At 36.0% G+C, this 1,002,010-nt stretch overlaps 5 protein-coding genes and 1 non-coding gene across 9 annotated transcripts; 4 read left to right on the top strand and 2 right to left on the bottom strand.

Annotated features, from left to right (window-relative positions):
- Window positions 1–58,331: 58,331 nt before the first annotated feature.
- LOC150108110 (5S ribosomal RNA) lies at window positions 58,332–58,450 on the top strand. Its single transcript, XR_016548160.1, has one exon. It is a non-coding gene; the product is annotated as a 5S ribosomal RNA (ribosomal RNA).
- Window positions 58,451–75,228: 16,778 nt separating this feature from the next.
- LOC150108109 (epidermal growth factor receptor-like) lies at window positions 75,229–570,807 on the bottom strand. Of its 3 annotated transcripts, XM_090415593.1 has the most exons (30): window positions 421,237–421,574; window positions 377,755–378,354; window positions 357,628–357,752; window positions 347,036–347,246; window positions 342,665–342,802; window positions 327,948–328,135; window positions 323,588–323,729; window positions 317,849–317,950; window positions 291,797–291,920; window positions 277,023–277,190; window positions 268,554–268,753; window positions 262,509–262,641; window positions 249,687–249,756; window positions 232,754–232,878; window positions 218,413–218,500; window positions 206,177–206,278; window positions 202,682–202,933; window positions 187,734–187,843; window positions 172,488–172,623; window positions 158,100–158,237; window positions 150,164–150,262; window positions 148,944–149,129; window positions 134,969–135,032; window positions 129,657–129,748; window positions 119,048–119,123; window positions 114,913–115,059; window positions 103,853–104,124; window positions 101,230–101,401; window positions 86,529–86,708; window positions 75,229–77,229 (listed from the first exon to the last, which is right to left on the bottom strand). In XM_090415593.1, the coding sequence occupies exons 2-30, from the start codon at window positions 377,867–377,869 to the stop codon at window positions 76,973–76,975; spliced, it is 4,212 nt and encodes a 1,403-aa protein (XP_090271719.1). In that variant the 5' UTR covers window positions 377,870–378,354; window positions 421,237–421,574; the 3' UTR covers window positions 75,229–76,972. The 3 variants fall into 3 exon arrangements, with proteins under 3 accessions (XP_090271719.1, XP_090271720.1, XP_090271721.1); XM_090415594.1 differs by lacking the exons at window positions 377,755–378,354; window positions 421,237–421,574 and adding an exon at window positions 570,583–570,807; XM_090415595.1 differs by lacking the exon at window positions 377,755–378,354.
- Window positions 570,808–582,367: 11,560 nt separating this feature from the next.
- On the top strand, window positions 582,368–612,180 carry LOC150108108 (small ribosomal subunit protein eS26-like). Of its 2 annotated transcripts, none has more exons than XM_090415592.1 (4): window positions 582,368–582,505; window positions 587,432–587,609; window positions 601,027–601,163; window positions 611,946–612,180. In XM_090415592.1, the coding sequence occupies exons 1-4, from the start codon at window positions 582,503–582,505 to the stop codon at window positions 611,988–611,990; spliced, it is 363 nt and encodes a 120-aa protein (XP_090271718.1). In that variant the 5' UTR covers window positions 582,368–582,502; the 3' UTR covers window positions 611,991–612,180. The 2 variants fall into 2 exon arrangements, with proteins under 2 accessions (XP_090271718.1, XP_090271717.1); XM_090415591.1 differs by having other exon boundaries at window positions 582,495–582,631.
- Window positions 612,181–633,283: 21,103 nt separating this feature from the next.
- LOC150108107 (small ribosomal subunit protein eS26-like) lies at window positions 633,284–670,937 on the top strand. Its single transcript, XM_090415590.1, has 4 exons — window positions 633,284–633,375; window positions 645,409–645,586; window positions 650,181–650,317; window positions 670,837–670,937. Exons 1-4 carry the CDS (start codon window positions 633,373–633,375, stop codon window positions 670,876–670,878), a joined length of 360 nt encoding a protein of 119 aa, XP_090271716.1. The 5' UTR covers window positions 633,284–633,372; the 3' UTR covers window positions 670,879–670,937.
- A 52,078-nt stretch (window positions 670,938–723,015) lies between these two features.
- LOC150108106 (metabotropic glycine receptor-like) lies at window positions 723,016–812,804 on the top strand. Its single transcript, XM_090416241.1, has 8 exons — window positions 723,016–723,842; window positions 772,940–773,048; window positions 782,804–783,183; window positions 803,226–803,461; window positions 807,229–807,370; window positions 808,125–808,230; window positions 809,348–809,527; window positions 812,505–812,804. Exons 1-8 carry the CDS (start codon window positions 723,016–723,018, stop codon window positions 812,802–812,804), a joined length of 2,280 nt encoding a protein of 759 aa, XP_090272367.1.
- Window positions 812,805–845,298: 32,494 nt separating this feature from the next.
- Gmppa (GDP-mannose pyrophosphorylase A) lies at window positions 845,299–987,041 on the bottom strand. The gene is made up of 10 exons (XM_090390600.1): window positions 986,916–987,041; window positions 976,193–976,394; window positions 964,477–964,669; window positions 961,529–961,588; window positions 942,833–942,966; window positions 893,678–893,812; window positions 879,332–879,476; window positions 864,269–864,361; window positions 859,199–859,370; window positions 845,299–852,104 (listed from the first exon to the last, which is right to left on the bottom strand). The coding sequence occupies exons 1-10, from the start codon at window positions 986,953–986,955 to the stop codon at window positions 852,004–852,006; spliced, it is 1,275 nt and encodes a 424-aa protein (XP_090246726.1). The 5' UTR covers window positions 986,956–987,041; the 3' UTR covers window positions 845,299–852,003.
- Window positions 987,042–1,002,010: the final 14,969 nt, after the last annotated feature.

The raw sequence follows: 1,002,010 nt of genomic DNA, 5'->3' as shown, positions 1-1,002,010 counted from the left end.
TTCAGACAACCATTTTTGACTTTTCCCAGAGGTGTGGCAAGGGGCCGAATCCTGCTGCCATACATACGGCCTACCATTGGCTACCCTTGTTATCCAGGGCTTGACTACAGTTAGCAACTCCACGAACAAAGCCCGAATTCCAATGCCAGGGTTCTTCAACACCTGTTCCTGCAGATTTGCGAGGAATTCTGCTGTACGAACGCAATCAGATCGTCTGCTAGGGATCTTTCTTCTTGCTACATCCTCGTAGTCACCATTGCAAGTCTCTAGTTCATGCCTGATTGTTTTTACTGTATTCAGGGAGCATTGGGCAGCAGTCGTAATATCCTTATTTTGATGGCGGGCACGAATCATCATGATACAAGTTATTCTCTTCCATGATTCAGGTGGGTTCCAGCTATCCATCCTTTCTGACATCTTGTATATGAATGAAGAAGGGTCCAAACTTTTAAATGAAGAGAAGTGTGTGTTAATACATGTAACTTACAGAAAAATATAATTAATTATAAATATGTCAAATTTATCCCGAACACCATGTATATATATATATCTTAGTTTTAACACGTTTACGAATTTTCGGTTGAATTTTATTGCTGTCAAGCGAACTCACACAATCTAATTAATAAATAGTTTTTAGTTAGATACTGTGTTTGCCGGTGCAACATATGGTTTTGCTTAAGTCTATATATACAACATAGTTTCTATATGAGGGGACATGTGATTTATTAATTAGTGTCGTTTTTGTCCCAGTTGTCTCTAATTGCACTGTTTGTTGAGAAATACATTACACAGACTCCTCATACCTTATTCACTGGCATAATAAAAGCACTTGTTTTTCTTGCCTCTGCAATATAGTGGCTATTGGGGAGGGCGTGTTGTTTACCTCGGAGCAAATTACTATCCCCTGCTCTGAAACGTGTTTCAGCTTTATTTCATTTGCCAGGTATATGCGAAAGTTTTTAATTTCTTTTTTCAAAAAGTAAAATCGGAGGTACGGGTTATATGTGAGGGCGAGTTATATTCCAGTAAGTACGGTATTTCAATTATGGATAAGTATATTGGTACCTTCTTTAAACGGAAAAAATAGCTCGGATGACAGCGATAATACAAAACGAGTTTGTAATGACAGTTTGTGTGTAGTTTCTGAAGAGAAAGAGGTCTGTAACGAATCCACAGCAACACAGAATTCCCATCAGTTGCTATGCGATAATATTAATACGCTTAACGAAAGGAAAGATTTGCCGACTTGCTGGACACTCGACCAGTGGATCGCATTCAAAGGTAAATACAACTGGTTATTTTGTAGGAACATTTTTCTGTTTTGTGACTTTTCTCCCTCTACGGTAATTATGCCTACATTATTGTGCTATTATTCAACAATTGTTTACAGTTTTGAATGTGTATATAGTCAATATCAACAGTAGCCTGATTACGAACGCGTGATGAAAGGGACGGGGAGGTTTGGAGCTTCCCCGGATTCAAAAGGTAAATACAATTGGTTATTTTGTATTGGGCCCCGAAACTTGTTAGTTTAGAATTTAACCACTGGGAAAAGGTTTGTGTCCACCTCAAAACTCTGAAACAGAATTTGGAAACATTTTCCGAATAACTTTTTATAAGAAATTTCTGTGATTTCACGATCCATTTCAAGCTTGCAGTCACGACGACCTTCCGTTATCGAAAAAAGAGCAGCTAATTTGAGCTTTCAAGTGACAGTGGGCTTAAAATGCAATTCCGTGATCGTGGTTTGGCTCGATTCTGGATCTCGTCTTCAGTAAGAAGTGAATTTCCCGAATTATTTGAAGAAGTCGAAAATCGTCATGCAGTTTTCTGCACCCTATCTTTGCGAGAAATTATTTTCAACGCTCCTTCAAATAAAAACAAAATACAGAATTCGTCTTAGTGTGTGTGCCAATCTTCGACTGAAGTTGACTGCCAAATATCCAGCAACTCTGCAAGGTCGAGAAGCTCATCCATCTCATTAAAAGTAAATAGTATTATAATTATATCATTTTATTTATTTGTTTAATAAAAATTAAAACTTTGTTTTAATTTTTATCCACAAAATTTAATTTTTTATCTATATATCCGGCCTGGTTGGCCGACTCTCCAGCCGAAAGGCTGCGAGTTCGAATCCTGCCATGGGCATGGATGTTTGTGATTGTCTGTGAAAATACAACTGGTAGTGGTCGGCGGTAGACAGCATTGGTGGAGATGATGATGACGATTGTAGTTGTGGTTGGACATATCGACAAGATTTATATGTTCATTGTGCATCGCATAGTTTGAATTTGGCACTTGGAAATGCTATATCTGTGACAAATAAGAAATTGCATTGGCATAATTGAAAAGGTACACAATTTCTTCAATACCCCTAAAAGACAGGACGTCCTTGTTGTTTATAAGATTATAATATTAATATCTTTTAAGATTTATAATATCTTTATTTAGCTTGCAAAAAATACTTGCGTGCACCTTACCATTGTCTAAAATAATGAAAAAATCTGACAATGACCTCTTAATTGCCCTAAATTTTATTGATGACGATGTGGCTCAATTAAATACCGTTTGTGAAACACCAAATTCTTCATTTAAAGATATTTACGATGATGCATGTATAAAAGCCAATAATTTTAATATTGACATTAAAAAGCCAAGGACTTCATCAAAACAAACATTAAGGTCCAATGTTCCAGCCGATTCTGTAGAAGAGTATTTCAGGAGAACTATTTCATTCCATTTATTGACCAAATATTGACTCAACTTCATGAATGTTTCACTCGGCACTGCATACAGACACACATACGTCTTCAAGGCGCACCTTTCCTAATTGGGTTGCGGGGGCAACAGCTGCAAGAAGAACTTCCAATGGTCATGATCCTCTGCCATCATGCTCAGGTGTTCTGGTGGGATTCCCAAACGTGTCCACCCAAGGTTTTGGATATAATCTATCCAGCGAGTCATTGGCCTTCCATGTGGCCTCCCACCCTCTGGCTTGGCAAAGAGGGCCTGCTGAGGGGAGGGAGCCTCTCTTGTGCATTCTGACCAGGTTCCTGTACCAACATAACCGTGATCTCTCAACACAGAGTAGCAGAGGTTGAGTATTGAGGGTTTCCGGAATTGCAGAGCTTCTGACTCTATTGAGTCTTGTCAGCCCCACAACCCCCTTGAAGGAACCTCATTTCAGCCTCTTGGATTCATGTCCGCATTCTTTCGGTCATTACCCAACTTTCATGACCATAGGTGAGGATGGGGACATAGACTGTATTGAAGATAGCTAGCTTTGCCTTCTGGCTTAACTCCCGCTTCAATACTACCGAACGGCCAAGCTCCCGCAATATTGAGCTTGCTAAGCCAATTCAAGTATCTAGCTCTACGTCCCACTTTCCATCATTCGTGAATATGGACCCAAGGTATTTAAACTTCCCCACCTGCCTCATTGGGACTCCACTTACATGTAGTGTGCACTGGGATGGTTGTCTTGAGACCACGAATGTTTCAGTTTTGGCCACACTGATCTTCATTCTGGCATCTGCACAAACAGCTACAAACCTATCCAGGATCTGCTGGAAGAGCTAAGCAGAACTAGGTCATCCAAAAAAGCAGACATCCAATGCTACATCTTCCAATTCTGACACACTCACTGCCTCAGCTGTGCCTATCAATCCAGTCCATAAATATTGTGAAAAGAAGGGGTGACAGAACACACCCTTGGCAGAGGCCAACAGAGACTGTGAAAGGTTCAGACTTTCTGCTGTTTACCCTGACACAAAACTCTAGGCATTCATACAGGAACTTGATGGCAGCTAATAGTTGGCCATTCACTCCATACTCCTATACTACTTGCCAAAGCTTATCCTGAGGAACCCGGTCATATGCCTTCTCCAAGTCCACAAAACACGTGTAGACATTCTTGGCATATTCCCAAGATTTCTCAAAGACTTGCCTTAAAGTGAAGATTTGGTCAGTTGTGCTTCTACCAGGATGAAAGCCACATTGTTCTTCCTGGAACTTTGACTCAACTATGCTCCTGCACCGTCTTTCCAAGCACCTAGCATACACTTTCCCAGGCAGGCTGAGCAGAGAGATGCCACGATAGTTACTGCAATCCTTTTGGTTTCCCTTCTTGAAGACTGGTATTATTATGCCTGTCTGCCATTGCTTTGGTGCTCACCTAGATATCCAAGCAGCCTGACGCACACTCGAGTCAGCCAGAGAACACTGTCTCGATTTAAGGCTTTTAGCATTTCGGACCCGAATTTCATTATCGCCAGCAGCCTTGCCCGATTATAGCGATTTTATTGCTAAATGGACTTCTTCTGCTGTGAGGCTAGTCATTGCCTCGATCTGTACTTCTTGGATGTCCATAACTGCTGGGCCACCCGGGTTAAGAAGGCTCTCAAAGTATTCCCTCCAGCTGTGGAGGATATCCTTCTCGGTTGTTAACACGTTCGTTGCCAATCACGCGATATCGCGCGATGCGAGTTCTCACCAGACGGCCGATCACGCGTTATCGCGTTGACGTCGCTAACTAAATAAAAAAATTTAAAAAATTTGGCCACCACACGAAATTCCAATTTTCAGCTTGGCAATGAAAGTGTTAAAAGTGCACAATCAGAGGCCCTAATTGCCCTTGCTGTGCACGATTTCCTTCGAAGGTGGCGGATGGTCTGCCAGAATACTTGTTTGCATTTGTATAGGATGAGTCTAATCTCTCTCCAAAGGATTCCCAAAGGACTCGGCACTGCAACATTTTGAAATATATTTTTTCTCTTCTACCAAATGGAAAAGATGCTCCAACAGCAAGTACAATGGAAGATTTTCGTCAGTCGTGGGAATTTTATGCAGGTGATTTGCCTTATACAAATCACTTTGTGTAAGGGTCACTGAATTTTATGGTGATGAAAAAATTTTAGCAGTTCAGAGAAAATTAACTAATGTTGGATCACTGAGATGTTAAATTTAAAATTGTATATATGAGAATTGTAGTTAGCATTTTCTCATTCTGTTCTGATAGACAGGAGAAAAAGTACTGATATGATAAAAACATATACCAACTTATAAGTTGGTGTGGAGTTCATTCTAGATTAATGATGAAAAAGAATTATTCATTAATTATTCAGTAGAGGAAGAAAAGGCGAGAATGAGAATTCATCCATCTCTGGAAGTAGTATAGTGTTAGTGAAGGAACAAGAAGCAGGTTTCTTTGCTTGAAGAAACAGGTGAGTGGAATATACTGCTGAGAATATGCATGCAGAAAACCTGTTCAGGAGGGAAGTGTGTTTCATAAATGAACCAAATTTGATGAATAACTGTTAAATTATGTTCCAAATATTCCCAAAAGTGACAAAAAAAGCTGACTTCCATACCTTTAGTAACACTGATCAAGGACTGTTACATATGAATTTTGTAGAAAAGCATTTTGATCTTGCAATACCACTATTTTCAATATATTTCTGTTCAGATTCCTCCTCTCCTGCATGCAAGTAAAAATATAAATAGTTACTGGTCATGCATATATACAGTTCAATGAGTAACCTCAAACTTATTGAACCAACTTCTCATTCTTCTCTTTCATTCCATCTACAAACCTAAGCTATTTAAAAAATACATCAACAGATTTATTTTTTCTTCGTAATCTGTGCTTATACCTGTGGAACTGTTGTGTTATACATGTTTTGTGGAGCTAATATTCAAAAATAAAGAATTTAAAAAAAGTATCTTACTCCATCTGAAAAACTTTCCTGGAAATCTTTCAGCAAATAATGCATGTTATCTTTTTCACAAATTCATGTAGAATTTCTACTGTGAAAATCACCAACAGCAAAAATATTTATTATTATTATGATTCAAGACTCATCATGAGAGGCCCATCTTAAGAAACACAAAGTCTAGCATACCACTCCTTGAACTCATTGACAATTTGTGCCCTCACCACTCTATCAGGCAATGCATTCCACGGTTCAACCACTCACCATGCAAAGAAACCACTCCTCACCTTCTTGCTCACAGTCACTCAACTTCCAGGGATGGCCCCATTGTCCTCTCCCCCCCCCCAGGGCTTTTACTACGAAACGCTGCAGTCCATATTCCCTCAGCCTGTCTTCATAACTAACATTGTAGAGTTCTGATACCATCATTGTTTTCCACCTTTGCACCCTTTCCACAGTTAATTAATCCCCTTCAAATCTTAGGGACGAAATTTGAGAACAATAGACCAAGTGTGTGGCCTGATCAGGGCTTTATACAATGGAATGACAACTCTTATCTCTGCAGGTCAGCATCCTTCTTAGTATTGCAGTAATCCTCTGAGTTACCTTCACCACCTTTGCAATATGTTCCCTGAATTTTTTCAATCAATCATCACTCCCAGATTTCTTGCATCCCCTACTTCTTCCAGTAGTTCCTCCGACATGCAGCCTCCCATCGATGTATCCCAGACTTCAAGACTTTACATTATGCCGCATTAATCTGAAATCCCCATTCATTTGACCATCTGCCCAGTTTATTCAAATCCTCTTGCAGGGCTACTACATCTGCACTATTACTAATAATCCATACAGTCAGCTGTATGGAGGTCGGCTTTTACTTTCAGTTATACTTCCATAACCTGTTAGTTATGGAAGTATAACTGACAGGTCAACAGAGCTGTCAGTTCTCTAGCACAGGACTGTCCAACCTTAGGTAATCCGAGGGCCACATTAAAAAAAAAAAAAAAACATTTATCCAAGGGCCACATTCAGAATAATAAATACAGTACATATATTAAAGTACTTGGAGAGTCCTACAGCTAGTTAGGTTTAGCAAGCAATTCGAAAATTTCATAAGAAAGAAAAGTAATGGTTCTTATAAAAGTTTTTATTGAAACAGACAAGAAACAATAATTGTTTATTTCATTTTAGCAAGAGCTCTGAGGTAGTACAGTTTCGTTTACTAAGCATTATATCAATTTCAATGCTTGTAGTTGCGATGAACATCTGTACTTGGATTTAATGAATTTCATCGTTGAAAAAGTGCTTTCGCAAAGATATGTGCTCCCAAGCATTGAGTGCATCTTGAGTCCAAAGTTCCTCAATTTCGGGTACCTCTCTATTGGTAGTAATTAAAAAAAATCTCATTTTTCACTTCCGTTAGTTGCAGATCGCACAATTCCAACTGAAGGTCAGATCTTATATTTTCAATGCTGACAGTCAAGGGTTGAGTAAAAAGTGCAATATCTTCTTTAATTTCCTTAAAATCACTAAATGGAATATCGAAATCCTTAATGATCATTTCAATATACTTTACATGAGCTGAAAATGATATTTCCTCAAAATTCTTCATTTCTTCAAGATGTTCTTTGCAATTTGGAAAAAAAGTAAAAATATTATTAGCCAATGTTGATTTAAAAAGCTTCAGTTTAATGACCATAAAAGTTGGCAATATTCTGTTGTTTGCCCTGCAGTTTAAAGTTCAACTCATTCAAATGGTTGGTCATATCTGTTGTAAATGCAAGATCTAATAAAAAATATGAGATCTTGCATTTGAATTTCAAGTTCTGTTGTGTCAGACTTCACATCGTTTTTAAGAAATATCGGTATTTCTTTCCGCATAGCAAAAAAAAAGCGTTCCAAACATTTTTAGGCACTCAACCAGCGAATATCTGGCCTCTCTCAACACGGAATTGAAAATCCACGCCATAGGATCCATTGGGAAAAGTCTAATGTTTTACATAGATCTTTATATAAACGTTCAAGTTTATATAAAGAAAGTGCTGAAGCCCTACTACACAGACCAAATTTAAACCGCAACGATGTTCTTACTATTCCTAAAGTATGGGAAATTGTCATACAAAATTGTGTAAAATACTCTTTCTATATATATATATATATTTTTTTTTTTTCAATTATATTTAATTTACTTCTATAACACGTTCTTCTTCTCCCGTAGTCCTAAATGGACCGCTGGATCATTCATGGCTGGTAGGTGATACTCTTTGCTAGCCTCCTCCAGTCGTCTCGGTCTCTTGTTCTGGATGTCAGTTGAGAAAGGGAGGAATTTGTTCTTTTTTTGATGTTATCAGTCCATTTTAATCGAGGTCGATCCCGGAATGATTCCTTCTAGTGCTTGCTTTGGAATGCCATTAGCCCTCTCCACATGTCCGAACTGTTTGAACTACTGTAGTGATGATGATGTCCCAAGACACTTGGGATGAAATTTTACGAATTAAATAGTCATTACTGTGGTTATTACGTGTGTTTTTAGTGGTAATTTCTTTTTTTTTTTTTTAAATAACGAAACCTGTGGTGCGTTCATAATTAGAAGAAACACACGTATAAACCACAGTGAAAATTATTTAATTGTAAATATTTCATCCTAAGTATCTTAGGACATCATCAGTGCAGTATTTAAACAAAATTAGGAATAACATACAGTTAGGGCGCATGATTACAATAGAATCTCATGAAAACGTGCATAACGTGCTAAAGTAGTACAAAAAAATTTGGTTGATAGGTTTGTAAGTAGTGGCAAAATTGTATTTCTTCATAATTTTGGGTATCTCTTTTTTGGATTTACACATCAAAAGAAAAGAAGACGGTTCCATCGCCACTTCCGTCTTTTGCAAGCCTACATTCTCAGGTCGCTACATTCACAATTCTTCTGCTCATCATCCATTTCAGAAATCTGGCATTATTAAATCACTAGTTTCCAGAGCACACAAATTCTGCTCCTCTGAAGAATCTTTAAACCAGGAATTAGAAGTTATCAAAAATACAGCCATCCTAAATGGATATAATCCCAAAACAACTCAAAAAAATTAAATAGAATTACTAACTCAAAAATTTCCGTCTGATATAGTTGAATTGTTCAAGTTTGTTATTGCATCAGGTTACTTCACCTGGAAAGGTCAAATTTACAAGCAAGAGGAAGGAACAGCAATGGGATCTTCTTTATCACCAAACTTAGCAAATTTGTTTCTAGAACACCTTGAGGAAAAAATATTCACTTTTGAACCCAAACCAAAAATTTGGCTAAGATATGTCGATGACGTATTTGCAGTATGGAATCATCCCGAACCTGAATTACAACTGTTTCTAGATAAAATTAACCTTCTTCATCATCGCATCAACTTTACGTTAGAAAAAGAATCTCCACAGGGTATCTCTTTTTTGGATTTACACATCAAAAGAAAAGAAGACGGTTCCATCGCCACTTCCGTCTTTCGCAAGCCACATTCTGAGGTCGCTACATTCACAATTCTTCTGCTCATCATCCATCTCAGAAATCTGGCATTACTAAATCACTAGTTTCCAGAGCACACAAATTCTGCTCCTCTGAAGAATCTTTAAACCAGGAATTAGAAGTTATCAAAAATACAGCCATCCTAAATGGATATAATCCCAAAACAACTCAAAAAATCACCAATCACTTCTGCATACATCAAACCAGACAGGAAGAAGTGCATAGGATTCCCATACCTTACGTTAAAGGCATCTCGGAACGTCTTTCTAAAATTATGAAGAAATACAATTTTGCCACTACTTACAAACCTATCAACCAAATTTACAACTTATTACCTTCTCCTAAGGACAAATTCTCACCCTTGATGTTACCTGGTGTTTATGAGATTCCATGCTCATGCAAATTATCTTACTTTGGACAGACAGGTAGGTCTGTTCAGAAACGCATCTCGGAACATCAAGACCACATTCGTCTTCTTAAACCGCAGAAATCTGGCCTCTCTCAACACGGAATTGAAAATCCAAACCATAGGATCCATTGGGAAAAGGCTAAACTTTTACATAGATCTTTATTTAAACATGAACGTTTATACAAAGAAAGTTCTGAAGCTCTACTACACAGACCAAACCTAAACCGCAACGACGTTCTTACTATTCCTAAAGTATGGGAAATTATCATACAAAACTGTGCTAAATAATTAACGTTTTTTTTTTGTACTACTTTAGCACGTTATGCACGTTTTCATGAGATTCTATTGTAATCATGCGCCCTAACTGTATGTTATTCCTAATTTTGTTTAAATACTGTACTGATGATGTCCTAAGATACTTAGGATGAAATATTTACAATTAAATAATTTTCACTGTGGTTTATACGTGTGTTTCTTCTAATTGTAATTTCTTATATTCTGCAATAATGGTGCTTCTTGATTCTTCAATATAATTCTCAAATGTTTCACTATGTAATGTAATAGTAGTATCGTTTCACATTATACTCTTTAGGCACTGACAAAACTTGAATGCAAAGTAAGTTGTAATAAAATTTATTAAGCACAAGTAGATTACTAAATATAACACGGAAATAAATCACAATGCGTATCTAGTAAATTGTTAAACCTCGATACTGAACAACAGCGCCTGAAACCCTACTACACAGACCAAATTTAAACCGCAACGATGTTCTTACTATTCCTAAAGTATGGGAAATTGTCATACAAAATTGTGTAAAATACTCTTTATATATATATATATATACATATATATTTATTTATTTTATTTTATTTATTTTTTATTATTTTTTTTCAATTATATTTAATTTACTTCTATATACACGTTCTTCTTCTCCCGTAGTCCTAAAAACAGTGTAAGAACGCTTCCTTGACACATCTAATATTTGAAAAATACGTGGGTATATAGTGCTGTAAAAACACCAAATAAAATTACCAGCATCGAGATTATCGATTAGTGATAGAATTAAAATATCTAATACGCATTCGATTCAAATTATTTTATTTGTTCGTTCGTGAAAATCAAACCCACAGGCGGCCAGCACACACGGTATTTGAAACACATTCTCCTCTTGCATTTCTCAACCTTAAACCTGCCCTATCCCTCTAGTATTAAAACTACATCTCCAGGATGAACTACCCCAATAAAGTGTTCATTGAACAACTCCACTATGTCCTCTCTGCATCCAGTCATTCGCTTCCCATTTTTATCCAACAATGTCATTCTTCCACAATCATTTCTCCTACAACTGGCTACAAAGTAGCCAAAAAACTTCCTTAGAATTTTCTTTGGATCTTAGGGCCAATCTTTTCTCATATTCCACTTTGCCTTCCTTACCATGCTAGTCACTCTCCTAGCCTGAGTCTTATATTCGTCATGCATCTGCTCTCCACCCCCTCCCCTTATATCTCTTCCATAATCTTTTTTTAACCAGTTCCTGTTTGATATTGTTTGTCTTCCATAATCTTTTTTTAACCAGTTCCTGTTTGATATTGTTTGTCTTCCATTTTACACCAAATTGTGTCCTCTTCTTCACTTGTGGTATACAGTTTACTTTTGCTGCTAATAAATATTCCTTCGCAATTTTCCAAGCACTAATAATATCTCGCCCTTCCAATTCCTCTCTCCATGGAACTGCCCCAAGTTGTGATCTTGCCTTATAATTCCACATACATTCCTTTTTCTTTGATACTCCTGCATGTCTATTCATCTTCCAAGTCAAAAACACATGGTCACTCTTCAACTGGGGCAGAGGTGCCATCTCAGTTATTATCAACTCTTCTGATGCTATGACCAAATCCAAAACTCTTGAACCTTGTGTTCCTTCTGCTACATGTTGCCAAAGACATGGTTAGCCTAGTGGGCCGAGTGGTTAATATATATATGCTCTCTGGCCAAAATACTGAGGTTTGAGTCCCGTTTTCAGCATGGATGTTTGTGATTGTCTGTGAAAATGGTGGTCGTGGTGGGCAGTAGATGGCATGCTGTAGATGATGGTAGCTGCAGCTGTATTTGGTGGATTGAGTGGTGGAGATGGAGAGTTGTAGAGTAGGTGCCCTCCCTCGATGGGTGTTTGGACTCCTATGAGGTATCACATAATAGTAATAATAATAATAATAATAATAATACATTTGTCTCTCAAGAATTCTAAAAATTCCATTCCTTCATTACTGCATGCAGTTTCCTCTTCCAAGTTTATACTGCTGTAGTTAAAATCATCCATAACAATCATTCTTCTTGCACTTGCCAAGCTCAACTTCCTAAACATCTCCTGTTTCTCGTATTCTATGTTCTTTAGCTAGTAGCAACACACCACTAAATATCCTATCTTGCCCACCTCTGTCTCACACCATATGCTTTCAAAACCATTAGTGCCATTGCCCTCGAAATCCTCCACTCTAGAAGGACATGTCATCACTTATCATAAGCAGTATCCCATCACCATGTTTTCCCTTCCTATCCTTCACTCCCGTAGTCTTGCTACCTCTGATTCTGCTGCACCTTTATTTTGTTTATTCATTCCTACTTACTTTTGTTTCTTCATTCTTGCATTCTTTCACTTTCTCAATGAAACTTTAATTCTTTCAGTCTGTTTCACATTCGCTAATTCGTAGTCTTACAAAATATTGCACTTTTTACCAATCCATACCTTCTATCATCTCCTGTTCAGTCTCTCCACAAACACATCTTTCATGTATCTGCATGCATACATATTATACTCACGTCATTGAACTATTTTTAAAAAGGCTACGTAATTAAAAGCATTTGATTTTCATGCGGAACACTCCATAGACCTCATGAGTGCAGCCATTGTGTTGCGTTCAAAACAAGATTCAAAAATTCAATAAAAAAAAGTCTAACAAATTCACAAGCCACAATCACACAGATACACCAATCTATCAAAAATAAACAATAGTATACTAAATTGCATGCAATATCGCCAATTATTACACAAAATACTTATCTTTTCCGGAGTCCTTTACCAACAGCAAGCACGTACAACCCTGTACGACACCAAATTAATTGCTGTAATTGATTTATTATTATTATTACATGACATCTCCAGGAAGTCTGAAGACTCGTCGAGGGAGGGCACCTATCGCAACCATCATCACATCTACACAAACGCCATCTACCGCCTGCCACCAGTATTTTCACAGACAATCACAGACATCCATATTCATGGGGGGGGGGGGGGGGATTCGAATATCTGCTCTGCAGCCTTTTGGCTGCAGAGCAGATACGCTAACCATTCGGCCAATCAGGCGGATTTGATGTATTTAGCCAATTCAATGTCTTGTTTTCACTCATACATGAGTATGTAGGTGTTGTGTGCGCACGCGTGCGCGCATGTGTTTTCATTAATATCCTACTTGTCAGGATAAGTTTCAGAAGAAGCAGGAACTAGAAGCAATGATAAATAGGATCACAATATTATGTGGAGTGCATACCTGATTAGTGATGTTTCTTACCTAAAGTTGACTTCTTGCCGATATTACAGTATTGTTTACCAACACTAATATTAAAAATCAGTAAAATATAACAAAGAACCTTACTAGTTGGTACAGCTTTTCCTTCACTGAGAACGTTACGATATCCTTTATAAAAGAAATAACTTATCATCAGATACCTTCAACTGGTAATTATAATAGCAGTGTATGAAAAGATTATATCATTACCAGTGGCGGCTCGTGACTTGAAATCGTGGGGGTGCTGCATATACAAAATAAAATAAAAATAAAATTCATTTTTCCTAATCAATAACCAATTTATTAATAAATAAATTTACATATTAAAAAATTGCTTTATTAAAAATATTTCATCCTCACCACGAACAAGCACCAATAATAAAAGTTTCGTATCTCACAGAAATAATGCGCGCAAGTATACTATAAACTGCCCAAACGAGCAGTGCCGGAGTCACTTGTAACGTACAATGAGAAGCGCAAACGAATATCAGCAAGTGTAGCTGTAATTGGCCGAATGTGATAATTCCAACACTGCGTTAGATCGTAGTGCATTTGTTTAATCTAAAGCGTTAATTAATCGAACAATTCCAATTATTAACTATTCAATCAATGTCAAAACATAAGCTGTAACCTTTAACATGTTGTATTGCATTTATATAATGTTGTAAGAATTATTATTATTTATAAACACAAACAAAATTTAATTTTTTAATTTTTTCTTTGGGGGCGCTTCAGTGTCGCAGTGCTTATGTACAAGCCGCCACTGTAAGTACAGTGAATACGTGTTTGAATAAAATATCAAAATTATGGTAAAAATTTTAAAAAAAGTTAAGCATAAAAAAATATTATTTATTATCGATTTGGTATAATTCAAAATTACTTAAAAATAAAATATATTCTTCTTGTTTTGTTTCATGAAAAAATATTGTTTATTATCGATAAAATTATACAGTTTAGTATAATTCAAAATTACTTACAAATTACTATAATAAATATTATGTATTTAATTGTAATATCCAAATATTTAAAGAGACGAGTAAACACGATAAGCACTACGAATACTTTACTACTGGCGCAAACTGCATATAAACAACAGTGGAACTGCGCGACGGACAGTGCCGCTAGCATCGCTCGCCCTCCTAAGTGCTGCAAGATGGATTTTATTGTTTTTTTTTTTTTTTTTTTTACAAAATAAGAGAATTGTATAGGATTGTTGATGATAAAATTAAATATTACAAGCAATTATAAATAAATTAATAAATATATTTATATATCGAGAAAAATTGGGGGTGCTACAATTCCGTAGTGCCTATGCACGAGCCGCCCCTGATTTTAACGGAATTCATAAATTAAAGTTTAATGAAAAAAATGTTATTTCAAGAACACAATAAATTTAAGCTAAACACTTTATATTCCACCCATTATAATCATCAGTGGTGTATAAATGTATGAAATATTTAAGCATTTTTTTTAAAAAAAAAGTCTTAAAAAACTAATGTGAATAATTGACAGTGTTAATTGTTAACTAAGCTGCTTTTAAATTTCAGACAATCTCCTGTTTTAATTACTTAGTTTTTTTTTGTTTTTTTTTTAAACATACGAGTTTCTTTTTTGTGAGATATCACATATTTTTAAATGAAGTAACTAAAACAGAACATATAGGAAGAAACTCTTGTATATTTTAGTCCGATTAGGGTGAATTTTTCAGAGATCTAGAAATGGTGTGTGAAGGAAGCAACCTCTAATCCCTTTTTAGTCCAGTTTGGCTTAATTCCTCAGCAGGACCCTGAGAAATGTCATAAATGACTTAGTCTTAATTGATTGAGAGATACATTAGATAAAGAAACGGGGAAAAATGTACTCTTCAGAATTTTTTTTTTAATTGTGGAAAGATAGGTTCAGATTTAATGAACTATATTCAGTTGAATCCTTCATCTGTAAAATTGCTGCTTTGATAATTTTTCAACTTACAACCAGAATTAAAGCAGAATGAATTTCGCCCTTTTTAATTCTTGAAATGAGTAAAATCAATGATGACTAACGTGATGAGTGATCAGTGATTATTATAATACAGGAATTATTGTGGATGTTAATGGAATGATGTATAAGAAATCTGTCATACAACAGCAAGTGTACTAATGCAATGTACCACTGTCGTGTGTATGCATTTGGAGGCAGTGGCGTTGTTAAAGCTTTTGCCACCCGAGGTCGTCAGTGAGTTTGCCGCCCCTCTCAGTACACACCAAAAATACTATAAAAAGTCAAAACGACGTATAGGATAAGGTTCAAAGTGCTGCTCGATGAGGACTACCCCCCTCCGCCTCTCCCCAGCTACGTCACTGTTTAGAGTTCAATGAGCTCCAATGTGGAATGACATCTCCTATAAAAATATTGGATGCTTCACAGCTTAGCCTAATTAAGCAATTTATTCAGTTATTTTAATTAATCAGTGAATCAACTTTGTCTTATTATTTTTTGTGTGTTTACCATTTCAACAGTTGGTTAATGCTATAACAATTGGATGTATTTCGTGCCTTTTGGCACTCCTAATCCTATACATATACCCTGTAGGTCTGATGGTGGCAAATGTTCTTCCACTTGGGTTATTTGATTTTTCATCCTATTAACATAATACTTAGCTAAAATTATTACAGATATCCAAACCACACAGTCAAGAAACAGAATAGGGAGGAGAAGAAATACATATTGCAGAAAAATGTCTTTCGTGGGCTTTTGGACTTGGACTTGCGATGTCGTTTTTGGCTCCATTATCAGTTTCTGGGGCTTTTGGACTTGGACTAGCGATGTTGTTTTCGGCTCCATTATCAGTTTGGATTTTGGATGAGGTTTTGTAATATTTTTAATGATTAAACTTTCAATCTTCGTTTCATTCGTCTGAAATAGCGCTTTATGTTTTTGCTTATTATCTTGGCCGTTTGGAAAGTGTTCATGGTGTGGATTAGACTGGTCTTTGCTGCTTCTGATAAACTTTTCAGGCAGCTTTCCCTTTGAAATATCATGCACTAATACGGGAGGTGCAATCGATTTGTCAGAAGACAACTGTTTTGGAATGACACTCTCCGGAAATACTACAATTGCAGTGTTATCTGGTTGATATTCGGGAAACATATCAATGTGGAAATACCGTGAATCGTCATAAGCATGGGTGGCTGGCTTATTATGAAAGTGAGTCCAGTCTGACATTTGATGGACGTTGCCCGGTACATAGTAGTATTGACCATTGATCCAAGCTCTTGTATATTTAGAATAGGGATCAGTATAAACATTGTCGTCTATTCCCGTGTCTTCGTATTCCATGTTGTCTTCAGGACGCTGATTGCTCCGTTCAAGTTCTTCGTACTGAGAACGGACTGTACGGCTAATTTCATCATATTCAGTCTCAGGAGATTTAATTAGAGGTGTTCGTAATAACAGGAAATATGGTCCCTGATAAGACATTCCCCTGTCAGCGTAAGTCATACTCAGCGTAAGAATATAGCACACACTTAACAGGCTATGGCTATTGCTGAAGAAAAACATTTTCAATGCAACGTCATCAACTAAGCACTCACCCGATGTTTAATAGTGTCCCCAAACCTATGCGTATGAAGTTACCGGATAGGCAAACAATGTGCAATACTTTTAACCCCAACAATCAATTTCACTTTCATAGTAAGAAGTGGTTTGTTGTTCGAACTATGCTAATGTATGTAGATGATTAAATTACGTACTGCATTATGCGAAATAAACTGGTTTTATAGATACAGCAAAACGTAAATGCCTTTAGCTAATACCCTTCTAGCTACAAAAAGGAATGGTCCGCTAATTTCCGAAATACGAAATACATAGCGATGCGTAGTGTGTATTCTCAAATCGTCGACTCAACTCGGGTCCCCCCCCCCCAAGATTAAATCCTGACATGCATTTTATTTTTATACTTAGTCTTTTTTCGTCTTTTAAGAATTACGATATTTTTCTTAAATTTCGATATCCAGTCATCTAGAAATATGTAGGGATTATTTTCTGACCCAAATCTCAGACCCTTAGTTTTAAGGACGTTTACATTACACGAGGGTAATATAAATTCAAAAAATTATATATAACATCAGTTAAAACCATAAAGAGGGCAAATATGGTAATTCCTTAAACAATTAAAGAAAGATATTATCAATGTTTCTCAACAAATTAAGATTTAGCAATAAAATAAATTTCAAACAATCTAGATTTACCTTAAATACATAAATGAAAAATCAAGTTAAATTAAGCTCTAAATAAATGAATATATTGGCGTCTTCATACGGTATCTTTAACAGATAAGTGAAAATAGGGAAAAAAAAAAAAAAATATATATATATATATATATATGCAAATAAATGGTATTTGCATTGTTTTCAAAATATGATCTATTTTAAAAGATAGATATCGGACTTGAAGTTAATATCTATATATTTAGATACTGAGTTGAAGCAGCGACATCCTTTTTCTGAACTGTATATATATTATATTGATACAGAAATTTAACAGAAAACAAGGGTATTTTGTGTTCAATTTTAATTATTTATACTTTTAATTCTTCAGTTTTAAATCTCGCTGTTTGGGATCCTTAAATTGGCCTTAATTTGTGTAGTCCCCAGCTAGAGCCTGAGCATAAGTACGGCCCTGACTATACGAAATATAACTCGTATACGATATTCGGAGAAATTCAGGCCCTTGACCCCAAAAGTTAAATTGTTGGGCTGGGGGGGGGGGGGGTAACGAACGGTGGATCTTTCGATTTCGGTTCCTAATTATTATTTCTAGTTTCTCCTCGATTTCGTGGATGATCAACTCTTTTTATCCATTTACTTTAATTTCTTACTATTCTTTTATCTAATCTCTCTTCCTTTTGTTGACCCAAAGTCACATTCATAGTTTCTCGATATTAGAAGGACATCGTTTTTTTTTTTCCTCTCGTTTTTCAAACTTGCAATCAATGAAAAAAATCAGTCCAATGACAAGAATATGTATGATCAACTACTTAAAATGCAGTTTTCGTTCTCCAGTGGAGAAAAGATTGCATAATGTATTTCACACCCTGTCTCATTTCTTACAAAAAAAGGAATACTCCACATGGTCTTACTTGTTATACTGACCAAGTTTTTAAAAAAAAACAAACAAAAAAAAAACTTCGTTTAATGTCCCTCTCGCCAAAATAATCCCTTCTCCTTTTTACGCATTCCACATCCACGTATGGACTATTATATGTTTGTATAGTTCCCCTGAACTTCTTTGAAACTCCTAAATTCGGATCAAAACTGCTTTATATTAAACTAAATTTTCTTCCCTCTTTTACTCATTCATTTCATTTCCTGTCCCATATAAGCTCAGTGGCTGTACTGATTCAGCGGTAATGATGCCCTTTGTTTGGAAAGACCGAGTTCGAATGCCGTCCTGGACGCGAACAACTTGTATAAGCTTCGGTCTCATATGGAGAAGGCAGGGTTTTTTTTTTTTTTACATACTAAATAATTTGTAATATTTAAAAATATTCACACTTATTTGACAAAATATCTCCATAAAAATGATCGTCTGATGACTAAGCATTCAGTCATGAGAGATAATGTATCTATAAATACGAGAATGTGCTGAAAAGTTGTGATAATCATCATGAAGGAATTGAAGCCATATAACTTACTCATTATTATTACACATTATTATTATTATTATATATTACACGAGAAAGAACATGTTCTTTCTTGTGTTTATATCAGTTGCTTTAATATTATTTTTGTTTTATGTGCTTATCAGAACTTTTCAGTCCCCCTCGTGTATATATATATATATGAAAGTAAACGTCAATGAAATAATATTTCAAAATTCTAGCAAAATGTATAAACAGGGGCAGTAAACCAATCACTGTTTATTTTCTGCACTCAGCGATATAAAAAAAAAATGAAGAATGCCCATTTTAATTGTTGTTTGTTTTCAAAAAATATCATTTTTAAATGCTAACAATAGGTGACCATTTTAATTATTAGCGTATAGCCATCTAAGCGCATCGTATGGTAAGTTTGTTAGTGCTTACTTAAACCATGTCTGTAATAAAACTAGCTATTGAAATCGATATGGCCAGATAGGCCTATGATTCACTAAATGTAAGTGAATAATATGCTTAGTGTGATGACATTTCTTTTCATCTGGTCTGTTCCAGTAAGTACTCATCCTTTTAACATCTCATCGACACACGTCAATGACAGGCATGATGCTAATCACTCCCAGCAGCCTGAAATAGTTTTGGAAGACTCAGAGATAAAAAAAGTACTAATAGAAACACTTCAAGCGTTAAATTTTGGAAAGAATGCTTTAGGTATTACAACTTTAGATCCCAACGAATATACTGTATCTGATGTCAATACGACGCCCATTGATTTTCCTGTGGATACTCGTGAATTTCTTAAAACTAAAGATCGTAAACAAGTCGTAGAACAAGATAGAAACGAAAGTAACAAACCTTTGATGTTAGATTCCCGAGTACCGATGAATCCTCATGTAGACAAAGAAAGATGGTTAACTGTATTCAGAAATAGAGCAATGAAAGGAAGATTGAGATTCATAAAGCCAGATGAACATACAAAAGATTACGGATATGTCAATGCAGTTCCTACTTCCATAGTGGAGAATGTGGATATGATAATCCAGCGGATTGATTCACGGCCGAGTGGGAAGGACATAATAAAGAAGGTTACCATTAAAGATACGGAAAAAAGTCGATCTGTTAGCAATCTAGAGAAAGCGCTGCATCTTCGTGACGAAGTTGCTAAACTCATGAAATTTCACAAGACCAAAAGCATGAAGAAGCGAGTTAAAAATGGACTAAAGAAGGAACAAGTAAGAAAACGTGTAAAGCCAAGAAACAGAACGAACTGTGAAGTTTGTACCCGAAGCATCAACTCTGAAAATACTTCCACGATGTCCAACTCTATTTTTCATGGAATTAATCTCACTATTATGACGATTTCATTATTGCTAGGAATGGTCTTAGTTCAAATTGCCTTCATTCTGACCTTTTCAATAATTCGGAAGAAATATGAGCAAACCCCTAAGGGTGATATGAGACGAAAGAGGAGGAGAAAACGAAAAAGGAAAGAAATGCTTTCTTGTAGTCCACAGGAAACTATTAAAGGTGTGGAAACTGGAACGGAAGAAAGCTTATCATCCAGCCAAAAGACTTTAAACATACTTCACAAAACTGATCCCCAAGTTGTGTCGTCAGCCACCAATCCCATAGGCGCTTATTGTGAGGAAGATAGGAAAGCTTTGAAAGAATTGCATCAATCACTTGAAAATGGACGTCTCCCTCCGCAACTAAGATCAACCTTAGAAAAATGGCAAGCTGATATAATGGACACGCCTCTGCTCAATAAGCACCTTATACCAACCAATGAAATGGAAGAAATGTTACCTGTTAACGTTATTCAGAAAACATCTTCAATTTTTCTTCCGTCTCCTAAAACTGTGGGTCGAAAGAAATCAAGCCGTACATCTTCTTACCATGTCATAAACCAACGGATTTGTTCTCCCACTGATAGTAAAACTCCCATAAACTATCCTACAGCACATACAGCAGAAAAAGTAAGGCTCCAAGATCCAAAAGCGGAGTTTGACTTCCGGTTTACCTCCAGTGGAGAACAAGAGCAAACGGATGTGAGCAGTAGCACAGAATCTTTAAATAACAAGTTACTGCATTCTTCGATTATGGATATCTGCTGTAGATCTCCTAAAGCCTCTGATTATCCATACTCAGGACTGCCTACACTGAAGCGTCTTTGGACATAACAACCACTGCTTTCCAAATGTGTTTATCTCCTGCGCTTGTGCTGTGTAATATCGTCCTGCTCATTAAATTTTTTCAGGTAAAAAGTGTTATCAATTATTATGAGTACATTAAGACACTTTTCCCTAACTGTTACTGTTTTTTTTTTTTTTTTTTTTTTTTTTTTTTTTTTTTTTTTTTATCTAAAGCTGGATGAACATGAATTTCCAGCAGTCTAGAGAATGGGAATCAGAAAGCTCTATCCAGGCTTGTTATCTCATTGTTCTAAAACAATTTTTACTCACATAAGAATTCATAGTGTTGCCAAGAGAAAAAAAGATGAATGATAACCAGGACAATGATATAGCTGAGAAACATAGCAGATGAGTACGTTTCTTTTGTAGGGATGTGTTTATTAGTTATTCACCATGTGACTCCCGTACCCCACTGAATTTTGGGAGAGTGAAACCTTCTGCTAGAAAAGGTTGTAGGGTCGCAGATGCCCTTTCCATAAAGATTTAGTAGGACAATCACAAACATCTACACCTCTTGCGAGATTCGAACCCGCAGTCTCGTGAGCAGGGAACGGATGCGCTTACCACTCGGCCAACCAGGTCAGCAACTGTTAGTTCAGTGTTGCAAAATCAGGGCATTCAAGACATCTAAAACAATCAGACCACATTCACTTGACATTAATAAATTATTTGCCGATTCAGGGAACGTTCGAAGTTCGCTTTACTTTCAGAATAGAATACAAACATTATTCAAAATTAAGTGTTACCATCCATTGTACAATTATATATATATATATATATATATATATATATATATATATATATATATATATATATATATATATATATATATATATAAACTATCAACAAATAATACCCAGTTTTATTCATAGCATAAAGCAATATCATAAACAAATCTCGGAAATATTTGGTAATTAGTTAAATATACTGTTGTGGTGTAAATATGATTTGAATGATTCATGGAGTTCATGTTGTTGTCATCCAAGTGGGCTTAAAAGTGTCCTAGTGAAAGGTCAACACTAATTATAACAATAATAATAACTAATAATAAAATACACGGCAATCAAAACTGTTAAACAGAATTATAACCATTATTTTGGTTTTAAGTCAATTTTTTAATCTTTTAACTCAGTCAAATGAAGAATACCCGTATGTCTTTCTTCGTGGTTAACAAATATTAATCCCTTGATGAAAATTATACCTAACATAAGACAATATTTATAAAGATTATAAATCTCCTGTTCACCTGCTTATCTTGGCTTTCTGAAGATTCTTCTTTTTTTGTTCACTAATCAAAGTGAAAGCCGGCCTGGTTGGCTGAGTGGTTAGCATATCCGCTCTCCAGCCAAGAGGCTGCGGGATTCAAATCCCGTCGCCTCTTGGCTGGAAATTCGCAGGCATGGATGTTTGTGATTATCTTCCGCCTTCATACATTCATTCACCCAAGTACAGATAAATTCTCCCAATATGGACTGGGTCACCATGGCAGAAGTAGACCCAAACTTCCCTCAATGGGAGAGGCCGTCACCCTGCAGTGGATAGAAAAAGAGGTTGTTCATCATCATCATCATCATGATCAATCAAAGCGAAAAAGCATTCATGAAACAACCAGGGGGAAATATCTTCCTTTTTAAATAATGGATTCGAAGTACTTTCTACGAATTAATCATTTCGATTTAAAAAAGAAAAAGTAAAGCTATTTTTAGTAATGGAACTGATGAATTTTAAAGTTTCAGAATTATGGATTTAAAGTATTATTCCGATAAACTATTCTGCCTGAACTTGATTTGATTCATAAAGGATTTGTGTCACTAACTTCTCCGTTATACAGGCAGTCCCCTGGTTACGAACGAGATACGTTCCTGAGCACGTCTTTAAGTCGGATTTGTACATAACACGGATCCCTGATGAACAACGAATAATAATAATACCCCTGTACTGTAATAATAAGTAACAGAAACTATTCCGCTCTTTCTTTTAATTCAAACAAACAGATCACAAAAACAAACTTATACAAAAAGTTTAGATAAGAGACAGGAGAAATTTCAAAAAAAGAATATTAAAGGTTGCATCAATGTTTTACTTACTGAAAGGGCATTTCTGAGGCTAGGCTAACATTAATCGGACGATGATGATGATGATGATGGAGATGATGCTAGAGAGGATGGACCTGGTGCTAGAGAATTAGGATTTGATTCTGTTTCTGGAGGAGGGGAGCTTACCGTTGAAGTCGGTTTCTTGAAAAAGGTATCCAGGGTTGTTTGCACAGTCTCTTTCTTTCTTTCTTTCATCATAAATGGCCTTTTAGGCTGATTTTCTCACTGATTGCATGGTAAACCTTTGTAAACTACTGAAAGTTAGGAACTTGCTCTTCAAGTTTAATAATGAGACGAAACGCTTCAGCTAATTCTTTTGTCGTAAACTTTCTTGGTTCTGGATCTTCTCATTCTTCGTGTTCTTGTGTTTCTATCAGCTGCTTCTCTATCTCCATATGGTCTTTATTGATTAATTCTTGCGAATGGGACTCCAGTAAGTCAATGACATCATTTTCATTGATGTCCAATTGCAGTGCATTAGCACTATCCACCACAGCTTTTCTGGCTTCGACGTCTTCTGTGAAGTCACGAAAATCATCACAGAATCGAGGGCACAGTTTGTTCCACACCCCTTTAATTGTTGATTGCTTCACTTCCAAGAATCAGCAATGTTTTATGGCATCATAGATGTTATAATTCTTTCAGAACTCTATCAAGGCCATCATGTCATCTTCCGTAGCCCTGACCGCTTGCGTGTATGTACGTCGTAAGTAATAAAGCTTAAATGCAGAAATAACTGCCTGGTCCATTGGTTGTAGTAACGATGTAGTGTTGGGTGGTAAAAGTACGACCTTTATATTAGGGTGAAGGTCATCTAAAGATGTTGGATGCCCAGGAGCATTGTCTAACACAAGCAGAATTTTTAAACGGAATTTTGTTTTCTGAACAATAGTGTTCCACAGCAGAAATAAAACAGTTCAAGAACCAATTTCAACCGGGGCGAATTCTCCATGCTTGCTATGCTTGCTGCGCAAGCTCATTAATTGAGAAAGAAGTAATATTTATTTGTTAATAAATGCATGCATTTATAAGCATTCCATTTAGGCTTTCATTTTTGTAGACAGAAGACGTCTTAAGCTTGAGCGGCAATAATTGAGCTTTGCGTTGTGTATCGAAGGCCGATGCTTGCTCATCTAGTCAAAGCTACCTTGGCTTACTCGGTTGTAGGAGCTTCCAGATCCTTGCAGCAGCACTGTGATTCATGCGCGCGCATAGCCATTTCCCTCCCTTCACATCGTCTTAAACTCAAGGCCATAACGCAGTCAAAGTAGCTTTAGCTAGTGAGCTTCAGCCAGCCTTTACAAGTGTGCGTGTTGCTTAGGAAAATAAAGTTACAACCAACTTTTTATGACGATGTTATTGACCAGTTCATAAAGAAGAACCGTAGGGTAGAATTTGTATGCAAGTAGCTAAATTGAAAATGATAGAATATCATTTATAAAATAAATGTTGTATTTGCATGATTAAATGCACATAAATTTCTAAATATATAGTTTTAAATGGTCAGTAATTCATTATTCCGCTAATCAGACTTCAATTACACTTCTCACTCCCTGAATGATAACAAGAGCAAGCGTGAATTTCAAGACCAGCATTCGCCCCTGATCTTCAAACATCGCAAATGTGACCCACACCCTTAATTTGCCTTCCAAATAACGGGGTTTGTTACGTTCGCGAAAGAAACTAGTTCCTGGATTATTAATTTAATTATTAATTATTCTTATGTGGAGCCTTGGGAGCTCGTTCGTAAGTACTGAACGCCGTAAGTCGGGTCGTCCGTAACCCGGGGACCTCCTGTATTTCTGTTTTCTTCACTTATCTAACTAATCAATAATATGTTTGCCGTTATATCGTTAACATTGTCGTTATTTGTATTCATATAAGAAGAAGTAGATAAAAATAAATGTTTGTTCGCCGACCCTACATTTGATTTTTTACCGAGCTAAGAGTTATTATTATTGAGATGAAAGACTATTCGCAGATGTAACTACAATAATACGAAATTGCTCTCTATGCGAGAAATCTCAAAGTTAAGAAGGACCCAAACCCTTTGGGAGACCTAATAAGAAGCCGTGAAAACTGTAAGGAATCCCCAAAATTATGGTTATACCACCGTTATCTATAAAATGATTCAAGGCCAAATGCACAAATATATTTTAAGAGTCAACGCGTGAAGTTCTCTTCCTGACAACTAGTAAGGTGCGCATAGTCAAGAATAAAGCCTAGAAGTTGTAGAATTAATTATACTCGTACAGCTCCAGATTGAGTTCACAAAACAACCGACAGATAAATTAACATGGAAAGAGGTTAAAGCAGTCAATAAGTATACATAATTGTGTATTTTTTTTTTTTTTTTTTTGAATGGGAACTGAAGCGTATAAATTACACACACGCGCTCGCACGCACAAATATTTGACACATACATCCTTAGCCTAATCGCGAAGGAGATGCGATTTACTTATTTATTTATTTTTAGTTGGATAGATTTCCATTAATGTGCTATTTTTAAAGAAGTATGTGTTGAAAAAAATTTATGCCATATATTCTTTCGATACTTTTTCCCCCCGTTTGTAGTCTAACAAATGGCCCACCGAAAATAAATAATTAATTAAGTAATTAAATATATATATATATATATATATATATATATATATGGAACTGTTCTGGTGTGATTGTTTGTTCAAATATGTTCCAGTATGTGTAGGTTTTCTATAAATAGAAAAAGATAATGAACCATTTGGAAGGCATATCACTAGCGTAACTAGGAAATGCTATTTGTTTCCTTTGCTATTGTGAAGGGAATTTCATGATGCTAATTATTTAAACACAAACTGCTGAGAAATAAATACGTATTTAAATAAATTTAAATACGGTGGAAAACATTAATATATATATATGTAATAAATTTTTTAACTTGGGGATATTGTATATTAGGATAACCAAGTTTTTTATAAACTTGGTTATTTTAACTCCTGATCCCAAGAAAGCAAACAGTTAAGTTTGCGCCTGAAACAAAGTTCAAGTCTAAAGATGATACAACACCAGGGCAACTCATTGTAAAGGTGGGTAAAGCTCTAATCACTATTCTTAGTATTTTCCCATAATGTAAAGCACATATCGTTATGGGTGGGGAAGTGACCCCACCCATAATGCATTGCAGTATACATATTCTAGTGAGATGTGCTTTACATTATGGGAAAATACTAAGAATAGTGATCGGAGCTTTACCCACCTTTACAATGAGTTTCCCTGGTGTTGTAACATCTTTAGACTTGAACTTTGTTTCAGGCGCAAACTTAATTGTTTGCATACTTGGGATTAGGAGTTAAAATAACCAAGTTTATAAAATAAAATAACTTGGTTATCCTAATATATATATATATATATATATATATATATATATATATATATATATATATATATATATATATATATATATATATATATATATATATATATATATATATATATATATATTCATTTGCATCTCTCATCGTATTATTCATAGTACATAAAAATCTGTCATATTAACTCAATTTCCTTAATGTGGCATTCAAATTCTTCTTCAATCAAATACTGATTACAAAACTGCCAATTTCTGAATTACGATCCATCCTATAATTTTACCAATGAGCATCTAAAAAATTATTTTAAAGATATACCTTTTAGAAAATGTAGAGATTGCTCATTATGCTAAAATCTTGATGCTGATTTCGGATTGAATGGTCGTATTAAGTGTCTGAAAATTCTGCAGCTTTATAGACTTTCAAGTTGAATTAACGTTTGCAAGATTGCGTGAGAAGATTGGGTTTTGAACAGGTAGGGCACGCGGAATTAACAGACATAATACAGTGGCTTTTAAGTGCTTCGACAGTAATTCAAACGAATATAACCAACCAACCGCGTTATCGGTTAAGCATGTCCATGGACCAAGCATTCGATATTCCCTCTCAATGACGGCGCCGGTTTTCTTCGATTGAGTGATTTCTTTGGAACAAAATGCGTCTAATAACCACAGAGCGCTCTCTTATTCAGTCGCGCGTGCTTCTCGTTTCATCAGAACTGATTCCGTAACGACGACGATCCTGCACTCCATTTATCTCTGCTACCTTGCTAATTATTTATACCCCCTTACTTACACCACACACACAAAGATTTTCTTCTTATTTTTTCCTTCTCTCTCTCTTTGTCTATTTTCTTTAAGTTATTTTCTCAAGAATAACATGAAACAAAACGTTGTTCATCACCCCCCCCCCTCTTCATTTCTGAAAATCCTGAATAAATTAGGAACACCGGCAGAAGTACAGTTTAAAATATAAAGTACAGTTTAAAAAGTACATTTTAAAATACATTTTAAAGTACAGTTTAAAATATAAAGTCTGATAAAAAAAGAAAATAAATAAGTCCAGAGCGACTTTGTTTCCGTGCTACTTGTAATATTTGTAAATGTGAAAGACGCAAAATAGGCTAAAGTAAAGAATGAATATTTAGTGATGTCTAACATGTTCATAAAACTAGTGAAACACTCGTGAATCAAGACTGAGGTAGCATCAGATCATGATGCTATGGAAGGTGGGAGTAGTGAAGTCCGCAGAGTGAAGTTATTGCCTAATGAAACCCTGCGATAAAACCCAGCCTAATGAAACCCAGACGAAGCCCTTTGATTGAAAACACCTGGGTTCGATTCCCGTGCACGACGTGAGGAACCTTTATCTGGTCTCTTTCGAATAAAGAGAATAAAGAGAATAAAGGTCTCATACGGAGGTTGAAAATTTGTTCACCCAAAAACTCGGGTTTTTCGTCTCTCAGAACAGGCAAACCGGTCCCACGAACACACACATTGCTACAGTCAAAAAAAAAAACACGGAGGAAGGCAACAGGAAACCACCTTGCTTCATAATCATCTCCTGTCAACAGAGAGGAGACCCACAGAATAGGATATTTTTTAAGCGCGCATGAATGTATCCAACTTATGGCCAGCTTGAACACTTGAATACAAGGTTTATAATTTTGCAAAAATTGCTTCTGTTTTTATTGTCATCAGCGAAATGAGTCAGAAGTGCCTTTAATACCTTCAACAACCAGCACCAGTAAGAATGTTCAAATAATCTCCACAGCACAGCAAATTGACGCGATATTCGCCATTTGGTGGACCTGGGTTTGAATCTCGTCCACAACAGGAAGGACTTTACAAATATTTCTCCTTAAAAAAGTCCTCGAAAAGACCGACTGAGAGTCGGTCTAATACGGAAGGGGAAGGATTCTTGAAAATTGGGGTTTTTCATCCAATAAAACCCTGAAACCCAACAAATTAATATACATAATACGTTGGACTCGTAGCCTTACTTGTTTTGTAGACAATTTCAACCCAAACCACATCATATATTCCATTTAGCCGCAAGATATGCGAAATCTAATCAAAACGTAATAAAGTTGCTGCTGTGAAAACTAAATGTAGGGGGGGGGGGTCATATTCTATTTATATGTCCAGTGAGAAAATGTCACCTCGGCATGATTCGGCAGTTGGCAAAACATTTCAACAGCAGCTGGTTAAGCGCGCAGGTGGATTATTATGTGAAGTTTCTGGAGTACTGCACCGAACATAAGCGTTAAATACAAATCTATAAGCCATATTTCGATTACTTAGGAAGTAATAAAAAGGAAGTAATGCTTGACAGGAAATCTAATACCACTTCCCCATCATGATGGGGGAAAATTCACAAAAAACCACGATGTACATGAATAACATCAAAATGACAATAATGCTGCTCTAATGCAAACAGATCATCTCTTCTCTCATTGTAATTCAACAATGCAACGCTCTTGGCAAAATTGTTACGTCATCCAATAATTTCTGTCCATTTATTCCTTTATTAGTTAACCGTTAAAAGATTCATTCTGCTTATACACTTGTTTCTTCCTGCTTTTTGCAAGGAATTAGAACTAAGTGCACGGAGCCTTAGACTTTCTGGGTGGATGAACACAATTCGGAAATGAATTTTCGATTGTGGTTAATCGTACTGACCATAAACACCGCTCTTGAAAGTTCGAAAATCCATGTCCCTTCCTATTTGGAGCTGCTCAGAGAAATAAATCGGACAGACGATTTACTGAAAGATTCTGACGTGATCCAAGCAGGTAAGAAAACTATTGAAACTTCTGAGGCCTTTCCACCGTTCTTCGAAATGGCAAATGGTGAAGTCAAAAGCCCTGATCAAATGGCAAAAGAAGAATCTTCTAACAGTGCACAAAACACTGGCAAAATCGATCCATTTTCGGTTAAACGTTCTGAGAATTCTCCAAAATCTCGTATTGGATTTACTCATAAGACTAAAAATGGGAAAACAAATAAATTACGTCAACCAAAACGTAAATATCAACGGCAACACAAATCTGATCTTGATAAACAGGACGATTTTTTGGACAATGTCCGAAAAACAACAGTACGCCAAGAATCTTTAAAAACAATGGTAACTCCGGATGAAAACGCTCTCCGGAACAACCTCATGAAAGAACTTGAAACCATCCTTCAATTATCTGAAGAAGTCCTCAAAAGAGAACAACCTCAAGATAATAAAACTTTACTCGAGGTAAATATGGTAACGCCATCTAGGAGAGAAGATTCGAAACAATTTCAAGAAAGAGACGTTAGTGTTAAGTCTTTGTTAATGGCCTGGCTGCACAATGTTCCGGTTGTGGTTTCAGTATTATGGCTTCCTGCTCTCTGTTTGATAGCATTCATTTCGTTTGCCGTGGCGGCGACATCTTGCGTCAGGTGCATTCTGAAAAAAAGGCATCAAAGGCAGGTTTCGACGAACACCGCGGAGAAACAGATCGTTCCAGATGCTACCAGCGACACTTCGCTGGATTCCGACGATCGTCGCAAACGTAAGAAAAGGAAGCTGTCGACTGAAAAGAAAACCTTAGGGCATAGGCGGCAATCGTTAGCCTCCAGTACAGATTCGCGAGCAACAGAATGCCGTCCTCAGACCGTAACACCTTCGCCGACAAAGCAGCGATCCTCCTATCCTCAAAGAAAAAAAAAGAAAGAAAGAAAGTCGAAAAAAAAACCTGCAGCCGTCAAGACTGCCGACACCAATCCAGCAAACTTCACTCGTAGAAGCACTTGGTTCGAATCGGATGAGTCTTCGCTAAAATCAAACAAAAGAAAACGATTGAAATCCCAGCGTGAACTCGCCGGTTCAACAAGCAGCTACGAATCGCTGGCCAATTTGCTCACCGAATGTTCCGTAAAGGTGGAAAGCTTAAACTCGTTATTGCACAAGGTAATTTAACATCCCTTCGAAAAATGAGGGTGAGGCTTTCCATCCCCTAAACAGCAAGTAATCATGGATATAAATGACTTGAACTTGCTGTCAAGATTGACGGCCGTACAATAACAACGTGTTATTTTTTTATTATTGTGTGTGAATATGCAAATTAAAGTTATTGTGATCCAATGTGGTTTAACTAATTTAATTCGTCATTTGAAATATAATTATAGTACGCCCACAGATACGAGACCCTTCAATACTCCTGCGCATGTCAATAGAAGGAGAATCCGTTCCGATAAACTCTCTCTTCGGCGAAGGAGGAGATATCAGCTGACGCCTTTTTATTCCCGTATACGGGAGTAGGCGAGGCCATTTAGCCCTATCTAACTTTTGGAGACTGAGTGGGCAGTTCAATCTCCACTGGTACCCAATCAGAGACAGATGGCCCAAGGCTATCACTAATTAAGCGGTACGCAGTGAAGAGAGACGGCTCAAATGTGCCGCCATCTCGTGGTCCCTAACCCTAACACAATATATTTTAATGTCTGAAATAATGTGGGTTCTACGGTCGATTTTCTTGAGTTTACAGGACGAAAAACCCGAGTTTCCGGGAGAAAAAAACCTGCTTGCCCGTGCCAGAGATCGACTAACTCGGGAACCGGTCGAAAAAAGGCTTAGAAAAATTTCCTCTAGTCGCCGACTAGACTCGAAACCAAGCCTTCCTTCGTGCGGCCAAGCGCGGTGGTATGCAAACGCCACATCCACTGAGCTACACAGGCTCAGGAGGAGGAGATATAGTATGATAAATGATCGAATCTTAAAAAAAAAATCTTTATATGGAGATGATACGACCATTCCTCGTTTTAGCTTTCTCTTAGTTAATTTCTGAAAAAAGTGCGAAAAATGTTTTTCTTGTCGTAGAAGTATTTTGAATGTGAAGTACTAATACAAAAAATTTACAAATCCTGTATCCGGATTAACGACAGTAATAATTACCAAACTGAACCTTTTTTTTTTACCTCAAATAGTGTTCATAATAAATACTACTATCATTGAAGTTTACATCTTCAATGAGTTCTTCCATCAGTTTTCTTCGAATATCCCTTGTTTCCCATCGAAATGTGCGAACTGATCCCTGAGCTCTAACATTTCGATCTTCTAAAGTAATCCAAACTGTATCAATCCATGGATGTTTGTTGTCCTTTCGGTATTTTTTCTTGCCATTCTGGCATCAAACGTCTGCTTCATTATTTATTTCCTCTTCCATTCTGTTTATGCGACCAATGCCAACTCCCTAGATTAACAATTTCACATTTTCTAGAATGCGTTAACAGAACTAATACATATTTTTTATAATCAGACTTTATATATATATAAATCTCGCTTTATAATATTTTGAACTAGCTAAAAATTTATTCATAGTATTTACATATGCATGAGCACGACTGTGCGTACAATTACACATACCTCTAAACTTCATAGACGTATACGTTATTACATATATATATATACATTATAGTAAGTACAATAACCTTAGCAGTATATTTAATGTTTATTTGTTTAAATCTTTCGAAGCCAATTTAGCTTATACGAAGATGTTTTAGATGCTATAAAAGTATATAATTAGAATAGTAATTGTTTTTATATTAGATACTTTTTAGTTTATATGCTTCAAGTCAAGAGTTAGTTCAAATACAAAGTAGTTTTTTGTCCAGAGATCAGTTGATTGTCACAGAGATCATCCAATGAGATATAGGTTCCAATATTTTTACGAAATCCGTATTAAGTGTTGGATATTATAATCAATTTCTCTAGATATGTGGCTATTTATTCATTCACTATTCTTTCCATGATTTTTCTATTCATTTGGTCGTATATGATCAAATCCAGGGGATGTTTTAAAGTCGACTTTTGAGATAACCGTATCCAAGTATTTTTGTGTTATTTGGAAGTACCAAAGAGTTATTTTGTGCCTGGATAGTGTTCATGATTGGATTTCTAAAATCGGGTATAGTTCGCCTTAGGGGGGGGGGGGCTCGTGCATAGGCACTGCGGAACTGCAGCACCCCTAATTTTTCTCGATATATAATAATATTTATTAATTTATTTATATTTGCTTATATTATTTAATTTTATCATCAACAATCCTACACAATTCTCTTATTTTGTATAAAAAATAATAAAATTCCATCTTGTAGCACTTAGGAGGGAGAAGGATGCTAGCAGCACTGTGTTTACCACAGTGTCATATTGCTAGGCGCGCAAGCATATGCACGTCATAATGAGATGCGAGCTATTAGCTTAATGCGGCACTGTCCGTTGCGCAGTTCCACTGTTGTTTATATGCAGTTTGCGACAGTAGCAGAGTGTTCGTAGTGCTTATCGTGTTTACTCCGTCTCTTTAAGTATTTGGACATTACAATGAAAGACATAACATTTGTTATAGTTTTTATTTTAGAACATTATTGAGGTTATGATAATGGATTTTATTTTTAAGTAATTTTGAATTATACTAAACTGTATAATTTTATCGATAAGAAACAATATTTTTTCATGTTTCATTTTTTTTTAATTTTTTACCATAATTTTGATATTTTATCCAAACATATACACTGTATTACAGCGTGTATGTACAATATATTTCGAAAGTTGCAGCACCTCCACGATTTCAAGCCACGAGCGGCCAATGATTCGCCTTAAATTTGTAATTTGTTCCTTGAAGGTATCATTCAATTTGTCCGCTAGTTGCTTGTCACTCAGGGCCGGTTTTATCATTAGGCGAACCTGGCAATGGCCTAGGGGCGATAAGCTTCGAGGCCCAAATTTTGCTGCATAGTTCGGGGAAAAAATATATAGAAACAATGTATTGTATAGGGGCGCCTAAATTTTCTTTGCCTACGGGCATCAGATACTCTCGGATCGGCCCTGTTGTCACTTAAACTGTGTTTGGCAAAGTTCTGGACAATAATCGTTGAGACAGGAGGAGGTGGTGTTTTATTGAGTGTTTCGTTTATTATTATCCATGTTCCTTTAATATTTTCCTTAATTTAATTTAATTGATGTAATAATTACAATTATTTCGGAGCATTTCTAATTAGAGTTTGTTTCTGTATTCTGTATCTTTTCTTTTTAAGCTCTGATTACATGGATTTCTTTTGAGCTAATGCCGTAAATGGTCTTTATTGTGTATTTATTTTAAGTAGGATATCGTTTGTAGGATATCGTTTTAGCCATAGAAGTGAACTCTTGCTGGTTCTAATCTTTAATTTCCGGATAACTTTCTTGTATATATATGTGACGAAAGAGTCATGCAGTTCTTCAGGATGGTGCCACGAGGTGTTCCTAATTTCTTCATCAATGATGTAGTCGTCATTACTTTTTTAAAAATGGTTTGACGTGAGTAAAGAATTTGAATTTTGCTTTTCGAGTGCTGGGATGTGTAATGGTAGGCTGGCCATATTTCCTTGAGACAAAAACGGGACATTGGGATGGCAAAAACGGGACGGGGGTTATGTAATATTCTGTATTCATGAAAAAGTAAGACGATAAGAAAGTTTTATTACATAAATATATTGAGCTTACCATTATTCTTCAGTGACAGAACTCATACAAAAATTTCGGTAGACGTAGAGGGGGATTGTATTTCACCACGATCGTACCATGAATATTTCTCCGATGAAGTGATCTTAGCAGCAAATTTCGGTCTTTCACCTTGTCATAAAACTTCTCACACTCCATCACACAATTTTGTCTTACAACTAACATAGCCCTCATTGTCTCAACACTTAATCTAGATTTCTCCTTTCACCACACGATATTCATAACAGAAAATATTCTCCCAACAGGTGATGTACTTCCAGGAAGACAAAGAATAAACGCTGCAATATTACAAAAGTCTTGAAAGTGTAGGCGTTTTTCGCTCATTTTAGAACAAATCTGTACCATCTATCAGAGATACAGGAATGGTTTCTTTATTCCATCTATCCAACTGCCTCACAATTATAGATTTTATGGGGGTCCACTGATCGAGTACACGAGTTTCTTCTGCTTCTGTGCGAGTGATGAGTTTCTCGTTCAGGCTGGCCTGTATTTCTTTCCATTTTCAGATGTTTTTCTTAGTATCATCCACTTGAGCTTCTCAGTATTTCCTAAATTGCACTTCCACTTGTTGGCATATTCTAAGCTGGTTTCATAGAAATTCTCAACTACCTCAACAAACTTAGCCTCATTAATTTCTTCTGAATCTACTAACATTTTCAGTTGTTTTTTGACATCAACACTTCACTTTTCTGACCTCTAAACTGTTTACAAGATTTTGAATGTTCATGACTACTTCTGTAGCTGAAATATTATCTTTTTCAATTAAGTTAATGTATGTTTGGAACGTAGACACTTGATCTCTTGCAAATAACAACGACAATTTCAAACAAGGATCTTCAAACAATTTTTGCAACATAACAAAGGCATTTTTCTTGAGAAAGAAAATAGGAACGAAGCCCATCCAACATGCTTAAAATTCTGTCAATTGATGGATTCAAGCACAAAATATTGTATTTCCATGCTGTAACAATTTAGCGTAATTGTTTCCTACAAATTCACAAAAGTTTTTTCAGTTCTTCACCTTTGACGGTGTATATGTTGAAGTATTTGTATACTTTCACTGGAAAACATTCAATATCAATTGATAAACAGTCGACAGTACACTGGAGACAATGTGTATAATGTGTGCCCAACAACCAAAACCAATGATCTGCCTCTTCAGTTCAGTTTCAAGTTTTTGCCAATTCTTTTGCAACCACCAAAATTGGTGTTCGTGTTATCTGCATACAAATCATCAATTTTGTTTTGTAAGGCAAATTTGTCACTTCGTTCCTTCAACATAGCACACTGTAGGTCGGATGTTTCACCAGGTAAGGAAATAAAGTCTATAATTGTGTCTTGAAAACCACAATTTGGCAAAAAGTACCGCATAACGATTGGAAAAAGTTTGATGTCTTTTTTTGTTTGCAATCTAAACTAACTTTATGCAACTAAACTGACTGTAATGCTTTTTGTTTCATTCAATCCTCTGTTACTTCGACCAGTTTGTGGTGTGATGAGAAATTGGTAATTATTGCTTCTGAGAGCCTTAGCTCAGTCGATATAGACAAAGCCCTTTGGTCGGAAAGACCTGGGTTCGATTCCTGTCAAGTGACGTTGGGTGATGTCGCTTCTGTCTCCATGAGCAACCGAAAAATGGACATTAGAATGTTCGCATACACTTTTGTTCCATCACTAAATAGTTTGTCCAGTTTAATAAATTTGAATTCTTTCTGGAGATCGTCATAAAAACTACAGTTTCACCTCTCTGACATTGCAAGGATAGACTTAAAGCTTTAAAAAAACAAGACTTAAAACTTTTAATAATATGAAATTTAAACCACCGGCATTGAATAACAAAGCCACCGGTTAGCAGTGCGAAGTTTTCATGTATCATTTCTTCTCTAGTATGCGATAACGTGGTTGCTGTTCAGTCAAAGTTGGATAATATATCTAAATAAGCTCTAATTATGCTTGATTCGGTGTTTAGGGTGCTAATATTCATATCCCCTTCTATTAATTATTGGCTGATTAAGGTTGTTAATTTTTATGAGTCAGATTGCTAATTCTTCTAGGAATAGTTTAGAATTTTCGTTTGGTGGCCTATAAATGGAGTTCAATATTAAACTGTGTCCGTTGATACAGTGTTCTAGCTTTGGACAAATGCAAAAACAATATTTCGGCTGTCTGAAATATTGTTTTTGCTGATTACTCTGTATTTTTGTTTAATGTAAACATTAGTCTCCCCCCACCTTTTCTTTTTTCAAGAGAATAATCTCAAGAGAGTAACTGTACATTTGGAAGGTGTTTATGTTGTACAGTGGAAGCTCCTCGTTGGTTAGGGAAGCTTCTGTTAATATTATCATCATGCTGTGTGTATGGGGGAGTGATATCCCAGAAGAGGAAAGTCACTAATGGTGTGCCGCATGGGTTCTGTTTTGGGAGCATTGTTTTTTAGTTTGTATGTAAATGACATTGGAAAGGACTTATTGGCTGAAATGGTGATTATACAGTTATTTGCAGACGATGCAAAGTTGGGGAGAGTTATGAGAAGTAGAACAGATGTGGTATCTTTGCAAGAGGACCTAAATAGACTGATTGAATGGGCGAATGTGTGTATGTGGGGGGGGGGGGTGTCTGTTTAATGTTGCAAAGTGTAAGGCGGGAAGCAGAGATGGAATGCAGAGTATAGGATTGGTGGGGATATTTTAGAGGAGATGAAAGATTTGGCGGTTATGGTGGATAGAGACTTGAAATTTCATGGATATTTTGTTAAATTTGTGAGGACAACACCGAGGATTATGGGAATGATGCGGAGAACACTGAAGTGCAGAAGTAAGGATGTTTTGATTCCACTGTACACGACTTTCATCAGGACACATGTGGATTACAGTGCACAGATTTGTTCGCCAAGTTTTCAAAAGGATGTTGAGATGTTGGAGAGAAGTTCAGAGACGCTTGACTAAGTTCGTTTCTGGTCTCTGAAATGTAGAATATGAAGACAGATTGAGAGAATGCAAATTACAGAGTTTAGTGGATAGAAAGAAGAGATGAGACATGATCGCGAAGTATAAGTTGGTAAGGGGTAGTTACCAGATTAACGTATGTGTGAGATTTTTCATAGAATATCTGAAGACAAAGGAAGAACGAGAGGGCATCCCTGGAAGCCGTATAAGGTGGTAAGTAAGGAGGTGAGAATTTAGATTTTCTGCATGGAGAGTGATGAATGATTGGAATGCATTGCCTGAGATGAGAGTGTGATGAGTGCAGGTATGATGAGCGGTGCATGTGAGAGTGGGACCTCCCGTGATGAGTCCTTTCACTCTATAGAGGTCTGTGGATGATGATGATGATGATAATAATAATAATGTCTGTATAACGTATGTGTTCTGTGAGATATGCCTGAAGTAACAGCCAATATTTTTTTCACTACTTATATTACTGTGTAATACACAGTGTGTATCAATTTGAATACTTGAATTTCTTTTTCCAGTCATCAGATACATTAAATACAATATGGTTTACTTAGTCTTCTTTGATATGATCAAATTCGTCCTTCATTATTGTATTATTATTGTACTGACAATCAAGAAGATATTTTTACAGTTTTTCAGATATCTTTCATTAGTAACGGACACTATTGGTGATGTATCTGTTTTCTTCATGTATACTGTTGGTTTTTTTGCACGATAGTTATTTGTAGTCTGTGTCTTGTTTTTGTTTCCTGGAAAGATACAATGGATTTCTTTAGTATGGTGTTAGATAATCGTTCACATACACAAGACTTTCTTTTCAAGACCAGTTTATATTCGATGTCGTTGGCTTCATTTTTTGTTGCGTTTAAATAATCATTCTTTATTATTATTGTTGTTATTACTATTATTAAGAGAGACCTCGAGGGAGTCTTGGACTCATTGAGATAGGTCACATACTACACGAACCAGCTGTCGTATCTTAGTTGTTTTTGAATTCATTCCTACTGCTTGAGCACACAATATCCAATGGCAATCAATTTCAATCATGCTCCTTCAACTCTATGGGAGAAAAATCTAGATGTCGCCCACTACTTGGGAACTTTCATTCTCAGCTTCCAAGGATGCCCTCGCGTCCTTTCCCCACCCTCCATAAATTGAAAAATTCCATCAATTGAAATCCTGTATGACCCTTTCAGAAGTTTGTAATTCTCAATCACATCACCCTCCCTCTCTCTCTCCTGTTTGCTACTGTCTGCAGTCTACAAATTCTCAATTTGTCTTCATAATCAGTATTCCACAAAACTGATATCATTTTTAGTACTCTCTCCAATATATCAGAATCACAACAGAAACTAGAAGACCAGACCCGCGTACAATAATCCAAGTGAGGTCTTATAGTGAGGCAAAATGACATCCTTATGTTTACATGTCAAAGTCCGATTCAGCATTGCTGAATCGGACTTTGACATGTATCAGATCGGACATTGAACAGATATCAGATATCTTTTGAATTGTATTTGCAATCTTTGCTACATGGCCCCTAAACTTTAAATTCCTATCTACTAATACTCTAAGATCCCTAGCCTCATCATTCTCCTCATTCTTGCATGATTCCACCAATATAATATGATATTGGGTATTTAACTAAGCCAAAAGTGCATGACTACTGAAATTGAACAGATATCAATTTCCCCTGCCCACAATTCCAGCCTGCAAGTACTGCATGTCAGCCGTATTCCTGATTGTTCTACCTACCTTTGCATCATCAGCAAATAGCTGTATGTCCCCTGTGAAACCCTTCTCAGTGTCATTTGAACAGCAGTGGGCCAAGGATTGATCCTTGTGGTGCACCTGGTGGTTACCTGAAATCTTGCAGACTTGCATCGCCCATATCAGCATGGATAAGAGGATGGCTGACTGATAGAGATATCAAAGAGCCAGTCAGTCATCCTATTATCCACGCTAATATTTTATAATCCAATATACTCCAGTTTAGGCAACAGTCTTCCATGCTGTATTCTGTCAAAAGCCTTAGCAAAATCCAAAAGTGTCATGGTGTATCCATTCCCCTTGTCTGGTTCAATGGTAACATTGTTATAGAATGTGAGCAAGTTGCTAAAACATGACCTTCCCCTAGTAAACCCATGTTGTTCATTGCAAAGTAGAGATTCTCTATCAACGCATTTCTGAATGCAAGCTGTAACTAACTTTTCCAAAATCTTCAGCACCAATAAAATTTGGGATTCTGCAGTAAAATTAGTTTTTGAGCTCAAATTAATAGTTTAAAAAATGTATTTAAATAAAGTTTCAAAGATTTCAGTTTATTTATTCGTATGGAGTTTCCTCCCTTTTTCTCCCCCGTCTCTATTAGGACGAGTTGAGCCCCCCCCCCATGGGGGATTAAGTATTTATGCTGTAGATCCGTGTGTGTTCACGGGGCCGGTTTGCCTGCTTGCGGGATGAAAAACACCAGATAAACTGGCGGAAAAAACCCTACTGCCTGCGCCCAAGACCGGCTAACTTCGCTAAGGCTGGGGAAGATCCTCAAATTCCGCACGTCAACGACGTGAGGAATTTGAGGATCTGGGACACTCCTTCCCCAGTCATACGGTTGCGAAGCGCAAAGTCACTAGGCTAACCGCGCGGACAAAAATTTCAATAAAATCCGTTGAGTAAATTGGTGGATGAAAGAATCGAATACTTGCATTCGATTCTCCCACCACAAGTTGAGTCGCATTCCCCTGACGAAGTGGGGCGGACGCAGCGGTGCAGCGTACGGGGAAGGGGGCGCGTCAGTCATGCTGTAACAATTTTGTGATCTTATGTACTTTTCATTTAAAAATAAAATACTGGGCATCGTATAAATTTATAATATTACGATTGTGTATATCCCAAATTTAGATATCATGGATCGTTGACAGAATTTTTATTTTTTTTAAAGTGTAGCAAGCAGTTCACGTGTTTCTGTTGATAAGGAGACTGGTAAAGCGGATACTGACGAAAATACAGATCAAGGCACTGGCTTTTGTAGCAGATGAATCGAGGAAAAGGGAAATGTTGTTTGTCGATACTAAAACTTCGCTAAGTCATAAAAAACGTAAATATGACTCGAGTTATTTATTCGGATTACGACCACAGGAAATCCCGAGACCCCTGCTACCAGTGGCGCACCCAGAAGACACTAAATATTTTCAAAACTCTTTTCCTAATTAAAATTCATTTTTTTTGCAGATGCTCAGTCATAGGTCGTATGCGATGCGTAGTGGGTATTCTCAAATCGTCTACTCAAGTCTCACCCCCCCCCCCCAAGATTAAATCCTGAGTGCGCTATTGCCTGCTGCGATATGTATATTATGCAATAAGATCTTATCAAATAGTTCGTTAGCACCAGCTAAATTGCGCATATTGAAACAAACCATTCAGAATAGAAAAATTCCGATGTCACATTTTTTGAAAGAAAACTTGAGTCTCTTTGATAAAACTCAACATTTTATATCGAAAATACAGCAACCCCTCGATTAATGCGCCTCCGATTAGTGCGTGATTTTTTTTTTCTATACCCAGATTCGATTAGTGCACCTGTATACATCTTAAAAATAAATGTTACAGATTTTAAAAATTTTCTATCTGTACATTTTTATGACTAACTGTTTAAAAAATCACTCGCCAGGATGAAATAATTTAGTTACCGATTTAAAACATTTTACAAAGTTATTTTTTAATGGCATCCAAATTTATCGCCAAAATTTGTGTCGTCTGCTAATTACATAGCATTTCGATGATTATATCTCGTGCCTCGTTTGCAATTGTTTTCCTTACCTTTTTTTTTTATTATTTTAAAGTATTTTCCCAACCTTTCATCATGAGTAAAAGAATTAGTGAGAAAAAAAAGTGGAAATGTGAAAATGATTCGAAAAGTAATCGAAATCAAAGTATCATAATGATTGAATTAGAGAGACTTCTTTCTACATCGATCGAAGATCCCTCTAAGCACTGACCTTATTAAATCAAAATCATTAAGCTTCTTTGCAAATTTGAAATTAACTGCTATCAACGATGGAAAAGAAGAATTCCACGCTAGTGGTGGGTGGTTTGAGCGTTTCACAAAGAGAAATACCGTACATAATGTTCTAATCACAGGCGAAGCTGCAAGTGCAGATAAGGAGGGGGGGGGTTGTAAATTATCCAGAGATTTTGAAGAAAATTGTGGAAGAAGGGCCTATTGTGACCAACAAATATATAATGTCGATGAAACCGGACTTTTTTTCCTTTTCTTTTTTTTTTTTTTTTTTTTTTGGAAGCGAATACTTTCCAAGACTTTTCTGGCCAAATCAGAGAAATTTCAGCTGGTTATAAAGTCGCAAAGTCGAATGAAATTACTGCGAGCAATATCCGAGCCGTTTGGAAGCATATTCTTCGACATTGCGCAAATAATGTTAGAGGCTTTTCTAATGATTCTAAGTTAATTAAGTCTCATTCTTAGAAATTGAGTGATTCCGACCTACTAAATTTAGATGCACAGCGGGAAGATCCTGAAGAATATGAAGAAAATGTAATCACTGACAAGCCCAAAGAGGTTTCACAGAAAGAATTTGAAAATAATTTCGTACAATCGAAGAGTTTAAGCAGCAATGTTTAGAGACTGACCCTGATGAAAAGAGAAGAAGTACAATTTGCAGAAATAGTAGAAGAGGCAATAGGGCCATACCGTCAGTTGTATGGGGGGAAAAAAGAAAGAAAAAGAAACAGAATGCTCGCCAAACTACGTCAGCTCAATTCTTTGTTAAGAAGTAGAATAATAAATTTATATTCTGAATATGTTTTATCTTTCAGCTTCATGGTTTTCCTTTAACTAGGCCCAGAGATATACCCTAATTCTTTTATAAAAAAAATTAAGGGTCAAAAAAGACATTTGAGGAACGAATTATACTTTTTTCCATACGTTCACTCCCATACAAGAGTAGGTTGGCATTATAACAGTGCCAAGTGGAACAGCCTCTGCAACTTCTATGCCTCATTCCCATGGTTGGACTATTGCTTCCGATCTTCCAACTCAAACACATGCACCGAACTTATAACCAAAGTAATCCTCACTGGCATGGAAACATACATTCCCACAGTACTCTGACCTGCCATTCCCTAACTAAACCCTGGTTTTCCAAAAGGTGCACCAAGGCTGTACAAATGAAAAACCAAACATCCCATAACTGGCTCAAATCAAGAACTACATCCTCCTTTAGAGCTTATACCCAATCTCGAAATAAATGCAAAAAAAAAAAAATAATAATAATAATAATAATAAAATAAAACAATCAGTTCTTCCACAACAGAGTTCAAAAGAGAAAAAGCAGGAAATTAGCAGCCTGTCCAAACGGCAGCCGAGCCTTTTAGCCTTTCGCCAAAGCAATCGGTCGTAACTTCTGCCCAACACTATCATACCCAGATGGCTCCATTGCAACATCACCTACAGAAAAGGCTAATCTCTTGGCCTCACACTTTGCTTCCAATGCATCCATAACTGATAATGGCAAATGTCCCCCAACCATTCCAGATGCCCAACATACAATGCCCACCATATCGTTTTGCCAGAAAGAGATCAACAATATACTGTCCAAATTAGACACAAAAAGTCTCCTGGCCCAGATGGCATTCCTCCAATTGTTTTGAAGGTTTGTGCACCAGAACTGACTCCTGTCCTATGCCGTCTGTACATACTGTCTTACTCCACTGGTATCTATCCCACAGCCTGGAAATTGGCCTATATTCAACCCATTGCTAAACATATCGCTGCCGTCTAACTACCGCCCCATCTCGCTCACCTCAGTCCTGTCTAGAGTAATGGAAAAAAACATCCTACACTACCTTGAAGTTACCCGTCTAATAAATGATCGCCAGTATGGATTCCGTCGCTGCCGATCAACAGAAGATCTGCTCACATTTATCGCCCATTTCTGGACTAATGCCATGGAGAAGTTTGGAAGATTTCAAACGATTGCACTTGATATCTCCACGGCGTTTGACCGGATCTGGCACAAAGGCTTACTAAGCAAGTTGCCATCGTTTGGTCTATCTCAAGACCTCTGTAGTTGGATTGCCAGCTTTCTGTCTGGACGCACACTATGTGTGGTGATAGTGGAGAGCTCCTCATCCTCTCGCCATGCAACTAATGCCGGGGTTCTACAAGGTTCTGTCTTGTCACAACCCTCTTCCTACTATATATCAATGACCTACTTCAGCTGACCTCCAACCCAATATATAGTTTTGCAGACGACAGCACATTGTACTCCTCCCTTTCTTTTGATAACCTTACTCCACACAACTCACCACTACCTTACAGAATAGCAACCACTATGTCCTTAATTCAAACCTCCAAGCCATCCCCCAATGGGGTTCAGATAACCTAGTCAATTTCAATGCTAATAAGACCCAGTACTGTTTTATTTCTCATAAAAAAAGAACCATTTTCTCCCAGCATTATTTTTGATAACACTCAAATTCCCAGACAAGATGACATTTTTCTTCTCGGAATTACCCTGACACCAAGCCTCTCCTGGCATAAACACATCACAGCCATTGCATCCTCAGCTTCAAAAAAACTAGGATTTCTCTTTCGCTCAAGACGTTACTTCACTTCAAAACAACTGTTAACCTTAAACAAATCGCAAATCCGCCCAACCATCGAATACTGCTCTCACATATGGGGTGGGGTCACCCAAAAGCGCTCTCAAAATACTTGACTCAATACAGAGGAGAGCAATCAGACTTATTAATGACTCATCTCCCCCCCCCCACACACACACACTTTCGCACAGACGATCGGTCTCCGCACTATGTGTATTCTACGAATATTTCCATGGAAAATCTTCATCTGAAATAGCATCAATAATTCCCCCACTTAGTACTAGGCTCGTCGGAACACGCAGTTGCTGCTCAACATCCCTTCACAGTGTACCTTGAAACCCACAGAACAAGTTTCTTTTCCTCCTCCTTCGTCCCTGCAACTGCTGTGCTGTGGAACAGTTTTCCCCTTGCTGTGTTCCCCAAGGAATACAATATACAGCCGTTCATATCAAATGTGAACAAGTACCTTCTTTCCCAACCCATCACCCATACACGGTACTAATGTACTATAGGTTGATCAACCGACCACTCGTGTATGGGCGCCACATTTTTTTTTTTTTTTAATAAAAGTATATTCGATTAGTGCTTAGTGCGTTTTCGATTAATGCGCCTGTTTTAACGAACGCATTAAGCGTATTAATCGAGGGATGGCTGTAATTTAGGATAACGAAAGGAAGGACAACAATGGCTTTCTACAAAATAAGTTACCGTATAGCGCATACAATTTCCGAAACTCTTATAAAAATGCATCAAAGATGTTGTTCAGTGTCCATTCGATGAGAAACCCTGTCAAATTGATAAAAATTTCTTTCTCAAATAATACAGTTTCACTCAGAATTCATGATATAGCTGAGATTGAGCAGGAACTTGTGTTAAAACTTCAGCCATGTGATGAGTTCTCTTTACAATTAGATGAGACAACAGGCGTTTCAAGCTAATCAGTTTTATTAGTTTTCGTTCGTTGTTACTGCAATAATTCTATTGAAGACATATTACTCTCTGAAAATTTACAAACTAATACAACAGGTGAAATTATATTTAAATATATCGAAGATTTTATGACGACTCGTGGAATAAGTTGCGAGAAATGTGTCGATGTATGTAGCGATGTGTTAAAGTTAATGATAGGACCTGTGGAAGGGGCAGTAACACGAATTTAAAATCTCGCTAAAACGTGTCTCCATCTAGATGAAGAGAAATATCTTTTCGTCTAGCTGTCTATCACGTGTCTAGAGTTCTTATCAGATTTCTATTAGCAGATCGCTTTAGAAACGTTTCGTGGTTCAGTCAAATTGCTTATCTGGCGGATATATTCATAAAATTGAATGATGTTTCTCTTTCTGTCCCTTCAAGGAAAAAATGTAAGTATTTTAACACAAAAGATATATTGCGATCATTATTAAGAAATACTGTAACATAGCTCTTAAAAAAAAAAACTAATATGGATCCATATTCAACTTTATCCATATTCAACGTGATTTTTTACAGGAATCGAAAAGGAAATTCGAAAAGAAATTATTTGTCATCTAAAATCCATAAATTTGGCATTAAATGAATGCTTTCCTTGACTAAAAGATGACAATAACTATTGGTTTTCAATCCTTTCGATATTATTATTATTATTTGTCACCTCCAGGGAGTCCAAACACTCATCAAGGGAGGGCATCTACTCTATAACTCTGCTTCAACCACTCACAATCCACCAACTGACCGCAACTACACTAACACCATCTACCGTCGACCACCACCACTAGTATTTCCACAGACAATCACAAACATCCATGCCCAACAATTTTAAAGCAAAACCAGAGGAACTATCTCATTCCGAATATGAAAATCTCATCGACATGACATTAAACAGCCAAATAAAAGTTAACTTTAATGACCTTTCATTAATCGAGTTTTGGTGTGACTTAAAAGAAGATCCAAATTTATTCAAAAAAGGCAATTCGTTGTTTGTTGCGGTTTGGTACCACTGTGCCAAGGTGGAATCGTATAATTCAGCTGTCCACAATTAAACCAAAATTTGAAAGAATATTGAAAGAAAAGAATTTTAATCCTTCATATTACTAGTTTAAATTAATAATATTTGTTTTTCCATTATTAATCTGTTTTTTTTTTCAATGAATTATTTTTAACTCCCTATATACGGGAATAAAAAGGCGTTAGCTGATTTTATTTTTATTTTATTTTTTTTTTTATATCAGTAAAAATTGGCAGGGTTCCAAAATTTTTTTATCAAGGTGAAAAGAATTCTCGATTAAAATAAGTTGAGAACCGCTGTTCTTTCCGAAAAATTATGCAAAAATATTCATTTTTCTCGAATATGCATGCCAGAGATGAGAAATGACTTGAGAAAGGGATGTGAAATGGCTTGAGCAGTGTACAATGTCGGAAATAGCACAGTGTAGACCTCACAAACTTGAAGTGAGTTGTTATCCTAGGTTCCTAATATTACTCTCCATTAATTAAACTAAAGGTTAATAAGGAGTGACTTGAAAAAACTAATTCGTTGTTTTTTGCCGTTTAGTATCACATATTTGTGTGAAAGCGGATTTTCGCTCTACACTGAAAAAAACAAAATACTGAAGTAAGTTGGATGCCATTCCTGCTAATAGAATTCAACTATCCACAATTAAATCAAATTTTGAAAGAATATCGAAACAAAAAAGAAGAAGTTGAAATCCTTCACTTTAATTACCAGTATGATCAGGGGCGGCTCGTGCATAAGCACTACGAAACTGCAGCATCCCCAATTTTTCTCGATATATAAATATATTTATTAATTTATTTATATTTGCTTGTAATATTTAATTTTATCATCAACAATTCTATACAATTCTCTTATTTTGTATAAAAAATAATAAAAACCCATCTTGTAGCACTTAGGAGGGCGAAGGACGCTAGCAGCACTGTGTTTACCACAGTGTCATATTGCTACGCGCTCAAGCATATGCACGTCATAATGAGATTCGAGCTATCAGCGTAATGCGGCACTGTCCGACGCGCAGTTCCACTATTGTTTATATGCAGTTTGCGCCAGTAGTAGAGTGTTCGTAGTGCTTATCGTGTTTACTCCGTCTCTGTAAATGTTTGGACATTACAATTAAAGACATGACATTTGTTATAGTTTTTAATTTAGAACATTATTGGGGTTATGATAATGGATTTTATTTTTAAGTAATTTTGAATTATCCTAAACTGTATAATTTTATCGGTAATAAACAATATATTTTCATAAAGGTTGGTCGATTGGTAGAGCCTCTGCCACTAATGGCTCGCAAAACGTTAAGCTGGTTTGAGCGCGGTTAGTATTTAGAAGCAGTGGTGAGCTATGGAAATTTTAACAAAGGACTCGCATCGTCGAGGGGTAAAAAAAAAAAAAAAAAAAAAAAAAAAAAAAACTACACCAACGCCATCTCCATCATTTCCAGAGACAATCCATTCCCATTAGCGTTCACAAACATCCATTCCCACGGCGGGATGTTTGTGAACGCTAATTGATGTTCGCGGGATGTTTATAAACAAAATAAATTTGTTTTGTTTACGATAGAAGTTTGTATGACAAACAATCTATAAAGAATCAATAAATATTATCTGAACACAATAATATTGAAGTACGTTATATTTCTCTTTTGTTTTTATACTTCAAATGATAATCATCGGCACCAATCCAGGGGCATTATTTTATAGTCCTATTTATTTATATGCGATTACCAAAAGTGAATTTTTATTTGTAAAATGGTAGTAACAGTAACTATAATATTTTATTTAATAAAATCACTTTCGAAACCATGAGGCGATTTTACACGAAAAAAAAAACAAACTCACTGTCTGTTGCACATTTACCCAGAAAAAAAACTCTCTCCTTTACAGGTTAACATTTACAAACATTACTTTAAGGAAATACTTAGGACAACAGCTGCCACACCTTATTTCCTCCTTCACGTTTCGTGTTCTTCTAGGAGGATCTGGCCGAGCAACGATTTTCTAGAAAATATTTGACATTGGGATTCGGATTAAATTCATTCAAGGGTTTCCCATTCATTCAGCGCTGCGCTGCAAAACTGCAATTGTTGCCATAATCGCTTTGGCTTTTTTCGCCGTACTGAGAATTTCGTTTTGTAACTTTCCAGTCAAAGCCCTTTCCATTAAATCTCTAAAATCATTAATTTTAATTTCATATTTCAAAATAAAATTTAAAGATCTTATCTTTTTTTCCCCCTTCTAACCATGGACACGTAAACTTCTTCCATATTCCCTGTTTCTCGATAATAACATACACGTTTTTGAGTTCTTCATCTTTCAAATCCTCATAATTTTCATTTTTAAGTTTAAAATTTCATTGATGCATTAATCTATCCTTTAAAGACATTATAAGAGACTTTAATAATGTTTCTCGCGGTAGTTTGTGAAATCTGATTTTGCTTTCAATTGCTATTTCTTCAAATTGTTTTGATTTTAACATGGGATCAATTTTAGATTCACAGGAACCTGCAGAATTTTTAAAATCATTAATTGCATTAATTGTTCGCATGATTAAGGAGTTAGCCCTTACAATACTTATATTGTGACTTTGTAGAGCTTCTGACGGATATGATAATTCCTGTAGGATATCAATCCTTAATGCTAGATCTTTTAAAAATTCCAAACTGAGAAATCGGTTTAAAAAGCCCTCATATTTATCGTGCAATGCAAAATGCTTGCATAATATATATATATATATATATATATATATATATATATATATATATATATATATATATATATATATATATATATATATATATATATATATATATATATATATATATATATATATATATAGAGGGTGTCCCAAAATTCACGCAAAAAGTAATTTTGATAGAAAACACAGGTTTTTAATTAAAAATTGTAATTTCTTATTCATAAAGTATACAGTATAGGGTTATGCATGGAATAGCATGTCGGGTAAATGGCCTCCACGGCTTTGCTGGCACCTACGCACTCTTTTGTCGAAATTTTCCATGACCGTTTTGCATAAATGTGGCTGAATTTCGTTGATACAGCGCTCAATTTCCTCCTTCAAGGATCGGTGTCGAGGCTAGCTGGTGAACGGACGTGCTATCGGAGAGCTCCTGAGAGATTTGTGTTTTTTGTTGATTTATTGGTGTTTTGGATTTAATTTAATGGACTTAAGTGTTTAATTTTGGTATATTATTAAAGCTTTATTAACGTGGTTAGTGTACTAAAGTGTTTTATAACATAATCTATGTCGGGAAGTCGCCGCTAGATGAATTCGTAATGAGTAGTGTTCGTGCAAGCTCCAGATAAGATAAGTATCATTTTCAGTTATCGATACAAATTACTTAATATTGTGTAGTTTTGTTTTGTTTGCCTTGCGTATATTAGTGCGTCTAATTTTGGTGTGTTATAACGTTTAATTTGGCAAAACACGTTACAGATAAATATGGCACCTGTGCGTAGGAAAATGGCGGCCAGTAATGAAGGTTCGCCATCGTTATCAAAGAACGGTAGCATAAAAGAAATGAGTCAGTGTACTAGCTGTGAAATGTACGCTTTGCGGACTGCGGTCGGAGTGTGGTTAGATGATGATAAAGGATTGAATGTGTGTAGAAAATGTAGGGAGAATGCGGAATTGAAGTGTATTTCGGATCGTGAGTGTGATATTTTTGTCAACCTTCAGAATGAAGGAAATAGGGATATGACAAGAAACAGCAAGGTTGTACATGAAAATTGTGAGAGTGTGAATGTAGAAAGTGTGAATGATAGTATAAATGGTTTCTCAGAGAACAAAAAAGATGAGATAGATGCATTGAGTGAGATCGCGTTGTTGAATAGTGCGATAGAAAGAGCAAAACAGCAGCTAGAGTGCATGAACAAAAGTAGACTGAATGAACCAACAATAATAAAAGGTATGACAGGAAAAATAGACGTATGAATGTGAACATGAACAAAATGAAGGATAGAGTGCTGTATGGAGACTCGTTAGTACGAGGTGTGTTAGTAGAGGATTTGACAAAATCGTACCAACCTGGTGCGACCATAAAGGACGTAACTGCGTCTATTAGAGAGCAAAAGGAAAGGGTGAAAGAAATGATTGTTGTGGCAGGTACGCATGATTTGAAAGGAGATAAAATGGAAATGATAGAAGACCTGAATGAATTGTTTGAGGTAGCAAAAGAAAAGAGTGAGAGAGTTAGAATGATTAGTCTTTTGCCACGGTATGACAGTGAAATGTTTAAAAGGAGGGCTATAATTGCAAATGACTTTATGCATGGGTTATGTATGACGAGTGGTGTGGAATTTGTGGATGTGTGGAGTGAGTTTGATGGGCGAAAGGATCTATATAAGTGGATGGCTTGCATTTGAATGGTTACGGTGTAAGAAGACTTGAGAAAGTGTTGCTGAATGTAGTGGATGTGCAAATTCAGGGAAACTAGATTTGTTAGGGGGGGGGGTAGAGATACAGTCCTTATGGAGGCAGTTGAATGTAAGAATGAATATAATATGCCAGAGCAAATAAGGACAACAAATCAGAGTGGGATAGTTAATATAAGGCATCAAGGTAGGGTTGGGGCTAATGGGGGTCTTAAATTCATGTACACTAATACTAGGAGTATTAGGAACAAGAAGGAAGAGTTTTTGGCCATGGTTGGCACTTCCAGACCACAGGTTATAGGTATTAGTGAAACATGGCTGACTGTAGATGATATAACTAGTGGGATTGAATGTGATGGGTATAGTGTGTTCAGGAATGACAGAGAGAATAAAATGGGGGGAGGAGTATTGTTGATGATAGCTGATGAGCTCCAGCCAAGGAGAATAGAAGTTGAATTGCAGGATAGAGAAAAGAGCACATTTGAGGCCATTTGGTGTGAGATTGTGGCTAGCAGAACTAAATATACAATTGGGTGCTGCTATAGACCAGGTGATGTAAAAGATGGTGGTGACAGTGTGCACAAGCAAATAGAAGAAATGGGTGGAAGGAGGGTGATTATTATGGGAGATTTCAACTATGGTCGCATTGATTGGAGTGAGGAGAGGACACACGGGAGGAAGGAACTAGATTTTATGCGGTTATTAAGGGATAACTATCTGCGACAGCATGTAATGGAAAATACTAGGGGTCAGAGAGTGCTTGACCTAGTAATTACATCTGAGGATTTGGCTGTAACAAATATGACCACATTGCCACCAATCGGTGAGAGTGATCATAGGGTCTTAACTTGGGAGGTGGCTAAAGGTGTGGAATTTTCAATTAAGACAGGGTACATGTGGAATTATCGGGCGGGAAAGTATGACAAGCTTAGGAGTTTGATTGGTTCAGTGCCATGGCATGTACAACTGCAAGGACTAGAAGTTGATAGTGCATGGGAGGTAGTTAAGAAGTGCTTGCATGAAGCAATGGCTGACTGTATACCTAGAGTCCGAATAATAAATCAAGTAGGGGTTAAATGGATGAATAACACCATTAAGCTTGAGTTGCAAAAAAAGAAACAACTATGGAGGGAATTTAAGGAGAAGGGTGACCGGCAGGCACATGAACGGTATAAAGCGCAGGCCAGAAGGGTGACGAGTGTCGTAAGAAAAGCAAAAAAGGATTACGAAAGAACATTGGCCATGCAGGCTAAAGAGAATCCTAAACAGTTTTTTAGATATGTAGCAAGTAAAAGGAAAAATGTACATGGCAGATTGATTTTAAAGAATGCCGATGGTAGGGAGGTAACTGAATCAGTTGAGATAGTTGAGTTACTGAGTGAGCACTTTGCAAAAGTATATCATCCAGGTGGTGACATTGCAGAAACGAATAAACCAGTAGATTATACGGGAATTGTGGTTAATGAAGTGGAGGTGAGTAGTCTATTGCATAACCTCAATGTCAATACATCTGTGGGATTGGATGGTATACCAGCTCGTGTTGTACGAGAAGCAGCTAAAGAATTGTCAGTACCCTTGACCATTTTGTTTAATTTGAGTCTCAGGTCTGGGTTAGTCCCGAGCGTGTGGAAAGAGGGGAAAATAGTTCCACTGCATAAAGGTGGTTCCAAGACTGCTGTTGTAAATTACCGACCGATTAGCATATCAGGAATCATTGTCAAGGTCTTAGAGAAAATAGTCAAGAGGAAAATACAAGATTGGATAGAAGAAAATGGGATACTGTATCGGGGACAGCATGGTTTTGTGAAGGGTAGGTCATGCCTCAGTAACTTGCTCACGTATTATAACACAGTGACGGCTGAACTGGATAAGGGTAATGGGTTTACAGTGATTCTATTGGACCTTGCCAAGGCCTTTGACAGGATTCCACATGGAATTCTAATCAGTAAATTGCAGCATATGGGAATGGACATAGGGTTGGTGAGATGGATAGGAGGGTGGTTGACGGAGAGATATCAGAGAGTGGTTTACTCGGGAGTAGAGTCCACAAGACGGCCTGTGACTAGTGGTGTACCACAAGGATCTGTTCTTGGACCACTGCTGTTTAATTTGTTCATAAATGATATAGGAAATGATCTGAGAGGAACAGTTCATTTGTTTGCGGATGATGCGAAGTTGGGTAGGGCAATAGTGAATGCAGATGACGTCAAAATTTTGCAGGATGATTTGGATAGATTGGAGGTCTGGGCTAAGGAGAATGGATGTCAGTTTAATGTGGCAAAATGTAAGGTTATGCATTTTGGGGTGAAAAGATTGGCGGCAGTTTACTGCATTGGTGGAACCCTGCTCCAGGAAATTGATGAGGCACGAGATTTAGGAGTGTTGGTAGATAAGGAATTGAAATTTAGGGGATACATTGCAAAAGTGACCAAAACAGCTCATCAAATCACTTGGTTGCTGAAGAATACGTTCACAAGTAGAGACAAGCAGGTTATTGTTCCTCTCTATCGAGCCTTAATAAGACCCCATCTAGACTACTGTGCTCAGATTTGGTCACCTAGGTTTCTTCTTGATGGGGAGGAGGTGGAGAGGATCCAGAGGCGAGTGACCAAGATGATAGCAGGTCTGTGGAATGAACCGTATGAGAACAGGTTGAGGATTTGTGGGTTGCAAAAATTGGTTGATAGGCGGAGGAGGGGAGATATGATTGAGACATTCAAATTACTGAAGGGTTTCTATAAAATTAATTCAGAAGATATTTTTGAGAACAGGGCTGGTTGTGGGAGGACTAGGGGACATCCATGGAAACTGGGCAAAAGTGTGGTTAGTAAAGGTGTTAGAGCTGGGTTCTTTACTTTTAGAGTAGTGAATGAGTGGAATGCGCTCCCTGAGTCTGTAGTGGATGCTGTGACAGTGAATGAGTTTATGGCGAGGTATGATAGATACTGTATGAATGTCAAATACTTGTGATGATTATGATTTGGGGCCTCCGTCGATGAGTCTAATGACTCCCTGGAGTTGCCCGTAATAATAGTAATAATAATAGTAATAAATGTGGCTGAATTTCGTTGATACAGCGCTCAATTTCCTCCTTCAAGGCGTGAGTGATTGTTGGCATAAACCTTAGACTTCAAAAAACCCCAAAGAAAAAAGTCCAACGGCGTTAAGTCACATGATCTGGGCGGCCAATTCTGATCACCAAAACGGGAAATTACACGACCAAGTAATGACTCATGCAGTAATTGAATTGTTTCTCGGGCTGTATGGCATGTGGCACCATCTTGTTGAAACCACATGTCGTCCACATCCATATCTTGGAATTTAGGCACAAAAAACTGGATTATCATGTCGCGATAGCGAGCACCATTAACTGTTATTGCCTTACCAGCCGCATTTTCGAAGAAGAATGGACCGGTGGTATTTTCTAGTTCCGCAAGATCTACAAATATCAAACATGGTTCAGTGTTCTCAGCTTTTTTCCTATAATAGCAGACGAATTGACGACATTATCGATTCGTCTGCTATTACAGAAATTTTGCTTTTTTTTTTCTATTATTTTGGAGAATATTTCTAATTTTATTTGTTTAGAAATATGTTCAACTATTCTAATTCATGAGAATCCAGAATTCAATGATAATCCTAGGTCAATACCATTTTTAATTTGGAGCTCGATTAAATCTGACAACTCAGACATTGGTCGGTTTCTCTTCACCAAACTATAAACAGAATTAATCATTTTTGAAGTTATCAAAATTTCTCTTTCATTTAAATTTCATTTAGTTTGTCAATTAAATTTGGTAATACAGATTTGCTACATTCTTCGTTTATTTTTATGATTTTTTTTTTATGAGCAAATAATTCATTATATGTTTGGATAACTTTTTACGCAAACATGCGGTTCTTGAGTCTGTAGTGTTTCCATTCGGTTCCATTTGCATTTCTACCCATTCCTTTGATGATAAAACAACTTTTTTCTCCTTCAACACTTAAGTTTTTATATTTTGAGCAAACACGACATCCTAGTTTACCATTTTTAACTTCTAACCATTTATACGATGTTTTGAAATACGATGCTTGCTTCTCGTTCCAGCAATCAGGTAATTATTTTCTTTTTCTCCTCCAACTTGTTGCATATTCATTGAATCAATGCGCGTATTATCTTCAAATCTTCATCTTCGACTTCATTTTCAACAGCAGTAGAATCAGCAAAATGAATCACTTTTCATTATTTTTTTTCCCAAAAAATATTTAATATAATAAATTTCGCTGTCTTTTCATGTTTCACGAGTAAAAATACTTTTACAGCTATAAAAATAAAATTTGCTGAATCTACAGTTTTTAAATTTATTATTATTTTTTTAAATTTTAAACACAAACAATTGTTATACATCAATGTACTGACGAACACAGAACTAATGTCCAGTGGTGAGCTATAGCTCATCACTGGACATTAGAAGGGAACCAATCATTCGATGGTGTTGGCACATTCTCCCTCGATAAGTCTTTGGACTCCCTGGAGGTGTCAAATAATAATAATAATGTTTAATTTCTTTTTTACCATAATTTTGACATTTTATTCAAACACGTCTACACTATACTTACAATGTGTATGTATTTGACACCGGTTTGACAGCTTCCAGAAAATGTTACTTAAGTCCTATTAACTAAAAGTATGGCGGCAGGATATGAGTATGCCGATATCTGGTTTCGATTATGTTTCAGTTTTCCGACAAGGAAAACTGAACAACCTAACATACGTTTGAATAATTCTATGTGTCTACACTGGATCGATTTTTTACAAAATCGATCCAGTGTATCGATTTTTAACAGATTGTCGATTTTTAGAAAAATTTACAAAACGCTCTGTAAATTTACAAAATTTTTACAAAATTTACAAAACGCTCATACTGAAATTTTTTTTCAAAATTTTCAGTATTTTTCAGTATGAGCGTGATAACCTGCCATATCATGCTGAAAAGGATGTAGAACAGAGCTTGAGGAAATGGGAATGCAAAAGTTACCAGTGCACAGTCCTGATACGAACCCTATGGAACATTTGGGACGAGTTAAGACATCGACTGGGAATAACATCAACATGTCCAGTTTCGCTAAGAAAGTGACTAGAGTTTTGTAAAGGAATAAGGGTCCAAATATCTTGTTCGATATGTCAGTGTACACAGCTTCGGGCAAAGAACATCAAATTGCTAATCAGCAATCTTTTAATTCCAATCAGATAAGGATATGAAAGCCTACATTTAAAAAAAGTTATAATAAATGTGTCAGGCAGGCGTCAAAATAAACTCTAAATAATGAAAAGAATACAACATTCATAATAATGCACATTAATTTATAAAGAAATAACTCCTTTAACAGCTTTTTATTTCTCAAATAGGTAAAATAGGCCAAACTCTTTTCATCTCTAACTTTAGGAAATAGGTTGGCAGCTAGTTACCATTGAGTGCATTGCCTGCCAGCTCATACAGAGCTAGTCGATTTTTCCCTGCCCGGGAACTCGGGGATTAGGGTTTTCATCCTGAAAAACATGACGAACTGGCCAGAAAAACAAAAGCAATTGAAACACATAATATACTGGACTCATAGCTTTGGTTTCAACCGTAATTCTTAAACACCCACCCAATTTCTAAGAATAATTAGATGAAATAGGATACAAGAATACAGCACACAACTAGAGCCGTTTTATGTTCTTAATTAATTCTGATAATATTATTTATTTCATATTAATCCCACGCAGGAAAGGTGACAAATCCACTGGTATATTAGTGTGTGGGCAATTTATTATTCCGTTAATTTTATGAGTTACGGGGTTAAAAACTTGTTTTCTCTGGAATAAAAACCATATTTATGTGTAGAAAAGATCGACCAACTAGGGGGAAATACGGGGGGAAAACTTTCTGTGTTTGTCAACTGAGATCAAACCTAAAAATCACTTTTTTTTCCAGCCTGGCTTAATAAAAGTTACACAAAGAAAATTTGTTTATTTTTTGAAACGAAAAAAAAAAAAAAAAGATCAGAAGTAGAAATAATAACTGTGAAATCCCACATTGTTAGGGACCCGATAGGCTAAGTAGGCCAAACAAGGAAGTGGAAAGGACAGCAAACGCCGGCAAAAAACTGTTGTAATATAGAAGCGCTCAAAAAAAATCATAATTTCACAATTACTAACGATCTGTTCGTGGACCACAATGCCCTTCGATCGTTTCTTCGTGCAACCTAAACGATGACCTTGGTGCATGTTGTTATCTAAACACATGCACCATCGTTTTGTGGCGAAAAAAAAAGCTTGGCATCATTTCCACATTAGGTAAAAGTGCTCGCTCCTTCTTCAGTGAAGAAAAGATCACCAGAGAAGTTAATACTGAAATAAAAGACTTTATATCGCTACCGTATATCAGCTCAGTTTCACCAAAGTTGCTAAAATTCTCAAGAAATTTAAAATCCCTACTTCTTTTAGTCCTCTATCCAAACTCCCTTCCTTACTCGGTACACCTAAACCGAAACACGACAGCCTGAAGTGTCCCGGAGTTTATTGTCTTTGGTTGAAACTATACAATGTGCCCTATTTTGGTCCGAGAGAGAGAAATCCATTGCGTTGCATCACGTATGGAAGAACTAGAGCCTGCGCACTATCTAAACACGTTCTTCATTCTGCTCACTCTAACGATGAAGATTCTGTCACTCATCCAATGATCTGGAGCAAATCAGAAAACATTTTTAGATGCAACGATGAACTGGAGAGAAGAATTGTGGAATAAACAGAAGTTGTTCTCAATCTGGTCTATTTTAACTTTAAGTATAACCTATTTGATTGTCACTCTTCAGCTATCCAGCTTTGGCGTACACGAGATCATTCCCGGATGAACGTGTCCAACAATACTATAGCATCGAGAACGCCTTCAAATGTCAGCAATACGTTTGCATGTTAATTTATAGCTACCTCTTGTAATGTGTAATTTTTATGTATTTCTCTTTTCATGTTATGCTTCAAAGAAGACGAAACTAGTTGTGCTTTGGTCTGTTCGGTAAAGCAATCACAACGTAGGAAACGCATTTCTAGTGTTGCACATCAGTCGGAGTTCGTCCTTTGGTTGTTGAGGCATAACATCCGCCACAACCAAAGTGCGAGTTTATGCTAGAAGAAACAGCTCTAGACCATTACACCTCCTCCACCAAACCTCACAGTTGAGATGACGCAATCCGACATAACGCATTTCCTAAACACCAGCCATACCTACATTTGATCATCTATCTCAGGAGAGCGATTCGCCGCTTCATAATCAAGGGCATTCAAAGTTTTAGTGACCAATCATGATATTCTTTTCATCAGTGTACTTTTCTGATGATTATCGCGGTTAATATTTGCCTTATATGTAGCTGCCCTTCCATAGATATTGATGCAAATCTTTACACATGTCCTAGTGGTAACTTGAAAGTTCAAGAGTCTTCCCTCGTAGACGTTAAACACGATTAATTGTACCACTTGGGACTACCCAGATATCTTTTGGCAATCTTTTAGTCTCTATTTGCTTCTTGGGTCTTCTTGTGCATTTCTTGGCTAAGGTGGGTGCGATCGCAAACATATTTGATTAATACCGTGGATCGAAAACGGTAGGAAATTCGATAGTGGTTTAAAGCGAGGCTATGAAAATTGTCTACTGCTTTAAAAGATTTTCAAAATCATCCAGTCCATAATAGGATTCGATATTCACTCAACATATCCACCCAGCATCTAAGCGAGAATCTATATTGTAGTATAGACCAAGTGTGACGATAGTCAAGTTAACATATTAGTATAAAACGAAATACCCGTATTTTTCGGACCATAAAACGCACCTTTTTACACAGAAAAATCGACTGAAAATTGGGGTGCGTCTTATGGTCCGAAGGTAACATTAAAATACGAATCTTTACACTGTACCGAAGATGTTAGCGAAGTTCAATTACTGGCGCAGTATGTTAATAAAAAAAAAATATAAAAAAGTAATACATTTGTCTGCATGCATATGCATCAGATTTTTATTTTCTTAACATTTTTAAAATCCTAAAATTTCTGTTTCTTTATTCTCTGAAAGAATAGGAGTGTTCTCTTTCTCGCATAGTTGCCTGACAGTTACCTACACAGCCAAATCCATGTAGCAGTCATCCTGTAATTGCGCATGAATGGAAAGAATGGCATTCTTTAGATGGAAAGAACTTGTATTTAAATACTTCTTGGTAGTAATATCATTAAACCGTCTTAAAATCTGGTGAATGATGTTTATTTTATCTGAATTTCATATTCGATTACATAAAAATTAAAGTATCCATTGATCATAATGGGAATCAGTGTTTATATACCGTTTTAACAAACGTTGTTAAGCAAGCCAGCGGCCATATTAGGCTGAATACACCGGTTCTCGTCCGATCACCGAAGTTAACCAGCGTTGAGCCCGGTCAGTACTTGGGAGGGTGACCACCTGGGAACACCGGGTGCTGCTGGCGTTAAATTTTAATTTGTTTTCATGTTTCTTTTTTATATTATATATATATATAACACCGCATTAACTGTGAAAATACTTTTTTTTTTAATGTTAAATCATATTACACACACATAACTGAATTAGAAACCTTAATATGGATTGTATTAAGATTATGGTACAAGTACATCACATAAACGCATATTTATTTAACAGACTCGTTTGAAGTATGCTTCAATAAATCTTATCTGTCCTCACCAGAGGCGTAGCTAGAGGTGTGTGTGTGTGGGGGGGGGTCCTCCCCGGGCGGAATTTTGTACTTTTGCAGTTAATTCTAAAATACAGTCTCGAGAACTTAGTTCTAATTATGGTAATACTACAGCGAATTTTCTCACAATTGTTGTAACTGTTGTTAGTTGTGAGAGGAGTTTTTCTAAATAAAACTGATTAAGAATTACCTACTATGATTGAATATACGTATAAACTTGGCCACAGTAGTGACTATTCGGTATAGATCACCTGCTATGATATATATATATAATTTTTTTTTTAATTTTAATCAATCTTCTGTATCTCTTCCAAGATATTGCCACTCATTGTGTACTCTACATCCCATCTCTGCTTCCCAAATTTTAAATCTTACACTTCGAAACATTGAATTGAAATCTCTGCTCATTTACCCCATCCAGTGTGTTCAAGCCCCCTTGCAAAGCCACGGCATCCACTCTATTCCTGATAGCTCTCCCCCAACTTTGCATCAGTTGCAAGCAACTGTATATCCTCATTTAAATCTTCCCCAATATCATTAACATACAAATTAAACAGCAATGGATCCACAGATTCTTGGGGTACACCACTAGTAACTTTCCTCTTCTGGGATATCGCTCCTCCATAGGCAACTCGCTGACCTATCAGATAGCCAATCTCCAATCCAGAGAACTAACCTACTGTTTAGCACCATCCGTTCCAATTTAACTACTAATTTGTCACGTGGCAATTCATCAAACACCTTTGCAAAATCTAAATATACCACTGTGTATGCAACACCCTCATCCAATGCATTTGTCACTTTATTATAATAAGTAAGCAGATTGCTAAAACACGATCTTCCTTTAACAAATACATGCTGGCCACCAAAGAGTATTTTTTTTTGTTGTCAACCCAATTCTGAATCTTGATCCTAACAAACCTCTCTAGCATCTTAACCATAACTCCACATACACACTGGCCTATAATTCAAATCCCTAATCTTATCGCTTCCTTTATGAATCGGAACAATTTTACCCTCTTTCCACTCTTTTTGAACTTGGCCCAGTGCAAGACTCGTGTTAAAAAGATATGTAAAAGCCATTGTTAACTCCCGGAACATTCCCTCAAACACGTGGTGATATAGTATCAAGTCCTACAGCCTTATTTACATCAAATTCATTCAATTCCTTATATACCTCCTTCTGCTCACTTACTAACAGTTCCTCCTCCTTTGCCACCGCTTTCAAGTTCTGCATGATGTCATCACATCCATAAGAAGGAAATACCTTTATAAATTGCTCATTAAATACCTCTACTATATCCTCTATAAATGAAGATATCCTCAATATATCATTCCTTCATTTTCACCAATCAATGCCATCCTTCCATAATCGTTCTTTCTTCTACTGACCACATGACGAAAAAATTTTCTAGGATCTCTTTAGCCGCATTAGCTAACTACTTCTCATACTGTACTCTTTGTTACCCTTATCAAGGGAGTTGATAAGGGTACCTTCCTCGCCTGCTGTTTGTACTTCTCATGCAACTGGTTGTTATAACCACTCATCTTGTGCTTCTTCTGTAATACTTTCTTCTTCTTCCAGATTACATTCCTTACTTCTTGATTCATTTATTTTACACCTGTTCTATTTACCCTCTTGACCTTTGGAATACATTCTGATATTGCCTTCATCAAATAGTCCTTGAGTATGGCCCAAGCAGCATTGATAAAATGCTACTTGGGTTCTATGCCAGTACCTCTTTCCAATTTATTGCCGCAAGTTGTTTCCTGAGCTTTTCATAATTTTCATGGTCTTAATATTTAACGTACCAGAAATGCTTTTTTTTTTCTTTTTTTTTTTTTAATGGAATCTGCAGTGCACTTGAAACAAAAATCAAAAATATTAATAGACGGCCATACCGTAATTTTTACAAAAGGAATAAATAATTTATGGATGAATACTTTTAGGCCTAATAAAAGTTTCGCCTTAGTGTCGTAACAAAGCCAATCAAATCATACAGCTAATTGTTGCTAGTTTCATCGTTTGCATTACTTCCTTCTATGTTTAGGAGAGCATCCTTCACTAGACCTTGTTAAAAGTCAAGTGATAATTTTAGTTTTTTTCCAGTTACGTTTTTTAATAGAAAAAGTTGTTTAAACTTTTATTTAAGTGGGATTATTTGTGATGTTTTCTGTTTGTAAAAATGACAAAAAAAAAAAAAAAAAAGAAAAAGAAAGAAAAAATAAAAAAGAAAAGAAAAAAAAGGAGAAATGTGCATCCTCTTGTTTCAAGCTGGTGAACCGTGTCATCAAAAAAAAAAATAAATAAATAAAATAATAATAATAATAATAATAATAATAATAATAATAATAATAATAATAAAAATAAATAAATATATAAAATAAAAAAATAACAATACCATAAAGGCTAGGTGGGGTGAGGTGCAATAGGAAAGCATAAATTGCAGCTACGCTGCTGCATTTAAATATATTATATATATCATTCAATATAAATATATTTATATTTAAATTTAAATATATATGTAATAAACAAGAACCCGTGGATGACGGGGTTCTTGTTTTCTCCGATTTGTATTAAAAGATGAAAATTTCCAGGTAAATATTCAATATGCGCATTGTCTTATCAATGTAATCATACATTTTTAATATGGCGTATATTTTGGCATTTAGGTTATTTTTCACCTTTTAATTTTTATTAATAGCAGTATTGCGTAAGGGTACTCTTTGATTGGAATTTAGTTATAAATGAGGTGTTCAGATTGTGTTTGGGGGAGAAAAAAAAAGCATTGCCTATAATATATATATATATATAATGTTAGATTATCCTGTAGAATATTCTTCACGATTTTAAACAGTACAAAACTTCAACAATGCACTCTCAAAAAGAAAAAAAAAATATTGCGTCATGATTATTGTTGCTATTGATGAGATCAAAAATACGTTCGCTGGTAAGTTTGTGATGGCAATTATGCTAACAACACTTGACTAGTCATAAAACATTCTGTTCATTATATAGACTTAGTTTTTCTTCCTATATTATCGGGAATCAGAACTAAGCGAATGGAGCCAGTGATGCCGCTTTTTGCTCGGTGGACAAAGACTGCATTTTCAATAGTCTACTGATATGAATTTACAGATTCTTCTATTGCTATCCATAATGGTGCGTACCACATTTAGTTACAGACCTAGGCATACTCTAAATTATCCATCAGTTTCTTTAGTGCTTAAAGAACTAAATAATCCGAGAGATATTTTTCAACAAGGATTCAACGTTATCCAGGCAAGTAAGGAAGCTTTGCACAGTGTTCAGAGAAATGCTCGCAAATATCCTGTAATGCGACCTTTTTTCAGTTTATTAAGATCAGGATCCAAAAGACATTTTCAAATGTTAGGTGCATTACGTAATATCCAAAATTCTCACAATCGTCTATCAATTTTGCCTTCGAAGTCGGACAGCATACGGATTGATCAGCAAGCGAACAGATGGCACCGTCATCGAAAAGGTAAATCTAGATGTCTGCTTAAAAACTCAGGACTTCATCTTTTGAATAAGAAAGGAGTTGATTTTGAGAACGCAAAACGAAAAAGAAACCAAACAGTAGATAAAAAATCACCTGAAGATTCTCCATGGTCTAAGCCTCTAACATCGGAAGAAAATCTAAGCAATGTATCCTCACTAGCACTAGCCATTCCCTCAAATGCTACATCGAACGGTAATGACAATATTGTGCAGAAGGACCAAACACAAGTGTTGGATATAACTCACGATGAGATCATGAAAGAACTGGAAGATATTCTAAGAAAACCGGAGCTAGTTAAAAGACTGGAAACTTACGAAGATTCTATGAATAGGCGGGTGATAGCGAATACACTTCGACCAAAAGCTGCTAAAGAGGTTAACGGTAACATTTTAAACAATACTTCGGCTGTAAGCGGAAATAAATCCGATCTGTTGTCAACAATTTGGTTTTCAGTCATTTGCATCTTGCTAGTAATCTCAGTGACTGTGGCCATGACGTTGTGCGTCCTGTTTTGTTTGAAGCAAATAAACGAAATAAAGGCGCATGCGTTTTTAGAAAAAGTTAAAGCAGCTTCTTCTGCAAATAAACGATTGAAATTCGAAAACGTTAGTTGTCTGACTGCTCGAGATGAAGCAGATCGTCCTAAACGTAAAATACCACCAGAAATTGAAACAATAGAAGAAAAGCGATCTGCTCAAACTTTGGTCGTTAGACATTCTTCACCATCATTAGTTATCGATCGTCATGAAAAGGATGCCAGTGAAAATGAAAGTGTGAAGGCTGCAAAACATCGCTCCTGTCCTCAGTTAAGGAGTATTTCGATACCAGTTGAGTCTGAATCCATGTCTTCTGTCGACGAAGCTGCGGTTAATGCTACTTGTGACACCGTCCGGATAGGATTGGAGGGATCGTCACCGAAATCGGACAAAAGCAAACGAGATGAAAATTTCTCCCAGAGTGACACCATAGCTGGTAGTTACGAATCTCTTGTCAATTTAGTTACTTCAGGATCTGCCCGAATCAGAAAGGAGACTGAAAAGCATTTAAAACCTACAATGTTAGAGAAAAGACTTTAAGCAGGTGTTGAACCTTTTTGGAAGATGGACCTTAAAATAGTTGGACATTCTCTGTAATAACTCAAAAATCTTTCCAAACACAATGTATGAAGTCAAGAAATTTCAATAATGGTATAAAAACATGAATATGAGTAAAAACATTTGATATGAAGATAAAAGCGCACGTTTTTTTTTTTGTCTTAGTATATTTATGTATTTATTTTTATATGCTAAAATAAATAAAATTTAATTAAAATTGAAATTAAAATTAAATTAACAACTTTTTTTATTTTTAATCTCAAAGGAAATGGACAGAATTCTTTTAGCCCTTAAAAAAAAAAAAAAAAAAAACTGTAAGTAACCTGTCTCTGTATGTTCACTATCACTAGAGTAGTAAATGTAGCATACCATTATTATTACTATTATTATTAACTAACAACCTCCAAGGGGCTCATCAACATAAAATGAGTTCTAATTCTAAGTAGTAGTTATATGATGTATACTTGTGCATATTTGCTGAACCGATTTTGCTGAATTGCAGTAATTGAAATTCAAGTTCCTTTCAGAAAAATAAATAAGTAAATAATAAAAAATATTATCTCTGTTAGAATGCATCTTACTATTGCCTCCGTTGATGAGTCTCGACTCCAGGAGGTGTTTGTATAATAATAATAATAATTAAAAAAATCCTCTAATCAATTACCGCAGTGAAACCTATAATTATCTTTTTCCTGCTGATCTAACATATGAAGGTGAACACTGTATTTTTTGTTATACAAATAATTATGACAAGTTAGTTAAATAACTTTCGATTTTTTTAAATTGGAAATTTTTACAAGATCTTAATACGTTTGCTTTATCAATTTTTTTGAAATTTAAAATTATTTTTCAAGATGTTCACCTTATCACACATCATTGTCTAATGTACCAATTTTTGCAAGTTTTGATATGAAGTGATATATAAGGCAGAACTTTAGGACCTGCAAAATAACTTTCAAGTTTAGAGAAAAAAAAAATAAGAGACAAATGGGAGAAAGCAAAACATTTAATAAAAGGGAAGTAAAACACCTGAACAGTTCTTGCAATAAGCCAGGTGTGTGCAAAGCTCAATGAATGCAGTGAGAGTAATTATTATGAAGGACTTCAACTATATGTTAGAAGTTAATGATACATGGAGAGAAGGAAATGGTATTTATGCAGCTGCTAAGAGATGATTATCTGAAACAGCATGGGATATAAAAAAAACTAGGTTTGAGAGTGCTGGATATGGTGAGAGAGAGTATTAGAGAATTTGTCTGTAACCAGGTCGGCCACATTGCCTTCAACTGAAGAATGATTGTGAAGATATAGACCAATCTAGAAAGCTGTTAAACACGAGGAAATTTGAATTAAGAAATGGTATACATGGAACTGTAGGGAGGCAATTGTCACAAACTTATGGAACAAGTGCCATGGCATTAGAAACTTCAAGGGAAGGATGTTATCAGTGCATAGGAAATGGTCAAGAGGTGAGGGGAACAGTATAAGACTGTATCCCCAGACTAAAGAGAATAAATCAGGTGAGTAGCCTCAAAAAAAAAAAAGATATATATATATTGCGAATAGAATATAAAAAGACAATGATCATGATTGTGCAAAGTGCTGATGATAGGGACCAAAGCAGAAGGAACAGCTGGAAACAGTGATCAGTTTGCGAGAGTATATAATCCAGGCAGAAATATTGCAGTGACACTTATTATTATTTGTCACCTCCAGGGAGTGTCCAAAGACTCATCGAGGGAGGGCATTTATTCTAAAACTCTGCTTCCACCACTCACAATCCACCAACTGACCACAATTACCCCAACACCATCTACCGCCGACCACCACCACCACAAGTATTTCTACAGACAATCACAAACATCCATGCCCATGGCGGGAATCGAACCCACAGCCTCTTGACTGGAGAGCGGACACGCTAACCACTCGGCCAGCCAGGCTGGCACTTATGATAGGGATTGGTGTGAAAATTGAGTTGGATGAACTGGAGGTGCTTATGATACCACAGAATCTCATTGTGGATACTGCCATGGGATTGGATGGTATATATATCAGCCTTTGTAATAAAGAAGATGCAAGCCACTGACCAATCTTTTATAATTTAAGTCTCAGCTCGGACAAGGAATAGAAATAAAAGGCGAAATAGTTGCATTATGTGAAGGATATTCCAAGGTAAAGGTAACAGATTATAACCAATAATGTATCAGGAGTGATTGTTAAGATATAGAAGATGTTAGTGAAAACCATAAATAATGAATAAGGCAGAAGAAATATGATACTCAATGTATTACTATCTTATACACCAAACGCATCTCTCAATGAATCCCCCAAATGACTTAAATCCATTGGTCTCAAAGTAGTTTTTTTGCTTGATTAATAAGTTTGTTCTCTTAGCTCTGCAATCTATCAAATCTACCCTGGGATCTATCAAATTCTCTGCATGTGTATCATACTTAGTCAAATCGACAGACTTGTTTGTCATTCATCATGACAAACAGACTCCTGTTTGTTGTGGTGGATATCTGGAATATATTAGATTTCATGAGACAGGATATCTGGACTTGCTGAATATACTATTTCTTCCAAGTGATGCTGTGGGAAAAAAGAAAAAAAAAAAAAGACTAAAGTCTTATCTTACACAACAGCCATTTTATTATTATTATTATTGAATGGGCACCTCCATGGAGTCTGAAGATTCATTGCAGGAGACTCAAATTATTCACATAATCCATCATACCTCTCCCTAAACCCATTAACAGACAAAGTACTCACAACTGACTCTGGCAACCCATTCCACTCATTCACAACTCTCCAAGCAAAAAATCTGGTCCTCACATCCCTACTAATCACACCTTTATTCAACTTACAGGGATGACCTCTTGTTTGGCACCTCTAGTTAAAGTGTTGAAACATTTCCTTTGCATCAATCTTAAAAAACCCTTTAAGCAACTTAAATATTTTTATCATATCCCCTCTTTTTCTCCTGTCAACCAACCCCTGCAATCCATACACCCTCAATCTATCCTCATATGAAACATTCCACAGACCACTCACCACTGAATCTTCTCCACTGCTTCTTCATCCCCAAGAAACCCAGGAGATCAGACTTAGCACAGTAATCCAGATGTGCATGTATCAAGGCCTTATGTCTACTTCTTAATGTGTTCTTCAATAGCAAAGTAATGTTATAGGCTACCTTAGCAATATCCTCTAAACTTTAGCTCTCTGTCTACAACTACTTCTAAATCTCTAGCTTCATCAGAGTCCTTCATCTGTTATATGCTTCCATCAATGTGGTACACAGTAATTATTATTATTATTCAGGCCTCCATGGAGTCAAAAGACTCATTGAGGGGAGGTCCCCCCCCCTAAGAAACACAAAGTCTATCATACCACTCCTTAAACTCATTGACTGTTTTCGCTCTCACCACTCCATCAGGCAATGCATTCCACGGTTCAGCTACCCTCCATACAAAGAAACCACTCCTCACCCTCTTGCTCACAGTTTCCTTTCGTAACTTCCAGAGATGGCTTCTTGTCAGGGAATGTGGACTGCAGAGTTTGGTGGATAGAAGAAGGAAAGGTGATATGATTGAGACTTTTAAACTCTGCAGTCCACATTCCCTCAGCCAATCCTCATAACCAAAATTGTACAGTCCTGAAACCATCTTTGTCATCCATCTTTGTACCCTTTCCACAGTTAATTTATCCCCTTCAAATCCTGGGGACCAAATCTGAGAATAATAGTCTAAGTGTGGTCTGATCAGAGACCTATACAACGGAATGATAATCCTTTTATCTCTGCAGCTCAGTGTCCTTCTCATAATTGCAGCAATCCTCTGTGTTACCTTCACCACCTTTGCAATATGCCCCCTAAATTTCAGGTTTCTATTGATCATCAACCACAGATCTTTTGTCTCCCCTACTTCCGCCAGTATAACTCCTCCCATAGAGTATCCCAATATCCATTAATGTTTCCCAAAACTCAAGACCTTGCATTTTGCTGCATTAAACTGATACTCCCATTCATTTGCCCATCTATCTAGTTATTCAAATCCTCTTGCAGGGCTACCACATCTGCACTATTACTAATAATCCTTCCCAGCTTCGCATCATCTGCAAACAACTGAATATCCCCTTGCAATCCACTGACAATGTCATTGATTATTTATCCTAAAATGCATAGTTTTACATTTCTCCACATTAAAATGACACCCATTATCTTTTGCACGTACTTGACAGCCTATTTAAATCATCCTGCAAGCTTTCCACATCACCTTTATTAACTATTACTCTACCTAATTTTGCATAATCAGCAGACAAATGAATATTTCCTTTCAGGTTATTTCCTATATCATTTATGTACGAATTAAACAGTAGTGATCCCAGCACTCAACCTTGTGGAACACCACTACTCACCTGTTTTCACTTTGATTCTGCCCCTCCATATACTACTTTTTGATATCTATCCAGTCAGTAGCCAATTCAGGGTTTAATCAAGGGGAGAGGAGGGGGGGGGAGTTGAGTAGATGATTTGAGAATACACACTACGCATTGCAATTGCATATGACCTATGACTGAGCATCTACAATGATCGCTAATTCATAAGTAGTAGTAGTATAGAAATAGAAGACCCAACACAACATAAATAAAAATTGAATTTTATTAATTAGGAAAAATTTTCTAGTGTTTTTTTCCTTTTTCTTTGGGGTGGGGGGGGGCTTGCTTTCCACCATTCTGGGTGCACCTCTGTGTCCAGCAGCCAACCTCTTATCCACATAACCAGTGCCATATCCATCCTCATTTGTTCTAATTTCCACGTGGTATTCTCTCAAATGCATTTGAGAAATCCAGCAAAATCATTCTGTAGCCATTTTCTTTATGTACTCAGCTGTTACTCTATTATAAAAAGTTAGTAAATTACTAAAGCATGACCTACCCTTCACAAAGCCATGTTGACCGTCATACAGTATTATATATTTATCCACCCATTCTTGAATTCTCATTTTGACCAATTTTTCCAGTACTTTTACCACCACACTTGAGATACTGATTGGTCTATAATTTGCTACTGCAGTCTTAGAACCTCCCTTATGCAAGGGAATTATTTTGTCCTCTTTCTGCTCCCTTTGAACTCTACCCGAGCTGAGACTTAAATTGAAGAGCCCAGTCAAAGGCATTGCCAGTTCCCTTGCACCTTCTCACAAAACACTAGCTGATATCTAATCCTACAGCTGTATCTACATTGAGATTCTGCAATATCTTAAGAACCTCCAATTCATCCACCTCTATTCCCACATAGTGTTTGTCACATATGTTAAAGCAGTAACCTCACTAGGATTATTATTATTATTATATGACACCTCCAGGGAGTCCAAAGACTCATCGAGGGAGAGTGTGCCAACAGCATCGAACAATTGGTCCCTTCCAACTACTAACCGTGCTCAACCTTGCCAAGTGGTCACTCAGTAATGCAACTATTTTATCTGCTTTCATCACATCGTGACCATCATCACTCATTAAAGTTAATATTCCATTGTCATTCTTCCTCTTACTTGCCATGTAATGAAATACCTCTTTGGGATTTCCTTTGGCCTTCCTGTAATCTGATTCTGCCTTCCTTGCCATGCTGATCACCTTTCTTGCCTGAGCCTTATACTGTTCATGAGTTTGTTGGTCACCTTTATCCTTATATATCCTCCACAGCATTTTCTTCTTCTACAGCTTACTCTTAAGATATTACTCATCCATCTGACTTCTGCTTGATTAACCCTCCTTATGTTAGGTACACTACTAATATCCTTATCCTGTAATGATTTATGCCATGGCACAGATTTAAGCTTCCTTTTAAGCTTGTCATAATCATCTGCCTTATGGTTCCACATATAACCCCTTTTTGACAGAATATTCTTCATATTTTACAATCTCCCATGTCAAGACTGCATGGTCATCACTTTTGCCAATTGGAGGCAATGTTGTCAATTTGGTTGTGGATAGCTCTTCTGATCAGATCCAATACTGCCTGGGTCATAGGAGCTATAAGAGGGTGAGGAGTGGTTTCTTTGCGTGGAGGGTGGTTGAACCGTGCAATGCATTGCCTGATGGAGTGGTGAGAGTGAGAACGGTCAATGAGTTTAAGGAGTGGTATGATAGACTGTGTTTCTTAGGGGGGTACCTCCCCTCGATGAGTCTTTTGACTCCATGGAGGCCCGAATAATAATAATAATAATAAATATATTTATAAATGTATAAAAATTCCATTTCCTTCCTGCCATGTGATCTTTCTTCCTTTCAGTCTGTATCTCCATAGTTGAGGCCCCTCATAATAATCACTTGATCTGTACTCACGGTACTAATTTGTTGATGCATTTTCCAGATCATCCATGGAATTCCCCATCCTATAGCAACAACCAACTATATATTTTGTCTTACTGGTCTTGATCTCACACCAGACTGCTTCAAATTATCAGCCATTGTCCCACCTATCTCATCTTCTTTTTGGTATTAGTATTTTCAGGGAAGATAGTATCCTCTCCCATCCTATCTTCCCTGAAAATACTAAAATTTCACATTCTATCCCTATAACTACATCATCTGGAAGTATGGAACAGTTCATTAAAGAAATGTATGAAATCTTGCCATCCCATATATGATTAAATTTGACAGGCTTAAGTTATTCTCTTTATAGAAAATTGTTCTTCTTCATGCAGCCCTCCTAAGTTAATTATTTTTTTATAACATATATAAAAAAAAAACGTTGTTTAGGACTTTAAGCAGTTTGGACCATGTTACTCCACTTTATTCACATGTGGCCAAACACATTCTCATTGTTGAGTCAATGTTATGTTATGTTATTTTTGCCTTGTTTCATTTTGAATTCATACTGAAGATATTCCTGATACTTGAGGAAAAAATAGAATGCAGTTAAAATTCTACTGTAAGTGTTCCTTGTATTAATTTTTATTCTATCTCATTAATCTTAGATTTCTTGCCACCAAATTCCAACTTTTTGACTTCAATTCAAAAACGTGAACTTTACAACACTGAACAAATTAACTATTACATCTAGCCACATGCCCACAATTAATTTTCCATTAAAAACATTTGTTTCAAATTTTTAATTGGTATTATAATTTCCAAAAAGCTTATAGACAAGTTTCTTTTTTATTATTTAATGAAAATGGTATTATTTTACACTGATTTCTTCGTGAAAAATTGAAAATTATATTAATAAAGCAAAAATAACTAAATCTTCTAATATCTCTTTATTCCAAAAAAGGAAGTTAGCAAAGAAAGTAGCATATCCACTGTCTAACCAAAAGGCTGTAGTGGGTTTGAATTTCACAGTGGCATAAATGTTCGTGAAAGTCTCTAAGCAGGAGACAATAAAAATTGTCCATGTGAAACCACTACACTGCATATTAGCAGCCTGAAGTGGTTTGAAATATGATATCGTCCTTTGCAGTTCCAGATTAACTAACCTGTAGTTCATCCACATCATTATACTATTGGCTTACAACGTTTGGTAGGATTCACATAAAAAAGCACACTCTTTTAGTATTAACTTTTGGAAATTGGATGGCAGCCAATTTCCACCTTCATATTATTACTGGACTGCCACAAGGATCTCATTTTTCCCAGCTTTATTCAATGTGTACACAGATGACATCTCTTTAACAGCTAATTGAAAGTATATCTATGCTGATAACATAGCTATCACCACCCAATACGGTATATACCTTCCAAAGCTTTGAGGAAACACTGAGCAAAGATCTGAGTTCACTAAAAAATCACTTTGAAAGTTAGGGACTCTCTCTCTCTCTCTCCTAATCCCAGCAAAACTGTTGCTTCTACTTTTCCTAAATAACCATGAGGCTTATTGAAAACTAAGTTGTAAGAACATGGTGCTCCTTTCATTACAACCATTTTTTATCCTGTGATAGTAATCCAAGGAGAATGAAATTAATAGCTGATAATAATCCAAGGAGAAGAAATGAATAGCTGATAATGCAAATATTTATATGGTTCAATACAAGCTTAATAATTTTTAAAATACTTTGCATACTGAAGCAGGGCCACCCCGTGCAGTAGCATATTTTGCCACCCCTTCTCGTTTATTTTTCGTATAGTTTATGCCAACTTTGCCATCCCAAAAAAACTTGCCACCCCATGCAAATGCACGTCTTGCACCATCGGTAGAGCCGGCCCTGTACTGAAGTATGAACTGCATCTTGTTCACCTACAGTCATCAAATGAATGCAGTCATTTATGTACTGAATGTGGTAGCTGTCTGTACATAACTGGATTCCAATTGCAGCTGTTGGAAATTTCTTTCTGAGAAAGCTGCACAGATAATACAGTAAATAATTTAAAAATGGGAGTGTTAATGTAATGAACATAACTTGGGAGGCTAATAGATACTTTAGATAGCCAGTCTCCAATCTTGTACATTGGGAAAAAAGTTATTTTTCACTCAGATGACTTTATTATTCAATATTGCACCTAGGATGAAGACTCATCTTCTTGTTTATCATGCTTTGATGATGGCTAATGTAACTTTATATTTCGCTAAAAATTAAACACACAATAGCTAGTACAAGGGAGATGAAGTTCAGGGGACACATTGTTAAGGTGTCCATGATTGCACATAGGATTACTTGATTGTTGAGGAATACACTGACATCCAGAGATAAAGAGGTTATTATTCCCCTTTATAAAGCGTTGATACTTCCACATTTAGATTATTGTGCTCAAGTCTGGTCACCTGGATTCCTTGGAGATGAGGAGGTTGTGGAGAGGGTTCAGAGGAGAGTGACTAAGTTGGTGAGTGGTGTAAAAAAAGCTCCCTACATTGATAGATTGAGAGCTTGTGGATTGCAAAGGTTGGTTGATAGGTGGAGAAGAGGGGATATGATACAAACGTTTAAATTACTAAAAGGTTTTTATAAGATTGATTCAGGGGAAATGTTTCAGCTGCATGATAGTGATGGAAGAACAAGAGGTCATCCCTGAAATTAAGGAAAAGTGCGGTTAACAAGGGTGTGAGAATGAGGTTTTTCGCCTGGAGGGTGGTAAATGAGTGGAATGCATTGCCTAACTCAGTTGTGAGTTCTTCGTCTGTAAATGAATTTAAGAACAGATATGATAGATATTGTTTTGATAGTTTGGGTCTCCTGTGATGAGTCTACTGACTCCATGGAGATACCCGTAATAATAATAATAATGGTAGAACAATGACAAGGGCCATCCCTGGAGGTTACAAATGGATGTGGTGAGCAAGAGGGTGAAGAGTGGCTTTTTTGCATGGAGGACAGTTGGACTGTGGAATGCATCCCACTACCCTGATAGGGTTGCGAGATGAATGGTGAATGAGTGTGGTCTAAGGTGGGCCTCCTGCAATGAGGCTTGTATCTCCTTGGAGACCCTACATAATAACAAATTGTTAATCACAGCCGGTAGCATATCGCACACATTAGAAAATTTTGTCCATCAGTATGAGAATTTATTTTTCATATATATATATATATATTGACTGCATTTCTTTTTTTTTTTATTAAATCCAAACCTAAGCCCTTTGTTGGAGTTCTACAAATTAGTCTTTTATGTTATATTAATAAGCCAACTCCTTTATATAAAAAAAAAAAAATCAATTTGATGATTCACAATTTAAACATGTTATTATTATTAACAGACCTCCATGGAAAAGATGGACTCTTTGCAGGGGAGTCTCATTCAACATGCTACGAGTAAATTGTGAATGTTCAGTGCACAGCACACTGCAGCAATACATTACACACCCCCACTTTCAAAGTGGGGTGTGTAATGCTATTATCCCATGCAAAAAATGTATTGAACTGAACTGAGTTTGATTCTTGTTATGACAAGAGGAATCTTTATTTATATGGAGGTTGAGTTGGCTGATCTCATATGAAGGTAGCAGGGTTTTTTTTCAAAAGGCTTTGCAAACTACATTCTCTCAATCTGTCCTCATATCACACATTCCAAAGACCAGTTACAACCTTAGTCAATCTTCTCTGGACCCTTTCCAACATATCCTTATCACCATGAAAACTAGGAAGGACCAAATCTGTGCACAATAATCCATACGATGTCTGATCAAGGCCTTATATAATGGAACTGGAACCTCTTATTTCTACAAGTTAAGGTCCTCTGCATCATTGCCATAATCTGATGTGATGTCTAAACAACTTGTGCAATATGATCCTTGTCCACTACTTCTCCAAGGTCTCTTTATCTTTTCAACTTTCTTCAAAATTTTCCAACCAGGTGTACACTTTGCATCCCACTGTTGCCTACCAAATTTCAGAACCTTATATTGGCAACAATGTATTAAATTGACAGTTCTATACTGTTCTCCACTCATACAATCTACCTGTAAGGCCACAACATCTGCTTGATTCCTCTTCACTCTCCTGAGTTTTGCATCATCTGCAAACAGTTGCATATCACCAGTTAAACCTCTCAATATCATTAATATACAGATTAAATAACAATGGTCCCAAAACTGATCCTTGCTGCACACCACTAGTGACTTTCCTCTTTCGAGATAGTGCCCCATCACACACAGCTTGCTGATATCTAGCCAGTCACCTATCCAACTATTCAATCCCATCTTTCAGTTTAGTTACCAACTTGTGACATGGCAATCTATCAAATACCACAGTTATTAACCTACTTATGTATCTTATCCTTCACCAATCTCTCTAATACCTTAACTACAACTTTAGATATAAGATCGGCCTATAATTCATTGCCTTAGCCATATCACCAACTTTGTGAAGTGGAACAATTGTACCTTCCTTCCACTCCTGTGGGACTTATACTGTTATAAGACTCTTCTTAAACAGATAGGTTAAGGCTGATGCTAACTACTTGGAACATTCCCTTAAGACAAATGGTGATATGTCATCGAGTCCAGTTGCCTTATTCCTCTAGATTGCATGCTTAATCCTCTCATTCATCTATTTTACACCTACTTTATTCAGCTTTTTGACCTCTTGAATACATTCGCACATTGATGCTGTTAAGTATCTCTATGTCGGTTCCCAATCAGCATTTATTTCTTTTCTGTTCAGTGTCTCACTCCATGCTATAGCTCCAAGCTGTTTCAAGCTATAGCTGACAAGCTTAGGCTTGTCATAATCACCAGCCTTGTACTTTCACATATATCCTTTCCTCATAGAAGTCCATATAGCTAGCCACAACCCAGGTGATCGTTCCATGGTCACGCTCACCAACTGGAGGGAAGCGTGAAACTCCACTTACAATTCCTTCCTCTGATGAAATCATCAGATTTAAAACTCTTGATCCTCGTATGCTTCCTTTACACATTGACAAAGATAGTTATATCTCAAGAACTCAAGGAATTTTTTCCTTATTCCAAAATGCTATCCTTTCATTGCAGTCTATACCACCATAATTAAAATCATCCATAATTACCCCCTTTCCTTGTTCACTAACTTAAGTTGCTTATACATTTCTTCATCACCCTCCACATTCCCTGGCCAACATCCAACTAAATATCTCTTCCTATCAACCTCCACCTCACACCAAACTGCCTCAAACCATTGCCACTATTTTCATCCTTTATGTCTAACTTGTGTGGACATAATTCCTCCACTATCATCAACAGCACTCCCCCCTCCCTTCTTGTAATTTCTATCTTCGTGAAAAATGCTGTACCCTTTCATTTGTATTACCATTAGAACATCATCTTCATTCAACCATGTTTCACTTATTCCAATGATTTTGGGACATATAAACTCATTTGGTGAAACCATTTCATCTCCCTTATTTCTGATACCCTTAGCATTTGTAAATAAATATTGCATCCCAATCTATTCCATTTCTATGCTGATTACCCCCCCCATACAAACAACTTACAATACAAGACAACTGGAAATTATATAAAATTTAATATCATGAAAAAAAATTACACCTTGATGAAAAAATATACATATGTAAACGTTTCACAACAACTATATGCAACTTATGTCACTGCATAGTTAAACCAGATTTATTGGAACTGGTTACCCATTTAGAGTTTCTACTTCCATCTAGAAGAATATGTAAAGAGAATCACAAAATAGTTTTGAAAATTAGAAAAGTACAAATATCTGATTTTTTTTTTTTTTTTACAAATTTTTAATATACAGTCATTTTGAATTAAGGCTTAAATATGTTTAGTTCTCTGTAAAATCTATTTACAAGTATAACTTCAACATTCATAAAAATTCACTCGTTGCTGTTGAATGTATAAAGTCAGTACAAAATTCAGAAAAATAAACTTTTTAACAAAACAGGTGCAATTTAGAGTAACAGCAGTATGATTAGCAAGTGAATAACTTACGTATTGTACAACAATGGAATGTACAGAGTTTAACCATATGGTAATGCATTCAGTAGGAAATACAAAATGTATTAAGGGTATGCATAACAATGAAAATGAATAAAATTTGAGATTTAAGTAAAATATGTTGAAATTTGTTTGTTTTAATTACTGCAAAACAAATAAGCTACGTAAAATTATTCACCATCTTCATTAATAACTTAAAAAGCTAAATTTGTTGAACAAATATTAATTAAAAAAAAAGTTTATAATGCACCAAGAAAATTCTCTTATTTTGCAGTAATTCAGATATATAACATCAAAATAAGAAAAAGAAAGCAGAAGTCATATATGCATATGCAACATGTCCAATAAACATAATATGGCACAAAAGTTACTTCACTACAAAAACACTAATCCTTATCCAAATACTCAATCCAAAATCTTTATATTAACAAATATTTAAAATATAAATCCTTTACATATGTTTAACAGATAAAATTACTCAATTTTATGTCAGATGAAAGAATGTTCTGTTGATTATACTTTACTGAGTTTTGACAACTAAAAATAATGGATAATATTAAAACTGTTTTAAAAAATTTCTTTTTACATGTAATATGTGAAAAACTTTTCATTATTTGTATTTTCATCATACGATTTAAATATTTTTAAAATAGTACTGTGAAATATCAATACTCTTAATGATCAGTTAATTATTTGAAGGGCAAGATGTAAAGATGATTAAAGTAACAACAGCATAATTGAATACAGATTTTTGTTTAGGTTTGTTTCAATCACATAATTCAGAAACACATACTATGCATACTGCATGGATCTAATCACATATCTTTTTTAGTGTGAAATTTCTCTACTGGTTTGAAAGTATACAAATTTTAATTTTCAAAGTTTTTATCCTCCTTTCTGTTGCCATGCATTTCATTGAATGAATACATACCAAAATGGTTTCGTAGTGATAAAAATCCTGTAAATTTATCTAATAAAAACAATAAGGCACAATGAAATGTTAAAATATACAATAGTTCCATCTACAAAAATTACTTGGTCCATAATGTTCAACTCAAAAGAGCTTCACTTGTATATAGGAGTGATGATGTCACTAGGCTATTAAAGTCAATATTCTGACATCAGAAACTATTTACAAAATGTCACCAACTTTATTAACAAGATAGCTTCATTGTTTTCTTCTAGCACTTCCTTTGAGTACTTTGCACTGTCACAACCTTATGTCATTAAGTATAAAATGCCTCTTTCCTGAAGTCAATTATTTAAGTTGAAATTCTTCCCAATATTAAACAGTTGTTTCATTTTTATGATTATTTAATGGCTGTAGTTCTCTCATTTTGTCATAATCATTATAATAATCATGCTCATCAGTATCTTCATCACTACTAGTATTCTTCCGAGGCAACTGCTGTGGAGGAACATATTCAATCCCCTGGTTCATAATGTGATATTCTAAATTATCTACTCCTCTTGACTGACCATTTGTAGGCACAAAATCTGGAACATAGGGAGAGTACTGATTGTTTTGCTGCTGAGATGTATCTGAAAAACAAATGAAAATGTTAAAATCATTATGAGATTAATAATTTCAAAAGAGCAATCCTCATGTATATACACACACACAAATTCACTTTAAAAACATATTCCGCTGAGCAATTATTACAACTCCCATGAATTTATTTCCATCCCAAACTAATAATAAGCAAATGTGTCTGCATATGAAATTATAACAATGTTTCGATACTAAGAATAATGGTGAAATGTCTAAAGTATCTATTGTATGTTAAAGGCAGTTCTCTAGTGTATACTGTACTCCCTATAGTGCTTTTTAAGAGAGTTTTAACTGCTAGGATAATCATTTTGCATAGCAGAGATTTAGAGTAACTCTGAGCAAAATTAACATTCTTGGTATGGAAGCATAAAAATAATTTCATGCACAGACCTGATTTTACTTTAGTATATGTGCTTATCTCTATCCAGTTAAGGGTATGAAAGAAAGTAAATCTTTTTTTTTTTTACGTATAATAAAAACTAGTGAATAATATTATTATTGGCCTTCTACCAGAAGATATGCCCTATATAGGGTGGCAATGGCATTAACTCCACAAATTACTGAAACTAATATGTATATATTTTGTATAAAGCTGAAACTAAATATGTATATAATTAAATATGTATATAAATATGTATATATGAATATGTATATATACTGAAACTAATATGTATATATTTTGTATAAAGCTGACAGACTGCATCTAAATGGTTTTGATGTTAGATGTTTAGTGAGAGCATTGTTCACCAAACATGCAGAAGTACAAATTCAGGAAAAATTAAACAATTAAGGTTGATGCAGATGATTGTGTGATCATGACCAACAAGTGCAGAATCTAGTCTCTCAAGCCAAAATATTAAATAGGATAGTCATTTCAGGAAGTAAAAGTTGGTGTGGGCATAAAGGGATGCTACAGTTTCTATATACTAATGCCAGAAGCATCAGGAATAAGAGAGAGAGAACTTTTTGGCACTGGTTAGTGCAACCTCAGCAAAAGTTATAGGCATTAGTGAGACTTGGCTAACAGCAAATGTCATAGTTGCAAGGATAAAATGTGAAAGGTTTAGTATTTTCAATCAGGTGGCTGTTCATTTGAAGCAGTCTGGTGTGAGATCAAGGCCAATAAGATAAAATATACATTCGGTTGCTGCTATAAGCCAGGGAGTTCCAGGGATGATCTGGAAGACATGCAGTAGCAAATTAGTACAATCAGCACAAGTCGAGTGATTATTATGGGAAACTTCAATTATAGAGATATAAATTAGAAGGAAAAGAGATCACAAGGCAGGAAGGAAATGAAATTTATACATCCATTGAGAGATAATTACTTGAGGCAGCATGTGATGGAGGGAACTTGAAGTGCAAGAGTATTGGACCTGGTCATAAAATCTCATGACTAGGGAGATTGTAAAAAATGAGGAATATTCTGTTAAGAAGGGGTAAGGGGTATATGTGGTATTACAAGGCAGGTATGACAAGGTTAGCAGGAAGCTCAAAGCTGTGCCATGACATAAAACCCTGCAAGGAAAGGATGTTAGTAGTGCATCAGAGATAGTTAAGAGGCATTTAGAGGAAGCAATATTAAATTGTATAACTAAGGTAAGGAGGGTTAATCAGGTAAGAATCAGATGGATGAGTAATATCATTAAGCATGAACTTCAGAAAAATGATATCATACTTTCCCTTGGTTGGTGAGAGTGACCATGTAGTCCTGAATTGGAGGATGAATAGGCATGTAGAAGTATCAAAGCAGAAGGAATTTATGTGGAATTATAAGGCAAGCAGTTATCATAGGCTGAGAAACCAGCTTGCAACAATACAATGGATGAGAGAATTTGAAGGAAGAGAGGTCACTAGTGCATAGGAGATACTTGTTGACAGCAATGACAGATTGTATACTTCAAGTGAGAAGATAAAGCAACTTAGAGTTAAATGAATGACAAAAGAAATTACAGACAATAAAGAGATTATGAAAGGCATATAAAAAGAGAGGTGGAGAGTAGTTGCATGAGGAATAGAAGATGAAAAAACAATAGTGGACAGATTACCTTGTTCGATGGAGATGGGACTTGTGTAACCAATGCAGATGACATAGCTGAGCCATTTAATGATCACTTTACTAGAGTGTTCCATCCTTGTTCCACAGCCTTTATTCCAATGGACGATTGGTGAAGTGTTAGAAGTAAAGGAAGAGGATGTATTCTAAATACTGAATATGCTAAATGTCAGTAGGGCAAAGAGGACTAGATAGTCCTCTTTGTGCTTTAAGGGAGTGTCCTATTAACGTCACTGTTTAATGAGAGTCTCGCAATGAGAAAGGTTCCTGGAGAGTTTGAAGGATGGAAAATAGTGCCATTATATACAGATAGTGGTGGTAGAATGGATGTATCAAATTATAGGCCTGTTTGTATTTCTTCTCTAGTTTTGGAGAAACTGGTAGGAACTCATATACAGATGAGTGCAATATTATTTATACAAGCTACAATGCATTTGTTAAAGAGTGCTCTTGCTTTAATAATCTGGTTACTTTTTACAATAGAGTAATAAGAGCAGTGGATGAAGGTAAGGCATAAACAGTCTTTTTTTTTTTTTTTTTTGGATTTTGCAAAGGCATTTGACAGGGTGCAACATGACAAGTTTGTTTTTTAAATTGCAACATATGGGGTTTGTATATTAGGTTAATGGACTGGATTTGTAACTGGCTTTCTGACAGATATCAGACAGTTGTATTTAGGCAGGGGGTGCAGGAGAGAATTCAAGTTACAAGTAGAGTTCCACAGAATTAAGTACTGTGGAACTCCATTACTATTCAGTCTTTATGGCAATGATATTGTCACAGGACTACAGGGAGATGTTCAGTTGTATGCAGATGATCTGAAGCTTAGGAAGTTATTAGTAATAATGCTGATGTTTTGGCTCTTCAAGAGGATTTGAATAAGCAGGACAGATGGGCAAATGAATGGGAGATGTCAGTTTAATGCAACTAAATGTAAGGTTTTAAAATTGGGATTCACAGATGAGATGCTTCACACTCACTTGGTAGAATTATCCAATTTTGAAGTGGACACTGACCATGAGAAATAAAAGTGTGGTCATCCCATTGTATAAAGCTTTGATTAGACTACATCTGGATTTCTGTCCTGAGATTTGGTCACTGGGATTTGGAGGATATGAAGTAACCATGGAGAGACAGATAACAAAAATGATATCAGGACTGTACAATGTTGATTGTAAGGTTAGACTGAGAGCATGCAGACTGCACTGCAGAGTCTGGTGAATCGAAGACAAAGGGGGATATATGATTGAGGCAATTAAGCTGTTCAAGGGTTATTATCAGATTAACACTTAGGTTATTCATATGGTAGAATGAGGGGAAGGAACAAATGCAAGTGACCATCCCTGGAAGTTATAAAATGAAATAGTAAATAAAAGGGTAAGAAGTAAGTTTTTTTGCATGTAGAATGGTGGTATGGCAGACTTTGTATTAACTAGTATTGACCTCCCACAATGAGTCTTGTGAGTCCATGGAAGCCAAGAAAATAATAATAATAACTATAACTTTAGGACAAATTTCTTATCCTTATGCCTACTTAAAAATCATTATCTTATTTTATATCATCTTTTCAATCTTTCCTATTTAACATGTCTACATTCAGACCATTAAAAAAAAAAAAAATTCCAGTCATCAAATTATTGCTTCATTGCTCTTCAGTTTTCTCATAAATCATATAGAACAGTGGTGTTCAACCTTTTTTACTACACGAGCTACTTTTCTATAAAACATTATTCGGCGATCTACTCTCTTATATACATCACGTTCCTCCCAACCTGGTATCTGATTACACATAAATAAACAACTAAAAAAAATACACAACTAAAAACTTTATTTCTGTATTTAAAATTTTATTTATCACTTTTAATTATTTTAATACAAAAAAAATATATTAATTTAATGAAATTTAATGAAAAATAAATTTAATAAAAAAAAAAAAAAAAAAAAAAAAAAAAAAAATCAGAAATGCTGAAGTATGGTGGTATAAGAGTCTTACAGTGGCTGCACTGCATAGTTCAGAAAGCCTGGACAGAGGGACGAATTCCCGATGATTGGAGTAGAGCTCTCATAGTACCCATATATAAAAAGGGAAATAAAACTGAATGTGAGAATTACAGAGGTATTTCCCTACTGAGTGTTCCTGGCAAGATCTATGCAAGTATACTTGAGAAACGGTTGAGAAGAATTGTGGAAGAAAAGCTTGGTGAAGAACAAGCTGGATTCAGGCCAAATAGAGGCTGTCAGGATCAGATCTTCACTTTATGACAAATAGTCGAGAAAGCATGGGAATATAACAAAGATCTGTATTTAAGTTTTGTCGATTTGGAAAAGGCATATGACAAGGTGCCAAGAGAGAAGCTATTCAATACGCTGCAGTTATATGGTGTCAATGGGGCATTATATCAAGCAATACTTAGTCTTTATTTGAGTTGTGAGTCAGCAGTTAGAATTGAAGGAAGTACAGGAAGATGGTTTAATGTTAAATCTGGTGTGAGACAAGGATGTACATTATCCCCTCTGTTATTCATTATCTATATGGATCACATTATGAAGGAATGTGGTATTAAACCTGATATCAAAGTTGGAGATGTTAATGTCAGCTCTTTGCTTTATGCGGATGATGTTATACTTCTAAATAAATCCGCTACAAGTCTGCAAGATTCTCTGACTAAATTGAATAGCTGTTGTAATAGATATGGTATGAAGGTCAGCAATAAAAAGACAAAGACAATGAAACTAGGCAGAATCATTGAAAATGTCAACTGTGTTGTGAATGGAGAACCTGTGGAACAAGTAAAACATTTCAGCTACTTAGGCACAATTTTTACTGAAGATGGTAAACTAAATATAGAAATAGACAACAGAATCAGCAAAGCTGGTATCGTGGGAAGTCAATTGAATAAATTCATATGGAATAAGAAAGAAATTAGTCGGAACACTAAATTAGCTGTATACAAGACTGTGTTCAAACCAATTTTAACTTATGGATCTGAGAGCTGGGTCAGAAGTAAAACACTTGACCAAAGACTAGAGACCGCAGATATGAGAGTCCTGAGAAAGATTAGAGGCGTGAACAGATGGCATCAATGGCAATATCATATTAAAAATGAGGATATTAGGAAAGAACTTGACATTGTCGGCATCCAGGAATGCGTTAGCAGAGCTAATCTCAGATGGTATGGTCACTTAAATAGAATGGGAGAGGAAAGATTAGCAAAACAAGTGTTCTCTGCCAGGTTGGCAGGAAAACGACCCAGAGGAAGACCAAGATATAGGTGGATTGATACGGTACAAAGTGCCTTAGACGATAGAAATATAAGATCTGATAATGTTGGAGTCTTGACAAGTAACAGACTGATTTGGAGGAAAATTGTAGATAGGAAGTTAGTAATGATGTAATTTTTTCATGTAGTACTGTCATATCCTGTACACCCCTTGAGGGTACATGGCAGGAATTTGATGATGATGATGATGAAAAAATATATCTATATTGGAATAAAATATTTATTTCTCTATTTTGGAAAACCAAAGAGTTAGAAAAAAATAACAGATTGATTACACACTCACAAGTTACAGGAAATGCTGGCATTGTTTGGACCTTGCAATATTTTTATAGTCAAGTTGATATGAAGAAGTGGCCAATTGCAGACAATCATCCAAATGATCATTTGTAATTTGGTTTCTTAATTGATTTTTTATGATGGTCATATTTGAAAAAGCGGATTCTGACAAGTATGTCCATCCGAAACGACAGAATTTTTCATGCAATATCAGTTAATATTGGGTATTTTTCATGTGCATACTTCCAAATGACTTCATTGTTTATTGATTTTAAATGTAAACTATTCTGAATGTTTATTATCTCATGTTCCACTTCAGCTTGATTTATATCAAACAGCCCACTAATTTTATTTGAAATTTCTGTGATGTTCACGTTTTCTTGAAATGGATTATTGATAAAAGATAATACAATCATTTCAGTTTTATTAAAATCTTTAAATCTTGAATTTATTTCTTCCTCAAATAATTCTATTTCATGAATAAATTCTTTTAAATCATAGTGAAGAATTTCTTGATTTTGTTAAAAAAATTTTAATAAATATGGGAGATGTCTAAATTTGCGGTCATTTGTATTTTTCTTTAATAAAAGTAAGTATTGTTGGAAAGGTTTTATTGAGCTTAACATGTCAATTAAATTTTTATCTCTACCTCATAACTCTAAATTTAAATTGCTTAATTTCATACAGAAATTTACTAAAAATGATAAGTGTAACAACCATCTTTTATCACTCAATTGTGGATAAATATCTCCTTTTTCATCAAGAAAATTTTTTATATCATTAATTAATACAAGAAATCTTTCTAAAAATTGACTTCTGCTGATCCAGCGAACATTATTGTACAACAGAAGTTTCCTTCCTGTAATTTAAATAACTGCCATTGCAGGCCTTTTCCTCGAACAGAATTTACAATTTTAAATGCAATATCCAAAACACGTTTTGTGTTTAATCTTTTACTACACAGTACTTGTTGGTGAATAATACAGTGGTACGTTAAAAAATCAGGATACTTGTCATCGTTTTTACATAATGAAATGAAGCATGATTTATTACCTATCATTGCAGGAGCACAATCAGTAGTAATAGACACAAGTTTAAAAAGCAGAAGTTTGTGTTGTTTCACAAATTCATCAAATGCTGAAAAAATGTCTTCTCCCCTAGTCCTTCCCAATAATGGTATAATTTTCAAAAGTTCTTCTTTACTTGAATAATCTTGAAATACCATGTGAATAAATATCATTAACTGAGCAATATCAGTGAAGTCGTTTGATTCATCAAATTGTAATGAAAATGCAACACACTGGTGAATGTCTGACATTAACCTGGCCAGGAAACTTTTCTCCGGCAATTGGAACTCTTCCTTTCGGCAATTTGAAACCTTGTCTGCAGCCTAGAAGTAGTCTCTCTCTCTCTCTAGCAACGTCTCGAACCAAGAAGCTCCTTTCTGGAAGCAGGAAACTCCTCTCTAAGCAACGTGGATCAGAGCAGTCTCTCTGATGGTGACTCTGGACCGGGCGGCCTCCTCTCTGACAGTAATTCTGGAACCGGGACCCCTTCTGCTTACTTCAGTCCCTTTTTATTAGGCCTCCTCTGAGACCTCGCATGAAGTTTGGCAATCCCCAAAGAATTGGTATGAGTCTTTCATCTTAAGTTTCAAGTTCGGCATGCCTTTTGTTCTCCTCCGCTTGCTTTTGATTGTAAGTTGCTGGCCATCGGAAAGTTGTTTGAACTCTTTCTGACTGACTTCGGAGGTGTTTACACTTAGAGCCTGCAAGCCTTTCTCATAAAAGTTTCAATAACAATCTATCTAATGCCGCCATGTACAGCTTCAGTGACAAAAACATTGCCTTTGTTTTTAACACTCTAACATATTCTTATTAAAGCAGTATATACAGTTAGCTTCAAAAGAGTTATTTACAAAAACATCTAATACAAACTATACTGAGACAAACAAAGTTTATTTTTTTACAATATTCACATGGGACGTAACCTAAGTAAAAAATCGATATAATGTGCTTTGGAATATTAAATATTTAGGCTACAATCAAGTTTTTACACTTTGCTTATAATCGTATTCACTCGGCTCGCTGTTTGACTTCCACTGATCCAAATTAATTCATTTACCCGGACTTATAAGAAAATTACTGATTTTAATGAAAAATAAATAAACAATAGCAATACACTTAAAGCAAATTAAAAATAATACAAAATAATGATAAATAAAATATTATGTTTTCAGTTTTAATTAAATTTGTAAGTAAGGAGGAATACACAAGAGATCGACCAAAAATTGCTCTGCGATTGACGGGTTGAACACCCCTGATATAGAAGAATATTATCAGCCAGGGAATTTGTAAATGCTCAAATGAAGTTATGTTCTTTTCAGAGTTATTGGCTGGAACTTTTGTCCAACTCTACTTCCATCTCTTTTGTATGTGGATTCAAATGCATGACTACCCAGAGAAAAAGCCAATCTCGTGGGTGATAAACAGATTTTGAATAGATCCAAATTACGCCTAGTTTGGGATATAGACTGTAGAGGTTGTGTGCATCTTTCTCATTAAAAGATGATATTATTCATTTTTTTTTTTTTTGGATACCCCAGCTCTCAGTCCAATCCAATACAATTTTGGGGATGAATTAGACCATAACATATGGAAACAGAATCAATGAAAGATAAAAGTTACGAGCCCCTGGAAGTTACGAAAGGAAGCTGTGAGCAAGAGGGTGAGGAATGGTTTCTTTGCATGGAGGGTGGTTGAATCATGGAATGCATTGCCTGATAGAGTGGTAAGAACAAGAATGATCAATGAGTTCAAGGAGTGGTATGATAGATTTTGGGTTTCCTAGGAATGATCTTCCCAGAGGCATAGCTAGCAGGGAGGATCCACCTCGGGCGGCACTTGGAACCTTTTTGAACTTTTGCAGTTAATTCTAAAATACAGTCTTGAGAACTCATTTAATATTATAATACTACTGCAAATTTTCCTCATAATTGCTGTAAGTGTTGCTAGTTGTGAGAGGAGTTTTTCTAAATAAAATTGATTAAGAATTACCTACATTACTATGAAATAGACTTAGCCAATGTCATCAACGATTTTGCTAATAAAAAAGCAAGAAAAATAACATTTTAGAATGTTGAAATTAAAGTTTTACTTCAAAAATAAACATAGTGTTTTAATTTATTTCCCTATATGTCGTTTTGCCTTTTTGTAGTATTTTTGGTGTGTGTTGAGAGGGGTGGCAAAAGCTCTAGCTACACCACTGGATCTTCCATGATAAGTGTTTTGACTCCATGGAGGCTTGAATAATAATAATAATAAATATGAGACCCATCAACTGTACAGGAGTAGTATCAGATTATTTCAGATAATGTCTGATCTTTCAGACATTATTTGGAATCTATGTTACATTAAATTTATGCTGTTATTAAATGATACACTTATAATGATAATGAAGCAGAGATTCTAATTTTCAGTTTACTTGAAATGCTTTTATAAATTCAAAATGAAATAGCAGTCCTAAATTCATTTCTTCTTCTGGTGTTATTCAGTGATTTCTAATTCTCTTGAATCATAGTAGTATAACTTATATAAACATCACAGCTTATTTTCAAAGGATGCAATCATTCAAAATAATTAATCACATTTTTTTAAAATATGTACTAAATGATTACCTGAGGTAGCAAGTGTGGTATCTCCTATTAAATCCATATATCCCACTGACTGATTTTGCATTTGAGATGAAGGAACAAGATAATCTTCTTCATCCACAGGAAGATCTGCTGTGCTATCTCCTGATTTTCCATTGCGAGGAAGAGTGGCAGTGTTTTGCATAAATACATCGTCATCTCCAACTGTGTGGAAAAAAAAAATCTTAAAATAACTCTTTAAAATCCATATCAGTTTTAATGAAGATAAATTTCAAAAACAGTAACAGATATCATAATTAAAATTGTGATCTTTCAGAAAAAAAAAACAAATCAGTCTTAATATTAAAAAAAAAATAGCAGTAATAAAAAATAATTGTTAGAGCCAAGTTAATTTGGAAAAAAAAAATTAAATGAAATATAAAGCAGTAAAAAAAATGGTAGAAAATATCCAGGAGTAAGGATGCAATCATGAGCACATTTTGGCATTTGAAATGTGGAAAGCAGTTGGGATATATGATAACTGATATATGATATGGATACGATATGGGATATATGATTAGAAATGCTTGAATATGAAGTTATAAAGTTTTATGGTGGCTGCACTGCATATTCAGAAGACCTGGCCAGAGGATGAGATTCTAGATAACTGTAGAAGAGCTCTCATAATGTAAAAAAGGGAAATTAAACTAAATGCATGTTGAAAGTTTTCTACCTTGGTTCTACTATACATTAAATATACCAAAAAATCATATACACTTGGTTTTAATCCTTTACTCAAGGAAACAAAAGAATGTTTTTTGCATGAAATATATTCACGTCTGAGCTACTTGTATATAGAGACTAATGACTTCACATCATTTGCCTTAGTATGTCTCCCAGGGTCTGACTCTCACTAATAAGACCTCAATAAAGGTTGAAACTGCTCTGGGTAGTTTTCCTTCCCATTATGCATAACATTTTACATGTCCAAAAGGGTGTGTGTGTGCTTTGCTTTATGGGATGTATACTAAAGCAAGTGATGTGAAGTCATTAGTCTCTATATACAAGTAGCTTAGACGTTATATTTCACAGGCAAAACATTGTTTTGCTTCCTTGGTAATTTCTTGGAAATCTTTTATGTAAACTAAATGCAAAAATTTCCCTGTGGCTATTCCAGGTAAGATTTTTACTAGCATATTTGAGAAGAGGCTAAAATAATTTTTGTTGAAGGGAAACTATGGGAAGAACAACTCTAGTTCAGGCGAAATAACAATTAATAAGGCGAGATTTTGTACAGTATGATAAATGGTGAATTTACAGAAATATAACAAAGTTCTCTATTGAAGCTTTCTTGATTTAAAAAAAGCATATAACAAAGTATACACCAAGGAAACTGTTCAAACACTACAAGCGCTGATAGCATCAACCTAGCCAAAGATTATTGGGATTTCTGAGACATGGTTGATAGAGGATGATATAATAATCGTAATTGAAGTGGCAGGGTACAGCATTTTTTGGCAGGATAGGAAAGGAAAACGTGGGGTGGAGTACTACTTATGATAAGTGATAACTTATGTCCTCTAAGAGTCGATGCTTTGGAAGGCAGTGACACAGGTGATTTTGAAAGCATATGGTGTCAGGTAGAAGTGACCAAGACAAGATATTTAGTGGGGTGTTGCTATAGACCAGGGAGCACAGAAGGCGGGGACCAGGAGATGTTTAGGCAGTCGAGCTTGGCCAGTGCAAGAAGAATGATTGTTGTGAGAGATTTTAACTACAGCAGTATAAGCTGGGAAGAGGAAAATGCAAGTAGTAAGAAGGGGATAGAATTTCTGGAATTCTTGAGGGACAAATGTCTTCGGCAGCATGTAATAGAGGGAACAAGAGGTTCAAGAGTTTTAGTTTTGGTCATAGCGTCAGAAGAGCTGATAATAAGTGAGATGACATCTCTCCCACCAGTTGAGAGAGTGACTATGTAGTTTTGACTTGGAAGATGAACAGACATGCAGATGTATCAAAGAAAAGGGAACGTATGTGGAATTATAAGGCAGGTGATTATAATAGTCTTAGGTATCAACTAGGGGCAGTTTCATGGAGGGTAGAATTGGAAGGCCAGGATATCATTAGTGCTTGGGAAATTGTGAAAGAATATTTGTTAGCAGCAATAGTAAGCTATATTCCACGGGTGAAGATGCTGACACAATTTGGTGTAAAGTAGATGACAAACGATATCAAACAGGAACTGCAGTTGAAAAAGAGATTATGGAAGATATATAAGGAGAGGGGGAGTATAGTACAGCTACACAAAGAATATAAGACGCAGGCCAGGAGAGTGACCAGAATAGTGAGGAAGGCAAAACTGGAATATGAGAAGGGATTGGCACTACGATCCAAAGAAAATCCTAGGAAATTTTTTAGCTATGTGATCAGTAGGCGGAGAAACGATTGTGAAAGAATGACATTGCGGGATAAAAATGGGAATAGAGTGACTGATGCAGAGGACATAGTGGAGTTGTTCAATGAGCACTTTATTGGAGTATTTCATCCTGGAGGAGGTTTTAATACTAGAGGGATAGGGCAGGTTCAGGGTTTAGAGGTGCTAGAGGAGAGTGTGTTCCAAATACTGAGTACTCTGGATACTGAGTAAAGCTGCTGGACTGGATGGTATTTCAGCATGGATTTTGAGAGAATGTACTTAAGAACTGACAGCTCCATTGACCTGGCTTTTCAATAAAAGTCTAGCTGTGGGAAAGGTACACAGGGAATGGAAGGAAGGTAAGATAGTTCTGCTGCATAAGGGCGGTAGCAGACTGGAAGTGTCTAATTATAGGCCTGTTTGTGTGTCATCAGTAGTTGTTAAAGTCTTGGAGAAATTAGTGAGGGACTATATGCAGCGTTGGGCAGATGAGGGTAATGTTATCTGTGAGAATCAACATGGATTTGTAAAGGGGCGCTCTTGCTTGAGTAATATGATTGCCTTTTATAATAAAGTGACAAGAGCAGTTGATGAGGGAAAGGCAAGTTACACCCCGAGTTACGTAACACATGACTTACGTAAATTCGCAGTTACATAATAAATCTACTAGCGCGTATGAACACGTTTGCGGCTTTGCACATTTTCGTCTTTGACAGCCTTATTGCAGCACAGTATAGATACCTCACACTGTTAGCTCAGTCACTTGTTATCATTGCTAGTTTCATTTTTTTTACCTTAAAATGGAATGCAAACGCAAAACTGAATGTGCTGATAATAAATCTAAAAAACAAAAGGTATGCAATTACTTTAGAAGAAAAGTTGAAAATAATTCATATGTATGAAGGAGGGAAAATTCTATCAACAATAGCTCTGGAAATAAATCGATCCATTTCAACAACGAATACAATAGTGAAGGATTAAGTTTGCATTGTTGAAAGGACGAAAAGTGCGGTAGCATTGAAGGGTATAATTGTTACCAAGAAGAGGCTGGGTCCGATTGTAAAAAATAATGTAAGACTGCAGTATGAATAGCCATTGAACATTTTATTGTATGTATGTAATTTACAAAATCGACTTACATAAAATTCGAGTTATGTAAAGGTTTAAGGAATGCATTACTTACATAACTCAGGGTGTAACTGTACTGCCATGTTTTTGGATTTTGCAAAGGCGTTTGACAGGATGCCACATGATAAGCTGATATTTAAGTTGCAGCACATGGGTTTAAATGTCGGGTTAGTCAAATGGATTCAGGATTGGCCGACTGATAGGTATCAGAGAGTTTTGTATGGTGGGGCAATATCAAGGAAGCAGAAGGTTACAAGTGGGGTTCCATAGGGATCAGTACTGAGACCTGTATTGTTCAACCTTTATATCAATGATATTGTCAATGGACTGCAAGGGGAAATACAGTTGTTTGCAGACGATGTGAAGCTGGAAAGGGTTATCAGTAAGAGTGCAGATGTGGCAGCCCTGCAAGAGAATTTGAATAAACTAGACAGATGGGCAAATGAATGGGGGTATCGGTTCAATGCAGCAAAATATAAAGTCTTTAGGTTTGGGATTCATCGATGGGAGGATGTATACTCGATTGGAGGAGGAGGGGAGACAAGAGAGATCTCAGGGTGATGACTGATAGAAAACTGAAATTCAGGGAGTATATTGCAAAGGTGGTGAGAGTAACTCAGAGGATTGCTGCAATACTGAAAAAGATGCTGACCTGCAAAGATAAAAGAGTTGTCATTCCATTGTATAAGGCCCTGATCAGACCAAACTTAGACTACTGTTCTCAGATTTCGTCCCCAGGATTTGAAGGGGATAAATTGACTGTGGAAAGGGTACAGAGGCAGATAACAAAGATGATTTCAGGACTGTACAATATGAGTTATGAGGATCGACTGAGGGAATGTGGACTGCAGAGTTTGGTGGATAGAAGGAGAGGTGATATGATCGAGACTTTTAAACTATTTGAGAGGCAGTTACAAGGTAGACATTGGAGAGTTCTTTCACTTGGTGAAACGGCGGGAAGGAGCGATGACAAGGGGCCATCCCTGGAAGTTACAAAAGGAGGCTGTGCGCAAGAGGGTTAGGAGTGGTTTCTTTGCTTGGAGGGTGGTTGAACCTTGGAATGCATTGCCTGAGAGAGTGATTGGAGCAGGAATGATCAATGGGTTCAAGGAGTGGTATGATAAACTTTGTAATTCCTAAAAACAACCTCCCACGATGAGTCTTTTGACTCCATGGAGGCCTGGATAATAATAATAATAATAATATGAAGGAGCATTACACAGAGCAATATGTGGTCTAAATTTAAGTTATACGTCAGTAATTAGAATTGAAGGTGATACAGGAACACAGCGTCATGTAAAATCCAGTGCCAGGCAAGTGTGCACAGCATTTCTACTGTTATTAACCATCTACATGGATCACATTATGAAGTTTACACATTATGTAACAATTCATTAATTCTCCATGTGAGACACCATACTTACATTATTATTATACAGGCTCCAGGGATTTGGACTCATCGAGGAAGAGCCTCTTCCAGCTTACTTATTTTTTATATCTGATCCACACATGAAAGGCCACAAGACGTATAGTGCATTAGTGCTGTGTGTGTGTGTGTGGGCAAGAGGAATAGAAGAAAGGAGGAATCTCTTCACATTTTTCTTGAATAGCTGACAGTTGTAATCTTTGGGAAAGGCAGTGTGGGGATAGACTGTTCCAAAGGACAGAAGTAAATGGAATGAAAAAGGAGTCAGTGAAGTTCATTTAGTAAGTTTCAAGGTGGACTGTCAAAGGGTGTAGATTGGCAGTGGTTCTTGTTTCAATGATTTTGGAGGTGAGTGGAGGAATAATATAGTATGCCCACAGATTTGAGACCCTTCAACACTTCTGCACATGTCAACAGGAGGAGAATCCATTCCGATAATAGGGTAACCTGTCCGTATTGTGGAATGAGTTGTTTATTATTACATGTTGGAAAATTAACTTCTCTTTTATGATCATTGTAGTTAACTATGTTGCTTGTATAACAGTTGGAAACCTTCATTTCTTTCTCCCCTTCAGCATGAATCGACTATTCTTGGCAAGACGCCAAGTAGAGATCTACAAACTGTGGGCAAACTATAATTGCCTGCCTGGTTGGCTGAGCGGTTAACATATCCGCTCTCCTGCAGGTTTGAATCCTGCCACAGGGATGGATGTTTGCGATTGTCTGTGAAAATACTAGTGGTGGTAGTGGGCAGTAGATGGCGTTGGTGTAGATGAGGCGGTTCGTTGCAGTTGGTGGATTGAGTGGATACAGAGAACTGTAGAGTAGGTGCCCTCCCTCGATGAGTCTTTGGACTTAAGTATAAAGAGCTAATAAGCTTCATTTCGGCAATGAAAACATTACTTAAATTAAGGGGATATTAAATCCCACATAGTTTTAAAACCGAGTAAGAAACTCAAAGAGTACCTAGTACTAGGGTCACTTGCATTAGCTAACGCTAGTGTCGCCGATACTTTATAGTTTTGCTATATTCGGCAAGAAACTCTCTGATTCCAATCTTTGAGTTTCTTATTCGGTTTTAAAACTATGTGGGATTTAATATCCCCTTAATTTAAGCAATGTTTTCATTGCCGAAATGAAGCTTATTAGCTCTTTATACTTAAGTAACTTAATGGTTGCACCTATTTGGAAAACTCGTTCGCAGAGTATATATAAGTTCTTTTCGCTATACACTGGTATTAGGTCTAGCTACTCACTGATGAAGCCTCAAAAAAGGCTGAAACCGGTCTGGGTAGTGACCTCCCTCCATAATGTAATAACAGCATACATTTCCTAGGAAATGTGTTTTTACATTATGGAAAATACCTAAGAATAGCGATCTGAACTTCCCCCCACCTTTGCAACGAGTCATCCGGTATTGTACTACGTACTAGGGTCACTTGCATTAGCTAACGCTAGTGTCGCCGATACTTTATAGTTTTACTATATTCGGCAAGAAACTCTCTGATTCCAATCTTTGAGTTTCTTATTCGGTTTTAAAACTATGTGGGATTTAATATCCCCTTAATTTAAGTAAGAGTCTTTGGACTCCTTGGAGGTGTCACATAATAATAATAATAATAACAATAATGGCTAATTCCTCAGGACTTTCTTTGTCCATGAAAATATCTATAGAAGAGGCACAAGGCAAAAACTTAATGTGAGAGAGAGAGAGAGAGAGAGGGATTGAAGTAGGTTTTTGAGAGAGGGATCATTAATTAGCTGGATTGCCCTCTTTTGGATAGAATCAAGCAATCTTAGAGAGGGTTCAGATGCACTACCCCAAATATGGGAGCAATATTCCATGGATGTACAGATTTGGGCTTTGTATAGAGTTAGCAGCTGTAAAGGTGTGAAGTAGTGTCTCGTGCAAAAAAAATACACGAAGTTTTTTGGTCGCTGCAGAAGCTATAGTTGAAATGTGGTTGTGCCAGGAAAGATCACGGGTGCAGGTCAGTCCAAGAAGAGAAATCTAATTGCGTTTGTATATCTCAGTATTACTGAAGGTAAGGGGAAGGGATGTGAGCTCTTTCTTCCAGAGATCAGATAAAATTGAGTTTTGGTGGAATTGAAGTTTATAAGATTATCCTTGCTCCACTGGAGTATAGCTAGGAGATCTGAGTTCGGGTCCCTGGTCATAGTAGATCTTGAGGATTCTAATACTTGAACACTGCAAGGTTTGTCGAAAATAATGGGATGTACTGTCATCAAAGCTATGCATAGGATTGGAAGTTTGTGAGAGCAGATCATTAATATACAAGAGGAAGAGAGTTGATAAAAGAATGGAACCCTGGGGGCACTCCTGAATTGGTGGGAAAATCTGAGGAGAGTAAACTGTCCACCATGACACATAGCAAGTGACCAGTGAGAAAGTTGGAGATCCAGTTGCAGAGTGAGGAAAGCAGACCAGCTGCCAGTTGAATAGGATAGATTGAAGAGGTGATACAGGATAGATGTTAGTTCTGGGGCACATTTTTATTAATTATTAATAAAATTTTAATAAATTATTATTAGTAAAATTATTTATTAATTAACATAATTATTATGTAATCTGGAAGAGGCTTTATTACTATTCCAGATCTCCATAGAATCACAAGACTAACTGTGGGAAGCCCATCTTAGATAACACAGTCTATTACACCACTCATTAAATCCAAGATACATAACCGTAATCAGGCAATGAGTTCCATCATCCATCCACCCTCCTGTTCACCATCTCCTTTAGTAACTTCCAATGATGGCCTCTTGTTCATGTTCTAGTATATGAACAATTTCTAACTAATATTGTAGAGTTCTGATATCATTTTTGTTATCTGCCTCCGTATCCTCTCCATGGTTAATTTATCCTTTTCAAATCCTGGTGACCAGATATGAGTATAACAATCCAGATGTGATCTTTTCAGAACTTAATATGGTATTACCACTTATCAACTATCATCCCAAGATCTCTTGCCTCCAATATATTCCTCTAGTATAGTTCCACCAATAGAGTATGCAGCCTTCCATCAGTGGATCCCAAATTTCCAGACCTTACATTTAGTTGCATTAAACTGACATCTCCCATTCATTTGCCCATCTTTCCAGCTTATTTAAATCCTCCTGAAGCGCTACCACATTGGCATTATTACTAATAACCTTTCCAAGCTTCACATCATCTGCAAATAACTGAATATCTCCCTGCAAGCTGGTGACAATAGCATTGGTATAAAGGTTAAAAAGCAAAGATCCCAGGACTGATCCCTATAAAATCTCACTTGTGACCTTCCTTTTCTTGATGCTGCTACCCCATACACAACTCCTTGATATCTATCATACAGCCAGTTTCCAATCTAATTCATTAACCTGATATCTAATCCAGATCTCTATGGAATCACAAGACTTACTGCAGGATGCTCATCATAGATAACACAGTGTATTATATTATTCCTTAAATCCAAGATAGATATCAGGAAGGTCAATGAACCTGTCAGATCCTTAAGAATTCTTTCTTTGAATAATAGGGGTGGGGGATATGAAAAAATAATAATGCATAAATACCTATCATATCTCTCTTTGAAAACATTCACTGAAGATGAATTCACAACATCTACTGATAGCCCATTCTAGACACTAATCACATACAGTGAGAAGAACTCTAATCTTACATGCTTCATAACCACACTCTTACTTAGTTTCCAAGGATGGCTATGAAGCTTACTCCATCTGCCTGTGAAATCTCAGAGGCAGGTTTAGTAGGAATCTCACTGCTATGAAATCTCATTTGTGTCCCCATAACAACTTATGTTTCTATCATGTCTTCTCTCTTTCATCTGTTCTCATATGAACAATTTGATAGGTTGATGTCATCTTGGCTACTTGCTAGGGGATCTTGTCATCTCTTCTGAAATAAAGTGACCATATCTGAACCCAGTAGAATAACTTCTTACTTCTACAAGTTAGTGTGCTGTAACTGTAGATAATGAAGTTCATATAACTACCTCATAAATTACATGTGGTGATGACTCAACTACCTTAGCAATATAGCATCTAAACTTTAATTCTTTGCACCCATCATCCCTTATCCCTGTAAAAATATCCTCTTTAACTAACTCTCAATGCCAGTATAACCAACCACCAGGCTGATGCATATTCAAGTGACTCTTAAAAACCTGACTGATTGAAATAAGCAGCCTGAACTGATTCATTTCAGGCTGCTTATTTCATGAGACAAGAATTTTATAATTTAATGCAGATAAGTCTTTAAATTATATACTTATTTGTGTCTGGAGTTGTGATTTAAGTGTAGGATAGACTAGTGAGGATCAAGATTCAGAATTGTATTGACAATAGTTGCATTCTCTTTGATGGACAATAGCACATGGATATGCTAAATGAAGATTGTGTTTTAGCAATCTACTTACTTATTATAACAAGGTGACAAATGTATCATATAATGGATATGCATACATAGTATGCCAACCCACAATACTAATGTACCATAGGTTAATGACTTTTGTGGGCAGGAGTCACAGAAAAAAAAGCAGTGGTCTATTTAGATTTTGCAAAGGGCTTTGATAGACTTCCAAATGACAAGCAGATTATTAAACTGAATCTGATGGGGGTTGAACAGTAAATTAGTGCACTGCATTGGTTGTCTAATAGGTGTCTGCAAGTTGTGTATGGAGGAGCAATATTTCAGAAAAGGTACTGTGGTATGCTCGAAGGGTCTGTTTTGGATCTGTTGCTGTTTAACTTGTATGTTATTGATATTCAAAAGGTTTGAATGGTGGTATACAGTTGTTTGTAGATAATGTAAAGTTGGAAAGAATTATGAGGAGTAGAATAGATGATGTAGATTTACAAGCAGACTTGAACTGACTTGGTAAATGGACTAATGTGTGTGGGGGTATTAGTACCATGTTGCATAGTATAAGGTTTTAAAATTTATGAAGCAAAGATGAGATGCAGAGTATACAGTTTGTGGAGATATCTAAAGAGGAAGTGAAGGAGATAGGGATCTTTGGATGATGATTATTATTATAATACAGGCACCTCCATGCAGTGGCATATTTAGGTATTTCCTGCCCCTAAGCCTGCAGAAAGTGCTGCCCCCACCCATATTTAATGAACATGTTGATTTACATGCATAACTTATTGATATCGTAAATTCGTAATATAAATATAATTACAAAAATGAGAGCCCGAAAATTTCCACCACTCCTCAAAATTTGCCACTCTAGGCCTATACCTAAATACGCCACTGCCTCCATGGAGTCTGAAGACTCATTGCAGGAGACCCAAACTATCCACACAATCTATCATGTCTCTCCTTAAACCCATTAACAGACATAGCACTCACAACTGACTCTGGCAACTAATTTCATTCATTCACAGCTCTCCAAGCAAAAAATCTAGTCTTCACACCCCTACTAACCACACCTTTATTCAACTTCCAGGGATGACCTCTTATTCAGTCCTTCTAGTCAAGTGCTGAAACATTTCCCCTGCATCAATCCTATAAAACCCTTTAAGCAACTTAAATGTTTCTATCATATCCCCTCTTTTTCTCCTATCAACCAACTTCTGCAATCCCCACACCCTCAATCTATCCTCATATAGTGAACATTCCACAGACCACTCATGATCTTGGTTGCTCGCCTCTGAATCCTCTCCACTGCTTCATCATCCCCAAGAAACCCAGGGTACCAGACTTGAGCACAGTAATTCAGATGTGGGTATATCAAGACCTTGTAAAGAGGAATAACAACTTCCTTATCTCTATCTGTTAATGTGTTCTTCAATAGCTAAATAATCTTATGGGCTACCTTAGCAACATGTCCTCAAAACTTTAACTCTCTATCTACTACGTCCCCTAAATCTCTAGCTTCATCTATTTCCTGGAGTACAGCAGCATCAATGTGATACACGGCATGTAATCTGTTTATCTGAAAATGCATAATGACCTAAAATTTAGGAGACATGTTGCTAAAATTGTTAGGACAGTACATTAGATTATGATACAATGAATGCATTTAAGGCATGGTCTGATGATCTGCCAGTGCGACTCCTGCTTCCAAATCTACAGAGAACAGCAATAATAATAATAATGAATACATTCCATACATAACAAACTGCATCCGAGTTCTAATGCACAGTCTATGCATTGAATTATTGGTAATCATGGCTCTCCGTATCAGCTCACTCGTGTCATCATGTTATACCTTGGGAACAGGCTCACAGTGTTTCTTTTCCACTTCATTCAATAACTATTTCTCCTATCAATTTATGCACTCATATTTTCTCCCACAATACTCAGTGCTTTTCAAGTCTTTTATTCCGACTAATATCATTATATCTTCCACTTGTTTTGCCTGCATGCATATAATCTCAGTCATGTCACTAATCTTTGCTGCAAGAAAATGCTTTGGTTGTTTGCTTGTCTTCTTCTTCTTTAGCCTCTTCCATCCACTACTGGATATAGGCCTCCCCCTTAACTTTCCAGTTCCATCTATCTTTAGCCAATGTCCACCATCTTGTGTCAAACCTTTTGTAGCTCATCCCTCCATCTTGTTCTTTGGCAGCCCTTCCTTCACTTTCCTTCTCTTGGTATCCACTCAGTACTTAACTTTGTCTGGCAGTCTACTAATATGGCCAGTTCATCTCCATTTACATGCTTTACAATACTTCACAATATCTTCTACCCCAGTCATCTCTCTAATTCTAGTATTTCTTATTCTATCCTGTTTTGTCATGTAGAGCATTCTTTTCTCCAAAACTCTTTGGGCCACATACACACTTTCATAGGTAAACACTGGAATAATGCATATATTAATTTGCTTTCTTTTTAGGCCTATAAATAAATCTCCTAACAGATAATCTTTGTACAGCCAAAATGCTTTGTTTCTTTGTATGATTCTTCTACTTATTTCTTTATCTTGTTTTTCCTTAAAACTAACTAATTGACCAAGGTAAATAAATATAGTCCTCCACAATTTCAATATGATTATCTGTTAATTTTAGTTCGGTTTGATCTTAATTTGTCATATTTTGGTTTTAGTTAGATTAATCATTTAAACTTTTTTTTTTCCTGATTCCTCTATCGAGGTCATTTAGCATTTCCTGAGCTTCTTTGTTTTTTGCTAAAAGAACAATGTTATCTGCAAAATGTAAGTGATTGAGATTTTTTTCATTGATGTTAATTCCATAGCTTCCCATGAGGATGTTCTTAAAGACTTCTTCTAATGTAGCAGAAAATGATTTGGGTGATTTGCTTGTTTAGAACACCCCAAATCATAAAATCATTATAAACACCATATCATATCCTTTTTTAATGGTTTAAAATAGAATGGTTTTCATTCTAATGATTTGTTAAAGCTATGAAATTTCTTTCATCATGTTCCCCTGTTCTGTTTTAAACTTTACTATTTACATACTATCCATTGTGCTACCTTCTCTTCCTCATTAACCACTATCATTTACCATATCTTCCATGTTACTGCTCACTATTTAATTAGCTCTCTCATTTCTATCTACATTCTTAATGACACATTTTCATGTATAAATATATTATCCTTAACACCCTCCACTTCATTGGTGCCATGCACACCATTATCACTTTCTCAGGCACCTCTTCACTAATCATTATTTACACATATCTCATCACATCTTCATCTCATTCATTTCATTGGTGAATGAGTTCAAGGAGAGACATTATGCCCATTTACTGCTCTCTAAGCAAATATTTTCCTTATACTCTTACACAGTTTCCAGTGGTGATCCCCTGTTCTGCTAACCTGGTTGGCCAAGTGGTGGTTAGTGTATCCACTCTCCAGCCAAGAGACTGCAGGTTCAAATCCTGCCAGGATAGTGGATGTTTGTGATTGTCCTATGAACTCTGTGTGGAAAGGAATTCTGTGACCCTTTGTTACCACTTCTTCTAGCAGAAAGCTTCACTCCCAAAACCCAATGAAGTATGGAAGTGACCATATGGCATCAAAATGACATCACATGTGAATAATTGACTAACCCTTTGTTCTTTCCATTCCTGCCATATATTGAAAAAAAAAAGTGTCTGGCATATGAATCCTATAAAACTCTTTTACTAACTTATGTGTATGTCAAGCCTCTTTTTTTTTTTTTTTTTTTTTTTATTGACTTAGTCTTTCGCCCACAGACCATCAATCCATCTTCTAAGGGAGCACTTATTACAATCTTCGTCACTAGCCTTTGGATTTTTTCAGCCACTCATTCCATGGAATCGAGGTGACTGGATCTGCATATAATAGTCCAGATGTGTCATATTAATGCCTTATAAAGGAGAATGATAATCTTCCTATCCCTGCTTGTAACAAACAAGTAATACGATGTGATTTTTTGGTCAACTTTGCAATATTATTATTATTACATAACACCTCCAGGGAGTCCAAAGACTCATTGAGGGGAGGGCACCTACTCCACAACTTTCCATCTCCACCACTCAGATCCACCAACTACAACGAACCACAACTACTTTCATCATCTACACCAACGCCATCTACTGCCGACCACCCCACTAGTATTTTCAGAGACAATTACAAACATCCATGCCCACGGTGGGATTCGAACCCTCAGCCAACCAGGCTGGCAAACCATCAATCTGTCCTCTAAGTTTCAAGTTCCACTCTCCACAATCACTCCCAAATTCCTAACCTCATCAGTTTCCTGCAGTTTAGGTTCATCAATGTGGTACATAGTCTGTGATTTCTTTATCCTTAATTGGTCACTTTAAACTGGTACACATTATTTTTTGTTCATGCCAGTCTCTTTAAGTCTAGCAGGATCACTATGATATTCATGATATTGCTTTCCCTAGTTTTGCATCATCAACAAATAACTGAATATTTGCTGATGCTTTTCATCTTATATTCTTGCCTACATCACTGATGTACAAATTAAGAAGCAGCAGCAGACCAAGTAGTGTACTGAGCCCCGCAGTACACTACTTGTCATCTCCCAAGAAGTTATATTCTTGTTCAATCCTTTATCAAAGTGTAAGCAAACAAGGTTTGTGCACAAAGTCACTTCACGACTAGGCTACTTGTATATAGAAGCTAATGACTTCGCATCAATTGCCTTAGTAACTCATAATGCAATGCACATATCCTTACAGACATGTATAATGCTTTGCATTATGGAAAGGACCACTACCCAGACCTGGAAGTGATACCAGGGTATGGGATACTAAGGCAACCGATGTGAAGTCATTAGTTTTTATATACAAATAACCCAGTCGTGAAGTAACTTCATGTGACAAAATTGTTTGCTTACACTTAGATAAGGATTAAATCAAGAATATAACTTCTTGGTATCTTTAATTTATAGTATAACCAAGTGGAAAAACTTTCAACATCTATCTGTAATCCAGAGTATTTTAGTAATAAGGTGTGATACCTTTTGACTACTTGTATATGGAAATGTGACTTCTGCATTACTTCAACCTAGGTATCACTTCAGGGTCATTTTATATATATATATAAGGATATGTGCATTGTATTAAAGGATACTAAGGCAGTTGATGTGAAGTCATTAGCAGAAACATTAGCATGAAAAAAATTCTAATGTCCCATTCCATGAACAAGTATAACATGCTGATGATGCAACATAAAGTTTCACAATAGTAAATACTATGGTAATGCTCATAAGTAAAATTAACAGTAAATCTGAAGCACAAAGTCAGTTTCTAAGATTAAGAGCTGTAATAAAAAGAAAGGATTTCATACCTTTTTCTAATGATTTTAAAGGATCAGAACAGTATCGGGAACTTATACTGCTCTCTCTAGTTCTCAGACCAGGAGTAATGGAGGAGTCTAAGTGGCCATGATGCATTTGTGGAGAATGGTTAGGTGATCTGGTAATGGGATCACCATCAAATCCTCGATCTTCCATAAATTTCTAAAATAACAAAGAGAGAAACTTATGTATACATAAATTTTCTTTAAACATGCAAAAAAAACCTCATGTAGTTTTCTATGAAAAATGTTATTATAGTTAATCAAAAATTAGTTAAAATGATTCCACATTGCAGTTACCTTTTAGGGTAATAAAAATATTTTCTTTACATTCCTATATTGGTCATATGAATTATAAGATTTACTAAATTTTATAGTTCATGAATCAAGAGTTTTGAGAAAATGTTTCATGGAATTTTAAAACATAGCACTTAAAAGTATGTACATATAGGGATCTTTCAATTATCTGCACCTGAAATAATTTGGCATGACAGTTGACTCCTTGAAGAGCACTATCTAAGTACCTTCAATTAAATGACCAACAAATTGATTTTCAGAGCAATGGAATAAGAGTTAAAAGCACATAAATGACATTTTATGCATTACATTTTTACTAAATAGCTTAACGAAATTATAACGTATACTAGGATATACATTAAAATAAATTTTAATACACTTCCAATATTTTGGCAACATCACATTGCCATTTTCACAGGAACATAAAAAACAAAATGTGCACGCAAGTACAACAAACAGTAAATGAGGACGAAGCAGGAAGCTATCCTTTCTCCTATGCATTACATATTTGATCTTTTTAAAATAAAAAATAAATAAATAATAATTTCATGAATCTTTGTTCTTAACGATCTAAGTATGTTCCAAATATCTCTTTATTATGTTTTAATTGACTAGGGATAAAAATTTATAATATGAAGAAAGTAATAAAATAAAAAAAAACTATATATATATATATATATATATATATACCACATTATGTTAAAGAAAAATTAGCCCAATATAAATAAAAACAATAAAAATTGTGTTTATGTGATAAGAATGAATATTATCTTTTGAAAAGGTGGGGCCTCCTGCTCATGGTAATGAGCAATTTAGAACTAGTATCAAAGTCACAAGCATACATTTTTAAAGAATATGTATAAGAGAGAAGTATCTGCTTCCCTGGCTAAAAGATAACTCCCATCAACTGAAATACTGTTGGAGCACTGTGCTTGAAAGAAATTTAGTAAGTACTAAAGCACTAATTCATAAAGATTATCATATAAGAGGATATTCAAGTGAACTATCAGATTGTGTGTTGAGGCTTAAGTTTTTGTTAGAGGTTTAATGGAATATTAACAGCACTGAGAAAGGATTAAAACTAATTTTAATACTTTCAATATTTCGTCTCCGTCACAGAGACATCTTCAGGGATTACAAAAACTTTTTGTATAACAACACACACACACAAATACAATACAAAGTTAAACTAAAGTCCTATCTAGGTGGTGTGCTCTCTATGGGCATTTGCAGGTGGCCTGGGATGTAAAGAGGGATCTCTGATAATTAAAGTTTCTCACATTTTGGGAAGTTTAATGCAACCATATTTGTTTAAATTAGGTTGATTCCTGAGTGCAGAAGCAGATTCAAAGAATAGTCTTTCTTTTTTGAATTTACTATGGTGGAGCATGGTGACTTTTTCCAGGAGATCCTGTGGGATGTATCCAAAACATGGTCTGCAAGGCCAGAATGACCATAATTGTGTTTGCAGATGTAAGAACTGTATTCTTCTAACCGGATGGATGCTGACCTGCCTGTTTGTCTGAAGTAGGCAGGTCAGCATCCATCCGGTTAGAAGAACACAGTTCTTACATCTGCAAACACAATTATGGTCATTCTGGCCTTGCAGACCATGTTTTGGATACATCCCACAGGATCTCCTGGAAAAAGTCACCATGCTCCACCATAGTAAATTCAAAAAAGAAAGACTATTCTTTGAATCTGCTTCTGCACTCAGGAATCAACCTAATTTAAACAAATACAGTTGCATTAAACTTCCCAAAATTTGGGAAACTTTAATTATCAGAGATCCCTCTTTACATCCCAGGCCACCTGCAAATACCCATAGAGGACACACCACCTAGATAGGACTTTAGTTTAACTTTGTATTGTATTTGTGTGTGTGTGTTGTTATACAAAAAGTTTTTGTAATCCCTGAAGATGTCTCTGTGACGGAGACGAAATATTGGAAGTATTAAAATTAGTTTTAATCCTTTCTCAGTGCTGTTAATATTCCATTAAACCTCTAACATGAACTATCAGATATGGGAACAGGTTAAGTCTAGATTATAAAAAAATTAAATTATCTTAAAATTAAAGATTTCCATTGATTTTATAATCATAAATAAATTTATGAAACCTCCAGAAGAGGCTTGTATCTTATTGCATAAGATAAATTATCAAAATGAATTATTAAAATGAAGCTTTGAATGTATATCCATATTTTGTCTATATAATGTAACATAAATCAAAAATGATGTTAAATCATTATATAAATCAAGAAATATAAATCATTCTTGATTTATATAATGTAATATAAATCAAGAATGATGCTTACTTTGATAGGAGTGGGAGGAGGTGGGCTATCCCCACCTAGTTGTTCAATCTTTGGTTGCAAATATTCTTCAGCATCCATGATAACTTCTGGACCCTCAATAGGCATACTTAAAGTGCGAATCAGTTCTTTCTCATCTTGTGGTGTATAGCTGGGAAGCCGCATTAATCTATCACCAGGAATCACCAGGTAACGCCCTGGATCACGAGCCATCTTGGCAAACTCGTCAGCTAATTCCTTAAAGGATGGTCGAGATTCTGCATCTAGCATCCAACCTGAAATATAAAATTTCAATTAGATTATAAATTTATACAGATAAAAATAATAAATGTATTGTTCATTTTAATGCTGCCGTTCAAGGCACCAATTCTATTATGAAGTCAACCAATTCAGATTCCCACCCGACCAACATACATGCACTTACCTTTAAAAAAGGAAGTGTTATATTTCTACAGAAAGAAGTTTATCAAAATTAGTATTACTAATTTTGACTAGGTGGTAAAGAGAGAACGATGTTCATCGAGATTAAGTTTAAAATTTGAAATTGTGTGTGGCATTAGCGATAATTAGATTTTTAAATATCGTTGCATGATAGTTGTGATCAGGAGGCAGTTTTCGTGTAGTTATAATTCTGCATTTATTAAATTTCTTTGTGTTTCTTGTGTGCAGCTTTGAGCATGAGTAAAATGGTGGTGAAATGGAAGATGAATGCAAGTGGCATGGATTTTTTAAAAATGGCAAGATGCTGTGAATGCAGTATATATGCTTGGGAAAAGATTAAATATATTTATGTGGAGAGGATAAATAGGAGAGATAAGAGAGTTTGGGTAAAAAGTGCAGCAAATTTATGGATGATGAGATATCAATGAATGTAAGTGGAGTTGACTTACCATTACTGTTCAAGCTGAGTGCTTGAACAGTAGGACAGCAGGAGAAAATGGTGATGAGTTACAATTTGCATATAAATGGCACTGAAAAACTAATTGGAGATATGAAAGCAGAGTTGGTAAAGATGATGCAAGAGATTAAATGAGGAATGAACTGAAGAGAATTATGGATTTACATAGGAATGTGAGGAATGAAAGATTTGAAAGAAATATCTAATGACTTGACAGTGGCAATGTATGGAGATTTGATGATAAGAGGTGTGGTGAGTGAAAAGGTGCACAAGGCCTGTTTTCTGGAAGGTGGAATAAGCAGGATGGTTGAAGTATTGGATAAGAGGAGTAAGCAAGCAAAAGGATTAGTAGTGGTAGTTAGCATGGATGATTTGACTGGTAACAAGAAGAATGTGAGGATGGATGTCATGAGGCTGTTAAGGAGAAGATAGATAGCAGTGTGGTAGGTAAGGTAGTCAGTGTGTTGCCCAGGTATGGTAATGATGAGTTGAGAAGGTGAGCGAAGATTATGAATGGTATGTTAGCAGAGTTGTGTGAGGAGAAAGGAGTTCATTTTGTGAATATGTGTGATGAGTTTGAGAGGCAGATAGAACTGTATAAAAGAGATGGGCTACATTTGAATGGATTTGGTAAGAGTTAGTTGAAGAAGCTGTTGCTGCAAGAGAGAATGACAAGTGAATGTAAGACCTGAGGAAGCAAGAAGTGTTGTCAGGCAAGTTTGTGAATGGAAAGATGAGTGGGACAAGTGAAAAGAATAAGAAAGAAGGAACACAGAGTGGACAGGGAAATGGGGAATGTCAGGGTGGACACTGCGTGAAAAGTGTAGATGACTGTTTCAAGAGTAGATGTGTGAGTGCTCAAGAGATTAAGACAGTCAAGGATGTGGGGATGATATTTGTTTAACCCTCAACCGGCATGACGTCTATAGATGTCTAGCTAAATCTGGATATGATTCTGTAACACCAGTTGAATAACATGGAAAAGAAGTGCAATTTGGTCTCGTTATTTCATACGATTCTGTAACACCCATTGAATAACATGGATAAGAAGTGCAATTTGGTCTCACTATTTCATCCATCTCAGCTGGTAGGAACATAAAACACTAATTACATTTACCAAAATGTAATTGGTGATTCAATTTTCCTACCAGAATACCAGACAACCCACTCCAATTTGCTAACACACTTAACCTTTTCCTAACAAGTTCTTTTTCCAAGTATACTGTGGATGTCAGTTCTCCTCTTGGTATCTCAGATCACAGCCTCACAGAAATCTCTTTTGCCACAGACCAACCTTCACCTGCAAGTTCTCAGTCTTGTGTCCTTTGGTACTGCAAGGGTATCAAATGGGATGATCTCCACTTCTGTTCTTTCTTTCTTTCTTCCCATGATCTGACTACTGCTTCAGTTCTTCTGATCCAAACACCTCCTTAGATTGAATAATAGAAATCATTCCTTATACTACTCCAGATTCTCATCCACCATCCAAGCCTTGGTTCTTAAAAAAGTGTGCCAATGCAGTAAAAGAAAAAACCTCAGCACAACCACAAATGGATCAAGACCAAAACTCCAGCTGTTCACTCTGCCTATACTGCAGTTTGCAACAGCAGTATAAAAATCATCACTAAATCTGACTTTGAAAGGTCCAAATGCCGCAATCTTGCCTCCTGCCCAAATGGCAGTTGCTCCTTCTGTCCCTTGCCAGAGCCATTGGGTGCAACTTTTGCCCAGCAAGGTTTCCACAACTCTCACATCCAGATGGTACTGTATTACCTCATTTAAAGACAAGACCAACGTATTGGCATAACTCTTTGTCTTTCAATTCCAACATTGATGACCTGGGCAAATTTCCCTCCACTTGACCAAGAATCTCTCTTCATGTCACCCATAGTTTTCAGCAAGAAAGAAATCTGAAGAATCCTTAATAACCTTGAACACAAATAAAATATCTGGTCCTGATGGTATCCCACCTATTGTGTTAAAAAATTGTGTCCCAAAATTGTTCTCACTTCTGTTCTCTCTAAAATTATAGAAAAGGTCATCAACAACCAACTCTTGAACCACCTAGAGACCAACTAACTAATCAGTGACTAGTAATACAGATACAGCCACTCATGATCTACAGCTGATCTTGCTTTTATCACTCATGTCTGGACTTAAGCCATGGAAAAATGTGAAGAAACTTACGTGGTTACCCTCGACATTTCAGCATCATCTGATCATGTTTGGCACAGGGGCCTACTTAGCAAACTGCCATCCTATGTCCTGCTTTCCACACTTTGTAACTAGATCACCAACTTTCTCATTGGTCGCTCACTACGTGTCATGGTGGACAGCTTCCTCTCCGCAGATTTCCCCACCAATACAGAGGAGTACCCCGGGATTTCATTCTTTCACCACTCTCTTCCTCTTGTATATAAATGGCCTGTTCTCACAGATATCCAATCCTATCCAAGGAATGGATAGGATTGGATATCTGGAATGTACTGTCATAGCTTTGCTGATGACAGTACATTCCATTCCATTCCTCCTTTTCATTTGATCACTTAGCTATATCCCAATGGGGCAAGGACAGCCTTTTAGACTTCAATGCTACCAAAACTCAGTCCTATCTGATTTTTTGAAATCAGATAGGACTGAGTTTTGGTAGCCTCCCCTTTACCTTAAATAATACTAGGATATCCAAACATGATCAGATTTCACCTCTTGGACTGACCTACACCTCCCATCTTTCCTGGCACAAACACATTTCAACTATAGCTTCTGCAGCAGCAGTCAAAAACACTTACACACAGGACACTACTTCACAGCTGCTAACTCTATACAACCCCCACATCTGTCCAATCATGGAACATTGTTCCCATATTTGGAATGGTGCACCAAAATCCTCTCCAAGATTGCTCAATTTTATCCAGAAGAGGACAATTCAGCTAATTAATGATCCCTCTCCCACATATCCACTTCATTCCCTCTCTCACAGACATTCAGTTTCTGTCTCGTGTCTCTTCTATAGATACTTTCATTGACAGTGAATTGGCCACTATCATTCCTTCACTTTCCTCCAAAATCATTTGAACAAGAGTCACTGCTAATAACACCCTTTTACAGTTCTTAAAACTCACCAAACCAACTTCACTGGCTCTTTCATTCCATCTATTTCTGTTCTTTGGAACAGCCTCTCCCACTCCTCTGCCTTCTCCAAAGACAATTTTCATCTGTTCAACCAAATTGTGAACAGATTTCTTCTTTTCCCTTTTCCTCTTGTCAACACACAGCGCTAATGTGCCTATAGGTTTTCCAGCCTTTCGTGTGTGGATCAGATATAATATATATATATATATATATGTGCGTGTGTGTGTGTGTGTGTGTGTGTGTGTGTGTGTGTGTGTGTGTGTGTGTGTGTGTGTGTGTGACAGTTTTCATAATCCAAGGTGAGATGACTACCCTGTTGAATGGAAGCTTGAAGTAGTTTGAAAATGTTTCATATTTGTGCCTCTAGATTAAGATTTTTGGATAATGTAGCCAGCCTACTCACATTAAAAAAAAACAAAAAATCATCATTACAATATAGCAATAATTATATTCTTAAAGGGGCACTTTCCTGTGATTTATATGAATAAAAATGAAAACATAAATGATATATATTGATGAGTCCTTGACTCCCTGGAGGTCTCAGATAATAATAATAATATATTCATACATACCTTAAAAGTATAGTGACATAAGTGATGTATATTCAGTACTTGGGGAAGATCTTCGTGTTCTTATTTTTAACTTTAAAATTAAAAAAAAAAAATTTTAATTTTAAATTCAGACAAGGTAAGTCTGAATATACATCACTTATGTCATTATACTATTAAGGTATATCTGAATATATATCATTTATGTTTAAAATTTATTCATGTAAATCACAGAGAAGCCAGTATTTTCATACCAGGAGCTTAAGATTATATTATATTATATATTAGATTAGATTAGATTAGATTAGATTAGATTATAATTAATATAATAGAATAGGAATGTATAAGAATGCCTCCTTAAGAATATAAGCATTTGCTATATCGTGTTGATTTATATTTTAGAGCAGCCACATGAAAAAATTTCATAAAGATGGCATCTAAAAAAAAGAAATCATTATTTTTATGTATTCTCTTTAAAATTACAAGAATATGAAGATCGTACTTAAGATTTTCAAGTTTACATGCCTCTTCAAGATCTATAGTTAGTGAAAAGGCATATGATAAGGCACCAGTAAAAAACTGTTCAAAACACTACAATTATAGTGTAAATGAGATATTATGCAAAACAGACATGTACCTTATATGTAACTTGTGAGTTAGTACAAGTAGTTAGAATTGAAAGATTCAGGAAGGTTTTTAATCTGGTCTTGCAGGATTAAAAAAAACCTACCCTTATAAGAGACCAGCTAATTCACCTTCAGTTGGAAAAGCCCTTACAAAGATTCTTCATGATCTAGATGGGAATTTAGACCTAGGTCTTTGTAACTAAAGGGAATCACTATTATTGACTATAGAGGCTTCCTTGTAAAGGAAGATAGTCAGATTAGTTAAATTAGATGAGGAAAGGTTGTACTGTGGTTCACCATTTATATTTATACAGATCACATTAACATTAAACTGATATTAAGTTCAGCTCTTTGCACTTGGTCATATTCGACAAAGCCCTTTGGTTAGAAAAAAAAAAGCTAGGTTTGCCCATCTAGGATATGAAGAACCTTTATAAGGTTTTTTTAGCTGAAAAGACTAGTTAATTGGTTTCATATGGAGTGGTACCCCCTCCTGTCCCATCCCCTGGAATCTCTGGTTTTTGATCCCACAAAATGAGCAAACTGGCCACAGAAACATATACAGTTAATGGACAGAATGAACAGTCTTCCAGTGAATCCTTAAATAACTACAGTAACAAATCTGGTATAATAATCAGCTATCGATAAAAAAAAATTACAATGAAAATAGGAAGGAAAATAGAAAACTCAAGTATCAGTCTAAATAGTAAATCTACAAAGAATAACTAAGTGAAAAAGGTAAATTAAGTATGAAAATTATAATAGTTTGTTCTAATTAACAAACAAGATTGGTATGTGAGAAACAAACCATGAGGATCCTAAGGGAACTCAGAGAATGAAAACATGTCATCACTAGTAGAACCATATTGAAATTAAGATTGAACTTGAGATTATTAGCATTCAAGAATGCATAAAGCAGAGCAAATCAAAGGTAGTATGGTTATTTAAATAGAACAGAATAAAAAAGTTTTTTTTGGGGGGGGAGGGGGGAAGGATGGATATAAAAACTGACCTTGTTGGAGACCTGACAATCTGAAAGAAAATTGTTGATAGGAAACTAGTGATAATGAAATATTGTTTTGGACTACTATAGCATTCTGACCATTCCTAAGCTATATGTTAGGAAATGAGGATGATGATGATGAACATTTATTATATGACTTTACTGATCCCTGAAGAAAAGTGAAGTTGATCACAGTCATGATTTTGATTCAGTTTTATCAAAACCATGTCATCACCTTTATTGCAGACAAAAAGAGATAATATACAAGAAAATATATAAAAGATTAATATTATTAGCAAAATACATCTCTAAATTGACAATTGACATTAATGTCTTTAGGGGTGAAGTGAAAAGCCTTTCATATTCCCTGCTATCTGTTACGGCTACAGTGAGGGTAGAATTTTATGAGCAGTTTGCTTGCCCTAAACGGGCATGGAGATTATGCATCGCTACAGGAAGTTAAAATAGCTTTTGGTCTTCTATGTTTGAATATATCCATTGCATCGTATGCTACAACTTGCTGAACTAAATTACTGGGATGTGTGGACATCTTTAGGAAGAATTTTGTTGCTAAAGATTTTAGGGAAGAGAAGATATAAAGAATATTTGTGTCTCGATGGAGTTGATTATTTCTGATGAACCATGGGGTGTTCAGTATCATTCGCAAGCACTTGTTTTGTACACAGTGAAGTTTGATAATATTTGTAGTGAAGGTGTGGCTCCAGGCTGGAGAAGTGTAAGTGACTATAGGACAAATCATCAACTGGTATAAAAGCAATTTAATTCTTTCTGATGTTTAGTTTGCTGTTTCTGTTAATTAGCGGGTAGATCCGGGCGATCGCTTTAGATGCCTTTGCAAACGTTGCTTTGATGTGTTGGTTAAAAGTTAATTTTATTTTTTGTCGAGGACGACACCAAGGTATTTTGTTTCTGTCTGCCAGGGAATTTTGGTATTGAATAGTAAGACGTCTCCTGCAGGAGATATTGACCTTTTCATGAAGAGAATGGCTGTGCTTTTCTGGGGATTCACTTACAGTCTCCATTTGGAGAACCATCTTTCTAGCTTCAGAAGGTTTTCCTGAAACTTTCTGGTAACAAAGTGTGGTCGGAGAGATCTGGCTAACAATGCTGTGACATCCGCATACAGGGCCATGATGGATGGATGACATTGGGTTGTGCAGGATATCTGACATGTATACAGAGAGCAGCAATGGAGCCAGAAGGGATCCCTGCGGTACTCCGGCCAAGATGTGGTGCCGAGATGAGGTGGTGCCATTGATCTTGACTTGCATGTTCTGTTCTCTAGATATGATCTGACTAGGTGTACCATTTTCATTGAGATGCCAGCTGTGATGAGTTTATGTAGCAAACCGAAGTGCCATATTTTGTCAAATGCTTTGGATAGATCGAGAAAAACAGCTCCCGTGTATTGGCGCCAGTTGTAGCTGGTGGTAATGTATTCCACAATTCTGTGGATCTGCTGGGTACTACTATGGTGTTGTCGAAAACCAAACTGTTCTTTAGGAAGGATATCTAGCTAGTTCATTTACTGAGGCTTGAAGTCGTGAAAGGATGACCTTCTCCGCAACCTTACCCGGGTTGGAAACATCTCTAAATGTCAGCTGAACAATGTATAACATTGAAGTATATCTGGAGAAGAATGTGGTGTCATAATGTATGACCTTCTCTGCAACCTTACCCAGGTTGGAAACATCTCTAAATGTCAGCTGAACACTGTATAACAGTGAAATATATCTGGAGAAGAATGTGGTGTCATAATGTACATACCACACTCCTTTTTCAAAAAAATGTAGGGGAAAATGAGTATGTAATTGCAAAGAGATGGCTTTGAATCCATTTTCATTGCTATTAAAGCATTTCTAAATTTTAAATAAAAGCAATTTATTCTGTTTTAAAAAACAGTTAGTTTAATGACTAACCAATGGAAACTTTGAGAGTCCTAGATGCTTGGACATTATTATCCCTATCTTTTGCAGTTTCTTGTCAGTCTCCTTTGTGACAAAACTGCTTCAAATTACCTAATATTTTATTCTCAGACATCACCTTAAATATATGGATCTAGGCAATTATGCCTTCTTGAGGCATAGCTTTCTAGAACCATATATAGAAAACTGTATGCCTTCTTGAGGGCACATATCAGGAAATGATGATGATGATGAAAAAAACAGAAAGCAAAAATTCCTTTTATACTGATCATTGTACATTTGAAACTTGACTTTTCAAGCAGCACTTGACCTCATGGATCTGAGAGCTGGGTTAGAAATAAAGCACTTGATCAAAGACTGGAGACCTCAGATATGAGAGTTCTGAGAAGATTAGTAAAGTGAACAGATGGCAGTATCACATTAAAAATGAGGATATTAGGAAAGAACTTGACATTGTTAGCATTCCAGAATGTGTTAGCAGAGCTAATCTTAGATGGTATGGTCACTTAAACAGAATGAGAAAGGAAATATTAGCAAAACCAAGTGTTCTTTGCCAGGCTGGCAGGAAAAAGATCCAGAGGAAGACCAAGATGTGGACTGATACAGCAAAAAGTGCCTTAGAAGACAGAAATATAAGAGCTGATAATGTTGGAGTTCATTTGGAATAAATTGTTGATCAGACGTTAGCAACGGTGTAATTTATCATGTAGTACTATCATAATATTCTGTACACCTTCTGAGGGTACATATCAGGAATTTGCTGAAGATGATTGATGTTGTTTGTTTTTGCTTTTTTATAACTGTAAATTATTATTATTATTATTATGTGATACCTCCAAGGATTCATCAAAGGAGAGCACTCTATTACTTTCCATCTCCACCATTTAATCCACCAACTACACAGAACCACCCTTATTAAAGTTTAGAGCTGAGAAGCTTCAATTTGAAATAAGCAAGATGTTGAAATTGAATATATTATGGATGTATCCATCCATAATTTATAGTGAAATGTAGAAAGAAACTTAAAAGTTTCAAAAATTCATCAGGGGTTTGTAAGAACATAACCTTTCTAGTAACTGGGGAGGAGGTAGAGAGGATCCAGAGGTGAGTGACCAAGATGATAGCTGGTCTATGGCATGAACCTTACGAGAACAGGTTGAAGATCTGTGGGTTACAGAAATTGGTTGATAGGCAGAAAAGGGGTGATATGATTGAGACATATCATATGATTGAGACATTCAAATGCATGTTAATACATGGGCATCTCCATGAAATCCAAAGATGCATCATGGGAGACTCACTATTTCATTGATAAACCCATTCCAGTCATTCACGACTCCACTCTCTAAGCAAAAAATCAAGGTCTTCACTTTCTTGCTAACCACAATCTTATTCAGTTTCCAGGGATGATGAGCTCTTGTTCTCCCTCTTGTCGTATTTAAATATTTTCTCTGCATCAAACTCGCAGAGAAATCTGAAAACTGCAGTTCTTTGTGCAGAGGACAATGGTTGGAATGGCAACCATTATCCTCTGCCCATACTTTCAGACTATTTAAATCATTCTGCAAGATCTCTAATACCACTTTTATTAACTACTGCTGTACCAGTGTTGAATCATTAGCAAAAAACTGGATATATTTCCCCTGGAATAATCTCCAATATCATTAAGATACAAATTAAATAGTGGTAGCCCAAATACAAAAGGCTGAGGAACACCATTAGTCACCTACCTATGCCTGGATTTTACTTCTCTATATCCTAACTCTTTGATGCCTGCCCATATCATGAGTATGACAGGTATTGTGTAAATAACAGTTAGTGTGAGCCTCATGCAATGAGTTCTTTGGATTCCAGAGATGCCCATGAATAATAATAATAAAGCAATATTATATAATCTTGTAGATTCAAGTAAACCTGATATGCTAATATATGCTGAAGTAATTTTGTTATAAGCATGTGCTAAATTTGGTGATGTCAGTGGATGATGATGCAACCAGCAATTAGCAGACTAAACTAGGTCTTGAGGCAATCTCATAATAGGTAAGTTACTTTGGCTCAGTAATACATATAACTGTGGTTTTAACTGCAAACAGCTATGATGAATGAAATATGTCAACCATATTAAACTTTTTCATGTCCATGTTATTCATAACAGCTAAATATATCATGGCTGGTAGGGTAGTTAATTAATGTAGTTAATCAAATTATAAATACGTTTAATATATTAAAATGAAAACTGTTAATAACACTGCACAAGTTTGGAAGAAGAGTTATTATTGTATCTGTTGTTGCCTATTTTAATTTTTTAATTTAACTTTTACTCCTAGATAATCAATTAAAAATGAAATCTGACTGATTAACAACTTCTGCGAACCAGACTGGTAGTCTGCTACAAATACAAAACTTGTAATCTCTCTCTCTCTCTCTCAAAAAAGAAAAAAAAAAAAGGTAAACTTTTTAACTTTCTTAATTGGAACACATTACATTTTGTCTTTGTAGCAGACAGCTAGCTTGTTTTGTGAAGAGTGTCTTTGTCCAACCAAAAAGGCTTTGAATCCTTTTGTGGAACGGATGTTTATAGCACTGGAGGTCTAAAGTAGTTGTTCTAAAGGCCAAATATGGAAACTTGAAGTGAATACCGCATTTGGTTTCTTGAGATTTCTGGATTTTCTAACACTTAGCCAGACTTACAGTAAATCTTTTCATTTTTATCTTACACACACACACACACACACACACACACACACACACACACACACACACACACACACACACACACACACACACACACACACACACACACACACAAAACCATGATAGTTTACTTTACCATTAATAATTCATAATTTAATATAAAATTGCAACTGCAAGGGAAAAAAAGAACTCAAATTGTAAGAAAATGTTACTTACATTTAATCATGATCATATAAACATCAATAGTGCATATGGATGGTTGAGGGAGACGCTCTCCTTTTTCCAGTAGATCTGGAACATCTCTGGCAGAAATATTTTCATATGGACGACCACCATATGTCAAAAGTTCCCATACAGTCACACCTAACAAAGACAATAGGAAAAATGAACCATAAAAATATATCCAGATTTAGTATATCATTACTAGTATATATTACTTATGATAGTATATGATTTGACCTGGTTTTATTTTGTTAAGATTACAATTTAAGCAACTAAGGTTATGAGGTCAATGTATTATGTCTTTTAATGAAATATGTTCTTCAGACAGTTTGTAAGATGGAAAAACCCTAAGTTTCTGGAAGAAAACACCCTGCTGCCTCCATATGAGATTGGATAACTCACTTTCAGGATTGTATATGATTTCTCTACAGTCCACTGACATATGAGATCAAGATTCCTGAATGAGTTTATAGAGTCTATTTTAAAAGAATTCAGTGCCTTAGCTCCAGTCATCCACCACTAGTAGTGCAGTCCATTTTTTTCACCATTCATGAAGTTAAAAATAAAAATAAAACTTCTTTCAATGCATCTCATCTTTCTGATCTTGTTGACCAAATGGACGGTATACCCACACTACAGCAAAGAAATTTTGGATTTGAATTGAATCTCACTCTGAGCAAACATATTTGTGAATGGTCATACATCTTTTGTCATTCAATGTGAGATGACTATCATGCTTATTAGAGTTCTGATGTGACTTGAAAAAGTTTCTATTTAATTTTCCCTTTTTATTTATAAATACCTTTATTATTAATACCTTCTTCACTTTCTCTTTTTTTGTCACTTTCACAAGGCATTAAGTTGGTAACTTATAGTATATTTAGGAACATTGATAGGCTATGGACTATAGAAACTGGGGAGCCCAAGCCAAACACGGTACTTTGTCATACCTTTTCAGGCCTTCAATAAATTGAATGGCATTTGCACACTAGATATCAAAAATCATCTACCACTTAAAATCTTGCCTAAACTAACATGCCACTGTGGCATTCCAACCTACAGCTGATTGGCTGGAGAACAGTGATGCTACATACTCAGCCAACCTGGGGCCAATGATGCTATCTGTTCAGCTGGCCTCTTGCCCTCTTTAAAAATGATGTATTCAACAAACAGTCAACTCTCAATATAGCAAACACTATACTGAGAGTTGAAACGTCTGTAATAAAATCCACTCACTATATCAAACTACTGAAAATTCCTGACCAATGCTCCACAGGTATAATGTTATGCTAAACAAAATTCACTATAGCAAACCATCCATAACAAGCTACTCTTGCAGTCCCTACAAGTTTGCTATAGTGAGAGCTGACTATACTTCATTCTGGTCAATGCATTTACATCTGATACCAAAGTCAGTCCTTGAATTCATTGTATAAATATACATAAACTATTCCTTTATTCCTAATAATACTGCACAAAATTGCCTTTCTTCTTCATGTAGCTTCCTCAGTGAGAGGTTGCATCACCATGTCCTACCAGTTCTTTCTGTTGGTGGCTTTCCTTTTTTGTTTCTGCATAGCCATGTGATCCTGTCCATGGTCTTATATCTTCAAGCCATGTTCTTCATTTTTTTGCCTCTTGATCCTTTTCCCATAATTTTTCCTTCTAAAACTGTTAGTATTCTCCTTCCTGCTGAACCTCTCAGTATATGTCCTGCCAATCTCATCTTTCTCTGGATCATTTCCTGTAATAAAGATCTCTGTGTTCTCATTCTCTGAAGGACATTTGTATTTGTCAGATGTTCTGTCCATGAGATTTTCAGAGCTCTCCTATAGCACCACATTTCAAAGGCCATTATCTGTTGTCTTACTGTCTTCTTGAATATCCAGGTCTCACTTCCATATGTGAAAACTGGCCACACTAATGTTCTTATCATTCTTTTTTTTTGTCTCAATACCCACAGAACTTTTGAGCAGATCTTTATTTTTCCAGAAGGCATCTTTAGCTATGGCTGTTCTTATTTTTATTTCTTTATCTTGCTTTCCATCTGCAGTAAAGTAGGTGCCTAAATATTTTATTCTGTTGTATGTTCAATTTTCATATTGTTTATGAATATTTCTGGCTTGGATCTGTTTTCTTTTGAGATGTTCATAAATTTGGTCTTTTTTGCTTTATATCTAATCCAAATTCTTTACCTTCTTCAATTAGTAGTTGCAGTAATTTGATTAATTTGTTTCTGTTTTCTGTTATTAGAATGGTGTCATCAGCATATCTAAGATTGTTGTATTTTATACCATTGATACTAATTCCTTTTTTTGTTTTTCAATCTTTTTCATCACTGTCTCACTATAGATATTAAATAGATTTGGTGAAAGGATACAACCTTGTCTAACTCCTCTTTTTATTTTCACTACTGAAGACTCAGAGTTAAACAGCTGCATTTTCTGTTTGGTGTAAATCATTTTTATAATCTTAAGTACATGATCTTCTATGTCTTAGAAAATTGCCTTAGAAAACCAACCATTTTGCCTAATCAGATATGGCCATATTGGAGACTTGAAAATTAATAAGTCAATATTTGGAAAAAAATTGTTTATTGTTTAGGTAGCTAGTACTAATGCAAACAATTAAGTAGTGTCATTATGTGCATAGTATCCTGTACACCTCTTGAAAATACAAATCAGGAATTTAATGATGATGACAACAGCAGCTCCTATACTTCATCTCAAGTTGTCCATGTTTTCCACAACTGTCCTCAGTGACTTTCATCGATCTCTTGCATTTTAGATTTCACTTCTCCGTTTTGCTTTGTGATCCTCTCTGACATATTTATGCATTTTGGGATTAAAAGATTACCAGCTGTGTACCACATTGATGGAACAGTAAACCAAGAGATTGATGAGGCTAGGGACATAGGGGTGTTGGTGGATAGGGAGATGAAGTTCAGAGGAGACATTGCTAAGGTGTCCAAGATTACATATAGGATTATGTGGTTATTGAGGAACACACTAACATCCAGAGATAAAGAGGTTATTATTCCCCTTTATAAAGAGTTGATAGTTCCACATTTGGATTACTGTGCTCAGGTCTAGTCGCCTGGATTCCTCGGAGATGAGGAGGTTGTGGAGAGGGTTCAGAGGAGAGTGACTAGGTTGGTGAGTGATGTAAAAAATGCTTCCCTACACTGATAGATTGAGGGCTTGTAGATTGCTTGTAGATAGGCAGAGAAGAGGGGGATATGATAGAAACGTTTAAATTACTAGAAGGTTTTTATAAGATTGATGCAGGGGAAATGTTTCAGCTGTGTGATAGTCATGGAAGAACAAGAGGTCATCCCTGGAAATTAAAGAAAAGTGTGGTTAACAAGGGTGTGAGAACAAGGTTTTTTGCCTGGAGGAAGGTCAATGAGTGGAATTCATTGCCTGACTCAGTTGTGAGTTCTTCATCTGTAAATGAATTCAAGAAGAGATATGATAGATATTGTTTTGCAAGTTTGGGCCTGCGATGAGTCTACTGACTCCATGGAGATACCCACAATAATAATAATAATAATAATAATATTTTTCCTGGACTACAGCACTACTTTCTCCAGCTGACTGCTGCTATACATATTCAAGAGCAGTCAATATCTATCAATCTGTTTAGCTGAGTGGAGAGCATGTCTGCTGTAGATTCAATTTCCACAGTAGCATGATTTACCATTCTACTTTTAGATGCCTGAAAAAGTACAATATTTGGTCTCTAGAGCAGAATTCTAATCCTTAGTTTATCTAGAGTTCTAATATGCTTATAGACTTTCAGGTTTTTTGTGGGTGAGATTCACATAAAAAACCTAATATCATGAATGAATGAAGAAAAACAAACAACAAGAATGAATAATTTAAAACTGAAAAAATATAAAATAATACAGTACAATCTGCAATCAACTAGCATAATCCTGATCAGATTGTGATAGCTCACTGCAGACTCCCTTTTTAGTAGTGGCTTTAAATGCATGCATACTTTTTTCTTCTTTCAGAAAGATTATTTTGAATTTAATATATATTCTTCATTTATATTGAAGACACTTCTTTCAAAATATATTTTGCAGTGACTAATATTAATAAGAAATTATGTCAAAACTTCTTACCAAATGCCCAGACATCACTTTTATGAGTGAAAATGCGATGTTGAATGCACTCCAGTGCTAACCATTTGATGGGCATCTGTATATGTAAAATAATAAAAAATAATCAGTTATGTTATTATCAAAATTATTTTATATATGCAGATGGGCATCTGCATATGTAAAATAATAAAATAATCCATTCCCTAAAAATCATTTTGAAATTATTATTTATATCAAAAGAAAAAAAAGTTTAAACTTAAATTTAAGCTCATGCTACCAAATATATAATTATATATTTAGTAGCATGTATATATATAATTAATTTTTATATACTGTACATGATTGATCATTTGATTTTCTGAAATTATGAACAAGGTAGTCAGTACTATGAAGCATCATCCATTATTTCATGTTTTCTCCAGCTGGTTTGTATGTTTCTGTGTTTTGTAGAATCAAAAAAAAAAAAAAAAAAAAAAAAAAAAAAAGTTTATATGCCCCAGAAGAAGGAAGAAAACAGGATAATATTGATTTTTATAATCAGCTACAAAACATTTATAATAAAATAAATAAAAATGATTACATAATTTTAGCAGGAGACTTAAATGCAAGAATTGGAAACACGAAAATTAATAATAATATAGGAATACATGGGGAACACACTCTAAATAGAAATGGTAAAAAATTGATTGACTTTGTAGTTTATAATAACCTAAAAAATGAATTCCTTCTATAAACATAAAGACATACATAAATATACTTGGGCAGCAAGAGGATGGAAATCAATATTAGATTACTTCATATTAAATGAAAAGACATCTAAATTTTCACTAGATGTTGGAGTTCACAGAGGATATGAAATAAGCAGTGACCACTTCCTTGTTAAAATAAAATTAAGATTACCACCTAAATGGTTACAAGTAACAAGAACAGAAAGAAAAATTGAAACATTTGTTTATAAAACTAAACTATTGAATGACACAAATGTACAATGGCTATATGAACAAAGAATTAACCAATATCTAGATAAAATAAAACAAAATGAAGAAATAGAAATAGAATGGTTTAATATAAAAACGATACTAAATGCAGCAGCAAATGAAAGCTTAGGAAAGACCAAAAAATTCAATAAAAGAAAAAAACTGAAGATCTGGGATGATACAATCAAAGAAATAATCAAAAGAAAAAAGAAGCCTATCACAAATAGTTAAGCAGTAAAAGATTAGAAGATGAAATAGAATATAAAAGAATAAGTGCCATAGCTAAAAGAGAAGTCAGAAAAAGACAGAGAATCATGGAATAAATTTGTTTCTAATTTAGAACATGATTTATATAAAATAAGACCCAATGTATATAAGATTTTGAAACACTTAAATGCAGATACCAAAGAAAGCAAAATTAAACACTGAATTGAAATTAGAAGAATTTCTAAATTACTACACAGAACTGTGGATAGACAGATATTTTAAAAAAGACAACTGGCAAACAATTAACAAAAATGAAAAGGAAATAACTGAAGAAGAATTAGAAATCATCTTGAAAGAAACAAGAAACGGAAAATCACTTGGAGAAGATAAGCTAGGTTCAGAACTATATAAATATGCAGGAACAAGATTCAAAGAAAGACTCTTATTATTTTTAAATAAAATTTACTCAACTGGTATCCCCCCAATAGAATGGAAAAAAGCAATTGTGATTCCTGTCTTTAAGAAAGGTAATAGAGATGACCCTAAAAACTATAGGGGTATCAGTATACTAAATTCCTGTTACAAAAGCTATAGCAGAATCTTAAATAACAAACTAATGAAATATTCCAAAAACTTTATTCTAGAAGTATAGAATGGACTTAGAAAAGGACAATCATGTATAGACCCGGCCTTTTGCCTAAAATTAATAATAGAGAAAAGAAAAGAATATAATTTAGAAACACATATTGCATTTATTGACCTTGAAAAAGCATTTGACAAAGTTAAAAGAAACATTATTTAACATATTAAAAGAAAGACAAATACCAAATAATATCATAAAAGCTATCACAAGTATATATGAAAATAATCAAATACAAATAGATTAAATCACGAGCTATCATATACGAGAGAGATAAACCAAGGGGTCCAACAGGGATGTCCCCTCTCAGCAACTCTTTTTAATATCTACTTAAACGAAATAATAATAAAATGGAATAAAAATTTACATCAAGGAATTAAACTTTCTCCTACAGTTAACTTAAACACTTAAGTTGTTTAAGTTAACAACTTAAGTTCTCCTCTTTGCCGACGACCAAATAATAATTACAAATTCTGAAGATAACTTACAGAAAGCTATTTTAGATCTAAATGAGATATCCAAAGATTATGGTATGATAATATCAAAATTAAAAATCAAAAACCATGGCCTTTAAAGGACAAGATCCAGCAAGAACTAAAATAGTAATAGATAACAAGATCTTAGAACAGGTGAATTCATTTAACTACCTACGAGTATGATCTCATATGAAAATGAAAAAGATATAAACATAAAAATTGCAAAATATTTAAAAATAACAGGTGTAATTAACTCTATATTTAAACCAAACCTAGTTCAAAAAAAAACCAGGCTAAAAGTGTACAATACATTAGCCCTACCAGTCTTAATGTATGGAAGCGAAATCTGGACAATAAAACAAAAAGACAAACAAAGATTAACAACAGCAGAAATGAAGTTTATGAGAAAAACTGCAAAGTATACCATATTTGATCACAAAAGAAACAAAGATAGTATGAAAGAATTAAACCAAGAACCAGTAATAGAAAAAATTAAAAAATATAAACATAAATGGATGGAACATGCTCAAAGAATGAAAACATAAAGATTACCAAAACAAGCCTTAAAGTACAAGCCATTAGGAAAAAGAAAACCAGGACGTCCTCTCAAACGATTTAATGATGACTTCTAAGGCCAGAACAGGCCATGCTAGGCCTAAATCCTTGATACGCATGATGATGATGAAAAAAAAAAAAAAGTTTCCAAGAGAAAGAGACCTGCTACATCTATACAGTATAAGACCTTCAGTTGAAATGCAGTTCTTACAAAAAGTTCCAATCTATTATCATTACTTAATGTATAGAAAGCTGGGGGAAAAAAAGAAAAAAAAAAGGGGGAATTAGAATGAACAGTAAAAATTCACACAAAATCATCATCAGTAGCAGCATAATTCAAGATAGGCACCATCAATGCAAAAGGCATCAATGAAAAAAAAAGTGGACCTAGCAGAAGAAAAAGAAGAAGAACTGTGCCATTAACTTGGCTGTTTAATGAAAGTCTTGCTATGGGGCCGGTTTCTGGAAAGTGGAAGGAGGATAAGATAGTACCGTTGCATAAGGGTGGTGGTAGAATGGAGGTATCAAACTATAGGCCTGTTTGTATTTCTTCTGTAGCTGTTAAGATTCTGAAGAAATTGGTAAGAACTCAAATACAGAAATGGACAGATGAGGGTAATATGATTTATGCAGGCCAGCATGGATTTGTTAAAGGACACTCTTGCTTTAGTAATCTGATTACCTTTTTTAACAAGAGCAGTGGATGAAGGAAAGGCATGCACTGTTATTTTTTTGGATTTTTCTAAGTCATGTGGCACCCTGTCAAATAGGAGCAGTATCGGGGAGTAGCAAGGTTACAAGTTCCACAAGGTTCAGTCCTGGGACCACTTCTGTTCAATCTTTATGTCAATGATATTGTCACAGGACTATAGGGAGATGTTCAGTTGTTTGCAGATGATGTGAAGCTTGGGAGTGTTATTAGTAATAGTGTTGATCTCCTGCGATGAGTCTTGTGACTCCATGGGGGTCAGGAAAATAATAATAAGAAGAACTGGTGAAGTACTAGAGTGATATAATTGGTGTTATTACTGAAAAAAAGAAGATGAAAACAAGTGAGATTCTTCTAAATAACAAATACGAGATGATATATTCAGGCAATATTGATCAGAGAAAGGAAGGAGCAGCTATGATGGTATTCAACACTAAACATAAAGATACTCTTCTTGAACATCACCCAGTTTCGTGTCAAAATAAGGAACTGGAGAATTTTTTTTGAGTCATTAGAGAAGGCAGCTGATGTAAAGAAGTTGGTCCTTGTTATAGATTAAACAGCACAGTTGAAAATGAATACCAGACATACAGAAATGTGTTGGTAAAACATGGAGAAAAAAATAACACTAATTTAAAGTAAAAAAAAAAAACTATAGGTTATTTGTTTTCAAATCAGAGGTAATCAAAATTGTGACACTATAAATTATGTTTTATTAAATCTTAGTCAGCATTTTTATACAATACTGACCATTCTACACAACTATCATCCTTTCAAATAGCCATTGTATAATAGTTTTTAAAACTTGAGTATACTCGCAGGGAAATACTTCATTTGTTACACATCTGTTTCTCTCTCTCCCTCCCCCTCTTTCCCTTTTTTTTTCTCAAGTCACACACACACACACACACACACACACACACACACACACACACACACACACACACACACACACACACACACACACACACACACACACACACACACACACACACACACACACACACAATGACAATACCTAGGAAATTTTTCATTTTTGGTATGGATGAGACCAATGCTTTTGAGTCAGTCTGAGGGATTATTCACCAGGTGATAGACATTTTATTTTAGTGGTTGCTCTTGGCATATGGAATTTTTGAAAAAATTCTCACTCTGCAAGCGTTATGTTTTCCCTGTTTTTAAATTATGCAGCATGTCTGAAGATTAATGTCCAGGAGTATGAAACATTTTCTACCACTTCAAGGTCTTACACACATTCAACAGAACTTTTCATCATGTCTGAGTTGTCAAATGTATCTATATTCTAATTATACTCTATTACACAATGAGGTTTTGTTATTGGCTGATTGGTCTAAGTTTTCATCAAGTATGATCTGCATGCACATGTACCTGGACGTCCACCTGATAGCAATCATGTTAACAGCATGTTTTGCATCTACCTATCACTTTTCTAACTTCTCTGTGACTTTTGTTAACTCCTTTTGGTTTTACTTAACTGTTTCACATGTACTACTATCATTTGAACTAACTGAGTATCCACAAAGTATGGCCTTTTTGGTAAATAGGTGCATCAGTGTTAGCACAACTGCCTAAGAAACCAAAAATTTATCTTCTGAAATTTGCAACTATGCATACAATCAATTCAACTATATATCCTGTCTCAATCACATAATATGAAAGTTTTATGCAAAATCTATGAGTTTTGGGTGAGATTAAAGGTTAGATAAATACTTCACTGAAAGTTTTCCTGAGATTAATTATAGCTTTCAGTTTGTATAATCTTTCACCTTATGACTGACATTGTCATTGAAATGTAACAAATACAAAAACACCAATATCTCTTAAGACATATATTTGTGAAAACTGAGTGTGCGTGTGTTGGGGGGTGAGTTGCAATGAGGGCTTCTTTCAACCAATATTCTACAAGGATACCACTTTTAAAGCTCTAGATAACTTAGATTTAATGGAGAAAGGATTAATTTATTATTATTATTATTTGACAACCTCCATGGAGTCAAGTGGGAGACCCACTCAACCAGCAATGCACCGATCCAGTGCATTCCACTCACTAATAACTCTCCACACGCCCTTCTTCACCACACCTCTATACAACTTTCAGGGATGATCTCTCATTCTTCCCATCTTAACATCCACTCTTTTTATAATTTCTTCTTAATTAATCTGATAAAATATCTTAACTAACCTGAAGGTCCCTATCATATCTCCTCTTTTCCTCCTATCTGCCAACCTCTATTATTCGTCTTTGGACCCTCTCTAATATTTCCACATCACAATGAAAACTAGGTGAACAAATCTGAGCAAAATAGCCCATATGTGGCCTGACAATGCCTTATATAGAGGCAAGACACCACCACCTCCTTATCCCTACATGTCAATGTACTTTTTTATTACAGCAGCAATATGATGTGCAGTCTTTGCAGTATGTGCGAAGTCACCTCAAAACTTCAGTCCACTCTCTACCATCATTCCAAGATTCTGAATATCATCCACTTCCTAAAGTACAGCTCCACCAATACAGTACATGGCCTTATATCTCTGTATCCCAAAGTGTAAGACCTTGCATTTTTTAATATTAAACCTGTAACCCCACTCATTTATCCAAGCTAAAAGTCTATTCAAATCTTCCTGTAGAGAATTAACATCAGCACTACTCCTGATAATTCTACCTAACTTTGCATCATCAGCAAACATTTGAAGATTCCCAGTCTATGTATGTGAAATATCATTAACAAATAAATTAAACAGTAGAAGCCCAAGAACAGAACCCTAAGGCATGCCACTGGTCACATTCTTTTCTGAGACACAGCTCTATCACACACAACTTGCTGGTATCATTCGGAGAGCCAATCTCTGATCCATCTAACCAATATACTATCTATTCCTATACTCTGCAGTTTGTACACCAATTTATCATGTGGTAATCTATCAAACGCTTTTGCAAGGTCCAAGAATATTTTATTTCTTATGTGTCTATTTTTAATATTTTTTTCTTTTCTTTCATCATCATCATCATCGTCAAATTCCTGCCATGTATCCTCAAGGGGTGTACAGGATATGATAGTAACTACATGAAAAAAAATTACATCATTACTAACTTCCTATCTACAATTTTCCTCCAAATCAGTCTGTTACTTGTCAAGACTCCAACATTATCAGATCTTATATTTCAATCGTCTAAGGCAATTTGTACCATATCAATCCACCTATATCTTGGTCTTCCTCTGGGTCCTTCTGCTGCCAGCCTGGCAGAGAACACTTGTTTTGCTAATCTTTCCTCGCCCATTCTGTTTAAGTGACCATACCACCTGAGATTAGCTCTGCTAATGCATTCCTGGATGCTGACAATGTCAAGTTCTTTCCTAATATCCTGGTTTTTAATATGATATTGCCATTGATGCCATCTGTTCACACCTATAATCTTTCTCAGGACTCTCATATCTGCAGTCTCTAGTCTTTGGTCAAGTGTTTTACTTCTGACCCAGCTCTCAGATCCATAAGTTAAAACTGGTTTGAACACTGTCTTGTATACAGCTAATTTAGTGTTCCGACTAATTTCTCTTTTATTGCGTAGGAATTTATTCAATTGACTTCCCACCATACCAGCTTTTGCTGATTCTGTTGTCTATTTCTATATTTAATTTACCATCTTCAGTAAAAATCGTGCCTAAGTAGCTGAGATGTTTTACTTGTTCCACAGGTTCTCCATTAACAACACAGTTGACATTTTCAATGATTCTGCCTATTTTCATTGTCTTTGTCTTTTTATTGCTGACCTTCATACCATATCTATTACAACAGAAATCGAATTTAGTCAGAGAATCTTGCAGACTTGTAGCGGATTTATTTAGAAGTATAACATCATCCACATAAAGCAAAGAGCTGACATTAACATCTCCAATTTTGATATCAGGTTTAATACCACTCATAATGTGATCCATATAGATAATGAATAACAGAGGGGATAATGTACATCCTTGTCTTACACCAGATTTAACATTAAACCATCTTCCTGTACTTTCTTCAATTCTAACTGCTAACTTACAACTCAAATAAAGACTAAGTATTGCTTGATATAATGCCCCATTAACACCATATAACTGCAGCGTATTGAATAGCTTCTCTCTTGGCACCTTGTCATATGCCTTTTCCAAATCGACAAAACTTAAATACAGATCTTTGTTATATTCCCATGCTTTCTCGACTATTTGTCGTAAAGTGAAGATCTGATCCTGACAGCCTCTATTTGGCCTGAATCCAGCTTGTTCTTCACCAAGCTTTTCTTCCACAATTCTTCTCAACCGTTTCTCAAGTATACTTGCATAGATCTTGCCAGGAACGCTCAGTAGGGAAATACCTCTGTAATTCTCACATTCAGTTTTATTTCCCTTTTTATATATGGGTACTATGAGAGCTCTACTCCAATCATCGGGAATTCGTCCCTCTGTCCATGCTTTCTGAACTATGCAGTGCAGCCACTGTAAGACTCTTATACCACCTATTTCAACATTTCTGGTCGAATATCATCTACTCCTGCTGCCTTTCCACATTTCAAGCCTTTGATTGCTTTTTCCACTTCGAGTATGGATATGCATTCCTGACTGTATGCCTGGTCAGTGTTTTTTACCACTGTGCTGTCATCACTGCTTGTTTCATTTAGCAGTTTTTCAAAGTAATTACTCCATACTTCAAGGATATCTTTTTCTACCGTTTTCATTTCACCTTTATCATCTCTAACTCCTTTTACAGCACTCTTTCCTCCATTCCTAAGCTTCTTCAACAACCTCCAGAATATTTTGCCACCTTCTTGATATTTATTTTCTATATTCTTGCCAAAGTCCTCCCATGACTTTTGTTTAGCTAGTTTTACACAGTGTTTAGCATTCTTGCATTTGTCTCTATATTCTCTAAGAGCACAAGCTGACTTATTTGAAAGGAACTTTTGATATGCTTTCTTCTTTTCCTTCACTGCCTCTTTAACTTCCTGTGTCCACCAGGGAGTTCTGATTTTTCTATCCTTGCAGACAACCTCACCACATGCCTCTCTGGCTGAATCAATCAAAGTTTTCTTCAGAGTTTGCCAATGAATCTCCATGGTTTGATTCCTGTTCTCAAACTCTTTCATTTTTTCTTCAATAATCTTTGTGTATTTTAGTCTACAGTTCAAATCTGAGAGCTGCTCATCTTTTATTCGCTTTAAAACTTTCTTACATGTTATTCTTTTCAATATGAAATTCAATTTTATCCTGCTCAAGACTAAATAGTGATCACTTCCAATTTCAAATCCTCTGTACACTCTGGTGTCCTGCACCAGGGAGAAAACATCACTATCAACAATAACATAGTCAATGAGACTTTTCTTATTCCTAGCCTCTTCTCTCCATCTTTCTGGTATTTGAATTTCTTTTCAGGTTTTTCTCTATTCATTATCTCTTTGAAGTATTCTACCCATCTTTCTATTTTCTTTTATTAATGTTTATTTTATTTCCTTGTTTGTCTTTAATTATATCTCCTCTTCTTCTTTTGTTGCCTGTTATTGTTCTCATAATATTATATAATATTTTAGTATCACCTCTATTATCTGCAATTTCTACTCATTTATTAGGTTTTCAATAAACTTTCTCTCTCTCTTTTCTTTACTTGAATTTTTCTTAATCTCTTTGTGTAGTTCTTTATATTTCTTTTGTAAGCTGATGTTATTCTTATCTTGTATGATTTTTTCTTAATTTCTTTTCTTTCTTCAATTCTGAGTTTTGTGTGTGTGTGAAGATATCCATTCTTTGTCTTTTCTTCTATGCACTCCTAGTATTTTTTCTGCAGTTTCATGGTGAATAACATGATGATGAATACAATCATCATCAAATTATCCAATGACATCTAATGATGATTTATTCAACATGGCCTGCACACATTTATTATTGCTGGCTACCCATGTATAGTGTAGATTTTCAGAGTTTCTTGTTTAAATTTTAATTTTTGTTCTTTCTCTGTACTTTACTATATTATATTCTTGTTTTTCTATATGTATTTTCGTATGAATGTATTGGTTTTGCATGTTTACCATTGGCTTTATTATTGAACTTAATAATAAGGCCAATATATATATATATATATATATATATATATATATATATATATATATCATCATCATCATCACGCTTATCAAGGATATTTAGGCCTAGCATGGCCTGTTCCGGCCTTAGAAGTCATCGTTTAAGAGGACGTCCTGGTTTTCTTTTTCCTAATGGCTTGTACTTTAAGGCTTGTTTTGGTAATCTTTCTGTTTTCATTCTTTGAACGTATTCCATCCATTTATGTTTATATTTTTTAATTTTTTCTATTACTGGTTCTTGGTTTAATTCTTTCATAATTTCTTCATAATATACCCTATTTGCAGTATACCCTATATATATATATATATATATATATATTTATTTATTTATTTATTATTTTAAACTTATATTTATGCAAACAACTCAAAGTGCATCACATAGGTCATCATCTCATCTGAAGAAAATTTCACATATGTTTTTTTCAGCCAATATTCTATTTAATAACAAAATTTAATTGGCTAATGTAAACAGTTAATTTGAAGGCTTGGGGGGGTTTGTTTAAAAAGGGGTCAGCTCCCTATGCATAATGCTTAATCCTTTTCTTCTGTTTCATTATATATAATTTTTTTTATATTATTATTCATTATATATAAATAAATTAATTTTTATGATGAATATAGAACTAAATGTAACAGTGAAAGAAAGGATTAATGTTATTATGTTTGCATTTGTGCTTAAGAATTCATTATTAGTCCTGTTTAATTGCAAATATATATAAAAAAAACAACTGCAAATGTGTCCGCTCATTTCTAGTAATAAGCCAACATATTTTGATTATGATATGATTAACATATATTAGACCAAAATCAGACTTTCAATTTCATTAACCATCCTCAATAAAGCAAACAGTAACATAATTAAAATAATTAAAAAGTAAATAATCTAAAATGGAAAAGTATTTCTGTCTTTATAAATATTAAAAGCATTTCTTTTACCTTTCCTCCTGCAGCTTTATATTCATCTTCATTGATATCTAGCAGTTTGGCTAAACCAAAATCTGTTATTTTTACACATCCTGGTGTTTGTACTGTAGGAAAAGCAAACATGGATATGATTCATTTATTTATTCCTTTTTTTTTTTTATGTTGATGCAAGAATGATAAAACAATATATATATATATATATATATTTAAACTGGTTAATAAAAAAATAAAATGTAAAAAATGCTTTCCAAAAAGGGAAAACATAATGGAAAATAATAAAGCATGATATTTATCACTTCTAAATCACCATGAAGACATAAGAGATATACCCTAGCTGTTACTGTCTTCACAAGGCTAGTAAAATTCATTTCAAGTCTGTGACTTCTTCATCCTTTCATAATGCAGATCACCGATTAGTCTCAATGAGGAAAGTATACTTTACACAATTTTTACCACAACTGTATTTAATTATCAGGAATGGCTGTTTCACTCTCTTTCATCTGTCATAATAAGAAAACTCTCCCACTCATCTTATAAGTTTCTTTCACCAACTTATGTCTCTATCATATTCTTAATCATCTATCAACCATTCTCTCCTCACAGGCAATATTCCATAGTCCCAGTCATTTTAGTAAATTATTTTTGAATTCTCTGTGTTTCCTTATCCCTTCCCCCAATAAAATGTAGGTGATGTCATCCAGTAGCACACTCAGGATTTAATCTTGGAGGGGGGGGGGGGGAGTTGAGTAGAAGATTTGAGAGTACACACTATAACCTATGACTGAGCATCTGCAATGATCGCTAGTTCATAAGTAGTATAGAAATAGAAGACACAACACAACATAAATAAAAAAATGAATTTTAATTAGGAAAAGATTTTTGGAAAATTTTCTAGTGGGTTTTTTTTTCCCTTTTTTCTTTGGGGGGACAGGGGGCACCACTGATGTCATCTGTGCACAGCAACTCAGATCTGGGTTACTGTATACAGATGACTGGAGGAACAGACAAAGTGTTCATTGTCAACACAGTCTTGGAATAAAATGGCACACCATTTCACTCCAAGCAGAAGATGATTATGATTTACTTTTCTGGTAATCAAAAAGAGTAGTATATAAAACAGAAGATTAGGCAGGACATAAAAAGTGTTATAAGCTGAAATGCAAAAGAATATTTGTGGAGGAAGAGGAATGAGATTAATTATGCCTAGATATTAAAAAAAAAAAAGCTGCAGTGAATAAATAGTATGCTTTAGTAAAATGGATAACAAAATTAAGCAGAAAGCAAAAGAAAAAATGTATTGTTAAAGTAAAAATTGAAGACACTCATTCCATACCATGAAAAGTCTTCCTTTCCCTTTCCTTCTGTTTTGTGTATCTATAAGCTCTCACCAAATTATACCTCTGTCATTTGTTTCCTATCTATCAAACTCTTAACATATACTTACAAAATTAATAACGGAAAAACTCACTTAAAAAGATTATTTAATAGTATAATTTTCGCCTGTGTGTCACAGGCATCTTCAGTACATTTTAATCTCAAATTAAACAATAATTGACAATTCCAAAAAGCACCACCTAAGTAGCTAGTGTAAGAATACTAAAAAGACTATTGCTGGAAACTATAAGGAGGATGTGAGCAGAGAAATGAGGAGCAGGTTCTTTACATGGAGAGTGGTTGATAAGTGGAATGCATTGCCTGAGTGTGTTGTGAATGTGGACATTATTTATTGTTTAATTTGAGCTTAAAATGTACTGAAGATGCCTGTGACACACAGGCGAAAATTATACTATTAAATAATCTTTTTACGTGAGTTTTTCCATTATTAATTTTGTATTTATATGTCTGCTCAAGGTTTGCCATTATTAAAACTTAACATATACTCTCCTAGTCTATCCACATAAGTGGATCTTCATGACTAGAGGTTGTTTAAATTCACATCATTTGGCTAAGACCAAAGAGGAATTTTAAGGACTCAATTACATTACTGAAGAATTCTTTAGTAACTAACACCAGTCTGGAATTATTATTATTATTATTATTATTTAGCTCCGACCTCTATGGAGGCAGAGACTCATTGTGGGAGGAACACACTAGTGCACACAATGCTCATCCAACTGTGGCTTAAATGATTCAATGTGTCCACATTCACAACACATTCAGGCAATGCATTCCACTTATCAACCACTCTCCATGTAAAGAACCTGCTCCTCATTCCTCTGCTCACATCCTCCTTATAGTTTCCAGCAATAGCCTCTTGTTCTATCCTCTTCGCCCATTCTATGAAAAATCTTTTCCATGTCAACCTGATAATAACCTCTGACTAGCTTATATGTCTCAATCATATCCTCCCCTACTCCTCCTATTCACAAGGCTTTTGCAGTTTACATTCTCTCAATCCGTCCTCATACTCCACATTCCAAAGACTACCGACCACCTTTGTGAATCTTCTCTGGACCCTTTGTAACATATCCTCATCACCACAAAAACCCAATGACCAAATCTGGGCACAATAATATGTATAGGCCTGATTAAGTTATTATAAAATGGCATCATAACCTCTTTATTTCTGCATGTCAGTATCCTCTGCATCATTGCCATTATCCAATGTGATGTCTTCACGACTTTTGCAATGTCATCCCTGATTTTCAGGTCCTTGTCTGCTGCCACTCCCAGATTTCTCATCTCCTCTATCTCCTTCAAAGTTTTCTCACTAAGTACTTTGCATTTCATTGTTGCTTACCAAATTTCAAAACCTTATACTTTGCAACAATGAACTGACAGTTAAACTTCACTGTCAATTCATGTAATCTATTCAAGTCCTGTAAGGCCATAACATCTGCTTAACTCTGCATTGCTCTCCCCAATTTTGCATCATCTGCAAACAGCTGCACATCACTAGTTAAAGCCCGTCCCAATATCATTAACATACAAATTGAACAACAACAGTCCCAAAACTGACTCCTGCTACACACCACTTTCTGATACCTATCTAACAGCTAGTCACTGATCTAACTCAGAAGTCTGTTATCCAATCCCATCTGTTTCAATTTATTCAACAGCTTATCATGTGGCAGTCTTTCAAAAACTTTTGCCAAATATAAGTATACCACTGTATATGCATCTCCCTTTTCCAAGGCACCTTGTTTTGGTGCATGAGTAAGTTAGTAAAACATGATCTCCCTTTAACAAGAAAACCCATGCTGATAACCACAGAGAATACTGCTGTTATCAACCCATTTCTGTATCCTACATCTCACCAATCTGTCTAATACCTTACCACAACTCAGATATAGAGATTGACTTTATAATTTGTAGCCGCAGCCTTATCACAACCTTTATGCAGTGGATTTTATCTTCTTTCCACTCTCTTGGAACTTTTGCAATTGTAACACTCTTATTAAACAAGCATGCTAATTCTCTGGAACATTCCCTTAATTTAAGTTCCTTATGATTCCATCCTGATGAGGATGAAACCCTTCTAAATTCGTCACTGAATACCTCAACAATGTCTTTTGCAGCAGTTACCATTCTACCATTTTTATCAATTAACATTATCTTACCAGAATAATTCTTCCTTATACTTGCCACAAAACATAAAAACTCTCTAGTGTTTTCTTTGCCCTATTTGACACTTTCTGCTCATACTGCACTTTTGTTGTCCTTACTGGGTCACTCTCTTTGCTTATTCTTTATACTCTTCATGTAACTGATTATTACCATTATTCATCTTGTACTGCCTCCAGAGTGTTGTCTTCTTCCAGATTTCATGCTTCAGCTCCCTCATTCATCCATTTTACACCTACCTTATTTAGTCTTTTAACCTTCAGAATACATTCACACATTGATGCTGTTATATATTTCTTTTCAGATCCAAAGCAGCATTTATTTCCTTACTGCTCAAGTTCTCATTCCATGCTATAGCTCCATGATGTCTTCTAAGCTTGTCATAATCACTCACCTTTTGTTTTCACATATATTCTTTTCTCATCACCAGATCACCAGTTGCAACCCAGGCGATCACTTCATGATCACCCTCACCAACTGGAAGAAAGTGCAAAACCCCACTCACAATTACTTCCTCTGATAATCTAAAACTCTTGATCCTCATTATCATTACCATTCTCATTATGTCTACCTTATGTGGACATAATTAACCTGCTATCATCAGCAGCCCTTTCCCTATCTTCTTGTCCTTTCTATCCTCACAAAAAATACTGTATCCTTTCATTTCTAGAATAAACAGCCAAACAAAAAAGAGAAAAAATGCTCATTGAATTGAATAATTTTATATTCAGATGGAATAGCGATTGCTCATATATTAAATATTAAACATTTGACCTCTTTTGCCTAATATATTATTGGTGTCTCCCCCACCTTTAAATGGGTTTCTTTTTGTGTTCCCACTCTCTTTTTTTTTAAATGATAATCTTACTATGAAAGAGGGAAAATCTATAAAACATTAGTACTATGAAAGCTAAAAGTTAGATAATTCAGTAGCTCCAGAGAGAGAGAGAGAGTATTGACACTAAACACAGTATCTTGTGGGAAGAAGCTCATCTTCTCCATAGAAGGAGTTTTAAATATGAATGCATTTTTGAAGAAAGTTGTGGAGCCCTTTTACATCAGCCTAACCTGAATCAGAATGATTGTCTCTTTCTCCCAAAAGTGTGGGAAATTCTCATTTTATGTAACTATCAAGAATAGTTTTAACATTATTTATCATCATCAAATTTCTGATTCATACCTCAGGGAGTATATACAGGATCTTATAATAGTACTACATGAAAAGTTATATCATTACAAACTTCCTATCAATAATTTTTTCTTTATTATTATATAATTTTATTATTTATTAATATTAATTTCAAGCATTTCATTTCATTGTTGTTGTTGTCGTATTGGTAATTGATTGTTGTATGTATCTTGTATTCGTGTTCTTTGATTTGCTTGTTGCATATCATATATTATATGTATTTTTACATGCAATAATTTTATGTTATTTTCAGTAAGAAATATCTATACTTTAATTAAAGTTTATTACTGTGGTTATTGTGTAAGTTTGTTGAATGTTTAGTCTCTCATTTCTCATTTTTTTACTTCAAAATTCAAATTAAACTGAAGTTTACAATTTTAGAATTTAATTTTAAAATTTGATGTTAGAATAAAACTGAAAATTTAAAATATTTTAAAAAAAATATAATTTAATGATTAAATCTAATTTAAATAATACATGATTTAGATATAATTTTAAAATTTTATTAAAACCATTTTTTTATAGTATCATTTATTCCGATTCAATAATAATAATAATTATGTAGACTTACATAAAACATTTCGCAGAGCAAGATCTCGGTGGACCATTCTTCTCTCTTCTAAATATGCCATTCCCTAGAATAAAATTGTTATTGTTTTGATTTTAAATGGTGTGTTAGCATCTTAGAGTATTATGTATCAAAATCAAAGGGTTGAAATATATAACTATATATTAAAATCAAATCAAATGTTTTATATTTTAAATATACAAATTATATATATTTAAAATATAAAACAGGTATATAAAATTTTTAGGATGTATAAAAATTAAAATTAATATATGATTACTTTTTTTAAAAAATTTAAAAATATGATATAGCTGATGAAAAGGATAAAAATGGATAAATTTCAGGCAAATTCATTCACATAAAAAAAAATCTTACAAACATAACACAACTTAGACACATCTTTCAATTAAATTTAAGAACTGAACTACCAATAAAAATTTTCAATAGACAAAATTATGTAAAGGTGTTTAATGAATTTTAACAACTTTGCAATATTCACGATTAAAAAAAAAAAACTTCAAATAATTGATATCAGCCTTGCAAATGGGATAGGAGATGGGATGACACAGGTAAGTGGTGTGTTGTATGATACACTATCTGATCAAAAATAACTGGACACCCCCTTTGTATTAGTGGCTATGGCAATATACATCACAATCATGACTCATACAGGTATAAGTATGTGTGGGATGAGTTTGAAGGACAAATAGAACTGTATAACAGCTAAAATAGAGAGAAAGAAAGAGAGTGTTGTCTGTTAGAATGGTTTCAAAGACACATATTTGACACATAAAAACAAATGTAAGGAGGTATTTGAAACAAGAGAACTGAGTTTGTTGCATTGATCGAGTCAGCATGCCCACAGAAAACTGGAATAAGTGAAACTTGGTTGTCTGAGGAGGATGAGATGTCAAAAGTAAAAATAGAAGGATATATAATTTTCCAGAAGAACAGACATGTGAAAAGAGAAGGGGGGGGGACTGCTGTTAATGATTGCAGAGGAATTGTGTCCACAAAATGTGGAAGTTGATAGCACATGCACAGATGTTGAATCTGTGTGGTGTGAAGTTGAAATAAACAGACTAATATATATGATAGGATGTTATTATAGGCCAGAGAATGCAGAAAATGCTGATTATGAAATGATAAGGCAAATTAGTTGGGCATGTAAAAAGAAGGTGATCCTGATGGAAGACTTTAATTACAGGAATATAGAATGGAAGGAGGAGATAAGTGTGTGTGGGAAGAAGGAGGTGAGTTTGTTGAATTTCTGGGAGATAAATATCTTAACTAGCATGACTGAAGCAACTAGAGGCATTAATGTTTTGGTTTTGGTGATAACTTCACAAGATGTAGTTGTTAATGAGGTGTTGACACTGCCACCAGTTGGTGAGCGTGATCATGAGGTATTTGTTTGGGAAGTAGTGAAACAAGAAAAAGGTTACTGTCAAAAATGGATATGTGTGTAGAAATATAAAGTGGGTAATTATAGGAAACTCTGTAGTCAGCATCAATACATTGGGAAGATGAGCTGAGTGGAAAAGATGTTGACAGTGTGCAGAGGCAAGTAAATAGAGTGGAAGTGAAATGGATGAACAGTGAAATCAAATGACATGTGCTGGAAAAGAAAATGTTATGGCAGAGGTACAAGACAGTTGGTGGTGATCTGATCCATGAAAAGTGCAAAGTGCAGGCTAAAAAGGTGACGAGCAAATAAAGAAAGAAAGAAAAGGTGCAGTATGAGAGGAGATTGGCTGGTCAGGCCAAGGTTAATTCAAGGGAATTTTTCTGGTATATGATAAGCAAGAGAAAGAATAATTATGGCAGGTTGACAATGATGGATAGTCATGACAACAGCATAACAGTTGCAAAGGATATAGTGAAATTATTGAATAAGCATTTTATCAGCATATATCATACTGGTATGTATGATGCAGTGCAATTTATAGAAGGGAGGTAAGTATTAGGAGAATTGAAAGTGAAAGAATCAGAGGTGTATCAGGTGTTGGTTGGATTAGATATTAATAAGGCTGTGGGAATGGATGTATTCTTAAGAAATGTGCACCACAGTTGGCTATGCCTTTGACCTGGTTATTTAATGAAAGTCATGCAGTGGGTAGATTCCCAAGGAGTGGAAAGAAGGCAAAACACTGCACAATCATGGTTCTAGGACAGAAGTTTCCAATTATAGACAAGTCTGTATAACTGCAGATGTGATCAAGGTGCTGGAGAGATTCGTTAGGAATAGAATACAAGATTGGATTTATGGACATAACATTCTTTATAATGATCAGCATGGATATGTAAAGGATTGGTCCTATTTTAGCAATTTACTTGCATTTTATGATAAAGTAATGGGTGTGTTAGATAAGGGAGAATCACATACAGTGATATTCTTGGACTTTGCAAAAGCATTTGATAGATTAGTAGAGGTTGACGTTGATGTAGATGACTGGTAGTAGAGGTTCGTTGTAATGGTGGAGACGGAGATAAGTTGTGTACAAGCTGCAGAGGATGGGAATAAATACTATATTGATTAGCTGGATCTATCATTGACTCTGAATGATACCAGCAAGTTGGGTATGATGGAGCAGTATCTCAAAAAAGTAGAGTAACCAGTAGCATGCCCCAGGGTTCTGTTCTTGGGTCCCTACTATTTAACTTGTTTGTATACGATATATCATGTGGACTCTGCATGGGGGGAGAATTATTCAGTTGTTTGCTGAGTGGGGACCATCAGTTGTTTGCTGATGATGCAAAGTTGGGAAGAATTATAAGTGGCACTGCTGATGTTAATTCTCTTCAGGAAGATAGCAGGGTTTTTTCTCCCTAAACTCGGGTTTTTCATCCCGCATACAGACAAATCGGTCCTTCAGAACATGCACAATTTACAGACAAAAAATACTAGCTGTGATGGTAGTGGTGGTAGTGGGCAGTAGATGACGTTGATGTAGATGATTGGTAGTAGAGGTTCATTGTGGTGGTGGAGACAGAGAGTTGTACAATAGGTGTCCTCCCACGATGAGTCTTTGGACTCCTTGGAGATGTCATGAATAATAATAATAATTTGAATAAACTTTTGACTTGGACAAAGGAGTGGGGTTGTAGGTTTAATATCAATAATTGCAAAGTGCTGCATTTTGGAGTGCAGATATATAAGGATGTGTACTATATCGATGGTGTTGTACTGCAGGAAGTGGATGAGATTAGAAATTTGGGAATGATGGTTGACAGTAGACTAAAGTTTAGAGGGCATATTGATAGTGCTGCAAAGGCTGTACATTGTAGTTCTGCTTTGATAAGAAGTACTCTAACATGTAGGGATAAAGAAGTTGTTGTGCCACTGTATAAAGCATTGGTCAGACTACACTTGGACTACTGTGCTCAAACCTGGTTTTCAGTGTGATGTGGAGACATTGGAGTGGATCCAGAGGCAGTTGACTAAGACAATATCAAGACTTTGGACTGTTTGCAATGGAGAGAAGTTGAAAAAATGTAGATTGCAAAGTTTAGTACATAGGAGGAAAAGAGGCGACATGATAGTGACATTTAAGTTGGTGAGAAGATTTTATCAGATTAATCCAGATGAGATTATAAAAAGAGTAGAAGATGAGAGGGGAGAAACCAGAAGTCATCCCTGATAGTTATGTAAGAGTGTGGTCAAGAGAGGGTGTGAGGAATAGATTTTTCATGGAGAATTGTCAGTGAATGGAACGCATTACCAGAATGTGTTGTTAATGCAAGGAGTGTTAATCATCATCATCATCAAATTCCTGCCATGTACCCTCAAGGGGTGTACAGGCTATGATACATGAAAAAAATTACATCATTACTAACTTCCTATCTACAATTTTCCTCCAAATCAGTCTGTTACTTGTCAAGATTCCAACATTATCAGATCTTATATTTTCATCGTCTAAGGCAATTTGTACTGTATCAATCCACCTATATCTTGGTCTTCCTCTGTGTCGTTTTGCTGCCAAACTGGCAGAGAACACTTGTTTTGCTAATCTTTCCTCGCTCATTCTGTTTAAGTGACCATACCACCTGAGATTAGCTCTGCTAATGCATTCCTGGATGCTGACAATGTCAAGTTCTTTCCTAATATCCTGGTTTTTAATATGATATTGCCATTGATGCCATCTGTTCACACCTATAATCTTTCTCAGGACTCTCATATCTGCGGTCTCTAGTCTTTGGTCAAGTGTTTTACTTCTGACCCAGCTCTCAGATCCATAAGTTAAAACTGGTTTGAACACTGTCTTGTATACTGCTAATTTAGTGTTCCAACTAATTTCTCTCTTATTCCATATGAATTTATTCAATTGACTTCCCACCATACCAGCTTTGCTGATTCGGTTGTCTATTTCTATATTTAATTTACCATCTTCAGTAAAAATCGTGCCTAAGTAGCTGAAATGTTTTACTTGTTCCACAGGTTCTCCATTAACAACACAGTTGACATTTTCAATGATTCTGCCTATTTTCATTGTCTTTGTCTTTTTATTGCTGACCTTCATACCATATCTATTACAACAGCAATCGAATTTAGTCAGAGAATCTTGCAGACTTGTAGCGGATTTATTTAGAAGTATAACATCATCCGCATAAAGAAAAGAGCTGACATTAACACCTCCAATTTTGATATCATGTTTAATACCACTTTTCTTCATAATGTGATCCATATAGATAATGAATAACAGAGGGGATAATGTACATCCTTGTCTCACACCAGATTTAACATTAAACCATCTTCCTGTACTTTCTTCAATTCTAACTGCTGACTTACAACTCAAATAAAGACTAAGTATTGCTTGATATAATGCCCCATTGACACCATATAACTGTAGCATATTGAATAGCTTCTCTCTTGGCACCTTGTCATATGCCTTTTCCAAATCGACAAAACTTAAATACAGATCTCTGTTATATTCCCATGCCTTCTCGACTATTTGTCGTAAAGTGAAGATCTGAACCTGACAGCCTCTATTTGGCCTGAATCCAGCTTGTTCTTCACCAAGCTTTTCTTCCACAATTCTTCTCAACCATTTCTCAAGTATACTTGCATAGATCTTACCAGGAACACTCAGTAGAGAAATACCTCTGTAATTCTCACATTCAGTTTTATTTCCCTTTTTATATATGGGTACTATGAGCTCTACTACAATCATCGGGAATTCATCCTTCTGTCCAGGCTTTCTGAACTATGCAGCCACTGTAAGACTCTTAGACCACCATACTTCAGCATTTCTGGTCGAATATCATCTACTCCTGCTGCCTTTCCACATTTCAAGCCTTTGATGGCTTTTCTACTTCAAGTATGGATATGTATTCCTGACTGCATGTCTGGTCAGTGTTTTTTACCACTGTACTGTCATCACTGCTTGTTTCATTTAGCAGTTTTTCAAAGTAATTACTCCGTACTTCAAGGATATCTTTTTCTCCCGTTTTCATGTCACCTTTATCATCTCTAACTCCTTTTACAGCACTCTTTCCTCCACTTCTAAGTTTCTTCAACAACCTCCAGAATATTTTGCCACCTTCTTGATATTTATTTTCTGTATCCTTGCCAAAGTCCTCCTATGACTTTTTTTAGCTAGTTTTACACAGTGTTTAGCATTCTTGCATTTGTCTCTGTATTCTCTAAGAGCACAAGCTGACTTATTTGAAAGGAACTTTTGATATGCTTTCTTCTTTTCCTTCACTGCCTCTTTAACTTCATGTGTCCACCAGGGCGTTCTGATTTGTTTCATCCTTGCAGACAACCTCACCACATGCCTCTCTGGCAGAATCAATCAATGTTTTCTTCAAAGTTTTCCACTGAATCTCCAAGTTTGATTCCTGTTCTCAAACTCTTTCATTTTTTTTTCAATAATCTTTGTGTATTTCAGTCTACAGTTCACATCTGAGAGCTGCTCAACTTTTATTCGCTTTAAAACTTTCTTACACGTTATTCTTTTCAATATGAAATTCAATTTTATCCTCCTCAAGACTAAATAGTGATCACTTCCAATTTCAAATCCTCTGTACACTCTGTTGTCCTGCACCAGGGAGAAAACATCTCTATCAACAATAACATAGTCAATGAGACTTTTCTTATTCCTTGCCTCTTCTCTCCATGTGAATTTGTGCACATTTTTATGTTGGAACATGGTGTTAGTAATGACCAGTCCATGTCCTGAGCAGAAATCCAACAGATATTTGCCATTATTATTAGCTTTGCTCTTTTCTCCAAATTTTCCCAAAATATTTTTGTATGTCTGACAATCATTTCCTACTCTGCTATTTAGATTCCCAACAAGGACCAACGTTTCCTTTTTCATTGTGTCAGTTGCTTTTTCTAAATGCTCAAAAAATTCCTCTACTTCTACCTTACTAGACCCTTCTGTGGGACCATAGGCACAAATAAGTCTCATTGTCGAGTTCACCATTCTCATATTTGCCCACATTACCCTACTTGAGACTGACTGCCATTCAAGAAGATTAGCCTCGTATTTTTTGTTGAATACTATGGCTACTCCTTCTTTTCCTTGATTGTCATTGCCTGAATATAACATTTTGTATTTATTGCTCAGAAAGATCTCACCAGTTTTTGTCTTTTTTGTTTCAGTCACCCCTATTATGTCAATCTGGTACTTATCTAATTCCTCAAGCTAGCTCCATTTCTTTGCCATTCAGGCTTCTTATGTTGATAGTACCGATCTTTAACTCTGGTGATGTTGAGTTGGGGTTTATTTTCAGATTTGTTCGAGTAGCTGACATTTTGCTGTTTGCCCTGGTTCCCTGGCGAAAGCAACGGGGGGAGGCCGTGTTTAACCGGGCAACACCCCAGCTGGCATGAAATTTTGTCATGTCGTACCATCATTTTTTATTTTGGTTTAACCAACAAGAATACAATTTGGTCAGCTAAATCCCAAATTGCCAGCACATCCTTGTTCGTTCAGTATCCACATAGATTCCCAACAGGGTGCACCACGAGAAGGTGAGGATTGGACATTAGGTTAGAAGCCCTAGTCAGTTCTCTGCATCCCTTTAAAGGCTATATGAAGGTCTCCTCTCGGTTATACAGCTTTGACCCTTAAGCACCCCAAACAGGAGTGTTAAGGATTTTAAGATTCGGTGTGATAAATGTTATCAGTTGAATGAACCTCCCACAATGAGTCTGCCAACTCCATGGATGGCGCAATAATAATAATAATAACTATTACATAATTGTTGGAGCAAATGGGAATTGATATGAGGTTGGTGGCATAGATAGGCAGGTGGCTGATAGACGGACATCAAAGCGCTGATGATACAAAACTGGCGACCACAATACTTGATAAAGGTGATGTAGATATCCTGCACGATTATTTAAAGAAATTGGCAGTGTGGGCAAAGGAAAATGGTTGTCAATTTAATGTTGCAAAATGTAAGGTTTGGGATGAAAAGGTTACATGATCTACATCATACGAGGGTGGTCTGAAAGCTCTCGGCCTTGACCATAGATGGCAACATTATTGGCAAGATTTCTTTTTCTACGTTGGTACATCTGTCATAAGCATCCATGTGAAATTACAACTCATTCTATCATGTAGTTTGTTTTATACAGCTTTCTGAAACAAAAGTGTTGTCCGTATCCCTTGAAATTGATAAAATTGAGTATCGTGCAGTTATAAAATTCTTTGTAAAAGAAGGTTTGACGCCAAAAGAAATTCATTTGAAGTCCATAAAAGTTTATGGGTTCTCTTCTCCTTCATTTTTGACGATTAAGAAATGGATTGCCGAGTTTAAACGTGGCTGTACCAGAATTGAAGATGGTCAGATGATCTACGTGAAGTACGTCTAAAAAGTGTAACAGTACCAGAAATCATTGATCAAGTGCACGATATGGTATTGAATGACCAGTGAGTCTAAGTGCGTGAAATTGCTGAGACTAATAAGCATTTCAAAAGAACATGTAGGATATATTTTGCAGAAGAATTGCGTATGAAAAAGCTTTGGGCAAGATGGGTGCTACGCTTGCTCACAGCAGATCAAAAACGCACTCTTATGAAAATCTCTGAACAGCGTTTGGAGCGTTTTAACAAGAATAAACTGATTTTGTGTGTCAATTTATTACAATGGATGAGACTTGGCTTCACCATTATACACCAGTATCACAAAAAGCAGTCAAAACTGTGGACAGAAGGTGGTTGTTCAGCACCAAAGAAGACAAAGTCAGTTCCATCAGCAGGAAAGATCATGGCATCGGTGTTTTGGGATTCTAAGGGCATTTTGTTTATTAATTATCTTGAAAAGGGTAAAACGATAACAGGGGAATATTATTCCAATCTTTTAACCAGACTAGATGAAAAAATTCATGAGAAAAGACCTGGTTTGCAGAAGAAAACAATCATCTTTCATCAGGACAATGCACCTGCCCACAAAGTTTTTTTGGCAATGGGAAAATTAAGGGATCTGCACTATGAATTGTTGGAACATCCACCCTATTCCCCAGATTTGGCTCCCTCTGACTTCTATCTCTTCTCAAAACTAAAACTCTTTCTTGCTGGTCAGCGTTTTTCTTTGAATCAAGAGGTGATTGCATCTGTAGAGGGATATTTTGTAGATCTTACTGAGAACTACAGAGATGGAATAATAGCGCTGGAACATCGCTGGAATAAATGTATTAGTCTTAAAGGATTATGTAGAAAAATAAAAATAATTTTCAAATTATAAATTCGTTTTTTTATTGTTAGGCCGGGAAATTTTCAGACCACCCTCATATTGATGGCACTAGATTACTGGAAATTGATGAGGCTAGGAATCTTGGAGGTAATGGTGGATAGAGATTTGAAATTCAGTGGACATATTGCAAGTATCGGTAAAATAGCTCAGAGGATTACGTGGATGTTGAAGAACACATTGACAAGTAAAGATAGGGAAGTTATGAACCCTCTTTATAAGGCTACCATGCACAGATTTGGTCACCTGCATTTCTTGGTGATCAGGAAGTGGTGTAGGAGATTCAGAGATGAGTTACCAAGCTTGTGACAGTTCTGTGGAATGCTCCCTATGAGGAGAGATTGAAAGTGTGTGGATTGCAGAGTTTAGCTGACAGGTAGAGAAAAGGAAATATGATAGAAACTTATAAATTACTAAAGAAATCACAACCACCTCTGGAATGGATTGCCAGAGGTGGTTGTGAGTGTCCCAACAGTGAATAAGTTTAAGGTGCGAGTCTCTCACAATATTCTTTAAGATTGACACAAAAGAAATCTTTCAATACATGAAGAGTAGGAAGAGATCAAGAAGTCACACTTGGAAGTTGTGTTTTGTTAGTAAGGGTGTGTAGACTACGTGCTTTACTTGGAGAGTGGCAAATTAGTAGAATGGATTGCCAGAGGTCGTTGTGAGTGTCCCAACCGTTAATATGTTTAAGGTGTGAGTCTCCCACAATGAGTCCTTTGACTCCATGGAGATACCTGCCTAAATAACAACGATAAGAGTGATGAACTGCATTTGAATGGTTTTGGGGATGAATCATTGGAAAAGCTGCTTCTGGAAGGAAATGTAATGAGTGATGTGAACAAGGTATCAGTAGAAGTCAGAAATGATGTAAATGAGCAGGAGAGGTGAACCATGAGAATGTGAAAACAGGAATATAAGTTGGACAGCAAAACATGGTAGACCATCAGGTTGACATACTGTAAGGAGAGTGGATTCTGAAAGCAATAATGAATGCATGTATTTGGGATGGTCAGCACAGGAATGGGATGGCCTGGAATACATGGGGAATAGTTGAATCTGGAGAGATATATAGGCAAAGGGGTAATGGTGAGAAGAAAGAAGCAAGTGAGAAGTCACATATGAAGGGAAGCATGGACACGACCAAGAAATGAATTGTATGCTTATCTGCAAATGCCAGGAGTATCAGAAATAATGGAGGGGGGAAGGAATGAAAAAATTCAATTAATTGAGTATATTCGTCCACAACTAGTTGGAATAAATGAAATGTAGTTTGATGAGGAGGGAAATGGAATGATATGATGTTTTTGGTAAGGACAGGAAGGGATTGGAGGGGAGGATGCCATTGATGATAGTGGAAGAATGGGCCACGTGAGGTTGAGATCCAATAGGAAAACAGAGGTAATGGTTTTGAAATGGTATGGTACATACATACATACATCTTCAAGGCCCACTCTTCCTAATTGGGTTGTGGGGGCAACAGCTGCAAGAGGAACTTCCAATGGTCATGATCCTCTGCCACCAAGCTCAGGTGTTCTAGTGGGATTCCCAAATGTGTCCACCCAAGGTTTTGGATATAATCTATGCATCGAGTCCTTGGCCATCCACGTGGCCTCCCACCCTCTGGCTTGGCAAAGAGGGCCTGCTGAGGGAGCCTCTCTTTTGGCATTCTGACCAGGTGCCTGTACCAACATAACTGTGATCTCTCAACACGGAGAAGCAGCGGTTGAGTATTGAGGGTTCCCCGAATTGCAGAGCTTCTGACTCTGTCGACTTTTGTCAGCCCCACAACCCCTTGAAGAAACCTCATTTCAGTTGCCTGGATTTGTGTCCGCATTCTTTCGGTCATTATCCAACTCTCATGACCATAGGTGAGAATGGGGACATAGACTGTATTGAAGACAGTCAGCTTTGCCTTCTGGCTTAACTCCTGCTTCAATACTACCGAACGGCCAAGCTCCCACAATATTGAGCTTGCTAAGCCAATTCGGGTATCTAGCTCTGCGTCCCATTTTCCATCATTCGTGAATATGGACCCAAGGTATTTAAACTTCTCCACCTGCCTCACTGGGACTCCACTTACATTTAGACTGCACTGGGATGGTTGTCTTGAGACCACAAATGTTTCAGTTTTGGCCACACTGATCTTCATTCCGGCATCTGCACAAACAGCTACAAACCTATCCAGGGTCCGCTGGAGGTCATCTGTGGAAGAGCTAAGCAGAACTAGGTCATCTGCAAAAAGCAGACGTCCAATGCTACATCTTCCAATTCTGACACACTCACTGCCTCGGCTGTGCCTATCAATCCAGTCCATAAATATTATGAAAAGGAGGGGGTGACAGAACACACCCTTGGTGGAGGCCAACAGAGACTGTGAAAGGTTCAGATTTTGTGCTGTTTACTCTGACACAAAACTCTGGGCATTTATACAGGGACTTGATGGCAGCTAATAGTTGACCATCCACTCCATACGCCTATACTACTTGTGAAAGCTTATCCTGAGGAACCCGGTCATATGCCTTCTCCAAGTCCACAAAACATGTAGACATTCTTGGCATATTCCCAAGATTTCTCAAAGACTTGCCTTAAAGTGAAAATTTGGTCAGTTGTGCTTCTACCAGGACAAAAGCCACATTGTTCTTCCTGGAACTTTGACTCAACTATGCTCCTGCACCGTCTTTCCAAGCACTTAGCATACACTTTCCCAGGCAGGCTGAGCAGAGAGATGCCACGATAGTTACTGCAATCCTTCTGGTCTCCCTTCTTAAAGACTGGTATTATTATGCCTGTCTGCCATTGCTTTGGTGCTCGCCCAGATATCCAAGCAGCCTGACACACTCGAGTCAGCCAGAGAACACCATCTCGATTTAAGGCTTTTAGCATTTCGGGCCGAATTTCATCATCGCCAGCAGCCTTGCCCAATTTTAGCGATTTTATTGCTAAATGGACCTCTTCTGCTGTGAGACTAGTCATTGCCCCGATCTGCACCTCTTGGATGTCCACAACTGCTGGGCCACCCGGGTTAAGAAGGCTCTCAAAGTATTCCCTCCATCTGTGGAGGATATCCTTCTCAGTTGTTAAAAGTGCACCATCAGAGGCCTTAATTGCCCTTGCTGTGCATGATTTCCTCCCTTGAAGGCAGTGGATGGTCTGCCAGAATACTTTGTTTGCATTTGCATTGGATGAGTCTAATATTTCTCCAAAGGATTCCCAAGCCTTCTGCTTTGCTTGGGAATCCAGCATACCGCAAATGCATCTCAGGTGACCTGACTCTAAGCCATGTTAGGTAGGACTCCTTTTTTGCCCGGACAGTTTTTCGGACTTCTTGGTTCCACCAAGGTGTCCTTTTCTCACTGCCCATTGCCACGCCGAGCCGCTTTCTGCCACACCATGAGAGTGCAGAGGCAGTGACAGCTGTTCTGAACAGCTTCCACTCCTCCGCAACATCTGCAGTATGCTTGGGAATCTCTTTGAACCTGGAGGAAATGTCATCTGCAAAATTCTTCCTCACAGCCTCATTTTCCAATGTCTCCCATTTCACGCAGTATAGCTGCTTAGGCCTACCAGCGTTGATGGTAGCATCTGGTTTCTGAAGCCGTAGAGTGCACACAACAAGGTGGCAGTCAGTTGACAGTTCTGCCCCTCTTCTCACACGAACGTCCAACACTGAGGAAAATAGGTCTGCTGAGACTATAAAGAAGTCAATCAGAGACTTTTGTTCTAGTGTATCCCTGTACCAGGTATACTTATGGACTTCTTGGTGCTGGAAGAAGGTATTCATTATGGACAAGCTGTTAGTACAGCAGAAGTCCAATAATCTCAACCCATTTGCATTAAGGTCAGGGGTACCGTTCCTCCCAACCACACCCCCCCTCCATGTCTGGTCATCTGTTCCAACATGTGTATTGAAGTCACCCATTAGCAGGACTGATTCCATGTCTGCCACCCTGTCAAAAGCAGCATCCACTTCCTCTAGGAAGGCAGAGTATTCTGACTCCAGATTAGGTGCATAGGCTTGCACCACAGCCAAATCATGGTTTTTCATCTGAAGCCTTAACACACATACCTGTCCCCCCCAATGGGATCCACTCAGCAACACAGTCTGACAGCTGGGGACCTGTGAGTATCCCACACCCGCCTGAGCAGACATTGTCGGGCTCACGCCAGAGTAGTAGAGCTTCCACCCCTTATCAAAGTCAACAGTTCCAGAACCTCTCCTCTTGGTTGAAGAAAGCCCGACTAAGTCTAGCTGGTAGCACTTGGCTTCCTCAACCGGTTCCAACTCCTTCCCTGTCAGAGAGAAGATGTTCCAGTTGCCTAAAGCCATAGTCTGGTGCCGTTGTCGTTGCCATTTCCATCCTTTTGCAGAACCATTTCTTTGCGCTATGGTGTGTTGAGGTGGAAATTGATAAAATGAGATATTTAGTTCAGTGTTGCTACATATCATAGAATGTGGAGGGTGAAGACAGAGAAATGCATAGGCAACTTAACTTAGTGAAGGATAAACATTATGGGTGATTTTAATTATGGCAATATTGATTGAAATGAAGAGATAGCATCAGAAAATAAAGACAGTGAATTTCTTGAGCTCTTAAAGGGCAACAATCTTAGACAATATGTAATGGAAGGCACACAAGTGTTGAGAGTCTTATATCTGGTTATATCAGACCTTGACTTGCAGAAATAAAGAGGTTATGATTCCATTGTGTAATACCTTGATCAGGCCTCATATGGATTATTAGGCACAGATTAGGTCACTTAGTGAACATGGTGATAAAGATATAAAAAATTTCTTCCACATTAATCTAGTAACTATCCTGGACCAACTTATATGTCTCAATCATATCCCTCTCCTATTCACAAGGAAGAACTTTTTCATAGAATGGGAGAGGGTATGAGCAAAGGAGTGAGGAGAAAGTTCTATGATGGAGAGTGATTGGTAAGTGGAATGCATTGCTTGAGTGTGTTGTGAATGCAGATTCACTGAATCAGGTTAAAGTAGAGTTGAATGCGCTTTATGTGTAATAGTGTGTATGTTCTTCAATGCGTCCCTGGTCAGATGTTAATAATAATGTAATGGCAACGAATAATATCTGTTGGCTATAAATAATACATTTTTAAGAAACTTTTTTAATTAATGGTTACTCTTGATAATATTTCTGTCTTGAACCTGGTAGCTGCAGAAAGGAAAAAATAAATTTCAAAGAGCTGTTAATAACATCAGTTTGTTTTGTTTTTAAATAAAAATACAAAGAATTCAACTAACCCTAGCAATCTGAGCACACCAATTAAGTAGTGGCTTGGATCCAATCTTGTCTTTATTATTTCTAACATAATCTAACAAACAACCTAGTGGCATCAGTTGGGTAACCAGCATTAACTGTGAAGCCATGCAGACTGCTAATAGTTTCAACAAGTTTGGGTGATCTACACTAGCCATAATATAAGCTTCCTGCAAATAAAAAGATATAAAAATATTCACACATTATAAATTTTAAATGCTTAAAAAAATCTTCTACAAAACATCCAGATATTAGATATTGAATCAGTTACTGACATGATATCAAGTGAGTCAATGACAAATTTGATTAAGATGAACAATAGACTAGTTGTGAGCTAGCCTATCATCATATGATAGTAAATGTGAACAGTTTATAGTATCATGTCAATTACTATGCTCCTTTCAAGCACTATTAAAAAGAACAGTATTAAATTAAATGCTGCCTAATTAATTAACTAGTTTCATATGAAGTCAACCTTTTTTTTTAAAAAAATCTAAAAGTTTAAAATCTGATATAAAACATTTCAACGTTTCTAACTAAAACCTTAAAAAACAAATTTTTCACTGAAAAAAAAATTCTTCTGAAGTATTCTGATATTATCTAAAGTTGTTTAATACTTTTAAATTAAAGATGCCAAGAAATTATATTCTTGGTTTAATCCTTTATCCAAGTGTAAGCAAACAAAATTTGTGCATGAAGTAACTTCATGACTGGGCAACTCATGTATAGAGGCTAATGACTTCACATCTCTTGCCTTAGTATCCTAAGATGAGACCTAAATAAAGGTCGAAACAGGTCTGGGTAGTAATTCTTCCCACAATGCATAGCATTATACATGCCCATAAGGATATGTGCTTTGCATTATGGGACACTAAGGCAAGTGATGTGAAGTCATTAGCCTCTATACATGAGTTTCCCAATTGTGAAGTTACTTCATGTGCAAAGTTTGTTTGCTTACACTTGGATAAAGGATTAAACCAAGAATATAATTTCTTGGCATCTTTAATTTATAGTATAACCAAGTGGAAAAACTTTCAACGTTTAATACTTTTGTCACTAGTGTACTTAAACAAAATAAACCTGTTGTGGTGTGTGGGGGAGGGGGACATATCTAGCCTTTTTTAGGTTTTTGACTGACCTAAAATGAGATTTTGGTCCTATGACAAAAAAAATACATTTCTTGAAAGCTAACATTTATGCTTACCTCCAAGCAATCTTTGTTGGTACTAGGACATGTTCCCTCTCTCAAAACTTTAATAGCTACAGGAATTTTCACATTATCACCTTCAGGAACCCAGACACCCTATATTCAAATTTTTAAAAAAAATTCTATTACAAAATTATAATATGTAAGATTTTTTATCATGGCTGACACCCAAATTCCATACAGTGATAAAAGATATCTCTAATAAATAAATTTCAAAACTCATTTCAAGATTTGATATTAAAACTATTAACAGTTTAATCTCTACAAGAATTATAAAGTTTAAGTTTGTCATCCTGTTTAACATAAAAAATTTATAAATCAAGTGGATATTAAATCCATCATTATTTCAAAGCTGAATACAGAAACTATAACTTCTTAACACACTTAAACAACCAACATCCCAGAATCCAGTTCACCTTGGAAAAAGAAGAAAACAACAGTTTCCTTTTCCTAAACACTCTAATCATCACCAGCCTGATGGATCCTTGGTTTTCTCTGTTTACAGAAAACCCACCCATTCACCAGCAATCTCACCCCCCCTACAACAATACGCAGTTATAAAAACACTATATAACAGGGCAAAATTAATCTGTTCAGATGACAGTGCTCTAACCACTGAACTAAACCACATGCTTAACACTTTCTTAGCCAATGGCTACAACCCCCAAAAAATATTAAAACCAGTTAACCACAACCCCCCCTTCATAACAAAGATTATACTAAATCCATCACCATTCCCTATATCCGGGGCACCTCTGAAAAGTTATCCAAAATCTTAAAAAAATATGACCTGACTTCCTGTTACAAACCATATAAAAAATTAGCATCCCTTATCCGCTCCACCAAAGACCAACCACCTCCCCTAGACCTACACCTACCTGGGGTATACCAGGGCCCTTGCAGCTGTAAACTATCCTGCTTTGGCCAAACAGGCAGGACAGCAAATGTCAGGATTTCAGAACACAAAGACTACGTCCGGTTTCATCAGTACAGCCACTCTAGTCTAGCAGACCATGCTCTGGATACCCGCCACAGAATACGTTGGAAGAAAGCCACATTAATACACCACAGCAAATTTAAATATGAAAGACTGTTCATGGAATAAGCCTCAGCTCTAAAAAAACTTTCCAAACCTCAACAAATTTGGGTGCATGAGACTGCCCCAAATTTGGGACGCCTGCATCATGAGAACTTCAGCCCAACAGCCAAGACAACCCAATATAGCCCTCTAGGGGGAAACCTTTAGGACTCTAAGAACAACATTAGTTTTCTCTCTTCTGCCTCATTTGCTTTTTGTAGTGCCTGCATACACATGCCATAGTTATGTTCCCATGAAGATGGCAATGTGACATTGCCAAAATATAGGAAGTATTCATTAAAGTTTCTTTTAATAATATTCCAGTATATGTTGTAAATTCCTTAAATAATTTACTAGTCATTTTATAGTTTCTGTATTCAGCTTTGAAATAATGCTGGATTTAATATCCACTTGATTTATATAATTTTGCATTGCCAAAATGAAGCCTTTTAGCTCTTTATTTTAATAAATAAAAAATTTATCCTATCGAACAAATCCAGTCAGCAAGCAACATCATATGATGTTGCTTGCTGACTGGATTTTCATTTTTTTTCTTATCTGAAAAAAGTTATCCAAGTGGTTAGTTAAGGATATCCAGGACTATGGACCACAAAGCCTGCAATTTCCTTGAGGACAAGGAAATTGCAGCCTGTGTGGTCATTTTAATAGCTTTTAGAATTGTAACATTTGTAAATTCACAAAATGCTGAAAATAATTCTAAAGAATAAAGCAAATCAGTAAACGAATAAGCAAGACATAAATTAAAAATTAAAAGTAAAGTAGACTGTTTGTTAGCAGTATAATAGAAGAAATATTTTGTGCTACATAAAATTGCATATATTAAAAAAATATGCAATTTTATGTAGCATAAAATATCAACATCAGTAATGTATCATTTAGAAATTTATGCATAATGCAAAATTTTCTAAATGACAAATTGCTGATGTGCACATTTGATAATAATCCCAATGACCTCCATTGATGAGGCTTTTTACTTCATGGAAGTCTGCTATTAAAATTTCAATATCTTCACTAGTTAGAGGAAATATCAAATAGCCTTGCAGGTGACAGATAACTTTCATGGCCTTGCAAAACACTACCCTGTTTAGTTAGAGGCATGAAGTACATATTGCCACATTTTATCTCCAGAGTAGGTCTCCATTTTCTGCCCTCTCTTCATTCATGCAGTATTGGTGATGGCAGTGATTAATTAATATAGGAACCAGCTGCCTCCATCTGAGGATACAGCAAGTGGTTCTGCAGACCAGTCAGCCACCAAGTCAAGTCATACACAAAACCAAAGTGTCATGATGAGAAGTAGCATTGTATTTGAACTGTGTTAAGAAAAGTATTTTTCCCTTAATTATATCATGTAAATTTGTATAATGTATGATAGGGATTTTGTGTGATAGTCAGACTGAATATAATTGTACTGTGGAATTGTATTCTAAAAGCTTTTGTTTTGATTAACATGAAAGTGTAGTGCTAGTTAACGTTACAAAAATGGCGAGTGGCAACAAAGAAGTATATCCCAGCAGTGCAGAAGGTCTCAGTTTGGAGATCGAGTTTTTCCTTAGACTTTTTGAAGTGGATAACATGCAACAATTGTTTTATGTATGTGTCCAAAAATGTTAAAGATTTATGGAATGTTAGACCTAACAATAAAAAGGAACATATTATAGTATGTGAGAAGTGCAATGAAAGACTAGGACGTTCCAAAAATGAGAACTGTGTTACCAGGAATAATCAGAAAATGGACGGAAGTGTTTGCAACGGTAATAATAGAAGTGACATGGAAGAGCTTGGGCAAGAGTTAATGAAAATGAGGAGTCAGGTTATGTGTATGGAGGAGGAAATTGAACTTTTAAAGAAAAGCAAAACCAATGTAAGTGGCAAGGAAGTTAATAAGAAGAAGCAGGTATCTAAGGATGATAGGGTTGCTTTATATGGTGACTCATTCAAGGTGTGATAAAAAAATAAAGTAAACAAGACATATTTTACAGGTGGTACAATAAAATGAATATCAGATGCTTTGTATAGAAGGAAAGAATGGGCATCAGAATTAGTGATAGTGTTGGGCACAAACGACTTGAATAGAGTGGTCTCACTGGGGAAGTGATTAGTTTATTGCCCAGATATGACAGTAGTGAACTGAGAAGGAGAGCATGGATACCAAGTGACAAGATGGCTGAATTGTGTCAGGCAGTGTGTTCAATTTCTGAATGTATGGAATGAATTCGCAGGGAAGTTAGAATGGTTCAAAAGCTGATGGAATGCATTTGAATGGGTTATTGTGTTGGTCATTTGGAGTGACTATTGTTTACTAAGAGTACACAGGATTCATGCAAAATTTGCACCATTAAGATCAGAGAGAGAGGTTGAGAAGCAGGTTGTGGAAGATGGGAAGAGGATGAATACAAATATGAGGAAGTGATTATAGCAGAAAAAACCATGGGGATGATAAGAATATAAATAAAAATCAGAGTCAGGATCAGGGAAATGGATGGTCAAAACAAAGACAGAAGTACACCATAGCAGAGAAAGTTAAGAGTAATTGAGTTGATGGGATGGCCTCAGAAAGTGGAGAATTGTTATGCTTGTATGCTAATATACAGAGTATCAGAAACAAAGAGGCTGAGTTTGTAGCAGTGATTGAATCAGTATGCCCAAAGATAACTGGCATAAGTGAAACTTAGTTGACTGAGGATGATATTCTGTCAGGATTTGAAATGGCAGATATAGAATTTTCTGAAAGGATAGGAAAATGAAGAAGGGGGGGGGGGGGTATTGTTAATGATAGCAGAGGAATTGTGTCTTTAAGGTATATCCACTCTCCAGCCAAAAGGCTGCGGGTTTGAATCCCGCTATGGGCATGGATGTTTGTGATTGTCTGTGATATACTAGGGGTGATGGTGGATGGTAGATGGTGTTAGTTTAGTTGCGGTTTGTTATAGTTGGTGGATTGAGTGATGGTGGAGACAGAGAGTTGTAGAGTAGGTGTCCTCCCTCGATGAGTCTTTGGACTCCCTGGAGGTGTCACGTAATAATAATAATAGGATGCTGTTATAGGCCAGGGAATGTGGAGAGTATTGATTGTGAAATGTTTAGACAAATTAGTTAGACAAGTAAAAGGAAGATGATCTATTGGGAGATTTTAATTATAAGAATGTGGATTGGAAAGAAGAGATAATATATAGTAAGAAGAAGAGTGAATTTGACATATGGGAGATCTAACTAAATGAGTATGTCTTTAGTGTATTTCATATAAGGTAAGGGTTAAAAGTAGTGTTGAATAGCAACAGGAGGGAGAACAAAAGATTGACAGTTCAAGAATCAGAAGTGTTTAGAATAATGATGTTAATAGGGCTATGGAACTAGATGGGATTTCACCACATATATTACATAAATGTGAAAAAGAGCTTGCAGTGCCCTTGACTTGGTTATTCAACATAAGTCTGGGCAACAGGAACAATCCTGGAAGAGTAGAAAAAGAAGGAAAAATAGTGCCACTGCATGAGGGAGAATCCAAGTCAGTAGCATCAAACCATAGGCCATCGTGTATATTAAATGCAGTGATGAAGGTATTAGAGAGGCTGGTTAGAGACAGAATACAAACCTGGACTGATGAGAATGGAAATCTTTCAAGAGAGCAACATGAGTTTGTTAAGGGGGAGGTCACTAGTAACTTGCTTACATTTCATAACAGGATGACTGATGTATTGGATAAGGAGATGCTTATACCATGATTTATCTGGATTTTGCTAAAGCATTTCATTGAGTAATTCATAATAAACTACTGTTGAAATTGAGAATGGTGGATAGTCATTTGGTTGCTTGGTTACAGGGATAGATGACTGATAGCAACCAACAAGTTGTGTATGGAGGTGCAGTGTTAAAAAAAAAAGGAAGGGAATGAGTGGGGTACCACAGGATTCTTTTCTAGGTCCACTGTTGTTTAACTTATATATCGATGATATAATTTATAGTATGAAAATAGCTATTCAATTGTTTGCTGATGATGCTAAATTAGGAAGAGCAAATGTCAGGAAGTTCTGATGTGTTGTTGTTACAAGAGGATTTGAATAGATTTGTGCTCTGGGCAGAAGAATGGGGATGTCATTTCAATATTACTAAGTGTCAAGTTATGCACTTTAGCCAGAGAAGAAGGAATGAGGTTTACCATATTGCAGGAACTTTGCTTGAGGAGGTGGAGGCAAGGTATCTGGGGATCCAGGTGAATAGGGAACTGAAGTTCAGGGAACATATCATGAGAGCTGTAAAAGTTACCCAGAAAATTGCTGCTCTGATGCAAATAATGATAACATCTATTGTGTGCTGAAAAGTTGTGATTACCATGAAGGAATTGAGGAAGAACCATGTAATGTACACATTATTCTACATATTCCCAGCGCCGTCGCAAGATTAGATGGTTCCCTGAGGCAAACAATTAAATATCGTCCCTGATGGATCATAAGACAAAAATATAAGAAAATCTCCAATTGCTATTTTGTTTTTATTACAAGAGAAACATTGCAAAACTATTATATAATAAAATTAATTAAACGTTGGCTTAAATAAACATTTAATTAATTTTAACCTAATTAATTTTAATTCAGAACAGCTTAATTAAATAAAACTATAAGCTGTTCCAAATTTAAATTATAAGCTATGTCCACCTCTATCAATATAGTTGCTAGATCAACCAATCTTTCTTTGATCATTGCTGTTGGCAAATAATTTTTAACCAGTTTAAGCATGGAAAAACTTCTTTCCACACTTTCTACGTTAACAGGAATTGTTAGCGTAGTGATGGTGCTTATCGCAATATGGCTGAATGAGTGCCCTTATTAAACCGCGCTGTGAGGCAGGCTGTTTCTATCAATGGTACTGCATATTCCCCATGAAGTGTTATACACTTGTTACAATACTGCTGCATCATCCTCTGAGAAAAAAAGTCTCATCAATATTTTTGTTCTAGGTGTTTGTCAGAACTTCTCATCCCCCCCCCCCCTTACATAAGAAGGTGAAAGTTCCATTGTATACGGCACTAATTAGGCCTAATTTGAAATTCTGTGCCACAGATCTGGTCACCTGGCTATACTGGTGATAAGGAAACACTAGAGAGAGAGTGCAGAGGTAAATAACTAAGACTGTCTCAGGATCTTGGAATATTGAGTATGCGGACAAAGTGAGGGAATATGGTCTTCAGAGCTTGGCCAATAGGAAGAGGGAGGGTGATATGATTGAGACATGTAAGTTGTGAGAGGAACTTAACAAATAGATACAGAGGAATTATTGAATAAGATAATGGGTGATGCAAAAATGAGAGGTCATCCCTGGAAATTACACAAATGTCATGTGAATAAGTTAGTGAAAAGGAGATTTTTTGCTTGGTTGGTGGTGAATGAATGGAATGCATTACCAGAGTGAGTGCTCCAATTGAATGTATTCGAGGCAAAGTATCGTCATAGTTATTGCGGTCTGTGTTCAACCTCCTGCAATAAGTCTTCAGACTCAATGGAGGCTTGGAAGTAATACTAAGAAATACTTGGAAATGTTTCAAAGTAATTATCAGACATATCTAGAATATCTCTGAAGATCAGAGATATTCTTGATCTCTGAAGATTAGAGATTTTCATACTACCTTTATTGTCTTCGATTCCTTTTACAATACTCTTTTCTTCATTTCTAAGCTTTTTCAATAGCTGTGAGAACATTGGCTTTCTTACATTTTTCTGTATTTCTTCAGAGCATATGCTGATTTACTTGCTAGGAACTTTCAATATGCTTTCTACTTTTCAATGGCTGCTTCTAACTTCTTGAATTCACCAAAGAGTTCTGATTTTTCCTTTCAGATAAATTCACCAAATGCCTCCCTAGCAAAATCAATTAATCTTGTTTTCAAACTCTTTCATTTTTTTTTGTATAATACTTCCGTCTTAGTTGAACTAATTCACCAACCAAATCTCAACAAAAATTATGACTTAAAAGTCCCAAGGATTTGGATGGCTCACCAACAACTTTTTCTGGATGCATAGTATCCAGAGAAAGAACTCCAACAATTTTTCAAGCAGGAATAACCCAAATATTGGATACCAGGAATATAATTTTAATTTGATAATGCTCCATTGGCACTCAGACAACTTGGACTTTTTCCTCTCCCCCAGTCAGAAGTCAAGCTATGGTTAATGGTTGGCCAGTGCAGTTATACTTAACCCACTGTAGTGTGTACTGATAAAGCTTGTGATCCAATGTACATATATGTATTCCTGAGGATGACCCTGATACAAAGGTCAAAACACTGAATTTTATTTTAATGTAATTAAAGTAGGGTCTCTAACATGGAAGCGTGTCTCCATAATTATTCATAATGAATGTGGGACCTTATTTAATCAGACAATGTTCCAGCTGGCATGATTTTATCTTGTTGTACCATCATTATCTTTTGGTTTAAGCCAATGCAGAATATAATTTGGTCAGCTATAATGCGAATTGCCAGCCCATCCTTATTTATTTAGTATCCAGTTATATACCTACTAATGGAGTGCACCACAAGAAGAACTGGACTTAAAACCATGTGGAATCTTCTCCCATTTATCCAGCTATGATCCTTGAAAAATCTCTTTTAAGTAACTTGATTTTCTAAACATGTCTCCATTTCATTGAGAATTCAATCCAGTTTTAAACTTGGGCCTTCCATACCAAGATCACATGATTTTAGAAGAACTTCACAAGAAAGTTTCTAGAGCATTTGAAGATATAAAATTAAAGAATTACAAAATTTAAAGCATAACCATTCAATATAAAAATTATGATGCCATAAGGTACACATAACAAAAAAAATATATATCTTACTTTATAAACAGTTCCAAAGGCACCATATCCCAAAATACCCCCTTTACGTAATTCAGCTTCTTTGACAATGCGGAGTTTAGCTAAATTTGGTTTTATATTTGTCGGCTTAAATGGTTCATCTTCAAATCCACTCATTCGCTAAAGATGGTATTGAAAAAAAATGTTCAACATTAGTCAAAAATTATATTAAAAAAACTATGTTATATGAAATATTATTCTAAGAAGCATATCTTAGATTTGTATGCTAACACAAGTTTTAAACTTCACTATTGCTTAAATAGAAAAGATATCCAAAGTCAATCCAAAGAATCCATGAACTAATCTTCTAACTCTGCATGAATATCATGAGACCTGATGTTTTCTCAAAGCCATATTAAATAAATATTGAATCTTGCCTTGGAGGTGTGAAAAGAATAAATGGAAATACATCATATAGACAACCTAATTTTAGAATGAATTTTTATTAGTATTAGCATTAACTAAAAGGGCCAGTGATTATGGAAAGCTCAGGCTTGGAGCTGTAGTAGGGAATGAAGTTGAATGGTAAAAGAGATTAACTGAATGAGATAAATTAGGTATAAAATAGAGGAATTGAAAATTTTAAGCACACAACCTAAGAGAAGAAAGCATGAGGATTGGCAAAAGAGCAGGCAAGTGATCAGTTGGTAAAGCAAGCAAAAGTGCAGTATAAGCAGAAATTGATCTATCAGACAATACAAATCCTAGAATTCTTTTGGTATGTGGCAAGAAGAAGAAAAAAATAATTATGAAAGGATGATATTGGTAGTGGAGATAGCAGAATGGTATAATTCATGAAAGTATTTTATCTCCATAATTCTAACATGATGCAGAGTGAGAATTTAAAAGGGGAGAGATGATTGTATGAGTAGAAGATATGTGAGAAATTAAGTAAACTTGATGTCAATAATAAGGTAAGACTTCATGATACATCAGCACATGTTTTGAGAAAACGTGGCAGTAAGAATGGCATTATTGACATAATTATCTAACAAGATTTGTAATGGGGACAAATCATAAAGTAGTTGGGGTGGGGGGGGGGTGTTCCACATCACAAAGAAAGTGCTAAGCTGAGGCTTAGAATTATGTATGTGGAGTTATAGTTAAGGTGTTAGAAAGGTTAGTGAGGGCAAGGAGCCAGAACTTTTGATAACAGTAGCAATTTCTATGGGGTCAGCATGGATTTATTAAAAGGAAATTGTTTTAGTAATCCATTTACATATTACAACAAAGTGATAAATGCATTGGACAACAGATTTTGCAAAGGCCTCTGACATGACTGTACTGTGATACAAAAATTGTTTGTAATTAAACTGGAATGGATGGAGTTAGATAATAAATTAGCATACTGAATAAGAGATTAGCTATCAGAGATATCAGCATTATCTCAAAAGAGATAATGAACAGAATCCCCAAGGATTCTGTTTTGGAACCACTGCTGTTTAAACTTTTATGTTAATGTTACTACTGAAAGAAGGTTTAAATGGGAATATACAATAAGTTATAGATTATGCAAAGTAGGAGAAAATTATGAGGGGTAGAACAGAGTAAATGTTGTGGCTTTATAGTGGATTTGAATAGACTGTGAGTGGAGCAATAGCATTTCACACTAAACATAAAGATGAATTTCTTGATTGGTAAGGAGTTTCAATGTGGACAAATTTCAAAACTGAAAATTGAACAATGAAGCTTATTTTTGCTGATGATGCCAGAAGGTTTTTAGGCAAAGTTTTTAGGCAGTCGAAATAAAAAAAATAGAAGAGCTGGTCCTTGTTGGAGATCTAAACAGCAGAGTAGGAAATGAATAATAGGCATATAGAAATGTTTGGGGTTAATTTGAAGAAAAGGGCAGAGCTACTAATAATGATAGATGCCTGCTAGAATTCTGTTCAATACATAGAAACTAGTCATCACTAATACATGTTTCAACATAAAGCTATACACAAATTCTATACTAGAATTATACTAGAGCAATTTGGCAGCCATGCTAAGGCATGCAGTCAAACAATACTGATTTTTCTAATTTTATTGATGATGCTGACAAAAAACTGGGATTTAGCCTTAAGATGTGTCAACTGAATATCGAGGGAATTAACAGAGCAAAATGTCACTATCTCTGCAAAATAATACAAAATATTATTACTACAAGAAAATAACATTGATGTTGTGCTTCTTCAAGAAACACATGCTGAAAACGAAGACGACCTTAATAGAAGAGTAAAAATAACTGGTTACACTCTGATTGGTGCTACATACCACCGGAATTATGACATTGCAACATATAGCAAGGATGATATAGAAAATGCTTCTGTCCTGACGATACTCATCTTGTGAGTGTGAAAATTCACAACATAACAATAGTCAATGTCTATAAACCTCGTTTAACATCATGGTCTATAGATGTGATACCTACTTTTCAACATCCAACAGTATGGATTGGTGATTTTAATAGCCATCATGAAGAATGGAAGTACCGTGATAACAACGACTGCGGGACTACCCTCGTTCAATTGGCAGAAATAAATAATATACACCTTGTATTTGATGCCAAAGATAGAAACACCTTTAGATCATCAGCATGGCAAACAGAGTCTAATCTGGACTTATGTTTTGTTTCAATAAACACAGAAGGGCAACCATTACCAGCAAGACAATATGTACTCTCTAACTTCCCACACAGTCAACATCGACCGGTGTTACTGGAAATTGGTATGACACTACCTATGGCAAGATCCTTTCCACGACTGCGTTGGAATTTTAAAAAAGCAAATTGGAGAAATTTTGCAAATGAATTGGATAAATGTGTTCGTTGGATACATGCTAGAGTTGCAGAGTACAAGAGATTTGTAGGAGCAATCATATCAACTGCGAAAAAATATATCCCTAGAGGTTACAGAAAAGATTATGTCCCTGAATGGAATGAAGAGCGTGAACATCTCTACAGAGAGATGTGAAGATCCTGAAATAGCAGATGAATTACTACATAGCCTGAACTCATCTCGAAAAACAAAATGGATTGATACAGTTGAAAACTTTGATTTCAAACGATCAAGTAGAAAAGCTTGGAATCTTTTCCAACAACTATCCACAACTAATCTACCTAAAAGAAAAAACACAATTATCTCCCCTGAGAAAATAGCTAATCAAATCGTTAATATGTCAAGGGCACCTAGGGACCGTGAACATACCAAGAAAGTTAAGAAAGAACTTAGAGTTTTAAAAATAAATGCCCCTGCTTTCTCACAATATGCCTCAATCTTCACTATAGATGAAGTAAAAGCCATCATAAAAGATATCAAAACAGGCAAGGCCCCAGACTTCAACGGTGTCCATCCTGAATTTCTGATTAATAGCAGGCCAAATACTATAAAATGGCTCTGTGAATTCTTTTCTGATATATTACTGACTGGCCGACTACCTAGCCAGTTTAAGAAATCAAAAATAGTTGCTATTCTTAAACCTGGAAAACCACCCCAGGAGGAAAAAAGTTACAGACCTATTGCTTTATTGAGTTGCACCTATAAAATGTTAGAACGCCTTCTGTACAACAGCTTGTCCATACCAATTATGCAGCATGTCCCAATTGAACAAGCTGGTTTTAGAGAAAAACGTGGTTGCTGTGATCAAGTGCTCACTTTAACATCATACATAGAAGCTGGATTTCAGAAGCAAGAAAAACATCAGCTGTCTTCTTGGACCTAACAGCAGCCTATGATACAGTATGGTATGAAGGTCTTATATACAAATTTCTTAGCATTGTCCCATGTAAATGGACTGCACACTTAATTTCCTCCATGCTCACTGAACGTTTCTTTCAAGTTATATTAGGAAGTAAAATGTCCCGACAACAAAAACTTAATAATGGTCTTCCACAAGGGTCAGTATTAGCACCTTTACTTTATAACCTATACACATATGACTTGCCTGCTACCATCTCATGCAAGTTCTGTTATGCTGATGACACTGTAATTGCCATTCGACACAAAAACATGAGTCAGGCTGAAGACAAAAGATCTGAAAACAATAGGTGAATATTACAAAAAATGGAGGCTCCAGCTCAATCCAAACAAAACAGAAGTATCGAGCTTTCACCTTAATAATCATATGGTCACTTTACATATCATCTTTGAAGGATGTTTACTATGACACAATAAGTTTCCAAAGTACTTGGGTGTAACCTTGGACCACACGCTCTCTTACAAGCAACACCTAACAAACGTTTCTGCTAATAATACAAAAACTAATAGGCACGACATGGGGAGCAACAGCTGATAATCTGTGGATTACAGCTCTTGGTCTAGTTTTCTCTGTTGCCGAATATTGCTCACCAGTGTGGCTAAATAGCACACATGTTAAACTTGTTGATAGCCAACTAAATAATACAATGAGACTGATTTCTGGCACAATTAAATCAATGCCCACACACTGCTTCCAGCTCTTAGTAAGATTGTTCCTCCAAATCAGCGCAGGACTAAGACTCTCTTACAGGAGTATAAGAAAATCTTGGAGAACACAGCCCTACCAATACATTTAGATCTCCCAGACTTTAGTGTATGACGATTGAGATCAAGACATCCACCACTACAATTAGCCCAACTACTACTACAATCTAACTTTGACCTAAAGCAAAAGTGGCAAGAACAGTGGGAGAGCCAGACAGATAACATCACAAAATTTTCTCTCAATGAATCACAAGAAAGTTTTGATGCTTGCTCACACCTCCCACGAAAATCCTGGACTTAGCTTAATAGAATATGAACTGGTCATGGTGTATGTACGGACATGCTTTTTAAATAGGGTAAATGACCATCCCTGCATTGTGATTGTGGGGCTCAGAGACAAACTGTGGACCATATTGTGACTCAGTGTTATCTCAGAGCATATTCAGGAGACAAATGGGACTTTTTAATTAAGTGCTACACCTGAGCTATGAACTATCTGACCAATATGGATGTAACCTTTTAATTTTATTGGTTTTTTAAAATGACTTTTGACTTTTAATTTTATATGTTTTTAAAGTGACAGTGTATTGTACTGCATGTTTTGATATTCATGCCATACGAATAAATAAATAAATAAATCACTAATACATGTTTCAACATAAAGCTATACACAAATTCACATAGAAGATACAAGAAAAAAGTAAAGTATCATTGACAGTATTATCATTGATAGTGGTATCTTCATACAGGTTCAACATATTTGGGTTGGCAAATAACTTCGTTCAGTTTTTCAGAGTGGAATGAAACACATTTTATTTAATATATATAATACATACTAGTCAGTTATATATTGACCCTCTTTATCAATGACCTCTTGCCATCTGTCCACTTACTTCATTATGCCGCATTCATAAAACTCCTACGAAAAACTGATCCAGGTGTCTTTTGACAGCTTCCTCATTAGCGAAGGTTTTCCCGTTCAGAGAATTCTGCAACAATCAGAATAACTGGTAATCAGAAGGCGCCAGGTCTGGTGAATGTGGAGGATGCGGAAAAACATCCCAGCCAAGACGTAACAATTTACTCGAGGTTGTTAATGATGTGTGGAGTCTCGCGTTGTCATGGTGAAAGACAACTCCTTTCCAATTTGCCAATTCAGGACATTTTGTGCTAACTGCACAGGCCAGTCACATTAACTGTGAGCAATAGACAGTTGAATCAATCGTTCTGCCTGACGGTAACACCTCGTAGTGGACAACACCTTCATAATCCCACCACAGAGAGAGCATGATCTTCTTTGGGTGCAATCCTGCTTTCGAGGTTGTTTGCAGTGGTTTGCTCTTGTGTCCCATGACATAACACGGTATCTTTTACATACCATGTTATCGTACATGACCCATTTCTCATCTCCCGTAATCATCCGCTTCAAAAATGGGTCATTTTCTTGGTGACATCGCAGCGAATCACTGATGGATATGTGATCAGTCATATTGGCCTCAGTCAATTCATGCAGTACCCAAATATGTTTCAAAACTCAAACATTGAGTTTTGAAACAGATTCCAGCTTGTGCAAATAGTTTTTGATGCTTGTATGGGATATGTTCAGTACTGTAGCAATCTCCTGCACTGTTTGTGATGGATTTTTGTAGACAATATCCTTCACAACACTCGAATCAACCTCGGTCAGGCGACTGGCACGAGGCGCATCACTGGGATCAAAATCTCCAGAACAGAATTTGGCAAACCACTTTTGGCATACGCGTTCTGTTAAGGCACTATCCTCTTATACGCTGCATTTTTTTAATGGGCCTCCACAGCTTGTTTGCTTTTTTTGAAATAAAAAAAGCAAAGTATATTATTTCCTCCCATTTCTAAAAATATGTTACACACATGCAACTGAAGTAGGCCGAACGAAAATTCACTGAAAGGTTATGTGAAATGTCGCCTTTCAACTGCACAATAGCGCAGTAGCGTTGCACGGTAGTGCAACAATCGGCGTAAACTTGTACTAATGCATAAACCGAATGAACTTATTTGCCAACCCATACAGGTTCAATATACAAGAGTATGACTAAACATACATGCGTAACCACAGTAATAAGATTTTTTAATAAGTATCATAGGACATCGTCAGTACAGTTGATTTAAACAATACTAGGAATCACATACAGTTATGGTGCATGCTTACAATGGAATCCCTCTATGCCTGCAGTAGCGTGTTATAGAATTAAATTAAAATATATCTGGAGAGAGAGAGAAAAAAAAAAGATTACATTAAAATGAGATAACATATATAAATTATTTTACACAATTTACAATGACAATTTTCCAGACTTTAGGGATAGTAAGAAAGTCATTGTGGTTCAAATTGGGTCTGTGACATAGCGCTTCGGCACTTTCTTTATATAAACGTTCATGTTTATATAAAGATCTATGTAGAAGTTTGGTCTTTTTCCAATGGATCCTATGGTTTGGGTTCTCAATTCCATGTTGTGCGAGGCCAGATTTCTGCAGTTTCATAAGACAGATATGGTCTTGATGTTCCGAAATGCATATGCTAATGGATCTACCTGTCTATCCAAGTAGGACAATTTACAGGAACATGGGCCCTCGTGCATGCCAGGTAGCATCAGAGGTGAGAATTTGTCTTTAGTAGAAGGTAACCAATTGTAGGTCTGGTTGATTGGTTTGTAGGTAGCAGCTAATTTATATTTCTTCATAATTTTTGAAAGATGTTCGGAGATGCCTTTCAGAAGGCACAGCAGATTTATTTAAGAGGATGATAAGTCAGAAAAAGACAGAGAATCATGGAACAAATTTGTTTCTAATTTAGAACCTGATTTATATAAAATAAGACCCAATGTAGTAAAATTAAACACAAAATTGAAATTAGAAGAATTTCTAAATTTCTATACAGAATTGTGGACAGAAAAATATTTTAAAAAAGATAACTCACAAACATTTAATGAAAATGAAAAGAAAATAACTAAAGAAGAATTAGAAATCAGCTTGAAAGAAACAAGAAATGGAAAATCACCTGGAGAAGATAAGTTAAATTCAGAATTATATAAATATGCAAGAATAAAATTCAAAGAAAGACTACTATTATTTTTAAATAAAATTATTCAACAAGTAACCCAGCAATGGAATAGAAAAAAGCAACTGCGATCCTTATCTTTAAAAAAGGTAATAAAGATGACCCTAAAAATTATAGAGGTATAAGTATTCTAAATTCTGCTATATATTGTTACAAAATATATAGCAGAATTTTAAATAACAAATTAATACAATATTCTGAAAACTTTATTTTGGAAGTACAGATTGGATTTAGAAAGTGCTTGGGAGAAGGAAGAATACATCAGGTAATGCTGAGTCCAGTGGAGTCAGGAGGGGATAATGATAGATATAGAAACAGTGACATTTTTATGCTTTATACTAATGCCAGGAGTATCCAGAATAAAGGAGATGAATTGGTGCTGCTGATAGCATCAGCCAGTCAGATTATTGGGGTCTCTGAGATGTGGTTGAAGGAAGATGATATAATAACAGGATTTTATTTATATATATATTTTTTTACTATTTTCAAAGTAAAAAAATTTACTTTTTTTACTTTGAAAAGAAAAAAAAAATCCATTTTTTTGTTCTCTTCCTCCACAAACACTTCTACAGGTTGCAACAACTGATTTTGTCCAAATTTGTGATATACTGTAGTTGTTTCTTACATTAATGAAGGCCTTAAGAAATTCACCTAATCAGATTAAAATGAAGAAAGAGAGGTTGTATCCATACACACCTCTGTAGGTCCCATTATTATTATTATTATTCAGGCCTCCACGGAGTCAAAAGCCTCATCATTGGAGGTCCTTTCTAAGAAACACAAGTCTATCAAGATTCATCAAGGGAGGTCCCTCCTAGGAAACACAAAGTCTATCATATCACTCCTTAAACGCATTGACCGTTCTTGTTCTCACCACTTTATCAGACAATGCATTCCATGGTTCAACCTTCCTCCATGGAAAGAAACCACTTCTCACCCTCTTTCTCACAGTTTCCTTTCGTAACTTCCAGGGATGGCCCCCTTGTCATGACTCCTTCCTGCCAACCAAGCAAAAGAACTCCCCAGTAACCACCTGTAACCACCCTGTAACCCTGTAACCACCTCTCAACAGTTTAAAAGTCTCAATCATATCACCTCTCCTTCTTCTATCTACCAAACTCTGCAGTCCACACTCCCTCAGCCGATCCTCATAACTAACATTGTACATGTTGTAATAGATTTAACGGTATTGATATGAACACAGATGGATAAGAAACTAACTATTTATTAACTTAAAAGCTAATATTTCGGTGGTATTATATCCAGCATCTTCAGAGCACACAACACAAAGTTTGTTAAAAATGCAATACAACCACAATTCAGTGTAACAGTGGGGCTAGTATAAGTAATTGCAGCGTGCAACACAAGACTAAAGTCCTAATAAGGTGCCATCTAGGTTAAAAAAAATAAAATAAAATAAAATAGTTCAAAGTTTTGAAATAGTAGTCCAAATAATAGTCTTAGAAAGTTTGAAAAAAATAAAATAAAATAAAAGTATTATTATTGTTATTGTCCCGGGCAACTCCAAGGAGTCGACAGACTCATCGCCGGAGGCCCTAACATCATGTCAAGAACAACTATTCGACATTGACACAGTATCTATCATACCCTGCCTTGAACTCATTCACGGTCATAGCACCCACAACAGACTCTGGAAGCTTATTCCATTCACTCACCACTCTCCAAGTAAAAAACCTAGCTCTAACACCCTTGTCAACCACGCTCTTGCCCAGCTTCCATGCATGGCCCCTAGTCCTCCCACCACCAGTCATATTTTCAAAAATATCTTCTGGATCAATCTTGTAGAAACCCTTCAGTAATTTGAATGTCTCAATCATATCATCCTTCCTTTGCCTATCGTCCAATCTCTGCAATTCACAAATCTTCAAACTATTCTCATAAGGTTCATTCCACAGACCTTCTATCATCTTGGTCACTCGTCTCTGGATCCTCTCCACTTCCTCCCCATCACGAAGAAACCCTGGTGCCCATAACTGGGCACAGTAGTCCAGATGGGGTCTTATCAAGGGTAGATACAGAGGAACAACAACTTGTTTGTCTCTGCATGTTAAAGTATTTTTCAGAAGCCAAGTGATTTGATGAGTTGATTTAGTCACTTTTGCAATGTGCCCCCTAAACTTCAATTCCCTATCCACCAACACTCCCAAATCCCTGGCCTCGTCAATCTCCTGGAGTACGGTTCCACCAATGCGATATACTGCTGCTATTCTTTTCACCCCAAAGTGCATAACCTTACACTTTGCCACATTAAATTGACATCCATTTTTCTTAGCCCAGTCCTCCAAACTATCCAAATCGTCCTGTAACATTTTGACATCCTGTGCACTCACAATTGCTCTACCCAACTTTGCATTATCAGCAAACAAGTGAACACTTCCTCTCAAATCCTTTCCTATATCATTGATGAACAAATTGAAAAGCAGTGGTCCAAGAACAGAGCCCTGCGACACACCACTAGTCACAAGCCATCTTTTAGACTCCACTCCTGCATAAACCACTCTCTGGTATCTTTCCTTCAACCACCCTCCTATCCATCTCACTAACCCTATATCTATCCCCATCTGCTCCAGTTTACTGATTAGGGTTCCATGTGGTATCCTGTCAAAGGCTTTGGCAAGGTCCAGTAGTATCACTGTAAACCCATTACCCCTATCCAGTTCAGCTGTCACTGTGTTATAGAATGTGAGCAAGTTACTGAGGCATAATCTACCCTTCACAAAACCATGTTGTCCCCCATTGTCCCCGAATTGAAAATATCCCATTTTCATCTATCCAATCCTGTATTCTTTTCTTGACTAATTTCTCTAAGACCTTGACAATGATTCCTGATATGCTAATCGGTCGGTAATTTACAACAGCAGCCTTGGAACCACCTTTATGCAGTAGAACTATTTTCCCCTTTTTCCACCCCCTCGGGTCTAACGAAGACCCGAGACTCAAATTAAACAAAATGGTCAAGGGTACTGACAATTCTTTAGCTGCTTCTCATATGACACGAGCTGGTATACCATCCAATCCCACGGATGTATTGACATTGAGGTTATGCAATAGACTACTCACCTCCACTTCATTCACCACAATTCCCGTATAATCTACTGGTTTATTTGTTTCTGCAATGTCATCACCTGGATGATATATACTTGCAAAGTGCTCGCTCAGTAATTCCACTATCTCAACTGATTCAGTTACCTCCCTACCATCAGCATTCTTTAAAATCATTCTGCCATGTACATTTTTCCCTTTACTTGCTACATATCTAAAAAACTGTTTAGGATTCTCTTTAGCCTGCATGGCCAATGTTCTTTCGTAATCCTTTTTTGCTTTTCTTACCACACTCGTTACCCTTCTGGCCTGCGCTTTATACCGTTCATGTGCCTGCCGGTCACCTTTCTCCTTAAATTCCCTCCATAGTTGTTTCTTTTTTTGCAGCTCAAGCTTAATGGTGTTATTCATCCATTTAACCCCTACTTGATTTATTATTCGGACTCTAGGTATACAGTCAGCCATTGCTTCATGCAAACACTTCTTAACTGCCTCCCATGCACTATCAACCTCTAGTCCTTGCAGTTGTACATGCCATGGCACTGAACCAATCAAGCTCCTAAGCTTGTCATACTTTCCAGCCCAATAATTCCACATGTACCCAGTCTTAATTGAAAATTCCACACCTTTAGCCACCTCCCAAGTCAAGACCCTATGATCACTCTCACCAATTGGTGGCAATGTGATCATATTTGTTACAGCCAAATCCTCAGATGTAATTACTAGGTCAAGCACTCTCTGACCCCTAGTATTTTCCATTATATGCTGTCGCAGATAGTTATCCCTTAATAACCACATAAAATCCAATTCCTTCCTCCAGTGTGTCCTCTCCTCACTCCAATCAATGCAACCATAGTTGAAATCTCCCATAATAATTACCCTCCTTCCACTCATTTCTTCTGTTTGCTTGTGCATACTGTCACCACCATCTTTTCCATCACCTGGTCTATAGCAGTACTCAATTGTATATTTAGTTCTGCTAGCCACAATCTCACACCAAATGGCCTCAAATGTGCTCTTTTCTCTATCCTGCAATTCAACTTCTATTCTCCTTGGCTGTAGTTCATCAGCTATCATCAACAATACTCCTCCCCCCATTTTATTCTCCCTGTCATTCCTGAACACACTATACCCATCACATTCAATCCCACTAGCTATATCATCTACAGTCAGCCATGATTCACTAATACCAATTAGCATTAGTGTACATGAATTTAAGACCCCCATTAGCCCTAACCCTACCTTGATGCCTTATATTAACTATCCTACTCTGATTTGTTGTCCTTATTCGCTCGGGCATATTATATTCATTCATACATTTAAGTGCCTCCCTAAGGACTGTATATCTACCCTCCCCCCTTAATAAATCTAGTTTCCCTGAATTTGCACATCCACTACATTCAGCAACACTTTCTCAAGTCTCCTTACACCGTAACCATTCAAATGCAAGCCATCCATCTTATATAGATCCTTTCGCCCATCGAACTCACTCCACACATCCACAAATTCCACACCACTCTTCATACATAACCCACGCATAAAGTCATTCGCGATTATGGCCCTCCTTTTAAACATTTCACTGTCATACCGTGGCAAAAGACTAATCATTCTAAATCTCTCACTCTTTTCTTTTGCTACCTCAAACAATTCATTCAGGTCTTCTATCATATCCATTTTATCTCCTTTCAAATCATTCGTACCTGCCACAACAATCATTTCTTTCACCCTTTCCTTTTGCTCTCTAATAGACTCAGTTACATCCTTTATGGTCGCACCAGGTTGGTACGATTTTGTCAAATCCTCTACTAACACACCTCGTACTAACGAGTCTCCATACAGCACTCTATCCTTCATTTTGTTCATGTTCACACTCATACGCCTATTTTTCCTGTCATACTTTTTATTATTGGCTGGTTCATTCAGTCAACTTTTGCTCATATGCTCTAGCTGCTGTTTTGCCCTTTGTATCGCACCATTCAACAACGCGATCTCACTCATTGCATCTATCTCATCTTTTTTATTCTCTGTAAAACCATTAATACTATCATTCACACTTTCTACATTCACACCCTCCCAATTCTCTGGTACAACCTCGCCGTTTCTTGTCATATCCCTATTTTCTTCATTCTGAAGTTTGACAAAAATATCACACTCACGATCCGAAATACACTTCAATTCCTCATTCTCCCTACATTTTCTACACACATTCACTCCTTTATTATCATCTAACCACACTCTGACCGCACTCCGCAAAGCGTACATTTCGCAGATAGTACACTGAATCATCTCCTTTACATTACCGTTCTTGAAAGAAGATGGCGAACCATCATTACTGGCCGCCATTTTCCTTCGTACTGGTGCCATACTAGTAACGTATTTTATCAAATTATAAATTATAAACACCAAAAACACACAAACAGACACACTAACAAAGCAAGGCAAACAAAACTACGCAAATTTTAAAGTAAATTTATCAACGATAACTGAAAATAACGCTTATCTTATCCGGAGTTTTCACGAACACTACACACTACGAATCCCTCTAGCGGTGACTTCCCGACATAGATTATGCTATAAAACACTTTAGTACACTAACTACACTAATAAAACTGCCATAATATACTAAAATTACACAAGTAAATCTAACAAAATATTAATAAATCAACACAAATCACAAATCTTTCAGGAGCTCTCTGACAGCTCGTCCTTCCACCAGCTAGCCACGACACCAGAACCCAAAGTAATAAATATTAATTTGGTCTTAGGATGACTGTCTCCCAAATCTTTGGTAGATTTATACAGCCATACTTGTTAAGGTTTGGAGTATGCTTTAAGGCTTCTGCTGATTCCAGGAACAACCTCTCTGACTTGTACACACGTCTGTGCATTACTTTTGTTTTTTTCCAATTGATCCTGTGTGCTGGGGTATCCAAAGCATGGTCTGCTAGACCTGCCTTGTCATAGCGAAAGTGTCAGATATATTTTTTGTGTTCACTGAGGCGGATGTCCACAGTTCTTCCTGTCTGTCCGTAGTAGACTTGATGGCAAGAACAGGGCACTTCATAGACTCCTGGATGTGATAAAGGAGTGCATTTGCCCTTAGGTGAACAGATGAGAGTTGCTAATTTCACATAAGGTTAGAGCCAATTTTAGCTTTATAAAGAGGAAACTTCCCATCTTTACTTGTTAGTGTGTTTTTCAACATCCAAGTAATCCTTTGATATATTTTGCCAACGTTTGCAATATTCCTCCAATCTAGACCTCATATCCTTACTAATTACATTCTCAGAAAATTTCCACAAGTATCTCCCATGTTCTCTCTCTCTCTTCATCTGTCATGTATTGAAAATTTTTTCTGCTTCTTTCATATAAAATCCCCTCTTAGTAACCCATATTTCTATCATATTCACTCTTTTCTAAAATATTGTGCCACCTACTTCTAGATTCTCTGTACTACTTCTTCATCTCCCCAGAAACTTCTCTGTATAATAGTCTATATATGGTTGTATCCAACCATATAAAGAGGGAAAATAATATCCTTATTTCTAGTTTTGTGTTCTTTAATATCCAAGTGATTTTATGTGTTTGCCTACCATTATTCATAAATTTCCTAGCCTTGTTAACTTTTTGCAGTATCATAGAGAATCATATGTCTATCATATATTCCTGAATTCTGGTTTTAACTAACTTTTTCATTATTATATCAATCATCCCTCCTGATTGATACTGATCAGTCTATAATTTTCTACTCCGTGTCACAGCACTTACCATTGTCATCTTCACTGTATTTTCTTTGGTTCTGGCTCTTTGTAGCCACTGATAACTAAAGACAGCAAGAAAGATCCCAAGAAGCACTATGCAACCAGTTACACCTCCAAGAATAGCACCAAGATGATCCTGTGCTCTAGAATTAAATAAAACATTAATATAAATATATGCATGCATGTAAGTTTTAATGCATTTTAATTGCAAAAATTGTTAATTACTTTTGTGTGTGTGTGTGTGAATAACACCTGTGAAAGAGAGCAAGCCTGATGGCTCTCTTTCATAGGTGTTATTCTCACTCTCACACACACATGGTTAGATAATCAAGAAACCTTATTCCAGAGGCCAAAAATGGACTTTTTTTTTTCCCAAGCCACTTTAAAATAAACAGAGTAGCAATCTCATACCAGACAAGAAATTTATCTCCCACTTAAAGACATTCACAAAACGACTGTGCCCACAGTATGATTCATACCCATAGTCTGTTGGCTGAAAAGCGAGCACGCATGCACGCAAACGCGCACACACACACACACACACACACACACACACACCAGGGATGTATATTCAGGATGTGCTAGGTGTGCAGTGGACAACCACAGAATAGCAATATCACCGATATTATATTTTTGCATTCATTCCTGTTAAAGACTCTCCTGATTGTTTCCTGGCTTCATGTAATTCTTAAAATTAAAGACAATATACTAATGCCTCATGAAGAGTACACTTTTCAAAGCATAAACATTGTCTCACATTTGTGTTAATAGCCTGGGTGTGCAGTCACAAATACGGACACCTTTGAGCCCTTTGAATAGACATATAGATGCCACAGCAGATCAAATTCTTAGCATTCCAGTAGTTGTAAACCATCTAGAAGTTGAGGCTGTGCACTGAGACAATACCACTCAAAAATCAGTAGCTGTGATTGATTATTGTGTCAATCAATCCAACTGAACATTTCATCTGTCATGCGTTGCTGTTTTTGTTTTCTGAGTTTCATCTGTTTTGCATGCATGAAGCAAACTGATGTTTTAGGACACCAATATAGAGAAGTTTTTAATATATAATTTTCTATAAATAATTTATAACTTTTTTGCCCATCTTTACAATGGGAAACAGCATTGACAATCTACTCAATGTCCTGTTTCCGGCTACAGCTTCTGTGGATTGTATGATTATAGTTGAAGGAGGTAAGCCTCGTCCTCCTCTTCCAAATTACATCTTTGAGTAATTAAAATATGCCAACCAAATATAGCATGTCACCAAAACTCAGTTCAGTCTGATCTCTCACAAGAAAGAGCTCGCATCCCTTCCTCTACTTTTAATAATACTGAGATATCCAAACATGATCAGATTTCCATTCTTGAACTGACCTACACTTCCAATCTTTCCTGGCACACACATATTTCAACTATAGCTTCTGCAGCAGTCAAAACACTTGGTGTACTTTTTTGCACAAGACACTACTTCATCCCTTCCTCTACTTTTAATAATACTGAGATATCCAAACATGATCAGATTTCCATTCTTGAACTGACCTACACTTCCAATCTTTCCTGGCACAAACATATTTCAACTATAGCTTCTGCAGCAGTCAAAACACTTGGTGTACTTTTTCGCACAAGACACTACTTCATACCTTCACAGCTGCTAACTCTATACAAAGTGCAAATCCACCCAGCCATGAAATATTGCTTTCATATTTGGGGTGGAGCACCAAAATACTCTCGAAGATTGCCAATTCTATCCAGAAAAGGACAATCCAGCTACTTAATGATCCCTCTCTCACATATTCACTTCAATCTCTTTCTCTCTCTCTCTCACACACACACACACACACACACACACAGACGTTCAGTTTCTGCCTCGTGCCTCTTCTACAGATACTTTCAAGTGGTCAGTAGTGGCCAATTCAGTGCTCTGCTGAATTGGCCACTATTATTCCTCCATTCTCCTCTAAAATCTTTAAAACAAGAGCCACTGCTACCCAACACCCTTTTACAGTCCATCTTGAAACTCACCAAACCAACTTTACTGCCTCCTTCTTCATCCCATCTACTTCTATCCATTTGAACAGTCTTCCATAGTCTGCCTTCCCCAAAAATTAAAACCCTCAGCTATTCAAGCAAAATGTGACACAGATTCCTCTTGCTCACACATGGTACCAATGTGCTATAGGTCTTGTAGCCTGCATAGGTGGATCAGAAATAAGGGAAATAATATATTAATCTTTATCACCACCATAAATTAAAGATGCCAAGAAATTATATTCTTGGTTTAATCCTTTATCCAAATGTAAGCAAATAAAGTTGCATGTGAAGTATCTTCATGGCAGGGCTACTTGTATACAGAAGCTAATGAATTCACATGCCCTAGTATACTATAATGCAAAGCATACATCCTTTCAGGTGTGTGTAATGCATATGGGAACTGTCACTACCCAAACCAGTTTCAACCTTTATTGGGGTATGTTTAAGTGCAGGGATACCGCTTCAAAAATCCTGAGTGATCTACAAGTCAGCTCTAAATCTCACTGAGTGATCTACAAGTCAGCTCTAAATCTCACTGAGTGACACTAAAAGATTGCTAAACTCCACAACAGGAAACTGAGCAGTGGTTCCATCCAGAACCGGCGCTAGGGTCTTTGCCGCCCACATGCAATGTCTATCTAAGCACCCCTGTAACAATCCAGCGTGTGTGGTTCTTTTACGATAATAAAAATTTAAATTATTTGAAATTTCTTAAATAAATTTTGACAGAACAGCCACACGTTGGTTCGCTAAATGTAACGAACCAGGGGCTTTGACTAGGCAAGATAATTGTTAAAAATCCGAATATTCAAAAAATTCTCAAAAGTTAAAGCAAATTTTGATAAAGTCACTTCACTTTAATCGTTGAATATAATGATACAGGAATTATAGCCTTCTCACTGACCCGAATCGCTGACAAAATTAAAATGAATTTTAATTAAAGTTAAAATTTATTTGAACTAAAGTTTAAAAAATACTTGCATTTTACAAGTTACTAAATTCTTAGTAACTTATAAAAATTATTAAAAATTTTTTACAACTGGAACTATCTTTTAGGAAAATAAAAGAAATTCAAGATAGATGAGAAAATAAGAAAAGAATTCAGAAATAATTAGAACATTTAATATAAGTATTCAAAAATAACATCTTTACAGAATAACAGAAAGTAAATTAAATTACATAAACATACTTGAAATTTTTTTTTTATTAAAATTTTAGGGTTTTTGATTTCATATTCACAAAATTAGAAATAATGGTCTCAACATTTAATTCTGCACATATATCATTTTCAATAGCTATTAACACCAAACTAACAGGCCTTTTTTTTGTGACATACTTGTTCTTAAGTAGGTTTTAATCAATTTCAACTTGGAAAAGGAACGTTCACCGCTAACAGGTAAGATAATAGTATTCTTAAAGCAATTGAAAAGTTAGGGAAAGATAAATTATTGGACACAATAAAATTAAGAATATCAAAAGGATTTTGAATATTTAAATTATCCTTCTGAAAAATATCCCAGAAAGCACATAACTCTTCATATAGTTCTATTGCATTTACGCCTTTATTGCCGCCGTCCTTCAAGAGAATCTCTACATTATCACAATTTTTTTGTAAATCTTTATTAATTTGTAGTAATCTATACAAGAAATTGAAATTATCATAATATGTTTTTAGTTATTCAAAACGTGCTATTAACAAACACATTGCAACGTCCAGAAGTGTATAAAACACATTCACTCTAAATTTATCTTCTGGCGATTGTGGCGTTTTGTCATGATGCTCGTAGTCCAATTGTCGTTGTCTTCTTTTTTCGTCGAACTTCCGTACCAGTTTTAAATTCTTGTTCTCCATCCACCTCTTCACTCACTTCTTTTGCCATTTTTAGAACTTCTTTAAAATTTATATCTGATCGATACTCTTGTAAGAATATTTTTATGTTTTCGACAGATTCTAAAGCAAGTGTAATGTTCATATTTTGGTCTTGAAGCATTTTACTCACAGGGTTCATTCTGTTAAGTAAATCATGCCAAGTTATAAGAGAGCAAATAAATCTGTAGTCCTTTATTTTAGCACATAATGTTTGTGCTTCATGCTGCTTCTTTATTAAAATTTTCATTATTTAAAATTTCAAAAAGTGCATCGTAAATTTCTCCTAACTGATATCGTAGAGGGTGGATTGCATTAATTTTACTTTACCATCGTGTTTCTGATGGCTGTTTCAATGTTATTTTTTTATGAATTTTAAAAGGATTGCCCAACGTTTGTAAGAGAATGAAAAGAAATTGTATATTTCTTGAATAATTGCAAAGAAACTAATTGTATCTGCATTCGCTTTGGCTGCATCGTTAATGATTAAATTTAGAGTATGAGCAGAACATGGCACGTAAAAAGCTCAAGGATTTTTGTTCAAAAGTAAATTTTGGAGCCCATATTTTTTCCCTTTCATATTTGCCCCATTGTCATACCCTTGACCTCACATGTCTTCAATGGGAATGCTCCATTTTTCCAGTTGTTCCATTATTGTTGCACATAAACCACGTCCTGTGGAATCTGATATATCTGCAAAACCTAAAACGTTTTCCCTGATCTTGACAATTCCATTGTCACAGGAAACAAAGCGAATAATAATGGTCATTTGTTCTGTTTTACTTGCATCAGGTGTGCAGCTAAAATTATGGAATAATATTTAGATTTTCGAATTGATAATAAAATTGTATCCCTGATTGCGTTACTTAAAGTTTCCAATATTTCATTTTAACTGTCTTCACTCAAATAATGTACTCTATTGTTTTGTTGCAGGGCCCTTTCAACATGATTTTCCATAATGGGATCAAACTTTGCAAACAGTTTGACTAATTTTAAAAAATTGCCGTTATTCCTTTCATATAATTTATCAGATGATCCACGAAAAACTAAATTTTGACTACCAAGGAATTTTATAATTTCAATCAAGCGTTCTAAAACACTCATCCAATTTTTCTTTTCCATTTCATACATGCTTTGAGTCTGGCAATCAATAGTAGTTTTGTTTTTTAAATTTTTATCAAGTTCCTTCCATTTTAAGAAATTTTTCATGTGAGTTAAACTAGTCTCATGTCTATGCAAAGTTGTACTTACATTTCTCCAATCGTTATAACCTTCTACAAGACGACTTGATACAGTAGGTGCGAAAGGTTTACAACAAAAGGAAAAAACAGAATTTATAGTTTTGGAATAAATGAGCCATGTTCTTGGCATGAGCTCACCATTTTCCATTTTTCTATTATAATACGTGTCGTCAAATTTAGATACGACAATATGTATTTTTTTCTTTTGAATAGGCCCCATTTCAATTAAAACAACTTGTAATTTTTCATCAATATTTCCCCGTTCACCTGGATCTTCTAAATTTACAGAAACTAACAATGTGTTAGTTTCGTGGTCAACTACAACTAAATCTTCTCCTAACTGTTTTTCACTTAAATCATGCATCTTGTTATCTTGTTCAATAGTTGCAATAGTACTTTCATACAAACTGGCTGATGTACACAGTTCTTCAACTTTGATTTCTGATGCATTGAGTTGGTTACAATCTGCATCAGAATATTTTAATATTTTAACAAATTTATTAAGAGCCCCAGTTTGTTTCTTAATATCTGCTTCTTTCGCAGCATGACGCTTACGATTTTGTGCACCGGATAACTTTTTTTTAATTTTTGATTTCATTTCTATTTTATACCCACAAGAAATTATTACACAACACGACATAGAGACGAAAGAATAGCCTACTGAGATGCATACCATATGACTGGTTAACTAGCATCAAATGTTTTTTATGAAAATTCGTTTCTGTGCATAAAATCCGTTCACCGTTTCACTTTAGATAGACTGCAGTAGACACAACATTTTGCAGGCAAGCATTTAGCCTGCTCTCAAAGAGACGGTAATATACAATTTTTTTAAATTTTTATTCGGTGTATCCAGCCTTAATTATTTTAATATTGATCATTCTAAGAATTTTTTGTTTTTATGATAAAAATGTTGTTACTTAAAAATGAACTTATGAACCGTGCCCCGGCGGCGGCACCCCCTTCGTAGTGGCACCCACATGCCCGCATCCGCCGGCTCTGGTTTCATCCAATAGCAGGCAAAAACTCTACCACCTCTCTACTCCCCAGGAGGTATCATTATTAAGGTTATCATTAGTGAAGAGAAAATGGTGAGAGATCAGGGGAAAACCAGGGAAGAGAACCTGGAGGCTGTATGGGGAGGGTATGAGTAGGAGAGTGAGAGGCAAGTCTTTTGCATGCAGAGTTGTGAATGATTGGAATGCCTTGCCTGAGAGAGTGGTGTCTGCAGAGAGTTTGAGTGTGTTTAAGGCATGATATGATGAGCTGTGTGTATGACAAAGGGACTGACCTCCTAGATGAGTCTTTGACTCCATAGGGTCTTAGGGTAATGATAGTGATGATAATAGGTAAGCAAACCCATTATATAAGTAAAGGTAATTCTTAAAAACTCAGGCAATCCTCCAGATCATCCTAATCTCAGCAAGTGACCTGAAGGATCATTTAACTCATAACTCAGCAGAGGTTCCACTCAGCAACAGTGAGATTTAGACAGTGGTCTCATTATCCATCTAATATTCTCTTTTGAGGTTCTACCTGGCCTTATCTTTTCAGTTGGTCTATATTTTATTATTTATTTAGGATATCGGGTATTGGCCATTCAGTTTCCATGTTCTATCCAATTTTGTTTATAATTGTTTAGTTTTACTTTTATTTATTTTATTTTTAGTTCTTTTAAAATATCTTCGTTCCTCTTATGGTCTAATAATGTGTATATTGCAAAATTCTTTTCATGGATTTCATTTCATTTGTTTTTATTCTTTGCTTATCTCGTTTATTTATTGCTCAAATTTCACTGCTATATAATAATGTGGGCACTGCTCAAGTATTGTATATTTTCAAGCATGTTTTTTTTTTTTTTTTTTTTTTTTTTTTAGCACAATATTTGGATTAAGTGTTCTATTCATCAGGCCTATAATTAATCTGTAAAAATTTTGAAGTTTTTAATTTTTTCTTTTTCTCCTTCATATGATATTTCACATCCAAGATAAATGAAAGTATTTATCTGTTCTATTATTTTATTAGAGCCTCCGTAGTTCAATTCACGTCCATGACGTGAGGAACCTTTATCTGGTCTCTTTTGACTAAAGGAGAGTTAGCCAGTTCTCATATACGGAGGTAGAGGGTTTTTTTCACCCAAAAATTCGGATTTTTCATCCTTTAGAAGGCAAACCAGCCCCACGAACATGTATCTACAGACATAGGACACTCCTGGAATAAGGATTGACTGACCTATTCCATGGGATTTTCAGTTTCAAATGAATGCACGGTGAAATGCGACTAAAGGAGAGTTAGCCAGTTCTCATATACGGAGGTAGAGGGTTTTTTTCACCCAAAAATTCGGATTTTTCATCCTTTAGAAGGCAAACCAGCTCCACGAACATGTATCTACAGACATAGGACACTCCTGGAATAAGGATTGACTGACCTATTCCATGGGATTTTCAGTTTCAAATGAATGCACGGTGAAATGCGGGTCTACTCATGAGCGTAAATCAGGAGATTATTTTATTATTAATGACTATTTCACTTTTAATTGGAATTTGTTCACAAAATGCCATTGTTTTAGTTTTATGTATGGATATTTTCATTCCACACTGCTCTACTACAATGTTTAAATTATATATTGCTCTTTGTAAATTGTCTTGCCTTATCTGATATTATTACCTGATCATCTGCAAATAATAGTGTATTTATTTTGTTATTCTGGGAAATTTCTATACCTGAATTGTATTAACATTTCATTAATATAAATATTGAAAAGTGTTGGAGACAGAGGGTATCCCTGTCTTACTCCTTGGTTTATAGATTGTGTTTCAGACATTTTTTTAATTTATTTTTCTTTTTCTTTCATTATCTTTGTATATGTTCAATATTGCATGTACAAAAATATTAGGTATATTTATTCTTTGTAATATATCAAAGTATATATCTTTTTACTTTGTCAAATGCTTATTCATAATCTATAAACAATGATGAGTTTCTAAATTACATTCTCTTCTTTTTTTCTATAAGTAGTTTTAAACAAAAAGCTGCATCCATTATAGAGCATTCTTTTCTAAATCCATTTTGACATTCTAATAATATTTTTTCACTGTATATTTTCAATTTTCATTAAGTAGTCTACTATATATTTTGTAGCATGTATTCAATAAACTAATACCTCTATAATTAGAAGGTTTTGTTTTATCCCCCTTTTTAAATATAGGTATTACTATACAGTGGTACACCCAGGGGGGGGGGAGAGAAGGGCCCTTCCCCCAAAGAAAAAGGGAAAAAAAACACTAGAAAATTTTCCAAAAATATTTTCCTAATTAAAATTCATTTTTTTTATTTATGTTGTGTCTTGTTTTCTATTTCTATACTATTTATGAATTAGTGATCATTGCAGATGCTCGGTCCATAGGCCTTATGTGATGCGTAGTGTGTATTCCCAAATCATCTACTCAACTCGCCCCCCCCCCCCAGATTAAATAATGAGTGTGCTACTGTTACTATACTTGTATTCCATTCTGTTGGTATTTGTCCATTTCTATATATTTTATTTAAAAATTTTAATAATCTCTGATGAAATTTTTTTCCTGCAAATTTATACAGTTTAGAGTTTATCCCATCTTCTCCTGCTGATTTAGCATTTTTTATTTTACTTAGGTTGTCCTTTAATTATTTCATTGTTATCATATCATTTAAAGCATTTTGTAAGTTTTTGATGTAATTTTTTTTTTTATCAGTATTATCTGTCCAAGGATCTGTAAAGTAATCCAAGAATTCTTTTAAATCTATTTTGCAATTTATAATTGCAGTTTCTGCTATATCTGCATTCATGTGTTTTAGTATTTCATATGCCTTGGGTCTTATTTTGTATATGTCATTTTGTAGACATGATACAAATTTTTCCCAACTTTCTCTGTGTCTCTTTCTGGTTTTTCTTTTGGCTATTGCTCATCTTTTTTTATAGTCAATTTCATCTTCTTGTTTTTTGCTATACACTTAACCATCTTTTAAAGGGTAACTTTTTATTTTCAATAAATAAATAATAAATAAAAAATTCATTGTCCCACATATATGGGACAATGAATTTTTTATTTTTATGATATTTTTTGTGTGTTCCTGGACTTTCATATGCTGCTGATGTAATCATTTATTTTATATTATTCCATTCTTTCTTGATGTCTTCATTTTCTTGTAGTTTTTCTAAGTAGTTATTAATCCTCTGTTGGTATAAATTTCTTATACTTGAATTGCTTAGTAGTCTTACTTTGTAATTAGATTTTGTTTCTCTAGTCTGTTTATTTTTCTGTATTTTTTGTAACCAATTTGGCCGGCCTGGTTGGCCAGTGGGGGTGTAGTACATCCACTCTCCAGCCAAAAGGCTGTGGGTTCGAATCCTGCCGTGGGCATGGATGTTTGTGATTGTCTGTGAAAAAACTGGTCGTGGTGGTGGTGAGCAGTAGATGCCTTTGGTGTAGATGATGATGGCAGCTGCTGCAGTTTGCTGTAGTTGGTGGAGACGGAGTGTTATAGAGCAGGTGATTTCCCTCGATGAGTCTTTGGACTCCTTGGAGATGTCACATAATAATAATAATAACAATCATTTGGTAGAAACCTTAATTTTGCCTGCACTAAATAGTGATCTATGTCTATTTCTAGCTCTCTTCTGACTTTAACATTTAGGAAGAGGTTTGCTGCTTTTTCATTTGCTATAAAGTAATCTATTATTGATTTTTGTCCTCTTGCACACCATGTATGTTTATGTATATTTTTATGTTTGTAGAATGTATTCATTATGTTCTGGCATTAAGATCTCTGGTTATAATTATATTGTCTGTTTTATTTAATTTTTCATATATCCCTTGTAACTGTTTGTAAAAGTCATCATTTTCTTTTTTTTTCCTTCTTCAGGAGCATACACTCCAACAACTGTTAAATTGGCTTTATTTAGTTTTAATTGCACTTCTAATATTCTTTCATTCCAGTATGTATAATGAGTTATTTTTGCTTTAATTGATTTATGGATCCAAATCATTACACCAGCTTTTGCATGTATTTGTTTGTCCACTTTACTATATATGATATGATAATTAGTTGTTTCTTTAGTTCCTTTAAGTTTCTTTTTTGTTTCTGTAAGAACTGCAATTGTTATATTTTCTTCATTTAAAATTTTATCTAATTCTTCTTCTTTACATGCTATGCTTCTAATGTTCCATGTAGCATATTTCCCCACATTTTTCTTTTTCCAAAGTTTCTTAACTTTTTCCAGTTTGTGGTCTTTCCCATGTTTTCTGTCCACTTATTTTATATACAATGGGTCTTATTTTGTATGTCATTTTCTAGATATAATACAAATTTTTCCCAGCTTTTTCTGTGTCTCTTTCTGGATTTCTTTGAGACTTGAAAGTAACATATATTTCCTTATGTCAAGTTACTAGCATGACAATAGATATCCTAGTGGTGGCTCTGTCACCTTAAGGCTTGCTTTTTTTTTCAAAAAAAAAAAAAGAAGATGGTGGAAACTACAGTTTGGGAGGAAAGAGTTACCCCCCCCCCTTGCCTGTAACTTGCTCTAATAGCACGGGGGGGGGGGGTAAGAGAGAGTAGAGGAAAGAAAGTTGAAGACCAGTATACAGATATGATATACCAAGTGTATATTGTAGAAAGCGATCCCCCTAATCTCAGCAAGTGATCTGAAGGATCATTTAACTCATAACTTAGCATTGGTTCCACTCAGTGAGGATTTCATCAAGAATATAATTTCTTGCATCTTAATCTAACTTATAGTATAACCAAGTGAAAAAACTTTCAATATCTTTATCATAACTTACTCCATCCCCCTTAGATTCAACTACTACCATGGCAACTACATCCCAGGCCATTCCTGTTACAAACACATTCATTGCTACTTCCAACATCTTATGCCCTTCTCTCCCTCATTTCCCTGCCTTTCTTGCATTCCTATTCTGTCGTTTACATCTTTTATACTACTCCTCTTTCCATTCACAAGCACTTTAGTCTCACCTGTTCAACTCTCCTGATCTTTCACATAACCTCTTACTTCCTCTGATCTCTTGTTCATATCATTCATTACAATAGAAATAAAGGAATCTGAGTCATTAGACAGTGCAGCTGATTTAAAGAAAAGCTAACTATTGTTGGAGAAATAAACAGCAGAGTAGGAAATTAATCTCAAACAGAAACATGCTTTTGGAAAATTTGGATAAATGAATATGGTAAGTACTTACTGGAATTCTGTTCATGAAATATATCAGTTGTTACTACTTGTTAATGACATTATGTTCTAACACAGTACATTATTATTGTTATTATATTATTCCAAACTCCCATAGAGTCAAAGACTCATTGCAAAGGTCCCTTTGTAATACATGCAGCTCATCATACCATGCTGTAAATACATTCAAATTCTCTACAGACACCACACTCTCAGATAATGCATTCCAATCATTCACAACTCCCAATGCAAAAAAAAAAAAAAATGCTTCTCACTCCCTTGTTTATACCCTCCTTATACAGCTTCTAGGGATGACCACTTGTTCTCTCCCCATCTCCCACCATTTTATGAAAAACCTCTTCAATGTTAATCCTATAAGAACCTCCTTACAAACTTGTATGTCTCTACCATATCACTCCTCTTCCTCCTATCCATTAGATTGTAAATGGCATCTTCTCAACCTTTCTTCATACCCAACATTCCAGAGACTAGAAACCACCTTACTCAATCACTTCTGGACTCTTTCCAATATATCTTCATCCTTTTGAAAACCATGTTGACCAGATCTGTGCACAGTAGTCTAAGTTTGGCCTAATCAAGGCCAATGCAACTAGAATCTCTTTACTTCTACAGTCAGTATCCTCTACATCATTGCTAGAATTTGTGTGTTGTCCTAACAATTTTAGTGATGTGTCCTCAAATTTTAGATCATTATCTGCCATCATCCAAAGGGATGATAGCAGATAGGAGATATGATAGAGATCTACAGTTGGTAAGGGGTTGTTATAGGATCAATGTTGGAGAAGTTTTACAGAGAATAGTGGGAGATCAGGGAAGAACCAGAGGTCAACCCTGGAAACTGTATAAAGAGGGTGTGAGTAGGGGAGTGAGAGGCAGTTTTTTCTCGTGCAGAGTTGTGAATGATTGAAATGACTTGCCTGAGAATGTGGTGTCTGCAAACAGTTTGAATGTGTTTAAAACACGGTATGATAAGCTGTGTATGTGATAAAAGGACCTCCCAGATGAGTCTTTGACTCCACAAGGTCTTGGGGTGGTAATAATAATAATAATATCATCACCAAGGGTAAACTCTACATCCCATCTTTGCATTTCAAATTTTGAAGCCTTACATTTTGCAATATTGAACTATCATCCCTACTCCTGAAACCCATCCACTCTGTCTATTCAAGTCTTCTTTGAAGATCACAACATCTGCTCTACTCCTCATTGTTCTTCCTAACTTTGCATCATCTGTAAATAACTGAATATCCCCATTAGAATATAACCCAGTATCATTAATATACAAGTTAAACAGCAATGGTCTTAAACAGACCATTCAGGCACACCGCTAGTAACATTCCTCTTCCGGGATATTGCTCTCTCATAAACTTGGTAATATCTATCAGATAGCCAATCTCCAACCCAATGCACTAATCTAATATCTGCACTGAGGTTGGCTATCAAATTATCATGTGTGGTAATTTATTAAAAACCTTTGAAGAACCTAAGAATACTACTGTATATCCATCTCCTTTCTCCAATGAAGCCGTCATTGTGATAAGTAAGTGGATTTCTAAAACATGACCTCTCTTTAGCAACTCTGTGATGTTCAACAAAGATAACCAAATTCAGGTTCTTGCTAACCTGTCCAATGCTTTAACCACAACACTTGACAAACAGATGGGCCTATAAAATTGATGCTCGAGTTTTGTCCACTCCCATGAAATCTTGCCTTCATCACTCTCTAAAATCAATGTCATCCTACCATAATCATTATTCTTTTGCTGGCTATATACTGAACAAATTCCCTAGGGTTTTATTTGGCTTCATTAGCTAACAGTTGCTGATACTGCACTTTTGCTACCCTTACCAACCTAGTCACCCTCCTTGCTTGTTCTTTGTACTCATGGAATTGATTATGACCATTCATCTTATGATGCCTCCATAATGTCTTCTTTCTCTGTATTGTTGCATGCTTAATTTCTTCATTCATTCATTTCACACCTACCTTATTTAACCTCTCTGCCCTTAGAATATATTTAGACATTGCTTCTACTAGATAGTTCTTGAATAGCACCAAGAAGCACTCATTTTTCTGTCCTGCTCATCGTTCCATGCCACATCTGTGAGCTTCTCATAATCAGTAACCGCATACACCCTTTCTTCACAGAAGAAAGGGTGTATGTGGTTGCTGATTCAGGGACTCAGGGTGGACAGGTGGACAGTCAATGATCAAAGAGGAAGTAAAAGTGTGAGTAGACAAAACAGGAATGAGATGGCCTGGCATCTAAGGCCATCTCATTCCTGTTTTGTCTACTCTTCCTGCCAGTAGCAGTCTCTTCAAATGACTCACACCCAAACCATTTGAATGCAGTCAGTCATTCTTATACAGCTCAATTCTTCCTTCAAACTCATTCCACACATTAATTGCATTCCTTTCTTTTAATTTCAGCTAACATATTATTCATAAAATGCTTGCTCTCTGCCTCATCTCATAACTGTCATACCTGGGCAACATGCTGATTATCTTTCCTATCATGCTATTATCTTTTATCCTTCTCAACAACCTCCTGATATCCAGTCTTACATTCTCCTTGTTCCCAATCAAGTCATTTGTTCCCATTACCAACTCTTTTGCTTGCTTACTCATATCCAATCACTCAGTCACTCTATTCAGTTGACCTCCCAGAAAACAAATCTTGTGTATCTTCTCATTCACCACACCTTTATTAATTAAATCCCCAATCAAAACATCATTCATTTCTATCTTCTTCACTCTTCCATGCATATCTACAATTCTCTTCATTTCAATCTGCACCTACTTCATCTCTTGCCTCATCCTCACCAACTCATCATTTAAATCTTGCATCATTTTTTTGCTATCATTCACTCTTGCTATCTTATCATCAGTCACACAAGCTTGTCTGCAGTCAGCCCAGCTCACCATCTTATCATGAATTGTACTCTATTTTTTAACATCCTTATTACGCACTTTATCATCAACTGCACTCTTTTCTTCACTATCAGTTTCATGCACTTTCTTACAATTTGCACAATCTTCCTCCAAAACAACCATTTCAGTTATGATACCATTTTTCCTGCTCTGATTTAAACATGCCTCATGGTCCATCAGAATATCGCACTTCCTGCATACCCATACTCACTATATATTCTGTTGTGAATATATAGCTGAATATGTTGGAAAACCTCATAGATAAATATTTTGTGAAATTTCAAAAGAAAGGGTATCAACATATATCTTAATTTTCCATAGAACTGTTTATACAACAGCTATTATGTTTTCATCTTTTACTTCCATCTGGACACCTTCTCACTCTCATAGAAACTTCAGTACTCGTCAAAGGAACTGATTTTGCTATAGTGCTTAAAAAAAATTTCATACCTATAAGAGATAAAACATTTTCATGTTCAAAATAAAAAGCACACATGAAGTACAAAGTGCTTATATGAACATTTTCAAATGCAAGTGAAAGTGTCCATCAGTAAATACTGAGTATTTCAAGGACTGTGCATAACACACCATCTATTGACAAAGACATTTATAGTACAGTAAGATTAGCATATTGCATGTGAATATCTACACAGTGATCTGGAACCAACACTTATAGATTTAAGATAGCAAAAGAAGATTTCTGAGCATTGTTTTTCCTTTTGAGATTATGAAAAAATCTCAAATCATTAGAGGTGAATATTCTCATTGTATTAAATTTATAAGACTATTAACTTCATTTATTGTATTACATTTACAAGATTTTTAACTTCATTTATTGTATTAAATTTACATGATTATTAATTTCATTTAATAGTTTGATGGGAAAGGTATATGAAAAAGGCATATTAAAACAGAATTATAATAATTCATACGTTTGGAGTGAAATGCTATTAGGATCATCCTGGCTACAATACGGATCTTCCATGTTGTCATCAAACACTTTGAAAGGTCTCTCTGGAGGACAGGAAGCTGTGCAATTAAACTGAATAAATAGAAAAGTAATAAAATTAATTTCATTTATAACTACTGGCCCCAAATATCTTACATCACTTCTAAAATTAACATTTCAGAAAGATCAACATTTATGAAATACTGATTTGTAATTTAATTCCCTAAATTTGGCATTATTATGCCAAATATATCATTTCACTCTTTTTCCTTCAGAATTTATACAATTTTCTGTTATTAGAAACATGTATTTGTGAGAATAAAGAATAATAATTTATTTTTGTGATATAGTGATTTATTAGGGCAAATAGTCAACATATCTGGACACCTTCTCATTCTCATAGAAACTTCAGTACTCATCAAAGGAACTGATTTTACTACAGTGCTTAAAAAAAGTTCATATCTATGTTTCCTGCATGATGGTGAGAGAACTTTCCAACCCTCTCAAGTGATGATGCTAATAAACTCTGACTGATAGTTTCTTCATCACTATTCAGAGCAAATTCCCCCCCCCCTCCCAACTTGTCTCTAACTGAAATCAGGGTCCTAAAATCCTTAAGATGAAAGAACCAGCTCACTATTACAAAAGAAGACAAAGGAAAAGCAGAGTAGTAGATATGGACAGTGTGGAGTACAACAGAAAATTTTCCCTTCTATCACAAGGTCAAACCACTTACAAGCACTTACTCAGAATCCTACAATATCCAAATCAATAAAATGAATTCTCTGCTCAACCAAGTAATCAGTTGAGACAAAGACAATATAAAAAAAAAAAATTGAAGATCATTTTAGTGGAAGAAAACCCCTGTTTCTATGGCTTTGTTACCAAAAATCCACAAAAGAATCCCCACTAGATTCATATTTGATGTTCCCACTTATCACCTGGCCAAATTCCAAGCTCATTGTTTAAGTGCTTATGCAGATAATGCAGGAACTGCATTGAAAAATTCATAAGAATTCCTGAAAATGAAAAGAACAAAAAAAAAAAAAAATCCCTACATCCTGTAGACATCACAATCAGTTTCAAAATATACATTACATTACATTACATTACCCAGGCGCTATCAGCTCTGGGGGGACTTTTGGCCTCGAGCACCACATGTCACTACTGGGCATGGTCCTCTGCGACTGTCCACCATGTTCTGGTCTCCAGCCCGACAGCCTGTAGATCTTCCTTCTCCTGATCCGCCCATCTCCTTCTCCCTGGCAGCCTCCCTGATCAGGTTCAGGCCTCCCACACTTGTCTCACAGTCCTTTCGGGGCCCATACATACAGATGCCCCAGCTACTGAAGATGCCAGGCTCGCAGCTCCATCAAGACGTCTGCTGAGTTGTATAAAGCGTGTATGGAAGCATTGGACTGCCTCCTCCAGACTCCGTCTGCCATGACCACTCCATAGATACGTCATAGCATCTTATTCTCGAATATCCTCAGGTGATTGGCTTGTCTCGCCGTGAAAGTCCATGCATCAGCACAGTAGAAGAGAACAGGCCTTATCAAAGTCTTGTATAGTCCCACCTTTGTAGTCCAAGATAGCAAGTGCGAGGCAAAAAAGGGACGCACTTGATAATAGGCCACATTCACAGCATTTATCTGACTGGACATCAGCCTCAACTTTGTTGTTTTCAGTCACGAAAGAACCCAAGTACCTAAATACCTTCACCCTCTCAAACTGTGCAGCTCCCTCTGGATCTTGAGCAGCATGGTGACTCATAAAAAAGGTATTTTGTCTTCTTGGCATTTATCTTCAGGCCAACTTCTTCTGCAGCTTCTTCAATAGCAATAACCAATGCCACTGCATCATCCCATTGATGTGCCATGACGTTCAGGTCATCTACATAGCCAAGAATCCTAACTTGCACCCCCATGTTGACTCCACCTGCCACTTGCTGTAGAGTTTCTAATTATTTTTCTAATTAGTGTTTCTAATTACTTTTTCCAACACTAGATTGAAGAGAATTGGAGAAAGGCCATCACCATGCTTCACACCGGTCTGTACTTGAAACGGGCCTGACAGGTCACCTTCTGCTTTCACTCTTGCTCTCAAACCATCTACACACACCTACACCATTTTTCGGAGTTTTCGAGGAATTCCCAGCTCTTCTAACACCTGCCATATTTTGGGGCGTATTATTGAGTCATAGGCTTTAGAAAAGTCTATGAAAATATTATGAACTTCCCGGTTATATTTCCAGCATTTTCAAAAACTTGGTGCAGCGTGCAGAGTTGGTCTATTGTAGAACGGTTCCTCCTGAAGCTCGTCTGGTAGTCACCAAGGCACTCTTCTGCATATGGTGTGAGGTGCATTAGCATGATGTTAGACAGCACCTTGTAGCCAGTCGACAGCAGTTAGATGTCCCTATAGTTGCCACATTGAGCCTTATCTCCTTTTTTATATACTGGGGTGATCAGCGATTCCTTCCACTCATCTGGTAGCTGTTCTTCTCGCCAGATCATCAAGATCAGCCGGTGCAGCTGCTCCAGCAGGATGTCCCCAATGTTCTTCAGGAGCTCCGCAGCTATGCAGTCCACTCCTGGAGCCTTATTATTTTTCAGAATGCGAATAGCACAAGTAATCTCACTAAATGTTGGCTCTTCAATAAATGGTTCAGCAGTTTGATAAGGAGTATAATCCTCTGATATTGACGTTCCAGCATTAACATTCAACAAGTTCACGAAATATCTACGCCACCGAGCGAGAGAATCTTTTGAGTTTAACAGATTTTCACTCTCATCTCTTATGGTTGCTGCTTGTATCCGGGCACCTCGCATGACTTTGATCACCCGGTACATCTCCCATCCATTATTCATCACCCTATTTCTCTCTAGCCACTTTCTCATTAAGATACTTCCGCTTTTCCCCGCATAGACATGTATTCACCACTCTTCTTACCCTCTCATATGCATATGTCCTGCCTGCTATCCGCTAAGTAGTTCAATAGTGCTTCCCTTCGTTTCGCTACAGCTTCTTCACACTCTCTATTAAACCATGCTTTTCTCCTCTTCTTTCTCTTTCCCACAGTTCTCGAGGCAGCTAACACAACCGTATTTTTGATGGTGTCCCACATCTTATCTGGATCATCCTCTTCCTCCTGTAACTCCCCAAAATGATTCTGCAACTCTAACTGGAATGCCCGCTTGCCTTCCACTGTTTTCAACTTGTCCTTGTCCCATGCTGATCATATGGTAGGAAACGCGAGCTTCTGAACTGCAATTCTATGCCTGAAATCTACCAGACAGTGGTCGCTATCTCTATCTGCTCCTCTGAAACTTCTCACATCCGAGCTGTGGTGACTTTGATACACTAGTACATAGTCTATTTGGTTAGCTGTTCTACCATCCAGCAATATCCAGGTCTGCTTGTGGACATCTTTATGTGCAAACATAGTGCTCTTTACAAAGCATCCCGTAGTGGCAGCAAAACTTGCAAGCCGGATCCAGTTATCATTGCACTCCTCATGTAGGATCTCACTACCCACAAAAGGGTGCCACACACGCTCTCTCCCCAGCTTCGCGTTGAAATCTCCCACTACTAGCTTGATGTCATAGGATGGTAGATTAGCACAAGTATGCTCAAGCACTTCATAGAAACAATCTTTAGTTTCCTCCGAGCTCTCTTCCATAAGCGCATGACAGTTCACAATACACATTTTGAAAACGTCCTTTAACTCTAATAGTGCACAGCCGATTGTTCACAGGTTTAAAATCTAAAATACAGTAAAACCCCTTTTTTACACTTTTCAGGAGACTGATGGAAAAAAGTGCAAATAGCAGGAAAGCGTAAATAGCAGGAAATGTAAAAAAACATTAAAAAAAGGCTAAAAGATGACTTACTGAGTCTACATACTAGATTACAAAATTTAATAACCGAAAATAAATGAATTTACAATGTACTTACATTTATCTATTTAAAAAAATCTTTAATTGTTGATTGTTTTTGCTTTTCGTTTTTTTTTTTTTTTTTTTTTTTTGACTTAGCGACAGATTGCTTTGCATTGAGTTTAATGCTTGACCTGTTTTTTTACTATCGTGTTCAAAGTGGACATGGAGAGTCCAAGATCTTATGCTAAATGTACATGTGTTCCGGCATGCCAATTTACACGTCGCAGAATTGCCATCTTTTCTTCTACCGAAATACATTTTCTGTTTTTTTTCTCCATTACTAACATGGATAATCCATCACCGCAACTTGAAAGTAACTTTCACATGCTAAATTACTTTGCAGAAATTCTGCAATATCAATTCGTACTGTGATTGAAAAATCACAGTATCGCTCATCACTACAGTACTGCTGCATGCACGCAAGTCACTGTGATGGCGGAAACGAAACTACAGCTGAAAGCAATGCCACCTAAGAACAGAAATGCGCAGATTTCCGCTGAAATCGATTCGAAAACTGAGAAAAAAAATGCAAATCACGGGAAATAACGTCCACGTCAAGTTGTTAATGGCAGGAAAACTACAGCCGAAAGCAATGCCACCTGAGAACAGAAATGTGCAGATTTCCGCTGAAATCGATTCGAAAATCAGTATTGCCACCGAGAAAAAAAATGCAAATCACAGGAAATAACATCCACATCAAGTTGTTAAGGTGGGAAAATAATACATCGTGAGAATAGGCCTTAAGACGGGACCAACAGAAATTGACGTATATGGCAGGAAAACGTAAATTGCAGGAACATAAAAACGGGGTTTTACTGTATTACACAAAAATTTATCACTAATTAAAAATGCAGTTCCGAGTGCTTTTTGCCCTCTGTCATCACCACTATAGTATAGCATGTACTCCTGATTGTGGGTCGAGTCATGTCCCAGCCATCGCACCTCTTGTACAGCACAAAGTCCAATTTTATACTGTCGTAAGACATTTGTCACATTTAAAAGAGCTCCTTCTTTCACCAAACTATGTATATTCCAGGTCCCAAAACGATTAATAATCATCGTCGCAAAGCCGCCTGAATTCCGAGGCTTCTGTGGTGCTTGTTTCGTAACCAATAGGGTTTTTACAGGAGGAAGGGGGGGGGTGGTCCCTCACTAACCTTCCCCTTATATTAGGATTCCTTAACTAAATTGAGCAGCATAGTACTAGCGACAGAAATCCTTAAGCAGTTGCATACAACAAAGTACTGTCATAAGCTTCTACTCAAATTAGGCTTAGCTGCTTGCACATTCTCTACCACTACAGTTTCATAAAGTATACTCACTAAAAACCAATAGACAATGTGCTCGACCATAAACATCATAATTTTAAAAGAAATACTCCTCAACAAAAATATTTCACTAAAATGCATAAACAACTTTATACAGCAAAATCAACCACCAGCCACACGTCACAGCACCACCTACCAAAACATATAGTCTTTATTTACTAATGTATCTCTTGCTGACATCATTCTCCACTCGCTATCAGAGGAGTTCTCTCCAGATAGTCAAACTGTTCCAGATTGTCATGCACTTAGACTATTTGAAAATCTGCAGAAATCAATTTTGCAGACATATCAAAGGAACCACTATGGGAAGCCATTTGTTACCTGCACTTGCCCATTTCTACTTAGAAAATCTGGCATGAAGTGAATACTAACTATAGTATCCTCTGGTCCAATAGCTGCCTTTTAATTAGTGCCAGTTTAAGTTTGAGCAGTTGTTTAACAAGAGTGCTCTTGAAGCACTTCTACACCACTCACTTCTATCCATTGCCAAGATGTGGGAGTATCTTATCCTTTTAAATGGCAAACAATGGAGTGCCTTCCTCCTCACTTTTTTTTTAAATGCCATATCATTCAAAATTAATTTATTTATCTCAATATTGTTATTGGATTGCATTTTAAAGCTAAGTATTTTAATTTTACTTTCAACTGTAATCTCATCTAACTTTACTATAGTGCCACCATACAGGCACTCTGTCACAAGACTATGTAAGAAAGAATAACATTCAGAGTGGCGCAGTTGAAGCATGCTGGGCCCATAATCCAGAGGTCCATGATTACCATAACTGACCTCGGCAGTGTCGCATTAGAGGCAAGAGAATATCGACCTAGAGAGACGAGTAGTGTAATAGAGGGTGAAAATAACGAGTGAAATATAAATGAACAAATAAGAGCGGGGAGTGGGGAAAGTTTGAATAATTGTAAAGTTTTCGGTGATAGTCTTAATAGGGAGGATGAATGTGAGCAAGAGTGCATAGTTTGCAGAGAGAGAGGATAGATGAACTGAAAGAGGAGGTGGAATGTCGCGGGAATAAGTTGAGAAGTGTCAAAGATGAGATTAAGTAAATGGAAGATATTGAATGCAATGCAAATTAGAGTAGGAGTGAGACAGAATTATGGGAATGATAGAAGAGGAGAGAATAAAAATAGTAGAAGAGAGGGAATGAAAGAGAGACAGTTATGGGAATGACAGAAGAGGAGAGATTAGAAACATCAGGAGAGAGGGAATGAGAAGAATGCAAGGGAGTGCTGGAACCAGGGATACAGAGAGATGCCATGATGGAAGGTTAGTAGGGGAACACAGAGAGAAAGCGTTAGAGAGAGAGAGAGAGAGAGTGAAGGATGCAGGTGAGCAATCAAGGAACAGAGTGGTAAGAGGTGTGATGTATGGAGACTCGATGATCCGTGCTGTTCAAGATAGGATGCCAGAGGATTGTTTGTCTGGAGGAACGATAAAAACTGTGGCTATGGCAATTAAGTGGGGGTGAAAGGGTGGATAAGATGATTGTGATGGTGGGCATGAATGACTTGAGAGGCAGTGTTCATGTTAGAGGTTTAATGGAATGTTAACAGCACTGAGAAAGGATTAAAACTATTTTTAATACTTTCGATATTTTGTCTCCGTCACAGAGACATCTTCGGGGATTACAAAAATTTTTGTAACAACACACACAAATACAATACAAAGTGAAACTAAAGTCCTATCTAGGTGGTGCACCCTCTATGGGTATTTGCAGGTGGCCTGGGATGTAAAGAGGGATCTCTGATGATTAAAGTTTCCCAAATTTTGGGAAGTTTAATGCAACCATATTTGTTTAAATTAGGTTGATTCCTGAGTGCAGAAGCAGATTCAAAGAATAGTCTTTCTTTTTTGAATTTACTATGGTGGAGCATGGTAGTTTTTTTTCCAGGAGATCCTGTGGGATGTATCCAAAACATGGTCTGCAAGGCCAGAATGACCATAATCGTGTTTGCAGATATAAGAACTGTGTTCTTCTAACCAGATGGATGCTGACCTGCCTGTTTGTCCGAAGTAGGCAAGTTTACAGGAACAAGGTACTCTATATACACCAGGCACTGAAAGAAGAGGAAGCTGTGTTTAGTGGAGCAGATAAGGGTGGCAAGTTTACAGTTGGGCTTAAAAGCTGTATAGAAACTGTACTTTTTTAATGATCTGGCTATTTTTTCTGAAGTACCACAGATGTAAGGAATGGTGATGGCATTTCTGAAATCCTTCTGAAGAGATGGTTGGGGAATGGGGAAGGACTTCATTATTTTTTTTAATTCTGTAGTCATTATAGCCATTGGAAAGGAAGGTGTTGTGTATGTGTTTGAGTTCGGTTGAAAGGGCTTTACTGAAACAAAGATTGTGGGCCCTATTGGTCAGAGTTTTAATAATGCCATATTGGTGGGAGGGGTGGTGGTGGGAGAGTTTGTGAATGTATCTGTCTGTATGAGTAAGTTTTCTATATACAGAGAAAGAAAGGTTACCATTAGGAAGGTGTGTTACTAAGATGTCTAGGAAAGGTAAACTATTGTTATTTTCCTTTTACATCATAAACTGGATTCTTGGATGTAGACTATTGAGGTGACTGAGGAAGGAATCTAATGTGTCTGGGCCATCAGGCCAAATAGAGAACACATCATCTATATCTTAACCAGATAGAAGGTTTTGGAGGGGAAGAGTCAATGGCTCGTTTTTCAAAATTTTCCATGTGATAATTGGCAAGAGGGGGGGGGGCATAGCAGTTCCCTCTATGCGTTTGTAGATTTTGTTCTTTCAAGAGAAATAACCAGAGTTGATGGCAAAGGAAAAGAGTTCTAAGATATCAGAAGGAAAAACGTTTTTTAAGAGTGTTAAGGTCTCAATTAGGAGAATGTTTGTAAACAAAGAGATGATGTCAAAGCTGACCAATATATCTGTATTATTTAAAGTAAGATTTTCAATTAAGTTTTTAAAATGGATAGAGTTTTTTACATAAGATGAAGTAAGACCAGTGAGGGAGGGGTCAAAGAGTTAACTAGCTGCTTTGATAATTTGTAGCAAGGTGCATTGGTGGCATCTACTATAGGTCTTAGGGGAGAGGCAGTGTAAATCGGGTGATTAGAGATCTGAGATTCATGCTTGAAGCGGTACAGAAGAAAACTCAGAGATGGAAGATAGTGTGTGTATAGAAGTAGAGCACAAGAACATTAATAATGAATAGCATGATAGCAAGAATGTGTCAGAAGAGAGGCTTGGAACGCGTGGATGCTTGGAGAGCATTTGAGCATAGAAAGGAACAGTATGCAAGTGACCAATTGCATTTGAATGAGGAAGGATGTAGGCATCTGGAGAGATTGCTGTTCTCTGAACAAGTTAGTGTGTCAATGCAGGGGAAACTAGAAATACCAGGATGGATGGCAGTAGGGAGGTGGCCTCTTGTGGGATTAGGTGATTGGGAGAAGAGCGGGGGGGAAATCAGGTAATGCTGAGTCTAATGGAGTCTGGAGGGGATAATGATAGGAATACAAACAGTGACATTTTTATGCTTTATACTAATGCCAGGAGTATCCAGAATAAAGGAGGTGAATTGGGGGACAGTGATAGCATCAGCCTGTCTGAAGATTATTGAGAGCTCTGAAAAGTGGTTGACGGAAGATGATATAATAACTGGAATGGAAGTAGCAGGGTACATCATTTTTTGACAGGATAGGAAGGGAAAATGTAGTGGTGGAGTACTGCTTATGATAAGTGATGACTTATGTCCTGTTGGAGTGGAAGCAAGACAGGATATTTAGTAGAGTGTTGCTACAAGCCAAGGAGCACAGAGACTGAGGAGTAGATGTTTAGGTAGTTAAGCTTGGCAAGTGCAAGAAGAATGATTATTATGGGAGATTTTAACTACGACAGTATAAATTGGGAAGAGGAAAATCTATGTAGTAATAAGGGAATGGAATTTCTAGAATTCTTGAGCAACAAATGCCTTAGGCAACATGTAATAGAAGGAACATGAATTTCAAGAGTTTTGGATTTGGTTATAGCATCAGAAGAGCTGATTATAACTGAGATGGCATCTCTTCCCCCAGTTGGAGAGAGTGACCATGTGGTTTTGACTTGGAAGATGATTAGATATGCAGAGTATCAAAGAGAAGGGAATGTATGTCGAATTATAAGGCAGGTGAATAAAATAGTCTTAAATAACAACTTGGGGCAGTTCCATGGAGGAAAGAATTGGAAGGGCAAGATATCATTAGTGTCTGGGATATTGTGAAGGAATATTTCTTAGCAGCAATAACAAGCTGTATTCCATGAGTGAAGAAGAGGACACAATTTCATGTAAAGTGGATGACAAACAATATCAAAAACAGGAATTGCAAGTTAAAAAGAGATTATAGAGAGGAGTGGAGAGCAGATGCATGAAGAATATAAGACTCAGGTCAGGAGAATGACTTGTATGGTAAGGAAGGTGAAACTAGAATATGAGAAGAGACTGGCCCTAAGATCCAAAGAAAATCCTAGATAATTTTTTAGCTATATGGCAGTAGGAGGAGAAATTATTGTGGACGATTGACATTTTTTGATCAAAGTGGGAATAGAGTGACTGATGCACAGGACATATGGAGTTGCTCAATGAACATTTTATTAGGGTATTTCATCCTGGAGAAGTGGGTTTTAATACTAGAAGGATATGGCAGGTTCGAGGTTTAGAGGTGTAAGGGGGGGGGTTCCAATACCGAGTACTCTGGATATCAATAAAGCTGTGGGACGGGATGAAATTTTGCCATGGGTTTTGAGAGAATGTGCTAAAGACTTGACCTGGCTTTTCAATGAAGGTCTTGCTATGGGATAGCAAGACCTTCATATCCAAGGAATGGAAGGAAGTGCCATTGCATAAGGGCAGTAGCAGACTGGAAGTGTCAAATTATAGACCAGTTTGTGTTTAATCAGTAGTTGTTAAGATTTTGGAGAAATTAGTGAGGGACCATATACAGCATTAGGCAGATGAGGGTAATGTTATCTGTGAGAGTCAACATGGATTAGTTAAGGGAAGCTGTTGCTTTAGTAATATGATTGCCTTTTATAATAACATGACAAGAGCGGTTGATGAGGGAAAGACATATTCTGCCATTTTTTTGGATTTTGCAAAGGCATTTGACAGGGTGGGTGCCACATGATAAGCTTATATTTAAGTTGCAGCATATGGGTTTAGATGTCGGGTTAGTCAACTGCAGGATTGGCTGTCTGATAGGTATCAGAGAGTTGTGTATGGTGGGGCAATATCAAGGAGGCAGATGGTCACAAGTGGAGTCCCACGGGGCTCAATACTGGGACCTGTATTGTTTAACCTTTATATCAATGACATTGTCAGTGGATTGCAGGGGGATATTCAGTTGTTTGCAGATGATGTGAAGCTAGGAAGGTTTATTAGTAATAGTACAGATGTGGCAAACCTGCAAGAGAATTTGAATAAACTGGACAGATGGGCAAAGAAATTGGAGTATCAGTTTAATGCAGCAAAATGTAAAGTCTTGAAGTTTGGGATACATCAATGAGAGGCAGCATACTCTGTTGGAGCAGCTGTACTGGAGGAAGTAGGGGAGAAAAGAGATCTGGGGGAGTAATGATTGATAGAAACCTGAAATTCAGGGAACATATTGCAAAGGTGGTGAAAGTAACCCAGAGGATTGCTGCAATACTGAGAAGGGCGCTGACCTGCAGAGGAAAAAAAAATTGCAATTCCATTTTATAAAGCCCTGATCACACCACACTTGGACTATTGTTCTCAAATTTGGTCCCCAGGATTTGAAGAGGATAAATTAACTGTGGAAAGGGTACAGAGGTAGATAATAAAGATGGTTTCAGGATGTACAACATTAGTTATGAGGATCGACCAAGGGAATGTGGACTGCAGAGTTTGGTAGATAGAAGAAGGAAAGGTGATATGACGAGCCTTTTAAAATGTTGAGAGGTAGTTACAGGGTTAACACTGGGGAGTTCTTTTGCTTGGCAAAACAGGGAGTAGGAACGAGGACAAGGGGCCATCCCTGGAAGTTACGAAAGGAAGGTGTGAGCAAGAGAGTGAGGAGTGGTTTCTTTGCATGAAGGGTGGCTGAACCATGGAATGCACTGCCTGATAGAGTGATCAGAGCACAAACGATCAACAAGTTCAAGAAGTGGTATGATAGACTGTGTTTTCTAGGATGGACCTCCTACAATGAGTCTTTTGGCTCCATGGAGGCCTGAATAATAATAATAATAATTCCTTTGTTCTAGCTTCACATTTTGATCATGTTGGTGCACTGATATGGCTTGTTAATTGCAGGCCAAAATATTTGCACTAATAAAATTATTATTCTCTATTCTTGTGAAGACATGTTTCTAATAATCATAACTGTCACAAGTCCCATTAAAGAGAAAGCACTCTGCAGTGCATTTATTAGAGGTTGGTCATAAATATATATATATATATATATATATATTTTTTTTTTTTTTTTTTTTCCTATTCCCATACTGTATCTTTGTATATTTGTATTAGAAGTTCAGGTGTGTACTGGTTATTGTTTGTATTTACAGACGTTCAGTTTTATTTTTGAAAATTGCAAGATGATTTGGATAGTTTGGAGGACTGGGCTAAGGAAAATGGATGTCAATTTAATGTGGCAAAGTGTAAAGTTATGCATTTTGGGGTGAAAAGTTTAGCAGTATATCACATTGGTAGAACATTACTCCAGAAAATTGATGATCAGGGATTTGAGAGTGTTATTGGATAGAAAGTTGAAGTTTAGGGGGCATATTGCAAAAGTGGCTAGATCAGCTCATCAAATCACTTGGTTGCTGAAAAATACTTTAAGAAGCAGAGACAAACAAGTTATTGTTCCTCTGTATCGAGCCTTGATAAGACCCCATCTAGACTACTTTATCCAAGTGTGAGCAAACAAAGTTTGCGCCTGAAAGTATCTTCAGGACTAAGGGTAAAGGTGATACAACACCAGGGCAACTCGTTGCAAAGGTGTAGCAAGCTACAAACACTCCTGTCCCAGTATCTCCATTAATGCAAAACACATCTCCTTGCGGATATGTCTAATGTTATGCATTAAGGGAAGGGCCACTACCCAGACTAGTTTCGACCTTTATTGAGGTCTCTTCAGTGGGAGCCAGGCCCAAGCTGAGATACCAGGCAGAAGCATTCGCAGGTCATCTCTACCTATAGGAGTTGCCAAATGGTGTGCCACCCTTTTTTAATAAATTACTCTGGATTTAGAGACAGATGTTGAAAGTTTATTTTTCACTTGGTTAGAGTATAATAAATTTAGTTTAATCCTTTATCCAAGTGTGAGCAAACAAAGTTTGCGCCTGAAAGTATCTTCATTTCGGATTAAACTAAATTTATTATACTCTAACCAAGTGAAAAATAAACTTTCAACATCTGTCTCTAAATCCAGAGTAATTTATTAAAAAAGGGTGGCACACCATTTGGCAACTCCTATAGGTAGAGATGACCTGCGAATGCTTCTGCCTGGTATCTCAGCTTGGGCCTGGCTCCCACTGAAGAGACCTCAATAAAGGTCGAAACTAGTCTGGGTAGTGGCCCTTCCCTTAATGCATAACATTAGACATATCCGCAAGGAGATGTGTTTTGCATTAATGGAGATACTGGGACAGGAGTGTTTGTAGCTTGCTACACCTTTGCAACGAGTTGCCCTGGTGTTGTATCACCTTTACCCTTAGTCCTGAAGATACTTTCAGGCGCAAACTTTGTTTGCTCACACTTGGATAAAGGATTAAACTAAATTTATTATACTCTAACCAAGTGAAAAATAAACTTTCAACATCTAGACTACTGTGCCCAGATATGGGCATCAAGGTTTCTTCTTGATGGGGAGGAGGTGGAGAAGATCCAGAGACAAGTGACCAAGATGATAGCAGGTCTGTGGAATGAACCTTATGAGAACAGGTTGAAGATTTGCAGGTTGCAGAAATTGGTTGATAGGCAGAAAAGGGGTGATATGATTGAGACATTCAATTACTAAAGGGTTTCTATAAGATTAATTCAGAAGATATTTTTAAGAATAGGACTGGTGGTGGGAGAACTAGGGGCCATACATGGAAGCTGGGCAAGAATGTGGTTAGCAAGGGTGTTAGAGCTAGGTTTTTTACTTGGAGAGTGGTGAATGAGTGGAATAAGCTACCAGAGCCTGTTGCGGGTGCCATGACTGTTGAATGAGTTCAAGGCGAGGTATGATAGATACTGTGTGAATATCGAATAGTTGTTCTTGACATGATGTTAGGGCCTCCCTCGATGAGTCTGTCGACTCCCTGGAGTTGCCCGTAATAATAATAATAAAAATTTAGCCAAGACACCAAATTAGCAATATATATTGTGGTTCATAAGTCATGAAAGTGTTTAAAATGTGAATAACTTTTTGATTATTAATTTTTTTTCATTTTTTTTTCCAGGTATTCTAAGACATTTGGGAAAATAATCATGGAAAAGTTCACAACCCAATAATGAACCAACATCGTGCAATTTTATTTAGAAAATCAGCATTTGATTATTCTATTATACAATTTCACAAAGATTTGCAATTAATTGGCCATCAGGGGAAGTTAACAGATATGATATATTGAAACTGGAATGCTCTTCTATAATTTCAGTCAATGCTAAAAAATCAAAATAATATTTCATTCATTTTTAATGAAATTGTAAATTTTTTGGAGAAGATGTGCTGAATGAAAGCGTGAAATTTCAGGGAGTATATTGGTTAAAATAATAATGTCGTGAACAGTGTTTCCAAAATCCAGTACCTGCGTACCTGTTTTAAAATTTTGGTAATGTTGCCATATTCCCCCTCCACACACACACACACACACACACACACACACACACACACACACACACACACACACACACACACACACACACACACACACACACACACACACCTCAGGCAACAGCAATCTGGGAGAAGTTATAATAATATTTCATTCAAACACAAATAATTACAAAGGTAAATTTTAACATTTACATTATAATAAATAAATATGTGAAACTATTTTTTTAATTATTAAATATATTTTAATTATATGAATCCAATATACATAAGCAGAAACAAAAATTTTAATTTTCAATAATAAGAACACGTAATGAGATGAGTGAAATTTAGAATAAAATTTCACTCATCTGAAATTAAACTTTTAATGCAAACAGTTGAAACCTCCCTAAAGGAGATCAGCAGATACATTACAAAAGACACATTTTGTTTAAAACTTTCTTTACATTTTTAGATATTGAAAAATTAATTATAAAATATGCCTTTACTGATGTAGAAATATGGTGAATAAAATATAAAAGTAATAAAAAAAAGGGCCTTATACTCTGTAAGACCTTTCGTGTACCACTCGGGATATACATACCACACTTTGGAATATATTGGCCTAGACTATTAGTCAGTAAGTCGAACTGCCTTAATCCAAAAAAAAAAAAATGTGAACTTCTGAGGAAACTTTACAATTAAAATTTTAATTGTAACTTTACAAACAAACTTTACAATTAAAATTTTAATTGTAAAGTTTGTTTTCTGTAGAAAAGGAGTTTTCTGACTTTCCAAAAAAAAAAAAAAAAAAAAAAACTCGTGTACTTAGTTTTAAGAATTAAAATTAAAATTTTCATTATGATACTTACAACTGTTTTATTTATAGTATTATACACTCTGAAGTTTCTGCATGCAATGCATTCAGTAGCAAGGGATCCTCGACACCCACGACATTCATCTGCACACTTCATACATTTATGGTTAGTAATATCAGTATAGTGATCTCTGGGGCAACTATCTTCACACTGTTCTCCTAAACTGTAATGAAGACACTCACATACTGAAACATGGATACTATATGCAGAACAATTTTTACATCGCTGGTGACATTTGCGACAGACCTAACAAATAATAAATGAGTAAACATGAGAGTGGAAGAGAGGAAAAAAAATAAAAAAGCTTTCATACAGAGACAAATTGCATTTAATATATTTTAAAATTCTTCTTTTAGTGTTAAAGAAAATATTAAATTAATATTTTTAAGTAATAGAACATAAAGAACATTTACTTAATTCTAGTCGACCCTCTTTAGAAGATTCAGTAACAAACTAACATTTATTTATTTATCCTTAGAGAAATCTGTGCATGAAGTGCAATCACATACTATATTTTCATAGGACTATAACATTTATTTGTCATTATAAGAAGTACAGATATATATGTTTCATTAGCTCTTATGGCTGACTTTATCACAATCAAAAATTAAATTTCATTGGTTAAAATGCACATGAAAGCTACAATTTTTAGAAGATATAGTTTCCAATATAGTAGAGAAAGTCTCTTTATTGCTTCTGTGTGCAAAACAATTTTTAGCTTAAGTTCAAGAATAGCATTTATATCTGCTTACCTTGTATGTAAGACAACATTTTGTAACTATAATGACTCACACAATCTCTCTCTCTCTCTCTCTAGTTGTAATGTATAATGTATAATCATCATTGACCATACATTATGCAAAATCATCCAATCAACAGAAATATACCAGAATACAGTATGCTTCAGCTGACTGGATGAAGTATACCAGAGTAAGGAATAACTCAGTCGATTCCTTAAATCTTCTTTCAAAATTGTTGTAAAATATGTATGGAAAGATGTATATTGACTGTTTATTCTTGGTGGTTTGAAATAGTAACCTTTTTTTCTTGTCTTTTGTATCTGCACTCTTTATATTTTCATATTTCACAAAGACTTGCCAGTCTTCCTGCATATACATGTTTTGCATACAATTTATATACTAGTATACAAAATCTTTTTTGAGAACACTAAACCATCACACATCCTCCTGAAGAAAAACCAGCAATATACAAAATACTTTCCAGGCCATATCCATACCAAACATATTAGGAGTGGTTTGAGAAAGAGAGAGAGAGAGAGAGAGAAGACACATAAAAATAATGAAATAAGGAAGAGACTATAGAGCATGAGAGATGGAAAGGAAAAAATTAAGGTGGATGCAATAAGAGTTTCTTATAACAGATTATGCAATCAAAAGGAAAGGAAGTGCTGGAATGATGGCCATGAGCATGGGTTGGAAGAAATTAGACACAAGTTAGCACCTAATGGATGAATATGAAGGATGGAATTGGATTATGAGGAAAAAATTGGTAAAGAACAAGTTTGAAAGAAGATTTAAGGAAGTACTTGGGCTGAGTATTCCATATTCCAGTATACTACAACAAAAATTATGGGATGATTTTGAATAATATAAGTCAATGATAAATGCACACCACAAATGATACATGAGATGTTAAAGCAAAGAATCAAAGTCAATATAGTGTACACGATATATGAATTTTTGTGTCAGGACTGAAACTGAAGCAAAAAATATTTTGCATGCAACAGTAAAACTTAGCATTAGTGCTGGAGAATATAACCTTTAAAGGTTGATATTTTTGTGTGAATTTTAACCAGGTGACTATTTTATTAAATGTTATTTTGTAAGTTATATTAATACTTGTTTAATTGTAATGTGTTCTAACAAAGTCAACAAACTATTGAATTGTACTTAGGTCTGTGCTTTTCTGAAATGACAAATAAATTTAGGATAATATCATGAAAAAAAAACTAGTTAATGTAAACCTAGACATAATTGGCAATAATTTAAATCTTGTTGTATAATGCCTTTCTATAGCTAAATCTCTAATCTCTGATAATCCATTGGAGTAAATTCAAGAGAGAGAGAGAGAGAAAGAGAAAAAAATGCAGTTGAAAGGTAAACAAAGATGTGTAGGAATGACAGTTAACCATAGGATGGAAGATATTAGACAAGCATTGATGCAAGAGTGAAATGAAGCATATAGAGGATGAAATTGGGTGATTTGAGGAAGAAATTAACAAACAAGGGTGTGTGTGTGTGTGTGTGTGTGTGTGAGAGAGAGCAAACATTAATATGAAAAAGTAAATATGAAAGTATGCTAGGGTAATACTGTATGAATATTTGATCAGAGGTGTGATAAATAAAAGAGTACAATAAAGAAAAACCAATGCTTTGTGGGCATAAATGACTTGGAAGTTGAGAAGAAGGTTTTTGTGAAAGTTGTTAGTGTTGTTTCAGTATGATAACAGAGTTGAAGAAATCAGAGATAGTGAATGACATGATAGCTCAACAGTGAGAGGCAAATGGTGTGAAGTATGTGATTTTAAAGAATGAATTTGAAGGGACAGTGGAGAGAGAGAGAGAGAGAGAGAGAGAGAGAGAGAGAGAGAAATGAACTTTATTCAAATAGATTTGATGCTCAGACATTTGTAACCACCATTGCTGGATGAAAGGAAATGCACAAAAGTTTGTGTGTATAAGGGAGAGAGAGAGAAATTACACTATGGAGTAACTGTGGAGATAGGCTGCAGAAAAACAAAAGGAAGGTAGAGTCAAAAATGAAAGTGTGATTATGATTATAACAGAGCAGAGTGAGGGGGTACATGAGTGAAAGAAACAAAGAAAGTAAGAATGGTCAAAGGGGAGTATGAGGGACATAAATGTGTGTTATGACAAACATGAAAGATCCCACAAGTTTGTTAAGAGTTGGCCTCAAATAGGGTGTGTAATCAGCCATATCAGGGTGGAAGCATGAAATTACAGTGAAGAGAAATATGGTAATATTATGCTCTGGCAGGATAGCACTAGAAAGTAATTACACAGGCAAGGCCAATTTGGATGAGTTTATGTTCGTATACTAATATGAGTATCAAATATCAATAAAGAAGCAAGAAGTATCAAATCAAAGTTCAAATCAAACCATGTTTGATCTCAACAACGTGGTTTCCAGATTATGAAATTCTATTCTATTATGATGCTAATGTATTGGTTTACCACTTTTCTTGGAGAGGAGAACAAATTTATGACATTAAATTGGTTTGCCTACAAATCATTGGTATATGCAAAAACTTAATTAATTAAGGATGATATCCAAATCAGAACAGAGATTAAGGTATATAAATCTTTCAAAAGGATAGAAAGCATAACAAAAAAAAAAAAAGGAGGAGAATAATTATTAAAGATAGCAAAGAAATTGTGTCCACTTGAAGTGGAGGTAAATGACAGCAATGTAATTAAATCTGTCCACACAAAATTAAAATTTACTAACTGATTTTCCAGTCAATGACTTCAGCACTCCTTCTTCTTGTGGACCTATATATTCAAGATAGAAACTTTTAGGACATGAATCCTCAGCCTTTAAACACTGTTCCTAAAAATAAAAATTAAATTAAATTAAATTTAAAAAAATAATAAAAATATTATATACTGTATGTGTGTGTGTGTGTGTGTGTGTGTGTGTGTGTGTGTGTGTGTGTGTGTGTATATATATATATATATACAGAGAGAGAGAGAGAGAGAGAGAGAGAGAGAGCCTCCATAGCTCAGTCAGTATAGACAAAGCCCTTTGTCGGAAAGACTTCGGTTTGATTTTTGTCGATGATACAAGGAACCTTAATCTGGGTCTCTTTCGACTAAAGGTTAGTTAGACGGCCTCATACGGAGGTAGAGGGCTTTCTTTTCTCCTGGAAACGGTTTTTTTGTCCCTCAGAACAAGCAAACCAGCCAGTAGAACACATGCAATTTACAGACAAAAATACCTAGAGGCATAGGGCCTTATCCTTGTATTACAGTTAGGAAATACAAGGATACTTGGAAGAATGTGGGCACTTAAGTGCCTGTTAAAGCCACTGATAGGATAGGATAGGATATATATATATATATATATATATATATATATATATATATATATCATCAATTATCATTTCCAAATATGTACCCCCAATTGAGTTTACATCATTATTAATCTTCTATCAATAATTTTCCTCCAAATCAATCTATGTAAGCACTCCAATATTGTCATATCTAACATTTCATGCTTCTAAAGCATGAAATGTTCTATCTTCTGAATGAATCAATCCACCTAGACCTTGGTCTCTTTTCTGCCATCTTGACATCAAGCACCTGTTTTGCTAACCCTAGTTCTCTATTTGTCATATATCGAGAAATTTCACATGCCTCAATTTTATAAGACCTTAATATCTTAAAAGTTTCTATATCCCCTCCTTTCTGCCTATCAACTAAACTTTGTAACCCATAAACCTTCAACCTATCCTCATAGGGAGTATTCCACAGACCAATCACCATCTTGGTCAGTCATCTCTGAATCTTTTCAACTACCTCATCCCCAAGAAATCCTGATGATAAAATCTGTGTAGTAGTCAAGATGTGGCCGAATCATATAAAGAGAAATAATAACTTCCTTATTTTACTCGTTAGCATGTTTTTCAACATCCAAGTAATTAATTCATTGAGCTATTTTACCAACTTTTGCAATATGCCCTCTGAACTTTAACTCTTTGTCTGCCATTATCCCCAAGCCCCTAGAATTTCCTGCCAACCAATACCATCAATATGATACACCATATGTAATCTTTTCAGCCTGAAGTACATAACTTTACATTTTGCAACATTAAATTGACAATCATTATCCTTTGCTCAAAATGCCATCATCATCATCATCATCAAATTCCTGACATGTACCCTCAAGGGGTGTACAGGATATGATATTACTACATGAAAAATTCATCATTACTAACTTCCTATCTACAATTTTCCTCCAAATCAGTCTCTTACTTGTCAAGACTCCAACATTACCAGATCTAATATTTCTATCGTCTAAGGCACTTTGTACCATATCAATCCACCTATATCTTGGTCTTCCTCTGGGTAGTTTTCCTGCCAACCTGGCAGAGAACACTTGTTTTGACAATCTTTCCTCGCCCATTCTGCTTAAGTGATCATACCACCTGAGATTAGTTCTGCAAATGCATTCCTGGATGCTGACAATGTCAAGTTCTTTCCTAATATCCTCGTTTTTAATATGATATTTTGATATGATATTTTAATATGATTAGGATGGTGAGTATTTTGCCACGGTATGACAGCGAAGTGTTTAGAAGGAGGGCCATAATTGCCAATGAATTTCAGTGTGGGTTATGCATGGAGAGTGGTGTGGAATTTGTGGATGTGTGGAGTGAGTTCGGTGGGCGAAAGGATTTATATAAGATGGATGGGTTACATTTGAATGGATTTGGTATACGGAGGCTTGAAAAAGTGTTGATTAATGAAGTGAAAGTGGATGTACAGACGCAGGGAAACTAGATTTATTAAGGGGGGGGGGATAGATATGCAGACTTTAGGGAGGCAGTTGAGTGTATGAATAAGTATAATATGCCCGAGCGAGTACAAAGAACAACAGATCAGAATGGGATAGTTAGTAAAAGGCATCAAAGTAGGGATGGGACTAATGGGCTTCTGCAATTCATGTACACTAATGCCAGGAGTATTAGGAACACAAAGGAAGAATTTTTGGCCTTGGTTGGCACTTCCAGGCCACAGGTTGTTGGTATTAGTGAAACATGGATGACAGAAGATGATAAAGCTAGTGGGGATTGAATGCGATGGGTATAGCATGTTCAGGAGTGACAGGGAGAATAAAAAGGGGGGTGTTATTGATGATAGCTGATGAGCTGCAGCCAAGGAGTATAGAAGTTGAACTGTAGGATAGAGAAAAGAGCACATTTGAGGCTATTTGGTGTGAGATAGAGTCTAGTAGAACAAAATATACAATTGGGTGCTGCTATAGACCAGGTGATGGAATAGATGGTGGGGATAGTATGCATAGGCAAATAGAAGAAATGAGTGGAAGGAGGGTAATTATTATGGGTGATTTCAATTATGGTAACATTGACTGGAAAGAGGAGAGGGCACATTGGAGGAAGGAATTGGATTTTATGCGGTTATTAAGGGAAAATTATCTGCGACAGCATGTAGTGGAAAATACTACGGGCAGAGAGTGCTTGACCTAATAATTGCATCTGAGAATGTGGCTGTAATGAACATGACCATGTTGCCACCAATTGGTGAGAATGATCATAAGGTCATGAATCTCAAGATCACCTCCCAAGTGATCATAAGGTCACTTGGGAGGTGGCTAAAGGAGTGGAATTTACAATTAAGACAGGGTACATGTGGAATTACCAGGCTGGTAAGTATGACAAGCTTAGGAGTTGCTTGGCTCAGTGCCATGGCATGTAAAACTGCAAGGGCTGGATGTTGATAGTGCATGGGAGGTGGTTAAGAAGTGTTTGCAGGAGGCAATGGTTGACTGTATACCAAAAGTCTGAATAATAAATCAAGTAGGAGTTAAATGGATGAATAACACTATTAATCTTGAGCTGCAAAAAAAGAAACAATTGTAGAGGGAATTTAAGGAAAAGAGTGACCAGCAGGTGCAGGAACAGTATAAAGCTCAGGCCAGGAAGGTAACAAAGGTGGTAAGAAAAGCAAAAGCGGACTACGAAAAGAAAATTGGCCATGCAGGCTAAAGAGAATCCCAAACAGTTTTTTCAATATGTTGCAAGTAAAAGGAAAAATGTTCATGGCAGAATGATTTTAAAAAATGCTGAGGGTAGGGAGGTAACCGAATCAGTCGATATAGTGGAATTACTGAGCGAGCACTTTGCAAGAGTATATCATCCAGGTGGTGACATTGCAGGAATGGAAGAACCAACAGCTTATACTGGAATTGTGATGAATGAAGTAGAGGTAACTAGTCTATTACAGAACCTCAATGTCAATGCATCTGTGGGATTGGATGGTATGCCAGCTCGTGTCGTACGTGAAGCGGCTAAAGAATTGTCGGTGCCCTTGACCATTTTGTTTAATTTGAGCCTCGGCTCTGGGTCAGTCCCAAGGGGGTGGAAAGAGGGTAAAATAGTTCCGCTGCATAAAGGTGGTTCCAAGGCTGCTGTTGAAATTTACCGGCCAATCAGCATAACAGCAATCGTTATCAAGGTCTTGGAGAAAATAGTCAAGAGGAAAATACAAGATTGCATAGATGAAAATGGGATACTGTATTGGGGACAGCATGGTTTTGTGAAGGGTAAGTCATGCCTCAGTAACTTGCTCACGTATTATAACACAGTGACAGCTGAACTGGATAAGGGTAATGGGTTTACAGTGATTCTACTGGACCTTGCTAAGGCCTTTGACAGGCTACCACATGGAATTCTAATCAGTAAACTGCAGCATATGGGGATGGATATGGATATAGGATTGGTGAGATGGATAGGAGGGTGATTCACGGAGAGATATCAGAGAGTGGTTTATTCAGGAGTAGAGTCCACAAGACGGCCTGTGACTAGTGGTGTGCCATAAGGATCTGTTCTTGGACCACTGCTGTTTAATTTGTTCATTAATGATATAGGAAAGGATTTGAGAAGAACAGTTCATTTGTTTGCAGATGATGCAAAGTTGAGTAGGGCAATAGTGATTGCAGATAATGTCAAAATTTTGCAGGATGATTTGGATAGATTGGAGGTCTGGACTAAGGAGAATCGATGTCAATTTAATGTGGCAAAATGTAAGGTTATACATTTTGAGGTGAAAAGTTTAGCAGCAGTTTACTACATTGGTGGAACTATACTCCAGGAAATTGATGAGGCACGAGATTTAGGAGTGTTGGTGGATAAGGAGTTGAAATTTAGGGGACACATTGCAAAAGTGGCCAAATCAGCTCATCAAATCACTTGGTTGCTGAAGAATACGTTGACCAGCAGAGACAAGCAGGTTACTGTTCCTCTGTATAGAATCTTGATAATACCCCATCTCGACTACTGTGCCCAGATTTGGTCACCGAGGTTTTTTCTTGATGGGGAGGAGGTTGAGAGGATCCAGAGGTGAGTGACCAAGATGATAGCAGGTCTGTGGAATGAACCTTATGAGAACAGGTTGAGGATTTGTGGGTTGCAAAAATTGGTTGATAGGCAGAGGAGGGAAGATATGATTGAGACATTCAAATTACTGAAGGGTTTCTATAAGATTAAGTGAGAAGATATTTTTGAGAACAGGGCTGGTTGTGGAAGGACTAGGGAACATCCATGGAAACTGGGCAAAAGTGTGGTTAGTAAGGGTGTTAGAGCTGGGTTCTTTACTTTTAGAGTGATGAATGAGTGGAATGGGCTGCCAGAGTCTGTGGTCGATGCTATGACAGTGAATGAGTTTAAGGCGAGGTATGATAGATACTGTATGAATGTTGAATAGTTGTGATGAATATGATTTGGGGGCTCCCTCGATGAGTCTAAGGAATACCTGGAGTTGCCTGTAATAATAATAATAATAATGACATTGCCATTGATGCCATCTGTCTGTTCATGCCTCTAATCTCTCTCAGGACTCTCATATCTGCGGTCTCTAGTCTTTGGTCAAGTGTTTTACTTCTGACCAGCTCTCAGATCCATAGGTTAAAACTGGTTTGAACACTGTCTTGTATACTAATTTAGTGTTCCGACTAATTTCTCTCTTATTCTATATGAATTTATTTAATTGACTGCCTACCATACCAGCTTTGTTGATTCTGTTGTCTATTTCCATATTTAATTTACCATCTTCACTAAAAATCGTGCCTAAGTAGCTGAAATGTTTTACTTGTTCCACAGGTTCTCTGTTCACAACACAGTTGACCTTTTCAACGAATCTGACTATTTTCATTGTCTTTGTCTTTTTAATGCTGACCTTCATACTATATCTATTACAACAGTTATTCAATTTAGTCAGGGAATCTTGCAGACTTATAGCGGATTTATTTAGAAGTATAACATTGTCCGCATAAAGCAAAGAGCTGACATTAACATCTCCAATTCTGATATCATGTTTAATACCACTCTCCTTCATAATGTGATTCATATAGATAATGAATAACAGAGGGGATAATGTACATCCTTGTCTCACACCAGATTTAACATGAAACCATCTTCCTATACTTGCTTCAATTCTAACTGCTAACTTACAACTAAAATAAAGACTAAGTAGTGCTTGATATAATGCCCCATTAACACCATATAACTGTAACATATTGAATAGCTTCTCTCTTGGCACCTTGTCATATGTCTTTTCCAGATCGACAAATGAAATACAGATCTTTGTTATATTCCCATGCTTTCTCGACTATTTGTCGTAAAGTGAAGATCTGATCCTGACAGCCTCTATTTGGCATGAATCCAGCTTGTTCTTCACCAAGCTTTTCTTCCACAATTCTTCTCAACAGTTTCTCAAGTATACTTGCATAGATCTTGCCAGGAACACTCAGAATGCAGAATGCTCAAAATGCCAATTTATTTAAATCATCTTGTAGGATATTTACATCACCTTTATCAACTATTGCTCTCCCACTTGTTTGATGATGTTTTGCATCATCAGCAAACAAATGAATATCCCTCCAAAATTCTTCCATATGTCATCAATATACAAATTAAAGAACAGTGGTCCTATTACCAAAATCTGAGGTACTCCACTAGTCACCATCATTCTTCTAGACTCCACTCCATCATATACTACTCTCTGGTGTCTTGTCCATCAGCCATTCCCCGGTCAATGCTACTAGCCTAATATCCATTCCTATTTGTTCCAGCTTTTGTAATAATTTTCCATGTGGTATTCTGTCAAGTGCCCTGGCAAAGTTGATTAGTATCATGTGTAGCCATTACCTTTATCCAATTCTGCTGTCATTTTATTATAAAATGTGAATAAGTTATTAATACAGGACCAACCTTTCACAAAGCCATTCTGCTCACTATAGAGTATTGAATTCCTATTTACCCACTGTTGTATTTTACCTTTCACCAACTTTTCCAATACTTTAACAACTACTCCCAATATATTAATTAGTCTGTAGTTTGCTACCTCTGTCTTGGAGCCACCTTTATGAAATGGTGCTATCTTACCCTCTTTTCCACTCCCTTGGAACCCTGCCAGAGATGAGACTTACATTGAACAATTTCGCATCTGAGGATCTGATTGTCACATAGATATTATACTTTTCACCAGTTTTGTGAGAGTGACTATATAGTGCTGACAGGGAGGATGAATAGGCATGCAGAAGTATCAAGGCAGAATGAATTTGTGCAAAATTACAATGCAGGTGTCTATAACGGGGAGGCTCAGGGTGGACAGGGGTACACAGCATGAGAAAGGTGGATGCTCCAAGAGGAGGTGAGCATGTGTAGGCAGGAAAGAAATGGGATGACCAGGGATCAAGAGGAAACAGTTGGAATTGAAAAGGGTTTTAGAATGAAGAAGAAGAAAGGAAAATGGCCCCAGTCCAGCATGGAGAGATCACATCGAGTGAATGATATCAGTGGAACTAGCTGTAGATCCAGAAATGAGCTGTTGTGTTTGTATACAAATGCTAGAAGTATAAAAAATAAGGCAGATGAAATGGATGCACTAATTGCATCTGTTCACCCAAAGATTGTCGGAATAAGTGAGACATGGTTGAAAGAGGAGGACATCCTGACAGGAATAGAGATGGAAGGGTATGATGCGTTTCGTGAGGATAGAAGGGGGTAAAAAGGGAGGGGGTGCTATTGATGATAGAGAAAGAGTTATGTCCATATAAAGTAGAGATGCAAGAAGGAAACAGTGTCAGTAGTTTTGAAGAAGTATGGTGTGAGACAGAGGTGAATGGAATCAAATACTTGGTGGGATGGTGTTATAGTACCAGGTAATGTCAATGGTGATGGTGATAGTGGAATGTACAATCAAATTAGCCAAGTAAATAAGAAAAGGGTGATCATTATGGGTGATTTTAATTATGGCAATATAGACTGGAATGATGAGATAGCAACTGGAAGTAAAGAAAATGAGTTTCTTGAGTTTTTGAGGGATAACTACCTCAGACAGTATGTAACAGAGGGCACACGAGGATTCAGGGTCTTGGATTTGGTCATCTCATCAGAGGATGTAATTATAAATGAGGTGTCAAATCATCCACCAATTGGTGAGAGTAACCATGAGGTGATTACCTGGGTGGTTGCCAGCAGTGCGAGGACCTCTGTGAGAAAGGGGTATATGTGGAACTACAATGGGAATGATTATGAAGAGCTCAGGAGACAGCTTGCGGGTGTAGCATGGAATGAGGAGTTCGCTGGAAAAGAGATCAATGCAGCTTGGGAGATTTTCCAAAACTGTTTAGTAGATACAATGTCTAAATGTATTCCAAGGGTGAGAAGGTTAAATAAGGTCGGTGTGAGATGGATGAATAAAGAGATTAAGCATGCGATACAGAGAAAAAGGGCATTGTGGAGGTAGCATAAGAGAAGTGGAAATAACCAATTTCATGAGGTCTACAAAGACCAATCAAGGAGGATGACTTGGTTGGAGGGTAGCTAAAGCGAGGTATGAACAGCAGTTGGCTAATGAAGCCAAAAGGAATCCTAAGGAGTTCTTTCGATATGTAGTCAGCAAAAGAAAGAATAATTATGGAAGGATGACATTGATTGGAGAAAATGGCATAAAGACAGCTGATGCAGAATGTGTGGTGCAGATACTTAATGAGCAGTTCATAAAGTTCTTTCAATCTTATGAATGTGACTTTATGCAGGAATTGAGAGCAGTTGATAATGAGGAGGAGAGACTGACTGTAGATGAGCAAGAGGTGTATGGGGAGTTGAGTAAACTAGATGTTAATAAGGCTGTGGGACTTGATAACATATCACTATTTATTCTGAAGGAATGTGCCAGGGAGTTGACACCTGCCTTGACATATTTTTTTAATATGAGTCTTGCACTCGGTCAAGTTCCTAAGGAGTGGAAGGAGGGCAAGATTGTGCCACTTCATAAAGGAGGTGATCGAACTCAAGCATCAAACTATAGGCCTATCTGTATGTCAGGTGTTGTGGTTAAGTTGTTGGAGAAGCTTGTGAGAACTAGGATCCAGATTTGGGTTGATAACAATGGTATTATCTTTGATGGACAGCATGGATTTGCTAAAGGGAGGTCATGTTTTAGTAATCTACTTACTTATTACAATAAAGTGACTGCTTCCTTGGACAGAGGAGAAGGATACACAGTAATATACTTGGATTTCACAAAGGCTTTTGATAGAGTACCTCAGTGATAGGTTGACAGTCAAACTAGAGCAGATGGGGTTGGATATTAGATTAGTGCATTGGATTGGAGACTGGCTATCTGATAGGTATCAACAAGTTGTGTATGGGGGTGCAATATCCAGGAAAAGGAAAGTCACTAGTGGAGTGCCTCAGGGATCTGTTTTAGGGCCATTACTATTTAACTTGTATATTAATGATATTGGCGAAGATTTGGATGGAGATATTCAGTTGTTTGCAGATGATGCAAAGTTGGGACGAACCATAAAGAGTAGTGAAGATGTTGTGGCCTTGCAAGAAGACTTGAATAGATTGAGTGATTGGGCACGGAAATGGGGATGTGAGTTCAATGTTGCAAAATGTAAGTTTTAAAATTTGGAAAATAAAGATGGGATGCAGAATTTATGCTTGGTGAGAAGAATATATTGTTGGAGGTAGAGGAAATAAGAGATCTGGGGGTGATAGTGGATAAGGATCTAAAATTTAGGGGACACATCGCTAAAATTGTGAAGACAACACAAAGGCTTCTGGGAATGATGTGGATGACACTGACGTGTAGAAGTAGGGAGATTCTTGTTCCGTTGTATAAGGCCTTGATTAGGCCACACATAGACTATTATGGGCTGTTGAGAAGATCATATACTAAAAGGCAGACAATCAGATGCTAAAAAGGATCAGTAGAATTTTAATGCTCCTTAAGGATAATATTGACAGAAGAAAGTTGAGATACTTTGGACACATTGAAATAGAAGAAGGACTTCTCAAAAGAGCAATAGAAAGTAAAGTTCCTGGAAAAAGAGGAAAGGATAAATCCTTAAGAGATGGATGGATGGGTTATCTGAAGTGATTGATATTCAGAGAGTTGAAGCCCCCCCCCCCCCTCAAAAAAAAAAGCATATAACAGGATCACATGGAGAGGGCTGATGTAGTACATTACCGAGCAACAGAGTGAACATATGGCATCTGATGATGTCCAGTAAATATCTGTAGATGGATGATGGAGAATTAATATTTCCCATATTTAGGGAAGTTTCTTGCATGTGTATTTATTTAAATTCAGTTGATTTCTGAGATTTTAATCCTTTTTAATCTTTAGTTTTTGTAGTTTTTCATCCTTTCTCATTGCTATTTATACTCCATTAAACTCCAATTTGATGTCCTCCCAGCATTAAAGCATGCATTTTTAACACATGGATTTTTAAAGACATCTAACAGGATGTCACATGACAAGTAGATATTGGCATGAGTTTGGATATGAGATTAGTAGAATGGATTTGAAAGAATTCCTGATAGCTATCTGAAAGTTGTATATGAGGGAGCAGAAAGGTTGCAGGTGTAGTTTTGCAGAGTTCAGTATTGGGAACATCAGTACTGTTCTTTGTGTCAATGATATTGTCACTGGATTGGATTCAATGGTTTGGAGATGATGTAAAGCTTGGAACTGTTTTAGTATTAGTGTGATGTTTTAGCTTTTCAGGAGGATTTGAAAAAGCGAAAAGTGGGCAAATGATTGAGCTTTTCAGCTTAACAGTTAGATGTAAGGTTTGAAATTTAGAATCCATAGATGGGATGCTTCATACTTACCTGGTGGAGTTAGACAGGAAGAAGTGAAGGAAGCATGAGATCTTGGGGTGATTATGGTTAGAAATTTGAAGTTCAGGAGATATATTGTAAAAGTAGTGAAGATATTAAGGAGTACATTGATCAGCAGAGATAAAAGCGTCATGGTTCTTCCACTGTATAAAGCTCTGATCAGACCATATTTGGATTATTGTGGTCAGATCTGGTTACTGGAATTTGAAGGGGATGAAGTAACCTTGGAAAGGGTGCAGAGACATAACAAAAATTATATCAGGACTGTATAATGTTGGTTATGATGATAGACTGAGGTATGCAAACTACAGAGTTTGATGAATAGAAGAGAAGGATAGGAGGGACGTGATTGAGATTTAAGTTCTTGAAAGCTAGTATTTATTGCATTGACATTGAGGATATGTTTCATATGGTAGAATAATGGAAAGGAACAAGGACAAGAGGCTATCCTGGCACACTGCTTGGTAACTCCTATAGGTAATGATGACCTCGCCATTGCTTCTGCCTGGTATCTCCACCTCTGGGCCTGGCTCCCACTGAAGAGACCTCAATAAAGGTCGAAACTAGTGTGGGTAGTTCCCCCCCCCCCCTTAATGCATAACATTATACATATCCGCAAGGAGATGTGTTTTGCATTATGGGAGATACTGAGATAGGAGTGATGTTAGCTTGGTCCACCTTTGCTATGAGTTGCCCGGTGTTGTACTACCTTACCCCAGTCCTGAAGATATTTTCAGGTGCAAACTTTGTTTGCTCATGCTTGGATAAAGGATTAAACTAAATTTATTATAGGCTATCCTGGAAGTTGTAAGAGGAAATAGTAAAAGTAAGAAATGAGTTTTTCGATTGAGAGTGGTAGGAGCATGGAATGTATTGCTAAGTGAAGAAAGATTTGAAAATTTACCTTACAAAAGGTCTCTTTCAAGCATTATCATTTTTAAGTAAGATCATGGGCTCAAGGGAATATTGTAATTTGTGTATTACTAAACCCAGAAACAGCAGGAATAAGGGGAAAAAGCTTTGGGGATTGGGAAGCTCAACCTGTCAAAAATCAATCTAAGAAATTCATTTCAATAGTGCTGGACAGCTCAATGGTCTCAGTGAAAGTAATTCATTACAAAACTGTAATCATGTATCCCCAGGTTTAAGGTAGTAAGTAATATTATGCTATCATTTCTTCAATTTCATAGATGTTCCTCAGAATAATATATAATTGCAAATCAGTTAATTTTCCTTAAGATCTGATTTGAAAGATTTACTAGCCTTTCTTGTTTTAATACAGCAGGCACCACTAGTCTTAATTCTCTATGGAATCTTCTTTGATGATCCAAAACAGATGACTCTTCTTGGTGTGATATTGTCTTATTCACATGGCAGCACTTTGACTGATTCACTTTTCAATGAAACAATCAGGGATCGATTCTGTATTATTCTTTAATGTCTCATCTCTGACAATAATATAAACTTCAGTTTATTTTTCTTGCTATTTGACAATAACACTGATTCCAAAATGACAGTGGCACAGATCCTATACTCCTCTGTAATTACTTCATTTGGAACATTATCATGTAATTTCCTTAATAGTTCTACTTTCATATATATAAAGATATTTTTATTGACTACCTAAACATTTGTTTTGGTTAGACATGCTTAATAACTACTTCATGGCTATGAAGTACACAAGAAATTAAATTAACTTTAATTATTAATCTTTTGTCTTAATCACTGAGGCATCTTTATATAAATCACAATATGATTAAATTGCACACAAAGCAATTGAGTAAGTCTATGGTGTTTTACTTACCACAACATTAGGATCAATAGCACTAACAATGGCTTTATCACAGGAAATGCACCCATTTTCACCAATCGTATATTCTGGACCTAAGCAACTGAATCACAAAAAAGAAATAAAAATTTTTCTAAACAGTTTGGAAAAATTCAATAAACCAACTGAGTCTTTTAAATGTCAGATATCTCACTAAAAACTTGCATACAAAATCAAATTAAAGCTCTTCATTTTTTCTGCAATAAATTCTGTACTGACTATATTTATAAAATTTCACATTTTAAGTGAAATTTATATAATCAATTGTTAACAAATAAGATATTCAAAGTTAATCTAATATCCATATAGTTAACACAGACTCTATTAGGTATGAAGAAATTACTAATTAATAGCTATTAGTTTTGTGTTCCCTGTGATACACTTTTCAAGAGAATTACATAAAGTACTTAATATCAAAGTAACAAGTTTGGATAATGATCTGAAGATATCAAAAAATACCTCACCTCTAAATATAACTTACTTCCAAGAATTTAAGTTGCTCCAAAGATACACAAAATTGATGTATTCTAAGTCTACCTTGCCCAGGAGACATCAAGTTGGTGTATCTCTGTTGTCTCTGAGTCACCTATTATCTCTCAAACGTTCTTGCAGCGGTCTCTCAGATAGGCAATATGGATTCGTAAGTGAAAAGTTCATACTTCATTGACAAAACTAAGAATTTAATAATTATTAGAGCATCTGTCCTACTAGCATGCCAAGTGAAGAAATCATAGAATCATTTCCACGGGTCACTTAGGGGTCAAAATCAAATAACTGGGAGGAGACTTCCACATCACCTTAAAGCAATGCAGAGAACTAACTGGGGCTTCTGACCTAATGTACAATTCTCTCACCCTCAGGTGGTGCACCCCCCCATTAATAGATATCCACCAGGTGCTGAACAAATGTGGATAGGCTAGTGATTTGAGACTTAGCCAACTAAACTGTACTCCTATTGGCTTAAACCACAAACAATAGGATGATGCAACATGATGGGATTTCATGCTAGTGGGGTGCTGTCGGATAAAACAAGGCCCTCATTGTTTTCATCAGAAAACCAGGGCAAGTAATGAAAAGTCAGCTACTGGAACAGATTCAAGCTCAACATCTAGAAGAACAACAACAAATCCAACATCAGAAGAACTGAAGATAGCAACAATCAGTATAGGGAGTATCAATGGAAATAAAATTGAGCTTGCAGAAGAATGGAAAAGTACCACAACTGGCATCATTGAAAACAAAAATAGGTGAGATATTACTAAATAATAAGTATAGGATGTTATATATGGGTAATAATGATCAAGGAAAGGGAGGAGTAGTGATAGCATTCAACACCAAACATGGAGATGAACTTCTTGATTGGAAGGTAGTTTCAAGTAGTGAAAAGAGTTAGAAGGTCAAGAAGTGAAAAGGTGAAAAGTTCATGTGGGCAGACTTCAAAATGGGGAAATGGACAATGAAACTTATTTGTGCTTAATGGTCCCACAGAGGGTTCTCCTGAGTAAGAAGTGGAGAAATTTTTTGAGTATTACAGCAGGCAGCAGACATAAAGAAAATGGAAAAAGTGGAAAAAGTTGGGGATCTAAACAACAGAGCATATCGGAAAGTGGATCCCACCATGCATATAGGAATGTTTTGGGAAAAATTGGAGAAAAGGGCAAGGCTAATAACAATCGTATCAGCTGGATTTCTACTCAGGTTTTGGACTAGTCATTACTAACATCACGTTCCAACATAAAGATGGCCACCAGTTCATGTGGAAAGAACACACAAGAAAAGTTGTTAGTGATATCTTCATGCTGGTTCAGGATAAGAGTGTGTACAGAGGATTTGAAATTGGAAGTGACCATCACTTAGTTTTAATTAGGATGAATATGTAAAAAAATAATTAAAGCTGAGCAGCTTTTACAGGTAAACTGTGGACTCAACTATATAAACATTATTGAAGAAACAATGAAATAGTTTGAAACAAGAAGCAAACCTTGAGCCTCAGTAGCAAACTCTGAAGAAACAGCATTGATTGATTCAGCTAGAGAGACATGTGGTGAAGTTGTTTGCAATGATAGAAAAATAAGAACACCATGGTGGACACAAGTTAAAGAAGCAGTCCTGGAAAAGAAGAAAGCATACTGAAAGTGCCCTAAAAATAAATTGGCAGATGCCCTAAAAGAATGTAGAGAAAAATGTAAGAGAGCTAAGCTATGTGTGAATGTAGCTAAACAAAACAGTTGGAAAACTTCAGTAAGAATATAGAAAGTAAATATCAAGAAAGTGGCAAAATATTCTTGAGGCTATTGAAAAAAAAGCTTAGAAATGGAGGAAAGAGTGCTGTAAAAGGAATTATAGATGATAAAGGTGACTTGAAAACTGAAGATAAGGTATCCTAGATGTACGGAGTAATTACTTTGAAAGACTGTTAAACGAAACAAGCAGTGTAATACAAAGTTTTCAAGAGAAATGCAAACAGGAGTAGATGATATTCAACCAGAAGTGTTTAAATATAGAGGTATAAAAGTTTTGCAGTGGTTAATTGCAAAATTATTTCAGAGTACATAATTCAGAGGGCCTGGTCAGAAGTTTTGAATTCCAGATGATTGGAGTAGAGCTCTCATAGTATCCATCTATAAAAAAAGGGAGGATTACAGAGGAATTTCTCTACTATATGTTCTAGGTAAGATTTATGCAAGCATACTTGAAAAGAGGCTGAGAGATACTGGGAGAACAACAACTGGGAGATTGTCAGGATCAGATTTTCATGTTATGACAAATAGTTGAGAAATCATGGAAATATGACAAGGATTTGTACTTAAATTTTGTAGATCTAGAAAAGGCATATGACAAGTGCCCAGGGGGGGGGGCTTTTCAAAACAGTACAGTTGTATTGGGCAAATGGAACATTATACAAGGCAATACATAGTCTATTTTTAAGTTGTAAGTTATCGGTTAGAATTGAAAGAAATACTGGAAGATGGTTTGATGTAAAAATCAGGGGTAAGACAAGGATACACATTGTCTCTACTGTTATTCATCATCTATATGGATCAAATCATGAAAGAAAGTGGCATTAAACCTGATATTAGAATTAGAGATTTCAAACTTAGTTCTTTGCTTTATGCAGATGATGTGGTCTCTTAAACACATTCAGTGCAAGTCTCCAGGATTCTCTAACCAAATTAGAAGGATGTTCACAGTGCATGGGAGATAGTCAAGGGGTATTTGGAGGAAGTAATTTCACACTGTATACCCAATGTCAGAAGGGTAAATGAGGTACAGATAATGGATGAGTACTATTGTTAAGTATGAACTGCAAACAAGGAAAATGTGGAGAGTATATAAGGAGAAAGGTGATCAGCTAACTCATGAACAGTACAAGAAAGATTACCAGCATGGTAAGGAAGGCAAAATCAGATTATGAGAAGAAATTAGCTGAACAGGCAAAAGGAAATCCCAAAGGTTTTTTTTTTTGTTGGAAGTTTAATCCAGAGTAATTTAATAATAAGGCGAGACACCTTTTGGCAACTCGTATAGGTAAATATGACTTCTCCATTGCTTCCACCTTGGTATCACCACCTCTGAGTCCCACTGATGAGACCTCAATGAAGGACGAAACCAGTCTGGGTATTGGCCCTTCCCTTAATGCATAGCATTATACATGTCTGCAAGGAGATGTGCTTTGCATTATGGAAAATACTAAGACAAGGGGCAATGAGAGCTTGGTCCACCTTTACCACGAGTTGCCTCAGTCCTGAAGATACTTCATGTGCAAACTTTGTTTGCTTACACTTGTCTATAGGATTAAACTAAATTTATTATATGTTTTTTTTGTTATATGACAAATAGGAGGAAGAATGACAATGGAAGGATAACTTTAATGAGTGCAGATAGTAGAGAGGTAATGGAGGCACACGAAATTGTTAAGGTACTGAGTGATCATTTTGCAAAGGTATATCATCCAAGTGAAGATATTGTTATGACGGAAGTGACAATGACTGATGTAAGAACAGAGGCTGAAGAATTGGAGATGCTTAGTATATTCCAGAATCTGAATGCAAATACAGCTGTGGGATTGGATGGAATATTGACTCGCGTTTTATGAGAATGCACAAAAGAACTGGCATTGCCCTTGACTAAACAGTTTAATTTAAGTCTCAGCTCTGGCAAGTCCCAAGAGAGTGGAAGGAAAGCAAAATAATTCTTTTGCATAAAGGAGATTAAGTCAGTGGCAAATTAACTAAGTAGCAAATTACAGACCAATAGTATCTCAGAGCAGTGATAAATGTACTGGAAAGGTTGGTTAAAAAGAGAATTCAGGAATTGGTGGATAAGAATATGATACTCTATATCGTGGCTTTGTGAAGGGTTGGTCATACCTTAGTAATCTACTAACTTTTTATAATAGAGTGACAATTAAGTTGGATAAAGGGAATGGCTATAATAATACTGCTGGATCATTGTAAAGAGATTTGACAGCACACTGCATGGAACTCTGTTATGCAAACAGAGTTCTATGCAACAAATGGATGGATAGGAAACTGGTGATATGGAGAAAAGTGTAGCTAATGGACAGATACCAAAAAGTAGTGCATGGAGGGGAAGGCAGGTGACTACTGGTGTGCTGAAGGGCACTGTGCTTGGATTACTGCAGTTTAATTTGTACATAAATGATAAAAGAAATAATTTGAAGAGAGATACGAGGCGTGGCTATTAAATAACGAGACAAGGAGCTCTGTGCATTGTGTACTCGTAGCAGTGGGATGCACTTGCACTGTGAATGACCTTGAAGGTTCTAGAAACAGTTGTGATAAGCACTGTTCGCTGTCACTCGTAGTTAGTCTGTAGGCAGTTATAAAAGAAGTGTGTGAAGTCGCTTTGCCGGAATAATGTCTAATGTTAAACTCGAGCAGTGCATTAATCTCAAATTACTTGTGAAATTGAAGAAATCGCTAACCAAGTGTAATGTAATGTCACATGTGCGATTGTTTGAATGGCACAAATGCTTTACTGAAGGTCGAGAAAACGTTGAAGATGATGAACGACCGGGTCCCCTGTCACAGCAGGAACTGAACAAAACATTGCAAAAAATTAATGAAATTGTCCACAACAATTGCCAATTAAGCATTCGGATAATAGCAGACATGGTGCACATAGATAAGGAGACTGTACGACAAATTTTGCATGAGCAATTGAACATGAACAAAGTCTGCACCAAAATAGTTCCTAAAAACTTGTGTCAGGAGCAGAAAGACATCTGGAAACAAATTTCCACTGACATCATGGAACAGCTGACAGTGGAGCTGGACTTGCAGGAGAAGAGCATCACATGTGATGAGATGTGGATTTTCCAGTACTATCTAGAAACAAAAAGAGACAATCGATGTACTGGAAAACTCCCACGTCACTGAGAATAAAAAAAGCAAGAATGAGCAAGTCAAAACTGAAAGCAATGTTGATCATTTTTTGTTTTTTTATATCAATGGCATGGTAATGGTTGAATGGGGTACCAGAGGGTCAGACAATTAACCAACATTATTACCTTGAGGTTCTGTCCAAGTTGAGAGAATGAGTGAGGAAGAAGAGACCCGATCTGTGGAAGAACAATGCTTGGATTCTTCATCAGGACAATGCTCCAGCCCACAGTGCAGTATCTGGCTGATAAGAAGATTCCAGTGATGGACCATCCACCTTACTCACCAGACTTAGCTCCATGCAACTTTTACCTTTTTCCAAAGTTGAAATCTGCATTGAGGGGGTACCCATTTTCAGTCAGTGGATGAGATAAAGGAGAAAACAGCAACACTACTGAAGCAGACAGCACCTGATGACTTGCAACACTACTTCCAACAGTGGAAAATTTGTATGCAATGATGTATAGATAGAGGAGGGAAGTATGTTGAAGGGGATAACAATTAAATTGTACAATTGTAAAAATAAACCACATTTTTGCAAAAAGTCTCATTATCTAATAGCCACACACCTCATATTCAATTGTTTACTGATGATGCAAAATTGTGTAGAGTAATAGTTAATCAAGGTGATGTAGAAAGTTTGTAAGATGATTTAAATAGAATTACAGTATGGGCAAAACATAATGGATGTGAATTTAATGTGGAAGAGTGTAATGTTATCACATTTTGGGATACAAAGATTACAAGCTGTATATCACATTGAGGAAACTGTACTGAAGGAAACTGATGAAGCCAGGATTTGGGTGTATAATAGATAGTTGAAGTTTAGAGGGCATAGGATTACTGAAGAACACACTAACAAGCAGATATAAGGGAGTTATCATTCCTCTTTATAAAACCTTGATATGACCACATCAGGATTACTGTGTTCAGGTCTGGTCACCTGGGTTTCTTGGAGATGAGGAAGTGGTTTAGATGATCCAGAGACAAGTGCCCAAGATGGTGAGTGGTTGTGAAATGATATCTATGAGAATAGATTGAGGGTTTGCAGACTGCAAAAGTTGGTTGATAGGTGAAAAAGGGACGATATGATAGAAAAATTTAAGTTACTTAAAGACTTTTATAGGATATAGAACAAGAGGTTATCCCTGGAAGTTGGGTAAGAGTGTGGTTGGCAAGGGAGTGAGAGCTAGATTTTTTGCTTGGAGAATGGTGAATGAATGGAATGGTTTTCCTCAATCACTTGTGAGTGCTTTGTCTGATAGATATTGTGTTGATAGGTTGGATCTCCCACGATGGGTGTTAGGACTCAATGGAGGTGCCTGTGAAATAATAATAATAATAAACTGAACAATAGCTGTAACAAATCTGACATGAAAATCAACAATAAAAGACCAATTCATGAAAATAGGTAGAAACAAGAAAACTTTAGCTATAGAACTTTACTATAGAACAAGTTCAACTATTGAGACATAGTTTTTAGTGGAGATGGCAAATTAAATTTAGAAATAGATAACAGAATAAGCAAAGTTGGTATGGTGAGGGAGCTAGTTGAATAAATTTATATGGAATAAGAGAGAAATTAGCCAAAACACTAAAACAATCAGTATACAAGACAGTGTTCAAACCAATATTAAGTTATGGATCTGAGAGTTGAGTTAGAAATAAAGCACTTGATCAAAGCTTAGAGTGACAGTTCTTAGAAAAATTAGGGGCCTGAACAGGTGGCATTAATAGCAGAATCATATTAAAAATGAAGACATAAGAAAGCAACTTGACATTATTAGCATTCAAGAATGTGTCAGCAGAGCTCATCTAAGGTGGTGGAGCCACTTAAATAGAATTATTATTATTATTATTATAAATTTAGTTTAATCCTTTATCCAAGTGTGAGCAAACAAAGTTTGCACCTGAAAGTATCTTCAGAACTGGGGTAAGGTAGTACAACACCAGGCAACTCGTTGCAAAGGTAGAGCAAGCTAACATCACTCCTGTCTCAGTATCTCCCATAATGCAAAACACATCTCCTTGCAGATATGTATAATGTTATGCATTAAGGGAAGGCACTACCCAGACTAGTTTTGACCTTTATGGAGGTCTCTTCAGTGGGAGCCAGGCCCAAGTGGAGATACCAGGCAGAAGCATTAGCAAGTCATCAATACATATAGGAGTTGCCAAACGGTGTGCCACCTTTTTATTAAATTACTCTGGATTTAGAGAAAGATGTTGAAAGTTTATTTTTCACTTGCTTAGACTATAATAAATTTAGTTTAATCCTTTATCCAAGTGTGAGCAAACAAAGTTTGTGCCTGAAAGTATCTTCAGGACTGGGGTAAGGTAGTACAACACCAGGCAACTCATTGCAAAGGTAGAGCAAGCTAACATCACTTCTATCTCAGTATCTCCCATAATGCAAAACACATCTCCTTGCGAATATGTATCATGTAACATTATACATATTCGCAAGGCATTAAGGGAAGGGCTACTATCTTTTGGCAACTCCTATAGGTAGAGATGACCTTGCTAATGCTTCTGCCTGGTATCTCCACCTGGGCCCGGATCCCACCGAAGAGACCTCAATAAAGGTCGAAACTAGTCTAGGTAGTGGCCCTTCCCTTAATGCATAACATTATACATATCTGCAAGGAGATATGTTTTGCATTATGGGAGATACTGAGATAGGAGTGATGTTAGCTTGCTCTACCTTTGCAACTGAAAGTATCCTGAAGATACTTTCAGGCGCAAACTTTGTTTGCTCACACTTGGATAAAGGATTAAACTAAATTTATTATAGTCTAACCAAGTGAAAAATAAACTTTCAAATTCATTTTCAATATTATTATTATTATTAATTATTATATGACACCTCCAGGGAGTTCAAGGACTCATCGTGGGAGGGCACACTACTCTAATTCGCTAAATACATCTCTTAATCTCCACTACTACTACTTAATTCTCCAACTACAACACTACTACCATCAACGCCATCTATCACCCATCATCACCAACAACAGTATTTTTTTGGTCTGTAAATTGTGTGTGTTCTGTAGGCCAATTTGTCTGTACGTGGGATGAGAATGTTGAGGAAAGGCTAGCAAAACAGATGTTTGATGCCGAGATGGCAGGAAGGAGATCCAGAGGAAGACTGGATTGATTCAGTGAGAAGTGCCTTAGAAGAACAAAATGTTAAGTATGACAATACTGGAGTGTTGACAAGTAATAAACGAATTTGGAGGAAAATTGATGATAGTACATTATTAATAATGCAAACTTAATCATTTAGTACTGTCATAGTAGCCTGAACATCCCTTGATGGTACATATCAGGAAATTGATGATAATGATGACCTATTGAAACAATAAATCAACAATATATTTTCCCAGTTCCAGAACAATTATATACTATGAACAGAAAAAAAGGCTTGGCTATGGGCATATCACTATCTTTGATTTTTAGCCAATCTATTCGAGAAGTTGGTGCTGTGAAACAAACCCTTGACAGTTTCATATACAACCAAAACTTTGGATACAATATAATTATTATGATTAAATGAGCATCTCCATAAAGTCTGTAGAATCATTGCATGAGATGTTTGTGTTATCACTATTTTTTTCTACCCTGTCAAGTAATGAATTCCAAGGTTCAACCACCCTCCATGCAAAAAAGAGCTACTTCTCATCCTCTTACTCATCCTTTTCATTTTTTACTTCCAAAAATGGCCCCCCTTGTCCTTGCTTCTTCCTTTGGATCTACCATATGAAAGAACTCTCCAGTTTCAGCCCTAACTACCTCCCAACAGTTTAAATGTCTCAATCATATCACTCCTTCTATTGATCAAACTCTGCAGTCCGCATGTCCTCAATCTATTCTCATAGCTAATATTATACAGTCCTGATATAATTTTTGTTATCTGACTTTACATTCAGAGTGCTTAAGGGTCAAAGCTGTATAACTGAGAGGAGATCTCCACATAGCCTTTAAAGGAATGCGGAGAACCGACCAGGGCTTCTGACCTAATGTCCAATCCTCACCTTCTCATGGTGCACCCTGTTGGGTACTTTCAAATTTCAAAAGAATACCAAATTGTATTCTTATTGGTTAAACCAAAATAAAAAATGATGGTACAACATGATAAAATTTCATGCCGGCTGGGGCATCACCCGGTTAAACAAGGCCCCCGTTGTTTTCGCCAGGGAACCAGGGCGAAAAGCGAAAAGTCAGCTACTGAAACAAATCTGAAAACAAACCCCAACTCAGCATCACCAGAGTTAAAGATTGGTACTATCGGTACTAGCTCCATTTCTTTGCCTGAATGGCAAAGAAATGGAGCTAGCTGAGGAATTAGATAAGTACCAGATCGACATAATAGGGGTGACTGAACAAAAAAGACCAAAACTGGTGAGATCTTTCTGAGCAATAAATACAAAATATTATATTCAGGCAATGACAATCAAGGAAAAGAAGGAGTAGCCATAGTATTCAACACAAAATACGAGGTCAATCTTCTTAAATGGCAGTCAGTCTCAAGTGGAATAATGCGGGCAAATATCAGAATGGGGAACTGGACAATGAGACTTATTTGTGCCTATGGTCCCACAGAAGGTTCTACTAATGTAGAAGTGGAGAAATTTTTTGAGCCTTAAGAAAAAGTAACTGACACAATGAAAAAGGAAAAGTTGGTCCTTGTTGGGGATCTAAATAGCAGAGTAGGAAATGATTGTGAGACATACAAAAATATTTTGGGAAAATTTGGAGAAAAGAGCAAAGCTAATAATAATGACAAATATCTGTTGGATTTCTGCTCAGGACATGGACTGGTTATTACTAACACCATGTTCCAACATAAAAATGTGCACAAATTCACATGGAGAGAAGAGGCTAGGAATAAGAAAAGTCTCATTGACTATGTTATTGTTGATAGTGATGTTTTCTCCCTGGTGCAGGACACCAGAGTGTACAGAGGATTTGAAATTGGAAGTGATCACTATTTAGTCTTGAGCAGGATAAAATTGAATTTCATATTGGAAAGAATAACATGTAAGAAAGTTTTAAAGCGAATAAAAGTTGATCAGCTCTCAGATGTGAACTGTAGACTAAAATACAGAAAGATTATTGAAAAGAAAATGAAAGAGTTTGAGAACAGGAATCAAATCTTGGAGATTCAGTGGCAAACTCTGAAGAAAACATTGATTGATTCTGCCAGAGAGGCATCTGGTGAGGTTGTGTGCAAGGATAAAAAAATCAGAACTCCCTGGTGGACACAGGAAGTTAAAGAGGCAGTAAAGGAAAAGAAGAAAGCATATCAAAAGTTCCTGGCAAATAAGTCAGCTTTTAATCTTACAGAATACAGAGACAAACGTAAGAAAGCTAAACAGTGTGTAAAACTAGCTAAACAAAAGTCATGGGAGGACTTTGGCAAGAATATAGAAAATAAATATCAAGAAGGTGGCAAAATATTCTGGAGGTTGTTGAAGAAGCTTAGGAATGGAGGAAAGAGTGCTGTAAAAGGAATTAGAGATGATAAAGGTGACATGAAAACAGGAGAAAAAGATATCCTTGAAGTATGGAGTAATTACTTCGAAAAACTGCTAAATGAAACAAGCAGTGATGACAGCACAGTGAAAAAAAACACTGACCAGGCATGCAGTCAGGAATACATATCCATACTTGAAGTAGAAAAAGCCATCAAAGGTTTAAAATGTGGAAAGGCAGCAGGAGTAGATGATATTCGACCAGAAATGCTGAAGTATGGTGGTATAAAAGTCTTACAGTGGCTGCACTGCACAGTTCAGAAAGCCTGGACAGAAGGACGAATTCCCGATGATTGGAGTAGGGCTCTCATAGTACCCATATATAAAAAGGGAAATAAAACTGAATGTGAGAATTACAGAGGTATTTCCCTACTGAGTGTTCCTGGCAAGATCTATGCAAGTATACTTGAGAAATGGTTGAGAAGAATTGTGGAAGAAAAGCTTGGTGAAGAACAAGCTGGATTCATGCCAAATAGAGGCTGTCAGGATCAGATCTTCACTTTACGACAAATAGTCAAGAAAGCATGGGTATATAACAAAGATCTGTATTTAACTTTTGTCGATTTGGAAAAGGCATATGACAAGGTGCCAAGAGAGAAGCTATTCAATACGCTGCAGTTATATGGTGTCAATGGGGCATTATATCAAGCAATACTTAGTCTTTATTCGAGTTGTAAGTCAGCAGTTAGAATTGAAGGAAGTACAGGAAGATGGTTTAATGTTAAATCTGGTGTGAGACAAGGATGTACATTATCCCCTCTGTTATTCATTATCTATATGGATCACATTATGAAGGAATGTGGTATTAAACCTGATATCAAAATTGGAGATGTTAATGTCAGCTCTTTGCTTTATGCGGATGATGTTATACTTCTAACTAAATCCGCTACAAGTCTGCAAGATTCTCTGACTAAATTGAATAGCTGTTGTAATAGATATGGTATGAAGGTCAGCAATAAAAAGACAAAGACAATGAAAATAGTCAGAATCATTGAAAATGTGCTGTGAATGGAGAACCTGTGGAACAAGTAAAACATTTCAGCTACTTAGGCACGATTTTTACTGAAGATGGTAAATTAAATATAGAAATAGACAACAGAATCAGCAAAGCTGGTATGGTGGGAAGTCAATTGAATAAATTCATATGGAATAAGAAAGAAATTAGTCGGAACACTAAATTAGCTGTATACAACACAGTGTTCAAACCAGTTTTAACTTATGGATCTGAGAGCTGGGTCAGAAGTAAAACACTTGACCAAAGAGTAGAGACCACAGATATGAGAGTCCTGAGAAAGATTAGAGGCGTGAACAGATGGCATCAATGGCAATATCATATTAAAAATTAGGAAAAGGATATTAGGAAAGAACTTGACATTGTCAGCATCCAGGAATGCATTAGCAGAGCTAATCTCAGGTGGTATGGCCACTTAAATAGAATGGGAGAGGAAAGATTAGCAAAACAAGTGTTCTCTGCCAGGTTGGCAGGAAAACGACTCAGAGGAAGACCAAGATATAGGTGGATTGATACGGTACAAAGTGCCTTAGACGATAGAAATATAAGATCTGATAATGTTGGAGTCTTGACAAGTAACAGACTGATTTGGAGGAAAATTGTAGATAGGATGTTAGTAATGATGTAATTTTTTCATGTAGTACTGTCATATCCTGTACACCCCTTGAGGGTACATGGCAGGAATTTGATGATGATGATGACTTTACATTCTCTCCAAGGGTAATTTATCCCCTTCAAATCCATGCAACCCAAATCTTGGCCCAATAATCCATGTGAGGTCTGATGAGGACTTTACAAGTGAACCACAACTCTGCTAATCAGCGTCCTTCTCAGTATTGCAGCAATCCTCTGGGTTACCTTCATCACTTTTGCGATTAAATTTCAAGTTTCTGTCAATCATCACCCCAAGGTCCCTTGCCCACCCAACTTCCTCTAGTATAGTTCCTCCAACAGAATATGCAGCTTTCCATTTATGGATCCCAAATTTCAAGACCTTACATTTAGTTGCATTAAATTGATTATTATTAGTATTATTATTAACATCTGATCTCCGTGGAGTCATAGGACTCATCTCAGGAGGTCTATAATCTCTCATGCCAAAATCGAACCTTGCCTTGAACCCATTCGCAGTTTCTGCACTCACCACACTTTCAAGATGCATTCCACTCATCAATCACTCTCCATGCAAAGAACCTACTTCTCACTCACCCCCCCCCTTGCTAGCACCCTCCTTATACAGCTTACATGCCTCCCTCCTCCTTATGAAAAATCTTCTCCACATCAGTCTGGTAATAACCCCTTGCCAATTTATGTATCTCAATCACATCCTCCTCTTCTTCTTTTTCTATTCACAGGCCTCTGTAAGTTGTATTCCCTTAGTCTCACCTCATATCGGATCTGCAGGCCTGACACTAACTTAATAAACCTTCTTTGGACCCTCTCTAAAACATCCCCCTGAAAACCAGGTGACCAAATCTGTGCAAAGTAGTACATATGTGGCCTTCTCAAGCCTTATACAAGAGATCCATAACCTGTTTGCTTTAGCATGTCAATGTCCTCTTCAAAAAAAGCCACTTCTCATCCTCTTACTCACCCCTTCCATTTTTAACTTCCAAAAATGGCCCCTTGTCCTTGCTTCTTCCTTTTGATCTACCATATGAAAGAACTCCCCAGTTTCAACTCTGTAACTATCTCCCAACAGTTTAAATGTCTCAATCATATCAACTCTCCTTCTATTGACCAAATTCTGCAGTCTGCATGTCCAATGGCAATAATCCAAACAGATGGCAATATACTGTCATCCCATTGGCTTATTAATATCAAGTTTAATTAATTCTCATAAACTTCCTACTCATCCACCATCAGTCCTTCCTCTTCCATATCCTCTGCACTCCAGCTTTTCCTGTTGCCATCGCTAAAACGAAATACACTAATAAACTGATCTTTTAATAATTCAACTATATCCTCTGAATTGGTTACCACTCTGCCAGTGTTATCAACTAGCATTATCTTCCCATAGCCATTTTTCCTTAAGTGTGCACGAACACCAATATTTATACCTTCACCATGATTAGGCATCGCTATATACTATATATGTATACGCTATTTCATTTCCAGAACATTTACTACCTTGGTATAAAATTTTGGTACACATTGATAAAATAAAATCCCCTTCAAAAGGGGCTTTAAATAAATTTTATTAATAATAAGTTTTATTAAAGCTGCTGTTCCATCAGATGAGAAGAAAATGCTTGTAGCTATATAATTCACAAGGAAAATATATATATATATTAATTTTTCAAGAGGCTTCAGTAAGAAAACTTAAAAACACATTACCTAAATATTAAAACAATGGTTTTACATCTTACCCTCCAACACAATTTTCATGGCATGGCATGCATTCTCCTTTATTATTATATTTAGTTTGTGGGCATTTTTTTACACAATAAGGTCCATCTCGAGCATTACGGCATTTTGTACAATTGCCAGGGCCCTATACAAATGAAATGTTACGTATTATTTTTCTATGTTAAGTATGTTAAATGTTAAGTATTATTTTGCTAAATAACCCAAATAAATAAATAAATAAAGACTTCATAAACATATTTTTTAAAAAGATTTCTAGTCAAGTTTTACAAAATCTTTTAAATATTATATACAGAGCAAACAAATCAGGAGTAATGTGGCAATGACTCCAAGCCAAACACCTAAGGACAAGTAAGAAGTTGATGTGGAGTATTGGGAATATTAAGTAAGATATGTATATTTTTTTCTAAATCACTTAGGGAATTGAAACAACGTAGATCCGAATATAAATTAAATAATACTTTAATAGATATTTCCGATATTTCGGCAATGTCTCATTGCCATTTTCTAAAGGAACTTACAAAAAGGCAGGTGCACACAGGCCCTAACAATACAGTAACTAGAAATGAAGATATGAAGCTATCGTTCTCCTAGAAGTCCTGATGGTGCCCTCTGGCGGGCTAAGTAGGTGTTCTTGGCCGTTGGGCTGAAGGTCTGCTGATGTATGCCTCCCAAATTTGGGGCAGTCGCATACAACCAAATTTGTTGAGGTTTGGAGAGTTTCTTAGGGCAGAGGCTGATTCCATAAATAATCTTTCGAATTTATATTTGCTCTGGTGTATTATTGTTGCTTTCTTCCACCGTATTCTGTGGCGAGTATCCAGAGCATGGTCTGCAAGACCAGAATGGCTATATTTGTAAAACCAGATGTAGTCCTTGTGTTCAGAAATTCTGATATTCGCTGTCCTGCCTGTTTGGCCAAAGTATGACAGTTTACAACTGCAAGGGACCTGGTATACACCAGGTAGGTCTAGGGGAAGTGGTTGGTCTTTGGTAGAGCGGATAAGGGATGCCAATTTTCTTAAGGCCTGTAACAGGAGGTGAGATCATGTTTTTTTAGAATTTTGGTAATTTTTTCTGAGGTGCCTCGGATGTAGGGAATGGTGATGGATTTAGAGTAATCTTTTGTGTGGAGGGGGGAGGAGGGGGGGGGGCTGTGGTTTGTAGGTTTTAATATTTTTTGGATTTTTTTTGGGGGGTAGCCAATTGGCTGAGAAAGTGTTGAGGATGTGATTTAGTTCAGTGTTAAGGGCTATGTCGTTAGAACAGATTAGTTTAGCCCTGTTGTATAGTGTTTTTACCACTCCATATTGTTGTGAGGGGGGAGGATTGTTGGTGAATGTATCTGCCTGTATGGGTGGATTTTCTGTAAACTGAGAAAACCAAAGTTCCATCAGGCTGGCGGGTGACTAGTGTGTCTAGGAAGGGGAGGCAGTTGTTTTCCTCTTTTTCCAGGGTGAACTTGATTCTGGCATGTTGGTTGTTTAAGTGTGTAAGGAAGGAGAGGAGTGTTTCAGAGCCATGTGGCCAAATAGCGAACACATCATCAACGTAGCGAAGCCATATGGTTGGTTTTTGTGGGGCAGAGGCTAAGGCTTTTTCCTCAAAGGTCTCCATAAAGAAATTGGCTAAGGGTGGGGAGAGTGGTGAGCCCATGGCTGTCCCCTCTATTTGTTTGTAGAATTTTCCCTGCCAAACAAAATAGCCTGAGTTCATTGTGAACTGAAATAGGGCTGAGATATCGGGGGTAAATTTATTCGGGGGTAACAACCGCACTAGCTACGCGTTACTTCGCGAACAAATCACCGCCACGCGGTTAGGCTTAGCCAAAATTAACGAAGCTATTCGTACCCTCGAAGATGAACTTTCATGCACTTTGAATCAAGAACTGTGGACAATTTTACATGACATCTCGTGTACCTCTGCAGACAAAGAGTTTGAAAAGATACGAAGCCGACAGATGAAGAAATTCGATAAATTAAAAAAGAATTCCACCGTCAATCCAAAACTTGCTACCAACACCGTAATCAACCTTTCTTCAGTCACCCTGAAGCCTGAAGCTCTCAATGTGCTTTCACGTGGCCACAACTTTGCCATAGCTCCCAAAAAAATACCAAGTGAGGATATTATGATCCAGATTGAAAGAGGAATCCGCCACCTTCCACATCAAATCGCCGACAGTGTAAGACTGGATGTAGCTTGTGTCCTTTCCATAGCAAAACCACCCAAAACCAATATATCCAACAAGGAATTTGAAGCCCTACAAGAATTGAGAAATAATAAAGAATTAGTTATCACCAAAGCGGATAAAGGAAATGCAACTGTAGTACTTAACCAAAAGGACTACAAAGGTAAGCTGAATGCTCTTCTATTAGATCGGGCTACTTACCTCCCTATCAATTACAATCCCACCAACTCTCAAATTAGAAAACTTCACAGGCTCCTTAAGAGAGTCACTTCTTGGCCTGTAGAAGTTACCAACAGATTAAAACCGTTTAACTCTATACCCCCCCCCCCCATATTTACGGATTCCCAAAAATACATAAAGAAAATGTGCCATTACGTCCCATAGTGGATGGCATTGATTTCCCCACATACAAATTAGCTAAACGTTTGGCCAAAGAGCTCACACACTATACTGGCAACACACCATCACACATAAAAAACTCAGCCCACTTCAAAGCCAGCATAGAAAACCTTACACGCCAACATACTGACATAATGGTCAGCTTCGATGTCTCCTCCTTATTCACAAATGTCCCACTCAAGGAAACTTTAGAGCTAATCCAAGCTAAATTTACCCCCGATATCTCAGCCCTATTTCAGTTCACAATGAACTCAGGCTATTTCGTTTGGCAGGGAAAATTCTACAAACAAATAGATGCGACAGCCATGGGCTCACCACTCTCCCCACCCTTAGTCAATTTCTTTATGGAGACCTTTGAGGAAAAAGCCTTAGCCTCTGCCCCACAAAAACCAACTATATGGCTTCGCTACGTTGATGATGTGTTCGCTATTTGGCCACATGGCTCTGAAACACTCCTCTCCTTCCTTACACACTTAAACAACCAACATGCCAGAATCAAGTTCACCCTGGAAAAAGAGGAAAACAACTGCCTCCCCTTCCTAGACACACTAGTCACCCGCCAGCCTGATGGAACTTTGGTTTTCTCAGTTTACAGAAAACCCACCCATACAGGCAGATACATCCATCAACAATCCCCCCCCCCTCACAACAATATGGAGTGGTAAAAACACTATACAACAGGGCTAAACTAATCTGTTCTAACGACATAGCCCTTAACACTGAACTAAATCACATCCTCAACACTTTCTCAGCCAATGGCTACCCCCCCAAAAAAAATCCAAAAAATATTAAAACCTACAAACCACAGCCCCCCTCCACAAAAAAGATTACTCTAAATCCATCACCATTCCCTACATCCGAGGCACCTCAGAAAAAATTACCAAAATTCTAAAAAAACATGACCTCACCTCCTGTTACAGGCCTTACAGAAAATTGGCATCCCTTATCCGCTCTACCAAAGACCAACCACTTCCCCTAGACCTACCTGGTGTATACCAGGTCCCTTGCAGTTGTAAACTGTCATACTTTGGCCAAACAGGCAGGACAGCGAATATCAGAATTTCTGAACACAAGGACTACATCTGGTTTTACAAATATAGCCATTCTGGTCTTGCAGACCATGCTCTGGATACTCGCCACAGAATATGGTGGAAGAAAGCAACAATAATACACCGGAGCAAATATAAATTCGAAAGATTATTTATGGAATCAGCCTCTGCCCTAAGAAACTCTCCAAACCTCAACAAATTTGGTTGTATGCGATTGCCCCAAATTTGGGAGGCATACATCAGCAGACCTTCAGCCCAACGGCCAAGAACGCCTACTTAGCCTGCCAGAGGGCATCATCAGGACTTCTAGGAGAACGATAGCTTCATATCTTCATTTCTAGTTACTGTATTGTTAGGGCCTGTGTGCACCTGCCTTTTTGTAAGTTCCTTTAGAAAATGGCAATGAGACATTGCCGAAATATCGGAAATATCTATTAAAGTATTATTTAATTTATATTCGGATCTATGTTGTTTCAATTCCCTAAGTGATTTAGAAATAAGATGTGTATAATACTTAAGAAAAAAAAAAAACAGATGAAAAAACCAGAATATTTATTATTACACAGCCATCTCTGTGGAGTCCACAAACTTCTTGAAGGAGATTCTAAACATTTCACTGAACACCAACTAGCAGTCACACAATGTCTGTAATACTTTATTTTCAACACAACAGGTTTTATCAATCCATTCCACTTATTCACCACTCTCGAGGCAACCAATCTAGTCCTTACACCCTTTGTTAACACAGCTGCTCAATTTTCATGAGTAACTTCTAGTTCTCTCCCAACAACTAATTGTGAACTGAAAAATTTACTCTGTATCATTCCTATAACAAACCTTTAAGCAACTTATGTCTCTATCATATCTCCCCTTTTCTATCTATCAACCAATTTCTGTAACTAATCCACAAATCTTCAGCCTATCCTCATGAGGAGCATTCCATAGAATGCTCCTCTTGGTCTACCATCTTGGTCACTCACCTCTAATCCTCTCCATCTCTTCTCACAACTCTAAGAAACCCAAGTGGCCAGATTTATGAACAATAATCTATATGGACTTTACCAACACCTTATAAAGAGGTATAGTCATCTTCTAATCTGTGCTTGTTAGGGTGTTCTTCAATAACCAGATAACTACAAGCTATTATAGCCACTTTAGCAATATGCCCTCTGAAATTTAACTCACAGTCTTCCAGTATTCCCCACCCCCTCCTAAGTCCCTAGCCTCATATTTTCTTGTAATCCAGCTTCATCAGTGTAGTATATAGCTTGTAATTCTTTTCACCCCAAAATGCATAATAACTTTACACTTTCTCATATTAAACTGACAAAAGGGGTTGAGTTTGTTGCTTTATTAAATACATTGCAACCTAAGATTGTTGGCATTAGTGAAACATACCAGAATCAGATATGGTAACTTGGATCTAGTGTAATGGGTATACTATTTTTAGGAATGACAAGAAGAGATAGTAGAGGAGAGGGAGTACTACTAATGATATCAGATGACTTAAGTCTAGTTGTGGAAATGCAAGTAAACAATGATAGTAATCATTGTTTACTATCATTGTTAGCCTCCATTTCCCACCAGATAGTCTCAATCTCACCACTGCATGGGACATGTAGTGGTGAGATTGAGGTTATCTGGTGGGAAATGGAGACTAACAGAATGAAATACAGGTATCCCTTGATATATGCGGTTAATTAATCCTTGATGGACACTGCATATATCAAAACTGCATTATTCAATGTTAAGAATTAATGGGAATAATTATAATGAATCCTGCAAAATATAAAAATTTAAACATCATTTATTTTTTAAGGTGACATGTATTTATATATTTTATCTATACATATTTGTTACATAAAAACTTATCTAAATATTTATTTTTTATAAAAATAAAAAAAAACTTATCTAACGTAGTGGTAGCTTTTTTTTCCTCCTCCATGATTTTACTCTGCATACTCAAAGATGCAGGTGCCCCTTTGCCTTGTTCGTGGTACTCAGTCGCGTTATTTAAAATGGCTCGTATAGTTGATTCACCAAAGTCTAGAGCTCTTCTGATGTTTGGTTTGCTTTCTCCATAATCAAATCTTTTAATAAATATCAATTTTAATATCCAAAGTAATAAGTTTTCATTTATTACTCTTTTTCGAGGCCATGGTTACAAAGGGTAATGCTTTACATAATTTGAAAATTACATGATATGCGGATAGGTCGTAAGCACACACACTGTAATATATACACATATGTCTGTACACGCCACTCTCTGCTGATAAATTAAAGCACTGAGACTGAGGATGAGAGTGCGTTACTAACATTGGAGCACGACTCGTACCACATGATCTGATCGGTTTTATTTGACCAAGTCTAACGCTTTTGCTTATTGTGAAAAGCCAAAATGGCTATTTTTTTCTGGCGAGGTTGATATAAGTTAAGGGGATAAAAATCCCTTATTGTTTTTCAGCCAGTAAGCGAAACTAAGATCGAAAACTACGATCTGTAACGTTTCATGCCGACGAACTGTCAGCGTATCCAAGCGTAAGTGACCACTTGGTAGTGCCACACCCACGGCAACTCGTTGCAAAGGTGGAGCAAGCTCCCTCACTGTTCTTAATATTTTCTCATAATGTAAAACACACAGCTCTTAAGAGATGTAGTACTGTTTTACATTATGAGGAGTGGTCACTACCCAGACCGGTTTCAACCTTTTTTTGAGGTCTCATCAGTGAGTAGCTAGACCTAGAATATCAGAGTTTAAGTGAAGAAAACTTACATACTTTTGCTATACGATTGACCGAAAGGTGTGTCACTATATTATTATATTATAACATAGTATAACTAAGATGAAAAGCCAAAATGGCTATTTTTTTCTGGCGAGGTTGATATAAGTTAAGGGGATAAAAATCCCTTATTGTTTTTCAGCCAGTAAGCGAAACTAAGATCGAAAACTACGATCTGTAACATTTCATGCCGACGAACTGTCAGCGTATCCAAGCGAAGTGACCACTTGGTAGTGCCACACCACGGCAACTCGTTGCAAAGGTGGAGCAAGATCCCTCACTGTTCTTGATATTTTCTCATAATGTAAAACACACAGCTCTTATAGCAAAAGTATGTAAGTTTTCTTCACTTAAACTCTGATATTCTAGGTCTAGCTACTCACTGATGAGACCTCAAAAAAGGTTGAAACCGGTCTGGGTAGTGACCACTCCTCATAATGTAAAACAGTACTACATCTCTTAAGAGCTGTGTGTTTTACATTATGAGAAAAATATCAAGAACAGTGAGGGAGCTTGCTCCACCTTTGCAACGAGTTGCCGTGGTGTGGCACTACCAAGTGGTCACTTACGCTTGGATACGCTGACAGTTCGTCGGCATGAAACGTTACAGATCGTAGTTTTCGATCTTAGTTTCGCTTACTGGCTGAAAAACAATAAGGGATTTTTATCCCCTTAACTTATATCAACCTCGCCAGAAAAAAATAGCCATTTTGGCTTTTCATCTTAGTTATACTATGTTATAATATAATAATATAGTGACACACCTTTCGGTCAATCGTATAGCAAAAGTATGTAAGTTTTCTTCACTTAAACTCTGATATTCTAGGTCTAGCTACTCACTGATGAGACCTCAAAAAAGGTTAAAACCGGTCTGGGTAGTGACCACTCCTCATAATGCAAAACAGTACTACATCTCTTAAGAGCTGTGTGTTTTACATTATGAGAAAATATCAAGAACAGTGAGGGAGCTTGCTCCACCTTTGCAACGAGTTGCCGTGGTGTGGCACTACCAAGTGGTCACTTACGCTTGGATACGCTGACAGTTCGTCGGCATGAAACGTTACAGATCGTAGTTTTCGATCTTAGTTTCGCTTACTGGCTGAAAAACAATAAGGGATTTTTATCCCCTTAGCTTTTGCTTATTTTCAAACTTTTTGGGCCGCACAAATCAAATTTGATACCGCATATATCAAGTTTGCAGTCACAATAATTTTTTGTGCACTAATCAAAGCCGCATATATCAAGGGATACCTGTATATGGTAGAATGTTGTTACAGATCTGGTGGCTCAGTTGCAGGGGACAAAGAATTGCATTGCCAATTTAACCTTATGGGTACTAAACAAGTGATCATTATGGGTGACTTTAATTATCCAAACATTAATTGGTAGAAGAGAAATCTCATGATAAGAATGAAGCAGAATTTATTGAATTATTGTGAGATAACTTTCTCAAGCAGTATGTGAAAGAAGGAACATGAGGTCAAAGAGTGTTAGATTTGTTCATAGTGTCAAAAGGAGTCTCTGTTAAGAATATGAGTATTTTACCACCAGTTGGTGACAGTGATCATACCATGCTTTCTTGGAAAGTATCTAATTATATTGATGCTCCCATTAGAACAGGTAACATGCTGAACTACAAAGCTGGAAATTATGATCAACTTAGGAGAATACTATCTTTCATCTGGTATCAGTTACCGAATGGGAAAAATGCCAGCAATGCATAGGAATCTTTGAAAAATTGCTTAAACCAGGTGGTATTTGAAGGTATCCATAGTGTTCGAAGAATAAATAAGTTGGGAGTGAAATGGATGTGTAACTTTATTAAGCAAGAGATCCACTAGAAGAAGATGATGTGGAAAGAATATTGTGAGTATAAGAGTGGAAGGCATTATGAAATATATAAAGTGCAGGCCAGAAAAGTAATGGATATTGTGTGGAAAGCTAAATCAGAGTATGAAAATAAATTGGCTATGGAGTGGAGTGGTTTCTTTGCATGGAGGGTGGTTGAACCATGGGTATTGCCTGACAGAGTGGTGAAAACGAGAACAGTCAATGAGGTTGAGTAGTATGATAGACTTTGTGTTTCTTAGGATGAACCTCCCACAAGAAGTCTTGATAGATTTTGTGTTTCCTAGGAAGGACCTCCCGTGATGAGTCTTTTGACTCCACGGAGGCCTGAATAATAATAATAATAAGTTATTTGCTGATATTTCTCTGGTATTATGTATCTGGTATTATTCTCAGCTCTGATGCTGGCATCAGAACACAAAACAAGTTTTTCACAGCATGCGAAACAACAATAATTTAGTATAATAGAACACAGAAACTAAGTAAATAATTAATTTATTAACTTGATGCTGATATTTCGCTGGTATTATAACCAGCATCTTCAGAGCACAAAAACACTGTTTGTCACAATACGCTAGACTAAAACAACATGGTGTACTTAAACAAAATTGTAGCAGCAACACAAAGACTAGAGTCCTGATTTTGGCGCCCTCTATCTGAAAAAAAGTACACCATGTTTAAGTACACCATGTTGTTTTAGTCTCGCGTATTGTGACAAACAGTGTTTTTGTGCTCTGAAGATGCTGGTTATAATACCAGCGAAATATCAGCATCAAGTTAATAAATTAATTATTTACTTAGTTTCTGTGTTCTATTATACCATTAAAATAATAAACAACATGTTCAACGAACACATAAGTCTGTCCACACGTTTAATTTTAAAAAAATTGAAATGGACAACACCGGGAACTAAATTCCTAATTAGGCACCATCTATCTTGGAAAAAGAGAGAAAACAAGAATTAATTATCGTATATTATCACATATAATGCGAAAAATTTATGGTAAAAATTACTACTTAAAGTTAGGGGTTCGCATTATATGCAGATCCTAAAAAATATAACATCTTATTAGACTTGCACACACAATATATACTACCTAATGCTATGCAACCAAATCTACTTAACCCACTTGCATTCAGCGACTGCGCGCGCATCATATCTGTGCATAAAGCTACTTACATTACTGGCTTTATGCGCAGATATGATGCACGCTCTGTCGCCGAATGATAGAGTGAGATAGATAGAGCACAGTTAGGTATAATGGTTTAATCACAGTTCATTTTAAATATTATTTGTTAAACAAGTGCCTAGCCTGAAAATGAGCCAACAGAAATGTAGATGTTCATCTTTTGAAGCAGGATTTAAATTGCGTGTCATGCAGTTTGCAGAAGAACATAATAACAGTGTTGCTATGAGAGAATTTGGTGTAGCAGAGAGTAATGTTAGACTTTGGCATAAGCAAAAAAACAGTCCTGAAAAAATCCCCTAAACGAAACGTGCCTATCGTGGAGATGTAGCATCTTTCCAGAACTCGAAGAAGAGCTAAATGAATGGATTTTGATGCAATGGCAAGATGGCATTATAGTAACGAGAAATGCAATTAGTTTTTGAGCTCTACAACTCAAGAATGGTAAATTCAAGGACACACCAGGTATTTCATCTTTTCTTGCTTCGCCTGGGTGGTGCAACAGATTTATGGAACACAAAGCATTAACATTACGACACCGAACAAAAATTGCGCAGAAGTTACCAAAGTAGCTTGAAGAAAAAGTGCAGTCCTTCCATAAATTTATCATAAAATTATGGAAGTGTCACGGATATGAACTTTCCCAAATTGGCAATATGGATGAGACACCCATGTACTTTGATATGTCTGGGAATCGAACAGTAAACTCAGTTGGTGAAAAGGGTGTCTTCATAAAAATAATGGGACACGAAAAAACGCATTTTACCGTTGTTCTAGCATGCATGGTAGACGGAACCAAATTAAAGCCGACAGCGATATTTAAAAGGAAGAAAATTCCGAAGCATATGATTCCACCAGGTGTATTTGTTCGCGCCAATCAGAAAGGTTGGATGGATGAAGAAGGTGTACAATTGTGGCTGGATCAAGTATGGAACATACGTCCAGGTAGCTTGTTATGTCAACAAAGCATGCTAGTCTGGGATATGTTCCGGGTACATTTAACGGAGGCAAGCAAAGAGAAAGCACGTGAGCTACGTACAGATCTAGCAGTCATACCGGGTGGTCTAACCCGGTATGACTGCTAGATCCGTTTTGCAGCCGCTTGATGTCAGCTTGAATAAGCCATTTAAAGATCACTTATGTGTAAAATGGAGAGAATGGATGTCATCTGGTTTAGTGAAGATGACAAAAGGTGGGAATTTTCAGATCACCCTAGTCACCAGCTGGGTTAAAGAAGCATGGGATTCGATACCATCTGAAATGATTCAACGCTCATTTCTTAAATGTGGAATAAGTAATTCAGCGGATGGATCTGAAGATCACGACATATACGAAAGCGAGGATGATGCACAACAAAATGGAGAGCATGAAAACGATGACAACTGCTACACTGATGACGCAATCCCTACAGATGAATTTAAAGGATTTTGACATTTTGTTTTAAAATAAATATTTCTTTCATTAATTCGTATTGTATTTTGACATTTTGTTTTAAAATCAATATTTCTTTCATTAATTCATATTGTATTATTTATAATGTTATGGAATAAGATTAACAGATTGCATTATACGTGGACATCACATTTTAGGGCTAGTTTTCAAACAAAATTTCTAGTTTGCATTATACGCAAAAATATACGGTAGTAGATCTTAAAATGACCCTTCGCCCAGATTTTTTGGTAAATTTATAAAGCCATACTTGTTGAGCTTTGTGTATATTTTCTGTTATAACTACACTGTTATAAATGCTGTTACAATATTATTATAACTAAAGCAGACAAAGCTAATGCAACAGTGGTGATGAATTTAGCTGAATATGAAAGCAAAATGCACATACCTTTACAAGGCCAGTATACATACCAAATTATAAATCATGATCCCACTAACTCTCAAAAGAATAAAGTTTGCAAGTTATTGAAAAAAGTCACTTCCTGGCCAAAAGAAACAGTTAGCAAGCCTTTTCATGTTAAAGTATCCAGAATATATGGAGCACCTAAAATTCACAAGCAAGGTACCTCCCCCCCCCCCATTGCCCTATTGTGGATAGTATAAAACTTGCTAAACATTTAGCTAAATTACTAGCTATCCTCACAAATAATTCTCCTTCGTTTGTTAAAAATTCTGTTCACCTAAAAAGTATTTTAGAAAACTATATCTTAAAAAGTTCAGACATAATGATTGATTTATTAAAACACTTAAGGAAATTGAACAACGTAGTTAAGGATATAAATAATTAAATTAAACTTTAATAAATATTTTCTGATATTTCGGCAATGTCACATTGCCATCTTCTAAAGGAACTTACAAAAAAAGCACGTGCACGTAGGCACTACAAACACAGTAACTGGGAATGAAGAGATGAAGCTATTGTTCTCCTAAAAGTCCTGATGGTGCCCTCTAGCGGGCTAAGTAGGTGTTCTTGGCCGTTGGGCTGAAGGTCTGCTGATGTAAGCCTCCCAGATTTGGGGCAGTCGCATACAACCAAATTTGTTGAGGTTTGGAGAATTTTTTAGGGCTGAGGCTGATTCCATAAATAGTCTTTCATATTTGTATTTGGTACGGTGTATTACTGTTGCTTTCTTCCACCATATTCTGTGGCGTGTATCCAGAGCGTGGTCCGCAAGACCAGAATGGCTGTACTTGTGAAACCGGATGTAGTCCTTGTGTTCAGAAATTCTGATATTCGCTGTCCAGCCTGTTTGGCCAAAGTAAGACAGATTATAGGTAATAGGTATAGGTATAAGACAGATAAATTGAAATTGAAGCAGTCTAGACAATTAAATCGTCTAGCGTTCCTGAAACGCTGCCAGGATAATAAAGTAATCCCGAACTGTGTAAAATTTAAGCACCGGTTTGTGTCACAAAAAGCTTTGCGAATATATAACCGCGCTAGCTATGCGTTGCTACGCGAACAAATCACCGCCACGCGGTCGCTCTTAGCAGACATTAACGAAGCTATTCGTGCTGCCGAAGATGAGCTTTCGTGCACTTTGAATCACGAACTTTGGTCGATTTTACATGACGTCACATGTACCGCTGCTGAAAAAGAATTTAAAAAAATACGAGGCCGACAGATGAAAAAGTTTGAGAAATTAAATAAGAACTCTACCGTCCTTCCAAAACCTGCTACCAACACGCTAATCAACCTTTCTTCAGTCACCCTGAAGCCTGAAGCAATCAACGCGCTGTCACATGGCCACAACTTCGCGATTGCTCCCAAAAATTACCCAGTGAGGATATTATGATCCAGATCGAACGCGGAATCCACCACCTTCCGCATCAAGTCGCCAACAGTGTGAGACTGGATGTAGCTTGTGTTCTTTCCAAAGCAGTCGCACCAAAATCCAACATATCCAACAAGGAATATAATGCTCTACAGGAAATGAAGAATAATAAAGAAATAGTTATCACCAAAGTGGATAAGGAAAACGCAACTGTAGTCCTTAATCAAAAGGACTACACAGGTAAGCTGAATGCTCTTCTCTTAGATCGGGCTACTTACCTCCCCATCAATTCATATCCCACCAACTCTCAAATTAGAAAACTTCACAGGCTCCTTAAGAGAGTCACTTCTTGGCCTGTAGAAGTTACCAACAGATTAAAGCCATTTAACTCTATACTCCCCCCGTATTTACGGACTCCCAAAAATACATAAAGAAAATGTGCCATTACGTCCCATAGTGGATGGGATTGATTCCCCCACATACAAATTAGCTAAACATTTGGCCAAAGAGCTCACACACTATACTGGCAACACACCATCACACATAAAAAACTCAGCCCATTTCAAAGCCAGCATAGAAAACCTTACACTCCAACATACTGACATAATGGTCAGCTTTGACGTCTCCTCTTTATTCACAAATGTCCCACTCAAGGAAACTCTAGAGCTAATCCAAGCTAAATTTTCTCCTGATATCTCAGCCCTATTTCAGTTCACAATGAACTCAGGCTATTTTGTTTGGCAAGGAAAATTCTACAAACAAATAGAGGGGACAGCCATGGGTTCACCACTCTCCCCGCCCTTGGCCAATTTCTTTATGGAGATCTTTGAAGAAAAAGCCTTAGCCTCTGCCCCACAAAAACCAACCATATGGCTTCGCTACGTTGATGATGTGTTCACTATTTGGCCACATGGCTCTGAAACACTTCTCTCCTTCTTAACACACTTAAACAACCAACACCCCAGAATCAAATTCACCCTGGAAAAAGAGGAAAAAAACAGCCTCCCTTTCCTAGACACACTAGTCACCTGCCAGCCTAATGGAACCTTGGTTTTCTCAGATTACAGAAAACCCACCCATACAGGCAGATGCATTCACCAACAATTCCCCCCCCCCTCACAACAATATGGAGTAGTGAAAACACTATACAACTGGGCTAAACTAATCTGTTCAAACGCCTTGGCCCTAAACACTGAACTAAATCACATACTCAACACTTTCTCAGCCAATGGCTACCCCCCAAAAAAAGTCCAAAAAATATTAGAACCTTCAAAACAACAGATCCCCCCCCCCCTCCACAACAAGGATTACTCTAAATCCATCACCATTCCTTACATCCGAGGCACCTCGGAAAAGATTACCAAAATCTTAAAAAAGCATGACCTGACCTCCTGTTACAAACCTTACAGAAAATCGGCATCCCTTATCCGCTCCACTAAAGACCAACCACTTCCCCTAGACCTACCTGGTGTATACCAGGTCCCTTGCAGCTGTAATCTGTCTTACTTTGGCCAAACAGGCAGGACAGCGAATATCAGAATTTCTGAACACAAGGACTACATCTGGTTTCACAAGTACAGCCATTCTGGTCTTGCGGACCACGCTCTGGATACACGCCACAGAATACAGTGGAAGAAAGTTACAGTAATACACCGTAGCAAATACAAATACGAAAGACTATTTATTGAATCAGCCTCAGCCCTAAGAAATTCTCCAAACCTCAACAAATTTGGTTGTATGCGACTGCCCCAAATCTGGGAGGCTTACATCAGCAGACCTTCAGCCCAACGGCCAAGAACACCTACTTAGCCCGCTAGAGGGCACCATCAGGACTTTTAGGAGAACAATAGCTTCATCTCTTCATTCCCAGTTACTGTGTTTGTAGTGCCTACGTGCATGTGCTTTTTTTGTAAGTTCCTTTAGAAGATGGCAATGTGACATTGCTGAAATATCGGAAAATATTTATTAAAGTTTAATTTAATTTATATCCTTAACTACATTGTTCAATTTTCTTAAGTGTTTTAATAATGCATAACCAACGTATAAGCCTGTCTACGAGAATAATGATTGGTTTTGGTATCACTTCACTGTTCACAAATGTACCGTTAATTGAAACCCTTGATTTGCTAAAGTCACAATTTCCCCCAGATATATTTGAACTATTTAAATTTACAGTACATGTAGGTTATTTTACATGGAAATTGAAGATATACAAAACAACTAGGTGAGACAGCAATAGGCTCCCTCCTTTCTCCCCCCTTTAGCCAATTTCTACATAGAACACTTGGAAAAGCTAGCTATGAATACAGCCACTCTCAAACCAGTGGTTTGACTACACTATGCTGATGATGTGTTTGCTATTTGGTCACATGGTCCAGACACACTGGATACATTTTTAGTGCATTTAAATAGCCAACACCTTAAAATCTACTTCATAATGGAACAGGAAGCTAATGACTATCTATCCTTCCGGGAAACACTAATCACACAACTTCCAGATGGCCCCTTATCTTTCTCCGCTTATAAAAAAACCCACACATACAGAGAGATATTTGTGGTTAATTTCATAAACTTGTTTATTAATGAAATTTCATGTGGATTGACCGAGGATCTTTAAATGTTTGGTGATGATGAAAATTTAGGTAAAATTATCAGGAGTAGTGCTAATGTTAATTCTCTACAAGAAAATTTGAATAGACTTTTAGCTTGGGCAAATGAGTGGAGTTAAGGTTTTAAGGTTAATAAATGCAAGATGTCACTTTGGAATACAGAGATATAAGGCTACGTACTGCATTAGAGGGGCTGTACTTCAGGAAGTGAATGTGATTCAAGATCTTGGAGTGATGGTGGAAATGAACTGAAGTTCCAAGAGCACACCACACATTTCAAAGACTGCACATTGTATAGCTGCTATTATAAAAAGTACATTGATAGGTAGGGATAAGGAGGTGGTAGTTCCTCTATATAAGGCATTACTCAGACCACATATGGACTATTTTGCTCAGATCTGGTCAACCTAGTTTTCATTGTAATGTGAAAACATCAGAGAAGGTCCAAAGACGAATAACCAAAGTGATATCAGGACTCTGGAGTGTTACCTACGAAGAGCATTTGAGAGAATGTGGATTACAGAGGTTGGTGAATAGGAGGAAAACAGGAGATATAATAGAGACCTTCAAATTAGTTAAGGGATTCTATCAGATTAATACAGAAGAAATTATAAAAAGAGTGGGTGTTAAGATGGGAAGTACAAGAGGCCATCCCTGGAAGTTGTATAAAGATGTGGTGAAAAAGGGTATGAGGAGTAGAGTTTTTGCATGGAGAGTTGTTAGTGAGTGGAATACAAATTATAAAAAGAGTGCAGTTAGTGGAAACAACTTCAAAGCTCATTATGATAGAGTTGTTGCTGGTTGAATGGGCCTCCCACGATGAGTCTGTTGACTCCTGGAGTTACCAAATAACAACAACAATAATAATAATTGCAATTCGGAAATGAACATTGATATGCAAGGACAAGGAAATTATTTTTCTATGGAAAAGATGGACATCAACTGGGTATATATTAGTCAAAGTAATTTATTTGATACTAAGTAAAAAATACTGACAAGTTTTGCCAACTTAGCTGTTTGGCTTCTTCAGGGTGAATTAAATAGATACAAAACAACTTAACAACAAATACGATTGTCTCAAATCATTATGAAATCATTTTGCTTTTTTACAAGGCTTCAATACGATGTCATTTGTACCCTCTCCACTGATCCATTGATGTCATGGATCAGTGAAGAGGGTACAAAGAAGACTGTTAGAGATGATATTAGGACTGTGGAATGTAGATTATGAGGACAGACGAAGAGTTTGTACAATGTGGACACTAAGAAATAAGAAAAAGAGAAGTGATATGATAGAGATCTACAAACATAAAAGGGTCATACAAGAAATCCTGGAATTTTTCATTTTATGGAGAGTAAGAAAAGGACAGGGCAGCCATGGAAGTTGAGAATGAATGCAGTCAAAAAAAGGAGTGAAAGTTAGATTTTCTTCATAGAGTGATGCATGACTAGAATAGCTCGTCTTTGGAAGTGGTGAGTGTAGACAGTGTTAATGAATTCAAAAGAATGTATGACAGGTTGTGTGAACAATATGTGGCCTACCTCAATGAGGGAGGCCACATATTGCTCACACAACCTACCATATTTATTTGATAACTGAATAATTATAACATTATAATTACAGTTACAATTTTTTAAAGTGAGTACTCACTGGTCCGTGACACTTTCCAAGGCATTCTTCATGGCAATGTCTGCATTCTTGATTTCCTGCATCATAGATTCTAAAAATAATAATAACAAAAAACTAGTAATTCCTTATTCCTCCTGTTTCATGTGATCAATTGTTAATATGCAAAATAATTTTTAAAATACATATTAATCCCACTTGCAAGTAACTATATGAGTAACTTTTTTCTTTTTCTTTTAGGATATTTAAGAAGACATGTCAGAGGATATGTTTCCTTCATGGTGATTATCACAAATTTTCAGTACACTGTTGTAAATCAGGAAGAAGATGGGTGAAATGACAGAGCCCTGAGGGGCACCTGGATTAAGAGGAAAATCTGAAGAGAGAACACTGACCATTATTATATAAGGACAAAGACAATCCATGTGATGGTAATTTGGTGAGAAATCCCTCAATTTGCTGAGAAGCCCTCAATGCCAGACCCTATGGAAAACCTTGGGGATGTCGAGCATATCTGCAGTTTCTCCTAACATTTCCATGGAATAAGTCTAGATGTGCATGATGTAGGCCAGATCTCCTGTGGATCTAGGTTGGCAAAATCCATACTGGCAGTCACTAATTACATGGCAGCTCTCTAAGTAGTGTTGAAGATAATGACTGTTGACAACCTTCTCCATTACTTTGAACAAAACTTGAGGTGAGAACAATAGTTTACTATCTTGATGGAACATATTTATCATCTTTTTTTTGAGGAACTGGCTGCATATGGGCTTGATTCTATGCTGTGTGTGTGTGGGGGGGGGGGGGGGCATCTGAGTGCAATTTGGTGTTTAGATGATAAAGAACACGTGTTGTTCAGGACTGCATCTCTTGAACACAATGGTTTGGGGGGGGAGGGGGTATCATAACTGGCTGCCTCTGTGGTATCCAGGTTTTTCAAGATTCTTCTGATGTCTTTCTGGTAGAAAGTCACATGAGGCATGAAATGCAATGTCCTAGGCAAAGAAGTAGTTAATTTGCATGATCATCTAAGGAGGAGCTGCAAGTAAATGAAACCAGGACATCAGCTTTGTCTTTAGGTGATGAGGATGGGCTGGCAATTTGGGATTTAGCAGACCAAATCATATTCTTATTGGCTTAAACCAATATACAAAATGATGGTACAACATGACAAAATTTCGTGCTGGCTGGGGCATCGCCTAGTTAAACAAGGCCCCTGTTGTTTTCGCCAGGGAACCAGGGCAAACAGCGAAAAGTCAGCTACTGGAACAAATCTGAAAGCATACCCCAACTCAACATCACCAGAGTTAAGGATCAGTACTATCAACATAAGAAGCCTAAATGGCAAAGAAATGGGGTTAGCTGAGGAATTAGATAAGTACCAGATTGACATAATAGGGGTGACTGAAACAAAAAAGACAAAAACTGGTGAGATCTTTCTGAGCAATAAATACAAAATGTTATATTCAGGCAATGACAATCAAGAAAAAGAAGGAGTAGCCATAGTATTCACCACTAAATACAAGGCTAATCTTCTTGAATGGCAGTCAGTCTCAAGTAGAATGATGTGGGCAAATATCAGAATGGGGAACTGGACAATGAGACTTATTTGTGCCTATGGTCCCACAGAAGGTTCTACTAAAGTATAAGTGGAGGAATTTTTTGAGGCTTTAGAGAAAGCAACTGATACAATGAAAAATTAAAAGTTGGCCCTTGTTGGGGATCTAAATAGCAGAGTAGGAAATGATTGTCAGACATACAAAAATATTTTGGGAAAATTTGGAGAAAAGAGCAAAGCTAATAATAATGGCAAATACCTGTTGGATTTCTGCTCAGGACATGGTCTGGCTATTACTAACACCATGTTCCAACATAAAAATGTGCACACATTCACATGGAGAGAAGAGGCAAGGAATAAGAAAAGTCTCATTGACTATGTTATTGTTGATTGTAATGTTTTCTACCTGGTGCAGGACACCAGAATATACAGAGGAATTGAAATTGGAAACGATCACTATTTAGTCTTTAGCAGGATAAAATTGAATTTCATATTGAAAAGAATGACATGTAAGAAAGTCTTAAAGCGAATAAAAGTTGAGCAGCTCTCAGATGTGAACTATAGACTAAATATACAAAGATTATTGAAGAAAAAATGAAAGAGTTTGAGAACAGGAACCAAACCTTGGAGATTCGGTGGCAAGTCTTGAAGAAAACCCGGATTGATTCAGCCAGAGAGGCATGTGGTGAGGTTGTCTGCAAGGATAGAAAAATCAAAAATCCATGTATATTATTTCTGGGAAAACTCCCATGTTACTCCTCTTAATAAACTATTATAATTACAGCTATTTTGCCTGCTTCAGTTTAGCAGTGTCCCTGTTTAGATGTCATTAGCTATTTACTCATGGATTCTTAGGGCATTGTGAGTGTAAATGTACCATAAAGTATATGTAGCATAAGGAATAGAAATTTACACATACCTTTTACTGGGTGTTGCGGCTTTTCCTCTCTTTTGCGATGTCGAAAAACTACTGAGTGTGTGTGGGGGGGGGGGGTAGGCAATTTGGTAGAATTAAGTTAGAAAAACCCGGGTTTTTTTCCGTAATATATATAAACATATATATTATATTATATAGGGTGGGGAAAAGGTGAAAGGGTTGATTTTTTAAAATAGGGAGGGGGAAGGGGAAAGGTGGTTGACGGGGTGCGGTCCGTTTCGACTATTTGTGGTCGTCATCTGAACACATTGGGAAAGTGGATGCTATGTCAGGTCGGGTAGGTGCTTCTGCTTTTGAAGTGTTTGTGTTGTCGCCTATTGGTCGGGGTTGTGACCTCAATTTTATGTTGTGAAGCTTCCAAACCTCGGAGATTATGTAGGGCCTGTGTACGTTGATAGAGTTCGCGTCACACTTTATAGCTATTGTTTCTTTCAGCTACTTAGGCACGATTTTTAGTGAACATGGTAAATTAAATAAGGAAATAGACAACAGAATCAACAAAGCTAGTATAGTAGGAAGTCAATTGAATAAGTTCATATGGAATAAGAGAGAAATTAGTCAGAACACTAAATTAGCTGTATACAAGACAGTGTTCAAACCAGTTTTAACTTATGGATCTGAGAGCTGGGTCAGAAATAAAACACTTGACCAAAGACTAGAAACCACAGATATGAGAGTCCTGAGAAAGATTAGAGGCATGAACAGATGGCATCAATGGCAATATCATGTTAAAAACTAGGATATTAGGAAAGAACTTGACACCGTCAGCATCCAGGAATGCATTAGCAGAGCTAATCTCAGGTGGTATGGTCACTTAAACAGAATGGGCGAGGAAAGATTAGCAAAACAAGTGTTCTCTGCCAGGTTGGCAGGAAAATGACCCAGAAGAAGACCAAGATATAGGTGGATTGATACGGTACAAAGTGCTTAGACGATAGAAATATAAGATCTGATAATGTTGGAGTCTTGACAAGTAACAGACTGATTTGGAGGAAAACTGTAGATAGGAAGTTAGTGATGATGTAAATTTTTCATATAGTACTATCATATCCTGTACACCCCTTGAGGGTACATGTCAGGAGTTTGATGATGATGATAATAATTCCCTCAGTACGGTGAGAAAGAGGGGGGTAGAACAGATTGACAAAAGATGTACCCAACACAGTGACTAGAAAGTGAGACTGTCAGTGGCACAAGCAAGTTTTCTATATGTATCCTTGTTGAAGTTAGACTTAGCCTTTTTAATGATGGTTTTATAAGTGTTGCAAGCAACTGTATAATGTGAAGAAAGTTGGTGTTTTGGCCTCAAGACACTTGTGATAGGCTGTTTGCTTTACTTGGACTGCCCTGCACACTTCTTCAAGATGTGTGCCAGTGCACACATCTTGGAGATTCATGGTTTAGATGTAGCATGGGAATTTTGAACTGAGTGAAGAATGAAAGCTTCCATTCTAATATGGATTATTTTTGTAAGAAGATCACAATGAGGATTTGGATCTGAAGAATGAAAACAGTAGTATGACCAGGGAAAGGAGAAGAAAAAGTCACATAAGTCCTCTTCCCACTTGGGATTGTTGTAATGAGTACACAAGGTCATGAATGGCTGAAGGAAAAACATTCTACCACCAATTAATCTTGGATGAGATCATGATCTGAATTACCAAGAGGAGCAGTCATTTGAACAGAGTACCTGTAAGAACTAGTTAAGAAGGGTGTTCAGTGAGTGAAGAGGATTGGAAGGAAATCTGGTGGGGAAGATGATCTATTTTAAGTCATTTCTTGCAGCAAAAATCTCTACCTCTCTTCCAGCTTTAGCTTTTTCAGTGAAATTTGAAAAAGGGTGCCAATTAGAACTGTGGAAATTGAAATCACCAAGAAAGATGACTTTACTGTTTGGAAATTTGGACTGAATAAAACTGAGCTTCAAAGACCGGAAGTCAAAGAGATTAAAATGATTTTTCAGAATTGTGAGAATAGTAGAAGCAGCAGATGAATGAATGAAACAAAATGCGGCAAAGAAATCTTGAGTCACAGGATGTGAATCTCATCCATGAATGGTTGTAAACTTATTGCACATTTCATACTATATGTAGACTAAGGATTAGATAATCTAATAAACTCTGCTCTAGAGACCAAATATGGAACTTTATTAAGCCACTTCAATCCTCCATTGGTCTCACACTGGGATGAAAATTGTCTTCACTTAAAAGATTTTCACAGGCACCAATTACACAGTGGGATATGAACTCACAGCCGTTTGGAGAGTGAGTATGCTACCCACTAAACCAGCCAGGTCAGCGAACCATATCACTAGGTATCTTACCTGGATAGTGAATGAATGAATAAGGATGACTTGTCAATTTGAGACAGCCAACCAAATTATAACTCATATTGGCTAAATCACCCAAAAATATGACATTACAACATGATCAAATGTCATGCTATTTTTGATGATGCCCAGTTAAACAATTCCTCCCTCAGAGTTTTCACAAAGAAACCAGGATGAAAGTTGAATTGATGGTGCCCCATCTTCAATGGAACTACGTTTCACTGAAGACAATGGATACTAGTTTAATGTAAAAAAATGTAAATTATGCATTTTGAAATGAAAAGATTGCAAGCTATGTACCACATTGAAAGATGTATGCTCCAGGAAGGTAATAAAGCCAGGTATTTGGGGTGAGAGAGAGAGAGAGAGAGAGAGAGAGAGAGGAAGTTGAGAGAATATATTGCCAGGATGGCCAAAATAGCTCATAAGATTACTTGTTTATTGAAGAACACACTAACAAGCAGAGATAAGGAAATTATCATTCCTCTTTAAAAGGCCTTGATATGGCCATATCAAGTTATTATGCTCAGATCTGTCACTGAGGTTTCTTGGGGACGAGAAAGTGTTGGAAAGGATCCAGAAGCGAGTGACTAAGATGATGAGTATTCTTTGGAATGCTCATTATCAAGACAGACTAAGAGTTTGTGTATTTTAAAAGTTAGTCAACAGGCATAAAAAAAAAGGGAATATGATAGAAACATTTAAGTTACTAAAAGGGTTGGCAGAAGAAATATTTTCAGGCCAAATATTTCAGAAATATTTGGCCTGGAAATTAAGTAGGAGTGTGGTCAGTCAGGATGTGAAGGCTAGATTTTTTTATTCTTGTTGAGAGGCTTATACGCTGGTTAAACATGATAACTATTATTTAAGGAATTGACAGCGTATACTAGAAATATAGATTAAATAAACTTTAATATATACTTTCCAATATTTCGGCGAACGTCACGTTGCCATCTTCTTGGGAACTTACTATAAAGACACGTGCACACAAGTACTAATAACAGCAAATGAGACTGAAGCTAAGGAAGCTAGCGTTTTCCTAAAGCCCTGATGGTGCCCCCTGGCGGGCTATATTGGTAGTTCTTGGCCTTTGGGCTGAAGTTCTTCTGATAAAAGTTTCCCAAATTTGGGGCAGTTTCATGCATCCAAATTTGTTGAGGTTTGGCATGTTCCTAAGGGCCGAGGCTGATTCCATGAATAGTCTTTCATACTTGAACTTGCTGCGGTGTATTACTGTGGCTTTCTTCCATCTTATTCTGTGGCGAGTATCCAGAGCGTGGTCTGCAAGCCCAGAGTAGCTGTACTGGTGAAATCAGAAGTAATCCTTGTGTTCTGAGATTCTGATATTTGCTGTCCTGCCTGTTTGGCCAAAGTAGGACAGTTTACAGCTGCAAGGGATCTGGTATACACCAGGTAGGTCTAGGGGAAGTGGTTGGTCTTTGGTGGAGCGGATAAGGGATGCCAGTTTTCTATGTGGTCTGTAACAAGTGGTCAAGTCATGTTTTTTTAAGATTTTATTGATTTTTTCCGAGGTGCCTCTGATGTAGGGAATAGTGATGGATTTAGAGTAATCTTTTTTGTGAAGGGGAGGGGGTGGTGGGTTGTGGATAACTGGGTTAAGTATTTTTTGGATTTTTTGGAGGGGGTAGCCGTTGGCTGAGAAAGTGTCACGGATGTGATTTAGTTCAGTGGTTAGGGCTTGATCATTAGAACAGATTATTTTTGCCCTGTTGAATAATGTTTTAATAACTCCATATTGTTGTGAGGGGGGGGGGGATTGTTGGTGAATGTATCTGCCTGTATGGGTGGGTTTTCTATAAACTGAGAAAACCAAGGTTCCATCAGGTTGGCGGGTGACTAGTGTGTCTAGGAAGGGGAGGTTATTGTTTTCCTCTTTTTCCAGGGTGAATTTGATTCTAGGGTGTTGGTTGTTCAAGTGTGTTAGGAAGGAGAGGAGTGAATCCGGGCCATGTGGCCAAATAGCGAAAACATCATCAACGTAGCGAAGCCATATGGTAGGTTTTTGTGGGGCTGAGTTTAAGGCTTTCTCTTCAAACATCTCCATGAAGAAGTTGGCCAAGGGTGGGGAAAGTGGTGAACCCATGGCTGTCCCCTCTATCTGTTTGTAGAATTTTTCCTGCCAAACGAAATAGCCTGAGTTCATTGTAAACTGAAATAGGGCTGAGATATCGGGAGGAAATTTAGCTTGGATTAGCTCTAAGGTTTCTTTGAGGGGGACATTCGTGAATAGGGAGGAGACATCAAAACTGACCATTATGTCATTATGTTGGAGTGTAAGGTTTTCTATACTGGCTTTGAAGTGGGCTGAGTTTTTTATGTGTGATGGTGTATTGCCAGTATAGTGTGAGAGCGCTTTGGCTAAATGCTTGGCTAGTTTGTAAGTGGGGGAATCAATGCCATCCACTATGGGACGTAATGACACATTTTCTTTGTGTATTTTTGGGAGCCCATATATGCGGGGGGGGGGGTCTAGAGTTATAGGGTTTTAGTCTGTTGGTAATTCTAGTATACGCTGTCAATTCCTTAAATAATAGATTTTTTTACTGGAGTGGGTTGCCAGAGTCTGTTGTAAGTACTTTGTCAATCAGTGAATTCAAGAAGTATGGCAGATACTGTATGGACAGCCTGGGTCTCCTATGTCTTTGGAGTCTATGGAGGTTCCTTTGTAATAATAATAATAATTATGTCATACTATCATGAACTTGTACACTTCTTAAAGATGCATATTAGGAAATGATGATGATGTTGAGTTGATTGATGAGAGGAATATATATTATAATATTTCTAGATGTTGTAATGTCATTTGAGAAGCTGCTGAATGATGATATGATATTTAAGTTTGAATGAATAAGCTTACATAATTGGCTAGTGAATTATGAAAACTAGCTGATATACAGACACCAGCCAGTTGTCACAACTGCCGCACTGTCTTAATATTGTTCCTTCATGCAGTTGTATATTAAGGAACAATATTAAGGAAGAGGAAGTTGATGAGTTCTGTAAGGCTCAGTACTGGGATCAATACTATTCAATCTTTATGTTAATGATATTGTAAATGGATTGCAGGAGGTTATTTTATTCAGTTGTTTACAAATGCAAAACTGGAGAAAATTATTAGAAATGGTGCTGATATAGTAGCTCTTCAGAAGAATATCAACAGGTTTTAATAGGGAAGCAAATGAGAAAGGAAAACGGTTTAATCTGCTGAAGTAGTAAAGTTTTAAGATTTTGAAATGGAAGGTTAGTGTTCAATTGGTGAGGCGACACTGGTGGTGATGGAGGAAGTCAAGTTTTTTGAGATATGATGATGATCTAAAGGAACGTGAAGTTCAGAGGAAACATTACAAAGGTAGTATTGATAATCCAAAGAATTGTAACAGTAGAGAGTAGACAAAGCAGAGATAATATGGTAATTGAGAGACATAATAGGTGGCTTTTAGCAGTAGAGTTGGGTTTGAAGAGCTCTAAAAGCTAAGTTGTTTAGTTTAAAAAAAAATAGCAATATTAGTTAAAAATTGTGTTAGAAAGATATTGTATTATGGTGGTAATTAGAATCAAGTTAACATTTTTATTTAAATATAGTCTTTCTGCATGGCAAGTTACATAGCATAGCAAGTGGCGCTGATGCAAAACACAACATAGGCATCCAAGGCATCACTGTTTAAAGAATTCAACCAGAGGGATTTTGTTCAGTGCAATGTCAGTGAGATGTACACATTATCAAGGGTGAGTGGACTTTGATTTGAAAGTGATAGTGGTGGGAAAATGTGTGCTACAGTGTAATGGAAGATAGCATTGAAAGAGAGATTAAAAGCGACATGATTGAGAGGGACAGAGAGTAAAAGTGATGATCAAAAGAACAGTAGTCTGACGGATGTAAAGAATGAAGATTTGGCCATAATGAGGTGAATAGCGCAATTATTCAAAATGATACACAGGATGAAGTGTGAGCTGAAGCATTTGCAGAAATGTCTTGTGAGCGGATCAGCTGACAACAGAAAGAAAGAAGTGTGAGAAAAGAGAAAAGAATGACTGATAAGAGAGAAGGAAAAATTAAGGAAAGAGTCTTGTATGGTGATTCTATCATAAGAGGTGTGACTGGCAAGAGAATGAAAAAAATTGTACTTCCCAAGTGCAAAAATTAATGATGTTAGCAAGGCTTCATTGTTTTGGCTGAAATGGGTGATTTGAAAAGAGAAAAGCATGGTATGAGGGATGACATGAAAGAGTTACTGAAAGTAGTAAAAGAAAAGAGTGAGAGAGTTAAGATAGTGAGTCTGTTACAGTGGTATGACAGAGTTCAGCTAAGAAGGAGAGCCATAATAATGAATGAGTCAATATGTAGGTTATGCAAGAAGAGTGATGAATTCATGGATGTGTGGAGTGAGTTTCATGGATGAAAGGACTGATACCAGAAAGATGGTTTGCATCTGAATGGATTTAGTTTCAGAGTCTGGAAAAAATGTTGTTGAATGAAGCCAGGAAAACTAGAGAACATTTAGGGGGAATGGGTACGCAGATACTGATGAGGCAGTTGAGTGCAAGAATGTGCATAAATTTCCTAAGTTAGTACTACTGGTAACAGAGAAGAATGGGATAGTTTGTATAAAGAATAAGGATGATGCTGGGCCTAAGAGGGTTTTTTTTTTTTTGTACTTTATATACACTAATGCTAGGAGTATTCAAAACAAGAGGGAGGAGTTTTTGGCATTAGTTATTCATCTTGGCTAAAGATTACTGGCATTAGTGAGACATGCCTGAGGGAAGATGATATAGTCAGTGAGATAGAATGCAAAGGGTATAGTGTGTTCAGGGAGGATAGAGAGAGGAGGGGGAAGAAGTGTTATTGATGATAGCTGATGAACTGTAACCAAAGAGAGTAGAAGTTTAACTGCAGGCTAGTGAAAGCACATCTGAAGCCATCTAGTGTAAGATAATAGCCAACAGAAAAAAATATACAGTTGGATGCTTCTATAGACCAAGGGATGTAAAGGATAATGGGAATAGTATGTATCAGCAAATAAGCTCAATGAGTGAAGCAAAGATAATTATTATGGGATTCTTCAACTATGGGTACATATATTGGAAGGAGGGAAGACATGTGGTAGGAAAGAAATGGAATTTATACAGTTAGTAAAGAATAATTACCTGAGGCAGCATGTGATGGAATGTACTAAGGGTTTGAGAGCGCTAGATATAGTAAGTGCATCAGATAATTTGTCTATAACCAATATGACCACATTGCCATCAGTTGGTGAGGGCAATCATATGGCCTTGACCTGGGAGGTAGCTGAATGTATGGAAGGTTCAGTTAAGAGGATATATGTGAATTACAAGGCTGGTAAGTATGATAAGCTTAGAAGATTGCTTGGATCAGTGCCATGACAACTGAAACTGCAAGGGCTGGATGTTGATTGTGCATGGAAAGTGGTAAAGGAGCATTTGAAAGAAGTAGTAGCAGGCTGCATGCATAGAGTCAGGAGAATAAATCAAGTAGGAGTTAAAAATGATGGATGAAAAGTTAAAAATGAAGCTGGTGCTACAAAAAAAAAAAAGAAAGAAAAATTTGTGGAAGGAAGGAATTCAAAGAGAAAAGTAACCAGCAGACGCATGAGCAGACAAAGCACAGGCCAAAAAAAAGGTAACCACTGTGGTAAGAAAGACAAAAGTAGAATATGAAAGGAAATGAGCAGTACAGGCTCATATCATTATTATTATGTAACATCTCAAAGGAGCCCAGAGACTCATTGAGGGAGGACACTAATTCTACGATCCCCATTTCCACCACTCAATCCACCAACTACAGCCAAACGCATCATCTTCACCAACGCCATCTACTGCCCACCACTACTAGTATTTTCACAGACAATCGCAAACATCCATACCCACGGTGGGATTTGAACCTGCAGCCTTTTGGCTGGAGAGCAGATATGCTAACCACTTGGCCAACCAGGTCAGCATCCCAAACAGTTCTTTCGATGTGTTGAAAGTAAAAGGAAGAATATTCGTAGCAGAAAGATTTTAATAAATGACAATGGTAGGGAGGTAACTGAATCAGGCAAAATAGTAAAATTACTAAGTCAACACTTTGAAAGAGTATATCATCCCTGTGGAGATATTGCAATAATATGAGAGGCAAAGGCCTTATATGGAAACTGAGGTAAATGAACTGGAGGTGCATAGCATATTACAGAACCTTGTGAATACAGCTATGGAATTATGTGGTATACCATCTTAAACTTTACAGAAAAGTGCTATGGAATTGGCAGTACCTTTGACTACATTGTTTAATCTAGGTCTTGGCTCTGGGTTACTCCCAAGAGGACGGAAAGAGGGGAAAATAGTTCCATTGCATAAAGGAGGCTCCAAGAATGATGTAGGAAATTACTGACCAATCAGCATATTGGGAGTAGTAGTAGTAGTTAAGGTATTGGAGAAGTTGGTGAAGAGCAAAATACAGGATTGAATACACAGAAATGGATTGGTAGAAACAGAATTTGCTGGTAGAGCAGTTAATACAGATGTTAAAATTTTGGCAATCTGGTCAAAGGAGAATGGATATCAGTTTAATGTGGCAAAGTGTAAAGTTATGCATTTTGGGGTGAAAAAGTTACCAGCTATATGCCACATTGATAGAACTGCACTCCAGGAAATTGTCTAAGCTAGAGATTTGGGAGTGTTAGTGAATAGAGAGTTCAAGTTTAGACGGCATATTGCAAAAGTGGCTAAAGCAGCTCATCAAATTACTTGGTTACTGAAGAATACCTGACAAGCAGTTATTATACTTCTTTATTGAGCATGGGTAAAATGCCATTCTTGACTGCTGCATGCAGATATGCTCACTTGGTTTTCTTGGGAATAGGTGAAGAGCATCCAGAGGAGTGACCTAGATTTATCAAGTCTATGGAATGAATCTTATGAGGACAAGTCTAAGATTTGTGAGTTATAGAAATTGGTTGACAGGGGGGGAGAGAGGGGGGGGAGCTGATATGATCGAGACATGCAAGGGTTTTTACAAGATTAACACAGAGGAAATTTTTCAGAACAGAATTGCTGGTGGGAGAACTAGGGGCCATTCTAGGAAATAGAGTAAAAGTGTAGTTAACATAGGTGTGAGGACTAGATTTTTTTGCTTAGAAAATGGTGAATGAGTGGAATAGGTTGCTAGAGTCTGTTGTGGGTGCCATGACTAATGAGTTCAAAGCAAAGTATGACAGATACTGTACAAATGTTGGATAATGCTTAGATGATGTTCAGAGTCTCTCTTGAGAGTTTAAGGATTCTGTTGATGAGTTTAAGAGCTCCATGTAATAATAATAATATAATTATAATAATTATTATTATTATTGACCACACTACTTCTGTGCTACTGTGCATAAAGATGATTAAGAGGATTTTTAAGGAGAGAATGAAGATACCTTACAAGAGGTATCAGCATGGATAGCAAAAAAATGATATTAAAACTTTGCAAAACTGAATATGAAGGCAGTTTGAGAGAATGTAGTCTGAAGAGATTGGTAGATATGAGACATAAGTTGTTGACAGGAGAAGCATTTTACAGACACTTTTAGGAAGATTTTTGAAAGAATAGAACAAAGAGAAGGGACAGAACCATCCTGTTATGTTGTTCAAGGGAGTGAGAAATAGATTTTCTACATTAAGGTTAGGGAAATGCAATATCTGAGACAGTGAATAACTTTGATGTGTGGTATTATTAACTTTATGGAAACTAGAGCTGACCTTCGACAGTGAGTTTTTGACTCTAAAGAGGACCTGTGATAATTGTCAGTTTTATTCTAAAGGAAATTCACTGCAGTAAACCTTCCATTACAGAAAGTATTCTAAATTAATAATGTTGTGTTGATATGATTGAAACACCTTTTAAAATCTGATGTAATGTAGTTAAGATCAATAACTGATTAGAGATACAAATAAAAAGTATTCCTTTCTTTTTAAAAAAATAATGAAATGCAATAATGATATTTAGTCATATATATTTACCCTTCAGAAGTACTGCAACTCTTTACACAAGTATCTCCCAACCGATAACCTCTACAAGAAAGACATTCATTTTGACCAGTTCCCCAACATCCATCATCAGAACATTGTGAGTAACACACCAGATTAGCCTTGGCTACAAATGATAATGATTTAATGTTCAATATAACATAGAAATCAAATAATTATTTAAGTTGATAGCACACTATATGATTTATAACATATCATACTATAAAATCAAAGTGGACAATAACAAACAAGAGTCTTCCCTTTTCCAGCTTTCAGAACTAGTGCTACACCGTAGCACTGAGTCACTCTCATCTTCCTTCTCATCTTTTTATAATTATCTTTTAGAAGGATCTCACCTGATGTTGTCTCTTAGCCTCAGTAAGTAAGATTATGTCAGCATGATATATCTGTATCATGCCCTACCTCTTTTCCTTAATGTTTCTTATGTTGAATGTACCTACATCAATTAATGGAATAACCTCCCTTTTCACTATTCACTCTTATTTCTCTTGTTAAAAATTGAGGATCCACATATAACTGGCAAGATGTCTGAATTGTATCATCATCATCATAAGTAAGTAGTTTGAGCCAGCAAAGAGTACAACTCAGTCTGCTAAGTTCAGATTGTCAACATATTCTTGTTCTTTCAGCATCTTAGTAAACACCTAGTAACATGGCATATAACAACTAGATAAGGATTGGGCAATGGATCAGGAGTCTATCCAGTTCTCCACATTTCTTTATATGCTGTGCAGAGAGTTTCTTCAGTTATGTAGCTTCAACATTAAGCAATCAAAAAAAAAATAAAAATAATAATAATAACCTAATTTTCTTCTTCTTCCTCTGTGCATTTATCCTGCTTTCAATGCAGGGTCCACATGTTATATTTGATGCAACTTTTGTTAGTACAACCCCACTCCAAACAGTCTGTCACCTAGCCTGGGGGGGGGGGAGAGAAATAATAACCCAATATGTTTGCAAATATTGTCATTAGAAGTATTTATATATAGATGCCACTACCTTTGTGCATTATGCTTCACTGTTATTATCATGATGCAAAATGTTATTGCCATCTCCCTGTTTACTGTAATTATGGCTCTTTTAATATATGTATTCCAATATATATTATAGAGTTGGATGATGACTGTCCACTTTGTTGTTCAATTTTAAAATTATACTATCTTCACAAATGATTACAAACAAATATTAATCTTGTTACAGTTGCCTAAAACAGAGGTTTCATTTAAAACTTGTCTTCAAATATTAAAAACTTTGAGAAAAAAAAAAGAGGAAAGAAAGAAAAGAAGTATGATAATTTTTTTTTTGTCAAATTTTCTAAAGTAAGATTAGGTACTACATATGTGCATCAAACATGAACAGTATGAATAATAAAAACATGGAGGAAAAATAAGAAATTACAACAAAATGGCTTTTATTATCCTTCCATTTCTATTTCAAAAAACCTACAAATATTAATATACAATTCTGAACTAAGATATTTTTTTTTTTTTGTTGTTCTGTGGAAGTTAGTTAGTATCCTTATGATGATACAGCGGCCGTGAGAGTTCCTTTTATGAGAAGTTAAGGTACCATATCAATCCCCCCAAATTTTATCCAGGGTCAGGACAGGCATAGCTGATGAATCAGGGCTATGGCTGGGTCAGTATTCCTGACTGCAATCCGTGTGTGTGTTCACTGGGCCAGTTTGCCTTCTTGCAGGGTGAAAACCCCCCAGATAAACTGGTGAAAAAAAAAAAACCTGCTGTCCATGCCCAAGACCAGCTAATTTGGCTTCACATTTAAGAAAAAATGACAGTACCAAGTTTTATCAAATGATTATAATAAACACATAATTGTATTTTTAATATTCACTTTTTTTTTTTTTTTTTTTTTGATTAACAACCCTTGAGACTACTCAATATTTATTTCAAGGTGGCTCATTATTTGCCACTATGATCTATGATTATGGATTCTTCCTTAAATTCTTCTTTCATTTTAAAGTTTTTTTGCTTTGTCATCAGGTAAATTATAATATAATAGACAAGAAACTGTATTCTTGTTTTAATCCTTTATCCAAGCATAAACAAACTTTGTGTGATTACACTTTGAAACAACTTTCTACAAATATTTCTGATCAACAATGTTTTAATAAAATAGTGATACACAATTTTACTACTTATGTAATTATAAATATATGACTTCTGCATTGATTTAACTTCAGCATCTTCCTTAGTCTACTTCCTAGTGATGAGACCTCAGTAAAGGTCAAAATCAGTCTGGGTAGTAACCCTTCCCATAATGAATAGTAAGATACACATCCAAAAGAAAGTGTGTTTTGCAATATTGAATACTGAGGCAACTGATGTGAAGTCAACAAGCCTCTATATACAAGTTAGCCTAATCATGAAGCCTAATCAAGTTAGCCTAATCATGAAGTCAAAGACTCATCCCAGATGAGTCTTCGACTCCATGAGGTCTTGGGAAATAATAATAATAATAATAATAATAATACTTCATGCACAAACTCTGTTTGCTTATGCTTCAATAAAGGATTAAAACAGAAATATAATTTCTTGTTGATTATAATTTATTTAAATTTTTTTGCTGTTAGTAATGATTAGCATAAATTGTTCACTCACCAACCAGGATACCAGATAATCCATCATTCAACTCAAAATTCTGGACCTTTTCTTAACCAGCTATCCCTTGGGATACACTGTAAATGTTAGCACTCTACTGTATGACTCCAACTTTGTCCCATTTTCCTTTTCAACACCTTGCTTTCCCCCAAAAATCCCAGCTTTGTGTCTTATCAGACTACAGTAGTGCTAATTGGAATGACTAACCTCTGGGGTTTCTGATTAGTCTGATAACTGTTTTCATTCTCATGAACAAAAACAATAACCACCCAGTTCTCCAAGAAGTGTTGCAAAGCAGTCTAAGATTAGATGACCAAATCTGTGTGCAGTAGTCAAGACGTGGCCGAATCATATAAAGAGGGATAATAACTTCCTTATTTTACTTGTTAGCATGTTTTTCAACATCCAAGCAATTAATTCATTGAGCTATTTTACCAACTTTTGCAATATGCCCTCTGAACTTCAACACTGTCCACCATTATCCCCAATTCCCTAGCCTCATCGATTTCCTGCAAACCAATACCATCATTATCATACACCATATGTAACTTTTTCAACCTGAAGTGCATTACCTTACATTTTGCAACATTATTAAATTGACAATCATTATCCTTTACCACAATACCAATTTATTTAAAATAGCCTGCAGGATATCTACATCACCTTTATCTACTATTGCTCCACCCCAGTTTTCCATCATCAGCAAACATCTGAATATTGTCCTCTTAAATCTTTCCCTATGTCATTGATATACATATTGAAGAGTAGTGGCCCTAGTATCGAACCTTGAAGTACTCCACTAGTCACTCATTTTCCTAAGGAAATCTTCCCATAATTTTCATATTTTGTTTTAATTCTCTTTTTAAAAATTGATATATGAGAGTTCTTTTATTATTATTATTATTATCATTGCCCCCTCCATGGAGTCAGCAGACTCATCATGGGAGGTTCATTCAACTCACAAAATATTCCACTCCACCATATACTACTCTCTGGTGTCTGTCCATCAGCCATCCCCTTATCCATGCTACTAGCCTCATATCCATTCCCATTTGCTCCAGTTTTGTATTAGTTTTCCATGTGGTATTCTGCCAAATGCCTTGGAAAAGCTGAACAGTATCGTGGTGTAGCCATTACCTTTATCCAATTCTGCTGTCACTTAAATGTGAAATAAAATGTGAATAAGTTACTAATACAGAACCTACTTTTTACAAAGCCATACTGCCCACTATAGAGTATCACATCCCTATTCACCCACTGTTTTATTTTACCTTTCACCAACTTTTTAAATACTTTAACAACCACTCCTAAGTCTTGGAGCAACCTTTATGAAAAGGTACTATCTTACCCCTCTTTCTGCTCCCTTGGAATCCTGTTAGAGCTGAGACATAGATTGAACAACTTCATCAGAGGCAATGCCAATTCTCTTTCACATTCACATAGCACATGGGCTAATATGCCATCCAGTCCCACTGCTGTGTTCACATTCATATTTTTTAATATTCTGAACACCTCCTGTTCATCTACCTCAATGTTCAAACCAGTTTTAAGTTATGGATCTGTGAGCTGGGTTAGAAATAAAACACTTGTTCAAAGACTAGGGGATAGATGGCATCAGTGGCAGAATCATATTAAAAATGAAGATATTAGAAAGGAATTGACATTGTTAGCATTCAAGAATGTGTGAGCAAAGATAATCTAAGGTGGTATGGCTACGTAAATAAAATGGGTCAGGAAAGGTTAGTGAAACAGGTGTTAGATGCCAAGATAACAAGAAAGAGACCCAGAGGAAGAAGACCAAGGTCCAGGTGGATTGATTCAGTCAGAAGTGCCTTAGAAGCACAAAATATCAGATATGACAGTACTCACAAATAATAGACTAATCTGGAGGAAAATTGTTGACAGGAGATTAGTGCTGTCATAGTAGCCTGAACACCCTGTGAGGATACATATCAGGAAGTTGATGAGGCTCTCTAAATGTTATTAATAATTGTCTTCCCCAGTTTTGCATCATCAGCAAAGTGGATATTTCTCTCAAATCATCTCCTATATCATTAATATATAAATTAAATAAGCAACAGCCCAATACAAAACCATGCTGCAAACTGTTGGTCATCTTCCTTTTCTGGGTTTCCATTCCACCATATACCATAGATTATAAATACACATTTATCAAGTCTAATCAAAATTACACCTTAAGTGTAAGCTTTGTATAGCTGGATATAATGTACTATTTGCATCACCCAGATTTAGTGTTTCAGACAGTGTTTCCCCATGACATTTTATAATTTTTTTTTTTCCAAGATCAACAACAACATTTATTACAGACATCCTCAATATACTCCAATGATTCATCAACTAGTTATAAAGTAAATATATGATCTTGGCAATCCCCATTTGGTCTAAATTCAGTTTGTTCTCCATTTTTTCCCTTCAGAAAATTTTCTTAGTCTTTTCTCAAGTGTCTATACAAATCTTTCCTGGAATGCTAAGGAAATCCTCCCATAATTTTCATATTCTGTTTTAATTCTCTTTTTATAAATTGATATATGAGAGTTCTTTTATTATTATTATTATTATCATTGCACCCTCCATAGAGTCAGCAGACTCATCATGGGAGGTTCATTCAACTCACAAAATATTTATCATACCAAATCTTATAATCCTTAACACTCCTTGCATTAACAACATATTCTGGTAACGTGTTCCATTCATTGACAATTCTCCATGTAAAAAATCTAGTCCTCAAACCCCTCTTCACCACAGTCTTACATAACTTCCAGGGTTGGTCTCTGGTTCTTTCCCTCTCGCCTTCTACTCTTTTTATAACCCCCCCTTTGGATTTTTTATTTTTATTTTCAGTGGCTTTAGCAGGCACTTAAGCACCCACAGCCTTCCAAGTATGCTTGGATTTCCTAACCATAATATGAGGATAAGGTGATTATCCCTATGCCTCTAAGTATTCTTGTCTGTAAATTGCATGTGTTCTACTAGCCGTTTGACTGTTCTGAGAGACGAAAAACTCAAGTTTCCAGGAGAACCCCCCCCCCACCTCTGTATGAGACCAGCTAACTCACCTTTAGTTGAAAGAGACCTGATAAAGGTTCCTCACGTCACTGACGGGAATCGAACATGGGTCTTTCTGACGAAAGGGTTTTATCTATACTGACTGAGCTATGGATGCTCCCCCTCTGGATTAATCCAATAAAATTCTTTCACAAACTTAAAGCCTCTATCATATCACCTATTTTCCTCCTGACTATCAACCTCTGCAATTCACATCTCTTCAGCCTCTCTCCATAACAAGCATTCCAAAGTCCTGATTTAAAAAAAAAAAAAATACAACAGAGAATGTATATAATAAACAAAATATAACATTCAACTAAAACAAAGGACTTACCACATTGTAATTTTTTTGCATTATTTTGTAGAAGAATATTGTGTGTATCTGAACGCATCACCTTTCTCCAGTTAATATCATCAGCAAAGCATAAGTCATCATTCTCCAGAATTGCTACACTTCCTGAACTGACTTTTTTCAAAGAACGCATGTTTAAGGATTCTAGTGATGTCTTTACAATGTATAGTGCAGCAAAATATCTACAAAATAAATAAATTAATTAATTATCTACCAAAGAGAGTATTAATCAAGTGAAGAAAAATTTCCTTTCTATCAATACAAAATTAGTCTATAACAAAACAAAACCCAGATAAAGCAAGAGCTCTTAGAGAGCCATGTTAAAATAATCATAATAGTGAACAGTAACTGTTCATAACTGTTAAGTTATGAACACTTACTATATATGTCAGCACATAAGATGATATTTGAAGTTAAAAAAAAAAATGCTGAAATCAGGATTATCTTACACTCTTGGTATAAAATCTAACCATTTGAATTGACCATTTGAAAAATTGATGAAAATCTGACCATTCGAAAACATCAAGTGATCTCTAACTGCTGCAGTAATGTACTGTGTTGTAGTGTTCTCCTAGATACATGTACTGTGTTCTAATAAGCTTTTGGTAGGTTAACATAATGATATATTAGTACAGTGGTTCCCAACCTTTTTCCACTTGTGTACCCCTTTTAAACCCATTTCTATAAATTATATCCCTTGTTTTTAAAATAGCTGTTTTTAAATACTGACACTTTTGTTCAGTGCCTCAAAAGATGCAAGATACAGTCTTAAATCCGTTTTTCCACCATTACTGATTATTTTTCGTGTATAGCATGCCCACAGATTTGAGACCTTCGACACTTCTGCACATGTCATAAAAAGGAGAATCCATTATGATAATAGGGTAATCAATCTTCTGGGATGAGTTTGTTTATTATTACAGGTTGGAAAATTTAGCTTTTCTTTTACGAACATTGTAGTTTTAAACTAGTACAGCAACAGGCAAGAAAGCACGTGATTTCGCATGTTGGCAATCAATTCATACATCCTTCATTTCTTTCTCCCCTTCAGCATGAATCGACTATTCTTGGCAGAAAGCCAAGCGGAGCTCTACAAAGTGTGGGAGTGCTATACCCTTGAATGGCCCAGCATGTACCCGCGGGGTACGTGTACCACAGGCTGGGAACTGATGTATTAGTATATTAATATATTTTGTATATAAATATTTGTAATTTAATAAATATATTCAGTAGGACAAGTATATAGAGTTTCTATTAAATCCTAATGAAACCATACTGGTGATCACATGAATTACAGTATAAAAAATTGAAGAGTGGTATAAATATAACATGCAATTTTACTGATCATCATGTACATGAAGACATTGTTCATAAATTACATCATAGAAAATACCTGAGGTGATTGCCATGTCTACATTATATAACGCAAAAGTAAAGTATAAGAAGTCATCAGCAGTAAGTTATAAAATTTGTGGTCACCTTATATGCAAGCATATATGGTATCTGCTATTCTGAATGGAATAAGTGGAACCTGGAATTCCTGCATGGAATTCCAGGTTACACTGTGGTAGTTCCAGTGTAGATCTCACTGTCTTTCATATTTCTCTTACAATTTATTTGCTGTCACTGAATTCATAATCCTCTCTGGCAATTCACTCTCATTCCATTACTGTTACTAACCATAATTTTATTCAACTTTATTTTATTCTCTGTATGCAAAATAATAATCAGAAGAGGATAGAAAAGGGAGAAGAGAGAAGAAAGAAAACTTTCCATTCACCCTACTAACAGGCTGTGAGCTCAAAGACTGCTATGAGTATAGATATTTGTGAATTCTTTAGGTGAGAGATGAATCTGATCACTCAGTAAGACAATTGCCCTGCTTAATGGAGACTTGTAGCAGCTTGAAATAAGTTCCATGTTTGGTCTCTAGAGCAGGGTTTCTACATCATATAAAATAAATACTTAACTCATCCATGGTATACTAATACACTATAGGTTTATAACCTTTCATAAGTGAGAGTCATATGCCTTTCTCCCCTAAGACTTATAGATAAGAGTGACAATGGAGACACTGTTGACTCATACACACAACATACATCAAAGAAAAGGTGCAGTTACAAAAATTCAACATGTATTTCATTAAGTGATAGTTTTCCAATTTTTTAAATGGTAATCCTACACATTTTTGGAGGTAAATCGTAAAAATATTAGTACCACAGGAAGTCAAGAAAACCTGCTCTAGATAGCAAATATGGTACTCTTTTCAAACCACTTCATACTTCTAATAATAGAGTGGTGATGATCTCACAATGATCTAATGAAATTCATCTGTTACCACATGCATTTCAACACTGAAGAACTCATTTGTTATATATTTTTAGATTAAATTACTGTAATCATCTTTTTTACAGAACCATCACATGATATCTAGTCTTATTATTATTATGAACCTCCATGGATTTGCAAGATTTAATATGGGAGGTCTACCTCAGACAACACCAATTCTATCAATACCAAACTGCCCTGTCACATAATGCATTCCATCTACCCCTCTCCATGCAAAAAAAAAAAAACACTTTTCAATCTCTTACTCAAGTAGATTAACAGATTAAAACAGAGTATAGGTGCTTAGAATTTTACAGAACCTTGATATGAATACAGTTTTGGGAACAGATAGAATATCAGCTTGCATATTACAAGAATATGCAGTGCTTTTGACTAGATTGTTTTAAGTCTTGGCTCTGGCAGGTCCTAAGGGAGTAGAAAGAGGACTGAATAAAGAAGGCTCCAAGATGGAAGAAGCAAATTAGAGACCAATCAGAATCTCAGGAGTGGAGGTGAAGATATTGGAGAAACTGATCAAGGGCAAGATTCAAGAATATATGGATTCAGGGATACAGTAATATACTCACCTTCTATAACAACATGAGTAAATTACAGTTGGATAAGGAAATAGCTCTGCCATGATATCCCTGGACTTTGCAAAAATATCTGACAAAATGCTACAAATAACTCTATTATGAAAATTTGAGCACACAGAGATGAATGCAGGATGTAGGAACAGAATCTAAGAGAAGGTAGGAGTATTGCAGGGCTCTATTTGGACTGCTGTTACTGATATTTCATTCATGTGTTAATATGGGAAATGATTTGATAGAAATATATGGGTACAGCAATAGTTAATAAAGATGATTTGAAGATCCTGTAGAATTATCTAAATAAACTGGTATTTTTTTGGGAAAGAATAATAGTTACCAGTTTAATAAAAAGTGTAGGATGAGATGTTTTTATTTTTTATTTTTTTAATATTGATCCCAGACACAAGAGGCTGAAGGACCGATAAGCACATCAGTTCCATGTATGTGTGGGGGGCAGGTAAGGATTAAGATAAAAGTTTATTGACATTTATCTGAAAGAGTTGCAGATCATTTGGAAATGCTTCATGAGGAAGGTTCTAGAGGACAGACATAGAGAGAATAAAAGAGGAAAAGAAGCAAGTTCAGCATGTTTGCAGTTGTACTGAAAAGGATACTGGGCAACTGCTACTCTTGATTTAACAGGTCCTATAGAAAGTATGGGAATGATGACTGCCAGTTCAGTTGAGCAGTGACTATTGTAGTTCCTGTGGAACAGAGCATTCATGAAACATTGCATCCATGAGACAGGTGTCAAAGTGAGTATGTAAGAGAGGGTTCATCTATGAGCTGAATTGTTCTCTTCTGGAAAGTGTCAAGAATTTTTAGAAAAGTTTCAGGTGCATCACCCCAGATACGAGCAGCATTCTAAGGATAGTAGCTGGGTGGGTGTAAAATAGCATATTGAGCGGAAAAGAATGCTTAATTTTTTTTCCAATGCTAAGAAAGTTATTAGTGAGATGAGTTTATGCCAAGAGAAGATAGCAAGAAATTATATACTTGGTTTTAACCCTTTTCCCAAGGAAGAAAAACAATGTTTTGTGTGTGTAATATATTCACGTTTGAGCTACTTGTATATAGAGTCTAATGACTTCGTATCACTTGCCTTAGTATATATCTCATAATGCAAGGCACACCACCTTTTGGACTGCATAATGGGAAAGGCCACTATCCAGACCAGTTTTAACCTTTATTGAGGTCTCATCAGTGGGAGCCAGACCTGGGAGAGATACCAATGTTGAAGTAATGCAGAAGTCATATATATCTCATATACAAGTAGCCAAAAGGTGCTCAACCTTATTAATAAATATTTCTGGATGAGAGAAAGATGTAAAAGTTTTTTACCTTGGGTTTATTATACATTAAGGATACCAAGATATTACATAATTGGTTTTAATCCTTTTCTCAAGGAAGCAAAACAATTTTTTGTGCATGAAATATATTCATGTCTGAGGCAAGTGATATGAAGTCATTAGCCTCTATATACAAGTAGCTCAGATGTGAATATATTTCATGTGAAAAACATTGTTTTACTTCCTTAAGAAAATTACTAAAACCAAGTATATAATTTCTTGGTATCTTTAACGTATACTAAACCCATTTTTACTTCAACCTTGGTATCTCTCCTGAGTCTGGCTCCCACCGATGCACCTTTGAACAGAAGGGATCCCTTTCCCTGAGATATGAGCAGCTCTGCTTGGAGATAGGTTTTTGCCTTTCTCAGTGGCCACCACTGAGATTATGGTCCTGCTCGGTGGTGGGGGTGTGCCTGCCATTGAGCAGAGCTACTGCTGAGGGTTCCTCTCCATGGTAGGGTGGGCCTGTCACTGTGTGGAACCATTAATGAGTAAAATGATCTTTTGGGTCAATCATGCTTTCTGAGTTTAGAGTGATCTGGGGAATCGCCTGGGTTTTTGAAGACTTTCCTTCACTTATATAGTGAAATCGGTCTGGGTAGTGGCTCTTCCCATTATGCATGGCATTATGCACGACATTATGCACATCCGAAAGGGGGTGTACTTTGCATTAGGATACATACTAAAGCAAGTGATATGAAGTCATTAGCATCTATATACAAGTATCTCAGACTCAGGTGAATATATTTCACGCACAAACATTGTTTTGCTCCCTTGGGGAAAGGATTAAAACCAAGTATATAATTTCTTGGTATCTTTAATGTATAATAAACTCAAGAAAAAAAACTTTCTATATATGACAGGAGAAACTGGAGGTAAATGTTAGTACAAGCAGAGAGAGAAAGAGAGAGAGAGAGATCTGATCCATTCTGGTGATTTGTGTATTATTAAGAGTAAGGCAAGTGAGATAAGGTCCCTTTTGTGAGAGAAATGGTAAGCCTGACTTCTTATATTTGAAGGCAATCAGACCATCCTCCCCCATTGAAGGATAGTATGCAAATTAGTTTGCATACTATCCTTGTTTGGGCATGGCATAGTCTGTTAAATGAGCAGGATGAATGGAGAGTACTATCATCCACATAGCTGTGAATAGAATTAGTGGTGATTAAGGGTAGGTCATTTATGTATGGGAAAAAGAAGTAGGTGATGAGATAGAACCTTGAGGAACTCTTGCATTGGTGAAGAATCTCAAAGAGAGATTCTTCACCAATGGGGAGGGGCATCCACTAATAATGTACAGTGAACAACCAGAGAGAAAGCATGTTCCTCAATCTATATAGAGAGTTGGTAGGCCAAAAGATGATAAATTGTTTAGCAGGCCTTGACACAAGACACAATTAAAAGCTATGGAAATATCAAGAATAACAGCATGTTTTTCCAAATCTTTCCATAGCATATGTCCAGTGGTGGTTAATTATTAATTGGTAAGCCTCTAAATAGTGGAGGAGTTGACTATAGATGACTTTCTCTGTTATTTTAGAGAGTACCGAGGTAATGAAGATTGGGCCACATATTTCCATTTTTTGAAATAGGCTGGATATATGGTTGCTTCCCCACATTGAGATAAGTACCAGATTAAGTATAAAAGATTGTAGAGATTACACAGGACAGAAATTAGCTCTGGAGCACAATGTTTGAGTACAATTGGAGAGATGTCAGGACAAGAAGACTTTTTTAGTGTCTGAGTTGTTTAGTAATTTTCTGATGAAAATGTTCTGCCAAAAAACTCTTTAGGCACACCATCAGGATGAGAGAGAGAGAGAGAGAAGCGAAAGTGCAAGTAATCAGAAGTAGAATGTAATGGCCTTAGTAAGAGATCAAAAGGTGTAGCTTCCATTTGGACAGGCAAGTTTTCTGCTGTCGTTAGTCTTATGAAATCAGATTTAGTCCGCGGATGACTGTTTTGCATTTCCTGTTTGTTTTAGCATAGGTTGAGTATGGAGCTGGAATTCTTGATGCAATTTACCTGCAGTAAGTTGGATTTTTTTTCTTGAACTGCTTTGTTACACTTTCTGTTGAAACTGGGGCTTCAAAAGTAGATGAAGATTTGGGCTAGAATGGTGAAAGAAGGCCTTCATGATAGTGAGTATAATTTCTATGACTTGCTCAGAAGAGGTGTTTGGGTTGGAGGAGCAGAAGCAATAGGGAGGAAAAGATTACAAACTATACTATACTATACTGATGGAACTAGATTGCAGAAAATTGACACAGCTAAGGATAATGGTAAAGGGAGTTGAGGTTCAGAAGGCATATTGCAAAAGTGGGCAAAATAGCTCAAAAGATTACACGGATGCTGAAACATCCGGAATAGTACAGTCAGGGAGTTATTATTCCTCTTTATAAGACTTTTATTTAGCTTCACCTGGATAGATCTGGTCACCTGGGTCTTTCGGAGATGAAGTGGCAGAGAGGATTCATAGGCAAGTGAACTATGATTATGACATGTCTATGGAATGCTTCCTATGAGGATAAATGGAAAAGGGCTTAACCTGAATAACACGTAAACATATGGTTACCAAGAGCACTATGGACTAGATTTTTCACTTGAAGAATACTGAATGAGTGATCAAAATATTTTGTCAATGAATGAGTTCAAGGAGAAGTATGATGGGTATAGTATCAATAATATTATTTTTTAAATAACACTTTTATCAATTTATTAACAACATAATCATCATTCAGGGAAAAAGAACAGGCTACTCTGTTTAAAATGTGAACCCAAAAACGAGTTATACAGTATGTATATACTTTCAAGTGTCTTGGCTGCAGCTGATCGAGTAGGAGGAAACACTAATGAAGGTCCAGATAAACAGGTAGTTATGTCATTTAAAAAAAAAGCCATAAACAATTAATGGCTATTAGTTTCCAAAACTTAGGCATACAATCTGTTTGATTACGATTAGGACAGTAGTGTAGGATTTCAAGCAGTTCAAGAAATAGATGATCAAACTTAAACCTATTGTAGTGCAAAGTATTTGTTTAATGCCAGTGAACTCTGTGTCTAGTATTAATGTTATGAGAAACAAGGCCTGAACCTTCTGATGTTGCACTACAATAAGTTTAAATTTAATCATCTATTTTTTGAATCATGTGAAACCATATGCCACCACCCTAATCGTAATCGAATAGATTGTATGCTTAAGTTTTGGAAAGTAATTGTCATTAATTGATCATAATATTTTTTTTAAAAAATTACATAACTATACTTGTTTCCCCTGGAACTTTTAGACTTGATAAGCTGTGACCGAGACGTGAAATTATACACATGCTGTATGTAGTTTTTGTGTTTATATTTTAAATGGCATTGCCAATTCTTCTACTTTTGTTCATATTTTAAATGTCATAGCCAATTATTCTCCCTGAATAATATTCATTTTAACTTTGATCAAAATATATAAGAGTATTTCATAAATTCTAGTTTCCTTTACATGCATTAAATCATTATTTAAAGAATAATATTATCTCTACCACACATTTCTATTAAATGACTGGTAGTATCAATAATGGTAGTGTGGACCTCCTATGATTAGTTTTCTAACTCCATGGGGGGGGGATTCCTTATAATCATCATAATAATAAACTTTAAACTATCTGACTTTTAAAATAGCTACTATTTATTTAAGCATAGTAAATTCTGACAGCCTTAAAAAAAAAAAAAAAAGCATGATACATCTTCATTATGATTTAACATAATCAGGACAGGACAGGACTTCCAGGAATCCAAAAGACACATCACAGGAAGTCTGTGTAGGTCCCACAAAGTCAATCACAGCACAACTAAAAATTATTCACTGTATATAATGCAATAATTTTAGAAATGACTTGCTAATTTTATCTTTGAACATCAAGTAAGGTAACTTTTGAACAAATATTAAAAACTAGAAAAAAAAAAGCATAAATTATATTAATACTCTGTTATTTTAATTATCACATTTAGAACATCTGCATTAAAAGACCTCATTAGAAATGCATTTGTCTGTACACCTGTTACTCTCTCTCTCTCTGGCAATGTACATCACTACTACTATCCATGCAAGAAATCAATTTTTCACTCTCCATGCCTTTTGATGACTAATAATATGATTAACAAAAAAATTAATGGAATAAAGAATAATTACTCGGTGAGTTGCCGTCCACCAATAATCTCAAGATTCCTAAAATATAATAAATTTTTGAAATTTGGATGCGAAGCCTGAATGCTAATAAAACCTGTTACTTCCTTTAATGTACTGAATACTTCTAATGAATCAGGATGCATTCTGGGATATCTTGGTCCAAAAGTGAAGCTAAAAAAATGAAGAAAACACATTAGTTAATAACACAAAATTTCATTAAATGTGTCATGCTTGTACACATGCAAACGTGCAATTTTTTTCAGCATAAATAAGCAAGTAGAGAGAATACAATAAGTAGAGAAAATACAATAATTAAATATCCTAAAATTAGGAACAGACTTATGCTTATTAAATTTCCATTTTTTGTTTCCATACAAAACGAATGTCATATAAAAATGGAATTTGTGCAAAACTTGAAATCTTTCTGGGCCTTTGTATTTTTCCTTCAGCCTTATGGCTGGTGGGGCAGCAATATGCTACTATACCAGGGAGATGATTATGAAGCAAGGTTTTCGGTTACCTTCCTTACCGTAGTATATTTATGACTGTAGCTGTGTGTGTTCACGTGACTAGTTTGCCTGTTTTGAGGGATGAAAAACCAGAGTTATCGGGAGAAAAACCCGCCATCTCCATATGAGACTGGTTAACTCATTTTTAGTCAAAAGAGACCAAATAAAGGTTCCTCACATTATGGATGAGAATCGAACCCAGGTCTTTCTGACCAAAGGGCTTCATCTATACTGACTGAGTAAAGGAGGCTCCTTTCTGGACCTTAGAAAAATCAAATTTCTTTCATTCTGATAATTTGTATAACTATGAATATAACTCTGTAACAGGCATGTAACAGGTTACATGCCTGTTACAGAGTACAAATAATCTGCAATTTCCATTATTGATGATCCACAGGATAACATAAATAGCATTACAGAATGTAAAATTGCACTAATGTTAAGGGAAAAATGGATAAATCAAGAAATAAGTCATGTGACTAGTACAAGAATAATGGAAATAAATAATCTTGTTGTCCATCCTATGCATGAATTAGTTGTGATCTATTTTTTTTACCTGATGATCGGACTATTAGTGGCATGTGTATTACATTTACAGATGATGTTCTTGGGATTTCTTGTTTTGCAGAGGGAGAAAAACTGCCATCTTAGATTAAACTTACTCCTATCTAAAATATGTCTAAGAAAGTTTATATTTGTATCTCTGTTATTTTATTTATTTTATCATTCCAGTCCATTTGCTCTTCCCACCTTTTTAACTCCATTCCATCCCACGTTATCAATTCACCAACTTTTCTTTCATTGCACTTTTCCTGTTTCCATCATAACTTAACTTCACATTATGATGGGAGTCCATAATAACTTTGCTTCATGTTATGATGAAAGTGAAAGTGGATGAACTGTAGATGGACAATAGGGATATTCAATTATCAACAAGTGCAAAGCTGAGGGAGAATTATTAGGAATAGTGCTGATACAGTGACTCTTCAGGATGATTTAAATTGAATGGAAGGTGGTGAAGGTGCCAGTTTAATGTGGCTAAGTTTTAAATTTTGGGATTCGAAATGAAGGCTGTGTATTCTATTTGTGGTGCTTTAATGGAGGAGGTGAGTAATCATTGAGTGTTAATTAACAGAAAGTTGAAATTTTGGAAAGACATTACAAAAAGCAGAAATGGTGAAGGCAACCACATGACAGAAATAAGGGGTTTTAATTGTAAACCTATAGAACAATTACATTAGGGATATGGGTAAGCTGAGGTGAATAATATGGAACACTCCTGATGAGATCAAACATGATACTTTTTTCTGGTGACTTCATCTTGCCAACAAGCAGAGTGGTGTTTCTACATCAGATCAAGAAAACTATCTTGGTCTAAATGTCTAAATTACTTAAATTGCCTAAATTTATTCATAAACATCAACAGGTACATGACAACTGGGTGATGGTCAACTGAACGATAGCCAGGTGGGTGACGGTTAACTGGGCAACTGTCATGTGGGCAACAGAAACATACAAATTTTTGCATGCTTAGCAGACATACGAATTTGGCAGATTTTTTTTTGTAAATATTGGTAAAATATATATAAATATAAATATGGTTAAGACTTATGAGGTATGAGTTATAAACTATGAGTTATGAGTTATTTCCACATGATTGAAAAAAATAAATAAATAAAAATAATCCAGACCTAACGACCTACTGACATAAGCTTACCTGTGTGAATTTACCTCCAATATTCTAATTTTTGATAAATTAAAAAATTTTATTTTTTTGAAGAATCATATCATATATCAAAATTTGTAGGCTACTCATTTAAGAAAAGAGATAGTTAAAAAGAGTAGTCCGAAAATTATTTAAAAATGAAAAGATATAATTGCACAATATTAAAATAAAGAAAAAATACAGTTTTTTAATTCATTTATTAATATTATTTTGTAATTAACAAACATATTTACACATGTTACATATATACATTAAAACAAAAAAGTATATGAAATTCAAAACAAAATTTTTATTGTAAATTTATTAATTCATATTATAGCTATATGCAACACCACGTAAATATTCTATTATATTTTCTCTATCGTAATTTATAACTGTTTTCAAAATTCTGTGGTCAGCTTCATCGTAATGTCTACGTTTGTGCTGATGTTGATAATCTTCTACTGCCTTTCATAATCAACATCATATGTTTTTTAATTTTTTGTAGTCCATTTATAAAAACCATAAATTTGGATGACTTGTGCTGCTGCCAAAGCTCAATTGCATTGATGACAGATTTCTGCAAAATTATTTGTCCTATTGCTTCCATTTATTGTTCTTTGGTACACAGACCAAACGTTTGAGGGAAAAATCTGTGGAGCCCTGGTTCTATTATTCCTTAGATGATCTGTGTTCATAAACCATTCTAAAATTGGTTTAAATTCATTGGATAAATGATTCTCAATTTCAGAAATAGCGTAAATAATATCTTGTTCTGGAATGAAAGCAAGTGAAGTGATCATTTTTGAATTTAAAGCGAATTGCGCATCAGAATTGTATCTGGTTAAAAGACTTTATGAAGCTAAAAGCTTATGAAGATTTTTTATGAGATGAAAAAAAAGCAACAATTTATGTTAGCTTGCGGAAATACTATACGTAAAGCTTGATGAATGGCAATTTCATAATCAACATTTATATTTTCGGGATCTTGTAATGGCCACATTTCATGTATCGTATAAAATAATTTTGTGTATGTTTCAAGAGTCTTATTAGGTAGCAAACAATACAAAACAGGGAAAACAGGACCTCCATCCTTTCTAGACAAAATAACAAAAATTTGAGCAAAAAGAGGGGAGAAAGTAAAAATATGTCATTCACAAATAATTCATTCATGCTCTGGCTCCACATTTCATGACTTTCATGAGCAAAAATTAATATTCTCATTATGATATAAACGAAAATAATTATTAACTAGCTGACTCATTTTATGCATGGGAAATTTCAATATAGTGTCTATACAATTTTGTAATTCTACACAATAAAAATAAACTTAATTATAAGCGAGATTTTTCAAATTTTATGTTTAAATCATTCTTTTAACTCGTTTCTCGAAAAATTATTATTTAAATTTACCGGGTAGTAGATCAATAGAATAGCATTGCATATTTGATCTATTATTTTGTCACCCAAATGTCTAGCGCCAACTTGGCCATCGCCCACTTGACCGTCACCCAGTTGACAGTGTCCCACATCATCATTGGCTTAATATCCCTTTGAGAGTGCTAGTCTTCCTGAGAAGCCTCTACCACTCTTCTCTATTTTTTGCCTTAGTTAGCAGGTCTTTGTCCATTAATCAGTCCGGCTTTTACTTCTTTGGATTTCTTAACAAGTTTTTTTTTTTATTTTCTGGGATGGAGTTGTCAGCACCAAGCCCATTCCTCCAATCTGGAGGACCAGGCCTCCATATTTATGACCCCTGGAGGGTGGCCTGCAGGGTTGTCTGGCTATACCCCAGACACTGAGTGTTCATTTGATTGCCTTTTACGATGCATATGAACTCATGGTGGGACTATTCTAATTCCCAGTCACCACATGGGAGTTATTCACAAACAGTGAATGAATTTACTCAATCTACAGTGAGATTTATGCTTACAGACTTATACTAAGTTTGGTGGCACAGACTAGCAACCAGGTACAATTAATAGATATTTGAGAAGTGTAATAAAATAATATCTGATAAATGATAATTAGTTCTTAAAGTTTAAATTTTTATTATAAAAATTATTTTTACAAGGGGTTTACAAAAAGTAAGATAACACATTTTTTGCTTAATAATGGTGAAAGGGAATGAGATAAAGCACAGTGGTCAGATAGACCCATTAATAATGTTCATAAAGACAGCCATTGCATTGTGGTGCTATTATTGCTTCACAGTTAATACCAGTTGCAAGATGACAGCTACCATGCAAGTGTGGTCCAAAGGGGCTTCAAAAGACATTCACTCTGAACTTGTTGCTGTATATGGCAAAAAGGTGATGTCAAAGAAACAGGTGTGTTTTTGGTCCAATAAATTTAAAGCAAGCCATGGTGACATTGAAGATCAACATCAAGCAAGCAGGACTTCATCGAACAAGATAGAAGACAGCATTTTACTCATTAAGGGCATTGTTCTTGAAGATTGGTGAGTGAAACTGCATGAAATTGCACAATAGCTGAACTTGAGTAAGTCCACTGTCTATGAAATTGTTCCTAATGTCATTGGCTTTCAAAAGGTGTGCTCTTGTTGGGTGCCCTAACAATTGTTAGAGGAGCACAAGGCAACATGTATGGGGATGTGTCTGGAGAAACTGTTGAGATAAGCTGACAAAAGTGAAGATTTTCTAGAATAATCACAAGAGATGAAATGTAGGTTCATCACTTTACCTCAGAGATCAAACAAGACTCCATGTACCTGAAAACATCCACAATCACCTGTGCACAAAAATTTCAGAACTGTTCCCACTGTCTGAAAAGTCATGGTCACAGTGTTCTGGGATCACTGAGGCATTCTGTTCATGAAAACTTTGCTGAAAGTAGGAACAATCAATGCAGAGATTTACTCTGCAATGTTGGACAAACTGAAAGCCAACATTCAATTCAAACGATCAGGACTCCTAACAAGCAGCATGATTTTGGTGCACAACAATGCTACTCCACACTGCATACTCCACACTCATGAGTAGTTGTGCTATAATCATTGGGAAATTCTGCTACATCCTCTCCCCTCCCCCTTATAGCCCAGGCTTAGCACCTTCAGATTTCCATTTGTTTGCCCCCCCCCCATCAAGAAACACCTTTCTGGGAGGTATGGATGAGGATGTTCATTAGGCAATGTAATGTTGGTTACTGGCTGTGGGCACAGACATCTTCAGTACTGTTATTGATAAACTGATCTATCATTGAGACAAGTGCATCAATAAATCTGGACTCTTTTGTGGAGTAGTAGTCCATGTTCACTTATTTCTTGGTGTATAATTCAACTTCCTATTATTAAACATCCTCAAGAAAAAAAGTTACCTTACTTTTCGGAAACCCCACTCATATTATTATAATTGAATAATAATTATTAATAACTTGCTAAATGAAGTAAGGAAACAAACTACTAGCTAGCAAAGCACTTCAACAACTTTCTATAATGCTATGCATTATAGAAAGGACCCTTCAGGACCCTGGACCATTCAGGACCCTTCCCAGTCCTGAAGTATTTTCAGGACTGGGGCAACTCATATATAGAATCGAATGACTTCACATCACTTGCCTTAGTATCCCATAATGAGTTGCCCGAGTCCTGAAAATACTTTAAGCGCAAACTTTGTTTGCTTACTCTTGGACAAAGGATTAAACCAAGTATATAATTTCTTGGTATCTTCAATTTACAGTATAATCAAGTAGAAAAACTTCCAACAACTACATCACTCATATTTGGTTCAATTCCATGGAAAGTTTTGGAGAAACCTGTGGGGTTGCTCTTGACATTTCCAAGGTTTTTGATAGGATCTGGCATCAAGGGCTTCTCAACAAGCTACCATCATTTGGACTGTCTTTGTGTAAGTGGATCACTAGTTTCTTTCTGATGATCCTCAGACTTTCCTCACAATGTCAATGTCCCTCAGGGCTGTCATTTCACCCTCCCTCTTCTTGATTTATATAAACAACCTGTTCTCAGTAACTGCAAATCCTAGGTTTTATTAATGATAGCACACTCCACTCATCCTACTCATATGACAGACCTCGCAGTGCTCAAACATCTCATGCTTCAAGATCATGTATAATAAGTGCCCTGAACACTGATCTTCAAAGTATGCTTTATTGGGGGTGAAAGCAACCTAGTCAACTTTAATACTTCCAAAATGCAGTTTTGCTTGTTTTCCCATAACAAAAGAGATTTGGTCTTGGACCAACTCCTACTCCTAATCTTTCCTGGCAAAGCATATCACTTCTATAGCATCAACAGCTTCTGAAAAAACTTGGAATCCTTTTCCGGTTAAGATGATACTTCTCTTCCAAACAGTTATTCTGTATAAACCCAAATCCAACCAACATTGGAATACTACTCTCATGTATGGGGTTGTTTACCTAAGATCTCCCTAAAAATTCTTGATGAGGTTTCAGAAAACGGAAATCTGGTTGATAAATGACATTTCTTTTGCAGACTCTCTTCAGCCACTTTTCCATAGAAGAATATTTTCTATATTGTGTCTGTTCTACAGATATTTCCATGGCCACTGTTCAGCAGAAATGGCATCCATATTTCTGCCACATCTACAGAAACTCATGCTACAGCTGTTCAACAGTATTTTACAGTCGAACTGCATAATCACTAAACTTGCTATCCATCTCAATTCTGTTGAAAGTTTATTTTCCACTTGGTTAGAGTATAATAAATTTAGTTTAATCCTTTATCCAAGTGTGAGCAAACAAAGTTTGCGCCTGAAAGTATCTTCAGGACTGGGTTAAGGTGGTACACACCAGGGCAACTCGTTGCAAAGGTGGAGCAAGCTACCAACACTCCTATCCTAGTATCTCCTATAATGCAAAACACATCTCCTGCGGATATGTCTATTGTTATGCATTAAGGGAAGGGCCACTACCCAGACCGGTTTTGACCTTTATTGAGGTCTCTTCAGTGGGAGCCAGGCCCAAGTCAAGATATCAGGCAGAAGCATTTGCAGGTCATCTCCACCTATAGGAATTGCCAATTGGTGTGCCACCCTTTTTTAATAAATTACTCTGGATTTAGAGAAAGATGTTGAAAGTTTATTTTCCACTTGGTTAGAGTATAATAAATTTAGTTTAATCCTTTATCCAAGTGTGAGCAAACAAAGTTTGCGCCTGAAAGTATCTTCAGGACTGGGTTAAGGTGGTACACACCAGGGCAACTCGTTGCAAAGGTGGAGCAAGCTACCAACACTCCTATCCTAGTATCTCCTATAATGCAAAACACATCTCCTGCGGATATGTCTATTGTTATGCATTAAGGGAAGGGCCACTACCCAGACCGGTTTCGACCTTTATTGAGGTCTCTTCAGTGGGAGCCAGGCCCAAGTCAAGATATCAGGCAGAAGCATTTGCAGGTCATCTCCACCTATAGGAATTGCCAATTGGTGTGCCACCCTTTTTTAATAAATTACTCTGGATTTAGAGAAAGATGTTGAAAGTTTATTTTCCACTTGGTTAGAGTATAATAAATTTAGTTTAATCCTTTATTCAAGTGTGAGCAAACAAAGTTTGCGCCTGAAAGTATCTTCAGGACTGGGTTAAGGTGGTACACACCAGGGCAACTCGTTGCAAAGGATTAAGTGGATAAAGGATTAAACTAAATTTATTATACTCTAACCAAGTGGAAAATAAACTTTCAACATCTTTCTCTAAATCCAGAGTAATTTATTAAAAAAGGGTGGCACACCAATTGGCAATTCCTATAGGTGGAGATGACCTGCAAATGCTTCTGCCTGATATCTTGACTTGGGCCTGGCTCCCACTGAAGAGACCTCAATAAAGGTCGAAACCGGTCTGGGTAGTGGCCCTTCCCTTAATGCATAACAATAGACATATCCGCAGGAGATGTGTTTTGCATTATAGGAGATACTAGGATAGGAGTGTTGGTAGCTTGCTCCACCTTTGCAACGAGTTGCCCTGGTGTGTACCACCTTAACCCAGTCCTGAAGATACTTTCAGGCGCAAACTTTGTTTGCTCACACTTGGATAAAGGATTAAACTAAATTTATTATACTCTAACCAAGTGGAAAATAAACTTTCAACATCTTTCTCTAAATCCAGAGTAATTTATTAAAAAAGGGTGGCACACCAATTGGCAATTCCTATAGGTGGAGATGACCTGCAAATGCTTCTGCCTGATATCTTAACTTGGGTCTGGCTCCCACTGAAGAGACCTCAATAAAGGTCGAAACCGGTCTGGGTAGTGGCCCTTCCCTTAATGCATAACAATAGACATATCCGCAGGAGATGTGTTTTGCATTATAGGAGATACTAGGATAGGAGTGTTGGTAGCTTGCTCCACCTTTGCAACGAGTTGCCCTGGTGTGTACCACCTTAACCCAGTCCTGAAGATACTTTCAGGCGCAAACTTTGTTTGCTCACACTTGGATAAAGGATTAAACTAAATTTATTATCATCTCAATTCTGTGGAACAATCTCTTTCATGAAACATTTCCAAGGACCTACAATCTTCAACAGTTTAAAAAGAATATCAACAGATTACATATTCCTGACTCTGCCCTCACACAGCATCTGTTTGCTATAGGCCATTCATGTTTGGGACAAATATATATATATATATATATATAATTTTTTTTAAAAAAATGGATAATTTTTGTCTTTTGAACTGCACCAATTAGTTCTGAATTAAATGGTAATTAAATGTAAGAAAATTTTAAAAGATCTCCATATATGATTTTCAAAAATAATGCAATCATCATTAGAAGTCAACTTCCTCATATGGATGTCCACCAATTAAGCGGTGACCAATTAGGTAATCTGGAAACCTAATCTAGCAAGCAAACATGCAAATTTTTAAAGTAAGTTTAGGCTTCCAAAACACCAGCAGAGCACTGTCCATGTATTATGCCTCTTGCAATCCACAATGGATCTCTAAAGCAACTCTATGCAAGCTCTGGACATAAGTCACAAAGATTTGGAGAAACTTGTGTGGTTTCTCCAAATGAGAATTCGATCCTTTGTAACAAAACTGAGTAGCCAGTTTTCTCCGTGGTCATCAGTGAATGACCAAATCAGGATCATGGCTTCCTCTATATAGATGTACATTTCCATAATGCAATACCAGAGTATCCCAGTCAATCTCCTAACCAACATTCCAGATTCATAATTCTGCCTACTTGCTTCCTCCTGTACAAACTCTGAAGTGTTCAACCATTCCAAACTTCAAAATCTTCCATTTAATGTCTTAAACACTGATCTTCTGGACAATCTGAAAACATTAACTTCAATGCTACCATAACTGTGACTACTTGCAAGAAAAAACCAATTTCACTTCATTTTCCCTGACCTTTGGTAATGCTCGGATCTCCAGATAAGATCAAACTTCTCTTCTTCAGATAACATACATCTCTAGCTGTTCCTTCACAAGCACGTGAAACCTATATCCTCCAAAAAACTTTATGTCATTTTTCTACTGAAGACTTCATCTGAACAGACTAATCATATACAAATCCTAAATGCAGTCAACATCAGTTCTCACACCTGGAATAGTGTACTAAGAACCTTCCTAAATTTTCTTGATGCTATATCCAGAAGAGGGCAATTTGGTTAAATGATGATCACTTTCACAAGCTCACTCTCATAGATTTTTTGTATCTTTCTTAAAAAATTTTTTCTATAGGTACTTTATTATTATTATTATTAACATCTGTCCTCCATGGAGTTGGAGACTCATCATGGGATGTACACACTATTGCACACAATGCTCATCTAGCCATTCTTTAAGTACAAGAAGTTTAACAACCTCCCATGGATAAAAGTGACATAAAAAAAAACACTACTGTCCTCATTCTGGATCTGTACTCTAGCAAACTAACCAATATGCAGGTTGTGCAGAAGGAATGAGTTAGTGGACCTATTGCCTGTGTTTGACGAAAAGGATTCGTATAAAGCTGATGGATTGCATTTAATTGGTTTAGGTCTAAAGAGAACTTTATTTACCGAGCATACCAAAGTGCAAATTCAGAAAATCTTAAACAATTACAATGGATGCAGGTGAATGTGTGTGAAGGCTCTCATGAGGTGAGTGACTGTGAGAATGACCCAACAAGTGCAGAATCTAGTCTTCAAGCCAAGATATTGATTCACGAAGTAAAGGTGGGTGAGAACTTAAAGGGATGCTGCAGTTTCTATATACTAATGCCAGAAGTATCAGGAACAAGAGCGAGGAGTTTATAACATTGGTTAGTGCAACCTTGCCAAAAGTTATAGGGATTAGTGAGATTAGCTAAGAGCAGGTGATGTAATTACAGGGATAGAATGTGAAGGGTTAGTATTTTCAGGGAAGGCAGAGGAGATAGAATGGGGGAGGGAGTACTGCTAATGACTGCAGGTGAATTGCAGCCAAAAAGAACAGGAGATAGGTAGGAAGGTGGCTGTTCTTTGAAGCATCTGGTGTGTGAGATCAAGGCCAATATAAAACAAAATACAGTCGGGGCTCTTTTTATGCGGTAGATACGTTCTACAGAAAACCACATATAAAAAATTGCACAAAAAAGACCTAACTTACATTGAAAAATTAGGGATATGTTCCATACTTTTCTAAAACTGCATAAAACCAAAGCAATGAATTAAAATAAACCTAAAATCACATAAAAAAGTTTATAAAAATTCAGAAAAATAAGAATGCTTAAGTTTGTTTTAAAGCTTTATTCATTTAATTTTATTGAAAATAAAAAAAAAACATTTTTTTTTATATTTTGCCATCAGAATTATCGTCGCTATTAGACAATATCTGGAAACGTTTGCGAACTGGTACGAAATCACTTTCATCACCAGAAGAGATAGTCAGCGCATCAGAACTGTATGGTAAAGGCAATGGTTCTTCACAAACAAAATTAGCTCCACCCTCATTCTGTGCTGATTTTTTCTTCTGACAATGTAATTAGTGATTAAAAACTTTATGATGATGATTTTACTAATTTTTTATACAGCTCGCGATATCCAGACATACGGTTCTTCAGCTCACGTTGGAATTTAAAGGCTCGTTCAGAATTTGTGTCATTAACAAGAAAATGATTTTCCAATTTATTGCACAGTTCAAGACCTTCTCGAATTATATTTGCATTGAGGGGACAGGTTTTTCTTCTGGTTCACTATCCTTTTCTGGATCTTCGATGATATCTAAAGTTAATCGATATCCAATAATATCATCATTACTTAAGGCATTATCCACAAGCAATTCATCTACATTATTCTGGCTAAATGTATTGAAACCTTCTCCAATTTCCTGTGTCAAAGTAATGATTTCAGCTGATAATGTAGATGTTTGCATGGTTGCACTATTTGCAACATATACAGGCAAGCTGCTTTCCAGCAGGCATTTAAAGTTTGTGGTCTTATTTCAGCAATAGCAGATGCAACATGATTTAAGTCTAAAATAGAAATTTTTTTCCAAACATCATTTATTGTTAATGATTCATTTTCTAGTTTATCCAATATAAATTGAAAAGTGTGCTTAGCATAATATTTTTTAAAAGTAGCAATTATGCCTTGATCTAACGGCTGAATAATGCTTGTTGTATTGGGTGGAAAAAACACATTTGGATGTTCTAAATGCAGATGACTTGGTGCATTGTCAACAATTAATAAAACTTTAAAATCAAGAGCATTTTGCTTCATATATGTTTCCACTTCTGGTACAAAAAAATCATTGAACTATTCAGTAAATACAGCAGTTGTTACCCAGGCCTTTATATTAGCCATCCAATGTACCGGTAGCTGTTTTAGTTTTTTGCCTTTTAGAGCACATGGTCTTAGAGATCGATTTACTAGGATGGATTTCAACATTCTATTTCCTGATGCATTGCTACAAAGTAACAACATTACTCGATCTTTGCTTGCTTTAAACCCACTTGCTTTTTTCTCAGATTTTGGGATGCAAGTTTGACTAGGCATTTCCTTCCAAAACAATCCTGTTTCATCAGCGTTAAACACTTGATCGGGACAATATCCACCATCTTCATAATTTTGGCTAACTTCTCTTGAAAATTTTTGGCTGCTTCTTCATCTGTTCCTGCAACCTCGGCTATAATCTTCACGTTATGAAGATTATAGCCGAGGCTATAATCTTCATAAAAACCCGGTTAACCATCCTTTGCTAGCCGAAAATTCTTTATCAGCTTGGGAAGCAGAAGTAGACGGCTCCAATTGCTTCATCTGTTCATAAAACTGAAGAGCTTTTGTTTAATTAAATAATCACTTATAAGAATTCTTCTTTGAGTTAATTCTTCAATCTAAATTATGAGTGCTCATTCCGTTTTTTCTAATAAAGCATCTCTTGAGTACAATGATAATTTGGCACTTAGTTTGTGCCAGAAATTACAGATTTTCTTCATTCTTTTTAATTGCTCTTATAGTAGATTTGCCTAAATTAAAATGTTTACCAATCACCATAGATCCCTCACCTTTTGCTAAGCGATCTAAAATTGCAATTTTCATTTCCAGAGAAATTGCTTTTTTTTTCTCCAAAGAATTGGGCCAAATCAAATCTTTAAAATAAAAATTAGCAAAATTTAGACTTTCGATAATGAAAAGACAAACACTTACTCACATGCAAAATTAAACTTCACGGACACTCACTGCTTACATGTTACTCATGTTATGCCAGAATGTGCTACAACACGCTGTTCATTATGTACAATGGTACATAAGTTTTGAAGTTATGCACCGCATAATTTGTGACATATGTGACAGACAGTAATATTGGAACAGAGGTGGAGAATTGGAGGTTCTTGGGATATTACAGAATCTCAATGTGAATATAGGTATTGGATTAGATGGGATATCAGCTCACATTCTGAGGGAATGTACAAGGGAACTGGTAATGCCTCAGAAAATTATACACCGATCAGTATTTCATGAGTTGTGATAAAAGTACTGGAAAAATTGGTCAATAAGAGAATTCAGGAATAGGTGGATAGAAATATGATACATTATGAGAGACAACATGGCTCTGTGAAGGGTCAGTCATGCCTTAGTAATTTACTAACGTTTTATAATGGAGTGAGTGACAGCTGAGTTGGATAGGGGAAATGGCTGAACGATGATTCTGCTGGATTTTGCAAAGGCATTTGAGTGAATACCACACAGAACTCTGTTACACAAATTAGGACAAATGAGGATAAATATAATACTGGTTATGTGGATAAAAGGGTGGCTGCTGAACAGATATCAAAAAGTGGTATATGGAGGAGCAGAATCCAGGCAAAAGCAGGTGACTAATAGTATGTTGCAAGGTTTCAGTGCTAGGACACTACTGTTTAATTTGTACATACATGATATAGGAAATAACCTGAAAGGAAATATTTAGTTGTTTGCTGATGATATGAGATTAGATAGAGTAACAGTTAATCAAGGTGAAGTGGAAAGCTTGCAGGACAATTTAAATAGGCTGTCATTATGGGCAAAAGACAATGGATATCGGTTTAATGTGGAGAAATGTAAAGTTCTGCATTTTGATAAACAGATTACAAGCTGTGTACCACATTAATAAAACTGTACTATAGAAAATAGATGAAGCTAGAGATTTAAGGGTAATGATGGTAGATAGAGAATTAAAGTTTAGAGGACACATTGCTAAGATAGCTCATAAAATTACTTGGCTGATGAAAAACATGCTAACAAGTAGAGATAAGGAAATTGTTATTATTTATTATTATTATTATGTGACACCTCCAGGGAGTCCAAAGACTCATTGAGGGAGAGTGTGCCAACAGCATCGAACGATAGATCCTTCCAACTACTAACCGTGCTCAAACTTGCTTAACTTTTTACATGAGCCATTAGTAGCAGAGGCTCTACCAATCGACTTACCTTTGCTGGCAATGATTATTCTTCATTATATAGCCGTAACACACCCACATCTGGATTACTGTGCTCAGGTCTGGTCTCCAGAGTTTCCTGGGGATGAGGAAGTTCACTTCTGAATCCTTTCCTGGAGAGGATTCAGAAGTGGCAACCAAAATGGTGTCAGTAGTCTGTGGAACATTCCCTATGTGGATAGATTAAGGGTGTGTGGACTGACTGCTGAAGTTGGTTGATAGGCAAAAAAGAATATAATAGAATAGACATTTAATTTAAAGGGTGTTATAGGATTGATAAAGAGGAAATGTTTCAGCACTTAGCTAGAGGGGATAGAACAAGAGATCATCCCTGGAAGTTAAGTAAAAATGTGGCTAGTAGGGGCCATAAGGAATAGATTTTTCACTTGGAGAGTTGGGAATGAGTGGAATGGGTTGCCAGGGTCAGTTGTTAGCACTTTGTCTGTTAATGGGTTCAAGGAGATGTATGATAGATTGTGTGGATAAACTGGATCTCCCACGATGAGTCTTTGGACTCAATGGAGGTGCCTGTACAATAATAATAATAATTATTATTATTATAAAAACTCCTTTATCATCATTAGGTATTTGAGTGTCTAAATGGGTTCTCTCTCAAATGAGTGTTTAGACTTTTCCTGAAGCAACATTCAAAATAATGATAATAAAATGATAATGATTACTTACTTTTGATAGACTTCCTGAAAGCCACTAAAGGTGGTGTCTAAAATTGTCACTGAGCCTTCAATAATAGTACAATCTTGAAATGATTGAATATTACCTGCATGTAAAACTTCCACTCCTTGACAATCTATAAAATATTTAAATATATAAGCCATATAGAAACACATCATGTTATTATATATTATACATATAATATAATTATACGTATAATATATTAAACACATATCATATGTTATACATCAAATCTTTAAATTGTTATATTTCAATGTTTTTCAAATTTCAATTTATGGCAGTTGTCATACAAATTAAATATGGAAACAGATAGAATAAGCAAAGCTGACATTGCAGGAGGTCAAGTTAAATAAATTCATATGGAATAAGTGAGAAATAGAGATAGAGAATCAGCAAAATCTCTAAACCAGCTGAATACAAAACGGTGTGTTCAAAACCAAACATATCTTATGGACCGAAAGTCATGTTAGAAATAAAACAGCTGAATGCAGATGAGAGACCAAAGATATGAGAGTTCTAAGAACAAGTAGGGAAGTGAACAAACAGCATTAAGGACATTGAGGTGGAAATATCAGTTAATATAATGGGAGAGGGACAAAAGATTAGTGAAATGAATTGTTCGATACCTAAGGGGTATAAAAGTAACTCAGAGAAAGACTAGGATCTGGGCAGATTGAAAGGTAAAATGTAAATCTCACACTATTGGACACCTAACAGCCATATTTTGAACATTAATTAACACGAGATGGATTTAACTCACATACTTTACTGTATAAAATTTTCTTCTGAGTATCAATGGCATCTCCAATATGACCTTCAAATTAAACAACACCAACAAAAACCGGTGGATTCAACAATGAAATGCATGAAGCCGGCCTGGTTGGCATCGTGGATAGTGTATCCGCTCTCCAGCCAAAAGGCTGCGGGTTCAAATCCTGCTGTGGGCATGGATGTTTGTGATTGTCTGTGGAAATACCAGTGGTGGTCGGCTGTATATGGTGTTGGTGTAGTTGCGGTCAGTTGGTGATTGAATGATGGAGACAGAGTTGTAGAGCAGATGCCCTCCCTCGATGAGTCCTTGGACTCCCTGGAGGTGTTAAATAATAATAATAATAATAATAATAATAAAAAAAACTGAATGTATATGATGTAGAGTGTCATGATCTAATTATATTAAGTTCTAGTAAAAATGACTTTGACAAGAGTTGTAAAAATTAATTAATTAAAATAAATAAAAATTAAATTAAATTAATTCTAGAACTTGTGAAGATGAACTATTTCCCATAAGAGGAATAATTCAGAGTTCTTCTTTTCTATTTAGATTCAGTTGATTTAGCAAAAGTCACACAACCTTCTTTGTATAGAATGTTCTAAGAGATCATTACTTTTATGGAGAATCTTCATTTTCTTCCAAAGAATTTGGTATTTGGTGGTGGTGATATCCTGTTCCTCAAGTCCTGATTGTTCTGCCTCATAGAATTTAATGTAGCCTAAATGTTCATTGTGATACATGGCTGCAGATGTACATGTTTGGCTAAAATATGATAATCCACACTGGCAAGGAATTTGATACACTCAAGCATGGGCTAAAGGCGGACGTTTATCTTTAGCTGAGCCTAGAAAAGTGGATATCTTGTTGATAAGGTGGAATTTGTTGGCAAACAAATCTAAGTAGTTTGGCCATACCTTCCAAACACATCTTTAGAATAGGAAATGGTGACAAGACAGACCATCTCTCTATCACTAACACGATGAGAGGCAGATGACAGGGAAACTCAATAGTTATCAATTATGTTGGAAATTTTTTTCCACTTGGTTAGATTATAATAAATTTAGTTTAATCCTTTATCCAAGTGTAAGCAAACAAAGTTTGCACCTGAAGTATCTTCAGGACTGAGGCAACTCTTGGTAAAGTTGGACCAAGCTCTCATCACTTGTCTTAGTATCTCCCATAATGCAAAGCACATCTCCTTGCAGACATGTATAATGCTATGCATTAAGGGAAGGACCATTACCCATACCGGTTTCAACCTTTATTGAGGTCTCATCAGTGGGAGCCAGACCCAACTTGTATAGGTAAATATGACTTCTCCATTACTTCTACCTTAGTATCACCGATCTCTGGGTCTGGCTCCAACTGACGAGACCTCAATAAAGGTCAAAAACGGTCTGGGTAGTGGTCCTTCCCTTAATGCATAGCATTATACATGTGCACAAGGAGATGTGCTTTGCATTATGGGAGATACTAAGACAAGCGATGAGAGCTGTCCGTCTTTACCATGACTTGCCTCAGTCCTGAAGATACTTCAGGGCAAACTTTGTTTGCTTACACTTGGATAAAGGATTAAACTAAATTTATTATATTTATAAATTATCTTGTTGACATACAAATCAGTAAAGCCATTAGTAAGGAAGGTGGACTTGATTTATTTCTTTGAAGAGCAGCATTTCAGTGGAGCAAAAAGAGAGAGAGAGAGAGAGAGAGAGAGTGTGTGTGTGTCCAATGTACCAGAGTTTTAATGGCGTCAGATTTTTGACAATTATGATGGTATGAAAGGTGATAAATGTAAAGTCCAGTAAGTGTTTTTAATGTAATTAGACAATAACAATCCACATCGTGTACATGCAGTCACATTTCATTGCTGAATTTAATTTACTGGTTTCTGTTCTTATTATTTAATTTGAAAATCATACTAAAAATGCCCTTGATGCTAGGGCAAAAATTTTATACTAACAAAAAATATATATATAAGGTAAATCTGTCTTATGTTAATTAACTTGGCTTACATTCCTATTCAAGTTAAATTTATGAAGCAGAGAACACTGACATGTAGTAGTAGTAGTAGTAAGGATATTAAGGTACCTTCTGGGGACTGAATAAAAATGAAATTAATTCAGAGAAGTCAGGCTAAATGTGGTTTTAGAATGTCGTCTCTGACAGTGGCAGAAACAATTCATAGAAACTATCACAAATAATGTCATTCTAAGACCACATTTAACTTGACTTCTCTGAATTAACTTCATTTTTATCCAGTCCCTTGAGAAACTGGATAAAAATGAAGTTACTTTGGTAGGACATTAGTTCCTTTTCACTTACAATTTGAATTGTTTCTACAGCTATATAATTAAGTGCTATGTGTTTATTGCATTTGTAATTTGTGCTTTGAAAATGCTGGATGGAAATCCAGTGAAATATTGGTAAATTCGATAGATAAACTATTTATTTTCCTATGGTGTTGTTTATACTGTGAAGCACTGTTATGAATAGCAACCAATCCTAATTTCATCTATATGTAACTGATTATGTAGTCTACATAATAAGTTATGTAGATGGTGATGAGTTTTATTAGAAGTGCTTGACAGTACAAACAACACCAGAGGGAAAATTATTTACTGAACTTACTAATGGTGATGCTTGTTGGGAATTCAAAGCCAGCATCATCAGAGTAGACACACAGCACTCAATTAGACAGTTGCAGAAACAATTCAAATTGTAAAGGAACTAATGTCTTAACAAAGTACCACAAGAGGCCAAATAAGAAATTAAGTTAATCCAGATTAAGTCAAGATAAATGTGGTTATAGAATGACAGTTTCTCAGATCACTGGTAAATGGATGCAACATATTTTTTGGGATTGGGGCATGATCACAGGCTTGTAACTTTTATATCTATATATAATTATTTAAGAGGTATTGTTTTTTACCTCTTATTTTTTAAAAGACAATAACTCTTAATGTTTAAAAAACAAGAGGTGTTATCTCTGCTGTTTGTTTGTTTGTTTGTAGTGCATTTGTTCCTCTTTTATTCACTTATTAAATTTTCTTCTTGTCTAAGCTCATGGAAAGCAGATAATATACGAGGTGGTATCAAAAAGTTTCGAGACTAGCTCTTTTTACGAGAAATTATTTTATTTATCTACATTTACACACTATCACCTTCAAAATAGTCCCCTTGCAAAGCAATACAGTGCTTCCAGCGTTCCTGCCACTTCTGGAATGTGTCCTGGAAGTTTTCTTTTCGAAGCATGTCAAGCACCTTCTGCGATTTGCTCTGGATCTCCACAATGGTGTCAAAATGGTGACCTTTGAGCTGGATCTTCATCTTTGGGAAGAGGGCGAAGTCTGCAGGAGCCAAATATGGTGAGTAGGGTGGGTGCGGAAGTGAGATCATGTTGTTTCTGGTGAGAAACTCAGGTGTGAGGAGAGCTCAGTGACAGGGTGCATTGTCATCGTGGAGCATCCAGTTTTTCTTGCACAAAGATCTGGTCGCTTTTGCCAAATGTCCTCCCTGAGATGCCTTAAAACCTGGCAGTAGAACTCACTATTGACGGTCTGGCCCCTGAGGACGAATTCTCGATGCACAATGCCACAAATGTTGAAAAAGACGATGAGCATGTATGCACTTGGTCGAGCTACAGACCTGCCTCGCCTTTTTCGGTCGTGGAGATGACAGGCTCTTCCACTGTGAAGACTGTTGCTTCGTCTCAGGATCATCCCCCTTGCATCCAAGTTTTGTCACCGGTAATGATCCTGTGGCAGATTTGCCCAGTTTCATGCAGAATTTCACGTTTGTTCTTTGTTCTAACTTGCTGTCCATGATGAAATCGCAGATGTGATAACACAGGTGGTCAGAATAGCATCAGTTGCACAGCTTCCGATGTACACAGGACGATGTCTTTTGGCACACTGACTTATGAAGGTAGGTGCTCCCTGTGACTGTGCGTGCAGCCTTGTGCTGCCATCTGTTGGCGTGTTACAAACCTAGTCTCGAAACTTTTTGATACCACCTCGTACAACATCTGCATTTCATAACATGCTAATATATGAGTAAAAATGGATGTATGGCTTCATGGAGGCAGTACAAGATGAAGTGTAATAATCAGTTGCATGAGGAGTAAAAGAGCAAAATAGGAAGATGATTGGGTTGGTAAGGACAGCAAAAATGTAGTACAAACAGAAATTAACCAATCAGGTAATGAAAAATCTTAGCAAGGTCTTTTGATATGTGGCAAGTAGAATGACTATGGGAGGATGATGTTGGTGGATGAAAATGGTAGATTAGTAACTGTTGCAGAGAATATAGTTGAGGTATTCAATGAGCAGTTTATTAGGGTATTTCATCCTCACGAATGTGTATGAGATGGTACTTGATCGTGGGATGAGATGAGAATTTGTTTTGTACTTCCTGTTTGCATATCTAGCAGGTATGCCAAAAATCAAGACATGCTTATGAAAGCAAAATTGTATGGGGAAGGGGGGGGGAAAGAACGTGTTTGTTTGGTATATTGGGTTGTATGTTTAAATTTCTAAAAGATGCAAATATATTATTATTGTATGGGCACCTCCATGGAGTCCGAAGACTTATCAGGGGAGATCCAAACTGTCCATACAATCTATCATACCTCTCCTTGAAAACTAATTAACAGACAAAGAACTCACAGCTGAATCTGGCAACCCATTCCACTCATTCACAACTCTCCAAGCAAAAATCTAGTCCTCACATCCCTACTAACCACACCTTTATTCAACTTCTAAGGATGATCTCTTGTTCTGGCTTCTCTAGTCAAGTGTTGAAACATTCTCCCTGCATCAATCCTATAAAACCCTTTAAGCAACTTAAATGTTTCTACCATATCCGCTCTTTTTCTCCTTATCATCCAACTTCTGCAATCCACACACCCTCAATCTCTCCTCATAGGGAATATTCCACAGATCACTCACCACCTTGATCACTTGTCTCTGAATCTTCTCCACTGTTTCCTCATCCCCAAGAAACCTAGGAGACCAGACCTGAGAATTTTTTTTTCTTTTTTTTTTATGTTGAGCCCATAAACAAGAGGTTGGTTGATCAACCTATAGTACATTAGTACATGGGTAGTGGGTTGAAAAAGAAGAAACTTGTTCATTGATTTAAAAGCCTGTATATTGTATTCCTTGGGAAATGCATCATGAGAAAGACTGTCCCATGGTACAGCAGTAGCAGGGATGAAGGAGAAGGAAAAGAAACTTGTTCTGTGGGTTTCCAGGTGGACTGTAAAAGGATGTTAGGTGGCATCTGTCCATCTTCCAAAGGGCTTAGTACTGAGAGAGGGGAATTACTGATGCTATTTCAGATGAACATTTGCCATGGAAATATTTATAGAATACACAAATTGCACAGACCAAACGTCTGTATGAAAGTTGGGGGAGAGTGAGTTGGTAAAAGATGGATCATTTATCAATCTATGGAAGCTTTTTCACTTGGCTATGCTACCAATTATATATTTAGTTTAATCCTTTATCCAAGTGTAAGCAAACAAAGTTTGCGCCTGAAGTATTTTCAGGACTGGGGCAACTCATGGTAAAGGTGGAATAAGTTCTGATCACTTGCCTTAGTATCTCCCATAATGCAAAGCACGTCTCCTTGCAGATGTGTATAATGCTATGCATTAAGGGAAGGGCCACTACCCAGACCGGTTTCGACATTTGTTGAGGTGCTGTTTAAGTAAAGACCTCTCTAAAAATTAGGTGGTCCCTCGGACCACTCCCTATGAGTGACTGAAGGACCGTCCAACTCAGCGTTGTTCCACTCAGTGACAGGCTCACCCCGTCACCGAGAAGAACCTTTCAGCATTGGCTCTACCCAGTGGCAGGCTCACTCCACCACCAGACAGAGCCATAATCTCAGCAGTGGTCCCACTCAGAGACAGGCAAAAACCTACCCCAAGCAGAGCCTCTCATACCTCAAGGAAAGGGACCACTTCTGCGCTTTACTGTTTAAGTGCAGGGGGGATCTCTAAAGACTCGTGAGATCTCCCGTATCACCCAATAATAAGCGATCCATATGATCAAAACTCAGCATTGTTCCCCCTCAGTAGCAGGCTCACCCTGTCACCGAGAAGAACTCTCAGATTGATGTTCTGTAGGTTTAAGTGAGTTGTGTAGAGTAAGGTTTGTCAAATGAAAGGGAGGAGTGCAATGCGCTGTCATCTGCAAAACTGTGTGCACATGTATCTACCCAGATGCAGATTCACCCCACCACTGAGCAGAACTGCTCATATGTCATCTGAAGGGTAACAGCAATAACAGCAATAGCCGAGCCTCGTTAACTTCATGGGCTACAGCCTTGCCATCCATTACCCCCCCCCCAGGTGCAGCAGCAACACCAAGCCTCAGTTAAAACTTCATTGGCTTTAGCATTTATAGCAATGCTATAACCACTTCTGCACAAAAGCACATCAGTGTGAGCTAGACCCAGATGTGGTGATACTAAGGTGGAAGTAATGCAGAAGTCATATCACCACCATATACCAGTTGCCAAAAGGTGTCAACACCTTATTATTAAAATTCTCTGGATTACAGATTGTTGATGAAAGTTTTTTCACTTGGCTATGTTACCAGTTATATATTTGGTTTAATCCTTTATCCTAGTGTAAGCAAACAAAGTTTGCACCTGAAGTATTTTAAGGACTGGGGCAACTCGTGGTAAAGGTGGAATAAGTTCTCATCACTTGCCTTAGTATCTCCCATAATGCAAAGCACATCTCCTTGACAACATGTATAATGCTCTGCATTACGGGAGGGCCACTACCCAGACCAGTTTCGACCTTTATTAAGGTCTCATCAGTGGGAATCAGATCCAGAGGTGGTGATACTAAGGTGGAAGTAATGCAAAAGTATATCACCATATATGCCTTAATGCATAGCAGTATACATGTTATCAAGGAGATGTGCTTTGTATTATGGGAGATACTAAGGCAAGTGATCAGAACTTATTCCACCTTTACCACGAGTTGCCCCAATCCTGAAAATACTTCAGGGGCAAACTTTGTTTGCTTACACTTGGATAAAGGATTAAACCAAATATATAATAAGTAGAGTAGCCAAGTGAAAAAACTTCCATCAACTATCTCTAATCCAGAGAATTTTAATAATAAGGTGTTGACACCTTTGGCAACTGGTATATGGTGGTATGACTTCTGCATTACTTCCACCTTAGTATCACTACCTCTGAATCTGGCTCCCACTGATGAAACCTCAATAAAGGCCGAAACTGGTCTGGGTAGTGGCTGTTCCCTTAATGCATAGCATTATACATGTCCATCCACAAGGAGATGTGCTTTGCATTATGGGAGATACTAAGGCAAGTGATCAGAACTTATTCCACCTTTACCACGAGTTGCCCCAATCCTGAAAATACTGCAGGTGCAAATGTTGTTTGCCTACACTTGGATAAAAGATTAAACCAAATATATAATTTATCAATTTAATTGCTCTCTTCTGTATTGAGTCAAGCATTTTGAGGGAGCCGTTAGGAGTCCCACTCCAAATGTGAGAGCAGTATTCAATAGCTGGGTGGATTTGCAATTTTTATAAAGTTAACAGCTGTTTAGAGGTGGAGTAATGTCTTGAGCGAAAGAGGAATCCTAGTTTTTTGAAAGCTGAGGATGCAATGATTGTGATGTGTTTATGCCAAGAGAGAGAGGCATGATGTCAGGGTAATTCCAAGAAGAGAAATGTCATCTGTTCTGGAAATTTGAGTGTTATCAAAAATAATACTGGGGGGAAAATGGTTCTTTTTTTTTGTGAGAAATAAGACAGAACCGAATTTTACTAGCATTGAAATTGATGAGGTTATCTGAGTCCCATTGGAGGATGGCTTGGAGATCAGAAATGAGGGTAGTGGTGGTTGATGTTCTGTAGGTTTAAGTGAGTTGTGTAGAGTAAGGTTTGTCAAATGAAAAGGAGGAGTGCAATGTGCTGTCATCTGCAAAACTGTGTGTGTGTGTATCGTTGAGAGAACAGAACCTTGTTGAACCCCGGCATTAGTTGGATGGTGAGAGGATAAGGAACTGTCTACCCTCACACATAGTGTGCATCCAAACAGAAAGCTTGCAATCCAACTGCAGAAGTCTTAAGACAGTCCAAATGATAGGAGTTTGCTTAGTAAGCCTTTTTGCCAGACCCAGTCAAAATCTTTAGAGATATCAACTTCAATCACTTGAGATTTGCCAAATTTCTCCATGGCATTTGTCCAGAGATGGGTGATATATGAGAGTAGATTTCTTGTTGATCAGCAGCGATGGAATCCATTCTGGTGGTCACTTAATAGCTGGGTGCTTTAAGGTAACGTAGGAGTTGAGAATTGACGGTTATCTCCATCACTTTAGATAGGACAGGTGAGTGAAATAGGGTGGTAGTTAGATGGCAGTGATTTGTTGCCCTTCTTAGGAATGGATTGAATATAGGCCAATTTCCAGCCTTTCGGATAGATATCAGTGGAGTAAGAGAGAGTATGCACAGGCAGCATAGGATAAGAGTCAGTTCTGGTGCATAAACCTTCAGGACAATTGGAGGAATGCCATCAGGACCAGGAGACTTTTTTGTGTTTAATTTAGGCAATAGGTTTCTGATCTCTTTCTAGCAAAAGGATATAAGGGAGAATTATATGTTGGGCAGCTGGAATGATTGGGGGGGGGGGAATTTACCATTGTTAGTTATGCATCCAATGGCAGGAGATTTAGCTTTTTCTGGGGGATGATGATGCAATAGAGCCATCTGGGTATGATAGGGGTGGAAATATTGTTGGGCAAAAGTTATGACCAATTGCTTTGGCAAGAAGGCACGGCTGCCATTTGGGCAGGCTGCAATAGCTATTTTTTCCCATTCAAATTCTATTTTGGAAGCATTGATAGTTTTCTTGCATCTATTGTGGGCTTGGGTATAAGCATTGATGAAGGATGGAGTTCTTGATTTGAGCCTGTTGACTTGCTTGATTTTTCATTTGTACAGCCTTGGCACATCTTTTGGAGAACGAGAATTTAGTTAGGGGACAGCAGTTCAGAGAAGTATGGGGAGTGTATGTTTTCATGGCAGTGAGGATTACTTTGGTGATACGTTCGGTGCATATGTATGGATTGGATTAAACCAGGTGGAAGGCCCTAGGCAGTCGAAATCTGGGGTCCCCTTTGCAAATTATCTCCTAATGCGTTTTTCATTTTACCAACCAACAATTTTAATAATGGTTGGTTGGTAAAATTTAAACATATTAGTTATTAAACAATAATTATTAAATATTATTAAACAATATTACACAATATTATTAAACAATATTACACAATATTATTAAACACAAAGTAAGGAATTTTTAATTTTAATAAACAAACAAAACTTAAACATCCACTTTCCTCAGTTTTTTTGTGGTGAAATCTTTCAGGATATCTTGGAAGTCTACCTTTTGCACCATCTAATTTCTATATGGTAGAAATTAGACGGTGAATTATAACTCAGAAAAGCTAACTTACAGATGTCAGGTATATATGTATATACTCGTTGGTGTTCTTGAAGTTTCTACTTGTGCATATTACTAAGATCTGGAGTCGTTGGGAACTTGTGACACACTAACTCACAGAAAGCTTCATTTCTGGAGGTTTTTGTGCACACACTCTAGTGGGATAACATTAATGAAAAGTTTTCGTTTCTTTCAGTTGATTCATTTTTTCTATCTTTTGGAAACAATTTATGATTGTAATTTTCTTTCAAGATCAAATCAATATTATTTGGATCCGTTGTCACAGGGCCCCTAAACAGCATGGGGCCCATAGGCCAGTGCCTACTCTGCCTACTTGGTAATCTGGGAATGACTGGAAACAATAGTCCAACCATGGGAATGAAGCATAGAAGTCACGGATGCTGCCAAACTATTCTTGTGTGGGAGTCTCTGTGTAAGCGTTGTTGCATGAGGGAGGAGATGAGCACTAGATTGTGGTCAGAATCAGAATTACCCAGGGGGCTCACTACATTCACTGTGCATTTGGAAGGGTCAGTGGCAAGGAAGAGATCTAGAGTATTGGGAGAGTGGTTCGGGTTATCTGGTATTCTGGTTGGTATGTCAACAATTTGTGTAAGGTTGTTAGTGATGGCAAATGTTTCAGCATCTCTGCCTGCTAGATCTGTACAACTGGAGGAGGAAAGCCAGTTGGTGTTGTGGACATAAAACTCTTCTAGAAGGATGATTTTGCTGTTAGGAGAGTGGGACTGGAGAAAATCAATTTTTAAGGAGAGTAAATTAAAGAGCTCAGAGTGGTTGGTGGCATTATGAGAGCGATAGAGATGGCAAATGAATTTCACTGAGTGGATAAGAGATATTTCTGATCAAAGAAGGTCAAAGTTGGGTGATTCTAGTTAGGTGCTCTCTGGCAAGGTACGTCAAGCAGATATATGCACACACACACCCTTGGGTCAAAGGGAGTTAAACAGTGTGTAGTTTGGAAGCTTGAGATGGATAGTGCTGGGGAAGGTGAGATTTGAGCTTCTGCTAAAAAGAGTAGGTGGAGTGTAGTGGGCTGAAGATGGTAGTGGACATCATTAAGGTTGGAGTTGAGGCCATGGATGTCAGTGAAGTGGATGTGCATGGTTCTGTAGGGCATATATTTGACCACAAAGATCTTGCACATTTCCTATACAGTGCCTGTATACTGATCTTCCTGGAGGCTGCTAGTGATGTCACTTGAATTTTGCACTAATTTAACTTGTTTGTAGTTGATGATTCAACTTTTGTTTACATTTTGGCATTTTTCTACAAGCTGTCTTCGAAGATGGTCCCTTCTTCCCTCTGGACAAATGTTAAGTCAAGTCGAGCACATATGTGTCACTGGGGACAAGTGTCCTTTAACTTGTTACTTATCACCATTATTAATTTGGATGTGCATGTCAGTGTGTCACAGGTCACTTTCATAAGATGTGGAAAGTTTGTCCCATCCTTTCTTTTATTTATGGATCTGAACGATGGCATCTGACAATATCTCTGGGATTGAAGTTGCATTCTCTTGCTAATTTACTGATGTCTTCTTTTAATGAATTACCCTTTTCCATTGGAAAGTTCAAAATAATGCCATTGAGTCTCCTGTCTTCAGCCTCAATTGAATCGTGTACCATTGATGTGATTAAGTTGTGGAGTTCATTAGCTGGCAAGGGTGCACTCACAATGAGGTGCTGATCATCAGGTGTCTTGAGCTTAGTTTCCAGCATTCGGATTTTGGAAGAGAAGGTTTCAATCATAGTATTAAATATTGTTCAAATTTTTCGACTTGTTTGCCTAAGTTCAGAAGCTGTTTTACAGAAGGGAGGCACAGTGAACAGAAAAAAGGCCAGTTGAGATCAATTAAAAGCTTGTGTGCCGATTTCCCTATTTTTGCACAGGAAGCATGTGGCTAGTGGCAACAGAAATCGCACAGTATACCTTTCTTTTTGGTAACTTCAGTTTCACAGCTGTGGCACTTCATATTATCATTGGGTTTATTGGTGATTGATGGCAATATGCTGATGAGACTTAACGTACTCTTTCATTGTTGGCCTTTATTGCCGCCATCTTTATTTCATGCAGTAGACATAGCGGGGTTACAATTAAGAAAGTCACTTTCACGTGACTTTCTTAATTAAGTTTAACAGATTTGATGAACTATGGCTACTTACAGGTTATGCAGAAGTAATCAGCTCCTTAGTACTCTCTGTTAGATTTCCGTTTACTAATTATTTTGCACAAAAAACACTTACAATAACAATATAATGTGTGAGCATAAGTTTAACGTAGCTTATTCATGGGCACCACCAAATTGCTGTAATCCAGATGTGGGCATATCAAGACCTTATAAAGAGGAGTAACAACTTCCTGATCTCTGGTTGTTAGTATGTTCTTTAATAGCCAAGTAATCTTATGAGCTACTTTAGCAACCTTAGCAAATGTCTCTAAACTTTAACTCTCTGTCTACTACCATCATCTGTTTCCTGGAGTAAGGTCCATCAATGTAAGTACACAGCTTGTAATCTGTTTATCCCAAAATTCATAACTTTACATTTATCCAGATTAAACTGATATCCATTATCTTTAGCCCATACTTGACAGCCTATTTAAATCATCCTGCAAGTTCTTCACATCACTTTGATTACCTATTACTCTACCTAATTTCACACCATCAGCAAACAACTGAATATTTCCTTTCAGGTTATTTCCTATATCATTTCTATATCATTTGGTGGAGCGATGTTACATAGGACAGGCAGCCAGGAGAGAGGGGTACTTCTGAGTGTCCCACTAATTGTGCACATCGCAGTGTTTAGTTGGGTGTCTATAATGTTAGTGTGCACACTTCTTTCCTGGACAGGGGGGCACAGTATTCTGTTTGTGAAAGCTAGTGACATAATGTGAGGGCAGATGACCTTAGGACTTCTCCACCGTCATTCCAGCAAGCCTTGAAATGATATTATTTCTCGTTTTAATTTTGTTGGACAGGTTGGTGATGTGCTTTTTACAGATTAGGCTTCTGTCTAGGCTCACTCCAAGGTATTTTGGGCGAGGCTCATGTTCTACCATTTAGCCACAAAAAGAGAGGTTGAATTATTTATTTATTTTTTTTTTTTATGTTGAGCCCATACACAAGAGGTTGGTAGATCAACTTATGGTACATTAGTGCCATGTATGGATTTTCCTCTGCATTGTTCAGGTAAAATACTGTAGACACAGTTTTTGTTGGATTTTGTTTCAGGTACACTGCTTGAAGTACTTTTCTAGGATGTTCAGGTCTGTGTTCAAGTTGTTTCCAGGTTGGAGAAGGAGGTAGATTGGTGTAGGATCGCTAGGTCATCAGTGTACATATATTTGCTTGAGCTAGTATGTTGTAAGTCAGACAACGTACATGTTAAAGAATAAAGGGGCTAACACATTCCTCCACAATCAGTGTACATATATTTGCTTGAGCTAGTATGTTGTAAGTCAGACACGTACATGTCAAAGAGTAAAGGGGCTAACACATTCCTCCACAATGGTCTCTCACAGAGCCCTGTGGGAGACCATTGCGGAGGAATCTGAACTTGCTCCTTTTTTCCATCAATATGGACTCAGATCTTTCTGTTGGAGAGAATGGATTCAAAAAGCTGGAAAGTTTTTTGCACCTTATAATATTGCCTAGTTTTAGGAGGAGGGCCCCTGATCTAGACTGTGCCATAAGCTGATGTTAGATCAATGAAAGTGACTCTGGATTTAAGTTTCTTCTGGAAGCCTGCTTCAATCTGTGTCATCAGGGCCAGGACCAAGTCACAGCAACTTCTTCTCAACCTAAAACCAGCTTGTTCAATCAGGAGTGCTCGTTCTATGAGTGGTGAAATTCTTTTAAGGAGAATTCTTTCAAAGAGCTTAAAGGTGGAGCAAAGAAAGGAGATAGGTCATAGATTTTTGACATTATTTGGATATTTCCCTGGTTTGGGCACAGCAATTATTTTGGCTTCCCACAACAGTTTTGGTAGTTTTCCAGTTGTTATAATTTTTGAGAAAAGGGCACCAGCCATGTTTGACCTCACTGGATGAGATGTTTTAGAAACCCAGGGAGGATATCATCTATTCCTGCAGTCTTGCAATTTCTGATGAGTTTTATGGCTTCCTGTACCTCATCCAGAGATACTGGGCATACAAGTTCAGGAAGCTTGGATCCATCTTCAGATTTTTTTCTGATGGAAGAATCCACAGTTATTTTCCTGACAGAGCTGGGACGTATCTTGGAGGTTTTCAGTAAATGATAGTCATTTGCCCAACATCAGCTTATGGCACAGTCTAGATCAGGGGCTTCCTCCAAAATCCAAAAGTTGGAAACAAAGCTCGAGATACTCGATGATCAGCGGCCGATCGCAAGTGCATCTGTACCAGCTAATGAACTCCATGATTTAATCGCATCAACGGTACAAGCGCCGCTTGAGGCTGAAAACAGGAGTCTCAACGGCATTATTCTGAACTATCCGGAGGAAAACGCTAAATCTTTAAAAGAAGAAGTTAGCAAATTAGAAGATGAATGCAACTTCAATCCCAGGAATATCATCAAATATCATCGCTTCGGTCCCATAAACAAAAGAAAGGATGAAACAAACTTTCCATGTCTCGTGAAAGTGATCTGTGATACACCGACAAACACTTCCAAATTAATAACGGCGATAAATAGCAAGCTAAAGGACAGTTGCCCCCAATCGTGTGTACGTGCTTGACCTGACTTAACCTTTGAACAAAGGGAACAAAGACGCCTACTCCGAAGACAGCTAGAAAAATGCCTAAATGAAGACAACAGCTGGACCATAGACTACAAACAAACCAAACTAGTGCAAAAGTGACACCACTCATAGCCACCAAGGAGACCAGTATGCAGACACTGCATAGGAAACGTGCAAGCTTGCAGTCGAAGCCATGCTCCATAGACTCTTCTATCCACTACACCAACATCTGCGGTCTCAACTCCAACATCAATAGCATTCACTATCATCTACAGTCAACCAAACCCCACCTACTCTTCTTAACAGAAACCCAAATTTCACCTTCCCCCAGCACCATCCATCTCAACCATCCAAACTATTCACTATTTAACTCCTTTCGACCTAAGAATTGCCCAACTTTGACCTTCTTTGGCTAAAAATATCCCTCCCCAACTCAGTAAAATTCATCTGCTGTCTCTATCGCTCTCCCAATACCACCAACCACTCCGAGCTCTTTATTTCCTCTCCTCAAAAGTTGATTTCCTCCAGTCCCACTATCCTAATAGTGAAATCATCCTCCTAGGTGATTTTAATGTCAATAACACCAACTGGCTTTCCTCTTCCAGTTGTACATATCCTGCAGGCAGAGACACTGAAATATTTGCCATCACCAACGACCTTACACAAATAGTTCACAAGCCGACCAGAATACCAGATAACCCAAATCACTCCCCAAATACCCTAGATCTCTTCCTTACCAATGACCCTTCCAAATATACAGTGAATGTAGTGAGCCCCTTGGGTAATTCGGACCACAACCTAGTGCTCATCTCCTGCCCCATGCAACAATGCTTACACGGTCACACCTGCACAAGAGTAGTCTGGCATTATAACAGTGCCAAATGGGACAGCCTCCAAGACTACTATGCTTCATTCCCTTGATTAGACTATTGTTTGCAGTCATCCAATCCAAACATATGCACTGAACACATCACCAAAGTAATCCTCATTGGCATGATAACATACATTCCCCACACCACTCTGAACTGCCGTCCCCTATCCAAACCCTGGTTCTCCAAAAGATGTGCCAAGGCTGTACTAATGAAAAACCAGGCATACCATGACTGGCTCAAATTAAAAATTTGAGCCAGTCATGGTATGCTCAAATTAAAATACTGAAGCTTGAAATAGATGCAAAAAAATTATCAATGATTCCAAAACAGAATTTGAATGGACAAAAAGAAGGAAACTTACAGCCTGTCCTAGCGGCAGCCATGCCTTTTGGTCTCTTGCCAAAGCAATTGGTTGCAACTTTTGCCCTACACTACTCCCACCCTATCATACCCAGATGGCTCAATTGCAACATCACCCACAGAAAAAGCTAATTTCCTGGCTTCACACTTTGCCTGCAATGCACACATAACCGACAATGGCAAATGCCCCCCCCCTCCAGTTATCCCAACTGCCCAACATACAATGCCCCCTGTATCCTTCTGCCAGAAAGAGATCATAAACCTGTTGTCAAAATTAGACACAAAAAAAGTCCCTGGCCCTGATAGCGTTCCTCCAATTGTCCTGAAGGTCTGTGCAGCAGAACTGACTTCTATCCTATGCAGGCTGTACACACTATCTTACTCCACTGATATATATTCCAAAGCCGGGAAATTGGCCTATATTCAGCCCATTCCCAAGAAGGAGACAAATCACTGCCATCTAACTGCCACCCTATCTCATTCACCTCAATCCTATCTAAAGTGATGGAGAAAACCATCAATTCTCAACTACTACTCTACCTTGAAGGTACCCAGCTATTAAGCGACCACCAGTACAGATTCCGCCGATGCTGATCAACAGGTGACCTGCTCTCATATATCACCCATCTCTGGACATATACCATGGTATATGTCCAGAGATGGGTGATATATACCATGGTATATAACCGGGTCTGGCACAAAGGCCTACTAAGCAAATGTACATCATTTGGACTGTCTCAGGACTTCTGCAGATGGATTGCCAGCTTCCTGTCTGGAAGCTGGCAATCTACCATTACACATAGTGTAATGGTAGATGGCTACCTATCCTCCCACTATTCAACTAATGCTGGGATCCCACAGGGTTCAGTTCTCTCACCGACCCTCTTCCTTCTATATATCAATGACCTACTTCAGTTGACCTCCAACCCAATACACAGTTTTGCAAATGACAGCACATTGCACTCTTCCTTTCATATGATAAACCTTACCCTACACAACTCACTTCAACCCACAGAACATCAACCACAACTTCCCTTAATGGAGACCTCCGAAACATCCTCCGATAGGGTTCATATAACCTCGTCAACTTTAACGCTAGTAAAACCCAGTTGTTTTATTTCTCACAAAAAAAAAAAAAAAAAAAAAAACATTTTCCCCCAGTATTATTTTTGATAACACTCAAATCCCCAGACAAGATGAAATTTCTCTTCTCAGAATTACCATAACATCAGGCCTCTCCTAGCATAAACACATCACAACAATTGCATCCTCAGCTCCAAAACACTAGGCTTTCTCTTTCACTCAAGACGTTACTTCACTTCAAAACAGCTGTTAACCTTATACAAATCGCAAATCCGTCCAGTTATCGAATACTGTTCTCACATTTGGAGTGGGGCTCCTAAAAGCTCCCTCAAAATGCTTGAGGGAGCATTTAGGAGGATAAATTAGACTGATAAATGATCCATCTCTTACCAACTCACTCCCCCCCCCCGACTTTCACATAGACGTTTAGTCTCTGCAATTTGTATGTTCTACAAATATTTTCATGGAAAATGATCATCTGAAACAACATCAATAATTCTCCCACTCTGTACTGACAGTACAGAGTGGGAGAATACGGTTCAGTACAGTACTGACTGTACTGTACTGAACCCATTGGACCCAACATAAAAAATAAAAAATAATAAAAAATTGATCAGGAGTTATCTCTGGTGGTTTGTGTATTGTTGATTCTGCCCTTCCCCTCCCAATTTTCTCAGAAGTGACCAGCTTTTCTGGCTAGATTCGGTGAGGTCAAGTTCATGGATGGCTGAGATCCATCTTTCCATTCCTTTCTGTTTTTGTTGAACATTGATATGAGCTCCTTAGCAATAGTTAGGTCTTCAGTTTCTTCATATTTGGCTAAAAGTCCCACAGCTTCCCTACTCCAGCATGGGATGTACTGTTTTCTGTAGCTTTGGCTGCATTTTTGATTAGTTTAGCAAATCTGGAACAGCAATTAGAGGTGGGTGGTATTGATGTAATGATTTGCTCAATTTGTTTCTCAAATACATTCCAGTTGAAACACTTTCATTAGAGGCAAATGATTACTAATAATTTACTGATTGGTATTATGTATGTCCAATAAGTTACTGTAGGTGGAACATATTATAATCATCTTATAATGTATAAATATGCAAGTTCACATTTATGACAGGCATAATTAAATAACTTATGAGGAGAGGGAAAGAGATTTGTTTCTGAAATATAAATAACTTAACCAATAATAAAGAGCACCTGTATACAATGGTAGTTTAGTAAATGACTGTAGGGAGGGGACATATCCAACTAATACTGTTGACTGGATGATTCAACTAGGTACAAAATGAATTATGTGTGTGTATGTGATGATGATGGCTAAACGACCAAATCATCCTATAAAATGCTATGTTTATTATATGTATTTATTTCAATTTTTTTTATTTATATTTCAATTTTTTTTTGTTTTCTCAAAAGAATTTTAATTTATTTATTAGTAATGATTGTTAAAATCAGTGTACACTTTTTTACATAGTAATGACTATTAGATATGCTAATATTTTGTTTGAGATCACAAGATAGTCTTTTTCATATGTTTTACACAAAAAATGAACCCCTCTATGTTTATAGAGGGAATCATTTTTTGTGTAAAACATGATCTATTTTTATTTAAAGGAATGAACAGATTTTTATACAAAGAACACTATTATTATTATTACCCTAAGATCCCATGGAGTCAAAGACTCATCTAGGAGGTCCCTTTGTCATACACAGCTTATTATGCTGCACCTTAAACACATTCAAATTCTCTGCAGACATCACAATCCCAGGCAAAGCATTCCAATCATCCACAACTCTGCATGCAAAAAAAACCTGCTTCTCACTCCTTTGTCCACACCTTCCTTATAAGCTTCCAAGGAGGACTTCTTGTTCTCCCACCATTTTATGAAAAACCTAATCAACATTGATCCTATAACAACCCCTTACCAACCTGTATGTCTCTATCATATCACCCTTCTTCCTCCTATCCACTAGACTCTGTAAATTGCATCTTCTCAACCTTTGCTCATATTCAATATTCCAGATATCACAAACTACCTTAGTCAATCACCTCTGGACCCTTTCCAACATCTTTGTCTTTTTGAAAACCAGATGACTAAGTCTGTGTACAGTAGTCCATGTGTGGCCTAATCAGAGTCTTATACAATGGAACAAGAATCTTCTTACATCTACAAATCATCTGCAATATTCCCAGAATTTGTTGTGTTGTCCTCACAATTTTGGCAATGTGTCCTCTAAATTTTAGATCCTTATCCACCATCACCCCAAGATCTCTTATTTCCTCCATCTCTAACATATATTCTAACAAGTATAAATTCTACATCCCATCTTTGTTTCCCAAATTTTAAAACCTTACATTTCATAACAATGAACTGGCATCTCCACTCCCATGCCCATTCACTCAATCTATTCAAGTCTTTTGTAAGGCCATAATATCTGCTCTACTTTTCATAGTTCATCCCAACTTTGCATCATCTGCAAACAACTGAATATCCTCATCATCCCCCTGAGGTACACCACTAGTGACTTTCCTCTTCCGGAATCTTGCTCCACCATATACAACTTGCTGATACATATCAGATGGCCAATCTCCAATCCAATGCACTAGTCTAATATCCAACCTCATCTGCTCTAGTTTAACTATGAACTTATAATGTGGTAAGCTATCAAAAGCCTTTGCAAAAGTCTGAGTATACTACTATGTATCTATCTCCAGCATCCAAAGCTGTTGTCACCTTATTGTAATAAGTAAGTAGATTACTACAACATGACCTCCCTTTATTAAATCTGGTCCATCATTGTCAACCCAATTCTGGATCCTGATTCTCACCAGTCTTTCCGACACTTTCAACCACAACACCTGTCATACAGACTAGCCTATAACTTTGATGCTTGAATTCTTTCACCTCATCTTTCACCTCTTCCTCACAGTCAGTCTCTCCTGCTCATCATCAACTGCTCTCAAACTCTCCATGAGAATGAAAGATCTTTATGAACCGCTCATTAAATATCTCAGCTATATCTTCTGCATATTCATTCATTTATTTAGCATAATAAAAAAAGACACATAACATCTATATATATAATACATATCTATGTAGACAAGATAAATGAAACAGGTATTGTATATGTACAAATAACTAGTAAAAATATAAAATTTAGATTAAAAAAGTCACTAAAATTTTAAATCTAGTTCAGCTAGCCATTCAAGAGCTGAAGGATCTGTCTCAAAAAAGAGTCCCTCAGTTACCAGGGTAGGCTCTTATGTTACAATCCTCTACAATGTGCCAGATGGTTTAGTTTGTGGCCCCCACAGTAACATTGGGGTGTAGGTGATCTTCCCCACTTGTGTAAGCTGTCTTTGCAGATACCATGTCCTGTGCATATCCTATTTAAGTTTTTCCATAAGTGACATGGAAGCTCGATACCTTTTGGATTTTGGTTGGGAAAGATATACACGTTTAAGTCCAGTGGTGATTTTTCCTTCCAAGTTTCTAGCAATTTTGATTTAACATTGAAATCACTATTTACAATCACTATCTTCAGCTAGTATCAGTGGAAGTCATCAGGATTTAAGGTGATTTATATTTACATGTGGGAGGTTGTCATGAACTGGTAACAGGGGGTTACTATTTATTTTCTGTACTCTTTTACAAGAGCATCTTGTCTGCACAAGTTTGATGGTGCAATGTTGTTCAAAACTGGAAGCCAGTAGAGGGGAGTGGATTTATCTCTGCAGCAGTCGTTCTTATACCATTTTCTCCAATCAATATAATCCTTCCATCATCATTTTTTTTGTTGGCTACATATCGAAAGAACTCCCTTGGATTCTTTTTAGATTCATTAACTAACTGCTGTTCATACTTTACTTTTGCTAACCAAATCACCCTCCCTGCCTGTAATCCTGATGGAATTGAATATTACCACTCCTCTTATGTTGCCTCCACCTACCTTATTTATCCTTCTGACCCTTGGAATACATTCATTTAGACACTAGTCTAAACATTCCCTCTCACACAAATACCATATAGTGCACAGATATGAAAAAAGAAGTACAAGTTTTATTGTATCAAATATAGTAAAAAGATAATTAGTCCATGTACTATATTATACTATATTAAGTGACAATTAGTAATTAGTGCAACAGAAAGAGAGCAAGAGAGTACTAGAATGAAATTTGTATAACATATTACAAATTTGCATAAAATATATGGTCAAAATGCACTTGTTGAATGCAGAAACCAACCAATTTATGTAAAGCAAATAAAGCTATAACAATTTCACCTATCTTAAAGATATATCAAGTCCCAATACTCGTTTTGCAGATAAAATGCTACCAAAATATTGAAAAACTGGCATACCACATATATAATTGAAACCTTGGTAAAAATGCACCAGCTCAATGTAGAAGTGACATAATATACATCAGACAAGTCCTTGCCTGATGATCAACAGCCATGAGACACAGCCCAGCATTAACATTTTAACTAGTCTTGCAATAGAGCAACCCACAAAAGAGTAGAAAGAGTACATTATACACAAAAAAGGAAAGGAATAAGACTAAGGATGCAAACTATAGGCTAAATCTGGTCTGGGATTATGTTTAAGTGCTGGAGAAGTTGATGAGGACTAGCATTCAGAATGGGGTTGATAATAACAGTATTCTCAGTGATGATCAGCTAGTGTTTATTAAATGGAAAAGGGAGGCCATGTTTTTTTCCGCTTATGTACAACATAGGGTGACAAATTCATTGTACAATGGAGATGCATATATGCTACACTTGGATTTTTCAAAGACATTTGATAAATTTGCTACACAACAAGCTAGTAACTAAAGTGGAACAGATGGGATTGGATAATAGATTGGTGAGTTGGATAGGTGATTGTCTGTCAGATAGTATCAATGGGTCATGTATGGAGAAGTGGTATCCCAAAAGAGGAAGGTCATTTTGTGGAGTGCTGAAGGGGGTCTGTTTTCAGACAATGACTGTTTATCTTTAAATTAAAGATGTCAAAAAATTATATTCTTGGTTTAATCCTTTAACCAAGTGTAAGCAAAAACAGTTTGCACCTGAAATATTTTCAGGACAGGGAAACTCGTATATCGAAGCTAATGACTTCACATCACTTGCCTTAGTAGACTATAATGCAAAATACATATCCTTACGGAGATGCATAATGCTATGCATTATGGGAAAGGTAACCACTCAGACTGGTTTCGATCTTTATTGAGGTCTCATTAGTGAGAGTCAGATCCAGAGGTGATATTAAGAGTGAAGTAATGCAGAAGTCCTGAAAATACTTCAGATGCAAACTGTGTTTGCTTACACTTGGATAAAAGATTAAACCAAGAATATAATTTCTGACATCTTTAATTTATAGTATAACCAACTGGAAAAACTTCCACCAACTATCACTAATTCAGAGTATTTTAATAATAAGGTGTGACACCTTTTGGCTACTTGTATATGAAAATATGACTTCTGCATTACTTGTGAATAGAAGAAAGATGGATGAAGAGTTTATTGAGGTGACAACCACCATACCCTTGGAGGGTAATGGATGGCAATGCTGTAGCCAATGAAGTTCTAACTGAGGCTCGGCCATTGCTGTTACCCTCCTGCCATGACCAGAGCTTTAATAGCTCAATAACACCTTATCCCTACACTATCCTCTACAGATAACGGGGAAGATGAAAAGCATTCTTGCTTCGCCCCTTTAAGCCAGTCCTTATAAGGATAAGGATAGAAGAAAGATGGATTGGAATTGGACAGATTATTGAATGGAAAATAAGGTGACTTTTGACGAGATCGGACGTGTTATTTTAGACTGTGCCTGATTGAATTTTTTATATAAGTTTTTTCGGGAATCTCACATTGTACTGGCGCACAGTTCGAAACCCACTGTCTCCCCCTCTACATGAAAAATTCATGAGGTCTGGCCGTGTAAGCCCCACCTGCAACGAGGACTAGTGGTGGATGTATGGTACTTTAGGGAGGTAAGTTTCCACTCTGTGGCCAAGTGAGTTCTTGACACTCCTTTCCCCTGTTACTTAGGGCACTATGAACTTTAACATATATTGTTTTGCTGGTAGACACCCATGTGTGTCTGCGGGATTTGCCAGTGGACCCTCCAAAGTCTACAGGATTATCTATAGACACCAGAATATTCTTTGACAATATATGGTGAAGAATAATGGAAAACGTAAAAGACATTAAGGAAGCCATTAAAAATTTAAACAAAGATCGGACTCTCGACGTTCTTAAATTTACCTTAAAGAAATTTGAGACAGCATATCCTGACTGTCTGAATTTCTACGCTCAGGTTAATGACATGGAAGAAGTTGATGTGGACACTGAAGGGGACTTCACACCTGTTCCACCACCAAAGACACCCCGACAATATGATTGTTCCCAGACAGAACAATCAAACAAAGGGCAAAGAACATCTGAAAATCATATGGAAGAGGATGAACACATGATACCCAAGACAGAAAAGAAAAGGTCCCTCCAGTTATCCTCCGAGACAAAGAGAAGTGAACCTCAGTCTTGAGGTCCTTAGGAGAACAAAACATCAACTTCTCCAGGGCAAGAAATACTGATGAGGGTGTAAAGATCCATCCTGCTACTGTTTCAGGTTATCGTAATATGATGAAAATACTGGACAACTCGAAAAATTGCCATTCCATACCTTCACACTAGCAAGCAGAAAAATCTTAAAGTGGTGCTTAGAGGGGTTGCTGAGGGCATCACAACTGATGAGATCACTGCCGACCTCATCAGCCAAGGACTGACTCCAATCAAAGTCAGCAGGAGGACACTGAGATCTGACAAAAGGCCAATGCCACTGGTATTGGTCAAAATCAGCAACACACAGAAAAGGATATATGAAGTGACAGATATTTGCAGGCTCAAAATTATAACCGAGCCTCTAAGGAAGAAGGCATAGGCAGAGCAATGCCATAGATGCCAAAAATTTGGGCATGCCCAAAAGCTGTGCAGAGCTGCCTACAGATGTCTGAAATGTGGAGAGGGACACCAAACCAACACCTGCACCAAGCCAAGATCTACACCTGCTTGTGCTAACTGTAGAGGACCACATCCCGCTAATTACAAGGGGTTGCCTTTTCCACCCAAAAAATCATGGGTCAGCAAGAGTGAACCCTGCTCCCCCCATGCAATGACAAAATAAGCAACCAAGCAGGTCACTCTCCTGATTGAAATATCTCACATTCAACAGCACAGGAAGGCAAGCGACTCTTCATCCATGACTAAAACATAAGCAGAGGCAGCACAAATTCAGATTCCTTCATCTCAAGAGCAAACAAGCTCCAAGTTAACACCAGTTCTAACTGCTTTGCTTGCCACAATGTTTCATGAATTTAGCAAAGCAAGCACCTCACCATCTTCCAAAAAGAGATTTTATCTAGAAACCCAATCCACATTGACAGCTCTCTATAATGTATAAACAATTCAAACTAAACTCCCTCATGGTTATGGCATGGAATGCTAACGGCCTGACAAATAAAATTATTGAGGTGCAAATTATTCACAAACAGATACAATCCAGACATAATCTTGATCAGTGAATCACACCACAGACCACCCAAGATTAAGAGGATATATACTATATAGGACAGACAGACTCTGGTCAAAAGATCCCATGGCAATCAGAGGCCAAATATCTTGGGGTTAAAAAAAGGAGTTTCTTATCCAGTAGTACTGGATAAGAAACTCCTTTTTTTTTTTTTTTAACAAGCACATCCATAATAGCTCAACTCTACCCAATGATCAACTGCAAGAGTAAACTGAATTTACAAAATAAATTCCTACTTTACCAGATGGTTATATGTCCAGTTATTATCTACGCCTCACCAGCATGGAGTCACACTTCACAATCAAACATTTCAAAATTACAAAGAATCCAAAATAAGTGCCTAAGGATGATTCTAGATGCCCCATGGTTTATCAAAAATTCACAGATTCATCAAGAAACCGGCATTCCATACATCTCCTCCCTTCTTCGTGATCCCGCAGAAAAATTCTTCATCAAGTCAAGTTCACATTCAAACCCGCTGATCATACAAGCTGTCAATTACAATGAGTACTACAAATACAAAAGACTGAAGGCTATTCTACTCCCAGCTGATCATAACTAATACAACTCCCCCAGAGGGTGAGCTTAAAACTCACAAAACTCCCTTTCCCAAATAACTTCCTTTATAGACAAAGGGGAATGTGAAAAGCATTTTTGCTTCACCCATCCTGACAGTAGCATTATATGTTATAAGAGAAGAAAGAGATGAGAATATGATTGAGACATATAATGTGGAGATTTTTCATAAAGAAAAGGGAGACAGGGATAGAACAAGAAGCCATTTCCTGGAAGCTGTATAAGTAGGGTGCGAAAAGCTACGTTAATATTTGTTAATAATAATATATTGATGTTAATATTGCTACTATTGATAATAATAATAATAATAAGCTGGATGCAATTTTGTAGATACTGTTATTTCTTGAAGTGGACTTATTATCATGTACTACTAATAAAGTTTTGGATAACATTGTAATGGATGTCTAGTAATAATGTTATAATAATAAAAGAAAATTCTTCCTAAACTGGATTCAATCAAATTTAATGTTTTATAAAATTATAAGGGATGTATTAAAAAAACAATACCTAAAAGCTATATACTAAAATATAATAAAAAAAAACTCACTTTTTGGACATGGTCCATCACATGGCACACATTCATCTTTCTGGGCTTTTTTATTAGCTGGGCAAGATCGTACACAAGCACCACTGTCCCTTAATAAGTGCTCTATCAAAATTTAAAACAAAAATATTCATTCTAACAACATTTTCCCAACTTATACAGCAAACTATTTACAAAATAGTTTGTTATAAATTATTTACAATTATAAGTTATAAATTATTTACAAAATCTGTATCTATTACTTTAGATACCAAGCCTCTCATCATCTTTATTTTAAAAAGTACACTATGATATCATTCTTATATCAATGACTTTGAACAAATTAATGACTACTACAATTTGGACTGATATTCTTATGGATAAATCAAGTGAAAAAATAAAATAAAATGCTCATCTATAACAGCTAGACAAAACCTTAACTTTTAAACAAGTTTCACTGCATTGCATCAAATTATCTGGAATTATTATTATCTGAGATTTAATGATTTAATGAATTAATGATTAATTAATTAAGTAGAATATAAAATATCAAATATATATGCTCCAGGGTTCAGTTTTAGGACTCTTGTTAGTTAATATATGTATATTCATTACTAATTTAATTTAAATATTACACACAAAATCTTTCCCTTTGATATTGACAGGAAACTGGATAAAGTAGTAAATTTTTCAGACAAACTTAATTCTTTTGGGGAAAATGTTAAAAGAAGATTGGAAGGGAAGAAATAAAATTTAAGTATATGCATATATGCAATTTGGCAATAAAACACAGAAACATTTATATACAATCATAATCATCATCACATCAACTTCTTGTTATGTTCAGGATATTATGACAAAACTTCACAATTAAGTTTACATTATACTAATCTTCTGTCAATGATTCGCCTTCAAATTAGTCCATTATCCATCAGCACTCCCAATATTGTCATATTTAATATTTTAGGATATTTCTGACTGAATCAATTCACTTAGGTCATCTATTCAGGTCCTTATTTTTTTTTTTTCCCTCACAACTCTCACTGGTTGCCAGAACATCAGTTTCATCAATATTTTTGGTCTACACTTCTAAAGTTTAGCACTAATCAATGTAATCATGCAGTCTTATCTTGGCTATCTCTCCATTCTCCAACCGACAAGCAACGGTTAGTATCCCACTTTGACATCGATGTGGATGTTGACGTGGAGATGAAAATCTGAAATGGCCTGAAATTTTCATCTTCAGTAGAGCAAGGTCACTGTCTAAGCGTTATCATATCCACATCATAAAATGTGTTTTAGGTTTACAACCTTTCATGTGTGGGACTGACATTAAACAGAAGATTTCAGGAATTCAAGTTCACCCAGTCTTAGCTGAGGTCATGTGGCATATATCTCATCATCATCATCCCTGCTCAACAAAATGTTACACAAGAAAAATCACAAATTCCTCATATCTCATCTTTCTAGTTTATCATAGTCTTTCTTCATAAATTTTAACTGCTTCCACTCTTAACTGCTACCACACTGGAATAAAGAGGCATGATGTTAATAAAATAATTCTTATGGATCTTCTATGGTCTTCTTCTATTCTCACACCATATAATGTTCTTAGTATTCAGGATTTTATTCTCTTAAATGTCAACATAATTTCAGGAAGGAATTTCCTGAGTTGTCTTCAATGTTTTCCATGATGACCTTAAAATTTATCCAAATCCCAACTGGTTATTATGATCTATGAATATACTTTAATCTTTGACTTTTTTCATCTCTTGTTTGCATATGTTACTATATCCTTTCTTTCACAATTTCACATGATGATCAGCAACAATCATTATAATAAATTATGGTGACAAATACCATGTTAGAGCAATATGTTTATATTCAATTTAATATAAACCAAAATAATCATGTGATGTTTAAACCTTCATATCATTTAGAATATTTATACACACATACATATATATATATATTATTATTATTACCCCAAGACCCCATGGAGTCAAAGACTCATCTAGGAGGTCCTTTTTTCATATACACACAGCTCATCATACCATGCTTTAAATATGCTCAAATTCTCTGCAGACACCCACCACACTTTCAGGCAAGGCATTCCAATCATTCATTGTTTGCATGTAAAAAACCTGCTTCTCACTCCCATGCTCACACCTTCTTTATACAGTTTCCAGGAATGGCCTCTGGTTCTCCCCTGATCTCCCACTGTTTTCTATACAACCTCTCCAACACTGATCCTATAACAACCTCTTACTAACTTGTAGGTCTCATTCATATCTCCCCTCTTCCTCCTATCCACTAGACTCTGTAAATTGCATCTTCCCAATCTTTCCTCATATTTGATTCCAGAGATCAGAAACTACCTTAGTCAATTGCCTCTGGACCCTTTCCAACATCTCTACATTTTTTTGAAAACCAGGTGACCAAATCTGGGCACAATAGTCCATGTGTGGCCTAATCAAAGCCTTATACAATGGAACAAGAATCTCTCTACTTCTGCAAGGTAGGGAGAATTATTCCCAGAAGTCTTTATATTGTCTTAACAATTTTGGCAATGTGTCCCTTAAATTTCAGATCCTTATCCACTATCACCCCAAGATCTCTTATTGCCTCTACCTCCGACAATATATCTCCACCAAGTATAAATTCTACATCCCATCTTTGTTTCCCAAATTTTAAAACCTTACATTTTGCAACATTGAACTCGCATTCCCATTCCTGTGCCCAATCACTCAATTTATTCAAGCCTTCTTGTAAGGCCACAACATCTTCTCTACTCTTCATAGTTTGTCCCAAATTTGTATCATCTGCCAACAACTGAATATCTCCATCCAAATCTTCACCAATATCATTTCGCATATAAGATAAACAGTAATGGCCCTAAAACATCTGAGACCACTAGTGACTTTCCTTTTCTGGAATATTGCTCCCCCATACACAGCTTGCTGATACCTATCAGATAGCCAGTCTCCAATCCAATGCACTCACCTAATATCCAATCTCATCTGCTCTACTTTGACTATCAAGTTATCATTGCGGTAATCTATCAAAAGCCTTTGCAAAATCTAAGTATATTACTGTGTATCCCTCTCCTCTGTCCAAAGAAGCCATCACCTTATTGTAATAAGCAAGTAGATTACTAAAACACGACCTCCCTTTAGCAAATCCATGCTGTCTATCAAAGATAATACCATTGTTGTCAGCCCAAATCTGGATCCAAGTTCTCACACGCTTCTCCAACAACTTAACCACAACACCTGACACACAGATAGGCCTATAATCTGATGCTTGACTTCTATTACCTCCCTTATGAAGTGGCATAATAACCTTGCCTTCCTTAGGAACTTGACCCAGTGCAAGACTCATATTAAAAAAATATGTCAAGGCAGATGTTAACTCCCTGGCATATTCCTTCAGAATATGTGGTGACAATGGTGCACCCAGAGGGGAGACAAGGGGTCCTGGCTCCTCCAAAAAAAAAAAAGGTAACAAACACTAGAAAATTTTCCAAAAATCTTTTCCATATTAATAAAATTCATTTTTTTTTATTTGTGTTGTGTCGTGTCTTCTATTTCTATACTACTTATGAATTAGCAATCATTGCAGATGCTCAATCATAGGTTGCATGCGATGCATAGTGTATATTCTCAAATCGTCTATGCAACTCGGCACCCCCCCCCCAAGATTAAACCCTGAGTGCGCTACTGCGTGGTGATATATTATCTAGTCCCACAGCCTTATTAACATCAAGTTTGTTCAACTCCCCATACACCTCTTGCCACCTACAGTCAGTCTCTCCTCATCATCAACTGCTCTCAATCTCTCCATGAAGTCATATTCACAAGAATGAAAGACCTTTATGAAATGCTCATTAAGTATCTCCACTATATATCTTCCACAAGAGCTGTCCTTATATCATTTTCTCCAATCAATGTCATCCTTCCATAATCATTCTCTTTTTTTTGCTGGCTACATATCAAAAGAACTCCCTAGGATTCTTTTTGGCTTTATTAGCTAATTGCTGCTCATACGTCACTTTTGCTACCCTTATCAATCAAGTCATCCAGCTTGCCTGGTCTTTGTAATCCTCATGGAATTGGTTATTACCACTTCTCTTATGCTGCCTCTATAACCTTTTTCTCTGTATTGCATGCTTAATCTCTTCATTCGTCCATTTCACACCTACCTTATTTAATCTTCTGACCATTGGAATACATTCAGACATTGCTTCTGATAGATAGTTCTTGAATAGCATTGACACATTCCAACACAACAATATAGTTGGAAACAATATCTCTCTGCAAGTTTTATGTAAGCACTGCACTTAATTCCTTAACTGTGTTTTAGGAAATTTATAACTTTTTAATTTTTTTTTTTTTATGTAATAGAATTTATGAGTATGCTAGCAATAAATTTATGTCCACATTTGGCTGTAATTTTGAAAATTTTTTCATATACAAGTGAAAATGTAGTTCGTCCTTAGTTTTTGGACACCAGCATGTACACACACATGTACACACACACACACACACACACACACACACACACACACACACACACACACACACACACACACACACACACACACACACACACACACACACACACACACAGTATGCTAAATTCACACTAATTTGTTCAACCATTAACCCTCCTGGCCTCCACTGGTACTAAACCTACTATATCAAAGTTAGAGTGTTATTATCTTTGGTTAAAGACTGCAAACTGATAAATTAGGCTAGAGATTACTCACAGATAAGTTAGAACAAAAACAGTATTTTTCTTTTTTTGTTAATGTATTAGCCATTATATGATGATGGCTAATACATTAAATAAGAGGTATTGGCTAGTATGTGCAGTCTTGTGGTAGAGAGTAAAGGATAGACTAGCTGAGGAAAGACGTGTGCCAAGTATATTATTATTATTATTTCGGGCAACTCCAAGGAGTCGACAGACTCATCAAGGGAGGCCCTAACATCATGTCAAGAACAACTATTCGACATCCGCACAGTATCTATCATACCTCGTCTTGAACTCATTCATAGCACCACAACAGACTCTGGCAGCTTATTCCACTCATTCGCCACTCTCCAAGTAAAAAACCTAGCTCTAACACCCTTGCTAACCACATTCTTGCCTAGCTTCTGTGTATGGCCCTAGTCCTCCCACCACCAGTCCTATTCTCAAAAATATCTTCTGAATTAATCTTATAGACACCCTTCAGTAATTTGAATGTCTCAATCATATCATCCCTTTTCTGCCTATCAACCAATTTTTTCAACCCACAAATCTTCAACCTGTTCTCATAAGGTTCATTCCATAGACCTGCTATCATCTTGGTCACTCGTCTCTGGATCAAGAAGAAACCCTGGTGCCCATATCTGGGCACAGTAGTCTAGGTTTTGGCTTTTAATTTCCAGCCACCTGAACCAACAAACATGAATGTATACATTTACTATTGAAACAGAAAACCAAAACTCACTTCCTTTTCGAGATACACTTCTCGCATATCTTCCCTATAACATATACTGGCCAATACATACATACAAACTATTACCACCACCACCCTTCACAAAAACTTGGAGTCATTAACACCCTCAAAAATAGATCTATAACAATTTAATTTAATATTAAATTAGTTCTTACTCTAACATGGTAGCTTGCTCCATAATTTATTATAATGAATATATCAATATATGCACAACATCAATTCATATATCTAAAATAATACACACACATGTAAATTACCTGGACAATTTTTAACACAAGTTGCTCCATATGCATATTTGCCATCTGGATTGATTTCCCATGAATATGTAGCAGGATTGTATCTCATCATTGGAGGGCATTCTTGCTTACAAACACCATTGTCATAAAAGTTTCTACATGCCTATAAAAAACATTTAAAAATAATACTAGAGCAATAAGAAGTATAATAGTATGGCCAAGAAAAATAAAAGACCAGAACTGATTAGGAAATTAAGTGACGAAAAACTTTAACACTATAAGTAAATTATATCTGACAAGAAATTATATTCATGCTTAATCCTTTATTGAAGTGTAAGCAAGCAGCAAAGTTTGAGTGTAGGAAATTTGTAACTTTTTAATTTTTCTTCATCTAGTTGTGAAGTTCCTTCACAACTAGGTTACTTGTATATAAGAGACTGTAGAGTTCACATCAATTGCCTCAGTATACCATAATGCAAAAACATCATTCTAATGACCACTGCTCAGACCAGTATTGACTTTTGTTGAGGTACCAATGCTAGTCTGATTGGCCAAGTGCACCCACTTGACAACCAACAAACTGGAGATTCAAATCTCACTGTGGGTGTTTGTGATTATCTTTAGGTAGGAGATGAATTTCATTGCCTAGTGTGAGACCACTTCTCTGCTGAAGAAGGCCTGAAGTAGCTTGAAAAAAAAGTTCCAAAAATTCTTAACACACACACACACACACACACACACAAAAAAAAAAAAAAATACAAAATGTACTATAGATTTGCAAATAACCTTTCATCTACAATATAAAACCTCTCCAAAAGCTCTGAATGATCTACAAAATTATTATAAATCTCAGTGAGTGACCCAAAAGGATCACTACTAAATTCAAACTCATCACTCCTGACCTGATTCTCTCAAGGCCAGGACATTCAGTGTTAAATCCATTTAATAACAGACCAAACTTACCACCAAGTGAAAATGCTCTACTCACAGAAAGCAAGCTCAAAGCTGAAGTTCGTTAAACTGTCATGAGTGAGAGCTACACCCAGGTCTAAGGTTAAATTGATGCATCATATATTTTCCATATACAAGTGGAAAAAAAAAAAAAGTGTATCCCCTTATCATTAAAATACACTGGAACAGAGATAGTTGTAGAAATTTTTTTCATTCAGCTATAAAGTAAATTCAAGCCTCCATAGTTCAGCTGGTTTTGATGAAGCCCTTTGGTTGGAAAGACCTGAATTCAAATCCCATCTATGGCACAAGGAACCTTTATTGTGACTTTTCAATCAAATGAGTTAACCATTCTCATACAGAGGTGAAGGCTTTTTTTCTCAGAAACTAGGGTTTTTCATCCCTCCAAACAGGTAAACCACTTGGGAACAAGCATATCTACAGACATAGAATACTCTTGGATCAGAAAGGCAACAGGAAACTACTTTGTTCTATAATAATACCCTAGTAATGTAGCATTGTCACTTCACCAACCATTATATTCTTCTTCTCCCTTCTATGTGTTATGCATACTGGCCTGTTACAGAGCTATCTCAAGCCCTTATTAGATATTTTTATGCCACAACATAAGAATTATATGACAACATTATTTCATATTTTGGCAAAATTACTAGGGTATATAGCAGGCTAAGGGACCATTCATGAAAGCTGAGTATAGAAGAAAGCAAGAGATAGAAATGGTTTTCTAACTTTGTGAGTTTCTAACTTTCTAAAATTCAAGATAAAGTTTTGAGCTGAATCAAAAGAGTGATACACACAGGAATACTATTAACAGAACTACCACATTGCTTCCTATAGTATAGATGGTAGGGATTCAAAACTTCAAAGATTCCAATAAAAGTGCTCGTAGGTCGAATGAAATCTTATGAGGTGGGGGGAGGTAAAACACTAACAATTCTAATTCTGACACCTGGGTAGGTTTCTGTGCATCATGATAGGCAGGTGGAAAGCACAATGAAATCAGTGGTCAGCAAAATTCTCATATAGTAAAATGTAATAAATAATTTTGCATTCATTGTTAAAAATGGAAGGGTCTTTTTAATTCTTTTTATTGTCCTTTGTAAATACAAAGGACAATAAAAAGAAGTAAAAAGACTAAAGAGGCAAACTTTATTATTATTATGATGCTGATGATCCAGGACACATGAAGTCACAAGACTCATAATAGGAGGCCCACCCCAGAAAACACAGTCTATCATATCACTCCTTGAATTCATTTACCATTTGTGCTCTCACCATACTATCAAGCAATGAATTCCATGGTTCAACCAACCTCCATACAAAGAAACTACTCCTTACCCTCTTGCTCACGACTTCCAGGGATAGTCCATTGTCCTTGCTCTTCCCCTTGTTATACCAACCAAAGAATTCCTCAGTGTCAACTCTGTAACTACTTATCAACAGTTTAAATGTCTCAATCATATCACCTCTCCTTCTTCCTACAAACTTTGCAGTCCACATGCCTTCAGTCTATCCTCATAACTAACATTATACGGTACTGATAATATCTTTGTTATCTGCTTCTGCACTCTTTACAAGGTTAATTTATCCTCTTCAAATCCTGAGACCAAATTTAAGCACAACAGTCCAGATGTGGTCTGACCAGGGCTTTATACAATGGAATGAAAACTCTTTTATCTCTGTTGATCAATGCCCTTCTCAGTATTGCAGCAATTCTCTAGGTTATCTCTAACATCTTTGCAATATGTTCCCTGAATTTCAGGTTTATCAATCATCACCTGTTATTATAAAATATATGTATACAGTGTGTCCATTAAGTAATGAGACTGATTTTTACAGGACAGCCCTTTGAATAAAAGTAGCATTTTTATAGTTTTGACCACTGTGTGTGTTGTAATCACAGGTGCAACTTTTGAGTCAGGTGGCACAGCATTTTTTGTGTGACAGCTGTTGAAGTAAGAATGTGTGAGTGGAGTGCATCAAAAGTTGCATCATGGTGCAAAGAAGTGTGATAAAATTTTACTGTAAATAATAGAAAAACTGCGAAATAAATGCACCAAGACCTTAAAAATTTATGGCAATGATCTGAGCTGTGCACAGGTGTTCCAATGTTTCAATGTTTAAAGAGGGAAGGGAGTCCCTGGAGGAGAATGGCTGTGAACAGCCATTTTCTGCAGGAACAAATGCAAATGTGAAATTGTTGTCCATGAGAGGCAAATAACCACTAGGCTGTACTCGCTGTACAGGTTGGTGTTGGTAAGGAAACAGCTTCTTGTGCAAATCTCTTAGAAAGAGATTTACACAAGAAGAAATTTTGTTCGAAGTTTGTGCCACACACATTGACACACAAACAGAGAGAGCACCAGGTTGCATGGTGTCAAAATTTCATTCATGCAGTTGATCAGGATCGTGATGTGTTGCAAAGAATTGTCACCAGTGATAGAAGTTAGCATTTTCAGTTTGATCTGGAAATGAAATGTCAAAGCATAGAATGATGTGGAACATCTTTTCCCCAGCAGAAAAAAAGTCAGGTTGCAAAAATCACATGTTAAGATAATGGTCACTGTTTTTTCAATGCTGCTGGAATTATCCATCACAAATTTGGTCATGGGGGCACCACAGTGAACGGTCAGTATTATTTAGGAGTAATGCAACATCTGTACAACCACATGTGATGTGTCAGGAAAGAAGTGTTCCACAACAACAACTGGTTTCTGTTGCATGATAATGTGCCTGTATACTGTGCACTGCCTGTGAAGCAGTTGCTGGCTTCAAAGTCAATCTGTGTGATCGAACATCCCTCTATTCGCCATTTGGCTCTTGCAGACTTTCCTCTTTCCAAATATGAAGTGTGCCTTAAAAGGGGGAGCACTTCAGCAACATTGAGGGCATTCAATATGGTGTGACCCAGACACTGAAGGAGGTTCCTGTCAGGGCTTCAACTAGCCTTTAAACACCTGTATGATAGATGTAAACATTATGTGGAGCTGGAGGAAGATTATTTTGAATCTGTATAATTCCAAACATGTGACAATTCCAAATATATATAGCTCTTTGTTTTGATATAATAATTGTTGTCTCATTACTTAACAGGCACACTGTGTATGCACTTAAAAATAGTTCTTGCAAAAATATACTTATCTCTTCTTATTTTATATGTATCAAAAATATATGAAAAAAGCTTTGCTGTACTATTTATTGAGAATATCAATAAATATTTTTATTTTATCAGATTCAATGTTCAGACTTCATGATTACATAAATGAATAAGAACAAAATGAAAATTCGAAAGTTGTAGTTGCAATGAGAATGTCAAATCAGAATAAAATTATTATACCATGGAACTGATCATCAGTTCCATGGTATAATAATAAAATAATATATAGCATGTGAAAACATAAATTCTTACTAAACAGTCACTTTGGGTTGGACCAGTACAACCACCAGCACAAAATAAATGGCAACATTCCCGAGGATTTGGTCCAAAACATCGTCCTTGATGGCACTGTGGAGAGCAATTTATTTTGGAAAATTTTTGACAATTATGTGATCCCTCACCCCAGCATCCTTCAGCACAAGATTTGCCACATGGTGTACCTGTAAATATATTACAATATGTTATGTACAATAAATAAGAGTCTGCAATGAGATTAATACAGATTGAAAACCTATACAAAGCTTGATTACATAAACTCGATCAGTCATGATAACATCACCAAGTGTTCACAAATTTACCAGAAAACAAACTACTACTCACAGTAATAATTACAATAAATAATTATGGATTACTCAGGATAACAGCCAATGAATAAAAGTGCCATGAGCCTTTGTCTATTCAGGAATAAGTGTTTTAATATTCTTCTAGCAATATAAATATTTCTTAGGCTGAAGTTCTTAATTTTAGATCTAAGAATAATTTTTCTGTTGTTTTTATGTTAATATACTGTAAGGCTATGTTCTTTTTACAGCATATGCTATTACAAAAGTCCGATAAGAAACTTACAAACTGAGTTTTATATTGAACTGTATCAGGTAGGTATGCTGTAAAAATGGTAATGAATGAAGAAAATGAGAATACTGACATCTAGAAACATAGTTGTGATTCCATTTTATTAGACATTGATCAGGCCACATATGTTTACTATGTGACGATTTGGTCATCTAGTCATAGTTTTCAAAGAGATGCAGATATACTGAAAGTATCCAGAAAGAGTGACTAAGGGGGGTCATGTCTCTGGAATGTTGGGCATGAGAACAGACTGATGGAATGCCATTTCCAAAACCTAGTAGATAGGAGGAGGAGCAGGAGGAAGAATGACATGATTGAGATGTACAAGTTGGTAAGGGGCTGTTGCTACTAGATTAATGTGGATGACATGTTATTCTATTGCTCCTCCATTCACAGAATGAAGGAAAAAGAGAATAAGTGACCATACATGAAATTAATATTAAGGAGGTTGTGAGCAGGAGAGAGTGAGAAGTGGATTTTTTGCATGGAGAGAGAGAGAGTAGTGAGTGAAGGAAATGCATTTCTTGAGAGTATGGTATCATGTTATATACAATAACATGCCACCATACTATAGTAAATGAGTTGAAAGGCATATCTCAATGAGTTTTGTGTGATTGTAAACATCCCACCATGAGTCAGACTCAATAGATGTTTAGTGATGATTTTAATGAGGAAAAAACAATATGAAAAGAGAATGAGTAGTCAGGCCAAAGGACATTCAAGAGAAAGTTCTGCTATGTAGTAAGCATGATGAAGATGATTTTAAAAGGATGACACAGATGAATTGTGAAGGCGACAAAATAACCACTGCAAAGAAAATAAACTTATTTAAATGAGCATTTTGTCACACTAGCAATGAAATACAGAGTGAGGTAAATACCACAGAAATAAGTGAAAATGAACAAGAGGTGCACAAGGTGTTGAGTATGGTAGATGTTAATAAAGAAAGTTTGATGAAATTTTGCCAGAAATATTTAGAGAATGTGCATAAGGATTAACACTGCCCTTTATCTGAGTGTTTAATGAGTGTGTGTTATAGTAGATCACAGAGAATAAAGAGCAAAAATAGTGTCACTGAACCAATAATTCCCTCTAATTTTTCCTGTGCCATGTATGCATGGAAAAACATTTTGTGTACAAGTTTCCAGCTCAGACTCAATGCGTGCAGCACCATTTCATTCATGTGTCATCTCCTATCTAGGAGGTTGACTACCATGATGTGACTCATGGTTAACTATGGGCATAATGACATGTAGTGAAGACCCTATCTCTTCCACATATTGTTGTAAGTATTCATGACTGTAATCTGCATGTATTCAAGGGGTCGGTTTGCCTGTTCAGAAGGATGAAAAACCAGAGTTTCTGGGTGAAAAAAACCTCTACCTCCTATGAGACGGTTAACTCACCTTGAAAGTTGAAAGAGACCAGATAAAGGTTCCTCCCATCATAGATGGGAATCGAACCCAGATCTTTCCTGACAATTTAGAAACTATACTAAAAAGCTAAACTTAGCAGTTCAAAACAACTTTTACACCATTTTAAAATGATATATTAGTTGTTACTAGTACAAAGTTATATTTCAAATTTAATTGAATATCAATTACAGTGTGTCGAAAAAAAAAAGGCTTTTGTCTTACCTAAAATAAAATGTCTACATGCATTTTTTTATTATGTGATACCTTCAAGGACTCATTGTGGAAGGACACACTACTCCACTACAACTCACTGTCACTTAATCCTCTAAACCATATGACACTACCACCATTGACAGAAACAAAAAGTGCCATCTACAGTCCAAAAAAACCAGTGTACACTGTCTGTAAATTGTGTGTGTGTGTTCTCATGTCCGATTTGCCTGCATGCAGATGAAAAACCCAGATTTTCAGGAGGAAAAAAAACCTGTTATCCCTGTATGAGATCAGCTAACTCACTTTCAAAATGAAAAAGACTACATAACAATTTCTCTCATTATGACCAGAGTTGAACTCAGTTCTTTTTCAATCGAAGGGTGCCATGTACAGTCGTTCTTCCAATTCTGCTACGGAGGTGCTTCAGACAAAACTTATCACAAACCTATGTGACATTTTTTGTCTGAATAATTCACAATATATATATATACACATATACATTTAAAAACCAAAAAATATCATCACCCGCATAAGAGACGTGCACCATACATCAAGTTAAAAAAATATCTTGTACACTATATGCTAAATATATAAGAGAACCTAAATGCTTACTCATTCAGCTATTTAAATATTGCAGATACATGCAGCTTATAAACAAATTATGTCACATTTGTCAAGTCACTCAAATTTAAATGAACTTGCAGTTCTTGTCTTCTTGTCTGCTTAAATTTTGACAGTGACATTTTGATAGTTTAATGCACTAAAACTGCAAATGTAATATTTCTCATGTCTAAAAGTAACTAATTAGAGTGTATTAAGTTGGAACGGGTTAAAACAGCGGTCCCCCAACCTATAGTGTGTAGATCCCTGGGGGGGGGGGGGGTCCCACACACATCATAGGTTGGGTGGTGTGTGTGTTAAAGCACACACTTTACCGCTTGAATATTACGCAGTGGTTCCCACTGCGGTAATATTCGAGATCAGCAAAAGATTAATTTTTGAGCAAGTTTTTGAGAACAAGAGTATTTCAGTTATGAACAGCCTTGATATGCTATCACAGACTGTACAGACCAACAATGCATTGTAACATCTCAATGTATGTTCAATGCCACATATTCATGTAGCAATAAACTTTAAATATTTTATTGCTTGGTAGGCTTTGCTTACTATCAAGTAAAGTTGAGATTTGGCATGTGGTGGATTTTTGCCTGCTGTTGAGAAGAGGTGAGGGTCAGCATGATGGTGAGTTTTAGCTTTGCTGTACTGTTTGGTACAACCAACAGTTGTAGGAGCTAGACAAACTAGTAGCAAGGACCTAGCTCATTCTAAGGATAAGTACCCACTGGGATAACCCTTAAAATGGGTCAAATCAAGGAATCAGATCCATGGAGATATGAAGAGCTAAATCAGTGCAGAAGTCTATTTTTCACACCTAAGTATCAAAATGATGTATTACAATATTTGTTAAAATACTCTGAATGTGAAATAGTTGTAGCATATAGCAGAAAGTAAATTATAACTTGCAAGCAATTATATTCTTGTTTTAATTCTTTACTCAAGCATGAGCAAACAGAAGCTTACATACACTATGTTGACAAAAGTATTTGGACACCTTACGAGCTGTGCAAATTTTGGATCCTACTATATGCAAATATTCAGGGAGTGTCTGCATAATAAAAGGTAATAATAAGTCTGGCAATAAAAGGTGGGATGTGTTCAATGTCAAGATGCCACATTCAGCTGAACGGACAGACTTCCAACGTGGGATGGTAGTTGGGTGTCATGTCAATGGTCTTTCTGTCCATGACATTGCTGCCCGTCTCAGTATACTTAAATATACCATTGATTATATCATTTGTAGATGGAAAGTTGATCATGCCACCAGAGCAAAAAAATGTCCTGGGAGGTCACCGACACTCACTGACCAAAATCAGTTAACAATGTCTCAGAATGTTCAAGCATCCCACATGTCATCAGTGGTAGACTTCACAATCAACCTGAAAAATGTTGCAGGGACATCTGTCAGCATTTGAATTGTCTGCAGAGAGTTGCATGCCTTAGGTACCAGCCAGAGCTGTTGAAAACAAGCCACACATCATTCTCCCCCCCCCCCCTTAATGCCAAACAACATTTGGACTGGTATCTTTCATACCATTCCTGGGACTGTAGATGATTGGAAAAAGATTCTGTGGAAGCAAATTACATTTGAAAGCGAATCACACTTCCAAATGTTTCGCTCTGATGGTCAGGTCTGGATCTCGAGATTACCCAGGGAAAGGTTCTGGCACGACTGCATCGTTCCAACTGTCATGTTTGGTGGAAGCTCGGTAATGGTATGGGGGTGTTTCGGTCAGATGGGACTTGGTCCAATGGTGAATGCGCTCGAAAGTTGTCCAGAATGTCCAGTACATCCTGGACAACTTCATGCTTCTGACACTGTGGAAATACTTTGGCAATGACTCTAGCATGTTTTAGAATGACACTGCTCCATGCCATACTGCACTGTGTCTGAGACTAGTTTCCACAAAACAATATTGAAGTGTTGGACTGGAGGGTCAGAGTCCAGACCTCAACTCCATCGAGAATCTTGGGAATGAATTAGAACATCAAATTCACTCTAGACCACAGTGACCATCATTAGCATCAGAAATTGGGAAGAGCAAGGTAGCTTTGTGTGAGGAATGGAAGAATATTCCTGTTGCGATGTAACAGAAATTGGTTGAAGCATGCCTCATCTCACTGACCAAAATCAGTTAACTATGTCTCAGACTATGTTAACTATGTCATTCAGATCAGAGGTAGTCCCACTTGGTATTAAAAATGTAATTAAAATGCATTTTTTTTTTTTACCATAACTAGGTATCCAAATACTTTTGTTAACATAGTGTACATCAAATATCCTCAACCTTTACATGAAATAGCCAGGTCTGTAAAGATATTTCATAAAAGTTTACAAGTGAGGATACTTCGCATGCACACTTTTGTTTATTTACATTCAAGTAAAGGATTAAAGTAAGAATATACTTTCTTGTCAAGTAGAATTTACTTTCCATACAAGTAAAAAAAAAACTTATAACTGACTCTAATCCAGAGTGTTTTAATAATGTGATATTTGCATTGTACATGGAAAACATGTTTCCTGTATAGGTCTCAGAATTTCTCCAGGTCTATCTCCATTGATTTGCCATTTTTCTTCAGAGGCTTAATTACCCTAGGAATAGAATTGGTTCTTACCAACCACTGGCTTGAGTCCAGATCCATCATGCTAGCAGGATTTTGTTTGCTGCTGGGTTGAGGTTTGGTGCATGGCAGGATTTTGTCAGTCACTGTATATGGCTGAGGCTCAGCACAGTGATGGAGATTTACCTGAGGTGTTGTTGCCAGAACCAATACAGAAATATCTAAAGACCAAGATCCTGAAGCAAGCTGGATTTAGAGCTATAAAAGAGTGATTTTTTTTTAAGTTCTAGAAATTCTCAGAAATCAAAAATCAAAAAAGCATTCAGGGTAACAACCAATTTTGACCTATAATGGATGAACCATATTCATATTCTGAAAGCGAGTGTACTCTGAATTATGGAATACTGAAGTAATTTGATATGAAATCAATGATTTCTATATACAGTTGCCTAGTCATGGCAATATTTCATATGCAAACTTTTGTTTACTTGCACTTGGGCAAGGATTAAAACAAAAATATAATTTACTTTCTGACCAAGAAAAATATTTTTTTTTCATTGAGTTGTTTTTTAATTAATCATAAAAAGAAATCATAAATACTTCAATTATATGTCAGGATAGTTTTCCATTGGAAAAATTGCTTTCTTCTGTCTAGTATAATTTGTTTTCTAGCATTCTTTGTGTGTGTGACATATTATCTGAAGTATAAGAGCAGTACTGAAAGCTTAACATAATGAAATCTGTGGGTAGTAACTCTAATTTAATCTCCTTCACATTTTGAATTATTCAAAATTCAAAACTGTGGCGCTAGTATCACTAGTGAAAGTGGCGAGCGTGCTAAGTTATGTAGAAAACATGTTTTTAAATTAAAGTATAGTGTGGCTTTTTTGTCTCAAATTGTGCTGCAGTAGTGCTTCGGTTGGATACAAGTGTCCTTCAGTGGTGTTATTGTTTGAAATTCTGTCATATATATTGTGTTTTCGCTGCTGTTTGTTTCACTACTTCAGTGTCTAAAGATGGTATCCAACAAGAGACGTATGTCTGCAGCACAGAGAATTTCAATAAGAACAACCGCCTCTGCGTTGGATTTTTTGTAATGGATGCATTGCGGAAACTGCTATATGCATGCACCGAAGAATGGGAAGGATCTGTGGATTGTTTGGCTAAATGAGAAGAACAAAAACATCGATGTATGCGAGAAGTGTCAGGATAGGCTGGAGTGGTTAGGAATGGAAGCAGATGTCAGGACCATAGCAGAACTTCGGCAGGAGTTTGTGAGAATGAAACGTGACCTTCATCTTCTGCAAGAAGAATTGGAAGTACTCAGTAAGGAGATTATGGAAATTAAAACTGAGTTAAATGTGTTGAATAGAGAAATTAGGACTATGGAGATTACTTTAGCTGAAGTAACTAGAACAGGAATAAGTATGGGAGTGTTTTTGGTGATTGATGAAGTAGTAAATAGTATGAGAGTGATTGGGAGTCAACAGAATGAAAGCACAAGAGGTCTAGAAGAAATGAGATGTCGTGAGAGTGAGGGAGTAAGTAAAAGAGCATTGAATAATGAAACTGGGAGAGTCATGTTGAATAGAATAGAAAACGAGGCCATGAACGATGCTTGTTTGGACTTGAATAAAATTATGAGTGGTAAAATATATGGTGATTCTATGATTAAAGGTATAGAGAGAACAGTATGCCTGAGTAGTGCTTGGCTAGTGGAACAATAGAGAGAGAGAGAGTGGCTTTAGCAATAAAGAGAGGGCATGATGCAGAAAAGATGATAGCCATGGTGGGTACAAATGACCTGAGTGGTAGTATAAATCGGTTAGCAAAAGATTTAAGAACATTGTTAGATATCGTGAAGAAGAAAGTGTCAATGGGAGGATAGTATGTGAGTTGCCTCATTTTGACAATTATGAGTTAAGCAGATGAGCAATGATAATTATTATTACCACCCCAAGATCTCATGGAGTCAAAGACTCATCTGAGAGGTCCTTTTATCACACACACAGCTCATCATACCGTGTTTTAAACACATTCAAACTCTTCGCTGACACCACATTCTCAGGCAAGGCATTCCAATCATTCACAACTCTGCACGAAAAAAACCTGCCTCTCACTCCCCTACTCACACCCTCTTTATACAGTTTCCAGGGATGACCACTGCTTCTCCCCTGATCTCCCACTATTCTCTGTAAAACTTCTCCAGCATTGATCCTATAACAACCCCTTACCAACTTGTAGGTCTTTATCATATCTCCCCTCTTCCTCCTGTCTGCCAGACTCTGCAAATTACATCTTCTCAATCTTTCCTCATACTCAACATTCCAGAGGTCAGAAACTACCTTAGTCAGTCTCCTTTGGACCCTTTCCAACATCTCTTCATCCTTCTGAAAACCCGGTGACCAAATCTGTGCACAATAGTCTATGTGTGGCCTAATCAAAGCCTTATACAACGGAACAAGAATCTCCCTACTTCTACACATCAGTGTCCTCCGCATCATTCCCAGAAGCCTTTATGTTGTCTTCACAATTTTGGCGGTGTCCCCTAAATTTTAGTTCCTTATCCACTATCACCCCCAGATCTCTTATTTCCTCTACCTCCAACAATATATTCTCACTAATCATAAATTCTGCATTCCATCTTTGTTTTCCAAATTTTAAAACCTTATATTTTGCAATGAACTCACATCCCCATTTCCATGCCCAATCACTCAATCTATTCAAGTCTTCCTGTAAGGCCACAACATCTTCACTAAACTTCATGGTTCGTCCTAACTTTGCATCACCTGCAAACAACTGAATATATCCATCCAAATCTTCACCTATATCATTAATATGCAAGTTAAACAGTAACAGACCTAAAACAGACCCCTGAGGCACTCCACTAGTGACTTTCCTTTTCCTGGATATCACTCCCCCATACACAACTTGTTGATACCTATCAGATAGCCAGTCTCCAATCCAATGCACCAATCTAATATCCAACCCCATCTGCACTAGTTTGACTGTCAACCTATCATGAGGTACTCTATCAGAAGCCTTTGCGAAATCCAAGTATATTACTGTGTATCCTTTTCCTCTGTCCAAGGAAGCAGTCACTTTATTGTAATAAGTAAGTAGATTACTAAAACATGACCTCCCTTTAGCAAATCCATGCTGTCCATCAAAGATAATACCATTGTTATCAACTCAACTCTGGATCCTAGTTCTCACAAGCTTCTCCAACAACTTAACCACTACACCTGACACACAGATAGGTCTATAGTTTGATGCTCAAGTTCGATCACATCCTTTATGAAGTGGCACAATCTTGCCCTCCTTCCACTACTCAGGAAGTTGACCTAGTGCAAGACTCATATTAAAAAAATATGTCAAGGCAGGTGTCAACTCCCTGGCACATTCTTTCAGAATACGTGGTGATATATTATCAAGTCCCACAGCCTTATTAACATCTAGTTTACTCAACTCCTCATACACCTCTTGCTCTCCTACAGTCAGTCTCTCCTCCCAACCATCAACTGCTCTTAATCCCTCCATGAAGTCACATTCACAAGATTGAAAGATCTTTATGAACTGCTCATTAAGTATCTCCACCACACATTCTGCATCAGCTGTCTTGATACCACTTTCTCAAATCAATATCATCCTTCCATAATTATTCTTTCTTTTGATGGCTACATATCGAAAGAACTCCTTAGGATTCTTTTTGGCTTCATTAGCTAATTGCTGTTCATATCTCTCTTTAGCTACCCTCACCAACCAAGTCACCCTCTTTGCTTGGTCTTTATAGACCTCATGGAATTGGTTATTTCCACTTCTCTTATGCTGCCTCCACAATGCCCTTTTTTCTCTGTATCGCATGCTTAATCTCTTTATTCATCCATCTCACACCCACCTTATTTAACCTTCTCACCCTTGGAATACATTTAGACATTGCATCTACTAAACAGTTTTTGAAAATCCCCCAAGCTGCATTGATCTCTTTTCCAGCTAATTCCTCATTCCATGCTACACCCGCAAGCTGTCTCCTGAGCTCTTCATAATCACCCCTGCTTGTAGTTCCACATATACCCTTTTCTCACAGAGGTCCTTGCACTGCTGGCAACCACCCAGGTAATCACCTCATGGTCACTCTCACCAATTGGTGGATGATTTGACACATCATTTATAATTACATCCTCTGATGAGATGACCAAATCCAAGACCCTCAATCCTTGTGTGCCCTCTGTTGCTATCTCATCAATCCAGTCTATACTGCCATAATTAAAATCACCCATAATGATCACTCTTTTCTCATTTACTTGGCTAATTTGATTGTACATTTCATTATCACCACCATCCACATTACCTGGTATATAACAACATCCCATCAAGTATTTTCCATTCACCTCTATCTCACACCATACTGCCTCAAAAGCACTGGCACTATTTCCCTCTTGCATCTCTACTTTATATGGACATAACTCTTTCTCTATCATCAAAGCACTCCCCCTCCCTTTTTACCCCTTCTGTCCTCATGAAACACATCATACCCTTCCATCTCTATTACTGTCAGGATGTCATCCTCTTCCAACGTTGTCTCACTTATTCTGACAATCTTTGGGTGAACAGACGCAATTAGTGCAACCATTTCATCTGCCTTGTTTCTTATGCTTCTAGCATTTGTATACAAACACAACAGCTCATTTCTGGATCTACAGCTAGTCCACTGATATCACTCACTCGATGTGATCTCTCCATGCTCGACTGGGGCCATTTCCCTTTCTGCTTCTTCATTTTAAAACCCTTTTCAATTCCAACTGTTTCCTCTTGATCCCTAGTTATCCCATTCCTTTCCTGCCTACACATGCTCACCTCCTCTTGGAGCATCCACCTTTCTCATGCTGTGTACCCCTGTCCACCCTGAGCCCCGCCATAATGAATGATATGATTGCAAGAATGTGCAAAAAAAAAGAGGTCTGGAATTTGTTGATGTTTGGAGTGTGTTTGAAGGCAAAAGACAGGTGTATGCAAGAGATGGGTTGCATCTGAACATGGAAAGTCATAAGTGATTGAAGAAGTTACTGTTTTCTGAACAAGTTGAAGTAATTGGGCAGGGAAACTAAAATTGAAAAGGTTGAGTGTAAGAGGGAGAAATTTAAGCAGTGATTGTATATTTGTTAATCCTTATTCACGGAATAAACTGCAAAATAGAGTAGATAAAAATCGGCATATACACATCACTGAAATTAGTGATGTGTATATCAGTTCTAAAGTTGGTACAAGAACTAAAAGGGAATCTGCAATTTCTGTATACTAATGCAAGAAGCATTCGAAATAAGAGGGAAGAATTTTTGGCATTTGGCATTAGTCAGTGCAATCTCACCAAAAGTTGTAGATATTAGTGAAACTTGGCTGTCAGCAGAAGATGTGGTCACTGGAATCGAATGTAATGGGTACAGTATTTTCAGGGAAGATAGAGAAGATAGAACAGGGGGAGGAGTACTGTTGATAATAGCTCATTTGAGGTGGTCTGGTGTAAAATAGTGACCAACGCAACCAAATATACAGTTGGTTGCTGCTATAGGCCAGGAGGTACAGGGGGTTATATTGAATTCATGCATCAACAAATTAGTGCAATGAGTGCAGGGTTAGTGATTATCATGGGGGATTTTAATTATGGTGATATCAATTGGAAGGAGGAAATATCATGTGGCAACAAGGAAATGGAATTCATACATCTTCTACGAGATAATTACTTGAAGCAGCACATAACTGAAGGGACATGTGGTGTGAGAGTGTTGGACCTGGTCATTAGTTTAGAGGATATATGCATAAGTAAGGTGTCCTCATTACCCCCAATTGATGAGAGCGATCATGTGGTATTGACTTGGGAGGTTGCAAAATTTGTTGATTTCTCTCTTAAGCAAGGATATATACGGAACTACAGGTTAGGCAATTATAACAAGCTTCGGAGTGAGCTTGCAGCTGTCCCATGGCAGAACATATTGCAGGGGAAAGATGTTAGCAGAGCATGGGATAAAACCAGCAGGTATCTGAGGAAGGCAATATCAGATTGTGTTCCCATGGTCAGGAAGACAAACAAGGCAGGCATTAGATGGATGAGTAGTAGCATCAAGCTTGATCTGCAAAAAAAGAAAATGTTATGGAGAATTCACAAGGAAAAAGGAGATCAGTATACCCATAAGCAGTACAAGGCTCAAGCTAGGAATGTTACCAGCATAGTAAGAAAAGCTAAATGAGATTATGAGAAGACCCTAGCCAAGGATAATCCCAAAGAGTTCTTCTGCTATATGGCAAGTAAAAGGAAGCATGACTTTGGAAGGATAACTTTAGTGGGTGCTGATGGTATTGAGGTGACAAATTCCGATGTAACAGTAGAGTTACGGAGTGATCACTTTTCAAAAGTCTATCACCCAAGTGAAGATATCTCTGTACCTGTAGCAATAACTGATGTGAGAATTGAAGTTAAGAAATCAGAGGTACTTAGTATATTACAAAATTTAAATCCAAACACTGCTGTAGGTTTAGATGGAATATCAGCTTGGGTGTTGCATGAATGTGCAAAGGAATTGTCAACGCCTCTTACTTCGTTATTATTATTATTATTATTATTATTCAGGTCTCCATGGAATCAAAAAGACTCATCGTGGGAAGTCCTTCCTAAGAAACACAAAGTCTATCAAGACTCATCGAGGGGAGGTCCGCCCTTAAGAAACACAAAGTCTACCACTCCTTAAACTCATTGACCGTTCTCACTCTCACCACTCCATCAGGCAGGCATTCCATGGTTCAACCACCCTCCATGCAAAGAAACCACCACTCCTCACCCTCTTGCTCACGGTTTCCTTTTGTAACTTCCAGGGATGGCCTCTTGTCATCACTCCTTCCTTCTGTTCAACCAAGCGAAAGAACTCCCCAGTGTCAACCCTGTAACCACCTTTCAACAGTTTAAAATCTCAATCATATCACCTCTCTTTTTTCTATCCACCAAACTCTGCAGTCCACATTCTCTCAGCCGATCCTCATAACTAACATTGTACAGTCCTGAAACCATCTTTGTTATCTGCCTTTGTACCCTTTCCACAGTTAATTTATCCCCTTCAAATCCTGGGGACCAAATCTGAGAACAATAGTCTAAGTGTGGTCTGATCAGAGTCTTATACAACGGAATGATAACCCTTTTATCTCTGCAGATCAGTGTTCTTCTCATTATTGCAGCAATCCTCTGTGTTACCTTCATCACCTTCACAATATATCCCCTAAATTTCAGATTTCTATCAATAATCAACCCCAGATCTCTTGGATACTAAACTGGATAGGATGGATATGGATAGGAGAATGGCTCAGGGAGAGATACCAGAAGGTGGTGTATGGAGGAGCAGAGTGAGGCAGGAGACCAGTGGTGTGCCTCAGGGCTCTGTGCTTGGGCCATTGTTGTTTAATTTATACATAAATGATATAGGAAATGGCTTAAAGGGAGATAGTCAGTTGTTTGCTGATGATGCAAAGTTGGGTAGCATAATAAAAAATCAAGCTGATGTTGAGAATTTGCAGGATGATTTAAATAAGCTGGCAAAATGGGCAAAAGGTAATGGATGTCAGTTCAATTTTTGAAAAGTGTAAAGTTTTGCATTTTGGGAACAAAAGATTACCAGCTGTGTACTACATTGATGGAATGGTACTCCAAGAGATTGATGAGGTTAGGGACCAAGGGGATGTTGGTGGATAGGGAGATGAATTTCAGGGGACACATTGCTAAGGTGTCCAAGATTGCACATAGGATTACTTGGTTATTGAGGAACACACTAACATCTAGAGATAAAGAGGTTATTATTCCCCTTTATAAAGCGTTGATACTTCCACATTTGGATTATTGTGCTCAGGTCTGGTCACCTGGATTCCTTGGAGATGAGGAGGTTGTGGAGAGGGTTCAGAGGAGAGTGACTAAGTTGGTGAGTGATGTAAACAATGCTCCCTACATTGATAGGTTGAGAGCTTGTGGATTGCAGAGGTTGGTTGATAGGTGGAGAAGTGAGAATATTATAGACATTTAAATTACTAAAAGGTTTTTATATTTATAAGATTGATGCAGGGGAAATGTTTCAGCTGTGTGATAGTGATAGAAAAACAAGAGGTCATCCCTGGAAATTAAGGAAAAGTGTGGTTAACAAGGGTATGAGAATGAGGTTTTTCGCCTGGAGGGTGGCGATGAGTGGAATGAATTGTCTGACTCAGTTGTGAGTTCTTCGTCTGTAAATGAATTCAAGAAGAGATACGATAGATATTGTTTTGATAGTTTGGGTCTCCCACGATGAGTCTGCTGACTCCATGGAGATACCTGTAATAATAATAATAATAATAATAAAATATTGTTTTGCAGAAACCTGCAAATCAATTACAGTTATTATTTAAATGAAAACATATTTCTAAATAATACAAATATTATTACTGTTATCTATGCATACCCATGGAGACTCATCATGAGAGACCCTAACTAACCATTTCACACAATGCCTCTCATATCTTTCCTTCAACTAATTCACTGATAATTCACAACTATTTTTGGTGACCCATTCCACTCATGTACCACTTCCTAAGCACTCTAACTAAACTTTCAGGGATGACCATCACTCCCCCTCCTTAGCCACTCCTCTCCTGTCATATACTGAAAAATTTCATCTGCATTTGTCTTGTAAAAATTCTTTAGTAAATTATGTGTATCCATTATATTCTCTCGTTTGCATCTATCAATCAAATTTTATAACCTACAAACTTTCAGTCTCTCTTTATAGAAAAAGCATTCCAAAGACCTGTCAGCATTTTAGTCACTCACCACAAGATCCTATCTGCCATTTCCTTATACAACCAAGAAATTTGACCATACTAAGACCTTAAAAGAGGGGTAATAACCTTAATCTCTACTTATCAGTATGTTTGTGTGTTTTTCAATATTTAGCCTTTGTGCTATTTTGCTCACTTCTATATTCATATATGGACACAATAACACAAAATGCATTTATAACGTCATCAATTGTAGTATAGTCTTACAAATAAAATACATGATGTAATCTTTTTAGCTCAAAAGTTCATCACTTCATACTTTGCACACTAAATTGGTAACCATTATGAATTGTTCACAATGTTAATATGCTGAAATCATCCTGCAAGATCTCTACATTCCTTTATTAACCACTACTTTCCCCAGTTTAGCATTATCAGCAAACTAGATAACTTCCCCCCCCCCTTTAAAAAAAAAAAAAAAACATCTCAAATATCATTAAATTTACAAAGTAGTATACTTACATTCTCTTTCAGGTTGTGTGAAATTATAAATATATATATCGGTAGCATCTATTCCTGTAAGAATTTCATTCCACTTAATAGTACGTATATGGCACAAGTTGTAGTTATTGAAAAATCCAACACTTCCAGCAAGAATATCTGCAGTAAGAATATACAATTAATATACAGTTAATAAGTTAATATGCATTCATTAAGAAAGTTAACATACAGTTTCTACAAAATCACTATATATATATATTATATAACAGTATATGATGCTATTATATAATTTTATACTGTCACAATACTGATTACTATAAATATGCCTGTCAATCTCAAATCCACTAGTAGCACTGAAAGCACATTTTTTACATTTATGGCATGATTTTTTGCAACAATTTCTTCTATACTATACATATGTAAATATTTAAGATATATCATTTTCATTTGATCCACTTTTGACTTGATAAACTTCCATGGAAAAAAAAAAAAAATGAAGAAGAAGAAGAAAAAGACACAAGGTGTTAAATCAAGAGAGCTGCTGTATGGTCAATACAATGATGTGAAGCACCTCCAATGCACAACTGGAAGACAATGTGTGTTTGTTGTAAAAGATCTGGGTTTGATTCTCATCATGATAAGAGGAATCTTGATTTGGACTTTTTTAAGTGAAGGTCAGTTAGCTAAAGTCATTCAATGGTAGCAGGGTCTTTTCTCTTGAAAACTTTGGTTTTTCATCCAACATGCCAACAAATCAACCAGGGTACATACACAATTTACAGATGAAAAATATTATTACTGTATGTGACAGATGGTATTATGTGTAGATGATGGACAGTGAAGTAGTGTATAGATAGTGGCACTCTGTGTAGATGGTGAGTTGTGTGAAGCAGAGTGTCCTTTAAAGATGGACTTGGACTCCTTGGAAGTGTCACGTAATAATAATACTAATGAGTCGATGCATAGATCATGCAGGAGGAATCATGTGGAGTTTGTGGATGTGTGGAGTGAGTTTGATGGATGAAAGGACTTATACAGGAAGAATGGTTTGTATTTGAATGGATTTGGTGTTCAGACTCTGGAAAAAGTGTTGTTGAATAAAGTGAAAGTAGATGTGCAAAATCAGGGAAACCAGGGCTTTTTTTTGGCGGGGGGAGGTGAATATACAAATGCCAGTAAGTCAGTTGAGTGTAAGAATATGCATAAAATACATAAGTCAGTACTATAAGTAACAAACCAGAATGGGATAATTAGTATAAAGCATAAGAACAGTAGTGGGCATAAGGGATTTTTACACTTTATGTACACTATTGCCAGGAGAATTTAGAAAAGGGAAGTTTTTGGCATTGATTAGTTCATCCTGGCTAAAGGTTAGACATTAGTGAGACATGCCTGACAGAAGACAATATAGTTAGTGGGATAGAATGTGAATGTGTATAGTGTTTTCAGGGAGGATAGAGAGAAAAGAAAGAGGGAAGGAGTATTATTGATCATAGCCGATGAACTGCAAACAAAGAAAGTAGGAGGTCACTGCAGGCCAGAGAAAATAGTACATTTGAGGCCATCTAGTGTGAGATAGTTGCAAACAGAACAAATATACAGTTTGCTGCTTCTGTAGATCAGGTGCTGTAAAGGATGATGGGGATAGTATGCTTCAGGAGATGAGTTCAATGAGTGGAGGGTGGGTAATTATTATGGGGGACTTCGACTATGGGAACATAGATTGAAAGGAGGAAACAACACAAGGGAGGAAGGAAATGGAATTTATACAATTGCTAAGGAATTACCTGAGGCAGCATGTGATGGAATGTACTAGGGATTTGAGAGTGTTAGATCTGGTAACTGCATCAGAGAATTTGTCTACAACCAATATGGCTATATTGTGATTAACTGGTGAGCGTGATCATATGGCCTTGACCTAGTAGGTGGCTAAATGTGTGGAATATTCAGTTAAGAGGGATATATGTGGAATTACAAGACTGTTAGGAGTACTGCTTAGGAGATTGCTTGGATCAGTGCCATGGCATGTGAAATTGCAAGGGCTGGATGTTGACAGTGCATGAGAAGTGGTAAAGGGGTGTTTGAGATAAGTAACAGCAGACTGCATACCTAGAGTTGGGAGAATAAATCAAATGGGGGTTAAAGATACAAATATCATCGTTAAGCAGGATCTAAAAAAAAAATAAATTGTGGAGGGAATTCAAGGAGAAAGGTGATCAGCAGGCACATATGCAGTACAAAGCAAATGCCAGAAGGGTAACCAGTGTGGTAAAAAAGGCAAAAGCAGAGTATGAAAGGAAATTAGCAGCACAGGCCAAAGATAATCGCAAAGAGTTCTTTCTGTGTGTTGCAAGTAAAAGGAAATGCTTATAGCCGAATGATTTTAATGAATGCTGATGGGAAGGAGGTAACTGAATCAGGCAAAATAGTAGAATTATTAAGTGAACACTTTACAAAAGTGTATCATTCAGGTAGAGATATTATAGTAATGAGAGAGGCAAAGGCTTAAATGGGAACTGAGGTAAATGAAATGGAGGTGCATAGCATATTACAGAACCTTAATGTGAATATAGTTGTGGGATTGGATAGTCTACCAGCTCGAGTTTTATGTGAATTGTCAGTGCCCTTGGGAATTGTCAGTGCCATTGACCACATTGTTTAATCTGTCTCAGCTGTGGGTTAGTCCTGAGGGAGTGGAAAGAGGAACAAATAGTTCTATTGCATAAATGATGCTCGAAGACTGATGTAGCAAATTACCAACTAATCAGCATATCAAGAGTTGTAGAGAACACATTTGATTTGTTCATTAACAATATAAGAAAGGATCTGGGAGGAACTATTCAGTTGTTTGCTGGTAGAGCAATAGTTAATACAGATCATGTTTTAAATGTATTAACTATATGATATTAACTGTATTAACTATAGGAGAATGGATAGACTGGCAGTCTGGTCAAAAGAGAATGCATATCAGTTGAATGTGGCAAAGTGTAAAGTTATGCATTTTGTGGTGAAAGATTACCAGCTGTGTACCACATTGATGGAACTGTACTCCAGAAAATTGAATAAGCCAGGGATTTTAGTGGACAGAGAGTTATAGTTTAGAGGGCATATAGTCAAAGCTAAAGCAGCTCATCAGATTACTTTAGCTTTTACTATATGCCAGCTCTACTGAAGAATACCCTGACGAATAGAGACACTGTTACTATGCCTCTTTACAGAGTCTTGGTAAGATCCCATCTTGACTACCAGGTGACCAGATCTGCACATGGATCTAGTCACCTGGATTTCTTGGGGATGAGGGGTAGGTGGAAAGATCCAGAGGTGAGTGACTAAGATGGTCTATGGAATAACCTTATAAGGACAGGTTGATAGGCAGAAATTATTTGTGAGTTACATTGATTGGTTGATAGGCAGAAAAATGGTGCCATGATTGAGACATACAAATTACTGAAGGATTTTTACAAGACTAATACAGAGGAAATTTTTCAGAACAGGTCTGGTGAAAGAACTAGGGGTCATCCTTGGAAACTGAGCAAGAGTGTAGTTAGCAGGGATGTGAGGACTAGATTTTTTGCTTGGAGTGTGGTGAATGAGTGGAATAGGTTGCTAGGGTCTGTTGTGGGTACCATGACTGTGAATAAGTTGAAAGCAAAGTATGATAGATAACTCGCAAATGTTGGATAGTGCTTGGCATAAAGAATCAAAGAACTCCATAGAGTTACTCATATAATAATAATGATAATAGTTATATGGGATAACCTGTATGGAGATAATAGTTAACCCCAAACAGGTTCTGCATAACAACAGAAAACCCTCATACTGAAATATAATATTATTAAGAAGGCAATATGATAAAGCTGTATGTCTAGAAACTGATGAGGCACATACAGATAAAAAGGCTTTATAACTGTTGCTTCAGGAAAGAAAAAGAATAATAAACTTTGGATGTTTTCATGTTAAGCCAAATATTAATTTTAGGAGAATTTATTTGTTTCTGGTAGGTTTTCAATATTCCAGATGCAGTAGTTACTATGGCTGGTAAGTATGGAAAGCTTATTTTTAAGGGTAACAGTTTATTTTTCTCTCACTCCAATTATCAGAAAAAGCAAAATGTTATGCTCTGTGTTCAAAAAAAGTTGATTCAATTTACCACACACATACAGCAGTCACTCACCTTATCAATGATGAAACATATTTAAGTACAGTATATTTTATCTAATAAAATGAAATAATTATTTCTTTTTTGTGAAGAAAAAAAGATAACAAGGGATTGAAATGCAAGATAATCCTATAATAATCAGCTTTGAAATTGATTTTTTTTAATTTTTTTATTTATTTTTATTTATTTTTTGAAATTTGGATATAAAGTATTGTCAAAAGTGAAAAACAAACCTCTAAGAGAAGGAAGTTCTAAATTTTCCATTTTACTGAGTGTGACCATCAAAGCAAATTCTTCATCTCTAACATTCAACTTGAAGAGCATCCGGCCTCGAATAATCATTAATTTTGGAAGCACAATACGCTTTACATGAACATGTGAAATTAGTACATAACCAGTAACCTCCCTAATTTCTTGAAGAAATCCAAGATCCAAATTTTCATCCTGAAAACATGATAAATCCATGTAAATACACAATAAATTCTGTATATAAATTATCTGAGATTATTCTGTCAGATATCATTTTCATTGCTGAAATAAAAAAGGGATTAAAAAAAGCTCTATATCTTACTTATTATAATATTTTTTGTAGTTAGTATCTATTTTACAGGGCAGCAATACATATACGATCATCACAAATAGTATTTAAATCTTTAAAATTATGTAACCCATATCTTTATGGCTCCTATTCAATCTATGATAATATCAAGGTTTTATGAATATCTTAGAGACAAATTAGCTTTAACTTTTTTTTAATTGACATAGTATCTAATTTGTATAATTCTGTGCTACCTGATTTCTTTGTGCCAATGAAGACTCAAACTCATTTATGAGGGTAACAATTTATTTTTCTCTCACTCCAATTATCAGAAAAAGCAAAATGTTATGCTCTGTGTTCAAAAGAGACTTTATGCAGGTTCTCAGGATCAGTAAATTCTGTTTGGTCCACTGTACACAATTAAAGTCTGCATAGTATATAGCTTGCCCACCGTTTGTAGATCTCTGCTTGGTGTTTTGCCAAGAATAGTCGATTCATGCTGAAGGGGAGAAAGAAATGAAGGATGTACGAATTGGCTGCAAACATGCGAAATCACGTGCTTTCTTGTCTGGAGCTGTACTAGTAGTAGCTTGATTTTTGTTGTCGCTTTTTTGCATTATTTTTTTATTATTATTTTGTATGATGGATCCAGTACAGTCAACAAGTTCTGTTGTTAAACGTTTCAGTAGCTCTTGCAAAAGAATATTGAATAATGTGCTGACATTCTGCGAAAAAGAATCATTAAAAGGCAGTCCCTTGTTCCCCTTTCTCAAATCATAAAACGTGCAAGTGCAATTGCGGGCATATCGAGATCGACTTTTAAAAGAATTCATAGGGAATCAAAAGGTGAAGGTAAGCCAAAATTTAAATCTCCTAAAAAAAAGCGCCAGAGAAAGAAAACCATCGAAACCATAGCTTCGAATGATTTTGATGTAGACATTATAAGATGAACTATTCAAGAATTTTACATGGTCGAGAAAAGAGTGCCAACTGTTCCAAAATTGATTCCTGTGCTTAAAGAAAAAATTAATTTTCCTTGGAAAAGAGAAATTTTAAGGAAAATACTTCATGAAATCGGATTTTGTTTTAATGCTACTCAATAGCATTAAAATAAAAATAAAAAGAGGTATAGCATAAAACAAAAATTTAACAAAATTTATTTTTAAGAAAGTTTTCTATAAAATAAAAATAATTATACAGAAAAACAGAAATTTTTTTCAAATGAACTTAGATATTCTAAACTTACAGTTGAGAGTACTGAGACACTTTAATGTCCTAAACCGATTAATTATTTATGACTCTTTTAACAAACCCATGCAAAAAAAAAAAAGGTTGGAAAAAAAATACCATTATCAAATCCTTTTAATCTTCATAGTCATCTGAATCGGTGTCCGAATCGCCATTACTTTCACTTAAACCGATCACCAAAGGTTCGCGTAATTCTTCAATAATTCCATCTCTGTCCCAATACATATTTTCCAATGAGGTGACATGAGAGCAATATTTTCCCGAGTTTTGAACTGTAATACTTTCGATCGCCTGTTCTGAAAGCTTAAAAAGTTTCGACATGTCAATATCCCCAGTTACGTTGCAATGGCGAATGAAACTTTTCACTTCTGCCCAAACATACTCAATAGCTTTAATGCTATTGCTATATGCTATATTAATGCTATTGAGTATGTTTGGGCAGAAGTGAAAAGTTTCATTCACCATTGCAATAACTGGGGATATTGACATGTCGAAACCTTTTAAGCTTTCAGAACAGGCGATTGAAAGTATTACAGTTCAAAACTCGGGAAAATATTGCTCTCATGTCACCTCATTGGAAAATATGTATTGGGACAGAGATGGAATTATTGAAGAATTACGCGAACCTTTGGTGATCGGTTTAAGTGAAAGTAATGGCGATTCGGACACCGATTCAGATGACTATGAAGATTAAAAGGATTTGATAATGGTATTTTTTTTCCAACCTTTTTTTTTTGCATGGGTTTGTTAAAAGAGTCATAAATAATTAATCGGTTTAGGACATTAAAGTGTCTCAGTACTCTCAACTGTAAGTTTAGAATATCTAAGTTCATTTGAAAAAAATTTCTGTTTTTCTGTATAATTATTTTTATTTTATAGAAAACTTTCTTAAAAATAAATTTTGTTAAATTTTTGTTTTATGCTATACCTCTTTTTATTTTTGTTAATACTCTATGTACATTTTTCCAACTGTTATACAAACAAAATAGTTACACTTTAGAAACTACAATGTTTGTAAAAGAAAAGCTAAATTTTCCGACCTGTAATGATAAACAAACTCATCCCAGAAGACGGATTGATTACCCTATTATCAGAATGGATTCTCCTTTTGGGGACATGTGCAGAAGTGTCGAAGGGTCTCTATCTGTGGGCGAACTATATCCTATATAATAAATATCTTAATTTGAATGTATGTCTTTAAAACTCTTAGGATCTCAAAATGTCAAAATGGAAAATCCAATGTTGCAGTCCATAATTAGTGATACTAGTACAACAGATTTACATTTTTTTTTCATAAATAAAAGTAAATTCAAAAGACATGGAATGAAGTATCAAAAATTCTCATAAATAGCAAGCAATAGTACATTCCCAATTCCAATTAATTTTTTTTTTAATTTAATATAATGTTATGTCATTTCATTATTTAATTAAATTTTATTATTTTTTTTTTCAAAATTTTTTATTATTTTTATTTTATTTCAAATCACTTAATTTTAAATTTGGATCATAATTGTAATCTTGTTTTATTATAATCACTGACTAAGTGGCAACTGGCACATGGCTCAGCTCTGTAAATAGGATTAGCATTCTTTGTTCTAGCTTAACCCTGTGATTATGCCAGTGTGCACTGATGATGACCAGTTAGCTTCTGGTCAAAATATTTGCAATAATAAAATTATTATATATTCTTGTGAATACATGTGTCTAATAATACTTAATCATGCATTAATTAGTAGGGGAGACAGTCAAATATGTGTAGTGGAGTGGGACAGAGGACCCTCCTGCGATGAGTCCTTAGACTACTTGGAAGCATACATAATAATAATAATAATAATAATAATAATAATAATAATAATAATAATAAATGTTTATTATGCCACAAGTATACTTTGAAATTGTTAAAATGAAACACATTTCTAACAGCAGTAATTGTGAATTAAGAAATGTAGTTCATTGCATGTATCAAAGAAATAGGAAGCATCTCTTTTAATCTTGAATAGAACAGGCTTCATTAATCTCCATCTGGTAAAGATTAGCATTCTAAATTCTTTGGAATATCTTTTGTATTCTGAAAAACCATTTCTAAAGCCAAGAGAAATTCAATATGTCAGCATAATGGTGGGTTTTGGGAGAGGTCTTCCTACAATTGGGTCCTTGGAGGTGTCACATTATAATAATAAATAACCTCAAATTAGAAATAATAATGAAATTTGTGGAAATAAAACAGAACTTTTATTTCCACAAAATGATCAGTCAAAACTAGAGATTTATCTTAAAAGTTTACCATTTAGACAATTTGATGCATTATCACACTTATACAGTGTATCCAACAATCACAAAACTGAGAACATTTATTTCTGCAATTAATATGTTATTAAGAGTTTTCAAAGATATATTGAAATTTGTCTCAAAAAAAAGACAGGTTGAAATACTAGCATCAAGTAAAGACTATTTTTATAGTTATTTTTTATACTCTATTCAGAGTAACTCAGATAAACTCTATTAAGATTAGAAACCTGCAAATTGTAAAGTGGAATATTTTCATGGAAAATAGAGAGTTTAAACAGTCTGTGATATATGTTATAAGGTGGATAATTATGGGAAGCTCCATAATCAACTAGCATCAGTACACTGGGGAGATTAAGAAAATGAACTGTGCAGAAAAGATTTTGACAGTGCATGGGAATTCATAAGGCAGTATCTGACAAGCAATGTATAACTGCCCCAAAAGTTAAGTGAGTGAACAGAATAGGAGTGAAATGGATGAAAAGTGAAATCAAGCAAGCTGTGCTCAAAAAGCAAATGTTATGGAGGAAGTATGAGACAGTTGGTGGCAATCAGATCCATGAGGAGTATAAAGTGCAGGCTAGGAAGGTAACAAATGTGGTAAAAGAACGAAAAGTGCAGTATGAGAGGAGATTGGCTGGTCAGGCCAAAGGTAATTCCATAGAATTGTTCTGCTATATGGTAAGCAAGCGGAAGATAATTGTGCCATGTTGATACTGGCAGACAGTCATGGTAGCAGAGTGAGAGCAAAGGATATAGTAGAATTATTGAAGGAGGGGGGGGGACTTTATCAGTGTATATCATACTGGTATAAATGATGCTGTGCAATATGCAGAAGGGGAGACAAGTATTAAGAGAACTGGAAGTGAAGGAATCAAAGGTGTATCTGGTGTTGATGGCTTTAGATGTTAATAAGGCTGTGGAAATGGATGAAATATCACCATGTAATTTTAAGGAATGTGCACAACAGTTGCTATGCACTTGACCTGGTTATTTAATGAAAGTCCTGCAGTGGGATATTCCTAAGGAGTGGAAAGAGGGCAAAAATAGTACTACTCCACAAGCACAGTTCTAGGACAGAAGTTTCCAATTAAAGATCAGTCTGTAAAACTGCAGTTGTAGTCAAGGTGTTGGAGGAATTGGTTAGGAATAGAATACAAGAATGGGTTGATGGACATAGTATTCTTCATGATAGTCAGCATGGATTCATAAAGGGTAGGTCTTGTTTTAGCATTTTACTTGAATTTTATGATAAAGTAATGAGCATGTTAGATAAGGGAGATCCATATACAATGATATTCTCAGAATTTGCAAAAGCATTTGATAGTTTACTGCATGATAAGCTGGTGTACAAGCTGCAGAGGATGGGATGGACAGTATATTGGTTACATTTGGTGACTGGCTCTCTGAACAATATTAGCAAGTTGTGTATTATTATTATTATTATTATTATTACCACGGGCTACTCCAGGAGTCCTTAGACTCATCGAGGGAGGCCCTAAACATCATGTTCACGCAGCTGTTCAACATTCTCACAGTATCTATCATACCTTGCCTTGAACTCGCTCACTGTCATAGCACCCACAACAGACTCTGGCAGCTTATTCCACTCATTTACCACTCTAAAAGTAAAGAACCCAGCTCTAACACCCCTGCTAACCACGCTCTTGCCCAGCTTCCATGGGTGTCCCCTAGTTCTCCCACCACCACCAGTCCTGATCTCAAAAATATCATCTGAATTAATCCTATAGAATCCTTTTAGCAATTTGAATGTCTCAATCATGTCTCCCCTTTTCTGCCTATCAACTAGTTTCTGCAACCCACAAATCTTCAACCTGTTCTCATATGGTTCATTCCATAGACCTGCTATCATCTTAGTCACTCGCCTCTGGATCCTCTCAACCTCCTCCCCATCAAGAAGGAACCGAGGTGACCAAATCTGAGCACAGTAGTCGAGATGAGGTCTTATCAGGGCTCGGTACAGAGGTACAATAACTTGTTTTTCTCTGCTCGTCAAGGTATTTTTCAACAACCAAGTGAGTTGATGAGCTGATTTAGCTACTTTCGCAATGTGCCCCCTAAACTTCATCTCCCTATCCACCAACACTCCCAATTCCCTGGCCTCATCAATCTCTTGGAGTACAGTTCCACCAATGTGGTATACTGCTGCTAATCTTTTCACTCCGAAATGCATAACCTTACATTTTGTCACATTAAATTGACATCCATTCTCCTTAGTCCAGAACTCCAATCTATCTAAGTCATCTTGCAAGACTTTGACATCTTCTGCATTCACTATCGCCCTACCCAACTTTGCATCATCAGCGAACAAATGAACTGTCCCACTTAGACCCTTCCCTATATCGTTAATGAACAGATTAAACAGCAGTGGTCCAAGAACAGAACCCTGTGGCACACCACTAGTCACAGGCCGTTTTTTGGACTCTACTCCTGAATAAACTACTCTTTGATATCTCTCCATCAACCACCCAGCTATCCATCTCACCAACCCTATATCCATTCCCATATGTTGTAGTTTACGGATTAGAATTCCATGTGGTATCCTGTCAAACGCCTTTGCCAGGTCCAGCAGTATCACTGTAAACCCATTTCCCTTATCCAGTTCAGCCGTCACCTTGTTATAAAACTTGAGCAAGTTACTGAGGCATGATCTACCCTTCACAAAGCCATGCTGTCCTCTGTACAGTATCTCATTTTCATCAATCCATTCCTGTATTTTTCCCTTGACTACTTTCTCCAAGACCTTGACAACGACTCCTGATATGCTGATCGGTCGGTAATTTGCAACCATAGTCTTGGATCCTCCTTTATGCAGTGAAACTATTTTCCCCTCTTTCCATGCCTTTGGGACTAAGCCAGACCTGAGACTCAGATTAAACAACATGGTCAAGGGCACTGATAATTCATTAGCCGCTTCATGCAAGACCCGTGCCGGTATACCATCCAATCCCACAGATGTATTCACATTAAGGTTCTGTAACAGACTATTCACCTCCACTTCATTCATCACAATTCCCATATAAACTAATGGTTCCTTCATTTTTTCAACGTCACCACCTGGATGATATACTTTTGCAAAGTGCGCGCTCAGTAACTCCACTATATCGACTGGTTCAGTGAACTCTTTACCATCGTCATTCCTTAAAATCATTTTGCCATGTACAGTTTTTTTCTTGATTGCAGCATATTGAAAGAACTGTTTGGGATTCTCTTTTGCTTGCATAGCTAGTTTCCTTTCATAATCGGCTTTTGCTGTTTTTACCACACTCGTTACCCTTCTGGCCTGTACTTTATACCGTTCGTGTGCCTGCAGGTCACCCCTTTCTTTAAATTCCCTCCATAGTTGTTTATTTTTTTGCAGCTCAAGCTTAATGGTGTTATTCATCCATTTAACCCCTCCTTGTTTCACTATTCGGACCTTAGGTATACAATCAGCCATAACCTCCTGTAAATGCTCTTTGATCACTTCCCATGCTCTATCGACGTCCAGCCCTTGCAGTTGTACATGCCATGGCACTGATCCAAGCAATCTCCTAAGCTTGTCATACTTGCCAGCACGGTAATTCCACATATACTCTGTCTTAATCACAAATTTCACACCTTTAGCCACCTCCCAGGTGGCTAAAGACCTTATGATCACTCTCACCAATAGGTGGCAACATGGTCATATTCATTACAGTCAAATTCTCAGATACTATTACCAGGTCAAGCACTCTCACACCCCTAGTATTTTCAATTACATGCTGTTTCAGATAGTTATCCCTTAATAATTGAATAAAATCCATTTCCTTCCTCACATGTGTCCTCTCCTCCTTCCAATCAATGTTACCATAGTTGAAATCCCCCATAATAATTACCCTCCTTCCACTCATTTCATCAATTTGTTTATGCATACCATCTCCACCATCTATTCCATCACCTGGTCTATAGCAGCACCCAACTGTATATTTTATTCTGCCAGTATCAATCTCACACCAAATAGCCTCAAATGAGCTCCTTTCACTATCCTGCAATACTTCAATTCTCCTTGGCTGCAGTTCATCAGCTATCATCAATAACACCCCTCCCCCAATTTTATTCTCTCTGTCCCTCCTAAACATACTATAACCTACACATTCTATCCCACTAACTATATCATCTTCCGTCAGCCATGTTTCACTAATGCCAATAACCTGTGGCCAGGAAGAGCCAATCAAGGCCAAAAATTCTTCCTTCTTGTTCCTAATACTCCTGGCATTAGTATACATGAATTGCAGTGTTCCCTTTGTCCCACCCCTATCTTGATGCGTTATTCTAAATATCCCATTCCCATTTTTTGTCCTTATTGCTGGCTCAGGTACATTATACACATTTTCACACTCAACCGTACCACTGATGTCTGGACATCCACCTCCCCCCCTCCTTGGTAGTTCTAGTTTCCCTGGTTCTGCACATCCATTTTCACTTCATTCAGCAACACTTTTTCCATTGAGCAGTGTCTCAAAAAAGAAGGATAGCCAGTGATGTACCCTATATTTCTATTCTTGGGCCCTACTGTTTAACTTTTTTTTAAACATATCTTTAAATGTTTGCTGATGATGATGCAAAGTTAGACAGAATTATCATGATGTTCTCTACAGGAAAATTCAAAGAGAAGTGCAATGTGTTGCATTTTGGAGTGCAGAAATATAGGAGTAAGTACTATATTGATGGCGCTGGACACCAGAAGTGGATGAGATTCTAGATTTGGAAGTGACAGTTGACTTAAGTTTAGAAAGCTATTTCAAGTGTTGAAAAGATTGCACATCACATTGCCACTATGATAAGAAGTACATTAACATATAAGGATAAGAAGGTGGTTGTGTCACTATATAATGCACTAATCAGACCACACTTGGACTATTGCACACAGATTTGGTCACCTGGTTTTTATTGTGATGTGGAAACATTGGAGAGGATCCAGAGACAAGTGACTAAGTAAATATCAGGACTCTGGAATGTTAGCCATGGGGAGAGGTTAAAAGAAATGTGGATTGTGGAGTTTGATGGATAGGAGGAGAATAGGTAATATGATAGAGACGTTTAAGTTAATGAGGGGATTTTATCAGATTAATCCAGATGGGATTATAAAAGGAGTAGAGAGGGGGAAAGAACCAGAAGCCATCCCATTAAGTTATGTAAGAGTGTGGTGAAGAGGGATGTCAGGAGAAGAATGTTTACATGGAGAATTATAGTGAAATGGCATTACCAGAACATGTTGTTAATGCAGGTAGTGTTAAGGATTTTAAGATTCAGTATGATAAATATGTTGTCATTTGAATGAACCTCACACAATGAATCTGCCGACTCCTTAAGTTGAAATTAAGGTGTAATAATAATAATAATAATGTTAGAAGAAAAAAAAAAAAAAGGTATTTTCCTCCCTTATAGAGTTAGTATAGTCATGTTGATGTTTAATGGGGCAAATCACAAACATTTTTAATAAAGCAATTAGAAAAATAGAAGGCCAGAAAACACCTAACAGCTAGCAAAGGAACAAAAGGCTTGACTGTCATTTGAGAAGAGCGCATGTTTTTCTACCTTTTCAAAGTCTGATTTGGATTTGTTAATAATTTTTAAGATGCCATGAATCACAATGCAGGTGCACAAAGCTGGGATTTCTGATACAGCTGTTTATGGTGTGCTGAATATTTTTATCTGAGCTACTTTGACACACTTGTGGGAGAACCAAGGTTTGGATCAGGAGAGCAGAAACAGCAATTGAATCATAAAAAAGAGATGCAGAACTTGATCACAGCACTTGGTACTACCTGTACTTCCAAAGAATATGAGGCAGAAATGAGCTGAGTGGAGATCAATCTGTAGGTCAGAGTTACCAAGGAGGAACTAATATCCACAATATATCTAGAGGAAAAGCTAGCGAAGAAAACATTAAAAGTTGGAAGAAGGATTAGAAACATCCAACATTTTAGCTGAAGGTGAACAATTTGTGTAAGGTCATTACTGACAGAAAATGATTTGGTTTCCCTTCCAGTTTGATCCCTGAAATTAGAGAAGGGAAGATAGTTTGATTTATGAATATTACAGTCTCCAAGGAAGATATTCTCACCATTTGGTTAATTAGACTAGAAAATCAACCTTCAGGGATAAATAATCAAAGAAGTCAGCATGGTGATCAGAGATTAGTAAAGGCAGAAAACAAAGCATCAAAGCAAAGGAAAGAAAGTCTAGGATATGCTCTGATCACTTAGAGAAGTGGAAGGTTTAGTAATCTCTCTCATGGAATGTTAGATCTGAGAAATGTACATGTTCCACCCTTCTTTTGGAAGATATTGTGAAGAATGTATAGTCAGTTAGAGAGAAGCTGGCCAAGGTTTAGGATAATGGCTTAGTGCAATAATTATAGTAACTCACTGATAAGTTGTTACTTGAAGCACAATCATGAATATGCTGCATGTGCAAAAAATGTAATGTGCTGAAACAGCAGATTTATTTTACTAACTGTGAATGGTTAAATATGAAAGAAGTAATTCCTGTTTTATTCTAATTATGTTAATTATAATAAATATGCTATAGTATATTTATTATACTTAAATTAATTCCAAAGTTTTAAGAGATTTTCAAAACATGGGATCATATTCAAAATTAAAGCAACTTAACACATTAAGACATTCTTAACACATTCTTGCTGAAATGCTTAATAAAATAAACAATTATTATAAGAGGTAACAATGGCTGTTGCAAGATACTTACCTGTAACCAAGTTAATTCCAAATTTCCATCTACATATGTACAATTTGTATACCTATCCCTGAGATTTTGATAGTGATGCTCTCTGTTAGAGGGAACGGACATTCGGCCATTTGTTCCAATGCATACTAAAAATTTAAAATGTCATTATTTTAAAAAAATTGGACTTTAAAAGCAAGAAACTTTATCCATACAATATTATATCAATGCAAAAGTTATATCAATGCAAATCAAAAATGTTATTTAACTTATTTTTTCAAAAAACTAATCTAGAGAAAATGGATTTTTTTGCTAGAAACAATACATTAAAGTAAGGTATATAAGTATTAAAAATAAATAATCTAAAATACTGCATGGAATACTCATTTATTTGCATGAACATTTACACTGTGGTTCACTTGCTACCACAGTTACTCTAAAAAAAAAAAAAAAAGAAAGAAAGAAACAATAATATATTCAAAAACACTATGTGTATATATAAAATCTGTAAATTACTAATACACTAGTAGTTAGCTGATGTCATTAACTAAATTACTAATATGTCAGAATTTATACAATCAGAACTAAAGATTCTCATCATTCTATTTAAACCACAAAGTATGTTGTCAGTGATTATCCAGAGACATTCAAATAAAAGATTTTTTGCTAGAAACCATACATTAAAGTATATAAGTATTAAAAATAAATAATCTAAAAATACTGCATGGATTTATTATTATTATTATTCATGGAGACCTGAATAATAATAATAATAATAATGATGATGATGATGATGATAATCCCTCTCCCCAACTTACTCATAAAGCTTTGGAAATTGTATTCCCTCAATCTGTCTTCATATCCACTTTATTCAATCTTCTCTGGACTCGAATATATTCTCATCTCCATCAAAATCAGGTGGCCAAATCTGTGCACAATACACCACATGACATCTAATCAAAGCCTTATTCAATGGAACCATATCTTTTTTTCTGCATGTCAAGGTTATCTACATAATTTTCCATAATCTGTTTTAATAAAGGAGGTGATCAAACTCAAGCATCAAACTATAGGCCTATCTGTGTGTCAGGTGTTGTGGTTAAGTTGTTGGAGAAACTTGTGAGAACTAGGATCCAGAGTTGGGTTGATAACAATGGTATTATGAGAGCCTGTGTAGCTCAGTAGAAGTGGCGTTTGCACTCTACAGCGCTTGACCGCATGAAGAAAGGATTTGGTGGTTCAAATTTGTCGCCGACTAGAGGAAATTTTGGATTTGAAGAGCTCCTGATTCAGATAAGTTTTACTAGGAATAATTAAGTATATACGTGTAATTGTTCGAGTAAGAGTGGCTGTAAACGTTGTACGCTACCGGTATTATTAGTGTGGGGGATTTTTCTTGCCTAAACTAAATTACGAAATCGTTATTATTAGACCTAGTAACCTGCAGAGAGGAAAAAAATGGCAGCGGCATTGTCATTCCATGATTTTAATTTAGATTTCAGTCGTTTCGTTAAGTGTGAGGTCTGTTATCTGTATTCCTTCGATTACATAAATGATTTGTGGATGTTTAGTGTGGATGGAAGAAGGGTGTGTGCAAAGTGTGACCTGAACGAGGAACTGATGAATGCAAATATGAAATTGATGACAGAAAGTGTTAGTACCAATTGTGTCACGAGTGCACGTTTTAAAGAGAAGGATGGTGAGAAAGAGAGGCGAAAAAATGTTAAAAAATCAGGAAAAAAAAGAAAAAGAGCGATTTGAAAACCGTAACGGATGTTAAAAGGGACGCAAGTGAGGCGGAAAGAAACGAAATTGAGAGAACGAATGAAAGTAGAAATGGCGTGATGCAGAAATCGCAAGTGAAAAAAATAAAAAGAATAAATGATAACGAAAAAAGAATGAATGATGGCGGAAGTTGGACGCATGTTGGACTGAAAGTACGGAAACAAAGAAAGATAAATGAGAGTGAAAGTGAGAAGAATGATAGTGAAAGTTGGACGTATGTTGGACCAAAAGTACGGAAACAAAGAAGGATGAATGAGAGGGAAAGTGAGAAGAGGGGGTCAAGAGTTAGAAAGTTAGAAAGATTTAATGATAGAGAGAATGTGTCATGAGATTCGGTAGGTGAATTGGATTGGATGAGGCAAGAAATGAAATGGGATGCGGAATAAAATTAAGAGAATTCAGGTCAAAACTATTAAAATAAATCATGATGGCATGAAAGAGTTAACGAAAGATGAGTGAGTGGCGTTGTATGACGACTCTATTATTAAAGGTGCTAGAGGATAAAAGGCACAAGGTATGTTTTCCAGGCGGCAAAATGAGGAAGTGTGATTGAGGCATTGATATGAGGTGGGAGGAGCGAGCAAAAGGGTTAATTGTATTAATTGGTACAAATGATTTGAGAGAGAACAAAGAGTATGTCAAAATGAATGTCAGGAGACTGCTGGGAAAGATAAAAGAGAATAGTATGACAGGAAGGGTAGTCAGTGTGTTGCCTAGGTATGATTGTGGTGAAATGAGGCGAAGCGCAAGGATTATGAATGACATTCTGGCTGAAATGTGTGAGGAGATGGGAGTACAGTTTGTTAATGTGTGGAATGAGTTTGAGAGATGAAGTGAGCTGTATGGGAGCGATGGACTGCATTTGAGTGGTTATGGTGTGAGTCACTTGGAGAGACTGCTGCTGAAATGTAGAGAAGTGAATAGAGAAAATGAATCAGATCGAGAGGGGAGTGATGTGGAAGAGCAGGAGAACAAGACAGGAGAGATTGAAGAAGTGGAAATGAATGGAGAAGTGAGTGGTATGAGTATAGAAAATGAGAGAATGGGTGTGCAAGAGGAGCAGGGAAACAGGGAGGCTCAGGGTGGATAGGGGTACACAGCGTGAGAAAGGTGGATGCTCCAAGAGGAGGTGAGAGCGTATGTAGGCAGGAAAGAAATGGGATGACCAGGGATCAAGAGGAAACAGATCGAATTGCAGAGGGTTCTAAAATGAAGAAGCAGAAAGGGAAATGGCCCCAGTCCAGCATGGAGAGATCACATCGAGTGAGTGGTATCAGTGGAACTAGCTCTAGATCCAGAAATGAGCTGTTGTGTTTGTATACCAATGCTAGAAGTATAAGAAACAAGGCGGATGAAATGGTTGCACTAATTGTGTCTGTGCACCCAAAGATTGTCGGAATAAGTGAGACATGGTTAGATGAGGACAACATCCTGACAGGAATACAGATGTAAAGGTATGATGTGTTTCTTGAGGATAGAAGGGGTAAAAAGGGAGGCGGAGTGCTATTGATGATAGAGAAAGAGTTATGTCCATACAAGGTAGAGATGCAAGAGAGAAATAGGGCCAGTGGTTTTGAGGCAGTATGGTGTGAGATAGAGGTGAATAGAATCAAATACTTGGTGGGATGCTGTTATAGACCTGGTAATGTGGATGGTGGTGATAGTGAAATGTATAGTCAAATAAGCCAAGCAAATAAGAAAAGGGTGATCATTATGGGTGATTTTCATTATGGCAATATAGACTGGAATGAAGAGATAGCAACTGGAAGTAAAGAAAATGAGTTCCTTGAGTTTTTGAGGGATAACTACCTCAGACAGTATGTAACAGAGGGCACACGGAGATTAAGGGTCTTGGATTTGGTCATCTCATCGGAGGATGTAATTATAAATGAGGTGTCAAATCATCCACCAATTGGTGAAAGTGATCATGAGGTGATTACCTGGGTGGTTGCCAGCAGTGCAAGGACCCCTGTGAAAAAAAGGGTATATGTGGAACTACAAGGGGGGGGGGTGATTATGAAGAGCTCAGGAGACAGCTTTCAGGTGTAGCATGGAATGAGGAGTTAGCTGGAAAAGAGATCAATGCAGCTTGGGGGATTTTCAAAAACTATTTAGTAGATGCAATGTCTAAATGTATACCATGGGTGAGAAGGTTAAATAAGGTAGGTGTGAGATGGATGAATAAAGAGAATTAAGCATGCGATACAGAGAAAAAGGGCATTGTGGAGGCAGCATAAGAGAAGTGGAAATAACCAATTTCATGAGGTCTACAAAGACCAGGAAAGGAGGGTGACTTGGTTGGTGAGAGTAGCTAAAGAGAGGTATAAACAGCAGTTAGCTAATGAAGCCAAAAAGAATCCTAGGGAGTTCTTTTGATATGTAGCCAGCAAAAGAAAGAATGATTATGGAAGGATGACACTGATTGGAGGAAATGGTATAAAGACAGCTGTTGCAGAATGTGTGTGGTGGAGATACTTAATGAGCAGTTCATAAAGATCTTTCAATCTTGTGAATGTGACTTCATGGAGAGATTGAGAGCAGTAGATGATGGGGAGGTGAGACTGACTGTAAGTGAACAAGAGGAGGTGTTTGGAGAGTTGAGTAAACTAGATATAAATAAGGCTGTGGGACTTGATAATATATCACCGCATATTCTGAAGGAATGTACCAGAGAGTTGACACCTCCCTTGACATATTTTTTTAATACGAGTCTTGCACTTTGTCAAGTTCCTAAAGAGTGGAAGGAGGACAAGATTGTGCCACTTCATAAAGGAGGTGATCAAACTCAAGCAACAAACTATAGGCCTAACTCTGTGTTAGGTGTGAACTAGGATCCAGAGTTGGGTTGACAACAATAGTATAATCTTTGATGGACAGCATGGATTTGCTAAAGGGAGGTCATGTTTTAGTAATCTACTTACTTATTACAATAAAGTGACTGCTTCCTTGGACAGAGGAGAAGGATACACAGTAATATACTTGGAGTTCGCAAAAGCTTTTGATAGAGTACCTCATGATAAGTTGACAGTCAAACTAGAGTAGATGGGTTGGATATTAGATTAGTGCATTGGATTGGAGACTGGCTATCTGATAGGTATCAACAAGTTGTGTATGGGGGTGCGATATCCAGGAAAAGGAAAGTCACTAGTGGAGTGCCTCAGGGGTCTGTTTTAGGGCCATTACTATTTAACTTGTATATTAATGATATTGGCGAAGAATTTAATTCAGCTATTCAGTTGATTGCAGATGATGCAAAGTTGGAATGAACCATAAAGAGTAGTGAAGATGTTGTGGCCTTGCAAGAAGACTTGAATAAATTGAGGGATTGGGCAAGCAAATGGGGATATGAGTTCAATGTTGCAAAATGTAAGGTTTTAAAATTTGGAAAACAAAGATGGGATGCAGAATTTATGCTTGGTGAGAATATATAGTTGGAAGTGGAGGAAATAAGAGATCTAGGGGTGATAGTGGATAAGGATCTAAAATTTAGGGGATACATTGCCAAAATTGTGAAGACAACACAAAGACTTCTGGGAATGATGCGGAGGACACTGACGTGTAGAAATGGAACAAGAATCTCCCTATTTCAAGAATCTCCAGATTTGGTCACCGGGTTTTCAGAAGGATGAAAAGATGTTGGAATGGGTCCAAAGGCGACTGACTAAGGTAGTTTCTGACCTCTGGAATGTTGAGTATGAGGAAAGATTGAGAAGATGTAATTTGCAGAGTCTAGTGGAGAAAAGGAAGAGGGAAGATATGATAGAGACCTACAAGTTGGTAAGGGGTTGTTATAAGATCAATGGTGAAGAAGTTCTACAGAGAATAATGGGCGATCAGGGGAGAACCAGAGATCATCCCTGGAAACTGTATAAAGAGGGTGTGAGTAGGGGAGTGAGAGGCAGGTTTTTTTTCGTGCAGAGCTGTGAATGATTGGAATGCCTTGCCTGAGAGTGTGGTGTCTGCAAGGAGTTTGAGTGTGTTTAAGACACGGTATGATGAGGTGTGTTTGTGATAAAAGGACCTCCCAGATGAGTCTTTGACTCCATGAGGTCTTGTTTAATAATAATAATAAAAATAAAAATAATAATAATTATCTTTGATGGACAGCATGGATTTGCTAAAGGGAGGTCATGTTTAAGTAATCTACTTACTTATTACAATAAAGTGACTGCTTCCTTGGACAGAGGAAAAGGATACACAGTAATATACTTGGATTTCGCAAGGGCTTTTGATAGAGTACCTCGTGATAGGGTGACAGTCAAACTAGAGCAGATGGGGTTGGATATTAGATTGGTGCATTGGATTGGAGACTGGCTATCTGATAGGTATCAACAAGTTATGTATGGGGGAGCGACATCCAGGAAAAGGAAAGTCACTAGTGGAGTGCCTCAGGGGTCTGTTTTAGGTCCATTACTGTTTAACTTGTATATTAATGATATAGGTGAAGATTTGGATGGAGATATTCAGCTGTTTGCAGATGATGCAAAGTTGGGATGAACCATGAAGTGTAGTGAAGATGTTGTGGCCTTACAGGAAGACTTGAATAGATTGAGTGATTGGGCACGGAAATGGGGACACGAGTTCAATGTTGCAAAATGTAAGGTTTTAAAATTTGAAAAACAAAGATATGATGTAGAATTTATGCTTGGTGAGGATATTATTATTTTATTATTATTATTATTATTATTTTGGGCTACTCCAGGGAGTCCTTCTCATCGAGGGAGGCACTAAACATCATGTGTACACAACTATTCGACATTCTTACAGTATCTATCATACCTTGCCTTGAACTCGCTCACTGTCATAGCACCCACAACAGACTCTGGCAGCTTATTCCACTCATTTACCACTCTAAAAGTAAAGAACCCAGCTCTAACACCCCTGCTAACCACACTCTTGCCCAGCTTTCATAGGTGTCCCCTAGTTCTCCCACCACCAGTCCTGATCTCAAAAATATCCTCTGAATTAATCCTGTAGAATCTTTCAGCAATTTGAATGTCTCAATCATATCTCTCCTCTTCCACCTATCAACTAGTTTCTGCAACCCACAAATCTTCAACCTGTTCTCATATGGTTCATTCCATAGACCTGCTATCATCTTAGTCACTCACCTCTGGATCCTCTCCACCTCCTCCCCATCAAGAAGGAACCGAGGTGACCAAATCTGGGCACAGTAGTAGAGATGAGGTCTTATCAGTGCTCAGTACAGAGGTACAATAACTTGCTTGTCTCTGCTCGTCAAGGTATTTTTCAACAACCTAGTGATTTGATGAGCTGATTTAGCTACTTTTGCAATGTGCCCCCTAAACTTCATCTCCTTATCCACCAATACTCTCAAGTCCCTGGCCTCATCAATCTCTTGGAGTACAGTTCCGCCAATGTGGTATACTGCTGCTAATCTTTTCACCCCAAAATGCATAACTTTACATTTTGTCACATTAAATTGACATCCATTCTCCTTAGCCCAGAACTCCAATCTATCTAAGTTATCCTGCAAGACTTTGACATCTTCTGCATTCACTATCGCCCCACCCAACTTTACATCAACAGCGAACAAATGAACTGTTCCACTTAGATCCTTCCCTATATCGTTAAGGAACAGATTAAACAGTAGTGGTCCAAGAACAGAACCCTGCGGCACACCACTAGTCACAGGCTGTCTTTTGGACTCTACTCCTGAATAAACTACTCTGATATCTCTCCATCAACCACCCACCTATCCATCTCACCAACCCTATATTCATTCCCATATGTTGTAGTTTACGGATTAGAATTCCATGTGGTATCCTGTCAAATGCTTTTGCCAGGTCCAGCAGTATCACTGTAAACCCATTTCCCTTATCCAGTTCTGCCATCACCTTGTTATAAAACTTGAGCAAGTTACTGAGGCATGATCTACCCTTCAATATATTGTTGGAGATGGAAGAAATAAGAGATCTGGAGGTGATGGTGGATAAGGAACAAAAATTTAGGGGACACATCGCCAAAATTGTGAAGACAACACAAAGGCTTCTGGGAATGATGCGGAGGACACTCATGTGTAGAAGTAGGGAGATTCTTGTTCCGTTGTATAAGGCTTTAATTAGGCCACACATAGACTATTGTGCACAGATTTAGTCACCGGGTTTTCAGAAGGATGAAGAGATGTTGAAAAGGGTCCAAAGGAGACTGACTAAGGTAGTTTCTGACCTCTGGAATGTCGAGTATGAGGAAAGATTGAGAAGATTTAATTAAGCCACACATAGACTATTGTGCACAGATTTAGTCACCGGGTTTTCAGAAGGATGAAGAGATGTTGGAAAGGGTCCAAAGGAGACTGACTAAGGTAGTTTCTGACCTCTGGAATGTCGAGTATGAGGAAAGATTGAGAAGATGTAATTTGCAGAGTCTGGCGGACAGGAGGAAGAGGGAAGATATGATAGAGACCTACAAGTTGGTAAGGGGTTGTTATAGGATCAATGCTGAAGAAGTTTTACAGAGAATAGTGGGAGATCAGGGGAGAACCAGAGGTCATCCCTGGAAACTGTATAAAGAGGGTGTGAGTAGGGGAGTGAGAGGCAGGTTTTTTTGTGCAGAATTGTGAATGATTGGAATGCCTTGCCTGCAAATGTGGTGTCTGCAAAGAGTTTGAATGTGTTTAAAACACGGTATGATGAGCTGTGTGTGTGATAAAAGGACCTCCCAGATGAGTCTTTGGCTCCATGAGGTCTTGGGGTGGTAATAATAATAATTATAATTTCACATCTTGTGCATCGTGATTACTGAGCTACAGGTTCCAGTACACCACCATTCTCAGATCTCCTGTCAAATTCAAATGTATTTTAAGTGTATATTTTGTATAAGTGTATCATTTGAAATTTGCCTACCAAATTTCAACACTTGGCACTTTGCAACAGTGAACTGAGCACTCCATTCACTTCTCTTACACAGTCTATTTAGACTTTGCTGAAAGACCACAGTATCTGCTCTATTCCTCTTAGTTACTGTATTCCAAAATTAAATTATTAGCAATTTGACAATCAATAATTTCGTATCCAACTCACTAGTCTATTATCCAATCCTATTTGTTCCAATCTAGTTAGTAGCTTGCATTGTGGCAATTTAACAAAGGCCTTTGAAAAATTCAAGTACATCACTGGATATGCTCGTCTTTATCCAGTGAATATTTCACCATGTTGTAGTACATAAGCAGATTACTAACACACAGAGCCGGCAGGAGGTTTTGTGGAGCCTCGGTAAAAAGTTATTAGTGGGCCCATTGTATTTGTTGGCATGGGACCCATTGTATTTGCCAGCACCAGATACTGGCAATGATAAAAGGACAAAGAATCAATATAGATTTAATTAAAATATTTCCCATATCAATACAACTCTGAAACATCAAAAATTCTATTATCAAATTTTCTTAGAAATTTGAAACTGCATGGTCCCCTCTGAGCACGGCCCTCTGTCTGAGGCCCAAAAAACCGACATCTGAGCCAGCCCTGCGAACATATGACCTTTCTTTAAGAAATCCATGCTGCTCATCACAAAGAATACTGCTATTATCAACTCAATTCTGAATCCTGATCATCACCAGGATTCAGAATTGAGAACAGCTTAAACACAACTCCAGATACGAGACTGGCCTATAATTTGTAAGATCATCATTATCACCACTTTTGTAGAGTAGAAAAATATTATCATCTTTCCACTCCTTTGACTTGTGCTGTTATAAGTCTCATAACACAGATACACTAATGGTGCATTATTATTGTTATTATTATTATTATTAGACATTTAATAGAGACATGAATATTATACATAGTACAGTATAAATTTTTAAATAATGGCTTCACACATGTAAGAGAAAACTAAATAGAATTTATTACTTTTATATATTTCACTCAATATGTCATGAGCTTCATTTAGGGAGAAGGGAGAAGAACTGATAACAGCATTTAAAATTTGAATACAAGAACAAGTCATATGGCATGCACATAATATCTAATATCACGTGCTTCAATTGCAGCTGTACAGTAGGAGAAATCACTATTAGAGTTCACAGATGAGTATATAGATGTATAATTAATTATTTAATTAATTAATTTTTAAAAATTATGATAAATCACCAGCAATCACTTTCCAAAACTTAGAGATAGGCATACAATCTGTCTGATTAAGATTAGAATGGGGGTCCTAGGGCTTCACACAATTAAAAAAATAAGTCAAATTTGAACCTACTGTAGTGTAGCATCTTGGTATGGTTCCGGTCAACTCTATGTCTAGTGTCAATGGCATGAGAAGCAAGGCCTGAAGCTTCAGATTCCAAAAATCTTTATAATCTTGATGTTCTAGGATTATGATAGTAGTAGAATGGCCAGTCTGTCCAAAGTAGCAAAGATGACAAGAACAGGGAGCTGACTAATACCAATTACTAATAAATAACTTATTAGTCAGTTTTGACATCTCAGCCCTTTTCACAAATATTTCAATCAGTGACAAAATTCTTCTTTTACAGGACAAATTCCCACCTGATATCACAGAACTCTTTGCATGTGTGCTACATTCTGGTTATTTTGCATGCAGAGGCATAGTTAGGGAGGAGAGGAGGGGGCGGTCTGTCCTGGGCTGCACTTTGAACCTTTTTTGAACTTTTGCAGTTAATTCTAAAATACAGTCTCGAGAACTCAGTTCCAAATATTGTAATACTACCGAATTCTCCTCACAATTGCTGTAAGTGTTGCTAGTTGTGAGAGGAGTTTTTCTAAATTAAAATTAAGAATTACCTACATTACTATGAAATATGTTCGCCAATGCCATCGACGATTTTGCTAACAGAAAAGCAAAAAAAATAACATTTTAGAATGTTGGAATTAAAGTTTGACTTCAAAAATAAACATAGTTTTTTAATTTATTTCCCAATATGTCATTTTGACTTTTTGTAGTATTTTTGGTGTGTATTGAGAGGGGTGGCAAAAGCTCTAGCTACACCATTGTTTGCGTGGCAAAACACTTTCTACCTACAAAAAAGAAGGCACAGCCTTGGGCTCACCGTTATCTGCCCCCAATTGCTAACTTTTATATGGAAGCTTTTGAGAAACGTGTTCTAGATTCCTTTACTTGAAAATCCAAAGTCTGGCTTAGATACGTTGACAATTTTTTGCTATCTGGTCCCATGGCTGCCAGACATTAGACACTTTCCTCAGCCACCTAAACAAGCAACACAAATGCATACAATTCACAATTGAGATTGAAAGTCAGAATACACTTCCTTTTCTTGTCACACATCTTCTTTCTGGCAGTCTTTCCTTCACTGTTTACAGGAAGCCTACACATACTGGCCAATATATATATATATATACACACACACATAAACTCTTACCACCACCCAACGCAAAAATTAGGTGTCATTAACACACTACACAACAGGACTTTGAAGATTTGCTCCACTGAATAAGTACTTAAAGATGAATTAAAAGTTATCAGCAATACCTACCTAAAAAATGGCTACAGCCAAAATACTATCAACAAAATTCTTCACAAGACCCCACTTAAAAAAACAAAAATAAACTAGATTACAATAAAATTGTAATCATCCCATACATAAAAGGGATATCAGACAAAATAAACAGAATACGAAATACAACCTTAATGCCACCCTAAAACCTCTTGCAAAATTAAAGATTCAACTCATCCAAGGATCCACTTCTTCTGCTGGCTCACCCTATAGTATACCATATTCATTGCACCTGTAATTTGCCCTATATAGGTGAAACAGGATGCACAATTCCTATCCAAAACAAAGAACATAAACAGCACATTAAATATAATAACGATGGTAAATCTGACCTTTCTGATCATGCTGAATACTCTACGTAGAACTGACTGGAAAGGCACCTGTTGTTTACATCACACCAAAAGGCATATGAACATAAATTTAAGGAGGCCTGTGAAATTCTTATCAACCACCCTAATCTTAATGATGGTCTAAAAATCCCAAGAATAGAGAGGGTACACATTCTACCCACGTAATCTTTTCAACTAAGAGTTACTTATAAATAGGACTGTATGTTATCCAGGATCTTAACTCTAATATAACAACTCTCATGTTAAATTAGGACACCACTTTTGCTGTAATAAAACTATCTATATGAATTTGTCCTCTGATGATGTCTTAAACAGAATATAGTTTTGTTTATTTAACTTTTTTTCCACTAGAGGTCAGGCCAGTAGAACTTTAGCATACTGTTTGAAATGTAATACAGTTTATCTCTGTATATGCATGTGTATACTCCAGATGATGATCTTATTATGAAGGTAGAAATGTCAGTAAATTAAAGTAGTTAATTCTAACATGGTTGTAGTCTCCATAATTTGTTTGAAATGATGCAGGTCGCCGTGTAACACTAAAAGAAAGGATAAATTACATAGAGAAAATGAGTCGTTAAAACCTATTGTGAACTGCATACAGTAGGGAACAAATTAATCCGAACACTCACATTTTAAAGAAAAATTTTAATTTTGTTTATTTAATTTAATTTAATTTTAAAAAATAAGTACAAAAATTAAACTATAGCTTTTCCTAATAATTTATAGGTGCTCCTCTATTCCTAATAAGTTCATTAATATACTTAGGCATGGACTCTACCAATGTAGAACAAACTTTTCTTATTTCTGCATCGTGAAACCATACTTTTATAATGGATTGTAATAAGTTATCCTTTGTGTCACAATTTAATTTTCCAAGTCTCTCTTTTTTTTTTTCTTTTTTTTCCACTATGGCCCACAAATTTTCTATTGGGTTAATGTCAGAAGAGTTACCTGGCAGTGAAGCAATTGGATGTTGTGATTTTTGAGGAACTCTTCAATTTTTTTTTTGAAGTATGGTATAGGACAAGATTCTGTTGGAAGATGAGTTCTTTGTCTTTCTGTATCTTGGGACCACTCTTTTCTCCAATATTTTTTATATATTGGTCACTTTTCATCATACTGTCAACAGGCACAAGTCATTCTGCACTGTCATGTGTAAAACAACCCCAGAATATATTTTTAGCTGGGTGTTTAGGAGCGGCTGAGAAGACTTCTCCAAGAAGTCTTCTCAGCTGCTGATTTGCAAACATGGGGTACTCACTTTCCTTGGATAAAGAAATGGCTCTCATCTGAGAATATGACCTTCTTCCACTTCTCAATAGTTCAATCTTTGTATACTTTTGCCTACTGGAGTCTCTTTTTCTGCATAGCCTTCGTCAACTGTTGTATCTTTTTTTTGGTCTCATCCAACAATGTTTGAAAGACTGTCATGTCAGAAACATTAATCTCATTAGCTGCCATGTCTCTAAGTCTACAGTAGACAATCTTGGACTCATTTTGTTTTGCCTAACTAGTAAGCCTGAACGGTTAGCTTAGTGGCTTTGCGCTTCACAACATATGCCTGGGGAAAGAGAGTGGTGTAGCTAGGGAGTGCAGAGGGGGAGCTCCGGCCTGGACAGCACTTTGAACCTTTTTGAACTTTTTGCAGTTAATTCTAAAATATAGTCTCAAGAACTCAGTTCCAAATATTGTAATACTACTGCGAACTTTCCTCACAATTGCTGTAAGTGTTGCTAGTTATGGAGATTTTTTTAAATAAAATTTGATTAAGAATTACCTACATTACTATGAAATAGACTTCGCCAATGTCATCGACATTTTTGATAACACAAAAGCAAGAAAAATTTCAACATTTTAGAATGTTGGAATTAAAGTTTTACTTCAAAAATAAGCATAGTGTTTTAATTTATTTTCCTATACGTCGTTTTGACTTTTTGTAGTATTTTTAGTGGTACTGAGAGGGGCGGCAAACTCAGGGACTGTCCCCCAGGCGGCAACAGATTTAGCTACGCCACTTGGAAGGAGTGTCCTAGGTTCAATTCCCATCGACAATGTGAGGAGCTTAAGGATCTTCCTCAGCCATAGCCAAGTCAGCCAGTCTTGGGCGTGGACAGCAGGGTTTTTTTCTGCCAGTTTATTTGGGGTTTTTCATCCTGCAAGCAGGCAAACCGGCCCCATGAACACACACGGATTACATTCATGAAGACTACCCTTAGGGATGTAGCAAGGAGTAACAAACTAGCCGCATTAATTTCATTGTGAACCTCTCATTAGGGGACTCTACTCGTCTTAAAGGGATGGATAAGATCGATCAATCAATCAATCAAGTGGGGTTTTCCTTTTTTGCCCACATTTTCCTTTTCTGTCAGGAGAAAAGGTACCTATCTCCCTAAACCTCTTTAAAAGTGCATTAACAGTACCCAAACGAACACCATACTCAGGGCCGGCTCTACCGACGGTGCAAGACGTGCTTTTGCACAGGGCGACAAGTTTTTTGGGGCGGCAAAGTTGACATAAACTATACGAAAAATAAGGGAGAAGGGGCGGCAAACTATGCTACTGCACGGGGCGACAAAATTCCTAGGGGCGACCCTGACCATACTCATTGGCAATTTGTCTTTGAGTCATGGATATGTGCTGAGAAAGAGTACAGATTTTTGAATGCTTCTTTGGAGATATATCCATTTTATAGTTACACAAAATGAATAAACCACTACGAATGTCAACTTATTTACACTATTAAAAATGCACAACAGTATTAATAAACATTATAGAGATAGTTAAAATACGCAGCACTCAACCAAAACTGAAACCAGAACTGAAACAAAAACTAAATCTTGCCGAAAACTTGGATTGTTTGGATTAATTTGTTCGCTACTGTAGGATGTCTCTTCTAAAGACAAATATCTTCCTCTTTCTTATTCTGGAGTTCACAGAAATCCCTGCTCTTGTGGCTTACGTTATTATTATTATTATTATTATTATGACACCTCCAGGGAGTCCAAAGACTCATCGAGGGAGAGTGTGCCGACAGCATCGAACGATTGGCCCCCTTCCAACTACTAACCGCGCTCAAACTTACTTAACTGAGCCATTAGTAGCAGAGGCTCTACCAATCGACCAACCTTTGCCGGCTTCACTTATGAACAGACTGGTATGGACAGACTGGTAGTTCTGCACAAATACGTTTGAAGAAACATCAAAATATATTTCACTTAACGAATCCAATAAATGTGTTTAAGCAAACCACGCAACACAGGATTCAGTGGCAGATGGAGCTAGTCTCCTCCAACCGATAGTACGTATAATATCACGCGATTTTAATTGAATTGATGTTCTCCTTTTTGTGATTGTTTTACTATAGTCGTATTGAAAAGCTGTGAAGCACATATTCACAACCAAACCTTAACAAAAACGACTGCCTTAAACTTTTGCAAATTTGGGAAGTTATACTAACTAATACTCTTGCTGAGCACATGCCAAAAAGTGGAAAAAAGGAAAAGGTTTCGTTTCCTATCTTTCCTTTGCCACGTTATGAGGAATTTATTAAAATGGCGAGAAAGTAATCAAATTTATTGTGGAAGAACTTAAAATAGCTAAGTAGACTACTATTCCATAAGTGTTGACTCCACACCAGACTTGTCTTATGTTGATCAGCTGTCCTTCATTGTACGATATGTGAAAGAACATGGAACTCCTGTGGAGCGTTTCATTCCTAACGTAAGTCACAAATCCGAAGAGTTACAAGAGACGGTTTTGACTTCACTAAACAAGCTTGGAATTAATGTAGCAAATTGCAGAGGGCAGGCATATGATAATGCTAGTAACATGTTAGGCAAGTACACAGGACTGCAAGCAAGAATTCTTGAAATAAATCCATTGGCAGAATTCACAGCATGCGCTGGACATTCTCTGTCTCAAATTGGTACTTGCGTTGCCGAATCCTGTTCGGTACTCTTCTGCATTTTTTGATGTCCTTCAGAAACTATATGCATTTTTCACATCTTCAGCACATCGGTGGAGTGTTCTAAGAAAGTACCTGGAAACTTGCAAAAGTAATCAAACGTCCTTCGCCTACTCGTTGGTCAGCTCGTGATGATGCCTGTCGGAGTCTTTGTGAGGGATGGAAGGAAATAATTTCTACTTTGTCCGAAATTGAAAACGACACCACCCAGAAGAAAGTTACGCGATGTGAAGCAAGTGGGATTCTACGGCAACTTAGAATACGGTTGGGATTATGAATTGCCTATGGGATGATATTCTCGCAAGAATGAATGCCACAAGCAAGAAATTACAAACTGTAAACATTGATATAGGAACTGTGTGTGAACTGTACGGGTCCCTCCAAGAATATTTCAAAGAACTAGAGTTATTCTATGAATCCTATGAAAAACAGGGCAAGAAACTTAGTGGAGTTGACTTGTATGAGGAAGAGAAAAAGAGGAAGAAAGAGCCCACCAGGTTTATTGACGACAGCGCAGATGAATGTAACGAAAATGAAGACGAGTACAATCCATTAGTCAGTTTCAAAATTGATACTTATGACACAATTTTTCAGAGTCTCTCATTCGAAATGAATCGAAAAAAAGTGTCGTATGAAAACCTCTCGAAGGAGTTCCGGTTTCTCACAATGCATGTGATATGTGAAAAAGACGTCATAAAAGGGGCAAGAACTTCAAGAACACTTTTCGGCTGATATTGAACCTGAATTTGTAAGCGAGTGTCTGCACTTCAGAGCGTACCTGAAATCAAGCGGCCTAGAAATAAATGCATTCCTACAACTTTCACAGAAAATTCGACAGGAAGCGCTACAGTGTATATATCCAATCTGGACACTGCTGTTACGATTTTTCTGTTAAGATGGCAACAAATTGCTCAGCTGAACGATCGTTTTCCGCCTTCAAAAGGTTTAAGGACTACCATAGAACAACTATGACAGAAAAAAGGCTCAGCAAATTGGCAGTTCTACAAATTGAGATATATATTAAAAAAAATCAGCTAACGCCTCTTTGTTCCCGTATATAGGGAGTGGGCGAGACCGTTTTTTTTTTTAGCCCTATCTGACTTTATGAGACTGAGTGGGCAGTTCAATCTCCACTGGTAGCCAATCAGAAATAGCTGACCCAAGGCTATCACTAATTAATCGGCACGCAGATTATATATATTTATTTATTTATATTACGAATTTACGATATAAATAGATTATGCATGTAAATCAACATGTTCATTAAATATGAGGGGCGGCACTTTCTGCGGGCCTAGGGGCGGGAAATACCTAAATACGCCACTGTTGAGAGGTAGTGTTAATCGGGTAGAATTCAAAAGATTTCAGAACATTGTTGGATATCGTGAAGAAAAAAAAGTGTCAGGATAGTGTGTGTGCTGCCTCGTTTTGACAATTATGAGCTAAGTAGACGAGCGATGATAATGAATGATATGACTGCAAGAATGTGCAAAAGAGATCTGGAATTTGATGATGTTTTTACGATATTGATGCAAGTAGAAGTAATTGGGCAGGGAAACTAAATTTGAACAGGTTGAGTATGAGACAGAGAAACTTATGCAGTGAATGTGTGTTTGTTGTTCTTTTTTCATGGAATAATTTTAAAAATAGAGTGAATAAAAATCGGCATGGGACTATTGTGAATACTAAAATTAGTAGAATTAATATCAGTCCTAAAGCTGGTATAAGAAGTAAAGGGAATCTGCAGTTTTTGTACACTAATTCAAGAAGCATACGAAATAAGAGGGGGGGGGGATTTTTGGCATTAGCAGGGAAATCACAAACAGCATATGGCTTAGATAGGACTGGCTATACACCTAAAAATGAACTGTTGTGTTTGTTTACAAATGCCAGAAGTATCAGAAATAAAGGGGATGAAATGGTTTCAGCGATTGAGTTTATTCGTCCCCAAATCATTGGAATAAGTGAAACATGGTGTTGAATGAAGATGATATAGTAACGGGAATGGAAGGGTACAGTATTTTTCGTGAGGATAGAAAGGACAGGAATGGAGGGGAGTGCTACTGATGATAGCAGGGGAATTAAGTCAACATAAGGTAGACATGAAAGAGAAAAATAGTAGCAATAGTTATGAGGCAGTGTGGTAATGTGGAGATTGAGAGGAAGACATATTTAGCTGGATGTTGCTATAGGCCCGGGAATGCGGAAGGTGGTGATGAAGAAATGTATAAACAACTTGGATTAGTGAACAAAGGAAGGCTAATTATTATGGGTGATTTTAACTATGGCGGTATAGATTGGAATGAAGAGATAGCATTTGGGAATAAGAAAAGTGAATTTCTCGAGTTCTTGAGAGATAACTATCTCAGGCAGCATGTAAAGAAAGGCACGCGAGGATCAAGAGTTCTAGATCTCATCATTTCATCAGAGGATGTAATTGTTAGAGGGAGGGTTTCACATTTTCCTCCAGTTGGTGAAAGTGATCATGAAGTAATCACCTGTGTTGTAGTTAGTCATATGCAGGCTTTTGCGAGGAAAGGATATATGTGGAATTATAAGGCTGGTGATTATGACAAGCTTAGGAGACAACTTCGAGCTATATCATGAAACAAGGAGTTGAGCGGTAAGGAAATAAATGCTGCATGGGAACTTACAAAGAAATACATAACAGCATCAATTTACGAGTGTATCCCAAAGGCCAAAAGGCTGAATATGGTTGGTGTAAAATGGATGAATGTGGAGCTTAAGCATGAAATCTGGAAAAAGAAAGTCCTTTGGAGGAAGTACAAGATCAATAACGGTAATTACTCACATGAAGAATATAAAGAACAAGCCAGGAGAGTGACTCAGTTAGTAAGGAAAACAAAAGTAGAGTATGAACAGAAATTGGCCAATCAGGCTAAGAAAAACCCTAGAGAGTTTTTTTATATGTGTGGCAAGTAGAAAGGAAAATGATCATGGAAATATGAAGTTAAGGGATGAAAGTGGTAGAATGGTAAGAATGCTGCAGAAGACATTGTTGAGGTATTCAGTGATCAATTTATAAGTGTGTTTCATCCTGATCAGTGTGGAATCATGAGGAATTTAAGTGTAGAGGACATAGGAGAGGATGGCTTAATTGTGAGTGAGCAGGAGGTATTTGAGGAAATAAATAACCTTGATGTTAATAAGGCGATAGGATTTGATGAAATATCACCACGCATCTTAAGAGAATGTTCCAGGGAACTGGCAGTAGCATTGGCATGCCTGTTTAACAAGAGTTTTGCAACAGCACAGGTTCCAAGGGAGTGGAAGGAGGGTAAAATTGTTCCACTGCTTAAAGGTGGTGATAAGCCTGTAGCTTCAAATTATAGACCGGTCTGTATATCTGGAGTTGTGGTGAAGGTCCTGGAGAGATTGGTGAGAAGTAGGATACAGAAATGGGTTGATAACAGCAGTATTCTCTGTGGTTAGCTAACTAGGTTATGGATTTAATGTTTAATTTTTATGAAATTATTTGCCGGTGAGGAAAAAATAATAATAAAATAAAATAAAAAAAAATAATATATATATATATATATATATATACACATCATCATTATAATTTATCCAAGTTAAAAACTTTCTACATCTATCTCTCATCCTAAGATTTTATTTAATAAGGTCACAGCACCTTGTGGCAACTTGTTTAGGTAAAATTCATAAGCACCGCATTACTTCAACCTTAGCATTGTCAGGTCTGGCTCCCACTGACGAGACCTCAATAAAGGTCGAAACCGGTATGAGTAGTGACCATTGCCTTTAATGCATAGCACCATACATCTCCGCAAGGGGATGCGCTTTACACTAAGGGAAAATACTCAGAAAAGTGATCAGAGCTTAATCCACCTTTACCAGGAGTTGCCTGGACTTGCAGGCGCAAACTTGACTTACTTGTCTGTTTGCTTACTTGGGAAATAGGATTAAAAACCAAGTTTATATAAAATTACTTGGTATATTGAATATATATATATATATATATATATATATATATATATATATATATATATATATATATATATATATATATCGTATATTAAAATCCGTTAAGAAATATAACTAATCAATTAAAGCAACAAATCAATTCATTCTACAGGATGGCCCACAACTCACGGAAGGATTTAAACATTTAATAGCTTTTTTATTTATTAATTATTTTCATTCTTTATTGTTATAATAAACTACAGAACCCGGGATTTTTTATTAGTTAAAATTTTTTTATTAGTGAAAAAAACACTTATTTTAAACCCCTTCATGACACATGAGCCACCCTGTATTATTAAGCGAAAAAATTATTACAATCTATTAAAAATTTAAAATAATAAAACAAAGTGCCAAATTTAATGACAGGTTTAGATTTAATGATTGGGGGTCGCATTTCAGTGTGTGTGTGTGTCATAGTAAAATGTACTCAAGAGCTGTGGTTTGCTGACTTCTGCTCTGTGAGATGAGATTAAAATATGCTTTTCAGACTATTCGTTAATATACTAAAATTAGTTAAAGCAATAATTAAAATTTTCAGTTAAACTAACTTTTTCCTTTGGCAAAGCTGGAATCTCTAGCTGATTTCCTTCCAAAAACATACGGAAAAAACATTAATGACGGCATTAGTAAAGCTGTAAAAAACTGCAAGTAGGCTATCTTCATCTTCAGATAAATTCCAAAGTAACATGTGGCAGGTTTGCTGCTAATCTCGCAATTATAACACGGAAATCTCAATATTGTGAATCAAATAAAGCTCACATGCAAAAATTCTGAAGCGGCGAAAATACATATATACAAATCATCTTATATACAAGTTATGTACAACAGGGGGCCTTGCTACTCCAAATTAAGCCTATTTGTTTTAGAATTCATCTCAGTTATGTCATCTGGAATGCTACATTTCACAAAATGAATAATACGGGTAAGTCCATTTTTTTCGATGCATCCTGAAGTAAAAAATATTCACATTCTTCTTCATCTTCTGAATTCTGAAGTGCCAACATCGTTGAAACTTCTTTATTTTCATTAACTGCAATCTGTTAGAAATAATCAATTTTATCATGTCTTTGAATAACTTTTTTTAAAACATTCCTTCATAATGCGTAATCTTGTTTTCCTTATGAGGACAGTCCCACCATGAAAATCTTCTGTAAAAAATTAAAAAAAAGAAAAAATAAGAAATAAGAATGTAATTTCAAATATTGACCTACGTAGCAACCTGTACATGATTACGACTAGTTCCCCAATTGGTTTTAAATTTACTTCAGCAGTTTCTGACTTAAAAAAAAAAAAAATTGTTAAATAGAGAAATAAAAAATGTCTAGGAAAGAAACAGAAGTCAAAAAACAACAGTAAATTCTCCTAACAAAAGTATTCTTTAAAAATGTTTTCATTTACGCGTTTCATGAGACGGGTAGCCATGACTTAGAACCGATAAGTTCAACCTATCGCCAGCGGACAACTGATTTATATTGAAACGAAAAATTTCTCAATCAGTTTTACATATATTTTTACAGATTAACATTAAGTATCACGGTGGAGAGAGTGAAAACAAAGCGCAACGCAACATAACGTTTAAACTAAATCCAAATATTTAATAAGTATAATTAATTTATCTTCGTCTTTATAAGTATTACATTATAAATTATTATACATTTGATGTTCACTTTATTTATCACCTCTGTGGGCCCATGTGCCCATTTTCGATATATATATATATATATATATATATATATATATATATATATATATATATAAGGATGCCTTTGAAAAATCACTGATAATCTTCGGCCAGCTGTCAGTGAGAGAGTGAAAGCCGGCTGCCCAAACAAAGTTAGTTAAGGGCTAAATAGCATCATCTTTTCCCTTTTGGAATTAAAAGTGTTAGAGGATTTATTTTATTTTATTCATTAAATATATATTTGGTCTGCGATAAAGAATAAATAAATAAAAGTAGAGGCTCGTTTGGCACACACCCGAAAAAGGATGGGCGCCCCTCACAGAAAGCAAATGGTTCGTACTCTCGGACCAGAGGTTTGCTATACGGTGAAGTAAAATGTGATATGTCCCCGATAGAGGTAAATTATAGTATTTTTGGAAGTGGTAAAAGCACATCTACCAGTTTTATTACTGAAACTAATAAGTGAAAATATTTTTAATACTGCTTTTCTTGGGGGGGTGGGAGATTTACGGTTTTTTTCTTTTTCTGTTTCCTTCTTTTTTTTTTTTAGATACCACAAACGCTGGTATCTAAGTACTTACAGAAAGCAAATGGTTCGTACTCATTACCAAATACCTCTGGCTTGCGGCCCTCGAAAGCTAAATCGACCTTTCATAGCCAGATAAATCAACATATTATCACCTCGAACACGAAAAAAACCACAGCAGCCCCCCCCCCCCACACACACACACTCCCCTTTGAATCAGCATTTGCTGGTATCAAGAACTTCCAAATACACGCTATCAAACACATCTGGCCTCAAACCCACGAAAGCTAACCTGACCTTTTAAGTCGGTGAAATCCGAATATCATCCTTCCAGATAAGAAAACACCCACAGCAGTAACACAAACGCAGGACTAAAAATGCTGATACCCAGAACCACCAATACATTAAGAAATTCACCTTTCTCGTGGACTTATCACATGTAAAAGTTAGGTAAGATGATGGTCAGTTTCTTTAAGTTATGGCTACCAGTTTTATTACTGAAACTAATGTAAGTGAAAATATTTTTAATACAGCTTTTCGTGTGGGGGGGGGGGAGGATTTACGTGTTTTTTGTTTTTTTTTTACGTTTTTTCCTTCTTCTTCTGGATTCTTATGGATTTTTATTTTTATATTTTCAACAAAGAAATGTTCTTTTTCTTTTTTTCTCACTTTTAGTTCAAACGCAGTTAAGTACTCGTACATTTAATTCCACAACAGTAATTCGTCCACTACCTGAAAATGTGATTTCGACAATGAAATAAAATAAATCTGCTAATTTGAGTTATACCGTACTTCCTATCACCTATTTCATTCTTTAATTCAACGTTTTAACCGAAAGCAAAGACGACCTCTGGTGCTATAATAAAAAAAAAACTTTTACAGCCAACAATAATAAATGGTTTAAAGTCAATAACTTTCTCGAGCCTACAGCGGAATACCACACACATGTGCGTGTGTTTTAAATTTAATGCAGACTCGAAACATACCGAGTGCTATAGTCCCAAGGCGTTTGCACTTTTCTAGTGTTAGGTGTATCGCGTATAAATAAAAAGTCGAAAAGGCCAGTTTTACGAACATAAATCGTCGTTGGAAGATAAGGAGGAGTGGAGAAATAAGAAGGGTAGCAATTAACTACTGTAGGTGAAATATATATATTACATAGCAGGATAAGGACAGCATTTGAAGAATGCTCTTGCAAGAGATTTCGATTAACATTTGCTGTAAACTGCCAGTTATTTATGTTCTCTACACTGAGGCATAAATAAATAGCGTGGTGCCTTCTCGATGGAAGTTTTAAAAAAAAAAGTACGGCATATTTCTAACTATTGTTGACCAAAACCATAAATGGAAAACTGAGCATACTTTTGAGTATGAGAGTTTAGTTTCATAAAACATATGCTTTTATAAAATATCATTTCCCCCCTTTTCTTTCTTTCTCTTTTTTTTACCAAAAAAGGTGAGGTTAACTATTGCCACCATAGGAGAATGGACAAAGGGGAGAACTCTCTTGATGGTACTGTTAAATAATTTATATCAATAAACAAATAGCATGCTGTGGTGAATGTCGTGATACGTATCGGTTTGCATACACGAGATATTACGAAACCTGTAATACTTCATTGTCCTGAGTAGGCAGCATTGATCCAAATTGGTTAAATTAGTTCAAGTGAATTTTTCCCAGCAGTGACTTAGGCAGTCTCGGACTGGTTTGGGGTAGTTTCTTCCTTGATACTCTTATTTTCCCATGGCAAAGATAATACCGACCTGGAATACATTTCCTTGTTATCTGTACAAAAGTACTGTACTATAAATTATAAATATGAGTTGCGATAATTTGTGAATCTCATATCGTTCCCATCATAGGTGAACTATAGGTTCTCGAATGAGAGCCAATAATAATAACTCCCATAATGTGTGTGTGTGTGTGTGTGTGTGTGTGTGTGTGTGTGTGTGTGTGTGTGTGTGTGTGTGCGCGCGCGTGCGTGACCGTTCTTCTTCACTTTTCCATTAATCTTTATTAAAAGGAAATGAAGGATTTTCATGGGTCTAGATGCAATAAAATCTTGATTTTTATAGAAACTTGACAGTTTTTTTTAAACTAAAATCTACCCTCCGTAATTCACTCTTGCTGTCTCATATTCACTTTTCCATTAGCATCTCCGCAGCGCAGTCATAAGGACATCGCGACATGAGTCAACCGTTCGGAAAGGAATCCCGTCTGGGACCGAGTAATCTCCATAAGGATCATCCATGAGCGAGTGCCGGGCTCCGATGAGGAAAGCTCCTGAGATGGAAAGGTTTTTCTGCAGGAACTCGAGTTTTCATCTCAAAATGTCTTAAGCCATTGTATACTACAAGACATAAAAGAAAATTTTACGATGGTAACTATCGCGATGAGACTGTTAGCAGACAAACTGAGAAGAGGCTAGATATACAGGTAATTGTGATAGTTCAAACTTTTGTTTATTAGACTTCTGAAATGAAGTACAATAACATAAAAAGCTGTTTGAAAATCTGAGGCTTCTCAATGCTGCTAGTAGCATTCATAACGGCGAAGTGGCCAATTCAATGCTCATGACAGCAATGCTAATATATCGGTATAAAAACAGACATTACTGCATTATGTTATGCAAATTATATCTGTTGCACCTGTCGAAAATATTATCAAGTCACGAGGCATGCGAGAGTTTACTCACATATCCTCAAATCTGCAACAGGTGGCCATCCTCCCCCGCCACACACACACACACACACACAGAGGCGAATGTAATAATGACGAGCACAATATATGAATATCCTAGCGCGACTTTTGTGGCCACATCCGGAAACTAAAACGTTTTTATGAACGTTTTAGTTTCCGGATGTATCGCAATAACATTTGTTTAAAGGTTTCGCAATACAGGAGTTAGAACTTGAAACCTTACTCTAAAATCAACTTATATTACTTTCTTTCCCTATGAGATATTGCTAATAAAATCATCGTATCAAATTTAAAAAAAAAAAAAAATACATACAAAAAATGTGAGAATGTAGAATTTTGAAAAATTTATTTATATGATAGGAAGTATACAAAATGACAGTGGAACACGCCAATTATGAACACCAATGTGAAGCAAATATATATACAGGGTGTCCCAAAATTCACGCAAGAAGTAATTTTGATAGAAAACACAGGTTTTTAATTAAAAATTGTAATTTCTTATTGATTCATAAAGTATACAGTATAGAGTTATGCATGGAATAGCATTTCGGGTAAATGGCCTCCACGGCTTTGCTGGCACATACGCACTCTTTTGTCGAAATTTTCCATGACTGTTTTGCATAAATGTGGCTGAATTTCGTTGATACAGCGCTCAATTTCCTCCTTCAAGGCGTGGGTGGTCGTGGGCTTGTTGGCATAACTTAGACTTCAAAAAACCCCAAAGAAAAAAGTCCAACGGCGTTAAGTCACATGATCTGGGCGGCCAATTCTGATCACCAAATTACACGACCAGGAAATGACTCATGCAGTAATTGAATTGTTTCTCGTGCTGTATGGCATGTGGCACCGTCTTGTTGAAACCACATGTCGTCCACATCCATATCTTGCAATTTAGTCACAAAAAACTGGATTATCATGTCGCGATAGCGAGCACCATTAACTGTTATTGCCTTACCAGCCGCATTTTCGAAGAAGAATGGACCGATGATGCCTCCAGCCAAAACTCCGCACCAAACAGTGACACGTTGTGGATGCATTTGTTTCTCAACAATCACTCGTGGATTTTCTGAACCCCAAATGCGACAATTTTGTCGATTAACGAAGCCATCAAGATGAAAATGAGCCTCATCGCTGAAGATGATTTTGTTCAAAAAATAAGCATCCACTTGTTGTTGTTCCATAATTTATTCAACAAACTCTCTTCGCTGTGTGTGGTCAGTAGGCTTCAGTTCTTGAGTCAATTGTAAGCATAAAGATACAAATCTTTCGTGAGAACACGCTGTAGAGAGCTTCTCGAAATGCCCAATTCAAGACCACGGTGCCGAATTGATGTTCCTGAACTCTCAGCAACACTCTCACGAACTGCTTCGATGTTTTCTGTTGAACGACGGCCAGAGTGTATAAGATCACTAATTGATCCAGTTTCCTTGAATTTTTTAATTAATCTTTTCACAGTTGATGAAGTTAAATCACTATTCCGACCATATTTTGTACGAAAATTGCGAATTGTAGCTGCCAAACCTTCATTATTTTTAAAATATTGCTCAACAATGAAAATGCGTTGTTCTTTCGTGTAGCGCTCCATTTTTAATAACCCTGAACTGTCAGCTGTCACGCGGTCTTTTTTTTTTTTTCCGTTGACAACACTTTACCGCACAAATGGCGCTAAATTTAAATCTTGCGTGAGTTTTGGGACACACTATACTAGAATACAAAAACAATCAGAAATTCAAGTTCATTTTGGATGAACATCGTGAACGTTAAATGGGACAGATTATGAGAGAGCAAAGCGAACGCGATCAAAACTGAAATCAACAAAAGGTAGACCCAGTTCCCTGGAAAGGGCAGTTGAAATAAAATATTCCCTGCAGAGAGGTATATATGGGCGTAACAGGACGAATAATAGAAGAAAGACTAAAGCAGGGCTCCCTCCCTCCCTCTCTCTCTCAATCGACCGCAAGCTGAAAGATTTCGATGTATTGTACGATTCAGACAGGGAGAGGTGGGGGAGGACTTGGTAGGAGAGAGGAAGAGGACAGAAGAATACTAAGTTAAGTCGAATCCGTTGAGAAACCGGTCCTTCAGTAATCCTTGTGTCATATTCTGTTGATTACCTTCCCCCCCCCCCAGTTGTTCGCAGCAGATTTATCAGTGTGTGTTATCTGTAATTGCCTGTTCTCTGTGCGATTTGTTTCAGAAAGAATTAAACGCTTAACTGTTGTATGTGTTAATCGCTGATATCGCAAATAACTTTCATTACATCGCTCTCAGCAGTAATTTTCATTTCATTATTAAACACAATTGTACGTAACAAATGAAAAAAATAATCCATTAACGCTTTCACGTTTGCACATAACATATACAATTTAAAAATATGGCAATTTTCATCCATAGCTACTAACGAAACCTTTGACGCATGCTCAGTTATTGCGATCTTCAGTTTATCAAATATTGAGTTAAATCGAGCACAGTTAAACTGAGTTAAAGTTATACAATTTATTAACAAACGGTGAACAATATATATATAGAAAGTACGACATTTGAATATGATAAATGCAAAACTCATTAGCGCAGACACCAAAGTAAACGCCCTTCAAACATATTATTTTGTTCTTTAGGAAAATATACAGAACATTTGAATTTATGCGTCATATGTAGAGGTGAATTAAAACCTATCATATATGAGGTAATGAAGCTGAAATAATAATATTGGAAAATAATTGCCTGTAAAATATTCCACGAAATTGTCAGTAGATAGGATGGATAATTAATTGATGTCATATGTTGGTCGTCAATCTGTCTGGCGTTTTCTGAGGAACTTGTTACTCTGCGGAACACTGACAGAAGGAGGAAGTTTAACCTAGCTGACATTTCCTGATCATAAAATTATCATCAGGGCCGTCGCTAGATTAGATCCCGCCCTGAGGCAAACAATTAAATATCGCCCCTGATGGATTATAAAACAAAAATATAAGAAAATCTCCAGTTGCTATTTTCTTTTTAATACAAGAGAAACATTAATGCAAAACGATTACATAATAATATTAATTAAATGTTTGCTCTACGGGGATATCGCACAATAAAACTGTTTATAAGCACTTCTAAATATTAATTATAAGCTATGGCTGCCTCTATCGATAGAGTTGCTAGAGCAACCAATCTTTCTTGGGTCACTGCTGTTCGCAAATAATTTTTAATCAGTTCAAGCTTGGAAAAACTTCTTTCCGCACTTGCTACGCTAACAGGAATTGTTAGCATAGCAATGGTACCTACCACAATATGGCTGAACGAGCGCCCTTATCAAGCCGCGCCGTGAGGATGGCTGACTCTATGCTACACCCTGTCGACGGTACTGATTATCATTCATATTCGATATTACTTGTCTATCATCACGATGGTGTCGAATCTTTCTAACGGATGTTTTCGTTTTTTTAGGTTAAGTTCCTTGGAATGATATATCTATTCCAAAAGGGAATAAAACTAAACCCCTGTGTGCAAATCTCTCTCTCTCGCTTTTTTTTTTTTTTTTTTTTTTTGTGGTATAAGACGTTCACTTCTTTAGGTACCTCACCGACGTTCATATGTTTCTCTTACTTTAGTGATGGCGGCATGGGATTCAAAGTTGTCCTCACGCCTATACCAGATCAAATCAAAACATTGTGGTTAGACTACTGAACTGCTATTTGAAATTCCTTGTTTGGAAGAGTTTTACGAGTATATCTATTACATATTAGCAAATTTTGTTGCTTAGTATTTCAGTGTTTCAGCAAATGCTTGAATTGTATTATTTAAATTATGCAATTCGATGATGAGCATAGTATATACTGTACATATATGGTTTGCCTAGACCAGTGAACTGACTTCAATTGAAGAGTCCTGATGAAGGTTCTTCGCGTCTAGAAGGAATTCCAACAAGGTCTTTCCAGCCAAAGAACTTCGTCAAAACAACCGAATAAAATGTGACAGCTCTCGAGAAGTATATAGAAATCGCAAAAGAAGACAGTATTTTTATCTAATATCCAACTTTTTATGGAAATAGATTAATTTCGACTAGGGGAGAGAAGGGATACCTAATTCGTATATTCAATGGATTCACAGATTAATAATATCGTGTGTGTGGATGGGTGGGTGCCAACAACTTTTATTTTATAAATATCACTAAACTATGCTTATAATTTGATTCTGTTGTTTACGATATTTACAAGGCAGAATGCAATTTGGATGACGTCAGAACTGTATGTTTAAATACTGCTATATAAATATATAAGACATATAATAATGAAGCTATACATTCCAGAATATATTTTTTAAAAAAGGTAAAACCGTTATTTTGAATTTAAAATTCTCAAATCAAAAATTACTTAACAAGAACTACGAATGCGCTTCAACTAGATAATAAGTAGAGTGTTGCTCGTGGAACATTAAAAAAAAAAAAATGAACTCGAAAGTTTAAACGGCAGCATTTAGTGAGAAATAACTCAGTGGATTATGCCTGACATTCTGCTGTGAATAATTTCAATACAAAATCAGTCTCGCATTAGATAATACATTCTTATAGGGATCTTTAACGTGCATGTTATGTGCGTGAGCAGGATGACAATGGAATTCTTTTCTAATAATGTTTATGTTGAGCCAGGCACGCAACTTTGTTTAGTAACCACTATCACGTGCATCCTAGACACGCTACGGAAAGTATATGCTGACGCGTTATGATGATAATGATACAGTTGAGAATGGAACGCCAAGTATGGCTGACGATGTGTGACTAAGCAAGTAGCGAGTATGGTTGACATGTTGGATGTCAATAAATGTTAACCAACATTCAGCACCTAATAATGCAGACTTCATTATCGCAATCAGCGCATTCTATTACTTATAATGGAAATTGTCTCAGAAAAAGAAATAAAGAAAAAAATTTTACTTGTTCGACATTAAATTTCATTGAATTTGAAAATGGGATACTGTTGAGTGTAAAATGAAACCAAAAGTAAAAATATCACTGAAAAATGTAGCGAAAATTCACCACGATGAGAAAAGCAGAAAAAAATATAAATAAAACTAATTATACAGCTATAGATATGAAATTGGGGGAGAAAAAATCTCTTATGCCATTTTTAAATTATGCTACATTAGTGCGTGATGGGTGGTCTGAGAAATGCTACAATTTGTGATGAGAGAACATCTCTAAAACGATCCCACATTACAAGGAGGCCATTTTCTTAGGAAAATATTTAAAAACTGCTTAATTTTTTTTTTTCGAAACATTGACAAATATGAACGAAATCTAATTTTTGACTTGGGTTTAAAAATAACCTAAATCGAAGTGGATAGTTTTTTTTTTTAAATCTGAAATTACTAAACATGCAGTACGATAAATGAATTGATCTGGAAACAATTTATTTTAAATTAACACGAGGAGGAAGGATTTAAAATTCCCTGACAGTTTGTGAAAGGGATGGGAGAAATGTCACTGTAAAACATTTGTTTGGCATCAAGAACATTTTTAAATAATTTACAAAAATTTCTTCAGAAACATCCACTAGCTGATAAGGAACAAATATATAAAGATATTTTTCTCCTATTTTCACACAGTGCACATTATTGAAGACAAAATCTTGAGTCATTTGAGTTTTAAAATACCTGCTAATGAGCATAGATATACTGGATACGCATCTTCACTTCATTATCGTAATTAAGTTACCGAAAAGCACACCGGAACAACCATTAGTATAGTCAAATATGAAACAAATACGCTAAATCGTATCGCATAGATTCACCAACTTTAAAAATGTTATAAAAGAAGTCAAAACGAAACGTTCAGTGTAATAATTAAACGTATTATCAATAATACTGATGCGGATGATACTCGACAGCTCTCTAAAAGATAAAATATTTTCCTCGTGATAACTATTGGGGGGGATGGGGAGTGAGCTTGATAGGAGCATGGCGCTCCGATCACGACATTGACGCCAGGCGAACCTCACGCGCTAAAAGAAACATGTGTGAGCGCTGAACCTTCACATCTCTAGCGAATGACGGACGTTCAAAAATGCACGCTCAAAAACGATACCTCATTCTAATCGCTCGAGTCAATCACCAGCGCGTGATACTAACTGAAGTCCATACGTGCAGCAGCCGTCCTTGCCCGTAGCGGAATAGTCGGCGTCGGATGCCCGAGGTTGCCTTGTCATAAAGGCGGAATGCTGTCTCATAGTCAGCCTGGAAGGCGCTGCTTAATCGTGTAGTCGTCCGCTATCCCCTTGACCTTAGGATGACCCTCAACAGGTAACGTGTTCGTCCATAAGTCGCAAAGTATGGAGTGTGTTTGCGATGGACTAATTATAACAGGCTCCAAGCAGCCAATAAGTGAGTTTATCGTGACGAACAAGAGGCCACAAACTATTTCTAATGCCCATGATGATCACATTAACTCCAGATTTTCCCAGGGATGACATGCACTTGAAAAATAGAGGTTCAATTATAGATTAGAGCATGCAGTGCATTAAAAAAAGAAAGCAACTAATACAGGTACACAACACATATTTTTGAAATTAGTATCCATTATGTTCTTCTATATAAGTGAACACAGTAAATGTTTATTTTGTTTACTGAGGAACTAAAGATTTTTTTTTTAAGTTTTTCCAATAAAAGAAATGCATCTACTCAACATTTTTTTGTTGTTGTTGTAGAAAATAAAAAATGATGAATACTCTTTGTTAAAGATTACATATTTTAGAAACGAAACTTGCGAAACTCGAAATAAAAATTTGACAGCAATAACATTGAAGATTTTAGATAAATCATTTAACGCCTGTACAACAAATTAAGAAAGGTAAGATGCGTACAAAAGCAAAGACCGACTGTAATTCGACACTAATTAAAAGTGAATAACTAAAAGGATTATGCTACTAAGAAACGTAGACTTTTCTCCACCAATTTTTTAGGTTTTTAGTGAATGCTTTTGAAGTATTCAATCATTCGCTCATTCGCCTGAAGAGGTGTAAGTTCCAATCGAGCAGTAGACGCCATGTTGAAAGGGATGCTAAAGATTTGGGTGGTAAATAAATTTCATCGTCTGGTGTGAAATCACCACCCTGCTTGTTGCGGAGACCTGAAGTCTCTTGAAAGTTTAATGTTTGGTCATTGAAGAGAAGAGTTTCCGGAGTCTCTAACCTTTAGACCACACACACAGTAACTAACGTGCTAGGTTTACAGCCTTTTGTGGGAATTCATATTTTAAAAATCCACAGACATTATAACAAGTCTGGATAGTGGCCCTCCCTTAATGCATAGCACCATGCACTTCTGAAAGGAAGTGTAATTTGCATTATGGGATACTAAAGCAATTGATGTGAAGTCATCCGCCTCTATATGCACGTGAAGATAATTCACGTATCGAAATATAATTTCTTGGAAAGTTTAATTTACTTTCTAACCAGGTAATAAAACTTTCTACATTATAACAAGTATTCTATATCGTGGTGCATCGGACACACCACTTTCGACATCATCCGCTTCTTATTCAGTTTTGGTTTTTTTTCATGGCTGCTTAATTTTTGAAAGAGATACGTTGATTGACATTATGTGAACTATTTATAGCCGGAATAAAGTCTGTCTCACAGTTAATTATGTAACAAATAAATTATTACTGGGTAAGGACGCTAGAAATTACACTCCCCTCCCCCCCCCCCAAAAAAAAACTGTATCAAGAAAGTGTCTGACGGAAATTTTGCATTAGTATCTATTGTGAAACCTTCACTCTCCCAAATGAAATGCCTGGGTGAACTAATGATAGCTATTATTTACCAACTATTTTAAGTGTGACACCCTGTATAAGAATGGAAAACAGTATGTTGCTGGAAACTAATAGTCGTCTGAGGACATGGGTGTCAAACTCAGATTAGTCGGGACACATTCCTAGTCTTGAAGAGGTCCGCTAACCACACCCTTAATTTTTCGCCTAAAAGATAATCATTCTATTCTCACCGTTCCAATTTCTTTACTCTAAGACAAAAAAGATGTTTTCCACATTCATGAGAGTTATTGGTATGATTCCATTTTAAATCTACGACACAGATAAAAGGAAAAAATCCTAGTGAAAGGAAGATAGAATGTTTGTGCATATAATTCATCAATGAAGTACCAGTAATGCATATAGTTCGCATTTTAATACGATTTAAATTAGATTGATCCACCGGAAACGGCTTGTACATAAACGAACGTTTTCCCCCTGCGGTAACATTGGATATTTTCTCCCTTTCTTCGGTTTTAGCTCATAACAAAAGTTTTTTAAATTAAAGATTTTCAAATTTTTTCTCGCAATTCAACTTTTTTTTTTGTCCAAAACCCGAAAAAAGGGAGAAAATACCCAATTTTTATCATGCAGTAATAATCATAGCACTTAAGATGTGATCTAATAATAAATCGTGATGCTAAATTTGAAAAACTGAAAGGCATTCGAGCAAATCGGCCAAAGAACACACGAAATTTACAGAAATAACTGCTACTGGTGGGTAGTATGTGGCATTGTGTGTAGATGAAGAATTAAGTAGCGAAAACGGCTATGAGTCCTGGGACTCCTTGGAAATGTCCCGAAAAAATAACGATAATAGTTCCTAAGAATGTGGGGTATTAGATTTAGATTAGTAATTAGAACTGAGGAATGCGAAAATGGATTCTGTCGGATGAGATCTTCTTGGATGAATGGCATCCGAGAAGCAACTATCGAAAGCGAAGTGGTGAGAAGGAGGAGGTAGAGAATATATAATAATATAGAATATACAAAAACTCGGTTACATATGCGAATAGATTATGTAGACAAGAGTACTGGGAATTTCAAAAATCAGCTGTGAGAGGGGGGGGGTAAGGGAAGAGAAATAAATACTTTAACACTAGCAGGTAGAAAAAAAAAGTATGACAGTTCTTGGAGGATAAGAGAATAAAAGAGGGGTTTATCTAATTATATCTCATGGATATGTAATTTATATATAGAATATGATGTCACAAGGCGATGATTCACTAAAAAAATATTTAAAACAGGTGCCAATTAGAAAATCTTTCTTTATAAAAAGATTATTATTATTTATTTTATTTTTTTTTGCTTGGGTAACAAAAAGTTCAAAAGCTTGGCGTCAGCTCTGGATAAAATTATAACCCTAAAATACGAGAAGAGCCCAAAAGACACTTTTTTTTAGGTGAAGCCCACCCACAGAAGGTTGTAAACCTATTGTACATTAATACCTTGGGTAGGCTAAGGATTAGATAATCTGGAGATTCTCTTCAACAGACCAAACTTGGAACTTTTATTTTTCCAAATCACTTCACACTTCCCATTAAGAGTGTGATGGTCTTACCATGCTCGAAATTCATCTACAACAGAATTTATCAAACTATTTTTACTAGGAGAAAATAATGAGTGAGCCCAGTTAACTGGTCTCACTCACTGTTTACGAATACAAAAGAAAAGAAAGAGGGCTGGCTAGTTGGCTGAGTGGATAGCCTATCGGCGAGTCTCCGTATCTCAATCGGTTTCGACGAAAGTTGGAAAGACCTGATACTAATCCCGTTCCAAATCTTCTAATTTAAATAATTATTATACCTCTAATCAGTCATAAGAAATCTGAGAAATGATATTACAGCAAATTAAGAGTAAAATTCATGTTCGATCATGAAACTAACTCATACTATATTTAGAAAAATTATGGGAATAAGAAATTTAAGATTTCACTTAAAGAATTTTTTTTTAAAGTAGTGAAAGTGAGTAAACTATTCGCTTTTTAATCGACAGCTATCGGCTTTCGCTAGAATCTTAGCTAAGTAGAGGAGAGACTTGAAAAAGAAGTAGGTGTTGAGAACACTAAAAAAATAATCTTAAGAATAAAATAATCACAAACAAAACAAATCGGTGGTTATAGATTAGCGTAGACGAGAAAGAATAAGGGTTGTTAGAATAAAGAAATAAAGGAAATCTTTTATTTAGATGCAAACATCATATCACAGGGTAAGAAAAGTAAAAATAATTAAGAAAATTAAATTTCAATAGAAGAGAAAGGAATCTGTGCCTTTCTTTCTCTTTGGAAAAAATCATTTGTGTTTTTTATATATGATGTCGTAGAAGGATATTTAAGATCGCATGGACAGTGAAAGTAATCAATAAGGAATCATGGCATACAGCCAAATACCAATGACTAAAAAGAAGTTAAATTTAGACCTGAAAGAAAGATTCAAAATGCTTTGAAACTTTTTATTGTTGTGTGAATTGATTGATGAGAATAATAAAAAAAGAAAAAATAATAAAAAGAAAAGAAAAATAGCCAGAGCTGACAACAACGATGCCCTGAAGAACTGGAGGGAAGAATAGAAAATTTTAAAAAAGTTCTTAAAATAACTGCCTAAGAAAGAACTATACCAGGTGTAAAATTTTGTGTCGGAGACGGGTTTGATGATAATCATATATTATAGTAAACCATGAGCAGTATTCGGAGACATCTCTAACATTATTGAAGAGGATTAAGCAGAAGAAAGGAAAGCGAAAAACAGGATAGATCGTGGTGAGCACATGATGGATCTTTCGAGTGTGATCATCGGCAGCAAGATCGCATTCTCAAGATTTTATACATGTCAGGAACAGGCCACTGGAAAATAACTGGATCTTTCGAAGCCAACCATTATTGATTACCGTTTGAAAATATACCCTTCATCGTCTCCAGAAAATTATTCATTTTCTCATTCTGGTTTTCTTGCAGACAAAAATCTCCCTTATTCATCGATATACTTATTTTATTTCCCAAAATTAAAATTGGCGCTAAAGAAGATATTTAATGAAATTATTCTGGATTAAAAAAAAATCAAAACAAGTTTTTCTGCACCAAATCTCAAGGTCTTAGAAAAAGGACAACATAGAATAGCAGATAATAGATCATTAGCATACATAAAAAAATGCAGTCTGGAAATTTTTTAAATCAACTCTGATCCATATGAAAAAGGTATTCCATTAAGGAACCTTACTATTTTGACACTTAAAATTCGTCCTAAATCTGACTTTGATGCTGTTAAAGTTATATTAAGTGATACACAGTTTAGCGACTTGACCTGCAGACCAATAAAGCTGGACCCACCTTTGACCAATGAAAACTAGTTTATTGCCAAATCGTATGCATGCCAGTGAACCTGAACGAATAAAATAAACAATTCCCTTTCTTCTTCTTCTTCTTATGGCTCTACCGCCCAAATCAAGCCTTGGCTTCCTGAATTTGTTGCTACTAACCCTATGTGTCCAACACTTATCCTGTTTGGACGCAGTAATAATGATGTTGCTATCTTGACTAATAGTATCTATTTCCTCTTGGTCTTTTACCAAGAATTTTACAATTTATTGTCTTCTTAAGAAGACGGTCAGTTTCCATCCAAAATGCATGTCCTGCCCACTGCAACTTCTTAAACTGTTTAAACTAGATATTATGGGTTCTTTATAAAGTGGATATAACTCATGGTTGTGTGATCCTCCAGAGAAACTAAAGAATTAAAATAATATATTTGTTCGGAATTTCTTAGTTGCGTTTCTCTTTTACTGCTTCCTTTCTTTGTAACGTAACTTCCCTCTGAATCTCATTCTCTCTGAATGAGCAGAAAAGGACACGAAACTCGGAGATCGAAATCTAAGAGTTTCATGCCGAAGAACTATCGGCGAGTCCAAGCGTAAGTAATCACTTGGGTAGTACAACACTATGGCAACTCGTGTCAAAGGTGGAGCAAGCTCCGTCACTATCCTTAATATTTTCTCATAATGTAAAACGCAGCTCCTAGGAGATGTATTACTGTTTTACCTAGGAGCTGCGTTTTACATTATGAAAAAATATTAAGGATAGTGACGGAGCTTGCTCCACCTTTGACACGAGTTGCCATAGTGTTGTACTACCCAAGTGATTACTTACGCTTGGACTCGCCGATAGTTCTTCGGCATGAAACTCTTAGATTTCGATCTTCGAGTTTCGTATTCGGTTTTAAAATAATGAGGGATTTATTATCCCCTTAACTTAGTAGTATAGCATCTTTGATTGCCTGTGCTAATTATTCCCGAGTTGCATTTCTTTTTGCATGTACTGCACAGCGTGAAATGTTTTAAGAAATGAAAACTACTATTTATAAATCATTTTAAATGCGTACTACAATAGGATAAACATGCACTAAAAGCAAACTTGGAATTTCTTGATAATATAAGAGGCGACCAAAAGTATACAATTCTCAAAATTCTGAATTTCACACTGTAAAAAAAAAAATCAAACTTTTAACAATAAATTCTTACTGTATGAGCAATACCAAATAAACAAGATACATATCAAGCAGAAATGTCAAATGTTTTTCTATAAGCAGGCAATTAAATAATGAAATGAGTTCCCATATAAAACAGATTACATCTCACTGTTTAACTTTTAAAAAAAAATTAAATAAAAACATTTCTGAAAACATGTAGAAAATGGACCTTCTTAAGTTATATTCGATGTATATTTCTCTAGTTGGGGTTTACTAAAACAAAGTTCAATTAAAAAAAAAAACAGTTGGATTCACGAAATTAGTTGAATTAGAGATTCTACAACAGGAGACTGAGGAATTTGAAAAACCGTCTTACTTCAATTATGGATTATAGATAAATAACAAAAAAAAAAAAAAATGTAAAACACGAAAACATAGAAACTTAAATTTGAATCTTTAAAGGGCTGGGTAGGATTGACGATAAGGATAGGAGAGTTTAGAAAAGAAAGGGTCCTCCCGATGAACCTAATGAATTCTCTCAACCCTCTTCGATTGAGAAGTATTTGGATGTGAATTCTCACCTTCATATATATTTTCTAACCTTACCAAATTAAAATGAACGAAGTTGTTTGGTTTGTATTTTCAAAATAAAAGAAGAAATATTGAAATATGTCTTTTTTTTTTACTTCTAATATTTCCTATTCTTTACATTTTATGTATTTTTTTTCTAACCGCATTATTTTAATATCAGAAATATTGAAATAATGCAGTTAGGAAAATAAAGAAATAAAAAAGTAAAGCATCAAACATTTTGCAATTTATCGAATATCTTAAAACAGAGAGCGATTGGAGGTTCTTCAAAGAGACGCTATTGTGGAATCTAAACAAACATTGTATACAGTACCTCGCAAAAATTATGCGATCGCTGCCAACCCTTTTTGTTCTAATATCGCTTATAAATAACTACATGGTACAGAAGGATGAAAAGACTAAGAGTGCACCCAAGATAATACTGGAAATGTAACGTAGTTGGGAGTTAATCAGCAAAGTTTTTTTTTTTCCCCCATAAACTGCCATATTAGTCATCAGTCAGTTCGTGCGATTGCAGAACATCCAAGATAAACTACGGCGTACGTTAAGGAAAGTGAAAAACAAGAGCAAAAAAAGAAATCCCAGAAAGAGTCAGGCAGGCTGCAAACTGAAGGAAAGGAACAGGAGATTGCTGAAAAGGGTTCCTCCCATCCTACATTAACAACTAGAATGTATAAGGTTCATAGCTGCAAAGATCTGTGTCAGAAAATTTACGTATTTAACTTCAAGGTGATCTCGGTCTCCACCATAGGTCTGTTATACAAACCAAACATCATCCTGAACAATGCCCGGGTTCGATCTACGTGGTGCAGGCCTCACTATGATTGAAAGAGAACCGTCGAAAAAAAGGAGTAAGAAATGGTCAAATCGGATGGTCATATTAGGGTTCTGTGCAGGTCGGTCTAACTATACTCCTATTTCCCCAAATCATGCCGTCACGCTTTCTTTTGCAGTAGGATATAAGCACAATTAGCCGACCTGCACAGAATCCTGATATGAACTCTACAGAGCATCTTTGCGGATAAAGATGATATCAATACGTCAAACTTGACTACACGAGCGACTGGCATTTTAGTAGATGTTTTGGAATTACTGATGAAGCAATTAAAACTATACGGAATATCTGTTTGTATGTATTCTTCTGGCTGGTTTGCTTGTTCTATGGGATGAAAAACCCGAGTTTCCCGAAGACAAAAAAACCTTCCACCTTCCGTATGAGACAGACTATTCTTCCTTTCTACTGGGAGATTAGCTCAAATCTGTGTCCGTTTATCGACATAAAGTGGAAAGTTAACTAAGAGCAGTAGCTGTAATCGCAGCCAAAGGTAAAACATCAATTGTCCATTGAGTGTGTTAACGAGGGAATAAGAAATAAACTCTAAGATTACTGTTTCCAAAAAACACGGAAAAAAATATCCCCAGATGTTTTTGTTGACTTTCAATATTCCTCTAGAAACGTTTAAAATGCACGAAGGAATATTTAAAGCAAATGAAACCTTTCGAACAAATAGGGTGAATGAAAATTCTTTCTATCTACTCAAAAATGTAGTGTAATAAGAAGGGAAACGATAAGACTTCTTTTCAATCAATGAATAGAATAACGGGGAGCTACTCCCTGAATAGAGAGTAGCGTTCCTCCTCCTTCTCACGCTAAGGTGGTGCAGCCAATGAGCTATGAGATTCAACCTTTATCATCATCTATTATACGTACTTTTTATATAGATCGCGAGCAACCAACACTCATCTGCAAAGAATTAATAGCACTATTTTTCGAAAGAACAAATTCAACGTGTCCGGTTAGGTGAATTTCACGACCGTTGGACGGCAATTCAGATGAGAGGTCATGATAGGCAACCGAATACTCGAGGACTATCATTAGTGTATACCTGGAACCAGCACTTAGACAGCCGCCAAGCTGTCGGGAAAAGGCACCTATAGTAATCCTCGTTTCTTAATGTTCCAAGTCTCAAACTCACCAAGTTCTGGGAACAATCGCTTCTCTGAATCAGTTGCTAAGATGAAGTGACAGTGCAACAATTTCTTCAAGGCGAAATAGGTTGCAAGTGTAGCAACCAATCAGAGGAGTTGAGAAAATGAAGAATGATAAGCACGTTAAAGATGCCTAAGGTTTAAAAAAAAAAATAATCCGGGTGGTCGAAGGGGTATGCTTAATTTAAAAACAGAATACTGGATGAACACACACAAAGGGAAATAGCGATCTAATAGTATGACGGCATGGAGCTGGCCAAAACATGCGCACATGCGCATTGCGGACAACTTAAAATGTACCAGAACACACGTGACCGCTGTCTTAAATGTCCAAAGCTCTAAAGCCGATTTTGTTAGCCAAACATAAATCTTTGCCTTCTTGGATCCCGTAACAATGGCTGGAATACCTAAGAGGATTAGCACAGCAAGGCAGAGAAACCAGCTCAGGTCACAACAGGTTACATTGTAGCAGAAAAATCCTTGCGCCATTCCTTTCCTTTTAACCAGACAAAGAAATGGAGATAGTCACTATCTTTAATGATGTCTTTTTATTCTTTACCTGCTTAATTTATTGATGAATGTGCTCCCAAAAGAACCCATTAAAACGGGAGACTGGTGTTTAAAAATATATATTAAAAAAAAAAAAAACTGCGGACGCACGAGGAAATATAAAATCCAGGCACAAAAGCCCCATGTGAACGTTCATTAGGGGCCTTCATTCTTCACAAGTCGTGCTAAAGAAGAGAAAAAAAAAAGTTGTGAGGGGATGTCAGAGGCAAAAGCACGAAGACAGATTCTTTCTTCAAGTGATAGAAGGAATGTGGCCTAGAAGGTATGTTCGAAAAGTTACATGAACGTATAATTAATGGAAAAATTATTTCGCGCATCCCATAAATTAAGGTCGTGTGCAGTTAATTCTTTTATCCATTCGTAACGCAATATTCCATCTCATTCAAACGAATGCGCCGGTTTCATGGCTTGACTTGGGGGAAAATTGCTTGATACTAAACAAAACTAAACAAAAATCAAACACAATTTTGGTTCTGCGATTTTTTTCTTCGAAGAGTCATCAGTTGTTTATGGTAAACATTTTATGATTAATGTTGACACTTTTGTAAATAGATATATTCCAGCCAGAAAAACAAATTGATACATGGATTTCTTGGAGAAAAACGAACATTTCTTGGTTTCTAAATGCAGTTGACATGCTAATTAAAGAGTATGTGCAACCTTATACAAAAATCACCTTGGTATTGCACTATTTAAAAGTCAAGATCCCAAAGCATTAACGTATTCGCTTTTATCAGGGTTTCTTCGATCTGAACCTGGTCTGTCAAAACTTTCGAACTTGCTGGGTAGAATCCAAACACCTGAAGCTTGTTGATGTTTGAACTGAGGTGCACGTATCAATCCATAGTAAATAATTTCGGTAATGGATTTAAAAGGCTTCTGCGTTGCTGTAGTATAAATCTGCGTACTTTTAAACTTTTGTAATCGTATTACTATTATTTCTTCTATAAACGTGAATGAGATCCACTATTATAAACTTAAACGTGTAATGAATATTAAAGTGGGGGAATGCGGTCAGTTTTATTTAATGAAACAGTAAATATTAAAATCCTAGAGAGAAGAAGATAAATAATGAAATGATAATCAAGATGTGTATTTTACAAAAACGTTATTTTTATAGAAACGCGCTTATTCATCATTGCCACAATTGAATCTGGAGCCATTTTGACCTACGTTTAGTAGACAGTTTATTCACCTTCATTTGTAGCATCGAGTTTTATAAAATAGCCTACGTCCATTGTGACTAATTCTGTCACTAAAAGGACCCGATTGAAACCAAAAGTTAATATACTACACTTTTAATTTCCATCCGGAGATAGGCAGTGTTAGACGGCGAACAAAATGAATCGAACATGTGCTTCCCGAAGGCGAATCCAAACAAGTAAATAGTTAGCAGTTAAATTTAGGAGGGAGGAAAAGGTTACCTTTTTAGCCATTTATTAATATAGTTATATTCAGTTCTTCACACGTAATTTTTTATATTGTAACTCAAATTTCATATTTTTACTGCGATTTTTTTTTTTGTGAAAAGGGCGTTTGTCATGCTTCTGTATCTTACCATTGATTCTTATGCATTTGGATCAAAAGACGCAGTCTTCGCAATTTCGTTCATTCATGTTAGGTGGATTAATTTGGATAATTACGCAGCATTCAGTCGCACGCGATATTAGTATAGTACAGATTTAACCTTTCATACTATCGGAATGCTGCTATATCAATGATATTGCCTACTGTTTAATTTTTTTTTATTTTTTAAATCACATAATTTGGAGCATGCGCGTAAAGTAATGCCTATTTAATTGCCTCGATTCTTAGACAAGTGCCAATCGAAAGAAAAAACGGTTAAAACTGGAGATGGGGGAGGGGAAGTACAGAAGATTTAAAATCTCACGAGTGTGTGTGAACTTCGAACGCCCTCAGCGAAGACACCCACCCTTCCCCCTTTTGGTAGAACACCTCAAGCAAAAGTTGAATGACAGCGTTGTCTAGGAAACGTTGACAATACCAAATCCGACAAGTAGACTCCGGTGTTTAAGACCGGGCTACAGCCAAGGCTCGTGACACATGTACGATCCACGAAAGAGAGAGAGGCATGCCCTTCAGAAAACCAGATAAACCACAGCGAAACACGTGCCACTGACAGACACTGGAGTGCTGTCGTTTTGTCAGTTCTCCCAATAACCCCCTCTATCTCGTGCAACAGTGCCAAGGACAGCGAGCACTTAGGCAGCGTTTTTGTTCCGCAGTCTAGCTGCTGCTCAACACCCATATTACCTGCTGAGAGCTCTTACAACGAGTGGTCTGGTTGGAGAGAAGAATCTCAGAATGGTTAACGACGTTGCTAAAGATGTGAGCAGAACAGGCTAAAAACTGTACCCTTCAATAAATGACCAATGCAGAAATAAGTAAGAAATACGTTGCACAATACTGACACAAAACATGGTGATGAAATTAATTCATAACCAAATAGGACAGGATTGTTCCTAGTAATCTAGTTTCAAAGAAAGTGTTTTGAAAATTCTTGAACGCTTGATATGTCGCTAATAAAATATCGACTCGACCCAATACCAATATCAAGCGGATAAGCTGTATTCCATTTAGAGATATCTAAATAAGTTAGAGTATAAATTAAATTTAAATAAATAAAGGGGCGGTTGGAGAAATTTTCTCCGATCACTTGCACCAATATAAATAAGGGGGTGTTTATTGCCCCCCCGCGCGAGAATGGATAAGATATGAAGTTTTACTAAGATATCTACTTTATATAATTAAAAAAAAAGCTATTTGTTTATACTGAGTGGGAAATTATCATTTCTGAATACCGTAGTATACTGGTGATTAGTATATATGGTTGTCTTCAAGCAGTGCTCTTGAAACGTTGACTGGCGCATACCCTAACAAAATGTACTACTTCAAGGAACAAAATGTCAGTTTTCTAAGGATCGTCAACATAATCCGAGCTGTTTGTGATTATTATTGTTTTGAAATTACAGATCATGTTATTCTTTATTTTTATGTTTAGAATGGCTGCATTGCTTTGATACTTTTTTTTCGTTAGAAAAAAAAAAAAGGAACCAAGACTGAAGCAATTGTATGTGCTTTCGCTGATAGTTGATTCTTAACATTTACCTTAAAAATGTTGAAATAAATTAAAACGAAAGCTGGATAGGAAAGCAGCGATTATAACACACACTAACAGATCTATACTTTGTGGAAGAGGAACCCGAGAAATGATAATCAGGAGCTGCACTAAAATTTCAATTATCATCAATATTGCCTTTTGCTCTGCAAACATTGGACGCCTTAATATTTCCCAAATGGATGAAAAATAATTGTTGAAGATTCTTTTGACATTTATCAGGTCATAACTGTTTTATTCTTTAACTTTAAATTTTATATTCATTGAACATTAAATTCAGCATTTAATTTTTTTTATATATAAATAGTTACAAGGGAAATGGGCGAGAAGCCTTGATTTGATATTACGTTGAAATTATCAACATAATTAAGTATTCATATTCCGATCCGGTATTTGTCAATCACTTGAATTCCTTTTATGTATCATATTTTGCAGCCGGAAAGGTTACATCATTCTTTATTAATTCGTTATTGCCACATGTATTAAATATAATATTTTAGTTTTTGTTAACAAACTTATTATCAGATAAGAAGAAATACAATCTGATGTTCGACAAGCAGCACTTTAATACCGTTGCGAAGTGTAAATATGCTAGTGTTTAAATGAACCATGATTATACATCCAAAAAATCAACTATTTCAACAAAATTTGACATCCAAGGATAACATTTTCTTTTGTACGGAGTTGTCGGGCAAAAAAGCTGATGCATTTACCATGTCATGAACTCCAAAGATCGCGATGTATTCAACTGGTCACCGTATAATCGCCTGAAGATAACAAATAACAAAAATTCCACCAACAGCAAAAATATTCATCTGACAAGTTCGTTAAAAAGACTTCTGACTGCCGAGCGAAGGTCGCATATACTAAAGTGAACCGCCAGCAAAAAAAAAAAAAAAAAAAAATAAGAAAAAAAAGGATAAGAACTGATATATCTTGTCTCAAAGAAGGTGCTAGTTGAAAGGTGGGGGAGCACACTGTTGTGGTTTCCCCCCGGCCTTAATACCCTGAAGTAAACATACCAAACCCCTCATGTCAGACGCATTTAATCTCTACACCAAATCCATCAGTCCCTGTCGTGGGGGCAGAGGGGAAGATTTCGTGATGGCATCCTGTTCCAAAGCCTTATCTTGCTCTCTACCACTACCTCCACTCCCTGTGAAGTTGTACAAGCAGGCAAGATAACGGCCTAGAGAAACCTACCGTACTTGTGATTGCTCGTGTCTTAACTTTGTGAATAAATGGCGTAATACACTAAGACAAGACAACAATGTATGGCAATCTCAACACTAAGGCCTCAGGAGGAATGTGTCTTATACGGAAATTCAGGCTAATGATTTCTGAAGTTTAGATTAGACACGTTAGTTTAGTTTTAACTAGCAGGATAAAATTCTTGATTGACGCGTACATATCTAATTTGAATAATTAACAACTTATTCGAACAAGTTTGGTGGGATGAAGCTTTTATAATGCTGCATTATGTAAATGTTCCATCCTTATTGTGAAGTATGTGACACGATTATGAGTTAAATTTGTTTTAAAACTTCCTTGGCAGGTTCAACTTTTCTTTTATGCAAGGAAATTTCGAAAGTTAGCGTGTTAATTCAGATAATTGCTGATAGCAACCATCTAGAGCAGGGGTTCCCAACCTTTTTGTTTCCTAGAGCACATTCTAAAATACCGATTGGGCGACGGGCGTCATCTATTTTTTCAAGCAATTTTTTTGAATTCTTTTGTTAAATGAATACATACAAAGTTTACATTATAATCAAATGTTTTATTACTTAAAAGTTTACATTATATAAACATTTAAATATATATATATATGTAAGTTAGTGTGATCTTCGGCATAGCATTTCATTGTCCAGTGCTTCATAATTTGGAGAATATGATGATATTCCAGTTCTTAAACTGGAATGAACAACTTCGAATGCGCGTCTACCTTATATTGTATGCGTTTAATACTCGTCATGTGTCATTAACACATGCGTCATATAGCATGCCATGGATTGTTGTCGCGTGATGTGCACGTGATTATTTCAAACTATACGGCACACGGTTGAACAGCGGCGGACGCACACAAATTGGTCGAGGGGCGCCATGGTGCCCGCGGGCATAGGGTTGGGAACGCCTGATCTAGAGGATCCTGATATTATTTATTACTCCTCCTTAGCTCAAGTCTCTTCCTAACTTTCCGGTCTCATCCGCATTGTGATTACTCCTTCATTGATAGCGTCAAGAATACTAATTTGCATGATTTGCTAATTCTTCATTCTTGAATCGCTAATTCTTGAATTCATCTGTCCGTTTTAATCAAAATCTTCCAACATCAAACCTTGAATCTAACTAGTTCTTATAAGAACTGGGCGATGGACTGACTTTATCCCGTCATCTGAATGAAGAAAATCTGTGTGGGTGGGATGTTATTGAGCTAAAAAGCTCTAGTCATGGCTGGGTAACGGCAATAGCCGAGCCTCAGTTAAAACTTCATTGGCTACAGCATTGCCATTTGTTACCCTGGAAATCCTAAAAAGGACTTTTCTATCCATCTTGAATCTAACTAAAGTTACTGCCACACAATTTAAAATAACGTAACTGAGATGTCTTTAGGTGTAAGTGAAAAATAAGTTAACTACGTCAAATATCCCCGTTGAGACATCAGTTTGGCGGCATTTGGATTTATGCATGTGGAAGTTCTAAAAATGGTTCTTCCGTTTGTCTTCAACATAGATTGTAACTGCTATTGTCTGTTTCTAAAACATTTTGTTTCTTGATTTCATTTTTATTGGATGTGTTTAGTTATTCAAAATCGCTTTAAAAAACTTCATCTTAATCATCACAGTAGCCAATACCTCCAATTTTCATCTGTACCTATATATATATATATATATATATATATATATATATATATATATATATATATATATATATATATATATATATATATATATATATATATATATATATATATATATGAAATAGCCTATCCTCCTGTGATAGGAGGACACAATTCTTTGAATATATTAAAAGCTGATTTCTCACTGATATTATGCATCTGGTGCATTTTAAGGAGCTAGGAAAGTTGAAAATCGGACGCAGAGGATTTAAGGTATATTCTTAAAGGTTTCAAATTTATAAATAAACTGCGACAAGAGACACTTTTTCTTTCAAATATGAATATTGAACAACTTATTCAAATTTTTGTATACGTCATGCCAACTGAACACGTCTCATTTACACTTATTTGAACACACAAAATAACTTTTTTAATAAAACTTAAAGAATATATGGACGAGAGAAGAGAACAAATAATAGTGAACAGAATGGGAGGACCTCAAATGTATGAACACCACTGCATTTCGAATGCTGCTTTTCTCTTAATAAAACAAGTTACGTGAATAAAATTTCTTATCTTCCTTAGTTTTCTTAGATGTTCAATATCCTCTGAGCATTAGCGAATTTAAGATGCATGCGCAAGGATAAATCAAAAAGCCTTGGACAACATTCTTTTTTTTTTATTTGAATGTAACTTGGAGTTCTGAATATTACAAAATAATGTATATAAATGAAAAATCTTGAAAGCGTTCTCATTTTTCCCGGTCGGTAACGACACCGCAATGTCTGTTATGGCTTTTCACTTGTCCATAACAGAGGAACAACAGTGTTATGCAATTTTTATGATCGCGCTGAATGGAATCAAATCAAACGTAAACAAATCGATTTGATTAACATTGCTAGAGACAGAAATTCCTTAATTACCTTCCTTATATGGGACTACCTGCCCTTAAACAGCAGTCAGTGTAATAATCTAATATATACAAAAATCTTCTACGTCGTGGTTGTTCTTGCGTGAACATGAACAGAAGAGCCATGTTTGGGTTACCGTAACAGCCAAAGTGTGTCCACCTGCTGAGAGAGAGAGAGAGAGATTTATTCTGAGATAATCATAACGCTACAACGAAAAAAAAAAAAAAAAAGAGAGAGAGTTTTTCGATTTATCCTGATATGAACTAGGTTCTAATTTGGCAGCAATTACAGGGTTCCCCTACCGCAGGCCTGGTTGGCTGAGTGGTAAACGTATCCGCTCTCCAGCCAAGACGCTGCGAGTTCGAATCCCACCTAGGACATGAATGTTTGCGAGAGTTCCTTCAACGTCAGGCTCTGCGATAAGCCGGTTGGGGTCTCCCAAAGTCGCATTATTACCCCCCCCCTCCCAGCAAACCCTGCACTAAGCGGGACATAACGCTGGGGGGGGGGGGAGAATATGGTTCCCCTACACCGTGAATTTCCCATTTACCAAACACTCAACTTATTCCTTGCACTTGATTGTGCCCGAAAGAGTAAACTGTTTTTAATTGTGTTGTACCTATCGTTATATATAATAAGAATGTTTGTGCATACGAGATTTTGTAAACGAAAGCACGCTATGTCACATCACCCATTCCACGAACTATTTAAAAAAATGAGAAATGATTTTCTACTCGCAGTTATTTCTGATGATAACTAACTTTATATATTTTGAAATTGGGGGTGGTTAAGGATCACAGCTAGATATCCAGTAGGCGACCTCCACGTTGCCTTTAAGGGATGCAAAGAACCGACTGGGGTTTCTGACCTAATGTCCAATTCTCATCTTCTCGTGGTGTGCTCTCGGTCAGTAGATATCTACCTCGATACTGAATGAACGACGATAATCTCCAAAACTCAATTTGGAGATTAAAATAAGACAAAATATCATACTAGCTGGGGTATCACCTGATTAAACAATCCTCCCTCCCGCTGTTTTCGTCAGGGAACCAATTCAAACTCGACCTCAGCAGAATTCAAGGCACCATTAACATGACAAGAATCAACGGGAAAGAAATGGCACTGACACAAGTATCAAAGAAGTACCACGTAGACGTAGTTAGTGTCACCGAAACAAAGAAGACAAAAACAAGTGAGAATTCTTCTAACAATTAAAAGATTATATTCAGGAAATAGTGATCAGGAAAGGGAATGAATAGTTATAGCATTGAACAGTAAGCACGAAGATATTGAATGAAAAGCATGAAGTCGAGTGATGTGAGCAAACATCAAAATTATGGGGAATTGGAAAATGAGATTTATTTGCACCTATGATACCACAGAAGGTGTACTAAGGAAGAACTGGAGGAATAATAATAATAATTTAGAATCATTATTTGTGTCAGCTACCTTCTCTAAAAAGAAAGTAGACAGGAAAAAAATATCAAAAAACATGGAATGTGAAAAAAGTCAGATGGGATAAATGATATTCTACCATAGATGCTTAAATATGGAGGTATAAAAGTTTTAGTTAGTTACACAGCATAATTGTAAAGGCCTGGTCAGAAAGTAGAATTCAAGATGATTGGAGTAGCCTTCTCATAGTACTCACCTTAAAAAGAAATACAACGGAACGTGAGAAAGAATTATTGAGGAATTTCTCTAAAGGTAAATTTTACGCAAGCATATTGAGAATAGGCTAAGAAAAATAGTGGAAGAAAAACTTGGAGAACAAGTTGGATTCAGAGCAAACAGAGGTTGTCAACATCAGGTTTTCACTTTACGACAAGCATTTTGGAAATCGTGGGACTATAACAAGGATCTATTTAAGTTTTGTAGAACTGAAAAAGCTATTCAAAACACTTCAACTATATAGTGAAAATAAGATTATGCAAAGGGATCCGTACTTAAGTTGTAAATCAGTGGTTAAAATTGAAGGAGTAAGGTGTTTTGTGGTAAAATCAGGTGCAATACAAGTACATTCTATATCTAGGTTAATTATCATCTATATGGATCACATTATGCAGAACGTGGCATTAAACTTGGCATCAAAATAGAAGATGCCAATCTCAGCTGTGTATTTTATGTAGACAGTGTTATACCCCGAAATAAATCCAGAAGGTTGGGGGAAATTGTTGTAACAAATATGCTATTAAAATCAACAACAAAAAGACTGAAACGATAAAAATAGGTAGGAACATAGAAAATTTCAACTGCATTCTGAATGCAGAACCTATAGAACAAGTAAAATATGTCAACCATTTAGGCACACTTTTTAGTGAAGATGGCAAATTATGGAAACAGATAATAGAATAAACAAAACTGGTATCGTGGAGAGTCAACTGAATAAATTTATATGGAATAAAATAGATATTAGCCAAAACATTAAACTAGCAGTATTCAAGATTGTGTTCAAACCGATTTTTACTCACGGAAATGAAAGTTGAGTTAGAAATAAAATGCACAATCAAAAACTGGAGACCATAGATACGAAAGTTTTGAACACGCTTAGGACAGTAAACAGATGACATCAATGGCAGCATAATATTGAAAACTGAGGAGATTAGGAAAGAACTTGCTATTGTTAGCATTCATGAATGCATGAGCAGCAGCAAAGCAGGTGTTTGTTACCAGGATGCCAGAAAAAAAGACTCAGATCGAGATTTGCATGGATTGCCACAGTAAAAGTGATTTAGAAGACAGAACTATAAGATCTGATAAGAATGGAGTCTTGACAGATAACAGATTAATTTGGAAGAAAACTGTTGATGAGAAGTCGGAATGATGTTAACATTCCAAGCCGCGTGGAGAAATTAAATGTTTTGCTTTATAGTATAGAAGGGACATCTAAAACTTCATCTTGAATATAACAAAAAAAAAAAAAAATTTGGAAAGTCATTAGCGTTATCGGAAAGTAAACATGTTGAAGCAGTACGACAAACTATTATAAGAAAAAGGCCAAGTATAATGAAGGGCCCTCCCACGATGGCAGGATTTTAAGAACAGCAATGCGAATAAGGCACTAGCCTCGGGTGCAAAAGATAAAGGGGACGCAGAAAGGTTTATCATTTCTGTTATTACATTAAAAATAGTAATAAAATGGAAAAGGAAAATAAACCGAGTACGTACGCCATGCCTATAATGTATGCATTACATCATTTCACGTCAATCATCGCAACCTATTTTCCTTTTTACTGCAAAAAAACTGGGAAAGGGGAATTTCTGTTCTTGCCTAGAAGCACAAATAGCTAGTTGAGTTCAGCTTGATGAGTCCCAGTCTCCATGTAGGTGTCTGTACATAACAATAAGAAAATGTAAAGACAGAAATTAGGTGGTCTGACGGAAATAATCTACTATGATTGATAACTCTGCCGCATAAACCATTGTGTATTTTCGGAATGTGTACTCGTTGGAATATAATAAAATATCTATTTTTAATGTAGAAATAACTGCAATGCATTACTGTTATTTGGACCTAGTATTTAGTAATTGTCACTGAAGTCATTTTAAATCAATTATTAATAGTTTAATATTTAGTAATGCATATTTAATATGCATTACTCGACCAAGTAATGCATATTTTTCATGATGTGCGCCTCTAATGGCGCGTATTGTAAAAGAGCAATACAACGAATATTTCTCATGTTATTTCAGAATGTTCGAAGTGGTCAGCATTATCAGAGTCTTTCCGCAGAGATAACACGACTAGAATACTGTTTATTTTGCTCTTCTGTTGCGGGGTTCTCAAAATACCTACTAATATAGAAGACTTGATGTTTACACAATAGTAAGAAATATAGTAAGAAATGAAAAAAAGAGCATCTATATAGAATGAAAAGATATCGGCTACCAAAAGAAGTGGATAAATATGACTCTTAAGGAAAGAGAAAGAGGAAAACTAGCTGCAAATTGAAAGACCAGTAAAGCCGGAACAGGAAGTACAATTTTAACAGAATGGGAAGCTCCTGTTTCAATATATATATACAAATACAAATTAGTTCCAACGAAAATATCTCATTTATAGACGTCTTTTGCCTTTGGTTATGTGGTCCAAAAAGGAAGAAGAGAATGGAATCACATATTGCGTATTGGACGCTCCTCTATTTCAATCTATCCATCGGCTGGAATTTTCTGAAGGCACCCGCCGTCCGCGAAGAGTGTTAGCAATGGGTTATATTATTACCTAAGCTCAATAATCAATATTGGAAACAGTGTAATTTTGAAATGAATAAAAGTGAAAAATAATCTTTAATTTCTTTCGAGAAAATCATACATTTATGAAAAGGCAATTTAATACTCAACTAATATTTAAACATGGTTTAAACATTTTTGAATAAAAATATATATAAATGGAACATGATAATCCATTTATTATCGAATAATTCCTTCACATGTGTGGCACGTTCGTATCAGAAAGACAGTAAAAAATGTCGTGAGCTCGTTTTCTGCCTGACATTCTTCCATGAATTAAGATTCAAAACGGAAGAAGAAACTCAGGTCGGATGCAATATCCAGTGTTCGTGTTATCAAAATTGAAACCACGTGAAGTAGTTGATCTTATGGAAGACTATGGATGGCAACTGTCTCCTAACCCGCTCCCCACTTTACAATTCTGATGTGATTCCGCAGACTTCGATCTGTTCCCTAAGTTGAAAGAACCACTCCATGGGAAATACTTCACCCATTGACAAAGATACAGCTGAAGTGACGCGATTTATCAAACACGTCAGCAAAAAAAAAGTTTGCTTCCCCTTATCCTCATACAGTGGTCCAAATATTAGAAGTTATTCATTACAATGCACGAAACTAATATGGATTTTTCGTTTTACACCAAAACTTAGATTCATCTTTCCAGTTAAATGAAAGTAGAGATCTCATGAACACCATGAGCCGCTTTCTACTTTCACTGATTTCCATCAGTCAGTGACAGCTGAAGGGTGGAGGCCCGCTGGCTACCAATCTTCTAAAAAGTCAGATAAGATACTAAAGGAGCTCCCTGAGAACGAAAGACAGAGAACGGTCAAGTTTTTTGAGGTGCAGGTTAAAAAACCCGAGCTTCCAAGAAAAAAACCCTACTTGCTTGTTCCAGTGATTGACCAACTCGGAAAACCAAAAGAAAAGCTAAGAAAAAATTCCTCCAATCAGCAACTAGAATCGAACTTATAACGGAGTTTTTTCACGAAGAATTGCTACATAGTTACACAGGCACCTTTAAAAAATAAATTAATTAAAAGAACACAAATTGGCGATGCTTTTTTCTTTTTCTTTTTTGGTATGAGAATGGACTAAAATCTCAAAATTGGCAATGAAAGGCGACGGCTTTCTGATTAGCGTGTCATCGTGTAAATAACAGCATGGACATCACTGGCGATGAACATTTTGTCAGACTAAGAATAAACGCAAGAGTCTTGATACAAAGTGAGCACAATCATGTGCTTGTGTGTGGGTGTCCACTATGCAAAATTCCGACTGTAGATCGTATTTTCACAAACTGATCAAATACTACTCGTACAAAGTAAATAACTCAAGAAACATGACTGTTTTTTTATCGCTACAGTTTCGCTGACGAAAGTTTTCTTTTTGTGATATTAAAAAAAAAATGATCATGCATTGCAAGCCACGATGTCTGGTTACTGTTTCCAATCTTCCACTGATATTTGTCTGTTATTACCTCTTCAACCCCCCCCTCAAATCCATGCTTTTAATCATAAAATTAGGTGTAATAACCTTAACCTGAATACCTCACTCGTTGAGCTTGTTCTATAATAATAACCGAATGCCGGCTCGACTATAAAACATCAAGTGTGCCGAATGCGAGGGGGGGAAAACACCTAATTACTTCAGCTGTCATGTAATTTGACATACAGGTTACCTGCACGTGGGATTAATTTATAGCTAATTAGTTTTGTTCAACTTTTTTTATATTTTTTCTAGAGACCTGACAGTATTCCTAATTATAATTAAATATTTCTTAATAGACGTCACCTCTAAGGGGTGGGACAAAAAACACTTTACATTCCAAACGTTATTATTATTATTTTTTTTTTTCAGTTGAACTGACGCTATCTAGTATCGATATTTACTTATTTGTTTAAGCAGCAAGCCTTTATAGAAAGAGATTAGAATTCATTTATATCTATATATATATGTATTTATATTTTTAGTAATACAAGTGTATTTGTATTACTAGAAAGTAATCCTCGATATAGTCTTTTTTATTTGCATTGAAGGTGTCCAAAACACTTGTTGACAAAACAGGATATGAGAGCACTAGAAATGTTAGAAGGATTGTATAAAAATACGTCCATCGTCGGTAAGGGGTCACATCTTTCGAGTGCTACACATCAACGAATATCAATTACTGTTAAGAGTGGTGCATCATCCAGCGTTTTTTTTTTTTTTCATCCAACTTGCCTTCCAGTAATAAAGATTGGAGGAGATGGTATGATGGCAGAAGATTCCATGCAGCAATTCGGACTGAGACTGTTTTCATTGTCATATACAGTAGTATCATTATTTGACCTTTAGAATAGCTCCTTCGGCAATTCTGTAGAGTTCAACCGTGTTGTGTTCTAGCATAGTAATGCTTCATCTTATAAAATCCGGCTTTTAAGTGCTTGATTTGAGGAAAATGAAGTATGGAAAAGAAGTTTCTTTGAATTCCAATTTGAATTCCTCATACCATCATTTCTGGGATAAGCTATAACTTTGAATTAGATAACTTTCTCATTAAAAATCTATTTAATGAGGAAGATGCATATCCGAAATCGCGTATGCATGATCCCTCCGAAAGAACTGCTTCACTCCTTAAAAGTTTACTCGCGATCTGCATGAAACGATGTAAATTGATGACATTTCTGACATTTCCTTAAGATATGTTTACTGTAGAAATAACAGACCTGATGATTACGGTGACAGAAAATGGGTAAGATTTTTTGAATTCAAATATTCAATCAGAATTGAAAAGAATGTAAGTTTGAACATCTCTTTGATATAATGACTTAATTGGTGTTTACATGAAATGGGAGAAAGAAGTCGAAAAGTTCGGTGAACACTCAATGTATAGCGCTTGATAGTTTTTATCGCAAATCCCAGCTATAAAAGGTTGAAAACCTGATGGGAAAACAGCTAATTGCGAACTTTCAAGATCAGAAATTAATGTTATGTGACTTTATGAGTAGTAAGCGATTTTCATTATTTTTTTTTTTTTTGCCACTCCTAATAACGAGGTATCTGTTCATTTTAGCAGTTTAACAGTTTGATTGCGAAGACCTGGGTTCGAATCCCGTCTGGGACGTGAAGAAGCGTTGTCATTTTTTTTTTTTTCATCTGAAGATGAGTTAGTGATCTCATACGAAGACGAAAGAGTTCTCCTTCCGTAAAGTAAGTTTTTTTGTCGTCCCCCAAAAATACGGCCAGAAGACCGTACACAAGTTAAAAATATAATACATTGACTTCAAAGTCTAAGTTACTACGATTTCAATTCCAAACAATCCCAACAACCTCACGAGCTTTAACCATAGAAGCGACTCACTGGATCGAAACTTTCAGGTAGTCTTTTCTGTCACTTTAAATTTGTGTCTGTCGCCACTATGAACAGCATTACTTGCAATCGCAAGATGGAGGGATATGTATAAAATAATAATAATAAAGCCGCGAATGTGCTGTTAATGTAATTCTCAAAGCAATGTTTCAGTTGAAGATATCTGAAATCTGCTTAATTCTTCACAGTAATCCTTGCCTATATTTTATGTATGTGTATTAAAATACACATACATAAGATGTATGCATTTTCCTATAGTTGGTCTTCTGGCTAGAATTGTATTTTTGCTATTGCAGACTTTCCAGCCATTTCCGGTTACTACCATGTTGTTCACGGTATAATGAGGTACTCCTATGGAGGAACTTTTATATCCTGAACGATGTGTGATACGCAAATTATCAGGGGAGAATGAAGTTTCTAGATCACCACTTATCCAACCATATGTCAAGTACATGCAATTGGAGTATGTATTACATACTGCACGTACAGTATAAAAGCATAATCTCAACTATCACTTTCGGCTAATCTGGTAACCAATATCAACGAGATTGCTAATCCAATTCTCTTTTTAAAGTAAAGGTAGCGAAACTGTAATCTTGTGCGAATCAACAACTTAATCCAAATAATCTACTGTTTCTGCCACACAAAGAACTTGAATTAAGAGCTGTTCTGTTTTCATGCGATAATTGAATTTAAGAGCATCGACCAACGTGATCCTGCTCGAATAAAGGAAACCAGTTCAGGTATTAATATAACAAAATCTATTACAGCATCAGAAGAAAATGAAGCTATTTTAATTTACTAAATAAACTATTTCCAAACCTATAATGATTAAAAATAAATTTGTCCTGAAGATCACATGCATTTAGCAAGAAACTGGGGACCATGTTAGTCCAGTTGGTGGACGTTTTTGAAAATATGCAAAGACAAACGCCTCAGTTCTGTTAATATGTTTTTTTTTTTAAAGGTTAGCTTGCAAATGAGTGATATGCAGATATGCATATGTCCTTGATCACTATGCTCATGAAATAACGGATGAAAAAACTATTTTATCTCGGCTAAAACACTACTACTAACGATACTTAAAAAGTATGTTTTCTAGAATATGTAAATTGAATAATACTGGAAATTGCCAAATTCTGCTAGTGACAGCTTTACTTATTAGGCGCAAGAGGCGTGAGTTTTAGACCCCCTGCACTTTCAGGAACCCTATTGTAATAATAATTATGCTCCCCATGCATGGCAAATCCATCAGTAATTTCGGTGTTAAAGAACAAAAACTATCAGCAGTTTTGACGCATTTTTAACTTTGCTTACTGATTTGTTTCCAGTGAGTAACATGCAGGCTAAGCCACTAATTACTTACTTATATTAACAGGCACTCAAAAAATAAAATAAAATTATTGATGCTCATTCCTGCCACTGCTAGCCTTAGTGCGAAACAGACTTTGTTACTTTTCCTTCTGGAGACAAACATCGCAAAAATTTGACAGGAAAATGAAGTCAATACATAATCTCATGCGAACAACTCTGCATTTGCCTATCATTAAATATAATTACAATGCATTTATAAATTCCACGTTACCAAAAAGACAGCACTTTTCGACTGGTCTGTCGACCAGTAATTAGCATGCAGAATTAGCGGAAGTATGAAAAATGGTGGAACATTCAACGACAGGATTCTGGAATTTAGGGCCACTTAGCGTATCATAATAATCAGAAGAAAATAAAACTTTTGCCGGCCAGGTTGTCTGCGTGGTTAGAGTATTCTATTGCTAACCTTGAGTGGGCATTGAGTATTCTACTCCCAACTTTGAGTGGAAGATGAATTTTATCGCCCGGTGTGAAACCACCGTTACGCTTATCGGAAGCCTGCAGTGGCTCGAAAAAGTTTCATGTTTCGCCTATGAAGTAAGGTTTTTCAATTATATGTAACATAAAATAATGTGTGTATGTGTGTGTGTGTTAAATTAATAAAAATAAAAAAAGGTACTAATGTACAATAGGACGTGAGGAGCTGAAGGATCTTCCTCAGCCAAAGCCAAGTTAGCCAGTCTTGGGCGTGGACAGCAGAGTTTTTTCCTCAGTTTATTCTGGGGTTTTTCATCCCGCAATGCAGGCAAATTGGCCTTGAGAACTCAACACTACAGGCCATAGGATACACCGGGGGCATAAGGCTGACCACCTTATCCTGTAAACGGAGTGAGGTCCGATGATCAATGGACCCTCGACACCGCAAGGTAAAAGAGGGTATAAGGAAGATGATGATGATGTACAATAGGTTCGCATCGTTTAAGACAGATCCCCAACCACATATTTCAAACTAACCTCTCAAAAATAATGTGTTTTGTTATTCGAAGAACAGCAAAGGAGAACTAAACACACTTAAACTTGTTCAAGAATAATCAAGTCTAAATTATTTATATGATGTAGCACCTTATTAAAATGCACATTTTAATCAGGATGCGAAACGTGCGTAGAATGGAGGGAAAAAAGGGTAGGCGTGCCATGCCATGTATAAGTATTTTGGCATTTTGTCAGGGTGCTCAGAGGAGTGGCGAATGTGTTTTGTCAACACTAAAGCGCACACATCTCGAGCAACTACTGCAAAAAACGTCAAATATTAAAAGTCGGTTGAACGAACAATAGAATAAGTAATTGGTTAAATGAATCATATGTTGCGATCTAAGACGTTTCGTTTATCAATGTTACGATTAACTAAAATAGGCCGCTTATCAGTCAATGCCATCCAGGGCAGTAATGAATTATACTAAGCATCACACAACAAGCAAATATGCAGACAATTGCGTAATTACTATAAGCATTGCTGGTATTATATTATCAACGACTTGTCACAGACCTACCGTTTTTTTTTTGTTTTTTTTTCCACCCAGTTTCGAAATAACACTGCCCACTGCATTTTTGAATAACGCCAATGTTTATCGGATAGAGCAGCGTTATGATAAACGAAAAAACTTTTCAATATTTTGAACAATGCAAGAAATGGGAAAAAATGCATGTTAAAGCAAAAAAAAAAAAAAAATTATACTCGTAAACTATTAAAAATTTCATAAATGTAATTTTAATTAAGTCACTATTACCCTCTGTTAAGCTTATGTTTTATTATTATTTATTTATTCATTCATTCATTTATTTTAAGCAGAGAGATTCCAGACCACACTGGTGACGTTTGATTAATATTATGGTACCCACTGAACGCATAGGTAAATGAGAACAAGTGCTATTAATAGCAACGCTTTTAATATTTGGGAATGGAACTACCCTATTTTCCAACCAAATGCTAATATTAGATCTGACTAATATAATTTTTTTAAATTTATATTAGAACAGTAATTAAAAGGACACACCTGGTATTTTTTTGAAGGTAGAGATGACAAAGTATTCAGAGCAGAATTTAGCTTTGAGCTGAAACGTATGATAAGAGAAAGAGGCTGAGAATGAAACGCAGTTGTGTAAGTGTAAATATTCAATAGCCAAAAATGAAACATGAGGGGAAAAAAAAAAGTAAACAAAGGAGATGATGAATCAAATGTATATACTCAAAACTATGAAAGCTAAAAATTAAGGAATAAAAAAGGAACAGGAACTAGTAATATAGATACTCGTATGACCAGTAACATGACGGTGTGCTGGCCGTTTTGTGGAGATCGTCGTCAGACGGTTCCTTAATTTTGGTTTTCAAAAGTGTTAGCTTTCATGGTTTTAATTCTTAATCTTTGATGATCTATGCCCATTTGATTCATCATATTTTTTTTTGTTTACTAGTTTTATTCGTATTTCATTTACGACTATTGAATATACATATTTACGTTCATGCGATTCAGCTTTTTTTTTTCTCAACACTTTTCACTTTAATAAATTTAGTTTAATCCTTTATCCAAGTGTGAGCAAACAAAGATTGCGCCTGAAAGTATCTTCAGGACTGGGGTCAGGTAGTACAACACCGGTAAACTCGCAGCAAAGGTGGACCAAGTTAACATCACTCCTATCTCAGTATCTCCCATAATGCAAACCACATCTCCTTGCAGATATGTATAATGTTATGAATTAATGGGAAGGCCACTACCCAGACTAGTTTCGACCTTTATTGAGGTCTCTTCAGTGGGAGCCAGGCCCAGACGTGTGTATAATGTTATGCATTAAAGGATTAAACTAAATTTATTATAGTCTAACCAAAGTGAAAAATAAACTTTCAACATCTTTCTCTAAATCCAGAGTAATTTAATAAAAAGGTGGCAAACCTTTTGGCAACTCCTATAGGTAAAGATGACCTGCCATTGTTTCTGCCTGGTATCTCCACGTCCGGGCCTGGCTCCCACTGAAGAGACCTCAATAAAGGTCGAAACTAGTCTGGGTAGTGGCCTTCCCATTAATTCATAACATCATACATATCTGCAAGGAGATGTGGTTTGCATTATGGGAGATACTGAGATAGGAGTGATGCTAGCTTGGTCCACCTTTGCTACGAGTTTACCGGTGTTGTACTACCTTACCCCAGTCCTGAAGATACTTTTAGGCGCAAACTTTGTTTGCTCACACTTGGATAAAGGATTAAACTTTTCACTTATCATACGTTTCGGCTCAATCAAGTTCTGTTCCGAGTACTTTCTCGTGGTCTACCTTCTAAGAAAGCCAGGTATGTCATTTTAATTACTCTGTTAATATGAAAAAAAAAATTATGTTAGTCAGATTTCACATTAGCCTTTGGTTGTAAAATACGATAGCACCATCATCAAATAACTCTTGCTTTTTTTGATATTGTATTAGATTAGGAGCGACATGAAATAATGCTTCAGGAAATTTTTCTATAAGAACAAATAATTTTAAACTGAAAAGGATTTTCCTGTTAGAACTATGGCTAAAAATTCAAGTGATGCAATTCTATTCTGTTCGCAAGATATGAAGAGGAAAATCCATCCAATACTCAAATAATGATTCCTGTCTGTACTACAAAAATACAGACACTTACTATATACATAACTGTCTTTAAAAAACCCAGCGGTGTTTTCCTCAAATTATATATTATCTGCTTAATAGAAAATGGGTGCAGTACGGAAACACAATTCCTTCAATTTGTGAAGGAATAAATTATATCTTCCACTAGTATGATAAAAAAATAATTTAAAAGAAATAAAGACCGCCATCTATGAGCCAGATATTGAACTATCAGACATTTTCCTACTCAGTTAAGTTAATAGATAACAGAACAAAAAACAAAAAAAAAAAAACATAAATAAATGAAATAATATTATATATATATATATATATATAAACAATGGCTAGGGATTAGCAAATGACAACAAGCAGGTGCTGAAACATCCTAGTGATATACAATTATAATAGAACCATAGTTTTTGATTTAATAACCAATGATTTGGGGGGGGGGGTCCTAGTCTTCATGAGGCCTAGATGTGATTCTCCTACTATACTCTCCTCTTCTCTCTCTCTCACGGCACGTAAAACTTTTATCCAAACTTCTAAGAATTTATCAGATGTAACCTTGAATATTTATAAAGTCTGCGTGCATGGATTTGGAACGTGGCACATATGCTCAGTTCCTGCAATTGAAAAACGTGTTTTATTTAAGTCTAACCTTGTTCTTTTCTTAAAGATCGTGACCTGTAGCTTGTTTGCCTGCTCAAAAAATTTCCATACATCTATCCTTTTGCATACTGAAGTTAGCTTCCTCTGAAATGTGTTAAAATGAATAGTAGCTACTGTTAACGGCTGATCTTTTTTAATGTGGAAGATTTATTTTATCTATTTTTGATGCGATAATCTCCTAGCATACTTTTAAATCAAATGTAAATTGCAAAATCACTAAATCTTGTCGTCTGCAAAAAAAATAAAATAAAATAAAAAGTAAGAATTATATCGTGTTGCAATGTAGGCTAATATTAGTAATTAGAATCTGAGTGATGACGGACTGTAAGTAGTTCATAATATCATCAAAAACCAAAAACGAAATTATTATACATTCTTTAAGTTAAATAAAAAAGTAATATATCTGGAACCTTTCTGCTTTTTGAAAAATACTGGAGATTCTTAAAAAGTGTCTTTAATTTTTAGCAGATCGTCTACTAAAGAAAACGAATTATCAATATTACTACTGGGATATGAAGCCATGGCATACAAAGAAGAAGAAATAGATGAATTAAGAGCTCGAATCAAGTCTCTAAATTGGCGGTTTTCAAATGAGGAAGACACCACTGAATTTCTGAAGATACCACCGTAGTTCAGTCGATAATGTTGATGCCCTTCGGTTGGAAAAGGCATAATAAAATTAGGTTCAAATCCTTTCTAGGGGGAGGGGGGATTCCTTCCTATAAACCCTTACTGTTTTTTTCAAACGCATCTACATAGAAGTCAAAACCTGTGAAATTATTTTGTCATCGATGCGATATTATTACTCCTGTCCATCTCAAGCTTCCTGTCCAAATATTTGGACAGGAAGGTAAAGATGGATTACACGTAGGAGGATTTTTACGCTGCAAAAGCAGAAGTGCAACGAGTAATAGAGCCATTACTATGCACTTCCGTGTTTCATGGGTAAGACCAGGTTTTTCGAGAATCAACATGGAACCCCCCCCCTCTCCTCAAAATAAATTTCATCAACTCTCCCACAACATCTTCTGGTCTGGATGAGTGGTACAAGAGCATATGACACAGAAAGATAACTCTTAGCAGTTCAATGGTATTCAGAACAGTAATAATGTACATCAGAAACACCATATATAGTTATGTTAATCTCTAAAAACTACCACAATAATGACGGTATATATATATATAAATATATATACAGGGTGTTCGGGATAAATTTGACAGTTTCGTAAGGAAAAAGAAAATCTTCTTTGTATCTATTAAATTTAATGAATTGACAAAAAAACATTACAGGCAGAGTTAATTACAATACTATCAACAAGATTTACTCAAAATAACCACCATTAGCATCGATCACAGCTTCAATTCTGCTTCGGAACCTCGAACAAGCTGATGCTACAGTCTCCCTGGGAAGGGCCGCAAAAACTGTTTTAATTTTATCCATTAACTGGGCTTTTGTATTACTGGAAGTGCGATTGGTGTCTTTTTCAACTGCGCCCCATACAAAATAATCCATGGGGTTAAGGTCTGGGGAGTTTGGAGGCCAAACATTTGGACTGGTGAAGTCGTAGAAATTTTCAGACAACCATTTTTGACTTTTCCCAGAGGTGTGGCAAGGGGCCGAATCCTGCTGCCATACATACGGCCTACCATTGGCTACCCTTGTTATCCAGGGCTTGACTACAGTTAGCAACTCCACGAACAAAGCCCGAATTCCAATGCCAGGGTTCTTCAACACCTGTTCCTGCAGATTTGCGAGGAATTCTGCTGTACGAACGCAATCAGATCGTCTGCTAGGGATCTTTCTTCTTGCTACATCCTCGTAGTCACCATTGCAAGTCTCTAGTTCATGCCTGATTGTTTTTACTGTATTCAGGGAGCATTGGGCAGCAGTCGTAATATCCTTATTTTGATGGCGGGCACGAATCATCATGATACAAGTTATTCTCTTCCATGATTCAGGTGGGTTCCAGCTATCCATCCTTTCTGACATCTTCTATATGAATGAAGAAGGGTCCAAACTTTTAAATGAAGAGAAGTGTGTGTTAATACATGTAACTTACGGAAAAATATAATTAATTATAAATATGTCAAATTTATCCCGAACACCCTGTATATATATTTTTTATATAATATATATAAATATATATATATATTTTTTTTATATAATATATATATATATATATATATATATATATATATATATATATATATACACCGTCTTCTTGTACATTCTTGAAATTTTTAAAAACGGAGATTTGCCGTCATCTAACTTAACCTAAACTAACCGTCCTACTAAGAAATAATTCCCTCTTACCGAAATACAACAAACTTAGGGACTTAGGGAAGACGCAATGACCCATAGTCAATGGGATGTAGGGATTATTGTTTACCTCCAAAGAAGTTATAACGGTTGTGAATTTCCAATGAAGAATATATAACTTTTTTTTTTTTTTGTTATTGTTGTCATTTGCCATGGTTCAATTGCCCTTCCATTAAAACTAAACTTTTTTCTATCACTTCGGAGACCCATGTGCTCAGCAAAAAAAAAAAAAAAAGTAAGCCAAATTGAACGAATCTGGCTGCGGGTTCGAACCCTGTCTTGGTCACGGATGTTGCTGATTGTCTTTGGATGGGAGATGAATTTCTTTGTTCCATGTTTGGCTTCTATAACACTGTTTTCGGACTATGTAAAAAATAAATTCTAAAAAAATAAAAATAAATAAATTATAAAAAATCCTTAGCTTTCCCGCGATATAAACTATATAGGTTTACTACCCTCGTGAGTAGGAGAAACATAAAACAATTATTTTGTTGTATTCTTTCAATTCCCTCCCTACGTTAGAATTCTTTGTTATTTTGTGGGGTGTTTTTTTTCCAAAAATTGCTGGGCGAATCTCCTCCTCTTTTCTCACCTCAGGACGGTAATAAGAGGGGGAGGGGGGGTTACACTGGTTACTCTCCGGGGGCTACCGGAGAGTTACACTGCGATGATTTTCGAAAAGTTACTTATTTTTTACTGTCCATTTATTCATAATTAACTAATAATAATATTTTATTGATTGTTTACAGAGACCAATTCGCTTGGCAAACGTGGAGAAAAACAAAGCAGCTTTGTAATGGAATGCAATATTCTAGTAGATTATTTAATGTAATCTATAAGATCACATTAAATAATCTACCAACGATATGCATCTAAATTTAAACACTGCATTATAGACAGTCAAACGTTCGCTTGATAGAGACAGACCCACCTAACATTAATTATATAACTGATGACAATTTTTATATTTTAACTCATTTATGACGAAAATTGTTTACGAAACGGTAAGTACACACAGGACAGAATCGGCATCAACAGAGTTCGACAAAGATCGCATTGCGTAATCATAAAAGAATTGAGAAAAATCCGCTTAAACCAATTGGCGGGAAGAGAAAATTCACATAAAAATTGTACTGACAACATAATTATTCATCTTTAACTGAAGTAAAATTAATTCCCCATTCCCAAATTGATGTTTCCCACCAAAAATACAAACATCAGTCGTTGCTACGTAGGTGTGTAACAATAATTAAAAATGCAAAACACTCACAATTATGTCAAACGTACGGAAGATGTACAACACTTACGTGGTATCTGCAAGGTGACGTCCCCCACTTTCTCTGCACGCGCACTCAGTGGCTGCTGTGAGGACACCTGAGTGTCTTCTGGTGTACGGGAAACGACAGTCCCGAATGTAAACAGTAATACAGCGGCGTAACGCGAGACATGAGTTCAGAGTGTGTGTGTGCGTGTGTGTGTGTGTGTGTGTGCACCTCCACGGACCCGTCAAAAAAAGAGTAATACGGAGCGGGTTCCCTCCGTGAATCCGGACGAACTACAAAATACCGTTTCGCGAAAACACTCCGAACGTTCTCCTTATTTGACAACTGCGCGTCTTGGGGTGTCCAGGCAACAGCCTCGATTAGTCCGCGAGTGTGGCACCCTCCCGCAGGCCAAGTGGCGTGCTGCGGTGCTCTGCCTTAGTACAGGCCGTAAACCTTCGTAGAGGCTGCTCAGGTAGGGCCAAGCGAAGGGGCCTCGCACAGCATGATGGGAAGGACCGGTACTGCCTGAGGCGTGTCAGGTATGAAGGTGGGAAGGATGCTGAAAAGGCCACGGAGCAAGTGGAATGACTGGAGAGCACGCGCGCGCGCGGCTACCTCCTTCCCCCCCCCCCCTCCTTCCCATCCCCACCGGCCACTGCCTGCTGACACGTTACTTACCACCTTTACAGCTGCGATCACCACTGCAAGTGCACACTTCGGGCGTTCGGGACGTGTTGGGTGGCCGCCCCAAATGTGTCCCCAGTGCAGGTCCGGAACTTCTAATATGATCATCGCGATGCATTTTTTTGTTAACCCCGAACTGGACACGCGTTGGACCTAAACCTTTGTTCCGAGCATTGCGATGGAAAGGGTAGCAGAGAAAGTGGCTAGACTAAGCTGCTCCACTTACAACTTAACCAATTCTTATTACCTAATGTAGACAGGGGTATTTGCGTTCCACTTGTCTCGCCAAACGGAAGGAAATATCTCATGTGCTGTCTTGCATAGTTCGGAATTGTGGGTCAGGTCAGAAGTTGCTGCTGACGATGTCACTCATTAGAACGCAGTCTCGATTATGTTTTAAAGAAGAGAATCTGGGGTTGATAATCATAGACAATTCCAGACGAGCTTTGGGTCCCCTAAAACTAGTGGGTTCTGAGAGATGATTAAAGCACAAATAAATGATTAAAAATACGATTTTGTGTTGGAAATGTTCTGTATTTGTACACATTTTTTTTTTTTTAAATCTAACACAGAAATATAACTATAAATTTGAGAAGTTTTCATTTTTACGATATTTATCAATTCATACTTTCCTAAACAGTAAATTACTAATTCCCGTGTATTAAAAACTCTTGTGTGTACTATTTTAGGATATTCTACTTTGATATTGCAAAAAAAAAAAAAAAACTTCAGAAACAAAGACGAATTTGTTCTCCTCTAGAACAATATTTTTTTTTAAGTCCTTACTTATATAACATCATAAAAAATGAAATTCTCAAATTAAATATTCGAACTAAATAATAATAGGTAAGCCGTGAACCAAGCCTCACAATAAAAAAAAAAAAAACAGCAGACTGCTACTCTAACACAAAAAAATATTCTCGTTCCAAGTTCGCTACTTGTGAAAGAGAATAATTAAAGCGAATTAGAGATGAATTGATCTTCAACAGAGAGAGAGAGAAATATTTCCTTTGTAATTTTTTGTATGTATCATGGGTGGCAAAGGATTTTTTTTTTTCATTTTTATCCGTTTTATATATATATATATATATATTTATTATTATTTTTTTTTTTTTATATAGTCCTAAAACGCTGTTCTAGAGACCAAACATGGAACTTCTTCAAGCCACTTCGGGCCTCCGATAAGCGGGGAGTTGGCACCGAGCGATGAAATTCATCTCCCACCCAAACACAATCCCCAACATCCGTGTCTGCAGCGGGATTCGAACCCGCGACCTGTTGGTTGCCAACCAGGCCGGCAAATTCAACTAACAAATAGGAAATAAATTAAAGGCAATTTCTGGACTTGGTCATGCATTAAAAACTGTCGGTTGCAATACATGACCAAGACGAGCTTATTTTAGATTATTATTACATAAATGAATGTTGAGGCAATCAACCATTCCTCAGGGAGCCTTCGTAGCTCAGTAGGTTTCGACGATGCCCTTTGGTCGGAAAGATCTGGGTTCGAATCCCGTGTAGAACGCGAATGATCTTTTTCAACTGAATATGTCGGGATTTTCCCTCGGAACAGGCAACCCGGCTATTAGAACACGTAATTAACACGCATAATACACTGGCCTCATAGCCTGAGTTGCTTCGGCCATAAATCTAAATAAACCAAACCATTCTTCAGGATGAATCAGACCTGCTCATGGCGATAATATCTGAGGATGCACAACCGTCGTATCCGATCTTGAGATATGCTGGAATAAATGTTGATGTATGCAGTGTCGCTTTTCATTCTTGTTTTGAGTTAATTATTATTATTATTTTTAATATTTAGCATATCATTCATTATAGCTCATAGTTACTTCGTTCCGATGTAAGTATCCATATTTTGTTGGAAGTTTTCAACAAAAACGCATTTCTGATAATCCACAATAATCCACTGATTCACACAATAATTCGCTATTAATCCATAATCGGTATGAAACGAAGTAGGTCAGAAAACTCAAGAACACAAGCTTAGAAAGTCAACGCCTTATATATAACTTTATTACAATACGCATATCAAAACGCTAGGGAGATCGAAAATAGAGGCTGCAGAAAGTGGGGTTTCCTACGCAACAGAATTATCCTCAGCTAGGGGGGGAAAATATAAATAAGAGTATAATTCTTTTTGACCAAGACGCAAAAAGTAAAGGAAAAAAAAAACTTAGCATCTGTCCAACATATAGTACGTTAGCTGTCTAATAACTAAACGTATATATGTAACGTTCAATTGAAACATACTTTATATATATATATATATATATATATTTTTTTTTTTTTTTTACGTAAGCAGTTGCAGTGATAAAATTACCATAATGAAATCAATTACGGCCGACTGAGTCTGTTCCTAGAATTTACTTTCGATTTCTTATTTCTGTTATTAGTTTCGTCCACAAAGGCGATTTACTTTGGGTGAACTAGACGTAGACATACCATCTGAAGTGGAGTTGCCTCTACTAACAGCCCTGTACATACATTAGCTATTACTGTTGACTCTACTCAAGTATATTTACCGACCGGAGTTCGCAAATTGTACTGATAATCCTCTTTCATGCGTCCCTCCGCTGATAAACTGCAAATATTACTCGGTATGACTTCGATCTTGGAATTACTTGAACTTTGAATGCTTGTAACCGTCGAATAAATAATTACAGTACTTGGGGAACAAGTAATGACTGAATCAATAAATGACTTTGTTTCAAAATTATTGGAGCTGTTTAAATGCATTTTGACATGCAGAAACAATAAATAACGTTAGATTTTCTGGTTTTATTTTTGTTACTAATCGACCTCGATGTGCCATTCCAAACAACTATACATGCTACATACACCAGTTTCTGGAACGTGAAGCTAATTAGCCGATTTCTATTTCATTATCACTACACGTATTTAATGGATGCATTTGGTGATTGTAAAGATATCTGCTTGTAGACTTAACGACTACTACCCACTTTTGTATGCAAAATACTGATTAATGAAAAAAAAAATAGAATTTTGGGACAGTTTTTCACTAAGAATTTTCTTTGTTTATATGTCATAATTCAAACACAGTCAATAAACCATAATACACACATACGAAGAAAAAAAAAAAAAAACTGAAGGAATACAAACGATATCATAAAAATCTAAATGCTGTTAACGAGCTCCTCCTTCCCAAAAAAAATACTTGGCATAAAAAAGAACGCCAATGTGAAAGCATATAAAAAATTGATGTCAATTTAAATGCAAATATAAATTTGATTTCTTTAGTTTAAAAAAAAAATGAAATTTATCGAAACCTTTTGCAATGTTTTAAATATCACAATGTTTATGTAATTTTTAAGTTGACTTTATTTATTATTATTATTATTATTGATATTTTGGCCAGGAATCAGTAATAGAAATATAAACATAAATGGATGGAACACGTTCAAAGAATGAAAACAGACAGATTACCAAAACAAGCCATTAGGAAAAAGAAAACCAGGACGTCCTCTTAAGAGATTCAACGATGACTTCTAAGGCCGCTCTAGGTCCAAATCCTTGATAGGCATGATGATGATGACTATTTTGGAATCAGAATATATATATATATGTGTGTGTGTGTGTGTGTGTGTGTGTGTGTGTGTGTGTGTGTGTGTGTGTGTGTGTGTGTGTTTGTGTGTTATATAATGTTTATAAAGACCATAATTAACATCCACTAATGACAATGAAGTTTTATTCCCTATAAGTAAACTCAGTTCCGTTCAAGACCAGTTTTCATCCGATATTCTCCTAGTTAATTGTTAAATAGTAATTGATATACCAGTAATTACTATTGAATTAACAATATTAGAGAAATTCAGAAATGATCATATCGTGTGTCGTCATACGATATTTAGAGTCACTTGCAAGTTGTGCGGGCCTTGACGCTGGTATTTAGCAGGAGAGTTCAGGTATTGGTATTTGTTGCGCCAAAAATGAGCGAGAGAAAGAGTGTGGGTAAAGAAACATATCTACTTTCACCATTTGTAGACGTTGTGCTTCCATACAATAGGCAACAGACGGTATCTAAAGTTTCATTCAATCAATCCTTTCTGCGAATTCTCCGCACAGCGTCTCCCCTCGGGGTCAAACGTCATTCGGAGGTGAACCTGCCACCAAAGTCCAACAATGCAAACTGATAGTAGTAACCGGAACCCGGAAATATTATGTATCTGCATAGTAATGGGACTGCTGGGACATTCATTTGCCTCTAATGTGAAATCTCACACAGTTTAACGGTGAAAAAAATGCGCCACCGTTATTTTTCTCCTCTGCTAAACAAAACACTCGCAGACTAAATACAACATTCGTTAGAAGGGAATAAAAAAAAAAAAAAAATTAACTCACGCACATAGATCCAGATTTAGATCTGAATTATATGATAATAAACAAAACACATGTCGTCGATACTCAGGGGCGGCTCGTGCATAGGCACTGCGGAACTGTAGCACCTTTAATTTTTTTTGATATATAAATATATTTATTAATTTATTTGTATTTGCTTGTAATATTTATTTTTATCATCAACAATCCTATACAGTTCTCTTATGTATAAAAAAATAATAAAAATCCATCTTGTAGCACTTAGGAGGGCGAAGGACGCTAGCAGCACTGTGTTTACCACAGTGACATATGGCAACGCGCGCAAGCATATGCACGTCATAGTGAGCGTATTAGCGTAATGCGGCACTGTCCATCGCGCAGTTCCACTGTTGTTTATATGTTTGAGCCAGTAGTAGAGTGATCGTAGTGTTTATCGTGTTTACTCGCGCTTTAAATATTTGGACATTACAATTAAAGGATTTAATTGTAATGTCCAAAAATTGTAAATCCATTCCTTTAATTACAATTAAAGGAATGGATTTTAATTTTAAGTAATTTTGAATTATACTAAACTGTATAATTTTATCGATAATAAACAATCTTTTTTCATGTTTAATTTTTTTTTTAATTTTTACCATAATTTTGATATTTTATCCAAACACGTATACACTGTACTTACAGTGTGTATGTATATTTCGAAAGCTGCAGCACCTCCACGATTTCAAGGCACGAGCCGCCACTGTCGGTACTACTAAAAGAGAAATTGTTCACTGCCATTGGTAACAGCAAGTTGCCAAGCCTATTTTACTATTATCAAGTCGTGTTTACTGAGTGTTACTTCTACTCTGATGTACCGTTTCGTGATTTTTTTTTTTTTTTTTCCGATAGGCTTCTCTTCCCAGGCAGTAGAGTACGGTCTGTAAAAAATAAATAAAACTAAAAATAGATAAATAGAAGCCAAACTATGTATACTGAGACGAAATTGGTGTTGGTCACGCTCTTCATAATTTTTCTTTCAGTGGAAAGATTCCATTGATTTTTTAATATGGGATTTTTTTTTTTATTAAAGTTAGTTTGTCTATTAGCAAAGTGCAACGAGCGTCAGATATATAAATAAATGTATATTTTCTTAAAATAATTATATTTTAATTATAAAATATAATTAAAATATAATTAGTTTATATTTTAATTATAAAATATTTAATTATTTTATCACTATCATGAAGAATGGAAGCAAGATTATGGTTTTATTTATTATTATTATTATTTTAATGATAAAAGAAAATGTTTAATTTGTAGTACTAGTGTTTGGTTACCAAACAAATTAAACCTGAAACGACTTTTAAAATAATAATTGCCAATTTTGACAGGATTAAATACATCAAAGAAATTAGGAACCTTATTGCAGATTTTCATAACAGTTTCCAAGATTTAAAAAAAAAAAAAAAAAAACTTTTATTTATGAGTTTTCCATATGATTCTAACATAAGAGTTGAAACAACTGGAAAATCTTTCAACTAATTTTCAAAAGGATATTCTTGAACTTGAGGCAGAAGTAACCTTAAAATGAGATTATAAACCTAGCAACAAGCGTTTTTGTGAAAGCAAGACATCGGAAGATAATTTTAGGAAATATTTGCCAAGTGACACGCATCCCAATGTAAGAAAATATGGAAAGCTTGTATGCCTGCTTTCGTTCAACGTATTTGTGCGAAGCAGCATTTTCGCAAATGATTATAATTTAGTACCGAACGATTTTGGCAGAGGAACACCTGGACTCGTGTATACGAAATGCTCCGAATAATTATACACCAAATTACAAACAGATGGCGAACTGATTGCATTGTCGAACAAGCCATGCAAATTTCGAGACTCCAGGAAGTACAAAAGAATAGTTTTTTGTATTTCTTTTTATTATTAACAATACTATCACAAAAGCGTTGTTATCACTCAGGTTATTACAGAAGTCTGACTTACCCTTGACGTCCGAATATTGTGAAAAAAGTGTTTATTTAAAAGATTGACTTAAACTTCTTAGCAATCTTTCACGTTTGGTTCATTAGGATGATACGTAGATAAATAAATAAACAATAATTATTTTTTAAGTAAACAAAGCCAATCGCGAATGGATATTTATTGGAGAAGTAGATCTTGTGTAAAAATTAGTGGACATCACGGTTATAACCTCAGCTTCCGTTGCTCAGTCGGTAGTATAGACGAAGCCCTTTGGTTGCAACTGAGTGCGAATATGAATACGAAGAATCTTTATCAGGCTTTTCAACTGGAGGTGAGTTACTAGTCTCATACGGAAACCGTAAACTTGGGTTTTCGTCCGGCAACCAGGCAAACCGGCCAGTAGAACACACGCAATTTACAGACAAAAGAATACTTATAGGCACAGGGCTAACCAGCTTGTCCTCGAATTATAGTTACGAAATCCAAGGATGCTTGGAAGGTCGTGGAAGCTTAAACGCCTGTTAAAACTTACTGATGATGGTGATGACGACTGGTATAGCTAACTTTCGATGAATGCCCTCACTTGCTGCTTAAAACCAAGCGAGGCAGAAAGAATATCATGAATCATGAGATTAAAAATACAGAATTACTGTTTAAGCTTAAACAGTTTCTTATTCTTTTCACTTTTTAAATGAATTATCGGAATTACCCGAGGCAAACAAAGAAATTTTTCATAAATCCTTTGAATACCTAGCAACAAACAGCTACAATAAACTCCCAAATGAAATCAAATCAGTAACCTCAGAATATGCTTCAGAAAAATATTGAGACTACCTCATGGGACTAAATAATGTTGACATTTATTTTAAACGTATATTATAAGAGATCACTATAACTGACATATCATGTCCAATTATGATTCTATATTAACAAGTATATCCCATGTTCTGTGAGCCCTCATAGATACAGTCACTGAATTTTGCAGTGACTGTATCGTGCTATAGCTACGGTCCTTGGTTACACATAAAAAAAAAAAAATTGTAAAACTCCCTAACTTATTTTAAACATTTCTATAAACTACGAAAACTATCTGATAATGTATTTTACTCTATGTTTATAAATATTATGTATACGTGATGAGAATAATAAACTTTGTATTGTATTAATTCATATTAGCTAATGAAGGACTGGATGACCACATGGTTGATGACCCCACCTAATTAACAAATCTTAATTCTTATACGTATACCAAAAGTCTATCTGATTATGAATAAGAATCGATCTATTAACGCAAATCTTCAATAGATTACTACTAATCCATGGTCCGGAATTATCTAAAAAAATTGTTTAAAAGTCCACATTTATTTCGTTAGAATATACACTGTTTGTAAAGAAGTGAACGAACATCATAATTTGGAACAAACAGCCATGGCACCCATCTTAATAAGATGTAGGACCTCCATTCGCTGCGGTCATCGCAGCGAAAGGAGGTCCTCACTAACTTATTTTAAACATTAAACTCAGAAATCCTACGGGACATACTTTCCACATGCGTACGAAAACGATCAATGGGAATTTTCAACCATTCTTCCTGTGGGCATGTAACGAGGTCCAGGACTGTTGTGGGGCAGACCTCACCCAACACTCTAGTTCATTGAGGAGGCCAATCAAGTGTGGTGGCGTTCATGTCCACAAACCACGCAGTTACAGCCGCAGCCTTATGACACTGTGCATTGTCTTGCTGAAAGAAACAATGGTCAGTTCAGTAGAAACGCCACAAAGTAGGAAGCATAGCATCGTCCAGAATACTTGGAATTCAATGTTCGTGCCATTGCAGAGGTCCGAGGCCAAACCAGAAAAAAACAGGACCATACCATCGCACCATCACTTCCGATGGTGGTTGGGGTTAAGCACTCTGATAAGAGACGTTTATCAGCCATCCCACACCCACACACGTCCATCTGCTCGATAGCGGGTGTAATGCGATTCATCGCCCCATAACAGAGCTTTCCAAGCTTCTGCTTCCCACTGTGACACTCTTTGCACTACTGAAGACAATTATGCATGTTAGTTCGGATAATGTGGGACTTGCATATTGCGGTCCTACTATGGAAACACATTTTGTGAGCCTCGGTTCTGAATGTGTTTGTGCAGATTCATGTTACAGTCGATGCTCGGAGCTCCGCATTCCACATGTCGGCCGAAGAATGAGGTTTTTACATATCCTTCGTAGCATCTTACGGTCACGGTGAATGTGGCGGGTCATCCATTGCGGACAGAACTTGCAATTGACTCACTGCGCTTCCATCTCAGTATGGTATCACTGATTGTTGGCCTGGGATGGCCCAATCTGTCAACAATTTGCCGAAACAGATAGGCCTGCAACATCGCATCCTATCACAACGCCTCATTCAAACTTCGTCAGTTCCCTTCTCTTAGCTATTTCACCCAGACACAGTTGCAATGACTTGAGAGCATCACATTCCTCCAATTTACTTCTTCTTTCTTTGTTGACTGCTTTCAAAGCAGTGTTTAAGCAATGTATCCTAATGCAAACACACCACTAAATATATATAGAGGTGGGTATGAGTTGGAATTAAGCAATTAGTTATGATGATGTTGCAATTAGTCATTTTAATTTCCCTTGGTATATTCCCACCCCTTCAAAAAAGTAAAATAAAACTATTCGCTACAATAAAGTATCGAGACGTAGGGGGGGGGATTAGCAAATGGAATAGGAAGCTATAAGAAAATTAGATATGCAAATTATCGAAAAAATAGTAAATTTTTTTAAAGTTTATTTTGTACAAACTGAGCAGAAACACTTTCTTTTTTCATCTCTCATGCCTTGTTGTGAAAGCAAGAAATATTTCAACAGTGAATTATCAAAATCAGAAAGAATGAATGAATGAATAAATAAATAAAAAAAGGTTGTTCTTAGATAAAATTACACAGACCAACTGAAAATAATGTACAAATGTACTACTAATTGAAACCCTTAATCGGCTAAAGCCAACTTTCCCACTGATATATTTGAACTATTTAAATTCACAATACATGCAGGATATTTCACATGGAAAGTGAAAATATACAAACAATTAGATGGGACAGCTATGGGCTCCCCCCCCCCCTAGCTAACTTCTATATAGAACACCTGGAAAAACTAGCTATGAATACATCTCAAACCAACACTTTGGCTGACGTTGACGATGTGCTTGCTACTTGGCCACATGGCCCAGGCACATTGGATACATTCTTAGTGTATTTAAATAGCCAACATCCAAAAATCCACTTTACAATGGAACTGGAAGCTAATAACTGTCTGCCCTTCCTGGATACACTAATCACACGTCTTCCAGATGGTTCCTCATCATTCTTAGTTTTTAGAAAATTCACACATACACGGAGATATTTACACAAACAATCACACCATCACCCTTCTCAACAGTATGGTATCATAAAAATGCTAACTCACAGAGCGAGAACAATCTGTTCCAATGACAATGCTCTTACTGTTGAACTGACTCACTTATGCCACACCTTCTTGGCCAATAGCTATAATCCCCATAAGATAAACAAAATACTAAATGCTCCTAATAAATCCCTCCCACTATCCACCATGGAAAACTACAACAAAACAGTCACCATCCCATACATTAAAGGCACATTGGAAAATATATCTAGAATTCTCAATGAACATCAACTAGAGCATTGTCATTGGAACAATCTGTTCCAATGACAATGCTCTTACTGTTGAACTGACTCACTTATGCCACACCTTCTTGGCCAATAGCTATAATCCCCATAAGATAAACAAAATACTAAATGCTCCTAATAAATCCCTCCCACTATCCACCATGGAAAACTACAACAAAACAGTCACCATCCCATACATTAAAGGCACATTGGAAAATATATCTAGAATTCTCAATGAACATCAACTACGCAAGTTGCTAATTTCAAATTGTGTCAAATTAGCAACTCTCATCCGTTCACCCAAGGACAGCATCCCTCCTTTATCACATCCAGGAGTCTACGAAGTACCCTGCTCGTGCGATCAAGCTTACTACATGTCAAACAGGAAGAACTGTGGACATCTGCATCGGTGAACATAAAAGATACATCCGGCACTATCACTATGGCAAGTTCAGCCTAGCAGACCATGCTTTGGATACCCCTGCACACAGAATCAACTGGAAGAAAACAAAAGTACTACACAAAATCTTTTACAAATCAGAGAAATTGTTCTTAGAAGCAACAGAAGCCCTGAAACATACTCAGAATCAACAAATATGGCTGTATAAATTTGCCTAAGATTTGGGAGACAGTCATCGTAAGACATAACTAGCACCTTTTTTCCTCTCTTGTTTTTTTTTTTTTTTTTAGATAGAGGGCGCCTAATTAGGACTTAATCTGTGTGTTGTTGCTACAATTTTGTTAAAGTAGTCCCTTTGTTACACCATGTTGTTGTTGTAGTCTCGCGTACTGTGACAAACTATGTTTTTGTGCTCTGAAGATGCTGGTTATAACACCAGCGGAATATCAGCAATAAGTCAATAAATAATTATTTACTTATAATTCTGTGTTCTGATATATACCGTCGAAATTAAACACATAAGCCTTTCTACACGCTCAACTGAAAATAAGTTTATGTATAATCGCTTTTATTTTCATTTCCAAACGGAAGTATTGATTCAGTAATGAATTTTATTTTATTCTATTTATTTTATTTTATTTATTTATTTTTGTTAGAGAAATTATTATATTAACATTTCTGGAGTCAGACTCATTTAGAGAGAGAGATAACAATTTCATATAATATAAAAATATTAAATATAATTATATATAATACAGAAACCCACAGGCTTATCACAAAATGTCTCTCCTGCTTGCAATGTATCTATCATACCATTCACGATTCTGTTTCGAAAATTTAAAAAGTATGTTAAAAAAATAATATTTGTAGCCAGACATGCTTTTGCATTCTAGAGTGGTGTTACTATATTTTAATGGACGCAAATAAAACTACACTGCCTTCTAATTTTTTAGCCAATAATGGAAGTATATTTTATTCAAACAAAATATACAATAATGGGATTATATAATGGCAGGTGATCAAGACAATGAATCCGAGGCGAAGATCTGTGGTCCCTCGATGTATAGATTTGAAGAGTACAAATTCTTCAAATATGAACCTTGAACGTTTGCAGTGCTTCACGGTAGTGCTCAAAGCTAATGGTGATGGTGGTGCCTGAATGCATGACACCATTCACGTTCCACAAATCAGTGTCGAGGATGTGTACAGTCTACTGTCGAACAGGACCGATGGCTACACTCTTGTCCCCCCAAAAAACTTTAAATTTGCCAATGAATGTCAGTCAATTGGTGGAACGTTTCCTACAATCACCTCACACTTCACTGTTTTCACTACTATAATTCAAAAACGTCTGGGCATAGATGTGAAACTTCTCACAAAAAAAGAATGAGAAAGCTTCAACAAATATATGCAGTTCATACGCTCATAGCAACCGTGGAATATTAACTAGATCAATCCGATGTTAAGTTGGAGCGAGATAGAATACATATTGTAATAACATTTTTGCACAAATAAAGATATCATCCAGCGTGATCACTAGCTTCATTCTCCATATTTCGCTAACAATAACGTTCTGAAGTTATTTGTGACGAAATATGAACTCTTTCCAAAACTGAAAAGCATCTTGAAAGGACAGATTTAATAGCAGTGAAGAGCAGGATTTCCCAAAGCGGGACCTTAGGGCTCCACAACAGAAATTCTAGGACTCCGCGAATCTTGTTTACAAGCATTCACTTCTTATTTTTTAATTAATTAATTGATGATATGATGAAATAATATGATGCTACGATTTACGTCCATCATACCAGATTTTGAAAAACTCTGCATTTTAAGTAAAATTAGAAAAATGTGATTGCCAAGCGTTACTGCACATAAGTAATGTTATTACATGGTCTTTTGATGCTTTAGAACTTTAAAAACCTGATGTGGTTATCCACCGTGTTCAACAGTTTTGGCAGCTTCATTATCAGCTGATGCGCTTTCCCCTTGTATTTTTATGTTTTGTAATGAAAAACGTTTTCTAAAACGGCTGAACCAACCTTTGTTAGCAAAAAAGTGGGGGTTAATAGCAGATTCTCTATTTTCTTTTAAGTAGTAGTCAATTTTTAAAGCTTTATGTTTAATAACATTGGTGTCCAGTAGGATCTTTTTTTTTTTTTTGAGCAGTCATCAATCCAAATACTAAGAGCTTTTTTTATTTTTTCAAGCATTGGGACGAGCTGTCATATTTGCGGAGATAGAACAACCTGCAGTAACGGAAGCTCTAATTTTCTGTTAATTTTTCTGTATGGTCCGGATTGTTGCTTCATTTAAATCCATGGTTTTTGCAACATGTGATACTTTTTTCCGGTTTTAAGACGATCCAAAATCTGTATTTTTAATTCTATCGATATTAAACGAAGAAGAAAACAGTGAAAGTCTTAAAATATGTTTAATACTCCACGAACAAAATGAATTTAAAATTCTAATAAATTCTAAAATGTGTACGCAAATCTGGCACGACATACACACACTCGAATGAAAAATATCGAATGAGATGGTGCTTGCCCTTAAAAGCTCTCATCACGTCCCGTGTGGTACGGGAATTTCCCCAATTCTCGAATCGTGCTAGAGCGAAACCGTGTTGTAGGAATGCCGTGTTATACGGGGGTTACCTGTAGTTTTATTGTATCCCTGAATAAGGTACAGAGCCGTTTGTAGTCTGTGTAATATATTTCTCAACAAACAGTGCAATTAGAGACAACTATCTATAAAACAGGGGATAAAAACGGTGCAACAAAACCATATGTTGCACCAGAAACACAGTATCTAACTAAACACTATTGTCTAATTTTTCAATTACGTGAAATAAGTGTTTGTTTTATTGCATTTGAAATTCTCGATGTCATTATGACAGATCACAAAGGCTAACTTCAAATAAAATTCTACCACGAATTGAAACATGCCATATAATGAGTGTGTGAGTTCGTCTGCCAGCTCAAATAAGCAGCAATAAAATTCAACCAAGGGTTGAAACTTTGTGTGAGTTGAGTCCGCCGGTAATGAGAAGTTCCATCGGAACGATAAATGACCCCTTCGTGGATGTCTTAAAACTAAGAAATATATAGTGAATGTTGTTATGACAGTTTCGGATGGTATGGAATTCGGTTGAAGAGAATTAGCATTTCAACTCAATAATTGTCGGTTGCCTTTGTCTTTGGGTCGCGGTGTTAATGTGATTTTACATGGCACCAATCACCAATACTTTGTGATTGGTGCGGTGTTAATACCACACCAATCACAAGCACTGTGATATGTTGATTCCGAAGAAAAAGAAAAAATCAAAAAAAAGCGGAAATTGAGACTCTCCAGACACCAAAGCAGATCAGTAACTGTCAAATGTAAATTGTTAAAATCAGGCTGTTTCTTAGGGTGAAAGATTAAAATCTGAAGAATAAATGCATCCTACAAACGACCATAGGATTAAACAAACTTCATTGTTATCTTGATAAAGTACAAAATAAAGAAATAAAAAAAGCGAAAAAATGTTGAATCAGATTATAAAAAATGTGCCCCGGATGTTTAAAAATGCTCTCTCTCACTCAAGCGCAGTTGCATTGTGAGAGGATAAATCATATCCGCCTCTGTAAGGTTAATCGCTTGATTCATTGCTTTAGAATTATAAACCCATAAATCCAAAATAGCGGATATTCAGATAATTGTGATATGATTCCAGACAAATAAGAAGTCTTGGTCATAAATAAACATTTTAAATATCCAAACAAATTAGCGCTAGTTACAACTAATTCGAGATCTTTTTTTCTGACAAAAAAATATAGAAAATTAAACGAACTATTTCTTAGCATATCATGCGAGAAAGCAGATGATAAATAAACACTAACAAACACCATCGGTCAAATGTCCCGGATAACGCTAACACAATAGGAGAGGAATGTAGACACTTGCCATGGTCATTACCCCACATAGTTCAAAGAACCCTTTCGGTTAAGTGGAATAAACAAGGCATTTGGAATCTCGATGTACGTGCAAGGGAAGGATCTCGGATAACGCGAGACATAAGAGCCATAATATTAAACCCTAATAATTCACACTTCACTTTCTCTAGTAGCATGGAAATCAATCATCCCTACGCTCTTGGAGGCGTCTAACTAGTTGAGCACCGTAGGTTGCGATACTGTCAATCTTACTATCATGGTATCCGATTACTATCATTGCCACATGCTTTGCTGGTCACACTATGTTAACCATGTATCACTTCGGTCCCTTGCATACATACACACACACACACACACACACAACGAAATGAGATTGTCATCTCTAAAATTAATACTTTTCCCGCCAATATTTATTTCCAATCCCTTTATTTTGCTTATTTTAAAACCTGATATCGGGTGGTTAATTTATCTAAACGCAAATTCGATTTCCTTCCAAACTGTGAATCGCGATCGCAAACAACTTACGAGAGTTTCAAACTTAAGAATTATTTTAAAATATTAAATTGGTGCCATTAAGAACTAATCAGATAATTTTTTTATTTATTTTTATTTCATTTATTTATTGTTTGTTTGAACAGAATTATATACATACAAAAAAAAAATTAAGGGATATCAGCATATTTTTAAGGGATATCAGAAAATGTCAATGCAAATTTTCGTTCCTATCAACCGAAAGCAAATAGATTTGCGATTTATCGAATGTTATTACGATATTTGCTTCACAAATTAATCAGAAATGATCGAATGATTGTAATCAGAAATTTTCTTGTTAGTAGTCATTCTCTATTTTTCTAAGTTTGGAACAGTTTCTTAATGATTGGATACGCATGCATAACAATATCTGCTAATTAGTCATTACTGCTCAAAAAAAAAAGTTCGTTTTAAAACATTAATTTCCAGCAGTTCCCAGGGATGAGCAGAAATGATCTATAAAATTCGTTAAAAAAAATTTCAGCCCTAAGAAGTACGTAATATGATTGATAATACGCGCGTGTTCTTTTGCGTTCATATTTTCTGTGAAAGTGACGTCATTGATCATAGAAAACGTGTCTGTTGTCCGTCCGCACCCTAATCCCCAACGAATCTTCATGCACGAAATACCCCAGGTGACATCCAGGTGGGTCTCGCTCCCCAGGTGTGTTTGTAAGGGGAGGGAAGTGACGGTATTAAGGGACTTATGCTGAAGTGCTAACTGTCACAGATTTCAGTCATTGCCCACGTTCATACTATAACCTCAGTAACCCCCCCCCGTACCTCCAAACTAGTCTTCATGTACGTTTACTCAATCCTTACCTTTATTTGCGCTCTTTCTCACTCTCTCTCTCTTAATAAGAAAGAGAGAGCCAAGAAGCTATTTCTTCCCTCCCCCCTCCCCCCTCAGTCTTACCTGTTCGCCCTTATCGTTAAAAATCCTGACAAGAAAGTAGCAGTAACCTTCCAGGATAATACATTAAGATACCAAAACAGATCATGCGGAGGGCTGTCCAAATCACGAGCTAAATGCATCTCGCTCGAGAATAGCATTTTTCTTCGACAGGTAGAAAAATTCGAACGTGTATAGGGAATAAACAAAATAAAATTAAGTAAGAAAAAAAAAAAACAAAAGAGAAGTTGGTGCATGTCAGGTGGTGGATCACGATGTTCCCCCCCCTCCGACCCCACCCCTAAAGAGTAGCAGGATTGTCACGCATTATTTAAATACAGCTTCTACAAATTACATTGTAACTAACAGGCTTATTAATATATAGCCTGAGTTCTGGAAGATGTACGATGACTTGTCAGGATTTATTACTGTAGAAAAATAGTCTGCTTTAAAAAATTAAGTATGCCAGTCATATTCTCAAAACATTTGGAGATTAATGGTTTAGATTAAGACGTTCGTTTAAAAATTGGTCTGATGGAAAAGTTTAAACATTACAGTGATTAACTACAAAGTAACAAAAACAGTCGAATAGAAAAGCGAAATCTGGAGTTAACCACCAATATTGGCCACTATACTAGAGTATCTAAACATTTCATCCAACAATTTTAAATTTTAATTTCGAAAAACAGAGCTTTCATTATTTAACTGAGAAAGAAACTACAGAGATTGCACTCTTTCATATTTATTTTGATATTTATCTTTAAAGTTGCTAATTTCAATTAATTTCCATTGATTAGCGACTGAAGCATGTAATAAAGTTGATTGCCATCGACTGACTTTTAAGAATTCTTAGAAGTTTTAAATGTTAATGAAAGATATTTAGACTTTTGGATGTTTAAAAAAGTTATCTGAAAAGTCGATATCAACAAAAATACTTACTGCTAATCAGGAAACATTTTAAAAAAATACTAAATACTTTTAGAGAGAATGTTGCTACAAATAATAGACTTTTTAAATCAATTTTAAGATAAGATGTCTGGATTGTGACAGCAAATATCAGGAGAAGGCGTTTTATATCAACAGAATCACAGTTCAGATATTAATAAAATATCCAATTAATATCTGAACTATACAAGACTACCTGGGAAATAATAGCCATGGCATAAACTCCGACAATTACTGTTCTATTAAGTTTAGTGAGGTATTTAGTTTGGTTACAGTATGTAGAACTGGGTAATTCTGAAGTAGTCAAGTGGGTTTTATTTTCCCCCTAAAAATAGGCCCATTCAGAACTATATATGGATGTCCTTTATAGTTTTTCTAGGTATCGTGAGCGCTTTCATTGGAGTCCCACAGCTCTTGGATCTCTCCCTCTCCATGAGAGTACGGGACATAGTATTTATGCTCTTCATCTTTACTCAACCGAAGCCCATTTTATATCCTATATCCAGTTGCATAAGATCTGGCGTGGGTCATCATTTTTTTAAAAAAAAAACTTTTAAAGTTTTTTTTAAAATAATACATTAGTTGTACTATACCGGGTGAGCTAAGGATTGTTACACAGATTTTTCATTTATTTATTTATTTATTTTGAATTCATGTAAAGTACTTGCAGAAATTGATGGACCTAGAAACGAGTGATGTCTTAAAAAAAAAAAAAAAGACTAGAATTTTTTTTTTAATTTGAACAAGTTTCAATTCAAGCAATAAAAACTTAGCTACATGGCTACCAGTAATGAACCACTCATTAAAAATGACTAAAAATGTGCAATTAAATGTTCTGGTTCACATATTTCTACACACTTCCTCCACTTTGGAATATTCTATGGCTCATGCTTTCCAAACCCAACCTTCACTCAACATGATTTGTGTGTCTATTTCCCATTAACCTTTCATTACTAAATGCAAAAGCCTTGGCTAAGGGATGACCAAGCACATACTGACACTCAGTGTGTGTGTATTCCCTCCTTCTCTCTCTTCAACCCCACATTCCATTCTAACGTACTCTTTGACTTTGTACTTCTGACCAGAGAACAATCACAGACTTTAAACACACTTACAACCCCTGCTGACGGCCACAAACAATAACACTACGTGACCTGTGTGCTCATATACATCAAACTATCAACCACCTGGCGTCGAGGGACCATCCCTCGTGTCTAAAGAGTCAGGGTTCCATGTCACGGCATTTAGCAGTAAGCATGACGATTATCAAAGAATGAAGCATTCCAACCACATCTAACAGACAGTTCCTGATAAAGTTCCAAGGCAAGATTAAAGTATGTTGAGTATCCTTTTCCCCACTTTACGAAACTGAGCTGGATTGGACGGATATTGCACCTATTATTATCGCAAAGAGTGGTTTTCTTTCTCTAGTAAACGTGGTCATGAAATATTTATGCATGTTCCTGTAAACCAAGATAAAATGTATAGCATTTCTTTGTTTATAATTCATTTCTGACTTTCAAGAATCAAACAGTTTTTGAGCATGAAACGATTAGCTCAACTAGCGGAACAAAATACTTCAGGTGCTTATAGAAAGACAGTAAGATTTATAATCTCTTCAGTGAATCCAGTATAAATTCAAAGTTCAAACTAATTGCCAACAACGAAAAAAAAATACGAGGTTTCCTCACAAAACAGATTGGTTCGCAATTGGTTGGTTGGGACTTTATTTCTGTAAGGATTTTCATCTCAAATTATAATTAAAGTTCTAATTATCTTTAGAAAAACAAAATTTAATCACAAACATTCATGTCCAATTTGAGATTCGAACCCGCGACCTGTTGGTTGGAGAGCGGACATGCTAACCACCGTGGCAGACAGTAGAAAGTAATGCTACCTCTGTTTTAAAAATATCCTCTAATTAAATAATTAGAAGGATATTTTTAAATGAAGAACAAAAAATGGAAATAGACTAGAAAGAAGTGTGCAATGTGTGTTATGACTGCATCGTTGAGGGTGGAGAGCCTCCATGGTTCAGTCAGTATAGACGAAGCCCTTTGGCCGGAAAGACCGGGGTTCGATTCCCGTCAGTGACGTGAGGAAACTTTATCTAGTCTCTTTCGCCTAAAGGTGAGTTAGCCGGTCTCATACAGAGGTAGGGTTTTTTTTTTTCACCAGGAAACTCGGGTTTTTCGTCCCCCCAGAACAAGCAAACCGGTCCCGTGAACAAACATGGATTAAAGTCATGAATACGTCCCAGCCATATGCCGGTCCCTATCCCGGATAAAATTGGGGGATTGCGGAAAGCAATGGTGAACTACCATGTGAAAATCTCACCAGGAATACTTTGTGGGCAATGCCTACAAAGTCACCTACGGTGGGAAACTACTGAAATGGAAAACCAGTAGTATGAGGGTACGGGGTATACATGCAGCATATAATATAATAAAAGTATCTGCAGTTCTCAATAACATTTGCATTTACAGTAAAATAAACAAAGCAAAAAGTCAATCTTTCAAAAACTACGAATGAATTTGAATACATTTATATATGAGGAATTATTACGTTGTTATACAGTGGGAAGCCGAATCACTTTAATTCCTTTATTAATAATCTTTATTGTTATTTAATTTTCAAAATATGAAATCATTTAATAAATAAAGACAGATTTTTATTTTTATTATTGTTTTAAAGTGAACATTTGGAGTCAATTAACAGCCAATTCTACATCGTTCAGCAAGCCACTTTACCAACGCATACACCATTTAATGGTGCAGATCTTGATTAATTGGAGAAAGCGCTTCCAACTTCCCACAAAAACTTTGTAAACTGAAAGAGTGACACAAACACATACAAATTCGTTATTTTGAAAAGATTCGGGTTGGAACTTCTCCGTATAGAAACATTACGCCTTAACTGAAAACAGACAAACCGGCCAGATATTCCACACGAAAGATCGACAATCACAGTTACACTCTCCTTCTGATCTCAGATATTTCTCTCATTTCTTACCGAAATGACAAGCCAACCCAACCCAGCCACAGAGTAGATGTGATAAGACACTTGCTGCCGCAAAATATCAAAACAAAAACGTAATTTTTAAATCTTAAATTAGCTCTTCTTATGCATTCTTGAATGTTCATAATTCCTTTCTTTTGTCTAATATCATTTTAAATATAGTTCTATTATCAAAGCCAGCTACCTCCATCCTTAATTTTCTTTAGAAACTCATATTTATCATACGTCACCTACATAAGAACGAAATTTTAGAGGATTCTAAGAGAGGGACTGATCTGCTTTTATTCAGGACATTTCGGGCGAGTATTGTCAATTAATTTCTGATTTCTATAGACCACTTCTTCATCACAATGTGTCATAAACGTAATACAGGATTATAGCAAATGATATTTATATTTTACAAATTTAAAAAGTTCGCTTTAAGAGCAACCATCCAGGTTTCTAATGAATCTGTGAGAGTTGCCGTAACTCCATTCTTGATGACCAGGTGAGAATGTGGTCTTGTCAATACAACTGCAGCTCAGTAACAGTGGCTAATTATATTTTATGGCATTATTGATCCAGAACTTAACTGATTTAAGAGAAGACCTATCTAAATCTCCAAGTGTTTACTAAAATAAACAGACAATGCTCGCAATTTTAAATAAACGTTAGACAATTATATGTGTAGAATTCAAAACTTAATACCTTTAATACAATTCGCAACCATATTGGCTGAAAAAAAAAAGACTGCAATTAACGGAAAGTAATTGCAAAATTAATAAAAACATCCAAAGAATATCAATCTCTTCTCTCTCTCTCCCACTATTATCTGATGCGAAGCCTAAGATAATGTACGCATTATCAACCACAGCCAGGAATAATCCATCTTACAGTACTGAGAATTTTGAAAGTGGTAACCCATCTATAGCGTTTAATCCACTGTTTTATTTCTCATCTAACTGAGATCAATGCGATAAAATTGGTTTCAACATCATATTATATTCTGCTGCTAGACTGGTATCTTGGATGATCGCTCTCTGATCTGCCTCCATTGGAACTCAGCATGAGCCCGTACTTCGAAAAAGACCTGGATCACGCGAGAGGAATCTCTATATGGTCTTTCCACTGAATGTGGTTCGGCAGTCTCAGACAGAAATAGTCAGACTTTTTCCTCAGAAAACAATGCACACTAGAGAACACACGATTTACGGACAAAAATACATTTTCAATGGCGGCATGGAGGGAGAATGATTGGATAGTGTGGAATCGAACCGCCGTCAGCAGTGAGTCTTGGAAATCCACGGAGGTATGATGTAATGATGATGATGATGATGATGAATATATCCAACTCCATCATGCCTTCTTTATTGTTTTCGTTTTTGTTATATACTCGTATTTAATTTTTTTTCTATTGTCCTTAAAAATCGTGTCATGTGGCTAATTGCAAAATAAACAATAATTCTCGGTAAGAATTTTAAAATAACTTTGAAAAGTGTTAACAGTTTAAAAGGGCCTCATTTTATACAGCGATGAATGTAACTTTCTCAAAACAGTGTAAAGTTTCATTTAAAAAAAATCCACTTTTCATGCTAAAAACTTTGGTAGAGTTTAATTCTGAGAGCATCTCTTATTTCAGTTACATAACAGAAATGTGCAAAGTGAATATTTGCGATGAGAAGTTTTTTGACTGTTAGGCTAATTAGCAGATTATCCTACAATTCTACTTGCAGTCATTGACCATTTGCAGTTAATTCTTTACTGATGGTTTTTTTTTTTCATGTTCTAATTTTACTTATTCTACATTATAGAATGAGCGAAAGAAGAAGTATGCCAGTCTATTTCTATAAAGATATTCATGAGTTCGAATTCGAAACCTTTACAACGGTATTTCTATCGACAGTAAATTAGCCGGTTCTCAAACGAGGACCACAGATAAACACCTCAATAAAGTTGAGTTTTCCATACTGCAAAAAAGGCAAACCTGCTAGAAAGATGAGAGAAATAACATTAGTTCTAGTTTTGGTTGTTGTGTGGTTCTTATACCAACTGGATATTATTGAAGGAGTTTATAATTAACTTATCAGGATATCTTTCATTTCTGAAACGACTAACGAATGCTTTTGGTTTTTATTTCTGAGTGAAGGTCGCACAATTATAATCGAAGGCATTCAAGAAATGTCTCTCATTTACTTTTTGTTATTAAAGGTGCGGTGAGTTTGAAGCGTAAGTTTTGTATTGATTTCTGAACCTGAACATGTCAATGTGGAATTCAGGAAATTAAAGGGAGAGAAAAAAAATAAAGAAAGAAAGAAAACATTGTATCAGCGGTACAACTTCCGTAGCTCAACTGGTAGCACCAATGATCTTTCATTGGAAAGACTTGGTTCGATTCTCGTCACAAAATCTGGAGATCCTTTCTAAGAGATTTTTCTCACCTTTAACAACAAAAAAAGAAAATGAGAGAGACATTTCTTGAATGTCTTCAATTATAATTTTGCGACCTTCACTCAGAAATAAGGTGAGCTACATGCAAACTATCCTAGTTAAGATATACCTACGCATATTATAGAGTACGCGCTGTCAGCGAATGGATATGATTAACATGAGTGCCAAAACTTAAATGGCACGTCCACCACAACAAAGTAGGAAAATGTTAAAGAAGTTGTGCAGCGTCTGTGTTGTTAAGAGCAACAAATAACACAAGTGAAAAGAGAGCTGAGTTTGCGTGCAAGTAAGGCTATGAAGACAGTGTATTATTTCTGTAAATTGCGTGGTTTCTTATTGCCGGATGAAAAATCCGAGCTTGAATTAAAAAATAAAAAAAATAATAAATAAAAATAAATTCTCATCACTTATGAGACCGACCTCACCTTCATTTGAAAATCCCCAATAAAGGTTCTTCACATCCCAGACGGGATTCAAACTCACCAAAAAGGTAGAACTTGCAACATATGAAGTTATTCTTTTTTTTTGAGGGAAAAAAAAAAGGGGGGGGGGAAGAACTCGCGCGCTCTCAGTTGCAAAAGATATACGGTTTAGAAATGGATCACAAAACCACATATATAACTTTTTCTTTGTATTTTATTATTACTTATTTCTTTTACAGTTATTTATTAGCCATTTTAATATGTCTGGAACCATCCTTTGAGAAACATTGCCGTATAAGAATTTTGTTTTTGATTTTTGAGAGACCTCTTCACCTTCTAGTTGCAGCAGAGGAGCCTGCGTAGCTCAGTCGGTATTGTTGATGTTATTTGGTTGGAAATACATGGGTTCGAATCCCGTCTACGAAGCCACGAACCTTTATAACGGTATTTCAATTGACAGTAAGTTAGCCGGTACTCATACGAGGACCGCAGATAAAAACCTCAGTCAAGTCGAGTTTTCACTGCCAAAAAAGGGCAAACCTGCTAGAATGCACGCAATTTAACGACGCAATATACTACTAACTTTCGTAGTGTTGTTGTAGCAGTTACTTCGGCTGTAATCTAAACAATCTCCTTCCATCGCTTCCGTAAGTATTGTACTATACTGTACGACTCTGCAGCACATAGTAGGTACTGCATTTACTGCGATAAAAAATAAATGAAATAAAATAAAAAGCAATTGATTCTATACGGTCCATGTCGTATATTCTTTCAAAATCAAAATTCATTCAAAAATTTATTTATTACTGGCAAATTGTCCTACCGCTCGCTGATGCTCAATCCTAGATATTCTTTACAATAACAACTTGCATTTTTTTTTCACTTTCCTATGTACTTATTTTCACTTACATGCCCAAAAAATGTTGATGGTTCAGCACTGATTCATAGACGCCTCTAGGAGACGATGTAGATTTTTCACATTCATGCAAGTATAAGCAAATAAATATCCGTTTCAAAATACAACGCGGATCATAGTTTTGTCTGGGGGTGGGGGGGGGGGGGGGTGGGGGGGGGGGGGGGTGGGGGGGGGGGGGGGTGGGGGGGGGGGGGGGTGGGGGGGGGGGGGGGTGGGGGGGGGGGGGGGTGGGGGGGGGGGGGGGTGGGGGGGGGGGGGGGTGGGGGGGGGGGGGGGTGGGGGGGGGGGGGGGTGGGGGGGGGGGGGGGTGGGGGGGGGGGGGGGTGGGGGGGGGGGGGGGTGGGGGGGGGGGGGGGTGGGGGGGGGGGGGGGTGGGGGGGGGGGGGGGTGGGGGGGGGGGGGGGTGGGGGGGGGGGGGGGTGGGGGGGGGGGGGGGTGGGGGGGGGGGGGGGTGGGGGGGGGGGGGGGTGGGGGGGGGGGGGGGTGGGGGGGGGGGGGGGTGGGGGGGGGGGGGGGTGGGGGGGGGGGGGGGTGGGGGGGGGGGGGGGTGGGGGGGGGGGGGGGTGGGGGGGGGGGGGGGTGGGGGGGGGGGGGGGTGGGGGGGGGGGGGGGTGGGGGGGGGGGGGGGACTCGCCGATAGTTCTTCGGCATGAAACTCTTGGATTTCGATCTCCGAGTGGCGTATCCGGCTTTAACATAATGAGGGATTTATTATCCCCTTAACTTAAAGACGTTTTAAATTTTAATAAAGATTATTTAATTATATAATTAGATAATAGTTTGAGCTTAGCCAATGGATAGATAGTGTTTCAGTTTTCATTCTCGAGTTTCTCTGACCATGCGCAGTAATTGAGATGTAACGTATACATTATAAATAATACTTAATCTCGTCATTTGAATTGCAAATGCTAAATTATATTTTTAAGTTGGATTTTTGCACTCCGTTATGAACGTCATACTCTACCACTTTGGTGAGCGCCATCTAGCCCCAGAAACACATAGAAGATGAGGGTCTTCCGTCTAATTTGAAGTAAAACGCTACAGACCATAATTTTCGAGTTATGGTCTGTAGCGAGAACTATGGTCGATCTGTTAAGTTCACTGTACAGTCTAAAGTTAAATGAGAGAGAGAGAGAGAGAGAGGACCAGAGGTGTTACTCTCAGCTCGTCAGGATCAAGAAGGTCTTTTAAAGCCTTACGACGAGATGATTCTCAGGATATAACGACCTCTGATCGTATCAGTATCCTAAGCGATTCTCTCCCTTCGCAGGTCTCGTGTTAAGCTGGCGATTACAGTGTATATTGGTAGTGACATCACAGAGATCGGTGTGAAACGAACTCCTCTAACGAACGCTACACAAAGGGGAACTTGCGTTAATGTTTTATTTATGGACGTTATCACCCGTTGATACACGCTTGAAACACCACTCCCCGCGGCATACCAATCATGAATCCGCCCGAAAAACATGATTACATTTAATACCCACCTGTTCCACGCCCCTAGTCCCTTAGCATCCTCATCAATCGATGGAGATTAATGGGTGGTTAGCTTTAATTTGAATTACGTGAGTGAGCTTCGAGATGTAATGATACTTCCCCTTCACTCCTTCTGTTTATTGTATCCTCCTTCTAGTCGTGGGGAAAACACACCGATCATCGACCTTCCTAACACTCCTCTGTGGAGTGGATGACAAATTCTAGTGTAGATGGAAAAATCAACCATCGGTTGTCAACATTTGGTAGAAAGCCATCCCGGTTTTTTGACAACGTATGATCAATTGCAGCTATTATTTACCGATGTACATTTGTAACATTTTTATTTATTCTTACTATTCGTGTCTAGCGGGGACTTTCCTTTAACTTCCTGTGAAGTGTGGTGACAATTCCCTAGAGGAACAGCATCAATGCTGTTCCTCTAAGAATTACATGCAGCGCAGCACTTAGGAACATGTTTGAAGGATTGCAGACATAAATACTGCAGTTAGCGCTGGCTAATAATTTTAGTCACAACTGGACTGCAATCACGTAGATAAAAAAAAAATCGTTGCTAGAGGACAGAATACTCGTAATCCCTGGTGAGATCTAAGTACGAAGAAACCAGACTTTGCTGTAGAGGACAGACGCAAAGTAGGTGTCAGCATTTCACCAAGATCGGAATGAGGTATACGATAACCCATGTTCAGAATAATTTCGCATTTCCAGACAAACTGTGTAGCTATTGTATGTGTGGTTACATATGGAAAAAGAAGTTGCCTTTCCGAAGCAGTATCGCATGCAATGCATCTTGGAAAGGTGCAAGAATGCTGTATGGTAGATTCCTCATCATGCACTTTATATGTGTCGTCCTCCTCTAGACGCTTTGCAAGCAATCACAAGCATTCTATCCTCTTACCCGGAGCTGTATGTATGAGTGTCCTTCTTCGTAAGCATAGTATTACAGCCGGTTCTTTGATTCTAAACACAGCTCCAATATGAGATGGTGGAGTCCTCCTTCTGTTGTCTGAGTGATTACATTTTCACAAACAGTGATCAGTACCATCATTCTCGCAACGTTCTGCCCAATTGCGATAAGTGTTGCCATTACTTTTTTGCTAACCCAACTTTAGTATTTACTACGATGTAAAATCCCGCATTTGGACGTCGTATATAAAACGACCACTCCCTTGATCCACCTGTAATGTATCTTAAAGTTCGAGTGGACACCATAAAAGTAAGATGAAAGCTCATTATATCTAAAAAAAAATAAACAATATTTTTAATATACGCAGTCTTTATTTCACGAACAGCGGACTAAGATAGGAGGAATTCAGTCGTCGTTGTCTGAGATATGAAATGTTGGGAGGGGGGGGGGATAACGACGAATGATTAATAAAGCTCATGGGATGAAAGAGGACGTTCGTTGCGGTTTTTCCTCCCTTTTTTCTTGGCAGAACAAATTTCCTTCTATCACACAGCATTTATGATGATGGTTTATAGCCGTCTCTCTTCTTTTTTTTTTTTTTTTCAGACGAAGTAAGGTGGTATATGATGGAAGGATTCACCTGACGTTTGTACAGAGCGAATTCATAAATATTTTGTTCGTATGGGTCGTATATATTAATATTACCAAATTCAACACATTACTGGAAACAAATCCTTTATGGGAAAGTACATATATTAAAAGGGTGTTTTTTTTTTTTTTTTTTAATGCATTCAGCTAGTTTTCATTATATATTTAGGACCTTCCGGTAGCATTCCAACATCTGCCAGTTGACAGTTACATCCTTCAACAGGAAACAAATCGTGTTTTCACTTTTTTCTATTTGTTTCGGTTGTCAGAAGTTTTACGGAATATTTCAGTACTTGTTTCACACGGTGGTAATTATCATAAGAGTTGAAAGACAGTGGTTTTATCTGCGAGAAAACCTTGTTTGTAAATAATGCATAGTTGAGTTTTAATCCGAGAAAATTGATGACACTGATTTATCAAATCCGCACTTGTTTTTCAGGTACTACAGCAACGTGATCTTATTCTCGATGGGTTGGCTCCAGAACACTGTGGTAGTCATTTCTTTCAGAATCCTTTTACAAATAATAATTACGGGGAAAGGGGTTAAGAACAACCGAAATATAAGTCATTACCTTTGACATCAGAGGTCGTAGATCATAATTTACAATTCGACTCAAACATCCTTGAACTATTAAGTTGATAGTTAGGGAGGTTGGCTACGTGGTCTGTTGCTCTGCCCTGGTGAAAAGGACTCGTTCATCTTCTGCGTGTTAATTTCTCCAACGAACAATGTTCGCCAACCTTAGCGATGGAAAAGAACGATTTGGAGGTGTCCAGTAATTCTCCTGTCTGATTTGAAAACGTCATTTTTGTAATAATGAAAGGAATCAAATAGAAGCACATGTTTATTTCGGCTATTGACGTCACTAATACACAAACACGGGTCAGTCCTATTCAGTGATGTAGCTAGAGCTTTTCCCGCCCGGGGAGGTCCCTGACTTTGCCACCCCTCTCAATACACACCAAAAATACTGCAAAAAGTCAAAGCGATATAGGGAAAAAAATTAATTTTTTCCCTATATCTTTTATTTTTGAAGTAAAACTTTAATTTTAACATTCTAAAATGTTATTTTTCTTGCTTTTCTGTTAGCAAAATCGTCGATGACATTGGCGAAGTCTATTTCATAGTAATGTAGGTAATTCTTAATCAATTTTATTTAGAGAAACTCCTCTCACAACTAGCAACACTTACAATATTTTTGAGGAAAATTCGCAGTAGTGTTACAATATTTGAAACTGAGTTCTCGAGACTGTATTTTAGAATTAAGTGCAAAAGTTCAAAAAAAGGTACAAAGTGTCGCCCGGGGAGGACCGCCTCCTCCGCCCCACCCTAGCTACGCCTCTGGTCTTGCTATTTGTACTAGTCCTGCTATTACTAAAGATACTAAAAGAACCGCTTATTTCATCGACGTGGGTTGAACCGGCTGGCTGCCTGCCTTTTAGCCAGTGGCTAAAAAGTTTTCAAGGGAATAAAACTTGTGGTTGGAGGAACAGAATCGCAGCTAAGCCACCAAACTCCTCCGTAATTGTTCTAGCAAGAAATGTGAAAGACAAAAAAAAAAAAAGACAGAATTATGATGGTGATCATCATTAACCGGAAGTTGAACATTAAAGAAGAGCGATTGTTCATTCACAGCCGCGGAAAAAATAAGTAGAAATTATTTAAACCGGAAACTCCTTTCAAATGCCTTTTCCAATATGAGCTAGTCCAAAAACACCTTTTTCTGGTATTACAAGTTCTTCTACTTGAGATAGTAACTTTGAGCGTACCGAACTGTACTTTGTCCACGTAAATCTTTTCCCCCATCTCCCGATATATGAGGAGTGACGAGCATGAGAATAAAGCATTTTTCTCTGCATATTTTCACCATAGCGATAGACATCGCAGTACAGATACACGCCCGTCATTTCTCCCCTACTTTTCTCCCCCAGTTAACGCATGAAGTAGAAAAACGTACTAAAGCGAGCTGCAGTTGCATAAAGCGTAAACTCAGGCTGCAGTGGCCGCTCGAGATATCATCGTAATTATAGTACACGAAGAAATGCAGCATCGCGAGAGGCCATCTTTCGATCAAGTTCCTTGAACGAAAGCAAGTTTTCTTTTCACTTATGCTAAAGATTTTCAGGTGATAGAGCTCCGCTTCGAAGAGAACGGACTGTTCTATCGGACTTCACTATTACAGATAACTCCCTTTTGATCTCTCCCAGCCAAACATTTTCCCATAGTAAAGCAAGAGGGGAGTGCTCCCATTTTACTTCATTGTAACTAACCGGTTATTGCTTAAAAGAAAAAAAAAAAAAAGAAAAAAAATTATTTATTCATGTCATCGAAATAATACAATACGTTATCACTTTAAATTCATCATTATATTGCAAACAATGTCAAAAATGGAGGCTGACATGCGCATGTGATTGATCAATTTCATAATTGCATTCTAGTCTTCTGCTACTTTATTGTTGATTTACTCAATAAACATAGAACTAATTTTAATAATTAAAAATTATATATCAATGAAATGTTTCTTCTGTCTCTGACCTTGTGATTATTGTTTCGAAAACTGCCTGGCTGCATTATCCGTGCAGTGCAATCCCCCCCCCCCATCAGTGTGGAATAAATAATAGAGGAATATTTGATATTAGAAGTTCGTTGCTAACGGACATTTATAGCAATATCCATTAGTGATAATTAACAAATGGTGCTAAACTCATGCTAAAAAACATCAAAGAGATCTGATATAGCAGAAAACAGAATTTTATTCACAGTCGAAGTCTCGCCAGTAGAGGCTACAGACTCCATTTATGTGCGTAAAAGAATGCTGCGGGATTGGTACACAAAGGAACACTTCGACCGTACATAATCAGGTATACATAAGGGCAGGAAACGAAGATAGAAAAGAAAGAATTCTCTCTTTAAAAGAAAAAAAAAAATCAAGAATCGCGATTTAAAGAGATGATGAGAAGAGACTGTAGTTAAGTAGGTAATTAACCGATTGCTGTGCGAAATATGATCACGAAAATATCATAAACAGCGGCTTATAAACCTGCTGTATCGGAAGAACAAAAAACATTCATTAGGGATAAATGGTTTGTTTTCTTCCGAAAATGGTTGGTGTACCCTCTCTAAGAACATGAGGCGGATAATTTACGATACATGAAAACCCGCACAGAACAGCTGCGAGGGGCACAGAAGAGTTCAAGGCTAGGGACATAAAGAAATGGAATGGGGTATAAACGACTCCCAGAGAGAGAGAGAGAGAGAGAGAGAGAGAGAGAGAGTTGAAGAATAAATATTATCGGGATGTCTACGTAGTCTGGGTAAAGGGAATTGCAGACAGTCAATCAGAATGCATTTCTGATCAGGATTACACGTGTTTAACGAACAGGTGCATTTATTTATACCATTATCGTTATTATTACTTAGTCTTATATATTACTAGATTTCGATCAAAGACTGATCACTTTCTTCTCCTTATTACGATTAAAGAGCCTTCCAAAGAAGTCTTGCTAATTATTTTTAGCGTTGTTGTTGTTTGCAAAAAACAACGCTAAACGGCTTTGCAAAAAAAATAAAAAATAAAATTATATAGAGAAAGGATGAAACCGAAATGTGCACAGCAATATGGGAGACAGTAACATTGAACGCAAATAATTTAATATACATGCCACAAGGAGACCCTATTACAACTCACCCAGACATATCAAAATTCTTTGGCCAAGTCTTGAACATAAACCAAATCATACATAGCAATAGAGGGATTTACAATTTAAAAAAAAAAAAAAAAAAAAAAAAACCATCTTTCATGCTTAAGCATGCCTTCGATAGCTTACATTGCCTTATGTTGGAATCATTTTATTCAATCATCCAGAAAAGAGTGATGTCAGTCTTGTACAACATCTACAGAAGTTTTATGTGTATTATTATGATTGTTATTGAAAAAGTGGACGTAAGAGCTACTTAACGAGACGATAATCATTCTACAGTTATCTAAAATGCAGAATGCAATAAGAATTTAGTGATACATTTTATTACATGGAAGATGGATTAGTTCATTTTATTTTATTTTCATGTAAAAACAAAATGCACATCAGAACTAAACTCCGAATTTGAGCACAAGAGATTTAGGCTTTTTTTTTTTTTTTTTTTTTTTTTATTAGAAAACTGAAAATGAACTTAATATGCTACTTAACTAGATAAATATCTTTCCGTAGTTATCTCATTATTCATCAATGTTTTTATACACCTAATGACCCAGATATCCATAATTCTAATTAAAAGAAACACACGTATTAACCACAGTGAAATTATTTAATGCAAATATTTCATCCTAAGTATCTTAGGACATCATCAGTACAGTAGTTTAAGCAATAATAGGAATAACATACAGTTAGGGCGCATGATTACAATAGAATCTCATTGAACGTGCGTAACGTGTTACAGAAGTATAAAAAAAAAAAAAAAACTACAAAGATCTATGTAAAAGTTTCGACTTTTCCCAATGGATCCTATGGCTTGGATTTTCAACTCCGTGTTGGGAGAGACCAGATTTCTGCGGTTTAGAAAGGCGAATGTGGTCTTGATGTTCCGAGATGCGTTTCTGAACAGCCCTACCTTTCTGTCCAAAGTAAGACAATTTGCATGAGCATGGAATCTCATAAACGTCAGGCAACATCAAAGGTGAGAGTTTGTCCTTAGGAGAAGGACAAACTCTCACCTCTCCGAGATGCGTTTCTGTTCAGAAACGCATCTCGGAACATCAAGACCACATTCGCCTTTCTAAACCGCAGAAATCTGGTCTCTCCCAACACGGAGTTGAAAATCCAAGCCATAGGATCCATTGGGAAAAGTCGAAACTTTTACATAGATCTTTATATAAACATGAACGTTTACATAAAGAAAGTTCTGAAGCCCTACTACACAGACCAAATTTAAACCGCAACGATGTTCTTACTAGTCCTAAAGTATGGGAAATTGTTATACAAAATTGTGTAAAATAATTATTATTAGGTGTTTTTTTTTTTTTTTTTTTTTACTTCTGTAACACGTTTAATGAGATTCTATTGTAATCATGCGCCCTAACTGCATGTTATTCCTATTATTGTTTTAAACTACTGTACTGATGATGTCCTAAGATACTCAGGATGAAATATTTACAATAAAATAATTTTCACTGTGGTTAACACGTGTGTTTCTTTTAATTATGATCAATTTGTAGGCTGAAAAAAAAAACCAAGGAAATATTTCCACGCAATTTCAATCTTTAATTTCATGTCTTCTATCGTTTAATGAATCGTCTCACCACATAACACGAATTTTGTGTTATGTGGCTATTAAAATGTTCAGTCCCCCCTCCCCTCCCCCTAAGCGATGACTATGGAAATATTCGATTGCAAATGGCAAGTATGAAAAAGCAAAACGCTGACATACATTTCAAGCCAAGCAATGTTTACACTAAAGCTCTAATTCCTAGGAGCAGGTTTTTCTCCTATTTTCCGTCAACGAGGGCGTTTGTTTCGAAGGTGTCTTGGCGTAAATAGTTAAATAGAGCACAAATACACACCTGCTGTCTTAGAAGCTATTCCTTCCAGCAAGATTCCTCTTTCATCAAAGAGAGTTGTAAATGACATCATTTTAGTATAATTCACTGATTTTTATCATTAGACTATACTTGCTATTTAAACCACTTAAATTCAATCACCGTTATCTGCATTTTTCCTTTCTTCTTCTTTCTCTCTATGGTAGAATGCGTGCGAGAAAAAAAAAAAAAAAAAAAATCGAAATCAGTCTTTTGACGAAGGTTTGCGATCAATGCGATGACGTCATAATGGACAATGGATTCAAGCAGCGAGATGTCAGACATTCCACCACGTTTTTTCTTTTGTGTCGAGGTATGTAGACTCAGGCAATAACTGTCGTTCGTTTTTTATTATTTTATTTATTTAAGCCTCGCTAACTAGACGCCTTGCGGCAACGTCCTTCAGACAGGATTTAAATAGCAGTTGTAATAATTAAAAAAAAGAGAGGAACAACTTGAAGAGGGTAAAGATCATTCTACTGGTTCCTAATATCCTAGAGCAACGATCTTCAGAAGGTCGAAAGATGCGGAGGGGGGGGACAGAATGGGGAAGAAATTGTTTTTATGTGACACCTTACCAACATGTCATTAAGAGATAAAGCTGCCGGCATAACTGAGAAGCTTAAAAAAAAAAAGGCTGCATTCTTTACATCACAGTAATTATAAATAACTGCAACTGAAATTTGTCACCTTCGGATCGGGGTCTATCTCATTAGCGAAATCAGCATTAAAAATTATTTCCGTGTGCCTGCGTTGCAGAGTAGTTTCACCACCTGTCAGGTGTCTAAGAAAGAAGAGATCTCTCCCCCTCATAAAAAAAAAAAAAAAAGCATTACTGCTTTCTCGAATATTCCAGGAATATTCGAGGAAGGTATCCATGCGATTTACACGAATGTTATTCGTGTAAATTGCCCTATCTTCTCTCTCTCCCATTGTAAATCATATATTCCAACGTATTTCTAAAAATTCAGTGGTTTAATATGGGAGAGGGAGATAGAGAGAGACATATAATCTTTCAGCTTCTTCGCAGGAGTTCATCCATAAATTACCCACTGATCTTCTGTCGTCATCAAGTGTCATCTCATCACTGTATATAAAGATAAAAGTTTGTTCATTTCGTTGTCTGTCCACTCTACACACTTGTTTTATCGACTCTATGACTACCAGGGCGACCCCATCACCAGCCTGCCAAAATATATATTGTATTCTCTTTATACTCCATCTTTCAGGTACTGTACGCCCACAGATGCGAGACTCTTCGACACTTATGTGCATGTCACAAAAAAGGAGAATCCATTCCGATAATAGGGTAATCAATCCGTCTTGTGGGATGAGTTGTTTATTATTACACGTCGGAAAATTAACTTTTCATTTATGAACATTCTAGTTTATAAAGTGGTAACTATTTTGCTTGTATAACAGTTGGAAAGTTTTACGTATAAAGCACGTGATTTCGCGTGTTGGTGACCAATTCGTACATCCTTCATTTCTCTCTCTCTCTCCCCCTTCAGCATGAATTGATTCTTCTTGGCAGGTTGCCAGACTAGGCTCTCAGATCTGTGGTCGGACACTTTGGATTCATAATTTTGACCCCTGTTCCTCCACCAGAGGTAGTTTGCCTAACAACTGCTAAATCTTCCTGTTTTTGTGTGCAGTGTCTGACTTAAATCGGAGACTTGTTTTACGTACGTCTAGATTTTTTTTTTTGTTGCTGTTATCTTCCTTTTAACTTTTTTTTTTTAATCGACGAAAATCAGCAAGCTGGAAAAATGTTACTTATTGTATGGCATTGCCATAATGGCAATACCTTTTGTCGTTATCAAAATCTTATTTTTTTAAAAAAATGCAATTTTGTATTTACTATTAATGGCACATTAATTGGACCAGAAAACTAGCAGATTGCATTAGAACACATGTTACGGAAAAAGAAAAAAAAAACTAGTATTATAAATAAATAATCTTAATGAACATAATCTTCAACACAAAAATATATATATATTCTGTCGAGGACCAATGGCAGTAATTTGGATTTTGGATTATGCTTTTTTTTTGCGACATGATAGGTTAGAAAAACATAAGCAAATACGACTAACAGTATCCCACATTTTTCAATAATAATGGGAAAACCTTGTTGAATCCAGATGACACCATACAGAAAGGATAACCTTCCTCTCACCAAAAAAAAAAAACCTTTTGCAGTGAAAAACCTCACTTTATATGCAATGTTCATCTTGTTAAAAAAAACATTATAACTATATTACGGATATATATATATATATATATATATATATATATATATATATACATAAAATGGTCTTTTTCATGGGTGGAGACAAATTAATTCCCTGCCCCTTCCACACACATCTATGTCCAATAACAAAATCATTCAGTTTAATTAAAAATAATAATAAAAACAATCCACACTTTTATAATATAAAAGTATGGATTATATTACAGAATTCATAAAATCTTGCGATGACTATTTCTTTATTTTTAATTTTGAGAATTTATCTTAAGCTTAAAAGCAAGGAAAGCACGGTGCTATCTTAAGCCTCGAGGTACGCATTCCACTTGGATATGTGCAAGAGCTGTGAAGAAGGAAGGGAAAAAAAAAAAGGAGCGGTTCTGACATATCGACCTATCACGAAATGTTAGACGACCTGTGCCAGTAAAGTCGCCTTGATTATCATTACGTGGCGTCATCTTCTTCCCAACCTGCCCATCAATCGTTGGCCCAAAACATTATAATATAGTTAAAGTAGCTAAGGTATCGTTCGCTCCGTTTTTCAAGGCCGTTCGTTCACTTATCCACTCCCTTAGAAGACCTTTAATAGGTTGGAATTCAGCGACCTCTAAAGTAAAAAGAATGGAATATACGTGTTGTTTTTATATCCCTTTATGAACTGAGACGCCCCTAAATTCTTCAATTTATCCGTAGAGTTTTAAATGTAAACATGCACTCGCACGAAGGACAGAGGCAAGTTGTGTACACATTGTTGCTTAGTTGTATAAAATATTCATATTTCATTGCCAGTTAAATAAGTAGTTTTGAACCTTGTAATTATACTAGATACATTTTTATCCCTTAGGGGTGCGTCAATGTCTTTCTCAAAGTGTGAGGGGGGGTTAGCGTTCTTCTAGCGAATGGATCCTAGATACTAAGAGAATGTTAAATGGATGTAGAGACCTTTGGAGAGAGAGAGAGAGAGAGAGAGAGAGAGAGGGGGGGGGGTTACGCTAGGCTACGAGTTTATTGAACTCTGATGGTGTTTCATAAACAGTTCAAGTAAGATGGGCTTATACGATGCATTTTACGACATCAAAATCAAATTCAACTTTCCTCATAAACTTGTTTGTAGATAAACCTCCAGATGGCGTGATCATAATTGTAAAACCTGACATTGGTATAAAAAATCTAAAATTCCGAGAAAAACTCAAAACCCCTTTTTTACTCTATAAATACATTTTCAAACATGGCACGTATATACAGTATATTCCAATAGCTACAATTCCTAATGTTTCTTAGCAAAATGATTTCCAGATTCAAGCCGTAAAAGTGTATGAACACCGCACCTCATAGACTTGGTCTTTCCATATCTCTGATATTTAAGCCTTTCTGGTTTATTAACCGGCCGTTCACACAAAACAACAATCATTATTGTTATGTTGTATTTATTCTTCCTATTTATTTTTTTTTTTCACTGTTTATTTTCTTTCATCGTACCCTTCACACACCAAGGTTCATACACCAATCCCATGTTCTTTCTTTCCCTTCCTCAAAAATCCATTATTATCAATTCGGTAAAAGTTTCTCAACAGGTTATGTCCCAATCGTATCATCTGTCATCTCTTAATTTACTAAATTAAGAAAGTGACATTCCCACCAAGCTATCCCTGTCCCTGAACTACTTCTAAAGAAGTCCCTATCGTTTGCAATATGTATCCCAAATTTTAAACTCTCTACAAACATTCTTTCCACCAATGCCTGTGGCACGTGCTAATGTATCACCCTCGCTTACGTATCCGAATTTCAAAATTCAAAAACCCTTACATTTTTCTGATGAATGGCCATCCCCAGTCTGCCACAGTTTATTCAAATTCTGCTAAGAATTTTCTTTCTATATCAGCACCATTTCTAATAACTCTCTCCAACTTTTCATCATTCGCAAATTTTTGAATAATTAGAATAATAGCGATTGAGAGACAGAATTATGGACGATCTCATTCCTTCCTCGTGAGCACTTCTATTGTTGAATGAACTCTATGCAGTTATAAAATAAAAATAAATCGTATTAAAAAAAAGGGAGAAAATTAAAAATCCCAAAAAAGAATAAATTCTCTGATAAATAACCCTAAATTATTTAAGGTTATTTATCAGAGAAATTAATACTTTTTATTAAAAAGTATTAATTAGCAGTACGAGTGATAGGTATCAAGTATCAAAATCATGCTTAGAAAATGTGTTGAGTGCATTGTAAAGTTATTTTGAAACCGGGTTTGATCAAACAGTCATGAAATTGTAAATTATCCATTTACATGAATTATCATTATTACATGACACCTCCACGAAGCCCGACGACTCATGGACGAAGGTCACCAGACTATGTTACACAATCTGCACTACATCATCATAAAAATGTACGAAACATTTCCTTTATACAAATGAAAACCTTGAATAATCCACCATTATGAAAAAGCAATGAAATTGATGTAAGAAAATACAACTGTAAAACTAACTTCGCTTTTTTTATATATAATCGATGAGACATTTTTCTGTATGCACTGATTCTGTATATATCTGTAGGCAATTTGCACCTTTTCATATACTTTTTAATTCAAATTAAAATTTAGAATAAGAGTGATTGAATAAATCTAAAAAAAAAAAAAAAAAACAGTGAGAAAAACGGATTTAATTGAAACAATATTCGGAATCTTTTATGAAATTTATCGAGAACGACCATATACCAAAAGAAGGTTTTACGTTAGCTGTTATGATGCTGAATGACGTCACTATACAAGTACACTGTCTAGATTATTTCACTTGGATTAAGAGAGAATAGGTTGCTGTTCTTTTTTCCCATTAAAAGTGCGCTGTAAATTATCAGCTGAGCATTATTTACCCATACGTTTTCAAGAGCGGTAAGATTTGAGATGCGTATTATCGACAGAAAATACGGTAATATGGAAAAGCGAACATCGTTCAGGCGAAGAGAAGATTCAGATCCAGTTAATCTGATTAGTTGTACTAGTTTGAAATCACAAAAACAACTCCGCTCACACTTAGAAAGGATTGAAGCGTGGGACTGTCGGAAAACGAAACCCCCTTTGTGATTTTGTCCTTCGTTTAAGTCCCGTCGGAGACAACAGAAAACGCACACAAAAGAGCAGATCTCGTAATACGAGACAAGGTCATGCAGCCGTGTGATGGGAAGTGTTTTCGCCAAGGCATTCTCAAGAGAAAGTTTTTTTTTTTTTTTTTTTTCTTTCGCCATATCAGCTCCTGTGAAAATTGTCCTTTATTTTTTATAAAGGACTACCGCAGCGTTAGGGAATTATTACTCTGTCGTACACAGGGTACGACGTGTAAAAGCGTGATAAGATTTATTGGCACCGCTGCATGAACACTGGTTTACAGTTAAGAGAAATTCACCCCCCCCACACACACATCATCCAGTTTTTGAATACGTTTTAGTAAAAAAACAAACTAAACCCTTTGGAGGAAAAAATGACAGAAAACATGCAGAATAGCCAACAGGGTTTCAAACTATATATAAAAAAAAAAAGTGGAAAAATATACAAAGAACGGGTGAGTAATCTGTCCGAAGATCCGCACAAAAAACTGAAATAATGATAATGGATCGTGTAGATTTCTGATTCGGAATCTTCAATTTAATTTTTGAAAATGATGACTAAATATGGCTTAGTTGATTCTTCGTATGTGTAAAAGAGGATTAGTATTTGGCTATCGGAAGGCTTTGGGGACTAATAAAAATTTTGCAAATTCCCATAACTTGCATAATTTACAAATCATACTATAATAACGTTATGTCATGATTTACAAAATTCAAAATAATTTATATCTCTATTATATTAGCGATATTTCTCGTGTACTTTCTGATCATGGGAGCTCCCTCCCTGTCTCCGAAATGGTATGACGGCTTCCATCGTTAAGGAAAAGGCAGTCTGCAGAGATCGTTTTTCTGTTTGTATTTTCTGTTATTAGATTCTTAATTTTTTAATTTTTAGTTTTATCTCTTCAGTATGTGCACATTTAACTTACTACTCTATTCTCAACTCAGTCCTAAACGTTACGTTAGTGTAGTTTGTCTGGGTTACTCAATCTATGACAAAATATATGCGATGATAAAAAGTTGGTATCTAAACTTCCCTCCTGAGCTCAATAAACTAGCCAGCGGCTTAGCTGTCATAGAGACTATGAAGTTGAAAATCTCCAAACTAAGTGAGATGTTCTAATAATTGGTATTATTATTTGAAACTATATTAATATTATCTGAAACGATAAAATATAGCTTTGCTTGAGAGTCCAAATCCCTCAAACAGTTGGCAAACAACTTTAATCAGCACTTCGTGATCTTTGTGAACTCTATCCAAAAATTACAGGAAACATCCCCTCAACTCAAGTCAATATGGTTCCCAAGTAACAAAGGAAGAACTGTCACTTGCAATTCATCAAACTAACCCTAACAAAGGACCAAGTATAGACGGAATCAGACCAAAAGACACTCAACTAATCTTTGTCCTGTTATACTAAATTTGTTAAATAAAGTCTTCGAAAAGGGGTACATATCTGAAACACTAAAGACGGCATTAATCACCCCATACACAAACACGGAAAAAGAAACATCATAAGTAACTACAGAGCCATCGCCACATTGTCAGTAATCAACCAAATTATGGAGCGCATTGTGTACCACATACATGGAAAAATTCCACATCCCAAAAAACACGATATGGTTCTCCAAATAATAAAGGAACCACAACAGCCCTCCTGGAAGATTTCAGAGACCTAATAAAAGCTACGTTAGATAAAAGCAGAATAATATTAGTTATTTTTATTGATTCAACAAAAGCATTTGACACACAAACCTTTGTTGAACAAACTAACACCTATCGGAATCACACCGGTAGGATCAGCTCGCAGCAAAGAGCTACCAGTAATCTACACACGCCGGCCATTGAATTAGAAACTTTTATTTTACGTATAGGCATGCGACTGCCAATATTGATCGATCCTCTTCAATTCTCTGCGCATAGTTCAGTGAGATATGGGTCGGGAACATCCTTCGTTAAATACTTTGGTCAATTGCTGCACACAAGATATTCTATTTGTCCGTTTGTCTACTTCTTAGAGGAGGGCAACCTCATTCCTACAGACTGTCTTAGGACCAGTTATGCCTCTTAGACAAGCAATGTGTGTTATTTTCCCACTGATTAAACACCAGGAAATCTCACCTTTTAAGAAACCAGTCTGCTCTGCTGTTTTCAAAATCGGGGCTCCAGCCAGAAAGGCACCCACAATAAGCCCTTTATCGATCTTCGAAAGATCCTTTGTTTTTCCCACTGTGATCAACACTATTAACGATTATTGACCAGCAACATTCTTAAATAGTTGCCTAAAACACATGGCGACGCAGTGACCAAATATTTTGCATATGCGCTGCCTAAGTGATGTTTACGTACATCTGCATAAAGGTTTCCAATTCAGTGGCCGGTATGTGTATATGTTTATATAATCTTTACTAGGGGGGGCTCTACTCCCCCTGGCGCCTACGTCCCCCCCCCCCACCGAGTTCCGGGCTGGTAAGCCGGTTCTCCATTGTTTTGAATCGTCCAACAAATTGTTGTCTCATGAAAGCAACACATTGTTGGACATGAAACATTTCAAATTTCATCTTCCCAGCTTATTAGCTTAACCCGACTCAAAACAATGAAGAGACAAAAAACGTGACATAAAAACGTTTCAAATTTTGGCTTATCTTTTTATATATATAGACTGGATATATATATATATATATATATATATATATATATATATATATATATGTGGTGATCAGCTTTTACTCGGTTGTTGTACATTTGAAAAAAATATAGATTTAATGACTATAAAACCGAGATAACATATAAAGATTTTAATGAAATTATACACATACATATATATATATATATATATGTGTGTGTGTGTGTGTGTGTGTGTGTGTGTGTGTGTGTGTGTGTGTATTCCTGAGCTTCTACTCGATTGTTATGATACATTTTAAAGAATAAATTTTAAATGACTTTAAACCGAGATAAAATATTAAATTTAATGATAATGATACAACTAGTTTCAGCCTTTTACAGCCTTCTTCAGGTATCCACTAAGGGTAGAACACAGTAATAAAAATTGAAGATACAAAAAACTGAGAATTACAGGCAACAAATGCAATACATAATTGACACAAAAATGTTGTACTTTTCAAGTCGTTCTCTCTAACGCGCTATTGTTTGTTGCATGCGTGCTTGCAGGTTCTCGTGAGCGCCAGTATTGAACAACTGCAGTATGGCTATCAGGGATGTTATAACTCAAATTGCTGTTCAAATGTTCAGGATTAAGTTGGATTTCTCTGGACTCCACGATTTTCTTTTCAAACTCATCACTACAGCGAAAAATGTTTTCGGATTTATCCCAGCACACTGAGTGACTCTGTAGATTATCATGAGGATTGTTAGAGTAAAGAAAATGACTGCACAGCGATGCATGTGACCTTTTATAGGAGATGTCTCTCTTATGCTCCTCAATACGCAGTTCAACAGATTTGTTATTCTGTCCAAATTATGGAATATTACAGTCGCACCATCACTTGTAAACACCTGGATATTTCAGGTTATGATGAACAGGCTTCGGATGCTTATAAGAGAACGGATTTTAGGGAGTGTAGTGAAAAACGTCCTGATGTTGTATTTTTCAAGGACTTTAGCCAATTTATTGGAGACTGAACTAATGTATGGGATGGAGATGCTACCTTTAAAATTAATAGTTACCATAGTACACTGCCTAGGAGGATCCAGAAGAAATTTCTTAATTGTTTTTTCAGAATAGCCATTTTGTTTAAAGATAAGAGAAAGTTGTTCAATTTCTTTTTGGAGTTCATCTGCTTCATTTAAAAGAGATCGTGCTCTGTGTCCTGAGGTAGAAATAGTTCCGAGCTTTTGTGGTGGAAAGTGACGAGATTGACAGTGCAGATATCTGTTAGTATGAGTTGGTTTGCGGTATATGGAGATTTTAAATCTATCAGAGCATCGAGTAAGAATTACATCCAGGAAAGGAAGGCAGTTATTTCGTTCTAGTTCAGCAGTGAATTTTATATATTAGAATGCTGGTTGTTAAGATGTTGAAGGAAATCCATGAGAGATGTGTGTCCGTGACTCCATATAACGAAATTGTCGTCGACATAACGTCTCCAAAGTTTCGGCTTAAGTGAGAAGGACGATATGGCTTTCGTTTCAAAATCTTCCAGGAAAAGGTGTGCTAGAACCGGGGATAAAGGGTTGCCCATTGCTAGGCCTTGGTTTTGTTTGTAAATGGAGTCCCTATATCTGAAGTAGCCAGATTGAATACAATGCTTTAATAAAGCAAATATCTTTTTAGACAATTTGTCCTTAAGTAATATTAATATCTCTTCAGTAGGGACTTTAGTAAATAATGAGATAATGTCAAAACTTGCTATAATATCATTTTCACTGATTGAAATATTTTTGATGTGATAAACGAAGTCTGTGGTGTTTTTGATGAACGATGAAGATTTATTGGAGAAACACTTGAGGTATTCTATAAGATGTTTCGAAAGCTTATAAGTAGGACCATCAATTCCTTCCACAATTGGGCAAAGAGGGGTGTTTACTTTGTGGATCTTCGGAACTCCATAAATGCGTGGTATAAGAAGGTGAAGAGAACGTAAAGAAAGGCGAATATTGTGAGGGAGTTCAAATGTAGTCTTTAACAGATTGTTTGTGGGCTTTTGTAGTTCCCTTGTTGGATCATCCTGAAGAATTGAATATGTAATGTTGTCTTCAAGCAATTGAAGCATTTTATTGTGGTAATCTTCAGAGTTGAGGACGACTGTGGCATTGCCTTTATCTGCAGACAAAATAATGATATTTTTGTTCTTTTTTAGATTCTTTAAGGCCTGTCTTTCCGCAGGAGAAAGATTATCTCTTGGAGGTTTAGCATTATTGATAATGAAGATGGATTCAATACGGAGAAGTTTTGCCAAATTTAGACCTTTGCTTAGATATTCTAAGCAAAGGTCTAAATTTCATTCCCTCACCTAAGTTTATCCCAAAAGAATCCCTACTTACTAAAAGAGAAAAAGCCAGTTCACTTATTCCTAATCATTTGGCAAAACTTCTCCGTTTGCGCTATCCAGTCATGTTCTTTTCTCTAACAATCCTCGTGATAATCTACAGGGTCACTCAGTGTGCTGGGATAAATCCGTAAACATTTTTCGCTGTTGTGATGAGTTTGAAAGGAAAATCGTGGAGTCCAGGGAAATCCTCCTTAATCCTGAACATTTGAACAGCAATTTGAGTTATAACATCCCTGATAGCCATACTGCAGTTGTTCAATACTGGCGTTCACGAGAAAATGCAAGCACGCATGCAACAAACAATAGCGCGTTAGACAGAACGACTTGAAAAGTACAACGTTTTTGTGTCAATTGTGTATTGCATTTTTTGCCTGTAATTATCAGTTTTTTGTAACTTCAATTTTTATTACTGTGTTCTACCTTTAGTGGATACCCGAAGAAGGCTGTAAAAGGCTGAAACTAGTTGTATCATTATCATTAAATAATATTTTATCTCGGTTTAAAATCATTTAAAATTTATTCTTAAAAAAATAATATATATATATATATATATATATATATGCACATACATAGAACCAGTTTCAGTTCTCTGGCTTGCCGTGGGTGCTGAAACAAAACCACGAAACTACCTCCATCTAATATCTTCCTCAGATAATTTCTGCTGTCGTCCTCGAAATTTGTGCTGAGCTTATCCCGAACTATTACTACTACGACAGTATTTCAATAACGCTTACCATAATAATACAGATACATATTGTATAAAACGACCAACCACAACCCTTTACACAACCAGGTGCTTATTAATTTGTACGGAGCAGTCGTGAGGAAGCATCTCACACCCACATTGCTTAACAAACTGTCATACAATGTAAAACCTAAAACAAACTGTGGAAATTGTATCAGCATACTTAGTACCGCAAAAGTTGTCATGGATACATAAAATATAGTAACCACAGCAACAATCCCTTACAAAGAAAAAAAAAAGTTACGTAAATCATTAATCCCGTGTCTTCAGAAAAGCTAATTCTAGCTTCGAAGTCAGTGGGATTACTCACCATCACCATCGTTATTACTGCTAATATTAGCACCCAACTCACCTCACCTCAAATATATAATTTCCATTTCATTAGTCACTTTAAAAAATAACGAATATTGGTATTAATACTATTACTGTTGCTAGTAGATTTATCCAAATAATGAAGGTACATTGTACTGTATTTTTTACTAATCAGGAAATATCACGTTAATTGCATATATGTGAATACATTAAATACTGTAAATGTATGATAACGGCTTTTCAACCATTCAAAATTAACAATTTTACTTTAAATATATATAATTTATATATATATATATATATATATATATAATAATTAATGCAAATGTTATTGCATATCATATGATGTCTTCTACTCATGTCTTAAATGTGCGTTTGTAAAATAATATTGTTATAATTAATGCTATTATTTTGCTATTGGTAGTATTTGTAACCTATTCTTTAAGACCAATAAAGGTGATTATTTAAAAAAAAAATCAGCTAATGCCTTTATTCCCGTATAGGGAGTAAGCGAGGCCGTTTAAGTCCTATCTAACTTTCAGAGACTGAAGGGGAAGTTCAATCTCCACTGGTAGCCAGTCAAAGATAGCTGGCCCAAGATTATCACTAATTATACATGGCATCCAGTGAAGAGAGGCGGCTGAGAAGTGCTGCTATCTCGTGGTCCTTAATCCTGGATTCTACAGTCGGTTTTCTTGAGTTACGGGACGATAAATCCGAGTTTCTGGGAGAAAAACCAGCTTGTCCGTGCCAGAGATCGCCTAACTCGGGAACTGGTCAAACAAAAGGCTTAGTAAAAGTTCCACTACTCGGTGACTAGAATAGAACTTACGGCGCTCTTTCTTCGGACAGTCTAGCACCATAGACAACAATCGCCACTTCCACTGAGCTACACAGGGGCTTCATGTTGATTCACTTCGCTACACAATTATTATTATTATTTTATTCGCATAACTGATAAACGGTCAAAACAACAATTTGATTGGTGACACAGAGCAATTCAGATTCTGCCCAAGAATCTAAGAATAGTCTGTCAGATAGCGTCGTGTGTGTATGTATATATATATATATATATATATATATATATATATATATATATATATATATATATATATATATACAGGGTGTTCGGGATAAATTTGACATATTTATAATTAATTATATTTTTCCGTAAGTTACATGTATTAACACACACTTCTCTTCATTTAAAAGTTTGGACCCTTCTTCATTCATATACAAGATGTCAGAAAGGATGGATAGCTGGAACCCACCTGAATCATGGAAGAGAATAACTTGTATCATGATGATTCGTGCCCGCCATCAAAATAAGGATATTACGACTGCTGCCCAATGCTCCCTGAATACAGTAAAAACAATCAGGCATGAACTAGAGACTTGCAATGGTGACTACGAGGATGTAGCAAGAAGAAAGATCCCTAGCAGACGATATGATTGCGTTCGTACAGCAGAATTCCTCGCAAATCTGCAGGAACAGGTGTTGAAGAACCCTGGCATTGGAATTCGGGCTTTGTTCGTGGAGTTGCTAACTGTAGTCAAGCCCTGGATAACAAGGGTAGCCAATGGTAGGCCGTATGTATGGCAGCAGGATTCGGCCCCTTGCCACACCTCTGGGAAAAGTCAAAAATGGTTGTCTGAAAATTTCTACGACTTCACCAGTCCAAATGTTTGGCCTCCAAACTCCCCAGACCTTAACCCCATGGATTATTTTGTATGGGGCGCAGTTGAAAAAGACACCAATCGCACTTCCAGTAATACAAAAGCCCAGTTAATGGATAAAATTAAAACAGTTTTTGCGGCCCTTCCCAGGGAGACTGTAGCATCACCTTGTTCGAGGTTCCGAAGCAGAATTGAAGCTGTGATCGATGCTAATGGTGGTTATTTTGAGTAAATCTTGTTGATAGTATTGTAATTAACTCTGCCTGTAATGTTTTTTTGTCAATTCATTAAATTTAATAGATACAAAGAAGATTTTCTTTTTCCTTACGAAACTGTCAAATTTATCCCGAACACCCTGTATATATATGGACAGTTCCAAGTAATGCCATTTTTTGTAGATCACATGGGGTCACTTCGTCGATGTTAATTCTTTTAAATAGTTGGATAGCTGCTTTGAAATTGCACCAAGTGCACCGATAACTACTTGGGATGACTTTGGTGTGTTTAAGCCGCAGTCGGCCAACTTCGATTGCCAGATCTCCATATTTAGTATTTTTTTTTTTTTCAGTTCTTTGTTGTTAATGTTATTATCATGTAATATCGATAATCCAAACTTGTCGATGTTCGATAATTGTGATGTCAGGTCTATTGTGTTCCAAATGCCGATCAATTTGTATTCGAAAGTCGCAGAGAATTTTTGCTGTTTTGTTTTCCAATTCTGTCTCTCTTTTATGCTGCCACCAGTTATCAGAAGGAGGAATATCGTATTTTTTGCATACATGCCAATGAATTATGTTGGCCACTTGATCATGGGAATTTATAGTCAGTTTGAGCTACTTTGCTGCATGCACTGATTAGATGTTCTACAGTCTTATCTTTCTGATCTCATAATCTGCATTTGCTGTTATTATTATTGATGTTGAAAATTTTTGCTTTCATTGCATTAGTTTGTAATGCCTGTTCTTGAGCTGCTAGAATAAATCCTTCTGTTTCTTTTTTAATATATCCATACTGTAGCCATTGCCACGTTTTCTTCACGTCAATTTTTTCCTCAGTATCTCGAAGATATTATTATTATTATTTATTATTAATTACCTTCGACTGGAGTCACGAACTACTACGTTTATGAAATAAATATTCCACAAATCGGTATCACACTTGGAATCGTGAGTGAGCTAAGGTTAATGATTAGATAAGTCACATTACCTTAGACAACTACAAGCCATTTTAAGTTGCCAGTAAGCATGATTAATACATAATCTACCCTACGGACTAAACCCAGTACTTCGTCAATCCTAAAATAAGGTGGTGTCAGACCAGGCAATGAAAATAATCTACCATTTAAGGACATTCACAAAAATCCACGTCACTGTAAGATATTCGAAGGGGGTACTGGGAACAACTTTAACCCGGCATATTTCAGAAGGAATATCGAAATAAGAGTCTACCGATGATCACTTCCCTACTTTGACCCTGCGGAGCTCGCAGCTGATCTGACAGATACATGCAAAATGTTTAATATAAATATATTCTTACACAATTCAGTGTAAAGCTTGGAGGTCATGAGTAGCTGTGCATTCATATGTTATTACGAGTGATATTCCGCACTGTTGTTTTCTGTCAGTTTGGTTTAACACATGTTATGTAAAGGTTTGTGATATTTGACAGTAAATTGTATCTGAGAGATATACCGCGACCTCCGATGTCAGTATAGTATAGTATAGTATAGTATAGTTTAGTTTAGTTGTTGTTTTTATTCTTTGTTCAATAATTTCTAGATTGTGACTAAAAATAAATAAAACATCATGTATTACTGAAATAGAGAGTCCAAGGCTTATTTTTATCATACATGTTTTCTAGGACAGCGCCTTCCCAAACTGTGGGCCGCGGCTCCCTTGGGGATCGTAGGTTTCGTTGAGGGGGAGGCCGTGAAATAATGAAAACAAATTTAAAAAAATGTTTTAAGACTAAGTAGATTTTTTTTATCTTAAAAGAAACGTATTTAATTTTTATTATTTATTTTTTGTTATTTTTTATATTTTAATGGAAAAAAATCATACATAGGTGGGGGTTCACAAATTCTGATTCCTGCGTATTTCGGCGCTTAATGAATATTAGTAAAAATATGATTATTCATATAAGTTTCATTTCAAAGCAGAAATCTAAGAATTGCAGTTTCAAATATTTCACCTGATATTGACTTTTTGTGTAGCAGTATTGAAACACATCCATCACATTAAACTGTTATTAAACTTCTTTTATGTTTTGAATTCTTTCTTTATTACTAATCGTTTTACGTTTCACGTGCTTGTACTGCAAATGTACAATAACAATATACCTATCTATATAAAAATACAAGAAAACGTGACGTGTCAAATGTGTATGTAATATGCTAAAAATGTAATATTTGCATTTGATTTTTGCAATATTCGCTGTGTATGTTTTGTATTGAATATAAATGCAATAAAATGTATAATAATATATGTCTATATTACGATTATTTTTCGAGGGGGGGGGCGTGAAATAGTTTAATTTTTCTAAAGGGGATCCTGGCATCCAGAGGGTTGGGAAGCACTGCTCTAGGAGATGTGCTTTACATTACGGAAAATACTAAGGAAAGTGATCTGGAGCTTACTCCACCTTTACTACGAGTTGCCCATAAGGTTGCTTATGCTTGCATCCGCCGAAACTTTTAGTTTTTCTATATATTCGGCACGAAACTCTTGTAGTTTCTACATTCGGCTATGAAATAATGTTGGATTAAATATCCACTTAATTTGTACCATCATGTATTATATTTGCAGTGTCTGTTCTTTATTTTTTATTGCATTTTAGCACATACTAGTAATGAATGTATCTCTCAGTGCAATTTTTACCACTGCGAGCTCCGCAGGGTTAAGCTAATTTAGAGATAAAAGAAATCTTGAAATTAAAAACAAGGGAAACAGTTAATCACTGGAAAGTGCAAATTAAGAGAAACCTTAAACACTAAAAACTGCGATAAACGTGTTTATCTTAATGTTAGTAAATAATACTCGTTTACTACGCAGCGTCATTTATGTAGATAAGGCTGTTTATACTTCATATAATCCATGCATTTTTGTTTCTTTAAACAAAACATAAGGAAACTGGTACAGTATATAGCGTTCGCAGCTAATAGGGTTAATAGGACTTAAAAAGATGAAAACCAACTTAAAAAGTACTTCGTAATCAACATTAGCAATGAACACAAACATTTCTGCTTGATGCACAATCACCCCAATTATAATAAAGTTTCGCGAAAACTGTGCCTGCGTAGTTTCGAGTCTAGAAAATAAATTATGATTAATTTATCGAACTTTAATCTACACTCTTCTGAATCTTAACCGTGATTCCTGAAATTTCCTATCAACCAAAATATACACATTCTTGCATTTATTAACTCTTTTTCTGAAGCAGCTGACTTGTATCCATTTATAAACACTTGTATTTGTTCACATTAAATTTTAAACACCACTTTCCTGTCCACTCGTTAACTTATTTTAAAATCGTCATCCAAAGAACTTCAGATAAACAATTGATCTTCTCAGCTTCACGTCGTTAGCCAAAAAGAGAAATTATTTTAATATTTAAACTAAAATCATTTATGAATATATTGCATTAAAAAATTTAGCATACATGAGTCTCCAGAACAAGAAAAGGCTTTCGTTTGATGACATTTATTATGTTAGGAATGAACATTTTTTTTTTTATTGGGGGCAATCCCACTAATATACCAGAAAAAAAAAAATCCATATATATATATATATAAAATGATAAGCTTTTTTTGTAACGTTTTTGTGTCACTTTTTTTTTATCAAGTTATTTGAAATTCAAGGACTACCCTGAGGGTCGCGTCTTCAAAATTCGAGTCATCAGAATTCAAGAACAGGCCTACCAGTCCGGAACTTGGGGGGGTCCATATGCGCCAGGGGAAGGAAACCCCCTTCGAGTCTTCAAAATTCAAGTTATCAGAATGCAAGAAGTGGCCTACCAGTCCGGAACTCGGGGGGTTGGGCGCTGTAGGCGCCAGGAGGAGGAACCCTCCTTTCGAGTTTTCAAAATTCGAGTCATCAGAATTCAAGGAGAACCGGCCTACCAGTCCGGAACTGGGGGGACACCATATGCGCCAGGGGGGAGAAACCCCCCCTTTCGAGTCTTCAAAATTCGAGTCATCAGAATGCAAGAAGTGACCTACCAGTCCGGAACTGGGGGGGGCACCGTATGCGCCAGGGGGAAGGAATCCCCCCTTTCGATTCTTCAAAATTCGAATCATCAGAATGCAAGGAGAACCGGCCTACCAGTCCCGAACTCGGGGGAGGAACCATATGCGCCAGGGGGGAGGAACCCCCCCTCTTCGAGTCTTCAAAATTCGAGTCATCAAAATGCAAGAAGTGGCCTACCAGTCCGGAACTCGGGGGGTTGGGCGCTGTAGGCGCCAGGAGGAGGAACCCTCCTTTCGAGTTTTCAAAATTCGAGTCATCAGAATTCAAGGAGAACCGGCCTACCAGTCCGGAACTGGGGGGACACCATATGCGCCAGGGGGGAGAAACCCCCCCTTTCGAGTCTTCAAAATTCGAATCATCAGAATGCAAGGAAAACCGGCCTACCAGTCCGAAACTCGGGGGGTTAGGCGCCGTAGGCGTCAGGGGGACGGAGTCCCCTAGTATTATTATTATTATTATTATTATTATTCCTGATACCTCCAATATATATATATATATAAATTTTAAAAAAATAAATGAAGTAAATATGTTAATAAACTTAAACAAAAACCTTATAGATATTCAACAGCCTTCCCACGAGATCTCTCGCGCCCTTCCCTTTAAAAGTAAAGTATACATTCACCCCTGCTATAAAGTGACGTTACTCCATTTGCCTTCTTTGCCACAGCTGCACATGCGCACTTATTTTTTCGGCTTAAAAGAGCAAATCGATTTTTTAATTTATTTTCGTCTGTCAGGATAACATTTTCCTGCCAATTGCAGTAGAAGAACTTATGCAATTATTATTCTATGCAAATGAAAGACCTCTGTGTCCAAACTGGGTGAAAGACCCCCCCCCCCTCTACGACTGCATTCAAATTTCCAGCACCCATGTGAAGACCTCATTAAGTTATTGTTAATTTGCAGAGCCCACTAATTATGCAATTCTCAACATGCCAGGAGATAACCTCAACGTTTATTTATGTATTTTTCTATCAGAGCGGCTGTTTATCTTCTCCAGCTATGGGACAATACTGCGCTGAGGGAGCCAAAAAGTCGTGTCTGTTTATCATGGGATTTTCCTCCTTATGTCTCACGTAATTTTCTTTTGTACCATCTATCCTGCGGAGTCTCGAATCTCATTATAATAAATCACAGTGGAATTACATCAGGGCATCATCCTCTAGTTGGCTGTCTATTGACACTAAAGAGATTGCACGGCATTCCATTGTCCTGATGACCATGAGTGCCACCAACCTTGCGTTCAAGGTCGGATGGTTGAAATACGGCAAAGGTATAGGACCGCCATCTATCGACGCAATTTCACACTATTGTAGTTTTAGTTTCCTGTATTTAGTTTACTTTAATTTCCTGTATTCTACGTGAATACAGGAAATTAAAGATAAAATACATTAAATGAAGTGAATTGTAGAGTAGTGCAGTATAATCCGTTTATAATTTAGATTTTGTTTTTTTTTAAAAAAGCAGATAAAATACAATTCTAATTTAATGAATACTTGTTTTCGCTCCATTACTTCAGCATTACGAAGAAACAAAGTTAAAATGTTTTTTTTTTTTAGTTTTTCTATGAAAAAAAAAAAGAATTAGAATACTATATTTTGAAAGCAACAATCCAGCATATTTTGGGAATGCTGCCATCTAGTGTGCATAAAATGAACTTCTTTTTCACAATACTTGAGATCAAACTTCAATGATACTTTTTTTTTTTTTCAGATGGGGGTAAAAACACTCTTTAACCCTCCCAAAGTGTTGGAGATCTTCGAACATCTTCCTTTCCATTTCACAAGTATCGGTTTCTTAAAGGAAAATTTTATTATATTATTATTTTTTAATATAATTTACAATTTCACAATTGAAAATTCTGAAACCAAGTTTCATGCACCTCCTAAATTTTGATACCAATATATAATCAATGAAAATGGAGCTGTCCCGATGTAACCAGTCTTCAAGATTAATAAATCAATCAGTTCAAATTAATCATTAAATATAATCTCATTTTTTTGGAAAATAATCAAATTATTTATGAACAGGTTTAATGCCAGGCCTTCCAATGGACCAATCATTAGTGGACAACTCACAGAATTATTCCTCTCCGCACAGAATCATCCTTCCTAATGAGATTTTTAATTCTATGAGATATGCCAATGACGGTTCCATTCGAAAGAAATTTCATTTTTTTTAACACTTTTAGCTCTGCAGATTGCAATTCACTGTTGAATATGAGAAAGAAAAATCTATCGCTTTTTAAAATAAACAAGTTCAGATCGTTATATCATCATCATCAAATTCCTGATATATACCCTCAAGGGGGCGTACACGATATGATAGTACTACATGAAAAAAATTACATCATTACTAACTTCCTATCTACAATTTTCCTCCAAATCAGTCTGTTACTTGTCAAGACTCCAACATTATTACCGGCGGAAGTCTGTGACGGCAAAAAATAGAATGTACGTAAACGTCAATAAAATGAAGGAGCGAGTGCTGTATGGGGATTCGCTATCAAGAGGCGTAATAATTGAGAGTTTAACGAAGTCGTACCAGCCGGGTGCGAACATAAAGGACGTCAGCGAATCTATTCGACTGCAAAAACAGAGGGTGAAAGAGATGATAATCGTGGCAGGAACGAATGATTTGAAAGAGGACAAAATGGAAATGATAGAGGATGTGAGGGAGTTGTTCGAGGTAGCAAAAGAGAAGAGTGAGAGTTAGGATGGTGAGTATCTTACCGCGGTATGACAGCGAAGTGTTTAGAAGGAGGGCCATAATTGCCAATGACTTTATGCGTGGGTTATGCATGGAGAGTGGTGTGGAATTTGTGGATGTGTGGAATGAGTTCGATGGGCGAAAGGACTTATATAAGATGGATGGGTTACATTTGAATGGAGTTGGTGTACGGAGAATTGAAAGAGTGTTGATGAATGATGTGGAAGTGGATGTACAGACTCAGGGAAACTAGATTTATTAAGAGGGGGGGAGTAGATATGCAGACTTTAGGGGGGGCAGTTAAGTGTATGAATGAGTATATTACGCCCGGGCGAGTACGACGGACAACAAATCAGAATGGGATAATTAGTATAAGGAATCAAAGTAGGGATGGGACAAATGGGCTTCTGCGATTCATGTACACTAATGCCAGGAGTATTAGGAAAAAGAAGGAAGAGTTTTTGGCCATGGTTGGCACTTCCAGGCCACAGGTTGTCGGTATTAGTGAAACATGGCTGACAGAAGATGATAAAGCTAGTGGGATTGAATGCGACGGGTATAGCGTGTTCAGGAGTGACAGGATGAATAAAAAGGGGGGAGGAGTGTTATTGATGATAGCTGATGATCTTCAGCCAAGGAGTATAGAAGTTGAACTGCAGGATGGGGAAAAAAGCACATTTGAGGCGGTTTGGTGTGAGATAGAATCTAGCAGAACAAAATATACAATTGGGTGCTGCTATAGACCGGGTGATGGAGTGGATGGTGGGAATAGTATGCATAAGCAAATAGAAGAAATGAATGGAAGGAGGGTAATTATTATGGGTGATTTCAATTATGGTAACATTGACTGGAAAGAGGAGAGGGCACATGGGAGGAAGGAATTGGATTTTATGCAGTTATTAAGGGACAACTATCTACGGCAACATGTATTGGAAAATACCAGGGGGCAGAGAGTGCTGGACCTAGTAATTGCAACTGAGAATGTAGCTGTAACGAACATGACCATGTTGCCACCAACTGGTGAGAGTGACCATAAGGTCATGACTTGGGAGGTGGCTAAAGGAGTCGAATTTACAATTAAGACAGGGTATATGTGGAATTACCGGGCTGGTAAGTATGACAAGCTTAGGTGTGTGCTTGGCTCAAATCCATGGCATGTAAAACTGCAAGGGCTGGATGTTGATGGTGCATGGGAGGTGGTTAAGAACTGTTTGCAGGAGGCAATGGTTGACTGTATACCAAGAGTCCGAATAATAAATCAGGTAGGGGTTAAATGGATGAATAACACTATTAAGCTTGAGCTGCAAAAAAAGAAACAATTGTGGAGGGAATTTAAGGAGAAGGGTGACCATCAGGTGCATGAACAGTATAAAGCTCAGGCCAGGATGGTAACAAGGGTGGTAAGAAAAGCAAAAGCAGATTACGAAAGGAAATTGGCCATGCAGGCTAAAGAGAATCCCAAACAGTTTTTTCAATATGTTGCAAGTAAAAGGAAAAATGCTCATGGTAGAATGATCTTAAAAAATGCTGAGGGTAGGGAGGTAACTGAATCAGTCGATATAGTGGAATTACTGAGCGAGCACTTTGCAAGAGTATATCATCCAGGTGGTGACATTGCAGGAATGGAAGAACCAACAGCTTATACTGGAATTGTGATGAATGAGGTAGAGGTAACTAGTCTATTACAGAACCTCAATGTCAATACATCTGTGGGATTGGATGGTATACCAGCTCGTGTCGTACGTGAAGCGGCCAAAGAATTGTCAGTGCCCTTGACCATTATGTTTAATTTGAGCCTCAGGACTGGGTCAGTCCCAAGGGGGTGGAAAGAGGGGAAAATAGTTCCACTGCACAAAGGTGGTTCCAAGGCTGCTGTTGAAAATTACCGGCCAATCAGCATAACAGGAATCATTATCAAGGTCTTAGAGAAAATAGTCAAGAGGAAAATACAAGATTGGATTGAAGAAAATGGGATACTGTATCGGGGACAGCATGGTTTTGTGAAGGGTAGGTCATGCCTCAGTAACTTGCTCACGTATTATAACACAGTGACGGCTGAACTGGATAAGGGTAATGGGTTTACAGTGATTCTGCTGGACCTTGCTAAGGCCTTTGACAGGATACCACATGGAATTCTAATCAGTAAATTGCAGCATATGGGAATGGACATAGGGTTGGTGAGATGGATAGGAGGGTGGTTGACGGAGAGATATCAGAGAGTGGTTTACTCAGGAGTAGAGTCCACAAGACGGCCTGTGACTAGTGGTGTACCACAAGGATCTGTTCTTGGACCACTGCTGTTTAATTTGTTCATAAATGATATAGGAAAGGATCTGAGAGGAACAGTTCATTTGTTTGCGGATGATGCGAAGTTGGGTAGGGCAATAGTGAATGCAGATGACGTCAAAATTTTGCAGGATGATTTGGATAGATTGGAGGTCTGGGCTAGGGAGAATGGATGTCAATTTAATGTGGCAAAATGTAAGGTTATGCATTTTGGGGTGAAAAGATGGGAGGCAGTTTACTGCATTGGTGGAACTGTGCTCCAGGAAATTGATGAGGCACGAGATTTAGGAGTGTTGGTGGATAAGGAATTGAAATTTAGGGGACACATTGCAAAAGTGGCCAAATCAGCTCATCAAATCACTTGGTTGCTGAAGAATACGTTGACAAGCAGAGACAAGCAGGTTATTGTTCCTCTGTATCGAGCCTTGATAAGACCTCATCTCGACTACTGTGCTCAGATTTGGTCACCTAGGTTTCTTCTTGATGGGGAGGAGGTGGAGAGGATCCAGAGGCGAGTGACCAAGATGATAGCAGGTCTGTGGAATGAACCGTATGAGAACAGGTTGAGGATTTGTGGGTTGCAAAAATTGGTTGATAGGCGGAGGAGGGGAGATATGATTGAGACATTCAAATTACTGAAGGGTTTCTATAAAATTAATTCAGAAGATATTTTTGAGAACAGGGCTGGTTGTGGGAGGACTAGGGGACATCCATGGAAACTGGGCAAAAGTGTGGTTAGTAAAGGAGTTAGAGCTGGGTTCTTTACTTTTAGAGTAGTGAATGAGTGGAATGCGCTCCCTGAGTCTGTGGTGGATGCTGTGACAGTGAATGAGTTTAAGGCGAGGTATGATAGATACTGTATGAATGTCGAATAGTTGTGATGAAAATGATTTGGGGCCTCCCTCGATGAGTCTAATGACTCCCTGGAGTTGCCCGTAATAATAATAATAATAATAATAATAATAATAATAATAATAATAATTATCAGATCTTATATTTCTATCGTCTAAGGCACTTTGTACCGTATCAATCCACCTACATCTTGGTCTTCCTCTGGGTCGTTTTGCTGCCAACCTGGCAGAGAACACTTGTTTTGCTAATCTTTCCTCGCCAATTCTGTTCAAGTGACCATACCACCTGAGATTAGCTCTGCTAACGCATTCCTGGATGCTGACAATGTCAAGTTCTTTCCTAATATCCTCGTTTTTAATATGATATTGCCATTGATGCCATCTGTTCACGCCTATAATCTTTCTCAGGACTCTCATAACTGCAGTCTCTAGTCTTTGGTTAAGTGTTTTACTTCTAATCCAGCTATCGTTATATTAATAGAAAAGTATACATACTAAAAAGTAAAGTATAAGTATATGCTAAAAAGTGTGCTACACAAAAGTATACAACTCTTAAAGAACCTCAACGTTTCTAACTACACTGCATGATTCGTTTCCTGACGCCACAAGGGCTGAACATGTGTATCTGTGAAGTCTGACCTCCCCCCCCCCTTTGCCAGAGAATAGAAAACAGTGAATCTCCTCTTGACGACCTGCTGTAGTTCAAAATGTTGGTGTTCCGTTTAACTATGCTATGCTCATTCTTCTGCCTTTAACGCTTTACAAAATCTGATAATTACTCTGACCTTTTCCAATATACCTCTGATGTTCTTGATCATCTACAGCTCTAATACCCAAACAGGGAGGTCGTTTTGTTTGGGGACGGAGACTTCAGCTTTCACAACTCAGAATGACTTCCCTTCTCCAATTCCACCGATGGAGCTAGCACAGACGCAGGAATATAAGTTGTCAATTAACAAATCTTTCCGAAAATATCCACCTGGCAACTGCACGTCTGTATCTCTCCTCAAATTGTTCTCCTAAATCGTCCCTGCATAGCCTTTATAATCTTTCACACACATTTACCCTTCAACATGGAAATAATCAATTAATCTCAAAGAAAGGAGATAAAAGCAACTATCCAACCTACTCTCCCGTTATACTCACGTCATTTCTGTAAAAGATAATGGAGAAAGTAATCAACAATCAACTATTTCAGTCTAGAAGACCATGTGATTTAGTGACCACCAATAATCATTAAACAACTGAACAGAAGATTACACCTCTACCATATTTTCAAGGGTTTTAATCAAGCCTAGCGTAAGGCCTACTTACCAAATTACCATTATATGGTCTACCATCCACCATTTAGAAATCCCTACCAATACGAGTTTCCCAGAGCTTTGTACTTTTTTCCCACACTCTTTTTCCTATTCATAAATGATCTATCACTGACCTTCAACCCTGTCCACAGTTTTGCTGATGACAGTACACGAAGTTTTCGCCTTTTTCATTCGATAACTCTTTCTTGCTCACACATCCGAAGCTATAAGATCTTCCGTAATCAGTGCTTTAAACACTGATATCCTTGTTACATTTCAGTTTGGGATCAGAATAACCTTGTCAATTTGAACGCTACCAAAGCATAACTTGCCTTATTTCACGCAAGAAAGACTACACTTCACCTCCCCTCCTGTAACCTCTGCGAACAACCATCTTCACTCAAGATCGAATCTCTCTTTTTGAACTGACTTACACCTCTAACCTCTCCTGGCATGAGCGTATCACATTCAGCACCTCCTCTGCATCCAAAAAAAACTAGGTGTCGTTTTCCACTCGGCATTATTTTTCACCCCTATAACTCCTAACACTGTATAAATCTCAAGTCCACTCTACCTCAGGAAACCGTTCTCATATATGTGTGTGGTAGACACCAAAACCCTCTCTAAATGTATCCAAAAGAGAGTGATTCGATTAATTGGTGACCCTTCTCTCTCAGTATCTCATAGATGTACTACTTCTGCTTTAGGCCTCTTCTACAGGTCATGGGTGCTGTTCCCCGAAACTGGCTGATGCCATTCCTTCACTTTCTCTCAAACTCATAAACATACGAACAGCTGTTGGTGAACTTCCATTCACTTCAAACAACCACCTTTCATGCCTTTTACTTCTGTATTCTGAAAAAACTGTTTTACCGACGCAGTGTATCCTGAAAAGTACAACCAACAGTTATTTAAAAAAATAATAATAATAATAATCTTAGATATACTTCCTTCGTCAGCGTTATTCACAACAGCTATCCCGTTCTGCCCCAAATTCTCTCATCCCAAAGAAGCATACCAAAAACTTGTACGATATTAAAATTACCATATTCCTGGTAATAAGAATCCACTAATATGTGACACACACCGTATTATTATTATTCACACCTTCGAGAAGTGTCACGTAATAATAACCGAGCAATGTCGAAGGACTCATCTCGGGAAAGCGCTTCACACGCAGTGGCACAACCCCCACCAACTCGCACCGCCATCTACCGTCCACCAATAGCATTTTTGTCTGTAACTTTACGTAAATTGTACTTACTCTGAAAGCAATCAACTTCGACTTAATATCTATTCATCTCGTACGTTTCACAGCAATCTCATAACTAGTTTTCTCTTTCTTATTTCTTCTTATTATTATTACATTGCGAATTTCACGAAACAGTCAATATACTCGTACATCATAAATACTTCACTTCTACCATACTACAGGTTTTTCAGTTCTTACTTTTGATGTTCAAATTTATTTCAAGTTTTATGTTTTATTCTATTATATTATTTGCTATTTTTCTAGTACAATATAAACTCTTCTATTAGCAAAATTGCATCTCGATCATCTTTCCTTCCAAGGATATTTAGGTATTTTTTTTTTATCGGTGGTTTATTTCCAAAATAAATTTTAATATGTATTAACTTATTTGATTTACGTAATTAGTCTTGCAGACTGGTTACATTACAGCAGCTCCATTTCCATTAACCTTAGCTATCATCTATTATTATTATCATTTTGTATTTATAGAAGTTCGCTGTTTTCAAATGCAACAGAACAATTTTATGAACACACATTTTTCCTTTGAAATTTCAAACTAAATTTATTTCTATTTTTGAAATTATCACATGAATCAATAATTGCATTCTGCAGTCTTTTAAAAATATTTTAAATAATTTTTAACGATTCAGAAAAAAAAATGACAGTACTAAATGATATCTGAAAAATTTTCTAAGAATATGTATAATGTTTTAAGTGACTTCCACGCAGGACAGGTTATAAACTAATAGTACATTAATATAGTGGGAGGGCTAAGGATTTTTTTCCATAATTTATTTATATTTATTATTTTTTAAAATTGTTTTTTACATAGTCTAGACACTCTGCTCTAGAGACCAAATAAGGAACTTCTTTTTTAAGCCAGTTTTACGCTAAAAACAATCAGAAACAACCACATCCACAGAGGATTTGAACCCGCAGCCTGGTGAGCAGCAACTGTAAATTAGGTCGACATATAATTATATTTTTTTATGTTATTTTTTATTTTATACTTTAGTTTTTTTGTTAATTATATGTGTACAATATTACATTGCATATACAGTATTAGACAATTACCGTATATTTCGGACCATAAGACGCACCTTTTTACATAGAAAAATCGACTGAAAATTGGGGTGCGTCTTATGGTCCGAAGGTAACATTAAAATACGAATCTTTACACTGTACCGAAGCTGCTAGCGAAGTTCGATCACTGGCGCAATATGTTAATAAAATTAGTAAGTACGCCACTGAAGGTAACCTAAGTTATCTCGCTGCATATGGGTGAATCATTTAGAGCGTCAATAGTCATTAGTGTGTAAACATATGCGCTTTTGTACGGTTCATTTGAATTATTTTTTTATAAGTCGTTAAAAATTTTATCTTAAAATTAGAAAAAATGAGTGTAAAACAAAAAAGACTTTCATATAACTTGCGTTATAAATTAAATGTGATAAATTATGCAAAACAATATGGAAACAGCAGCAGAAAGACATTTTGGTCCACCAGCAACAGAAAAAATGGTTCGTGAGTGGAGAAAACCAGAGAAACAATTAAAACTGCTAAGTAAACATAAGAAAACAATCCATTCGCATCTAGAAAAATGGCTAGAATTAGAAGTACAAATGAAAAATTGGGAAACAAATCATCGAAACATGGGAATATCTGTTTCTACGAAAATGATAATTTTTGAAGCGAAACGATGGGCAACTGCTAATGGAATTTTAGATTTTACCGGATCACCGTCTTGGTACTTTAGATTTATGAAAAGACACGGGTTATGCATGCGTACAAAAACCACTCTAGTCCAAAAAATGCCGGCTGACTATGAAGCTAAAATTATAGAATTCCATAGATTTGTCATATCAGCGAGAAGGAAATTTAACTTTGAGCTTAATCAAATTGCGAACGTGGATGAAGTGCCTCTAACTTTTGATGTTCCTTCAAATCGGACAGTAGATTCAAAAGGCACCAAATCAATAGGTCACGAAAAAACTCACTACACTGTAGTTTTAGCTTGTTGCGCGGACGAAACAAAACTACAAACCATCTTCAAGAGAAATCTTCAAGAGAAAAACATATTACCGAGAGATGAAATTCCTTGGCATTATTATCCACGTTCAAGATAAAGGCTGGATGGACGAAACAGGAATGAAATTATGGATACAAACGATATAGGCAAAACGTCCTGGTGCGTTGTTTAAAAAGCCCGCGATGTTAGTGTGGGATCAATTCAGAGCGCATAAAACAGAATTAAACAAGAGGCTTCTAAAAGAAATGAATACAGAATTAGCTGTCATTCCTGGAGACCTTACAAGTCAATTACAACCCTTGGATGGATCTGTTAATAAACCATTCAAATATTTTATTCGGGAAGAGTGGAACAAATGGATGGCAAAGCCAAATCACGATGTTACGGCAACAGGACGTATGAAACGGCCAACAATTTCAGAAGAATGTACCTGGGTGAAAAATGCATGGGAAGCCGTGAAAGAAGAAACGATTATAAAGTCATTTAAGAAATGCGGGATAAGTAAAGCGATGGATGGTACCGAAGATGACGCAGTTTTTGAAGGGAGTGACAACAACAGTTCAGATGAAAGTAATACGAACGGTGACATTAACGAGACCAGTGATAGTGCCGAGAGTGAAGATGAACTGAATATTGCTAATACAAATGATTGTAACAATAAATAAAAACTAAGTAAGAATTTGTAAATATCTTTATATAATAAAATATTTTTTTCTAAAAATCGTCTCATAAATTTGGGATGCGTCTTATCGTCCGAATAATACGGTATATAAAATTATTTACGTATACGGTAATCCCTTCAATGAGAGGTTGTCCAACCTATTGTGCATTAGTACCGTGAATGGATAGAAAGGTGAGAGAGAAAAAAAAAAAAAAAGAAATTTGTTAACTAGATTTGAAAACTTAAAATTATACTCTTTAGGAAATACAGCAGACGGGTGACTATTCCAGAAGACAAGTAAAAGGAAGAAAAAAATTGTTCTCTGAGTATGAGGTGAATTGCGAAGGAGTACTGAATACCTTCTACACGTGTGTTAATAGATTTAGAAGAGAGTGGAAGAATTTTATTTCTCCAATTCTGATGAGCCACGGAAATATCTGCAGCAAATGCGAACAGCAAAACGGTGTGAACGAGAGTGGAATTGGTGAGAGATGGATCCTTAATCAACCAGACTGCTCTGTTCTGTACTGGCTGAAGTATTTTAGGAAGCTTTTAGAGAAACCAGCCCAAATACGAAAACAATAGAGCGAAAGAGAAGATGCTAAGGAGGCGATTTTGTAATATGTTCATGCCTGGGGAGATTTCTGGTTAAAATAATCCCATGAAGGGAAATCTCCTCTTGTCTGGAGATTAGATCCCTCCCCCCTCCCCTCTACAAATAAAACAGGCTTGTGTTTCACTAGTATTGAAATTAACAAGATTATCAGAACTTCGCCATTGAAGAAGGTTTGGAGAGCAGAATTTTGGATTGTAGAAGTTGATATTATGGAAGTTTGGGTAATTTATGTAAAAAGCTTGGGACTGATCAGGACTGGCAGAGGGGAGTTTTGGGTATCGAATTTCTGATTTCTTTCTGGCGAAAAATCAAACGAAGCATTGAATATTGTGTGTTAGGAATAGCAGGCGGACATTTACCAAGATTGTCATGCAAGATTTAGAGGGAAAAGTAAGAAGCCAGAAGATTTGCCTTTTCTTTTTTCCATATCCATTAATAGACTTGCTCTCTCCATCCGGAAATAGCGACTTTCTTGCCTACAGAATTGTGGAACACAAAAGTCAAACTCTTTTCAAACAATGCTTTGTCAATTTCCGCAGCCAATAAGAACAAACTAAAGGAAAAAGTTTAAAAAAAAAAAAAACTCTTGACTGAGAAAGAATAACACATCAGGCACTTACCGCACAACAAGATTGTGATCAATATACCTTCACAAGTGCTTACAGATACTGAACATCTTGTCCAAATGTTTTAACTTTGCCTTCATCTAATATCCCCAAGGTTGACGTCATTACTAACGTAGAGAGGAGACTAAGAAACTTACAAAATACGGCCCAGATTTAATCGACAGCAGCTATACTTCTCAAAGACAAACAGCCACACGAAGAAATAACTCAAAAACAGAAGGATCTCTGCTTCATTCTGTTTGAATGAAGACAAGAATATCGTACTATTAAAAGCATACGAAAGTGATGCTAGTAGTCATAAACACAAATATGCATAATGCAAAATTCGGATCTTACTCAACAAACACATATTGGATTATGTCCTCACCTAGCCCATCCACAAGACGACCAAAAATTTGCTTAAAGTTCCCAGAATTTACAGCTCAAAAGATCCACAAACAAAATATACCACCTGACTCTTGGTAGGTGCCAGATATTCTCCTCCTCTTCTTTCTAAATATCTCACACCGTGGCTGGAAAATTCGCTGGGAACATTTTCGCCGTAAAAAATTAAACTAACAATCTGGTGACCTTACCAACCAACTAACCAGTTAGAGGAAGGCAATTTCTTTAAAAATTAAGGTTTCTAACTGATAGTCTGCTTGTGTGCTTCCTTAGATAAATATTTCTATGCACTAACTCCGTTATGTAAAACGTACGGTGAGCATTGTCACCCTTCTCAACCCTGGAAACCTAAATTTTATCAAGTAATGGCAAACTTAAAATCATCAGCTAGTAGTTCCCAAATCTCTGCTCGGTGTTTAATTGCCGATATTTCATCAAATTTAGATAACAATCCTTTATTTCTGATGCCGTCTTTAACAAATTTGTATCTCAATATTAGAGGCTGGAAGTAAAAGAAAGCCCAAACACCCTGTCCCAATTGGAAGAAGTGTATATATAATTTCAGATGAGTATAAATTTCTATAAAATGGTGAGCAGTTTCTATTATTGGATAGTGATGAAGATGAAGAAGATCATGACATTACCTACAGAATTGTGGAACGTTGTGGAAAGAACTTATAACAATATGCCGAGAACGAACAACAGGATAGAAGGATTCCACAATGTAATGCAAAGCTCCATTACCAACATGCATCCAAGTATCTGGAAACTCACAGCTAATTTGATGAGGGAAGAGAGTTTAGCTAAGAAGAAAACTGTGATGCAGATCGAGGAGACAGCAGAAATGAAGAAAAAGTATAAGAATGATACAAGACTTCGGCGACAAGTGCTTCGATACGATCCGCAGCAAAAAGTTAATTATTTACGCAGCATCTCTTTTAATTTGCACAATTTTAAATGACTTCATTATGTTATGTATCGCTGATATTCACCTTAATAAAGATTTGCCGTTTTAAGGATTTTATAATACCCTTTTATCATCCACTGATTATTTACAAAAATGACTACAAAATATCTTCCGGCGTAAATGTTTGCGGCGAATTTTCCTAGAACCATCTCACGCAGCTGTCTGGTAGCTCCGCTTATAGACAAGACGGATATCTACATGTATATATAGTAAACTACGAACATCACTTAAAAGAAAACGAAGGATATAATCGTAATAAAACCCTTCGACCTATTAGCAAGCCTGGACATCATCAACCTGTTCACCGATATCCCTCGAACAGAAGCCATAGAACTATTTCCACCACACACTTTGACGTTGTTTAAACACTAAATCAACAAGACAAATTCTACGAAAAGAAAGAAAGTCTACGGTAGCAATGGGCTTGTCATTATCTCCGCTTTTAGCCAACCTACTTATGGAATCGTTTGAAAAGCAGTCCATGAGAGAACCAAAAATTATGATCTAAGCTTTGACTACGTGGATGATGTACTCATCACGTGGAGCGGATCGGGAAAACCAACTAGAGGACTTTGCAGACTATATTAACAAATCCTGTTTTTTTTATTTTTTTATTTTTAAGATACTCTACAGGGTCTCGAACAGAATAACTTAGTTATTTAGTCTACGGAGAACTAACGCACGCAAGCAGATTTCAAGATTTCTCCATGCAACGCCCTGCCGCCGCCACCATCATCAATCACAAACGTTTACACCCTCTGTCCAAAAAGAAAACGAACTTTTCGAAAATAGAAGGAACTAGTGGCGCCATCTGTTGTATCTTTTTGTTGTCGAAGCGGCAACCTTCATGAGTGTTGTGTCAACTGTTTATGACATTTGTTTCATTAGAAACCGAGTTATAGTGCCAAGAGGGACAGTGTGTTTTCACGAACGGTCGGAAAATGAGTTTCAAATAAAGCACTACGATTGACTTTTGTGTTAAACTTGGTAAAGGTTTTACCGAAAAGCATCAAATGCTTCAAAAAGCATACGATGATGGATGCTTATCCAGTACTCAAGCTTACGAGTGGTTTAAGCGATTTCAAAGTGGTTGTGAGACGCCAGAGGACGACGAAAAGCCGGGCCGTCCCAAAACTGGACTGAGCGAAGTTAACATCCAAAAAGTGCGTGATTTCATCAAAGAAAACCTGAAATCGTCCTTGATTGATTGAAGATGAATTGGGGATTCTAAAATCAACTGCGCACAATATTTTGACCGAGAGTTTGGGCCTTCGTAAATTGAATTCGCGATTTGTTCCCCACAAGTTGATCGACGACCAAAAAATGTATTGAATTAAACACTGCAAGGACCTCATTAAAACCGCTCGTAAGGACTCAAACTTCCTTGGAACGATCGTTACTGGTGACGAAACGTGGTGTTTGAGTATGAGCCCGAAACAAAGCGCTAGAGTGCTGAGTGGAGACCACCTGAAGAGGGGCATCCGAAAAAAAGTCGCTTGGAGAAGTCAAAAGTAAAGACATTGCTGATTTGTTTCTACGATTTCAAGGGCATTATCCACAAAGAATTCGTTCCCCTGGTCAAACGGTCAATGTGAGTTTTATCCCGAAGTTTTGAAGCGATTGATAGCGAGAATTCGTCGCGTATGGCATGAATATCGTGACGACAGACCGTTCGTCAAAACACCTTGTCACCCTTGGCACTATAACTCGGCTTCTAATGAAATAAATGTCATAAACAGTTGACAACACTCATGAAAGTTGCCCGCTTCGACAACAAAAAGATGCAACAGATGGCGCCACTAGTTTCTTCTATTTTCGAAAAGTTCGGTTCTTTTTTGGACAGGGGGTGTATACTATAAAAACCTTACGCGATAGGGCATATAACCTTTCCAGCAGTATAGAGGGGGGGGGAGGCAAGAACCAAGCTCCTAATTGTTATCCTTCCGAATAATGATGGAGGACACATCCTTAAAAAAAAAAAAATATTATGGAAGAGTACAGAAATGGCCTTCATAGACTGGAATTTCTTAGTGAAAGCATTAAAAAAAATAAATAAATAATCGAAAATGTTAAGGAACTCGAATTAATATAACAAGAAACATGGTATGATCTTTCGTTAGTAATCATAACACAACATTCTCATTTATTCTATATTATTGTTATAACTTGCTTGTTGCAGAACCCAGTAAGTGTAATATCAAGTTTTCATTTTTATTTTTCTCCTGAAGAAGTGTACTGTAATGCACACAAAACTGACTAGAGATTAAATTTATACTATAAATTCAAGTCTCCATGTACCGGGCATAATCTTTCAACGTTTATTATTATTATTATTAGTAGTAGTAGTAGTAGGTTCTCCATCTCCTGTACCAAAGGACTAGAGACCATGTAAAAATATTCCCTGATAACGCTATTTTATTTTATTTTTAATGAGCGGTAAGAATTCATAAGCTGCACTTAATTCTGTAAATCTAGTACTACAGTGCTGCCACCTATTATCACAAACTCAAAACTATTAGTTAATATTTTACAAGCGCAGCATTTATAATTGCTGCAGATTTCCTGTAGTGAATATGTTCTGTGCGAATCACTGGTGCAGAGATGTAAATTAGTCATATAGCACGGTAATACCAAAACGCCTACAAATCAGATTTGTTTTTAATTAATGGATCTAGATTTTTGATTCACTACGTGGCACGCTCAGAAAATGTCCCTCGTATAGAATGATTATCATATATTATTAATATATGATAATCATTCTATATCTCAGGAAAACTTAGACACTCGATTGATTAACAACCATAATAAACTGGCCATAGAGCTTTAGTTGCTTCGGCAGTAATTTAACAACACTTAGGCGGTACTTTTGGATAAAGCAATATGCAGAGATGAATATAAAAAAGGTCAGTTTTCTATGAATGGAGATAAAGATGAATTATACTGCCTCATACGAAGATGGTAGGATTTTTCGTCCCACAAAACATGTGGCAAACCGACTACTGAAGAGAATATCTGCAATTAATCGATATACTGGCTTGATATCCTTAGCTGCTTCGAATAAACGATTAAAAAATCCTTCTAATCTCCATATGGAACCAGCTAACTCACTTTCAGTTTTTAAAAAACCTCTTTGGTTCCCAAAAATGTTCCCCCTACTGGCTTAATGTCTTTTCCAACCAAAGAGTGCATCTTACATTATCCATCCTAGATCCGAGTTCATTACGCTAGCTTACCGAACTCAAAACGCATTCTAGGAAGGCCAGCCATCTAATGAATGCTCATCAGTAGTAAAATAGAATAAAATGATAAAATGCAAATAAAAGATGGAAAAGAAAAGGTTTAGTGATGTTTGCAAATTTTCTAGTCCGATCTTGCTATGTTAATTCGGATTGGTCAATGACGAGAAACACGTGATTACAAAAAAAAAAAAAAAATTATAAAGTTCAAGACCCGGAATAAAAATGGATAAAATAAAGACAACAATCACCTCCTCTCGCAACATTTGGTTACCTTGTCAACTGTAATCAAAAGCTTCTATTTATTTTCATTTGCTTTTATATAATTGTTATTTTAGATAAATTGACCATGAAGAAATATTAAATAAAATTATTCTATTAATATAATCAAGCTGGTTTAATTAATGAGTTAGTTGATTAAATGAATCATTTAATTTTTTTGTTTAGTTAAATTAATTAATGTAACTGATTACTTAAACTCAAACCAAGAAAAAAATTAATTAATTACATAAAATAACAAAAGCTATTTTTTTTGTTTTGCTTGTCCCAAGATATTCTAATTGCAACATAAAAAAAAAAAAAAAAAAAAAGATGGTAAGTTTAAAGTAGATGAACGTGTGCTGTTGATGACATTAAAATATATGCAATTATAAATGCTTATTTTTTAATGTTGATTATCGGAATCTCCGCTTCAAAACACCGCAAAAGCTCCAGAAGAAGAAGAAGAAAAAAAAATGAAATTATTTATTTTTCCTCTTTATTTTTTTACTTATTTTATTCTAAATATTCTCTTTTATGTTTATTATCCTGATTTCAGTTTTTCTTAACCTGTTTAAAAGTTGCAGGAAGACACTAGCCGCAAGACAGTCCATTGAACTTAATATTCCCTATCAGGTGTCATGTTCAAGAATAGAAATAAAAAATGTCATTGTCGAGCAGAAAAGACAAAACAACAAGTTTTATATAATGTAGTTGGCACGCTGTCCACTAGATGGCAGCACAAACTACCAACAACCTGTTCGATTATCTTCGTGTGGTCACCCGTGCATGCTTGAATGTCAAGTAGAACAAGCCCATTAACAGGTATTACGCAACTGACTTTATTTTTATAAATTATGGTATATTCAGAGTCGATTTTACGCTGATCAAGTTAGGTATCTCCTCAGGGTTCCCGACTTGGAGAATGTTAAAATAATATCGAAATCAAGAGGAATATGCAGCGTTTAGATCGTTTGCGCATTTCCCAAGGTTAATAATAATAAAGAGTAATGATATTCATTAAATATTTGTTTCTCTCTTATTGCCATGGCAAGAGAGAGAGAGAGAGAGAGAGAGAATAATAAAAAAAATGCATTTATTACCTATAAAAATAGTTTTTTTTATTGTTGTTGTTAGTTCGGAAAGAAGTAACATCTTGTATACCATTTTTGTTTACGACTTTTTTTTTATTCAATTTACGATACATATTTCATTTCTCTTAGAAATAATGATGTCATTTATATTCTAATTTAAATTATAATGCATTATTTTAAATCACTTGAAATGTTTTTTAAAATTCTAAAAACATGGCATACACCTAGCATTTCTTATCATAACATTACAATTACATTATGAGAAACTACTCGAGTAAGTGGAGAAGTGTGAGATGCGGTGATTGATTCATTCAATCCAATACCCTTGGAGGGTAATGGATGGCAATGCTATAGCCAATGAAGTTCTAACTGAGGCTCGGCCATTGCTGTTACCCTCCTGCCATGACCAGAGCTTTAATATTAATAGCTCAATAACACCTTATCCCTACACTGTCCTCTACAGATAACGGGGAAGATGAAAAGCATTCTTGCTTCGCCCCTTTAAGCCAGTCCTTTTAAGGACTCGAGTAAGTCATGCATTGACTTCTTTCTTATAATTGTGATTATCAAACTACTTAAACGTATTTTTGCAGCTAATAAATAAAGCATTTTTCCTCCGCGCCAGTCTTCTAATACCATGTTGCTACAATCCTACATCAGGAACTGATAGTAGTAGCTATTATTCCACCAGGTGGCGCCAGTATATATATATATATATATATATATATATATATATATATATATATATATATATATATATATATATATATATATATATATATATTCTGAAAGTGTAATTAGCTGAGAACTATTATTCCGAATACAAAATATTATGTATTATATTATATACAAATAGTAGTTTTCTGTTTAAATTTCCTAAGGAAAGCATTCGACTGTAAGGTCAAGGCTTGATAGAAAGGTCGAAGAACACGTGAAAAGCAACTCATCTCGAATGATAAGGACAAGAAAACTAGTACAAGACAACCTGGGGTGGAGCTGTCGTTGTTCAAAGACGCCTCCGCCTTTCTCTCTCTCTCTCTCTCTCTGTTGAGTAGCACGTGATCACAAAAGTTAGGAATGAGCACGTATACCAAATAGCGATAATAACCGCAGTGATAATGATAGCAACGCCAACATGAGCAAACAATGAAAATAAGAACAATGGCAAATTTCAAGGAGCTAATTCTGGAGATATAAACAAAGAAAGATTATTTAGAACTGCCGTGGGTGGCGACATCTAGCGATAGTTACTACCTGCAGTCACTTAGTGGGCAGTCAAACAACATTTCTGCCCAGTCGCTTATTAAAACTTGATGCTCGACTAACGAAGCGAAGGATAAAGGCACAGTCTTCTACGTCTTGCCACGCTACTAAGGGGAGGGAAGTGAACGGCTAGGGAATCTTTAGCGTCATGACCTTTATTTCTTTTTTCCTTTAACCTAACACCAGACAGGTACCATATCAACAACCATCTGTTTATTCTTAGCTCATAACTGGTTATTCTTTAGTCTTTGCGGGTTCTTTGTTAGGCCACCGAGCAGCAGTTTCATATGAAAAACAATACACCCCAGATTAATTAAATAAAATTAGTATACAGCAATAAGGAATATGTATTCCCTTGCAATTTATACAAAATAATTGAAAGTTTGATAATAATGAATAATCGAAAAGGAAATTAAAAAAAAAAAGACAAAGACAAGTCGCTTAAAAGATTTGTCTGCAAAGCCATCCCTAGTCATGCAATTATTGTTCAACCATGCCACTTTCAAGAATTGAAAACGTTACTGTTTACTGCTATTGCAGTTAAATTTTAAGCCATTGTTAGTTTTCAACAATGACACTTTAAGAATGACAAATTTATTGTACATTGCTCTCGAAGATTCATCATAGTCCATTGTTGTTCGTTACAACAGTGGCATTTTAAAAGCTATGAATGAACGATTCGTGTTCTTGAAGTTTCAATATCTAAATAAATGAATCTCGCGAACTATTCAATATCTTCACCTTGAACCTGACATGGATTAATCTTATAATTATCTAACGGGCTAGAAAGGCTCACGGTCGAATTTGCAATGGGAGCATTGGTAGGCTACGCTAACAAGGTAATGGAATATAACCTCACGAGCAATAAACGTGACTAGAAGTGTTTTTACATGGTCAGTCCATTGTTATGAGAATCTATAACAATGTGGTTGTCTGCAACAATCACTCGCCTAACAATACGCTGATAATAATGAGGTTAGGCTTATGTCAACGAGTGGTTAGTTTTCGAACCCATCCCGGCAGTGACCGTAACCTTACCGAGGATCTGATGCTGTTTGCCTCCGCCCTTTGCTTAACAAATAGCCGGATGTCGGTTGGAAAGGTTATTGGTACAGGAGTGAAGACCCCTAATCGCGAGAGTACTTCCTGTGCCACACAAACACCTTGACAGCTGATAACAAAACCAGCAAGGCTCACAGGAGGATGCCAGATTGAAGCTGGTCGAGCGCCAATTACCGTCTTCAAGCACACAATCATAGTGTCTGGATGACTGACATTCACGGGTGCTTTAGTCCGTAACCTATCGATGGCTGAAGGTCATCAAAACGCGGTCTAATTTTCCTTTGTTTCATCGGTGTACAGATTAACAGAAAAAAAAAAAAAAATAAAGGTCCGGTTATATGGCACGGTTCACTGAAAAAGTAACAGTACGGTTGAAACGTTATAGCCCAAAAAATGTTTTAACAGCGGATAGACGTGAAAGATATTGAAGGGACACACGTCAAGCTACTAATTATGTTATGATTCGAAAAAAAAATTTATTTCGAAGTGCGAGGAAGTTATCAAAACCATTTTTACCACTTCTCAATGAATTTGTGTAAGAATTGTTTTTACCTTTGTTGAAAGCTGATGTGAAATGCGGCATAGCTAAGACTAATTAATTTTACAACTCCTTTTTATGTGAGATTCAACGTGTTGTGGCGTTGATTACGATTCGGTTACCCTGTATTGACGTTTACCTTATAGTAAACAAGAACATTGACCAATAGAAACAATTCGCATTATTATACATATGGTTAAACAGCGGTTCTATATATGGAATTATAATTCTAAGAGCACATCTGTTACAATTTCAACAATAGATATTTCATCCAGTACACATTATGTGAAATATATTACAGAACTTCCATTGTTTCAGTATTAATGCCCGGATGTGTAGTAGGATTTTTTTATTTATTTATTTATTTTATTTTATTTTTATTTTTTTAATACTGTGACGTAGTAAAGAGAACTCTTCGGAGATTTCCAGTGTGAATTCGATGTTAATATGTCGAAATTATATTCAAAAATTTCCTTCAAATCGATCAAAAATGATCATGGCAGCGTGCACAGAACTAGATTAAGACTGAGAATCTTTGTAAATAGAAATATTACTTTTTTCTTTCTTTTTTTTTTTTTTTTTTTTTTTTTTACGACTGCGTACAATATTGAATTTTCTTTGAAGAGTAGAAAGAGGGGAAGAAAGGATAAACTGTCCATGTTTTCTGCAGACGTTTAAAATGACAGCGGTATCTGCTTGCAAGGAACACTTAGAACAGTCAGCTGCCAGAGACCTCTACAAACATCCAGTCATTCCAGCTCTGACAATTATAAACAGATGTTTGGGTGCCCGGAAGCCCTCTTGTTGAAGGAAGAAACTTCCGACTTTTTTTATAATCCATCACGGGAACATGAAATTGAGAAACCTAACACTCCAACAGATTTCGGGACATAAAAAAGGGGAGTACAAATCAGAGGAGCAGAGACGAGATGAATGGGTAATGGCCCAGCGCGATATGTCACAAGCTGTGGGTGGGCGGCCCACTATTTCTGGTATCGATCATGCACCATTAACAGCAGCTCTAAGTCCCGAGCCGTGTGATGATGCATGAAAGGCATCCAGTTAATATTATGTGAAGACATAAGAAAATGGATGCATTTTTATTTTTGCAACTGTTCCCACCCAGCTGTAATAATGGTAATATCAGAGTCGGTTCGTTATGGACGTCAACATTCTTGCAATTAAGTTCGCCAGAGCAGTTAAGGCCATAAAAAGTCGATTACGTGTGTGTGTGTGTGTGTGTGTGTGTGTGTGTATTCACAACCGGTGCATATTTTGAAGGGGAGGATCCAAAACACAATCTCGAAAAGGGAAGAGAAAACTCAGATAATTTGGCTCAAAAAATTCCTCGCATCCATGGTAACTTTTTCAACCAAAGATCGCGTGTTGTCCTGGCAAAGAGAAGAACGACACTTTTTTTTTTTTTTTTTTTTGGAGGGTAAAGTTTTTCACTAATAACATAAAATTATATTTAGAATTTTTGCTATCAGTACGTAATAATGATTTTTAAATCAGTAGGAAAGCTACCCATAATTGCAGTGTTCCAGCCAAATTTATTTACTTTAATTTTAAAGTTAATGTTAAAATTTTAAAGGAAGGCCTGACTGGCCGAGTGAATAGCACATTCTCCCTTCCTACCAACCAAAGTTGTTGGTTCGAATCCCACCGTGGACACGGATGTTTGTAAAAGAATGCTCTAGACGACCTTACATGGCTCCTTGAGTTTATAAGACTCGTCTTTTAATTTTTAAAAAATAGCAAATATTTTTACGTAAGTAAAAATGTAAAGCTTGATGCTTTGAGCAAAACGGATTTAGGTGGAATAAAGTAAAGACGTTAAAAGGGGTTTACAAATTTTATGTATCCTCTTTCTCTTCCTCCCTATCACAGAAACATTTTGAATGCGTTCTCTTTCTCTCTATGAACTAAGTTTTATAAATAGTTATCATGATACGCATTTTATTATTTTTTATGTGAATACCACCCAAGAAATGGCGTTTATTTATATACAGTCATCCCTCGACTTACGTCCGGGTTCCGTTCCATCCGGCAGGACATAAGTCGATACATTAAATCAACAGAGTTTATAGGGGTTAGGGACTTAACCGTAATAATTATATACTGTCATTTTAATTTTTAATCCTTATTATAAAACTGTACTGAGCGTTACTGCCGCTATAAAACAGGAAAATAATCACCCAAATCCTCCTCCACAATCACATCTTCATTAACTTCCCTGTGTGAATGATCAGGCTGTGGCTTTTCTGGCAACCATTTTTTTTTGATGAAAATGTCCGATGTGCTTTGCTTATTCCTCTTCTTCTTTTCATCATAAATTTGTTCATAGCAAGCAAACGCATCATGTACTTTCGTTTCTATTATTAAGTAGCGTTCAACATTTGGGGTCCATCACTTCAGCCATTTTGAGAACATCGCTAACTGCAAAGAACATTTCTGCAAGATCCTTCACTGTAAATTGTTTAACTACCTCTTTCTGTTTCTCTCTTCCCTTTCTATTTTCTCGTTTCTCCTCTTCTGCAACAGTTGTTCCTCCAGTTCCGACCAATTCTTTGTTGGTCAACTCTTCTGGGGAACTTTCTATGAGTTGGATTATGACGTCATCGTTCATTCACTTCGAGATTCAGATTGTTTGCTAAGCCCACTATTACAAACTTCCAAAATCATGCACACACCTTTTTAATGTCTTTTTCCATATGCCATTCATACATTAAGAGGTCACTTCGTCCCAAGCCACGGCAATATTTTTAATAGCATGATAAATGTTGAATGTTTCCCAGAATTGCCTGAGAGTCTGATCATTTCCTTCAGTCGTAGAAATGGCTTGCGAAAAAGCTATCCGTAGATAGATAATAAGCCTTAAACACTGCAAGAACTCCCTGATCCATCGGTTGGATCAATGAAGTAGTGTTTGGTGGGAGAAGCATGACCTTGAACTTGGTGAAGATCACCGCTATAAGACGAATGACCTGGAGCATTATCTAGGATTAATAAAATTTTAAATTCCATATCCTCAAACAATTTTTGAGTCATCCACGCCTTCTTATTGCTCCGATAATGAACTGGGAGTATGCTTCTTAATGTTTTTGAAGATTCGTAGATTCTCACTGTGGCATATCACAAATGGTTTCAGTTTATATCCAGCCACATTACCCTTAACATAATCGTAATATCGGCATTAAGAGCTTTGAAACCAGGCATAGATTTTAGCTTTTTGTGGATGAAAGTCCGCTCGAGCATTTTTTCCGAAACAAGGACGTCTCATCATATTAAATATCTGCAGTGGCAAATAATTTTCCTACGTAATAATTTTATCCAATTTTTCCACAAACTCCTTGGCAGCCTTCTCAGCACTTGCAGATTCCCATACGTTTTCACAGTACGCAGCGCAAAACGCTGCTTGAATCTCATGAACCAACCGGAAGAAGCGTTGAATTTTTAGTCGTAATTGGGTCCTGCTTTCTTCTTCTTCAACGTATTGAAGAAACTTCGTGTCTTTGCTGTTATGGTCAGAGTGCTAAGGGGTATGCACTTTTGGTTCAGGTCCTCTATCCATGATGCAAGTAGCTTTTCCATATCACCGATAAGACCTTGTCCTTGCTTCGTCACTATCGTCGATTTAATGAAGGCAGATCCTTTCACAGCCTCTACGATTTTATCCTTATTTTTCAGAATGGTCCCTCACTGTAGAATGAGACCATCCGAAGTCATGCGCGATCACATTTAATAGCTTCACGTTGCTTTATAACTTGCAACTTCGTTTCAAGATCAATTGCTCGCCTCACTAGGTTTTTTGATTGTGCGTGTAGGGGCCATGTTGCACATCGCGAAATATTTAACGATAAATACACAAATATTTTTCAAACACAAAATCAACAGAGGAACTTTAAAGAACACGGGCCGACTTTCGAGGAGCTTGCCGCTGAAAGCGCTGTTGCCACTGTGCATGCTTTACCTACGCTCGCTTGCGTCTTGTACGAAAAGTATAGTGGAAAATGTTATCTATTCCCTTATGGGATCACGGACGTATCTTCGAAAGGACGTAACTCGAACGGACGTAAGTCGAGGGATGACTGTATTAATATTGGAACTGTGAATGAAGTTAAGGGATTAGATAATTCAGGAACCCCTCTTGAGACTGAAATGGAATTTTTTTTTTCAAGTCAATTCAGGTCTCTAGTAAGCAGAGTGGGGGGTTCCATGAAAAATTTACATGAAAACAGTTCATCGAATGACAATTAATCAAAAGACAACTCGTCGAATAAACAATTTGACGAACGACAATTCATCAAAAAAAAAAAAAAGCAATTCACCGAGTAATAAGTCGTCGAACAATTCAGCAAAAATTATTAGAAAATTCCTCGAATAATTTCGACGAATTTTGTATTGATGAGTATTCGTCGAAAATCGAATACTCATCGTAAAAACAATTTGCGATATTTTATGATGAAATCCTTTTCATAATTCACTGAAACACTTAATTTTTTTTTTACAAAATATTGGCTTAATGTTTTCGTTAAAATTATATAACATTATCGTAGATCGAGAGTTTTAATAACTATTTCGTTCTCTTTTATGCACTGCATGTAATTACAGAATGAAATAATATTCGGTAACGTAGATGTACTACTTCCCAGCGAGCCAGGTGATTCAACCTCCGGTACCAGCAATATTGTAACTTACATCGATAATCACCATCATCACGGGACAGAACGTGAGAAGCCATTCATTCAGGTGGTCTTCTCCGATCCAGAGGTTGATGACCATGGCCTTCCCATTATTCCTATCATGTGCAACTCTAAAGATCTCGATGATAATTTTGCCTGTCCAGTGCCTTCATATAATGAGGTCTCGGGACGCCTCTTCCTCTTCCTAGTTCTCGTGTGATGATCACATTCGTCACTCTTTCTTCCTTTAGCTTATCCTAAGAATTTTATTTTTCTCTTCCTGATCTCATTCAGTAAATTTTTTTGGTTTGATTTTTTTAAATACTTGTTTTTTTGTAACATTTTATATCCAACTAATCCGCATTATTCTGCTTAGACCACATCTCCTGTGCCGTCAGACATTCTTCCATTTCTTTTCCAATAATCCATGTTTCTGAGATGTATGTTAATGAAGAATATAGAGTAAGACATCTTAAATCGTATTTAGATTGACTTTTCGGTTAGTAAGTACTTATTTTGTTAAAAAATTATGTTTTGACTATTTGTATTCATTTTATTTCTTGCTCACATTGTCCATCATAAGTGATTCGACTTCGTGTATAATAATAATAAATAATGTTTATTATTCACATCACGTATACAAATTATACATATTATACTATTCAACTTGTATAATGATGACAATATTTCACAATACAATTCAATGCACAGTACAATGTAACAAAATAAAATTCAAGTATTACTATCATATTCTGTTGGTACTAACACTTATTTTGCTATTATTTTATTATGGTTAATAAAAAGTTCTCATATATGCAAGTAGAATATAATATATTTCGAATGGTTTCAAAGTTATGATAAGTAATTGGTTTAGAGTAATGTAAGTTAGTTAATGCAAATATGTGTAACCAAGGGCCGTAGCCATACTGGTTACTAGAAAAGTAATGCCGTATTTGGACATTTTTAATAGCAAATAGATCATGATGAACACAGTCGAACGCTTTAGATATATCAAGAAAAACAGCTGCCGTGTGCATTCCTTCATTTATTCCACTATAGACCTTTTTATGAAACTCGAGTAGCGCTTTTTCGGTATTGCTTCCGGATCTGAACCCATATTGATTAGTAGCGTAAAATGATGTTGTATTTAAATAGCCATTTAAGCATTTTTTTTTATCAGAATTTCAATAACCTTTGAGATTGTGGATAGTATAGAGATTGGTCTGTAATTTTTGATTTCATTTCTATTTCCTCCTTTAAATAACAGTATATCTATCTACTTTTTCTATAAAAGAGACATTTTAAGGTTATGTTTAGGATTTTATCCATCGCTGGTTTTGTTTTCTGTGTGTTAATTTTTAGTCTGAATTTATCATAATTCTCTGTTGTTTAAATTTTGTATATCCTGTTCATTCTCAGTAATTAGTACTGTAATTAGTACTGTATTGTCTACATATAAATATATAGTTTTTTTTTTTAATCTTCCACCAAATAAAATGACTCTGTGTTTTGATTTCTTGCATGACCCTTTCTGAGAAGATACGACACGTGGTTTCAGGACGGACTCCTCTTCTTATATGTAACCATTGTGAAAGCGTATTGTTTATTGCAGATTATTAGTTTCAGTATATATATTATCCTTAAAGCTATTGGATTAAAACCAAAGTTTTCTAAGATTCCTATAAGTTTATCATGAGAACAAGTGTTAAATAATTTTTCAACATCTACGCAGAGATTTTGAATAGAAGAATAGAAGAAAGATAGACTCGTTTTGGTCCAGCAAATGATCTTTCACATATTCGAAGGTTTAGTGCTTTCTGCTTTTTCCATTTCGAAATCCATATTGTTTTCCAGCTATTATTTTATTTATTATGTTCTTGCATCTGTCGAATATTATTCCAAGAAACAATTTCAAGGCATTACTCATTTAGCTAACTGTTCTGTAATCAGTACATCTGAGAGCATTTATCTTTTTAGTGTTGGGATGATCATAGTGTTTTCCACAGTTTTAGGCCAGAATAAATTAAATATTTTTGTTAACTAGATGATACCATTATCTGCATTTTTTAGAGTTTAATTTATAACTAAATTTGAAGCCGGTGTTTTATTTTGAATTAATTTTAAGTGCTTTTACTTTACTTCTCCAGTTAGAATTGAAGAGCCATTTATTCATTTCATTCTCATTATTTGTTTTAAGTCTATATTTAATTTCATATATTTTCCCAATGATATCTGTCTCTTTGAACAGCACCCCGTTCCTGTTTTTTTTCTTTCTTTCTCTCTTTTTTTTTTTTTAACTGCGTTTTTATCAATTACTTTTTAGATTATTTGTCGTTCGATGAATTTTTTTTTTTATTTATTTTTTTTTATGAATTCCTGTTCGGTGAATTGCCCTTTTCGATTAATTACTGTTTGATGCATTGTTTATTCACAATTAAATAAACTGCCTTTCGGTGAATTGCGTTTTCAATGAATTGTTGTTCTGCATATCAACTGATCCACTTTTATTTTGGGAATTAAGGCTCCACTTCTGTTTGTATTTTCTCTAATAAACAGAAATTTTAACTTAAGATGTTTAATTTAAACAGCATTCACAAATAAATGTCAGAAACAATGCAATGATTATACAGAATGAATCGTGTGAGTAATTGAATATGAAGGCTATTATATTAGACGTTATTCCCTCGTTCTATGGGAAAGGGCTTTTATAGTTTGGAAAACACTGTTTTCAAAGCACCCAAGTAGGGTGTAGAAGAACGGAAAGAAAAAAAGAAAATAGCTGAAATTTCGAGCAAAAGATAACAGAAAGCAAAACGAAACCTCCGTACTTCGCTCACTCTCTTACCCCCCCCCTTCGTATCTCAACTATCTTCATATCCACTTCGGTCCAAAGAGGATTCGAACCCTGCTACAACATGAAAGTTTGCTAGCGGCTGACAAAACTAAAAGAAAAAAAAAGTTGACAGATTATTTTTATCGCTTGAGTGACCTCGAGAAACAATAAGTCAGAATGAAGTCAAGTGTGAATGACATAAAATATCATTATTTCAAATCATATTCCGATTATTTTATTTATTTTTAATCCCTTTAGTCTTCCACCTCAACTATACAAACTCGCTAAACTAGCTGCTATTGCATAAATATTAAAATAAATGAATCAGAAACACAAACTCCTATTATAATACAGCTTCGCTACTGATATAATTAAATGGTCAAGAAGTGCATTGGCCGGAAGCGGACCTTTATCACAAAACAACTCTTAACGAACCCTGCACGACAAAATAAGACCCAAAATGATGTTATAACTTCCTGCAGGAAACAATCTTTTAACAAGTCACGTCTTACATACAGATTAATGATGAAGACAAAAGCCACCTTGACTTTATAGTTTAAGACACGTCTCGTTTTTAAAACTACCGAGAACAACAAACGTACCATTAGTTCTATTATTCGATCGCTGAGTTCACCGTCTCGATCTCAGATGAGTCTAATTATCTCTGGAAACCCCAAGAATCTCTCCCTCATTTTGATACGATTTTTTTTCTACGCATTCTCCGGTATAACTTTCATAAGTGACCGAAGAATCACACTTTTTCTTTCTTTCAAAGATTAGCCGAAAAGATTATAATTTATAATTATGGTCTTTTTATTCTCTCTCTCTCTCTCTCTCTCTCACACACACACACACGTCTTTTTTTATTGAGATTTCAAGAATTGTAAATTACAATTCTTAAAACTTCATTTACCGGCGTTCTACCTTCTAAATGAATCCATCACTTCTTAAAGATCCATGAAGCATTTTTTTTTTTTTTAATACGAAAACACTACGACTATTAGTATCTCCCATGTCTTCCTTCCTAGAATAACGTGGTCAGCTGGTGTGGTGTTGCAATTCTTCAGCCAAGTAACTTTTTTTTTTTTTTTTTAAGTTTCGAAATTGCATTTTTTTAAACTCCACCATCAGAAGCAGCACACATTAAGCTTGGGAACATCAGAAGAAAGCGTTTATCTTTCCTAATGACACATATCATGTCAGCTTCTTATGGGAAATAGAGGGAGAATACGCCAGGGGCTTCGCAGACATATATCCATGCATGCTTGACCATAAATAAAGACGGCAGATGAGCACGGTTTTTTTTTTAAGTACCCATTTTTTTTTAATCTGTAAACGAAACGGACTAAACCATTAGCTTCCTGTTTGTCAGTGCAGTATCTAGTTAAACATAAACTAAAATATTCAGTTGAGGAAATAAACTCACTCGCGAGTTTTTTAGATTCTGTTTATTTGAGTCGGCTATATTACCCATATGAAAAACTTTGATGAAATAAAAAAACTTTTGGAAATTATTATTATTAGGGGAGAGAATGTGACGAAAATCTTATCTTCCATTCAGCGATATAAGAAGACGACGCGAAAAAAAGCCATCATACCGATCCCCTGATTGGAGAAGCTTCAAAAAAAGTCAATTACAGATACTGACTTACTGATCAGATGGCTCTGTAAAATCTTATCTTTAGTGCTATGCAATTTCAGATAAGATTTGCAAAAAAGAACTGTTCAGAGGAAAATTAATACGCATATTGATATATAGATATTCTATTTGCGATATAAATTATAAACTTTTACAACGTTTCAAATGCAAGTAAGGCAGAATCTGTTCTTGGCTTTCGTTGACGCTTCTCCAAACAGGAGATCGGGATCATGGCTTTTTTTTGCGCGTCGTTTTCATCACTGAATAGAACAATAAGATTTTCATCCCATCGCTCCAAATAATTATTTTATTTATTTCGTATGATGATACAACGACCGTGAGCCCCTTTTACGGGGAGATACGGCACCATCTCAATCCACCACCCTAATTTTATCCGGGCTCGAGACCGGCATAGCTGACGAATCAGACCTATGGTCTCAAGTATTCCTGATCAGTGTGTTTACGGGGCCGGTGTGGGGAACGAAAAACCAGAGTTTCCGGGAGGAAAACCCTCTACCCCCGTATGAGACCGGCTAACTCACCTCTCGTCGAAAGAGACCAAATAAAGGTTCCTCACGTCACGGACGGGAATCGAACCCAGGTCTTTCCGACCAAAGGGCTTCGTCCATATTATTTGACTGAACCTCCTTAGGTTCAGCCAAATAATAATAATGACATTTATTAAAATAAGTAAAAAAACAGCAGCAGCAATTTTAGTAATGACGTCATTAATTATCACAAAAATTGAACTATCAGCTATTTTTGGTTTGTATACTTTATTGATAACATAATATTTTTAACATTTTAGCATAATTAATAATAAAATAAATAAAATAAAAAAAGGATCCGAATGAAACCAAAAGCGAAATGACAACAAATTTCAGCTGAGATCCTAAATACCATATTTCGATAAAATCCGTCCAACCAGAGCGGAGATATATGTGCATACCAACAAACAGACAGACGGACGAAGAAATAATCCAATAAGTGATTATGAATTTCATTAAAAGAATCACTAAGCAAAGTGTGCTATATTAATGTGCTAATTCTTATAAATGTCCTTATTTCTGTCAGTATGCTAACAAACTTCTTCTTCTTTCAAACCCCCCCCCCCCCCCATTTTTCCTCCCTGACCTAGTCAAAAAGTCGTTCAGCGACTTCCGCCCTTTTCCGTCACTGCTTGACATTTGAGTTCCGTAGTGCACTATTTCGCCAAATCTAGCCGTTGGGAGGTGAGCGACGCCATCTGTTGTGCTCCGCCTACGTGCTCGAGTTAGTATCGAACTTCGTTTTTTTTCGATGTACGAGTTCGCGTGTAAACACACTCTCTCTCTTCGTTCCTTTCATAACAGCTTGTTGACATTAGTTTTTATACCTTCATATGACCTACCAGTTATTTTTATTAAAAAACAAAACGAGATTAAAGGTCAATTCCACATAAGGAAGCAGGTCGGAATCAAATTCAGTGTTACTTCCTGCATGAGAGCTAATGCTTTCTCAATCAGTAACCTAATTGTCAGATATTATATGCTTATACACGACGCAAACACATTTGATATTGTATAACCTTCAATAACGATTCATACTTAATGCTATGGACCATTGTTGAAGGCGTGTGATTGTTACTGCAATAGTGCAGATCCAAAATTAAAATTCACACAGTGAATTTAAGTTCTGTTGCTACTAGCCGATGGTAATGTGCAAAGAATAGAAACACTGAACCAAGCTATATGCAAATGATACCCTTGTCTTGTTGCTTACACGGATGCTGCGATTATATGGCTTCACACGTTTGTATAAAAAATACATTTATTAAAAAAAAATCAGCAGTAAAAATCTTACTCAACGTTATATGGGTTCCTTCACATTAAAATGAAATAATTTCAAACCTCGACCGGGATTTAAATTCATTGTTTATTGTATGCATATAATAAAGCCACCACGAAATGCCGACCAACAAGAACCACTTCACAGCCCAGAACGTGAGAGAAGAGCGTGATGTAGCCAGCAACTCTTCCCCATCTCGCGACCATACATATGTAATTCGTCGCCGCTGGACCACATCAAACTGGCAGGTTTGGTTGTAATTCACCTGGCGGCTAGAAGGGGGCGCCACGGTTGACTGCATCTAGGCCGGATGTGATCTTTTAGTTGATGGGAAGATGAAGGATTTTTGGTGCCTACCCTCTGTTTTTGTTTCTTAATGTATACAGCCCCACACCTTAACAAAGGTAACAATGCAACAATAGAGGGCGCTTTTGTCTTCTTGACAGAACATGAGAGATATTCACAATTATGTAATACAGAGAAGGTAATTTTAAGTTGATTTTCAGACTGTTTATAACTCATAAGGAATTATTAACTTCTAAAGTGTGACTATTATTATTCGAACAACGAACATAAATGATGAACGAGTTGAGTAATTTAAGCAGAAATTTCTAGTGAAAAAATATGGGTACAAAGGGTAAAGTAAAATTCCATATATCTGCAGCCGGTTAGCTTTTATTTCATTTTATTTTTATTTTTTGAACTATTACGACTGCAACAACATGAAGTGGAGAACAGAGAGGGAATTGGGAAGTTAAAATTTAATGTGGACAAATGTACATATATTTGTCGAGTAATAGGGTGGGAATAAAAGGATTTTGCAAGAGTTATAGTGATTAAGGGTTTAGGTATTTTACTTGACTGCATCTCATTCAGCGGTTTACTGGCTTACGTTCACTTATAGTGGAAAGAAAGTTATGATAAAGATTCACTAAAAGATTCAGATAACATTCACTAAGTGCAGTGGGTGAGGGGGGGGTCACAACAGTTATGAGAATTTTATTATTATTATTACGTGACACCTCCAAGGAGTTCTAATCTGGTGAATTTATCTAACAGCAGATGGAGAGTAAACTTAGTTAAATTTATGCGTTAGTTCAGAACGTATAAAAGAGCTAGCAGAAGTCTGCTGCTAGCTCGGGGCATGCTTTCAACCATTTTCTGACACACTTCGCAACAGGAATATTCTTCCATTCCTTGCGCAAAGCTGCTTCGATTGCTATGCTGATGACAGCCGCTGTGGTCTGGAGCGAAGATGTTCGATGGGGTCTGGATTCTGAGCACGCCAGTCCAATACTTCAACGGTGTTTTGCGGAACCAGTCTCGGACATGCAAGGGTCACTGCTGAGGTATTTCCACAGCGTCGGAAGCATGAAGTTGTCCAGCATGTCTAGATAGCCCTATCCAACTAAAATTTTCCGATATTACCGAGCCTTCACCAAACTTGATAGTCGGAATGATGCATTACTGTTGGATCTGGAGATTACCAGTTTGCTGCAAAAAAGCCACACATCACCCCCCCCCTCAAAGCCAAACAACCTTTAGACTGGTCACTCCACAGAATCTTTTCCAATCATCTAAGGTCCAGGAACGGTGTGAAAGAGACCAGTCTAAACGTTGTTTGGCGTTGAGAGGGGGGGGGGGTGCGTGGCTTGTTCACAGCAGCTCTGTCGTGATAACCCAAATCTCTGTGGACAGTTCTAGTGCTGGCTGATGTCACTGCAACATTTTCCAGGTTGACTGCGAGCTCCGCCGCTGATGACGAGCAGGATACTCGAACATTGAGAGATAGAGCTCGTCGATCTCGATCAATGAGTGTCGGTGGCCTCTCAGGGCGTTTTTCTGCTGTGGTAGCACCATCAACTTTCCATCTACGAATGACATAATGAACGGTGAATTTCGGTATACTGAGATGGGTAACAATGTCATGGACAGAAAGACCACTGATGTGACACACAACTACCATCCCACATTAGAAGTCTGTCAGTTCAGCCGAACGTGGTATCTTGACATCGAGTACAGTGCAAAACATGCAGCATATCCCTCCTTTTATTACCACACTTACGCAGACACTCCCTGAATATTTGCATGTGGTAGGATCCGAAATTTGCATGCCACGTAAGGTGTCCCAACATTTTTGTCAACATAATATATATGAAGTCCATTTTTTCCTGTGAGAGTTGAAAATATGTGAAAGTACATTCAGCAGTAGATTATAGAAGTGGTGAATTTATGTAACTTGAACTTTAAAGTAAAAAATAAAAAGGTTACCCGTTTCATCAATAGGAAATCCAATATATATGTATCAGTGGCGTCCCGTGCCCATTTCAATTGGGTGTGCTGTCGTGTGTCTGATGCAACCGCGCTACAAAATTCATAGTTACATCGTATGATTGCATTTTTATTGATGTATGGAAGTTTTAAGAGTGCATAGCGAATCAGCGCTCACCTTATTTGTCCAATGCAATTAACTAGAATAACTTTGAATACTTTATCAATTAATAGAATTTTAAATAAGGAAAGCATAAAGGTCAAATGAACAATAGCTATGCTTCACGTGCGCTGTTTTATGTAAAAAGCACAATTTTCTAATGATAATCTAATTTGTGATTATATTATATTATCATTAGGTGAGATTATATTATTATTAGAAAATGCTAGGGTGAGACACGGATAATTTTAACTTTGATACGATTTTTATACACAGCCATATGATACGCACAGAAATCTGATTTATTTATTTATCGTATGGTATGTACACATGGTTAAAAGACAATAAGATAAAATACACATGAATATAGATAAGATGCACATATGATATAAATAAAAAGTAAAACGTCTACATTCAGGCAAATACAAACACGAAATTTATGACAAGCATCAGACAGAAGATTAATCATATTTTAACATTTAGGTTTTTGATCCAATTGATCGCCTCTGGGGATAGGTCAAAGATATCCTTAAAGTCACCTGGATATGCCGTCAGCTCACATTCCTGTGCTATCGGGAAAAAAGCAATCACTTGGGAAATCATAATTTTTTCGGATTGAACCAAAGTAAGGCTGAAATAATTTACTTATTTATACACAAATTCCGACCTCCTTCGACTATAATCATACAATCCGCGAAAACTCTGGCAGATAATAGGATATTCAGTAGATCGTCAACACTGTTTCCCGTTGTAAATATGGGCAAAAAAATTATATATTATTTGTAGAAACTTACTTGTCTATATCGGTGTGAAGTGTAAACGAAACATGTCAGTTCACACTTCACGCACGCAAAACAGATGAAACTCAGAAAACAAAAACAGCGTCTAATGACAAATGGCAATGTTCCATTGAATTGGTTGACACAATAACCAATCACAGCCACTGATTCCTGGGTGATATTGTCTCAGTGCACACCTTGCCTTGCATTGCCTTCTGGGCGGTTTAAAACCTGGAAGACTAAGAATTTGACCCGCTGCGCCATCTGTACGTCTGTTCAAAGGGCTCAATGGTGTCCGTATTTGTGACCGCACAGCCAGCTTATTAATGCGATGCAATGTTTATGCGTCGAAAAGTGTCTTCTTCATGAAGCATTAGTATATTGTGTTTAATTTTAGGAATCACGCGAAGCTAAGCCAGGAAAAATGCGAAAATATAACATCTGTGATACTTAAAATAAAGAGCCAACTGCTATTCCGTGGGTGTGCACCGCACACCTAGCACACACCTGATATATATATATATCAGGTGTGTGCTATATATATATATATATTATATATATATATATAATATATATATATATAATATATATATTATATATATATATATTATATATATTATATATATTATAATATATATATTATAATATATATATTATAATATATATATATATATATTATAATATATATATTATATATATATTATAATATATATATATATATATTATAATATATATATATATATATTATAATATATATATATATATATTATAATATATATATATATATATTATAATATATATATAATATATATATTATAATATATATATAATATATATTATAATATATATATATATATATTATAATATATATATATATATATTATAATATATATATATATATATATTATAATATATATATATAATATATATATATATTATAGAGATTTTTTTTTCTAAGTTGGTACTTCTGTCATAAGCATCCATTTGAAATTGCAAGTCTATCAAGTAGTTTGTTTTATACAGCTGTCTGAAGCAAAAGTGTTGTCTGTATCCCTTGAAATGGATAAAATTGAGTATCGTGCGTTATAAAATTCTTTGTAAAAGAAGGGTTAACTCCAAAAGAAATTCATTCGAAGTTCATAAAAGTTTATGGGCACTATTCTCCTTCGTTTTCGACAATTAAGAAATGAGTTTAAACGTGGCCGTACCAGCCTTGAAGATGATCCACGTGAAGGACGTCCAAAAAGTGTAACAACACCAGAAATCACTTATCAAGTGCATGACCGGCATTTGATCAGTGATGACCGGCGAGTCAAAGTGCGTGAAATTGCTGAGACTATAAGCATTTCAAAAGAACGTATAAGATATATTTTGCATGAAGAATTTCAAATGAAAAAGGCTTTGAGATGGGTGCCGCGCTTGCTCACAGAAGATCAAAATCGTACTCTCATGAAAATCTCTGAACAGTGCTTGGAGCGTTTCTACACAAGAATAAAACTGATTTTGTGCGTTGATTTATTACTATGGATGATTTATTACTTGGATTCAGCATTACACACCACAATCCAAATAGCAGTCAAAACAGTGGACAGAAGCCGGTTGTTCAGCGCCAAAGAAGACAAAGTCAGTTCCATCAACAGGAACGGTCATGGCATCGGTATTTTGGGATGCTAAAGGCATTTTGTTTATTATCTTGAAAAGGGTAAAACAATAACCGTGGAATATTATTCCGATCTTTTAACCGAACTAGACGAAAAAATTCGTGAGAAAGACCCGGTTTGCAGAAGAAAAAAATCATCTTTCATCAGGACAATGCACCTGCCCACAAAAGTGTTTTGGCAATGGGAAAATTAAGGGATCTGCACTATGAATTGTTGGAACATCCACTCTATTCCCCAGATTTGGCTCCCTCTGATTTCTATCGCTTCCCAAAACTGAAACTCTTCCTCGCTGGTCAGTGTTTTTCTTCGAATCAAGAGGTGATTGCAGCTGTAGAGGGGTATTTTGCAGATTTTACTGAGAACCACTACAGGGACTGGATAATGGCGCTGGAGCATCGCTGAAAAAAATGTATTAGTCTTAAGGGAGATTATGTAAAAATAAAAATAATTTTGAAATTATAAATTCGTTTTTTCATTGTTAGGCCGGAACTTTTCAGACCACCCTCGTATATATAAGGTTGCAAGACCTATGGAATCTGCCGTGATGGCAGATTCTATAAGTGTGAGCCATGTTCTAATTGAAGCAGATAGATTAATTTATGAGCGCGAAGCAGCCCGTTATTAAGTTCGATTTTAGTCGCCCACTAGAACTTTTTCTAAGCGTTTCTTTGAGAGGTTTTCGAGTTACAAGTATGATTTTCTTCCAGAAACTGGATTTTTTTTTTTAATCCCCACAACTTAAGACGATCAACTGTAGAACTCACACTATTTCAGACAATAATATCGCGGTTAAAGACCGCGAAATGGCGACAAATATGTGACATACTGTCCTCCCTAGATGCCTATTAAAATCACTGATAGGCTCGGACTATCGGAAGTCACTAAGGATGGTATTAGTTGTCCACCAGTCTTCAAAAGTTAGTCAAGGCAAAATGGCTTCGCTTACTCCCTTTGGGGAATAAAAGGCGTTAGTAAATTCATTTACTTTAACAACAATAATCAAAAATTATTATTTTTTTTATAATCGATAATATTGGCTATTAGCGTAAAAAGAGTAAGAATACCATGTATTCCATGTTTTTCATCTTTAAAAAAAAAAGGAAGCAGTATAATAAGTAAGTTGTGATGAACTTGATGGCTGGATTTATAGATAGACTAATATTTTATTTCGTATGTGCAATTAATCAAGCTCCTGCTTACACTAACCCAATTTTCATTACCGAGAATACAAACAAGACTATTACTGTTGCTCGCCTGTAATACAATCCCCAAATATGATGAAGCGTTAAAAACTGGGACAAACAAATGACCTCATCGAAATTCGTTTAGGATAGTTTAATGTTGTGATATGCAATCAGTCAGGATTGATAAATATGCAAACATAGTGTTCGTTTATTCATCAAGTAGTTAAGTCGAAATTAGTGAACGGCACATTAATACCGATTAATATACCGTTCACTAATTTCACTATGTGAACGCCTACAGTGCAGGAGATAAATGTATAATCCTTTAATGATATGACCACTATATGAATTATTAAAATCGACGAAAGGCTTAAAAGTACGCTAGCTTAACTAAACCTCTTCTGCATCTGACAACCCGAAGTTTCAATTATCGCCAGTTTACAACGCTGATGTACCATAGGATTGGATGAATCGATGAAAGAAGAATAAAATACAAATGAAAGAGTTAAAAGCTGTTAGTGGCTCCGGTAATTGCTTAAGTGCAATTAAATACTAAAAGGGGTCAAGTGTCATAAATTAGCAATCTGCATATATAAATTCAATGTGTTCAAGAACGGGTGGAGTAGAAGAAATCAACCTCCCACATCATAAAAGGGACAAGTTTACTACACGCTGAGGGCTCTGTAGTGAGACCACCAACGTTTATTGCGCATACACAATCAGTTACTGTGACCTGAGCGCGGTTATGGTCACTAGAGAAACGCCCTATGGCTTGCTTGCCTGCCTACAAGACCTGTTGGAATTTATCCGTTACACTCCATTCCGAGAATGAGAGAACGAAGCAGACGGGGGAGGAATAAAACCAGGGAAGGTTAACCGTATCAAGGAAAACAAAGGGTTTCAGCAAAAGATATAAAATGTTTGCCAATCGATGCTTGCATTCCGATTATATGGATAGCGGCTCAACCATTGAAATTATACGTCTCTTAAAATTCACTGACAGGAATTATAGGGAGCTTAAGCCACCAGCAATGATACGTGATGCCAGTCAAATATCTGAGAGAAAAAGACAGAAGTGTACCTCCCCGTTACCAGTGTGTGTGGATTTCCTCTAAACTCACTCGCGCGTGTAACTTTAATGAAATACTTTCTTGAAATGTCTTTTTTCACTGGTTGAAACACATCAGTTCATGTGATGACAGGCCAATCAATTAGCAACAACTAATTACGTTGTTTTTGGAAACCCACGTGGTACAATGGAATGAGTAAGCCTCAAGTATGCTTTCCGAAATAAAGACGACAATGATGCACGTGCTTATGAGAAACATATGTTTTTTTTTTTTTTTTAATATATTATTTTTAAAAGCTACGGTCGCGTGTAGGATGATTTACGAAGATCTGAATTTTGCAATGGACAAATTTGAAGCGAAACCTTATGGCAATCCCAACGACAGACGTTGCGTGTCTGGCACGTGCAAGCCTGTGATGACAACGATGTCTCGATAGTACACATGATATTAAGGAATATTCCTGATCGTCAGGATTTGTTTTAAAGTTAGTAAAAATAAAGAGGTATAAGAAGAAAGAAATCAAAAGATAATTAAATGCTGTTCTGAATTGTTTTCTCTTTTCTATAGTGGTTACATTTTGAAGCAACCAATCGCGTATGAAGACTTTTTTTTAATCACTTTTAATAATTTTTTCATTATCGTAGGAAACTCCCACGATAAATTCTATTGTGATTCTAGCATTCAACTTCAAATATCGCATACATGGGTATTTTTAAAGTGGTCTTGTGGTCAGCACTTTGGTATGTTAAATAAAAGGCAGGGGCGAATGCTGGTCTTGAAATTCACGCTTGCTCTTGTTATCATTCAGGGAGTGAGAGGTGTGATTGAAATCTGATTAGCGTAATAATGAATTACTGACCATTTAAAACTATATATTTAGAAATTTATGTACATTTAATCATACAAATACAACATTTATTTTATAAATGATATTCTATCTTTTTCAATTTAGCTACTTGAATACAAATTCTACCCTACGGTTCTTCTTTATGAACTGGTCAATAACATCGTCATAAAAAGTTGATTGTAACTTAATTTTCCCAAGCAACACGCACACTTGTAAAGACAGGCTGAAGTTCACTGGCTAGAGCTACGTTGACTGCGTATGGCCTGTGTTTAAGGTACAGAGTCAGAAGACGTGAAATGGCTATGCGCGCGCATGAAATCACAGTGCTGCAGCGAGGACCTGGAAGCTCACACAACCGAGCAAGCCAAGGTAGCTTTGACTAGACGAGCAAGCATCGGCCTTCAATACAATGCAAAGCTCAATTATTGCCGCTCAAGCTTAAGACGTATTCTCTCTAATAAATGGAATGCTTATAAATGCATGCATTTATTAACAAATAAATATTACTTCTTTCTCAATTAATGAGCTTGCGCAGCAAGCATGGAGAATTCGACACTGGTAAAAGGCATTTAATATCTTCACTAAACACCATTATAATTCATGTAAAATCATATTTTATCCAACACATATCTTGTATAACAAGCCACACCTTAAAAAATTCTTTTCACTAGTTATGATTCATCATTTCATTTAATAACGAGTTGAACAGCTTTTAAATTTGACAAGAAACATTGGAGAGAAAAGATTGTCTCTTATAACAACTGGATAAGAAAAAACAGGGTTAATTGAGATAATTAACAATTGAGAAAATAACTCTCGTTGCTCTTTTATGGCTGTAAGCTGAAATTTAAAAAACTAATGGTAATTACACCATTGTAACTCACGCAGTGTACTCTGCTGCATTCTTAAAAGACAGTTTTTCATGAAAACGCCCTAATTATCACATGACCTCAGCAGGTCTGGAATTTTGGCGGGAAAGTCGAAGAAAATATTTTATGAAAGTCGATGTTTAATGCTTGTTAGCGTATTCGATGATGAAGTTTGAACAAAACAAGAACAGAAGAGAGCAGTTGAAAATGGGAAAGGAAAGAATAGTGAAGAAATAAATAAACAAACAAAAAAAAACTTTAAATAAAATAAAGTAAAATATTTAAATAAACATAACGATTAAATTCTTTCATAAGACGCAGTGACCAATAGAAAGTATAACAATAATGAGAAGATAAAATTCATTTTAGGTAATTCATTTCTAGTTTCTATGTTTCTGTTAAACAATCAAAACCTTTGTCGGCCTGGTTGGGAAAGTACAGGGTGGTCATAAAATAACTTTCCCTCTTTGGAGGCATCTTAGCTAAAACAAATAAACGGAATGAGACCAAAATTTATATTGAGACCTTTTGAAGGCACGGGGAGATGATTTCCGCGAAAAAAAGATTTATTACCAAGAGTCGCCGATAAGGGAAATTTTGGCGCTGGCGGAGCTGAAAACAAGCGGATAATTACATTAAAGGCAGATAAAATGGAATAATAACATTTCGATGTTATTATTCTATTCCAGCTGGATATATGGCGCGTTACAATGATGATAATAACAATAATAATTAAACTAAAACAACAACTTGCGAGAGACACAGAAATTAACGTAGTGATTGAACTCACAGGAAATAATGTTTTATTCATCAGAATCAGGGTCCCCTGGATCACATACACGATTTTCAATGTGCTGACCTTTAGTGTACAACAAATTGCATCTGGTGTGCGACATGCTCTACAGCTGAGCGTAAGGAGTCGGATTGGATGTTCATAACAGCCCGTTTTATGTTCTTTTTCAAGACATGCAAGTTGAGAACCAGCTGGAATGAGTTACGCGGCTGTCGCTTACACCATGGAAATGTTATTATTCCATTTTATCTGCCTTTAATGTAATTATCCGCTTATTTTAGGCTCCGCTAGCGCCAAAATTTCCCCTATCGGCGACTTTTTGCTACTGAATCTTTTTTTCGCGGTAATCATCTCCCCATGCCTTCAAAAGCCTCAATATAAAATTTGGCCTCATTCCGTTTATTGGTTTTAGCTACAGCTGCCTCCAAAGAGGGAAAGTTATTTTATGGCCACCCTTTAGTTAACGTACTTCCTCTCGAACCGGCTGCAAATTCGAATGTTATGCCGTGAGCATTTTGTGAATAATTTTAGGTGAGGGATGAATTTCATTTCCTGGTATGAGACCATTAGTCTCACACCTGGCTTACTGGAGGACTGAAATGGGTGGAAAAGCTTCGTGTTTGGTCTCTCGAGTAGTATTTATAGATTATATAAAATAAATAAAAATGACCCAAACTATACAAAATAAAAAAATGTTACAAAAAAATCCCTTAGTCCATCATACAGCTAAGTACCATGTAATATTTACCTTTTATAAGTGGCAGCCACATAAAAAATACAGATAAACACATTGAAAAATTAATTAATGTGGATAATTTTCCTTGTATTATTATTATTATTACTATGAAAACACGTTAGTTTCCATCATATTAATTATAAAATTATCATAAGCAAGTTTTAATAGTTCATTCATTCATTGTCAAGTTTTTACACGATTAATTTATTGAATTTTATAGTTCATTATTATTCTATTGGAAGAGTTTTTAGTCCATATGTTTTCTGCACTAACTATGAAGAGATAACGTCGAAAACGTAATTTATATGTGAGTCATACGTCACTGGTTGATATAAAGAAATGAGTTGAGCTTTGGCTCACCAACAGGATTAATAAGTGATTGTGTGGTGTGTGTGTGTGTGTGTGTGTGTGTGTGTGTGTGTGTGTGTGTGTGTGTGGAGAATTGTTCTTGGCTCATACAGCCATAGAAGATGCTCATTTCCTCATTTCGTCAACCTTAATTTTTTTATAAAATAGAAAACACTAAGCATTACAATAAAAGATGAGTTACAATCCTTGCGTGCAATTAATCATAAAATTAGATAACAGAAATAAAGTTTCGTTTTTAAATCACAAGATCATGTTTATTTTTTTTTTCCCCTCTTAAACTGGTTCATTGATGACATCCTTGGAATTTTCTTGTTTTTCGCTAATGAGAAATTCAATCTGAAACAGTGGCTCCGATTATTTACAGTGGTAGTGTACAGAGTCAGTGTGATGGGGACAAAGCATAACTTGTAAAAGTAATGCAAGTATATCGGATAACCATTTTTTTTCCCACTGGGCCCAATCACAGCGTAAGTCAGCAAGAAAAAACGCGAGTAAATCAAAACCCTACATGGCAGCTAAGAAAGAGAGAAAGAGAGTGTGTTTCATTTCTGTTAACTATGTAAAAATGTCTCTTTTTTTAGAGAATAAAGAAAGGAAAAAAGTCAACACATTTGGTAAAGCGCATAACATGAAAATAGTTAGCCCAAAATACAAAGTATAGGAATCGCATGTAGTCAAACATGCGATTCCCGTTATCGTAGCAAGTGCGAAAAATTTTTCCAAGTTTAAACTGATTAAAAATTATTTGCGAACAGCAATGACCCAAAGCAACTATATCGATAGAGGCGGTCATAGCTTATAATTGAAATCTAGAAGAGCTTATAAACAGTTTCATTGTGCGATATCCCCCTAGAGCAAACATTTAATTAATATTATTATGTAATATTTTGGATTAATGTTTCTCTTGTAATAAAAAGAAAGTAGCAATTGGTGATTTTCTTATATTTTTTGTCTTATAATCTAGCAGGGGCGATATTTAATTGTTTGCCTCAGGGGGCGATCTAATCTGGCGAGGGCCCTGAGTTTCGTTTTAATATTGTATCGTTTTTGAAATGATGAAATCATATTATAGGCGGGGAAAAAAATAGCGAATGGAATTTTGATAGACAAATTTGAAGCTTAATTCCTAAGTCTAAAAAAAGTGGTTTAACTAGAATATGCTCAGATACCAAAAGTGTTCCTGAACTTTTAATAATTCGAATTTCTTGGAGTTATAGTACGAGGAATTAATATATAGAGGCGTTCTACTCATCATCATGAGACATGATAATTTTTTTTCCCGGATTGACTTCGAGTTAAGTACAAGTGCTTTTTCCTGGTGTAGACAGTACAACCTTCTGAGGCGTTCACAGCAATGTTTATTTCATTTTCGTAAACTTTCTAGATATTCAAATTTGCTTTGGCTTTGAGAGAGGAAAAACCAATGAGCAGAAATCGAAGATTTAACTTTTCAAGTTCAAAAGGGGAGTGATGCTTGTTGAATGTTGAGAACTCTCTAAAACTTTGATTTTTTTTTTCTTTTCTTCTAGAACTCGTTGATCGTGAATGGAAGAAGACAGACGACATCGTTACGATTATAATAAAAATACTCGCAAGATATATTTGAAGAAATCAAGATACAAGACTTCTACAAATGTTTTCAACATGGCAGGAACTCTAGGTTCGCTGTATAAAGTTTCAAGTGCAGTGATTGGAAGTGGGATCGCGTGGAATAGCAGGTAAACGCCATTATCTCAAAGGGGGAAAAATTCATAAAATATTTTGATTACACATATTTATTTCATCAGTAAATAACATGTTCAATCGGCATTTTTAATTTTATTCAAGAATGGTCTTGCTCCTTTCACTTCCCAATCTTCGTTATAAATAATAACTGAATAGGTTAGACAACGGACTACATGTTTGTCGTATGTCTAAAACTCTTTTGTCACTTTTTTATCAGTCTATAATGATAATAGTCGTCGTTCCTGCGCTACGCATATTAAACGTGTAGAAAATTTTTTTCTCCTAATGCTGCGCATTATGAGGAAAAATTTTATCAACATTTTTCTCCTTTTTTTTTTTTTTTATAACTGACAAAAGCATCATACAATTCGAGGTGTATTTCACTTCTTTTTTTTTATAGAATCTGCTCTAGAATAAATGCATTCTAAGCCCATTATAACAATATGTCTTAGATATGAAAGCTTCAGCCAACTAAAGTTTCGCGTTAGTGTGGAATCTCAATTTTTTTTTTTCCAAGAAACTCAGGTGGACAACAGGTAATATTCGGATGTTAGACGCAGTATTTCTATTTGTTAGAGGCCGAATGAATTTCTAATCCTTTATCCTCTTATTCGGTGACAAAATAGTCAGTGCACAAACTAATTAATGAGAGGAACACCATGACACAGTCCTGGACATGTTAGCCTTGACCTACGTCGCCGAGACCCACCCTACACCTGTTTGGTGAGGGCGACAACGGCTGCCGTATCCATGGTAACCGGGTCGGCTAACTCTGCGATGCCAGTATAATTAGTTTTTACCGTACGATAAGCAAGCCATCATAAGAAAGAGATGAACAGTAGAGAAGGGGGAGGCGTTTCCTGCCGTCTCCGAGAAAGCAAGAGAAAGACATGGGAGAGGGGAGGGGTTTAACACCAGTCATCTATATAGGTCTTTATCTGCCTCACTTATAGTACGATGGTATTTCATATGGTATCTGATAAGCTATTTCAACCGAAGAAGCAATGAGAATTTTTATTGAACGATCTTCCTCTACATTGTAGTGGGTATGTGATCACGTATCGCATTCTACTAAAATAACTGCCACTAGGTGTCGCATTCTGGAGCCAATCTGCACTCAGATTCTTGTTTGATGTGGTAATATTTCTGTGACAACTTACAAAAAAATTAATTAGGTGTATACCACCTAGTTACGTTTTTCTTTTATTTGGATATATGAAAAGAGAATTGTTTGTTTTTTACATTTTTTGTTGTTGTTTCGAATGTTTTTACCCAGAGAAAAACTGCAAGAAAGTGAGAGAGAAAAAAGAAAATACAGCCTATTGAAGTCTGGTTTCAAAATTTAGCCTTTTGATAAGATGAATTCTGAGATTCAGTTATTATGAATCGCAGAATTGTGATTCAGAATAATGTTCTGTTTCTTTAATCAGTTAAGACGGTATCTCTCACTAAGAAGAGTAAAAATTGGCAAAGAAAAGAAATCTCAGCGGAGAAGTGTTAATTTTCTACATATACAATTGCAGAAATCATACAAAAATGATTTATGTTCGGCGTTTGTTAGTGGGCAGGAATCCCTCAGTCTGATTAATGATAATTACATGACAGATTTTAGGTGCATAGTTGCTTCCACGTTCGGACCATCGCTAATTTTTTTTTTTTTCCGTTTCAAGAAATTCAAGTAAATTGTTAGCATTTCGTTGGTCTTAGACTGGCTGTCAGTTTAATTTTCCTCCAGTTGCTCTGACTGCAAACACAATGGTACGTTATATGTACTGTAAAGGTATAATGTATGAATTTGGTTAATATATCAGTTTATGCCAGGAGTTTATATCAAGTCTTCGGGTGCAATTCGTTTATTAAGCAGGCTTGGTTACTTGTTTTTCTGCGTTTATTTCATTCAATTTAAATAAATGATAAACTAAGATACCATATTAATTTAAAAGGAGCCGAAGTATTTTTCTGTCTCGCTTAGGGAGTATAAAACTCAGATCAATCAATCCCTCGATATGCATGATATATTGGGAATTATAGCGTTGAACAGTTAAATGAGTAACAGGATGCTTAAAAAATATATAAAAAAAAAACTATTAAAGGACCACCTACACGCGGGTAACAAGTTTGAGACCACTGATCCATTTACAGTAGGGAAAAAAAAGAGAGTTAATTTTACTGATTTCATGTAATCATCTTCACTCGGAACCCTAATCACGTTATGGGTCTAAAATAGCTCCTTAAAAAGTTAGTAGACTCATCATTGCATTAGGTAAAATAAAATACTTCGCTTAGGCCCTCGTATTTAATCCAATGCACGTAGATCCCAAAACAAATTCGGAGGACGATTTTTTGTGATCTATCAAAACAGCATACATTCATCGCATTTTTATCTTTTTCACTGGTGAAAATCGTTGGTTCTTGAGACTTTACTAATAATCAGTGGTTAGGTATTTCCCGCTCCTAGGCCCGCAGAAAGTGCCGCCCCCTCATATTTAATGAACATGTTGATTTACATGCATAATCTATTTATATCGTAAATTCGTAATATAAATATAATTACAAAAATGAGAGCCAGGAAATTTCCGCCGCCCCTCAAAATTTGCCGCTCTAGTCCGGGCCTATACGGCCTATACTTAAATAAGCCACTGCTAAAATAGCTCCTGTAAAGACATGATTGTTAATATGTGAGTTTATACCAGGAGTTTATATCAAGTCTGAGGGTGCATTACTGTAAAACTGTACTAATAATTTTTTACGAAAATTACACGTTCTAGCGTAGTCAGAACAAAACGTGTCCTTCGTTTGGAAATACCTGGGATCGAAACCTGTCCAGGACGCGAGGAACAGTTTTAAGGGCTTTCCAGCTGAAGATGAGTTAGCTAGTCTTATATGGAGGAGCGTTCCCCTCTCGAGAACTTGGGGCCTTCTCTCCTCCACAAAACAGCAGTCCGATTGGTCTGAGAATCACTGACAACAGAAAAATTAGAGATCCTCACATGTAGCATATCGGAACTTTTCAGAAAAGCAATAATAATAAAAGCATCATTTGTTTCCTTGTTCTGCGGAGGAACAGCCAACCAGAGAATCAATCCTTACAGGTCTCGAAATATTTTTTTAAAAAAATTGCACAATCCATCTCCTCTTTCATACATAAGTGAAAGAAGAGATGAACAATAATCTGGTACGCAACAAGAGGTAGATGATTTCACTGTCTGATGTGAAAGTATCGCCTTGCTAACTGAAGACCTAAAGTAACTTGAAAAAGTTCCATGTTTAGTCTCTAGAGTAGATATTTTAGATTATATAACTTATCCAAAACACTGTACTAATAAACAAGTTTACAACTTTTTTTTGGACGGAATTCACATAAAAACTTTGAAGACTAAATTATCCTGAGGTCTATTAATTTAACCCTTAACGACAGAAGTATTAATCATAACTATGGTATTAGGTTATAAATAGGCTGGTTGCGAGTACGGGTTTGAACTCATTTGCTATAACCTGGTGCTGAAGGAGAATTATATATACATAATCCTCTCAGATAATGGTCTCCTCCCGCTTTAAGAAAGAATACCTTGTTATCGCCGAAAGCTATTAGGTTAATTAAAATATTATATAATAATAATAATATCTCCAAGGAGTCCATAAGGATTATGCAATTTGGTAGTGCTGAACATGCCAATACTTTTTGTTACGTATTTGGATATAAATATAATGCATGTAAAAATTAAAATAAAATAAAAATAAAGAGATAAAAGGATTAAAAAATTAATTAAATAACGATAATGAATGAGAGATACATTGAGTGAATTGAAAGAAGATAAATTGAGTGAATATACACAGGAAATCTATATGCGGGTGAATTTAGTTGTAAGCATATCGATTTAGTATTGATCGTGATTACAGTTCATCCGTGGTTCGTTTTATATATATATAATTGAATGTCGGTCTCAGTGAGACTGTAGCTGGTTTTTTATTATTATAATAATAATAATAATAATAAAGTGCGAATCTTTACACACATCCATGCCTTACGTGGGATTTGAACCCACAGCCTGTTACAAACCAACCACTTTTTACATACAAACATATCCACTATACTATTCAGGCCGGCGATAATGATGATATCCATGTTGTTTGATTGTAATTCTGCACTGGGATTTGATTAAATACCATTGCAATAAGTATAAAATATAAAAACATAAAATATGATATAAAATATAAACGTTATGCATAAATACAATTAAAAACAAAACAGTTCGGATATCAAAGCAAATTTTGTGTCAGTTTGAAATCTATTTACACATAAATAAATATAATATTCCAACATTTCCCCTTCGGTTCATATTAAAAAATACATAGCAGGAAAAAAAAATTCTTCTCCCCTCCCGAAGATTAAAAAGTTAAGATTTCATTATAGAAGCAAGTTGAAAATTGAACTTTAGATTAGCCATGACCAATAATGGTTGTGAACTTTTATAACAGATGCGTGAACTCATAGATAGGTACAAGTTTTGAAATCCTCATGTTCCCTCCCTTATTATTTATGGATGCCTATGATTATTTATTATTTATTTTTTGAAACTAAAAATTAGACTTAGGAATCTCAGATTCTCTGGATATTTACATTTGCCAAGGTTATTAAATATTTCATGAGATAACAGAAGAAAATTTCCATGAGAAAGAGCTTACTAACAATCACAGTCACCTTACTGGAGTTGCAAATAAGTCTAACAGAGAAGTATTGCAATTATAAGCAGAATCTGGCATTCTCTTCTAATCATATTTGCAAAGTATATTAGTCAAGAAGAATTAAAGCTCACAGTTCTTAATCAAAGAAACGCAAAAGAATGCTTGCATTTTAGGAAAAATGAAGTCTGATCATTTCTGCTATGTACAAACACTGCAGTACAATCATGATGAATTGCCTCAGTATATCGCAATACTAAATACATAAGCATAAAGATAACATATATAATGTTCTTACATTCTGTTTTTTATAACAATAACGTATTGCGATGTATAAACATGACTGTGGAAGTAAACAATTGAGTTTACAGCTGCTTTCGCTGTCACCGAGCTACTTACGAGTATAATACATCATGTCATAAGATTTTTAAATCTCGCTTTTACATATCTTCAGAATATAATGTCAGGAGACAACCTACGATAACAAAGGACGTAAAAGTGACGGATCTTCTCTTACAGTAAAAGCGAGTTCCAGGACTAGCATGTTTGCAGATCATTTTGCTGAAAGATACTCCTCATTTATCTTTTTATCCTGCGGGTATGAACTTAACTCTCCGACTATTACCAACACTCGACAGCCCTAGTGACAACGGTGTAATAGCTATGAATCCATCATCATTTCAGGCGTTTATTGTCCTCCAGGTGGAATTTACATTATCCTCCGATACCACTTGGTTTCGTTCAGTTGCCTGCGGGAGGTCACGGAGGAAGACGAACGGACGTGAGAAAAATAAGATCGAGAGGAAATGCGAGTTTCTCACGAAAACTAAAGCATCCTAATGGTAAAAACTGCACTTGCAATAACAGAGTTACTTTATCTAGTAAACAATTCGACGAAATATCAGATGGTGAGGATGCAGCGCTGAAATAAAATAAAATCCAGCATCAATTGCATGAGTTTATGTAACGTAAATATTGGGGAATTTTAACTTTAGACGTTTAGATATTCTCTCAAACACTACTCCACAAGTATATTTCGTTTAATTAAAATTTATAGAAAACTTGCTTCAGGCAAATACCCTATATATAGGCTAAACATGGGCTATATGTTATTCAGGCAAACGCCCCGATTTATTCTCCCGGATTCTCTGCATAATATGCGAGAACATAATATATCCCTTAATTTCACTGTGCTAACCCAAACAACTAACTTACTCTCTATATAATTCTAAAAGAAAATATATCGCTTAGTTCTCTGCATTGGTTAAGAAGCGAACTATCAGGATTTTTTCTTCTTTAAATCAAACCTTTACACGTTTACCTACTTCATTTCTCTTTATAATAAAAGAAAGAAAGACAAAAGGAAAGTCTCTGTGTCAAAAATTTAGGCTCATCTGTTGGTCCAGCAACGAACTAGTATATATTTGTTTACTTATATATGAATAAAAATATACTGCTCAGGACTAACATAATAACGCTGTCCATGAGTCAAGCAGTAAACTATCATACTGTTTTTTTTCTTTACTCAAGGCAGGTGAAAGTAGATATGTAAATCAGTTAAGGGGAAAAATGAACAAACCATCTTATAACTAATGAGTAGAGATTGCCGAGTTTAGCAAGCAAGAAAAGAGCCTCTACGCGTTTAAAAAACTATGCAGCAGATCTCCACCAGAGCCTCGCTAGCTCAGTCGGTATAGATGAAGCCCTTTGGTCGGAAAGACCTGGGTTCGATTCCCATTAATGACGTGAGGAATCTTTATCTGGTCTCTTTCGATAAAAGGTGAGTTAGCCAGTCTCATACGGAAGTAGGATTTTTTCCCCACCCGGAAACTTGGGTTTTTCGTTCCCCAGAACAGGAAAACCGGCCCAGTGAACCCACGTATCTACATAGGGCACACCGAGAGGAATAGGGCTTAATCTTATCCTCAAGGCGGTCGCAGTTTCGAATCATAATAGGCCATGGCTAATACAAAAGTAACGGGCCACTATGGCGTAATATACATACGAGGAGGAGGAGATCGCCACCATCCAGAATTTCAGAAATGAGAAGGATCTGGCATCATGTAAAAAAAAAAAAGAAAGAAAAGCGCTCCTCTTAAAGGACAAAGTGCACTAGATAAGAATGTTCTTTCGTACTAATTTGAGTACAGTATTACCAGGGGCGGCTCGTGCATAGCCACTGCGAAACTGCAGCACCCTCTATTTTTTCTCGATATATAAATATATTTATTAATTTATTTATAGTATAATTCAAAATTATTTAAAATATTATTATTATTTGTAATATTTAATTTTATCATCAACAATCCTATACAATTCTCTTATTTTGTAAAAAAAAAAAAATAATAATAATCCATCTTGTAGCACTTAGGAGGGCGAAGGACGCTAGCAGCATTGTATTTACCACAGTGTCATATTGCTGCGCGCGCAAGCATATGCACGTCATAGTGAGATGCGAGCTATTAGCGTAATGCGGCACTGTCCGTCACGCAGTTCCACTGTTGTTTATATGCAGTTTGCGCCAGTAGTAAAGTGTGTGTACCGCTTATCGTTTTTACTCCGTCTCTTTAAATCTTTGGACATTACAATTTAAAGACATAACATTTGTTATAGTAATTTTTAAATAATTTTGAATTATACTAAACTGTATCATCGATAAGAATTATTATTATTATTATTAAGAGAGACCTCCAGGGAGTCAGAGACTCATCGAGGGAGGCCACATACTACACACACCACCTATCATACTTATTCTTGAATTCATTCACACTGCTTGCACTCACAACATCCAATGGTAATCCATTCCAATCACGCACCACCCTCTGAGAGAAAAATCTGGCCCTTACACCCTTCTTGGCAGCCTTCATTCTCAGCTTCCAAGGATGCCCTCTCGTCCTTTCCCCACCCTCCATAAATTGAAAAATCCAATCAATTGAAATCCTGTATGACCCTTTCAGAAGTTTGTAAGTCTCAATCATATCACTCCCCTTTCTCCTATTTGTTAGTGTCTGCAATCTACAAATTTTCAACCTATCTTCATAATCAGTATTCCACAATCCTGATATCATTTTTAACACTCGCCTTTGTACTCTCTCCAATATATCCGAATCACACCGGAAACCAGGAGACCAGACCTGCACACAATAGTCCAAGTGAAGTCTTATCAAGGCCTTGTAAAGAGGCAAAATAACATCCTTATCTTTACATGTGATAAGGATGTGACATGATAAACAATATGTTTTCATGAAACAAAACAATAATATATTTTATTTTTAAGTAATTTTGAATTATATCAAATTGTATAATTTTATCGATAATAAACAATATTTTTTCATGGTTATTATGTGTTTTTAAATTTTTACCATAATTTTGATATTTTATCCAAACACGTATACACTGTACTTACAGTGTGTATGTATATTTCAAAAGTTGCAGCACCCCCACGATTTCAAGCCACGAGCCGCCACTGAGTATTACTGTATACTTTAAACTATCTTATCATCTTTAAATTTCAATATTCATTTCACTGAGCTCAGAAGGTTTTTTTTTTTTTTGAAAGTAAACAAGAAAACAAAATACTCTTTCAGATGCCTTATTCAACTAGCAAAGTACAAAAGAACAGGAAAATCGATCAGAAATAAAGAATCTGCCTTTTAAAACTTTCTTTTGATTAACAAACTCTTACAAAATGTAAATCAGAAAGAAAAAAAATAAAACCTGAAAAGTATATTATTGTAGGCTAATCTTACACATCTATCATTAATTGAATGGATAATTTAAAAAGTAGAACTTCCAGAATACTGCATTTGTCACTGCCTAAATATGGCAGTGACAAATGCAGAGTGGATTCCGGATTTATTAAGCTTAGGATGAAATGTATACCTCGAAAGAAACGGAATACCAAAATTGCTGACAATGCACCAATATCAGCTTTTTTACTGGAATTTGCTGCATTTTGTTACTGACTGATAGCATAATATTAATGAACTAATAGTCTAGAATGGTAAGTAGAATAAAGTAAGTTCCGTAGACCTGTCCTCGTTCTTTCTCCCAGGAAAAGTCTGCATACGCCACTGGTGTGTGTGTGTGTGAATGAATGAAACGGGACTTCGAGCCTTGCAGTCACTTACAGCATGCCTAGACATATGACACCGATAGTGGTTCTATGGACTACGAACCAGTTTTGGCTGTGTAGACCGCCAACAGTGGGAAGGGAAAAGAAAAACATATTTTCGATTATTTAGATTATTTATAGTTTTTTTTTTTTTTTTTTTTTTTTTTTTTTTTTTTTACACAAAGCGAGTCTCTATACATATGAATACTACAAACAGCATCACGAGCTACGTGGTTACCACACACACACACCTTAATAGCGTAATAATACTATTCTCTCCATAATATCTAGTTGAGTTAATCATTGTTCAGAGTCGTTGTATCCTTTCTTATATAGTTTTGACAATTATTTAAGTTTTTTTTATTATTATTATTATTATTTTGTCAATTATTTAAAAAAAAAAAAAAAGAACCACCGATTTCTGGGAAATTAAAAATGGCATTCTGCCAAAGCTTAATTCAGAAATACGTTTTCTGGACACATTGATATCCGTGGTATGAATGGAGAGATTGTATGAGGTTCCTCTATTACCAGTAGAATTGTTCAGTGTAATCCTCTTCAAGATAAAGAAACAATGGAATGACTACGGAGAACGACAGTTCGCCATTTGGAAAGGTGAAGTTCCACACGCTGCAATTCAACACGAGCGTCACGATCCAAATCGAAAGTATGCTGCGAACAAGCTATAAACAAGGTGTCCAAAGGGTCATACAACGCCATTTTTTTCAGGGATCCTTCACATTATGGCAGCCAAGGGAAGACTTTCCTGAATGAGCAGTTTTTAAACAGATGGATTTGGAAAGTGGCAGGTTCCACTGCACGATTCCCAAGGATTCCAAATTTGTTCTCTCTAGATAATTTTCTTGTGAGAATATACAGAGACTTCGTGTACCAAATGGAATCTCATGTAGTGAGATTCCATTTGGTACACGAATGTTTCATTCGTGTACCAAGGGAAATATGTTCCATCAATGGACATATTTAAAAACACCTGGGGAGGGAGGGAGAGAGAGAGAGAGAGATCGATTATTACCTTAATATTTGCCAACATGGAGGGGCATATAGAGATTTACTTAATTAAGATATGCATTAATACAAAGTCATTAAGATATATTACTTTTTTTTTATTTGGTAGTTTTAACGACAGAAACACTCTACATGGTTCAGAAACACATCTACATGTAAGATGCCCAAAGTTGATAGCATTCTTCAGAATTCCAACGGTGAAACTTTTTACAAACTCATTCTCGGTATTCTCAGTCATTTTCATTTCGGAAGAATGACACGAATTAGAACGAATTGGGCTCAAATCTCTTCAAACCTAGCAGTCTGAGTTCGCCCTTATCGAGTAAGTCACAACACACACACAAACACACAAACTAACAGGTGGGATTTATATATGGAGGTCTAACATTTGTTATTCGTCTCTAATTCGAAACAACTCAATCGAAAAGTTGGTCCATTATTTTCATGAAGATGTACACTTATAGTTACCTAAGGTTAACAAAACAAACAGGGAAAATTCTGTTACTGAAGCAGTCAGTCAGTTATTACCCGAGAGATTTCATTCCCAGTCTATAAATAACAGGAAAATCATCCATGCATTTCGTAAGCGCAAGCAAACGACTGAGAGAAATGACCAAAATAAGATTACAGTTCACGAAAGCAGCATTATCTCTAATTCAGTGTCACGTGCTCTGTATTGTACTTCGTGGTAGTAAAATATACTTTCATTTTTGTCTCTGATAACTCAAATAGAAAAAGTTAAGTAGCATATTGTGCAACTGAAAAATTATTTCTTACTCTCAATATAAATTAAATCAGAATTAAATGCGTAACATTTAATATATTTTAATTCAAATTATTTTTACTTATAAGGATTGTTCAAAGGAAAAGTAGACGAGTCAGAAATAATGTAAATGTCAAACAATAAAGTAAATGAAGTAAAAAAAAATCAACAGGATTGTGAATCTGCGTAGTTAGGTTAAAGCATTAATATAAAGTTAGCAACACGAACACTGAATATTGATATTAGCAAAGAAGAAAGTTTAACGTGAAGTTCATCATTTAACACCCTTCCTTTCATGGTTTTCTGTAGAGGTATGAAGATGTGAAAATCATATGGGGTAAGATCGGGTTAGGTCTAGTGTTCAAGTTGATAAAATCATAATAAAAAACGAAACCTAACAAGCAAAGTAAAACTGGGAATTGCAAAGTCAGAATTCCAGTCTAAGATTATATTAATTTTACGATTGTTTTAGCACTTGCACAGCGTCACTCCAGGGCCGGTTTTATCATTAGGCGAACCTAGGCAATCGCCTATGGGCGATAAGACTTCGGTGCACCAGATTTTCCTACATAATTCGAGGAAAAATTACAACCTTCGAAAAAAAGTAGAATGAGACCACATTTTATATTGAGACTTTCGAAGGCATGGGGAGATGAATTCCGCGAAAAAGATTTAGTACAAAAAGTCGCCAATATGGGAAATTTTGGCGCTGGCGGAGCCGAAAGGCAGTCAAATATTTGCAATAAACGCAGGTAAAAAGGATTGTGCAAATTTTACTGTGCGTACGTGACAGCAGCGCCACCAATTCCACTTAAAAAGGGATTGGGAACGTTCAGGCAGTTATTCGAATGACTGACGAATTGTGCTCAATATGTGTCCTACCTTGCCTCAGCAAGCTTTACTTGTTAAGCTGTTTTACCTTAAACAGAGCAATGCCGTAGCGGCCCTTCGAGAATTTAGAAGGCTTCATACCCTGCGTACAGGTCTTATGTCAGCTGTAGCACTGAAAGCTATGATTAAAAAGTTCGAAGAAACTGGATCACTAGGAGTTAGACCTGGCAGAGGACGGAAAGCAGTGCAAGAAGAGACAGTAACAGACGTGCTACTGCGGTGTTCGACGACACAGGAACCAGTACTGGTCCAAGCGCTCGTACCATAGCTCACAAACTTGATATGACTTATGGTACATCTGGAAAATGCTTCACTTCTATCCGTATAAGTTCAGTCGTGTGCAAGCACTAACTACCGCAGATTATGATAAAGCGCATGACCTTCGCGCTAACATTTCTTGCCCGAATGGAGGTCGACAATGACTGGTCTTGGAGAATATTGTGAGGTGATGAGTCTCATTTTTATCTGAATGGGTCGGTCAACACTCACAACTGCAGAATTTGGGCATCTGAACATCCCCAAGCGATCCAGCAGTACCACTGCATTCTCCAAAAGTAACCGTGTGGTGTGGCTTCACAGCTGATTTCATAATAGGACCATACTTTTTTGAGCGTATTACCCCTACAGGTCCTGTAACCTGCTTCATTACTGAATAGATTTATCGACGAATGCTGGAAAATTTTGTCATTCCTGTATTGCAGCAAAGACGATGTTTAGACTCAATAATTTTTATGCAGGATGGAGCATCGCCACACATTGAACGTTCAGTACATCGCCTTTTACCAGCATTTCATTAATGAGAGGGTTATCAGTCAGTTGTTTCAGACGGGATGGCCACCTCGATCCCCGGACATCACTCCATGTGACTTTTGGCTGTGGGGGTATTTGAAATCCCTTGTGTATGTTGGTGGCGTTCACAACTTGCATGTCTTGAAAGATAACATAAAACGGTTTATGTTATCTAAAATAACATAAAAAATGTTATGAACATGCAATCCGACTCCTTATGCTCAGCTGTAGAGCATGCCGCACACCGGATGCAATTTGTTGTACACAAGAAAGGTCAGCACATTGAAAATCGTGTATGTGGTTCAGGGTACCCTGATTTTGTTGAATAAAACATTATTTCCTGTGAGTTTAATCACTACATTAATTTCTGTGTCTCTCGCAAGTTGTTGTTTCTGTTTAATTATTACTATTATAATTGTAATGCGCAACATATCCAGCTAGAATGAGTGACGCGGCTGTCGCTTACACCGTCGAAATGTAATTATTCTATTTTATCTGCCTTGAATGTAATTATCCGCTTGTTTTCGGCTCCGCCAGCGCCAAAATTTACCCTATCTGCGACTTTTTTGTATTAAATCTTTTTTTCGCGGAAATCCTCTCCCCATGCCTTCCAAAGTCTCAATATAAAATTTGGTCTCATTCCGTTTATTGGTTTTAGCTACAGATGCCTTCAAAGAGGGAAAGTTATTTTATGGCCACCCTGTATATAGAGACAATGTATAGGGGCGCCTAAATTTTCTTTACCTAGGGGCATCAGATACTCTCGGACCGGCCGTGCGTCACTTACTATTCATCACTTTAATAGAAACCCACTTACGATCTCCCATAGATGCTGTGATTTTGATTGGTTTCATGTTCCTCGTACTGTCCCAAAAAATGCTGAAGGAAATGCATACTTTCAGAACAAAGACTCTCCCCTGGTGAAAGCAGCAATTTCAGTGAATAAACAAAACCACTTATCGCCATGCGTTTGAACGACGAAGCCTTAATGCTTCTAGGCACGAAGACGTATTTTTTGTAAGTCCCATGCATGCGCTACTGAACAATTCATTTTGATTGATAATGATCTTCGCGTGGTTGAAAAATACTTGCAAATGTTAGGAATCGCCATCATAGTTTACCCGACAGTCACCTGCTTGAATCTCGCAGAGTTTATGCGGGATGCTTCAGTGAAACAAAACTTCTCTTCGATTGAAATTTAATCCTTTTTTTCCCCTCTCCCCTAACATATGTCAGTGAAACTACAGATCTTTTATGAAGGTCTTATCTTGAAAGAGTCAGACCTGCCTAACAGAAAAATACTTTTCTAGATGCATTTTGTTTACAAAGACAGAGATTTCCAACCCTTTTCTTCATATTGTTGCTCCACACTCAGTGAGAAAGGTTTAAGTCTATAGTACATTAATGCAGTAAGTGGGCTAAGGCTTAGATAATCCAAAATAATATTATGAAACCCTGTTCTAGAGACAAAATACGGTACTTTTTTCAAACCACTTTAGGACTCTAATAAGTAGGTGGGGTAACACACCCGCCGACGAAAATCATCAACCACTTAAAGATTTTCACAAACATCCAAATCCATGGTAGGATTCAAGAAAACGGGTAAGCTAACCACTCAGGGCCAACTAGATTGGTGAGTAGGTCTTTCTAAAAAACCGATAGTAATCCGCCGCATTCCAGAAAAGGTAAAGTTTGGTTGTTTGGAATTAACAGCCGAAACAACTATACAGGTAACATTCGTATAACGCGGATGTTAGGTTCCATAAAAATGCCACGTTATATAAATCGCGTTATGCGAGACTTAGATCACATAGAAAAAGTAAGGTTATGTTCCGAAATCGTTTTTTTTTTTTTTTTTTTTTAAATTATATCAACAACAATGACATATCTAACAAAAATATATTCTTATTTAATTCAGGCAATTCGTGTAAGTTAAGAAAACATAAACTATGAAACAAATACATAATATAAACTTATAAAAATTATAAATTGTACGTAAACTTCATTGCACATAATGCATAAATGTTTTAGGCAAAATAAAATAAAGTGCATATTTTAATCGTCATCACTCTCTTCAAAACGAACAATTTGTAGATGTTCTTTATTTACGAGTGTCCAGACGACGTCATCACTTGAAATCTCTTGGACATCATTTGTATAATTCTCATTGCATACTTCGGCTGATTTAGTTATCAAGAAGTCAGTAATAAGACCATGCTTACCACTCTGCTGCAATTTTTTATTAAGTTCATAATATGGAGCTAAACAAATATCCAATTGTGTCATGAATTTTCCCGAGCGCTCCATTGAGGGATCCTTATCCGTAAAAAAACTTCCTAACTTTCTTGCCAAGTACAATCCTTCTGCTAATTTTTTTAAACTGAATACTTTAACGGATTCGTCACAAAGAGAATCTTCGGCAGAACTTTCCCCGCCATTTGGTTCGACGTCATCTATTAATTGTACCAGTTCCTCCTCATTTAAATCTATTTCCCCATCAATTAATTCACTAATTTTGTTTCCATATCGCAAAAGCCCTCTAAGTAGCCATTACTATAAAAATAAATTTTTTACATAAAAAAACATTATGTATTGCATGTAATTCACTAGAAAATAAAGTGTTCAGCTTGAGATTAGCACGCTTGTGATTTTTAATGGGCTTTCCAGGCAGAAAACGAAGACAATTTTCAACAATAAACACTATACGGTAAACAATTGACGTACATGCATGCTAAAGGGTATTTTCCCTAATATAAATTCGCTACTTATAATTACATGTGCGATATGGGCAGACGCAAATTTAACGAAGATAAAATTTGATTTTTAAGTCGCGCAGTGAAAAATATACGAAAAGATAAAGGGTTACTACAATCTGTAGACTGCGTTATATCGAAATCGCGTTGTATAAGTACCACGTTATACGAGGGTTACCTGTATTATGTCTGTATATTTCGTATACTCTTCTGGGCAGTTTACCTATTTATCGGGAAAAATAAAACCTAAAACCTACTATCTCTGTATGAGATCGTTTAACTCACCTTCAACAGAAAAGTCTTTATAAAGGTTCTTCTTCCTATATGAAATTTGAACCCAGGTCTTTCAACCGAAATACACAGTTGATTCAAACTGAGTGAAGAGAAGATTGGGTACCACTGAAAAGAGATCGGAGATGTACCATCCATATATCTCCTCATCCAACTGGGACGAGGAGAAGCAGAAGAGTAGGTATAGTGGAAGAGGAAATTGTCAAATATGAAAGAAATATGTCAAAAATATGTACAATAACTAATAACTACTTAACTAAAGAAACAACAACAACAACAAAAACATAGTGAGATTTTGGGGTTGTATATTTGCGATCATTTTTTAAACTAGGATTCCAAGGATGCACAATAAAACATTTGGAAGTGAAATATAAAATATTGTCTGACATCCTATTTCTATTTTGAGATTTTCTCGGTTTTGTTATTATTATTATTATTATCTGAGACTTCCAAGGAGTCAAGGGCTCATCGAGGGAGGCTATAAATCACTGAAAGCAGCTATTATACCTTCCCTTAAATTCATTCACACTAGATGCACTCACGACCCCTAAGGGCAAATTATTCCACTCACTCACTGCTCTCTGGGAGAAAAACGTAGCTCTTATCTCTTTCTTGACTGAGAACAACCTTAACTTCCATGGGTGCCCCAGTGTTCTCTCCCCGCCTTCCATATAACGAAAAATTTCATCAGTTGATATCCTATAATACCCATTATAGGATATAAACCTCTATCATCACCTGTTAACCAGAGTCTGCAATCCACATACTCGCAATCTGTTCTCATAATCTAAATCCCATAATCTGGATGCAATCTTTGTAACTCTTCTTTGCACCCTTTCCGCAGCTTTTTTTTTATCCCTTTAGAACTAAAATAGAAATAACCAACAACCAGGAGGCCTGCTCCTGTTTCACCACTTGTGAGTGATAAACAGTTCGTGATAAGCAGTTAGATACAGTTCGTGTCTCTATGGGTGTTTGACTGAGTACGTGAGCATCGCCTTTCGTGGTGTAACTCGATAAAAACAAACGCTTAAAGGATACCAATTTTTTGAGGGCAGAATGGAAATCATTCGTGATGCTTCTAGTAGATCGTAGAATGAATATCCCTGGCGTAGCATATTCTTTATAGCACTTTATAAGATATTATATAATATATTATTAAACATTCTCAGACGGAAATATATGCTATATGCGTTATGGTCCTGTAATAATTTAAAGAATGTACTGAAATATTTTTAATTGAGCTTTTATTGATTGACCGATTAAAAGCATTATCCAAACACGCGTCACTCAGACAGGATTGAGATTGTAATTAGGAAATACGACGAATCAGTTACTTACCAGATTTCAGTGCCTCAGTCAATGTAATGCGAAGTGCAGTCATGGGAAAGACTTTCGCTATTCTCCCACGGAAGTTAAAAAAGAAACTACTTCGAATGGAGAAAAAAGTGTTAAAGTGGGAGATAGAGGTCGGAATGCAGAACGATAATTACACAGTCAGAGGAATCAATGCAAAAAAGGGCGTTGATTTAAGGCGGCTATTCAGCCATACTCGGTCCTTTTCCAGAGTTTACCGTGAGATCTTCAGAAGGTATGTGTGCACAAGTCCACCAGAAACTAGTAAAAAGGTTTACGATTCTAATGTGCACTGACTGCGGTTATTTTAAGTAGTCGCAATGCAGAACTCATTACAAATAACAAATAAATATTCAGATTAAATATTACAAGAATCGTAGCTAAATCTCAGACCACTTTTCAAATGATCTTATCATACCTCATTTGTTAAGCAAGACACTGCGACGCAGTCATTTATATATGACTCAGTACTATTTAATACATAAACTATCTCTCCACAGAAATTTTATCTATCTCTCCACAGAAATTTTATCTATCTCTCCACTCATTTTATAATTTTTTTTTTTTTTTGCTATAATTCCTTAGGATCCTACAATAACCTTCATCGGCTTTTATAAAAATAGTCTTACATACTACCTTTTGCAGACATATCCAAACTGTTTTTATTTTTTTATTCATATGGAGTTTTCTCCCTATTCCCCCCCTTTCCTATTGGGGCGAGTTGAGCCCCCACATGGGGGGTTAAGTATTTATGGCTGTAGAGCCGTGCGTTTTCACGGGGCCAGTTTGCTTGCTTGCGGGATGAAAAACCCCAGATAAATTGGAGGGGGAAAACCCTGCTGTCCATGCCCAAGACCGGCTAACTTGGCTATGGCTGAGGAAGATCCTTAAGCTCCTCACGTCGGCGACGGGAATCGAACCCAGGACAATCCTTCCCCAGGCATATGGTTGCGAAGCGCAAAGCCACTAGGCTAACAGCGCGGATAATCCAAACTGTATACGCATGCAATACATAACACTCACCGGCTTCACTAGTTTTGGCGTAAGCCAACGTATTCGTAAATTTTCTTAGAACTTTTGGGAGATTTAAACAAAAGAAATTAATCTTTTCTAATAAAAAATAACAATCCGAGTTCTAACATAGGCAAATAATATTTATAAGCACTCAAAAAAAAAAAAAAAAAAGGAGAAACCACTCATATTTGAATACATGATATATACCCATTATTTTTCTTAAACAGTCTGGACCCAACTAAAAATATACTTTGCTTAGAATAAACAAATGGCTATAAAAGAGTCTGTAGACACTGTAATTTTGATTAAATTTTAATTGTAATATATTGTATATGATAATAAAATTTTTGAAGGGAAAAGCATGAAAATGTTACACTTTGGGAAATGGGACTGTATTTTGTACATAGAGAGGAGAAATATCGTTGATATTTCTTATCTATTTTTGTTAATGATTAAAAAACCGAATATGTTATCTAGGAGTAGCCATAGTATTCAACACAAAAAACGAGGCTCATCTTCTTAAATGGCAGGCAGTGTGATTTGGGCAAATATCAGAATGGGGAACTGGACAATGAGATTTATTTGTTCCACAGAAGGTTCTACTAAGGTGGAAGTGGACGAATTTTGAGGCTCTAGAGAAAGCTACTGACACAATGAAAAAGGAAAAGTTGGTCCTTGTTGGGGATTTAAATAGCAGAGTAGGAAGTGATTGTCAGACATACAAAATGTTTTGGAAAAATTTGGAGAAAAGAGCAAAGCTTAATAATAATGGCAAATACCTGTTGGATTTTTGCTCAGGATATGGACTAGTTATTACTAACACCATGTTCCATCATAAAAATGTGTACAAATTCACGTGGAGAGAAGAGGCTAGGAATAAGAAAAGTCTCATTGACTATGTTATTGTTGACAGTGATGTTTTCTCCCTGGTGCAGGACACCAGAGTGTACAGAGGATTTGAAATTGGAAGTGATTACTATTTAGTCTTGAGCAGGATAAAATTGAATTTCATATCGAAAAGAATGACATCTTAGAAAGTTTTAAAGCGAATAACAGTTGAGCAGCTCTCAGATGTGAACTGTAGACTAAAATATACAAAGATTATTGAAGGGAAAATGAAAGTTTGAGAACAGGAATCAAACCTTGGAGATTCAGTGGCGAGCCTTAAAGAAAACCCTGATTGATTCAGTTAGAGAGGCATGTGGTGAAGTTGTCTCCAAGGATAGAAAAATTAGAACTCCATGGTGGACACAGGAAGTTAAAAAGGCAGTGAAGGAAAAGAAGAAAGCATATCAAAAGTTCCTGGCAAATAAGTCAGCTTGTGCTCTTAGAGAATACAGAGACAAATGTAAGAAAGCTAAACAGTGTGTAAAACTAGCTAAACAAAAGTCATGGGAGGACTTTGGCAAGAGCATAGAAAATAAATATCAAGAAGGTGGCAAAATATTCTGGAAGTTGTTGAAGAAGCTTAGGAATGAAGGAAAGATTGCTGTAAAAGGAGTTAGAGATGATAAAGGTGAAATGAAAACGGGAGAAAAAAAGATATCCTTGAAGTAGGGAGTAATTACTTTGAAAATTTGCTAAATGAAACGAGCAGTGATGATAGCACAGTGATAAAAAAACACTGACCAGGCATACAGTCAGGAATACATATCCATACTTAAAGGAGAAAAAGCCATCAATGGCTTGAAATGTGGAAAGGCAGCAGAAGATGATATTCGACCAGAAATGCTGAAGTATGGCGGTATAAAAGTCTTGCAGTGGCTGCACTGCATAGTTCAGAAAGCCTGGACAGTGACGAATTTCCGATGATTGGAGGAGAGATCTCATAGTACCCATATATAAAAAGGGAAATGAAACTGAATGTAAGAATTACAGAGGTATTTCCCTACCGAGTGTTCCTGGTAAGATTTATGCTAGTACACTTCAGAAACGGTTGAGAAGAATTGTGGAAGAAAAGCTTGGTGAAGAACAAGCTGGATTCAGGTCAAATAGAGGCTGTCAGGATCAGATCTTCACTTTACGACAAATAGTTGAGAAAGCATGGGAATATAACAAAGATCTGTATTTAAGTTTTGTCGATTTGGAAAAGGCATATGACAAGGTGCCAAGAGAGAAGCTATTCAATACGCTACAGTTATATGGTGTCAGTGGGGCATTATATCAAGCAATACTTAGTCTTTATTTGAGTTGTAAGTCAGCAGTTAGAATCGAAGGAAGTACAAGAAGATGGTTTAATGTTAAATCTGGTATGAGACAAGGATGTACATTATCCCCTCTGTTATTCATTATTTATATGGATCACATTATGAAGGAAAGTGGTATTAAACATGATATCAGAATTGGAGATGTTAATGTCAGCTCTTTTGCTTTATATAACATGGACAATGTTATACTTCTAAATAAATCCGCTACAAGTCTGCAAGATTCTCTGACTAAATTGAATAAGTGTTGTAATAGATATGGTATGAAGGTCAGCAATAAAAAGACAAAGACAATGAAAATAGGCAGAATCGTTGAAAATGTCAACTGTGTTGCGAACGGAGAACCTCTGGAACAAGTAAAACATTTCAGCTACTTAGGCACAATTTTTAGTGAAGATGGTAAATTAAATATGGAAATAGACAACAGAATCAACAAAGCTGGTATGGTAGGAAGTCAATTGTATAAATTCATATGAATAAGAGAGAAATTAGTCGTAACACTAAATTAGCTGTATACAAGACAGTGTTCAAACCAGTTTTAACTTAAGGATCTGAGAGCTGGGCCAGAGGTAAAACACTTGACCAAAGACTAGAGACCGCAGATATGAGAGTCCTGAGAAAGATTAGAGGCGTGAACAGATGGCATCAATGGCAATATCATATTAAAAATATTTGAAATCATATTAAAAACGAGGATATTAGGAAAGAACTTGACATTGTCAGCATCCAGGAATGGTGGTATGGTCAGGTGGTATGGTCACTTAAACAGAATGGGCGAGGAAAGATTAGCAAAACAAGTGTTCTCTTCCAAGTTGGCAGGTAAACGACCCAGAGGAAGTGTATACCAAGATATAGGTGGATTGATACGGTACAAAGTGCCTTAGACGATGGAAATATAAGATCTGGTAATGTTGGAATCTTGACAAGTAACAGATTAATTTGGAGGAAATTTGTAGATGGGAAGTTAGTAATGATGTAAATTTTTCATGTAGTACTACATATCCTGTACACCCCTTGAGGGTACATGGCAGGAATTTGATGATGATATTTTATCTAAGAAATTAAAATCTAAAGATTTATTTTCATAATTTTTTAACTCTTTGCTAACAGTTGGCAGACAGCTGTTATATAATGTATAACTGTCATTTGGAAGATTTTATCCGTGGTGTCAAGGAGTTATAATAACCAAATAATATTTATAGTGTTCTATAAGTCAAATCGCTAATCAAAGTAAATTACCTCCAGAAAGAAAGTATAAGGATACTCCTTGACCATTCTTGCAAGACTAAAGTAATATCAGAATCAAGAGGAAGTTCGGGTGCTCCTTTATATTAGATATAAATTATGCATTACATAATACATTATCTTGATAATTTTAGAAATATATTTCTAAAATCATCTCTATCAACCTTTTATTTTTGGCGACTCGCATAAAAAACTAAAAAATAAAGACAATCTGACTTTGCAACGAATTGTTTTTCTGTTTTATACTTGTGAAGAGCTCCTTATCTCCACCTGTCATGTTTCCTTTCAAAATCTTAAAAGTCTTTATCACAATGCTGTCTTCTTCTTCATAAAAAAAGATAATTTCGGCAATCTAATCGAAGTTGTTGATAAACGCCAGCTTTTAGTAGATAAATGTCTTCTGTACATCAAAATTTTATTAATGTAGAAAAGACATTTAACCGCTTTACAGCTTCGAATACTTATAACAGCATTGAGATTCGTAAAACTCTTTCAAAATCTTAGCATTCTCTGTTGTCCTAAAAACTGTATAGAAAATGAACTTTCGTTGTCTTGTGAACTGCCGCCTTGTTTAATGGAGGCTCGAAATGAAAATAAAAATAAAATCATATTTGGATTTTAGAATCGAATTCCCGGTTTAGTTATTCTTCTGGTCCACCCACGGTACTAATGTATTATAGGTTCTTAACCTTCCATGAGTGTAATGCTAAATCTACAATTATAAATAACACGAAGCATATGTTAAACACAGAGTATCTGATTTCACTTCAGCCAGCTAATCTGACCACATTTATTAGGACAAAACAACTAATGCTGACCCACATAGTAATATCCGAATATCAATACGCTGTCGTGAACAAAATTAAGTGAAAGATTGTCTATATTATCCCTTCAACGGAATCAGATGATATTTCGTGAACACAAAGATGTCTGTGTTCAAGCAACGCAACGCCCAACAGGTTGTGAGAGTTCACTGACGGGGAAGCGGGGCACCACAGGAATACATGTTCATCATCTATCAACAGACGCGTGTGCTCTAGGCTGTTACGCCCATCTATTATTACGTACAAACGCTGTTTGGAGTAAGTGGCCAGATATTTTTCTTTCTTTCTTTCTTTTTTTTTTTTTTTTTTTTTATTAGTTTCAATTTAAGAGATGAAGAAACAACATATACTGAACTCTATCTTCGTTGCCGTCAAATGAATATTTTTCCACCTATTAGCACGAAGTTTTTAATTTGCATGTCGTTCGTGATGGTATTCGTTATATATACATAATGTAGCTTCTAGTGTTCTTTTTGATATAAAAAGATTAGTGACTAATCGAACAGTATACGAAGTATATTTACTGAAATAGTTTATAAGTTCATGGTTCATCTGCTGCTCAAATAAGTTGTTGGTTCGGTTAGCTACATTTTCCAATTTTTGAGGCTTCTTCAATGGCAGATGGCTTTCAAAAATGCAGTTTAGTATTAGCAATTTGTGACGATGCTAAAAACATTCCATACTTCCGGAAATGTACGATAATATTTACTCAAAATGGCATCTGATAATCGCATCTTTTTTTTTTTTTTTTTTTCTAAAATTAGAAATAGTGTATTAACTGGAAGAAAAAAAAATCGGTTTGACTGGACATCGTATCTTAATTTCTTTCTGTTATAAAAACATATGAGGTAAAGGCCCTCTGATCTGTAGCAGGGTGTTTATTTCATTATAATTTATAAATAATTAAAATAAAAATAGCTAAAATGAAAATTCTAAACACCTTGGTTCGTCAATTTAGACCTTAATGTGGATGAAAGGTTATAAAGAAAATTAACCTGAAAATTATGCACTGTCTATCGGATTCTATCTGTAAATCTAAAGTCTAATGAAAAAAAAAAAAAACTAAGTTAATATGGTAGCGCCAATAGATAAAAACACACCACAATGGAAATACGTCAAAATCTAGTTTAGTTTAGATGTGCATAATATTGCTTTTGTATATAAAAGATAAAATGAAAATATTAATTCATCATCTTTGTATACATCATCTGTGAAAAGATTCTTTTTATTTCGACGAGTGTTAGCACTGTGTTGAATTCAATTACATGAACTGTAATACATAAATAATAATAATAAAAAAAAAAGACTACAGAATTATTATAGAGGGTGACGAAGGCGGAAGCTAAAAGATTTCTGGGGTTGATTTTAGGCAATAAAGTTTCTATTGATATAGATCCGATTTTTGGAGAGTTGGAAGACGTGATCATTTCAAAGATTCGATAACTACTGCAATAACTGCAGCGCAGCCCGATTATGTGTATCGTTGTCGTTTCCTTGTAAGGTTCTCGCAAGCGTTCTCAGAAAAAAAAATGTCTGCTGCTATAAAATAAAAAATAAAGTGGAACTTGTTGCCATCTACTTCATCTATTTTTTTTTAATTAATAATTTCAATGCGAGCTGCTGTTAAGGAATACAGCAGTTTTAAGATGTATTGTCCATAACTGGCTTTTATTATTATTATTATTATTATTATTATTATCGGTGTCTACACATTATAATACTCCGACTTTGCAGGAATCTGGATCACTTGGTGTTATATCTGAACGTGACACGACGAACACGACGAAGGCATCATCTTTGAAATGATGCCTTCGTCGTCCTCATTCGTCAGGAGCGTCGGGAAATTCCGTCCTCAGTTGTGCACACACACATAGTGAACTCCAATAAATACAGGGTTAACAGTCTGATATGTATGTCAATATTCACACAAAAAAAGCTGTCAGCTGTGGTAAGGGTGCTGCTATGGTTCGCACATGTTACTGTCCAGTGGCATTGCAATACATTACTAGTAGTGAATACTAAATAGCAACGATCTCTTGCGGAAATATGTAGAACACAGTAGGCAATACATAACTTTCTTCTGATAAAGCAGAGAAACAAGGAACTATTTTTACTGAGGGATTGATTGGCCGATCATGGATTCGAATTCCACTATGGTCTTCATTCATTCATTTCGTATGGTGATTCAACGGCTGTGAGCCCCTTTTACGGGGAGGTACGGCACCACCACAATCCCCACCCGCCTATTTTTATCCGGATTCGGGACCGGCAGAGTTGACAATTCAGACCTATGTAACCTATAACGTTACTTGCTGGATGGAAGCAAAAATGCTTTTCTTGTTCCCCTTTATCTGTGTAAGTGATACAATGGATGAGATATTATTGAACTTTCTGTTCGCCCGCTTGGGGCCTGAAGTTAGCTATGTCCGGTTTGTAGTAGAATTGATGTTCGTCTTTTATATTTGCAGTGTACTGCGTCACTGTAGTTGTTAGCTTGCTTGATCAGTGGATATGCGTGCAGGGTTGCCTTGGAAAAGAATTTTTCAGCTAAATTAGACCTATGGCTGGAGGGATTGTCTTAAGTATTCCTGACTGTATCCATGTAGTCACGGGGCCAGTTTTCCTGCTTGCAGAATGAAAAACCCCAGATAAACTGGGGGAACCCTACTGTCCACACCCAAGACTGGCTAACTTGGCTATGGCTGAGGAAAATCCTTAAGCTCCTCACGTCGTCGACGGGAATCGAACCTAGGACACTCCTTCCCCAGGCATTTGGTTGCGAAGCGCATAGCCACTAGGCTAACCGCGCGGACACTGTGGTGTGGATATTTGTGATAGTCTTCAGGCAGTAGATAATTTCATCGCCCATATGAGACCTCCTCCAAAGAGGACTGAAGTAGCTTGATGAAGTTCCATGTTTGGTTTATAGAGGTGAAATTCTGGATTATATAACCCTTATTCCACCCATAGTACTTACGCCACGCATATTTCAGATACAAATTCTGACTTCGGTGGAGAAGTACTTAGCTTGAACTACTTTTAAATGCTGCGGATTCAGAACCCAGTGTGACATGGGCGTTTGTACGACGTTGGCTCGTAAATCACGTTCCAGCTTATGAAATGTATTGAGAGTGTTAAATTTTAAAAAAAAAATCCTCCGAAATTTAGATAATTTTAGCAAGGATTAGCTGTAAAATCCAAACGTGCATTTTAATTTTCTTGGAGGTAACAACGAAACACAAAATTTCTAAAAGAAAAAAAAAATTCAAATGAAAATCTCTAAAGAATTAAAAAATACCTCAAAATAAGCGAGCTTTTTTTTATTAATATTTTCTATACAACGAGAAAAAAATTATGAAACAGATAGTTTGAGCATGTCTTGAATTACAAGACAACATTTTAAGGGTTTTTTTTAGGGGTGGGGGAAGGAGAGTTAATGTATATTCCCTTACCGATTTCTATACAAAACGTATACTTTATTTTATTTTTTTTTTCGAAGAATAGTATTTACTAACATGTTTACCAAACTTCTAATAGTAACAAGTTCTCCACTACCTATACACATTTTACACAAAACAAGATGCGTTTGTTCAAAGAAAAAACTGAACATATCTGTCAGCATTACAGACAAGCAAAAATGATCATTCTTTAAGCAGAGAAAAACAAATCAGCAAAAATTAAATTGGGAAACTATTTTTCATTCGTTACTTGATCAAAGTCGTGAGATAGATTATAAAAGAGAAATTATATAAAATATAAGAGTCCATCTCTAATAAAAATGTCGGTATTTTTTAAATTAATTTCGTTAGGTTCTCCATCTTTTCGTTCATTTAATAATTCACAAATATATAATTTAGAACATTTGTTAGCTTTGTAATACCTCTAACCAGAATGGAACTGATTTTGTTAGATAATCAATAGCACATTACTATCGTAGCCAAAACATGATTTTTAATGCCACTTGAATCTTCCAATACGCAAAGTGGTGTAATAAGAGAAGATCGCAACTATGAAGATCGCTTCAATAGCTTTTCCGACTGCTGTTTCCTGAAAACAGTTTCTATCAGTTCCGGGACGTTTCTATTTCTGCAGATGCTTTATAAGACCAAATTGCGATAATGTGGAAATATCAAGAATATTGTAAATGCCATTTAGGTTCATCAGTGGCGTTAATAACTTTCGTACTAAAGATATTTCATGACGGGTAAGAAAGAAAAACTCAATTATTCAATTTCTTCTGTTTCTTGCATTTTTGTGATTCTTTCCCAAAATCAGCTGTTTCCAACTTTTAAAAGGATTTCTTAATGATACAAATGCAAAAATGGACAAATACAGAACGAGTCTATGACATGCATAATGACAGAAACAGGAAATCGTATCTCTGACTAAAGGAACTCTCCTAGGTCGTACATTTCGACCCCCTGCTTCCGATCAGACAAGCCCGCAGTGTTGACCCCTAGGAGGCCAGGTGTGCCGCTGACGAAGTGGGGGGGGGGAGAGGATTCTCCACCTCTGTAGACGGCAGCTGAACAACCGAGGATGGGGAAAGGAAGCAAAAAGGGGAATATGAATGATTGGCATCGTCTTTGGATCGCACTTCTATAATGGCGTGTGAGAAACACACAGGGCACTAGTGAAGTCTTCCGTCGTTGACCGTTCCAGTCCAGGAAATGTGATGATATAATGGTGGCGGAACAATGAGTGAGGTCATGCTGTCACTGCGGTGGGATAATAAAAGTGTCTTTAATAACAGCAGGAAGACAACGAGGGTTACTACGAGCAGACTGGTCCCGGGTTAGGATCTACAAGACTTCGATAGCTCTCACCTGAAATAACCAGCCAGGTCGCAAAAAAAGTAGATTCCGTTTATCTTAAGTACGGTTTAAAGATTTCTTTGGGTTGTCACGTGAGAAATTTTATGAAAGGCACGCATTCAGACAAGCACATCGTATATTGCTTATAAAACAAAACAATGATCACTCAAATGTTATTACTGAAGACCTCCGTATCCTATTAAATGACATAATTCCCAAAATGTTATGCTTATCCTCCGAGATAAACGTCAAAAGTATATATTGTGCGAAACAGCATAATCCACTTCAAATAAAACTTATTTGTTAAGCAAAATACACGTTTAACATGAAGAATGTGTCCAGAGCAGACAGTTGCTGTCATGCTGAAGCGAATGATAGTTGCCGACATGTTCGATTTCACTGACCGATGAACTTCATTGCATTGCAGCTTCGATTTACAGTAATAAGCAGGCTAACTTAGGAATGGAAGATCTGAGAATGATGGTTGATTAAGTATCCTCAAGGGATGCGCTAAATATCACGATAGTCCAATATTGTCAACTGTTACACTCTGGTCTTAGAAGGTTTTGCCAACCGCATCAATTCACCTAGATCTTGGTCTTCCTCTGGGTCTTTCATCTATCATCAAACGCCTATTTGGCTAACTTTTCTTCTTCAATTCTTTCGATCATACCACTTGACACTATCTTTGCTCATATATTTTTGAATGTTAATAATAGCGTCAGGCTCCTTTCTAATATCTCAGTCTTTTAATATGATTCTACCATCGATGAACCACCTGTTCACTCTTATTTTGGTGACAATTCTCATATCCGTGGAATGTGGTCCTCGATTACTGTCTTGTATTGGTGTTATATTTACTTAACTGATTTCCCACTACACGTATTGCTTATTATGTATTTTCCGTGTTTAATTTGCAGTAGTCACTAAAAATTGCGCCTAAAATAGCTGAAGATTTCATAAGTTGTATAACTTCGCCATTCAGAATGAAGTTATGTTCCTGCCTATTTTCACCGTTCTTCGTAGCGCAGTCATGATGATGATGACATCATATTTACCCTTCGTTGGAAAGATCTAAATTTGAATTCAATCTAGAGCACGAGAAACCTTTACAGCTTTTGAAGTGAAGGTAATAATCCGATTTCGTAAGGTGTTAGAGTTTTCCTTCCGAAACTGTTTTTTTTTTTCCTTTCTCCTTACTATTAATACTATTAACTTGCTTGGGCCTTAACTAATTCCAACCAAAATCGTCTATTTTCATAGCTTTTCTACGGATGATTTTCATATGCTTTGTTAGAGCAATAATTCAGTTTAGCGGCTTATTTAGGAATACATTACCCACATTATCAAGAACCGAGTTGTCTGACCATGGAGAGGAAGAGTAAAAGTATCGGAGATGTATCTCTCCGGAACGCTCAACTGAGAGACCAAGCATTTTAGATTTGGCAGTGTAGCCACACACACACACACACACACGTGCGGTGATACCTAGAAATTTGATGGTGCATCGCTGAACTGGAAGCCTGAGCTAGTAGTGCTTTGCATTAAGTCTATAGTGCGCGTATTTCTTTTTCATACTGTAATCTTAGGGCTCGTTTTAGTGTACTGTAGTTCTCTATCTTCAAATGGTAGTTTGTTTAACATATCTGAAAAAAAAATTCCGGATGGATTTTCCATAATGATCGCTGTATTTATATGTAATGTAGTAAGTTTTTTAAGGCCATTTTATACGTTATGTGGTTGTATTCAAAGTCAGCATCAAAGTATATAATAATAATATTCGTGTTGAGAAACACTGCTTTAAAAGGGAAAAAAAAAAAGCAACGAAAAACGCAACGAAGATAATTGCAATATTACGGTCACAGAAGTGCAAAATAATTTAAATTTGTTTAGATTATTTAAGTACTTACTACTCTTTCTCTCTCACCTTTCATACATGCAGATGTACATCAATTTATTATTTACACTAAACCAATAATGTTTTCTGCTCTAGGAAATCAATAGTTTGCCAAATTTCTACTTGATTAACTGAAATATTGGAGCGTTATCGCTCCCATAATTAAAAACCAGCATCATTCGAAATAAAAATAAATAAATAAAAGTCGCAACTTATATGCTAACGCAATGAATATTTATAATAAAAGCGCATTTCGTAATAACTAGGATTTAGAGTAACAATAGGTTACTTCCTGTTATAAACGTCTAAAATATATCTTCAGCAATTTTATTAACGTGTAAACAAGCGTAGAGGAAGCTGATAGTTACTATGGAGATCATACGTGTTGTAATGTGAATAGGTTTGTAAGTTACCTGAGAACGTGATGTGAACAAGTACTACACTGACAATAGCTGATGCAAAACTGCACATAAAAATAAAAAATTCTAAAGTACAGCATTTAGCTCGTGCCACAGTTTTGAACCTATTCACTCTACAATAAGCAGTTTCTTTCTTTTAAGCACACCCAGTATTACCAAAATTCATATTCTCCATGGATGGGCAACAACGGGGTGGTTCGGCAGAGCCAACAATGTGAGGAAGCCATCTTATATCACCCACGACCGGTTCTTTCTAACTGGCTGGCCAAGCCCAGTTTTGTTTAGCTAGGTTCCTTAACCTTGCATCATTATAAAGAGGTTACAGCAAGGCCTACAACGCGCGTTTTATCTGCTGCTACGACATCGTTTTGATTATTTCTTTGCTAGAATAGATTTGATAACAGTTGAAAAGCAATACTTCGTCTTCGTGTACCATCGTACCAAAATAGCGGTCCCACAGAATATGTAATGTTTTATGCAGTTTAAGTAACTGCCTACTCTTCATAAAATGAGCACTAATGCAATAAGATTAATTACAGAAGGAATAAATTAAATATTACGTGATGCAGTTTGAGTGTTTCAAACTGCAGCGTGATAATGTAAACTGTATCAAACAGGTTGTTCAGTACAATTTATATTATTGTTATGAATTTTTTTTACCTTTCTACTGTCACTCGAGAAATATATGAGGCGTGTTATATCATAACTGCCGGGTCGTGACCCACCATTTGGGAAACACTGCCCTAGACATTTACTCACCTCTGGACACAAGCCATGTATGCAATAGGGTTTGGCATAGAGCAAGTTCCCTCTTTGGACATTTATTTTGTGTCACGATAGACAGTTTTCTCTCTTCTGATTCCTCCACCAATGCAAGAGTAAATGTTTTTACTCCCATTGAAGTATAAGTATTTGCTCCTCTTTGAACTATGCTCTTTTTCACTCACTGACTTCCAAAGTAATCTCAGGCTTCAACATATTCTACGATCAGTACCTTAAACACTGACTTCCAATGGAAGAGAGGATTCACCTTTAATTCACAGTCCTGTCTTTTACCATTTATTTCAAAGTTGCAGCTTGCGTTACTAAGAGGTAATACTCTATAAAGTGTGAATATGCGCTGTGTCCTTTTCGATTTCTGTTTCATCAAAAAATAATAAGACCACGTGCACACCAATTCTGCTTCAAACTGGAAAACATCAACACAAGATAACCGTTGGGATGTTGAAGTTAGTTTTCAGAAAGGAAATAATGAAGAGAATTCAAATAATTGATTTGTTTTCCTATTCAAAATTAAAGTGATTCTTTTGATGGCTGAACGCTGAGGATGTCTGTCAAAGAAAAAAAAAAAAACGGATGAAAATGTGTTGCAAACGAACGAACCTATCCATGAAAACAGACGTATGTGTTGCTTCTAACAGTTAACAAGGTAAAAACAACATTTTTAGAGAAGCGACGCAGTGGAACGACAATGCACCTGCTCACTCCCCTCATCTGCAAAAATACTTCTTCCCCAAAGCTGCACAACTATTATTATCGATTATTTCGCATCCCCTTACTTTGTAGATTTCGTGTCCACCCCCCCCTTCCCCCCTTTTTTCATTGGGTTATACTTGTTGTATCAAGTCGTAAGGAAACTAATTTCAATGGGGAGAGCACGAACCGTACGTAAATGCTGTTATTTTAGATTTATAATAAATAAATAAATAAAAATTTCGAAAAATTTTGTCACATCTTCAATTTGATATTATGTCGTAATGCCTCTGCATACAATAATCTTATTAAAATGAAGAATTATTAAAATGAATTAGGGGCGAGAAAAAGGCTATAACAAAGCAACACTATGCCAATACCGATTTCACTATAAATTAAGCTAACAGTCGTGAAAACGTTTCAAATGCTTTAAAATGTAATCTACTGTCTTTCTTTTGTAAAAGTGGGGCGTTTTCATAACTTATATATTTCCATTCATTTTATTCACGGAGGGTAGACAAGTTCAAATGAATGCAAGTATACAACAGCTCTGTAATTAAACTTTGACGGAGATGCAAGGAATTTCACAATGATCAATGCTTGCATGTCATTTCATCGTTGGATGACCCTCGCCCAGCAATTGTTACCACCTCCATAACTGCCGTTTAAAAAGAGGAACGTGACTTCAAACTGCCAAAAGACGTTAATGCGTGGTAATTCTGACATCAAGGCAACAGTACATCCATCCGTGTTTACCGAACTGTTGCGATGAACGTGAGCTGTGTGTAGGTTGACACTGCCCACTTGTTTGTTTCCAATTGCGCCTTTGGCTTCTTTGCTCAAATACTGCTGCACATCAGGCCACATAACAAGGCAGTTACCGATTGCTAATTACAAGAAGATTCTGTCCTTGAAAGCAAGCAAGCAAACTTTCTTAAGCTCTGCTCTATATACAAGCCGTATGCAACATTTCCAAGTATCGAAATGTGTTGATACAGGGGAAAAAATTACGAATGAGTTATGACGAACAGATGACATGATTTTGTCTATTGAAATAGAAATATTACGTGAAATGAGAATCACAGTGTAAATTTAAACATTAAGAAACATACTGCTTCCTTATAAGAATAATAAACACTTTATTTTTTATTATTCATCCACGATACCTTTTCAGGTTCAAATGATTGTTTAATATTGAGTGTTATAAGAAATACTAAGAAATAATGTGTTGGAGTGTCAATCAACGGTTCTTCACATAAGGGCAAGCAAATATCTCTACATTATTCAGAAATAAGATCTATTATATATATATTTTTTTTTTCATTTCTTTAATTTTTTATAGCTTACAATCATTTTAATGTAGGATAATACTTTTACATAATTTTAAATTTATAAAAATTGTAATTATAAATATATATTAAACGCTAAAATAATTTTAACAAATAACGACAACGCTCTACGAATGTAGACCTTTATATATATAATATATATATTGCGGAAAACAGAGGCAAAACTGTGTACTGAAAGCATTGAACGTGATAGGTTTTCATCATCTTATACGGTTAAGAGTTTTGAGTACTGCAAGGTTTGTCGTATGAGTAGGAGGAATAGAGAGAGAGAGAGAGAGAGAGCTGTATCAGCAAAACTACGGAGAGGGTAGGGTTTCAGGTCAGTGAAAGAAGATAGCTTATGTAGGTGAGGCGGAGGATCGGTGAAATAACAGAGATCTGAAGAACACCTGCATTAGTAAGAAAAATCCTAAGAGAGAAAGAAGGAGGGAGAGAGCATCTCCACCATTACATTATACAGTACGTACAGAATGACCTGAGAGAAAACTGGCGATCCAATTACATAGGGTGAAGGGCGATGACAAGGTTGTTGAGAAGCCAGCGATACTAGAATCTATCAAATGCCTTGAAGATCACAAATTTTAATTGTAATTTCACTAATCTTTCACTTAAGAACGATATTCAGTTTGACACCTAACAGTAAGAATAGAATTTTAAAATAGACATTGAAAGGCACGTGCACCAATACAATGCATATTTTTCCAGCCATTCTACAGCTCTAATGACAGCATGCTTGGTAGCAGTTATGGATAAAATATGAACTTTTTCTTCAACCCTAAAAATGCTACATAATGATTATCTACTGCTTAACGAGATAATAATTTGATTCACTTATTTTTAGAATTTTCACCATTATCCAGTCAGTTTTCATAGTTTCGGATAATACAATGTCCTTGACTATCTTTGTGAGTTAGACTCCTTCCCCCGTTTTGCAATAGCTTTAAAAAATCGATTATTTTTAATTAGTTGATATGCGAATCGCTTTCTGTTATTTATCAATTTTTGAGAAGAAGAACGTGGAACATAAACAAGTATGGAAATAACGCGACAAAATAAAAAAATTGTTGCACTGTGGTCATTCATTACGACACAATTGCACCTAGAATCGTTTTCAGCTTACACACTGCAGGTTGTTTTATTTTTTAATCACGTAATATATATATATATTACGTTTTGTCTAATTTTAGCAATAAAACTGCACGACTTAAATCAAAATTGAGATGTCTCAAGTTTGCAAGTTCTTTGTCGATGTTTGGACTAAGCTTTGGCTCGACAGATTTTACTCAAATCCTAGCCAGAGCTGCAAATTTTTGTATGCGAATAAACAAAACGCGTGTGATTTACGTATTGTTGCAACTAAAACGATTTCACACATTCTAATTTTTGATTTCAATTTAAATGACGCGATACATTTTTATTTCACTTCATTTGTAAAGCTACCTTAAATATTTGAGAGTTCTGTGTTTCTCATTCAAATACCGTTACTTATCATAAGCAGACAGCATTCTTCGAATTCTATTGGCACATAAATAATACAAACATTAACCAGACTGAGTGACAGTTTTCCCTGCCTTTCTATAAATGGCTAAGCAAACTGTTGTTTGTCTGATTCATTTACTACGAATTTACATCCTAGTCCTCTGCGACAGCCTGATATAGAATGCATAAAGTGGACACTGTGCATTAAATATCCTGTTTTTGAATTCGTTGATAACGAGTTGATTTTTGTCTAGGCTTTTTAAATGGGGATTAAATTACAACTAATTATGGTACAACAGAACAACTTTTACTGCTGGAAGTGAATCGTAAGACTTTTCCAAGTACAGCAATATACTCTGGAAAGCAGTGAGATTATATTTTCCATTAACATAAGGATTGTAGATATTCCTACTAAGAGCAAAGAAAATCTGTTATAAGTACGTTTATCCGCGTACAAATCTGCCATACAAGGAAATATTAATAAACTTTATGTGCCAAATATTTCAACCTGAAATTTACAGGTCATTGTCAGTGGGAAGAAGGCTAGTGGTACAAGGTAGAATATGAACAATGGATTATTTAAAAATAGTATACGATGATATAAAAGAAAACAACAATATGTGAGCTGGATGGTAATAAATATACATTAGAAAATACTGATAAGGACGAGGCTTTTCCAAGTTTTTGATAGGGAGAGGCAGTCATCCCGATTCAGGTTAGGACAATGAAGCAAGACGCTCTGCTGAAATAGTGTTACAATTATGGCACAGGCAACTCTTAAGCAATGATAAAAATACAGAAAACGACATATTAGATGGATTGATTATCAGCTACGATACCTCCTAGCAAGTTTGGACAAGCATAATAGCGATAACCAAAAATTCTCAGAACTTTCTCGAGAATTAAGGTACAATTTTCAGCTTATTAAATGGTTGGAGGTTAGAAATAATAGCAGGCAGCAAATTTACCACAGTCTCTGTAACTCAGTTTCGAATGTCCTTTGACTGGAAAGACCTGGGTTCGAATCCCGTCTAATACGTGATGAACCCTTATCAAGGACTTGACAACTGAAGGTGAGTTAGCTAGTCTTATACGGAGAAAGGTTTTTTCTTCACACAAATGAGCAAACCAGCAGGAGAACACACGCAACTTACACAAAAATATATATTTAGGCATAGTACTAACTACCTTGTCCTTTTGTTATTTTGCAAAGAATGCAAAATACAGGAAACCTCGCTTAACGCGATGAATTAATCCATCAATTAATGCGCGGTAAGGGAAATCGCGTGGAGGGAATACAATAAACAATAGGAATAATTATAATTCATCCATCAGTTAGCGTAAATTTGGAAAACAAATTACAGTACGCTATATTAGAGGATAAAATCATCAAAGTTAATAAAAATCATTTGCTTAAATTTTGATTTAATGTCTAAACATATGCTACTTTTTTTACAAAAAAAAAAAATTAAGTCGTGCTCGGCTTTTTCATCTTGTCATGCAATGTGACGATTGCTTTATCAAGATTTCGGTGGACTTCGAAGCTTCGTTACATATCAGGATCAGCATGAAACAAAATTTCCTTAGCATACTCAATATGATTGAAAACTACCTCAAGTTCTTTTGCAGTTAATTTCTTAGTCGTAACATTCTCTTCTTGTTCGCACTCCTTATCTTCTTCTTATGCACGCTGTTCTTCTAGTTGAAGGAGATCATTCTCGCTTAACTGTTCTGAATGGGAATCGAGCAAGTTTCTCGCATCTTCATTATGCAGTTCATTAAATTCAAGTTCTTTTCCAATTGCTGATTTCTTCAGTAATGTTAGATCTTGGATTTTGCGCACGATAAACTAACATAGGCTTCAGTTGAAAGTCGCTTTCTGCATTGCCTCCTAATAAAAGCGTAAGAATCTTTAGATACTTTGTATCCTAGTTGAGATGCTTCAGTTTTATCTAGAAAAGTTTTTGTTGGCATACGCTTCCAAAAGAGACCAGTTTCGTCGAAGAATATTTGCCGATCGTCATAATCACCCTCCTGAATTATCCTTTACAATTCTTCACAAAACTTGGCAGCAGAATCTTTCAGCAAGATTCTGCGGCCAAGTTATTCTTACGTTATGCAGTCCAGCTCGATTTTTAAAACGGATAAACCATCCTAAACTCTCAGTAAAGCTTTCACGTTCCTCTTGAAATTTGGCCTCTTTCAATGAGGTATTGAAATTCAATGAAGTATTGAAATTCAGACAAAAGCTCTCAATATTCAAATATTGAGAGCTTTTGTCTGAATATTCCCTGTACTAAGAGGTATTCTTCTTTGGTTACAATCCTTAATCTAGAGTGACAGAAGACGCTCCATCTCGATCATTAAATGGCTTCTATTTCGGGGTGATCTGCATACTTAAAGAAGTAGTAGCAACTTTTCCTTGTTGTTCGTATTATTTGCTCTTATTTAATATAGTCCAAACTGTAGACTCGGTATATCCCAGGTCTCTCGCAATCATTGTATTACTAGCGCCACTTTCATGTCTCTTAATGACTTCCAGCTTTTCCGCTCACTGCAGATTGGCGAGAAAAAATTTCGCATAGCGTAAAAAGAATCGCGTTAACTGATTAATCACTCGTAGAAATAGTATCATTTCACTTAATCGCGCTAACTGATTATCGCGCATATCGAATTTGCGTTAAGCGAGGTTCCTGTACACAACAAAAGATTAGCTGGAAAAAAATAAGCACGCCTATTGCATATCATGCAAAACTGACAGATTTGCGTACCGTTGAGGAGTTTTTTTTTTATTTAATTATAGGGTTATGTTTAGTGCTTAGGGAAGGAAGGGTTGCTATGCAAATATCAGCTGAAAAACTTAGTCTGAAAATAGTAATATACTTTTTCAAAAAAATAAAAAAGAGCATCTTCTCCAACGAAATCGATTTTTGAAACTGTCAAAAATTAGTACCTTGCAATATGTTGCACCGTCAAGGTTATTATGTCAAGGCTCATGTTTCCATAACAAATGGTTGCACACTATTAAAATAAAAAATGTTAAAGATTCATTACATCAACGTCAACATTCATTTACGAAGGAACATAATAAGAGAAGCAACAACAAAAAAGACTATGCAACCCAATGGATGGACCGATAAAAGTCGCAACATGTGCTATGAAATCCATTAGGCTCAACGAAAACTGCATCATTAAGCATTTTCGTCATTCAATATGAAGACGGCAGACTTTTTTTATTTATTTATTTAAAAAAGGGCATCAGGTTTTCTGATGAATATTGTATTACGCTATCTGGATCCATTGCCAAGGAACAGAGTAAGTTTCCTGGATCAGAATGGACAGATGTTCATGTAATACAATTTCTTAACTGTGGTATGGCTAGTTTACTTTAATGAAATACTCTAATTTAGAGTAATACAACAATGTAGACCATTTCTTCGCTATCTCAAACCCTTCTCTAAGTGTTTGAGACTAACATCCAATCAATACTGAAAAATTAGCGCATATTTCGGGCACACAGTTCCACTTCTCTCTTTCTCATTAGCAGGAATTCTAAGTCACCTTTACTAAAAGAACAAACAAATTTTGAATATATTCCTCAAACTATGACAAAAATGTGAGCATTACGTTTGAAATTTTACACAACCATTATTTCAAAGAATGACTAAGAATCATCAAAATAGACTTATCCTTGAATTTCCTAAATGGTATTATCTACTACATATTTACTGTTTATACTGATAACCAACTTCTTTAACTGTTGTCCCTGTTTTTATTGTATTTTAGTATGTGTACCGAATTGAAAGGACGATTTCGTAATTGAACTACCCGCCTTCTCTTTTTACACCTCCGTGTTATGTGTGGAAGTTGCTTTGTATTAATTCGCAACATGCTTAGCCAACCAAACCAGCAAAAGTCACAAGCAGGTACTACCCACAATATACAAGATTTGTATTTATCACCTTTGACCTAAATCCTTCCAACACACTTTGAGTCTCTATATTTCTCTCCTTGACACATAACTGGTTTTGTTTCAAACACTAGAAGCTAACGACCTTCTTAGCACACTAACTTTTAAGTATTCATTGAACGCGTGTTTAAAAATATTTCTTTTGACAAGATGTTTTAATAAAAATAATGCAAGCGCCTCCTTGGGACATTTTAATTTTCCTTTTCAGCTTCTTTTCAGACTTGTGTTCATATTCGCTAATGATTGTACTTAACGATTAATTGAACAGAGTACAATTAATCGTTAAGTACAATCAAAGGGTTTGTACAAATCGTTATGCATAAACCCTTTGTGGATCTTTAATGAAAAAGTTATTTTAAGAAATGTGAATTAGGAGAAAAAGAATTGGAAGAAATGTTTAAATATAGCCAGCAATAAAGCTGAAGGGGGGGGGGAGTCTCTCCTTTCGTTACGCCCTGTTTATAGAATGAAATTAGCGCTGTGCATGCTTTGTTGAAATTACTTACTTGTGAAAGTGTACTTTCCTTTGTAAATAATCAGAGCGTACAATCAAGTAAATAAGCTAAGACACAAAAACACGGATTTTTTATGACTTCTCTTCTCTCTCAAGACATCACACACAACATTTAGGATGTTACATGCGATATGTTCACAATATACACAACACGCAGCTATTCTTGTGGTTTAGAGTAAGAAGACAATTGCTCAGTTCCAGTGAATGCTTCAATTTTAACGTTTGATTTCCTGTCTAATCTTTTGTATGATTAATAATGTCGTTCAACAGGATGAGCATGTCAGTATCAAAGCTAAGCATGCAATCAACTATTCAAATGACAGGACAGAGCACGATAATTATTACACAATAATTTGATGTGGCAAGTTTTTAGTTTGTACTTTCTTATTTGTAAGACTAAATAAATTAAACTCAGATTTCCTTAGAGTCATTTCTATTAAAATAATAATAATAATAAAATACGGAACTGGAACAGAGCAAAACTTAAATACTCGTAATTACCAGCTAGATTTTAATTAAAGTATTGTGAAACTATATTCAACGGTTGGGTAACCATAATGTTACCTGAAAACTCTACAGATGCGGTCGCTAGAGAGCAAGAAAGACTTACACATACCGAAGTATTAGCAGTTGCCCGATAATAGTACTTGTGGTGATAGTATTATTAGATATAAAGTAAATCGCAAGATCTCGGTAATACGATATATCTATCACTTCGTTCAGAGATTTTAAAAATATAAAGTAACTATGGGGGGAGGGGGAAGGCTGCAGTATGCACAAATAAAGTACTGCCAAAAGATTTTATATTTCCAACAAAATAATAACATTTATTATATTACTGGTTTGGTTGATAACGTCTCTGCCCTTCAATCTATATACGCTGTTGGTTCGAATTCCATCGTGGCATAAATGTTTGTACAGGACATTAGGTGGGAGACGCGAGAGTATCATTGTGCTTACTGGAGTTATGAAGTGGCCTGGAAAAGTCCCGTGTTTGGTCTGTATAGCATGGTTTCGAATTATCTGAACCTGTAACCCATTCACCCTGCTGATGTACAGTAGGTTTACAACCTTCCGTGAGTGGAAGTGACATAATTATATATGCAGAACAATACAATCGGCAACTTCCGGTGGAAGGGCAATTACGTCTCTTTTTTTTCTTTCTTAACGAAGAGTACCTAGGGGATGGCGTTCATCTGATATTTTCATCACAGATGAAAACTGCATAAAATAGTGAAGGTATATATTACTGCCTTTTTCTTTTCTTTTTTTTTTTTTCATTCATTACTGCTGCGAGTTGTCATAGAAGGAACGAAAGATAATCTTCTGTCTGGTGAGATAATCGTTGGAGGCGCACGCTCGGTGATAAAGAACTATAAATAATTTCGTAATCTGAGATAAATGTAGCATTTCAGTGAAATATGTTGAGCTTCATTTAAATATGCATATCTAGGTCTAATTATTAAACTGCCTTATACAATATAACTGCATATAACATCTTTACAGAAGCTGATCTAATATTGGTACGTTCGTAATGAATTCGGCGAACTTTCGATGCTTCAAATTCGAGCTCAGAGTCCAAACCAAGGTAAAATCTACGATAAAGGCGTTAGTGTATATGTGAGGGAGGGGAGAGGAGGGGGGAGGACTGATTAGTAGCTCTGCTCCGTTCTTCACATGAATATGAACCTCTTAGAGGAGAGAGAGAGGAAAAGTTTGCATATAAAGAAAGTATACTTATATGATTATAGCATGACCACAAGTCTTTGTACTCTAAAGCACTCTCTTGTTCATTCGAGGCACGAATAAAAACATCAGTTTACCAGTAATCACAGGTTTAATTAACGAGAGATGAAATGGAGTACATCAGACTTACAAATAATTCATCTCTTGAATAAATAAATAAAATAACTATCAAAAAAGTCTTTTTTTATGACAGTTCAGTAAAAAAAATTCTACAGTTATCATAAAATGTCCATGGGTTTGTCTTTGCCTCTTTGCTGCAATAGTTATTTCACAATTTAGTGAAAAATAATAAAATGTATGGAGAAATTATTGCACAGTAAAATCTGTTTTCAGTTCCTTCCGTTCACATTTATCACATCAGTATAGTTCTCTAATAGCATTTCATATATTAGCAATGGTTCAAGTACTTTACAAGTGCTTAAACCAGTGCTACTTAAACTGATGGCTGTCTTCGAGTAGCTTACCATATTTTCCGCCTATCCAAGAAATATTCAGATATTCAATTTCAACGTCACTTAATCTTCTTTTGAAAGCTGCATACTTCCCTATTTAATTTTGTTTGTTTTAATAGTTGAATAAAGTTCAGTGCAATAGTGAAATATCTTATAAAACTACGTATTGAATTCTTTAAGAACTTTTTGCTGTCCCCCCCCCCCTCCCCACACACCCCAGGACCTCCGCTGGTAAACCTTAGTTCTTGCACCGCCAATCCCCTGAGTTGCAGTATAGTAATTATGCTTCTTAGGTCATTAGCAACCCCCAACTTTAATAATTATAAACTAATTTGTATAATAAACACTTATTAAGAAATTAAATTTACATTGCTGGCATGGTTGGCCGAGTGGATAGCGTACCAGCAATTCAAGCAACAGGTCTTGGATTCGAGTCCCACCGTGGGCATGGCTGTTTGTAAAAGTCTGGACGAGCTGCATAGCTCCTTGAGTATAAATAAAGGTTTGTCTTCAAAATAAATAAATAAAAATAAGTCAAAAATAGGTCAGCGGATATATTTAAATTGTGCAGCATTTATAATGCAACGATCTTGTCACAAAATGCATCATTAAAAAAAAAATACAATAAAATAATGAATGTGGCATAAAAATAAATTGGACAAATGCTAAAAATCGAAAATAAATGTATACAGGTCATTTTTGATGATATTACGTTGTCTCATAATTCTGCTAATATTCTCTTAAATTCATAATTCTGCTCTCTCTCTCTCTCTCTCTATATATATATATGAATTTGTTATATTTTAGTATGCTGTACTAAAATGAAAGGACGATTTCGTGTATATATATATACACACACACACATATAAAGGATGAAGAGAGAACAAGAAATCAACGAAAAAATGCACCTAGCTTATTGTGTACTCATAACAAATGTATCAAATGCTATAAGCATAATATAAATATAAAATGGTGATTAATGGATAGTAGTAAAATATAGTTTTTATCAACAACTGGTGTGGCAACACTGCGCCTGTTAACTAAAGGTAACATTTGATTTCAGAATTTGCTTTTATTTTGTTCGTACTACCTACATTGTCTCTTCTAGTCTCTTCTTCTTCTTCGACGAATTGTCTCGGTATTTCACTATGAAGACTCTCAGAGAGAGAGAGAGAGAGAGAATTTTTTTAACCAAGTCAAAGAAAAAAACAAAACTTTTGTTTAACTTTTATTAGAACATCATAAAGAATCTTTATTGCTGTTGAGATTTTCTCATTATCGAACAATGGCGGATCTATTTAACGAAACGAATAACAGATAATGGAGATGACAATAACAAAGTTGCATGTCAGACTCCCACAAACCGAAAATTACACTCCTTAAGTCTGCAGACAGCTCTGAATGCTAGAAACAGCTGTACACTTGGACACGCCTAAGTGGATTCGTGTGATTGTTTCAGCTGATATTATCTCATGACTTTTCTCAAGATGTCTTAGAGGTTTATGACACGATAGATGTTGAGGGAAAATGGCAGGGCACCGACCATGCTATACCTGGATAACCACGAAAATTACTCGGCCTACCGACCGGCCTCACAATACAGAGCTTGCCTGTTCTGCATTGCTCCAACTTCAGTAACTGCTGAAGGACCATGCGATTCAAAAATGGCTAATATGCAATTAAGTTTGATTCATTTATAGACTTTTGTCTTTCAATTCAGTTCTAACAAGAATAAAAATGTTCCGTATATAAGTTTAGAAATTGTTGGAGCATATTAAAATACGCATGATCATTATTATATACAGGAAACCAAAATATACTTTTCTTATTAAGTCGGAGAAATATATGTCAGAGGACCATCTAAGATTTCTTAAAGAAATTTAGGACAGTTCTCCATGCGAAATTTAAAAGAAAGTTTTATCACAGATCATAAAGTTAAAAACTGTCTACTTTTAATTCCCTGGTCATGATTCATTGGTTTCTTTTTTTATACCCAAGTTTTGTTTATTTATTTAATTACATTTTGTGTATTCATATTTGGTGTCCATATCATATATAATTTAAAACACATGCAATAGTTCGACGAGTGACCAACAATGTCCTCATAGGAATGAGGACATACCACTCGATACTTTGTATTATAGAGGATTACCATTCTCTATTCGAATTTTTGATTTTCAGCCTGCTTTCCCAATAAGAAAATAAATAGAGTTTATCTGGTCACCATGACATTTCCTTATGTTCTCTTTCCCAACCCTTAAAAAAAAAAATAAAATAAAATAAAATAAAAACTTCTGTACCACAATCGCTAGGGCGATGCGCCATTGGCTATTCGGATGAAAAAATCTGGATTTGACGAGAAACCCTTAATGGTTTCTTGTCTATGGCGCGAGGAACTTCTACAAAAGGCGAGTTTAAGTGACCTCATGCGAAGGTGGAAGAGCTTTTCATCCAGATTACAGCAAACAGGCCACAGAATACATACAATAATAGACCTAATATTCTAGATTTTTTTTTTTTTTTGAATCATTAATCGATGATTTTCATGGAACTTTGTATAGACAAAAAAAAAAAGACCATCCCAGAATTGATTTAATAACTTGAAAACTAATATAGCAGGTGCTCTATGCACCTATTTATTTTATTTTATTATTATTTTTTTCATCATTTTCAGTTGGAAATAAGGCTTAAGCAGGAAATATTGTTCATATAAATTTAATCAATTAAGACAAACTCACTGAGTGATAAATGTGTATCATTAACTTGAGAAAACTTATCTCGTGAATGATTTTTTATACCGATGATTTTATGTATTAGGTCAGATTAACTTCTGAAAACAGAACAACGTTCTTATTTAAGTTAAGGGATATTACATCCCATATTGTTTCTTAGCCGAATAAGAAACTCAAAGAGTTTCATGCCGAATATAGAAACTATATAAAGTTCGGCGATTCCAAGCGTAAGCAAATACGTGGATAGTGCAACTGACCCATTTGGTAATGCAAACTGAGGCAACTCATAGTAAGGGTGGAAGCTCCGATCACTATTCTTGGTATTTACCCATAATGTGAACTTAGCTCCTAGAAGCTGTATTACTGTTCTACGGCTAAGAAACAATATGGGCAGAGTTTGGGCAGAACAATTTCTTGAATAACTGCAAAGAAACTAATTATATCTGCATTCGCCTTGGCTGCATCGTTAATGATTAAATTTAGAGTATGAGCAGCACATGGCACGTAAAAAGTTAGAGGATTTTTGTTCAAAAGCAAATTTTGGAGCCCATATTTTCCCCATTGTCATATCCTTGACCTCGCATGTCTTCAATGGGAATGTTCCATTTTTCCAGTTGTTCCATTATTGTTTCACATAAACCACGTCCTGTGGAATCTGATATATCTGCAAAACCTAAAACGTTTTCCCTGATCTTGCAATTCCATTGTCACAGGAAACAAAGCGAATAATAATGGTCATTTGTTCTGTTTTACTTGCATCAGGTGTGCAGTCTAAAATTATGGAATAATATTTAGATTTTAGAATTGATTATAAAATTGTATCCCTGATTGCGTTACTTAAAGTTTCCAATAAATCATTTTGACTGTCTTTACTCAAACAGTGTACTCTATTGTTTCGTTGTAGGGCCCTTTCAACATGATTTTCCATAACGGGATCAAACTTCCCAAACAGTTCGACTAATTTTAAAAAAATTGCCGTTATTTCTTTCATATAATTTATCAGATGATCCGCGAAAAGCTAAATTTCGGCTACCAACGAATTTTATAATTTCAATCAAGCGTTCTAAAACACTCCAATGTTTTATTTTCCAATGTTTCTTTTCCATTTCATACATGCTTTGAGTCTGGAAATCAATAGTAATTTTGTTTTTTGAAATTTTTATCAAGTTCCTTCCATTTTAAGAAATTTTTCATGTGAGTTAAACTAGCCTCATGTCTATGTAAAGTTGTACTTAGATTTTTCCAATCGTTATAACCTTCTACAAGACTCAGTGGGTGATTCAGTAGGTGCGACAAGTTTGCAACAAAAGCAAAAAACAGAATTTAAAGTTTCGGAATAATTGAGCCATGTTATTGAAATATTGATGAAAAATTACGAGTTGTTTTAATTGAAATGGGGGCCTGTTCAAAAGAAAAATATAATATATCCCAGAGATACATATGGTCGTAAATTTGGCGACACGTATTATAATAGAAAAATGGAAAATGGGAGCTCGTGCCTGGATCTTCTAAATTCACAGAGACTAACAATGTGTTAGTTTCGTGGTCAACTACAACTAAATCTTGTTGTAGTTGACTAAATCCTAACTATTTTTCACTTAAATCATGTTCAATTATCTTGTTCAATAGTTGCAATAGTACCTTCATGCAAACTGGATGATGTGCACGATTCTTCAACTCTGATTCCTGTTGTATCGAGTTGGTTACAATCTGCATTAGAATATTTTAATATTTTAATAAATTTATTAAGAGCCCCAGTTCGTTTCTTAATATCTGCTTCTTTCGCAGCATGACGGTTATAATTTTGTGCACCGGATAACTTTTTTTTTAATTTTTGATTCCATTTCTATTTTATACCCACAAGAAATTATTACACAACACGACACAGAGACGAAATAATAGTCCGCACTGCGCTACTGTCAGTAGCCTACTGAGATGCGTACCATATGACTGGTTAACTAGCAACAAATATTTTGTACGAAAATTCGTTTCTGCGCTTAAAAACTGTTCACCGTTTCACTTTAGATAGACTGCAGTAGACAACATTTTGCAGGCAAGCATTTAGCCTGCTCTAGCTGCAAAATTGTAAACAGCCGGCTGATCAAAGAGGCGGCAATATACATTTTTTTTTTTTAATTTTTATTCAGTGTATACGGCCTCATTTATTTTAATATTGATCATTCTAAGAATTATTTTGTTTTACGATAAAAATTTTGTTTCTTAAAAATTAACTTATGAACCGTTCCCTGGCGACGACGCCCGCATGCATCGCATGCTCGCTTCCGTCGGCCCTGAATATGCGATGTAATATCCCTTAACTTAAATAAGTTCATGTCGCCGAATTGAAGCCTTTGGCTCTTCATATATAATTAAGAACAACGTTCGTTTCAGAAAATTTGTTAATTGTCAGAGCTTCTATTTATTTATATAAATATACGAATTAGCTTCGTGAGTTGAACAATGAAAGGTTGTCAGACATGAACAGGGAAAATTTCTCCATATATATATATATATATATATATATAGCCAAGCATGTTGATAGTAAAGGTCAACAAATTAATCTACTTTAATTATTTTAATATTATTTCGTTCTTTTTTTTTTTTTTTCTCGAGATTTTAAAAATCTAGAAATCATTTTTGCAGATAACCAGTGTGCCCGACTATCACAAGGGGCTCCGATAAGGTACTAGCCGAATTGACATGACCTGACCACGTCTCTTTTGATTTCTCAACACTTGATTCTTAACAAACAGAAGCGCTAAACGCACTTTGATTGCAGAGTCAACAGCCTTCAATAAACAATGTCATGAACTTTTTCCATACAGGAGAAATAGCGGAACTTACATTTAAAATATTCAGCGTTTAAACGTTTAAAATAGTAGACAAAAGAAACAATTCTTTATATTCGTTTTTTGCTGAGTATGAATAGGTGTTTCTCAAGCCTTTAAGATCCATGACCAGGGTTAGTCTAATATACGCATATAAATACGTATTTTGTCGTAAGGAAGAACTAACGAGAAATTCGTTGGATTGTTTTAATAAATCCAAATAAAATCGGATTCATCAAAGATTTGTAAATAAGCTTACCTTTTCAAAGTTATTACAGGTAGCATTATATGCCAATTTCGTTAATCTTCACATTCTTTTATTAACATAAAAGGCGGAGGGGGGGGGGGTCTTAGTAGTTTATAATGAACATCTCCAGAGCCCAAGCAAGCAAAACAGCAACATAAAATCTTGGGGTTACAGTGCTTTAGTATCCGGATTTAGGGATAATGATAATTTCCAACCAACCCTACAATTACTTTTAATTAGGAATTGTGGTTGGAGTTGTGGGAACAGGTGTGACTGAGTGGTGCCTAGTCTAGAGTTCTTTTCACAACTCCCTCTCTCTGAAGACATAGCCATGGATGGTTAGTCAGCTGCAGAATGCTAGAAAACAGATTGGAAAGGGGAAGAGAGGCGGAAAGAGAAGTGGGAACGCTACCGTAGCGTCAATTAATGACCTTTGGTGACCAGGTGAAGAAAACGTTGGTGGTACTTATGTGATGAAAAGAAAACACTAAAATGGAAGATTTCTGACGATATACGTGCATTTATAATCTCGCTTAGGCAGGCAGGCAGGCAGGCAGGCAGGAAGGAAGGAATGGGGCGGGTGGGTTGGGGGGAGAGAATTCTACGCTAGGAAATATTTGATAGAATGAAATTTCAAGACATCTGCACTCTTGATCAATGCACTGTTCTTTATACAGATATACAGATTTATACTCATATAAGAATATCTTTACTAAAATTTATTGTTATTACTTATAAATGACCTTGCTATTTATAGAAATGTGAAGCGCATATTAGGAATAGTGTATATATTTGGTATAGATGATCCTTATTAAATATATTATCGCCAAATTCAATTTTAGTCTAGACAATTTGATCTACCGCAATGTGCATTGAGTGATTTTTTATGCAACTGTCCATTTATCCATCAGTCAATTAACCGTCCATGAATCCTCCCATTGCGAGACCTCGACTAAAATCTACCAACTATAGCGTTAAGTGTCATTTTGTAACGGATGTTGAAAAAATATAACTTTCCCGAAATCACACTATAAATCACCAAAAATTCTTTGTATGCAATATTGTTTAATATTTTTATAATAATTTAAAATTTTTTGAAATAACAACTTTGTCTAATTTTTGTCAAAACATTTTCATAATCAACTTACAGTTAATTATTGAAAAAAAAAAATAAAAAACGTATCGCAATAAAATTTTTAGATATTCGTACAAACTACGCTTTCCTCGAAATATATACTTCCGAGTGCCAAGTCAGGATTACTGTAAACAGTCAACTGTCTCTGAATATGCCCCTTTTGAGTTTATTACAATCTTTAATTTTGATATTGCTATTGCTATTATTTTTTAAATGAAGTATTACACTTCTAACAGTTTTAATTCATTTTATACTTAAAATGTGTTTATGCTAAAAATAATATTCAGAGACAAGGGTTCCGCAGATGCGGGAAATTTGAAGATATATTGATACTTCTTCCGTATTTTACTAATGTGGGACTTCCCACGTCAAAACACTACAGATTTTCATGAGAAATCTTCCAATCGCGAGATCTTCTCTAAAGTCTACCTGCATATTAAGTGGCATTGCAGGATACTATAATAAATGAAAGAATCCAAACATTCCCATTTTTTTAGTTTGCCTTCAATTGCTGAAGGTGTACTACATTCAGCATTAGCCACAGATAAAGTAAAATTGCAAGTCAGCATTGGGAAATGCCAAACTTTGTATAAAAGTTTTAGATATCGTAAATGTTTGGAGTGTGACCCAGGTCCTCTAGTGGGAAGTTCCCCAAGAGGAATAAATAGAGTATACTGTACTTCTTTCTCGTTTTCCTCCACCTCCAAGAGTGTGACTTAATTTAAAGTTCATTCCTTAGCAGCAACGGGTAATCTTTACTTTGCTTTTATATTTTCTTATTATTATTCCTTCCCTAATTCTTTTACCTTACGGTTGAGGATTTTTCTACACTTAACCGCTACCGTATCGAGGATAAGGTGATTAGCCCTATATGCCTCCCGGTGTGTCCTATGTCTGTAGATGTGTGTTTACGGGCCGGTTTGATTGTTCTGGGGGACGAAAAACCATAGTTTCCGGGTGAAAAAAAAAATCTTACTTCCGTATGAAGACTGGCTAACTCACCTTTTATCGAAAGAGACCAGATAAAGATTCCTCACGTCATTGACGGGAATCGAACCCAGGTCTTTCCGACCAAAGAGATACCGACTGAGAATATTTTATTTTCTCAAAAGCATCTATGTACATAGATGTACATTGACGCATGCTTATTTCAGTTAACAATTTTCATTTACAACATGAGAACCGACTGAGCTATGGAGGCTCTTGCTTTTTTGTTAGTGTAATTTGGAAATGATGTCGTTAAAGTAAAATGTATTGCGAGTTTTTTAAATTAAATATGATGGGTACGTTATGTAAGACTCCTAAGCATCAAAATTAGAAACGCTAACAGTTTATGAAAAGGATCTGCAAAGTATAGTTCTAGATTAATAGAAAGCTGTGATAAATTCGGTCTAGAAGTAAATATGCAGAAAACAAAAACAATGATAATAACACTTTAAAATGCCTCACTGTAGATAGATTTGTATACGGTCTCTGGAAAGCTTAAACGCTTGTGATAAAAAATGTAAACAAAATAAATAAATAAAATATTACAAATAGGTCGAAACGACCTTGCGTAAGAAGAAACAAATAGTAATAACAGAAAAATCAATATAAATACGAGAATGCGACTGATGACTTCCTATATCTATTCTAATTAACGCCCAGCTCATGAACTATTGGAAAAGAAATGAAAAAAAAAAAAAAGTACTTGAAAGAGCAAACCAAACAAGGAGGTTATTGATGAGATCCAAAAGAAGAAAATAATGGACTTCCTATGACAAGCTAAGAGGCCTACCGCGACATTATTACGTGCTCTCATGTCCTGCATGTAATAATGTCGCGGTTTCGGATCAGAGAGACACTTGAATGAATTTCTCAACTACGAAACATATTTCTGCCAATATATTAAGGAAATATATTTTTGTAGATATTTCCTTAGATTATATTTATATAAGAAGACATATCAGAGGTTTCGAAGAAATTCGAATCACAGAGGCGCAGACCGTCATCAAGTTTTTCGTGCTGCAAGAAAAGTCCGCAACTCAGATTCACCACCCTTGCTGATGGCATTCATTATTTGATATTTCAGTTCTTGATAGTAAAACAGAGCTGTATCTCGTATAATGCAAAACGCGACCAACGACTGTAATCAGGGCCGCGCCGTGCGGTTGTGCCCGGCACAAGGGCGCTTGGGGATGAGATACGCCATTTCACCACGGGAAATAATAAAAAATATAAAAATTTTCTTATTTTTGAATTATATCGTACTATATAAATTACACAATTACAAATTATAGTTAATGCAATAAAAATGAAATTTAAAATCAGTCAAATTATTATGAATTCTTAATAAGCTAACAATATTTTTAACTTAATACAGCACCAGTTTTATTATAATTTGTTTGAAGTGAAACGTTATCAATATTACCACAGATTTTATTTCACAGAGTAAGGATCGACTCAGCGAAAATTGTGTAAATAAAAAAAAAAATAAAGCAATAAAGCCACTTAAAAATAATGTCAAGGAAATTATTTGATATAAGATTCAACTAAAGATATCGATTCTAGAGTTCAGACAGAAAACTTAATTTCAAAGATTTATTCGTTTAAATTTATTTACTCTGTTCATGTTTGGTACGAAATCTTAGTCTCGTAAATGTTGCAAGCAAAATAATACAGAATACAGAATACAGAATGTTATACAAGAATTAATACTCGCCGAACAGACCAATATTATTTTGAAAATATTATTAGAACTGCAAAAGAAGTAGCAAACGATCTTAATATTGATTCCTATTTTTCCAAGACATTCGCAAAGTAACAAAAAAAAAAAAAAAACGCATGATCCTAAACAAAATTTTAAAATAAATTTTTTCTTCGCGATTTTAGATACGACAATAACTTCAGTCACGGAAAGATTCACTCTTAAAACAACATAGCGAGGACTTTAAAGTTATAAGTTAGCAAATTAAAAGATTGGAGCGATGAAGATTTAATGAAACATTGTAAAGATTTGCACACTTAAAACTGAGCGACAATCAAGATTCTGACAATCGCGATATTGATGGTATGACTTTATTTGAGGAATTAAAAACTTTGGAATGTGTTATTAAAAAGAGTCGGCTCCTCAGGATGTTTTAAATTATATATACGAAAATAAATTAACCGACACGTTTCCGAATACTGCGATTGTGATGCGTATTTATTTAACATTATCAATATCTGTAGCATCAGGGGAAGGAAGTTTTTCAAAACTGAAACTAATAAAAAATTATTTGCGGTCAACAATGTCCGGAGAGCGTCTAACGGATTTATCAATTATATCAATTGAAAATAATATTATGGATTCATTAGACATTAAAGATATTATTAAAAATTTTGTGGCAGCTAAAGCAAGACGGATAAATATGTAAAATAAATCTACATTTATCCTAATTGTTATTTAGTTAAAAGCATATATCCAAATTATCTTTATTATGTAATAATATTTATTTTTATATTAAAATAAAAGTAATTTTTGTTTATGTGTGTGTGTGTGTGTGTGTGTGTGTGGAAAAAATACAACATTCTGTTGTATTTATATATATTAACGAAATAAATAAAGATTTTCGAAAGTTTTTATTATTAAAAATTCCTTATTAATGAATTTTAGTGATTACAATGTTCTACTATTTTTAAATAAAATTTATTTTTATGTATGCGTATAAAATGTTTTGTACTTTTAACAAAGTAAATTTTTTCGCAAACATTTTTTAATGGAAACTTATTTTATGGGGGCGCTGAAAAAGTTTTGCACAAGGGCGCCTCCTACCCACGGTGCAGCACTGACTGTAAAATGAATATCAATGCCAAAACAGTGTTAAAATTTTGTGAACCTGTTCGGGAGTACTTGAACAGCCACTCTGTCTTCATCCTAAACTCTCCGTCTGCCACTGTTAAAAATGTTACTATGCAGTACAACCGATGCAAATTACTACAGCTATCCACATACTACATGCGCAGTCAGATTATCGGCATCTGTAATTACAGATGATACTGATTTTCTTATCTCTGATCTTGCATTTTTTTTTATATAAGAACATTTATCCGTAAGTATTATTTCATTAAAAAAAAAACGATTTTACATCATCATCATGAAATTCCTGACATACACCTTCAGGGGGTGTCCAGGATCTTATGATAGCACTACATGAAAAGTTACATCATTATTTACTATGGACAATTTTCCTCCAAATTAATCTGTTATCTGTCAAGATTCCAATATTATTGTCAGATATATTTCAGCCTTATAAGGCACTTCTTACTGTATTAAGCCAGTTAGATCTTGGGCACTTTTAGGTCTTTTTCTGGCCAACCGGGTGTGGGGGGGGGGACTCTTTTGCTAATTTCCTCATCCGTTCTCTTTAAGTGACCACCATACAACGTGAGATGAGCTCAGCTCACGACTCCTGAATGCTCTCAGTATCAAGTTCTTTCCTGATATCATTTTAATATGATACTACCATTGATGTCATCTGCTCACTTCCCTAATTTTCCCCAGAACTCTCATATCTGTGGTCTCCAGTCTTTGATCAAGAGTTTTCATTTCTAACCCAGCTCTCAGATTCATAAGTTAAAATTAGTCCGAATGCTATCTTATACACAGTGACTTTAGTGTTTTGACTAATTTCTCTTTTATTGTATATAAATTTATTCAGTTGAGTTCCTACCATACCAGCTTTGCTAACCCTGTTCTGTTGCAAGTCCTTTCTCATAGAAATCCTTTCTCATTACCAGCATCGAGTAATGTACTGGTTATGTTCTTCTAGACTTAGCTCTTGCACCGTGAAAGCAAGTCTTTGCCAGCTCAATCTGTAGTGAGACAGTCTTTCTCACCTATTCCGAAAAGGAATAACTTTTTATAAACAAGAAGTTTATGCTATTGATAAATTGCACTGCCTTGGAAAAATACTGAAGCCTGTGATATCGCAATAAATAAATAATATTTTTTAAAACATAATATATATATATATATATATATATATATATATATATCACAACAAATCCAACTGAATATGAGAGAGACAGCGTGAGACGATTCCCCTGATATTATTCTTTTCTTCCAACTTCTGCATAAGTGACCATTATTTCCAAAACATTATCTAGCTGAAATTATGACAGAAACAACTAACGCTATGAAGTCATTGTACTATGTCTCATAATTGCTTGTGTGCTTCGGCTATTTTGCAGTATGAAAAGCGTTTCAGTTGTGAAACACTTACAAAGGTTCATAGCATCGAAGACAGGATTCGAACTCGGGTGTTTCACCAAAAGTTGGTATGTCGGATCATCCACGCAACTGCGGTAAAGAGGTGGTATTGGATGACCGAAGTAAATCACCTCTTATTGCGCCAACAACTGCACATACTCGTACATACATTCTATTCATATTTGATTTGATTTAAATAAATAAAAACGCGTAACAACAACAATACAACAAATATCATACTCCAGAGATTATCTATATAATAAAAAATGGCTGGTTAAGTTATAACTTGGGGTATCAAAAAACTTCCAGCCTTTAATCTGGATAAACTAAATTAAGCGGCAAAATGATATTGTAACAAAACATGGTTACTCTTAATAGCAAAACGGTAACCATGTCTTTTATTGTAAGTAACAGCTTACGAACTGCAATTTCTAATTATGCTAGACGTTTGCTTTCCAGAAATAAGCAAACTTATGTAAAAGTGATATTTATATGTCGCTGTAGAAGCATTCAGCTAAGGATTTCCCCTGAGAACATTCAGAGGGAAAAAAATGAATTAGATAATACTCAATATATAAAGCGAAACGCAAAATGATAGACTAAGTACGTGATGAGATCCTGTCGTTTTCTTTTCTTTTGTGATGAGACAAACATCTGTAAGCATTAAACTTTCAGGCTATGACGTGTTACACGACACATGGATTACAACCATAATAGACACAGCATTTTTTGCTTGTTTGTTTTTTGGAGGGGAAGTCCTAATTAAGAGAAGTAGGACCGTCTAGAAATAAATCTTAAGTAATAGTTTAACTAAAATGAACAAAGAAATAAAAACCTACTAATAAGTATAAATACCGTGAATATTGTTTAGTATTATTAATTTATATTTTTATTATATTTTATTTATCATTTATTATTTCAGAAAGAATAAAATTGTGAAACTATTATATAGTTTTATTACATTATATCGTCTAAAGATTTTTTTTTTGTCAAATAACAAATGGGTCTTCATAAATTTTGTTTACTGTTTATAATTTCGATCAACGATATAAGTGAAAAATTACTGTTATGTATTGAACCAGAGGAGATGCTTCCCAGTTTCTAATGCTTTGGGTAATTGCTTTCTAGTGCACTAAATTGAGATCATATCATACTAGATCAGAGGCAAGGATTTCCCCCCCCCCCCCCATTAGAAGGCTAAAATCCAATGCAGACTGTACTGAATAGTAGAAATTTTATGTCAAGAAATACTATTTAAAAAAAAAAAAAGTGATTGCGCTTTCCGCGTAATGCATGTCTTTTGAAGTGAACAAAAATATGTACTCCTTCATATTTATCAAAATAACAAATTAAAGTATTTAAAAAACAATAATAAAATCAGATATTATAGATCAAAGCTGACATAATTTATTCAAATATGTTTACAGAATACAAGCGATAAGTTTTTCCTCTAAAAATGTTCATATTCAATAAAAACTGATTATTATTATTATATTATTATTATTTTGTATTTAATTTTATGACTTTCAAAATCATAAAATATAATATAATCAAAATCGCATCCTTGCTTGTGAGACGATATGCAGAAAAATGTCCAGGTTGTCTATCCCTGCATTAGATAATATGCTACCTTTTGGCGAAGCACATGTACAACTAATTATTTTAAAATCTCTTCCAATATGCTCTGATGTATATTTAATTAATTATAAATTCCCACTGCAAATAAAATAGTTCAGAAAACACAAACCATTAAACACTGTGCTAGTTTCAAATGCAATCAATTCTCTAAAATTACAGAACATATAAAGTATTAACATGTACTAACAAAAAGATTACTCAGTGAAATCTGAGAACTAGTTTAAACTAGTCAAATTTTATCAGTTTTCCCTATATTTACAAAACAGTTAATGAAACAAATGGGACTAATAACAGAGTTCTAAATAAACACGGACTGTGACTTTCTCGTATATTTTAAATACAATGTTCTTCCCAAAAGCTAAATTTTCATGTATCAAAATTATTTTTTATGCACTCAATGTTGAATCCATAACAAAAGGCAGAAAACACAGCAATTTAATTCCTTCCGAAAAATTCCTTTCCTACAGTTAGTTTCGCACGTACAAATTAATGAACAAAATATTCCCAGTTTAATATTTAGCATAATAATTTATGTATTATTATCTTACAATGTAATCGGTTAAAAATATTCGCCTCTGAGAAAGAGTTGCATATTGCCTATTAACGACATTCGAATTTTAACAAGTTTTTCTGTCCGGATAGTTCGGAAAATGTCATTGCTTTCTAACACGTTTCAGATTGTGTGCACTCCACCTTACCTTCGGATAAGGCAACCACAAGGACACACTTGTGAGTAAGGAAGCGTGTAGACCATCCAGGTGGAAAAAAAAAAAAAGTTGGTCTTACCTTTCTCTTCTCTCACGGCGAAAACTGACGGGAATAGCAACCCTGTGATAAACCACACGATTAGGCCTAAATCCATAATTCCTTTAATCCTAACTTGTGCTATGATCTCATTGCTTTCAAAAATACCACGCCGATGGTTAGTCACATAGACGTTTTAAATCTACAACCACAACAGCGAGTTGCAGCAGACGTAATTCTCAAAAGCTATCCTTCTCAAACCAGACGGCTGTAGCAGACGCTTAACGCTGATTGGCTGGCTGTAATTTGAAGCGAGCTTTTCTTAAAAGTTATATTTATACTACAAACTAGTCGGAGTATGCTATTTAAAAAATAGTATTATCAGGCCTTCATATAAATAAAGACAATAAGAGTAATTTCACTATTAGCATACATAATTTTAGTATGGCAATTTTTTTTTTTAATTTTAGAAAAAACCAAAAAGTGTTGTCATTAGTGAAAAGCGCCATCTATTAAAGGAAACAGACACTTTTTAAACCATAATTATAATTGAAACTGAATTATTTCATTTTTGTTATTAACGTTTATTTTTATATACTGAATTCTCGTTTCTCCTTTATCAGTTTTATATTATTAAATGTATGAAAATGTAAAACGATGATTAGTATTATTCTAATATTAATTCTGTGGTCATCGCTATAACAGCTATACAAGGATAAATATTAATAATCCCAATACTTTTCAAAAATATTAAATTTTACTTTGGAGACACCTTTATATAGATTATGAAAAAGCTTTTGATGATAAGATAAATAGAAAAAATTATAATATGATGAAAAGAGAAAACACAAAAAAATTTCATTAATAAGTCTGTGAATTAAATGAAGTTAGTGAACTATACAATCTAAAAAGAAAATCGAAAACATGGCATTTAAAGGCAAAAATCATATCAGATATAACATAGACATAGAAAATGAAATAAAAGAGCACGTTATATTTAATTCTTGAGGTTGCATGATGGAAAGACCTGTGAAGCTGGAGCATGTAAGTACCTAATCCTTAATTGGAAGAAGATGAAAAAGGATTATATTAGCTGATGATAAGAAACAATTCGTTGAAGAAATGTGGGACAAATCTGCCATACTAGCTACTCGTGGATAGAACTGCTGTACAAATAATACTTCATAGTAATATCGCCTTTTGCCTCCCCCCCTCTCTCTCTCTCTGCTATTATTATTATTATATTGTCGTGAAAAAAAGAAAAGGTGGTAGAATTAATATTTACATTAAACAAAGTACACACAATGTCAGCAAAAAATGAAATTTCACACCGCCGAAAACATTTGCCTAGAGCTAGAAAACTGTATTAACGGACACAGTTTAACACTGAACTCCATTTATAGGCTACCAGATGAAAATCCTAAACTATTTCTAGAGGAACTAGAAATCTGGTTCCTCTGGAACTATAATCGCTGCTAATTATCCAACTTTGGATAATTAGCAGCAACTAGTTCTTTCATGCTAGAGAGAAAATGATAAATGAAAACATAGCACAATCCTATATAGACCATGTTAACGTTCGTATTCGAGAAAACACTTTTATCCGCGCATATTAAAGCAAAACTAGCAGACCACTACTTTACATCATTGCACACCCTAGTTCTGGAGAAAGAAAACTCCAACCTCTTACTCCCATCAAACCACTTTAAAAAAGTAATAGACCATAGCATTGTTGATGAAGAAATTAGAAACACTCCACGGCATCTTATAATGCAATCCGGAAGAATTGTATGACTTTTTCGTCGAATCTATGCGTCGTATAAACAAGAAAATTACCTGGAAAATAAAAATTAATCTTTATTTAATATATTAGTAGATATATTAAGTTTAGATAGATATATAGTAAATATAGAAGATAAGGATATATTAACTTTAAAATATACAGAAAGACCATTTATGGCACCAGCTGAAAAAGAAATCTCTGTAATCAGAGCTTAAAAAGTGATACAGAATACAGAAACAAACTCCAATCAGAAAAACCCCGAAATAAAGGTAATTATTACACCAATAAAATAACATTAAATTAAAGAAAATTAAAGGAACATGGACAACAAGAAACGAAGCATCAATAAAATGCCTCCCTCGAAGACTATTATCCAGAAATTTGAGAAATACGGTTTAAGTAACAAGCAACTAGCGTATAAATTAAATAATGCCTTCAAGGGAAAAAATTACAAATTTAAGGCGAACAGGTCTTAGAAAGCCAAACACCAAAAGTATCCAAACACAAAATAACACTCTTTGATTTCCCCAGATAACACAAAAAATATTTGAATACGGTTATCTCAAAATCAACTTTAGAACACCCTGGATTTGAAACTGGATTTGATCAAATACGAAGAAGAGATATCAAACTGCACTACTCTGCCATATCGCCAGTTATACTCAAATTTTTAAACTTAATTTTTCCAGTGTAAAATACCAGATCTAAAAACGCCAGTGACTTAAAACTACATAAAAAAAAATCCGATGAAATTAACTACGACAGGGCTATATCCTCGATATAGTAATAGGAAAAATCATGGAAAAAATATTTACATATCTAGCGAAATTCGAAATAATATCCAACACTCAGTACGGATTTCTTAAAACTAAAAGAACCAGTATCTTATTGGAAGATCTTTGTAATATAATCAAGTCATCTATGGACAAAAACCACTTCGTGCTGACACTTACTCTTGATTTCTCTAAAGTTTCTGACACCATAGAGCACGGAATTATATTTTAAAAAAACTCGAAGCCGTAGACATAAGTGGAAAGCTCCAAAACTGGTTCGAAGACTTTCTGAAAAACAGAACCAACATTACAAAATTAAATCGCTCCTACAGCAGCAGAACTGGGATTGATTGCGGCATTCTGCAAGGGCCAAATCTATCGCAATTCTATTTCAATATTTTTGTAAACGATCTATCCAACCAGCAGCTATACAGTCACATCTGCTAGTGCGCAGATTACACACTACTTATATCAATACACAAAGATCCATTAATAGATTTATAACATATACGAACCAACTTCAATGTATGACTCGTGCGCAATTTCATACTTCGCATTGCCCAAAGAAAACAAAAACCTGTATTTGCCCAACATTCCAGGAAGTTAAAAACCTCAAATACTGCATTTTGCACTTTGACTACAATATGCAATGGAACACACATATTAATTCTATACACAAAAAAATTGCAGATATTACTCTTTAAAATGCACTGCTCAAGACGTATTAGCTTTAAATACTAAGAAAAGCATCTATAAATCCGTAGGTGAGTCTACATTGAGGTATGGTATGGTATGGCTAGGCTGGCCATATTTGCTTGTGACAACAACGGGACATTGGGATGGCAAAAACGGCACGGGGATTATGTAATATTCTGTATTGATGAAAAAGTAAGACGATAAAAAAAGTTTTACTTTGCCCAATATGTTTGGTGAAAAAACGTTGGTAATTATTGCTTCCGATTTGGTACATGCTGAAGAAAATTTTGGTCCATAAATTTTATTGATCAATGTCGACAAGCTGTCATTTGCGCGAAAATTTTGGCCGTGATCCACAAAATGATAAGCAACAAGAGCTTTACTTGCTGCAATTTTATCACTTTCGCTATCACCATCACGTCTCACTACAAAGGAGCTAATTTTATTTTATTTCATTTATTTATTTATTTTTTAACTGAAGCCAGAGTGTTTTCAACATCCTTATGTTTCTGGCTATGTAGATATCGCTTCTGTCTCCATGAGCAACCGAAAAATGGACATTACAATGTTGGCATACCACTTTGTTCCATCACTACACAGCTTGTCCAGTTTAATAAATTTGGATTCTTTCTAGAGATCGTCATTAAAACTGCAGTTTCGCCTCTTTCACATTGCAATGATAGCTTAAAGCTATAAAAAATAAATCTTAAAACTTTAAAAGATAAATTTAAACCACCAGCATTGAATAACAAAGCCACCGGTTAGCATACAGACAAAACAAAAACCAACGCTACAGCAAAACAGACGCAGCGTCTGAGACGCGCAAATGTGGCCAACATGTATTTATTATTTTCTCTGAATAAATCACTGCAGATATCGATATTTAGTATCGAACAATACGACTCCATGGTTATGCAAATTACTGGTATCCATGATATTGATATACGATTATAGGTTATGAATAATAATTTGTGATTCACCAATATTAAAGTATATTTATAGTTTTTTTGAAAACGGGACAAAATCGACATTTTTATTAAAACGACGGGACGGCCGGGAAATGTGAAAAAACGGTACTGTCCCGTTCATAACGGTACGTATGGTCAATCTAGGTATGGCTTGCTTTGGTTCTGCACCGCGATACTTAATGAAAGACTAAACGCGCATTGCAAAACAGGCTGATGGCAACAACAGCTCTTGAGTGTCAAATTAGTACCCATCTTTTTCATCCATCAGCATATACCAACAATCAACTTCTGACTGTAACCAACCTTAGACATTGCACTATCATGCTAAGATACTGCTTTTACAGAAAATACCAAACAGCAGTAATTCCATATCAAATAAGACCTCAACATGTAGCAAATATTACAAGAAATTATAATAATGCATATGGAAAAGCAACCTGTCAGTTCTAAGTACCAGACCTATTAAATAAGCTTTCTAAAGAACCTAATTTCATGTGCTGCCTTTAAGAGCGCTTAGTCCCTACACTCAACACACTAGTTATCAGACTGAATGTTTTAACATTCAGTCTGATAGCTAGTACGTTTTCTTTTATACACATCGCCTACTTTATTATAAGATTTTTGAACATGGCACAATAATAAAGCATAAAGAATAATAATAATAATAAAACTATATAGCTAAAAAAAGAAAAAAAGAAGAGACTCATAAGTGAGCAGGACAGATGATGCTAACAGTTTTAGATCGGAAAATTATGGGAAAAGGTTCAAGAGATAAAAAACGAAGGACATGGTTTGAAGATATAAGATCATGAACAGGATTACATGGCTATGCAAAAACAAAAAGGGAAAGTCACCAACAGAGAGAACTGGAAGGACATGGTGCTGCACCCTCTCACTGAGGAAGTTACATGAAGAAGAAGATTAAGTGAGCAGTATTGGAAGAGAGGGGTTTGAGGTATGTAAGGCAAACGAAATAGCGCGTGAAAACCACGAAAATGTGAGTTTTATGCGAAATGAAATATTTACGCAGCCTGTACTTTGCATATAGTTATTAGGAAAGCTTTAGTCTGTTAATTTGTTTTACAATCATTCGCAAATGTCCATTAAAACATAAATTTACGAGTGTTTGACACCAAGGTGTTTTTTCCAGTCAGGAGGAGGAATCAGGTAGGAGTAAAATGGATGAATAATATTATTAAGCGAGAGTTGCAGATAAAGAGAAAGTTGTGGTATATGTATAAAGAAATAGGTGATGAGCATTCCCATGAGAAGTACAAGATACATGCAAGAAGGGTAACATGCATAGTAAGGAAGGCCAAAGCTAATTATGAGAAGAAGCTAGCTGATGAGTCCAAAACAAATGCTAAGGAGTTCTTTCGCTATGTGGCAAGTAAAAGGAGGAATAATTTTGGAAGGATGACTTGAAAACATGTTGAGGGTAAAGAAATTACAGAAACTAATCAAATAGTTGAGTTGCCTAACGATCATTTTGCAATAGTGTACCATCTAGATTGTGATACTGCAGTGCCGGACATGTCATTGACTGATGAGAGTCTAGTGATAAAAGAATTTGAGGTGCTTAGTATATTACAGAACCTTAATGCTAACACTTCCATTGGGGTAGAGGGAATGCACAAGAGAATTAGCCCCTCCCCTAACTTTAATTTAAGCCTCAGTTCTGGTAAAGTTCCAATTGAGTGCAAAGAGGGGGGAAATTTTTCCACTACATAGGGGAACTCCAGGACTTAGGTAGCAAATTATAGAGAAATCAGTATATCGGGAGTAGTGGCTAAGGTTCGGAAGAAATTGATAAATATTAGAATTCAGAACTGGGTGGACAGCAATATGATACTTTATAAGGTGCAACGTGGTTGTGTGAAGGGTAGATCTTGCCGTAAGCAATATGCTCACTTTCTATAATGAAGTAACAATGGAGTTGGATAAAGGAAATCCTTTTTCAGTGATCTTCTTGGACTTTGCAAAGGCATTTGAAAAGATTCCACACACATGGAGCGCTGTTGCATAAATTGGAGCAAATGAGTATGGATCCGAGACTAGTGATTTGGATTGGGGGGGAGGAGATAATGGATAGATATCAAAGAGTGGTTTATGGTGGAGCGGAGTCCAGTAGAAGGCAGGTGACTAGTGGTGTGCCTCAGGGCTTAGTGCTTGGTCCTCTGTTATTTAATTTCTACATCATTGATATTGGGAATAGTTTGAAAAGAGATATCCACTTGTCTGCGGATGATGCAAAACTGGGAACAGCGATAGTTAATTCAGATGATGTGGATATCTTACAGGATGACTTAAATAGTCATCCTGTGGTTTGAGTTATACTAAATGGCTGCCAGTTTAAAGTGGCAGCCATTTAGTTTAGCCCATCCTTCCGAAGTGCATCACCTTACATTTTGCCAAATATAAGGTCATGCACTTCGGAAGGATGAGATCACATGCTGTTTACTATATTGATGGAAATGAACTGCAGGAGGTTGATGAGGTTAGGACTTGGGAGTTATTGTGCACAGAGAACTTAAGTTTCGAGGGAATATTGCAAATATTGCCAAAACTTCACATCAGATTACATGGTTATTGAGGAACACACTGACAAGCAGGGATAAGGAAGGATTGTCTCACTTTATAAAGCATTAATAAGGCCTCATTTGGACTATTGTGCACAGATCTGGTCACCTGGATTTCTTGGTGACGTGGAAATGGTGGAGAGGATTCAGAGGCGAGTTACTCCTCTGAATGAGATATGATAGAGGCATAAAAATTATTAAAAAGTTTTTATAGGATTGATACTGATAACATTTTTAAGACCATGAAGGGGAGAGAACGAGGGGGTCATCTCTGGAGACTATGAAAGAGTGTGGTTAACAAGGGTGTTAGGACTAGTTACTTTTTTTGCTTGGAGGGTTGTAAATGGGTGGAATGCGTTGCCAGAGGTGGTTGTGAATGCTTCATCTGTGAATGAGTTTAAGGGGAAGTATGACAAGTATTTTGGGAATAACGGTTAGTATGTCGATGTTGGGTCTCCTGCAATGAGTCTTTTGACTCTCCATGGAGGCACCTTACATAATAATAATAATAATATTTTTCCCTCTTCGAAACAAACTATTGTCACGTTATAAAAGTTTATTAAGATTTGAAAACTAGTAAACTGATATGTTGATGAATTGTCTGAGACAGTAAACCAATCTGGGCTCTTCATATAGCATGCTGATATCAACGATTTAGGTTTAGAAACGTACTTGAAATGAGATATAAAAAAAAGAGAGTCTCCTATAAGGCATTTAAGATAATAATTATGATTGAGTATTTGCAACTAAGAGCCCGCATCCATAAACAAAATTTCTCTTCAAGTAACTGATTGGTGATTGGAAAAAATAAAAAAAAACTTTGCAAAAACAAACTATAGTATCTTTAGATTCTAATCTATAAAGAAACTATAATTCATATATCCTACAAACGAACAAACCTATTGCATTAAGTGCAGACATGCTGTGCAGCCCATGTGTGGGAAATGTAAATATATATATATATATATATATGCACTTGAATTCATTTGGCATCAGGAGTCTGGAAAAATACTTATTGGGATGTGACCTAATGCAGAGAGTCAGGGAAACTAGATCATCAAGTGTGGGTGAAAGTTCAGCTATCCAGACGTGAGAAAAATATGAATGGCTTCGAATATGGTTATGCACCTGGCTAAGGAGTAGAAATATAAGCTTTGGGTTACCTTTTGAGTATGTCTGGGGAGGGGAAAGAGAAAGTTTAACAACAAGGTCAAATAGATTGCACATCTAATTATAAGAATATGGTAGATGGTAATTTGTCATGTCCTATACACAAACGTCAGGTGCATCAGAAATAAAGGTTCAGTTCGTTGTTTATTGAATACGATGTGGTCTTAGATTATTTGGATTAGTGAAACCTGGCTAACAGAATCAGCTAACGCCTTTTTTATTCCCGTATACGGGGAGTAGGCGAGGCCATTTAGCCCTATCTTACTTTTGGAGACTGAGTGGGCAGTTCAATCTCCACTGGTACCAATTAGAGATAAATGGCCCAAGGCTATCACTAATTAAACGGTACACAGTGAAGAGAGACAGCTCGAATGTGCCACCATCTCGTGGTCCCTAACCCTAACACAATAATTTAATGTCTGAAATAATGTGAGTTCTACGGTCGATTTTCTTGAGTTTACGGGACGAAAAACCCGAGTTTCCGAGAGGAAAAATCCGCTCACCCATGCCAGAGATAGACTAACTCGGGAACCGGTCGATAAAAGGCTTAGAAAAATTTCCTCTAGTCGCCGACTAGACTCGAAACGAAGTCTTCCTTCGTGCGGCCAAGCGCCGTGGTATGCAAACGCCACATCCACTGAGCTACACAGGCTCTTCTATCAGAATCAGATATGTTTACTGGCATCGAGTGTAATGAGTACACTATTTTTAAGAATGACAGAAGAGATAGGGGAGGATGGGGAAGTACTACTAATGACATAAGATGACTTAAGTCCAGTTAGGTAATAAATGCAAGAAAACAATGATGGTAACCAAGTCCCATGCAGCAGTGAGTTTGAGTTTATTTGGTGTGAAGTTGAGGCCAACATAATTCAATATATGGTGGAGTATTGCTACAGACCTGGAGACTCAGTTTCAGGGACTAAGAAATGCATGCCAATTTAGCTTTATGGATACCAAACGAATGATCATTATGGGTGATTTTAATTATCCAAACATTGATTAGGCAGAAGAGGAATCTTATAATGAGAATGAAGTTGTGAGACAACTTTCTCAAGCAGCATGTAAAGGTAGGAATGCGAGGTCAAAGAATGTTAGATTTTTTCATAGCATCAGACCGGGTCACTGTTGAGAATATGACTATTTTACCACCTGTTGATGACAGTCATCGTGCTGTGCTTTCTTGGAAAGTATCGAATTATATTGATGATCCTATTAGTGCAGGTTACATGCTGAACTACAAAGCTGGAAATTATGAACAAATTATGGGAATACAACTTTGGTGCATGGTATCAGTTACTGAATGCAAAAAATGACAGTAATGCATGGGAACTTTGTAAAAGTGCATAAATGAGGCAATATTTGAATATAGCCCTAGTGTTTGAAAATAAATAGGTTGGGAGTGAAATGAATGTGTGAAGTTATTAAGCAAGAGATTCACAAGAAGAAGAAGATGTGTTAAAAAATATCGTGAAAATAAGAGTGAGAAGAGTTATGAAATATATAACGTGCAGACCACAAATGTAACGAGTATTATGTGGAAAACTAAATCGGAGTAAAAGAAATTGTAGGCTAAAGGCAATCCAAAAGAATTTTATTGTTATGCCGCAAGCAAAAGAAAGCATGAATGTAGAAGAACAATTTTACTAAATGGAGATGGTACTCTACTGTCAGAAGCTAATGAGATTGCTCAATTATTGGGTGCTCACTTTGCTAAACTATATCAACGAGGTATAGGGTACACAGTGCTACATTGGATGAAAATGTGGTTGAAGAGCTGTTGCATAACATTGATAAGAATTTGTCATGGACTGGTCGATTATCAGCACGTTTACTTAAGGAATTGTCAAACGAATTGGCTAGGTCTTTCACATGTTTGTATAACCTGAGTCTCAGCTCAGGAAAGATACCATTAGAATGGAAGGAATGTATAATAGTTTCATTGTACAAGGATGGTGCAAGAACTGGTGTCTAACTACCGACCTGTACAATTTTAAAGCCACATATCATCATCATCAACAACCATGGGTCCAATGCACGTAGGTGTCTGATGCAATCTTGATATGATTCTTCCATTGCATTCTATTTTGTGCAAGACGACTCAGTTTATGTATAGAGTTTCCGCACCATTTGAATGTCATCGCCCCATTCTCTGTTTGGTCTTCCTCTTTTGTTCTCTCCTTCAATAATTCCAAACAGCAACGTTTTTTAATTTTCTCTCATCATTCATTCTACATATATCGCCAAATAGACGTAGTTGCCTTTTGATTATTTTCTGGATCAGGTTTTCTTTTGGTTGTATTCGTCTGTAATATTCCTCATTGTTCACTTTCTATATCCAGCTTATTCTCAAGATCTTTCTATAGCACCTCCTCTCAAATGCCAATATCCCTCATTTCAGATTTTCTCAGGAGTACCCAGGCCTCGCATCCCTAGAGCATGCTGCTGAAGAAACTAATTCTACAATGCGCAGTTTAGTTTGTATCTTTATAGCTTGGCTCTTCCATATTTTGTTCATGGCTTTTAAAATAGTTGTTGCTCTGGCTATTCTAATTTTTATCTCTTTTTTTTGGGATAAACAAGAGATAAAAGAGATTTCCAAATCATGCGTCATGTGGTATCCAAGATAAAAGTCACATATGTTGTTGGTAAACATTTCTAAAATCTCGTTAAGCTGTTTATGATTAATGGAACTGTCTATAGTGCAATTTGTGTCCTTCACCGTTGGATTATTCTTGATTGGCAAGTTATTTGCTTTAAGTAGATTACATTATTTGCAAGATTATGTGAAATGATAACAATAATAACAACTTCTCTAGTGTGTTCGGCTAGCTATAAAGCCAGATAGATAGAAATGTTACAGATTCGATTCTAGTCGAATCTGTAACACTTTAACAAGTAAGGAACTTTTCCTAAGATTTTTTTCAGCTGTTTCCTAAGTTATGCGATCAGTGTAAAGGTCCTACTCAATGCTTAGATTGGTGAAGGAGACCGGTTTCTAAACGATTATCTAGAGAGCTCCTCCTAGATTCTTTGGAGAGAGAAAAAGGGGAATTCAGGGGTTAAATGTTTTTTAATTATCTTGATGGAATTAATAAAATTTGGTATTTAGGATTACTATGAATTTTTACTGTGATTACTACATTGTTGTGGGTGCCATGACTGTAAATGAGTTCAAACAAAGTTGATAGATACTGTGCGGATGCTGAATAGTCTTCTTGACATGAGTTTATGGCCTCCCTCGATGAATTCTAAGGGCTCCTTGGAGTTGCCTGTGCTACTACTACTACCACTAATAATAATAATATGAAATTTTATCGGGTCTTCGCAAACAGACCATTTCAGAATTAGTGAAACAAAATTGTGACTAAGGTGTACATATCGAAAATAACTCTAGGTTCAAGAATTGTGATACTGAATAGTTTTGCTATACAATAATGTTATTATAAAATGCACCTTTTTTATGTTTTTTTGCATTAATTTTCTCACTTGTATGACAGTGTCATTCGCTTGATTGCAGCAATTATTTTCGTGGCCACCTGTTTTGCAATGTATCCTAGTTGAAATTCAACTCCATTGTGTCACCCAATAAACATCCTGAATTCAATAAACATTTTGAATTAAAAGATAGAAAACATGCGTCAGTGATATATCTAATGTTTATATTTTTCAATTTGATGTGTGGGGGTGGGGCGTAATCTTCAGAAACGATTTGTGACGTTATTTTTTGAATGATATAATCACGTAATCACAAGAAAGATATTTATTTAACCAAATATTTCGGTCTGGAAATAGCATTTATCTTTCTTGTGATTACGTGATTATATCATTCAGTCTTATGTCGCAAGTATCCTTAAAACAACAAAGACGTTATTTTTTATTTCCACTCACGTTTTACTGAAGTTGTATTGTGTTAGGTGTCGCTTTCATTGATTACATATTCTTTTATCTTGATTCTGTTATACGTCGGTTAGTCGTCGGTAAAATTAAATTATGGTAAGTTTTTATTTTATTTTACATTTTGCTTATAAAAGTATAAAATGCAAGCTTTAAAAAAATATTTGGCTATTGGATGTGTTATAGCAATCTTGCCGCACATCATACTGTATATATCGAAGCATGGTAAGTTCTTTTCTTCTTTCTGTCCTGCCTCTAGCAAAATAAATTAGATTTAGTGACGAACAGTACATACATATTTTTTATGTTAATTGCCTTTGGTTGTCCTAAGCGATAGAATTATAGTTAACACGAGGAACATGTTTTAATTATTTAGGTTGCATAATAACATTTGTAAAACACAAAGATAAAGATGAAACTAATAAAGAAATTTCAGAAACTGGAACAATTTCATGGACTGGGAGAGGGGGAAAAAAAGAGTGAGAAACTCAACTTAAACTTTAAAAAAGGATTGGCTACTTTCACTCTTATGTGGTTCAGAACTATGAACTGTTAAAAAGAAAGGCGAAAGTGAAATACAGGCAGCAGAAAGGAGGTTTTTAAAAACAGTTAAAAGAGTGTACAAAATTAGTCCATCTGAAAATTAAAACAGTAGGAGAGTACTAGGGATTTACACCTTGAATGGAAAGATCAAGAATATATAGAGAGAGAAATGGAAAGAACATTTATGTAGAGAAAGATATTGGCTACCAAAAGAAGCTAATAAATATAGACTGAAATTGTGTGTGAGAGAGAGAAAGAAACCAGAAACAGGTAAATGCTTAATCCCTCATGAGAAGAACATGGAGAACTCTGAGTTTCCAGGTACACGAGGCACAAATGCTAATTTTCCATAGGTATCATTGAACAGTATAACATTCCCCTGCAAATGGCATTGTCTTTTTATGTTGGTGCATGAAGAAGGCAGTGTTATTGAGATTCAGCCTATTTTTCTATTCAGTGCATTATTTAAAAAAAATCCAAAAGTTCTCTGTACTTTGCAATAAAAAAAAAATTGTTTACTATGTTATTACTACATAGCACTTCTAAGTCATCTACATAGTAAGTTACTCTCCACTATTAATATGCTATGTCACCTATAGTCTATAGTATTGTTGCCTGTTAATTGTATGCATGTACTCTGGTTGATTTGTCTATATGCAGAATAAAAATCCAAATTTTGGGATTTTTACTAATACAAAACCCTTTTACTGATCTTTTCATTTTGCAGCTGATCTTCCTCTTCCTTCTTTGGTCTTTTATTACATTATTATAGTCATTATTATTATTATGTGACACCTCCAAGCCTTCTTTGGTCTTTTATTACATTATTATAGTCATTATTATTATTATGAGACACCTCCAAGGAGTCCAGAGACTCATCGAGGGAGGGTACCTACTCTACAACTCTCCATCTCCACTGCATCATCTATACCAACACCAACTAGATACTCTAACCACTCAACCAACCAGGCCAGCTAATCTTTCCATCCCATATAATGCTCTTTCTGTTTCTCTGTATGTATTCCTTGATCCTTACATTTAAAGTGTAAATCTGTAATCAGTCTTCTAATGTCTTAATTTTTTATATGGTATAATTTTGAGATTATTTGCATCTTTTAAATTCTTAAAAATCTCATTTCAAATGCTTGTATTAAACTTCACTTTTCTTTTTAACAGCCAGCTTTTTAAACCAAAGAAGAGTAGCCATCACTCTATAATTTTTAGTTGGTGGTTTCTTGTCCTTTTGTTTCAGATTTTCTGAAATTTCTTTATTTTTTTTTCATTTGTGTCCCTATTGATGTGACAAGAATCACTCGGCTCCTTTTCAGTCAAAGGGTGCAATATCCCATTGTTTTTCTTTCAGCTGTTGGGTGGTAAATGGCATTGTGTGTGTGTAGTTGGAGGATTAAGTAATAGTGGAGACAGTGAGATGTATTGACCTTCTTTTATATTATAGTATAAGTTAAGTCAGTACTTTAAGCACAATTACCATACACAAAAATTTGGAGTAATAATGTTTTTGGTTAGACTTAACATTACATGGTTTCTTACTACTGCATCACATTTTCTTCAAGTATCACTTTGGGATGGATCAAACTAGCACAACAGAAATTCATTTTTTTAGGTTGCAAGACCTAAAACATAAATATCCTCCATGTGGGCAAGTATTAAGGAGAAAGGAGCAACCTTTTCACAAGTGTTTTGAAAAGCTGGTGATTGTTCTTTAGAATGGCCTTTCCTAATGAAGGTAGATGTAATGAAGGAAAATGATGAAATCGTTTGATATACACCCAATTCTCCATTTACACGGGGTTCCAGGAAAAAAGCATGTCAGTGAAACCATGTTAAAAAAAAAAAAAAAAGAAGAAGAAGAAAGAATATAGTGCATATGAAAAAATAGAAGAATGATTCCAGATGTGAAAACCCAATATGAACAATGTTATTTTCAAACAAAACACACACACACACATATATATATATTTTTTTCTTCTTTAAGATATATGCATATCTTAACGAAAATAGTGTGTCACTAATAAAACAGAAATTCAAAAATGTCTCCAAATACACCTGCGCCTATGGTTATTAGTTGAATTTTCTTCGCCGTCACTTTCTGACAGTAGCTGCATTCTTTTGTGTGAAACTGGAATTAAATCGCTTACATCACTTGAAACACTTTGGCCGTCCTGTTCATACTGTAATGCCAAAATGTTTTCTTCAGTAAATTAACTAAATTTGCACTAATTTCCAATAATCCTGAAGGTTGATTTTTTTTTTTTTACCATGATCTCTGTAATTAATCGTTGAAATTCTGTTTTGACTAGATCTTTGTATAATTCTTCATATTCACACCATATGTGACTTCAGTTCATGTTTAAATTGTTTTGCTCATTCAGTATTTGTATCATGTGTAAGAAAGTGACTTAACAATTTTACTAGCCATTTAATTAATTAATAAATTAATTATTATTATTATTATTCAGGCCTCCATGGAGTCAAAAGACTCATCGTGGGAGGTCCTTCCTAAGAAACAAAGGCTATCAAGACTCATCAAGGGGAGGTCCCCCCCGCCCTAAGAAACACAAAGTCTGTCATTCCATGGTTCAACCACCCTCCATGCAAAGAAATCACTCCTCGCCCTCTTACAGTTTCCTTTCGTAACTTCCAGGGATGGTCTCTTGTCATCATTCCTTCCCGCTGTTCAACCAAACGAAAGAACTCCCCAGTGTGAACCCTGTAACCACCTCTCAATCATATCACCTCTCCTTCTTCTATCCACCAAACTGCAGTCCACATTCTCTCAGCCGATCCTCATAATTATCATTATACAGTCCTGAAACCATTTTTGTTATCTGCCTTTGTACCCTTTCCACAGTTAATTTATCCCCTTCAAATCCTGGGGACCAAATCTGAGAACAATAGTCCAAGTGTGGTCTGATCAGGATCTTATACAACGGAATGATAACTGTTTTATCTCTGCAGGTCAGTGTCCTTCTCATTATTGCAGCAATCCTCTGTGTTACCTTTGCAATATGTCCCCTAAATTTCAGGTTTCTATCAATCATCAACTCCAGATCTCTTGTCTCCCCTACTTCCTCCAGTATAACTCCTCCCATAGAGTATGCAGTGTCCCCATCGATGTTTCCCAAACCTGAAGACCTTACATTTTGCTGCATTAAACGGACATCCCCCATTCATTTGCGCATCTATCTAGCTTATTCAAATCCTCTTGCAGGGCTGCCACATCTGCACTATTACTAATAATCCTTCCCAGCTTCGTATCATCTGCAAACAACTGAATATCCCCTTGCAATCCACTGACAATGTCATTGATATAAAGGTTAAACAATATAGGTCCCAGTACTGAGCCCTGTGGGACCCCCACTTGTAACCCTCTGCTTCCTTGAAACTGTCCCACCACACACAACTCTCTGATACCTATCGGACAGCCAATCTGACATCCAGACCCATGTGCTGCAACTTAAATATCAGCTTATCATGTGGCACCCTGTCAAATGTCTTCGCTAAGTCTAAGAAAATGGCAGTATATGCCTTTCCCTCATCTAATGCTCTTGTAATATCATAAAAGGCTAGCATATTGCTAAAACAAGAGCACCCCTTCACAAAACCATGTTGACTCTCACAGATAACATTACCCTCATCTGCCCAATGCTGTATACGGACCTTCACTACTTTCACTAATCCTGCAGTGAGTAGAATCTCTTCATCATCATCACTTTTTTCTTTCTCGAGATTCTCAAGGACAGCTTCTGTTATTTCATCATCACTTATTTGCCTTGTTAACAATCAATTCTTCAATATCTGCAGACAAATGCAGACATGCAACAATTGACTGTATAGTTTCCTATGAAAGTTGCTTGAGGTATTACTCCTACTTGGTGATGGATGGTGCTGATTTTCTCTTTTACTTAAGTAAAAAATTATAGATGACAGCCTTGGCTGAAATAGAATGGAAATTGCATATCCTGTGTGTTTTCTGGTCTGTGTGGAGTAGATGCCAGTAATCTTCAAGGCTGTGTATGGTTACCATTACTAGGGGCAGCGTCAATGACAGATGAGATTTCCATTTATTGGCATGTGGATAAAATTAAGACATTTCTTTGGCTGATAATCAGTAGGATAATAACAGCTGCCAGATCCTCAGTGTTCCTAATGTGGAAGGCTTAGTCAATGCATAAGTGCTATTTGATTTAATCTCACTGTGGTGAGGATTCATAATAGTAACAAGCTGACACCATGTTTATAGTACATCACTTAATTTGTTTAATTTTGTAAAAAAAAAAATTAAAAAAAAAATCTTATTTCACAATGCATAGATCATATTACTATATACTTCTTTTGACATTGCTTTGTTATAACCATGAATGGGTTAAGTATTTTGCTTTTAAACAGTGAGAATTTTTGTTTAAGTTTCCAAAGTTAACATTTCTTTAGGTATTCAATTTGTATGAAATTTTGTTATAGACAGCGAAAAGAAGAAACAATGGCCGGAGCAAACACGGTCGAGGACATGTTAAACCTGTCCGTTGTACTAACTGTGGACGCTGTGTACCAAAAGATAAATCTATTAAAAAGTTTGTTATTAGAAACATTGTTGAAGCAGCTGCTGTTAGAGATTTAACAGATGCAAGTGTTTATGAAAGTAAGTCAGTTTATTTAAATTCCAAAACTTTCTTTTTTAAGCAGTTTTACTAATAACAGAATTAATTACTTCTCATTATTTAAAGGATGTTTTTAAGGAGATGGCAAGCTTATTTTTAATTTAAAAAGGTTGCCCATAGATATTTTGCCTTGGAATACCATACATACATGGCATTTCAAGCACCATATATGAATCAACATGCTTTAAGGCTCTTGCATCAGACTATCCTGGTTATTCCATAATAAAATCGTGGTATAACCAGGAGTTTGAACGACTGCTGCTACATACTGTTTTCCTCCAACCATTCTGTTTTCAAACACAAACAAGATAATGTTTGTGTCTGAAACACATACAAGTTTGTGTATTCAAACATTATTATCTTTATCATTATTATCCATCATTATCTTGTTTGTGTTTGCTAAGCCAGTTCTTTTAAACTGAAAAATACTTAGAATTTTATTTATTTAAAACCAATGATGCCAAAACTAGACATAAAGCCATTGAAAACTATAGTATATTATCAGGGCCGGCAGAAGCGGGCATTCAGAGCATGCAGGCAGTACGAAGAGGGTGCTGCCACCGGGGCGCAGTTCATAGGTTCATTTTTAAGAAACAAAAAATTCTTAGAATGATCAATATTAAAATAAATAAGGCTGGATACACCGAATAAAAATTTAAAAAAAAATCGTATATTGCTGGCTGTTTACAATTTTGCAGCGAGAGCAGGCTAAATACTTGCCTGCAGAATCTAAAGTGTAACAGTGAATGGTTTTTATGTGCAGAAACGAATTTTCATACAAAACATTTGTTGCTACGTAACCAGTCATATGCTACTGTAAAAACTCGATTGTAGCTTAAATATTCCAAAGCACATTACATTCGATTGTTTACTTGGGTTAAGTCCCATGTGAATATTGTAAAAATAAACTTTGTTTGTCTCTGTATAGTTTGTTTTAGATGTTATTGTAAATAACACTCTGGAAGTTAACTGTATATACTGCTTTAATAAGAATATGTTAGTGTTAAAAACAAAGGCAATGTTTTTTATCGCCAAAGCTGCATGTAATAGATCTACATGGTGGCATTAGAAAGACTGTTATTAAAATTTATTTGTATGAGAAAGGCTTGCAGGCTCTAAGTCTAAACATCTGCTAAGTCAGTCAGAAAGGTTTAAATAACTTTCCGATGTCCAGCAACTTACAATTAAAAGAAAGCGGAGGAGAACAAAAGGCGTGCCGAACTTGAAACCTAAGATGAAAGAATCATACCGATTCTTTCGGGGGTTGCCAAACTTCATGCAAGGTCTCAGAGGAGGCATAATAAAAAGGAACTGCAGAAGTGGGGGGCAGTCCCCCCTCCAGAGAGGGATGCTGATTGACAGTTGATGGCAGTTTCGTTTTTTCTTAGAGGCAGCAATTCAAGCTACTTGAGACGTCAGTCGTCCAGGCATTTACGGCGAGCCCAAGTAGAGGAGAAAAGGCAAGGCAAATTTCCTGAAGTACCTTTGCTCGTAAGTTTTTCTTTTCGCCGTGGGAAAATAACCATGGGACTATTGTTTCGTCTCTGTGTCGTGAAATGGAATCAAAAATTAAAAAGTTATCCGATGCACAAAATCGTAAGCGTCATGCTGCGAAAGAAGCAGATATTAAGAAACAAACTGGTGCTCTTAATAAATTTGTTAAAATATTAAAATATTCTGATGCAGATTGTAACCAACTCGATAGATCAGAAATCAGAGTTGATACATCATCCAGTTTGCATGAAAGTACTATTGCAACTATTGAACAAGATAAAGATGCAGGATTTAAGTGAAAAACAGTTAGGAGAAGATTTAGTTGTAGTTGACCACGAAACTAACACATTGTTAGTCTCTAAATTTAGAAGATCCAAGTGAATGGGGAAATATTGATGAAAAATTATGAGTTGTTTTAATTGAAATAGGGCCTGTTCAAAATAAAAATATAATGTATCCCAGAGATACATATGGTTGTAAATTTGGCTACATCTATTATAATAGAAAAATGGAAAACGGGGAGCTCATGCCAAGAACATGGCTCGTTTATTCCGAAACTTAAAGTTTTTTTAGCTTTTGTTGCAAACCTTTCGCACCTACCATATCAAGTAGTCTTGTAGAAGGTTATAACGATTGGAGAAATGTAAGTACAACTTTGCATAGACATGAGACTAGTTTAACTCGCATGAAAAATTTCTTAAAATGGAAGGAACTTGATTGAAATTGAAAAAACAAAACTACTATTGATTGCTAGACTCAAAGCATGTATGAAATGGAAAAGAAACATTGGACGAGTGTTTTAGAACACTTGATTGAAATTATAAAATTCCTTGGTAGCCAAAATTTAGCTTTTCGCAGATCATCTGATAAATTATATGAAAGGAATAATGCAATTTTTTAAAATTAGTCAAACTGTTTGAACTCAAAAAGTCAAACAGACTTTTTGATTAAAGACAGTCAAAATGTAATATTGGAAACTTTAAGTAACGCAATCAGGGATACAATTTTATTATCAATTCGAAAATCTAAACGTTATTCTTAATTTTAGACACCTGATGCAAGTAAAACAGAACAAATGACCATTATTATTCGCTTTGTTTCCTGTGACAATGGAATTGTCAAGATCAGGGAAAACTTTTTAGGTTTCACAGATGTATCAGATTCCACAGGACGTGGCTTATGTGCAACAATAATGGAACAACTGGAAAAATGGAACATTCCCATTGAAGACATGCGAAGTCAAGGTATGACAATGGGGCAAATATGAAAGGGGAAAATATGGGCTCCAAAATTTGCTTTTGAACAAAAATCCTCGAGCTTTTTACGTGCCATGTGCTGCTCATACTCTAAATTTAATCATTAATGATGCAGCCAAAGTGAATGCAGATACAATTAGTTTCTTTGCAATTATTCAAGAAATTATACAATTTCTTTTCATTCTCTTACAAACGTTGGTCAATCCTTTTAAAGTTCGTAAAAAATTTAACATTGAAACAGCCATCAGAAACATGATGGGAAAGTAAAATTAATGTAATCCACCCTCTACGATATCAGTTAGGAGAAATTTATGATGCACTTTTTGAAATTTTAAATAATAAAAATTTTAATAAAGAAACTCAGCATGGAGCACAAACATTATGTGCTAAAATAAAGTACTACAAATTTATTTGCTCTCTTATAATTTGGCATGATTTACTTAACAGAATAAAGCCTGTGAGTAAAATGCTTTAAGACAAAAATATGAACATTACGCTCTCTTTAGAATCTATTGAAAACTTAAAAATATTCTTACAAGAGTATCGATCAGACACAAATTTTAAAGAAGTTCTAAAAACGGCAAAAGAACTGAGTGAAGAGGTGGGTGGAGAACAAGAATTTAAAACTGGTACAGAAGTTTGGCGACGAAAGAAGACACGACAATTTGACTACGAGCATCATGAAGAAACGCCACAATCGCCAGAAGATAAATTTAGAGTGAATGTGTTTTCTACACTTCTAGATGTTGCAATGTGTTCATTAATTCAACGTTTTGAACAACTAAAAACATGTTATGATAATTTCAATTTATTGTATATATTACTACAAATCAATAACGAAGATTTACGAAAAAATTGTGACGATTTAGAGATTCTCTTGAAGGACGGTAACAATAAAGACATAAATGCAATAGAACTATATGACGCGTTATGTGCCTTCCGGGATATTTTTCGGAAGGTTAATTTAAATATTCGAAACCATTTCGATATTCTTAATTTTATTGTCTCCAATAATTGATCTTTCCCTAACTTTTCAATTGCTTTAAGAATACTATTAACCTTAATTGTTAGTGTAGCGAGCGGTGAACGTTCCTTTTCCGAGTTGAAATTGATTAAAACCTACTTGAGAACAAGTATGTCACAAAAAATGCTTGTTAGTTTGGCGTTAATAGCTATTGAAAATGATATACGTGCGAGAATTAGATGAACATTATTTCTAATTTTGTGAATATGAAATCAAGAACCCTAAAATTTTAATAAAAAAATTTCAAGTATATTTATGTAAATTAATTTATTTTCTGTTATTCTGTAAAATTTATTTTTTGAATACTTATATTAAATATTCTTATTATTTCTGAATTCTTTTCTTATTTTCTCATCTATCTTGAGTTTCTTTTATATACCTAAAAGATAGTTCCACTTGTAAAAATTTTTTAATAATTTATATAAGTCACTAAGAATTTAGTAAAATGCAAGAATTTTTTAAACTTTAGTTCAAATAAATTTCAACTTTAATTAAAATTCATTTTAATTAAAGGCTGTACTCCCTGTATCATTATATTCAGGGATTGAAGTGAAGTATTTTTATCAAAATTTGCTTTAACTTTTGAGTATTTTTTGAATATTTGGGTTTTTAACGATTATCCTGCCTAGTCAGCATCCCCGGTTCATTACATTTACCGAAACAGCGTGTGGCTGTTTCGGTAAATGTTTCTGTCAAAATTTATTTAAGAAATTTCAAATAATTAAAATAAAATGTTTATTATCATAGAAGAACCACACATGCCTGGTTCGTTACAGAGGCACTTAGATAGAAATTGCATGCGGGCGGGAAAGATGTATATTATGTATATACAGCTTTACCGCACTGTATGTTATGGTAGGTGTGAAAATTTTCATAAAATTCCTGATATGTAACCTCAGATGGTGAATACTGTGATGGTACTACATGAAATATTTATATTATTACTAGCTTTCTATTGATGATAATCCTAATTAATCTATTATTTGCTGAAATCCAGTGTCATCAACTCTTATAATTTCAGTCTTCAAACAAGATGGCAGAATAAACAAAGACCATGTGGTCTTTATCCTGTCATCTTGGTATGATACACATCCTTTGCTAATCTTTCCTATACCATTTTATTTAACTGACCAGATCACCTAAAATTAGCTCTATTCACACATTTCTAAATACTAATGATGTTAATTTCCTCCTAATATCTTCATTTTTAACATGATTCTGCCATTGATGCCACCTGTTCACTCCCTAATTTTTCTCAGAACTAATATCTGTAGTCTCCAGTTTTGATTAACTGTTTCACTTCTAACTCAGCTCATATTCATAAGTTAAAACCCAACCCAGAACACTTTCTTCTAAACAAGTAGTTAGAACCATCAACAGCCAATTAGGAATTGGCTGTTGATGGTTCTCTCCATTATCTTAGAGAGGTCTGATGTGCAAGAGATTGAGTGATATTTTGATTGTAAGGATCTGTCATCCTTCTTGGAATAAGCAGGACTAATTTCCAGGATGTAGGGTAGATGACACCGGAGTAAGAGCATAAACAGGTGACATAGAATAGGAGTCATCTCTGGAGCAGTAATCTTCAGGACAATTGGAGGAATACTGTCAGGGCTGGGGGACTTTTTGGTATTTAATTTGGATAGGATTTTTCTGATCACTTCCTGGTGAAAGGTCACATTGAGTGTTTGGAATGGTTGTTGGACATTTACCAAAATCATTATGCAGGCATTTGAGGAAAAGTAGAATGATAGGAGATTAGCTTTCTCTGTGGGTGAAATTACAGCTGTAATTTCACCCACATTTCTGCTAATCAAATTACTTCTATTACAGAAATAATTGGAGCAGTGTTGGGCAAAAGTTGGGGCCAATTGTTATATGGCCAGAGACCAAAATGCACAGCTGCCATTTGGGCATGATGCAAGCTTCCTGCTTTTGGAAATTTGGTTTTTGATGATTTTTCTTGCAGCTATTTCAGAATTTCGTATAAGCAGTGAGAGAAGGTGGAGTTCTTGATGGTAGCCAGTTCAGTATGTTTGGTTCTTGATTGATTAGTATGATTAGTGTGGATCTTGTTTAAAATTTGAAAACCATAATCATCCTGATTGATACTGAAAGAAAACTAAACTTGCTTACAAGATTAGACTGTAGAATATTTAACTTAATGAGCTAGAATTATTTTAGCTCATTAGGTTAGATGTTAGTGAAAATACGGAGTAAATGTTAAAATCTAGTCAATGAAAAAACTAATGCAATATTAAACTTCAGAATACGTGCAAGATCAGTTGCACACACAAAAAAAGTTTCATTGTATGATGCTAATCACAAATGGATGAATAAAAACCTGAATGTAACTGTTTTGATAGAATAAGTATATAGATTTTGATATATCTGTATGGTGTAATCACTTGTGATGGAATGTGAGACATTTGCTGTGTCTATTCTATATTACTGTATATACTACAGTATATGCAATAATAGATATTTCTCTCTCTCTGTCTCTCTCTCTCTCTCTATATATATATATAGAATCTGGGGAATAGGGTGGATGTTCCAACAATTCATAGTGCAGATCCCTTAATTTTCCCATTGCCAAAACACCTTTGTGGGCAGGTGCATTGTCCTGATGAAAGATGATCTTTTCTCATGAATATTTTCATTTGGTCTGGTTAAAAGATCGGAATAATATTTCCTGGTTATTGTTTTACCCTTTTCAAGATAATTAATAAACAAAATGCCTTTAGCATCCCAAAACACTGATAGTATGACCTTTCCTGCTGATGGAACCGACTTTTCCTTCTTTGGTGCTGAACAACAGGCTTCTGTCCATTGTTTTGACTGCTGTTTAAATTCTGGTGGGTAATGGTGAATCCAAGTCTCATCCATAGTAATAAATTGATGCACAAAATCAGTTTTATTCTTGTTAAAATGCTCCAAGCACTGCTCAAAGGTTTTCATGTGAGTGCGTTTTTGATCTGCTGGGAGCAAGCGCAGTACCCATCTTTCACAAAGCTTTTTCATTTGCAATTCTTCATGCAAAATATATCCTACACATTCTTTTGAAATGCAGTCTCAGCAATTTCATGCACTTAATCAATAATTTCTGGTGTTGTTACATTCTTTGGACATCCTTCACATGGATCATCTTCAAGGCTGGTACGTCCATGTTTAAATTTGGTAGTCCATTTCTTAATTGTCAAAAACGAAGGAGAAGAGTGCCCATAAACTTTTATGAACTTCAAATGAATTTCTTTTGGCATTAAACCTTCTTTTACGAAGAATTTTATATCTGCAAGATCCCTTCAAGGGATACAGACAACACTTTTGCTTCGGACAGCTGTATAAAACAAACTACTTGACTTGCAATTTCACATGGATGCTTATGACAGATGTACCAACTTGGAAAAAAAAAACTTGACGATAGTGTTGCCATCTATGGCTTAGGCCGAGAACTTTTCAGACCACCCTCATATTTGGTTTCAGGAGTAATATATATTACTCCAGAAACATGCTTTCAAAAGACAATTGGGAAATAGCCAAAGGTCTGGAGATACAGTAGTGAATAAATTGATCTGAGCACACATTTTAAAGAAAGATTGTAATTTTGCAACAAAATAAGTACAAAAATTAAACTCCAACTTTACCTAATAATTTATACATGTTTCTCTGTTCCTAATAAGTTCATTAATTTGCTTAGGCATGGACTCTATCAATGTAGAACACATTTTTCTTATTTCTGCATCTCGAAACCATACTACTACGATGGATTGTATTAAGTTTTCCTCTGTATCACAATTTAATTTTCCAAGTATTTCACTATGGCCCACAAATTTTCAATTGGATTAATGTCAGAAGAGTTACTGGCCACTGAAGTAATTGGATGTCGTGATTTTTGAGGAACTCTTTGCTTTTTTTTTTTTTTTTTTAAGTGTGTCGTGGAGTGAGATCCTGTTAGAAGATGTTCTTTGTGTTTCTGTGGGGCCACTCTTTTCTCCAGTATTTTTATGTATTGGTCACTTTTCATCGTACCATCAATAGGCACACATGATCCTGGACCGTCGTGTGTAAAACAACCGCAGAACATCTTTTTAGCTGTGTGTTTAGGAGCTCGCTGAAGGTGGGTGGGAGAAATCTTTTCAGTTTCTGATTTGTGAATATAGCATACTTGCTCTCCTTCGACAAAAAAATTGCTCTCATATGAGAATGATCTTATTCCATTTCTCAACAGTCCAATTTTTATACACTTTTGCCCACTGGAGCCTCTTTCTGCATAGCCTTTGTCAACAGTTGTTTCTTTTTTGGTCTCTGGACAGTCCTCCCTGCTTCTAACAATCTTTGATGGACTCATGTCAGAAACATTAATCCTGTTTCTGATTAGATAGACTAGCCGCCAAGTCTATTTAAGTCTATAGCAGACAATGTTGGATTCGTTTTGCTTTTCCTAAGTAGTAAACAATCTTGAGCAAGTGTAGTTTTCCTTTTCTGTCAGGAGAAAAGATACCTGTTTCCCTAAACCTCTTTGAAATCGCATCAATAGTATCCAAACCAACATCACACTCATTGGCAATTTATCTTTGAGTCGTGGATATGTGCTGAGAAAGAATACATTTATTTTGAACACTTTCTTGGAGATGTATCCACTTTATAGCTCCACAAAATGAATAAATCACTACAAATGTCATCTTGTTTACACTATTAATAAACATCGTTGAAAGTTTATTTTTCACTTGGTTAGAATATAATAAATTTAGTTTAATCCTTTATCCAAGTGTGAGCAAACAAAGTTTGCTCCTGAAAGTATCTTCAGGACTGGGCTAAGGTGGTACAACACCACAAGGGAATTTTTACTTTCCCTTAATGCATAACATTAAGACATATCTGCAAGGAGATGTGTTTTGCATTATGAGAGATACTGAGATAGGAGTGTTGGTAGCTTGCTCCACCTTTGCAAGGAGTCGTCCTGGTGTTGTACCACCTTACCCCAGTCCTGAAGATACTTTCAGGCACAAACTTTGTTTGCTCACACTTGGATAAAGGATTAAATTAAATTTATTGTAATAAACATCGTACAGACGGTTACAGCACTCACTGAAAATAGAAACTGAAATACCTTTGTGGGCAGGTGCATTGTCCTGATGAAAGATGATTTTTTTCTAAAACCAAAATTGTTGTGAATCAAACTTAAATTCAGCTTTTTCGTATTAATTTGTTCACTACTGTAAATTCACTAAGAATGATGCAGATTAGTTTGGATGTGGGAAGGGGAAATAAGTACATGAAAGAGCTAACCAAAAAAATAAGTTTATTGGATGAAATCAGGCATAAGAAAATAATCTCTAGAACATGCTAGGTGGAAGGCATGACTATGACTAGTGTAATCAGCCCTGGAAAACTACAAAAAAAGAAAAACAGACCTTTGTATGAAGGACATAGAAGTGCCTGTTCATTGCACTATCAAAAGTTAAAAGTGAAATACTAGTTTTCCAACCTCAAAATCAGGATGGCACTTAAACTTAAATGACTGAATGTGTAATTATTGTAATAAACTTTTATTTAATCTATTATTATTTTTTTATTTTTTCATTCTTGATGTAAATAATTCTGTACAGGTAAAAGTACGTGGTTTCACATAATTATATGTGCTGAATGCAAAAATTACATCCTATTGTTCCATAACTTGCAGTTTGCTTAAGAAAATATCATGTTTCCGGAAATGTGTAAGTTTTGCTGCCTAATGATCTTCATTTATGATCACATTCATAAATGAAGTTAACGATTATGAAGAGTAGGATACCTGCACTACATAATTCACATCAAAGGCCAGTCAATCATATTGAAAAATTATCAGTTCTCTTTTTTTACATGGTGCGTGAAGAAAAATATAAAGGTAGTGGTTAGTAAGACAATGGCCAGAATGTTCTGAAATAATTTATGGCTTTTGGTCCTGGAAATGGCGTTATATATAAATCAGTGGCATCCTGTGCCCGTTTAGGTTGGGTATGCTGTTGTGTAGCTTATGCAACTCTGCTACAAATTTCAGTTTTGTTGAGTGATTGCATTTTTATTGATGTATGGAAGTTTTAAGAGTGCATAGCACATCAACGCCCATCTTAATTGCTCCAATGTAGTTAATCGTAAGATAACTTTGAATACTTTAATTTATCAACTTCTTAATCAAGTGTCATCCCCTAGAAGGAGGTTGGCAACCATAGAACTTTTTACTTTTGCTGCTCTGGAACATTTATGGTAATTCAAGTCAGCCCACTCCTTAATGTCTTCAAGCTACATTCTCCTGGGTCTACCTCTTTTTCTATCCAGTTTCCCTTCTAATATTAATTTCTGAATGCCTTCTTGTCTAGTTGATGTCCAAAATATTTAAGTTTTCATTCTTTAATTATTTTCATTAATGTTCTTTTCATTTTTGCTTTCTTTAAAACATCTTCATGTTTCATTTTCTCTGTCCATGATATTTTCAACATTCTTCTGATAGTCCACATTTCGAAAGCTTCTAATTTATCTAGACTCTATGTTTCACTGTTGTAGAGAAGGCTTGATCAGATATAGCATTTTATTAATCTTTTTCTAATGTCTCTGGATGTTACAACAGTTTTCATATCAATAAAGGTTTTTCGTGCTATCTCTATTCTTCTTTTTATTTCTTTAAGAGAATTTCCTCCATCTGTAAACATTTGTCCCAAATATATAAAAGCTGAGCCTGTTCATTTTTTTTTTTCTTTTCTTTTTTTTTTTTTTTTGTTAACAGTTATGTTTAATTTCTTATTTATTGGTTCTTTTGATATAATCATGCACTTTGTTTTCTTTAGGTTGATAATTAAGCCAACTAAGCTTCCTTGTAAATTTCCGTGAGTAAAATTTGAAGATAATCTTCAGATTCAGCTATAAGAACTGTGTCATCTGCATACCTGAAGTTCCTACCCCAACTTTTACACCTTCAATTCTGAAATATCTTTAACTTGCTCACTATATATATTATACAGTAAGGGTGATAAGACATATCCTTGTCTTACTCCTTTTTATCAACTAATATAATTTTAAATATGGAAAGTATAAAGGTCAAATGAACAATAGCTATGCTCCGTTTATGTGAAAAACACAAAAGGTTTACGTGGTAAGATTAGGTTATCATTGGCAAATACTAGTGACAGTGACATGTGGATAATTTGGATTTTGATATGATTTTTAAATATAGCCATATATGCACAGAAATCACTTAGGAAATTTATTTTTTCGAATTGAACAATTGATTGGTGCATATAGTATTGCCCCACCTCAATGAGTTTCTGACTCCCTGAAGGTCTCTTAATAATATATATATATATATATATATTTTTTTTTTTTATTATTATCATTATCATTGGCATCGTGTGCTCATTTTGATTGGGTGTGCTATCGTGTGGCTTATGCAACCCACTCTACAAAATTCACTTCAGTTTGACCATATGATTGCATTTTTATCGATGTAGAAAGCTGTGAGTGCATAGCTCATCAGTGCTCAACTTAATTGGTCCAATGTAATTAATTGTAGGATAACATTGAATACTTTAATTTGCTAATTAATTGTTAACCAAATTTGCATAGAGCATGGGACAATGTTTTTTTTTTTTTTTTTTTAAGACATATTAGAAAACCATAATGGAGAATGGTATATTTGAATTACCCAAAGGTGTAAATATAATATTAAATTTGGAAGAGGAGGACAATTCTTGCCCCCCCCCCCCCTTTGACTACAATCATGCAATCCGTAAATGCTCTGGCATAAAATGGGACATTAAGTAGATTAACACTGTTTCACATTGTAAATATGAGCAAAAAAAAGTTAGAAATTATGTATTGAAAATTACTTGTCTATAACGGTATCCTAAACATGTCATTTCACGCTTTGTGCATGCAAAACAGGTGAAACTCAGAAGAAAAAAAAACCGCAGCTCATGATAAATGACTATGTCCAGTTGGATTGGTTGACATAATAACCAAATCATGGTTTCTGGTTTCTATTGTCTCAGCATACACCTTGCCTAGCCTTCTGGGTGGTTTAAAACCACTAAGAATTTGACCTGCTGCACCAACTGTATGTGTGTTCAAAGGGCTCAGAGCTGTCCATTTGTGACCCCACGAATGAGATGCAAGGTTTACGAGTCGGTGTCCTCTTCATGAAGCATTAGTATATTTGCTTAATTTTAAGAATTGCACAAAGCCAGGAAACAATGAGTGGAGTCTTTAACAGGAATGAATGCAAAAATGTAATATTGCTATTCCATGGGTGTGCATCATTCACACACTGAATACATGCCCCTGATTATATATATCAGGGCATATGTATACTTCATAATTTTAAAATGATTTGAGATTCTGTTGCACTTTGACAACATTCATGTATATTCCAGCAATTGAATCTAGAGGTGTTTTGTTTTATGTACTGTATAACAGTTTATTTAGTATCATTCTGCCTAATTTGCAATTGTTTGCTGATGATGCAGAGATGGGCAGGGTAATCAGGGATGCTACTAATATTCAGCACTTACAAAATGATTTGAATAGAGTGGAAATTTGGGCAAATGAAAATGGCTGTCAGTTTAATGTTAGTGAGTGTAAAGTTATGCACTTTGGCATGATGCAATTTCCAGCAGCGTATTATATTAGTGGGGTTATGCTACAAGAAACAGGAAGCAAGGGATCTTGGTGTATTGGTGGATAGGAATTTGAAGTTTAAGTCACTTAGCAAAAGTTGCAAGTATAAATCAGAGGAAAGTTGTGATGTTGAAGCAAACCTTGATATGTAAGGATAAGAAAGTAATTTTGCCTCTTTATAATACTTTGATAAGACCACACTTAGATTATTGTGTGCAGATTTGGTCTCCTGAATTCCTAGGAGATAAAGAAGCTATGGAAAGGGTGCATAGAAGAATTACAAAGATTATATCCAGATTATGTGGACAGATTGCAAGTATGTGAATTGCAGACTCTGGTTAACAGGAGAAAGAGGGGTGATATGATAGAGGTGTATAAACTTTTGAATGGGTATTATACGGTTGCATCTGATAATTTTTTTTGTTATATGGAAGGTGGGGAGAGAACACTTAGTGGGGGGGGGTCTGTGGAAGTTAGGTATATTCACAATGAAGAAAGGGGGTAAGAGCTAGGTTTTTTGTCATAGAACAGTGAATGGAATAGTTTTCTTTTAGGGGTGGTGAGTGCATTTAGTGTGAATGAATTTAAGGGAAGGTATGATAGTTGATTTGGATGATTTATAGCCTCCCTCAATGAATCATTGGCTCCCTGAAGGTCTTAGATTATTATTATAATCTAAGACCAAATTTTCATTGCAATTGCAAATAAAAATATTTCATTAATTAACTGTGCTCTTGCTGAATTTGAATTTATCACTATCATTTTGCCATTTAAAAATAGTCTAGTTTTAAGCCAGATTTGACAACCTATTGAATATTTGTAGTGTCCGAATTAATGAAAATCAAGCCATCTGGAGCAGAATTATTGGTATGGAGGGACAGCAAAAATTAGTAGGTGTGCACATTTTATAAAATGTACCTAAAAAATTTAAGTATTCAAGAATATTGATGCCCTGATTATTATATATTTATCTAGCCTATGCCCTACCTAAGCTTTACTTCAAGTTACATTACTGTGTGTCTTGTGCTATACATTCAAAGGTAGTAAGAAATAGATCTAAAGAGGCACGTAAAGATCGAACACCACCTCCAAGGTTCCAGCGACCTCTTGGGGTAAGATGTTTATTTCTGATAATTTAAATCTTGTTATTTATTCAATTATTTTTATTTACTGAAAGGTCTTGATTTGTGTGTGCAAATGTTTTTTTTATCAATAAAATCAGATAAAGCTAATTCTAAACCAGTATCATAAATAAATAGGTTAATGGAAATAAAGATGTGGTATTGCATGTTTCTCAGTTATGTACATGATGGTTCTTAGAATTCAAAAAGATTCATACTTAACTAGCTGGGATTACTTATCTGATCTGATGATTACTGATCTTATCTAAGAATATCCTTTCCTTTAATGTTACATGGTGATCAGTGTTTATTTCTATAAAATTATAGTGAGTACAACTGTGTTGATAATAATTACTTTAATTTCCCAACATTTTGACCTTCATATTACGGTCATCACCTGGAGTGCACACAAACAACACACCGAGAAAGAGAGACAAACAAGCTATATTACATTTTCAAAACATAATGATTTGGTCAACTGTTATTTGTACTGACCTGATCTCTAGTAGTGGGGGGGGGGGAAACACCAATGCTATATTTTATTTATAATATCGTCAGAGACTAAATTCATATTGATACTTTTCATACAGCAATTTCTATCATATCCTTGTTTTTTCCTGTAAGTGAATTTCTGCAATCTGGACCCTTAATTTATCATTATAAAGGGCATATATCACTCTCCACCTATTCTCAGTAATCCAGATATGGCTGTATCCGAGGGACATTGCAGTAGTATCCAAGATAGCTCATAGGATTATTTAGTTATTGAAAGCAGAAATAGGGAAGTTAGGTTGTTCTTCAATGACCAAGTAATCCTGTAAACTGCATTGGCTGTTTTTGCGATGTTCTCCAAGCTTCAACTCCCTATTACTGAAACATCCCCAAGCCCCTAGCTTCTTGAATTTCCTGGAGTCCAATTCCATCAGTGTAATACATTGCTTGTAATCTTTTCACCCAAAATGCATAATTTTACTTTTCCACATCAAACTGATACCCATTATCTTTGGCCCAATTCTGCTGAATTCTGCATAATCAGCAAATGACTGAATATTTACCTTCAGATCATTTTCTATATCATTTACAAATATTAACAGTGAGCCAAGCACAGAACCCTGCAGCACACCACTAGTCACCTACTCTTCTGGATTCTGTTCCTCCATATGCTGCTCTTTGGTATCTGTCCATTAGCCACCCTTGTATCAATCATATAGTCATTTCCTTTACCCAACTCAGCTGTCACTGTTATAAAAGTGAATTATAATAGACAAATTGTATTCTTGTTTTAATCTTATACCCAAGCATAAGAAAAGTTTGCAAGTGCAGTATCTTCATGCCTTATACTACTGCATGAAGATACTGTATATAGAGGCTGTTGGCTTCAAATCAATTGCCTTAATGTCCATAATGCAAGGCACACCTCCTTTCAGACATGTATATTGCTATGCATTATGGGAAAGTTACTACCTAGACTGATTTTGACATTTATTAAGGGCAGCTGAGTGGGAGCTAGGAATATACTGAGGGTAATTCCATGCCGATGTCCTATTTTCCATATAAAAGTTGGAAAATGGCATATCACCATATTTTTAAAATACTCTGAGGGGATTCATTACCCTCAGTATCTAACTGGTCCGGGTAGTGATCCTTGCCATAATGCATAGTAATATATACCTCCAAAAGGAAGTGTGCTTTGCATTATGGGATACTAATTTAATTGGCATGAAATAAACAGCCCCTATATATAAGTAGCCTAGTTGAAGATACTTCACGTACAAAACTTTGTTTGCTTACATTTGGATATAGGATTAAAATAAGATAATTTCTTGTGTATTGTAATTTACTTGATTACCAAGTGGGAAAAACTTTCAACAACTATAAGAAGTGAGTAAGTTACTAATGCATGGTCTATCTTTGCAAAGCTATGCTAGCACCTATAGAATGTCAAACTCATATCCGCCCATTCCTGAATACTTTGACTAGAGTACCACTTCCAAAGTATTGGTTGGTTCCACAGTCTTGGAATCTCCTTTATGTAGCAGAACAATTTTGCCCTTCTTGCATTCCTCTTGGGATTTTACTAGACCTGAGACTTAAGTTAAGCAGCTTAGAGGAAATGCCCTTCGAACGTTCTTGTAATGTGCAAATTGATATCACAGGGCTCTATTTGCATTGCAATTTTGCAATATCCTAAGTACCTTTCTTTTCATCAACCTCTTTTCTCCACAGCAGTATCTTCACTTGGATGATAGATATTTGCAAATGACTCAATAATACTACATGTTGTCTGTTTTTGTCATCTCACCACCATCAGCACCCATTATTAGTTATTCTTCCTTTTACTTGTTGCATAGTAAAAGAACTCTCCAGGATTGGGTTGCTTGGCTAATAATCTTCTCATAATCTAATTTTTGCTTTTAATACTATGCTGGTCACCTTTCTTGACTAAACCTTGTTACTGCTCATGAGCTTGCTGACCTTTCTCCTTATATACTCTGTACAAATTTTTTTACAGCTCCTGCTAAATAATATTACTTATCTGATTCCTACATGATGTATCTTACTGATTTTAAATGCATAATTTAAAATCAGTAACATCTTTCCTTTGCAGATTCTTATGTCATATCACTACTGATGACTCTTAAGCTTATCATAATCCGTAATCACTTACCTATGGCTACACATATTCCTTGTTAACTAAATGCACCACACATTTGGCAATTTTCAAATCAAGATCACTCTGCAATTGGAGACTGTGCCTATCTGTTATGGAAAACTCTTTTGATCCTGTAATCCAGCACTTTCTAATGAGTTTCTTCATCACATGCTGCTGTTTCACGTAATTATCTCTTAGGAGGAAGAAAATGGAATTTATTCTACTATGTGGTGATCTTTTTTCCCTTTGTCTGCTCCTATAGTTGTCTTCATAATTACTTGTCCTGTACTTATTGTGATAGGTTAACTGATTTACCTTTGAAAGAGTTTACATATTACAGTGCTGTTAGTTATCCCCCTCCCTTCAAAACAAAAACATTCGGAAGCAACATTGATATTCTCAAATGTAACATGTAAAAAAATAATGATTCAAAAAAAAAAAGTGCTTAAGGGTCAAAGCTGTATAACTGAGAGGAGACCTCCACATAGCCTTTAAAGGAATGCCGAGAACTGACCAGGACTTCTGACCTAATTGTCCAATCTTCACCTTCTCGTGGTGCACCCTGGACAAACAAGGATGGCTGGCAATTTGGGATTTAGCTGACCAAATTGTATTCTTATTGGCTTAAACCAATATTCAAAATGCTAGTACAACATGAAAAAATTTCATGCCGGCTGGGGCATCGCCCGGTTACACAAGGCTCCCCATTATTTTCACCAGGGAACCAGGATGAACAGCAAAAAGTCAGCTACTGAAACAAATCTGAAAGCATATCCCAACTCAACATCACCAGAGTTAAAGATCGGTACTAATAACATAAGAAGCCTGAATGGTAAAGAAATTAAGTTAGCTGAGGAATTAGATAAGTACCAGATCAACATAATAGGGGTGACTGAAACAAAAAAGACAAAAACTGGTGAGATCTTTCTGAGTAATAAATACAAAATGTTATATTCAGGAAATGACAATCAAGGAAAAGAAAAAGTAGCCATAGTATTCAACACAAAATATGAGGCTAATCTTCCTTGAATGGCAGGCAATCTCAAGTAGAGTGATGTGGGCTAATATCAGAATGGGGAATTGGAACAATGATACTTATTTGTTCGTATGGTTCCCACAGAAGGTTCTACTAAGCTAGATGTTCAGGAATTTTTTGATGCTTTAGAAAAAGCAACTGACACAATGAAAAAGGAAAAGTTCCTTGTTGGGGTTCTAAATAGCAGAATAGGAAATGATTGTGAGACATACAAAAATATTTTGGGAAAATTTGGAGAAAAGGGCAAAGCTAATAATAATGGCAAATATTTGTTGGATTTCTGCTCAGGACATGGACTGGTTATTACTAACACCATTTTCCAACATAAAAATGTGCACAAATTCACATGGAGAAAAGAGCCAAGAAATAAGAAAAGTCTCATTGACTAAGTTATTGTTCATAGTGATGTTTTCTCCTTTGTGAAGGACAGAGTGTACAGAGGATTTGAAATTAGAAGTGATTACTATTTAATCTTGAGCAGGATAAAATTGAATTTCATATTAAAAAGAATAACATGTAAGAAACTTTTAAAGTGAATAAAAGTTGAGCAGTTCTAAGATGTGAACTGTAGACTAAAATACACAAAGATTATTGAAGAAAAAATGAAAGAATTTGAGAACAGGAACAAAACCTTGGAGATTCAGTTGGCAAGCTTTGAACAAAACCCTGATTGATTCAGCCAGAGAGGCACGTGGTGAGGTAATCTGCAAGGATAGAAAAATCAGAACTCCATGGTGGACACAGGAAGTTAAAGAGGCAGTGAAGAAAAAGAAGAAAGAATAAATATCGAAAGTTCCTTGCCAATAAGTCAGCTTTTTCTCTTAGAGAATACAGAGACAAATATAAGAAAGTGAAACACTGTGTAAAACTAGCTAAACAAAAGTCATGGTAGGACTTTGTCAAGAACAATGAAAATAGGTAGACTTCTTGAAAATGTCAACTGTGATGTGAACGGGGAACCTGTGGAACAAGTAAAACATTTCGGATTTTTAGGCACGTTTTTTAGTGAAGATGGTAAATTAAATATGGAAATAGACAATAGAATCAAAGCTGGTATGGTAGGAAGTCAATTGAATAAATTCATATGGAATAAGAGAGAAATTCGTCGGAACACTAAAACTGTATACAAAACAGTGATCAAACCAGTTTTAACTTCTCGATCTGAGAGCTGGGTCAGAAGTGAAACACTTGACCAAAGACTAGAGACTGCAGATATGAGAGAGTCCTGAGAAAGATTAGAGGCGTGAACAGATGGCATCAATGGCAATATCATATTAAAAACGAGGATATTAGGAAAGAACTTGACATTGTCAGCATCCAGGAATGTGTTACCAGAGCTAATCTCAGGTGGTATGGTCACTTAAACAGAATGGGTGAGGAAAGATTAGCAAAACAAGTGTTCGCTGCCAGGTTGGTAGGAAAACGACTCAGAGGAAGACCAAGATATAGGTGAATTGATACGGTACAAAGTGCCTTAGACGATAGAAATATAAGATCTGATAATATTGGAGTCTTGATAAGTATCAGACTGATTTGGAGAAAAATTATAGATAGGAAGTTAGTAATGATGTAAATTTTTCATGTAGTACTATCATATCCTGTACGCCTCTTGAGGGTACATGTCAGGAATTTGATGATGATGAATTTAAAAAAAAAAAAAAAAAAAAAAATTGAAAGAAAAACTGGTTCTTGTTTGATTTGAGCTCAGTAGGAAATGAATCCTAAACTGGAGGAATATTTAGTTAAAAAGGCAGGGCTACTAATAATGGGAAATGCTTAGTACATTTATCTAAATCCAAGGATTTAGATGTAGAATGACTTGTTCTGGCCTTAGAAGTCATCGTTGAATCTCTAAAGAGGATGTCCTGGTTTTTCTTTTCCTACTGGTTTGTAATTTAAGGCTTATTTTGGTAATCTTTCTGTTTTCATTCTTTCAATGTGTTCCATTCATTTATGTTTATATTTTATAATTTTTTTCTATTACTGATTCCTGGTTTAAATTCTTTCCTAATTTCTACATTTCTTTTGTGAATGAATAGAGTATACTTTGCAGTTTTTCTCAAACTTCATTTCAGCTGTAAGTAATCTTAATCTTTGAACTAGGTTAGGTTTAAATATGATTAATTTAAAATATTTAAAAATAACAGGTGTTATTTTAAAATATTTTTATCTTTTTCGTTTTCATATGTAATCATACATCCTAAGTATTTAAATGAATTCACCTGTTCTGAAATCTTGTTTTCTATTACTATTTTAGTTTTTACTTAATCTTGTCCTTTAAAGGCCATCGTATTTGATTTTTCTGTTGATGTTATCATTCCATAATTTTTGACTTTCCTATCTTATCAGTGGTCCTACAGGCACTTAAGTGCCCATGACCTTTCGAAGTATTCTTGGACTTCGCAAGTTTTAATCTTTTAATATTTATTCATTTAGATAAATATTAAAAAGAGTTGCTGAAAGGAGACATTCCTGTCGGACTCCTTGGTGTTTTATATAATTCTGAATCTAACTTATCTTCTCCAGGTGATTTTCCATTTCTTGTTTCTTTCAGGCTGATTTCTAATTCTTCTTTAGTTATTTCCTTTTCATTTTCATTAAATGTTTGCCAGTTATCTGGTTTAAATTATTTATCTGTCCACAATATTCTGTTTCCGCTTCAAATCTTTTACTGCTTATGCTTCTTTTATCATTTTGATTGTATTGTCCCATATCTTCAGTTTTTTCTTTTTATTAAATTTTTTTCCATCTTGCTGCCCAAGTATATTTATGTATGCCTTTTATGTTTATAGAAAGAATTCATTATTTTAAAGTTATTATAAACTGAAAAGTCGATCAATTTTTTACCATTCTTGTTTAAAGTATGTTTATATATTCCTATATTATTACTTTTCTGGTTTCCAATTATTGCATTTAAGTCTCCTGCTAATATTACATAATCATTTTTATTTATTTTATTTTGTAACTGATTATAAAATTCAATATTATCATCTTCTCTTCCTTCTGCGGCATATAAACTAATTATTGTTAAATAACCTATCTATTTTTATTCTAGCTTTTATTATTCATTCATTCCATAATTTATAATATTTTAACTGTTTTGAAAGGGAATTATGAATCCAAATCATAAAACCTGCTTGTGCTTTTTGGTCTCTGTCAACTCTACTATATATTGCATGAAAATTTTCAGTTGTCATGGTTTATTTTAATTTTTTGTTTCGGTGATTACTGCTATTTGAAAATTTCTTTCATTTAATATTTGGTGTAATTCTATTTCTTTATATGCTATTCCTCTTATGGAGTCGTGACAGGAAAAATGAACATAAGTGGAAAAAGTGAAACTTTGTGTAAACTCACTAAAATTGACCTAGAGATGAAAATTATAAAGAAAAAAAATCTTTTTAAAAAGTCTATATCAGGTACATAATGTGTTTCACTGCATATTTGGAAGTTTTTTGAAGTTGATTTCTATGTTACAGTAGGCATTATACATGTCTTGACCATACGTTTTTACTCTGCTGGCTAAAACCTAAGGACAAACCTTATTTCTGAAGATTACAATAGGAGATTCAGACAGATCAGCTTGTGGCAATTTGTAAAACTGATGATTTTGAGTAGAAAGCATGTACACATTCAAATTTTCGAACCACACTCAAAGCGGTCACATGGTTACACTCAACAGGATAACAGGCAAAAGGCTGTACTAAGCAAATTATGTATGAAGGAAGATATCTTCATGAAGAAATAAAGTTGCAAATTTGGATGTCTTATGTCTCTAAGTTATCATCTAGCTGATTTCACATGGGGAAGAATTATTGGAAAGCTTGAAGGCTGCAGAATTATTGGTTTTGCCAGAGAGTGTGGAATCTCAGATAGCATTGTATCCAAGCTATGGGCAGCATTTCAAATCAATTTGAGATGTGTGCTAAAAAATCGCCTTTGCTTTACATGGAGCATGAAAACAGATTTTTGGTTATAACAGCAAAAATATAATCAATGCGCCACAATGAATCAGCTTGCAAGTTGGCTCCGTTCAAGCACAGGTATGTAGATATCTCAACAAACTGTGGCAAGATGCCTTTATCTACAGCTCATCATAGAGCACGTTTTTAGTGGTGTTGTATCCATAAAAATTAGACAAACTGCTAATGAGCTAGTGTATTCTTTACAGGTGAGTCATTTTAGTCTTTCCTCTGATTATAGACAACACTTAATCTACTCGTGTGTAGAGGCTTAAGTGCTGTGAGTACATCATGTTGGAGGTTTAATGAATTTTTTACAACACTCAAAGAGGATTAAAATAGAATTTAATACTTCCTATATTTCGTCCTAGTCACTAGGACATCTACGGAGATTACAAATACAACTAAGTAACATGCACACAAATATCATACAATACTAAGCCTAACCACGTGGGTGACACTAAAGTCCTATCTAGGTGGAGCGCCCTCTAAGGGCGGTAGTAGGTGGCCTGGAATGTAAGGTGGGACCTCTGGTGATGAGTGTTTCCCAAATCTTCGAAAGCTTAATGCAACCATATTTATTAAGATTTGGTTGGTTTCTGAGAGCTGCTGCTTCTAAGAAAGTCTCTCTTTCTTGAATTTGCTGTGGTGGAGCATGGTGGTTTTCTTCCATGATACCCTGTGGGTGGTGTCCAAAACATGGTCGGCCAAGCCTGAATGACCATAGTGTTTACAGATGTAAGACTTGTGTTCCTCTAGGCGGATGGATGCTAATCTGCTTGTCTGTCCAAAGTGCTACAGCTTACAGGAAGTTTTGGTACAAGAAACAAAGAACACATAGGCTATGTAAGGAATAACAGACAGGATATATCAGGCCTTTCTTCACACTTTGCCTATAGAAGATACTTGGTAAACTCTAGGCAGAGAGAGGAGGGAGCTGATCTTTTGTAGAATGGATAAGGGTAGCAAGTTTCGGTGGGGCTTATATGCTGTGTGTAGGTTGTACTTTTTTTAGAGTCTTGGCTATTTTTTCAGATGTGCCACGGATGTATGGTATGGTGATGGCATATTTAAAATCTTGTTGACGAGAAGGACGGGGAATGGGGGAGTAACTGATTATTTTTTATACTATGATCACTGTAGCCATTGGAGAGGGAAGTGCTGTATATGTGGTTAAGCTCAGCAGTGAGGGTGGTTCCATTGGAACAAAGATTGTGGGCTCTCTTGGTAAGAGTTTTAATAATGCCATATTGTTGAGAGGGAGTGGTGTTGGAAGAGTTTTTGAATGTATCTGCCTGTGTGTGTGGGTTTTCTGTATACAGTGAAGGCAAGTGTATCATTAGGCAGGCATGTTTACCCTTCCTAGACACCTTAGGAAGGGTAAACAATTGTTCTTTTCCTTTTCCATAGTAAACTGGATTCTTGAGGAAGAAGTCTAACGTGTCTGGGCCATGAGGCCAAATAGAGAACACATCTACATATCTTAGCTAGATAGAAGATTTGAGTGGGGCTGAGTCTATGGCTCGTTTTTCGAAATCTTCCATATAGAAATTGGCAGGGGGGGTGAGAGGGGGGAAACCTGTGCATAAACCTCCAACATGTTGAGAAACTTAATCTAGTATAAAAGTGGTACTGCTTGCCATCATGAGAATGTTCTTGAAAGGGATAAATACAGTGGTGCTGGGGTCGTCATGGTGTGGGGAGGCATTTTGCTAATTAATGGACATGCTGAGCTACAAGTGGACAAAGAGACTATGCCTGGTGAACGATATTGCAACAAAGTTCTTTAATGTTATATGTTCAATTGTTCCATGGTGCTGTTGGTGAAGAATTCATTTTTATGGATGACAGTGCCATACCACATTGTACACAAGCAGGAGATACTTCTGGAGACAGGATATTAATCGAATTGAGTGGCCGACACGCTGCCCAGATCTCAACCCCTTAGAACATGTTTGGAATGCATTAGGGTGATGGATCTAATTTGTGTATGCATATATAGTACAGTATGGTGCAAAAAAAAAAAAGTATTGAATAACTACAATGATATATGTTATGGAATAAATGAATTTATTCACAAAGAAATGTCTATACATGATATGTACATCCACAATTATCATTGGAATCTTGTTTGGATAAACATTAATGAACGTGCTCTAAATTGGCACCTTGTCTTTCAAGACAGGTCTTGTAGTGCATGCAGAGGTTCCCCATTATCTTGATTGGGACGTCTAGCGGACATATCATGTCATTTTATCCCTTAGTTCATCAAGGTTTGGAAGCAGATAATGGTGGTCTTGTAAACAGACCAAAATACAGGTTTCTTTCAGGTCTCAAGAAAGCAAGAAACCTGTATTTTGGTCTGTTTACATCACCACAACTCCGTATGAACAAAAATTTAAACATGTTAGCAGGTGAGGGGACTAAGTCAGATTTACATAAAATTAGTTATGTAAAAGTTTGTGGAGCATAATCCTTACATAAGTTGGGGGGGTGCATAAGTGCATTCACCTACTGCTCATTTTTAACACTCAGCATATAGTATGCTTTATAATAAGCTGGAATGTGACTGTAGCAGTACTTATTAGTTACTCCTATTACTTACTAATTTATATGTAGAGAATTCTCTGAAAAAATCTTCATAATTCCTGAACCTGTTGAGCATTTTAGTATTAAAAATTTGATATACTGCTTTTTGTCTAAAAGTAAAATTTTCTTTCCATGGGTAAAAGATGTTGCAATTATTATTTTTGAAATTCCTGATAAAAGTAAACAAATACATAACTATTTGATCCTGGTGGACTAAATATAACATTATTTCTTGTATGCTGTGAATCATTGGGGGAAAAAAATTTTTTTTTTCTCTTTTGAGCCTAGTTGTGAAGATACTTCATGCACAAACTTTGCTTGCTTATGTTCTTGTTTAATTCTTTATCCAAGTGTGAGCAAAACATTTGCACATGAAATATTGTCTGTCGCTGCTGTTATAAAGAAAATTCACTACTGTAACGAACTATTCCTTTTGGTATGATGAGAATTGCTGTAATTTTATTATGTTGACATTTTAGATAGTAATTTTATTCTGCCCAGTAAAATGTTTTAATAGAAAATTCTCTTTTCAGGATCTTGGCGCTCGTCCCAACATGCCTCGTGTTATGACCAAATAGAAATACTTAATATATGTAAGAATTAGTAGATTGACTCTTAATTTATGAATTGAAATTCATGTTTTGTGATATCTGTTAAGTGTTAACATCTTAGTTCCATTAATTGCATAATGGATCCATTATGCAAAATACCTCAATAGATGCCATTGGTTGAGAGAAATAAAATATGAATAAAATACTTGGATTGTAATGTAGATGTTTTTTCTGCAATAAAAAAATAACTTAATACATTCACACCAGGTTTTCATACTGTATGCATAGTTAAACTGGCAGTTTTAAGAAACTCAGTTCTGATTAATAAGTCTTTATTCAATTAATTACTGGCTTTCTGCTAGTATATATTCATATAAACAACACAATTAATATATAAAACATATATAATCATACAATCTTTTAAGATATAATTAACCACCCAACTGGCCAGGATGTGTGTGTGTGTTACCATGGATGCAAAGTGCATATTGAAATTGTAATACCATTGAAATATGTGATGGATACGAAGTGTAGAGGAGTGATGTATTTTATCCATATTGACACACGTTAAACTTAATCATAGTTTAATTAATCTTAACCAAAAAAAAAAAAAAAAACGGATATTTTATATATCTTTTAATTTTTAGAAAAGTTTGCATTGAAAGAATTAAGACCAGATCTTCTAAGACTGGGTTGTTTGTTTTCGTGAAATGCTAAATTTATGAAGGAATTCCCTACTCCCTTATGGGATCTGCTAACTTACATTCGTTTGAAAGGTTCTTATTTGAATATATTTTGAGTCGTCGGCAAGATTTCATCTACATAATTTTTACTTAAGAGTATTGTTGATACTGAACTACGTGGAGTTTTCCTGATGCTCAGTGTCTTTTTTTTTTTATATAATTTACTACTCACCTTTTGCACTAATAGTTGATGAACAGCTTGAAATCATTAAAAATCTAAGTACTATATATGAGAGAGAGACTACAGTGAAACGTGGTCAAAAACAAACTGAAAACACTCAATTTTGAAAGCTCAGTGAGCTTTGTTTCTGTACATTCATAGGTTTTTTTGACAGTTAAAGGCCACATTTTTTTTCTCTTAATAGCTTGTTTTATGTTTGTGTGTTGTTAAATTTTTTGTGTGTTGGGTGGAGGTATCAGTTCGCCTGTCACCACTACAAAAATATTGTACTTTTATGAGAATTTTGCCCACGCTACATTTAGTAACGTGGCTAGCTTAAAGATTAAGCACAGTCAAAAAATGAGCTATGCAGGCCAAACTTTGATTTATATTTCAAGACATTTGAAGCTGCCAGTAAGCTTTGTTGTGATCTTGCACCACACAGTAAAAATCATTTGCCACCTGGGCGGATGGATATCCCACAATATTTTACATAAGATAAAAATTTGCACATTATTGTTTAATTACAGTTTTAAGATTTTTATCCAGTTTATTAAACAAACTTTAGATGTATTTTAAAGAAATATTAATATATTTATTATATTTATAAATATTGTTTCAATTTTTAAGAAGAGTATTTGAATCTGATACTAATTTAGGATTCAGCATAAAAATTTATTCTAACATAACTAACTCACTATAAAGAAATGGGGCTGAGTGGATTATGGGCACATGCTAATAATAAAGCATGGCTGATCTCTGAGTTATTTCAAGTAATTAAGAGAGTTTTAAAACAAAATTGTTTGATCAAAAATGCAATACCGCAAATGCAGTAGTTTGCACCTCCGTTGGATGTGAGAACTACTGCATTTGAATTCTTTGACTTTCTCCCCCCCCCCCCTCCATTCCCTAGGAAAAAATGGAAAGGAGACAAGTTTGATAATACTAAGGCCAAAAAAAATTTCAGACATCAAACAAAGTGGATAATGTATGTTGGTAGATCTGTTTTTTTTTTTATTTTACTGCAGTGTGCATACCATGATTTATACTCGATTTACACTCAAGTAAAACGGACAATAAAATTCTAGAAAAAACAATTGTTTTAAAATCAGTTACAGAGATTTAAAATTTGCTTCGTCATTCCAAGAAGTCCAAGGACTCGTTATAAGCTTTTTGTCTGTAAATTGCATGTGTCCTTTAGTCAATTTGCCTGTATGTGGATGAAAAATCATCTGAGTTTCAGGCAGAGAAAACTTTTCCACTTCCATATGACATAGGCTAACTCGTCTTCAATTGAAAAGGCCATCTCCTTAATGATTCTTCTCGTCATGATGACAGTCTTTTTCAACAGAAGATCACAATGTCCCCTCCTCTTTTCAACCGCAGCATAAACATGTTTTGGAAGGCAGCTACAACGATGTCATATTTTATAGTCAGTAAGAGTCTGGATTCAGCATTGTCAAGTTTTCCATCTTTGAGTGCAACTTTCTGTACCAACTGGAACAAAAAGAAAAAAAAAACATTTATTACACAACCGCATCTTTAGACGAGATTTTCCCTTTCGGAAGGACACCAGCACAAACAATGAGTGTCACTGTTTCATCTCCCCCCCCCCTCCTAACGGGCAAACATGCTGCACTGGTGGCCCCCACCCCATCGTCTGGATCCAATTGTGCTGATCGATACTCAACTTAACCTAACTTAGTAACTAAATAGGTTGTGGCTGCCAGCTCAGCAGAGCGGCTCAACACGGACCTGAAATATTGTGACAAACATCTTCCGGGTGGGCATGTCGGATTTCAACTATGCATGACACTGCATTGGAACAGTTACCGTATCCTCCAACTCCTAACAATCAAAGTTCGACTATGGCAGTGTGCTGCTCAGAAGCCAACATACTCATCGTTCATCAAACTTGGGACTTTTCGACGAATGAGAATGACCATCTTCAGATTAAAAATAAATAAATAAAATTAAATAAAAATCGCCAAATGACACTAAAAACATCGTGAATAGCAATAGCAATATTGCCTAATTAATGCTTAAAATTGTTATTAAAGGGTAAAGTAAAAGTAATGTAAACAAATTATATGTTGTAGTTTAGAATAATTTATAAAAGCAGCTTTCTCCTGTACATTTTGACAAAACACTTGTCACCATTTTCTCATTCTTCCACTCTCATGCAAATTACGACAGAACTCCGTCTTCCATCTTGCCATAAAAAAAAAATTATCGCTGTGGAGAATGCTTTGTAATTTCAACAAAAGAAATCATACAATAATCTCAATCAGTGAAAGCTTTTATGTTAACAATGAAAGGCACCTGCTGTTAAAGCAACAATTATTGCACGTTCCATTCCATTGTTTCTGCTGCTCAGAAAAGAAAAAAAAAAAATCTACGACTTCTTATCGCCATTGCTAGAATATTTGTATATTCAATTTCGAAGAGCCTGACATTTACAGTCTTCTGTCGAAAAGTTTACACAACTTTTATACGCAAATGACACAAAAAATATAACCTTAATTCCGTAAATCCGCTGACGCTAAAAAGAAGTAGGCGAGGTCATTTAGTCCTGACTAACTTTTATAGATTAAAGGGACGCCAAGCTCCACTCTTAACAAATCACCGATAGCAGGCTGAAGACTGTCAGTGCTGACATCTCGTGTCCCTAATCCTAACAACTATAAATTATTTTACTCTTGTGTTTATAGAAATAGTGTAAGTTCAACGATTAATTTTTTCTAGAGTTTATGGGATGAAAAACCAGAATTTCCGGAGGAGAGGGAATCCAAATGATTTTGCATTTTCTTAAACAGATGATGTAATTTCTCGCTACAATAACAACACTTACCTTTTTAATTCTAGTTCTCAAAGTTCTTCAAGAACAAATGTACACTGGTCCAAAATAAAATCAGCTTTCTACTGTGCATTTTGACAAAACACTTATGTCACCATTTTCTCATTCTTCCACTCATGCAAGTTACGACACAACTCCGTCTTCCATGCAGTCTTAATGTATGGAAGCGAAATCTGGACAATAAAACAAAAAGACAAAGATTAACAACAGCAGCAGAAATGAAGTTTGAGAAAAACTGCAAAGTATATTTGATCACAAAAGAAAAGAAGAAATTATGAAAGAATTAAACCAAGAACCAGTAATAGAAAAAATTAAAATATATAAACATAAATGGAAGGAACACGTTCAAATAATGAAAACAGGAATATTACCAAAACAAGCCTTAAAGTACAAGCTATTAGGAAAAAGAAAACCAGGACGTCCTCTTCAACGATGACTTCTAAGGCCAGAACAGGCCATATCAAGGATTTAGGATGGCCGGAACAGGCCATCCTAAATCCTTGATATGCATGATGAACGAAAAAAATTTCACCACAGCTAATGTGGATATAAATTTATTGCCAGCATACTAATAAATTATATTATGCAAACTGTGTTATAAATTTGCACAAATTTAATTTCAATACGTTTTTGGCAAAAGTTACAAATTTCTGAAGGACATAGTTAAGGAAATAATGTTCAGTGCTTAAAGAAAACCATGCAGAGACATTCAGTATAGAATATGTCCACCCTGATCTGCGATGCAGCTATCAACAACGTCGTGCCATGCTTAGCACGAAGTGATTCAAGAGTTCTAGAGGCAAACTGGCATATTCCCCCTTCAGAGCAAGGATAAGGCCTTGTTTGATTTCTGGAGGAGAATTTCGAACAGCAAAGCGTCTTTCTATTGCATACGATATGTGTTCCATGGGGTTGAGATCTGGGGAACACGTTTCGCATGCAATAGGGAGACGCTTTGCTGTTTGAAATTTCATGGGGTTGAGATCTGTGGAGCATGTTGGCCACTCAATTCGATTAATATCCTTGGTCTCCAGAAGTATTTCCACTGCTGGTGTACGATGTGGTGTGGCATTCTCATCCATGGAAATGAATTTTTCTGCTACAGCACCACGGAGCAATTGAACATAAAGTTGAACTTCGTTGCAATATCGTTCACCAGTCATTGTCCCTTTTTTCCAGAACTTGTACTGGTTCGTCTATTAAGCATAATACCTTCCTACACCATGACCTTACCATTGCCATATCTATCCTTTTAAAGAACATTCTCATGATGGTAAGCAGTACCACTTTCATGCCAGATCAGGTGTCTAGAATCGGAAGAAAGCTAAAACGGCTCTCGTCTGTAAAGAGTACATTAGCTCATTGATGTTTTGTCCAATTTTTATGGTTACAACACCACTGAAAACGTGCACTACGATGAGTTGCAGACTACAGACCTACGGACATGTAGGTCTTATTGCCGGCGTCGTGGCACAGTTTGTTGCGATTTCCCTGTACCCGAATGGAGCCGACTTGCAAGCTGACCCGCCGTGTTGCGTCGATTACGTTTTGCAGTTATAACTAAAAATCTGTCTTCATGCTCTGTGAAGAACCTCTTAGCAAACATGGAACTTCATGCTCTGGAACACGTTCCATTGTTTAAAACGCTGCTCGAAGCCTGCATAAAACGATTTGTGAGATTCCAATCTCTCTGAAAATATCAGTAATTCTGCAGCCTTCTTCACGCTTTCCAATAATTCTTCCTCTCATGAAATCATTTAGAGAATGTCTATGGGATATTACAAGACATCCAAGTTTGCAACTTTATTCCTTAACAAAAAAGAGGTCACATAATTTGCTTAGCGCAGCCTTTTATCCTGTTAAACTCTACAGCGTGACCGATTCGAAAATGTAAATGTGTACCCACTTTTTGCTTGAAATTGTTAAGTTCTTACTTTGTCTTTAAATGAAGTTTATGAGAAAAACTGCAAAGTATACCCTAATTGATCACAAAAGAAACGAAGAAATTATGAAAGAATTAAACCAAGAACCAGTAATAGAAAAAATTAAAAATATAAGCATAATGGATGGAACACGTTCAAATAATGAAAACAGAAAGATTACCAAAACAAGCTTTAAAGTACAAGCCATTAGGAAAAAGAAAACCAGGACGTCCTCTTAAACGATGACTTCTAAGGCCGGAGCAGGCCATGCTAGACCTAAATCCTTGATACGTATGATGATGATGATGACTTTGTCTTTAAGAAAGCCTCCGCAGCTTAGTCGGTATAGACGAAGTCCTTTGGTCGGAAAGATGGTGGATCGATTCCTGTCCATGATGTGAGAAACCTTTATTTTGTCTCTTTAAACTAAAGGTGAGTTAGCTGGTCTCATACGGAGGTAGGGTTTTTTTCATCCCGAAACTCAAGTTTTTCGTCCCCCAATCCTGACACAGCTTCCCTGTGAAATACACATGGATTTACACCCATGAATACTTATGATAAAATGTGGAAGAGATAGGATAATCTCCACATGTCATTACTTCCGTATTTAACCCAGTGGGTAACTAGCTAGACTGTGTCGTCCCGGACGAGCCCTGAATTTGCCGCCCCTCTCAATGCACACCAAAAATACTACAAGAAGTGAAAATGACGTATAGGGAAATAAATTAAAATACTATGTTTATTTTTGAAGTAAAACTTTAATTTCAACATTCTAAAATGTTATTTTTCTTGCTTTTCTGTTAGCAAAATCGTCGATGACATTGGCGAAGTCTATTTCATAGTAATATAAGTAATTCTTAATCAAATTTTATTTAGATAAAATTTGATTAAGAATTACTAGCAACACACAGCAATTGTGAGGAAAATGCGCAGTAGTATTACAATATTTGGAAACGAGTTCTCGCGACTATATTTTAGAATTAACTGCAAAAGTTCAAAAAGGTTCAAAGTGCCACCCAGGGAGGACCTCCCCCTAGCTACTCCACTGATTTAACCATGAGTCACATCATGGCAGTCAACCACCTGGATAGGAGACGTGAGTGGGATAGGACTTTGTCTTTTAACAACGAACACAATTTTCAATAGATTAACTAGGGGTGTTTTAAGCTGGCTAGGGCCCCTGGTGGTAACATTTACGGGATCCCTAAAAAAGTGTTCCTGTATGTATATGTTACAAAGAGAACCAGGGCTTCACTATAACAAAAAAATTAAACACATAATATGTGATTTAATAGTTTTATTTCAAAATATTATAATCAGTTTTTCTTTATAACATCAGGCATAAAATATATTAACATATATAAAAATTAAAATTACATCAAAATAATAAAATATTTTAAGAAAAAAGAAAGAAATATATTTAAGTTGGAGTAAAAAGTTAAATTTTTTCTTCGATTTTTTCTCTAGCAAGATGATAACTGGTCTATGGATTGAACCTTATGAGAACAGTTTGAAGATCTGTGGGTCACAGAAATTGGTTGATATGCAGAAAAGTGGTGATATGATTGAGACATTCAAATTACTGAAGAGTTTTTACAAGATTAATTCAGAGAAAAATTTTTGGAACAGGTCTGGTGATGGGAGAACTAAGGGCCATCCATAGAAACTGAGCAAGAGTGTAATTAGCAAGGGTGTTAGAACTAGGTGTTTTACTTGGAGAGCGGTGAATGAGTAAAATAAGCTGCCAGAGTTTGTTGTGGGTGTCATGACTGTAAATGAGTTCAAAGCAGAGTATGATAGATATTGTGCAAATGCCGAATATCTGTTCTTGATATGATGTTTAGGGCCTCCCTCGATGAGTCTAAGGACTCCTTGGAGTTGCCCATAATAATAATAATAATAATAATAATAATAATAATAATAATAATAATTATTATTATTATTATTATTATTCAATTATTTTCGAAGTATCGATGTTATTTGATACTTTCTTTTCCATTGGAGATTGGGGCCCATGGCAGTCGCCAGGTACAGTTCCCGTACGATCACCCTCTGGGAGTAACCAGAGGGTGATCATGCAAAAATCATCAACTGGGGTGAACTTGCTAGCCAATTTGGCCAAGGGGGTTAGTATACCCACTCTGCAATCAATAGGCTGTGCATTCGAATTCTGCTGTAGGCATGGATATTTGTCAATATCTTTAGATTTTTATTTATTCGTTTGGGGTTCCTCCATTATCCCTTAGCACTGGTTGAGCCCCTCCTAGTGAGGGATGAAGTATATATTTTATGACTGTAAATCCCTGTGTTCATGGGCCGGTTTGCCTATTCTGAGGGATGAAAAATCCGAACTTCCCGGTGGAAATCTCCCTATCTCCGTATGAGACCAACTAACTCACCTTTAATCGAAAGAGACCAGATAAAGTTTCTTCAAGTCATGGACGAGAATCGAACCCAGCTCTTTGCGACCAAAGGGTTTGTCTATACTGACCGAGCTACTGAGGTTCTATTGTCTTTCGGTTAGGCAGGAGATGAATTTAATCTCCCATTGTGAGACCATCGCTCATCCCTCTTGTTGGAGGCGTGAAGTGGATTAGAAAAGTTCCAAGTTTGTTCTCTAGAGCAGAGTTTCCAGAAAAAATAAATTAAAAATACAAAAAAATCCTTAGCCCATCCATGGTACAAAATGTGCTATAGGTTTGTAAATGACCTTTTGTGGGTGGGAATAACAATATAGAAAAACTTCTGAAGCATCTGGCATTTGAAAGGCAAAAACCAAAAGGAAGCTGAAATGAGCTTGATCAGAATTAACAGAAGAAATGAAACGTTCTCACATCTTTAGGTCGCTCGTCTGGTTGAGCCGTGTTGACGAACAATAACACCCCTCGTTTGGTTCAAAGGAAGAACATTGGAAAACGAGCAGCGGATATTTATTTGATCCACTATGCTGGCACGTAGAGAAAAGAGAAACAATCAACTAAAAGCCAACACTAATTAAAGCAGTCAAACAGAATTAGAGTCAATTACATTGCTAGAATAAGGTTAAGGAGAGGATAGTGCTGTGCTTACACGCTTGCAGTATTTTAGCACAAGTGTTATCAAGAGGTTCTAAAATATACAACAAAGCATCCTCTCTTAAATGTGCTTATTTTGTTCTCCTTAATTGTCCTACTACATCCTGTCTCCTCTACCTCGTTGTACAATGAGAGAAATGGACGATTGAGTAATTGGGAAACGAGATTTCCACCACAAAATCTTGTTCGTGCTGGAGACGAAGAGGGGGGGAGGGTTGGTAACAAGAAAAGTGTGGCTTCCTCTCGATAAAAACATCGCATTGCAATCAAGAATTCTGCCGTTTTCTCAAAATTATTGGAAAATCGAGAACCTTACATTGGTGATGCAAAGAGCTGGCAAGCAAATCACGTTTTCCTAAGAATACACAGGAGAGTTAACCAAACACAGCTTTCCTTTGGAACTAATAAGCGTGATCAGGAAAACAAGAGTGAATGAATTCAGTGGTGCTTAAACAAATAGTACTGGATTCTAGACGAATGCAAAACAATAATTTGAAGCAATGAATCTCTCACTCTCTTCTTCAGTTTATTTTCATCGAATAGGAAAACCTGAATTTCGCAAAAGCTCCGGCGCATGTTGTCATTGTTCAAACTACTTCAAATGTGATTGCATGACAGTGCTTTACGTGCTTCCGAATATGGTAAGTGTTTTTCCATAAACAGAGAGAGAGAGAGAGAGAGAAATTTAAACATTTCCTGAACTTATGAAATTCAACCATACCTGTTACACCAAGAAGAATCACATGCAGTGTTCTACAACAATACTCACCACTGGTTTGAGGATAAAAACGCACCTGAAAAGATGGTGGATTTTTGTTTGGAATGGGAGACTGTGTTTTATTTCTGTTGGAATGAAGATTCCCACTTTCTTGAAAGAAAAGCTTTATCGTTTTCATATGTGAACGGTAACAAGTAAAACCAAATAAATTTCTAGCTTAACATAAGGAATACAAAAAAGGAAAATGATCTCAAAGGTGAAGTTAACTTCCTTACCAGCCTCACGTCAATGTTACCATGGATGTGAAACGTATATCAAAATATTAATACCAACGACTTTCCTTTGAAATACCAGGTGATTATAAAATCACGTCACGTGTTCAGAGCCCTCCAGCGAGTATTGGACGAAACACACCAATATTCGGTAGATGTACACAGTGGAACATGGGGATTCGATTTAATGAAAACAATAGTACCAAAAGTCGCCAACAGGAGAATTTTGGCGCTGCCAAATTAATTTTAGTAGGTGTGACTAATGAATGACTAAATGGCAAATGAGAGACACCACACATCAATTTCATGACGTTTATTGTTAATTACAAATGAGGTTCAATATAACCACCATTCTGATGTTCCGAGAACTGCATGCGGTGCATGACATTTTCTACAGTGGCTCGCAACATATCAGAATTGATTTGTCTCACGTGTAACGTTATTCAATCTTTCAAAGTTGGAATATAGGGTACATGTCCTTGATACACAATGCTTTTAAGAAATCCTCACAGCCAACAACAAAGTCACAAGGAATGAGATCAGGCAATCTCGGTGGCCATGGCATGGGAAATGCACGACTAATAATTCTTCTGTCAGAGAAATGTTGTCGCAAAACACGCTGTACCTGAACTCCGATGTGGGGTGGTGCACCATCATGCATGAAGATGGTCGAATCGAGACATCCTCTTTGCTGCAGTTGTGGAACCACAAAGTTCTGTAGCATATTAGCATTGACAGAACAGGTCACTGGTCCATTTTGGCGATTTTCCTCATTAAAGTATGGATCGATGATAAAAGATGCCGTAAATCCGCACCACACTGTGACTTTGGGCGAGTGGATAGGCATCTGCCGACACACGTACGGATTAGTTGCAGCCCAAATGTGACAATTGCGTGAGTTAATATCGCCGTTCAAATTAAAGTGCGTTTCGTCACTCCATACAATCTGCTACGGCCATTCATCATCCACTTCCATGTGCGCTAAGAATCTCAAAGATAAGTCGATTCGTGTGGTCGCATCACCAGGGCACAATTCTTGAACATGACTGATTTTATAGGGGTAAAACTTCAACATCTGATGTGGGATTTTCCACACCGTTGTGTATGCGATATCCGTTTGCCGGGATATTGCTCGTGCACTGCTGGTACATTTCACATTCGTCATCTTCTGTTCCACAATAGCAGTTGCAACTTGTTCAACTTGTTGGTGATTGATTGGTTTGCATCCCCTGCTTACCTGCACTGCTAGAGTTCCAGTAGTTTCAAATCGCCGAATCCGTTTTCGTAAGTTTGTTACGCTAATCGGTCCTTTTCGTAAATTTTTCATATGCCGAAAATCACGAAGACAAGAACTGGCATTATTGTTCCGCTGATAATAGAGTTTGACTAACAAAGCACGCTCACGTAAGATAAGAGGCATCGAATAACAGTTCGTCTACGAATGATAAGAAATCTCACAGGCTTTCCTTTTATTGCATGATCGCCTCACAAGAAACGCGATAATACACATTAATTCATTTTACTCGGTAAACAACCCCAAAACGTCCCCTGTTGGCGACTTTTGGTACTATTTTGTTTTCGTTAAATCGAATTCCCATGCTCCACTGTGTACGTCTACCGAATATTGGTGTGTTTCGTCCAATACGTTACTCGCTAGACGGCTCTGAACACTTGACGTTATTTTATAATCACACGGTATATGATGGATACGAAGTGCATTAGGAGCGATATATTCCATCCATATTGACGTCGATGTCAATGGAGTGAAGTCAATAAAAGATAAAGATAAGCACACAACTCAAGAGAAAGATACCATCGTGGTAAGGTGGGAGGAACAATTTGATAATCTTGTAAACAATATTTAGTTTTGTTATTCAATTATCCATGGTGAACAGATTAGTTCCACTTTCCAATTTGATATCAGTCCCATTATACTATATGAGGTTTGAAATTGGCCATAAGTAACTCAAAACTTCATAAATTGCTAGGATATGATAAGATTACTCTAAAAATGTACTAATTTTGTCATAAAAGGAGGTAGAGAGAGAATAGTGACATGGCTAGCTGAGATCCTGGACATTTTCCATCTAAGTAGTAAAGTTCCGAGTTTACCAGATTTAGAATAGTGCCCATTTTAACGAAGGGTGCTGCATAGTATGTGATATTTATTGAGGAAACAGCTTATTGTCTATTCTAGGCTCTCTGTATTATTTTCCTCAGCAAGATAAAGGACTAGGTTGAGAAAAAAAGGTGTACAAACCAAATATTTTCACTGAGACAGATCCTTGAAAATTGGTTAGCATTTTTTCAGAAACCTGTGATCCAATTTCGTTGATTTCCAAAAGGCTTTTGATTCGGTTGATAGACAAAAGTTATGAAAAGACTGTATGAAAAGAGCTTATGGAATATCTGACAAATTCACCATTACCACTTCTTTATATGATAAGAGTGAAGCTTGCGTTAAAGTATATAAAACATACAGTGAAGAGTTTAAAATAACAACTCGAGTAAGACAAGGGTGTGTCTTTTCGCCTAATCTATTTAGTCTTTTAAATGATATTGTGAGGAACAAGAGTCTTTATCGTTGATTAGCAACATTGAGAAAACAAACGCAATGAAAACAGATGATACAGATGGGTGTCTTTCTTAAAGGATGTGCTTTAGAGTATGTCTGTCACTTCAATTATCTTAGTAGCTGTGTAACTGACATTAGTGAAATGAGGAATGAAGTGAGTAGAAGATTAGGGATGGCTTCAGGAGTGCTCAAAACATTATGGAAAGTTTGAAAAGATTCAAAATTAAAGTCTACAATAGTTTGCTTTTCTCTGTTTTGCGTTATGGAGCTGAGACATGAACATCTTGTAAAAGTGATAATCTGAGACTTGATGTGATCAGCATTGTTTAATGAGTATTTTGAGAATGAGATGGTTTGACGACTTTAATAATGATGAGGTACCTCGGAGGAGTGGTTGGCCACCTCTCAGCAATGACCTATCTGAGGAAAGGCTACGATGATTCCACCATGTTGTCAGAATGCTTTGTCGACAAGATTTTGTTAAGTGATCCAAAAGGTGTTCGGAAAACAGACGGTGTTTTCCCAACACACTCCTAATTTGTAATGTTTTTAGAAAGTCGAATCCAATTTTTTATAAACTATAATCATACCGCAAATTGCTATCCTTTTAATATGTTCGTGAATTTTTCATGGTTTTTAGAAAAGATTCTTTTTTAGGTTGTGTTGATAGTATATATGATATTAATGAATTTTGGAGCAATAAAATTATTGATTTTTCAAATAAACTAACTTTTAACAATTGTCACTTTATTATAATTTAATTAAAATTTACAGCAGGTGCATTTACTCTGCGTTTGATGGGTATACTCGCCTTCACTTGATTTTAATTACCCATGCAGATGCACATTTTCAGAACAAAATTCCACCGTTAAAGGGTTAATTGCTTCTCTTTCTGTAAAAAATATAGTTTATGATCATTTTTCATTAACTTATGAATTTTAATTAGCTTACTATTTAGGATTTATGATAAGACGTTGAAGTCTAGCTTAACATCATGACTTTTAAGACGTCATTAAAAGAGTTTTTTTTGGGAGGGAAGGGGAGGGAAAATATGCTATTGCAAGGGGTGACAAAATTCTTAGGGCCGACCTGTTTATTATTATTATTCCATCATTTTGATGAACAGAATGTTATTGGATGTACAGTTCAGTAAAAGTAAGTTTTTTCGATAAACGGAAGTAATTAGTTAATTAGTTCACCTGAAGAGAAACGGGAGCATAAGATGCCTGGGAAAATTAGTTTGTTTTCTTTTACTATTGCCATCGTGAAATTGATTGTAAGATGTAGACTTTATTTTTTTTTAGTGATTTTTTTTCCTAGAACGACCTCCCAGTGTTGACTGTTGGGTCCGATAGCAAAAATGTCGTCGGTGTAAAGCATCTAAAATGAAGGCAGAGATTATATGGTTGAGAAAAGGATTTCTTCTAGATGTTCTATAATAGTTTCATCGAGAGAGCAGCCTTCCCTTAAACTTGTCTGTATATTATTTGATTTTCTTCTGCACTCAAATAAAATAACCTGAAATGAAAAAATCGACGAATTTGTCTATATCTAGCAGAAAGGCTTGTGTTAGCATATTTGAAGAGAATCTTAGAATTATTGAATAGGGATTTGATATCAAAACCGGCTATCACTAATTATAAGCGGCGATCGAGGAAAAGACGGGAAAACAAGTGCAGACATCTCTTGACACCTAATCCCTAACAGGATATTTTATTCTGTGAAATAATGTAACCCTGTATATTATAGTCTCAAATAGTGTGAGTTCTACAATCGATTTTCTTGAGTTTTACGGATGAAAAAAAAAAACTGCTTGCTATTTCATAGTTCAACTACAACAAAAATTTTCTACTCGATGACTACAATGGAACTTATAACAGTCCTTTTTTCGGATATTATCTTTTTTATTTCAGTCCATAATGATTAAACAAGCATTTGATTGGATAAGGGAAAAAAGAATACAATTTCTTGTCAAGGCCTGTGTAGCCCAGTGGAAGTGATGCTTGCATATTCACTGCGTTAGGGCGCCCTAAGCCTATCTTCGACCGGTTCCCGAGTTAGTCGATCTTTAGCACGGGCAAGTGGGTTTTTTCTCCCAGAAACTCGGGTTTTTTCATCCCGTAAATCGACCGTAGAACCCACATAATTTCAAATAGTAACATATCCTGTTAGGGTTAGGTACCAAGAGATGGCAGCACTTGTTTACCGGTCTCTTCACCAGTAGCCGCCTATAATTAGTGATAGACATGGGCAAGCTAGCTCTGATTGACTACCGGTGGAGATTGAACTGCCCACTCTGTCTCCAAAAGCAGATAAGGTTTAAAAGCCTCGCATACTCGCCATAAGGGAATAAAACGCGTTAGCTGATTTTTTTTTAATTTGTTGTCAAACATAATTTGCTTAGTAGGTTGGGAACACTTCATGAAGAAGCTGGTTCATGAGAATATAGGGAGAGTCATGAGAGATGTCAATTTGATCAGTTAACAGTTAAAATGTAAACGCATATCCCGCAGCAAGTGCTCATTTTATTTTATGGTATGAGAAATAGAATGGTTGAGGAATAAGAGTTCAGTAGAATTTCTAATGGGACTACCTGTATAAAAGTTCGCTTGGTGTCGCTCTGATTAGATCGTCGGCTTGTCGAGAGCTCCTGAAAAGATTAGTAATATTTTTTGTTAACATTAGAAAATTTAATAGAATTTTAAGTAGTATTGTCTGCTTTTTGTTTCTTGTTGTGTCTGTGCAATTTTTGCGTGTTTTCTGCTATTTTAAATTATTAATTTTAAGATAAGATAGCGTACATATGGCACCGATAAAGAAAAAAATGGCGGCCAGGTCACCATGTTTGTTTAAGAGTTTTGATGTAAACGATTTTATGCAATGTGCCTTGCGAAGAGCGGTGGGAGTCTGGTTAGAAAGTGATAGTGGAGTTAATATGTGCAGAACGTGTAAAGAGAATGAGGATTTTAAGCCTTTTTCATGTAGCGAGTATGATATCGTTAACGATAGTCAGAATGTAGAAAATGGCGGTGTGCTAGAGAATTGCGTGGTAGTACCAGATAGGTGTGAGAGCGTCGTTGAAAGTGTAAATGAAGGTAGAAATACAGAACGAATGGATGATTTGATTGATAATGAAAATGGTGAGATAAATGAGAGTAGTGAAATTGCCCGTTTGAACGGTGCGATACACAGAGCTAAAAGCCAACTAGAGCGTATGGAAAAATATGTGTTGAACGTACCGACAAATAACCGGCGAAAGTCTATGACGGCAAATAATAGAATGTTCGTAAACGTCAATAAAATGAAGGAGCGAGTGCTGTATGGGGATTCGCTATTAAGAGGCGTAATAGTTGAGAGTTTAACGAAGTCGTACCAGCCGGGTGCGAACATAAAGGACGTCAGCGAATCTATTCGACTGCAAAAACAGAGGGTGAAAGAGATGATAATCGTGGCAGGAACAAATGATTTGAAAGAGGACAAAATGGAAATGATAGAGGAGGATGTGAGGGAATTATTTGAGGTAGCAAAAGAGAAGAGTGAGAGAGTTAGGATGGTGAGTATCTTACCGAGGTATGACAGCGAAGTGTTTAGAAGGAGGGCCATAATTTCCAATGACTTTATGCGTGGGTTATACATGGAGAGTGGTGTGGAATTTGTGGATGTGTGGAATGAGTTCGATGGGCGAAAGGACTTATATAAGATGGATGGGTTACATTTGAATGGAGTTGGTGTACGGAGACTTGAAAAAGTGTTGATGAATGATGTGGAAGTGGATATGCAGACTCAGGTTTATGTGCAAGACTCAGGTTTAGGTTCAGGATGTGCAAACTAGATTTATTAAGAGGGGGGTAGATACGCAGACTTTAGGGAGGCAGTTGAGTGTATGAATGTGTATATTATGCCCGAGCGAGTACGAAGGACAACAAATCAGAATGGGATAGTTAGTATAAGGCATCAAAGTAGGGATGGGACAAATGGGCTTCTGCAATTCATGTACACTAATGCCAGGAGTATTAGGAACAAGAAGGAAGAGTTTTTGGCCACGGTTGGCACTTCCAGGCCACAGGTTGTTGGTATTAGTGAAACATGGCTGACAGAAGATGATAAAGCTAGTGGGATTGAATGCGACGGGTATAGCGTGTTTAGGAGTGACAGGGTGAATAAAAAGGGGGGAGGAGTGTTATTGATGATAGCTGATGAGCTGCAGCCAAGGAGTATAGAAGTTGAACTGCAGGATAGAGAAAAGAGCACATTTGAGGCTGTTTGGTGTGAGATGGAATCTAGCAGAACAAAATATACAATTGGGTGCTGCTATAGACCAGGTGATGGAATAGATGATGGGAATAGTATGCATAGGCAAATAGAAGAAATGAGTGGAAGAGGGGTAATTATAATGGGTGATTTCAATTATGGTAACATTGACTGAAAAGAGGAGAGGGCACATGGGAGGAAGGAATTGGATTTTATGCGGTTATTAAGGGACAACTATCTACGGCAACATGTAGTGGAAAATACCTCTGTAAACGTCAACTAGACTCTCGTCAACTAGACTCTAAATTTAAATTGCTTAATTTCGTACAGAAATCTACTAAAAATGATAGGTGTAACAACCATCTTTTATCACTCAATTGTGGATAAATATCTCCTTTTTCATCAAGAAAATTTTCATATCGTTAATTAATACAAGAAATCTTTTTAAAAATTGATTTCTGCTGAGCCAGCGAACATTATTGTACAACAGAAGTTTCCTATCATCATCTGCCTGTAATTTAAATAACTGCCGTTGCAGGGCTTTTTCTTGAACAGAATTTATGATTTTAAATGTAATATCCAAAGCATCTTTTGTGTTTAATCTTTTACTATACATTACTGGTTGGTGAATAATACAGTGGTACGTTAAAAAATCTGGATATTTGTCATCGTTTTTACATAATGAAATGAAGCCTGATGTATTACCTTTCATTGCAGGAGCACCATCAGTAGTAATAGACACAAGTTTAAAAAGCGGAAGATTGTGTTGTTTAACAAATTCATCAAATGCCGAAAAAATATCTTCTCCCCTAGACCTTCCCAATAATGGTATAATTTTAGAAAGTTCTTCTTTACTTAATAATCTTGAAATACCATTAACTGAGCAATATCAGTGAAGTCGTTTGATTCATCAAATTATAATGAAAACGCAACCCACTGATGAATGTCTGACATTAACAATTGGAACTCTTTCTTTTGGCAGTTTGAAACCTTGTCTACAGCCTAGAAGTAGTCTCTCTCTCTCTAGCTACGTCTCGAACCGAGAAGCTCCTTTCTGGAAGCGGGAAACTCCTCTCCCAAACAACGTGGATCCGGGCAGCCTCTCTGTCTCTCTGACGGCGACTTTAGACTGGGTAGCCTCCTCTCTGATAGCAATTCTGGAACAGGGACCATTTCTGCTTGCTTAAGTCCGATTTTATTAGGCTTCCTCTGAGACCTCGCATGAAGTTTGGCAACCCCCAAAGATTCGATATGAGTCTTTCATCGTAAGTTTCAAGTTCGGCACGCCTTTTGTTCTCCTCCGCTTTCTTTTGATTGTAAGTTGCCGGCCATCGGAAGGTTGTTTGAACTCTTTCTCACTGACTTCGGAGATGCACTTAGAGCCTGAAAGCCTTTCTCATACATACAAGTTTCAATAACAATCTTTCTAATGCCGCTATGTACAGATCCGAAACAAAATGTTTTTGTTAAAAACAAAAACATTGCCTTTGTTTTTAACACTCAAACATATTTTTATTAAAGCAATATATACAGTTAGCTTCAAAAGAGTTATTTACAAAAATATCTAATACAAAATATACCGAGACAAACAAAGTTTATATTTTTACAATATTCGCATGGGACTTAAGTAAAAAATCGATGTAATGTGCTTTGGAATATTTAATATTTAAGCTACAATCGAGTTTTTACACTTTGTTTATAATAGTATGTTCACTCGGCTCGCTGTTTGATTTACACTGATCCAAATTAATTCATTTACCCGGACTTATAAGAAAATTACTGATTTGACAATTTTAACGAAAAATAAATAAACAGTAGCAATACAATAGCAATATACTTAAAGCGTATTAAAAATAATGATAAATAAAATATTATGTTTTCAGTTTTAATTAAATTTGTAAGTAAAGAGGAATACACAAGAGATTGACCAAAATCACTCCGCGATCGACCGGTCGATCGCGATCGATGGGAGTTGAGTACTCCTGCTGTATGTTATCCCATGTCTGCCGAAGCGTGTGTGTTCTCGGGTCCGGTTTTTAAGCTTTGCGAGAGGAAAAACCCCAAGATAAACAAGGGGAAAAAACCCTGCTGTCCACGCCAAAGATCGGCTATGGTTGGCTGAATTATCCTTGAGCTCCTCTCACGTCTCTGACGGGAATCGAACCTAGGACACTCCTTTCTTAGCCATATGGTTGTGAAGCACACAGCCACTAGGCTAACCGCACGGATCGACTGCTGAGCATAGGAACTTTTTCTAAGCCTTTTTTCGACCAGTTCCGGAGTTAGTCGATCTCTAGCACGGGCAAGTGTTTTTTTTCTCTCGGAAACTCTCGGTTTTTCGTCTCGTAATCTCAAGAAAATTGACAGTAGAATTCACACTATTTCAGACATTAAAATATTGTTAGGGTTAGGGACTACGAGATCGCGGCAATTGATGAGCCATCTCTTTACTGCGGGCCGCTTAAATTAGTTATAGCTTTGGCCAATTAGCTCTAATTGCCTATCAGTGGAGATTAAACTGCTCCCTTAGTCTCTAAAATGTCAGGTAGGTCTTAAACGGCTTCGCGTGTACCCTATACGAGATTAAAAAGGCGTTAGCTGATTTTTTTATTATTGAAAATGGCGTAATTATTATTGAAAATCTTAGCAGTAGACCGCCAAAAGAAGGTCCATTGTATATTACTTTCAAGTCGCTGACTACAGAAACATTCTTTAGGGCTTTTTTCAGATTCCCATTAGTCGCCATTTGACACAGACAAATTTGTTTTTCCCTGACGGTAAGACAGGGATTTTAATTCTTCACACAGGAAAATCGACCATAGAACACTATTCTATTTCGGAAATAATATATATTTACCAAATTCTTTCTTTGTAGCGTGGTAAACCTTGATTAATAGTAACAAATGACATACGGTTCTGATATCGTTTTAAGTTGCAAATTTTCCTGCTATTAATGATGAATTTTCCCCTCATCATGATAGCTTGGACTCAGCCATCAGTGATGGATAAGGTTAGATACCTACTGTCCACTAATCTTCCAAGAGTCAGAACTAAAAGCTCTGCCTACTCCTTTGGGAAACACATTAAGGTATTTATTTTTCATTATTATCGTTAGTTTGCTAAGATTCGAAAAAGCTGGGAACATTATTTGTCAGAAGTGGTACTTTTTCAACTCACCTCAATGCTACAGTAAGTATGAACAGAAAATGTAAATCATCTACTACTAAATACGAGTATATTAGAAATATCCGTGTTATTGGAAATTGTTCCAAGAACCTACAAGTTGGAGAGTGCAGCCAATTTTCATGCCACCTAGTCCTAATCCTGTGGCTTCCTTCTTTGTGAGGGTTGCAGTTGATTACTAGGGAGATAATGAAGCAAGTTGGTTTCCTTGTCTTCCTTGCCATAAGTATTTATAACTGTACCCATGTGTTCACACCACCACCACCACCACCACCACCCAGGGAAAAAATATGCATTGATTGTTCCATTATATTCTATCCGTCTCCTTTACCCGTCACCTTTTAAAGCTAGGTTTTAAAATTCACATACCTCTTGCTCCCCCAGCAATTCTCTCACATCTCTCTCTCTCTCTATCCCCACGTTTCCAACTCCCCTTCCTTTCAGTCATATTTCAGCAGAAATACAAAGTATATCGCCATATACTGAATCCTTCTCAATAAGAAGACAACGAGGAACATCCTACAAAAATACGTCCAAAATTATTCTTTCCACATATCATGTATCTGTCTTTAAAGCATCATTAATGCCCTAAAAAAAAAAACTATCTGACGCCTTTTTATTCCCGTATATACGGGAATAAAAAGGTGTTAGCTAGTTTTTATTCCCGTAGTTAGGGAGTAAGCGAGGCCGTTTTTTAGCCCTCTCTAATTTTTGGAGACTGATTGAGCAGATCAATCTCCACTGGTACCCAATTAGAGATAGCTGGCCCAAGGCTATCACTAATTAAGCGGCACGCAGTGAAGAGAGACAGCTCTACATGTGTCGTCAGCTCTTGGTCCCTAACCTTAACACATCGACTAACTCGGGAACCGGTCGAAAAAAGGCTTAGAAAAATTTCCTCTAGTCGTCAACTAGACTCGACACCAAGTCTTCCTTTGTGCGGCCAAGCGCTGTGGTATGCAAACGCCACATCCACTGAGCTACATAGGCTCTATTGAGTATAATTGAGTAAAAAGCCAATGACATTATAAAAAAAGGGATAATCTTAAACAAAAATAGCCATAAAAATTAATAATTATGTATTCATGTTTGATATAATGAATAACTTGTGAAATCTCCAAGTGCTAAAAGAATTTTCGTGGTTTCCTGTGCATATGATCACGCCTTTTCATATGTTTCTCTTTGTATTTACTCTATTAACATAAGTTATGTTGTGAAGAGAATAGGCAGCAGAAGAATACATTTTACGTAATAGTTTTTTTTTTTTTTTTTCCTGTCTGAAATCTTCATAAATGTCTTCATACTTACAGTAGCTTATCTGGATACGAGGATATAACTAATCCTGAATTGTCGAAATATATATTAATGCGCTATAAAACAATTCCCATATTATTTCCATGTTTGGAAGGAAATAACAAATATACATTAATGAACGTTTTGTACGTTATGTAATTATCTAAATTTTCTTACTATTTGCATGCCGATCGCTCTAAGATATCGCATACAAATTTACGATACTAATATTAAATTGGCGTATTAATACTTTTATTTATAGGTCAGTAATTAAACTGCCACATGGTGTGTAACTGAGTATAAGCCTTCTTTTGAATTTGTAACGTGGTTGATTTTGAAGAGGGATTTTATAAATTGAAATATGGTGGGTATTTGTATTTAAGTTCATTTTCTTTTGCGATGTGTTGTACGACTATGCGTATATAATATGTATGTGTTTGTGTTTTGTTAATTTACACGTTTGAATATTATTTACAATAAAGTAATAAGCAGGAGGGAAAAATGGTTTGTAGATTAATATAACTAAAACCAAACTGATAACAAATTTTGAACAGATCGAACTAAAATTAACAGTTAATCGTATTGAAATTGTCAAGGACTAGTTAACTTGGCCGATTAGTTAGTTTTAAGCAGAAATAAATAAGCATCGCAATGGAAACAAAGCATACTGGCTGTATAAAGATAATCTGTTAGGAAATTTATCTGTATGCCTAAAAACATAACTCTTTAATATATGCATAATAATAAAAACACCTCTTTAATATTTAATGTATGCATTGTTTACGTATGGAAGTGAGACAGGCAACGACTAAAAATCAGGAAGGCAGGTTGCATGCAGCCCAAAGAGCTTTAAAGAGAAGAATGCTGCTCCACTTAAACAAAAAGAACTCTAATAAGAAATACTACAATTAGATGACTGGAGTAGAGGATATTATGAAGTGTTGTAAAGCACGTGAATGGAGATGGACTGGCCACATTAGTAGATTGCCAGATGAAAGGTGGACAGAATATTGAGCATTGAGTGGATACCAAGAGAAGGAAAGGTTACTAAATAACAAGGAGGGATGATCTACAAAGATTTGACATGAGATGGTAGACATTGGCTACAGACAAATGGAAAGTTAAGGGATAGGCCTATATCCAGCAGTAATGGAAAGAGGCTAAAGAATAAGTTCCTCTGTATCAAGCCTTGATAAGATCCCATCTCGACTACTGTGCCCAGATTTGGTCACCTAGGTTTCTTCTTGATGGGGAGGAGGTGGAGAGGATCCAGAGGCGAGTGACCAAGATGATAGCAGGTCTGTGGAATGAACCTTATGAGAACAGGTTGAGGATTTGTGGGTTGCAAAAATTGGTTGATAGGCAGAGGAGGGGAGATATGATTGAGGCATTCAAATTACTGAAGGGATTCTATAAAATTAATTCAGAAGATATTTTTGAGAACAGGGCTGGTTGTGGGAGGACTAGGGGACATCCATGGAAACTGGGCAAAAGTGTGGTTAGTCAAGGTGTTAGAGCTGGGTTCTTTACTTTTAGAGTGGTGAATGAGTGGAATGCACTGCCAGAGTCTGTGGTGGATGCTGTGACAGAATGAGTTTAAGGCGAGGTATGATAGATACTGTATGAATGTTGAATAGTTGTGATGAATATGATTTGGGGCTTCCCTCGATGAGTCTAATGATTCCCTGGAGTTGCCCATAATAATAATAATAATAATAAGTTAGCCACCCGGCCTGGTTGGCCGAGTGGTTAGCGTATCTGCTCTTTAGCCGAAAGGCTGCGGGTTCAAATTGTGCCATGGGCATGGATGTTTGTGATTGTCTGTGCAAGTGGTGGTGGTAACCATAATTATAAATTATCCACATCCTAAAACAAACCTCCAAATGTCAGAGGATCCATGTCTGTTTTCCCTTATAGAACTAATTTTCGTTCTTTTGGCACCATCAGTTAAGATTCCAACATTAGGTCAGAGGTACTACTATCTCCTTTTTGCATTTCTTTAATACACACACTATTCCATCCAATTCTGTTGCTTGTTTACATTGAGTTTACACATGTTTAAGCCATTCGGCTTGTCCAGCCATCGGTTCTCTTCCCAGTATCAGAAATATCATTTATGCCTCGATAATGTTACATGCATGAAAAAAGTTTTTTTTTTTTTAATTATTATTATTATACGGGCACCCCCATGGAGTCTGAAGACTCATCGTGGGAGACCCAATCTATCATACCTCTCCTTGAACCCATTAACTGACTTATGACAACCCACTCCACTCATTCACCACTCTCCAAGCAAAAAATCTAGTCCTCCCACCCCCTACTGACCACACCTTTATTCAACTTCCAGGGATGACCTTTTGTTCTGGTCCTTCTTGCCAAATGCTGAAACATTTCCCCTGCATCTATCCTATAAAACCCTTTAAGCAACTTAAATGATTCTATCATACCTCCCCCCCCCCATCAACCAACTTCTGCAATCCATACACCTTCAATCTATCCTCATAGGGTGCATTCAACAGGCTCACCTCTGAATCCTCTTCACTGCTTCAACATCCCATAGAAACCCAGGGGATCAGACTTGAGCACAGTAATCCAGATGTGGGTATCAAGGCTTTATAAAGAGGTTGTTAATGTGTTCTTCACTAGCCAAGTAATATTATGTGCTACCTTAGCAATATGTCCTCTAAGCATTAACTCTCTGTAAACCACCACCTTAAATCTCTAGCTCCATCTATTTCCTGGACTACAGTGCCATCAATGTGATAAATGGCTTGTAATCTATTTATCCCAAAGTGGATAACTTTACATTTCTCGACATTAAACTGACACCCATTAACTTTTGCCCATACTGACAGCCTATTTTGTCTGCAAGCTCTCCACATCGTCTTAATTAACTATTACTCTATCTAATTTCACATCATCAGCAAACAACTGAATATTTCCTTTCAGGTTATTTCCTATATCATTTATGTACAAATTAAACAGCAATGGTCCCATAGCACTGAACCTTGTGGCATACCACTAGTCACCTGTTTTCACCTCAATTCTGCCCCTCCATATACTGCTTTTTGATATCTGTCCAGCAACCACCCTCTTGTCCACTTAACCAGTGTCGTATTCATCTCCATTTGTTGTAATCTGCATAACAGTGTTCCATGTGGTATTCTGTCAAATGCCTTTGCAAAATCCAGCAAAATCATCATGTAGCCATTTCCATTATCCAACTCAACTGTTACTCTATCATAAAAAGTTAGTAAATTACTAAGGCATGACCAACATTTCACAAGGCCATGTTGACCCTCATACAGTATCATATTTTTATTGAATTCTCTTTTTTACCAATGTTTCTAGTATGCCACAATGCCTGAGATACTGATTGGTCCATAATTTGCTACTGTAGTCTTAGAACTTCCCTTATGCAAAGGAATAATTTTGCCCTCTTTCCACTCCCTTGGAACTCTACCAGAGCTGAGACTTAAATTAAACAGCTTAGTCAAAGGCATTGCCAGTTCTCTTGCACATTTTCGCACAATCCTCGCTGATATCCCATCTAATTCCACAGCTGTATTTACATTGAGATTCAGCAATATCGTAAGGACCTCTAATTCATTCACCTCTGTTCCGCATTAGTGTCTGTCACAGAGGTTAAAGCAGTAACCTCATAAATCATTACGGTTAATCTTCCATGGTCATTCTTCTTCTTACTTGCCGCATAATGAAAGACCTTTTTGGGATTTCATTTGGCCTGCTCGACTAAATTCTTTTCATAATCTGATTTTGCTTTCCTAGCCATGCTGGTCACCTTTTTCTTTATATACCTTCCACAGCATTTTCTTGTTCTACAGCTCATGCTTAATGATATTACCCATCCATCTAACTTCTACCTGATTAACACTCCGTATCCTAGGTGTACAATTTAATACTGCTTCCCTTAACTATATCCCATGCACTACTAACATCCTTACCCTGTAAGTAAGTATAAGTGTGTAAGTATATATATACTATACTATTTATTAGAATCTTGACTGATCAGATAGTTAACTGATTTTATTGTCATAACAGAGGGAGGAAATAAAAATAAAACCATGTTTCATTATCCAAGTATCTAGTTACTTCATCAGGATTATGGGAAACTGGTACAAAAAATTAACATGAAGGTTGATGTACAATAAGATGCATTAAAAGAACTGTCAACAATATAAACTATGGAAAACTCAAGTCACATATGGCAAATGTTATTTTTGCTATCAATTTTTTTGCAATACCTTCCAATGACTTAGTTTTTTTTTTTTTTTCATTTTATACTGAGGGAATACATAACATTTGTAACATGAATTGTTGACAGGTCTTTTAATGCAACTCACTGTATATCAAATTGAGCATTTTATATTAGTAGTTAATTTTTTTGTAACCCTGAATAAAGCTACTAGATATTTGGATAATGAAATTCATTAGTCATATTTTTATAATGTTTTGTTTATTATACAATAAACCCAGTTAATTTTTAAAGCCTTTAAGTTCTGTCATATAGAATCACTAACCATCCATACTTATTGCAGATCTGCTAACCTCTAGCAATATATATATATATATGTGTGTGTGTGTGTGTGTGTGCACGCACGCACACACACACACACACACTGTATTATGCACTGTATGATACAGACAGTTCCAAATATCAGAATTCAGGTTATACATAAATAATAATAATTAAAAAAAAACAAAACCCGGCATGATACAAAATGACAGTTTTTCATTCTCAAATCAGCTTCTTTCAGTAGAGAAGCAGATAAATTTAAATTTGATTAGGATAGGATAATCACAGCAATTTAAATATAATGATGACTATGAAAAAAGAATCATACATATTTAATATTATATTTTCTCTGATAAGTCTTGCTTTTCTTTCTACTTTTGTGTCCAAGATTATGCCTTTAAAAAATATGTAAAATATTCCTCAAACCCACAATCAAAAATAGACAAAACTAAATGAGATCAAATAACTATAATACAGTGGTTCTTAACATGAGGATGGGGAAATGCAAAAAAAAAAAAAAAAATCTAGACTGAAATCAGCCTTACTCACAAACTTAGCTCCACTCAGATAAGAAATGCAGAACTTGTATCATAAAAATTTAGTGCGTGTGTTTCCAGTGAGTGCTAGACAGAAAAAAAGCAGCATAGTTTCAAATACTGTTTAGAATAAGGAATATTTATAAGGATTTTTCAACTGAACCTGAGCTAGCTAGCAGATTTTCCCTCCTATCATTAAACAGACAAATCAGCCAAAGAACACATGCCACTGACAGACACAGCAGCAATTGCATGCCGGCACGTCAGCAATCAAGTTGCTGACGTGGCAGGCATGTCAGCAACTAATTATACAGCACTAATTAATTAATACAAAATTAATTGCAGAATTTTATTGAGACAAGTTTAAAAATTAATATAGAATTTCATAATAATGAACACATAATTTGACATGCACATTGTCGTATATAAATCAATATTAACCTATTATCAATTTATTAATTTATCAATGTCAATATATCAATTTATTAATGAGATTTTTGCTGTTGTACATTAGATGCCAAATGCTTTATATCAGGTTCATATTTTGTCACTTTTAGTAATGCACACACGGAACTAGATTCATCAATCATTCTCTTTCTTAAACTGTCTTTTATAAAATTCATTTCTTAAAAATAATGACTCACAAGCATATGTAGAGGAGAAAATTGATAATATAGCCATCGCTAGTTTTTTTAAACAACAAAAGGTTTCAGGAATGGCATTCCAAGTTCTCAATATTTCCTCTTCTGCATTCTTTTTAATTGCCCCCAATAATCGATCATTTTCCATTATTTCCAAGTCATTTCTCAAATCGACAAACTTTTGTTTCCGTATAGAAAATCGATTAGTTGCATTTCTATATCTTCCAAATTCAGCCACTCGAAAATCTCCAAATCGAGTTTATCTGTTGATATTGTGTCTGGATGCAAAATAAATTTTGATGTCTCTGCAAATTGCCTGAACTGCATAAATCTTGAAGAAAATTCATTGATTATCATTGAATAACTGTAGAAAACTCTTGTCAATTTAACTTGATCTGTTTTTTCATGGGATTCTAGATCTGTAAAGACTTTTTTTGTATTTGGAAAATATTGGAAGGTATTGGAAATGACGTCACGATTAAAAATTGGTAATTTAGCTTCGAATGCTTTGATTAAATCAAACATGGCAATAATTGTCTTGTTAACACCTTGCAGTTTAACATTTAATTCATTTAAATGTAAACACAAATCAATAAAAAACATTAATTTCGAAAGCCATTCTATGTTCATTAATTGATTGTATTTTTCAATGATTTTCTCATTATGTAAAAAAAGTCTGACTTCATCTAAACACTCAACAAATCTTTGAAGAACTTTCCCACGACTTAACCATTGGACGTTGTTGTACATAAGTAAACCATTGTACACTGAGTTTACCTCACTTAATAATTCTATAAATTTTCGTTTATTTAAAGCGCATGCCAATATAAAATTGACCAATTTTGTTACAATGCTCATAATGTCTTCCAGTGGCTTGAAACTAGTCTTTGCGCATAAAACCTGCTGATGTATAACACAATGAAAACCCAGAACTGAATGTCCAATATATTTGGTAAATAAATTGATGAACTTATTCTGCGAGCACCATTAGTAGTTACTGGTACAATTTTCGAGGGATCTCTCTCTCTTTCAGCAAGTGCATTTACAACTGCGTTGCAAATATCTATTCCTTTTGTTGTTGCTAATGATGTTAAACTTATCAATTCTTCTTTGATGTTATTCCCAACACAATAATGAACAAAAATTGCTAAATGAGCTGATCCAGTTATGTCAGTACTCTCATCAAGACAAAGAGAAATTAACCCAGAAGATTTTATATCTATTTTTTGCTGATGAGTTATATTTTTAGCCATTTCTATGATTCTATCTTTCACTGTTTCTAGCCAAAGGCATATCTTTTATTCTTTGAATAATTTTTCCTTGTCTTCAAAATCTTCAAAAAGAACTGGTGCGCATTTTAATCATGCTTCTTTTATATATTCCCCATCACTGAAAGGTTCCCGTGTTTAGCAATTACATTTGAGGCAAAAAACTAGCATCAGCTATATTTGAACGACTGCTGATAAATTTCATTAGGGTTGTTGACTGGATATTCCTATTTTTAATTGCCTGAGCAATAAATTCTTTCTGTTCGTCCTTGCTTTTCTCAAGGAACAATTTATGGTTTGTCTCATAATGCCGTTTTACTGACGATGTTCTGCACACAACTGTCCCAGAACATAAAACGCATATTGCTTTATTGGCTTTATTAATCATACCGTACTCTTCAGTCCACCAGTTTTGCTCTGCTGCTTGACTGTGATAATTTTCGTTTTTTATTTTCGCCAGCCATGTTCGGTAGAACCGTAACAGAATAATTCACAACTTAAATCAAATGCATTTTTTATAGTTTCAAAAAAAAATCAACATTTTATTATATGCCTAAATTAAATTATCTTTATAATTCCCATTTACAGTAGCAAAAATAAAACAGTGCACATATGCAACAATAATGCACTTGCCGCTGCTTATTTCTGCCTAGCGGATGCACAGTGCAAAATGCATAATGAACGCACGTGCGATTAGAAAAGGGAAAAGTCAGGGAATCCTAAGGATCAGTCGTTCTCAATTCTTTTTCTATAGATGTATTTTTATTTATTCTTACTATATTAGAGGGCTCAGTCCCAACAAACTTGCTCGTAAATACCATTCCCATTTTTTTAAAGTTCATACATTAAACTAACATAAGTATTAATATTATATAAATTAAGTGGATATTAAATCCAACATTATTTCAAAGCCCGACTACAGTAACCATAGAATTTTTGCGAGTTGAGCCCGCCGGTAATGAGAAGTTCTGTCGGAACGATAAACGACACCCCATCGTAAATGTCTTAAAACTAAGAAATATATAGTGAATGTTGTTATGACAGTTGCAGATGTTATGGAATTTGGTTGAAGAGAATTAGCATTTCAACTCAAAAATTGTCGGTTCCATTTGTCTTTGGGTTGCGTGATCTTTTGTTAATACCACACCAATCAGATTCATGTCTTCATAGCTGCTCTCTCCTGTAAAACAAAATTTAACTTGTACGTATTGTAACAATTAAAAAAAAAGGCTGAATAATTTTTAAGCATATAAAAGGATACCACATGTAAATCGTTGACCTGCTGGCAAAATTCTCGGGCATGCGAGGTGGCACGCCCGAGAATTCAATGGCGAACTTATAGCACGCGTGCAATAGGTTCGCCACCACTGGCCTAATACATTAACTTAAACAGCACAAAGTGAATGGATATGTTACTTGTTGCTCTCAAAAATAGTGACAATATAGGAACTTTAGCAACAATAACAGGTCAGACACCTACCATGCTCTCTTTTTCTCTGTAAGATAAAACCAAGATTTGGTATATTAAAAAAAAAACTGAAATATCTTTCATCAATTTTAACTTGTTTATCATTACTATGATTTTCTACACTGACCGGAAGCTGTAAGTTGAAACACATCATGGTAATGATTATTCTAAGTATTTTTTTTATCATTCATATATGAAGAAGACTGAGATTCTTTTCTCCATAGCAATAAATCTTTTTCAAATGAAATAAACAACTGTAAAATTGTTTAATGGGCCTACTTATTCTCTAACTTTTGAAAGAACTTAGTTGTTCAGCTAGTTTTTTAATGATTCATCTTTTCTCTTGCTCTACTCAGTTTCCTAGTTTGTCCCTGTACGTCTCATAAACCTTTTCATCAACTTTATCCATTTCTTCTTATCAGTTTCTTTTTATGCAGTTACTATTTCATCATCATCATCATCATGCGTATGAAGGATTTAGGCCTAGCATGGCCTGTTCCGGCCTTAGAAGTCATCGTTTAAGAAAAAGGCCCTGGTTTTCTTTTTCCTTATAGCTTGTACTTTAAGGCTTGTTTTGGTAATCTTTCTGTTTGCATTCTTTGAACGTGTTCCATCCATTTATGTTTATATTTTTTAATTTTTTCTATTACTGATTCTTGGTTTAATTCTTTCATAATTTCTTCGTTTCTTTTGTGATCAATAGGGTATACTTTGCAGTTTTTCTCATAAACTTAATTTCTGCTGTTATTAATCTTTGTTTGTCTTTTTGTTTTATTGTCCAGATTTCGCTTCCATACATTAAGACTGGTAGGGCTAATGTATTGTATGTTTTTAGTCTGGTTTGTTTTTGAACTAGGTTTGGTTTAAATATAGAGTTAATTACACCTGTTATTTTTAAATATTTTGCAATTTTTACGTTTATATCTTTTTCATTTTCATATGTGATCATACATCCTAGGTAGTTAAATTAATTCACCTGTTCTAAGATCCTGTTATCTATCACTATCTTAGTTCTTGCTGGAATCTTGTCCTTTAAAGGCCATAGTTTTTGATTTTTCTGTTGATATTATCATACCATAATCTTTGGCTATCTCATTTAAATCTAAAATAGTTTTCTGTAAGTTATCTTCAGAATTTGTAATTATTATTTGGTCATCGGCAAAAAGGAGAGTGTTTAAGTTCACTGTAGGAGAAAGTTACTATTTAATGATGAAATTTAATTTCCTGTTTGTTGATGGGGTTTCCTCTTCAATTTCTTATATCATCGGCTAACTCACCAAAACTAGTTTTTTCATCCTGCATACAGACAAATCAGCCTTTAGGACACGTGCAAGTTATTGACAAAAAATACTAGTAGTGGCAAGCAGTAGATGATGGAGACAGTTGTAGAGTAGGTGCCCTCCCTTGATGAGTGTTTGGACTCCTTGGAGGTGTCACAAAATAATAATAATATAACTCAAGTTGCCTTCCAAGTTTGCCATATTTTCTACCCTGTACCATTCTTAAAAGAAGCAGTGCCTCTGAAATGCATTCACAAGAATGATGCAACTTTTTTTCCATTATCTGGAAAGACCTGGTTCAATTCCTCCAAGAATCACAAATTTTGTAAGGGCTTTTCAACTGTAGATGAGTTTGCCCATCTTATCTGCTAGACGTAGCAAGGTTTTTCACAAAACAGGTAAGTTGGGTAACACTTCAAATCACATTAAACTATGTGATTAAACTGCATTATGTATTGTTTGCTTAAGAATGATACCTTAATTTCTGGGATCCATAATTCTAAATTATTGACATCATCAAAGAAACCTCGACAACCACTTCCCATGTCCAGGATTCGTGTCTCTCTCCATTTGGAAGTAGGATGGCTGTTTCATTTACTGCCATATTCTCTGATGACATTCTAATATTTCCAAGTTTCCCCTCTCCACGCATTAAAGATAATTTGTCCTCAATCACTTTAAATTTTCTTACTTCCTACTTGTTCTTCTATAGTTAATATCTTGTAATAATTATTTGCTTGGTATCCATTGAGTTAAATTGTCAATACTTTTTATGTTATGTTCTCTGCACAGCCACATTTATTTTTCTTTTCTGTTCTCAAGATAGGTTGCGTCCCTTGAAGATAATAGCCTTCTACCCTTTTCTAAAGCAAGGTCTTTCATATGCCTGCAGCTTTGGAAACCAAAAGTAGTTCTAATTGCTTTATGCCATGTAAATTTTGGTCCTCCTCTTAAGTCTTGTGTTGTCCTTAGCAGGTGAAGAAGTCTGTCTAGATCTATTTGCATAATGTGGCTAAACCAATGGAGTTGATGCTATTCAGTTGTGTTAAGAATTGTTACATTAGAGATATTCAGCTCCTTTGTAGCACTTGCATTATTTTTATATTCTCTTCAGTGAGTTCCGTTTATTTTCCTGAAGCATTTCATTTTAAAAGCCAACAGGTTTTCCTCTGTTTTTTTCCTATTTTCTAGCCCATAGAGTTGTTGGTAGTATTATACTTCATACGATTTTATTTTTAGAGATGTAGGAGATCTACCTTTTCACAGCTACCCCCCCCCCCCTTTCGATCTCCACATTTTGCTGGTCTCTTCCTAGTATCAATAATATTCACTCTATCATGTTTTCTGTAAACTGTGCATGCACACAGTCAAAAAGGGAGCACACACATACCTAATAACTAGGTGCACAAAATTTTTGCTGAAGCAAAATTTGACTGTGTTTATTGACTCAACTTTACAGTCAATTTTTGAACATATCATAAAAATGAATTATATGATAAATTATACTTGTCACTTATTTTATTTAGTAATTTCTCCACTCCAGTATTATTCTAACCCATTCCATCTTAATAGACTAATTAGTTACTTTTAGTTTGTGCCATGTGGGTTTACAGCTTTGTTTATCATTGCCCGTTCTTCTTTTAGGACATTTGCCAGTTGGATGCTGTGACATAGTTACTGCCAAGAGGTATTGCGATATGATAAACAATTTTGTTGTGCCACAGCAATGCCTGTGTATGGATTCAGTCATTTTCATTCAGGAGGATGGGGCCTTCCACACATTGGTTGATCCATACAGGTAGTTCACATTTCACAGAAGCCAGAGTGATCAGCTGTGCATTTCCCAGTGCATGGCAGTCTCGTTTACCTGAACTGTGACTTCTGGCTCTGGGGATTTCTCAAGGATAGGGTTTATTGGAATTATCCTGATAACTTGCCAGCTGTGAAAGACAGCATAACGCAACATGTGTGCAACATCAATCCCGACCAGCTGTTCTGCCATTGAATATGCTATGCCAAGGATGCAGTTTGTGGCATACCAGAAAGGGTGGCAGCAGGGCCAAGCCAACCCAAGGGTGCACTGCACACGGGCAGCAACATTGATATGGCAGCATTTTATGTAGCTAATATCTAATTTGGATTATACAATGCAGTATTAGTTGCAGCCGATAAAAGTTTGCACCCGGGCGGCAAATACCCTTGGCGTGACCCTGGGTGGCACATTGAATGGTATAGCCCCTGAATACATAATTGCAGTGAATTAAAATATCTTATTTATGCTTGTCACTTTTTTCTCTTCTTGCACACACAGAAAAATGACATGTACATCTGGTACATTATACAGCACTCCCGATGGTGAATTTTGGAACTGCTTTGTTTTTTCAGAATATCCCTCCTGCATGACACAATTTATTCCTGCCAAATTTTGCAATATTTGGATCATTGGATGGCACTCCTCAGGGGATACTTGTAATTTTGATCATCCTGTATCGTGATTATCATGTGGAAGCATTTTTATAAATTTAAATAAATGGCTCTCAAATTAGATTAAGTACTGGACAATCTGAATATTATTAATTTCTGACCTGAATAAATACAATTCCTTGTATAGCTCCTTTTTAATGGTTTTGTTATTTTATTGTAAATCCAATTTCATTTTTATTTCAGACATCCAAACGAAGGAATAATGGACGCAGTAAACATGGTCGTGGCCATGTTAAACCAGTTCGTTGTACCAATTGTGGGCGATGCGTGCCGAAAGACAAATCCATTAAAAAATTTGTCATTAGGAACATTGTGGAAGCAGCTGCTGTGAGGGATCTCACAGATGCATCTGTATATGAATGTAAGTATTGCATTATCAAGCATTTAGATTTATGTGCTGGTTTAAACTCATTATTAGGTTTAACAGAATGAGTACAATACAGAGAAACAATATAATACAGGTTTGTAGGATCTTATATTTCGTCTGTCACAGAGATACAGTCAGAGATACAATCTTAAAATTGTAAAAGCACACACCAAAACACTTAAAACGATAAGTGGAAACAATTAGTTTCCCCAAATATTGGAAATTTTAACACAACCATATGTGTTAAGATTAGGCTGCTTTGACAAATCTACTGATTTTAAGTCTTTCAAGTTTATATTTGTTGCAGTGAAGTATAGTAGTCCCCTCCCCCATCTGATTCTGTGCAAGGTATCCAAAACATGGTCAACTAGACCATAGATTAATGCAGCAGATGTATTTCTTGTGTTCTTCTAAGCAGATCTTTGCAAATCTCTCAGTTTGACCATGAAGGGGTGCTTAAGAGTCAAAGCTGCGTAACTGAGAGGAGACCTCCACATAGCCTTTAAAGGAATGCAGATAATCGACCAGGGCTTCTGACCTAATGTCTCCAATCCTCACCTTCTCGTGGTGCACCCTGTTGGGTATCTACCTGGATACTGAACGAACGAGGATGGGCTGGCAATTTGGGATTTAGCCAACCAAATTGTATTCCTATTGGTTAAACCAAAATACAAAATGATGGTACAACATGACAAAATTTCATGCTGGCTGGGGCATCAACTGGTTAAACAAGGCCCCCGTTGTTTTTACCAGGGAACCAGGGCGAACAGCGAAAAGTCAGCTACTGGAACAAATCTGAAAACACACACCCCAACTCAAAATCACCTGAGTTAAAGATTGGTACTATCAACATAAGAAGCCTGGATGGCAAAGAAATGGAGCTAGCGGTGGAATTAGATAAGTACCAGATTGACATAATAGGGGTGACTGAAACAAAAAAGACAAAAACTGGTGAGATCTTTCTGAGCAATAAATACAAAATGTTATATTCAGGCAATGACAATCAAGGAAAAGAAGGAGTAGCCATAGTATTCGACATAAAATACGAGGCTAATCTTCTTGAATGGCAGGCAGTGTCAAGTAGAGTGATTTGGGAAAATATCAGAATGGGGAACTAATCAATGAGACTTATTTGTGCCTATGGTCCCATAGAACACTGCTTCCCAAACTTATGAATGTAAAGGACCCCTCTGAAAAATTAAAATATTTCACGGCCACCATTGGAAAAAAAAAAATCGTAATACATACATATATTATTATAATATTTATTGTATTTATATTCAATACAAAACATACACAGCGAATATCGCAAAAATCAAATGCAAATATTACATTTTTAGCATTTTATATACATATTTGACATGGCACACTTAGTCTTAAAACATTTTAAATTTGTTTTCATTATTTCGTACCCCCCTCTCAACAAAACTAACGGCCCCCAAGGGGGGGCCACGGCCCACAGTTTGGGAAGCGCTGCCATAGAAGGTTCTACTAAGGTAGAAGTGGAGGAATTTTTTGAGGCTCTAGAGAAAGCTACTGACACAATGAAAAAGGAAAAGTTGGTCGTTGTTGGGGATCCAAATAGCAGTGTAGGAAGTGATTGTCAGATATACAAAAATGTTTTGGGAAAATTTGAAGAAAAAAGCAAAGCTAATAATAATGGCAAATACATGTTGGATTTCTGCTCAGGACATGGACTGGTTATTGCTAACGCCATGTTCCAACATAAAAATGTGCACAAATTCACATGGAGAGAAGAAGCAAGGAATAAGAAAAATCTCATTGACTATGTTATTGTTGATAGTGATGTTTTCTCCCTGGTGCAGGACACCAGAGTGTACAGAGGATTTGAAATCGGAAGTGATCACTATTTAGTCTTGAGCAGGATAAAATTGAATTTCATATCGAAAAGAATAACATGTAAGAAAGTTTTAAAGCAAATAAAAATTGAGCAGCTCTCAGATGTGAACGGTAGACTAAAATACACAAAGATTATTGAAAAAAAAATGAAAGAATTTGAGAACAGGAACAAAACCTTGGAGATTCATTTGGCAAGCCTTGAAGAAAACCCTGATTGATTCAGCCAGAGAGGCATGTAGTGAGGTAATATGCAAGGATAGAAAAATCAGAACTCCATGGTGGACACAGGAAGTTAAAGAGGCAGTGAAGAAAAAGAAGAAAGCATATCAAAAGTTCTTGGCAAATAAGTCAGCTTTTTCTCTTAGAGAATACAGAGACAAATGTAAGAAAGTGAAACACTGTGTAAAACTAGCTAAACAAAATTCATGGGAGGACTTTGGCAAGAACATAGAAAATAAATATCAAGAATGTGGCAATGTATTCTGGAGGTTGTTGAAGAAGCTTAGGAATGGAGGAAAGAGTGCTGTAAAAGGAGTTAGAGATGATAAAGGTGAAATGAAAATGGGAGAAAAAGATATCCTTGAAGTATGGAGTAATTACTTTTAAAATTTGCTAAATGAAACAAGCAGTGATGACAGCACAGTGATAAAAAAAAAAAAAAAAACACTGACCAGGCATGCGGTCAGGAATACATATCCATACTTGAAATAGAAAAAGCTACTGACACAGTGATAAAGGAAATAAGGTTTGAAAGACATCAAAGGCTTGAAAAGTGGAAAGGCAGCAGGAGTAGATGATATTCGATCAGAAATGCTGAAGTCTTATAATGGTTGCACTGCATAGTTCAGAATGCCTGGACAGAGGGACGAATTCCCAATGATTGGAGTAGAGCTCTCTTAGTAAGGGAAATAAAACTGAATGTGAGAATTACAGAGGTATATCTCTATTCAGTGTTCCTGGTAAGATATGTGCAAGTATACTTGAGAAACGGTTGAGAAGAATTGTGGAAGAAAAGCTTGGTGAAGAACAAGCTTGATTCAGGTCAAATAGAGGCTGTCAGATCATATCTTCGCTTTACGACAAATAGTGGAGAAATCATGAGAATATAACAAAGATCTGTATTTAAGTTTTGTCGATTTGGAAAAGGCATATGACAAGGTGCCAAGAGAGAAGCTATTCAATACACTACAGTTATATGGTGTCAATGGGGCATTTATATCAAGCAATACTTAGTCTTTATTTGAGTTGCAAGTCAGCAGAATTGAAGGAAGTACAGGAAGATGGTTTAATGTTAAATCTGGTGCGAGACAAGGATGTGCATTATCCCCTCTGTTATTCATTATTTATATGGATCACATTATGAAGGAAAGTGGTATTAAACATGATATCAAAATTGGAGATGTTAATGTCAGCTCTTTGCTTTATGTGGACGATGTTATACTTCTAAATAAATCCGCTACAAGTCTGCAAGAGATTCTCTGACTAAATTGAATAACTGTTGTAATAGATATGGTATGAAGGTCAGCAATAAAAAAACAAAGGCAATGAAAATAGGTGGAATCATTGAAAATGTCAACTTTGTTGTGAATGGAGAACCTGTGGAACAAGTAAAACATTTCAGCTACTTAGGCATGATTTTTAGTGAAGATGGTAAATTAAATATGGAAATAGACAACAGAATCAACAAAGCTGGTATGGTAGGAAGTCAATTGAATAAATTCATATGAATAAGAGAGAAATTAGTTGGAACATTAAATTAGCTGTATACAAGACAGTGTTCAAATCAGTTTTAACTTATGGATCTGAGAGCTGGGTCAGAAGTAAAACACTTGACCAAAGACTAGAGACTGCAGATATGAGAGCCCTGAGAAAGATTAGGGGTGTGAACAGATGGCATCAATGCGAATATCAAAATAAAAACGAGAATATTAGGAAAGAACTTGACATTGTCAGCATCCAAGAATGTGTTAGCAGAGCTAATCTCAGGTGGCATGGTCACTTAAACAGAATGGGCGAGGAAAGATTAGCAAAACAAGTGTACTCTGCCAAATTGGCAGGAACACGAGCCAAAGGAAGACCAAGATATAGGTGGATTGATACGGTACGAAGTGCCTTAGACGATAGAAATATAAGACCTGATAATATTGGAGTCTTGACAAGTTAACAGGATGATTTGGAGGAAAATTGTAGATAGGAAGTTAGTTAATTTGTAAATTTTTCATGTAGTACTATCATATCCTGTACACCCCTGAGGGTACATGGCAGGAATTTGATGTTGATAAATCTAATAATGAAGCATTGCATGCATACTGCTGTTTACAGAGCAACCTAAATAGTATGCCTCAATAGTTTGCAAGTCCTTTAGTTTGTATAAAGAAATATGGTGAATTTTGAGTTAAAGTTAATTTTAATTCAAAAAAGTCCAAATTTCTTTATACAAACTGCAAAAGTATATTTATCTTTTATATTATATTTACTTCAAAATATTTTTAAAAAATTTTTTGAAGTAAATATAAATGTTCATTTTTTGATATTGTAAAAGATGACAATATCTTCAATACATTACGAGCAATTTATTTAAAATATTTCATACAATTTATTGCCACTTCTATCAGTTAAGTGTTTCTCTTTTGAATTCCTCTTTCTTAGAATTGGTCAGAAAAAAAAATTTTTTTTTTTAATACATACATTTACTTTGCTGATTTTTCATTTATTTTTGTACTTATAGCATATGCTCTCCCTAAGTTGTACTTCAAACTTCACTACTGTGTATCCTGTGCAATACATTCTAAAGTAGTAAGGAATAGATCAAGAGAGGCAAGAAAAGATAGAACACCACCACCAAGGTTTCAGAGACCATTTGGTGTAAGATTTTTTTTTTTTTTCCAATAAACTCTTCAATATTTATGTAATCCTAAGTGAGAACACAAATTTTATTTAATTTATGAACTGTGAAACTGGTTACAAAAATCACTTCCATGGAGTTGCTTATAAATGGAGAGCTTTTTCTATTTTCATGAACAAGATGCTTGTTTTACATTTTGCTTGTTGCTTTTGATAAGCTTTTTTCAGTCAAGGCTGAGTAAACTTGTAGATTAGGATAATAGGTTTTATTGTAATTGGCAGGCGCACAAAAAAAAAAAAAAAGATCCAGGAACATGCAATTAACCAGTACCTCAAAATAGCACAGTACCTCAAAAGCTAATAAAAAAAAATGAAACAAAATACAGCTTCTAATATTTATTACAGTTTTAATACCTCTTTATTAATTAGTGTTTTGATAATTTTTATTAATAGTCCAGAATATTAAAAACATTCATTCTTTCTCCAATATTTGAAGACACATTTCTTTATAATATGAAATCCAGAATTTCCTCTTCAACATAAATTCACTAGTGAAAGTTATCTTCCTTTTAATCTGCTACACTCAAATCACCTGTCATGGCCAAGTAAATTGATATTATGCAGACCTAATTAATGCTAGATAGGGTAGATAATTCTGTCCACATAATCTGTCAGTTGTGTTCTGGCCAGTTTGCATATTTTTATTCATAAAAATGTTTCCATAAGTTAAAACTGCCATTTATATCTGACTGGGTGACTTGCCTCTGAGAGATTTCACTTAGTGAAAATTTTTGTGGAGGCTATAGTGAAGGTTTTTCCCTTTTATCATTTGTAATAGTGAGCTCATAATAGCCCATTTCCCTCCTTGGGACTTTTCCTGTAGTTTGTTGTGCATTATTCATGATAGTGGTGTTCAGTATAGTGCACATCTACTGTACTCCTAAACAAATGCAAGTCTCCATTATTTATTAACTAAATTGAATAGTTACTGTAACAAATTTGGCATGAAAATCAACAGTGAGCATATAAAACTTCACCTGCATTCTCAGTGGAGAATCCATGAACAAGTAAAAGATTTAAGCTATTTATGCAAAATTTGTAGTGAAGATTTCAAATTAAATATGAAAATAGTCAATAGAATAGATAGAATTGGTATGGTGTGTGTGTGTGGGGGGTCACATTCCTGGATGTCTCTTGACCTTCAGGAATGTGAAAGCTGTGAAAAGAATATCAATTCCTATAGCTATTCTAAGATGATATGGTCACTTAAACAGAATGGAAGAGAATAGTTTGAGAAAAGAAAAGAACTCTTGCCAAGATGACAAGAAACAGATGCAGATGAAGACCAAGAACTAGGTGAATTAATATAATACCTTAGAAGACCAGACTATAAAAGATATGACAGTACTGGAGTTCTGATAGAAAATTGTCAATAGAAAGTTAGTAATGGTATAAGCTTTTCATATAGTATTGTCATAATATCCTTGCATCCCAGAATAATATTCAGAAATACAATGCTTGGAAAGAAGTCAACCGATGTTATAGTGTGTGTGAGGAACAAACAGCCATGGCACCCACCTTAATAAGATATAGACCCTCCTTTCGTTAAGATGACCGTAGTGATCCTATAGGACATACTTTCCACAAGTGTACAATAGCAATCAATGGGAATTTTGGACTATTCTTCCTGTAGGCATATAATGAGGTCCTGGACTGTTGTGGGGATGGATGTCTCTTGACCTCATCTGATGCACCAGTTCATCACTGATGTTCAATAGGATTGAGAGCAGGGCTCTGTGAAGGCTAGTCAAGAGTGGTAATGTTCATGTCCACAAACCATGTAGCAGCAGCCTTATGACACGATGCATTGTCTTACCGTAAGAGGCAATGGCATTTCTGTAGAAATGCCACAAAGCAGGATGCATTGGATTTTCTTAAATGTTCGGTGTTCGTGGCACTACAAACAGAGGTCCAGGAAAAATAGAATCATACCATCACACTGTTACCTGAATTTCATAGTTGGGGTTACACATTCTGGTAAGAGATGTTCACTGAGCATCTTAAACACCCACACCTGTCCATCTGCTCGGTAGAGGATGTAAGGTGATTCGTAACTCCATAACACAGCTTTCCCAACATCTCACTGTACATACTCTTTGCATCACTGAAGATGATGCTGCATGTTGGTTTGGTAATGTGGAGCTTTGATATTGCAGTCCTACCATGGAAACCCATGTTGTGAGCCTTGGTTCTAAATATTTTTGTGCAGATTCATGTTCCAGTCAATGCCTGACACTCTGCATTCGGTGTGTTGGCTGACAAATAGTGGTTTTTACATATTATCCTTTGTAGCACCCTGGTCATGTTCGGTGAGTATGGTGGGTTGTCCACTGTGGGTAGCACTTGCAATTGACTACTGGTGCTTCCATTTCAGTATGGTCACTGATTGTTTACCTGGGATATCCCAATTTGTCAACAATTTGCTGAACAGATAGGTCTGTAACATTTCTATCACAATGCCTCAAACCCCATTAGTTCCTTTCTCACAGCATTTCACCCTGACTCAGTTGCACCGACTTGGGAGCATCATATTCTTCCAATTTATACCAACTATAAACACATGACTTGTTACATGGCATGATGTCCATTGACTTTCCAAGCAGTGTATGATGATATACAAGAGTTCTAAGAAAGGATGTGAATATATGGCATTAATTGCAGAATCATATTATAAATGGAGATATTAGAAAAAACTTGACATTCTTAGCATTCAAGATCGTGTGAGCAGAGCTAATCTGAGATGGTATCATTACTTAAACAGATTAGTTTATTGACAAATCATTATAGTGTATCAGCAGCATGATCTCATATGTATTTGCATATAGCAAGATGCTTCTTGGAACAGTTTTAGTGAACACCATAGCTTGATCCCCAACCTTAATTCTTCAGGGGACACCTGGGCTATTTGTTCCTCTCCTGCCTGGATATATCCTGCAAAAAATTAGCATTGCCATGACAAGCATTATTTCCAGGAGGATGAGCAATAGCCTTGGAAACAGAAATCACCTAATTTATGATGGGTGCAATCAGCCAAGCCAGCAATTCAACATTATTGAATGCTATATTAGTATAATTTTCTTAAAGTAAGGTAGCACAATCTTCATTTTTATGTAACATTTCTATAGGTTCATCTTCAACAGTTACTTCATACAGAGTCAGATGAAAAAAAAATAATAAAAAATGAAAACAAACTGAATTTTGGGAGTTTCAAACTTTCATCGCTAGTTACCAGTGACAATGACATCAGAGATAATCTGTTAGTGAGAGGCTGTTGTTGTATTTCACAACTTAGTATATGCTGAACTTAAACCTAGTGAACAATTGGAATTAATTTATAAAACATGGAAAAGTCTGCAATCTATCTGAAATGGAGTAGGCACCATATCAATATGGCTGCTTTTGATCAGCTGTTTTCTAGTGCACATCTTCTAGCTAGATGTGACTCGATGTGTGAAGGCAAGAGCCTCCACGATCACAGAATGGTGATCCTGGATTTTTACAGGTTGCTTATTAAAAGTTCTATAAACATTCCATTGTGATCTTTAAGAACATAAAGTACATAGAACTGAAAGTGGGAATTTGTGTACAAGAATGAAGTGAATATTTTGCAGAGGGGGGAAAAGAGCACTCTGAACAAATAAAGCAGGTGAATGCATCTTGGAAAAAAAAAGTATCTGAAAATGCAAATAAATCAGTGGGAAAAAAAACAAAAAAAAACAAAAAAAAAACGGGATAACCGGGAAATCAGCTAAGAACATGTTTAAAACCCTCCAAAAATAAATATTTCATGGATTCGCTGAATAAAAATGGCTATCATAATTATGATACCTAAGAAAAAAATCACAAAAGAAATATTTTATATCTAAAAGGATATAATAACAAAATTATGGAAAGCTTCAATTGAATTTTTTATCTGATGATTGCAATAGAATGATCCAAATGGATTGAGATTGACTTTGCCATATTGAACATGAAAAACATTTGCCAGCCTGGTTGGTCGAGTGGTTAGCATATCTGCTCTCCAGCCAAAAGGCTGTGGGCTTGATCCTGCCATTTACATGGATGTTTGTGATTGTCTGGTGAAATACTAGTGGTGGTGGGCAGTAGATGGTATTGGTGCAGTTGCGGTTAGTTGGTAAACTGAGTGGTGGAGACAAAGAGTTATGGAGTGAGTGACCTGCCTCAATGAGTCTTCAGACTCCCTATAGGTGTCACGCAATAATAATAATAATAAAAATAGCAAGAGGTGCTTAAGGGTCAAAGCTATATAACTGAGAGGAGCCCTCCATAGCCTTTAAAATAATGCAGAGAACTGATCAGGGCTTCTGACCTAATGTCCAGTCCTCACCTTCTCGTGGTGCACCCTGTTAGATATCTAACCGGATACTGAACGAACGAGGATGGGCTGGCATTTTCGGATTTAGCTGACCAAATTGTATTCTTATAATCTTAAACCAAAATAAAAAAAAATGATAGTACAACATGACAGAATTTCATGTCGGCTGGAGCGTCGCCCAGTTAAACAAGGCCCTGTTGTTTTTGCCAGGGACCCACGGCAAACAGCAAAAAGTCAGTTACTGGAACAAATCCTTAAATCCACCCCAATTCAACATCACCAGAGTTCAAGATTGGTACTATCAACATAAGAAACCTGAATGGCAAAGAAATGGAGCTAGCTGAGGAATCGGAAGTACCAAATTGACATAATAGGGATGACTGAAACAAAAAAGGCAAAAACTTGTGAGATCTTTCTGAGTAATAAATAGAAAATGTTATATTCAGGCAATGACAATCAAGGAAAAGGAGTAGCCATAGTATTAAACACTAAATACGAGGCTAATCTTCTTGAATGGTAGGCAGTCTCAAGTAGAGTGATGTGGGCAAATGTGAGAATGGGGAACAACAATGAGACTTATTAAAATTGCTGCATTCTAATCTTAGTTGTATACAGTTTCTTTTCCATATCGGAATATGTAGTATTGCCATATTATAACATCAAGGAAAATATTTTAAAGCACATGATAGCTTTGTCAATGTCTATGGAATTTGATGATGAACTTTGCAAAAAAGTAAAAATGGCTGAATTTGAAGCCTTATTAAATTTGTGCAGTATCAAATAAAAATTTGAGATTTTTTATGAGAGATATTCTTGATAAGCATTTTCATCCCTTTTGAAAATAAAAAAAATGGCATTTTTTTTTTTCCTCCTTAAAACAATTTTTAGGACTTCATGAGTGGCATGAAGTAAATTAAATGTTTAGAGTTTTTACATGTCACCAGTAATTAAATGCAATTTTTTAATGTTATACCAGTAACTTAGCTATGCAGGCAATGGAATTTCATATCACTAGAGTTTGCAAAGAATAGGTGTGCACTGAACTTCAGTATGTACAAAATTTTGTTCCATTTTAACCAAGTTTATTTAGCTAAATAATAAAAATAATTGGTACTTACCATTTAAATGTAATTTATTTTTCCAAAGAATATGATCATATCAATTTTAATAGCAAAACTGTGGTAAATAATAAAGGCAAATACCTGTTGGATTTCTGCTCAGGACATGGACTGGTTATTGCTAACACCGTGATCCAACATAAGAATGTGCACAAATTCGCATGGAGAGAAGAGGCAAGGAATAAGAAAAGTCTCATTGACTATGTTATTGTTGATAGTGATGTTTTTTCCCTGGTGCAGGACACCAGAGTGTACAGAGGATTTGAAATTGGAAGTGATCACTATTTAGTCTTGAGGCAGGATAAAACTGAATTTCATATTGAGAAGAATAAAAGTTGAGCAGCTCTCAGATGTTAACTGTAGACTAGAATACATAAAGATTATTGAAGAAAAAACAAAAGGGTTTGAGAACAAGAACAAAACCTTGGAGATTCATTGGCAAACCTTGAAGAAAACTGTGATTGATTCAGCCAGAGAGGCATATGGTGAGGTTGTCTGCAAGGATAGAAAAATCAGAACTCAATGGTGGACACAGGAAGTAAAAGAGGCAGTGCAGGAAAAGAAGAAAGCATATCAAAAGTTCCTGTCAAATAAGTCAGCCTTTTCTCTTAGAGAATACAGAGACAAATGTAAGAAAACTAAACACTGTGTAAAACTAGCTAAACAAAAGTAATGAGAGAACTTTGGCAAGAACATAGAAAATAAATATCAAGAAGGTGGTAAAATATTCTGGAGGTTGTTGAAGAAGCTCAGAAATGGAGGAAAGAGTGCTGTAAAAGAAATTACAGATGATAAAGGTGACATGAAAACATGAAAAAAAAAATCCTTGAAGTATGGAGTAATTACTTCGAAAAATTGCTAAATGAGAAAAGCAGTCATAGCACACTGGTAAAAAAACACTCAACAGGCATACAGTCAGGAATACATATCCACACTTGAAGTAGAAAAAGCCATTAAAGGCTTAAAATGTGAAAAGGCAGCAGGAGTAAATGATATTTGACCAGGAATGCTTAAGTATGGTGGTATCAAAGTCTTGCAGTGGCTGCACTGCATAGTTCAGAAGGCGTCGACAGAGTGACGAATTCCTGATGATTGGAGTAGAGCGCTCGTACCCATATATAAAAAGGGAAATGAAACTGAATGTGAGAAGATTTATGTTAGTATGCTTGAGAAACGGTTGAGAAGAATTGTGGAAGAAAAGCTTGATGAAGAACAAGCTGGATTCAGGCCAAATAGAGGCTGTCAGGATCAGATCTTCACTTTATGATAAATAGTCGAGAAATCATGGGAATATAACAAAGATCTGTATTTAAGCTTTGTTGATCTGGAAAAGGCATATGACAAGGTGCCAAGAGAGAAGCTATTCAATATGGTACAGTTATATGTTGTCAGTGGGGCATTATATCAAGAAATACTTAGTCTTTATTTGAGTTGTAAATCAGCAATTAGGATTGAAGTACAGGAAAGATGGTTTAATGTTAAATCTGTTGTGAGACAAGGATGTACATTATCTCCTCTATTATTCATTATCTATATGGATCATATTATGAAGGAAAGTAGTATTAAACCTGATATCAAAATTGGAGATGTTAATGTCAGCTCTTTGCTTTATGCAGAGGATCTTATACTTCTAAATAAATCTGCTACAAGTCTGCAAGATTCTCTGACTAAATTGAATAACTGTTGTAATAGATATAGTATGAAAGTCAGCAATAAAAAGATAAACAATGAAAATAGGCAGAATCATTGAAAATGTCAACTGCGTTGTGAATGGAGAACCTGTGGAACAAGTAAAACATTTCAGCTACTTAGGCATGATTTTTAGTGAAGATGGTAAATTAAATATGTAAATAGACAACAGAATCAACGAAACTGGTATGGTAGGAAGTCAATTGAATAAATTCATATGGAATAAGAGAGAAATTAGTCAGAACACTAAATTAGCTGTATACAAGACAGTGTTCAAACCAGTTTTAACTTATGGATCTGAGAGCTGGGTCAGAAGTGAAGCGCTTAACCAAAGACTAGAGACTGCAGATATGAGAGTCCTGAGAAAGATTAGAGGCATTAACAGATAGCATCAATGGCAGTATTAAAAACGCGGATATTAGGAAAGAACTTGACATTATCAGCATCCAGGAATGTGTTAGCAGAGCTAATCTCTGGTGGTATGGTCACTTAAACAGAATGGGCGAGAAAGATTAGCAAAACAAGTGTTCTCTGCCAGGTTGGCAGGAAAACAACACGGAGGAAGACAACGATATAGATGGATTGATACGATACAAAGTGCCTTAGATGATAGAAATATAAGATCTGATAATGTTGGAGTGTTGATAAGTAACAGAGTGATTTGGAGGAAAATTGTAGATAGGACGTTAGTAATGATGTAAATTTTTCATGTAGTACTATTATATCTTGTACACCCCTTGAGGGTATATGGCAGGAATTTGATGATGATAATGAACTATAGTAAATCAAATTTTCTTTTTAATAATTGCCATCATAAGCAGAGCAGTTCATGGTAAAATCATCGTTGTTCAAGTGATTGCAACAACTTCAAACCTTCTGAAGCAGAATAGTAGATCTATGTTTTCCCCATCAACTGAGGCATGGCTGCGAATACCTTCTTGTGTTGTTAGTTTTCACTGAATTTTTCAAATCTTCCTTTGTACAGGTCACCTTTATGTTCATTGTCTTTGCTGGATACAAAAGAATTTTATAACAACAAAGTTGCTAAAAGTTATTTTGCAAGATGGATGCTAGAACAGAAGTCAAACACTGCATGCAGTAACAACACATTTTGTGAACTGTTTACTGGTGTCATATGCTTTGGAGACATGACTCATCACATGGCACAATCCATTTGACATGTCACTGTGAATAAACCAAAATCATTAACACATTTTTCACTTTCCCCTTTGCTATTCACATGGCAAACCATTTATGATCCTAAAAAAAAGATTCTCCTTTAACACTTTTTTTTAACAGCTGTAGAGAATTGCTAGTCCTCTGTGCAGAAAACTTTTACATGACCTGCCAAATGCGTAGGACTTTAAAAGATTCTGACAGTCTCCACTGACAGCTGTGTGGCAACAATTCAGTGAGTGCAGAAACATTTTCAGTCATTGCATAGCAATGAAACTTTGCAGCATAACAGGAGCATTGGTTTGTTAGACAGATGCTAAATACACTGAATGATACAACAAAAAATGAGGTTTCAGATTTTTTATGATAATCTTTCATAAAAAAGTTGTCTACTATATAACTTTTTTTGACTTCAAAGTCAGCTGTGTTTCATTTTTTTGCAAGCTATAACATTTCATTTTCATTCTGTTCTTATTTCAAGTTATCTTTCTCATGTGGATGAGAAAGAGGTGGCACTATTACAGCACCAGTTAAATGCTGATCTTCTGGCATCATTCTTCGCATTCATCTCCTGTTTAGACAACCTAGGTAAATCCCCTCCTACCATATCAGAATCAGTACACCACTCATCTCCTTATGTCTGATCTTTTGATAAAAAGACATCAAAAGAAAATTTCAAAAGATTCTAGTATTAAGTCCTGTCATGAAAAGACAAAAAAAAATTGGAGAGATCCTGCTGTTGCTCTTGACATCTCCAGAGCATTTGATTGGGTCCAGAATAAAGGTCTGCTCTCCAAATTGCCATTCTTTGGTCTGTCTTCTACTATTGCTAATTATAGCCAATTTGTCTAGTGGATCACTGCACATCATGGTGGATGCTTCCTCTCTTTGAACCTCACCAACAATACAGGAGTGCCTTGGGCTCTCTTATATGCAAATCTTTCTCTTTGACTAATAATGTCATCCATATTTTTGCTGATAGTGTACTCTTTCTCTTACTTATTCATCAATCCATGTACTTCATAAATGTCTTCAAGATCTACAACATGAACCATAACATGTTGACTGCCATTGGCCCAATATGTAAACTTGCTGTTGGTACCAATATGTTATGTTGCAAATACAATATGAGATAACTCAGCTTGCCTATGGAGGGTGTCTGTTGACTTCTTTCCAAGTGTATAAGCTTGTCCAGAGCAGGCTTTATCAAAATCCATGCGCATTAAGCGGGATTTGAATTCACGACTTGTTGGTTGGAGAGCAGGTATGCTAACTATGTGGCCAGCCATACTGGCTTGCTTAATACAGTCAGTTTCATTTCTCTTCATTCACAAAACCTTGTGCTCAGATGACAAGCTTCAAATTCTTATATGGCCAATGGCTTAACACCAGTTTTCTAGCCATTTAGGAGTAGCAGCACTAAATTTAGTGAAGTTTTACTCCAAACTCACCAAACCAACTTCTTGTCCCCCCCCCAACACACTTCTGTCCTTTGGAACATTCTTTTCAAATTGTAACTGAAAAGTTCCTTTTCAGTTACAATTTGAAGAATGTTCTATGTCCACTCTAGGACTGGATAAAAACTGTTAATTCAATAAGTCAAGTTAAATGTGGCCTTTGAATGACTTTCTCGCAGACCTTGGGCAACGTAATGTAGCGCCGTACTTATTGGGTTACAGGTAGTGCTTCATTGCTGATTCTAAAAAAAAAAGTCTCGCATCTACTACTGTTTAGCAGTTTTCTTCCATTTGATCCTGTGTGAAGGGGTATCTCGCAGATGAGAATGAACAATCTTCTAATAGACACCTCCACCTATGTTATAGATCAGGGTTCCACTAAATCTCAAACGAAAAAGGTGTATAAATTATAAAAAAAAAAAAAAAAAAATGCATCTTGGTTCAAAGAAATTATCAAGAAAATTAAAATTACAATATTAAATTAAATCACATATACGAGATCCCCAAAATTCCCAAACTAAATATGGTTTTATACATGGATGTATAGATAGACAGCCCACTTACAAAATTTTCAAACAGCAAAATCACTGCTCCCTTCCTACACACACACCTCAGGAACAACCCTTCCTTCATTAAAAATGTAAAAAAATTGTATGCACTCTTTAAAACTTCGGAGGAAAATCTTTCATATTATTTTTTTTTATCAATATACCACTGATGGAAACTTCAATCCTGTTAAGCCACATTCTTTGCCATATTTGAATTATTCAAATATTCATGCACTGAATTATTTTTCATGGAAAGGGAAAATATACAAAAGCTAGATTATAGCTGTAATGGGATCCCCCCCCCCCCATGCCAATTTCTTTATGGAATTACTTGAAAACCAAACAAAAACCCATTTGGCTGTGTTATGTAGATGTGTCTGTTTGGTCTCATTGCACAGGCACATTGCATTTTTAGCACTATGCTTCAAGTATAGCAGCATTAATATTACAAAGACCTGGTGACAGTCATTCTCAGACTTCATGTAACTTAACTTCTCTGAGTTGGCTTTTTTTTTAAAATAAACACCAGCATTTCAAAAATGCATTTCACTATAGAAAATGAACACTGGGCCAGGGCTATTTCTTTTAATGACACAGCCATAGAAACTTGATTTGTTTTACTTTTTTTAAAATTAAAAAAAAAATTTTTTTTTAGACAATGGCTATTGCTCTTATACGATAAGCAAAATACTGCATATCACCACATAAGATCACAACAAAACTATTCCTATCACTTATATTTAGGGTATCTTTGAAAAGATATCCTAAATATATCAAATGGTCATCACATCCTTTATTGTAGATGCCTGCAGCTTGTTCTACTTTGGACAGACAGATATGATAACATTATTTTATCATTATTTTATGGTATTTCCATGGAGTCCAGAGACTTGTTGCAGGAGACCCAAATCAACCATCATACACACAAATCCTATCATACCTCTCCTTGAATCCATTCACTGTCAGGAAACCTACAACCAATTCTGGTAATCTATTCCACTCATTCTCCATTCTACATGCAGAAATTCTGGTCTGCACTCCTAATAACCACACTCTTACACAACTTCCACAGGTGGTCCCTAGTTCTGTGTATGTCATATATTGACATCTGCCATAAAGAGAACATGAGCACTGCAATTGCACTCATCTGTGGCTAGATACTTTTTCACACTGGATTAAATGAAATAAGACATAATGTGCAATAAGGGTACACATCATCTCCATTTGCGAAAATTTGGAGAAAAGAGCAAAGCTAATAATAATGGCAAATACCTGTTGAATTTCTGCTCAGGACATGGACTGGTTATTACTAACACCATATTCCATAAAAATGTGCACAACATTTACATGGAGAGAAGAGGCAATGAATAAGAAAAGTCTCATTGACTATGTTATTGTTGATAGTGATGTTTTCTCTCTGGTGTAGGACACTAGAGTGTACAGAAGATTTGAAATTGGAAGTGATCACCATTTTGTCTTGAGCAGGATAAAATTGAATTTCATATTGAAAAAAACATGTAAGAAAGTTTTAAAGTGAATAAAAGTTGAGCAGCTCTCAGATGTGAACTGTAGACTAAAATACACAGATTATTCAAGAAAAAATGAAAGAGTAACCAAACCTTGGAGATTCAGAGGCAAGCCCTGAAGAAATCATTGATTGATTCAGCCAGAGAGGCATGTGGTGAGGTTGTCTGCAAGGATAGAAAAATCAGAACTCCATGGTGGACACAAGAAGTTAAAGAAGCAGTGAAGGAAAAGAAGAAAGCATATATCAAACGTTCCTGGCAAATAAATCAGCTTGTGCTCTTAAAGAATACAGAGACAAATGTAAAAAAGCTAAACAAGTCATGGTAAGACACTTTTTTTTAAGAACATAGAAATTAAATATCAAGAGAGTGGCAAGATATTCTGGAGGTTGTTGAAGAAGCTCAGAAATAGAGGAAAGAGTGCTGTAAAAGGAATTAGAGATGATAAAGGTGGCATGAAAACTGGAGAAAAAGATATCCTTGAAGTATAGAGTAATTACTTTGAAAAATTGCTAAATGAAACAAGCAATGACCACACAGTGGTAAAAAAACACTCACTTGACATGCAATCAGGAATACATATAAAGTAGTAAAAGCCTGAAATGTGGAAAAGCAGCTGGAGTAGATGATATTCGACCAAAAATGCTCAAGCATGGAGGTATAAAAGTCTTACAGTGGCTGCACTGCATAATTCACAAGGCCTGGACAGAGGGGCGAATTCCTGATGATTGGAGTAGAGCTGTCATTGTCATCGTATGGTATGCTTTCACGTAGGCCTACATTTTACCCGTAAGCTTCTATAACTGATAATCCCACGGAATAGGTTGGTTGTTCCTTATTTCGGTGGTTCCCATGTTCGTCAAAAGCGTGTGTTCATGGGGCCGCTTTGCCTGCTTTGTGGGAGGAAAAACCCCATGATAAACTGGGGAAAAAACCTTGCTGCCCATGTCCAAGACTGGCTAACTTGGCTATGGCTGAGGAAAATCCTTAAGCTCCTCACGTCACCGATGGGAATCGAACCTAGGACACTCCTACCCCAGGCATATTGTTGCAGCCACTAGGCTAACTATGTGGATGCTTTAATAGTACTCATATATAAAAAGGGAGATAAAACTGATGTGAGAATTACAGAGGTATTTCTCTACTGAGTGTTTGTGGTCAGCTTTATGTCAGTATACTTGAGAAACAGTTGAGAAGGATTGTGGAAGAGAAGCTTGGTGGAGAACAAGCTGGATTCAGGCCAAATAGTGACTTGCAAGATCAGATTTTCACTTTACGACAAATAGTCGAGAAATCATGGGAATATAACAGAGATCTGTATTTAAGTTTTGTAGATCTGGAAAAAGCATATGACAAGGTGCCAAGAGAGAAGCTATTCAAAACGCTACAGTTATGTGATGTCAATGGGGCATTATATCAAGCAATACTTAGTCTTTATTTGAGTTGTAAGTCAGCAGTTAGAATTGAACGAAGTACAGGAAGATGGTTTAATGTTAAATCTGGTGCAGACAAGGATGTACATTATCCCCTCTTATTCATTATTTATATGCATCGCATTATGAAGGAAAGTGGTATTAAACCTGTTTTCAACTGGAGATATTAATGCCAGCCTGTTGCTTTATGCAGATGATGTTATACTTCTAGATAAATCCAATACAAGTCTACAAGGTTTCCTTGCTAAATTGAAAAACTGCTGTATTAAATTTGGTATGAAAATCAGCAATAACAAGACAAAGACAATGAAAATAGGCAGAAGCATTGAAAATATAAACTGCATTGTGAATGGAGAACCTATAGAACAAGTAAAACATTTCAGCTACTTAGGCAAGATTTTTAGTGAAGATGGGAAATTAAATATGGAAATAGACAACAGAATCAACAAAGCTGGTATGGTAGGAAGTCAGGTGAATAAATTTATATGGAATAAAAGAGAAATTAGTCAAAACATTAAATTAACTGTATACAAGACAGTGTTCAAACCAATTTTAACTTATGGATCTGAGAGCTGGGTTAGAAGTACGACACTTGACCAAAGACTGGAGAATGCAGATATGAAAGTCCTGAGAAAGATTAGGGACATGAACAGATGGCATCAATGGCAATATCATATTAAAAACCAGGAAATTAGGAAAGAACTTGACATTGTTAGTATCCAGAAATGTATTATTCTCGTAGAAAGGCTTAGACGTTGATTATGCGTGCTTATTAAATTGTAGGGAATGGTGATGGATTTGGAATAATCAATATTGTGAAGGGGGGAGGGGTTGTGGTTAACTGGTGTCAGTATTTTTTGGATTTTTTTTGGGTGGTAGCCATTGGCTGAGAAAGTGTTGAGGATGTGGTTTAGTTCTGTGGTTAGGGCATTGTCATTTGAACAGATAAGTTTAGCCCTGTTGTGTTGTGTCTTAATAACTCCATATTGTTGTAGGGGGGGGGATTGTTAGTGACTGTATCTACCTGTATAGGTGGGTTTTCTATGAACTGAGAAAACTAAGGTTCTGGCAGGTGACTAGTGTGTCTAAGAAAGGCAGGCTGTTGTTTTTCTCCTTTTCCAGGGCGAACTTGATTCTCTGGTGTTGGTTGTTCAAGTGTGTTAGGAAGCAGAGGAGTGTATCAGAGCCATGTGGCCGAATAGCGAATACATCATCAATGTAGCGAAGCCATATGGTTGGTTTCTGTGGGGCAGAGTTTAAGGCTTTCTCTTCAAACGTCTCCATAAAAAAGTTGGCCAAGGGTGGGGGAGAGTGATGAACCCATGGCTGTCCCCTCTATTTGTTTGTAGAATTTTCCTTGCCAAACAAAATAACCTGAGTTCATAGTGAACTGAAATAGGGCTTAGATATCGGGAGGAAATTTAGCTTGGATTAGCTCTAAGGTTTCTTTGAGTGGGACATTTGCGAATAAGGAGGAGACGTCAAAACTGACCATTATGTCAGTATGTTGGAGTGTAAGGTTTTCTATGATGGCTTTGAAATGGGCTGAGTTTTTATGTGTGATTTGTGTATAGTATAGTGTGTGAGCGCTTTGGCCAAATGTTTAGCTAATTTGTATGTGGGAGAATCAATGCCATCCACTATGGGAATTAATGGCACATTTTCTTTATGTATTTTTGGGAGTCCATATATACGGGGATGGGAGGGAAGTATGGATTTAAACGGTTTTAATTTGTTAGTGACTTCTACAGGCCAAGAAGTGACCTTCTTAAGGAGCCTGTGGAGTTTTCTAATTTGTGAGTTGGTGGGATTGTACTCATTAGGGAGGTAAGTAGTCCGATCTGATAATACAGCTTTAAGCTTACCTGTGTAGTCTGTTTGGTTAAGTACTGCTGTGGCATTACCTTTATCTGCTTTGGTGATTATTATTTTTTTGTTTTACTTTAATTCCTGCAGCGATTTATATTCCTTATTGGAAATGTTGGTTTTTGGTGAGAACACAACATTGGCCACGGTTTGGAAGGTGGCGGATTCCACGTTCAATTTGGATCATTATATCCTCAGCCGGTAATTTTCTAGGAGCAATGGTGAAGTTGTGGCCATGTGAGAGAGAGCATCGAGTGCTTCAGGCTTCAAATTAACTGAAGAAAGGTTGACCACAGTGTCGGTAGGAAGTTTTGGTTCGGAGGTCGAGTTCTTTTTTAATTTCTCAAACTTCTTGATATGTCGACATCCTACTTTTTTAAATTCTTTATCAGCAGCAGTGCACGAGATGTCGTATAAGATTGACCAAAGCTCGTGATTTAACATGCTAGAAAGCTCTTCTTCGAGTGCCCGTATAGCTAAGTTAGTGTTAGCTAGGAGACAGCGCGTAGAGGTGATTTGTTCTTGTAGCAAAGCCTGAATGGTGCGGTTATAAATTCAGAGAGCCTTTTGTGATAAGAAATGGTGCTTGAATTTGACACAATTTGGGATTACCTGATTATCCCGGCAGCGTTTTAGGAACCTACCTGTAAGCTGTCCTGTTTTGGCCAAACAGGCAGGTCAGCGAATATCAGAATTTCAGAACACAAGGACTACATCCGCTTTCACGAGTACAGCCACTCTAGTCTTGCAGACCATGCTCTGGATACTCGCCACAGAATACAGTGGAAGAAAGCCATGATTATATACTGTAGTAAATTCAAATTTGAAAGGTTGCATGAGACTGCCCCAAATTTGGGAGACTTACATCAGAAGATCTTCAACCTAACTGCCGAGAATACTTGCATAGTCCGCTGGGGGGGGGGCACCATTAGGACTTTTAGGAGAAACAACAGCTTCCTGCTTTTTCCTCAGTTACTGTGTGTAGCGCCTGCGTGCACGTGTCTTTATTTGAATTCCTGTGAAAATGGCAACGTCACGTTGCCGAAATATTGGAATATTTTAATTTATATCATTTGTACATTGTAAATTCCTTAAGTAATTTAATAAGCAGAATGGGAGAGGAAAGATTAGCAAAATGAGTATTCTCTGCCGGGTTGACAGGGAAAAGACCCAAAGGATGACCAAGATACAGGTGGATTGATATAGTAAAAAATGCCTTAGAAGACAGAAATATGTGATCTTACAATGTTGGAGTCTTGACAGGTAACAGATGATTTGCAGGAGAATTATAGATAGGAAGTTAGTAATGATGCTAATTTTTCATCTAGTACTATCATATCCTGTACATCCCTTGAGGGTACATGTCAGGAATTTGTTGATGATTATCTCCATTGGATAATATATGGATAATTCATTATCCATATGGATCACATTTTGAAGGAAAGTGATATTAAATCTGATATCAAAATTGGAGATGTTAATCTCAACTCTTTATGCAGATGATGACATACTTCTAAATAAATCCAGTTTTTGGACTTGCTGTCATGTCCTATTTTACAAGCACTCTCCTGTAACTCACATTGATCTCTGTAAATCAATACAGTTACTGATATTTTGTCAGTCCATTTCTGTATTTTAATGCCTTTTTTTTTTTTATGGCTATTTCTCCATATTTCTGTTTCTTCATTATAACTTCTGCTGGAAGTCCACTTCTAATATTCCTGATTGTTCCACAGAGAAATATTCCTTTTGTGAAAGAGAGAGAATTGAAGAGTTTTGCTGGGGTTTTAATTGACGAGAGCATGATTCTCTGGTGTGGGAGATTCCTTTTGACAATATATTCCTAGCAAGACTTGTAAAGATAGGAATATATTATTATTATTATGGGCTACTCCAAGGAGTCCTTTGACTTATCAGGGAGGCCCTAAACATCATGTCAAGAACTAACCAACATTTGCACAGTATCTATCATACTTTGCTTTGAACTCATTCACAGTTATGGCGCCCACAACAAACTCTGGCAGCTTATTCCACTCATTCACTACTCTCCAAGTAAATAACCTAGTTCTAACACCCTTGCTAACTACACTCTTATTCAGTTTCCATGGATGGCCCCTGCTACCATCTTGGTCAATTGCCTCTGGATCATCTCCTTCTCATCACCAAGAAACCTTGCCACCCAGATCTGTGTGCAGTAGTCAAGTTATTGTTCCTGTTTATCGAGCCTTGATAAGACCCCATCTTGACTACTGCACACAGATCTGGGTGCCAGGGTTTCTTGGTGATGAGAAGATCCAGAGTTGAGTGACCAAGATGGTAGCAGGCATTCAAAGTATTCGTCAGTAACCAAATGATCTGATGAGCTGCTTTGGCCACTTTTGCTATGTCCCCCTAAACTTAAACTCCTTATCCACTAACATTGGCAAGTCTCTGGCTTCAGCAGTTTCCTGGAGTACGTTTCCACCAATGTGGTATAGCTGATCTTTTCAGCCCCAAATGCATAACCTTATGCTTTGCCATATTAAACTGATATCCGTTCTCCATTGCTCAGTCTGCCAATCAGTCCAAATCATCCTGTAAAATTTTGACATCATCTGTATTACAGGTAATGGACAAAAAAAAATGGAAACAGTGACATGTTTCAATTAATATGGTGTTGGCATCTGGTACAGCCTGTATTTTTCAAGGGAAAGGTTCTCTCTCAGTGCTTGGAATTCAATAGGAGGAATTTTACACCATTCTCCTAACAAATTGGATCAATTTACCTTTGTTCTCTAGAGGTGGGAAACGTGGCCTGAGAGCTCGCTCCAAAATTTCCCATGAACATTCTATAGGATTTAAGTCTGGTGATTGGGATGGCCATAGCAAATGGGACACCTTGCTATCATGTTCTGCAAACCACTGGATGATCTTTTGCTCGATGAATGGGAGCATTATCCTATTGAAATATATTTGGCTGCATACGAGAAAAGTCCATCAACATGGGATGAAGATGATTACTTATGATTAAAAGACAGCATCTACTTTGCCTTCCAATATAACAAGTGGACAAACCATGCTATGAGAATGCACCCTAGACCATTACAGAGCCATCAAAACCTTTCACAGTGGGAAACAAGCAATCTTTCTGGTAAGCTTCCTTTGGCTTCCTGATGAATGGGAGCATTATCCTATTGAAATATATTTGGCTGCATACGAGAAAAGTCCATCAACATGGGATGAAGATGATTACTTATGATTAAAAGACAGCATCTACTTTGCCTTCCAATATAACAAGTGGACAAACCATGCTATGAGAATGCACCCTAGACCATTACAGAGCCATCAAAACCTTTCACAGTGGGAAACAAGCAATCTTTCTGGTAAGCTTCCTTTGGCTAATGCTACATGTATTCATCCATTTGCAGCAAAAAGTGAATGTGGATTCATCATATCATATCATATCGCATTCGACCACTGTTGTGTAGTTTACTGCCTGTGATCTTTGCACCATTGGATGTGACTATGTGCATTGATGGGAGTGATCAAAGGCTTGTGTAAGGGGGCCTGACCGTATATCCACCTCTGTAGTTCCTGGTGCAGTGTATTTGTTGATGTGGGTTTTTCACAACCAGAGTTGAATTTTTCACACAACTGCCCAGCAGTAGCCTGTCTAATTTTCATAGTACAGTGCAGTAATGCTCGAATGTCCCTCTCTTGCAGCAAGCACTTTTGTCCACTATTGCATTACAGTGATGTTTGTACTGTTAACTACCGTGCTGGCATAACCTTAGAGACTGTTCCTCAACTAACATGTGCAATTTCAGCTGTTTGGTCACAGTTGCACCTGCCAGCCTGGCTCCAAAATCACCCCCCTCCCTTTCAAAGTCACTGAGGTCCTCTCTGGATTTCATTCCTACATGCAATAAATGGCAGCAGGTGTCTGCTGCCATTTATTGCATGTAAGAATGGAATCCTTATACACATGCCTCTAGGAATGTTGAAAGTATATTTGCATATAAAATACATCTATGTTTGGTGCATTGCAACTACTGATAATGTGACCTGATACTCAGTGTTTTGATTTTTTTGGCCATTAATAATACGCATAAGTATTATTTGGATAAATTAAAGGATTCCAAAAAATTTCTTTTTGAATGCGAGTACCCATTTCTTGGATTTAATTTGGAACTTCACAATCCTGAGTTGTAGATAATCACTTATCTGTTTCTTTTACCTTAAATTCCAATGCAGAGTGCACTTCAGATGGATTTTCTGCATCAAGTGGTAAAGCTCATCTTCTCTGCTGTACTAAACCAGTACTTCTACATTACTTACTGGATTCCATTCATTTGCAACAAAGTTTCGAAACCTTGCTTTCTGAAATATCTTTATCAGATGAGGAGCTGCTTTAGAAATACAAGACACAGTTGAAATCATCATCAGTGGCTCAGAAATCTCATCGTTGAAGCATGTGGATTTCTTGCATATGATAGTATTTTGTTGGTGATCATCAGATGCAGTCTTATAAAATATAGGATTCATATTCAGTTAGGAATAGATGCATTTTTATTCCCTACGTGTACACTGTCTGAAAACTGGAATGAAACTGTCCTTATATAGTGAACAATCCCCTCCCAACAGACAATACTGCATACAAAAGAAAAGCAAGTAGTTTTATTGTATCACTAAATGCAGTATAGAGACTTTTCTTTTATAGTCTGCGTACTATATTTAGCAACAATTAGTGTAGAGACATAAGTGGCAAAAGCAAATGTGTGCATGCACACGTGTATCACTTGAAATCAGTTTGAATTGCATTTAAAATTTTTGATACCATTAAGACAGTTCACAAATGTTAACTTTACAAATAAAATTCTATACAAAAAATTACAACTAACACGAAGTATAAACTTTGTGAAGTGTAGTGGGTGTGATGCACATGCAAAACATTTCCTGGCATGAACATGTTAATAGGTTGGATTTGTCGAAAAAAGAAGGCAGTATTTTCGTTACACATATATAGCTGCCGTATGTTTTGGGAAAATAATGTTTCTAGTTATCTTGACATTTTACTTGGTTTAGTGGACATATTTTATTTTCTGGAAATTTAACTTCAACAGTCAAATTACGTTAGTGTGTAAATTTTGGTATTGCATTTTATAAATTAGTAATTGATGTTTCATTCTAAATTTTATGTAAAAAAGAATGTTATTATATACTTGTTTAGAAAGATAGGCACAAAAAAGCTAACTGTACCAAAAGTATTTCTTCAATAATTTGATATTTTAATACCAGATTTGTCAGAAATAAAATCTTATGTGCTAACGAACATTTATTTTTGTTTTTCAGGATATGCCTCGTCCCAATGTTCCCCGTGTCATTCAGAAATAAATAAAAATAAAAATAAAAAAGTGAAATGTAACGGTGTTTAATAAAAATTAAAGGGAAAATATTTAAAAAAAATTTCTTATTTTTCATTTTTGGCTTTAAGTCCATTTTGCAATCTTGAGGACATGACCACTTCCAGAATAATACATCCACATTCTGTTATTTATTTCAGTGATTCATAAACTGGGAGTTATGAAGAATATTAAACATATAGAACTTTTTTTTGCCACCCAGAAAGGAAATGAAATTTCTGAACATCTAAAATGCTGAAATATGTTTCCACTGAGATTGTTGGAAGTGGGATTGTTAGTGATTTTGATGAGAAAAGATCTGTGGTTAGTTGTACTGTGGTGGCCGGTAGTTCATTATTTATCTGAGCAGATTTTGAGTGAGGAAAGTTGAGTTGATGTCTCACAGACTCACTTTCTCATAGATACTCTGTTTCTGCATGCTTTTTTAATAGATACTTTAATGAGCACTTCACCAAACTAGCTACTATCATTTGGCTTTCCTCTAATCATCAGTGGTCAACATTAATACACACTTCAACTCCAGACTTATCGAACCAGCTTATCTTTCTTCATTTCTTCTGTTTCTCTTCTTTGATATTTCATTCCCCTTATCTTTTCAAGAAACGTGTTAACAAATTCCTTCTTTCCCCTAATTACTTACCCACACATGACATTGTTGTGTTATAGGTTTTATCACCCGTGTGTACGTGGGAGGTTAATATATGTAACTATTCTGAAATAATCTTTAGGATAGTTTTTTTTTTCTTAATGAGTATTGTCACATATTGTACTTAAGTAATGATGGGAATATATTGTAAAAATGACAATTCCATGAAAATATGATTTATTATATCTTAGAACAGTTTCATTAAGAAATTTTGGATGATTGCACTTTTTTTTTCCCCCAATTAAGTAAAGGGACATAACTAGCAAATCAGTTGGGGAGAACACTTTTGGCTAAAATGGATATTAATGTTCACTCTGTCTTAAGGAGCTTATATTATTGCTCCTTGATAAAAGGTGTAGCAATGCCCTGTTTAGAGTAAGAAAGGTATTTCAGTTTATATCATGTAATAATGTCCACAAAAATTTTGGCATTATAACATAAACAATTATTGTAGTGTTTCTAAACTTTGAAAAACAATCCAACCTTGAATACCGTGTATAGTTTATAAATCAGTGATTTGTTCATTTTTGAAGAGGATCTGTTTCAGTGATGCCAATTACATCCAAAAAAAAATGGGCAAACTTAGCATCACTGAAACAAAAGACAAAAAAAGGTGAAATTTTACTAAATATAGGATGTTATATTTGGGTAATAATGATCAAGGAAAGGAAGGAGTAGCAATAGCATTCAACACCAAATTCCTTGATTGTAAGTAGTTTTAAGTAGTTATGTGGATAAATTTCAAAATGGGAAAGTGCACATTGAAACTTTTTTATGCCTATGGTCCTTCAGAAGGTTTTCCTAAGGAAGAAGCTTTTACAGATAAACTGTAGACTCAGCTATATAAACATTGAAGAAAGAATGAAACAGTTCAAAAACAAGAACAAACTTTACTCTCTGGCAAACTCTAAAGAAAACATTGGTTGGTTCAGCTTGGGATGTATATGGTGAAGTTGTCTGCAAGGAAAAATAAGACTGCCATGATGGACAAAAGTTAAAGAAGCAGTTCTGGAAAAGAAGAAACAATACAAAAATTTTCTATCAAATAAATCAGCAGTGCCCTAAAAACATACGCCGAGAAAAATGTAAAAGCTGATCTATTGATGAGAGTAGCTAAACAAAAGTCATGAGAAAGTGCAGAAATATAGAAGATAAATACCAGGAAGGTGGCAAAATGTTCTGGGGGCTATTGAAAAAGCTGAGAAATTGGAGGAAAGAGTATTGTAAAAGGAATTAAAGATGACAAACATGACATGAAAACTCAAGATAAGGATATCCTAGATGTCTGAAGTAGTTTGAAAATCTTAAACAACACACACACCATGACAGAAGCATACTAGAAAATTTTCAGGAAGAACAAACGAGTACATATCAACAACTTGAGGTAGAAAAAGCAATCAAAAACTTGGTGTGTGGAAAGGCAGCTGGAGTTGATGATATTCAACTATGGAGGTATAAAAGTTTTGCAGGTGGCTGCACTGCATAATTCAGAGGGCCTGGTCAGAAAGTTGAACTCCCAATGATTGGAGTAGAGCTCTCTTAGTACCCATCTATAAAAAAGGGAATAAAACTGAATGTGAAAATTACAAAGGAATTTCTCTACTATTTCAGGTAAGATTTACGTAAGCATATTTGAAAAGAGGTTGAGATAAATTGTGGAAGAGAAACTTGGAGAAGAACAAGCTAGGTTCAAGCCAAATAGTTTGTCTAGATCAGGTTTTCACTTTAAGACAAATAGTTGAAAATCATGGGAATATGCCAAGCATCTATACTTAAGTTTTGTAGATCTGGAAAAGAAATATGACATATCCTGAGAAAGGCTTTTGAGAATTGTACAATTATATGGGGTAAATGGAACATTTACAGAGCAGTACATGTCTATATTTAAGTTGTAAGCAGTTAAAATTGAAGGAAATATAGGAATATAATTTTGATGTAAAATGAGGTTTATGATAAGGATGCACATTATCTCCACTTTTATTCATAAAGCGATCTTTATGGATAGCTTTATGAAAGCAAGTTGCTATACCAGATGTTTAGAATTAGCAATATCAAACAGTTGTTTATCAGATGACAGTGTACTCCTAAATGCATATCATCTAGTGCAAATCTCTGGGATTCTGATTAAATTGAATAACAGCTGTAACAAATTTGGTATGAAAATAAATAAAAAGACCAAAACTATGAAAATAGGCAGGAATAGAAAACATAAACTGCATTCTTACTTCAACCTATAGAACAAGTAAATATTTTAGCTGTTTAGGCTATTTTTAGTGATGACAAATTAAATTTGGAAATAGACAACAGAATAAGCAAAGCTAGTATGATTAGGAGCCAGTTCAATAAATTTATATGGAATAAGAGAGAAATTTGTCAAAATGCTAAACTAGCTGTATACAAGATGGTGTTCAAACCAATTTTAAATTATGGATCTGAGAGTTGGGTTAGAAATAAAGCACTTGATCAACGATTATATATCACATGAGTTCTGAGAAAGATTAGGGGACTGAACAGATGGCATCGATGGCAGTTTCATATTAAAAACAAGAACATTAGGAAGGAAGCTGACATTGTTTGCATTCAAGAATGTGTGAGCAGGGCTAATATAAAGTTATATGGTCACTTTGTGTGATCAGATTATTATATGATGGTTTCATGTGGTTAGATTGCAAGAAAAAGATCCAAAAGAAGACTTAGGTCCTTGTGGAGTGATTCATTCAGAAGTGTTTTAGAACAAAATGTTAAATACAATATTGAAGTTCTGACAAGTTTTGTAGGAAAGTGATTGATAGATTATTAATAATGTAAAGTTATTGATGTCATATCCTGAACACCCCCCTCCCCTACCCTTGAGGGTACATATCAGGAATAGATGAATGAAGAGGATTTAATACAACACATTTCTTACGACTTTATTTCTCTATAAAACCTTTTATAGAGCAAGGCTAGTTTATACATACAAGGGGGGGGAATGAAAAGTTCTGATAAACAGCTAGAACAAAAATGATATTAAAGTAAATGATATAACCACAAGAAAGAATATATCTTAAAACCCTTTAACCCCCCATCATTTCATCAAATTGTAATAATTTGTTATTTTTCTTTTAGGATATATGAAAAGAGTTGCTTGAATATCATTTTTGTTCTAGGTGTTTATCAGAACTTTTCAGTCTCCTTACCTGTATATAAAAGACCTATATTAGGCATTTCCTTAGATGTCCTTATGGAAACTTGGAAATGCAGCTGCTGTTGTGGAAAGGCAACTGGAGTTTTTTTTTTATTTTATTTTTTTCTCTTTCCTGATGAACCCACTTTTTATTTCTTGGAAATGATTCATAGTCATTGAGGCATGAACTTAATAGTGATAATCCCATATTCCCTTATGTGTTAGGCTTAATGGCTTGTTATTGCCAAGTAACTTAGCTTGTTTGAAAACTTAATGCTCTGATAGGGTGGCTAATCCAATTGTATTGTGTATTATGAATTGTCAGTTGCATGTGTTCTGGCCAGTTTTCTCTGTTTTGTGGAATGAGAATCCTGATTCTTTCAGAGGAGGAAAACTTGCACTATCCACCCTCAACTTTCCCACCTAAGTACATCATCATGCATGATGCTTTCTATAAAAAGGGCAGAATGTGCTTTTGTCAGATAAGACATTCCATACCAAAAGTTATTAAACCCTGGAGTCCATGTTATACAATCTAGTTTGGCTCAAGATTTCTTTGCCTCATTTTTTAACTTTCATTTGCTGTTGTGCTAATTCAGACAGCCTTGCTCAACTGATTATTTTTCTCTTTAAGTTGATTTCATTCACACTTTAATTATCCCAACTCTGAGAATTATTTTCCAAGGAGACTAATGTTCATAGTTCAAGCTGGAATGGAAGCCAAATAATTTATTCTGTCACGAACTAATACAAATTGGTAACCTACCAGTCAGAATATCAGGTAATCGTCATTCTTTCAATACAACCTTTTCTTAACCAGTTATCTGTGCAAATACATTTGTCTTCTTGACAACTCGGACCATAACGTTTCCACATTTCCTTTTCTACAGATCAGTCTCCTGCACACTGCTCAGTTGTTTTAGTGACCTCATTGTGGGTTAATATTAAACAAAAACAAAAAAAAAAATCCAGAAATTAATAAAATAAACATGAATGAGTATTAACGTTTTTGTAACATAGAAAATGCAAATTAAAAATATGTTTCCCTCTGGTTGAGTATCTCACAAAAAGATGCAATTTTTATTTTATTTTTACTGGTTATCAGTGAGGTAATGAAAAACCATATTTCAATAATTATATAAACACAACCTAAATATATATGAAATTAACTAATTTACTTTGAAAACAATTTGAACATGCCTCTCTTTGAGTGGTCGTACATGAGATTTTGCTTTGTAGATGTAAAGGTGCAACTATTTCTTCTCATCCTCAGTTGTAATCAGTTGTTTTAACACTAATAAACTTTTCCCCAGAAATCAACTTTTTGTATCAAAACATCTCTCCCCTTCCCCCCAAAAAAGTTTGGTTAAGGTTATTGTGTTTGAAAAAACATGAAGTGGGCTATTTGAACAGAGTTGGAATGAAAATTCAGTAAGTTGAAGTAGGACAGTAAATGGATGTTACTAGAAGCTGCTTGTATTTTTAGTCTTAGTTGAAAGTGGAGGGACCGGTGAGTTAAGAACATTTCCCGTGGCATTACTTGTAGAAGACACAGAAATAGGAAGTCTGCAAAAGGTAGTTGAGTTAAGGGTTAGTTGCCTTCTGCAAGTACAGCATACAGCATTTTAACAGAGGATTGGAGTCTATATTATTAGCTGCTGTATAGGATGATGTTACAGTGATGTTTTCTAAATGTGGGAAGTGGATGCATGGAAGGTCAGATATTGCACCCAGTGGTCTTGGCAAGATACAAAAAAAAAAAAGTCTTGAATAGATTTTCTTCACTGGGTCCTTTCGAAATCAGATTTGGATGTGTCAGATTTAAAAGATGTTCAAGCCGCAATACAAGTTGAATGCAAAAGAATCCAGCTTTTCAACTTGAAAAGCTGGATTCTTGGATACTTATAAAGTATGCTTTCATAAGCATATTTATAAAGTTAAGGCTTGGATAGTGATTAGGGATTTTGAGCGAAATGGGAATGAAAGCCTTTATTTCAACAGAATTTTATTTGATTGGAGCAAGCATTTTGATCCGGACATAATTACCATGGTAACGAGGAAGTAGACATTGAGGTTACATTTAGTTCCATTGTAATTGCTAAGGACACTGCACTTCTTGTAGTCAAGAATATGGTGATCACCAAGAGAAATGACCTACAGCAATGTTTCCCAAACTTTTTTTCCGTGGCCCAGTAATTTTAATACTTCATCTTTGTGACCCACTAAAAATTTTATGGCCAATCAGTAAAATAAAACAGATTTGAATGTTCATAGTTTTCATTTATTATTATTATAATAAAGCATTTACACTTATAAAAATATAAAGAAATTAAACTAAAGCCAAGTAATTTATTAATGAGAAGTGTGATGCTGTTTGTTAACGATTTGGCTGGTGATGCAGTTGCTGCCGCGCAGCATTGCCATTAGTTGAACTACTTTACCGCGAACAAAGAGACTTCACTAACTTTATATCCATCCCCATGTTCTGCAGTTTATGAATTAGAATTCCATGTGGTATCCTGTCAAAGCTTTTGCAAAGTCCAGTAGTCTCCCTGTAAACCCATTACCTTTATTCAGTTCAGCTGTCACTGTATTTATAAAATCTGAGCAAGTTACTGATTCATGACCTACCCTTCCAATGTGAAATGGAGTGCAGTTTTCGTCTTTATTAATTAAATTATGTATTCATTAGTCCCGATTAACTATTTACTTGTATTTTAGTTTCGTGAAAAAAAGAAAACCCCAAAACGAAACACCTAGGTTTTCGAGAGTTTTTTAGGCCACCCGGTATTTAGCTTTCGTGACCCACCATTTGGGAAACGCTGACCTACAGTATATAGGGAAGGAGAGCTTGTCAAGGATGTGAGGATTATCTTGTTCTGTTGGGAAATACAATTCGTTAGGTTATTGTTAACTTCATTTCTAGCTTGATCAGTGGAATTAATACAATAGGAAGCCAGTCTGAGTCGAAGTGGCTTCCTATTATATATTGTATTCCATACTGATGTCCTTTATGCCGCAGCAAGCGTAGTTGCAGTTGTGTTCTACATTGTGGATGCTTAATATATGAAATTATGTACCAAAATAGGTACAGCTGGTAGAATCAAGTTTTAAAAAATTATTTCATGCAACAATTTTTTTAAATAAACGGGTCTGGATTATCTGAACTTTAGTCTGCCAATATGAGCATCTTGTTCCATCTTTCATGAGTGGAATTCCCATTAAATATATATATGATTCATAAAAATTCTTGTTTGATGACACATTTGCAAGGTGCAGATTTTTCTTTTAATTAATTGATGTGACGAAAACAAAAATTAACTGATCGTATATTATTATTATTATTATTATTATTATTCCGGGCAACTCTAAGGAGTCGACAGACTCATCGAGGGAGGCCCTAACATCATGTCAAGAACAACTATTCGACATTCACACAGTATCTATCATACCTTGCCTTGAACTCATTCACGGTCGTAGCACCCACAACAGACTGGCAGCTTATTCCATTCATTCACCATTCTCCAAGTAAAAAACCTAGCTCTAACACCCTTGTTCACCATGCTCTTGCCCAGCTTCCATGCATGGCCCCTAGTCCTCCCACCACCAGTCCTATTTTCAAAAATATCTTCTGGATTAATCTTATAGAAAGCCTTCAGTAATTTGAATGTCTCAATCATATCACCCCTTTTCTGCCTATCAACCAATTTTTGCAACCCACAAATCTTCAACCTATTCTCGTAAGGTTCATTCCTCAGACCTGCTATCATCTTGGTCACTTGTCTCTGGATCCTCTCCGCTTCCTCCCCATCACGAAGAAACCCTGGCGCCCATAACTGGGCACAGTAGTCCAGATGGGATCTTATCAAGGCTCGATACAGAGGAACAATAACATTTTTGTCTCTGCATGGTAAAGTATTTTTCAGAAGCCAAGTGATTTGATGAGCTGATTTAGCCACTTTTGCAATGTGACCCCTAAACTTCAATTCCCTATTCACCAACACTCCCAAATCCCTGGCCTCATCAATCTCCTGGAGTACGGTTCCACCAATGCGATATACTGCTGCTATTCTTTTCACCCCAAAATGCGTAACCTTACACTTTGCCACATTAAATTGACATCCATTTTTCCTAGCCCAGTCCTCCAACTATTCAAATCATCCTGTAAATTTTTGACATCCTGTGCACTCACAATTGCTCTACCCAACTTTGCATCATCAGCAAACAAGTGAGCACTTCCTCTCAGATCCTTTCCTATATCATTGATGAACAAATTGAAAAGTAGTGGTCCAAGAACAGCCCTGCGGCACACCACTAGTCACAAGCTGTCTTTTGGACTCAACTGAATAAACCACTCTGGTATCTCTCCTTCAACCACCCTCCTATCCATCTCACCAACCCTATATCTATCCCCATCTGCTCCAGTTTACTGATTAGGGTTCCATGTGGTATCCTGTCAAAGGCCTTAGCAAGGTCCAGTAGAATCACTAAAAACCCATTACCCTTATCCAGTTCAGTCGTCACTGGATATAAAATGTGAGCAAGTTACTGATCCCCCATACAATAGCACATTTTTATTTATCCAATCCTGTATTTTTTTCTTGACTAATTTCTCTAAGACCTTGACAACGATTCCTGATATGCTAATCGGTCGGTAATTTACAACAGTCTTGGAACCACCTTTATGCAGTGGAACTATTTTCCCCTCTTTCCATCCCCTCGGGACTAACCCAGACCAAAGACTCAAACAAAATGGTCAAGGGTACTGACAATTCTTTAGCCGCTTCTCGTACGGCACGAGCTGGTATACGATCCAATCCCACAGATGTATTGACATTGAGGTTATGCAATAGACTACTCACCTCCACTTCATTCCCCACAATTCCCGTATAATCTACTGGTTCATTCATTTCTGCAATGTCACCACCTGAATGATATATTCTTACAAAGTGCTCACTCAGTAACTCAACTATATCAACTGATTCAGTTACCTCCCTACCATCGGCATTCTTTAAAATCATTCTGCCATATACATTTTTCCTTTTACTTGCAACATATCGAAAAAACTGTTTAGGATTGTCTTTAGCCTGCAGGGCCGATGATCTTTCGTAATCTTTTTTGCTTTTCTTACCACCCTCGTTACCCTTCTGGCCTGCGCTTTCTACCATTCATGTGCCTGCCGGTCACCTTTCTCCTTAAATTCCCTCCATAGTTGTTTCTTTTTTTGCAGCTCAAGCTTAATGGTGTTATTCATCCTTTTAACCCCTACTTGATTTATTATTCGGACTGTAGGTATACAGTCAGCCATTGCTTCATGCAAACACTTCTTAACTGCCTCCCATGCACTATCAACTTCTAGTCTTTACAGTTGTGTGCCATGGCACTGAACTAATCAAACTCCTGAGCTTGTCATACTTTCCAGCCCAATAATTCCACATGTACCCTGTCTTAATTGTAAATTCCACACCTTTAGCCACCTCCCAAGTCAAGACCCTGTGATCACTCTCACCAATTGGTGGCAATGTGGTCATATTTGTTACAGCCAAATCCTCAGATGTAATTACTAGGTCAAGCACTCTCTGACCCCTACTATTTTCCATTACATGCTGTCGCAAATAGTTATCCCTTAATAACCGCATAACATCCAATTCCTTCCTCGCGTGTGTCCTCTTCTCACTCCAATCAATGCGACCATAGTTGAACTCTCCCATAATAATTACCCTCCTTCCACCCATTTCTTCTATTTGCTTGTGCATACTGTCTCCACCATCTTTTCCATCACCTGGTCTATAGCAGCACCCAATTGTATATTTTGTTCTGCTAGCCACAATCTCACACCAAATGGTCCCTCAAATGTGCTCTTTTCTCTATCCTGCAATTCAACTTCTATTCTCCTTGGCTGAAGCGCATCAGCTATCATCAACAATACTCCTCCCCCCCCATTTTATTCTCCTTGTCATTCCTGAACACACTATATCCATCACATTCAATCCCACTAGCTATATCAACTACAGTCAGCCATGATTTACTAATGCCAATAACTTGTGGTTTGGAAGTGCCAACCATGGCCAAAAACTCTTCCTTCTTGTTCCAAATACTCCTAGCATTAGTGTACATGAATTTAAGACCCCCATTAGCCCCATCCCTACCTTGATGCCTTATATTAACTATCCCATTCTGATTTGTTGTCCTTATTTGCTCGGGCATATTATACTCATTCATGCATTCTACTGCCTCCCTAAGGTCTGTATATCTACTCCTCCCACTTAATAAATCTAGTTTCCCTGATATTGCACATCCACTACATTCAGCAACACTTTTTCAAGTCTCCTTACCCCGAATTCATTCAAATGCAAGCCATCCATCTTATACAGATCCTTTCGCCCATCGAACTCGCTCCACATGTCCACAAATTCCACACCACTCGTCATACATAACCCACGCATAAAGTCGTTTGCAATTATGGCCCTCCTTTTAAACACTTCACTGTCATACCGCGGCAAAAGACTAATCATCCTAACCCTCCCACTCTTTTCTTTTGCTACCTCAAACAATTCATTCAGGTCTTCTATCATTTCCATTTTATCTCCTTTCAAATCATCCGTACCTGCCACAACAATCAATTCTTTTACCCTTTCCTTTTGCTCTCTAATAGACTAAGTTACATCCTTTATGGTCGCACCAGGTTGGTACGATTTAGTCAAATCCTCTACTAACACACCTCGTATTAGTGAGTCTCCATACAGCACTTTCTCCTTCATTTTGTTTACGTTCACACTCATACTCTTATTTTTCCTATCATACTTTTTATTAAGAGCCTGTGTAGCTCAGTGGATGTGGCGTTTGCCACCACGGCGCTTGGCCGCACAAGGGAAGACTTGGTTTCGAGTCTAGTCGGCGACTAGAGGAAATTTTTCTAAGCCTTTTTTCGATCGGTTCCCGAGTTAGTCGATCTCTGGCACGGGCAAGCAGGTTTTTCCTCCCGGAAACTCGGGTTTTTCGTCCTGTAAACTCAAGAAAATCGACCGTAGAACCCGCATTATTTCAGACATTAAATATATTGTGTTAGAGTTAGGGACCACGAGATGGCGGCACATTTGAGCCGTCTCTCTTCACTGTGTACTGCATAATTAGTGATAGCTTTGGGCCATCTATCTCTGATTGGTACCAGTGGAGATTGAACTGCCCACTCAATCTCTAAAAGTTAGATAGGGCTAAAATGGCCTCGCCTACTCCCCGTATACGGGAATAAAAAGGCGTTAGCTGATTTTTTTTTTTTTACTTTTTATTATTAGCTGGTACACTCAGTACACTCAGTTCATACAATCTAGCTGCCGCTTTGCCCTTTGTATCGCTCCGCTCAACAACGCGATCTCACTCATTGCATCTATCTCATCTTTTTTATTCTCTGTAAAACCACTAATTTGCCCTGAATTAATACCACCATTCACACTTCTACATTCACGCCTTTACAGTTCTCTGGTACAACCTCGCCATTTCTTGTCATATCACTATTTTCTTCATTCTGAAGTTTGACAAAAATATCACACTCATGACCTGAAATACACTTTAATTCCTCATTCTTCTTACATTTTCTACACACATTCACTCCTTTATTATCATCTAACCATGCTCCGACCGCACTTCACAAAGCATACATTTTATGCTTTGTGAAGTGCAGATGGCAAATCATCATTACTGGCCGCCATTTTCCTTCTTACAGGAGCCATACTCATTTCTAACGTATTTAATCAAATTATAAAATGAAACACCAAAAACACACAAACAGACACACTAAGATATGCAAGGCAAACAAAATTACGTAATATATTTAATTATAATTATAAATTATAATACTATTAATTTATGAACCCTGTTATATATATATATATATATATATATATATATATATATATATATATATATATATATATATATATATATATATATATATATATTTATTTATTTTATTTTTTTTTTTTAATGGGAATTCCACTCATAAAAGATGGGAACAACAGCAGATGGTAATTGTCCTGCATAGACTTTTGTAAACAACCACATAATAGCAGCATTTGAAGCCGCAGTTGAATTGTAGAGTCAAGACTAGCCAACTGAACAGACAGTTTGCTTTATAGAAACGTTTACATAGTTTCATAATTATTAGTGACAAATTTTTATATACTGATAACGGTGACTGATGAAAAATGACTTCAGAACTCTTAATCGCTCTATAAGTTGGGAGAACGATTAACAAAACAAGTGTTTTGATGCCAAGATCTAGGCAGGTGGATTGATTTAATGCCGTAAAAGAACGAAATGTTAGATGCAGTATTGAAGTGCTGACAAGTAATAAACTAGTTTGGAGGAAGGTTGTTAGGAGGAGATTAATAATGTAAGCTTAATCATGTGCTGTTTTAGTAGGCTGAACTCCTTGAGAGTTCACATAAGAAAATTGATATTTCTAATCTGTTTGAAAAGAATGCATATAAACGTTTGGTTAAAGAATGGAATTAAGCTCTATGAAAGAATAAAAGCAATACATAACCGTGCTTGACTTCCTGATAAAAATAGGAATGAATGCTGTATTCAGAATTATATAGACCAAGTCACATTGTACAACAGAAGGAAATTCCTATAAATTCTAGCCATTAAGATGGCATTATGAAGGTGGGGGAGTGTAGCAACACCGTTATCGCTGTCAGTCACTTATATGGTTTCAACATTAATTTGGCACTGATAAGTGGTTTAGTTGTGAAGATAATGCAATTGCAAACTTTGTTTACACTTGGAAAAAGGATGAAATAAGAATATAATTTCCTGTCAAATATAATTTACTATGCATAGTGTTCTTTATTAGTGAAGGTGTTCATGTGAAAAAGCATGTATGAATATAGTACAAACATTATTGATATGGGTACTCCATGGTGTAGAGAGACTCATCGCTTGAGACCCACACTATCCATTAACTCAGTCGCTATCATATATCTTAAACTTATTCACTGTTGGGGCGCTCACAACCACCTCTGCCAATCAATTCCACTTATTCACTACTCTTCAAGTAAAGAACCTAGTATGCACACTAAGACAATTTCCCATTGTGACTTGATTTTCCCCCTTATTCTCCATTCATTGAAAAATTTAGTAACTTAGCTCTGCAACGCACTCACCTTCAATCTGTCCTCAGGGAACTTTCCACAGACCTGTCACAAGCTTAGTCACTCGTCTCTGAATCCTCTCCACGACCTCCCGATCCACTAGAAATGCAGGTTTCCAAGTCTGTGTACAGTAGTTAACATGCGACCGAATCATAGCTACCTTATCTTTACTTGTCAATGTATTCTTCAACATCCAAGTAATCCTTTGAGGTATTTTCCCAACTCTTGAGATATGTTGTCTGACTTTCAAATCTATCACCATAATCTCCCATCATTTCCTATAATCTAGTGCTATTAATACTATACGAAATATTATTATCACTTGCTATTCCAAGTCCGTAGACTCATCAAGGGAGACCCTAAACATTATGTCAACAGTATGCAACCCTTTCATCCTAAAGTGCATTACGTTACATTTCACATTAAATTGAAAACGATTGTCCTTTGCTCACGTTACCAATTCATTGAAATCATCCTGCAAGATATCTCCTTTATCAACTACTATATTGCTCTCCCCAGTTTTGCATCATCTGCCAACAACTGCACCCCCCCCACATCTGCTTTATATATATATATATCATTAATGTACAAATTAAAGTGGTCCTAGTACAGACTGTAGCACTCTACTAGTCATTCACATTCACCTTGACTCCACTCCACCATACACCACTCTGTGATGTCTATCTTCCACCCCCTCATCCATATCATCAACCTCGTGTCCATTTCCTCCTAACTCTATAATAATTTTTCACATAGTACTGTATTGCTCATGAGCATGATCACCTTTTTGTTTATATTCCTCCAGTTTATTTATATTGACACTTTATCAGGCGTGAATGCTGGTCTTGAAATTCACGCTTGCTCTTGTTATCATTCAGGGAGTGAGAGGTGTGATTGAAGTCTGATTAGCGGAATAATGAATTATTGACCATTTAAAAGTATGTACAGGTAACGTTCGTATAACGCGGATGTTAGGTTTTCCGCAGAAATGCCGCGTTATATAAATCGCGTTATGCTTGTGTCAGATCACTTAGAAAAAAGTATGGTTATGTTCCGAAATCGTTTTTTTTTATTTATTTATTTAAAAATAAATAAAAAAAAAATTATATAAACAACGACATATCCAACAAAAAAATATTTTTATTTAATTCAGGTAATTCATGTAAGTTAAGAAAACATATAAACTATGAAACAAATACATAATATAAACTTATAAAAATTACAAATTGTACATATACTTCATTGCACATAATGCATAAATGTTTTAGGCAAAATAAAATAAAGGACATATTTTAATATTTCATAGCACGAGGATTTGAGGATCGGCTAATAAACATTGGTTTTTATTTCATGTAATCACCTGATGCATTACTATGAAACAGTAGAATTATTCCATCTTTGGAAACTTTGAATTCGGGAGCTGATCTTTCATTTTTCGAAATATAGTTGCGTTTTTGTAAATTTGTTTTCAATATAACCCGGATTCATTCGAACTGAACACCTAGTCTGCACTATAAATGTTTATAAACTTTGAGAGCTTTCTGCTTAATAAGATTTCCATCCAAAGGAATTTTCTTTTGAGGTGCACTCTTCTATCGAAATCATTAGAGGTGTCTCCATTTTACCATTAGAATATCGCGTACACGAGCAACGGGCTTATCGTTGACCCAGCAATAAACGCTTTCTCGGATTTTATGTTCATTTTGTTTGATTGTTCGAATTGTTGATTCATTTAAATTCAAAGTCCTTGCAAAAACTCCTGGTTTTTCTCCATTTTTCAACCGATCCAAGATTTTGAATATTTTTCTTCGAGAGAAATTAATTTTGTTTTCAATGTTCCCTTTCGTTGCAGTTTGTGGCCATTACTATAAAAATAATTTTTTACACAAAAAAAAAGCAAGCATTACGTATTGTATGTAACTCACTAGAAAATAAAGTGCTCAGCTTGAGATGAACACACTTTTGATTTTTAATGCACTTTCCTGGCAGAAACGAGGACAATTTTCAACGATAAACGTTTTATACGGTAAATAATTGAGGTACATGCGTGCTAAAGGGTATTTCCCCTAATTCGCTACTTATAATTACATGCGGGATACAGGCGGACACAAATTTAACGAAGATAAAATTTGATTTTTAGGTCACGCGGTGAAAAACATATGAAAAGATAAAAGGTTGCTACAATTTGTAAACCGTCTTTTATCGGAACCGTGTTGTATAAGTACCGCGTTCAACAAGGGTTACTACAATTTTAGACCGCGTTATATCGAAACCGCGTTGTATAAGTACTGCGTTAGACGAGGGGTACCTGTATTTAGAAATTGATGTACATTTAATCATGCAAATATAACATTTATTTTACAAATGATATTCTTTTTTCAATTTAGCTACTTGAATACAAATTCTACTGTTCAGTTCTTTATGAACTGGTCAATAACATTGTTATAAAAAGTTGGTTGTAACTTAATTTTCCCAAGCAACACGCACACTTGTAAAGGCTGGCTGAAGCTCACTGGCTAGAGCTACTTTGACTGCGTATGGACCGTGTTTAAGCAACAGGGTGAGAGAGCGGAAATGGCCATGCGCGCGCATGAAATCATAGTGCTGCTGCGATGACCTGGATGCTCCCACAACCGAGCAAGCCAAGGTAGCTTGACTAGCGTCGGCCTTCGATACACAACGCAAAGCTCAATTATTGCCGCGCAAGCTTAAAACGTCTTCTGTATACAGAAGACGTTTTAAATAAAAGCCTAAATGGAATGCTTATAAATGCATGCATTTATTAACAAATAAATATTATTCCTTTCTCAATTAATGAGCTTGCGCAGCAAGCATGGAGCATTCGCCACTGTACTTCATTTATTATTTATGCTTTATTTATATTGATACTCATCTACTTAATTCCCACTCGGAATATCCTCCTGACCATGGGTATGTAGTATGATACTGCCTCGCTCAAATAATCTCGGGCCGCTTTCCATGCACTGACATTCAGACATTCATTCCATTTAGCTTCTTATGCCACGGCACTGCTCAAACTTGCCTCCTAAGTTTGTCATAATTGCCAGTTTTGTAGTTCCACATAAACTCTTTCTACTGAAAATTCCACATGTCGAGCAACCACCCAACCACCCAGGACAAGATTGTATGGATACCTTCACCGATTGGAGGTAGAGTTGCTACTGTAGTTATAGATGCTATAACTGCGATATTACCAGATCTAATGCTATTACTAGATGGAAACTCTCAAACCTCTTGTTCCCTCCAGTAGTTATTTCTTAGTAACTGTATAAATTCCATTTCCATTTTGCCATGTGTCCTATTCTCCTTCCAATCTCTATCCCCGTATTGAAGCCTCCCACGATAATTGCTTGTCTTGCACGTATTATGCTAATCTGTTAATTATATCATCCATGTCTTCTTCTGGACCTCCAGGCCTATAGCAACAATATATTTTGTCCTATTGGCCTCTCTCACACCAGACAGCCTCAAATGAACCATTTTCCTCGGATCTACAACCTTTCTTAACTTCTATTTTTGTTGGTTGTGAAGTTCGTCCGTTATCATTAATAATACCCGTCCTCCTACCCTATTTCTTCTATCTTCTCTGAAAATACAATATCCTTTACCTCCTATCTCTGTAACTACATCATTCTCTGGCAACCAGGTCTCACTGATGACAATTTTTGGCCAAGTTGAGATGTCCAATGCCCAAAACTCCTCTCCTTTATTTTTGATACTACTGGCGCGCCAGTAGTGTCCGGCGCCTGTGTGTAAAACTTTAGTTGGCGCCCCTATCCCCCCCCCTCCAATAAAAAAATCACTTTAAAAAACGTCTTTTTAAGTATTTCCTCCTCTTTGGCGCCTTTACTATTCTGGCGCCTGTGTGCGTCGCACACATTGCACATATGGCCGGCCCGCCCCTGTGCATTTCAGCATCCCCTTGGGCCTACCCTTACGCAATGCCATTACCTACCTTTCAGATTCGAAAACTACCCAGCTCTTCAAAATCATTCATGTACTCATACTCATTTATTCTAGAGGGGGCTATTTCCTCACAGTCATTCCTGCACTCCCACTCATTTGTCCCGGGGGTGGCTAGACACATTCTTGATTGCTTATTCCCCCCCCCCCCCACACACACACATACCCATTACTTTCTATAGTTTCCTTGGTTTTGCACTTCTAAACTCACTAAACAACACTTTCTCCAAGCATCTAATTCCAAAAACACGCAGTCCATTTCTCCTGCACAATCTTCTGAATTCTATCTTATCACATCGAGGCAACAGACTCACAATCTTTACTTTCTTACTCTTCATATTTGCCTCTACTAACAACTCTTTCATATCTTTTCTCATCGCATATTTCTCGTCAATTAACTCGTTCGCTTCTTTCTTCCGCAAACTTAGTTTCAGTAACAACCATTATCTTCGCACTTGGAAAACATGCTTTCGTCACTTTCTCATTAAGTACACCTCTTGTCATCGAATGCCCATACCTTCCAGTTTCTCACACTTTTATGCTTTCCCCATTCACTTTTTCTTCCATTTTCCATCCTTCTGTATCACACGCCAATCGTTTAAACTCACGTTTTGCCCGAGTCCGCGTAAGCATGCAATCTCTTTCCACATCCACTTCCTTCAAACTCGTATTCGTATTTCATGCACTATCATTCACTGCTTCAGTCACATTTTCCATGATATTTTCACAATTCTGCCTTATATCCTTAACATCAGTCACTTCATCATTCCGTTCCAGACACGACTCATATTTATTGCATTCGCTCACGAAACATTTCCGACTAACATTCCCTCAATTCTAGCTCTCGTATCACAAACCATGCACTCTCGGCAATGAATATATTAAACACAAAAATTAAATAATAAATCAAAGAATATATTAAACACACGCTAAAAATCCTTTTTTTTTCTTTTTTTTTCCAACATCGGTGTCTCTTGGCTGCCATTTTTCTCATACGCATCTCAAAAATAAAGAAAATAACATCAATTATTTAAATATAAAGAGCTAATAAGCTTCATTTCGGCAATGAAAACATTACTTCAATTAAGGGGATATTAAATCCCACATAGTTTTAAAACCGAATAAGAAACTCAAAGATTGGAATCAGAGAGTTTCTTGCCGAATATAGTAAACTATAAAGTATCGGCGACACTAGCGTTAGCAAATTCAAGTGATCCTAGTACGTAGTACAATACCGGGCGACTCGTTGCAAAGGTGGGGGAAGTTCAGATCGCTATTCTTAGGTATTTTCTCAGAAGAACTATCACAAATGTCAGATTGTCCTTGTTTTACAACGCTTGATATTTTCTAACAAAAAAATCACGCAAGTTAATTAATAAAATCCTGCTCGATCTCTCCAAAATTTTGCAAAGATTCCGATTTTCTCTCTCGCAATACGGAAATAGATTTTCTCCTCCTAAATTAAGAATATTTTAATCCTTAAATTATGCTAATGACCACATTATTATTGTGTTTCGTATAACAAGAAACAGCATAAATATTAAGATTCATCAATTAACCTTTGGCCATTTCAGAGACAAAATAATTACAAATTAAGGAACACCCACATCCGCCTGCAGACACCTACGTCTAATTGATATACGTATCGCTTTTATAAAAGGAGACTTGCATCTAAAAATATCTCATTTGTAAGTACTTATATAGAAACGTTTCATCATAATATATTTATGAAACTGGTAACCTTGGATGAAAGCTAATACCTTTAATTACAACATATTTACTTCCTGGAGATTAAAAGTTGCATTGAGGTTGGATCAGGTTGCAGTTATTATTGGTCAAAGAGAAAGATGATTAGATCATTATAAAATGTCAGCTAAATTATTTTAATTTAACGATTACTTAATTTTATTTATCAAATTTATTATATTTAATCATTGAATTTTTATTTTATTATCATTTAACGCGCATTTTATTAATTTGTTACAATTGACTTTTGAGATCATACTTGATAAGAAATGGGTTTTTAATAAACATCCATTGTTATCAAAATATCTTATGTAGTTTATCTGATTTATTTTTTATTGCATTATAAATTTATTGTATTATTATATATTGCATTCAGGACACTTTCCTGAATGTGTGTATCATTCAGGAAAGGTATGCCAGTAAAGTTGAAAATGAACGAGTTTAGTGTTTGCCCCATACTTAGTTCGATATACATCCAAGTTTCAGCCTATACGTAACATCCGGAACGTGACTACAGCGCCTTTAATTTGGCCTTTTAACTCTTTTAATTCATTCAGCTGTTTTTCACAAGCACATTATATTCTTTATTGACCTTTTTTTGGAAGAAATAAGCACCCCGAGTTTTTAGGCGACTTGCAAACCCGTTTCTCACTTCATTCCTTTAAATTGATTATAGCACTGCTTGGTGTATTTATCATCACACTGCCTGAGCTGATAGATTCGGCTAAGTTCTCATTCCATATTAAATACAGATCAAAGTTTGATTACTATTAAACATATCGACATCCTACTTATTTGACAAACCACGCAGTACTCTGATATCCCAGGATACAAGATCACCTACAGCCAATGCCTTGAACATTGATCTTTATATTTATTCTTCAGTGGGACGAGGACAACATTGTCATGTTTAATGGCACAAAAAACACGGTCTTGTCTTTTTTCTTGCAAAAGAGATCTCACCTCACTCATCAATACCCTCAGTAATACACAAATCACCAGACAAGATCAGATCTCTCTACTTGAACTAACATTTACCTGCAGTCTCTCACAGCATAAACACATTACATCACTTAATCAACTCTTAACTATATACAAATCCGAAAAAAAAAAAAAAAAAATATATATATATATATATATATTAGGGTTACCAAGTAATTTTATAAACTTGGTTATTTTACTTCTAATCCCAAGTAAGCAAACAGTTAAGTTTGCGCCTGAAACAAAGTTCAAGTCTACAGATGGTGCAACACCAGGGCAACTCATTGTAAAGGTGGATAAAGCTCTGATCACTATTCTTAGTATTTTCCCATAATGTAAAGCACATCTCACTAGAAGATGTATACTGCAATGCATTATGGGTGGGGTCACTACCCAGACCAGTTTCAACCTTTTTTGAGGTCTCCTCAGTGAGTAGCTAGACCCTAAATACCAAGGTTTTAGTAATACGGAGCCTTATCAACTTTACCTATAGAAGTTGCAACAAGGTGTTTTTATTTTTAATAAAAATCTCTGGAGGAGATATAGATGTAATAAATTTTTAACTTGGGGATATTGTATATTAGGATAACCAAGTTATTTAGACTTGAACTTGGTTTCAGGCACAAACTTAATTGTTTGCATACTTGGGATTAGGAGTTAAAATAACCAAGTTTATAAAATATAAAATAACTTGGTTATCCTAATATACAATATCCCCAAGTTAAAAAAAAATATTGCATTCTATATCTCCTCCAGAGACTTTTATTAAAAATAAAAACACCTTGTTGCAACTTCTATAGGTAAAGTTGATAAGGCTCCGTATTACTATAACCTGAGAATTGATGAATCGACCGTGAGATGCGGTGATTAATGCCCTTAGAGGGTAATGGATGGCAATGCTGTAGCCAATGAAGTTCTAACTGAGGCTCTGCTATTGCTGTTACTCTCCTGCTGATCAGAGCTTTAATTTAATAGCTCAATAACGCCTTATCCCTACAGTCCTCTACAGAAAACGGGGAAGATGAAAAGCATTCTTGCTTCGCCCCTTTAAGTTAGTCCTTACAAGGATAAGGAACCTTGGTATTTAGGGTCTAGCTACTCACTGAGGAGACCTCAAAAAAGGTTGAAACCGGTCTGGGTAGTGACCCCACCCATAATGCATTGCAGTATACATCTTCTAGTGAGATGTGCTTTACATTATTGGAAAATACTAAGAATAGTGATCAGAGCTTTACCCACATTTACAATGAGTTGCCCTGGTGTTGCACCATCTTTAGACTTGAACTTTGTTTCAGGCGCAAACTTAATTGTTTGCATACTTGGGATTAGGAGTTAAAATAACCAAGTTTATAAAATAAATTGTTTATCCTAATATACAATATCCCCAAGTTAAAAAATTTATTATTATTATATATATATATATATATATATGTAGAAAGTTTTTTAACTTAGATATACTATGTTAAAGATACCAAGCAATTTTATAAGCTACGTTTTAATGCTTTTCCCCAAGTAAGCAAACAGACAAGTACTGTAAGTCAAATTTGCGCCTAAACCTAGTTCAAATCTTTCTTCTATTTTGATTTTAGTAGTTAAGATATATTCATTAATAATCTTAAAGATATCCGAGATTTCTAATTGCATTCTAGGATATGCTTTATCACTACACAATATTACTAGATTATTTATTATAATTGATTATACAACAGAGGTGGATGAATTGAAGACGATATTGCAGAATCTCAATGTAAATACAGCTGTGGGATTAGATGGAACATCAACTAGGGTTTTGCGAGAATGTGCAAGGGAACTGGCAATGCCTTTGACTAAGCTGTTTAATTTAAGTCTCAGCTCTGGTAGAGTTCCAAGGGAGTGGAAAGAGAACAAAATTATTCCTTTGCATAAGGGAGGTTCTAAGACTACAGTAGCAAATTGTAGACCAATTAGTATCTCAGGTGTGGTGGTAAAAGTACTTGAAAAATTTGTAGAAAAGACTAAAAGAGAATTCAAGAATGGTAGATAAAAATGTGATGCTGTATGAGGGTCAACATGGCTTTGTGAAGGGTCGTTCATGCCTTAGTAATTTACTATTTTTTTATAATTGAGTAACAGCTGAATTGGATAAAGGAAAAGGCTACACGATGATTTTGCTGAATTTTGCGAAAGCATTTGACAGAATACCATATGGAAACACTGTCATGCAAATTAGAACAAATGGGATGGAAATGACACTGGTTAAGTGGATAAGAGGGTGGTTGCTGGACAGATATCAAAAAGTGGTATAATCGAGGGACAGAATCGAGGCGAAACACAGGTGACCAGTGGTATGCCACAAAGTTCAGTGCTGGAACCATTGCTGTTTAATTTGTGCATGAATGATGTAGGAAATAAGCTGAAAGGAAATATTCAGTTGGTGGCTGATGGTGCGAAATAAAGTTTGGGATAAATAGATTACAAGGCGTTTATCACATTGATGGCACTGTACTCTAGGAAATAGATGAAGCTAGAGATTTAGGGGTGGTGGTAGACAGAGAGTTAAAGTTTCGAGCACATAAGATTACTTGACTAATGAAAAACACATTAACAAGTAGAGGTAAGGAAGCTGTAATTCCTCTTTATAAGTCCTTGATACGACCACATCTAGATTACTGTGCTGAAGTCTGGTCCCCTGGGTTTCTTGGGACGTGGAAGCGGTGGAGTGGATTGAGAAGCGAGTGGCCTGTGGAATGGATAGGAGAAAAACAGGAGATATGTTAGAAACATTTAAGTTGCTTAAAGAGTTTTATAGGATAGATGCAGGGGAAATGTTTCAGCATTTGGCTAGAGGGACCAGAACAAGGGATCATCCCTGGAAGGTGAATAAAGATATAGTTAGTAGGTGTGTGTGTGTGTGTGTGTGTGTGTGTGTGTGTGTGTGTGTGTGTGTGTGTGTGTGTGTGTGTGTGGACTAGATTTTTTGCTTGGAGAGTTGTGAATGAGTGGAATGGGTTGCCAGACTCAGTTGTGAGTGCTTTGTCTGTTAATGGGTTTAAGTAGAGGTATGCTAAATATTATGTGGATAGATTGGGTTTCCCACGACGAGTCTTCGGACTCCATGGAGTGCCTATATAATAATAATTATCATTATTTATTGTCCGTGCGGTTAGCCTAGTGTTAGTTAGCCTAGAGGTAGTGGCTGTGCGCTTCGCAACCATATGCCTGGGGAAGGAGTGTCCTAGGTTCGATTCCCGTCAGCGACGTGAGGTGCTGAAGGATCTTCCTCAGCCATAACCAAGTTAGTTGGGCGTGGATAGTAGAGTTTTTTCCTCAGTTTATGCTGGGGTTTTTCATCCTGCAAAGCAGGCTTCAACACTACGGACATAGGATAGGGTAGGGCTCGACCACCTTATCCTGTGAACGGTTTGAGATCCGATCATAAACCCTCACCACCGCAAGGTAAAAGAGGGATAAGGAAGATGAAATGAGAGATTATTTATTTAAATATTTTTTTAAATTTTAATCGTTAGGAGCTTATCAAACTTATGGAAAGCTGATGGCTTGGTTTTTTATCTTTTTTTGAATTTTATTTTATTTCATTCATTGAATTACAGAGATGACAAATTGATAGTTATAAAATCATAAAGAATTTCTGAATGCCTTTTTTGTGATATTTTAATCATACAGCAGTATAAAAATCACAAGATTCAGATTTTTTTTAAAACATTCACTTAGTTTCCTTTAAGTTTCCAAAGATATATTCTGAAAACTTAAAGAAAACGTTTCAAAACTATTACATACTTCTTTGTACCGTATATATAATTCGACTTGGAATCTTTTCACTAGAAAAGACGACTTCAAATGGTATAATTTTAAGTTATTTTACAACCTTTCTACAATTCATGTCTTTTATATATTACACGAGAGGTCGAGAGACCTGCAAGCACACATCAGTGCAGTATGAGTTGTGCAGATGTGGACTGAGAAGTTTCTTGATTTTTTTTTTTTTTTTAAGAGTTGCAGGTTGTAGTTTGGGAATTGCAGTTGCATAGGAAGAGGATACTGGGAAGTTTCTCCCCTTGTATTAACAGACAACAAAAAGTGGAGGAATGATCATTAAAGTACCTATGGAATAAATACAGAGCTGAAAACACTGCGTAGCTGTGGTCAAGGTTGAAGCGAATCTATAAGAGAGGGATCATCTATGAGCCTAATTGCTCACCTCTAGATGGCATCAAGGATTTTAAAGGACGTTTTAGGTGTATCACGCCAAACATGAGAGCAGTGTTCTAAACATGAGCGAATTTGGGATTTGCATATAGTTAAGAGTTGGGTGGGTGTGAAACAGCATCTTGAACGAAAGAGAATGTCTAGTTTTTTGAGGCTGGTGATGTGATGTATTTATGCCAGGAGAGGTTGGAGGTGAATGTTAATTCAAGCAGAGAGATCTCATCTTGTCTGGTGAGCTGTGCATTACTAAGAGTAAGAGAATGTGAACTGAGATTTCTTTTGAGAGAGAAGAGGCAAGACTGTGTTTTTGTATCATTGGTCGTGACCACATTGTCCTCGCTCCACTGAAGAATAGTACGCAGATCAGTGTTTAAGATATCTGTGCATTGCGTGGCTTATCAAATGAGTAGGAGGAATGGAAAGTATCGCCTGCAAAGAGGTGAATATGTTATGCGCAGGAGGAAGACAGTAGGTAATAGGACAGAGCTTTGAGGCACTACAGCATTGGTGGTGTAGCTCAGAGAGAGAGAGAGAGAGAGAGAAAGAGAGAGCCATCTACCATGATTTGCAGAGAACGACCTGGGAGAAAGCTGGCTACCTAATTACAGAGAGTAGCAATCAGCGGGCCTCGGTGACCGACTCGGCAGAAGGCTTTGAAAATGTGAAGAACGACAGCACAAGTTTCTCCCAACCTTTCTACAGCACGTGTCCAGTGGCGGACTTTGCAACTGACAACGAGTTGGTCTCATTTGGAGGTAGAAGAATATTCCTTCCTGGAAACTTGAGTTTTTCATCCGCCCAAATAGACAAAGAGGTCAGAACAAAACGCGCAATTATTAGATACATTGACCTCATTGTCTTAGTTACTTCGGCCGTAATTCCGAACAAGAAAAAAGGAGGAATTCTCGAGTTGCTAGATTTACACATTGATTCATTTCAGTGTCCACGTGGAAAGAGTGGGCACAGATTTTTTAGTGCTCCCTGACCAATTTGACTATGCTCTGCCTAGATGATTTGTGTAATTTCCCGATGCAAAGATGTTTTGCATCGGGAAATCCCATTTAAACAATTTTGCGGTATTTGGTGAGATTATTGAACTAAACAAAGGCTGGTGACAAAACATGGCTTACAAATAGAAACACGAGATGTAGGAAATGAAGCAGCATGTTTTATCCCATAACGATTAAGGTTATCATTTGTCAACGAGATTACGTTTCCTATTTTTTCCTAACACGTTTCATAACGTCAGATATCAAGGAACCTGTAGTTCCCATGATACGGTTGAAACTTTTGAATGCCCGCATTCAACCATCAAGAATAAGTCCGAAGAAACTTGTCAGAGGAGTCATCCTTACATGTGACTGTCTTTAGATGGGAGGTGAATTTCATCACCCAGTGTGATACCTGCCCTGATTTGGAGACCAGAAGTAGTTTGAAAAAGTTCCACGTTTGGTCTCTAACGCAGAATTCTCTGATTATGTAAATAATAAAAACTAAAAAATACAAAAATAAAAATTCTCACTCTTTCTCTCTCTCTCTCTCTCTCTCTCTCTCATTGTATAATAAGTTTAGAGCTTTCCGTAGGCGGAAGATACATCACAAATTTAATAAATATGCCATCAGGGAATTGAATATTTATTGCGCCATCATGTCATGATGAAACCACAATTTTTATTTTCAAATGTGGTTTTTTTTTAAATATTGAAAATAAGTAATTCTGAGGCATTCGCAAGTAAGCTGAACCAGTTATGTTTCCGTTTACCAAAAAAAAAAAAAAAATTAAAAAAAAAATTTTTTTTTGTGTGACTTCTCCACTGCAGCTAATACTATTATTTTCCACATATTAAGGGGTACATTTATGAGGTACATTATGCTCAAGCTCCGGAAGTATTTACAAGCCAGATTTCATCTATTATGAAAATCATGTTTAAAATTATTTTGGTACAAACAGCAACATCCGTATCCAAATTATATTAAAACCTTATTTATACTACAGAATCCTATGCACATTTAGTGTGTTGCCATCAGTGAAACATTAGTTTGGTTGTTTCCTCTTTGAATAATCGTATAGTATGTTTTTGAGATTCGTTGCACTATAAGACAATACGTGCATAGAGTGAAAATTAGTACTAGAATACAGCAAACAAAACTAATTCAAAAATATAAACAATCAGCTCACAATACAATGTCTAGCATTTTAGTCACGCCCCCGATATCGGATCTTAAATTATGCCTTCAAAGGCATCCTTTGACTGCTTGTTTGAGCTGCTGTTTAGATTTATAGTCTGAAGTGCCAGTCCGTCCCAGTTTGTAGAAAGAAGAGTATATATTACACAAAGATGCACGTCAGTCTTCCTCATCAGAAATCCTACATTTTTGATTCTCCATCGATTGGTTAATAATCTCTGTGTATGATGGTGCACTGTTGCTGAGGTATGGCAGCCATTTATGAAATGGATCTGATTGTTCCAATAAGTCTTCTCGTGAACTGGTTGAGACCTGTTAACTGTTTCATTCATACCGGATCACAGTCTGATAGTGTATATAAGTGCCAAAGCAGTGGTTCTTAGTTATATATATATATTGCATAAATTGGAGAATATGGATTTGGATTATAGATATTAGCGTGGATAAAAGGATGGCTGACTGACAGATATCAAAAAAGTGGTATATTGGGGATGTGAGTCTGCAAGATTTAATGTAACTCGTGGTGTACCGCAAGAATCAGTCCTTGGTCCACTGTTGTTCAATCTGTTAATCAATGATATCGGGAAGGATTTGACAAGCGACACAGCTATTTGCTGATGATGCAAAGATAGGTAGAGTTATCAGGAATGCAGCTGATATGCAATACTTGAAGAATTATTTGAACAGGCTGGAATTGTGGTCATTGGAAAATAGATGTCAGTTCAATATAAGTAAATCTCAAGTCATTCACTTTGGCGTGATTAGATATCACGCCAAAGTGAATAGCAACAAAGTGAACAGCAACAGTCCCAACAATACAACTATATATATATATATATAGTTGTATTGTTGGGAAAGTGCGTGCTAATAGCATCTCGTGAACGCCAGTACATGATTACAGCTGAATGACAATCTGGGAGGTTGTAGCTGAAGTTATTTAGATGAACAGGATTGAAGATGATTTCTCTAGATTCCACGATTTTTCTCTCTAGTTCATCATTGCAACGGAAGATGTTAGTAGATTTTTCCCAGCAGACTTTGTGACTTTGGTTTTCATCATTAGGATTAGCCGAGAAAAGGATATGACTTGATAATGCACTGGCTCGCTGTCTCTTGTAAGTAATGTCCCTCATGTGTTCTTCCATACGCAATTCGACAGATTTGTCTGTCTGCCCAAAATAAGGAATATCGCAATCACACAATATTTTATATACACCAGGGTATTTAAGATGATGATGATGACAAGGTTTTGGGTGGCTTATTAAGAAACGAATTTTGGAAGTGGAGTGAACAAGGTTCTGATATTGTATTTTCTTAGAAATTTTGCTAATTTATTTAGCTTATTTTGGGCAGGGATATAAATCTGTCGAATTGCGTATGGAAGGACACATGAGGGACATTACTTACAAGAGACAGCGAGCCAGTGCATTATCAAGTCATATCCTTTTCTCGGCTAATCCTAATGATGAAAACCAAAGTCACAAAGTCTGCTGGGAAAAATCTACTAACATCTTCCGTTGCAATGATGAACTACAGAGAAAAATCGTGGAATCTAGAGAAATCATCTTCAATCCTGTTCATCTAAATAATAACTTGAGCTACAACCTCCCAGATTGTCATTCAGCTGTAATGATGTACTGGCGTTCACGAGATGCTACTAGCATGTACTTCCCCAACAATACAACTAACGAAAGAACAGCTTTAAATACAACCACAACGATTTAATGTCAATTATGTATAGAACACTCTATGATGATGTTCATAGTTTATTTAAGCTTCAGTGTTTTAATGTTTTTTCTTTTTTTCTTTCTTTTATAATGTCACCTGATGAAGGCTTTTACAAGCCGAAACTAGTCGTGTTTTTATATTAAAACCTTTCTACTTAAATCTCGGTTCTAGTCATTCAATTCTTTTTTTTTAAAAAAAAAAAAAATATATATATATACAAATTTGACCTCATTAAATAAAAATCTCAGGATGAGAGTAAGATGTAGAAAGTTTTTTACCTTGGGTATATACTATATTAAAGATACCAAGCAATTTTATAAGCCAGGTTTTAATCCTTTTTCCCCAAGTAAGCAAACAGACAAGTAAGTCAAGTTTGCGCCTGAACATAGTTCAGGTCCGAGGTCTTTATTTAATTCAGGTCTTTATTCAATAAGGTCAAAGTACTTTGTGGTAACTTGTTTAGGTAAAATTTATAAGCTCTGCATTACTTCGACCTTGGCGTTTTTTAGGTCTGGTTCCCACTGACGAGACCTCAATAAAGGTCGAAACCCGTCTCTGGGTAGTGGCCCTTTCCTTTAATGCATAGCATCATACATCTCCGCAAAGGGATGTGCTTTGCATTAGGGGATACTAAAGGAAAGTGATCAGAGCTTATTCCACCTTTACCACGAGTTGTCTCAGACCTGAACTATGTTCAGGCGCAAACTTGACTTACTTGTCTGTTTATATATATATATATATATATATATATATATATATATATATATATATATATATATATATATATATATATATATATATATATATATATATATATATATATATATATCACACGAAAGGCAGAAGCGCCTTCTATAGCAAACAGATGTCATGTGAGAGCAGGATTAGGAATAGAGTTCCTTTAGATCTGCCAGAAATAAGAGGCATAATAGATGCTAGTTCTATCCTCAAGGGCTCACTTTAGTGAGTATGGGCATGGCAAACCCGAGGTAACTGATGCTGGACCATGCCTTACTTCATGTAACATACATCTGTTATGTTATCTGTAGGCTGGTCCCTCCCCTTCTTTCTTTGCTTCTTTCTCCTCCTCTTGCTCCTTCCCCCCAATGCTATTATAGTATTCGAGGGCTAGAGGTGAACCTTTCCTATCTTGCTAAGTCATTTCCTCTTATGCAGCCACCGAAGGAGGCAAGCTAGCCTCAATAGATGCCGGTCCCAAGCCCGGATAAATGGCGAAGGTTGACGTCAGGAAGGGCATCCTATTGTAAAACTTCACTGCGAGCTCTAACTATGATCTGATGAGTCAAAGTGAAAGTGATATAAGGGCCAGGGCGTATCCTTTAAGCAACGCCCAGCCACATCGCCCTACAGCTGCGAGAAGTGGACGAGGGCTACCCATCAAGGGCGGGTGCGGTTAAAGAAGCGAGCCCAGCAGGTGGAGAGGATGTTGCGCGTTGGAACACTGAATGTTGGAAGCATGACTGGAAGGAGTAAGAGGAGCTGGACATTTTATGTGTGCAGGAAACAAGGTGGAAGAGGGAAAAGGCGAAGGAACTGGGAGATGGATATAAATTCTGCTACTCTGGAGCGAATAAAGAGGGAAGAAATGGTGTCAGAATTGTGGTGTGTTGCGGGGCGAAGTACTGGAAGTGGGTAGAAGGAACGACAGGATCATGCGAATGAAACTGGGTCTTGGAGAGGAGCAAATGGTCGTCTTATGTGTATATGCCCCACAAGTTGGCTGTACAGCAGAGCAGAAAGATGAGCTTTGGAACGTGTTAGATGAAGAAATGAGGGAACTGGAAGAAAACGAGATGGTGATTGTCGGAGGAGACTTGAACGAACACATAGGGAGACAGAATAGAGACTGCGAAAGGATGCATGGTGGCCATGGAGTAAGAATGATGAACCAGGAAGAAGAGAAGATTGCTAACTTTGCAGTAGCGTTTGATCTGGCAATTGTGATCTCGTTTTTCTACAAGATGGAGAACATTTGATAACATTTAGAAGTGGTAACAACAGTTCACAAATTGACTACATTTTGACTCAAAGAAAACATCTTGAGGTTGTGACAAATTGTAAGGTAATTCCAACAGATCAAGTGGCACAGCAATACTGACTGCTGTGCGCAGACTTTAAAATAAGATCGAAGATAAGAACCTCTGGAAGCCATGAGATGAAGACAATTAAGTGGTTTTGCTTAAAAGAAGAGAGGGTGAGGAATCGTTTTAGGGAGATGGTGTTAGAGAGGATTTCGGATGGACCGGAAAGTCTACAAGATTGGTGGAAACATAATTCAAAAGTAATCCTGAGCTGTGCAATCCAGGTGCTTGGCTTGGTGAGGCATCTGGAAAGATTAGAGAGCAGAAGTAGGGTTGGTGGTGGAATAATAATGAACAAGAAGCAGTGACAGTTAAGAGGAAGGCAAAGCAGAAGTTGGATGAGTCAAGAGTGGAAGGGGACAGAGAGATGTACAGAGAAAGAAAGCAAGAAGCCAAGAGAGTTGTGGCACAGGCGAAGGCCATGGCATATCAAGATCTGTATGATCAATTAGAAACAAAGGAAGGACAGAGAAAAATTTACCAACTAGCAAAATGTAGAAATAAAGCAGCGAAGGACATTTTACATGTGAGGCAGATCAAAGTGCGCTGAAGGAAGAGTATTATGGCGGGATGTGGACATAAGAAACAGATGGAGAACATAATTTGAGGGACTTTTGAATGAGGAAAATGCGAGGACTCACAAAGAAGTTGGCAGCCTTCTAATTATTCTGAGGGGATGGTGCAGAACATCAGTAGAGTGGAAATGAAGGAGGCATGAAGAGGATGAAGAGTGAAAAATCGGTGGACCCAGACAGGATTTCAGAAGAGGCAAGAAAGGCACTGGAGGAAAAGGGAATTGGCCTGTTGTGGGACCTATTTCATGAAAGTTTGCCAACAGGAAATTATACCTCAGGAATGGAGGGCAAGTACCCCTGTCCCCATCTACAAGGGTAAAGGGGGATGCACAAGACTGTAAGAATTACAGAGGAATAAAGTTGATGTCCCACAGAATGAAAATCCTAGAAAGGGTTCTTGATGGAAGATTGAGGAAGGAGGTGAAGATTGCAAAGGAAAAATTTTGGCTTCGTGCATGGTAGATCAACGACAGATGCTATCTTTGGGTTACGACAGATGATGGAAAAATATCAAGAGAAACAAAGGGAGCTACATCTGGTATTTATTGATCTGGAGAAAGCATACGATAGAGTGCCAAGGCAAGAAGTCTGGAGGTGTCTGAGGGAGAAGAAGGTGACAGAGAAATATGTCCGGTTGTTGCGGGAAATGTACAGAAATGTGAAGACAAGTGTTCGGACCTGTCTGGGACAGACAGAAAATTTTCAAGTAACAGTTGGCTTGCATCAGCATTAAGTCGATTTCTGTTTAATATTGTGATGGAGGTGGTGACGGAGGAGGTAAGAGAAGACGCACCTTGGACAATGTTGTATGCAGATGACATCTTGCTGTGTGCAGATTCAAGAGAAAAAGCGGGAACTAAACTGGAAAGATGGAGAAAAGTAATGGAAGAGAGAGGTATGAGACTGAGCAGAGGTAAGACAATGTGTTGCAAAGTGGACGGTGGCCAGGAGACAGATCTGGAGATGGAAGAAAATGTCATCAGGAAGGTGAGGGACTTTAGATGCTTAGGTTTAACAGTGGAAGAAGAAAGATAGAGGGGCTGAGAAGGAAGTGGGATGCAGGATACATGCGGGTTGGAGGAACTGGAGAGAGATGACTGGAGTGCTATGCGATTAGAGGGTGCCGATCAATCTGAAAGGCAAAATCTGTAGGACAGTAGTGAGGCCAGCTATGATGTATGCTATGGAAACTGTGGCCCTGAGGAAAAAATAAAATCAGCAGGATGGAGGTAGCAGAGATGAGAATGCTTAGGTGGATGTGCGGTGTGACCAGAAAGGATCGTCTGAGAAATGACTATGTGAGGGGAACAGTGAAAGCTACGAACTTAGGACCGAAGATACAGGAGGCAAGGTTGAGATGGTTTGGTCATGTGATGAGGAGGAAGGACGAATATGCGGGAAGAAAGGTCATGCAGATGGATGTGCAAGGAAGGAGGAAGCGTGGGCGGCCAAAGAAATGGAGGAAGCTGGTAGAGGAGGACTTGAGGATGAAGAACTTGGATGTGGTGACACCCCAAGACAAGAGGATGTGGAGGAGACTCATCATTAACAGCGACCGCACTTAAGTGGGACAAGCTGCAGAAGAAGAAGAATAGATGCTAGTTCTGCTGAACGATGGCCATGTAAATGTCTGTAGGAGAGACGCAGTGGAAATTGATCTTCTATGGGACAGTGGCTGAAGAGAGACTGTAAGAGAAGTGTCATTTATCAACCAGACTGTCCTTTTCTCAACAGCATCAAGAAATTTTTGGGAGGACTTAAATGCACTGTCCCAAACATCAGAGCTATATTCCGCGGTTGGTCGTATTTGGGATTTCGTAAGTAACTGTTCTGCAGAGAAGTGTCGTCTTGAGAGGAAAGGGATGTCAAGTTTTTTGGAAGCTGTTGGTGCTATAGAAGTGATATGATTGTGCCAGAAAAGGTTCGGAGTAAGAGTCAGTCGAGAAGAGAGATTTTGTCTTCATTGTTGAGCTGAGCATTGTCAAAAGTAGATGGAGAAGATCTGAGGTCTTTTTTGTTTTCAGGAAAACAAGCAAAATTGCATTTTAGAAAGATGAAGTTGATTGGTTGCTTTCACCCCACATAAGGATACTGTGGAGATTAGTGTTCAGGGACACTTATTACAGATGATCTTGAAGCTTGAGAAGTTTGAGCACTGCAAGGCTTGTCATCATATGAGTAGGAGGAGTGGAGTGTGCTATTATCCACAAAACTACGAATAGATTTTACAGTCAATGAAAGCAGGTCGTTCATATGAATCAGGAAGAGGGGAAGTGAAATAACAGAGCCCTGTGGGACACTGGCATCAACAGGAAAGTTTCGAGGGTAGAACACCATCCACCATTACACGTAGCGAAATTTGAGAGAAAACTAGCAATCCATTTGCACAAGGACGAAGGCAATCCAAATGATGGTAGTGTCGAAGTATTTTCCACCCCCCCACGATATACCTGTTAATTTACAGTATGTCATTCCAGCTCTTTATTTTGACTGCTGTATTCTTTCTATTTCTTGAAGGAGGGCTTTCTGTTCAGAGCGACTATTTTGGATTCATCTTGTATTGTAGAAGTTGACTTCTAAAGGCAATTTTCGTCTAATAGTCTTGGCAGAAACACTGTCAAGTTTGTGAACACTTAGAGTCAGTATTTGTTCGACAGAGAGCAAACATCTGTCTGTTTTTAGTCTACATAATATCAGTATACATGAATAAATGGGAGGCTGCAGTAAGGTTCATAGATATGTATTAATCTTTCAAATATTTCGTAAATCACACTCAGAGACAATAACGGACGATAGCGCTTGGCCTCTTTAGGGTAAGTTAGTATAGACTAACCTTTGTTTGGTGTAGTAATCAATGTTAGAATTTTGGAAAAGACCAAGATATAAAATGATTTCATAACTCCCGTTTCTTTATGAGATTGAACATGATCGTTAATGGTTTAAACTTACTGAAACTAATAATTAATCTTTGACTAAAGAAGTTGAGCAGGAGTTTGACCTGCTAATGTCAGTAAACGTCTGCCAACTGGGCGTGTTTTTTAAACATCATAGTTCCTTTGATCGAAAAGTGAATTAAATCTTAAGAAAAATAGTGGTAATTAACATATGCCATTTTTTAAATTATATTTTTGTGTATGCAGTGTTTTATAGTAAGTTTCTACTATAAAAATGCAACGAGTTATCGAAACGATAAAGAATATATATTTTAGAAATACATCATGATGGGGAATATAGAACTGCACATTAGAACAGTAAATGCATATCGCGTACTGAAAATTGGAATCTGATGAAACACGGGAAAGAGAGGTGGTACTTATATTGAATAAAGAAACAAGTGAAAGCTAGTGAAATGGAAACCTATATGTGACTAGTTATATTCAAGATGTATTAAATCAATTATCATATAGAGTTATGCACCTCAAACGATAAGGGTCTTGTAGAAGAGCATCTTTTATGAAGAATCACAGAAATGTACAGAACAAATTCCGAAGCATGATATGAGTATGGTTACAAGTGCTATCAATGCCAAAGTTTGCGAAAGAAATAACGAAGATGAGCGAAGTAATTAATGCATTTCGAAGTAATAATAATCTTGGGATAAGAGAAAGTTTATTTAAATAGAAAAATATGTAAAATGGTCTGGATATCGCCAGATGGTAAAAACGAAAGCCAGTAATGATCAGATCCTACATAGTAGTCATTAAAGTTTCATTAAAATTGTGTGGGAATAAGAAAATTAAAAATCTGAGTAGAAGGATAAGATGTGATATGTCTAAGTTAAAACGAAATGAAATAATAGAGAAAATTTTTCTATTGTGGTAAAGAATTGATTCCGAGCTTTGGAGAATGGGAAGCTAGAAAGAAGAAGATATGATAGAAAGAATAAGATATGATTGCAAGGAGACTGTTTTGGTAATAAGAAAGGAAAAGTGTCAAAGATTGGTTATTAAACAAGCCCTGGAAATGAGCAGTATGGTAGACGAAGCACGGAATAAGCAATATTGAAAAATTTTATGAAGTGCATCTAATTCCCGATTTACACGGTAGACTGGTACTGCAAAAGTACAGTGGAAATGAAAGGAATACGAGGATTGTTGAAAAGTTTGGTAAAAAAATAAGTTAAACACATTTTTTTAAAAACAATTATCTCATTTCAAGAGCTTTTGAGAGCTTCTTGCTCTCTTGAGAAATTAGCCCTCAAAAACGTTTTCCTCTTTCTCGTTTTGAGATTTTTTTCCTCGGTTTTCGGTGGAGAACAGCCGCATATAAGGGAAATGTTAATTAACTATGCCACTCACCAGCAGCATAGAGTGAACTGGTGAAAACTATATCGTGACTTTTGTGTGGAGCATTGGAAGTCAGTGACCGCAGCGACAGATCACCAGCCCTTTTCCCCGGATCAGCGAGTGTGAGCATAGCAGATTGCTAGGTAATGCCCTAATCCAGAGTATCGTCCCAAATATGAAATTTGGTGGTAGAAGCATAACGGTCTAGACCTGTTTCTCTTGGTATGAAACTTGAACCCTCACTTATAGTGAATAGAAAGGTGAAGGCCTCTAATATGCAGTACTCCTAGTTAATATAATACTTCTTGCACTGTGGCAGGTATTACAGAACAGATCACGTCTCTTTCAACATGAAAATGTTCGTCATACAGGTACTATTGAAACATGAGAAACATGATGGATTTGATTTGCTGTACAGAATTCAGATCTGAACCAAATAGAACACTTTTGGAGCGGAGTGGAACGTTGGGTGAGGACCAGAGCAGTGCGTCCAAGGAGCGTATATGGACTTCTGGTCAAGTTGAAGAAAGAATGGTTAAAAACACTTGACGAGTATCATCACAAACTGGCAAAGATTATCTGGAGGAATGTGAAGGAAGAACCTCACAAGCTATTCAGGTTATGCTGTTTTAGGGTACCATGAAATATAGTTTCGTCCGGATACGGATTTCAAGTGTATGATCTAGAAAGTTTTTTATTCGCTTGGTTACTTAAATTATACTTGATAAAAATGATATTCTTGTTTTAATCCTGTACCCAAGCGTAGGCAATATTCACGCGTGAAATATCTTCTCAACTAATTGACTCGTATACAGAGGCTGTTGACTTCACATCAATTGCGTCAATATCCCATAATGCAAATCACACTTCATTTCGGATGTGTATAATGCTATGAATTATGGGAAATGGTCATTACCCAGACTGGCTCTACCTTTACTGAGGTCTCATCATGACTTGTGCCATAAATCATCATGAATATATGACGTGTGCACTGATTTAACCTCAGTATCGCCCTGGGTCTAGTTCTCGCTGATAAGACTTTAATAGTGGTCGAAACCGGTCTGAATAGCAATCATTTCCATAATGCATAACATTATACACGTTCGAAAATATGTGTAATTTGCATTGTGGGATACTAAGGGAACCGATGTGAAGTCAACAGCCTTTATATACAAGTAGACTAGTCGTGAAGCTCCTCACTGGCGAACGTTGTTTGTTAAACAAGAATACAATTTCTTGTCTACTATAATATATAGTGCATGCTGATTGTAAACGTTGTATACGTAAAGAAAAGCGAAATGGCAGGCCAAAATAAACGTGAATAAGCTCAATACTGTTTTGAATGCCTCCGTGGCTCTATATAGTATTTTGATATCGACGATGCCTTTTCATTGGAATAAACCTGGTTTTGAATCGGTCTGAAATGCGAATAACTTTTATAGTTTTATCTTTTTCATCTAAAGGTGAGTTAGCCGGTCTCGTCTCATGCTGAGGCAGAGGCGTTTATAACATGCAATTAAGATGCTGTACACTGGCCTCGTACACTTAGCTATTTTAGCTGTAATTTCAAAAACAAATATAACTACCATTATGAATAACATCAACTTGTGTCAGTCTGGAACAAATAAAAACTAAACCTTATAACATGAAACAAGTGGTAGTGCTTTGATAGAGGGAAATACTCGAGTTTACAAAAGCTGGCACTATGACTGCTGAAAAGACTTAAATGCGTTTCTTTGATGATATTCAAAGAAGTTATTTGAATCAAAGGATCGTTACCATTCTTCCCACAGCTTCAACAGGAATGCTAAAATAGGACCGAGTAAGATATCTCCACGCAACATATGTTGAAATATTTATAGTATAACAGAAACTATGTGTAGGAATTAAACAAAAATAACTACCTACTGAAAGAACTACTCTACTCTTTTGCAACTGAAAAAATTACTCTTTTTTGAATAAGTCGTGTTGTGTTAACTTTGAATAACCCAACATCCGATATTGTCTATTTTTCATTCTTCAGAAGTATTGCTTTAATCACGAAATTTCTTAAAATGTTATCAATGCTGAAGGTGAACTGAATAACCAACCAATAAAATGATCATTTTATCGGATGGTTATGCGATGATTGGACGAATATTATTATTTCTTCTTTTATAAAATGAATCAATTTGTATTTGTAATTCTCACGAAATATGAATGTGATAGCAAAATGTAAAAAGTGTTATGACTTTCTTCAATGCAGTTATCTAAGTTAAAGGAGTTTATAAAAGAATGAGGAAGAGTACATTAGTACCATGAGTGCGCTATAAGAGAAAGACCAAAGATTTTGTTGTTGTTGTTTGTTTGATGTTGGATTATGGTTGACTGGCCAGACCGATACTAGTAGCCATTTCCACTAGACAGAAATAGTGGGTATGAAAGAAGTGTGGTTTATGTAGTCGGTCAAAAATCGAGCTGCAAATGTAGTGACTTGTTACAGCATAGATGTTCGCCACTTTTTTTTATAAAAGAAATGGACTTTGAAATGAATTTGTAATTTCATGCAAGAAATTGCTTATAATTTTACCTTAAAGCTCAGTGAAAAACGTAGACGAGGCACAGAGCAAGAGGCTGCGCACTGTGTGGTAGGGTATTGAACTAATCAGTAAGAAGAAAATTGTTAATTAGCTGATTTTTTTTCTTAAACCGAATTTATCCCTTTATAGAAACTTTTTTTTCTCGGTCACATCCTAAAAATAGAACAATATTCTATAGAATGGAAGCATATATTTTATGTGCAAATAGGGAGTATTCTACTGGCTTGATTGCCTGATTTTTGGAAACCAAAAGCAGACACGTTTCTGGTAGGAAACAATCCTTCACCTCCATATGATACTCGACTTTTTCGATACTGACGCGATTAAGTATGCTACATATACTTACACGATGAGAAACAGTACCAACTGTTACTCCAACAAAAGTGATTTATCTATGAATATAGATCCTTGTTGAAATGAAATATAAGATTAAAAACGTATATGGAGATCAGAAGATCTTCCGTAGTTCAGATGGTTTTGACTAAGCAATTTGGTTATCAAGGCCTAGATTTCAAATACTTACCAATTCGCAAAGAATCATGATCATCGGATTTCAGCTGAAAGTGAGTTAGCCAGTCTCATACGTTGATATAGGGTGTTCTCTCCTGGAAATGGTTTTTCATCCCTTAATCCAGCAACATTCACCAGTAGAACACGCTATTTGCACATAAAATATATATTTAGACATAAGACTACCTGGCCACTAATGATTTAGAGATAGATAACTAGAAGAGGACCTCAACATAGATATCCACATGGATACTAAATGCAAAGATGGAGTCGATTTGGGATTTAGCTGACCAAAGTGTATTCTATATTTAGCTTAAACTAGAAACAAACATGATGGTACAATACAATGTGATGTCATGCCGGCTAAGGCGTCTACCGTTTAAACAGAATCTTGCTGTTTTCATTAGTGAACCAGGGCGAATAGCGAAAAGTCAGTTATTGGAACAAACCAAAAATCAGCAAAACTGAAAATACAAACCATTAGTCGAAAAAAAAAGACTAACTCAGAAGCACATCATTGACATAATCGGTGTTACGGATACGAAGACAAAAACTGGTGAGATCCTGCTAAATTATAAATATTGGATGTTATATTCAGCAATAGTAATTAGGGGAAGAAGTAGCATTCAACACTAAACACGAAGATAAATGTCTTGGTTTGGCAAACAGTTTCAAGCAGAATATTTGAACAAATTTCAAAATGCAGAATGGACAAATAAAGTTGTTTATACATATGGTCTGATAGAAGAGTCTACTAAGGAAGAAGTGGAGGGATTTTTTTAGTATAATTAGAGAAGGCAGCTGACATAAAGAAAATGGAAAAACTGGCTTTTGTTAGAAATATAAACAGCAGAATAAGAAATGAATCCCAGACATAGAAATGATTGGGAAAATGTGGAGAAAAGAGCAAAGTTAATAATTATAGCAAGTACACAGTTCACGTGGAGAGAAGATATAAGAGAAAACAGCTAAAGGAGAAAATCAGCAAGTAATTCGACAGATGCCTTGAGAAACTGGAGAACAAAATGTAAGGGGGCAAACCTATGGGTGTGAGTAGCTAAACAAAACCCACGGGAAGACTTTGGTAGGAGTATGGAAGATAAATATCACGAAAGTGGCAAAATGTTCTAGAGGCTGTTGAAAAAATTAGAGATGGAATAAAAGATGAAAAACCGATTTAAAAACTGATGATAAAGATATGCTGAATGTCTTGGAGTAATTATTCGCAAAATTTATTAAACGAGACAAGTGGTGACAGAACTGTAGTATGAAATATTCAAGAAGAATGGATGGAATCAGGAGAGTTTAAACGTTCTTCAGGTGGAGAAGCCCATGAAAAGTCAGTCTGAAATGTGGAAAGTCAGTTTTAAATATCGACTAGAAAGGTTGAAATATGATGAGAGAATAGTTTTACAGCGCAAAGCTTTATAATCCAGAAAATCTGGACAGCACAAGATCTAATTCTGGGATAACTAGAGTGGAGTTGTTATACACTGCTTGGAAAGAAGTCAACGAACATCATAGTGTGAGGAACAAGCAGCCACGGCGCCCACCTTAATAAGATGGAGGACCTCCTTTCGTTGCGATGACTGTAGCAGTCCCTATGGGACCGTACTTTCCACAAATGCACAATAGCGATCAATAGGAATTTTGGACCATTCTTTTTGTAGGCATGTAGTGAGGTACTGGACTGTTGTGGGGACATGTCCCTTCACCTCACCCGACGCTCCAGTCATCCCACAGATGTTCAGTAGGGTAGGTCAGGGCTCTGTGGAGGCCAGTAATATATGATAACGTTCATGTCCACAAACCACTCAGTTAGAGCAGCAGCCTTATGACACGGTGTGTTGTATTGCTGAAAGAGAAAATGGTCAGTTCCGTAGAAAAGCCACAAAGTAGAAAGCATTGAGTTGTCCAGGTTGTTACCGCTTGGCCAAACCAGGAAAAACAGGACAATACCATCACACCACCACCTCCAAATTTCATAGTTGGGGTTATGCGCTCTGGTAAGAGACGTTCACCGGGTATCCGCCACACCCACACTAATCCATCTGCTCGGAAGAGAGTGTAGCGGGATTCGTCGCTCCATAACAAAGCTTTTCAAGTTTTCATGTCCCACCGTACACGCTCTTTGCACCACTGAAGAAGACGCTGCATGTTGGTTCGGGTAATGTGGGGCTTGCATATTGCGGTCCTACCGTGGAAACTCATGTTGTGAGCCTCGATTCTGAATGTTTTTGTGCAGATTCGTGTTCCAGATGACGCATGGAACTCCATAATCAACATGTCGGCCGACAAACGGCGGTTTTTACATACGGACACGTTTGGTGAATGTGGCGGTCGCCCACAGAGGTAGCACTAGCAGTTGACTCCCTGCGCTTCCATCTCAGTATGGTATCAATGATTGTTGACCAGGAATGGCCTAAAAAATCCGAACAGATAGGCCTGCAATATGGCTTCCTCTCACAACGCCTCTTCCAAACTCCGTCAGTTCTCTTCTCGCAGCCATTTCACTCGGGCACATTGCATTGACTTGGAAGCATCATATTCGTCCAATTTATACCTGGTACAAACATATGACTCGTTACATGGCACGATGCATCTTGCCCATTGGGGGGGGGGGGCGTTCGTTGATTTCTTTCCAAGCAATGTAGTTCCAATCTATGAAAAGTGGAATAAAACTGAGAATTACAGAGGAATTTTCCTACAGGACGTTCCAAATTCCGAACAAAGTTTATTTTCGCACGCAATTGGAAGAGGCCGAGAAAAATTGTGGAGGTGAAAATTAATGAAAACGAAGTAGGTTCAGGTCAAATCGGGGTTGTCAGGATCAGATATGTGCTTTACCACAAATAGTTGAGAAATCAACAGAATATAATAAAAGGATCTATGCTTATGTTTTGTAGATCTGGAAAAAAACATACGACATGGTTCAAAGAGAAAAGCTTTTCAAAATACTACAATTATACGGAGTAAATGAACACTATATAGGGCAACACATAATATAATTTTACGTGCAAAAACCCTCATGTATAGCCTACGCCGGAAACTACAAAGCAGGCTTTCATTGGAACTTGATTACTACAAAGAAACAAGAACTGTCGCGAAATTCATAGAGGAGTGGAATCCAACTGGTGCCCTGTTCTGGATTGCCGACGACAATACGCTTCATCTGAAAGATAACTAAGAGTGAAACTGAACTGTAATGTTGATTCATTTATTGCATTTTCTATTGTATATCCGAAAGGAAAATCTTTTTTTCTCTGTAATATATATACTTATATACTTATAATATGTAAATATAGTAGTCCTTTTGTTACTTATCTTCTAATGTATATTTTATCAAGTTAAAATTTATCTATCTATCTATATATATATATATATCTATAAGTCAGCAGTTAAACCTGATGTTAGAATCCGAGATACCAAGCATAGCTCTTTGCTTTATGTACATGTTATAATTGTAAATAAATCCAGAAATCTACAGGATTCCTTAACTAAACAGAATAACTTCCGTAATCAGTATTGCATTTAAATTATCAATAATAACACGACAACGATGAAAATAGCAGGAATATAGAAAACTTCAACTGCATTATTAGTGGAGTTTGGATAATCTGGTCAATTTCAATGCAAACAAAACACAACTCTGTGTTATATCACATAATAAAGAACCCTTCTCTTCCAGCCTTACTTTTGCCAACACCCCAATCCCCATGCATGAGATTTATATTCTTGAGATACCACTAACACAAATATATTACAATTATTTCTTCCTCTGCCTCCATACATTTAGGTTTTCTTTTTCACTCGAAGCGTTACTTTAACTCCAAACAACTCCTAACTTCATACAAATTACAAATCCTTCCGACCATTGAACATTGCTTCCATATCTGGGAATGGTGCCCCCAAGAGCTCCCTAAAGATACCGGACACTACAAAAAAGGAGTCAGACTGATCAATGATCCCCCCACTCACTGATACACTTCACTCACTTTCACAGAGGCACTCAGTTTCCGCTGCTTGTATCTTCTACAAATACATCTACGGTATCTGTTCATCAGAATTAGCATCAATAATATCCCCATTCTTTGTCAAATCATAAGCGTGCAGTAACTAAACAACATTCCTTTACAGTGCTTCTCCAAACTCACAGAACAAATTTCTCCTTCTCTTCTTTCATCCCTTCCACTGGTGCCCTCTGGAAAGTCTATTATCTTATGTTTCCCAAGAAATACTAACCAAATCTTTTTAAGATAAATGTAAAAAAGTTCCTTGTTGCCCATCCACGATGCTAGAATCCATAGGTTGACCAACCTCCCGTTGATAGGTCCCCGCCCCCCCCCTAAAAAAACATTTTGAATTGAGAATCTTTTTCTAAAAGTATTCAACTATTTAGATACAAGTTTTAGTATAAGATGGCAAATTAAATATGGAAACATACAGCAGAGATTAAGCAAGGCTGGTAATAATCGGAAACTAATTGAATAAACTTATATGGGGCAGAAGAAATTAGCCGAAATACTAAACTACCTTAAAAGACAGTGTTCAAACTAGTTTTAACTTATGGAACTGAGAGCTGGGTCAGAAGTAAAACACTTGACCAAAGACTAGAAACCGCAGATATGAGGGTCCTGAGAAGGATTTGGGGTAGTGAACAGATGGTACCATTGCCAGAATCATATTAAAAACTAGGACATTAGGAAAGAACTTGACATTGTTAGCATTCAGGAATGTGTTAGCAGAGCTAATCTCAGGTGATCACTTAAACAGAATGGACGAGAAACGTTTAGCAAAACAAGTGTTGTTTTGCTAACCTGTCATTATATTTCTACCACCTTGCAGTTATAGTGTTTCATCAATATGGCAAGAACACACACACACACACACACACACACACACACACACACACACACACACACACACACACACACACACACACACACACACACACACACACACACACACACACACACACACACACACACACACACACACACACACACACACACACACACACACACACACACCGAGAATTGCTCAAAGACTGACGACTACAGATATTAGAAGTGTTTGGGGGGAATGAACAGACGGCTTCATTGCCGGAATCATATTAAAAACGAGAATATTACGAGAGAACCATTTTGGAGGAAAATTGCTGATAAAAGATTAGCAATTATGCCATCTTTTCATTGTATTACTACTATAGTATCCATTACGCCCCTTTAGAGTACATATCAGAAATTTGATAAGGATAAATAAATTGAGTTTATTTATACATTTAAAAATTAAACCTCAGTTATTCATTTCATAAACCCTCTGCTCGCACGAGTTCTTTAATTTGGCACACAAACAGTTGTTGTGACAAACAATAAAGAAATGAAAATATAAAACAGCAAATTCCACAATATTTTTGCTTATCATTGTAATGAAATTTTAAATTAAATTATAAGGTAAAATTCATTTTGATAGAAATTTTAACGATTAAAGCAGCAAGTTTGCGACAAATAGATAATAAACCAATATGCAATTCAAGTCTCCGATAAGTAAGGCCTTTTTTATATTATACCAGACAATGACATCATATACAATTAAAACTCTGTTCGTAATCAGCAGATTTTCTTTTTTTTATTTTAATTTATTATTATTTTTTTATAGTGCTATATTCTTTCTACTTTGAAAAATTAAATTTTTTTCAAAAATGCTCATTTGGCTTTTTGGTCATTTGGCATCATTCTAAATATTTCTAGGTATAATTTCCTACACTTCTTGAATTAAAAGCATGAGAGAGAGAGAGAAAGAGAGAGAGAGAGAGAGACCAATAAAAACCATCAGTAGCTACTCGTCTGATGAATTTTACGAATTTATAGGAAATCAGCCTCAGCTTTCAACAGTACTAGGCTTAGTCATTATCATCATTGAACTAATGATTGATCCAATTCTAATTATGAAGGCATGCATTTCTCCATGAAATATAGATAAGTTATTTGTATAATGAGTTAATTAGAATAGTTTGTCTAATTGACATTCTCCTATTGATGGAAAATCAGGAGAATGTTGCACAGTAATGAGAATTATAGACAAACAATCCAAGCTGTTGTTCTGAGGTCGTACATTTTATGTTTCAACCTTCAAATGTTTGTGTAGCTAACCAAGGTATTAATTCTCTTTCTATGATGTAGAATTGCAGCTCTGTACACTCAAAAAAGACCTTCACCTCATGACAAGAGCGCCAACTTCATAGTATGCGATAATAAAGATAAAATCATACTCTTAGTTCCTCTCTATTGGGTATTATATAGAAAGGGTTCAACACTTTTACAGTCACGAAACCTATCATATATTTTGGCTGATTAGATTTTTTTTATACATTAGCTGTTAATTTAATGTAATTTAATTTGAATCATGCTTCAGAAAGATTAAAATTAACTTAAAACAGAAGAACTACGGGTAGGACTTAAAAATTAGTTAAAATCTCAGTTAGATTTATTAAAATTATAATCGGTTATAATCTGAGTACAGTTTTTGCGATCCTAATGGCGATGGGTAGCGTGTACATTCTCTGAACAACAAAAAACAATCACACTCTTCTTACTGGAGACTGAAGTTTGAAAAGGTAACATATTTGGTCTGTTGAATGGGTTTCAGATTAACCAACCATTAGCTCATTAGTAATAAATTTACGATGGGGTTCATGAGTAGGATTCACATAATATATATGCTGTACATACATGTATAAATGTAAAGGCTTGGAGGGAGGGGGGGAGAGGAAGGCATGATGCGTCACGAAACATATTTGAAAGTCATATATCTAAGAAAAGAAGCAAAGCTAATTGAAATTCACCCGCTAATAAACAGTTATGAGGCCCACTGTTAATGCATTGTATCTATGTATTCAGCGGTTAGTTTGTACGTTTTTTTTCTTTTTTTTAAAAAAAAAACCCACAAAAGTTATCTGGAATACTTTGCCATAAGACCGGATAACTTAACCTTGCTTTAGAAGGTCCGAAAGATTCCTTCCAATCAAGGAAAGCCAGGAAGAAGAAATTCTAAGCGTTTTAATTCTCAATATAACTGTCTCCATTCCAGCTTGATGGAAATTGTCTCGAATTAAACCAAATCTCTTTCTCTCTCTCTCTCTCTCTTACACACACACACACACACACACACACACACACACACACACACACACACACACACACACACACACACACACACACACACACACACACACACACACACACACACACACACACACACACACACACACACACACATACACACACTGCAAAACGAAGATTTCTTTTATTCTTTCCTTTTATAAAACACATTTTTTCTCCAATATCTATTAATGCAAAATAAATTTCATTGATTTTCTTTTCCAGACTATTCCTTTTCTAAAATCAACTTATATTGCAAAACTAAGAATCTCTCTCTCTCTCTCTCTTCCTTTCCACCCCTCTCCTTCAAAATAAATCTTTCATTCTTTCCTCCTCTCCTTATCCATTTGTCTATCTATCTTATTGCTAGAGAAATCTCTCATTCCGTCTCTTCTCTCTCTCTCTCTCTCTCTCTTACTACCAAGTGAAAATCGTTACTCTTTCTTTTTGCAAAACAAATATTTATTCTCTCTCTCTCTCTCTCTCTCTCTCTCTCTCTCTCATCCAATATTTATGACCGGAAAAGATTTCCTGCCGAAGTTCGCTAGGAAACGAATGTTTGTCATCGAATAGTAGCAACTGCCATTGGAAATAGTTCGAAATCTTTTCACCTGGTGGCAGCACGGTATCCGCCTACTACTAGGTTACTGCAGCGCATCACTTGAGGGGGGTTTTAGACAGAATGGTTTCGGGAAAAGTCCCCATATTTGACGGCAGAAAAGAGATTACGACGCAAGCCAGATGCAGTGGGATAACGTACCTACTCGGCTAACAAGGAGCGATCCGCAGTACGACCATCTCCGGCGCTGACAATGGCTCATGGAAGCAAGGATATGGCTAGAAGGGACCGAGGCGGTTGACCGCATCCATTGACGCTTCTAGCAGAGCGAATGGCGGACTTGCAGCGCGCGCATGAAGGTAGTAGCGTTGCTTGTGGATGCAGTGGAGACCGATGAGATTCGAATCACCAATAGTTAAGCCTAAGTGTTGTGATTTGTGTGCTGCAGGGATGGGATGGAACTCATCAGGTGTTCAAATTCATTTGCCGATGTCGCCGAAGGGTCAGGCGCGCACGGATCATCGCTACAAGGTAAGTACAGACCACAAAGTACACTTTTCGTCTTGTATACGACGTCTGAAGTAGTTACCTTTATAAGAGTTCGGATGCGAGCTCTCTAGCCAAATCGAGTCAGAAGCGAATTAAACTGAATCGAATTATAGAAGCGAAGGGGTTTTCAGTAACTCTTTGTCAGCGAATCTTCAGGGAGAGTGTGCAAACTATTCTGCTAAACCTTCTGGATCCAGGTTTGGATCCAGTGATGATCGATGGACAATTTCAATATAAATTGCTGATGGATTATGATGCTAATGTTTTTCTGTTGATATCCACTTAGATACGAGCTTTTTCTCAAAGGTCTGTCTTCTGTGCTACTTTCCATTCTTTCTTCATGACTCATATCTTTTTTTTTTCTAGAATGTCCGCTTAGCAACAGTAAACTGAAAATAGAACCTAAAGCTTGCTTAAACTCTGCTTGTGAGCTTCAAGCAAGTTACAGCTGTGTAATCCCAACAAACTACATTGCCTGCATGGGACATCCAAATTAATTTATAGTTATTCTAATCAACAGAGTAATTCACTGGTATAATAAACAATATCGCAAAATGTATCTATAATCAATGAAGTGTAAACAGCTGATCTAAGATGATTTAATGAATCAAGGTCATGCCAACTCCATAGAGTATAACGTATTTCCTTTTAAACTCTACTGATTACCTAAAGGCGTCATTTAAAGATACTTTAATTTACAGAACCTTTGTTATATTCATTTCAACGTGATCCAACTTCCATATACCGATGAGATATTCTTTCTGATGGAAAGAAACTTAGACTGTTGTTATTTTTAAAACGTTAATGATAGCCCAATTTCTGTCGATATTACACCATATTAGCATAATAAGAGATTATTCAAATCTTATAAAACCAGATCATTCTTTGAAGAAAATATACTAAAGTAGTACGCAATCACTGTACTTTATAAAATGTCTTTGGTGCTAGCTCTTTCATAACTAGAGAATATTTAATTTCTTGATACAGTCAAAACCCTTCTGTGGTTTTATTATATTATTATGATACTGACTACATATAATGACAATATATATAATTTTTGATGCTTTATTTTATTATAGACAGAATTCGGAAAATTTATTCAACTTATGTATAAGGGTCTTACAGAGTTTAATACTTATTTGCTGGAGTTTTTTATTGTTATTATTTTATAATGGAGCGATCTTAAAGGTCTGATGAATTTTCATCGACACATTTTTTGTTCTGATTGGTAACCTTTTTCACTTGTTTCTCTATATTTAGACTGAACTTCCTCACATGTTCCTTCTATCCAGAGATTAAATATTCCATGTGTAATTACAATTATTATAGATTCCGCTTATGCTTCCAGTTGTCAAATACACACTAATTAATATCCCAACTTCTGCTCCATATACAATATTAGTTATTGTATATGCTATTATCAATAAATATTCACCCTGTGGTCTTCCTAATCGATAAATATTTCACCAGTTACCATTGGCTATTCCATTCATCAAGTATTCCATTTGTTATACTAACAATCATTAAATATTCACCTTACAATTTTAACAGTCATTACATATTTCCCTTACTATTTCAACAATCATTCACTATTCCACTAACTTTTTCAACATTCACTATTCCAACATCGGCTATTCCACTAACTATTTAAACAAGTATTCACTCTTCTACTAACTATTCCAACAATCATTGACTATCCCGCTAATTATTCCAACAATTATTAACTATTCCGCTAACTATTCCAATAATCATTGACTCTCTCACTATTCCCGTATACAATCCACTTGCTTCAAAGATTAAATGTTCCACTCTCTGTTTCAACAATCATTACATATCCCACTTGTGCTTCCATTAATCATTAAAGATTCCATCTTACTACTCTAGCAATCATTAAACTGTTTAAATCATTTGTTGCTTCAATAATTAAATTTCTATGTTATTTCAACAATCATCAATATTCCACCTGCTATTTCAACAGTTATCAAATCTTCCACTCGTATTTCAAACAACATTAAATGTTCCGTCTATTATTCCAACCATTAACTGTTTCCTATATTTCCTGTAGTCAGTTTAGTCGCTCCGTTATTGATTCCACAAGCTTCTTTATTGTTTTTCCTTATCATTTAATGGATACAACTCTCTTGTCTCTCGACAAATTTCTTTTGCTGTTTTATTTACCAAATTTTGTTTCGTTTTCTTTAATATACTGAACTCTACTTGTTGCATTGAATAAGCCATTTAATTGAAAGTAACACCTTTACTATTTTAAAATTTCTTATCCTTTACTCTAATATGAACTTTGAATTTTTTTTCATCAGTTTGACAGGGGAAACCCTTTTACTTATCAATATCAACAAGAAAACACTTCCTGTATTACTTCAACGAGTACGGACGTTACCACTAGCTGAACATCTCTTATAAAATTCACTCATATGAAGATTTTTAATAATTTAAATTTAATAAATATCCCATTTTTTATTGTGCAATATTTTCACGACTAGAAAAAAAAGGAACTTTCTCATTCAACTAATTCATTCAGGAAATTAATTCAGTGAATGTGCATTCTGTTACTTCTTAATGAACATTGAATGCTTTTCTTTTAGTTTATTGATTTTTTTATTAGATTTCAGCCTGTTGTTATTCCTTCGTAAGTAACAGCTCAGTTGAATAAGTTGTAATAATCTGTCACTAAATTAAATCTTTCTTATCAACTAACACTTTACTGAATTTGCTGTTAATTAAATCCTAATTACAGCAGGATGTGTTCATTTGTAACGTCTTAATTAGAATGTTTTTTTTTTTGTTATTCTTTTATGTAGATTCCTTGATTGGCAGAGAATCTAATGCCCTTTTATTACAGTGTTTTAGATAAATAAACCTTTAAAGATAGACTTATTATTAAAATAATTCAGAACGGAAAGGGTTTCGCAAAATTAAATCGCCAGATATATATCTGGATTACTCATTCAACAAAGAAAGAGAGAAAGATAAATAGATAAGGATATACTATGCTACAGAGAGAGAGAGAGAGAGAGAGAGAGAGAGATTTAAATATTTCACTCAGGTCGTGAAATAGCCGCAATTTGAATAGAATATTGAACAGATGTAATGAAATTATTCGCATTATTTAGTGGCTGGGTGAGCATTTGTTGATGAATTATTAATTTTATGTAATGCCCTTCATACTGTGTTGGTAGCAGTTGAATACCGAAACCCAGGAATAAGCGAGATAAAGACGTCTGTTAGAATAAAGTGCTCATCAGTTCTACCTAATAAATGAAATATTTCTCTCACTAAGAGAGAGAGAGAGAGAAAGAATGTTCTTATGTAAAGTTGGCGCTCTTGTAAAATTCATCAATCGGTGTTATAATTGTCGTTACAACAAAGGAAGCTGTGTTTAAATGATGTCTTACTTTAAGGAAAATTAGGTCTTAAAACGTTGGGAGTGTGTGTGGAAAAACGTAGTATTTTGTGACATAATAAACGATGATATATTTTGAACATATTGTTAGAAAGAAATAACATCAAAGTCCTTTTGTTTGTTGTTTTTCATGATGTTAAATGTGGCACATTTTGTTTCGAATGATTTTAAAACTTATTATTATTTCGATATACAATATTCCTACTAAATGAAATTTATAATTATTGAAGTTACAGAAATAAATTTATAAAGAAATTTTACTGACCTGGTTATTATGCAAAACTTTACCTGTTTACGAAACAAAATCTATCTTTGAAAAAAAAAAATCTGAAGCCGGATGTGAAACTGTGGTAAAATTGGGAACGGTTAGAATAAAACCTATAGGGATGGCTCCAAGGAGTATTTGCTGCAACTAAGAAAAATATGCTAGTTTAATAAATCACTCTATATCCAATTTATGCGAGAAAACACCGTCAGATGTATGTAAAAGCCAACATTCATCTGATGAAGTTCGTGAAAGCTAAAGTGACTACAACAGTGTATTTTAATACCTTTGTATGAGTGCTCGGTAAAAAGTGGTTCTCCCCACTTTTATTTATTAATCACACTCACGTAGGTTTAAGAACTAAATGCATTCGCTCATTAAATTTTTTTTTTTTTTTTGGTATGAAATTTCGCAGTTCTGATACTGCGAAAGATACTGCGAAGCTCTCTGAATCATAGTATTAAAAATGACGCAATATAAAGAGATGACGTAATGACGAGAAATTCTGCTTTTAGATACTGATAGAGTATATAATAGCAGAATTTATTTTCATCCAGATTGCCCATTTGAGTGTTAAACTTATAGTATTTTTTTTAAAGAAACATTGTCAAAAGGAAACATTAAGAAGCATTCAAATTTAATTAGAAGAGAGCTAAACCCTCACTAGAGAATAAAAGGATCAATCACAGGTGTATAGATATCAGTACCGTGTTTGTGTGTGTGGTTGAGCTGAAGGCGTCAATCCTCGACGCTGCCTTCTGGGACTTGAATGATGTTCAAAATTAATGTCTATTGACAGTAACAATAATTACAGCAATTAGCAATAATAACATCACAGTGGGAATGAAGGAGATTCATTGCGTTAGTTTTTATCTATCTTGGGTCACCATAATGCTAATAAGATTTGGCCATCTGACGTTCATCACTTTTAAAATTGACCTTCCCCAATGTCATGATGAAATCAAGACATTGGTGAAGATGTTTCATCAACAACACATCTTACCTTTTTTGTGAAATGAACAGGAAACTATACAATAATATATTTTAAATTACGTGTTTTTGCTAAAGATAAGTATGTCAAACGTAATATAATACACAAATATAATATAATATAATAATTAATAAATAATTAATGATGTTCAGTCCCTACATTAATTGTTTTGCTAATTTGTTTATATAATAGATCCTTCAACGTCTTTAATTAATGATTTGAACTGACAGCATTTTTGTAGTTTTCAGCAAATATACGGAAAGTATGTTCCATCTTCTTCATGTCATGTATGAAGAAAAAAACTGCTTTGTTATAAGAAATCGTCCGCTATTTGGAAAGATCTAAGTTCGAATACAGTCTAGTATGCCAGTCTCATACAGGGGCGAAAAAGTTCATTTTCCTGACGAATAAACAAGCACTCAGAGAATAGATGCACTGACAAACAAAGCAAGAAGACAGATTAACTGTCCTTTCTAAATTAGGTGTATATGAAACCAAAATTACTTGACAGCGATATATCATTGAGTCTAGCACGTAAAAGGAGATGAAATGAATGAGATCTTTATAGAAGGGGTTTTTCATATTGAAATGAATATAAGTAAACCGATCTGAGAAAGAGACTGCGAGTCTAGGTTTATCAAAATCAAGTTACTTTGGTCCTAAAATGCCTTTGGATATAATCCTTTAAGAGGTGATAATTATAATATATGTCTATTTTCAAATTTACCGTGAAAATCAATTGCCTACCAATGAATTTTACCGATAAAGAATTAAAATATTTAAAATATCTCACGGAGTATATTAGTGTTTATATTAATGCATTGGCTGTTGAATTGAGAGAAAGAAGGAGAGAGAGAGAGAGAGAGAGAGAGAATATTTCATTATAAAAGATTACTTGTATTAATACCACATATATTAAGACGTAATAAAAGTTGCAAATATCTGAGTTAGGCTAAACAAAAGACTAACTTGATATCATCGATCTTTTCAGCTTGACTTTCTCTACGGTGTTGCAAGAAAGGCTAATGAATATCTTCTTTTCTGTCGCCAACAAAGGACAACGAGGAGGTTCTAGTTTCATATTCCACCGAGATGGCTATGCAGTGTCTGCCATCGCATCTTCATAGATGCAGATTCCACTGACTATTGCAAAGATGGCCGTCCTTGTGCTGCCCTGTTAAGCCAGTGTGGATTAAACGCTTTTTTGTTTCATCTGGGAGTGCGTGCGTGTGTGTGTGTGTGTGTGTGTGTGAGTGTTTTTGTGTGCGGATTTTTCGCATGCACGCTTTGCAATATCTTCGAAGACGCTTCAATGGAGGGACCAATTGTCGTGTTCCTAATCGGTGTCCAGCTTTGTGGATTCATAAGGGCAGGTGGGCCCGAGGTTACTTCCACCCACGAATCGGATACGGTACCATGGAAGCACGACGAAGAACAGCTATCTCCAAGCGAGAAGTTAAAGTTGTTGGTAGAACATGGAGAAGTTGTGGCTGCGGTACTTCAAGCCATCGAGCTCACTGTAACTTATCGCGAAGGACCGGTATGTGAGAAGACTTCTTTAGCTGAGTTCAAATATGGCATGTCCAGTAATGCATACTCTTCGTTTGACGCCCAAGCTCGTGCTGCCCTAAAAACAGCCAACATTTTGAATAACTTGTTTCTGAAGAGCTTAAATGAAAGCGACATTATGTTGGGCGACCATTTCTATTATTCACTCGTGAAAGCCAATGTTGAGAGCGACTCTGAAGTCCTAAGCAGTGGTATTGTGTTTCAGAGAGATGATTTCCACCTTTCCGAACATACGGAATCGAGTGGACTTTTTATTCCTTATGCCTTTCGTCAGGACGGTCTTGTTGGCACCAAAGATCTCGGCAGGAATTTTGGATCGGAAAGGTGGACAGGCAACGACTGGTTTTGGATACAGGCCTCAAAGAACTACACGGATATTTTTGTGCGGAAGTTTGGCTCCGATTATACAGCCGTCATTGGAGCTATTGTCAATGGAAGTGCTGATCTCTTGGTAGGAACCGAGGATGGATTGTGGACGTCTCCATATTTCGATTGTAGTGCGGGAAGAACGTGGATTACAACTTATTCAGCTCCATTTTTTGCTCACCATGGTAACGATCTCTCCTTCAGGTAAATCCATTATTTTTTATTACAAAAATCCTGTTTATGTTAATTATATCATTAAATCCATGATAATGATAATTAGTTTTGATTTATTATTATTATTATTATTACAGTAACTCTTCTACAATCAAAAACTCATCGAGTAGAGATTGACTTATTTATTTTCTACCATTACACAATTAATATTATATACAATGTACATTATATGTGAATTAAATAAATATTACAAATGTCCACAGATTTATGATGGAAGGAATATATATATATATATATATATATATATATATATATATATATATTGTATTATTACGCATTAATTTTCATGGAAAACATATCAAATCCTTAAAACGAGAATTAATATTAAAAAATAAAAATAATTAAATAATAAATAAATAAATATGCACACATATAATGAGACGTAAAATATAAAATAAAGTTTTAAATACATTATTACTAAAACATAATTATCCCCAAAATAATATAATATAATTTAAAAACTATAAATAAACTTAGGCAAATTTGTTGTGATTTATTTAAAAATGTGCTTCTTTCCAAGATAATTTTTTCTTTGGATGCAACAAACGATCTAATGTGGTAATAACTATTCAAATTAGTTACTGCGTTAAATGCTTATTTAAAATGAACGATAATAAACAACGGCGATACGATTGCCATAAAAGTAATTAAATACATGATTATTTTTGAATTAATGATTCATTACTCACTTAATTACTACAATATTTGTAGCTAACTTCAGCAAAACACGAACGAAGGTTTTGACTATTAATTATTCTCGAATGTTTGCACTGGGCAGCAGAACCAAGCAGGTGAAAAGCGCTTTAGCCAGCGGTGTGGTTGTCATAGAAACCATTGAACAACGATTTGTTTGCGAATTTCATGAAATCGTTTGCTATGTGTGGCCATTTTTTGTACGGGCGTTGCAGTCGCTGCAAAATTCAATTTTCAATTTAATCCAAATTAATTTAGTTTTAATAAAATAGTATGAAATGCCAAAAGATGATTTTATTACTTTCGTAGATTTAATATCTCATAGTTTAGAAAGAAACCGAAGACATGGGAATTAGATGGAACTGTTGGGATAATTCATTTCTTTATGTGCTGTCACTGTATCAGATTCCGCAAATCTCTATTTCTATTTTTAGGGGAAAAAAAACTTTATTTTTGCTATATTTCACTTCATGTTATATGTTAGATCAAAGTCCGGGTCAGTTGTTTTATTTCTTTCTTTGGATCTTTCATCTATGCTGGCTTGCCAGAGACAGTGAATTTTTCATATCTCGATCCTTTTATGAGCTACAGTAGTTTATTTCCTGCACAGTCTCAGATTGCCAGCATTGGTGATTACAGCACAGTTACCAATACTTCCTTCCGCAACATTGTTGTTTCCTACTTCAGCGTTCACGTTTCCGCATCTATATATTTGTCATGCGCACCTATTTGCAGTTATTTGATTCTTAAAGGTTCATCGTTCACAAATCTTTTGTTAAACTGCCTTTCGTTTTGTTAATGTTTGCTTTGTTGATCCTTTTCGGGTTAGATTTTCTTGATTTGACCATTAGTTGAATGAATTTGTTTCCCTAGAACTGCGTGTTCTAGACAGTCAGTTTTTACACTTTACACTAAACTTATTTTTCTTTCTTTTTTTTTTTTTTGACATTCATCCTTAGTGATGGCCCATAGATGATATGGATCTATTATTTCTATTTCTTCTTAACTCCTCTTACATTATTTCTTCTGGATAATGAGAGAGTTAACACTTTCCCAGGACTGTCTCTTTTAAATCACAATGTCTAAAAAAAGTAAAAAAAAAAATCTGGTTGTTCGGTGACGTAATTAGTTACAGTGCATTTTACATTGTGTTTAATCAGTATAAACGAGCCCCTGTACTGAGGCAACTATCACTGCAGTATAACCAGAGGAGCAGGCAATATTAGTGATATGAACAGGCCTCATCTTAGGGGAACACAACTGGGAATTTCTAAAGAATGAATTATTTTGGTTGATATTCTATACAAGTTGATAGTTCAAGATGAACAATAAAGAAGAATGATGGGCGTATCGATGCTTATCCTATGTGAGAACATATAGACATCGATTTCAAACTGAGATTTCCGAAGTGTCCACTTCAATAAAAACTTATAAAATAAACAACAACAACAAAAAAAAACATTGCTAGCAGTGACGCAAACAACACAGATTCCCAGTTGCTGATAATGTCGAAATTTGTATATGACTAATGAAAACTCCTGCTAATCCAAAATTGTTGTAGAAGCGAAATTTGAAGAAGTACAGCATGCATCACCTCTAAACTTTACGTTAGTAGTGGAGCTGTCATTATACCTCAAGCTAATGCACGAATCCTGTTAGCACGTGGCAGTGTTTAATACGGGAAGACTTCAGTAAGAGAATAAAAGATAAGTCTCAGGAAGGTGCAAAATGTGCTGGAGACCATTGTAGAAGCTTGGAAATGGAAGAAAGAGTACCGTAAAATAATCAGAGATAGAAGTGAGATAAAACTGAAGATAAAGATATTCTAGATGTCTGAAGTAATTACTTTTTCAGATTACTGAATGAAAAAACAAGAAGTGTTAGAGGAGAGGTACTTGTACATAATATTCATAAGAAAATGAGGCATATATATCAATACGTGAACTACAAAAAGCCATCAAAAATCTGAAATTTAAGGCAGCTGTAGTAAAATCGACCAAATATACTTCAGATGCCACAAATATGGAAGTATAAAACCTACAGTAGTACTCTGCTAATTCAGAATGCCTAGTCAGATGGTTAAAATTCCAGATGACTAGAATTTAATTGTAGTTGGAGATGACTGGAGTTGGGCTGTCATATTTCCCATCTCTGAAAAAGGGAAATAAAAATGAATGTGAGATTCACAGAGGAGCTTTCCTACAAAGTGCTCCTGGTGAGATTTATGCAGGCATATTTGATGCGAGGTTAAAAACAATTGCAGAAATCACAGAGAAGCTTGAGAAGAACAATCTGGAGTTAGGCCAAATAGAGGTTGTCCAGATCTGATTTTCACTTTAAGGACAATTGTTGAAAAATCATTTGAATATAACAAGGATCTGTATATAAGTGTGTTAGATCTGGAAAAGGCATATAACAAGGTACCCAGAGAAAAGTTTTTCAAAACATTACAAGTATACTGTGTAAATAAATCATTATACAAAGCAACACACAGTCTATATTTGATTGTAAGGCATTTAGGATTGAAAGAGCTATACGAAGATAGTCTGGTGCTAAATCAGGAATGGGACAAGAGTGCACATAATCTCAACGCTGATATTCATCATCTCTGTGAATCACATTATGAAGGAAGGTGACGTTAAAACATAAAAATTGGTAGTTCACGTATTCAGCTCAGCTGTACTTTATGCAGATAATGTTGTATTCATAAACAAATATAGTAGGCGTTTTCAAGATTCCCTAACAAAATTGAATAACAGCTGTAATAAATTCTCCATGAAAAGCAACAGTTAAAAGATTAATTATGAAAATAGGTAAGAACATTGAAAACATTAACTGCATTAAAAAACTGGTAGAGTACTTCTTGAACTCAATAAATGTTATATGGAATTAGAGAGAAATTAGTTAAAACACTAGCTAGTTGGATAAAATACAGTGTTCAAACAAATTTTAACTTGTGGATCTCATGAGAGCTGAGTTAGAAATTGTGTACTTATTCAAAGAATACAGATCACAAATATAAAAAGTTCTGCGAATGATTACGGGGAGTTGAAGAGATGGCATCAATGGCAAAATCATATTAAATATTAAAATGTTAGGAAGGAACTCAACATTGCTAGTATTCAGGAGTATGTTGGCAGAGCTAGTCTCAGGTGGTATGGTCACTTAAACAGCATGAAAGTTAGCAGAACAGATGTTTGATTCCAAGATGGTAGGAAAAGACCCACAGGAAAGACTAAGATCTAAGTAGATTCATAGAGTAAGAAGTGCCTTATAAGAACGAAATATAAGATCTGATAATAGTAGAGTCTTGACAGATAACAGATTAATTTTCAAAAAATTGTCAAAAATTCTCAACAAAATTGCTAAGAAGACGACAACGATGTAAACTTTTTCATGTTGTTGTACTTTCATAATATGCTGTATACATATATGCCCCCCCCCATCGAGTATACGTATCGGGAAATTAATGATATATATATATAGGTTTAAGACTAACCAACTTATTTATAATTATGGCTTCCAATGCCAAGTGTACTTGGCTGTTATGGGCTGTAATGTGTACCAATGATGATTGAAACAAATAATATGCAACATGGACATTACTTTTTTTTATATGATTTGATACAGCCCCCTTTGGAAGTTTACATATATTAAATAAAATGAACTTATATTGCTTAATAAATATTGAAGCTGCACTATAAGTGTAATGTTTCAGTTTTCTACAGAAGTTTCCAAACATTCCAAAAGAAAATGCACGGACTTGCATTACTTGTCTGCTGTCTCCAAATGGATTACTCTTAAATGATCTCCTAGAGGCTGATATACCTTTCTAGACAGTTGTTTGTAACCATTTAGAAAATTTCCACTTTAAAATTTGCATGCTACATTCGGGATGGATAGAGATTCCCGAATGCACAGGCAAAAATGGCCATCGAGAAATTGCTAACAAATTTCAGTTTTCTTACCTAAGTTTTGTATATTCTATTTTAACTAGCTCTTAACAGTTTTACATTATGGGAAAGACTAAATCTTTTGATCGTTTGTATAGGGAATGTGCTTTGAAACTCAAAATTTGCATGGATAAATTTCCTAACTGATTGACTAACGTAAGCTAATGCGATTTTGCATGTATCATTTTATTTTCATTTTCAAGATATTCTGCTGTTAAGGAAGTAATAAAGAAATCAGCTAACGCCTTTTATTCTCTTATATGGGATAAGTGAGGCTTTTTTTAACCCTATCTAGCTTTTGGAGACCGAGTGGGCAGTTAAATCTCAATCGGTAGCCAATAAGAAATAGCTGGCCTAAGACTATCGCTAATTATAAGCGGCAACCAATGATGAAACTGACAAACATGTACTGGCATCTCTTAGTACTAACCCTAACAGGATATGTTATTGTCTGATATAGTGTGTGGGTTCTACGGCTGATTTTTCGGTACAAAAAACCCGATTTACCGGGAAAACAAAATCCGCTTGCCTGTTCCAGAGATCGACTGGAATATATATATATACTGTATATATATATATATATATATATATATATACAAGCGTCAAATCCAGTCTGAGACGGAATGAATATTATGAGGCCTTCTGAAGGTTAAATTAAATATCATTATTAAGGTGATGACAGGTTTTAAAAACCCCGCAAAGCAGTAAAACTGGTCAAAGAACACAAACATTTGCCATTCAACAAAACCTTGACAAATTTACCATCATTCTCATAAATACCTATTTGTAAATATCCAAAGCGCAATCTTATTAATCTGAATGTTTATAACATCACCTTAGCTATTTTTTTATTCAAAAAAGTTACTCAAAGAAGTTACATACTATCGAATTCATTAGATAATATTAAGTTTCTCTTTGGGTAATTTTATGTAAACATCAAGAGCGAACGAGATAGAAAGACAGTCAGCGTTTTAGTTTTTTCTCAGTGTCTGAAAAAGCTGAATCATTCTCCCTTTTTCTTTCTGTTATTTTTCTTTGTGATGGACGTAATCATGACGGTCAGAAGAGCTACACAAAATACAAAAAAAAAAAAAAATCGGGATTCTAATCAGTAACGAATGTAAAAACCAACATTAGACATTTTAAATGAATGTAAAATGTTTCTTCTTAAAACTTGGATTTTTTCCCCTTCCTAACAATAGCTAAAAGAAATTATCCGAGAATCCAATGAATTACCAACAACGTGCTCTTTTCAAAGTTTAGATGACTAAGTATTGACTAGAATAATCCAATTATTTTTATTATGAACCACAATAAAATCAATACTACTCCCGGATCCACGTATCGTCTATGTCACTTATGAAATTCCTTTAAGTTTTCTTAATTCTGTTAAAAAGTGGATTAATAAATGGCCACTTCTCTCTCTCTCTCTCTCTCTCTCTCTCTCCAATGGTTCTACTGCTCCTTAATATAGAGACGTTCATTTGCTGCTACTTTTCTTTTTATTTATTCAATAAAAACTATTTCGATGGCAACTGTTCATCCTAATTGGTATCAATAATTCTAAACGAAAAATGCAAAGACTTCATTTTTTTGATTAAATATAAAAATGTACGATATGTCACTGCTTGGTAAAATTTTTCAACAATTCCCGTTTGCTTTTGCAAATACTTGCTAATCGGTCACTAAACTTGATGTCTAAATCTTTAAGTATGCTTTTCTGTGAAAAAATGCTGCTTTTTGAGGATATAAAGTAAAAATTACTTGCAGTGGAGTCCAGAATGTATAGGTTAAGCAAGAAAGCACTTCAATATTCTCTTGTTGAATTAACAATTCAACAACAGAACTTTGATAATGAACTATCGAATATTGTTATGCTGCAAAAAAACCTTATAATAGTATTTCTCTTTCACCACTAGTTCTACCTCACTTGAACACTTTTCATCACGCTATGTTTATATTCTTTCGTAACTTGCATTTTTACTAACATTCTTTAACGACAGTACAATCCGAAAGCGAAGCTGGCGTGTTTAGTGTCAAATGTATGAACAGCATGAGCTCTGGCGACTAGGAAGACAGACTTGTTTAGACTTAAAAAAGCACAAGTAGATTGAAAACACATTCTGTTATGCTCAATTGCACATACGAAAATTATGTTTACTTTTGATTTCTTCCGAATATAATTCCACTTTTTTTTTCTAAATTATTAGAACATGTTTAGAAGAAGCTTTGCTAGGTGGATTCACCCTTTGGTCGATTCCAACACAGTACAAGAGAAACCATTATTAGGCCTTTTTATCTTGTCTTCTTATATTTGTTAGCTTTGCTGTAGTCTACACAACCAATGAACCAACTGCAATCCGTTAATATTTCAGTTCCAGCTGATTGAACGAACCTATATTCTTTTCCGTTCATTTCCTCAACTTTTCCTCTTTCGGATTAACTTTCCTTGTTATGTATTTCCTCAGCCTACAGATTTTTAAATACGCTCTTCAAAATTTATTCTGTCTTTCCAGACTTCAACCGATGTATACTTCTAACAAAAACCAGGAACGAAATCGAAGAGATCATTATAAAGGTTATTAAATATTTGAAATCTTGCCGAGATCTTGAACTAGATCAAAAGAGAGGAGTAGAAGAAATTAATCTCAAAACCACATTTCAAATCAATGATCTTTTTCCGAGTTCAAAAACTGATTAAAGAATTTCAATACAATCCAAGACATTCAAGTTTTACTAAAATTTAAATAATTAATTTTATCATTAGAACAATTTCAATTATTATAAAGAGAGTACTTTATTATTAAATTTATCAAAACAGCCAAAAATGAACCTCAGCAGAAAACAATATCGTCACTTTAAATTGTTCAAGTTGTCTTTGAGTGGGTTATTTTTTTAAAAAATTGAATAATAGCTGGGTGTAGGAATTTCAGGAATCATTTGTCGAATAAAATCCATATACAACCGCGGAGTGATCAGTTTTATGCGGATAAATTGACAAATAAGTCCGATGGATTTTTCTTACCGTACTGTAACTTAATCGAAATCTAGGTTGACAATCGAAGCTGACTCTTGGGGCTTCTCTGCTGCAAGACGTACTCTTCTATCACTTGGTGCTCGCTTTGTGGGCTAGCCTGCATGGTCTTTTCTTTGATCAGATCGTCTTATTCTCCCTCGAGACAGGAAAGTGATGTAGAAATGTTTTCTTACTGGGAACATAATGTGTTTCGAATTTTTTCCTCCCCTAAAAGTCTTTATGCTGTCGTCACTCAATCAACAGTCTCATAAGGTTTTTCAATGAAAATAATTTCGTCTCTGACGTTGTACGTTATTTGTTAAAGAAAGGGTGAGAACTGCAGTTTCATGATAAAGAGATGCTTGGATTCTTCTTCTTCACGTAATTGAATCACGTGTGTCTGGCATTCTTCCAAGATTAGAACACTCTGTAGTGATTCTACGAATAGCAAAATCATCCTACAAGTAGTGTCCATCCGACTTACCAGAATGAGAAAGATACTTTACCACATGACAACTCTGTATATAGGAGTAGTACAAAACCCTCCAGAATTCTTAAAATCTTATTATATGATAAAAATATTGTTTTTCATAGTTATTTGTGAGACAAAGGTTGCTGGCATTGGTTACTGATAACGAAATGATTTGTTGGAGATTTTTATTTAGAACTTGTTCACTAAATGAGTCAAATATGTCAAATAATTAGATATTTCTGATATAGTCATACAGTCACTAAGATAATCTGCGAATGTTTTTCACTTCCTAATATTCTTCCCAACTGTTTGAGTGAGAGGGCGCTTTCGTTGTTTGCTGAAAATTATATGAGCAAAATTCATAATAATTTTGGAGCACATAATTAAATAATGATAAAGAAGTTATTTGCTTGAGATATTTTATTTGTAACTTGTCCGCTAAAGGGGTTAAATATGTCAAATAATTAGATATTTCTAGTACATCTGGAATTGATGATGTTCGTAGGAAAACCATTCTGCGATAATTTTATAGCAATTTGAGAAAGTTCTGTCTGTACCTCTTCTTCGTCTGTAATAACCTTTTGGCTCTGTAACATGTGAATGGTGCTATGTTTTTGTGATCTATGATGGTTGGAAGAATAATGTAACACGTGTTACATTATTTTTTATTTTATACTATATTACTTAATATAGTCATAGACATATTAAGCCTTATATGTCTAGGAAGGGGAGTTGTCTGTTTTTTTTCAACTTCTGAAGTAAATTTAATATTGTTGTGAAGAGAATTTATTCTCTCTAAAAACACCTGCAGGTTTTCTATGTTTTCATTCCAAACGATGAAAATATCATCAACGTATCCCCACTTTAGGTATAATTGTGGTAAAAATTTCATTTTACAACTTTTCCATGAATAGGTCTGCACAAGGTGGTGACAGTGGGCCACCCATTGCTCAGCCTTCCAATTGTTAGTAAACTGTGTTGTTTACGTTGAAGAAATTTGATTTAAGGCAGTGATTGAACAACTGTGTAATGTCTGTAGGGAAGAGATCTTTAATAATGTTAATGACCTCCTCCACTGGAACATTCGTAAATAAAAATACTACACCCAGGCTGGCCATTATGTCCATTTGTGATGTCTTGACGTACTTCAGTTTCTCTACAAATTGTTGAGAGTTCTTAATATAGGACTCTGTTTGTCTAATTTTTCCTTAGTAAGTTGGCAAGGTGTTTAGCCAATAGGTATGTACGGGAGGATCTGCCATCTACAATCGGACGCAGTGGAACACCCTTCTTATGCACCTTGGGTGCACCATAAAGGCGAAGAGTTATGGAATGTGCGGATTTGAGTTTTCTTTATAATTCCTCAGGCCAACCAGTTATATTTCTGATCAGCAGGTTTGTTTCGTGATGGTTTGTTATGATAGGATTTTTCTTCAGTATTTTATACGTAGAACTGTCCGACAGGAGATTGTTTATCTTAGTGAAATAATCTTTTGAGTTTAGAATGACTGTGGAGTTCCCCTTGTCAGCTTTAGTAATGATTATCTCTTTGTTGTTTCGTAAGTTACGAATGGCCATCCTATCGTATGGAGTGGTGTTCTGTTTGGGGTTGTTTTGCTGTTGCAAGGATAATCGTGGTCTGTAATCTAATATTGTTAGCTGCAGCCTCTGGGAGAGGACGGAGGCCTTTTTCAATTCCACAAATGAAGTCCATTTTTGGAATGAAATTAGGGGTGATGGAGAAGTTACCTTTCTTTAGGATGACGGATTCTTGTTTGGTAAGGCCGTGATCCGACATGTTGAAGATCACTTTGTCATCTGGGAGGTTGTTATAAGAATGGTATTTTTTCTTATACAGTTCTTCTTCTTCTTCTTCTGCAGCTTCTCCCACTTAAGTGGGGTAACTGTTGATGATGACTCTCCTCCACATCCTCCTGTCTTGGGCTGTCACCACATCCAAGTTCATCCTCAAGTCCTCTTCTACCAGCTCCCCCCATCCCTTCTTTGGCCGCCCATACTTCCTCCTTCCTTGCACATCCATCTGCATGACCCTTCTTCCCACATATTCGTCCTCCCTCTCATCACATGACCAAACTATCTCAACCTTGCCTCCTGTATCTTCGCTCCTAAGTTCGTAACTTTCACTGTTCCCCTGACATAGTCATTTCTCAGACGATCCTTTCTGGCCACACCGCACATCCACCTAAGCATTCTCATCTCTGCTACTTCCATCCTGCTGATGTTATTTTTCCTTACAGTTCTCCAAATTTTTTAATTTGGTTCACCTTGCTTAACTAGAAAGTTTTCTCAAAGTTTGTTCAACAAGTTCCTTTATAAAGACAACCTCCAACAACAAGGAACAGTCATCCAGTACGCTTCCACAGTAGTCACCCCTTATCTAGATTCAGTCTCTTCAAGATTAGCGAGAATGATAAAATCTCACAGCATGAGAGTGGTATTTAAGCCTACCACTACCATCAGACAAGTATTAAGATCTCCTAAAGACAGTGTACCATTTTTCAAATATCTAGATGGTTATAGAATTCCATGTACGTGCGGTCTTTCATATATGGGGCAAACTTCAAGAAGCCTGGAAATCAGACAGAAGGAGCATGTTGGGGATGTTAATCACAACAGGACAGTCTCCTCAGGCTTAGTACATCACTTTGCAACTTCCAACCATGCAGTTGACTTGGGAAATAGCTCAATGCCGTATTTAGATGATGATTACGGTTACAGAATTTTCAAGGAAGCGGCAGTGGTATTAAGAACGGGTAACAACCTCAACAGAAATCAGGGTGCCATACTGAAAGATATATGGAAATACTTAACCAACTCACTCAGTTTAACGGAACTACAATACGCGAAAAATCATGTAACACGTGTACATACAACACGTGTTACATGATTACAATCCATGATGCTGACTGAAGCTTTTCAACACATGCACGCATTGTCACGCATAGTTTCAAACTTAACTGCCTAACAGTTAGCAACATTTCTGTATTCTCTCTCTCTCATTTTTTGGCATTCTTTTCTTTTTTTTTTTCTAAAGTGCACAGGATCCTTGAAGTGGGGGGGGGATGAAGTGCGTTTATTTTGGATAGAAACTGATGTAACTCAGAAAAAGAGATGATCCTATTTTTTTTAGATTAAAACCGACCAGAGGCGGAGTTATTGCAATATATAATTTATATACTTTTGCCTCTTCGTATCACTTCAAATATTATCACTGCAACAAAAACTGGGATGTTTGATACTTTTTTGTAAGGCCTTAAATCATGAATTAATAAAACCTTGCGTATACCTGAAACTGATTCAGATGCGAGTACAATTCATTGTGACAAGAATATTATTATGAAACAAGTCTTTTTACGAGGGTCTTTTCAAGAGTGCTTTCATGTCAGCTATAAACAAGACTCTAATTATAAATATCTTGGGTTTCTGTTTCTAGTGTTCTTGGGCAATAAATTAGACTTCAACATGGAGGAAGAATCTAATTCAGGTAAACATCGCGCAATAATCAGTCCATAGATCACAATTGAAACCTTTCCCTGAAAATAAAAAAAATAAAAAAAACTGAGATTCACAATATTTTACGTGAATTTCGTATAGACAGTGCAACGGATCGCAGCACAGTATTACGGAGAGTCTTTTTTTTTGTTATTTTTTGCTAAGGCGGAAAAGATGCATTACAAGATTCAAGAAGTAGCAAGTCATAGACAGCTGCGGATGACACCTATCGTCATCTGGAAGAAAAAGATCGGAGCAAAGCTTGTTTTGGTTGCTTTGAATTTATAGTCAAACCTACTCAGCTATGAGGCCAGGGTAACTACGTATATTCTTCTGACTTATCTGTCTGTTTTGTGGGGTGAAAAACTCCACTCCCGTGTGATACCGGATTCACTTGAAAAGCTCATATAAAGGATCTTCGCTTTATAGAAGGGACTTGATCCAGATCTTTACACCTAGAGGGCAATTTCGAATGAACTATGGAGCACAAAGCAAATGAAGCAAACATCTCACCCTCCATTTGTTTTCTCAATTCTGACTAACATTTATATGAAAAGTTGCTGCCACGTGGATCCTAGAGCAGCTGAATAGACCAATAAGCAACATCAACTTATCAAAGAATTGATGCAAATGAGACTAAAGGGGAAGAACAGAATTTTTGCCATAGAAGAAACACAAATACGGGATTTGGAATCAGAAGGTGATCCTCACAGTAGACAGATCTAAACTCTCCTCATTCAAAATTTTCGGCGTTAAGAACCGAAGGTCAAGATAAGGTTTGTTAGTGAGGGTTTATGGCAACAGAAAAATGACAAACAGATTAATTGCACGGAAAGTAATATGTGTTTTGACTTGGCAGCATATTAGAACTTTCAGCATGATATTTTGTGCCCGAAAATTCGCAGCAAAGACCAGATATGTTCACCGCCAAAGACCTCATTTTGTATGACAACGCGAAGCTACATGTGTAACACAAAGTAGCTAATCTCCCGCAAGATATGGAAAGCAAGTTCTTCCTCACTGTTCTATACAGTTCTGATACGATCCCTCCAGAATTTCACTGTTTTCATAACTTGAAAGAACTATTCTGTAGGAAATGCTTCACTACCTTCTACCCTTTGCAACTACGGAGCCAGTTTCCTCTCTTGTTGCTTACTGTGTATCATGGTACATGATGCATTCCTCTCCTTACATTTCTTCACCAAATAGGAGTACCCCAGGAATTTGGACCTTCATTTGCTCTCTATTTCCTGTAAATAAATAACCCACTCTCACTGAGTTGAAATCGCTGACGATAGTGCACTTTATTTTTCTTTTTCATTCGACAAACCTTATGGTGCTCGATTATTAGAAAAGTCAAGAAGTATCATGATCAATGCCCTAAACAACTCTGATTTTAATATATTTCAACGGGGAAAAGACAACCTTGTAAACTTCACTACAAGAAGTTAGTCTGTCTGTCTGTCTGATTTCTCACAAGCAAGATCTCACCCACTTCTCTTTACTTTCGATAATACTTAGATATTAAAACATGAATGTCTATTGTAGCTGACCATTCATCTCCCATTTGTTTTTTGGTTCAAACATAGCTTCTTCAGTTGCCAATAAATGTCTTGTATTTTCCTCTCAAAGCACCACTTCTCATACAACTGCTAACACGGTGTATAAATCCCAATGGATTTGATTTTCCCTTTCAGTCGTTTCCGACCGTAGGTGACTTTGTAGGCATTATCCACAAAGTACTCCTGGCGAGATTTGTACAGGATAGTTCACCATTGCTTTCCCCAATCCGCCAATTTTATCCAGGCTCAGAACCGGCATATGGATGGGATGTATTCATGACTGTAGGCCACGTGTGTTCACAGGTTTGAACCCAGAACAGTTTGTTTGTTCTGGGGGAAGAAAAACCCGAGTTCCGGGGTGAAAAACTCCCCTATCTCCGTAGGATACCGCCTAACTCACCTTTAATCGAAAGAAACCAGATAAAGGTTCCTCACGTCACTGACGGGAATCGAACCCAGGTCTTTCCGACCAAAGAGCTTCGTCTATACTGACTGAACTACGGAGGCTCTGTATAAATCCCAACCTCCGCAAACATGAAAATATTCGCATTTAGAGTGATGTATGCCCAAAGCCTCTCTAAGAAGAGGACAATTCGATTAACTAATGACTCTATCACGGATCCACTCCAATCCTCTCATAGATATTCAATTTCTGTGTTATGCTTCTTCTTCAGTTACTTCCGTAGTCAATGGCTCTGATGAATTGGCCACTATCCTTCCTCCACTTTCTTCCAAAACTATACGAAGAAAATCAGCTGCTGGTCAACATCCTTTTACCATCCGGCACTAAACTGTAACCAATTTCTTTTCCTTCTTTTTCATTACATCCCTCTGTTTTTTAAAATAGATTCCATCACGCTGTTTTTTCCTAAAGACCACAACCTTCAGCCGGTCGAAAACCACGTCAACAAATTCCTCCTTTCCTTAGGTGCTTGCAGTCCTAGAAACTTCGTTTGCTTCCATAGTCAATACTCTCCAAGAAAGATTTTTCTAGGTTTTCAGACTTAAAAAAGACCTAGAAAAAGATTCTAAAGTCGGCACTAGAATTAACTCTGTTGTAGTCTTTGTTCTGACTGTAAAGAGCATTTCAACGTTTCTGATTCCATAATCAGAAACGTTGCCAAAAGGATAAACAGGATCCATATATCATGAGATTAACAGATGCCATTAATTACATTATTCTGTATGCGCTTGCCTTGAAATATTTCCTATGGTACTTGCCAGGTAATCTTGACCAGTGTCTTAAGCAAGTGTGCCTTTCTTTTTTTCACTAATATGCCTCCCAGTCACCAAATGCGGAAAATCTATCGTAAATTAGTAACATGGATTGGCTAGGAATTGAATAATCCTGAGATCCTGTTCTAATTATCAAATGTTCTAACTATCAAAAAAAGAAACTTTTTTCAAGTCACTTTAGGCCTCCTATAAGTAGGACAATGGTCTTACTGTATGCAATCAAATATATCTGCCACCTTATTAATATATTTAGGTGGCAGATACATTTGATTGCTTACAGTAAGACTACGCACGCGATCAAATGTATCTGCCCCTCCCTCTCTACCTCGAAGACGTTCGTAAACATTTATGACCACATCCGATTCGAACAAACACACACACCCCTGTTGGTTCAGAGCAGAAATATCCTAATAGCGAATCATGCAGACATTAAATCAAAGCAATTTAAATGTACTATTGCGATAAAATACACTTCCATTTTATTTTTGATGATATCGAGATCCATAGATAAGACGACATTTTTTTTCTTCATAAGATGACTTAAGGCTCCAATCTTTCTTGGCATAAACATATCACAGGTATCGCTTTCTCAGCATCGAATAAATAAGTTTTCTGTTTTAGCTGAGGCTTTTTTTTTTAATCTTTCAACAACTGTTAATTCTATACAAATCGCAAATCCATTCAGCTGTTAAATACATCGATGACCGTTCTCATATTTTGGTAATTTCTTATTTCGTTATGGGAAAAAAACCAATCAGATAGATTGACCATCTGTCTCTACCCATTTCATTTCTCTTTTACGTAGAAGTTCACCAACTTTCCTTTTAATTTGACAAGACACGTGCAGAGACTATCACCATTCATTCGGAGTCTAACTCCAAACTCACAGAATAAATTTTTCCTCCACTTCTTCATTCTCTCTGCAATCTGAAATAAACTTCCCTTTTATATATTTCCTAAAGAGTACAATATGTAGGTTTTCAATGATGTTAACAATTTTCCTCTTTTTTATTTTTAATTTTATTATTTTTTTAAATTACTGTAATACTCGGTAATATAGTTCAATCTCTGCATTGAAATTCTCACGCCAGACAATCTCTCTTTCTCTCTCTCTCTCTCTCTCTTTCTTCTCTCTTTCTCTCTTTCGTATTTGCGAACATCATAAAAATAAATTTAAGAAATATCAATACCTTATTTAATAATCAACGCTGGCTTTTCCTTAAGGTTTGTTTTTTCCCTCAATGGAGTATTATTACATTAAGGATTATTAATAAACTTTCATAATCGCTCTCAAAATTAGAAAAACAGTCTATGGAGGAAAGCTAATATTATTTCCCTCATAAAATCCTGTAACATCTTTTATTCCCTAAAAACGAAGTAGAGACTGAGTTCCTTTAACCTTTTTGGAGTTGAGGACAGCCAGACCCATTCTTCACGCCTTCACTGATAGTCAGAAGCTATTAGTGAACGATGGAGAGAGAGAGAAAGAGAGAGCGAGAGAGAGAGAGAGAGAGAGAGAGAAAGAGAGAGCGAGTGAGCGAGCGAGAGAGAGAGAGAGAGAGAGAGAGAGAAAGAGAGGGGAGCTCTAATACTCGTATTGTTGTATTACTGTCTATAATAATATCAGTTCTATATTCGATTATTATTATTATTATTTTGTTTTTGAGGTTCGGGGTTGAATTCGGATTTTTCTGAAGGGAAATCTTCATTTGCCAATGTCAAAAATAGACTAACTCGGAAACCAGTGGAAGAGAGACCTAAAAAAAGTTCGTCTAATCAATCGAACCTAAAACAAGTCTCTCCTCTGGAATCCTGATGCTATGGAAACAAATGCTATTTTCACCGGACAGCAGATGCACCTTAATATTCTCCCATCAAATAAAGCTGCACTACAGTACTACAGATTGCAAAAAAATACTGTTGTGATCGCTTATTACAGATTAATAGCCTCGAAAATCTATTTTAACAATAATATTACTATGAAATAAAAGCTGTAGTGGAAATGCACACAGAGGGGACTGAGATTGACTTTTCCTTTAGCTGTTAAATAAAAGATAATTTGAATTCTTAAATGTTTAATTCCTGACCTGTGAAATATTTAACAACGTTCATTTACTTTTTTAATTTTCAAAGGAAACATTTGCAGCTATTTAATTCAGGCAGTTCTCTCTGGATGTTCGTTCTCAACATGAATATTTATAACGTGGTTAAAATTTAACACGATGGTTATTTAAAGGTAAATTAAAACGCAACACTCCAATCCGAAAGATGAAATGTTTCGAGTGTGATTGCTACGATAATGTTCATACTATGAACAGCAACTTATTCATTATTTAAAGCCGTTTTAGCTTTCAGTAACACTGTGTTATTATGTTGTTGTTGTAAGAGATGGAGAACTGTTTCTGTATTCCATCAAACTAAACAAAATGTCCAGGAATCGATGGCATCATATTCAAAATGATATTAAACAAACTGCAAGCTTTCCTAGGCACGATTTTACTAAATTTAAACTAAATTTTAAAATACCCAGCCTGCTAAAGACTATCCTAATCACACCTATATACATACATGGGAAAAGAAATTCAATCAACAGTCACATACTTATGACTCAACTACTAATTATAAACCAAATTATGGAGCGGATCGTGCTTAGCAACATATACAGAGTACTTACAATTCATTACAAAAACGGTACGGTTTTTAGAAGAGTAAGGAAGCAACATTCCTATTTGAATATTTTACAGAGATAGCTAACTCCGCCTCAGATAAAACTTTTTTTACACCTTGACTAAAGCATTAGACACACTCGTACTTGAAACTTTATTAGAAGAGTTAAGCCATGTTAGAATAGGTGGACCTTTCTCTGCATACGTTGTTCTGTTTAGAAATTACTTTCAAAACAGAAAACAAATCAGCCGCATCGGGTCAAACCGCAGGATATCCCAATTCGCAGATGATACAGTTATGGTATCCAACCTCAATAATGCAAGCATAGTCCAAACAAATATGCAACATGACATAAATCTGCTCACTAAGCGAGCCAAAAACTTCATACACCTAAACTCTGATAAGACAAAAGTAATGATATTCAGAAATACACTTAGTTAACTAGTTGATAATAAATATATAACAATCAAATATCCACTCTTTAATAGAACACACAAAATCGTAAAACCACTACAATCACTCAGGTTGAAACAATACGATACCTTGGAATTTACCTTGAACCAGATATGAAATGGAATAGCCACATTAATCATCTGTAAAACAAACTCCGGACAATTCCGAGCAAACTCTACAGGTTACACACATAGAAACACTAATATACAAAACACTATGCGAAAATATGTTATGATACGCTATGACTACGTAATCATTTTATGTAGACTACAAAACTAAATCGATTATTATCATCATTACAATATGAATTGATAAAGTTGATCTTTTGGGAACAAAAACAATACTGGATTTATAAACACACTGCAATGACAGAACATATTAAAATATTAACAGCAAAACGCTTATGTCACTATGCAGCTGTACTAAAAATATTGCTTTGATGCCAACTACAGGATAGCCAGAATTATATTATAACAAGACATCAAAAAATAACAACATCATATATAAATACGTAATCACCATGGAAGAGCCACTCGGAGGTTTTTTTTTTATTATTTTTATGTTGAGCTCATACACGAGAGGTTGGTAGAACAACCTATAGTACATTAGTACCATGTATGGGTTGGGAAAGAAGATTCTTGTTCAAATTGGATTTGAATGACTGTTATTGTATTCCTTAGGGAACACATCAAGGGGAAGACTGTTCCATAGTATACAGTTGGAGGGGAGTGAGTTAGTACGAGATGAGTCATTAATAAGTCTAATTGCTCTCCTCTATATTGAGTGAAGCATTTTGAGGAAGCTTTTGGGGCCCCCACCCCATATGTGGGAGCATTATTCGATGGTTGGGCGGATTTGTGATTTGTATAAGGTTAACAGCCGTTCATGGGTGAAGTAACGTCTTGAGCGAAAGAGAAATCCTAGTTTTTTTAGAAGTTCAGGATGAAATGGTTGTGATGTGTTTATGCCAGGAGAGGCTTGATGTCAGGGTAATTCCGAGAAGAAAAATCTCATCTTGTCTGGGAATTTGAGTGTTATCAAAAATAATGCTGGAGGAAAATGTTTCTTTTTTTATGAGAAATAAGACATAACTGGGTTTTACTAATGTTGAAGTTGACGAGGTTATCTAAATCCCATTGGAAGATGGCTTGGCGGTCAGAATTAAGGGCAGTGGTGGTTGATGTTCTGTAGGTTGAAGTGAATTGTGTAGAGTAAGGTTTATCAAAAGAAAGGGAAGAGTACAATGTGCTGTCGTCTGAAAAACTGTGTGTTGGGTTGGAGGTAAGCTGAAGTAGGTCATTTATATATAGTAAGAAGAGGGGTTGGTGAGAGGACAGAACCTTGTGGAACCCCGGCATTAGTTGAATGGTGAACCATCCACCACCACACATAGTGAGAGTCCAGACAGAAAGCTAGCAATCCAACTACAGAGGTCTTGAGATAGACCAAACGATGGCAGCTTGCTTAGTAAGCCCTTGTGTCAGACCTGGTCAAACACCTTGGAGATATCAAGTCCAAGCTTCAGATTCGCCAAACTTCTCCATGGCATTTGTCCAGAGATGGGTGACATATGTAAGCAGATCTCCTGTTGATCGGAAGCAACGGAATCCATACTGGTGGTCATTTATTAGACGGGTAGCTTCATGTAGTGTAGGAATTGGGATATATCTGGAAGCTTCTACTTTCCGGATATGTTAAACAAACTACTTTTGAAAACAGGAACCTTACAAACTACAGTATCCTTAAAAATTGCCCCAAAGGCATACTATGAACTAGAAATACGAACTTTACATACCTTTGAATTCTTCTTCTTATAATTATTATTCTTACCCTCCTCTTTTACCTTGAGGTGTCGAGGATTTCTATTCACTTAACCTCTACCGTATCGAGGATAAGGTGTCCAATGTATGTAGATACATGTGTTCACCGGTTTGCCTGTTCTTGGTGACGATAAACCCGAGTTTCCGGGTGGAAAAAAACCCTACCCCTGTATGAGACCGACCAACTCACCTTTAGTCGAAAAAGACCAGATAAAGGTTCTTCACATCACTGACGGGAATCGAACCCAGGTGTTTTCGACCAAAGGGCTTCATCTATACTGACTGAGCTATGGAGGCTCCTCTGAATTGTTATTGTTATTATTATATATAGTAGCCTTATATCATCTACAGACGGTCTCTAACCTAATCACAGACTCGCTTGACTCACTTATGCGTAATTGTGTCATATTGAACACCAATAAATCTTAACTCATCATCTTTAGAAATACCCCTGGTAACAACAAATCTCTCACACATCCATTGTAATGTCATACCATATTGCCTAAAGCAGACAAAAGCAATGCCCTTGTCCGACATCCAGTAAACAAAAAAGAAATATTTAGGCTCTTATACTTTAACAACAATAAGTAATGGAATACTTACATCAACTATATACGCCAAAACTCTACATAATATCTTTTAAAATGTTGTCTGCATGATATATTATCACAAAACCCTAGAAAGACCATCTACAGATCGCTAGGTAAGTTCTGGCACGAGTATTGTTGTGCATTGCAATATTTATGAAGAAACTAGACTCACTATAAAACAGGCAAGTGGCAGTAATAAGTTTGGAGCCCCAGAATAGCACTTCTCTTTTTCATAGATGTCAACAAACGATTTCTGACTATACCAATAGTCTTAATAGCACATTCAAACATCTTCATAAGCCATATAAACACAACAATGTTAGCATTAGAATTCGTTAATATAATCCGTATTGATTGCTTCTAATGCTAACAGTTTGGTGTTTATCCTTCTTATCATTTATCATCATCAAAGAAATAACGCTTCGTTTATATGCACTGCAATGACAGATCATAAGATACCGTGAAACCATATGCTATAGCACTTATTACATTTGTAATAAGAACAGTCTACGAAATATAACACATACAAACACAATCACAATTCCCGGAAAAACTGAGTTTCTACATGCCGGATATGGTCAACGAACTATCATTTGAAAACGAAAATCTTCCTATGGACAACTAAAAGGTTCATTTGTGGAAATATTTCAACGAAAGGGGAAATTGTAACCCTAGAAGCCGAACTAAACTCTAATGCTAATGCATAAGTAAACAGAACCCAAGCGGTGCAGTAATGTATTGCATCCCACTTAGATATCAGTGTGAATACGTACACAATCTTTTCTGTAAGCTGGTTTATGTGAATGTACCCTTGCGGATACTTTTACATGCTGAACAAGTGCACTGAACTATGCCAAAATAAAAATATACTTCAATGAAGAAAACAGTTTATAATAGTAGAGTACTGTTGTGAAAAAATATTATTACTGTTAAGTTACCATACAATGTATTACATCGTCATCAAATTCGCATTCATTCAACTACAGTTTTAATCCCTCTATCTTTAGTTATTATCTTTACACAATTGTACCAAGTCCACTTTAAAAGTATACTCTTTCTTTCTCTTTGTTTTACACTATTATTATTTTTATTTTATTTATTCTTGTCTTGCTAGTAAGTTACTTGTGTACTTTCTTTTTCCTTATTCAACCATCTTTTTTATTATTTTTTATTTCAAACAATTCGAATGTACATTAAATATTCACACGAAATGTGTATTAAATAAAAATAAAATTCAGATTTTTAAAATGACGTGAATGAAAAATTAGGAACGGACTATTTCTTATTATAATTTTTTAAACATACTATTACAAAAAATTATATAGCTTGTAGTACCAAAATTTCATTCAAAATTTAATAATATTAATATTGCCTGTGCGTTCTTGATTATACACCTTTAATATTTTTTGAAGAGTAATAAATAATTTTGAAGGTGTAAGAACGGGAAAAAAAGTGATTAGCATTGTTGACCTTCAAGCAACAGTCAATGATAGCAAGGGTAGACTCCAAAAGAGAATTCAGACCTATTGACTAACTTACGTGTAATTTGTTTAGGAAATCATTTCCAAATGTGGTCGAGATTTGTTTTATGTTTGCAATGAATATCCAGAACAATCAGAGGCAAAATAATCCCACAAACAGTTTGTGGGATTATTTTGTGTAGATTCGTGTTCTAGTCGATGCATTGAACTCCACATTCAAGGCGGCGGCAGATGAATGGCGGTTTTTACCTACCGTTTGTACGGTCACGTTCGATGAGTGTGGTTAATCGTCCACTGTGGGTAGCACTTGTAGTTGACTCCATGCACTTCCATCTCGGTATGGTATCACTAATTGTTAACTTTGGATGGCCCAATTTGTTAACAGTTTGCAGAACAGATAGGCCTGCAACATATCATCTTATCATGAATTTTGTCCCCAAATAAATTTATTTCAATTTTTTGTAACAATATTCGCTCTATCGTGTTTTAAAATAATTGAATTATAAGTCAATAACTTTTAAGCAATATTTCATTTTAAAGATTTTAATGTGTCCCTAGTTGAAAAATACTTCGATTTCGCGAATCCCTCTATCTTTAGCTGTTATCTTTACACAATTGTACCAAGTCCACTTTAAAAGTATACTCTTTCTTTCGCTTTGTTTTACACTTTTATTCTTATTATTATTTATATATTTACCCATTTAAAGTACGTTATATATTTTTTTCAAACCACTTCAGGCCTTCAATAAGCAAGGTGACGGTTTTAAACTGCACGATGAAATATGATGATGTTACATTATTGATAGTTAAGTTTTTCGACTGCTGATCACAATAGTCATCAGGTGCATTTCATATAACGCAAAATTCCAAATAGATTCATTGAACCATCTGAAAGCACTCAATAACTACTCTTTAGCTGAATGAATTTTTAGTCAGAATCGATATCTGAAATCTTTACTAAAATATGTTCAGCCATTTTAGTTTTGGCTTGGTTTCCATCGTGCCATTTTCATCATCATCATCACATCATCAAATTCCTGCCATGTACCCTCAAGGGGGGGGTATACAGGATATGATAGTACTACATGAAAAATTTACATCATTGCTAATTTCCTATCTACAATTTTCCTCCAAATCAGTCTGTTACTTGTCAAGACTCCAACATTATCAGATCTTGTATTTCTCTCATCTAAGGCGATGACAATCAGGAAGAGAACACGTGTTTTGCTAATCTTTCCTCTCCCATTCTGTTTAAGTGACCATACCACCTGAGATTAGCTCTGCTAACGCATTCCTGGATGCTGACAATGTCAAGTTCTTTCCTAATATCCTCGTTTTTAATATGATATTGCCATTGATGCCATCTGTTCACGCCTCTAATCTTTCTTTTCTTTTATAATCTTCAAGCGTTTTACTTCTGACCCAGCTCTCAGATCCATAAGTTAAAACTGGTTTGAACACTGTCTTGTATACAGCTAATTTAGTGTTCCGACTAATTTCTCTCTTATTCCATATGAATTTATTCAATTGACTTCCTACCATACCAGCTTTGTTGATTCTGTTGTCTATTTTCATATTTAATTTACCATCTTCACTAAAAATCGTGCCTAAGTAGCTAAAATGTTTTACTTGTTCCAAAGGTTCTCCATTCACAGTGCAGTTGACATTTTTAATGCTTCTGCATATTTTCATTGTCTTTGTCTTTGTGCCATTTTTAGTGACAAAAATCAGTCTGTATATTATTACAAATAGTAATAAATAAATGCTAAATAAAGAGGCCAAAACGACTGTGTTTAATTGTTGTAAAAATGGATTGACACCAATTATACCATAATGCTATTTCAAAACATACTGTGTTTATAATGGCTCGGATTATTTTAAAATACTTATTCGTTTTGAATTTTGTCACATTATGCTAGAATAACTTTACGTTTATTTAATTAAAATCTGAACTGGTAAAACACAGAAATCTCATTCAATAAGTAGTGTAGACATTACAATACTTTATTTATCGCACTGCAACTATTATGGTTATGTATAAACGATTCCAGGCAATGTTGCCATGTTTTTGTATCAAAAATATGTATTTTTCAAGACCGAAATTTATTAAAGTACATTTTGATTCTCTGAAAAGAAACAAAAATAATCAGTTATCCACTACAAATTTTGAGTGTTTAATATTGTTGTATATATGAGTGGGAAAGAAAGTAGTCATTTGTCGTACTTGGTTAGTTTTGTTCACGAGCGTTTTCTCTTTCGTTCGCTTAGATTTTCAGCATCACTTTTGGCATAAGTTTTCGGTTTTGCTGACACGTGTCTGTCCCTGCATTCCGTTGTTCTGCTGGTTGAGTATCATCTTTTTTTATTCAATTAAGAATATAGCTATCAGCACTGTGCGTAGCGCACTCTGGAGGCCTGTTCAACTACGACAGTGATGCCAATTCATTTTGTTTTCACTTCTCTAATCATTGCAAATAATTTACGACCAAGATAATAAACAGAAAAAAAAATTGAAAATGATTGCCAAAAAATAATCTGAAATTAACGACAATTATCATACTTACAACAAACTATATCTAAATTATTACATGTTCACATCAATTTTCGTTGGTAGATAAATTTTATTGCCAGGTATGAGACTACTGTGACGCTTCCAAAAAGTTTTGTAAAAGTTCCATTTTGATATCTAAAGCAGGATTTCCGTAGTATATAAATAATAAATAAAAATGAAAAAAAATATTTAAAATTTATTGAAGAAATCCTTGTACCACCCACGATACGAATGTATTATAGATTGGTAACCATTCGTTAGAGGAAATTACTTAAAAACTGGAGATCGTTTAATGATCCTAATAATTTTATATAAAATTTGTATAAAATTACATTTTATACAACAATAATATATAACATATAAAATAATATATAAATGAATAAAAATAACTTATATAAAATCTACGTAAAATTTCGTGAAAATTTTATCGAGTATCTCAGGAGTGGTGGTGAAGATTTTGAAAAAGTTGGTTAGGGTTCGCATTCAGAAGTGGGTTGAGAAAGAATCTCTACTTTGCAAAGAACAACATGGGTTTAGTAGGGGAAGTTCAGGTTTGAGCAACTTTCTCACATTCTATGATAATTTTACCATTGAGTTAGCAATGGGAAAGGATACACCATGATACTTTTGGATTTTGCTAAGGCATTTGACAGAATGCAGCATGGTAGACTTTTGCATAAATTGGAGAATACAGGCTTGGATTATAAAATATTAGCGTGGATAAGACTGACTGATAGATATCAAAAAGTGGTACGTGGGGGATGTGAGTCTTCAAGATTTAAGGTAACCAGCGAGTGCACCACAAGGATCAATCCTTGGTCCACTGCTATTCAATCTGTAATGAATTAATGACAATTAATTCAATAAACTTAATTAATGACACTGAGAAGGGTTTGACATGCGACATACGACCATTTTGCTTATGATACAAAGATAGGCAGGGTGATCAGGAATGCTGCTGATATGCAATACTTGCAGAATGATTTGAATAGGCTGGAATTGCGGACATGAGAAAATGACTTTCAGTCGAACGTTAGTAATGTAAAGTCATGCACGTTGGTGTGTTGAGATATCCAATTTCATATTATATTGGTGGGATTATGTTTGAAGAAACTGATGACGCTAGGGATCTTGAAGTTTTAGTAGATGACTGCAATGCTAAAACGAACCTTGTCATGTAAGGATAAGGAAGTCATTTAGACTTTTTACAAGTCCTTGATATGAGGTAGATGGAATAAAAGTCCTCGCCTGGAGTACTGCGTATAGATTTTCTCTTGTGGTTTCTGAGGTGATGAAGAGTGAAGGGATGCACAGGAAAATGTTAAAGATGATATCGGGACTGTGAAATATATATTTATGAAAATGTGTGTATTGCATTCTGTAGCAAACAGGAAAAAGAGAGGATTATATGACTGATATCTACAAAGTTCTGAAAGGGTCATACAGGATTTCAGTTGATGGAATCTTTTAATTTATGGGGTGTGTGGAAAGAATAAGAGGGCATCCTTGGAAGCTGAGAATGAATGCTGCTAAGAAGGGAGTGAAGGCTAGATTTTTTCTCTCAGAGGGTGGTGCATGATTGGAATGAATTGCCATTGGATGTGTGGGCAAGTAGTGTGAATGAATTCAAGAACAAGTTTGATAGCTGGTGCATGAAGAATGCGCCCTCCCGTGATGAGTTCCTGATTCCTTGGAGTTCTCTCTTATAATAATAATAATAATAATAATAATAATAATAATAATAATAATAATAATAATAATAATGTGTAATTACAACGCTAGCATATGGTTTCACCCACAATACTGCCCACATTTCGGAGGATGGTCCTAAAATGTTGAAAGGCCAAAAGTCTCTATAATCAAACCGGCTTGGACTACCTCCACTGGTAAGTCATGGATTCAAATCCTGTTTAGGTCGCAAAGAAGCTTTATGAGTGCTTTTTTAGGTCTGACAATTATCAGACATAATCCACTGACTTCTTAGCCTTAGTTGCTTGAGTCATAATGTCCACATAAACAGCCCAACCTTAAAATCTTCTTTTCAAGGTCGCTGCTTAATTAGAATTGATATCAGAAATTTTGTTACTTTTTTTTTGAAGCTGTTAAGAAATGTGCCGCAATTAACCAATTACAATTCAAATCTAAATTACATATAACTATGTTTTCTTCCTTTTTTTTTTTTTTTTTTTTTTGTCCGCTGTGCACAGTTGCTCCTCGAAATAACTGCTTTATAGGAATTTCCTTATAAAAGGTTTTGGATATTCTATCTAGATCACTTAAGTTAAACTACTTTTAGCTGCTTCGGCATAATTTATTAACGGCATTTGTCAATAATGCGCAGGATTCAAGAGTGATCAGACCACGATCACAGTAGTTTAAAAGAGGAAAGTAAAGAGATTAGGGAACTTACTTCGATTACGGTGGTTTATCAGTGTTGGCTGACGGAATATGAATCACGAAGAATATAATGGGATAAGTAGGGAATTTATTTGACGGAGGAGAGAATAAGGAGCAGGAAAATCCATTGCTCACTTGAATGAAACACGTTTCGTCTCTGTCCCATATCAGCCTGGCTGGCTAAACGGATTTCACTTCCACTCTCCTAACCAACAGCTTCGAATCCTACCTTGGGCCTGGATGTTTGCTAATGTGTTTAGATGGCAAGTGTTATCGTTCACTGTGCATGACATTCTGCTCATTGGAGACCTGAAATGGCTTCATGAAAGTTCTACATGTATATGCAGTCACTTCAACTACTTCGAAAATAGGCCCACACTTATTCTGAGATTCTGTCTTTTCCCTTCACCTTCGATCGACTCCATCCGCAAAGCCCATCCTATTTCACCCCGGTGTAATGAAATAATACACCGAAAAAAAAAAGAAAAGAAAAGAAAAGAAATGGTCCACGACACGACCATCCCGTATTCACTCTTCTTCATCATGCTTATGCTTAAAATATCGCAATCAAGTGTTTTAAATGCCTCACGGGCACATACTTTCGATAAATACGATTGTTTACTAATCTATCCTATCCTTCTCGTCCGTCCTAGGACTGGTTGAGTCCCCTCCTAATGAGGGATTACTGGCGTATTAATGCAGCCGGTTCGCCACTCCTCTGCTGCATCCCCTAAGGGCAATATTCATGACTGTAATCCGTGTGTGTTCACGGGGCCGGTTTGCGGGATGAAAAACGCCAGATAAACTGGCAGAAAAAACCCTACTGCCCACGCCCAAGACTGGCTAACTTGGATATGGCCGAGGAAGATCCTTGAGCTCCTCACGTCATCGACGGGAATCGAACCTAGGACACTCCTTCCCGAGGGATATGGTTGCGATGCGCATAGCCACTAGGCTAACCGCGCGGACTGTTTATTTATACGATTACATATTGAAGGCACTAGGACTCGTTTAGAATTCCAATTTGTGATATAAAGAAGAAACGCGCGCGCGCAAACACACACACACACACACACACACACACACACACACACACACACACACACACACACACACACACACACACACACACACACACACACACACACACACACACACACACACACAAAGTCGCAATATCAGACAAAATGTTTTCTTTATCTTTAATCGCAAAATTCAGTAGGTAATCTGTCTTTCTTGTATCCAGAAGTCTCCCATCTCTAGAAAACAAATTGATAGACTTCAGAGCTATTTATAGCTCCTGAAGGAGCAAGAGAAACTTTTGTTCTTCAGCGAACAAAGATGCGACCAAATAAAACGTGACCGACCTCCTCTATATAAGTAAGTTATTCACAGAATGTACCTTCTCTGCACGTATATACACCAATAGACATAAAAGTACATCAATACTAGAGCACAGGTATAATACGTGTTTGCAAAGATGGATCACTGTTCGGGATGGTATCAATGTTCCCAGAGGATAAGTGTTATCGCTTATCTTTAATGTTATTTCTTATGTTATCTTCGAGTCACATTTCGAGACAGTTGGATGTTGTTTATTCCGAGTCGAACAATCTTTTTATTTTAACTGCTGTAGAGGCATCAGATAAAATATGTCACTGTCAAATCAGCTTGGATCGAAGTCTCAGTTAAATGTGGGGTACACCGATTTTTTTTTTTAAATACAAAATACATAAAATCATTTTCTTTTTCTTTCTTTTTTTCTGTTTTTGGTAGTTTGGGATGGATGTAGCGCCAAGCTTATATGAAGTCACATCTTATCTTTGTAAATTCTAATGCACATTATCGATCTCAGGTAGAGATCCAGAATAGTCAATCTCCTGGATGGTGATGACATTTGACAGAACAGGAATAATAGAGTCCATTCAATAACAGTCACAGCATCTTTATTATCTTATTATTATGATTATTTTGTTCATTATTAAAACATCCGTTTGCTGTGCAAATGATACGTAAGTATGAATCTTAGAATATTTCACAAACTCTTTCCGCGTTTATCTGCCAAACTGGCTAATATGGAGTTGAATTTAACGAAGGTTTTTTTTTTTTTCAACTATCAGTCTGGAAACTGACTTACGAACAATTGAGTTTCTCTCTATATAATATAAAAACAAAATCGCTATACAAAACCCCAAGAGTTGGCTGTTACAAACGGGGAACTATCATGCATGGTATTTACATAATACAATAGCTGCACCTTTAGTAGGTGAGAATAACATAAAATGCCATGTAATAAAATAGTTAGGGTTGTTTGTGGTGCGTCAGTGTTTCCATGACAAGTTATGTTGTTACAAATGAAACAGGTTCACTGTTCAGTGTAAGATTCTAGCCAATCGCGGTAGAGCTGTCAACCGGTACTCCAGAGATTTAAATCGAAAATATACAGTTCCTGTGTATTGAAATTTCCATCTTTCTGCTTCAAAAAACTTCCATCAACTGAAAGGATGATAAAATTTTCCTATCAGTTTATCATTAAATTTATGAAATTTGAGATATGAATCGAACAGATTCCTTGAAGTACCCCTCACAAATCCATGGGGAATTCAGATTATAGAAATCCTCCGGATTAAGATCCCCACAGAAAACTAAACAGTCCCCTCTGATTCCTAATCTTTTAGTAACTTCAAACTCCTGTTTAATCTTCTACTTTGAATAAAGTTAATACTCGCTACTTCTGTTGACATTAGATTGTTTTGTCGCAAGGACTACGTGCAGACTCTACTGATGAAGGATACGACATTAAATCAACTTACTTGGATCAAGACTAAGGCGATTAATTTCTTTCCAGATTGGAATAATTAATTAATCTATTTTGAGATTCAGCAACAGAGTTTCACGAGTACAAGACTACTTTCAGGCCTGCAGAATATAAATTAATCACCCATAATATATTCGCCTCAATTTTAGCTGTTTTAGTGTAAATTCTAAACCATCCAGACCAACGAGCCATCTGAATAACCTTTTAGTAGACAGGAAATTCTACCTGTAGAAAAGCAGTTCCAATATACCGCATTTCTATAGAACAGTCGCCAGAATATTGCAATATTTATCCTTCGGTAAGAAATACCTTTTTAAACCAACAAATGAGTTAATTTCTTAATAAGATGGCTGGAACTTAGTCCCAGGAATGAATTTTCGTCCCATTTTAAAAGAAACAAACCCGCTTGAGAGCACACTCAGTAAAACAAATATAATTACTGGCTTCACTTAATTATTTAGGGCCATAAGTTTAACTATTACTCAATATTTATTCAGATATCAGCAATGGACAGTCATCTATGGTCTGTGAGGTGATATGTTTATGCAAGAACATCAGGACGACATTAAGTTTTTTATAATCTAAATCTGGCTTAGCATTTCGTATCATTAACTTTAGACACAGAGTTCTTTGGAACCAAGGAATTTCAAGACATGGAAGAATAATCTTCCATTCCTTGAAACGTATGAAAGCCCGACATAGTCCGAACCTTAACCGCTCTGATTGCATACCACTTTCAAAGTCCTCGAAAATGATTTTCATTAACTGGTCATCATTTATTTTTTTAAACATTAAGTTATTTACTTCTTAGTTACAGAAATCCAATTTGTTCCTTTTAACTCTAAATCCATTCTTCTGTCAATTCAGCAGTTGACTCAAGACACAAGTTGGTAAGCACGCGCTATGTGACTCATATCTTCTCTCCCTGATGATGCCTCTGTAACATTGGATGAAATATGGAGCTTTTTTTAAAAAATAAATTCTATATTTTTTTTTCAATACACGAGTTAAACGTCTAAGTGCATAACAATATTGTTAAGTTTAATTTGTTAAGTAAACCCAATAACTACAGTAGTCAGGGTGGCTGGCAACTGTGTTTCCTTCTCTCACTCTTTATTCATTAATCTGAAGTCTGTTTTTTAATACATCAGTGACGGACGAGTCTTTAACCATTTCAGAAATGTTCCTATGTCCGGCACCACGATTATAATTCCGAACACGGAAGTAACCTAAACAACCGTATGTTTACACGTTGGATAAATTTTTGCACTCTTGCGAATCGACATCGAGAGAAATACAAAGAGAAGAAACAAATCCCAATGGTATTTTTGAGATGAGAAATTTGGATCGTTTCCCATGTTTCGATGTATACTTTTACGGTTGTTATTCTGAGCGTCAGCAAATAAATGATTTATTCATTTCTAAAAAAAATAACGAAAAACAGAAATCTGTGTGTGTGTGTGTGTGTGTGTGTGTGTGTGTGTGTGTGTGTGTGTGTGTGTGTGTGTGTGCGTGCGTGCGTGCGCGTGCGTGTGTGTGCAGGTACCTTTTTATTCTAATGACTCTGGAGAACCGAAATCACGCGGTGTTTGATGACATGCAAACGAACCAGTTTAACGAATGGTTATTTCCTACGATAAATTATTTGATTAAAACAATCTCTCTTTCTCTCTTTCTATCTTTCTCACACACACGAGCAGAACAGAGATTTAAAAATAAATAACATTTCGAAGAAGAAAGAAATATCTTCTGACGAATGTCCAAATGAATGGATTTTCAGCAAACGCTTGTAAACCAAAGTGCGTTTAGACTTGTTTACTTTTGTTGGGTCCCATTTGCAGTTATCACCCACATCATCTGTGGCGTCATTTCTATGAATAGGTTTTGCATTCGCCGGGTCATTGTACTGTTTCTCCATGTAGCAGTATACAATCGATTCAAAATGTCGATTGAAAGTCAACCATTACCCTAATGAACGTCGTGGGATTGCCATATTTTTTTCCCCTTCAGGTGATCATTTCACCCCTGAGAAATGCTCTTTTTCCCTCGGCATGCATCCCTACTTGATTTCCGTTCTTATTTTCTCTAAGCTCTTCCATGTGCCAAATATATCCTCCCATTTGCGCAGAACCATCGTGCAACCGATTTAAAACACCAGAAATATCATCGATAACGCGAGCTGTTTGATGTCTACATCAAATATTTATATGGGAATGATATAAGGGATTCATTATTCTAAAATGTGCAGCTCATTATTTTCATCATGTAGGAAAAAAAAATTGACATTTGATTGTGATTTCACAAACATTTTCTGAGTTTATCTGATTTGTTAAATAATCCCTTTTTTTTCAGCTTTGATTATAACCATAATTGTAAACGTATTACCGACATTTTTTATTTACTTTTATAAGCAATTGCGTATCATAATAATTAATACGCACATACAATTAAATACTAAACGGATAATAAAACAGTTTTTCCTCTTAATAAGTAATGTGTAAACCTCAGCGCCATCTGTTGATCATGTACCGAACTATCATCCATTTTCTCCTGCTAATTTTCTCTATTCTCAAAGAATAATATTAATATAATGGGAAATAATTTTGAGAGCGGTTATCCATTTCTATCCATGGAGTTAATGATGCTGTGGGGGGGGGGAACAGAACTAATATATTCATGATTCGATCAAGTACTGTAGGCCCTATTTTAGTTTCTCGTACTTGGTATGACCATCAGTACAGTGTTGTGTATTTAGAAATTATACTTCCCTTATAAGAATGGAAAATTAACTTAATGAGATCGAAAGGCTATGAGAAGCAACGTGAATGTGCATTCAGAGAACGAAAAACATGAGGTTTAGGGAAAATGATGTGTTGTAGATATGACTGTTGATTCCCACGATATATACCTTTCAGGGTCAATGAAGCAAGCGCATATGAGTATAAATAGATACTATTTATACTCATATGCGCTTGCTTCATTGACCCTGAAAGGTATATATATCGCGGAAATCGACAGTCATTATGGTCGACTTACCCAACCAGTGACAATGTAAAATTTTACTTTATTGTGATATTATTACGCTATCTTGCTGTTTTAAATTTCGGCGTTAACTATTTTATTATTATTACGTTCCACCTCCAAGTAGTTGAAGAGCTCATCGCTCAGTACTGTCGACAGGGTGCAGCATAGAGGCAGCTTGCCTCACGGCGCGTCTTAATAAGGGCGCTTGTTCAGCCATATTGCGGTAGGCGCCGTCGCTACTAACAGGAATTGTTAGCGCAGCAAGTGCGGAAAGAAGTTTTTCCAAGCTTGAACTGATTAACAATTATTTGCGAACAGCAATGACCCAAGAAACATTGGTTGGTCTAGCAACTCTATCGATAGAGGCGGCCATCTGCCACCTGCTAACAGTACTTTTTTTCTGTACATTTTGTGTGTTCTCTAACCGATTGGCTTATACACAGGATGAAAAAAAAAACGAGTTTCGGGAAAAAAAAAATCTGCTACGTCCTTAAGAGATCGGCTAACTCACGTTTTTTTTTTTTTAGTTGAAAAAAAAACCGCATAAAGATTCCAATTCCTCTTTTCACGATGAAAATAGAACTTCCGTGTTTTCTAATTGAAGGGTTGCACAACAAAAGAATTTGTTTCAAATTATTTATTATTATTTTTTCGATATTATAAAGTCCGGTATTCAGAGCGAATAACTTGGTTTTGCTTTTTATTATTTTATTATACTTTTTATTATACCTACTCTACAACTCTCCGTCTCCACCACTCACTCAATCCACCAACTCCAACTACCATTATCATCTACACCAACGCCATCTACCACCACCATTAGTATTTTCACCGACAATCACAAACATCCATGTTCACCGCGGGATTTGAACTCGTAGCCTTTTGGCTGGAGAGCGGATGCACTAACCACTCGCCAACTAGGCCAGCACATTTTAAATCAATTTTAAATCAATGGACATTTTAAATAACATTTTGAAATTACTGCACTTTTTTAATTTGACTCAAGGAGAAAATACGATGGTTCTGCCTTTTTTTTGGATATAGTGTACCTGGATTCTGCACGTTTATTTTTAAATCGTTTAACAACAAAAATAATAAAGAAGGCGTCTGTAAAGTCTGGAGAATTCTTCTGCTCCATCACGCAAAATAGCTTGTCCAAAGATCCATAAGTTCCATTCTAGCAGCCGCCTAGAGGAACCGTTTTAAGCCCTTCTTTTCAGCTAGTTCCAGAGTTCCAGGCTGAAGCAAGTAGTTTTGTTTTCTATAAGATCGGTTTTTTAATCCGGTAACTGAGAAAATATCGATCAGAACTCATACTCTTTCAGACAATAATATGCCAGGTAAGGAGAAACATGGGGTGACTGAGCAGTTGTTTGCTACAAACTGTTGATAGCCATGAACTCAACTAGGGGTGGAACTTAGGAGATTTATTTCTATTTTAATTTAAAAAATAATAAAAAAACAACTAATTTAAATTAACCAATATTTTTAATAAGTGTTGTAATAAATGAATTAATAAGCTGTTTTTAAAGATGATAAGACACTTAAAAGATACTGTACGCCCACAGATGTGAGACCCTTCGACACCTCTGCACATGTCAGAAAGAGAATCCATTCCGATATTAGGGTAATCAATGCGTTTCGTGGGATGAGGGTTTATTATTATACGTCGGAAAATTAACTTTTCTTTTATAAAAATTCTAGTTCTTAAAGTGATAATTATTTTGTTTGTACAACAATTGGAAAATGTACGTATAAAGCACGTGATTTCACGTGTTGGTGACCAATTCGTGCATCCTTTATTTCTTTCTCCCCTTCAACTTGAATAGACTATTCTTGGCACATTGCCAAGCTCGGTTCTATAAAGTGTGGGCGTACAATAATACATTAAAAAATGCCATTTAGTTCATATGCAAGATGTTACAAAGAAGGGGAAAAAAACCAACGGTCAATCTTGTGTTATTATTATTTTATTTTCTAATTCGGAAGCAATATAACAGCAAAATCTAGCAATAACTTATTTTTTTTTTCATCTATGTTCGCGTGTCATTTTTTAAAATAGCTTTTCTAATCTTTCTTGCGTGTATTATATCTGATAAGGCGACACTAAATCCAAGCTAAACAGTATGTGTTCAGTCTTTTATTCATCTTCTATACAATACGTTCTGTTCGTTAGCCGACACATTAAATGCTTCTTTGTGTTAGCAAGGTTGTCTCTGCCGTCCCTGACCATTATTGGATAAACTAATGTGGCTATAGCGATCAGCTGCTCTCACTCTTGGGCATTATAAAAATTCCATTGTCCTTAGCACGCGTTTATAAAGACCATAATTATTCTGCCCGTTAAAGGCAGCTTCGTAGTTCATTTTGTTGGCGGCCGAGCCCGTCAGTTGCGTTTGAATTCGTATCGATCCACAGCCCTGGTGTCGTACTTACAACATTGGCAGCAGGGAGAGGCAGGAACTTGGCGATGACAGCAGGCTTGCTGGAGTTTTCTTTCATCTTCTCTCTCTCTCTCTCTCTCTCTCAAATTCCCTTTGTGGGAGTTTGAGTGAGAAGCTGAAGATATCTTTTGTCCTGCTTTACTGCTATCTTGCTTTTAGAAAATGCGTGGTTAGGCTTAACATCTTTCACTTTACCCGACAGCTTGGATATGAGTTTATCCATCAGCAGTGTTTGATCATGCTTAATCAGCTATATGTTGAACAGGCATATTTCAGCATGATATACGCTATTTTATTCATCTGCATTAGCCGTTTAAAAAGGGAGCAGAAGGGAAAAAAAAGCCCATAATGATTAATCGATCCACGAATCTGTGATTGATTCGGGTGAGCATAATGTATGATTCAATCAGTGAGTAAATATTTTAAAACGAAATTTATTTCACATTATCATTCATACCGAAAACGCAGTAAAAATATGAATAAATCCGATAACATCTTTCAATTCCAAAGGAATAAGTAAGCGAAGCTGTTTAGCACTAATTAAATTGGTGGAAGCCAAACTCTACCTTAGTCAATCACAGATAGCTGATCCAAGTGTACTAGTGATTATAATTGGCATTAAGGGAGGAGAGGAAGACAACTATCGCCATCTCGTGGTCGTTAACCCACAAGGCTAAAATAGTGTGAATTCTACGGTCGATTTTATTGAGTTTGCGAGAGGAATACCCTACGTGCCCGTGCCAGAGAATTGAGAAACTCGGGAACCGGAAAGAAAACTTTAAAAAGTTCGTCTACGATTGGAATCGAACTTGGAATAGTCTTTCTTTAGAGCCTACCGCTAGGGATGCAAACGACATTTCTAGTGGGCTAATTGCTTCCCGAACGAAAAAAAAAAAAAAAAAAAAAGAAAGGCGTGTATTTAACAAGGAATGCTAGCATGCAACATTTGAGCAAACATGATGTCTGTATAGCATGGAGAAAAAAATAACAATTACTAAGTATTATATACAACTTCCTATTATCTCATTCAAGTGTATTTTGTTATTCTGACACACGTTTATACTAGGCGATAAAAATTCCTTTCACAAAGGTGTCATATTAAGAAAGAATGGAAAGAAAAACGATCCATTGCAGAGAAAATTCTACGACGGATCATTTTTTCGCTACGCTATCGAACATGAATTCAATAGGGAAGGATGAACAATGGCAAAGAATAAAAACGGAATAAACACTCGAAAATAAAGTTACTGTAACAGTAACGTTAGTGCTCACGAACGTGATTAAGGAGCAGTTGTGAAAATGCTACTGCCTATTATTGAGTAACTTTAATTGTTAGTTAACAATAAAAAAAGACCTATACCTAATTGGCAGATGCTCGTTCGAATACCTGTCAAATATTCCTGTATTTATCAGTATTACATTTGACTATGCATATGCAATGGAAACAGACTATTCTGTTACATGCAGCACTCACCACTATACGGGCCTTTCATATATTTGAAACTTAAAACTACTTAAAACACTGACTTTCTGTTGCCCTGATGAGAACCAACAGTTCAAAACATCTGTCAATTCAAAATATCCTTGATACGCAAACAAGGTTTGTTTACTTGTCTACAAAATAACAATGGGTGTTTATAATCTTTTCTTTTGACCGTTTTCAATGCAGTTAAGCTCATTTTTGCAATTGTCAAGGAAAGAACATATTTTAATAGGAATTACTGAGTTCAGTATTGAATTTGTTAGCATACATCACTAAAAATTAGTGTCACGGCATTTATCCTTGACCTATCCCAAACGTAAGGCAAACACGACTTCTTGTCTCAAGTTCTCTAAATGAAACTTTTGATGCTGATGAATCCGGTCTTTGTAATAAGAATCAAACTCGAAATGAAGGATTACACAGGAAACACGTAGGAGCGTTGAGTTCTCCAGAGAAGGATGAAAGCTTCTTTCAGAGTTAGTAACCAAATCCCTCCCCCCTCTCTCATTATCTCAACCTGAGTTGACGATTATATGTCTTAATGGGTTTGCTTTTCAGTAAAAAAATCTTATCGTAATTTTTCCTGTAATTACATAAATAAAGAGCGTTTGTACTATGCTAATTACACAATATAGCTAGAAAGTCAGAATTAAGTATAAATATAAATATATAAATATAAATATAAATAAATAAATAAAGCTCTGATCATGGCAGGAGGGTAAAAGCAATAGCTGAGCCCCAGTTAGAACTTCATTGGCTACAGAATTGCCATTTAAGAACTTATAAAATAAGTTCTTAAAGTTCTTAAAAGAACTGGGCGATGGACTGAGTCCTTGACTCTTTATCCCGTCATCTGAATGAAGAAAATCTGTGTTGATGGAGGGTTATTGAGCTAAAAAGCTCTAGTCATGGCTGGGTAACGGCAATAGCCGAGCCTCAGTTAAAACTTCATTGGCTACAGCATTGCCATCTGTTACCCTGGAAGTCCTAAAAAGGACTTATTCTCAACTTAATTTCCTCAGTGTAAGTATGTAAATATAAAATAGCCCTTGTAAGGACTGGCTTAAAGGGGAGAAGCAAGAATGCTTTTTATCTTCCCCGTTATCTGTAGAGGACAGTGTAGGGATAAGGTGTTACTGAGCTCTTAAAGCTCTGATCATGATAGGAGGGGTAACAGCAATAGCCGAGCCTCAGTTAGAATTTCATTAGCTACAGCATTGCCATCCATTACCCTCCAAGGGTATTGGATTGAATGAATCAATCACCGACTGTTTAAGTAAAGGTGATATCTCAAAAACACGGACGATCTCTAGGCCACTCCATAGTGGGCGAAAGACCGTCCATATCTCAGCGTTGGTTCCACTCAGTGACGGGCTCCCAGACCACCGAGCAGAACCGCTCAAATTCCGAAGAAAATAATTCACCGACAAAGCCCTTCAGCGGGCCATGCCAGAGAATACCTTCCCCGGAGACTCAAATTGCTTCCTTAAGGCAAAAAACCTAAGAGAGCGAACTCAAAAACTCTCGAATCTCATCGCCCAAGGGGGTAACAGCAACAGCCGAACCTCAGTTAAACTTCATTGGTACAGCATTGCCATCCATTACCCTCCAAGGGCATTAATGAATCAATCACCGACTATGTAAGTAAAGGTGAGATATCAAAAATACGGACGATCTCTAGGCCACTCCATAGTGGGCGAAAGACCGTCCTTATCTCAGCGTTGGTTCCACTCAGTGACGGGCTCCCCGACCACTGAGCAGAACCGCTCAAATTCCGAAGAAAATAATTCACTGACAAAGCCCCTCAGCGGGCCGTGCCGGAGAACACCTTTCCCGGAGACTCAAATTGCTCCCTTAAGGCAAAAACCTCAAGAGAGCGAACTCAAAAACTCCTCGCCCAAGGGGGTAACAACGAACCTCAGTTAAACTTCACCGGTACAGCATTGCCATCCATTACCCTCCAAGGGTTTTAATCAATCACCGACTATGTAAGTAAAGGTGACATCTCAAAAAATCGGACGATCTCTAGGCCACTCCATAGTGGGAGAAAGACCGTCCATATCTCAGCGTTGGTTCCACTCAGTGACGGGCTCCCCCACCACCGAGCAGAACCGCTCAAATTCCGAAGAAAATAATTCACCGACAAATCCCCTCAGCGGGCCGTGCCGGAGAACACCTTCCCCGGAGACTCAAAGTGCTCCCTTAAGGCAAAAACCTTAAGAGAGCGAACTCAAAAACTCATCGCCCAAGGGGGTAACAGCAACAGCCGAACCTCAGTTAAACTTCATTGGTACAGCATTGCATTGCCATCCATTACCCCCAAGGGCATTAATGAATCAATCACCGACTATGTAAGTAAAGGTGAAATCTCAAAAAATCGGACGATCTCTAGGCCACTCCATAGTGGGCGAAAGACCGTCCCTATCTTAGCGTTGGTTGCACTCAGTGACGGGCTCCCCAACCACTGAGCAGAACCGCTCAAATTCCGAGGAAAATAATTCACCGACAACGCCCCTCAGTGGGCCGTGCCGGAGAACACCTTCCCCGGAGACTCAAAGTGCTCCCTTAAGGCAAAAACCTTAAGAGAGCGAACTCAAAAACTCATCGCCCGAGGGGTAACAGCAACAGCCGAACCTCTGTTAAACTTCATTGGTACAGCATTGCATTGTTGCCATCCATTACCCCCAAGGGCATTAATGAATCAATCACTGCATTTCACGGTTAAAATAGTTCTTATAAGAACTGGGCGATGGACTGAGTCCTTGACTCTTTATCCCGTCATCTGAATGAAGTAAATCTGTGTGGATGGAGTGTTTTTGAGCTAAAAAGCTCTAGTCATGGCTGGGTAACGGCAATAGCCGAGCCTCAGTTAAAACTTCATTGGCTACAGCAATGCCATCTGTTACTCGGGAAGTCCTAAAAAGGACTTTTTTCCGTTTCTTCGAAACTTCCCTCACGGTTAAAATATTGTTTTTTTATTATTATTTTAATATCTCTCATAATACAAAATAGTTGGTGTATATTAGTTTTTTTATTTTGTTTTGAGTTTAAAATTAATTTTCTTTCTAATAAAAAAAATTGATTAAAACTTTTATTTACGCAAAAATTCTATAGAAAATTTTAATGTAATTTTTACAGTTTTCTCTAAAATCATCTGAAATGAAAAAACAAAAATGAATCAAGTGCTGTAGTAGCCAGAGAATAGTTGCAAGTGGCTAAGTTTGTTATTATTTTTATTCCACTTCAGTAATTAAAACAATAATGTGAGCCAAGTAGACACCTCTAAATTGCAGCCAATCTCCAGCTTACTTAGACATGGTTCTACGAGTGAAGGGCTCATCGAGAGAGGCCGCAGATTACTCACACGAGAAGGTATGCCTTCTCTTCAATTCATTCACATTAAATGCCCTCACTACTTCAACAGGCAAACTGTTCCATTCGCTCACTACTCTATGAGAGGAAAAATATAGCTGTTATCCCTTTCTTAAACTGCACATAAAATTAACACTTCTAGGATTCCCCCACTGCCCGTACTCACCTTACCTTCCTTAAACAAAAATTTCATTAGACGATATCCTATAACTTCCATTCAGAAGTTGATAGACTTCTATCATATCAACCCTCTTTCTCCTTTTTACCAGCGTCTGCAGTCCACATAATCTACAGTGGTTTCCACAAATTAGGAAACGTAAAGAAAAATGGCGATAACTTTGAGGGGAAAGAGAAAAAAAGTGAAAGTCATATGCGTTATAAAAAGTGACGCTGAATCTAGTTATCGTATAGAAATGAGTGGTGCTGTCTGCGGTATATGCAAATGAGCCATGGCATAAAGCCAACGTCTTGGAGTGGTTTTTCCATTTCGTGTCTGGAGTGAGAACAAAGACATCATTCAACCAATGAATTCAGGTAGCAAGCCATCGTAAGACTAGAGGTCGGACAAGGTCAGGCGGAGGTAGCCAGATGGTTGTGATTGAGTCTTTCCGTGGTTCACAATTCCAACAGTCACGAACAGCATCCCAGAGATACAATGAAGGAAGGAAGGCCGCGGACTACAAACGCAGTGGCTGATCAATATCTCCGATTGTCTGTTCACCGAATCAGCTACGATCTGACCTCGCCTCGACTACAGGTATCTGCTTCCACTGTGTGCAGAAGGCTTTACGAAAGTGGTCTATATCAGGTGATTGGTCGTCTTCTTAGGAGAGCTTTGCAGGAGCAATGGTTGTTATTACCAACTAACCTCCTGGACGCCATTATAAACAGTATAAAGCATCATCGTGAGCTCTGTATTGCTGTGAGGGATGACTACTGACACTTTGACAATCTCATTTTAAGCTGTTTTTGACCATGTACTTATTTGTTACTGAATTAAACTGTTTATCTATAATTTTTGTGGGTATTTTTTTCGCAAAGGTTTCTTGTGTCAAAATTCAAGATGAGCAGTACATCATAGTTAGGATTAGGACCATCGCCGGCCGCAAAAATTCACTGAACTGCGACGATCATGGAAGATGAAGATCAACCCATAGATTTTTAAAAAGATTGGGAGAAATCTGTGACGTTTACTCTACAAAAAGAATGAAAGTATTTTGGTATTGGAGAATTGATTATTTATTATTATGACGATGAAATTGGTGGGCAGCAGTTAGGACTAAAACGGTCTTGCTTACTCCTGTTGGTGAATAAAAGGCATTCGCGAATTTATTATTGTTATTAATATTTTGGAGACTGCTTCAAGTACTCGCTGTTGTCACATACTGTTGTATGTATGGGATTAAAAACAGAAACTCATAACAACTCAAATGACCACGTCACATGACAGCATCTACTGCTACTGTATATGGTTGCGATGCAGAGAATAAACAAGAAAAACTAGAAAGTGCACACACAGATACCGACTGATCCGAAGCATTTATATCTATTTCGCCTTTCATTTACTTCGCGCGGCTATTTTTAACATGAACATAAAAAAAAAGCCAGCTGCGAAGCAATCATTGCGCCATCTGGTGGGCAAGTAACACATGATCCTATTACTAGCGTCCTCATCTAATGCAATAACGAGACCCGGTGTTTTGTGCATCTAACTGGGAGATCAAACACTTCTTAACGGCAGTTGTGTTGTCAGTGGCTCTTTATATCGATTGCTTTTTGGGCTGATATAGCAAAAGAGCTTCTAGGAAAAAAGTGGGAAACTCGAGTACGCAAGTTTTATTACGTTTAGCACGTTTTTCTATACAATAAGCTTGTGTTGGAGAATATACTGAAATGTAGTATTGTTTGATATCAATAACAGACAATCTTATAAAACGAACGTGTTGATTTATTAATAGCAAAGTGAAATGAACTGTGCACTACAGAATGAAAAAAAAAATTATACTCGTTCAATTAAAGTAAACAAAACAAACGACAAGAAGGCAAACGATAAAACGAGTTTGTATTTTAATATCGTTTGGTGTTTTTAACTGAATCATTTTCTGATTTTTGTTAAAACTGTGACTTGGTTATTTTCTTTACCAGAGTAGAATTAAGCAAGTCGAGTAGGATTCTATTTATATTTAGACGTGCTACCATTCGGCACTTATAAAACCTTTCATTGTAAGCTTAAGCAAATGAAACGGTTTGCGTAAGATAACTTAAGAGGTCTTTAAGCCAGTCACTTTTTTCGTATGAGTTTGACGCGGTTGTCAAGTCTAGGAAATGATGTAATATTATATTCAGATACATATTCTAGTATTTTCACATTATTTACCATAACATAATCAATTTTAGTAAATATTTCTCCATTTGGTGATCTCCAGGTCCATTGTCGTTTAGTTCGCTTTTTTTAAAAAAACGTATTTCCTACATGCAAGTCCTCGCTTTTTGCAAACTCAACAAGTCTCTGGCCCATACCTTGCATACCTAAAGCATTTTATTCCTATTATTTCACGCCCACTTTATAGTTAAAGTCGTCCATTACAATTTTCCGGTGACATGTACGATCTCTGAAAGTGTTGGAGAGATCAGCAGAGAAATTATTGATTTCTTCATCTGAAAGACTGGAGGTGGGTGCATATATTTATACAGTCATCTCTCGACTTACTTCCGGGTTCCGTTCCATCCGGCAGGACGTAAGTCGATACATTAAATCAACAGAGTTTATAGGGGTTAGGGACTTAACCTTAATAATTATACTGTCATTTTAATTTTTACACCCTATTATAAAACTGTACTGTGCGTTACTGCCACTATAAAACAGGAAAATAATCACCCAAATCCTCCTTAACAATCACATCTTCATTAACTTCCCTGTGTGAACGATCAGGCTTCTGTTCTTCTGATGTAACTTTTTTTTTTTTTGATGAAAATGTCCAATGTGCTTTGCTTATTCCTTCTCTTCTTTTCATCATAAATGTGTTCATAGCAAGCAAACGCATCATGTACTTTCGTTTCTTTTATTACGTAGCGTTCAACATTTGGGGGTCCATCACTTCAACCATTGTGAGAACATCGCTAACTGCAAAGAACATTTCTGCAAGATCCTTCACTGTAAATTGTTTAGCTACCTGTTCCTGTTCCTGTTTCTCTTTTCCCTCTTCCTTTTCTCGTTTCTCATCTTCTGCAACACGTTGTTCCTCCAGTTCGACCAATCCTTTGTTGGTCAACTCTTCTGGGGAACTTTCTATGAGTTGGATTATGACGTCATCATTCACTTCGAGATTCAGATTGTTTGCTAGGCCCACTATTACAAACTTCCAAAATCATGCACACACCTTTTTAATGTCTTTTTCCATATGCCATTCATACATTAAGAGGTCACTTCGTCCCAAGCCACAGCAATATTTTTAATAGCATGATAAATGTTGAATGTTTCCCAGAATTGCCTGAGAGTCTGATCATTTCCTTCAGTCGTAGAAATGGCTTGCGAAAAAGCTATCCGTAGATAGATAATAAGCCTTAAACACTGCAAGAACTCCCTGATCCATCGGTTGGATCAATGAAGTAGTGTTTGGTGGGAGAAACATGACCTTGAACTTGGTGAAGATCACCGCTATAAGACACATAAGACGGATGACCTGGAGCGTTATCTAGAATTAATAAAATTTTAAATTCTTCATTTTCTTTCACACAATAGCTTTTTATTTCACTCGTATAATAGTTGATTAAGGCATCCTCAAACAATTTTTGAGTCATCCACGACTTCTTATTGCTCCGATAATGGACAATAATCCTGATAATAAAATAAAAGGGAAAATAAAAAAATAATAATAAAATAAAATAAAACTTCTTTCTACACCTTTTAAAACTACACATAAAATATGAAATTATGAAAACTAAAACGTTCCTTATCATGTGTTCTGAAAGCATAATCAGAATTGGTTGAAGGGGAGTAATACCCTTGGAGGGTAATGGATGGAAATGCTGTAGCCAATGTAGTCCTAACTGAGATTCGGCTATTGCTGTTATCCCCCCTTGCCATGATTAGAGCTTTAATTTAATAGCTCAATAACACCTTATCCCTACACTGTTCGATACAGATAACGGGGAAGATGAAAAGCATTCTTGCTTCGCCCCTTTAAGCCAGTCCTTATAAGGACTATAAGGTTCCTTATCATGGTTTCCCGTGTGGTGGCCGGGATAAGAATAGTCCCATTCCATGCATGTCGTAAAAGGTGGCTAAAATGGACGCTGAGTTTCGAGAGTTCGCTCTCTCAGGTTTCTTCCGAAATTTTGCTCCCGGTGAGGTGGGCTTATTTCGGAGGAGTTGTCCTGGTAGTGCATTTTGAGTCTCTGAGGAGGATGTTCTCCGGCATGCCCTGTGAGGGGCCTTGTCAGTGGATGCTTTTCCCTGGAATATGAGCGGTTCTGCTCGGTGGTGGTGGTGGTGGGGGGCCGTCACTGAGTGGAACCAATGCTGAGTTGGACGGTCTTTTGGCCACTATGGAGTGGTCTAGGAATCGTCCTGATTTTTAGAGACGGCTTTACTTACATATAAGCCCCAATGTAGCTCAGTCATGTCGTACGAGGTGACTAAAATGGGTATCCAGGGTGGGTAATGGATGGCAATGCTGAAGCGAATGAAGTTCTGAAGCTCGGCTATTACTGTTACCCTCCTGCTATGATCAGAGCTTTATATAGCACAATAACACCCTATCTTTACACTGCCCTCTTCAGATAAAGGGGAATATGAAAAGCATTTTTGCTTTGTCCATCTAGCCAGTCCTTTTAAGGACTTCCTTATCATGGTATTTTTTTTCACAGATGCCGTTTTTCGGTGTTTTCGTTTTCATTTGTCTTTTATTAAATTAGGTTTCCCCAACCAAACAGCTATGTCTGCTCTCATCAGATACTTATAGAGTAAAATCTATAACAATATCATATCATAGCATAGCAATCATATATAAGAAAGTAATAGTAAGTGAACTCTTGATAAGTGAATAATGATTTATTAAAAATATAGAGCTGAAATCCTCAATTTGGTGTACGTAAAATATTGTAATAGAGGATATTATGGATGCAGCCATATTTTATAGCCAAATATTTTATTATGACAAACAGAAGCCTTTCAGATCTATACGTTTCTTAGTCTTTAATTTCAATTTTTGCGTACTGAATGAGCCAAAGACATGGCTACCTCAGACTACCAAAGAGCAAAGTAGTCGTATCACATCGGACAATGAAATTCATTTACATCTAGTGGCTTATTGATTTAATGGTTTCATCTCACCAGCAGTTTTCCAAATACGCAGCAGCACTTTCTGTTCTTCTACTGCAATAATCTGTCACTTTTTGAATTCATACATATGAAATCATTATTTATCATATTACCACATATAAATTAGCGATTTAAGTCCTTTATTAAAATTCTAATCCTTTTTCGTTCCATACATCTACTTCAACAAATCCGAAAATTAAATGTAAGGGTTCGGTTACTTCCATCTACAAACAAGCATTAAACTTCCCAAGTGCCGAATCCTTTGACAAGTTGTTTACATCCGCAGAGTGAGTAGTATGAAAATCAGACTTCGTGACGCTTGATCAACTTTCAGATAAACACAATCAACTTGTGAAACACACTTGATTAACAAGTATGAGAGAATACTTTAAACATTAGAGAGAGACTCAGCGTATTTTTAAGCAACCCATTACGTGATACTTAAAATAGAAATTTCCATATTAATAAGAAGATTTCTTTCCTTACAAGGGAGTTTGCTGAATGCGCTGTTTATTTAGGTTATTTTAGTATATAATATTAGAATATTGATTTATTCAACTGCATGTAGTTATAAGGAACTCCAGAGATATACCAAGACCTATAAAAACTCAGTAGACATTTCTCGCTTCCTGTTATTATTATTTATTTTATTTTATTTTATTTTTTTTCTGGTTAGCCGAGCAGTTTAAAATTTATCAGACACTATTTGTTCTTTTATAACATCTTTATGTGTGTTGCGTCTTGTAGCAATGTTCTTCGCTGAATCGCATGCAAAACGAAATAAATTAAGATAAAACAAAGTAAATAAAAATAAAATAAATAAATAAATGAAAAGTAAAATAAATAAAAGAGAAAATAAAAATAATAAAATAATAACAGAAAATAAAATGTCTTTGTACACCTTTAAAAATTACACATAAAATATTATGAAAATGAAAACATCCCGTATGTTGTTTCCAGTTATAATTATTTGTTATACTATTAATCTGTGGACTTGCCGAGTTGTGCTGTGTCCAATACTGAACCCAAATTGCTATTTCGGAATCAGGTTTAACAGTTAACAGTTTGAGAATGCTACCTTCAGGCAGAGAAACATTTTAAGAAATCTCAGACTGAGTCCCAGCAATAGAAAAGGAAAATGGAATCTAAACAGAAATAGATATCACCATATAAAAAATTAAAAAGATATGGAGAGAGAGAAGATGGCTTTATCTTTTCCACTTTCCTCTGGGCAGCGAAAAGAAATCATGGAGAAGATATCGCTCTCCTATATTAATCACGAATATAATTATCTTCAGATAATTTTTCTGATGAGTTTCACAAAACACCGAAGCACCTCTTAAATTAGTTTTGTCTGTTCGTCAATTCATACGCAGTTATTTCTTTGGTCTGGTTGGACCAATTTTTATTGACATATAGCATTGGGGATACTTAAAAAAATGTTGAGCTAAAGTGAATTTTGTTTTATCAGTCCATTTGAGCACATCATCTTAACTAAAAAAAAAACACTTAAAAACTGCATAAAGTAATAACTCAGCTGTCAGTTACTGGAATTAAAAAAAAAAAGGAATTTGGTATTTTCGATGTACGCTGAAATTCTTTTGTTCAAATTAGTTTTTGGTTGTAATCAAATAGTGTTTATTGGCTAACGATTCAAAATCATAATCATCATGCGTATCAAAGATTTAGGCCTAGCATGGCCTATTCCGGCCTTAGAAGTCATCGTTTAAGAGGACGTCCTGGTTTTCTTTTTCCTAATGTCTTGTACTTTAAGGCTTGTTTTGGTAATCTTTCCGATTTCATTCTTTGAACGTGTTCAATCCATTTGTGTTTATATTTTTTAAAATTTTTCTATTACTGATTCTTGGTTTAATTCTTTCATAGTTTATTTTGTGATCAAATAGGGTATACTTTGCAGTTTTTCTCATAAACTTCATTTCTGCTGTTATTAATCTTTGTTTGTCTTTTTGTTTTATTGTCCAGATTTTGCTTCCATACATTAAGACTGGTAGGGCTAATGTATTGTATACTTTTAGTCTGGTTTCTTTTTTCGGTTTAAATTTCGGTTTAAATATAGAGTTAATTAAACCTCTTATTTTTAAATACAGTATTTTGCAATTCTTAGGTTTATATCTTTTCATTTTCATATGTAATCATACATCCTAGGTAGTTAAATGAATTCACCTCTTCTAAAATCTTGTTATCTATCACTATCTTAGTTCTTGCTGGATCTTGTCCTTTAAAGGCTATAGTTTTTGATTTTTCTGTTGATATTATCATACCATAATCTTTGGCTATCTCATTTAGATCTAAAATAGCTTTCTGTAAGTTATCTTCAGAGTTTGTAATTATTATTTGGTCGTCGGCAAAAAGGAGAGTGTTTAAATTCACTGTAGGAGAAAGTTTAATTCCTTGATGTAAATTTTTATTCCATTTTATTATTATTTCATTTAAGTAAATATTAAAAAGAGTTGCTGAGAGGGGACCCCTTGATTTATCTCTCTCGTATAGTTTGTGTGATTTAATCTTATTTGTATTTGGTTATTTTCATATATACTTGTGAGAGCTTTTAGGATATTATTTGGTATTTGTCTTTCTTTTAATATGTTAAATAATATGTTTCTTTTGACTTTGTCAAATGCTTTTTCAAAGTCAATAAATGCAATATGTGTTTCTAAATTGTATTCTCTTCTTTTCTCTATTATTAATTTTAGGCAAAAGGCCGGGTCTATGCATGATCGTCCTTTTCTAAATCCATTCTGTACCTCTTGAATAAAGTTTTCGGAATATTTCATTAGTTTGCTATTTAAGATACTGCTATATATTTTGTAACAGGAATTTAGTATACTGATACCTCTATAGTTTTTAGGGTCATCTCTATTACCTTTCTTAAAGATAGGAATCACAATTGCTTTTATCCATTCTACTGGGGGGATACCAGTTGAATAGATTTTATTTAAAAATAATAAGAGTCTTTCTTTGAGTCTTATTCATGCGCATTTATCATTTCCTAGCTTATCTTCTCCAGGTGATTTTCCGTTTCTTATTTCTTTCAGATTGATTTCTAATTCTTCTTTAGTTATTTCCTTTCCATTTTCTTAATTATTTGCCAGTTATCTTTTTTAAAATATTTATCTGTCCACAATTCTGTGTAGTAATTTAGAAATTCTTCTAATTTCAATTCGGTGTTTAATTTTATGTTTTCTTTGGTATTTGCATTTAAGTGTTTCAAAATCGTATATACATTGGGTCTATAAGATTTTGAAACACTTAAATTTTCTTTGGTTGGAAAAACAAGGCTAACTTTGGTCTCTGAGAAAAAAATTACAAATTTCCAGATAGTCTGACAAGAGGAATTTCGCTCATCACGAGAGAAATTCCTCTTGTCAGAAACAATCTGGAATTTTTATTTCATATAATTCTATAATTTTAATTTAAAAAGTTAATATAAACTATTTGTAAATATTATTAGAGAAGTAATTGTTATTTTATTATTTCAAATAATTTTATATTTTAAAATTTATCTTAAAATTTGTATAACACCTTTAATTAAAATATTTAAATTTATTATTTAAATATAATATTCAGGACACTATAGACCTTATAAGGACTATAGCCAGTCCTTATAAGGACATTTATATTTTAATTCAAATTAAAATGCAATTACTGTTTCATGGATTAATTTAATTTAATCTAAAATAAAAAATAATATATTTTTTGCTGCATCGTTTATTATTTAAAATTAAAATATAACATTCATTACATAGTTTTAATATAATATTCGTTTCATTGATTAATGGTTAATTAAATTAAATTAATAATATCAATTGAATTACTATAATATTCATTACATCTCCCATAATTAATTTTAATTAAATTTAATAGTAATTTAATTTCATTAACCTTAAATATAATACTGACACTTCTTCGGAATGAAAAACCCTACACCTTTTGAAAAGAAATTATTACAAAGGCGTCTAGTAGAGAATGGTAGGACTGTCACACCCTAAAGATTTAACAAATGCGTGAGAAGACTATTAGGTCATTTATCACAAAAAATGAGTTTTTCATTTATCTGTTCTATTATTACATTTCTTTCCATATAATCGCCAGTACTTAAGGCAAAAAAAAAGAGCAATAAATTGATTCTTTAGTTTAATCATTTCTCTATTAAATTGGTATTTAAATATCTCTAACAGAGGCGTCACCACAGTGAGCATTGATCTGAAAGACGTGGACATCAATCAGTGTGCTGAGGACCAATCCATGTTCGCTAGAACCCACAAGTGTGACGTCATTTCCACAGAGGTAGGTAGCGCCTCCAAGTTACGATGAATTCTACTGTTTCCATTATTGAACTTTTTATTTACTTTTCTGACAAGTGTTTATACAGGTTTAGTACTATATATTAGTAAATATTAATGGATCGTTATTTACTTTTATGGAGAAAATAATAATCCTTAATATTGTATATGGTAGATAAAGAGTATTCATTAGCCTTACATTATTTACGAGAATATATTAAATAAATTAAATGTTTAAATGCACATTTGTATTTTAATTCCTTACATAATTTCAAAGTTTTAGGTTTTTGGTTGTTAGAATAGTCTATTAATAAGGAAAATGATCAGAGCAATTATTGATTTTATCGCTAATGTTCTAAAATTACTATAAATAGGTGTTTTCAAGTATATCGTATCTCCCTGTTTGTTTAATTTTTTTTAAAAAATTAAGTGAAATTTTTTCTGATTTTATAGATGCAGTTATGTTTATAAATTTATAACTAAATAGACTAAAATAATTCGTCTTACCTGATATTTATCCCACTTTGGCTTCTTGAATTATTTTTATTTTTATTTATTTTTTTTTATACAATTTAATCCTGCGGAGGTCGCACGCGAAAAAATTGCAGCGTAGGTCGCGTGTATCTGAGAGATACATTCATTACTGGTATGTGCTAAAATGCGATAAAACTTAAAGAACAAACACTGAAAATATAATACATGATGGTTTATTTATTTTCAGTTATAATCTAGAAATTATTGAACAAAGAAAGAAAGAAAGGGAAAAAAGTAAACCAATATTATACTGACATCGGAGGTCGCGGTATCTCTGAGATACAATTTATGATCAAATATCATTTTCACTTTCGGACTCGAGTAACATTCATTGAATCTCTTCAACATCTGATGGATTATCCTGTCGATATATTTTTCCAGCCATTTTCAACAGTAAATAAAATAAAAATAAAACAACTAAACCAATACTATACTGACATCGGATGTCGTGGTATCTCTCAGATACGATTTACTATCAAATATTACAAATCTTTACATAACACGTGTTAATCCCAAACTGACTGCATAAAAAGTGTGGAATATCACTCGTAATATATGAATGCACAGCTACTCATGACCTCCAAGCTATACACTGAATTGTGTAAGAATATTTATATAAACAATTTGCATGTATCTGTCAGATCAGCTGCGACCTCCGCAGGGTTAAATAACAATATTTTGTTCCGCATACTGCAAAAATTTGGTGCTAACACTAAATCCCAATTTAGTGTTAGTTCAGGCTATGATCGAGGTAGGGAAATTTATAATTTATCCCTTTTTCTTTATCCCATCTCCCTAACCTCTTTGCTAATCGCGTGCATTCTTTGACGTTTATTGTTTTTAATTGGCTAACACATTCAGTTGAAAAACCAACTCAACTGTCAAATTCTTTCGGTTTTAGAAGAAATTCATACCTGGAGTTTTCAAACTAAAGGACGTCATCTCTACCTGCTGCGCTATAAAAGCTCTATTTGAAGTTTACCAAAATAAAAACGTGTAAAATATCTTTAACATAAAAAACTCAAAATTTTAGAACAGTTATGAGATATTTATATAAAACATCTACTTAAATGATATATAGAATTTAATAACATTTAAAGTTTTGAAATAATTTTAAACTTTAAATTTATTTCTAAAAAGTGTTAAAACACCTTTTATATCTAATCATAAAGATTAATATGCTATATGTCGTGTAAAATGTAAAATAATACCTGCTGAGATATATGACATTATTAAAAATCTAAAGAACAAAAAAGCTCCTGGACCAGACGGCATTACTAATCGTGTGATTAAACTTCTTCCCCTGAGGGCAGTTGTGTACCTGACCAGTATAATAAATGCAATTTTAAGATTTCACTATTTTCCTTCCACCTGGAAACTGGCTGACGTAATTCCCATACATAAGCCAGGCAAAGACTCACACCTACCCCAAAATTATCGTCCAATCAGTCTCATCTCAAATCTGGGTAAGGTTGCAGAGAAGGTCATCCTCTCACGACTTCAGACCTCAATAAATGACCTAAACATCCTTCCAAAAGAACAGTTTGGTTTTAGGCAACACCATAGTACTACCCAGCAAATCCACAGAATTGTTGAATACATCACAACCAGCTACAACTGGCGCCAGTGCACAGGCGCTGTTTTCCTAGACTTATCCAAAGCATTTGACAAAATCTGGCATTTTGGACTCCTGCACAAACTTATCTCAGCCGGTATCTCACTAAAATGGTTCATTTAATCCACTCATATCTTCAAAATAGATCAATGCAAGTAAAAATCAACGGTTCTACATCCTCCCAGCACCACATCTTTGCTGGAGTGCCGCAGGGATCTCTACTGGCTCCATTGCTGTTCTCTGTATACATGTCAGACATCCCACACAATCCGATGACTTCCATTTTGGCCCTATATGCGGACGATACGGCAATACTATTCAGATCTCTCAGACCCCCTTTTCATTACCAGAAAGTTTCAAGAAAACATTCTGAAGCTGGAGGGTTGGTTCTCTAAGTGGAGATTGGAAGTCAACCCCCAGAAAAGCTCAGCCGTTCTTTTCTCAAAAAGGCCAATGTTTTCTGTAGGAGATTTGTTACTATTCAATACTAAAATTCCCTGGAAGTCAGAAACAAATTACCTGGGTGTGATTCTCGACAAAAAGCTATCTTTCAATCAGCACATCAAGTCTGCATGCACAAAGGCATCTAAAGCCATAGCACAGATCTATCCGCTAATTAATAGAAATAGCAAACTCAGCAACAGAATCAAATTGCAGCTATACCAGTTGACGATTCGTCCTATAATCACCTATGCCTCTCCGGCCTGGAGCCACACCTCTAATGCTAACATCATCAAAATACAGCGAGTGCAGAACAAGTGCCTGAGAATGATTCTGAACGCCCCGTGGTATGTTAGAAACACTCAACTCCACAGAGACACAAATATTCCCTATATTTTCTCTTTTTTACGATCCTTAGCCACCAAGTTTTTCCTAAAGACGTCCACACATCCCAACGATTTGGTTCAACAAGCTACAGCATACGATCCAACGGACATATTCAAATATAGAAGACCAAAAGCTATATTGGCCTCCTTCAGTGATGCATAATCTCCATGCCCAATCAGGGCGAGCATTCTGCTCATAAATTTTACCTTCACTGCAACCACTACAGATAGCGGGGAATATGAAAAGCATCTTGCTTCACCCCTAAAGACATAAATGTCAATTGTCAATGTAAAATAATCATAGCGAGAGATTCAATTGTTGATCGACGGTGAGATACGGTGATTAATACCTTTGGAAGGTAATGGATGGCAATGTTGTAGCCAATGAAGTTCTAACTGAGGCTCGGCTATTGCTGTTACCCTCTTGCCATGATCAGAGCTTTAATAGCTCAATAACATCTTATTCATAATGGTCGATCATCAATAACAATTGTTGATCGACCGTGAGGTGATATAATAGCTCAATAACACCTTATCCCTACACTGTCCTCTACAGATAACGGGGAAGATGAAAAGCTTTCTTGCTTCGCCCCTTTAAGCCAGTCCTTATAAGGGCTATAAGGATAATCAGCGAAAAAATGAACTGGTTGTGATGCAGTTAAGTTCTATTGTTTTAATTAGCACGTGTGTTGGCCGGGATAAGAATAGCGCCAATGTAAATCCAAGCATGTCGTAAGAGGAGACTAAACGGACGCTGAGTTTCGCTCTCTGAAGGTTTTTGCCTTGAGGGAGCAATTTGAGTCTCTGGCACGACCAGGTGAGGGGCTTTGTCGGTGAATGCCTTTCCCTTGAATATGAGCGGTTCTGCTCGGTGGTGGGGGAGCCCGTCACTGAGTGGAGCCAACGCTGAGTTGGACGGTCTTTCGGCCACTATGGAGTGGTCCAGGGATTCTCCTAATTTTTAGAGCTGGCTTTACTTAAATATCGCCAATTGTTTTAGTTAGTAAGTGGGCAGGCTACACTCTCGAATCCTGAAATTGGAATGAATATTTGTGAACGCCTAGAAATAGATGAATTTTAGCGCTAGGTTTGTGTGAGAATATGACCTGCTTATTGGAGGCTTGAAGTGAGTTAAAAAGTTCCATGTTTGGTATCTAACGCAAAATTTTCCAGATTCTTTAAAAAATCAAAAAAAAAAAACCATTCAAAAATAAAATAAAACCTCAACACAGCCATAAATACTAATGTGTTATAGGTTTACAAATGTAATGTAAGAGGTCACATAAAAATATTGAGACCTGTCTCTTTTATCACTTAAATTATTAATTAATTACATTATTTATAACTATTACTGAGCGCATATTATATTTATAAAATGTTGCTCTCGCAAATAACCTTATTAGAAAATCGAAGGAAGGAAATAATTGGAACATCAAAAGCAGGAAGCAGAACAGTTTGTCAAATTCCTACTTTGTGCTCATGAAAGATGTAATAAATAATGAACAAAATAATCGATGATGATTTTAACAGCAGTTGTTTATCACGGATGCTCTTCAATGAAAAGAAATATTACTTAAACATTTAATACAAGAGATGAGCTCCTAAAATTCATGATTATTAATAGATCTAGCTACTTTGGTTTTGAGGTGTTTTATTTTGTTCTTCTTTGAATTAGCAAAACATTTTTTTTCTAGAAAATCAGAATGAAATTTTAATTAAATTTAATTTTATAAACATAGGTGCGTTTATCGTTTGGAAAAGCAAAACCCTTAAATATACTTCGACTTAACGCTGTAAGTCACATCTAGCTATTGACCGTTAAGGAAATTAGACCTTGTTTACTGGTCTTGTTCGAATGCATATTTTATCCGGTCCCCAACCAACAAAGGATACAGGTCCGAATCCCACTCGGTATGGATGATTGCTACCACACACACACACACACACACACACACATTTTTCCAAGATGGACTGGGTCGCAAGCGAGTAGACTCAAACCGAGTATTTGGGACAGGCCTTTGTCCAGCAGTCGGATTCTACCGATACATCATTAGAACTACCACCAACCTTTAGCCTATTAGCGGCACTAAACTGCATGATAGAGTTACAACTTTTTATAGGCGTAGTTCACACACTGTTCAAAATAAATAAAGTAAAAAAAAAAAAAATACTTTTATTTGGAAATGACGTTCGTCCATAGTGCTAGATCTCCCGAAGAAAGATCGTTATTGGTTAGATTCTAGTCTCCGAATAGCGGAACCTTTTTTTTAGACCGATTTTGGGATCGGTTCCCGAGTTTAGTCCATCTTTGGCTCAGGCAAGTAGTTTTTTTCCTCTTCCGGAAACTAATTTTTAACTCGCATCATGTTTATACAATGAATAAGGATTCATCTGTAACCTATACGGAGATATAAGGATATTCTAAAATTAATGAACTTCTTTTGAACATTACTTTTTTTTTTTTTTTGTAATAGTGAAAAGTAACTGAAAAGTGAGATTTACGGTTTGAAATTTTTAAAATGAAAGGATTTTTATTCTGTTATTTAATTGGATTGGAAGTTTCTTCCTAGTTTATGCATAAAACTTGAGAAAGACATACTCGTACTGTATTTATGTATAGGAGTATGCACCAAATACTAATGGCAAATTGCTTACTATCGAAGGATTAGCCGAAAAGTCGATGATATTGAAAGAGTCCTTATGTAGTGAATAGTTAAGATAACTAACATTTATGGATAATGTCCAAAATAACTAATAAAATGTATTGAATATTATGTCTAAATCATGAATAATTATCATATTTGTGAACAAGAAATACCACTGGACACCAGTCTTGATAAATTCCAATCGGCCAGCTTAACTGTGACAAATCAGAATTTTTTAAAAAATCGCAGTATTCATCTGTTGTTGTTTGCAGTTATTGTTATCAGGAAGCAACTTTATTAATTTTGCAGTGAAAATAACTTTATTTAGAAAAACAGTAATAGAAATCACATTCGATTTGCAATGCGTTGGTTCATTTTGATACAATTTGGAATGCGCCAAGTTTCAGCAAAATTTGTCTCGAAACATTTGTCTGACAATCACAAACTAATGGTTGACAGTGAGGGAAAAACCTTCAGAAATGTTATTTATACTGGGAATGAGATCTCCGGGTTAACAGCTACGCCCTCGAAACCAAGGCTTCAGTCATCAAACAGAAAAGCATCAAATTTGCTTAGATCGTAAAACGCACAGTAAGTTTGATCAAAGTGAGGTGCATGTTGATTATTTATTTATTTAACGTGTAGGGCGTTGTTTATGAGTACTGTATTTGTTCTTACTAGTCGGTCAGCAGCAGCCCTCCAGGAATAAAACGTTTTTAAAAGCGGCAAGCACGATGTGAGTGGTATATAGAGGGGATATGTTGAAGAGAGAAGGAGCGAAACTTGAATACTTATTTGTAGTAGTTTATCGGCACACACAAGAAAATGTTTTCTGTAACGATAAATGAGGCGAATTATCCAGTTTGATCATATAAATTATTAATTTGAAATTTGTTATTTAATTTAAATTAAATTAAATTTAAAGCTGCAAAATCGTGATTTTTGAAACGTGATTTTTCAGTACAATCAATAAAACCAAATTCGACCTACAAATTATTTCTGGTTGGAAATAATAATGTATTTCTGGACTCATAAGTTAAATGAATTATATCTTTCATTTTATTACAATACTAAACACATGAATTTTTTTAATGCTGAATCCAATTCTATAGCACAGCTATTTAATTGCATAAAAATATTTGTTTTCAGGTATGTTTTGTATTTTCATAAGATTTTGGAACATTATATTTTCCTGCCCAAGTTTCCGTAGTTCAGTCGACAACACTAATGCCCATTTGGTCGTAAAGATCTAGGCTCGAATCATGTTTACAGTACAAGGAACCTTTATCAGATCCTTTCTGGTTATAAAACCAGAGAGGATTGCTTCTGTTATTTGTGTGCAGTCGACAACATCACTTGGATCATAAGGACCGCATACGTTCATTCCTTTAGGTGGAAATAGGGGACCAACATAGAAAAATTGAACTCTTCGTGATTACAGGAATGATAAAGTGAAAATTAACGCCCTGTAAAGCTAATTTAACTCAATAAATGATTTGGATAGGACCAAAAGATTGCACAATATATTTTGTTGAACTAATGCATTTGGATTTTCTGTGCAAAACTATCCAAGCTCAAATCTACCATTAAAACCAGTGGTTCTTAGAGTTTCCTGCTCTCCAGATAACTGCCATACAGTTGGAGGGTGAACATTCTGCTTCCGGTGTGAATACGAAGTCCTTAAGATCAAATGAAAGTATTTATGAATCTACAAACCTCCTATGATTAAAGAGAAAGAAGTAAACGATCTTCTTATGGGTCTAAATTAATCAAAACAAGTAACTAGCTTCGATCTCATCTTCAACAGTTGGAACTTGAATTAACTACATGAATGAGGAATTTTCTTTCGAAAAAAAAATAGAAACAGTTTCTCCTTTACGTAAGAAAAGTGACCTTGTGGGAACTCTTTCAGGCTTGGATTAACTTCTCAATATGTTTTGTGTAAGTGACAATTCCTGATTTTTTATATATTTCTTTTCTGGTTGTCTTACATAATTCTATAATGATGTTACATATTCCACTATTTCTTGTTATTCATCTCTTTTCAGTTTTCTTAACAAATACCAATGTTTGATAATATATTCTCTGATTCTCTGTCATCATCAACAGTTAGCGCATTGACAATGTTTTTAATTTTTTTACGTTTAAAAGTTATTCGTACTTTTCTACGTTTTTCTACTCCATTCCATTGATAACTTCTTGTAATCTTTGTCGGCACATTGAACTCTGCTTTCTCAAGAAACTGATATGTATTGGATTTCTTTTATTTTCACCAGTCTTTGTCTTTCCCATTCCTTATCGATCTTAATGTTAGCTCCTTATCAGTCTATGATTGCTTCCAGTGTTAACATTATTTAAGATATGGTGTTCTTTCTGTCTGACACAGAATATATATATAATTCTAATGTGACCCTATTTGAACTTCTCTGTATCCATTTTTCTATTTTTGTTTCTAAAATGAAAAAAAAAAATATTGAAAAGAATTGCTGAAGAAAAATTTTCTTTTTCTCTTCGGAATATTTCAGACGTTCTCCTCCTCATTTCATTCACTAAAACTGAATTTTCGATAGCATTTAAATGTTTTTCTTTAGTACATTTTTTTAAAAAAAATTTGACATTAAAATCTCCAATAATGATCATGTCAAATAGTCGTTTATGATTTATTGTTTCTACTGGTTAATTACAGAAAATTTTCAATTTCATCAAACGAATGATTTACGTTAGAACATACATTTGTTATAAACCCGATTTTATATCCTATTTACTGCTGATACTAATTATTAATATTATTAATAATATTATAATTTCGCCAATAATCCTATGTGTAAAAGTGTTGATTTTACACTGTTTCTTTAAATTCGTTAGATCTCCTAGTTAGATCTCCTAGATTCTGTTAGATTCGTTAGATTTCAAATTTAGATCTCCGCATTAGATTTTGTTTAAGTCGCCATTCTTATAACAAAAACTGTCTTTTATCCTGAATTAACTGCTCAGTATGGCTTTGGCTGTAAGGTCGTTCTATGTAATATCACTTGTGATTATTAATAAACGGGGAATTTTGGTCTGACATTCCACGCTGACTTGGCGGGTTGGAATCAGATTAAATTTAGCAGCTATTTGCTAGTTATTTGCTGCATGTCCCAAAATTTGGACGGGACCGATGTCCTGGGAGTGTTTGATGGTGATGGTGGGGGAGAGCAAATATTCATTGTTAAATAGAAGTGAAAAAAAAGGTAGTTTTTTTTTCCGTTAGATGTTTGGGGAATAGACCCTCTATTCCCTGAGCATCTAACATCGGGAAAGAAAGCAGAAGTTACTGTTTAGGAAAGAAAGATAAAGGGAAGTTCACAAGATAATATGTTAGCGTATTATACGAAAGATGTTCTAGTCTGGATAGAGTACTCATAAGCGTAGGTTGTCAAACTAGTACTCATTAGTGGTGGGTTCCTAAGGAACAATCAGTTATGATAAAAGTACCAAAACTGGTTTAGTAAGGCCTAACGGTCCAGTTCTGTTTTATGCATATGCATAGACTCACACTATACTATTCAGGACTTCAAAACCAAAACCGACGGAATAGGTTGGTTGATCCTTATTCCCGTAGTCTCCGATGTCTGTATGTTGCATGTGACCCTATTTGACCCTTATGGCAGGTATGTTGTCTGTTATGTGGGATGAAAAACTGACCACCTCCATACGAGACTGGATCACTCACCTTCAGATGTGAAGCCCTCATAAAGGTTCTTGCGTCCTAGACGGATTCGAATTCGGGTCTTTCAGCTAAAGAACATCACAGTGAAACCGCTGAGCCAAAGACGATCACCTAAAGGGTTTGCTAGAAATATTGCCAATTACGATCTTTTGGTATTGCACAATAAGCATACTTATTCATGTAGTAAATTACCAAGTATCTCTGTGCTTGGAAATCCCGAAAAGACGCTCCGGCCAGAAGAATAAGTACTGGATTAACACACACACACAGTCTTGTGAAAAATGTCAGTAGTGTGAAATCTTAAAAAAATTATTTAGGTATATAATTATTTAATTATATAAATTATTAACTAGTTACAGAAATATATACTTACAATTCGATGAGGTTTGCAACGTTTGTTTATTTATTACTCCATTTTCTTTGCAGTGTGTTCCCATCTCAGGAATGGGATTTCGTCGAGGTGCCTATAGATGTCGCTGCAAAGCTGGCTACTACTACCCTAGCGACAGTGGTGGAAGTGGTATGAACTATTTTACCGGTGAAGAAGTAGAAGAAGCTTATATATTAACAATTTTAAGGAAAAAACGCACAGAGCAAGATGGCGCTAGTGTGTATCCGGATGATTTTCGTTGTCTTCCTTGCAGAACTGGTTGTGAAACGTGCCTGGGCGATAGCCCGTGTTTTGTGGAATACAGTATGGTGTTGAGAAGTTTAGTATTGGGCTTTCAAAGTTTTTGCACCACAATTACAATCATTCTAGGTATTGTGGTGTTTAGGTTACGAAAGTCGAAGGTAAGTTTCGCTTCGTTAAGTGATAATTTTTTAATTTTAAATGTTTTTTTAAATTTTTCATTAAAATCACTAATTTTAAAAACCTTCTTCCTTAATACCTATAAAATCACGGACAGCTTTGGGCCAGCTATCAGTGATGGCTAAGCGTAGACAGTTACCATGCACTATATTGAAAAAAATTAGGGTTAAACGGCTTATTCTTTTTGGAAAAGAAAAGGAGTTAGAGGAGTTATTTTTACTTATATATTTTTATATACAGTTGTGTGGGTTGGCCTTTTGCTTCGAGTCTTGAGAGTCTGCGGAGATGACAAGTAAATACTATTACTACTACTACTACTAATAATAATAATATATAGGATTATTATAAATGTTTTTTACACTTTGTAACATTTATTAAAAACAAAATAAAAATAGAGGTTATTAAGATTAACCCTCATGTTTAAAGTATCATTTATTAGTTTTGAATGCGAACCTCTGTTCACTGAGTAATGTGAACAGAGTCATAAGCGATTTTTACATATAAATGGACGTTAGATGAATTAATAGCTACCTGGTTTCTATCTTTCATTTCAACAATAGAAGGGTTAGAAGTAGGATAAAACAGTTATATATTACCGCCTCTAATAAGGTCCTCCCCTTATGTTTATTTCATGTTTATTATATGTTTGTTTGTTTGTTTGTTTTTTCAAATAAAACTTTCGCACTGGAAGCCACATTACAGAAAAAAAATAAAAAAAAAAACTTTGTCTCATTCCTTTCTTCTAGCAAAACGTGTCTGGTTCGATAATTCTCGATTTTTCAAGTCTTTTGTTCGGCTGGTTCCGAGTGTGTCCTCCAGAATTTAACTACATGTCCACTACATTACATTATTACATTAGCCAGGCGCTATCAGCCCGGGGGGACTTTTGGCCTCGAGCACCACATGTCGCCACTGGGCACGGTCCTCTGCGACTGTCCACCACGTTCTGGTCTCCAGCCCGACAGCCTGCAGGGCTTCCTTTTCCTGATCCGCCCATCTCTTTCTCGGTCTCCCTGGCGGCCTCCCTGATCGGGGTTGGGCCTCCCACGCTTGTCTCACAGTCCTTTCGGGGTCCATACGGTACAAGTGCCCCAGCCACTGAAGACGCCGGGCTCGCAGCTCCATCAAGACGTCTGCTGAGTTGTATAAAGCGTGTATGGCAGCATTGGACCGCCTCCTCCAGATTCCGTCTGCCGTGACCCCTCCATAGATACGTCGTAGCATCTTGTTCTCAAATACCCTCAGGTAATCGGCTTGTCTCGCCGTGAGAGTCCACGCTTCAGCACCGTAGAGGAGAACAGGCCTCATCAAAGTCTTGTATAGTCCCACCTTTGTAGTACAAGACAGCAAGCGCGAGGCGAAAAGGGGATGCACCAGATAATTGGCCACATTCGCAGAATTTACCCGACTCTGGACATCAGCCTCAACTTTGTTGTTTTCAGTCACGAAAGAACCCAAGTACCTAAATACCTTCACCCTCTCAAACTGTGCAGCTCCATCTGGATCTTGAGCAGCATGGCGACTCATAAAAAGGAATTCTGTCTTCTCGGCATTTATTTTCAGGCCAACTTCTTCTGCAGCTTCTTCAATAGCAGTAACCAATGCCACCGCGTCGTCCCGTTGATGCGCCATAACGTCCAGGTCGTCAGCGTAGCCAAGAATCCTAACTTGCACCTCCATGTCGACTCCACCTCCCACTGGCTGTGTGTTTCTAATTACTTTTTCCAACACTAGATTGAAGAGAAACGGAGAAAGCCCATCACCCTACTTCACACCAGTCTGTGCTTGAAACAGGTCCGAAAGGTCACCTTCTGCTTTTACTCTTGCTCTCCAACCAGCTACGCACACCTGCGCCATTTTTCGGAGTTTTCGAGGAATTCCCAGCTCTTCTAACACCTGCCATATTTTTGGGCGTATCATTGAGTCATAGGCTTTAGAAAAGTCTATGGAAATATTATGAACATCCCGGTTATATTCTCAGCACTTTTCAAAAACTTGGCGCAGCGTGAAGAGTTGGTCTATTGTAGAACGGTTCGCCCTGAAGCCCGTCTGGTAGTCACCAAGGCACTCTTCTGCATATGGTGTGAGGCTCATTAGCATGATGTTAGTGGCTTCATCAGTTTCCAGCAGCTAGTGGAGAGGATTCAGTGGCTGGTGACAAAGAGTGTTCCGTACGAAGATAGATAAGGTTTGCTGTTTACAAAAAGTGATTTAGTAGAGGGAAGAGAAGGGATATGGTAGAAACGTATAGGTTGATGGAGGGACTCCATAAAACTGATGGGGGTAAATTTTTCAATAACTTAAAGCAGAGGTTATAATAACGAGTTGCAATCGGAAGTTGAGAAGAAATATAGTAAAAAGCTGCAGCGGGAATAGATTTTTCGCTTAGAATGTGGTGAACGAATGGATTCCCTGAAAGCGTTGTGAATACTTGTTAGCGAATCAGTTTAAGGAGGGGGTGGGTGGGTGGGATTGGAATTGTGTGCAGAATGGTCAGTTGGATCTTTCGCGACGAGTCTTTGGACTCCACGGTCATTGCTCAATAAAATTAAATAAACAATGATAACATTACGACAGTGAAATTCCAGAGACGGGAAAATAACGTCTGTTTTTATTTAAAAAAAACAAAAACAAAACAGGAAATTATTTTAGTTAACCTTTGTCAGCAAACAGATCTTTGATGGGATCTCTAAATATTACTATTTAGATAAGTTAAGTTCTGTGACCTAAATTAAATTTTATGTAAACGTCAATAAACATTTAATATCATTAAATTGCGGATTTAATCATTTTAATAATTTCGGAATGATTTATACAAAAAATACGAAAATATTAAAAAGCTATGCACTAACATATCGTCAAGAATTATAATAAAGAAAGTAAAGATAGATTTTATTAAAAATAAATAAAGGAAGACATTTAAAATGCAGACGATAAAGTCTTCCACGAAATACGATTTTTAAAACATTAGACATTTATCATTATACAATTTAAGCAATGCAATGCAGGCGACATCTGGTAGTGTGCTACGACGTCAGCGATTAACATATTCATGATAATTACACGAATTTAGCTTAGTTGGGCATTTTTGTAAGCTGAACGAGTAGCGAGCAATCGTGTCAATTTTAGTATGATTGATTATACAGTATACGGTACTTACCGGCATATTAAATGACCACAGCAAAGCATAAACTTCCCCGTTTCTGTGTCGACATAAAGCGGATTATTGATCTGTCCGGTTAGGTTTTTGTAATTAGATTTTTGCGCAAATTTGCATTGAGAAACTCCGCTTAAAATAATTTTTGTAATGCAGTTATGCCAGCGCAAAAAAAAAAAGATACTAAATAACAATAAGATTAAATAATAGTTCCTTTAATTTAAAATTAAAAAAAAAAACTATTCGGTTAATAGCGATTATTTAGCAAAAGAAAAAAATCTTACTTCTGATAACACAATACACATATTTAAGAGAAAATTTAAGAAATAAAAGGATTAAAATAAGAGATGGAAGTTTTCATTTATATGGGATTTTTAGTTAAAGGTGAATTAGCCGATCTCACATGGGGGATAGTAGGTTTTTCATCCCACATACAGGCAAATCGGCCAAGAGAACACACGCAATTTACAGTGGTTGGAGTTATATACGATGGAGGACTGAGTGAATAGTGGAGACCGTGGATTGTTGGGAGTGAAGTGTAATGAGTCTTTGGACTCCTCGGAAATGTCACATAATAGTAATAATGTCTCATCTATGAATTATTAAGTTATTACGTTAGTATAATGTGATCCTCGCTTAGTCGGTAAAGATAATACTAGTTGATCAGAAATACCTAGATTCGAGTTTGGATGCGAGGACTCATTCTTTTTTCCATATAAATTTATTCAGCTGGCTACACAGCATACCAGCTTTGCTTTTTCTGTTCTATTTCCAGATTTAACCTGTCATCTTCACTAAAAACTATGCCTAAATAGCTGAAATATTTTACTTGTTCTATGGGATCTCTATTCAGAATGTGAGCTGAAGTATATATCCTGTGGTAGCCATATTTCTATGCTTATATGGTTAATACTTATCATATGCCAGCAGGGAAAATTCCTGCTTTCAGAGAAAGCAGGAATTTTCCCTCCCAGAAATCTGAATTTCTCATCCCACAAGATGGACAAACTGCAAATGAATGACATAGCAGATAGGATTAAGCACCCTATCATGACATTACTTAGGTTGCTGTCGCTATAGAGCCAGAAAAAAATAGACTGTTATAAAATCATCAAATTCCTGATATAGACTTTCAAGGGATATACAAGATAGTAAGAGAGAGAGAGAGAGAGAGGGAGAGAGGGAGAGAGAACTATATAATTAACTTCGCAATTTTCTTCCAAATTAATTCCTTATTTCCCAGATAGCTAATTTGCTCTGATATTTCGACATTGTAAGCCACGATTAACTGCATCAATCCATCTTCAACTTCTTTCGAGACTTTTCCTGCTTTGCTCGGAGAAAAAAACCTTTTCTCCACCTTACCAGACCAGCTCACTCATCCTCAGTTGAAAAGTTCTGATAAAGATTCTTTGTGTCCTAGACGGGGTTCGAAGCCAGGTGTTTTCAACGGAAAGGCTTCGTGCAAACCGACTGAGCCACATTTACCTCATGTCAGCATGCACGCATGCATATCTTATAGCTTTAATGGCTCTGACTTCTTTCTCGACATTCTCTTTTTCTCCTTTTCTCTTCGAACTGTTTTGTTTCCTTGAAATGGCAACATCAGTTATGTTTCCGATTCAATGTGATTTATTCAAAGCATTGGTGAACAGTTAATAATTCTTAATCGAAGAGACAGTATTGTGCTGAACATGTTGAATATAATGATATACGAGTTGTTTCAAATTAATGCCAACATAATAGTCGTGAAGTAAGTGTATTATGAATATCAATTATGTCTAGAGGGTTTTTTTTTAATATTTTATTTTAATTCCGGCCTGTTGGCCGAGTAGTTAGCTTACCCACTCTCCAACTAACATGTCGCGGGTTCGAATCCCGCCGTGGCATGGAAGTTTCGAACTGTCTTTAGATGGTAGATGAATGAATTTCGTCACCCGGTGTGAGAACCATCTCTCTGCTTATTGAAGGTGTGAAGTGGTTTGAAAAAATTCCATGTTCGGTCTGTAGAGCAGGGTTTCTGGACCTGATAAAAAAATAAATAAAAGATAGAAAAATAAATTTTCTCATAGACATTACTGGGTCATCTTATAATAAAATGTGACACAATGGCTCTGCACTCCTAGGAACACAACGCTCTGTATCATATCACAAATCTGGTATTATGCAATCATGCTTTGAAGAGCATATCCAATTCTGTGTCCTCCCCTGGCCGCATAACTTGCTTGATTTGAATCTCATCGAATATTTGTGGAATCATATGGAAAAGCAGTATCCGACTGTCGACCAATGTATTGCTCGTTCGCTAACCTCCTGGACGTTATTCTGCCGAGTTGGTTCAGAGGACACCCTTCGGGATCTATTGAAATCAATACCAAGACAGTTACAAGCGACTATCTCTGCGAAAGGTGACCCAACCAACTACAACGTAGGAGGTCATATTTTTTTCGCTCAGAAATAAAAAGTATTCTTGTTCCTTGAAATAAGACTTAAAACTAGAGGAAAAATCTGACTCCTAGCGCATACATATCCTACTTAAGTCAGATTCCTCCTCCATTTTGACGTCTTATTTCAAGGAACACGAATCCATTCATGAGCCAAAACATTTTGACCACATGAATCGCATTTCCATGAAAATGCGAAAAAAATCATTTTCCACGTATCGATGGAAAGTGCTTCCTACCCCCCCCCCCCTTTCAATCCTGATATGAGCCTTGAGACTTCGATCCATTTCCTAAATAGAAACAACCACTATTGAGTAATCTGACTTATCAAAAACTCAATAATAGAAAAAGCTTATTGCCGGGAATACACAATACTAACCGAAGCGTTATGGTAACATTGATAAGGCTGAACAGAGAACATATATTAAATATTTACTAAAATAAAGAGCCAAAAGGCTTCACTTACACGATGGAAAATTATATAAGTAAAGTGGATATTAGATCCAGCATTATTTCAAAGCCGAATATAGAAACTATGAAAGTTTCGTAAAAACGAGTTGACCAGAGAACTTACGGGAATACATTCGCCGGAATTTACGAGTTGCCTTAGCTCGGACTACTTAGAAAACATAGGCGCCGCCCAAGCATCCATATATTGGCTTTCTATTAGTCCATTTTGTTAATTCGATGCAAACTGATTGGTTCTCCTCAGAGACCAGGCACTGTTTAAGTAAAGCACCTCTCTAAAAATTAGGCGATCCCCGAGACAACGAGTGACCGAAGGACCGTGCAACTCGGCGTTGGTTCCACTTAGTGACAGGCTCGCCCTACCAGTTAAGGTTACGCCGGAAAACACCTACCCTCGGAGACTCAAATTGCTCTTTCAAGGTAAAACCTCCCGAAATCTTAAGCCCCTCAACGGGAACCAGACTCGCATAATTCTTTATAATTCAGGCGATGTAAAATTATAAAGGTAAAGTGGATATTAGATCCAGCATTATTTCAAAGTTGAATGTAGAAACTAGCCTTTTGAGGCCTTTTGGCTCTTTATTTTAGTAAATATTTAATATATGTTCTCTCTTCAGCCTTATCAATGTTACCCTAACGTTTCGGTTAGTATTGTGTATTCTGGTCAGTAAGCTTTTTCTATTGTTGAGTTTTTGATAAGTCAGATTACTCAATAGTGGTTCTTTCTATTTAAGATATGGATCGAGGTTTCAAGGCTCATGTCAGGATTGAAAGGGGGGGGTGTTAGGAAGCACTTTCCATCGACGGGAATCGAACCTGGGACACTCCTTCCCCAGATCATATGGTTGCGAAGCGCACAGCCACTAAGCTAACCGCGCGGACATCAAATGGACTAATAAAAGGCGAATATATAGACCCTTGGGCGCGACTATGTTTTCTAAGTGGTCCGCGCTGAGGGAACTTATGAATGCCGGTGAATGTATTCCCGTAAGCTCTCTGGTCAACTTATTTGTACGAAACTTTCATACTTTCTACATTCTGCTTTGAAATGGTGCTGGATTTAACATCTACTTTACTTATATAATATATTAAATAGTTGTAATTGTATTGCGTTAAATAAATGTTTAGTTTAACAATAATAAAGTGTGCAGAACCTTTCTTTAGCTGCTTCTTTCCTGAATTAGTTGATCTTTGGCATAGATATATAGGATTATTCTCCAGAATTTTTTAAACTTAAAACTCAGAAATAATCGACTCGTCGACTGTAGAATTATTTCCGACAAAAGTACGAGTGTTAGGATTTAGATTCACAAGATGGCGGCACTTGTCTGCCGTACACTCACCCTGATACCTTGAAAACCATGAAATAGCTGTGAACTCAACTGCTAGTGATGATTAAGAATGGAGACTTGCTGCCAACCCATTTCCATAAAGTTAGTTAGGTTTAAAGAGTTCTTCCTACTAATAATCTTTAGAGTAAAGCACAGTATCTGGCAGTTCACGAATAATCTGCTAACTTTTTTGCGAGGCCATTTGGCAGCAATATTCAGAACCTATAGCGCGTTGTCTGTGTTTGGGTTAAAAGTTGAGAATGGAGAAAGAAGCTGTTGGGCTCCTTTTTCAAAAGCTGGACGTTGTAGTCCTTAGGGAATGTTATGTGAGGAAGTCTATCGCAAATGGGAATTAAGACCGAAGGATCTGCCTTACGTTTGCTAACTGTTTATATTATTCTGGCCAGTTTTCCCGTTATGCCGAATGAAAAACAACCCCGAATTTTTGATAGGAAAAAAAAAATTTCTGCAATCTTCGTACAATGTGGTAACTGTTATTGGTTGATGTTATTTTAATTGTAGAGAATGTAAATGTTCTCTGAAATTCGACAAATATACCACATCACCTAAACAATGCTACTAATCATTGAAAATTATTTAAATCAAAGATCTCCTGCTTGCTTAGTTTAAAAAACATCTCGTATGTAAAAGAGTGAAGCAGTTGATCACGTTTATATATGCGAGTTGTTTTTAATAAATTTCTCACTACAAGTGTGTCACTGTTTTGATACGGACATTTTCATTTGCAAATGAATTCAGCAAGTAAATAAAATATATTCACTCTGTCTTTCATTTAAAATGAATTTGTACCGGCATTAGGTTTAAAATGTAAGCATAATATAGTTAAGCCTACTTTCTATCTAAAACTGAAGGGAATTGCTTTCTATCATAATCAGTGGAGACTCGTAGCTTGAAATCGTGGAGGTGCTGCAACTTTCGAAATATATTGTACATACACACTGTAAGTACAGTGTATATGTGTTTGGATAAAATATCAAAATTATGGTAAAAATTAAAAAAAAATTAAACATGAAAAATATTGTTTATTATCGATAAAATCATACAGTTTGGTATAATTCACAATTACTTAAAAATAAAATCCATTCCAAGTTCTTGTTTTGTTTCGAGCGAAAAGGTCAATAACTTTTTCCTTGATGCTTGTGTGACTGTTGAAGAATTTTTTCTCCGTTGAAATCATCGCAAGTGCATTTAACCTATCCTGATTCATAGTGCTCCTCAGAAATATTTTTATTCTCTTTAATGTTGAAAAACAGCGTTCAGGCTCTGATGTAGTCATAGGAATTGTCAAGAGAATTTTTATCAATACAGTAATTTCACTAAGAACACAATCTAAATTATTTTCTGTTATAAATTGTAACAAGTCAATTAATTTACAATAATCATGCATGTCGGGTCTACTGTAGAATACTCGAAGTTCAGTTTCAAGTTTTTCTTTGTTGATCATGGGATATATCGTGTTTACGGAGTAAACACGATAAACACTACGAACACCCTACTACTGGCGCAAACCGCATATAAACAGCAGTGGAACTGCGCGACGGACAGTGCCGCATTATGGTAATAGCTCGCATCTCACTATGCGCGCAAGAATATGACGTGCATATTCTTGCGCGCGTAGCAATATGACACTGTGGTTAACACAGTGCTGCTAGCATCCTTCGCCCTCCTCAGTGCTACAAGATGGATTTTTATTATTTTTTATACAAAATAAGAGAATTGTGTAGGATTTGTTGATGATAAAATTAAATATTACAAGCAAATATAAATAAATTAATAAATATATTTATATATCGAGAAAAATTGGGGGTGCTGCAGTTCCGCACTGTCTATGCACGAGCCGCCCCTGATCATAATGCTACTATTTTCTAGTCATCGGCAAGAAGTCAATAGCAGGTTAATGCAGCGCATTTGAGGCTGTCTGGTGTGGGACAGAACCAATAGGATAAAATACGTAGTTAATTGTTGTGCACTGCATAAGTCTCGGTGCCAAAGAAGACGCAGACGAAAGGCATCGACAAAGTGATTCTTAGGACAAACTCAGTAATCATTTGGAGAGACTTTAACTATGGAAACATATACTGAAAAGAGGAATAAAAACATACAAGATTGAAGTGGAATTTATGCGTTTTCTGAGAGATAACTGAATAAAGCAGAGTTAGGGAGTGCTGGATCTGATGATCGCATCCATAACCAACGTACCACTTTGCTTCAGGTTTTGGCAAGGGAGCAAAGTAATCAGGCAATCTTGAGGGGAGAGGTGACTATTAGGAATGCGGAATTTTCGGTTAAGAAGGATATACTGTGGAACCACAGAGCTGGTGATCACGACAAACTAAGAAAGTGGCTTGCAGCAATTCCATGCAAAAGAAATTTCAATGTTTGAATGAAGCAGTATCAGTCTACATTCCTAGAGCTAGGGTGATCAATCAAGTGGAAGTTAATTAGATAAGCAGCAGCTGCATAAAAAGAAAAAAATGTTATCTAAAGAATAGAAGAGGAAATATTATCAAACAAGCTCATGAGAACACATAGAACAGGGAAGAAGGGTGAACAGCAGGGTAAAGAAGACAAAATCAGATTCTCAGTTGAAATTAGCCAAGCAGGCTAAAATAAATCTTAAAGAGTTCTTCGTGTACATAACGAGTAAAAAAAGAAGAATGATTGTGGAAGGGTAACTTTAATGAATGCTGATGATAGAGAGGTGACAAGTACAAAAGCAATAATTGAATCCCTGAGTGATTATTTTTCAGGAGTGGTATCATCTTGGTGGAAATGCAGACGAAATAAGGGGCTCAAGATACTGCCAATTCTCGATGTAATACAGTAATAGAAGTAAATGGGATTTTATTTTATTTTATTTATCTTTTGCCCATATTTTATGAGAAAGTATTGGTCATTTGAGTTCTCGGCACTGGAAGGATACAAAGGAAGTGGAAGGACATTTCCTTGACATAAAGGAGAGGCATTAAAACAGAGGAAGCAAATTATGGACGGGTCAGTATCTCAGACTTGATCTTTAAGGTATTAAAAAGTTGGGTGAGGTCATATTTAAGAAAATATCATAGAAACACGATGCCATTTAGGCAAAAACATCTTTATGAAGGGCAAATGATAGTGCTGAACTAGAGAGAGAGAGAGAGAGAGAGAGAGAGAGAGAGAGAGAGAGAGAGAGAGAGAGAGAGAGAGTATATTGTATATCGTTGTGTTTAGATTTGGTTGGAATTGCTCCTGAAAAAATCAATGCTACACAGCCAGGACATTATATCCATTACATGCATGTGCTCTCTAACCGATTTTTCCATTTGTGCCAAAGTAGCAACTGAAGTGAATTTCGGGAGGAAAACATTGCCACCTCCATATTGATTTTTAATATAAATCTCACAGAATAAGAAGCGTTGCTTAAATTATAGCATATCATGGGAATCCTTGGTAGGATTCTAACGCAAGTCTTCCTAACCAAAGGACATCGTCGTTATCTGGTGAGCTACAGATGCTTACCAGAAATTTTATACTAGGGCTAGGAACCAAGATGATAACGGCGAAGATAACACAGTTGATGAACCAGATGATTCGTCCGTTTAATTTATTCCATTGAAACACATTATCAACACTTGAAATAACTGTTAAGGGTTGTACTTCACAAACTGTACATTCTACTCCTCTTTTTTCGAGATTTTTTTTCCATCTCAGAACACAACACGCGTTCTCCAAACAAAACAAAGCAACAACAATAACAAAATAAACGACGTTTATTTTGTTATTTTGTTAACAGACTTCCGATAAGTCTGTTCTTTTAGGTATTTGATTAAACGGAATGTTTTTTTTTTTTTTTTTAAGGGAGAACAGTTTTCTGATTTCCTTGCATTGCCCGCTACACTTTTCTATTGTCCTTTTGCAGAGCTTTGGTTGTTGACCGATTGAATAGCATCTCCGCAAGACCTTCCGTATCTCAGTCGATGTCAACAATGCCATCTGGTTATAAAAACATAGATTCGAATCTTATCTCGAACACAAAGGACCTTCATCAGGCTTTATAACTGAAGGTGAGCTCGCCGTTCCCATACGGAAGCGGAAAGTTTTTATCTCCTGGTTGGATCATTTCGCAAAACAGGCAAACCGGCCAGAACACACGCAATGACACAACGCAAGGACGTCCCTCTTAGCCTCAGTTGCTTCTGCTGTAATTCCGAACAATAGCCATAATAACAATAAGCATGTCCACTCCCTAACCAACAAGCTGAGCGTTTGAATCTGGCTCGAGATCCAGACGAGTTGGCATCCATGCCAACTGATATGAGACCATACACTGCTTGGAGATGACCCTTGAAACACCAATTCGATCTTCAGAATGAATTCTCTGGATTATTTAATGAATTCATTAAATGTACAAAATGTACTAAATGGACAAAACTGCAATGAGTGAATTTTTACTGATAAATCCATGGAGTTACTTGGAACCCGATAGGCAGTCATTAGTCGCTACCAAAAATCGACCGTGTGGGAACATATGGGGTATTTCACAATAGCATAATCATTTCGCAGTCAGTCCATCCTATCAGAACAGTTGCTACTGCTCTAAAAACGAGGAAGAATTTTCTTAATAATTTTATATCTGATTTCAATCTTTTTTTCGGACAGAAGTTACCGTTCCAAGCACTATATTAAGGACTTTTCTTTCCCTACTATTATGATTTATAAATGTTTAATGTTTATACATTTAAGGCTCAACTGTAATGAACGTAGCATCGCTGCTACAGTGAAAGTGTTCTCAAAGCATTCAGTCGTACGCTGGAAGATCCTAGATACTGATATGCTGGATCTTGTAGACAGACAATAGCTGAAGATCTTCACCTGGAAATCACCGGCACGCCTTTTAGTATGTATGTATGTATGTATGTATGAGACCGCTCCGCATCAAGGATGGACCACATGCTGGTCTTGTTTGACTCAACCCAGAAATCTGTACAATGACAAGTAATTTACCCGTACTTTTAATGTTGTTGGAGTATTATGGGAAATGAACCTTTCAAAAAAAAAAAAAGACACGGTTATATCTGAATGCATTTGGAACAATAATGTTTCCATCGTTAGAACGTCTAGTATTCACAGAAATAGAATTAGAATCCTCAAGAACCAAATCGTCTTTCTCCAGTACAAAAAAGTTGCAGTATTATAGAAAGAAGTAATGTAGCCACCTTCCATTATTTGTCTCTCAAAATATAGTGGAAATATTGTCTGGTTGAGTTCACCATATGTATTGTGGCCACAGGTGACCCACTCATTTTGTAAAATCACAAGCATTGCAAAGAATTTTGCTGCCTGAGTTTTCTCGACCGTTTTATTGTGTCAATCTCATTCCTGATGAAAACCATCTACGATGAAAGCCATCTACATACCACCTAAAGACTTTCCATGCGTCACAATGGAATTCCAACCCACAGCAGAATGGATATAGCGTCCATTTTCTCTCTCCAACCAATAAAATGCATGTTCAATTTCCAGATTTCAATCCAGTGTAGCATAAATGTCTCTCTCTCTCTCTCTCTCTCTCTCTCTCTCTCTCTCTCTCTCTCTCTCTCTCTCTCTCTCTCTATTAACCAATCATTTAATAGTAATAAGACTGGCTTTATGGATTACTTAAGCTGAGAGGTTTAATTATTCCGAAAGATCATCTTACCAATGGACATCTTTCATCTTTTATTGTCTTCGGCCATTGTTAGCAACTGGAAAAATGACGTATGCCCTTCGTGACAAGATAAAGAAACAGATTATACTTGCTTAGTAATTTGGAAATAAAATTCTCCGCGAAACTAATGAGAATAATTATACTATAGGAAAAAAAAAGAGCTTCCTGATTTTTCATCGAAAGCAGACAACCTCTCAATTTTTAAATCTTGAAAGAAATTTTCTGTGGCCTAACCTTCTGTTTGCTGATAATATGTAATCCCATGAAGCTGACAATGATCCTAATAGATAGCAACTGAATTATACTGATAAATGTAGAATGATCATGTGTTTTTAAATATATATATATATATATATATATATATATATATATATATATATATATATATATATACATGTATATATCTTGATTTTGAGGAGCTTCTCATAAAGTTCAAATTAATTTGTTTTTTCTCTAAGTTTCAATATTGGGTTGTTAGAATTTTTTTGGAGCCCCTTGGGGGTGGGGGGGGGGGGGGGTGGGGGGGGGGGGGGGTGGGGGGGGGGGGGGGTGGGGGGGGGGGGGGGTGGGGGGGGGGGGGGGTGGGGGGGGGGGGGGGTGGGGGGGGGGGGGGGTGGGGGGGGGGGGGGGTGGGGGGGGGGGGGGGTGGGGGGGGGGGGGGGTGGGGGGGGGGGGGGGTGGGGGGGGGGGGGGGTGGGGGGGGGGGGGGGTGGGGGGGGGGGGGGGTGGGGGGGGGGGGGGGTGGGGGGGGGGGGGGGTGGGGGGGGGGGGGGGTGGGGGGGGGGGGGGGTGGGGGGGGGGGGGGGTGGGGGGGGGGGGGGGTGGGGGGGGGGGGGGGTGGGGGGGGGGGGGGGTGGGGGGGGGGGGGGGTGGGGGGGGGGGGGGGTGGGGGGGGGGGGGGGTGGGGGGGGGGGGGGGTGGGGGGGGGGGGGGGTGGGGGGGGGGGGGGGTGGGGGGGGGGGGGGGTGGGGGGGGGGGGGGGTGGGGGGGGGGGGGAAAAAAAATTGGAAATTAGGAACAACGAAATGTGCTATTCATGTATTCCCCTTTCCCGGGTCTCCAAGAATAAAATACCACACAGCAGTTGATTGACTTAAATATTTTTGTCCCCGACATTTCTTAAAAATGAGCTGATCGATGCTATCCAGCTATTAAGGATATTAACGACCTTTCCCATTAAGATCATTGAAACATTAGATTGCTTTTGAACGAGTCGTTATGGGGCAGGTAGATTAGTGAGAAGTATCACATTAAGCCAATTTTCCGATGGTGTAAATACAAATAAATTTCAAAATTTTGGATGATGACAGATTTAATAAAAATACGATTGGGAAAAAAATATGATCACCCATTGAAAATACTCAACGTTTGATGTGTTATTGCTATCCTAGGGAAATTATTTAAAGAACTTTAAGTTTATAATTATTGTTGGGACAGCATTTGAATTTGAAGTGCTGTGGTTGAGGACCACTTAAGAGCGAAAAAGTGAGATATTTGCTTAGGAATCATAAAAATTAGAGCTGCTCAAATTTACAGCTACGCCAGTCTATTCTAAGAAGTGATTGGTCTTTCGCTTATTCTAAATAATTGGACACTGTTTATCAGTGTTTTTGAAAGATATTTTAAAGAACAGTAAGTTCTGTGTGGTAAGTTCTGAATTTTGTAGTATATTTGAATATATCTTTCCTGACAAGAGATATTTGATCTAGCTAAGATTCTGCCCCGTAAAACTAATGGTAATGATGTCCAAATATTAAACTACAAATCTTGGCATGACATATGTAATAAAAGCCAGTTTAATATAGCCATAGATTTATGATGCAATATTTCCAATCCTCAACCTGTTCTATAACGAACAGGTTGAGAATTGGATTCTTTCCTTCCTTTCTTGGGCATGGATATCTGACCTTTTTTTTTTTTTTTTTTGTCTGGGAGATGTGTGAATGGTCTAATATAGCGTTTCTCAACCTTTCTAAGCCCAAGGACCAGTAAAATTCCTAAAACAATTCTGCGGACCACTAAGTCACAGAGGCGTAGCTGGGGAGGGGGGGGGGAGATCTGTGCCTGGCGACACCTTTTTTGTCGTTTATGAAATCTTGCCTTACTCTCTATAAAACAGCAACTGAGTGATGAAATAGACTTCGACAATGTGATCGACGATTTTGCGAACAGAAAAGCAAGAAAAATATATTTAAGTAAGAAAAATAACATTTTAGGATGTTGGAATTAAAGTTTTACTTCAAAAATAAACAGTGTTTTTAATTTATTTCCCTATACGTCGTTTTGACTTTTTTAATTTTTTTTTTTTTGAAAAGCTATGTAGGAATTACCAACATTTCGGAAAATCTGTGCCATTTATAACATAATAAATCTAAAGGTATGTTTTGAAAGATATGGCAACATAATTAATTAAATTGGAAACGATTAAAAGTGTATCATCATAATGAGATGAGACTTTTAATGAGATGGTTGAGCTTCTCGGCCCTTGCAGAGTTGCTGGATATCTGGATCAATATTGGTCAACTTCAGTCGAAGATCGGCACATACACTAAGACGATTTCTGTATTTTGTTTTTATTTGAAGGAGCGATGAAAATCCTTTCTCACAAAGATAGGTTGTAGAAAACTGCAGGACGATTTTCAATGCTTCTTCAGATAATTACGGAAATTCACTTCTCACTGAAGGCGAGATCCAAAATCGAGCAAAACCAAGATCACGGAATTGCATTTTAAGCCCACTGTCACTTGAAAGCTCAATTAACTGTTCTTTTTTCGATAACGAAAGGTCGTTCTCGTGACTGCAAGTCTGAAATGGATCGCGAACCCACAGAAATTTCTTATAAAAGTTATTAGGAAAATATGTTTCAAAATTCCGTTTCAGATTTTTGAGGTGGTCACAAACCCTTTCCACAAATTCAGAATGAACAAAAATATTATTTTCCACTAAAAAGAATTCCAATGTTGGAAAAGGTGCAAATTGTCTGTCTTTTACATAATTAATCCATAAAACCAGTTTTTTCTCGAATGCTTTTATTTTGTCGTAGGCATCAAGAACAATTAAAAAATTTCCCTGAAGGGAGAGATTTAATTCATTTAATTTCGAAAAAATGTCTGAACGGTAGGATAGTGTTGATAACCATGCTTCGTCAACAAGGAGTGATGCAAAATCAGAATTACGTTCATTTACAAATAATAAAACTTCGTGCCTTAATTGAAATGACCTTGTTAGTACTTTGTCCCTGGAAAGCCAGCGAATTTCAGAATGAAGTAAAAGTTGTGTATATTCACTGCCCATTTCATCGCAGAGTACTGAAAATAACCTGTTATTTAACGGTCTAGCCTTAATAAAATTAACTAGCTTGACAGCGTTGTATAGCACAGTTTTAAATTCTGGTGGCATTCCTTTGGAGGCTAACGCTTCCCTATGTATGAAACAACGCACCCAATTCATATCCGGAACTACTTCTTTGACCTTAGAAAGAACCCCACTATGCCTGCCTGTAAGAGCGCGAGCTCCATCCAAACAGAAGCCTATACATTTTCCCCACTGGATCCCTTTATGTATTATGTAATTATTGAGGGTGTGAAATATTTCTTCTCCAGTTGTTCGGGATGACAAAGTTCTACAAAACAGAATATCATCATGAATGTTGTTATTATGCGCATATCTTACGTAGCATATTAACTGCGCATCATTTGTAACATATAATAGTCTCGTCTATTTGTAACGCATCATAAGGGCTCTTCTTAACTCTTTCGATTAACTGACATTCTATGTCACCTGCCATATCATTAATTCTGCGACCGACAGTGTCATTTGAATTAGGAGTCAAATCAACATCTTTTATTAACTTGTTGCCAAACATAGCTTTTACCACATCTTTTATAGCTGGAAGTAGCAAATTTTCACCGATAGAATGAGGTTTCCTTGTTTTTGCTATGCACAAACTTAAGAGATAGGAAGCTTGCAGTGCTTTGATATTAATGGAACCCATGGCTGAAATTATATATTTCCCATGATTTAATGTCCCTAAGCGTCGCGGAAAAAATTCAATTAGCCTATTTTTCACATCACAATGTTTAGTTTCTAAATGTCGTCGGAGTTTCGCAGGTTTCATGCACTCGTTCAACAACGCTTCATAACACAAAACACATTGAAGTTTCTATTCACTTTCATCTCCACACCAAGAAAACCTGAATTCCAAATATGAACTGTTATATCTAATACTGTATTTTTTCTTTGAACTTCTTGTTTCTTCTACTTTAATAGTATCAGATTTACTGGCCGTTACAACACGTGTATCACAATTAGGGTTAGCATTACCTGTGTCATTTGCCCTTCTTTTCAAAGTCCTAGTTCTAAGCCACTTTTCCATTATTAAAAAACGCTTTGTTCAAGTATCACTTAGCAGTTCTGAAGATATACTGAGCTTTGGTTGAAGGAAACCTTCAATAATAAAAATCAATACACAACAAGCAATTGGTTGAAATGTGGATAACACATATTCACTTCAAATCTGACAAAACAGCAAGTCCGTTATGAACGTTATAAGCAGCAGGCTAGAATAGTCACAGCTGTTGTACGGAAAGCAAAGTCTGATTATGAAAAGAAACTGCCTCTGCGTGCGAAAGACAACCCACAAGAATTCTATCGATATGCTGCAAGTAAAAGAAAGAATGAATATGAAGAATAACTCTTCTAAATCCAGATGGAGTGAGGGTTACTGATGCAGAAGAGGTTGTTCAGTTAATGAGTGCCCATTTCACTAGATGAAGAAACGCAGGTGTGTGAGGCCGAGGTATTAGAGCTGTTGCACAAACTGAATAAGAATTCTGAATGGGATATCAGCACACGTGTGCTAAAAGAATGTTTCAGCTGAATTGATCATTCCTTTGACCAGGATGTTTAATATGAGCCTCAGAACAGGGAAGATTCCGCAGGAATGGAAGGAATGTATGGTAATTCCATTGCACAAGAGTGGTGCAAAGACCGATGTATCCAACTATCGACCAATTAGTATCTCAGGAGTGGTGGTGAAGATTTTAGAAAAATGAGTTAGGGCCCGCATTCAGAAATGGGTTGACAGTGAATCTCTACTTTGCAATGAACAACATGGGTTTACTAAAGGAAGGTTATGTTTTAGCAACTTTCTCACATTCTATAACAATGTTTCCATTGAACTAGACAAGGGGAATGGATACACCACGATACTTTTGGATTTTGCTAAGGCTTTTGACAGAATACAACATGACAGACTGCTGCATAAATTGGAGAAAATGGGTTGGGTTATACAACATTAGAATGGATAAGAGGATGGCTGACTGACATATATCAAAAAGTGGTATACGGGGGATCTGATTCTGCAAGGTTTAAGGTAACAAGTGATGTACCACAAGGATCAGTGCTTGGTTCACTGTTATTCAATCTGTACATTAATGATATTGGGAAGGATTTGACAAGCGATATACAGTTATTTGCTGATGATGCAAAGATAGGCAGGGTAATCATGAATGCTGCTGATATGCAGTCCTTGAATCAGTTCTTGCAGAATCACTTGAATAAGCTGGAATTGTGGACATGGGAAAATGGGTGTCAGTTCAATGTCAGTAAATGTAAAGTCATTCACTTCGGCATGATTACCTATCCATTGTCGTATTATATTGGTGGGATTAGGGTAGATGAAACTGATGAGGCTAGGGATCTTGGAGGGTTAATAGATAGGAAGTTGAAGTGCAGGGGCCATATGGCAAAGATTGCAAATACAACTCAAAAGATGACTGTAACGCTGAAACGAACGTTCACATGTAAAGATAAGGATGTAATTTTGCCTCTTTACAAAGCCTTAATAAGACCTCACTTGGACCACTGTGTGCAGGTCTGGTCTCCTTGTTTCTGTTGTGATTCTGATATATTGGAGAGAGTACAAAGGCGAGTGTTAAAATGATATCAGGATTGTGGAATTCTGATTATGAAGACAGATTGAGAATTTGTAGACTGCAGACACTGGCAAACAAGAGAAAGAGGGGATGATATGATTCAGACTTACAAACTGCTGAAAGGGCCATGCAAGATTTCAATTGATGGGATTTTTCAATTTATGGAGGGTGGGGAAAGGACGAGAGGGCATCCTTGGAAGCTGAGAATGACGGCTGCCAAGAAGGGTGTAAGAGCCAGATTTTTCTCTCAGAGGGTGGTGCGTGATTGGAATGGATTGCCTTTGGATGTTGTTGAGTGCAAGCAGTGTGAATGAATTCAAGAATAAGTATGATAGCTGGTGTGTGTATTGTGTGGCCTCCTTCGATGAGTCTCTGACTCCCTGGAGGTCTCTCTTAATAATAATAATAATAATAATAATAATAATAATAATAATAATAATAATAATGTTGTTTTTCACTTTACCACTCTTTTATTATTCGTCATTTTGGCTATACAAATTTAGCGGCTGAATGACGAATAATAAAAGAGGGGTGAAGTAAAAAACAATATAGTTTTATTGCTTTCGCCTTTGAACATTCTGACGCTATTTCTTGGTTTTTTTAAGGCTACATTTGATTTCAATAATTTTTACTTACTTATTCAATTTTAATTTGTTTTGTTTGGATAATTTAAAAAAATATATTTATTTAATTAATTGAAGTCTGCCTGCGGATCACCTGTCCCATCGTCGCGGACCACCTGTGGTCCGCGGACCACAGGTTGAGAAACACTGGTCTAAATACCTTTGCAGTAGGATACTCCTCGATGAAGAAGGGTTCCCTCTTTTCCTACATCATTATATGCAATTTACAGACAAATCATAAACTCGATGTTACTATTACAGATGGCTCCCCTCTCTCTCTCTCTCACACACACACACACGATACGTTCACTATCAATGACAAGTGGATATCTAATGTTCTATATATATTCATCTGGTTTCTTATAACATAGGATTTTGGCCGAGTTCCAGACAAGAAAAGCTCATCGCGTGTGTGTCCGTGATAAAGATCTACTCAAGTACCTGATGGGAATTATTCTGGTAGTGGTGGGTTACCTGTCTGCTTGGACGGCAGTAATAATGGACAACATTACCGGTGGCTACAGTATCGTAGTACAAGGGAAAACTGCCACCGGATTAAAATATATTATATGCAGAGCCCTCTGGTGGGACTATGTTACTGAAATAGGTAAGATAGAATATTGCCTTGTATGTACTAAACGTGTGCATGTATGTATTTAAATTTATATCCTATATAGTGTTTAAAATCGACATCATCATCATCACAAAACTAAAAATGTTTGTCTTTATATTTACTTTCTGATCATGTTAATGTTTTTTTTGTTTTTTTAAAAATTAAAACCTCTCGATATCTACATTAAAATTTCAGGGTTTTCTCTTTCTATGCTACTAACGGAGCGGTGTTGTGAAGGATTGGAATCTCCATGCTCCTTAATAATTTTTTTTTAACTAGAAGTATTACGGATTCAACTAATCTCTTTAGCTGCTTTAGAAACAAGGGAACCGGATTCAGTGCTGGTATGCAACGTTTATACAGACTTATGAGAATGCGAATCTATAATTACAATTCATATTTTAGTATAAACCTGCTTTTGGCCTGCCAAGTAACTATTGCTTCTGCTTTTCAATAGGACATGGGTCTGAATCCATCAGGAGGCATGGGTGGTTTTGAATGTTTTTAGGTGGTAGATGAACTTCATCGCCAAGTATGAGCCACAGCCCTGATTAAGGTTGAAGGCCTGCATTGGCTTGAAATAGTTTCATGTTTGGTCTACAGACCTGGAATTATGTCCAACAGATATATTCGTAGATGGGATTGCATAAAAAAAGAATTATATGTAAAATTCTTGATGGAAACAGAAACTTAGATTAATGTTTGATTATTTGCTTTCAAAATCAAGGAAGTGAAATTCTCTGCGATCTCTTAATTAGGTTCTGGAAGAAACAAGTTTAACGAATGTGCCTCATGGGTGGAAGTATGATTCAACAGGGAAGACTAGGGATGGGTAGCATCAAGGGTAGAGTGGATTCACTGAAAACAACAGGGATTATACTCCAGATGAAAAAAAAAACACAATTTTCCATATTAATTTGGACTTTGTCCAATCCTTACCCCATCCATGATGCAACTACTAATACATAACACAAGTCATGGAAGAAAGTATGTGCTGCGAGAAAACAAAGTTTTTATGTTTCATTAACCCAGAAAAATATGAAAACATTCAAATACGAATCCATTAGAAAAGTTTATAAAAAACAATTCATTGTAGTGGAGAATAAACGTGCTCGTTGAAAGGGGAAATGCAAGTGTAATAGTAGTAAAATAATAGACAGAGGTAAGAACAAGAATAGAATACAATAAGCATAATGTTATGGAAGAACTAAAACCGAACAAGCAACAGAAAGAAAGATCAATCGTAGAAACAAGAAAAATTAATAAATTGGGTTTTAAAAATAAAATTATTATTAAAAGATTATCTTTAAATTATTATTGAAATATCAATAGGAAATTATAGTAGAAAAAAAAAATAGGAAAACCTAACCACTCGGACAGCCAGGCTGTTCGAGTGGTTAGCGTATCCACTCGCCAGCCAAAAGGCTGCAGGTTCGAATCCCGCCGTGGGCATGGATGTTTGTCATTGTCTTTGGAAATACTAGTGGTGGTGGTGGCCGGCGGTAGATGGCGTTGGTGTAGTTGCGGTCATTTGGTGGATTGAGTAGCAGAGATAGAGTTGTAGAGCAGGTGCCCTCATTCGATGAGTCTTTGGACTCCCTGGAGGTGTCTAATAATAATCACATACTACTTCTGTACAGTTTATCTACATAATTATTTTTATTATCTTAGAAATAATAATGTAACTAATATTATACTTAAAGTAATTAATTTATTTATTTAAATTTTTAATTTTTTTTCTAAAATTATTAATATCTATTAGACAATAATTTTTTTCATATTTGAATATCACAATTGTTTTATGGCAAACAATTTAGGTAATTAATCCCGTGTGGTTGCCGGGATAAGAATAGCACCACTGCAAATTCATGCGTGTCGTAAGAGGCGACTAAATGGACGCAGACTTTCGAGAGTTTTGCTCTCTCAGGTTTCTTCCAGAATTACGCTCCCGGTGAGGGGTGGAGAGGTTAGATTTCGGGAGGTTTACCTGGGAGTGCATATTTTGAGTCTCTGGGGAGGGTGACCTCCGGTACGGCCCGCTGAGGGGCTTTGTTGATGGATGCTTATCCCTGGAATATGAGCGGTTCTGCTCGGTGGTGAGGTGATGTGTGAGTAGAATGCCATCATTGAGTGGAGCCAAAGCTGAGATGGACGGTCTTTCGGCAACTACTGAGTGGTCTAGGGATCGTCCGAATTTTTAGAGATTGGCTTTACTTACGTATCACCAATGCAAATATCCAAGCATGTCGTAAGAGGCGACTAATTGAAAGGCTGAGATTCGAGAGTTTGAGTTCGCTCTCTTAAGGTTTTTGCCTTAAGGGAGCAATTTGAGTCTCCGGAGAAGGTGTTTTCCGGCACGGCCCGATGAGGGGCTTTGTCGGGGAATGCTTTTATTCGGAATTTGAGCGCTTCTGCTCTGTGGTGGGTGGACGGCCATCATTGAGTGGAGCCAACGCTGAGATGGACGGTCTTTCGGCCACTATTGAGTAGCCTAGGGATCGTCTTAATTTTTAGAGATTGGCTTTACTTACGTATCACCAATGCAAATCCAAGCATGTCGTTAGAGGCGACTAAATGGACGCAGAGTTTCGAGAGTTTTGCTCCCTCAGGTTTCTTCCGGAATTTCGCTCCCGGTGAGGGGGGGGGGGGCTTAGATTGCGGGAGGTTTGCCTGGGAGTGCATATTGAGTCTCCGGAGAGGGTGTTCTCTGGCACGGCCCGCTGAGGGGCTTTGTCGGTGGATGCCTTTCCATGCAATATGAGCGGTTCTGCCCGGTGGTGGGGGGAGCCCGTCATTGAGTGGAGCCAACGCTGAGTTGGACGGTCTTTCGGCCACTATAGAGTGGCCTAGGGATCGTTCTAATTTTTATACAGGGCTTTACTTACTTATCAGTCCCAATGTAGCTCATGCATCTCGTACGAGGCGACTGAAATGGGTACCCTGTGAGGGTAATGGATGGCAATGCTGTATCCAATGAAGTTCTAACTGAGGCGCGGCTATTGCTGTTACCCTTCTGCCATGATCAGAGCTTTATATATATATAGGTAATTATTTCTTAGCCGAGAGCCATAAGAATTTAAAATGCTGATGATAGTAATAATAGTTAAAAGTGATTTTAAAGTATTGGGAATTCTCAGAGAAATAGCTTTAATAAATTCAACTCTCAATACTGCAGAAATATTGTTATGGTTCTAACTATTAATTTATATGAAAAATAGCTTCCACTGTTAATTTTATTACTACTATTGTTATTATGTGACACTTCCAGGGAGTCCAGGGAGGACTCATCGTGGGAGGTTATGCTACTCTACTTCGCTAAATACATCTCATCCTCTCCACTACTATTTAATTTTATTCAGAAACAGCTTTAAGAAGTATCGATTCTTATATTATTTTAATTCTTATTGTAACTTATTATTGATGTTAATATAAATTATTATTCAAGTTAACAAAATTAGTATCAGAGCACTTTCCCACACTTTTTTACTTGTTATATGTTCTTATTTTGCTTCACATATTTATACTTATTTTAAATCCACTTATTCTGTGCTTATTTCTTGTTTGTAACGTCTTTCACTTTAAAATAAAAGTATTAAATTAATTCGACTTGGGAAATCAGTTGTTTTAATTAGTATGGAAACTAAAGCAGAGTTTGTACACGAAACTCATTTTATAATGTATTCCGTACTAAGCATTTAATAATGTGTTGACATCCAACGGTTTCATTATTATCATCTTTTTTTTATTATTATTTTTTTAAGGAGAACTTCTGTTTCTGGTGCTTGGAGTGTTCCTAACATACAGGGTCCGAAATGCAAAGTCTGAATGTTTCAAAGAAAAATGTGCTCTTTCGTGGTCCGTTTATTTCGAGGCACTTGTGTCTCTCCTCATGTACACTATCAGGTAAATAAATTGATTCAAATCTGCTTTATTATAATGAAAGTGATCCCCCACCATTCATAATCATAATGTATAACAGTATACATCTCTTAGTGAGATGTTTACAATATGGGAAATACTAAGAATAGTGATCAGACCTTTACCCACCTTTACAACGAGTTGCACCACCTTTAGAGTTGAACTACGTTTAGGCGCAAACTTAACTGTTTTTGCTTACTTGGGAGAAGGAGTAAAAAACCAAGTTTATAAAATTACTTGGTATCCTTAATGTAATATATATTCTTAATATAATATATATATAATATCCTTAATAAATATAAATAAATAAATATATATATATAATATCCTTAATATATATATCCTTAATATATATATCCTTAATATATATATCCTTAATATATATATATATATATATCCTTGATATATATATATATATATATATATATATATATATATATATATATATATATATATATATATATATATATATATATATATATAGTTTTATGAAAAAAATTGAATGACTAGAACCGAGATTTAATTAAAAAGGTTTTATTATAAACACACTACTAGTTTCGGCCTGTAACAGCCTTCTTCAGGTGACATTATAAAAGAAAAAACACTAAACATTGAGGGTTAAAAGACTATGAACAAAATATCCTTAATATATAATATATATATATATATTATATATATATATATATTTTTTTTTTTTTTTTACTTTTTTTTTTGTTATTTATTTATTTTTTCCTTATAGGCATGTAGTTTGGTTAAACATCGAACCGGACTACATCTACCTCCTCTATTTCCTACGGTGTCAGTTCACCATCACTATAGTATTATTCCTCATCTTTGGGCCCAAGGTAAGTTTTCCGAGTTTCTTGTTTTATATCTCCTATGTGTACAAAATATTTAATATTTTAGATGAAATATATTATTCTTTATTTCGAATCGTATTATATATAATGTTCAGAACTGCATCAGGACACCTTTATCGACTGCACATCAATTGACAAACAACTCACATCACCTTACCATACCGTTTCAACTGTTATTCGTGTAATGAGCACAGCAATTTACGCCATTTATTGTCATACACGTGCTCTAAAACTGACCCATCGATTTGAAGTTGGTATAGCAACCAAATATAATAGTAAACATTTCGCGTAGTACCAACACCAAGGGGACACAAAAAAGGCGATACTGTGCTAATCTATCACGTATTCTGATATCATCTTCAATTTCACTTTGGAGTCGTCGTCCAATAGGCCACAATTGGTAAATTATAGTTCAATTTCACCTGTCAACTGTTAGAAATAACTTAATCATTAATTTAAATATTCAAAATAACTTTCATTAATCTTACATTAATTGTAAGATTAATAAAAATGAATGTACTTTCAAGGGCACTTGAAACATAATCTTTCCCTTTTTATGCAACAAAACCCAAGTAGGGATGTGAACTAAACTAAACTAATCTTTCTTGTACTTCGGTTTAACATTTCACAGTTCTATAACTGGAACGCCCTGGATAATAGCAATGGGAATAGCGTAGTATGAGTAGATATCAGTAGAGATAAAATATCATACAGTGATCGAGTTTGTACTGTTCGCTATTGCTGTACATGTTCGTGATGCAAACCTACATTGCTTTCTGGAACAAGAATGGGCTAATAAAAAGTATGATATCTAAACTTAAAATTAAAAAAAAATATATTATTAATTAAGGGAAATATTTTTAATTTAAAACGCACAGGAGGTGACAGATAAAATATTTTCCTTTTTGCTATTATCCAACCCTAATTTCATTTAGTGACAACCTAATCCATATTAAAAATAACACGGCAGAATATTCCCTCCAATTCAAAACTATTAAAAATAAACAAAACTATACATAATAATTTATTATTTAAATGGTTTTATTTTACACCACCAAGTGCGTGAATTTAAAACAAATTTCAGTGACTTTTTTGGTTTCAGCTCTGGTATCATCATCGCCCTCCCGATCCAATAGAGTATCACCAAGGTCGCCATCTTTCCGCTTGTGACGTACAGGACCATTTACCAGAGACCATGAAACTCCATGATGCCATAACATCAAATGGAGAAGTAGATTTTGCAGAGATTAATCTGAGCGACATGGATCCTGAGGATATAAGGGTAAGTTACTGTTTCAATCATCTTATATTAGCAAAAAACAGGGGAGGGGGGGCAGGATTTTTCTTTCGTATTCCAGCAACAACAGCAGCAACAATCTCATGCTTGGGATTTCCAGAACAGTTATTATTGCACTAATTGAGCTGCCACTAATACTTCATGAACGCGAGAAGTATCAAATTCATCATCTAAGCTATTGTTTGTTTGAAACATGAGAGCGACTTACAGATAAAAACGAACAAAAAAATCGAACAAAAAAAAAAAACGAACAAAATGAAACTGTTGGACAATAAAAAAAATTACCGATGAGGAGATAAACTTTTCATTATTTTAAAGTTCCAGATCATTTACATTTCATTTTAAGCTTTACATGAAGTCATCCGGGGAGTTCGAATTTTTGACAACTGATAAATCATCAAATATTTCGATGAAAAATTTAGTAAATCAGAAGCACACAAATCTTAAAAAAAATTAAACCTAAAGAGTGAATTTGCAAGCTTATTATGGAAAAAATAAACTAAAATGGTTAGTGTCAGGAAAGTATTAATTATATCAATTAAGACTGGGGGACTTGGCAATTTCTTTTATTTTCTTTTATTTTAGATTTAATAAATTTACTCGTTATTTGAAATATAAGTAGTTATTTCAAATAGCCAATAAAATTTGAACATTTTATTATATTTAATTGTTTTAATGTCATATATCAATCCATAAGTCCTCTTAAAAAGAACTCTTACATTTATATTTTACTTTGAAGATTGCAAATATTTTTTGCATCATCTTTACATCACCCAACTTTGCATCACCAGCAAACAACTGAACAGTTCCTCTCAGATCCTTTCCTATATCGTTAATGAAAAAATTAAATAGCAGCGGCCCAAGAACAGAACCCTGCGTCACAACACTAATCACAGGCCTTCTTTTGGACTCTACTCCTGAATAAACAACTCTTTGATATCTCTCCATCAACCGCCCTCCTGCCCATCTCATCAACCCTGTATTCATCCCCATGTCCTGATTAGAATTCCGTGTGGTATCTTGTCAAAGGACTTTGACATACTGGGCTCATAGCTTTAATGGTCATAATTACAAAACAGCAACAACAAAAACAGTTTCATTCTGATGAGTTAGCACAGCAGACTATGCAGATAGGATTAATTAACACCATACCACTTTCCCATTATAGCTTTAAATAAATTTCTAGAAATCTAAGTTACTTCACCGTAACATACTGAATCTAATAAAGGGGAGGGAGAGAGAGAGAACGAGAAAATGATGAGAAAATGCTTATTTGTTCAAAAACTTCCAGATGGTCCAACTAGAACTATGGAATTTGATAAGGCTTCCGTTTATCATAAAATTACACCCTCTGTCCAAAACGAAACCGTCGAAAATAGAAGAAACTAGTAGCGCTACCCGTCGTTTTTTTTTTTTTTTTTTTTGTCGAAAGCGGAAACGTTCATTAGTGTTGTGTCAACTGTTTATGATATTTGTTTGATTAGAAGCCGAGTTATAGTGCCAAGAGTGACAGTGTGTTTTGACGAAAGGTCGGAAAACCAGTTTCAAACAGAGAACTGCGATTGACTTTTGTGTTAAACTTGGTAAAAGTTTTACCGAAACGCATCAAATGCTTCAAAAAGCATACGGTGATGAATGCTTATCCCGTACTCAAGTTTACGAGTGGTTTAAGCGATTTCAAAATGGTCATGAGACGCTTGAGGACGACGAAAAGCCAGTCAAAAGTAAAGATCATGCAGATTTGTTTCTACGATTCCAAAAGCATTATCCACAAAGAATTCGTTCCGCCTGGCCAAATGGTCAATGATGAGTTTTATCTCGATGTTTTGAAGTGAATGATAGCGAGAATTCGTCGCGTACGGCATGAATATCGTGAATGCAGGCAGATGGTCACTTTTGCACGATAATGCACTATCTCATCGTTCGAACATGGTGAGACAGTTTTCGAACAAAAACCAAGTTTGTGTGTTGGATCGCTCGCCGAATTCACCTGATTCAGCATCCTGTGACTTCTTTCTCTTCCCTCGACTTCATTTGTTGATGAAAAGAAAGCGATACGACACCGTTGAAAACGTTCAAGCGGCAGTAATCACGACCCTCAACAGTTTCCCAAAAACCGATATAAAAACTCATTTAACAAATTAATTGACCATGCCAAATGCTGTTTCGAAGTTGAGGGAGAGTATATTGATTGAAATGAATGATTTGAATAATTACAATTGACCTGTGTTTTATTTTCTATCAAAAGTTCGGTTTCTTTTAACTGTGCCATTTTTTAAGTGTTGCATTACTCTTATGGCAATCCCAATGAATACAATTTTCTTCTTCATTGTAGTACATTGGGAAATATCGTTTGCAAAATTATGAAAGAAAGATTCCTTTAGAAAAAGAGACGTAAAGGTCACTAAGCTTTTTTTTTTTTCGAACAAGAAAGTAATCTCAGTCAAGGACCCAAGGGTAATAACTATTAAATCTGCTAGTAGCTGTGCAAATTTAAATGGTGTTTCAATTATCACTAATGCCATGAACTGATACACGCCTTGATTATGATTAATATTGTTATTACATGTTACTTCCATGATGTCAACAGAGGACATTGCATCACATAGCTCACCTTTATGGGATATTTTTGCTGCTAATTTTGCCTTGTTTTTCTCTGATCGATTTGTCTTACACGCGGAATGAAAAACCCAAGATTTCGGGAGAAAATCTCTGTTACCTCCGCTTGAGTTTGGCTAACTCACCTTCCATTGAAAAAGTTCGTGTGAACATTACTCTCATAACGGGAATCGAAATCTTTTCGAAGGGCGCAATGTCCATCGTTCATCCCGATGCTCCACAGAAGTTCAAGAAGTTATTTTAAGAGGTCATTGACGTTTAAAATCATTATATCAAAGTAAATGTCTGATATTGGAACTAACTATATTCTTTCTTTCTTTCTTTCTTTTCTCTCTTTCTGCAGGCGGAGTTACGACGAGTCTACACCCAATTGCAGATTCTCCGCAACATTACCATGAGGAAGGGAAACCCGCATATTTCCAGGCGACGAGGTGGACGAAAGGGAACTCACCGTAGGTTCTCTCTTCAGACATTCCATCACAGGCACAAGCACTACCACGAACACGAACACGAGACCACAGAAGTCTCTAAGACTCCGGAAGAATCCACTGCCAGTGTAGAAGGCGTTGTTCCGACAGATACCGCACGCACAGAAGAAAGTGCAAGTACGCCTACCGTCACCTTCAAGGAAGGTCTGAAATGAAGTTATGGGGCTGCTCAACTTTCTGCTCTAGTCAATCACCTTCAAGGAAGGTTTAACAATGAATGCACCTGGCGACCGTCGCTGGCATCATGCTGCAGCGAAAGACATAATGCTAGCCTAAAATGTATATACATGTAACAGAGAGAATTGGAGTACCGGGCATCAAACGGCACACTGTCAACAGCTTCGTAGTCCAGGAATGTCCCGTCTGGACATGCTGGAGAGGGTGGAGAGAAAGAAAAAGGCATAAATGATTGCCAAGTCGCTCACCGTTACAGATATTTTAGAGGTGCTATTTTAAGGAAAAAAACTTAATTAAATGTGGGTGGGGTTTGATATCTTAGAAGTCACGGATCTGTCTTTATGTTTACATTTTTCTTAATGTTTTGCAACAGTTTTTTTTTTTCAAGTCTAAATTGATTTATATCTTTTGTTTCTTTTTAATGGCTGATATAAAAAAGGATCAATGACATTCCTAAGCTATCGAGCCTCCAGTATTTTTTTTACATTTTTTCTTTGTTTTTTCCCCCCAATGGCATAGGACCAACATAGCTAGGGTAAACTTTACCCATTTGTATACATAGAAGAAACAAAGTTATTGTGCCATATTGTCATCATTCCTGAATATATCACTCTGTCTTTAATAGAATCTCCTTTGACGTTTAAATACTTTGTTTCTTAGGTTGGGAACATTCGAAATTCTTTTTTGATAAAAAGTGAAGCCGGTCAAGATACGGATGGAATTTAACAACTATAAACATGTGTACAGGATATATTTTATTTATGGGAAATGGCTGTTTGTGTGTGTACGTTTCATGATTCCTTTTGATATATTTTATTTTTATTACTTTAGTTGTTTTGTGGTTGGCTAAAGAAGGGATATCTTTTATTTTGGACATATTGTAAGGATTTCTGACCGAAAGGAAACACATACAATATTTCTTGAAATTAATATTTTATGTATTGAGAGGAGGGGGGGGGGGAGTTAAACAGCAGACGAGAAAAGACAGAATTTTTATTATACAACGACATTATGATGGCGCTGTAATATATTGTGTATACATTTTGAACATAGATGGCGCATTAGTATCAAAACAAAATATAATATGTATACAATGAAGTTTCACGCGATGATCGCTTAAATCTATAATAATCAAGTTTGGATGTGTTCACATAAAGGTATTTTTAGATATTTTATTTTGTAAAGAAAAAATGCACCGAAATGAAATATTTGTTTAAAGCAAATGCATAAAAATATGAAATTCTCTCGCAAATTATGTCACAAATGCATCGCTAATTTTGAGATGTTGTTAGTGTTAACAATAATTTATTATTTTTAGTAAGAAATGCTGATGTTTTAAATTTAGATTACGGTGATGAAATTTAATAATTTTGTTTTTTCTCACACTTTTTTTTTTTTCTCTTCTTCCTGAAAACGGGTGGTTTGTGGTAAGATTAGTAGATTGTGTATAGTGTAGACAGTGAATCGTGCATTAAGAGATCAGTTATTCTCTCGGAAATCATTTAGATCTTATATATCGAACGAAAAGTATACGAAAAGAGTTAACAGCGTTTCCGAGTGAATGATGGTTCGATGTTATTTGGGTAAATGTCTGTACGTATGTTCTTGAGTAGCAACTACGTATTACTGAGTCTCTGTTTTCGCAACGTGTTGAAGAATAGAAGTCTAAGCACCAGTGAGTCTAGGATACGACTGCAGGCTTAAAATATTGACTGTCAAGTTGACTATCTTAGACAGGGTCGGTAACTTTAACTGTCCATGAGAAGCTCCTAACGAATCTGCGTTTGGCGATGTGAGAAAAAAAAACAAACAAACGAGAGATGCATGTCATGATTTACATGAAAGAACTGCAGTCCATAAGCCGTAATAACAACGAATACATTAGTTAGCATGAGACAATGCACCGCAGAACTTTGAATGCATAACGTTTTCCAAGTCTTACGCAAGTGTCGGTATTGGGGGTGGGGGATATCTGGAAAACGCTGATTATTGTTTTCAACGATGAAGCTTAGGGGTTTAAATGTAATGAACATGGGGGGGGGAGGGGGGGAATTGCTTCTCATGGAATGGATAAGGTTCGATGACCTTAATCAGCATCATGACTTGGGCCGTATACTGATGCTATGAGCATTGATGCGTTTTGTGGCAGATACATGGTGTCAGTTCTTACTCTGTCTACACGATAACAATCCATGTTATAAAGCATTGGTTATAATAGCTATAAGAGACATCGAAACATTGCAGTGACCAGTATAGAGCTCTGATCTGAACCTTGGGATGTGCCCAACGCAGCAAGGTAAATGGTTGTTTTCATTAGTGGAATTCATTAATGCTTTGAAGGATTGGTCGAGCACAATACCACCACATAATACAATACACAGTTGTTGTCAATACAGAAATTTGGCTTCCACGACATATAGAAGCGGTTATTACTGCCAAAGATTAGACCACGATGTGCATCAAATAACTTCTATAACTCTCTTCAGAAGAAAGACCATAATGACCTGCTCACCAACTAGAATAACTTTTTCTGGGCTTAACGGTGAATCCAAAGTTAATCGATTTCTGGCTGACGCAAATAGAGTTTTCTTGAAGAAAAACTCATGTATTTAATCCTGTATTTAGTAAAATCTACAGTGGAAACATATGCGTATTTACAAATAAATTCATTTGGGAATAGGAGACATTGTCCCTTATCTAGCACTCCGTGGAAAGACTCAACCTCTGCAATGACGAGAGGGTAGAGACAGACCAGCTACTTTCTGAACTCTAAAACAATTCAGATGGAATGCTGTCTGATAACTGACGAATGAAAAGTGCTAGAGACTTTATGATATATATTTTCCTACCGTTATTTGACTTGCAAAAAAAGCATGTAAAAGAAAAAAATCGAGTTTGAAATACGTTCAGTTGTTTTCTTTTATATATTACATAATATACTGACGGACAGTTCTGAGACTGATTTTTATTTATTTCTTTTTTGCCACGTATTACATTTATAGGCTTAATTGCCCATTAATTAAAAACTTATCTCAGAGTTTATCCACCATACTTTTCAACTTGAATTCACACACACACACACATACACTACTGTTTTACTCGCAAGATTCCTTATGAGAGATCTATTCCAGTCATTGCCTTAATAAAACTTGCATTTCTTCGGTAACAATTCCTTGTATTTTTACACCCGGTTTGCCTTGTCTCGCGAAGTCAGCAAATTGCTATGAAGCTTGAGATCCTACCTGATTGACGATAGTAAAAATGTGCTCATTATGTAGCAGATATATAAATGAATACTCTACCCAGGTTAGCGTATTCGGCACTAAATCGCCTAGTACAGGAGTCGGCAACCTGCGGCTCTTTGAATGAATAATTGCGGCTCTTTTCTTTATTAAACAATCTATTTTTTGAATAATGCAAAATGAATGTTATTTATTAAACTAGAAACTAAAAATTAGAAACTAAAAATTCTAAATTTGCAATAAATTAAGGACATTTTACATTTAATCAAGGACATTTTACATTAAGTCGAGGATATTTTACAATTGAAAATAGTACATGCGATGCTGAAAAATGTAATACTTTCATGTTTGAACTCTTTGAAATCATACGCGATAATCCATCTTTACATTCTATTTACATTTTACAAAAATTCTACTTTATGGTGGATGTGACTTCCCATTTAAATGCACTAAATAAGAAACTACAGGGAAAGGGAAATGCAGCAGTTTTGCTTTTAGAAGTGATTTCGTGTGAACAAAAATCATATTTTTCTGCGACAGACTTAGAGAAAGGCACATTTTCCTACGTTGAAGAAATATCAACAATCACAAGCTGATAATAATTCCATAAATTTAACCTTTTTCAAAGAAATTGTGGTAAATATGCGATCTGCATTTAATGGGAGATTTGAGGAGCTTAGAATGAACAAGGCAACTATGTCATTTTTATTGCGACCACTTGAAATTAATCCTGCCGAATTAAATTTTTCGCCTTTTGCTGGAATTGATGAGGCTGCATTTCAACTTCAGTTAGAGGACCTGAAAACCCAGGATTTGTGGAATTCAAAATTTAGAAATCTTAAAGCTGACCTTGAGGAGTTGGAAAGACAAAAAATCTACCCATGCAATACAAAAAAATGGTCTGAAATAGAAGATCTTAAAAAGCAAGATCAGATTGTATTTGACAGTGGAATTGTTTACCAGACACTTACATTCGGTGATTTCAAACATACGCATTTGGACTTCTATCGCTTTTCGGATCGACATATTTGTGTGAGCAAATATTTTCTAACATGAATTTTATTAAAAGTAAATTGAGAAACCAACTAAACAACGTGAGTCTTTCGTCATGTTTGAAAATGAAAATTACGGCGTATTCGCCGCATATTGAGAAACTATCCCAAGAAGTTCAACATCAAAAGTCGCATTAAGAAGATATTTTAAATTAAAAAAAAAATTAAAGAAATAGGTATGTTATTGGATTTTGTACATATGTTTTTGTAAGGAGGAGCAAATCTTTGTTTTATGATTTAATATTTAAAAATATCATATAATTTCGTGTGACATGCCACCCCTGTGTTTTACAAGTATGATAACGTGTTACTTAAAAAAAAACTGAATAAATAATTTAATTATATTATTTTTCAATGTAGTTTCTAAATTTAAAGCAGTGATGAGCAATTAAATAGTAAATCTCGGTTCGATCAGCATAAAGAATATTTTCTTTTTCTTTGATAAGAAAGTATTAATTTATTTTCCATTTTTTAGCTATATTTTAATTTTTTTAACCTGCACAAATAAATCCACATGTAAAAATCAACATTCATAAAATAGATTTTTAATTAAAATATAGTAACTTAATTAAAATATTCTACCTTACAAAACGAACACCGGGGACCGCACAAAAATCCTGAGAGGGCCGCATGCAACCACGGACCGTTGGTTGCTCATCACTGCGTGCGGCTCCCTAATTTTTTTTTTTTTAAAAGATATAATTTTAAAAATGACTCTTCAATCCAAAAAGGTTGCCGGTCCCTAGCCTAGTACTATCAACGACTAGTTAGTTACTGATTTAGCAAGACCTAAGATTATCACTAGAAACAAATTTCGATAATGGCTTATTTGTTTAGTGAGGCTTAATAGCATGTAAGCTACCCCCGAACATTACCAATACGCAAGCTTAATAATTTCTTTAAAGGTGCTAATTAAAGTTTATTTTTAAAAGATTTTTTTTAATACTGAACTTATAAGAAGGTTGAAAATCAACATAAAAATGAAAACAATACTTCAAAAGAAGAATTAAAATGTATGAAGAGATAAAAAAATATAAATTAAAAACATGGAATTCTAAAATTTTTGAATACTAACCAATTAAACATTAACCTTGAAAATGAATGTGAACGTGAAAAATCAATAAAAAGAGTACTATAACCTGACAAGCCAGCAGAATCAATGAATCTAAGAGGCAGTAGAAGAAGGAAAAATAAGCCAGTTTATGAAATTATCATGAAATTTACAAGGTTACCCCACCAACCTGGAATACGAAACAACAAGCTATAGGTTTTGCGTTCTTAGTATTTTTATATAATTTCATATTTGTACATTTATACTTATTTCAAAATTTGATGCACAATTATATTCATATTTTTGTTATTTTATGCTTTCGACTTCCTTACATACCTTTTTTTGGTTCTTCAATCTTTGTGTTGTTTTCGTTTTTGTATTGATTTTCGGCGCTGTAAAAAAAAGTACTTTCAGTATTTTAAGATTCTACGCTGTCCTTTCAAGATGTTCGGTCATCATATCACATGAGTATTCCATATGATGGAATGCTCATATGGAATACTCTAGCGTGTCACGGTTTTTGAGCCTAGTATAGTATAGCATAGTGTTTTCTGCATGGTATTTTATAGCTGTCCACTACGCGTTTTCTGGCCAGCTTGCCTGTTTAGCGAGCCGAAAAGCAAGAGTCTCGAGGAGTAAAAACCTCCCCTACCCCATACAAACCGGCTAACTCATTTTCAGTTGAAAAGCTCTCATAAGGGTTCTTCACTTCCCAGACGGGATTAGAACCGAGGTCTTTCCAACTAAAGGATCGAAACTGAGCAGCAGTGGAGTCTCACTACATGAATATATCTTTCAAAAATAAATAAACTTTAATTAGTCAGTTTTTCAACAGTTAGTATATTCTTTAGCTTTGCGTGTTGTCAATGTTGGAGCGCCTCTATATTATTCCACTAAGCTTTGCTAACCAAATATTATATTAATAAAGGAATTACATGGAGCCCAGGCTTCAGAAATCCTAAATTATTATCCGCAATTAAACTTAAAAGCCCACGCTAGTCTATAAACAACGAATTTTTCAGTTATAAAATTTTTAATGTTAAAGTTTGAACAAATATTATTTTGAGAACTTTCTGGAAATATTAAAAGAAATCAAAGTAAATAAAATTTTGTAGCAAATAATATCAGCAATGTGCAAATATTTTGCTTAAGGGAATGCTCATAGGAACGGACCCTTAACGATTCATAAGTCGATTTTGAGTGCTTTTATTATCCAATGCGTCATCTTAGATCGATTCCAACGAAAAAAAAAAAAAAACTGCAGATGATTTTTGTGATATATGATATAAACAAAATGAAAGCGTAGAAAAAAAAAAGAAAAGCATTATTTTTTTATCTGCTTGTACTTTCAGTGTGGAGGTCTGGGTTTAAGAATGAAAATATGCTTGTCGAACACCTACAATTTTTCCTTCTGGTGTAAATTGTACCCGTTAATTCTCCTAAAATTACGTACTTATACACACAATATGTAATCAATACGAATACATAAAAAGTGAAATATTTTGAACATTTACGTTCACACTGGAAGCGATGGTTGAAATCTTTCCAAGAAAGGAAACATTCTGTTTGTGATCCCTATTAACTTTTATAAGTGTCTGGGCATTGATCACATTGCCTTTCTAGACTTTGAGTACAGCTTTTCTGTAGCTATTCTAATACTACTTTTCTATGCAGTTTCTATACATTGTGTAGTAAATATATTTGAATTTGAATTTTAGTTCTTTATTGATTTTATGACTTCAGAATGTATTAATCTCAGTTTAGATTAGTGTCGAGGGAGGGAGGTATTGAATGCAAATGGCTAATGAAACAGTCTGTATCCTCCACTAAAGCGAGATTTGCAACTCAGGAAATTTTTCACTCAGGAATAATCTTTTAGTCTTGGTAATTGGCGAAATTACCCAGGCTGGAAGCTGTTTCGATAGACTTCAGCAATACTTTACTAGCCACCCACTGAACGGCATTTCTTACTTCAAATACATGATCTATACTAGATCCAGGAAATACTAAGTGGACACAAGAAAGGTTAGCGAACGGAATGCACTATATTTACCAAGGTACTAATGAAACGTTAAGATTTTTGTTATTAAGGCTGATAGTTTGGCGTGAGTGGCGCTCTAAAATATGTCTATTTTCATTTCAAAAATGAACAAAGAAAAAAAAAAACCAGGAATCCTTTACGTTTTTAATTTCTATTATTTACTGCAATTACTTTTATGATCTGTTTGTTGAAAGGGCAATCTTTCTGTTTATGATGTAATTGGACTCGAACGAACCTTTAGAAGAATAGTCTAGCCTATTTACCAGCGAGCTACGAATGACTCGTGGACATCTACTGGAAGCAGAACGTAAATCTTAGTCATTCAAATAAACGAATCTTTCATAACGTGCAAATTCAGTTGAATTGAATTTTTTAAAGATTTATACATACAGATATAGCACATTTGTGTTCATGTTAGGCGTGTTTGGATATTAATAGAATATCACTATTTTTCTATTCTAAAACAAATTAGGAAAGAACAGTTATTAAGTTTGTAAATCTACTACCGATTTACAGTTCTCATGGCAATCGTTGCTCTGATACAGACGTAAAGGTCGTATTATTTTCCGATAATAAGTTTTATAGTTAAAAATAAAACAGGTCTGTTGCTTAATATTAGACAGCCCTAATTTTGTTTATTAAGCTTCTAGAAGCTGGCAGCAAGCATGAAGGAAAGACCAGATGCAATATATTTCTTTGCATTATTTTTAGAAACATTTTTTGCTGACGCTGTAGTTCCATTTCAGCCATAGTTTTCCGAGACTTTCATGAATATTTAAATAACATGTACATTACAAATGAAATTTAAGTAAGTCGAATTTTTAAGGAGCAAATTATTTGCGAAAAGTTCTGTTAAAAATGTTAGCATAAGAAAAAAAAATGTCATGGTTAGTCGTTAGGAACAGAGAACGAATTGATAATGACTAGGAATTTATTTTTACTTAAAAATACTACGAATAACTTATACTTCGGCTATTATAATAATATTTTTAATATTTAAAATTACAGAAGCGTTTGGGAAATATTCAAACTGCAGGTAAGATTAATTAGGACAGTGCGCACTGTTAACTGTGAGAATGCAGCTGCAGTGAACAACAAAATAGTTTGCGAAAAGAAAATTCCTCTCTCTCTCTCTCTCTCTCTCTCTCTCTCTGTCTATTTATATATGGGAGCATGAGATGCAGTAAACATGTTTTTAACAGTAAGACTTATTTTTTCAGCATTTTTTTTTAACTGTTTGTTGTTTTCTTTAATATAGAAATTCACCCCCCCCTTCAAGAAATGTATCGTTGAATATTTTCAACTTCTTTTACATCACAAACAGCCTTCAACTGTTGTTGAATTCCACCCGCAATCACTCTAATCTAGGTTATAATAAAACAGTAAAAGTTAAAGAACAGTTGTGAAATTGTGTGCCTGGCTATGAATATATACCTTAGTCTAAATCGCGGAATCTTCAATGATTATTTTTTTTTATCCTTTTTTGTTTATTTGTTTTCACAGAAAGATTCCTTTATTAATACCAGTCTGAGATAATTTAAATTACTTACCAAGAAATCTTTACTGTGTATTACTCCTGTATATTGAGTTTTTATTAAACGATGAGTCCGCAAGTTGAATGTTGTCTCTTTTTTGATAAGCAACAGTCGACAAGATGAAATGATGATGGGGCTGGTTTTGCGGCAAACGAAAGGAGGGGGGGAATAATTTCGTAGAATAATATAATACTTTCTAGCGAAAATGTTATATCATTTTACGACACAACTTAGAAGTTCTTTAAATATTCCTTTGTGTGCAATGCAGTTAATTGTTGCGTGCCAAAGAAAAAAAAAAGTAGAGAAAACAACACTGCTTCGCAATTACCGACATTTTCTGTGTGTGTGTGTGTGTGTGTGTGTGTGTGTGTGTGGTGTTTAGATGCCAGCAGCGCAACAGACATACCAAATACAGAAGATAAAAAAGATGGCTGCTCGAAAATACGATGTCAACAACTGAGGCCTTTTCACTATGTCTGTAAACTGCATGTGTTCTGACCAGTTTGTTTTGCGCAAGAAAAAAACTTTCGTATAAGACATAAAAAGATGGCACCGGAAACGAGAAGTGAGGACATGAGACATTTATTGGATTTATTTCAACAATAATCTAAATTTCATCTTTATTCATAATTTTAAAACGCCAGGTATTAAGAATTATGTTTCTAATAACTGTTGAACATCAAAGAGGAACAAAGTATAACTTCTTACTACTGGTCATTTTCACCGATGCTTTGTAACCTATATTTGGAATATGTAATAAACGTAGCCTTGGAAAACAGTGGTATCGGAGGTACAGTTGGTGACAAAAAAAATCAATAATCTCAGTCACCGATGACATTGACCTAATAGCAGAGAATGAACATCGGTAACAAGAATTAACAGAGTTTCTAAGGCACTTAGTGATTATGGATTAAAAATCAGCAGTCACTAATCAAAATCGATCTGTTCGGACAATAAATCTATGAAAATTTCTGTTAATGATGAAAAATTGAAAGAAGTAGAAAGACTCACCTACTTGCGAAGCGTACAACACAGAGATGGCCGGTCTAAACATGACATTAAAGCACGCATTGCTAATGTAACTGTTGCCCTTCAGAGGTTACAGCCACTTTGGGAGGACAATAAAATACAGCTGACTAAAAGACTCGATAATATATATCGATACCCTTGTTAACCATATCTTACTATACGGATGTGAGAGTTGGACATTGCTAAAGGAAGATGAGAAAAGGCTATTGGACTTCGAGATAAAGTGCTACAAAAAAACTTTAAAATACGTCGGAAATATTTAGGACATGTGGTTAGATCAGATAGCTTATCTAAAATAGCACTAGAGGGCTTGACTTATGGTAAAAAAAAACATCGGGGGCGACCTAAAACACCTGGATAAATAATTTTAGAAAATTTTCCCAATTCGGAAATTTAACTTTATAACATCTAACACCTAACATCTACTATACATCACGGCAAACATCTAAAACAATGACTAATCATTATATACAGTGCGGTCCATAAGTTTTAGGACAGAAATTATAAAACAATCGAAAACACATGAAAGATAAACTTATTTGTTATTCGAAATACGATCCATTGGCTTTTCTATACGGGTTTTCGGACAGCCTCGGAAAATCCCGCTTGTTCGATTGTCTTCTTTAATGCATCGGTTACAGCGTTCTGGAAGGCTGGAACATCCGCAATTCAGCGTCATGGAGCTTCATTTTTAAATTAGGGAACAGAAAATAGTCCAAGGGATAAATCTGGTGAGTAAGAGGGAGTGATCAAGGGTGGGGATACTTCTGTCTGTCAAAAGTAGACGCACATTGCAGCTTTGTGAGCGGGCGCGTTTATCATGCAACAGGAAAAAATCTCGCCACTAGAATGCGACGGGAAGAACATGTTGAATGTGTTTCAGGAGACGATCCATATCTTCTTTATAAAATTCCTCATTCACTATTCTTCCCTTTGGTACGAGTTCTTTGTGCACCACGCCTCGAGAATAAAAAAAAAAATTATCATTTTGATGCTTGACTTTTGAAATCTCAAATTTCTTCCGCCTGGGAGATGTCTCACCAACTCATTCAGAACTCTGTCGCATTGTTTCGGGAGCGTAAGTGAAACACCAACTCTCATCACACGTAATGATTTTGTCAAAGAAATTTTCGTCTCCATCCACCATCGCGATAATGTCCTGAGAAGACGTCTCTCAAACCTTCTCTTTGCTCGGCTGCCAAAACATGTGGAACAAAACGCGTCCAGAATTTCCTCTTCCTCAAATCCTAGCTCAGAATACGAAGGGCGACCTCTTAGGGACGCTTGAAGCCTCTGCTATCATTTGTGATGTGATTCGACGATCGTTCTTTACCAACTCAGCGACAGCGGCAATGTTCTTCTGAGTTCGAGTTGATATGGCACGGCCCATTTCTCTCGACACCTTCTGCCGACTCCCGTCATAAAATCGCGAATACCACCTGAAGACTTTAGATCGATTCAAGAGTTTTATTTCCATACACCTGTTGTACCATCTTAAGGGATTCTGTAGCAGAAAGACTCGCTTTAAGAACAAAATTTAATCCAATTCTATGTTCACTTTTCATATTACACTTTTCATATTACACCCCACTCTCTGGGGATGTAGACTTTAGTTATTAGCGCGTTTGCCGATATATTGCTCCAATGCTGTACGCGCACCAAATCAAGTTCTGAAACTTATGGGCTGCACTCTTGTATGAAATCTTTTCAACAATAATAATAATATATCACATTCATGTGTGCGTGTGTGTGTGCCTCTGAATCCCAATTTATCCACGAAAGGCTGTAAAACTATTCTACACAGTACTGTGGAGTGGATAAATAGAAACCCCTTCAGGCCTTTAATAAGCAAGATGGCAGTTCTCACACCGAACGACGAAAACCGTCTATCTATGAAATCTTCTAACGAATTTAAATAGATATTCAAAGTAACAAATCTGAATATTTATTTATTTTCACCTTTCAAATATCAAAACATCGTATCTACTAAAATTTGAAAGATTGGTTTGTCCAAGCTGAGAAAATTGCAATAATGAAACTAATTCGCATGGGATCACCAGTACTGATGCACATCGTGCGAAATGAGATATAATAGAAAATCACGTTATTTATGTTAGTTATTACATTAATTAACCTAGCCCGTCTTTCACGAAAGTGTAGTTTCTCCTACAAGGAATGGGATCACCAATGCTTATGCACATTTCCGATAAAAATGCGACATTAAATCTTAAATCGCCTGCCTTAAATCGATATTAAAGGGAAGGAGAACTATAATAGTTCTCCTACCTAGAAACACATGCGAACGTGAGAATACGCAAATAACAGGTAAAATTAAATTCCATTCAATTATAATTTAGTTGCAATAAAGATGGCGCTTGCTTGGTGTCTTCCTACACTAGACACAATGCACACTACGTACTATAGTTCGCCCACCGATTAGAGATCCTTCAATACTTCTGCGCATGTCAGAAAAAGGAGAATCCATTCCGATAATAGGGTAATCAATCTGTCTTCTAGGATGAGTTTGTTTATTATTACAGGTGGGAAAATTTAGCTTTTCTTTTACGAACATTGCTGTTTTTAACCACCTTACCGGACGTTGTGGATCAAATACGCAACCGCATACGCTTCGTATCCATCATATATTTCATTGTTATAACAATGGTATTACAATTTTAATAAGCACTTCGCATCCATGATAAAGTGAACGTCTATAGACGTCTTGGCCGGTATTTTGCTTGTATAACAGTTGGAAAAATGTACGTAGAGTATTAACAAAATTAAAAAAGGTATAACATAAAACGAAAATTTAACTAAGTTTATTTTTAAGAAAGTTTTCTATAAAATAAAAATAATTATACAGAAAAACAGAAAATTTTTCAAATGAACTTAGATATTCTAAACTTTCAGTTGAGAGAACTGAGACACTTTAATGTCCTAAACCGATTAATTATTTATGACTCTTTTAACAAACCCATGCAAAAAATGTTGGAAAAAATACCATTATCAAACCCTTTTAATCTTCAGAGTCATCTGAATCGGTGTCCGAATCGCCATCACTTTCACTTAAACTGATCACCAAAGGTTCGCATAATTCTTCGATAATTCCGTCTCTGTCCCAATACATATTTTCCAATGAGGTGACATGAGAGCAATATTTTCCCCAGTTTTGAACTGTAATACTTTCAATTGCCTGTTCTGAAAGCTTAAGAAATTTCGACATGTCAATATCCCCAGTTACGTTGCGATGGCGAATGAAACTTTTCACTTCTGCCCAAACATACTCAATAGCATTAATATCGCAATGATATAGTGGTAGCCTCAAAGCTGGAAATCCATGCTCATTGAGCATCGTGTCGAATTTAAAGAGTTTAGTTGTGGGTGAGTTACTTTTTACCAAATTAAGTAATTCAATTTTTCGCATATCTGGGGAATGAGAAATGTTATATGCAGAGAGCCAATCCATAAGAACTTGCTTCTTATTAGACCAATTTGGAACTTTGTTTAATCTGATATGAAGCGTTATCAATTATAACAACAGCATTTTTAGGAAGGTTTGGAATCAGTTTTTCTTCTTCCCACTTTTCGAAGATCGTAGAATTCATTTGCCCATTGTAATCTCCAGTAGTTGAATTGGCTTTGTAGAGTAAGTTTGAATTCGTTAAAAAAACCATTTCTCCACCGGCACACCAAATTATTATGCGCCGCGAGGCATTTCCGGTTTGTAGCACTCCACATTCTTCTTTAGACTGCCAACATTTTCCATAAGTTAAATTACAATCAATTCAAGTTTTATCTGGATACACAATCGGTCTTTTCTCCTCCCTGAAACGTCTTATTGCTCTCAAATACTGCGTTCTAGATAAAACAATGTCACTTCGCTCCATGATAAGTTTCCTTTTATTCTGGGACTTTTTAAAACAAAATACGATTTCATGAAGTATTTTCCTTAAAGGAAAATACTTCATGAAATACTCCAAGGAAAATGAATTTTTTCTTTAAGCACAGGAATCAATTTCGGAACAGTTGGCACTCTTTTCTCGACCACGTAAAATTCGTGAATAGTTCTTATAACGTCTACATCAAAATCATTCAAAGCTACGGTTTCGATGGTTTTTCTTTCTCAGGCACTTTTTTTTAGGAGATTTAAATTTTGGCTTACCTTCACCTTTTGATTCCCTATGAATTCTTTTAACAGTCGACCCCGATACGCCCGCAATTGCACTTGCACGTTTTATGAGAAAGGGGAACAAGGAGACGGCCTTCTGACGATTCTTTTTCGCAGAATGTCAGCACATTATTCAATTCTCTTTAGCAAGAGATACTGAAACGTTTAACAACAGAACTTGTTGACTGTACTGGATCCATCATACAAATTAATAATAAAAAAATAATGCAAAAAAAAGCTACAACAAAAATCAAGCTACTACTAGTACAGCGACAGACAAGAAAGCACGTGATTTCGCATGTTGGCGAAATCCGGTTGTCCAATTCGTACATCCTTCATTTCTTTCTCCCCTTCAGCATGAATCGACTATTCTTGGCAAAATGCCAAGGAGAGACCTACAAGCGGTGGGCATACTATAACATATGAACACTCTTATTATTTATTTATTTATTTATTGAACAGAGTAATGAATAGGTACAACACGAAAGTCACTGTGTGACAGAATGTGGGGCGTATTTTAGCTAACCGATTTCCAGCAAGGTGTTATCATAGGTTGTCATAACAGTAATCAATCAGTTGGCACATTGGTCACAATTAGAATAACCACGATTAACTTTGACTAAATAAAACTTACATAAAAATATGGAACTGTGACAGTGAAAAGCACCCAAAGAAATATTCAAGGAGACCCAAAAACAGACAAAGGACCACTTGAAAAAAAAAAAAAAGGTTGATCGTTCCTCCCGTTGTGCATCTCAAATAATTCTTGACGTTTGCAGCTGTAGAGGTTTGTGTTTTCCGGGATTTGTGTTATCCCATGGATCTGGCCTTTGGGCGGTAAACCATTGAAAATCTATATGTATTATGTATTATACCTGTATGGAGAGATGAATCGCAATCGGTTTTCAAATCACATGGATATATATATATATATATATATATATACAGGGTGGTCCAATGTTCCACGTACAAACTTTGAGGGGAGGTAGAGAACATCAAAATCAACCATATTCACATAGGGAAGCATGACCGGAAACGCCACCTGAAAGTGATAGGCGGCGCTGTTCGCCAGCTCTCCAGGTGAGCAATTGGGGCTTCCTCATTCAAGCTTTCGACGTTGTACGAAGAACATGCGTCGTTTACCATATTATGTATCCAACTACTATTGAACTGTTCAGTTACGCCTAATAAAGTTTTTACATTACTTACTGCCCTGTGTTATTTGTGTATCTTTGTGTCCATGAGATTATATAATCTCATGTTAAGTTTAGAGTAATTTATGCTGTTGCACTTGCCATATCCAAGGCATTTTATAAGGTTATCATAGAGGGCTGTTCAAGAGATTGCAATAATATGGTCTGCCTTTCACTCTTCAATTGGGTAGTCAAACTTCTCTAGTTGTTCGCACGAGTATATTGGTGGATGGTGTATTTTCTACCCAATACAGAACCCTAATACAACCTACTTTCTTCCCTATATATACATATGTGTGTATATATATATATATATATATATACAATGCTTCCAAAAAAGTTGGTATCATTCTCTACTCATGACATTATAACAGTCCGGCTACATTTCCGCAAAAACTTCCTGCTCCAAAATTCTTGATGCTGTCCAAAAAAGAACAGTTCAGCTAATCGACGATTTCCCCGCCCTCTCTCACCTTTAGCCCGTCTCAGAGACTCTCTGTTACTGCTTTATAGATGCTGATCTTATTGGTATCTGTGTTCCCCCCTTCCAATTCTGCAAGCCACAGTAAAGCAGCAGCTGTCGAATACTTACGCTTGATTTAACCGATCACTCCCCGAACCTGCCTTCTTTCATTCCATCTACGTCTTTTCTCCAGAAGTCAATATATGGTTATCAGCATTTATTGGAAAGGCTACTGGAGAGTAGCATCTGTAATTGCTGTAAAAATTGGCAACAATATATTATGGTGGTGGTGGTGGTGGTTTTCCCCTTTCAGCCGTTTCCGAACCTAGGTGCCTTTGTAGGCATTGCCCACAAAGTTCCTGGTCAGATTTTTACAGGGTCGTTCACCATTGCTTCCTCTCCCCACTATTTTGTGGAGGGGAAGCAATGCTTCCCCTCCACAAAATAGTGGGGGGAGGAAGCAATGGCTGGGATGTATTCATGACAGTAATCCATGTGTGTTCACGGGGTCGATTTGCCTGTTTTGGGAGACGACAAACCCGAGTTTCTGGGTGAAAAAATCCTACCGCCGTATGAGACCGGCTAACTCACCTTTTGTCAAAAGAGACCAGATAAAGGTTCCTCACGTCACTGACGGGAACCGAACCCAGGTCTTTCCGACCAAAGAGCTTTGTCTATACTGGCTGAGCTATGGAAGCTCGTACAGTATATTATAACCAGGAAGAAGTTCTATTTACTAACAATGTTCGACAATATACAACGAAGGTATTAAGTTACATCTATTAATAATAAAATATTAATTTTTCTGTCTCTTACACATGCAATTTCCAAGTCTATCATTCCTATCTAACACGGTCGTAGTGATAGCAGAGCCTAACAGTGATGTGTGATCCAAATTTCCTGACTCACAGCGCAAACCGCAGAGGAGTTTGCATTACTGAGGAGAAATACCTTGTAAAGTGTAATCATGTTTCATATCCTTCGCGATTTCCATTAAAAAAAAAAAAAGTGATCCAAGGACAGAATGTTAAAGAGGAAACAATGGGCAGAATCGAAACATTTGGTAAGTTTACCAAGTTCAAGAAACTTGTTCATGGAAACAAATGCATTGCTATTTCGAAAACTAATCAATTGAAAAATTTCATTTGAATCGAGCTAAAGTATTTGGAACCCCTTCTTCCCATCCGCACCACATGCTACTTTGCCCTTCACCGAAATTTCTGGCCAAAACCAGCATAAAATGTTCCACATTCTTTTGAGTTATTTCTGCTACAAAGTAAGACTGCTTCTCTTTACTGAGAATTCAAGTCGGCGACAAAGGGAAATATTATTCTATCAAGTCGCAAAGAACCCACACAATACAGTAAGTAAAAGCAGTTTTTCTTAGAGTGTTAAAATATGGACGAAAAACAGAACAATACACCCTTCGATTAGAAAAGACATGAGTTCGATTCTCGTCGTGATGAGAGGATTTTTCTGTTCGCTTTTTCAATTGAAGATGAGTTAACCCATCTCATATGGAGGGATTTTTATTCCCGCATGCAGAAATCTCATACGGAGATAATAGGGTTTTTCTTCCCGCATGCAGACAGATCGGCCAAGAAGAACAATACACACAATTTATACATAAAACAAATACTATTGGTGGTGACGGATGTGTTGATAGTAATTGTATAGGTGGTGAATTAAGTAGGAGAGACGTTAAATTGTGTTTAGTGGAGTAATGAGCCCTCCACGAGGAGTCCTTAGACTCCTTGGAGGCGTCACGTAATAACAATAATAATAATCTAATATATTAACAAAAGCATAACTACAGAACGTTTTGGCTATTTCATATAGGTAACGGTTTGATGAGTTTGAAGCTCGCGTGGTTGGTCATGTGGATCTCCAACAAACTTAGATTTTAAACTGTACGCATGCTGTTTGTTAGTCTCTAGGAGGGAAGGAGGGAGGGAGGGAGGGAGAGAGAGAGAGAGAGAAATTTTAAGCATTCTCGTGAGAGACTACTACCTAAGCTGACCATATTTCTTTGAGACAAAAACGGGACTAGGGTTATGTAATATTCTGTATTCATGAAAAAGTAAGACGATAAAAAAAGTTTTACTTTGCCCAATATGTTTGGTGATAAAACGTTGGTAATTATTGCTTTTGATTTGGTACATGCTGAAGAAAATTTTGGTTCGTAAATTTTATTGATCAATGTCGACAAGTTGTCATTTTCGCTAACACTTTGACTATTTTTTGACTATTTTCACTAACCCACAGTATGATAAGCAACAAGAGCTTCACTTGCTGCAATTTTATCACTTTCGCTATCACCAGGGCCGCGCCAACCCCAGGGTGCACCACACCCGGGCGACAAGAAACAAATATCAAATATTTATTTCGTGTAGTTTTTCTTTTATTAATTTTTTTTTAAGGGGCGACCGATAAAAGTTTGCAACCGGGCAGCAAATACCCTTGGCGCGTTCATGGCTATCACCATCACGTCTCACCATAAATGAGTTAATGTTTTTAAGATCTTGTTTTTAGCATCCTTATGTTTCTGGCTAGGCACATGTTGATGCCGCTTCTGCCTCCATGAGCAACGGAAAAATGGACATTACAATGTTGGCATACCACTTTTGTTCCATCACTGCACAGCTTGTCCAGTTTAATAAATTTGAATTCTTTCTGGAGATCGTCATTAAAAATGCAGTTTAGTCTCTTTAACATTGCAAGGATAGACTTAAAACTTTAAAAAATACGAAATTTAAACCACCGGCATTGAATAACAAAGCCACCGGTTAGGTTAGCATATAGACAAAACAGAAACTAACGCTACAGCAGAACATACGCCGCGTCTGAGACGCAAGTGTTGCCAAAACGTATTTATTTTCTTTGAATAAATCACTGCAAATATCGAATAATGCGACTCCATGGTTATACAAATTACTGGTATCCATGATATCGATGTACGATTATAGGTTATGAATAATAATTTGTGATTGATCAATATTAAAGTATATTTATATTTTTTATTAAAAATGGCACAATATTGGCATTTTTATTAAAACGACGGGACAGCCGGGAAATATGAAAAAAAAAATGGTACTGTCCCGTTCAAAACGGTACGTATGGTCAGCCTACAACTACCTCGCTTATTGGAAGCAAGCAGTGGCGCTTGAAAAAGTATCTGTGCCATTTATCCCAAGAACATGATTTCCTGATTTGAAACCCTTGATTTCAATTTCGGCCAAAGTGAATAAAGTTATTAAACCAGCAAAGTATTACTGTTAGTTGAACAGTAATACTTTGCTGGTTGTTCTGGCTGTTTTGTAGGATGACAAACTCTGCCATTTCCAGATGAAAAGGCCCATGTAAAGTTCCTTGTGTCCTAGATTGAGTTTGAAATCTGAGGTATTTCTACTTAAAGTTCTTTTTTTTTTTTTTTTTTGTGAAAATCTACAGTGAATTTATTATTCTTGGGAGACTTTTTTTTTTTTCCAAATTTAAAAAAAAAATCAATTTTTTTTTCAAATAAACATGAATTTCGGGAAGCCTTCTTTAGAAATCCTGTCATGGACATGGACATCCATGTCCATGACAGGATTCTAAATCACCGCCTATTCGTTGGAGACTGGATATGCTATCTGCTCAGCCAACTAATCTGGTAGCATTCACATAAACTTACCAAACAACAGGGAAAAAATCCTGATCAAATTGAGGAATATGGCAGAGTGGGTGAGGTGAAAAACGAATTTTTAGAAACAGTACTTATCAGCTGCACTGTATACGAGGTGGTTTAGGGTTATTGCAGAAATAGCTAAAGGAACTCAGTCCATATATTTTGCCGTGTGTTAAGAAAACTAAAAATTCTATCTACGCATAGATGTTTATTATTACATGGGCAAATCTATGGAATCTGAAGACTCATTGTGGGAGGCTAACCATTATTTAAAATGGCTATCATAACTCTCTTTAACTCATTTAATGACAAGGATAACTTACAACTGCTTCTTATAACCCATTCCATTTTATTTGACCAAGTTTAAAAACACAATTTGGGAATTTGAGGACAACTGTACAAAAACTGGGCAGGTGTTCCTTTGCTGATCCTTACAAGTTATCAATACTAAGAAATTATTTTGATTATCAAAGAACCAAATACTAAGTAACTATCTTTATTCTGGTTGATGACAGTGATCATGCGGTAATAACTTGGGAAGTGCCTAAATTTGTGAATGTTCCATTCAGAAAAAGTTACAAGCTGAACTACAGAGCAGGAAATTATGATCCATTGAGGAGTGTGCTGGTTTCTGCGCATGGTATTGGTTGTTGGATGCGAGGATATCGACAGTGCATGGAAAGTGTTAAAAAAAAACACGAAATGACGTAATATCGGAATGTGTCCCTAGCGTTCGAAGAATAAATAGGGCGATTCGTAAGAGAAAGATGATGAGGAAGGAACACTGTGTACATAGGTAATGTCAGTTATGAAAATTACAAGAAGCATGTCAAAAGCGTTACAACAGCTGTACGGAAAGCTAAGTCTTGATATCAAATAAAATCGGCTCTCCAAGCTAAAGCCAATCCAAAAGAATTACTGTATATATGCTGTAAATAAAAGAAAATAAATACATATGAAAGAATAACTGCACAGAATGCAAACGAGATTGCTCAACTAATGCCCATTTTGCTAAAAGCGGTCAACCTAGTGTAGTGCAGCATTGAGCTCACTGTTACCTCTTCACTGGATGAAGAAACGCAGGTGTATGAGGGGGTGGGTGGTACTAGAGCTGTTGCACAAACCGAATAAAAATGATGCAATAGCAACTGATGGAATATCAGCACGGATGCTAAAACAGTATTCACCTGAACTGGCTATTCCTTTGACCAGGTTATATAATATAAGTCTCAGAACATGGAAGATTCCACAGAAGGGGAATGAATATATGGTAATCCCATTGCTCAAAGGTGGTGCAAAGACTGATGTATCCAACTATTGACCTATTAGTATCTCTGAAGTGGTGATGAAGATTTTGGAAAAGTTGGTTAGGGCCAACATACACAAATGGGTTGACAGAGAATCTATATTTTGCAATGAACTGCGTGGATTTAGTAAGGGAAGGTCATGTTTGAGCAATTTGCTCACATTCTATAATGTTACCGTTAAGTTAAACACAGGGATTGGATATACCATGCTTTTTGCTTTTGACAAAGTACAGCTTGGAAGACTTGGATAAATCGGAGAATATGATATTGAATTATAAAATGTTAGCATGCATAAGTAGATGGCTGACTGACAGATATATTATTATTATTATTATTACGGGCGACTCCAAGTAGTCCTTAGACTCATCGAAGGAGGCCCTAAACATGTTCATCACAACTATTTGACATCCACACAGTATTTATCATACTTTGCCTTGAACTCATTCACTGTCATAGCACCCACAAGAGACTCTGGCAGCTTATTCCACTCATTCACCACTGTAAAAGTAAAAAAGCCAGCTCTGACACCCTTACTAACCACACTCTTTCCATGAATGTCCCCTAGTCCTCCCACCACCAGTTCCTTTCTCAAAAATATCCTCTGAATTAATCCTATAGAAACCTTTCAGCAATTTGAATGTCGCAATCATATTTCCCCTTTTTAGCCTATCAACCAATTTCTGCAACCCACAAATCTTCAACCTGTTTTCATAAGGTCATTCCATAGTCCAGCAATCATCTTGGTCACTCGCCTCTGGATCCTCTCAACCTCCTCCCCATCAAGAAGAAACCTAGGTGACCAGATCTGGGCACAGTAGTCGAGATGGGGTCTTATCAAGGCTCGATACAGAGGAACTATAACTTGCTTATCTCTGCTTGTCAAAGTATTCATCAGCATCCAAGTGATTTGATGAGCTGATTTAGCCACTTTTGCAATGTTCCCCCTAAACCTCAACTCCCTATCTACCAATACTCCCAAGTCCCTGGCCTCATCAATCTCCTGGAGTACAGTTCCACCAATGTGATATACTGCTGCTAATTTCACCCTAAAATGCATAACCTTACATTTTGCCGCATTAAATTGACATCCCTTTCCCTTAGCCCAGACCTCCAATCTATCCAAATCATCCTGCAAAATTTTGACATCTTCTGCATTCACTATTGTCCTACCCAACTTTGCATCATCAGCGAACAAATGAACCGTTCCTCTCAGTTCCTTCCCTATATCGTTAATGAACAAATTAAACAGCAGTAGTCCAAGAATATAATCCTGCAGCACACCACTAGTCACAGGCCGTCTTTTGGACTCTACCCCTGACTAAACTACTCTCTGGTATCTCTCCATATATATAAAAGTGGTATATGAGTACAAGATTTAAGGCAATCGTAAGGATCAGTCCTTGGTCCATTGTTATTCAATCTGCACATTAATGACATTTGGAAGGATTTGACAAGCGACACACAGCTATTTTGCTGATTATGCAAAGATCCCCTCCCCCTACACACACACACATCGAAGAAAGTGACTTTGAAAATTATTTTTCATAAGACAGTTAGTTGTTGATGGTATTAATTTGGTGATAAAACATTTGAGTCTATAGTTTATAATGCTACCATTAAGTGAGAAAGGGGAATGGTATAGAGCTGTTGTACAATCTGAATTTCTATAAAGAAAAGAGTTGTTTCATGGAAGGTGATAATTTAAACTGCTGGGATAGAAAGCAATAATTCGGAGTTGGATTGGCATTGCTGGCTAACTGACAGTCAGTACACTAATAGCCTATCCGTGTAGATAGGGGAACGTGTACTTTGCTTCTTTCTCAAAAATATAGCTGATCATCAAATTCTTGATATGTACAGCTAATGGATAAAAAAAAAAAAAAAAAAAAAAACGAAACTGAAATGTTTCCATTAATATGGCGTCTAATACAGCTTGTTTTCTTCGAGGGAGAGATTCAGTGCTTGGAACTCAACAGGAGGAATTTTACAGCACGTGTGTGGCATTAATCTAACAAACTGGACCAATTTGCCATTGTTCCTTGGATGTAGTAAACGTTACCTGAGAGTTCGCTCCAAAATGTCGCATAAATGTTCTATAGGATTTATGTCCGGCGATTGGAATGACCATGGCAGACAGGACACCTCGCCGTCATGTACCGAAAACCACTCGGTGACCTCATTTGCTTGAAGAATGGGAGCATTATCCCATTGTGTATAGCAGAAACGTTGTCAACATAGGATGAAGATGATCATTTATGATTGAAAGATAACGTGCAGCATCCACTTTGCCTTCCAGTACAAGTGAACCCAAACCATGCTATGAGAATACGCCCCAGACCATTACGGAATAACTAAACCTTTCACGAATACTCGTGATGCCACACACGTATTCGTCCGTTTGCAGCAAGAAAAGCATGAACGTGGATTCATCTGACATCACATCCCTCCACTGTTGTGTAGTCCACCGCTGTGATCTTTGCATTATTGCTGCAAAGACGGCAACTGTATTGCAACTATCAATAACGCAATCAGATAGCTTAGTGTTTCCATTTTTTTTTGTCCATTACGTGTACCTTCAAGGGAGATGTAAGGAATACTAAGATAGTACTACATGATTCTCCGTGCAGTTAGCCTAGTGGCTTTGCGCTTCCCAACCATTTTCCTGGGGAAGGGGTGTCCTTGGTTCGATTTCCGTCGCCGACGTGAGGAGCTTAAAGATCTTCCTCAGCCATAGCCAAGTTAGCCGGTCTTGCGTGGGCAGCATGGTTTTTCTACCAGTTTATCTGGGGTTTTTCATCCAGCAAACAGGCAAACCGACCCCCGTGAACACACAGGGATACAGTCAGTAATACTTACAGGCATAGCGGATGACCATCCTATCCTCGTAGTTCAGTTATGAAATCCAAGCATGCATGGAAGGTGGGCTTTAAAAGCCCGTTAAAGCCATTGAGATAGATAGATACATGATTAAGTTTACATTATTACTGCCTTCCTATAAACAAAATTTTGCTCCAAATTAGTCAGTTGTCAGAACTTACATTTTAGTCATCCAAGACGCATCTAATTGCATTAATCAACTTAGAGCTTGATCTTCCTCAACTGGGTCTTTTTCCTACTATCAAATACTTGTTTTGCAAACCCTTCTCCCATTTTGTTTAAGCAATACATGAGATTGTGCTCATGCATTCCTGAATAACGTCATGTTCATTTCTATCTTTTTTCATATGTTCACTCTTCTTTTCTCAAAATAATTTTATTTCTAATTCAATTCTCAGATACATAAGTTAAGATCAGTCTGAACACTGTTTGGTAGTTACGTTAGCGTTGTGGCTCATTCTCTCGCATTATAAACAAATTTATTCAATTAGCTCGACACTATACAGTCCTGTAGCAAAAAATGTACTGGACAAAATTCAATTAAGCTTGGTTTAAGTACACTCTGGAGCATGGGGTTTGTATTTATAGAAGATAAAAAATAGTACAAAAATTTGAAATCAAGGACATTTGGCTCTATAAGCGCTTGGTTTGGGATTAATTAAACAGTACTGGCTAGAAGAGACAACAAATCAATTTTTGTGTTCGTATCAATTATAGATCTGGTTCAATGTGTCCTTTCAGACGTTCTAAGAACTGCCTTCTGTGAATGACATTTTCTACTGTGGAACGCAACAGATCTGCATTGATTTGCCTCACATGTGTTGCATTATTGTCTTTCAAGGTTGCTAAATCAGGAACATGTCCTTCCTACACCACGCGTTTCAGATGTCCCCAAAACTTGGTTTTGGGGACATCTGAACCAGATCTATCAATTATAGATCTGGTTCAATGTGTCTTTTCAGACGTTCTAAGAACTGCCTTCTGTGAATGACATTTTCTACAGCGGAACGCAACAGATCTGCATTGATTTGCCTCACATGTGTTGCATTATTTCTCAGAGAATAAAGAAGATGAGATAGATGCATTGAGTGAGATCGCGTTGTTGAATAGTGCGATAGAAAGAGCAAAACAGCAGCTAGAGTGCATGAACAAAAGTAGGCTGAATGAACCAACCAATAATAAAAGGTATGACAGGAAAAATAGACGTATGAATGTGAACATGAACAAAATGAAGGATAGAGTGCTGTATGGAGACTCGTTAGTACGAGGTGTGTTAGTAGAGGATTTGACAAAATCGTACCAACCTGGTGTGACCATAAAGGACGTAACTGAGTCTTTTAGAGAGCAAAAGGAAAGGGTGAAAGAAATGATTGTTTTTTGGGGCAGGTACAAATGATTTGAAAGGAGATAAAATGGAAATGATACAAGACCTGAATGAATTGTTTGCGGTAGCAAAAGAAAAGAGTGAGAGAGTTAGAATGATTAGTCTTTTGCCACGGTATGACAGTGAAATGTTTAAAAGGAGGGCCATAATTGCGAATGACGTTATGCGTGGGTTATGTATGACGAGTGGTGTGGAATTTGTGGATGTGTGGAGTGAGTTTGATGGGCGAAAGGATCTATATAAGATGGATGGCTTGCATTTGAATGGTTACGGTGTAAGAAGACTTGAGAAAGTGTTGCTGAATGTAGTGGATGTGCAAATTCAGGGAAACTAGATTTGTTAAGGGGGGGGGAGTAGATATATACAGTCCTTATGGAGGCAGTTGAATGTAAGAATGAATATAATATGCCAGAGCAAATAAGGACAACAAATCTGAGTGGGATAGTTAATATAAGGCATCAAGGTAGGGTTGGGGCTAATGGAGGTCTTAAATTCATGTACACTAATACTAGGAGTATTAGGAACAAGACGGAAGAGTTTTTGGCCATGGTTGGCACTTCCAGACCACAGGTTATAGGTATTAGTGAAACATGGCTAACTGTAGATGATATAACTAGTGGCATTGAATGTGATGGGTATAGTGTGTTCAGGAATGACAGAGAGAATAAAATGGGAGTAGGAGTATTGTTGATGATAGCTGATGAGCTCCAGCCAAGGAGAATAGAAGTTGAATTGCAGGATAGAGAAAAGACCACATTTGAGGCCATTTGGTGTGAGATTGTGGCTAGCAGAACTAAATATACAATTGGGTGCTGCTATAGACCAGGTGATGGAAAAGATGGTGGTGACAGTATGCACAAGCAAATAGAAGAAATGGGTGGAAGGAGGGTGATTATTATGGGAGATTTCAACTATGGTCGCATTGATTGGAGTGAGGAGAGGACACACGGAAGGAAGGAAGTGGATTTTATGCGGTTATTAAAGGATAACTATCTGCGACAGCATGTAATGGAAAATACTAGGGGTCAGAGAGTGCTTGACCTAGTAATTATATCTGAGGATTTGGCTGTAACAAATATGACCACATTGCCACCAATCGGTGAGAGTGATCATAGGGTCTTAACTTGGGAGGTGGCTAAAGGTGTAGAATTTTTAATTAAGACAGGGTACATGTGGAATTATCGGGCTGGAAAGTATGACAAGCTTAGGAGTTTGATTGGTTCAGTGCCATGGCATGTATAACTGCAAGGACTAGAAGTTGATAGTGCATGGGAGGTAGTTAAGAAGTGCTTGCTTGAAGCAATGGCTGACTGTATACCTAGAGTCCGAATAATAAATCAAGTAGGGGTTAAATGGATGAATAACACCATTAAGCTTGAGCTGCAAAAAAAGAAACAACTATGGAGGGAATTTAAGGAGAAGGGTGACCGGCAGGCACATGAACGGTATAAAGCGCAGGCCAGAAGGGTGACGAGTGTGGTAAGAAAAGCAAAAAAGGATTACGAAAGAACATTGGCCATGCAGGCTAAAGAGAATCCTAAACAGTTTTTTAGATATGTAGCAAGTAAAAGGAAAAATGTACATGGCAGATTGATTTTAAAGAATGCCGATGGTAGGGAGGTAACTGAATCAATTGAGATAGTTGAGTTACTGAGTGAGCACTGCAAGAGTATATCATCCAGGTGGTGACATTGAAGAAACGAATAAACCAGTAGATTATACGGGAATTGTGGTTAATGAAGTGGAGGTGAGTAGTCTATTGCATAACCTCAATGTCAATACATCTGTGGGATTGGATGGTATACCAGCTCGTGTTGTACGAGAAGCAGCTAAAGAATTGTCAGTACCCTTGACCATTTTGTTTAATTTGAGTCTCGGGTCTGGGTTAGTCCCGAGCGTGTGGAAAGAGGGGAAAATAGTTCCACTGCATAAAGGTGGTTCCAAGACTGCTGTTGTAAATTACCGACCGATTAGCATATCAGGAATCATTGTCAAGGTCTTAGAGAAATTAGTCAAGAAAAGAATACAGGATTGGATAGATGAAAATGGGATACTGTATGGGGGACAACATGGTTTTGTGAAGGGTAGATTATGCCTCAGTAACTTGCTCACGTTTTATAACACAGTGACGGCTGAACTGGATAGGGGTAATGGGTTTACAGTGACACTACTGGACCTTGCCAAGGCCTTTGATAGGATACCACATGGAACCCTAATCAGTAAACTGGAGCAAATGGGTATAGATATAGGGTTGGTGAGATGGATAGGAGGGTGGTTGAAGGAGAGATATCAAAAAGTGGTTTATTCTGGAGTGGAGTCTAAAAGACGTCTTGTGACTAGTGGAGTGCCACAGGGCTCTGTTCTTGGACGACTGCTTTTCAATTTGTTCATCAATGATATTGGAAAGGATCTGAGAGGAAGTGTTCACTTGTTTGCTGATGATGCAAAGTTGGGTAGAGCAATTGTGAGTGCACAGGATGTCAAAATGTGACAGGATGATTTGGATAGTTTGGAGGACTGGGCTAGTAAAAATGGATGTCAATTTAATGTGGCAAAGTGTAAGGTTATGCACTTTGGGGTGAAAAGAATAGCAGCAGTATATCGCATTGGTGGAACCATACTCCAGGAGATTGATGAGGCCAGGGATTTGGGAGTGTTGGTGGATAGGGAGTTGAAGTTTAGGGGGCACATTGCAAAAGTAATTAAAACAGCTCACCAAATCACTTGGCTTCTGAAAAATACTTTAACATGCAGAGACGAACAAGTTGTTGTTCCTCTGTATCGAGCCTTGATAAGACCCCATCTGGACTTCTGTGCCCAGTTATGGGCACCAGGGTTTCTTCGTGATGGGGAGGAAGTGGAGAGGGTCCAGAGACGAGTGACCAAGTTGATAGCAGTTCTGTGGAATGACCCTTATTAGAATAGGTTGAAGATTTGTGGGTTGCAGAAATTGGACGATAGGTGAAGGAGGGGTGATATGATTGAGACATTCAAATTACTGAAGGGTTTTTATAAGATTGATCCAGAAGATATTTTTGAAAATATGACTGGTGGTGGGAGGACTAGGTGCCATGCATGGAAGCTGGGCAAGAGCGTGGTTGACAAGGGTGTTAGAGCTAGGTTCTTTACTTGGAGAGTGGTAAATGAGTGGAATAAGCTTCCAGAGTCTGTTGTGGGTGCTACGACCGTGAATGAGTTCAAGGCAAGGTATGATAGATACTGTGTGAATGTTGAATAGTTGTTCTTGACATGATGTTAGGGCCTCCTTCGATGAGTCTGTCGACTCCTTGGAGTTTCCCGGAACAATAATAATTATTGTCTTTCAAGGTTGCTAAATCAGGAACATGTCCTTCCTACACCACGCGTTTCAGATGTCCCCAAAACCAAGTCACAGGGGTTAAGATCAGGCTAACGAGGTGGCCATGCTGTGAGAAATACACGATTAATCACTCTGCGTTCTGTGAAGTGTTTTTGTAACATTCGCTATACCGTCAATCCAATGTGAGATGGTGCTCCATGAATATCAGAGCCAAGGAATCTTCGCTGCTGTAGAACCACAAATTTGCACAGCATCTCTCAAGCTGCGCAATCATCAGTCCCCTTTACACTTTTGGTAAGTGTAAAGGGGACTGATGGAGCACGAGGGTTATTCGGAGCCCAAATGTGAAAGTTAACACTACCGTTTAGATAATTGTGAAATTATCTAAACGGTAGTGTTTTTAGGCAATTGTGAAAGTTAACACTACCGTTTAGATAAAAATGTGACTCATCACTCCACAAGGTTCTTCCACAGCCACACATCAACCTTCATTCGAATTAAAAATATCAAGGAAAACTGTAGTCGAGTTTTTTCCGCATCATGAAGCAAAGCTTGAATGTGGCATTTCCAGTTGCTTTGATATTGTCGGAGCACTGCTGGACCCTCATGCGTTATTGATTCCATATTCCACAAAGATAGTTGCAACTTCAACTTGTTGAGTAATAATCCATTTGTGCCATCATCCTGGCCTCACTGCTACAGATTCACTATTTTCAAATCGTAAAATCATTTTTCTTAGATTTATTGCCATTGGCCATATTCTTTCCTTCAAACACCGAGCTTCTCGAAGTGCGGTATTAGTGTTACTGCCATGTTCCAGTAAGGTGAGATCCATAGCACTTCAGACTTATCGGAACCCATTTCGGTCTTCCTTATATTAACCAACTCATCAGTAGAACCAGTGAGGTTATGCAAAAATCACATGATTCTAGCTCCAATTGTCCACTGGTGGCAGAATTTTTTTTTTTTTTTTTACTGTAAATCAAAACCTCATGTTCCAGAGTACTAAGTTGTTCGACTTTCGTCCAATACATTTTTTGATACAGGGCTCTGAACTCCTCTTTTATTATGTCCACTCTGTGGACAAAGTGTCTAAACTTGTGCCTATTCATGTAGTTTCAGCAAAACATTTTACTTATTCTATAAGTTCACCATTAAAGTTGCAGTTATATTCCACACTCATGCATATTTTCAGTCTTTTTATTGTTGATTTTCATGCGAATAGTTAGACCTAAAACTAGTACTGGATTTATTTAGCAGCAAGAAATTATACTTATTTTAATCCTATATCCAAGCACAAGCATTAGCATGAAGTAACTTTACAACTAGCCTCTACATTAATTTAACCTTGGTGTCTGTGTCCTTAGGTATGGGATCTAACTGATGAGACTCAATAAGGTCATAACCAGTCTGGGTAGTAATCCTTATGATTTTGCATTATAGGATACAAAGGCAACTAATGTAAAGTCAATAGCTTTTACAAATAGACAAGCTGTGAAATTACTTAATGCTTATGCTCAGATACAAGATTAAAACAGTATTTGTCAATTATACATTGTAACTAAGCAGAAAAACTTTCCACAAGTATATATCATCTGCAAAAGTTAGAGCTCAGTTGAATACTTCCAATTTTGATATAAGGTTTAATATAATTTTTCATGTTCTGATCCATATAAATGATGCATGACAGTGAAGAGAGTATGCATTCTTTTCTTAGACCTGAGTTTATATCAAACTATTTTTTTATACCTCCAATTCTAACAGTTGACTTACAACTTTAGTATAGGATATATACAGGGTGTTCGGGATAAATTTGACATATTTATAATTAATTATATTTTTCCGTAAGTTACATGTATTAACACACACTTCTCTTCATTTAAAAGTTTGGGCCCTTCTTCATTCATATACAAGATGTCAGAAAGGATGGATAGCTGGAACCGACCTGAATCATGGAAGAGAATAACTTGTATCATGATGATTCGTGCCCACCATCAAAATAAGGATATTACGACTGCTGCCCAATGCTCCCTGAATACAGTAAAAACAATCAGGCATGAACTAGAGACTTGCAATGGTGACTACGAGGATGTAGCAAGAAGAAAGATCCCTAGCAGACGATCTGATTGCGTTCGTACAGCAGAATTCCTCGCAAATCTGCAGGAACAGGTGTTGAAGAACCCTGGCATTGGAATTCGGGCTTTGTTCGTGGAGTTGCTAACTGTAGTCAAGCCCTGGATAACAAGGGTAGCCAATGGTAGGCCGTATGTATGGCAGTAGGATTCGGCCCCTTGCCACACCTCTGGGAAAAGTCAAAAATGGTTGTCTGAAAATTTCTACGACTTCACCAGTCCAAATGTTTGGCCTCCAAACTCCCCAGACCTTAACCCCATGGATTATTTTGTATGGGGCGCAGTTGAAAAAGACACCAATCGCACTTCCAGTAATACAAAAGCCCAGTTAATGGATAAAATTAAAACAGTTTTTGCGGCCCTTCCCAGGGAGACCGTAGCATCAGCTTGTTCGAGGTTCCGAAGCAGAATTGAAGCTGTGATCGATGCTAATGGTGGTTATTTTGAGTAAATCTTGTTGATAGTATTGTAATTAACTCTGCCTGTAATGTTTTTTTGTCAATTCATTAAATTTAATAGATACAAAGAAGATTTTCTTTTTCCTTACGAAACTGTCAAATTTATCCCGAACACCCTGTATATTGCACTGAATAATATCCCATCTAATTGTATCATTTGGAACAACTTTTCTCTTGGTCTTATCATATACCTTATCCAGATCAGATTTACAAAATTTTGATACTACAATTCCCAGATCCATCTGGATGATTTCTCAACTCTGTCTTCAAGTATACGAGTAAATATCTGATCCCGAAAAAATATTTGGCCTAAACCCAGCTTCTTTTTTTTTTTCCAAGTACCCTCTTCTACAGTTTTTATTTTCAAAGATTTATGCAAGCATACAATTGCATAAATCTTTCCTGGAAGAACAGAAAGGAAATTCTGTTAATTCTCGCATTGTTTTATTTCCGTTTTACTAGTCCGATCTGGAATTTGACCTTCTGAATTATGTAGTTCAGCCCTTATAAACACTTTTCATGCCTCCATTTGTCAGCATTTCTGGTCAAATTTCTTCTCTAGCTACCTTCTCAGAGATTTTTAATGCATTTTTCTGTCAGATATTGATATGTATTCTGATTGCATTCCTCTTGAATATTTTCTACTGTTGTTTTCTGTCATGACTTACTTTAATAATTGTTAAAAGTAATTACTTAGGATATACAGAATAGTTTGTATATCTTCAGTTTTTATCTCACCTTTATTATCTCTTCTTCCTTTTACAGTAATCTTTCTCCATTTCTAAGCTTCCTCTCCCTGAATAGCATTCAGCACATTCTGCAAACTTTATGATGTTTATCTTCTATATGCCTCCTGAAGTCTTATATCTAAAGATAACTACTTTAACATCTAACTTAGCTTTCTTACACTTTTTATCTGTATTCTCTCAGGGCACTTACAACTTACTTGTTAGGACGTTTAATGATTTCTTCTTTTCTAGGATTCCCTACATGATGAAGTTCAGATTTTTCAAATAAAAGATATTTTGCAAATAACTTTACTACACGTCTCCCAGTTGGTTCATGTTTTTAAACTTTCATTTTGGTATCCAATAACAATTGTATAATTCAAGTCTACAGTTCACCTCTGAAAATTGCTCAAGTTTGATTATTTTTAAATCTGCACCAGTATAAAGATATCAAAATTAATTTTCCAACAAGTTTTTTTTTTATTTTTAAATAGGCTCCTATTATAATTTTGTCTTATTTGATGTTTTAATTGTAGTTAAAAAAAAAAAAACAAAAGAGAAGCATACTCAGGCAGGTAAAATATTTGGTTGAGATTCATCAAATTAATTACCAAGTAAATCTTTGGGTATAGATTTTGTTCTGTTATGCTAAATTGACAGTTTTAATGAACAACTACACAAGTAAATGAATTATTCATGCATAAAATTAAAGTAAATAAATTACATTTTTGCCTATCACTTTAGACTGTCAAGATATCTTGTGTGTGTATGTGAACCAATAAATAAGGCACTTAATGTCATACACTAATCAAATCTAGAAACTAGCTGATCAGCATATCTATCTTTATTGATGCATTTTTTTCTGACAGTTAACAAACATCTTGATTATCATGTACATTTTGCAATAATCACTGAATATTAAAATATTTTTATAAACAATTTAAAATTTAAAAATAATAAAACATCTAAATAAATGTAGATGTTTAATTTTTTTACTCTTGGTCAAATTTCCTATGGTAATAATTTACATTTTCAAACCATAATTATTAATGTTGATTTAGATATACGAAGCACAATGCATGTTTCTTGTCACAATTTTCCTAATTTGAATAATGGTTATTAATAATTATTAATTATATATCTAATTAAAGTAATTTTGTAACTAAAATTACCACTTTTACCAGTATAATGATATAATACAGTCAGTCCTTGACTTACGACCACTTATACTCCTGACAGCTATCACATTAACATGTTCACTAAATACCACTTCACTTCACAAACCCATTAACCAAGGTGTTAATGGGCTTGCGAAGTGAAGTGGTTTCTCATCTCATTCAAGATGTTTCTCATCCTGCTACTGAGGATGAGAAAATTCTGAAAGCCTTTTTTTTTTTTTTGGAAGAAATACATCTTGCATTGTATAAAGAATATAGATGTAGCATGGAGCGAAGTGACAATGTGTATGCATGAATAGTGTTTGGAAGAAGCTGGTTGACAAGTGAAGAATATGTTCATTATTTGCAGCATTTAACAAAGCCTTACAAGAGACCTGTGCCAAGATAGTGCTGCTAGCTGAAGAGTTGGTTGACAATAAATATGTAGAGCAAGCGATGGAAGCCATAGCAGAAGAGCTCTCAAATGATGACAGTTATTTGTCTCATGTTAATAAGACAATCTGGTTGTTGGACCCAAAACATGGAGAAATTTATGCAGAAAAGAAAGGCAAACTATGCAGACTAAGCTGAACATATAAAATTTTTTTAAAGAAGCTCACTCCTGCTCTCACCTCACTGAGCCTAGAACTTTCACAAGTTATGCATCTGGTGAACCATCCTCAGAATAATTCCTGCACTTGAAGAATTTGTTATTGATAACCTAGCCTCCTCTGATGAATCATCCAATTAATAAAGCAACAGAGTTGAAGAATTACTCTTGCTCCATGAGTTTCCAGCTGACTAGTGTACTGTAAGTACATAGAAGCACTGTACACTCAGGTTTCATCAATTACAGTATAGTACTATATACAGTAATTTTGTTATAATTTGTATATTTTATTATTTCACTGTAAAACAAAGAGTTAAATTAGTTTTAAAAAATAAAGCAAACTTATACATTTTAGCATTCAAGAATATCAACTATTAATTCATGGTTTATTTACAGTGATTTCCAACTTAGTGACCTTTATTGATTAAGATGGGATCATTAGAACACCTGTTGTAAGTCAAAGACTAATTGTATTATACTGTTACTTAATGCTGGTGAGACTTTTGTTTTATTACTTTATGAGCATTAATCTCAGTTAATAACATTAATCAACCAATATTGTGACAAGAAGAATCTCACATAACATTATTAAAAAAAAATTCACATTTTTTTTATTGCCTTTTTCTCTCCCCTTTTTTGATTAAATAAATCTGATAATTCTCCATATTTACAAATTTTGCAATTATATATATATAAATAAAAACCCATGTATAATAGAGAAAAAATCACAATAGCTTGATCAATAAGGGGTTCAATCCTTATTGATCATACTCAAAAGTTGAATGCAATTTGATTATTATTATGGACTGAATATAATACAATAACATTATAATAATTCATCTTATTTCCAATATCTTCTATGAAAATATTTAGAAACAGTGCCACAGCAGATAAAAATACACTTTTGTGTAATTGAGCTATTCGGACAATCAGGACATACACCAAGTACAGTATCATGGGAATAAAAATGTAGTATATACAGTTTTTTTTTTTTTTTTGGCAAGCTTGACACAACCTTCAATCTGTAGAAAAGTTTATCTGTTTACAAACATTTATTTATCATTGGGCAACTGCCCCAATTAATACTTTAAAATTACAGTATAAATTACTTTTGATAACACATAAGATAAGCTAAGATTACAATACATAAAAAAAAAAAATTAGAAAAATCTATGTAGTGAACTTGAATTTTAATATTACAAAAGCTGGGATGTTATTACTTTTAACTTCATGGATAATAATAGCCAACATATCTACCTATTTTGTTACTAATTTTTAATACAATTTCAGTGATTATATATACTATAATCACTTATAATGAATTCTGGAAAAATACCCATCTTTTAAGAGTTATATACCAAGCTAAATACACCCCCCCCCTGTACAAAATCCATTTGACCTTTTATTATTATAAGGTGCCTTCATGGAGTCAAAAGACTCATCATGGAGTTTTATTACAACAAGATTTCACAAACTAAAGGGATAAGTTTCTGGATGTTTCTACTGTGTGTCAAAATAAATAATTATATATTTTCTAACTGAATTAAAATATTTTTTCCTAAAATAAATCCTTTAATGCATTTTCATTCTCCTGGTGCTCTTTTAACTCTAAATTTTTAGAAAACAGGAAGGAAGCTAGGTGTATTCCCACAGTATGGTAAATAAGAGCCAATGCCCCAAATTATAACTTTTATTCATTTGCACGTCATACCCAAGTGTGTTCTACAGTTGATTTGCAGAGTTGATATTAAAAACCCATGTGTTTAGAAAGTGGGAGGAACCCCATTGGCATGCACCAAACAGCATCTAACTCTGGAATCAGATGAGAAAATGCAGAGAATACCAAAAAAACTCTAGTTGATGATCAAAACAAATCTCTAACAGTCTTTCTCCTAGCATCGTAGTAAATAAATAAAAGCAATACTTCACTGTTAAACTGTTTTTAGTAGACAAAGTGCCAATTGTTTTCTTCATGGTTAATAACGAAACTCCTACAAGAAAGTAATATTACAGCAGATCCACAGAATTAGGAATTACACGTGTCCATTTTCTGTAAATGATATCATTAAAAAAATAAAAAAGTTTATTGCCTAAATGGAAATTTTATATATATAGTTTATATTTATGCTGCGAATTAGCACTTAGAATTGAAGGGTAGTGAGATGATTTGATGTGAAAGCAGAGTTATATGACATCTACTGTTATTTATAAACCTGGACCTGACAGAGCAAGCTGGTAGTGATTGGAGGAATACTGTTATAGTGGATATTTTGTGCTATCCACTATAACAAACCATGAATTTCTTTTAGCATAATCTACCAACGGGAGGAGGGGGAGGGTGCTGGCAGGGACTTTACAGCAGTTTATTATAATTTTCAATCATCAAATTGAAAATTATATTGAAGCTGTATAATTTTGCATTTTGATAAAAGTGAGTTACTTGATTACCCCATCCTTTAAATGAAAAATAAAATAAAATATATGTATTCAGGGTGTGCCAGGCATCCCACAGAATAGCAATATCACCGATATTTTATATTTTTGCATTTATTCCTATTAAAGATTTTCCTAATTGTTTCCTGACTTTGCATGATTCCTAAAATTAAACACAATAGAATAATGCTTCATGAACAGGATACTTTTCGGTGGGTAAACATTGCTTCACATTTACATTAATAGCTCAAGTGTGCGCTCACAAATATGGGCACCTTTGAGCCCTTTGACCAGACATACAGTAAGTCAAATTCCTAGCATTTCAGTGGTTTTAAACCAACCAGAAGGTAAGGCAGGTTTGTACACCAAGACAATAGCACCCAGAAATGAGTGGCTATGATTGGTTATTGTATCAACCAATTCAATTCAATTGTTTTCTGAGCTTCATCTGTTTTGCATGTACGAAGTGTGAACTGACATATTTAAGACATATGCCAGTTAGGACAGAAGTTATTTAGAACATATTTAGAATTTACATAATTTTCTATAAATCATTTATAATCTTTTTTTGTTCACATTTACTTTACAATGGGAAAGTGTTGTTGATCTACTGAATGTCCTGTTTTCTGCCAGAGCTTTTGTAGATTATATGATTATAGTTGATGAAGGTTGGAACTTGTGTATAAATAAGTAAAATGAGTTATTTTAGTGTTTCTTTGGTTCAATCTGGAAAAAATAGTTATTTCCCAAGTGATTACTTTTTCCAATTACTATGTATTATATGGCTGTATTTAAAAATCACATCAAAATTCAAATTATCTGTGTCTCGCTCTAGTATTTGCCAGTGATAATCTAATCTCACCACGAAGTGTAAATCCTTTGTGCGTCTCACATATACGGCATGTATGAAACACATGCTACTGTACATTTGATCTTTATGCTTTCCATATTTAAAATTATAAAGTATATTCAAAGTTATCCAACAATTAATTGCGCTGGACCAATTAAGATGAGCACTGATGTGCTATGCTCCATTAAAGCTTTCATACATCAATAAAAATGAAATCATACGGTCAAATCGACATGAATTTTGTAGCACAGGTTTCATAAGCCACACAGCAGCATGCCCAAACTAAATGGGTATGCGACACCACTGGTGTGTGTGTATGTGAGAGAGAGAGAGATATATAACTGATTTACACAGCTGAGAGACATATTTGAAGTAGATTAAATGATGAGAATCCAAGAGATAAAAATAGAAACACTATTTTTTATTTAATTAAAGTGCACAACTAGTTTTGTCTTCTTAGAAGACTTCATTGGGTGCATTACGTGAAAAGAAAAATACCAAAAAAAAAAAAATTTGAGAAAAAAAGCTACAAATTAAATTGCAGATGTATTACTGACATTTGAAGATGTTCTGGATGCCACTATTGTTGGGTACGTACATGTGGTCATGGTCTCCTGAACACCAAAGCTGGATAGCAGCACAGTGACAATCAGAGATTATAGCTGAGGTTAGTGTTAAGATGTAATGGATTGAGAACGATTTCCTTAGATTCCACAATTCTTCTCGAGTTCATCATAGCATCTAAAGATATTCTTTGATTTGTTCCAGATGACTGATAGAATTTTCATCATTAGGGTTAGCAAAATTAAGGACGTGATTAGACAGAGCACTGGCTCTAGTTCTGCCATATGTGATGTCTCACATATGTTCTTCCAGAAGTAATTCAATGGATTTTTCAGTCTGATCAAAATAGGGCATGTTGCAGTTACACCAAAGACGGTAAACACCAGGATATTTTAAGCTGTTATGTTTAGGTGTAAGGAACGGAGCTTGAGCAGAAGAGTGAAAGAAGTCCAGATTTCTTAAGAACTTTAGCTAACTCAGGAGAAACAGCTGATATATGGTAGATTACAGCCTTTTACATCATTCCCATCTTCAATACGGCATGGAGGTGGATTAAATAGTAGTTTTCTGTAGAGTATACATATATCTCATAATTTCTTGAATATGCATTCTGCTTTGTGATGATCTTATAACCTGATGAACCCTGATATAATATTTAACTTAATTTTAAGACTTAACAATTTATTAAAGCATTAATTAATCCTAAAGCATGTTTTGAAACCTTGAAATCTGTTCTTTAATCTACTGCAAGCTTAAATTGATGGACAGGACACACTCTTAAATCAAGTAAGTCAAGAGTATTTATGGAATGAAAATGGCAAAACTCCTGAAATGTTACATATTTTAATTAAAAATATTTTAGGATAGCATTGGAAATGAAAACCATAAATTATGAATCTACATTGCCAGACATCTGCAAAGAAATGAATATTTAAAATTTAAAAATAATGTATGAAGTCTTTTAAACTAATATTTTTTTACTCTGCTTATTATGGAGAATTAATCCAATATACTAATATTCTAGACACTACTGAAGCCTATATCTTATTTAATTTTAATTTATTATGTTACAATAAAAACCAATATCACATAGAATGTTATACAGTCCATTCTCACTATAGCAAATGCCACTATAGTAAACTCGTTCACTATAACAAACTACTAAAATGTCCTGAATGAAGCACATCAATGCTGTGTTAAAGGAAATTCACTGAAACAAATTAACGCTTTGGTCCCCAAGTTCACTACAGTGAGAACTGACTGTATCTTGAAATTTCAAAGCACGGTTATTTCTACAATTGTATCAGAAGTGGAAATAAACAAACATAAAAAAGAAAGTTCACAGAATCTACATGTGCAGAACCTAAAGCACAGAAACTGGAAACAATACTCGAATCTATAACTTTAGTATTTAATAAGTAAGTACTATCCCCCCATCTATTTGTAACTTAAAGAATCATAACAGAAAACAATACTCTTAATGTGCATATATCACATAACTGATGTGACGATATGAACTGTAGAAAAATATTGAACCTTGTCATCTGTACAAACAATTTTGCTATTCAGTTGTAACACATAAAGGTCCATAGACAGAACAGAGGAGAGAGAGAATTTTCATAAGTAAAAAATTATCAATTCAAGGAGTATATAGTCATGATGAAAGATATGTGAAAAAAAATTGCTCAACATGAATTAAAATTTCCATTTGTAACCACATAGGTGGAAATGTTTACAGTTTTGTTTATCTGGTTTGTTCCAAGTTCCTATAAAGTATGAACACATCTTTGATTTATAACTTTCTAAAAGTCAACTATCATTTCTGTTCAGGAGTTAAACATTCTGATTTTGTTCATCAAAATGTTCACAATCCTTAAACAATGAAAAAAATAACAATAACAACTGAACTGTCCATATTTATAAAATTATTTCATTTTTATAACTTTGTGCGAGGTCCTTGTATGGCAGAACAATAGAATTGAGAACAATCACTTCTGCAGGCACTTGAACATTGCAGCCTAAAAGAATAAAATATTTTAATACTTATACACTGCTTTAAAAGAAAACTAAATAAATAACTTTTTTGACACTCAAGCTCTATTAAGTTAATTAAAAAAAAAAAAAGTCCAGATGCACACAATTGGATGGAATGATTTCATAAATCTTTTTCTGATATACTATAAATATTTCCTTTGTACCTATGACTAGTACAAAATTACAAAATAAATAAAAACGAAAAATAAAAATACACTCCATCAGTATACATGTAAGATAATCATCATAAATATAAATCTGGACATGTATAAAGCTTTAATGTATCAAGAAGCAAAGTGCAGCCATATCTAACATGTTACACTGATTTTGATACACAACATTTATAACTTTCTAGAATTAGTTTACTAGAAGGACATAGATTAGTAAACAGATTTAAAAAATGAATATTTTTTGAATATCATGACACAAGTACATAAAACAATGGCAAGTGATGTCAATATGTGTGATTTTATTTGTTGCAGAGTATTTGCTTCATAGAGCGAAAGATTTGTAGAAAAGTGAAACAGGTGAAACATGTGTACATGTTCTGGAAGTATTCTGCAAATGAATTTCAGAAGTATGATAGTAGTGAGCTGGATGACAAAAGATGAGAAAATAGGTAAATCATGGTGAGGTTGTTGCTGTTGCAAATAAAGTGTTGGAAGCAAGCAAAGGTGTATGCAGTAAGTAATAGCAAAAATGAAATTGTGGAAAATGAAGAGAGTGCACTTATGTGGAGTTCTCCACAGAACAAAATGTGAGATAGAATGATTGGTGAAATGCCTAGCAGCCAGTAAGAAAGGGGGAGCATGAAAGAACAAAATAGGGAGAATAAGGACAGAATTATATGGTGATTCCATGATAAGAGGAATGCTTGAGGAGAGCATGATGAGATTGGATTTTCTCTGGGGTGAAGATTAAGGATGTTAGCAATACTTAAGGATGCAGAGAGGGAAAGTGAAAGAGTTGCTGGTATAAGCAAATAAGAAGACGGAAAAAGTAAAAAATTGTGACTATTGCCATAGTATGATAGAGGTGAGCTGAGATCAAGAGCTACATTTGCAAATAAGTCAATGCACAGGTTTTGCAGAAGGAATGGTGTTGAGTTGGCAGATGTGTGGAGCAAGTTTCATGAATGGTTATATAAGGAAGAAGGTTTGTATTGGAATGGATTCAAAGTTAGGTGTCTTGAGAAAGTATTGCTCAGTGAGTGCAGAGGGTCATAATCATCATAGGTTCACCCTACACATTAATAAGTGGGGAAGTGATCATATGATGCTGAATGTACTCCTTCCCCCCACCAAAGGTTCTTAATATTAACAGGATAATCAACACAATGTGCAAGAGAGGTTGTGGAATGAAGGAGTTATTGAAGTTTATGTATGCTAATGCTAGAAGCATTCTGAATAAGGGTGAGAAGCTTTTGGCAATTTTTTAGTTCAACTTGTAAAAAGCTATACATATTAATAAACCTTAGTTTACAGAGAATGATATAGGAATAGGATACAAGGGACAGTATTTTCAGAGAAGATAGAGGGAATGGGAGGAGAGGTTTGCCAACAACAGCAGAAGAACCGAACCCCAAAAAAGAGCAGGACTACATCAAAAAGACAATGATACACTTAAGCTATCTAGTGTGAGATAGTTGCTGCTACATGCCTTCGGGGGGGGGGGGATAAGGGAGAATGTAGATAGCAATGCAAAATCACCACAATGAGTATAGATGGAGTAATTTGTGGGGGGAGGGGACTTCAACTATAAAAAAATAGATTGGAGGAAAAAAAGTCATAGGAAAGGAAGGAAGCGGAATTATGTGATAAATTCCTCAAAGAGATAATCACCTGAGACAACATGCTGTGAAGGGGAAAACGAGGTTCGAGAGTGCTTGATCTGGTTATGGAACTGGAAAATTTAGCAGTAACCAATATAGCCACACTGCCTCTGTTTGGGGAAATCTATCATTGGTCCTGACCTGGAAGATTGCCAGAAATGCAGAATTTTCTGTTAGGAAGGAGTATATGTGAAATTACAAAGCAGGTGATTATCATAAACTGAGCAGTCAACTTAAAGAGCAGTGCCATGGCATAAGAATTTCAAGTGGAAGAGATGTTAGCAGTGCTTGGGAGATGGTCATGGAGAATGACTGAGGAAAGCAGTTTCAGACTGTTTATCCAGACTCAGGAGGATAAAACAGGTAGGAGTTAAATGGATGAACAGCATCATTAAGCTGAACTTTCAGAAATAAGAAAACACTGATCAGCACACCCATGAATGAACAGTGCAAGGCACAGGCAAGAAAGGTAACTATTATGGTAAGGAAGGAAGACCAAAACTAATTATAAGAAAATGTTAGCTGATGGGATCAAAAGCAATTCCAGAGTCATTACAAAAGATAACTGACACTGGGTTTAATAGGTCATGATAATACAGACAGTTAAACTGACTAGTTTTGCCACATATACTAGTGGCTTCTCCTGGTTTAGGAAGAACAAAAAATATACAATAAGGGGCAAACATGAACCATTATATAACTAAAATCAAACATGTAGGAACCGTTACACAAAAGTTAAAAGCAGAAACACATGGAGCATGGAAGTTGGCAAAAAGATATCAGTAGGTATGCATGATAGTTGGCAGAAAAATTTGTCTGACATGTGGAAAGATCTATTAAGTGACTTCCAAATATCACATAAAATCATTCCCTGGTTTCCATTGAGTATGTCCTGTGAGTGGATAACCATCGTAGACTCTTTGATGTTGCAGACACTGAAGTTGTCTTCTACGTAAGCCATGGATCTCTTGTCCCATTCAATATTGTGCTAAGTATGGGAGAAGTAGAAAGATGGGCTTGAGATCTTCTCTGTTGTTACTAACATCTCCAATATGCTCTTTTTTGTCTAATTTCCAAACTTCTAGATGTTTGTCCTATGTAATCAAGGCCACAAGAACATGGAATATTATAAACTCCAGGATGCTTGTCGAAAGGGTTGTGGTCCTTAGGTGAATGTAATAGAGCTCATTCAGTCACAATGGGCTTGAAAGCCACTCTTATGTCATGAGAGTTCAGAAGATTAGCGATTTTTTTAGAGAAAGCCTACCAATCTAAGGGATGGAAACCGAGGCTCTGGGGCAAATGTCAGGAATGTGTTGTGGAGCAGGAGCAGAGAATAGCATTCTTTGTACCATTTTCTTAGAATATCCATTACTCACCAGCAGTTGGAGAACAGTGTAATTCCTCTTATCCAAATCACCAGCTTCAAATGAAGATAGATATAAAGCTGGTGATTTGGATAAGAGAACAGTTGATGAACAGATATCAAAGCATGGTATATGGGGTAATTGCATCCAGAAGAAGGCATGTGACAGCATAGGCTGTCAAAGTACTTGGTCCTGTACTGTTTATTTTATACATCACAGATAAGAGAAAATGATTTCTGGAGAAATATTCAGTTGTTTGCTGATGATGAAAAGCTTGGATTAGCAGCTGATATTCAATCTCACATTCTTCCTATACCCAACCAAATCATTCATCCCAATCACAACCACTAACTCCTTCACATGCTTACTTCTCATATCTACTGTCTCAATCACTCTGTTCATTCTCCCTCCTGCACCCTCTCATCCACCACACCTTTTATGATAGAATCTCTATACAGTGCTATTCTTGAGTCACTACTTATTTCTCTCCATTACCTTTCTTTTGATTCTTTTGTACTCTTCTGTTTGTATCTGCCATACATTTAAATTCACACTGTACATATCTCATTTCATTCTTCAGCTCTTGCATTCTAGCAATTGCTCTCACTTTTGCTTTGTTGATCAGACACACTTCCGCTTCTGTAATTATGCCCAGTTTTCATTTTTGAATCATTTCTGTATTTACAATCACATTCTCCACACCCATTCTCATACTCGCTCTTCTGGCTATCATTCTTATCTTACAATTATCACTGCCTTTTGTCTGGTATTCTTTACTTCAGGTTCCCAACTTTCATTCATATCACCACAATCCATTAACATATCACATTTTCTGCAGACCCTCCCTCTCTCACATTCTCGTTTAAATCTCTCAACAAACATATCTGCCACATTCGCCCATGCACACATATAAAATTCCTGACAACGAATCATCCTGGTAAAATCCACACCACTCAACACACTCGAATTTTGTACCATGTATCTGGGTGATCTTAAATTCTTACCACCATTTTTCCTCCGTTAACTGTTATTGCTTCAAACTACTAACACACCCCACTCAATCACAACCAGACCAATGTAAAATCTCTTGTGGTGAAATAAAGAAAAAATATTCACCATATCGATTTTACATGGGTCATAAAATACTTATAATTTGAAGTATATAGCATGTTTTAATGTAATAAATTTTGTAATGTATCGTGAGAATATCTGAATGTAGAACCACAAGCATTTGTAACTAAAAGGATCAAAGGATCAGACAGGATTATGCTAGTAAACTGAAGGTCAACAATAGTTTCAAAGGTCACTGAATTATAGGAGTTTTGTTACCAAAACGTAAGCATGGGTGATGTCAGGGCGCTTCCAGAAAATCTGGGAAGTTTGGAAGGTAAGCCAAGGGATGCCCAATGATATAAAAGGCAGAGATTGTGAGTGAGAAGGCTCTCATTTCTGGTTCCTGTAGAAGGCTTTTGAGGAGGAGAAGAGTTGGAGTCCCGCAAATGAGTAATATGGGAGATTGTGGCGAGTTCGCTGGCAGGAGAGGCCGTATTTCAAAAAATCCTTCGACAAATGTTCCAATCCACACGCATGCTGATTTGTCGCAGCCGAAGTAGTTCCTAACATTGACAAAAAAATACATTACTTTTCCAAGGAAAGAAGTTACAAGATGACAACCGTCGGAAAGTGCCCGATCACAGCCATCTCGCAAGAATGAGAAAGGAACCAGCGGAATTCATCCTTATCCCTTTAGGACCCAGGACTTTACCAGATATTGTGAGCTAGTAAGTAGATTGCTCTATGTTAATGTCCTAGATTGTGTGTGTAAATGATCAATGTTAGTTCTGTTTAATTAATGGTGAAATGTGTTGAAGAGATCAGAAAGCCGAACGTTTGTCTGAACGTGCATAAAAGAATATTGTAATCTTGAATATGGCTTGTGTTACCTAATGCTTAGAACGTGCTATATATATATATATATAATTTTGCCTTATTTTAATAGGATTGAGAGTAAGGATATGTATGCTAAAATCCCTCCACGTGTCTAATAAGTTGAGTGTAAAATAATTCTTTGTCTAGTACTTTAAGTGAGTTGTCTTACTGAATATTGTGGAGAATCAGGCACGTGATATGTTCCACTCCTTTTGTATATTGATTGTCTTAGTTAAAATAAACATGTTTGGTTTTGTTAATAGCTTACCTGATCTTTGTTAGCCAATGCACTGTCTCACAAAAACTAATCAGACCTGTGTGACCAAAGTGAAGAAACCGCCATGACTGAGTAATTCGGAGTTGCTTGAGATAAAAAAATGATTTAATGTTTATTATACGTACTTAGCTAAATTATTCTCTTGTATGTAAAGGAAAGATAGAAAATTCTTTTACACAATCCTTAATGGTGCAGTCGTTAACAAAAATAAAATTTTTAAGGATTAATACACTTGAATTATAGCAATCTAGATTGAGAATTTTGCTCCAAACAAAGGTTTTTTTCTCAGTCTACAGTACTAGCACGTGTGAGAGTATACTTTACGACATTGATAAGGGAGGAAGTAAGCTAAGTAGATTAAGAATAGACTGTAGTAGGATAATAATATTATATGCGTTAAATGAGTTTGAGATTAGAGCATATAGGCATTTTACACAAGCTCAAGCAGACACAAAAAAATAACGAAGTAAGAGGGGAAATGCATTGAGGATAAAAGCAATGTTATACACATAATCAAACATAAATAAAGATAAAATATACATATATAAAAAGGTCACACCAGACTAAAATTAAAACTAAAGTCATAATATATCATTACCAATTAATATCAAAATTTATCTTTTTTTTCACACTTAACTTATTTGATGCTTAGGTATAGGATAAAAACAAGAATAGGACTTCTTCTCCATAATTTAACTAAATCTATTCTCATGCGCTTGGAAGTTGGGCTTTGGCCAAACCAAAATAAACAATATATTTTGCATATTTTGTGCATAACAAACGTTGCAGATGATGCAATTCAGTTCAAAAAATTCAGTGGGAGAAACTATCACTAAAGAGATGCAGAGTTAAATTGGGGAGTCCCCCCCCCAAAAAAAATCTGCTGCATCTGCACAACATTCTTTTAACACAAACTATGAGAATGCCTATTATTACTACAGGATCAATAAATTGTCTATATGACAATAAAGGTGTGCTGATGATCAAGGAAAAATATCACTTATCTTCAAATGCCTGTTTATTTCCATTAAGCCACAATATATGTAGGTTAAATATATGAAATGCTACTGCAGATAAAAATAAATATTGGAACAAAAAAAGAGTACACTAGAACAGGAAGTATTTAATCTATACTTTGCTAATGATTTTAATATGGCTCACATGAACATATCAAAGAAATGGTTAAAAAACACATATTTATACAAACATCATCGCATAAGCATGGAGGATGAAACACACTCACAGCCAAGAACTGTATATAACTGTTTAAATCTCATGTGTTAAACACACTGATCAGCAGCCACCAAACTGTTATGCTACTCCTTATTTCTCCTTCACAATCACATCTGCAAAGCATACTGAACAAATCTAAAAACTGGAAACAAGATATTAGACGATTATTTTCACTGGAAGGAACTGATCTATCATCCAACTGACATGTTTAGTTTTTTCTGGACATAAAAAGTACTTTTATGTCCAGAAAGGCAGGATACTACTGTGCCAGACTATAAAAAGCCAATGAAAAATAATATAGAAAGGGACATTAAAGCAAATCAGTTTCAAAGCTTGAAACTAGCTATCAATTGTGATTACACATCATTGAATAATACTAATAAGCAATTTAAAAGTATAAAAAAAAAAGCACAACAAAAGCACATATTTGACATTTCTTACCGAGAACAGTAATAGAAGGATTCAGTCTTCCTTCGCTATTAAATAATGGCACATTTTCCATTTTGGCAAATGGTTTATTAGGATTAGGATCACAAGGAGTACCTTCAATTCTAGCCCAGTTACCCACAGTGCTGTTCCATCCAACAATGCTATGTAGGATTAATGTATGATCCTATAAAATATTAAAATAAAAAAAATCAATACTGAAGAGATCATCACTATGAGGAATATATCTCCTTAATAAATTTATTTTCTATTTTAGAATTTTAAAATATTTTGGAATTATAATGTACAGTTTAATTTTGATTTATACTTCATTACTGAAAATAATAATAGTGTAATTTGATTACCCCCCCCCAAAAACCCTTGAAAAACACCATCATTGATTCTTAACATATACATTCCTAAGAGGTATACAAGATACATAGTACTAGCTCATTAAGTTTACATTATTTATATTCCTATCAACAATTTTCTTCCAAATTAATCTGTTATTTATTACGTCTCCAATAATTGGTTACACTGCATAATTCAGAAGGCCTGGTCAGAGGGTTGAATTCTAGATGTTTGACATACAGCACTCATAGTACCCATCTAAAAAAAAGGGGGAATAAAGCTAAATATGAGAATTACAGAGGAATTTCTCCACTAAACATTTCTGGTAAGATTTATGCAAGAATTCTTCAAAACTGTCTAAGAAAATTGTGAAGGAGATGCTCGGAGAAGAACAAGCTAGGTTTAGGCCAAACAGAGGTTGTCAGGATCAGATTTTCACTTTAAGTTGAGAAATCATGGGGAAAAAAAAAAAAAAATCTGTATTTAAGTTTTGTATATCTGGAAAAGGTGCCAAGAGGAAAACTATTCAAAATGTTCCAGTCTATGGTGTAAATGAGACATTATATCAAGAAATACATGGTCTGTATTTGAGTTGTAAATCAGGAATTAGAATTGAAGGAGGTACAGGAAATGGTTTGATGTTAAATCGGGTGTGTGACTATCTCCACTGTTATTCATCATCTATATGGATCACATTATGAAGAAAAGAGGTACTAAATCTGATATCAAAATTAGAGATGATAATCTCGGCTCTTTACTTTATGCAGATGATGTTATATTCCTAAATAAATCCAGGACAAGTCTGCAGGATTCCCTGACCAAATTGAATTACTGTTGTAATAAATTTGATATCAAAATCATCATTAAAAAGACAAAGACAATGAAAACAGGCAAAAACATTGAGAACATCAACTGCATCCTGCATGGAGAACCTATAGAATTACTAAGTAATTATTATAAGTAAAACATTTGAGCTATTTAGACAGGCTAAGATAGCAAAATTAAATTTGGAAATAGACACCAGAATTAGCAAAGCTGAATATGGTAGGAAGTCAGCTGAATAAATTTATATGGAATAAGAGATAGATTAGTTGAAACACTAAACTAACTGTATACAAAACAGTGTTCAAATCAATTTTAACTTATGGATCTGAAAGCAGTATTAGAAATAAAACTCTTGATCAAAGACTGGAGGCCACAGATATGAGTCCTGAGAACAGATGGCATCAACAGCAGTATCACATTAAAAACAAGGATATTAGGAAAGAACTTGTCATTGTTAGCATTCAGGAATGTGTTAATAGAGCTAATCTCAGATTCTTTGGCCACTTACACAGAATGGGAGAGGAAAGATTAGCTAAACAAGCGTTCTTTTCCAAGATGGCAAGAAAAAGACCCACAGGAAGACCACGATGTAGGTGGATTGATATAATAAAAAGTGCCTTAGAAGACAGAAATATAAGATCATCATCATCATCATCAAATTCCTGCCATGTACCCTCAAGGGGTGTACAGGATATGATAGTACTACATGAAAAAATTACATCATTACTAACTTCCTATCTACAATTTTCCTCCATGAGAGGGGTGCTTAAGGGTCAAAGCTGTATAACTGAGAGGAGACCTCCACATAGCCTTTAAAGGAATGCGGAGAACCGACCAGGGCTTCTGACCTAATGTCCAATCCTCACCTTCTCGTGGTGCACCCTGTTGGGTATCTACTTTGATACTGAACGAACGAGGATGGGCTGGAAATTTGGGATTTAGCCGACCAAATTGTATTCTTATTGGTTAAACCAAAATAAAATAAAAAAAAATGATGGTACAACATGACAAAAAAAGAAATATAAGATATCAGATTTAATTAACTCTTGGACGTTATCATTGAAGGGGAGAAAGAAAGGAGAAGGACTTACGAATTAGTCGCCAACACACGAAATCACGTGCTTTATAGATAAAATATCCCAACTGTTATACAAGCAAAATAGTTACCACTTTAAAAACTACAATGATCATAAAAGAGAAGTTAATTTTCCGACGTGTAATAATAAACAACTCATCCCAGAAGACTGACTGATTACCCTATTATCGAAATGGATTCTCCTTTTGTGACATGCACAGAAGTGTCGAAGGGTCTCGAATCTCTGGGCGTATTGCAGTAGACGACATAAATTTCGGTGGCAAAAATTGGAACTTAGTATATATAGTGTACATGGAAGTAGTGTAGTATGCCATTAAAAATAACTCTGTAAAATGTTTTAAATTGGTAACTAAATTATTTCATCCTGGTGAGTGATTTTTTAAAACAGTTAGCCATAAAAATGTATAGATATTAAATTTCTAAAATCTGTAACATTTAATCGAATTTGGGTATCGAAAAAAAAAAAAAAATGACACTAATTGGGGGTGCATTAATCGAGGGATCACTGTAGTACTATCATTAGATCCTGTACCCCCCCCCCACCCCAAGGGTATGTCAGCAATTTGATGATGATAATACCTGTGTTGATGGTTCCTATCTTCATTTGTATTGACACTGATTTTATTCTTCTAGATGTTAAATTGGAATTTTTTCCCAGTAGCTGACTTTTTGCTTTCATCCTGGTTCCCTGACAAAAACAGTGAGGGCCTTGTTTAATTGAGCAACCTCCCAGCTGCTGTGAAATCTCATCATACTGCACTATCATATGTATTCTTAGTTTAAGCCAATAAACATTACAATATCGTCAGTGTGCAATACATGAAAGTGAAGATTGGACATTAGGTCAGAAGTCTCGGTCAATTCTGCATAGTAAAAGTTTTTTTCACTTGGTTATACTATAAGTTAGAGATGCCAAGAAATTATATGCTTGGTTTCAACTTTAATTCAAACATAAGTAAACAAAGTTTGCACGTGAACTACTTGTACTGGACTACTTGTATACAGAGGCTAACGACTTCACACTCACTGCCTTACTATCTAATAATGCAAGGCACACATACTTATCTGTCATATTTCTGTAACAATTATATGTATATATCCATCCATGCATCAGTGGCTTTAACAGGCACTTAAGCACACATAGCCTTCCAAGTACCCTTGGATTTCTTAACCATAATACGAGGATAAGGTGTTTACCCCTATGTATCCAACTATTCTTGTCTGTAAATTGTGTGTTCTACAGGCTGGTTTGCCTGTTCTGAGGATCAAAAACCCTCTACCTCAATTTTTCATCTAACTGCCTAACTAACTCCCCTTTAGTCGAAAAAGACCAGATTGTTATGTCCCCTACTTCCATATATATATATATTAGTTATTTAACCTCTAACATATATATATATTAGTTATTTAACTCTCTTACATGTGACACGTGATATCTCTGGTTCACAAAGGAATAGCCCGAGGGTCAAGCCAAAATCTATGTAGATGATTCTTCCTAACCAACCTCTCATTAAGCCTAAGAATATTTATTTTTTTACTGCGCCACTTAGGACCCTTAGATATTAATTGAAATATTAATCAAGAGGTTGGTAGAGAGCTTTGCCAATATCACAAATAATTGCAATCGTAACCAAATTTACACTGAATGAGTTCCCCGCTTAGATCCGTATTATTTCACAGGTGGTGCATTAAATTCCATGAAATTAAAATTTATATTTAAAAGTAAGTTATATAAATTAAGATAATTTATATAACTAAATAAATTAGTAAAACTAGAGTAGATTTGGTATGGTTTGGATTATTGTTCAGTCATAGCTACTAAGGCTATGAGAACATAGTCTGGTAACTGCACTAACAGTTTACCTGCTTTGCAGGACGAAAAACCTGGGTTTCATCCCATAAGACAGGAAGAACCTTCCTACCTTTGTATGAAACCAGCTAAATGTGAAAGTAACATGAATAAGTGTCCAATTTATTTTCCAATTTGAAATACACTCATATCACACTTTTAAAGCTGCCGCCATAAAGCGAGATACTGAAAATATTTATATTTTAATAATTCTAATGTTCGCAAGCAATTATGTTCATGATATATCTTTCAGTTCTGCCGAAAGCATAACCACTTTTACAGTTAACACTGCTTTCCCGATGAAACTAGTACGCCTAGTTTAACTGTGTTGTCCAAGATGGCCTACTTTTCGTAGCACATTAAATTAATTAATCTCAAACTGTTAGTTATCATCATATTTAGTATCTAAGTAGATACCTATCAATCAGATACATTGCAGGAAGACGAAGGCAAGGATTAGATACCAGATTCAAAGTTCTGATCACTTGTAGGATATGTAGAGTTCCTTTCTTAATTATCTAGCTTGAATCACCATGTAACTGAGCCCTTGTATTTCTAAAATTTGTTGATTTTAGAAATACAAGGTTTGAATATATATATCCAATTGTATATAGTTGAAATATATATGCTTTTCAAACATTGTGAAAAGAAACATTTTATCTATGATTCCATTTCGGAATGAGTATCTCCATTAAACGAGTTGTGGAATTAGTAAATTATCAAGCAAAAGAGGAATAAAATTGAATTTTTTTAAAAAAATTCTCTTTAACATTTAAAGAGTAGCATTTCATTCAAACAAAAAATACAGTAATGGAATATTCAGATATAAAAACAGAAATCCAGTTTTGAGATTAAAATTACAATAAAAATTAATATGAACTTGACATATATATTGATGCAAAACACTTAAATAATATATCTGCTAAAAGGTTTTAAGCAGCTTTATATATTTATCATAAAATACCTGGATTGTGGCATTCCCAAGTATAATGGATTCTCGTATCCTTACTCCATCTCCTATAGTAACTCCTTTTCCAATGCTGACATTTGGTCCAAGCTATAAAAATTTAAAGTCAAACTTCATTTTAAGAATGAAAATTAATTAGAAAAAATACATTCAGTTCTTTAATTTTTCATGAATATCATATATATTATCTGAATAATGCCAGTGTTAACTCACATAAATACGGAATGAAGTAAAAATGTTTACTTGCTGAATTACATTTTAGCAGCTGTGAATCTATAATAAGACCATCGTAAAATAATTATTTGTACAGTGCCCTCTCTGTACAAATAATTATGTACACTGCTCTATGACATTCTACCATCCTATTCTGAGTTAGAAGAACGATATATCTTTGATGTTCACTTGTTCTGTTTTCTAGATGATTTAATCTTGCACGCAATGGATCTACATTTGAAAGCCATCATTTAGAGGAATAAAGGCACACTATGCTAGAAATTTAAAATAGACAATTCTGTTTTTGAGATAAGCAAGTAATGATTTCAGAGTGCCTGCTCTGCACTTTAAATTTAGAAGTAAGACAAATGAAGAAAAAAGAAGCATATTCTGAATCTGAATGATGAAATGCATTGGTGATTCACAATTGCTGTGTACTTATCTTCCCTGTAAGTACAGGGAAGATAAGTACACAGAATAGAATTATCTGAAAAAAGCAGAAAACTTTGGTAGGAAAGGCTACGAGGAAATATTAATAAAAAGGAATTGGTGGGGGTAGAAATTTCTTGATCAACTATACCAATGTTTATAATCTTCATGACCAATTTCTATCTTTTTTTCTTACTTTCAATATTCTCATAACTATGCTCTTCAATAATCAAGATAACATCAAATGTAATGAATGCTTCATTGCATTTATTATCATTTATCATCATCATGAAATTCCAGACATGTACCCCCAAGGGGTATACAGGATATTATAGTACTATATGAAAAATTTACATCATTACTAACTTCCTATCTACAATTTTCCTCCAAATCAGTCTGTTACATGTCAAGACTAACATTATCAGATCTTATATTTCTATCATATAAGGCACTTTGTACCGTATCAATCCGCCTATATCTTGGTTTTCCTCTGGGTCATTTTCCTGCCAACCTGGCAGAGAACACTTGTTTTGCTAATCTTTCCTCGCCCATTCTGTTCAAGTGACCATACCACCTGAGAATATCTCTGCTAACCCATTCCTGGATGCTGACAATGTCAAGTTCTTTTCTAACATCCTCGTTTTTAATATGATATTTTCATTGATGCCATCTGTTCACACCTCTAATCTTTCTCAGGAGTCTCATAACTGCGGTCTCTAGTCTTTGGTCAAGTGTTTTACTTCTGACTCAGCTCTCAGATCCATAAGTTAAAACTGGTTTGAACACTGTCTTGTATACAGCTAATTTAGTGTTCCGACTAATTTCTCTCTTATTCCATATAAATTTATTCAATTGACTTCCTACCATACCAGCTTTATTGATTCTGTTGTCTATTTCCATATTTATTTTACCATCTTCACTAAAAATCGTGCCTAAGAAACTGAAATGTTTTACTTGTTCCACAGGTTTCCCATTCACAATGCAATTGACATTTTCAACAATTCTACCTATTTTCATTGTCTTTGTCTTTTTAATGCTGATCTTCATACCATATCTATTACAACAGGTATTCAATTTAGTCTGGGAATCTTGCAAACTTGTAGCGGATTTATTTAGAAGTATAACATCATTCACATAAAGCAAAGAGCTGACATTAACATCTCCAATTCTGATATCATGTTTAATACCACTTTCCTTCATAATGTGATCCATATAGATAATTAATAACAGAGGGAATAATGTACATCCTTGTCTCACACCAGATTTAACATTAAACCATCTTCCTGTACTTCCTTCAATTCTAACTGCTGACTTACAATTCCAATAAAGATTAAGTATTGCTTGATATAATGCCCCATTGACATCATATAACTGTAGCGTATTGAATAGCTTCTCTCTTGGCACCTTGTCATATGCCTTTTACAGATCAACAAAACTTAAATACAGATCTTTGCTATATTCCCATGCTTTCTCAACTATTTGTTGTAAAGTGAAGATCTGATCCTGACAGCCAATATTTGGCCTGAACCCAGATTGTTCTTCACCAAGCTTTTCTTCCACAATTCTTCTCAACTGTTTCTCAAGTATACTTGCATAGATCTTGCCAGTAACACTCAGTAGGAAAATACCTCTGAAATTCTCACATTCAGTTTTATTTCCCTTTTTATATATGGGTACTATTAGAGCTCTACTCCAATCATCAGAAATTCGTCCCTCTGTCCAGGCTTTCTGAACTATGCAGTGCAGCCACTGTAAGACTTTTGTACTACCATATTTCAGCATTTCTGGTCGAATATCATCTACTACTGCTGCCTTTCCACACTTCAAGCCTTTGATGGCTTTTTCTTCTTCAAGTATGGATATGTATTCCTGACTGTATGCCTGTTCAGTGTTTTTTACCACTGTGCTATCACTGCTTGTTTCATTTAGCAATTTTTCGAAGTAATTACTCCATACTTCAAGGATATCTTTTTCTCCTGTTTTCATGTCACCTTTATCATCTCTAACTCCTTTTACAGCACTCTTTCCTCCATTTCTAAGCTTCTTCAACAACCTCCAGAATATCTTACCACCTTCTTGATATTTATTTTCTATGTTCTTCCCAAAGTCCTCCCATGACTTTTGTTTAGCTAGTTTTACACAGTGTTTCGCTTTCTTACATTTATCTCTGTATTCTCTAAGAGCAACAGCTGACTTATTTGCCAGGAACTTTTGATATGCTTTCTTCTTTTCCTTCACTGCCTCTTTAACTTCCTGTGTCCACCATGGAGTTCTGATTTTTCTATCCTTGCAGACAACCTCACCACATGCCTCTCTGGCTGAATCAATCAGGGTTTTCTTCAAAGCTTGCCACTGAATCTCCAAGGTTTGGTTTCTGTTCTCAAATTCTTTCATATTTTCTTCAATAATCTTTGTGTATTTTAGTCTACAGTTCACATCTGAGAGCTGCTCAACTTTTATTCACTCTAAAACTTTCTTACATGTTATTCTTTTCAATATGAAATTCAATTTTATCCTGCTCAAGACTAAATAGTGATGACTTCCAATTTCAAATCCTCTGTACACTCTGGTGTCCTGCACCAGGGAGAAAACATCACTATCAACAATAACATAGTCAATGAGACTTTTCTTATTCCTTGCCTCTTCTCTCCATGTGAATTTGTGCACATTTTTATGTTGGAACATGGTGTTAGCAATAACCAGTCCATGTCTTGAGCAGAAATCCAACAGGTATTTGCCACTATTATTAGCTTTGCTCTTTTCTCCAAATTTTCCCAAAATATTTTTGTATGTCTGACAATCATTTCCTACTCTGCTGTTTAGATCCCCAACAAGGACCAACTTTTCTGTTTTTTGTGTCAGTTGTTTTTCTAAAGTATCAAAAAATTCCTCCACTTCTACCTTAGTTGAACCTTCTGTGGGACCATAGGCACAAATAAGTCTCATTGTTCAGTTCCCCATTCTCATATTTGCCCAAATCACCCTACTTGACACTGCCTGCCATTCCAGAAGATGAGCTGGTTACTACTTCTTTTCCTTGTCATTTCCTGACTATAACATTTTGTATTTATTGCTCAGAAAGATCTCACCAGTTTTTGTCTTTTTTGTTTCAGTCACCCCTATTATGTCGATCTGGTACTTATCTAATTCTTCAGCTAGCTCCATTTCTTTGCCACTCAGGCTTCTTATGTTGATAGTACCGATCTTTAACTCTGGTGATGGTGAGTTGGGATGCGCTTTCAGATTTGTTCTAGTAGCTGACTTTTCGCTGTTCGTCCTGGTTCCCTGGTGAAAACAACGGGCGACGCACCACCCGGCATGAAATTTTGTCATGTTGTACCATCATTTTCTATATTGGTTTAAGCCAATAAGAATACAATTTGGTCGGCTAAATCCCAAATTGCCAGCTCATCCTCGTTCGTTCAGTATCTATGTAGATACCCAACAGGGTGCACCACGAGAAGGTGAGGATTGGACATTAGGTCAGAAGCCCTGGTCGGTTTCTCTGCATTCCTTTAAAGGCTATGTGGAGGTCTCCTCTCAGTTATACAGCTTTGACCCTTAAACACCCCTATTATCATTTATTAGTCTATTTATTACTATTATTAGTAACTGAATAAATAATGTATTCAGTTAGTAATATTCATTGGATTTCAAACCAGCATTTTCAGATCACAAATTATAAGTTCTCTAAATTTTAACTAAAAATTGTGTCTAAATGGCTGAAATGTTTTACTATAAGTTCACGAAACAGTTGTTCTGCCTATTGAAAGCATCAACTGTATCCTGAATAGTGAACTTATAGAATACATAAAACATTTCACCAATTTAGGCACAATTTTTAGTGAAGACAGCAAATTAAACATGGAAATAGACAGCACAATTAGTAAAGCTAGTATGGTAAGAAGCCAGCTAAATAAATTTATAAGGAATAAGAAAGAAATTAGTCAAAACACTAAATACAAGACAGTGTTCAAACCAATTTTAACTTACAGATCTAAGAGCTGAGTTAGAAATAAAACACTTGATCATCAAAGACTGGAGACCACAGATATGAAAGTTCTGAGAAAGATTAGGAAAATGAACAGATGGCATCAATGGCGGTATTGTATTAAAAATAAGGATATTAGGAAATAACTTGCCATTGTTAACATTCTGAAATGTGTTAGCAGAGCCAATTTCAGAGGGTATGGTCACTTAATAGAATGGAAGAGGAAAGATTAGTAAAACAAGTTTTTTTTGCCAGTTCACAAGAAAAAGGCCTGGAAGAGAGAAAAAATTATAAGATCTAATAATGTTGGAGCCTTGAGAGATGACTGATTTTAATTTGGAGGTGTTAAGTTGGAGTGAAACTAAATATTAAAAAAATTACGTTTCACTCAGACTTAACATAGTTCTCACTCTATTGGAACAAATAATGATTTCTCAGAAATGAATAAGCACTTGTATAGCAATCTTAATTTAGTTTTATGTCTTTTATCTTATATTGTATTGTGAAAATTTTATTATGTATGGCTACTTAGTCTCAAATACTATGTAAGTACCTACCAATTGCTGGGAGAGAAATAATATTATTCAAAAATGCGAAATGGCCGACTTCAAAACGCATAATACAGTGTACAGGCATATCCGTTAGTAAGCACGGTGCTCCCCCCCCCCCACTGCACCACTCTGTAAGTTAAGAGAGGGTTCCGAGTGCGGCACTAAGTGCTGTGTGACGTGGAAAAAGCTGACGTAGATGTCGATGACGAAAGTAAAAGGAGTGGCGCATTGTTTAAAAAGGCATGTAACACTGGAGACAAGGCTTTTAGACGTTTTCCTGCTGCTGTGTTCCTGTGCCCTCGTAGGTTCGGCTGGTGTGGGGCCTCCACGTGGTATTCCTTTGTTCAAGGAAATATCGCAAGAATGACCAGGAAGCCTGCCAGAGGGAAACTAGCCCAGCAGACTATATTTGTGGAAGACTGCAGAAATATCCAACTATGAAGTACAGAGGGAATCTGTAGTGAACATCCTGAGAATGCGTGAAGTAAAGAAGTCGTAGAAGGCAGATATCCGACGAGATAAGGAAGCGGCCAAAGTAAAATACCAGCAATTGGTAAGGTGCAAAATTTTATATCTCCTATCTAGTGGAAATGTTTAGGAAGATTTTATTGTATTGTGCTACGAGAGACTCTTAGGACAGTAAATTGATAGATTGAGAATGAAACAGAATATTGTACGTAAAGCTTATATAGCAGATAGATTCTAGAAATTACTGCTAAAATTGAAAGAGATACAGAAAATTGTTACATGAATTTACCTTGTGAGAGAGATTTACTAAAGTTCTTAATTGAGTTTTGTATATATATATATATATTGGATAGGATTGTCAGAGAAAATTGAGAATGGAATTGATTAACTAGAGTGGCACAAAGAGACTAAGGGTATTAAATGTTATTAAATGTGTTTCTCAGATTGAGAATTATAGAAAGGATAAAGTAATTGTATATATGAGTGCTAATTTACCTCTCTACCTAGCTTTGATTGTTTGATTGACTCAGTTTGATAACGTGTGTTATATGTATTTTCTTGAAATTAAATGTTTTGTTTAAATATAAATGTTGTATTGCCTGAACTTAGAACCTATTGCACTTGCTCATAAAATTTAGTAAACCTAAAAAGGCAGGAAATTAGATAATATTGGGTCATGACTGCAAGTGGGAAAAATATGGTTGATAAGAGTGAATGCTGACTGTATTCTAACTCCTTGGTCATACAAGTTTAGTATAATCTAGGATTCAGGGTGGCGCAGCAAAAATAAATAAATTTCTCTGAATTTGAATAAGGAGTTAGAACCAGTGCTGAGACAAAGAAATAGGCATCCGCCATTTGCATTTTCTTTGTCTCACAAACCAACAGCTTCATTCTTGTCAGGGATTCGGCCTGAGTTAAGTTAAGTGAGATAGAAGTTTAAAGTAAACGGTATTAAATAAGTATAAGGAAAGAAAATATAGGAATTATTGAGAGAAAGGTAGAATAAATCAATATATACATATAAGAGATAAAAGATAAAAGATAAAATCTGACAGGATTTGATTTAATAATGAGAAATATATAGAACCCATTAAATCAAAGTGAGCAAGTAGTAGGTCAAGCCAGGCAAGATTGAATTTTGAAAAATTTGAGTACAGAACCAAGAATTTTGTAACTGATAAGTCATTATGGCACTCCCTTCTAGCACTGGGATGGACGACATAGTTTTTTTTAGAACAGTAAATCCCCAACAAGCATTCCCGCAATTCTCTGGAGAGGACAATGACGATGTATTGGCCTTTTTCTCGTACATCGAGAAACTGAGAGTATTAGCTAACTGGTCCGACTTCCAGTTGCTAATATTACTCAGGAGTAAGTTAGTGGGAAAGGCTAAAACCTTCCTATATTCCTCTCCCATTTTAAAGGAAACGCTAGAATACACCAAATTCAAGGAGACGCTGATCTCACAGTTTTCAAAGCTTAGAAGTATAGGGCCAAATCTTTGGAAATTAAAAGGAAGCTCCCAAAAGGACAGGGAAAGTGTGACTGACTATTACAATCGTCTGCTGACCCTGGCCAACAGTCTTAGCATTTCAAGTGAAGTTAAATCTCACCTAGACTGGGCAGTTTTCCTTCAATTTAAGCAGGGACTAAAGCCAGAATTAAGAGAGACAGCATACAAGAAGAGAATCACAAATCTTGAGGATTGTTAGGGAAAAGGAGCAGTAAGGGAAAAGGAGCAGATGCTTGGAGACATTTGTCCCGCATCCAAGTTATGCAACATAAACATCATTAAGGAAAATAGTAGTACAGGGGACCTAAATAAGTTAGAGATAGAGACAAAGAGAGAAAAGGGGATGACCATAACCCAAAAGAATAATGAAGAACACAAAGCCATCAATTTTAACATGGGGTCAGATGGAAGGGAGAGAATTATGTCTGAAAAGAAGGATCTGATTAACAGAGAGGAAGTATGTTCCATGATTAGGCATGAGGTGACAAAATTACAGCAACCTGTGATAGATCGACTGGCTGCTGTATTGCAACAGCTGGCTATCACCTCAGTCAAAGCCTCAGAGCCCAGTGTCTCGCAAGCAGAGGGAATAAAAGAAGTAGTTACACAGGAGGTAGAAAAACAGAGCCAGCCTATGCTTAGTAAATTGATAGCATGATGGCAAAATTAGAACAAATGGCTGAGCAAAATCACAACTTCTACAACTCAAAACCACAGGAAAGAGTGTTCAGAGGGAATATAGGGAACCCCCCATGTGTTTCAAATGCAATAAGATCAGGCATATTGCCAGGAATTGTCTATCAAATAGAAGGCCCCCCCTTGGAATAACAACAGAGAGGCAAACTTTGGACAAACGTCCTGTAGTAGCACCAGAGGAATATATAAGCTACACAAAGCTTATAAAGCTAACTGCATTCATTTTCAACTTACACAGATACCCTCCATAAAATAAAAAATTCCATCTGCTGGTATCCTGTATTATCCCTCCAGAAGTTTGTAGGTCCCTATCATATCACCCTCCTCTTTCTTCTGTCTGCAGTTCACAAATTCTCAATCTTTCCTCATAATCTACATTGAATAGTCCTGACATCATCTTTAACAATTCCTGTTTGCTCTTTGAACTCATCAATATATTTTTTAAATACTCCCCTCCCTCCACCCACACACTGCCAATATCCTTCCCATCTAGCAACAAATACCATGGGATCGACCCAAATATTCTCCTCAGCTGGTAATAAGTTCAGCATGTAACCTTTTCAAAATGGAATATCCATATACTAGCTAATTTCCATGTCAGGACAGCATGATCACCATCACCAACTGGATACAGAAGAGTTGCACTTTTTACTGAAAACCCCTCTGACACTATAAATCAGTGTCTAATATTCATTGACCTCAAGTTCCTTCTGTCACAAACTGCTTAAGGAAGTTGTCATGCAACAACTCAATAAATTCAGTTTCATTATTTTCATGAGACTGCACTGCTACCCAATCAATGTTTGGATAATTAAAGTCATCCATGATGAGTAATCATAAATTTAGTAGTGTGCTTAAGGGTCAAAGCTGTATAACTAAGAGGACCGACCAGGGCTTCTGACCTAATGTCCAATCCTCACCTTCTTGTGGTGCACCCTGTTGGATATCTACCTGGATACTGAACAAATGAGGATGGGCTGGCAATTTGGGATTTAGCCGACCAAATTGTATTCTAATTGGCTTAAACCAATATAGAAAATGATGTTATAACATGAAAAATTTCATGCCAGCTGACATCGCCTGGTTAAACAGAAATAGTTTAACCAGGCGACGCCTGGTTAAACAAGGCCCCCGTTGTTTTCGCCAGAGAACCAGGGCGAACAGCGAAAAGTTAGCTACTGCAACAAATCTAAAAGCACACCCCAACTCAACATCACCAGAGTAAAAGATCGGTACTATCAACATAAAAAGCCTGAATGGCAAAGAAATTGAGCTAGCTGAGTAATTAGATAAGTACCAGATCGACATAAGAGGGGTGACTGAAACAAAAAAGACAAAAACTGGTGAGATCTTTCTGAGCAATAAATACAAAATGTTATAGTCAGGAAATGACAATCAAAGAAAAGAAGGAGTAGCCATAGTATTCAACACAAAATACGAGGCTAATCTTCTTGAATGGCAGGCAGTCTCAAGTAGAGTGATGTGGGCAAATATTAGAATGGGGAATTGGACAATGAGACTTATTTGTGCCTATGATCCCACAGAATATTTTGGAAAAAGGTAGAAGTGGAGAAATTTTTTGATGCTTTAGAAAAAGCAACTGACACAATGAAAAATTGGTCCTTGTTGGGGATCTAAATAGCAGAGTAGGAAATGATTGTCAGACATACCAAAATATTTTGGAAAAATTTGGAGAAAACAGCAAAGCTAATAATAATGGCAAATACATGTTGGATTTCTGCTCAGGACATGGACTGGTGATTACTAACACCATGTTCCAACATAAAAATGTACACATATTCACATGGAGAGAAGAGGCAAGGAATAAGAAAAGTCTCATTGACTATGTTATTGTTGATAGTGATGTTTTCTCCCTGGTGCAGGACACCAGAGTGTACAGAGGATTTGAAATTGGAAGTCATCACTATTTAGTCTTGAGCAGGATAAAATTGAATTTCATATTGAAAAGAATAACATGTAAGAAAGTTTAAAAAGTTGAGCAGCTCTCAAATGTGAACTTTAGACTAAAATACACAAAGATTATTGAAGAAAAAATGAAAGAGTTTGAGAACAGAAACCAAACCTTCGAGATTCAGTGACAAGCCTTGAAGAAAACCCTGATTGATTCAGTCAGAACGGCATGTGGTGAGGTTGTCTGCAAGGATAGAAAAATCAGAACTCCATGGTAGGCACAGGAAGTTAAAGAGGCAGTGAAGGAAAAGAAGAAAGCATATCAAAAGTTCATTGCAAATAAGTCAGCTTTTGCTCTTAGAGAATACAGAGACAAATGTAAGAAAGTGACACACTGTGTAAAACTAGCTAAACAAAAGTTATGGGAGGACTTTGGAAGAACATAGAAAATAAATATCAAGAAGGTGGTAAGATATTCTGGAGGTTGTTTAAGAAGCTTAGAAATGGAGGAAAGAGTGCTATAAAAGGAGTTAGAGATGATAAAGGTGACATGAAAACAGGAGAAAAAGATATCCTTGAAGTAGGGAGTAATTACTTCGAAAATTTGCTAAATGAAACAAGCAGTGATGACAGCACAGTGATAAAAAACACTGACCAGGCATGCAGTCAGGAATACATATGCATTCTTGAAGTAGAAAAAGCCATCAGAGGCTTGAAACGTGGAAAGGCAGCAGGAGTAGATGATATTCGACCAGAAATGCTGAAGTATGGTGGTATAAAAGTCTTACAGTGGCTGCACTGCATAGTTCAGAAAGCCTGGACAGAGGTATGAATTCCCGATGATTGGAGTAGAGCTCTAATAGTACCCATATATAAAAAGGGAAATAAAACAATGTGAGAATTACAGAGGTGTTTCCCTACTGAGTATTCCTGGCAAGATCTATGCAAGTATTCTTGAGAAACAGTTGAGAAGCATTGTGGAAGAAAAGCTTGGTGAAGAACAAGCTAGATTCAGGCCAAATAGAGGCTGTCAGGATCAGATCTTCACTTTACAACAAATAATTGGGAAAGTATGGGAATATAAGAAAAAATAATATAACTGTATTTTGTCGATCTGGAAATGGCATATGACAAGGTGCCAAGAGAGAAGCTATACAATACGCTACAGTTATATGGTGTCAATGGGACATTATATCAAGCAATACTTAGTCTTTATTGGATTTGTAAGTCAGCAGTTAGAACTGAAGGAAGTACAGGAAGATGGTTTAATGTTAAATCTGGTGTGAGACAAGGATGTACATTATTCCCTCTGTTATTAATTATCTATATGGATCACATTATGAAGGAAAGTAGTATTAAACATGATATCAGAATTGGAGATGTTAATGTCAGCTCTTTGCTTTATGCAAATGATGTTATATTTCTAAATAAATCTGCTACAAGTCTGCAAGATTCTCTGACTAAATTGAATACCTGTTGTAATAGATATGGTATGAAGATCAGCATTAAAAAGACAAAGACAATGAAAATAGGTAAAATTGTTGAAAATGTCAACTGTGTTGTGAACAGGGAACCCGTGAAACAAGTAAAACATTTCAGCTATTTAGGCACGATTTTTACTGAAGATGGTAAATTAAATATGGAAATAGACAACAGAATCAACAAAGCTGGTATGGTAAGAAGTCAATTGAATCAATTCATATGGAATAAGAGAGAAATTAGTTGGAACACTAAATTAGCTGTATACAGGACAGTGTTCGAACCAGTTTTAACTTATGGATCTGAGAGCTGGGTCAGAAGTAAAACACTTGACCAAAGACTAGAGACCGCAGATATGAGAGAGTCCTGAGAAAGATTAGAGGCATGAACAGATGGTATCAATGGTAATATCATATTAAAAACGAGGATATTAGGAAAGAACTTGACATTGTCAGCATCCAGGAATGCGTTAGCAGAGCTAATCTCAGGTGGTATGGTCACTTAAACAGAATGGGCGAGGAAAGATTAGCAAAACTGGTGTTCTCTGCCTGGTGGCAGGAAAACGACCCAGAGGAAGACCAACATATAGGTGGATTGATACGGTACAAAGTGCCTTAGACGATAGAAACATGAGATATTTTCATGTGGTACTATCGTATCCCGTACACCCCTTGAGGTACATGTGAGGAATATGATGATGATGATGATGATTAGATTTAGTGATGCATTTCATTCTCACTAGCAGGTGATCCACTAGATTTGTAGTGACACTCTGTCATGTATTTGATTTTGTTAGACTTCACCTTACATCAAATAGCTTCAAAATTACTGCTACATGGAAAACTGACTGTTATTCATATTGTAAAAAAATAGATTAAAAAGAAAAGAAAAAGGGATTTTTTTTTTAATTATCCAAATTTATGCTCCAGATAAATCATATGAATAATTAGATACTTTCTACCAGCAATTACAGGACCTTATTGACAAAACAAACAAAAATGATATCCTAATAGTAATGGAAGACTTCAACACCAAGGTAGAGAGATTTACATTGGACAGGAAAGATGTGATGAGCAAATTTAGAGTGGATGAGAGAAATGAAAGACCAAAAACTGCTGGAATTCTGTAAACATAACCATCTATTCATCTCAAACACCATATTTTTCCATATAGCATCATGCAAATACACATGGATATCTCCAGATGGTATGACTAAAAATTGTACTGATTACATTTTGATCAAGTAACTGGAAATCCTCGATCCAAAATGTAAGAACACTAAAAGAAAGCAGATTTTGACCATCATGAACTACCAGCTGAAAAAATTAAGTTGAAATTTAAAAATAGCAAAACCAAAGACCCTAAGCAACATTATGAACATAAACTGTAAGATAACTATATAAAACTACAGAAACATCATAGAAACAGAGTTAAAGAAAATAATCTTTGACAATGTAAAAAATATATGGAAAATGGGCAGAGCAGTTATGGTAAATGAATGTTGCAAGAAAAACGCTTGGTACAACAATTAGAGCAAATAATGAGTAGATAACCAAAAAATTTTGGAAACTTTAAAAGAAAAAAAAAGTTGCAAAAAATACTCTGAACAGAGAAAATATAGAGGAAAATAAGGAAATTTCTAAAAGACTGAATAACAAAACAGATAGAATGTGCAGATCTGCTAAACATGCTTGGTTAGAAGAAAAAGCAAAAATGTGTTATACAAAAGAATAATAGCAAGAGACTGAATATAAAATTATAAAATAATTAACAAAAACACCTCAAAACAGATCACTAAAAATGAAAGATAAAAACAATATTAGAACAATTCAAGAGATTAAAATAATTTGGAAAGAATATTACCAGATATTTTTCCAGAGGGAAGAAGACTGGAAAAATACAAACAAAGAGACAGAAAGAGAAAAAGAACCATTCATAATAAATAAGAAATTTTGAATGCAATAAACCAAATTAACTTATCTAAGTCACCTGGGTATGATGAACTTCCTACTAAACTGTGGAAATATGGTGGCATAGCAGCCATCAATTTCCTGCTTGAACTTTTTAATCAAATATTATATAGTGGTGAAATTCCGATGACTGAAGACATGCATCATAATATCAATTCTCAAAAAGAGATATAAAAGTGTGAAAATTATAGATCCATAGCAAAATTATAGTAAAACTAAAACAATGAAAATAGGAAGAGATGAGGAAAAAATTTCAATAAACTTAGAAAATCATATACTTCAACAAATAAAGCAATTTACATATCTTGGCAGTCTCATTACTCACAACCTCAACAACACAGAAATAGTAAAATATAGTCTTAACAAAAAACGATCTAATATGAATAAATTAAACAAAATATGGAAAAATCAATGGAAAGGTCACAATTATTGAGCTTCATTGAGATGACAGAAATGGCCAGACAGTACCAGATGGCAAAGATTTTCACATAGGAGACTCAGCCAATCTGACAGATGAGAAAGAAGAATATTGCAACTGTTGAGTACTGCTCGCAACACCTAGGGAGGTGCTCATAAGAGCTCCCTAAAAACACTTGATTCAACACAGAAGAGAGCAATCCGACTAATTAATGACTCATCTCTTACCAACCACTCTCGCATAAGCATCTACGTCTACTGCATGCATCCTCCATAAATATTTCCATATGCTCATCAGATGTTGTTGATGATAACATTTTGATATCAAATGTTGATATCCTCAACAATTCCCCTGGGAAATAGAATGCACAAGCCTTCAAATCCAATACGTACAAGTTTCTTGTTTCCCATACATGGCACTAATGTACTACAGGTTGACTAACTCACCTCTAGTTTATGGGCCCAACATAAAAAACATTTACCCTAACTGGACTCAAATCATCTGATACCATTAGCATTACATCTCCTACTCTCCTATCTTGCCTATCCGTTCTAAATATATGGTATTTAGACGGATTACATTCTAATAAAAACTATAACAAAAACATATGAATGAAAAATGTTTTCTCTAGCATCCTATTCTGAAGCAAAACAAGCTTATTGTGTAACTTAAATCTGAACACAAATGCCAAGTATCAGGAATAAAGAGATAATTTGTTGAATTGGTGAATATGTTGTGGCTTTATCTGAGACTTTGCTCTCAGAGACAGATATACTAATTGGTATCGAGTGTAAAGGATACCAATTAGTATATCTGTCTCTGAGAGCAAAGTCTCAGATAAGGCCACAACATATTCACCAATTCAACAAATTATCTCTTTATTCCTGATACTTGGCATTTGTGTTCAGATTTAAGTTACACAATAAGCTTGTTTTGCTTCAGAATAGGATGCTAGAGAAAACATTTTTCATTCATATGTTTTTGTTATAGTTTATTAGAATGTAATGGACAGCTGTCTTAATTATATTTAATTTCTGAACACACACTTCCAAAAAACATTTTATATTTAAATTTTTTTGGTTATTTTTTCTTCACTTTTTTTAAAATATGTAATTTACAGCTTTTTTAACATACTTATTTTTTTCCCCCAAAAAATCACAAAGCATTATTTTACACATTATATTAGCAACATAAAGGAACATTTGGATAATTTTATAGGAAACAAATAAACAGCCTACTGATTGTTGACCATTGCTCACTGATTTCCTTACAAACCCCCCTCACCCCAGTTCCATTTAATCACCATAAATTGACACCTATTGTATTATGCATGTAACAAAGACATGCAATCTTTTTCTTCACTGCACATAATTTCAAATAAAAATAAACATACAAGTAATTTTATGAAAACAACTCACAGTGGCAGTTGGATGGACAGATGCTGTTGGGTGAATAAACACATCTTCATAAATAACAGGTTTGTTTTCACCATTTTTTGCAAGCCAATTGCTGTGAGTTTTTTTATAGAGCTCTAAATAGTGACGATTGGCATATATAGCTGACCTAAAATATATGTAAAAATAACAGAACTAAGTATGAGAAAAATATTAGTTATGAATATGTAATTAGCACATGGTACTGGTTAAGGAACACAACAGTTCTTTTAATAAGAATAGTGGTACCCACAAATGTTAGCTAAAGTATGATTTAAAGCCAAGCTATTTTTTGTGATATAACATAAAATTTAATTTTTTAAATTTTTTCTATATCATTTATATATTTAAATTCATTTATATATTTCTTCTTAATCTATTTTCCCTACTACCCAAGCAAAAATATTAAGCTATTAAGCATAAATTCTGGAAAATGAGTAAGGATATGTGATATTTGGAACGGGCTATTAGTGGATGTTGTGAGCACATTTTTGGCAGATGTTTTAAAATCAAGATATGATAGGTATTTAGGCATCCAATATTTAAGCAATGGGCATCTGCTAATAACAAGTGTAAAAAAGATGAAAGCAATAAAAAATAAGTTACATGTAAAATTCATATCAGAAAGAATCTGCCAAATCACAATAAGACTAAATAAAAGATATACCTTAAGGCAGTGCAAGTTTATCTGCTTACATGTAGCTACACAGATGAAGTAGAACTAATTTATAACCAAATGCATCATCTTCTAGAAAATGGTAAACATTTTAATATTTTGATGAGAAATTTCAATGCAAAGCTAGGGAAAAAAGAAAAATACAAAATGAAGCATCTGTGGGAATTAATAGTATAGGCACCACACATGAAAAGGGAGAAATGTTAGTGAAATTTGCAGAAGAAAGAAATCTAAAAATAAAAACATTTTTTCAAAAAGAAACATCAAAATAAATGGACCGGGAGACATCCAAATGGAACTAATAAAATATGGTTATATATTAACAGATGTGATACAAGACAAATATTATAAACAAAGTAAGGTTAAGCAAAAATCAGATTAGTCGAAGCAAAATAGCAATAAACCTAGACACAGAAAGACAAAAACCGATAAAAAAAAGAAAAACAGAAACATCTTAGAAATATTGCATATGAAAAAAGAATTTCAAGTAAATTTAGAAAAATACATTAAAAAAATGAACCCAATTTTAAATACTGAAAGTTTCAACAGTATCCTAACAAGAAGTATAATAAGGAATGCTGAAAACTTATCTGATAATTCAAAAATAGCAAAAAAAGAAAAAAGAAAACTAAAGACCTAACAGAAACAAAAACAAAAAAAAAAAAAGAACATGAAACAAGATGCATGTGGTATAAGAAACATAGAATATACTGAATTTTGCAAGACAATAATGAAAAAAGATAAGAGCAGTAGAAAATAACAATATAAAGAAAACTTCTTGATAATGCAAGCAATCTTAATATGAAAGTGGAAATGGAATACTGAATACAAACAGAACAAACACGTTGGAGATATAACTAAATTTTATCATCAGGAATTATATACACATAAGGAGAAAGTAATATAAAACAACAATAAGAAAAGGATATTGAAAACTATAATGAATATACAATCAAAGATGATGAGTAAAACATGCACTTACAAAAATGAAAAATTGAAAGGATGCACCTGGACTTGATGGAATACTAATAGAAATGTTAAAAACTGGAGATCTCTTGCATACAAAACTAGAAAATTGTATACTGAGTGTTTAAAAACAGGAAGAACCTCTGAAAGTTGGAATCCTGGAAAAATCACCCTTCTATATAAGAAAGGTGATAAAACTGACATAAGAAATTATAGACCTATAACCCTTCTCTCAGTCCTCATAAGCTTTCTACAAAAATGATAGATGGAAGAATAAATAATATGTTAAATTCCCATCCACCAAAAAACAGTCAAGTTTCAAAACATTCTTCTAAACTTGAGATCATTTACAAGCCTTAAATCAAGTAATGGAAAAAACAAAAGAATATATATTAATTTCTTTGGCTTTCATAGATTATGAAAAACTCTTCAACTCAATAAAATATAAAATGCTTGAAGATTTAAAGCATACAGAAATAATTATGTTTATATTAACATATTAATTCATATATATGAAAAAGGTTCAGCAGTAATACATTTAAATGAATAAGAAAGAGAAATGGAGACTATCTCACCAAAATGATTTGCTATAGCCCTTGAATATGCTATGAGAAAACTGAACTGGGAGAAAAGAGGACTGACTATTGATGAAGAATATTTAAGCAATCTATGATTTGCTAATGATCTCATACTAATAGCAACAATTGTTGGAAGCTTTTGCACTTGGTTATACTATAAATTAAAGATATCAAGAAATTATGTACTTAGTTTCATTTATCCAAGTGTAAGCAAACAAGTTACGTAAAGTATGGTGAAGAAGGGTGTGAGGAGTAGATTATTTACATGGAGAATTGTTCGTGAATGGAAAGCATTACCTGAATGTGTTGCTAATAGAATGCATTACCAGAATGTGTTGTTAATGCAAGGAGTGTTAAGGATTTTAAGATTCTATATGATATGTTGTCAGTTGAACTGTTGAGTCTGTTGACTCCATGGAGGATGTAATAATAATAACAATTAAAAGAACTAGACCGACCATATGATTACTGAATTAAATGAAGTAAGTTTGGAGATAGGGTCTACAAACAAATATAGATAAATCAAAAATAATGTACAGTGAAAATACTCCAGAATGAAAGTAAACTGAAATAAATCAAAGACAGATTGAAATAGTGAGCTCATACAAATATCTAAAACAAATCATTACAACCATAGGATAATGAAATTTCAGCTAGAATAACAGAAGGATGGAAAGTTTTTAACCATTATAGATATTTTTAAAAGAAATTTATCAAACTTCCAACCAATGTATACTCCCAACAATGACCAATGGTAGTGAAACCTGGAGTCTGACTAAAAATCACCTAGAGAACTTGAAAAACAACACAATGAAATATGGGAAGAGCCATTTTGGGAATAATACAGTTAGATAAAAAGAATAATAATTTGATAGGAAAGCAAACAAAAAAGTAATGGACATGTGATGAAAATATCTGACAACAGATGAACAAAAAAGAGCAAAAGAACGGACACCAAAAACAGGTTATCGGAAACCAGGTAAACCAGTGGTAAGATGGGATGATGAAATAAGATGTTTTGGACATTTATGGTGGAGAGATGAATAAGATCAGCAGGAACCGCGCGGTTAGCCTAGTGGCTTTGCGCTTCGCAACCATATGCCGGGGGAAGGAGTGTCCCAGGTTCGATTCCTGTTGTAGACGTGAGGAATTTGAGGATCTTCCTCAGGCATAGCCAAGTTAGCTGGTCTTGGGCGCGGTCAGTAGGGTTTTTTCCGCCAGTTTATCTGGCATTTTTCATCCCACAAACAGGCAAACCGGCCCCGTGAACATACGCCTCTACAGTCAAAAATATATCCCTCCCAGCGGTAGACCAGGCGACGGGTCGGTTGGGAGTAGTACTAACAAGAAGTCGCATCTAAAGTAACACGCGGACCCTGCATAGGAAGCGGGAATAATGCGTAGTAGAAGAAGAAGATGAATAAGATCAGCCAACATGGAAGAAGCATGGAGAGGCATTTGTCTAGCAGTGTTGTCGATGATCATCATAACGACATGAAAGAGACAGCATTACATGATCAAGTCTTCTTTACCTATTTTCACTACTATCTAGCAAAAATATAATACCTGCATTTAAATATAAATAAATTGGGCTGCCTAGTCAGCTGAATGGATAGCATATCTGACCTCTATGACCAAGAGGGCCGTGGTTTGAATCCCATCATTGGTGTGGATGTTTAAAAGCCTACTCTAGACGAGCTCACATAGCTTCTAAATTTTTATTTTTTATACCCAATCTGTCAACAGCTTTCCTACAAATAACAAATGAGTATATCAAGCTTGGCAACAACACTTCAATACTGCCATCTCATATTTCAGTCTTCTAGGGTACTTCTGATGCATCGATCCACTTAATCTTGGTCTTTCGCTGGGAATTTTCCCTGCTGCTATCTTGGCATGAAACACCTGCTTCGTTCCCCCCCCCCCCCCACTATTATTATGTTTTAATGACCATACTACCTGAGATTAGCTGTGCTTGCATATTCCTGAATTCTCACAATTACTTCCTAATATCTCAGTTTTTAATATGATTCTGCCATCAATACCATCCATTCACTCCTAATTTTTCCCAGAACACTCATATCTGTGATTGTCAATCTTCAATCAAGTACAGTAAAACCCTGAAGTTACGTGGTAGGTGGAACCAACAAAAGGTGCGCAAGTCGAATTTGCGTAACTCAGGGTATAATTTTGCATGTAATTTATATATATACAAACATACAATTGGGACCAAAGGTTTATTTTATTTTTTAAGAAATATAATCATAATTGTAGTTTTTCGTACATAAAAAAAAGAAAGTTATTTCGATGTCGATGGTTTCATAAAATCTAATAGATTCGTCTGAGCATAATGTCTTTTTCTTGTCACGCAAAATATCTTCATAGCAAGCTAATGATTTTTTTATTCCGTGCCTTGTGGCTACAATTCGTTCCTCGTTAGAATCTATATCCTCCAAAATCTGTAAACCTTTCTTTTATGATTGTTCTTACTGTGGATTCCTGTAGATCGAACTTCTTTGCTAGCTCACAAATTTTCATTCCGCCTTCAAAATCCTTAATAATGTTGAGTTTTGTTTCCAGGAGTACTTAAGGGCCAGAGCTGTATAACTGAGAGGAGACCTCCACATAGCCTTTAAAGGAATGCAGAGAACCGACCAGGGCTTCTAACCTAATGTCGAATCATCACCTTCTCGTGGTGCACCCTGTTGAGTATCTACCTGGATACTGAATGAACGAGGATGGGCTGGCAATTTGGGATTTAGCTGACCAAATTGTATTCCTATTGGTTAAACCAAAATATAAAATGATGGTACCATGACAAAATTTCATGCCGGCTGGGGCGCCACCCAGTTAACCAAGGCCCCCGTTGTTTTCACCAGGGCAAACAGGGAAAAGTCAGCTACTGGAACAAATCTGAAAACACACCCCAACTCAACATCATCAGAGTTAAAGATCGGTACTATCAACATAAGAAGCCTGAATGGCAAAGAAATGGAGCTAGCGGAGGAATTAGATAAGTACCAAATCGACATAATAGGGGTGACTGAAACAAAAAAGACAAAAACTGGAGAGATCTTTCTGAGCAATAAATACAAAATGTTATATTCAGGCAATGACAATCAAGGAAAAGAAGGAGTTGCCATAGTATTCAACACAAAATACAAGACTCATCTTCTTGAATGGCAGGCAGTGTCAAGCAGAGAGATTTGGGCAAATATGAGAATGGGGAACTGGACAATGAGACTTATTTTGCCTATGGTCCCACAGAAGGTTCTACTAAGGTAGAAGTGGAGGAATTTTTTGAGGCTCTAGAGAAAGCTACTGATACAATGAAAAAGGAAAAGTTGGTTGGGGATCTAAATAACAGAGTTCTTGTTGAGAGGCTTATACGTTGGTTAAACATGATAACTAATATTTAAGGAATTGACAGCGTATACTAGAAATATAAATTAAATAAACTTTAATATATACTTTCCGATATTTCGGCAAACGTCACGTTGCCATCTTCTTGGGAACTTAATACAAAGGCACGTGCACACAAGTACTACATAACAGCAAATGAGAACTGAAGCTAGGAAGCTAACGTTTTCCTAAAGTCCTTGTGGTGCCCCCTGGCGGACTATATTGGTGGTTCTTGGCCTTTGGGCTGAAGTTCTTCTGATAATTGTTTCCAAATTTGGGGCAGTCTCATGCATCCAAATTTGTTGAGGTTTGGCATGTTCCTAAGGGCTGAGGCAAATTCTATGAATAGTCTTTCATACTTGAACTTGCTGCGGTGTATGACTGTGGCTTTCTTCCATTTTATTCTGTGGCGAGTATCCAGAGCGTGGTCTGCAAGCCCAGAGTGGCTGTACTGGTGAAATTGGATGTAATCCTTGTGTTCTGAGATTCTGATATTTGCTGTCCTGCCTGTTTGGCCAAAGTAAGACAATTTACAGCTGCAAGGGACCTGGTACACACCAGGTAGGTCTAGGGGAAGTGGTTGGTCTTTAGTGGAGCGGATAAGGGATGCCAATTTTCTATGTGGTCTATAACAAGTGGTTAAGTCGTGTTTTCTTAAGATTTTGTTGATTTTTTCAGAGGTGCCTCGGATGTAGGGAATGGTGATGGATTTAGAGTAATCTTTTTTGTGAAGGAGAGGGGTTGGTGGGTTGTGGATAACTGGGTTAAGTATTCTCTGGATTTTTTTTTTTTTTTTGGGGGGGGGGGGTAACCATTGGCTGATAAAGTGTCATGGATGTGATTTAGTTCAGTGGTTAGGGCTTGATCATTTGAACAGATTATTTTTGCCCTGTTGAATAGTGTCTTAATAACTCCATATTGTTGTGAGGGGGGGGGGTGATGGGATTGTTGGTGAATGTATCTGCCTGTAGGGGTGGGTTTTCTATAAACTGAGAAAACCAAGGTTCCATCAGGTTGGCGGGTGACTAGTGTGTCTAGGAAGGGGAGGTTATTGTTTTCCTCTTTTTCCAGGGTGAACTTGATTCTAGGGTGTTGGTTGTTTAAGTGTGTTAGGAAGGAGAGGAGTGAATCCGGACCATGTGGCCAAATAGCAAACACATCATCAACGTAGCGAAGCCATATGGTAGGTTTTTGTGGGGCTGAGTTTAAGGCTTTCTCTTCAAAAGTCTCCATAAAGAAGTTGGCCAAGGGTGAGGAAAGTGGTGAACCCATGGCTGTCCCCTCTATCTGTTTGTAGAATTTTTCCTGCCAAACGAAATAGCCTGAGTTTATTGTAAACTGAAATAGGGCTGAGATATCGGGAGGAAATTTAGCTCGGATTAGCTCTAGGGTTTCTTTGAGGGGTACGTTCGTGAATAGGGAGGAGACATCAAAACTGACCATTATGTCATTGTGTTGCAGTGTAAGGTTTTCTATACTGGCTTTGAAGTGGGCTGAGTTTTTTTTATGTGTGATGGTGTGTTGCCAGTATAGTGTGAGAGCACTTTGGCTAAATGCTTGGCTAGTTTGTAAGTGGGGGAATCAATGCCATCCACTATGGGACGTAATGGCACATTTTCTTTATGTATTTTAGGGAGCCCATAAACTCCATAGGCTCCTTAATAAGGTTACCAACAGACTAAAACCCTATAACTCTAGACCCCCCCCGGCATATATGGGCTCCCTAAAATACATAAAGAAAATGTGCCATTACTTCCCATAGTGGATGGCATTGATTCCCCCACTTACAAACTAGCCAAGCGTTTAGCCAAAGCGCTCTCACACTATACTGGCAACACACCATCACACATAAAAAACTCAGCCCACTTCAAAGCCAGTATAGAAAACCTTACACTGCAACACAATGACAGTTTTGTCATTGTGTTGCAGTGTAAGGTTTTCATGAATGTACCCCTCAAGAATGTACCCCCCAATCACGAATGTACCCCTCAAGAAACCCTAGAGCTAATCCGAGCTAAATTTCCTCCCGATATCTCAGCCCTATTTCAGTTTATAATAAACTCAGGCTATTTCGTTTGGCAGGAAAAATTCTACAAACAGATAGAGGGGACAGCCATGGGTTCACCACTTTCCCCCACCCTTGGCCAACTTCTTCATGGAGACTTTTGAAGAGAAAGCCTTAAACTCAGCCCCACAAAAACGTACCATATGGCTTCGCTACGTTGATGATGCGTTTGCTATTTGGCCACATGGCCTGGATTCACTCCTCTCCTTCCTAACACACTTAAACAACCAACACCCTAGAATCAAGTTCACCCTGGAAAAAGAGGAAAACAATAACCTCCCCTTCCTAGACACACTAGTCACCCGCCAACCTGATGGAACCTTGGTTTTCTCAGTTTATAGAAAACCCACCCCTACAGGCAGATACATTCACCAACAATCCCATCACCCCCCCCCCCCTCACAACAATATGGAGTTATTAAGACACTATTCAACAGGGCAAAAATAATCTGTTCAAATGATCAAGCCCTAACCACTGAACTAAATCACATCCATTACACTTTCTCAGCTAATGGCTACCCCCCCCCCCCCAAAAAAAACCCAGAGAATACTTAAACCAGTTATCCACAACCCATCACCCCCTCCCCTTCACAAAAAAGATTACTCTAAATCCATCACCATTCCCTACATCCGAGGCACCTCTGAAAAAAATCAACAAAATCTTAAGAAAACATGACTTAACCACTTGTTATAGACCACATAGAAAATTGGCATCCCTTACCCGCTCCACTAAAGACCAACCACTTCCCCTAGACCTACCTGGTGTGTACCAGGTCCCTTGCAGCTGTAAATTGTCTTACTTTGGCCAAACAGGCAGGACAGCAAATATCAGAATCTCAGAACACAAGGATTACATCCGATTTCACCAGTACAGCCACTCTGGTCTTGCAGACCACGCTCTGGATACTCGCCACAGAATAAAATGGAAGAAAGCCAGTGTCATACACCGCAGTAAGTTCAAGTATGAAAGACTATTCATGGAATCAGCCTCAGCCCTTAGGAACATGCCAAACCTCAACAAATTTGGATGCATGAGACTGCACGAAATTTGGGAAACAATTATCAGAAGAACTTCAGCCCAAAGGCCAAGAACCACCAATATAGTCCGCCAGGGGGCACCACAAGGACTTTAGGAAAACGTTAGCTTCCTAGCTTCAGTTCTCATTTGCTGTTATGTAGTACTTGTGTGCACGTGCCTTTGTATTAAGTTCCCAAGAAGATGGCAACGTGACGTTTGCCGAAATATCGGAAAGTATATATTAAAGTTTATTTAATTTATATTTCTAGTATACGCTGTCAATTCCTTAAATATTAGTTATCAAAAATAACAGAGTAGGAAGTGATTGTCAGACATACAAAAATGTTTTGGGAAAAATTTGGAGAAAAGAGCAAAGCTAATAATAATGGCAAATACCTGTTGGATTTCTGCTCAGGACACGGACTGGTTATTGCTAATACCATGTTCCAACATAAAAATGTGCACAAATTCACATGGAGAGAAGAGGCAAGAAATAAGAAAAGTCTCATTGACTATGTTATTGTTGATAGTGATGTTTTCTGCCTGGTGCAGGACACCAGAGTGTACAGAGGATTTGAAATTGGAAGTCATCACTATTTAGTCTTGAGCAGGATAAAATTGAATTTCATATTGAAAAGGATAACATATAAGAAAGTTTTAAAGCCAATAAAAGTTGAGTAGTTCTCAGATGAGAACTGTAGACTAAAATACACAAAGATTATTGAAGAAAAAATGAAAGAGAAATAAGAAAAGTCTCATTGACTATGTTATTGTTGATAGTGATGTTTTCTGCCTGGTGCAGGACACCAGAGTGTACAGAGGATTTGAAATTGGAAGTCATCACTATTTAGTCTTGAGCAGGATAAAATTGAATTTCATATTGAAAAGGATAACATATAAGAAAGTTTTAAAGCCAATAAAAGTTGAGTAGTTCTCAGATGAGAACTGTAGACTAAAATACACAAAGATTATTGAAGAAAAAATGAAAGTGTTTGAAAACAGGAACTAAACCTTGGAGATTCAGTGGCAAGTCCTGAAGAAAACCCTGATTGATTCAACTAGAGAGGCATATGGTGACGTTGTCTGCAAGGATAGAAAAATCAGAACTCCATGGTGGACACAGGAAGTTAAAGAGGCAGTGAAGGAAAACAAGAAAGCATATCAAAAGTTACTGGCAAATAAGTCAGCTTTTGCTCTTAGAGAATACAGAGACAAATGTAAGAAAGCAAAACACTGTGTAAAAGTAGCTAAACAAAAGTCATGGGAGGACTTTGGCAAGAACATAGAAAATAAATATCAAGAAAGTGGTAAGATATTTTGGAGGTTGTTGAAGCAGCTTAGAAATGGAAGAAAGAGTGCTGTAAAAGGAGTTAGAGATGATAAAGGTGACATGAAAACAGGAGAAAAAGATATCCTTGAAGTATGGAGTAATTAATTTGAAAAGCAGCTAAAAGAAATAAGCAGTGATGATAGCACAGTGGTAAAAAACACTAACCATGCATGCAGTCAAGAATACTTATCTATACTTGAAGTAGAAAAAGCCATCAAAGGCTTGAAATGTGGAAAGGCAGCAGGAGTAGATGATATTCGACCAGAAATGCTGAAGTATGGTGGTATAAAAGTCTTACAGTGGCTGCACTGCATAGTTCAGAAAGCCTGGACACAGGGACGAATTCCCGATGATTGGAATAGAGCTCTAATAGTACCCATATATAAAAAGGGAAATAAAACTGAATGTGAGAATTACAGAGGTATTTCCCTACTGAGTGTTCCTGGCAAGATCTATGCAAGTATACTTGAGAAACGGTTGAGAAGAATTGTGGAAGAAGAGCTTGGTGAAGAACAAGCTGGATTCAGGCCAAATAGAGGCTGTCAGGATCAGATCTCCACTTTACGACAAATAGTTGAGAAAGCATGGGAATATAACAAACATCTGTATTTAAGTATTGTCGATTTGGAAAAGGCATATGACAAGGTGCAAAGAGAGAAGCTATTTAATACGCTACAGTTATATGGTGTCAATGGGGCATTATATAAAGCAATACTTAGTCTTTATTTGAGTTGTAAGTCAGCAGTTAGAATTGAAGGAAGTACAGGAAGATGGTTTAATGTTAAATCTGGTGTGATACAAGGATGTACATTATCCCCTCTGTTATTCATTATCTATATGGATCACATTATGAAGGAAAGTGGTATTAAACATGATATCAAAATTGGAGATGTTAATGTCAGCTCTTTGCTTTATGCAAATGATGTTATATTTCTAAATAAATCTGCTACAAGTCTGCAAGATTCTCTGACTAAATTGAATAACTGTTGTAACAGATATGGTACGAAGGTCAGCAATAATAAAAAGACAAAGACAATGAAAATAGGCAGAATCATTGAAAATGTCAACTGTGTTGTGAATGGAGAACCTGTGGAACAAGTAAAACATTTCAGCTACTTAGGCACGATTTTTAGTGAAGTTGGTAAATTAAATATGGAAATAGACAACAGAATCAACAAAGCTGGTATGGTAGGAAGTCAATTGAATAAATTCATATGGAATAAGAGAAAAATTAGTCAGAACTCTAAATTAGCTGTATACAAGACAGTGTTCAAACCAGTTTTAACTTATGGATCCGAGAGCTGGGTCAGAAGTAAAACACTTGACCAAAGACTAGAGACCGCAGATATGAGAGTCCTGAGAAAGATTAGAGGCATGAACAGATAGCATCAATATCATATTAAAAATGAGGATATTAGGAAAGAATTTGACATTGTCGGCAACCAGGAATGCATTAGCAGAGCTAATCTCAGGTGGTATGGTCACTTAAACAGAATGGGCAAGGAACGATTAGCAAAACAAGTGTTCTCTGCCAAGTTGGTAAGAAAATGACCCAGAGGAAGACCAAGATATAGGTGGATTGCTACGGTACAAAGTGCATTAGACGATAGAAATATAAGATCTAGTAATATTGCAGTTTTGACAAGTAACAGACTTTTTTGGAGTAAAATTGTAGATAGGAAGTTAGTAATGATGTAAATTTTTCATGTAGTACTATCATATCCTGTACACCCCTTGAGGGTACGTGGCAGGAATTTGATGATGATGAGTTTTGTTTCCAAAGTCAATGTTTTTCTTTTCTTGCTAGCAGTAGAAGAATTGGACTTGCTTCTTTTGGATGACATTATTATTTTTTATGTGATAAAATTTTTATCAAGAACATAACATTAAACAATCGGTTTGTTTGTAGACTATAAAAATCGTGTATGAATGGAGACCGCGCGAAACACGTCAGTGCATGTTCACAGCATGTGCGACACTGGCGAATGCGGCCGGCGCCTGAAAGATATGACTAGTGGTGAGGCATGAAGTGGGATGTGAATACGTACATATAAGAAACCGCGTAACTCCGGATTCGCGTAAGTCGGGGTATGACTATTTTATTTTCAACCCAGTTCTCAAGCCAGTAAGTGAAAATTAGTCTGAACACTGCTTGTATACAATTAATCCAGAGTATTTCACTACTTATAGATGGGAAATGTGACTTCTGCATTACTTCAACCTCGGTATCTCTTCTGGGTCTGGCTTCCACTGATGAGACTTCAATAAAGGTCAGAATTGATCTGGGTAGTGGACCTTCCCATAATGCACAGCATTATATACACACAAAAAAGATGTGTGCTTTGCATTAAGAGATACTCAGGCATTTAATGGGAAGTCTTTAATCTCTACATAGAAGCAGCCTATGTCATGAAGATACTTCACATGCAAACTTTGTTTGCTTACATTTGGATAAAGGATTAACACTTTCATTGTCAAGCTGAAAATGGAATTTCGTGTGGTGGCCAAATTTTTTTTTATATTATTTAGCTAGCGATGTCCACGCGATAACGCGTGATCGACCGTTTGGTGAGGACTTGCATCGGGTGATCGTGCGATATCGTTCATTGCCAAGCTGAAAATTGGAATTTCGTGTGGTGGCCAAATTTTTAAAATTTTTTTATTTAGTTAGCAACGTCCACGCGATAACGTGTGATCGGCTGTTTGGTGAGAACTCGCATCGCGCGATATCGCTTGATTGGCAATGAATGTGTTAAACAAGAAATAATTGGATCTTTAATTTAAGATTACTGTGAATATTATTAGGTAGTATTTCTGCTTTTATTTCATTTATAGCAGGGCTGGATTAACCATTAAGCAAAATAAGCACGTGCTTAGTGCATCATGGAAAGGGAGGCACCACAGAATTTCTGCTTTAGTTAGATGACGAATTTAATTTAAATTAACTTTTAATTAGGTTTTCATTGTTTTTATCTTTTCTTACTGTTACCTACTTTGTTTCAATAAATAATGATGCGTAGAAGGCCTAATAAAACTCTAACCACGTGCACGACAGTTGCGATAAGACAGTTACACTGTATTATCGCTCATGACGCTTTCTGGCACAACCATTGTGTCAAATGAAGTAATTTTTTATAATTAACGTAACCATTATATATATATATATATATATATATATATATATATATATATATCCACTATTTTCTATAAGCCAGGGACACTTCATGAAGGATGTGGTTCTTCACCAAGCAGATGATCTTGGTAAGGGAGAAGCAAGAATTCACTCATGAGACTTTATAACACACGTCTCTTGTAAGGCTTGAGGATCAGTGTTTAGTCAGTTCAGTATGAAGGTACTATCTCTACAGAACCTCTTGTAACCCCTCCCCCCTTTTTTAAACTATACTAATTTAAAATATGGATGAAAAAATTTTTTTTTCTTATCATGTATAATATAAAGAAGTAACTGATGCATCCATCATCATTCTACGCACAACACCATCTATCATCATAATAGCATTTTCGCATGTAAATTGCATGTGAATTCTGGTTGACTGTATATTGTATCTGGCTGATCATGTACAATATAAAGAAGTAACTGAATATATATAATGAAGTATCCATTATAATCTATGCACAATATCATCTATCATCCAATAATAGAATATTTTTTGCTGTAAACTACATGTTAACTCTGGCTGATTTGTTTCTATTCATGATGAAAAAGCCAAGTTTCTGGTAGGTAAAAACCCTTCTATCTCCAAATGGGATTGTTTAACTCATGTTCAGTTGAAAAAGAACAAATAAAGATTTCTCTTGTCATGATGAGAATCAAACTCAGGCGTTTACAATCAAAGGGCATAATGTCCGATCATTCTTCTAGTAGCACTACAAAGGCACTAAAAACATCAAACTTGGGACCTTCCGCCTGTTAGGTGGATATGATAACTACATAACAAGCATTTTCACAACCTCTATCTTGGTGGAATTTAATGAAATTTAGTGCCCTTGTAGTGCTACTAGAAGAATGATGGGACATTGTGTCATTTGATTGTAATTAAAATGACATAATTAGGGAAAAATTGAGCCTAAAGTTAACAATGGCTTTAAGTTTAAATGTGACAATGATGTCACGATGTAAGAATCTTATCGTTATGAAATGCACCAATGATTATTTACAATAATTTCCTTACTTGCTCTATAGAAGGGCATTCTTATTTTATCAACCTGTCCTTAAAAACTTTACTGAAAAATATTAAGCATTTCAAATTTCCAGTTAACATATAAAAGCTCTCACCCAGCTGTTTTTATCTGGCTCCACCACATTGTAGTCTGGAAAACAGATAAACAACCAGTTCCAGAAAGAGGCATTAAAATATCTTGTTCAAGTCTAATGCAGTCTTTACTGTTGCTATCTGTTGCATAATCTTCTCTGAAATTAAAAGGAAAAAAATATATATATATTAACTTGCTTAGAAAAACTTAGCTAAACCAAAGAAAGTATCATTATCAGTTGCATTATTTTCATAAATATAAATTAAAATAAGATATCCAAATACTGGCTATTTTCAACTAATATGAAGGAGAGACTGAAAAGTTCTGATATAATAAGTTGTTCTCCCCCCCCCTTAGGATATATAAGAAGACGTCAAAGATTTTGAAGAAATTCAAAGAAACAAGAGGTGCAGGCCATCATCAAGTTTTTCATGCTGCAAGAAACGTCCACAACTGAGATTCACTGAACTTTGTGAGAGTGTAGGCAACTGCGCCCCAGCATATCCAACAGTTGCCCTCAGGTTAGGAAGACCTTCCAAAGTGATCACACCTGAAAACATTGATGCAATGCGTGCCATGATCATTGATGAGAGACAAATACCAGCAAAAAATACTGCATCCAGGGAACAAGTTAAGGTCATTATTCACCAACATCTGCATATACAAAAGCTCTCAGTGAAGTGAGTCTCCAAATGTTTGAATGCCGACCAAAAGAGAGAGAATGTGTGCTATCATCTCAAGGGATTTCGGGTCATTTTGAGAAATTTTTCAGGCACAAATTTTTTGGCTTGTATTGTGACTGTTGATGAAACATGGCTTCATCAGTATGATCCAGAGACAAACAGTCAATGGAGTGGAGATACAAAGGTTCTCCACAGCTAAAGAAGTTCTGAGCCCAAAAGTCAGCAGAGAAGGTTCGTGCCATTGTTTTTTGGGATATGGATGGTGTAATCCATATGAAGCATCTCAAAAACGTTTCACCTGTTACAGGTGAAAGCAAGTCAATTTTATCAAAGCAGTTTATTCAACAGCTCTGAAGGAAAAACGGCATGGGAAACTGAGTAGAGGTGTGTTGCTTTTGCAAGACAATGCACCTGCTCACACTGCTCATGAAACACAACAGACAATACACAACTTTAGCTTTCAATGTCTACCTCATCCACACTATTCACCAGACCTGGTTCCATCTGACTATTTTCTATTCCCGAATTTAAAGAAACACTTCAAAGGAACAAAATTTACCACAGATGATGAAGTCATATCTGCAACTGAGGATTGCTTTGTGCAAAAAGGGAAAGAATTTTTTCTCAGACGATTGCAAATGATGCAGCAGCAGTAAAACAAGTGTATAACACTTTGTGGGGCATATGTAGAATAACATGCAAGTTACATTGTTTACCTCAATTCCTTCATGGTGATTATCACAACTTTTCAGCATACCCTCATAAGATTGTGCATCAATCAACTAAATAAATCAATATTTGAAAGAAAGAACAACAAAAGCCTTTAACATGGTAAATATAAGAATTTTAGCCAACAATGATAAGCATGTATATTACTTAAACAAGTAAAATTTGCACCACTGAGCAACTAATGTTTCTGACAGTCACAGCATAGTTGAGGTACTACTCATACACTATGCTGACAAAGGTTAAAGCATTTTTGACATAGCATAAATTTTGCCCATGCTTAGATAAAGGACAAAATCAAATATAATTTCTTGTCAAGTATAATTTAGTTATTGTGGATAATTTCCTATAATGAGTTCTTTTATCAAAGCATTGTACCCCTTTGGTACAATTTGGAACTTTTCAGTAGTTTGTTATATAGAAGTGATTGCTATATGAGTAGGAGTCAACTGCGTATGGTATTGCAGTCAAATCATGTGATTTTGCAAAGAACATATGTGGGAACAGAAGCTATGCAAACAGTATGCATTTGACTCATTATAGCAAACTCAGAGACCACAGAAATAGTTTCTTATAGTGGATGCAACGAGTTTTTTTTTTTGTTTGTTTGTTTGGTTGGTTTCATTCATGTCAAATAAATTTTATGTAAATTTAAGTTAAATTTTACAAGTAAATTTAACTTCAGGACTGGACTACTCAGTATGGCAGCAAATTCAAAGTGCTTTACAATCCCATAAGTCAGAGAACTTCTTTCAGATGTGCATATGGCCATGCATTATAGAAATTTCAATTTTTTTCTAGTAATGAAATTGGTATGGGCAGTGACCCTTTCCATAATGCACAACAATATATACATTGAAAAGCAAGTGCATTGCGGAACAGAACAATGTGATTTAAAACCATTTGCATCAACATACAAGTGCCTAGTACTTTAAACACAATTTTTTTTTTTTTTTTTTTTGCTCATGCTTAGATAAAGGACAAAAACAAATATAATTTGTCAAGTATAATTTAGTTATCATGAATAATTTTCTATAACAAGTTCTTTTATCAAAGCATTATACCCCTTTGGAACTTTTCAGTAGTTTGTTATATAGAAGTGTTTGCTATAAGAGCAGGAGTCGACTACATATGGTATTCTAAAAGGTTATGTATATAAGGATAATGTCAGCAAGCACCATGTTTAGCCTGGACTAAAATTATGTCAAGCAGCAGAACTTATTATTACGGGCAACTCCAAGTAGTCGACAGACTCATCAAGGGAGGCCCTAACATCATGTCAAGAACAACTATTCGACTTTTGCACAGTATTTATCATACCTTGCCTTGAACTCATTCATGGTCATAGCACCCACAACTGACCCTGGCAGCTTATTCCACTCATTCACCACTCTCCAAGTAAAAAACCTAGCTCTAACTCCCTTGTCAACCACGCTCTTGCCCAGCTTCCATGCATGGCCCCTAGTCCTCCCACCACCAGTCATATTTTCAAAAATATCTTCTGGATCAATCTTATAGAAACCCTTCAGTAATTTGAATGTCTCAATCATATCACCCCTCCTTCGCCTATCGTCCAATCTCTGCAACCCATAAATCTTCAACCTATTCTCATAAGGTTCATTCCACAGACCTGCTATCATCTTGGTCTCTCGTCTCTGGATCCTCTCCACTTCCTCCCCATCACGAAGAAACCCGTGCTCATAACTGGGCACAGTAGTCCAGATGGGGTCTTATCAGGGCTCGATATAGAGGAACAATAACTTGTTTGTCTCTGCTTGTTAAAGTATTTTTCAGTAACCATTGATTTGATGAGCTGTTTTAGCCACTTTTGCAATGTGCTCCCTAAACTTCAACTCCCTATCCACCAACACTCCCAAATCCCGGGCCTCATCAATCTCCTGGAGTACGGTTCCCCCAATGTGATATACTGCTGCTAATCTTTTCACTCCAAAATGCATAACCTTACACTTTGCCACATTAAATTGACATCCATTTTCCTTAGCCCAGTCCTCCAACCTATCCAAATCATCCTGCAAAATTTTGACATCCTGTGCACTCACAATTGGTCTATGCAACTTTGCATCATCAGCAAACAAGTGAACACTTCCTCTCAGATCCTTTCCTATATCATTAATGAACAAATTGAAAAGTAGTGATCCAAGAACAGAACCCTGCGGCACACCACTAGTCGCCTTTTGAATTCCACTCCTGAATAAACCACTCTCTGGTATCTCTCCATCAACCATCCTTCTATCCATCTCACCAACCCTATATCCATCCCCATCTGATCCAGTTTACTGATTAGAATTCCATGTGGTATTCTGTCAAAGGCCTTGGCAAGGTCCAGCAGAATCACAAAAAACCCATTACCCTTATCCAGTTCAGTCGTTACTGTGTTATAAAACGTGAGCAAATTACTGAGGCATGATCTACCCTTCACAAAACCATGTTGTCCCCCATACAGTATCCCATTTTCATCTATCCAATTCTGTATTCTTCTCTTGACTAGTTTCTCCAAGACCTTGACAATGATTCCTGATATGCTAATCGGTCGGTAATTTACAACAACAGTCTTGGAACCTCCTTTATGCAGTGGAACTATTTTCCCCTCTTTTCACCCCCCTCGGGACTAACCCAGACCCGAGACTCAGATTAAACAAAATGGTCAATGGTACTGACAATTCTTTAGCTGCTTCACGTACGACACAAGCTGGTATACCATCCAATTACACAGATATATTGAAATTGAGGTTTTGTAATAGACTACTCACCTCCACCTCATTCACCACAATTCCCGTATAAGCTTTTGGTTCATTCATTTCTGCAATGTCACCACATGGATGATATACTCTTGCAAAGTGCTCGCTCAGTAATTCAACTATATCAACTGATTCAGTTACCTCCCTACCATCGGCATTCTTTAAAATCATTCTGCCATATACATTTTTTCTTTTACTTGCAACATATTGAAAAAACTGTTTAGGATTGTCTTTAGCCTGCAGGGCCAATGTTCTTTCATAATCTTTTTTTGCTTTCCTTACCACACTCATTACCCTTCTGGCCTGGGCTTTATACTGTTCATGTGTCTGCTGGTCACCTTTCTCCTTAAATTCCCTCCATAGTTGTTTCTTTTTTTGCTCAAGCTTAATGGTGTTATTCATCCATTTAACTCCTACTTCATTTATTATTCGAACTCTAGGTATACAGTCAGCCATTGCTTCATGCAAACACTTCTTAACCACCTCCCATGCACTGTCCACTTCTAGCCCTTGCAGTTTTACATGCCAGGGCTAGAAGTGGACCAATCAATCTCCTAAGCTTGTCATACTTACCAGCTCGATAATTCCACAAAGATTCTAATAACATGTACCCTGTCTTAATTGTAAATTCCACACCTTTAGCCACCTCCCAAGTCAAGACCCTATGATCGCGCTCACTAATTGGTGGCAACATGATCATATTTGTTACAGCCAAATTCTCAGATGCAATTACTAGGTCAAGCACTCTCTGACCCCTAGTATTTTCCATTACATGCTGTTGCAGATAGTTATCCCTTAATAACCGCATAAAATCCAATTCCTTCCTCCAGTGTGTCCTCTTCTCACTCTAATCAATGTGACCATAGTAAATCTCCCATAATAATTACCCTCCCTCCACTCATTTCTTCTATTTGTTTGTGCATACTGTCTCCACCATCTTTTCCATCACCTGGTCTATAGCAGCACCCAATTGTATATTTTGTTCTGCTAGTTTCAATCTCATACCAAATAGCCTCAAATGTGCTCTTATCTCTATCCTGCAGTTCCACTTCTATTCTCCTTGTTGTAGCTCATCTGCTATCATCAATAACATACCTCCCCCCCCCATTTTATTCTCCCTGTCTCTCCTGAACACACCATACCCCTCACATTCAATCCCAATAGCTGTGTCATCTTTTGTCAGCCATGTTTCACTAATGCCAATAACCTGTGGTCTGGAAGTGCCAACAAAGGCCAAAAATTCTTCCCTCTTGTTCCTAATACTTCTGGCATTTGTATACATGAACTGAAGAAGCCGATTTGTCCCATCCCTATTTTGATGCCTTATACTAACTATCCCTTTTTTTTTAATTCATGGTCTTTCCTACTCGCTCGGGCATATTACAAACATTCACACACTCAACTGTCTCCCTAAAACCTGCAAATCTACTCGGACCCCCCCCCCACTTAATAACTCTAGTTTCCCTGGTTCTGTAAATTCACTTCCACCACATTGACAACACCTTTTCAAGTCTCCGCACACCAAATCCATTCAAATGCAATCCATCCATTTTATATAAATCCTTTCACCCATCGAACTGATTCCACAAATTCCACACCAATCATACATAATTCATGCATAATAAATCCATTAGCAATTATGGCCCTCCTTCTATACTCTTCACTGTCATGCCATGGCAACAGACTCACCATCTTAACTCTCTCACTCTTTTCTTTTGCTACCTCAAGCAATTCATGCACATCTTCACTCATAGCCTTTTTATTTACTTTCAAATCATTTGTACCCACTACCATGATCAATTCCTTCACCCGCTGTTTTTGCATTCTAATTGACTCGCTAAAGTTATTAACATGGAAGCTTATCCCATCAATGTTATAAACAAGAGTTCACATTCAGTGACAGCTGCAGTAGTTCTTAAACAGCAACAAGTGGTAAAAAACATTTGACATCCATAGATGGCGTATGGTCACTCCCATAACTCACCAAGTTTTGGGAATAAGTCTTCTGCTAGAATAAGTAGTAGAGTCGCAAATACTCTTTCCACACACAGTTAGTAGGACAATCACAAATATCCACGCCCATGGTGGGATTCGAACCTGCAGCCTCTTGGCTGGAGAGTGGACACACTAACCATTCGGCCAACCAAACAGCCAGCAAGTGGTAGACGACTGGAAATGGGTATTTTACGGAGTGAGAAATCTTGCTATAGTATATTTTCATCAGATAGGAGAATCTGGATGGGCAGCATTCGAGCAAATACTATCTCAGCTGTTAAGCATTATAGATGCACAATAATGCTTTTTATGGTAAAAAACTGGGTGTGCTATCATGAATGGAAAGGTGTTTACCTCAACATTCTAGATGACACCAGATTTTTTGGACTTACAGAATGCTATGGCTAAGGGCTATAACCTGTTCCAGAAAGCAGTGCTCTGATTATAAATCAAAATCACGTTGGGTTCATTTGAGGATATCAACATGCCTCTAATGGAGACGAATACTTGTGAGGTGAAATGGAACAATGTGTGAAAAATCATCCCTGGATAACTAATATCAAAAGTACCCAGTTTATGAAGAATGGAAGTTATTTTTCCATTAAACACTGTACCAGAGGTGTGCCGTATACAGAAAGATTATTTAGTCTAATCTGACACATACCTTTGGCCTGTGTCATATTATTTAGTCTAATCTTTCTGTCTAGTCTAATCTTTTCTAAGAGAGTTACCCAGCATCTGGCTAGCTCTCTTACACCATTCTTGACAAAAGTTGCCTTGATACTGAAAACCCTACAAAGTATTTCTTGAAAATCAATATGAAAATCAAGAAACTTTCCTCTTGAAAGTACTAAACAGTTCGCTCACCGATTAGAGATCCCTCGACACTTATGCACATGTCAGAAAAAGGAGAATCCATTCCGATAATAGGGTAATCAACCTATCTTCTGGGATGAGTTTGTTCATTATTACAGGTCGGAAAATTTAGCTTTTCTTTTACAAACATTGCTGTTTTTAAAGTGAAACTATTTTGCTTGTATAACAGTTGGAAAAATGTACATAGAGTATTAACAAAATTAAAAAAAGGTATAGCATAAAACAAAAATTTTACTAAGTTATTTTTAAGAAAGTTTTCTATAAAATAAAAATAATTACAGAAAAACAGAAATTTTTTCAAATGAATTTAGATATTCTAAACTTACAGTTGAGAGAACTGAGACACTTTAATGTCCTAAACTGATTAATTATTTATGACTTGTTGTGACTCTTTTAACAAACCAATGCAAAAAAAGGTTGGAAAAAAATATCATTATCAAACCCTTTTAATCTTCATAGTCAGCTGAATCCGTGTCCGAATCGCCATCACTTTCACTTAAACTGATCACCAAAGGTTCGCATAACTCTTCGATAATTCCGTCTCTGTCCCAATACATATTTTCCAATGAGGTGACATGAGAGCAATATTTCCCCCAGTTTTCGCCTGTTCTGAAAGCTTAAAAAGTTTCGACATGTCAATATCCCCAGTTACGTTGCGAATGAAACTTTTCACTTCTTCCTAAACATACTCAACAGCATTAATATCACAATGATATGGTGGTAGCCTCAAAGCTAGAAATCCATGCTCTTTGAGCATCGTGTCGAATTTAAATAGTTTAGTTGTGGGCAAGTTTCTTTTGACCAAATTAAGCAATTCAATTTTTCGCATATCTGGGGAATGAGAAATGTTATTTGCAGAGAGCCAATCCATAAGAACTTGCCAAACTGGCAAGTTCTTATGGATTCTAGACCAATTTGGAACTTTGTTTAATCGAATAGAGTGATTTGAAGCATTATCAATTATAACAACAGCATTTTTAGGAAGGTTTGGAATCAGTTTTTCTTCTGCCCACTTTTCGAAGATTGGAGAATTCATTTGCCCATAGTAATCTCCAGTAGTTGAATTGGCTATGTATAGTAAGTTTGAATTCGGTAAAAAAACCCATTTCTCCACCCACACACAAAATTATTATGCGCCGCGAGGCATTTCCGGTTTGTAGCACTCCACATTCTTCTTTAGACTGCCAACATTTTCCATAAGTTAAATTACTATCAATCCAAGTTTCATCTAGATACACAATCGGTCTTTTCTCCTCCCTGAAACGTCTTATTGCTCTCAAATACTGTGTTATAGATAAAACAATATCACTTCGCTCCATGATAAGTTTCCTTTTATTTTGGGACTTTTTAAAACAAAATCCAATTTCATGAAATATTTTCCTTAAAATTTTTCTTTTCCAAAGAAAATTAATTTTTTCTTTAAGCACAGGAATCAATTTTGGAACAGTTGGCACGCTTTTCTCGTCCACGTAAAATCCGTGAATAGTTCTTATAACATCTACATCAAAATCATTCAAAGCTACGGTTTCGATGGTTTTCTTTCTCTGGTGGTTTTTTTTTAGGAGATTTAATTTTTGGCTTACCTTCACCTTTGATTCCCTACGAATTCTTTTAACAGTCGACCCTGATACGCCCGGAATTGCACTTGCACGTTTTATGACTCGAGAAAGGGGAAGAAGGAGACAGCCTCCTGACGATTTCTTTTTCGCAGAATGTCAGCACATTATTCAATTCTCTTTAGCAAGAGATACTGAAATATTTAACAACAGAACTTGTTGACTGTACTGGATCCATCATACAAATTAATAATAAAAAAATAATGCAAAAAAGCGACAACAAAATCAAGCTAGTATTAGTACAGCGACAGACAAGAAAGCATGTGATTTCGCATGTTGGCTCCCAATTATTACATCCTTCATTTCTTTCTCCCCTTCAGCATAAATCAACTATTCTTGGCAAAATTCCAAGGAGAGACCTGAAAACGGTGGGCGAACTATAACAGGATTGTCTTTTGGCCCTTTATATTTCTAGGTATTTTGTTGACGTAACAGATATTTTGTTTTGCATTGGGTTCTCTATAGAGACTAGCAAGAAACTTTGAATTATTTACAGCAAACATTTCCTGGATAACTTTTATGTTATCCAGGAAATGTTTTAATTACAATACAATATAATTACAGTTGACCCTTGAACAACAAGGGCATTAGGAGAGCCGATCCCCCACATTGTTCAAAAATCCACGTATAACTTTTGACCACCCCAAAAACTCAACTACTAATAGCCTACTGTTGATCGGAAACCTTACTGATAACATAAACAGTCAATTAACACATATTTTGTATGTTATATATATATATATATATATATATATATATTATACACTGTATTCTTTCAATAAAGTAAGTTAGAGAAAAGAAAATGTTATTTAAGAAAATCATAAGGAAGTGAAAATACATTTACGGTACTGTACAATATTTATCTGTACTGTAAGTTTATGTAGTCTGTTTACAAGATGAATTGTCTGTCAGTCATTACCTACATCAATATTGTCTTGTATGATAGAGAACAATGTAGATGTTATATGTATTACTAACACTATCCTAATTTATGCTCGCACGTAGACCCCCACTTTGCCATGTAGGCATTCAAAACCGAAATCCTATGGAATAGGTTTGTTACTCCTTATTCCAGGAGGAGTGTCTTATGTCTGTAGAAGTGAGTGTTCATGGGGCCGGTTTGCCTGTTCTGAGGGATGAAAAAACTCCACCTCCGTATGAGACTGGCTAACTAACACTAGACATCAAAAATGAAAAGATAACATGAAAAAGAAATTATTCATATTTATTTACATGTATAATGTAAATAAATTACATTTACATGACTATTCATGCATTGATAATGAAGCAGCAGCAATATGATTGCTTTATGGTAGCCTAGTGCAATCGATACGATTGCTTCGTGCTAGTCTAGCTTATACACTAATGAATGAATCGTTCTAAAATTTATTTTATTCTAATTAAATTTAATAATTAATAACAGTTAATTTTATGCAGTGATCATTTAATATGCATCTTTATGTTTGTTTACATTTCTCTCGGCTGCAAATGACGCTATGTACAGTTTGTCAGTGAGTGCATAAGTTTTGATAAATTTTAACTTTTTATAATAAGAATTATAAACACGTTAACACAAGAATATTTTAATGTTTGCCAAATATTTCAGTCTGTAAGTAACAGACTATCCTCAGTGGCTTGATAGTGTTGTATTGTAATTTCTGCTCAATCATGTTTTACCATCTTATAATTCTCTCTTGTTATAAATTTAATTAGTTGTAGGCTGATATATCATTCTAACATGAAGAAAATTTATAGTATACTGCGCCACTCCATGTTCTGAATTGCATAAGCAACCTTGATAAATTAACCTTCAGCTATACCAGGTTATTATAAAGCTGATTTTAGGCCAAGGTTCTCACTATTAAGCAAAGCTCATGCTATTGGTTTGAAATATTTAATGAGCGGTTCAGTGAAAAAAAATCAGACAAATACTAGGTTGATCTTAGATAATAAAAGGAATATTTAATGCAGTGTCACATGTAATTAATTACATCATATTACAATGTTTCAACAGGGATATTATAATTAAACGAATATAAAGCTCTCATTAAGTTACTAGTATACTACTCAGGTGAACTTAAGAATTATAATTAAAAATTATGTTTAACAGATCTTATTCTTCTTGTTATAAAGAATTTCTATCACAATTTCACTCAGACCAAGGTTACATCTCAAGACATTTAAATATCAAATCAGTTCAAGATATTCAGAAGGATTACAACTCATGAACCATCAGACATTCATTTGTAATTCTCTAAGCTCAATCAATCAAAATTAGTTCTTGTAAGTTCGAGATTCCTAAATTACAACAAATAGGCTTCTCAATATTCTCGTTCAGTAAATGAACACTTAATTCAATAATATAGCATTTGTCACTTGAAGAGGGAAAAGTCTTAGCACATCACACATTTAATCTTGACTCGCTGAATACAGCAACTAGGAATAAATTACTTTCGGCGGAATTAATTTTTGTTACTTCTCACTAAGTATAGTAAAGGTAATCTTACCAGGATATAGCTTCATCACATCATAAGGAGATCGAACAACATCTTGAAAGTCCTTGCTGACTTTTACTCTGTAGTAACACAAACTTAAAAGAATCTTCTCTTTCCGCTTTTCAGCACGTAAAATTCCCCTTCAGTTTCTAGCTACTGTTTTCCTTACTCTCCCACTCCTTTCTGCCATTTTTTTACTTTAATTTTCGTGTCCACTCATTCCTTTTCCCTGCCAGTAACTGGTTCTCACCAGTTTAGCTCACATCGAACTTGCTTTTCCCTTGATATATAGTAGTTCACGCTCCAATACGTGCTAGGAGAAATTTGCATGATTTCTCACGACAACCAATCAAATGATATCATAAGAAACTTCTGGATATATTAAATTTACATATGTCACAATTTCTTATATTATTATTATAGGAATAAAGCAAATAAAATAAATGACACCTTAATACAGATATTTTTCATGTCTATAATATACCTTAAAATCACATAAATAAAATTAACTAACAAAACTCAAAAGGAATTACATGAATAACATTTTATAAGCAAGAGACTAACAAAACAAATTTAAATAAGTCCTGCTTATGATACGGTAGGTCATGTTAATTATGAATGAAGTATTATTAATTATAAATATCTTCATTCACAATTTAACAATAGGAACAGTTTTTACAAGGTGGAATACAAACAATTGATCATTCAAAAATAGAATGAGCTGTGTGATGTTACATTGCTAAGTATTAAAGAGAGGTAAATTTCATCAGAGTTAAATAAATTATAGGTATTTATTCATAATTTTATATAACAATCTTAATTTATAAATTCAATTAAAGATAACATTAGAGTAATGTAAGAATTAAAGGTCTCAAGTAAAAAAAAAAAAATTTTTTTTAGTGTGTTATTGAGATTAAACTTTCCCATATTTTTGACAAGGATATACAGTCATTTCAATTCAAGTTAGGGTATTGAAGGTAAGGCCTCAGCACTCTCTTTGAATAAGTGTTCGAATTTATAGTGACATCTGTGTAGAAGGCAAGTCTTGGAGCAGAGAATGTTGTGGCTTGTCTCTAACTCGTGTTGCACCAATCCAGACTTATCGGATTTGTTGTGAAGAATGTACGATTATGTTCTTGTATTATTTTTTCTATAGACTGTCCAGTTTGTCCAAAGTACGACAGATTGCAGTTACAAGGAACTTTATATACACCAGGCAGAGACATAGTTAAGTGTTTATCTTTAGAAGAGGGGAAATATGACATTTATCAAATTGAGAAACCAATCATTTTATACTGTTTGAAATATGAATTTAGCATGGCCTGATTAGAATTATAGATGAAACAACTAATCCTACAAGGCCAGTATATTATGTATCTTCATTGTTTTCTTTGATTGGCAGTTTTGCTGGATGAAAAAATTCTTACTAATACCCCCCCCCCTTTTTTTTTTCAAATTTCAGTTAATTCTTTTCAACAAAAAAAGTGCATAGTATTAACTGGAAAATGCAGTGTACATTTTCAAAAATATGTTAATTCCATGGATTTGCAAAGTACCAAATCAATTTGTTAAATCATGATAAGCAACTAATAACCAATTATTTATTAAACGAAGTTTGCAAAAGAAAAAACCCATCCAACTTCATATCTGATGCAGAACATAACAGAACACGAGAAACTTTTATTAGGATTTTTCAACTAAAAAAAACAAAACAGAACAGATTTTTAAGCACACTTTGTAATGTAGCATTCACCCCTTACTCACACTTAGTAACTAGGCACTTTCCCCTCATCCATCATAATATGTGCTGACAATTAAGGATAATCCTATCTCTAGAGCACAATACAGAGATAGGATTATAAATTTGGTTAAGAATCTATTTATACTTAACCAAAATTAAGCTAAATTATAGCAAGTTCTCAATAACTCATTCTTATACAAGAGCAAAAATGGTTACATTAACTAAGTGCTGAATTACTAACATAAATACAAAATATGAAATGGCTTGAAATGTTCTGCATTTGGTCTCTAGGACAGGGATTCTGGAATATGTAAAAACAAATAAATTTAAAAATAATATATATATATATATATTATTTTGCTCCCACCCACAAAGTTATCTGCAAACTTATAATACATTTTGTACTGTGGACGGACTAAGGATATTTTTCTATTTTTTTTTTATTATATATATATATATATATATATATATATATATTTGTATTTTAAATTTATTTTTACATAATCCAGAATCCCTGCTTTAGAGAGCAAACATGGAAATTTTTTCAAGCTGCTTCAGGTCTCCAATAAGCAGGGCAGTGTTCTCACACCAGACAATGAAATTAATTTCCCAATTTAAGACAATCACAAACATCCATGGCAGGATTCAAACTCATAGCTGGTTAGTTGGAGATTGGATATGCTAGCCACTTGGCTAGCATATCCAATCTCCAACCAGACCAGCATTTATATATAACCCATGGTATTCATGTACTATACAAGGTAGGTTCAAAACGTTTCCAGCCTGACATACAAAATTCATGCCAATTTTAAAACACTGTGTGTATATCAGATAGCACCATCGTGGGGAGCTTAGTGTGCCAGTTTCAATTCTCTACCTGCTTCATTCAGTTGGAGGCACTCATTTGACTAACACGTGCCACGCTAAGTTACTGCAGTGTTAAAAATTAAGTATCATGTTGTGATAAAAGTTTTTCACCAAAGAAGGGCTTTCTCCAAGTGCTATCAAACAGCGATTGGATGGTGTTTATGGGAAAGCTTCTCCTTCATATTCCATCATAAAGGAATGGGCTAAACAGTTTCACCTAGGAAAAGAGAGAGCATCAAAGATGATCCTTGTAATGGTCAGACTGTGGAAGTGATGACTTAGGAAAATATTTCTTTTGTTGAGGAGGAACTGCTCAATGACAGATGGCTGAAGCTCAAAGAAATCTCAGCAAGGTTGGGCTTTCTATAACAACAATCTTTTGCATCGTTCACAAGAAGCTTCACATGATAAAGGTCTGTGTAAGGTGGGTGTCCCAACTCCTCTCTTCAATTCAGAAAGAGCATCATGTGACCTGTTCCCGCAAGTTTTTAGAGCTGGAATTCATTGTCACCAGGGGTGAAACCATGGTCCTTTATTGTAATCCTCTTTCCAAAAGGGAATCCATGAAGTTGTGTGAACCAGGCAAAGCACTGCCGAGAAAAGCCAAGGGCCACCAACTTTTAGAGGTGACAGAAAGAAAAGAACTGTGTCACTGTTCAACATAATCTTCCTTTACTTCAACACACTTTTCACATCTTTGAATTAACATTTCTATGCCCTTGAAAAAATAGTCTGTACTTTTGTCTCCAAAATGGTCTAAAACTGCATCTTTCACGTTCTGCAAATTTTCTTCAGTTTCAAGAAGAGATAGTAGTTACTGGGCGCTAGATCTGGGCTGTGTAGGGTGGGTGTTCAATCTCAAAGCCACAGTCTTTCATTGCAGCCTTCACAACAACAGCCACATGGACTGGGCATTGTTGTGAAGCAGACAAACACCATGACTCAGCATTCCTCGTCTCTTCTCCTTTATGGTGTTCTGCAGTTTGTGCAGGAGTGAAGCATAATATTCTGCATTCACGGTGGTATTCCTTCCCATGAAGTCAATCAAGAGAATTCCCTGGCAGTCCTGTAAGATTGTTGCCATGGTTCCATAAGCTTCCTTTTGGGAACAGTAGTCACATAAAAATGCATACACAATCACCATCAAACAAATACCTGTTCTGCTAATCTTTACTTTTCCATTCTGTTTAAGTGACCATATTATGTAAGATTAGCTCTGCTCCAACATTCCTGAATATTAGTGGTATCAAATTTTTTCCCAATATCCTTATTTTTAATATGATTCTACCATGGATGACATCTATTCATTCCCTGATTTTTCTCAGAACTCTCATATTTGTGGACCTCAGTTTTTTTTATCCACTGCTTTATTTCTAACCTAGCTTGATATAAAGTTTCATTTACATCATATAATCATAACATCAGTGCTGTGTATGTGAGGGTTGGGAAACTTTATTGACCTTTTTCTAGAAAAGTTGGAGGTTGTACTGTTTAGGAACATTTAATGAGGAAATTTGTTCACAAGGTAGATCGAATAAAAGAAGAACAGTGGAAGCAAATTTAGTGTTTTTGCAGTTGAATTAAAAAGGTATATTGAGCAACAGCTATCAACAGAAAATGATAGTTAACAGTTCGGTGGATTAATGACCATGAAAGTACCTGTAGAAAAGAAAAAGATCTGAAACAGCATCCGTGAGATAGAGGTTGAAATGAATTGAGGGAAGGATCATCCATGAACCAAACTGTTCTCCTATGGAAAGCATCAAGAACTTTTAGAGATGTTTGAGGTGCACCACACCAAACATGTGAACAGTATATTCAAGATAAGCAGATTTGGAATTTTGTATAAAAATAGCATCTTGGGCAGAAAAGAATGTCGGAGTTTTTTAGAGGCTGAGGAAGCTACTGATGTGATCAGTTTATTCCAGGAGAGGCTGAAGATATATGCCAGTCTAAGGGGAGGGGGAAAGAGAGAGAGATTTTATCCTGTTTGGTGATTTATGTATACTCATCATCTTCCTCATCTGCCGAAGGCAGGTCGAGGCTACCATGAACAACAGCTTTCCAGTCAAATTCATGAACAGCCAAGTTATTTAAATTTCTGTTAGAGCTTAGATCACTTATACTTTTGAAGTTTCCTATCCATTTCCTTCTAGATCTTCCCAATGGTATCTTTTCTTTTACTCTTCTGTCTTGGAGAATTTGAGGAAACCTTTTAGTAGCCATTCTGTACATATGTCCATGACATTGCAACTGTTTTCTCCTTCTTGTTATTAGTGAAATATTGCATGTACATAGTTTTCACCAATTAAGCAACAAAGAGAAAAATCATGATAACTTAATCGGGTGGCAGTGGAAATATCAAAGTCAGGTACATTATGTAAAAAGTGGCACTGTCTGGTTATTGTATACAAATAAGTGGCACTATCAGCAGTATATGCAAATGAGCCATGACATACTAGAGGCTGGCCAAAGTCAGGTGATGGTTGCATTTGAGTCATTCCATGGTTCACGGACTGTGGAATCAATTCTAACAGTCACAATCAGTATAACCATGAGCTACAACCACAGTGGGTGACTGATATCTCAGATTACATGCTCATCAAAACAGGAGTGATACTTCAAATCAGATATGATCTGACCCAAGGCTGGATTTAGACTTGCTGAGGCCCTAAGCTATACAAAACCCAGAGGCCCCATACTGTTTTAAATTACATCAGCTGGTCTTTTTGTTTTTTAATTTGAGGCCCCGGCAGATTGAGAGGCCCTAAGCTGTAGCTTTTTTAGCTTATACGTAAATCTGGCATTGATCTGACCTTATGTCAGCTACAGAAACATTGTTATCTGGTTCCATTGTGTGCAAAAAGCTTCACAAAGATGGTCTATATGTTAGCCAACCAGAAGACTGCATGTCCCTATCATCATGTCACAGAAGAGAACATATAAAATGGGACAGGCTCCACATAATTGAATCCAAGTCCAATGGGAGTTGGTATTGTTTAGAGATGAATCCTGATATGCTCTACAAAGTGATATCAGGCATGCTCTGATCTGGAGAACATGATCAGGGACACATTATCGACCCTCTAATATCCATGAAAGGGTCACACCATCTCCACCATCAATGCATCCACCTTGTTTAGTGGATGCATCAATCTGTATGTGCTTCCAAGCATAGACATAAATGCTGCAACTTATAGACAAGTTCATGGAATACTATGTTTATCCACATGCAAGTGCAATAGGGAGAATGATTAAGATCCTAATGAGATCTTAGGATGATCTAAGTAAACATGTTGTTGCTCTCAATCCACCTCCCCAAAACCTTGAGGGACTCTTAGGAGACCTTTGCAGGACCAATGGTTGTTATTGCCAACTGAGCTCCTGGACACCACTATAATGATGGTACTCACAATGATGTTTCATATAAACAATATGAAACATCATTGTGAGTGCTGTATTACTGAGAGGGGTAACCACATTCCTTACTGAGTGGTTGGTTGGGACAATCTCATTTTGACCATTGTCTTCATATACCCATGAGACTCCATAGCTCAGTCGGTATAGACAGAGACTTTTGGTTAGAAAGACAATTCCCATTAGTGATGTGAGGAACCTTTATCTGGTTGCTTTCAACGAAAGGTAAGTTAGCCAGTCTTATTGGGGATAGGAGGTTTTTTCCACCCAGAAACTCAGATCCCCCCCCCCCCCCAGAACAGGCAAACTAGTCCCCATGAACACACATGGATTACAATCAGGAATATTTAAGACCCAGCCAGCCATAGGTTTGATTTATCAACTATGCCAGTCCTGAGCCTGGATAAAATTGGGGGGGGGGGGGGGGGGGGGGGGGTTTGAGATGGTGCCATACTTCCCTTAAAAAGGGCCTATGGCCATTGTATCATCATATGCTAAATAAATAAACCCATTTGCTACTGAATTAAACTATTTATTATTTACAATTTTTGTGGATATTCCTTTCACATCTCATGACGTACTGCTTTTCACTGAATTGCATAAAAATTCATCATACAGTTTTTGAGTACTGTATTTTTCGATAACGCACACCCCAACATTTTCATCACTCCTTTTGCTGTACAGATAATGCGCATGTGCCAACTAGTGGTATAGTTAGGAAGTACAGACAGAGAACGGAGGAATTCTTTAAAAACACATGCGTTAATAGTAGCATTGGTCGACATGGACGATAGAAGTACTTCTTGGAGAAAATCTTACACAGCACAGTTCAAGCTTGAAGTGGTAGAAGTAGCAAAGGAAAAAGGGAATCATGAAGCTGGTAGATTGTTCGGTGTTGGAGAAAGTAGTGTTTGTGAATGGCGAAAGGCTGAAACAGTTCCGAAATGTTTAGATGCTTGTGGCCAACCATAGGGAAAAAACTGTTTGATTGGGTTGTCAGTGAAAGAGCTAAAGGTATGAGAATATCTACTGTCCGTGTGTTGCAGGAATCGAAAAGAATTGCACAAAACAATAATATAAAGGATTTCAAGGCTTACCCATCTTGGGTTTTTTGGATATATGAAGAGAAACAATTTAAGTGTGTGCTCCTCCACTAGTGTTGGACAAAATTTGCATGCGACTGAGAAGTGAAAGTAGCTAAATTTTGTTTGTTTCTGAGATAAAACGTGTGTAGGGTTGATGCTTGTCACTTTGGGAATATGGACGAGGTTCCCATAAGTTTTGACATGCCTAGTTCTAGGACTGTGAATCTGAAGGGAGCAAAAGAGGTTTCAGTTGCTACAACAGGGCAGGAAAGCTCTAACTTTACTGTGGTTCTCTGAGTAACTGCAGATGGTTCCAAACTGCCACCAATGGTGATTTTCAAAAGAAAGACTGTTCCAAAAGGTTGTGATTCCAAAGATATTATTGTTACTGTGAATGATAGGTTGGATAAATTCCGAGGTTACAAAATTTTGGTTGGAGAATGTGTGGCAAAGGAGAAAAATGGCATTTTTCAACCCAAAATCTTTGTTAGTATTAGATTCGTGTAGGGCACATATGACAGCAGAAGTTAAAACAATTGCAAGTATTCCAAATTGGCCGTCATTCCAGGTGGTTTAACAAAAAAACTCCAACCCCTTGATCTTGCAGTAAATAAACCGTTCAAAGACAATTTGCAGGCTAAGTGGGAAGGCTGGATGATGAATGGCATCCATGAACATAACAAAACAGAGCAGATGAAAAGAACGTTGTATAAAGATATGGTTACATGGATTGTAGAAAGTTGGGCTGCTGTAAGTGAAACTGTGTTCGAAATGGTTTCATTAAAGCACAAAGGAATGCAATGGTGTTTGGTGACAATGATTATGAAGCGGAAGAAATACCAAACGAAATTTTTTTTAATACAATTGATTCTTTCAATATTGAGTCTGATGAAGAATTTTTTTGGATTTGAATAGTGTAATGTTCAATAAATATTAAGTAATACTTCTACCTTAGTTTTGTTATTACATTTGATTTATCTCTCATACCTTTCAAATGTATACCGCACATGTTCATTTTTAAAGAATTTAGACTTTTTTGTATAGATAACGCTCAAGTCATCTATCGAAAAATAGGTATTTGTGATTTTTCTTTTTGTTCCTTAATTTATAAAAACCAGTGTATTAATGTAGTAAGGGAAACTAAGCTGAGATAGCATTTGTGATCTCAACTTCAGTGCCAGCAGAATGCAATCTTGCCTTTTCTCTCGCACAAATGTGAGAGAAAATGCCAGATTGTGTTTGACAAGGAGGGTACTACCAGGTTATCCTACCCCACTGATGGATGGTATGTGAATCAGATGATCTTGAACATCTGTACATTTATATGGTTTGCTGAATGAGTATCATGGAATGTACTACCTGCAAGACTGTAGATAAGATTAGTGGTGATTGAGAGTAGGTCATGGCATTAGTGGCAAATACTTGAAGAGAGGGAACCGTCTGCCATGATATGCAGCAAACATCCAGAGGAAAAAATTTGCTACTCAATTGCAGAGGGTAGCAGGCAGACCAGAGGATGGCAATTTGGTTAGCAGGTCTTAATGCAAAACATGATCAAACATCCTTGAAATATAAGGAGAGACTACACATTTCTCTAACCTTTTCATGGTATGTGTTCAGCAGTGGGTGATGTAGGTTAAAAGAGTAGTGGAATTCATACTGATGAAATGGTGGGCTTCTGGGTAGTGCTGAGGTTAAATGTTGATGTCTTTCTCCATTATTCTGGAGAGGACTGAAATGGTTGGATGACAAACTTATCTCTCATTTTTGGTTGGATATATGCTTGCTTATGAATTGGGATAAGTGCTAGCTGAGCATAGAAGACTCTACAGAGATGATAAAGGATAGGTGTTAGCACTGAAGCACAGTGTTTAAATATAACTGGAGAGATGCCATTGGGACCAGAAGACTTTTTAGTGTCTGAGTTCATTAATAATAATATTCTTCTGATGATCCCCCCCCAAGAAAAATCACAGAAGGCACGTGTTCAGTTTTTCCGGTATGGTAGGAAAGAATTTGTTTTGGCCTATGCAAATAATGATATCTGGAATGCTTAGTAAGGAAATTTTCCTATAATTCTAACATTTAGCTTTATTTCTATTTTAAAAAATGGGTACTATGATAGCTCTGTTCCAATCATCCAGAATTCAACTTTCTGAACAGGCTTACTGAATTATGCAGTGCAGTCACTGTAACATTTTTATATTTCCACATTTGAACATTTCTCTCAAATAAATATCATCTATTCTAGCTGCCTTTATACATTCCAGATTTTTGATGACTTATTCTACGTCAGGTATTGATATGTACTCCTGACTGCATTCCAGCTGAATATTTTCTATCACTATTCTGTTACTTTTCTTTTTTCAGTAATCTTTCACCATAGACCATTCAGAATCTTCTGTTTTCATGTCACCTTTTCACCTGATTCCTTTTACAGTACTCTTTCCTCCATATGTAAGCTTTTTCAATAGCTTATATAAAATTTTGTAACTTTTCCTGATACAACAGTGCTCTTTTTTTTGGGGGGGGGGAGACAGTAGACAACTGTACATCATACTGCACCTTTATTAACCATGACATATGCGGCATATTTAGAAATTTGCAATATTCAGCAATTTTTTTAATTGCTTATTACCTAGTATGCAAATAAGTATAGTTATATAATGACATTTTTTTCCCCATTAAGTGTTAGGATATTTACTATAATTTTTTAATATTTGTTATATAAAAGCTTTATTAAAATTATCATATACATTACACTTATTTTTTATACATTTTTTCAATAAATTTATGCTTCAAAAATCATGTTATATACTTTTATTGTTCTTATTCCAAAAACATTATCACACTATGAATTAAAAACATCAGTAAATAATTTTACTTTTCTTTTCATATCCTTTTAATTTTCAATTGTCTGGCTAGCAAAGAATGAGTACTAGTACCTATTGGTTTTTAAACAAAGCACTGTTAATACACATTCTCATGAGTCTCTCCATGCTTTTTTTTTTTTAGTTTGTTTAATTACTTTTACAAAATGCTCTGCTTTTTTACGCTTTTCTCTGTATTCCCTGAGTACATGCTGACTTACTTGCTTTGAACTTTTGACATAATTTCTTCTTCTTTTCCATGGGTGTTTCTTTAACTTCATGAGTCCATCACAGAGTTCCGATTTTTCCATTATGCAAAATACATACCATATAGAAACAAATCTAAACATGATTTATTAAATTGTCATTAATTGGTTTAAGTGCAAGAATAAGTCAAAGACATAACTGGGTGAGAGGCTAATAAATTAATGAAGGATATAATCAGATGTGAGGTGATTTTTTTCTAGTTAAAAGTAAGAAATTTGCTTACTAATGATAAGTATGGAAGTTAAGCATGAACCTATAAGTCAAACCACAAAATAATATTAAACAGAAATTGTTGAGTAAGACAAGGGAAATGGATTCACCATGATACTCTTGGACTTTGTTAAGGCTTGTGAAAGTGGAAAGAATGTTAGAAAATGTAAGTCATGCACTTTGGTGTGATGAGATATCCAATTTCATATCATATTATCAGGATTACACTAGAAGAAACTGATCAGGCTAGGGGTTTTAGAGTTTTAGTAGATAGGAAGTTGAAGTTCAAGGTCATATAGCAAAGATTGCAAATACAACTCAGAGGATAATTGCAATACTGAAATGAACCTGGACATGTAAAGATAAGGTAGTCATTTTTGCCTCTTTACAAAGCCTTGATAAGATCTCTACTGTGCACAGGTCTGGTCTCCTGATTTCTGTAATGGAGTGGAGAGAGAGAATGTGCAAAGGAGATTGTTAAATGTGATATCATGATGGTAGATAGTAATTATGAAGACAGACTGAGAATTTGCAGACCACAGACACTAGCAAACGGGAGAAAGAGGGGGGGGGATACGATAAGAGACTGACAAACTTCCAGAAGTTATCAATAGATGGAATTTTTCATTTTACAGATATTAGAGAGTTACGGGTTTATTCTCAACTTCCATGCATGGAAATAAAAAATGAATGCAGATAAAGTGATGAGAGCTAGATTTTTTTTTCATGGAGCAGTGCATCACTGGAATGCCCTATCTTTGCAAGTAGTTTGAATGCATTCAAGAAAAGATTATGATAGTTAATGAGTTGCTGACTACTTGGTCTACAGTAATAATAAATGTTTATTTTTATTTTTTCCAATTTATTTTTTCAAGCCTACTAAAGTATGGTCAACACTCCTGCATATTTATGTATTAGTTGGATTTGTTTTTATTTATTTATGGATATCTATCAATAATATGAGGCAAAAAGTTGGAGAAGATAAAGGACAAATCTCCAACTTTTTGTCTCATATTATTGATATCGTTTGGGAATCCCACCAGAACACCTGAGCTTGGTGGCAGAGGATCGTGACCATTGGAAGTTCCTCTTGCAGCTGTTGCCCCCATAACCCAATTAGGAAAGGTGGGCCTTGAAGATGTATGTATTATTGATATCCATACATAAAAAGGGTACACCAAAGTAAAAGACATACAAGAAATCATTCTTGTATGTTGATATTGAGCAAACTTAACAAGTTTGCTCAATTCTCCATACACTTCTTGCTCACTTACAGTCAGTTTCTCCTCCCCATCATCAACTGCTCTCAATCCTTCCATGATGTCAAATTCACAAGAATGAAACACCTTTATGAACTGCTCATTAAGTATCTCCACTATATCTTCCACGGCAGTTGTCCTCACACCATTTACTCCAAATCAATGTCATCCTTCCATGACCATTCTTTTTTTTTTTTTTGCTGGCTACATATTGAAAACACTCCATAGGATTCTTTTTGGCTTCATTAGTTAACTGCTGCTCATACTTTGCTTTTGCTACCCTTTTTGTCACCCATCTTGCCGGGTCTTTGTAATCCTCATGAAATTGGTTATTACCACTTCTCTTATGCTGCCTCCACAATGCCTTTTTTCTCTGTATCACATGCTTAATCTCTTCATTCATCCATTTCACACTTATCTTATTTAACCTTCTGATCCTTGGAATACATTTAGACATTGCTGTTGCTACAGTTCTTGAATATCCCCCAAGCTGCATTGATCTCTTTTCCAGCTAATTCTTCATTCCACGGTACACCTAAAATCTGTCTCCTCTCCTGAGTTTCTCATAATCACCAGCCTTGTAGTTCCACATATAACCTTTTTTCACAGAGGTCCTCACACTGCTGGGAAACCACCCAGGTAATCACTTCATGGTCACTCTCACCAAATGGAGGGTGATTTGACACCTCATTTATAATTACATCCTCTGATGAGATGATCAAATCCAAGACCCTCAAGCCTTGAGGGTCTTGGATTTGATCATCTCATCAGAGGATTTGGATGTGCCTTCTGTTACATACTGTCTGAGGTAGTTGTCTCTCAAAAACTCAAGAAACTCATTTTGTTCACTTCCAGTTACTATGTCATCATCCCAGTCAACATTGCCTTAATTAAAATTGCCCATAATGATCATCCTTTTCTTATTTGCTTGGCTAATTTGATTATACATTTTATAGTCACTACCATCCACATTACCAGGTCTATAACAACATCCAACTAAGTATTTCATTTTATTCACCTCTGTCTTACAACATACTGTCTCAAAACCACTGGCACTATTTTCCTCTTGCATCTCTACTTTGTATGGACATAACTCTTTCTCTATCATCAATAGCACTCCCCCTCACTTCTTACCCTTTCTATCCTCACGAAACACATCATATCCTTCCATCTTCATTCCTATCAGGATGTCATCCTCATCCAACCATGTCTGATCTATTCCAACAATTTTTGGGTGGAAAGACTCAACTAGTGTAACTATTTCATTTGCCTTGTTTCTTACACTTCTAGCATTTGTATACAAACACAGCAGCTTATTCCTGGATCTATAGCTAGTTCCACTGATACCACTTATTTGATATGACTTCTCCATGCTTAACTCAAGCCATTTATTTTTCTCCTTATTCATTTTAGAACCTTTTTCAGATCCAACTATTTTCCCCTTGATCTGAGATCATCTCCCCCCCTTCCCCTTATTGTTTTGTCTACACTTGCATTCACATCCTCTTGGAGTATCTACCTTTCTTATGCTGTGTTCCTTTGTCTACCCTGAGCCTCTCCATTTCCCTGTCTGTCTTGCACACCTGTTCTCTCATTCTCTATACTCATGCTGCTCACTTCTTCATTCATAACCACCTCTTCAATCTCTCCTATCTTACTCTCCCATTCTTCCACATCACTTCTCTACCTTCAAAGCAGCAGTCTCTGCAAGCCACTCACACCAAAACTGCTCAAATGCAGTCCATAACTCCTATACAGTTCACTTTGTCCTTCAAATTCATTCCACACATTAACAAACTACACTCCTTTCTCCTCACACATTTCTGCTAACATATCATTCATAATCCTTGCTGTCTATCTCATCTCACCACTGTCATACCTGGGCAACACGCTTACTACCTTTCCTATCATACTATTCTCTTATCTGTCTCAACAACTTCCTGATATCCAATCTTTTCTTTGTTTGCGATCAAGTCATTTGTACCTATTACAACTACCAACTCTTTTGCTCACTTACTTCTCATATCTAATGCTTCAATCATTCTGCTTCCAGTAAAACATACTTTGTGCATCCTCTAATAGTTTCTAATTTTCTAACAGTTTGTTATAATGGTGTTGCTAGAGTGAGAATGAAATGCACCTCTTATTTTGATACAGTTGGATCTCACTATAGCAAAATTATAGGGACCACAAGAATAGTTTGTTATAATACAGTTTGCAATAGTGCATTTTCTGTGACAATGGAAGGGGAAGGAATTCAGATTGGACTTTTTGCTAATCTGTTATTTTTAGTTATTTGCTACAGTAAAAGTCTACTATCAGATTTAATGCAACATTTCTCCATAATGTTTTTAAGTGAACTGTCTCCCTTCCCCTCTTCAGAAAAGGATGTAAATCTACCATACACTGTAACAGAGGATTTGGCTAATAGTTAAATAATCTGAACACTACTCTGAAGACCAAACATGATATTTTTTCCAAGCCCCTTCAGATCTTCAGTAGTTGTCTCACATGAAACAATGAAAGTCCTCTACTATCTAAGGACTTCCAAATACATGCCAGAAATAGAAGAATTCAAACTCATAAGTTGTTGAGTAGAAAGAACAGAAATGATATCTCCTCAGCCAACCAGACCAGTATAATGTGACACTTATAATAATATATATAACAATTAACAATGGAGTTAACATGCACTGTCTTACATCTGATTTTACCTCAACTCAGCCCTGCTTATTGGAAGTTGCATTTTGCATGTTTGGTCTCTAGAACAGGGTTACTGGACCAGGTTAAAATGAATAAAAAAAAAACCAAACAGAAAAAAACAAAGGATTCTTATTATATTCTTTAATCTAGTTTAATAATTTTAATGGTATTACACCAAACAAACCTACACCCTATAGTTGATAGCATAAACAGCAGCTAATGGTAACTCCTCTACTCGCATAAAAAATTCTGCCCATTTCCATCGCTAGTAAAAAAAATCACATCCTTAAAAATTCAGACAATGGTTAGTTTTGATGTCATTTCCTGATTTACTAATGACACTCTTGATTTAATAATATCTAACTTCCCCGCTCCCTGAATTTTCAAATATAGTATTCAAATCATGTTGGAGGCTTAATGGATGGTATACAGCACTCAGAAAGGATTAAAACAGAATTTAATTCTTCCTATATTTCGTCTCAGTCAATGAGACATCTTCAGGGATTATAAAAAAACTAATGTAACATAAATACAAATAATAAACAATACTAAGCCCTAATACTAAACAATATTTGCTATCATTATTATGATAGCAAAGTTAGGACTGGCAGATCAGTCCTGTGAATACCCCTTCACACAGGATTACAGATGAATACATATAGAAAGGCTTAGATGTTGTCGATGATTCATAATAACGTTTTACCATTAAACATTACCATCAAACAAAATAACCAGCATCATCAGAGCATAATTATGTGATAGGCAGTTATAATTTATAACTGTCTAGCACAGTTTTAACAGTTATGATGTCTAACACAGAGCCAGAGAAGGTGGCTTTGTGTTAGCCAATTAGGCTATCTGTTTCAATAATACTTATTGCTATACTCTCCCACTTGTACCACACATTTTTAGCCAATGGTTTTACCCCCCCCCCCCAAAAAAAAAAACAGATAAAATATTAAATGATTCCCACAACCCCCCCCTCTCACCCCTAATACACAGATCACAGCAAAACTGTTACTACACCATATATATTTTGGGAACATCTAAAAATATCCAGTGCTTAATAATAAATATAAGCTCCACACCGCATTCAAACCATAATATATCAAACTAACAACCCTCATTCATTAACCTAAGGACTCTGTATTTGTGACCTGGCTTACTGTAAGCAAACAGTTGACATCCACATGGGCGGGAGAACATAAGAATTACATTTATCACCATCATTATGATAAGTCAAGACTGGTATATTACAAGTTAGACTGCTTATAGTCAGCAGTGGGCATGAAATATTCCTAAAACTTCAACAAATATGGCTATATTAATTTACTAATAATCTGGGAGACAGTCTTTTAAGTTCAAATTAAAACTCATAAAACTTCTTTCATCCAACCACAGATGATGTGCCAATCAGGACTTTACTTCTTTGCGGTGTCCATTATAATTTTAAACCATTTCCACTAACTAATTCTTGCTGTTTGCATACCGAGACAAACTGTACATGCTCTAAAGATTCTGGGTATAAATCAGCAAAATATTAGTAATTAATTAATTAAATGCCTTATTTATTTTCTTTGTGTTGTGATTTAAGCTGTTAAAAAAAAAAGAGATGAACAAGTGCTAATATGTAATATTTTCTACAAGTCATTCAAGAAAGTGTTAGCAGAGAAGATAGGTAACTTAAACAGAATGGAAGAAGAAAGATTAACAAAAACAAAACAGGCATTTGATAATATGATAGCAAGAAAAAAAAAGGCAAGATTTGAAGACCACAATCTAAGCAGACTGATGCAGTTTAACAGTGTCTTAGAAAACCAAAATATAAGATCTGAAAGTATTGGAGACCTGAAAATAACAGATTAATTTAAAAGAAAACTCATCATGTGTATCAAGGATTTAGGCCTAGCATGGCCTGTTCCAGCGTTAGAAGTCATCGTTGAATCGTTTAAGAGGATGTACTGGTTTTCTTTTTCCTAATGGCTTTTAGTTTTAAAGAAAACTGAAGAAAACTAAAGAAAAGTTTTAAAAGACACTGAATTGCTAATAAGACCTTAGCAATCAAATAAACTTGATTATATAGTACTATCATAGTATCCTTTACACTTCTTAAAGGCACATATCAGGAATTGATGTTCATTGGATATAGTCACCACAGAAAGAAGAGTGCTTCTAGAATCCTTCCTTGATGAAAAACTAGAGTTAACATTTTCAACAAATTTTAATAAGAGTTGGAATATTTTTAAAAAATGTTCATAAATAAGAAATCAGGAGATACTGTTAATGACACCTGCTGATTTTTTATTTGTGGACATAAACTTTAAGCTAAGAGTGATAAAAATTGCATTTTTACACAGAGAGCAAAGGGTGTAAAGTATTCACATATTCAGAATTATGGTCTGCCATTAACCAAAAAATAAATCCATATACTATTGTATGAGAAAAAAACTAAGCTAATCATTTGAGAAATGCAATATGTGAGATCACACTGTATAAGCTATTAATATCATAGAAGCTGGTAACAACACATACTATTTCTTACTGTATTCTAAGCAGCAAAATATAAATACTGTTTGCAATACGTGTTTGTGGTTGATTTCATCAGCTATAACTGTGACCAGAAGTAATGAAAAATAACTTCTGAATACTTACACCTGATGAAATCAATTTCAAAAGATTGAAAGTTTTTCATGACTTAACAAGGTAGAAGTTCATTAAATGATGGCTATGATATTTATTCCAAAATTATCTGTGCTAAACACAATAGAAAGAAGTGAGTACAACACAATTTGTTATACTGAACTAATCAATTTAAGCTGTGAGTTAGAAAAGGATGATCTGAAGGTCTGACATAATTGTAAGACAAAGATCAATTAAATTCATAAGTTGATGATTAACTAATGTCAAAGTAATCTTGAACATGAAACTAAAAGCAGATTACCAGATAGTCTTGAACATGAAAAGCAATAAAGAAAAAAAAAATTAGCAATTTAAATTTATAATGGTACTTCAGGTTTATAATTAAAGTCAATGCATCAAATTAATCTACAGCTATTAACTAGATCAACCCTTTGTGTATGTGTATATCTATGTACTACTAATTATTATTAATAGTACATGGGTACTTCAAGGAGTCAAAGTACTTCCTGTGGGATCTTACTTACTTTACACACCAGTTATAACTTTCCTTAAACTTACAAGGCGTTAGTTTTGCATTAAGAACACTTACCAAATAATGTTTTGGTCAAACTTTCTGTGCAATCCTGACTCACAGATGCCTAGGAATAGATTCCACAAGGTGTTGAACATCCTCCATGTGTAACTCGATCCATGTCTGCTGTGGCAACTCCATTAGTTCATGCTCATTCTGTGGAGGAGGATCAGCAGTTCTCAACACCCGATTCTAGCATATCCCACACATGTTCAATTGGGTTACAGTCAGGGAAGTTTGGGGACCAAGGCAATGTGGCAAATTCGTTGTTGTGTTCAACCATCAGTAGTCGTACAAGCCCAATGACAAAGTGTTGTCCTGTTGAAAAATCTCTGGCTCATGCGAGGCATTGTTTGCGATGTCTGATCGTCATCATGGGTACCCCTCCAGCTGTGGAACCACAGGCAAAGTAAGGTATGGCTCATGGTACATGTGAAGATGGGTCAAACTGCTATGAGGTTGTACCGGTGGATGGGTGGGTGGGTGAGCTGTGCAACTGTTGCACGTCATTGCTGAGATATCAGTCGTGACACCTAACACTCACCTCTAGGATCAACCATGCGTGGCTGACCAGTGCGAGTCATTCTGCTGAATGTCTGTTCATGGTTAATCCAGTCCTGGTACATCCTTGATACAGTAGTTATGGGAGCAATCAACAAGTGTAGCTGTTTCCGAAATACTGGCACCCACCTCCTGGCACCATGCAGTCAAATTGGCTTATGTTGCCACATTTCCCCATTACTGACAAATGTTTATTACTGATTACATACAGAGGATAGGTGTGCCCATTTATAGTAGTCACATATGATGTTGTTATAATATGGTACTTCATTATCATGCCGAATATGTAAATCAGGGGGATGTCCTAATGCAAAACTAATTCAGTGTATTTACAGACCTCTATTCTACCTGATGGACAACTCATCAACAAAAAAAAATCAGACTATTATAGTGATGACCTTTACCTGCTGCTTTCTGCCTCTTACTGTATTACTATATATTTAGATACAAGCTGATAAAATTCCTTTACCAGATTGTATGTCTCAATCATATCACCTCTCTGCCGACTATTCATCAGAATTTGTAGACCATGACACAATCTGTTCTCATTAGTTGGTAGTATTGATTTCATCTGGTTATCTAGCTCTGTTTCTCATCCATTGAAATCTGGGAACAGTAATTTACATATTGAATCAAGGCTTTTATAAAGAGACATGACCTTTCTTACATGGTAGTTTCCATGTAGCATTGCTATTATCCTGTGTGGTTTTTAACATACATTTACAATCGTTACTTTCTCAGAATAAAATTTAATCAATATGCCATCCAAAATCTCTTCAATAATAAAGGGATACATCAATCCCTCAATTAATGCGCCTAATGCATTCTTTAAAACAGGTGCATTAATCGAAAACACACTAATCTAATATAATAACCTATGGGAAAAAGTATAATTCATTCCTCAAATTTCTTTTTTGACCCTTAATTTTTTTTATAAAAGAATTAGGTATATCTCAGAACCTATTAAGAAAAACCATGAAGCTGAAAGAAAATAAAACATATTCAGAAAATAAATTTATTATTCTACTTCTTAACAAAGAATTGAGCTAACTGAGTTTGGTGGGCATTCTGTTTCTTTTTTTTCATACAACTGATGGTACGGCCGTATTGCCTCTACTACCACTTCTGTAAATTTTACTGCTTCTCTTGATCAGGGTCAACCTCTACGCATTGCAGCTTAAAAACTTCAATTGTATGATAAATATTTTCAAACTGTTTTTCAGTGAAATCTCTTTGGGCTTGTTAGTGATTAAATTTTTTTCATATTCTTCAGGATCTTCCCGCTGTGCATCTAAATTTAGCAGGTCTGAATCACTCAATTTCTCAGAATGAGATTTAATTAACTGAGATTCATTTGAAAAGCCTCTAAAATCATTTTAATGTGGAAGAATGTGCTTCCAAATGGCTCGCATATTACAGTAATTTTATTTGACTTTATAACCAGGCTAAGATCTCTCTGATTTGGCCAGAAAAGTCTTGGAAGTCATTCACTTCCAAAAAATAATCAACTTAAAACAGTTTTAAAACCACTTGTGGGAATGGGTGCTTGGGGGAAGGGGGATGACATCAGGTAACACTTGTCCAGTAGGGTCTGGTTGGGAATAATGATAGGTATAGAAGCAGTGACATTTTTATGCTTTATACTAATGGCAGGAGTATCTGGAATAAAGGAGAGGAATTGGTGGCCCTGATAGCATTAGCCTGGCCAAAGATTATTGGGATCTCTGAGAAGTGGTTGAGGAAGATGATATAATAACAGGAATAGAAGTAGCAGGGTACAGCATTTTTTGGCAGGATAGGAAGGGAAAACATGGCAGTGGTGGAGTACTGCTTATGATAAAACTGAATATTTTCTAAGAGGCTTTGGAAGGCAGTGCCACTAATGGTTTTAAAAGTATATGGTGCTACAAGCCAAGGAGCACAGAGGGTGGGGAGCAGATGTTTAGGCAGCTGAGCTTGGCAAGTGCAAGAAGAATGACTTATGAGAGATTTTAACTATAGCAGTATAAGCTTTCCATCAAGATTTCTAGAAATGAAATATCTTAGGCAACATGTAATAGAGGAAACATGAGGTTCAAGAGTTTTGGATTTGGTCATAGCATCAGAAGAGCTGATAACTGAGATGACATCTCATCCCTCATTTGGGGAGAGTGACCATGTGGTTTTGGCTTGGAAGATGAATAGACATGCAGGAGTATCAAAGAAAAGGGAACGTATGTGAAATTATAAGAGACATGACCTTAGTGATTATGGTAATCTTAGATATCAATTTGGGGAAGTTCCATGGAGGGTAGAATTGGAAGGCCAAGATATCATTGCTTGGGAAATTGTGAAGGAATATTTGTTAGCAGCAATAATAAGCTGTATTCCATGAGTGAAGAAGTGGATACAATTTGGTGTAAAGTGGATGACAAACAATATCAAACAGGAACTGCAGGTGAAAAAGAGATTATGGAAGAGATAAGGAGAAGAGTGGAGAGCAGATGCATGAAGAATATAAGACTCAGGCCAAGAGATTGATTGATATGGCGAGGAATGCAAAACTGGAATATGAGAAGAGATTGACACTAAGATCCAAAGAAAATCCTAAGGAATTTTTTTTAGCTATGTGGCCAGTAGGAGGAGAAATAACTGTGGAAGAATGACATTGTGGGATAAAAATGGGAATAGAATGGGAATAGAGTGACTGATGCAGAGGACAGACTGGAGTTATTCAATGAGCATTTTAATGGAGTATTTCATCCTGGAGAAGAAGATTTTAACACTAGAGGGGTAGGGTAGGTTCAAAGATTAGAGGTGCAAGGGGAGAGTGTGTTCCAAATACTGAGTACTCTGGATGTCAGTAAAGCTGTGTGACTGGACGGTATTTCACCATGGGTTTTGAGAGAATGTGCTAAAGAACTGACAGCTTCATTGACCTGGCTTTTCAACAAAAGTCTGGCTGCAGGAAAGGTACCCAAGGAATGGAAGGAAGGTAAGATAGTGCTATTGCATAAGGGGAGTAGTTGACTGGAAGTGTCTAATTATATGCCAGTTTGTTTGATCATCAGTAGTTGTTAAGGTCTGGGAGAAATTAGTGAGGGACAGATGAGGGTAATGTTATCTGTGAGAATCAACATGGATTTGTTAAGGGGAGCTCTTGCTTTAGTAATATGATGTCTTTTATCATAAAGTGGCAAGAGCAGTTGATGAGGGAAAGGCATTTGACAGGGTGCACCATGATAAGTGAATATTTAAGTTGCAGCATATGGGTTTAGATGTCAGATTGGTCAACTGGACTCAGGATTGGTTGTCCGATAGGTATCAGAGAGTTGTGTATTGTGGGGCAGTTTCAAGGAAGCAGAGGGTTACAAGTGGGGTTCCACAGCAATCTGTACTGAGACCTGTATTGTTTAATCTTTATATCAATGACATTGTCAATTGATTGCAAGGGGATATTCAGTTGTTTGCAGATGATGTGAAACTGGGAAGGGTTATTAGTAATAGTGCAGATGTGGCAGCCCTGCAAGGATTTGAATAGACTAGATAGATGAGAAAATGAATGGGGTTGTTGATTTCATTATCATTATCAAATTCCTGACATGTACCCTCAAGGGATGTACAAGATATGATAGTACTACATGAAAAATTTACACCATTAGTAATTTCCTATCTACAATTTTCCTCCAAATCAGTCTGTTACTTGTCAAGACTACAACATTATCAGATCTTATATTTCTATCGTCTAAGGCACTTTGTACCGTATCAATCCACCAATATCTCGGTCTTCCTCTGGGTCATTTTCCTGCCAACCTGGGCAGAGAACACTTGTTTTGCTAATCTTTCCTCGCCCATTCTGTTTAAGTGACCATACCATCTGAGATTAGCTCTGCTAACGCATTCCTGGATGCTGACAATGTCAAGTTCTTTCCTAATATCCTTGTTTTTAATATGATATTGCCATTGATACCATCTGTTCACGCCTCTAATCTTTCTCAGGACTCTCTCATATCTGTGGTCTCTAGTCTTTGGTCAAGTGTTTTACCTCTGACCCAGCTCTCAGATCCATAAGTTAAAACTGGTTCGAACACTGTCTTGTATACAGCTAATTTAGTGGTACGACTAATTTCTCTCTTATTCCATATGAATTTATTCCATTGACATCCTACCATTCCAGCTTTGTTGATTCTGTTGTCTATTTCCATATTTAATTTACCATCTTCATTAAAAATCGTGCCTAAGTATCTGAAATGTTTTACTTGTTCCACAGGTTCCCCGTTCACAACACAGTTCACATTTTCAACAATTCTACCTATTTTCATTGTCTTTATCTTTTTAATGCTGACCTTCATACCATATCTATTACAACAGTTACTCAATTTAGTCAGGGAATCTTGCAAACTTGTAGCAGATTTATTTAGAAGTATAACATCGTCCGCTTAAAGCAAAGAGCTGACATTAACATATCCAATTCTGTTATGTTTAATACCACTTTCTTTCATAATGTGATCCATATAGATAATGAATAACAGAGGGGATAATGTACATCCTTGTCTCACACCAGATCTTGATATTTATTTTCTATGTTCTTGCCAAAGTCCTCCCATGAGTTTTATTTAGCTACTTTTATACAGTGTTTTGCTTTCTTATATTTGTCTCTGTATTCTCTAAGAGCAAAAGCTGACTTATTTGCTAGGAACTTTTGATATGCTTTCTTCTTTTTCTTCACTGCCTCTTTAACTTCCTGTGTCCACCATGCAGTTCTGATTTTTCTATCCTTGCAGACAACCTCATCACATGCCTCTCTGGCTGAATCAATCAGGGTTTTCTTCAAGTTGTTGATTTAATGAAGCAAAATGTAAAGTCTTGAAGTTTGGGATACATCGATGGGAGGCTGCATACTCAATTGGAGCTGTACTGGAGGAAGTAGGGGAGACAAGAGATCTTGCGGTGATGATTGATAGAAAACCGAAATTCAGGGAGCATATTGCAAAGGTGGTGAAGGTAACCCAGAGGATTGCTGCAATACTGAGAAGGACGCTGACCTGCTGCAGAGATAAAAGAGTTATCATTCCATTGTATAAGACCCTGATCAGACTATTGTTCTCAAATTTGGTCTCCAGGATTTGAAGGGGTAAATTAACTGTGGAAAGAGTACAGAAGCAGGACTGTACAATGTTAGTTATGAGGATCGGCTGAGGGAATGTGGACTGCAGAGTTTTGTGAATAGAAAAAGGAGAGGTGAGATGATGATCGAGATTTTTAAACTGTTGAGAGGCAGTTACAGGGTGGACACTAGGGAGTTCTTTCATTTGGTGGAACAGTGGGAAGGAGAGAGAGAGATGACAAGGGGCCATCCCTGGAAGTTACGAAAGGAGGGTATGAGCAAGAGAGTGATGAGTGATTTCTTTGCATGGAGGATGGTTGAGCTGTGGAATGCAATGCCTGGTAGAGTGGTTAGAGCAAGGGCAGTCAATGAGTTCAAGGAGTGGTATGATAGACTTTGTGTTTCCTAGGCAGGACCTCCCACGATGAGTCTCTTGACTCCATGCAGGCTTGAATAATAATAATAAAAAAAAAGCCGGTTTCATCAACATTAAATATTTGTTGGTCACAATAGCACTCCCCCCCTTCTTCCACAATTTCCTTCACAATCTCTAGATAATTTGTGGCCATCTCCTTATCTGCATTTGCAGCTTTGCCTGTGATTAGAACATTATATAGGCTATTTCTCTTTTTGAACTGCTCAAACCACTCAGCACTATTGTGGAATTCTTCTTTTCCATCATCGATAGCCCTTTCTTTCAAGGTTGCAAAGAGACTTAATGTTTTTGATTTAATAAGGTCAGTGCTTAGCGGGATCTGTTTTTGGTTACGATTTTTGCTCCATGTAGAAAGAAGTCTCTCTAATTTAATCATTATATTACTTTGATTTCGAGTGCATGCATAATGAACTTGAAGAAACCTTATCTTTCTCTTTGTATTCAGCAGCTTTGCTGAAAATTGCTCTTATAATTGACTCACTATTTTTGTGTTCTTGTCCTATCTTTGCTCTGGATTCACCTTGTTCATTTTTCATATTATTTCAAGTTGTTCTTCCCATGAGATTACTTTTCGAATCATTTTCACACTTCCACTTTTTTGCTCACTAATTCTTTTACTCATGATGAAAGGTTAAGAAAATACTTTAAAAAAAAAAGTAAGGAAAACAATTGCAAAGGAGGCAAGAGATATGATAATCAAAATGCTATGTAATTAGCAGACGACATAAATTTGAAACATAGCGTAAATGGAAATAGTGTAGTATGCCATTAAAAAATAACTTTGTAAAATGTTTTAAATCAGTAAATAAATTATTTTATCCTGGTGAGAGATTTTTTAAAATAGTAAGCCATAAAAAATGTATAGATAGAAAATTTTTAAAATCTACCATTTATGTTTGAGATGTATATAGGCACCCTAATCGAGGGATTGCTATATTTATATATGTCCTATGATTTCATTAATAAATAAATACAGATATTTGAAATGTATTTATGTTTCATTAATCTAGAAAATAGTTTCAATAAAAATTAGCTACTTAAGGTTCTAAACACAATTTAATACCAATAGAACTAATAAATCTCATTTAAGAAATAATAACTATAATCATAGATAATTATAAAAAAGGCATGTGTGTAATCAGATTCTTGAAAAATACACCATTCATTATCACGACAGTTGAGCCATTTTTGTCGTGATATCATCCTGATATGTACTACTATAAACTTAATGTTTTTTTTTTTAAATATTTTTCATTAAAATAGTCTAAAGTGAAGCGAAAAATTTTAATAGTTATGTGCGAAATATCATGAGGAATTATTTTTTATCATTTTACATTGCTTTGACAATACAATTATGAAATAATCCCCCCCCCTACGAATCTCAAATAATATAGGATTAGTTTAACAACAGAAATTACATCAATGTAGTAGTGAATTATCAGTCGAGTATTTAGGCCTATATGCTGTTTAAACTCATTATTAGGTTTAATGGATCCTATATTTCGTCTGTCACAAAGACATCAGAGATACAATTGTAAAATTGTAAGAACCCACACAAAATCACTCAAAACAATAAGTGGAAAAAAGATGAAAGCCTAAAGTCTTATAAAGGGGTGCCCTCTATTGGCGAGATTAGCAGGCCATAGCTACTGAAATGAAGGCCTAAGAATTAAAAATTTCCAAATCTTGGAAAGTCTAACACAGCTACATGTAAATGTTAAAGTATAATCATTATCATTGTCCCAAGACCCATGGAGTCAAAGACTCATCTAGGAGGTCCTTTCGTCATACACACAGCTGTCTCCATCATACTGCACCTTAAACATACTCAAATTCTCTGCAGAACCACACTCTCAGGCAAGGCATTCCAATAATTCACAACTCTTCATGCAAAAAACCTGCTTCTCACTCCACTGCTCACACCCTCCTTGTACAGTTTCAAGGGATGACTCCTGGTTCTCTCCTGATCTCCCACATTTTCTGTAAAACCTCTCCAACTTTGATCATATAGCAACCCTTACTAACGTGTAGGTCTCTATCATATCATTCCTCTTCCTCCAATCCACTAGACTCTGCAAATTGCATCTTCTCAACCTTTCCTCATATTCAACATTCCAGAGATCAGAAACTACCTTAGTCAGTCGCCTCTGGACCCTTTCCAACATCTTTTCATCCTTTTGAAAACTAGGCAACTAAATCTGTGCACAGTAGTCCATGCATGGCCTAATCAAAGCCTTATGCAATGGAACAAGAATCTACTTACTTCTACAAGTCAGTGTCCTTTGCATCATTCCCAGAATTTTTTGTGTTGTTCTCACAATTCTGTCAATGTGTCCCCTAAATTTCAGATCCTTATCCACTATTACCCCAAGATCTCTTATTTCCTCCACCTCCAACAATATATCCCCACCAAGCATAAATTCTACATCCCATCTTTGTTTCCCAAAATTTTTAAAGCCTTACATTTTGCTATACTGAACTATTCAAGTCTTCTTGTAAGGCCACAACATCTTCTCTACTCTTTATAGTTCGTCCAAGCTTTGCATCATCTGCAAACAACTCAATATCTCCATCCAATTCTTTGCCAATATCATTAACATACAGGTTAAACAGCAATGGCCTAAAAGCAGATGCCTGAGGCACACCACTAGTGACTTTCCTCTTTCAGGATATTGCTCCCCCCCATACACAACTTGCTGATGCCTATCATATAGCTAGTCTCCATTTTGTCTTTGTCTCAGTAATACCAATTATGTCCATGTGGTACTTTTCCGGTTCTTATACATGTTCAATTTTTCCATTAATACTTATACTGATGGTTCCTGTGTTTAGTTTTTTTGATGTTAGGATTATTCTTGTAGATTTCCAATGCACAAACCTAATATCCAACCCCATCTGCTCTAATTTGACTATCCACTTATCATATGATAATCTATCAAAAGTCTTTGCAAAATCTAAGTATACCACTGTATATCCCTCTCCTCTGTCCAAGGAAGCCATCATCTTATTGTAATAAGTAAGTAGATTACTAAAACATGACCTCCCTTTTCCAAATCCATGCTGTCTTTAATGGACAGCATGGATTTACAAAATAAATAATACCATAGTTCTCACCAGCTTCTCAATAACTTAACCACAACACCTGTAGACCAATAATTTGACATGAATTCAATCATGTTTACATTTATTTTGTTAAAAATGAAATAACAAAAAATTATTAAGATTTTTAGAGAATAAGACATAGTATGTCTTATATTCTAAATATTATACCAAAATAAAAAAAAGCATCAGTGTTAGTAGGTTCTTATAACCATTTATTTTGTATACAATACACAGTATTCAAAGCAGAATTTTTGATTCTCAGTTATTTCAGTTGTTTTCATCAGAATAATCATGACTTCTGCAATAAAGTTGTTATTTAACCCACATGAGCATGTCAAAAGGAATAAAGCATTTGATTAATCATATGCTTTATTCCTTATTTATCACAATTTTGTTTTGTTTCATATTTTCATTACAAATGGTGTTATTACAACAAAAATTGAAACAACTCAAAAAATCATGAAATTTAATTTTATTAAATTTCAGCCAGAGTACAGTTATTGTAAATATATGCTATCTACATGTTTTGTCCTCTTTTTGCTTCTGTAAATGGTTAGAATAAAACAAAAATTAAAAGTGCTAAAAAATTTAAGAATTCCAAATATTAAAACTTCACAAAAATTAGTCCCTTTGTGAAAAACAAAATGACTTTTATAGGTTCTCGTGCATTTTGCACAACATGCTTATAAACTGAAAAAGAAATAAGAGGATGGGGTGTGTGTGTGGGGGGGGGAAATCATACAAATATGTAATAGAATAAGAGTTTATTATCTGTTGATTAACACATCGCTGTTAATAAACAGACCAAACATAGCAAATGTACGAATAAGTTATGCAGAATTATGTGCTAAGAAAATGAGGATGATTTACAAAAATTAATTCGTTTTTTTAGAGATGGAAAAGCATATTCACCTTTAAGAAATTCAGAGAACCAACTGGGGCTTCTGAGCTAATCTTCAATTGTCATCTTCACATGGTGCACCTCATCCATAGGTATTCACTGGATATTGAACGAACGAGGATGGGCCGGCAATTTGGAACTTAGCCAACCAAACTGTATTGTCTACTGGCTTAAACCACAAATACATATGGTGGTACAACATAAGATTTCATGTCAGTTGGGCACTGCCCAGTTAAACAAGGTTCTTGCTGTTTTTGTCAGAGAACCAGGATGAACACTGAAAATGTCAACTACTTGAACTAGCTCCAACTCAAAATCTACAAGAATAATCCTAACATCAAAAAAACTAAACACAGGAACCATCAGTATAAGTATTAATGGAAAAATTGAACATGTATAAGAACCGGAAAAGTACCACATGGACATAATTGGTATTACTGAGACAAAGACAAAAACAGGTGCGATCTTACTAAATAATAAGTATACGATATTATATCCAACAATAATGGTCAAGGAAAGGGAGTGGCAACAGCATTCATCACCAAACATGAAGATAAACTTTTTGATTGGAGGTGGTTTCAAGTAGAGTTATATGAGTAAACTTTAAAATGGGAAAATGACAATGAAACTTATTTGTGTCTATGGCCCCACAGAATAGTTCTTCTGAAGAAGAGGAATTTTTCAAGTCATTAGGGCAAGCAGCTGACATTGTTGAAGATCTCAATAGTAGAATAGGAAATGAACCCCCACCAGGCATATAAGGAATGTTTTGGGAAAATTTGGAGAAAAGGACAAAGCCATGTGCCCAAGATCAGATGGAGAGAGAAAGCAAGAAATAAGAAAAACCTCACTATGTCATTGTTGATATGGATATCTTTATGCTGGTAAAGGATACAACAGTGTACAGAGGATTTGAAACTGGAAGTGTAGAAAAATAAGAATGCTATAATGTACACAAGATGTTAAAGTAGAAAGCATACTGAAAGTCCTTAGCAAATAAGTCAGCAGATGCTCTAAAAGATTCCCTCGATGAGTCTTTGGACTCCCTGGAGGTGTCATGTAATAATAATTGTAATAATAATAATAATAATAATACAGAGAAAAATGTTAGAGAGCTAAGCTATGTGTAAAAGTAACTAAACAAAATTCATGGGAAGACTTCAGTAAGAACATAGAAATAAATATTAAGAAGGTGGCAAAATATTCTAGAGGCTATTGAAGAAATGGAGACAAAAATACTGCACATCAGAGATGATAAAAGTGACATGACATCTGAAGATAAGAATATTCTAGATGTCTGTGGTAATTACTTTGAAAGATTGTTAAATGAAACAACTAGTACCAGAGCAGTTGTAGAAAATTTTTAACAGGAATGCAGGCAAAAGTACACATCGATACTCGAGGTAAAAACAGCCACTAAAAACTTGAAATGTCGAAAGGAGTAAATGATATTCAAACAGAAATGGTTAAATATGGAGGTACAAAAGTTTTGCAGCAGCTACACTGCTAATTCAGAGAGCCTGGTCAGAAGGTTGAATTCCAGATGACTTTGAGTAAAGCTCTCATACTTCCCATATATAAAAAAGGGAATAAAGCTGAATGTGAGAATTACAGAGGAATTTCTCTACTAAATGTTTACCCTAAGATTTATGCAAGCATACTTGAAAAGAGGCTGAGAAAAACTGTGGAAGAGAAACTTGGAGAAGAATAAGCTGGGTTCAAGCCAAATAGAGGTTGTCAAGATCAGATTTTTCTCTTATAACAAATAGTTGAGAAATCATAGGAATATGACAAGAGTTTGTATTTAAATTTTGCAGATCTGGAAAAAAGTATACAACAAGGCACCTAGAAAAAACGTTTTCAAAACACTATAAAGAGCAATAGGTAGTCTATTTCAGTTGTAAGTCAGCAGTTAAAAACTGAAGAAAACATAGGAAGATGAATTGATGTAAAATCAGGGAGTAAGACAAGGATGCACATTATCTCCACTCTTATTCATCATCTATATGGACTGCATTATGAAGAAATGTGGCGTTAAATTATATATTAAAATCAGAGATTTCAAACTTAATTTGCTTTATGCAGATGAAGTACTTTTAAAAACACAGTGTAAGCTTTAGGGTTCTCTAACTAAACTGCATAACAGTTGCAACAAATTTGGTATGAAAATCGCAATAAAAAGAAGAACCCATAGAACAAGTAAAATATTTCAGCTATTTAGACACAGTTTTTAGTGAAGATGGCAAGTTAAATCTGGAAATAGACAAAAGAATAAGTAAACCTGGTATGGTGGGGGAGTCACTTGAATAAATTTATATGGAATAAGAGAAAAATTAGCAAAAATAGTCAACTAGTGGTATACAAGACAGTGTTCAAACTGGTTTTAAGTTATGAATCTGAGAGCCGAGTTAGAAATAAAGCACTTAATCAAAGATTAGAGATCACAGATATTAGAGTTCTTAGTCCACGTGGTTAGCCTAGCGTCTGTGCGCTTTGCAACCTGGGATAGGAGTGTCCTAGGTTCGATTCATGTCGGTGACGTGAGGAGCTGCAGGATCTTCCTCAGCCATAGCCAAGTTAGCCGGTCTTGGGCATGGACAGTAGGGTTTTCCCCAGTTGATCCTGGGGTTTTTCATCCGCTAAAGCAGGCAAACTGGCCTTGAGAACTCAACACTACAGGACATAGGATACACTGAGGCGTAGGGCTGACCACCTTATCCCGTGAATGGTTTGAGGTCTAATGATTAATAAACCCTTGACACCGCAAGGTAAAAAGAGGGTAAAAGGAACATGAAAAGATGAGAAAATTTTGGCATGAACAATGACATCAGTGACAGAATCATATTAAAATGAAAATCAGAAAGGAATTTATGTTGTCAGCATTCAAAAATGTGTGAGCAGAGCTAGTCCAAGGTGGTATTGACCACTTAAATAGAATGAGTAAGGAAAGGTTGGCAAAGCAGGTTTGATGCCAAGATAGCAGGAAAGAGACTCAGAGGAAGAATAAGTACTAGGTTCACAAAATGTTCCCCACCTAGCAGCACTCATAGTTATGCTCAAACAAGAGTCATTTGACATTATAAGAACACTAATTGGCATGCCCTTCATGACTTTCTTATCCTCATCATCAAATTCCTGATATATAACTTCAATGGGTGTACAGGATATGACAAGTAATTGCTCCATACATCAAGGATATCTAGTTCTCTTGTTTTTACATCTCCTTTATCATCTCTAATTCCTTTTACAGCACTCTTTCCTCCATCTGAGCTTCTTCAACAACTTCCAGAATATCTTGCCATAATCTTGATATTTATTTTCTATGTTCTTACCAAAGTCCTCCGATGACTTGTGTTTAGCTACTTTTACACAGTGTTTAGCTTTCTTACATTTGTCTCTGTATTCTCTAAGAGCACAAGCTGACTTATTTGTGAGGAACTTTTGATATGCTTTCTTCTTTTCCTTCACTGCCTCTTTAACTTCCTGTGTCCATCATGGAGTTTTGATGGAGTACATGCAGGTTCATTAGACATACTTCTAATTTTTAGGAAATGACAACAGAGATGTCACCGTTCACTTTTAGGGGATGTTACCAATACAGCCACTCAGGACTTGCTGACTATGCATTGGACACCCACCACAGAATGTGCTGGAAGAAAGCAAATTTATTACACTGCAGCAAGTACAAGTCATCATCATCATCAAATTCCTGCCATGCACCCACAAGGGGAGTACAGGATATGATAGTACTACATGAAAAAATTATATCATTACTAACTTCCTATCTACAATTTTCCTCCAAATCAGTCTGTTACTTGTCAAGACTCCAACATTATCAGATCTTATATTTCTATCGTCTAAGGCACTTTGTACCGTATCAATCCACCTATATCTTGGTCTTCCTCTAGGTCGTTTTCCTGCCAACCTGGCAGAGAACACTTGTTTTGCTAATCTTTCCTCGCCCATTCTGTTTAGGTGACCATACCACCTGAGATTAGCTCTGCTAACGCATTCCTGGATGCAGACAATGTCAAGTTCTTTCCTAATATCCTCATTTTTAATATGATATTGCCATTGATGCCATCTGTTCACGCCTCTAATCTTTCTCAGGACTCTCATATCTGTGATCTCTAGTCTTTGGTCAAGTGTTTTACTTCTGACCCAGCTCTCAGATGCATAAGTTAAAACTGGTTTGAACACTGACTTGTATACAGCTAATTTAGTGTTCCGACTAATTTCTCTCTTATTCCATATGAATTTATTCAATTGACTTCCCACCATACCAGCTTTGCTGATTCTGTTGTCTATTTCTATATTTAATTTACCATCTTCAGTAAAAATCGTGCCTAAGTAGCTGAAATGTTTTACTTGTTCCACAGGTTCTCCATTCACAACACAGTTGATATTTTCAATGATTCTGCCTATTTTCATTGTCTTTGTCTTTTTATTGCTGACCTTCATACCATATCTATTACAACAGCTATTCAATTTAGTCAGAGAATCTTGGAGACTTGTAGCGGATTTATTTAGAAGTATAACATCATCCACAGAAAGCAAAGAGCTGACATTAACATCTCCAATTTTGATATCATGTTTAATATCACTTTCCTTCATAATGTGATCCATATAGATAATGAATAACAGAGGGGATAATGTACATCCTTGTCTCACACCAGATTTAACATTAAACCATCTTCCTGTACTTCCTTCAATTCTAACTGTTGACTTACAACTCAAATAAAGAATAAGTATTGCTTGATATAATGCCCCATTGACACCATATAACTGTAGCATATTGAATAGCTTCTCTCTTGGCACATTATCATATGCCTTTTCCAAATCGACAAAACTTAAATACAGATCTCTGTTATATTCCCATGCTTTCTCGACTATTTGTCATAAAGTGAAGATCTGATCCTGACAGCGAATATTTGGCCTAAATCCAGCTTGTTCTTCACCAAGCTTTTCTTCCACAATTGTTCTCAACTGTTTCTCAAGTATACTTGCATAGATTTTGCCAGGAACACTCAGTAGGGAAATACCTCTGTAATTCTCACAATCAGTTTTATTTCCCTTTTTTATATATGGGGTAGCTAAATGCTACCATTCTAGGGAGAGATGATTATGAGCAAGGTGGTTTCCCGTTGCCTTCCTTGCCGTAAGTATTTATGACTGTAACCTGTGTGTTCACGGGGCCGGTTTGCTTGCTTGCGGGATGAAAAACCCCAGATAAACTGGCGGAAAAAACTCTGCTGCCCACACCCAAGACCGGCTAACTTGGCTATGGCTGAAGAAGATCCTTAAGCTTCTCACGTCGTGGACGGGAATCGAACCTAGGACACTTCTTCCCCAGGCATATGGTTGCGAAGTGCAAAGCCACTAGGCTAACCGCGCAGACTTTTTATAATTAATAATATAATTTATGTTGTCATTTCCTAAAAAATTTGGAAGGATTCGAAAAGACTAATTTGGAGGAAAATTACTGATAGGAGATTAATAATGCAAACTTACTCATGTAGTGCTGTCATAGTAGACTGAACACCCATAAGGGTATTTATCAAGAAACTGATGATGATGAGAAAAGCATTTTACGAGTACACCAAAACTACTATGAAGCAAATTGGAATTAAATAGGACAACAGAGCAGATAGTGATCTCATAAGGATAAATAGAAATTTACTTACTGATAATATGAAAACATTACAGATGATGCATCCACACTGGATGAATACTGCATAGAAACTAGTTGACAAAATCAAACTGGATAAAATAATGAAGACATTTAGAAGCAATGTAATATAAACTCAATAAAGGAGTGGCAGAATAGAGGACATACATTGAGAGAATAATAGATAAAGTCAACAAATGATATAGAAATGAGTAGAATATAAAAAGGGATAGAAAGGCCCAAGAAGAATGGGGTGTACATATTAAGAAAATGAGTAAAGAATTGATAGCATCTTAAGAACTAGTTTCCAGATTGCAATAAGAGAATGAATCACTTGAAACCAAAATGCATAGTTTGCATTTGATAACAATGAAAAGGCATCTATTGTCAATTTGCTCACAGCATCATTCTATTCAGATCCTCTTGCAAGGATTCAATATTGTAACACAGATGAATTTCATCATATAAAAGGTTGTAAACCTTTTGTAAGAGGAAAAGGAGGGGGGGTTCACATTAAATGCTATTTAACTTGATATCAGCAAAACATTACATATTACTCCTTCAAGCCAAATTCCTGATACATATGAATTCCCTCAAGAAATGTACAGAATACTATGACAGTAAAACATAATTAAGTTTACATTAATGGCAAGGAGACTAGCTGATCTCCATATGGGTGTCCAAAAGTATCTGTTCTCAATGCATGTCTCCTACTCTATCCTTCTTTTATTAAATTCATTATTAAAATGAAACACTGAACAAACAATGACAGTATCATTATGATTAAAATAAACCTCTCTCAAAAACCAATTTCAATGAAAAATAAAAATCAAACAAAGTAAACATAACAAACCAAAATCTCTACAATAAAAAAAATCACTTTTACATCTGATTTGCCAACATGAATGACATACATCACTTATAGACATCAAGATCAGACCTCTTGACAGAAATCTAATTGCAGTTACATTGACTCCAGTCCATCCTCACCTTGATATACAACTTATGATCTATATATTCTCTAAACTGATCTTTATATTGCATTTCAGTAGAGATGAACAATTTTATCCAAAAGTTATTGTTATTCTATTATATACCAATACTTGAAAGCTTTTGTTCATTATGTTGGCATATATTAAATGAATAAGCTATTTTTTTTAATTTATTTTTCTAACACCAGTATTTTTGTAAAACAATACCAGAAAGCTGAAAAATAAACTCATTCCACAAATCCAAATAGATCTAATCAAGAAACCTTCTGATAATCAGCATGAGCATGTTAAATGATGGCAAATAAAAAGTCCAACATCTGTTCATGCACAGATCATCGTGATATATGCCATGTTAATTATGTATAGAGGTGTCTGTGTAACCTTATGGAAAGGATGTTTGCATCCATTGCAAAGTACAAGTATTAGGGTCAATTAATTGAAAGGTTGCTGCTTTGAGGGTCAGATCAACGGTAGATTACTCTGTGTGTATACAGGGTCATTATCAAGTCCTTTTGCACTTTAAAATTTTCATAACTTCCATACTATACATGATAAAATCAATCTGACAAAACAGTTTGTGAAAGAATTTATTACAGTTTTATGTACATTTATTCTTGGGACTGTTAATTGTCAACATCTCCATTGTCATTAAGTATACAAACAGAAATATGATTCTGAAGTTCTGCAAATATGTTTTGCAGCTGTTTTTCAGTAATACCCTAAATCACATTAGTTATTTTATTCAAGCAGAAGAATGAGGTGTTGGCGAATAAGTGAGTCTTAAAGAGTCGAGTCCCAATGAAAAAAAAAAAAAATCCACTGGGCTCAAATCTGGTGAATGTGGTGGCTAAAAAATCAGTCTACCTCTTTCAATCTATCTGTTAGGAAAATTTTCATTTAGAAACACTGTCACCCATAAGTCCTAAATGTGTTAGTTCAGGAATAAAGTAATTCTGCAGAATTTCAAAATCATTAACAACCCGTCCTTCAAAAAAGGATGGCCCAATTATGCCGTCTTTTCCTGCCAGACCATTTTCATGCTGCTCAACTTCTTGTGGCTTTTCAGTGCCCCATATACGGCAGTTATCTCTGTTGACCTTACCACTAACGTGAAATGTTGCTTCATCAGAAAACATTAAATGGTCCATAAATGAAGCATTATTGTCAAGTTTTTCATTAAACTAGTAACAGAAAATCAATTGTGTGTGGTAATCCTCACTACTGACTCCAATAAGCACTCTAATAATGAACTATTGGAGTGCTTATAAGTAATAGACTAATTTCGAGGAAAATTATTGATAATGTAAACTTAATCATGTAGTGCTGTTTTAGTAGTCTGAAAACCCTTGAGGGTACACATTAGGAAATTGATGATGATGACAGTTTTTGTCATTTTGTTATGTTTTTTGTGATATTTCTTTTATTTCTTGAGATTTCTTTTTGCTGTTTCTGGGCAATTTCCTTTTTTAGGTTTTTCACAATTTCTTTTGTGTTATTTCTCATTGATTTATTTTTAATAATTTATCTTGTTCTATTTCTTTTTAGTGATTTTCTTTATTATGTTCTTCATGTTTTTTTTGTGACTGATGGACAGATAATCAAACGTAGTATATGGAGGAGGAGAATCCCGGAGAAGGCAGGTGACTAGTGGTGTGCTGCGCTGCAGGGCTCTGTGCTTGGACCACTATTATTTAATTTATAGATAAATGATATGAGAAATAATCTGAAGGGAGATATTCAGTTGTTTGCTGATGATGCGGGTAGGACAATAGTCAATCAAAGTGATGTAGCAAGCTTGCAGGATGATTTAAATAAGCTGACAACATGGACAAAAGATAATGGATGTCAATTTAATGTGGGAAAGTGATGCATTTTGGTAATCAAAGATTCCAAGCTGTGTACCGCATTAAGGGAACTGTACTCCAGGAAATTAATGAAGTCAGGGATTTGGGAGTAGTAGATAGATAAAGAGAGAAACACAGCTGAAGTTTCAAGGACATATTGCTAAATAACCAGGGTAGCTCACAGGATTACTTGGTTATTGAAGAATATGCTAATAAACAGGGATAAGGAGTTATCATTCCTCTTTATATACACATATATATAAAGACTACATCTGAATTACTGTGTTCAGGTCTGGTCAACAGGGTTTCTTTGGAAAGAGGAAGTGGTGGAGATGATCCAGAGACAAGTGACCAAGATGGTCACTTGTCTCTGGTGGTCAGTGGAATACTTCCTATGATGATAGATTTAAAAAAAAAAAAAAAAAAAAAGGGGGGGGGGGATATAATAGACATTTGTTACTTAACCACCTTACTGGCCATTATGGATCAAATATGCATCCTCATACGCTTCGTATCCAGGGTTAATGCAGTGGAAATGTTGCAGCACTTAGCTAGATGGGGCAGAATGAGAGGTCATCCCTGGAAGTTGGATAAGAGTGTGGTTAGCAAGGGAGTGAAGACTAGATTTTTTGTTTGGAGAGTGGTGAGTGAATGAAATGGGTTGCCTGCGTCAGTTGTGAGTGCTTTAGTGTTAATTGTTTCAAGGAGACATATGACAGATATTGTGTTGATAGTTTGCATCTCCCACGACGAGTTAGGACTCCATGAAGGCGCCCATGCAATAATAATAATTTCACATGACGTCTTTTATTTTTCTTGCGATTTTGTTTGTTCTGTTTCCTCTGGTTTTTTGCAATTTCTTTTGTGTTATTTTCAGTGATGTCTTCCCCCCCCCCCACAATTTCTTGTTTCATGGGAATGAAATTCAGAAGTTAGTATTTGTAGCCTTACTCCACTATAGCAATTGTTTACTGTGATTGTGGATTTTCATTTCTATAATTTCATACCATTCTAGCTGTTTCCTTTATCTCCCATTATTATTATTTGCACTTTTTCATGCTGTTATTTTGTATGCTTTATGTATGTTACCTGCTAACGTGTTTTGTCAATACACAATTTCCTGCCATTTCCTTTCTTTTGTTCTGCATCCAGTGACTTATTTCCACAGTGTTGTTTTATTTCTGGTGCTTTCCTTTGTTCAATTTCTGGTGATATCATCCTTTGTTTCATTTCTTGCAATTTCCTTTGATTTTCATGATTTCTGTTTTATTATTTACTGTGATTTCTTTTATTTCATGCAATGTGCTTTGTTCTGTTTCCTGTGATTTTATTTATTATGATATTTGTGATTTTTTTGGACATATCCCATTATTTATTGTTTTATGGCAGTGGAGTGCTGGAGTCAGTATTTTTACTCTAAATTCACTAATGAATTTAAAAATTTGGAATAAATGACATTACTTGCTATGCAATTAACTGATACAAAGTTAAAAAAAATTACCACAAGAATTCTAACAATGAGCTTCAACTCTCTTAAATTACTTAAATGAAATATAGTCTTACCAGAAAATTATGAATAATCTCCTTAGAGAGAGAGATTAATCTTTTTTATGGTGTCATAATACTAACTGTTTTAAGCAATTTTTGAACCATTTCTAAAGAGAGTATTAATTTAAAAAAGTAAACACTAAAAGATTAAATGTATTAAGGAATAAAAAACACAGCCATCATTTAATTAATGTATCAGTAATAATCTGCATCTTCCCCTTGTTAAATGAATCACTTACAATGGTCCAGAGATTATTACCCGCAATAATAATCCTGTTGTTTCCTGTGAAACACTGCAGCAATATGTTGAAATATTTCTAAGGAACACAAGTATATTCCACAGTTGATAAGTGTACTGACAAATGTAGAGGGCTTTTCGACATAGTGCATAATCTGGAAAATAATAAATATTCACTTATTAATATGTCAATTTTTTTTTTCATAATTAGATGATAATGAGCAGTTTATCAGTCAGCAAATCAGAACACCTATAATATATTATTCATATTATAATATATTATTCATATTATATTATATTATTCATATATTAAATATGAATATATTATTTAATATATTCATATATTAAATATGAACCCCCGAGAACAAAAATATTTGTTTTACACTAATGCAAAAATAAATGTACATAAAGAGTAAACTAAAATATATCATAAAAAAAATTAAAAACATGTCTGCTTTACATTGTGTTACAATTTTCATCTGCTAATACAAGCATTCTGTGACTATTAATAGGATCACTCTGATGTAAATATTGTTATATTGTTACTTTTGTAGTAGCTGTTCAAAATATTGTCCATCTGCTAACATTACATAAACATAGCAATGAATCACTGATTGGTATATTGGTATATAATACTTGTATGTGCAGAAATCATGAGGTGCATGCGACAGCATTAATGAATGCTGTCATAAGGCACAACATTAATGTGAAATAGAAATTGGGCTTCTTTTTGCAATGCATTATTATTAAGATGGCTCTGGAGAAAAGGATGATACAAGGAATTAAAGTTTGGAGCTACAAAATAAGACCACCTTCACTTATCTACTGCTCAAATATATCTCCATGACAAAACTGCAAGTGCGCCATCAAGCATAAACCACATAATAATGTGGTTTATATTTGATGGTGCAAGTTAACAACTGGACTGGACATAATGTGTAGGAGGCTGCTGCTTACCTAGCATTAAGTAGCTATTAATAGGAATCAACTCTTATAAATGTTAGTTCTATTATAAATAATCTAACAAAATATAGTGCAGGTGCAACATACAGAGCCATTAACACCGTACATTGCTGAAGAAGCCGCTGGTAAAGCTTCCTTCATCACAGAAATCAGCTGGCATTAACACCTGCACCTTTTGTACGTGGAATAGATAATAGATGCCACTCATATTAAGTGAAGGGTGGCTATTGAAAATCTTTAATACTAGTACTTCCACTACTAGTGTGTGTGATTTCTCCATGTATTCTGTATACAAAGGGAGAATATGCTTGCTTCTGCTCCACTTCAACATACCATGCATATTCTGTTTTAACACACCAGTTTCCTGAAACCATCACATGACTAAAAAGTAATAACACAGGGTTCTTATCACATATGCAAAGGAAAATGTAACAAGAACCCCTTTTTTTTTTATTTATTTTACTATCTTTGACTGCTTCTGTGTTGCCATTCTGCTACAAGATGGTGCACTGTGTGTGTGTGTGTGTGTGTGTTGTTATTAGCACTGCTGAAAGATAAGTCATTTTTTCATGTTTTAGTTAATAATATTCAGTCAACACATTGTAGTTTCTGTTTTATACAAGTGCGTGTGTGATTGACTGAATCATTTAGTTTGTAAGTAAACCTTGTATTTTTTGTTTAAAAAAAATGTGTGGTACAACAATGGCGCAAAGGTGTTATTGTTGGGTGATTTGAACTTACATGATTATGTAGAGTACAGTATGTGTGTGTGTCATCACAAAAATTAAAGGATTTATGGAAGGAGATTAAAACTGGTGAATGAGTTTACTATAATAAATTTAGTTTAATTCTTAATCCAAGTGTGAGCAAAGAAAGTTTGCGCCTGAAGAGTATCTTTGGGACTGAGGTAACTCGTGGTAAAGGTGGACCAAGCTCTCATCACTCCTTGTCTTAGTATCTTTCATAATGCCAAGCACATCTCCTTGCAGGCATGTATAATTCTATGCATTAATGGAAGGGCCACTAATCAGACTGGTTCAACCTTTATTGAGGTCTTGTCAGTAGGAGCCAGACAATGAGGTAGTGATACCAAGGTGGAAGCAATGGAGAAGTCATCTTTACCTATACGAGTTGCCAAAAGGTATTTCACCTTATTATTAAATTACCCTGGATTTAGAGAAAGATATTGAAAGTTTTATTCCACTTGGTTAGACTATAATAAATTTAGTTTAACCCTTTATCCAAGTTTAAGCAAACAAAGCTTGTGCCTAAAGTATCTTCAGGACTGAGGCAACTTGTGGTAAAGGTGGACTAAGCTCTCATCATTCCTTGTCTTAGTATCTCCCATAATGCAAAGCACATCTCCTTGCAGACATATATAATGCTATGCGACTTCTCCATTGCTTCCACCTTGGTATCACCACCTCTGGGTCTGGCTCCCACTGACGAGACCTCAATAAAGGTTGAATCCAGTCTGGGTAGTGAACCGTCTCTTAATGCATAGCATTATACATGTCTGCAAGGAGATGTACTTTGCATTATGGGAGATACTAAGACAAGGAGTGATGACAGCTTGGTCCACCTTTGCACTGAGTTGCCTCAGTCCTGAAGATACTTCAGGTGCAAACTTTGTTTGCTTACACTTGGATAAAGGATTAAACTAAATTTATTATTGTCTAACCAAGTGGAAAAAACTTCCAACATCTTTCTCTAAATCCAGAGTAATTTAATAATAAGGTGAAACACCTTTTTGGCAACTCCTATAGGTAAAGATGACCTCCGTTGCTTCCACATTGGTATCACCTCCTCTAGGTCTGGCTCCCACTGATGAGACCTCAATAAAGATTGAAACTGGCTGGGTAGTGGCCCTTCCTTTAATTTAATGCATAGGGAATCATTATACATGTCTGCATGGAGATGTGCTTTGCATTATGGGAGATACTAAGACAAGGAATGATGAGAGCTTGGTCCACCTTTACGAGTTGCCTCAGTCCTGAAGATACTTCATGCACAAACTTTGTTTCTTACACTTGGATAAAGGAATAAACTAAATTTATTATAGTCTAACCAAGTGGGAAAAAACTTCCTAAGTGTTTCAACAGCAAGTACCCAGTTAGGAGGCCGAGAGCGAAGCGAATGTTAGTAGAGTTGACAGTATCAACAGTAGAATGGAAAATATTAATGTCGGAATTAATATTAAATGTGTGGCAGTCAAAATAGACTGAAATAAGGAAATAGTGTGATTGCACGTTATCCTTCAGAGGAAAAATGTAAAAAAAAATGACAAAGCAAAATGTAAAAGTTGCAGAAGCAGCAAGAGAGTAGCAGTGCTGAGATGAGAATGAAACAGGTGGTCTAAGGTAAAAATCGAGATCATGTGAGCAACTACCATGCTATGATAGAGACAAATTGAGGATAAGGACGTTGTAGCAAACTAATCAATACACAGGTTATGCAGAAGGAATGATGCAGGATTTATGGACATATGGTCTGATGGAAAGAAGGATTTGTATAATGCTAAACAGAGTGCACCTAAATGATTTTGGTGGTGTTAGGTGTCTAGAGGAAGCTTTGTTCACTGAGCATGCTGAAGAGCAAATTCAAGAACTCAGATGGATGCAGGTGAATGTGCGAAAGCATCCATAAGGCAAGTAAGTGTGAGAATAGCCAGAAAGTGTGGAATCTAGTCTCTCAAGCAAAAATTTTGAATAGGGTAGCAATTCAGGAAGTAAAGGTGGTTGGGGAGGGTTAAAGGAATGCTGCATTCTATATACGAGGGCTGTTCAATAAGTAACAAGACTAATTTTACTGTTGCGAAACCACTCATCACAATATTAATTTCTGTGGAATAAAGAAATGTTGCTATCTGTATTAACAAAAGAGGTTGATAGATGGCGTATACGGGCTGATGTGCCAGAGTGTCACGTGACTAAACGCAAGCTTGTTTCGGTGCACCTACGAGCCGCGACCAGTCATCGAAATGGAAGCGTCCTTGGAACAGCATTATGCGATTAAATTTTGTGTGCGTTTGCAAAAATCGGCATCGGACACTTTTAACATGATATGTGAAGCTTTCCACGATGAAGCAATGTCGAGGGCAAGTATTTTTCGCTGGCATAAAACTTTTAAGGAAGGAAGGCAAAATGTGGAAGATCTTGAACGTGAGAGAAGACCTTCAACGTCCATCACAGAGACAATGATCAATGCAGCGATTATCATCAAGGAGGATCGCAGAATTACAGTACGCCAGCTGCATGTTGTCCTGAATATTTCTGTGGGAAGTGTTCACTCAATCATGGCTGAACATTTTGGACTGAAACGTGTTTGCGCCCGATGGATTCCCAAACTCTTGACACCGGAGCAAATGCAGCATTAAGCGGATGTGTGCACAGAATGGAAAGAAAGACTGGAACAAGAAGGCGACAACTTCTTAAAACGCATCATTACAGCAGATGAAGCTTGGCTGTATCACTATGATCCTACAATGAAACAACAAAGCAGTGAATGGAAGCATCCATCTTCACCTATCCCCAAGAAAGCAAAAACTGTAAAAGGCTCATACTATGCGGATGTTTTACGGACAATGGTACAGCATGTCAAAAGGAAGTGTCCATTGCTGAAGAATGGCTTCTTATTGCACCACGATAATGCAAGGCCACATATTGCTGGTGGTGTAGTGGACGTTTTGCAGAAGAACAACATAGATATCCTACCACACCCTCCATACAGTGGATCTCGCACCGTGCGATTTCTGGCTGTTTCCTCAGCTCAAGAAACCACTAAGAGGCCGCCATTTCAAAAGCAACAAAGCATGTGTAAAAGCTGCGGAGGCGGTTTTGAAAGAACTCTCAAAAAACAGACTTTCACATGTGTTTAAGAAGTGGACGCAACGTTGGGACAAATGCATCGCATCTCACGGTAGTTACTTCGAAAAAGACCATGTAAATAATGACGATTAAAGGTAATCTGTTTTCTGTATAAATATAGTCCTATAACTTATTGAACAGCTTCCATACAGTGGACCCTCGGCTGTCGAACGCCTCTCATCTCGAACAAATTGGTTCCCGAACATATTTTCCAAACCAAAAACGTATCAGTTTCTGAACAGAATCTCAGTTCCTGAACAGGCAAACTGACAAGCACATGATCCCCAGGCTGAGATGTATGGTGGGAGAGTGTCACTTACGCCACAGCCTCCTCTCAATCCAGAAACTGCTCGAATTTTCAATGCCTTTTCTTGATTTTCTTTGTGTTTTGCTTCTTTTTTTTTTTTTTTATTTATAAATTATTATTAAATAAGCCACCATGAGACCGAATAGGGATAGTGATAGCAGCAAAGTGAAAAGTTGTTAGAACACTGATAGAGGTGAAAAGAGAAATCTTATCCAAACATGAAAATGACGTTCATGTCTCGGATTTTGCTATGTAGTTTGGTATGGTGATATCAATGATGTGTACAATACTCAAAAATAAATAGGCGATCAAGGGAGCTGATGTTGCAAAAGGAGTTGACGTTCTTACTAAACAAAGATCTCAGACGATTGAAGAAGTAGAAAAATTGTTGCTGATTGGGATAAACAAGAAACAGTTGGTTGGGTAACCAGGCAATTTTTTATTCAGTGGATCCATGTAGTCTTTGCCCCAAATGTGAGAAAATACCTTCAAGATAAAAATTTGCCATTAAAATGCCTTCTTGTGATGGACAATGCTCCTGCTCACTCTCAAGGCTTGGAGGACGAGTTGGTGGAGGAGTTTGATTTTATACACAGTGAAGTTCCTATCCCCTAACACGACTCTAATCTAATCCAGCACATGGATCAGCAGGTCATTTCGAACTTTAAAAACTCTACATCAAAGCACTGTTTCAAAGGTGTTTTGAAGTGATGTCTGACACAGAATTAACACTAAGAGAATGGTAAAAAATCACTTCAATATCCTCCATTGCTTAATATATTCTTGACAGAGCCTGGGTGCAAGTGACTTACAGGACCATAAACTTGGCCTGGAGGAAATCGTGGCCAGAATGTGTAGCAGACAGATACATGAATGTATCTGTCTGCTACACATTCTACTCTTTGAGGCTGAGTATATTGCTGTTGTCAATGATGTTGTGTCTCTGGAAAAAAGCATAGGCTTGGAAGTTGGCAATGCCGATGTAGAGAAACACAGGAATGAGCTCACCACAGAAGAACTGGAACACCTGCAGAAGGAGCAGCAAAAGACAGTGATTGAAGAAAAATCTTCAGAGACAGAGGAAGGAAAGTAGGATTCCTAGTTCTTTGATCAAGGAAATGTGTGTGAAATGGAGTGAGATGCAAAGTTTTTGGAAAGAGATGATCCTTTTTCGTCTATATTTTATCTATTTATTGTGTTTATTCATTTTATGTAAGATTTTATGCATTTTCATTACTTTTTGTATGAAGATTTTACGCATGAAGTACTGTTGTCAAGATTTAAATAAGCAATCATCTGGGATTCGGGAATGGATTATTCCATTTTACATTAATTCTGATGGGAAAATGGTTTCAGTTTTCAAACAAATCAGTTTCCGTATACAGCCTTTAGGAATGAATTATTATTATTACGGGCAACTCCAGGGAATCCTTAGACTCATAGAGGGAGGCCCCAAATCATGTTCATCACAACTATTTGACATTCATACAGTATCTATGTATCATAATTCGCCTTAAACTCATTCACTGTCACAGCATCCACCACAGACTCTGGCAGCCCATTCCACTCAATCACCACTCTAAAAGTAAAGAACCCAGCTCTAACACCCTTACTAACCACACTTTTGCCCAGCTACCTTGGATGTCCCGTAGTCCTCCCACAACCACGTTGTTCTCAAAAATATCTTCCGAATTAATTTTATAGAAACCCTTCAGTAATTTGAATGTCTCAATCATATTTCCCCTCCTCCGCCTATCAACCAATTTTTGCAACCCACAAATCCTCAACCGGTTCTCATAAGGTTCATTCCACAGACCTGCTATCATCTTGGTCACTCGCCTCTAGATCCTCTCAACCTCCTCCCCATCAAGAAGAAAGCTAGGTGACCAAATCTGGGCACAGTAGTCGAGATGGGGTCTTATCAAGGCTCGATACAGAGGAACAATAACATGCTTGTCAACGTATTCTTCAGCAACCAAGTGATTTGATGAGCTGATTTGGCCACTTTTATAATGTGCCCCCTAAACTTCAACTCCTTATCCACCAACATTCCTAAATCTCGTGCCTTATCAATTTCCTGAAGTACAGTTCCACCAATGTAATAAACTGCTGCTAATCTTTTCACCCCAAAATGTATAACCTTACATTTTGCCACATTAAATTGACATCCATTCTCCTTAGCCCAGACCGCCAATCTATCCAAATCATCCTGCAAAATTTTGAACATCATCTGCATTCACTATTGCCCTACCCAACTTTGCATCATCCGCAAACAAATGAACTGTTCCTCTCAGATCCTTCCCTATATCGTTAATGAACAAATTAAACATCAGTGGTCCAAGAACAGATCCTTGTGGACTCTACTCCTGAATAAACCACTCTCTGATATCTCTCCATCAACCACCCTCCTATCCATCTCACCAACCCTATATCCATCCCCATATGCTGCATTTTACCGATTAGAATTCCATGTGGTATCCTGTCAAAGGCATTAGCAAGGTCCACTGTAAACCTATTACCCTTATCCAGTTCAGCCGTCACTGTGTTATAATATGTAAGCAAGTTACTGAGGCATGACCTACCCTTCACAAAACCATGCTGTCCACGATACAGTATCCCATTTTCATCTATCCAATCTTGTATTTTCCTCTTGACTATTTTCTCCAAGACCTTGATAATGATTCATGTTATGCTGATTGGCTGGTAATTTTCAACAGCAGCCTTGGAACCACCTTTATGCGGCGGAACTATTTTCCCCTCTTTCCACCCCCTTGGGACTGAACCAGACCCAAGGCTCAAATTAAACAAAATGGTCAAGGGCACTGACAATTCTTTAGCCGCTTCACGTACGACACGAGCTAGTATACCATCCAATCCCACAGATGTATTGACATTGAGGTTCTGTAATAGGCTATTTACCTCTACTTCATTCATCACAATTCCAGTATAAGCTGTTGGTTCTTCCATTCCTGCAATGGCACTACCTGGATGATATACTCTTGCAAAGTGCTCGCTCAGTAATTCCACTATATCGACTGATTTGGCTACCTCCCTACCCTCAGCATTTTTTGAAATCTTTCTGACATGAACATTTTTCCTTTTACTTGCAACATATTGAAAAAACTGTTTGGGATTCTCTCTTTAGCCTGCATGGCCAATTTTCTTTCATAATCCGCTTTTGCTTTTCTTACCACCCTTGTTACCTTGCTGGCCTAAGCTTTATACTGTTCCTGCACCTGCTGGTCACCTTTCTCCTTAAATTCCCTCCACAACTGTTTCTTTTTTTGCAGCTCAAGCTTAATAGTGTTATTCATCCATTAAACCCTTACTTGATTTATTATTCAGACTCTTGGTATACAGTCAACCATTGCTTCCTGCAAACACTTCTTAACCACTTCCCATGCACTATCAAAATCCAGCCCTTGCAGTTTTACATGCCATGGCACTGAGCCAAGCACACTCCTAAGCTTGTCATACTTACCAGCCCGGTAATTCCACATGTACCGTCTTAATTGTAAATTCCACACCTTTAGCCACCTCCCAAGTCAAGACCCTATGATCACTCTCACCAATTGGTGGCAATGTGGTCATATTTGTTACAGCCAAATCCTCAGATGCAATTACTAGGTCAAGCACTCTCTGCCCCCTAGTATTTTCCACAACATGCTGTTGCAGATAGTTGTCCCTTAATAACCGCATAAAATCCAATTCCTTCCTCCCATGTGCCGTCTCCTCCTTCCAGTCAATGTTACCATAATCGAAATCACCCATAATAATTACCCTTCCTCCACTCATTTCTTCTAATTGCCTATGCTATCCCCACCATCTATTCCATCACCTGGTCTATAGCAGCAGCAAATTGTATATTTTGTTCTGCTAGACTCTATCTCACACCAAATAGCCTCAAATGTGCTCTTTTCTCTATCCTGCAGTTCAACTTCTATACTCCTTGGCTGCAACTTATCAGCTATCATCAATAACACTCCTCCCCCCTTTTTATTCTCACTGTCACTCCTGAACATGCTATACCCGTCGCATTCAATCCCACTAGCTTTATCATCTTCTGTCAGCCATGTTTCACTAATATCAACAACCTGTGGCCTGGAAGTGCCAACCAAGGCCAAAAACTCTTCCTTCTTGTTCCTAATACTACTGGCATTAGTGTACATGAATTGCCGAAGCCCGTTAGTCCCATCCTTACTTTGATGCCTTATACCAACTATCCCATTCTGATTTGTTGTCCTTCGTACTCGCTCGGGCATATTATACTCATTCATACACTCAACTGCCTCCCTAAAGTCTGTATATCTACTCCACCCCCCTTTAATAAATCTAGTTTCCCTGAGTCTGTACATCCACTTCCACTTCATTCATCAACACTTTTTCAAGCCTCCGTACACCAAATCTATTCAAATGTAACCCATCCATCTTATATAAATCCATTCACCCATCGAATTCACTCCACACATCCACAAATTCCACACCACTCTCCATGCATAACCCATAACCCACGCATAAAGTCATTGGCAATTATGGCCCTCCTTCTAAGCACTTAACTGTCATTCCGTGGCAAAATATCCACCATTCTAACTCCCTCACTCTTCTCTTTTGCTACCTCAAGTAATTCCCTCACATCTGCTATCATTTCCATTTTGTCTTCTTTCAAATCATTTGTTCCTGCCATGACTATCATTTCTTTCACCCTCTGTTTTTGCACTCGAATAGATTCGCTGACGTCCTTTATGTTTGCACCTGGTTGGTACGATTTCGTCAAACTCTCAACTATCACACCTCTTAATAACAAATCTGCATACAATACTCGCTCCTTCATTTTATTTACATTTACGAACATTCTCTTATTTTTCGTATCAGAATTTCGCCGCTTATTAGTCGGTACGTTCAGTACACATTTTTCCATACGCTCCAGTTGCCACTTTGCTCTGTGTATCGCTCTGCTCAACTGTGTAATTTCACTACTTGCATCTATCTCACCATTTTCATTATCATTTAAATCATCCATTCGTTCTGTTTCGTTTATACTTTCAACGATTTATGCTCGACAACTGAGTGAGGATCCGCTGTACTAATGCCAGAAGCATCAGGAATAAGAGGGAAGAGCATATGGCATTGTTTATTGCAACCTTGCCAAACGTTACAGACATTAGTAAGATTTTGCTAGCAGCAGATGATGTAGTTACAGGAATAGAATGTGAAGGGTTTAGTATTTTCAGGGATGATAGAGAAAATAGGATGGAGGGGGGGGGAGAAATGTTGATGACAGCAGATGAATTGCAGCCAAAATGAATAGGAGACAGTGTGCTGTGAAGTCATGGCCAAGAAAAACTACAAGTAACCCTCGTATAACGCAGTACTTATACAACGCGGTCTAGAAATTGTAGTAACCCTTGTTCAACGCGGTTTCGATATAACAGAGTCTACAAATTGTAATAACCCTTTATATTTTCATATATTTTTCACCGTGCAACTTAAAAATCAAATTTTTTTTTTCGTTAAATTTTTGTGTGCCCATATTGCGCATGTAGTTATAAGTAGCGAATCTATATTAAGGAATTTATATTTGGTTTTTCAAGTGTTTTGTACCCGATGTCGAAAGTTACCCAAAGAAAAAGAATATCGTTTTCAAAATTCTACTAATTTTAGATAACTCAACAGGCCACCTAACAAATTTAAGCCATCCAAATATTAAAATAAGTTTTTTGCCACCTAATACTACTTCACGTATTCAACCAGTCGACCAAGGAATAATATCAACATTTAAGTCATATTCGTCGAACATTCCAATTAATTTTAGAAAAAATGGAATCTAATCCAAACATGGCACAGCTTCAAGTGTGGAAAGAGTTTTCAATATTGTGTGAAAATTATTTCTCTGTTCATTAAGGAATTACACTCCTCTACACTGAATGCCTGCTGGAAAAAAATATAGACTGAAGTTGTTCTGAAACAAAATTTCGTACCTCCAGTGGATGAAGAGCTAAGGCATATAATAAACGTCACACACATTTTTGGTGCAGCACATTTTTGAAAACAAAATTAGCGAATTAATTGATAGGGAAACAGATTTAAATGAGGGGGAACTGGTACAATTAATAGATGACATTGAACCAAATGGCATGGGAAGTTTGCCGAAGATTCTGATTGTGATGAATCGGTAAAGAATTCAGTTTAAAAGAAATTAGCGGAACTTGGACTTGGCAAGAAAGTTAGGAAGTTATTTTAAGGATAATGATCCCTCAGTGGAGCGCTCCGAAAAATTCACGAGACAATTGGATATTTGTTTAGCTCCATATTATGACCTTTATAAAAAAAATGCAGAGTGGGAAGTAAAGTCCTATTACTGACTTCTTGATAACTAAACCAGCCAAAGTATGCAATGAGAATTATACAAATGATGTCTAGGAGATTTCAAGTGATGACGACGTCCGGCCACTCATAAATAAAGAACATCTACAAAAGGTTAGTTTTGAAGACAGTGATAATAATTAAAAAATGCACTTTATTTTATTTTGCCTAAAATATTTATTGCTTTATGTGCAACGAAGTTTACGTAAAATTTGTAATTTTTATAATTTTATACTATGTATTTGTTTTAAAGTTTATATGTTTTCTTCATTTACATGAATTACCTGAATGAAATAAAAATATTTTTTGTTGGTTAAGTCATGGTTGTTTATATAATTAAAAAGAAAATGATTTCGGAACATAACCCTACTTTTTCTATGTGATCTAAGTCTCGCATAATGCGATTTATATAACGCGGCATTTCTATGGAACCTAACATCCGCGTTATACGAGACCTAGCAATTAACCATATACGTTACCTGTATATGGTTAATTGCTGCTAGGACAGGGGGTTCTAGGTATGATATGGAAGACATGCACCAGTAAATTAGTATGAGTGAAGGTTGAGTGATAATTATGGGATGCCTTCAACTATGGAGATATACAAGAATGGTCTGAAACATTCATGGTCTCGAGCATAAATGGCAACACTATTTGCACAATATTTTTTTCTAAGTTGGTACATCTGTCATAAGCATCCATGTGAAACTGCAAGTCATTCTATCAAGTAGTTTGTTATAAAACAAACTACTTGATACAATTATAAAACGAACTACTTGACAGCTGTCTGAAGCAAAAATTTGTCATTTGTCTGTATCCCTTGAAATGGATAAAATTTGAGTATCGTGCGGTTATAAAATTCTTTGTAAAAGAAGGTTTAACACCAAAAGAAATTCGTTCAAAGTTCATAAAAGTTTATGGGCACTTTTCCTTCATTTTTGACAATTAAGAAATGGGGTGCTCAGTTTAAATGCGGCCGTACCAGCCTTGAAGATGATCCACCTGAAAGACATCCAAAAAGTGTAACAATACCAGAAATCATTGACCAAGTGCATTTTATACTATGTATTTGTTTTAAAGTTTATATGTTTTCTTCATTTACATGAATTACCTGAATGAAATATGGCATTGAATGACCGGCGAGTCAAAGTGCACGAAATTGATGAGACCACAGGCATTTCAAAAGAATGTGTAGGATATATTTTGCATGAAGAATTGCATATAAAGAAGTTTTGCACAAGATGGGTGCCGCACTTCGTCACAGCAGATCAAAAAAGGATTTGCATGAAAATATCTGAACAGTGCTTGGGGCGGTTCAACAAGAATAAAACCGATTTTGTGCGTCCATTTATTACTATGGACGAGACTTGGATTCATCATTACACACCAGAATCCAAACAGCAGTCAAAACAGTGGATAGAAGCTGGTTGTTCAGTGCCAAAGAAGACAAAGTCGGTTCCATCAGCAGGAAAGGTCATGGCATTGGTGTTCTGGGATGCTAAAGGCATTTTGTTTATTAATTATCTTAAAAGCGGTAAAACAATAACCAGGGAATGTTATTCTGATCTTTTAACCAAACTAGATGAAAAAATTAGTGAGAAAAGACCCGGTTTGCAGAAGGAAAAAAATCATCTTTCATCATGATAATGCAACTGCCCACAAAGGTGTTTTGTCAATGGGAAAATAAAGGGATCTGTACTATGAATTGTTGGAACATCCACCCTATTCCCCAGATTTGGCTCCCTCTAACTTCTATCTCTTCCTCGCTGGTCAGCGTTTTTCTTCGAATCAAGAGGTGATTGCAGCTGTAAAGTGGTATTTTGCAGATCTTACTGAGAACCACTACAGGGATCGGATAATGGTGCTGGAGCATCGCTGGAATAAATGTATTAGTCTTAAGGGAGATTATGTTGAAAAATAAAAATAATTTTGAAATTATAAATTCGTTTTTTTCATTGTTAGGCCAAGAACTTTTCAGACAACCCTCATAGACTGGAAGGAAGAGAGATCACATAGCAGCAAGGAAATGGAATTTATACACTTACTGAGAGATAATTATTTGAGGCAGCATGTGACAGAAGGGACTCGAGGTGTAAGAGTACTGGACATGATCATAGGATCAGAAAAGCTATCTATAACCAAGGCGGCCATATTGCCTCCAACTGGGAAAAGTGACCATGTGGTCTTGACTTGGGAGATTGTAAAACATGAGGAATATTCTTCAAGAAGGAGGTATGTGGAAGTACAAGACAGGTGATAATGACAAGCTTAGGAGGAAGCTTGAAGCTGTGCTATGGCATAAAATTCTGCAAGGTAGGGATATTAGTAGTGCATGGGAGACAGTTCAGAGACATCTAGAGGAAGTAATATTAAATTGTATACCTAAGGTAAGGAAGGTTAACATGTTCGCTGCCAACTACGAGTATACTCGTAGTGGGTAAACCTGCTTCACAAGCCAGCTACGAGTATACTCGTATGACGCTTACCGCCAGGAACGAGATTATTGTAGTGACCTTGAAGAAGTGAAAATGCTTGGCTTGTGGGGCTAGCATCAAAACTGTGTATTCTCATAGACCGTATATGCTCTGTACAAGCCAACTACGAGTATACTCGTAGGACGTTTACCTCCGGTAACGAGATTATTGTACTGACCTTGAAGAAGTAAAACTGCTCGGTGTAGGGGAACAGACCATGCCAAAGTAGCGTGGCAGTGAACGTGTTAATCAGGTAGGAATTAGATAGATGAATAATATCATTAATTGTAAGCTGCAGAAAAAGAAAATGCTGTGAAGGGTTTATAAGGAGAAAGATGACTAGTATGGTAAGGAAGGCAAAATGAGATTATGAGACGAAACTAACCAAGTAGGCCAAAGGAAATCCCAAAGAGTTCTGTCGTTATGTGGCAAGTGAGAGGTAGAATATGGAAGAATAACCTTAATGAGTGCTGAAGGTAAAGAGGTAACAGAAACAGATAAAATAGTTGAGCTACTATTTTATCTGTTTTAATATATCTTAATATATCATCATCAAATTCCTGCCATGTACCCTCAAGGGGTGTACAGGATGTGATAATACTACATGAAAAAAATTACATCATTACTAACTTCCTATCTACAATTTTCCTCCAAATCAGTCTGTTACTTGTCAAGACTATAACATTATCAGATCTTATATTTCTATCGTCTAAGGCACTTTGTACCGTATCAATCAACCTATATCTTGGTCTTCCTCTGGGTCGTTTTCCTGTCACCCTGGCAGAGAACACTTGTTTTGCTAATCTTTCTTCGCCCATTCTGTTTAAGTGACCATACCACCTGGGATTAGCTCTGCTAACGCATTCCTGGATGTTGACAATGTAAGTTCTTTCCTAATATCCTCATTTTTAATATGATATTGCCATTGATGCCATCTGTTCACGCCTATAATCTTTCTCAGGACTCTCATATCTGCGGTCTCTAGTCTTTGGTCAAGTGTTTTACTTCTGACCCAGCTCTCAGATCCATAAGTTAAAACTGGTTTGAACACTGTCTTGTATACAGCTAATTTAGTGTTCCGACTAATTTCTCTCTTATTCCATATTAATTTATTCATTTGACTTCCCACCATACCAGCTTTGCTGATTCTGTTGTCTATTTCTATATTTAATTTACCATCTTTAGTAAAAATCGTGCCTAAGTAGCAGAAATGTTTTACTTGTTCCACAGGTTCTCCATTCACAACACAGCTGACAATTTCAATGATTCTGCCTATTTTCATTGTCTTTGTCTTTTTATTGCTGACCTTTATACCATATCTATTACAACAGCTATTCAATTTAGTCAGAGAATCTTGCAGACTTGTAGCGGATTTATTTAGAAATATAACATCATCCGCATAAAGCAAAGAGCTGACATTAACATCTCCAATTTTGATATCATGTTTAATACCACTTTCCTTCATAATGTACATCCTTGTCTCACACCAGATTTAACATTAAACCATCTCCCTTCAATTCTAACTGCTGGCTTACAACTCAAATAAAGACTAAGTATTGCTTGATATAATGCCCCATTGACACCATATAACTGCAGCATATTGAATAGCTTCTCTCTTAGCACCTTATCATATGCCTTTTCCAAATCGACGAAACTTAAATACAGATCTTTGTTATATTCCCATGCTTTCTCGACTATTTGTTGTAAAGTGAAGATCTGATCCTGACAGCCTCTATTTGGCCTGAGTCCAGCTTGTTCTTCACCAAGCTTTTCTTCCACAATTCTTCTCAACTGTTTCTCAAGTATACTTGCATAGATCTTGCCAGGAACAATCAGTATGGAAATACCTCTGTAATTCTCATATTCAGTTTTATTTCCCTTTTTATATATGGGTACTATGAGAGCTCTACTCCAATCATTGGGAATTATTCATCCCTCTGTCCAGGCTTTCTGAACTATGCAGTGCAGCCACTGTAAGACTCTTATACCACCGTACTTCAGCATTTCTGGTCGAATATCACCTACTCCTGTTGTCTTCCCACATTTCAAGCCTTTGATGGCTTTTTCTAATTCAAGAATGGATATGTATTCCTGACTGCATGCCTCGTCAGTGTTTTTTACCACTGCTGTCATTACTGCTTGTTTCATTTAGCAATTTTTCAAAGTAATTACTCCATACTACAAGGATATCTTTTTCTCCCATTTTCATGTCACCTTTATCATCTCTCACTCCTTTTACAGCACTCTTTCCTCCATTTCTAAGCTTCTTCAACAACCTCCAGAATATTTTGCCACCTTCTTCATATTTATTTTCTATATTCTTGCCAAAGTCCTCCCATGACTTTTGTTTAGCTAGTTTTACACAGTGTTTAGCATTCTTGCATTTGTCTCTGTATTCTCTAAGAGCACAAGCTGACTTATTTGACAGGAACTTTTGATATGCTTTCTTCTTTTCCTTCACTGCCTCTTTAACTTCCTGTGTTCACCAGGGAGTTCTGATTTTTTTATCCTTACAGACAACCTCATCACATGCCTCTCTGGCAGAATCAATCAATGTTTTCTTCAGAGTTTGCCAATGAATCTCTAAGGTTTGATTCCTGTTCTCAAATTCTTTCATTTTTTCTTCAATAATCTTTGTGTATTTTAGTCTACAGTTCACATCTGAGAGCTGCTCAACTTTTATTCACTTTGATAATGTTGGAGTCTTGACAATTAACAGACTGATTTGGAGGAAAATTGTAGATAGGAAGTTAGTACTGATGTAATTTTTTTCATGTAGTACTATCATACCCTGTACACCCCTTGAGGGTACAAGGCAGGAATTTGATGATGATAATAATATTCAGATATTTGCTGATGATGCAAAATTAGGTAGAGTAATAGTGAATCAAGGCAATGTGGAGAACTTGCAGGATGACTTAAATAGGTTGTCAGTATGGGAAAAAGATAATGGATGTCAGTTTAATGTGGAGAGGTGAAAAGTTATGCATTTTGGGAAAAATGTTCTATAGGTTTACTAATAACCTTTCATGGGTAGCAACCACATTTAAAAAAAAAAATTACAAATTGTGTACTACATTGATGGAAGTATACTCCAGGAAATAGATGAAGATAGGGATTTAAGGGGGGGGTAGACAGAGTTGATGTTTAGAGGACTTATTGCTAAGGTAGCATTCAAGAGGAATAATAAATTCCTTATCTCTACTTGTTAGTGTGTTTTTCAGTAGCCAAATAAGTAGAGATAAGGAATTTATTATTCCTCTTAAATGCCTGCATCTTGATTACTGTACTCAGTCTGGTCTGGTCTGGTCTCCTGGGGATGAGGAAATGGTGGAGAGGATTCATAGGTGAGAGACCAAGATGGTGAATGGTCTATGCAACATTCCCTATGAGGCTAGACTGAAGGTGTGTGGATTGCAGAAATTGGTTGATAAGCAAAAAGAGGGGTTATGATAGAAACATTTACATTAATTAAAGCGTTTTATAGGATGGATGCAGGGGAAATGTTTCAGCACGTGGCTAGAGTGGAGAAAACAAGAGGTTATCCTTGGAAGTTGAGTAAAAGTGTGGTTAGTGAAAGTGAGAGGACTACATTTTTGGCTTGGAGATTCATGAATGAATGGAATGAGTTGCCAGTGTCAGTTGTTAACACTTTATCTGTTAATGGGTTCAAGGAGAGGAATGACAGATTGTGTGGATAGTTTGGATCTCTTGCAATGAATCTTCAGACTCCACAGAGGTGCCTGTACAATAATAATTTGGTACTTCAGATACTATGTGCTCTATCAGCCATTTCACTGAAAGTGTACTTGTTCACTGAACACAAACATCCCTATCTTACTAAATCAAACAATCAGCTATATGTAGTGCTCTCATATGGCAAATATAATGCATGGCAAAAGTTAAACTAAAATTTTTTCTTATTTTGAAATATGGACTTCACATGTGAAATCTAGTTTTTTTTTTTTTTTTTTTTTTTTTTTTTAAACAAAACCCTACTAGCATTATTAACATAACAAGCAGTTTTTTGTTTTTGTATATCTACAGTGATCACCCACACTACTATACAAGAGGCATGGAATAGGTTTCCAATGAGTGTTTATAATAAATTCAGAGAAAGACAATCAAATCAGTGAAAAATTCACTATGGCTAGTTTATTCATAAAGGGGAAGAAAGAAGAAACATTTGGCTATAGTGGGTTTCCATCTAAGTAAAAGATAGATTAAATAGATTACTGTAGCAAAGAAGAGCATTAACCAAGATAATGTTGTTATCTTAAAATTGAAGGAAGCTATAATATGAATGAAATATTAGTTTTAAATAATTAAATAAGATTATCACAACTTAAGATAGATGCATTATTAAAGCACAAGATTTTCACAAGATGAGGCATGCAATTTTAAAATTGCAGGAGGCTGCAATAAAAATGCTAAGTTAACAGCAATGTTTTGTAGGCTTCAACTGATTTATAAAAATCATTTCAAGTTGTACTGAAATCTTGTTTAATTGTTAATTTTACTACATCTCTCTGAAGCCAAACATTTCAAAGATCTTACTGTTGCACTTTTTAAGAAGCCTAAAAAACGTTGTCAAGTTTAAATAGAATACATGATTAAAATCAAATGCCTGATTTCTGCAAAACTGTTGCTTCAAGTTAATTAAAAAGGAAAATTGGATTTTTTTTTAAAGAATAAATTAAACATACTGCATATTTCTTAACTGAGATATATAAAAGATCCATACCTCATGTGTCTCCTTGTTTTCAACTATACAACCATAACTTAAAGACTGTTGTCTGGTTGCCTAAATTAGAAGTAAAAAAAAAAATATATTACTGAAAATTAAAAATGGAGAAAAATGTTTAACTATACACAAATTAAAAAATAAAAATGAATGCACGTTACTGTATATAAATTTTTTTTTACTTATATGAACCCCACATAGGAGAGGTCTCAAAACCTATAACCTAATAGCAGTATGTGTGAGCAAGTCATCAGAGGAAAAAAGAAATCTGTTAATATGTGTTTCAAAGAGTCAGAGATTGTATGCATTGGAAAAAAACAGTACAGGGAATACCGTTCTGAAGGACCAGAGATACATGGATTGAAGGAAGAGGATGAGATGTTGGTTTGGCAAGTATGGAGCTGAATGGTACATGGATATTTATCAGCAACTGTCAGTGTTAATACATAATTAGAGGTCAGCAGAGGAATAGTGGTGGCCAGTTCAGTGGAGCAGTATCCATGGAAATACACAATATAATGCAAATATAATACAATAATATGAATATAGTGCATGATAGTGAACAGCTCTCTTCTGGATACAATGTAGCATTCTAGGGAAATTTCAGGCCATCACACCTTAGACGTGAGAGCAATATTCTACAATTGGGTGGATTTGGATTTATAAAATTTAAGGAGTTGGGCAGAAGAGAAGTAATCTGTAGATAGACAGCAAAAGAATATTAAGCTTCTTTTTGGAGGCTGAAGATGCCAAAATAGGAAAGTCAGTTCAAGAAGAGAAAACCGATTTTGGTTGAGCAGCAAATTATCAAAAATGAGGAAGAGACAAAACTGGGTTTTTTTTTTTTTTTTTTTTTTGGGGGGGGGGGGTATTAAAATTTACTAAACCTAGGTACCACAGGATTTTGTGAAGATGAATGGAGTGTCACCAGAAAACCATCAATAGGAATTGGATGTTAGTGGGAGAGGACTGCAGGTGAAAGCATACAGCTTTGGAGTATTTCAGAGGGAACCATCCAGCATGATATTCAATGAATGATCAGAAGATTCACAAATTTCATTCACAAAGAGTAGGAGTGAAGACCATAAAATGGTAGCTTAAAAAGAAGGCTGCAATGCCAGACTTACCTTGGAAATATCAAAAGTGACCACATGACTCTCCCAATCTTTCCATGGACTGTGTCCAAATGTAGGTAAGGTTAGGTTAGCAAGGAGGTCTGCTTTAAAATGAGAATGGTGGAATCCATATTGCTGATCACTAATCACTGCACAATGTACCTTTCTGACCTGTTAAGCGTTAATCTTTTTCTGTACTAATTTAACCAGTTTTAGTAGTACGAATGTTTGCATTTTTAGTTTATCTTCTTGTAAAATCTTGCAGAAGTTCAATACTGATTTGTTAAAATGTAGATAAAAAATGAACAAACCATATTGTATTTAATCATAGTCACTCTCTAATTACAATGTGGTGCATTTCTAGACTTTTTTCCCCTACTACTCAGTTAAAATAAATTACATGTTCCAAAATATTGGTAGGGAGAGAAAGAGATGGCAAGGCCAACACACTGTACTCATGTGTAGGGCTGATTCAATTCATATTATATTTATCATATCACTTCTTAAATGCATTCACTGTTGATGTGCTTACCATTTTGACAACCAGCATCTATTCACTCACTCACTCATCACTTGCTGCGAGAAAAATCGACCTCCCATTTCTTTGGTTATATAACAAATTTATCAAACTCTATAATCTATTCTATATAATCCACAGAAAGTTAGTTACATGCCTCTTTCCAAATATTTACAAACATGTCACAAAGCATTAGTTTTTAAAATATCATTACTGATCTCAGTACTTAAATGAACAGCAGTAATTTTTAGTTCTTAAATATTTCTTAAAGCTATCAAGGAAACCACAATTAATCTCTTTCTCTCCAAGCTTTATCTCTATAAGACTGCTCCTTCATTTTAATTCTTTCCTAGTTGCTATTAATCCTTCTCCTCTCCTCTGTGTTATATTCTCTCTCTTTTTGATTTAGTTGTTCCATTTTTAACACATTAACAGCAAACAATCTCAAGTGTAGTATTCTTAACATTTCTTACTAATCCAAATTAATCCTTGCTATTCAACTGAATAGCAAGGATTAATTTGGATTCCCATATAAGGATTCCTCTCATCATGGTGAGGGCAATCCTTATATGGGCTTTTTCAATTGAAGGCGAGTTAGCCGATCTCATACAAAGGTAGCAGGGTTTTTCCCTCCTGGAAACTCAGGTTTTTTATCCTGTGTACAAACAAATCGGCCTTCAGAACACATGCAATTTACAGACAAAAAACACCATTGTTGGTAATGATGGGTAATAGATCGTGTTGATAGTTGTAGTATCGTAGTAGGATTAAGTAGAGAGGGTGAGATGTATTTAGAGAAGTAGAGTAGAGTGTCCTTCCACGATGAGTCCTTGGATTCCCTGGAGATGTCATGTAATAATAATAATAATTTACAGAATGATGCTACTTTAAAAAAAAAAAAAAAATCTTAAACCATTTGCTAGTCCTGATTGGCTGAGGTGGCTTATGTATCTGATCCCCTACTCAAGAGGTCAGGGGTTCAAATACCAATTTAAATTCAAATGTCATGGATCTTTATAATTAGGTGAGTCTTTGGGACGAGAAATGAATTTTACTGCCACGTGCAAGAGAACTGCCCACTTATTGGAGGTTCAGAGGTTTAAAGAAAAAAAAAAGTTCTATATTTGGTCTCCAGAGCAGTGTTACCAGACAAGGTAAAAAATAAATAAATACAAATATATAAATATATATATATACACAACACATAAAAATATCTTTAGCCTGCCTACAGAAGATGTACTGTAGGTTTACAACCTTTCATGGGCAAGATACACATTAAAAATAAATAAATAAATTTGTAATGAAATAAATACTACCTCGGTACCCATCACAGTTATTAAATTCTTATTGTCTCTTTCTCTGTGAAAAGAAGCCATCTCAGCTAATGGAAAATCTCCACACACATCACCATTAATGAGAAAAAATGCTTCAGGATTGCCGCTTCGAATCTGGTCTCTAAAATGATATATTCCTCCTGCAGTTCCAAGAGATGTATATTCTTGTAAATACCTACAAATAAAAAAATTTACTGCATATTAATGCTGCACGTGAAACAACAGTTTTCAATTTACTGATAATTTAGAGGAAGGAATTTTTTTAATATCTTTAGCAGGATTAATTACATTTAAAATTGCCAATACATATCGCTCGGAAAGAAGTCAATGGACACACTCCCATGGGCAAGGTGCATCGTGCATGTAATGAGTCATGTTTGTAGCTAGTATAAATTGGAGGAATATGATGCTCTTAAGTCAGTGCATTGTGTCCAGGAAAAATGGCTGCAAGAAGGGAACTGATGGAGTTTGAAAGAGGCATTATGATAGGATGCATATTGCAGGCCTATCTGTTTGGTAAATTGTTGAAAAATTGATCCATTCCAGGTCAACAATCAGTGATACCATACTGAGATGGAAATGCAGGGAGTCAACTGCAAGGTCTACCTGTAGTGGATGATCCACCACAATCACCGAACATGAACCTAGGGTGCAACAAAAGATAATATGTAAAACTGCCATTCGTCAACCAACACATACGTCATCAGACCCGAATCTCACAATATGGGTTTCCAGGGTAGGACTGCAGTATGCTAGCCAAACATTACCAAAACCAACATTCAGCAGTTTTCAGTGTGCAAAAAAAGCATGTAACAATGGAATGTGGAAGCTTGAAAAACTGTGTTATAGAGCAACAAATCACACTATACCCTTTACCAAGCAGCTGGATGGGTGTGAGTGTGGTGGAAGCAAGGGGAATGTCTCTCACCAGAGTGTATAACCATCATCATCGAATTCCTGCCATGTACCCTCACAGGGCATACAGGATATGATAGTGTTACATGAAAAATTTACATCGTTACTAACTTCCTATCTATGATTTTCCTCCAAATCAGTCTGTTACTTGTCAAGAATCCAACATTATCATTTCTTATATTGCTATTGTCTAAGGCACTTATTACTGTATCAATCTACCTTGTACTGGTGGAAATGTTTTTCCACTTCCAGTACAAGACTATAATAAATTTAGTTTAATCCTTTATCCAAGTGTAAGCAAACAAAGTTTGTGCCAGAAGTATCTTCAGAATTGAGGCAACTCGTGGTAAAGGTGGACCAAGCTCTCATCACTCCTTGTCTTAGTATCTTCCATAATGCAAAGCACATCTCCTTGCAGGCATGTATAATTCTATGCATTAATGGAAGGGCCACTGCACAGCACGGTTTCGACCTTTATTGAGGTCTCGTCAGTGGGAGCCAAATCCAGAGGTGGTGATACTAAGGTGGAAGCAATAGAGAAGTCATATTTAGCTATACGACTTGCCAAAAGGTGTCTCACCTTATGTCTCACCTTATCCAGAGTAATTATAATTAAATTACTCTGAATTTAAAGAAAGATGTTGGGAGTTTTTTCCCACTTGGTTAGACTATAATAAATTTAGTTTAATCCTTTATCCAAGTGTAAGCAAACAAAGTTTGCGCATGAAGTATCATCAGGACCGCTTCTCCATTGCTTCCACGTTAGTATCACCACCTCTGGGTCTGGCTCCAATTGAGGTCTCATCAGTTGGAGCCAGACCCAGAGGTGGTCTGGCTCCAACTGATGCATAGCATTATACATTCAAGGAGATTTGCTTTGCATTATGGGAGATACTAAGACAAGGAGTGATGAGAGCTTGGTCCACCTTTACCACGAGTTGCCTCAATCATGAAGATACTTCAGACGCAAACTTTGTTTGCTTACGCTTGTATAAAGGATTAAACTAAATTTATTATAATCCACCTGTATCTTGGTCTTCCTCTGGGTTGTTTTCCTGCCAACATGGCAGAGAATACTTGTTTTGCTAATCTTTCTTTGCCCATTCTGTTTAAGTGATCATACCACCTGAGATTAGCTCTGTTAACGCATTCCTGGATGCTGACAATGTCAGGTTCTTTTCTAATATCCTCATTTTTAATTCCTCATACATTAATGGCAATATCCTCATATTGCCATTAATGCCATTTGTTCCTGTCCCTAATCTTTCTCAGGTGGCTCATATCTGCAGTCTCTAGTCTTTGGTCAAGTATTTTATTCTAACTCAGCTCTCATATCCATAAGTTAAAACTGGTTTGAATACTATCTTGTATACAGCTAATTTAGTGTTTTGATTAATTTCTCTTTTATTCCATATAAATTTATTCCCTTGACTTCCCACTATACCAGCTTTGTTGATTCTGTTGTCTATTTCCATATTTAATTTATCACCTTCACTAAAAATCTTGCCTAAGTAGATGAAATGTTTTACTTGTTTCACAGCTCTCCATTCACAACGCACTTGACATTTTCAATGATTCTGCCTATTTTCATTGTCTTTGTCTTGTTATTGCTGACCTTCATACCATATCTATTACAAAACAGTAATTCAATTTAGTGAAGGAATCTTGCAGACTTGTAGCGGATTCAGAAGTATAACATCATCTGCATAAAGCAAAGCGCTGACATTAACATCTCCAATTCTGATATCATGTTTAATACCACTTTTCTTCATAATGTGATCCATATGGATATCAAATAACAGAGGGGATAATGTACATCCTTGTTTGACACCAGATTTAACATTAAACCACCTTCCTGTACTTCCTTCAATTTTAACTGCTGACTTACAACTCAAAGAAAGACTAAGTATTGCTTGATACAATGCCCCATTAACACCATATAAGTGTAACATATTGAACAGCTTCTCTCTTGGCACCTTGCCATATGCGTTTTCCAGATCCACAAAGCTTAAATACAGATCTTTGTTATATTCCCATGATTTCTTAACTATTTGTCATAAAGTGAAGATCTGATCCTGACAGCCTCTATTTGGTTTGAATCTAGCTTGTTCTTCACGATGCTTTTCTTCCACAATGCTTCTCAACCATTTCTCAAGTGTACTTGCATAAATCTTACCAGTAATACTCAGTAGGGAAATACCTCCGTAATCTTCACATTCAGTTTTATTTCCCTTTTTATATATGGGTACTATGAGAGCTGTACTCCAGTCATCAGGAATTCATCCCTCCATCCAGGCCTTCTGAACTATGCAGTGCAGCCACTGTAAGACTTTTATACCTCCATACTTCAGCATTTCGGGTCGAATATCATCTACTCTTGCTGCTTTTCTACATTTCAAATCTCAATTATGAAATTCAGAGGTGGTGTGTGATGGCATGTTCTGTTTTTCCTGGTTTGGCCTCGAGCCTCTGTTTTTTGGTGCCATGAACTGAACTCTGAGACGTATCTGAACATTCTGAGCAATGCAATGCTTCCTACTTTGTGGCATTTGTATGGAGCTGTAAAACCACCATTCAGCAAAACAATTCACCCTGTCATAAAGCTGCTGTTGCTGAAATGTATGGTTTGTGGACATGAACGTTCCACACTTGACTGGCCTCCACAGTGCCCTGATCTCAACCCTATTGAGCATCTGTGGGATGAAGTGGAGCATTGAGTGAGGTCAAGGGACATCGGCCCCAAAACAGTCTAGGACCTCATCCCATTTCTTATAGGAAGAAATGTCCAAAATTTCCATTGATCGTTATCGTACGCTTTTAAAAAGTATGTCCTGTAGGATTGCTGCAGTCATCATAGCAATGTTTTTTTCTCACCTATGGTGTCAGTTGACTTCTTTCCAAGCAGTGTATATGTAACCAACACATTTGTAATTTCTAGTTTCAGACTTTGGATTTCTTAAATGCATGTGACAACATTACTTAAAGGATTGTTTTGTAACCAAATAAATGTTGGTCTGCGAGTTATTTCACAGTTAGTAATTGGCTGATGATGTTATTACTTAAAAAAATGTAGAGGAGGCAGGATGATTAATATGAGCATCATGAAAATGATTTTTTATTTAAGATAAGACCACAAAAAATAATAATAAGGATAGAGCTGAGAAATAGAATCACATCAACAACATCAGTGCTAGTTATGTTAACTATCTAAGGTGGGGGGGGGGGGAATTTACATACTAAGAAATTCAAGCTATAAAAATACTGATTATGATATAAACCAGAAATCTTCATTTATATCAATGTACCAAAAGAATATGCAAAGAATAACTCATGCAAATGTGTAACTTCGAGCAGATGTCATTGTTGTATTCACTATAACAAAAAACACACAACAGGGAGTACAGGTTGTGTTCTATTATAATTTATTAAAAGAGGTACTACTTTTAATAAAACAAGAAATCCAATATTTAAATATAAAATTCTACAATAAAAAAAACAGTAACACTGACCCTCTGTAGTAGTTTTACAGATTAGGTAGCAGTCTCTTTTGATATATGTTTCTGCATATATCAAAATCATGTTAATCAAATATAATAATCAATGGTAAAAATTACAATTCATCCATGATCCATTACTGTATTAATAATTTGTTTTATATGGTACTCTTTTAGGAAAGATAAAAAATTAATGCAAAGTAAATGTTTAATAAATGCTTGAAACAACATTAGTTACTGTTACTGCAATTTTTTTTAATCAAAAAAGTCAAAGAGTCGTTTGAACAGTTTGTTTTTTCTTATCAGTATAAATTCTACAGTAACAAGCAAAATGACTCTCTAGACCTTGGCAAACAAGCATTCTTCGATTAACATCTGGATCCATATTGCTGCTTAAGTGAATCTAAACTGCAAAATATTCCATCCAGTTCTTTGATTGTTATCTCCTTTGGAACCTCATCTTCACATTCCATTTGTTCGTTGTCTTCATATGTACATTGTTGTTCAAATTTCAAGAAAATCATTGTCACTGAAAATTTTTGAATTTGAATCCAATAATTCTTTAACATCTTCATCAACACCATCAAAACCAAGGTCTTAACCAATTGCAATGATTTCTTCAACCACAGTTTTCACAAGATTTTGGAAACCACCTAAGTCATTAATGCATTCTGCAAAAGGTTTTTTGAAACAGGTGTCATGCAGGTAGAAGACATTTGTTCCCACAAGGCTTGAATGTTTTCAATTGCATGATTAATGTTAACATTTTTCTAAAATTCTTGGAGTGTAATCGCATTTTCGCCTGTTGTTGTTTCTACTGCCTTTGAGAAAATAGGCTTTGAAAGTTGCAATGATGACGCCACGTCCACAGGTTGTAGCAAAGATGTCGTATTTGATGGAATTTTGGTAAATTTAAAGGCACGGTAATTAAAACTCTTGGCGCATATATAAAAGGATTGTCACAATTAATTTAGCCGCGTTAGGCAAAACTGTGTTAAGCAAGGGATACCTGTACAAAATTTGTTCAGGATGTTTATTTCATGTACACTACACTCCTCTCCTCAAAAATCATGATCTACCCTTTTTTATATCAAATAAAACACTATTCCAATCTCCTCCATTCGTTAAAGAAAAAAAAATTATCAAAGTGCAGGCAAGAAAGATGACTAGCATGGTAAGAAAAGCTAAATCAAATTATGAGACAAAATTAGCTAAGCAGGCCAAAGGAAAACCTACAGAGTTTTTCTTTATGTAACAGGCAGGTGGAAGAATGATTATGGAAGGACAACTTTGATCACTACTGATGGTAGGCAAGTGACAGAAGCAGAAGAAATAGTTGATTGTTTTGGAAAGGTGTATCATCCAGCTGGAGATACTGCAGTTGCCAAAGCGACAGAGACTAATGCAAGAATTGAGGAAGAAACTGGAGGTGCTCAGCATATTCAGAAATATCAATGTGAAAAACAATAGGAATGGATGGCATGTCAGTCCATGTGCTATGAGAATGTCAAGCTGTTTAATCTAAGTCTAATCTCTGTCAATATTCCGAGGGAGAAAAATGAGCAAACAGAGTTCCATTACATAAAGGAGGGTTCAAGACAGAAGTAGCTAATTACAGACCAGTTAGTATCTCAGGAGTAGTGGTTAAATCTACTTTTAGTAGATTCAGGAATGGGCAGATCAGATATAATACTCTATGGTAGACTACATCTTTCTGTCAAAGGTAAGTCCTGCCTTAGTAATTTACTCACATTTTATAACAAAGTAATAGCCGATTGGATAAGAGAAATTGCTACACCATGATACTGCAAAAGCAGTATCATGGTGGCAATTTTTCCATACTGTATTTCAGAGAATACAATATGGAAAAATATTTCACAAGCCAGAGCAAATGAGAATAGATATGATGCTAGTGACATGGACAGAAGAATGGCTGACCAATAAACACCAGAGAGTATATGGTGGAGCCGAATCCAGGAAAATGAATGCCTAGAGGAGCTTAGAGCTCTGTACTGGGGCTGCTGCTGCTGTTTAATTTGTATATTAATATGATATAGGGGATGATTTTGAGCATGAAGCAAAATTGAGAAGGGCAATAGTTAATAAATTTGGGGCAATGGTGGATAGAGAGTACAGTTCAGAAGGCATATTTCAAAAGTTGGCATAATAGCATTACCTGGATGTTAAAGAAAACACTGACAAGTAGAGATAAGGAGGTTATTATCTAAGGACATGCTGATAAATTCTTAACTGGCTCACTAAAACAAAAAGTGACATGTTCTCCCTTTGTGAGAATTACAACCCCTAAAAGTATAAATGAATTCCATTATCAGCAAACATCCACTTAATTTTTGCTGGGCTGCTGCTGCTTCTTTTCATGGCAATGACCTTATTAGGTTCACGACAATTCTAAAAACCTGAAATCTTTATCTTTGACAGATGTTGAGCATGGATGAATAAGTGGCCCAGGTAAAATAAAGCAGCTGTTTATTGAAAAATAATATTCCTGAATAATTGCTATGGGAGATAATCCCTATATAGGGAGGGAAGAAGCACAAAGGGTGACAAAATAAATGCTTCCCAGCCAGATTTTGTGTTACCATATAAGATTATCATCCAAAATGATGTTAGCCATTGTCAGTGTAACAACAGGCTTGCAAAAATGCTTGAAGGCATGTCATAGTTATGAATATAAAGAAGGATAATAACAGCTGGAGCCAGCTCATGTGAGGTGATTGTTAATTTTTCAAGCATTTCTTGAGGATAAGGAGGCAGTGGAGAGAATATGGAGACAAGTAAGCAAGGTAGGGTTGGTCTGCAGAATGCTCCTTATGAAAACAGAATGAAAGTGCATGAGTTACAAATTTTAGCTAACAGGTGGAAAAGAGGGAACATGATAGAAACTTATAAGTTACTAAAGGAGTTCTACAAGATGATGCAACAGAAAATTTTCAATACATCACAAGTAGGAAGAGAACTAGGGATTACCCCCGGAAATTGTTTAAGACTGTTAGGTTCATGAGGATGTGCAGACTAGATTTTTTTTTGCTTAGAGAATGGTGAATGATTAGAATGGATTGCAAGAAGCAGTTTTGACTGCTCTACAATCAACGAGTTCAAGGAGAGGTATGATAGGTATTGCATGAATAATGGTTAGTGTAGGCCACTTGTAATACATAACTCCATGGAGGTACCTGCCCATGATATTCATAATAATTAAGGATCATGGATATATTGTCAAATCATAGGCTGAAACTGTGGCAAATATACTGTGACAGAGGGGAGGTCTAAAACATGCAGATCTGAAAGGTATCTTAAGTAAACAGATTATTAAATTCTCACAGAGTCTAATCTAACAATAATGTTAAGGAATATTAATAGCCAGTTTCTGCAATATAATTCACATTCTTAACACACTACCACTAACAATTTTTTTCTTGGATAAGTTTATAAGTTGTCAAGCATTTTCAATAATTTTTGTTTCTCAATTTCAATGAAAATTAACATCAGATGAATATTATTTTTTTCATTTCATGCAGTGGGAGTCTGCTTTCCCTCCAAAAAGGCAGATTTGGAAGCCTTAAGGTGGCAGCCCCACCATCAAACTCACCCTGCGAAAGGTTCGTAGCCTATCCAGGGGAAATTTACAATTATTTGCAAAGCTCTAAAGAAGAAAAAGAGGATGGATTTTATCAGAATTGACCTGGCTAATGGACGACCTCTCTTTGAGAAATTAAAAATAGTAACTTGGAATGTCTGTGGAATTACATACAAAATTGATGAGCTAAACTGAGGACTAAAAAATAGAAACACTGATATAGCAGCAATAACTGAGACAAAAAAGAAGAGATCTCAAATTCTGGAAGATTACATCATGATCTTCTCCAGAAGACAAATGGGCTTCATCTGTGGTTGCAATTTGGATTAATAAAAAATGGAAAAACTAAATTTTGGATTATACTTGTGTGTCAGACAGAATAATCAAAGTTAGAATGAAAATTATGAATCAAACATTCAATTTTTTTTGGAATTTAAGCACCAGTAGATGGAAAAGAGAAAGAGACAGAAGAATTTTATGGAAAACTTCAGGAATGTATTGATGAAACAAATAAAACTGAAGCAACAATCTTGATGGGAGATTTCAATGCTAGAGTGGGAAATAACCCAACAACAGGATGCACTTGATCAGAGGGAGAATCAATAATAATGGAATTTTATTATGAGATTTCTGCATATTCAACAGTCTAAAAATCAGCAATACTTTCTTCAGGCATAAGAATATACATAAGTACACACATGGGAAGCAAGAGGAACTAAATCAATAATAGATTACATCATTATTAATAACAAACTAAATAATAATATCAAGGATACAAGGGTTTTTAGAGGAAGTGAAATTGATAGTGATCACATGTTAGTTGAAAGCAGATTTGAATTCATAAAAAGAACCACACACTTCAAAAGAAAAAAAGATAATGTACCAACATCTAATAAACAGTTTAAAATTCACCTCCTAGAACAGGAGAGTATCAGAAACTTACATAAAAGCAGAATAAGAGATAAAATAAAACCAACCACAAACAATATTGAAACTGGCTGGAAAAATATAAAGGAAACCATACTAAAAGCAGCAGAAGAAAGTTTAGGATATAAATCAAGGAAAAACAAAAAATGGATTAGAACTTGGAATGATGACTTAAAGGAATTAGTTGAAAGGAAAAAATAGGCTTTTAAAATCTATCTGCAGAGTAAAAACACTGCTGACTATATAGAATATAAGAAACTATGGGCTGAAGTCAGAAAGCTTTACAGAAGTATATGCAGAGAAGATTATTATTATTATTACGTGACACCTCCAGGGAGTCCAAAGACTCGTCGATAAATAAATTTCTAAATTTATTTTTTAATAAATAAATTTACTCCAATCACAGATTGGAGAAAATATGTTAAATCATTAGAGCAGGATAACACTGGACCACAAAGAATAGGTTTTAAAATTTTCAGGCAACTACAAACAGCAGAAAATGACCAATTAAGAAATAATCTAATTTCTAAAGCGGATTCAATAGAACACTATAAAACATCGTGGAAAAACAAGAAATGCAAAACAATGACAAAACTCACAAAATTTAAGATATCAATACACAGGAAAGTACAGAAGAAATAGCAAAGGAAGAATTAGAAAAAGAATTTAAAAATTCAAGAAATAAAAAAAGCCCAGGCTTGGATGGAATATGCATTGCCTGGATGGAATACCGCTTTAAATATGTAGATAATAGCTTAAAAGAAAATTTACTTAAACTCTTCAATAATATCTGGAAATATCAAAAGATCCCAAAAGAACGGGAAACTGGAGCAGTAATAAATATTCACAAAAAAGGTCCCAAGGACAAATGTGGAAATTACAGAGGCATTATTCTCTTAATAACAGCATCTAAACTATATGCAAACTTTGTAAACAACAGACTAATTAAATATACAGAAAATTATTTAGAAGAAGAACAGTGTGGCTTTAGAAGAGGGAGAAGATGCACAGATGCCTCTTTCACAATGCAACAACAGATCACAGAAAAAAGGAAAGAATTTAATCTGCCCAAATATTGACAACAAAAAAGGCATATGATAACTTGAACAGAAATCTACTTTGGAAAATATCACAAGATGATAAAAAGTCTATACAAAGAAACAAAAATTTGCATCAAATTTGCAGATGGAACATTATCAGAACCTATAACTATAAATAAAGGAGTAAGACAAGGTTGTGACTTATCCCCAATCCTATTCAACATTTATATAAACAGAATCCTAAAAGAATGGAAAATTACTGTACTAATTTCAAATTCAGACGATAAACTCCAAATTGCAACTAAGCATCTAAATAAAATAGCAAAAAAATTTAAAATGAAAATATCTGAAATAAAAACAAAAACTATGGCAATGTGAGGAAACACCATTCAAAAAGTCAAAATTATGCTTAACAATAAAATAATTTATTGCATTAGCTCATCGCTAGTAGTCGCTGATACTTTTATAGTTTACTATACTATATTTGGCATGAAATCTCCGATTTCAATTTTTGAGTTTCTTATTCGGTTTTAAAACAATGTGGGATTTAATATCCCCTTGACTTAAATAATGTTTATATCGCCAAAATGAAGCCTATTGGCTCTTTATATTTAAGTAACTTAATGGCAACTTGTTTTTTTTAAACGAGTTGATTCTGCTATACACGTTGTCAAAAATTGACAACTCATATAGCAGAGTATATAAGTTCTTTTCGCTATACCCTTTGATATTAATTTGGTCTAGCTACTCACTGATGAAGCCTCAATAAAGGTTAAAACCGGTCTGGGTAGTGACCTCCCACCATAATGTAATAACAGCATACATTTCCTAGGAAATGTGTTTTACATTATGGAAAAATACCAAGAATAGCGATCAGAACTTCACTACCTTTGCTACAAGTTGCCCAAGTTTGTACTATGTACTTGGGCTACGTGCATTAGCTCACACTAGTAGTCGCCGATACTTTTATAGTTTACTATACTATATTCGGCATGAAACTCCGATTCCAATCTTTGAGTTTCTTATTCAGTTTTAAAACAATGTGAGATTTAATATCCCCTTAATTTAAATAACTGGGAAATATAATCTTACAATACAATACTGATTCACAATTAGAAACAAGACTACAAATTTACAATGGCATGAACAGCATAATTAAAAGAAATTTTGGAAAACAAATGACTAAAGAAACTCAATTAAGATTACATAACATGACCTCTAAACCATCTCACAAATTTGGAAGTGAAACTTGGATTCTAAAACAAAGAAACAAAGACTAGAAGCAGCACAGATGAAGTTTCTGAGACCTCTCCTGGGACTCACTATGTTAAATAAAAGAAAAAACACAGAAATAAGAGAATGATTAGGTACAAAAAAATATCATACAAGAAATAGAAGAATATCAGCAAAATTGGCTACACCACATAGTAAGGATAAATAACAATAGGATCCCCAAATTAGCATATAAATATAAGCCTACAGGAAGAAGAGACTGCGGACATCCAAGATTAAGGTGGAAAGATCAAATTCATCTGCAGAGCAGGAACAGGACATAAAAAGCCTATACCTGAATTACTCAGATGATGATGAATATTTGAATCATTTAGAGTTCTGTTAAAGTATTTTACCTGCATCTTCATTCTCTGAGAAGAAGGTAAACCTTTGATAATGAAAATGCTATGCACACATACAAACAAATATATATTATATATTTATTCATTTACCTAATATTTACATTATATTCCTTCATCATAGCAGCTGCAAACTGAATTATGGCTTCATCTGCTTGAAAGAAGCCTATCAGAAAAATTTCACGAAGATTTGGTACTTTGCATAATGCTTCAATTAAATGCTGAATCATAGGCACCCCTGCCACTGGAAATAGAGGTTTTGGAAGATCAAATGACAATGGCCGGAACCTTGTTCCTAAAAATAAGAAAAAGAAATACATTTAGTAAAATTTTACTTTTGATTAATTTTAACTTTTACTTTTGCCTAAATATTTACTGATTTCAATGGGTAGCTCTTTGCATTTTACCTACTACAAGAAAAACTTTCCAAATTTTAACTAATATGGTATATATGCTAAAAATAGTTAATATTTTATAACTTCCTTTAAAATAACTGTCCAACATGAGTAAAAATACTTTCTTCATTGGTATTCATTAAAAAAAATATCTACAGATGATGTCTAATAAAATTACTCTTATTAAACATAGAAAATTACAAAATTTCGACATTTGAACAACTATATTAATTTGCCAATTCCCACTATCAAGGAACATACTGTATACAGACATATTTATAGTATTTAAAAAAAAAAAGTACCTGTTCAGTCACCAGTTAAAACTTTTGAACATAGTGACATAAAAACTGCATTACCTTATATCATTTTTTTTTTTTTTTTTTTAAATCACGAACATGATATCCATGAGACAATACATTACAAAACTGATGAACTGACAAATGAAAGGAAAATTATCAACAGTGCTAGTTGTGGCAAGTAATTTTGCCATCTGGCAAACAACTGCAGAGTGGAAAACACAATATTTTAAATTTAGTAAAAAATAAGTTTCTAAAAAATTATTTTTTCATTAAAAAACAAACAAACAGAAGTATATGAGTAATATAAAGGGCCATTTACTGTTCTTTCTATTATTATTATTCATTTACTACTTTTTGGAATAGTTCTCATAAAATGGAAACGTTCTCCAACCAATGTTACAACATCATTAATCACTCTATGGAACTCCTATTGACTTACTGGACAGATCATTAAAGGGCCATTCTAGTAACTCCAGGGAGTCAAAAGAGGCTGTAGATCTCTCTATCACACACATATACCTTCTTTTAAATCCATTCACACACTGGATGCATTCACCACTTCAACAGGCAAATTGTCCCACTCAGTACTCTGTGAGAGAAAATTCTAGCTTTCACCCCTTTCTAAAATAAAAACAAACATAACTTCCACAGATGCTCCTTGTCCCCTCTCTCTCTCTCTCCACCATCCATATAATGAAAAATTTCATCAGTTGATAACCTATAATGCCCTTTCAGAAGTTTATAGACATCTATTATATCACCCCTTTTTCTCCTGTTTACCAGTGTTGGTAATTATTATTATTATTATTCAGGCCTCCATGGAGTCAAAATACTCATCGTGGGAGGTCCTTCCTAAGAAACACAAAGTCTATCAAGACTCATCAAGGGGAGTCCCCCCCCCCAAGAAACACAAAGTATCATACCACTCATTAAACTCATTGACTGTTCTCGCTCTCACCACTTCATCAGACAACGCATTCCATGGTTCAACCACCCTCCATGGAAGAAACCACTCCTCTCCCTCACAGATTCCTTCCGTAACCTCCAGAGATGGCTTCTTGTCACCACTCCTTCCCGCTGTTCAACCCCCAGTGTCAACCCTGTAAGTCTCAATCATATCACCTCTCCTTCTTCTATCCACCAAACTCTGCAGTCCACATATTCCCTCAGCCGATCCTCATAACTATCATTGTACAGTCCTGAAACCACGTTTGTTATCCACCTTTGTACCCTTTCCATAGTTAATTTATCCCCCTTCAAATCCTGGGGACCAAATCGTCCAAGTGTGGTCTTATACAACGGAATGATAATTGTTTTATCTCTGCAGGTCAGCGTCCTTCTCATTATTGCAGCAATCCCCTGTGTTACCTTCACCACCTTTGCAATATGTCCCCTAAATTTCAGGTTTCTATCAATCATCAACCCCAGATCTCATCTCCCTACTTCGTCCAGTATAACTCCTCCCATAGAGTATGCAGTGTCCTATCAATGTTTCCCAAACCTCAAGACCTTACATTTTGCTGCATTAAACCAACACCCCCATTCATTTACCCATCTATCTAGCTTATTCAAATCCTCTTGCAGGGCTGCCGCATCTGTACCATTACTAATAATCCTTCCCAGCTTCGCATCATCCACAAACAACTGAACATCCCCTTGCAATCCACTGACAATATCATTGATATAAAGGTTAAACAATATAAGTCCCAGTACTGAGCCCGGACCCCACTGGTAACCCTCTGCTTCCTTGAAACTGCCCCACCATACACAACTCTCTGATACCTATCGAACAGCCAATCCTGAATCCAGTTGACCAATCTGACATCCAGACCCATGTGCTACAACTTAAATATCAGCTTATCATGTGGCACCATGTCAAATGCCTTTGCTAAGTCTAACAAAATGGCAGTATATGCCTTTTCCTCATCTAATGCTCTTGTAACTTGATCATAAAAGACTAGCATATTGCTAAAACAAGAGCACCCCTTCACAAATCCATGTTGACTCTCACAGATAACATTACCCTCATCTGCCCAATGCTGTATATGGTTCTTCACTACTTTCTCCAAGATCTTACTAACTACTGATGACACACAAACTGGCCTATAATTAGACATTTCCAGTCTGCTACCGCCCTTATGCAATGGCACTATCTTACCTTCCTTCCATTCCATGGGCACCTTTCCGGCAGCCAGACTTTCATTGAAAAGCCAAGTCAAAGGCACTGTCAGTTCCCTAGCACGTTCTTTCAAAACTCGTGGTGAAATACCATCCAGTCCCACAGCTTTACTGACATTCAGAGACTCAGTATTTGAAACACACTTTCCTCCTGTATCTTTAAACCTCGAACCTGCCCAATCCCTCTAGCATTAAAACTGACTCCTCCAGGATGAAATACTCCAATAAAGTGTTCATTGAACAATTCCACTATGTCCTCTGCATCAGTCACTCTATTCCCATTTTTATCCCACAATATCATTCTTCCACAGTCATTTCTCCTCCTACTGGCACCATATCTAAAAAATTCCCTATGATTTTCTTTGAATTCTAGGGCCAATCTCCTCTCATATTCCAGTTTCGTCTTCCTTACCATACTAGTCACTCTTCTGGCCTGTGTCTTATACTCTTCATGCATCTTCTCTTCACCTGTCTCCTTATATCTCTTCCATAGCCTCTTTTTCCCATGCAATTCCTGTTTAATATTGTTTGTCATCCACTTTACTCCAAATTGTGTCCTCTTGTTCACTCGTGGTATATAACTTACCACTGCTGCCAATAAATATTCTTTCATAATTTCCCACGCACTAATGATATCCCGGTCTTCCAATTCCTCCCTCCATGAAACTTCCCCAAGTTGACGTCTTAGACTATTATAATCACCTGCCTTATAATTCCACATACGTTCCCGTCTTTTTGATACTCCTGCATGTCTATTCATTTTCCAAGTCAAAGCCATATGGTCACTCTCTCTCCAACTGGTGGGAGAGATGTCATCTCAGTATTATCAACTCTTCTGATGCTATAACCAAATCCGAACCAAAACCAAAAAGGAGAGATATGATAGAGATCTATAAACTCTCAATCTACTCTCATAATCTAAATTCCAAATTGCAGTATCATCTTTGTTACTCTTCTTTGCACCCTTTCCATAGTTTCTTTATCCTCTACAAACCCAGGAGACCAAATCTGCACACAGTAGTCCAGGTGTGGTCGTATCAAGGACTTGTAAAGAAGCAAAATGACTTCCATTTTATTATATGTCAGTGTTTGTTTCAACACTGCAATTATCATTTTGAGTTGTATTTACAATTTTAGCAATGTAATCTTTGAAATTCAGTTTCCTATGATTGACTTTTCACAAAGTCATGCTGCACCCCCCCCCCAAAGTATGTTCTTATCCACCCATTCCTGAATTCTCTTATTGACCAACTTTTCCAGTATTTTTACTAGCACCCCTGACATAGTGACTAGTCTATAATTTGCTACTATAGTCTTAGAGCCTCCTTTATGCAAGGGAATTATTTTGCCCACTTTCCACTTCCTTGGGACTCTGCCAGAGCTGAGACTTAAGTATCCTATCAGAGCCACTGCTAGTTCCCTTGCACATTCTTGTAAAATGTGAGCTGATATCCTATCTAATCCCACAGTCATATTTATATTGATATTCTGCAATAATTAAGCACCTCCAATTCATCCACCTCTGTTCTCATATCAAAATTGCAGAACCATATTAAAAATGAGGATATATGGAAGATAGGGTAAGGAAAGGTCAGCAAAACAACTGTTGTTTGTGAAGATAGCAAACAAAAGACCCAGAGGAGCATCAAGATCTAAAAGGATTGATACAATAAGAAGTACCTTAGAAGACTGAAATACAAGATCTGATGATACTGGAATCTTAACAGATACAGATTAATTTGGAGAAAAAATGTTGATAAAGTCATAAAGTTGTTAATGATGTAAACTTTTCATGTAGCATTGTCATAAAATTCTGTACATCACTTGAGGGTATATATCAGGAATTTGATGATTCATCTATAATAAATATAGGAATAAAGTTGATGTCCCACACAATGAAAATCCTAGAAAGGGTTCTTGATGGTAGATTGAGGAAGGAGGTGGAGATTGCAAAGGAACAATTTGGCTTCATGCCTGGTAGATCAACAACAGATGCTATCTTTGGGTTATGGCAGATGATGGAAAAGTATCGAGAGAAACAAAGGGAGCTACATCTGGCATTTATTGATCTGGAGAAAGCATACGATGGAGTGCCAAGGCAAGAAGTCTGGAGGTGTCTGAGGGAGAAGAAGGTGACGGAGAAATATGTCAGATTGTTGCGGGAAATGTACAGAAATGTGAAGACAAGTGTTCGGACCTGTCTGGGACAGACAGAAAGTTTTCAAGTAACAATTGGCTTGCATCAAGGGTCAGCATTAAGTCCATTTCTGTTTAATATTGTGAGGGAGGTGGTAACAGAGGAGGTGAGAGAAGATGCGCCTTGGACAATGTTGTATGCAGATGACATCTTGCTGTGTGCAGATTCAAGAGAAGAAGCGGGAACTAAACTGGAAAGATGGAGAAAAGTACTGGAAGAGAGAGGTATGAGACTGAGTAGAAATAAGACAGAGTATATGTGTGTTACACAGTGGGCAGTGGACAGGAGACAGATCTGGAGCTGGAAGGAAATGTCATCAGGAAGGTGAGAGACTTTAGATACTTAGGTTCAACAGTGGAAGAAGATGGAGGAGCTGAGAAGGAAGTGGGATGCATGATACAAGCGGGTTGGAGGAACTGGAGGGAGATGGCTGGAGTGTTATGCGATAAGAGGGTGCCGATCAATCTGAAAGGCAAAATGTATAGGACAGTAGTGAGGCCAGCTATGACATATGCTATAGAAACTGTGGCACTGAGGAAAAATAACATCAGCAGGATGGAAGTAGCAGAGATGAGAATGCTTAGGTGGATGTGCGGTGTGACCAGAAAGGATCGTCTGAGAAATGACTATGTCAGGGGAACAGTGAAAGTTACGAATTTAGGAGCGAAAATACAGGAGGAAAGGTTGAGATGGTTTGGTCATGTGATGAGGAGGGAGGACGAACATGTGGGAAGGGTCATGCAAATGGATGTGCAAGGAAGGCGGAAGCGTGGGCGGCCAAAGAAGAGATGGAGGGAGCTGGTAGAAGAGGACTTGAGGATGAAGAACTTGGATGTGGTGACAGCCCAAGACAGGAAGGTGTGGAGGAGACTCATTATCAACAGTGACCCCACTTAAGTGGGAGAAGCTGCAGAAGAAGATCTATAGAACTTTTGCTGGAATTTTTCAGTGGTTTGTTAACAATGTTTGTTACAGTGAGAGTCAACTGCATTTAACATTATTATATATTATATTGATAGTGCACACAAAAACACCTTAAAACAGACTACTGTTATGTCCATGATTCATATCATCAAGATACTTTTATGCTATATCAGAATGCATTTCCAAATGGTTAATGGAATTAAAATAAAGACTAAATTATTTTTATAGTTATTTAACCTATTTTTGTTTAGTAGGAGTACCACTCCCGCCCCCCCCCTTTTTTTTACAAAAATTATAATTATTATTTATTATTATTATTATTATTTTATTTTTTTTTTTTTTTTACAAAAATAGGCTAAATAGCCACAAAAATAATATTTACTTAGAAATAATACCTATAAAGTTTATATTTTCTTAGACAGTAGTGGTCATTTAATTGTTATGAGTTAAAATAATGTTAGCTCTTTGTCACACTAAATAATGACTATCATCCTATTACATGAAAATTACTATACATATATGGTGTGTGTGTGTGTGTGTGTGTGGCACTAGTTTTTTCTGTAATATATTAGGACATTAATGTGTTAAAAATTCCCCCCCCCCTTTGGCTTACTAGTGTTGACAGTCAGCAGACTGCTGCTAACAGTTTATTAGGCTGGACTTGACACCTTTTATGATGTCCAACCTTTAACATGTCATTCATCATATGCTTCACACAAATCATCTGTGATAGAATCTTTTCCCAGTGCTGCAAAAATTCAGTACTTTTGATCTATACTATAACAGTATAATTATATAAGGTGATTAAGAGCACTCTGCAAATTATTTCAATTTTATGAAGATCTTTCTAATTGGTCCAAGCCATTGGTCAGTCTATGTGATCTTTACAAGAGTGGCTATGCAATTTTTATCTCACAAAGCATTAACCAATGACAGACTGAGCATCATTAATACTGGTACACCTAGCTTTAGGTGTCTGACAGCACTGCATTGAAATATGACACTTTGCATTACTTCAACCATGGTATTGCTTCTGGGTCTGGCTCCCACTGATGAGACCTCAATAAAGGTTGAAACTGGTCTGGGTTCTTAGTGACCCTTTGTATAATACTATGCATTATAGAAAGGGTCACTATAATGCATACAACATAATGCAACATCCATAAGAATATGCACATTGCATTATGGGATACTATGATGTGAAGTCATTAGCCTCTATATGAGTTGCCCAGTCAAGAAATTACTTCACATGCAAATTTTGGATAAAGGATTAAACCAAGAATATATTGGCATCTTGCATTTATAGCACTGCAATATGACTTGCTATAGTGCTGCTTATGAATGGGTGGAAGCCCTTTCAACAATTAACTAATAAGCAACATGTGCAATCTTCTAATGTACTGGAACATTTCAACTCCTGGGGCAGGTGAAATTAAAAATGCTACTATTGTGTGGAATGTCCACCAGAAATGGACAGCTGAAAGATTCGGAGTGATGGCAGCATTGGATCCCTCCAAAGGTTGCAATATTCCAAATCATTGACGAGTGAGTGAGAGCGTGTATGCACACATTAGCATTAAATAATCCCATGCTTATTACAGACCTGAAATGAAATATGGTTTTGCAATTTTTCACGGCAATGCCATTTACAATACAGTATTACTTAAAAAATTAAATAATTACCTAACAATTAATATGCAAATAAAATTTTATTTGCATATTAATTGTTAATTATTACAAACAGTTTCACAAATAAACTGCAACGCCTATCAGTGTTTACTATGCTTTTCCAACATGCTTGCACATGCAGGGACACAGACTGCATACCTTTAATTTTTTTTTGTTTTGTTTTACTGAGAAAAGATTAATGTCTTGGCAAAGACTGATGCAATATCAAAGGTTTAAATTAAAGATGCCAAAAAGTTATATTCTTGGTTTCATCCTTTATCCAAGTTTAAGCAAATAAAGTTTGCACATGAAGTCACTTCATGTGCAAACTTTGTTTGCTTATACTTAGATAAAAGATTAAACCAAGAATATAATTTCTTGGCATCTTTAATTCATTTTGCTAAAATAAATAAGAGGCGATTTCTTTAGTGCCAGCTTGGTTGATCGAGTGGATAATGACTTTGCTCTCCGTCCAACAGGATACGAGTTGGAATCCCACTATGGCATGGATGTCTGAATGTATTCTAAGGCAGTGCTCATAGTACTAATGTGCTACAGGTTTATAAACTTTTTCGATGGAACTATCACAAAAAAAACAAACAAAAAAAAAAAACAGAAATCTCATCTTATTATTTACTTAATTTCTTTTAAGTCACAGAAGATGGTCCACACAAACATCTCACCTTTGCTAATCTACAAAACAGATACAGCTACCACTTCAGGGCCAAAGGACAACTGTACTGATTACACTAATCAGATGATTATTGATGTCTTTGCTCCTCCCCCCCCCCCAACCCAAAGATCCATGTCACTGAATTGCATGGTAACCTGCAGTGTAGTCAATAATTTCAGGATACCCATGAATGGTTGATTGGTCAGTGAATGTTTGGAATTACAGCTAAAATAACTAATGCTGAGGCCTGTATATTATGGTTAATTATATGTGCATTCTTCATTGGCTTACCAGTTTTGCTAAATGAAAGACCAGTTTCCAGAAGGAATAACCTGCTATGCATGTCTGGGTCTGGTTAACTCATCTTCAACTGACCAATAAACAGTAACTTTATCTTTAAAAAAAAAACGATTAAGGTCATAATTTTTTTAAATACCATATGTTTTTAAAATATGATCAAGTCTCTACTAATGGACTGGTGATATGTAATGTATAGCCTCTCTTGGTAAAGTCAACCATGCCTTATCAAAGTGTGGCCAGTTTCCATTAAAGGTGCCATGACACTATCAGCGAATGTTCTCATTGGATACCTTCCTACTTAAAGAAAATAAAATGCCAACTAACTAACTACTTGTAAAGTAGTACCCATTAAGTACCATCCCGTTGTTTATTGGAGAACTTAAAATGGCTGTTACTATGTTTGGTCTCCAGAATAAGAGTTTCACTTTGTTCACTACCTCTCACATTAATTATGTAGTGTAAATGACACTCTTCCCCAAGTATTTGTTGGCTAATAGGCTTCCCAATCAGCCAACACATAATCCTGCTGCCATCTACACTATCAGAATGCACTGCAGTGGTATGCTTTTTTTGGGGGGGGGGGGGGAATTACCATAATCACATATGAATCAAGATTTCAATAACCAGTGACCTAAACTCTGATCTCTATACTATTCTTTACTATTCTTCAATGAGGTGATGACAACCTAGTTCTCCCTACCCACACATTTCGATGCTTCCAAAGCAATATATATTTTTTTTTTCCTTGCAGAAAAATGCCTCCTTCACCTATCTCGGTGTTAATTTATAATACTCAGGCAGCATTTCTCATCCAAGATATTGATTTTCATCTGTGTCCAGCCTCTAGTGTTATACAAATCCCATATTAATGGGATGGTGGGAGTATCCATTAGGTGTCTTTCTACTAACATTTCCATGATTGGTGTTCAGAACTGCCATCGATCATTACCCACCATTCATTTATAGTTGAACTGCTAATCCACAAAATCTGCTACTCCCATTTATCCTTCATTCCATCTACCTCTGTTCTCTGGATTACGCTTCCCTGAATAAAACCTCCAGTGCTTCAAAATATTACTTTTTTTTCTTTGTTCCACACATAGCACCAATCCTATAGGTTTTGCAATCTATCATGTGGGCATAATTAAAAAATAAAAATAATAAAAAAAATTTAAAAAATGCATTTCCTTAAGTACCTGGAACCTTTATTGAATACGTAAGGCAACAAAACATTACAAATGCTTTTCTGATTCTATACAAGTATATGATATCTTAGGCTTCACGATATAAAATATTCTTTTTTTTTTTTAATTAGAATTTATTTGCAAAATAGCTTGCATAGAAATTTAGACAATAATGGTGTATGCTTTCTAGTTATAATTACTTCACTTTTCACACATTTTTTTATGTTCAAAATAATGTTTATCTGCATATTTGATTCAACAATATGATCACGTTCTCTGAAAATATGAATTTTCTCTTTATTTATTATTATATGATAAGCCATATGAGAACTCATCACAAGAGGCCATTCTACACCACAGTTACAATGTCTACCAAACCATTAATCATCCACTCCCATGTATTTTTTGCCTATATTCTCTAGCACTTATTTGCCTGTTCTGAAGGAGGAAACCCTGCTATCCCATGAGACAGGCTATCTCATCTTCAATTGAAAAAAAAAAAAAAAAGCATATATAATATCCCTATAAAGATAATTAAAACAGTTTCTTACAAGGACAGATCTGCAAACCACAGAAAAGTATCTCTAAGAGGGTTCTGCAACTTGTCTATATTAAATGACAACACAAAAAGTGGGCTGCGAGATAAAGCTGTAATTATTTTACTATACAGATAGCCTACAAAGGTAGAGAAGGAAGAGGGACAGTTGCCACACCTAGTATTTGAGGAGTGATTTCAAAATATGTTCTAAAATTTAAATTAGAATGGTCGTCAGGAAATGAATATTTGATGTTATCGAAACTTTAACAAGATATACTTTTATGGGTTTTCAAGACTTCAATAACAATGCTTTCGTTTTCAGTTTAACGAAAAGTTTAAGGGGACGATTTTGTTTTATATTATTGGCTAAGCTGTTGTCAAGGTATTGCCATTAAAGAATTAATGTTTAAACTGTTAGTATAGTGCAAAACATAATATTTACAGTTGATAGTACGCTCACCTTTCTGAGGCCCTCCTATTAAAATTACTGCTTTCAACATCGCTGTAAAGACTCACAAACTTTAGAAAACAAATATTTCCAGAAGCTAAATCAACATCAAGCCCTCTCACATACAGTCAATATCAGTAAACGCACATGCCAACGTGTATTACTAAGTGCCCTCTTCTGGTACGAAGCAAAAGATTGGAAGTGTGTTTAAAACAGATAACATCAATAGCATCTTATTGCTTGGCCATAGATGTTATTATAGTTAGTAGCTGAAAAAGTATTGCCTTGTGTGTTGACTTAATAAGTTAATTCTTGTGCGAAACTTGCAGTTTTATTTATTAATATTATAACATTAATTAATATTATATAGTACATTGGTAACGTCGGTGAGCAGAGAATTTTTTTTCTCTATATATATATCATCAACCATTGTCAGATGTCCATCCACTGCTGGATGAAGGTCTTTCCAAGATTTATTATTATTATTATTATTATTATTATTATTATTATTATATTATTATTATTATTATTATTATTACTACGTGACACTTCCAGGGAGCCCAAGGACTCATCGCGGGAGGGCACACCACTCCATCTCGCCAAACACATCCCACTCTCTCCACTACTACTCAACTCTCCACCACCATTAACGCCATCTTTCGCCCACCATACTACTTAAAATAGTTTTTTTTTTGTCTGTAAATTGCGTGTGTTCTGAATTCCGATTTGTCTGTACTCCACTTGATCTTGTCCTGGGCTGCTTGTTGCCATGCCACTCCAACCTGTTTCCTGATTTCATCCTTCCATCAGCTAAATAACGTCCTCTAGGTATTTTACCGTCTCTGGGGGGTACACTTTATTATTTCTGTAGTCCATTGTTGGTCAGATCATCTAGCAATGTGGCCTATTCATTTCAATTTTATAGTTTTCACATGGATAATAATGTCTTCCACTCTTGTCATCTTGCTATCCATATATTCCGTTTCTTCTTCCTTCTTGCAATTCCCATCATGTTTCTCCGAGTGGTCTCCAGCCTTGGATGTCTCTCTCTCTCTCTAGATAAGAGTCTGTCCCCAATTCATAAGTAAGAATTTGTAGGATTTACGGGTTAAAAACCTTTCTATTTAGACATAAGGGTAGGGTTGCTCTTAAATATACCATGAGTGCATTGCCAAAAGGAGTGCATATGGATTGCATTATCATATGGAGTCACTACCAAATACACTCCGTGATACTTTCACACTTCTATTTTTCTCTGGATTCTGTCATCATTTTAATATTTTGCCCTTGGTATGTATAGCTATTCAACTTTGCCAGCATTACATCCTTAGTGTGTGTGTGTGTGTGTGTGTGTGTATGTGTATATATATATATATATATATATATATATGATTGATCTTGGGAAGTTGTAGATTACACCACTCTTCCCCAAGTTCATCTTTAGTGCCACTTTTTTACTTTTTTCAGCTAGTAGCCAAACCATGTTTCATAATTGCAATGAAGTATTGGCAAAAATAACAATGAGTGTGTGTGTGTGTGTATGTGTGTGTATATATATATATATATATATATATATATATATATATATATATATACACACATACACACACACACACACGGTGACCCAGTCCATAGTATTAGGAGAGTGTATCTATACTTGGGTGAATAAATGAATGAAGGTGGAAGACAATCACAAACATCCATGCCTATGCGGAATTCGAACCCGCAGTTTTACTCCATTTCCCAAGTAAGCAAACAGACAAACAAGTCAAGTTTGCGCCTGCAAATGTTGCAAGTCTAGTTGACCCTGCATGTGCAAGACCAAGCCAACTCATGGTAAAAGTAGAATAAGTTCTGATCACTAATCTTAATATTTACCCTTAATGCAAAGCACATCTCCTGGAGGAGATGTATGATGCTTTGTATTAAAGTCAAGGGGCCACTACCCAGACCGGTTTCGACCTTTATTGAGGTCTCATCAGAGGGAGCCAGGCTAGAAATACCAAGATTTTAGTAATACAGAGCTTATAAGTATTTTACCAGAACAAGTTACCATAAGGTGTTTTAACCTTATTAAATAAAAATCTCAGGAACAGATAATTATGTAGAAACTAGGTTTAAAATAGCTTGGTATCTATAACATTTATTATACCCAAGGTAAAATACTTTCTACATTATATATATATATATATATATATATATATATATAGTCACATAGAGAAATCCATTGAGGTTGATTATTATGGAATAACAAGTGAAAGATGGTAGAACTACAGCCAGCGCATTATCCAATCACTTAGGACTCAAGACTTAATGATTTCGAGTTAAGGATGATTGAGGAAGTCTCCTGCCCCACAACTCTCACCTCAATGCCTCAATAATCATCGGTAGTGTAGTGATGGTAATGAGCTCGCTTATCGGTATACTTATCGGTGAGCTCACTTATCATTGATTGCTAAGAGTAGAAGCCGGCTGTCTCAGAATTCCTGAATTAAAAATAAATTAGAGGTTTTTTTTTAAATATAAATATAAATAAACCTTTAATGCCTTTTATTTCCCCAAATGGAGTAGGTCGAAGCTTTTAGTTCAAACTAACTTTGGAACTATGGGAACAGCTTCTGTCTTTAGTTGTCATCAAGTAGGACCGCTCTATTTATGCTTTCAGAGGTAATGGGACGAGAACAGGTCAGACAACTGTCACCAGCTTGTGATCCTAAATCCTAACACTCAAACTATCGTCTATAATTGTATAAGTTCTATGGCCCCTTTTCTGAACGGTGGAAACTAACTCAAGTTTCTACTAATTAATAAAGAGACAAAAACCGTGTGGCAGGCCCCAAGATCAACTCAAGAATAGGTTAAAAAAACAGAGAAAAAGTTCCTTATTTGGAATCCAATCTATAACCAATCTGCTTTCAAGAAATGACACATTTTTGTATAGGAAACTTGCCACAAGAACACACACACACACACACACACACACACACACACACACACACACACACACACACACACACACACACACACACACACACACACACACAAATTCTGTATTTTATATAATATAATAATATAATATAATAATACTGAATACAGTCAAGAAGAGGTAGGAGCTCGATTTTCCTCTCAGAGAGTGGTGCATGATTGGAATAGGCTACCTTTTGAAGTGATGAGTGCAGGAAGTGAATGCAAAAGGATGTCAGCTGGCTCAGTTGATCTGTAGCTTTTTTGTGCGTCCTCAACTCCCCTGGAGATCTCTCTTAATCATAATAATAACACATAAACATAATTTATAATACATACAGTAATACATTTATATGAAATATGAGGGTATTCGTGCAGGTTATTATTATTATTATTACCAGAGACTCCAGAAAATTACAGACTTATCGAGGGAAGCCAAATATCATTCACACCAGCTGTTATAGTTTTTCTTGAATGTAATCACGCTACCTGCACTCAAAATCGTCAAAGGAATCCATTCCTATCACCCACCACTCTATGAGAGAAAAATTTAACTCTCACCCCGTTTCTTAACTTCATTCTCAGTTTCCAAAAATGTCCTCACCCCACCATCCATGAAATGAAAAATTCCATCTACTGGTATATTATATGATCCTTTCAGAAGTTTGAAGATCTCTATCATGTCACTCCACTTTCTCCTATTTACTGGTGTCTGGGGTCTGCAAATTTTCTCCTTTTCTCATAATTCATATTCCATAGTCGCAATGTCATATTCAACATTTTCCACTGTATCTGGGTCACCTCAGAAAACAGCAGACCAGAAATCATATTAAGGTGAGGTCGTATCAGGACCTTTTAAAGGACAAAATGACTTCCTTATCCAATCGGAAAACAAAAAGAGCATCGCCACATATTATGAGCTTACAATATCCTATAACTAACTAAGTTGTGCATTGTACTGATGGTTGAGCCTTTGATATTTGGCTTATGTGGACCTATTCTTCCTAGAAACGGAGACGATGCAGCGCTGTGTGCAATTTCATACACAGAAAACTCCAGTTAAAATATTTGAATTCCTGGTTGAACTGCCACATTTGATGTTACCATCATAGATCTACAGTAGCGAATAAATTAATCCAAACACTGAAATTTTAAAGAAAACTTCTAATTTCGGACGAAAATAAGTATAAAAATTAAACTCTAACTTTATCTATTAATTTATATGTGCTCCTCTCTTCCTAATAAGTTTATTAATTCACTTAAGCACGGATAATCAACATAGAACGCATTTGTCTTATTTCTGCATCTCGAAACCATATTTTTATAATGAATTGTATTAAGTTATCCGTCTTATCACGATTTAATGTTCCAAGTCTCATTTTTACTAAAAAAAAAACAGTTAACGCTTTTTTATTCCAGTACAAGGAGTAGGAGAGGTCGTTTTAGCCCTATCTAACTTTTGGAGACTGACTGGGCAGTTCAATGTCCACTGGTAGCCAATTAGCTCGCAGAAGGCTATCATTAATTAAGAAGCACGCAGTGAAGAGACGGCTCAACAAGTGCCGCCATCTCGTTGTCCCTAACCCTAACACAATATATTTAGTGTCAGAAATAGTGGGGGTTCTATGGTCGATTTTTATGAGTTTACAGGACGGAGGAAAAACCCTAGTTTCAGGGAGAAAACACTGCTTGCCCGTGCCACAGATCGACTAACTCCGGAACTGGTCGAAAAAAGGATTAGAAAAATTTCCTATAGTCGCTGCCTAGATTTGAAACCCAGTCTTCCTTCATGTGGCCAAGCGCCATGGATGTGCAAATGCTACATCCACTGAGCTACACAGGCGCTTTACTTTTTCACTATGGCCCACAAATCTTGGGTTATTGGGTTAATGTTAGGAGAGTTTCCTGGCCACTGAAGCAATCATATATTATGATTTTTGAGGAACTCTTTCACTTTTTTTTAACTGTGGCATGAAGCGAGATCCTGGTGGATGATGAGTTCTTTATCTTTCTGGATGTGGAACCACTCCTTTCTCCAATATGTTCATGTATTGTTCATTATACTGTCAACAGGCATAAGTGATTCTGGACCGTCATATGTAAAACAACCCCAGAACATATTTTTAGCTGGTTGTTTAGGAGCTTGTTGGGGGTGAGAGAAGTCTTCTCAGTCGCTGATTTGCAAACATAGTGTACTCGCTCTCCTTGGTCAAAGAAATAGCTCTCATCTGAGAATATGACCTCTTCCACTCATCAACGGTCCCATTTTTGCACATTTTTGCACACTGGAGCTTTTTCTGCATAGCCTTCATCAACAATTGTTTCTTTTTTGGTCTGTGGGCAATTCTCCCTGCTTCCAACAATCTTCGATGGACTGTCATGTCAGAAACATTAATTCCACTAGTTGTGAAGTCTCTATTTAAGTCTACAGCAGACAATCTTAGATTCATTTTGATTTCCCTAACTAGTAAATGATCTTGAGTAAGTGCAGTTTTCCTTTTTCGCCCACATTTTATATTTCTGTCGGGAGAAAAGGTACCTGTCTCTCTAAACTTATTTAAACCGCATTAACAGTACCCAAAGCAACACCACTCTCTGTTTTTACAGTAGAGAGATGTATCCATTTTATAGCCACACAAAATGAATAAAACTCTACGAATGTCAACTTGTTTACATTATTAATATGCACAACACTATTAATAAATTCGTGGAGACAGTTAAAACTCGCAGCGCTCAATCAAAATAGTCAATTAAAACCATAACTGAAATTAGTAAACCGAAACCAAAATTATTGTGAACTGAAACAAAAGCCAAGCCAAAATAAAAAAACTTGACAAAATTTCGGTTTGTTCGGATTAATTTGTTCGCTACTGTGCTTGTGTTTTTTGAATGAGGCAGCATCCATACATTTCCATGGGCTAATGTGGCCTACTGTTGATTTTGGACAATGCAATCTTTTACCAATGTCATCACGAACAGACAGCTGATTACTGGTAAAATCCCATCTTATGACATCACTTTCCACGTCTGTAAGTGCTTCTCTACTTGGAGCTTACAATAAATGTTTTCATTGCACAGCAATACAGGTCACGTGTAAAGAGAGAAACATACATATTAGCATGTTTAATTTGGATACCTCAATATTTAGTTCAACATGATGTCTATAAACATGTTACAAGGACTTTGTTTTGGATTATTTAATAACTTACTTAATTGATCGGTTATTAAATACTTGGTTTAATAACGGATCAGTTAATAACACATCCACGTTCACTTGGTTTAATGATAACTGCAAAGATTGTGACAAGTATATTTAACTTTATTTCAAGCAATAAAATCACAATAATACTTACGTATATTGCATTTGGATTTGGATTATTTTCTTCATTGGTTAGGCTGTATTTAGATTGATGACAATTACTCCCGAAGCAACTAAGTATAGTTATGAGGAGACTGAGTAATGTTCTTGAACTGTACGTTTTCAAGCTTGGCCTGCCTATTTTGACGGAAAAAATTTTTAGTACCTCAGTATGAAGCCAGCAAATTCACTTTCAGTTGAAAAGTCCTTATAAGATACATATATAAGTTGTTTTGTATTATGATAGATTTGAATCTATGCTTTCTCCTGAAAATATTTCTTTCCGATCTAGTAAATATTACTCTCACTTATTTTCAGCAGTTTTTGTTTTCATAATATTTTAAACATTGCTTTCAGAAAGCAGTATTGATGTATTCACCCAAGCCAATTTTGTTAATGCTCATCAGAGAGTGATCCATGACAAAACAGCTTCTCATCGCTAATATGGACCAAAAAAAAGACGGAACTAAATCCGTTAACTCAGCCTACTCATTGCAAACGTACACATGTCAAAGTGAGAGCCTGTAACTGGCTGAATCCCACATAGAATTCCGTCGACACATTTGAAACGTCCACGCTTTAACAGTTAAAGCGCCTCTCTATCTCTCTCAAGATAAGAGTTCTCCATAGACATGATGGGGTTTCGATCATGTCACGGAAATGATCAAAACAATGTCCTTTCTGTGATATTGTTTTGATCAGAAAGACCTGCGTTTCAATTCTGCTTAGAACGCAATTTTTTGTTTGGTTTAGTTTGAATCAGAGCAGACATAACTAGTACATTGAGAAGCATATTGAATTGTTAGTTATGTTTTGTCTGTTAGATCTCCTTCATGTGGTGCGCCCTGTTAATAGTATTCTTTCAGAAAAGCAATGAACGAGAATAGGCTACCACTTTGGGATTTATCTGATCAAATTATAGTTTGTGCTGGATTAACCAAAACAATGATGGTACAACAATGAATTTCATGCCGGCTAATGAGTTACACGGTTAAACAAGATAAACCAACGCAATTTTCATGGGGGAATCAGGGCGAACACTGAAAATTTAAGTGACTGGAACAAACTCAACATCGGCAGAACTGAAGATGAGGAAAAGGGGACTAGCAGAGGAATTAGAGAAGCACCACATCGATATCAGTCGGATTACCGAGAAAAAGAAGACAAAAACAGGTGAGATTCTTCTGCTAAATAACAAATGTAGAATGTTATTATTATTATTATTATTATTATTATTATTATTATTATTATTATTATTATAATATGAGACCTCCAGGGAGTCAAGGACTCATTGAAGCAGACTATAAATCACCCAACCCGGCTATCATATCTTCCCTTGAATTCATTCACACTACATGCACTCACTACCCCTAAGGGCAAATTATTCCACTCACTCACTGCTCTCTGAGAGAAAAACGTAGCTCTTACCCCTTTCTTGACTGAGAACAACCTTAACTTCCATGGATGCCCCGTGTTCTCTCTTCGCCTTCCATTTAACGAAAAATTTCATCATTTGAAATGCTATAACACCCATTCAAAAGTTTATAGACCTCTATCATATCACCATTCTTTCTCCTGTTAACTAGAGTCTGTAATCCACATACTCGCAATGCCCTCATAATCTAAATCCCATAATCCGGATATAATCTTTGTAACTCTATTCACTATTCTATCAATCACTATAATCACTATTCTCCGAATATAACTAATGTTATATTCGGAGAATAGTGATCAGAGAAATGGAAGAGTAACTACAACATTTAATACTTAACACTAAACTAAGCGTCTTATTTGGTAGGCAATTTTTAAGTAGAATGATAAGGAGAAGTGAGAAATTTTCCATATAGTTAGACAAGGCAGTTAACATAAAGAAAACCGGAAGAGGTGACCTTTGTAGGAGTTTTAAAACAGCCGAAAATTAAATAAATACCAGAAATATAAAAATGTTTTTGGAATATCTGGAGAAAAGAGGTAGGCTAATAATAGTTGTACCTGCTAGACTTATGTATTATTATTATTATTTTATGGCATCTCCGTGGAGTCCGGAAACTCATCGCGGGAGACCCAGACACAGATCCCAAATCAACCATCCTTCCTTTACCTTCTCATCCATCACTTGGGACGGGTAGATTCCTCTAATGAGGGGGAAACACAACGAATTAATGCACCAGGCTCGTCATCCTCTGTTGCACCCCCCTAGGGGCGAGTATACATGACTACATCCATGTGTGTTCACAGGGCGGTTTGCCTGTTCTAAGGGACGAAAAACCCGAGTTTCTGGGTGGAAAAACCACTACCTTCGTATAAGACCAGGTAACTCACCTTTCATCGAAACAGACCACATAAAGGTTCCTCATGTCATGGACTGGAATCGAACCCAGTCTTTCTGACCAAAGGGCTTTGTCTGTGCCAACTGAGCTACAGAGGCTCAGTCAACCATCATACACACAAATTCTATCATCGTCTCCTTGAATCCATTCACCAGCAGGGAACTCAATCAATTCTGGCAATCCGTTCCACTCACTCACCACTCTCCACGCAAAAAATCTGGTTCACACACCCCTACTAACCGCACACTTACACAACTTCCACTGATGGCCTATAGTTCTCTGACTATTTGTCATATATTGAAAATGTTAATTTGCATCAATTTTATTAAAACCCTTTAATATCTTAAAAGTTTCCATCATGTACCCTCTTTTCCGCCTATCAACTTAACTTTGTAACTCAAAAACCTTCAACCTATCCTCATAGGGAATATTCAACAGAAATGTCATCATCTTGGTCACTCGTCTCTGAATCCTTTCGATCACCGCCTGGTCCCCCTTAGATGACCAAATCTGTGCACGGTAGTCAAGATGTGACCAAATCATAGCAGTTTAAAGAGGTATAAAAATTTCCTTATTAGCATGTTGTCAACATCCAAGATTCGTTGAGCTATTTTACCAACTTTTGCAATATGCCCTCTGAACTTTAACTCTTTGTCCACCATTATCCCCATTTCCGTAGCATCAATTTCCTGCAATCCAATACCATCGATATGATGCAACCTTTTCAATCCGAAGTGACAGACACCAGAGACAACTATCTGGTGTCTGTCCATTAGCCATCTCACTATCCATGCTACTAGCCTCATATCCATTCCCATCTTCTCAGGTTTTGTAATAGTCTTCAATGTGGTATTCGGTCAAATGCCTTGAAAGTCTCGTGGTATCATTTCAACTTACATTTTTCAACATTATATTGACAATCGCCATCCTTTGCTTACAATGCCAACCTATTTAAATCATCCTGCAGGATATTTACATCACCTTTATTAGCTATTGCCCTTCCCAGTTTTGCATCATCAGCAAATATCTGAATATCGCCCTCTTAAATCTTTTCCTATGTGACCTGATTTACAAATTAAACAGTAGTGGCCCTAGCACAGTACCCTGAGGTTCTCCACTAGTCACCATCATTCTTCTAGACTCCACTCCACCATATACTACTCTCTGGTGTCTGTCCATCAGCCATTTCTCTATCCATGCTACTAGCCTCATATCCATTCCCATTTTCTCAGGCTTTGTAATAGTCTTCCATTTGGTATTCTGTCAAATGCCTTGGCAAAGTCGAGCAGTATCATGATGTAACCATTACCTTTATCCAATTGTGCTGTCACTTTATTATAAAATGTGAATAAATTACTAAGACAGCACCTACCCTTTACAAAGCCATGCTGCACACTACAGAGTAACTCATCCCTATACACCCACTGTTGTATTTTATCTTTCATCTACCCTTCCAATACTTTTACAAGAACTACTCCCGATATATTAATTGGTATGTTTTGCTACCTCTGTTTTGGGGCCACCTTTATGCAATGAATGCTATCTTACGGAGCTCAGACTTAGATTGAACAACTTTGTCAGAGACAATGCCAATTCTTTTGCACATTCACGTAGTACATGGGCTGATATGCCATCCAGTCCCACTGTGTGTTCACATTCGTGTTTTTTTCATATTCTGAACATCTACCTCAATGCTGATATGCATCTTTGTAACATCAGCAACAGTAAAATCACCACCTGGCTGATACACCTTTGCAAAATGATCACTCAGCAACTCACCTATTTCTTTTGGTTCGGTCACATTCCTACCGTGAGCATTGTTTAAAGTCATTCTACCACGGCTACTTTCCCATTTTACTTGCAACATAACGAAAAAACTCTTTTGGACATTACTTTGTCCCGTTTAGCTAAGTCTAATTAGGCCTTCCTTACCATACTAGTACAAAGTGCAAGCACCATTCTTTCTTGTACTTTGTACTGCTCATGAGTATGCTGATCACTTTTTTCTTTATATTTCCTCCACAATGTTTTCTTTTTATTTTCTTCTTTCATTTTTTTTCCAGCTCTTGCTATACTTAATTCCAGCTTGATTTAACCTCCTGACATTAGGTATGCAGTCTGATACTGTATGCATACTGCATTATAGGCGTACAACGTTTCGTGTGTGTGGTAGTTACTCCTCATTTGGATCATTTCAATGACAAAGTCATGCAGCACAAAACTATATTTATGGTATAAATGTCAAAAACGGCTTTAGGCCAGTTGCTAAGACTGAATGTAAAAATGCTGTTGCAAAATAGACCCTCCCTGTTTTTTTTTTTTTTTTTTTTCTTCTGTCTTCTCTTTCTTCGTCAGAATAAGAAAAACAATTTCCAGTCACTTTCTTACTAACAGGTTTGTTTTTTTTTTGGTGAAGAATCGATATAATACAAAAAAAATTAGTTCCTTTGATAAGAACTAACAGAAGAAAATGGTATGTTAAAAGAAACATTTCGAATTCATAAAAAAAAGAAGCATTAAATACAACATTACGTTTTTATGCACAATCAAAAATAGAAGGCTGTACAATTGAAATTATCAACAAGAGATGGCGCCTCAGTGCACCAAAGTATGTGACAATCAGGGTGATCACATCTAGTACTTTCGTACTAGATCTAGTACTTTTTATAAATTTTTAGTGTTCTAGTACGTTCACCAACAGATCTAGTACTTCCTTCCTTCCGAATAATAATAATAATATTAACAACATGAGAGTTAGACATATGAGTTTAATATTTTTCTCTTCTCTCACCTCCCCATATGTCACATTCAGTGACACAAGCATGATTTCTCTCTTTTTTTTCCTCCCCTTCTCACTGTTCGCTAACCTTCTCTTCCCCACCCCCGAACCCATACTCACACAATCCGACTGGTATTAGCTAATGAAAATATATTATTTTCTATTCAAACACTTCTCGCGCGTCATAAGATCACTACAGCAATTAAAACAAGTGGAAAAATTAAATATTTTAATATGAGTAACCACCTTTTATTCATACACAGCGTCATTTGGACCCCATTGAAAAGATAAATCCAACCGACAATGGGCAGTTTTTAGACATAGAAATGTATATCTAGGGGCGTTACGAAGAGCTTGATAGAGAATGGCAACTATTGAAGACTGTAGAAGCATTGAAAAAAGGTGTTTTTGGAATAAAGTTTTTGAAATGAAAAATGCTGTAGGAGAACAAATATTCCCTAATTTAACAACATCAGTTAAAGCTGTACTGTGCCTCCCTCATTCATCAGCAGCAACTGAAAGAATATTTTCAGCAGTGATAATAAATAAGAAATCAACTACAAACTCACTTGAGGAATGGATTCCTTTTGACAAAAGAAAAATTGAAACTTTCACCAGCTACAGATTTTACTATTTCTGAAGAGTTAATTAATTTAGCAAAATCTGCTAAAAATAATGAATAAATATTTCCAGTGTTTTTCTTGTGAATGGGCACCCCTGTATATGTATATATGTAAATAGCATATTAAATAACTGAAAATTTAATGTTACATTATTTTAAACACTAAACAATATGCATTATATTATTTTAAACACTAAACAATATGCATTATATTATTTTAAACACTAAAAATTATATATTGAATTAATACACATATTAAGTGCTAGAGTTACAACTGGGACTTCTGTTATGATGAATGACAACTGCAGCTCTTGGACTCATAGATGACTACAGTGAGATGAGTTTTGACTTTATTCTTTTCGTTTTTGTCGTACATGTGTTAATTTAGAGGTTTTACATCGAGTTCATCTATGATAATAAGGTAGTGATATCGTGAAATGCCCAAAACAGAGTGAAACGAAAGCAAATAAAAATCTAATACTTTTTTTTCCAGATTTAGTACCTTTTCCTTGCATAAGTTGGTACGAAATATTTTTGCTGAGTGGTCACCCTAGTGACAATACTACAGATGGAGTCGAAAGCATGAAATTTACCCTCAGATATTTGTTTTTAAAATGAGCTCTACCTTTAGAGTTAAGACTATAATTCATATACATTTCGAATATGCATATAAACAACCGGTAATATTTTCATATTAGATCAATATTTTCATATTACACCAAACATTTCATTGAGTCTGATGGATGTTGTCATTCGGTACCATGTCTAGCTAGTATCATGTTTCGAACTTAATAGTTTATACTTGTGTTTGAGTACGAGGGTATGGTTCATTCTCTGCGCTTGTAACAAGTCGTTCCATGTGTTACTGAGGTAACTATAGACAACTTTGTGCTTTTACTGAAAAGATGCTGATAGGAAGTAAAATGAGATTTCAGGGGGGAAAAAATCTTATGAGACTGCCTAATCTCACATTCAGTTGAAAATACCATAAAGATTTCTCATGTCATCGATGGAACACGAACCACTTCTAACCGAAGGGCGACTGTCACAATATCCTAAAGATTCAGCTAGGAAAGTTATGTCCAAGTACGACTTACTTGGCTCAGAGTGTTCGCTTTCGATTCAGAAGGTTGTAGGTTTGGATCCTAATATGGCGAAGATGTCTGTAAATGTTTAAGATGCATTTCACTGCCCTATGTAAAACCATCATTAAGCACTCTGCTTGTTGGAATCTTGAAATGGCTCGAAAAAGTCCAATATCTGTCTAGAGTAGCTTGAAAAAATTCTTGTGAAGAATAGGGTTTCGGGTAAATTTAATCCTTAGTTCCTCCACGGAACTAATGCACGTCAGACATACAACCTTTTATGAGTATGAAATACATTAAAATACATATCGATATATAAACCCATAAATAATAGAAAGAGTCATAAAACTCTGCAAATTCAACTTAAACTAGCATGCCATTCAACTGCATAAATGATCTTAGAGCCGTTTTTTTTCGCTCTCTCTCTCTCTCTCTCTCTTTCTCTCTCTCTCTCTCTCGCGCGCGCGTGTGTGTGTGTGTGTGTTACGGTTAAAGTGATAAACCCGGTTATTATTAATAATTACCGGTTAAAGTGAATAATTTACGAGAATTAATCACTTTAACCGGTTAAAGTGAATAATTCCTAGAGGAGTCTGGTAAATGTAATAAAAACATGTAATAAAAAATGTAATAAAAACATGTTTATAGGTTTTCATTCTCAATAGAAATTATAACAGCTTAGGTTAGGTTAAGTTAGTTTATAATGAAAAAAGTAATGAAAGTACTTCTTTTGCACTCAATGAAATCAGAAATCATTACTAAACTTACCTAAACTAACCAAAACAATCTAACCTAACCTTTGAGTGCAAAAGAAGTACTTTCTTTACTTTATTCATTATAAACTAACCTAACCAATAAAGGTTAGGTTAGTTTATAATGATTTCCAACCGATAAAGGTTAGGTTAGTTTAGTTTAGGTTAGTTTATAATGATTTCTGATTTCATTGAGTGCAAAAGAAGTACTTTCCTTACTCTTTTCATTATAAACTAACCTAACCTAAGCTGTTATAATTTCTATTGAGAATCAAAACCTATAAACATGTTTTTATTACATTTACCAGACTCCTCTAGGAATTATTCACTTTAACTGGTTAAATTGTGATTAATTATCGTAAATTATTCACTTTAAGTGGTAATTATTAATAATAAAACTAACCTAACATTTGATAGGAGGTTAGGTTAGTGTGTGTGTGTGTGTGTGTGTGTGTGTGTGTATATATATATATATATATATATATATATATATATATATAAATAAGAGAGAAAGAGAGAGAGAGAGAGTTTATTCTCAGAAAAAAGTGTGAGTTCTCCGGTCAATTTTTTCTGAACTAACCATCCTATGAAGGATTGTATGTTTGTAAAAGTCCTGCTTGTAACAATTTATAATTTAACAGAAGTTCTTAACAGCTTCTATGTTAAATTTGTACAGTATCCAGCATTTGGCTAAATTTTATACAACTAGCATTATCAAGAATTTTTTTCCAAAAAATATGAAAAAAATACGCTGTAACGAAATGATCAGTAGTTAAGTACTACTTTGTGTTACTTATAACTTAATGGTGAGCAAAAGTGTTGTGTTATGTCGTACTTGGAGGCTGACCTCGAATATTGATTAAAATTTAACTTTAGATCATTTCATTTAAATTACTGGTATGTTTCAATAATATAGAAGCTTCAAGAAGCAGCCTATTAGATCGAAGTGCTAATTTCTGTATTAGTTTCCTTCATTATTATATGCAGGTCGCACCTTGGCTATGATAATTCTCTGTGTTATTTGCATCCAAGCCTGCCTGTAAAAGGATCTGATATTTGCATATGATTCTATGCGCTACATGAACGGAGAAAGTAGGTCTTATCTTGTATGCACCTCACCTGTGAGATGCTTAGAAATCGTTTTCACAGACTTGTGGATATTTTCTGACAACATATTTTCTTTTAAGTCTTTTAAACCAGGGCTGTCCAACCCGCGG

The sequence above is a fragment of the Typopeltis vanoorti genome, chromosome 3 (assembly GCF_054136105.1).
Source record: "Typopeltis vanoorti isolate ZY-2024b chromosome 3, IOZ_Tvanoo_1.0, whole genome shotgun sequence".
NCBI classification, from domain to species: Eukaryota; Metazoa; Arthropoda; class Arachnida; order Uropygi; family Thelyphonidae; genus Typopeltis; species Typopeltis vanoorti.
Note: the sequence above shows the minus strand (reverse complement) of the source record. Positions and strands in the feature narration are given on the sequence as shown.

Excerpts from the sequence above, each read along its gene's own strand:
- Gmppa (XM_090390600.1), bottom strand. The coding sequence starts at position 986,955 with ATGTTGAAAGCAGTAATTTTAATAGGAGGGCCTCAGAAAG. Across the intron at positions 964,670-976,192 it reads GAATATAATGTAAATATTAG|GTATTTACAAGAATATACAT; the intron begins GTAAATGAATAA and ends TTTTATTTGTAG. Across the intron at positions 879,477-893,677 it reads AGCCAGATAAAAACAGCTGG|GTCAGCTATATATGCCAATC; the intron begins GTGAGAGCTTTT and ends CATATATTTTAG.
- LOC150108106 (XM_090416241.1), top strand. The coding sequence starts at position 723,016 with ATGGAGGGACCAATTGTCGTGTTCCTAATCGGTGTCCAGCTTTGTGGA. Across the intron at positions 773,049-782,803 it reads GTGACGTCATTTCCACAGAG|TGTGTTCCCATCTCAGGAAT; the intron begins GTAGGTAGCGCC and ends TTTTCTTTGCAG. Across the intron at positions 809,528-812,504 it reads TGGATCCTGAGGATATAAGG|GCGGAGTTACGACGAGTCTA; the intron begins GTAAGTTACTGT and ends CTCTTTCTGCAG.
- LOC150108109 (XM_090415593.1), bottom strand. The coding sequence starts at position 377,869 with ATGAAGATAGCCTACTTGCAGTTTTTTACAGCTTTACTAATGCCGTCA. Across the intron at positions 202,934-206,176 it reads AGTCATTGACTGGAAAATCA|GTCTGTCGCAAATGTCACCA; the intron begins GTTAGTAAATTT and ends ATTATTTGTTAG. Across the intron at positions 150,263-158,099 it reads CCTTTGGAACTGTTTATAAA|GGTGTCTGGGTTCCTGAAGG; the intron begins GTAAGATATATA and ends ATTTGAATATAG.
- LOC150108108 (XM_090415592.1), top strand. Across the intron at positions 587,610-601,026 it reads AGATGCAAGTGTTTATGAAA|CCTATGCCCTACCTAAGCTT; the intron begins GTAAGTCAGTTT and ends ATATTTATCTAG. Across the intron at positions 601,164-611,945 it reads GGTTCCAGCGACCTCTTGGG|GATCTTGGCGCTCGTCCCAA; the intron begins GTAAGATGTTTA and ends TTCTCTTTTCAG.
- LOC150108107 (XM_090415590.1), top strand. Across the intron at positions 645,587-650,180 it reads AGATGCATCTGTATATGAAT|CATATGCTCTCCCTAAGTTG; the intron begins GTAAGTATTGCA and ends TTGTACTTATAG. Across the intron at positions 650,318-670,836 it reads GGTTTCAGAGACCATTTGGT|GATATGCCTCGTCCCAATGT; the intron begins GTAAGATTTTTT and ends TTTGTTTTTCAG.